Below are 912,513 nucleotides of genomic sequence, written 5' to 3'. Positions count from 1 at the left end.
ATTTTATTGATAAGGAGACCAAAGTGAAAAGGGTAGTTCAAACTGGAAATATGATTATGTTATTTAGGGATTTAGGGAGGGTGAGTCCGCTAATCAGTTAAATGATAATCCTGGACCCAATTTCCAATCTTATCAACAAGATGTTCCGCTCCTCAATTCCTGGGACGCAAGTACATTACTCAGTGGTCCCCTGGGCATTCCTGGTCATACCTCATGTGTATAACTATTGCCCCAAGTATCCTGCTTTTTTAAAACTTGAATGGAGTCTTTTTTTTAAGATTTATTTATTTTTATACAAGAGCTGGGGTACAGGCCAGAGGTGTGGGAGGGTGAGAGGATTCACCAGAAGCAGAGCAGGGAGCAGAACAGGCAGACAACAGAAATACGCTGCTGAGGGGAGCAGTGGGTGAGACAGGAGAGGTCTGATGTGCCATGTGGATTCTCGCTGGCCGGCAGGGATTGAACCTGCACTGCAGAGTCTGTGAACAGCTTCACAGCGTGGTGCTCAACCCACTGTGGCACCAGGGAGGCCCTTGAATGGAGTCTTACAAGGTCTGGTATACTACATTTAGCGGACTCACAGCAAATAGAAAGTGTTACCAGATTTAGTAAATAAAAATACATGACAGGGCCTCCTCTGGTGGCACAGCGGTTGAGTACTGGGCCGATTTGTTCCCCAGCTGCTGGCAAGGGTCCCACAAAAAAAAAAAAAAAATACATGACACCTAATTTCAATTGAAAGGCATTTTTTTAAATTATAATTATGTTCATGAACTATTTGGTCCATACATTAGAAAAATATTCATGAAATTGAATTTCAAAATTAACTTGGCTTCCTATATTTAATCTTGTAACACAAATAAAAGGCTTTCTCTTTATGTTGCTATCTATTTTTAAATTACTTTATTAAAGTAACATGATTATTGTGTTTATAATTAAGAATCAGTGTGTATATACTACATTAAGTTCACCTCAAAATCCATTCATAATCTAAAGATTCTATAATTTTGTCTTTAAATATTATTAAATATAGCAATGAGTATTCAAAAATAAAATTATGCCAACTCTGTTTCTAGTACTATAGTCTGGGTGATCTACCTTTATGTCTGCATTAATATAAAAAAAATAACTATATAGTATGTGTGTATGTTATATACATATATGTCACTAAATAATAACATCTGTTGTTTTTAACAATAGGTCTTAATAAGTATTAATTTCAGTTTCCCTTTGTTCTTCATTAATTCACAACTTATCAAACTAAATGCAAAGCAACTTTAAGAATGTCAAAGAATGTCAACTCGGGCTTCCCTTAGGGTGCAGGGGTTAAAGACAACACTATCAAGCTATCTGCAGCCACTGCAGCACAAGTTCAATCCCTAGTCAGGGAGGTGACTCACCTGGTGCAGCAGACCTCTCCTGTTTCCCTGCTGCTCCCCTCAACAGTGTATTTCAGTCAGTCTGCCTGTTCTGTTCCCCCATTCTGTCTCTGGTGAATCCTCTAACCCCCCACCTCTGGCCTGTACCCCAGTTCTTATATGCATTAATAAATAAATAAAACTTAAAAATAGAATGTCAATTCATGTATCCATTTAGTAAAGTTTTGTTAAGCATCTTTTTTTGTTTGTTTGTTTGATTTTTTTAAGCATCTTAATTGTGATAGAGAAGTCCTAAACAAAGACTGTAGTAAGAGAATATAAAAAATATAAACATGCGTAGAAGTAACATTATTTGACATGTTCATAGCAACAACATTGGGTAATTCAATGAATAAACAATTAATAAAACAGATAGTGTGGAAGTCTGCTAATAGGAATTTTTGAAACTTTGTCAAGAAAACAGGAGGTCTGATACACATTGTTGCCAGAACCCAACAGCTCAGGGGCAGGAGCCGGCAGCAGCAGTGGGATTGTCCCTGCTGCTTGGCCATACATCAGTTGTGGCAGCTGCTCCTCAGACTCTGGCACCACCCTTTTACTTCTGGGATTGTGGAGTGGACCAATCAGATCAGAGATATTAGCTGATTGGTGCTAAATGGCCCAATCAGCCACAGGATTGAAAAGTGGTCCAAAGTGGACTTGTGGGTGTGGCACCCTGAAAGAGCATATAGCCAGGGCTAGAGGGCACTGAAGAGACAGATGGTTCCAGCCTCAGAAAAAAGAAGGGGATACTACATTCCTGGGGCCTATGAAGAAAGAAGGACTAAAAGAAGGAAGAAGCATCCGGCAGCTGACCTCTGGTAGGGCAGAGAAGCCAAAGACCTTTCTTGAACACTGGACCTCTGTCTCCATCCATGAAAGAAGAAGCACAGAATCCCAGCCCCATGCCACAAAGGGCTGAGAACACTGTGTCTCTGACACTGCCTCAGGGGGACCAGCAGTGACCACCACTACTGGCCAATGCTGTCCGGCACACCTGATTACAACTGGTACTCAGCTTACTTGTGATGGACACAATCTGGCGGGTTGGTCAGCCATCTGAGGCTACAGTGAGCTTTTTGTTTCTCCTATTTGTAAAATAAACATCATGGTTGTTCCTGGAGCCAGAGATCTCCTCCTGCAACCATGCGTGTGACTGAGACCCACAGACCATTACCTGCACTCTTATCAGGCACTGTCCTTTGCTAGGCCCCTACTGTGTGGTTGCTGTTTCACTATAGCCTTTGGTTTTGGTTTTTAGCCTTTTGGGACTTTTTGGTGACTCTCTGGTCTTCGAGCCTGGGCACATGGATAGACCCCAAGGCCTATCCTGGTATCCCATGCCCATCTTGCCCGGACCAACCCTGTTTAAATACTTCAGGGTAGGTAAGTGATCAAGTGAGGTGAAGTGGAGATACCAAAGTTATACAAGAAAGGATTTAGGTTTTTCCTAATGGTCATATATATTCATTAGATGTATTTAATGTTTCCAGTTAGAAAATTATTTATAATTTAATAAATTGAATGTTTTCATAAAAAATAGATTTAAAATTTTAACTAACAATACTGGATCTGACAAAAATTGAGAATTTAAATTGAAATAAAATATGTTAAAGGCAGAGAATGCCAAGATTTATAGGAAATTTTATTTTGCTTATTATTTTTATAGGAGATCCACATTTAGAATGTTTTGTATATAAAAATCATTTATAGGCTCTTAACTTATTACCCCTGGTGTACAACATATGTCCCCAATATAATCATTTCCTCACCAGCTCTTTGTGTTACAGTTCCCATGTTTCATGGAAGAAAGAGATCTAAGTTCATTTGCATTTCATCAAAAAATGAGCACAAACCTATTCTACCCATTTGTGCATATATCTATATATCTAATCTAATTTTTTAAAGGAAATACAGTCTTTTTAAAAAAGATATATTTATTCATGCATATAAGAACCAGGGTACAGGCCAGATGTATGGGGGGTGAGAATATTCTCCAGAGACAGAGTGAGGAGCAGAACAGGCAGACTGACCAAAGTACACTGCTGAGGGAGCAGCAGGGAGAGAGGAGAGATCTTCCATGCCATGTGAGAATCTCCCTGGGTGTTGGGTGGCAAAGATCAAACTGGCACTGCAGAGTCTGCAGACAGCTTCACAGCACTGCGCTCAACTGCCTGTGCCACCAGGGGAGGCCCTAATCTAAAATTTTGATTTGTGGTTTTCAAAATTTCTTGTATCAATTTCTTTCTCCCACTTTTTTACTTAGATGATAATTTATTGTTATCTAAATTAAAGACTTCAGTTAACAACTATGTTATATGGGGTGATGCAAGAATAGAGGAATGATTCTAATTCCAGATTCTGAGCATAAATGAGAGAAGATAAATTTCCTATACTACTTTAAATACTCAGGAATATGGTCACCATGGAAACCAGACAGGAGTCCATGGAACATTAAAATATCAGAAGGGAAGTCTTGAGCTGAGACTCTGAACTTAAATTTGGAATGTTGACATAGATATTAACTCATTTGAGGATAGCTTTAAAATTCTACTCTGCTATAGATGATATACTTTCTTTTTTCCTCCTCCTTTTTTCAGCATTCATTTATTTTCTATATTTCTCACTTCTTTCCCGTTGCTTTTTGGATTCATTGTTTTCTCTTTCTCATCCCTTTTACTTTCTTCATATTTATTGTTTGAGTGAAAATCTACAATGGAACATGTAAAATTAAAGGAATATAACAAAACTCCCTTTTTACACTCACAATATTACTGAGATCTGGGGGAAATAATACAACATATTAAAATCTTAAATGAGAGCAAAAATTAGAAAATATATCATTTAAATATGTTGATTAATGAATAGTTCAGGGTGAATCTTAAGTTGTTTTTTTTTTAATTGCTGACAAACTATATTTTAAACCCACTAGCTGCCAAAGGCACAACCTGATTATCAATCATTATAGAAAATTTCTTTCAAAGGATTTTGCATTATTCCAAAGCTTTTGGTGTGATTTAAACCATAGAAAGGACCACCCAAATGCCACAGGATTATCTGTAGTATATGTCCTTAATTACTTTCCTACGAAGTTTACTTTTCAATGAATTAGAACTTCCATGAAACCCTTTTCCACCTCTTTTGCTTCTGTTCCTGTTTTAGTTTCAAAAATCCCAAATGAGAAAAGCATCATGAGTATGTGCATCATACATTTATCTAACTGAAATAAGTGTATTATAAATGAGTAGGCGGGTATAGTCTGGAAAAACAGCACTTAGGTGAGAACACTTATTTCTATTGTAATTTTTGATTTCAACATCGATAATAGCCCAAGGCTTCATAGTTCTCTGAACTCCAATCTCAGCCAATCACACTCCGTTTATCATATTTGTTATTACAAAAACTTGACCCTTTCAAAGAATCTCCTTATGTAATTAATATGAATAAAATTATATGTATTTGGAGAATAATCATATATCAGTATATGTACAAATAGAGAAAACTATGTAGAAAAAGTAATGCAATCAGAATACAATTTCATTTTTGTACAGTATAAACTCAACTAGACTTTCAGAACCTTGAGGTTACCTATACTTTACGAACTCTGTATTTAGTACAGTGTCTGATGGCTACTCAATTAATACTTGCTTTGGAAGTCTGGATGCAATGAAATATACAAAGACACACACACCAATACATACACACATAATTTTCAAGAGTTAAAAAAACATGCAGAACCATTGAACACAACTTCAGTTTGAAGTTATCAGATAATTATGTCATTTTTCTTCTTGTTTGTTTTTACAGAGAATTTGAATCCATGAGTTTGCAATATTTTTATAATTATTATTACTGAATATATATTTGAAAATGAATAGAAAATACAACTTCATTTTGATCTTTTATTTTCATAACAGTGATACTTATTTGAGATTTTATAATATTTTTTATTCTAGAATATATGAATTAAGTATGCAAATATTTAAATTGTACAAGATTTATAAAGTTTAGAATTTTATAAAGGGCTGTTTATAAAGTTAATAGGTGGTATAAGATATTAGGAATAGCACAAGTTTTGGATTTCAGAATGCCATTTTGTATTTCGGAGTTTCTATTTTAAAATTGTCCAATAAAGGACAGATACTTCACCTGTCTGGTTCTTATTATGCTCTCTCTGTGGCTTATCTGAAGAATATTTGGAATGATATAATGCATACCTTTAAATGTTTATAAAATTGAAATATTGTGTTTATTTAAAAATATATTCATACTTAAAAGTAGTTAACATGGCATTAGTTGCATAGAAATTCTTTTATTTTCCTGCTCAAATTATGCATTGCTTAATAACATGGTTTCTACATTCAGATTTATGTTAATTATGAAAAATTAATTAAAATAGACAAAAAGCATTGAACTATACCTTGGAGTATATATTTTCTGTTTCTGAATATTGGCTGTTTATTGTAATAATCTGTGAAAGTCTGAAAAAACACAAACTCCCTGGGTTCCCAACTGATACCAATTGAGTAACTAATTTCAAAAGCTCTCTTAGATAATTTCAATGGATTCTGAGTTCAGAACCCCTAAATTAGAAAATCTATTGAATTGAACTCATTTTAGTTTGCTTTAGAATTTAGTTTAATAGAATATGAAATACTTGATAGAGTGCCTTTATTAATTTAATTTAATTATATTTTAAACAACATTTTATATTTTTTTCACAATATAGGGTTTTTCCCTTCTTGTACAGTCATCATAATTTTCCCACCACCAAAGTGCCCTAGGCACTCCACACACTCCAACATGCTCTCCTCTCTCCCTGTTTTCTACTCCCTGCCTATTCCTCCATCACCCCTCCTGAGAATCTAAGATGTTCCTTCTGCTTTCAAGGGTCAGTCTTAAAGTTGTCTTTGATTCTTTGATTTATGTAGATTCCACAAAAACCGAAATTATTCTGTGATTATCTTTCTCTTTCTGGCTTACTTCACAAAGAATAATACTTTGAAGTCCCATCCAGTTTACCACAAGTGAGTTCATCCTTTTTGATCTCTGAATTTTATTCCATTATGTACATGTTCTGTACCGCAACACCTTGATCCACTCATCTGTTCTGGAACATTTAGGTTGTTTCCATATCTTGGCTATTTTAAATAGTGATACTATAACCAGAGGAGTGCAGATTTCCACTCAAGCTATTGTTTCTTTGCTTTTTGAATAGATAACTAGGAGTGGAGTTGCTGGATCATATGTAAATCCATTTTTAGTCCTTTGATGAATCACCATACTGCTTTCCATAGGGTTGGAAATGTCCATATTCCTACCAACCAGTATAATAGCATTGTATGTCTCCAAATCCTCATCAGGACTTGTTGTTTGTGGTTTATTGATATGGGCCATTCTCACAGGTGTGATGTAGTATTTCATGGTGGTTTTGATTTGCATTTCCCTGATGATAAGTGATACATTTTTTCCATATGTCTGTTGGCCATCTGAATGTCTTCTTTAGAGCAGTTCCGGTTTAGTTCTTCCCATTTTCTGATTGGGTTGTTTATTTTCTTTATGTTGAGTTGTATAAGTGCTTGGTAAATCTTAGATACCAATCCCAAATCAGGTGTATGGTGTGCAAATATTTTCTCCCATTCAGTTGGGTGTCTGTTTTGGTGATTGTCTTCTTCACTGTATAGAACCATTTTAGTTTGATATAGTCCAAGTTAATTTTATCCTTTATTTTCCTTGCTGTTAGAGATAAATCTACAAATATGCTTCTGAGTCTCATGACAGGGAACATTTTCATATCTTAAATCCAAGTGTTTTGTCCATTTAGTTGATTTTCATGTTTGGTATGAGATAATGGGCTAGTTTCATTTTTTTTTCTAAAGATGTAGGCCAGAGTTGTGGGGGAAGAGAGGATTCACCAGAGACAGAGTGGGGAGTAGAACAGGTAGATTGTCTAAAATACACTACTGAGGGGAGCCACGGGTGAGTCAGGAGAGGTCTGCGGCACCACGTGGGTAGCTCCCCAGCCAGGGATTGAACTTGTGCTGCAGTGGCTGAGGATCACTTCATAGGGTGTGTCTTAACCCCTTGCACCACCAGGGAGGCCCTGGGCTAGTTTAATACTTTTGATGTGGTAGTCAAATTTTTCCCACACTATTTATTCAAGAAGTTTTTCTTGTTCCAGTGTACATACTTTGTTCCTTTATTGTATATTAGTTATCCATAAATGTGTGGTTTTAGTTCTGGGCTCTTGATTATATTCCATTTGTTGTTGTGTCTGGTTTTGTTCCAGTTCTATACTCTTTTGATTATATGTCTTTATAGTATAGTTTGAAGTTCAGAAGTGCGATTCCTCCATATCTACCCTTTTTGGTCAAGCAAGTTTTGACTACTTGGGGTACTTGTAGTTCCATATAAATTTCAGTAATCTTTATTCTTCTTTTTTGAAGAATTCCATTGGGGTTTGTTTTGGGATTGCATTGAATCTATAAATTTCTTTGGGTAGCATGTGCATTTTGTCAATTTTTATTCTTCCAATCTTTGAGGTGATGGTTATATCTTTCTATTAATTTGTGTCTTGTTCTATTATTTTACCAATGTTTCATAGTTTTCCTTCTAAATTTCCTTTACCTCCTTTCTTGGGTTTATTATCAGATATCAGGGAGTTTTTTTGGTGTGATTGTAAATTGCACCAACTGTGATGGAATGGCTTTATAATTTCTTCTTCTAGTTCATTATTTGTACATAGTAAGACAATAAATTGTATGTGTGTGTGTGTGGGTGGGTGTGTGTGTGTTGGTTTTATATCCTGCCATTTTCCTGAACTGGTGTATTATTTCAACTAGTTTTTCTGTGGAGTTTTGTGGTTCTCTGTGTATATTACCATATGTTCTGCAAATAAGGATAACTTTACTTCTTTCACAGTTTGGATTCTTTTTGCTCCTTTCTCTTGCCTAATTGTCCTAACTAGGAGTTCTAATATTGTGTTAAAAAGTGGTGAGATTGCACATCCTTGTCTTTTACCAAATCTTAATGGAAAGTCTTTCATTTTTTCATCATTGAGAGTACTAGCTGTGAGTTTGTCTTATATGGCTTTTATTTATGAAGATAGGTTCCATTTGGCACCAGTTGTTCAAGGGTTTTCATCATAAATGGATGCTGAATCTTATCAAATGCATTCTCAGTATCTATTTATATGATCATGGAGTTTTTCTTCTTTTCATTGATGTGGTGAATTGCATTGATTGATTTGTGTGTGGTGAACCATCCTTATGGTGTAAGTCCTACTTTGTCATGGTGTATAATATATTTAATACATTCTTGGCTTGTTTTTATTTTTTAACATTTTACTGAGGACTTTGTGTCTGTCAAGTTCTTTATGGAGATGGGTCTGTAGTTTTGTTTCTTTTGGTTGAATTTTTTGGTTTAATATTAGTGCAATGTTGGCCTCAAAAAATATATTTGAAGGAGTTTCTTCTTTCTCAAGTTTCAAAACAGTCTGAGTAACATAGTTAGCACCTCCTCTTTGAAGCTTTGGTGGCACTCGGTTGTGAAAAAATCTTGTCCTGGACTTTTGTTTAATTGGGAGTGCATTGATTTCTGCTTCAATTTGCTTGTTTGTGATTGATTTGTTCAGATTTTCTATTTCTTTGCTATTCACTTTTGGGTGATTATGTAATTCTAAGAATCTGTCCATTTCACCTAGTTTGTTGAATTTGTTTACATATAAATGTTTATACTAATCTCCTATTACCATCTGGATTTCTGCATTGTCTGATGTAACTTCTCCTTTCATTTTTATATTATTGTTTGAATTTTCTTCCATTTTTCATCATTGCTGATTCACTTTTCCATTTGATTTATTCTACTTTCATGACTTTCTCCTGAATTCTTTTTTTTTTTTAATATTTTATTTATTTATTTATTTACACAAGCACTGGGTACAGTCAGAAGTGCGGGAGGGTGAGAGAATTCACCAGAGCCAGAGCGGGGAGCAGAGCAGGCAGAAGGACTGAAGTACACTGCTGAGGGGAGCAGTGGGTGGCAGGAGAGGTCTGCGGGCCATGTGGGACCCTCCTCTGGTGGCCGGGGAGCAGCCGGGGATCGAACCTGCGCTGCAGAGGCTGCGGGCAGCTCCGCAACCCAGCACTCAACCGCTGCGCCACCAGGGAGGCCCTTTCTCCTGAATTCTTTTGCCTCATCCTGCAGATGCATTATTATCTTCTTTACAGTTTCCGTTTTGATCTTCTATTTGTTGATTTTGTTTCTCATAGGATTCTTTTCCATTTCTGACTTTTCTTTGTTCTCTTTCTTTAACTTTCTTAATCATGACTATCTTGAATCTATGTCTGATAGCTAATGAAGCTCTTCTATATCTTTGTTGTTTGGTACTATGGTTTGTTTCTCTCTGCAGTTCCTTGTTCCCCTGAGGACTTGCTTTATCTTTTGTAATTTTCTTTTGTCTCCTTGTTCCCTTGGGGTTGCTCTCCTGTCCTTGTGGGCTTTTCATGTGTATATGTTTCTGACTCCCACAATTCTGGGCTTTTACCTAAGGATGGACACAGCTACTTGGGTCTCATAGGATTTTAGGTTGTGCTCATCCTTCCCTTGAAGCACAACTGGCATTGTTCTGGTAGCTGAGAGTATTGGGGTGTCGCTAGTTTAAGAGGTTGAGTTCCTGGGTACTCTCCCTGCTGAACAATGGTGGCTCAGGACCTGTTTCTGGTGGCTAGTATTGCAAGGGTTGCTGAAGAACCCTGGTATAGAGAGGCCTTAAGCATCCCGACTGAGACTTGTGACTGTTCCTCAGGTGGTAGTGGTTGAGGGCTGAATGGGATGCACTTCTGGGTTTGGCTGGTGTTCTGTGGTAAAAAGCTACTTAGTAACCAGTGCATACTAAGCATAATCCTAGGTGAAGGGAATGCGTAAAAGATGATGCCTATCCTTCAAAAAACTTTGCATTACGTTAGGGGAGGTGGAAACCTAAGATTGTAATAATTATTTAATATTTCAAATCTTATGCTAGGACATTTAAACGAAGTTTTATAGTGAACACTAAAATGGTGGGTAGTCCTTCAAGGGCATTGGGCAGAGTTTCATTTTGATTAAAAAGGAATTGGGTAAAATAAGGAGACACAGCTGACATGCAACAGAGTTTGCACTGTATCTATTGGGCGTTTTGTAAAAGTGATTACACATTACAAAGGGAAATGGTATGTGAGAACTTCTAGTCTTCCTTAGTGTCCTGAAGATATCTATTCCAATATCAAATTTTGAAAGTCCAGTTTTTTTGTAGTTCTTTGTATTTTCTGGATCAATTTAATTATCAGAACTTTTTTTTTTTTTTTAAGATTTTATTTGTTTTATACAAGAACTGGGGTACCGGCCAGATGATTCACCAGACACAGAGTGGGGGACAGAACATGCAGACTGACGAAATACACTGCTGAGGGGAGCAGCAGGCGAGATAGGAGAGGTCTGCTGTGCCATGTGGGACCCTCGCCACCCAGCCGGGATTGAACTGGCGCTGCAGAGGCTGTGGACAGCTTCACAGCGCTGTGCTCAATCCCCTGCGCCACCAGGGGAGGCCCTAATTATCAGAACTTTTAAGTTCAATGTTGAATGAATTTAAAATACTTTTAAATATTGTACATTAATAATAAAGAACTGCATGATAACTATGTACAAGGCAGAGTTCTAAAAGTTTAATCATAGTTAACAATAATACTCTATGGGGGGGCCTCCCTGGTGGCACTGCGGTTGAGCACTGGGTTGTGAAGATGCCCGCAGCCTCTGCAGCACTGGTTCGATCCCCGGTTGCTCCCCGGCCACCAGAGGAGGGTCCCACATGTCGCGCAGACCCCCTCTGCCGCCCACTGCTCCCCTCAGCAGTGCACTTCAGTCTTCTGCCTGCTCTGCTCCCTGCTCTGGCTCTGGTGAATTCTCTCATCCTCCCACGCTTCTGACTGTAACCAGTGCTTGCATAAATAAATAAATATTTTTCTTAAATAATAAAATAATACTCTATGCCTTCATGTAGAAGTGAACATTATTTTATACAGATAAAAAATAAGAAAATAAGGTTTAAATAAATAGTTCATATATAAATAGTAAGCAACACAACTGAGGGTCAAATCCATAGAGTGCATGTGCTATGCAGATTCACATATATGTTAACTATCAATAAACATATGTTTAATGTTTATCACATGCCAAGTTCTGGCTTTTCAGGTAATACTTCTTTAGTCTTCACAAGTAACATGCAGCTAGAACTTTTCACATTTTATAGATATGTAAGTTGAAGAACAGGATTGAATGATTTGTTGCTTCAACCATTGCACACAGGTTCTTAGTTCTTGAAAGATCTGTGTCTATAACTATTCAACATCTCTGCTAAATTTGAAGAGGTATAAAAAGCCAAATGCTTAGTAATGTAAAGAAAGATATGACCATATCAACTTAAAAGTTTCTGGCATGTATTTGTTACTACATGATTGATTTTGATGATTGCATTTAGCTCAATAAACTACTTCACAGAAATGAAATATAGAAAAATAACAGAAAACTAAATTGTGACAATGATTATTAATTATAATTAGATTTCTGTTGATTGAGTTAAGGAATTTCATAAATATTTTATGAATATTTGCAATAATGAACTATTAATTGTATCATATATATTTGAGAGCCTAATTATCTCTTACACATATGTAATAATAAGTTGACTAGAATTATATTAAACAATGATTCTAAACCTCTGTTTGGAAGGATAAAATTATCTGTATAACCATATTTAGTCATTCAAATGTAAAAGAGAATACTGCTGCCACTATACTTAATCTATTCTTTAATGTAAATGAAGAAAATTATGTCTCTGCCTAAAATATTAACAATTACCACAAGATCTTGTCCTGCAATTTAAATACATTTACAAAGAGGTGAAATCTACCAGACTAGAAAGAGGCTTTCATGTTTCCAGATTTTTAAAAGTGTGGACCTAAATTCCTAATGCTACATATTTACTGACTTTCCAGTATACATGATGCAAAAAACTGGAAATTATTGTTTACTTGCATTGAAATAAAGTAAACCTCATTCCCATCACTATCATCACTAAATACCATGTATATGTTACATTTTAGCCACTACACAATTGTTTCACAGTCACTGTTGGTCTCAGCTGCAAAGGCACTAGATAAATACTATTATCCATATTTGAGAGAATAATAAATTTCTAGTCATTATGGAAACACAATTTAGAGAGGCATTTTCTTTTTTTTTTTTTTGTTTATGACCCTAATAATACAACATCTTTATCAAAATTCTTGCCTACATATAGTATTGCACTGGAACAATACAAGGAGATTGTGAGGAAAATGAGATAAAATAATGATGATTTATTCAAGATCTCTATTATATATTTTAGTTTGCAAAGTGACTTTATATATGACCATGTGAATTAGGTAGTTTTAGGATTTTTTAATGTATATTATATTTATTTATTTTTTTATTTTATATTAATTATTATTTTTTATATCATTGTTCATTTTTAAACAATATTTGCTTCTCCCCACCCCCTCAGGTGTAGTCCCCATTGAGTTTCCTTCCCCAAGGCACCCGTGCACCATCACCTCAGACCCTGTGCTCCTCCCTCACTCCCTCTGACCCTTCTCCCACTTCAACCCCTGCAGGATGTCTCTGGTTTATATTGTCCATTTTTGCTTTGTTGTGTTTTGTACTGTTGTTATTTTTTACGCTGATGTCTTATTGGGTTCCCATATATTCCTCCTGTAAGTGAAGCCATTTGATATTTTTTTTTTTTCTTTTTCCTTCTGGCTTATTTCACCGAGCATAATTCCTTCTTGTTCCATCCATGTTGCTGCTAATGGCATGAGTTTATCTTTTTGATTGCTGAATAATATCCCATTGTGTATATATGCCACATCTTCCTGATCCAGTCATCTATTTTTGGGCATTTGGGTTGTTTCCAGGTTTTATCTATTGTAAATAGTGCTGCAATAAACATAGGGAGTTTGGGCCTCCCCTCCCCGGTGGCGCAGTGGTTGAGCGCTGGGTTGCGAAGCTGCCCACAGCCTCTGCAGCGCCGGTTCAATCCCCAGACGCTGGGCGAGGGTCCCACATGGCGCACAGACCTCTCCTGCCACCCGCTGCTCCCCTCAGCAGTGTACTTCCTCAGTCTGCCTGTTCTGCTCTCTGCTCTGGCTCTGGTGAATTCTCTCACCCTCCCGTGCTTCTGACTGTATCCAGTGCTTGTATAAATAAATAAATAAATATTAAAAAAAAAATAAGCATAGGTAGTTTTAAGATTATCTTCTCCATTTCCCCATTTCCAATATTCAACTTCTTGACAAGGTCCCCTATTCAAATAAAAGCAGAATCATTTTTCAAATGCCAATTTTTTAAACTTGAAAACCAGTAAGCACTATGATATACTCTTTGGCGTGGGTAAGGCCAGATGTTGAACTGGATCTAGGTATTTACTCTGGACTCTAGGGAAATACTTTGTTTATTGTGATGACAATGTTAAGCATGACCAAGCATTACATAGTGAAAATGAATATCCTCAAATTTTCCATATGTATTTCAAGAACATTTTTTGAGCAAGGTTTTATCCTGGAAAAGAATGACTGAAGTATTTCATTTTACCCAAGCATTGAGAGAAGAGAGCCCTTTTATTATTTATTGTATTTTCATAGTATCACAAAAAATAAAAAAAAAAAATCCCAAGACAATATTATAAAGCTATCTTTTCTGGAAAACAGAGATAAGTGAAACTAGACCCATAAGCAACATCTTCTTTGAGTTAAATTAGCATGCTATGCCTTAAACTTATACAGATATAGCTTGTTTTATTTTTTCACCCTTTATTGCATTTCACAGATGTTATATATTTTACAAATACAAGGTTTGTGACAATACTGTGTGTAGCAAGTCTATTCACACCATTTTTCCAATAGCATGTGTTCACTTTAGGTCTCTGTGGCAAATTTTGATTATTCTCACAGTATTTCAAACTTTTTCAGTATTACTAAATCAATTGTGGTGATTTTTGATATTCTATTGTAATTATTTTGGGACTCCAAAATATAAGACAAAAAACTATATAAAAACAAATATATAAATAAAAACAAAAATAATCTGATAAATATTCTGTTTTTTCTGACTTTCCTTCTGACTCGTGGTTTTTACTCTCCCTCTGTCACTCCTCCTTTGGTCTCCCTCCTCACTGAGATGTAGCAATTTTGAAATTGGGCCAATTACCTCTACACTGACTTCTATAAGTTCAAATGAAAGAAAGAGTCACTTACTTAAAAATTATATGTTAGAAATGATTAAACTTAGTGAGGAAAGCATGCTAAAAGTTAAGATAGGTCAAAAGTCAGGATACTTTCACCAAAATTTTAACCAAGTTATGAATGAAAATGAAAAGTTCCTGAGGGTATTCAAAGTGTTACTCCAGTGAAAACACAAATGATAAGAGAGTGAAACAGCCTTATTGCTGATAAGGAGAATGCTTTAATGGGCTGGATAGAAGATCATACCAGCCATAACACTCCCTTGAGCCAAAGCTGAATCAAGGATATGGTCTTAACACATTTAATTTCTCTGAAGGTAAGAAAGATGAGGAAGCTGCAGAAGAAAAGTCTGAAGTGAGTGGAGATGATGATTCATGAGGTTGAAGAAAGAAATCAACTCTACAACATAAAAGTGCAAAATAGAGCAGCGAGTGCCTATATAGAAGGTGCAAGTTATCCAGATCATTGATAAGGGTGGCTGTACTAACTAGCTGATTTTCAAAGTGGACAAATTAGTCCTCTATTGGAAGAGGTTGCCATTTAGAACGTTCATAGTCAGCCAATCCCTGGCTTCAAAGCTTCAAAGCTTCAAAGGACATGTGATTCACTTGTTAAGGGATAATGCAATTGCTAACTTTTTTAAAAAAATGATTTATTTATTTATACATATAAGAACTAGGTTTCAGGCCAGAGATGTGGGGGTGAGAGGATTCACCAGAGACAGAGTGGGGAACAGAACAGGCAGACTGACAAAATACACTGCTGAAGAGAGAAGTGGGCGAGTCAGGAGAGGTCTGCTGTGCCATGTGGGTAGCTCCCTGGCTGGGGATTGAACTCGTGCTGCAGTAGCTGCAGATAGCTTCATAGGTTTTCTCTTAACCCCTTGTGCCACCAGGCAGGCCCTGCAATTAAAATTGAAGTTGATAAGTCTGAAAATCCTAGGGCTCTTGAAATCATCAATTACACTCTGCCTGTGATCTTTACATCTGTTTGCAACACGGTTTACCAAATATATTGAGCCCAGTATTGAGAGCTCTATTGCTCAATTTTCTTTCAAAAGATTAATGCTCATTAATGCACCTGGTCTCTCAAGAATGCTGACACAAATGTACTAGGAGATTCTAGTTGTTTCCATGCGCGGTCACACAAGAGTGATTCTGCAGTCCTTGCATTAAGAAATGATTTTGATTCAAGTCTTACTATTTAATAAATATTAAGGATAGAACAGCAACAAAAAGTTACTCCTCTGGTGGATCTGAAAAAATTCAATTAAAAGCCAAAACATATTTATCCTTCTACAAGTCATTAAGTATGTTTAAGATTCTTGAGAGGAGGTTAAAATATCAACATTAACTTGAGTTTGGAAGAAATTGATTCCGACCCTCATGAATGACATTGAAGAGTTATGAAACAATAAGAAAACTAGAATGAGAACTGGAGAAGTGACTAAATCTCTGCAATTTCATGGTAAATTTGAACAGATGAGGAGTTGTTCTTATGGATAAAAAAAGAAAGTCATTTATTGAAATGGAAAAATGGAATATAATCCTAGTAAGGATGCTGTAAAAATTGTTGAAATGACAGCAAAGTATTTAGACTATTATATAAAGCTTAGATGATAACGTAGCAGCAGGGTTTGAAACGAATGACTCCAATTTTGAAAGAAGTTCTATTGCAATTACCCAATCAACTGGGTAAATGCCATTGAACAGGATCACGTGCCACAAAGAAAGTTTTTGTGAAACACGAGAGATTTAATGCAATGTTGTCTTATTTTAAGAAATTGCCCTGGGACCTCCCCTGGTGGCACAGGTGGTCGAACACAGCACTGTGAAGCTGTCTGCAGCCTCTGCAGCACCAGTTCAATCCCCACAGGCCTTGGATACACCCACATGGCAAGCAGACCTCTCCTGTCTTGCCCGATGTTTCCCCTCAGCAGTGTATTTCAGTCAGTCTGCCTGTTCTGTTCCCCGCTCTGTCTCTGGTGAATCCTCTCACCCTCCCGCACATCTGGCCTGAACCTCGGCTCTTGTATAAATAAAATAAACCTAAAAAAAAAAAAAAGCCTTAAAAAAAAAAAAAGAAATTGCCCCAACATTCCTTAGTCAGTAGCCATCAAAACTCAGGCAAGATCTTTCACCAGCAAAAAGACCCACTATTCTCTGAAGTTTCCAATGAGAGTAAGCATTTTTAACAATAAATTATTTGTTAATCAAAGTGTGTGCATTGTTTTTTAAACACAATGTTATTGTACTAAAATCTAGTATAAACATAACTTTTAGATGTGCTGGGAAATCTGAAAATTCATGTGATTTGTTTTATTGTGATATTTGCTTTATTGTGGCTATCTGCAACTGAACCTACAATAACTCAAATTTATGACTCTGCTGAAGTTTTATGTGTTATGCATAATATATAAAAAAGTTTCTATTTTTTTCTGTAAGATCCCTGTTGAAGCTAGCAAACTTCTAGATGTCATTTATTTATGAGTCTATATAATAATACTGGCATTTTCTAACAGTAACAACAACAAAATTATTTTTCTAAGAATGCACTCATTTTCTTCTGTTAGATAATGATATTTAGGTAATACATTTCCCCTTAATATTTTGTTTGCTAGTGAACTCACAGCTATTTTTTTAGTATGCCACAAATACTTCATTAGTCAAATCACTTGGATGCTTGCCACCTCTTTTTTCTGCATGACTTTAATATTCTTTTTCTAAAAATTTTCAATATAATTGTCTCATTCACAGTAAGAAAATAGACAGACTAAATTTTTAAAATAAAACCAGATAACCATATCTATCTTGTGGATATTGTGAATAAATTAAGATACAGTGAAAGTTAGCCAAGCCCTACTCCATCTACACTGATATAGTCAGCTTTTAAACTTCAATGACTTACTTTCTGAAACAAAAACTAAAGTGTGTTCATGTCTCCAAGTTCTACATTTTGTTCCCATGCTTCTGAACCCTTTCCCTTCTTCCATTCTTTTTTTTTAAATTTAATTTATGCAAGAACCGGGGTTCAGGCCAGATGTGCAGGAGGGTGAAAGAATTCACTAGAGCCAGAGTGGGGAACAGAACAGGCAGACTGACAAAATACACTGCTGAGGGGAGCAGTGGGTGAGACAGGAGAGGTCTGCTGCGCCATGAGGGGCCCTCCCCAGCGGCCAGGATAGAACCTTCGGCGCTGAAGAGGCTGCAGACAGCTTCTCACTGCAGTGCTCAACCACCTGCGCCACCAGGGGAAGCCCTCCCTTCTTCCATTCTTCCCTCCTACCCTCTGTCCATCCTTCTGGTCAACCAATTCTTCCACCTACAACCTGCCCAAACACAAATGCACATAACATTCTTTACATACTCGATTCATTTGGACATTAGCATACTAATATCTCAGAATTTTTTTCAATATCTTATGCAAACAATGTTATACTATTCTCTATTATATTCTTAGTTCAATTCTTCATTGTACCTCCTTCAAGTAACTAGACCTAATAGTTTGTGTGTATCTGTAAGGACAGGGACGTTCTTTTTCATTTAAAGTCTTTTTCATTTAACTATGTTACCTGATGGGTTTAGATAACGATATAGTTGCAAAATTATTTAGGAGATAAGAATAGGAGCTGGGGCCTCCCTTGGTGGCACAGCGGTTGAGCGCTGGGCTGTGAAGCTGCCTGCAGCCTCTGCAGCGCCAGTTCGATCCCCGGCCACAGGCGAGGGTCCCACATGGCATGCAGAACTCTCCTGGCGCGCCTGCTGCTCCCCTCAGCAGTGTACTTCATCAGTCTGCCTGTTCTGTTCCCCACTCTGGCTCTGGTGAATTCTCTCACCCTCCTGCGCTTCTGACTTACCCAGTGCTTGTTTAAATAAATAAATTAATTAATAAACAAACAAATAAATAAATAAATCTATCTTAATAAAAAAAATATTTCTTTATACAAGGGCTGGGGTACAGGTCAGAGGTGTGGGAGGGTGAGAGGACTCACCAGAGAGAGCAGGGAGCAGAACAGGCAGACAGACCTAAGACACTGCTGAGGGAAGCAGCGGGCGAGACGGGACAGGTCTGCCGTGCCATGTGGGTAGCTCCCTGGCTGGCTGGGAATCGAACCTGCACTGCAGAGTCTGTGGACATCTTCACAGTGCAGTGCTCAACCCGCTGCACCACTGGGAAGGCCCCCTTCTGAATGTTTGGAATGTATCAGTAAAACAAAGAAAAATTTCTTTCCTGAGGAGTACACTTGAACACTATGGAGAAGAAGAACAGACAATTTAAGAGTAAACATAATAATTGAGCAAATATTTGGGACCATTACAAGAGATAAGGAGGAAACAGAATTTGGGTAAAAGGGGTGAGGAGCACTGAGGAGATGAGGAAGAGAGTTTACACCATTAAATAGTATAGTCTGAGAAGGCCTCATTAAGAAGGTGAGATTTTAGACAAAACACTTGAAGGAGGAACTAGCATAGCTACTGCTGAGGAAAAGGATCATTTCAGGCAAAAGAAACAGCTAATGAGGAGAGGATTACTTTGAGTATGCCAGGCCTGTTGGAGAAAGAGCAAGGGAGTCCCTGTAGCTGGTGTAGGATGGGCCGGGGTAAAGAGTAACGGGGACTAGTTCTTTGTACCTTGGAAGACAGTAGGTCAGCAAAAACGTGCAGAGAATGGAAGAATTTAAGTGACTAAGTGGTCACCATCACAACCAGTTTTGTTTGGGCTCACTTCACTCATTCATTTACCTGTGGAGACCCTGAGGCAGGTGCAACTGATGAAGAAGAATGAGGAGCCCTCTGCTTTATCAAACCAGCTGGCATACTCAAGCATCAAATGTACAACCTTGTCCTCATTGCCAATAACTAAGAAAACGTCTTGTACATCAGACACAATCACAATGCCGGCATCAACTAGTTAGTATCCCCTCTTTATTTTCATCAGATTCTCTCTACTTTTGCATTTTTCATCAATACCATTTTCTCATCTTATTCAAGAATATCATTCACAACTTTGCTGATTTCTCTACACAATACTGAAACTTGCTTTTATGGATTGCAATCAACGTTTTTAAAAATTAACAAGGCCGGGGGCCTCCCCTGGTGGCGCAGCGGTTGAGCCCTGGGCTGTGAAGCTGCCTGCAGCCTCTCTCCAGCGCCGGTTCCATCCTGGGCAGCCAGCGAGCGTCCCACAAGGCACGCAGACCTCTCCTGCCACCCGCTGCTCCCCTCAGCAGTGTACTTTGATCCTTCTGCCTGTTCTATTCCCCACTCTAGCTCTGGTGAACTCTCACCCTCCCGCGCTTCTGACTGTACCCAGTGCTTGCATAAATAAATAAATAAATAAATAAATAAATAAATAAATAAATTAACAAGGTCCCATTCAGAATACCCATAAAATAGGGAAAAGCAAGATACCTCTGTAAGGATCAGCAAGGTGTGGTGACGCATACTTTCTTTTCTTGCTATTGAATCTTGGAGCTATCCAAGAAAAACTTACCTAGCTTTCAAGCTAGGTTGGAATCTAGCAACCAGAATTAGTAATGTATGTACCTGGACTCCAGGGGCCTCATCTTTTATTCTTTCATTCTGTGACCTTTTACAATTCAGCTAAGGAAAACATCATGGGGACAATAGTCACATAACTGCAATTTCTTTAAATTAATCTGTGCAATTGCTTTACTCCTCTCTCTCTCTCTCTCTCTCTCTCTCTCTCTCTCTCTCTCTCTCTCTCTCTCTCTCTCCTCAGAAACGAAGTCTGTTTTGGAATTCAAAGACAACCTCAACGTTTTTTACAGTCTTGGTGGTCAGTTATGAGGGTCGCAGGGAAATGGAAAACAAGCGATTCAAGGAAGCAACATGTATTTAACAGGTAAGGAGGAAGAAATTTCAATGGGCGAGGAAAGAGTCCTTAGTAAGAAGTGAAGACAAATGCAAAATGGCCTTATGAATAAGTAATGCCATCACAGGGAATGCGCTTTCTAACCACACGCACCCTGAATCATCTTGGGGTTCCCTGTCTTCCCGGCTCTCTCTAGCCTCCAGCGGCGTCGCCCCTTCTCCCAATCATCGTCAGAGGCTTAAAATGCCATCGTGGAGAGAAGCTCATTATCTACCTGCTCCCCCCACCCATTCTTTTTGAGTGACACCCCACCCACGCCTCCCCCTGCACAGCCCTTCTCCTTCTGCGGCTCCCAGAGGGAAGCTGAGGCGCTGCAGAGCAGCCCGCGGCTGCCGAGCCCGAGCCCCAAGACGGGGCTGCCAGACCCGGGGCCCCGACTGAGCCTGTGCCCGGCGCTTACGCCGCTCCCCGCCGCGCGCCGCGGGCGCAGGACCGAGCCCCGCGCTGCGCCCCCCGCTCGTCTGCCGGCGCACGTGCCGGGCTGCGGGGAGAGCTGCGCCCCGCGCGGCCGGCCCCCGCCCCCCCCCCCGCCCCGCCCCCCCCCGCCGCCGCGTCGCCGCCGCTAACGCCGGGCTGCAGCGAGGCCGCCGGAGCGCAGGAGCCCGAGGAGCGGCCGCTGGGCCGCCAGGTCGCCGCCGTCCCCGGTAAGCTCCGCGGCGCTTTCTGTCTTTGGCTCAGGACTGGGGTCGCCGAGGATGTGGGGGCCACTGAGCCCCTCCCCCATGCGGGAGGGAGCGCGGCCGGGCGAGGCGTGGGAGCCGGGCTGCGGGAGGCGGGAGGGCGGGTTGCCAGCAGGTGGAGAGCGGGCGAGCGGGGGACGCCGCGAGGTCCTGCAAGTTTAGAAAAGTCACCCTGCAAGGACGTGCGCGCTGTGAAGCAGACATGCATTTCCAGCCCGCAGCCCGGGCTACCTACCAGGCGTCTCTCCAGTGATAGGCTTAGGAGATCATTTTGCTTGTATTTGCATAAATGGTCTCGTTTCCATAGAACGAAATAAAAAAAAAAATCGGTGCTTCTCTCTCTCTCTCTCTCTCTCTCTCTCTCTCTCTCTCTCTCTCTCTCTCTCTCTCTCTCTCTCGCCTCTCCCCTCTCTGCTTCTCTCCACATACCAATACACGCGCCCAAAGGGGTACATTTCACAAGGGAGAGGGAAGAGAGCTTCTCTATTTTTGAGGTCTTCGGGAATACAGGGGACTCTTGCAAGCATGGTGCTTCCTCCTGCACAGAGGAGCAAAAGAGGGTTCTGCTTGAGTGTGAATGTCAGTGTTCCATTTCTAAAAAGACACGTCCATGACCGCATGCCCAGGAGAGAGAGGCTTTCTCAAACACGGGGCCGTTTTTAAGAGGGTGCTCCTGCAACTCTGGACCTTGAAGCTCAAGTTTTTGTATTCCCAGGGTGACTACGAAGGCATCCTGGTTGTAGCTTCCTTTGTGGAACTTAGGTAAAGGCTGGGGACAGACAGTGGAATGTGGGGCAGGGAGGGAAGTGAAGGGCTCTGGATATGACTGAATAGATTGATCGGTTGGTGAAAGGAACAAACCTGGAGTGAGGTTTGTCATCATTGTGGTCATTCAGTCCCACCCTGCGGAGTCCCTGGACTGGTCTCCAGGAGAATATATGACCTTGAATGAGTCCGTTAACCTTTGTGTATTCACTTTCTCCATTTGCAAAATCTACAGGCTGTCCGGTCTTTTGGGACATTAAGGTCCCATGCAATAGTGTCAGTCTATGATAAAGAAACCTCAGGGCATTTGCCCTTACATTAACACAGGCATTTCCAAGCTCCTGCCTATGCAAGCTGAGAAGTCTGTAGAAATGGGTGAGAAGGACACTCAGTCTCTAGCCAATGAAATCTGAAGTTCTGAGTATTGTTTGAAGAGGTTCGGATCCACATACCTAAAATTCACTTGGCTTTACAAAGGTAAGCGCTAAAGAAGGGGGTTGTGACAAGCTGGGAATTCACTGACCTGGAAGGGTTGAGCATGATATGGAATTAATTCTAATGCAAGCAAAATGAATGACATCCCAGTTTAAAAGCTGAGCAGTCAGGATGGCAGGAAGATGGTTGTCATGCCAGATATTCAAATGCTGTAATCTGAGCAGAGGGATTAGGAGACAGAAGAGAATGGGCATTCATCCTGAGAAGAGGGACTTCAGGTTCTCAGGAGGCAACTTGCATCATATCCCGGTGTCCTTGACGCCTCTGCCACTTGTCTGAAGAGGGCACAGGTCTCCTCCTTCCTCAATGCAAACTCATTCTTATAACTTAGGATTTGCCTTCCAGGTGCCCAGAGATGAAGGTGCCCGCGGGAAAGCTCATGCACTCCCGGTGCCCCCAACATGTGAGCATCCAACTGCCAAGCCGATCTATCCATACAGCTTCAACCTGAGTCTGTGTTCCTAAAGGAACTCACTGTGCCACTTGGTGGCACCAAAAAGTTGCGCTGAGAACTATTTTCTCTATAAATATAAACTGCCACCCCTCCCTCCTCTGCTCTCTCCCCTGCCCCCCTTCTCAGTAGCTGGGAGATTGCTGCACACGCGTCCTCAGCTCTGCTGTTCAGCACTCACTGAGCACAGGAGATGAGCTTAAAATCATCATGGGGAGGGAGCCTGGAGCTGGAGAGTTCGATTCTGCTTTGCTGATCTGTGCAGCCCAACTTTCCTGGGGGCTAGCTAGACTGCACCTCACTGCCCGCCCAGGGCCGACCGTGGGTAAGCTGGCTAAGTGTGTGCGCCCAAACGTCCCTGGGCTGAGGATGATGAAGAAGCAATTAGCTTGCTGGGGGAAAATACAGTGTAGTTTGTGGGAGGGTGACCAGGGTGGAGTGTGTGGGTGGGTGGTCATGATCAGTAGAGTGAAGTCTGCTTCCTTTGTGGACAACCTTGGTTAGACCTGTTGGAGGATAAGGCAAGAGCAACGGACAATGGATGGAATGGCTGCACGTGTGGAGAGGGGGATTCTGCTTGCCTTTGGATCTGAGTGCTGCTCTCTAAGGCTCAATGTGTCTGATTTAAAATGCAAACTGTGCTTCCCCCAAATATCCGAGACCTCAGCAAGAGAGAAGCAAAGGTGGAGAAAGAAATGAGGTGGGATCGCTTCCCAATACATCGCTTAGCTGCTGTGGCCAGTATTGCACCTACTGCGGAAAGAGGGGGGCAGACAGTGGGTGGTTCTGAAAGCAAGGCTCTTCCACTTGGGAGAGAATGTCTGTTTCTGAACCCCAGTCTGAGTCCTTCTGCTCGCTCCTTCCCCTGGATCTGTTTCACTTTGGACACAAAGCCTGCTAGTTAACTTACAGTGGATGCGTGAGTAGCATGCCAAGGTGGGAGCTGAGTCTACAGCAACTTGGGGAGAGAAACAGGCCAGGCCCAAAAGCTTGCCAGTGGCCATAGCCTCATCTGCATTTAGGATCTAGCAGCATAAATGAAGAATCTTATTTAGTGGGTTTTTCAAAGTGTTGTTAGAATTTCAGACTGCCCCTGTTTCCTTCCAGAGCAGGTGCTGCAGGGAAGGGAAATTGAGGAGAGATTAGCAAGCATTTGTGCTTATTGAGGTACAATATTGGTGCTGCCTTAGCTGAACTGTAAGCTTAAGTAGCCAGATAGGTGGATTCTTCAACGTTTGCTTCCTGCTAAGAGACTGACACAGGCTAGTGGAAGGCAGCTTCTCATTTTGATCTGCCTCTCCATCCCCTACATGATGTTTTATTGTTCTGAATTCCCAGAGATTGAGCTTGAGTCAATATATGTCACTGCTGGCTACTGACTAATTAAGGCAGTCAAGAAAGCATTGCCTGTAGTACCTGCAACCCCTTCCCAAGTGAGGTATGAGCCAGAGTTTGCCATAAAATCTTAAACACTGAGAGTTATACAACATCAGGACATTCTACTCCGAGTTTTGGAGTGTTTAGGTAAGCTGTGACTTGCGAGGTGTGCTTTGAACTCATTTCTCTCATGAGCAAGGACAACTTCTCCTTTAATTTTTCTGTTAAAACTATGCACTTACACATTTGTTAATCAGTTGTGGCAGTTGGTACCCTTCATGGATGTCAATATCTTTGGTCAGACTTAAAAATGCTGCTTTCTGCATTCATCAATCTCCAGACTTCTCAGAGAAAACCTTTTCAGCACTCCGGACAGATACTTCAGTTTCTTAGAATAGAACTTGCTACGTAGTTGCTTCTCTTAAAAGAGAAGCTTCCCTTAGTCAGTTACATTCTGCTTTTAAAGTAAGTAATGTAGGTATTTTCAGCAAAACCCTCCCTGACTCTGTGCTATCACATGGCAGTATTTGGGCTGTGGTCTCTGCTCAAAGAGAAATTGAAATCTTCAATGTTTATTTATTAGACAGCATGATGAGATTATTTGGGGGAGGAAGTGTATTTGAACAATCCAAATACTCATCAAGTTTTTCACTTTACTTCCTTAGGTAGCCCCTGGCTCATACAATCACTTCATAACACACATTATGGACATGGTGAAAAACACCAAGGTGGAAACTGAAAAATTCACTCATAGGTACTATATCCACTAGCCCAAAATATATAGATTTTGGAAATACCTGAGTAATTATATATAATATGAAGTTTTACTCTGATAAATGATATTCTTTTGGTCCCTAATATAACAATTGTCTCATTAAATGTTTACTTTTTTGATAAAGGTTATCACATTTTATTATTTTTCTTCAAAATACTATGTGAATCCTGTTATATCTCTTTTCTAGACTTATAAGAGTAATTTAGACAGAAAGAACTAAATCAAGTGCCAGTAAAATATAGATAAAATTACAGGCAGAAGATGGGATGAAGTTAATCATGAAAAAATTTTACTTATTTGTAAACCAGTTTCTCCCGGCTTTCTATCCTCATGGAATGGAGAAAGATGTTCCTTCATATGTTTTTTGCTGTTATTTTAGTTAGACTGATATGTAGTTAAGATTATAAATTGACATCATGAAATAGTGAAGGCTGCCTTTCTTGATAGATATTGATATGTACTAAACGTATCAGCATACAGTTTGGATAAAATGAATGATTATTACTACATAACAGAAATATTCTATAGTTTGAAAATATATTATTGTTAATCTCCAGAGAAATATTAACCCTAGTCCTGATGCATCATTTAGTCATAACTTTAATTAATAGAGATTAGGAGAACCTAGAAGAAAAAAAGCATCAAGAAATATTTTTTAGTTTATGTTATGTTTGTATTATCTAAATAAAGCAAATTCGAACTTGAACATTGGATTTTCAACTACCTGTAAATAAGATAATATATTTCTATTATTACTTCAGCTTAGTTGGTTAAAATAGTTCTAAAAAATATTGCTTTAATTTCCTTTAAATTTACAGATGGAAGGGAAAAATGTAGATTTTACCAGTTCTAATCTTGTTTGAATTCTATGTACCTGGTCAAAGGTGCTTTTGGCCTACATGCATGTTCACTCCTGTTCTAATAAATCCCATTTATTGAACACATCAGGCACCATGAAAAAACATTGTATATGTTATTTATTTAATTCTCACAACCATTATACCAGGCAATACTTGTTTTAATTTTCTGTTGTTAAAATTGAGGTTGATTTTTTTTCCTTCCACTGTCAGATAACAAGGAAATGGACGAAATTATAGATATATACATCTGATTTGTTTAGAACTCAAACTTACTCTTTTTCTATTATACTGATAGCTATGGTATGGCTCAAATTCATGGACTCATTCCCCCGTGTTTTGCAGTGAGTTGTGCTGTGGTTGACATTGCAGACACTTGCTCATGATGGCATGCGTTTGAATAACAGATTTGAGTGTCGACTAGCTACATGACCATCAGCAAGTTACTTAATATTGTTCTGCTCTAGTTTCCTCATTTTGAAAATGAGGGACGGCTTCTAAAACTATTAGCTCCTTTGAATACTTACAAATGTTAGGTTCTAGACCCACAGTGAGCAGTACAGAAATGGCAGTTATGACTGTTAATCCCATCCACACTTTTTTATTTGTTAGTTATTTACACAACTTGATAATTTGGAGAGTTCAGCTTCACACCTTCAAATGCACACTTCCTTCACTCACCCCCATCCAAGCTTTTTTTTTTATACCAAATGTCTCCATTTTATTGAATTAATTTTCTCAAAAATCTTATGGTTGCTACATAATTGCTGTCTCAGATAAAATCTTTCTTGACCAAATAATTCAGGAAATTTAAAGGAAAGACATATGGAAAACAAATACATTTTATGTAAATGTGATTTTGTTGGGCTGTAATGATATAAGGAAGAATTCCCTCATAATTTATTTTCATAATACTCTATTTGTAGGAGTAACTTTTAGCATAAATGTTCTAAAGAATATGAAAAATCCAATCATAATGATGTTAGTGGGCACTGTAGTAATAATATAGTATTATACATTTAGAATGTTTTACAGAAGAATAACTGATAAATACTTCCTGAAAACTCATTCTCTTTAATACAGTAATGTAGTACAATGCATTAAAGATCCAGAGGATATACTTTTAATGTTATATTAATATTTTATATAGAAATATGATTTTGTAAAAGTTATATATGAATTACTACATAAAATTATTCTTTATGCTATCTTGTTAAAATTTAATGAAGTTTGTATTTCATATAAAAAGTAAGTTTTGCAGTGGTAAAATATATCTTAGAGTGCTCTCTTCGTATTCAATCATTGTAATTTATGAATATTTAGAACTATGCTCATTTAATGTAAGGCACTATCATCCTTGGTTTTCACAGTTTAATCTGTAGTTCTCAAATTGAAATTACAAACTTCAAAACATGATAATGCAGACAGAAAATAGTTACAAAGCAAAGAAGGAATAAGGCAAGTCTATTCCAATCTACTCTCCTTAGAATTATTTGTAAGTTTCAGACAAAGGTTTGTGGTTCTGACATACCCATATAATTGGTTCTTAGTTGTGTCTTTGTTTAAAATATCACATTGTTTTACTGGCATAACATTGATTTACCACGCTGTCTATGATTTAGTGGTATAGGTTCACATCTCTTTAGATGTGTGTTATCACAACACACCCACCACCAGAACACCGATAATTGTCTACCAGAGTCCATTTGGAACATGCTCCATTACTCCCCACTTGGTAGTCTCAATTCAGCAGTCAGAATTTTGGGGTTTGTTTCTGTTTATTTGTGTGTGTGTGTGTGTGTGTGTGTGTGTGTGTGATTATATACACATTTCCAGGATAACTTCATGTAAATCAGTGGTTTTCTATATGGGAAGACTTTGTCCTGTGGAGGACATTTTAACAGTATCTAAAGACATTTTTCTTTTCTTTTTTTCCTTTTTTTTTTTTTTTACTTATCACAACTAGCAGGGTGGTGTGCTACTGGCATCTGGAGACCAGGGATGTTGTAAACATTCTATGATTCATGGACAGCAGCCATCTCACAACAAAGAATTTTCTAGCCCAAAATGTCAAGTGTGAAGAATGAGAAATCCTGACATAAATGATTCCTAGAAACAGTTACCTATATTTATTTGTTTTATTTATATAGCCTCTGAATACAGTTTATTGGTATTATATAAGAATTTAATGGAGATCAGAATCTTCCAGGATTTTTTGCATCAATGCATAAGATTTAACTAATCTACCCATTTAGTCCAATGGGAAATACTGTCTGATTATGTTGAGTGAGGGCACTGCAGCCAAAAGAGCCAGGTTCATGTCCAGACTCTGACATTTATTATGGGTTTGAGATTTCTGGCAAAATTTTTCACCACCATACCTCAATTTCTAGAATTATTTAACACAAGTTGTAGTATGCCTACCTCACAGGGTGATCTGATACAGGAAAAAAAAATGCTTATAAATATTTAGGAAAAAAAAGACACTTAATAAACATTAGCTATTAATAAGTAACAAGAAGTCGAGTTAGACATACAAAACCATTTTTTTCAGGTACCTGAGGATAGGTAATATAACATGCACACTAGTGCTTTACAATCTTTAGGGACGTGTCATAAATAATAAGAAAGCAGCTGAAGGTTGCAAAATGGGTAGAAGCCTAGAATCCCAGCCTGATGATTAAATCTAGTTAACAGTAAATTACATCATTTTCATTGGTTTTCTGTAGAAGGCTGTTTTAGGTCTTTGTGGACTACTAAACCAGTTGCTTAAATGCCTTACAATGATTTACTGATTTTATTTTATTCTGGTGCCAGCATCTTTTAATTAATACATAAAATTACAGATGTTATGATTGCACAATATTATTTTATTGTCTCTTTTTTTGAATAAGGGGGTCTCAGTTAATATATGGGCTATTATTTTTGTCAGGGCTAAATAGAGTATTGCACTTTCTTATTACAAGGTCACAGATGTGCATGCAAGATAGCTGCAACAATAGAACTATCCTCATAATATAAAGATTTTGGTATTATCATAACTCAGAATGCCTCTTATCTATGAAATGCACTTGTTTTCAGAAAATATATCAAAGGAATCCATGGCATATGTGATATTGACACCCCTGACTCTTTGTGATGAGGCTGCTCAGGCAGAAGGAATAATTTTAGTGTTGATGTCCTGAGCTGTGTGATTTGCTTGTGTGGGGATTAAGTTATATAAGCGACATCTGTGCCAGAAAGATGATCAGTGTTTGAGATTGTTGAAAATAAAAGACAATATGAGCTGTGAATCTGGTTACAGTGTAAATTACTTTTTATGACAAATTCTACCCACTAGCATTCTTCTTTATATTCATTTAGTACACAACAATAAACTGTATGATTGCATGAAGCAAATACTTTTATACATACTAAATATATGTCATTGTTTTCTATAATGGGGTAGATATCAATTGTATTATGGAATGAACCCAAAAATATAATGCCCAATAAAGCAACCTACTGCTTTTGAAAGAAGTACATAAACCATATGAGTTGTACTCCTTATGTAAACTCTTGTCCTTTACACTTTTAATTGTATCAAAGTTCTCCGTATTATTTTGAAAGTTATTTTTTAATTTCTCCTGATCATCTACAGGAATAACCTGACATTTTTTTTTTTTTATAGCAACCCCTACCATCTGAGAGTTATAAAGTAAATAAATTATTTTCTTAACGACTGTTTGCTATAGGCGAAATAGTGATAATCAGACATTCTGAGCAGCAATTTTGCTTTTGGTAGATGTGTGATTAGTAATGGGAAAAAGTCAGTAAAATGAATAAATAATATATTACCATTTTCCTCCCTTTTTATGAGCTCTTCTTAACTGAATGAATGAATCTGGTGGTGAGAGAGCCAAAGAGCAAGGACCTCACTCATTAACTTGCATAAAAGCAGGATGGAGCAAGTCCTCTTGGAAAAAAAACATTGTATAGTATCCACAATTGATGAGGTTAAGGAGAAAGGGCTAAGGGTGAAATTAATGCCACCTTTGAAAACAGAAATTTCTAAGATTATAAAATGTGAACACATTTATGTCAACAATGTCATTCCTTTGTTCTATATAAATATTTTCAAAAGTAAATAAAATGCAAGATTGTTTATGATAGAATAAAAATTATAAGCAATCTAAATATATAATAAGAAAGGATAATTAAATGCCATTTAACTGTTGAAAAAAACATAGGTGAATTTTAGGTCATTTGATTTGGAAACTTAGCCAAATTATTTTCTTTCTACCTCAGATATTCCTTCTGTAAAATATGCAAGCTAACACATGACAAGGTCCTTGTGTGTTTTGGCTATCATTATTGTTCCATTATCACAATTAAATAATATGGAATGTATTTATAATGAATTATATATGGAAGGATAAACTATATTATGTATTCCTTTTTTTAAAGATTTATTTATTTATGCATACAAGAACTTGGGTACAGGCCAGAGGTGTAGGAGTATGAAAGGTTTCACCAGAGACAGTGCGGGGAACAGAACAGGCAAATTTACTGAAATGCACTGCTGAGGGGAGCAGTGGGGAGAAAGGAGAGGTCCTCTGCGCCATGTGGGTATCTCCCTGGCCGGGGATCGAACTCATGCTACAGAGGCTGCAGATAGCTTCCCAGTGCTGTGCTTAACCCCTAGCGCCACCAGGGAGGCTTATGTATTTCATATTAACACTCTATTTAAATAAAAGCAATCTGTGTGAAAGACTTTATACTCAGAAAAGTATAAAAAAGCAGACATCAAGTTGTACAATGTGATTACACCTGGGTTTTGTGATGACATTTTGCTGGGTACTAGTCTCAGGTCTGCTACAAATTATTTAATTTCCATGGGTGTCAGGTGAGGTGATCCTCTACAGAGCTCTCTAGATATATCATTCTATTTTCTTAATATGTTGAAAAGCCATGGAGAACACTGAAAGTTTCTTCTGCCACTTTGTCAGCTCCTGCTTCTTTTTTAAAGCTTCTGTTGCCTAGACTCATTGGGCAGAGGAAGTTTCATATATATACTTTCAGTTTACTGTGGTGTAGAAGGGATACTATCTTGGAATCTCATACTATCTTGGAATCTTAATAAGAGATTCCAAGACAAATGAAAAAAGACAAATCAAGTCAATTCATTTTATTTATTTATTAAGTCAGAGGAATTTTTTGAGCGTCTCTTTTTATGTTAGTGTTATTTAGGTACTGTGTATGACGAAGATGCAACCCTTAAGGGGTTTGAAGTCTGTACAAGACAAAATGTGTATAAATATCTGCAATATTAGCTTAGTAATAAATAACATATGAAAGTATAGTTAAAAATGCCACTGCATGGTGAGGGTTTAGGGAACTTTTTACACAGGGACTATTTTAACATATTCCGTAGGGATCATGCTCAGTGAAATAAGCCAAAAAGAAAAAGAAAAATACCGGATGGTCTCACTCATAGCAGGAATCTAGAATACTTAAATAAGGGACCAGGAAAATGAATAACTATAAGAAAGTGAAAATCAAAATCAACAAAAACTATGAACCAGAGACACTTTTTGGGGGGTGGGGGAGGCGGGAGAGGAGGGATTGGGGTCAGAATGGGGGGATTGCAAATGCATGAGGAATATAAAAATAAAATTTATTAATTAAAAAAAAAAAAAAAACCTCTTTATAGGGTCTCCCCGGTGGCGTAGTGGTTGAGCGCTGGGTTGCGAAGCTGCTCGCAGCCTCTGCAGCACTGGTTCGATCCCCGGCCGCTCCCCGGCCACCTGAGGAGGGTCCCACATGGCGCGCAGACCTCTCCTGCCGCCCGCTGCTCCCCTCAGCAGTGTACTTCGGTCCTTCTGCCTGCTCTGCTCCCCGCTCTGACTCTGGTGAATTCTCTCACCCTCCCGCGCTTCTGACTGTACCCAATGCTTGAATAAATAAATAAACAAACAAACAAATAAATAAATAAATCTTTAAGAAAAATTAAAAAATAAAACTCTTTATAATTATAATTGCCAAAAAGAGCTGTGACTCAGAGAAGTAAGTGATCAAAGGTATACAACCAAGAAATGGCAGTGCTGGATTCAAAGCCAGGTCTGCATGACTCCAAGCCCTTGGACTTAATGGCTCTGATAGACAGACTATTAAAAAAAAAGAGAGGGCCTCCCCTGATGGCACAGGTGGTTGAGCACAGCACTGTGAAGCTGTCCCAGCCTCTGCAGTGCCGGTTGGATCCCCGCTGGCCTCCAAGCAATCCCACACAGCCAGCAGACCTCTCCTGTCTCATGTGCTGCTCCCCTCAGCAGTGTGTTTCCTCATTCTGCCTGTTCTGTTCCCTGCTCTGTCTCTGTTGAATCTTCTCACCTAACTGCACATCTGGCCTGTACCCTGGGTCTTGTATAAACAAATAAATAAATAAATACATAAATACATAAATCTTAAAAAAAAAAAAAGAGGGAGAGACAGCCTATCTGGTAGAGAATCAAGAGAAACAAAACCTCTGGGGCAAAGAGTTGTACATGTGGAAGATAGACAGATTTAACTTGACTAACACTCTCCCAAGGAGGGGCAGAATGAGGAATGATGCTAATGTCAGTGAGTTTCTAGATTTTGTGTTTGCATATATATACTTTTTCATAATTTTTTCTTGGTGAAAATTAAACCATATCTGCTTTAAAAAAAAATATTTATTTATGCATATAAGAACTGGAGTACAGGGCCTCCCCGGTGGCGCAGCGGTTGAGCGCTGGGTTGCGAAGCTGCCCGCGGCCTCTGCGGCGCCGGTTCGATCCCCGGCTGCTCCCCGGCCACCACAGGAGGGTCCCACATGGTGCGCAGACCTCTCCTGCCGCCCGCTGCTCCCCTCAGCAGTGTACTTCGGTCCTTCTGCCTGCTCTGCTCCCCGCTCTGCTCTGGTGAATTCTCTCACCCTCCCGCGCTTCTGACTGTACCCAGTGCATGTATAAACAAAACAAACAAACCAGCACACAAATAAATAAAGCATGCCTCTATAAAAAAAAAAATGCATACATGCAATGTGTATATAAAAAAAAAAAAAAAAAGAACTGGAGTACAGGCCAGAGGTGCAGGGGTGGTGGTGGTGAGGGGATTCACTAGAGACAGAGCAGGGAACAGAACAGGCAGACTGACTGAAATACACTGCTGAGGGGAGCACTGGGCGAGTCAGGAGAGGTCTGCTGCGCCATGTGGGTAGCTCCCTGGACAGGCATTGAACTCGTGCTTCAGTGGCTGCAGATAGCTTCATAGGTTGTGTCTTAACCCCTTGCTCCGCCAGGGAGGCCCTAAACCATATCTGCTTTTAATTTTCATCTAACATAACGTGAGTATTTCAGGTTTCATTTCTCACTACCGCCACACATGCACGTATTTCACAAGAGAAAGTTTCTGTTCAAATAACGTTTCAATGTCTTTTGCTGTCTTCTCTTTATCTCTGGCAATTTAAACACTGGGATTCCCTGAAACTCAGATTCAAGAAATGGTTTCTTTTCTACTTCCATTTCCTAAGTGAAATAATTTGATTTCATGGCTTACAGAATGGGAACATCCAAACACGTCCCATTTTTCTACCTGCTATGGAGAACTTTCTTCAGAAATTCAGCCTCTTATATTAAGCTGTTTATTAAATATTGCCTCTTGGCTTTCTAATATATATCTAAAATTTGATATTTTAATACTGAATTTGGTTTCTCCAAACACATCTGTTCCTCCAGTTTTCTTCATCTCAGGTCAATATGATACGATCTTTTACTTACTAAGTTTTCTCATTGATTCTTCCCATTCCTTCATATTGTAAATCAGATCTTACAGCAAATTCTTCTATTCTACCATCAAGATATAGTCAGAATCTTACCAGTTTTCACCATCTATACTATCATTTGCTAGACACAAGAACTTTCATCTTTCCCACTTGATTATTGCAATATTTGTCCCAGTTTCTCTTGAGCTTATGCCTTTGTGCCATTATTCTTAATAAAATGTAGATCAGTGTAGACTTGCTCTATTGGAAACTTCCAAAAAAAATATTTTCATACAATGATATAGCGTTAGTCTTTCAGATTCAATATCACACTATTTCTGGACCCCCACTTCAATGTTTCCACTCTGTCATGTTTGTTCCACTGTAGTAACAATGGCTTTTATGCTGTTGCTCCACACACTAGGCATACATCTGCACTTGATTTTATTTTTATCTGGATTGTTACTTTCCTTGATATTTGTATAACTCACCCCATTACTTTTAGGCATTTATTCTCATTTTACTTTTCAGTTTATATTTCTTTGTCTACATAAAAATTACCACATTTCTGACACTTTCCTTTCTTTCCTTGTTCTTTCTATTTAACCTTTATTACGGTGAAGCATACAATATTTTACTTCCTTGATTTATATAGTCTAACAACTTCCCCTTAATATAGTTTCCATAACACATGCATTTATGTGTATTCTATAACTGAATCCACAAGATCTACAAGAGTACTTGGTATAGAACAATTAATAAACAATTATTGGACACATGAGTGATGCTAATAGAGGTGGTGTGTGCTTTGTTAGGTTATTTGGGATTTATGCTCTGAATTTTTTGTATTTGGGGAGCACATGTGATAATTTGTTGTTTAATCTTATAATATATTGAGTTGTAGCACAATTATGTCACATTTCTAAGCCATTATTTATTGCAAAATGTGCTTTTCAGGTATCTGAGTTTAATAGATAATAGCAACAAAATAAAGTCATTGTGTATTTCCAAGACAATTTATGAAGCAATCTTTGCTTTGTATTCTGGCAGGCCCATCATCTTCTGGAAAATGTCAGTGTAATATAAATTGACTTATACTGGATAATCATATTCATTTGTATGTTTTTTGTTATCGAATCATGTATTTTCCTGGAATATTGCTCAATCTCTGCATTCGAAGGCAATTGCTATAAGATTCTAGTCCATACTGTATCTCTGTGATTCCTATAATTTCTATGATTTTTTTTTTATGGGTCTCCCCCGGTGGCACAGCAGTTGAGCGCTGGGCTGCTAAGCTGCCCACAGCCTCTGCAGCGCCAGTTCGATCCCCGGCCACCGGGCAAGAGTCCCACATGGAGCGGCAGACCACTCCTGCCGCCTACTGCTCCCCTCAGCAGTGTACTTTGTCAATCTGCCTGTTCTGCTCCCTGTTCTGGCTCTGGTGAATTCTCTCACCCTCCTGCACTTCTGACTGTACCCAGAAGTACAGTATTAATTTACATTAATTTGTATTAATAAATAAATAAATCTTAAAAATATTCTATGGATTTTTTATATACTTCTCATAGGAAGGCACAATGAGACAGCAAAGGATCATGGAAAGTTATGGAATCATTGAATATTGACCTGAATTCTAACTCCATCATTTTCTAAGTGATTGACTAGTTTTTGACTTATTGAAATCCAATACATCTTTTGTAAATTAGATATAATACAATGATAAGTACATCTTATTTTTATTATAAAATATTGATTTATATATAGTAAACCATCCTTGCATTCCTGGGATTAATCCCACTGATCATGGTATATAATCCTTGTAAAATACAGTTAAATTCCATTTGTTTATTTTTTGTTGAATGATTTTGCATTGGTCTTTATCAAGGATATTGATCAATAATTTTATTTTCTAGTGTTGTCTTTGGTTTCAGTATGAGGATAATAAAATGCTAGTGAGCATTCCTTCTTCTAGTATTTTTTTTTAATTGAACAATGTGGATATTTGTTGATCTTTAAATGTTTGACAGAATTGATTTTTAAAGTCATCTGACCCTGGATTTTTTTTTAATCAGATTTTTTAAAATTAATTTTTCACCTTCTGTGCTTGTGATCAGTTTGTTTTATTAACCTGCTTCTTCTACATATATATGCCTATTTTTTTCCTGTTCTATTAAACCCTTAATCCCATAAACCCATTTAATAACATATTTTCTATCTCTGTTTCTTATTACTTTTCATAATTGAAATTCTTTTTTATCAACTACATAAGTATAGTTATTCCTAATTTTTCCTGGTTGCCATTTGCTTATAAAACTGTAGTCTAGCCTTTAACTCTAAGTCTATGCTTATCTTTTGATTTTTTGATGCAATGAAACAATAAAAGGTTGGCTTTGCTTTGAAATTCATTCAGTCACTCTACCTCTTTTGACAGGAAAGTTCAGGCTATTTATGTTTAAGGTGATTTTTGAGACATAAATACTCCTTGCCATTTTGTTATTATTATTATTTTTTTGGTTTTTGATTATTTTCAGTTTGTCTTGTCTTTTTTAATATTTCAGGTCTTCCTGTTATAATTTATTTAAATTCCATTTCCATTGTTTGAAGTACTTTTTCTGTTATTTTTTTGAGGCTTCTACTGACATTAGTTTATATTAGACTATTTGTGTGATGCATTGGGTGGTATGGCCTCCATGACTCATTCTATGGGCCACATTGTTGCCAGAGTATTTACTGTTTTGTTGCTTCAAGCAACTCTTTAGAAATTTGTTTGATTTGCATCTTGGTGTTGATAAATTCTTCTAGTTTTCACTTTTCAAGTGAATCTCCTTACTTTTTTTTTTTTTTTCTTGCTTGCTTGTTGATCTCACTGGGTAGAGGATTCTGGGAAGGTAGTCTTTTTGTATAAATATTTAAATATCTCCCTCTAGTCCTTTTATACCTGCAGTATTTCTATTGAAAAGTCCTTTCAGAATCAGTTTGGTGTCCCTTATACTTTACCTTACTTTCTCATGATTGCTTTTTATATTCTGTCCTTGTAGTTGATTTTGAACAACTTTATTATAACATTTCTTGCTGTTGTTTGAAATACTTTGGGTATCTTGGATCACCATGTCTGTTGTGTTTGTTTTTCCTTATGCTGAGATGACTTTCAGTAATTATTTCTTTAAATAAATTTTCTATCTTTTACTTTCTCTTATCCTTATCAAATTCCCATGATATAATTTTCTTTAAGTTATCACAAAGAGTTCTTACACCGTTTTCATTATTTTCCCAAAATTGTTTAATTCATGTGTTTTCCAATATATTATGTTTTGAACTTGTTAATTTTATCTAATGCTGTTTGTCCGCTGTTGAGGCTCTCAGCTGTATCTTTTAAATCAGCTATTGTGTTTAAAACTTCACTATTTCTAATTGTCACTGTTTCATATTTTAATTTTAAAATTTATTCTGCCTTTTTATTTCTATATCATTTTCTTTGAGTTCTGTAAGTGTTATTAGAGCTCCTATTCTGTCATCTTCTGTACTTCTGCTGGATTGAGCCTCCTCTCAATATTTTTTTCTTTTGCTTCAGCATTTATTATATATTGTTCCACCTCTACATTTTTTAAATATTTATGGGTTGTAATAGGCATAGATTTTCTACCTATTGTATTTTTTATTTTATTTTATATATTTTAAATCATTTTTCATTTTTGCACAATAAATAATTACTGTAAGGCACAATTTAGCCTTACAATATATGCATTTTCATCTTGGTTATAGTCCCCATACAATGCCCACCCCCCTTGTTTTGATCCTGCTCCCTCCTCTCCCACTTATAGTGTATCTCTGGTTTGTAGTTGCTTGTTGATTTTTATTTTTATTTATTATAATTAGTCTTTTTCCTGGTCCCTTATTTAGGTTTTCTAAATTGCTGCTATGAGTGAGACTATCTGGTATTTTTCTTTTTCTTTCAGGCTTATTTCACTGAGCATGATCCCTTCTAGCTCCATCCATATTGCTGCAAATTGCATGTGTTTATATTTTTGATTGCTGAGTAATATTCCATTGTGTATATGTGCCACATCTTCTTGATCCAGTCATCTGTTTTTGGGCATTTGGGTTGGTTCCATAGCTTAGCTATTGTATATAGTGCTGCTATAAACATGGGGGTGCAGGTGCCCTTTTGAATTAATGATTCTGTGTCCTCTGGGTAAATATCTAGGACTGGAATTGCTGGGGCATATGGAAGCTCCATGTTTAGCAGGTTGAGGAATCTCCACAAAGCTTTCCATAGTGGTTGGACCAGTTTGTACTCCCACCAGCGGTGAAGGAGAGTTCCTTTTTCTCCACACCCACAACAACATTTGTTGTAGCTAGTTTTTTTTGATATGTGCCATTCTTACTGGTGTAAGATGGTATCTATCGTAGTTTTGATTGGCATTCCCCTGATTACAAGTGATGCTGAACCATCACTTTTATAGACCTGTTGGCCATTTGAATTTACTCTTTGGAAAAGTTCCTTTTTAACTCTTCTGCCCATTTCTTGACTGGATAATTTACTTTGTTTTTGTTGAGTCTCTTCAGCTTTTTGTGGATTTTTGTGATCAGTACTTTATTATTAGTGTTGTGTACAAAATTTTTCTCCCAGTCAGTGGGGTGTCTCTTTGTTTTGGTTATTGTATCTTTTGCTGTGCAGAAGCTCTTTAATTTCATGTAATCCCACTGTTTATCTTTGCCTTCACTATCACTGCTTTGGTGATGAGTCTTTAAAGATGTTGCTGAGGCGTATGTCATGTAGTGTTTGGCCTACATTTCCCTCTAATATATTTATTGTTTTGAGGTCTTATGAATAGGTCTTTAATTCGTTTGAGTTGGTTTTTGTGCATGGTGCGAGGTAGTAGTGAAGTTTCATTCTTTTACATGTAGTGACTCAGTTTTCCCAGCACCATTTATTGAACAAACTTTCTTTGCTCCATTGCATATTCTTTGCTCCTTTGTCAAAGATTAAATCTGTTGGTTTATTTCTGGATTTTCTATTCAGTTCAATTGTTCCATGTGTCTGTTCTTGTTCCAATACCATGCAGTTTTGATTATTATGGCTTTATAGTATATTTTGAAACCTGGGAGTGTGATGACTGCATTCCTTTTTTTTTTTCATTACCTATTGTGTTTTTATCTATTAAAGTAATCTGAGAACTGTTACCAATGAAGGGGAGTAGGTTCAAAAGAAGACTGGTGCACCAAAGGATCACCTCCAATAAGCTCAGGAATTCAAAATTCCTACTGTGCTTTGGGTGTTAGTGTTGTGTTGTAGGGAGGAATCTATAGTGATCCCTTCCTTGAGGCCAGTTCTTAGCCTTACTGTCTCTTAAAGTCTCACATCCACTCCCACTCTAGGCTATTTTTATGCACTGGACACAGTCTTGTGCACAGTTGTTGATATGGAGTCACAGGTGGTGAGTTTTCTTATTTTCAGCACAGAACCATACTCCTAATGTTATTGACAGGTACTTGCTCAAACATTCTTTCTTTTAGTTTTAGCCCTGGCATTTGGGTGGCAGATGATTTGAGTATCAGCCTAGGCTTTAAGAAGAAACCTCTTTTATGAGGAAACCCAAGCACACTAATCTGCTTTTCCTTTCCAATTCCTGCTCCATGTACTCTATATCTTAGGTTCAAGTCAATAACCTTGCTTTCTACACTGAACCCCTATGGCTTTCCAACAGTGCACCCTCTGTCCTGTGTGTCAGCTTGCAAACCCCCTTAATATAGTGCATTACTGGGTCTCAGGAACCCTTGATGTTGGTGTGTTCCCAAGTGAAAAGCAGTAGGAGGTTCTGCACAATAGCACAACGGCTGTGTCTCCTTCTTGTGAGTTGTGCTGCATTGTTGTCACCCTAGCAAAGTACATTTGAAGATTTCCCTAGATTTTTCTGCCAGATAATTGTTCTCAGAGCAATCTGTGGTCTTCAGTGCCCCCCGCCTTGGGTGTTTTGAGCTGTGTTTAGTTGTGAGTATCTGAAGTTGGTGAGCCTAGTGTCTGCATGCTGCTGCCATCTTGCCGAACTCTGTAGTCTTTTAGACTCAAATCCTGTGAGTAGAGTCTGAATCATCTCTATTTTACTATCACATGTTATCCATTGACAAATCCACTTGATTCTTCTTGAAAAATATATCAGATTGTGTCTATTTCTCTTCATATCTAATGTCAACAATCATAGCCAAGTCACTATCATTATATACATAGATGACTATGACTAGTAGTCATAATAATCTCCTAGTCAGTTTTTTTAATTCATTACCCATAATAATAAACAACTACATCAGTATTTTTTAAGATTGAATGGTGTCAGTCACCTGTTTACATTGTCTCAATGGCATTTTATTGTGCTTTACTTCCAAATTCCCTACAAGAATATATAAGAACATACTTGGTCTCACCACTTCTCATTTTTCAACCTCAACTCTTACCACTATTTTTCCCATTTTCACTCTTGAATATTTAGTTCCCAGGAGAAAGTCATAGCAAAGGCATGCCATACATATTTGTTAAATGAGTTAATGAATAAGTGTTTGGTGAAAATTTGGTGCTCAATGAAATATTATAATAATTATCAGCATATATCATTGCATTTTTTGTTACATTAGTCTTTTCCACTCAACAATTACTATAGACTTGGAATTTTGAATTAAATAATAATCTATTCTACAGTAGAAGTAAGTGTATAATATTTTAGTCTTATTGTATATAAGATTTAATATATATGTGTGTGCGTGTGTGTTTATGTATATATGATGTCTCTATATAAAGACCTTGCCTAAAATAACACTAATAAAATATATGGAATTGATATATTAGTGTTGTCATAAGGAACCATTTATAGTCTCTCATGTTACTTTAAACCTTTCACATAAAAAAAAGGACCCCTGATTTCTCATTGAGTTTTCTAACATTCTAAATTTAATGAAAAGTTATTATTCCATTTACCTCAGTAAAATTTGCATGATCATGAGAATAAACATGGGTCTTCAAGTCTTTGGTCTATGCAAAGTATAGGGAAGGTTAAGACTATTCAGATAATTTCCCAGTGAGAAAGATAATCTTGGCCTTTGTTTCCTCCTCCTTCTCTATATGGCCAAAGTCCAGAACAAAGTTGTTTCCCCCTTAGATATTTCCAAATACTTAGTTACTCTGAACCATCTAGTTGTTTGACAAAGTCTTGTATTACAGTGTTTGGTACGATATAGAGGGAAACTTTCTCTGTTGCCATAGGGAACAGTGGAAAGGACTCAGTGAAAATGAATAAAAATGATTTGGTTTATAGTCATTTTGTGTCTATACCAGAATTTTTGCACATCTGATGAATTATTTATGTATGTATGTATGTATTTTATTTTTTTATAGAGGCATGCTTTTTTATTTATTTGTTTGTTTGTTTGTTTGTTTGTTTTGTTTATACATGCACTGGGTACAGTCAGAGGCATGGGAGGGTGAGAGAATTCACCAGAGCCAGAGCGAGGAACAGAGCAGGCAGAAGGACCGAAGTACACTGCTGAGGGGAGCAGCAGGCAGCAGGAGAGGTCTGCGCGTCATGTGGGACCCTCCTCAGGTGGCTGGGGAGCAGCCGGGGATCAAACCTGCGCCACGGAGGCTGCAGGCAGCTTCTCAACCCAGCGCTCAACCGCTGCGCCACCGGGGAGGCCCTTATTTATTTATTTAATAAAGATTTTTATTTATACGAGAACCGGGATACAGGCCAGATGTGCAAGAGGGTGAGAAGATTCACCAAAGACAGAGTGGGAAAAAGAACAGGCAGACTAATGAAATGCACTGCTGAAGGGAGCAGCGGTTGAGACAGGAGAGGTCTGCTTGCCATTTGGGTTGCTCCAAGGCCTGCAGAGATGGAACCGGCACTGCAGAGGCTGCGAAGAGCTTCACAGTGCTGCGCTCATCAGTCTGCACCACCAGGGAGGCCCTGATGAATTTTTTAAAACTATTAGTATTCCTGAAGAAACATTATAATTATATAAATTCGTAAACAACAATCACCTGCCTTCAAAATGTGGTGCTTAAGGAGTTAGTCACTTTAAAATGACTTGAGTTCCTTGACTGGTCAAAATGATAACATCCAAACTGAATATATTATACAATACTTTAAACTCAAGTCACAATTTTTCAGTTTCCTTTTGCAAATTATTTTACAATTTGCTGTAGGCAGCTCGGGGAAAAATCCTTCTTTGCACGAGTGCAAATTGAAATAAATGATATTCAAGTATACTAAATTTCTATGTTGGAAGGAAGTTCCAAACATGTAGCCTTCCAGACATTTGAGTCTTCACGATGTGGAAATTTTTCCTGAATCAGAAATACATAACTGATTACTGTGAATTATATAAGACTGTAATTAATTTGAAGACTCTAGAGGACCAAGTGAGTAGCCAGAGAAATTTCTGTCTTCTCCACCTAGCCACAGAGTGTCCTTGGAAATTTAATAACAAAGTGGAACAAATCTTGAATATATATAACCTTATTTACTATATAAATATTTGCATATCTAGTGTTGATTTCCATCAATACAGCCTAGCACACATTGCACCCATTTTTTAATGAATTATTTTATTTTATATAATTGCTAAAACAAGTTTCATTTTTGCATAATGTATGTATTTTCATTTTGGTTATATTCCCCAAACAATTCCCACTCCCTTTTTCTGACCATAATACCTCTTCTCCTCTCCCTGCCTCCCACTATAGTGTGTCTCTGGTCTATAGTTACTTGTTGATTTTGATTTTTACTTTATTGCAATTAGTCTTTTTCCTGGTCCTGTATTTAGGTTTTCTGGATTCCTGCTATGAGTGAGACCATCCGGTGTTTTTTTTTTTTTTTTTTTTTTTTTTTCTTTCTAGTTTATTTCTCTGAGCATGATCCCTTCCAACTCCATCCATGTTGCTGCAAATTGCATGAGTTTATCTTTTTTGATTGCTGAGTAATATCCCATTGTGTACATATACCACATCTTCTTTTTTTTGTTTTGTTTTTAATCATATTTATTTTTCCAAACTATTACAAATTTTGAACATATAGCTCCAATTAAAAAATCTTATAATGAATATCCATATATCCACCTAAATTTTGTTAACATTATGCCACGTTTGCCTTATCAAATATTTATCCATTTATTATCTCTGTATTCAATCAAAATATACCACATCTTCTTAATCCAGTCATCTATTATTGGGCATTTGGGTTGGTTCCATAGCTTAAATATTGTAAATAGTGCTGCTATAAACATAGGGGTGCAGGTGCCCTTTTGAGTTAATGTTTCTGTGTCCTTTGGGTAAATACCTAGGAGTGGAATTGCTGGATTATATGGAAGCTTCATCTTTAACATGTGGAGGAATCTCCACACAGCTCTCCATAGTGGTTGGACCATTTTGCACTCCCACCAGCAGTGCAGGAGAGTTCCTTTTTCTCCAAACCCTCGCCAACATTTGTTGTTGCTAGTTTTTTTTTTTTTTTTTTTTTTTTTTAATATGTGACATTCTCACTGGTGTAAGGTGGTATCTCATTGTAGTTTTGATTTGCATTTCCCTGATTACAAATGATGTTGAACATTTTTTCTGTGCCTGTTGGCCATTTGCATTTCCTCTTTGGAGAAATTTCTTTTTTTTTTTTTTAAAGATTTATTTATTTATTTATACAAGCAGTGGGTACAGTCAGTAGCATGGGAGGGTAGGAAAATTCATCAGAGCCAGTGCAGGGAGCAGAACAGGCAGAAGGACCGAGGTACACTGCTGAGGGGAGCAGCGGGCATGGCGGGAGAGGTCTGCACGCCATGTGGGACCCTCGCTGGTGGCCGGGGATCAAACCGGCACTGCAGAGGCTGAGGGCAGCTTTGCAGCCCAGCGCTCAACTGCTGTGTCACTGGAGAGGCCCTGGGGAAATTTCTTTTTAGCTCTTCTGCCCAATTTTTGACTGGATTATTTTCTTTGTTTTTTTTTTTTTTTTGAGTCTCATTGGCTCTTTGTAGGTTTTTGCACCCATTTTTTTTTAAATGAGGAAACTCTAGTGCTGAGAAGTTGAAAGTTTTTAATGTTTTTTAATAGAGGAACTGAAATTTGAACCTAAGTATTATTTTCCCTCCAAGGTCCTCTTTGCTATGCCTTGGTGTCTATTTGGAGACATTTTACTTTGTAGGAGACCCATCCCCTTCCTACTATACCTACAGTAGTTTGGAATTACCTACACAGTTTCGTCTTTGCTTTAACTTATGTGGGAATTATACACAATTTTTTATATATTGGGGAGGTTATTACATGTATAATTGTATAATTAGTCCATACTCAATCCTGAAAATTTGGGAAAAAAAACCAAAAAAACATATTCATAAAGCAAAAAAAAAAAAATCCTCTTAAGATGCCCTATGTTTAATATTTTATGGCCCATGCTCCCTAAAGCTTTCTGATCAGAGCATAGTTTTACATATAGGATGCTTTTTCTAACATCCATATGAGAGTATAGTTTGGTCAGACACACCTAATATTGGATTTGTGTATTCCAGATTAACAAAGGGGGAAAAAGGTGTTGATCTAAGCAGAGCAGTATTAAGAAGCTATATCACTACTCCATCAAATCACAAAGGAAACAGATAAAGGAAAGTCAAAGATTTTATTTTTTTTGAATTTATTAACATCATCAAAACCTCCTATACATTAGTGTATGCCATTTGAGTGTCCCAAACTGGTTGCCTTTTTTTGCTGCTAAATGCCCATTCTGTTTACTTTTTCCAGGTTTTGACAATCATGATCACATGGATGCATCTAACTAAACGATACCTGGGGACATTGTGGTCCATTAAAGAACACATCTAAATTTCTGGCTATTTCTTTGCTCTGCCACTCAACATAGGACTTTGATTTTCTCTATACAAACCCTCCTAAATTTTCCCCACTATGTTGTCTTCAGTAGCTTGAACTCTTTTCCTAAAATGGTCCTTCTGTTGATCTTGTCAGTCCTGCTTTTGAAAGAAGATGTCCGTGGGAGTGCCCAGTCCAGTGAGAGGAGAGTGGTGGCTCACATGCCAGGCGACATCATTATCGGAGCTCTCTTTTCTGTCCACCACCAGCCCACTGTGGACAAAGTTCATGAAAGGAAGTGTGGGGCAGTCCGAGAACAGTATGGCATTCAGAGAGTGGAGGCCATGCTGCACACCCTGGAGAGGATCAACTCAGACCCCACACTGCTGCCCAACATTACACTGGGCTGTGAGATACGGGATTCCTGCTGGCATTCTGCTGTTGCCCTAGAGCAGAGCATTGAGTTTATAAGGGACTCTCTCATATCTTCAGAAGAAGAAGAAGGTTTAGTGCGCTGTGTGGATGGCTCTTCTTCTTCCTTCCGCTCCAAGAAACCCATAGTCGGGGTCATTGGGCCTGGTTCCAGTTCTGTGGCCATTCAGGTCCAGAACTTGCTTCAACTTTTCAACATACCTCAGATTGCTTACTCAGCCACAAGCATGGATCTGAGTGACAAGACTCTATTTAAGTATTTCATGAGGGTTGTACCTTCAGATGCCCAGCAGGCACGAGCCATGGTGGACATTGTGAAGAGGTATAACTGGACTTATGTATCAGCTGTGCACACAGAAGGTATGGTTCTTTACTTCTAATGAGTATGGATTATTATGACCTCAACTGGTTTTCAGTTAAAATTTTAGATTTTGGAAAACTAAAATGCTTCCATTTATTAGGGATCCTTTGAATCCTCTATTGGTACCAGTAATATAAGAATGGGCTATGTGACTGATGTCTAAAGAGATACAGACTTAAATGAATATGAGTGTTTATGTGACCATCATTTGATGAAATTATTTTTTTTCTTTCATTTTGTATTATTACACTGTCTGCACATTTGCTATAATGATGCCAGATATGTTAGCTTGCGAGACTTCATTGAATGCCTCACATTGTTTTTTAAACATTTTAAGGCTGCTTCAACTGCTTATTTTTTTTTTTTTCTGGTAAAGAGAAACCAATAAGACCTGAAGGAAAATTTAGTCCTGCCTCAGGTATGCTGTTATAAAAATACCATACGTTTTAAACTCACACATTTTTTCCTAGTTAATTGGAGATTCTGAATTGGAGATTCCTATGAATTAATTTTATCCTTTTATGGAGTACTCTCAGGAAATTTAAGTTTTAATAATTCAACAATTGTTTGCTTTGCAATTTAGTGCTTCTTTATGCTCAAATTAAGTGAAGAAGGAAAATGCAACTGAAGTTTTATAACAATTAATAATATTAGCTCTTCTTATTGTTAATGTTGCTTTTTAAATGTTTTTGCATACATTATTTCTAAGTTCTCATCCAAGATTGGAATAAGTTTGGCTTGAACCACAGAGGTTAAATGACCAAAGTGGTGAGACTCACTGGTTATACAATACTCTATGATGATATACTGCATAAATTAAACATCATAAAATACAGAAGGTACAGACCACTTTTATAGCTCATTGAATCATTGTAAAATTTAGTTGAGATAGAACATCATCAACAACAAAACAGTCACTCTGTCAGTGTGGTGAAAATTATCCAATTCTTAAAATGTGGGGTCAAGTTGTTGGGAAATTAATGAAATAACCAAAGTGAGTCACTTCAGAGGGCGGTACCCAATCACCAATCAGACAGAGCAAAATTCTTTGTTGAGTGATATAACATGGATTCCACTCTATACTTAATAATATTCAGAGCTACATGAACATAGTGTAGACTTCTACACTGTAGTGAAACTTCTGTGCGTCTGAAAATTTTATATTTAAATTTAGTAGTTTACTTCCTGAGATGTTGCTATGTAGTTTTTAAGATGCCAGAGATTTTTCTTCAAAACCCAATTATTTTATTTGATTCTCAAAAGTTAGTGCTATACACAATTCAGATATTTTATTCCCATTTAAAAATACAAAATTTCTCTTAAGAGTAAATAGTTCATCTAACGAGTGTGTAACAGTTTTTTCAGAGCCAGGAGTAGGGCTTATAGCTACTGACTTCTAGTTCAGTATCTTACTAGAATGTAAATAAATCCAATAAAATTACATCTTGAGGATATATCATGCAATTCATGTTTATTAAGCACAAATATCTGAAAGACCCTCTGAAAATCTTGCAAAGGGCAGACCTGTGTTTTATGTATCGTGACCCTACATGACCATGGTGTCTGGTGAAGGAGAAGAGACATAGGCTAAAACTTGCATAACGCATAGTTCAAGATGACACCAAGTCACAAATATGTCTCTAAAGTAAATTGAGGAGAGGAAGTTTGAGGTGACTTGTATTTCAGTTTCAGTGATAATCCTGTACACTTGTTATTTCTTTTATTTGTGTTTTTTGCTGGCCACAAGACTGTCTACAGTGACTTGTATTGCACAGACATTGTGTCTAATCCTCTAGGGAAAGATCTGTAATAGTATAGAAAAAAAAATGAAAAGAGAAAGAATTTTTTGCAATAAAGATACAATAGCGCTTCAACTGTGTGGAGGAAGGAAACATGCGATGACACAAGAAAAAGTTTTATTCCTTTTAAGAGAATCAGTCCAGTTACGGCTCTGTTCTCAGAAAATATAAGGGTGCTTTACCTTAGAAATTTTGCAAGCCTTGTATGTCCGCTATGGCACAGGATCAATGGTGCTTGCTTGTTTAGTGGTTTGACAGATCAGCTGTTTGATGGCTTCGATTAATGACACCCTTTGATTTGTAACAATAATTCGCTTCCACTCTGATGTAGCAATAACCTTGTAATTGTTTTGGTCAGTACAATTTGTTGGAAATGAGGTGTCTGTTTCTAGTTGGTCTGCCTTTACTATGGGAAGGATGAGGGTACCCAAGCATTCTTTATGAGCTATGTTAGATCAACTATCCTCAACTATGTGAGAGCATTCAATCAAAATCAACACAATCTTCTGGACCCACAGTTAATTGCAATCACACAACAGTACCTAGCTTAAACCATAAACACTAGATAGCAGGCATATATTTACAAAAAATAAGTGCTTTCAGAATGGTATCAGTTATTAATATTATATAATAATAATATTATTATATTAATTCTATTGACTTTCTCACCCCCATGGGATACAGTATTTAAGCTTCAAAATCAAAACAAAATACATTTCTTAATATGTGTTAATATCTTTGAGATTTAAATGAGAAATAAAACAATAAATGCTATGTGCATTTAAATGCTTCATCCATATCCCTGTAGCATATCTTTCATTATTACTAAGCTGCTTCTTTATATAAATTTATTTTTTAAGATTTATTTATTTATGTATTTGTTTGTTTGTTTATTTATTTATTATTTATACAAGCACTGGGTACAGTCAGAAGTGTGGGAAGGTGAAAGAATTCACCAGAGCCAGAGCGGGGAGCAGAGCAGGCAGAAGGACTGAAGTACACTGCTGAGGGGAGCAGCTGGTGGCAGGAGAGGTCTCTGCGCCATGTGGGACCCTCCTCTGGTGGCTGGGGAGCAGCCAGGAATTGAACCGGCACTGCAGAGGCTGCGGACAGCTTTGCAACCCAGCGCTCAACCACTGCGCCACCAGGGAGGCCCATATATAAATTTCTTTATATAAATTTTATAGAGAAAATAAATTACAGATTTTATTTTACACACAAGGCCATTCATGTTTTACTTTATGGATGACTTACAGAATTTTCACACCGTACAATAATTTCTGACTTATTGAAACTCCACTGTACATCCCCAAGGTCTATAGAGTGCCTATCACATAATAGGTGCTCAAAAACTATTTTGATGATTTTGTGATACAATATTACCTACCTCACTATTTATGAATTGTTGACTTGTGGATAAGTGTCACTTGTAATTTTTTTTATAGCAATCAGGTGCCAAAATGCTTCCCTTGTTTAATTGTAAAATAATATTCATACTTCACCCTTTATGCTTTGCACTCATTCTCAAATTTGTTAATTCTATCTAATGATGTCGTAATAGTGATTTGTTTTAGGCTAAAAACATATTAGTGATGTTCTGGGGGGAAAACATACTAATAATGTGTACTGATAATGTACATCATGAAAACATTGTCTGCAGACTACCCTACATATTGTAATGTTGTACCAGTTTCAGGTTGCATGGTTTTCCATCAATTATTTAAAAATATGATAACAATCAAGCTTTGCTTGAAATACCTTCAGTGTGATGAGTAGTCTAAGAGCTTAGTTTAACTTATGAATATTAAGATCAAACCTTTCCTATCACACTTTTTTTTTTCCTAAATAAATTGTGATTATATCAAGACAATAATTTAATTTGGAAAGTAGGAAATGCCTCTCTGGGTCCTACTGAATATGTGTATGCGTATGTTGAGGTTTTATTTTTCCTTTATTTTTTTTTTTTGAAGACAGATCCTTTCAGTTCTATCACGATTAATTTTATTTTATTTTTTTATTTTTTAAAAGATTTATTTGTTTATTTATTTGTACAAGCACTGAGTACAGTCAGAAGAACGGGAGGGTGAGAAAACTCACCAGAGCCAGAGCGGGAAGCAGAGCAGGCAGAAGGACCGAAGTACACTGCTGAGGGGAGCAGCGGGCGGCAGGAGAGGTCTGCGCGCCATGTGGGACCCTCCTCCGGTGGCCTCGGAGCAGCCGGGGATTGAACCAGTGCTGCAGAGGCCGCGTGCATCTTCGCAGCCCAGAGCTCAACCGCTGCGCCACGGGGGAGGCCCCTATGAAGATTAATTTTAAATTATTTTTAACTGTATCTTTTTTATTTAGGCAGCATTGGTTTACAAAACTGTACATGACTTGTGAATATGAGTTCACACTTCTTAAGATGTCTTTGACCACCCTCTCCCAGAGGTAGAGTTAGATGGTGAAGACAAATACCAAAGTCTACTGGGTCTCTTCTCCCCTGTGCTCAGCTGTCGTCTTTGGGAAGCCCCAGTTTTATAGTCAGATTTCAAGGGTTCATTCTGGTTTAGTTTTCTGTTCCTTTGTTTCTTTGTATTCTACTTATGAGTGAAATCTTCTACTATTTCTCTTTATTCTTCTGACAAAGAAATTTCACTTTGTTTCACTAGGGGTTGAGTATAATGGTGAATTATGGTGAATAGAATTATGTTGAATTTGGGATGATCATGATAATAATTCAGTAAATAAGCTAAGCTTTATGTAGCTTTGTAGAATTAACACTGGACAGGAATTAGGTTAGCATTTGATCTAACCAATCTGTCTAACTGTTGAGGAAAACAGAGACAGTAAAGACAAATAATTTTCACCTTACTTTTACAAAATTCTTTATAGAGTTGGATATGGCAATCAAGATTCTTGTCTAGACTTTTGTTTACACACCATTATTTGGATAATTACTTGTTTTTGTTTTTTGTTTATTTGTTTTGCCATTGTATTACCTCTCCAAGGCATTGTTTTTTTTTTTTTTTTTTTTTTTTTTCCCTTCTCAATGATGACAAACTGATGAAAGTTTTAGTTCCTGTCTGAAATAGTAGCAGAAAACACAAGTTAATTAATTCATGTAAAAATTAACTTTGAAAAAAAATAATACAGCACCTTTGTCCTTGATCTGTAAATCAAATAAATTATTTCTTTCCCTGGTTCATATTAAAGGTTTTGCAAACACCAAAACATTTTCCTTATTTCACAAAAAAATATTGAAAACATTAGAACTCCCAAAATCTTTGCATTTATGGATTAATTGGACAATTATATTGGGTACTACTGACAAAACTAATCTTAGAAATGTTAGGATTCAGAGATTTTGCATTCATCTGTCACTGTCAGAAACATCATTATTAGTAGTGACAGAAATACAGGTAATCTTTTCTAAAGAGACTTGTCTTATGGACTCATAGAAGATAACCTCTAAGGGAGATACTGTTGCTTCCCTCAGAAGAAAAGATAATGACCCATTTACATATGAAGTTGTTACCAGTGATCAGGGAAGAAATTCACTCTTTCTTTCTTTCCTTTTTTTTTTTTTTTTTCTTTGCTTAGACAAGTTATGGTTTAGACTGTGATTCACCTAATTCATATCTGAGATAATAGGATACCTATTGTTTTTACTTTCTCGGGCACTATAGCTGTCCATTCATTGCTGAAATTATCAGAGCTACCCCCACCCCAAATACTCCCTGCCCAGGATGACTAAGTTAGAAGGAACTTTGTTTCAGAGGATGTCCTTGCCTTGTTTCCTCAACACACATTGATAAATACCTGGTGTGACATGAACATGTGGACTGTAAAGTTACAACTAATCAGATGCTTCCTTCAAAATGAAGATGATTTCTGAGAGAATATGCCTATTAGTTTCATTATGTATTCATTTTATTGATGGGGGCTGCATAAATTGCCAATTTTTAATCTGCCCCCCTTATTCTAATAGATCTCACAGAGACAATATTGCTGTCTGAGATTAAGAGTTTGGATAGTCAGAACATTGATTTGTACTACTTACTAAAGAGCTGGTCTTGTCACCCAGTTCCTCTGTCATCAAAACATTATTAGCTTCAAGGTTTATAAATTTTAGTAATGAGCAACAGATGCTGTTTTTGATTGAAGAAAGCTAGGGATGAAGGGCATGACATGAAGTCTTTATGTTCCAATGTAAAACAAAATGTGCTGCAAAATACCCAACATTCATGAAGCAGTAAACTTAGAGAAACAGGGATAGATCCATAAAGCTCTAGAGAGCATCTCTCTTTCCTCATCTCCTCCTCCTCCTCCTTCTTCTCTCTCTCTCTCTCTCTCTCTCTCTCTCTATATATATATATATATATATATATATATATATACACACACACACACACACACAGACACATATATATTTTGCTTACCCCTACCTTAGTTAACGGAAGTTTTTATATTGCTTAGACTGCTGAGTATGGTAAAGAATGTTAAACTCATTATCTAATTAATTTAAAGGTGTATATGTGAAAAATTAAGGTTATATTAGTAATACATTGGATTGGAAGTATACATAATTAAAAGGACTAGTTGTGCCAAAAACAAAAGATTACTGACATCACAGCTAGGATTTTTTACTATGTGACTCTGAGAAGTTTCTTCAATTAAAGGGGCAAGAAAAGATATCTGTGAAGAACTCTTCAAAGAGCAAACCCTTCAATAATCAGTAAACCCTTCTCTTGCTTCTGCATTCTGGGTTAAATTTTTGGTGTCACATTTAAAATAAATGCAATAAATTATGACATTTCAAAGGGAAGTTGCCAAACACTCAGTCTTGAAGCCATGTGTTCAGAGAATAAATCTAACAGAGAGAAGAAAAGACATGATGGGGTCCTGGGTTGTTACCTTTAAATATATGGAAAATTCAGGTGGAGAGGAGCTGGACTCACGTCATATGGCCAGAAGTGAGCATTGCGATAATAGTTAATTACTAAGTTACCAGTGAGACAAAATATGGTTGAAAAATAATATTGGTTATTCATAGAAATGCTCAATGAATTAATTAATTTTATTAAGAAGTAATGAATCAGTTAGCTCCCTATGCAAAACCTGAAGTGGATAAACATTTGGAGGAACTGTGGAAATTGAACTTAAACCTTATTGAGGGAAGGAGGAAGTTGGACTATTTGTCCTTTCTGATTATGTCTATTATTGATAATCAAATGTCACTTAATTGAGATTTTTACTTTCTGTAGGTCAAAAACATGGTCATATACACTACCATAACCTCATTAATTTGAAAGTTAACATTTTATAGGTGAAATAACAGGAATGGAGGGTAGCAATTTCTCCCATAATACTGTAGGTAGTATGTTTGTGGCAAAATAAGACTTTGGGCACAGAACAATTTTTTTTTAAGATTTATTTATTTATTTTATTTATTTGTTTGTTTATTTTTATTTATTTATTTATGCATACAAGAACTGAGATGTAGGCCAGAGGTGTGGGGGGTGAGAAGATTCACCAGAGACAGAGTGGGGAGCAGAACGTGAGGATCTACTGAAATACACTGCTGAGGGGAGCAGCGGGAGAGACAGGAGAGGTCTGCTGCCCTGTGTGTGTTGCTGCCTGGCCAGGGATCAAACTTTGCAGTGGCTGTGGGTAGCTTGGTAGTGCTAAGACTTAACCCTTTGTGCTACCAGTGAGGCCCCAGATCAACTCTTCTTAAGTAAATCCACATTTTATATTGGGATGGTTCTGACTTCAAGGAAAAGGTAAATGTACAGTTATTGATTCATTTCCCTTCTAGGAAACAAGAAAACATTGTTTCCGTACTGAGAAAATCCTTTAAACATATTTCATATGTTTTTTATCATGTGTTTTATCATAAATGCAACATCCTTCCTTTTCCCCATGGAAGTAAAGCAGTAAAAAGAAAATAAAAGAGGAGGCATGTGGAACAGGGTGACCACATAGAAAACCTTATTGTGTTTCTCATAAGTACAGCCTGTCCTGAGTGTTTCTATTCACTCCCCCTTGCAAACTCCTCACTCAATGATTCAGAAGGCTATGATGGGAAGAAGCCTTTTGATACATATTTTTTTAGAGCAGTAGGACATATTTTTATATGATATAACCTTGTGTAATGAAAGACTTAGGGATTCATCAGGACTAGAAGTTATGAAATCTCATTGTGCCACATCTGTAAATATTACAGAAAGACTTGTCAATTTAACCAAATGTTGAATTGAAGAAACTTTTTGCCAAGAGATGTAATAGTAAAGTATATACATTTTAGTATATTTTAAAACAAGAGCTCATGCTCCAAGGATTAATTTTTATGTAAGAATTCTCATGAACATATAAAGGCATTCAAAAAGAGGGCAGGGGGCCTCCCTGGTGGCTGAGGTGGTTGAGCAAAGTGCTGTGAAGCTGTCCATAGCCTCTGCAGCACGGGTTCAATTCCTGGCCTGTCAGGGAGATACCCACATGGTGCAGCAGACCTCTCCTGTCTCCCCACTGCGCCCCTCAGTGATGTATTTCAGTCAATCTGCCTGTTCTATTCCCCACTCTGTCTCTGGTGAATCCTCTCACCCCCTGCACCTCTGGCCTGTACCCTGGTACTTGTATAAATAAGTAAATATTTTAAAAAAAAAGAGGGCAATTTTATAGTCATTTTTTTTCAAAAGATGTTTCATGAGCTATTGTTAAACTAATATAGGGGAATGAAACAAATATTTATAATTGATTAGAATAAAACGGGGTAGAGTAAAATATAAATATCAGGGACCTCCATGGTGGCACAAGGGGTTAAACACAGTACTGCAAAACTATCAGCAGCCTCTGCAGCATGAGTTCCATCCTGTTGGACCAGGGGGCAACTCAGATAGAGCAGCAGACCTCTTCTGTCTTATTCACTGCTCCCTCAGCAGCGTATTTCAGTCTGTCTGCCTGTTCTGCTCCCTACTCTATCTCTGGTGAATCTTCTTACCCTCCACACTTCTGGCCTGTAGCCCAGTTCTTGTATGCATTAATAAAATCTATATTAATAAAATCAACAATTATATATATATATATATCTCAGAGCATATTGTATGGTTGTAAAAGTAGATACTGTTTTGTGTTTTAGCCATATATGATTATATGATTGTCGGTCATCATTTACAGTGTATTTCTTACTATGTTTAAAAACCAATGTGAAAAGAAAGCTTAAAAACAACTTAGTCTACTTTTCTCTTTAATTTTGCTGATTTTTTTTTCACTTGAGAAATTACACCAATACACCAGCTTATTTTTCTTTTTTTTTATTTTTATATTCCCCAAGCAATTGCAACCCCTTTATTTTGACCCCAATCCCTCCCCCCTCACCGCCCTCCCCTCATAAAGTGTCTCTGGTTCATAGTTGTTTGTTGATTATGATTTTCACTTTCTTATAGATATTCATTTTCCTGGTCCCTTATTTAAGTTTTCTAGATTCCTGCTATGAGTGAGACCATCCGATATTTTTCTTTTTCTTTCTGGCTTATTTCGCTGAGCATGATCCCTTCCAGCGCCATCCATGTTGCTGCAAATTGCATGTGTTTATCTTTTTTGAATGCTGCGTAATATTCCATGGTGTATATGTACCACATCTTCTTGATCCAGTCATCTATTTTTGGGCATTTGGGTTGATTCCAAAGCTTAGCTATTGTAAACAGTGCTGCTATAAACATAGGGGTGCAGGTGCTCTTTGGAGTTGATGTTTCTGTGTCCTTTGGGTAAATACCTAGGAGTGGAATTGCTGGATCATATGGAAGCTCTATGTTTAGTAGGTCCAGAAATCTCCACACAGCTCTCCATAGTGGTTGGACCATTTTGCACTCCCACCAACAGTGCAGGAGAGTTCCTTTTTCTCCACAACCTCGCCAACATTTGTTGTTGCTAGTTATTTTAATATGTGCCATTCTCACTGGTGTGAGATGGTATCTCATGGTAGTTTTGATTTGCATTTCCCTGATTACAAGTGATGGTGAACATTTTTTCATATGCCTGTTGGCCATTTGCATTTCCTCTTCAGAGAAGTTTCTTTTTAGCTCTTCTGCCCATTTTTTGACAGGACTATTTTCTTTGTTGTTGTTCAGTCTCATCAGCTCTTTGCAGATTTTTGTGATCAGTCCTTTATCATTAGTGTTGTGTGTGAAAATGTTCTCCCAGTTGGTGGGGTTTCTTTTAGTTTTTGTTATTGTCTCTTTTGCTGTGCAGAAGCTCTTTAATTTGATGTAGTCCCAGTTGTTTATCTTTGCCTTCACTATCACTGCTTTGGGTGATGTGTCTGTAAAGATGTATTTGATGTGCATATCCCGTACTGTTTCGCCTATATTTCCTTCTATATATTTTATGGTTTCAGGTTTTATGTCTAGTTCTTTAATCCATTTTGAGTTTACTTTTGTGTATGTTGTGAGGTAGTGGTCAAGCTTCATTCTTTTGCATGTAGCGACCCAGTTTGCCCAGCACCATTTATTGAACAAACTTTCTTTGCTCCAATGCATAGTCTTTGCTCCTTTGTCAAAGATTAGTTGACCATAAATCTGTGGGTTTATTTCTGGATTTTATATTCGATTCCATTGGTCTGTGTGTCTGTTCTTGTTCCAATACCATGCAGTTTTGATGATTATGGCTTTGTAGTGTAGTTTGAAATCTGGGAGTGTGATGCCTCCATTCCCTTCTTTTTTTTTTTTTCAGGAGAGCTTTGGCTATTCAGGGTTTTTAGTGATTCCATATGAATTTCATCAATAATTGTTCTATTTCTTTGAAGAATGACATTGAAATTTTGATTGGAATAGCATTGAATCGGTATATTGCTTTTGGTAGGATGGCCATTTTAATAATGTTTATTCTTCCAATCCATGAGCACGGGATGTCTTTCCATTTCGTTGTATCTTCTTCTATTTATTTTAACAGTGTTTTATAGTTTTCTTTGTAAAGGTCCTTTACCTCTTTTGTTAGATTTATTCCCAAGTATTTGATTTTTTTTGTTTCGATAATAAAGGGGATTGTTTTTTTCATTTTTTCTTCTTCAGATTTATTGTTAGTGTATAGGAAGGCTTCTGACTTTTGCATGTTGATTTTGTATCCTGCCACTTTGCTGAAATGATTGATGAGTTTAATTAGTTTTTCTATGGAGTTTTTGGGGTTCCCTATGTAGATTATCATATCATCTGCAAATAGTGATAGTTTGACTTCTACTTTTCCTTTTGGATTCCTTGTATGCCTTTCTCTTGTCTTATTGCTCTAGCTAGGACTGCCAGTATTATATTGAAAAGCAGTGGTGAGAGTGGACTTCCTTGTCTTGTTCCAGATCTTAATGGAAATGCTTTCAGCTTTTCACCATTGAGAATGATACTGGCTGTTGGCTTGTCATAGATGGCCTTTATGATGTTGAGGTATGTTCCTTTTATCCCAAGAATTTCAAGGGCCTTTATCATGAATGGGTTTTGCACTTTATTGAAAGCTTTCTCGGCATCTATTGATATTATCATATGGTTTTTATATTTCTTTTTGTTGATGTGTTGGATAATGTTGATTGATTTTCGGATGTTGAACCATCCTTGTGTCCCTGGAATGAATCCTACTTGGTCGTGGTGAATTATCTTATGGATACGCTGTTGGATTCTGATAGCTAAAATTTTATTGAGGCTTTTTACATCAATGTTCATTAGGGAGATTGGCCTATAGTTTTCTTTTTTTGTGTTGTCCTTGTTAGGTTTTGGTATTAGTGTAATGTTGGCTTCATAGAACGTGTTAGGTATTATACCTTCCTTCTCAATTTTTTGGAAGAGTTTGTGAAGGATAGGCACCAATTCGTCTCTGAATGTTTGGTAGAATTCATTTGTAAATCCATCAGGTCCTGGGCTTTTGTTTTTGGGGAGGTTTTTGATTACCATTTCAATTTCGCTAGTTGTAATTGGTCTGTTTAAGTGTTCTATTTCTTCTCTGTCAAGTTTTGGGTGATTGTAGAGTTGTAGGAATTTGTCCATCTCCTCTAGATTGTTGAACTTGTTTCAAGCTTTGGGTGATTGCAGAGTTGTAGGAATTTGTCCATCTCCTCTAGATTGTTGAACTTGTTTCCATATAACTGTTCATAGTAGTTATTAATTATTCTTTCGATCTCTGCTGTGTCCGTTGTGATTTCTCCTCTTTCATTTATTATCCTGTTTATTTGTGCTTTCTTCCTTTTTTCCCTTGGGAGCCTGGCTAGGGATTTATCTATTTTATTTATTTTTTCGAAGAACCAGCTCTTGGTTTCACTGATCTTTTGGATTGTTTTTTTTAGTTTCAATTTCATTTATTTCTGCTTTGGTTTTTATTATTTTTTCTTCTACTGGTTTTGGGGTTTTTTTGTTGTTCTTTTTCTAGATCTTTGAGCTTCGAGATTAGGTTGTTTCTTTGAATTCTTGTTTCTTGATGTGAGCATCTATTGCTATATATTTTCCTCTTATTTCTGCTTTTGCTGCATCCCATACATTTAGGAAATTGGTGCCCTCCTTGTCATTCAATTCAAAGAATTTTTTAATTTCTTCTTTGATCTCCTCATTAGTCCAGTGGACTTCCAGTAGTGTGGGTTTCAATCTCCATGAGGTAGGAGAGTACCTTGCCTTCTCTTTATGGTTTATTATTAGTTTGATGCCTTCATGGTCAGAAAAGATGGTTGGTATGATTTCAATCTTGTTGTATCTGTTGATGTTTGTCATGTACCCCAGTATGTGATCGATCCTGGAGAATGATCCGTGTGTGCTTGAGAAAAATGTATACTCATATTTTTTTGGGTTTAGATTTCTATAGATGTCTGTTAAGCCCAAGCGCTCTAGATCCTTATTTAGAGCTTTAGTGTCTTTACTTATTTTTTGTCTTGTTGATCTATCCATTGTTGATAGTGGTGTGTTGAAGTCTCCCACTACATATGTGTTTTCTCTGATGTCTGTTTTCAGAGATACCGATAGTTGTCTGATATATTTTGGTGCTCCTTAGTTTGGTGAATATATGTTAATGAGTGTTATTTCTTCTTGAAGTACTTTCCCCTTGATCATAATGTAATGACCACTGGGGTCTCTTTTTATCTTTTTGAGTTTGAAATCTGTTTTATCTGATATGAGTATGGCTGTTCCTGCCTTCTTTTTTGGTCCATTTGCTTGTAGAATTGCTTCCCATCCTTTAATTTTGAGTCTATTTTTTTCTTTTGCAGCTAAATGTGTTTCCTGGAGACAGCAAAATGTTGGGTTTTGTTTCTTAATCCAGCCTGTGACTCTGTGTCTTTTTATTGAAGAGTTTAGTCCATTTACATTTAGAGTTAGTATTGATATGTTAGCATCTGTATTTGCCATTGTGTTTGTCTTTCCTTTGATTTTATTTATTTATTCTTTTAATAACTTTCTTTGGCCTTCTTTTGTTGTTATTTGTCCTTCTGAGGTTCTGGCTTTAGGACTCCTTGTAGTATTTTTTGGAGTGGGGGTTTAGTCGTAATGAAATTCCGGAGTTTCTCTTTGTCTGGGAAGGTCCTTATTCTTTCTTCATAGAGGAAGGAGAGCTTTGCGGGATAGAGTATTCTTGGTTGACATCTGTTTTCTTGGAGTCTGTTGACTATGTCCCTCCACTCTCTCCTTGCCCGTAGTGTTTCTTCGGAGAAGTCTGATGTCAGTCTGATTGGTTTCCCTTTGAATGTTATCTGTTTCTTCCCTCTTGTCAGTTTCATTATTTTTTCCCTGTCTTGGATTCTTGGGAGCTTTACTATTATGTGTCTTGCTGTATTTTTCCTTTCGTCGTGTAGTTTGGTGTTTTCTTGCTTCTTGTATATCAATTTTCAGCTCCTTCTTCGCGTTTGGGAAATTCTCTTCAATTATATCCTTGAATATTTTCTCTGTTCCTACATCTCTCTCCTCTCCTTCTGGGATTCCTATAACTCTTATATTTCCTTTCCTCATGGAGTCAGATAGTTCCCGAAGTCTTTCTTCGGTCTTTTTCCTTCGTACTTCTCCTTCCTTTTCTGTTTTAGTTCTTTTTATTTCTGTGTCTTCAAGAGTACTTATTCGTTCTTGCATTTCATCTGTTCTGCTTTCATTTCCTTTCCCAGAGTTCTTTAGCACCTCCATTAATTCTTGATCTCCTGCATTTCTTTTACTTCCCTCTTTAGGGACTCAATTTCATTCTTCTGGTCATTAATTATCTTTCCCTTATCATTGTTTTCCTTTATGACTTCTGTCAGTTTTTTAATCACAGCAATTTTAAATTCTCTATCTGGAAGGCTCGGAAGATCTTCCAAGTTACTGTCATTGCAATCTGGTAGATGGTTTTCTTTTTGCGGTGTGCTTTTTTGTTGAGGAGTTGCTGGGTTGCATGTGGTTTTTCTACTCCCTACTGCCTGTTTTCTAATTTGCTGTATTCCTTGTGACACTGTGTTGCTGGTACTGGCCAGCATCTTGGGCGACCTTCGCAGCTCACCTCTGGCTCCTCTGGTGGACTTCTGCTGGTTTCACACAGTCTCCACCAAAGAAAGGTCCCTGCTGCAAATGCCGGTGCTGGGTATGCGCTCCCCTACATGCCCGGTCTGCCCCAGCAGTGGGTGCTGCTCCCCTCTGGGCTGGGACTACAGACTAGAAGGCGCCTGGCATGGGCAAGCCTCCCAGCTTACCTCTGGCTCCTCGGGAGCCTTCTGCACCAGCTTATTTTTCTGTGATAGTGTTATTTGATTTATATATCCTGGATGAGAGGATTTTAAATCTTGTTAAAAATAATTAAGCATTTTGAGGCACTCATTGTGAGAAGTGATAGACTGAGCAAAATGAAAATAATTAATCTATTATCAATAAATGATATAAACTTTAGTATGGGACAATGGCAAGGACACTAGAGCAAGAAGTTGGAGAAGCATCCCAAGTCCCAGTTTGTACCAGAGATCAAAACAAGCCTGGGCTATTTTTTTTTAATATATCCACACATTGCATTAAAAATAAATATTGATTTGCCTGCCTGGATCTGCAAAGGGAGAGGCCACTGAGGTCCTGCCTACTGCCCAGACAATGCAGCTGGCCCCGCCACTATGAAACCCATCTGGATCTGCTACAGGGAAAGTCCTAGTTCTGGTAAACACCCAGAAGTGTGAGAAAAAATTCCTATGCCAAACAGAAACCCAAAGTACAGCAGAGCAAACCTGAAAGCAAAAAATGGGAAGAAATAAACTAATGGTTTATTGTATACCACAGAAAGAACAATCTCCAGTAATCAGTAGCACAGATATATGGAAGAACTTTTCTTCCTCTCAAATAAATAATTCAAAATTGACATGATCAAGAAAATCAAAGAATTATTATGGTAAGAGGAAAATTAGAAGAACAGATCAGGGACATACAAAAAAATTCAGAAAAGTAAAATAATTTTTATTATGGAATGAGAAACATAATCAATGAACAGAAAATTGATATTGAAACATTAAACAAGAAAATAATGAATTGCATGATATGAATGATCATTGGAGGAGATAAAATATTCTAGGGAAGGTCATGAAAATAGAATAGGCCAAATGGAAGAACAAATCAGTAACCGTAACATCAGATATAAAAAGTAGAGAAAAAAGAGTGATAAAAAGAAAAAATGATGAAGAAACACTTTGCAAATTATCTGACATCATGAGAAAAGGAAATGTAAGACACATTGGAATACCAGAAGAAGAGAGAGAGAATGGGACTGAATAACTATTTAAGGAAATAAATGAAGAAAAACTCCCAAACTTGAAGGGGGAAATGGACATACAAATACAGGAAGCTAAGAGAACATCAAAATACCCAAATAAAAAGAAATCTATAGTAAGATATATAGTAGTAAAATTTGCTAGAGTCCAACACAAAGAAAAATAATGAAGCTAATTAGAGGGAAGAAATAGATAATATATAAAGAACACCAATAGGCAAACATTGGACTTCTCTGAAGAAACACTACTGGTAAGAAGAGAAAGGAGAGACATAATCGATATACACCAAGGCAAAATATCGAGGCAAGAATATATCACCCTAAAAGGCACTTCTTACTGTCTGAGAGGTAAAGAGATACTCAGAAAGACAAAAATCTCAGGGAATTTGCAACTATTAATCATCCCATCCAAGAAATCTTAAAGGGAGTTTTATGATTTAAACCAAAGAAAGAACTGAACATAAAACATTGAATGAGGAAATAAGTAGAACCACGAAACTATGAAAAAAATGATGGTAACAGATTTTCACATTTCAGTAACTATTCTAAATATCAGTGGATTTAACTCACCAGTAAAAAGATAAAAGGTATTTTGTTGGATTAGGTAATAGAACCCATCCTTCTGCTGCCTTAAGGGAATTCCTTAAGTTGCAAAGATAAACACAACTAAAAGGAAAGACAAGGAAAGCAGTTTTTGTTTTTTTTTTTTAAAGATTTATTTATTTATTTATTTATACATGCACTGGGTACAGTCAGAAGTGCGGAAGGGTGAGAGAATTCACCAGAGCCAGAGCAGGGAGCAGAACAGGCAGACTGATGAAGTACACTGCTGAGGGGAGCAGAGGCTGCAGGCAGCTTCGCAGCCCAGTGTTCAACAGCTGGACCACCAGGGGAGGCCTGGAAAACAGTTCTATAAGCAAATGGTACACAAAAGGAGGGGAGGCTATAGTTATATCTGATAAAACAGTCTTCCCAGTTTGAGGATGTACACTCTATAATGGTCAAGGAAACAACATACTTACAGACATAACACTCACTATACACTTACCAAGGTAAGGAGTGCCGAATACATTAGATTATTACTATCGTATCTGAAAACAAACATTGGAGAAATTACAAGTTTGGTAGGATACATCAACATCCCACTTTCACTAATAGACTGATAAGCGAGACAGAAAATAAAAAAAATAAATGACACGAGTGCCAATGATGTAGCCCACGTGGGCTTAAAAGACATATATGGGTTACTGCACCCCACAAAAGCTGAATCCACATTTTCCTCAAGTACACATGGCCCCATTTGCAGGATTGATCACATATTGGGTCACAAGAAAAATATAAACAAGCACATAAAGATTGAAACCATACTAATTATTTTCTCAGACCATAAAGTTTCCAAACCAGAAATCAATTACCAAAGGGCCTCCCCTGTTTGCTCAGCGGTTGAGTGCTGGGCTGCGAAGCTGTCTGCAGCCTCTGCAGCACTGGTTCGATCCCCAGTGTGCAGACCTCTCCTGCTGTGCCCGCTGCTCTTGCTGCAGTGTATTTCCTCAGTCTGTCTGTTCTGTTTCCTGCCTGGCTCTGGTGAATTTTCTCACCCTTCCATGCTTCTGACTGTACCCAGTGTTTGTATAAATAAAATAAATAAATAAATAAATAAATAAATAAAAAAGAAATCAACTACCAAAAAAGCAAGTGAAACTGCCAGTATGTGGAGATTGAACAACACACTACTGAAAGACCCCTGGGTTATTGAGAAAACCAAAGGAGAAATAAAAAAAAAATACATTAAAACAAAAGGTAATAAGCACACCACATTCCAGAATGTATGGGGCATAACAGAAGTAGTATAACCAAGATGAAAATGCATACATTGTGCAAAAATGAAAAATGATGTAAAAAATGTATAAAATAAAAAATAAAATAAAATATGCAAAGGGGAGTATATAGCAATACAGGTCCACATTAAGAAAGCAGAAAGAGCCCAAAGAAACAACTTAATCTATCATCTCAAGAAAATAGAAAAAGAACAACAACAACAACAAAACAAATTCATTAGATGAAAGAAAATAATAAAAATTAAAACAAAAATATAAAGTCAAAAAGACAATCCAAAAAAAAAAAAAAGAAGGGTCAATCCAAGGGCCTCCCTGGTGGCTGAGGTGATTGAGTGCCACACTGTGAAGCTGTCTGCAGTCTCTGCAGCACTGGTTTGATCCTGGCTGGCCAGTGAGGGTTCCACATGGTGCAGCAGACCTCTCCTGCTGTCCGTTGCTCTCCTCAACAGTGTACTTTGTCAGTCTGCCTGTTCTGCTCCTGCTCTGTCTCTGGTGAATCCTCTCACCCTCCCATGCATCTGGCCTGTCCCCTCATTCTTGTATAAAAATAAATAAATCTTAAAAAAAAGGACAATCCAAAGGATCAGTGAAACTAAGAGCTTTTTCTTTGAAAATATAAATGAAATAGACTAACTTTTACTAACCTCAGAATGAAAAAGAGAGAAAAAACTCTAATAAATAGGATAAAAAAATGAAAGAGGAGAAATTACAACAGACATGACAGAAAGCCAGAAGATATAAGAGATTAATGTGAACATTTATGTACAAACAAGTTCAATAATCTAGAGGAGACTGAAAAATTCTAAGAATAATACAATCAACCAAGGCTGAATAAGGAAGTAGAAAACCTAAACAAACCAATTAAGCCTAAACTGAAATAACAATCAAAACTTCCAAAAAAACAAAACCTAAGGCTAGGTGATTTTATAAACAAGTTCTACCAAAATTTCAAAGATGAACTAATACCTAACTTGCTTAAATTCTCTGAAAAATTTGAGAAAGAAGGGATATTTCCAAATATATTTTATGAGGCCAGAGTCACACTAATTCCGCCAAACAAACAAACCAAAAGAAAACTACAGGACAATCACCCAAATGAACAGAGATACTAAAATCCTCAAAAAAAGCCTGTCAAACTAAATACCACAATGAATTAAAAGGAGTATGTCCAATGACCAACTGGGATTTATGCCAGGAACACAAGGACCATTCAAAGTCTGAATACCAATCAACTGAATTCAACATGTCAAAAAAATAGAAAGAAAAAAAAAAACACATGATAATATTAATTTAATAGGTGCTGAGAAGGCATTTGAAAAAGTTCGACATCTATTTATAATGAAAGACCTTTATAATCATGGATAAAAGGGTCATATCTTAATACAATAATAACTATATATGGCAAGTCCATGGCCAACATCATTCTGGTGAAAAATTGAAAGCTTTTCCACTAAGATCTGGTACAAGACATGGTTGTCCTCTCTCAACACTACTATTCAATTATTCAAAGTCCTAGCTAGAACAATTAGACAAGAAAAGGCTATAAAAGGATTCCAAATTGGGAAGTAAAGAAGTAAAAATATCATTATTTGCAGATAATATTATATATATTATATATATAGTATATATATATATTATATATATATATATATATATATATATACAGAGAGAGAGAGAGAGAGAGAGAGGGACCCTAAAAATTCCATGAAAAAACATTAAAACAGTTCAGTAAAGAGACAAGGTACAAAACCAATACAAAATGTGATGCCTTCCTATATGCAGAGACATAGCTTGAAATAGAAAAAATTATGAAAACTATCCCATACATAATTGTATAAAAATAAATAAATGCCTGGGAATAAACCTACGAAGCAAATGAAGGCTCTATATAATGGAAATTATAAAATGTCATTAAAAGAAATAGAATACAAAAGAAATGCTTGTGGATCAAATGGATTAACATTATCAAGATGGCTATCCTATCCAAATAAATTAAAGTTTCAATGTAATTTCAGTAAAATAACAGCAATATTCAAAGAAATGGAGCATACCTTGCTGAAATTCATAAGGAATTACAAAGAAAAACTCCAAATAGCCAAAGCTGCCTTGTTGAAAAAGGGAAAATATGGAGCTATTACCCTTCCAGATTTCAAACTATACTACAAAGCCACAGTAAGAAAAACAGCACAGTACTAGAACAAAAACAGACACACAGATCAATAGCATAGAATTCAAAGTCCAGAAATAAAATCACACATACATGGACAACTAATCTATGACAAAGGAACAAATAACATACTTTAAAACAACATCCTTTCAGTAAATGATGCTGGAAAAATTGGATTGCTACATGCACATGTGACTAAACCAACTGTCACTCATCATACACAAAAATCAACTCAAAATAGATAAATATTTGGATGTAAGACCTGAAATTAAAATACATAGCATTGAAAGTCCTGACTAGAGCATTAAAGGAAGCGAAAGATATAAAAGAATCAAAATTTGGAAAGTAGAAGTACTGCTATTATTATTTGTAGATGACAGGATATTATACATTGGAAACTCTAATAATCCAATGAAAAAAATCATTGACCTGGGAGTGTAAAACCTCCATTCTTTTGAGGGGAGAACAATAAATCAGTACAATAAAGTGGCACACTATAAAATCAATATAAATATCCAGCTCTGTTTGCACACACACAAAAATGAAATATGTGAGAAAAAAAATCAAGACCCCCACTACAAATGAAAAAAAAAAATAGTAGGAAAAAAACTGAACAAAAGAGGTGAAATGTCTCTACAATGAAAACTGAAAGCTATTGTTAGAAGAAATAAAATATTTATTTTATTCCTTTGTTATATAAGCAAATTATACTGCACCACATGTGATGTGTTCAGCAATAAAATATACATTTGAGCTGCTAAAGCAATCATTTCCTCAGTTTCCAATGACTATAGGTACAATGGCCTCAGCTATCTGTCAAAATTTGAGATCTTTTGAGAATTTACAGGTCAAGTTAAATAACATTAGTGAAGTAAAATGAGCTAAGATTTGAGAGAATACTTTTAAAATTAAAACTAATCCATGAAGTAGGAAAGGAACAACAGAGCTGTGGCCTTCAATTCTCAAAATTCATTGCACAGACATCTCAACAAAATATGTTTCCTAACTCTCCGGGGTCATTCTAGATATGTAGAAGCATGAAAATGGGAAATTTTGAGTGAAACTTCCAATTAATATTAATGTTAAGGGAGGGATTTTGGACAAGAAGCTTAAATTAGTTTACTCATTCTCAAAATGAGGTAACACCTGGGTAACACCCAGGGTAAAAGGGTAACACCCCATAAGATATTGTGTCAGGTTTGACACATAGTAAATGCTCAATAAATAAATATATTTGCCTGCAAAAATTTTGCCTTGCCTTATCTTGGTTATGAAGAAAATGCAATGATGTTTCAACTTGACTTTGGTCAATTTGATTATTCAATAAGGTAGAAAATTAGTCAGAAAAGTGATCAGTAAATGTAGTCAGTTACAGATTCTTACCAAGTTCCCTTTCAGAGATTAGGTTTGCAATCATGTAAAGCAGAATAAGGTGCTTATTTTTTGGAACAGGTTTAACTATATCACACAATCTTTACTTCCATTTGTAAGAGGCATTGTTGTATAGTAAAATGAGCAAAGGTTGGATAGTCCCAGAGCTAAACTGTTAACATTATTAGCTATGTATTTTTAAGCTTCTGAATTATTTTTACTTCATAACACACAAGATGAGTCTACAAAAACAAAAACAAAAACAAAACAAACAAACAAAAAAAACTCACAATGGCTATACCTAACTTGTAAATTTCAAATTGGCCATATTCCTTATCTTTCACTAGTCAGTAACTAGACCCTTATTAATGAAAGCTAACTTGTAGCACATTGAGGAACACCATAGACCTGAGTATAAACTGAAGGAAAAAATACTGACTTTAAGAAATAAAACATATGGGCCTCCCCGGTGGCGCAGCAGTTGAGCGCTGGGTTGCGAAGCTGCCCGCGGCCTCTTCGGCGCTGCTTCGATCCCCGGCCACCAGAGGAGGGTCCCACGTGGCGCGCAGACCTCTCCTGCCGCCCGCTGCTCCCCTCAGCAGTGTACTTCGGTCCTTCTGCCTGCTCTGCTCCCGCTCTGGCTCTGGTGAATTCTCTCACCCTCCCGCGCTTCTGACTGTACCCAGTGCATGTATAAACAAACAAACAAATAAATAAATAAATAACATGCTTCTATAAAAAAAAAGAAATAAAACATAAAGTATATTTAATAACTAGATGGTTTTATATACAAAAGCCATGCTCTCTTACAAATCTTTAAAGCTCAAACAGCAATGAAAATAATATTTATCTAATCAATGATAAATATTACCTATTATAGTTTCTGTTATCAGACATTATCAATTATAAATTATAAAGTTAAATTATATAACTATTGTTGCTATTGTTAAAATATCTTATTATATCTGAAAATCAGTGCTACCATAGGTACTGAGAAAAATAATTAAAAAGTAAATACAGCAAAAATGATATGTCTGTTCCTTTTCTCAAGAACTCTAAAAACAGAACTTTTTATACTTTTGAAAATTTCTCCATTAATCTTCATATTATTTTGTTATATAACTTCTGAAATGTCAAAAATCTTCTTTTTATCAGATTTGATTTAGACATTCAAGCTGTGACAATCTCTAATGGGAGTCATTTAATCATTAGATAAAATTTATTAATGTCATGACATATGATGGATTTTTTATCCTTTAGAGAAACTGGAGAAATATGAAAGTTATATAAAGAAAATTAAAGTCATATTATTTTAATTTCAACTTCATAAAATTTGAAAAAAATTAAGATCCTAACAAAGCTGTTGATTAATATGCTTCAATGAAATACATTGAGGAAAGGATATCTGGATATGTTATTTGAAATCAGACTTGATTATTTGCAGTTATTTTCAATTAACAAGTTCATACTCATTCCTTATTACATGAAAATAATTTGTTTCATTTTTCATTCAAAGGAAATAAAAATATATAAATAAGCCATTCATTTTTGTTACATTTAATGTTAAATGCTAGGATTTCTTTAAAATGCATACTAAATTATAATTATATGAAATTATAATTAAACTGTAAATTATAATTATATGAAATTTGTGTTCATATAAATTTAATAATAGTGAACCCTCACATTACTAATACAATGCCAAAAATAGCCACAAATTATTTGAGAGTTGGTAGTACTTTCATTTGCCCAGTTGTTTTAGTTATTGTATAAAACCAATTAAAAACTGGCAACAACATTTTTGATGATTTGAGAAAAAAATTTACACAAAATATATTTTAAATTTTGATTAAATGCAATATATTTAAATAATATATTTCAAAGCAATTATAGGGTATACAGCTTTAAACATAATGCACATGATATTGCAACAAACAAATCCAATTATTCAATAACTTAAAATTCATAATTGGACATACTCTGCATGCTAGAATCTGTGTTACCCACTATAAAAAGAATGCAATGGAAGCGCTTGCCAGTATATGACTATTCTTACATTATGAAGCCATGACCTTATATTAGTTTAAATTTACCCACATAGAAAAATGTGGTTATCTGCATTCAGAAACTCATAAAGCATTCATGGTGAGGGATGAGTTTATTCAGCAAATAGATTAAAGAAAATAAGTCTTTATGAAATATAATATGGAGAGGTTTGTAGAGTTTATTTTTTAAATAAGATTTCAACTTATTAAAGTCCTCTCCCAACAATATAAGTGAAATCTGTGATCCTGGAAGCAAACTATGACATGACTAAGGTGAGTAAGACTAGATTTAGGACTAGATTTCTCTATGAGAGAAATGAGAGAGAGAGAGAGAGGGAGAGAGAGAAAAACTTTTATGTAATGTGGTTTCCTACTGCCTAGTGCCTAGTGATTAACATTCTGGGATTAAGGGAAGCCAAGAGGAGCATCATAGGGCATAGGTGACCTATTTATGGCTTATTGTTTTAATTTTCAAAGCTCCTAGGATGAAGCTGATAAATATCCTATTCATAATACAATTGGTTTCATTAACAGTATTTTTAAAATAGTAAGATTAGGGCCTCCCCTGGTGCAGCATGCAGTTGAGCGCTGCACTATGAAGCTGTCCGCAGACTCTGCAGCACTTACTCTATCCCGGCCAGCCAGCAAAGGTCCCACATGGAGGGCAGACCTCTCCTGTTTCGCCTGTTGCTCCCTTCAGCAGTGTATTTCATCAGTCTGCCTGTTCTGTTCCCGGCTCTGTCTCTGGTGAATCCTCTCACCCTCCTGCAAATCTGGCCTGTATCCCAGCTCTTGTATAAATAAATAAATAAACAAATAAGCAAACAAACAAACAAATAAATAAATCTTTTTAAAAATAGTAAGATCTTCCTCTTCTTCACAAATGATATTACAGACAACCTCAAACAATAAAGAGCAACATGCATAATCACAAGTAATTAAAACATTCTCTGATTTGTTTAACAAAACTAGTATAATTTCTTTTTATGAATTTTAGGTCTCTGAATGTTATAATTATTTATATAAAAGTCTGGTTGGGAGATGTATACATCCTTCATCCCTTAGTCATTCTACATTTTCCTGGTACATGTTTATCATTCTCTGAGTCAAGTTATCACCTCTGCCTCTGATTTTCTTAAAATTCTCAACCTTCTCCCTTTTTGAGTCTTTCCTGAGTCTTAAACTCTCTAACATTTCTCTCGGAATTAATTTAACTTGTTTGAAACCATCTTCTTTGAGAGAAATTGTGAATTTTGTGACTGTAGCAAATAGTAATTTGAGTTTGAAGGGAAGGTAATTCCTCACCTAGTCTGAAAGTCTATTATATATTTTTCCTTTTTGCTTCACTGTCAGTAGATGGTAAATTATGGTATATCATTACAAGGTTAAAAAGGCCATGGACTGCTTAGCACTTGCGCTATTAATAGAAAGAATATCAGTAAGAAACTTGAAGAAAGAATGAAAACTCTCAAGTTTTGTATGTATAATATTCTAAAGTGACTGAATGGACTTTTAGAAACTGTATATAACTTCTAATCTAAAGCAACTGAAGAAACTTTCAACCTTCCCTGAAAAAAGAGAAGAAACTCATGCTGGAGTGATTGAACTTGAATATGGACAACTTTCTCATACAGAGTGTAGAAAATTAGGTTTTGATATCAGCAAATTAAATGTTGGAATTATTCTGGAGACCATATTTGATTTCCCACTTTGAAATTATCTTGGGCAGTTCAGTTAACATTTCTGAATACACAATTCTCATTTGCAAGATGACAGGTATCTATATCTGTATTCTCTGTATTAATGTTATGGTAGTCAATTGAATAGTCAGTTTATGCACTGAAACTTACTGGTTTATTAATTAATTAAATATCAAAGAAACATTCACTGTGTGCCAAGATCTGTATGTTTGGTCTATGATTTTACAAAATACTGAATACAGTATCAAGGAAATTAAGAGCTAATTGGGGAATTTTCATTAACGATGCCTCTACCACAAATAAAACAGTAAGATTTTGATTGCCAGTGGCGGGAGAAAAGTTGAACTCCTTTTCCACACCATGTTCACCTACTATCAATTCTTAACAAATATTGATAAAATGTCAGCTCAAATATATCCAAATGTGGGAACACTAAATCGTCCATCACCAAGAAAGAGCTTAGACATAAGATTCAGATAGATATCATCACTACTCGCTGTGGACATGAGGTAACTTTTGGAAGCTTCAATTACAGGATTTCAGAAAGGGCATAGTTACCAATAATTTTGGCTCATAGAGTATTGCAATAATTTAATTTGTGCATTACTTAATGCACAATAAGAGTTAAAAAATCTTGGCTGCTGTTTTTTTTTAATATTATCTTTGCAACCATTTTTTTTTTAAAGATTTATTTTTTTATTTATACAAGAACCGGGGTACAGGCCAGATGTGCGGGAGGGTGAGAGGATTCACCAGAGACAGAGCGTGGAACAGAACAGGCAGACTGACGAAATACACTGCTGAGGGGAGAAGCAGGTGTGGCAGGAGAGGTCTGCGCACCATGTGGAACCCTCGCCTGCGGCCTGGGATCGAACCAGTGCTGCAGAGGCTGTGAGCAGCTTCACAGCCTGGCACTCAACTGCTGCACCACCAGGGGAGGCCCAAGAGCTTGGATCTTTCTAAATGCTTTTTCAGCATCTATTGAAATAATCATATTTTTTTGTCTTTTTTTTGATATAGCAAATTATTTTGATTGATTTTCAGATGTTGAACCATCCTTATGTTCCTGATATGAATCCCTCTCTGTCATGGTGAGGATGCTTTTAATGCAATGTTGGATTCGGTTTGCCAGGATTTTATTCAGTATTTTGAATCTGTGTTCATTAGGGAGATTGATTTGTAATTTTATTTTTTTGTAGTTGTCTTTGTTTGGTTTTTGTATTGGAGTGATTCTGGACTCTATATACTTGGGGGATCATGGTGCCATTGTTGGGTTTTTCTTTCTGCCCATTTTTAGTTTTGGAACCCACTTGTGCATACTGTTTCCTTTGGGTATGGCTTCTTCCTGCTCAATGATCAGAGTTCCCACCTATTTGGACAAACATCTGTGGGGGACATCCCATGGGAGGTGCTGAGGCCTCTGCAGTTCTGGGTGGGGTCTGGAGGAATCTCTCCAGGGTTCTGGCTGCCCTGGCATACTCCCCAACTTAGGTCCAGGGCCTCACCAGTCCAAACAGGAATTGGTGAGTTCTCTCAGAGTTTATGAGACTTCTGTTGGTCTAGGTGGGAAGCCAGTGGGATTCCACTGAAGATCGCATGGTCTCTGTATGCTCTGGCTCCCTCTTACTGAGGGGTCTGGTATCTTACCAGTACTGGTGGGGCATGTATGGTCTCAAAAAAGTCATGAGATTTTTTGCTGGACTGGGCTGGTGTTGCTGATGTCTCAATGTCTCAAGATAGGTGGTAAAATAGATCCATGGCTGCTTTGCGACCCTCCCCAGTGGGGATTCAGAAGAATTCTTTTTTTTTTTTTTTAAATTAATGTAATATTATGTAAGTACAGGTATTCATTTTTGAGAATATATATTAGCAGTTTACTTCTAAAATTCGAGATATCTCTTTCAACATACTATTGTCCACTTCTTCCTGATTAACACACCGTTTCTCCTTTTCTTCTGATAATCACCAATTGATTCTATAGTCAGTTGTCTTAAGAAAATTAATCATTATCTCAATTCTCATGTGCTATAAAATTTTCACCTAGTGTTTGTCCCTCCATAAATTCCATCAGTGTAGTAGTGTTGCCCAATATATCAACCTTTGTATCTTCAATGCCTAAGAGGCATAAAATACACACTCATTAAATATTTTTTAAGATTTAATTATTTATGCATACAAGCACTGGGGTACACAGGTCAGAGGTGCAAGGGGTGAGAGGATTCACCAGAGATAGAGTGAGGAACAGAACAGGCAGATGGACCAAAGACACTGCTGAGGGGAGCAGCGGGCGTGACAGGAGAGGTCTGCTGTGCCATGTGGGTATCTCCCTGACTGGCCGGGGATTGAACTTGTGATGCAGAGCCTGCGGATGGCTTCCTAGTGCTGTGCTTAAACCTTTGTGCCACAGGGAGACCCCTTATTAAACATTTTTTGAATGGGTGAATGACTTAAAGCATGAACAACATTTTGTGGAATATGTAGCAGTTCCCATCACAGGGGACAAAAGTGAGGCTCCAGTAATTTAAATGAAATGCCTTTTTTAAAATTTCTAAATTTTGTTTTTCTTAGCAGCACTTACTATCTTCATATCATTTTCCCTCTTTAGTGTCATTGTCTCTTTTTTTCAAGAATGCATAGGGATAGGGAGTGGAGCTTCAATTCTCAGTACAAATCGTCTGCCCTTGAATTCTGTCCACTCAATATTGCAGAGAGATTTGTAAATTGAAATATCTAGGAATATCCCGATCTTGAATAAAACCAGCTCTCCCAATAGTTTTGGTTATGTGCATCCCCAGCTTTTAGAACCTTCCATGAATTGAATCAAGAGAGAAGAATGATGGCGATAAGAAGGTAGTAAGCCAGTGTATCACCAGCCCATGAGCTGACAACAGGAATCTTTTTGTACAGTCTGCCCTTTTAGAGATCTGTGCTAATGATTGGCGACCTTGTTTTTTTTTTTTTTTCTTGTTATTTTTTTTTTCTCCTTTTGAATTTTTGCTTTTTGTTTATGACATTCAGGAAAGGAAAGGCTCAAAAAGCAATCTTTGGGCAGTTTATTATTTTTTTCAGAAGTCCAAATATCTACTGAATCTCATTCATTTTTGATTATTTTTTTTAACAGAATAGACACTTAGGTCTTAACTTTTCTCATTAACTTCAAATTGTTAAGTATCATATTGATCTAATAACTAAATTATTTATTATAGACTTATGAGGTTGGAACTTATATGGTAAAATGAGGTAACCCCTTACTCATGCAAACTCTCACAGTGCTTTGGAAAGGGAATAATTGTAATTGGAAGATGTTTCAGACATGAATTCCAGTTCTGTCACCAACAGAAATCACTGAACCCCAGTAAGATTTGTTTCTTTTTCTGTCAATTGGTGTTTATCATGATTTCATGGCAGATTATTAGAGGATTAACTGAGATAATGATTATGAAAGCCCTTAGAACAGCACTTAGAGATATTAGGTAGTGCAAAAAAATGTGTTACACTTACCATTTTGACATAGGATGCTATGTAATGAGTGAGCTCCCAGGTGTAATGGGATAGTAATCTACTACAAACCAGAGTGGATACTGGACATGGAACTGCTGCTGCCTGAAGTTCTGTGTCTAGGCACAGTCAGTTAAAATATCCTGAGGTCTTTAAGATAGTTATCTGCTTACTAATTGAAGAGCACCACCTTATAACCATTTTAGTTTGTTTCTGTTGCTATAGCTGAATTGCATTATAATTATGTATGCAGAACAAATAATACTAATATTTCATAATCCCACTAGTGTCTCATGTAATTCTCTTATGTCCCACTCACAGAAAAGGTGACTTAGCTTAAAAATGTTTTTTGGAAAGTGAACAAACTTGCAGTTTCTGTGATGGTAAAATCTATGGCCTCCCTGTCTCTTTCCTGATCCTTTGCTTGGTTCCCCTATAGTCCACCTGTAAGTAAAACCATTAAATATTGTCCTTTTTCCTTCTGACTTATTTCACTGAGCATAAGCCCTTCTCACCCCATCCCTGTTGCTGCAAACGGCATGAGTTTATCTTTTTTGATCACTGAGTAATGTTCCATAGTGTTTACATACCCCTTCTTCTTGATCCATTCATTTGTTTTGGGGCATTTAAGTTGTTTCCATATCTTAGCCATTTCAAATAGTGCAGTGATAAATATAGGAGTGGTGGTTTTCTTTCAAATAAGTGGTTTTTTGTGTCCTGTAGGTAGATTTCTAAGAGTGAAATCTCTGAGTCATACGGTCATTCAATTTTTAGTATTTTGAGGGTCCTACACACAGCTTTCCATAGCAGCTGGACCATGCATTTTCCAGTAGCAGTGTAAGAGGGCTTATTTTTCTCCATATCCTCACCACCATTTGTTCTTCCCAGTTTTTTTTTTTTTTTAATATGTGCCATTCTCACTGGTGTGAGGTGGTATATTATTGTGGTTTTGATTTGCATTTCCGTGACTATAAGTGATTTTCAATATTTTATCTTATAACCTGTTGACCATTTGTATTTCTTCTTTGGAGAAACCTCTTTTTAGCTCTTCTGCCCAATTTTTGAATGTGTTGTTTTCTTTGATTTGTTTAGTTGTATAAGTTATTTGTAGCCTTTGATATCAGTTCTTTATCAGAAGTATGGTGTGCAAACATAGTCTCCCATTTTGTATTGTGTCTCTTCATTTTGTTAACTGCTTCAATTGCTATACAGAAGCTTTTTGTTTTTTCATTCAGAAGCTTTTTTAATAAGATGTAGCCCCAGCAATTTAGCTTCTTCATTTTCTTTGCTTCTGGCGATGAGTCCTCAAATATGTTTCTGAGGTGTATGTCATGGAGTCTTTTGCCTATGTTTGTTTTCTATATATTTTATGGTGTCAGGTCTTATACTCAAGTCTTTTATCCATTTTGAGTTGATATTTGTGTATTGTGTGAGGTACTAGTCTAGTTTCATTATTTTGCATGTGGTGGTCCAGTTTTCCCAGCATCATTTATTGCAGAGACTATACTTGTTCCAATGTATATTCTTTGCTCATTGGTCATAGACTAGTTGAACATATGGTGGCTTTATTTCAGGGTTTTCAATTCAATTCCATTGGTCTGTGTGTCTGTTTTTGTTTCAGTACCATGTTCTTATTGTTATTATGTATTTGTACTATGGTGTGAAGTCTGAGATGGTGATATGCCTCCATTCTTTCTCCTTTTGGTCAAGAAACTTTGGCTATTGTATGATTCCTGTGATTCCATATGAATTTCAGCAATATTTGTTCCATTTCTTTGAAGAATGGCTTTGAGGTTTTTATTGGAATTGCAATGAATCTGTAAACTGCATTTGGTAGGATGGTCATTTTTGATAATGTTAATTCTGCTGACCCATGAGTAGGGAAATGCTTTCCATTTCTTTGTGTCTTCTTCTATTTATTTTAACAGAGTTTTGTAATTTTCCTTGTATAGGTCTTTCACCTCCTTTGTTAGGTTTATTCCTAAGTACTTTTTTAGGTAGAATTGAAAATGGTATGGTTTTGTTAATTTTCCCCTTTTCCACCAGATGTTTGCGTATAAGAAAACTACTGATTTTTGTCTACTGTATTTGTAACCTGCTATTTTGCTAAGCTGGTTTATTGTTATAAATAGTTGCCTCATTATTTTTTTAGGATTAATTTTAGGTTTTATATATATATATATATATATGAGATACCATATCATCTATAAATATACATTTTCTTCTTCTTTCTCTATTTGGATTCCTGTATGTCTTTCTCTTGCCTAGTTTCACAAGCTAGGACTTCAAGTATTATTTTGAAAAGCATTGGCAATAGTGGTCATCCTTGTCTTGTTGCAGATCATAAAATAGAGAGCTTTCGGTTTTTCACCATTAAGATTGATGTTAGTAGTGGGTTTGTCATATATGCCTTTTATTATGTAAAGGTATGTTCCTTTTATCCCAAGTATTTTTGAGGGCCTTCATCATGTGTGGATACTGAACTTCATCAAATGCCTTCTCAGCATCTGTTGATATGATGATAGGGTTTTTATTTTTGCTTTTCTTGATGTGTTGAATTACATTAATTTATTTTTGGATGTTGGACAATCTTTGTGTCTCTAGGAAAAAAATCTCTCTTGGTCATGGGATATTATCTTTTTTGATGCATTGTTTGATTTAGTTTGTTGAGATTTTAATGAGGGATTTTGCAGCTGTGTTTATTAGCGATTTGGACTGTAGTGCTCTTTTTGTGTGTTTTCTTTACTTTGTCTGTTTCTTTGTTTGTATTAGTGGAATGTTGGCTTCCTAAAATGTATTTGGTAGTATTCCTTCTTTGTCAATTTTTTGAAAGTTTGTGTGGGATAGGCACTAGTTCATCTTTGAACATTTAATAGAACTCACTTGTGAAACCATCTGCTCCTGGGCTTTTGTTTGGGGGGAGGGTTTTGTATACTGTTTTCAATTTCACTGCTTGTGATTGGTCAAATAGGTTTTCTATTTATTATTTATTTAGATTTGGATGATTTTGTAGGTCCAATAATATGTCCATCTCATCTAGATTGTAGAACCTGTGTATATAAATGTTCATAGTAATCTCAGCTTTTACTCTGGTTATCTGCTGTGCCATTATTTCAACTCTTACATTTATTATGTTATTGGGTTTTCTCCATTGTTTTTTTTTTTTTTTTTTTTCTTTGTGAGCTTCACTAAATGTTTGTCAATTTTTTTTTAAAGATTTATTTATTTATTCATAGAAGCACCGGGCACAGTCAGAAGCTTGGGAGGGCGAAAGAACTCACCAGAGCCAGAGTGGGGAACAGAAAAGGCAGAGTGACAAAATACACTGCTGAGGGGAGCAGTGGATGCAGCAGGAGGGGTCTGTGTGCCATGTGGGACCCTTGCTAGCTGGGGATCAAACAGGCGCTGCAGAGGCTGTGGACAGCATAGCAGCCCAGCGCTCAACTGCTGCACCACCAGGGGAGGCCCAAGGTTTGTCTGTTTTTTTCCAAACAAACAGACTTTTGGTTTCATTGATCATTTGGATTGTCTTTTTTATTTCAATTTACTTTATTTGCACTTGAATTTTTATTAATGTCTTTCCTCTTACGGCTTTTTGTTGTTGTTATTTTTCTAGTTCTTTGAGATAGGGAATTAATTTTTGGGGTGTTCTTCTTGTTTTTTTATATGGGTTTGTACTACTCTTTCCTTTTATTACTGTTTTGCTGTAAACCATGTATTTTAGAGGGTTGTATCCTTATTGTTATTCATCTCAAGGTTTTTTTTTATTTCTTCTTTGATTTCCTCATTAATCCAGTGGTCTTTCAGTAGTGTGTTGTTAGTTTCCATGTGATGGGGGAGGAGGGGCTCCTTGCTTTCTTTTCATTGGTAATTTCTAGTTTGATGTGTTTTTGGTCAGAGGAGATGCTTGGCATGATTTCAATCTTCATATATTTATAGATATTTGTCTTATAGACCAGTGTGTGGTCTATTATGGAGGATGAGCTGTGCGCAATTGAGAAAAATGTGTATTCCAATTTTGGGGGGTGCAGTGTTTTGTCTGTTAGGCCCATGTAGTCTAGCTATTTATTGAGGGATATTGTGTGCTACTTCATTTAGCGAGTATTTATTAATAACTTATGTCTTCCTGGTGTTCTTCCCCCTTGATTATTATACAGCATCTATATGAGACTATTGTCACCTTTTTTTTGGCTGGAAGTTTATTTTATCTTTTGTAAGTATGGCAGTTCCTGTCATCTTTTGGGGACCATTTGCTTATAGGATTGTTCTTCAACCCTTAACTTTCAGTATAGGTTTATCATTAGCACCGGGTGTGTTTCCTGGAGGCAGCAGAAGGTTGGATTCTGTTTTCTAATCCAACATACTAGGTCTTTTTATTGGTGAACTTAGCTCATTTATATTTAGGGTGATTACTACTACATGGAAGTTAATAATTACCATTTTGTTCATATTGTGTGGTTTTATTTAGTACCTTGTTTAATTCTTCCTGATCGTTTCTGTTGGTTTAGATTTTAAGGCATCTTGTAATATTTCTTGGAGTATGGGTTTTGTGGGAGAAAGTTTCTGAAGATTTTGTCTGAGAAAGTCCTTATTTTTACCTTGTAGAGAAATGAGAGTTTTGCTGCATAAAATATTCTTGGCTGGCATTTTCTTAATATGATACTCCACTCACTTTTTTACCATCTTTAGAGAAGTCTGATGTCAGTCTAATCAGTTTACCTTTATAGGCTATCTGTTTCTCCCCCTCATTTGCTTCATTATTCTTTTGTCTTGGGCTCTAGGAGGATTTACTATTTCTGCATTGCTGTAGTTTTCCTTTCGTTATGATAGCTTGGTGTCCTTCTGGCTTCTTGTATGTCTATTTTCATTTCCTTCTCCAGATCTGGGAAGTTCTCGCCAATTTGTTTTTCAGTCCCTTGTCTCTAACTTCACCTCCTGGGATTCCTATGAATCTTATATTACCTTTCCTCATGATATTGGATATTTTTCAGTGTTTCTTTTTTCTATCTCATTTGTCCTTCTCTTTCTTTTATCCTTGACTCTATTTTACCTGTATTTTCCAGAGTACTGATTCATTTGTCTATTTCTTCAATTCTGTTTTCATTCCTTTTCCCAGATTTTTTTAAGATTTATTTATTTATTTTTTATTTCATTTACTTATGCATACAAGAGCTGGGTGCAGGCCAGAGATGGGGGGTGAGAGGATTCACTAGAGACAGAGTAGGGAATAGAGCAGGCAGACTGACTGAAATACACTGCTGAGGGGAGCAGTGGGTGAGACAGGAGACTCTGCCGCACCACGTGGGTTTCTCCCTGGCTGGGGATCGAACTTGTGCTTCAGTGGCTGCAGATAGCCTCACAGTGTGGAGACTTAAACCCCCCAGAATTCTTTAGCTCCTCTATTGATGTTTTAATATCATGCAGTTGCTTTATTTTCTTAGTTAAATATTCAATCTTGTTCTCTTTGTTGATTATATTTCTCATTTTTTCCTTGTCTTTATCTTCACACACACACACACACACACACACACACACACACACATATATATATATATATACATATATAATTAAGGCAATTTTGAATTCTTCATCTGTTAGACAGAGAAGTTCTTCTATCAGTGTTGTTGAGTTCTGGAAGAGATTTTCTTTTTGAAGTGTATTGTTCCCAGGAGAGCTTGCTTGGTCATTTGTATTTTTATTTCTCCCCATTGCTTGCTGTTGGGTTCTTTCTAGGAGTAAGGCCACCAGACCACTGGTGTTTTCCAGATGCTTTCCAACTGGGTGCTTTTATAGAGCGTGAATGGATCTGCCTGGTGTCTTGCCATCTGTGGCTGGTGGACAGAGGTGGGGGCAAGACTTCTGCCTTTTCTCCCTCAGCTCCCACCAACCCCACCACTTCTGAAGGTGTGTGGACTTCCCAGCACTCATATCGGGTCATCATGGGCTGCAGGTGGTTACCACAGCTTCCACCTGTTCCACAGTTCCACAGCTTCCACATGTCTGTCAGCTAGCTGGTGTGGCAGAAGGGGCTTGTGTTTGCTCCTATGGGGGCATCCATGGCCACCTGGAGACTTCTGGGTGGGGATGACAGGGGATATTGCAGCTTATACTTGGGCTTACTTCTTCTAGATGGCTGGTGCAGTTGGTGGGGCATCTGGGCACTCCTACTGGGGCGTCAGGGGCTTCTGGGGGTCGTGTACATGTTGTCCCACAGCTTCTGCTTGGGCATGTGTATGCTGGCTGGCTGGTATAGCTGGCAGAACTACAAGCATTCCTGTGGGGGCATCAGAGACCACTGGATACTGCTGGGGGAGGAGGTTGGGTGTTCCCACAACTGCCACCTGGGGCTTGTCCTCTGGATGACTGGTGTTATGGATTCAAATTAATAATATGTATATTTAGCATGGCAAGTGAGAAATGAACATTACTTCTGAGGCAACAATGCTTTACTACACTGTATGATATTTAGAGGCATATGTTCACAAATCTTCAGATGTAGGTCACCACACCATATTCATAACAAAATACTCATAACCTTCTACCATAAACCACTAGGACACATACCCTCTCATCCCCAGCCCAGCCGCCCCTGCTTGTAGCCTCAATTCTGAAATTGAGGGCTTCCTTTTGTTTTGTTTTGTCTATTCCTTTTTTATTGTTTATTTATATGTTAAATTAGTGAAATCCTCTGGTACTTGTCTTTTCTCATTTGGTATAATCTCCTCAAGTTGGACCCATGTTGTCCATGGATGCAACTTGAGGACAGATAAATAATTCGGATTGCTGTAATTAAGAAAAAAAAAAAAAAGATGTAAGAGAAGATACAGAAAAGGAAAATAATTCTATGAGAAATAAAATAAATAAACAAAACAATGAGATTGAACCTTAAAATAAAAAATAAATAAATAAAGGAAGTACAGTATGTTAAAAGATGAATGGAGGAGGGCCTCCCCTTGTGGTGCAGGCGGTTGAGTGCTGTGCTGTGAAGCTGATCGCAGTCTCTACAGAGCTGGTTGGATCCCGGCCAGCTGGTGAGGGTCCCACATGGCGCACAGACCTCTCCTGTCTCACCCTCTGCTCCCCTAGCAGTGTATTTCAGTCAGTCTGCCTGTTCTGTTCCCGCTCTGTCTCTGGTGAATCCTCTCACCCTGCCACGCATCAGGCCTGTACCCTGGTTCTTGTATAATTAAATGAATGAATGAATGAATAAATAAATAAATAAATCTTTAAAAAAAAGATGAATGGAGGAGCTAAAATTTTCTGGAAAGAGATTCTACAACTTTTTTTATCTGAGTAATTTTCCATAGTGTAAATATATCTTATTTATTTGCTCATCTCTCTTGTGGCACTTAAGTGTTTTGTCTATGTTTCCTTCTATATATTTTATGGTTTATGGTCTGACATCCAAGTCTTTAATCCATTTTGTGTTAACTTTAATGTTTGATGTGGAAGAGTGGCCTAGTTTCATTCTTTAGATGTATGTTTCCAGTTTTCTCAACACCATTTGTTAAAGATGTTATCTTTCCTCCAATGTGTAATCCTGGCTCCTTTGTCATAGATTAACTCTTCATGTAAGTATGGGTTTATTTCTGGCATATCAATTCTATTTACTTGGTCTGTGTATATGTTTTAATTCCAATTCCATACTGATTTGATTACTATCTCTTGGTAGTATAGTTTGAAGTTTTGGGAATATGATATGTCCATTCCTCCTTTTTTGTCAAGATCAGTTTTGTTATTTCACATCTTGTGTGTTTCCATATAAATTTCAGTAATGTTTGCTTTATTCCTTTGAGGAATATCATTGAAACTTTGATAAGAGATTTCATTGAATCTTTTTATTGCCTTGGATGAAATGATCATTTTAACTATCCTAATTCTTCTGATCCAAGACTTGGAATATATTTCCCTTTCCTTGTGTCTTCTATTTCTTTTAGCAATGCCATAGTTTTCTTTGGATAGGTTTTTCACTTATGTTGTTAATTCCTAGGTATTAAATAAAATTGCTTTCATGAAGTTTTTGTCTTCTAGATCATTAGTTGTGTATAGGTATGCAACAGACATTTTTGTATATTGATTTTGTAGCTACCACTTTATGGTAGTGATTAATTATTTCTAATAGTTATTTTTAGTGGAATCCTTACATTTTTCTGTATATATGATCATGTCACCTGCAAGTTGTGATAGTTTTATTTATTTTCTTCCAATATAAATTACTTTTATATCTTTTACCTAATTTCTCTACCTTCAAGTTCCAAAACTATGTTGTATAGTCGTGGTAAGTGTGGTCTTCAGTATTGTATATCTTATCTTAGAGGAATATTTCTGTTTTTAACCATTGAGTGTGATGTTGTCTTTGGCACACACATATATGTGGAGGGGGTTTTCCTCTTATTCCTGCCTTACTTAGAATTTTTATCATAGGTGGATGCTTAACACCATCAAATATCTCTCTGCATCCATCAATATGATATGATTTTTTACTTTTCTTTAATGTGGTGCACTACAATGATTGATTTCCATTTTACAAATCTCAATTGGTCATGATATATAATCCTCTTATACTGTTCTGTTCAGTTCAGTTTGCTAAGAATTTTTTGCATGATTTTTATGTGTTCATCATTGAGAAATGAACATTTGTTAATGCTTTTGCTTACCTCCTTCCACAACCTATGTGGAGTTGCATGAAATACCCCTCCCTGCCCATATTTTACACTGATAAGATTATGAGACATAGTCTAAGGTCATTTCAGCAGCAACCCAAAAATTAGAACTCTGTGTGATTATGAAGAAAATTGTGCTTCACTTCTAAAACCACACAGTTATATAAATGACTGACAAAAAATACCGTTAATCCCAGGGGCCTCCCTGGTGGAGCAAGTGCTTAAGCCACAGCCTATGAAGATGTCTGCAGCATCTGCAGCATGAGTTTGATCCCCAGCCAAGGAGCAACCCACCTGGCACAGCAGACCTCTCCTGACTCACCCGCTGCTCTCCTCAGCAGTGTATTTCAGTCATTCCGCCTGTTCTGTTCCCCACTCTGTCTCTGGTAAATCCTCTCACCTATTCACCTCTGGCCTGTACCCCAGTTGCTGTATATATAAATAAATAAATATTTAAAAAATACCATTAATCCTTTAGAAATGATAGCAGCTATAATTAGGAAAATCATTCCATCTTAGATATCATAGAAAACATGTAACATCAAACTTACTATCTCAATGAAGTTATGAAATAATACAATTGATATGAGAGATTTCTGGAGTTGTGTCATTTCTGTTGGGCAGTGTTCCTGCTTCCATTGGACAATATGATTGTTCTGCAATTCTTCTTAATTTGTGGTAGAAAATTATTGCAAATTCCAGCATTAGAAATGAGTATCCCAGTTTAAAATTTGGAAAGTAGTTAGGACTGTTTTTAAGATGTTTCTATGCTAAGCCTTGATCTGGAGGGGTGGAAGAGAGTGATCATACAATGGAAAACTCTAACAAACACTACCTTAGCGCTGTCACCAAGTTTAATGTAAAAAGTGATAAGCCATATTGACAGTATGAACCCTTTATGTTGTGATAAGAGTGACATTCCATGTGTGGTGTTCCTCCTAAGGACACATAAGTACAGTCTAATCATGTGGAAAACATCGGACAGATACCAAGGATGCGCCTTCTACAAAATTAGTATCTCTTAAATGTGTAAAGGCTATCAAAAACAAGAAAAATATGAAAGTCAATCAAACTTGAGCATCCTGAAGAGATCTGACAACAAAATATAATGTGGCATCTTGTATGGGATCCTAGAAAAGAAAAGGAAAGTAGGTAAAAACTAAGGAAATACAAATAAAATTTGGATGGTGGTTAATAAAAATGTATCAGTAATAGTTGATTATTTACAATAAATGAAGTAAACTATGTGAAACATGATATTAACTACAGGAAAATTTGGGTAAAGGACTTATGAGAATTGCTTACTATTTTTTCAATAATTCTATAAATTTGACACTCTTCTAAATATCATCATTATTTTCATCTGTCCTTCAAAACTCAGGTCATTCCTTTAGGATACCTTCCTTCTTTAGCAATCTATAACCTCTATCCCTCCATTCTCTCCCACCACCTTTCCTGCCTATTCCATATCCTAATATATTAGAATTGTTTCATAGGACTACATATTTTTAAGGGGAAAATGGCATTTTATACTTTTCTTAAGATTGATTTATTTATACAAGAACTGGGGTACAGGTCAGAGATGTGGGGAGGGGTGAGAGGATTCACCAGAGACAGAACAGACAGGCAGACTGACTGAAATACACTGCTGAGGGGAGCAGCGAGCCAGACAGGAGAGGTCTGCAGCACCATGTGGGTAGCTCCCTGGCCGGCCGGGAATCGAACCTGCCTTGCAGAGGCTGTGGACAGCTTCACAGCGCTGTGCTCAACCCTGTGAACCACTGGGGAGGCCCGACCTTTTGTACTTATATAAGAGTTATTCTTTTTTTATATTCATTTTTTACACTATTGTTCATTTTTAAACAATACTTGCTTCCCCCCACCCCCTCAGGTGTAGTCCCCATAGAGTTTCCTTCCTCAAGGCACCCATTCACCATCACCTCAGTCCCCTCCCACCCTCTGATCCCTCTCCTGCCTCCTCCCCTGCAGGATGGCTCTGATTTATAATTGTCTGTTTTTGCTTTGTTGTGTTTTGTACTGTTATTTTTACAGTCTTTTGTTTTCCAGGATATTTGAACAGGTAAATACTCAGTAGTGGTAGAGTAAGTGGGGGAAAAAAAAACCATTTAAATATATTAATAGATAAATTAAGTTTTTTAATGAATAAATAGCTGAAGAAGCATTTGCAATGCTTAGCTTCTGTTGGAATACAACAATGGGTAATGGTCTTGGCCACAGCACATTTCACACATTGTTGTATTAGTGATAACATCATTTCTGACACATAGTTGTTTATTAGACTCAACAGTCCACTCTAGGTACTGGAAATAGTACATGGCCATCTACTGATATCAGCACAGCTGTTTATATTCAACATTTCCTTCCTATGGGATTCATTCAATAAATGTATAATGACAATGGCAATAAAGATAACTAGAATTTATTGAATAATATATATATGTGTATATATGTATACAAATACTATTTAAGTATACATAATCACAGTTTGTGCCAGTGCTGTTATGAAAAACTCTGTGATACAAAATAATATTATTAGTCCTATTTTACAGATGAGAAAATTGAGGAAGAGCAGTTAAGTAACTGTCTACAGTTGTATCTTAAAAAGCAAAAACAAAAACAAAAAACTATGTTTCAAGCACTAGCTAAGCAGCTGAAAGCCTGGGGAGGGCTGGTAGCAGGGTGGTGAGAGGTAGAAACAAACTTCTACTAATGGACAGATGACTTGGATTTTCATCTGAAAATTCATACCTCTTTTACCTTTTATTTTGAAAGAATTGAAAAAATCAAATCTATAGATTTTTCTGCTCATTTTCTTCCCCTTCTGCAATAGAAATATGAGTACTAAATAAATACAAAATAGCTATTGTGCACCTAGAACATTGCAGGAAGATAAATCACATTGTTATTTTAAAGAATTTAAGTTGGAATCACATGGACTCATCTGGAATCCTGGGCTTGACATTGGTACCTTTGCTACTTTGACAGTCAGTTTCGTCTTTTTCTTTGTAAGAGGAAATTATTATCTTTCTTTTGATAGAAATTTGGGAAGATTAGTGATATGTATCAAACAAATGGTAGGTAATGGATAAAAGGAAAAGGTGTCTTATTTAATGTGTCCAGATGAAAAAAGCTGGTAAAAGAGCAAATTGTGCTGAAGGTCAACTTTCCACTTCTATTAATTTTCTGGACCTTGTTTTAATTTTAATTTTATTCAGTTATCCTGTCCCATGAACAACATACTCACTGCAATCTTATTACTTATATACTAGAGAAAAAGTATATGCTTCTTTTCATACTAATAATTTATAATATCTTCATTTTATAACCTCATAACTGTTTGATATATATATATAATTATATAAAATCTCATGAAACTATTACTAATTTCTTTCTACAAGACTACTATTAAAGACAATTTGAATCTTGTTCAAAATTCTTGTATAAAAAAACTTTATCTTGAAAGGATGGATTTTTTAAAATATTTATTTATTTATACAAGAGTTGGGGTACAGGCCAGATGTGCGGGAGGGTGAGAGGATTCACCAGAGACAGAGCAGGGAATGGAACAGGCGGACTAACGAAATACACTGCTGAGGGGAGCATTGGGCGAGACAGGAGAGGTCTGCCACACCATGTGGGACCCTTGCCGGATGGCCAGGATTGAACCAGCACTGCAGAGGCTGTGGACAGCTTCACATCGCTGCACTCAGTCACCTGTGCCACCAGGGGAGACCCGGATTTTTTATTTTTATTTATTTTTTTAAAGATTATTTAGGTATACAAGAACTGGGGTACAGGCCAGAGGTGTAGGGGGTAAGGATTCACCAGAGACAGAGTGGGGAGCAGAACAGGCAGACTGACTGAAATACACTGATGAGGGGAGCAGCAGGTGAGACAGGAGAGGTCTGCTACGTCATGTGGGCTGCTCCCTGGCCAGGGATTGAACTTGGGCTACAGTGGCTGCAGATAGCTCCATAGGTTGTGTCTTAATCCCTTCCACCACCAGGGAGGCACCAAGATGGATTTTTTAAAAATAACTTACTATATGGAAGATTATTTTCAATATACATTTAAATATAGATTTAAACAAGAATATATTACCTGGTATGTACATGCATGTATATAAAATAAATTCTGAGATACCCACATGAGGACAGACTCAAACAGAAAATATTCTGTTGGCCTATGAGTAACTACCTCTAAATATTCCCTAGGAAATTTGTCTTTTAAATATTGTCAAACACCCATTGATTACTTTTCAGTCATAAGAACTGAGTGACAGACAGAAGCACAAGAAAATAAACAGATGGTGCCAAGGTGATATCATGAGTTAACTCACAATGAAAGGACCAAGATTAATGAGATATAACCCTATAAATTTTAAATTTTGTGATTACATCATGGACTTTAGTATAATAATTGCTAGTTTTAGGATTAAATATTTTAGCAATATTATGAAGTGAATTTATAGAATTTTAGACTTGTGCTCATTCCCCCCAAAAAGAATTTGAGAGTAAGACAAAGTAAGTGACTAGTTCAATTTCAAATAACATTTACTCATAGAATGCTATTTAAACCCAGATCTTTTGACACTTATTTCTGTTTTCTTTCAACTGAACCATATTATAGTTGTGATGTGATTCCTCTGACAGATCTAAACAGCAAGATATTCTACTTCACAGACTATTGGCCACTTTATGAATTAACCTGGGTGAAAAGTGAGTTAGTGCAGTTTACACAATTATCTTGCATTGGAAACTGTGATCACAAGCAGTCCTGGCCTTAACCAAACATTCAATAGCAATTAAAGTAGGGGTCCCTGCAGAAACTCATCTGCAGTGAAATAAATGAATTTAGGCTACACCATGGGTAATGGGAGCATGAATACTTAATCCTACTATAGTTTTTAGCAAATATAGAAAAATATGCATGTGTGTTTCACTTCCAACATTTGTCATTCATCATTTATAAAACTCACATGAGGCAAGTCACATGCTATCTTAAACACTGATCTCTTAATAAAAGAAAATTTAAACTGTTATGTATAGACTTGGTCCATAAGGACTTAGATTCAGTGAAATATGGAGGATATATTTTATTAAATTTGAAATGACACAGAAATGACACAAGTACAATGAATTTTCCTCCCAAATTTATATAATCATCTACAAACTTACAGACTTTTTTTATCAAGAGTTCATGGGAACTTGATTATATGCAAACTAGAAATCCTCTGCCATTTGTAATAGCAAATAAATCTTCAGTGTTTTGACTAACAGGAGAGTACTGTGTGTATTTAAAATTTGTTCAAAAAGTATAGAATGATTCTAAATATAGTTATTGAGCTTTATTTACTTCCTTCTTCTTTGACCATTTGACCTATCTGGAAATCTGACATGCTGAGATTTTTAAAAAAATTTGATGTTTGATCTGCAGGATCTTCAAATTATGTTCAATTTTGGATGTGCTTAGAGTGTATGTTTTCTTGTTTTTTTTTTTTTAAGATTTATTTATTCATGCACACAAGAACTGGGGTACAGGCCAGAGGTGTGGAGGGTGAGAGGATTCACCACAGACAGAGTGAGGAACAGAACAGGCAGATCTACTGAAATACACTGCTAAGGGGAGCAGTGGGCAAGTCAGGAGAGGTCTGTCGTGCTATGTGGGTAACTCCCTGGCTGGGGATTGAACTCGTGCGGCAGTGACTGTGGATAGCTCCATAGGTTGTGTCTTAATCCCTTGCGCCACCAGGGAGGCCCTAGAGTGCATGTTTTTTATGCACTTCTTTCTTCATTTTAGGATGCAAGTATGCAAATGTTTCTGTGCAGCAGTAGTTCTTGATTATTTTAGGAGAGTTGGCCCTAAAAGATAGTTAGTACTAGGAGAAATAATGACTACATAATACAATGCCATGAATTTTTTAATGGTTTATTTATTTATGCATACAAAAACTGGAGTACAGGCCAATTGTGGGGTGGGGGTGAGAGGATTCACCAGAGACAGAGTGGGGAACAGAACAGGCAGACTGACTGAAATACACTGCTGAGGGGAGCAGCAGGCGAGATAGGAGAGGTCCACTGCACCATGTGGGATTCTCTCCAGCCGGCCAGGATCGAACCAGTGCTGCAGAGGCTGTGGGTAGCTTCACAGCTCAGCGCTCTACCCACTGTGCCACCAGGGAGGCCCAATGTCATGAATATTATGTAAAATAATATATGTAATACATTTAGAAAATTTACAATAGTAAAAATACAATTAATACTTAAGATGCTGTGACAGCTGTTATGATTTAGTGGTAACATTGTTGGGTGTGGACATGGCTTAGCATCTCTTTTCAAGTGTATCATACACAGTTTCCTTTGAAAGTACATTGAAAAGTTCAGCTCATTAGCATTGGGATGATATCATTACTGAGAGGGTTAACTTGAACTAAGTTTTAGTTTTCCATAATTGAGTAGGAGTAATTCTTATAGGTGGGCTAGCTGCAGCATTCTTCAGCAATTGCTGCCAATTTCTCTGCAATACAGAAATACTCAACTTGAAATACTCAAATACTCAACAGAAATACTCAAATACTGAAGTGATAATGGAGATATCATTTCTCCTATAAATGACTCCAATGAAAAACACAGCTGTATTAGCACTAAAATCTTTTTTTGTTGGGGGGGTTAATATTTATTTATTTATACAAGCACTGGGTACAGTCAGAAGTGCAGGAGGGTGAGAGAATTCACCTGAACCAGAGCAGGTAACAGATTAGTCAGAGACCCGAAATACACTGCTGAGGGGAGCAGCGGGCGGCAGGAGAGGTCTGTGTGCCATTTTGGACCCTCGCCGGCAGCCGGGGATCGAACTGGCGCTGCAGTAGCCTCAAAACCCAGCGCTCAACTGCTGCGCCACCGGAGAGGCCCAGCACTAAAATCTCGATGAATCTTTGAACAATTTATTTTTAGATAATTCTGCCTTTCCAAACCAACATCCAAATTCACATTGCTCTATATTGAGGACACTAGAAATTATAGATAGTAAAGGTAATGGTGGATTATAAAAACTGTAAATGAAAAAAAGACTAATGCAATATGAAAATTAGAAAATAGGCAGTGAATATCAATTACATCTCCCGGAAATTGTACTAAGGTTAGCAGGAACTAAGACATTGAGTTTTCTTAGAAAATAGCCTCAGATTTGTAAAATAATTATGAAGTAGTAGATACTGTTTCTCTCTATAAATCAAACCATGAAAAATAAACATAGTTTTTTTTTCCTTTGTTTAAAGTTCTAATATCATATTTTATTTTAGAAGATTTGCTAGTATTTGTTGAATATTTATGCATCAATGTCTCTCAGGGACATTGGTTGCCTTTGTCTGGTTTTGGTATTAGGGAGCATTCCTTCTTGTATTTTTAAAAAACAATATGGACATCAGTTCTTCAAAAATTTGATAAAATCATTTATAAAATCATCTTGTTTGTGTTTTTTTTAAATTTTAGCTTTGTCATCTATTAGATGATCTTGGGTATGTTCTATCATTTCTGTGATTGCTTTTTGTTATTCAGTGAAGCAGGTTAGTTAGTGACTAAAATGAAGTTCAATATGATGTTTGAATTTTTAACTCATTTTTTAAAAATTGAAATTATTTAATTCAACTTGAAAATTCTAATTAATACCAAATAGGGATAGGATTAAGAATAAATCCTCTGATTATATGATTTATAATTTTTAGCATTCCATCCACCTTTGCCAATATGTAAACATAGCTTTGTTTTAACAAATAATTTTATTTTATATGCTTGAAATTATGTAAACACTGGGATTATCCTCTAAATTTAAGTTTGTTTATATCTTTGCTTTTGTTGGGGGAGTAAAGGAAGAAGAGTTGCATAAGTAGTTTAGACATTGATGCTGTTTTTACATGATGTTGAAGGCAACATAGACTCTTAGTGACAAGTACAGAGGTATTCTTTTTTAGCTACCTTTTAAATTTATGCAAAGTGTCCTTAACTAAGAAACAAATTTTGAAGAAATTATAGAGCAAAATAGAAGTGCAGGAATTTTAAACAGAACCTGTGCACATTTATTGTCCCTTCTATCCTCTAACTATGATTTCTCTTGATTGCTTTTACTGAAACCATCAACTGCATATGGCCAGCTGGAAATCACAGCTTGTATAATGTGAAGAAACAAAATTTTGCCCTGAGCTTGATTCAGAAATATTATTGGATATGTTTACAACTTAAGCAAGAAATGCAAAAGAATAGAGTAAACCAAATATTTTCTCCAATATCAAAAGTTATAATGAATATTTATACTGTATGAAACTGGTGAACTTACACTTTTTTTTTTTTTAATTTTTGCATAGAAGAACTGGAGTGTAGACCAGAGGTGCAGGGAGTGGGGATGAGAGAATTCACCAGAGACAGAGTGGGGAACAGAATGGGCAGACTGACTGAAATACACTGCTGAGCAAGACCGGAGACATCAGTTTTCACATATGTAGGTTGGCGCCTTGGTGGGGGATCAAACTCAAGCCTTGCAGTGATAGCTCTGAGACATAACCCCTAGGCCATCAGGGAGGCCCTGAACTTAAGCTTTGGATGAAAACTGCAGCAATAGTGAAACGACTATGTTCCTAGAGTTTAGATACTACTGAGAAAAACAACAACTAGTGAATTCTCAGTTATCATCTAGTCCAACCAAAATGTTGAGCATGCATTATTATCAAATATCTTTTGCATCAGAATTTTTATTCATATTTCCAATTGTCTGATTACTCAGTTGTTGCCTATCACCCCTATCAAACTGTTTCAATTGCCATGATTTTTACTGGTTTATTGCACTGATCCGTTTCATCCTGATTTAGTCTTTGTATCCTAAATTGCTCTAGAAATTTGTCCATTTCTTTAAGCTTCTGTGTTTATCAGCTATCACTTTTCATAGTAGTCTTATATGAATCTTTATTTCTATGCAATCTGCAGTAATGCTTCTCTTTCATTTCTAATTCTGGTTATTAATATTGTGTCTCCTTTTCTTTTTTAATATGAATATTTTGTAAACTTTTCTGGGACTTCTCCTCCCTTGTTTATAAGATAGAGTGCAAAGCTGGTGGCATAGGTGTAAAGCTTATAAAGCAGCTATGCAGACGTATACTACCTGCTGGTCAACCAGTCTTTTCAATCCCGACTAATGACTAGGGAGCCAGATAAAGAAGATTTAAACAATGAGTACCCACCTTTGCATCTATAATGAATTCTTCATAAAGGAATAATTAAACCCCAGCATTTGCATTCCTTTGTGCATAGATAGTATCAACATATATTTAGGTCAAAATAACTTAGAACCAGAAGATCCTTATGAAGAATAATTATATGTTTGATGTCAGTGACTCACTGTTCCTATCTAAATAAACTAAATTCAAATTTGTGATTATTAGAACAGTTCTGATGAGTAAAATCTATAAAATTATTTCCTGAGTTCAAATGCTCATTTTGATTATCTAGTAAACTTGTTGACTAACATTGAAATTTTTTTCCAATTAACATTAGCCTAGTTAGAGATTTAATAATTATTTTTTGAAGAACTCTTAATTTCATTCATCTTTTTAATATTTAAAGATTAAACATTGCAATTTATTCATATAAATTAGTGTTATATTGTTGTAAATTTATATTTGAGATAATGTTGATTCAGATTACAGTATATGTCTTAAAGGCACGGATTTACACCTCCACAGATGTATGTTATTTTACAATATTTGAATTTTCCCTGAAGGTGTAGTTCCCATACTTCTCCCACCACTATAGGACCTTTGAGCCATCATTGTAGTCCGTTGTGCTGTTTCTTCCCATTTTGACCTTTCTCCCTCCTCCTCCCTGCTTCATACCTCAGATCCGTGGTCAGCTTGCAAGTTCTGTCTTTTTCCTGACCCTCTGTTCCATTTCCCTATATTATACCATTATGTGAAACCATCTGATCTTTTTCTTTTTCTTTTTTTAAAAAATATTTAAAAATTTTATGCATACAAGAGCTGGGGTACAGGCCAGAGTGAGGGGGGGTGAGAGTATCCACCAGAGACAGAGTGGGGAACAGAACAGGCTGATTGACGAAATACACTGCTGAGGGGAGCAGCAGGTGAGTCAGGAGAGGTCTGCTGCACCATGTGGGTAGCTCCCTGGCCAGCCTAGGATCAAACTCATACTGCACAGGCTGCAGACAGCTTCAAGGGTCATGTCTTAACTAGTAGCTCTACCAGGGAGGCCCTCAAAAGTCAATTTCTGTCAGTTCTCTGTATTTAGTTTCCCCTTATTACAAAGAATATATTTGGTGAATATAGTGTCCAAATACATCCTCCATATGTCTTATAAACAATGGGACTAATGAACTAGGATGATCTTTAATGATAGGGGGAGTTGAGCAGGATTCATTGCAAAAGATTTGTCTTTATGTGGGAATTAGCATCACAATAAAAAAGTAATTAGCATTATTACCTTATAAATTTTGAATACTTTTCAGAAGGGCTCTACAATGGGATTTTTCTGTATACTTTACTTTATGTTCTTGAATGGAAAAATCAATGTACATCCAATTTTCTAAATATGTCTACCAGCTCTTTCCCAGATGCAAATTACTTACACATTGCAATAAAATCCTTCAGTTCTTACTTAGGATTTCCTGTAAAGTGTAATATTTTAATTCTTAATTGTCCTTCAACTTTGGCACTTTATATTTTTCTTAACCTAAATAGGAAAGCAAGCCAAAATAAGTAATGTTGCAATAGTCATCAATGTACTTAAGCCAAGAGATTTAGAGACAATATATACTTCCAGCACTTACTTCATGCCCAGGTATCTTGTAAAACATTGTTATAAACATATCTTTTAACTTCACATGGGGAAAAGATAGTTCACAGTTCCAAGAAATATAGGTGTTTATTCCTAAATTCCGGAAAATTTTTCTTACATTGATGTTGAATTTCACTAAATATTTTTCTGCATTAATTGATATGATCATGTCATAGAATGTATTCCATTATTGATCTTCAAATATTGAACCAATCTTGCACCCCTAGAATAAACACTACTTGGTCATCATATATAATTTTTCTATATGTTGCTAAATTCTCTATATAATTTTTCTATATGTTACTTGACCAGACTTTGAGGTACCAAACTCTGGCCAAGTTACAACCTTGTCAAAACAGCAGTTTTACAGCTCTTGCTTCACCAGAAGTGTTACAATTCACAAGTCACAGCTTGACTTTTCAGGTTTTCAGGACTGATGTCCAGGAGATACTGACTAAAGAAACATTTAAGTTGTGTGCCCAAGGAAGTGCTTGGGGAACATTTTCATATAGGCAAAAGGGTGCCACTATGTCTACTTTATGGAAATGAGGGTTTCAGTCACTGTAGTTCTTATTAATGGAAAGTTTGTTAAGTAAAATTTCAATCCAGGGTGTGGCTTGTTAGTGTGATTTCACTTTCTTCTTGGATGACCATCCCCAAACATGGCAGATCTTGGGGCCTATTTCTCATCAGGCTCTTGACTCTATAGTTCTTACCTATACTTGGAATTGCTCTATGTTTACTTACCTTTTTATTTTATTTATCAAAGTGAGTGTTTTAGTCTGTAGTATTTATTTTTCTCTTTTACTTTTTCATTGGGGTAAAATTGTTTTACATCCCCATATGTTTCAGAAATATAGTTTTATACCTTGATAAATGTACATAACATACTATACCCACCACCAAGTCAAGTTGCAGTCCACTACCATCTAATTGACATAGTCTCCCCATTTCCTTTGCTACCGGGTATATTTCCTGTCTTATCAGAGACTAAGAGTTGTTTCTTTTCTTTCTTGTGCTTGCTTTGTATCAGAAGAATGATGTCTTTGATTTGGATATCATCTATACCAGCTTCACATTGCAAATGGAAGTGCTGCCTCCTCTTTAATTATTTTGGAACAGATTGTGTGGATTGTGATATAATGTTTCTTTAAATATTTGGGAGAATTCTACAGTGAAAACATCTGGGCTTAGAGATGACTTTTTTGAAGTGTATTTTAAATTAAGATTTTAATATCTTTATAATGGAGTATTCAGATTACTTATCTCAATTGGGTGAATTGAGTCTGATTGTGTTTTTCAAGAAATTGACTAATTTCATGTGACCTAAATTTCACCTAAGTTAAAATTTATGATTGTGAAGCAGTCTATAGTTTATTATTATTTTGCTATTTTCAGGATCCATGTTAATATCCCAGATTCCATTTCTAATATTGGTGATTTGTGTCATATTTTTGTTAGTTTTTTTTTTAAGATTTATTTATTTATTTTATACAAGAACTGGGTACAGTCAGAAGCATGGGAGGGTGAGAGAATCCACCAGAGACAGAGTGGGGAGTAGAACAGGCAGAAGGACCGAAATACACTGCTGAGGGGAGTAGCAGGCATGGCAGGAGAGGTCTGTACACCATGTGGGACCCTCGCCATCTGGCTGGGGATTGAACTGGTACTGCAGAAGCTGCGGACAGCTTCACAGCCCACCGCTCAACCTCTGCGCCACTGGCGAGGCCCTGTTTTGTTAGTTTTCTTAAGTTTTCTCAATTTTGTTAATTGCTAAACAGTCGGTTCTCAAGAGACTGATATCAAAGATACACAAAGATATCACAAACTCTAAAAAAACAAAATAATGTAACCAACAAATGGGAAAAAATAACTAAATATTCACCATTCCACAGAAGACATTAACATGGCTAGTGAATACATGAAACAATGTTTAAAATCACTTATTGTTGGAGAAATAATACAAGTCAAGTCCACAATGAGAGACCATCTCACACCTGTGAGAATGGCCCATGTTGAAAAGACCAGACATAACTAGTGCCAGTAAGAAATCAGTGATTTTGTGTTCTTTGGGTAGTTACCTAGGAGTGGAATTGCTACTTTACATGCAGATGTATGTTTAGTCTTCTATGAAACCTCCATGTTGCTTTCCATAGGGTTTGAACCAATCTAAAATTCCCTAACAGTGTGAGAGGGTTCCTTTTTCTCCCCAACCTTATCAACATTTGTTGTTTCTTTTCATTTTGATCTGATCCATTTTCACTGGGGTGAGATGTTATCCCCCAGTGATGACTGATGATGAGCTTTTTTCCATGTGCCTACTGGTCATCTGTAGGTCGTCTTTGGAGACGTGCCTATGTAGGTACTCTGCTCTGCTCTTGACTGGGTTTTTGTTCTCTTTTTGTTGAGTTGTATGAGCTCATTGTAGATCTTTGATATCAGTCCTTTGTTAGATGTATGGTTTGCAAATATTTCCTCTCATTCATAAGGTATCACTTTGTTTTTAGTTACGGTCTCCTTTGCTGTACAGAAATTTTTAATTGTAGATAGTCCCATTTTGTAATATACTCTTTTGTTTCCCTTGCTGCTGCAGAAAGATTTGTAAAGATATTTCTGAAATGCACATAATGGATTGTTTAGACTATGTTTTCTTCAGTGTATGTCACGGATTCAGGTCATACATACAAGTCTTTTGTCTATTTTGAGTTGATTTTTGTGTCTGGTGTGAGATAGTGGTCATTTCACTCTTTTGCATGTGGTAGTCCAGTTTTCCCAACATCATTTATTAAAGAGTCTTTCCTTGTTCCAGTGTATATCCTTTACTCCTTTTTCTAATGTTAGGTTTCCATATAAGTGTGACTTCTCAATTTCTGTGTTCTCAATTCCTTTTCGTTTTTAGATTTTTATTTATTTATGCATACAAGAGCTGGGGTACAGGCCAGAGGTGTGGGGGTGAGAGGACTCACCAGAGACAGAGTGTGGAGCAGAACAGGCAGACTGACTGAAATACACTGCTGAGGGGAGTAGCGGGTGAGACAGAAGGGGTCTGCTGAGCCATGTGTGTCAGCTCTCTGGCTGGGGATTGAACTTGTGCTGCAGTGACTGTGGATATTGGCATAGTGCTGTGCTTAACCCTTTGTGCCACCAGGGAGACCCTATGTTCTCAATTCTATCCAATTGGTCTGTGTATCTTTTTTCTTCCAGAACCATAGTGTTTTAATTTTACTATGTTTTAGAGTAATGCGATCTCTGGATGTGTAATACCACCATTTTTCTACTTTATTTTTAGGATAGTTTTGGTTGTTCAGAGTCTTTTGTGGTTCCATATGGAATTCAGTAATATTTTTTTTCCCATTTCTTTGAAGAATGTCATTTAAATTTTTATTGGGAATGCATTACACCTATAGATTGCTTTGGGTATAATGACCATTTTAATAATGTTGAGTCTTCCAATCTATGAGCAAGGAATAATTTCCCAAATTTTTGTGACTTCTACTGTTTCCTTCAACAATGTCTTATAGTTCACTTGTATAGGTTCTTCACTTTTTTTTTTAAGATTTATTTTATTTATACACATAAGAACTGGGGTGTAGGTCAGAGGTGTGGAGGGTGAGAGGATTCATCAGAGACAGAATGGGGTGCATAACCGGTGTATCTGCTGAAATACATTGCTGAAGGGAGCAGCTGGTGAGAAAACAGAAGTCTGCTGTGCCATGTGGGTCAGCTCCCTGGCCAGGGATCAAACTCATGCTGCACTGGCTGGTGATACCTTGGTAGTGGTGAGACTTAACCCCTGCACCTCCAGGGAGGCCCAATCTTTCAATTCTCCCATCCAAGTACTAACCAGGCCCAACCCTGCTTAGCTTCCGAGATCAGACGAGATCGGGCGCGTTCAGGGTGGTATGGCTGTAGACCCAATCTTTCAATTCTCAACACAAATTACCATGACATCTGCAAACAATCACAGTTTTACTTCTTTCCCAATTTGGATTCCTTTTGCATCTTTCTTTTGCCTGGTTGCTCTAACTAGGTCTTCTAATACTATGTTGAATAATGATGTGAGCAATCATCCTTGTTTGTACCAAGATCATAATGGAAAGGTTTTCGGTTGTTCACAATTATGGCTTTTATTATGTTGATATATGTTTCATTTATCCCCAGTTTTTCAAGGGTTTTTATCATTAACCAATGTTTGGATCTTATCAAATGCTTTGTTGACATCTATTAATGTGATTTTCATCATTTTTGCTGTTGATGATATGGTAAATTAAATTGAGTTTTGGTTGTAGAACCATTCTTGTGTCCTTTCTATGAGTCTCAGTAGCCCTGAAGTATAATCTTTTTAATGCATTGTTGCATCTGGTTTTTACTTAGATTTTATTGAGGATATTTGTATCAGTTCATTAGGGATATTGATCTGTAATTATCTCTTTTTGTGTTATATTTGCTTGATTTTGGTATTAATGTTTGTCAAAATAATTTGCTTGGAGATGTTACTTCTGTTTCAATTTTTTGGAATAATTTGAATAATATCATTTAATCTTTGACGGTCTTCTAGAATTTATTTTTGATGTCATACGGTCCTGAACTTTTGTGTTTTTTTGGAGAATATTTATTACTATTTCAATTTCCTTGCTTGCAATTGGTTTGTTTAGGATTTTTATTTATTTCTTATTCAGTCTTGGATGGTTACATAATTCTATGAATTTGTCCATCGCCGCTAGATTGTTGAATTGTTGGCATATTTTCATTCATTGTAGTCTCTAATTATCATCAGAAATGTGTTTATTGGTAGTAATTTGTCCTGTTTCACTTTTGATATGATTTGTTTGATTTTCCTCCCTTTTTTTCCCAGTGAGTCTTAGTAGAACTTTGTCTATTTTGTTAATTTTTTGAAGAACTATCATTTGACTTGCTTTTGTTGATCTCTGGACTGTCTTTTGATTTCTATTTCATTTATTCTTCGTTGATTTTTTTAAAGATTTATTTTGTTTATTCATACAAGAGCTGGGTTGTAGGCCAGAGTAGGGAGCAAAACAGGCAGATTAAGAAATTCACTGCTGAGGGGAGCAGCTGGTGAGACAGGAGAGGTCTGCTGGCCAGGGTGACTCCATGGCCAGGGATCAAACTCATGCCGCAGTGGCTGCCAATAGCTTCATAGTGCTGAGACTCACCTCCTTTGCACATCCAGGGAGGACCCTATTCTTCATTGATTTTTCTGTTCCCGTTCTTCTGTAACTTTTAGGTTAGTTTATTCTTCTTTTTCTAGTTCCTCACATTGAAATAGTAGGTTATTTATTTCAGCCTTTTCTTGTTACTTGATGTAGGCCTATATGGCTATATATTTATTTACCTGTTAATATTATTGCTTTACTGAATCCCATAACTTTTGTAAGGTTGTTTCTCTATTACCATTTTTTTTAATTGAGTTTTTTTTTTTATCTTTATTTTTTTCATTAATCCTGTGATCCTTCGGTAGTGTTTTGTTCAATCTCCACATTTTTAGGATTTCCATAGTATCTTTTGATAGTTGACTTATAGTTGTATACTCTTACGATCCAAAAAGATGTTAAGAATGATTTCAGTTTCTGTGAATATGTTGATATTTGTTTTGTGACCTAGATTGTGTTCTATTCTGGACAATTTTCAATGTGGACTTGATAAGAATGTGTATTCTAATTGTTTTGGAGTAAAGCGCCTTATAGATGTCTAATAGGTCCATTTTTTTAATACTTTATTCAGTGCTATTGTGTTCTTGCTTATTTTCTGTCTAGTTAATCTGTCCTTAGTGAAAGTTTAGTGTTAATGTCCTCTACTGAAAATGTGATTTTTTCCTATAACTTTCTTTGGAGTTATTAGTTTGTTTTCAGTGCTCTTCATTTGGTAATCATATGTTGATGAGTGTTATGTGTTCTTGATGTTTTGTTCCCTTAATCATTGTATATTAATGTCCCTCCCTTTCTCTTACTACCTTTTATAACTGGAAATTTATTTTGTCTGATATAAGTATGGATGTTCCAATCTTCCTCTTTGTTCCATTTACTTGTATAATTGTTTTCCATCCCTTTACTTTGATCATATGTTTGTATTTGGAATTTAGGTGTGTCTTCTAGATGCAGCAGAAAGTTGTTTTTTGTCTACTGAACCAACTAGATACACAGTTTCCCTGTGTCTTTTTATTGGTGTGTTCAATACATTTACATTTGGAATGATTATTGATATATGAAGGTCCACTGCTGCTCTTATCTTTTCATTTTACTGTATTTTATTTTGAATTTATACATTTTTATTCAGTTCTTTGTGGCTTCCTCTTTTTGGTATGTTTATGTGAGCTACTTTCAGTATTTCTTAGAGAGATGGGTTAGTGTTTGCAAACTCTTTGAGTTTCTCTATGTCTGGACAGTTCTTTAGTCCCCCCCCTGGGATTTGAAGGTAAATCTTTCAGGATAGAGTATTCTTGGCTGCAATTTTTTTTTTTAATCTTTAAGTATTTGGAACACATCATCTTATTCTCTCCTTACCTACGGTGTTTGTTTCTTTTTTCTTTAGAGCAATCCAATATTAGTTTGATTGTGCTGCCTTCATAGATCATCTGTCCACCTTTACCCAGCTTCAATATTCTATGCCTTAAATTCTTGAAACTTATCTTTTAAATATTTTAAATATTTTTAAATATTTTGTTATGGTCTCACTTTGTCTATGTACCCTGAGGCTCATTTTTCTTGATGGATTTGTATGTTTATACCCCTATCTATTTTTATAGATATGGGGTATGTTTATACCCCTATCTATTTTCCTCCATTATCTCTTTATTTCTTTATTTCTTTTTTAAAGATTTATTCATTTATTTATACAAAAACCAGGGCACAGGCCAGATGCGTGGAAGGGTGAGAGGATTTGCCAGACACAGAGCAGGGAACAGAAAAGGTAGACTGATGAAATGCGCTGCTGAGGGCAGCAGTAGGTGAGACAAGAGAGGTCTGCTGCACCATGTGGGACCATCGCTGGCCGGCCAGGATCAATCCAGCGCTGTTGAGGTTGCGGACAGCCCCACAGCGTGGCGCTCAACGGCCTGCGCCACCAGGGGAGGCCCTATCTATTTTTTAAAAAAATATATTTATTTATGCATACAAGAGCTGGGGCACAGGCCAGAGATGTGGGTGGTGAGAGGATTCACCAGAGGCAGAGTGGGAAACAGAACAGGCGGATTGACTGAAATACACTGCTGAGGGGAGCAGCAGGCAAGATAGGAGAGGTCTGCTGTGCCATGTGGGTTAGCTCCCTGGCCGGGGGGATTGAACCCATGCTGCAGGGCCTGTGGACAGCTTCATAGTGCTGTGCTTAACCCCTTGCGCCACCACAGAGGCCCCCAATATCTCTTTAAGTCCCTTTTAATGTCCTTTTCCTCCCTTTTCTCCCTCTCATTCTCCCATTACTGTTATTTTCATTTTCTTCATGGAATGAGAGAATTCTCATTTTTCCATCTATTCTACAACCATAAAGTCCACACATTTTTCATGTCCTGAATTTCTCTTTTTAAATCCTGAGACTCTCCTTTTTACCTTATTTAGAGCTTCTTTTCTGTCTTTAGTTCATTGTTTTTATTTCTAAGGACATTGATTTGTTTTTCAGATTTTCCTTCCGTTTCCTTGAATTTATTATGGCTATTTTGAATACTGCATATGTTTGGAGAAGCAGGAAGCAGAGCCTCAAAGATTTTGTAATTGGGCTTAAGATTTGTTCTCTCTCTATGGTGTAGTTTTCCTCTGGGCTCTTTGTTTGCCATTTGTTGTGTTTTGTTTTTTTTTTTTTCCTTCTCATTATCTTGGGTTGTGTTGATGTCATCAGTTGTGGAGTTTCCCTTTTAAATATTCCAATCCATGTAGTGTAGAACATTTCAGTGTCCATGCTGTTGCAGTCTGTGCTGGTTGTTGCTGTCCTGTCACTCTGCTGCTGCCCACTGGAATGTTTCTCTGACTGTGCTGCTCCATTTCACTGCTGTAGGAGCTGCCCTCAGTGGAACCTGGTCTTTGTTGGTTTCTAACTCTGTCATGTCCCTAAAGTTGGTAGCTGGAGGTTATGGGTAATCTGATCCAGCTCAAGCAACTGGTTTCTGATTGGTAGTAACTGATAATTGGACTTTCCCTGTCAGAAACTGGGGGTCAGGAATAACTTGGTACTGGTTTCCCAAACAGTCTGTGTTCCTGTAGCTGGTAACTGGAGGTTGATGTAACTTGGCTCTTACTGCTGTTAGTGCCGTTTTATCTCCTCTGTTCATTTTTGATGGGGTTATTTGTTTTTGTTTTGTTGAAAGTATGATTTTTTTTATGTCTTCTCTTAGATATCTGTCCCTTGTGAGATGTTTAGGATGTTCAAATAATTTCTTCCATTCGGTAAGGTGCCTTTCATTTTAATTATGGTTTCTTTCTCTGTGCAAAAGCCTTTTAATTTGATATAGTCCCAATATTTATCTTATCTTTTATTTTCCTTGTTATTGGTGACAAATGCCTAAAGACATCACTGAAGCTTATGTCATGATGTATTTTGCCTATGATCTTTTTCCCATGCATTTTATGGTTTCAGATCTTTTTTTTTTAAATAATAAATTTTATTTTTATATTCCCCATACAATTGCAACCCCCCCATTCTGACCCCAATCCCTCCCCTCCCGCCCCCCATCCCCCAAAGAGTGTCTCTGGTTCATAGTTGTTTGTTGATTTTGATTTTCACTTTCTTATAGTTATTCATTTTCCTGGTCCCTTATTTAAGTTTTCTAGATTCCTGCTATGAGTGAGACCATCCAGTATTTTTCTTTTTCTTTCTGCCTTATTTCACTGAGCATGATCCCTTCCAGCGCCATCCATGTTGCTGCAAATGGCATGTGTTTATCTTTTTTGAATGCTGAGTAATATTCCATGGTATATATGTACCACATCTTCTTGAACCAGTCATCTATTTTTGGACATTTGGGCTGTTTCCAAAGTTTAGCTATTGGTTTCAGATATTAATTCCATGTCTTTTATCCATTTGGAATTGATTTTTGTGCATGGTATGAGATAGTGGTATAGCTTCATTCTTTTTCATGTGGCAGTTTTCCCGTAACAACTTATTGAAGACCTTCTCCTTGTTCAGCGATGTTCTAGGCCACTTTGTCATAGATTAACTGTTCATATAGATGTGGGTTTATTTGAAAGCTTTCAATTATTTTCCATTGGTCTGTGTGTCTTTTATGTTTCATTCCCAGGTTGTTTTAACTAGTATGGCTTTAGTCAGCTCTTTGACCCACCTGTGACTATGTGAGTGCCTTTTCTTCTTTCTCCTTTCTCTAACAAATCTGTCATTTTATAATGTAAAATAAAATCATTATAATTAGTATGGCTTTATAACATAGTTTGAAGTTTGCAAGTGTGATTACTCCTTTCTGTTTTTTTTTTTTTTTTTTCCTTCAGTATTGCTTTGGCTATTCAGGTTTTTTTGTTTTTGTTTTTGTTTTTGTTTTTGTTTTTTGATTCTGTGTAAATTTAAATGGTGTGTGTTCCAATTTTTGAAGAACTTCATTGATATTTTTGGGGGGTGATTGCAGATTCTGTATATTACTTTAGGAGCAGATAAAATGTCAACATTTTGTTAATGTTGATTTTTCCAACTAATAGCAGAGAACTCTGCACCTTCTATTTCTTTTAACATCATCTTCTAGAGTACTTACTGTAGATCTTCTACCTTCTTTGTTAGTTTTTCTCCTAGATGGTGTATTTTTGGTGTGATTGAAAATGGGATCACTTTGTTAATTTCTTCCTCTTCTAGCTTACTGGTTATATATAGGATTTTGTGTACTGATTTTATAGCCTGCCACTCACCTAAACTGATTGTTTGAATTAGTTTTTCCCCTGGCATACTGAGGGTTCTCCAAGTATATTATCATGTCATGTGCAAATAATGATAATTTTACTTCGTTCCTGTTTCAGATTCTTTTAACACCTTTCTCATGTGTAGTTACCCTAGCTAGGATTTCCAATACTATATTGAATGAGAATGGTGAGAATGGACATCCTTATCTTCTATTCAATTTAGAAAAAAACTTTCAGTTTTTCACCATTGAGAATAATATGGCCTGTGGGTTTGTTATAAATGGCTTTTATCATGTTAAGGGATATTCCGTTTATCCCCAATTTTGTAAGGGCTTTCAAAATGGATCCTGGATTATATAAAATACTTTCTCAGCATCTATTGATGTGCCCATATAGTTTGATTGTTTTTTTTTTTTTTTGATTTGATGAATTGATTTGATTGGTTTTCAGATGATGAGCCACCTTGTGTTTTTGATATGAAACCTTCTTAGTCATGGTGCATTATCCTTTTAAAACATTGATGTATTAAGTTGCTAAGATATTTTTTGAGGGTTTTTTCATCTGTGTTCATTTGGAAATATTTTGTAGTTTTCTTTTTTTTTTTCGTTTTTTCTTTGTTTGACTTGATATTAGAATAATATTGGCTTCACATAATAGGATTGGAAGTTTTCCTTTTTCAAATACTTGGAAGTGTCTGAGCAGGGTACGTAGTAGTCCATCTTGTAATCTTCGGTATTATTTACTTGTGAAAACATTTGTTTCTGGACTTTTTTGGGGGGGGACCATTTGATTACTGTTTCAAAATTCCTGCTTGTGATCAAATTGTTCAGGCTTTCTATTTCTTCTCTATTCAATCTTGGATGATAGTACAATTCTAAGAATTGGGCCATCTGTTCTATGATATTGAATTTGTTAGCATATATATGTTCTTAGTAGTCTCTATCTTTTGAATTTAGAAAGCATATGTTATAAGTTTTCCTCTTCCATTTTTGGTAATATTATCTTGAGATTTATTCCTTACTTTCTGAGTGAGATTTTCAGAAGTTTGTCTATTTTTTTTAAGTTTTGAAAAAAAACCAGCTTTTGGTTTTGTTAATTTTTTTGGATAGTCTGTTTTATTTCTGTTTCACTTATTTCTGCTTAGTTTTTATTATTTCTGTTATTCTACTGACATCTGTGGACTTGTTTGTTGTTCTTTTCATCCTTGTCTCTTGTTACCATTTTTAAAGAAATCTGTTTTGTATGGGTGTCCCTGACTTCTCTTTGGTGGCATCTGCTATAGGATTATTTGTGGACCTTTATTTTGAGTCTATACATGTCTTTGGCATATATATTTGTCTTCTGGAGACAGCAGATAGCTGGATTTTGTTTCTTGATCCTAATCCATATACTATGCCTTTCATAAATAAGTGGACATAATTTATATTTAGAGTGATTATTAATATGTGAACATATATTTCTTCTATTTTGTCCTTAATTTTTGGATTTTGTCTACTTCTTTTGTCATTTTGTTGTGTATGTTCTTCTCTTCAGTTTAGATGTGAGAACTCCTTTCAGTATTTCTTTGGGGGGGAAGTCTAGTGTTTTCAAACTCTTTCAGTTTCTCTTTGTCTGAGAAGGCCTTTATTTCTCCCTCATATCTGAAAGCAAGACTTGTTATATTCTTGGCTTCCAGTTTTTACCTTTAAGTATTTGGAACATGTTGTTGCATTCTTTCCTTGCATATAACATTTCTTCAGAATAGTCTGATGTCAAGCTGTTTGTGGTACCTTTATGGTTTATCTGCTTATTCCTTCCTCCTAGCACCAGTATTATTCTTTGTCTTCAATTCTTAGAAGTTTCACTACTACATGCCTTGGTGTAGGTTTCATTTTGTTTTTTTACGATGGTGGTATTTTTGCTTCCTTAATTTGTACATTTATTTTCTTCACTAGGTTCAGGAAATTTTCCTCCATTATTAATTTAAATACATGTTCTGTTCTTTCTTTCATCCCTCTTTGATATACCCATTATTTTTATTTTGTCTTTCTTTATATATATTTTTATATACTTGTATCATTCTCAGAGTGTTTCCATCTTTTTTTTTTTCCTCTTTCTTTTTCCATCTGGATTCTTTGTACATCACATCTTCAACACACTGACTTGCTCTTTTATTTGTTCTATGCAACTCCTATAACTTCTTGAAATTTTCATCTCCTGTATATCTCATTTTATGCCCTGAATCTTCATTGTCATCTTATTGAGTGCTTCATTTTCTATCATCTGTTCATTGATTTTATTTCTAATGACATTTATTTTTTCCCTGAGTTTTGTTTATGTTGTCCATTTATTTTGATTTCTTATCCATGACAGTTTTAAACTCTGTATTTGATAAAAAGAACATACCATCCATGCATTTACAATTGAGTTCTGCTATTTGGTCTCTCTGTGTGCCATATTATACCCTTGAGGACGTGAGTGGGTTTTCCATTCTCCCTATTATTTGCTTTCTGGTCCATATATTGTAAGTTGGGCTTCTGCTTAGTTTAACCACACTGCCTCACCAATCTGGGTCTCAGTGGTCTAAGTGGGTGGCTGTTTGGGTCTCCAGTATGTCTCTTGGCCTTGAGCTGCTCTTGGCACTTCCTCCAGCACCAATCTGTGTTCTCACTGATCTGGGAAGTTGAGGCTTGAAGAACTTTGTAACAATATCCCCTGACATGGGTCTAGGGTCTCACTAGTCTGTCTGTGGCTGGTGGGATCTTGCATGAGGTCATGAGGCCTGGGACCACTCTAGTTAAATTTTGTTTAGGTTTGTTTTATAACCAGTATAAGGTCTGTTTTTACATTTGTTCCAAGAATACTAGAAATAGAAAGTTTTTTTTCCTCTGTTCATCACCAAAATGTTCTATAAATGTTTACCATATCTATTACTTGATAATGCCTTTCAGTTCTTCTTTAACTTTACTGCTTTTATATATTGTTATTTTATAAAACATTAAGAGAGAAGTGTTGAAGACTCTAAAGTTGTGCCAATGTCTAAATTATTTCATTTTTTTGTTAATTTTCTGTTTTTGGTTTTCCTGTTTTTTTCTTTTGTGACTTCCTGAAGATTACTCAAATAATTTTTGATATAAAATAAAATTCCTTTTTATTTTAGTCTTAATTCCATTTTATTTTATTATTATTTTTGAATGAATCTATTAGAATCACTGTTTAACTGGTTGTTCTAGGCATTGTATAAGATGTGCATAACTTGTCACTGCCTATGCTGTTGCTTTTCATGTTCAGGTGAAGTGTAAAAAAATTACCTATGTTTATGTCACTTTTCATTCTCTCATTATAATGCAGTTGTCCTAATTATTTCTCTTACTTGCATTCATTAAGAACCACATCAGTTACTGTTGTAAATATTGCTTTAAGTTCATAAACAATGTAAAAAAATGAAGAGAAGGAAAATGTATTTTAATTACCAATATTTTACCATTTTTATTATTATTTCTTCCATTTCTATGTTTAAAATTTATTCTTTGATTGCTTTATATTTAGCAAATATATAATGATAGTTTTTTGAAGTATGTTTATTCATAACACATTTCTCGCATTTTATCGAACAATGTCCTAAGAAAGGATATTTTTGATGCTTGCAGTTTGAGTTCTCAATTCCTTTCTTTCAGCCCTTGAAAGATATTTTCATTGCTCCTTTATTAGGATTAGGGCTTCAAGCTCCCTCTAATGGCCCTTGACCACACTGGAGTGTGGAGAAAGTAGAATTATTTTTTTCAGTTCTACTATGTGTTAGTGTATGCTCCACATGGTCCCTACTAATAGGAAGTATTGTTTTTCCCATACTGCCTGGTAGTGATGATGATCCTGGTTTTACATTCACTTTACTCAGTCTTTTTAAACACTACTGTGTCAGGAAGGTCAGATACTTCATTACAGTCTAATAAGGGTGTATGTGTAGGCTCCCATGTGGCCTCTGCTCACACAGATTGGCACATTTCTTCCTGAAGATTTTTGACTGGAATAAAGTGGTTATCTAAAAGTTTTCTGTTTTGTTAGGTTAACACTTTTATGGGCTAATGGCTAGAAATAACAGGCTTTTGTTAAGACACGTTTGTCTTCTATCACAGTCATTTCCTGGTTGTCATCTTCTTTAGATACAAATCTGGGATGTGTGATACAAAACAAAAATCCAAGGAACTCACCACAATTTTGTTCCTTAGGGCTTGGTGTCTATAGCCGTCTTCCTCTCTTTACTTTTAAGACTTCTTTTTACTTGTTTTATATATAATTCCTTAATGTTTCCATGTTACCAAGTAAGATAAATAGCAAGTAGTACCTCTATTCTATCTTAAAAGAAGCAAACTTTTTTTTGCTCATAAGAAGCCTAATATTGTTTATTTTTAATTTGACAGATTAAATCCATTTTGAAAATTTAAATCTCTATAATACATTAAAATCATAAGTGAAGAATTTCATGTAACTGGGAAGATAAGATTGGCAAAATTAAGAACTGAATGTTTTGTTCTAATAACTGGTAAGACATAATTTATGTATGATCTATGTATAATTATGTACTAATGCACATCATCTTGAAATTCTTCCTTGTGTGATTGTTATTCTGTTGTTTCTGATAAGTAATTATTTCTGGTACTTTTTTTTTATAAAATGTCATTCTGTTATTTCTGATACTCCACTTTTTCTTTAATTATTTTATTGACCTCAGTATCTAGTATAGTCCTGGAACATGACACTTCTCTGATTGGACAGGTCCTGCTTTTAACCTGTGAATGAAGGTGTCACCCTATTTGAGCTACTCTATGTCAATTCTTTTGAAACATTTGTTCTCATAGAGATCTTACCCATTTTATGCCTTACAAATGTTTATCATATCATATATGCAAGTTTTGTTCATATTTTAGTCTAGATGCAGATAATATAATGGTGGTTGCCAGGGACCAGGTGGTAGAGGAAATGTGGTATTGCTGTTTATGGGTATAAAATTTCAGTTAAAGTAGATGAATAAATTCTAGAGATCTGCTATATAACTGTGTCTATGGCTAATAAAACTGCATTGTACACTTAACATTTTGCAAAAAGGTAGCTCTCTTGTTAAGTGTTGTTATCAAAATAAACATACAAAACAAAAACAGGGACATAAGGAAGCTCTTGATGGAATGGGATATATCTATTAGCTTTATAGTGATAATGTATCAGACATTCTGAATATGTCCAAACTCATTAAACTGTACACATTAAGTATATACAATATTTATATATCAATCATACCACATAAACCTGTTTAAAGATAAATATTAGAGTACTGTTATCCCCAAATCTGCACATCTAAAAGATTTACAATCATCTTCTCTTCATAGAAAACATGTTTATTTTCCTGATTCCAAATTTAATGTCAAAGATACCACTCATAACCCTGTCACCAAGACATGAAATATTAGTTGTACTTAATTCTACTCTCTCCCATTCCCTCCAAACCTCATTACCAACTAAGTTTCAATTCTTCATGATCTTCCACAATCTTTGTTTTCTCTTACCATTCTATTTATACCAATCACTGTAATCTCAGTCTTTATTCATTTTTGATTCCTGGAATGCTGTAATTGTTTAACTTGTCTTTTTGTCTTGTCACTCTGTATAAATCCCCCCACATAAACTTGCCACATGCATCTTGTAAACACAAAAAATTTTCATATGATTTCTTTTAAAATAACTGCATAATGACTTGCTGTTATCCAAAAGATTAAGTCCAGAATCCTTTAACATGGAATCTGGGACCTTCTAATCCTAATTATTACAGCACACAGTTTCAATTTCACAGTGTACACTTTATCAGACTTCTTAGACAAATATGTGTACTAGAAAATGTCCCAGTAACAGTTAGTGTGATATTTAAAATACAACTATGCCATTTTCTGGACAAGTGGACAGATGAATATATTTGGTAACTTTTTCTTTTTCTCTAACAAATAAAGGACTATAACTCAAAAATTCCTAAGGGCAATTTTATAATTAACATTCCAAAGAAGTATTTCTTCTATAATATTTACTCCTCTCCCTCTAGACAGCCAGATACCCTTCCCATACATGAATATCCTGTTTGATCTTATTTCTTTTAGCCAGTAGATATACTAGGTAAAACCCATCAATGGGCTGTGGAAATAATTCAGTGAAATAGTGAGCAAATACAGCCTTTTTAATTAAATAAAGCATATGAAACACAACATGGAAATATCATGCTAGACATGATATAAAAACATTTCTTATCAGAAGTCATTAAAATTGAAAGCCTTTGCTTTAAGTCATGCACTGCACTACCGACATATTCATAAAAGCAGTGTTTGAACAATAATAACTCTACTGGAAATTCTACTGGATGCCAACGATAAACCTTTCTTCCATTGCCCTAAACTTCCTACTCAATATTATCTATTTCTTCACTCTCCCCCTGACTCTTGTTCAGATTTCAGCTTTAATATATGTTTATAGCACCTTTGGTTTAGATGCTATGTAGAATCCTTTCCTGTTTCCAGAGTGTTTTCATTTAGGTATGGCCTATATGATTGTTGCCTTAGTCATTTCTCATGTATTTCACATTTGAAACAGCTCCCGTTATGTATAAGACTCTTGTCAGATAGTGTTACATTGACAAGGGGAAGCAGGCAAGGAGTAACAAAGGGAATACTTTAGATTTTTAAAAAGTAGACATTTACTTTACTATTGTTATCTTTCCATGCAAAGGAAAATAGAGGATGTGTATGTATTTGTGGCATTAGGAACCCATTGCCTTTAAAGATCTTGAAATGACTATTTCCAAACATGGATGATGTTCATGCTACATGCCTATGTGTTTGTGTGTATTAAGTGTGCATTGTTTCAGCTTGAATTATCTTACATAGTTAATGAAACACAAGTGCACTAAATACTAGAGTTTCCTTACTTTAAGACATTAAAAAGTCTTTTAGAGGTTTAGCAATATTTTTGTCTTATTTTTGAAAATAAGATATCTTATTTCTGTAGAAAATAGCATTTCTCATGGACTTCCAACAAAATCAGTTGTGCATAGAAAATAGGCCATTTTTGTAGTAAAATTCCTCCACAGGACTATTCATGCTGAGTTGAACTGAGATGCTAATAAATTGAGTGATAATTAAAATTTCACAGAGAAAAGGGGGGCTATAAGTTTTAAGATTAATGACTATTTAGTTTGACATCAACTACATATCATTGTCTCATATGTCCCCTTTATGTATGTACAGTGGCTTTTTTTTTTTTTTTGCCTTCAATTTTGAAGGCCATCTGTAATGTAGATGTCAATTTCTGGGAAGTCACTGGATGAAGAATTCGGATAATAGAAACAGTTATAGACTTTGCCCTCATTCCTTCCCTAGAGCTATAATTTATGATCATTATTTACAAATTTTATATATTATATCATTAATAAATTCAAGGTCTAAGATTGCTGGCTGCCATTCTCATAGTCAATAAAATTTTATATGATTTTTCAATCATATTATTAGTAATGAGAGTTCGCATTTAGAAAATTCCAAAAATTTTCTGCTAGTGAATCCTACAAGCCACAGTTTTCACCAAATCAGTCTTGAGGATATCTAATTTTCCTTGCCTGAAACTATATATTAAAAAAGACATTAATGTATCATGGTAGCCTTTATAGCCTCTATCCTGAACACCTTTTAGTACCATGCAGTATATACCTCCCTGACTTTATTTTTAAAACACATGTTTAAACATCGACATTATCTTATGGCCAACCATCTCATGGTGGTTCTCTTGTTCATGTCTTTTCCCATGTGGGTGCTAATTGTGTCCTATCCTCTCTGCTCAAAGACCTGCTCTCACCCCAAAAGTCTTTCCATACTTTTTAAAATTTGGTTATAGTGTCATCATTTTTCTGGACATTTTCCCCAAATACCCTCAGGTACACAAGAGACAAAGATTAGGTTCCCCACAGGTAGATTGGAATCATTTTATTCATTTATGTATATCCACAGTGTGGCAAGTCACAAGTATATATTAAGTATATTTTAACTAATTTCAGTGGAACCAAGGAACTTTTGGGGGCTCAGTCAAACCTTACCTCACCAGTACACAGATCTGGCATCATGGAAACTAATGTATATTTGAAACGGTGTGTAGTTTTTTTTTTTTTTTTAACATTATTAATTTATGCATACAAGAGCTAGGGTACAGGCCAGAGATCGGGGGGTTGAGAGGATTCACCAGAGACAGAATGGGGAGCAGAACAGGCAGACTAACAAAATACACTGCTGAGGGGAGCAGCAGGCGAGACAGGAGAGCTCTGCTGCACCATGTGGGTAGCTCCCTGGCTAGGGATCAAACTCATGCTGCCGAAGCTGCACATTGCTTCACAGCACTGCATCTTAACCCCTTGTTCTGACAGGGAGGGCCTTAGAACAATGGTTTTATAAAGAAAATCTCCTGACAGAAACTAGATTTAAATTTTAATCCTAGTTACAGCCTACTTATGCTAGAACCACTAAGAGAATGTTTTCCTCTTCTATATAATTCTGCAGAATCTCCACCTGAATGGAGATTAGATCCTAAAGACTATTTCAGATTATCCACAATGTCAGATTACTTTTGTAGTATTACTAAAACATTGTAAAAATATATCATGTGATAATTATAACTTCATAGTCATGATAACAATGTAATATAATAATAACAACATTAATTGAATATTTGTGCCGGGCATCTTACCAGATGCTTAAAATATTTCACTTAATTTCACAGGAATCTATAGAGAAATAATTTAGTCCTTTATTCCAAATAGAAGAAACTTATGCTCAGAGTTTAGTGTCAAGTCCCAGGTTAGAGACATAAAGTATGTTGAAGGAGAAATTGAAATCCAGGTGTATGTTCATCCAAAGCCTATGTATAACTCCACACTAGTTTGCTGCTTCATCAGAGTTTCATGGAGAAGAAAATCATGATAACAAATTGTTTATCTTATGAGAATAAGAATGCAATATTGTGTTTATATCAGGTAAAGAAGCAAAAAAAAAAAATGCCATCAGTGCTTTGTGAAGATGGCTAATGACTAATATATGAAATAAATTTTGTCTGGATTGGATGTTTCAGAGAAAATCAAGCTTTATAAATGAGAATAACAGGAAGAACAGGCAACCATGTTAGGGACAGTGACTGGTTTGTATGAGTGAGTAGAAGTGTAGATCTTGTAAACACATTGGAAGAACTGCAACCCATTCTGTACTAATAAAAGTTCAAGGGAAACCAACAAATAAATAGAATAAAGGAGAGGATGACAGCAGAGGAGGTACCCAGCTTTGCTCCCAGAGGATAAAGTTGTCCATATGGTTCTGTGACTTGGGACAGCATAGACCTTGCAAGAACGGACACTGAGGAAATTCAAAACATAAGGTGGGCAGAAGTAGACAACTAGAGACAGAAGCCAGGGCCGGAGTCTGTCATGCAAACCTCAAAGCTGAGTTCCTGTGTTTGGCTGGCAGCCCTATGGAGGGTAGAACAGAATGGTGTGGAGGTACACACTTGACTAGGGAAATATGTGCAAATGAACTGTGTTGTGCCAGGCAGACTAGAAACCCAGTAGAGATGGCAGTGCACTACATTATGCCATTATGCCATCTCTTCCCCACCACCATTCAAGGTAGGTGCTGATCTTTTTTTTTTTTTTTTTTTTTTTTAAGCATGCACTGACATTGAGAAACAGTCCTTGTTTTCTTTTTTTTTTATTATTATTATTATTTATTTATACAAGCACTGGGTACAGTTAGACGCACAGGAGGATGAGAGGATTCACCAGAGCCAGAGCGGGGACCAGAACAGGCAGACTGACGAAATACACTGCTGACGGGAGCAGCAGGCAGCAGGAGAGGTCTCCGTGCCATGTGGGAACCTCGCCGGTGGCCGGGGATCGAACTGGTGCTGCAGAGGCTGCGGGCAGCTTCGCAGCCCAGCGCTCAACCACTGCGCCACCAGGGGAGGCCCTGATCTTATGAAGCGTGCTGACAGCACATAGATTGCGGAGACAAGGGTTTGGAACCCCAGTGAGGAGGACTATCAGTGTTGTCATAAACATACACCAACTTTCACCAGCAAATGGATGCCTCCAGGGTCTTCCCCGACTCCTTGGCCAAGTAGCTTAAGATCACTTGTCCTTGGTATACAATATAAAAAAAAAAAACCCACAAAACATCTAAAATCATATACATTCGGGAAAAATATAAAAAACACAGCACCATAAGTGGTAAAAGTAGAATTTCTATATCTTTTAAATTACTACTACTGACTCTTTTAAAAAAAATAAAAAAAAAACAACTGGAAGACTACAAATTAAGCAGATGGAAAATTGCAATGCATGGCATCTTTAGTCATCAGGGGAATATGTTCCCCTGATGAAAACAACTATCCAGAAGACCACAGGAGAGAACAACTATCCAAAATACAGCCACAAAGACAAAGAAGACCTTTTTATCCCTACCAGATACAGATGTCAAAATTACCAAGATAATGAAATTCAAAGAAATAGAAGAAACAGCAGAAAAATGATCAAAAGTATCATGGAAATTCTGAGTGCACTGAAAAATAAAGTTTAAGAACAGAAGACAGAAATTATATCTTTAAGTGAGAAAATAATGGAGATACAGGATATGGAAAGATCAACAGAGGATATTTAAAAGTTCTGGAGACAACTATGTAAGCAGAATAAACCAGATGGACAATTGAATACTTGACTTCAAAGAAGGTAACACACAAAGAATGTAGGTGAAAGAAGAGAAATACTAAGGAGGACAAATGAAGAAACAATCTGAAAATAATCTGACTCAATTAAATAAAGTACCATAAAATTAAGAATAATCAGCATTCCAAAAGAGGAAGAGAGAAAGAAGGGAAAAGAGAATTTGTTCAACTAAATAATAGAGACAAACTTCCCAGAAAGCTAACAGAACACCTGGTTATCTAAATTTCATAATAACGACACCAGTACACATAGTCTTGAAACTTTCTAAGAGTTCAAGACAGATAATTTTGAAGGTGGTTAGTGGGGGAAAACAGAAAATTTTTAAATGTCCCCCCATTGGAATCGTATATCTGACTTCTTTGAAGAAACATTATGGGGAAGGAGACACTGGAAGAATGTATTCAAAATACTTAAACGATACAAACTAGCAGAAAAAAAAAATACTATATCCTGCAAGACATTTCTTCAGATATGAGGAAGAAATAAAAATGTTCTCATACAAATAGATGCTGAAAAAATTTGCAAACACTAGATAACAAGAAATGCCTAAAGTGGCTCTCTTATCAAAAAGAGAAACATCCACAAAATAACTGAACCAGGATCCAACCACTATCTCCACTGTGTGGAAATTCCTCAACCTACTAAAGATAGAACTTCCATATCACCCATCAATTCCATTTCTAGGTATTTACCCACAGGACACAGAAACATTAATTCCAAAGGGCCCCTGCACCCCTATGTTTATAGCAGCACTATATACAACAGCTAAGCTTTGGAAACAACCCAAATGCCCAAAAATAGATGACTGGATCAAGAAGATGTGGTACATATATACCATGGAATATTACTCAGCAATCAAAAAAGATAAACATATGCCATTTGCAGCAACATGGATGGAGCTGGAAGGGATCCTGCACAGCGAAATAAGCCAGAAAGAAAAAGAAAAATACTGGATGGTCTCACTCATAGCAGGAATCTAGAAAACTTAAATAAGGGACCAGGAAAAAGAATAACTATAAGAAAGAAAAAATCAAATTCAACAAACAACTATGAACCAGAGACACACTATGGGGGGTGGGGAAAGGAGGGGTTGGGGTAAAATAGGGGGGTTGCAATTGTATGGGGAATATAAAAGTAAAATTAAAAAAATAAAATAACTGAACCAGGAAATAAATAGCAATACTAAAGAAAAAAGGACTGTAGCAGACCCTGATATCAATAATCACATAAAATAAAAATGGAATGAATTCACTAATTAAAAGGCACAAAGTTATATAGGCTTGGTTACAAAACAAAACCTAACTTTCTGCTTTCTTCAAAGATAAATTTAGGCTCAAAATAAAGTGTTAGAAAATAATCCTGCATCAAACAGCACCTGAAGATAGAAAAGGGCAGTCATTTATATCATATAAAACAGATTTTCAGCTAAAAAGGGCTATTTTAAATCAATTTAGGGCTATTGTGTTCTTATTTATTTTTGTGCCATTGATCTGTCCATTGGTGAGAGTGGGGTGTTGAAATCTGCCAGCACGTATATATTTTATCCAATGTCTGTTTTCAGATTTGAATGTAATTTTCTAATATACTTTGATGCTCTTTCGTCGGGTGCATATATAGTGATCAGTGTTATAACTTCCTAGTGTATGTCCACTTGATAATTATGTATTATCCATCAGTGTCCCTTGTCAACAATTTTCATTTGAAATCTATTTCATCTGATATAAGTATGGCTGTCCCTGCCTTCTTTTGGGGGTCGTTCACTTGTAGAATTGTTTTCCAGTCCTTTACCTTTAAGCTATGTTTATCTTTGGTTCATAGGTATCTTTCCAGGACCACAGCAAAAGGTTGGGTTCTGTTTTCTAATCCAGCCTGCTACTCTGTGTCTTTTTCTTGGTGAGTTTAATCTGTTTATGCTTAGGGTGCTTATTGATACATGAGTGTCTATAGTTGCCATTTTGTTTATTGTTTGTATTTCCATTCATTACCTTTTCCGGTCCTTCCCATTCATTCCTCTGTTGGTTTATAATTTAAGGCATCTTGTAATATTTCTAGGAGTGGGGTAGCAAATTTCTGAAGATTTTGTTTGTTTGAGAAAGTCCTCTTTTATACTTACCTAGCAGGGAAGATAACAGTGATCACAGAGGTGGTTTTCCCAGTGTGAGGCTTATCCATTGCACTCCGGATGTGCTGACCCCTGCGATTTCCTCGACTGCATAATTTATGGTAGTGGGTGACTGCATTCTCACTTTCCCCAAAATAAGAAGAAAAAAGAAAGAGAAGGTCCTTTCCTACCCCCACCCCCTCATATAGGAAGGAGAGTTTTGCATTGCTTGGCTTGCATTTTTTATTTGGGAGATTTTTGAATATGTTGTTCCGTTCTCTTTTCAGTCATAGTGTTTCCTCAGAGAAGTCTGATGTCAGCCTAATTGGTTTTCCTTTAGTAGTTATCTGTTTCTTTCTCTTTTTTTTTAGATTTTATTTATTTGTTTTTGCATACAGGAACTGGGTTTCAGGCTAGAGGAGCAAGGTGATGAGAGGTTCACTAGAGACAGAGTGGGAAGAACAGGAGAACAGGCAGAGCTATTGAAATACACTGCTGAGGGGAGCAGTGGGCAAAACAGGAGAGGTCTGCTGCACCATGGGGTTAGCTCCCTGGCCAGGGATTGAACTCAGGCATTCAGGTGGCCCTTCATATGGTAGTGCTGAGACTTAACCTCTAAGCAACCAGAGAGGCCTGTTATCTGTTTCCTCCTCATCATCAGCTTCATTATTTTTTCTTTGTCTTGGACTTTTGGAAGCATCACTATTATGTGTCTTGCTGTAATTCTCCTTTTGTTGTGGTAATTTGGTGTTCGTCTATCTTCCTGTGTGTCTGTTTTCATTTCCTTCTTCATGTTTGAGAAGTTCTCTTCTATTATTTCCTTGAATAAGTTTGTGGTTTCTTTGTCTCTTTCTTCACCTTCTAGGATTCCTATGATGTTTATATTTCCTTTCCTTGTGGTGTCATATTTTTTGAAATGTTTGTTCATTATTTTTCCTTTGTACTTCTCATTCTTATCATTTTCTTCTTTAATTATTTTTTTTTGTATGGCAGAGAAATTCTTCAGTGTCAGTGTTTTTGAGTTCTGGGTACTGATTTTCTTTTTTGTGATGTGTTGTTTTATGGTGTGTTGCCTATTTGTATTTTGCTTTCGCACTGTTGTTTGCTTTCAGATGTGTTCTATATGTACCACACACCAGGACCTACAAGCATGTCTTCAGTGTGCTCCTACTGGGATGTTGGCAACTGGTTTCCTGGTCAGGTCTGGTTCTGTCATACCAGGCTTTGCAAAGACTATGATATTGTGTATGATCTGATGGGCCCTATAGGTCACCATATCTCTGTCCACTGCTGCTCTCTCCCCTTACATGAGTGTCTTCACAACTAGTACCAGACAGGGTCAATGCAAATGCATAGAGGTTCATACAGACTCTAATGATATGTGTGAGCTTAAAGGCACTCTCCCAGATGACTGTTTCTCACCGTGGGGTTGCTGGGCCCTCCCTCTATTTGCCTGGCTTCATTCAGAGGGCAGGGCCAGATGGGTTCAGCACAGCCACACCAGAGTTCATGCAGTTTCTGCTGTTGATTGTTGGCCCTGTGTGGTCGCTGCTTTCTGTGTTGCTTCCCAGCCCTCCCTCTACCTGCCTGTCTTCACTCACAAGGGCCAACATTTCAATTTGCTATTTCAACATTCAGTCTTTCCAATATGCTGTTGTTATTTATTTGAATAAATTCTGCATTAGGTGATTACATAAATAGAAAAGAGGCATATTTACATGGTTGCAATTAGTTATGCATAATCCTCAATTAATAATAAAAGTATGCAAGCAGCAACTTTTTAAAGTTTGGTCGCATTATAACATCTGGTAGGCATATCAATGAATATTTTGTGCTCTTTTAGATTCAAATCCATTGACTAATTTTATACTTTGAATGAAACTTTTCCCTCAATGACTTTGTAACCCCATTCATTGATCATTTTGAAGATACCAATTCACTAAGTTTTGAATCTATTCCAAATGTTGACACATTGTATTATATATTAATACTTCATAAATCTCATTTGTTAAAATCACCACTGACCTATTTAGCAGTTTTTTTTTTAATTTAGAACACATTTAATTATTTTTCTTAATTTTTGAAATTATTTTGTTGTTGGATTGGTAGAGTATATGTTTTGGATATCAACTCCACTGATATGTGTAAATAGAATCTCCAATTAAGTAGTATTATCTTTTCATTTTAATGGTTATATCTTTATAACCATTACGCAGTGACATTTTAGTTTGATGTAGCTTCCTTTATTTATTTTTTTTTAGTTTGTTTCAGTGTTCTTTATTTATTTCTATAGAGAGAATTTTATTTTTTACCATTTTATTTTATGTAATTCTTACATCATTTTCATTTTTGCACAATGTATGCATTTTCAGTTGGTTATATTCCCCATACAATTGGACCCCCCCTTATTTTGACCCTAATCCTTCCTCTCCCTTCCCCTCCCCCCTGTAGTGTGTCTCTGATTTATAGTTGCTTGTTAATTTTGATTTTTACTTTGTATTACTTAGTAAAATTACTAATTAATTAGTAATTAGTAATCTTTTTTCTGGTCCCTTATTTAGGTTTTCTTAATTCCTGCTATGAGTGAGACCATCCAGTATTTTTTTTTTAATTTCTGATTTATTTCGCTGAGCATGATCCCTTCTAGCTCCATCCATGTTGCTGTAATCAGGGAAATGCAAATCAAAACTACAATGAGATATCATCTTACACCTCTGAGAGTGGCACATATTAAAAAAAAAAAAAAACAAACTCGCAACAAAAAATGTTGGCAAGGTTGTGGAGAAAAAGGACTCTCCTTCATTGCTGGTGGGAGTGCAAACTGGTCCAACCACTATGGAAAGCTGTGTGGAGATATCTTGACCTACTAAAGATAGAGTTTCCATATGATCCAGCAATTCCACTCCTAGGTATTACACAAATGACACAGAAACATTAATTCCAAAGGGCACCTGCATCCCTATGATTATAGCAGCACTATTTACAATAGTTAAGCTTTGGAAACAACCCAAATGCCCAAAAATAAGTGACTGGATCAAGAAGATGTGGTGCACATACACAATGGAATATTACTCAGTAGTCAAAAAGATAAACACATGCAGTTTGTACCTATGTTTATTTTTGAGTTAGTTTTTGCCATTGTAATCAAGTCCCCAAATATATCACTAACCCATTGCTATAGAATGTTTTGCTTAGGCTTCCTTCTGTGTATTTTATGGTCTCAGGGTCTTACATTCAAGTCTTTAATCATTTTGATTTAATCTTTGTGCCTGGTGTGAGATGGTGGTATTATTAATTTTTTTTCATGTTTCTTTCCAGTTTTCCCAGTTCCATTTGCTGAAGAGACTGTACCCTTTGTCATAGAATAATTGTTCATATATGTGTGTTTTTACTTGTGGGTTTTAAATTCTATTCCAATGATCTTTGTGTTTGGTTTTACTCTAATGCCATACTCTTCTGATTACTATCACTTTGTAGTATAGTTTAAAGTATGGGAGTATAAAATCTCCATTTTTTTTTGTCAGGATTGCTTTAGATATTTAGCACTTGTGCTTCATTAATGTTTGTTTTATTTTCTTCAAGAATGTCATAGGAATTTTAATAGAGATTATAATAAATCTGGGTATTTGCTTGGGTATGATGGTTGTTTTAGTAATATTAACCCTTCAGCCTATGATCAGAGAATATCTTTGCATTTCTTTTTTAAAAATTTATTTATTTATGCATTAAAACTTTTTGGTGTAGCCAGAGGTGTTGGGTGAGAAGATTAACCAGAGACAGAATGAGAAGCAGAATAGGCAGAGCTACTTAAACACACTGCTGAGAGAAGCAGTGGGCAAGACAGGAGAGGTCTGCTGCACCATGTGGGTTAGCTCCCTGGCTGGCTGGGGATCAAACTCATGCTGTAGTGGCTGGCAATTGCTTGATAGTACTGTGTCTTTAACCCCAGCACTAGCAGGGAGGCCCTGCATTTCTTTTTATATTCTATTTCTTTTAATGATATTTTATGCTTTACATCCTGTTCTAAGTTTATTCCTATGGATTTAATTCTTTTCGATGCAATGGATAATGAGATTGTTTTATCTCATTCTTTCTCATCTAGCTCATTGTTTGTATATAGGACCACAACTGATTTTTATAAATTGATTTTGTAACCTGTCAATTTACTGTACAGATGCTTCAATTAGTTATGTTAGTGTTGTCTTTAGGCTATATGCTACCATGTCATCTTCAAATAGTGGTAGTTTTACTTCTTTTTCCAATTTGGATTCAGTATTTTATCTTTGTCTTGCATAATTGCTCTATCCAGCAGTTCCAATATTATTTTGAATAATATTCTCTATAGTATAATAGTATATTTTATAATAGTATAATAAGAATAAAAATCCTTGTCTAATAGCTGATGTTGAATGAAAAACGGTATTTTTAATGTGATTTCTAATAAGTACAAAATTTTACTTCTCTATGCAACTGTCATGGGATTTGCACCAAACCACTACAATATATCTGATAGATAAAATTATAGAATAACTTTCATATTGGAATAGAATAGGAAGCCCAGAAATAAACCTACACAAAGATATACAGATAATATTTGACAAAGGTGCCACAATCATACAATGGAGAAAAGAAAACCTTCTAACAGTGTTGAGAAATATGGATGGTCACATGCAAAAATATGAAACTAGATCCATATTTACCCCATATCAAAAATTTAATTAAAAATTGATTACATATTTTGATACCATACTTAAGATACTTAAAAAAAAACAGTATATCTAATGAAAATACATTCAGAAATGTAATACCTGCAACAAGGGGAAGAAAAGCCAAAAAAATAAAAAACAAAGTGGGACTATATCAAACTATAAGCATATGATAAATTAGCCAGCATCACTTATTATAAGGGGATGCAAATAAAAACCACAATAAGATAACTCACCCCTTTGAGAATGGCATATAGTGAAAAGAATGGAAACACCAAATGCTGGCATAAGTATGAAGAAAAAGAAACATCCACTCTTTTTGGCAATGCAAGTTTGTATAGCTGCTATAGAAAATTTTATGAATATGCTTTAAAAAATAAAAATGAAAATTTTATATGATCCAACTATACCTCTGCTAGATATTTACCCCCAAACATGAAAACTTTAATATGAAATGATATTCAGGAAACTGAAGGCAGGAGGACTGTGTCTGGCAGGCAGACAGTACTTCTGTATTTCACTCTCTCTGTGTTTGTCCCTTTGACATTTCTGACCATGTAACTACCTAAATTGAGCAGCTACCCCTTAACAGGGTGGACCTTGAGTTGATTATTCTAAGTGAAGTAAGTCAAAGAGTAAAAGGCAGAGATACCAGATGGCTTCAGTACCTGTGGAGTATAAATAATCTCTTGGTTGGAGATCTTTCCCTTTCAGTGTTTTGGCTATATCCTGCTATTCCCTTCTGGCCTATGAGGTTTCTGCTGAGAGATCCACTGGCAGTCTCATAGGGATTCCTTTGCAAGTGCCTTTGTTTTTCTCTCACAGTTTTAAGGATTCGCTTTATCTTTAATTTTTGCCATAATAGTTGTGATGTGTCTTGGTGTGTGTCTGGGTTTACTTTGTTTGAAACTTTTTGAAATTCTAGGATCTGGATATTTCCTTCAAAAGGATTCTCCTTTTGAATCCCCTGTAATGTTTCTCTTCTTAATGATATCCCTTAAGTCTCTCTAGTTATCTTTTTAAAAATTCTTGTTTCTTTTGCTGTTCTTTTGGGATGCTTCCACGAACCTATCATTCAACTTGATGATTTGTTCCTCAAACTTCACTGATTCTAATGATGAACACTGGTATTGCATTTTTTTCATTGTAGCTATTGTCTCCTTTAACTCTATTACTTATGTTTGGAACATTGTTCTATTTTCTCTGTCCTTGTAATTATAATTTTGTCCATCCATTGTTCACTTAATTTCAGTGAACATTATCAAAAATATTGTTGCTTTCAAGTCTTCTTGTGGTAGTTTGCTTAGTTCTTTTGCATTGGATTTTTTTCCCTAGACTTTTGTATTAATCTACCAATTAATGTGAATTTCTCTGCCTCCTCATTCTGTTTGATACTGTATTGTTTATTTCTAGTGATTAACCTAAGAATTTTTCATTCTCATTCCTGCTGTAATTGTTTCATGTTCAAATTGAAGGTTGCAGGATATTGTTTTAGGATGTTGACTTTGGATTATGTGTTTTCTGTTATTCTATGGGATGAAATCTCATCACTAATAAGGATGACCAGAGTTCAAGAACTAGAGTGGTGTGCTATCCAAGAATCCGGCCTATAAGATGGAGCTGAGGGAGATGGAGGGTGAGTAGTTTGTTGCAGTAGAGTGTCAAGGAGGGTATACTCTCTCTGGGGACTGTACCTGCTTGAGCTCAGGAAAAGATATACAATTGGTGCTCTTTGAGAAGTGCCATATTATAACTAATCCTTCAGTTAAGTCTGGCTCAACTCTTAGCAGGTTTTGGGGGCAGTGTCTTCACCCTAAGTATCTGGCAAAAGAAGAGTGACTGTGGGGCTGTGGCTGGGCCAAAGTAGAAACTGTAGGTGCTTATATTCTATATTGTAACTAGACTGTTCAAAAGTCGGTGGGGTCAAAAAAGGGCAGGGGGAGATGTTTTATGGTACTGAATGCATTGGCTAAAAGCAAACCCTGGGCTCTCTGCTTCCAACAATCCCATAAGGTAGAATTCCCTCCAGAAAAGATTCATCTCCTCTGTCACTGCATGTGAGTGAGACCCAGGAGGTCCATGGAGTCTGATCTTGAGAAAGGTGGGATCACTAGAGCTATACTTAAGCAAGCTCCAGTCACTTTTGATGTTTAATCATAGCATGCCCCACAGATAGAGTTCTCTGTAAAGTCATGCTCTCTTGTCTACTATACATGAGTGGTCCTCTGCGAAGACTGCAATGACTGGGCATGGGAGAGACTGATTTTAACAAATATGGTTCCTGGCATAACTATATATCAGGTTTCCTAATCTTTCTTATAGATTCTGTCTTCTGACAATCATTAAATATAAAATTCTCTGTTAAATAAATTTGCTCCAATACAGATACAGATCAACTGCACCTTTAAGGGCAAGAAACATTTTTCAGGATCTTGCTAGTCTGATATCCTACTTCAATTTCCTGGAGCACTAAGTATTAAAAAACTGTTAAGTTTATGGTAGTATGTTGTTTTCTAAGTTTCTTATTTTTTCCTTAAATACCATGGGTATAAATATGGTCAGTCATTTTATTTAGAGTGAAAGACTCACTTCATTGAATTTTGAGAAAATCTAGTGATTTTTCTGATTCCAGATAGATATTCCAGTCTAAATAACAATTATTTGAATGTTGGTTATTCTTTCTAGTAAGTTAAACTCCCATGAAAAAAGTGATCGGTTCATCTCACTGATTAGTCTCTTAGGTACTGTTCCAAGAGAAAACCATTCTACTATTGTATACAAAAATATTGATTGTGTATCCCTGCTATTTTACTATATAGAAACTTTAAAAGATGTGTATTAGTAGGAAGGATTGCTATAAGTAAAACAAATATTTTTTTTTAATTGTCAGTAAAAGTGTGTGGTAGAAAAATAAATCTTTCAGTTTGGTACTTCTCTCTTGACTTATATTAAAATACAAGAATCTTTTATCAACACTTGTCTTTGTATCATCAGAACACATTTCCATACAGTGGAAAAATACAAATAATGTCTTAGCAATACTATGAACATAATTTGACATTGTGGATTCCTGAAGAGTTTTTTCAAAATGTCTAGGTATTCATGGTCATTCCTTGAAAATTATTTAATTAAAACATTAGATAAACACTTGTTGTATTTCTGGTATGATTAGGGTTTGATAAATTTAGGATTTGAATTTACTTTATGTCAGGTCTTTTTTAATGAAATCATTACACCGCATGAGCATTAGATTCCATAATATCAAGATACAAGGACTTAGTAAGAGGGATTTTGACTGAGAACCACAGAGTTCTGCTGTTAAAATGAGTTATAACCCTAAATACCTGCTTTTGAAATTTACCTTAGTTTATGATCTGAACCTGTACTTTGCCCACTCCTATAGTGAAATCATTTAAAGGATATTATTATGTACTTATAATTTACCAAAATCTAGAGATACATAAATAAATTAACACAATGAAACCTGTCCAATTATTGTTGCACGATGAATTGCATTATAGTGGCTAGTTAAAAAAATAAACTCCCAGAAAAATGATGAACTGCAACCAGATCTTAAAATATATGAGGAGACTTAGAGCCTTGGTTAAAGTGGCTACATAAGAGAAAGTCTTGCATGTGAATATAACATTTCCTTTTCATGATATGGTTAGATTGGTGTTCTTAGAATTTGAAAAAAATTAAATATATTGCTTCTTTGCCATGCTATGTACTGAAAAAGAAAACTGCATAAAGTCCCTGAATGTTTCTCTACCCGTTTTGCTATTCAAATCATGGTCTGTCTTCTCTTTTACTTTTTTATTTATTTTTGATAAACCAACTGACTATTATAATAAGTTTAAAACATTTAGATTAAAAACATTCATATTTTTCAAGTATAAATTGAGCATAATTTAAGCAAATTTTATAATTTTTATTTAAATTTAGAGAAGCAACTCATAGTTAAAAGAGTAAATATATGTTAATTATCTTGAAAATATACATATAGTAACTATGTATATGGAAGCTTTATGTGTTAAGATAGATTAAAAAAGCAACCAAGTGGAAATAGAGTTTTATCTGTGCTGTGAATTTTTTTTTCCGAGCTTTTATTTTTAGTTTTTGTTATCATTTTCACATAGGACTGGGGTGTAAGCCAGAGGTATAGCAGGGGGCCAGAGGATTCACCAGAGACAGGATGAGGAGCAGAACAGGTGGATTTACTGTAATGCACTGCTAAGGGGAGCAGCAGGCGAGACAGGAGAGGTTTGCAGTGCTATATGTGGATTACCTTCCTGGCTGGGGATGAAACTCAGGCCTAAGTGGTGATAGCACTGGGACTAACCACTAGGCCACCAGGGAGGCCCCTATGTTATGAAATTAAAATAGCACAAATATTGTTGTAAAGAATTAATCACACATTGCGCTTATAGAAAGTGGAATATAGAGAAACAAAGCAACCAGTCAGATAAAATGTGGGGGAAACAAAGAAATGAGTAAAATAAAACCAAACCAGTTAGAAACCATAGAAATGTGACTGCAGAATTAAAGCCAGCAGAGAGGGAAGGAGGGAGGCCACTGAGGGAGGGTGCACAGTGGACCTTGGTGGAAGACTATGGAGCCTTGGTGTTAGGTACGATTTGGTAACACATCTGAAATATCTTATCCTGTACCTCTAAGTCATATACAGGATTGTGAATCGATGCTGCCTCAATAAAAAAAAAATCTTAAAAATAATGTAGATATGAATGCCATGAAAATGAAGAATGGAGAAAAGGAGACTTCATCGGGTTCTGAAGCCTAAGCTTAAATTTTGACTTCTTTGAAAGAAACTCAGATAAACCTATAAGAATTATGTCTTTTGACTCAAGCTAAAACAAAGTGGATTAAAATGAACTATACTGTAAATTATTCACTCATTAAACACATTATTAATTCTGAACCTACATGTACTGGACTTGATCCAAGAGAGTAACATATAAGGTGTTTTCAGTCTCTTACCTTTGATCCTTCTCCTATTCACTCATGAATCTTTGTTCTTCCAAATTCCCCCAGATTTATTTGACTGTTGAACACCAACCAACAACAGTGTACCCTTAGCTCATTTACTTTGAGCTCTTTTGCGATTTATAGCTGTATCTATCTATCTATCTATCTATCTATCTATCTATCTATCTATCTATCTAGCTAGCTAGCTAGCTATCTATCTAGCTAGCTACCTACTTATCTACCTACCTATCCAGCTATCATGTATCATCTACCCCTTCCAGCTCCATCCATGTTTATCATTTTTGATAGCTAATATTCCATTTATATATATATATATATATACGCACACACACACACACACATACACAAACACACACACACTATCTTCTTGATCCACTAAGCTGTATTTGAGCAGTTGCATCCCTATTGTGGCTGTTGTAAATAGAGCAGCAGTAAACATGGGGTGTTGTTTCCTTTCAAATTAACATTTTTGAATTTTTTTCAGGTACATGCTTAGTAATAAAATTACTTGGTCAGATACATTTTTAATCTTTTGCAGTAACTCCATATTGTTTCACATAGGGACTGGGCCAGTCTGAATCACACCAACAGTGTAGGAGGATTGCCTTTTCAACATATCCTCAAAAGCAATTGTTATTTCTGGTATTTGATAAAAACAAAGAATTATAATCCATATGACTTGCAAAACTAGTGGTTACCTATCATGGATACCAATAACAAGATTTTGAAATGTTGTTTTGTTTTCATTCACCAAGATTTTAACATCATAGTGAATTTAGGAAAGAAAATGCTACTTATTTTGTATTGTAGGCGTAAAAAGAGAACAACAAACTAGCATAGCTGGTCAATACCAGGATCTATCTCAAGTTTAAATTTAGTTCTGCCTTCTAGAGACTGTTTATCCCCTAAGCGCTTCACCTGCCTGATCTAATTTAACCCTCATATCTAACTGTGTTGTACTAAATAATCCTAATTTTATAGATGAATAAAAGATAAGGTAACTGTCAAAAATTGAGGGGAGAACTAAGGTTTGGAAAAAAAAAACTCAGAGTTATCAGAGGTTTTTTATTCTAAATGTGTTACCAGTTATCATTCTCAATTTTGTAATTTTAAAATAAGAATATAATGTGTATATGGGAACTCAGTGGTTTGAGACAGTATTCATTATTTAGTTCTATAGAGAGTATCAGAATGTAAATATCTAAATCACTCATAACAAATGAATGTCTCTCCTTGATATGGTTTTAGTGGCAATTCTTTAATATTTCCAGTGTTATATGTATAAATGTTTAAAACATGTAATTAAACAAAATAAACTTTCATATGAAATTCATTGCAATTTTTAAAACAAATTATTTTTTTTTTAATTAAGTACATTTTTCTTACATTCTTATTTTTTTGTCAACATAGGGCTTCTCTCCTCTGGTTTTATCACCACCCAAACACTATATACAATAGCCAAAATAAGGAAATCCATGAAATTTTTTAAATGCAGCTTTAAGGAATACTGGTTCATTATTACTACAAGATGAAAAATATAGAGTCTAGGATTTGAAATCACATAGACTTGAGCAAGTTGATGCTTATTAAATATATAAGACACTGGGGCCTCCCATGGTGGTGCATTGATTGAGAGCTGGGCTGCGAAGCTGCCCGGCGCAGCCTCTCTAGTGCTGGTTCGATCCCCGGCCGCATGTCGAGGGTCCCACATGGCACGCAGACCTCTCCTGCAGTGCCTGCTGCTCCCCTGAGCAGTGTATTTCGTCAGTCTGCCTGTTCTGCTCCCCGCTCTGGCTCTGGTGAATTCTCTCACCCTCCTGTGCTTCTTACTGTACCCAGTGCTTGTATAAATAAATAAATAAATCTTTTGAAAAAAAAAATATATAAGACACTGGACAAGTTACCTTATCTCTGTTAGCACTAGTTTCCTCAAATGTAAAATGTGGCTTGTGTAAGCAAAAGAGACAATAACAAAAACAAAGAGAAACCCCACCAACTGGGAGAACATTTTTGCACCCAACACTAATGATAAAGGACTGATCACAAAAATCTGCAAAGAGCTGATGAGACTCAGCAACAACAAAGAAAATAATCCAGTCAAAAAATGGGCAGAAGAGCTAAAAAGAAACTTCTCTGAAGAGGAAATGCAAATGGCCAACAGACATATGAAAAAATGTTCAACATCACTTGTAATCAGGGAAATGCAAATCAAAACTACCATGAGATACCATCTCACACCAGTGAGAATGGCACATATTAAAAAAAAAAACTAGCAACAACAAATGTTGGCGAGGATGTGGAGAAAAAGGAACTCTTGTGCACTGTTGGTGGGAGTGCAAACTGGTCCAACCACTATGGAGAGCTGTGTGGAGATTTCTGGACCTACTAAACATAGAGCTTCCATATGATCCAGCAATTCCACTCCTAGGTATTTACCCAAAGGACACAGAAACATCAATTCCAAAGAGCACCTGCACTCCTATGTTATAGCAGCACTGTTTACAATAGCTAAGCTTTGGAAACAACCCAAATGCCCAAAAATAGATGACTGGATCAAGAAGATGTGGTACATATACACCATGGAATATTATTCAGCATTCAAAAAAGATAAACACATGCAATTTGCAGCAACATGGATGGCACTGGAAGGGATCATGCTCAGCGAAATAAGCCAAAAAGAAAAAGAAAAATACCGGATGGTCTCACTCATAGCAGGAATCTAGAAAACTTAAATAAGGGACCAGGAAAATGAATATAAGAAAGTGAAAATCAAAATCAACAAAAAACTATGAACCAGAGACACTTTTTGGGGGGTGGGGGGCGGGAGGGGAAGGATTGGGGTCAGAATGGGGCGTTTGCAATTGTATGGGGGAATATAAAAATAAAATTTAATATTAAAAAAAATGTGGCTTGTGTATTTTTTATGAGATGATATACTTAAATTGTTGACAAAGCAAATGATATAGAATAAACACTTTTTGTATCAACTAGAAGTCAAAGGCAAGAAGGCACAGATGAGAGCCAAAGCTGAAAAGACTATAATAGCGAGATCACAAAGTACCTTGTATGCCTATATTAAAATCTAAAAGACTAAGAGTAAGAAGTAATTCACACTCATAGATTAAAAAATAACCTTTACAATTGGAAATGATTTTAGATTTACAGGAAAGTTACAAAAAAAAAGTCAAACAATTCCTGTGTACCCTTCTAGATCTGCAAATATTGATGTCTTATATAATAATGGTCTATCGATCTATCTATAGTTCATGTACATATCTAATATATGAACATAAATGTACTAGATTTTTTTTTAAGATTTATTTATTTATACAAGCACTGGGTACAGTCAGAAGGGCGGGAGAGTGAGAGAATTCACCAGAACCAGAGGGGAGAGCAGAGCAGGCAGACTGACAAAGTACACTGCTGAGGGGAGCAGCGGGCGTGGCAGGAGAGGTCTGCGCGCCATGTGGGACCCTCGCCGGTGGCCGGGGATAGAACCGGTGCTGCAGAGGCCATGGGCAGCTTTGCAACCCAGCACTCAACCTCTGCACCGACGGGGAGGCCCACATGTACTAGATTTGATCCAAGAGACTAAATAGCATATAAGGTGGATTCAGCTTGATTCAGCTCTCTTGCTCATGAGCACACACTCACTTTTGCTCTCTCTCTCTCTCTCTCTCTCTCTCTCTCTCTCTCTCTCTCTCTCTCTCTCTCTCCTCTCTCTCTCTCTTTATCCTCATCCCCCAAGCCTTTTGTCTTGAATATGTAAGAAACTGGGACTAGAAAGGACCACAGCCGAACCACACAGTAGCATAAATAGGACCATGTCTTTCTTTCATAGACCTCCATGTGTCTGCTCAGTTACACATTTATTTCAGTTCAAAATCTTTTCAGGAAGTGACTTTTTCCACAAAAAAGGAATTTAAATCCCCTCTCTCTCCTGAAGAGCAGAGAGAGGACAAAATTCTCAACCTGTACATAGAAAGGCAGGCACAGCAATTCCTGCATGTAGTAGGAAAGGCCATGAATCATAAAAATCACAATGATCTCTCTGCATATGCATATGTGATAAATATGTGCATGAGAATAAATGAGACTCTAGACATAAATGAAACTATTCTCCTAGCAGGGATTTCTTTAATATTTATTTGACAGTTTATGTCAGACTCACATTTCATTTATACGTTATATACAGAAGTATGTTAAAGTTAGAAAATATATGATTGCTCCATATTACGGTAAATGAAATATCAAAAAATAATTTAATTTAGTTTTTGGAATCAAAAATTAAACCCTCCACATTCTATGAAATCATGATGGTTGCACTGATTTGACTCTCCAAGACTTGTGAGGTTTCTGTTGTTTTTATAGACAAGTTGCTCTCAGGATGGGCTAAGGATTCATCACAGAAATCCAGAGCCATTTTTATCTGCCTGTGACTCTGACCACTACTAAAGTCATTCATTGAGTTTAGATAATTAACCGCATCAAGGATGAAACTGCATTGCTTAGTATGAATATAAATTGTGGGTCTTTGTGAAGTGGATTTATAATAGGACTAGGATTCTATTAGAGAAAGTGGGAAGTAAAGTAGGGCCCTGAGAAATCCCGCTGTACTTATGTCTTCTCTAATACAGTAAAAAATTGTTGTAAATCTTAAAAACATAAATTGAAGCTGGGAATTATGTATTGACTCATCTCTTCCACTAACTGGGTCATTGTCTTTGGATGGGCTGCTTTCCCTGTCTGAACCAGAGTTTACTCATCAATGAATGAATATAATATATACTGACCAGATAAAATATAGATTGTATGACATAACACATATAGAGCACCCTGTATAGTAACTGGCTCACATGAGTTCCTCAAAGCATTGCCTACTCTCTCCCTTCTCTCCAAAATAAACTTTTAGAACAAGTCAGTTGTAAGATAAGTTTGAACAAGTGGAAGAAAAATGTTACTACTACAAAATAAATTATGCAGAATTTTCTATATGATATCAAACAAAGCACATGGTATTCCTACAACATTTTCTAAACAGACATGATAAATGTAATCAGAAAGAAAATATCTGTAATATATTCCCATGATATTGACTCCCTTGGTGTGGATCTGTTGCTTTTTAAGAGAAAATTATTCTACCTATCTTCACCAGGACATTTTCAAGTCAAGTAATACTCCGTTCAATTGCCAGTATATAACTTAAATGTTTTTAGGTAATTATATGCATAGTAAATGATTTTTCTTTATACAAAATTTCCCTCCATAGCAAATAATCCTTCCTAGAACATTGTGGTTGATGAAGTGTAATAGCTTGTATTAAAATTTTAATCTTTTGGGCCTCACCGGTGGCGCAGCAGTTGAGTGCTGTGTTGCGAAGCTGCCCACAGCCTCTGCAGCGTTGGTTCGATCCCCAGCTGCTCCCTGGCCACCGGAGGAGGGTCCCACATGGTGCGCAGACCTCTCCTGCCGCCCGCTGCTCCCCTCAGCAGTGTCCTTTGGTCCTTCTACCTGCTCTTCTCCCTGCTCTGGCTCTGGTGAATTCTCTCACCCCCCCCCCGCCCCCGCTCTTCTGACTGTACCCAGTGCGTGTATAAATAAATAAATAAATGTTTAAAAAAAATTTAATCTTTCAAGTACAGAAAGTGTCATCATTCACTCAGAGTAAGTCCAAACCTCTTGGCCTATGACATCATTTCAGAAACTCAAAATTATTTTGCAATTTAAATGTGTGAATTCTGAATGGAAGTTTATTTTTTTAAGATTTATTTATTTATACATACAAGAGCTGGGGTACAGGCCAGAGGTGTGAAGCAGGGTGGTAAGAGGATTCACCAGAGACATAGTGGGGAGCAGAACAGGCAGACTGACAAAATACACTGCTGAGGGGAGCAGCAGGCAAGACAGGAGAGGTCTGCTGCACCATGTGAGTTGCTCGCTGGCAGGCCAGGAGTCAAACTCGTGCTGCAGAGGTTGCAGATTGCTTCATAGTGCTGTGCTTAACCTCTTGTGCCACCATTGAGGCCCTGGAACCATGTTTTTAAAAACAGCCCATTTTTTCAAAGACTTTAGATATCAAAAACTATCAGCTATTTCAAGGTGTCATGCATTCTGCAGAGGGGGAGAAGGGAGTAGAATCAAAACAGGGGTGGGAAGAGCACAAGGGATCATGGTGATGGTTCATGGGTGGTGGGAATTTCACAGGGGCTATAACTGAGATGAAAATGCATACATTGTACAAAAATGAAAATTGATGTAAAATATATATATATAATAAAATAATAATAAAAATAAAGGGGGCATGTTTAAAAACATGTAGAATGAATTTCTCTAAATCATTTAACATTTTTCTTCAGTTGGATAAACCATATTAAAAATCCTTTCAAATGAACTTATAATTTCAAAGTAAAGTTTTGCATGAATCTCAGTCTATTCACACCAGAAAAAACTAGGGAAAACTGATATTCTCTGGTGAAGAAGTAGTAGTTTACTAGAGAGAAAATTATTCACTTATTCATTCACTATCTAAGCAGGCAATATAAATTTTAAAATATACTAAGCTTGTGGGAAAAATCAACTATTTTTACGTTTTTACTTGCTGTCGAAGGAACATTTACAGAATATTGTTTTTTTTTTTTTAGCAATTTTTTTTAGATTTATTTATTTATTTGTTTGTTTATATATTTATTTATACAAGCACTGGGTACAGTCAGAAGCACGGGAGGGTGAGAGAATTCACCAGAGCCAGAGCAGGGAGCAGAGCAGGCAGAAGGACCAAAGTACACTGCTGAGGGGAGCAGCGGGTGGCAGGAGAGGTCTGCGCGCCATGTGGGACCCTCCTCCGGGGGCCTGGGAGCAGCCGGGGATGGAACCGGCGCTGCAGAGGCTGCGGGCAGCTTCGCAACCCAGCGCTCAACCGCTGCGCCACCGGGGAGGCCCCATTTACAGAATATTGTATCCCCAAAATTTGAGTACACAATTCTCAAGTGCACATGGAAAGTTTGAGTATATCTCAAAAGTTGAGTTATAAAATATGTGTCAATAAATTAATTTATTTATTTATTCAAAAAAGTAAATATATGTTTAGAATACTACTAAATCACACTTGGTATCAAACTGGCTTTGGATACTGAGATCAACAATTACTGAGTGTATTTTCTATGTATGATAGCGTGCTAGTAATAATGAAGAATACAGTGTTAAAAAACAGCATCATCAATACCTCAAAAACTCTATTATGTCTAAAATTTAAAAAATAATAACTATCATTGACTCATTTTGTGCCTACCTCTGTGTTTAGCACTTGGATTTTTAAGTCTACTCCTTCTAACTATCCCTTATATTAGGCATTATTATTTCTACTTATTATGTTAAAAAAAAAGCCAAAGTCTTTAAAAGATATTATTCAGGTTACTGCAATGTTATTTTAATGAAAAAATAGTACCCCAAACAAACAAAGCTAAAGGAACTAGCTGATACCAGTCATACCCTGTAAGAAATATTGAAAGGAACTCACTATACAATTTAAAGAAAAGAAAATCCACAAAAATACTGAACAAGGAAATAGATGGAATAAAAAAAAATAAAGAAAAAAAATGGCAGTAGGTTAACCCAACTATCTGTTGTATCCAGGACACCTATTTAAGTTACAATGAACAATGTATGCTCAATGTAAATAGTTGGAAAACAATAGTTGGTAAATAAAACCCCTAAAAAGATAGAAACAGTTACACATCAGATAAAATATTATTCCATCTATGATGATAAAAGGACACAGAGATGGGTATTATATAATTATTTAAGTTGTGAATATACCAGGAAACCATAACAATCATCAACTTATATGTATCAAATGATAGTGAATGGCAATATATAAGCAATCATTATTAGTCTCAAAACATAAGTTGGCAGTAACACAATAGAAGTAGGGGGCAGGGGATTTCAATACTCCATTTTCATCAGTGTACATATCAAACTGCCAGAAAGCCAGAAAAATTACTAATTTGTGAAACTGAACAACAGATTACTGAATGATAATTGGGTTAATAAGGGAATTAAAAAAAAAAAAACATACCTTGGGAAAAAGGAAAATGAAGATACAACTTACCAGAATATACTTGACATAGCAAAAGCAATAATAAGAGAGAAATATAAAGTAATACAGGCCCACATCAAAAAAATGAGATGGCATTCAACTAAATAATGTTACCAGCCCAATTAAAAATATAGAAAAAAATGATCTAACAAAACAAATTATGTTTAAAAGAGTAAATAGTAAAAATTAGACTAGAAATAAAGAAGGTAGAACTAAAAGATACAGTAATAAAGCTCATTCAAACCAAAGGCTGATATTTGAAAAAAAAAAAAATGAACAACATAGTTAAACCTGTAGCTAGGTTTACGAAGAAAAACAAGGAAGAACACTAATAAATATAATTAGAAATGAAAGAAGAGAAGTTACACCAGATATCTCAGAAGTACATGAACATCTGTATGCCACAGAGTTGAATCAAAGAAATGGGCAATTTCTCAGAAATATGCATCTTTCCAAGATAGAATCAGGAAAAAATACAAAACCTGAACACCAATTACAAGAACTGGAATTGAAATAGTTATCAAGAGTACACCCCAAAAAAAAAATCCAAAGGGCAGATGGTTTCACTAATGAATTCTACCAATTTTTCAAGGAAAAGTTAATACTTATATTTTTCTAACCCTTCAAAAAAAATGCTTCCAAACACATTTTATGAAGTTAATATTACTCCGATATATATGTAGGCAAGAGCATCACACAAAAAAAAATTCCAAATTTCATTCTCAATGAACATAGGTGTAAATATCCTCAACAAAATCTTAGAAACAGAATTTCATCTAAACATTAAAATGATCATATGGCATAACTGAATGTAAATTATCCAAGAATTGCAGAGATGTTTCAATATCCAAATATTGATTAATATTTTCCACCACATAAACAAAAGGAAATACAAAAATCATATGATCATCTCCATGATTGAGAAAAGCAAATGGCCATTTTCAACATCCATTTATGATAAAAATACTCCAAACTTAACATAACAGAGACCTTATAATCACATTGTCTGTAGTGGTATGTTTGTATAGTTGCCTACAATATCAAGAGAAACTAAAGAATATATATAAATAAATGGGACTGCATCAAACTAAAAGCATCTGAACAGTGAATCACTGCAACAAAAATTCACACTTATGGAATGGGAAGCTATATTTGCCTGACATTCATCTAATAAGAGACTAATATCCAATATCTCAAAAACTTACAAATCAACAAAAAGGAAACTGATTTTTCCAAACTGAAAATGTGCAGTATAGCTAAAGAGAAAATTCACCACAGAAGATATACAGATAGCAAATGGACATGAAAAAAATGCTCCTTATAACTTATCATCAGGAAAATGCAAATCAAACCACAGTGAGATCTCACCTCACACCTGTGAGAATGACCAATATAATGACCAGAAATCACACACACATGCACACACACACAAACACACACACAATGTTAGGGATTTGGAGGAAAATGGGCCACCTGTACACTATTGGTAGGATTGAATATTGGTCTAGACCTTATGAAAACAGTATGGCATTTTCCCAAAAAAATCAAAATCAGATGTACCATACTATCCAGCAATCCCACTCCAATACATCCAATAGAATATTGCAATAACACTAATTTGAAATAATATATGCATTCTTATGGTCATTGCTACACTATTTATAATAGCCAATTCATAGAAACAACCTGAGTGGATTATAAAGAAGTGGCATATAGACATAGTGGAATATCACTGAGCTATAAGAAAAAAAAATGACTCTTGCCATTTGTAACAAGATGGATGGAACTTGGAAAAAAAAAAAAGATGGATGGAACTGGGAAGTATAACGATAAGGAAATGAGACAGAATGGGGAAGAAAGATATCAGATGTTTTAACTTATATGAGAGGTATATAGACAAAATATAAAGAGTTAGATATAACCAAACAATAACAAAACCCAGAAATCTGATTCTAGAATTGAGGTTGCCGTAGAAGAGATGTTGGAGAAGGGCATAACAGATAGGACACAGTGGACTATGGTTGAGGACATTGGGTGGTTTGGTGGTGAGTGTTTTGTGGTAACATACATGTATAGAAGTGTGATCATATAACGATTTTATGCAGTGTTGTAAAACAATGATAATTCAAAAATGTGTGACTATAAATTGAAATAAATAAAATAATTGTATATTTTAACATGCAATGTTTTAATAGGTGTTTTAATAGAGGAAATATAATGTTTTAATAGATGAAATATAAATATCAATCTTTGTTTTAAAAAAGCAGAGTTGAAAGTAGATTCAGAAGACATAAGAATGAAGTACACTTCAACAAAATTTTAGAGATTACTCAAGATATTTGAGAACTCTAATGACTTTTTATAAATTAAAAATTATTTTATGTTAAAGCTTACTATGCTTCAATATGAATAGCAAAATTTATCTGTGGGAGCCTCCCTGGTGGTGCAAGGGGTTAAGATGCAGCACTATGAAGAAATCCGAAGTCATTGCAGCCCAAATTCGATTCCCGGCCAGGGAGCAACCCACATGTTGCAGCAACCTCTCCTGTCATGACCGCTGCTCCCCTCAGCAGTGTATTTCAATCTGTCTGCCTTTTCAGTTCCCCATTCTGTCTCTGGTGAATCTTCTCACCCTCCCGTACCTCTCCTGTGTGCCCTGGTTCATGTATGCATGAATAAATACATTTTTTAAAAATTTAAAAAAATTAAAAAAAGAATAAATGTAATCTAATATGGTGAAAGCAACAAGAGTTTTTAAAAACATGAATGCATTTATGATTGGAACAAAAGAGTCAATGAAACTGAAATGGAAAGAAGCTTAAAATCACATTGCAAAAGTAGAGTTGGAAAGTATTTTTTAATTTAAACATTAAATTTAAGTCTCTAGTGTTCTGGAATTAATTGAATATTTGTACTATATTTAATGAAATCCATCTTAACTGGTAAAATCCCATCATTCAAGTCTTGAGGAGTGAGTGTGCTATTTGGGACTGAGATGACCTCAATATTTTTTTTTTTTTTGATTAGAGGTTAATTCATTTACTCAATGACTTGCCAAATAAACCAGACATCAAATTACTCTTAAAATATGGTATTTTTTAAAGGCAACTGATTGAAAAAATAATAATATAAATAAAAACAGAAAGATGGGGAACACCACCTATTCCTTCTTTAAGAAATTGTGAAATGGGGCCTCCCCCGGTGGCGCAGCGGTTGAGCGCTGGGCTGCGAAGCTGCCTGCAGCCTATGCAGCGCTGGTTCAATTCCGGCTGGGCAGCGAGGGTCCCACATGGCGCGTAGACCTCTCCCGCTGCCTGCTGCTCTGTCTGTTCTGTTCCCCGCTCTGGCTCTGGTGAATCCTCTCACCCTCCCGCGCTTCTGACTGTATCCAGTGCTTGTATGAATAAACAAACAAACAAACAAATAAATAAATAAATATTAAAAAGAAAGAAAGAAAATCTAAGCACCGTGGTTTTTTTTTTTTAAAAAAAGAAAAAGTCATCCCAATATTCTATTGCATAGAAAATCAGTTCCTGTAGAAATGTAAAATTCCTCTATTGCTGAATAATAAGTAATCACAGATTTCTCCAATTTAAAACAGCAAATATTCATTTTCACACAATTTCTTTAGATCAGGCATCTGGGAGGAGCTTAGCTTGGTGATGCTAGCCCAAGGGTCTCTCATGAGTCTCATATGAAGGCTTGATGGGAGCCTTCTCTTTCAAGCTCATGTTTATTGGCAGGCTGGTTCCTCAATGACTGCCTTGAGATTTCTCAGTCCCCACCATTGGGGCCTCTCAATAGATTACTTGAATGTCCTCACAACACGGAAACTGATTTCTGAGAAATAAAATGTGCCCAAGATATAACCTCAGTCCTTTTACACCCTAGTCATGGAAGTGACAGATCATTACTGTGGATTTATTCTACTCAGAAAATATGTGTCAATTGACATAGTCGGCCTTCAAGCAGAGGGTAACTTAGCTGCATTTATTGAAGAGAGGAGTATCAGAGAGTTATTGAGATAGTTTTTAAAATCATTAGGTGGCTATCACTAGGGAAATAATGTATACATTAATATGAATTAGTGTAGCTAATTCCAGTATTGAGGGAAGTAATCTAATATGCAGGAAAGAACACTATTTAATAGAGTGGGAATATGTGATTTCTTATTATGATACTCATTCAGTATACAATCTAAATTAAATGTTTCTCAGACTTTAGTGCAAACACTTGAAGGATTGGTGAAATGAGGTTTTCTAGTTTCTATCCCCAGATAATCTTATTTATTTGGTTAGAAGTGACTCCAAAGTGGTCGAATTTGTTTCTTTATTATTTCTTTCAATTATTCCAATTGAATTTCAATATTATTGAGGTATCATTGGTTCACAAGATTGTACATGTTTAAGGGGAATAGATTCACTTCTCTTTCAGATGTATGTTAACACGTTATATTACCATCAAAGCACCTGTAATCCTCTACAATTCATCTGGCTCCCTCCAGTTAATCCCACACCCCACCCCTTCCTTCTATTAGTCTCATTTCTGTAGTCAGATCCCAAAAGTCGGTTTTATTAATTTTTTTTGTTCTTTTGATTTTTTTCCCACATATGAGTGAAACTGTATCTTTCCTCACTTCTTCACTTAGCATATTAACCTGTAGATCTATTTATATTGTCAGAAATGACAATATTTCATCTATTCTATAAGACAGTAGTGTTCCATAGCATGTGTATGTGATCTATTTATCTATCTCACACATTTTCTTTATCCAATCATATGTCATTGGGACTTAGATTGTCTCCATAACTCAGCTATTGTAAATAGTACTACAATGAACACAGAAGTTCATAGATCCCTTTTAGTTTGTGTTTTTGCATTCTTCAGGTAGATACCTATGAATGTAATAAATGGATCATATAGTAGATATATTTTTAATATTTTGGAAACCTTTATATGCATAGGTTCTGGAATAGTTACTACTAGCAGTGTATGAGGGTTCCCTTTCCTCCATACCCTCATGGAGAGGATTTTTGTTTTTTTTTTCCAGTTTTCTAGGTTATTTTCTCAGGTTTGAGGTGGTAACTCATTGTGGTTTTGATATGTATTTCCCTGATTATAAAAGATGATGAGCATTTGTTCACTTATGTTTACAATCCATATACATTCTTTGGATAATTTTCTATTAATATTTGAGTTTTCGTCCATAGTTTAAGGTTATTCATTTTCTTCTTGTTTTTGAGTTCTATGGGGCTCATTTAGATTTTGGATGTTAGGCTTTTGTCAGATATATTATGTGCAAGTATTTTCTCCCTTTCAATGCAATGTCTTCATTTTAACATAGTTGTTTTCACTGTGCAGAAACTTTTTAGAGATTAAATTTAAGAAGGTCTCAGATCAGGCTGTTGATGCCAATCTGGAAACAACTTTCAATTTCAAAGCTATCATTAATTGTCTTCTTCAGAGTGTTGTCTGTGGACAAGTAACATTAACATCACCTGGGATTTTGTTAGAAATGAGAATTTTAAGTCTCAGCTCATATCTGCTGAATCAGAAACAGCATTTTAGTTCTTATTAAATTCTAATTATCCCCAAGTGATTCTTGTGGGCATTACAATTTGAGAAGCACTATAGTCTAGAAAGTATTGCTTAGCATAGCTGTAGCTCAGTTTTCTTAACTGTCACAATGAGCGTTTTGACCTCATTTTTATTCCAACATACTATGAGGTGAAAAATTGGGATTAGAAAATAAACACATAAATAGTGAATTGTGTTTCTGCTAAACTTCATGTCTGCAGAAATGGAAAGAAGATTATAAACATCCTCCCATGTTATACTAATGATGAAATAATAATATAAATGTAACATGCCTGTCTTCTGCTTGCATAGAGACCCACAGTATAGCATTGGTTTTACACTTTTACACAAATATTCTGGTGGCAGCTAGAACAACCCTTCTAGTAAAATTGCTTATTTATTATGTTGGTTCCACCTATTTAATTAGGTAATTTAGTAAATGTAATGATGATTTAAGTGAAATGATTCCAGTTAATTATTATTGATTTGTACCTTATGAAGAGGGGAATAGAATTGATTCCTAGGTAATTACAAATTAAAATATATACATTTAGAATGTTCAGATGCTGACTGATTAAAGATAATGAATATTTAAGAACTTATATAAAATTGGGACCAAGTTGGAGTCAGGCAGATTTTGTCAAAGAAAGTAATTAAAGCAAAAATGAGAGATGGCTGACAAAAATTTAAAGAGTTCCTATTAACTGGGGTGTTCTCCACTTCTGGAGTTGTTCAATCTGATGCTAGATGCCCTGAGATGTATATAACAGAGAGTTTTCTGCATTGAGCGGAAGATCAAAGCACATAATTTCTAAAGGTTCAAAAATTCTCAATTTCAGGGTAATCTCATGATTTTTATACTTTTCTCTCCTCTTTAAACTTGTATCCTTCATACCCAGAGAAGTCTATATTTTGATATATAACTATGTTAGACTTATTGTTGAGTTCACACCAAGTGTCGTAGCATGTAGTATTGTTATGTAGTTAAGAGTATACATTCAGGAGTCAGACAGACCAGCATTAGACTCAAAGCTGTGTGACCTACAAGTTTTGTAACATGGACAAGTTGTTATACACCTGTCAACATTATTTTCCTCATTTATTCCTCAGTTTAAGAATAGAACTTGAGTAAAATAATGCTGTATAGGCATAAATAAGCCATATGAGAGATTTAATAAAGTGTGAGGCATGATAAACTTTTAATGAAGATTCACTCTTCTCATGTAAAATATATTTAGTACATATGTCTCTTCAACTTTAAGGCCCGTAACTTCTATTACTGATCAATATAAAAAGTGATATATAATGTTTATTGCATCACTGTTTATAATTACTAGGACATGGCACCTTAAATGCCCATAAATTGAACATTGTATCAAAAATATGTGGTATATCCACAGTAAGGAATACTATTTGGCCATGAAGAAAGATTAAATTCAGTCATTTACAATAAAAGGGAGAGAGAGTTTGAGGAATTATTTGTAGTAAGTCAGAAATGACAAAAAACATTACTGGACATTTTGCATAAGTGTATCTGACAAAGTGAAGTATTTATAAACACAAACATAATAAAAGCAGTGATGACTGTAAGGTTAAAATGGAGGGGAGAGAGAGAAATAAGTGAAGAGATAAAAGGTATGGTGGTGAGGAGAAAATGTTTAAAAATGAGTTATTTAATATGAGCTTGACTGGTTAGATAAATGGACAGTATATATGTAAATACATAGAGAACAAAATGAGTGGATAGGTGAGTTACTGTGTGAAAGATTAATAAATATGCCCATGAGTAGTATAGCTTGAAAATTGGAAGTGTGATACCTCCTTTCTCCTTTGTTTTAATCAGTGGGGCCCTGCTGTTCATGTTTTTTTATGGTTCCATATGAATTTCATCAGTATTTGTTCTATTTCTTTGAAGAATGTCATTGATATTTTTATTGGAATAGTGTTGAATCTGTATATTGCTTTTGGTAAGATGGCCATTTTATTTTATTTTATTTTATTAAAGATTTATTTATTTATTTATACAAGCACTGGGTACAGTCAGAAGCACGGGCGGGTGAGAGAATTCACCAGAGCCAGAGCGGGGAACAGAATAGACAGACAAAGTACACTGCTGAGGGGAGCAGCGGGCAGCAGGAGAGGTCTGTGCACCATGTGGGACCCTCGCCTGATGGCCGGGGATGGAACTGGTGTTGCAGAGGCTGCAGGCAGCTTTGCAACCCAGTGCTCAACCACTGCACCACCAGGGAGGCCCAAGATTGACATTTTAATAATGTTAATTCTTTCAATCCATGAGCAGTGGATGTCTTTCCATTTCTTTATGTCTTTTTCTATTTCTATTAACAGTGTTGTATAATTTTCTTTGTATAGGTCCTTCACCTCTTTTGTTAGGTTTATTCCCAAGTATTTGATTTTTTTTTTGTTTCAATTATAAAAAGGATGGTTTTCTTGATTTCTTCTTCTTCAGATTGATTGTGTATAGGAAGGCTATTGATCTTTGTGTGTTGATTTTGTATCCTGCTACTTTACTAAACTGGTTGATTATTTTCAGTAGTTTTTCTGTGGAGCTTTTAGGGTTCTCTATGTATATTATCATATTGTCTGCAAATAGTGATAATTTTACTTCTTCTTTTCCTATGTGCATTCCTTTTATGATTTTGTCTTGTGCCCTGGCTAGGACTTCCAGTATTATATTAAAAGCAGTGGTGAGAGAGGATATCCTTGTATTGCTCTCATCTTAAAGGAAAGGCCTTCAGTTTTTCGCCATTGAAAATAGTATTGGTGGTGGGTTTGTCGTATATGGCTTTTATCATGTTAATGTATGTTACTTCTATCCCGAGAATTTCAAGGGCCTTCATGATAAATGGATGTTGGACTTTGTTAAAAGCTTTCTCAGCATCTATTGATATGATCATATGATTTTTATATTTGTCTTTTTGTTGATGTGTTGGATTTCATTGCTGGATTTCCCTATGTTGAAATGGAGCTAACATATGACCCAGCAATTCCACTTCTAGGGATCTACTCAAAGGACACAAAAACAATGATTAAAATGAACACCTGCACCCCTATGCTTATTGCAGCACTATTTACAATAGGTAAAACCTGTAAACAACCCAAATGTCCAAAAATGGATGACTGGATCAGGAAGATGTGGCGTGTACACATAATGGACTATTACTCAGCAATCAAAAAAGATAAACCCATGCCATTTGCAGCAACATGGATGGAGCTAGAAGGAATTATGCTCAGTGAAATAAGAAGGAAAAAGAAAAAAAAAATCTCATGGTTTCACTTATAACAGGAATATAGGGGAACCAAATAAGACATCAGTGTAAACAAATAATAACAGTACAAAACACAACAAAGCAAAAATGGACAATTATAAATCAGAGACATCCTGCAGGGGAGGAGGAGGGAGAGGGATGAGGGGGTGAGGGAAGAGCACAGGGGACTGAGGTGATGGTGCACGGGTGCATTGGGGAAGAAACTCTATGGGGACTACACCTGAGGTGTAGGTGGAAGCAAATATTATTTAAAAATGAACAATGATGCGAATAAAAAACAAATAAATTAAAAAAAAAGTATGTCCATGGGTTCATGGGTAAAGGAAGGCATTAAGTGGATGAATCATTAAATTTATGGATAAATGGATGCATAGTGTATTGATGAATGAATGGTGAATAAATTCTATACACCTATGTACCTGAATTGACATTTCTGCCATATTGTGCCAGTTTGGGAGAATTTGGGATATACAAAAGCCTGGACTTTTGCCACACATTTCCATTGTCTCTTTAAATTCCCTAAGTTACTTAGACTCTTAAGAAATCAATTCCCTGACCTCTAAAATGACACTATAATAAACACCTTGCAGTTGGGCAGTTGGGCCTCTCCTGGTAGCACAGGCAGTTAAGCGCAGCACCGTGAAGCTGTACGCAATCTCTGCAGCAGGATTTTGATCCCAGGCTGGCCAGGGAGCTACCCACATGGCGCTGCAGACCTGTCCTGTCTCACCCGCTGGTCCCCTCAGCAGTGTATTTCATCAGTCTGCCTGATCTGTTCCTCACTCTGTCTCTGGTGAATCCTCTCATCCTCCCACGCATCTGGCCTGTACCCTGGTTCTTTTATGTATGAATAAATAAATCTCTTAAAAAAATACCTTGCAACTATTCATGAGGGTAAAATAAGGGATTATACAATATGCTGAAATAGTAGTTGCTATTACAGTCATCATTATCATCATCACATACTCAGCCAGTTCTTATTTCCTGCACAGTATTTGACTGGTGCCTGTGCATGGTAATATCTATTTAATCTTGGTTCTCTTTTACAGATTCTCTGTTATTTTAAGTAGGCAGTACATAAATAGGCATGAACAGATAACCATCATTAAAATCAAGAAAAATGTTTGTTGTCAGATAACCAATTTATGAGAAACTGAAAAAGAAGGATCTTGGAAATTCAAGCAAGTTCTTAATCATTATGTTGGAATTTGGGAGATAAAGAAAGATAATTAAATTAACAGAGAGGAGATGAGTACATCTTGCCCATTCATCTCATTAAAGTGCAAATTATTTCAAGAATCTAAAAGTAAAAATGAATAAAAAAACAAGAACTACATTTAAATGGGGGAACAAAGAAAAGAAAGACCTCTAAAGCAGTTAAATGAACTGTCCAAGGACAGACAGTGACTTGACCATGACACAGTTGCAAAAGGCACCCTCAGTTCTTGGCTGCTTCGCCTCTTCGAAGTTGCCAATATTCTTAAAATAACAAAAACATTTATTGTTTTCTCTTACATGGTGTAACATTCCTTCTGAGGACAAATTAGCTGAGTTGTTTGGACTTACACAGAAAAGTAAATCACCAGGAACAATCTAAGTGATTGTACTTTACACACATTTGTTTACTTCCTTGTTAAGGTGCTAAGAATAATATTCTAAAATAGTGAAACTACTGTGATGCCTGGTGTGTTCTTTTACCCCACCCTGCTCTGGTCAAACCCATTAGATTAGCCCCATTGGTTTATTTCTGCTTTCTTTTTCTTTTTTTCTTTTTTTTTTTAATATTTATTTATTTATTTATACAAGCACTGGGTACAGTCAGAAGCGCAGGAGGGTGAGAGAATTCACCAGAGCCAGAAGGGAGAGCAGAGCAGGCAGACTGACAAAATACACTGCTGAGGGGAGCAGCGGGCAGCAGGAGAGGTCTGCGCGCCATGTGGGACCCTCGCCAGCGGCCAGGGGTCGAACCATTGCTGCAGAGGCTGCGGGCAGCTTCTCAGCCCAAAGCTCAACCGCTGCGCCACCAGGGGAGGCCCCTTTATTTTACTTGCTGTTGACTCACAAAAATATCCTGAATCCAAAGTGACATGTTTCTCTGTTCAGTGACTGCAGGTCTTAAAATGATGTATTTTGTCCATTTTGTGTTGATTTTCATTTATGGTGTGAGATAATAGTCTGTTTTAATTCTTTTGTATGTGGCTATCCAGTTTTTCCAATGCAAATTTGTTGAAATGACTTTCTTTTCTCATGATGAGAAAAGTGAGATTTAATTTTTGGTTTCTCAGTTATATTCCATTGGTCTGTTTTCTTCTATTTCTTTTAACAATATCTTGTAGCTTTTGTTGTATTCTAAAACTAAAAACTCTGGGCCTCCCTGGTGGCGCAGGCAGTTGAGCGCAGTGCTGTGAAGCTGTCAGCAGACTCTGCAGCACCACTGGTTCGATCCCCGCCGGCCGGCGAGGGTCCCATATGGTGCGTCAGACCTCACCTGTCTCTCCCAATGCTCCCCTCAGCAGTGTGTTTCAATCAGTCTGCCTGTTCTGTTCCCCACTCTGTCTCTGGTGAATCCTCTCACCCTCCTACAAATCTGGTCTGTACCTCAGCTCTTTTATAAATAAAAATAAATCTTTAAAAAAATTAAAATAAAACTAAAAAACTCAATTTTGAAGTAGATGCTAACTTCTTCAAATGATTTGTGTCACATGGGCAGTGGCATGGCTGTAGCTGTCGTGTTTGATAGAAAAAATGTAGAAAAAAATCTATATAAAAAGTCTATATTATACATAAACTTCTATAGAAATGGAAGGTCAGCATTTTTTTTTTCATCAAGGATCCATTCTCTTGTTTTTTAGGTCATTATTAATGAAACAAATTATTTTCAGTATAAAATACAGTGTCATATAATTAAATGCATTCATAGCTGTAGCTTTCATCCACTCACAAGTGATCAAACTACTACAGTAGAAATATTTGTTACTCTCTTACATTCACCAACAAGACTGCTTGATCTTTATTTCCTGAACATTTTTTACATACACTTAACTTTTTCATTTTTTTTTCCCTTGATAGCAGAAAGGCTGGTATCTGAAATATCAGACGGTTTCCAATACTTCCCTTATAACCACCCAGACAAAAGGAATGACTTATCCCAAACCACTCATGTCAAAATATGCCACGTTTTGTCATGCATGCTAACTTTGGGGGGGCGGAAATATTAGTTACATTATGCTGTAAAGTCAGCAGAGGAAACTATATAGGTTCTTCTCCATATGCCTTCTGTTCTAGCTCCAGTTTGCTGCTATGAAACTTGGAATGTGTTTCTCTTAACATGGTCCCTTCATCTAAATATCAGTCTCTCCCTTGGTGATGTCATCTAGATGTCTTACTCATCTTTTAAATCATATGTTCAGCCTCCTCCATCTAAGAAGTCTTCTTCCAATGACTCTAATAGAATTAGTCCTTGTGCTTTCACATTTGCATAGAAAACTATTCCTTGTCATAGCACTTTTCACTTTTAATCACAATCATTATTACTAATAATTACACAGAACTTATTAAATTTCAAACAGTGGACTTAATATTGTATGCATTTAAGTGCATCCAATTAGCTTATAATTATATTTATATATAATTGTACTTAGCTTACAATATCGCATTAATCCAATAAGGTATGTACTTTAGTATTCCTCATTCCACAGATGAATAAAGGGGCTCTAGAGAAGTCAGTGATGTGCAGCTCTGGTTTTAACTCTTTTTTTTTTTTTAAGTTTTATTCATTTATTTATACAAGCACTGGGTATATTCAGAAGCACGGGAAGGTGAGAGAATTCACCAGAGCCAGAACAGGGAGCATAACAGGTAGACTGATGAAATACACTGCTGAGGGGAGCGGCAGGCACGGCAGGAGAGGTCTGCGTGCCATGTGAGACCCTCACCAGCAGCCGGGGATTGAACTGGTGCTCAGAGGCCGCGGGCAGCCTCGCAGACCAGCGCTCAACTGCTGCACCACCAGGGAGGCCCTCTGGTTTTAACTCTTGTGTTAATCTGCCTTCTTTACCAGACTATGATTTTTTTGAAAAAAAAAAAAAAAAGGGGGACTATAATATCAATATAATATTTATATTTAATATCTCACCTAGCAGAGTGCTTAGCATATATATGTGATTAGTCGACATTTATCAAATAAATTAATATATTGCTTAATAAATCACGAGGAATTAAGTTTTTTTTAATAACAACTGGGCAACAAGAGAATTCACTTAATTAAAATACATTTTATTAGGATAAATGTCACCTATAACTAAAATTATTTTTATCTTCTTTTTTATCTATGAATTATTTTAAAATAGCAGAATTCTAAAAACTTTAGTTTGTAATGCAAAGAGGCAGAGATAGATTTATCTATTTATTTATTCATATAAATTATCCACTTGAGGGGATCCAGTGCCAAACTGTTACTCTAAGCTTTGCACTTTCACATTCTCACTTATGCTGAATATCAGAAATTCTTGAGAAGTTTGAGTTTACTTCTGATTTTGTGTTGTCAAAATCATCCTGTAGAATCAGTGAGACAAATGCCCAGAAACACATAAGGTATTTTCCCCACTTGATTTTTAAAAAAATTCCTTTTAACTGGTGTTATTTGAAAATATATTTTTGGCAGGAATGATAAATTCTGATGAAGAGATTTTCTGAAGTGGGAGCAATCTGATCTAGCTGCTGAAAAAAGTATAAGGTTTGGTAGGTAAAACCCCTCCTACAATGGAAGAAAACAAAGATCAAGAGTAATATGGTAACTTAAGTGGAACAAGGTCTGGTTAGAGTATAGGTAAAATGTTAGTAGATTTGATAGGAAAAAAAGGTATTTAAGTTAATGAATTTGAGGGTGAAGAAAAAATGTTGCAAAACAGTTTTAACATGCTAGGGAAATGTGGAAATTAAAAAAAAATAGTAACTATACATATGTACATAATTGTGCTCATATATATGTATATAGCTTGCGTTATTAAGAGGTACTGGACATGGTGTACAAAATTTGCTATTTTTTAAAGATTTATTTATTTATGCATGCAAGAACTGGGATATAGGCCAGAGGTTCAGGAGGGTGAGCGGATTCATCAGAAACAGAGCAGGGAGCAGAACAGGCAGACTGACGAAATACAGTGCTGAGGGGAGCAGCAGGCAAGACAGGAGAGGTCTGCTTCGCCATGTGGGTAGCTCCTTGGCTGGCTGGGGATTGAACTTGTGTTGCAAGAGCTGAGGATAGCTTCCTAGTGCTGTGCATAACCCTTTGTGCCACCACGGAGTCCCCCCAAATTTGCTATTTTTTACAACAGGATAATTAAATATACATACTATTAACCTTTGCTATTAAATCTGCATATTCAGCATAAAATTTTAATTCATATTTTATTCAGAGCAGTGACCAATGTACAATTCCAAAACATAAGTTGTACTTGTCAGATTAAAAAAAATTATCTATTCTGTTTTTGAAGACCTGATATTGTTCCCTTTATAGAACTGAATAATTACTGTCCTTAGTAACTTTAGTTTGCACCTGTATAAAAACAACACATCATTACTTGCTTATTGACTTTGTTGTTGTTGTTAATATACAAAGAAAGTGTTGGGGAAGCCATAAAAGTTTATCCACATTATTTTTCAGGAATTTAGTAAATGGGTATCGCCATGAGTTGTGCTATTTTGAAGGCATAATTGTTAAAGTCTTTTCTCCTCCGTCAGCCTTTGTCATTACAGCTTTCATGTTTTTGCTCATCTTCAACACTTTCTCCAATGTCATTTTGGAGAGGTTGTGTTCAGAGAATGGGGTCCTTGGGTTACCTCTTTTTAATGGACAGCATGAGGAGCACCCCAAGACCCCTTGAAACCTGCCTGCCCTAAATGGTCTGTGCCATCTGCCACATAAAGACAAAACATACTCTTAGTGTATAAAACATTTAATGGACAAGAACATTAATACAATTAGTGTGCAATAGAGAGACGAGAAATAATATAGTTGAAAGAGTTCCCCCACGGTAGACCGAGTGACCCGCCCCTCATTGTAAATGCCAAGTCCAACAAGGCTGCCCCATGTCCGGCCCCTGAGGACAGAAAGCTGCCATGAGTCTAAGGCATCTTCTGTTAGGGAGGAAGGGAGGGGGCGGGGGTCAGGCAAATCTTTTAGGAAAAGAGCAAAATTAAAATACAAATGAAGACAAAGGCTGCCATTGTCCACCTTCTCCTGTGTCTCCCACTCGCATCTCTGTCTCTCCCAAGGTCTCCCCCTGGCTCCCCAAGTCCTGGGCCTAGGACATGCTGAGAGGCAAGCACGGCTTCTTCCTCACAAGCCTTTCTGCTCCTCATGCCTCCAAGTTCTCCTGTCCTCTCCTGTCCTCTCCTTCCTCCCAAGTCCATTTCAGTCTCCTGGCAGCTCCGGGGGTGAACAGGGAGCCCGGGATCTTCTCTTTTTACTGGGATCACAGTTCCACGCAGAGAAAAGGGCCCCCTGGTTTCCTCTCAGGGCCACCACATGGTGAGTTTCCCTGTGAAGCAGAGACTTTCATTTTATCCAGGGAGGTTTATAATATAAAAAACGAAAGGAGAGGAACGGATTCTTACAGACACAAGTGAACAGAAAGAGCTGCCTCCGAAAGGGAGAGTTTTGTTAAATTGATGCCTGCATAGACACAGGCAGGCAGGAGAGCTGGTTTGCACAAGAAATGCCTGTGTAGTCACAGGAGGGTAGGAGAATTGCTTTTTGCCAGAGCAGAAATTGTACTGATGTAGCATTTTTCTTTTTGGGAGGGGATCGTTCCTTTGTGGAATTGTTATTTATTGTTAACAATTAATTTAATTACTAAAGTTAAGTATTTCTAGGCTTTGACTAGATTCATTCTTAAGGACCAGTGAGTGTCTACAACAGCCCTCTATCAGATACTTTCGATAGCAGTCTGATGCTTGTTAGAGCAGTTTGGCCTAAGTATTTTCATTTCTATAGCTGGCTACAACTATGTCAATCATTTCTATCCCCAACTTCGGTTTCTGGTCTTATGACACCTCCATCCTGAATTTCTACTCTTCTCCTCCATTCTCAACCTTGCACCCCTGTAGGGTCAGGAAGGATGCAGAGCAGATTTTCTGATCCAGCACCCTGGGTAAAGGAGAAGTCAGAGTCCTTAGTGGCTTTTACAGGTTTTTTATTTAGATTTACCAGGCACATGGCAGGCAGGGGTGCTGGGGGGCCGGGAGGCTGGCAGTCCTCCCAGGCCCAGCAAATCCTCATTCTATCTGGGCTCTCTCTGGCGTTCTCTCTGCTTCTCTTCTTCTCTCGGCTTCTGCTGGTGTCCCCGCGACACCGCCCTTATAAACTCAGTCTCTCAGCCCAGATGTACCCACTCCAGGTGCCACCATCAGACATGCATTCAGGACCACAGGGTTCCCTCATCTATCGTATGGTGGGAGGGCAGAAAAGCCTGATACTTTTTACCTTACCCTACAACCCCTCTTCTATGAGATTAAAAGGAGTCATTGCAGCAGACCAAGCTCCAGATGGTGGGAACAAAATAGGACGGAGTAAACAGGGACTGATCAGTACTATATTATCCAATATTGTATCCAATATCCAATATCTAAACATGACTATTTAAATTCAAATTATTTTTTAAAGATTTATTTATTTTTTTATACAAGAACCAGGGTACAGGCCAGATGCGCTGGAAGGTGAGAGGATTCACCAGAGACAGAGCAGGAAGCAGAACAGGCAGACTGATGAAATACACTGCTGAGGGGAGCAGTGGGCGAGACAGGAGAGGTCGGCTGCGCTATGTGGGTAGCTCCCTGGCCAGCTGGGGATTGAACTCGTGCAGCAGAGGCTGCGGAGAGCTTCATAGTGCGGTGCTTAACTCCTTGTGCCACCAGGGAGGCCCTACATTCAAATTAATTTAAGCTGAACAAATTAAAAGTTCAATCAGTTCCTCTGAAACTGGATCCCCATAGGACAGCTGTGGGCAAGATTGGTTCTTTGCTGCAGGAAGTGGGGAATTGAAGCCAGAAACCCTTGGCACAAACATGACCATCTCTGCTTGGACCATTGCCTGGGGAGTAAGGCTTGGAGATGGAGTGGCTGAGGTGGTTTCCCATTCTGTGGCTCCAGGGGCTGGTCTGTACTCCACTCCAAAAGTTGCAGCAGCAGGGCCTCCCCTGCTCGTGCAGGCAGTTGAGCACAGCACTGTGAAGCTGTCTGCAGCCTCTGCAGCACGGGTTCAAGCTGGCAGGCCAGCAAAATACCCACATGGCATGGCATGCCTCTCCTGTCTTGTCCACTGCTCCCCTCAGCAGTGTATTTCAGTCAGTCTGCCTGTTCTGTTCCCCACTCTGTCTCTGGTGAATCCTCTCACCCTCCCGCACATCTGGACTGTACCCTTGTTCTTGTATAAATGATAAATCTTTTTTTTAAAAGAAAATTTGGGAAACATGAGAGAAAATATATTCATAGTCCCACCATTCAAATATAATGAATATTACATTTTTTTCTTTCTAACTTCTTTCTTGTTTATGTTAGAAGATATTTTACAGATACAATCATGAGATAATGGATGGAAAATGATACTATTTTTCTCTTTTGTTTTTATTCTCATATAAGAAATGGAAACAATGTACCAAGGATGAGGATGAATTGTTCTAACTTATTTCTGAAAAAATTACCCAATGTCTGATTTTCCATTAAATGCCTACATTGATAGAACAGTAGAAATTCTGATAGCATCTGAGCCCTGTAACTTCCCAAGCAAGGCATGCTGGTGATGAAGCATTTTCTTCCCCAGTGATCACTTTCCCATTTACTGTGAAGATTAGAGGAGGTAGTTCAATGAAAAGTTGGTGATAGAAGTTTTTCTCCACATTTTTCAACACATATTTTGCAAAGAACATTTATTCATTCTACCAATGTTTATTAACAGCATACCAAGTGCTATTTACTGTAAAATTCACCTTTTATAAAATTGTGAGGGAGGGAGAAAAATCTCTGTTCTTGTGCAGCCTCCAGACTAGTGTATGTGGCAAATAATTAACCAGGCAATTGCAATCCAGCTGAATAGTGCTACTCCAGTGACAGGAGGAACTCCAGAAAGCTGTGTGTGTGCAAAATTAAATAGTCTTGGAGGTCAGAAAGGCCTCATTAGAGAAACCTGAAAGGGTGAATGAGCTACTTTCATGGTATGAGCAAAGACTGGTTTTCCAGGAAGTGCATATATGGTGGATTTTTTAAATTAAAATATGTTGCAATTAATATCCTTAGAGATAAATCATTTTATGCATGAAATTATTTTTAAAAATACATATTTCAAAGGTTACCTCAAATTTACCCTTAACATTCTTTAAGCTAAAATTATCTACGTTATTTTTATATTTGGTATCTTGTAATATGTACCTCATAGTTCATAAATTGTCCATGTTGCAGTAACATGGATAAACTGATCTGTTCAATGACTTGAATTAAAATAATATTTCATGATTATACTTTCTAGAGTAAAATGTATTCATTTAGCAAATATTTATTTAGTACGGCTATTTATTAAGAACTGGGTATGGAATGGAAATCAAATAAATGTATTTCTCTCATAGCACACAGAATAATGGAAAAGACAGTAAACCAGCTGTTAAAATAGACGGAAAACTTTTAGAAACGTCATGAGCTCTTCTAGATTCAAACTTTGTGTACAGTCAGATTATTCCTAAATTAACAAAGAAGCATAATGCTTTCCTCTGTGTCAGGTGAATTTCATGAATGTGTAAAAGAAGGAACTACTTAGATTTCATTTTTTACTGCCATGGGTAAAATTTTGTTTCCAGTCATTGGAGATTTATGTAAATTGCAACAACATGCCATCCTTAACCAAAGCACTGAAACTGTTGCCATCTGTCTTGTGTGAACCACACTGGGAGCTTAATTAAAGAAACCTGTGCAGGACTCAAACTGCCTTAAATACCAATTCCTGATTCATTAATTTGGTAATAAAGTTTCTAATTTTGAATCACTAATATGGGAGGTCAGAATATTTATTCTAAATACAAAAGCACTGTCTTCTTTTTTTTTGTTTCCTTTTTTTTAGGTAGGGGTATTATATAAAATGCCATTCTATAAAACGGACTAAGATGGGGTTGCTCTGGCTGAGATACAGTTGGCTTGTCCAAAGTCCCCCTTCTGCTCCCCTGCTATCTTTCTGACCTCTCTCCTACCATGCCCCCTTTGAGATATAGTTGTGGAATCGGTCTGTTGAGCACATATTGGAAAGCTATTTTTCTGCTTCTAACTTCAGAGCTTAAACCTTAAAATTATAGTTAAGTCCAAGGGACACCACACTCCAAATTATCCATATGATTATTGGTAGTATGGGAAATAAATAAAAGTGAGGGTTTTTTATATGTAGTAAAATATTCATTCAGAATACGGTTATTCAGTAAAAGGATATGAGTCCTGGTGTTTCTCCCCTCCTCCACCCAGAAGAGTAGGTCTCTTCCTGCTTTACTAATGATTGTGTTAATTTATCAATCAACCAAAATGACACAAAAAAAGCAGAGTCAGGCCTCCCCAGAGGTGCAGCTGGTTGAGTGCAGGGCTGTGCAGCTATCCACAGCCTCTGCAGTGCTGGTTCGATTCCTGCCCGGCCAAGGAGATGCCCATAAAGCCAACTGTAGGGTAAAGAAAAATGTCAGGCTTTCTGCCCTCCCGCCATCAGGATAGATGGTGGATCCTAGCGGTCCTGAATGCATGCCTGATGGCGGCACCTGGAGTAGGATGTGGGCATAGGTAGATGGGATTTACCTGGGCTGAGATGGGGCTTTTAAGGGCGGCGTCACGGGGACGCCAGCAGAAGCCGAAAGAGAAGTCGAGAGAGAAGCAAGCAAGCAGAGAAGCAGCAGAACGAACCGAAGAGCAGGGAAGCAGAGAGAGCACTGGAGAGCCCAGATAGAGTGAAGACTTACTGGGGGCTGGGAGGTCTGCCAGCCTCCTGGCCCCCCAGCACCCCTGCCTGCCCTGTACCTAGTAATCCCAATAAAAAGCCTGCAAAACCCTGAGGACTCTGACTCCTCCTTTACCCGGTCTGCTGGATCATAGAAAACCTGCTCAGTGTCCAGTCCTGCCTTTACACCAACTTTATTGACATTGCTATTAGATTCTTCAGTGAGCCTACCTGTGCAAATACTTCCCCCAGTAACGGGGGTAATGACGGTAAATACCGTTGTAGGGTAAGGAAAAATGTCAGGCTTTTCTGCCCTCCCGCCATCAGGATAGATGATGGATCCTTGCAGTGCTGAATGCATGCCTGATGGCGGGCACCTGGAGTAGGGTGTGCACATAGGTAGATGGGATTCACCTGGGCTGAGACTGTGCTTTTAAGGGTGGCGTCATAGGGACGCCAGCAGAAGCCAAAAGGGAAACCGAAAGAGAAGCCGAGAAAGCAGCAGCAGAAGCCAAGAGAGAAGCAGAAAACGCCGGAGAGCCCATAGAGTGAAGACCTGCCAGCCCCCAAGCCCCCAGCACCCCTGCCTGCCGTGTACCTGGTAATTCCAATAAAAACCTGCAAAACCGCTGAGGACTCTGACTCCCTTTACCCGGTCTGCTGGATCCTAGAAAACCTGTACTGTGTCCTTCCTGTCCTTACAACCATCATTCCAACTGAAACACAAGAAATAATAAAGCAGTTAAATTAAGAATGCTTCTGGCGATAACCTTTCATTGATAGTCATTGTGTCAGTAATATGAATATCATTCTGTTCTCATTTTCCCCTAAAACCTTTGTTGAGGCCAGGTTGAAGAACAACCCTAAAATAATAATCATAATCATAATCTTAATCATAATAATAGGGCCTCTCAGGTGGTCTAGGGGTCAAGTCTTAGAGCTATCACCTCTACGGCCTCTGTTTGATCCCTAGCCAAGCAGCTGACCCACATAGGGCATATCAGACCTCTCCTGTCTCACCCTCTGTCTCCCTGAACAATATATTTCAGTAAATTCACCTGTTCTGTTCCCAACTCAGTCTCCGATGGATCCTCTCACCCCTACACTTCTGGCTTATACTCCAATTCTTCTACAAATAAGTAAATAAGTAAATACATAAATAAATCTTTAAAATATTCAAATAATAATAATTGTAGTAGTAGTAGTGGTAGCAATTTTGAAAGGTCATAATATAGTTTGATCCCAAATATGACTGATTACTTTTTTAAATGTATAGTTCCGGAAGAGGTGAAATAGAAAATTTAAGAATTTGAGGATGTCATTATGCATGCATTTTGTGTCTGGGTTAATCAATAATTTATAAATGTTAAGCATAATTTTGCAAGGGACACCACACTCCAAATTATCCGTATGATTATTGGTAGTATGGGAAATAAATAATAGTGAGGGTTTTTTATATGTAGTAAAATATTTAGTTACTTTTCCCTTCATTCAGAATAAGGTTATTCAGTAAAAGGAGGGGAGTCCTGGTGTTTCTCCCCTCCTCTGCTCAGAAGAGTAGGTCTCTTCCTGCCTTGCTAATATTGTACTTCCCAATGATGTATTGTCTCATTAGCACACTTCTCAGTGAACAGACTCCAATCTCTTATTATTTGAAAACTACATTGAACAAATGTAGTTTGATATAGTAATGTTTTTTATATAATTATCATAATTAACCCCTAAGATTTCTTTCTTTTTAAAAAAAAAAGATTTATTTATTTATGCATACAAGAGCTGGGATACAGGCCAGAGATGTGGGGCATGAGAAGATTCACCAGAGACAGAATGGGGAGCAGAACAGGCAGATTGACTGAAGTACACTGCTGAGGGGAGCAGCAGAGACAGGAGAGGTCTGCAGCGCCATGTGGGTTGCTCTCTGGCTGGCTGGGGATTGAACTTGTGCTGCAGAGGTTGCGGATTGCTTCATATTGTGGTGCTTAACCCCTTGCACAACCAGGGAGGCCCAACCATATTATATTTTAGAACTTTAGTATTCATTCTAAAGAGAAAAGGTGAAATCTAGGTCATCAGATCTTCAAGTGGAAGATTTTCTATGCTGTGCTAAACTTAAAAGTTATTCTGTAGTGTGACAGAACCCTTGAAAGTGTTTTTAAGTATATGAGTGACATACTCCAACTTAACTTATGAATATATAATTCTGAGAGATACTTTGACAGGCTTAACAAGCTGATGTGTGTGGGAGGGCAGTCATTTCATTTGAAAATAATATATATAATGGATTTACTTATTTGGTATTTAAGATAGACTGTGACCATACAGTGATTCTTGCTTATTTATATATTTGTCTTAATTTTGAAAAATATTAAACTAAAAAAGGTAGTTGAAAGAATGGTAAAATGTATCCTCATGTCTCTCACCAAATTCACCATCTGTTGACATGTTACCCTGTACTTCTATTTGCTAATCCATTTAAAAATACACTATGGATGTCATAATATTTCATCTATGAATACTTCAATATGCATATTTCAGTATATAAGCAACTTCACTGACATAGTCTCACTACCCTTAGTACACTAAAGAAAGTCATCACTAATTCATAGTCCATAAAAATTTCCCCAAATGAAGTCAGGAGGAAAATGGCATCAAGGATGTACCCTACTTTGCTCCTTGGGGAATTACATAAAGTAGTACAGGCAGGCACTGAACTCAGAGGATCCTAAAAGTAGAGCACCTACAGGACATAGGAAACTAATATTGACTAAGCACGACAGTTCAGACACTGAGGAACTCAACTATAAAGAAAAAGGGGTGGCAAGGGGCATGACTTGCAGATCATGGTTCATATGCCGCTGCCATGATAGAATGGTCACGAGGAGGGCAGAGTTACTTAATAACAGAGACCTATAAAAGCACTTGGGTGATTCAGGTGAGCAGGTCCCCAGTTAAGACAAAGTGCAGAAAAATGCAACTTCCTCTCCCCATTTTCCTTACGACTCCATCCAATAGAGAGAAGCTACTTGAAAGCACAGCATGAAGTTACATGAAAGCCCTAGACTAGACTGCAGAGATATGTGTCTGAAACCCAAGAGAAGATTATCAATGATATCACAGGCACAAGCAGCTTCCCTACCCTGCACACAATGTTGACTATAGTTTGGCCTTTCCAAACCCCTCTCCAAACCCTAGAAGAGTTACTTAAAATAAATTATCCCAGATAGACAGTACCATCTATTGGAAAAAATGGAAGATCTATACCTAAGACACTCTGGAACACAAAATTGAACCCAAAAACCAATAATGGTGTGGCATGATGTGATGTGCCAGACCAGAAACCATGGTCAGTGTAACAAAGTATTGAAACACCACAAGCATGCAGCACTAAGCAAGCAAGCTGAAAGAAGTTTATTTAAAGACACAGGCCAACTCTTGGGACCAAAGCTGCAAGAGTTAAAGATACAGGCTAGCTCCTGCCAGCAGTGAGCAGGCCTGAGATTTATGCAAGGACACATAAGAAGCCTTCAAGGTTTTCATAATTATGCTCATGTCTAGGGTTTAGGGGATGAGCTGTGATGATCATGCAATTTCTTGATTGGTCAAATTTGGCCAATGTCCTAACATAGATTAACCAGTGAAAGTGTCATGGGATTTTTCCTTGTTATTGACTTTTCTCTTGTTGTATCTCCTGGGAGCCCTGTGTCTCCTAGGGTCCCACTCCTCATCCATCCTGTTATATCTCCCAGGCTCCCAATCCCTGTCTTGAGAAACCAACCACAAATACATGGGAGATCTTTTCTCCTATTTAATATGTGATTCAAAACTGCAATGATAAAGAATTCAAAGAAATGAAGAACCTACAGAGATCTGATTAAATATATTCAAGAAAATTCACAAAAACAAATTAATGTTCTGAAAAATAAAATTAATGAACAGAATATTGAAATTGAGGATGCCTACAATAATAACAAGCAAATATGGGCCTCCTCTGGTGGTGCCGGCGGTTGAGTGTCAAGCTGTGAAGCTGTCCGCAGCCTCTGCAGTGTGGGTTCGATCCTGGCCAGCCAGCAAGGGCCCCACATGGTGAGCAGACCTCTCCTGTCTCACCCACTGCTCCCCTCAGCAGTGTATTTTGTCAGTCTGCCTGTTCTGTTCTCCGCTCTGTCTCTAGTGAATCCTCTCACCCTCCTACACTTCTGGTCTGTACCCCAGTTCTTGTATAAGAGAAAATAAATAAATCTTAAAAAAAGCAAATATGATATAAATAATTCAATTGATGAAATACAAAAAAATGAAAACCACAACAAAAACTGGAGGAAGGTATGAAGTAAAATATACAAAATGAAAGATGGACTGTTACTTCAAAGATTAGATAATGCACAAATAATTCAGGTGGAGGAGAAAGAAAATTACTAAGAGACAAATGAGGAATTACTTCAAAATTTATCCAACACCATGATGAGTGACAATATAAGAAAAATTGCTATCCCAAAAGGGGAAGCGTGACAGAGGGAATATAAAATTTATTTAAAGAAATAGTAGAGGAAATCTTTCCAAACCTGGAGAAAGAACTGAATCTGCAAGTTCCTGAAGCTAAAAGAATACCTGGTCACCTAATAATTAGACTTATACCAAGGCACATAGTAGTGAAACTTCTAAGAGTTCAAGACAAAGAAAAGACTGTTGAAGCTGGCTATGATAATAAGAAGATAAATTATAGAGAAACCCCAAACATCTACATGTGAATTTTCTGATGAAACACTATAGGCAAGGGGACAATGGAACAACATGATCAAAATACTTAAAGATAATATTTGGCACAAGATTACTCTATCTTTCAAGGCTGTCCTTCAGAGATGAGGGATAAATGAATACCTCTCAGACAAACAGAAGCTGAAGGATTTTGCAAACACTAAACCTCCCCTCCATGAATTGTTGAAAGGAGCCCTCATATCTCAATTGAAGAGAAGAACATTCCCAAAGAATTGAACAAGGGAACAGATATAAGCATTATATTAAGGACAGAATGGCAGCCAGTCTTCTGTATATCTATAATTATTCTAAATGTAAACTGACTGAATTTGCCACTCAAAGAGCACATAGTAATTGGTGGATTAAAAAACATACTTTGCCTTTCTGCTGTCTTCAGGAAAAGCACCTGTGCTCCAAAGATAAACTCAGGCTCAAAGTAAAGGTTTGGAAAGCAGTACCACAACAAAAGGAACAGAAAGGAAGACAATCATAGCCATACTTATATAAAATAAAAAAGATTTCTGTTTAAAAATGATGACAACTGGGCCTCCCTGGTGGTGCAAGGATTAAGACACAACCTATGAAGCTATACACAGCCACTGCAGCATGAGTTCAATTCCCGGCCAGCCAGGGAGCAACCCACATGGAGCTGCCGATCACTCCTAACTCGCCCTCTGCTCCTCTCAGCAGTGCGCTTTGGTCAATCTGCCTGTTCTGTTCCCCACTCTGCCTCTGGTGAATCCTCTCACCCCCTACATCTCTGGCCTACACCCCAACTCTTGTATGCATAAATAAATAATCTTTAAAAAATTAAAATAAAAATTATGACAATGGATAGGAATGGAAAATATATAATGATTGAGGGAAGAATAAAGCAGGAAGATATAACACTCATCAGTGCATACTCACTGAACAAAAACACATCACTATATAAGGAAATTTCTAATATCTGAAAAGAGTTTAGTGTCTGTGGATTTTAACACCTCACTATCATGAAAAGAGCGATCAACCAGACAGGAAATAAACAAGAAAACATGTCTTAAACAAAGACTAGAACACTGAAGTTTAAAAGATATTTATGGGGCACTGAACACCCTAAAAACTGAATAAATATATGTCTTACATGGCACATGGGAGATTCTTCAGGAGAGACCACATATTGAGTCACAAAGTATCAGTAAATTTAAGAAGATTAAAATCATGCATCTTCTCTGAAAGCAATGACATCAAAACTAGAAATCAACTACAAAATGATAGCAGGAAATAGCTTTAATATGTAGAAAATGAACAATATTCAACTGAGTGACAATTATGTCAATGAGAATATCAAAGAGAAATAAAAATCTTGAGACAAATGGAAAGAATGTCCCATATCAAAAGCAATACAGGACCACATCCAGAAACAAGAAAGAGTACAAATAAATAATTTTATCTCCCACTTTAAGGAACTTGAAAGTGATGAATAAACAAAACTAAAAGCCAATAAAAGGGAAAATAATAAATCAAGAAGACATGCAAAATACAAATGAAACCAAAAGACGGTTATTTGGATAAATAAGCAGAAATATAAACTTCTTGCTGGGTTCATCAAAAAAAAAAAAAAGGAATAATAAACAAATAGAGTCAGTCAGAGATGAAACAGAGGATACAACAGATATTCTAGAAAATAAGAGGATAAGAGTTTACAATGAACAATTCTATTCTAATAATTTATTTTTTTAAATAATAAATTTTATTTTTATATTCCCCATACAATTACAATCTATTCTAATAATTTAAATAATCTAAAAGAGTTGGGCATATTGCTAGAAATATACTACCATTCAGGCTGAATCAAAAGAAATAGCAAACCCAAACTAATCAGTTAAAGCAAGGGAAATGAAAAAAAAGTTTCCCATAGAACAAAAGTGCAAGACCAACTGTGAGTTCTACCAAACCATCATAGATGAACTAATATCTCTCCTTGTCAAACTCCAAAAAGTTGAGAAAGGTGGAATACACTCAAACAGATTTTGTCATGCCAACATCACCCTTATATTGAAACCAGAGAAAGACATCACAAAAATAAAAACTGCATACCACATTCTCTGATGAACATTTGTTTAAAAGTTCTCAACAAACTCTCAGCAAACCAAATTATGCAAAGCATTAAAAGGATCACATAGTGTAAACAAGTGAGATTATTCCAGGGACATAGGATGCTTCAACATCCAAAAATAGATGTAATTCATTCAATCAATAAAAGGAAAGAAAAATCATATGATCTTATCAATAGATGCCAAGAAAGCATGTGATAAGATCAAACATCCATTTTAATAAGAAAAAAAAAAAGATAGATGAAACATAGCTCAACATAATAAAGGCCACATATGACAAACCTGGGAGCTAACATAATTTTTAATTGTGAAAAACTAAGTACTTTTCCATTAAGATCTGGTACAAATGAAGACAATCTTCCACTATAAAACAAATTATCACTAAAATAGAAGGGCACCCTAATGAATGGCAGACAATATTTGAACACCATACATCTGGAAAGGGACTGGTATCCAATACCTACAAAGAAATTATATAATTCAGCAAAAAGAAAATAAATAACCTAACCAAAATATGAGCAGAAGAGCTAAATAGACATTTCATCAAGGAAGACTTGCAGATGGCCAATAGGCACATAGAAAAAATGCTCATCATTTCTTATCACCGGGAAATGCAAATCAACAATAATGATACCTCACACCTGTGAGGATTACCCATAGCAAAAAGACCAGTAACACTGAGTTTGTTCAAAATGAGGAGAAAAAGAAACTCTCATACACTGTTAGTGGAATTGCAGATTGGTCCAGCCCCTATGGAAATAAGGAGGTTTTTCAAGATATTAAAAATAGATCTACCATATGACCCAGCAATGCATACTCTTATTCTTATCAGTTTCACTTTTAACAATTTTACTCCTACCCAAATAATACACAGTCACTAATTCAAAGGGATTTGTGCATGCCTGTGTTCATTAGAGCACTATTTATAATGGTTAAGCTATGGAAATAACCAAAGTGCCAAACTCAGGTTTGTGTATCAGGAAGATGTAGCAAATATATATATATATATATACACACACACACACAATGGACTACCTCTGCAAACAAACAAACAAAAAAGATAAACTCTTGCCATTTGCCATTTTTGACAGCATAGATGGTATGTAGGGCTTTATGCTATGCAAAATATGTGAGGAGTAAGAAAAACACAGAATGATGTCAGTTATATTTGAAATATATAGAAAACAAAGAGGTCGGGCCTCCCCAGTGGCGCAGCGGTTGAGCGCTGGGTTGAGAAGCTGCCCACAGCCTCTGCAGCGTGGGTTAAATCCCCGGCTGCCAGGCGAGGGTCCCACATGGCGCGCAGATCTCCCCTGCCTCCCGCTGCTCCCCTCAGCAGTGTACTTTGGTCCTTCTGCCTCCTCTGCTCCCCACTCTGGCTCTGGTGAATTCTCTCACCCTCCTGCCCTTCTGACTGTTCCCAGTGCTTGTATAAATAAATCTTAAAAAACAAAACAAAATAAACAAACAACAACAAAAAAAAGCAAAGAAAACAAAGAGGTCAAATCAAAAATAAATCTTAGAAGTCTGACTGTAAAACCCAGGCTTCCAGAGCAGGGGGTGGGGTGAGAGCAAATTGGAAAGGGAATGCAAAGGACCATGTTGGATGACTGTGGTTGTTTTGGTGATTATAAGATGGAAACAACAACTGAATGGGGGACTCCTGCACTTCTAAATTGCAAAAAAGTTGTACCCAATAAAAATGTTTCCCAATTGTCAACATGATGTTTAGTACATCAATATTTTATTTTGTTTATGCATTTTGGAGTATTTTCTTTTTGTTTTTATACACAATATCCAATCAAGATCCATATAATCACACTATTTGTCCTTAGTACTTGAAAATTCCAGGTTATTGTTCCACCAAATATCATAGTCTAGATTGTTCTGACTGCTTGCTTTCTTATGAATAAACATCAGGAAAACACACTCACTGGAAATGTTTGTTTTTCTCAGAACCACCACTGTGTGTGAGTGATGTGTTGCTATTTGGTTAAAATTAAGACCATCACATGTCTCCACTGTGAAAATATTTTTCCACTTTACAGAACTGAATTTGATATTGTGTCTCTAACACCATCTCAGCAGATCATTTAATGATCGTATCTAGATCAGTTACTACAGATGTTCAACATAAACACTTGGCATTTTTCTGTCAAAGAACTTCATTGCCTTCCCTACCTTACTCTCCCATTCCCTTTAATCTTAATCATTTTGGTGTACACATGATTTCCACTTTTTAATTGAATGTATTTTATTTCATTATCATCATTCTTTTTGATTTTCAGTTTGTTCTGATTCTATTAGTGGGATGTCCTCTAAACTGGGCTCTGTGGCCTTTTGGGATGTCCCCATTAGGCTAGGGGCATCTCCTTCTTGGGAACAATATGGTATTCTAGTTTTGCTATCTACTTTTTCTACCTCATACAGGAATATGTCATTTCTCCAAGAAGCTTTGACTTTATTATTAGAAAATGCTAATTAGAAGCAAAGGTTTAAATATTGGATGTTTATTTCTCTCATGTGTCATTGCTTATTCATCCTTTCAGGTTTTTTTTTTTTTTTAATGTTTGTGCCTGGTAATGTTGTACCTCTCATGGAGATGAGTGCATATGTGGGTGCATCCATACCTAATAGTTCATAGTTCATATTGAAATCCAGCACCACAACATTCTTCCTCACCTTCCTCCATTATGTTTATATTTCTCTTTTCCAATAGTTAAAAATTTTACTTTCCAAAATATTCATATTTATTCATTTTTAATTACATATGTACCAAATAGTTTCAGAATTGTACCACTAAGATGTCTACAAATATATCATATCAATAAAGTATACTGTTGTTCCTCAGTTCTTTTTATTCTTATGCTGTATTTCAAATGGGTTTTACAGTCAAAATGCTGTTTGGAAGTTATCCAAATGACTCTTTTCCCCTGTATGAATATTTTATCAATTTTATGTATAATTAGAATTATGTAACTTTATTCATTCAGAGTTTGTTTTTAATTTTATAGTTATACAATTTTAATAATTGAAAAGAAAATTGCAATTCAATTATGCAAGACTTTTGGAGTACACCACCTATGCCTAGGCCATGCTGGTGCATCCTGACAGGTTTACGTAATTTTGTCTTAGGAAGGCCCCAAGTTTAAAACCAGACCATTTAGGCCTTAGAGAAATTACTGACCCTTATTGAATGATATTTGACCATAACAAAGAATATACAAGAACTTCTATAACCTGACTGCTTTTAATCCTGCATCTCAACTCCTCTTGTACCTTCTTCGCTCTTTTCACTACAACCTCTCCAATTTCTGCAGTTTCTTGCACACACTCTATTTTATTTGATTTCATACATTTACATATTGCTCTGTATGTTCTGACTTTTTTTTAAGTGTGAATTTACTACTTCTAAAAGCCAATATTTATTTAGCATAAGGTATGCTTCTTTTCTTGTCTCTTAACACTTGTTGAAACATTGTCTTCCTAATGTTTGGTGTTGAATATTGTCTTCTCAATGTTTCATCAAATAAATACACACTTACTAATATTCTAATCTGGTTTGTGTTTGCTTACTTGTTCTAAACTGTGTGCTCCTTAATGGCAATACCTCAAATGACAAGCCTGCCACAAGAGTGTCCAATAAGTATTTGTTAAAGGACCAAGTGAGAATTAACATGTCTCTTGCACAGAGAGATAAAATACAAACACAAACTACAAATTTAATTGTCTTTTGGCCATTTTGACCTATTTTTCTCTATTTCAGTCTTCATGAGCCATGATGGGATAATATTGGAACATCTTGTCTGAGCTTCATGGAAATACAATTAATGTGGACAACCTTAGCTATTTCATTAGAAAATTAATTGTGTTGTATTATGAAGATATAATTTTAAAATAGGTACATTTGGTACCTACAAAACAAAATTGAGTAAACAATTTTTGTCTTTAGCAGTGACATTTGAGGAATGAATTTGAATATATGTTGTAGTGCTCTCAATAGAAATTATTTCAGATGTGCCAGAATAAAAAGGAATTCTTGAGTCATTCACAGATGAATTAGTCATGAACTAAAAATATAGAAAAATGCAAGAAAATTATTACAGAAGATGAAAAATAGAGCAATTGTGAATTTAAATATGGTAAAATCAAGAACATTTTAAGGAAATATCAGTAGAGCAGCAACCACAGTACAAAAGTGTACTTACAGAGATAAAAAGAACAGGAAATAAAATCCACCCTAGAACATGTTAATGGAGATGGTTTGTTTCCAAGTTGCAAAGCTAATAAAACTTAGGGAATCTAAAATGAATTTAAACTTAACATATTTTATACCAACATGAAGGTTTAAAAGTATAGCCAAATTTTACTGTTGGTTAATAAAGTATATTCAGATGCTTAACCTGTCTTAAACATTTTTATTGTAAAGTTGGGATAAGAAAACAAGAATTAAACCGAATATTTTCTACAGGATTATTTGGCAGTAAGAAAGGCTGGATTGGTTCTCCCACTTATTAAATTTCTAGCTACAGAAAAATTACTTGACCTCTTTGAGCCATCATTTCTTATTTTTTAAAAAGGTAGCGATACCTCAGAAGATATTTGTGCTGATTAAATTTGAAAATATGTGAAAATCATTACTGTGAGACTTGAAATAATACATTTCAATAACTTTTTTGTTGTTGTTAAATAAGATCTTGTATTAAGTAAATTTCTAAATTACAAATGGTCAACCCTTGAGTTATCAAGAATATGAAAATACATTTTATATAACAACCTATATTTAAAAGAACAGAAATATATGTGCACTTTCTAATTTTCCTAAAAGAGTAAAAAGTGCAAAGACCAGCATCTTCTTTTCCATTAGGTTTGCCTTTGTGAATACTTGTAGTCACATTTTGTTTCAATAGAGCCATACTGAATTAAGTTTTTGAAGCAATACAATCCTTTGCCTCTTTAGTAATGACACTGATTGTGACACAGTTTCATGTATTGCTTCCCTGCTTTAAGGCCTTTATATACAGATATCAATAATTCTTAATAGTCATCTCTAGCAATTTGCTAAGTGTGTTCCATAGTGAACTTGTATTGGATAAACTTTAAAGTGTGACTATAAATAAAAGGATGTATGCTGTCTGAGTACCTAGAGGAAGTCCTTGAAAGAAATGTACAGAGTCCTATGAGTTTGTGGAACAGAATTTGTTCAGAAACATTTTTTTCTCTTGTAGTTACTAATGTATATATGTATATATGTGTATATATATATAGTGTAATTTACAGTTGGTGACATATGGATGTGGATAAAAGAAATATACTATAATTGTTTTGTTTTCATTTAGTCATTTATTATGTACTATTGATAGATGGTGATATACAAATCCATATCACAAAAGAAAAAGGCTCCATTGTCATTTGTTTAGAAAAAGCAAATCTATCAATTAAATTTCAACTCATAAATAATGAAATGAGATTGTTAAGGACAACAGGTAAAAATATTGTTTTATCCAAATCAAATTATTTGCATGTTTTCGTTCAGAGAATATAATTAATAATGTAATTTACTATTTGAATTTAAATATCTTCAAGGTAAGTGAGTTTGATAGGCAGACTAGTACAAGAAATCATGAGAAAATTATTTAAAAAAATAAATCATTAGAGGGCTCCTCCTGGTAGTGCTGGCGGTTGAGTGCAACGCTGTGAAGCTGTCCGCAGTCTCTGCAGTGCCGGTTCGATCCCCGGCCGCCAGCGAGAGTCCCACATGGTGCGTCAGACCTCTCTTGCCGTGCCCGCTGCTCCCCTTAGCAGTGTATTTCGTTGGTCTGCCTGTTCTGTTCCCCGCTCTGGCTCTGGTGAATCCTCACCCTCCCGTGCCTCTAACTGTACCCCAGTTCTTGTATAAATAAATAAATCTTTAAAAAAAAGTTAAAAAATAATAGTCAAGCCTCCGTTTCATTCAACACATCTTTTGTTAAGTTTGACCGAAGTGTCAAACAGTGGTCTCCTGATTAATTATAATGGTCACTGTGTTTAACTTCTTGCCACTTTACATGTGTTTCTAATCTTTACAATCACACTACAGAGATCATGCAGATGAGGAGTTTAAATCATAGTGAATTATTTATTCATTTACTTATTTATTTTTATTGAGGTAACATTGATTTACAACACTGTGTAAGTTCCAGGAGTACAACCTCACACCTTGACACATGTGCATACCAACTCATACTCTCCAAAACAGGTCTAATTTCCATCCAGCACCATTCCATCAATCACATCTACTCATTCCACCCCTACTACCACTCCCTTCCTACCTAGCAAACTGTTGTCAGAATGTAAGAATTTGTTTCTATATTCTGTCTTGTTTGTTTGCTTTTTTAAAAAATATTCCTCATGTGAGTGAAATACATATGTGTATTTTACAGTATTTTTTTCTTTTTCTTTCTCGTTTATTTCACTTAGCACAAATACCTAAAGGATAATTCATGTTGTCTCCAATGGCAGAATTACATTATTTTTTTAAATAGCAATGGTATTCTATTGTGTACTATATATATATATATATATATATATATATATATATATATACACATACCACATCTTCTTTATCCAATCATCAGTCCATGGCAAGTAGTTTGTTTCTATATCTTTGTTTTTACAGATATTGCAGCAAATTTTAAATAATTTGATCAAGTCACATGGTTACTAGATAACTAAGATTTGATTTGAATACTTATCCTTCTGACACTTTTTTCCACAACTGTTTGTAGTCTTGATACATGTCTCCATTAATAGCCAAAATTTATCTTGACTGTCAATAATCTACTTTGTAGAAAATGAAATGACAAAACATCAAATAGATATAATCTTTATGTCATCTAAATATTACCAAAAGGGATTCAGCATTATTGGTATTATTTAGTTTTACTTTATTTATTTTTTTATAATACATTTTATTTTTATATTCCCCATACAATTGCAACCCCCCCATTCTGACCCCAATCCCTCCCCTCCCGCCCCACCCCCCAAAAAGTGTCTCTGGTTCATAGTTTTTTGTTGATTTTGATTTTCACTTTCTTATAGTTATTCATTTTCCTGGTCCCTTATTTAAGTTTTCTAGATTCCTGCTATGAGTGAGACCATCCGGTAATTTTCTTTTTCTTTTTGGCTTATTTCACTGAGCATGATCCCTTCCAGCGCCATCCATGTTGCTGCAAATTGCATGTGTTTATCTTTTTTGAATGCTGAGTAATATTCCATGGTATATATACACCACATCTTCTTGATCCAGTCATCTATTTTTGGGCATTTGGGCTGTTTCCAAAGCTTAGCTATTGTAAATAGTGCTGCTATAAACATAGGGGTGCAGGTGTTCTTTGGAATTGATGTTTCTGTGTCCTTTGGGTAAATACCTAGGAGTGGAATTGCTGGATCATATGGAAGCTCTATGTTTAGTAGGTCCAGAAATCTCCACACAGCTCTCCATAGTGGTTGGACCAGTCTGAACTCCTACCAACAGTGCAGAAGAGTTCCTTTTCCTCCACAACCTCGCCAACATTTGTTGTTGTTAGTTTTTTTAATATGTGCCATTCTTACTGGTGTAAGATGGTATCTCATGGTAGTTTTGATTAGCATTTCCCTAATTGCAAGTGATGTTGAACATTTTTTCATATGCCTGTTGGCCATTCGCATTTCCTCTTCAGAGAAGTTTCTTTTTAGCTCTTCTGCCCATTTTTTGACTGGATTATTTTCTTTGTTGTTTTCTTTGTATAGGTCCTTTACCTCTTTTGTTAGATTTATTTCCAAATATTTGATTTTTTTTGTTTCAATAATAAAAGGGATGGTTTTTTTGATTTCTTCTTCTTCAGATTTATTGTTAGTGTATAGGAAGGCTACTGACTTTTGCATGTTGATTTTGTATCCTGCCACTTTACTGAACTGATTGATGAGTTGAATTAGTTTTTCTGTGGAGTTTTTGGGGTTCTCTATGTACATTATCATATCATCTGCAAATAGTGATAGTTTGACTTCTTCTTTTCCTATTTGGATTCCTTGTGTGTCTTTCTCTTGTCTTATTGCTCTGGCTAGGACTTCCAGTATTATATTGAAAAGCGGTGGTGAGAGTGGACATCCTTGTCTTGTTCCAGATCTTAATGGAATTGCTTTTGAGCTCTTCACCATTGAGAATGATACTGGCTGTTGGCTTGTCATAGATGGCCTTTATGATGTTGAGGTACGTTCCTTGTATCCCAAGAATTTCAAGGGCTTTTATCATGAATGGATGTTGCACTTTGTCGAAAGCTTTCTCAGCATCTATTGATATTATCATATGGTTTTATATTTCTTTTTGTTAATGTGTTGGATAACGTTGATTGATTTTCGAATGTTAAACCATCCTTGTGTCCCTGGAATGAATCCTAGTTGGTCATGGTGAATTATCTTATGGATACGTTGTTGGATTCTGATAGCTAAAATTTTATTGAGGATTTTTGCATCAGTGTTCATTAGGGAGATTGGCCTGTAGTTTTCCTTTTTCGTGTTGTCCTTGTTCGGTTTTGGTATTAGTGTAATGTTGGCTTCATAGAATTATATGTTTGGTATTGTCCCTTCCTTCTCAATTTTTTGGAAGAGTTTGTGAAGGACCGGCACTAATTCGTCTCTGAATGTTTGGTAGAATTCATTTGTAAATCCATCAGGTCCTGGGCTTTTGTTTTTGGGGAAGTTTTTGATTACCATTTCAATTTTGCTGCTTGTAATTGATCTGTTTAGGTGTTCTATTTCTTCTTTATCTAGCTTTGGGTGATTGTAGAGTTGTAGGAATTTGTCCATCTCCTCTAGATTGTTGAACTTGTTTCCATATAACTGTTCATAGTAGTTACTGATTATTCTTTTGATTTCTGCTGTGTCCGTAGTGATTTCTCCTCTTTCATTTATGATCCTGTTTATTTGTGCTTTCTCCCTTTTTTCCTTTGTGAGCCTGGCTAGGGGTTTGTCTATTTTATTGATTTTTTCAAAGAACCAGCTCTTGGTTTCATTGATCTTTTGGATTGTTTTTTTAGTTTCAATTTCATTTATTTCTGCTTTGGTTTTTATTATTTCTTTTCTTCTTACTGGTTTTGGGATTTTTTTGTTGTTCTTTTTCTAGATCTTTGAGCTTCAAGATTAAGTTGTTTCTTTGAGTTATTTCTTGTTTCTTGATGTGGGCCTCTATGGCTATATATTTTCCTCTTATTATTGCTTTTGCTGCATCCCATACATTTAGGATATTGGTGTCCTCCTTGTCGTTCAAATCAAAGAATTTTTTAATTTCTTCTTTGTTCTCCTCGTTAGTCCAGTGGTCTTCCAGTAGTGTAGTTTTTAATATCCATGAGGTAGGAGAGTTCCTGGCCTTCTTTTATGGTTTATTTCTAGTTTGATGCCTTCATGGTCAGAAAAGATGGTTGGTATGATTTCAGTCTTGGTGTATCTGTTGATATTTGTCTTGTGCCCCAGTATGTGATCGATCCTGGAGAATGATCCGTGTGCGCTTGAGAAAAATGTGTACTCCGTTTTTTGGGGGTTTAGTGTTCAATAGATGTCTGTTAAGCCCAAATGCTCTAGGTCCTTATTTAGAGCTTTAGTTTCTTTACTTATTTTTTGTCTTGTTGATCTATCCATTGTTGATAATGGTGTGTTGAAGTCTCCCACTACGTATGTGTTTTCTCTGATGTCTGTTTTCAGAGAGGACAACAGTTGTCTGATATATTTTGGTGCTCCTTCATTTGGTGAGTATATGTTAATGAGTGTTATTTCTTCTTGAAGTATTGTCCCCTTGATCATAATGTAGTGACCGTTGGGGTCTCTTTGTATTTTTTTGAGTTTGAAGTCTGTTTTATCTGATATAATTATAGCTGTTCCTGCTTTCTTTTTTGGTCCATTTGCTTGTAAGATTGTTTTCCATCCTTTAACTTTGAGTCTATTTTTATCTTTTGTAGCTAAATGTGTTTCCTGGAGACAGCAAAAGGTTGGGTTTTGTTTCTTAATCCAGGCTGCAACTCTGTGTCTTTTTATTGAAGAGTTTAGTCCATTTACATTTAGAGTTAATATTGATATGTTAGCATCTGTATTTGCTATTGTGTCTGTCTTTCCTTTGATTTTATTTATTTATTCTTTTAATAACTTTTTTTTTGGCCTTCTTTCATTGTTATTCATCCCTCTGAGGTTCTAGCTTTAGGGTTCCTTGTAGTATTTTTTGGAGTGGGGGTTTAGTCGTAATGAAATTCCAGAGTTTCTGTTTGTCTGGGAAGGTCCTTATTCTTTCTTCATAGAGGAAGGAGAGCTTTGCGGGATAGAGTATTCTTGGTTGGCATCTGTTTCCTTGGAGTCTGTTGACTATGTCCCTCCACTCTCTCCTTGCCCGTAGTGTTTCTTTGGAGAATCTGATGTCATCCTGATTGGTTTTCCTTTGAATGTTATCTGTTTCTTCCCTCTTGTCAGCTTCATTATTTTTTCCTTGTCCTGGATTCTTGGGAGCTTTACTATTATGTGTCTTGCTGTATTTTTCCTTTCATCGTGGAAGTTTGGTGTTCTTCTTGCTTCTTGTATATCAATTTTCAGCTCCTTCTTCACATTTGGGAAGTTCTCTTCAATTATCTCCTGGAATATTTTCTCTGTTCCTACATCTCTCTCCTCTCCTGCTGGAATTCCTATAATTCTTATATTTCCTCTCCTCATGGAGTCAGATAGTTCCCGAACTCTTTCTTCATTCTTTTTCCTTCGTACTTCTCTTTCCTTTTCTGTTTTGGCTCTTTTTATTTCTGTGTCTTCTAGAGTACTCATTCGTTCTTCCATTTCATCTATTCTGCTTTCATTGCTTTTCCCAGAGTTCATTAGTTCTTCCATTAATTCTTTGATCTCCTGCGTTTCTTTTACTTCCCTCTTTAGGGACTCAATTTCCTTCTTCTGATCATTGTTTTCCTTTATGAGTTCTGTCATTTTTTTAATCATGGCAATTTTAAATTCTCTTTCTGGAAGGCTCAGAAGTTCTTCCAAGTTACTGTCGTTGCAATCTGGGGGATGGTTTTCTTTTCGTGGTGTGCTTTTTTCCTGAGGAGTTGTTAGGTTGCGTGTGGCTCTTCTACCCCCTACTGTCTGTTTTCTAATTTGTCGTATACATTGGGACACTGTGTTGCTGGGACTGGCAGGCATCTTGGGTGAGCTTCTCTGCTCCCCTCTGGCTCCTCCAGGAGCCATCTTTCTGTTTCAAGCAGTCTTTACTGAAGAAAGGTCCCTGTTCTAAGATGCCAATGTGGGGACACACACCCCTGTGCGCTTGGTCTGCCCCGGCGGTGGGTTCCCGCTCCCCCTCTGGGTTTGGACTGCAAGTCAGAAGTGGCCTGGCATGGGAGAGCTTCCCCGCTCACCTCTGTCTCCTGTGGGAGCCTTCTGCATGCAGTCTTTCCTGAAGAAATATCCCTGTTCTAAAATGGTGATGCGGGACGCACTCCCTGTGCGTTTTTTCTCAGGCACACTCTTCTGCGCGCCCGGTCTGCCCCAGCTGTGGGTGCCCGCTCCCCCTGTGGGCTCAGACTGCTGGTCTGAAGGGGCCTGGGGTGGGCTAACTTCCCAGCTGGCCAGGGGTTCCTTCAGGACCCTTCTGCAGCTTTCAAGAAAGGTCCCTGGGTGTTAGTGACTTTTTTTTCTGGTCGCTAGGTGGTGCCAGAGATCTCTCCTAGTCCATGGGGGGCTGTTTTTCTTCACCAGGTGGGACAGGGAACAGAGCGGGAATTGTAGGGAAAACCTCAACGGCTTTGGGGTGCTGTGTCTGCCTTGTGCCCCACCGATGTGGAGGACCCACGCTCCGAATTTTGTGCCCCGGGTCTCAGTTCCAAAGCCCTCAGGTCCAGGACGCGGGCTGTAGCCCAGTTCAGTGGCTGCAGCAATGGCGCCTTTTGAACCCCGCTCCCGTGTCTGGGCGCCTGGTTTCTGATTACTCAGTGAGGGACTTTCACCTCAGTGAGGGCCCCCGCGCATCTCCCCGCAAGCCTAGGTCTCAGGCACGGGGACCTGGGCAGCCGTGATCCCGATCCACGCTTGCTTTTCAAGCGCTCCAAGCGTGCCGCTTTTCCGCGCAAGCTTACCGGCCGGCCCAGGGCTGTGTTCAGGTCTCCTCCAGAGTCTCTTTGTTCTCTAATGGAGCCTGGAGCCGTTCGCTCACCACCGCGCCGAATCCTGCAGGGTTCTCCACAGCTCCCGTTCACGGGGTGTGGTGGCTGCAATAGTTCTTTTCCACTCACAGTCCCGCTTGCTGCATAGTTTGTTCTTGTTGGTCATTTTAGTTTGTTGTTTTCCTCCTCTCTGTTGGTCCAGAGTGCGGACTCTGTGGGTGGGGGAGGGGAGCAGTGTTCTGTGCTTTCCTCCCTTCTAGTCCTCTGTTTTGGCAACTTTCTTCTTCGGGTAGTTTGCTGGAGTCGTCCGTTTGTCTTCTGTGTCCCAGTTCTCACTGGGACCTGCCGCTTTTCCTCCCTATTAACTTTTTTTAATGGGAGATCTTACTCACAGCGTCTCCTCGCCGCCATGTTGCTCCGCCCTTCTCCTAGTTTTACTTTAATTATTCCTACCCTAAAAATACACTGTCTTGAGAAAAATCAGAATATATATTTTCAAACTATTTTTAGAGTTAATAGAAATTAACACATGAAATATGTTAATAATAATGTATTATTTACATGGAAGAAAATATAGGTGAAACACTATATGATATGCACCTCAAAGACGTCTTTATAGACACATCACTCAAAGCAGTGATTGTGAAGGCAAAGATCAACAGCTGGGACTACATCAATCTGAAGAGCTTCTGCACAGCAAAAGAGACAATAACCAAAACAAAGAGAAACCCCACCGACTGGGAGAAAATTTTGCACACAACACTAATGATAAAGGACTGATCACAAAAATTTACAAAGAGCTGATGAGACTCAACAAAAACAAAGAAAATAATCCAGTCAAAAAATAGGCAGAAGAGCTAAAAAGAAATTTCTCTGAAGAAGAAATGCAAATGGCCAACAGACATATGAAAAAATGTTCAACATCACTTGTAATCAGGGAAATGCAAATCAAAACTAGAATGAGATACCATCTCACACCAGTGAGAATGGCACATATTTAAAAAAACTAGCAACAACAAATGTTGGCGAGGTTGTGGAGAAAAAGGCACTCTCTTGCACTGCTGGTGGGATTGCAAACTGGTCCAACCACTTTGGAGAGCAGTGTGGAGATTTCTTGAACTATTAAACACAGAGCTTCCATATGATCCAGCAATTCCACTCCTAGATATTTACCCAAATGACACAGAAACATTAATTCCAAAGGGCACCTGCACCCCTATGTTTATAGCAGCACTATTTTCAATTGCTAAGCTATGGAAGCAACCCAAATGCCCAAAAATAGATGACTGGATCAAGAAGATGTGGTGCACATACACAATGGAATATTACTCAGCATTCAAAAAAGATAAACACATGCAGTTTGCAGCAACATGGATGGAGCTAGAAGGGATCATGCTCAGCGAAATAAGTCAGAAAGAAAAAGAAAAATACCAGCTGGTCTTACTCATAGCAGGAATTTAGAAAACCTAAATAAGAGACCAGGAAAAAGACTAATCAATACAAAGTAAAAATCAAAATCAACAAGCAACTATAAATCAGAGACACACTATGTGGGGGCGGGGAGGGAATGGTGGGGAAAGGAAGGACTAGAGTCAAAATAAGGGGGGGTGCAATTGTATGGGGAATATAACCAAAATAAAAATGCATACATTGTGCAAAGATGAAAAAAGATGTAAGAATTATATAAAATAAAATATTTAAATAAAAAGTAATAATAATGTATAATTTACATATTAAGTCTTTAGTATATATGAATATATGACAATAATTGTATAATTTATATATAAATGTTATTCATTCTATAGAATTTCTATTTCCTCAGATGTTTATGACAAGAATAACTCCCTTTCCATTAAATTCATTGAAGAATGAAATTCAAAATGGTAACCATCTTGTTGTGGGTTCTGCATTGTTCAAGAGGGGATCTCCCCAGATACTTTGGTAATGGGACAAGCCTAACACCAAGCCACATTGATAGCTTGTAGGATGTCTTTTAATTTACTTGGAGTTCTGCTGGCTCAATAAAACCAGTGTGCTACTTTGAAGGCAGACAAGCATGGTTGATAATTTTCATCTTTGGAACATATTATTCTGTCTCATTTCCTTACTTGCAAGTTAGTACAAAGGAATTTAGTACAAAGATTGGATGAGTGATAATTTTAAAAAAAATCCAAAATCCATGTTGTTTCTTATCATCACACATGCCACTGCTGTCTTCAAAATTTTATTTACCCATGCCATATTTTCCATTGATTTTATTTTTGTTTTTTTTATATTTTTATATTTTATTTTATAGAATTCTTACATCATTTTTCATTTTTGCACAATGTATGCATATTCATCTTGGTTATAGTCCCCATACAATTCCCACCATGTTTGCTTTGATCCCACTCCCTCCTCAGCCCTCCTGCAGTGCATCTCTGGTTTATAGTTGCTTGTTGATTTTGATTTTTACTTTATTATAATTAGTCTTTTTCCTGGTCCCTTATTTAGGTTTTCTGAATTCCTGCTATGAGTGAGACCATCCGGTATTTTTCTTTTTCTTTCTGGCTTATTTCGCTGAGCATGATCCCTTCCAGCCAACACAGTACTTTGGAACAGAACATGAAGTTTTGGTAAATAAAATCAGAGTATGAATCTCAGCACTACCATTGCCTAGGCTGGAACCATGCAATAACATAATAATTTTAACTCCCAATTTATTATTGTGTCATTTGAAGATATTAAATGCTATTTGTAGTTTTATAGAATTGGTTTAGAATTAAGCACAGCTGTCAACCACAACAGAAGTTAACCATCTTTGACACGTAATATACCCATAATAGGCAACTGATAGATATTGATTTGTCCTTTTTATTTTCTTCAGCAGAATTTAAATAGAATTTGGCAAACCATCTTCTATTTTGGTGTCTTTTTTTTTATTTTTTTCTGTAGGCCAAAGGTTTTCAGACTTAATTTTCAACTATTTTCTTTTATTTTATTAAATATTTATTTATTTATTTATACAAGAACCGGGGTACAGGCCAGATGCGTGGAAGGGTGAGAGGATTCACTATAGACAGTGCGGGGAACAGAACAGGCAGACTGACGAAGTATACTGCTGAGGGGTGCAGTGGGCGTGGCAGGAGAAGTCTGCTGTGCCGTGCCGGACCCTTGCCGGCAGGCCCGGATCAAACCAGCGCTGCAGAGGCTGCGGGCAGCTTCACAGCACAGTGCTCAACCTCCCGAGCCACCAGGGAGGCCCAATTTTCAACTACTTTAATAATAAAAAAGAAAAACATGTAGTATCTTACAACTGATGGAAACATAACATTAAAAATATGAAATCATTACATTTTGAATTAAATATTTACAATGTGTATTTAATTATAAAACAATGGTAAATGTTCAAATGAATTTAAATTAAAGCCAAGAAAATTCAAATTAAATCAAGCCTCGCTGGGTGGTGCAAGGGGTTGGGACACAACCTGTGAGGCTATTTGCAGCCACTGCAGCACAAGTTCAATCTCCGGCCAGGGAGCTAACCACATGGTGCAGCAGACCTCTCCTGACTCCTCTGCTGCTCCCCTCAGCAGTGTATTTCAGTGGATCTGCCTATTCTGCTCCCCACTCTGTCTCTGGTGAATCCTCTCACCCTCCACACCTTTGGCCTACACCCCAGCTCTTGTATGCATAAACAAATCTTTAAAAATAAATGAACAAATATATAAACAAACAAATGAATAAATCATTAATTTATTTTATTGATGATGATATTTTTCTAGTATTAAATCATGACATGGAGCATGGGTATACTAGGAATATGATCTTGCATTTACCATGATTCTACATCTGCCACCGTGTTATGTGCTAACTCAAGTCTCCTGTTATTTATCTATATTTTTTTCTTTTTTTTCATGGAGGCGCAATGGTTTATGACATTGTGTTTGATTTAGAGGTATAGGATCACCCCCTTATTGGTTTTATTTTATGTGACCTTTTGTTCTGTTTCTCTATATCCCACTTATAAGTAATACCATCTGGTATTTGTCTTTCTCCTTTTGACTTAATTCACCTAGCATCTTCTCCTCCAGTTCCACCCATGTTTTTGCAAACGGCGGGAGTTTCTCTCATTTTATATCTGAGTAATATTCCATTATGATTATATACCACATCTTCCTAATCCACTCATCCACCTCTGGGTACTTATGTTGTCTCCTTAGATTGATGACTCTAAGTAGTGCTGTAATAAACATAGGAGTATGGATGCACTCTCAAATAAATGCTTTTGCATTGTTTAGGTAAATTCCTAGAAATAGAACTATAGGTTCACATGGTAGATCTATTTTGAATGTTTTGAGAAATCTCCATGTTGTTTTCCACAGGGGTACAGTGTGCATTCCCACCAATAGTGTGACATAGCTTCTTTTTCTTCACTAGTAATTCATGATTCTTATTTCTCTACATCCTTTCTGACACTGATATTTTCATGTTTTTCAATTTTTGGTGAGGGTGAAGGACCTTAAAGCAGATCAGGTAAATTTATTTGTGAAGGCACTGAATTACTACTCCCTCTCCTAGTCAGTAGATTTATGTATTAGGGCATCTTAGTAGATTGATTATGTAGTGTGCTTTCATGGTATACATAATTTGGCATGTATCTGGAGACAGAAGGGGAGATTTAAATAGCATTATCATTTTAATTCAATGTGAATCATGAAAAGGTCTCAAAACCATTGAAGTGTTCTTTTTATTTACATGCAAATAACAACATCATAGTAATACAGAAGGACATTTAATCCACAAATGCACAAAAATAGTTAAACATCTTTTTCTTCACTGATGCGCTTTCCTTAACTCGGTTTCCCAAGCTTGCGCTAGATTTCTTCTTTACTTCTGTGTTTCTCCCTTCCTCACCCCCACTCCCCTCCCCCGACATTCCCTCTAGTAACCAATAAATTCTTTCATTAAGTTCAAGTTTTATTTCTGTCATATTATGCCTGTGATTTTTGGTTTTGTTTTGTTTTTCGGTTATTTATGTTTCACAGAAGAGTGAGATCACATATCTGTCTTTTGCTTTCTGAGCTTCCTTCATCTTCCTAATTAGAATTTTGTTTGTTTGTTTCATAATATACTGTTGCTTTATCTATTTTTGGTTTAGTTTTAATGTTGTAGTTGTATAATTATTTTTATAATGGCACTTCTCATATTTTGAGTCATATTCCTTCAAGTGAAATCAATCTTACCTTTGCAGTATAATCAGAGCTCAGTATCACAGTATCCTTCAGAATATATACTTGAAACTTATTTCTTGGCAAATAAAACATGGTGCTTATTTATAATTCTTACTTTATGACTTTATTTTAACGTCTTTGGAGAATTGTTTTTAAAGTCTTAATTATTTTCAGAAAACATATTTCTTTTTTTCTTTAAAGTAGTGACACATCTGTGCTCTACTTTGATACAATTGTGCCGATCTACCTTCAAGGAACTAAGAATATGATGTGATGACATATATAAGAGTCAAGCAGTCGAAGCTGTGTTTATTTTACTTTGAATAAAATCTCCCATTTTCTGAGTAAACACAGCCACTTTTTTTGCATGCCCTGTTTTCTTTGGATTTGAGAAACATAGATACCAGCAAAATTTAGAGAAATGATTGTTTTTTTTTTTTTCTGTATTTAACAAATTTATTTGTTTGATATTTTATCTGAAACGATACCATTATGTTAAGAAAAACTCAGGTAATAAAAGATCATTGATGTGCTGAAATATGACAGAAATGATGAGAATAATGCATATATCACTTATATACACGTATGTATATATGAGTATATACTGATTTAGTTCAGATGCGCTGAGAATGTATGTTTTCATTTTTTAGACATTTTGAGCATCTTAAGGGGTTAATATCCAAAAAATATAAAGAACTCATAAAATTCAACAACAAAAAAGCAAACAGTTGATTGAAAATTAATCAGAAAATCTAAATAGACATTTCTTCAAAGAATACATGCAAGATGACTAAAAGGCACATGGAAAGTTATTCATCACCTCTTGTTATTACAGAAATACAAATCAAAATAACACTGAGATATCACTAAAATATGAAAGAGCAATATTATCCAGATTATTATTTATAATTGAAAGATGTTTATAGAACTAGCAAATGTTAAATGCATTTGTTTTTCTTTCTCAAATCTCTTTTTTTAATTTTAGTTTTGTTATTACAATTTTACTCTTCCCGATATGCATATTTTTACTCACCTGCTGATAAACAGTCCATGTCAGTTCCTCTTTTCCTCTCTCCTCTAAGCTATCCTTCCTTCCCTGGCATTCCCTCTGGTAACCATTAAATTATTTCATTAACTCTAAGATTTATTCCTGCTGTATTATTTCTGTGTATACTTTTCCATTATTTATGTTTCACCAATGAGTGAAACCATCCATTATCTTTCTTTTCCTTTTTATTTTACTTAGCATTATCACCATTTACATAATCCCAAAACACACTATTTTTAATGACTGTGTAATATTCCATCGAGCACTTTTTCCAAAATTACTTTATCCAGTCATCTATTGATGAGCCTTTAGATTGGTTCCATCACTTGGCTATTTTCAACAGTAGTGCTTTAAACATAGGAGTACATGTTTTTCATATTAGTTTTCACATTTTGGGTAAAAACCTAACAGACTTATTGTTTAATCAAATGGGATTTCCAGGGCCTCCCTGGTGGCAGTAACACAACAGGTTGAGCGCAGAGCTGCGAGGCTGTCCACAGCCTCTGCAGTACATGTTGGATTCCCCACCGGGCAGGGAGCTACCCCCATGGCGCATCAGACCTTTCCTGACTCGCCTGCTGCTCCCCTCAGCAGTGTATTTCAGTCAGTCTGCCTGTTCTGTGCCCCACTCTGTCTCTGGTGAATCCATTCACACCCACACCTTTGGCCTGGTTCCTGTATAAATAAAATAAATTTTTAAAAAATCATATGGGATTTCTATTTTTCTTTTTCTTTTTTTTATTTTTTTTTTTTTTTTTTTTTTTTTATAGAGGCATGCTTTATTTATTTGTTTGCTGGTTTGTTTGTTTGTTTTGTTTATACATGCACTGGGTACAGTCAGAAGCGCGGGAGGGTGAGAGAATTCACCAGAGCCAGAGCGGGGAGCAGAGCAGGCAGAAGGACCGAAGTACACTGCTGAGGGGAGCAGCGGGCGGCAGGAGAGGTCTGCACGCCATGTGGGACCCTCCTCTGGTGGCCGGGGAGCAGCCGGGGATCGAACCGGCGCCGCAGAGGCCGCGGGCAGCTTCGCAACCCAGCGCTCAACCGCTGCGCCACCGGGGAGGCCCACTATTTTTATTTTTCTGAAGAAATTTCCATAGAGATTTCCATAGACGCTGTACCAACTTTCATTCCAACCAACATTGGATGAGAGGTTCCTTTTTCTGCACATTCTCACCAATCTTTGTTGTTTTCATTCTTTTTGATATGGACCCCTCCCACAGTGAGGTAATACTTCATTGTGGTTTTGACTTGAATTCCCCTTATAAATCATGTTGAACATTTTGTTATGTGTTTGCAGTCCACGTGTCTTCTTTAGAAAAAAAAAAAGTCTATTTAGATCTTTCGTCCTTTTTTTTTTTTTTTTTTGATTGGGTTACCTGTTTTTCTTGTTGTTAATGTCAGACTATAAGTACACTGTATATTCTGGAAATCAGGAAATCAGCCCCTTGTCAGATGTGTGATGTGTGGTTATCTTCTCATTCTGTAGATTGGATTGTTTGAGCTGTCTATTTCATCCTAATTCATTCTTTAATGGTTGTCCACTTCTCCTCTCTTTAGTTTGTTTGCATAGAACAATTTAAGCAAATATTATAATCCTATATATTTCTGAATCATATATTGTGATTTCTCTTTAATTTGTGATCCTATTTATTTGACGTTTTTCCCTTCTTTACTTTGTAAGCTTAGCTAAGTGCTTGTCCTTTTTCTTTGTTTCGTATTGTATAATGAGTTTTTTGTTTCACTGATATTTTGGTCTGTCTTTTTGCACTCTATTAAATTTACTTTTACTCTAATTTTTATTGTTTCTTACATTCTTACATTCTAGTGAATTTGGGATTTATTTGTTATCCTTTCTCTAATCTCTTCAACTGCAGAGTTAGTTTATTTGAGAATTTTCTTCTGTTTATATGTGGGGCTGTATTACTATGAACTTTCCATGTAGCCTATCCCAAAAGGTTTGGTAGATTGTGTATCTATTTTCATTAGTCTGCAAATGTTGTTGTTTCTTTTTTTTTTTTTTTTAATTTCTTCTTTGACCCAGGAATTGGTCAGAAGTATATTGTTTATTCTCCACATGATTTTTTTTTGTTCATGGATTCTTTTTGTGGTTAATTACTAGCTATTGTGATCTGTGAAGATGGTTCATATAATTTCTAGTTCCATATATTTCCTGAGGCATGTTTTGTGACCCAGTATGCAATCTATTATTGAGTTATGTTCCATATACACTTAAGAAGAAAATTGATTCATTTCCTTTGGGATGGAAAGCTCTGTATATGTCCATCAAATCCATCTTTTCTAAAACTTCATTTTAGGCCTATATTTCTTTATAAATATTCTGTCTGGATGATCTATCCCTTCACGTCATAGGTGCATTGAGGTCTCAGACAATAATTGCTTTTGTCAATATGTTTTCTGTTAATAGCTGCCCTTGTGTTAGGTGCATTGAAACTAATATCAGATATATCCTGCCCAGTTGATACTTTCCAGGGATTAGTGAGTCCACTCATTAGTCTTTCTGTCTGCTAATGGGCCTGTGATGGCATCAGTTCTGTCTTCACCTGGAGACTCATGGTTCTGGGAGAGACTGGAGGCAGCGGTTTCCTCGCCTGCACAGTAGTTTTCAATGAGTTCCCGTTGTCTCAGTTTGAATCCACACCTGCTCTTAAATGAACTCCCTGGCTGGAAAGTCCCTTCGTGGAAATTCGCCATGCTCTGGAGTTCCTTGGGTTGCCAGCCCCAGCTGCTTCTTAAGGTTGGTGTATCCATTCTCCCTGTTATGCTTCACCTTCAATGTTTTCAATTCTTTCCCATCAACAGCAACCAACTTTACTTCAAATTTTCTACATAAAAGTTCTGAGACTCTCTTAGGGAAGTTCTGAGTCTCTCCTTTACAAAATATTACCCTTTTCTCTAAGGGAGAAAGTAATCCTAGCCTCGCAATCTGCCATACTGCAGGTGTTGTCTTTCATGAATACACTTAATTTGTTATCATGTGTGATATAACTTTTTAATGAATCTCTGAAATCTTGTTGACAGATATAGATTAACTTTACTAAGTCATAATATCAGTGTTTACCTGTTGATAAACAAAGAGTTAAAAAACACAAAAAGGAATAGTAATAAAGTCAAATTCTTTTGTCAGGGTCTTTATTAGTTTTAAATAGATATTAGCCTAAGGAGAAACTTAGGACAATATCAGTTTAAATAGCAAATTTCCTAATTAAATTTGTATAAATTCAGTATTTACTTCTTGTGAAATAATAGTACAGTGGGAAGGGAATTGTATGTGTCTGTTTGTTCTTAATTTCTTTTGCTCTCTATATAATTAGAAATTAAGATTTATTTTTCTACCAAGGACACATATGAGTAACCATTCATGTGCTTTAGATGTTTTAATTTTTGACTTTTCTGTCTTCTGGGAAATTTGAACATTTTCTTTGTGTGAAAAAGTTGACATTTAAAAAGTCATTCAATCCTTATTAGGAAAACCTTGGTTACTGGAATATTGTTTTACATCTCCCTGGATATTGACACACAGTAAAAATAATAATATTACCTTCTTATTTCAATTTATTTCATTTTAGATAATATTTTTTTTACTTCCTGATTTTCAATTAATTTATTTTCTCACAGCATTGTTGATTTTTAAAGTGCCTATGATTTCTCCCCTATCACCATAACACCTATGATTCATCTCCCCTTTTTCTCATTCTCATCTCTCCCCTGTTTTAACCTATACTACCCTCTCCACAGCTGTATGCCTCAGATTTGTTGTCAGCTTGCAAGTTTTGTCTTTTCCTTAGCTCTTTGCTTGGTTTCTCAATATTCCACATACAAGTGATACCATCTTATGTTGATCTTTTTACTTTGACTTATTTCAATTAGCATCATCCCTTCCAATTCTACCCATGCTGCCCAAAATGACATGAATTTATATTTTCTTGATGACTGAGTATAATTCTATCGCCCATATATATATACCACAGCTTCTTGATCTAGTCATTTGTTTCCATATCTTAGTTATTTTATATAATGCTGCAATAAACACAGGTTTTCTTTTTAATTACTGCTTTTGTGTTCATCGGGTTGATTCCTAAGAGTGGGATCTTTGGATTTTATGGTAGATACAAATTTAGTGCTTAGAGAAACCTTCACACAGCTCTCCATAGTGGCTGGAATAGTTTAGAGTTTAGATTCCCACTAACATTTATGAGTATTACTTTATACCACATCCTCACCAGCATTCATTGTTTCTTTTTTTTTTTAAGATTTATTTATTTATGCATATAAGGACCAGGGTACAGGCCAGAAGTGTGGGTGGTGAGAGGATTCACCAGAGACAGAGCAGGCAGATGTCCTGATATAAACTGCTGAGGGGAGCAGTGGGCAAGACAGGAGAGGTCTGCTGCGCCATGTGGGCAGCTCCCTGGCCAGGGGATCGAACTCTCACTGCAGAGGCTGTAGACAGCTTCACAGCACTGGGCTCAATTCCTTGCGCCACCAGGGAGGCCCCTATTGAAGAGGCTTTCCTTATGCCACTGTATATTTTTTGCTCCTTAGCACAACATTAGTTTTGCTAATTTTTGTTCCTTATGTACAACATATAGGTTGTACATAAATGTGAGGTTTTATTTCTGGATTTCAATTTAATTCCATTGTACTGAATGTCTGATTTTATTGTTATGGCAATCTTATAGTTTGAAGTCTAGGATTGTGATGCCATTGCTTATTTTTTTTTTTGGAATTTTGTATGAATTTTAGCAATATTTGCTCTATCTTTTAAGAATGTAATTGAGATTTTTTTTTTTAATTTTATTTATTTATTTATTTGTTTGTTTGTTTGTTTGTTTGTTTATTTATGCAAACACTGGGTACAGTCAGAAGCTCGGGAAGGTGAGAGAATTCACCAGAGCCAGAGTGGGGAACAGAACAGGCAGACTGACAAAATACACTGCTGAGGGGAGCAGCGGGTGGCAGGAGAGGTCTGCTCGCCATGTGGTACCCTCCTCCGGTGGCTGTGGAGCAGCTGGGGATGGAACCAGCGCTGCAGAGACTGCGAGCAGCTTCGCAACCCAGTGTTCAACCGCTGCGCCACCAGTGGAGGCCCTGGTTTATTTTTTAAAGTAGGTTTTCCATGACTATTTTAGAGTTCTCTTTATATATTATCATAACATCTGCAAATAATAGCAGTTTTACTTCTTCTTTCTCCATTTGGAATCATTTTGTTTTTCTCTGTCCTTGTTGTTTTAGACAGGACTTCTAGTATTATATTGAAAAGCATCAGTGAGAGTAGAGATCTCGGTCAAGTCCCAGATGTTAGTGGGAAGACTCAATTTTTCACTGTTGAGAATGTTGTTAGTTTTGGGTTTTTCATATATAGGTTTTATTATGTTGAGACTTGTTCCTTTTAACCGGAGATTCTTGATGCCTTCTTCATACATGTTTGTTGAACTTTATCAAATGCTTTCTCAGATCTTGTTGATATGATCAGATGGTTTCCTCTTTCTTTTTGTTAATGTAGTGAATTATGTGCTTTTTGGATGTTGCACCATCCTTGTGCCTTGGAAGAAATCCCACTTGGTCATGATGTATAATTCCTTTGATACATTGTTGGATTCTGTTTGATAAGGTTTTATTGAGGATTTTAACATCTATTTTCATTAGGGAGGTTAATTTATAGTTTTCTCTTTTTGTGTTGTCTTTGCTTGTTTTTTTTTGCATTAGTGTAATGTTGACTTCATAAAATGTTTTTGGTGGTATTCCTTCTTTCTCAATATTTTGAAAGAGTTTTTTGTAGGATAGACATTAGTTCATCTTTGAACATTTGGTAGAAATTGCTTATGAAACCATCTGGTCTTGTGCTTTTGTTTTTTGTGTGGGTTTTGATTACGGTTTCAATTTTTCTGCTTGTAATTAGTTTGGTTAAGTTTTCTTTTTTTATATTTATTCATCTTTGGGTGATTGTATAATTCTAAGATTTGTCTATATCATTTAGAATAGTGAACTTGTTTGCATACCGATGTTCATAGTAATCTCTAACTATCCTCTGAATTTTTGCTGTGTTTTAATTTTCCCTCTTTCATTTATGATCCTATTTATTTGAGTTTTCTTACTCTTTGTGAACCTAGTATGAGTTTTGCCACTTGTTTATTTTTCAAAGACTCAGCTTTTGGTTTCATTGATATTTTGGGTTGTCTTTATAATTCCTATGTCATTTATCTCTCCTTGAATTTTTATTATTTTCTTTCTTTTACTGGTGTTAGAGTGTTTTTTCTTTTTGTTGTTGTTCTTTTTCCAGTTCCTCGGGATGGAAGATTAGGATGTTTCTTTGTTTTAGTTTTATTTATCTATCTATCTATCTATCTATTTATTTATTTATTTTGTAGAGGCATGTTTTATTTATTTATTTATTTGTTTGTTTGTTTGTTTTGTTTATACATGCACTGGGTACAGTCAGAAGTGCAGGAGGGTGAGAGAATTCACCAGAGCCAGAGCGGGGAACAGAGCAGGCAGATGGACCGAAGCACACGCTGAGGGGAGCAGCGGGCGGCCGGAGAGGTCTGTCACACCTTGTGGGACCCTCCTCTGGTGGCCGTGGAGCAGCCAGGGATAGAACCGGCACTGCAGAGGCTGTGGGCATCTTGGCAACCCAGTGCTCAACCGCTGCGCCACCGGGGAGGCCCTGTTTTAGTTTTATTTTTTCTTGTTTGTTGATGTAGATATGTATTTCTATATACTTTCTTCTAAACACTAATTTTACTGTGTCCCATATATTCTGGAAGGTTGTTTCCTCATTATCATTTGTCTCACATTACTTTTTAATATCTTTTTTGAGTTCTCCATTCATCCATTGGTCTTTTAGTAGTATGTTGTTCAATCTCCACATACTGTAAGGATCTCCTTGCCTTATTTTCATAGTTTATTTCTAGTTTGACACCTTTATGGTCTGAGAAGATATTTGTTATGATTTATAACTGTATGTGCTTTTGTGATTTGTTTTGTGACCAGTATGTGGTCTATCCTGGAGAATGATCCATGTGCATTTGAGAAAAATAAACACACATTTTTGGGGGGACTTAAGTGTCATATAGATGTCTGTTAGACTCACTTGGTCTAGAGCTTTATTTAGGGCTATTGTGTCCTCGTTTACATTCTGTCTCATTTATATATCTTACTGTGAGAGTGGGATTTTTAAGTATCCTACTATATTTTCCCCAAGGTCTGTTTTTAGAAATGCTTAGTAATTGTCTAAAATTTTGGTGCTCCCTCATTTATTCTTCTAGGTTTATTGTTCCCTTGATCATCATGTCCATCTATAACTCTTGTCACATATTTTAAAGTCTATTTTGTCTAATATGAGTATAGCTGTCCCTGCCTTCTTAGGGGGAGGGGAGTGGCATTTGCTTATATAATTGTTTTCCAACTCTTTACTTTCAATCTATTTTTATTTTTAGAACTAGGGGTGTTTCCTGGAGGCAACAAAACATCGTATTCTGTTTTCTAATCCAACATGCTATTCTGTTTTCTAATCCAACATGCTATTCTGCTATAACCTTGTTATTGTTGGGTACAATCCCTTAACATTTAGGGTGATTATTGATACTTGGAAATCTGTTATTGACCTTTTGTTGTTCTAGTAAATATCTTATTCTGTTCTTTATGTTAATTCCTCTGTTGGTTTAGATTCTAACACTTCTAGTGATATTTCTTGAAGTGATGGTTTAGTTGTAATGAATTTCTGAATATTTTGTTTGTCTGAGGAGGTCCTTTATTTCCTCCTCATATAGGAAGGTGAGCTTTTCAGGATAATATATTCTTGGTTGGCATTTTAATTTTGGGATTTTTTTAATATGTCATGCCAATGTTTAATAGTCTATAGTGTTTCTTTAGAGAAGTGTGACGTTAGCCTAATTGGTTTTCCTTCATAGGTTATATGTGCCTTCTTTTTGTTAGCTTCATTATTCTGTCATTGTCTTGGACTCTTGGAAGCTCTACTACTATGGGTCTTACTGTAATTTTCTATTCATTTTGATAGTTTGGCCTCTTTCTAGGTTTCTGTATGTCTATTTTAATTTCTTCAAGTTTGGGAAGTTTTCTTCAATTTTTGTCTTGACTATTTTTTCATCTTTCTTTTCTTTTCTCCTTCTGTGATTTCTCTGACCCATGTTTCCTTTCTTCATAGTGCCAGATAATTCTTGAAATGTTTCTTCACTCCTTTTCCTTCCTATCTTTTTCTTTGTTATTTATTTTAGTATCTGTGTCTTTGAGAAAATTGATTCATCCTTCCACATTATCTATTCTATTTTCATGGATTTTTCAGAAATTTTTACCATCTCTATTGGTCTTTTTGTACTCTATAGCTCCTTTATTTTCTCATTTAAGGTTTCAATCTTGTCTTCTGTTCATCTTTTATGTTTCTCATAATACTCATTTTGTTTTCTGTGTCTTCTCATATATCTCCAATTTGTTTTTCTGAGTTTAGTTTGTGTTGTTTGAGTTCTTTGACCTTTTTAGTTATGTTAATTTTGAATTCTTTTTCTGACAGGAATAAGAAATTTTCTGTGATTGTGTTGTTGGTTTCTGGAGCTTGATTTTCTCTCTATTGTGTATTGTTCCCTTGAGTGCCTCCTTCACCATTTTGGAGTTTTCCTTTCTCTCCGTTGTTTGTTTTGAGTTTGTGCTGCTGTGTATAAGTCCTTCTCCCTATTCTAGCTGTTTACTTGATAACTGATGCAGCTATTGGTGTTTTCTAGAATCTGGATTGGTGCTTGAGCCCCCGCCAAAGCTCCTCTGAGTTTTGTGCTGGTGGCTAGTATGACGGGGTGATGTTGAAAAAAGGAGCTGTTATTGGGGGGCCTCCTTTGTGGTGCAGGAGGTTGAGCGCAGCACCGTGAAGCTGTCCACAGCCTCTGCAGCATGGATTCGATCCCAGCTGGCCAGCGAGGGTCCCACATGGCATGGCAGACCTCCCCCTGTCTCGCCAGCTGCTCCCCTCAGCAATGGATTTCAATCAGTCTGCCTATTCTGTTCCCTGTTCTGTGTCTGGTGAATCCTCTCACCCTCCCACATATCTGGCCTGTACCCAGGTTCTTGTATGTATAAATAAATCTTTTTTAAAAAGAGAGGCTGTTATTGGGATCTTGATTTAGCCAGGAGTGGTCCCTCAGGTCCTGTTTCAGGTGGCCAGGAGGGCAGAGGGTTGCTAAAGTTTCCTGATATAGAAATGGTCCTATGTGGCTGAGTAGGATGTAATTTCTGTGGCAGCTGGGGGCCCTCAGTGGGTAGCAAGATCCTACAAGTTGGTGACTTGGGCTTCTCACCACTTCTGAGGAGCTGTTGACCAGGCTAGTTTCAGGGGTGCTCATTTAGGGGTTGTTGAGGTTTCCTAATGTAGATAGAACATAACCCTGTGAAGCCAAAATTGGTGTCTTGGTATTCTGAGAGGCACCAGCAGGCTGAGTGGGAGCAAATAAAAGGTTTTCATTTTCCTTTTAATTTTGTCTATTTCCTAGGAAGCTAATGCTCCTATTTATTGTTTGAAGAAAGAAAATATAAAAATTTATATTGTTAAGAAAAAGGAACCTTGTATTTTCTTGTCTTTTTAAAAAAATTTAAAAGATTTTTATTTATTTACACAAGAACTGGGGTACAGGCCAGATGTGCGGGAGGTGAGAGGATTCACCAGAGACAGAGCGGGGAACAGAACAGGCAGACTGAGGAAATACACTGCTGAGGGGAGCAGCAGGTGAGACAGGAGATGTCTGCTGCACCATGTGGGCATCTCCCTGGCTGGCTGGGACTCGAACCTGCACTGCAGAAACTGCGGACAGCTTCACAATGCTGCGCTCAACCTGCTGCACCACCAGGGAGGCCCATTTTCTTGCCATTTTTGAGATGGGTGCTATTATGTATTTTATATTCACCATCATTCATCATGCCTTGTTTAAGCCAGTGAAGTGTAGTCTACCTTGGGATTCAGTGGAACAGTGTACTAGGATCAGTAGGATATGTGCTTACCATAAAACTGGCCTTACCACTCCCACTGCCATTAACTTGTTTCAAGCTGCCAAGAACTCTCACTTGGATTATTCTTGTAATTCTCCTTGCTTCTGCCTCTGGATTTGGAGACCTGTTCTCAATACATCAGACAGAATGATACTTCTATATTATGCCAGTCATAACATTTAGTTGCAAAGATGCATCTGGTTTATTATTTGTCAGTCCCCACAAAAATATAAAGTCTATTAAGATAGTGAGTTTTATGTGCTTGGTCACAAGTATCTCCCCAGAACTTGGAAGATGACTGACATATAGTGACTATTTATTTGTATCGTTTGAATCACTACAATTCTAGAAGCAATTTGTTCACGATAGAGATTTGAGGATCATCACTATATAGATTGTGATTGCTAACACAGATGCAAACAATTGAGCAACTGAGTGATGCAAAGTAAATTAACTCGGTCTTGTAGAGAAATCTCCCAAAGTATATGCAAACAGGTTGTATCAATGGGCACATGGTACCTGCATACTGTAGGGTTTATCATTTAGATTCTTGATAGAATTTGCCCCCATATAGTTCAAAGGAAGATTTTTTTTTTTTTCAGAGTGAAGAGGCTGTTGCTTATTCCAGACATGTATTTCTCAGCATTTCTTATCATTGGTATATTACAAAAGTTTTTTTAGACATGAGAAAGAAGGAAATCTTGCTCTGCTCTCTCTCCTATAGTACCCTCTGCTACTGACTCTTACTAGCCTACCATCTGGAAAACAGGCAGAAGAATTCCCAATTGCTGCCCTCTGCAGGGGTCAGCTTTCCTAGGCACAGGGCAGGCTAGAAAAGTGCACAGAACAGACCTGGAGGGGTGAGGGAAGGGAAGCAGGGGATACTTACAAAGGACGTATGGGCCGTAGTTTCATTGATCAGACCACACCAGGAGCACTGTGCTTCCTTCTGAGCTCTACTTTCTCACTGGACACTCAACGAAGGAATTATTGCCAGAACTGGTATGTCAGAACTGGTGTTAGTATGCTTGAGAATACATGATTTAAGAGAAGACAAAAAACTGGTTACATAATATGCAATATCTACTGCAAAATGAAGATGTGGGGCCATAATCATTAAAAATATCAAGACATTAATGACAGAGGATAAAAGCATGTCACCATTCTAATTCACAATTCCCATGTGATAAGCCCACATAAGGTCCTGTCAACTCCCCTAAGACAATCAATTGACATGCAGATTGAAGGGGTCAATGGGAAAAGTTTCCACAGTGTCTTAGAATAGTAAAATGCACAGCCAAGGAAAGGCATTTTGGCAAGTATTTTTTTTTTTATATGAGCTGTTTGATAATAGGATTTTCTTCTTATGGTTGAAATTTTCTGTGCTCATTTTAACTGCAATCTGTCAGAAATGCTACATAAAATATTTAAGATATTAAGACCAATATGGATAGCTTTAATTCTAAGGAGAATACATATATTATCTCTCAAAAAATCAAAATCTGACATTTTATCATTAATTATCTACAGATCAACCTGAGCTATATAGGTAAAGAAAAAAATAGTAATGAAGTGTGTTTGTGTGCTTTTTTCTTATGCAGAAGTCTTTCAGTTCTTTTTAATTACATAATCAGGGTCCTGGTATTATAGACATGTGCTTTCATTAATATCATCATGGTTACTATTGTTATTAACAAAAATGTGACAGTGTACACAAATGTAGAACAGAAATATAAAGAGCAAATGCCAGTCGTATAGTGTTAATTTCAGGGACCCAAGTCCATAGTCTCAACACTTAATTTTCAGAGTAAAGGTATCTACAGAAAACATACGAGAATAAAGAAGTTCTTTAGAATAATTCTATCCTTTAAAAAATAATAAACATCAACTTGTTTGATGATAATAAATGGTCAATATATAAATATAAAATTACGATTTTGGACATACTAAATTCATAATTAAATGTGCTATCATGAGCCAGAAAAAATTGTTAAAAAATAAATTTGTTATTTGTATGCTACAAACTTAATTTTTAAGCTGTCTACCACTCTTCATTTTGGTCCTTTTAGGAAGCTAAGAAGACATGTGCAAAACATATATGAAATTGATATTTGGATAACAAAGAATATATTGTTGGGCCTCCCCGGTGGCGCAGCGGTTGAGCACTGGGTTGCGAAGCTGCCCGCAGCCTCTGCAGCGCCAGTTTGATCCCTGGCTTCTCCCCGGCCACCGGAGGAGGGTCCCACATGGCGTGCAGAACTCTCCTGCCGCCCGCTGCTCCCCTCAGCAGTGTGCTTCTGTCCTTCTGCCTGCTCTGCTCCCCGCTCTGGCTCTCGTGAATTCTCTCACCCTCCCGTGCTTCTGACTGTACCCAGTGCATGTATAAAGAAAACAAACAAACAAATAAATAAAACATGCCTCTAAAAAAAAAAAAAAACTAAAACAAAGAATATATTGTTACTTAATAATTGATATTTGTAGCTTATCCATCACTACCTCTGATAGGGGAAAATTTTCATCTCTCCAAACAAAACTGAGAACAGTCTCTAAAACTGTAAGACAGATAAAAGTAAAACCACTGGGCTTGAGATAAATAGAAAGGGCAAAGAGGCCCATCAACTTATCAACCCTCACATCTAATTTTAACATCTAGATAACACAATGTGTAAAACAACAATCTTTTTTACCCTACTCAATTCACAAATAGGAAAGATCCCAGAGAAATGTGGTAGTTCAATATAACACAGCTTATTGGTTAGAGTCAGGGTTATACCAAGACTTGAATCTCAATGCTTTTCCGAAAACGGTACCTAGATTAACATCCTGTCAATATGTGAATGAGCTATTCACACTACTGATCAGACAATAGAAAAAAAGTAAGTATTTAATAGTAATGGCTAACTTCACCTTTGAGATAAATACTCTACATAATTTTTAATTGTTTTAATATCGCTTTTTTTCCCCCAGTAGGAAATATACATGAAAACAATGAATAGATAAATAGATAAAGATACAGGTACCCACATAAGCTATGCAACAACATTTCTGTGCAGGTAAAGGTCTTGTTAAATATGAATCTTCATTCTTAGGACTCTCCAGAGTATCCAGCCAACTGAAATTCCTGTGTGTGGAGCTTAGTGGTGCACGGTAGGGACCAGTTCAGTTTTATTGTTATTAGACTCCGTGTGCTGAATTTTAATCATTTTTAAAGACAGAAAAATCAATAAGTGACTAGGGAAAAATAGATATTTGTAAAGAAACCATTTGCTTCAAATATGACATGAGTGTTTACTCCTAATTTAGGATAAAAGCTCATTCAAATAGAAGATTTAATTTCTAAGAGTCAAGAGCAATTTAACTTTGTTACCCTCCCCATATCCTAAATATCACAAAGGACAAAGACCAAGAATTCTAGACTATTTCTTAGATATAAGGTTGCATGGAATTTTAGGATTTTTATTTAAATCTATAATTAAAAAAAGTTCAACATTTTAATGTGTTAATACATTTATTTGCCTATATATTTATGTGTTTATATATTTCAAGTTCTCTGTACTTGCTTGAAATAGGTCTTTTTTTAAAGATTCATTTATTTGTACAAGAACCGGGGTACAGGACAGATGCGTAGGAGGGTGAGAGGATTCACCAGAGACAGAGTGGGGAACAGAACAGGCAGACTGATGAAATACACTGCTGAGGGGAGCAGCGGGTGAGACAGGAGAGGTCAGCTGCACCATTAGGTAGCTTCCTGGCCAGATATTGAACTTGTGCTGCAGAGGCTGCAGACATCTTCACAGCACTGCCTCAACCCACTGCACCACTGAGGAGGCCCTTGAAATAGGTCTTAAATCTCTCTGCTGGTTTCTCATGCTCTTGCTTATATTAGCCACATTTGTAGGGATATTTATTTCTGTCCATTTCACAATCTTAGACACACCCACATACACACACACACATATACAATTGTGAAATTGATGTGTGTGTGTATGTGTGTATATATATATAATTGGCTCAAGTTTTTAAGTAGTTTACCCTCTCTCTCAATCTCAGTTGAAGGAAAAGCTTAACTAAACTATACTTACCAGAATGTAAATGGTACAGCCACCATGGGAAACAATTACCACAAAAAACTAAAAAATATAGTTACCATATGACCCCAAAATTTCACCTCTAGGTATAGGATCTAAAGCATTGAAAAAGAACAAAAATGATATTTGCACCCTGATGTTCATAAACATATTATTTTATGCTGCAATATGAATGAACTTTGAAAACTACATATTAAGCAAGGTAGTTCAGTCAAGAATTGTCTTATTCTACTTATTACTATATGGGATATCTAGAATAGGTGTATTGATAAAGATAAAACTAGATTAGAGATTACCAGAGAATGGGCAAGAAAGGAATATATAATGTTTTATATTAATTATACTGTAATGTGATTATTTTTAGACAGGGAATATCCTATTATTTTTATATACTTATTTTTCAAAAACTTACCAACATCTACTTCTCATAAGATGATAGCAATGCCTGTGTTTATAAAGTAAAATGAAAATAAACAAAAATAATGCAGTGCTTTTAAATAAGCTTACTTTAAATAAATACGCTTTTTTTTTCTTCACTTGATTTTGAGCATTATTTCTTTCTTTTTTTTTTTTTATAGAGGCATGTTTTATTTATTTATTTGTTTGTTTGTTCGTTTTGTTTATACATGCACTGGGTACAGTCAGAAGCGCGGGAGGGCGAGAGAATTCACCAGAGCCAGAGTGGGGAGCAGAGCAGGCAGAAGGACTGAAGTACACTGCTGAGGGGAGCAGCGGGCGGCAGGAGAGGTCTGCGCGCCATGTGGGACCCTCCTCCGGTGGCCGGGGAGCAGCCGGGGATCGAACCGGCGCTGCAGAGGCTGCCGGCAGCTTCGCAACCCAGTGCTCAACCGCTGCGCCACCGGGGAGGCCCTTGAGTATTATTTCTTAATAATACTTGTAACCCAGCTAGCTATCTAGTAAAAATAACATCTGGTGAAATACTATCTAGTGAAAGTAATAAGAAATATCTCTTGAAAAAACACTTTATATAAAAATATACACAGAATTTTCGGACAGCTAATGAATTAATAAAAAATATGCCTAAACTCAGTAAAATCACCTGAAAAGTGGGGCCTCCCCGGTGGCACAGCGGTTGTGCACTGGTTGTGAAGCTGCCTCTGCAGCGCCGGTTCAATCCCCGGCCGCCGGGCAAGGGTCCCACAAGGTGTGACAGACCTCTCCTGCCACCCGCTGCTCCCCTCAGCAGCGTCCTCCATCCCTCTGCCTGTTGTGTTCCCCGCTCTGGCTCTGTAGAATTCTCTCACCCTCCCGTGCTTCTGACTGTACCCGGTGCTTGTATAAATAAATAAATCAATCTTTAAAAAAAAAAAAATCACCTGAGAACTATTCTTACTTCAACTGTACCATGTGACTCTTCCATCAAAACACCCCAGTATAAATGCTAGAAATACACTGACACCAGACAAGAGTAAAGTAACTGAAAATTATAAGCCAGTAGCTGTGAATGCTTTTGATTTACTTGTCAATTCCAGTTATTTCATCTAACTTAAAGAGATGTTTTAAAGTTAATTCATGTTGGGGCCTCCCTGGTGGTGCAAGGGGTTAAGATGCATCCCCAGCCAGGGAGCTATCCACATGCCAAGGCAGACCACTCCTGTCTCCCTCCTGCTCCCCTCAGCAGTGTATTTCAGTAGCTCTGCCTGTTCTGTTCCCCACTCTGTTTATTTATTTAAATAAATAAATAAATCTTTAAGAAAATTTAATTCATGTTTGCCAAACATAAAGGACCAACACAATTCAATTTCTACTTTCTACTATTACATATTAAATTGATTTAAGGGTGTTTCAATAGTTGACTAAATACTTAAAATTGTTAGCAGTCTTCAGATCTCAAGCTTTGCTTATACCTTCCCTCCCCTTCCTGTTTTTAAATTTTCTGAAAACATTGAAATATAGTGGAATTTGAATGTGTTTCTTCTCCATCCTAGCCTCACCTCCATCATTGCCCCCTTCTAAGCTTTGTTTCCTTGACACAGGACTGTGTTTTGGTCCTTTGCTCATTTAAATACCTGGTATTCCATGGCTGTCTAATAGATGCCTTTTCAAATGTATTTTGGAGAGATGATGAAAGAGCCCCATACTCAGAATCAATTACCACTAGTACAGTCCTTCAGGGGAACCGATCTGAGGAAGATTCAAACTCCAATAAATTATCCACTTGTTTCACAGTGTCAGTCTTCTACTCTCTGGCAGGCCACTCACAAATAGTACCCTGGATTTGGGAACATGTGCGCAGAGATACTTTCTTTACACATTCTTCCTTTCCTCACAATCTTCCCTCTCAGAGAATGAACTACATTGGGAGCCTTTCCCTTTCCCCACAAAGGCTTTGAAAGGTCAACAGACAAAACATAATCATAACAGGCTCTGTATCTTCTAATTGGATGCAGATGCACAATAAATTCTGCTTCCAATGGAATTCATGATTCAACAGCATAATCATATACCAATAAAAATTAAAATATTATTTGATTAGAAAACAAAGTATTCCTTCTATAAAGATCCATATAGGATCTTTCATTATTCCATATGATTGTCCTACCCTCCCCCCCAAAAAAAGTATTTATGTTATAACCCCTGGCATATATGACTGTCGTCTTATTTGAAAGTATTATATATGTATACACACATATATAATATGTACATCCATGATATATTACATAAAACACACTTTATATTTACTGATGAGCATTTAGTTTCAAGCCTATTATCCACATACTTTCAAGATTCCACCAAAGAAGCATTAGAAATATACACATTTCTTCCAGTGTTTAAAAAGAATCCAAGTAATAGCATATTATATTTGTGTTTTGGTATTGCAGGTTGATGAAAACTGAAGGCTCATTTGCTTTTAGCTAGAATAATATCTCCGAGAGGGGATGACGTTGGTTAGCAATGACGAATCAGTAGTTGAGATTTATGTTTTTTTTTTTTTTAAGATTTATCCATTTATACAAGAACTGGGGTACAAGCCAGATATGCGGGAGGTGTGAGAGGATCCACCAGAGACAGAGCAGGAAACAAAACAGGCAGACTGACAAAATACACTGCTGAGGGGAGCAGCAGACGAGACAGGAGAGGTCTGCTGCGCCATGTGGAACCCTCGCCCGCTGGCCGGGATCGAACCAGTCCTGCAGAGGCTGCGGACAGCTTCATAGTGTGGCGCTCAACTACCTGCACCACCAGGGGAGGCCCTTGAGTGGTGAAGTCTTAACAATTAATGCCATGCATCAGGTGACTAGTAGACTCTTGATCAGATATCTAAAGTTGACCCCTTTCTTATTTATTTTATTCTCTATTGAAATATAATGAGTTAATGGTGTTTTCCTAATACAAATATTGGTGTAGCTTCCATCTCACTCACAATGAACTACATAGTCCTTACCTGGCCAACAAACATGAAAGGTCTATCTTAATATCATATTCAACCTCTCTCTTACCATTCCCCACCCCACCTCTCATAGACAGTTTATAAGTATATAATACATCTTAAACTCATCTATTGTTTGACACTTAGGTTGCTTCCAAAAGTTGGCAGCTGTGAATAGTGCTATTCTAAAAATAAGAGTTCATATATTCCTTCAAATTAGTGTTTTTGCATTCTTTGGGTAGAAACTTAGAAGTGGAACTGCTAGATCATGTGGTAAATCTATTTTTAATAACTTCCAAAACCTCCCTATTGTTTTTCATTTGAGTTGTACTAGTTGATATGTCCACCAACAATGTACAAAGATTCATTTTTCTCCATCTTTGCCAACACATATATCTGAACTTTTTTTTTTTTTTTTAGAGGCATTTTATTTATTTATTTATTTGTTTGTTTGTTTTGTTTATACATGCACTGGGTACAGTCAGAAGCGCGGGAGGGTGAAAGAATTCACCAGAGCCAGAGTGGGGAGCAGAGCAGGCAGAAGGACTGAAGTACACTGCTGAGGGGAGCAGCGGGTGGCAGGAGAGGTCTGTGCGCCATGTGGGACCCTCCTCCGGTGGCCAGGGAGCAGCCGGGGATCGAACTGGCGCCACAGAGGCCGCGGGCAGCTTCGCAACCCAGCGCCCTACCGCTGCGCCACCTGGGAGGCCCTATCTGAACTTTTAATATGACCCATTCTCACAGGGATGAGGAATTATCTCATTGTGGTTTGATTTTCAGTTTTGCAAATTTAGGTGATGATAAGCATTATTTCATGTGCCTATTGGTCACCTGTATTACTTCTTTGGAGAAGTATCTATTTAGGTCTTTGGCCTATTTATTGACTGGGCTTTTTGCCTTCATTCTACTTTAAGTTGTGTGAGTTCCTTGTAAATCTTGGGCATTAGTCCCTGGTCAGATGTATGTAGTGCAGTTTCCGTTGCTGTGAAGAAGCTTTTTGTTTGATGTAATCTCATTTGTTTACATTTGCTTTTGTTTATTGCTGTAGGAATAGAGTCCCCGGCTGCATCACTGAGGCCATCGCCATGGAGTGTTTTGCCTGTATTTTCTTCTATGTATTTAGAAAATGTTGTGGGTATATAGAAAATGGAATCCTTCTCACCTATAAGATGCATGAACTCTTGTTAATTGCAGCAATATGGGATGGACTTGATGGGGGTTATGCTATCAAATAAGCCAGAAGAATATAGACAACTATTTGATAGTTTCACTCATATTTGGGATATGGAGCAGTAAAACAAAGAGTCAGACAAAACAAACCAAAAATAAACCCTAGAAGCCTGACAATAAAATTGAGGCTATCGAAGGGGGCAGTTGGGCATAGAGGCAAAGTGGGTGAAGGGACTCAAGGGACTGTGGTAAAGGAATGTGGATTGGTGTTGAGTGTGGTATGTTAACACACACCTGACGATGTCTAATCCTGTATTTCTTAACCATGCTATAGAATGTTGTAAATCAGTGTTACCTCACTGAACAAAATTGTATAAAAAAGACTGTATCTACACAATATGTCCCAACTGATAAAGATTTGAGAAAGACAACTAGAAAACCAACTATTTTTTTATTTTTTTAAGATTTATTTATTTATGCAGATAAGAACTGGGGTGTAAGCCAGAGGTGCAGGGATGAGAGGATTCACCAGAGAGTGTGGGGAGCAGAACAGGTAGATTGACTGAAATCCACTGCTGAGGGGAGCAGTGGGAAGACAGGAGAGGACTGCTGCATCATGTGGGTAGCTCCCTGATCAGGGATCGAACTTGTGCTGCAGTGGCTGGAGATAGCTGGATAGCACTGTCCTTAACTCTTTGCCACCAGGTAGGCCCGGAAACCAACTATTAAAACAGTATCCCAGCAATGAAAAGCAAAAACAAAGAAAGAGTTTATTGATAAACTTTATAGCATTAGAATTTCACTCTGCTGTGCTCACTATTGCTTTCCCAGGTTTTAGAAAGGTACCTATCATAGAAAAAAGCATGATAAATATTTTTGAATAAATAAATGCACTTCTTTATTCTTCATCAATATTTCACCATGTTCAAAAGTAATAATAACTATAATAATCATAATAATAATATAAGTATTATAATAATATCTGTTGAAAACTCTACATGCCCCAATGTACCAAAAGGAATTTGCATGGGCCATTACCAGCTAATGCTCACAAAAATCTTTTGCTATGAGATGCCTTATAATCTATGATGAAAGATTGAGGCTGAGAGAAATTAAGAAATTTTCCTAAAGTCACACAGCTCTGAAGTGGACCGCTATCTATAGACCCCAAACTACTACACATTAGATCACAACAAAATTGTAGCAGGTGTAGGAAATAAATTATTTAATTAAAAACTCTTCTCTGTGATAAAGTAGCCTGTACTTTTATGAGAGAAAAAGAATAACAGTATATATAATAAGATGAGGACTTAACAGAGTTAAAGCGGTGGGGGGGGAGTGGACTTTGCGAGCTACTCAAAGGATTATCTAAATCATAAAAGATAAGGAGAATTTAACAATGTAAAGAAACAAGAAGGGTATAGAACACTTCCCAAAGTGTGGACAGTTTACATAATTTTAGGGTTGTTGGAAAACATTGCTCATTTATGAACTTCATTTTGACTATTTACATAGAAAAATGGAGGAACAAGTTTGAAACTGTTGCCTTTCTGAATCCTAGGTTTGAAATGTATTTAGAAGAGGAGGCTTCAAAAATTTAAGTCATTAAAATGAACTTCTCAGAAGAGATGAAAATAAAATATCATCGGCTATGATGATCTCTGTTGAGTGCAATCAAACAAACGCTCACTTTCAAAGGTTAAGTTGAAGATGGCCCTCCTTCTTAATTAGTCCAATGGGAATATCACTGCAAAGTTAATGTGATGGTAAAATCCACTGTCATTTCCAGAACTCATTCACAAGCACTGTACATGCATACATCATTTGTATCCCAGACTTACTATATTGCGGTCACAGCAATTAAGGGGATATTCCAAGTTGCCTTTGAGAACAAAGAACATTAAGCTGAAAAGAGATCTAGAGATTAGAATCAGGAGAATTAGGTCAAAATTCCACGTGTCCCTTCTTTAGGATTTTATGAGGGTTACAACCTCCAATTTCTTGAATAAAAATAGGAAATACAGATACTCACTTTATAGGTTTGTTGTGCAAAACAAGTGATTCAATTAATATATGTGAAAGGGCCTAATAAATTTCAAATCACACAACAAATGATAGCTTCTATTTTGTTATTATCAATCCCAAACCATTTACTTTATTAACAAGGAAAAAAAATATATGGCGGAAATTAATTGCCAAGCTTACACATGAAACATTTTTTTGTGTGTCGATTTTTTTTTTCATTTACTTTGAAGTTTTAATGTAAATGCATACACATTAGGATTGTTAAATCTTATTTAACATAGTATAAGTAATATAATTCTGTACATTTTATATCATAACGTAGTGATTTAATTTATCATAATACATTGATATACAATTTTATGTAAGTTGTGCATATATATATATATATATAAAAACACTAAAAATAACTAGTGTCTACACAAATCTCAAAGTTTATCTCAAAAAAGACATGCAATCACATATGGAACTTATAAACTACCTCGCACATTGGCTTACAGTCAGGGCTCTCTAAGTCACCATCACCACCAAGTGGCTTTAGATTCCATTAATGAATTTATATCTGACTTAACAATTCTAATATACACAAAATCATGGACTTTTTCATCTTCAAGTGAAGTGTTCAGAAATTACTTCAATTATGGGAGCAATATGTAGTCAAACTAGAAAGACTCTAACAGAACCTATGTTTTATAAAGTGACTCTGGCAGCACCATTTTCCAGAAAGCTATCCCGAACTTGACTGAGTTAAACATCCCTTCTCTGAAATGCAAGACAGGCACTTCCCTCCATCTTGTGATAGGTTCCATTCCTCATGAAATTACTTATTCAGTGGTCCTCTCTAGACTTGCAAAGGCAAATACTATATCCTGTTCATTTCTGAATGCTCTACCCATATCACAGTGTCTAATGCAAAGTAAAAATTCTGTAAAATATAATGCATTCAAATATGTATTTTGTTACAAAATGACTAGTGGTCATTAAAATCCACCACTGGATTTTAAAAATGACATTAATGGTACTAGGACAAATATGCAGATTTAGGTACTTAAAATGGTAATTTTGGCCAGTTTTTACTGAATTTATGTGGCTTTTTTCTGTGAGCTAAAAAAATCACAAGTTCTTTACTATTATATCTGGCAAAATGGTAATTCAGTCTAGATATTGAAATTGAAGCATCGCTGTGTTGGAGTTTGTTGACACTAATTTTCAAGAGTCCATTGTGCGCATCTCTCCCCAGAGATCCACAATCAAAAACTGTTGGTAGATAGAAATTGACCAGAGTGAAAGTGTTTTCACCATGGATTTTTTTTTTTTTTTTTTTTTTTTTGCAAAAGAGTGGATTGTTATATAGGTACCAGCATGTCATAGTGCATGTGGTTCTTAACTCGCTCTCATTTGTATAGTTCCGCATTCATGAGTTTATCTAAAGAAGACACTACATCTTACTTTCTTGCTTCCCTTCATTCTCTGCAAAACATAGATGCTCATAATTAATCCCTCCAGAGTTGATAGCACATGTAGTAGACATTCATAAAATAATTCTTAGAGGAAACAGACTCCATATATAACTTGTTTTCCTCCTAATAAGGTTTTACAGTTTTCTTTGGTTTATTTATTTTTTTAAGATCTATTTATCTATGCATACAAGAACTGAGGTGTAAACCAGAGGTGCGGAGGGTGAAAGGATTCACCAGAGACAGAGTGGGGAACAGAACAGGCAGGCGGACCAAAGACACTGCTGAGGAGGGCAGTGGGTGAGACAGGAGAGGTCTGCTGCGCCATGTGGGTAGCTCCCTGGCGGGCCGGGATGGAACGGTTGCTGCAGAGGCTGGCGATAGCTTGATAGCACTGTCTTTAACCGAGAAGAAGGGAAGCCCTTCTTTGGTATATTAAGTAGCAGTGGGAAGTATCAGCTTTATGAGTGGATCAGACTCAAATGTCAGTGAACTTAAAGTCTTTCTAGAATGAGAATAAAATCATATTGCTGAAAGGGCAGATAAACTTAATCACCTCACCAAACTTCTTTGCCTTACTTACTAAGACAGAGAAATATGGAGTAGAGATGTTTTTTTCATACTTTTCTAAAAATCTAAGCCTGAGAGTGTTTATACCTTCTTACATAGAAAAGGGGAGGACTTTTCCTTCCATAACATCAGACATATTCAGGATAATAATGGTTGTATCAAACTATTCTAGTATTATGAATAACTGCTTTGTGTACCTAAATGAAACCCAACTTTATTTATTTATTTTTTATTTTTTAAGGTTTATTTATTCATGCATATAAAAGCTGAGGTACAGGCCAGAGATGTGGGGAGTGAGAGGGTTCACCAGAGACACAGTGGGGAGCAGAGCAGGCAGATTAACTGAAATCCACTGCTGAGAGGGCAGTGGAGAGACAGGAGAGGTCTTCTGTGCCATTTGGGTCACCTCCCTGGCTGGGGATTGAACTCGTGCTGCAGTGACTGTGGACAGCTTCACACTGCCACCTCTTAATCCCTTGTGCCACCAGGAAGGCCCCTGAAGCCCAAGTTTAAAACCACATATTATTATTATAAAGCAGTCTTTGATTATAAATCAGTGCATTTCCTGTGTAGTTAATTTAATACACATTCAGATTATGCATGTATTAAATTCTAGCGGCTCTCCTTCCTGGTTGTAACTATGCAGACATTTCTTTTCACAAACCTTTTGTCTTTACAAAACAGCAACAAAAATTCCCATTCCATGACTGCTCATTTGTCTTTGTGCAGGGGTCTCTTTCACCCTTTCCTAATAAACTTGTCCTTTCAAAATGTGAAAAAAAAAAAAAAATCACTGTATGTACTAGTTTTTCTTGTAAATATAAAATAAATATATTTTTTGGAAAATATAAATTAGTCTTATATCTCTGTAATTTAATATTATGAGATAACTGTGATCGATAGATGCCTGAATTATAATAGTATCTTTACTGATGAGATTTTCCCCCAGAGCCCCTCCCAGAGAGAATGCTGATGTTTTTGAAGATAAAATTACCAGAGAGAACAGTGAATAATCTTGGCAGATGGCCTGAATGGAAAACCCCTGGGGAATTGCAGTGTATATCATTAGGATTTTAAAAATTAATGTTTGTAGTGTAGCAAAAAAGATCTAAAACCCACAATCTGAGGAATCTAAGTAATTAAGGAATTAACTAATTAATCAAGGAATCTGAATAATTCCTTTGATTATTTTGTTTTGTTTTTGGTTCATTTTTGACAAGAATACCATGAAAATGACACTGTCATCTTCTCAGTGTGTTTTATCAAGACATGTTGACACGTCTTACTACTGGTGATGATAATAACTTAATTTCTTTTTTTTTTTCCTTTAGATTTATTTGCTTCCTTATGTTGTTGTTCATTTTTGTGCAGTAATTGGCCTCTCTCCTCAGGTGTAGTCTCTGTAGTTTTCCCCCCATCATAGGAGCCATCACCATAGTCCCTTGTGCTGTCCCACCCCTGTTTGGAAACCTCTCTCTACTTCCCCTGTTGTGTGCATCAGATCTATGATCAGATTCCAGGTTTTGCCTTTTCTGTGACCTTTTGTTTAGTTTATCTATTTTCCATAGATAAGTGAAACTATACAATATTTATCTTTTTCCTTCTGACTTATTTTGCTTAGCATAATCCCTTCTAGCTCTACCCAGATGCTATCCAGTTACTGCAAATGGCATGAGTTTGTCTTGATTTCTCAGTAGTAGTCCATCATATATAATAGTGTGTGTATATATTATATATATATATATATATATATATATATATATATATATATCTCACAACTTTATGATCCATTCATCTGTATGAGGGTATTTAGTTTTTTTTTTTTTTTTCCATATCTCCACTATTACAAACAGTGCTGCAATAAACATAGGAGTACAGGTTTCATTTTGATAAGTGTTTTTGTGTTCTTTAGCTGATTCGTAGGTGTGGAATCACTGGGCTTGAAGGTAGATGCATTTTTAGTGTTTTAAGAATCCTCCACACAACTTTCCATAGTGGCTGGACCAGTTTTCATTTCCTACAGGAGTGTAAGAGCGTTGTTTATTCTCCACATCTTTGCCAACATATTTTGTTTCCAGTTTTTTGCTTTTTTTTTTTTTTTCCATATAGGCCACTCTCATTGGTGTGACATGATATCTCATTTGGTTTTGATTTGCATTTCCCTGATAATAGTGATGTTGAATATTTTTTCATATTCCTGTTGATCATTTTCATTTCTTTTTTTGGAGAAGTGTCTTTTTAGTTCATCTGCCAAATTTTGAACTGGATTGTTTTGTTTTTATTGAGGTGTATGAACTCTTTGTAGACATTTGATATCAGTCCCTCATCCATTGTATGTTTTACAAATATTTCCCCCACTCCATCTAATGTCTCTATGTTTTGATTACTGTCTCTTTTTGCTGTACTGAATCTTTTCGTTTTAATGTACTCCTAGATGTTTATGGTCTCCTTTGTTTTCCTTTGTTAATGGAAATGATGCCACAAAGATGTTTCCGAGGTTTACATGCAGTGTTTTGCCTCTGTACTCTTCTATATATGTTATGGTGTCAGGTCTTATATCCAACTCTTTTATCCAATTTGAGTTGATTTTTATTTATTGTGCAAGATAGTAGTCTAGTTTCATTCTTTTGCTTGAGCAGTCCAGTTTCTCCACTACCATTTATTGAAGAGAGATTATTTCTGATGCTAGCTTAACATTTTTTTATTTTTTTTATTTTAAAAAACATTTTATTTTTGGGCCTGCCTGGTGGCACAGGCTGTTGAGCCCAGCACTGTGAAGCTGTCCACAGCCTCTGCAGCATGAGTTCAATCTCCGGCTAGGGAGCTACACATGGTGCAGCAGACCTCTCCTGTCTTGCCAGCTGCTCCCCTCAGCAGTGTATTTCAGTCAATCTGCCTGTTCTGCTCCCCACTCTGTCTCTGGTGAATCCTCTCACCCTCCCACACATCTGGCCTATACCCCAGCTCCTGTATGCATAAATAAATCAATATTAAAAAAATATATTAGGGCCTCCCTGGTGGCGCAAGGGGTTAAGACCCAACCTATGAAGCTGTCCACAGCCACTGCAGCACGAGTTCAATTCTCGGCTAGTCAGGGAGCAACCCACATGGCAAGGCAGACCTCTCCTGTCTCGCCTGCTGCTCCCCTCAGCACTGTATTTCGTCAGTCTGCATGTTCTGTTCCCTGCTCTGTCTCTGGTGAATCCAATCACCCTCCCATGCATCTGGCCTGTACCCCAGTTCTTGTATAAATAAATAAATCTTAAAAAAAACATTTTATTTTTGTCAGTGTGTGTGTGTGTGTATATCCATCTATTGATTCATTTCTTCTATTTAATCAATAAATCTATCTTTAAAGAGAAAACTAAGTTATTTATTGTGTATCTAAAATTGACTGTAATAGTTTCTGATCTCAAAAATAATAGCAAGTCAGAAAGAAAATATCCTCTTTGAATATATCATTGTATTTGGAAAGAAAATTGTATCATGCTTTGTGTGAACACAGGGAAGATAAAAATATGTATAAGAAATGCAAATGAAAAAGAGAAATGTTAAGTGTTTATGATTTTATGATGTACCAGCTGCTGCACTAGTTGGTTTTTCATAGTTATTATTTTTTTCATTCTTCTCAATAATTCTGTGGATAGTATTATTTACATTTTAAAAATGAAAAAAAAAAATAACTTGTAGGTAAGTAGATGTTTGGTTTGATTTGTGTTCTCTTGAAATAATAGGTTAAGTTTCTAATACCAAGTATCTCTGAATGTGACCCTATTTGGGAAAGGGTTATTTCAGACATAATCAAGTATTGAATAGGCTATGAGGGTGTACCCTAATTTAATATGACTGATATTATTTTTTTAAGATTTATTTATTATGCATACAAGAGCTGGGGTACAGGCCAAAATGCAGGGGGTGAGAGGATTCACCAGAGACTGAGTGGGGAACAGAACAGGCAGACTGACTGAAATACACTGCTGAGGGGAGCAGTGGGTGAGACAGGAGAGGTCTGCTGTGCCATGTGGGTTTCTCCCTGGCCAGCCTGGGATCAAACTCATGCTGCAGTAGCTGGCCATAGCTTGATGGAGCTATCTTTAACCCCTGTGCCAACAGGGCAGCCCCTATGACTGATATTCTTAATAAAAAGGAAATTTGAACATAAAGATGGACACACACAGAAGGAAGACAATGAGAAAATGCATGTGGAGAATGTCATGTGAAGAAAGAAGATCCAGCATTTATAAGATGAGGAATATTAGAGATTGCTGTCAAACCACCAGAAGGTAGAAATAGATAAGGAATCATTTGCCTAGTTTTTTTTTTTGTTTGTTTTGTTTTTTATATAGAGGCATGTTTTCTTTCTTTCTTTCTTTCTTTATTTGTTTGTTTTTGTTTATACACGCACTGGGTACAGTCAGAAGCGAGGGAGGGTGAGAGAATTCACCAGAGCCAGAGCGGGGAGCAGAGCAGGCAGAAGGACCGAAGTACACTGCTGAGGGGAGCAGCGGGCGGCAGGAGAGGTCTGCGCGCCACGTGGGACCCTCCTCTGGTGGCCGGGGATCGAAGCAGCGCCGAAGAGGCCGCGGGCAGCTTCGCAACCCAGCGCTCAACTGCTGCGCCACCGGGGAGGCCCATTTGCCTAGTTTTTAGTGGAGTATGGCCCTACCTCTTTGAGTTATAGCTTCCAAAACTGTAAAACAATACTTTCTGTTGAATGAACTCACTCGGTTTCTGGTGCTTCCTTACAACAGCTTGGGAAACTAATGATGTTTGTACAAGTTATCTGGCTTTATGCCCACAGTCCCACCTAGACAAAGTGATCTTTACCCAAATATTTAAGGATGAAATTAATGTATAATAGCAAGGGAAGTTATTCTTGTGTTGGGGGAAAATAAACAACAAAAACAACAACAACAACAATGTCTCTGGTTCAGACTAGTTCTAAACATCCTGAAAACATGACCCATCTATTCAATTAGTTCATGTCAGTTAGGCTTTAGACTTATTGTTTTTCTTTCCTTGTTTTATTAAGTTCATGAAAATAGTGGCAGATTTGAAAGTTATATAGTATAATAAAATTTGAAAATATGGTATTTTCTGACTATTCGAGGCTATCATAGCTACCTGAGACACAGCACTCAAACACTCATGGTCTAACTGCCACAATTTAAAAATTGCATCCTTGTAATTATTCTGAAAATGGGTTTATGTGGTCATCTAGCACTCCTCAAATATTTTCAGACTATATTTACAATTTTAATTTTCCCACTGAAAATTCAACATAGCAAAATCAGAAATTCATTTTGGTAAGTAGTTTAGCAAATTGTTTTCATCAGAGCACTTGTGTTCAATGTCCTGAAACATATATAAAGTGTTTTGTTATTAGAAAGGGAAGGGCTATCTCTTACTTTTTATCTCTATTTTTAAATGGGTCAAGCCACAATCTTTATATTCAAAGACAAAATAAAAATTTAAATCATATATACATACATGCTAGAATCAACATATTGAATTATATTTTGATAATTCAATAAGATATAGGTTTTGATAATTCAATAAGATATAGTAATCACTAAGAAAAACAACTCAAAAAGTAAATAAAAGAAAGAATGAGTTTATTTATTCTTTGTAAATGCCAATGGTGTTAGAGTAGGAAATTTTATATTGGAATTATATAGTAGCAGTCTTTGAGACATAGTTTCATCATTTGTAAAGTATAAATGATACTGAAAACTTATTCCTCTCTGAGTAGTAGGGATAATAAACATGAATGAGATTTAGCAATGGATAGGTTGAAGAAAATATACATTTTTTTTAAAAAGACTGAAATTTTAAATAGATACCTGGAGCTTTGTGACTTCAAGCATGTAGTTTCATTCATTTTAAAGAGGGAATAATAACTGTACCCTTCTCTTTAAATAAGATGTTATAGGTAGGGCCTGAGTTCCATCCCCTGCCAGGATGCTAACCTACATGGCACAGCAGGTCTCCCCTGTCTTAGCAGAGTATTCCAGTGGATCTGCCTGTTCTGCTCCCTACTCCGTCTCTGTAGAATCCTCTCTCTCTCTCTCTCTCTCTTTTTCACACACACACGCGTGCACACACACACACACACCACACACACTTGTCCCCGCACCTCTGGCCTAGACCCTGGTTCTTCTATGCACAAATAAATCTTAAAAAAAAGAAAGATGTTACAGACTTTTGCACCTATAACAGTAAGTGTTGACCCTCATAATTGGGTTTTAAGAACTTTTTTGGGCTACAGATTATACAATGTTGCTATTATTTATGTTTCTTAACATACGGCTCTGCCAGTAATTCAAGGGTAAAAAAGAGACACATCTGGGAAGTCCATATTTAGCTATCACTTGGTTTCTTGATATTTATGCTAAATTTTAATTAATAATAATAACAACAAAATTCTTCACTTTCATTAATTTTCTTTGCTGCAAAAATATTTGTTTACTGGCATGTATTACTCAATAATGTATTTTTCACATTTATTGTAAAATCATGTGTAATAGTTCTTTGTGATCAAATGTAATTGATTCAACAAATATTTATTGCATCTCTGTAAGTCAGGCTATATGGTAATTTCTGGGGATATAGAGATAGACATACTATGCTCCTATTCATAATCTTGTGAAAGAAAAAGCACTAAAACTAACTTTAGGATAACACTAGAATTTGAAATGAACCGATAATTAGAATTCTCTGGGTAAAGGCATTCCAAAATTCATTATTTGCTTCCTGTTAGTATTTACAAATAATTATATTCAACAAATTCCAATTTCATAGATTGGAGAAAATTAGAATTCAAGGTGATTAAGGAATTTGATCAGATAAGCAAGCCAAAAAGTCGAAACCAAAGCTTGTCTGACTTCAACATTTGTATATCTAACCAAATCTATACCTACAGGTCATAGAGAGTCCAGTAAACCATGTTCTAATCAACTGAACAACCCAGTAGGTCTACTGAAGCCCACAATGAAACAGCTTAGTCATGATGGCTAAAGCTAAATAATATTTTCTTAAAGATAGCTTTCAGTTTTGGAAGAAAACAGCCTTGTTTAAAAGACAAAGTTGAGGAACTTCAGACTCCTCTGAAATAGTGAGCAAGCAAGAGAAAATATGCAGTTTAACACCAACTTTAAAATTTTTAAACAGGGGCCTCCCCTGGTGGCGCAGCAGTTGAGCGCTGGGTTGCAGGGCTGCCCGCAGCCTCTGCAGTGCCGGTTCGATCCCCAGCCACCGGTGAGGGTCCCATATGGCGCAACGGACCTCTCCTGCGGCCCACTTCTCCCCTAGGCCATGTATTTCGTCGGTCTGCCTGTTCTGTTCCCTTCTCTGCCTCTGGTGAATTCTCTCATCCTCCTGCACTTCTGACTGTGCCGAGTGCTTGTATAAATGAATGGATAGATCTTGGGGGGAAAAAATTAAACAAAAAAGCATACTGTGCAATTCTTTTCTTCTGTCAAGAATTACTAGCTGAAAGCCAGTGTTACACAGAATAGTCCTATGGCAGAGAGGATTAACTGATAGTGAAATATTTCCTCTTTATGCTGTAAAAATGTTAATATTATTTTTTTACTGTTAAGTTTCAGGCAACTATTACTACTACTACAGGAAAGATGACACATGAAATAACATTTGCTTGCTGTGTATGGCAGGTGAACACTAGTAATTGTTTTATAATAATGGTTCTCAATGGGAATCATTTTGCTCCTATAGGGACATTAGACAATTCAATATTTTTTAAAGATGTATTTATTTATGCATGCAAGAACCGGGGTACAAGCCAGAGGTGCAGGGTTGGGGGTGAGAGGGTTCATCAGAGACAGAGCAGGGAACAGAACAGGCAGATGTACTGATAGGACAGGCGAGGTCTTCTGCGCCATGTGGGTTGCTCCCTGTCTGGAGATTGAACTCAGGCCATCGTGGTGATAATGCTGGAAGTCCCTTGGAGATATTTTTGAGTGTCATATTTGGAAGGGATGTTCCTGATACATAGAGGTGAAGTTAGTGATGATATCTACCCCACACCTTATAGTGCACATGAGAGAACCTGACAACAACAACATCAGCAACAAAATATTTGGCCCAAAAGCCAAATGTCAAGATTGAAAATTATATTTTATAGACTATTCATTAAAGAGAAAATGTGATCCTATGAAGTTAATTTATCAAAAAATAGAAAAGAGATTTGTTCTTAAATGGCCCTCAGAATTGTAATGACAACTGGATTCCATAAAAATAAAGATCCAGATGAGAGGTAACTTGGAATTGTTGTCCTGTCAACTGAAGAAACAGTTTCTCTCCTAGGATCTGGTTTTGTAACCAGGCCCCCAGGTTGCCAAGAGGTCACCTGAGTACGGAACTGTTGGAACCGAGGCCCTGCCTCCACTCACCTTCTGTGTTCCTTCAACCTCCCCTGCTCCAGCGAAACCTGATCCCGTCAGGCCTGACCTGAGTACTGGTTGGGGTGGACTTTCTCCCTTTTATATCTGACTCAAGGATTCTAAATTAGCCAATCAGATGAGAACTAACTGAACCAACCAAATTTGAGATTTCATCATAGTTAGCTCTTAAGGTTGAAAATGGAAAACAAGCTGACAGGTGCTAAACGGCCCAATCAGATGCTTAGACTTACACAATGGGGGACCCTAACAGGACCATAACGTAGAGCAAGAACCAACTTATTTCATTCTACTCCTGACCTCAGAAGAAAAGATTCTGTTCCTGGCCTCAAAAGAGAGGAAGGATTCACTGGGCCACCTCCAAAGAGGGGCAGTCAGTAAGCAGCCAACTTTCAAAGAGGAAGGGGACCGTGGGACCACCTTGGAAGAAAAAGGATTTTGCTACCAGCTTTTGAAGAAAGGAGTATTTAGCATTTGCCCTGTAGACTTCTAGATCTCCAGACCTCCATAAACACTCTCAGAGACTGGGTCCCTGTGCCTGCCTCTGACATTGCAAGGAGCACCTTTGAGCTCAGCCCAGCATGTCAAAGAGCTGACCACAGCCTCTCTTTCTCTGGCACCACCTCCCAGTGTTGCTGATTCTGTCACTGCCTTGTCCATCATCTGGCTCAGGCTTCAGACTGCTGCTCTAGGCTGCTGCAGTGTCACTTCATTTTCCTTGAGCAGCCTTGTACTTGGGACTTCTGGACACCATGGACACTATCTGGAGAGAGAGAGTTGTCCATTTGTGGCCTCACAAACTCCTTTCTTTACCACAAACTTTTAAATCGACCTCGTTGTTGTTGGGCCCTGAGCCCGAGAAGTCTTGCAGTTGCGCATAGAGGTGAGAACACACTGACAGTCACTCACCTTGGGCACTGCCCTTTGACCCCACTATAGTACTGTCCCTTAATACTGTTTGAGCTCTGTTGTAGCACTGTTTAAGAGTCCTTTGCACTGTTTCAGGACTCTTTCAGTTTTTGTAAAAGCTAATAATCCTTTTTATTTTATTTTATTTTTTCATTATATACATATATTTTACATCATTCTTCCTTTTTGTACAATGTATGCTTTATCCTCTCCAGTATAGTCCCCATGGAATTCCCATGACCAATTCACCCCTGCATCATCACCCTAGACCCTTCTGTTCATCCCTTCTGTTTTGATCCCTCTCCCTCCCCCCTCCTGATTTATAGTTGCCTGTTAATTTTGTTTTTTTAATTTATTATACTCACATATTTTCCCCTGATCCCTTATTTAGTTCCTCTATATTCCTTCTATAAGTGAAACCATCCAATATATTTATTTTTCTTTCTGGCTTATTTCATTGAGCCCTTCCAGCTCCTACCACATTGCTACAAATAGCATGAGTTTATCTTTTTTGACTGCTGAATATTATTCCATTGTGTATTTATACCACATCTTCCTGATCCAGTCATCTATTTTTGGGCATTTGGATTAACAGCAGTTTACTAGAAAATGGTACTCCAGAGCCTCCCTGGTGGCACAAGGGCTTAAGTATAACACTATGAAGCTATCCTCCGCCTCTTCAGCATGAGTTTGATCCCCCAGCCAGCCAGGGAGCTACCCACATGGTGCAGCAGACCCCTCCTGACTCACTCGCTGCTCCTCTCAGCAGTATATTTAAGTCAGTCTGCTGGTTCTGGTCTCCACTCTCTATGGTGAGTCCTCTCACACCCCCCCCCCACCTCTGGCCTGTACTCCAGTTATTGTATGCATATTAGATGCTGCTTAATCAGCCCAGTGATTTTTCCTCCACTCAACAGCCCACAAATAAGTTCCATCCTTGTTGCTGCAAATTGCATGAGTTTATCTTTTTGGATTGCTGAGTAATATTCCATTCTGTCTATGTACCACCTCTTCTTGATACAGTCTTCTATTTTTGGGCATTTGGGTTGTTTCCATAGCTTGCCTGTTGTAAATAGTGCTGCTAGAAACATAGGGGTGCAGGTGCCCTTTTGAATTACGATTCTGTTCTTAGATTTGGAGAGGTACTCTATGGAAAAATTTGGCTCACCCTTTACATTTTACATGGTACTCCTTTTCCTTTACTAATTTCTGCATTTATATTGAAAAAAACTTACTGCTTCTGACAAAAATGATTCTGTGGGTTTTGAAAAATGTACAAAGTGGGCAAATACACCAAAATTCTTCTGTTTAAATGCCTTCCTTTAGATCTTCAAGTCTGTGAAAAAAATATCCAAATATAGAGGCCTCCTATCTTTTAGAATACTATCTAGTATATTGAATTTTTATTTTAATTTTTTCAGTGAGCATATTTTTCTTTACTTTTTAATTGCAATGTAGACTTGTCAAAGATTTGTATGATCTCAAACTTCTGTGTATGTTTGTCAGTGTCCAGTGGCTCCCAATGTAAATGCTCAGTAAATATTCATTGTTTAAAGTTTGATCTGCTGATCTTTCAGTTTATTGTCATTAAATAAGTCTTTAGGATTAAAGCACTGTATTAGAATGCCTTTCCCTAGAAGGATGATCTAATTAGCTTAAATATTTTACATAATGATTTTCTGTCATTAATATCCAGAGTAACATGAAATTATTTTCTCTATTCTGAAAGTCTCCACATTTAAACTATGGATGTCTTGGAGAAAAAAAAGATCTCCTTTTCCTTAAGTTATTAATTTACCTTTTAGAAGACTCACTTTAATAAAATTACAGCTTTTAAATTATCCCTGGTTTGCATCACTTCTCTTTATTCATGGGTGATTGAATTTTTCTCATCACATTCTGTGTGTTTCCTATATCTTCACGTTTTTCTTTCTTGATTATTCATTGTGTTTCTCATTATTACTTGCAATTATGTTAATATGATATTTTCTGAAATATGTAAATATCCTTAAACTTACATGGATTTTCAGGAATACTCTGAAAATACTAATTTATGTTAACTTCTTCTTTCATAAAATGTATTTTTCCTTAATTTTTCTTCAAACTGAAGATGTAGGCTTTCCTAATAGCAAATTTTTAATTGGATTATATAATCCTTGCTGATATAATGGAAAGAGCTCTTGATAATTCTCATACTTTATTTCTATTCTTAATATATAATAGTTTTGTAATCTTCAGGTAGTTACTGGTATTTCTGAACTTCAGTTTGTTTTTTTTTTTTTAAGATTTATTTATTTACTTATACAAAACTGGGGTACAGGCCAGAGGTGTCGGGGGTGAGAGGATTCACCAGAGACAGAGTGGGGAGCAGAGCAGGCAGATTTACTGAAACACACTGCTGAGGGGAGCAGCGGGCGAGACAGGAGAGGTCTGCTGTGCCATGTGGGTCACCTCCCTGGCCAGGGATCGAACTAATGCTTCAGTGGCTGTAGGTATCTTCTCAGTGCTGTTTCTTAACCCCTTGTGCCACCAGGGAGGCCATTAACTTCAGTTTTTTTAAGGTGTATTCTGGACATAACCATCTCTATAGTGTTCTCCCTAGATTATTATGGAGTGATAATATGATAAATCCCCCCCAAAAAATGCAATTTGTCATTAGCTTAAAATTATAGGCATTTGTTTAAGAACTGTAAATTCTTATTCAGTAAATAGCATTTTATATTACCCCGAAGAGTGAAAATGACACGCTGTTGAAAGCTTACCTAATTTGCTCTTCCTTTCTTGCTAAAGTGAATTTACCTGATTTATATCGACTAGCTTATTCTATTTTACCTCTGTGTACTAGAATTTTCAGTCTATATATACTATCTTCACCTCTTATTCTTCCTCTTACATTTGCATGCCATTGTCTGTTCTATGTTTTAGCTCTCTGTGATATAAAACACTGTTTTTTTTTTCTTTTTTATATTTTATATTATATATATTTTACATCAATTTTCATTTTTGTACAATGTATGCATTTTCATCTTGGTTACAGTTCCCATACAATTCCCACCCCCCTTGTGTTGCTACTTCTCCCTCCTCCCACCCCACCCTGTAGTGTGTCTCTGGTTTATAGTTGCTTGATGATTTTGATTTTTACTTTATTATAATTAGTATTTTTCCTGGTCTCTTATTTAGGTTTTCTAAATCCTGCTATGAGTGAGACCATCCGGTATTTTCCTTTTTCTTTCTGGCTAATTTCACTGAGCGTGATCCCTTCCAGCTCCATCCATGTTGCTGCAAATTGTTGTCTTTTTTGATTGCTGAGTAATATTCCATTGTGTATATGTACCACATCTTCTTGATCCAGTCATCTATTTTTGGGCATTTGGGTTGTTCCAGGTTTTACCTATTGTAAATAGTGCTGCAATAAACGTAGGTGAACAGGTGTTGTTTTGAATCAATGTTTTTGTGTCCTTTGGGTCGTTCCCAAGGAGTGGAATTACTGGGTCATATGGTAGCTGCATTTTTAGTAGATTGAGGAAACTCCACACAGCTTTCCATAGTGTTTGGACCAGTTTGCACTCCCACCAGCAGTGCAGGAGAGTTCCTTTTTCACCACAACCTCACCGGCATTTGTTGTTGCTTGTTTTTTGTTTGTGTGTTTTTTTTTTTTTTATATGGGCCATTCTCAGTAGTGTAAGATGGTATCTCATTGTAGTTTTGATGTGTATTTCCCTGATTACAAGTGATGCTGAACATTTTTTTCAGATGCCTGTTGGCCATTCACATTTCCTCTTTGGAGAAGTGCCTTTTTAGCTATTCTGCCCATTTTTGACTGGATTATTTACTATGTTTTTGTTGAGATTCTTAAGCTCTTTGTAGATTTTTGTGATCAATCCTTTATCATTAGTGTTGTGTGCAAAAATTTTCTCCCAATGGCTGGAGTGTCTCTTTGTTTTGGTTACTGTATCTTTTGCTGTACAGACGCTCTTCAATTTGATGTAGTCTCAGCTGTTTATCTTTGCCTTCGCTATAACTGCTTTGGGTGATGTGTCTTTAAAGATATTACTGAATGTATGTCAAGTAGTGTTTTGCCTATATTTTCTTCTATACATTTTATGGTTTCAGGGCTTATGTCTAGTTCTTTAATCCATTTTGAGTTGATTTTTGTGCATGGTGTGAGGTAGTAGTCAAGCTTCATTCTTTTGCATGTAGTGATCCAGTTTTCCCAACACCATTTGTTGAGCAACTTTCTTTGTTCCAGTGCATATTCTTTGCTCCTTTGTCAAAGATTAGTTGACCATAAATCTGTGGGTTTACTTCTGGCTTTTTTCTATCTGGTTCCATTGATCCGTGTGTCTGTTCTTGTTCCAATAACATGCAGTTTTGATCATAATGGCTATGTAGTACAGTTAGAATTCTGGGAGTGTGATGCCTGCAATCCCTTCTCTTTTTTTTTTTTTTTTTTTTCAGATCTTTGGCTATTCAGGGTTTTTGATGTCTCCAGATTAATTTCATCAATATTTGTTCTATTTCTTTGAAGAAGGTCATTGAAATTTTGATTGGAATAGCATTGAATCTGTAAATTGCTTTTGGTAGGATGGCTACTGATTTTTGCGTGTTGATTTTGTATCCTGCCACTTTACTAAACTGATTGATTAGTTTGATTAGTTTTCCTGTGGAGTTTTTGGGGTTCTCTATGTATATTATCATATCATCTGTGAATAGTGATAATTTGACTTCTTCCTTCCCTATTTGGATTCCTTTTATGTCTTTCTCTTGTCTTATTGCTCTGGCTAGGATTTCCAGTATCATAATGAAAAGCAGTGGTGAGAGTGGACATCCTTGTCTTGTTACATATCTTAATGGGAATGCTTTTGGCTTTTCACCATTGAGAATGATATTGGGTATAGGCTTGTCAAATATGGCCTTTATGATGTTGAGGTATGTTCCTTGTATCCCCCTTGTATCCCGAGGATTTCAAGGGACTTTATCATAAATGGGCATTGTACTTTGTGGAAAGCTTTCTCAGCATCTATTGATATTACAATATGGTTTTTATATTTCTTTTTGTTGATGTTTTGGATTACACTGATGGATTTTTGGATGTGGAACCATCCTTGTGTCCCTGGAATAAATCCTACTTGGTCTGGTAAATTATTTTGTGGATACATTTCTGGATTCTGATAGCAAAAATTTTTTTTTTTTTATAGAGGCATGTTTTATTTATTTAGTTTGTTTGTTTGTTTGTTTATACATGCACTGGGTACAGTCAGAAGCGCGGGAGGGTGAGAGAATTCACCAGAGCCAGAACAGGGAGCAGAACAGGCAGAAGGACCGAAGTACACTGCTGAGGGGAGCAGCGGGCGGCAGGAGAGGTCTGCGCGCCATGTGGGACCCTCCTCCGGTGGCCGGGGAGCAGCCGGGGATTGAACCGGCGCTGCAGAGGCCCCGGGCAGCTTCGCAACCCAGCGCTCAACCACTGCGCCACCGGGGAGGCCCATGATAGCAAAAATTTTATTGAGTATTTTTGCATCAGTGTTTATAAGAGAGATTGGCCTGAGGTTTTCTTTTTCTTTTTCTTTTTAAAGATTTATTTATTTATTTATGCAAGCACTGGGTATAGTCAGAAGCATGGGAGGGTGGGAGAATTCACCAGAGCCAGAGTGGGTAACAGAACAGGCAGACTGACGAAGTACACTGCTGAGGGGAGCAGCAGTTGGCAGGAGAGGTCTGCGCACCATGTAGGACACTCGCTGGCGGCCTGGGATTGAACCAGTGCTGCAGAGGCTGCCAGCAGCTTTGCAACCCAGCGCTCAACAGCTGCGCCACTGGGGAGGCCCTGTAGTTTTCTTTTTTTGTGTTGCCCTTGTTTGGTTTTAGTATTAGTGTAATTTCGGCTTCGTAGAATATGTTTGGTATTATCCCTTCCTTCTCAATTTTTTGAAAGAGTTTAATCTGGTCCTGGGTTTTTGTTTTTGGGGAGTGTGTTGATTACCATTTCAGTTTGCTGCTTGTAATTGGTCTGTTTAGATGTTCTATTTTTTTTCTTTATCTAGCTTTCGGTGATTGTAACTTTGTAGGAATTTGTCCATCTTTTCTAGATTGTTGAGCTTGTTTGGATATAAGTGTTCATAGTAGGTTCTGATTACTTGTTTGATTTCTGATGTGTCTGTTGTGATTTCTCCTCTTTCATTTGTGATCCTATTTATTTGTGCTATCTCCTGTTTTTCCTTTGTGAACATGGCTACAGGCTTGTCTATTTTATTTATTTTTTCAAAGAACCAACTTTTGGTTTCATTGATCTTTTGGATTTTTTTTTTTTAGTTTATATTTCATTTATTTCTGCTTTGATATTTATTATTTCATTTCTTCTACTGGTTTTAGAGTTTTTTGGTTGTTCTTTTTCTAGTTCTTTAAGATATGAGATTAGTTTTTTTTTTTTATTTCTTTATTGTTTCCTGATGTGAGCCTCTATTGCTATGTATTTTCCTTTTATTACTGTTTTTGCTGTGTCCCACACATTTGGAAATTGGTGTCTTCCTTGTCATTGAATTCAAAGTATTTTTTTTTAATTTCTTCTTTGATCTCCTCATTAATCCAGTGGTCTTCCAGTAGTGTGGGTTTGAATCTCCATGAGGTGGGAGGGTTCCTTGTCTTCGTTTTATGATTTCTTTCTAGTTTGATGCCTTCATGGCCAGAGAAGATAGTTGATATGTTTCAATCTTGGCGTATCTGCTGATGTTTGTCTTGTGTCCCAGTATGTGATTGATCCTAGAGAATGATCCGTGTGCACTTGAGAAACATGTGTATTCACATTTTTGGGGGTGTAGTGATCTATAGATGTCTGTTAAGCCCATGATGTCTAGATCCTTATTTAGAGTTTTAATGTCCTTATTTATCTTTTGTCTCGTTGATCTATCATTGTTGATAGTGGTGTGTTGAAGTATCCTACTACATATGTGTTTTCTTTGATGTCTAGTTTCAGAGATGATAATAGTAGTCTGATATATGTTGGTGCTCCTTCATTTGGTGAGTATATGTTAATGAGTATGATTTCTTTTTGAAGTATTATCTCCTTGATCATAATGTAGTGACCATCTGGGTCTCTTTCTACCTTTTTGAATTTCAAATCTGTTTTATCTGACATAAGTATAGCTGTTCCTGCTTTCTTTTTTGGTCCATTTGGTTGTAGGGTTGTTTTCTATCATTTTTCTTTCAGTCTATTTTCATCTTTTATAGGTAAATGAGTTTCCTGGAGTCAGCAAATGGTTGGGTTTTGTTTCTTAATCCAGCCTGTGACCCTGTGTCTTATTATTGAAGAGTTTAGCCCATTTACATTTAGACTTAATATTGATATGTTAACGCCTATATTTGCCATTTTGTTTGTCTTTTCTCTGGATTTATTTACTTATTCATTCATTTGTTCATTCATTCATTCATTCATTCATTCATTTATTGTTTGTCTTGTTTCATTCTTATTCATCCCTCTGTTGGTTCTGGCTTTAGGACTCTTTGTAGTATTTTTTGGAGTGGGGGTTTAGTCGTAATGAAATTCTGGAGTTTATGTTTGTCTGAGAAGGTCCTTATTCTTTCTTCATAGAGGAAGGAAAGCTTTGCAGGATAGAGTATTCTTGGTTGGCATTTGTTATCTTGGAGTTTGTTGACTATGTCCCTCCACTCTCCCCTTGCCCATAGTGTTACTTCAGGGAAGTCTGATGTCAGCCTGATTGGTTTTCCTTTGTATGTTATCTGTTTCTTCCCTCTTGTCAGTTTCATTAATTTTTCCTTGTCTTGGATTCTTGGGAGCTTTACTATTATGTTTCTTGACCTATTTTTCCATTCATCATGGAAATTCGGTGTTCTTCTAGCTTCTTGAAGTATGTCTATTTTCAGCTCCTTCTTCATGTTTGGGAATTTCTCTTCAGTTATTTCCGTGACTATTTCCTCTGCTCCTATGTCTCTCTCCTCTCCTTCTGGCATTCATATAACTCTTATATTTCCTTTTCTCATGGAGTCATATAGTTCCCAAAGGTGTTCTTCATTCTTTTTCATTCATACTTCTCTTTCCCTTTCTGTTTTGGTTCTCTTTATTTCTGTGTCTTTGAGAGTACTTATTCGTTCTTCCATTTCATCTATTCTGCTTTCACTGTTTTTCCCAGATTTCTTTAGCTCCTCCATTAATCCTTTGATCTCCTGCATTTCTTTCACTTCCCTCTTTAGGTACTCAATTTCATTCTTCTGATCATTGATTATTTTTCCTTTATCATTGTTTTCTTTTATGATTTCTGTCAGTTTTTTAATCATGGCAATTATAAATTCTCTTTCTGGAAGGCTCAGAAGTTCTTCCAAGTCACTGTTGTTGCAGTCTGGTTGTTGATTTTCTTTTTGTGGCATGTCTTTTCTCTGAGGACTTGCTTGGTTGCTTGTAGTTTTTCTTCTCCCTGCTGCTTGTTTTCTAATTTGCCCTATGCATTGGGACACTGTGTCACTGGTACTGGCCAGTATCTTTTTGTGTGCTCTTTCTGGGATGTTGGAAACCGGTGGTCCAATCAAGTCAAATACTGTTATGCCAGAAGTCCAATGTAGACTTGTCAAATACTTGGATGATCTCAAACTTCTGTGTATGTTTGTCAGTGTCCAGTGGCTCCCAATGTAAATGCTCAGTAAATATTCACTGTTTAAAGTTTGATCTGCTGATCTTTCAGTCTATTGTCATTAAATAAGTCTTTAGGATTAAAGCACTGTATTAGAATGCCTTTCCCTAGAAAGATGATCTAATTAGCTTAAATATTTTACATAGTGTACTTGTTTCTTACTTCAATTAATATAGCTTTCAGGACCCCTTCACCAATCGGGATAAAAATGAAACCAAGCTATTAAAGCAAACAAACAAAAAAAAGTTTATTTATTTATTTTTTTGTTTACTTATTTATTTACCTATTTATGTAATCATGAGATCTAGTGATAGAGAAACTGACAAGCCCAACTGGGAAACCAATACTAACAGGCCTGCTCTCTTTACCTCTTAGTTCTTATCTTTTTCATGGAGGAATTATTTTTTTTCTCATTTCTTCATGAGTTGTGATGGCACTGATCACTCATACTTGACTCATACTTTTTCAGAGAATAAGAAACCTCCTTATATTCACTTGAGTTTGAAAGATCAAAATGATCTTTGATGACTAGTAACATCTCTCCAGTTAGGCTAATCACCAAGCCCAGGGTTCTATAGAGATATAAGTTAAAGTAGATTATAGACTTATCTCAAATAACCATGGACTAAGAAGAGTCTATTTTCAGGAAAAGGGACAGTGCACATACAAGGTAAAACAGTACTAAGATGGGAGGTCAAGTCACTGTCTATGGGTTCTCACCCTTATGCTGATAATTGCAAGATATCACTCATGCTCAAAGTAGAACAATGGTGTTTATTTATAAAGGGGAGATTGGGAAGAAGTAAGGAGTTTCTAGAGTCATCAGTGGCTAGCTGTCTCATCCTAGTTAGGGTCTGCATTGTTCAGTAGTCCAAAACAAATGCTGCTTGTACTGGACAGAACTGTCCCATTTATGAGAGCTTGGAATTGGTGGTATTACAGTAAGCAGTGGCAGCTGAAGGTTATCAAAGCTGGGTCTGCTAAGGTGATATTGGCACAGCTCACAGTAGCTTGAAGGCTGGGCTGGAAAGCACCAGATCCCAGACCAGAACTATTGCTAGAGGCAATAGCACCAGAAGGTGGTTATGGATGATCAAAAGTGGTGGCTAGTCTCAAAGGTGACCAGTCACCTTCCAGCTGTGCTGGTCATCACTAGTCAGTAGTGCCATTCAGCACTGGTCACCCAGGGATGGTGCCAGAGATACCAGTATTACAGATATTGCTGAATGTTGTCATATAGCCAACAGTAAACAGCTCTTTTAGAGACACTAGGCCCATGTAAATGATACTCTTTTCAGGCAGTGTCAGAGGTTTGGAGGTCTGCAGAAATACGGAAGCATGTGAAGGTCTTCGGAGGTTTCTGCAAAGGTTAAAGTCACACAGCCCTGATAAATCTGTCTGCAAAGGGTTTGCAGCCATCTGCTCAATGCTTACTCATCTGAAGCTCATGGAGGTCATCAGCTGAATGAATTCAAGTTGGCTGTTTCTCTGTTTATATCTTCTTCAGAGTCCCTACCTTATAAACCTGATTAGACCATTTTAAATCATGGCTGTTTAATTGGTGTTAGTTAAGCACCTAACAGCTCACTCAACTTTTGATTTCTAAATTGATTCACATGCTTGAATGGTACTTGAGAACTCAAACCTGATTGGACCATTGAGCTCAGACCTGATCTGTCCATTTTAAAAGCTGAAGTGATCTTCAAAAGGGAAACCCAGGGAGTCTGCTCAGACCTGACTTGTGCTGAGGCCAGGGCAGGTTTGTTGGTCGTGAGCTCAGGGGAGCTGCAACTGGAGCTTGTTTTAGCAGGGCTGGAGGTAGCCTGCACTTGGTGCCCCTCAGGAGTGTCTAGAATAGCACTTGCAGGAGGCCCTACAGCAGCACTGGGATGCCAGTTACACTAGCTGCAGGGAAGGCTGCCACTGGGAACACACCATGCTGGCCTGGTGCTCCTAGGGCCTTCCTTCCATGGCTCATGCCAGGTGTGGGTAAACCTCACTACTGCAACCTCTGCATGCATTGTGGCAATGTGGCAAGAAAACCACTGCCACCAATAGCATCTCCTCTGTCACTCTAGGACAAGTGATTATCAACATTAGTGTTGATGATGGATCCTGCGGTCCTGAATGATGCCTGATGGCGGTCACCCGGAATGTGGTGTATGCGTACTTAAGTGGATACACCTGGGCTGAGACTGGGCTTATAAGGTCGCCGACACGGGGAAACCAGCAGACAGAATGGGCCAGCAGGAAGAAATCAGAAAGAGAATTAAAAAGAGAACAGAGAGAAAGAGCACCAGAGAGAACTCCAGAGAGCCCAGAAAACATGAAGACTCGCCGGGGGCTGGGGGACCCGCCAGCCTCCTGGCCCCCCGGCACCCCTGCCTGACGTGTACCTGGTGAAAGCTCAATAAAAGCCTGAAAAGCCACTGAGGGCTCGAGGGCTACCTCCTCCTTCACCCATCTGCTCGGATCATAGAGATCCTGCACTGCGCCCTTCCTGCTGCTACACTGTCAGAGCAGCCTGCAGGCTGCCCTCAGGTAGGCGCTGAGGTGGCATTGTCTCAGTCAAGCCACCATGTCCCACAGCTTACACCAGGGATGTGGTCCGTCATGCCCCACAACCAGTCCGGACCAGACAGATCCTACCTATATTTCTAGGGCCCTTGTTGGAAACTGGACAAATTTCATGTCTAAATCAAGAGGGATGAATTTTTTATTTGACTTAAAGCATGGCCATTGTCATTGATTATTTTTTCCCACAGTTGATTTATACTTTCATGAGCCCATGAATCAACTTTGTCTTAAATCCTAATTAATTTCTATTAATTATTCCTAAAACTGACTCACCTTTTAAATGAAAAATTAGGACCAGAAAGCACTCTGGTTTCAGGGATTTCTCCCAGCCAGAAGTGTTCTTCCAGAGCTTGAGTAGAATCAAAGATGTCCTGAGAGACAGAGAGTAAATTACACAGGCAGCCTCCATATGCTTTGGAGAATAACTTGCTACTCCTTTGTGTTAGGTAATCCCAAATGGCATAGTATACTGTAGTATCCCAAAGGTATGATTAAAACATTAGAGTGTGGGGAAAAGAGTGTAATAGAGTGAAAACAGTAACAATGAGTACTGTCTTGGGATTCCATCAGCAGCAAAAAGAGGACAAGTGAATTGGACCATGAGTGATTTTATTAAAACACTTTGTAAATCCAATCAAGATTCTTTAGCTTTTAAATTCCCTGTTGACAGAGGTTATATCTACTGTAATTTGCTTCATGAGGTGCCTATATAGGCAAACAAGATAGGGATTATGTTTTGAAAAAGTACTAAATTGTTACTTTGTAGTAATACTACTGAATACTTAGTGTTCCACTTTATATAATGAACAAAGTTAGTTTTAAATTTATGGAAGAATATTCCAAAACAGTCAAATTAACATCTACCAGTTGTTTAGCTGGAGATATAAATTGGAAGTTGTAGATATTAACTGAAGCATTTAGAGTAAAGGAAACAACATAAAGAGATTTTCTGTTAAGAAGAACAGGTCATCGACAGTTATGGCAAACCAGCACTTCAAGAAAAAAAAAAAAAACTTAGAGAAAACAAATTTACAAAATTGTGTGTGATTAATAATGCTGAGGTCATTTGAGCCTTTTTTTCTGTGCTAGACTCTGTTAAAAGCATTTCACATGCAAACCTACTTTCATTGTCATAACAACTCTTCAAGAATTTCATAGATGAGGAAACAAAGATTTGGAGAAGTTAACTGATTTGCCAAAACAACAAAATTCATAAATAAAATAACGAAGATTTGAACCCACACTTGGTAATTCAAGTGAGATACTAATACAGTCTAAGTTTAGAATCATCTTTAAGACCTGTTTTGTAAATGCCCATTAGGAATTTAAAAAAAAAAAAAAAAAACAAAAACGGTAAGGCATCTCAACAGGAACTAACTTAGAATTCTGGAGTTTCCATTTTGTGTCAGACATTGGGGTGGTGGGTGTTCTACTACATATGTTATTTAAAAACTTGCAACTTGAAGATCTTTAAATAACTGTGTAGTTTCACATATGTAGGAAATTGCAGATAAATAATCTCAGTCTGCATAAAAGTCACTGTCATTTCAAAATTCCATGATGATTCTGAAAAAAATATAATAGTTTTCATCTTGTTTAAGGATTTCTGTACCTTTGGTGACTCTAAGTTATAATCAGCTGCAGAGGTCTATTAACTTGCTGGGTTGCTATAAGAAATAACTATTCATTGGGTGACTAATCCAATAGAAATTTACTTCCCCCCAGTTTTGGAGGCCAGCAGTCTAAGATCAATGAGTTAACATGACTTGTTCCTTTTTTTTTTTTTTTAAGATTTTATTTATTTATTTATACAAGCACTGGGTACAGTCAAAAGCGCTGGAGGCGGGAGGGTGAGAGAATTCACCAGAGCCAGAGCGGGGAACAGAACAAGCAGATTGACGAAATACACTGCTGAGGGGAGCAGCAGGCGCAGCAGGAGAGGTCTGTCCGGGAAAGTGGGACCATCGCAGGTGGCCAGGGATCGAACCGGCCCTGCAGAGGCTGTGGGCAGCTGCGCAGCCCAGCGCTCAACCACTATGCCACCGAGGAGGCCCATGACTTGTTCCTTTTAAGAGACTGCCACCTTGGTTTGGGGACAGTCATCTCCCCACATGTGTTCTGTGCACGTCAGTTTTCTAATCTCTTCTTTTTTTTTTTTTTTTAAGATTTATTTATACAAGCACTGGGTGCAGTCAGAAGCACGGGAGGGTGAGAGGATTCACTAGAGCCAGAGCGGGGAACAGAACAGGCAGACTGACAAAATACACTGCTGAGGGGAACAGTGGGCGAGGCAGGAAAGGTCTGCCACACCATGTGGGACCCTCACCGGCAGCCTGGGATCGAACCAGCGCTGCAGAGGCTGTGGGCAGCTTCACAGCATGGCGCTCAACCACTGCGCCACCAGGGGAGGCCCTCTAATCTCTTCTATAAAGCTTAGTGAATCAGGGCCCACCCATACATCTCATTGTGCCTTAATTATCTCATCAAAGATCCTGTTTCTAAATATAGTAACATTTTGACAACTGGGAATTAGGATTTCAACTTGAAATTTGGGGGGCACACAGCTCAGCCCTTAACAAGGAGAAGGAACTCTCTGGAACATAATTTAACTGAACAGCTTATATAGGAACTGTCACCACTTCTGAGTCACCATCACTTCTCACCTTGTTAAATTCTTATGTTTCCTGTGGATTTGCTCATCTAACCTCATATGAAGTAATGTTTTACCAGTGTTTTGTCTTAAAATACTGCATAGTAAATTTCCAAAAATCATCATTTACTTTGTAATCCATGTGAATGCCAGTCCTCTCTAAGTTGTATTACAAAGTGGACCTGCATGCTATCATGCCTGTGTTTCCCTCATCAACTTACTATTCCATCCCTTGTCACTTATAACCTTTGTAATAATAATGTATATTGCTTTTCTCTGGACTACCATTCCATTCTCTCATCTCATGTCCAATGTACTCTTTCTCAAGTACATTTCATAGCACATTCTGTGCCCTCTTGAGCCCATTCCATTTTACCTCTACATGTCAAGAGGCCATCCCAGACTCTTTCTGGTCCTCCCACCATATAGCCTATGGTGAGAAGGCTGGATTCATATTTTAAATGAAAAAATATATTTTGTTTTTAGAAGTTTTTTATATATATATATATATGTGCATATATATGTTTAATGAGGTAACATTGATTTGCAATGCATGCCCACCAGCAAGGCATTCACAGTCCATCCACATGGCCCATTCACTGTACTCAAGAAACACACTGGATCTTCACCACACATGATTCCACACAGCCTGTGCTGATTCTGCCTGATCCATCTGAAGTTCAAAACCCATCCCTTCTTCAAGACCCAATTTCAGTTCTACTTAATGTGCAGACATTTTTCCTGTCACATCTAATCTGATGTGATATAGTCTCATTCCAACAGAAACTTTCACCTTTACTGTATTGGACCTTTTTACAAAAAGAATTTCTGGTGCAGTTAATGTAACTTCATTGGCCCTTTTGAGGGCCTGGCATAACTGGAGAAAAACATCAAATTTTCAATAGCATATTAGTAACAGTCATTAAAATTTAAATCATATAATCTGTAGTTTAATAAATTATTATTTTTAATTTATATATATTTACATGTTTGTTTGTTTTTTTTTTAATTTCTGTACAACGTGTGCATTTTCATCTTGATTATAGCCCCCATAAAATTCCTACCACTCATTCACCTGTGAACTATCACCATGGTCCCTTGTGCTCTTCTCATGCTTGTTTTTTTTTGTTTTTTTTTTTTTTAAATATTAAATTTTATTTTTATATTCCCCCATAAAATTGCAAACGCCCCATTCTGACCCCAATCCTTACCCTCCCGCCCCCCACCCCCCAAAAAGTGTCTCTGGTTCATAGTTTTTTGTTGATTTTGATTTTCACTTTCTTATATTCATTTTCCTGGTCCCTTATTTAAGTTTTCTAGATTCCTGCTATGAGTGAGACCATCCGGTATTTTTCTTTTTCTTTTTGGCTTATTTCGCTGAGCATTCTCATGCTTGTTTTGATCCTACTCCCTTCTCCCTCCCTGTAGTATGTCTCTGATTTATAGTTGCCTGTTGATTTTGATTTTTACCTTATAATTAGTTTTTTTTCCTAAACTCTTATTTGGATCCTCTATATTCCTGCCACAGGCATATGAAAAAATGCTTAATAATTAATTTAAAAGAAAAATATCAGCAAACTCTAATTAAAACAAATTGCTATTAATCAGTGATCCACATTTTACAGTTTCTATGCTCCTTTGTCTCTTTGTATTTAATAGTATCCAGATGGTTAATATACTATTATTAGTGTAGTACTGTGAATTCATGGTCAGTAGTATCATATTGGTGGCTTGAAATTAGCAATGGGAATATTTACACTCTTGAAATTGGCACACTAAATATCAAGACTGGATTTTTATGTTGGACTGGAAAAAGTGATGGGAGAATTCTAACAATTCAAATTCAACTTTAAAGTTATGTCAAGTTTGTAGTCATCATAATATAGCATAAAATATGATGAGATACCCTTCCAGTTTCAAAGTTATATTTTGATTCAGCCAAGAATAATTGAAACAATGATTTGCATCATTGTTGGCTAGCAAATTTTTTTTAAAGATTTATTTATTTACACAAGAACCAGGGTACAGGCCAGATGTGTGGGAAGGTGAGAGGATTCACCAGAGACAGTGTGGGGAACAGAAAATGTTTGTTTTTTTTTTTTTGAGATTTATTTTATTTATACAAGAACCTGGTTACAGGCCAGATGTGTGGGAGGGTGAGAGGATTCAGCAGAGACAGATTTGGTGTGATTGTTAATGGAGTCGTTCACTTAATTTCTACCTCTTGTATCTCATTGTTTGCATATAGGAAGACAACTGATTTTTTGTGTACTGATTTTATAACCTACTGCTATACTAAACTTATTTATTATTTCAGTTAATTTTCAGTAGAACTTCAGGGCTTTCTATGTATATTTTCATGCTGTCTACAAATGATGATAGCTTAACTTCTTTTCTAACTTGGATTCCTCACATATATTTCTGTTGCCTAACTATTCTACCTGTGACTTCTAATACATTTTTTAAAAGATTTATTTATCTATGCATATAAGAACTGGGGTACAAGCCAGAGGTGTGGGGGGTGACAGGATTCACAGAGACAGAGTGGGGAACAGAACAGACAGACTGACTGAAATACACTGCTGAGGGGAGCAGCGGGCAAGTCAGGAGAGGTCTGCTGCACCATGTGGGTAACTACCTGGCTGTGGATCAAACTCCTGCTGCAGAGTCTGCGGACAGCTTCATAGGTTGCATCTTAACCCCTTGTGCCACCAGGGAGGCCCTACAATACATTTTGAATAGTAGTGGTGACAATGGACATTCTTGTCTTATACCATGGCTTAGTGGAAAACAATTCAGTTTTTTACCATTGAGTATGATGTTAACTATGAGTTTGTTGTGTAAGTTTTTTATTATGTTGCGATGTTACCTTTATTACCACTTTTTTGAAGATTTTCATCATAAATAGATGTTGTATGTTATCAAATGTTTTCTCAGCATCTAGTGATATAAAATATATGTGTGTAGGTATATATATATATATATATATATATATATATATATATATTATTTTCTGTTTCTTTCCTTTCCATTTCTGTTTCTATTCCTGCCCTTATGTTGATTGATATTTGGATGTTGAACCATCCCTGTGCTCCTGGTAGGAATCCTTCTTGATCCTTTATTTATTTATGTATTTATGTATTTATGTATTTATTTATTTATTTTTAAGAAGAGAAAGTACATTGAATTTTTTTTTTTAAATTTATGCAAGCACTGGGTACAGTCAGAAGCACAGGAGGGTGAGAGAATTCACCAGAGCCAGAGCGGGGAGCAGAGCAGGCAGAAGGACCGAAGTACACTGCTGAAGGGAGCAGCGGGCACGGCATGAGAGGTCTGCGTGCCATGTGGGACCCTCCTCCGGTGGCTGGGGAGCAGCCGGGGATCGAACCGGCATTGCAGAGGCTGCGGTCAGCTTCGCAACCCAGTGCTCAACTGCTGCGACACCAGGAAGGCCCCTGCTTGATCCTTTACATGCATTATTGGAATTGGTTTACTAAGATTTTATTGATGATTTTTGCATTTAGTTCATCGGGAAAATCAGTATGTAGTTTTCTTTTTGTTGCCTTCATTTGGCTTTGGTATTAAAGAAATGTTGGCCTTGTAAAATATATTTGGAAGTGTTCATTCCTTTCTCAGTTTTTTTTTTTTTTAAAGAGTTTGAAGAGGAAAAGTAGTAGTTCATCTTTGAAGGTTTGATAGAACTCACTTGTGAAGATATCTTGTACTGGACTTCTGTTTTGCAGGAGAATTTTGATTACAGTTTCAATTCCCTTTCTTGTGATTGATTTGTTTTGGATAACTATTTCTTCCCTGTTCATTCTCAGATGATTTATGTAGTTCTAGGCTTTTGTTCATCTCTTGTAGATTATTGAATGCTAGCGTGTACACATTCACTGCAGTCTCTACACTGAATTTTTGCAGTGTCTGTTATTATTTCTCATTTTCATTCTTGTTCCTGTTCACTGCGTTTCCCATCTTTATTCTTATTTTCCCCAAAGATTTATTTATTTATGCATACAAGAATTAGGGTATAGGCCAGAGGTGTGGGGGGTAAGATGATTCACAGAAACAGAGTGGGGAACAGAATGGGCAGATCAACTGAAATACTCTGCTGAGGGGAGCAGCGGGGAGACAGGAGAGGTCTACTGCGCCATGTGGGAAGCTCCCTGGCCAAGGGTCAAACTCATGCTGCTGTAGCTCCAGACAGCTTCATAGGTTGCGTCTTAACCCCTTGCACCACCAGGGAGGCCCAAACCCTCCTCCCCTTTATTCTTAATGAGTCTTACTAGAGATTCATATATACTGTTTATTTTTTGAAATAAACCAACTTTTGTATTCATTAATCTTTTTTATTGTCATTTAGATTTTTATTTCATTTTTTTCCTGTATTCTTCTGACTTTTGGTTTTGTTACTTTTTATAGTTCCTTAAAATGAAAGAGATTATTTATTTGAGCTCTTTATTATTTCTTGATGTGGGGCTGTATGCATGCTGTATACTTCCTGCTTAATACCAATTTTGCTATGTCCCATAAGTTCTGAAGGTTGTTTCCTCAGTGTCATTTTTCTTGAGGTATTTTTCTTTAGTCCTTCTTTGATTTAATCATCAACCGAGCAATTTTTCAGTGGTGTGTTTTGCTGTTTCCATGCAATAAATAATTCCCCTGCTTTCTTTCTATAATTGATTTCTAGTTTCATATCTTTATTGTCAGAAAAGATGCTGAATATGATTTCAATTCTTATAATAAGTAGGATAAACTTTTTTACTCCCTTTTTCATTTGTAGATGTAAGTGGTATAATACCTAATCTTGACATTTTTATTCTTAACATTATTTATCCTAGTTACTCTGAACCTTACAATATTTTCTTGGTAATTGATTCCATTTCCTGACTCCTCCCTACAACAAAATTAAAGTAACACTTTATACTGATTCTTTCTTCTTGTAGGCTTATGCATATTCTATTTTAATTAAATATGTATGAATAAATTTTAAAATATAATTAAAATTACCAGACATCATTTCATTATTTGAGGGGGAAACAGAAAGAGCAAAATGGTATCATAGAAAAAGTCAGCATCTCATATGTCCAATTAGAAATAATCTCTTCTTCCTTTAAATTCTATCATCTTCCTCCTATCCACTGTTTTGTAGCATTATGGTGTGTGTATTTTTATGTGTGTGTATGCGTGTTATTTCACTGTATCTATATGAATATTTTATATGTAGAGAAACATATAAAATAATGCCAATCATATAATAATGTCAAACATAGATGTTTTAATTGCAGTTGTTTCTATGTGCATTAGTATTATATTAGTGTTTTATATATATTAGCTTTATTTATTCACCTCACCCCCTTATTATTTTTATCATTCATTTCAATAAGGGTTTGGATATTGACTGGACTGAAAACTACTCCTCTTAAACACATTACAACTGAGGCCTATGAAAACTACCAACCATTAATAAAACTGGTAAACTGGGCCTCCCTGGTGGCACAGGCAGTTGAGCACAGCACTGTGAAGCTGTCTGCAGCCTGTGCAGTGTTGGTTTGTCCTGGCCGGCAGGCGAGAATCCCACATGGTGCAGCAGACCTCTCCTGTCTTGCCCACTGCTCCCCTCAGCAGTGTACTTCAGTCAGTCTGCCTGTTCTCTTCCCCATTCTGTCTCTGGTAAATCCTCTCAACCCCCCGATCTCTGGTCTGTACCCCGGTTCTTGTAGAAATAAATAAATCTTTTAAAAATAAATAAAACTAGTAAACTAGGGCAGACTTCCACTAACCACCCTTATTTTCCACCCAGATTAATATTTTTTTTAGTTACATTTACAGGATAAAAAAGGTTAAAATTCTTTGTAATTGTTATACTATACAAATCAATGATGGAAGTAGATCTAAAATATTACTTAGCATTCCTTCTCAAAGGAATGCTAGAATTTTATTGGTGAGACAAATTGCAAAAGAACTTATGTGGTTGGACCTGCAGGAGTTAAAGTCTTAATGCTATCAAGCTATCTCCAGCCACTGCGGTGTGAGTTCGATCCCACGCCAGGGAGCTGACTCACATGGGCAGCAGACCTCTCCCTCAACCACAGCTCCCCTTAGCAGTGTATATCAGTAGATCCACCTGTTCTTCTCCCCACTCTGTATCTGATGTATCTTCTCACCTTCTGCACCTCTGACCTATACCCTATTTCTTATATGCATAAATGAATAGAAAATAAATCTTAAAAAATTATATGGGTTCTCAAAGGCCATGCTGGCGATAAGTTTTAAAATAATATTTCAAACTCAAGTTCCTCATTCTATCCACATTTACTTGGATAGAGTTTACTGTTTACTACCCTGTGCTGGTCTTCATTATTAGATCTGATCTTCTCCAGATCAGACCTTTTGGATCACAATCGATGCAGAGTAGATCCAATAGCATAGATGCTTTGCAGAGTTATTTAGGAAAAATTATTAAACCTTGAGTGTATTATATTAAGTGAAATATCAGGCAGAGAAAGACAAAAAATGTACAATAGCACTTTTGTGTATGATTTAAAAAGCTGAACTCATCGAAATAAGGAGTAGATTGATGGATACCAGTCTGGAGGTCGGGGCAGGGGAAAAGTCAGTGGCATGCATAGATGTTGGTCAAAGGGTAAAAATTTCCATTCATAAGATAAATAAATTATTGAGATCTGATATCCAATATGAGCATAGTTAATAATACTATACTGTACACTTGAAAGTTATAAGATAGTAGATATTATTTCAGTACTCTCTAATAAAGATATGATAGCCATCTGTGTAACTTCAAAAAATGGTTAAAAGAAAAAGTTGAGATTTTTTTACTTATTAAGTTTATTTTATTTTTTAATATTTTATTTTATATAACTCTTACATCATTTTTCATTTTTGCACAATGTATGCATTTTCATTTTGGTTATATTCCCCATACAATTGCACCCCCCTTTATTTTTGACCCTAATCCTTCCTCTCCCCATCCCCCCCCCACCCCTGTAGTGTGTCTCTGGTTTAGAGTTGCTTGTTGATTTTGATTTTTACTTTGTATTGATTAGTCTTTTTCCTGGTCTCTTATTTAGGTTTTCTAAGTTCCTGCTATGAGTGAGACCATCCGGTATTTTTCTTTTTCTTTCTGACTTATTTCGCTGAGCAGGATCCCTTCCAGCTCCATCCATGTTGCTGCAAATTGCATGTATTTATCTTTTTGAATGCTGAGTAATATTCCATGGTGTCTATGTACCACATCTTCTTGATCCAGTCATCTATTTTTGGGCATTTGGGTTGTAATCTGCACCCCTATGTTTATAGCTGCACAATTTACAATAGCTAAGCTATGGAAACAACCCAAATGAAATTATTTTTTTTAAATATGTAACCCATTACATCCAAAATGTTATCATTTCAAGATGTAATCAATATTATTACAACATTAATAGAATATTTTACATCATTTCTTAATACTGAGAGGGAATCATATTTTGTATTGTTAATTGAAAGATTATCTCAGTTTGAAACAGACACATATTAAGTGCTCAACAGCCACATGTGAGTGGTGGCTACCATTTTGGACAGCACAAGTCTAAACAATAAATGGCATTCAGTTCATTTCAGAACATAATGTGATTAACCCATTCCTGAACAAAGATAAGAATTTTGAAACACCAAGATAGCCATTGTGCCGCATTTTGATTCTTTGTACTCATTTCTAATTCCTATAGTATCTGATGGTATAGGCAGATATTTCCAAGCTGAGTCCCTTTTCTCAGTACTGTGGGAGTTCTTCTAGAGGGAATCTGGGAACCACAAATCACAATGAACATCTTTATTTGTGAAGGTGGCAGCAGGCTAATGAGCTACTGCCAAAGTTGCTTCTTTTTAGCAGAAGTTGTCAAGCTTAACCAGCTTTGGCTGTACTGCAGAGCCTTTTCTGCCTTCAGCTGGTGATGGGAGAAAATCTGGATTGTCATAATATTCAGTTAGAATTGAGGATCAGCGGTGACTAATGAGGTAAAATACAGGCAAAATAAATAAATCACTGACCCACTTGATTCACTGACATAGGTCCATACGGAGGTTTGTCTTTTTTCTGGAAATGGAATCACTCCTAATGGAACATACACCATAAACTTCAACTGTGAAGTTGACAATTTACAGAGAATGCAAAAGAAAGTTGAATTATGGAGAGTTCAAGTAGGAATCTAGGTCATAGCTTCTGTCTCAACTTTTCATTTTCCTCTAGGAAAAATACCCAGAAAAAGAAACAAGTCAAAAGTCAAAACCTCTAATAAACTGAAAAGATTAGTAGTTTTATTTTTTTTTTCACTTTGCAAATCAGTATAGCTTCAAATTCAGCTATAACAAGGTAATAGTTAAAATAATGCTAAATTTTAACATTGAAATTATGCTTTTACTTCTTTTTGTCCCACTGAAGTTATTCCTCCTTCCTAGGAAAGATTTAGAAAAATAATTAATAATAAATGATATGGTATGCCCTTTTCTAAAAGCCCCCTTACTGTACAAACTTTTTTATATAGAAAAGCTATAATTATACATTGTATATTTTGTAGGATGACTTTGATATTTAAACTGTGTCATTTACTGTCAAATCATATATTTCTATATTGTTAGTAAAAAGGTAAACCACACATTTGTTAAATATACATGTTTGCTGAGCTTAATTTAACTAGCTAGTATCTGTACTAGTTTCCAATAAAGACTTTAATGGTGGTTAAGTGCCTTTAAATAATTATGGTTTTACTTAATTGAGCAATCCTCATTCATTGCTTTCCAAGTAATAATATTCTATAGGAAAAAAATTCAGGCTCTGAAATTTGACAAATGAAGATTGAAATTCCAGCTCTTCCATTCACTACTTAGCAAGTATTTAATACACACTCTCAGCATGAACACTTCACTTATAAATTAGGGAAATAATGATTACATCACGGGGTGCTTGATTCAAATAATTAACAATAACAATACTACTACTAATAATAATTCATTTAGAATGACCATACAATACTTGGCAGAAATTATTATTAACCTTTACTAATTAATCACACAATCTAGACAAAAGTTTTTGATTGATGATGATAAAATCTATCATGTGTTGAGCACTTACTCTGTCCCATATCCTGTACTAAGCACTTTAACTAAGGTATCTTTGTCCAAAAATAAACAACTGGGCCTCCCTGATGGCTCAGCGGTTGAGCGCTGGGTTGCGAAGCTTCCCGCAGCCTCTGCGGTGCCAGTTCGATCCCTGGCTGCTCCCCGGCCACCAGAGGAGGGTCCCACATGCCGCGCAGACCTCTCCTGCCACCCGCTGTTCCCCTTAGAAGTGTGCTTCGGACTTTCTGCCTGCTCTGCTCCCTGCTCTGGCTCAAGTGAATTCTCTCACCGTCCTGCGCTTCTGACTGTACCCAGTGCTTGTATAAATAAATAAATGAATGAATGAATAAATAAATAAACACATCTTTTTTTAATAAATAAATAAAAATAAACAACCAAAACCTCTCTTTTGATTTCCACTTTCTTTTTCAGTACCATCGTATATCTTTGCTCCTCTTCACTACAAAGTATATTATTCATTCACAGTCTTCTCTGTATGACTTCTGCTATGTGATACCAAAATCAGTGGATTGTTTTTCAACAAGGTTGTTACTGTAGTTAATTCACACAGTTAAAGTATAAAGACAATAAAAATAATTTGTTATCTGGGTTTCCACAAAAAATCACTTTCTTGGTTTCTCTTCTTTGTTGTCTGTCAGTTTTTCTTTCTCGGTTAATGCATATATATTTGAATTCCATAAAATAAAGTCACTGTTCGCTCCCCTTTTCATACTACACATTCATTTAGTAGTGTTATCACATATCCTGCAGTGATCTCAAAGAATTCCAGCTTGGACTTCTATTCTGTGAACCACAGTGTACTTTTTTAGGTTCAAATTTAGCATTTTTATCTGGATGTTTCACAGCAATTTCAAAATAAGTCTAAAATTTGATATTTGATCTTTTCTTTTTCTACATTGATTTTCTGTCAGTTTTGTCTTTCAGTTAGTTCAACCAATTATATTAACAAAGTTCATGGAAAATTAGATATCACAATTTTTCATTCCATTAGAACAGAACCAAAAATAGCATTCCAACTGTTTATACTAGACATCTGTGATACTTGTGACTTACATGTACCTTTGCTCTTTAGATCAAACATCTTGGGCTTTGTTCTGAGAAAATCATAATTCTCCCTACTAGTTTCCTTATTCTTTAGTCTAATGTTCAGCATTAATACTATCTGTTCCAATATTTGTTTCAGATCATCTAGAAGAGATCAACTTAACTGCCCAAAATATTTTTTTTTGTAATCACAATAGGTGTAACTAATTATATTCAGACCAGATAATTTTTTTGTTCTAGATTTTTTTCCATTTTACATGTTAAATATAATCTACACAATACCCACATATTAGATAGTGTTATTTCTAATTTTGAGAAGAGAAAGCTGAGTTTTAAATGTTATATAATCTAGAACTGAGATCTTTCTGGTAACTTAATGTTCTTTCTATCTCCATAAACTTCTATGTAAGTTGTGTATCAACAACAAACCACCCCCCATCGCTGGCAAAAAAAAAAAAAAAAAAAGTTAAAACAAAGTTGCTAGGAAAGGCATTGTAAAGTCCGGACTGGGCACAGTGCAGGTTTTCTTATCCCATGCAGACCAGGTAAAGGAAGAGTCAGAGTCCTCAGTAGTTTTGCAGGTTTTTTTATTTGGGGTTCACCAGGCATATGGCAGGCAGGGGTGCTGGGGGGCTGGGAGGCTGGCAGGCCTCCCAGCCCCCAGCAAGTCTTCACTCTATCTGGGCTCTCTGGCGTTCTCTGCTTCTGCTTCGGGCTTCTTCTCTTTCCGCTTCTGCTGCTACTGCTCCTGCTGCTGGCGTCCCCCTGTGACGCCGCCCTTAAAAAGCACAGTCTTAGCTCAGCTGAATCCCATCTACCTATGCCCACACCCTACTCCAGGTGCCCGCCATCAGGCATGCATTCAAGACAAGGATCCATCATCTATCCTGATGGCGGAAGGGCAGAAAAGCCTGATATTTTCTTTACCCTACAGGCATTAAATATTAAGAATGAATCAGATAAGTTTTTCTTGTTTAATTGTAAACCTAATGTAGGGTAAGACTGTGCTTTGAAGGGCGGCATCACAGGGTCGCCAGAAGCCGAGAAACAGCAGCAGCAGCAGAAAGAGAAGAAGCCTGAAGCAGAAGCAGAGAACGCCAGAGAGCCCAGAGAGAGTGCGGATTTGCTGGGGGCTGGGAGGACTGCCAGCCTCCCGGCCCCCCAGCACCCCTGCCTGCCATATGCCTGGTGAACCCCAATAAAAGACCTGCAAAAAAACACTGAGGGCTCTGATTCCTCTTTTACCCAGTCTGCATGGGATCAGAAAACCTGCACTGTGTCCTGTCCTGCCTTTACACCTATTAAGAATTTTTATTGTTGCCATTGCAATTAATAAGTACCTAATTTAAAATTATTTGTGCAAATGTCTGTCATTAACTAAACTTTATGTGCAAACAAATTGGTAGAAAAATAGAGTTGCCTAAACATAAATCAATGAATAATAGATTACTCAGATTGGGCAGCTCTTTCTGCCTGCTTGTGTCTATGCAAGTGTCCTTTATTCTTCTATCCCATGCCTAACAAACCTGCTCCTTAAATATGAAAAAAAAAAGATTACTCAGGTTGGTATAAAATTAGTAATTTAGACCCTTTGAACATTTTTCAATGAAAGCCCTTTTATCTTTGTTAATTGAAAAATAACTACATTGCCCAACTTCCATCATCATAGAGGCTTCTTCCTTTAATTACAGAGCAGAAGGAAAGGTGATCCAGCAGTGTTCTTGGCTCAGACTAAAGTGGGTTTACTCTACTCTACCCTTCACAGTTTATTTATGACGGTATCACTACACGAAAATCCTCAGTCTATGAATCTCATATAAAGGCACCTATGCTATTGTGGAACACATAAAGGGCCAGGGATTTATTATCAAGCAGATTTATTATCAAACCAAGACACTGTCACTACTTGTAAATGTCAATTTTTGTTTTATCAGCTATGATGGAAAGATAATATCACCTTCATCACCAAATTGGTGTAAGTAGCAATTAGCTAATTTATTTGGACTGCTTTGCCACAATCAAAATACTATCATTTAAGTTATCTCCATTAAGGTCATACAGTGAAACCTATGAAATTTAATCCTTTGTATTCCCTTATTCATTTGAGATTTACTCCCCCAGATACAATTCCACTTCCTAGATATAGTTGATTGTTATACAGTGATAGCCTTATAATACTCACAGCTTGGCTGTTTTGTAATTGTCTCCTATATTCTTTAAATAAATCCCACACAATTTTTTGAAAACTCAAAAATGAGGTGGCTTTGATTTAAAGAATCTTAAATGGTCCAAAATATCCAAAATTAAAACACCATAACCTTTAAATGGGAAAGAGAAATACAGATATATTCGGGATTTTTAGTCTTTTAACAGTTAGCCATAGGGGGCCTCCCCAGTGGCGCAGCAGTTGAGTGCTGGACTGTGAAGCTGCACTCATCCTCTGCAGTGCCTGTTTGATCCCAGGCCACAGGCAAGGGTCCCACATGGCACGACAGACCTCTCCTGCCCCGCCCACTGCTCCCCACAGCAGTGTACTTCGTCGGTCTGCCTATTCTGCTCCCCGCTCTGGCTCTGGTGAATTCTGTCACCCTCCTGCACTTCTGACTGTACCCAGTCCTTGTATAAATAAATAAATAAATTAAAAAAAAAAAAGAGTTAGCCGTAGCATATTGGGGGGTCAGAATCTGATTCTTATACAGAACTGGGAATATAGTGCAGCCCTCTACTCATTAATTGTGGAAGTCTGAGTAACTGCCTCTCTGTTAATTTACTATACATTGGAGGCCATACTATATAACTAAGACTATTATTGTGAGCATTAAATAAGATCACATACCTAAAAGTCTTTGTACACATCCTGGCATATAGTTGGTTCTCAATATTGATCTCCATTTTCCATCAATTTTAGAAGATCACCATCAGTTCTAAGTTCCCTATACCACTAATTTCCCTATGGTCATATAGAATAAAAATCTGAATGTTTTTCATAAGCGTATATGATCTGTGAGAAAAGTAAAATCTCAATCAAGGATTATTTCTGTCAATGGACAGTTTTTAGAGCATAATGCATATATGTATAATGTAATTTTATTATAAATGGCCCAAAATGAGCAAGTCGATGAAATAGCAAACACTCATTAAAGGCTCCACATTCCAAGTCCAACACTACTCAGTGACCTTCATGCCTCTAATTAATTTTTTTTAAGATTTTTACTTTACGTATACAAAAGTTGGGGCACAGGTCAGATGCATGGGAGGGTGAGAGGATTCACCAGAGACAGAGTGGGGAACAGAAGAGGCAGACCCACTGAAATACACTGCAGAAGGGAGCAGAGGGCGAGACAGGAGAGGTCTGCTGCGCCATGTGGGATTCTCGCCAGCCGGCCGGGATCAAACCCATGCTGCAGAGGCTGCAGACAGCTTCACAACTCTGTGCTCGATCTCCTGCACCACCAGGGAGGTGCATACCTCTAAATCTAATTGTGCCCAGTTATTCCTTTCATTTCACCACATCCTATTCTCTATGTTTTCACACAGGCAACTATGGAGAAAGTGGGATGGAAGCTTTCAAAGATATGTCAGCCAAGGAGGGGATTTGCATCGCTCACTCATATAAAATCTACAGCAATGCTGGGGAACAGAGCTTTGACAAACTTCTGAAGAAGCTCAGGAGTCACCTGCCGAAGGCCCGGGTGGTAGCCTGCTTCTGTGAGGGCATGACGGTGAGAGGTTTGCTGATGGCCATGAGGCGCCTGGGGCTAGCAGGAGAGTTTCTACTTCTGGGCAGGTGAGTGACAATGAGAAATTTCACATGTCGTTAATGCCAGGAGTAATAAAGGGTATCATTGTTGTGCATGATGCTCTGGAAGCTTAATCTGTGTAGTGGAAACATAGCTTAAATATGACCACCAGAACCTGGAAATAATCACGGAAAAGAAGTTAAATATGCCAAGTACTGACAGAGAGGAATCAGCACAGATGATGCTGAATCCATAAGTCCTCAATGAAAAATGACTGTAAGAAATTAGATATTTAAATATTTACACAATTTCCTTGGGAAGTTAACATAATCCTAATTTGCTGTTGTTTTAGAAATTGTTTTTGAGAATGGCTACATATGCATGTAAAGTGAAGAACTGCTTTTGTTTTTAGAACTCATTTTTAAAACATTGGAAAACCATCTCATTATTTTCTATTACAAGTGTGTTATTGCATTGCCTGATTGCCCACATTATTGCCAGACAAGTTTCTAATAGATTAACTTCTACAGGGATAAACTTCAATTATCTGATTGGCACAACTCAGCTCATTCCCTGTTGATGCCTATTAGTCAGGATTCTCCAGAGAAATAATAGTAGGGGATGGGGGAGGGGAGTGGGGAGAGAGAGAGAGAGACCCAGGAGAACCAGCAAGATAGTTCTGATGTGAAAGCTTCAGACTTGAGACTTAGAGGATTCAATGGTTCAAATTCAAATCTCAAGGCCAAAAAATAAGGTCAAAGTTCCCAGTTAAGTAGCCATGCAGACACCCTCTTTCTCAGGTCTTCAGTTGATTGGATTAGACCCACCCACATTAGAGAAAGAAAACTACATCACTCCATCTAGGGATCAATTGTTATCCTCATACAGAAACACATTCACAGATTTACCCAGAATAATGCCTGGCCAAATGTTTGCTACTCCATGGCCCTCTCAAGCTGTCACATCAAATTACTATCACAATAAGAATACATCATATGTTGATAGTGTAAATGCTGTGTACTGCTACGGACCTTTAAAAAGTCATTGTTATCACCTGTCTTTTCTTAGTAGGCAGCCAATTTAAAAACTAAGGAAAACTTTGAGAACAATGACATTTTTCTCAATATTTCTGTCTAAAAGTAAAGACAAACTCAGTTTTTATCAGCTTTTGATGGTTCATTAAAGAAAACATGCTTCCTCTGTTTTCCAAATGCTTAACAGATCTTCTGGGGCCCAACTTAGCTCTGTTTGGCTCCATTTTATGATAGCCAATTTATATACTAAATTATTTCTGCCTGATCTGATGGCAGTAGATTGATGAGACTGTTTTAGTAGGAGACAACTATCCTTCATGAAAAACGATATTGAGTGAGGTTCTGTTTTCCTTGATGTCATACATTTTGTCTAAAATAATCCCTAGTTGTCAGGAGTGATGTATCAGTTAGTTTCATATAACCCAGGAACATTCCCAATATTAATATCCTTAAATTCAAAAGGGCAGTGTTACCACTCGAGTAAAAAGGAGCTGGTTTTAAATAGTTCTGTTTTTCTGATAAGTGACAAGGGATTCTCTAGTTCCTACCTACTGCTTTGCCAACATTAATAAAATAAACCAGAAGCATTTGTTTCTCAGTCATACAATTAATCAACAAATGCATGTTTTTTATCACAGTTACAAAACAAAAATGGATTGGTACTTACTAAACACTTTCCATTTATATTTTTACTGTTAGCAGCATCACACAGTCAAAATTCAATATTTTGTATATTTTTTAAATTATTCTGTCTATGCTATTTGTAAGACAATATCTCCAAATCTTTTTATTTAAGAAAATAATAGATTTATAACCTTTAGGTTTCTAAACCCTTGCATTGATTGACTAATAATAATTCAACTTTTATTTGAGAAAGAATTTATAAATATTTGATAAATTTTGTTAGAAAAAATTTTTCTAACTTTGAATTTTAAAATTTTCCACCACTGGGAAAATTCTTTGAAAGTAATAGTGATATTTTTTCCCCCAAACATTTGGCAACAGACAATATTTGGCAAATAACTCAGTCCCTTTCATCTTCTCTTTGAAACACCCCTATTGTTTCATTCCTACTTTTGATATGTCATGATACTGAAATGACACTATAGGTGTTAATAAAACCATTTATCAGGACAATTTGTAGAATCATTTGTCAAATTATATGTGTCCATTAGTATATTGCGTTACAATGCTTGGGATACATCAGTGACAATACAGCAAATAATCACTACCTTAATAGACCCTACAAGTGGTGTTATTAGAAGATTTTAATCAGGGCTATGACTGAAAAATCTAAAAAAGCAACTTTCATATTGGGTACCATTATCATCTCCATTTTATAGACAAGGGTTCTGGGACTCAACATATATTGAATAATGGCGATCCATTATTGGACAAGGCTACATAGACATATATAATGAAGGCACATTTAAAAATAAGCCTGTGCAACTCTACAGATTGAGTATTTGTGTTTTACTGCTTTTAAGTAAAATTAAAGTGTTTGCTTTTTTTTTCATAAAAAATAGAGGTATAGTGTAGTGAGCAAAAACTAAAATTTAATAGTTGTAGGAGAAAATTTAGTACATATACTCATTTTCATTTTACAAGTGAGGAAACTGTTACCCCAATAGTTTGGATGACATGGTCATGGTCCCAAAAGAGTTCAGTGACCATAACTAAGATAACTGTTGGTCAAAGACCTTCACCCAGCACCATATCTCATGACCTGTGCCATGAGTCAGTAGAATGTTAGAATGATGGAGACTTGGTCCCTTGGTCTTCTCATTTGTGCTGTGGGTAATTTGTTTTCTAATTCCCAGTAGAAACATTCCTCTCAGGTGCCTGAGATATTCTTGCTTAGCACTTTGACCCTGACAGTAGAATGGAATCAGGACTCTGAATAGTAGTGAGATTTTTAATGGGGATTAATTTTCTAGAATGTTTAGATACAGTGTTTTACTCTTTGAAATGGGAACTATTCATTGAGATATGTAATCTAAAAGTGTGAAGCCTTTGGGAACAAGAACCAAGTTTTAGCAAATAATTTTTTAAATTGTCTTAACTTGCCTAAGATTAACTTATCATAACTAAAATTACTTACCTATTTGAATTAATAATTCATGTCCTTCAATGTGATGGTTGTTAACAGACTACAAGGGGGAATATACTTAAATTTCAAAAGTATCTGGGAATTACAACCAATATTTTTTTATTTGGAGGTTATTCTACACAAATATTTTTCAAAATGGAAATAGTCAGAACTTACTTTAATAAGTGTCTTTGTGGCTAGAATTACACATTGCTGTTTTAGTAAAATAACAATAATAGATGACCAAGAAGGAGACACGTCACATGTCACCAGAGTATTTATTCCATTTGAAAACAAGTGTACTTATCATCTACTTGGTCATTCAGAGTCATTTTATTGTAATATGGAAAAATAAGGTATTCTCACTGAATTCCTGTCATTTTATTGAGTCCCCTGAGTCAAGGAGGAGGGAACATAAAGTCTGAAGGAGAGGCATAGAACAGGAGAGGAGATGGTGAGAGGAGATGAGAGGAGACAGAAAAACACAGTGATTTAATGCTCTAAGCAATACTGGGTAGGCCATGTTTTAGATACCTTTGAGTTTAGTATTGGTATCCCCACTTATTAAGGGGAAAATTGAGACTCAGAGGCTAAATGTCTAGAGGAAATCACACTAGTTTTTATTTTAATGGCCAATCCAAGTATCGCAGAATGAGGACTTTATAAACAAATGTTAAGAAATATTTATGCTTATATTGTTTTAGACTATCCTTTTTTAAAATTAAGTATATCTAGTAATGCCATGAAAATTGTCGAGATTTTGTGATGAATTTATAATGCAAATAAAGACAGGCAAACCTTGCCCCACTTTGCCTAGAGCTGTTTTAGTGCATATCTGCATTTGAGTTGGGAAGATCAGGCTAATTACGTAATGTTCAGTCTATAAACAGAGAGTTATTTAGGTGCATCTGCCTCAGACCATATGCAAAACTCTTTGAACCATATGTGTTGATAGAGAATAAGGGGAAAATGTAAAAAGTGGCTGACACAGAAGCCTAGGAGCCAATATTTTCACCTTTGTATTATTTTGTTATTTGTTTAATTGTTAAGGAAGATGGGGTATAAAATATGATAGTTGAACTAAAGAGAGCCAGGAAACCTGGAGAATATGTAATTCTATAATTTATGTTCTATATAGGCTATAAATAAAAATGAATTATCTGAATAATTCTTATTTTTAATGGAAATTATGGGTGAAGCAATTAAGAAAGGTAAAACCTTAGCTTTGAAGGACCTGAATGAAAATGTAATGGTTGTAAAAAAGTAATGACCCCGAAAAAGAAATATGGAGAAGACAGATGCAAATTAAGAAATGGAGGTGGAAAACACACAGCACTGTGTCATTCCAACCACAGGAAAAACGTGTTTGAAGGAGAGAATGCCATGAAATGATTCTAAGTGAGCAAGTGAATATGGAAAGGGTCTTCGGGATTTAGTGGAGATAATTAAGGACTTAGCAAGAGTTACTGAATGAATAATGATGATTTTTAAGGCACTTCCAGTACTAAGACTTGTGCTTTAGTAACACTGCATTTCAAAGGGTTTTGGTAGCTCTGGACAGATTTCACTTCTACAAATTTGTCTATTTAGATGATAATTTTAAATTAATTGGGTGATAATAATAGTAACAATTTATGGGATGTTCTCTGTTTATTAAACACAGTCCTAAATGGCTAGTTTTCATGTATTATTTTTTGACTTTTCATGACAACCCAATTTGGAGCCTATCATCATTAATCTCTGTTTATTGCTGAGGAAACTGAATTGCAGAGAGACAACTAATTTGCAGAAGATCTCACAGACAGTAACTAGTATAGCAGGCATTGGAAGGTAGGCTGTATCCTTAACCATCATGGTAAACTAGTAGACCTTTGATAATCCTGATTTCTGTAATAAATTTGATCCTTATGGTAAAAAAAAAAATTCTCTATTACTAAAATAGACAATCTTTAATAAGTTGAAAATAATAAAGATGCTCTGAAGAGATGATTCTTATTTTTATAGATGGATACAACCCGAAGAATCCAAACTTTTCGGATTTTTTTTAAACCGAAAAACAAATTAATGAATAAATTGACTATTCAATTTCTTGACTGTGTTTTCATGAAAACACCCTCTAAAATTTAATTTCAGGAAATAGAAAAGTTTGAAATTGTATGAGTGTGATCAAACATTTGTGAAAAAGAAAAAAAAAAAAACAGGCAAACAGAATATTTTTTCTGTGGTGAAACTAGGTGAGATTAGTTTTTCTTCCTGTGTGTCCTAGAAGATTTATATAATTTGGAGTGGCTGTGTTATGTACCTGTTCCTATTAATTGGAGGACAATGTGATAAATCATGCTAAAACATTAAATGTGTAATTATGATGATTTCTAAGGCCAGCACATAGGAACAAATTAGCTTATCTCCTGGTTGTTGTTGTTTTTTTTTTTTTTTTATGAGTAAAGTTTTATTGGAAAATAGCCACACTCATTTGCACGATGTCTATTGTAGCAGAAGCTCCATTTCCTATAAAATATAATATATTTACTATCTGACCTGTTTCAGAAAAAAAATATTTGTAGATTCTTGATTTAAAGTTGTTGTTTCTGTGATGATGGCTCTGCTTACTTACACATTAGGATTATATTTTGAATATTTATTTAGCTGTCTTTGTGTTTTGCTCATGAATTACTGACCTGCTTTCAATTCTCCTTAGATTTAAAGGCCCCAGTGGGATTATGGGATGAGACTTTTTCAGATGTATTGGTTAGAGTTAGGGGTACAGGTTCATTAGTGGGAAGGTGACTTGTGCTTTACAAACAAGGAACGAATGAGCTTTTCCTAATCTCACCATCCTGAGACATAATGTTCAAAGCAATTGGAACATGAATGCATTTGAAATATCTCATTCAATCCTGAGTGTGTTAGTTGTATCTAAAATTAAAAATAATGTGTGAAACTTAACAAAGAATGCACTGTTAGGGTATAAACTTTATTTTTTCTAATAATTTTTAATACCTCCTTTTTGCTAAAATTGGACTAATAACACTATATTTTTTTTTGGAGGAATCCCTCCATACATTGTTCCATTTCTTTAGAGTTATTAAAAAAATAGTATGTGGGCCTCCCCGGTGGCACAGTGGTTGAGCTCTGGGCTGCAAAGCTGCCTGCAGCCTCTGCAGCGCCGGTCCGATTCCCAATTCGGTCCCCGAGGGGCCCACATGGTGCAGCAGACCTCTCTTGCCTTGCCCACTGCTCCCCTCAGCAGTGTATTTTGTCAGTCTGCCTGTTCTGCTCCCCGCTCTGGATCTGGTGAATTCTCCCACCCTTCTGTGCTTCTGAATGTACCCAGTGCTTGTATAAATAAATAAATAAATAAATAAATAAATAAATAAATAAATAAAATAAATAAATCTTTAAAAAAAATAGTATGTAATCCTTCTACATAGTCATCTTAGTTGACTCCTTTTTCCTTTCATATTCAAACCCTACTTATGCGTACATGGTCCTTTAAAATATGGTCAGATCTGCCAATCATTTCTTATTATTCTCAGAGGTAAGATTCAAAATATTTAACAACACTAAGATTGGGTCCAATTAAGATACTTGAAAATCATAACTTATGGGTAAACCCATGCCAACGCATGCCACCTAATATCTGATTTAATTTATGTCTGCATTCCTCTTATAACTATGATATCTTAATCTTCCATTTTCTTCTTGGAATGACCTCCTGTCTTTTACTTGTGAAACACAAGTTCTCATCACACAAGACATTCTTTGAGAGTTTTGAAAACTTCCTGAACTTTGAGGACTTCCACTGATCTCTTTAGGGCCCTAGGGTTTTTCTTTTCTCTTTTCCTTTTTAATATCTCCCTCTTCTATGGGCTTAGACAGAATATTTGTTGACATGTAAAAGCAATTATAGCATCAAACAGAGCATTTTCACTGCCCTGAAAAACTTCTGGGATCTGTTTTTTCATCTATCTCTCCACACTAACATATGGTAACCAGTGCTCTTTTTTTTTTTTTAACTTTATTTATTTATTTATTTATTGAAGACTTATTTATTTATTTATTTATTTATTTATTTATTTATTTATTTATTTATTTCTACAAGCACTGGGTATAGTCAGAAGTGCGGGAGGGTGAGAGAATTCACCAGAGTCAGAGCGGGGAGCAGAGCAGGCAGAAGGACAGAAGTACACTGCTGAGGGGAGCAGCAGGCGGCAGGACAGGTCTGTTGCACCATGTGGGACCCTCACCTGGTGGCCGGGGATCGAACCGGTGCTGCAGAGGTTGTGGGCAGCTTTGCAACCCAATGCTCAACCGCTGCGCCACCTGGGAGGCCCAACCAGTGCTCTTTTTGCTGTCTCCATAATAGTTGTCCCTTCTCCAGGATGTCAATGGAGAAGGCTGTCACTGAACTCTTCAACTGAAGTTTTCATTCAGATGTCACCTCCTCATTAAACTTTTATGATCACTATATTTAAAATAAAGACATACACTCCTAATTTCCAATCCACATTATTTTTGTAAATAGTCTATATTTATTTCTACTATGCTACAAAATTTTCTTTTTTCACTTGGTTTATTTTCTCTCTGTGCTAGAATATAAGCTCCATGAAGTCATTTCTTTTTTTTAATTTATATGGTGGTAACATTAATTTTTGTTGTCTATTGCATGTTGAAAGTACAGGATTCCCTCCATCCATGTTGTTGCCTTAAAGTTCCCACCACCAAAGCACTCATAGTCCCCTCCTCCTCTGTAAGTGTTAGTTCTAGAGCCTGCTCTCAAGGGCTAATTGTGGGTTTGGTTTTATCTGACCTTGTGTCTGGTTTCTAAGTTCCACATGTAAGTGACAACATCTATACTTGTATTTTCCCGTCTGACTTATTTTGTTTAGAATAATCTCCTTCTCTTCCATCCATTTTGCCACAGAAGACGTGTTTATCTTTGTAGTTCGCTGAGTAGTATTCCATTGTGTATATATCCCAAATCTTGTTCCACTCATCTGCTGGAGGGCACTTGGGCTCTTCCATAGTTTAGCTATTGTAAATAATGTAGCAATTAACAGCAATGTTCAAGTTTCTCTTCACATTAGTGTGTTTTTAATCTTTGGATATATCCTAGGAATCCAATGTCTGGGCTTTAAAGTACATCCATTTTTAATCATTTGGTAAACCACCATTCCACTTCCCATAGGATATGGACCAGCTTACATTCCCACTAATTTGCAGAAGCATTCATTTTACTCCACCTCCTTAACAGCACTTATATTTAGTTTAGTTTTTATTTTTATTTTTATTTTTAATATGGGCCATTTGTCATGCATGAGATGGTGTCTTTTTGATTTGATTTACATTTCCTTGACAATAAATTGTGATGAATATATTTTTTTTCATGTGCCTATTTATCATCTGTGTGTCTTCTATGGACAACTGCTTATTTAGTTAATCTACTGATTTTTAGTTGGCTTAGTTGTTTTTTCTTTTGTTGTGGACTTGCATGAGTTCTTTGTATATTTTTGAAATCAACCCCTTGTCAGATGTGTGATGTGTGAATATTTTTCCCCTTTCAATCAGGTGTCTTTTTGGTTAGGTATGGTTGCATTTTTTTTTTTTTTTCTGTACAGAGCTTTGTAGTTTGATGTACTCCCAATTGCTTATGTTCTTTTTTTTTTTTTCTTGCTATTAGAGACTTCTCTGCAAATACATCCCTAGTGTTATGTTGCAAACTGTTTTGACTATGTTTTATTCTATGTATTTTATTGTTTCAGATCTTACATCCAATTCTGTTATACATTGTGAGTTTATTTTATTTTATTTTATTTTATTTGTATATGGGGTGGATGTTGCTCTAACTTCATTCTTTTACTTGTGACCATCAGGCAATCCTGACATCATTTACTGATGAGTGTTTCTTGCTCCAATGTATGCCCTTGGCTCCTCTGTTGCATATTAACTATCTATTTAGGTGTGAGTTTATTTTTGGAGTCTTCATTGCATTCAATTCTTCTGTATATCTGTTTTTGTTCCAGCATTGTTCTACTTTTATTATTCTAGTTTTGCAGTGTAGTTTGAACTCTGGTAGTGTGATATTGCCATATTTCCTCTTTTATATCTGGATTTCTTAGTACTTTTTTTTTTTCCTTTTTTGTGTTGTCTTTATTTGGTTTTGGTACCAGGGTAATGTTTGCCTCAAAAAATGTGTTTGTAAAAAGTCTATTTTTGGAATAGTTTCAGCAGGAGGGATATATTAGTTTATCTTTAAATTTTGGTAGAACTCATTTTTGAAGTCATGTGGTTTGGGGGGCAGTTTTATTTTTTTTTTTTTTTTTTAATAGAGGCATGTTTTTTATTTATTTATTTATTATATTTGTTTGTTTTGTTTATACATGCACTGGGTACAGTCAGAAGCGCGGGAGGGTGAGAGAATTCGCCAGAGCCAGAGCGGGGAGCAGAGCAGGCAGAAGGGCTGAAGTACACTGCTGAGGGGAGCAGCGGGTGGCAGGAGAGGTCTGCGCACCATGTGGGACCCTCCTGCGGTGGCCGGGGAGCAGCCGGGGATCGAACCGGCGCCGCAGAGGCCGCGGGCAGCTTGGCAACCCAGCGCTCAACCGCTGCGCCACCGGGGAGGCCCTAGGGGGCAGTTTTGATTACTGTTTCAATTCCCTTGATTGTCATTGATATTTCCAGGTTTTCTGTTTATTCCCTAGTCATTCTCAGACAGTTGTTTATTTCTAAGCATCTATCCAATAAATTGAATTTATTTTTTATAGATGTTCATAATAGTCTCATATTTGTCTCTGAATTTCTTCAGTGTATATTCTAACTTTGATCGTGTTTATTTGAGTTTTCTCCCTATTTTATTAGTGAGTCTAGTAAGATGTTTATATTTTAATTTTTTCACAAAAACAGCCTTCAATTTCATTATTCTTTTGGACTGTATTTTTCTTTTTATTTTTCAGATATATTTTGCTCTTATATTTATTATTTGCTTTGTTTGTCTGGCTTTTGGTTTTGTTTGTTCTTCTTACCATTTCCTTGAGGTTGGGAATAGGTTGTTTATTCTAGTTCTTTCTTATTTCTTGATGTCGCCTTATATATCTACATATTTCCTCTCAATATCACTTTTTCCATGTCCCATAGTTCTGGAAAGTTGTGTCATTTGTATTATGATTTTTTTTTACTTCCTCATTAAACCAACAATCTATCAGTAGTGTGTTGTTCAGTCTTTAAGCATTGAAGGTTTTCTCTGCTTTCTTATTGTAGCTGATTTCTGCTTTCATTTTATTTTCAGAAAAGATGCTTGGTGTATTTTTGAATTAATGAATTTGATACTTGCATTGTAGCTCAATATGTAGTTAGTTATGGATAATGTCCCATGTGCTGTGGAGAAAAATGTGTTTTCTAATTTTTTTTTCTACTTTTTTTTGGGGGTGTGCAGTGCCCTTTAAATTTCTATAAGGACCATGTTGTCTAATTGTTTGTTTAGGGCTTTTATGTCCCTAATTATTTTCTTTGTGGTTGATCTGTTGATCTGCCCATTGATGAAAGTAGAGTGTTGAATTTTCCTATCACAACGTGTTTTCAGAGTTGATAGGAATTGCCAATATGTGCTGGTGTTATTTCCTTTGGTGAGGATACATTGACGATTGTTTTGTCTTCCTGGGATATTTCTTCTTTAAAAGTTATATAATGTCCATCTCTGTCTTGTTACCTTTTTTAACTGGAAATCTATTGTGTCTCACATAACTATGGTTGTCCTCATATTGCTTTGAGCTCCATTTGCTTGTAAGGTATTTTCCAGGTCCTTCGTCTGACTTTGTGCTTCTCTTTGGAGCTTAGATTCATATCCTGAGCAAAAGTTTGGAATCTGTTTCCTAAACCAACCAAATATTTGTGTCTTTTAATTGGTGAATGCGGTCCATTTACGTTCAGATTTATTACTGATATATGACATTTGTTGTTTTTTATTATGTCCTTAACCTCTGATTTTATTCACTTCTTTCTAAAGTTTTTTCTAAAGTTCTTTGTGTTCGTTGAGGTTTAGATGCAAGGGCACAATTCAGTATTTCTTGCAATGGGTGTCTGGTATTTGTGAACTCCTTCAGCTTCTCTTTGTCTGAAAAGGTCTTTATTTGCCCCTCCTATCTAAAGGATCACCTTGCTGGTTAGCGTAGTCTTGTCTAATTTTTATTTTTAAGTATTTGGAGCACCTCTTTCCATTCTATCCTTGCCTAAAATATTTCTTAAGAGAGCTTTATTTTCTTCAAAAAAATAATCAATTTACAATAAACATTTGGGGGCCTCCCTTGGTAGCGCAGCAGTTGAGCACTGGGCTGTGAAGCTGCCCACAGCCTCTGCAGTGCCGGTTCGATCCCCGGCCACCAGGCAAGGGTCCCACATGGAGTGCAGACCTCTCCTGCCTCGCCTGCTGCTCCCCTCAGCAGTGTACTTCATCAGTCTGCCTGTTCTGTTCCCCGCTCTGGCTCTGGTGAATTCTCTCACCCTCCTGCGCATCTGACTACCCAGTGCTTGTATAAATAAATAAATATTTTTTAAAAATAAATAAAAAATAAAATAAAATAAAATAAACATTTGGGGGCCTCCCTGGTGGTGCAAGGGGTTGAGAACGCAGCAATATGAAGCTGTCTGCAGCCTCTGCAGCACAGAATTTGATCCCCAGCCAGGGAGCTACCAACATGACGCAGCAGACCTATCCTGTCTTGCCCGCGCTCCCCTCAGCAGTGTGTTTCGTTCTGTCTGCCTGTTCTGTTCCCCTCTGTCTCTGGTGAATCCTCTCAACCTCCACACTGCTGGCCTACACCCCAGCTCTTATATGCATAAATGAATAAATCTTGAAAAAAATAAAATAAGCATTTGGTCCACATAATAGTATACAAATTCGAATGATGAATAAATATATACACATATATTTGTATGTACATATAATATACATATACATTAGCCTCAAGGGATTAATGTAGTTTAACAATTATATTTTTACGTTTCTGAGTTTCTATAGAAAACTGGATTGTTTAGCAAACAATTAAAAAAGACTTCATTAAAAGTGCTCATAGGAAAATATCATTTGACAAATGTCATATAAGCTCATGTTTTATCTTAGTAGACAAAGTTTTTTTTTTCCTAGACTAGAATTTGCTGATGTGTATTTTGAAGCAATGTCATAATCATAACAGTACGAAGAGCTTATATTTGTGTACTGATTTAAGGATTATAAATGCTTTGATGTGCATTATGCCATTTAATCTTCCTTGTCCAAAAAAGACTTAATAATCATCAGTGGAAGCTTGTCCAGATGGCTGAAAATTAATATCAACCACAAAAATTATACATTAGACTAGTGGATATGAACAGCAGGTTTGGAAATTAAAAAAAAAATTCAAGTAAAATATAAATATATATATGAATATATACACTATAATACTGTACTATTGTGTATTATATATATATAGATTATATTTAAATAACATGTATAATATAGAATAAATATTACACAATTTAAATATTTATGCAATATATATTATAGATGCATTTTGTTTCATACATATTTCATATTATTATGCATATTTATCTATATAAAGGTGTGTTTAGTCACTTTTTGCTCCCATTTTAATGAATTTGGAAATCTTCCTAACCTGTAATACCAGCAACATGATGCTAATATATTTATATACATATCACTTCCAAAATTTTCCTTGCATTATTTTATATGTGAGGGTTTTGGTAAGAATACATAGAATAGCTATTCTCTTAATATATTTATTGTGTATAATGGTCTATTTTTAAATTATTTATTTTTATTTATTTATGCATAGAAAACTGGCATGTAAGCCAGAGGTGTGTGGGGTGAGAGGATTCACCAGAGATAGAGTGGGGAGCATGGACTATGGGATTTAGTAGAGGGCACGCTATGCACTATGTTGGCAACACCTGACAGGGAAATTCTAATCTTACCTCAATTAAAGATAGGTAAGTAAACAAGCAAACAAATATGTTAAAAGTCAACAGGGAAAATAAAGTGAATACCTCATTAAAACAAATTTTGAGAAAATTTCCCATAACTCAAGAAATCAACATTAAGATTGAAATTATGCTCTGAATAATTCAATGAGTAGAAATATTCTCCCACCACCCGGTATAATGACATATTTTTTGTCAAATTTCAAATAATTAAGGAAAAAGAGGAAAAATGTCACAATTCCAGAGAGAGGTGAGAGGAAGGGAAGGAGAGAGAAAGAAAAATGCTAAAAAGATTAATAATATCACTGAGAAACATTTTGAAAGATTTTATTTTTTAAGATTGATTTTCTTTGAATTTATGCATACAAAACTGGGGTGTAGGCCAGAGGTGCGGGGGTGGAGTGAGAGGATTCACCAGAGACAGAGTGGGGATCTACTGAAATACATGGCTGAGGGGAACAGTGGGCGATAAAGGAGGGGTCTGATGCACCATGTGGGTTAACTCCTTGACAGGGGATCTAACTCGGGCTGCAGTGCCTGGCAATAGCGTGAGAGCACTCACACTTAACCCCTGCACCAGCAGGTACGCCCCCAAATTCATCTCAGCTGCTACATAGGGAGAACGGGTGGTAGCAGACAGGACTGCAGAACAATTACTATGTACCAGATGAGATGAATTTGTTTGAGTTCTTAAAATATATACGAAGTCTTTCTTTGCTGAAAGTGTTTGCACATGCCACATGCTGTTCTTTTAATCTGGATGTTCTTCTTGTAATTTGATATTCAATTTATTCCTACTCATCCATCTAATATCATATGTCACTTTTTAGTGAAGTCTACCCTTGCTCTAAAAAATAACTTCTTCATTCTTGCTGCATAAGCTCATATCATACTTATTATTAATCATTGTATCTATATGTGAACTTGTATTTTATCTGATTAATATTCATTTTATTTCCAAGATCATAAATTCTGTCATGCCTGCCTCATTTGCTGACTATAGTGTGTTATCTACCAAATTATGAGTCATCTTGAGCTGTTTTGAAATTATCTCTTTTTGCAATTCTCTTTCCAACTAAGTCATAAAGTCTGTGTGGCATAGATTAATGTCTGCTTTTGTTTACCATTGTTTTCACAATGCCTGGCATTTAGTTGTCACTCACAAAGCATGTTATGCGAATTCAAAAAGATTTCATCCAAACAACAGTGTTAGCAAGGAGGTATCAAAAGATAACTGAGCAACAACTTCCACTGAAATAATTCCCCATAAAAGAGGCTATCTAAAAGGCAGCCCTCTCTATAATCCATTGGACACAAAGTGCTTCATAACAAAATTTATGTAGCAAATAATAATACTCTGCTGTTCACTAATTCTTTCATGCTCAGGCCCAAGAGGGACACATGAGTTTAAGGTGAAGAAAAGATAAATATAGGCAAAAGCTATGGTCATCCGCAATGACTATTCACCAAACTATGGCATTTACATCTCAGCTTTGCTCATTCCTTGCAGTTTTCTCACCGTCATTTTAATTAATCTAGTCCCTTTGATCCTTTAAAGTCATCCCAAAGGTCTAAATCTTCTCATGTCAGGCCCACTCTCTCTCTTAAAGACAGGGGGCTTTGTTGGTAGGTCTTGCTTATATTACTATTTTCACTGGGAACACAATCATCTGTTCTTCTCCAAAATCCCCACCTATTTTACAAGGGTGTTTGCAAGTCTTATTATCCTGTGTCTGCTAAAGAATCTGAAACTATGTATTATCCTCAAAATGTGAAGCAAAAAATTTTCCCAGCATAAAAATTATTCTGCAGGCAATAGACATATGGGACATTATAAGTAGGGAATTATAGGAGCAAATTTTGTATGTTAAGCATAACTCCAGGAGTAATTATATAAGTAAATCAAAAGAAGAACCAGACTGGGACCTGGGGACATCAGCTGGAATATCATCACAGTAATGCGGGGTGGGGGGGGGCAGCAAAGTGACCCTAGCAAAGTAGTAATAGGGGAAAGGCAGAAAAACCATGGATGGAGGCTGACATATCAGAGTTTCCCCCTGTATAAGGGGCTGACCCCTGAAGAGCTGGTTATCTGTTCAGGCAGTAAATATGTGAAGCTGTAACTCTTCTCCCCCTGCCTTATTCTCTCCTTTCCTTTTGACTCCTTGGGAAAATTTCCAAAGATGTCAACAACTGAATAGAAGATTTATGATCATCTTTTAAAATAGGAAACAGGAAGCCAGTGAGTTAATAAAACCCAAACTCTGCGTTTCCACTTCTCTTTTTGATGACTTACTCTCAGGAACTTAGAACAGATCTTTTCAAATGAATTCTTGGAACAGTTGCTTAATTATCTTGTTATTTATGGCCATTTTAACACTGATGTAGAGTCCTTTTGGAAACTCAGCTGAGGTCACTGGATCATTACTGATGATTGCTGACAAATTTCTTGACTTCAGTGATATGTATCTGCAGGCCATCCCCTCCATTTGTGTATATTTCTAAAATGAGTTCCTAAATATTTTAATAAAGAGAATATTGCCTTTCCTGTATGAGGCTAAATGGTCTACTGCCCCAAGGGAAAATGCTGTTGACAGAACAAATTTTGGTGCTTTTGTTGATTTATGCAAATTTGGAAAAAGTCATTCAGTGTTTATTATATTCCTTGTAAGACTGTTTAGGAACCCATGCCTCCAGTAGGTTATATCATGCAAATATCCCATTGTGTTTCAGAGAGCAAATGGGGATGGAGAGAGAGGTAATGCAGTGGGAACAATTGGTGTATATGTTATTTCATTAGCTAAAGACTGTGCATATGTTATTTCATTTCATTTTCAAAATAAACAAATAAAGACTATTTCCTAATTTTCCATGAAAGAACAAGCGAATGGTCAAAAATATCAGGATACTTGGCCCAAAATTTGCAAGGTTAATAAATGTTCATGTTATAGATTTTTCAAACTCCAAATTTCTTTTTCTTTTTTTTTTTTTTTAAAGATTTATTTATTTATAAAAGCACTGGGTACAGTCAGAAGCACAGGAGGGTGAGAGAATTCACCAGAGCCAGAGCAGGGAGCAGAATAGGCAGACTGATGAAATACACTACTGAGGGGGTCAGCGGGCACGCAGGAGAGGTCTGCGCGACATGCAGGACCCTCGCTGGCAGCTGGGGATTGAACCGGCACTGCAGAGGCTGCGGGCAGCTTGGCAGCCCAGCGCTCAACCGCTGCACCACCAGGGGAGACCCAAAATTTATTTTTCATATTACCTAAATGCAAATGAGCCAGTTAAACAGTGAGTGCCTCATTTTTGAAAGATGTATGGTTGAGGAGAGAAGGGAAAGAAATAATAGGATAATATTTATATTTACTTATTTAAAAAATCTGGTTCTGTGGGCCTCCCTGTTAGTACAAGGGGTTAAGTCTCAGCACTGTGAAGCTATCAGCAGCCACTGCAGCGTGAGTTCAATCCCAGGCCAGGGAGCTGACCCACATTGTACAGCAGACCTCTCCTGACTCACCCGCTATTCCCATCAGCAGTGTATTTCAGTAGGTCTGCCTGTTCTGTTCCCTGATCTCTCTGGTGAATCCTCTCACCCGGCACCCACCCTCATCCTCTGGCTTACACCCCAGTTTGTATGCATAAATAAATAAAACAAAATCTTTAAAAAAATCTTGTTCTGGGCTTTTAAAACCTGAAGTATGTGATTTACAGAATTATATGGATTTGCTAAGAATGATTTAAGCAAAAATTCCCATCATAAGAAAAAAAATGGAACTATGTGTGAAGAATGTTAACTAGACTTTGTGGTAATTATTTTGTAATACATACAGATATAAAATTATTATAATATTTAATTAATAAATATATGTCAATCAGACCTCAATAACAATATTTTAAAAGAATGATATAATCATAAGTAATCATTTCTGCAATTTTAATAGGAATGAATGGCAAATCACAATGTTTCCATTAAATCATGTTTTCTTTCATTTGTTCTTTAAAATATGACAATTGACCAATGGAACTTAATAGAAAGTCCAGGAATAAAGCCACATATATATATAGACAATTAATTTTGACAAAGGGACAAAGAGTATGCAAGAGAACAAGGACATTTTGTTCAATAAAGGATTCTGGGAAAGCTGAATCACCACATGCAAAAGAAGGAAACTAGACTCCTACTTATACCATGCACAAAAATGCATTCAAATTATATAAAGTTATTGAACATAAGACCTGAAACCATAAATTATGTAGAAGAAAATATAGGTAAAACACTACATGACATACATCTCAGTAACATCTTTAAAGATTCATCCCCCAAAGCAAAGAAAGTGAAGGAAAAGATAAACAGATGGGATTGCGGCAAAGTAAAAAAGTTCTATATAGCAATAGAGACTTTAACCAAAACAAAGAATCACTTACTGATTGGGAGAAAAAAATTGTACTCCATACAACTGATAAGGGATTGATCACAAAGATATACAAAGAACTCACAGGACTCAACAAAAATAAGGTAAACAATCCAGTGAAAAAATGGGCAGAAAAGCTAAAAAGATACCTCTTCAAAGATGAAATGCAAATAGCCAAGAGGCATATGAAAAATTGCTCAACATCTCCTGTAATCAGGAAAATGCAAATCAAAACCACAGTGAGATACCACTTTATGTCAGTGAGAATGACACATATTAAAAAAAAAAAAAAAAAAAAAAGACTAACAGCAAGGAGGTGGTGAAAAGAACTCTCCTGCCCTGCTGGTGGGAGTACACACTGGTCCAACCACTATGGAAAGCTGTCTGGAGATTCCTCAAACTACTAAAAATAGAGCTACCATTTGACCCGGCAATCCCATTCCTAGGGATCTACGCAAAGGACACAAACACGTTAATTTGAAAGGGCACCTGCACCCCTCTGTTTATTGCAGCACTATTTCTATATCTATAGAAGCAACCCAGATGTCCCAAAAATAGATGACTGGATCAAGAAGATGTGATACATTGATATATATACACAATGGAATGCTATTCAGCAATCAAAAAAAAATAAACTCATGTCATTCAAAGCAACAACATGGATGGAACTATAAGTGATTATGCTCAGTGTGTAAAGTCCGAAGGAAAAAAAGAAAAATATTGTGTGGTTTCACTTATAGGAGGATTATAGGGGAACCAAATGAGGGATAAGGGAAAATATAACAATAAAAACAAATGAAACAAAATTAATAGGCAGTTATATCAGAGACATTCTGCAGGGGAAGGGGAGGGAGAGGGATTAAAACAAGGATAGAAAGAGGACAAGGGACTATGCTGATGGTGCAAGGGTGAATTGGTGGTAGGAATCCTATGGGGACTACACCTGAGAAAAGAAATCAAACATTGTGCAAAAATGAACAATGATGTAAAATATATATAAATATATAATTTAAAAATAAAATGTGACAATTGGGAGTCTGAATTTAGTAAAATATGAGGTGAAATTCATATATAATTCAAGATGATATGAAAATTCAACATGAGATGAATTTATACCTAAATGTCAATTGAGATGAGTTCATTACTTAAATATCATTTTTACAGTAATAACAAAAGATGTTTTCCATGACAATTCTACTATACAATCTGGATACCATAAATTTAAATAGCCACTTTCAGTTGACAAACTATTTTTATATTTTTGTGTGTTATTTCTGCTTCAGGGGAGAAAATTACATACAACTCACAATGTTATGCTTTGCCCAAGGTTACTAACTCAGAAGTGATGGCACCAAGTCTCAAACCTAGTTATTTTGATTCCAATACCTATATGTGTGCACTTTAACGCAATCTTTTTTAAAAAAAAGATTTATTTATTTATGCATACAAGAACTGGGGTGTAAGCCAAAGGTGTGAGGGTGAGAGGATTCACCAGACAGAGTGGGGAGCAGAACAGGTGGATCTACTGAAATACACTGCTGAGGGGAGCAACAGGCGAGACAGGAGAGGTCTGCCTCACCATGTGGTTTGCTCCTTGGCCAGCCAAGGAATCTAACTCCTGCTGCAGTGGGTGGCAGTAGCTTGATGGCCCTGTCTTAACCCCTGTGCCAGCAGGAAGGCCCCACAATCTTTATTTCCTTGGAATCATTTGTATCAGTTATTTGTATAACATAGAGGAAGTGTTGTTTTTCAAATTTGTGATTCACACAGAGCTGGAAGTTTTAATCAATGTGATTAAGACAGAATCACAATCAAAAGGGAAACATGGACCTCACCAGTGCAGTGCCAGTTCAGTCCCCGGCCACTGGGGAGGGCCCCACATGGCATGTAGACCTCTCCTGCTGTGCCCGCTGCTCCCCTCAGCAGTATACTTCGGTCCTTCTGCCTGTTCTGCTCCCCGCTGTGGCTCTGGTGAATTCTCTCACCCTCCAGCGCTTCTGACTGTACCCAGTGCTTGTATAAATCAATCAATCAATCAATCAATAAATCTTTTTTTTAAAAAAAAAGGGAACCATAACCTTCCAACTGAAAAGTTGAACTTAAAATAAGAGGTTGAAATTTAGTAAAGACATATGAATTAACAATTAGCTTCAATTAATGGATTCAATAACCTTGGAGGTACTGTCCAACTATAATATTTATTAGTCTACAAAATAACATTTTGCTTTTTATTTATTTATTTTGTATATCTAGTTTGTCTTTACCTTTGGTATCTAATCTACTGATTTTATTGACTATTTACATAAGAAATGGTGATTTGAACACATGATTTGATTATTATTAGATGTGTCCTGCAGATGAAATAAATGACTACAACTACTTTAAGGAGAATAGTAGGATACATTGATGTAGAATTATATACAACTGAATGATGCCTATTGAATACATATTAGTAGTATAAGTCATTCAGTTACAACTATCAAAAATAATTCCTATATAACTTTTTTTAAAGATTGATTTATTTATGCATACATAGCTAGGGTGTAGTCAAGAGGTACAGGAGGGTGAGAGGATTCACCAGAGGGGAACAGAACAGGCAGATCTACTGAAATACACTGCTGAGGGGAGCAGAAGTCGAGACAGGAGAGGTCTGTTCCGCTATGTGGGTCAGCTCCCTGCCAGGGATTGAACTCGTGCTGCAGTGTCTGCCAAAGCTTGATAATACTGAGTCTTAACACCTTGTGCCACCAGTGAGGCCCCCTATGTAACAATTTTTTAATCAATGAAAACATTATATGAATAGCAATAAAAACATACATTTATAAATCTGATCTTGTTGTCAGGATGGGTATAACACATTTACATTTGAAAGATGCATTTATCATTCATGTATATACTTTCAAAATATAGCACATATGTGTCTACACAGAATAAAGACATTTATGGATGCCAAAAGATGATTTTTTCTGTATTAATAATCATAAATACAATCTATGCCTGAGTAAAGCCAGAGATAATGGTGGTAAACTAAATGTGCTATGCCAATTTAAATGTGTAAGATTCCATCTTTCTTCCAAAGCATTATTGAGATGGACTCTCAGAGATTGTGTAGGCTGTACTTTCATCTTCATTTCTTTCTTTTCTTTTATAAAAATTTATTTATGAATACATGAACTGGGGTTCAGTCCAGAGGTGTGGGAGGGTGAGAGGATTCACCAGAGACAGAGTGGGGAGCAGAACGGGTAGATTGACTGAAATACACTGCTGAGGGGAGCAGTGGACAAGGCAGGAGAGCTCTGCTGCATAATGTGGGTATCTCCCTGGCTGGCCAGGAATTGAACCCGCGCTGCAGAGGCTATGGACAGCTTCACAGCACTGCACTCAACCCGCTGCGCCACTGGGGAGGCCCAAGATAAACACTTTTTGAATTAATATCATATGATGACACCAAACTAGAAAATAATTCTTCAGGGTTGGGAAATGTTTTAAGTGCAGCTGAAAATTGGGTAGGTCACAGGTATAAGTCCATCAGTCAAGAAACACAATAGAAAAATACCTGGATAAAAAAGAAAGAAAAATATCTTAGTGTTGTCCAATATTAAATTTTCTTTAAAAAAAGATTTATTTTTTATTTATACAAGAATTGGGGGACAGGCCAGAGGTGTGGGAGGTGAGAAGATTCACCAGAGAAAGAGTGGGGGACAGAACAGGTGGATCAACTGAAATACACTGCTGAGGGGCGCAGCGGGCAAGACAGGAGAGGTCTGCCATGCCATGTGGGTGTCTCTCTGGCCGGCCAGGATTGAACCCATGCTGCAGAGGATGCGGACAGCTTCACATCACTGCACTCAACCTGTTGTACCACCGGGGAGGCCCAGTATTAAATTTTCTTAACAAGACATTTTATATACGGGTTACAATTCAGAGGCAGAAGTAAGTAAATATATTCAAAATTGTTTGTGGAAAATTCCCATTTGTATTCCTATTGCAAACTTCCAATCCAATTTGGAAGCAGTTTAGAGCCAGACAACTCTGTGAACCACAATTACAGAGGATCACTTAGCTAAATTTTTGTTTTCTTTAATACAGTCAAAATTTGGTTGGTTTTGTTTGTTGTTATATTTAGACATTAATTTATATTTAGTTCACAGTTTTATTAATGTATAATTGACATATAATTAACTGCAACTTTTTAAATGTACAAATGAGCCTTTCATCCACAAAAGTTTCAAAACGATTTTCTCTTAATTTATTTTTCTTGTCTAATTCTGACTAGACCATCTTGCATCCGCCATCTTGTTGCATGATTTTTTAATGTATTATTGAACTTAGTTTGCTAAAATTTGGTTGAGGATTTTTTTTTTTTACATCTGTGTCCATCAGGATATGAATCTATAGTTTTCTCCTTCCTCCTTTTCTCCTTTCTTTCTTTCTTTTTTTTTTTTTGTGATATCTGTTTTTGGTATCAGAGTAATAAAACTATTTGAAAGCATTCCCTTCAATTTTTTGGAAGAATTGTGAAAGATAGGTTTTCTTTTGTAAAGGTTTGGTATAATTCACTACTGATCACTGGTCCTGTATTATGTTTTTTTGGTGGCTTCTGATTATAACATTTACTATAATGTTGGATTGATTTGTGAAGTGTGGACATCCTTTTCTTTTCTATTACTTTAAAGAATATACATTCAGTTTTTCAGTATGATGTTGCCTTAATTTTCTTATAAATAACCTTTATCAGACTGTAAGTTTCCTTCTATTCCTATTTTATTTTAGCAAGAGCTTGTATCAGGAATGGATACTGATTCAGCTAAATGTCTTTATTATTTAAATAATCATATTCTTTTTTTTTATTTTTTGTGGTTACATAGTGCCCTAAATGTCCACTTAAGTAGTGTGTTATTAATAGCACACAAATGTTGATATGTTGTGTTTTCATTTTCATTTCTTTCAAAATGTCTTATAATTTCTATTTTGATTTCTTCTTTTATGTGTTGTGTATTTTATTCATTTCCAAATGATGGAGGATTTTCCAGATATCTTTCAGTGTTGATTTCTAATTTAATTCCAGTATGGTCAAAATTATACTTTGCCTGACTTAATTTTTTTACATTTATTGAAATTAGTTCCTGTGACCCACAATATATTATGCATTCATTGGAACAAAATACATATTCTGCTATTGTTTGGTAGACTGTTTTATAATCTCAACTAGGACATGCTGGTGTAATCAGCTGAAGTCTTATATATTCCCATTAATGTTCAGTTTCCTTGCTCTATCAACTGTTGATATAACATTTTTGACTACTGTAGTGAATAAAACTGACATTTTTTGGTCCGTTCATTTTTCCTTTGTGTGTGTCTTCAAGTGTTTCCATGTGCTTAGATGTTTAGGAACATTATGTCATTAGATTAATTGAAACTTTGATCCATGGTAATATTCTCAATTCTGGAACAGTTTTTATTGATTAGTCATTTTTCATTATAAGTTGTGTTTTCATATTTTATACAGATCATATAAATAACATAGTAATGTAAATTTTGCTGTTGTCATTGCCATGTATATCTTTATTCATGTAAATATCATTAACTTCATTTTAGGTTAAAAATCAATTAATGGTCCTGAACATTGACCCTTACTGGTCCTGTTTTATAATTTGTTAGACAGGACTAATGTACTTAATCCACAACTAAATATTCCCCACTACAGATCAAGAGCATTCCGATTCCTCTATTCAAGGTCTGCTGTAAATGAGTATTTCCACATTGCTTTACGGGAACAAACACTATTCTATTATATTATCACTATTCTTGATACTGTTCAATCCAATATTTTCTGATGCTACATTCCACAGCCTCTTTCGTTCGCTCATATGCATGTATTGGTTAATACCTTGTTAAATACATGAGGGAGAACCTGGGGAAATTATGGAATTCGTCTTTCCTCCCCACCCCCATCTACCATCAATTGACATCCCTCATTGTTTGATATACAGGTTTATGAGAACTATTTTTATATCTTTTTTTTTGTAAAAATTTATTTATGTATAAATTTATACAAGGACTGGGTACAGTCAGAAGCGTGGGAGTGTGAGAGAATTCACCAGAGCCAGAGCGGGGAGCAGATCAGGCAGACTGATGAAGTACACTGCTGAGGGGAGCAGCGGGCGGCAGGAGAGGTCTGAGCACCATGTGGGACCCTTGCCAGGGGCCAGGGATCGAACCAGTGCTGCAGAGGCTGTGGACAGCTTCGCAGCCCAGCGCTCAACCACTGCGCCACCAGGAGGCCCACTCTATTACACTTTTTTGTGTGTATCAGATGGGGGGTAAATATGACCCTTGTTACAACATTTTGGTAAAATATCAGAATCCAATTTAACTAATTTTTGAAGCATTAAGTAGTTCAAAGTACTATTTATCCTATAATAACTTAATTATAGAAAATTGAATCTTTTTTATCTTTTGGATTAATTGTAAAATGCATTAAATGTTTTTATAAAGATTCTTTGTGAAATACAGACTTAATTCAAATGGAGCAAGAGCATATGTCTTTCATAAATATTTAAACTGCTTTATCAGATACTGTATATTCTTATTCAAATGTTGAATTATTTGAATAATCCAACATTTTACACGAATCACACATTGTATGTAAAAATGTGCATACACATATTTCTATATCTGCTTTACTTAATCTATAAGAATCCCATGGATGGATCCACAATGTTTTCTAGTCTATCTCATTTTATCATGATTGGTTGTGATATAAAAACTATCACTTCTCAAGAAGTACTCAGAAATTTCACAATGGAAGGAGATGAAACTAGAAGACATTTCACCAATATAAGCTACAAAGTGTTTGAGTTATATAGATACATGGTAGATGATCCTTTCACATTTTATGATTTGTGGAATATTGGAGTAAAGTAGATGCTGATAGATAAAACTCGACGAAAACAGGTTGTAAAGTGATATTTGAAGTGTTTAAGTATACTTATTGAAAAATCTCAGCAAATCTATGGGGTGAATGCAAAAGACCTGGCATGGGATACCGTCCTTGACACTATCTCAGTAAGAATTTATACATTCAACAGATAATATTTAGTACCCTCTACCGGAAAGCCACAGGTTATAGAAAAATGAATACAAAATTTGAAGAGCCAAAAGAAAATCTTTAACATATTTATGAGTACTGAAAACCTGGTAAAAATCACCAATAACTTCTGCAAGAAATTCAGGGTGTGGTAAGTTACTATAATGCTAGAGCAGTGCACTGAAACAAGAAAATACAATATTAAAATGGACTTAACAGGGCCTCCCTGGTGGTGCAAGGGGTTAAGACACAACCTATGAAGCTATCCACAGCCACTGCAGCATGTGTTCAATCCCCAGCCAGGGAGCTACCCACGTGGCACAGCAGACCTCTCCTGACTCACCCGCTGCTCCCCTCAGCAGTGTATTTCAGTCAGTCGGCCTATTCTGTCCCCCACTCTGTTTCTGATGAATCCTTTCACCCCCCACACCTCTGCCCTGTATCCCAGTTCTTATATGCATATATAAATAAATCTTAAAAAATAAAAAAAAATGGACTTAAAGTCATACACAGATTATAACAACCATACATAGATGTATAAAGTTGTGGATGAGGTTGAGGAGGTAGACAAGATGGTCAGGTCTTACCAGTATTTAGGTAAGAAAGGAAATAAAATATATATATGAAGAATAGAAAATGCAAGACTTAGATTTGAGGTCTTGGAATCAAGGAATTTTCTAGCGATGAAACTAGGATCAAAACATTTAAAATTTTAGTATTTATATTTCCCCACTGTAAAACTTGTTGTACGCCATTTCTTTATAGTTTTAAAAGTGGTATCTTAATTCCTGGAATCTTCCTAATTTCAATCTTAATTCCTGGAATCTTCCTAATTTGATTCTTATGTGTGGGGAAAATTTTTTTAATTTTGTTTTTCATATTGAAAAAGGTTTCAGAAAATATTTGAACCTCCTGATAAAGATCTTTACACAGCAGAGAAAGTTTCAGTCATATTGTGTCAGTAAGAATTTGTTGATGGAAAGAATTTCACTAAATTAATTTGTTTCAGAACTGTCTCATCCAAGCAAATTACTTAACATTGCCAGGTATCAGTTGTCTTATCTCTCTGATAAATGCATTAGAAAAGATCCTCTTCTTCTAGAACTTTCTATACTTCTAATAATCTTATTGATACATAATTGAGCAGCTCTCACCAATATGCTTTTGGTGGTTGATGTAACACCCATAATTATCTCAAGTTTGCGGGGCCTATTCAGAGCTTCATCACTGTTCCTACTGAGCTTTTCCCACTGAGCTAACTGCAAGAAATTGAGACAATTTCTCTTGCATGTTCAAGGAATTGGTATTGAAATATGGTATTTCATTTGATAGAAAATGGTTAATATTGTATGTAGGTTATCATTATAATATTGCACCCTTCAGACTTATAAAACATATAACTTCTGGAGCAAGGGAAATTAACTTCCCCTTCCACATTACCGCTTGAAAGCAGTTAACATTAGCAGTATCACCAAAGTAGCCTAGAGTATACTCATTTAATGTGAGTCTTATATAACTGACCTATTTTTTTCCTCCATACTCCAGAGACACTTTCTCAGAGAAAATATCATGTCATCCTCTGATATGTGCTGTAAATTTTTACTGAAGGGAACTGGGGTTTTGTCATGTTTTATTGGGGAGAAATATAGACATTAGGTCTGGTAGCTATGCCTGTGGTTTGCTTTATGTGCCAGATGATTTAATATTCATGACAATAAATGCATTTTGTATCATCACTATCCCATCTTGTCATATTTATAGCTTTACTGTGGTGTTAAATTATAGAGGCAAATCTCTAATTCTGAACAACCCATTTTACCTCAATAATCAACACAGTTGACCCATTCAGCCTGAAACATTTCACCAAACTGTTGCCAGACAAACCATTTTTTTTTTCTCTATTTCTCAGAGCTGCCTTAGGAATTCTTCCTTTTCTCTATATCTGGAAGGATCAACAGTCAGAATTTCTCTACATGTGTAGAATACTAAGGAATACTGTGGATTGTATAGAAGGTCTTTTCATTTATAGAATATTCAAACCTACTTTTCTGGTTTATTGTTCAGTTTATAAAAGTTATTATTTCTTTGCAAGCCTTTATTCTCTCTATCACTGTTCTCCAAGCCTTCTTAAAGTCTACTAAAACATATGAAGAATGTTTTCAAGAAATATATTTCATTATTTGCCCTCACTGACACCAGCTGAGACTGTGTCCTGCTGCAAACTTTGAATAATCAAATTGCTATTCATCTAGCTGTTCTAAATTCTAAGATGTCCTTCTAGTCTCGAATTATAGTATCTTAAAATTTTAAGGATAAAATTATTTATCAATTATTCTTTCAAAGCAGGGTGTCTAAAATATTAGAACTAAGAGGGTTTTGCCCAAATCTAATAAATCTTATTAAACCTTAATTTAATCTTCCTCTTTAACTGAGGAAGGTAGTCTTATTCCCCTTTTATAGGTGAATAAACTCTGGTAACTTGTTAGTAGTAGAGTTAGAGTTTCTGACTTCACTTCTACTTCTTTCACATACTAAAATGATTTTCATAACTATTTGAGGGCAAGGAGATCATCTGCCAATACTGACTTCCTCCTGAAACGTGTTTAATAATAATTAATTAGGAAAACTTTGATGTGATAATCTTGGGTGACACTCTACATTTGCATTTATATTTTACAGTGAATTTAATTATGGTACTCTTTCTGAACGGCATATAGACTTAATGACACAAATATAAGTGGTCAATGAAGTTGTTTATTTTCTTCTTATTCAGTCTCTTTGTTGGAGAAATGAGAAGGGAAGTGGATTTAATTCTATCATTTGAAGCCTCTACAGCATAGTTACTTCAACAACCCCTTAAGTAATTTTCAGTATCTTCTCCTTTTCTAGTTCAATCTCTGATTTCCAAGAACCCAGCTTTAACTTGATCATGTTATTTATGGTCATTTTCTCTAAACTTAGTTGTTTCTTTAATATTTACAGAGTTATAGAGAATATTAGTACATAATTGATATTTGCTGAATATTCATTCTTATGTGCTCATTTTTGCTCATGCAGTAGGAGATTAACTCTCTTTTATTTCTCCTTATATTCACAAATAGTATTCATTTCTCAAGAGTCTGCACAAGTTCCCTTCATTGAATTCTTTCTCAACTGCCCCAATATCATCATTTCTGGTATTCCTGGCTCCCACTGACACTACCGGATGTTCTTCCATTAACTCAAGCTTGCTGCCCAAGGCTTCTTGATGCTGCTCTTAAATCTTGCTCATACATGGGCAAGACTGAGTTAAGAGTCATCATATCAAAGGTATACTCAAAATATAAAAATCTTACTGTACAAATTTGAATGTCAGATTAAAAACCACATTTGTTTAGAATGAACTATGACAAATATTGCATAAAAATGCTTAAGCTCTTTGTAGATTTTTGTGATCAGTCCTCAATCATTAGTGATGGGTGCAAAAATTTTCTCCCAGTCGGTGGGGTTTCTCTTCGTTTTGGTTATTGTCTCTTTTGCTGTGCAGAAACTCTTTTATTTGATGTAGTCCTAGCTGCTTATCTTTGCCTTCACTATCACTGCTTTGGGTGATGTGTCTGTAAAGATATCTTTGAGGTGCATGTCATGTAGTTTTTCACCTATTTTTTTCTTTCTATATATTTTATGGTTTCAGGTCTTATGTCTAGTTCTTTAATCCATTTTGAGTTGGTTTTTGTGCATGGCGTGAGGTAGTCAAGCTTCATTCTTTTGCATGTACCGACCCAGTTTTCCCAGCACCATTTATTGAACAAACTTTCTTTGCTCCAGTGCATATTCTTTGCTCCTTTGTCTACAAAGAGCTGATGAGACTGAACAAAAACAAAGAAAATAATCCAGTAAAAAAATTGGCAGAAGAGCTAAAAAGAAACTTATCTGAAGAGGAAATACAAATGGCCAACAGGCATATGAAAAAATGTTCAATGTCACTTGCAATCATGGAAACACAAATCAAAACTACAATGAGATACCATTTCACACCAGTGAGAATGGCACATATGAAAAAAACTAGCAACAACAAATGATGACAAGGATGTGGAGAAAAAGGAACTCTCCTGCACTGCTGGTGGGAGTGCAAACTGGTCCAACCACTATGGTAAGCTATGTGGAGATTCCTCAACCTACTAAAGATAGAGCTTCCATATGATCCAGCAATTCCACTCCTAGGTATTTACCCAAAGGACACAGAAACATCAATTCCAAAGAGCACCTGCGCCCCTATGTTTATAGCAGCACTATTTATAATAGCTAAGTTATGGAAACAACCCAAATGCACAAAATAGATGTCTGGATCAAGAAGATGTGGTACATAGACACCATGGAATATTACTCAGCATTCAAAAAAGATAAACACATGCAATTTGCAGCAACATGGATGGAGCTGGAAGGGATCATGCTCAGTGAAATAAGCCAGAAAGAAAAAGAAAAATACAGGATGGTCTCACTCATAGCAGGAATCTAGAAAACCTAAATAAGGGAGCAGGAAAAGAATAACTATAAGAAAGAAAAAATCAAAATCAACAAACAACTATGAACTAAAGACACACTATGGGGGGTGGAGGGTGGGGAAAGGAGGGATTAGGGTCAAAATAAGGGGGTTGCAATTGTATGGGGAATATAAAAATGAAATTTAAAAAATTTTTAAAAATCAAGCAGAACAAAAAAAAAAGAAAAAATGCTTAAGCTAAAATTACTCATTATTTTATAAAATTCAAATGTAATTGGTCAAGTGATATTTATTTTTTAAAGATTGATTTATTTATACATACAAGAGCTGGGGTACAGGCCAGAGATGTGGGGGGTGGGAGGACTCACCAGAGACAGAGCAGGGAACAGAACAGGCAGATTGACTGAAACGCACTGCTGAGGGGAGCAGCGGGCAAGTCAGGAGAGGTCTGCTGCACCCCGTGGATAGCTCCCTGGCTGAGGATCAAACTTGTGCTGCAGTGGCGGCGGGCAGCTTTATCAATTGAGTCTTAATCCTTTGTGCCACCAGAGAGGCCCTCAATCTATATTTTAATCTGTTAATTCTAGCAATCCTATTCTTGAGGAATATCCTCAATATTTTTGCTACATTAACTGCATAATATATGGTCTTTATTCATTGTTTAGTGTCCTTATATGTTGCTGCACTGTTTTCTTTTTTTTTTTAAAGAATTATTTATTTATGCATACAAGAACTGTGGTGCAGGCCAGAGGTGGGGGGTGGGAGGACTCCACAGAGACAGAATAGGGAGCAGAACAGGCCGACTGATGAAATACACTGCTGAGGGGAGCAGTGGGCGAGTTAGGAGAGGTCTGCTGCACCATGTGTGATGCTCCCTGACTGGCCGTGGATTGAACTCATGCTGCAGAGGCTATGGATTCCTTCACAGTGCTGTGCTTAACCCCTTGCACCACCAGGGAGGTCCCTGTTGCTGCATTGTTTTCAAAGAACATTTATTATTTCTCAAAGTTGTGACAATGCATGGTTAGTAATATTACCACTCATTAATTTAAGTTGCTTAAATAATCTTGGGTTTCTATTTTCTAGTATATGACAGAGTTAATCATGCCTACTTCAATGAATGGTGATAAAAATTAAATGGAATTGGCAATTTAAAGCAATTCCTGGGCAGATAAAACAAATGAACAAATGAACCTGGATAGTGTCCATGCACCCCTCCAATCACTGCAATTATTTATCTAAGATAACAAAGTTGATACCTGGGGACGTTGGGGAATTAAATTTAGATTTTTGATTACAGTTGAAGTCTTTTTGTAAGATGCTCCATAGAAAGTGAAGCTTAAAAAATTACACTTCTCAATACCTCATTTTCTTCACTAGGATATTTCCCTATCTTCATGATAAGACATTTTCCAATTAAATCCTGAAAGGAATATATGAGATAATGTTATTAATTTGAATCAGATACTCTGTGTTTTCTCTCAATTACTTGAGAATTAAAAATAAAATGTTTTTGAGGAGTCTAACTAATTAATAGTCTCCACACAGAAATGAACACACTATTCAAAGTTAAAGGGAATAGATTGTAAGTCTGTGTCCAAGAATAGTAATTAGTAAAGTGTACAAATGCCAGAGATTATCCCCATACAACTTTGTGAAATGTGAGAAATAAAATATGTCCTAGAGAGCAGAGTGAATTCACATTCAGAGATAATATTTCAAGGTACATGATTAATATTAGACATGGAGTGAGCAGAATTCAGAGATTTCTGCCAAGACAGAAATTCATCTGGAAGGAATGAGAGATTTGAAAAGAAGAGCAGTTAAAATAGCTAATTTTTATTTCATCACATTCTTAATTTGCTTGCAATGATGATTTATATTCCAACATATCATATTGTTTCTTAGGTGTGTCTTTTAGGTAGAGATGTGTTTTGGTCATATATTGAGATGCATTTTGAGAAGTTATTCACTTCTTAATACAGTCTAAGAAAAATTACCTTTCATATCACTAAAGCTATTTTATAGAATTCCATACTACTTGACTGTAAAGTGTTTACACATATACCCTATGTCTATACCATATGTCTAAAATATGTCTATTCTATAAGTAATTGCCAGTGTATGGTATATATGTCACCATGAGCAATGCAATTAAATATTAGCTATTATATGGTGACCTTCGTACTTATGCATGCAACAGGGTAAATAGGCACAATCTACAAATTGATAATTGAATATTCCACCATTTTATATGCCAAAAATGCCCAGTCTGCCTATTTTGGGATAAAAAATAGTACTTTATATATGACAATGAATAATAAAAAATAAATAATCTTAATTTATATAAATACTGAATAACAAGTGAGAAGCAATTTGCTAATTGGATAATAGGTACATCTCAATTTCTAAGTGCAGTGTATTTAAATATTATAAAAGTTTTTTTTTGGCCTCATTTAATTAATTAATTAATTAATTTATTAATTAATTTATTTATTTATTCAAGCACTGGGTACAGTCAGAAGCGAGGGAGGGTGAAGGGCGGGGAGCTGAGCAGGCAGAGGTACCGAAGTACACTGCTGAGGGGAGCATCGGCGGCAGGAGAGGTCTGCGTGCCATGTGGGACCCTCCTCTGGTGGCCTGGGAGTAGCCAGGGATCGAACCGGCGCTGCAGAGGCTGCGGGCAGCTTCGCAACCCAACGCTCAACCACTGCGCCACCGGGGAGGCCAAATATTATAAAAGTTTTTATATGAAAGTTGTGTTTCCCTATTTGTAGCTACTTTAAAAATAATAGTTCATATAAAAATAATTTCCTGATTACTCTATAATTGTTTTGTGAAACACGAAATGCACTTTGTAAATTCAACTTTTCTTTTGATGATGGACTTGCTAATGGTCAGGTTTGAAGATTTCTCAAAAAGAGGACAGACCATCAGTCAATCATGGTGACTCATGGGTTCCAACACTGAGTGCTCACCAGAGTGGTGATGTTCTTGGATGGTAGATGTGATCAGTGGAAATGTCACATTAACCTTTAGCAGAGCAGGAGAAGGTTCACATAATCAGAGTAGAATAATACTCAATAGCTGTGAAAATTGGTTCTCTTCTTTCTCCCCTAGCACCATCCCATCCTTAATTGCCCCCTACAGGGGAAAATCTCCTAAACAGTTTCTCCTTTTCTTGTCCGTTCAGATTTCAGAATAGATTTCTCACTTCAGACAGTCAGAATCTTTCTAAAATAAGATACAGGGAAAATGTTTTATTGAGTGAATATTATGAACTAGGAACGGTATTTGTTCCTTTAAAGTAATCATGTCTATTATTTACTACAGTAACCAACAAAGCAGATTATTAACTTGGCGTCAAAGTGTTTAAGTAATTGACTGCAGGTGATAAGGCCAATTAATGAGATTTGATATTTGAATTTAGGTTCACCTTATGCAAGATGCCTTTCTTTTTCTCAAAATGTTATTTCCCTTCATGAGAAATTCAGTGGTTTCACAGTGATGTCTGATTTAAGAGGACAGATTTCAAGCCCTGTTGCATACACTAACAGTTCTACATGTTTCGACTCCATCCTGTGCACCTTTTAAAATTTTTCTCACAATCAGTGGAGATGTGTATGAAACCAGTGCATGTTTTACTCACTTCCTTACTTTTGTTATTTATTATCTCTGCTTGGAATACGCTCCCAAGTTCTCTGTTTATTCAAATACCATCTTTTTCTAGATCCAAATACTACATTTCTATATTAAATTTATTTTTTTTCTTTTTACAAATCCTTCTAAATTTATCTTAAATTTTGCAGAACTACCTTTGTACCTGCCATAACATTGTATTATTATGTGTTTATATGTGTGATTCTTCCCACTAGAATGCAAATTACTTGAGTGGATAATTTATTACAGATTTATGTCTACATTTTTGAGTTGTATCTTAAGTGAAATTGCAGACACAGTCCACTGAATAAGTAAATGGGTGGGAAAATGGATGCTACAACTTTACATAGTATAATAATTTGATGGCACATTTTTCTTTCAAATGTTGAGTTTTGAGGAAATTTTAGCCTAGTAAAATATTGTTTTAAAATGTCTGAAGTTTTAAGATGGTTTTGAAAAGTTGTCTGAAAGTCTTTCCCATTCATTCATTCATTCATTCATTCATTATTAAACCAGCAATTTGTAAATTCTGATTATCTTCGAGGATTATGGTTGGCAAAATGCAGATAGAGATAAAAAGACAATGCCTCTTTCATTGAGATAAAGATTGATAGTCTACTGAGAAATCCATGCCAACAGATGAATAGTGCAACAGATAAACAGGCAACATAAAATGTAGAGACAGTTCACGAAAATTAGAACTTTGATTTGCCTGGGTAAATCAAGACTTCAATAAAAATATTTGAATAATATTTTGATGCCTTGAAGTTTTCTTTTAATATGTAGTCCATATATGAATATTTAGTGTAGAAGAAAAAAGAAGTGATGAGATAACAGTATCAGCCATTAATGACCATAAAATTCAGTTAGTTTATTAGGACACATTAAACCAACACAGGTGTAAAAAAAAATGGGGTGAGCTTCAGGTGACACAAAAAAACATCAGGTTGAGTCATTTTATTTTTATGTGAAATGTCAGAACAAGAATGTTTATAGTAATAAAGGAAAACATAGATATAATCTTGGCCTACTCCATAATTGGGATAAATCCAATTCTCTCTGAAATGACCTAAGTCGTGCAATTGACAGAACTATATAGTTTCCAGTATCAGTCAATTCCTAGAAGCTTGTTGGTAATGATGGTGCAGATTTTATATATATATATGTGTGTGTGTGTGTGTGTGTGTGTGTATTTACATAGAGTACATTTTGTTTATTACTTCATTGACTCCAGAACTTGATTACCTAGAGAAAGAAACCAAAGGAATTAGAACTCATTGATTAATAATAAAATGTCCATTAAAAATAATGGTTAAGGGCCTCTCCTGGTGGCACAGGCGGTTGAGTGTAGTGCTGTGAAGCTGTCTGCAGCCCCTCAGCTCTCATTCGAGCCCGACCAGTCAGGGAGATACCCACCTGGTGCAACAGACCTATCCTGTAGCGCCCGCTGCTCCCCTCAGCAGTGTATTTCGTCAGTCTGCGTGTTCTGTTCCCCACTCTGTCTCTGGTGAATCCTCTCACCCTCCCGCATCTGGCCTGTACCCCAGTTCATGTATAAATAAATAAATAGATCTTTTTAAAAAAGAAATAATGGTTAACAGAATAGTTAAAATTCACAGTTAGATTAATGTAGAAATATCCAATACATTTCCTTCAGCATATTTAGAATAATAAAGGACATATCATTCCTGTATAATAATTTATTTTTTTTAGGATTTTTATTTACACAAGCACTGGATACAGTCAGAAGCATGGGAGGGTGAGAGAATTCACCAGAGCCAGAGCGGGGAGCAGAACAGACAGACTGATGAAATACACTGCTGAGGGGAGCAGCGGGCATGTAGGAGAGGTCTGCGTGCCATGTGGGACCCTTTGAACCTTTGCTGCAGAGGCTGCAGGCAGTTTTGCAGGCCAGCACTCAACCGCTATGCCACCAGGGGAGACGCTTTCTTCCCATATTCTTGACAGTAAATGATAACAGACTCTGAAGAGCTTGATTTCTAGTGATGTAGGGGGAAAACTCACAAATCAAAGGTAGTTGCAGAAATAGAAGCCTTCATCAGAAATTAAAAATGGCCATTATCAATAAAGTAGGAAAGCAAAGAGAATAGACTACTTCCAAAAAATCAAACAATCCAACAAAAGAAGTGCAGAGAGATTTTTTTTAAATGACATTGATAGACTGCTTCATTTAACAAACATTATTGAACATGTATTAATTACTGAGAACAGGACAAAGGAAAAGATAAATGATGATACCTAGGCAGTACTCTGGAATTTTAGAAATACTTTAAATAGTTTTTGACTAGAAGAAAGAAGGTTCATAGACCAGTAAGTCTCAACTTGCCTTGAAGTTAAGTTCCTTTTTTATGTTAGTTAAGCAGATGGTTAACCTGACCTATTTTTCTGGAACCCTTCACTGAGTGTAATAAGAAGTAGTATTTATTCTTTTCTATAATTATACAGAGAAATGCCAGCACTCCTTACCAAAATTAAGTGAAAAATTTTGAGATACTCCTTACCAAAATTAAGTGAAAAAATTTGAGATCTTATCAAGATCCCTCATAATGATTACATCAATTCCTAGTAGACCACAACTATGTGCGTTTATGGGAGACACTAGACATAAATCAATTAGTTTATTATATGTGAGCTTTTGGCATCAACTTTGATATGTAATTCCCATTTATTAAAAACTTTTTCTTTTTCTTTTTCTTTTTTTTGTGAGCTGAGCTGAACTTTATAGAGCCTTAAAACCTAGAAATAATGAAAAAGAAGTGTTATTTTTGGTTCTTTTTCTCAGAGTCCTTATTAAAACTTGATCCCCAAGCTCTTATCATTTTTATTTTAGGAACTAGAAAACAATTAAAAGCAAAGATGCACAGCAGCACTCCCACTACACCTGTGACTATGCAGGTGCCACTTTTACCAACTCTCCCCCTCTGCAGGGCAGCAGCCTCCCTGCCTGCCCATGACCTGTCAAGGCCGCCTGCCTGCAACTACACAGGCCTCTCAGCAAACCTGTCCCTTCTGGGGCAAATCTTCCTGCCCGCTTGTGTCTATGCAAGTATCCTTTACTCTTTTGTCCTTTTCCCTAATAAACCTGCCCTTTAAATGTAAAAAAAAAAGGAAGGAAGGAAGGAAGGAAGGAAGGAAGGAAGGAAGGAAGGAAAGGAAGGAAGAAGGAAGGAAGGAAGGAAGGAAGGAGGAAGGAAGGAAGGAAGGAAGGAAGGAAGGAAGGAAGGAAGGAGGAAGGAAGGAAGGAAGGAAGGAAGGAAGGAAGGAAGGAAGGAAGGAAGAGAAAAGCAAAGATGCACAGGAGTGAGGACAGACATTGTCTTCCTAAAGCTTAGGAGAGCTGTCCTAAGGCATCCTCCACATCTCCTTCCCCCACTCACGCTCCTGTTTGGCCTACCAAGGGAAGATTACTGTTTTTCCTCTTTTGAGCCTCAATTTCTTCTTCTGTGCAATGAAAGGAATAGCTCAATGATAAGTAGCTTTCTTTCTAGCCCTAAGGTGTTTTTGTTTGTTTGTTTTTTTCTTTTATCACAGATGTGCATAAACTCTTTGTAGGGCTATTTTCAGAAATTGCTCATTAGATTTTTTTTTTCCAAGTTAGGATTCATTCACAATGTCAGTTTCTATTTTCACCAGGATATTGGTTCTGATTTCCAGTTTCTATTGGTCTACAGAATCTGTTGTTTGCCAGGAAGTCTGGGACCAAAGCCCAGACTGTTTCAATTGGGGTTATTGATATATGCTTTGCCATGCTATTCACTATTTAGTTTGAGTTGCACTCTAAACTATTCATGCCATTCTCATTTCTATAGTTGAAGAACAAAAAAATGTAAATGGAGAGATCTTTTGATCTCTATCATACTAGAATTGTTGAGACCTTAAGTCCACAAGAAATTCAGCATTACCCCAGAGGACCCAAGACAGATAGTCATATATTTCCATATGCAAACATAGTCTGAAATCATATATACTTAGTCTATTAAAAAAAATTGAGGGTGGTATTTTTTTAAGGTTTATTTGTACAAAAACCGGGGACAGGCCAGATGTGCGGGGGATGAGAGGATTCACCAGAGACAGAATGGGGAATAGAACAGGCAGACTGACTGAAATCCACTGCTTAGGGGAGCAGCAGGTGAGACAGGAGAGGTCACCTACGCCGTGTGAGTATCTCCATGACCGGCTGGGATCGAACTGGCACTGAAGAGACTACAGACAGCTTCACAGCACTATGCTCAACCACCTACACCACCAAGGAGGCCCTGAGTGTAGTATTTTGCGTTTGGAATATCTTTAATATCTTTAATTCACTTCTAGTTCTCTGCATTTCATTGCTTATCCATATTATTCAATATAACCTCACCTCCCTAAACATAAATAGGACTAATTATTTTGTGTGTGTTCTTTGAAACTGTTCTATGTATATAGAACAGTATATTACAGTTTATCAGATATATAATAATATATATAATATTTTAAAATACACAATCATATATACTTTTACAAAAATGAGGTAGCACTAGATATGCTGTTTTTTGCCCTTAATTTAGTTAATGCTGATAAACTTCCATGTTAAATGGCTAGTTTTTAAAGTTAATTTTTAATTTCCTTCAGTTCTTTTGAAAATAGATAATGAAAATTAAATTTAAAAAATTCACTACTATAAACAGAAATACAATGAAGATTCTCATATGAAAAATAAACACTCATTTTTAAGAACAATCTACAATAAAAGTTCCTGAGATTGATGTTATGTACCTCCTAGAACTCTCCATGCGTATTACCAATTTCGTCTCAAAACAGAGAGTCCTTGTTTTGTTTTGTTTAAGATTTATTTATTTTTATACAAGAACTGGGGTACAGGCCAGATGCACGGGAGGTTAAGAGGATTCATCGGAGACAGAATGGGGAACAGAACAGGCAGACTGGCGAAATACACTGCTGAGGGGAGCAGTGGGTGAGGCAGGAGAAGTCTGCCGCTCCATGTGGGACCCTCGCCTGCCGGCTGGGATCAAACCCATACTGCAGAGGCTGCAGACAGCTTCACAGCGCTGCACTCAACTGCCTGCGCCACCAGGGAGGCCCTGAAGAGTCCTTGTTTTACACATAATTGTTAATCTTGATACTAAATAATCTAAGTTTTAAGAAAATAAATGTCATTTTTTAAATCTCTTTTCTCATTTTTTAAATTTTTTTAAAGATTTATTTATTTTTGCATACAAGAGCTGGGGTACAGACCAGGCATGTGGGTACAGACCAGGACTCACTAGAGACAGAGCAGGAAACAGAACAGGCAGACCAACTGAAATACACTGCTGAGGGAACAGCAGGCGAGACAGGAGAGGTCTGCTGCACCATGTAGGTAGCTCCCTAGCCACTGGGAATTGAACTCACATTGCAGAGGCTATGGACAGCTTCACAGGTTGCATCTTAACCCCTGCACCATCAGGGAGGTCCTCTTTCAGAGTTTGAGCAACTGCCAAGTTTGCACATTTGACTTCTGAATCTATATATATATTCAGAGTTCGAGCAACTGACAAGTTTGCACATTTGACATCTGAATCTTGTGTGGATTTTCATATATCATACCTTCTATTATTATACATTTTTCATGATTTCATAAGATTTACTACTCAAAAGCACAACTTTGATTCTACATCCAGGATTTTTTTTTTTTTTAAAGATTTATTTATTTATTTATTTATTTATAGAAGCCCTGGGTACAGTCAGAAGCACGGGAGGGTGAGAGAATTCACCAGAGCCAGAGCGGGGAACAGAACAGGCAGACTGATGAAATACACTGCTGAGGGGAGCAGCGGGTGTGGCAGGGAGCAGTGGGTGTGGCGCGCCATGTGGCACTGCAGAGGCTACGGGTAGCTTTGCAGCCCAACGCTCAACTGCCGTGCCACCAGGGGAGGCCCTAAATCCAGGATTTTTAATTGTGTCTTTGTCCCAAATGTCCTTACATGTTAAATAATATGACTATAATAAGTACAGCACTGTATGCTTTCCAAGAACTTCTATTTTTTTCTGAATTATTTCATTGTCATTGCTGTTAAACTTTTATAAATTTAGTGACATTAAGTTTTAAAATTGCACTTTTATTAAGTAGAAAACGTTGAACCTAAAAAGATGAGATTAAAAACTGTTGTTCTCGACCTTGCCTACATAACCACTCACAATGACCACTTTCCCTTTAAGATTTATGCTTTATATGTGCTACTGTTATAATTTTCTTGACTCATATAAGGTCCTCTTTCCATCATTATACAGAACTATTTTCTATATAATATAATGAACTTAGGGTCATAAATTCCTAGCACCAAATAAGGTGCCTTGAAGAAAGTGTCCAATAAAATATTTCAGAATGAGTTGATGAAATATTAATGAACCATTGTACCTGCCTTCAAGGAATTTTTCAAAAAAAGTAGAGAGGGCAGGAGAAAAAAATGAGGTAATTAAATAATGTCAAATTCAATAATAATATTGAAAGTAGATTTGAATGCCATTTAATACTGATATAAATGAGAGGAAGTATTTAGTGGCAGAAAAAAATCAATTTCATCAGAAATTGATACTTGACCTGGAACTTAAAGCCTGAATAGGTTTGTGATTTGCTAAGTGAAAGGAGATAGAGCAGACAAAAGTGGAAATAGAATTATAATCAGAGAAAAGCATAAAATAAAAATAGTCTTATAAAATGCATAGAAGGAAAAATAACTGTATTTTATCATATGCGAGAATAAGGCTTACCTTACCATTTTCTCAACTCAAGTGCTATCTGTAAAATTAAATTTACAGTGGGACCATGGAGAGCAGGGAGTGAGTGAGAGAGAGAGAGAGAGAGAACGAGAGAATGAGCGAGAGCTCTCCTTAGCTCCTTAAAGGTGATGTTTAACTTTCAAAACATGGATTTCGTTTCTTTTATTTTTTTAAGATTTATTTATTTTTATGCAATAGCTAGGGTACATGGACAGAGGCATGGGAGGGTGAGAGAATTCACCAGAGACAGAGTGGGGAACAGAACAGGCAGACTGACTGAAATACACTGCTGAGGGGAGCAGTGGGCGAGACAGGAGAGGTCAGCTTCACCATGTGAGTAGCTCCCTTGTTGACCAGGGTTTGAACTCATGCTGCAGAGGCTGCAGACAGCTTTGCAATGCAGCGCTCAACGGCCTGTGCCACCAGGGAAGGCCCTGTATACCCCAGTTCTTGTATACATAAATAAATACATCTTTAAAGAAAAAGAAGTGATATTATTAAACTGAATATGTGATTTTCTGATTGAATTCCCTATCATTAGGATAAATAGTTTAAATTTACTAAGTGTTGTGGTGAATGTACAAACACAGACACACACTTATGTTTTCAATTGTGTCTTCCATAAAATTTAGCAGTCATTACTTTTCATAAACTTTCATTGGAGTTATTCAACATATATTTATTTTATTAAGCATGTTTTGTTCCAAACAAGCAAGATATTAGACCCCAGAAGTGTAGCCTTAAAAAGGACGGTAACTGCTATAAGAACCTTTAAGTTTGATGGTTACCTTTAATGGATGCTTCTTAAGAAGTAAAACATATAGTAGGAAACCAAAAATCTGGCAACAATTCAAATACTGACCTTGCTTTAATTAGCTAATCATATGACTGATACCTCAAGCCACAGTTTGTTTGTGAATTTTGTCTTTCCCACTACTTATTTTTAATTATGCAAGAAATGCAAACATTCCTTAAGACCAGTAATAGTGTTTATTCTAGCAGTAATAGTACACTAGGCAATTTAATTATATCCTTGAGATAATTTTCTGGACCAATTAATTGAACCCATTTTCTCTGAGTAATTCATTATAGTCCACTTCAAATTGCTAATACATTTCATTAAATAAACAACAATCCAAAAGACTGGGTAACTGTTTTTGCTGGGTTTTTTTTTTTATTACTATATCAAGAACACTTCTGAAATGTCTCTCTAGAGTGCTAATATATGATAGGAACATGAGTAATTATTAAACTTTGTTTTATTAGGCTAAGGGACCAACTATGGTAAGTATATTGACAATATAGTAAAATGGTTAAGAATATTGACTCAATTCCAAGTCTCAGTTCAAACACTTAGTAGACAAATGATCTTGGGCAAATTACATAACCTCATTAAGTCTTTGTTAACTCGTTTAATAAAATGAGCAGTTAGTAATAGTATCTAGCTGATAAGGTTATTGTAGATATAGGGTAATATCCAGGCTAAGAATTTATCATAAATTCTTATACAAAATAAGTGCACAATAGTATAATTATTGATGTTGTTGTTATTGTTGTTGTTATAACTTTCAGTACTTGGTTATTTCTAATGACTTCACAGATGCCATTAGCAATGAAGCCATGAGAAGCAATTATTTATTTGCTTTTCCTTATAATATAATCCATCCAAATAGACTACATTCAGTCAGTTTACTTCTCCTTTTTCATCAGCATTGAACAGTTCAGGCCTTCCCTATGGGGGAATCACAGCACTGCTGTTGGAATGTGGGGAGAGATTGTTATATATTAAAAATAACATTGCACTATGAATAAAATTAATCAGAAACTGAAAAATGTTAGCCAAGTCACTTCTTCTCTGTAATGTTGCTTTCCTTCATGAAATGAATTGTATTTTCCAGTTGTAATATGCCATAACCTCTTTCAGACAGTTCTACAGATGGTCATCCTGAGGCCTCTCAACACATACTCATATTCTCCTAATATAGGTTACATCGTCTGTTCATATGTTGTTTATTTTTCCCCCTTTCGAGATATTTATTTATTTATTTATCTATTTATTTATTTGTTTGTTTATTTATTTATTTATTTATATTTTCTGGCATCATTGTTCATTTTTGTCCCTATGGTCTTACTCTGATTATTAAAATATTTTGCTTATTCTAATATGAAATTTATGTATACTTGATTCAATGCAGTTTGAACTTTGGTCAGTGTTTTGATCAAGTCACACAGCCAAAATTTTTCTCATGCATTGCACTTTTAGGGGTGGGAATCATACCATACAGAGATCTCTGAGCTTTGCATCTATAATTGTCTTAGCTATTCCTAAAATCAACTGAATCTTTCCATCCAGAATGCAAATCCACTAGGATCGTGGTCTAATTATTCTTCCAAGTTGACAATGCAGGCACAATAACTATACAATGGCAGTTTTTCAACCCTGTTCTTCATACTTTCTCTTAATAGCATCAACATCCTTTTCATTGATCTCTTGTAGAGCCAATGCACATATTTTGTTTTCAAGTTCCGTTGAGTTCCAAGATGATCCTCACATTCATTTCCGCTAATAATTCACTTTACTTCATTTCTTTACATCTTAATTGCAATAAATTCTCAAGTGACCACTTTGCTTAAGGTGAATATCCCTTGGTTCATTTCCTAAAAACCTACCAGTATATTCCTCTTAAAATATAATTTATTCAAGTCAGTGACCTGACCCAGACCCAATTATCCAGACTCAAAACATACTCCCAGATAAGTCAAGAATTTTATGACATGGTAATTAATTTGGCCTTGGTAATAGAAAGTAGGTAGCGACAGAAGGATTATACACAGGGGAGTTAAAATAACATATATATAGATAGATAGATATAGATATAGATATATAGATATATATATATTTAAAAACTGCTTTAATTTCAGTGCAAATAATAGTTTGAGTATGAGTAAGCTTAGAGGAAGTTAGATCATGTAGAAAGTTGTTGCATTAATCCAGGTAAGAGATGCTGACATCTTCAAGGAAGATAGTAGAAATGGGAATATATAAACATTGCCATGTCCTAGACTTGTAAAGAATTCCAAAGCTAATATTAATTATTCACTCTCTGTACTTTCTTTTTTTTAATTTATTTATTTATACAAGAACCAGTGTACAGGCCAGATGCACGTGAGGGTGAGAGGATTCACCAGAGACCGAGCGGGGAACAGAACAAGCAGATTGACAAAATACACTGCTGAGGGGAGCAGCAGGAGAGACAGGAGAGGTCTGCCGCACCATGTGGGACCCCCGCTGTCCGTTGGGGATAAAACTGGTGCTGCTGAGGCTGCAGACAGCTTCACAGTGCAGCACTCAATCCCCTGTACCACCAAGGGAGGCCCACTCTCTGTGATTTCTTAATCTGTCTGTAGTGCTGGAATTCTTTGCCTTATATCTCATTACTTGAGTGTGTCCCTATTCCTATAAGAACAGATATGTTTGGGCCTCCCCGGTGGTGCAGCAGTTGAGTGCTGGGCTGCAAAGTTGCCCGCAGCCTCTGCAGCGCCGGTTCGATCCCTGGCCACCAGCGAGGGTCCCACATGGCGAGCAGACCTCTCCTGCCATGCCCGCTGCTCCCCTCAGCAGTGTATTTCATCAGTCTGCCTGTTCTGTTCCCTGCTCTGGCTCTGGTGAATTCTCTCACCCTCCTGCTCTTCTGACTGTACCCAGTGCTTGTATGAATAAATAAATAAATCTTAAAAAAAAAAAATCAAAAACAGATACGTTTGCTATCCTAGTGGGTTTGCCCTGACTTTAGTTCCAAAGAATTAGACAATTACTACATAGTAAAATAGAAGGAAATTTTAACTCTTACTAAGAAACACAATCCAATTTTTCATATAATGATTGATTTTAAGTTTTATGAAAATGTTTTAATGATTTATTTTAATTATTTAAGGAATCAAAAATATATATTCACATTGTGAATACATTGTGAATTTCAATTCTATGAAATTTTCAATTCTATGAAAATAGGAAATGATATGATTCTCTATAAGTTCATTAAGAAGCATTTTTATCCAAAGTAATTTTATTCAATGGCAACACTTTATTATTAAATACCTTATTTTATGTTTTTCTTACCTGTTCAAATGCACCAAAGTATATCTAGTAGTATTACCAATATGCATTGACTAAATATTGAGTTAATAAACTATGTTTTATTATTTATCTTCTTTATTTTTTAATTTTATTGGCAAAACAGTGCATTATAACAATGTTTCAAGTGTGCATCTTTAAGAATCAGCATGTGTGATGCTACCCACTCATGGCAAAATGGGGAGGCTCCAATAAATTTTTATCTTAAGTAAAGATAGGGAAAAAAAAACATTTTTTCTCACAGCAAATTTTACCAATCCATTGCTGGCCATGTTATATTGAACCATGGGCATTAAATGTGAGATTAGTGGTGAGGGTGGAAGAGAGAGGGTGAGGGAGCACAAGAAGGTGGGGTCCTATGATTTGGTCAGGTTTCCATGAAACAGTGAGCAGAGTTTGCTCTACAAAACAAGATACATGACAGTATAAATTTCTTCACCTAGAAACACTCTCCCTCCCCAAAGAGATCAATACAAAATATTTGATATTCAGCACCAACCCAACCCCTCTTACATGCCACCAAGTTAAACAAAAAAGGTAAACAAAGTAAAAACCATAACATCTCAACCTGAAAAGTTAAATAAGGCAACATACATGCCTGGGAAACAAGAAGTATCTGAACACTAAGTGGGAAAACTGAGAGAGAAGTCCAGAGACCTATATAAAGTTTACAGAATTAGAGCATATAAACATTTGAGGGTAACAGTCACAAAAACTCAATGAGCTCTTAACAGTCCAATCAAAATTAAAAGGCAGATTCAAGATGTTACAAAAGGGATCCAGAGCCACCCTGATGGTGCAGGGTTAAGTCTCAGCAGGATGAAGCTCTCAGCAACCACTGCAGCAAGAGTCCTATCTCCAGCCAAGGAATTAACCAACATATATGCGGCAGACCTCTCCTGTCTTGCCCACTGCTCCCCTCAGCAGTGTATTCTGGTCAACAGCCTCTTCAGCTCCCCATGTACCTCTGACCTACACTACAGAATTTTCATGTATAAATAAATAAAATGAATCTAAAAAAAAAACCTTTCGGGCCTCCCCGGCGGCGCAGTGGTTGAGCGCTGGGTTGCGAAGCTGACCGCGGCCTCTGCGGCGCCAGTTCGATCCCCGGCTGCTCCCCGGCCACTGGAGGAGGGTCCCACATGGCGCGCAGACCTCTCCTGCCGCCCGCTGCTCCCCTCAGCAGTGTACTTCGGCCCTTCTGCCTGTTCTGCTCCCCGCTCTGGCTCTGGTGAATTCTCTCACCCTCCCGCGCTTCTGACTGTACCCAGTGCATGAATAAATAAACAAACAAACAAACAAACAAACAAATAAATAAATAAATAAATAAAACATGCCTCTATTTAAAAAAAAAAAAAGAATTAAAAAAAAACCCTTTCATTAAAAAAAGAGAGATCCAGCAGCAAAATGAATCCATCACTCAAGCAATTAAAGATATTTAATCAGAGATACTAAATGAAATGAGAATATGGAATACATATTAAGTAGACTTAAGAAGATAGAATTTCAGGAAATTAAATATATAAATGTATAAACTACAAAAGTAGAAGAAGATGACTAAAATTCAGGAAAAATGAAGACACTATAAGAAACATCAGACTCCATTAGGAGAGGAAACATAAGGATAATGAGAATTCCAGAAGGTAAAGAGAGAAAGAAAGCAGAGGACTAGTAAAAAAAAAAAAATAGCTGAGAATTTCATAAAGAAAAAAAATGTAGACATGGATATACAAGAAACTGAAAGAATGCCCAAATGTCTAAAGCAAATTGACTTCCACTAAGACATATCATTGTTCAATTATCAAAACTTATTGATAAAGAAAAAAAATGACTTATAAAGACTTAATGACTTATAAAGAAAAAATACACTGTAACATAAAAAAGCACACAAGTTAGACCTTCATCAGATTTCTCAGGAGAACTTCTTAAACTTAAAGAAAGCAATTTGATATATATTCAATCCTAAAAGGTAAAATCTTCCAATCAAGAATACTCTATCCATCAAATATATCATTGAAATATGATGTTTCACTGAATTCTGTTCCAGACAAACAAAAACTAAGTTGTATACCATCATCAGGTCTGCCTTAAAAAATAAAGTGCAACAATTTTTTCTACATAACAAAGCAAAGACAAAGGGTGATAAATAGTAATATGGAATTAAAAGTATAAACAAAAATGAGATAAATGTTGTGAAGACTGTATCAAAGGAAGTCCCCTGATTTGTTCTTGGTAGGGGGTACTGGACTCAGAGCATCCTGTGTCATAGAACAAAACGAGAGCACCTCTTAAATATCAGAGCCCATGTGTGACAGAGGAGACTCTTAGGAAATTCCAATCTAAACAAAAGAGATGAGTAGCTAGAGGTATTTGCTGGGCCGGAAACCCCTGGTCATAGCTTACTCCCATGATTGGGAAGATCAGAGGAATTTAGTGGGGATACCATCATGAGAGGAGCTGTGTAAATGTACTGGGGTGAGTCACATGGACAGGACACCCAGTAAAGAAAACAAAGTGAAAAAAAAAAATACATAAGTCCCTCCCCACGCCCTCCCGAAAGGATCCATCCAAATGCAGTGAACATGCAGTTTTAATCATCTGAAAACTCAATGAAGTTGCATGGTAAGCCTTGTCCATAGGCTGCAAAGATATGAGTCATAAATTCAGAAAAGAGTATTATCAGTGATACAACAGGCATGAGTTGACACCCTCTGCGCCAAACACAACTGTTCACTAGTGACTGCCACTCCAGGACCCTCCCCCAACTCCTGGAAGAGCCAGCTGTAGATTAATTCTCCCTGTCACATCTACTGGAAAAGTATAATCCCTGCAGCCTAAGGCAGTTGAAAATATAACTGAGCCTTAAAAAATAATTGTGGTGAGATGGGAAAAAAAAAAATGAGACCTTGAGTTCTTTTTTTTTTTTCCTTTTAGTTATTTTTTTTATTTTATATAATTCGTACATAATTTTTCATTTTGCATAATGTATGTATTTTCATTTTGGCTATATTCCCCATACAAATTCCACCCCCTCTTTCTGACCCTAATCCCTCTTCTCCTCCCTCAGCCCCCCCACTGCATTGTGTCTCTGCTCTATAGTTGCTTATTGATTTTGATTTTTACTTTATCGCAATTAGTCTTTTTCCTCGTCCCTTATTTTGGTTTTCTAAATTTCTGCTATGAGTGAGAAAATCTGGTATTTTTCTTTTTCTTTCTGGCTTATTTCATCGAGCATGTTCCCTTCCAGCTCCATCCATGTTGCTACAAATTGCACGAGTTTATCTTTTATGATTGCTGAGTAATATTCCATGGTGTATATGTACCACATCTTCTTAATCCAGTCATCTATTTTTGGGCATTTGGGTTGAGTTCTTAAGGGAATGCTTCACCACAGAGGAGAAAAAATATCCATAACCAAATAAAAAGACATGGAAGATCTTTCCTTTCTGTCAGACTCGGGGTACAAATTGCCATGATAAAGAAATACAAAGAAATGAAAGAACACACAAAAAATCAGATCAAGCATAAAACCCAGGAAAAAAGGACTTTCCTGAGGAAAAAAATTAATGAACAGAATATTGAAATTAAAGTTTTAACTAAGAAATAGAAGAGTGCTGCACCCCAAAAATGCTGACTAGACATGCTTCTCAAATGTATATGGATGATCTCTAGGATTGACCACATATTGGATTTAAAAAAAGTATAAATAAATCATGAAGATTGAAATAATCACTGGAATTTATCATGACCAAATTGGTATTGAACTAGAAAAAAAAAAAAAGAGAAATCATGAAAAACCTCTAATATGCAAAGACTGTGCAACACACTACCAAATGATGACTGGATTAATGAAATAAAAGAAATTTTAACAAAACAAGAAAAATGATAATGGGAACATAACTTTCTAAAACTTATTGGACAGAACAAAAACTGTACCAAAAAGGAAGTATACAGCTATAGAGGCCCAAATCAAATAAAACAAGAAAGTGTTCACTTAAATAAATTTATCTCCAAACTTAAGGAACTAGAAAAAATAGGGGATAACACAACTAAAAATCAGTAGAAGTAAATAATAAAAATTAGGGAAGAAATAAATGAAATAGAAATCAACTGGTTCTTTGAGCAAATAAACAAAATAGACGCACCTACCACTAGTCTCATATAGTAAAGAAATGGGACAAATCTCAAACAGAGTTAGAAATGGAAATGGAAAAGTTAGCAGCTGTCATCTCAGAAAGTCTGAGAACCACACATTGTTAATATGATATTTATAAGATAATAAATGGAATAACTTAGAAGATATGTACAAATTTTAGAAATATAAGACATTCCAAGACTGAATCAGAAAAAAGAAAACTTGAAGTGACCAATTACAAGCAAGAAAACTAAAGCTGTAGTCAAAGATTTTAAAAAAAAAAAAAAAAAAAAAGGTCAGGGCCAGGGATTTGCCAGTGGGTTCTACCAATCTTTCAAAAATGAACTAATATCAATCCTTCTCAAAACCTTCCAAAAACGTCTGCCTGCTCTGCTCTCCGCTCTTACTCTGGTGAATTCTCTCACCCTCCCACGCTTCTGACTGTACCCAGTGCTTGTATAAATAAATAAATAAATCTTAAAAAAAAAAAAAAAACACTTCCAAAAATTGTGAAAGAAGGAATACTTCCAAACACATTATTAGACCAACATCACCATAATACCAAAAAACAGATAAGGCTACCACATAGATGCAAAATCCTCAACAAAATTTTAACAAAACAAATTCAACAATGCATTGAAAGGATCATACACCATCTCCATGTAGGAATTACTCCAGAAACACAAGATGATTCAACATCTGAAAAACCAATCAATGTAATTCATCCCATCAGTAATAATAAAAATCATATGATCATAATAAATGCTGAGAATGCTCTTCCCAGCATACTCAATCATACTGTATGATTCAGTATCCATTTCTGATACAAATACTCACAAAAACTGGGGATAGATGGCATATACTTTAATACATTAAGGTCATATATGACAAAAGCACAACTAACATCATCTCAATGGAGAACAATTCAGAGCTTTTCCACTAAGATTTAGTACAATGTAAGGGTATCCACTTTCACCACTACTATTCAACACACTGTTGCAATTCCTATCTAGAGTAATTAGACAAGATAAATATATAAAATGAATCCAAATTACAAAAGAAGTTATTATTTGCAGATGATATGATATACACAAAAACCTCTAACAACTACACTAACAAACCCATTACAATAGTGAATAAGTTAAACAAATTGACAGATTGGAAAACCAATATATATAAAAAAATGGTTGCCTTTATATATGCAAATAATAAGCTAAGCAAATCAAGAAAATGATCCTATTTAAATACATGAAAAAGGGAGGGGAAGAACCATACAAAGAAAGCTATTAAGCATTGCTAAAAAATAAATAAATAAATAAATAAATAAAAACAATAGAAGACACAAGAAATAGTCCCTACTCCCTCAAGTACACATGATTTAGAAAAATAAATATAATCAAAATGGTCATCATACCCAGAGTAATATACAGGTACAATGTAATCCCTATCAAAACTTCAATAACATTCTTCAAAGATAGAGAACAGACATTACTGAAATTCATAGGAAACCATCAAAAAATAAAAAAAAAAATGTTAAAGCAATTCTTGACAAAAAGGAGAAAGAATGATGGAAGGCATCACATGTTAAATCTTCAAGCTCTACAACAAAGTTCTAAAAATCAAAATAGAATGATACTAGAACAAAAAACAGACACACAACAAGTGGAAAATAATTGAGAACCCAGAAATAAGCCCACACTTATATGGACAGTTAAGATATGATGATGGAGGCATCGCAGAAAGAAAACCTGTTCAAAGAATGGTGCTGGTAAAATTACACAAGGACAAGCAAAACAATGAAACTAGGTCACTAGTTCACACCACACACAAGAATTAAGTCGATGAGAGCCTTGGATGTAAGACCTAAACCCAAAAATACACAGAAGAAAGCAAAAACTAAAAGCTCCATACTATAGGTTTCAGAGAAGTATTTGTGGATTCCTCTCCAAAAGCAAGAAAAATAAAAATATCAATAAGTGAAATTATATTGAACTAAAATGCTTCTTCACAGTAGATACTATACTGAATGGGAAAAAAATATTTTCACATCATACGTCTTGCAAGTGACTGATATAAAAAAAATATACCATACAAATCAAGAAAAATAAACCATATCATCCAATCTAAAATGTGCAGAAGAGGGCCTCCCCGGTGGCGCAGCGGTTGAGCTCTGGGTTGCGAAGCTGCCCGCAGCCTCTGCAGCGCCGGTTCGATCCCCGGCTGCTCCCCGGCCACCGGAGGAGGGTCCCACATGGCGCGCAGACCTCTCCTGCCGCCTGCTGCTCCCCTCAGCAGTGTACTTCGGTCCTTCTGCCTGCTCTGCTCCCCGCTCTGGCTCTGGTGAATTCTCTCACCCTCCCGCGCTTCTGACTGTACCCAGTGCATGTATAAACAAAACAAACAAACAAATAAATAAATAAAATAAAACATGCCTCTATTAAAAAAAATAATAATAAATAAAATGTGCAGAAGAGCTAAATAGACACTTCTCCCAAAAGGCATAAAGATGGCCAATAGGCACATGAAAAAAAAAATGCTCATCACCAATTATCATCAGGGAAATGCATATCAAAACCATACGTTGGAGAATGGCCCATATAAAAACCATTAGAAATAGGCCCCCCTGGTGGGGCAAGGGGTTAAACACAGCACTATGAAGCTATCTGCAGCCTCTGCAGCATGAGATCAATCCCTGGGCAGGGAGATAATCCACATAAGGAGACCTCTCTCGTCTTGCCCACTGTTCCCCTCGGCAGTGTATTTCAGTCAGTCTGCCTGGTCTGTTGCCCTGTCTTTCTCTAGTGAATCCTCTCATTGCCTGCACCTCTGGCCCGTATGTATGCATAAATAAATAGATCTTTAAAAAAAAATTGGAAATAACAAATGTTAGTGAGGATGTGCAGAAAAAAAGCATGTTCATTCACTCTTAATGGAAATACAGGTTTTTCATCTCCCATGGAAAACAATATGGGGATTTCTCAAAATATTCAAAATGCATCTGACCCACAAATGACCCACAAATTCCACTCCAAAAAACAAACACTAATACCAAACACTCATTCAAAGGGTAATATATACCTCTATGTTTATTGCAGCACTATTTACAATGCTCAAGATACAAACTAAGTGGGCCTCCCCGGTGGCGCAGCGGTTGAGCGCTGGGTTGTGAAGCTGCGCGCGGCCTCTGCGGCACCGGTTCGATCCCCGGCTGCTCCCCGGCCACCGGAGGAGGGTCCCACATGGCGCGCAGACCTCTCCTGCCGCCCGCTGCTCCCCTCAGCAGTGTACTTCGGTCCTTCTGCCTGCTCTGCTCCCCGCTCTGGCTCTGGTGAATTCTCTCGCCCTCCCGCGCTTCTGACTGTACCCAGTGCATGTATAAACAAAACAAACAAACAAACCAGCAAACAAATAAATAAAGCATGCCTCTATAAAAAAAAAAAATAAAAAAAAAAAAAGATACAAACTAAGTGCCCCCAATTAGCTGAGCAGATCAGGGTGTGTGTGTGTGTGTGTGTGTGTGTGTGTGTGTACATAAATTATGCAAAGTATTAGGCAAAACCATTCCAATAACAAACCTGGAAATCCGATGTTGAATTGTGAATAACAGAGGTGGAAGTTTGGGTGAGGAGAGAGGACAAATCAGCCAGGATTTGTTCAATAGCCACTTGTAAAATGGACTATTGTGGAGTACTACTGGTGTTTGGTTGTGGTTGTGATGTGTTAATATCACCTAAAGGGGGAGATCTTATACCTCTAGGGAAACAAAAGTGTTGTAAGCCAACATTACCTATATCAGAAAATAATACTGAAAAGTAATAATAATAATAATAGTAATAATAATAATAATAATAAATAATAAGTCACACATCAACAAAACATCAAATGGAAGGCAGAAAAGATCAGAATTGTATAATTAAATAATGATGGGTCAACACAACCACATAAAGGACTATCTTGGATATAAAATGTTTCATACAGCCCTTATGGTATCCATAAAGAAAAAAACCTCAAATAGAGACACCTAACAAAATAAATTAAGACACTGAGAGAAAAGCAAATAAAGTCAACCAACTGAAAAGGCAGATGGACACACAAGGATTGAAAAAAAAATAAATAAAAAGATAAAACAACCAAAAAGAAAAGCTACAATGGCAGTATATAAGTCTTGGTTATCAATAAACACCATAGACATGAATCATCTGAACTCACCAATTAAATGACAGAATGATAGGTTGAATTAAAAACAGACCTGTCTATATTATGTGAATAAGTTATTCACATAACTTGTAAAGGCAAGCATAACCTTAAAACCAAAGAATGGAACAAGGTGGTACAAGACAGTAACACAGAGCAAAAAGCAGGAACTGCTATTATCATATATAAGATATTTTTCAGGAAAAAATGGTAATTGGAGTCAAAGATGGGCACTGTAGAATGATCAAATGGACATTTCATCAAAAAGATATAGCTGTGGGCCTCCCTGGTGGCACAGGGGGTTAAGACACAGCCTATGAAGCTGTCCACAGCCACTGAAGCATGGGTTTAATCCCCGGCATGGAGCCACCCACATGGTGCAGCAGACCTCTCCTGACTTGCCCACTGCTCCCCTCAGCAGTGTGTTTCAGTCAATCTGCCTGTTCTGTTCCACTCTGTCTCTGGTGAATCCTCACACCCCCCACACCTATGGGTTATACCCCAGTTCTTATATGCATAAATAAATAAATCATTAAAAAGGATATAGCTGTCATAAACACTTATGAACCTACAATAAAGCACTAATATATGAAACATATGTAAATAATAGGGGATCACAATGCAATACTTACATCGATGGATAGATCATACAGGCAGAAATTTAAGAAGGAAATAATGGCTTAAATGAGGTATTGTATCAAATGGACATTTCAGAAATCTACAGGACATTCCATCCCCAAAGTAACCAATACACATTCTTCTCAAGTGCACAAGAAACATTCTCAATAGACCATATGTTGAAAATCAGAGCATATTTCAATGAATAAAAGGAAATGAAATTTTATCCAGCATCTGCTCTAATCTCTATGGTCTCCAGTGAGAATCAGCCATATACATGAACTCACATACACACCTAGAAAAAACCCAGATGTGTATGCAAAAGAATGAAGCTTGACCACTACCTTACACCATACACAAAAATCAACTCAAAATGGATTAAAGAACTAGACATAAGACCTGAAACCATGAAATACATAGAAGGAAATATAGGCAAAACACTACGTGATATGCACATCAAAGACATCTTTAAAGACACATCACCCAAAGCAGTGATAGTGAAGGCAAAGATAAACACCTGGGACTACATCAAATTAAAGAGGTTCTGCACAGCAAAAGAGACAATAACAAAAACAGAGAAACCCCACCAACTGGGAGAAGATTTTTGCACCCAACACTAATGATAAAGGACTGATCACAAAAATCTGCAAAGAGCTGATGAGACTCAACAACAAAGAAAATAACGCTGTCAAAAAATGGGCAGAAGAGCTAAAAAGAAACTTCTCTGAAGAGGAAATGGAAATGGCCAACAGGCATATGAAAAAATGTTCAACATCACTTGTAATCAGGGAAATGCAAATCAAAACTACCATGAGATACCATCTTACACCAGTGAGAATGGCACATATTAAAATAACTAGCAACAAGAAATGTTGGCGAGGGTGTGGAGAAAAAGGAACTCTTCTGCACTGTTGGTGGGAGTGCAAACTGGTCCAACCACTATGGAGAGCTGTGTGGAGATTTCTGGACCTACTAAACATAGAGCTTCCAGATGATCCAGCAATTCCACTCCTAGGTATTTACCCAAAGGACACAGAAACATCAATTCCAAAGAGCACCTGCACACCTATGTTTATAGAAGCTCTATTTACAATAGCTAAGCTTTGGAAACAACCCAAATGCCCAAAAATAGATGACTGGATCAAGAAGATGTGGTACATATATACCATGGAATATTACTCAGCATTCAAAAAAGATAAACACATGCAATTTGCAGCAACATGGATGGCGCTGGAAGGGATCATGCTCAGCGAAATAAGCCAGAAAGAAAAAGAAAAATACCGGATGGTTTCACTCATAGCAGGAATCTAGAAAACTTAAATAAGGGACCAGGAAAATGAATAACTATAAGAAAGTGAAAATCAAAATCAACAAAAAACTATGAACCAGAGACACTTTTTGGGGGGTGGGAGGCGAGAGGGGAGGGATTGCGGTCAGAATGGGGGGGTTGCAATTGTATGGGGAATATAAATATAAAATTTATTATTTAAAAAAATGCAGGTGTGTAGAGATTAAATAATAATAATGATAATAATAATAATAATAACTCCTGTGTCAATGAAGACCTCAAAGAAAGAAAAACTATATCCAGAGACCAACAAAAATGAAAAGATAAACTACCAGATTCCATATGATGTGTTAAAAAGTATAGAAGGAGAGAAGTAGAAGGAGAGAAGTAGAAGTACAAGGCTACATCAATAAACAAGAAAAATCTGAAATAAAAAAAATGAACTTTATAGCTCAGGGACCTATAAAAAGAAGAACAAAATAAAAGTCAGTAGAAGGAAGGAAATATTAACAAAAAATTAGAGCAGAAGAAAATGGAATAGAAAGCAAAAATGTAAGAAAAAGATCAATTAAACAAGGAGATGGTTCTTTGAAAGGATAAGCAAAATTGATGAATCTTTCACTATGCTCACTAAAAAAAGGAGAAAGCCCAAATAAAAAGAATCAGAAATTAGGGAGGCAGAATTACAAAAGACACTGAATTAATACAAAGGATATAGGACACTATTAGAATTTTCTATATCCAGATAAACTTCACAACTTAGAAAAAATGGACAAACTTTTAGAATCCTATTTCAAGAACAATATTTCAAGGCTAAACCAGGATGAAATAGACATAAAAAAGAGCTATCACAATCAGACAAATCAAAATTGTCATCAAAAACCTCATAGGAATTCTAATAAATCTTCAAAGAAGATATTATAACTATCCTTATCAAACTTTTCAAAAATTGAAGAAAAAATGAAGAAAAGATATTTATGCAACTGCATAATTCCATCTCTGATAACAAAGAAAAAACTATTTGCAGAACACATTGTAATATACATAGAAAACCCAAAGACTCTACCAAAAAACTACTGGAAATAATAATACAGTAAACTGGCAAAATAAAAAATCAAAACATAAAAATCTATTGTGATTGAATGAATTAGAAGAAAGAAAAATTACAATTTTTCTTTTTTACAATTTTTACAATTTCATTTACATTTACGCCAAAAAGGATTAAATATCTGGAAGTAAACTTAACATAGAAGATGAAAGATATATACAATAAAAACTTATTAAACACTATGAAAGGAAATAAAAGAAGAAACCAAGAAATGGAAAGATAGTTTGTGTTCCTGTATTGGAAGAATACACATGGTTCAAATATCACATTGTTCCTGGAACCCGCCTCCTCAGGATGGAGCTGGCATCTGCTGCTCCACCAAAGTCAGTTGTGGCAGTTGTTCCTCAGAGCTCTTTTATGCAACTGCATAATTCCTGGATCATGGAATGAGACAATCAGAGGGTAGCAATGAGCTGATTGGTGCTAAATGGCCCAATCAGACACAGGGTTGAAAAATGGTCCCATCAGACTTGTGGTTGGGGCACCATGAAAGAGGATATAAGATGGGGTCAGAGGAAAGCTGAAGGACAGATGGTTCCAGCCTCCAAAGAAAGAAGGGAAAGACTCTGTTCCTGGCCTCTGAAGAAAGAAGAAAAGAAGCATCCAGCAGCTGACCTCTGAGGAGGGAGGAGAAGCAGAAGACCTTTGCAAAGATGGCCTCTGGCCAAGTCTCTCTATCTCATGATAGGTGCACCAAAGGCCCTAGGCCTGGTGTCTCAAAGAGCTGTTTATTGTTGGTGTAGCCCTATAGCTCACAAATAGCTGTTAACAATTGGTGTCACTGATACCTCCTGGGGGGGGGGGCAGTAGTGACCATCACTACTGGTCAGTGCTGTCCAGCATTCCTTGTGACCAATAGCGACCATCACCAACGCTGTCTAGGTGAGATAGCCAGGCACTTGTGTTTACAGTAAGCTTTGATTCCCTTGTTTGTAAAATAAACCACATGCTTGTTATTCCTGGAGACTGAGATATCTTACATTGTGCATGCAGGAGAGAATCCACGGACAGTGGTCTGTCCCTATTGGACACTGTCCTTTATTTGCCTATAGCCCATAGGTCCCTGTTGTGTCAGTGTTGCATTGCTATAGCCTTGTTTTTATTTTTGTCATTTTGGGGATTTTTGGCAGCTCTCTTGTCTTAGAGCTCGGGCAGGTGAGTGGCTGTTCCTACCACCCTCCAGCCTCCTGCCCTGACTGCCCCCATTTCAGTTGGCAACCATGAAGGACTGGACAACCATGGTTGACCAGCCCAGGGATCCTGTCTTTGTGTTAGTCACTTTAAAGCACAAAAGCAATTGCCAGACATCTGACAGGATTCGATTAGGGAAAAATGATTGAATAAGGCATGGGTGCAATTGCTAGTTCAGGAGGTCTGCTTCTCTTCCACCCCCATCTCTTTGTGTCTCTTCTGCCATAGAATCTGTGGCTGACAAGTATTGTAAGGTCTGGCATCAACAAGGTAATATTCATACTATTGGAGTTCATGTAGGCATATAGTTGAGCCCAGTTACAGGTACAAATTTTGTATTTTTGTTTCTGGGTTCCCTCTCAGGTATGGTAGTGCAAATGCTATTTGGAGCAAAGGGAGGTGATACAGTAAAAATGCAAAAGCAGATACAGAAAGTGCAAGAGCAGGTACAGGTTGCCCTCCAGATATCATATTTGGGGAAGGTGGAAGTCCATTTGATGGCCCATAGGAAAGGGGGACAATAGTTCTCTGATAATGGTAATAGACTGACGCAGGAACAGGGGAACCACCACTTAATGGAAATCTTGAATCCACGAGTGGAGAATCCCTACCATGTGGTCAGTGCAACTTCTGAGGAGGCCACAAAGGCTCCATCAGTCCCACCAATAAGACTTTTTCTCAAAAAGGAACTCTCCTGCCCTGCTGGTGGGAGTGCAAACTGGTCCAACCACTATGGAGAGCTGTGTGGAGATTCCTCAACCTGCTAAAGATGGAGCTTCCATATGATCCAGCAATTCCACTCCTAGCTATTTACCCAGAGGACACAGAAACATCAATTCCAAAGGGCACCTGTGCCCCTATGTTTATAGCAGCACTGTTTACAGTAGCTAAGCTTTGGAAACAACCCAAATGCCCAAAAATAGGTGACTGGATCAAAAAGATGTGCTACATATGCACAATGGAATATTACTCAGCAATCAAAAAAGATAAACACATGCAATATGTAGCCACATGGACGAAGCTGGAAAAGACCATGCTGAGTGAAATAAGCCAGAAAGAAAAAGAAAAATACCGGATGGTCTCACTCATAGCAGGAATCTAGAAAACCTAAATAAGGGACCAGGGAAAAGAATATAAGAAAGAAAACATCAAAATCAACAAACAACTATGAACCAGAGACACACTATGGGGGTTGGAGGGCGGGGAAAGGAGGGATTGGGGTCAAAATAAGGGGGTTGCAAGTGTATGGGGAATATAAAAATAAAATTTAAAAAACATGTAAAAAAAAATTTAAAAAAGACTTCTCATACCAGATGAGGCATACAGTTTGGTCAAAGGAATTGCTCTGGGACAGGGCAGTTGCCTCTTTGTCAGTTCCCAGCAGAGGAATTGAGCAAACAGGGTCAGCCTGCTGGATATCATAGGTTTTATAACCCCTTTTCCCCAGGGGATCTCCTAAATTGGAAAAGCTCTGTCCCTTTGTATAACAAGCAACTCTTTGAGACTCCAGGCTCAGGGACTTTGGTGCCCCTTTCAGGCAATGGGGAGGCAGGGACCATAGGGCATCTCTGCGAAGGCTTTTGGCTTAAATTCCCTCCTGGAGGTCGGCCGCTAGATGCCTCTATTCTTCTTTCTCTGGAGGCCAGACATGGAGTCTTCCCCTTTTTCCTTCAGGGCCTATAAGTCTTTCTTTGGATGCTGGAACCATCTTCTTCAGCTCCCTCTGACCCTGGCTTATATCCTCTTTCAGGATGCCCAACCACAAGTCTGATTGTACTATTTTCAATCTTGTGTCTGTTTGGATCATTTAGCACAGATCCACTCATTGCTCACACCTGATTGGTCCATTCCATGAGCCAGGAAGTATGCAGTTGCATAAAAGGACTCTGAGGTGCCGCTGCCACAACCGATTTGTGGTGGAACAGCAGGGAGAGAGACCACTGCGGCTGCGGGCTTTCACTACTGAAGGGGTTGGGCTCCAGTTACAATATTACCTAAAACAATTGCATGTTGAAGTAGTCTCATTGAGAAAATGAAGATAGATTCTTATTTAACAATATTCACAAAATAATTAATTGAAAATGAATTAAAGATCTGGATACAAACCATAAAATACAGCAAAGAAAGCACAGGGCCTCCCCGGTGGCGCAGCAGTTGAGCGCTGGGCTGTGAAGCTGGCCACAGCCCCTGCAGCACTGGTTCAATCCCCCACCGCAGGGCGAGGGTCCCACATGGCGTGCAGATCTCTCCTACCGCCCGCTGCTCCCCTCAGCAGTGCACTTTGTCAGTCTGCCTGTTCTGCTCCCCGCTCTGGCTCTGGTGAATTCTCTCACCCTCCTGTGCTTCTGACTGTACCCAGTGCTTGTATAAATAAATAAATAATTCTTAATATAAATAAATAAATGAAGACCCACTTGGACATTATAAAAAAAAAAAAAAAGAACTGGAATGATTCATTCCTAAGGAAAAAAAAAAAAAAAGCACAGGTGATGCATCCAGCGCATAGACTGAAGAGAGACATTTGAAAATGTAACAATAATGGAAGAGAAACAAAAAGAAAAATGAGCAAATGGACTATATCAAATCAAAAAGTCTTCGTAATTTGAAGGAAACTACCACAAAAACAGAAGACTACCTGCTAACTAAGAGGAGAAATTTGCACACTAGATATCTCACAAGAGGTTAATTTGCAAGTACAAATCAACAACAACAACAAAAGAACACACAACCCAACCTCAAAGTGGGCAAAAGACACTTATTCAAAGAACACATACAGCTAAATGCTCAATGTCCCATAAGAGGAAAATGCCAATCAAAACCATGAAACATCACCTCACCCATGTAAGAGTAGAGTACATCTCAAAGAGTGGGGGCAGTAAATGTTGACAAGAATGTGGAGAAAAATAACACTCATCCAATGTGGTAAACATGTAGTTTGGTACAGTGTCTAAAGAAAACAGTTTGTATTTCCTAAAGAATAAATTAATAAAAATGAAAATGCCATATGATACAGTAACACTACTTCTAGGTAAATATCCACTCCAAAATATGAAAACACTAAAAAGATTTAGGACCTCCCTGGTGGCGCAGCGGTTGAGCACTGGGTTGTGAAGCTGCCCGCAACCTCTGCAGTACAGGTTCCATCCCCGGCCACCGGGTGAGGGTCCCACATGGCGCACGCAGACCTCTCCTGCTGCCCGCTGCTCCCCTCAGCAGTGTACTTCGTCAGTCTGCCTGTCCTGCTCCCTGCTCTGGCTATGGTGAATTCTCTCACCCTCCATGCTTCTGACTACCCAGTGCTTGTATAAATAAATAAATAAAACTTAAAAAAAAAAAACTAAACTAAAAAGATTTATATATGCCTATGTTTGTAACAGCATTACCCTAATAGCCAATTCATAGGATTGTACCACCACCCACCTGGACTTACAGGTGCTAAGCTATCTCCCATGAAATCCCCTCTCCAGCACCTGCACTGACTATTGTGCAATGGACCTGCATCAGGGAGTAAGACCAGAGACACCATTAGTGTCATGACCACCTATGAGATCCTCCCAGATGCTTGCCCAAATAGCCAGGACTGCTACCACTTTGCATGTCCACACCTGTGCTGGAGTGTGCGATTAGTAATACAGGAGTTCCCATCCATCCCAACCAGGACAGCCAAACTGGATGCCCAGATCTGCTCTAAGAAAGGACCCCAGTTACTTTACAAGCCCCGGTAAAAGCCCAGAACAGCAAGAGAGGAAGACCCACATCCAATTGTAGCCCCATCAATAACAGAACAAACCCTAAAGCAAACATTGGGGGGTAAAGAAAAATACAAATGGCCAAGAAAGTCTTCAGGGGAACAATATACCAGATAAAGGAAACCAATCTCCAGAACCCACAGCACAGAGAGCAAAGAGCTTTTCTTCATATTAGAAAAATAATTAAAACTTCCATAATAAAGAAAATCAAAAAAATAGCAAGAATTAGAACAATATGAGGAAAGTTAAGAAAAACAAATCAGAAATATATGAGAAATCTCAGAAAAGGAAAAGGAAGCTATGAAAAACACTATCAAAGAACAGATGATTGAGATTGACTTTACAATAATGGAACAGCAGGATATAGAATAGATCAATAGAGGAGGAAAAAGTTTTGGAAAAATTCATGAAAGTAGAATAGAACAAATGGAAGAATAAATTAGTGATATCAATAAAGCTGATATGAAAAGATTCAATAGAATAAGAGAAATCCAAAATAAAAAGAATGAAGAAATGCATTGAGAATTATCTGACAGTAAGAAGAAAGGAAATGTAATAGTCACAGAAATACCAGTAAGAGAAAAAGAAAAAAACTGAAAAAACTAAGGAAAATTAAAAAAATAAACAAAAACCTCCTAAACTTGAAGGAGGAAATAAACATAGAACTACATGAAAGCAAGAGGGCACCAAACTACCTAAATGAAAGGGAATAAATGGCAAAACACATAGTAGTAAATTTCCAGAAGCCCAAGGCAAAGAAAAAAATAATGAAGCAGAAGGGAAAGAAACAAATAACCTATAAAGGAATGCTAATTAGGCTAACATCAGACTTCACTGAAGCAACACTATGGAAAAGAAACGAATGGAGTGGCACAATCAAAATCTTCAGGGAAAAAAAAAAAAATACCATCTGAGAATATACTGCCTGCTCTCCTTCCTGACAAACAGAATCTTTCTGAAGATTTTGTGGCCCCGCCCCACCCCAAGAAATATTAAAAGGAGCTTTAAGATTTGAACCAGGGCCTCCCCGGTGTCGCAGCAGTTGAATGCTGGGTTGTGAAGCTGCCCGCAGCCTCTGCAGCGCCGGTTCGATCCCCAGCTGCTCCCCGGGCCACCGGAGGAGGGTCCCACATGGCGCGCAGACCTCTCCTGCCACCCACTGCTCCCCTCAGCAGTGTACTTCGGTCCTTCTGCCTGCTCTGTTCCCCGCTCTGGCTCTGGTGAATTCTCTCGCCCTCCCGCTCTTCTGACTGTACCCAGTGCTTGTATAAATAAATGAATGAATAAATAGATAAATAAATAAATCTTAAAAAAAAATATCTTCTCTGAACATAAGGTATCAAACTAGAGATTAGCTACACACAAAGACAAAGAAATCCATCAACACATGGAGACTCCATAGCACACTACTGAAAGACCATTGGGTTAATGAAGAAATTAAATTTTTTTTTTTTAAATTCACATAAGTCTATTAAAAAAAATGTACAACCTCCTAGTTGTGCTAATTTAAGAGGAAAGTATATGACAATACAACCTTCATCAAGAAACAAGCTAGAGGGCCTCCCTGGTGGAGCAAGGAGTTAACTCACAGCACAATGAAGTTATCTGCAACCTCTGAAGCACAAGTTCAAACCCTGGCTGGCCAGGGAGGGGACCCACATGGCACAGCAGACCTATCCTGCTATCTTGCACCTACTGCTCCCCTCAGCAGTGTATTTCAGTAGATCTGCCTGTTCTGCTCCCCACTCTGTCCCTCTCACCCCCGCACCTCTGATTTGTACCCCAGTTCTTGTATGCATAAATAAATACATCTTAAAAAAAAAAAAAAAAAACAGAAATAACCTGAAGATCTCTTTCTTGAGGAACTAGATAAAGGAGAACAACCACATAAAAAGGAAATCCAAAACAGGTATAAGGATAGAAATCATTGAAATTTAAGCAGAAATAGAGGTCAAAAGATCAAGAATCCAAAACCTGTTTCTTCAAAATAAAAAAAAAGAAAATAGGAAAAACAAACAAACAAAAAAACAAACACAAAAACCCTAGGTAGGGTCAGAAGGGAAAAAAGGGGAGGAAAAACTCATATAAATTTTTAATTGATGAAAAAGAAGAAATGCAAAGGATTATAAGAGGTTACTATGAACATTCATATGCAAACAAATTCAACAATCTAGATGAGATGAATAGATCCTTAATATTTCACAATCGCTCAAGAATGAAAAATAAAGAAATTGAAAACTTGAGTTATGATTAAGGCAATTGAAACAACAATCAGAACTCTTCCTAAAAACTAAAGCCTAGACCAAATGTTTTTTATAAATAAGTTTTATCTTTCAAATATTAACTAACAACTATCCTGCTCAAATTCTTTCAAAAAATTGAGAGTGAATATTCCCAAATACATTTTATGAGGCCAACATCACACTAATATCAAAACCAAATACACAACAGATAAAAGAAAAGAAAGTTATAGGTTAATCTCCCTACCAAACATGGTTGCTAAAATCCTCAAAAAAATATTATCAAAACTGAATCCAAGAAAGCATCGAAAGAATTATAAACCATGACCAAGTAGGATTTATTCAAGGGACACAAGGATGGCTTAACATCTGAAAGTCAGTCAAGGTATTTCACCATATCAACACCAACAAAAAATAAATATATGGTCTTATAAATAGATGCAGAGAAAGCATTTGATAAAGCTCAATGTCCACTTAGGATGAAAGCCTTTGATAACCTTGAGATTAAAAGAAGATATCTGAACATAATAAAAGCCATAAATGACAAACCCACAGCTAGTATCATTCTCAGTGGAGAAAAACGGAAGCCCTTTTCACTAAGGTCCAGTACAATAAAGGATGCTCACTCTCACCACTACAGTCAATATAATAATGGAAGTTCTAGCTATAGCAATTAGGCAAAAGAAAGACATAAAATAAATCCATATTGGGAAAGAATGTAAGTTGTCATTATTTGCAGATGATACAAGTATATACAAAATCTAAAATATCTAAAATATATTTTATGTTTTTAATTTAAAGGGATTTTTAAAATTAAATTTAAAAATTTAAAGGAATTTTTAACATATAAGAAATCCTCAAATGGGGCATCCCTGGTGGTACAAGGGGTTAAAAAGCAACCTATGAAGCTGTCCACAGCCACTGAAGCACAATTTCAATCCCCAGTCAGGGAGGTGACACACAAGTTGCAGCAGCCCTCTCCTGTCTCCCCCGCTGTTCCCCTCAGCAGTGTATTTCAGTCAATCTGCCTGTTCTGCTCCCACTCTGTCTCTGGTGAAGCTCTCACCCACCGTATCTCTGGCTCGCATCCCAGCTCTTGCATAAATAAATAAATAAATAAATAAATAAATAAATAAATAAATAAATAAATCTTTAAAAAAAACATTAGCAAATCCTTGAAAAAATTAATAAAAATAATAAACTATTTCGTTAAAGTAGCAGGCTACAAAATCAATACACAAAGTTCAGTTACTTTCCTATATGCAAAAAAATCAACTGGAAGAGGAAGAAAGTAAGAAAACTACCACATTTACAATTATACTCCCCCCAAAATACCTGAGAATAAACCTAAAAAAGGAGGTGACCTAAACAAGGAAAGTTATGAAATATTGTTAAAAAAATGGAAAAAGATAAAGACAAATGTAAAGATTCCTTGCTCGCTCATGAATTTAAAGAATCAATATTATCAAAATTGTTATCCCAGCAAAAGCAATTTACAGATACGATGCAATTCCAATAAAAATTTTAGTGGTGTTCTTCAAAAAAAAAAGGGGGACACATATTGCTAAAATATTTATGGCAACACAAAAGATCCCCAAAAGCCAAAGCTCTCTTGACTAAAAAGGGGAACAATGGGGTATTACAAATCCAGTCTGTATACAGCAAAATCATAATAATTAATATATTCTGGTGCTGGAACAAACACAGATATGCAGACCAATGACATAGAATTGAAAACCCAGAAATAAAAATGTAAGAGTGTGTGTGTGTGTGTGTGTGCAAAAAACATGCTAGAACAAGAAAAGTGTTTTCAATAAACGGTGCTGGGAAAACTGTATTGCCACATTCAAATAATGAAACTAGACTATCACATCACACCATACACAAAGATCAACTCAAAATGAATAAAAGATTTGGATGTTAAGATCTCAAACCATAAAATACATAAATGAAACCATAGTCAAAGCACACATGATACAAACTTCAGAAGTGTCTTTGAGAACTCAACTCCAGAGTCAAAGAAAACAGGAGACTATAAAGACCTGGGAATATCTCAGACTAAAAACTTCTGCCCAGCAAAAGAGACAGAAACCACAACAGAAAGACACATACCCTACCGAATGGGGGAAAATATTGGCATACCATACATCTGATAAGGTGCTGATATAAAAGATCTATAAAAAATCATACAACTCACGGCCTCCCTGGTGGCACAGCAGTTGAGCGCTGGGTTGCGAAACTTCCCTCAGCCTCTGCAGCACCGGTTCGATCCCCAGCTGCCAACGAGGGTCCCACATGATGCAGCAGACCTCTCCTATCTCACCAGCTGCTCCCCTCAGCATTGTGTTTTGTCAGTCTGCCGGTTCTGCTTCCTGCTCTGGCTCTGGTGCATCCTCTCACCCTCCCGTGCTTCTGACTGTACCCAGTGCTTGTATAAATAAATAAATAAATCTTTTAAAAAAAGTGACAGGAGTGAAAAATACAGGGTAAATTAAAAAAAAAAAAAAAACTCATACAACTCAATAAAGCATATTGACCAATCTAATAAAGCATTGGTTAGTACAGTTAAAAAGACACTCCTTCAAAGAAAAGCAGGCGGCCAATAAGAATATGAAAACACATTTATCATCACTTGTTATCAAGAAATGACAATCAAAACCACAATATCACCTCACATGAGAGTGGCCCCTATTAAAACAAGCAAACAAACAAAATCCAGAAATAAGTATTCACAAAGATGTGGAGGGAAAAGAACCCTCTTTGCTATGTGGGTGGGTGTGTAATCCAGTTCAGACACTATGGAAACCTACGTGGAGTTTCCTCAAAACACTAGATGCGGATCTGCCATACAACCCAGCTGTCCCACTCCTAGGAATCTAACAAAAAACATAAAAACACCAATTCAAAAGGAGACTGTTCTTCTATGTTTATTGTAATGCTATTTGCAAGCCAACCTAAACGCCTGCAAACAGACGACTGGATGAGGAAGATGCGGTGCATATACACATGGAATATCACTCAGCAGTCAAAAAAGATAAATTCATGCCATTTGTAGCAAGGTTGGTGGAGCTAGAATGGTTGATGCTAAGCAAAATAAGTCAGTAGGAAAAAAGATAAATATGAAATAGTAATAGTGTCACTTATATGTGGAATATAGAAAAAACAAAGGGTCAGACCAAGGCATAACTTGAAACTCACAACAGACATGAGGTAACCAGGAGGGCTGGAAATAGGGAGTATGAAGTAATCAAAAGTATATGGTTATGAACTATGAGCACTTTTGAGTTACAAGAACTACAGTAATGACACCTGGGGGGAGATCATACATTGTTCAAATATTAACAATTATGTAAGAGAAAATACCATATTATTTAAACAAATTGATATTAAAAAGAAATAAATGAATTAGGGGTCTCCGTGGTGGTGCAGGGGTTAAAGACACAGCACTGTCAGCTGTTGCCAGTCACTGCAGCATGAGTTCAATACACTGCCAGCCAGGGAGCCACCCACATGGGATCTCAGACCTCAACTGTCTTGCCCACTGCTCCCCTCAGCAGTGTTTTTGAATAGATCTGTCTGTTCTGTTCCCCACTCTGTCTCTGGTGAATCCTCTTACCCCTTCCACCTGTTGTCTACAACCCAACTCTTGTATGCATAAATAAATAATTTTTAAAACCATAATAAATTGTGGAGTGCACACTCAATGGAATACTGGTTATTTTTTTAAAGATTTATTTATTTATGCATACAAGAGCTGGGGTACAGGCCAGGGATGTGGTGGGTGAGAGGATTCACCAGAGACAGAGTGGGGAGCAGAGAGACAGCTCTACTGAAATACACTGCTGAGGGGAGCAGCGGGTGAGACAGGAGAGGTCTGCTGTGCCATGTGGGGCCCTCGCCAGCCAGCTGGGATCGAACCGGCGCTGCAGAGGCTGAGAGAGCTTCACAGCACAGTGCTCAACCCTCTGCGCCACCAGGGAAGCCCTAATATCAGTAGTTTTGGTGAATGATTTGCTTATCCATAGAGGTGATTTTCATCTCCTCATTTGTTCATTTTGTACAATCCTTGCCTTCTTTCCAATATTTTCCTACTGTTTTTGAGTTTTCTGTTAGACTTTTGATTTCCTTTTAAAATAATTTCCTTATTTTACCTCCCCCTATGCTTTATTTCTTCTAAAAATTAGTCTTCAGGTTTATTATGTCATATACATTGGATCCACCAGGTTTATTTCACAAAACAAAGAAAATTATTTTGAAAAATGTTATATTGTTAGCGTATAAGAGAGTGACTGAATTTTTTGTATTGATTTTCTTACCTTCTGCTTTGCTGAAATGGTTTATTGTTTTAATTAGTTTTTTTCTGTTACTCTTTAGCATTTAGATATATTATCATGTCTTCTCCAAATAATGATAGCTTTATTTTTCTTTCTTAATTTGGATTCCTTTTATATCTTTCTCTTGTTTAATTGTTCTGCTTAGCACTATATATAATAGACAAGCTATGGAAGCAAACTAAGTGCCCAAAATAGATAAGTGGATAAAGAAGATGTGGTGTACACACACACACACACACAGGAAAACTTGCTGGCTGGGATCAAACTGGTGCTGCAGAGGCTGTGGACAGCTTCACAGCACTGCGCTCAACCGCCTGCACCACCAGGGGAGACCCTATAAAGAATTTTCTTGAGAAGCTTAATGGTGAATCCAAGCAAAAATTGAATTTGTATATCTACTTACCTACCTTACTTCTCTACTTGAATGTTATATGACCATATGAAATGTGAAATGTCAAAAAATATACTAGATTTCCATTCCTTTCTCCATCATCAGATCAGATTTTCTCTCAGTAAATTATATAATTACCGAACTCAGAAAAACAATTGGCCCATTTTCTTCACCTCCCAAATTCAATCCATCAGCAGCACCTGTTAATCAATTATTAGAGTTTACTTTAAAGATTAATTTATTTATGCATACAAGAACTGGGGTACAGGACAGCAGTGTGGGGGGTGAGATGATTCACCAGAGACAGAGCGGGGAACAGAACAGGCAGATTGTCTGAAATACACTGCTGAGGGGAGCAGCGGGCAAGTCAGGAGAGGTCTGCTATGCCAGTGGGTCACCTCCCTGGCTGGGGATTAAACTCATGCTGCATGGCTGTGGATAGTTTCATAGGTTGCATCTTAACCCTTGCGCTACCAGGGAGACCCTAAAGTTTACTTTAAGTATATATATATATATATATATATATATGTCTCACCATTATTTATGTATATTTCTATCATCACCTACTGGATCTCACTCATCTTAGACATCAAGTGTCCATTAAAATATTGTCCCTTGCAAGAGACCTCTCTTCACTCTCTCTCTTTCTCTCTAGCTCTCTCTCGTTCTTGCTCTCTCTCTCTCTCACACACACATATACATTTTATGCAAAAACTTAATTTTCTTTATTCTATTAATTGCATCTTTTAATTAATTTTTACTCTCTTCTAATTTATCAGTCTCTCCCATCTTAATGCCATTTCCAGTGGGCACCTGGAATATTGTAGGGGATTAGTATGTATTTTCAATAAATAAATAAATAAGTGGTTTTATAATTCATCCTATAAACATTTGTGGAATACCTTCCTTGTGCCAGGAACTCTTTTTGGCCTATTCACTACAGCAAGTAATATAACAAATATTTCCTAACTTCATGGGGCTTAAATTCTAACTTACGGTAAATTAAATTATTGGATAAAAATATGATTTACTTATTCATATCTGTCCCTTCTACCATCCCAAGCAGTGGTGAAGAGGGGATACAGACAAACACAAAAACATATATAAGCTAAACTAAGCAGGAAAAGGATATTGGGAGAGTGTACTTGAACATAATATATTTTTTTAATAAGATGTTTATTAATGACTTTATTGAGAAGGTGACATCTGAGAAGACTTAGATTATGGGAGGGAAGGAGCCATGCTGATAGCCACTGGGAGAGATGTCGATGCTAAAGTCACCCAAGAGCAAAGATCCAGGTGACAGTGATCCATATATTTCAGAAGCAAGGAGTCCAGGGTGACTGACATAGCTTGAGTGATCAGAATTGTTTTTTTTTTTTTTTTTCCCTCCGAAGCTTTTTTTTTTTTTTAAAGATTTATTTATGTTTGTATACAAGAGCTGGGGTACAGGCCAGCAGTGTGGGGCGGTGAGAGGATTCACCAGAGACAGAATGGGGAACAGAACAGGCAGACTGACTGAAACACACTGCTGAGAAGAGCAGCAGGCGAAACAGGAGAGGTCTGCTGCGCCATGAGGGTTGCTCCCTGGCCGTCTGGGGATCGAACTGGTGCTGCAGAGGCTGTGGACAGCTTCACAGTGCGGCGCTCAACTGCCTGAGCCCCCAGGGGAGGCCTGGCTTTTGTTTTTAATGGGATGATAAGTCATTAGAAAATTGTGTGTTGTTAACTATTTTCCTAAACCACGGTGGTGCAATGCATAAAGTGTTGTCAGAGCTAAAGGGGCATCACCTCAAATTCATTCTGATTGGTGTAGGTATGGCAGAGTCTGCACATATTTCTTGATGGAAATGATGACTGAAAAGACTTTCATTTCCCTATCAAATTGCCACCCATTTTTAGAACACACCCCAAGTGTCACTGCCATTATGCTGTCATCATTGTGTGTGTACTTCCATTCCATTACGCTACATGTGTATATAAACTGTCTCTTTCTCAGGCCAAGTTTCTATTGCCAGAGACCATGTTACATTTTTGTCTGTATATTCAATATCTGGCAGAGTGTAGGACAAATATTTAAAGTATCTTAGAAAAAAATAGAATTTTTTATGAAGATTAGTGTTTCTGATAAGAAGTTTAAACTAGTGATTGGGCATCTCATCCAATGTTTCAACATATGATGAGGTGACCATGCAGCATCATTAGCCACTGAGGAGATCATCAGAATGCTGCTAACACAAGCAACATATGAACTTGTTTTCCCTACGGTAATTAATTTTCACCTTTTCTGCATCTAAATATTTCATGACAACGATTACTGTTAGTATTTGTGCCAAAATGACTCTTGTTTATTTATTTAATGTTAATTTTTTTCAATAAATGTCGAGGCTATGCTAAGCAGTCACAGCAACTCTTTCCAAAAACATTATCTGCAAATATTTTTAGCAAAAGTGACTTATTGGATGAAGTAACTGAATGCTTTGACTGCATAATATGTGTACTTGAGGATTATATGTCATTTACCAAAATGTTTTTAACAACATAACTGCATATGCTATTTACTTAAAAGTGATTGTTCAAATACCTTAAATGTATGATACTTTTACTTTCAATGTAGATGTCTTGTAGTCACAAGGAATTTGTTAATAAAATTCTTCTCCCTTTCTTCTCAGTATATTTTTACACACTTAAGTCCATTTCTCCTTGCTCTATTCATCTTCACATCAAGCTGCATCAGCTAACCTTTCTTCTTTGGAATGTACAAAAGCTTTGGGAGAGGAAGCTCATGCTCTCTGCATTTAGAAATTGAGTAAAATAAATACCAAGATAAAAGAATAAAATTCTAGTGAAGTATATAATTTGTTCACAAAACTATTTATTTGAAAGTCGTTAATTATAAGGGAACATAACTGCATTTTTAATGTTACTAAGTAACCAAATGCTTACTGTGGACTCATTTCAGTTGAGATAGAAAGATTATCCTGTACACTCCACCTCCACTGACAATCCTCTGTAGAATTCATTTGGAATCTTTTCAGAACTCTGTTTAATGCTAGTAATAAAAATGTTCTGCTTTTTTAGCACGTTCGTTACCATAGTGTGATACATTCAATATAGAATTTTATAACTGAATACCTCTTGAGAATGGCTTCATAATGTGAGCTTAAGTCTTCTCTTGTAAATTATGCGTCATAGAGAGAGCTGTGAAAATACTTCAAGATAAATTTACCAGAGGGAATTATGTGATGGTTACAACAGTGAAATATTTGCAACATGCTACCAGAGATTAACAATCCCAAAGATGGACAGCCTTTTATCTGCTAATTTGGTTTATTAATTAGTTATGTATTTTGCATAGTGTTATAAGGAGGGACAAAATTAAGCAATTATGAATTTATTTTTATTTTTAGTTTATTTTGTGTATAAGAACTGGGGTGTGGTCCAGAGGTGTGGGGTGTGAAAAGATTCACCAGAGAGAGCAGGGATCAGAACATGTGGATTTATGGAAACACACTGCTGAAGGGGGCAGCAGGTGGGACAGGAGAGGTGTGCTGGGCCATGTGGGTTGCTCCCTGGCCGGGGACTGAACTCAGGCTACTGTGGTGATAGCGCTGAAACTTAACTCCTAAGGAAACCCAGAGAGGCCCATTGGAATCATATTTTAAAATTTTCATTTTATATTGCCTTGATTATTTTTACTCATAAGATGAATATCATCTACTTAATGGCAATGCAGTTTTTATTCAGCATAATGGAAGGGAAGATGTGATATAGTAATAAAGAGCATAGACTCTGGAGTCCGACTATTTTCTATCAGTCAAGCTCTATCCTTACAAGTGCCGTTGCATTATTTACTTAGTTCCTCTGAACTTCATTTTCCTTCTTCTATTTTGTAACTGATAATATCTACCACACAAATTACTGTCATATTTAAATGTGATTTTCATTCAAAATAATCACCTAGTGTAGTATCTGGCACCTATGTAAGAGTGGACTCAGAGGAAGAATGTAGTGATCAATTATTAGTCCTCCATGGGGCTTCACTATCATTTGTGGAGAAGATGATGAGGTGAGGGTAGCACAAGGGACTATGGTGATGGTGCATGGGTGAACCGTTGGTGGAAAATCTACGGGGACTACACCTGAGAAAAGAAAGCAAACGGTGTAATAAATAAGTAAATATATAACAATAATAATGAACACATCATTAGAATCTAAGTATATTACATTGAATTTGAATTGAAAATATCTCCAAGTTATTGTAAGGGTATGTTTAACCCCACCAAGGTGAACAGTGAGTGTCCATATCTCTAACTACACGTGAAGTTGTCTTTACTCCATTTAGAAAAGGTGGAAACTAAGACAATATTTAAAACTTAATTAATTCGGGTACAATTGGCATAAAAATCTGGAGTCTAGTCTTTGCAGTCAGATTTCAGTTTTATTCCTGGTTTTTGCTACAGTAAAGCTTGATGATAACAGGTAAACATTTTAATCTCCAAACCTCAGTTTCCAACTATAGCGTGGAAACAGTATTATTTATAGCTAAAAAATCTGTTTCAAAGACAAAGACAATAATGCCAGTAAAAGGCTTGACACTGCTGACACAGTGAGTGAATATAATCATTACAACATTTAAAAATTATGTTTATCACACCGTGGGTGGTCACTAACAATAGTCCACTGAACCTCCTACCCCTACATCCCCCATCACTGTACCCTCTGGTAGCTTTATGTCTACAGTCAATGTCAAAGTTTGTTTGCTTTAGTTTATTTATTGTTTTTTTTTTTGCTCCTTTGTTTTTTAAAAAATAATAATCTTCTTTTTGTCTTTTCTTTTTGATTTATGATAATCCATTCTGATTTATCATAATCCTTTCAGGTTTCATCTGTGGTGTCACAAAGGGCATGGAAATGACCTCATCATTCTCAGAGAAGAGTAGAATTCCACTTCTTCTGGTGCCATCATTGTCCTTATGCACATAGGCCGTTCCATAGTTTGGATAGTGTAAATAGTGCTGCATGAACACAGCAGTGCATATATTACTTCAAATTAGTGTTTTTGTAATTTACAGGTAAATAACTAGGATAAAGATTGTTGATTTATTATTGCAGATTTATTTTTTAATGTTTTGAGAAGGTGTCATTTTTTTTTTTATAGAAGTTAGACTATATATTATTTGCTATAAGGGAAATCCATTTCTCCCCATACCCTTGTTGCTTCTAGTTTTTTGGAGATGGTTCATTCTCACAGGCAGGTGGTGTGATCTTACTGTGGCTTTGACTTGCATTTCCCTGAGAAGTAATAAGGACTTTGACGTCATTTGACTGTTGACTGTCTTTATGACTTCTTTAAAGAAGTGTCTATTTAACATTCTGATTGTTTTGATTGGGTTATCTCTTTTCCTTTTGTTGAGATCTATTATTTCTTTGTAGATGTTGGATATTAGCCTCTTGTTGAAGTGTAATGGGCAAAATGTTTCTCCCTTTCAATAAGGTGTTCTTTTATTTTTGATATATTTGCCTGTGCAGAAGCAATGACATAAACTATTTTTCTTTCTTTCTTTCTTTCTTTCTTTCTTTCTTTCTTTCTTTCTTTCTTTCTTTCTTTCTTTCTTTCTTTCTTTCTTTCTTTCTTTCTTTCTTTCTTTCTTTCTTTCTTTCTTTCTTTCTTTCTTTCTTTCTTTCTTTCTTTCTTTCTTCTCTCTTTCTTCTCTTCCTTCCTTCCTTCCTTCATTTTTGTGATTGATTTCTAATTTAATACCCTATGATAAAAATATATTTGATATGATTTCAATCTTCCTGAAGCTATTGATGCAAGTTTTGTGATTCAATGTGTAGTCTATCCTCAAGAAAGTTTCATGTATACACTTGAGAAGAATGGCTATTCAGTTGTGAGCACACTGTCCTATAAATGTCTTTTAAATGTACTTGGTCTAATTATTCATATTTTTTTATATTCTTATTTATTTTCTTCCTGGCTAACATATCGATGCATGGTGTTGAGGTCACCTACCACTATTGTTTTTCTGTTGGTGTCTGTTTTTAAGGGTTTTTTTTTTTGTACTAGTTTTTTTTTTTTTAAGATTTATTTATTTATACAAGAACCAGGGTACAAGCCAGATGTGCGGGAGGGTGAGAGGATTCACCAGAGACAGAGCAGGGAAAAGAACAGGCAGATCGACTGAAATACACTGCTGAGGGGAGCAGCAGGCAAGACAGGAGAGGTCTGCTGCACCATGTGGGAATCTCCCCAGCCGCCGGGATCGAACTCTCACTGCAGAGGCTGCGGACAGCTTCACACTGCGGCTCCCAACTGCCTGTGCTACCAGGGAGGCCCTGTTTTTAAGTTTGTTTTTTTTTTTTTTTTTTTTTAAACATTTATTTATTTATTTATACAAGCACTGGGTACAGTCGGAATCGCGGGAGGGTGAGAGAATTCACCAGAGCCAGAGCGGGGAGCAGAGCAGGCAGAAGGACCGAAGTACACTGCTGAGGGGAGCAGCGGGCGGCAGGAGAGGTCTGCGCGCCATGTGGGACCCTCCTCTGGTGGCTGTGGAGCAGCCGGGGATCGAACCGGCACTGCAGAGGCTGCGGGCAGCTTCGCAACCCAGCGCTCAACCGCTGCGCCACGGGGGAGGCCCTGTTTTTAAGTTTGTTAATAGTTGATGTATATGTTTTCATGCTCCCTCAGTTGTTACATATGTGTATCTGTATGCATATATGTGTGTGTGTATATATATATATATATATATATGCGTGCATGTGTATATATATGTCTGTGTATGTGTTCCTTGTGCATTCATCCCCTTTCATTATAAAAAACAATCGATGTTTCTTGTTAGATTTTGTGGCAGGACCTCTCTATCATTTATTATTAGATCTATGATCTAAATTTTTAGGTGATATTTGGATAACTCCATCAGGTATAACCATTTTTATGCACCTATCACCACTTACCATAAATATGATTGTCCCTGATTTTTTATGAGAACGTTTGCATGTAGGTTTTATATGTAGCCCTATGTTTAAATTTGGAATGCAGATGGGTTTCCTGGAGACAATAGAATGGTTTTCTTTGGTTTCTGATCCAGAGAGATGCTATGTGTCTTTTGATTGGTGACTCCGTAACATTGACATCTAGGGGGTTTCCTGATTAATAAGTATATTGTGGGATTTTTTTTTTTTTTTTAGAGAGAACATTGGTTTGTGAGACTACATATGAGTAGACTCGCAATAACCAATTAGGACCCTTCCATACCCTGCTCGTCACCATCCTCCTACTCTTTTGGTACTATCGATTTTACCATCAGACTTTTAACATTTATTATTGACTTTGTGCTATCTGAACCTTATTTTATGTCTCCATATCCACATATAAATGAAAACATCTAGTATTTTTCCTTCTCATTCTAATTTATTTCACTTAATATTTTCCTCTCCAGACACATCCATATTGTCACAAATGATGAGTTCAACATTTTTTATAACAGAGTCCTATTTTACTGTGTAAATATACCACATCTTAATCCACTCTCTCATCATTGGGCATTTAGGTTGTTTTGACAGTATAGCTGTTAGAAATAGTGCTGCAATGGACATAGGAGTGACTGTACCCCTATGAATTAGTGTTTTTGCATTCTTCATTTCTAATATATTTCTAATATATTTCTAATATATTTCTAATATATATTCTAATATATTTCTAATATATTGAGAAACTTCCATATTATTTTCAAAAGAATGGAACAGTCTACACACCCACTAACAATGTACAAGGATTGCTTATACTCCACATGCAATACTTTTTTTTTTAATTTTTGTTTTATAGACTATTTTACAGGAGTTGAATTCCTTCAGTTGTTGTTTGTTTTTATTATTAATTCAATTATGAGCATTTACCACCTGAGGAGAGAATTCATGATTGGATATTTTACCCTTTTATCCACTGAAAATATCATTTCATTGATTTCTGACTTGTACAGTTTCTGCTAAGAAATATGTTAATAATAATTACCGGAATTTATTTACATTTTTATTTATTTGTTTGTGTTTTATTGGCCCTTTTAGGATCTTCCTTTATCTATTATTTTTACCATTTTAATTATAAGTGGTTGATGTGTGTCTGTTTGGGTCTATTTTATTTGAAACTCTTTAAATTCCTGGATGCGGAATCTGTTTCTTTCCCCAGTTATGCAAAGTTCTCTACTATCATTCCTACTAAAAATTCTTTCAAGTACAATTTCTCACTACTGGACCCTATTATATAGAAGTTGTTCCTCTTAAAGTTGTTTCAGGAATCTTTTATATTGTCTTATTTCATTAATTGTTTCTCTGAAGGTCTTTTGCATGTTGTCCTCTAGTCTATCATCTCTCTCACTGACTTATTCCTTGGTCTTATTGAATCTACTGATATGTCCCTCTATGGTATTTTTAATATCTATTATTTCATCATTTATTTGGAACTTTTTCATGTTTTCTCTGTACTTATTGCATTTCTCATTTTGTTCATTTATTTTTTTCTAATTTCCATAATCACCATTAGGACTGTTTCTCTGAAATCTTTTCTTTATAGCTTTCTTAGTTATGTTCTACTAGGCAGTGTTCCAAGCTTTTCTCTTGGTCCATCAATTGAGTAAATTCTTATATTGCCTAATTATTTTTGGTATCTGATTATTTCTATGGATTTAGAAGTTTGTCTATATAGTCCTACTGTGATGGTCTTGGCATTAGAATTGTAAGTTGCATGGTATTGGCATTAGAATTGTAGGTTGCATGGTGTTTTTTTTTTTCTTGTTTTTTTTTTCTTGTTGCATTGGTTGAAACATTGCATAATAACTATAGCTGAAGGACCACTCTAGGATCCAGGTAATATCAGACTGAAATGTGATTAGATGGGTATATCTCAGTAGGTGCCACCAATATACCTACAATGAAGAGATAATATTGCCCTGAATGTGGACCCGTGTAGCTCAGATTACCTGGATAAAGTAGGAGGTTGCTGATGATGCAAAGTATTACAGGAACTGGGGCCTCCCTGGTGGCACAAGGGGTGAAGTACAGCATTTTGAAGCTATCCACAGACACTGCAGCATGCATTTGATCGCCGGCCAGAGAGGTGACCCACATGAAGCAGCAGATCTCTCCTGCTTCACCTGCTGCTCCCCTTAGCAGTGTGTTTCAGTCAGTCTGCCTATTCTGTTCCCCATTCTGTGTCTGGTGAATCCTCTCACCCCCACCTCTGGCCTGTACCCCAGTTCTTGTATGCATAAATAAATAAATCTTTAAAAAAACGTATTACAGGAACTATCTGTATTTTGAGGGGGTAATGCATGGAGTGACTTCTTAGATACTTGGAGAACAGGAAGGAGACAATGCATACACAGGACACCAGTAATATTAAACTGTCTAAACAATCTCATTAGTGCTGGGAGACTCCAAATCTTTTTGAGCCTATCCAGAGCTGATCATGAATTTTGCATGTCAAAAACTCACAAAGAAGAAGATAAAGTATGTGCCACTTTATCTATGAAATGGAGTTTTGTACACCAATAAATTCTAGTTTAAAGACAAAAAAAAAGAAAAAGATAAAGTAAATACAGATAAATACATACAGAAATAAAATGATTTATGAGATTTTACAGTAATTAAAAGGTTTATAAGAGAGCATTACACTTAATGGTAAAAAATTGAACATAATTCCAAGACTGAGTCAGGAAGTTACAAAAATTCTGAACAGACCAATGTGAGTAAGGAAATAGAAACAATAATCAAAAGTCTCCAAAAGAAACCAAAAACACAAAATCCCAGGCCAGATGGCTTCACTAGTGAATTACACCATGCTTTCAAAGACAAGCAAATACATATCATTCCCAAAAGCTTCCAAAAAAATGAAAAGCATGTAAAACTTCCAAACACATTTTATGGAGCCAACATTACTCTCACTTCATTACCAGGCATGGATAAATCTTTCACATGCACTCATACACACACACACACACACACATTATACTGCAGTATCTCTGATACATATACATAAAAAAATGACTCAACAAAATACTAGCAAACAAAATTCAGTAGTACAGAGTACATAAAAATAATCACACACCACTATCTAGTGGGATTTATTTTAGTAATGTAATTATGATACAATATACACAAATTAATAAACACATCAACAAAAGGAAATATCATATGATCATCTGAATAGATGCAGGTAAAACATTTGAGAACATTCAACATCTTATGACAAAAGTCCTCAACAAAATGGGTATAAAAGTTATGTATCTCTAAGGAACATACCTCAACATCATAAAGGCCATATATGACAAGCCCACAGGCAATATCATTCTAAATGGTGAAAAGCTGAAAGCAATTCCATTAAGATCTGGAACAAGACAAGGATATCCACTCTCACCACTGCTTTTCAACATAATACTGGAAGTCCTAGCCAGAGCAAAAAGACAAGAGAAAGGCATACAAGGAATCCAAACAGGCAAGGAAGAAGTCAAAATATCACTATTTGCAGACAATATGATAATATACATAGAGAACCCCAAAAACTCCACAGAAAAACTAATTAAACTAATCAATCAGTTTAGTAAAGTGGCAGGATACAAAATCAATGCACAAAAATCAGTAGCCTTCCTATACACAAACAATAAATCTGAAGAAGAAGAAATCAAGAAAACTATTCCTTTTATTATTGAAACAAAAAACATCAAATACTTGGGAATAAACCTAACAAAAGAACTAAAGGACCTATACAAAGAAAACTATAAAACACTGTTAAAAGAAATAGAAGTAGACATAAACAAATGGAAAGACATCCCCTGCTCATGGATCAGAAGAATTAACATTATCAAAATGGCCATCCTACCAAAAGCAATCTATAGATTCAGTGTGATTTCAATTAAAATTTCAATGTCATTCTTCAAAGAAATAGAAAAAAAATATTGATGAAATTCATATGGCACCACCAAAAACCCCAAATAGCCAAAACCTCCTGAAAAAAAAAGGGGGGGGAATGGAGGCATCACACTCCCAGATTTCAAACTATACTACAAAGCCATAATAATCAAAACTGCCTGGTATTGGAACCAGAACAGACAAAATCAACAAACAACTATGATGAACCAGAGCCACACTATGGGGGGATTCGGGTCAAAATAAGGGGGTTGCAATTGTGTGGGGAATATAAAAATAAAATTAAATTTAAAAAATAAAAGGTTTCTCAACATAGTAAAGGCCATATATGACAAACCCACAAACAACCTGTCATGAAAAGCTATATACTGCATTCTTGAGAGAAATAGAAAGATGGTCCATGTTCATGGATTGGAAGAATTAACAATTCTACAATGGCTATATTACCAGAAACACTATAGAGATTCAGTGCCATCTTTATCAAAATCCCAATTCATTCTTCTTCACAGAAATACAACCACAACTCATCAAATGATCTTTGGACTGAAACTATCCCCGAGTAGCAAAAACAATCCTGAGAAAAAAAGGACAAAAATGGATGTGTTATTTTCCTGACCTCAAACCACATTGTAAAACAGTAATAATAAAAGTATCATGATATTGGAATAAAAGCAGACACAGAGATCAATAGAACAGAGTTGAGAACAAATAAATAAACCTTCCTATGTATGGACAACTAACGTAGGACAAAGGAGTCAAAAGCATACAGTAGAGCAAGGAACATTTCTTCAACCGATGGTAATAGGAAAAAAAACAAGTACATCTACCTGTAGAAAATGAAAAGAACACAATCTAACACTATGCATGAAAATTAAAGCAAATGGAGTAAAGGCTGAATGAAATACCTGAAAACATAAAATAAAAAGATGAAAAATTGTGCTTACAACTTTCTTTGGGGACCCAAATCTAAAGGAATGGAAAACAAAAGGTAAAGTTAGCAAATGGGGCCAGATCAAATTAAAATGCTTCTTGACATCACAAACTATAATCAGACACAGATATTCTACTAAGTGGAAGAAGATAGTTGTGCATATACATTTTTTATGTATATGTATCGTATGTCTGACAAAGGGTTAATATCCAAAATAAGGGGCTCATACAATGCTACAACAAAACATAAGAGATTGAATTTAAAAATGGAGACGGCTCTGAAGACACATCTGCAAGAGACACACAACAGGCACATGAAAAGATGCTCACCATCTCCTGTTTTCAGGGAAATACAAATCTAAACAACACTGAGATTGCACCCCATGCCCATGAGAATAGCTATTATCCAAAAATTAAGAATCAACAAATTCTGGAAAGGATATGGAGAGAAGGGGTCCCTTGTAAACACTGTTGGTGGGCTTTTAAATTGATGCAGTCATGTAAAACAATTGGAGATTCCCCAAAAAATACTTAAAATAGAAAGTGTCAACATGGTTGGAACTAAAGAGTACTATGCTTAGTGAAATAATTCAGATTGAGAAAGACAAGTGCCATACGATTTCACTAATCAGTAGGGAATAGATAATTCAAACAAATAAATGAATTAAATAAAACAAATTATTTTTTAGATCATATACCAATTAGTGGATACTAGAAGAAAAGAGGAAAAAGGAATGAGTGAACTGGATAAAAACTAAGTGGGGTAAAAGGGTCAATTGTATGGTGAAGGATAAAATTGGACTCTCATTTGCAAAATTTAATGTAGTACATGTGTATTTGTGTGTGTGTGCGTTCATTTTAATTATACACAGCTGAAACTCTATATACTGTTATAATGCAATGTTACTTCAAGAAAAATAGTTAATAAAAGAGCCTATCTGGTGGCGCAGGCCTATCAAACTATACCAGCCACTGCAAAATGAATTTGATTCCTGGCCAGGGAGCTACCCACATGGTGCAGCAGACCTCTCCTGTTTCCTGGCTGCTCCCCTCAGCAGCATATTTCAGCAGATCAGCCTGCTCTGTTCCCCTCTCTGTGCCTAGTGAGTCCTGACAACCCCCATTCCTCTGGCCTACACCCCAGCTCTTGTATGCATGGATAAATAAATCTTTTTTTTAAAAAAATAGTTAATAAAATAAAGATGTGATATATGTATACAATGCAGTATCATTCAAATATTTTAAAAAAGGTGAAATCTTGGCATTTGCAACAGCATGGGTAGTCCTTGAAGGTATCATACTTGATGAAATAATTCATATGGAGAAAGGCAAATACCAAACAATTCCATTAATATGTGGAATAGAAGCAAAGCAAAAAAACAAATTAAAAAAACAAAAAACAACTGATTATGAGAACAAAATAGTGGTCACCTGAGGGGAAGGACATTGAGTGGTGAGTGGAATGGGTACAGGGTCCAAGAACGTAGCCTATTGGGTAACAGCCAGATATGTGGGCCATGTAGCCTTTGCTGTAGATTACCAAGGGCAAAGGTTTCAGCTCCAAACTGCCCCTTCAAGTGCAGCCTTGTGATGATCTCAGCAGGTTTTTCTGGCAGTGCCTTTTTCCTTTGGCTCTGGCATACACAGGGGAGTCAGGAGGCTGTGGCTTTGGCTCTCAGGCAGATACCTCAAGAAGCTGCAGATTGCAGTCCCAGGTGTCTTTAGCTCAAAGTTTGCCCAGCAATAAGTGCTCTCTTTTGGGAGGCAAGGACCCCTGGGAGCCCAGAGCATTCAAGCAGGGCAGGGGCAAGTGTCTCTCAGAACCTCAAAACTAGCTGGAAATAGTCCCAGGTCAGTCAGCTCAGCACCTGTCTGGTAGTCAATGTGCCATTTGCTAGACAGAGCTTGCCAAGCTGGGTGTGCTGAGAGCTCAGGGAAGCCTCAGTCAGGTAGGAAAGAGGGCCTTCTGGGATTCCAAAGCTAGTTTCCTGTAGTGCCAGATGTGTTAACTCCACACAGACTCAGCAATCAGAGTGCTTAATGGAGTCAGGGAGGTGTGAAGCTTGCATCACAGATCTGTAGTAGGCTAGGACCTGAGGAGAAAGCTCCAGGAGTTCATATGGATGAGGGTCAGGTGCCTTTCAGGACTGCTGAGCTAGCCACAGGCTGCTGGAGGTATGTTGGCTCAAGTCCTGCTCAACAGTCAGTGTTCTTTATAATACGCAATGTTTGACAGTCTGCAGTGGGCTGGGGACCCAGGAAACCATGGGAGTCTTGCTAGGGGAGGGATGGAAGCATCTGGGGGTGCAAGCAACCCCAGATGTGTAAGCTGTATGTCTTCCAGGCAGGCAGTTTTCTTTATAGTAGGCAAGGTTTACTCTTCTGTTATGGGCCATGAGGCAAGATGAAGTCAGGTGTGTTTTGTAGCAGGTAAAAGTTGAAATTTGGCGTATGCTTGGAAACGAACTTTCCTGCTACACCTTGGGGTGTGGAGATGGAATTGACTACCACATCAGGCAGTGAAAATGGAATTGACTACCACATCAGGCAGTGAAAATTAGAAGGATCAAAAATGTGACCACTGCCTCCATCTTGGGGGTAGGAGAAGGTGTTGGCCCTCCCTATCTCTGTGCAATAGTTCTAGAGCCAAAATCTGGGTCCACCCATTCCCTGCTCTGGAATGTCCTGCTGTCATGGTTGTGCACTGCACCACTTCTGTGTTTTGTGGTTCACCCCGTCTTTACTCCATCAACATCAAAAGCTTTTGATCTACCACTTCCAATAATGCAGGTACCTGTGTAATCAGCATCCTCCACTGACAAGTTAAAGTGAAAAATACAAAATATTAAGCTTTTTTCTGGATTTACCAAAGGAGGCATTTTCCTGACATTACTTACTCACCATGTTTTCTGAAGATGCATTCCATTGTCACTACTGATGTTTCCTCATAACCTGGTGGGGCCAAAATTGGTCATTCTTGATTCATTTGAATCAATACTGTAATTATTTGAGCATCTTGCTAATAAGAATAATTTTCTGCATGACATCATGAGGCGTAGGGCCTCACTGGTAGTACAAGGGGTTAAGGTGCAATCGATGAAACTATCCACAGCCACTGCAGAACAAGTTCGATCCCCAGCCAGAGAGCTACCCACATGGTGCGGCAGACCTCTCCTGACTCGCCCGCTGCTCCCCTCAGCAGTTTATTTCTGTAAATCTGCCTGTTCTATTACCCACTCTGTCTCTGGTGAATCCTCTCACCCCCACACCTCTGGCCTGTACCCCAGTTCTTATATGCATAAATAAATAAATAAATCTTTTTTAAAAAAATTATGAGAACTATTCTTCCAATATCTAGAGCTCAGGAAGGTACAGCAACATTAATAATAGGATCATCTTAAATGAGTCAATGCATGTAAAATTATAAGGAAGTATTTGACAAAAAAAGATGCACTTAGTAAAAGTTAGTCAACATTATTATTACTAGTAGTAGTAGTATCATTATCATCATCATTTGACAATAGCTGGTGCTTTCTTATTAGAAACCCAATTGTTTCTTAAGTCATTTTTGAAAAGTAATGTACCAAATAATATACAGTCTCATAAATGCCATGTAATACAAGGATAAAATAATATAAAAAATCTAGTTAGATTGTAATTTTATGACTCACAAATGTTTTTAATGCTTAAATGAAAGAAATCTATCCCAGAAGGCTTAGAATCACATGTATACATTCACTCCACCATTAATGTGATTCTCAGGCTCCTGCTGTCATAGAGCCATGTTTTTGGCAGACAGGAGTGTCCCTAATTCCTCTGTTCAGCATGGGATCTCAGCTTTGTTGGCTTGTCAGTTTCAACAGGTGTCACTAAGCAAAGAAGCAATTAGACCCAGCTCGCTGGACCTCTCTTGTGGCAGGATTCCAGGTCCGAGCTGGTGTATGGTCAGCACCTGAAAGATTCCCCTCTTCGTTCACACTTAGCAGGAAACCAAGGACCTTCTGAAAGTTATTGAGCAGAAGAACAAGCTCACTATTTTCCTGACAAATGGGCATGGTTGGAAGCAACCCGGGGACCATCTGTGAGCATCAAATGTAGTTATAATGACTGAAATCACAGCCAGGGAAATCCAACCTGCTTGGAAATTCCAAGCAAAGGGCTGCACCGACCCTTTTCTTCCCTTAACTATGTGTCCAACATAGTATATTCACAGAAGTATGCATAAAATGGTTTGAATTCTACATATATTTATGAACAAATGAAAGATACATGCCTGCATTATAAGGATTATGCGTGTATTTTTGAGAGGTTCATCTCCATTTATGGAGTGTTTTCAGTTCTCTGCTGTTAATGTTCAGAGCACATGCTGGTACTCTTTGGATTCAGACATGAACAGTGCTGACGATAGAGAGATATAAATCAAAGATGTTGCATCTTCTCTTCTCCTTCATACTCTTTTTCATGGCCTCCCCTACTCTTACGTGCTTATCAAAATGAGCCTTCTGCAAAGGTTACACACACAAACACACAAATACATTTAAAACACGATAGTTTGTTTGCTTTTTTGTTGTCCCATTTGTTTGTTCTTCCATCTCTGAATGCCACACATGCAGCTACGTAGAAAGAGTAGGACTGCTATGAGGTGATTTCAAGGTGTTTTAAAATTTCCTGGTGAAAGAAATCTCCATATTTTAATGACAACAGAAATGACATGTGGAAATCGATCAAAGGATGATGCAAAAGTCAGTGTTGCCTCAGTCTTAAGAGCTGCTCTCAAGATAATGGGAGCTTATTTCTGACAGTTGAGTTGATAACTTTCTCTGTGTTTCTAAGAATTCCTGAGATATATCTATATTTATATGTATATGTGTCCTAAATACATAAATATTCCTAAGGCACAAATTAATACTTGATAACATTAAAATTGGACATTATGTGTGTACTCTCAAATATATTAATTGAGTTAACTCTCATCAATTTAAAATATTTATGAGATTCAGTGGAATTACTAGTCACATTTCCTAAGTAAGCACATGACTTACAGACGTGTTAAGATACGTTTGCAATATATAATTGGAAAGTAGCTTAGCTAACTTTATTTAGATAAGTTAATAAAAAGAGTCCAAAATCTCCCTAGTCTAGAGAGGTTAGACTAGGTGGCCTAGTGGTGGCCTAGAGGTTAAGTCTCAGCATTATAACTATTAAGGCCTGAGTTCCATACCCAGCCAGGGAACTAACCCACATATGGCACAGCAGACCTCTCCGGTCTCACCAGCTACTCCCCTCAGCAGTGTATTTCAGTAAATCTACTGGTTCTGCTCCCCTCTCTGTCTCTGGTGAATCCTCTCCCTGCCCATATCTCTGGACTATACCCCAGTTTTTCTATGCAAAAAAATAAATAAAATAAAAAATCTACCTAGTCTAAACCATGCTCTCAGTCATCTGTAGTAGGAATTAAAAATGATAAAAGCAAACAATTGATACTTTTTGTTAATATTTTGGAAATTCTCAAGGATGACTCACTAGAATTAATAGAGGAAAGGCTTGATTATAAATAGCAGCATAGTGTTGTGGAGCAGTGGCATACATAATTTTTAAGTGCATTCCAGCAGGTAAGCCAGGTATTAAAATATAACTACACAATTAACTGTTATCATTATAAGTGCTGTAAAGAAAACATACATAATTCCACAAGAGCCTATTAGAAGACCTTCCTTATCTCCCTTATTTCTATAGGAAAGGATTCTGCAGAAGAACTGAGACCTAGTGTGAGATAGACCACCGTGGAAAGGAGGTGTGGGGAGATCGTACCAGGGATAGGAAGCAGAATCTCATTTTCTTGGAAATGAAAAAAATACAGAGCAGCTAGGACATGGAAAGATGTAACATGAGTCCAGGGAAAAGTGAGAAGGACTGTGACTAAGTGCATGTCACACTCAAGACAGAAAAGATGACAGAGACATCATGGAGTTGATGTTAGTGGACCTTAGAACAGTGCTGAAGTATAAGTTGAAAAGGGTTGATTAAAAGCAGATGGACTGTGGTATTCCCTTTTGGGTGACTAAGAACCCAAATAAGGAAAGTTTTTAGCTGCAGTATAGAAGTTAGGAGGAGGTGTAGTTTCAAGGGTGATGAACTTCTTCTGAAGCTCTCTGTGTGGGTGGGCATGAATGTGGGTGGGTGAGGATATTAATTTCTTTTAATTCTGAAATTAGAAACATCTGATGTCATTTCCTCTTTCTCTTGAAAAAGCACAGTACAAATTCCTGTTGTTGAAAGATTCAGATAATTGAGGGCTTTCTAAATAGGAGGAAAACTCAGTATCTAACTCACAGCAGCTTTATCTTTTCTCCTTAACTCTGTTCCAGTGTGATCCCTTTTACCCAGCAGAGCTCAAAACCTTAAGATGCTAGAGAAAAAAAAAATGGTCTGCTTGTATTCCTTACAGCAAATGACACCATAGCCAGATCTAGACAGATGAAGAACTGATATCTCATCATGCTGCTACTCCCAGAAAGCTGTGAAAGGCTGAATTATCCTTGCAGGGTCCCAATTTACAGCCCCAGCAGCTTAGTTACACATTATTTCATGAGGCAGTTGAGAACAGTGGATAGAGTGCAGGTTCAGATCCAACATCTCAGTTTGAATATTGTCTATCACTTTCTAATGTGATTACTATGACAAACTGTGCTCTAAGCATCAACTTCATCTCTGAAGACTTTTGGTGAACTTAAACTTAATAAAATATGTGAATCATTATGTGAGTAAATACTGCAGTAGCCAGTATGATGTTGAACAGGAAGGACAAGAAGAGAACATCCCTATTTGCACCTAATCATAGAGTGAAGCACCCAGTTTCTAGTCATTCATTATGATACTAACTGTAGCTCTTCTAGAGATTTTATTCATCAAATTAAGGAAGATTTCTTTGTTTTGGAATAATTTCTTTATCATAAAATGGATTTAGATTTTGACCAATTCATTTTCTCCATTGATTGATAAGATTATATGAATTTGTCTTCCTTAGTCTGTTGATGTGATAGATTACAGCACTTAATTTCAAGTTGAAACACTTGCATACATAGAAATAATGTGAATGGATAATTTCCTTTTTATAAGGTTGTTGATAGTTGATTCAATTTCCTTAATCACCACAAATCTATTCATCTTATTTATATCTTGTATAAATTTGGTAGTCCAATTCACCTAAATTATCAAATTTGTATACATTGTAACTGTTACTAATATCCATTTACTGTATTTTAATATCTGTGGAATCAACATTTAGTAGGCCTCCTTCACTTTTGATATTAGAAAGTTGTTTTTTTTTTTTTCTTGGTAAGCTTGACAAATGATTATATAGTTACTTTAATCTTATTTAAGATTTATTTATTTATACATACAAGAACTGGGGTGTATATCAGAGGTGTGGGGTGGGGGTGAGAGGGTTAACCAGAGAGAGTGGGGAGCAGAATAGGCAGAACGGATCTACTGAAATACACAGTTCAGGCTCTGGGAGTTTGGCATGCTATGCCATGTGGGTTCCTCCCTGGCTGCCCAGGGATATCAGTGGCTGGCAATAGCTTGATAGTGCTGTGTCTTTAACCCCTGTGCCACCAGGGAGGCCCATAAGTTCAATCTTCTCTAAGGTCAGTGTACCACTATTACTGCATCTAACAAACTTTGATAAATTTCATCTCACTTTCTAAATGTATATATTTTTAAACTTTCCTAGTCTTCTTTATGAAAACATGTGGAAAACATTGGCAACAACTCTAGCACAAATCTTCAGTCCCTGAAGAGAGTCTTGAAGTCTTAATTCATTACTGCCAGGAAATGAGATACCAGTTTGGAAAACTCTGGTTTCAATGAGGAACAGAAAATGAATAGAAATGGGATTTTCTCAATAAAATATTAAAGGTACTTATGAACCATGATAATATACTCATGGTACACTTATTGTATGAGACCCTTTAATCTCTAAATTAAAAGAATGTGTGATATTTTTAAAAATTCTACTTAAAGTAGACAATCCCTTTCTATAAAATTTCAGGAAAACTGTAAAGTGTAAAATAAAATTTTAATTGATTTTGCATTGTTATGGCTATATTTCTTGGTGTTATTCTGGTTTATAAATTTTGATATCAGCAGCATAGGCATCTTCAGTATATTTTATAATAAATACTGGTATGACCAACTTTTCATTTATTTATTTATTCATTCATTTATTCATTCATTCATTCATTTAAAGATTTATTTATGTATACAGGGTACAGTCAGAAGCGTGGGAGGGTGACAGAATTCACCAGAGCCAGAAGGGAGAGCAGAGCAGGCAGACTGACAAAATATACTGCTGAGGAGAGCAGCGGGCGGCAGGAGAGGTCTGTCACTCCATGTGGGACCCTCGCCAGTGGGCGGGGATCCAACAGGTGCTGCAGATGCTGCGGGCAGCTTCATAGCCCAGTGCTCAGTGCTCAACAGCTGCGCCACCAGGGGAGGCCCTGACCAACTTTTGAATAACAAATAAGTGTTATATAATGTTAGTAAATGATTTTAAATAATGTTTAGTGTTACTATGATATAATGAGATGTAGGTTTGTGTTAAAGTACTCAGAGTAATGACTACAGGTGATGAGTAAGTAGAGGCACATAATGTTATCTTGTCCCTCTTTGTGAATATTTGAAACTTTCCATAATAAAAAAATATGGGCTGGGGAACCACCAAAGGACAGAATAGAGGTTTGGATCATCCTCTCTCCTAAAAACAGCTAAAAGGAAAACAAAATAAAAACAAAAGGAACTTTAGAAGTTCAACGACAGAGACAGAGACTATTTTCATGGAGGTTTTGCAGTGAAATGGTGGCATTATGTGGGGCCAGGGTGGGGGAGGTAAAAGTGTTCTAAATCAGAGTGGCAGCTATTCCAGTCTGCAGAAAAGGCTGAGTGAATCTTTCAGTGGCATTTTTTTGAAGAGGCAGTGGTGCAGACATGCATGCATGTGCTCAGTTCTCGAGTTCAGGTTGTGGGAGTTTGGCAGCTGGCTGTTGTAGGCAAGGGAGGCCCCACTGTCCCCCAGCAGAAAGATCTGAGAGCAAAAGTTTTTCTCTGCATGGATCTGCTCTTGGATTTGTCAAAAATAATCTGGAGGCAGGTGAAGTAGTTGGGAGAGACTTACTCATGCTTCATGCAGAAAGATCTAAGTGAGTTATTTTTTTTTTTTTTTTTTTTTTGCCATCTGGCCTCTTCTCAGGCAATGGATATCTCTGGGTGACCCCTGTATCCTATGGTGCACACCTGATGCCCCCATCCAGTAATACAAGGAAGTATGTGTCCAGTTTTGTGTGCACTACAGATTATTATTGGTTTCCCTTGTAGTGTCAGGACGGACTGAGTTGGTTTTCTATGTTTGGAGCAGACAGGTAAAGAAGAGTCCTAGAGCCCTCAATGGCTTTCTCAGGCTTTTATTGAGCTTTGACAGGTAGTGAAGCGACCAGGTACATGGCATGCATGTACCTGGGGTAGGGGTGGGGGCAGCCAGGAGACCGGTAGGCCTGCCAACCCCTGGCAAGTCTTTGCTCTTTACTGGGCACTCTGGCCTTCTCTCCCCTTTTCTCTCTCCTGTTCTCTCTCCTGCCTCTGCTTCTCCTGGCCAATTTTATCCACACTGCAGCCAAGGGGCCCACAGAAGTAAACAACACAATTTATAACAATGTAATAAATTCAGGTGCCCGCCATCAGGCATGCAATCCTAATGGTGGGAGGGCAGACAAGCCTGAAAATCGTTTACCCTACACCCCTTTTCTGGTGACTTGGAGTTAGTGGGACACCCCATGTAACAGAAGTTTGGAGTGTTAATTTAGGACACCTGAACACTAAGTGGATTGTTGCAGAGGATGCAGCGTAGACATATCTTCTGTAAGCAGCTCTCACTTATCACCAGAACTGAGCCTCTGGATGCAGGAGTCTTCACTCCCTCTCATGCCTGCCGCCAACATACGTAAATAAGAGAAATGAACAAACTAATTTATACTACAGCACCTCAGCCATAAAACAGTAAACAAGGCAAACCCCATGGCTAAGAAGGAAGGGCCATCTGAACACAAGATGGAAAAGCAAAAGAAGACTAGAAGTCCAGAGGCAATTATAAAGGGCACAGAAATAAAGGAGCTAGGGCAGAGATTTTAGCATAACAGTTTTGAAAGTGCTGAAAGGGGCACTGGATGGAGAGCTCAACATAGAAAGGCAGGTGCAGGCTCTTAAAAAGGAGGTCCAGGAACAAAAAGAATTCTTCACTGAAGAGACTGCAGATATTGAAAGAACACAAAAGAGATGATGGATGAAATTTGGACAAATGTGGAAAACACTTTAAATTGAATTAAGTTCTAGAGGACACAAAAGTGGAAAGAGAGGTATGATTTAGAAAAAATGGAGAAACTCTAAGTGAAAAGAAGATTCCATTAGAGGGCTTCCCTGGTGGTGCAGAGGTTAGAGTCAGCGCTAGCAAGCTATTGGCAGCCACTGCAGCGTGAGTTTGATCCCCAGCCAAGGAGCTACCCACATGACGCAGCAGACCTCTCCTGTCTCCCCGCTGCTCCTCTCAGTATTTCAGCGGATCCGCCTGTTCTGCTCCCCACTCTGTCTCCGGTGAATCCTCTCATCATCTGCCCCTCTGACCTACATCCCAGTTCCTGAATGCATGTATGCATAACTAAAATAAATCTTAAAAAAGTTATTCCATTAGAAGAGGAAACAAAAAAGTAATGGATATTTTAGAAGGTGAAGAAAGAGAAGGGAAAAAAGATCCTGTTCAAAGAAATTATGCTGGAGAACTACATAAACCTAAGGGGAAGTATGAACATGACATCCAGGAAGCAGAAAGAATACCCACATGTTTACACGCAGAATGACTTTTCCTAAAACACATCAATATTACTTTATCAAATTAAAGACACCTGCCTTTTAAGGTTCATGCAAGCATTGGATGAGTGAATTCTATAAAAGGCATAGAAATTCATCCTTTTCTACTACAGGAGCATACTACTTGTTAGTTATGTCCCTTCCCTTCCCTTCCCTGCTCCTGAGCTTCAGTTACAGAAGCTGTAAAATAAAGGAAATGGGTTTTGTAAGTTTTAAGTTTCCCACCAGCCTGTAACTCAGTGGTTGCAGAATATCTACTTACAGCAAAGGTGACCTTGTCTTAAATAATGGCTCGCTGCACAGAATGTCTATTAAGGTTTCCCTGTCATTTATAATGTGTTGCTATTAAATCTCAGTATCATTTTTTTCATGCCCGCCCCCCCCCACTTTTCATTAATATTATTCACTTATAGATATTTAATGTAAATAAAATTGCTCCTATTTGACTGTCTATAAATTTATGTGTCTAATTATAGATAAAAATCTAGATTTTTAAATTCAGACCTTAGTAAACAGGAGGTGCATGTTTAATCTCCTTTTGAATTATGACATAGAAGAAATTTCACTAGCATAATTCTTATGGTAATATTCATTTAATGAACTGCAAACAGCTGCCTCATTCACTAATCCTCAGTACCATTGCAATCTTTTTTGAAGCAGTTTAGAATTTTGTTTGTGATATCTACCTAATTAGTCAATATAACCTTCGTTACCAATGGCAATTAGCTGTAATTTCTGCCGGCATATATAGCGAAATCAGTATGTGTGGTCAGTCTTCCAGAACTGATTAGAAGAATCTGCTGCTTCTGGGGTTACAATCTACCATTTTTGGCTAGGATTATTGTGCAAAATTGTTATTAGGTTTTTGATATGATGCAATGTGATCTTTTTTTTACTCAAATATCTTCAGGGCAGGCTGTTTGTTTCAATGATAACTTGAATCCTGACAAAATGACCCAAGACCTGTCCTGAGGTGTTGTAAACATGTACCATTCTCTGTCACTGAGTCCTGTAAGCCCACCCAGCAGGAAGGACTCCATAAAATTAAAGATATCATGCCCTCAAAGAGGTCACCTTGAGGATTTGGGGATATCTCAGACTCTGTCTTGTCTAATCATCATGAGTGTATCTGGGAGTGGAGAGGCAAACTCTATGGCATGAGAGGTGTGACATGGGTGTGGATGTCCCAGGAGTTTGGAAATTGGGGTAACATTTTAAGGTTGTCATATCTCCACCAATCCCCTCATTCCCAAGAATCCTCTGTGACTAACAAATTAAGCATAAGTGTGAGAACCTAATAGATATGCAGATTTTGTGTCAAATAGTAATGACTTTGGTTATTACTTTCTGTTGGAATTTACTCGAAGCTTTGTATACTCACATAGTGAAATCTGATTGGGGATGTAAGATTATTCTTCACACTTTTCCTTGAAAATCTTGGATTGCCACATCCAATGCAGAAGCAGATATGGCATTTATATAAAATGATTTAATTATGGGGGGCTCCCTGGTGGTGCAAGGGGTTAAAATGCAACCAATGAAGGTATCTACAGCCACTGAAGCAAGAGTTTCATCCCCAGACAGGGAGCTACCCACATGGCGCAGCAGACCTCTCCTGTCTCACCTGCTGCTCCCCTCAGCAGTGTACTTCGTCAGTCTGCCTGTTCTGTTCCTCGCTCTGACTCTGGTGAATTCTCCCACCCTCCCACGCATCTGGCCTGTACCTCAGTTCTTCTATGTGTAAAGTAAATAAATATTTTAAAAAATGAAAGTATTTAATGAAGGAAAACCTCATTAGAAGTATATCTAAGGAGACTTCTTTTTTTAAGATTTATTTATTTATTTATACAAGAACTGGGGTACACACCAGATGCACTGCAGGAGGGTGAGAGGATTCACCAGAGACAGAGTGGGGAACAGAACAGGCAGACTGACAAAATGCACTGCTGAGGGGAGTAGTGGGCTAGACAGGAGAGGTCTGCTGTGCCATGTAGGTTGCTCTGAGGACAGCAGGGATGGAACCAGCACTGCACAGGCTGCAGACAGCTTCACAGCAGGGCACTCAACCACCTGCACCACCAGGGGAGACTTCTTGAAACAACCTTTCATATTAAGCTACTGACTTTGTCTTCTCAAGATTTAAAAATAGTATATTAAATAGATATCTACATTATAATTAGTCTTTTTCCTGGTCTCTTATTTGGGAATTCTAAATTCCTGCAACAAGTGAGACAATCCAGTATTTTTCTTTTCCTTTCTCTGAGTATGATCCCTTCCAGCTCCATGCTCCCCTCAGCAGTGTATTTCAGTTGATCTGCCTGTTCTGTTTCCCATTCTGTCTCTGGTGAATCCTCTCCCCTCTGGCCTCTACCCCATTTCTTGTATGCATAAATAAATCTTTAAAAAAATAAAGTTACTGTAATCTAAAAAAATTAAAAAAGAGATATCAACTATTTCATGTTTTTGTAGCAATATCCACAGTATTAAATATATGGAAACAACCTAAATGTGCATCAATGGATGATTGGATAAAGAAGATATGATGTATGTATGAATATTTTGCAGGCATAAGAAGGGAGAAAATACTGCCATTTGCAGATGGATACTGATGGCATTATGCTAAGTGAAATAAGTCAGATAGAGAAAGCCAAACACTGTATAATATTTTAACAAGTAATTTATTAATAACAGGTATGTACATATTTCAGCACTTGTCTCAGTTTCTCTGTTTCTACTGTCCTCATAGATGGATCTATTTTTTTCTGTGAAACCTCTTAACTCTCCCAGCTGACATACCGCCACAAGTTTGAGTCACTCTGTATTCCTTGTGGGGGCAATACCTCATTAGAATACGAATTCTTGAGTATATAGATCATGCCTTTATCAGGTTCATCCCTATGTATAGCATGATTTAGTATAGTTAGTATAGGTACTTGATAAAAAATGAATGATTGGATGGGAAAATATAGACTCAGAGATCCTGACAGGGACAATAAAAACATCAGCAATCTCAGCTTCACCAAAAGTTTAGCGTGATAGCTATTCACTCTAGGCTTAACCCTGGTTGTGATTTTGCCATTCTGCTGTTCCTACTAGAAGAGGAAACTTGAAAGTTGTACTTTTTCTGAGTTGCAATGTTCCTCTCTTGATTCCTGTGTTGGTGCTGTTGTGGAAAAGAAATTTGTTTATTCTGCACTCTGTAGTCTGCTTAATTACCCAAATATAATTCACCTAATTCTGACTACTCTTACTTCTAGATAGGTCTATTGACACATTTCATCAAATATGTAATTACCTACCACTGAATTCCTTTTTTTTAATTAATTCATTTATTTATACAAGCACTGGGTACAGTCAGAAGCGCGGGAGGGTGAGAGAATTCACCAGAGCCAGAGTGGAGAGCAGAACAGGCAGACTGACGAAATACACTGCTGAGGGGAGCAGCGGGTGGCAGGAGAGGTCTGCCTGCCATGAGGGACCCTTGCCAGCGGCCAGGGATTGAACCGGTGCTGCAGAGGCTGCTGGCAACTTCTCAGCCCAGTGCTCAACTGCTGCGCCACTGGGGAGGCCCTGAATTCCTTTTAAAAAGTGGTCACTGCCTGTTTTTAATCTCTTGTTCTGCCTTTTAGATTTCACTAGTTAACTGCCACAGGTATAATTTTTCTTCTACTATGTCAACATGGTGTAAAATCCTAATCAGCTATAACAATTAGCATGGTTAAGACAGTACAACAAGAAGACACTACTGATAGACCTTATTTGGGACATGACAAAACTATTCTGTTATATCTCTTTTTTTTAAGATTTATTTATTTATGCATGCAAGAACTGGCATGTAAACCAGAGTTGCGGGCTGTGAGAGGATTCATCAGAGACAAAGAGGAGAGCAGAGCAGGCAGACTGACTGAAATACACTGCTGAGGGGAGCAGGGGGGAGACAGGAGAGGTCTGCTATGCCATGTGGGTTGCTCCCTGGCTGGCCAGGACTGGCGATAGTTTGATAGAGCTGTCTTTAACCCCTGTTCCACCAGGGAGGCCCATGAGCATTAGTTTCTTAGTGCAAAATGGTTTTACATGTTTATATGACCAATTAAGAATTGTCAACTCACCCAGTGATATATGGAAACAACCCAAGTACCCCATGACAGCTGAGTGGATAAAGAAGATGCTGTAAATATACACAATAGAATACTACTCGTTCATAACGAAAGATGAAATATTGTCATTTGTAACAACAGGGATGGACCTTGAAGAGATTAGGCTATTTGGCTAAGTGAAGTAAATCAGAAGGAGAAAGACAAATATTGTGTGATTTTACTCATCTGTAGAATATAAAGAAAGACAAAAGCAAATGAACAACAACAAAAAAAATCCCTTAGACTCTGACAACAGATCGGTGCTACCAGGTCTTTCTCTGGTATATCTTCTCACCTCCTGCACCTCTGCCTACACCCCATTTCTTTTACACAAAATAAAAAAAAAAGAAATAAAACACAATATAAGTCTAGAAATGAATGTTTCTGAATGCTTATTTTTTTTAAATTGGAAAATCTATTTACATGAAGAAGGGTATGATTGATAATGATTAGTATACAATCGAAATCTCCATTTGGTAATAGAAAGATTAAGGTAAATATATTTAGGCATATGTTGTAATATTTTGCTATTGCTGAAATCAGTATATAGGGAGATTAGGTAACAAACAGAGAAATGTTAAAAATGTCAGTTAAAAAATTGAAAATAAAATTATAATATTTTTGAAACATGCATATATAATTGAACAAACATGGATGAAGACATTTGGGAAGTTTTAGCTACTGAAAATAGATTTTTTTATTATTTATTTTTTATTTTATATATATTTTACATCATTATTCCTTTTTGTACAATATATGCTTTCTCTTCTCAGGTGCAGTGCCCGTAAAATTCCCACCACCAAGTTCCCCCGGGCACCATCACTATAGTCCCTGTGCTCTTTCCTCCCCTATTTTGATCCTCTCCCTCTCTGTAGAGATCTGTGGGGGCCTGAGGAGCAGGCAGGCAATCAGGGCTCCCCGGCTCCCCCTGCCTGGTCATTCCTGCCTCCTTGCATGCCAGCCTCCTTGTGTGCCTGTGTATTTGGTTCCCTGAGAGAGCATGAAAGCCTGAAAAATTGCACTGAGGACTCTGGGACATTCTTTGTGTGCCCGAATTGATAGTGAGCCTGCCCTGTGCATGCCAGCACTAGAGAGGTAAATCGCTAATGGTTACATCAGTAATTATGATTCAAACCTAAATTTATGTCTCCAAATTTGTTTTTTATTATTGAAAACACAGCATTATTGATAAGATTATTGTAATTATTCCAATAAACTTTGGAATATAGATTTCTAATGCCCTAAAATCTCTCCAGGAAAGTAATAATCCATTATATTGTTTTTTCTGTGAATCTTTTTTTTTAAATTTGGAACTGTGGTTTCTTTGTCTAGTCTTATGTTATATAGGAGGTAGATGTGTCACCATGGAGCATGGACAAAAATGATTATTTTAAAGACATCATCCACTTATATTTTCTAAAACTTTGGAGTTTTTCCAAAACTCTCTGAATTTGTGTCTCTGTGTATGCATGTGTATGTGTGTGATAAAACATATGACAGGACTTAAGACATATAATATTTTTAATATATGTGACTTTAATTTCCGTATTTTCATCTGCAACTAAGTATTTCTTGAATACCTAACAGGTGAGAAGCATTGGGGCTCCCAGAGAAAAAAAAAACATTTCTGACTTGAACTTAATTTGGAGATTGAACATACGAGTCTATTCAATTTTTAACTAGCCTGTAAAAAGGTTGAGACCTAATGAGAACTAATGACATTGTACTGTCTGAGGGAGCCATCAATAATAAGATTGTGTCCGAACATAAAAGGCAGCAGTTTAAGAAAATTTATCATTCTTTTTTTCAGGCAAGAAATACTTTCATTGTTTGAATTTATTGGAGATTTATCTATTGGTAGAATACCTGGGGTTCAAATTCTCATCCTTCCTCTAGTGTCCTACCGTTACCTTATATTCTGGATTCCATAACCACTTCATTCAGGTAACTAACAGTCCAAAATTCGGTTTGATCTTTCCAATGCATTTATTTTCTAAATGTAAAGACAGAGTTGGTGGCTGACATGCCTCACAGCTATAACATGGAATATTAGAACAGGGTCTGAGATTTTCCAGGACTATAGCTGTACTACCTCACTCCAAGTATGTTGATGATAATTCAGCATCCCTGGTGAAATTATCACCAATAATGTGAAAGGAGAACTATAATGTAGTCATTGTATGTAATACTGTTGCATGCAAAGGGATATAATGACAATATCAGCCAATTTAATAGTTTCCCCATTCATCTTCTGTTCCTACAAAAAAATATGACAAAGTTAGGGCCTTCCTAGTGGCACAGAGCTATCTAGCTATCGCCAGCCACTGAGGCCTGAGTTCAATCCCCAGCGAGGGAGCAACCCATATGGCACAGCAGACCTCTCCTGTCTCGCCCACTGCTCCCCTCTGCAGTATATTTCAGTCAGTCTGTTCTGCTCCCCACTCTCTCTCACTGGTGATTCCTCTCACTGTCCCGTGCTATGGTTTACATCCCTGTTCTTGTATGCACAAACAAAAATAAATCTTTAAAAAAGTATATGACCAAGTGAATCAACTGAAGGCACCATAGAAAATGCTGGCAAAATAGGACAATGTTCCCTTCATACTCACAAATTTGTAAGAAATTTCAAACACAAAATAAGACATTATCTCTCTTACTTAATAGCAGAGGTTTCTTTGCCGAGAACATAAGCTTGTTAGAAAGGGATCTCCGTAATCAGCCTATTCTGCCTTTGACTGATCCCCACCTGTCTCCTCAGCTTTTTGAAGCTATACTGAGAAAGAGATAAATAAAAAAGGAAGCCTCCATGGCAATCAAAAGTGATCTTCCTTCAGTTGTGTGCATAAAATTAATTTGTACTTGAAAACACACATACACAGAAAAGTCAGCTTATTAGTCAAAAGGAAAGTAAATTTCATATTATTACTTGGAATGGGTAGATTTGAAGACTTTTTTTTTTAAATCACTACTTCTTTGTGTACTGGGGTAATTCTTATGTCTCTTAAAATACTAAAACTGGAAGAATCCTTTCAATTTTTTGTGTTCGGCACCTTTACTGAGGCTAAGAGGTGAAAATTTGTTTCTAAGGACATAAATGATTATCTTAATCAACAACTTTGAGACATCCAAGATCTGGAAATATAAGCATAAAGTTAAATACCGCATGGAATGGGACCATGTGATTACTCTGGACATGAAAGTAACTAATAATTGTGTCTTTTGTTTGTTAGCAAAAAAATTTGCATATATATCCCTCATGACATTGGGGGAGAGCCTGTGCTTATTTGTGTATGGCATGGAGAATGGTAACCATCCCAATGATTGCAGATTTAAGACAGGATGAAAGGGTGAGGGATTGTTTTCCAATTATAAACTATTAGAAAGAATGAAACAAGTATAGACTTGTGTGCATGCAAAGTGAAGCTGTCATTCAATATTTACATGGATACCCAGAAACTGTCTATATATCCAGGATATCGGTGGCAGCAGGGGGTCATTAGGGTAGCAGGCACATTTCAGGCACTATTAACTTGGCAAAAAGAAAAGGCCCCAACATACATCCAGATTCTTCTTTGCTCATTGTCTGGGGGTAAGCTTATCACCTGGGCAGACAACTTTTACAGATAAAGCCAACAGATGAATCAAAAATGTAAGATGTAACATGAAACAAAATAAAAGCTTTGCCAGTATGAAATCAAACAACAAGGTAATTGGCACATAAAATGTGTATCCTGAGAACTTATTATATTTAATTTTCAGGAAAAATGGAACACTAGCAAAACTACATTTTTAGACTAACTTTGTTTATCACAGATTGCCAGGGAAGCTGAGCTATTTCATTTCACTGTTAAAGTAACTGTTATCTCTGGGAAAATAAAGGAAAAACCCAGGAGACAAGGGTGAGAATGTTGTGAATATCAACATTAAGAGAAAAAAATGTATGTCTAAGCGTTATATAATTAGATGATTTCATTGAGAGTGAATCTCAAGTGTCATAAAAATAATTAAAGCTTAAAATAGATTTTGAATGTGCATATCAAATGTATAATTTCAATAACGTGAAACATTTATAAATAGATTATAGAATTTATTTCTTTAAATGTTTTATTATCTAATTAGATATTAATTTAGTGACTCAGAATCCATATATCATAACTCCCTGGTCACCCAACTCAGTCATCTCATCATCAAATTGTTGATTCCCACTCTGTCATTCATTTCCAATTTCCTATACACATAGTAACAGTCTTTTTACAAATTTATGGTTGGAAAGGATGCAGAAACATTAATTTCAAAGAGCACCTGCACCCCTATGTTTATAGCAGCACAATTTACAATAGCTAAGCTTTGGAAATAACCCAAATGCCCCAAAATAGATGACTGGATCAAGGAGATGTGGTACATAGACACAATGGAATATTACTCAGCTTTCAAAAAAGATAAACACATGCAATTTGCAGCAACGTGGATGGAGCTGGAAAAGATCATGCTCAGTGAAATAAGTCAGAAAGAAAAAGAAAAATACCAGATGGTCTCGCTCATAGCAGGAATCTAGAAAACCTAAATATGGACTAGGACAAATAATAACTATAAGAAAGAAAAAATCAAAATCAGCAAAAAACTATGAACCAGAGATACTCTTTGTGGGGGGGAAGGAAGGACTGGAGTCAAAATCAGGGTTGCAATTGTATGGGGAATATAAAAATAAAAAAAAGAATTTCTGAAATAAAAACAAATTTATGGTTGACTGCCTTTATTTAGCATGTGATATACCAGGTATTGTGCTTTGTAGAAAAATAATGCGCAAAATTTTTTATTTAAGTCCCTAGCATCTGTGAGAGGAATGTTGAGGAAGTTCTGGAGTATTTTATATTTCAAAGGAAATTGGAAATTAAGGATGATTTGGGTAATCTATGCTGTGACATAGTGTTCTTGACTGTTAGACAAGATCATTTCTTATATCAGAATTGTTTTTCTAACTGTGTACTACCTGTACTATTAGTTTCTTTGTTGCCTCTAGATAAAATCATTTCTAAACTGAAATAAGTTTAGTTTAGAATAAAATTTTATTTAGTGCTCTAAGTGGAAGGACAAAGTAATTCAATAAATATGAATTAACCATTAATATGCATGAATATAGAAATAAAGATATTCATCAGTTAGTACCTAAAATCATTTTGTACATTCCTAGCAGTCTTCATAACTGGTAAAAACTGCTCACCCATTGCATTGGAAATGTAAAGCTAGTAGGCAGTTGGAGATAGAGTTTGAATGTGTAAACTTTCATCACTAAAGGGCAGGATTAGCAATAGGTGCTCATTTCCCCACTTGTATTCACTACCACATTATGTTCTTATGGAAGCTGATTGCCTTTCCTAAATTTCCTTGAACTATCCCAGACCAATAAACATGTGCAAGAATAAAATCTACTCAGGTTCCTGAAAAGTTTATCTGCTATTATGTAACATAGATAAACAGAGAAAACACCTGCAGTCCTGTGGGGTCAACTCCCAGAAATCTTAATATCTAACCACAAAAACTTTACTATTTCCAGATTTTCAATTTTCACTTGTTAATGTGTCTAAAACTATCATAGCATAAATGGCAGCATTTCTCATTTTCTCTAAAAATTTGCTGGGCTCTCGAGACAACGCTTAGCCCCTAAGATGCATAAATTGCAGAAATGCTTCACAGTAAGAAAATCTGAGTTCTTACCCTCAAAATGCATGACCTAAGGAAAAGGATGTGAGTGTGTATGTGAATATTTGTATATATGGAAACATATATATATATATGTATTATGTATCATATATATATATGTATCATATATATGACAAATCGTTTCTCATTTCAAGGAGAATGCATTTATATTCAATTATATTTATGTTCAATTATATTATGTTTATATCTATATTCCAAAGATATATTTATATCAGGCTTTCCAGAACCCTCACAAACAGATGTGTTTGGGAGTTTTTTTTTTTTTTTTTTTTCATTTTATTTTTTTATTTATTTATTTTTAACAAAACATTTAATTATTTTTTTTTTTTTTTTTTTTTTTGCCCCATTCTGACCCCAATCCATCCACTCCCGGCCCCCACCCCCCAAAAAGTGTCTCTGGTTCATAGTTTTTTGTTGATTTTTTTTTTTTTTTTAGTATTTTCATCCACCTTTTATTCTCAGGGCTTGAAATCAATTTTTTTTCAAAACACGTGAGCATTATGAGGCATTTAGAGTGAAGAAAGAAAAGTTAGCCTTTCACATTCTTAGAGAATGGGATAATTTATGAGTCAGCTCTTCCCAAGATTCGGTATGTTTGTCTTGTGTCCTTTCTCTGCCCCATTGGTAATATTTTCCCTACCCTCACTCTACTTATTCTCCAGCAAAAGAAAGGGATTTTATGTGAGTCCCCTCCCTAAAGTTCAATTGCCTTCATTTTTTTTATAATAAATTTTATTTTATATTCCCCATACAATTGCAGCCCCCCCATTCTGACCCCAATCCCTCCCCTTCCACCCCCCACCACCCAAAAAGTGTCTCTGGTTCATAGTTTTTTGTTGATTTTGATTTTCACTTTCTTATAGTTATTCATTTTCCTGGTCCCTTATTTAAGATTTCTAGATTCCTGCTATGAGTGAGACCATCCAGTATTTTTCTTTTTCTTTTTGGCTTATTTCACTGGGCATGATCCCTTCCAGTGCCATCCATGTTGCTGCAAATTGCATGTGTTTATCTTTTTTGAATGCTGAGTAATATTCCATGGTATATATGTACCACATCTTCTTGATCCAGTCATCTATTTTTGGGCATTTGGGCTGTTTCCAAAGCTTAGCTATTGTAAACAGTGCTGCTATAAATATAGGTGTGCAGGTGCTCTTTGGAATTGATGTTTCTGTGTCCTTTGGGTAAATACCTAGGAGTGGAATTGCTGGATCATATGGAAGCTCTATGTTTAGTAGGTCCAGAAATCTCCACACAGCTCTCCATAGTGGTTGGACCAGTTTGCGCTCCCACCAACAGTGCAAGTGAGTTCCTTTTTCTCCACAACCTCGCCAACATTTGTTGTTGCTAGTTTTTTTAATATGTGCCATTCTCACTGGTGTAAGATGGTATCTCATGGTAGATTTGATTTGCATTCCCTGATTACAAGTGATGTTGAACATTTTTTTCATATGTCTGTTGGCCATTTGCATTTCCTCTTCAGAGAAGTTTCTTTTTAGCTCTTCTGCCCATTTTTTGACGGGATTATTTTCCTTGTTGTTGCTGAGTCTCATCAGCTCTTTGCAGATTTTTGTGCTCAGTCCTTTATCATTAGTGTTGGGTGCAAAAATGTTCTCCCAGTTGGTGGGGTTTCTCTTTGTTTTTGTTATTGTCTCTTTTGCTGTGCAGAAGCTCTTTAATTTGATGTAGTCCCAGCTGTTTATCTTTGCCTTCACTATCACTGCTTTGGGTGATGTGTCTGTAAAGATGTCTTTGATGTGCAAATCCCGTAGTGTTTCGCCTATATTTCCTTCTATGTATTTTATGGTTTCAGGTCTTATGTCTAGTTCTTTAATCCATTTTGAGTTGATTTTTGTGTATGGTGTGAGGTAGTGGTCAAGCTTCATTCTTTTGCATGTAGCGACCCAGTTTTCCCAGCACCATTTATTGAACAAACTTTCTTTGCTCCAATGCATAGTCTTTGCTCCTTTGTCAAAGATCAGTGGACCATAAATCTGTGGGTTTATTTCTGGATTTTCTATTCGATTCCATTGGTCTGTATGTCTGTTCTTGTTCCAATACCATGCAGTTTTGATGATTCTGGCTTTGTAGTATAGTTTGAAGTCTGGGAGTGTGAAGCCTCCATTTCCTTCTTTTTTTGTTCAGTAGAGCTTTGGCTATTCATGGTTTTTGGTGATTCCATATGAATTTCATCAATAATTGTTCTATTTCTTTGAAGAATGACATTGAAATTTTGATTGGAATAGCATTGAATCTGTATATTGCTTTTGGTAGGATGGCCATTTTAATAATGTTTATTCTTCCAATCCATGAGCAGGGGATGTCTTTCCATTTCTTTGTGTCTTCTTCTATTTCTTTTAACAGAGTTTTATAGTTTTCTTTGTATAGGTCATTTACCTCTTTTGTTAGATTTATTCCCAAATATTTGATTTTTTTTGTTTCAATAATAAAAGGGATGATTTTTTGATTTCTTCTTCAGATTTATTGTTTGTGTATAGGAAGGCTACTGACTTTTGCGTGTTGATTTTGTATCCTGCCACTTAACTGATTGATGAGTTGAATTAGTTTTTCTGTGGAGTTTTTGGGGTTCTCTATGTACATTATCATATCATCTGCAAATAGTGATAGTTTGACTTCTTCTTTTCCTATTTGGATTCCTTGTATGTCTTTCTCTTGTCTTATTGCTCTGGCTAGAACTTCCAATATTATATTGAAAAACAGTGGTGAGAGTGGACATCCTTGTCTTGTTCCAGAACTTAATGGAATTGCTTTCAGCTTTTCAACATTGAGGATGATACTGGCTGTTGGCTTGTCATAGATGGCCTTTATGATGTTGAGGTATGTTCCTTGTATCCCAAGAATTTCAAGGGCTTTTATCATAAATGGGTGTTGCACTTTGTTGAAAGCTTTCTCAGCATCTATTGATATTATCATATGGTTTTTATATTTCTTTTTGTTGATGTGTTGGATAACGTTGATTGATTTTCGGATGTTGAACCATCCTTGTGTCCCTGGAATGAATTCTACTTGGTCGTGGTGAATTATCTTATGGATACATTGTTGGATTCTGATAGCTAAAATTTTATTGAGGATTTTTGCATCAGTTTTCATTAGGGAGATTGGCCTGTAGTTTTCCTTTTTTGTGTTGTCCTTATTCGGTTTTGGTATTAGTGTAATGTTGGCTTCATAGAACGTGTTTGGTATTGTCCCTGCCTTCTCATTTTTTTGGAAGAGTTTGTGAAGGATAGGCACTAATTTGTCTCTGAATGTTTGGTAGAATTCATTTGTAAATCCATCAGGTCCTGAGCTTTTGTTTTTGGGAAGGTTTTTGATTACCATTTCAATTTCGCTGCTTGTAATTGGTCTGTTTAGGTGTTCTATTTCTTCTTTATCTAGCTTTGGGTGATTGTAGAGATGTAGGAATTTGTTCATCTCCTCTAGAGTGTTGAACTTGTTTCCATATAACTGTTCATAGTAGTTACTGATTATTCTTTTGATTTCTGCTGTGTCCGTAGTGATTTCTCCTCTTTCATTGATGATCCTGTTTATTTGTGCTTTCTCCCTTTTTTCCTTTGTGAGCCTGGCTAGGGGTTTGTCTATTTTATTGATTTTTTCAAAGAACCAGCTGTTGGTTTCATTGATCTTTTGGATTGTTTTTTTAGTTACAATTTCATTTATTTCTGCTTTGGTTTTTATTATTTCTTTTCTTCTACTGGTTTTGGGGTTTTTTTGTTGTTCTTTTTCTAGATCTCTGAGCTTCAAGATTAGGCTGTTTCTTTGAGTTCTTTCTTGTTTTTTGATGTGAGCTTCTATTGCTATATATTTTCCTCTTATTACTGCTTTTGCTGTATCCCATACATTTAAGATATTGGTGTCCTCCTTGTCATTCAATTCAAAGAATTTTTTAATTTCTTCTTTGATCTCCTCTTTAGTCCAGTGGTCTTCCAGTAGTGTGGTTTTTAATCTCCATGGGGTAGGATAGTTCCTTGCCTTCTTTTTATGGTTTATTTCTAGTTTGATGCCTTCATGGTCAGAAAAGATGGTTGGTATGATTTCAATCTTGGTGTATCTGTTGATGTTTGTCTTGTGCCCCAGTATGTGATCAATCCTGGAGAATGATCCATGTGCGCTTGAGAAAAATGTGTATTCTGGGTTTTTTTGGGTTTAGTGTTCTATAGATGTCTGTTAAGCCAAAATGCTCTAGGTCCTTATTTAGAGCTTTCGTTTCTTTACTTATTTTTTGTCTTGTTGATCTATCCATTATTGATAGTGGTGTGTTGAAGTCTCCCACTACGTATGTGTTTTCTCTGATGTCTGTTTTCAGAGAGGACAACAGTTGTCTGATATATTTTGGTGCTCCTTCATTTGGTGAGTATATGTTAATGAGTGTTATTTCTTCTTGAAGTATTGTCCCCTTGATCATAATGTAGTGACCATTGGGGTCTCTTTTTATTTTTTTGAGTTTGAAGTCTGTTTTATCTGATATAAGTATAGCTGTTCCTGCTTTCATTTTTGGTCCATTCGCTTGTGGGATTGTTTTCCATCCTTTAACCTTGAGCCTATTTTTATCTTTTGTAGCTAAATGTGTTTCCTGGAGACAGCAAAAGGTTGTGTTTTGTTTCTTAATCCAGGCTGCAACTCTGTGTCTTTTTATTGAAGAGTTTAGTCCATTTACATTTAGAGTTAATATTGATATGTTAGCATCTGTATTTGCCATTGTGTTTGTATTTCCTTTGATTTTATTTATTTATTCTTTTAATAACTTTTTTTTTGGTCTTCTTTCATTGTTATTTTTCCCTCTGAGGTTCTGGCTTTAGGATTCCTTGTAGTATTTTTTGGAGTGGGAGTTTAGTCGTAATGAAATTCCGGAGTTTCTCTTTGTCTGGGAAGGTCCTTATTCTTCCTTCATAGAGGAAGGAGAGCTTTGCGGGATAGAGTATTCTTGGTTGGCATCTGTTTTCTTGGAGTCTGTTAACTATGTCCCTCCACTCTCTCCTTGCCCGTAGTGTTTCTTCAGAGATGTCTGATGTCAGCCTGATTGGTTTCCCTTTGAATGTTATCTGTTTCTTCCCTCTTGTCATCTTCATTATTTTTTCCTTGTCCTGGATTCTTGGGAGCTTTACTATTATGTGTCTTGCTGTGTTTTTCCTTTCATCGTGGAAGTTTGGTGTTCTTCTTGCTTCTTGTATATCAATTTTCAGCTCCTTCTTCGCGTTTGGGAAGTTCTCTTCAATTATCTCCTGGAATATTTTCTCTGTTCCTACATCTCTCTCCTCTCCTTCTGGAATTCCTATAACTCTTATATTTCCTTTCCTGATGGAGTCAGATAGTTCCCGAAGTCTTTCTTCGTTCTTTTTCCTTCGTACTTCTCTTTCCTTTTCTGTTTTGGTTCTTTTTATTTCTGTGTCTTCAAGAGTACTTATTCGTTCTTCCATTTCATCTATTCTGCTTTCTTGCTTTTCCCAGAGTTCTTTAGTTCCTCCATTAATTCTTTGATCTCTTGCATTTCTTTTACTTCCCTCTTTAGGGACTCAATTTCATTCTTCTGACCATTGTTTTCCCTCTTTAGGGACTCAATTTCCTTTTTCTGATCATTGTTTTCCTTTATGACTTCTGTCACTTTTTTAATCATGGCAATTTTCAATTCTCTTTCTGGAAGGCTCAGAAGTTCTTCCAAATTACTGTCGTTGCAATCTGGAGGGTGGTTTTCTTTTTGTGGTGTGCTTCTTTCCTGAGGAGTTGTTAGGTTGCGTGTGGTTCTTCTATGCCCTACTGTCTGTTTTCTAATTTGTCGTATGCATTGGGACACCGTGTTGATGGGACTGGCCGGCATCTTGGGTAAACTTCTCCGCTCCCCTCTGGCTCCTCCAGGAACAATCTCTGGCTTCTGGGGGAGCTTTCTGCTGGTTTTAGGCAGTCTTTACTGAAGAAATGTCCCTGTTCTAAAATGGTGAAGCGGGACGCAGTCCCTGTGCATCCGGTCTCAGGCACACTCTTCTGCGTGCCAGGTCTGCCCCGGACGTGGGTGCCCGCTCCCTCTGTGGGCTCAGACTGCTGGTCGGAAGGGGCCTGGAGTGGGCTAACTTCCCAGCTGGCCACTGGGTCCTCCGGAAGCCTTCTGCCTTTTTCAAGAAGTCTTTTCTTAAGAAATTTCCCTGTACTATGGGTTGTTAGTGACTTTTTTTCTGGTCGCTAGGTGGTGCCAAAGATCTCTCCTATTGTCCTTGGGGGGCTGTTTTTCAACCCCCCACCCCCGTGGGACAGGGAACAGAGTGAGAATGGTAGGGTAAACCTCAACGGCTTTGGGGTGCTGTGTCTGCCTTGTGCCCCACCATCATGGAGAACCCACGCCCTGAATTTCGTGTCCCGGGTCTAAGTTCCAAAGCCCTCAGGTCCAGGACGTGGGCTGTAGCCCAGTTCAGTGGTGCGGGAATGGCGCCTTTTGCACCCCGCTCCCGTGCCTGGGTGCCTGGTTCCTGCTTACTCAGTGAGGGACTTTCACCTCAGTGAGGGCCTCCGCGCATCTCCCCACAAGCCTAGGTCGCAGGCGCGGGGACCTGGGCAGCCTCGATCCCGACCCGCGTTTGCTTTTCAAGCCCACCAAGTGTGTGGCTTTTCCAGGCAAGCTTACCGGCAGCCCGGGCTGTGTGCAGGTCTCCTGGTGTCTTTGTTTTTCTCTAATGGCGCCCGGAGCCATTGGCTCAATGCCGTGGCGAATCCTGCAGGGTTCTCCACAGCTCCCGTTCACAGGGTGTGGTGGCTGCAATAGTTCCTTTCCACTCACAGTCCCGCTTGCTGAGTAGTTTGTTCTTGTTGGTCGTTTTAGTTTGTTTTTTTTCCTCCTCTCTGTTGGTCGGAGAGTGCCGACTTTGTGGGTGGGGGAGGGGAGCAGGGTTCTGTGCTTTCCTCCATTCTAGTCCTCTTTTATGGCAACTTTCTTCTTCGGGTAGTTTGCTGGAGTCGTCCGTTTATCTTCCGTGTCCCAGTTCACACTGGGACATGCCACTTTTCCTCCCTATTAACTTTTTTTAATGGGAGATCTTACTCACAGTGTCTCCTTGCCGCCCAACAGATGGGAGTTTTTAAATTATTCAATGGCATATTGTATTTACAGTTACTATATTTTATATACTTTTCTAGATGTTGCCGTTTCTTACCTAAGCAGAATCTGATTCCTTCTTCAAAGAGCTTACAATATACTGAGAAAAAAAATGCATAAAAATCCAGAAAAATGACACATAAATAAAACAAAGTATTGCTTGATATTGAGAATCTAAAAATTTTCATCTTCCATTATATCCAGTATTGTCCAATAATGTTTTGGGGCCATTCCTATGAAATCTATTTGGCAACATCAAAAATTGTACCAAAATAAGCATGTTAAGGATATTGGGAGGTGGGGGGAGAAAATGCACTGAAGTAATTACAGCTTCAAATGGATCCTTTGTTAAAGATATTAATTTAAGACATCTGCTGGTGCCACTTAGTCCTAAAAACTATAGCCACGAAGGGCCTTTCACAGTCTCTAGGGCAGAGTAACTTCTATTCAGACAATCAAGGGAAGAAAGTTAGACTTTGTGATCTGAGTCCACAAGATTTTACATGAAAAGAATTACTTTTGGCCCTTACTTAACCACCTATTCAACATCTGTCTCTAAGTATTTGCCTACAATCTAAATAGTCTGCTCTTTATTTTTGGGCATTTGGGTTGTTTCCATAGCTTAGCTATTATAAATAGTGCTGCTATAAACATAGGTGTGCAGGTGCCTTTTGGAATTAATGTATCTGTGTCCTTTGGGTAAATACCTAGGAGTGGAATTGCTGGATCATATAGATGCCCTATCTTTAGTAATTTGAGGAATCTCCAGACAGCTCTCCATACTGGTTGGACCAGTTTGCACTCCCACCAGCAGTGCAGGAGAGTTCCTTTCTCTCCACATCCTCACCAACAAACCCAAATGTCCAAAAATAGATGACTGGATCAAGAAGACATGGTAGGGCCTCCCCGGTGGCGCAGCGGTTGAGCGCTGGGTTGCGAAGCTGCGCGCGGCCTCTGCGGCGCCGGTTCGATCCCCGGCTGCTCCCCGGCCACCGGAAGAGGGTCCCACATGGCGCGCAGACCTCTCCTGCCACCCGCTGCTCCCCTCAGCAGTGTACTTCGGTCCTTCTGCCTGCTGCTCCCCGCTCTGGCTCTGGTGAATTCTCTCGCCCTCCCGCGCTTCTGACTGTACCCAGTGCATGTATAAACAAAACAAACAAAGAAACCAGCAAACAAATAAATAAAGCATGCCTCTATAAAAAAAAAAAAAAAAAAAGACATGGTATATACACACAATGGAATATTACTCAGCAATCAAAAAAGAAAAATTCATGCCATTTGCAGCAACATGGATGGAGCCGGAAGGGATCATGCTCAGCAAAATAAGTCAGAAAGAAAAAGAAAAATACCAGATAGTTTCACTCATAGCAGGAATCTAGAAAATCTAAATAAGGGACCAAGAAAATGAATAACTATAAAAAAGAGAGAATCAAAATCATCTAGCTACTACAAACCAGAGACACACTATGAGGGGGTGGGGAAAGGAGGAATTGGGGCCAAAATAGGGGGGGCTGCAATTGTACGGGGAATATAAAAATAAAAGAAAAAAAGAAAAATCACCAAAAAGGGATGTACGATTAAGAGGTCTATTCCTGTGCTAGGTGATGCTGGGTGTGGATGAGTTATTTTTAGTATAAAGATTTTATTTAATATTAAAAAAGTAGTCCACTCTTTAAATAACAGTCTTGCATAACAGAGAAAGGAACTTTGGTGTCAGATTTTTCTTACATTGTGACCTTATTCCTTGATTTTGAGTTTCTGCATCTAAAAAATAAGGCAAGTATATTTATTTTCACAGGTTATTTTAAAGATGATAAAAGGTAATAGGTGAAGCCTAGCACCATGGTCAGCACATAACATCTTTACATCATAGTAAATCAGTAAATGCCAGTTCTTTCAACAGAGCCATTATCGGAGCTTACATTTTATTTTGAAAAGATTTTGGATTTCTTGTTTTTATGTATTTGTAACAGCTATCAGTAACACTATGCTGTACTTATTCCTGTTGTATATAGGGGTCATTTTTTTTTCATTTATTCAAAAATCATTCACTGTTGAAAAGACTTTGTTTCATCAGAGTTTATTCTTGGTCCCTTTGGCATAGATTAACGGTTCATATTAGTGCAGGGTTATTTCTGGGCTCTCAAGTCTAGTCTGTAGGTCTGTGTGTCTTTTTTGTTTATTTTTTCCAGTACTATACTATTTTCATTACTATAGCTTTATTGTCTGGTTTGAAGTCTGGGAGTGTGCTACTGACACTTCCTTTTTCTGCTCAGGATCTCTTTGGATATTTAGGGTCATTTGTTGCCTCAGATTAATTTCAACATTGTTGGTTCTATTTCCTTGAAGAATACCATTGGAGCCCTGATAGGGATCTCATTAAATATGTTTATTGCTGTGGGGAGGATAGCCATTGAAGCAATAGTCTTACTATCCATGAACAGGGAATGTGTTTCCATTTCCTTGCATCTATTTCTTTTCAGAATGTCTTATGGTTGTCATTGTATGGGTTCTTTACTTCCTGTGTTTTCTCATAGACATTTATTTTTGTTATAATTGTGCATGGGGTTGTTTTCTAGATTAATTTCCCTTCAAACCTGTTTGCATATAGAAACACAAGTTATTTCTGCAGACTGATTTGGTACTCTGCCCCTTTACTGAATTGATGTATTATTTCATTGTTTTTTTTCGGTGTAGCTTTTGGGGTTTCTCCTTACACATTATGCTACCTGCAAATAATGAATGTCTTGCTTCTTCTTTCTCAACTTTAGATTCCTTTCGTATCTGTCTCTTGCCTGGTTGCCAGGGTCTTACATACCATGTTGAATAGTAATGGTGAAAGTGAACATCCTTGTCTTATACCAGATCTTAGAGGAAAAGTTTGCAGTTTTTCACCTTTGAGTATGATGTTGGATGTGAGTTTCTAGTATATAACCATTATTAATTTGAGAAATATCTATCCTTAGTTTTATGAGGGTTTTTACATTAAGTGAATGTGAATTTACCACATTTTCTCTGTTTCTGTTGATATAATCATAAGATTTTTATATTTCCTTTTGTTGATATGATGAATTACATCAGTTGAGTTCTCTATGTGGAAATACCCCTGCATACCTGGATTAAATCTCACTTTGGTCTCCTTTAGATAAATTTTTGGATTCAGTTTGCTAAGATATTTTAAGGCTGTTTTCATTTATATTCATTGAAAAAAAAATTGGTTTGTAACTCTTTTTGTGATGTCTTTGTCAAGTTTTAGTATCAGAGGGATATTGACCTCAATAAATATGCTTGGAAACTTTTCATCATTCTCTAGTTTTTGGAAAAGTTTGAGTAGGAAAAGTATCAGTTCATCTTTGAAGGTTTGGGAGAACTCAATAGTGAAACCACCTGGGTCTCGACTTTTGTTCTTTGGGAGAATTGTGATCACTGTTTCAGTTTTTGTGCTTCTCATTTGCCTATTCATGTTTTCTGTTTCTTCCTGGTATAACTTGGAGTTAAACCAGGAGTTGTAGATTACTAAGAATTTCTCCATTTTATTGATGTTATTCAATTTATTGGCATAGAAGTGTTCATTGTAATCTCTTATGATATTCTATATTTCTGAAATGCTTTATAATTTCTCTTGTTCATGTCTGTTTCTATTTATTATATTTTTCCCTCTTTTTGGTGACTCTAGCTAGAGTTTTCTCTGTTTTGTTGATATTTTCAAAGACAAGATTTTGGTTTCATTGATCTTTTGAATTTTTTTTTCCTTTTTAATTTCCTTTTTTCTCATTTTTGTTTCCTTCTGCTGGATTTAGTTTAAATTTGTTCTTTTTCTAATATCTTGAGGTAAAGGTTATAATTGTTTATTTAAGTTCTTTTTTTGTTTCTTGATATGGGCCTAAATTTCTATATACTTTTCTCTTAGTAATGCTTTTACTGTATCCCTTTGATTCTGTTATCCCCTTGTTCTTTATTTTCATTCATCTCCAAGCATTTTTTAGTTTCTTATTGAATTTCTCAGTCACCCATTTGTCATCAGAAGTATGTTGTTCAATCTCTATATGCTAGACTTTCTCCCCCCTGCATAATTTGGGAAAACTGGATAGCCACATGCAGAAGAATGAAACTAGACCATCATCTCACACCTTATACCTTAACTCAAAATGAATTAAAGCTGTGGATATAAGGCCAAAGACAATAAAATATAGGTAAAACAGTCCATAACATTGATTTCAGTGATATCTTCGTGAACTAGTTTTCAATAGCAGAAGAATAAAGAATAAATATAAACAACTATGATTATATCAAACTAAAAAGCTTCTGTGCAGAAAAAAAAAAGGTACAATAAAATAAAAAGACCCCCTACTGAGTGGGAAAAAATATTTGCACATAATATATCTGACAAAGTGCTGACATCCAAAACAAAGAACCATACAAAGAATTCATGTGATTCAACAAAATGAAAATAATTAACCCAATTAAAAATAATTTAAATTAAAATTAAAATTAAATAAATTTAAATAAAATTAAATAAATTAAATAAATTAAATTAAATAACTGTCTCTACAAAGAAGACACATATGGCCACCAGGCACATGGAAAAAATGCCCTTCCTTATCATCAGGGAATCGCAAATCATAATCACAATGAGATACCATTTCACACCCATGAGAATGAGCAGCATCAAAAAGATTGAACATAACAAGTGTTCACAAGGTTGTAGAGAGAAAGTAGCTCTCATACCCTTTTGGGATAAATGAAGACTGGCCAAGCCCCTGTGGAAAACAGTATGGAAATTTTTGAAAAGATTGAATTTTTTAAAAATATTTATTTTTATTTATTTATGCAGATAAGAACTGGGGTGTAGGCCAGAGGTACAGGGTGGTGGCTGGGGGATGAGAGGATTCACCAGAGACAGAATGGGGAGCAGAATAGACAAATCTACTGAAATATACTGCTGAGGGGAGCCATGGGTGAGTCAGGAGAGGTCTGCTGTACCATGTGGGTAGCTCCCTGGCCAGGGACTGAAATCATGCCACAGTAGCTGGAGATTGCTTAATAGTGCTGAGACTTAAAATCCTGTGGATGGTTTCACTTATAGGAGGAATATAGGGAAATCGAATAAGGGATCAAAAAATAGCAATAATAGTAATTAAAAATAAAAACACAAAATTAGCAGGCATCCATAAATCAGGGCTGTTCTGTGAGGGAGAGAGATTTAAAAGGGGATCAAAACAGAGGTGAGAAGAACACAAGGGATATGGTGATGGTTCGTGGGTGAATTGCTGGTGGGAATTTTATGGGGAATACGCCTAAAAGGAGAATGCATATACAAACGTATGTTGTACAAAAATGAACAATAATGTAAAAGATAAAAAAAAAAAAGATTAAAATTGGTTCTGCCAATACAACCCAGAAATTCCACTCCTAGATAACTACCCAGAGAATACCAAACCAGTAATTTGAAGGTATATTTGTACTGCTATTTTAATTACATCAATATTTACAATAGCCAGGTTATGAAAATGGCCTAAATGCTCAGGGAGAAAAGTGGATCAGAAACATGTGGTAAATATTAAAAAAAAAAAAAAAGATTTATTTGTTTATGCATACAAGAGCTGGGGTACAGGCCAGAGGTGTGGGGGTGAGAGGATTCACCAGAGATAGAGTGGAGAACAGAACACGCAGATTGATTGAAGTACACTGCTGAGGGTAGCAGCAGGGAGATAGGAGAGGTCTTTGTGCCATGTGGGTATCTCCCCAGTGGGCAGTGATTGAACTCATGCTGCAGCGGCTGCAGACAGCTTCATAGGTTGCTTCTTAAACCCTTGTGCCACCAGGGAGGCACTGCGGTAAATATGTTAACAGCTAATTTTAATGTAATTTGGTAAGTGCAATCCTGAAATTGTTGTAAATTTAGCAAATCATGTTTTTAAATAAACTCTTAGGCTATATAAGATGAACAAAAAAGTTTTGGTGATTATTTTAATAAACTACTCCAGCAAATTTGACCCAACTTAATACCCCTGCACCTCTGTCTTGTACCCCAGTTTTTGTATGCATAAGTAGATAAATCTTTAAATAAATAAAAAGAAAGTCAAAAATATTCTAATAACATTGGCATATTTTTTTTTAAAGATTTTATTTATACAAGAACCTGGGTACAGGCCAGATGTGCGGGAGGGTGAGAGGGTTCACCAGAGACAGAGTGGGGAATAGAATAGGCAGACTGACTGAAATACACTGCTGAGGGGAACAGCAGGTGAGACAGGAGAGGCCTGCTGCACCATGTGGGTAGCTCCCTGGCCGGGGAGCAAACTCGTGCTGCAGTGACTACGGACAGCTTCATAGGTTGCGTCTTAACCACTTGCACCACCAGGGAGGCCCCACTGATTATATTAAGAATTTGAAATGTATTCTATGATTGCTTAGGACTGAATTTGTATTTTCAAAACCTCACTCTGCCAACTGAACAGTTGAAATAGGTGCTAGAAGATCAGATGTTAAATCAGAGTAGAGTGCCTGACTTAGGCCAAGATGGAGACATGACCGCAATAATGAAGCATATTGAAACACTAAACATAATTTAGCTCTGAAACAGAAAACTTCAAAGATAAAGGTAAGGGATGGTCTATACTGCACAATTGTTTGGTATCTAGTTACCTGATTTTGCATATTTGTTCCACCTATTTTTCTGAATTCATATAATTAACGACTTATTCAACAGTAGTAATCATTTGATTGGAGAACCAAACAAAATTCAAGGAGTGGTGGAAACTCAGTCACAGCTCATAGGAATACACAATAGCACATCCACTTTGGAAAACAGTTTGGCGGCTTCTTGTAATACTAAACATACTCTTAAATAATGGTCCAGCAATCACCCTACAATTCCACTGAAAAGAACTGAAAACATGTGTACACTAAAACCCTGCACACTATAATTATAGAAGCACATTCATAAATGTGAAAACTTGTGCTTTGGTAGGTGGATAGATAAACACACTGATGTATATGCAGTCAATGGACTATTATTCAGTTTATGAAAACAAATAGGTTATCAAGCTGTGGAAAGGCATGGGGTAATCTTGAAATCATATTGCTCAGTAAAAAAAAAAAATGAAAACTGTATACTGTATGATTCAAACTATGTAACATCCTCAAAAATATAAAACTAGAGCTAGAGGAAAGGATCAGTGGTTACAAGGGACTAGAGGGAAGAGAGTCAGACAACAGGGGATTTGGGGGTCAGTGAAACTCTTCTGGATAGTAATATAATGTTGGGTACATATCATGAATCATTTTCCAAAACCCATAGCATGTACAATACAAAGGGTGAAACCTAATGTTAACTCTGGACTTTGGTCAATAATAATGAATCAATATTGGTTCATAATCTACACAACACTAATGCAATAAGTGCATAACTGGGGGTTCCAGGCACCAACTGAGGCATTATATGGGAAATCTGTACTTTCTGACATGTTTCTCTAAACCAAAAACTGCTCTAAAAATAAAATCTAGTAATTTAAAAGATACAAAAATTATAGTAGAAGCATTTATCGCTGGAAAACACAACGTGCATAGTTCTATTTTGCCCAACAGCCAACTGTGATATTTCTGGCTTTTTGCCCAGGAATCTCCTTTGTCTTAGTGCAGAGAGATTTATGTGCAGTGTCTCCTACACAAATGTGAGATATTTGGTATGTAGTAGCAACTGCAGAGAGAATGTTTATGTTATAGTCTCTGAGAAATACAAAACCTACCATGAAATGATTCTTCTCACTTCATGCCTTTCCTCTGCTCAACAGTGAGAGAGGTGTCTAAAAGATAGTCACAGCGAGAGCCCTGGAAGAGGGCAGAGCAGTCCTAGAAACGATCAGATCTCAGATGAAGCTACAAATGGCTAGGGGTTGATGATAAATCAGGTCATCAATGCATCTGTAGTGATTCCAACATTAATTACCACAATTTTACAATGTTTCAGGACTGGTTTATTAATATCATTCTGCTGTTATCACACACACACACACACACACACACACGAAAAAAGATAAAAAACAGAGAAAAGTAAAAACATATTACAGGATTACATGTTAACTGTACAAGTGTTGTTAGTGTTTTTCAGCTATATCATGTAGTCTTGACTAAATATGGACCAACTGTTGTTATTTGATATTTTCTTCTCATTACTTTAATTAATTTAGAAATGTGAATTGACCCAATACTTAGTAAAATGCCATGTGTTCAGCTTGTGATAATTAAATATCACTAGTTATTCACTCACACCTCATATTCCCAGTCTGTTTTTCTGGAAAAAAGGAAATGAGCAATGTCTTTATAAAATGGAACAGCTTTTCAAAGTTGCATCTGTATCATGCAGGACAAAAGCTATCTGTCCATTGACAATTTATTTACATATATTTGATGATATTGATACAGTAGGACACCCTGCTCTATGTTACACAGAAACAGAGAGAGACTTTCTATTGAAAGATGTTTTATTTTTTTACTTTTTCATTTTTTTACTTTTTCATTTTTATTTTTTATATCATTGTTCATTTTTAAACAATATTTGCTTCCCCCACCCCCTCAGGCGTTGTCTCCATAGTCTCCTTCCCCAATGCACCCGTGCACCATCACCTCAGTCCCCTGTGCTCCTCCCTCCCTCCCCCTCCCCAGCAGGATGTCTGTGGTTTATAATTGTCCATTTTTGCTTTGTTGTGTTTTGTACTGTTATTGTTTTCTTACACTGATGTATTATTTGGTTTTCCCTATATTCCTGCTATAAGTGAAACCATCTGATATTTTTCTGACTCATCACCCAAAGCAAAGAAAGTCAAGGAAAAGATAAACATCCAGGATTAGGTCAAACTGAAAAGCTTCTGCACAGTAAAAGGACATTAACAAAACAGAGAGACACCCCACTGATTGGGAAAAAAATCTTTGCAAGCCAGTCAACTGATAAGGGACCAATCACAAAGATATACAAAGAACTCACATGACTCAACAACAGCAAAGTAAACAATCCACTCAGGAATTGGGTTGAAGAACTTAAAGACACTTCTCCAAAGAGGAAATGCAAATGGCCAATAGGCATATGAAAAAAGGTTCAACATCCCTTATCATCAGAAAAATGCAAATCAAAACCATACTGAGATACCATCTTACACCAGTGAGAATGGCACATATCAAAAAAACAAGCAACAGCAAATTTTGGCATGGATGCATTGAAAAAGGAACTCTCTTAGAAAGACGCTGCTCTGCTCCCCTCTCTGGCTCTGGTGAATTCTCTCACCCTCCCTCGCTTCTGACTGTACCCAGTGCTTGTATAAATAAATAAATAAATCTTTAAAAAAAAAAAAGACGCTTTAAACTCATTTCCAACAAACTGTCATGGCTGGATGTCAGTCACAAACTGTCATTTACTTTGACGCACAAGTTTAAGTTGTTGATATGCATTTGTAACATTATAATTCTGGAGAGGTTAATTCCTGTTTGGAAAAATTGATGATAAAAATTTTAGCATGCATTAGCAATGCCACTTACAATGAAACAATGGCACAAACAGCTATTTCAGATTGTCTATAGTCACTAATATGTGTTAAATATGTTTATCTACATTGGGAAAAGGGTCTCACTTTGAACAATTCCTAGTTCTTTATTCTTAGTAAATAAAATCAAGAAACTATGAAACAGCATTCTTAGGATCAGATTTTCCACTGCTACTGAGGTGACTGTAATGATCAGATGCCACCTCTTCCAAAGACCTGCTCAATCCCAATCTATCACACTAAAAATACATTATCTTGAAAGAAGGAAACATAATTGGTGTTTGCATGATGAGGATACTATTATGAATAACCATTACTGAATTCTGTATTAAAGACATACTAAATGTTTTGGATATCCTCTTGTCTCATCTTACTGATGATATTAATTTTTTTTTTTATTTTTTGTGTTGAAGAGCAGGGCTTTAGGCTAGAGATGTGGGGGTGATAGGATTCACTAGAGACAGAGTTGGGAACACAACAGGCGGATTGACTGAAGTACACTGCTGAGGGGAGCAGCGGGTGAGGCAGGAGAGGTCTGCTGCACCATGTGGGTAGCTCCTTGGCCGGCCGGGGATTGAACTAGTGTTGTAGAGGCTGCAGATAGCTTCATAGGTTGCATCTTAGCCCCTTGCGCCACCAAGGAGGCCCTCTTTTTAACTTTATATATAATGTGTGAATGAAATTTTGGATAAACTGAGCATTTCCCCATAAAAGATAAAATAAGGATAGTAGTAGATAGGGAATTGTCAGCACACAGTCTTGTTTTACTAAGTAAAAATAGCAAAATTCTGAAAAAAAACATGAAGCCACATTAGTTTCATATTGCCAAAAGAAAAGTTAGTGAATGTTATAAAACTTTTTTTTTTCATTATTATTCCCAATCTGTTGCAGATTATCAGCAACTACCTCAGAGTCTGTTTCTCACTCTGTTTACCCTGGTATACTGCATAGGAAAAGGTTTATACTCTAAAAGGAGGCCTTGAAATTGTATCCTGTCTTGGATGGGTATACTACCTGCATTAAGTATGATTCAAACTAAAACAATTTGTGGGGTAAACTTTATGACATTATTCACCCATTCCCTCATGTGAGAGACAGTGTAGTAAACAGCTTCAGGTGAATGGCAGGCTGGGTGTGGATACTCCCCTCAAAGCCTTTGTAAGCCATAGGCTGAGAGGTTCCCCTTAGTAGATAATGTACACATAACATCAGGATGTCTACCTTTCCTTTCACTTGATTGACTGCTAGAAACAATAACTTGAAGAGATCTGCACTCATCGGTCAATATAAAAGACTTCCACTTGAAGTTCTTTCCCAATTATATCTTAAGCTCACTTCTGCTCATTGGTTATTCAAACAATATTCAAGAAAAGGACTTGGGGGCCTCCCGGGCAGTGCAGGTGGTTGAGCACAGCACTGTAAAGCTGTCTGCAGCCTCTGCAGTGCCAGTTTGAACCCGGCCAGCCTCGGAGCAACCCACATGGCCCGGCAGACCTCTCCTGTCTCGCTCACTGCTCCCCTCAGCAGTGTATTTCGTCAGTCTGCCTGTTCTGTCCCCTGCACTGTCTCTGGCGAATCCTCTCACCCTCCCCTGCATCTGGCCTGTACCCCAGCTCCTGTATAAATAAATAAATAAATCTTAAAAAAAAAAGAAAGTAAGGACTTGGGCTTTTTATAGTACAGCTACCCCATGGCTCTCACATTCTCTGTATACATAGGTGATTTTGTACATGGAGTTTGTTTAACAACAAATATTAACTGTGTACTTCCTTATACCAGGACTTTTAGACTTCGGGATCTATTAGTAAACCAAATAGACTTCCTGGAACTTATATTCTTGTGAGAGTGAAAAGCAATAAAGTGATGATTAAATAAAGTTTATGTAATGGTAGATGGTAGTAAGTACTAAGGATAAAAAATTAATAGGAAAGGGTAATAAAGAGTGAAAGGCAGGAGTTGGGATCAGTGGTAGATAGCTTGTTAAGAGGTTTTCATAGCAGAGGGGTGTTGGGATAACTAGAAGCAGGTGTGTTTACTCAGGTGTACCCTCTCAGAGAGATCTTAAATAGCCTGTGAGTTATGAGAAAGCAGACATGTGCATTTTTAGTTGTTATCAAATCCATACTATGGCCTCCCTGGTGGCGCAGGTGGTTGAGCGCAGCGCTGTGAAGCTGTCTGCAGACTCTGTAGCGTGGGTTCGATCCCCACCAGGCAGGGAGATTCCCAAATGGTGCAGCAGACCTCTCATGACTCACCTGCTGCTCCCCTCAGCAGTGTATTTCAGTCAGTCTGCCTATTCTGCTCCTGCTCTGTCTCTGGTGAATTATCTCATCCTCCCGAACCTCTGACCTGTACCCCAGCTCTTGTATAAATAAATAAGTCTTAAAAAAATAAAAATAAACTGTACTGTGTTTTAACACTTTAGAGTATAGAGATGAATTAGTTTATCTCTCAACTAAAACAGTCATAAATAATAGCGATGCAGTGAATTGTGTAGATTTAAAGGCATAAATGCAAAACAGAAACTGAGAAGATAGAGAAATGAACTAAGTCCTAATGGGAATGCTTTAGAAAAGTGGTGATATTTGAACTGAGGTTTAAAAGATAATAATGGCTTATAATAATAGCTAACCTATTCCTATCTGTCAGTGAAAATGTATTAAACTGGGGCCTCCCTGGTGGTGCAGGGGGTTAAGCATCAGCACTATGAAGCTATCCACAGCCACTGCAGTACGAGTTTGATTCCGGTCCAGGCAGCTACCCACATGGCACAGCAGACCTCTCCTGTCTCAACCACTCTCCCCTATTTCAGGCAATCCACCTGTTCTGCTCCCTGCTCTATCTCTGGTGATTCCTCTCTCTCTCTCACACTCACACACACACACTCACTACCTCCACCATGCACCCCAGTTCTTGCATGCAAAAATAAATGAAGATACATCTAAAAAATGTGTTAAACATGGGTCTCCCCTGGTGGCACAGGTGGTTAAGCACCGCACTGTGAAGCTGTCCGCAGCCTCTGCAGCGAGGGTTGGATCCCAGACAGCAAGAATCCCACATGGCGAGCAGACCTCTCCTGTCTCGCCCACTGCTCCCCTCAGCAGTGTATTTCGTCAGTCTGCCTGTTCTGTTCCCCACTCTGTCTCTGGTGAATCCTCTCACCCTCCTGCACCTCTGGCCTGTACCCCAGCTCATGTATAAAATAAATAAATTTCTTATAAAAAGAAGAGATTAGGACATACACAGGGACAGCAGACAGTGTGTAAATAAATGAACAAACTTGTGAAGAGGCAACAAGAGCATAGTCATTTGAAAGCCAAGAGAGAGGCCTCCCAGGAAGTCCAGGACAAGTACCTGCACTTCTAGCCTCCAGATCTGATAGTAAATACATTTCTGTTACTTAAATCAATCAGTTTTTGGTATTTTGTCATGATATCCTGGGGCTGATACCAATTAATACACAAGGTTATTTTGAATTGGAACACTGTATCCCGGTTCTTGTGTAAATAAATAAAAAAAAATCTTTTAAAAAATGTGTTAAACATACTTTCTCATAAATATATGAAATAAATATATGAAATGAATATATGAAATATATATATATATATATACGTATACATTTCCACTATAAAAAATTCAAACACGAATGAATAGAGTAAAAGTGAGAACTACTTTTCCATTTTTTCTGGCACTAAATCCTGGATTTAACCACTTTGTTGCACTAAAAAATGGAGAAAGGAGAATGTAAACAAATACCATTTTGTTATGTACTAAATATGTACTATAGACTTATTGTTTAGCAAAAACTGTTAGGCAAATTCAATACCTGTGTTGAGAAAATATAACTCTTGCTCTCAAAAAGGGTATATAGCCCAGAGAGTCTAAGCAAGTTGAATCACCTGTGCTGGCACTAACTTATGAAGGAATTTCACACCTTTAAGTGGTTTGATAAAATCAGAGCATAGAATGCATCTGACAAAAATGTTTTAGAGATTGTTTTGCACAATACCTAATGTATAGATTATAATGGATCATCTATGCTAAATAAGGTTATTTTTTAATATTTTCTATGAAGAAACTTTAGAAATTGTAAGCAAAAGAATATTGTTTAATGTCATAGTTTCTTTCCTAAATAAAATGTCATGTTTCTCAATATCTGATGAATTTCCTTATGACATTTCTAATATGTAGTTTCTATTCTAATAAAGAAAATATAATTATATTTCTAATCATAAAAAATTATAAAAAATATGGAAAAAACAAGAAGCATTGGGAAGAACACAAACTATATTTTTAATTCAACCACCTATAAAGAATTGCTAACATGTTCGTATGCATTTCCTTGAAGCATTTTCTTACATGTATGTAATGTGTGTCATATAAACATAACATAGTCAATTGCCCTGACCTTGCCAACTGGAAATCTCAAGGAATTTGATTTCTATAAACCTCAATTTCTTTGTCAGTAAAATGGGAATCAAAACAGAATGTATTTATAGTTTTGTAATTCAGATTGAAAAAATGTGGAAAATGCTTCAAAACATGATATCTGAAGATATCAAACATTTAATAAATAAATGTTAAATAATTAAGTTATTAACAATAATAATATATAACTAGTATATATAATGAAATATAACAACAGTTTTCCTGATGTTTCAGTATTTATAAATTAATGTTAGCAAATGCAAAGACTAGTTTCATTGTTATTGCATACAACCTTCAATAGGCACTTACATTGGTTGTTTGTGATAGAGACCTTTTCCTATTTAATTGACTTTATCTACACAATTTCATTTGTGCTGATTTTTTTCCTTAAAGAAAGGAAGCAGTTGCATTGCATGGCTTTGCTAGTAAAGCACAGATATATGTGATGATTTATTATTTTTCTATCTAGGAAAAAATTAGAAACATAAGCAAGTGAACTGACTTAGTTTTCATAGCTAGTCTAAGTCACTAAATGTTACCTAAACTAGGCAGTCTGCCTTTAGCCTAAGGTACTTACAGTTTGGTGCTGGCCCAAGCTGCCCATAACTTTCCAGGCAATTCCTTCTCCTCATCTACAGCTTGCATCCTTTTTGCCCCTATGTTCCCTTATAGAGCAATGCTCTGCTGACAGAAACATATACTTTTATTTTTTTCTCTCACTATTTTTGTAAGAAGCATTTAGAATAAGCTAGTATTCTAAACCTGGAAGGAAGTTGAACATGCATCTAATTCTGTGTTCCCTAAATGTGACTGTGAATCACAATGATTTGGGGCTATTGATAAAAATAGAAAATCTCAGGCCCAATACCAGATAGTCTATTCTGTATTCTTAACAAGATCCATGGGTTATTCTTATATACAACCAGGGCTAGAAATCACTATTTAATTCATCTTCCTACCTAAAATAAAGTTGTGAGTTAATTCAAGCAGGAATTGTATATTTTTCTATTATATACCTGACCCCCTACTTCTGCATATCCAAAGCAGAACTCCAGATTTAGCAATTAGTAAATAAATATTGAAATTAAAATGAAACTGTAGTATACCCTCCCCATTATTTTTTAAAGATTTATTTATTTATGCATACAAGATTTTGGGTGCAGGCCAGATACACATTTGGTGAGAGGATTCATCAGAGACAGAGTGGGGAGCAGAACAGGTGGATCTACTGAAATACATGGCTGAGGGGAGCAATGGGCGAGACAGGAGAGGTCTGCTGCACCATATGGGTCACCTCCCTGGTCTGGCCAGGGATCAAACTCCTTCTGAAGTGGCTGTGGATAGCTTCATAGTGCTTCATCTTAACACCTTGCACCACCAAGGAGGCCCCTACCCTCCCCTGCTTCCTACATAAAATCTAATTCTAAATTATCCACCTTACTGAGAATTGGATAGGTTTTCATTCTTTGATTTAAAAAAATGCTATCATGGGGAGCTATTATGATAGTCAGTTGATCCTTTTAACAACAAAATGTTGAAAAGCACATTTTTCTGTGCATTTCATAGAAATGTATATGTTTTCTTGCAAACAGGTGTTGCAAATTATGTTATGGCAGGCCTCCCTGGTGGTGCAAAAGGTTAAGCACAGCTCTATAAAGCTATCTGCCGCCACTGAGCACTAGTTCGATCCCTGGCCAGGGAGGTACCCACAAGGCACAGCAGACCTCTCCTGTCTCGCCCGCTGTTCCCCTCAGCAGTGTATTTCAGTCAGTCTGTCTTTTCTGTTCCCCATTCTGTCTCTGGTGAATCCTCTCTCCCGCAAACCTCTGGTATGTACCCCAGTTCTTGTATGCATAAATTACTAAATCTTAAAAAAATTATAGTATTGATAGATACAGCACATTACTACAAGTAAATGCATTTTCTCTTATAATTTTTAAATAACATTTTATATCATATTGCTTATTTAATTGTAAGAATACAGTATATAACATAGAATAATAGTAAATTTTATGTTATCAGTAAGGCTTTGAGTCAACAACAGGCTATTAGAAGTTAAATTTTGAGGGAATCAAAATTTATATATGCAGATATTTACTGTGAGGGGTTCATTCCACTCACAACTTATTCAGGGTTCAACTGCAATTCCTTGAACAATAATAAAATCTGAGTCAAGTCTTTCTATATGCTTCACGCCCCAAGGTATTTCAGCAATTGTGGATAGTATATTAGCTTCTCTTTATTACTATTTTTGCAATGACAAGATTCAACTCAAATTGTATTTCAGAGATATTTGGAAAACCTTCACTATGTAACTGAAAAAAAAAAAAACAAACTTTAAATATATATCAAATTAGAAAACATGATTGAAAGAGGCAAAAACCAAAGTCTATGTTCTTTGCAAAAAAAAAAAAAAAAAAAAAAAAGAAATCTTTGAAAGGTTAGTTTTAGCCTGTAAGACTCATAAATCTTAATATTTCACAATGTAAACCTTACTAGTGTACTGATTTTGAAAAATGTAAAGTTTTCTAATGAAAGAAAAACTGCTATTTTCTAAGATTAATATAAAACCATCAAAAGTTTGAAGAAAGTCTAGCATAAATTTTCTCATATAGCATTTTACCCATTTAACACTCCCCTCAAGTGACTGAGTCTCCAACTACCACCCTGAGTACCTGAGCCAAGTTAAACATGTCTGCATTGATAAAGTTTGCTACTTTTCATTGGAGGAAAAGATTGTTCTTCCTGCTATGAAATAACCACCTGCATCTGACATTCTTATTTTTGGATATACATCAACAAGGGTCTCTAGGGGCTTCCCTAGTGGCACGGGGGTTGGAGTCTCAGTGCTATCAAGCTATTACCAGCCACTGCAGCATGAGTTTGATCCTGGGCCAGGGAGCTACCCACGTGGCGCAGCAGACCTCTCCTGCCTCGCCCACTGCTCCCCTCAGCAGTGCATTTTAGTAGATCTGACTATTGCGCTCCCCACTCTGTCTCTGGTGAATCCTCACCAGTCCCTGGCTTACAGCTCAGTTTTTGTATACATAAATAAATAAAAATAAATCCTTTTTTAAAGATTTATTTATTCACGCATACAAGAACTGGTGTACAAGCCAGATGTGAGGGAGGGTGAGAGAATTCACCAGAGACAGAGCATGGAGCAGAACAAGCAGAGTGACAAAATACACTGCTGAGGGGAGCAGCAGGCGAGTCAGGGGAGGCCTGCCGGCCCGTGTGAGTATCTCTGTGGCCAGCTGGGATCGAACCTGCACTTCAAAGGCTGCGGACAGCTTCACAGCATTGTGCTAAACCCACTGTGCCACCGGGGAGGCCCAAAAATAAATCTTAAAAAAAAAAAAAGTGCCTCTACCCAGGTCGAGGTAGAGTAAAAGAAGATGGCTCAATCCTTCTTGGAGACCCCACCACCGCTGTGCTGTCACTGTGTACCGTATGTCACAGTAGAGTCAATTTCTGTTTGTGCCTCTCCTAGTAATAATAAAAATAGCCATCATTAGTTGAATACTCACTATGTGGCAATATGTTAAAAACTTCATAATTATCAGCTTATTTCATCTTTACAGAAAACTTGAGTTTGGAGTGTTATCCCTGATTCTTAACCGCTATAGACACTGAAGTAAATCATGGACTCCCCTGAGAAAGAGTACATTTTTTTTTAATGTTTATTTAGAGATTGCATGGCTAGAAGAGCACCTGGCTTCCAGTATTTAGCTAGTAAATATTTATTTCGACTACGTATTCAAAGTGAGTTAGAGGCATTATTCTTTTTTTTTAAAGATGTATTTATTCATGCATACAAGCGCTTGGGTACAGGCCAGAGATGTGGTGAGTGAGAGGATTCACCAGAGACAGAGTGGGGAACAGAACAGGCAGACTGACTGAAATACATTGCTGAGGGGAGCAGTGGGCGAGTCAGGAGAGGTTTGCTGTGCCATGTGGGTAGCTCCCTGGAGAGGGATCGAACTCATGCTGCAGTGGCTAGCTTTGTAGGTTGTGTCTTAACCCCATGCACCACGAGGGAGGCCCTATTTTAGGCTTCTAAGGGAAGTCCTGTTCCCTCTTCTATAGTTTCTCTTTTTTTTCCCCAAGGATTTTTTTTTTTTTTAAGATTTATTTGTTTATTTATACAAGCACTGGGTACAGTCAGAAGCACGGGAGGGTGAGAGAATTCACCAGAGCCAGAGAGGGGAACAGAACAGGCAGACTGACGAAGTACACTGCTGAAGGGAGCAGCGGGCGGCAGGAGAGGTCTGCGCACCATGTGGGACCCTCGCCAGTGGTGGCTGGGGATCAAACCGGCGCTGCAGAGGCTTCAGGCAGCTTCGCAACCCAGCGCTCAACCGCTCAACCGCTGCGTCACTGCGAGGCCCCGATTCTTTTCTCTTTGAAATGTCAATAATGTGAATCAGAAAAGTGTGTTTAGTGCCTACTATTCACCAGACACTGTTCTAACATCTTTTAATGCATTTTTGCATTTAACCCCTCAAAAGTCCTACTCAAAACTTACCAATATTATTCTCATTTTCTAGAATAGGAAACTAATAGATTAAATAACTTGCCCAATGTCATTTAACTAACAAGTGATAGAGCCAGATTGTGAATCCAAACAATCAGAATCCAAAGTCTGTAAACCAGAGAAGTGCATGTGACCGACCATGAAACCATGGCACCTCAAAGACAACCCTGAGGCTGGAAGCTGTCATTGCAGGATTAGAAAAAACATCCCACTATAGGACATGCTGCTTCCATATCTCCTCCAAAGCCATTACTGATCAGCTGCCTGTTTGGATGGACATGATTGTAACTTTGCACTGCCGCTAGTTTACATAACTATATGATTTTTTTTTTTTACTTTTTATTTATTTATTTTTGTGGAGAAGAACTAAGGTATAGGCCAGATGTGCAGTGTTGAGAGGATAAATCAGAGACAGAATGGGGAGCAGAACAGGAGACTGTGTATACATTGCTGAGTGGAGAGGTCTGCTGCACCATCTGGGTTGCTCCCTGGCCAGGGATCGAACTCATGCTGCAGTGGCTGCGGGTAGCTTTGTAGTGCAGAGACTTCACCCCTTGTGACTTCACCCCTTGAGACTTCACCAGGGAAGCCCATGTTTCCCTTTTAATAAGTGATGTTGAAAATTTTTTCACATGCCTGTGGACCTTTTGTCTATCTTCTTTAGAAAGATGTCAATGTAAGTCTTTGCCCATGTTTTGATTGGATTACTTTTTGCTATTAATTGCATCAGTTCTTTATGTATTTTGACAATCAAACCACTTGTCAATATCTGATGTGCAAATACGTTCACCCAGTCTTTATATTGTCTTTTTGGTTTTGTGGTGGTTTATTTCACAGTGTCAAAAATGTTTACTTAGATGGTAGTTCCATTTGTTTATTTTTGTTTTTGCATCCCTTCCCATTGGTGTTGTGTCCCCAAATATCTCTGTACAGTTAATGGCATAGGAGGGCATCGCCTACATTTTATTTTATAAAATATTTTATATTTTATTTATATATTTTATATTTTATTTATCGTTTTAGGTCTTACACAAGTTTTTTTTCCATCAAATTTGAACTACTATTTGGGTATGGAGTTAAGTTTGTTTCTTTTTTATTTTTCTTTTGCATGTGTCTGTCCAAGTTTCCTAGTACCATTTGCTAAAAAGACTTTCCTTACTCCATTATATGGTTTTCACTTCTTTGTCAAATATTAACTGTCTACATCCATATTTGTGTGGTTTTATTTCTGAGTTCACTATTCTACTCCATTAGTCTCTATTCTGTTTAGCAGTACCAGACTGTTTTGAATACTGTCACTGTCGAAATCCAGTTTGAAGCCAGGGAGTATAACACCTCAATTTGTATTCTTTTCTTTCAGAATTGATTTGAATATTTGGGGTCTTTTGTGGTTTCAAACAAATTATATAATTGTTCAATTTCCTTGAAGAATATCATTGGAATTTTGACATATACTGCATTGAATCTGTAAATTGCTTTAGATAATATGGCTATTTTTGTCAATGTTCATTCTCCCAAACCATGAACATAGACTGTCTTTCCATTTATTTGTCTCTTATTCTATTTGATTTGACAGTGTGTTATAGTTTTCAATGTAGAGATTCTTCTCCTCATTTGCTAAATTAATTCCCAGGTATTTCATCCTCTTTGGTGTCATTGTAAGTAGGGTTGCCTTCTTAATTTCTCTTTCTTCTAAGTCATTGTTTACATATAGAAACACAACAGATATTTGCTTTTTGATTTTGTATCCTGCCACCTAAGTGTCTTTATTTATTATTTCTAGTTGTTTGTTGTTTTTTTTTTTTAGTTTGTTTGTTTTTTGGTTTTTTTTAGATTTATTTATTTATTTATACAAGCACTGGGTACAGTCAGAAGCACGGGAGGTTGAGAGAATTCACCAGAGCCAGAACGGGGAACAGAACAGGCAGACTGACAAAGTACACTGCTGAGGGGAGCAGCAGGCGGCAGGAGAGGTCTGCGCGCCATGTGGGACCCTCCTCTGGTGGCTGGGGAGCAGCCGGGGATGGAACCAGCGCTGCAGAGGCTGCGGGAAGCTTTGCAACGCAGCGCTCAACCGCAGCACCACCGCAGAGGCCCCTATTTCTAGTTGTTTTATGGCAGAATTTATTTTAATTTTCTGTGCATAATATTATGTCAATTGTGATTTTTTTCCAGATTTTGGAACGTTATGTCATCTTTGTCTTTTTCATGCCTAATAGTTCTAACTTCCAATATGATGTTAAAATATATTGATGAAAGTGGATATCATCGCCTTGTTTTTGATTTTATGGAAATGCTTTCAGTTTATCACCACTGAGCATGATATTGACTAAGGTTTTGCTATTTATGGCCTTTATTATGTTGAAATATGTTTATTTAACTGCCATTTCATTGAGAGATTTTACCATGAATAGGTGATAGTTTTTAAAAGATTTTTATTAAAATGATAATATGATTTTTATTTTTATGTTTTATGATGTGGTGAATGACATTGATTTTCATATTTGAACCAGCCTTGCATCCCTAGAATGAACCCCACTTCATCATCATGAATGAATCCCTTCATAGATTTCTGTATTCCATTTTCAAAGATTTTGCTGAGGATATTTACGTCTGTGTTACTAAGGAATATCTGTCCATAGTTTTCTTTTTGTGTGTTATCTTGTTTGATTTTGGATCAAGGTAATTTTTGTCTCATAAAATGTGCTTGGGAGCTTTCCACACTTCTCACTTATAGAAAGTGTTTGAGAAAACTAGGTGTTAGATTGAAAGATTGGTAGAATTCACTAATGAAGTCATTTGGTCTTGGGCTTTTGTTCATATTGGGCCTTTTGATTAGTGTTTTGATTTCTGGGTTTGTGACTGGTCTGTCCGAGCTATCTGTTTCATCCTGGTTCAGTCATGGAAGGCAGCATGATTAAAAAAAAAAGTTGTTCATATCTTCTAATTTTATTATGATCCTTTGTATTAAAAATGGTGTCTTAAATTTGCCTCTCAGATTTCTACTTTATTCATTTGAATTACCATACTTCTTTTCTTAGGAAGCCATGCTAATGTCATTTTTATTTATCATTTTATTTATTTAATATAGTTATATATATATCACTATATATAATATATATAGCAGTATATATGTGGTTATATCATCGTTCATTTTTGTACAGTGTTTGGTTGTGTAATCTCCATAAAATTCTCACCACCAAGTCACCATGAGCTGTCTCCACAGAGTCTTGTGCTCTTCCTTCACTGTTTTGATCCCTCTTCTTCCCCCTTCCTTGCTGTATGCCTCTGATTTATAGTTTTCCTTCTAGTTTTGCCCTTTTTTCCCTCACACTTTATTTGGTGTCTTTATATTCCTCCAAGAAGTCAAAATTACTTCTCCTTTAATTACTTCATTCACCCAGAAATTAAACAAAAGCATTTTGTTTAATCTCCATGATTGGATTTTTTCCAGGTTTTTTTGCATTTGGTTTTTAACTTTATACCCTTTTGTCAAAAAGCTGCTTGATGTAATATTAATTTTAATGTATTTTTGAGAATTTTCCCCAACATATTGTATATCCTAGAGAAAGTTCCATGTGAACTTGAGAAGAATGTGTATTTACATATTTTAGTTTAGGCAATTGAGGTTATATGATTCATAGCTTTATTAAAGACCGTTATTTCTTCCTATTCTATTCTTATCCACTTACATTACTGGTGTGTTGACTTCCACTATAATAATGTAATATGTTGCTTTAAGTACACTAATAGTTGTATTATATATTAGTGATCATTTTCACCCTTGATCATTATATAGTGCTATTTTTGTCCCTAATTATCTTTTTTTTAACAATTTATTTATTTATGCATACAAAGGTGGCGGGGGGTGAGAGGATTCACCAGAGACAGAGTGGGGAGCAGAACAGGCAGACTGACTGAAACACACTGCTGAGGGGAGCAGCAGGTGAGTCAGGAGAGGTCTGCTGAGCCATGTGGGTATCTCCCTTGCTGGGGATCAAACTTGTGCTGTAGTGGCTGCAGACAGCTTGATAGGTTGTGTCTTAACCCCTTGCACTACCAGGGAGGCCCCCACCTAATTATCTTTTTTGACTTAGGTCTAATTTGTTTGTCTTTAGATAATATATGACCCTTTTATGAAAAATATAGTTGGATTATGCATTTTATTTATTTATTTCATTGGGTTAACATTGTTTTAAAATATTGTATGTGATTCACACACATTTGGATTATACCTCCTCCATGGATGTTCTCAAACCACAACTGTGACAAGGGCACCCAAATCTTCAAGCATAGCCCATGGTGTCTCTCTTCCGCTGTGCTTTTTCCTCTCCTAATTTTAGCTGTGAATCCGCAGTCAGTATTTTGGGGTTTATTATTGGTTTAACTTTATCATAAACTTTATTTTGTTTTTTTTATTCTCCATGTAAATGACATCATCTGATATTTATTTTTTTCTCCTCAGGACTTATTTCACTTATTCCCCTTTCCAGTTTTAATCATGGTATCACAAAGGAAATAATATTTTAAGAGCCAACAAGTATCCCACTGTGCATATATACCACATACCTCTAATCTACTCCACTATCCCTGGACATTTAGATTATTTGTGTAACTTGGCTATTGTAAATAGTGCCTCAGTGAAGATAGGTGTACATGCATTCTTTCTAATGAGTGTTTCAGCATTTGGGGGGTAGATGTCTAGTATTGGAATTGCTGAAATGTATGGTAAATCTAATTTTAATTTTTGATAAACCTCTGTACTGTTTTCCACAGGGGCTGGAGCAGTCTATAGTCTTATCAACATCCACATTTTTATTAATACTTGTTGTTTCTGGTCTTTTTCATTTGAGCTGTTATCACGGGCATGAGGTGGTATCTCTTGTGGTTTTGATTTACATTTCCCTGATGATAAGTGATGATGAACATGTTTTCATCTACCTGTTGGCCACCTGTATGTCTTCTTTGGAGAGGTGTCTCTTTAGTTCTTTGGCCCATTTTTCAATGGATCATTTGGGTTTTACTGTTGTTTTTAGTTATGTGAGCTCTTTGTAGATCTTGGATGTAAGCCCATTATCATATGGATTATGTGCAAATATTTTATCTTCCAAGCCATGGGGTGGCTTTCTTTGTTTTTATTATTGATTAAAATTTATGTTCTTTTTTGATTTCTCCCCTCAAGTGTAGTCCTCATAACTCTCTCACCACCGCATACCCCATGAACCATCACCATATACCCTTGTGCTCTTCCCTCCCAAATTTTGACCCCTCATTCTTCTCTCCCCTGCTGTATGCCTCAGATCAATAGTTTACCTGCAAATTTTGTCTTTTTTTTTTTTTTGACCCTTTGTTTTGTTTCTCTATATTCCTCCTAAACATTCCAATACTTTTCTCTTTCCTTATGAATTATTTCACTGATCATAATCCCTCCTAGCTCCATTCACATTGCTGAGAATTGTGTATATGTACCACATATTTTTTATCAGTCATCTGTTTTGGGGCATTTAGGTTGTTTGCATATCTTAGCTTTTGTAAATAGTGCTGCAATAAGCATAGAAGTGCATCTTTCATTTTGAAGTAATTTTTTGTGCCCTTTGGGTAGATTCCTAAGAATGGAATTGCTGGGTCATATGGTAGTTCAGTTTGTATCATAGTGGCTGTACCAGTTTGCATTCCCACTGTATATATAAATGAGTTTCTTTTTCTCCACATACTTGCCAACATTTATTGCAACCAGGTATGTCAGTGTGGGCCATTGTCATTGATGTGAGGTGGTTTCACATTGTGGTTTTGATATGCATTTCCCCATGGGTTGTCTTTCTCTGTACAGAAACTTTTTTAGCTTGGAGTCTCATTTGTTTGTATTTACTATGCATCAGAATTCATTCCATATCCAAGTGTGTGCTTCCTCTGACTCTCCAATTCAGACATTAAAATCCAAGTGTGCAGAATGAGTTCACCATGACTGCTCGAATCTTCCCTTTATCTTGACTGTGCATGAAATAAAAGTCATGTAGGGGGAATAGTAGATGTCATCCCTGACTACGTCATGGCAGGCACAGATAATCCTAGAGCCAGGGGCAAATGAGCATTTCTACCTTCTGTTGAAACTAGTAACTGACCACTTGTTTGTCCCTTGCTGATCATTTGTATAGACTTTTCTCTGTCTGAGGCATATAAGCTCACTTTCATCAACCAAACCATGGGAATTCCCAGGTTAACCAGTGGGAGACAGGTTAACCATTGGACATCACTCTGGGTGGGTATGGGGCATTATTTACTTATTGTTTCTCAGTCATTTTCCCCTTTCTGATGTTCTCTCTCTCTCTATCCTTTTCTGAAATAGTCATCCTCATGTCCCACATATATTCCAGATAGATTTGCTTCCTCCAGACACCTAGCCTCAGTGTCTCTGAAGGAAGTAATATCTCAAGGATCCTGTCCATCTTCCATCTTTTTTTTTTTTTTAATAAAATCTCTCCAGGGGCCTTTAATTGCAGCCAGAGTAGAAAACCACTAGACTGAATAGTTCTTAGATCACTTCTGGCTTTAACATTTGAACACCCCTAAATGTAACCTTTATAAAGTTTACATATTTAAATGGCCCTAATTTGGTTAGTTTTTGTGGTGGGGATGTCCCAGCAGTATAGCAAAGGGTTGTAAATGAGGTGATTCTGTCTAAATGTTTCCTAAGTAGAGGTGGGATATTCTCCCCCTACCCTAAATGGTGCCACTCACTCATTTATGGCAATAAAGGTTTTTCTCCACAACTTATGAAACTCATCTCCATTCCACCCTCCTCACATTTGTCAAGAATGATTAATCTTTAAAAATTCCAGTCTGATCATATTACTCCTCCGTATGTCACTCCCATTCAATGATTGCTATTTCCCTCAGGATTAAGAGCTGACTCATTGGGTATGTCACAAAGAAACTGATTTCCTCTCCCAAATTATGATGTTCACATGCATACCCTCAACATATTTCAGTATTAAGCCAATAAAAATAAATTTTATAGCATTTCCAATAGTTCACATTCTTTTTTGCAGATTTTAAATTTTAACATACATTAATTTATTTTTATTGAAGTAATTTTGTTATAAAGTAACACGTTTCAGAGGTATAGGTTCTCACCCTTTCAAATGTAAGTGACCACACCATATGCACCATCAAGGAGCACATATTCCTCCCAGCTATAGTATATTGGGTCCTACCCATCTATACTTTGATCCTCACTTCACCTTGGTGTAGCCTCATTTCTGCATTCAGATTTCTGAGTTTGTATTGGTTTTGTCTGTACTTTTTTTTTAAAAGATTTATTCATTCGTTTGTTTGTTTGTTTGTTTGTTTGTTTATTTATTTATGCAAGCACTGGGAACAGTCAGAAGCACGAGGGTTAGAGAATTAACCAGAGCCAGAGGAGGGAGCAGAGCAGGCAGACCGACGAAGTACACTGCTGAGGGGAGCAGTGGGCAGCAGGAGAGGTCTGCGCGCCACGTAGGACCCTCGCTGGTGGCCAGGGATCAAACCGGCGCTGCAGAGGCTCAGGCAGCTTCGCAAACCAGTGCTCAACTGCTGTGCCACCTGGGAGGCCCGGTTTTGTCTGTACCTTGCTTTATTTTTCTATAAATTAATTTTGTATTTCTCTTTCTCATTTTGATTTATTTCACTTAGCATAAACCCCTCCAGTTACATTCATATTGTTGAAAATGACAAGATTTAACCTCATTTTTTTAAAAAAATTCTGAGTAGTATTATTTGTGTTTGTGTGTGTGTATGTGTCTGTGTCACATTTTCTTTTTTTTTAAAGATTTATTTATTTATGCATACAAGATATGGGATACAGGCCAAAGGTGTGGAGGAAGAGAGGATTCACGAGAGGCAGAATAGACAGATATAGACAGAATAGACAGAATAGACAGATCTACTGAAATACACTGCTGAGGGGAGCAGCGGGGAGAGAGAAGAGGTATGTTGCGCCATGTGGGTAGCTCCCTGGCCAGCTGGAGGATCAAGCTTGTGCTACAGTGGCTGTGGACAGCTTCATAGGTTGCATCTTAACCCCTTGCACCACCAGGGAGGCCCTTGTGTCACATTTTCTTAAACCACTCATATGTCTTTGTTATTGTAAATAATGGCACAGTGAACACAGGAGTGCATATGTTCTTTCAAATTACGTTTTTGCATTCTTCAAGTAGATATTTAGGAGTGGGATTTCTGGACCATATGGTAGATGCATTTCTTAATATATTTTTAGAAACATCCATACTTTTTTCCGTAGGCACTGGGCCAGTATACATACCCACAAATAGTTCATAAAGTTTCCTGGTTTTCCACACCCTTGCTAACATTTGTTGTTTATTTTCAATGGTACCTCACTGTGGCTTTGACTTGCATTTCCCTTATGATAAGTGTTGATGAACATTTTTTCACATTTGTTCACCATCTGTACAAACATTAGTTTATTGAAGGGTCAGAGTAATTATATGAGACATACAACACATACAACACTGTTTTCCATTTCACCCATAAAGAAATAAAGATTCATCAAGGTTCAATACATTTTAGAAGACACATAGCTAGAATTTCAAACATGGAATTCAAAATATGACATTTGATCCACGTCCTTTGCTTCTTAACCACATAGTGGTCCTTCACACTTTCCGTCAAAGTTTATTTGTTGTTCTACTTTTAATGATATCTTTTTGATACATATCCCCAAATATTAGTTAATATTTCTGTTTCTTTATGATTCAACTGGAGTGTTATGTCTCCTGAAGGCAGTTTCTAATCCTATCCTTTCTCTATATTTTGTGATTCTCTTCTACAACCCAGACATATTATCTCAACAACTTTATCTTGGAATTTGTTACAGTCTATTTTAATTTTCTTTCTATGTAAAATATAAAATCCTTGGTTTCTGGAATGTGTCTTCTATCTTTTTATTGGTATCATCCACCACAATGGAGAGTGATGGTCCTTACGGGTGTGTTCTTTTAGGTCCAGTGGTTTTATAATTAATCACTCAAGCTAGGATCTTTTTAAGAGTGGAATGAGGTGCTATTAATTGTTGTCAAGAGCCTCCCTGATGGCACAATGGGTTAAGCCTCATCACTATGAAGCTATCAGCAGCCACTGCAGCACAAGTTCAATCCCTGGCCAGGGAACTAACCTGTGTTGTGGTGCAGACCTCTCCTGTCTCACCAGCTGCTGCCCTCAGCACTGTATTGCAGTGGATCCATGGTGAATCCTCTCACCCTCTGCATATATCTGGCCTACATCCCAGCTCTTGTATGCATAAATGATAAGTAAATATTTAAAAAATAGTTCTCAAGAGACAATAAGTATAAACCTGGATATGTGGTCACCTTGCTTTTTAAACTGCTTCCTACAGCGGTTGAGCTCTGGGTTGCAAAGCTGCCCGCAGCCTCTGCGGCACCGGTTCGATCCCTGGCTGCTCCCCGACCACCGGAGGAGGGTCCCACAAGGCTTGCAGACCTCTCCTGCCGCCTGCTGCTCCCCTTAGCAGTGTACTTCGGTCCTTCTGCCTGCTCTGCTCCCTGCTCTGGCTCTGGTGAATTCTCTCACCCTCCCGCGCTTCTGACTATACCCAGTGCATGTATAAACAAACAAACAAACAAACAAATAAATAAATAAAACATGCCTCTATAAAAAATAAATAAATAAAATAAAATAAAACTGCTTCCTTCAGTGATTTCTCCAATGCCTTTATAATCAAGTTATCTCAAAATAATAAAAGAATTGTTTTACCTTTAAGTAAATTTGTTTATTTTGCAATACAGTTTGACACATACTCCAAGATATGAGTTATTTTTAACTTTACAACATTTATATTTTGGTTATAGGTGAATTTAGATTAAGAATTAGTTCTGTATATAGCTGATATCTCATTAAAAGAGAGATTATTTAGTTAATGGTGGCAAATTATTGACATTGTTAAATGAAATATGAAGTTGGGAATCATATATTAAAGTCTATTAATGACTGATATGGAATAAAGATGGTAATGTTTAAATTTAATGAAACTGAATATTATTTTTATCTCTATGATTCCTGTTTGATGAGGTCCAAAGACTAATTCTGCGTCTTTCTGCATATTGCCTTGCTGAGACAATCAAGGATAATACCAATGGATAATCTGATTGATCCTTAATTAGTTATTAATGAGATGGTCACTGATGCTTAAATATATGGGATGGACTCCCATTTCTGCTTCCTATGGTTGTGACATTTTGTATAAATTACTTAATGAGCCTCAGTTTCCTCATCTATAATATATTACTAACAACATCCTAAGATATTTATTATAATTATTAAATTAATACAAAAATAGATTAGTATCTGTCATTTGGTAGGTTATATATAAGTATTTGCAGATAAGTAAGCAGTGTCACTGTGAATTTAAAGTTCATGCAGAGCCTCCCTGGTGGTACAAGGGGTTAAGAAGCAACCTATGAAGCTGTCCATAGCCACTGAAGCACGAGTTCGATCCCTGGCCAGGGAGCTACCCACATGGTGCAGCAGACCTCTCCTGTCTCCCTGCTGCTCTCCTCAGCAGTGTATTTCAGTCAGTCTGCCTGTTCCATTCCCCAATCTGTCTCTGGTGAATCCTCTCACCCCCCACACCCACTTCTGCCCTGTACCCCAGTTCTTGTATGCATAAATAAATAAATCTTAAAAAAAAAATAAAGTTCATGCACATGTATAGTGAATGCCCTCTTTTTTTCTGCCACTCTAATACACCTTCTCTATGACGGCGTACTAGATGGCTATTCCAATCAATTTCCCTAAATCTAACTACTCTATTTCCTTTATATGTGCCACCTATCCAAATATTTTAGTTTGTATCTATCTGTGAATATTGGCTATTACTTAAATTTTCAGTGTCATGAAGCATTCAGCAAGTGGCATAATCATGAGATTTTTGATTCAAGTTGAGGAATCAGGAGGACCTTTAGTTTTCTAGCTCCAGCTATGTACCAGTGGTGTCATGACCCAGCTAATACAATATGGTACTTTTCTTCTTTGTGCATAGGTTCTTCAGGATTCTTTGGAGAGTGAGGATACTTACCAATATGGGATTTGAACATTGGTGTACCGTCAAAAAGCCTTACAATATTCTTAAAACTACTCCTTTGGGACCTCCTTGGTGGTCTATGGGTTAAGTCTCAGTGCTATCACCTCTGAGACCTGAGTTCAATCCCTGCCCAGGGAGCTAACACACACGGTGCAGCAGACCTCTCCTGTCTTGCCACTGCTCCCCTTAGCTGTGCATTTCAGTACATCTGCCTGTGCTGCTCCCTGTTCTGCCTCTGGTGAATCCTCTCACCTCCCTCGCACCTCTAGCCTACACCCCAGTTCTTCTATGCATACGTAAATGAATAAATCTTAAAAAAATAAACTACTCCTTTGCATAGCTGCTAAGAGGAGGCTGGGTAGCATCAAGTAGTAGAGGATTAAAGCAAGAGGTCATGGCCTAACTAAATATGATTGTCTATGAACATATTGAGCAAAGGCAGAGTATGCCATTGACATAATGATTGAGAGTGAAATGGGTAACTTTGTTAATACGAGGTGTGGTATAGTGCCTGGGTAACTCATTTAGCAGATCATTAGAATTTTGATATGAGGTTTAGTGTTATTTAATGCTTTTTTGTATCAAACTCTTATAGACATCTCACATTTTTGATAACATTGGCTGAGGAAGAGGCAAATAAATGTGATGTGAAAACTAAAGACTTTGAGATGTGAGTATAGGATTTGAATTGTGTCTCTGCCATTCAACATGTTATATTTCAAATGATTTTCCTTTTCTGAGCTTATTTTCATCTATAAATGTGTAAGATCACCTCCACTTGGGAATTTGGTGACATTATATTGGGCAATGTATGTAAAATATGCTTGCACACATAGCCTCAAACAGTGAAGATGGCAGGACTTAGAAGATTATTCACTTTTTCTAAGATTTATTTATTTATGCTTACAAGAGCTGGGGTATAGGCCAGAGGTGCAGAGGGTGAGAGGATTCACCAGAGACAGAGCGGGGAACAGAACAGGCAGATTGATCGAAGTACACTGCCGAGGGGAGCAGCAGGCAAGTCAGGAGAGGTCTGCTGTGCCATGTGGGTAGCTCCCTGGCCGGGTATTGAACTCATGCTGAAAAGGCTATGGATTGCTTCATAGTGTGGTGCTTAACCCCTTGCGCCACCAGGGAGGCCCTAAAGAAAGTTATTTAGAGGTTTTCATTATTTTTTGTTTTTTAATTAGCTTTGTTTGTTCATTTTCCAAGTTTTAAGAGTAATAAAGACCTGACTTTCTTTTGTACATAATTTCTGGACCCTTTAGAGCCATCATTTGGTTCATAGCCATAAAATATTTCCCCTATTAAGGAATACAATGCATTTAGTAAGATCCTCATATAAGCCAGATACAATGATAAGTTATATAAATAAATGAGAAAACTTGTCCTCAAATGGTGTAATAGTATAATCAAACAAATAGATAATTATATCATATATTATATTATCCCTTTTAGTTTCCACAATTTTAAAAAGTTATTCTCACTTTTTTTTTTTTTTTTTGTATAATGTGGCTTATATTTGATAGTCTTGTTCATGATAAAAAATGGTCATTACTGTTTTGGAAAAAAGTCTAAGGTGCTCTGGAGAGGTTTTTTTTTTTCCCTTAAGATTTATTTATTTATTTTATTTATTTAATTATTTTTTTAATAGTGTAAGTTGCAACAGTTTTTTTTTTTTTTAAGATTTATTGATTGATTGATTGATACATACATACATACAAGCACTGGGTACAGTCAGAAGCATGGGAGGGTGAGAGAATTCACCAGAGCCAGAGCGGGGAGCAGAGCAGGCAGAAGGACCGAAGTACACTGCTGAGGGGAGCAGCGGGCGGCAGGAGAGGTCTGCGCGCCATGTGGGACCCTTCTCCAGTGGCCGGGGAGCAGCCGGGGATCGAACTGGCGCTGCAGAGGCTGCGAGCAGCTTCGCAACCCAGCGCTCAACCGCTGCGCCACCAGGGAGGCCCAAGATTTATTTATTTATTTATACAAGCCCTGGGTACAGTCAGAAGTGCAGGAGGGTGAGAGGATTCACCAGAGCCAGAGCCGGGAACAGAACAGGCAGAATGAGAAGTACACTGCTGAGGGGAGCAGCGGGTGGCAGGAGAGGTCTGCGCACCATGTAGGACCCTCGCCTGGTGGCCGGGGATAGAATCGGCACTGCAGAGGCTGCGGGCAGCTTTGCAACCCAGTGCTCAACAGCTGCGCCACCGGGGAGTCACAAGGAGAGGGCTGAACTGAATAGACATTCAAGAAATTTCCCCAAAGGAGAAGCTGTGCTTGGCTTTCTAAAAAGGTTAGTGAGTGTAACAAAGAAGGAAACTATCAAGGAAGGTGTGTTCAAAGATACAGGTAATGGATGCTGCTCAGGGCCCTGTGAATTTCTGTGGAGCAGAAACATTGAGGAAGAATAAAGTTGTGATATCCCATGAATTTAAAAGGTTAAAGGGCGAGTTTTGTAGAGCCGTGCTGTATGGTGTTGAGAACTTCATCTCATGAGCAATAAAGAATCCTTTAATGCAGGGAATGGAAAGCCTGGATTGGCAGTATTGAGAGATTCCCCTGGTTCCTCAGCATGGAAGAAAGTAATGAGGATGAGCATGAGGACCGGCCTTCTGGTCAATGGAATCGCAACCCAGCAGCATGGGTGAATTTACAAGACAATGTCCTGATGAATGAGATCACCTCCTGCCATCCTGACTGGTGAGGGCAGAAAGCAGAATGCTGTGGGCATGTGCCTTTGACCCTGGGTGGTAGCTTTACTTTCACTCTTAAGTGAGTAGAGGCTGTATTCCCATGACCATTTCTGGGCAATCTTGTACTCCTGGCATCATCCCCCTGTGCAATGGGGGCAAATTTAGCCAAATGTGTGAATGCTCCATTATATCCGAGTGTCTGAAAATCTCTCTTTTCACAAAAACGCATTGAGAAAGTGGAATAGTGTTCTCTATAGGAAACAACTGTGCCACTGCAGTTGGCACGAGGAAGTTGGAAAGAAAGCAGGTAGCAGTTTGGTTGCCTACCAAGCTGCCCTCCCCAGCTTCTTGCTAAAGTTCCCTTTGGTTCTCTCTCCTCCATAACCCAGAAAGAAAATGCTGTGTATTCATATCTTAACTCCAATTGTTTCAAATCAAACTGCCCCAGGAGTTGAATTAACCCAGCTAATGTTTCTCATTATTGAGGCACACCGAAATAAAAAGTTTCCAACAAAATTACCTAAAAACAGGCATTATCCCTTCATCTGCTGAACAAGTCACTTTCAGACTTCACCCAAAATATGTCATAATAAGGAAGCTCTGCTAAACATCTCCTCTAAGTCAATGGAACATGAACAAGGCTGTAGGAACTGAAAGAGTAAATGGAAGCAGGGTAGGCAAAAACATGTATTTGTTTCTACATTATCCCTGTATGATTATGATTATCAGGGATGCTACTTCACATTCAAAAGTATTCTCATGTCAGTGATTAATTATATGACTTCCGTATTTAAGGAACATTGTCAGAAGTGCTCTCAGTATTGTGATGATGACAGTGACTTACTATTATTGTAAACAAATAGCAGAAAGTTTTTGAAGAGGCTACAAAAAAAATCTCCTCTGAATACAACTATATAAAAACTAAATATTGTTCTCAAAATTTGAACAGTTCATTGCCAGTAGAAGGGAACTGAAGCATGTGTATCTTGATCCAGGTTTGGTGACCTGCTGCTAGTGGGGGGACCAGGGAGAGGACTAGGGCGTTGCAATCAACTCAACATACCAGTGAGTTGAACAAGCTGGAGACTGGGCACAGATGATGCAAGCAAACAGACTGTGCGTGGGGAATTTTATTCAGTGAGCAGGGAGTGCAGGCCTACTTGCATATGGGTGCTATGACTATTGAGGAAAATCTGGCTGTCAACAGCACAAGAAATAGAACCCACTCCCCTCTTCATGCAGAGTGATCTGAAAAGCCTACTTGGCATTGCACACTCTGAAAGACAGGTGCATCATGCAAAGTGCAACATGTTCGGCACCCACGCTCCACACACCTAGTATTAAGTCCCATTCAGCCCACATTATGGACAAGATAAGCAAGGTGGTACAGTTCTGGAATTTGACTTCATTAAACATCGAATATTATTTGTTTTGCAGAATAAGGGATGGCAAGGTAGTGCAAAGCATTCTGGTGGGAATAATGTTCCCTTCCCATCAGAATGACATCAAGTCTTTGGACTACACCATAGCATTGTTCCCTCACCTACTCTCAAGTTAAATAAAGGGGTGTAGTTCAACCACTGATGTGTATTCAGACCTTCTCGTGTATTTCAAAATAGCTAGTGTGGAAAACCACCTGATCTTACCCAACCTCCATGCTGACATAGTTGGAAGGTTAATCTGAGAGATTATACTTATTCTATATATGTGAGGTGATTGTATTATATGACATGCTGAGATATGTCTACCTCATTCATTCATAGATAGAGAGACAGATAGACATCAATTTTTTTAAACATTTATTTATTTGTTTATTTATTTATTTATTTATTTATTTATTTATTTATTTATTTATTACAAGAACTGGGGTGCAGGGGGTGAGAGGATTCACCGGAGACAGAGCAGGGAACAGAACGGGCAGACTGACTGAAATACACTGCTGAGGGGAGCAGCGGAGAGACAGGAGAGGTCTGCTGCACCATGTGGGTTGTTCCCTGGCCGGGGATCGAACTCGTGCTGCAGAGGCTGCAGACAGCTTCAATGTGCTATGCTAAAACCCTCACACCACCAGGGAGGCCCCTAGACATTGATTTTAATGTACTTCTAAGAAGACTGCAACTTCTTCAACATATGATATGAAATTTGTAATACATTTTTGTTGATTCCAGAACAAGACGTGAAAAGGTAATTGCTAAATAATAATAGGAAAAGAGGAGGAAGTTATGCAATCATACTGAGCTGAGATCACATGTGTATTCCTTTGACACAGGGCAGATAAGACTTACAAAGTTATGCAGAATGTATTTCTTCCTGCAGTAGATTGAGAAAGGCAGCTAGGAGAGAAGAGTGAAACTATTCAAGCATTTTCCCCATGAAAGTAAGGGTCTGTGACTCTTTTGCTCACTTTTGCATCCCAAGTGTTAGTAATAACACTTTAAAATAGCCTAGTTCTGTGCCTTAGGTAAGGACTAAAAAAATGGAAGATTGCAGCCTCCCTAGTGGTGCAGCGGGTTGAGCGCAGCGCTGTGATGCTGTCCGCAGCCTCTGCAGCACGGGTTCGATTCCCGGCCAGCCAGGGAGAGTCCCACATGGCGCGGCAGACCTCTCCTGTCTCGCCCGGGGCACCCCTCAGCAGTGTGTTTCGGTCCATCTGCCTGTTCTGCTCCCCTCTCTGTCTCTGGTGAATCCTCTCACCCCCTGCACCTGTGACCTGTACCCCAGTTCTTGTATGCATAAGTAAATACATCTTTACAAAAAGATTATTCATTTGATGCAAATATGTTATTAGTATGTTAGCCAGCGTGTGATAAATGCTTATATATGTTAGCACTGCATTGTATCTCATTGTATTGTGATTATTGTTGTACTATTAACCTAATTATTACAATTTAATCCACTCTACTTATTGTTGATGTAAACAAAAATAGCGAAAGATGAGGAGATACTTATATAAGGACCCCATGGAGATATATGCAATGCTGTTGTCCTTTGCTTAGCTTTGTATTCAAATTTTATAAACTCCTGACTTGGCTTGGTTTGACCTGTCTAAAGTCTCACTGTGATCACAGATTGGGGATTAGGTTTTTTGAGGTAATGCCTGATGTCTCTATAGCATCCTTAACATATCAAATCTTATCACAAAGTAATAGGTTTCTTGAAAAGATTGCAATTCTTATTCTCTAGGCTATAATCAAATAAATTGTGACTGAAAACATAATTATTTCACTCTTTAAACATTTGCCATAGAGATCTTGATTATTCTATGAGGATTAAGACAGGGTAGGAAAGGGTTGTGTGGGGGAGAGCACCCAGACTCTCAACATATGGTAAGATTTGAGACTGAATTCTTCATTTTTAATTGGGCATCTTGTGAAAAATATTTGTTGATAAAGTCAAAGAAGATATGCAGTGTTCCAATTCAAAATAACCTTGTGTATTAATTGGTATCAGCCCCAGGATATCATGACAAAATACCAAAAACTGATTGATTTAAGTAACAGAAATGTATTTACTATCAGATCTGGAGGCTAGAAGTGCAGGTACTTGTCCTGGACTTCCTGGGAGGCCTCTCTCTTGGCTTTCAAATGGCTATGCTCTTTTGCCTCTTCACAAGTTTGTTCATTTATTTACACACTGTCTGCTGTCTCTGTGTATGTCCTAATTTCTTCTTTTTTTAAGAGATTTATTTATTTTATACATGAGCTGGGGTACAGGCCAGAGGTGCAGGAGGGTGAGAGGATTCACCAGAGACAGAGTGGGGAGTAGAACAGGCAGACTGATGAAATACACTGCTGAGGGGAGCAGTGGGTGAGACAGGAGAGGGTCTGTTGTGCCATGTGGGATTCTCCCTGTCTGGCCGGGAACCGAACCCACACTACAGAGGCTGGGAACAGCTTCACAGAGCTTTGTTCAACCCGCTGAGCCACCGGGGAGCCGCCCCCCCCCCCAACCTCTTCTTATAAGAACACCAGCCCTACTGTATTATCTCTCTCTCCCCACCCCTGTGACCTGACCTCATTTAATCTTAATTCTTTAAAAACCTTATCTCCAAATAAAATCACATTCTTAGGTAGAGGGTTAAAACTTCAACATGTGAATTTTTTAGTTACCCTCATGTGCATAAAACCAAAAATAAACATGTAAGACTATCTTATATCCAATTATTGAAGAGTATTTAAATTTCCTTTTGAGATTATAATGCCATGTCAGAGGCTGGATCTCTAGAAACTGAGAATTTTAGATTTGCTTGCAAGAGCTCTATTGGATGGTGCTCTTGATAACAAAGCCGCTGAAAGATGATCGGAGCAGGACCAGGTATAATTAGAAGAGAAACTGTGCAGCAATTGCAACATAGAGCTCTCTCGGCTCTTTTAGAGCTCTTGAGTTAGACGGTCTTTCCGTATCATCCCTTTTTGAAGGAAGTTGTTCATCCCTTTCGTTCCTCTGAATCTGAAGATTGCCCCTGTGGATGGAGAGAAACTTGGACAAAATACCTACCTTGTATCCACCAGTCTACTCTCTATAGTGTTTGGATCTAGTTGTTTCATATACTGAGTTTACTTTACCATAAATAATTGCTCCAAGACTTGCATCAGCCTATTTTTTTTTCCCCTGGGGAAACAAACAATAGAAGATTGGCAGAAGTTACAGCCTTGAATTCTTTTTTATTTTTAAGATTTATTTATTTATACAAGAACTGGGGTACAGTCAGAGGCACGGGAGGGTAAGATAAATCACCAGAGACAGAGCAGGGAGCAGAGAACAGGCAGACTGATGAAATGCACTGCTGAGGGGAGCAGCGGGGAGACAGGAGAGGTCTGCCGCACCATGTGGGTTTCTTTCTGGCCAGCTGGGAATCGAACCTGCACTACAGAGGCTGCGGACAGCTTTGCAATGCTGCACTCAACCCACTCCACCACCAGGGAGGTCCTGACCTTGAATTCTTAACTAATACATTGCTACTCTCTGCTTTCTTTACTATCCAGTTTATTTTTTAAAGATTTATTTATGTATGCATACAAGACCTGGGGTACAGGCCAGAGGTGTGGGAGGTGAGAGGACTCACCAGAGACAGAGTGGGGAGCAGAACAGGCAGACTGACTGAAATAGACTGATCAGGGGAGCAGCAAGGAGACAGGATAGGTCTGCTGTGCCATGTGGGATGCTCTCTGGCTGGGGATCAAACTCGTGCAGCAGAGGCTGCAGACAGCTTCATACGTTGTGTCTTAACCCTTTGTGCCACCAGGGAGGCCCATCTATCCTTTTTAAATTTTCTTCACACTTGGCAAGTAAGCCTATCTTCATGGCTGACCTACTAATTGCAATCCAGAACTTCATCCCCAAGTGGCCTGAGCTTCTGGCCACCATGTCCTTCATATTTCATGGCTACTGCACCTGTTAATTTTCTGTCAACATGGAGGGACATGTTTGAGGAGGGTGACACTCTTGTGACACTGATTTTTTTTTTTTCCATGTCATGCATCTTGACAACTCTTCTTCCTAATGTTGAGTCAATTATTTCATGATGGGATATTGTTTCCTTCCCTTGCTTGCTGATCTCTTTACCCAAGATTAAAGTGATTGAGGTGTCAGCTAAAGTTAAATGATATTTGAAATACACATTGTGTACCCTGTTGAAACCTTCAGGGAACTATGTCTGGAACCATAGAACCTAGGTGAGTGGGGATGAAAATTAAAGATACCCTAAAGCGAGATACTAAAATTGATGGCAAGTGGGACCACTCATAGATCCACTGTTTAGTTGCTAAACCAATGTATTCTACCAACTAGTGACAGAAGTACTCCACTGATGAAGGATGATTACTGAATATAAGAAAATAACATCCCATTCATGTGGGACATTGTACCCAAACTAATATCTTCCTTGATGCTGTCTCTATAATGCTGGCAGCTTCTAGGAAGTGCAGTATGTAATAGGCCAAATGAATCTGATTGAATATTCCACCACTGCCACACCTCTTCAGCTAATCAGTAAGTCCCTTGGTCTAGAGCAACATTAGGCAAGATCTGATGTTAGCCATCCAATCTCTTGCAAAGATCTATGCTGTAACAAGAGCTTATTTTATCTTTCACCCATTGACCACCTCATCATTGACTCAAGCTCAGCTTTCTTTCTTCTCTGTCTTTAGGACATAAGAGACTGTCCAAGTAGCCACAGTTGTTAGTTGTAGTAAATTACTGATTTTACAGTGGTAGCTAACATGGAATCTGAATTGTCTGTTTATGCAGCAAACTACTGCTCATGGGTCTTGCTCATGCTTGATACAAAGTGTACAACTGTCTCATCAAGCAGTTAAATGTGATTTCACTTTCCAGAGTTATCTTCATTTGAAACTAAATTGGTTAACCTTTGTACACCCACATGTGCTGGTCACTGGAAACAGGCTGTAACCAGGAATGTTGAGTGCCTGGGGGAAGGCACCTTCTAGCTCCTTTTAAGTGAGGTAACTTCTGAAGAAGGGCTCCTTTTTTTAATATTTTATTTTATATAATTCTTACATCATTTTTCATTTTTGCACAATGTATGCATTTTCATTTTGGTTATATTCCCCATACACTTGCACCCCCGCCCTTTACTTTTAGTCGTCAACCATCAGTACTCCCGAGAGCTGGGAAGATGAACGCTTAAATAGTAGTATTCATGATACCACATGGAGCTGCTGCACATATTACAAAGGATAACACTTAAGAAAGAAGCACTAGAAAGCGGGAGAAGCTTGGTAACTATAAACTTTGTGCGGGGTCTGTTTTTACAATGAGGTTTTTTTTTTTTTAATTTGTTTAATGAAAATACTGCAAATCCAGTGCTTCTTTCTCTGTATAGATATCCAAGTTTCTCTCACAAGTGACCTGATGAGTGTAGAAAAATAGATTGTCTCAAAATGCAAACACGGTCCTCCTGAAGCCTTTTAGGCATCATGATCAGGAATGACCCTGAGAGAATAATTAATAACTCTTCTATTTGTCAGAATAAGAAATTAACTCAGGACAAATGGACAATTGTTTTTAGGAAAAATGGTTAAAAGTCCCTCACTTTGTTCAGTCCACTGTATGTTCATAATTTGTACTTCCTTAAGTCTTTTATTTCAATATAAGACATTTCTTCACTCCGAAAATACTAAGTTTTTCTTTTAAGATTCATTTATTTATGCATACAAGAACTGGGGTACAGACTAGAGGTGCGGGGATTGGGTGAGAGGATTCCCCAGAGACAGAGTGGGGAACACAACAGGCAGATTGACTGAAAATACACTGCTGAGGGGAGCAGTGGGAGAGACAGGGGAGATCTGCTGTGGCATGTGGGTTGCTCCCTGGCTGGTCAGGGATCGAACTGGTGCTGCATCAAACTGGTGCTGCAGAGGCTGCGGATGCTTCACAGTGTTGTGCTCAACCACTTGTGCCACAGGGAGGCCCAAGCAAATATTCAGTTTTGCCTCCTCTCAACCAAGCACCATGCTAGTCCCAGGGAATTCAATAGTTACGAGTACCTGCTTTCATGGAGCCTGCAGTTAAATTGGAGTAAAGAGGCTTGCATTTTTTTTAAAGGATACTCTGCTTCCCAGCAGAGAATATATTGGCGGAGGTCAAGGCAGGATGATAGAGAATCATGGGCCTACTGCAATTTTTCTATCAATACATGATGATATTACAGACTTGACTTGGGTAATGGAACTGGGTAAAAGTGAATGACGTGGAAAAATACTTGGTAAAATCAACAGCACTTATTTAATGGAACATTACATGTGGAAGAGAAGATGACTAGGGTGACTTTTTTATGTTTGTGATTATTTTAGAAGAATAGAAATAGTGTCAACATATACACACAAAGAAATTTCTAGGGAGAATATGATTAAATGTCAATGATTATATTTGCACACATAGAGGATTCTATAAATTTAGAGCCTTGTTCGGTAAACTGGTCCTAAATTTTTAAATTGTGGCTCTTGTAAGAAATTGAAAGATATTTTAAAAACTCTTTTCAGACAAAAACACTTTCATTCATGTAAATTTCATATCACATGGCATCTATGTGGTTAATAGATTTGAAGTGAAAAATGTACTAAGTATTAATTCTATAATCTGCACCTTGTTGTCCCACTGGAACCCATCGTAACACATATTTGGAAGATATGAAACATGACTTCACATGACTGGCTATTACAGTTACCCATTTATTATACTTTACTGTTGCTTAATAAATGAATATTGAGTGTATGCTTGCAAAGTGCTTATCTAATCCTCACAGGAAATCAAGACCCCCGGGGGCCCATAGGAAAGCACATAAGCCCTCAATGACAGAACCAAATATGAGGATTGCTCCATCACTACTATCAGAAAAAAGCAGTTCTCCCTAAGAGAAAAGCTGCTTCTATGAGCTCCTCTTCATGTTCCTGACTTCATGTGGTGTGGGGAAAAGAAAAGATTTCCTTCCTCAGGGAAAGCATCTTTTGGTTTCAGCTGCAATTTAAAGAAAATTGCTGACTTTAGGATCTAATTCCATGATGAGCATTTTATAAATATTCTATATATAGTGGTTATATACACTGCATGCTGCGTGCATATGGGACATGAGTGATATGCTATCTCAGCTCCTATATCAATACAGAAATAATAGAAAAGAGATAAGTGCTTAAATTGCAACTGCCAGGCTGAAGAGGAAATACTTGAAGGGAAAATCACATACAAGGAGATACAATATCATTTTCTCAGGGTCTTTTAAAATTATCAATCATCTGGCATGAAATTTAACACACTATCCTCTGCAATTTAGGGATAGCTTTGATAAAGTTCAAAAATTTCTTATAGTTATCTCATTTAAAGCTAATAATAATGCTAAGTGCATACCAAGAGCTTTCTGCAAAGTCATATAGTATGCTAGGACTTTGCATATCCTATGTCCTTGTAGTGCAAACATCCCACACCGGGTAGGTTTCATTACTGGTTCTAGCAGCCCTGTTGGTGTCTTCATGCTCTCCGCTGTTTGTTGCAGCTCTCCATCACACACCTCCTTCCACTCCCCTACACTCCTCCATCTTCAGCACCACGCCAGGCCACACACGCCACGCCATGCCACTTGCCTGAGTGTGCATGCATGGTGGGAGGTGGAAAAGCCTGAAGCTCACCTCCCCCTACTTACCCCACAGTCCTCATCACAATCAATCCCATGAGCTAGGTGGTATTATAAAACCCATTTTACCGAGGAATTAACTGAATTTCAGAAATATCACATGATGTTCCTAGTCAGAATCCACTATCAAATATCAAATGGCATAGTCATAAACTGGTAAGACATGGAAAGCCTTAGTGTTGTCATAAAAATGAACACTTCACCTAAACCAGCACATCCCACTTAAGTGGAAATAGCATACAGTTTATTATATAAAACATATGTCATTCCCTTTATTGTATAGTAATATTACTATCAAAGACATATTAGTTCATTGAAAACTAAAATTGTAAATATTCTTTCAAGACCACTGTAATTGAAACACATAGGAAAAAAAAAAACCACCAGGACATAATCAAATATTTAAAGCAAGTTTGATATAAATGACTGCTTTAGAATCATATCAAAGAGTCTTTGGTGATATGAACAGTAGAACTTGGAATCTGGAGAGATTTCTAAAAGAAAAGTCATAGTTATCACATAAAATGCCAATGTGGGATATTTCAAAGGAGTCATATGATCACCCAATGTAGAAATCTGCTCTTGTATGAAACATTGCTTCTCAGTGAATTTCAGTTTTCTGTTTTAGAAAGCAACTAGGATAACTGCACTGCAGAAATAATGGGAGTAATTTGACACATGATTGAGTTGAAAAGTGGCCAGGGAATAATTTTTTCAACATTGAGGAACAATATATTTTTAAAAGGTGACACATTTTTACATGCTCAAAATTTCTAGAGTTTGTTAAATTGCAATCGGACAAGTCATGTTGACCTCCTTATGAAAATATAGTTGAGGATGAAAATAAAGAGTCACATAAATTATTTGCTAACCTCTCTCTCCTTGTCAGCTGTCATGCCAAGAAGACCGTGAGTAGACCCTCTGAGTTACTCTATAGCCTTTGATTCCAATGGATCTGATCTCTCTGAACTCAGCCTTTAAATTGGCACGTTCACAGTTCTTTTGGTTGTTTCAAACTTATTTAAAGGTAAGGAATTCATCAGGAAGCTTAAAAACTTTTCCATTTGAAGATCCCAGTATGTTACTAAGTCTTTTCCATCAAAAAAAAAAAAAAAAAATCTGGGCCTCCCTAGTGCCACAAGGGGTTAAGACACAATGTATGAAGCTATCTGCAGCCACTGCAGCACGAGTTGCATAGTTCAACCCCAGCCAGGAAGCTACCCACATGGCACAGCAGATCTCTCCTGCCTCACCCGCTGCTCCCCTTAGCAGTGTACTTCAGTCAGTCTGCCTGTTCTGTTCCCCGCTCTGTCTCTGGAAAACCCTCTCATTCCCCATGCTTTTGGCCTGTACCCCAGTTATTGTATGCATAAATAAATCTTTAATAAAAAATCTATGTGGAAAATGTCCTGTAGCATTGTGCAAACATAAACACTCACATTTCTATGATAAAATAAAAATGCCAATGCCCTATCACATCACGACCTCATCCCCTCTTCCTCCCCTATCCCTGCCATGAACCATAATTGTTGATTTTTAACTTCAAGAATTATAAAGTAAAAGTGATGTTAATACAAAAAATAAAATTAAAATATTCATAACTTTGCTTCCTAAAAGAACAAGAAATTTGCATTCCTGAATATTCTTCAGCATTATGATCATAGAATGTTCTCATTGTTCAATCATGTGTTTAAAGCATTTAGGATCCTGAAGCATTGCATGTTCACTTAAAGGTTTGTTTAGCTAAACATTTGCTGAACCTCTTTAGCCTGGTCTCATCATAATGGATTGTGAGTTCCAAAGAATGGGATGAGGGGGCCTCCCTGGTGGTACAAGGGGATAAGCATCAGCACTGTGAAGCTATTCACAGCTGCTACAGCATGAGTCCGACTCCTGGCCAGGGATGTGATCAACATGGCACAGCAGACCTCTCCTTTCTCCCCACTGCTCCCCTCAGCAGTGTACTTCAGCCAATCTGCCTGTTCTGCTCCCCACTCTGTCTCTGGTGAATCCTCTCACCAGCCCCCATTTGGTTCCCCTATATCCCTCCTATACCTCTGGCCTAACCCTAGCTTCTGTATACATAAAGAAATCTTAAAAAAATAAAAGAATGGACTCAAACATTAAAGTTTTCCTGGTGTTCTTATCTCCCTTATGTCCTTTGTTTTTACTTCTATTCACACCAATTCACTAGTTTTGTCACATACTTGTACTTATCACTACACATGTGCTATTTACCTGTGTGTGCTCTTCCCGTCTGCTCCACAAATCCATATAACTCTCTTCTTAAATACTACAGTACAGAAATGTGGACCAAAAATATTTTATGGGTACCCGATGCACAGGAATTTTATCTCATCAAGTTGAAAAATCAGGAAAAATAAATCATTTAATAAGAATCAAAATTTTAAATCACTTTGTGAAGGAAGTTATTCAATTATTCAACATAACTTTTGCCTTCTCATTTTGGTAGTGGGTATTATGATAGCTATTATTTATTGAGTTCAGTAAATGGGTGCTATTGCCCCCAACTCAAAAGCTAAATAGACACTTCTCCAAAGAGGACATGCAAATAGCTAACAGGTATATAAAAAAACTTTTCCACATCACTTATGATCAGGGAAATGACAGAATGTTCATCAGTGATTTGTTCCATCTCCTCAGGAGTCATTCAGAGGTTGACATTCATCTGCTCCCTACCTGGAATGACCATCCCTCTCTTTCACCACTCAGGAAACAAAGGATCAGAAAAATAGATGATTTGAATAAATAATTAGGTTTAAACCAGATCTGTTTCACTTGACAAAATGTTCTTTTTTAAATTAATTTATATATATTTTACACCTTTGTTCATTTTTGTACAGTTATTTGCTTTCTCCTCTCAGCTATAGACCCCAACCATCAACTCACCCCTGCACCATCACCAGAGTCCCTTATCCTCTTCCTTTCTCTAGTTTGATACCTCTCCTCCCTCTCCTCTGCAGAATGTCTCTGATTGATAGTTGCCTCTTAATTTTGTTTTCTCATTTATTATTCTTCTTATAATTTTTCCTCATTCCTTATTTGGTTCCCCTATATCCCTCCTATAAGTAAGCCATCCAATATTTTTCTGTTTCCCTCTGACATATTTCACTGAGCATAACCCCTGCCTGCCTCATCCCAAGTTGTTGAAAATGGCATGAGTTTATTTCTTCTTTGATTGCTGAATAGTATTCCATTGTGTATATGGACCACATCATCTTGATCCAGTCACATATTTTTGGACATTTGGGTTGTTTCCATATCTTATCTATTACAAATAGCACTATAATAAACATATGGGTACAGGTATCCTTTTGAATTGTTGTTTTTGTGTTCTTTGGGTAGATTTTGAGGGGTGGAATTGCTGGGTCATATGGTAGCTCCATTTTTAGTACTTTAATGACCCTCCACACAGCTTCCCATAATGTTTGGACCAGTTTACATCCCCACTAGCAGTGTAAGAGGGTTACTTATTCTCCATATCCTCGCCAACATATGTAATTAATTATTTTTAATATGTGTTATTATTTTTTTTAATATGTGCCATTCTCACTGGTGTAGGGTAATATCTTATTGTGGATTTGATTATCATTTCCCTGATATGCAAACAAATGAAACTAAACTACTACCTCACACCATGCTCAAAAAACAACTCGAAATGAGGCCACTCTGGTGGCGCAAGGGTTAAGACGCAATCTATGAAGAAATCCACAGCCACTGCATCATGAGCTCATTCCCATCGGCCAGGGAGAAACCCACATGGCGGGACAGACCTCTCCTGTCTCACCCGCTGCTCCCCTCAGCAGTGTATCTCATTCAGTCTGCCTGTTCTGTTCCCCGCTCTGTCTCTAGTGAATTCTCTCACCTCCTGCATTTCTGGCCTGTACCCCAATTCTTGTATAAAAAAGAATCTTTTTTTAAGATTTATTTATTTATTTATACAAGAACCAGGGTACAGACCAGATGTGCAGGAGCATGAGAGGATTCACCAGAGACAGAGCGGGGAGCAGAACAGGCAGACTGATGAAATACACTGCTGAGGGAGCAGCAGGCGTGACAGGAGAGGTCTGCCTCACCGTGTGGGACCCTTGCCGGCCAGCCAGGATTGAACTGTTGCTGCAGAGGCTGCGGACAGCTTCACAGCCCAGCGCTCAACTGCCTGCGCCACCAGGGGAGACCCTAACAATAAATCTTAAAAATAAAATAAAATAAACAACTCAAAATGGATGACAGCACTGAACATAAGACCTGAAAATATAAAATACATAGAAGGAAATATAGGCAAAACACTACACGACATACATCTCAGTAATATCTGTAAAGATTCATCTCCAAAAGCAAAGAAAGTGAAGAAAAATATAAAGAGCTGGGATTACATCAAACTAAAGAGCTCCTGTACAGCAAAAGAGACGCTGACTAAAACAGAGAAACACTCCACTGTTGGGAGAAAAATTTTACACCCCATACAACTGGTAAGGGACTGATTGCAAAGTTCTGAAAAGAGCTGAAGGGAATCAACAAAAACAAAGTAAACAATCCAGTCAAAAAAATGGCAGAAGAGCTAAACAGACACTTCTCCAAATAGGACATGCAAATAGCTAACAGGTATATAAAAAAATTTTCCACATCACTTATGATCAGGGAAATAACAGAATATTCTTCATCAGTGATCATTCCATCTCCTCAGGACTCACTCAGAGGTTGACATTCATCTGCTCCCTACCTAGAATGACCATCCCTCTCTTTCACCACTCAGATCCCTGCACTGTCATGAGTATTTCTTCCCTATTTCTCTTGTTCCCTGTTTTAGAGGGACCTTAGTTTGTGTGACTCTGGGATTCTCTGGTGAGGTAAAGGATGAGCTCATCTTTACCTTTCTACTTTGGGAAATTTTCCTTCTTATAGAGCAAGAGTTATCTTGGATTCCGATGTCCTGTCCAGGTGAGTACTCAAGTGAGTGCTACCATGTAGGTGGGGAAGGATTTTTGAGTCCAGGTACAAGTTAAGCAAGTCCATTTGATGACCCTGTCATCTAATTGGCATCAATAATTATGGCAATAATGTGGCCTGCATGGATACTTATTTACTTATCAACATTTCTCAGAATTGGGTAAGAATGAGGCTATGCAGTCTGGGAGCCCAGCCAGACCACTAGATTTTACTTCTTCTGAAAAGCTTTTCCAGAACACTTAGAAATCACCTTTCACTCTCAATACCCACAACACACTATATTTTTATACTATCCTTTATAACAAGCTTGTTTATATCAGGGCATGTTCTATCCCTGCCTATGTGAAACCTATAGATGCTTTGCAGTATTACTCATTCATCAGTGTACCTCCCATAGAACCTAAAGTCATATTTTTTAGATAGCAGGACTTCAATAAAAGGTGTCATGAATTATATTGAATCATTTCCATGTCATGACATCTTTTTGAGTAGCTTTAAACATTTTTTTATTTACAAATTATTTACAAAGTACACTTTCCTTAATTCTTCAGTTCATAAAAAGCTGAGATACAAACTCACTTTCTATCCTCTGTAGGAGAAGACTCAGTGCAGTGATTCAGGCCACTGGAGAAGTTGTCAAATTACTATTCTTCTGACAGTGAACCAGTCAACTGTTTCCACTAGAAGGATCCCCTGCTCTCCTCTCTTCCCATACACTCTAATCAAATACAACCACCATGAACGGTTGTGTGAAATTATGACAAAGGACTTAGAGTCTTGGGAGTGGCAATAGTCCCATGTTTGAAGCTGAGATATTTTCAGGTGCAGCTGGGAGCCAGCTGCCATTAAGTCTATTTTAGGCAAAGAGGAACCTAGCATTAATTAAAAATGGAGTATTATGCATATCTTATAATTTGATTCCAAATGAATGAACATGACAATTTTTCTGAAGCAATGAACTTAATAACTGGCCTTTTAAGAGTTTGCACGTATTTCCAAAGTGCTAATAAGGCATTATAGATGAGAGACGAAGTTATTGCTTAGAGGTCACAGAGAACCTAAGTGACTGGCTTTTTCAATGTCATTAAGGGTCTTACATGAGGTTCGGTTCTGTTAATTCTGCATTATTTTTTATTTAAAGTTCATTCTGTAGCATGCCTCCCTGGTAGCACAGGGGGTTGAGCCCAGTGCTGTGAGGCTGTCCCTGGCCTTTGCCACATGAGTTCGATCCCTACTGGTTGGGGAGCTACCCACATGGCGCAGCAGACCTGTCCTATCTTGCCAGCTGCTCCCCTCAGCAGTGTATTTCAGTCAGTCTGCCTGTTCTGCTCCCCACTCTATCTCTGGTGAATCCTCTCATCCCCCCTCCTCTGGCTTGTACCCCACTTCTTAAAAAAATTTCTTAAAAAATGTAATTCTGTAGTTAATCATAATGCAATCTATTCATTTACTCATTCATCCACTCATGTATCCATGTTGTAATACATCCAAAAATCTCTTGAGCACTTATATGATACAAAATGCAATAAGAGGTGCTAAAAACAAATAAAAAGATCAATTCTTCTACTTTTTTAATCTGTTGTATTTTATTTCTTCAAAAATATTTGCAGCAAGAACAGCAAAATATTAGTACATTTTATGGCTCTCTAGTTTTTACACGTTTATTATTTTACAATATAGAATTTCTCCCCATCATATATGGTCATGATGGTTTTCACAACAGCAAGGTGCCCTCAGTCTCCACCACACGCTACCACATTCTCAGGCCTCCCTTGACCAGTTCTCTGTTCTCCCACTCTCTGTCCCTTTGTCTCCCCTCCTAAGTCTCAGATCTATGGTCTGCTTTCAAGGTCAGTCTGATAATTTGTATTTGTTTGATCCTTTGTCCGGTTTCACTAGGTCCCACAAGTAAGTGAAGCCACCCAATGTTTTTCTTTCTTCCTCTGACTCACTTCACTTAGCATAAACCTTTCCAGTTCCATCCATGTTGACACAAATTGCATGAGTTTATCTTTTTTGATTGTTGTGTTTATGCACCATTCTTTTTGATCCAGTTATTTGATCTGGGTATTTTGGGTGTTTCCATGTCTTGGCTCTCTTAAATAGTGCTGCTATAGACATAATTTACTCCTGATTTTAAGGAGCTCATAGAGAATGTCAGCTCAGAAATGAAATCACTTCTGTTTCTCTTAGCAAGCAGGACAATTATATCATCAATTATATAAACAATCAATTATATCATAAAAAGTTCTCTGTGAAACCATGAGAATAGATTGTAGACTATTGTAATGTTGCTGTCCAATAAGAGTCAATGAGATGGAGAAGGAACTTGTATGAAGGCTATTTATGATGGAATGACATTGGTCCATATGAAATGCCTTTTTATTGGGGGATCTTTGGAGATTATAGGAAAGACAGTACAAGAGGAGAGAACTGTGAATAACTCCTAAAACTCTGACTTATAACAGGGTGGATGGCAGTCTATACTAACAGTGTTATGAAACACAAATGTTGAGGAAATCTGAGGAAATAAGAAGTCCAGACATTAAAATTAAAGTGTTTGTGGAGGGCCTCCCCGGTGGCGCAGCGGTTGAGCTCTGGGTTGCGAAGCTGCCCGCGGCCTCTGCCGCGCCGGTTCGATCCCCGGCTGCTCCCCGGCCACAGGAGGAGGGTCCCACATGGCGCGCAGACCTCTCCTGCAGCCCGCTGCTCCCCTCAGCAGTGTACTTCGGTCCTTCTGCCTGCTCTGCTCCCCGCTCTGGCTCTGGTGAATTCTCTCACCCTCCCGTGCTTCTGACTGTACCCAGTGCATGTATAAACAAAAAACAAACAAAAACAAACAAACAAACAAATAAATAAATAAAACATGCCTCTATAAAAAAAAAAAGAAAAAAGAAAAGTTTTTAAAAAAATAAATAAATAAATAAAGTGTTTGTGGAATAATCATGTTTCGTTGGGTAGACAGTGTGGAGAGCAGCTAAGGAATATGGATAATCATCAATATAGAGAGGGTTGTTTTAACTATGGATGTAGCTATAATATTTTCTACATGCAACCATATCCAATTGTTTTTACTGCATAGACACGGTTTCTTATAATAAATTACATCTCGATTGTATTTTATTAATTCATCAGAATTAACATAGCTATGTGTTTTCTTAGGAATATAAAAAAATGACAACATGGTTAAGTACATTACTAAATGTTAAAAAGCAATCCCTTCTCCATTAATGGTGAAAAAATAAAATTATGATTACAGTGTAAAAGACTTTTCACTCATGCACCTCTTTTAATTTATTGGAAACAAATATTTTCTGCACACCACATGTTGTGCTGCTGTCCTCATCCTGCTCCCCTCCGATCTTGTCATCATATATAATTTACAGATCTGTACTTCAGTTTAGTCTTCAACTGTCAATGGCAACTGAAAGAGGAACCAGAAGGGTGGGGTTCTCTTTATAGTCTATGATCGATTAGGTTAAGTAAACTTGTCTCTATGCTGATTTTAAGTGGTTTTTCTTTCAAACTCTACATGTTCAAGCCCCATCTGTAAAGCTAACCCAAGTCACTGAGCAGAGAGGTGAATAAAGATGTAAGGTCAAAATTGAAAGTTATTTCATTTGTTTCATAGAAATGGCTTTTTGAGACTCAATTAAGGTTTCACCTCAGCTCAGAAACCTCCCATGGCTCCTTTCACTACCAGCCTGGATTGATTTTAGAAGATTTTAGAATTTGCCAAGCGGCATCAGAACAGCTTGTATCTCTGTGACTACAGAGACAGTGCCTTGTATAGGGGCCACACCGTTCACTTTTGTTGCCTAAGCACTTAGTGTGACGTTACATACAAAACAGAACTTTTGTTATTTATCAATATCAAACCATGACAAGTAATATGAACCAAGAATTATTTCTTTTAAATAATTTGAAATGCATCCCAGAATTCATAATTTTAAAAATTAAAACCCAAATGAATAAAAGTGTCATTGAAGAAATATAATACCGTACTGGAATAAAAGGATCTGTTATTATATCAGTTTTTGTTTAAGGTTTATATTATGCCTTCTACAGTGATAGAATTTCTCTTCTCCTCTCCCCTCAAAAAAACAAATAAAAGATTGAGTTCTGTTCAAAAAATATTAAATGTGCACTATTAAATATTCTGAATCATCTATCTGAATTCAGGGTCAAGAAAAATTTTCATATTTAAAAACTATTTATTTAATGTAAAACCTGACTTGACCAGAAGTAAAACAGAATAGCAACACTCTGATGCCTGATACATGAATTGGTGTTCCATTGCTCAATTTTACTCTGTTTCATCTGTATTAATAAATTGGATTCCAGTAAGCATCATCTCTGGGCTGTAAGGTCGTTGCACAAATTTTATCAGCTCCTCTCTTACTGTTCTACATGTTTGTTTTCATATTATTTACCCAGCTGGTTAATGAGCTCCTGAAGGATGGGTTATTTTGATTCTCCAGTATATATGATGGTGTCTGGCTTAAAGAAGAAAATTCAAACATGTCTCCACAATTAAGTAAAAACATAAAGGTATTTCTTTAGACTAAGAACATCAGGGCCATTCACACCTCTCCATTTTCATCTTGGGTGGTATCTGGTGGTCATTTGTATCTACCTGTTGCACAGCTAAGCCTCTGTCCTTTTGCCAAGAGCAGTGCACGGGAGGAAACCAGGAAGGCATGAACTGAGTCAGACAGAAGGAAAAGGCATGTCTCCAAGCCCAGCAAGTGATTAGAAGAAAATCAAGCTGTAGAACAGAAAATTATCTGCTAAAGTTAAATCTTGGTGCAAATTATTATTATTATTATTATTATTATTTTAATTTTAGTTTTTTTTTAAGATTTATTTATTTATTTATACAAGCACTGGGTATAGTTAGAAGCGCAGGAGGGTGAGAGAATTCACCGGAGCCAGAGCGGGGAGCAGAACAGGCAGACTGAAAAAATGCACTGCTGAGGGGAGCGGCGGGCGAGACAGGAGAGGTCCGTCGTGCCATGGGGGACCCTTGCTGGTGGCCGGGGATTGCAGTGGTGCTGCAGAGGCTGTGGGCAGCTTCACAGCCCAGTGCTCAACCACTGCACCACCAGGGGAGGCCCTCCTGGTGCAATTAGAGCAACAGTACCTGGGAGGGTGAGAGGAAGGCTGTCTGGTATGAGAATCCAGGGAGGTGAGTAATTAACAAACTGAGAAAAATTAGAAAGCATATTTGCCAAATTTGGTAGGCATGTAGGCCTATAATGAACCACATTTTCTTTAGTGTTTACACTCTTCCCTCTACCTAGTTCATTTTTAAACATGTTTATATATCTCAGTCATTCTCTGAGAAGTGTTACAAATTCCTCAAACCTTGGTTGGATACCCTTCCTATAAGTTCATATGGTTTTTGTGCTATCAAACATCACAGTGCATCAAAATGCTTACTAAGGGTTCTAAATTACTAAGTTGTCTGAAAGTTAATCCCTACCCAGAGACTAAATAACAGAGTGCTTAGTGCAAAGCAAGTATTTGATAAATACTTTTTGAATGAAATAAGGGTGAGTATTTTGTTTTTTACTTATGAAAAACCTTTGAAAAACAGTTGTTTCAATATGGTAAATAGTTTCTAGCATTTATTCACTCAACAAATATTTATTAAATGCTTATTTGGTGCCAGGAACTCTACGAGAGGCCATGATCATGCTCTTACTAGGTTTTTATCTTATCTGTGCAATGGTCCTCCCATTTTAGTTTCTGTTTTGTATGGGTGTTAATATGAATTATTATAATTAACCGTGTAGAGTTGATGGTGCTTTTACAGGTGATGAAAGTGTGTCTCATGGAAGTTAACAAACTGCTCAACATCTAATTTAATAATAAGTTGAGGAGGCAACTAGACTCAAACTCAGATCTATCAAAGATAACTCATCCCTCCCATTTTATTGAGATATACTTTACATATTGATATTCCCTAGGCTATATTTAACTGTGAAATTAAATGAACTATTAAAAATTAGTTCCACCTTTATACAATATTTATGGATGTTATTTTTTTATACTTAAATGTGAAGAATATTATCCTGCGTCCCTGCCTGGGCCCCCTACTGCCTGAACATGAGAAAACCTGTTTTTCACTGACCACTTGCACCTTGATTATAGCTTTTGGGATTAAAATGATTTAAATTTAATGCAATTAGAGAACAATTAAATATTTTATGTAATAACAAGGAGTTAAGTTTTAAATTTTATGTTATCAGGACATGTATTTGAATACCTGGTGGTCTTAGAGTAAGTTTAGCACTGAGGTGACATATACAGAATTTCACTTTTGAAGTCTAATCATATGTCATACTGCCTTTTTTCCTTCTCATTCCAAGACCTTTCCAAGTGATCTCATCTATTTGATTAATTAATGAGTATGTAAATTACAAAATGGATTTGTAAATGACTGTGAATGTCCACATACAGATATAGGGAATGAAGGCACAGAACAGATTTGAATTAAATCAAGACTAAAATAAAATATTTTAGATATTTGAATAAGCTTTTACAGTAGAAGAGGGGTTACAATTGTTGCTGAGATATGGATTTGATTATCAGAACAATTGTGGTCTTGTAAGTTGGAAAAAAATTTGAAAGGTTCCTAACTTTTCTCATATACAGTATAATAATAGCAAAAGTTAATTAGCATGAGAACTCTGCAGAGTTAATTTTGATGATGACTGAGTTTTTCTAAACATAAATCACCACACAGATATATCTATTTAATTAAAAATTCCCACTTTTTCCCAATGAAAGAAAGAAATACCCTGTCCAGTGAAGACAAGATGAAATGCTGGGGCAGAAGAGATGGAATAAGGGATAACATTTTTAGGAAAGCTGAACAGAGAAAGGTGGGAGTCCTGTCTGATAGTCTAGTAAAGTCAATAAAACTAAAGCATAATGTTACAAAAGACAAAAATCTAGTCAGTGCATTAGATAGGAAAGGTGTACTTTGAAGGGAGTTTGGAGAAACATTGTTCTCAGTTGAGCAATCAGTGAGCATATGGAGTGTGGAAAGAAAGAGAAATCAGAAGGAGGGAGTCTTTGTGAAACAAAATACTATCCTGTGGTCTTTGCTTCCAATGTTTTTTTCCTTTGGTTTTGGAGCTCTATTGCTGTTGATTCTGAAGTTTACATGGCCAGATGGCCCTCTTCCCTTGACATCCAGAGTAATCTAGTCACCTGCTGACACATCATACGTCTTAAATATCCAATACACTTTATAAATTTAACATATAAACACAGATAACTTGACCTGTTCCTCTAAACCTTGTTCCATTTTAGAAATCTCTACTTTGATGATATTTGCATGTGTTTTTCAGGTTAAAAACTTTGGACTTACCTCTGCTTCTCCTTGTGTATAACTGCACATACACTATTCAACAGCAAATTTTACTGTGGTTAAGCTTAAACATGTATATTCACTACTCTATTTGGTATGGCTAACATCCCCACATCTCAATTCCAGGTCATCATTATCCCTTAATTATAAGGTTCTAAATTGAACTACTGAATTCCACACTTGAGTGACTATGTTCTCCACAAATTAGCTGGCATACTATCTAAACATAAATAAGTCATAAAACTCCCTTGCTTAAAACATACAAAAATCTCATATCACATTAAGAATAAAATGTCCTGTGTAATTGGTTCCCTCTCTACCTCTTCAAAGTAATGTCTCACCATTTTAGCTTTGTTCAGAATGCATCAGATCTACTGTTGTTCATTCTATCCCTACAGCATATCCATGCTTATTTCTCATCCAAGTTCTTGTATTTTCCATTTTCTCTGTCCAGATACTCTTTCTCCTAGACCTCCACATCACTTTTTCTTTCTCATTGTTCAGGTCTCAGTTAAAATATCACCAACTCAAAAGGTTTTACCCTGGATAGTCTAGCTGAAGTACCACAATCCTCTCCATCATTATTATCTAATCGACTGTACTTTACTGTCTTCTATTATAAGACATATCATTACCTAAAGTCATTATACTCATGTATGCATTGGATTTTTCTGCCAGTCATTTTGAAAAGAACTCACAAGAACAGGCATCCTTCTTACCTCTTGTCACCATTAATTTGTCAGTGTCTAGGCCAGTGCTTAGCACATAATAGGGCTCATTAAATTTTGTTTTAGCTCTTGAGTGATTCTGCCCTACATAATCAATTTTCATTTATCCACATTAGATGTTAAATCCTTCATGATTGTAGAGTTCTCTTTAAAATACTGACTATAAATCTAATTTCCAAGAAGTAAAATTTATTAAGATATTTTGAGTGGGCCTCCCCGGTGGCACAGCGGTTGAGCGCTGGGTTGCGAAGCTGCCCGCAGCCTCTGCAGTGCCGGTTCGATCCCCGGCTGCTCCCCGGCCACAGGAGGAGGGTCCCACATGGCACGCAGACCTCTCCTGCTGCCCGCTGCTCCCCTCAGCAGTATACTTCGGTCCTTCTGCCTGCTCTGCTCCCCGCTTTGGCTCTGGTGAATTCTCTCACCCTCCCGCGCGTCTGACTGTACCCAGTGCATGTATAAACAAAAACAAAACAAACAAACAAATAAATAAATAAATAAATAAAACATGCCTCTCTCTAAAAAAAAAAAAAAAGATATTTTGAGTGGGTAGTAATGGGTTTGAGTACACTGCTGGCAGACAGACTCAATTCTGATAAATCCATGCATAGCTTATTAAGTTTTACCAAGACGTAACTAACACATTTTAGCCTAACAAGCAAAAGACACAAATAAAATTAGCCAGTCCAATATAAAATACTAGATAATTGAAAATAATAAAAGATGACTTTTGTACATAGCTTACAGGAGCTATCATTAGGCAATGTTTTCCCTAGTGACAACTTAGTGGTACTTCTTGGTAAAGAAATGAGTGCAAGTCAAGTAATCAGGAAACATCAGGGATTCACAAATGTCTATACCTCCTGGGGGTATTGACAATACCATTAATGAACCACAGTGTGAAATTAATGTACTGCCTTTTGGGGACAATGATCCCCTGAGACCCGCCATTTGTAGCATTGTAGCTGTGACTCATTGTCATAAATTATTAGTAGAAAAGTAGCTTGGAAATAGGGCAGAAACTTTGTTAATGGCATAATGCTTGTATAAGTTAGGAGAAAATTAGTTTGTTTTGTTTGAGTTGAGAAATTAACTATTTAAATTAGTAATGAAATTGACATTATTGAAAAATATTTAATAGAAAAGGGTTCTCTAAAATATCAGTTAATTACAAAGCTTATTCAATTTAAGTAGCCGTAAGCTGTTGAGTAGCTGTAATGAACCAGACATGGGAAATAAGAAGCAAAAAATAATGAAGGGACAGAGGGAGGGAGAGGAAATAATGTGATGATGTAGATTTAATTCATGGAGATCACTTAATGGAGTAGTATAAACAAGCAAATATCTGAGTATTACACCCTGTGCAAATGTGATTAGCAATAACTGCATTAACAGTCATACAAACAAAATATCACAAACAGATTATGAAAAAAATGGATTCATCATTGAAAGAGAAGGGAAATTGGCTAAAGTATCAGAAAGAGATTCATGCCAGAATGTGTTCTTGAAGGATAAGTAATATTTAAAAAAAAAAAAAAAGTGCACATTTTTCAAATGTTTAACAATTGGTAGATATTCTAATGGAGGTTACCATATAACTAAATAAATAGGCATCCCACTGTCCTAATACCATATCTATTATAATCAGTCACATTTTATCGGGTTTGAATCATAAACATTATTTTTAAAAAAGCACTATTCTCCAAGTCCAAAGTTTACTAAAATTTCATATTCTATTCATAAGAAAGTTCCATAGTTTTGCTTGATCTTCCAAACTCTACCACCATACTTTACTTCCCCAGTTATCCCTAAACCATGTGCTGATACATAGGGTAATAAGTTATCAATTATGGCCCATGAGTTCTAGTTTACTTTAAGTCAGTTTATTGATTTTAAAATAAACAGTAATCATAAATTTTAATTCATGTTAAAGTTATTAATAATCTTGGTTTTCTAATTGAACACCTTTTTATAATGTATAAATATTTGATAGTACACTTGGAACTACAATTCGGATTGTTTAATGAGTCGGACAAGCAATCACCATGAAAACGTTTAGGTTTCTCAATAAAGGCAACTGATAGGATTAACAACAACAAAAAAAAAACAACCCAACTTCTAGAATTTGGGAAAATACAGTTATAAATGCAAAGGCAAAAAAATAAAAGTTCAGAAAAAATAGTTCCAAACCAACAGTACTGGGTCATAAAGCCAAAGGAAGACATTTCCAGAACTCAAAAAAAGGCACAGAAGTTGCAAAAAATAAAAATCATGTCAGCATTTTTTTACTTTGACAAAGTAACTCTTTAGGAATATTACTTTATTTTTTTCTTTATGTCGTATAATCTATGTATCTATTTATATTTTATATCATTGCTCATTTTTGTACAATGTTTGCTTTCTACTCTCAGGTGTAGTCTCCCCAGAATCCTCACCACCAACTCACCTGTGCACTGTCATCATAGTCCCTTGTGCTCCTCCCTCTCCTGTTTTGATTCCTGTTCCTCCCTCTCCCCTGCAGAATGTCCCTGATTTATAGTTGCCTGCTAATTTTGTTATTTTTTTTTTACTTACTGTTATTTTTTCCCTGATCCCTTATTTGTTTCCCTTCTATTCCTCCTATAAGTAAAACCATCTGATATTTTTCTTTTTCCTTCCTACTTATTTCATTGAAAATAATCCCTTCTACCTTCATCCATGTTTCTGTGCATGGCATGATTTTATCTTTTTTTGATTGATGAATAGTATTCCCTTGGGAATATATGTAGCGCATTAAAAAAAATAAGAAATTAAAGTGAAAGCATAAAGGATGTGCCATTAATTCAATTTTAAAAGTGAGCAAAAAACAATAAATATATGTAACTCAGGTAGGGATAGGGGCAAATCAGTACTAATATTTTTTAAGATGTTGAGATGTGCAAATATGGAGACCCTAAAAAAGGAAGGAATGCAAAGAAAACAATTTAAATCTGGCAAAAATTCTGAGAGTAAGTTCACTCAAATGTCTATATAGGTAGTGTCTAAGATCTAGAAGCAATTAAAGACATTGAATCTGAATCTTACAATCAGTCATGATGTAATTTTACAAAAGGCACAGATCTTGCAAAAATCCTGTAATTATCTCTCACCTGTAATTCTCAACTTCCATTTTCACATAGAGTTTGGTCATGATGATGATTACTAAACTTGTTCAACCCTACATTGTTACTTTTGTTAGGTGATGTAGGTCTCTTCATTCAGGTGTTTGGCCTTTCCATCCAGCTCTAGATTAAAAAAAAACAAAAACAAAAACAAAACCAAAACCAAAAACAAAAACAAAAACAACTTATATCTAAAGAAGTATCCTTCAAGGACTTCCTAAAAATCAGATAGAAAATTAATATTATGTCATACTGTAGATACTATGGAACCCAAATTATTCCTCCTTTGCCATATTCCACATTTACTTCCTTCTGAGTGTTATTCAGATAACCAGCAAAGCTAAGAAAGAATGAAGGCTATGTGATAGAAGTGAAATGTAGATATGAAAGATCAAAAGTGTGGAATTTTGATTTGTTCCAAGAATATCACTGAAGTTAACTGCTCATTGAATAATAAAACACCATCTGGAGAATGGAGAAGAATGATAAACTAGTTTCCTGCAAGTCAGTTAGTGGCTTAATCATTGAAATTGTAGCAATTCTCTTTTATTTTTTTTTTTTTTTTGGTTTTGATGTTTTTTTTTTTTTTGGTTTCTTATTAAAGGGATAAAAAGATAAAGAGTGAGGAAGAATTTAGTAAGTGAGTTCCACATTCAAGACCTCAGAAGTTGAAAAATACCTCACTTAAAACAGATCTATCCAGCATGGGATCAAGTTCATATTTCACTAAATTGATTAATAAAAATCAAGTATAGTGAAACTAAATGTCATAAACAGAGATATTCCTCAGAATATTAAAACTCACTCTCCAACTTATTTGCCTTACACATAGTTTTCTTAAAAAAAAAAAAAAAAAATATATATATATATATATATATATATATATTTATGTATGCATACAAGATCCAGGGCATAGACCAGAGGTGGGGGTGGTGGTGAGAAGACTTACCAGAGACAGAGTGGGGAGCAGAACAGGTGGATATATTAAAATACACTGCTGAGGGGAGTAGCGGGTGAGACAGGTGAGGTCTGCTGCACCTCCCTGGCCAGGGATAGAACTAGTGCTGCAGTAGCTGTGGATAGCTTCATAGGTTGTGTGTTAACCCCTTGTGCCACCAGGGAAGCCCTCTCACATAGTTTTCATGAGACTCTAGCTTCCTTCCTAACTTTTGAATTGAAGGAGCTAATAACATAATTTATGCTCCAAAATAGTGATATATATGACGTCAGGTCTACAAGTGGACTTCCCAGGAATATAAGGCAAATAATCCAGATGGACTGGTCAACCAACAGATCAACAGGAAGGTGGATTGAATAGTGGGCCTCCCTGGTGGTGCAGCGGTTGAACGCTGGGCTGAGAAGCTTCCTGAAGCCTCTGCAGCGCAGGTTGGATCCCTGGCTGGCCAGTGAGGGTCTCACATGGCGCACAGTCCTCTCCTGCCGCCCGTTGCTCCCCTCAGCAGTGTATTTTGTCAGTCTGCCTGTTCTGTTCCCCGCTCTGGCTCTGGTGAATTCTCTCACCCTCCCACGCTTCTGCTGTACCCAGTGCTTGTATAAATAAATACATAAATATTAAAAAAAGGTGGATTAAATTTTACTCAAGCTAGTTTGGATTTGATTTCTTTTATAACATAAAAGGTCTTTACTCTTTATTCTCAGATTCAAGCTACCAATGCAAACTCTTTGGCATCACTTGGTTGTCAGAAAGTCACCAAATTTAAACTAGAATTCATAATCTTTTCCCTAAAACTCATTATTCTTCATGTACCTTCTTTCAATTAATAGCAACTCTAGTCCCCCAGCCTATTAAGCAGGGCATTTTAAAGTCACATAATCCTCTATATTCTACATTATAACCAGTAAATCTGAAAATCCCATGTTTCTTTCCTCTCTCTCAAATTTCTTCATTTTCTGCCTCCACTACCATCAACCAAGCTACATAAACCTTGCCCCCGCATCAGTGCAATTGCATACTAACTTGCAGCTGCATCTTTTTTATCTTTCATTACTATTTTTTTTCATATTTTAACTAGTACATAAAATGATGTTTCTAAAATGAAAATCTGATTCTGTCACTGTTCCTTTGAAGCTCTTCAGTGACTTTTCATATTCCTTAGGACAAAGACTAAAATCTTTATATTGGAATGTGAGATGCTTAAGACTTTTACTTGTTGAACCAGTGCCTCACTCATTATATGTGCTGCCTTCTTCCATTTATTTAAATGAGTCATATTCTTTCTATCTCTGGGACTTCAAATAGGGGCTTCAAGTAGCACACTTTTTCCTAGCATATCATTTTATCTGATTTGGTGTTACTGGCATATGTCTTTACTTGGTAAAATGTTATTCAACTTTTGAATTCAGATTAAACATTCACTTCTTCATAGAAGTCTTCCTGTCCTGTTCTCATATGAGCTTGGTGTTTGATTTCCTCTTTGCTCTACGGAATGAAATATGTCTTTTCTGTTATATTGGGTGTATTGAATATAAGTTCATTGTCTGGTCTATAGGAATTGCTAAACATGTGTGGAAATTAATTTATTAATAAATAGAGAAAATTATGGAGGAGAGAGAATTAGGCAATTGTTTATGTATGCTAAAATGTTAACAATGAGTGCTGATGGGTAGTGGGTTAAAGAAGTAACAATTTGGATGGTATATTTCAAATGATGCTGTTCAGTAAAGAGAGGTTCAGAATGGGCTAAACCAATCTTTTTATGAATTATTTTATTTTACATAATTCTTACATCATTTTTCATGTTTGCATAATGTATGCATTTTCATTTTGGTTATGGATTAGGGTCAGAAAAAGGGAGTACGAATTGTAAATCATTTTTTTTAAAATTGTTAAGGATCACAAGTTTATTATCAATGCTACATATTAACCCAATACTTTGAAATATATACAGGATAATTGTTAGTAACTGATTATCTGTATTCGATAATACTCTATGTAAAAAGAAAAACATTTTTGGTTTGATACAAATAACAGATATGTCAATATTTACTGGTTTTAATATTAAATACAATTTATTGGTTCGTGTAACTAAAATGTCTACAGCAGTAAGTTTATTTATTTTTTAATAGTGTGTCCAGGAATTTGAGTCCATTTCTTTGTGATTCTTCATGTTTCAATTTCATTCTCAGTTTGTTTGTTTTTTTTCCCTTGTGGTAGAAGGATAATAATTAACAGCTTTACAACTTTAAATAACATTGTCTAGAGGAGAAAAAAAATGCTGTGACCCCCTGTTCCCAGCAAAGATTCTCACTAGACCAGGGAAATTATTTTTTTAAGTTTACCTAAACCAATAACAGAGGCAAAGGGAATTTCCTGGTTGAATAATAGGTTTGCCACATACCATAGAGTTACATAAACACATATAAGTTTACCTTCATTGGATGTAAAATAATAAGCATAAACTATGAAAATACTGATTGTCCACTAATAAAGGGATTTAGAGAAAATAATTTATTGACAGAACAGATTATAACTTCATTATCCTTATTGCATTTTCAAAACTTTCAATTTTTTTAAGCAATTAGGTAAGCAGAAGATAGTATTTTCTTTTTTCAAATAAAGTTGTATATTCTATAATTTCAGATGATTCTTACTGAGCTATTTTAGCAGAAAGGACCATATCTTGATCACCATTTGGCCATAAGTATTAAATGCAGTGTTGAGCACACATTTGGTGCTAACTAAAGGAATATAGAATAAATGAATGAAAAAAAATCAAGTTATAAAGATTCATGAACTTTCCAGTCTATAATGTTCACTTTTAAAATAGTCCTTTTCAGAACTCTCCTGCACTGCTGGTGGGAGTGCAAACTGGTCCAAACACTATGGAAAGCTGTGTGGAGATTCCTCAACCTACTAAAGATAGAGCTTCCACATGATCCAGCAATTCCACTTCTAGGTATTTATCCAAAGGACACAGAAACATCAATTCCAAAGGACACCTGCACCCCTATGTTCATAGAAGCACTATTTACAATAGCTAAGCTATGAAAACAACCCAAATGCCCCAAAATAGATGACTGGATCAAGAAGATGTGGTACATATACACAATGGAATATTACTCAGCAATCAAAAAAGAGAAACACATGCAGTTTGCAGCAACATGGATAGAGCTAGAAGGGATCATGCTCAGCGAAATAAGTCATAAAGAAAAAGAAAAATACTGGATGGTCTCACTCATAGCAGGAATCTAGAAAACCTAAATAAGGGACCAGGAAAAAGAATATAAGAAAGAAAAAAATCAAAATCAACAAACAACTATGAACCAGAGACACACTTTGGTGGGGGGGCAGGGAAAGGAGGGATTGAGGCCAAAATAAGGGGGTTGCAATTGTATGGGGAATATAAAAATAGCATTAAAAAAATAAAAAATAAAATAGTCCTTTTCAATGGGCCTCCCCGGTGGCGCAGGCGGTTGAGCACAGCACTGTGAAACTGTCAGCAGCCTCTGCAGTGCTGGTTCGATCCTGGCTGGCCAGGGAGATTCCTAAATGGCACAGCAGACCTGTCCTGTCTCACCCCCTGCTCCTCTCAGCAGTGTATTTCATCAGTCTGCCTGTTCTGCTCCCTTCTCCGTCTCTGGTGAATTCTCTCATCCCCCTACACCTCTGGCCTGTACCCCAGTTCTTGTATGCATAATAAAATAAATATTTAAAAAAAGAAATTACTATTATTTTTGTGCTTCCTATATTATCCTGTGTGTATTATATATACATATATACATTAACATATACACTTATGCATTTTATTTTATTTTTTTAAAGATTTATTTATTTTTTACAAGATCTGGGTTATGGGTGAGAGGTACAGGAGGGAGGGTGAGAGTGGGGAGCAGAACAGAACGGGCAGACTGATTGAAATACACTGCTGAATGGGACAGTGGGCAAGACAGGAGAGGTCTACCTTGCCTTGTGGGTATTTCCCTGGCTGGCTGGGAATCGAACCCATGCTGCAGAGGTGCGGACAGTTTCACAGTGCTGCATTCAACTGCCTGAGCCACCATGGAGGCCCACACTTATTCATTTTAATATGCCATTCATTAATTCAACAAACATTTATTCATTGCTTAATATTTGCCAAGCACTGTGATCTAAATATAATAAAGATAGAATATCTGCCCCCAAGGAACTTCAAATATGTGTGAGATAGTTCTCAGGTAAAGACTGTCTTAGTTGGCATTGCAACTCAAATGATTAAAAAAGATATAGGGTAGATACCTGATGAACATTTTGTAAGTTAACAAGTCATTGAGAATAAATTGATAATGTCATTAGAAGAAGTTTAGTTTCTTTACTTCTAGAATGAAGCAAATGCTACTCTAGTCTATATGGAGCATAAAACCAATTAATTAAGGAATAAAACACTGAGCAGATAGACTGAATTTAATGAGTTTATAATAAAATTCAGACATTAAATTAAGTTTTATGAATACTGGCAATTTCCCTAAACTATAAAACATTTTTCACTAAAGATAAATTAATTTGACTTTTCCTAATGATCCCTATTGCCAAGTTCCTTAGGGCTTTTATTCATAGGTTCATAAAACCAGAACTGCAGTTGCCAATACCTGGCTTTTCTATTCCTTAAAAGCTAAATTTGTTTTAATTTTTTTTTTTTTACAAGAGAGGACGCTCAGATTCTCACTTAAAGCAATATGATCTTTCTGCATTTCCATAATCAGTCTATCCATCCTGATATTTAACCATCACATGGTCACGCTGGATCCACAGTCTTTCATTTGCTTAGTCAACAACGTTGACTATATGCCATACTGGCTCTTTGATAATTTCAACAGATGTAAAAGCAGCATTTTCAAAGTTTATCCCTATTATAATCCATAATAGTTAAAAATGAGTAACCAGAAGAACATATTACAAATGTTGGAGGAGAAGTCTAAGTCCAGCAGGAGTGGAATGTTTAGTAACAATGGTAACAATGCTCACAGAGCTCAGAAAAAGTTGTGGTATAAAATAGGAACAGGATAAAGACTGAGAACTACGAGGCAGTTACAATCAAAACTATTGGATTTAAAATGCTAAAATTAAATTTAAAAAAACATTGTATAGCTCCTTGATAGCAAACAAATGCAAAAATAGAGTGCATTAGTGAATTCAAAAGTGCAATGTTAGAGAATACACAAATGAAACAGCAACACAAATAATGTTAAAAGAATGAAAATAATGTGAGAGCAGTATGGGATAGCCTCAAGAGAAATAAAATCTATCATTGATGTTCCAGAAGGAAAAAGGCATAGAAAATGTATTTTATTAAATAAAAGATAAGAAGTATTTCAGTCTGGGAAGAAAACCAACATCGTGATCCAAGGGACCCAATAGTTCCAAACAAAATAATGCCAGACAGACATAAAGCAAGACAAGTTATAATAAAACTGTTGAAAGACAATGCCAAAGGCACAATACAAAAATCATCAAGAGCAAAAAGGGTATTCTAAAATGCAATACCAATTAAATTGTCAGTGAATTTTTCAGTGGAAACACTGAAACAAAGAAAAGAACAGCAGGAGATATTTAAAATGCTTAAAGAGGGCCTCCCTGGTGGCACAGGGGTTAAAGTCTCAGCACTGTCAAGCTATCACCAGCCACTGTTGCAAGAATCATTGCCTGGCCAGGGAGATACCCACATGGTGCAGCAGACCTCTCTTGTCTTGTCAGCTGTTCCCCTTAGCAGTGCATTTCAGTAGATCTCCCTATTCTGTTTTCCACTCTGTCTTTGGTGAATCCTCTCATGCCCCTCACCTCTGGCCTATACCCCAGATCGTGTATGCATACATAACTAAAAATAAATGTTTGAAATGCTTAAAAATATAAGTTTTCCAGTCTAGCTAAGGATTCCCTTATTCTGTAAAAGTAACATTTAAAAATGAACAAAGGGTAAGCAAAATTTAAAGAATGTAACAACACTAAGCTGCATATAAAATAAGTTTTAAGGTGAATGACATAAAGTAACAGAACAACAAATAGAATGGTAGGAGACACCTAAATTAAACCAGATGGAGGAGGAGGAGATAAACAATGTCACCCATTAGAATGAAATTGAGACCTGACTATCTAATACATCACATAGTTTGCTTATAATCTAATCTTTGAAGAATGTTCAAACAAAATCAATGCAAGCAAAACTTAAGACAATGGGAATGGAGCTTAAATAAATTATAAGAAGATCCTAAAATCAAATAGAAAATAAAACTAAAAATAAATTAAATCATGAAAAAAATCAAAACATCAATATATGGATTTGTCTTGATATTCGTCTAAAATGTAAGTGGGCTGAATTCATCAGTCAAAATACATAGAGTAGCTGAATGGGTATCAAAGCAAGATCCTACCTACTGCTGTTTATAAGAAAACCATCCTCACAACAAAAAGAAGCACAGACTGGAGTTATAGTCTGGAAGACAAGCAAATGATAGTCAAAAAAATCAGATATAACTGCACTTATGTCACATAAATAGATTTCCAAACATAAAAGGTAACACAAAACAGAAACAGACATTACATTATCATAAAGAAGCAATAATCAGAAATAAGTTTACATCAAATGATGGAACATGGAATTACTTAAGAAAATTTAAGACTTTAAGAGAGATATTGACAACAGCACAAACAATATAAAATGAGGAGCAAATCAATAGATCACTCCCTTAAAAACTGTTGCATACATATTTTTCTCAAGTGCACGTGGAACATTTTTAAGAATAGACCTTATCTTGGGACACAAGTCAATTGTCAATAAAACTACACAGATTAAATTTATATCAAGTACTCTCTAGGACAATAATGCCATAAAGTTTGAAATCAACTATTAAAAATCACGAACTATTTCTTTGGAGAATGTCACAGATATTTTTATTGTAATAGGGTTGAATCTGTATGTTACTTGTGGTCGGATGGCCATTTTAAAAATGTTAATTCTTCCAATCCATGAGCAGGGGATGTCTTTCCATTTCTTTGTGTCTTCTTCTATTTCTTTTAACAGTGTTTTATAATTTTCTTTGTATAGGTCTTTCACCTCTTTTGTTAGGTTTATTCCCAAGTATTTGCTTTTTTTGTTTCAATTATAAAAGGGATGGTTTTCTTGATTTCTTCTTCTTCAGATTGATTGTATATAGGAAGGCTACTGATTTTTGAGTGTTGATTTTGTATCCTGCTACTTCACTGAACTGGTTGATTAATTCATTAAAAAAAATAAAAATCATGAAAAGCCATAAATACACAGAGAGTAAAGAATATGATGTTTAATAGCTGCTAAGACGTGGGATTAAAACAGAAATCAAAAAAAAAAATACATTGGCTAATGTGAATGAAGTCACAAGCTGCCAAAATATATGCAATGGAGGAAAATTAGTCTTAAGAGGTATGATAATTGCAATGCAGACTAAGAAAGAGGAACAAGAAAAATCCCAAATAAACAACCTAATAATTCAGCTAGAGCAACTAGAGAAAGAGGGATAAAAATACCCAAAGTTAGTAGAAGGAAGATAATACAAAATGAAAAGAGAAGTAAATGAAGTCGAGATCAAAAAGTTTATACAAATGATAATGAAACTAAGAATTGTTTCTTAAAGAAGATAAATACAATAGACACATATGTAGTTAAGCTAATCAAAAGAAAAGAAAGAAAATATTGATAAAGAGAATCAGAAATGAAAAAAGGGTAATTACCATAGGTAGCACAGATAAAAAAATAATCCTAAGACATTACTATGAGAAATATATGTAAATGAAGCCAATAACCTTAAAGAACTGGACAGATGTCTACATCAGTATAGTGTAACAAGACTAGAGCTGGAAGAAACAGAAGAGTTCAGCAAACTGATCAGACACAGAAATTAAAACAGCAACAAAAATTATTCTCATAAAAAAAAGGCCAGGACCAGTGACTTGACAAATAAATTTTATCAAAACATCAAGGGAGAACTAATATCCATCTTACTCAAATTGTTTTTAAAAATACAAGAAGAGGAAAGGCTCCCTGATTTATTTTATTTTTTAAAGATTTATTTATTTATTTATACAAGAACCGGGGTACAAGCCAGATGTGCGGCAGGGTGAGAGGATTCACCAGAGACAGAATGGGGAGCAGAACAGGCAGATCTACTGAAATACACTGCTGAGGGGAGCAGCGGGCAAGACAGGAGAGGTCTGCGTGCCATGTGGGACCCTTGCTAGCTGGCTGGGATTGAACCCGTTGCTGCAGGGGCTGCTGACAGCTTCACAGTGCAGTGCTCAACTGCCTGTGCCACCAGGGGAGGCCCCCTAATTTATTTTATGATGACACATTACCTTAACACCAATTCCAGATAAAGATATCAAAAGAAAATTATAGGCCAATATTTGTGATTAAGGTTGATACAAAAATCTTCAATAATTACTAGCAAATCAAAATCAGCAATATTGCACAAGGACTATACATCAAGATCAAGAGGAAATTATACCAGAGGTGCAAAGATGGTTTATTATATGAAAATTAATCACTGTAATGCATCATATCAGCAAAAGTGAAGATAAAAAAATGATATTAACAAATAGAGAAAAAGCAATCTATAAGAATTAGCATTCATTTATGATAAAAGTTCCAAAAAAGATGGGGATCGAAAAAACCTACTTTAATGTAATAAAAACAATATATTATGAACCAACAGCCAATAAAATACTTGATGGGGAAACACTGAAAACTTTCACCTTGAGATAAGGAATAAGACAAGTGTGTTCAATGTCACCACTTCTGTTTAACTTAGAGTTTTGGCCAGAGCTATCAGACAAAAATGGGAAATAAAGTAAATCCGAATTAGAAAAGAATTAAACTGGCACTGTAGATAATATCAGTATGGCATTATATATAGAAAAACTAAAAGACAAAAACACCTGTTAGAAAATGTTGATCAATATATCAAAGTGGCAGTTTACAAAGTCAACATTCAAAAAAAAAAAAAAACCTTATTCAATCAATGAAAATAAAATGAAATCAAGAAATTAACACTCTACAATTTCTTCAAAAATAATCAAATATCATGGAGGTGGAGTGTCTGTCTATATAGGAATTATGACATTATTTAAAATGCTTAGGTAGCGACATGAGGAGATTTAAGGGTGTCCCATTCTCATGGGGTAAGAGGATCAGTCTAATCAATGTCTATTCTTCTTTGGGTGACATATATATGATTCTGCCTACAGTGGCTAGGACATGAACACAGTCCCCATTAAAATACCAACAATGTATTTTCAATAAATTTAACAAAAATATTTATATTTATATGAGAATATAAAAGGACTTGAATAGAAAAAACAACCTTGACCAAAAAAAGGAGAAAAGTAGAGGCATGACATTACCAACTTCAAACTTTAATGCAAAGCATATTATAAACAATATGCTATTGTCACAAAAATAAATACATTGATCAATGGAACAGCTGCAAAAGCCCAGAAATTAATTAGATATATATTAGTACCTAATCTATGATAAAGCAACTACAACCATACAGCAGGAAAAGGATAGTCTTCTATTTATTTATTTTTTTTTATTTTTGTGTAGGACTGGGGTGTGGGCCAAAGGTGGGGGAGAGGATTCACCAGACACAGAATGGGAAGCAGAACAGGCAAATCCACTGAAATACACTGCTGAGGTGAGCAGCAGGAGAGACAGGAGAGGTCTGCTGCTCCATATGTGGGCTAGCTCCCTGGCTGAGGATTGAACTCAAGCCAGGGCAGTGATAGTGTGGAGACTTAACCCCTGGGCTTTAATGGTGGTGGGAAAACTGGAAGGTTGCATATAAAAGAATAAAGTTGGGTCACTCTCTTACTCCATAGAAAAAAGTAAATTCCAAATGGATTAAAGATTTAGGATTAACACCTACAGCAATAATATATATCGAGGAAAACATTGGCAATGCATTCCATGATATCATTAATAAAGGTGATTTTGGAAATATGATCACTATGGCAAGGAAAATAAAAGCAAATATAAACAATTAGTATTAACTCAAATTTATATATATATATATATATATATATACAAGAAGATTAAAAGGGTAGTCTACTGAGTAGGAAAATATAGTTTCATAATATATAGCTGATGATGGGTTTATACCCTTCATATGTAAAATATGCATACAATTCAAAAATAGGAAACCAACACAATTAATAACTGGACAGCAGATATGAACAATTGACCAAAGAAGATATTCAGAAGATCAACAAATATATGAGAAAAATATTCACCATCACTTTGAATATGATATTTGCAGATGGGCCTCCCCGGTGGTGCAACGGTTGAGCGCTGGGCTGTGAAGCCGTCCGCAGCCTCTGCAGCGCCGGTTTGATCCCCAGCCGCTGGGTGAGGGTCACATGGTGCGCAGACCTCTCCTGCCACCTGCTGCTCCCCTCAGCAGTGTACTTCGGTCCTTTTGCCTGTTCTGCTCTCTGCTCTGGCTCTGGTGAATTCTCTCACCCTTCCGCGCCTCTGACTGTACCCAGTGCTTATATAAATAAATAAATAAATCTTAAAAAAAAAAAAAAGATATTTGCAGGTTAAAACTGCAATGAAACACCATCTTCCCACACAAGAAAGACATGTATTAAAAAGAACCCCAAGCAACAAATGCTGGGGAGGATGATAAGAAAGGGAGATTTTATTATACTGTTGGTGGAAAAGCAAACTGGTACAAATATTAAGTGATCTGAATTCATATTAAAAAACTAAAAATGGACATATATTGTAGGATTCACCCAGCATCTAACCAAATCACTTGATCAACTATCCAATAAAAATTAAACAAGTAACAACATTAAAAAAAAATACCTCTATGCTCTGCAATGTTTATTGCAGTAGCATTTACAACAAGCTAGGACATATAAGCAGATTAAATGCTCATCATAGATGGTTAGATCCAGAGAATATGGTATGGACACACTATGGAATAACATTTAACCAAAAGGTGACATGCCATCTTTTGCAGAACAATGGCTGTATTTCGAGGAACTTATGCACAGTAAAGAAAGTCAGAACCAGAAACAAATGCTGGACATTTACCTAATGGATGATTTTAAAACAGTGCCCAGTTTGAGGTAGGTCACTAGTGGTCTGTTAGTTCTCACCTGTGTGCTGACAAGTAGTGCAAGACACCCCTGAGGCTCAGGGTGCAACAACAATGTGATATATTAACAAGGGGGAGACTGGACAAAAGAAAGGAGTTTGTAGGATCACAGTAGCTGGCAATTTCACCCCAGATAGTGTCCAATAGTGTGCAATATCCAGAGGTCCAAAATAATGTAGGCACTGTCCCTTCAATGAGCGCTTGGGGCTGGTAACAGATTGATAGCAGTTGATCAGGACCCAACTCAGAGTGTCAGCTGGAGGTGATCATAGGTGGGGCTGCTGAAGTGAGAGTACAGCAGCCCACCACAGTAGCCCAATGGCCAGTAGTCACATCGAGGTGATATGAAATATCAGCAGTGCCAGTCACTGGTGTAGGGTAAGTGAAAAAATCATCAGGCTTTTCCGCCATCCCAACATTAACATTAATGATGGAACCCTGTGGTCCTACATGCATGTCTGATGGCGGGCACCTGGAGTGGGGTGTGGGCATGCGTAGGTGGGTTCACCTGGGCTGACATGGGGCTTCTAAGGGTGGCAGCATGGGGACGCCAGCAGAACAAGAGATGAGAAAGAGCAGAAGGAACAGGAGAACGAGAGTAAGAGCACAGAACCAGCAGAGAAGCAAAGGTGAAGCAGAGATCACAAGAGAATGCTGGAGAGCCCAGAAAGCGTGAAGATCACCAGCCCCCTGGTCCTCCAGCACCCCTGCGTGCCGTGTACCTGGTAGAATCTCAATAAAAGCCTAAAAAAGCCACCGAGGGCTCCGGGACTCTCTTTTACCCATAGCCTTTGATCATAGAGATTCTGCTCTGTGCCTTCCTGCCCCTACACTTGTCAGCAGTGGTCATCAGGAGGTGGTGCCAGAGACACCATTTTTAGAGTTCATTGTAAGCTGTTGACATAAGCCAACTGCAAACAGCTCTTGTTTATTTATTTTTTAAGACTCCAGGCCCAGGTCAACAGTGTTCTTCTCAAGTGGTGTTAGAGGCAGGCCAGAGACAGGTGCTGGGGCCAGGCCTCTTGTAGGGTGAGGTAGAAAATTATCAGGCTTTTCTGCCCTCCTGCCATTAGGATTGATGATGGATCCCTGCAGTCCTGCATGCATGCCTGATGGCGGGCACCTGGAGTGGAGTGTGGGCATGCGTAGGTGGGTACACAGGGGCTGACACACGGATGCCAGTAGAAGCAGAGAAGCAGAGAGAACAAGAGTGAAAGAGAAGCAGAGACCACCAGAGAACGCTGGAGAGCCCAGAGTGAAGACTTGCTGGGGGCTGGGAGGACTGCCAGCATCCCGGCCCCCCAGCACCCCTGCCAGCTGTGTACCTGGTAAATCCCAATAAAAGCCTGCAAAAGTCACCAAGGACTTCTTACACCGTCTGCTCAGATCATAGAAATCCTGCACTGTACCCTTCCTGCTGCTACACTTCTACAAAGGTCTACAGAGGTCTGGAAGTCTGCAGAGGTTGGAAGTCTGGGAGGTCTCAGAGTCAACTAAATCCCATGAAGGTCATCTGCTGAATGATCATCTGAAGCTGTCTCCTGAATAAATTCAATCTGGCTGCAGCACTGCTAAAATCCTCTTCAGGGCCCCTGCATTATAAGTCTGATTAGACCATTTTAAATCCTGATTGGTGCTTGTTATGCACCAGTAGCTCACTCCATTTTTGATCCCTCAGTGGACTCACAATGGAACTAGAGCACTCATACCTGATCTTTCCATTGAGTTCAAACCTGATTGGTCCATTTTGAATCTTGGTGTCATATTCAAAAGGGAAACCCCTAGAGCCTGGCAGACCTGACTGGTGCTGATGGGAGGGCCCGCTCCTAGATGGTCCCCTATGGAAGCAATGGCCATAGTCCACCTCAGTGGGGTGGGGTGTTAGCAATGCAGAAGGCCCTGCAGCACTGGGACATGGGTTGCTACTGGGAACCCATGTTGTAGGCTTTCCTCCCCGGTGCAGTAGGCCTGGGTAAATCTTGCCAATGTAGCCCCTCTGCGGTTACTCCTGCTGAGGCAGCGGGACTATGAAATGCCAGTAGCTGCTGTCAGGACTTGTCAAGCACCCTCCGGCTGCATGTGCTAGGCTGGCTGCTAAGCCTCTCTATTGGATCCCCACTGGAGTTGCTAGAGCTGAGGCAGCTGGGCAAGGAAACACCTGCCACCACTACTTTCAGAGGGACCTGGGAGATGCCTGCAGGGAATGTGCTGAGTTGGCGGGGTCTCTCTGAAGCTATGATGCTGGTGGCTTGCACCTGGGCCACAGCAAAGCCATCTATGCCCTGATGTCTCTAGTGACCTCAGGGATCCTGTTTCAAATTGACAAAGTGAAATACTTACAAAAGCAAGGGAGGTGAAATACAGGGTTCTGAGGTTAAGTGTGAAGGGAGAAACTGACAAGGGTATGTAAGGAATAGTGTTGCAGATAAAAAGAAAATGCTAGTACTGACTAAGGAAATAGACAAAGTTGAGTAATCTTTTCAGTAAATAATTTGAATTGTAATGAAAATGCTTCTACAGTGGAAAGTGTGGCATAGCTGGTTTCACTGATAGAGACAGCCAAACATCTAGGGAAACAATAGGACACTTCGCATTTTTCCAAACACTGTCAGTGATTCAGATAGTTGGGTTTCTTCCTGAGATGACTAGCACATGCAGGTAGCACACACACAATTGCCACACTCCTATTTATCCAATATTAAGGACTCCTGTTTTAAAACAATGGGTTAAGTGGGGCCTCCCCAGTGGCACAGCGGTTGAGTGCTGGGTTGTGAGCTGCCCGCAGCCTCTGCAGCACTGGTGCGATCCCCGGCTGCCCCCCGGCCACCAGAGGAGGGTCCCACATGGCGCGTAGACCTCCCCTGCCGACCGCTGCTCCCCTCAACAGTGCACACTGTCAGTCTGCCTGTTCTGCTCCTGCTCTGGCTCTGGTGAATTCTCTCACCCTCCCGCACTTCTGACTGTACCCAGTGCTTGTAAAATGAATAAATAAATCTTAAATAAATAAATAAATAAATAAGCAATGAGTTAAGCTCATGGGCTAATGAACTAAAGTGCCATTCTTAAGTATGTCACCCTTTTTAAAGCTGAGAAGCATATAAACAATTGAAATGGACTGTGATGCATACTAAATTGAAATGAAGCACATGCTATCAAACGTACAAAAATGCATACCTTTTTTAAATTGATGGTGCAGGGTAAGTAAAAATGTCAGACTTTTCTGCCTTCCCGCCATCAGGATAGATGCTGGATCCCTGTGGTCCTGAATGCATGCCTGATGGCGGCACCTGGAGTAGGGTGTGGGCATAGGTAGATGGGATTCACCTGGGCTGAGACTGGGCTTTTAAGGGTGACATCACAGGATGCCAGCAGAAGCTGAGAGAGAAGCAGAGAATGCTGGAAGCCCAGAGTGAGACTAGGCCTGCCAGCCTCCCTGCCCCACAGCATCCCTGCCTGCCGTGTACCTGGTAATCCCAATAAAAGACCTGCAAAAACCAATGAGGACTCCGACTCCTCCTTTACCCTGTCTGCTGGATCAGAAAACCTGCTCTGTGTCCTGTTCTGTCCTTACAAATGGGGTCACAAAAGACTTAGAAAAAGGCATCTGAGGGGGCCTTCCTGGTGGTGCAGCAGTTGAGCGCTGGGCAGCGAGGCTGCCTGCAGCCTCTGTAGCACTGGTTTGTTCCCCGGCCGCTGGCAAGGGTCCCACAAAAAAAAAAAAAAAAAGACATCTGAAATGAGGTGAGAAGAGGTTAGAAGTTTGTAAAATGAAGGGATGTATCTAACTAAGCAAATATAATTATTAAAACTGGAAGTGGGGGTGTAGGGTAAGGAAAAAGTATCAGGCTTTTCTGCCCTCCCGCCATCAGGATAGATGAGGGAACCCTGTGATCCTGAATGCATGCCTGATGGCGGCACCTGAAGTGGGTACACCAGACCTGAGAGACTGAGTTTATTAGGGTGGCGTCGTGGGGACACCAGCAGAAGCCAACAATGAATGGAAGCCAAGAGAAGAAGAAAAGCAGAGAGAACACCAGAGAGCCCAGATAGAGTGAGGATGTGCTGGGGGCTGGGAGGCCTGCCAGACTCCCGGCCCCCCAGCATCCCTGCCTGCCATGTGCCTGATAAATCTAAATAAAAGACCTGCAAAAGCCACCGAGGGCTCCAGGACTCTCTCCTCCTTTACCCCGGTCTGCTGGGATCATAGAAAACCTGCACTGTGTCCTTCCTGCCCACTACAGGGAGGCTAGTAAGAAACCATCCTCTGGGAATATAAAGTAATCAGGATATACAAAGTAATGGGACAATGGTGAATGATACTGCTGAGCAAGGATAATGCACTGAATGAGCTTGTATGCTTTGTCAAGGAGTTTGTACTTTATTTAAAGATAAAAGGTTAAAGAGATGTAATATTAAATTAGATTTGTTTTACAGTCTTACTGATGGTGATACAGAGCAGCAAGGGGCACTAAAACTGTCTAAGAACAGTGTCCAGATAGCTCTTCACCCACACACGCAGTTGTAAGATTACTCAGGTTCAAAATAATGGCATTTATTTAACAAACCAGGAAAAATAAAGAATCATTGAGACCACAAATGGCCATTTACCTCACTTGAAGCAGTATCCAGTGTTTTAAAGTCCTAAACACAAAGACTCCCAAGATGGCATCTTCCCGCCACTCAGGGCCTGGAGCATGTGGCAGACAATAGGCCTGGATCCAACTCACGAAGCAAAGGGCACAGCAGGAGGAGATGCTCCCTGGAGCTACAGATGAGCCAGTAGAGCACCAGACAATCGACACTGACAACAGCAGTTGCAGCAGCCAGACAACCCGAGAAGTGGCCCACGATGACTCAGATCAGCAAGTCTCCCAGCTCCTGGTCTCCACCTTCTCTTCCAGGCTGTAAACAACAGCAAATCTGGGAAGTTTCAATAGCTTGACTACCTGCATTTCCTCTTCTTCTTTGAGGTTGGCTGCTGAAAGTATGCGTGTCCTTCAGAGGCCCACAACCGTCTTCTGGAAGATAAGCATGGTGGGGACAGAAATGGCTGATCCAGGAATCACTGAAGATCTAAAATACTGAAATCCCAAACCCTGAATCTCGGGGCTGCTTATATTTCTTATCAGTGTCTCTGCCCTCACTGATACTTTGTATTTTGCCTGGGGCTATAGATCCTCACCAGCAAACCCCCCTCCAGCAGACACTACCTGTAACAACCTTTGAATTCAGCCCTGGATTACATTAGCAGCTGAGGAAGTGCAATAGCACCTATTGTTACAATGGACATAACCTGAGTTCCTAAATAAATTCATCAAAGGGATGGTCACAGGAAAGGAATAGGTTCTAAGGACATGGACTCACCTGATTTTTTTTAAAGATTGATTAATTGATTGATTGATTTATACAAGAACTGGGGTACAGTCCAGATCTGCAGGAAGGTGAGAGGTGTCACCAGAGACAGAGCGGGGAACAGAACAGGCAGACCAATGAAATACACTGCTGAGGGGAGCGGTGGGCAGCAGGAGAGTTCTGCTGTGTCATGTGGGTATCTCCCTGGCCGGCTGGGATTGAACTGGCACTGCAGAGGCTGTGGACAGCTTCACAGCGCTGTGCTCAACCTCCTGCGCCACCAGGGGAGTCCCTCATCTGATTTTTAATCTTGTTTTTATTGAGGTAACATTTGTTTACAACACTATATGTGGAAGGAGGAGATTCCCAGTAAGGAAGAGTGGCCTGTCCTTTGCCTGAGACTGACATAATGCCCGACTTCAATTTAGAGACATACCACACAAATGGCAATTGTTTCTGTCAATGGAAAATAATGATAAGTGCTGAGTTTGGGACAAGCTGCAGTGCATGTGCCCCTGTGTTGGCTGTCTCATCTATATTGAACACTCCAAAGGCCTGGGAAGCATAGTAAGACTAGAGGTAGAAATTTAGTGGAATTCCATAAAAATGGTAATTAAAATCGTAAAATGAACTAAGAAAGGGAGAATGTATAAAGATGTGGGTAACAACACCAAAGACAAAGCCCCAGGAAACATTCATACATACGATGCCAGTGTAGGAAGAGAGGTGACGGGGGAGTGGAGAAGGCAGTGCAGGGAGAGACGCCTCTGGAGAAGAGATCTAAACAGAGAGGTGTCACCATCAAACATGCTGCAGAGGTCAGGGAACCCCAGAACCACTTTCCCATTCAGATATAGCCTGCAGGGATTCTCCTCATCACTCTGGTGTTTCCCAGTAGCATATGAACAAGTTGTGCTGCTTCTTCCCTTGCATTTCCCTGAGTCCTCTCAAAAACGCTTGTATCTCTAAGTCTAGCTTAGCCCTCACATCTGCTTATTTCAAGCAGTGCAACACAGTCCCATAACCTGAGCATGTAGATGCTTGATGACTAACTTTTAAAAAATACTAAGAGCCTCCTTAGTGCCCTAGCGGTTAAGTGTCAGTGTCATCACCGCTATGGCCTGAGTTCAGTACCCCACCAGGGTACCCCACCCACATGGCACAGCAGACCTGTCCTGTCTCACCCGCTGTTCCCCTCAACAGTGTCTTTGGTCAGTCTGCCTGTTCTGCTCGCCACTGTCTCTGGTGAATCCTCTCAACCCCACACCTCTGGCCTGTACCCCAGTTCTATGCAAAAATTAAAACAAAAAGAATAATAAATACTGTACTTATCTGGCAGGCTAGATACCATGCTCACGAAGGTGATTTTCCCAGGGCAAGGCTTATCCATGGCACTTGGGGTGTGCTGACCTCTGCGATTTCCCCAAATGTGGGAAACTCAGCTGCATAATTTGTGGTAGTGGGGGACTGCATTTCTGCTTTCCCTTTAGCATTTGATAATAAAAGTGGACAAAAACTACTAAACACGGTACCTGAAATTATACATATTAAGCTATGAACCATTTGACCCTGTCCACCCCTGCTCACTTCTCTCATTCTGAATTCATATTTCCTACAAAAGATAAAATGCACTATCCTACACATCTTTATCTCCTTTTCCGCTTCCAAAACTTGACTTTTGCTTAGTGGGGTATTTAGTTATAAACTGTTAATGAATTTAAACCATTTAAGGGTAATATAAACTTAAGAAAGTGATTTCATCTGCCTAAATATATACATAGAAAACTAATTTGAAAAAAAAAATAGGAATGAATGAGTCTACTTCTCAAAGATGAGTTATTCATACGTGTCCAAGCTTCTCGAGGGTGACTTTACTAACTAGATATGGCTCCAAATCAAAATAACTACACTTCTCTGTTCAGGTTCAGAGCTTTGATTGCTTTCATTGTAGTTGACTCTACTATATTGAATTATGTCTAAAATTTTACATCCCCCATTGCCAAAAATTTCACGACTGCAGATCATCATACTATCCCAGCTGGGGCAGTGTGAATTACTGTTTATTTCTTTATGAAATATCTTATAAGGAATAAAGTCCCAGATAAGGTGATAATTACACTGAAAATAACAGCTTCTGTTTTTCCTTTGCACACTTATGTGCATCTGTGTGTGTGTGTATTGATGGGCGTGCACATATGTGTGACTGTGTATAAAACCTTAGTTGTTCTGCAAGAATGGTACTCTTAGTGCTTTTCTGGCTAGCAAAAATGACAAGAGATTCATCAACCAGTTAGATAAAAATTTCTGTGCATCACATGAACATTATATCGAGTTAAAACAACTCTACAAATTAACTCCCAGTAACAACAGTAACAAACAAAATAAACTCCTTATTAAAAATGTTGTTTACAGATGTCTGCTGAAGAGCATCTAGTAGTAAAACTTCTCTATTACAATCTAATATGATACTATATGGGTGCTTAAAAATAATTTGTTGAAGTTGAATTGAGAAGAAATGTGTTGCGTAATGAGTAAGCCTTCATGCTAATGCATGCCTAATGGCATATCCTCAACTCTTCCATCACCCAGATGTTATAAATTCAGTATCTCACTTTCTAAATAAACATACTTTTATCCCTTCTTAATTTCACTTTCACCACACATAGTTTTTACTTTTACCATCCCTTATATTTATGGCCCTTTCATATGAATTTGCCCCTTCTTTTTTGAAGATTTTATTTAATTTTGCATAGAAGAACTGGGGTGTAGGCCAGAGGTGCAGGAGGTGAGAGGATTCACCAGAGACAGAGTGGGAAGCAGAACAGGCAGATGGACTGAAAACACTGCTGAGGGGAGCAGTGGGCAAGACAGGAGAGTTCTGCCGTGCCATGTGGCATTCTCGCCGGCCAGCCGGGATCAAACCTGCACTGCAGAGGCTGTGGACAGCTTCACAGCGTGGCGCTCAACCGCCTGTGCCACCAGGGAGGCCTTTTGTAACCATTTCTAAATGCATGAGTATTAAATGAAAGCATTCAACTCTATTCTGTTATGACCCTCATCAACTCTATCTTTTTCGCTCTTTTCCTTCAATCCTACACCACTAAAATGGGGCTTCTGTCCTTATCACGACAGCAAAACTCTCCATTCATATTGCCAGATCCTAAAGACAATTTTAAGTTCTGTGCTCTCTGTTGAATCTGAGGTTGTTGGCAATATTGTTCCTTTCTCCACCACTCTCCATCACTGCTCTTATTGTTATTCTCTCCCCTCTTTAATTTCATCAAAAATTTTTAAGGAATAACTTCTCCATATATCCCTTAAATGCTAATATTATCCAGACTTCTACATTTCTCCCTTGTTCATGTAAGAAATAAAACACATGCTATGAGTTGATCTCATTTCCTCTAACAGTTCTACAAAGTACTAACTTCTAGAAAACATTTAAATATCTAGACCAGACATCTCTGCTTTGGATTATATGTCTAGCTACATTCTTGAAAAAATTCAGAAACATTTTCAATCCATCATATCAGAAGGCAAAATCCTTAATACACATTTCTCTTTAGTAAACTGTAGTGATCACTCAAGTGAGAAAATCAGTCCTCTATACTCCTTCTTACCTCACAATCGACACAGTATTAAGCAATGACCCCTATCTATTTGAACTCCTAAACACAGTTGTGCCTTGACAACTGGAGATCCGATAGAAATGGAGGAGGGAAGTGGGGTTTATAGAAACCAGAACTCATACATTAGACAATTCCATTGTTTGTCACAGCTGTGCTTGCCAAAGTGAAGAACCCATCTGCAGAGCTGAGCTGGTTTCCCCATCTGTCCAAGGTGCCCCTGTGGGTAGTTCTGCCTGGTTTGGGTCCCCAGCCAATGAACCATACCAGCTTTGGAGGGCTTTGCATGGCTGTGTCAGGGAAGGGAAACAAATTTGAAGCCTTGCCTACAGCTGAATATAGCTACAAGTCTTGCCAAACCAGGAAACCTAACAAGAGAATCCAAAAAGCTGTAGAGACCAGACTATTACTGCAAATGGACAAGAAAGCAAACAAGACATCCTGCCCAAATGTGGAAATATAGCCCATGACCCTGCCTAGCCAAAGCATATAACAGTAACCCTGGACACCCTTGTTACCAGTTATTGGTACCAATTAGCTACAGTGTACAGTCTATTCCAACATATAACCCAGCCAACAACCTTGTCTGAATTGCTGAATGCAGCATGCAAGTTTGCCAGGCAGAATACACATCATGTGACCCAGACCAGTCATGGAGCATAGACAGATTCCACAAAGGGAATCCAGAAAGCAACACTACTCTCCACTAGCCCTCCCTATCTATGGGAGGGCTGTAGCCCACACCCAGTCAGAGTGTGGACAGTGACTTTGCTTAATAGTGGAGCACAATTAGGCTTACCTGATTGAAAATTCAGCCTGCAGCCCTACCCAACTTCAGAGCACAGTCTGTAACTCCACCTGATTCCAGAGCACAGCTGGAGACCACATCTGGCTACAGAACCCTGCCTGCACTCCCTGGACATAGACTCTAGCCAGCAGCATTATTTGAGAATGATGTCTGGTCCAAAGAAATGGAGATTTATGAATTTGGAATAAGCCTCCAAAAGAAGTTCAGTGAGCAATAAGAACACACAGACAATCAAATGAAACTAGAAAACAATACATGAATAATAGCTCAACGAAAATAGAAATTATTGCACACATACACATGAAATGTGAAAACAAACAACAATCCTAGGAAATTATAAATTCAATAACCTAAAATGGAAGGAAAGAAAGCTGAAAGATTATTTTTAAAAACAGATTTATTTTATTTATTTATGTATACAAGAACTGGGGTATAGGCCAGAAGTTTGAAACACAAGAGTATTCACCAGAGACAAAGTGGGGAGCAGAACAGGAATATCTACTGAAATACACTGCTGAGGGGAGCAGTGGGTGAGACAGGAGAGGTCTGCTGTGCCATGTGGGTAGCTTCCTGGCACCAGTCATCTAACTCCTGCTCCAGTGGCTGCAGACAGCTTAATAGTGCTGAGACTTAACCACTTGCGCCACCAGGGAGGCTTGAAAGTATAAACTTTTTGTATGCTATCCAAGTTAATGTGGTATACACTTCAATAGGATGTGTTTTATATGTATATATATTTATATTTATATATATAAATATATTTATATATATATATAAGTTATATTTGTAAGTCTCATAGGACAAAGGAAAGACTTGTACTAGATACACAAAAGAAGTCCCAACATATTGTTGCAAAAGGATTAAATCACCAAGAGAGGAAGAAGGAACAAATAATCTGCAAAACAAAACCATGAACAAAATGGTAGTTACTTACTGTCCTTACATATGATCATTACTTTAAAGAAAATCAGGGTCTTCCTGGTGGCACAGGATTTAAAGTCTCATGCTATCAAGCTATTGGCAGCCATTGTGGCATGAGTTTGATCCCTGGCCAAGGAGTTACCCACATGGCATAGCAGACTTCTCCTGTCACGCCCGCTGCTCCCCTCAGCAGTGTATGTCAGTCAGTCTGCCTGTTCTGCTCCCCACTCTGTCTCTGGTGTATCCTTTCACCATGGTGTATCCTCAACCCCATACCTCTGGCCTACACCCCAGTTCTTCTATGCATAAATAAAAATAAATATTTTTTAAAAATTGGATACATTCTCCAAACAGAACACAGAATAATGAGAAAAGAAGCTCATGGGATGAGCTCCCTATGAGAGATTTCTTTAGCTTTAAGGATACGTATAGACTGAAAATAAAGGGAATGGAAGATATTTCAAGCAAAGTTAATCAAAGTAAAATAAGGGTAGCCATGCTCATATCAGACAAAATTAAGCTTTATGGTAAAAGTGGAAAAAACAAAATAGAAGATTGTAATATGGTGATAAAGGTGCCACTTCATTAAAAAGATATGACAACTGAAAATATTCATGAATCTGAGGTCAAAGCACCTAAATATATTCACATAAATTAGTGGAGAAATAAACAAAAATACATTAATGGTTGGGAAACACAATACCTTACTCTCAACAATGGATAAATCATCCAGACAGAAAATTAAAAGGAAGTAGGGAGCTTCAGCACTATAGATCAAATAAATGTAACATATATTCAGAACAATTCTTGGAACAGCAATAGAATGCAATTTTTTTTTTTTTTTTTTAAATATTAAATTTTATTTTTATATTCCCCCATACAATTGCAAACGCCCCATTCTGACCCCAATCCTTCCCCTCCCGCCCCCCACCCCCCAAAAAGTGTCTCTGGTTCATAGTTTTTTTGTTGATTTTGATTTTCACTTTCTTATATTCATTTTCCTGGTCCCTTATTTAAGTTTTCTAGATTCCTGCTATGAGTGAGACCATCCGGTATTTTTCTTTTTCTTTTTGGCTTATTTCGCTGAGCATGATCCCTTCCAGTGCCATCCATGTTGCTGCAAATTGCATGTGTTTATCTTTTTTGAATGCTGAGTAATATTCCATGGTATATATGTACCACATCCTCTTGATCCAGTCATCTATTTTTGGGCATTTGGGTTGTTTCCAAAGCTTAGCTATTGTAAACAGTGCTGCTATAAACATAGGAGTGCAGGTGCTCTTTGGAATTGATGTTTCTGTGTCCTTTGGGTAAATACCTAGGAGTGGAATTGCTGGATCATATGGAAGCACTATGTTTAGTAGGTCCAGAAATCTCCACACAGCTCTCCATAGTGGTTGGACCAGTTTGCACTCCCACCAACAGTGCACAAGAGTTCCTTTTTCTCCACATCCTCGCCAACATTTGTTGTTGCTAGTTTTTTTAATATGTGCCATTCTCACTGGTGTGAGATGGTATCTCATGGTAGTTTTGATTTGCATTTCCCTGATTACAAGTGATGTTGAACATTTTTTCATATGTCTGTTGGCCATTTGCATTTCCTCTTCAGAGAAGTTTCTTTTTAGCTCTTCTGCCCATTTTTTGACTGGATTATTTTCTTTGTTGTTGCTGAGTCTCATCAGCTCTTTGCAGATTTTTGTGATCAGTCCTTTATCATTAGTGTTGGGTGCAAAAATGTTCTCCCAGTTGGTGGGGTTTCTCTTTGTTTTTGTTATTGTCTCTTTTGCTGTGCAGAAGCTCTTTAATTTGATGTAGTCCCAGCTGTTTATCTTTGCCTTCACTATCACTGCTTTGGGTGATGTGTCTGTAAAGATGTCTTTGATGTGCAAATCCCGTAGTGTTTCGCCTATATTTCCTTCTATGTATTTTATGGTTTCAGGTCTTATGTCTAGTTCTTTAATCCATTTTGAGTTGATTTTTGTGTATGGTGTGAGGTAGTGGTCAAGCTTCATTCTTTTGCATGTAGCGACCCAGTTTTCCCAGCACCATTTATTGAACAAACTTTCTTTGCTCCAATGCATAGTCTTTGCTCCTTTGTCAAAGATTAGTTGACCATAAATCTGTGGGTTTATTTCTGGATTTTCTATTCGATTCCATTGGTCTGTATGTCTGTTCTTGTTCCAATACCATGCAGTTTTGATGATTATGGCTTTGTAGTATAGTTTGAAGTCTGGGAGTGTGATGCCTCCATTTCCTTCTTTTTTTTTCAGTAGAGCTTTGGCTATTCGGGGTTTTTGGTGATTCCATATGAATTTCATCAATAATTGTTCTATTTCTTTGAAGAATGCCATTGAGATTTTGATTGGAATAGCATTGAATCTGTATATTGCTTTTGGTAGGATGGCCATTTTAATAATGTTTATTCTTCCAATCCATGAGCAGGGGATGTCTTTCCATTTCTTTGTGTCTTCTTCTATTTCTTTTAACAGTGTTTTATAGTTTTCTTTGTATAGGTCCTTTACCTCTTTTGTTAGATTTATTCCCAAATATTTGATTTTTTTTGTTTCGATAATAAAAGGGGTGGTTTTTTTGATTTCTTCTTCTTCAGATTTATTGTTTGTGTATAGGAAGGCTACTGACTTTTGCGTGTTGATTTTGTATCCTGCCACTTTACTGAATTGATTGATGAGTTGAATTAGTTTTTCTGTGGAGATTTTGGGGTTCTCTATGTATATTATCATATCATCTGCAAATAGTGATAGTTTGACTTCTTCTTTTCCTATTTGGATTCCTTGGATGTCTTTCTCTTGTCTTATTGCTCTGGCTAGGACTTCCAGTATTATATTGAAAAGCAGTGGTGAGAGTGGACATCCTTGTCTTGTTCCAGATCTTAATGGAATTAGAATGCAATTTTTTTCAACAAGTCTCCACAAGTTCATGGAGAGCAAAATTACATCAAGTATCTTTTCCTACCATAACAGAATATAACAAGATATCAGTAACAGTAAGAAAATTAGAGCACACTCATAAAAAATAAACAAAATCTTAACTTCTAATCCATTATACTAGCACTCTTTTTCTTAATTTTACCTCAATGGAAAAATGAGTTTTTCATTTAATATTACATTTACATTATTCAGTTTGCTTCAGTTGTATGTTCATTTTCATCATAATTTAGTATTATATTTTATGAATAAATACCAATTCATTATCATTTGTGTTGGTAATGAGCATTTTGGTTAAACTCAATTCAATACAGGACTATTGCAAACAGTGCAATTATAAACATTCTTCTACAAACTTTTATGGGTGTATATGACAGCATTTCTATTGTGGACATACCTCATACCTCAGAGTAGAATTATTCAGTCATAGTGCATGCTTATATTCAGTTATCATAGACATTGCCAAATATTTTCCAAGTAGTTACACCAATTTATACTTTTACTGTCATGTTTTAGAATGGCTCCAAATTTTATCTCAGTCTTTGTAACTGTAACCATTCTTGTTGGTATGTAATACTGTCATTGTGGCCTTACTTTGTTTTATCTTATTGTTAAAGTTGAACACATGATTAATCATTGGCTATTTCAATTATTATTTTGTAAAGTATAAAATGGTCACATGTCTAACACTATTTTTGTATTATTTTATATTAATTTGGGGGCTCATTCATATCTTCTAGATATAGATTTCTCTACACATCATTACCTATCTATTTATCTATCTATTCATCATAATATATCTACTTAGAAATAGAGTTTTCCTAATTTGTTACCTGCTTTTAACTTAATCTGTATTGTGCCTTGATGAAAATGTTACTAATTTTATTATAAATATATTTAACAATCTTGACTTTTATATTTAGATCTTTTTGTGTGTGCTTTGTTTGAGTAAATTTTTTAAAGATTTATTTATTTATTTATACAAGCACTGGGTACAGTCTGAAGTGCAGGAGGGTGAGAGAATTCACCAGAGACAGAGTGGGGAGCAGAACAGGCAGACTGAAGAGACACTCTGCTGATGGGAGCAGTGGGCACGGCAGGAGAGGTCTGCATGCCATTGAATAATCTTTCTTAACCTTAGATGAAGACAATCTTCTTTTGCTATATCCATAAGTTTTTTTTTCTATCATTTAGAAATTTTATAGTTTTATCATTAAATTTAGAAGTATTATCTACTACATATACCCAGAATCATTTACTCAATAGAACATTTTTGTTAATTAATTTTACTATTGTCTTTGTCAATAATCCCGTTGCTATATACATGTTTAACTATTCCATTGACATATTTATATATCTCTACAAATTTCATATAGCTATAATAAACCTTGATATCTAATAGTGAATTTTCCCATCTTTGTTCTTCCTTCATTATCTTGAGTATTCTTGGCCTTCATATTTCCATGCAAAATTTAGAGTCTACAATATTATAAACACCCTACACATATATGCTTCCACAATAATATGCAGAGAACCTCCTAAGTTTGCATTCCTCAGATAACAACCCTTGGTCATTGTGCACAATTTCATGTCTGGATGGAATTGTTGATCAATGGTTTATTATCTGGCATGTGGTTTGTTTGAGATTTTACATAGATATCCATGGCAGGTTAGTCTGCATTCTCTTTTCTTATGAAATTCTTCTGATATTTTAATATTATAGTTCTGCTAGCCTTATAAAATGAAGTAAACATATCTCCTCTTTATTTTTTAAGACTTATTTTTGTTTATGCATGCATGCAAGAACTGGGTGTTGTGGGAGGTGAAAGGACTCACCAGAGACAGAATGGGGAGCAGAATAAGCAGATCTACTGAAACCCATTGCTGAGGGGATCAGTGGGAGGTAAGAGAGGTCTGCTCTGCCATGTGCGTAGCTCCCTGGATGGGTATAGTATTTGTGCTGCAGTGGCTGCTGATAGCGGGATAGTGCTGAGACTAACCCCTGTGCCACCAGGCAGGCCCAAGTGTCTCTTATTTATTATGAAAAATAAAATAGTTTGAAACATCGGTGTCCGTTATTTCTCAAATTCATGTAACAATTTGTCAGTGAAGGTAGAAAAAATAGAAGCACTTTATGTGTGTATTTGTAAGTTGGTATATATAATTGATTCTTAGAAGGTTTTAAATAAAGTTCCATTAATTTAATAGCTAATTTTGGGCCTCCCCAGTGGCACAGCGGTTGAGCGCTGGGTTGCGAAGCTGCCTGCAGCCTCTGCAGCACTGGTTCAATCCCTGGTCACCAGGTGAGGGTCTCACTTCGGACACAGACCTCTCCTGCCGCCCGCTGCTCTCCTCAGAAGTGTACTTGTCATTCTGCCTGTTCTGCTCCCCACTCTGGCTCTGGTGAATTATCTCACCCTCCTACGCTTCTGACTGTACCCAGTGCTTGTATAAATAAATAAATAGCATATGAAAAAATGTTCAACATCACTTGTAATCAGGGAAATGCAAACCAAAACTACCATGAGATACCATCTTACACCAGTGAGAATGGCACATATTAAAAAAACTAGCAACAACAAATGTTGGCGAGGGTGTGGAGAAAAAGGAACTCTTCTGCACTGTTGGTGGGAGTGCAAACTGGTCCAACCACTATGGAGAGCTGTGTGGAGATTTCATGACCTACTAAACATAGAGCTTCCATATGATCCAGCAATTCCACTCCTAGGTATGTACCCAAAGGACACAGAAACATCAATTCCAAAGAGCACCTGCACCCCTATGTTTATAGCAGCTCTATTTACAATAGCTAAGCTTTGGAAACAGCCCAAATGCCCAAAACTAGATGACTGGATCAAGAAGTTGTGGTACATATACACCATGGAATATTACTCAGCATTCAAAAAAGATAAACACATGCAATTTGCAGCAACATGGATGGAGCTGGAAGGGATCCTGCTCAGCGAAATAAGCCAGAAAGAAAAAGAAAAATACCGGATGGTCTCACTCATAGCAGGAATCTAGAAAACTTAAATAAGGGACCAGGAAAATGAATAAATATAAGAAAGTGAAAATCAAAATCAGCAAAAAACTATGAACCAGAGACACTTTTTGGGGGGTGGGGAGCGGGAGGGGAGGGATTGGGGTCAGAATGTGGGGGTTGCAATTGTATGGGAATATAAAAATAAAATTTATTAAAAAAAAGAAGACATCAAAGATCAAACTAAAAAAATAAACAAATAAATAAATAAACAAAAACAAACAAATAAATAAATCTTAAAAATAAAAGTTAATTTAGTAGATAAAGGACAGTTCTGGTTTTAAATTTCTTTTGTGTATGTTTTGTTAAATTATTTTTCTCCAGAAATTTGTCAATTTATGTAAATTTTCAATTTTATTAACATAACACAATATACTCCTATAAAGTCTTTTGATGTTCTTTTTAAAATTTAACTTATTAAATTTTAAAATAAAATATGTATTTTATCTTGATTATTATTGCAATGTTCATCAGTTGTTTCAAAGAACCTATTTTGATTTTAACATTTTTCTCCTGTAATCATTTTGTTTCAGCAATTTTCCATGTCTTTATTTTCTATTACGTTCTCATTTTAGCTTACTTCTTTTTCTAATTTCCTATAATTTCTTCTAAGTACTTAGTTTTTAATTTGTTATCTTTCTATGATATGTCTATGTATGAATTACTTTGTATTCATTTTATTTAAATTCATCATACTTGTGCTTTCCTGGTGGTACAAGGGGTGAAGTCTCAGCACCATCAAGTTATCACCAGCCATTGCGGTATGAGTTCAATCCCTGGCAGCAGACGTCTCCTGTCTCACCTGCTGCTCCCCTCAGCAGTGTGTTTCAGTAGATACTCTTGTTCTGCTTCCCATTCCGTCCCTGATGAATCCTGCCCCACCCCACCCCTCTGGCCTACACCCCAGTTATACTCTGCAGAAATAAAAACAATATAAAAATAAATAAGTTCATCATTCTTACTAATTGGTGTTAGTAAGAATCTTGGTTTTGTTTATTCTACTAAAAATAACACAGTAGTTGTGTTCTTAATTTTGATATATTAAATTTCTCTTTTCTTTTCCATAAATTATGTTTGTCAGCTAAAATACTCTGACTTTTCTTCTGTTCTCTTGAATGTATCAATCATCATTATTGCTAAATTCACTCATATTCAAATAGTGGAGTGGGTTGATTCTATTGCCTATTTTCCCTATCTTTTAATCATTTAGGTATTTCTTCCATGCTTGCCTATTTTCTAAGAAATGATGGTCAGTGTGTATGAAAAAATGTAGAACATAATCTGAACTTATGTCTACTGGTACATTCCTTCAGAGAAGATATGCTTTTGCTATTTTCAGACAGAAAAAAAGAACATTTTAATCTAGATTGATATTGCAGTCATTTGAAGTTGGATCCTATTTCTATTGGACATGCTTTTTTCTTATTTGACCTCAAAACTAGAATATAACCTATAAAATCCCAAAAGAGGGGCCTCCCTGGTGGTGCAAGGTGTAAAGTCTCAGCACTATGAAGCTATCTGCAGCCACAGCAGCACTAGTTCCATCCCCAGCAGGGGAGCTGACCCACATGGCACAGCAGACCTCTCCTGTCTCACCTGCTGCTCCCTGCAGTGTATTTCAGTCAATCTGCCTATTCTACTCCCTGCTCTGTCTTTGGTGAATCTTTTCACTCCCCACACCTCTGGCCCGTACCCCAGTTCTTGTATGCAAAAATAAATAAATCTTAAAAAAAATAAAATAAAATTCCAAATGAAACCATTTTCTTCTTAAAGGTCCACAATTTCATCTTTTTTTCTTTTTCTTTAATAGTGTGTGAATGTCTAAAGCTATCATCTTTTCAAATTTTTGGGTCATTGTTTTATGTTCAATTCATAAATACATCAGCAACTGCCTATAAATTAGAAATATCACAAGAGATAAAATATTACCAACTGTTTCAAATCTCTGTGTTTATGCTCTCACACAGAAGATGAAAATGTTAACCTAGTACTTAAAATACTTTTGAACCTCACATACTACCTTTGTCTCAATTATGTAGCTTCTCATTGTTTCTTTTCAATGACTTCAAAAGAATAGCCTTGCCTCAGTACATTTTTTTTTCCTCTCCAAAATCTTTTTCCTCTGAGGCCCTGCTGACTAGATCACTTTCTGATAGCTTAAATAGATTTTTAAAAGTTTATCCAGCTTTTCCTGTTGTGTTTCCAGAAATGTTTGTCTAATTGTCATTGCTAGAAATGGAGGTATTTGTTTAGTGTTTAATATGTGATTGATTTACATTTTCAGCCTATTTCCATTAATTATTGGGCAAATGGCATCTAAATTTTCCAGGCTTTTAATTTATGTTTTTTGCCCAGTTTATTATGTTAATAACTATTTTTAACACTAATTTCTCACAAAAAACAATTTTCAAAATTTTACTGGTCTTACAGCTTATAAGTGGTCATTAGTGAACCATGTTTGATACAAGTGAGAAGTTTACAACAGATTTGGTTTCAGTGGGTGTCATGGGCAATTTTATCAAGAAAAAAAAATGCCTGAAAGTGAAATGTGAATTGAAGAAAGTCCATTCTGTTTATGTACAGATACCAAGGTCTTTTGAGCATCTTTTAATAGATAGCTCTTTCCTTATGAGCAGAGACTTTATTTTCCATTGTTTTGTGAAATTACAATGATGGACATTTTATCAGAAGATGAATGCACTGGCTTTAAGGCAATTCTTTGTTTCCAATCTTCAGGGAAGGAAAAAAAAATAATTCCAAGACAGCATGAGTGTGTGTGTGCACGTGTGTGTGTAACAGACATTAAAATAACCCCTCTCTTTAGACATAGATTTGGACCAAAGACCACATTAATAGGCTCTACTGGTTCCAGAAGGAAAAAGAAAAAATCTTGGGTGATTCATTTATAGGAGGAACATAGATAGGGAAAACATACAAGGAATGAGAAAACTAGCAGGCAAACCACAAATCAACAAATCAGAGTTATTCTGCAAAGGAGTGGGAGGGAGTGGGTACAAAACAGGGAAGGGAAAAGCAGAAGAAACTTTGGTGAAGATTTATGGGTATTTTGGTGGTGGTAATTTTATGGGGATAACACATGAGGAGAAATGAAACAATGTACAAAATGAACAACAATGTATAAAATATAATAAAAATAGGATAGGTTGTACTGGGTCAATTTTGGTTTTGCTATACTCCTGGGTATTGGTTACTATTCAAGCTGAATTTTTTTCATGCATAAAGTAAAAATATAAAAATTTCTTTCTTCAGGACAATACAACAAATGTAATTCCTGGTAAAGAATAAGTATATATGTATAAAGTGTTCAGCTTAATAGGTTATCTGGACCATTTTGCACTCCCACCAGCAGTGCACGAGATTTCCTTTTTTTCCACATCCTCGCCAACATTTGTTGTTGCTAGATTTTTTTTTCATTGATGTTAGATTTTTATTTTTTATATTTTATTTTATATAATTCTTACATTATTTTTCATTTTTGCACAATGTATGCATTTTCATTTTGATTATATTCCCCATACAATTGCAGCCCCCCCCCCTTATTTTGACCCTAATCTTTCCTCTCCCCCCCACTCCCATAGTGTCTCTCTGGTTTATAGCTGCTTATTGATTTTGATTTTTTTCTTTATTATAGTCAGTCATTTTCCTGGTCCCTTATTTAGAATTTCAAAATTCCTGCTATGAGTGATACCATCTGGTATTTTTCTTTTTCTTTCTGGTTTAGTTTTTAATATGTGCCATTCTCACTGGTGTGAGATGGTATCTCTTTGTAGTTTTGATTTGCATTTCCCTGATTGCAAGTGACTTTGAACATTTTTTCATATGGCTGGTGGCCATTTGCATTTCTTCTTCAGAGAAGTTTCTTTTTAGCTCTTCTGCCCATTTTTTGACTGGATTGTTTTCCTTGTTTTTGTTGAGTCTCATCAGCTCTTCATAGATTTTTGTGATCAGTCCTTTATTATTAATGTTGTGTGCGGAAATTTTCTCCCAGTCGTTGGGGTTTCTCTTTCTTTTGGTCCAACCACTATGGAAAGCTGTGTGGTGGTTCCTCAACCTGCTAAAGATGGAGCTTCCATATGATCCAGCAATTCCACTCCTAGGTATTTACCCAAAGGACACAGAACATTAATTCAAAAGGGCTCCTCCACCCCTATGTTTATAGCAGCACTGTTTACAATAGCTAAGCTGTGTAAACAACACAAATGTCCAAAAATAGATGACTGGATCAAGAAGATGTGGTACATATACACAATGGAATATTACTCAGCATTCCAAGAAGATAAACTCATGCCATTTGCAGCAACATGGATGGAACTGGAAGGGATCATGCTCAGTGAAATGAACCAGAAAGAAAAAGAAAAATACTGAATGGTCTCAATCATAGCAGGAATTTAAAAAACCTAAATAAGGGATCAGGAAAAAGACTAATTATAATGAAGAAAAAATCAGAATCAATAAGCAACTATAAACCAGAGACAAGAGATATACTAGGGGGCATGGGGTGGGGAGGAAAGGAGGAATTGGGGTCAAAATAAGGGGAATGGGAATTGTATGGGTAATATAACCAAGATGAAAAAGCATACATCATGCAAAAATGAAAAATGATGTAAGAATCATATAAAATAAAATATAAAAAATAGGATATCTGGCAGACAGCAAAGCCTATTTGTTAACTGTTTTCACTTCAGCTTTCTTTCACCTGCCTATCTCCAATGATGAAGAGTGGGTGATAAAAGGAAGCTTCCCTTCCTTTCTTAGTTCACAGAGAAATTAGCACTTGCCATTAGATTTTGCTAAATAAAAGTAGTGTCAAGTACTGCAGGAAAGTTGAGGAAAATGTATATTAGAATTGACCTAAAATGTGATTAAAAATGTGATTTAAAAAAGCAAAATGGGGGATGGTAAAGGTTATATTTACTAACATTATCATGAATTCTGTCTTATTGCTTGGAAATTATAGATGTTCAATAAATAATTATTAATTGATTGAATAAACATTGTGCTTAATTTGATAGTGTGACTAAATAAAATATTCCAATTCACTGGAAGAAGGGTTCAAAGAATGAAATGCAAGTTATCCTCTTCAAGACTCAAATGACAAAACATCTGAAAAGCTTTTGTAAAGCTATGGCTGTAATAACCTACTCATAACAGCTTTCTCTATTTAACTGAATCATTTATCTAACATATTGAACATTAATTTTGCACAATTGCCACAGGTTTTGCATTTCTCCTAATGGCTATGCTACGACAAGAAAATAATAGATTGTTTAATTCACAAAATAATTAATCTGTACTATGGCTTTTCCTCTGAGAAAGATGTGTGTGGTAAGAATCTCTGCAGGGACAGCTTAAGCTAACAGGGGAAATATCTGCTATCTTATAGCCTAAATCAAAGAGAATGGGTGTTCTGACTTTTCTAATAGTTAAATACTATACATCATTTTTTGGGCCTCCCTGGTGGCACAAGGGGTTAAATCTCATCATGAAGTTATCCATCGCCACTGCAGCGCAAGTTCGATCCCCGTCCAGGGAGCTACCCACCTGACATAGCAGACCCTCCTGTCTTGCCCTCTGCTCCCCTCAGCAGTTTATTTCAGTCAGTCTGCCTGATCTGCCCCCATACTGTCTCTGGTGAATCCTTTCATCCCCTGCATCTCTGGCCTACACCCCAGTTCTTCTATGCATAAATAAATAAACTAAATCTTTAACGTCACTTTCTACAATCCACAAGCCTTTTAAAATCACTCTACTTTGAATAAACCCAGAATTGGGTCAGATATACCACGTTTGTATTCCTTCCAATATTAACATGCATCAATCTTCCAAATGAGGGACTATAAACAAGAGGAGGGTGATGAATAATACGTTTCTATTGCTGTGCAAATTACCACAAAATCAGTGGCATAAGACTATATTCAAATATTTTTCTCATGCTTTCTAGAGGTAAGAATTCATAAATCAGTTCTCTGCTCAGGGTTAAATAGACCGAAATCAGTGTGCTGGCAGAGATGCAGTCCTTTCTAAAGGCTTTGTGGTAGGATCTGCTTCCAAAAACATTCAAGTTTGTGGTGTATTCAGTTCCTTTTTTTTTTTTAAGATTTATTTAGTTTTTTATACAAGCACTGGGTACAGTCAGAAACACAGGAGGGTGAGAGAATTCACCAGAGCCAGAGTGGAGAACAGAACAGGCAGACTAATGAAATACACCGCTGAGGGTCACAGCGGGCGTGGTAGGAGAGGTCTGTGCGCCATGTGGAACCCTTGCCAGGGGCCAGGGATAGAACCGGCACTGCAGAGGCTGCGGGCAGCTTCGCAGCCCAGTGCTCCAGCGCTGTGCCACCAGGGGAGGCCCAAATTCAGTTCCTTTGGACATAAGCCTGAATCTCTGTTTCTTTTTTTTTTTAATTTTATGTTTATATTCCCCATACAGATAGCAACACCCTTATTTTGACCCCAATCCCCAATCCCTCCTTTTCCTGCCCCGCGCCCCCCAGTGTGTCTCTGGTTCATAGTTGTTTGTTGATTTTGATTTTTTCTTTCTTCTAGTTATTCTTTTTTCTGGTCCCTTATTTAAGTTTTCTAGATTCCTGCTATGAGTGAGACCATCTGGGATTTTTCTTTTTCTTTCTGGCTTATTTCGCTGAGCATGATCCCTTCCAGCTCCATCCATGTTGCTGCAAACTGCATGTGTTTATCTTTTTTGATTGCTGAGTAACATTCCATTGTGTATATGTACCACATCTTCTTGATCCAGTCATCTAGTTTTGGGCATTTGGGTTGTTTCCATAGCTTAGCTATTGTAAATAGTGGTGCGATAAACATAGGGGGTGCAGGTGCTCTTTTGAATTAATGTTTCTGTGTCCTTTGGGTAAATACCTAGGAGTGGAATTGCTGGATCATATAGAAGCTCTATCTTTAGTAGGTTGAGGAATCTCCACACAGCTCTCCATAGTGTTTGGACCAGTTTGCACTCCCACCAGCAGTGCAGGAGAGTTCCTTTCTCTCCACATCCTCACCAGCATTTGTTGTTGCTGTTTTTTTTTTTTTTTTTTTTTTTAATATGTGCCATTCTCACTGGTGTTAGATGGTATCTCACTGTAGTTTTGATTTGCATTTCCCTGATTGCAAGTAATGTTGAACATTTTTTCATAAGCCTGGTGGCCATTTGTATTTCCTCTTTGGAGAAGTTTCTTTTTAGCTCTTCTGCCCATTTTTGACTGGATTATTTTCTTGAATCTTGTCAGCTCTTTGTAGAGTTTTGTGATCAGTCCTTTATCATTAGTGTTGTGTGCAAAAGTTTTCTCCCAGTCAGTGGGGTGTCTGTTTGGTTATTGTCTCTTTTGCTGTGCAGAAGCTCTTTAATCAGATTCAATGCTATTCCAATTAAAATTTCAATGTCATTCTTCAAAGAAATAGAAAAAAAATATTGATAAAATACATATGAAGCCACCCAAACCCCCAAATAGCCAAAACCCTCCTGAAGAAAAAGGAAGGGAATGGAGACATCACTCTCCAGATTTCAAATTGTACTACAAAGCCATAATAATCAAAACTGCATGGTATTGGAACAAGAACAGACACATGGACCAATGGAACCAAATAGAAAACCCAGAAATAAACCCACAGATTTATGGTCAACTAATCTTTGACAAAGGAGCAAAGAATATGCACTGGAGCAAAGAAAGTTTGTTCAATAAATGATGCTGGGAAAACTGGGTCACTACATGCAAAAGAATGAAGCTTGACTACTACCTCACACCATGCACAAATTCAACTCAAAATGGATTAAAGAACTACACATAAGACCTGAAACCATAAAATACATAGAAGGAAATACAGGCGAAACACTACATGACATTCACTTCAAAGACTTCTTTATAGACACATCACCCGAAGCAGTGATAGTGAAGGCAAAGATAAACAGCTGAATCCCTGTTTCTTACCAGCTGTTAGCCACAGGTTGAACTCTGCACTTGCTCCTTCCACCTTCAAAGCCAATACAGATATCTCCTATCCTCATACAAAGCTTCCATGTCTGAATTTCTTTTTTCAGAAAGCAGCAGTTACTTTTCAGGGGCAGCCTAATTAGGTCAGATTCACTAAGGATTATCTCATGATTTTAAAGTCACATTTTTTGAACTTTAATTACAGTTTGAAAATCCCTTCACCACACCACTAATACAGATAGTGCTTGAAAAAGTAGGAGAATGGATGCAATAGCATGCTTTCTCTATTTAACTGAATAATTTATATAACTATATTAGCACATGCATTTTCCACAACTGTCAGTTTTTGCTCTTCACATGGCTGTGATATGACAAGAGAAATGATTGATTGTTTAATTCACAAAATAATAAATATATTTATTTTTTTCTCCTCTGAGAAGGATGTGTGTGATAAGCAAGCATCTCTTCAAGGACAAGAGAGTGAGACTCTTGAATGTTATGTTAAAATTCAGCCTGCGTAGTCCCAACCCTGCACACTGCTTCCTGCCCAACTTTACATGCCTATTAACTATGATCCCCTTCAAATCCTTTCTCTTTGTTTTTATCACTGTGCTGCACTTTGGGGACTCTACAAAGTAAGGAAAGTACTGGCATTTTGTATTTGAAAAAGATCTGGACTTAAATACTCCCTTCTTTATTTTCTGGGGGATTTGGAGTAGGTCACTTTTTATTTTTTTATTGAGATTTTCAGTCTCAATTTCCTCAGTGGTAACAGTAAGGCTAATAATGGTCACTTTTAAGGCCTGCAGAGAATTGGGGAAAAGGTTATTTCAGTGGAAATCTCCTGACATAGCTAGGCACATAGCAAACTTCAGGTTTCTGGCTTTGCTTCCTTCTGTTGAATGTTCTGATATTGCTTCTGCAATCCATATCTACTTGTCCTTTGCAAATGGGAAAAACTAAGCTTTACAAATGCCACATATAAGTTGATTTTCAGTAAATAACCTTACCATTTTCTCAAAATTGCCACATTGTGCTTCTTCTTGGAATTAAACAAGTAATTCATTTTCAGTGGTTTATATTTATAAAAATGTTTTCTTAAAAATTCAATAATCCCCACATTATTAAGAAATTCTATATCATCCTTCTCCCTCAGTGGTTAAAAAAAAATGGGTGCAGGGCCTCCCCAGTGGCGCAGCGGTTGAGCGCCGGGTTGCGAAGCTGCCCGCAGACTCCGCGGCGCCGGTTCAATCCCTGGCTGCTCCCCGGCCACTGGAGGAGACCTCTCCTGCTGCCCGCTGCTCCCCTCGGCAGTGTACTTCGGTCCTTCTGCCTGCTCTGCTCCCCGCTCTGGCTCTGTTGAATTCTCTCACCCTCCCGCGCTTCTGACTGTACCCAGTGCTTATATAAATAAATAAATAAATAAATCTTAAAAAAAAAAAAAAATGGGTGGAGGTCTATTGCGTGAAGATAGTCAAGCAGTCAGTAAAATCCCACTATTGGAAAAAACATGAAAATATTTCATAAAATACTATCAGTAAGATATTTGCCAAGATCATGATTACATGTGGGTAGAAAGCATTGGGTTATGAACAGATTTAAAAAATGATGTCAGGATATGGCTTATGAATGTATTCATTAACATCATCATCAGGTAGGAAGAGAGAAGATGATTTTAGAGAGGAGATGGACTTTTCTCTATCAGAGTTATTTTATGAGGCACATTCAATGGTATTGTTTTCCCAACAACATATATTCATTTTTAAATTGAGGAAAAATATATTTTCATAACTCCATGTTTTCATGTTTTTAATTATTTGAAAAAATTTCTGTAACTTGAAATTTGTCTTTTAAGGTACAGCTTTCTAATATGATACATTAAATATTTCTTGAGTGCTTCCTTTGTATCAATCATTTTAATGAACATAGAATGAACATAAAATGTTCAGTCTACATGAGGATGACAGGAATAAATGCACCTAATTTGAAAAGGATGACAAATCCAAAGCTATAAACATAATAATGTTACTTCTATTCCCCACATTTAGTTACCCAGTATTTTTTCAGTAAATAAAGGGATAATGTCTTGGTGTTTTGGAAGCAGAGAGGAGAGAACTATTAAGCCCAGGGGACCTTCAGCAAGGTTTTGGTAATTTGCATTAAATCTACTCTGACTTCTTGATGGATGAATTGGATTTATCAAATCAGTACAAAAATGAGGAGTTGAAGGGTTGGCACTCTGTGCAGAGGGAATGGCAAACTCAAAGATTCGGAGGTATAAAAGTGTGATACATTTGAGGAATGATATCGGTGTGCTATGTTTCCAGCACACATCTGTGTGCTTAGTCTTAGCAGTACCAGGATAATCATGATAACTAAAGATTGCAGTGAGTGAGAAAAAATGTGTGTGTGTCTGGCACACCCACACCCTCTCCCCTCTTCAACACACACACTCATATCTCCTGACACATATTTAACAATAATTAACTTCCAGGAATTATGACTCTGATTACTGCTTTTTTTAGTTTTATTTTTTTAATTGATCCTTTAGAAATAAACTTTAATGTGATGTGTGTTATTTTCCCATGGCAGATGTTCCCCTAAGAAATGTATGGAGTTATAGGAAATAATGTGTAATCATTACATACCCATTGTATATAATTTTTCTTTCATGTAAATTAATCAAGAAATTGTAAATGTGGAGCCTCCCTGGTAGTGCAAGGGGTTAAGACACAGCGCCACACAGATGTCTGCAGCCACTGCAGCACTAGTTCGATCCCCTGCTAGGGAGCTACCCACATGGCACAGCAGAACTCTCCTGACTTACCCACTGCTTCCATCAGTGTTTTAATAAATCTGCCTGTTCTGCTCCCCACACCTCTGGCCTGTACTCCAGCTCTTGTATGCATAAATAAATCTTTTTTTTTTTTTTTAAGTAATTGTAAATGTAAGAACTAAGAACTTGGAAATACCCAAAATACTAACTGAGGTTATCAGGGAGTAATCTCAGGGGGACAGGGCAGGAATATAATTTTCAGTTAGTGATGATTCATTGACTGGAAATGTAATGAATTGCACCAATTGAGGAATGATTGCATAAAAAGGAAAAAAAAATGTCTGAAGAAAATCTCAGGAAATTTCTAATGGGTTGGAAGTCAACAATGCACATTCAAGTAGGTCATCCTTAGAACTATTGTCTCCTTGAGCCATGCACTAGAACCTACTAGAAACTACTACAGTTTTAATGTACAGAAAAGCCTTGCAGAACACTTACTGAAATATTGAATTGAAATGAGTGGAACATGGCAATTGTTATTAAAATATCAGCCAATGTAATTTTCCATTACTAATATTCTTCTCCTTTTTCATGTCAATAATTAAAAATATATTTTAATAGGAAAGGAAGGAAATATTATACTGTCTACTATGTGCATAATTAGATTTTGATAAAGGAGACAAATTTTCAAATTATTTAGCCCTCTAATATTTGTTAATTCATATACTTTTTTCCCATAGTTTTCAAAGTATTTTTTTTTATTTCTTGGTGTTATGCAGCCCTCAAGAGGGTCAACATTCCAGAAATAGCATAATTTAATTTTAAATCTTTTGGTTGTAAACCCTAACAGTAATTATTTTATAATCATAACCATTTTCAAGTGCCCACAGCTATTGTTTAGGTAACAAAATTAAATATAATAAAATAGGGAGGTTAAACATGGACTGGGAGCACAGATAAGAAAAGTGTCAACAATTTTCCCTTTTTTTAGCATTCAAGTAAATAATATACAGAATAGATACAATACTTAAGAAACATTGCATTGTTACACTATGCTCCCTACTTCCCCTTCTATGAGATCGATGGTGCCCAAGAAAAAAACTGCTCTTTCAGACTATGTCTCAAAACAAAAGCTACCTGGCTGAGCAAGAAGTAAATGTTTCCCCTAAATCACTAAGATATTGGGGCTGCTTATTGCCGCATAGTAATTTGGTTTAAGATTGGTAGATATTTAATAATGTTCAAAAGGGAAAGGTGATTAATTTTATTTGGATAATTACAGAATCAGTTTTGCTTAAGACAAGAATCGTTTGTGAAAATATCTAAAAAGTAGGGTCCTCCCTGGTGGTTCAAGGGGTTAACCACAGCATTGTGAAGCTGTCCACAGCCTCTGCAGCACGAGTTTGATCCCTGGCCGGCCAGGGAGCTACACACATGGCCCAGCAGATCTCCTCTGCCTCATCCCCTGCTCCCCTCACCAGTGTATTTCAGTCAATCTGCCTGTTCTGTTCCCCACTCTGTCTCTGATGAATCCTCTCACCCCCTGCACCTTCGGTCTGTACTCCAGCTCTTGTATGTATAAACAAATAAAATCTTAAAAAAATAAAATAGCTAAAAGTAAACTTTCATGAAATTCTATGTATAAGAAATAAAATAAATTGGGGGTTGAGAGGAGACAGGAGGAATGGTAGATTGTGGAGTAGGGGTATATATTTTGGTAATGAAATCTCTGGAAGAAAATGAAAGTAAATTCTTGCTAGTTAAGCACGTCTGCGAGGAAGATTTAAAAGAAGCTGATGTATCTACTGAGGAGGTGTTTTGAGAATGAATACACGTATATGAAATTTCACCATTCTAGTTAAACCAAGTTAAGCAAGTTAAAATGTTTTTCCTGTTTTCTGTCCAAATTAATCTGTTTCTGTAGTCAATGAAAGAGTGCAAACCTAGGTAATACAACGTCCAACTAAGACTATACATGTGCTTTCCTCATCGCTGTGAAGCTGTCTGCAGCCTGTGCAGCGCAGATTCAATCCCGCTGGTGGGGGAGAAACCCACATGGCAGGGCAGACCTCTCCTGTCTCGCCCGCTGCTCCCCTCAGTAGTGTATTTTAGTCGATCTGCCTGTTCTGTTCCCCGCTCTGTCTCTGGTGAATCCTCTCACACACACCCCACACCTCTGGCCTGAACCCCAGCTCTTGTATGCATAAATAAATCTTAAAAAAAAAGAATATATATGTGCTTTCAATTCTTGCTACTCACAGTAGTTGTGTTTGATAAGCGTGTGCCTAACAACAAACATGCACTTGTTTACAATGTGAAGGCAGAAACGACAAAACTCCTTGCTCAAACTTAGGTCGGGGTTGTACATATCAGGAGATTCCAAGTTTCTGCTGTTCTGTGCATGTCTGCAAAACAAAAGTTCCATGAGTATTGATTAAGGATTTCAAAATAAATTTTACTGACTGGGTAAATTTTCAAATAATGAAAATTGCTATCAAATAATTGGAGAAAAATAATGAAAACGGTTATGAAGAGATGGGCAAAATGTCCACCAGTAGGAAGAGAGATACATGGATCAGTTCATGGATGAATAGATGATGAGAGAGAGAGAGAGAGAGAGAGAGAGAGAGAGAGAGAGAGAGAGAGAGAGATGTGTCTGGCCTGAAAGCCTGACATGGTAGGTTTCTCATTTATTTCCTTATTTTTCTCCCCTTCTTTTTTTCCTGTTTGGTAAAATATATGTCACCAAATCCTTAAATTAGTGTCAGAATCTTGATGGTCCATCCTCAGTGTGATGAAATGCATTAGATAATAGAAAATTGAGCAAGTTTTCCTTGTCAATTCATTTTACTTTTGATTGTATTATTCCTTGTGTGGAGATATCCTATCATGTAATTGTTAATATTTAATGAATATTTATAGGAAAAAACTAATATTTAATAACCTGAAGTCAATTCAGCATCTGCTAAGCAGAAATTAAACTAACTTCTTTGGGATTTACATAGCAGATATTCTCCAAAAGTTGAAAGAGAATAACCCTCTTTTGCATATATGTCTATGTATATACATATATATGTATGTATATACATATGTATATATGTGCATATGTTAGGTTTACAGAAATTCCTTTATATTCATTGTGCAATTAAAAAGTAAAAAAAACCTGGCAATTTAAAAAGATTAACCAATGGAGAAAACTCAGACGATTGCATAAGTCTTAGAGTATGTCCATCTTTTCTAGATTACTGAATTTTTTTAAAAAGATTTATTTATTTATGCATACAAGAGCTGGGGTACAGGCCAGAGATGGGGTGGGGGCGGTGAGAGGATTCACCAGAGACAGAGTCGGGAGCAGAACAGGCAGATCGACTGAAATACACTGCTGAGGGGAGCAGCGGGCAAGTCAGGAGAGGTCTGCTATGCCATGTGGGTTTCTCCTGCCTGGCAGGGGATGGAACTCCTGCCGCAGAGGCTGCGATTGCTTCACAGGCTGTGTCCCAACCCTTTGAGCCACTAGGGAGGCCCCAGTTACTTATTTTTTTAATATATAAATATTCATTGTAATCTCCAATTTACCTCTCAATTTTTGACATTATTGATTGTAACTCCTCCTCTTTCATGTTTTTCTATTTATTGTGATTTCTCCCTTTTTAGTGAGTTTAGCTAGAATTTTCTCTATTTGTTAATCTTTTTAAATTGCCAGTTTGGGGATTTTTAATCTTTTGGTCCGTTTTCTTGACTTCCATTTCATTTATTTTTGCTTTGATTTATATTAGTTTCTCTTCTATTGGGTTTAGGTTTTTATCGTTCTTCTTTTTTGTAATCCCTCAAGATGAGAGAGAAGGTTATTTGTTTGAGCTCTTATTTGTTTCTTGGTATAAATTCTAGAAGATGCTGCCTCATTGTAGCGGTATTCATTCTGTAGTGTGTTGTTCAGTGTCCATGTATTAAATAATCTCTCAGATTTCTTTTTGTACTTGATTTCTATTTCGATGCCTTTGTGGCTAGAGAAAATACTAGGTATAATTTCAATCTTTGTGAATTTATAAATACTTGTGTTATGGCTAAATATGTGGTCTAACTTGTAGAATATCCCATATGTGCCAGAGTCCAGCTCCCACCAGGGTCAGGTTTCCATAAGGATGAGACAGCATTGGCAAAGTGGAGGGATGAGGGGAGAGGGGGAGGTGAGGTAGATGAGGTAGTGAGGAGACACTGACACTTGATCAGAGTGCAGACATCTCCCAATCTCCCACTGAGGGTCTCAACAGGTCTTTATTTATACATCAGAAATTGTTATTTGATAACAAAAACAAAGAGAAACCCCACCAACTGGGAGAACATTTTTGCACCCAACACTAATGATAAAGGACTGATCACAAAAATCTGCAAAGAGCTGATGAGACTCAGCAACAACAAAGAAAATAATCCAGTCAAAAAATGGGCAGAAGAGCTAAAAAGAAACTTCTCTGAAGAGGAAATGCAAATGGCCAACAGACATATGAAAAAATATTCAACATCACTTGTAATCAGGGAAATGCAAATCAAAACTACCATGAGATACCATCTCACACCAGTGAGAATGGCACATATTAAAAAAACTAGCAACAACAAATGTTGGCGAGGATGTGGAGAAAAAGGAACTCTTGTGCACTGTTGGTGGGAGTGCAAACTGGTCCAACCACTATGGAGAGCTGTGTGGAGATTTCTGGACCTACTAAACATAGAGCTTCCATATGATCCAGCAATTCCACTCCTAGGTATTTACCCAAAGGACACAGAAACATCAATTCCAAAGAGCACCTGCACTCCTATGTTTATAGCAGCACTGTTTACAATAGCTAAGCTTTGGAAACAACCCAAATGCCCAAAAATAGATGACTGGATCAAGAAGATGTGGTACATATATACCATAGAATATTACTCAGCATTCAAAAAAGATAAACACATGCAATTTGCAGCAACATGGATGGCACTGGAAGGGATCATGCTCAGCGAAATAAGCCAAAAAGAAAAAGAAAAATACCGGATGGTCTCACTCATAGCAGGAATCTAGAAAACTTAAATAAGGGACCAGGAAAATGAATATAAGAAAGTGAAAATCAAAATCAACAAAAAACTATGAACCAGAGACACTTGTTGGGGGGTGGGGGGCGGGAGGGGAAGGATTGGGGTCAGAATGGGGCGTTTGCAATTGTATGGGGGAATATAAAAATAAAATTTAATATTAAAAAAAAAAGAAATTGTTATTTGATCATTACATCATGCAATCATGATTGATTTTACTTTTACATTGTTTCAGAAATTATCAATGATCATTAACAGTGCACAGTCCTTTGTTTTAAATTTTCCCAGACTATGATTAACTTGGTCACTTGGTTACATTAACTTGGTTACATATTTCCCTAGGTGATGTTTGTTATTCAGAAAATAGAAACAGGTGCTGTGATTTATGCAGTCAAGATAGATAACTAAAACAAAGCTAAGCAGGCATTGTAAGATTGAGGATGGCCTCCTATTTCCTATATAAAACCAAGGGGTCCCGGTACCATGGGAACAATATGTGGTGTGTTTCTTTCGGACCATTTCACCCCCCGGGTCAACTAGGGCCTTCTGTTGTTGGGGGACTATTGCTGGGCTCAGTTCCACCAGTTCTATCAAGTGTGGTTTGTTAGAGAACTCAGTGTTACTCATGGTAACTGAATTACAAATTGGAGGACGTGGAGAATTATTGGAAACCGTTTCATTATCAATCATGTTGTAAGGTACATTTTTTCAAACTACTGAGGTATGCATTCCCGAAACTGGCATTGATGCCAACACTCATTCTGTTAGTCTAAAGCCTATAGAAAATTTCCATGATTTCAATAACTGGCACAAACAAATGAAAGGAAATAGCAGGAATCAGCTATGGAGCTTTCTGACTTTTCATAAATTTCCCCCATGCCCAGACCTTGTCGGACAGCATGGTAGCATGGCCTGCGCCACATCTGCACTAGAGGAAAATGTGTATTTTCCCCTTCGGGAGCACAGTGCCCAGTACGTGTCTATTTGAACCATGTGGTGTAATTCTTTGTTAAGGTTTTTGTGCACCTGTTTATTTTCTATCTAGTTTATCTACTGGTGGGAGTTGGGTGTTGAAGTACCCTGCTCACAGTGTGTGTGTGTGTGCGTTTTCAATGATTGTTTATAGAGTTGATATTTGTTGCCTTATTTATTTTGGTGCTCCTTAATTTGGCAAGTGCACACTGAGCGTTATGTGTTCCTGACTACTGTTCCCTTAATCAATATATAGTGTCCATACTTGTCTCTTATTACCAGTTTTAACTGAAAGTCTGCTTTTTTCCTGATATAAGTATGTCTGTCCCTGTTTTCCTTTCCATTGACTTCTCGGTTTCTTTTACAGCCCTTTACTTTGAACCTATTTTCATTTTTGAAGTTCAGGCATATCTCTTGGAGACAGCAAAAGGTTGGGTTCTGTTTCCTAATCCAACAATATACTCTGTGCTTTAAATTGGTGAGGTCAGTCTGTTTACATTTAGAGTGATTTTTGAAAAATGAAAATTAGTTACTGCCATTTTGTCCATAATTTTCTGGTTCTATCTATTGTCTTGTTTAATTCTTTGAGTTGTTCCTCTCTTCAACTTGATTCTAGAACACCTTTCAATGTTTCATAGAGGAGGGGTTAAGGATTTGTGAACTCCTTCAACTTCTATTAATCTGAGAAGACTTTTATTCCCCCCTCGGATATAAAGGGCAGTTTTTCAGGATAAAGTATTCTTGGCTGGCAGTTTTTGTCTTTGAATGTGTTGAGTGCACCATCCCATTTTCTCCTTGAATGTAGCTTTTTTTCAGAGAAGAATGACATTATCCTGGTCAGCATTACTTTGCAGGTCATCTGCTTCTTCCCTGTTGCCAGCTTCAGTGTTCTTCCTTTGACTTGAACTCTTGGAATTTTTATTACTACATGTCAGTGTAGGTCTCATGTTATCTAGTTACTCCAGGATTCTTATAGAACCCTGAATTTTTATATTTAGATCTTTTTCCAAGTTTGAGAAGTTTTCCTCTATTATTTCTATTATGCCCATTATTTGTTTTGGGGCCGTGGTGCATAGGTAGGGTTTTTGCTGTGTGTAGAGCTTTCCCCCATACTGGCACAGGCTCTTACTGGGTGGGATAGATGGCAGGCTGGGCCTTGCAGGGCCTTAGAATTTTTATTGTTTTTTTCTTTTTGTGCTGGTTCAGGCTCTTACCTACTGGAGCAGGTGGCAGGTGGGGATTCCTGGCACCTTACAGTGGTTGGGGTAGCACTAGCTTGTACCCTATGCTGGTCAAACAAAATTATTTAAAGCTCACAACTCTAACTTACAGGCTATTAATAAAACATCAGCCTTTGCTAAATTCTTAAATGTAGAGAAGAAACATGTTTAAAAAAAACAAAACACTAAAGAACATGGTGAGAGATGAGTAAATTAACATGCTGTTTCTGGCACTTTTTTTTTTTTTAATAGAAATATTACCTGCAAAAAAGTTTATCAAGACAAGCTTTTTACAACCCTCATTAAATTCAGTGAATGAATTGTGAAGGGTAAATTGGACCCATTATAATGTTATACTGCTTATGTAATATTCATAATCACAGTGTTACATAAGAGAAAGCGAGCATTAACAAAAGGAGCAATTTAAATTCCCACTTCCTTGGAAAATGGGGCTCTGCTTGACAAACAGAGCTTCCTGTCCCATTTGCAGCACGCCCATGCATCTCTCCAGTGCCAATGAGACCCACACTCTCATATCAGTGATATAATAAGCCCTCCAAAACAGAGAGAGAAAATGAGGCAAACAAGCCCACTGCATTTCAACTTGTCAGCTTTAAATAAAATCTTCTGGAGCTGAAAATGAGAAACTTGAGGGAATATAATGTGTGAAGTAACCAAATTCAACAGTACATATTACATTACTCTATTTTTTCCTGATTTTCACAACAGTATTGGACATTTCACCATAGATTTTTTAAATGAAATATCTTCATGAAAAGGGGGAATTAGAGAAAAAATGTTTATCTTACTTGCTTATGTTTTTCTCTTCTTCTAGCCAGTAATTTTTTTAAAGATTTATTTTATTTTTTTAAAGATTTATGTATGTATGTATGTATGTATGTTTTTATACAAGCACTGGGTACAGTCAGAAGCGCGGGAGGATGAGAAGATTCACCAGAGCCAGTTCGGGGAGCAGAGCAGGCAGAAAGACAAAAGTACACTGCTGAGGGGAGCAGCGGGCGGCAGGAGAGGTCTGCGCGCCATGTGGGACCATCACCCGGTGTCCGGGGATGGAACCGGCGCTGCAGAGGCTGCGGGCAGCTTCGCAACCCAGTGCTCAACCGCTGCGCCACCCGGGAGGCCCTAAAGATTTATTTATTTATAATACAAGATCTGGGGTACAGGCCAGAAGTATGGGGGGTGAAAGGATTCACCAGAGACAGAGTGGGGAGCAGAGCAGGCAGACTGACTGAAATACTCTGCTGAGGGGAGCAGTGGGCAAGACAGGGGATCAAACTCTATCAAACTCATGCTGCAGTAGCTGTGGATTGCCTCATAGGCTGTGTATTAACACCTTAGCCACTAGGGAAGCCCCCCCAGTGATATTTAGGCAATACATAAATTTATCTTAAGCCCCGGGAGTATGGAGGATTTATAGGAAGAAATGATTTATATATTTTGTTTATTTGTTCTCCTCTTCCAGCCACTTATAAAGTAGGAAATATCTCAATTGATCCCAAGTTTTTGTGATATCTTAGTAGGATATGACATTTGGAACAACTTTATCATTTTTAGGTCAGAATTGATGTAGCAGAGCATACTAAGAAAGAATGCATGCTCTAAAAATTACTTTAATTATTTTCACATTAGCTTTATCAGTACTGATTTTATTTCCCAAATATGTGTAGGTGTTCTCTGTCTATAATATATATATATATATTTAATTAAGATGTATTTAATTAAGATAAGAAATTAATAATTTAACAAACATAAGTATCTGAATATTGATGAAATCAGCAATGATTGTTAATGCAATTCCTTCCCCCAAATCCCACTTCTCCTTAACCCAGTTTACCAACAATTTGCTGCTTTGTATTCAGGAGACTTCACTCTGTTGTTCCTCTCAACTTTCACCATAGGTCTTCTCTTCCCTTTGTGATGTTAGTTGTTTTTTTTTCACTAGTAAATTTTCACTTGACTTTATCTTTCCTGAAAGAGAACTTACCATTTTTCAAAGGAAAGATAGTGCCTCTAGGTCCCAACAGATACACGGTAAATGTGCATACATCAGTAAGATAGAGGATAGGAAAGCCAGTCTCTTTTGTTCTGAATGCCCCAAAGTGTGACCACATTTTTTAAACATCCATGTCTTCTGTTTCCATGGCAGCATCGAATGAATTTTCCAAATAAGCTTAGAATAGTTTTCTTTATTCTATTATACTGTTATAACGTGAGCTAATTTCAAACTTATTTTATCATCCCTAGATTACTCTGAGTGATCAGTGTTTAGAATGATAGTGATGTTGAACCTCCGGGGTGGCGCAGCGGTTGAGCGCTGGGTTGTGAAGCTGCCCGCAGCCTCGGCAGCTTTGGTTTGATCCCCGGGTGCCGGGAGAGGGTCCCACATGGCGCGCAGACCTCTCCTGCCGCACCCACCGCTCCCCTCAGCAGTGTGCTTCGGTCCTTCTGCCTGCTCTGCTCCCCGCTCTGGCTCTGGTGAATTCTCTCACCCTCCTGCGCTTCTAACTGTACCCAGTGCTTGTGTAAATAAATAAATGAATCTTTGAAAAAAAGAAAAAGAATGATCGTGATGTTGAGAAGTATGATCCCTGTCACCATTTTTTTTTAAGATTTATTTATTTATTTATACAAGCACTGGGTACAGTCACCAGAGCCAGAGCAGGGAACAGAACAGGCAGACTGATGAAATACACTGCTGAGGGGAGCAGCAGGCACAGCAGGAGAGGTATTGAACTGGAGCTGCAGAGGCTGCGGGCAGCCTCTCAGCCCAGCGCTCAACTGCTGGGCCACCAGGGAAGCCCCCTGTTACCATTCTTGATGACCCATTGTTAAGGTTTTTCAACAATTTTAATGCAAATTATGAATCCATATGTATCTTTTTAATATATTAGCTAAATACCATGGAACACTAAAGGGTATATGGACTGTGGCCTACTAAAAACTTATTCTGAGTCGCAAATTAATCAATATTTAATGAAGCAACCATAATCAGCACTTTTAACCTGCTAAAAACTTACTTTTAAAATGTTAAAAATGGATATTATGCCATGTGATGGTTAAATTAATGATTGACATGTTTTAGAAAGTTTTTTCATTATTTTATGATCATGAAAATGACTATTATGAAGAAAAGGATGTATTAAAATTAAATTGACCTGGCTATGAAATGGTCAATTATCTTAGTGATATTATGTTGCTTCCATGCATGTATGGTTTTCTTCATCTAGTAAAAGACTGCCAAAATGCCAAGTTATTCCCTGCAGTTCATCGTAAGGTTGGCACCTTCCACTGCTGTTAGGCTTAAAGTTTCCACTATGTTTTGTATTTTTTTTTATTTTAAGAAGTTGCTATTTCAATAATCACTTAGGTGTACTGCAGAGCTATAGTATGGTCTGAGTAAACATGTAATGACTAATGTTTTCAAAAGGAAAGTAAATGGAACTGTTTGCTAAGAAAATATCTTTTCTAAACAGAGGGGGGGGGTTTGTTTCCCTACAGTGATGGCTGGGCTGACAGGTATGATGTGACAGATGGTTATCAGCGAGAAGCTGTTGGAGGAATCACAATCAAGCTCCAATCTCCAGATGTCAAGTGGTTTGATGATTATTATCTGAAACTCCGGCCAGAAACAAACCTCCGAAACCCTTGGTTTCAAGAATTTTGGCAGCATCGTTTTCAGTGCCGGCTGGAAGGCTTTGCACAGGAGAACAGCAAATATAACAAGACTTGCAACAGTAAGCATATTTATTGTTTATTATAGAATAGATAAGAATAATCCTTCTGTTTAAATAAACTATATCAAGGGGAGAGTGGCTGTAACCTGTTATAAAACAATACTTATATAACCAGAGTATACTACACTTATAGTGATAAACGAGTCTTATCAATAAATATCAGTGTTTATGAATAACTATAAGAAAGTGAAAATCAAAATCAACAAAAAACTATGAACCAGAGACACTTTTTGGGGGGTGGGGGGCGGGAGGGGAGGGATTGGTGTCAGAATGGGGGGTTTGCAATTGTATGGGGAAATATAAAATTTATTATTAAAAAAAAATAAGGTGAATTACCAATATACAAAGCCAAAAAAAAAATTAGTGTTTAGAAAAACTTGAAACGATTTAATTATTATTAATATTTACAGCATTCATAAATTGGCACACTGCTTAAAGGATAACATGAGCTTTAGAATATATTCTTGACATCCTTGAATACAAGAACTACATTCTGTTATTTTCTGTTATCTTTAACATGATCAGGCACATAGTAAAGGTTTCATATATCAGGAGAATAAACAAATGAATGTCAGAGGACAGATCCAATTCCTGCTTCTATGCATAAATGATAGTATAGTAACAGGAGGTTTCTCTGTATAATTAAGTTGTCTCAGGAGATAAAACCTACCAGAGTCATTCATTCAATCATTCAACACTACCTATAAGACTTCAAAATGAGTCAAATGTTGCTTTACAGTAAGTACACCAGGATGAGGAAAACTAATTTCCTACTTTCAACTTTAGTTTCTAGTTGAGAAATAATCTTGCCAACAAAAATTGCAATCACATTGTAAGTCATATGGTAATGATTAAATAATCAAGAGAATTGACTTTAAAAACCAGGTGGCATCAACAATGGTGATACCAGCAAAGGTTAAGGTTTGTTAAAATATAACAAGGAAATTTTTTTTAGTGGAGGTAACATGGGTTCATGACACTGTACATGATTTAGATGTATAGGATCGCCCCTCAGATGTATGTTACCACACCATATCCACTACCAAGCATCCACAGTCCTTCACCATAGTCCATTGTTCTCCACCTGTTTGCTCTGCCTTTGGCTGATTTGATAAATTATGTTATGTGATTTTCATATATTAAATCACCCTTGAATAAATTCCACTTGATCATTGTGTATAATTATTTTAGTGCATTGTTGGATTTGGCTTGCTAAGATTGTATTGGTGATTTTAGCATCTGTGTTCTCTAGTGATATTGGCCTTTAGTTTTGTTTTATTTTTTTTCTTTATGTTGTCTTTGTTCGGTTTTGGTATTAGTGTGATTTGAGCCCCTAAAATATATTTGGAAGTTCCTTATTAGTCAGTTGTTTGAAAACGTTTGGGCGGGATAGGTGTAGCTCATCTTTAATCATTTGTTAGAACCGACTTATAAAACCATGCTTTGTTGGTTTTATGGTCCTTGCTTTGTTTTGTTTTGTTTTGTTTTTTTCAGAAGTTTTAATCTTTGTTTCAGTTTCCATGTTTGTAATTGCTTTCTTTTGTATTCAGCTTTTGGTGATTGTATATTCCAAGAATTATGTTCATCTCATCCAGATTGTTGAACTTGTTTGCACACAAGTGTTCATAGCACCTTATTATCCTCTGGATTTCAGCTATGTCTGCTGTAATTTCTCCTCTTTAATTCATGATCCTATTTATTTAAAAATTTTTCCCACTTTTTCTTTGTAGACCTATGTAGAGGTTTGTCTATTTTTTTTCAAAGAACCTGGTTTTGGTTTCATTGATCTTTACGGACTGTCGTTTTTCCTTCTATTGCATTTATTTCTACTTGAATTTTTATTACTTCTTTCACTCTACTAGCTTTTTGACTTTGTTGTTCTTTTTCTTGTTCCATGAGATAGTAGATTATTTCTTTGGATTCTTTCTTGTTTGTTGATGTGGATCTGTATTGCTATTCACTTTCTTCTTAATAATGTCCTTATTATCATCAGTCTCATTATTTTCATTTTCCATCTTTGATTTCCATTAACACACTGTCCTTTCAGTAATGTGTTGTTCAGTCTCTGTATATTGGAGGATTTCCTTGTTTTCTTTCTGTGGTTGCTTTCCAGTTTGATTCATTTATGGTCAGAAAACACACTTGATATGATTTAATTTTTCATGTAAATGTTGATGTTTGTCATGTGAACCTGTATGTGCTCAATCCTGGAGAATGATTCATGTGCACCTGAGAAAAATGTATATTCATTTTGGGGGGAATGCAGTGCCCTATAAATATCTGTTTGGCCTGTGTGGTCTAAATCTTTATTTGGGGTAAGTGTAATGTGGTTTATTTACTTTCTTATTGATCTGTCCATTGGTGAGTAGAATTTTGAAATCTCTCAGCATATGTTTTTTCTCCAATATCTGTTTCCAGAGCTGCTCATAATTGTTTAATATATATCAGTTCTGCCTCATTCAATGAGTAATTATTGATAACTGTTATATCTTTATGTTACATTGTCCCCTTGATCACTATATAGTGTCCATCCCTGCCTTTTGTCACCTGTTTAAATTGGAAGTCTCTTTTATTTGATATAATTATGTCTTTCCCTGACTTCATCGGGGTGCCATTTGCTGGTAGAACTGTGTCACAACTCTACTTTCAGTCTATGTTTATCTTTGGAAATTAGGTGTGTTTCCTGGGGATAGCAGAAGGTTGGATTATATTTCATGATTTAATTCCTTGTTCAGTTATTTGTGTTCATTACTCTCTTTGGTGTAAATCCTAAAGTTCACTTTAATATTTCTTGGTTGGGGGAGGGGGGTTAGTGGTTGCAATTCCCAAGATTTAGCTTGTCTGAGAAAATATTTATTTCCTACTCATGTAGGAAGGAAAACTTTAAAGGATAAAGTGTTCTTGGTTGGAAGATTTTGTATTGGAGTATTTTGGATATGTCACTTTATTCTTTTCATGCCCAGTATTTCTTTAAAGAAATTTGATTTTAGCCTAATCAGTATCCCTTTTTGTAAGTCATCTGTTTCATCCCCTCTTCAGCTTTATAAATTTTATATTTGTCTTGGACTCCTAAAAGACTTACTCCTACATGCTTTGCTATAGATTTCATTTTTTAAATGTAGTTTTGTGTTTTATAGCTTCCTGCATCTCTATGTTCATTTCCCTTTTCACGTTTTGGAATTTTCTTCAATAATTTCCTCAAACCATTTGTCATCTCTTTTCTCTCTCTCTTGTTTTTGGATTCCTATGATTCTTACATTTCCTTTCTTTATGTTGTCAGGTAATTCTCAAAGTGTTTCTTTTTTGTTTTATTTATTTTATTTTATATGTTTTAAATAATTTTTCATTTTTGCACAGTGTATGCATTTTCATCTTGGTTATATTCCCTATGCAATTCCCACCACCCTTATTTTAACCCTAATCCCTCCTTCCCCCCTCCCTCCACCATAGTGTGTCTCTATTTACAATAGCTGAACTATGGAAACAACCCCGATGCCCAAAAATAGATGACTGGATCAAGAAGATGTGGTACATATACACAATGGAATATTACTCAGCAATCAAAAAAGATAAACTCACCCAATTTGCAGCAACATGGATGGAGCTGGAAGGGATTATGCTCAGCAAAATGAACCAGAAAGAAAAAGAAAAATACCGGATGGTCTCACTCATAGCAGGAATTTAGAAAACCTAAATAAGGGACCAGGAAAATGACTAATTATAATAAAGTAAAAATCAAAATCAACAAGCAACTATAAATCAAAGTGTTTCTTAATTATTTTTCCTTTGGATCTCTCTTTTTCTGTCTTGGTTCCTTTCATATCCCCATCTTCAGGATTATTGATTCATTCTTCCATCTGGTCTATTCTATTTCCATGACTTTCTCTAGAAATGTTTTACCTCCTCCATTAATCTTTTTTTACATCCTGCTGTTCTGTTACCTTCTTATTTAAAGTTTCTTCCTCAATATTCTCTTCTTTGATTGTGTTTCTCAATAGCATTATTTTCCTCTTGTGAGTTTTCGCATGTATCTCTGATCTGATTTTCTTAGTTTTCTTTGCATTGTTCTATGTAATTGCTTGACTTTTTTTTTTTAATATCACATTTTTGAATACTTTACCTGACAGGAAGAAAAGTTCCTCTGTGTCTATTTTATTTGTTTCTGGAGATTGGTCTTCTCTCTGTGGTGAATTGTTTCCTTGATGGCTTGTTTGACCATTTGTGTTTTTCTTTTCCCCATTATTTGCCTGCAGTTTGCTTTGCTTTACATGGGGCTTTTGTTGGGTATGAGTCTTCCTCTACCACTACTTTCGGTGTTCACCAAGTGGTGGTTACAGAAATTGGAGCCCTTCCTTTAGCCGATCTTGGTGTACAGTGTAATGGCTGGGCATCTTGGCTGCCTGTGCCAATGGGCATGACCTCCAGCAAATCCCCTGATCTAGCTGAAATGGCTGTGGGACTGATGGGCAGCACCTCTGGTAGGATACCCCATTGCTGATCTGGGCAAGTGGTGTGATGGTGGATTTGCAGGGTGGCTGGAGAGCACCTGCTCTTTTTCACCAAAATTTCCATAGTTACTTGAAGGTCCTTTAACTATATCAAGTCTCATCTTCAAAAAGTCTCCAGGTTTTTTATTCCTATTGATGGTGCTATTGAATATGACTAGCATTTTCCTAAATATAATGTGCATCCGTCCTTTTGGCAGGCTGTGTGTATAGTAAAACCACTTTGAGTTGGAGTGGTAAGAACTATTAGGAGCTTATAATTTATGTCAACAAGAAGGTTTCACCTTATTTATTGCTCATAGTCCCTTAAACTCAATAGATAGCTCAGTAAGCAATATAGCTTGACACAAAAAGTGGAAATGCACATAGGTGAAGTATTGCTTGTTTGTCTAAGGAGCATGCTGGAACTCAAAACATAAAAAGCAAGGAGAGGTATATAAATCTTATACTTGAGAATTATTAGTAATCTATATAGAATGAAGCATAGAAAAGCTGTGCCATCAGAAATTTTGAGGAGAAACCCTAACTATCAATAAGTAACCAAGCTATCCTGACAAGAGATTTTTAGAAATTTATTCTGTGCCATTACAAAAAAGTGAGTTTTAAAATCTGCATAGAATACCAATGTGACTTACATAGCACCACATGAATCGTTAAGCGACTAATACTACCTTAGAACAATTGTTCATGTATAATCAATATTTCTTTAGACTAATGATTTATAAAAACATCTGGATATCAGTTTTTTTAACAGCCTCTTCCAAGTTCCCACTAGAGGATTTATGAATGCAACAATAATAAAAGCAAAACAAAGCAAAGCCATGGAACAATTTCAACTAAGAATGACAACAATTAGAATCCCAATGCTTGGAAGACTTCTACTAAATAACCATAGGACCCATGAAATCAGACATTGGAGCAACTGGTTAAAGTCGATAGTCTTATTTCAATATATGCATACATCTGAACACATATATACACAAACACACCCAATTGGTAAAATATTTACATGTAAAAAAGAAAACTACAGGGCTTCCCCTGGTGGCGCAGCAGTTGAGCACTGCGGTGCAAAGCTGCTGGCAGCCTCTGCAGCACCAGTTCAATCCCCGACCACCAGCGAGGGTCCTGCATGGCTTGACAGACTTCTCCTGCCACGCCCGCTGCTCCCCTCAGCAGTGTACTTCATCAGTCTGCCTGTTCTGTTCCCCGCTCTAGCTCTGGTGAATTTTCTCACCCTCCCGTGCTTCTGACTGTACCCAGTGCTTGTATAAATAAAGAAAGAAATCTTTAAAAAATAAATAAATGGGTATTATTAAAAAAAGAAAAAAGAAAACTACAGATACAAAAGAAAATACTTCAGGAAAATGAGGAGAGTTTTATTTTAGAAAAAAGAGTAATGCAAATGTGAATAATTTTAATTAAATAAAATTTGTAATATCCTTGTTTTAAGAAAAATAAAGGACAGAAAATACAACAAATAGTATAAATTCTCACTTTCTTACCACAATAAAAAATCCATACAACTTTGCAATATAAATATTAAAACTAGATAAATGTAGAATAAATATTGTGGCAGACTTGATAGAACAATTGAAATGAGTAATAATATTTTTTTAATTTGCTCTCACTTTTAATAAAACACAAGTTTTTCCTTATCTTTCTATATTTTCCACTCAAAATAGGGATTTTTTTCTTCCAGAATATGAAGGCAAAAATAATATTTTCAAAGTATCTTTATAAGATCTTCAAACACATACACACACACACACGCTTTCAAAGAAAGCACATTCATTCTGTTTGTGTGTGTGTGCCATTGTGGAAAACATACTGTAATATGTATAAAATGCACAAATGTTAGGCATAGAGGTGATGAATGTTTACAAACATTTCTTTAACCACCTCCAAATCAATAATGTCAGAATGTTACCTCATACACAATTCAGAAACCATACTCCATTAATATGAGTTCTTACAATGCCCATTTGTTTTACTTTTATTCTATACATTATATAAATAACATCACATAGTATTTATTGTTTTGTGTCTTATCTTTTCCCATCAAAAGACTGCATGGGATCCATCCCCACTTCACATATTAGCGTGTGATTTTCTTTTTATTGTTTTGGAGTTGTCCCATTGTATGCATATGCAAAATTTTACCTACCATTTGTCCTAGATGGATAATTGGACCATTATATATTTATAAAGTATTATGAGTAAATCTTTTGTGATCACTTTTGTACATGTCTTCTGGAATCATATATCCAAATTACTTTTAGATGTATATTTAGTAATAGAATTTTTGCAAGACCAAAAGTTAAGCATATGTTTAGCTTTAGTATATGTTGCCAAGCAGTTTTCCAAAGTATCTGAAATTATACTTATACTGAAATCATGAGTTCATGTTGCTTTACAATCTCAAAAACACTCTTACCTTTTTGTATGTTAAACATTGTTTATGAGGATGTGTACTGGTATTAATTTGATTGGCTTTTCCATTATTGAAGTCCAGCTCCTTTTCATATGCTTATTGGAAAACTGGGTATAATCCTTTATAAAGTGTCTGTTCAAGTCTTTTGCATGTGTCTTTCAGTTGAATATTTTTAATAATTAAGAATTCCTTATGTACTGCAGATATGAATCATTATTAGATAAATTTGCAATGGAAATTGCTCAGAATATGTCTTTTTATTATTTCTTATTTCTCTCATTTGTTATTTGTTTTCTATTTGTCCAATTTGCCCTTTTAACTTTTATTCTTCCTTTATTGCCTTATTTTGTTTTAATCAATAATTTTTGTTATCTTATTCTTTTTCTAAAGATTTTTGCATTTATGCATACAAGAACTGGGGTATAGGCCAGAGGTGTGGTGGGTGAGATGATTACCAGAGACAGAGTGGGGAACAGAACAAGCAGACTGACTGAAATACACTGCTGAGGGGAACAGTGGGTGAGTCAGGAGAGGTCTGCTGTGCCATGTGGGTAGTTCGCTGGCTGGGGACCAAACTCATGCTGCAGTGGCTGTGGATAGCTTCATAGGTTGCGTCTTAACCCCTTTGCCACCAGGGGTTTTCCTATTCTATAATGGCTCAACATTTGGTTGTATGTCTTTCTGTATTTCAATAGAAACACTAAATGAATTTTTAATTTAATACAAGCTATTCAAAGTTTGGTTCATAGAATTTCCTTCAGTATTTCTTCTACTATCAACAAATTATATCAGCTTTTATTTTTCTGATAAAAACTTTTACTTCACTTTTATTTTTAAAGGTTAGATTCACTCAATGAATTTGTTTTATTTTCCTAATTTTTTTTCTTTGAATTCCCTTTTTTGCCCATACATTCCATGATTTCATTGATTAGTTCACCATCACCCTTAGTGTTTTTCCCCTAATGGTAATATGTTTGTTTTCCCAGGTTTTATAAGCTAACTCTTTATTTATAAATATATATATATATATATATTTAGTTTTTAGTTGACTGTGATGAGTCTAAGAATAATTTCTTTCATATATTTATTTCTTAATGTTTCTACTTGTTTTTAAACCTGTGGGTTAAAGACTTATATTGGTTTTTAAAACGTCTAGACATTGTTGCCTGAAAGACTTTTTCTGCTGAGTTTCTGTCTCTGTCCTTTCAGGTACACCTTTGGTAGATTCCTTTATCTATGATAGCTTTTTCTCTAGACTCTATTTTATACATTTTTCTACCTTTGCTTCATGTTATATCTTTCCTATCATTCAGTCTTTGATTTCACTAATCATATCTTGAATATGTGCAGTCTTTTGTTAATCCAAAATGAAGTTCACAATTTCACACATGGTTTCTTAAGGTCTCAGATGTCTATTTAGTTTTTTTATAGTTTACAATTTTATATTGAAGTTCCATTTTTTAATCCTTTCATTGGATATATTGATTATAGTCATTTTAAGATTTTTTTGTCTGACTCTAACATCTATGACTTCTGCCAGTCTACTTCTATTTAACTAATTATTCTTCATTAGGGTCACATTTTATGCTTCTTGACACATCTGCAATACATTTCCTTTGTGAAAAAAAATTATTTATTTATGCTTACAATAACTGTGGTATAGACCAGATGTGTGTGGGGTAGGGGGGGTGGAGGGGCAGGGAATGTGTGTGAGAGGATTCACCAGAGACAGAGTGGGGAGCAGAACAAGCAGATCTACCAAAATACACTGCTGAGGGGAGCAGCAGGGAGACAGGACACGTCTGCTGTGTCATGTGGGTTAGCTCCCTGGCAGGGAATTGAACTCTGTCATGACACAGTGGCTGGTGATAGCTTTATAGTGCTGAGCATTTAGCCCCTGTGCCAAATGGGAGGCCCTGCAATATGTTTCCTTTTATGTCACACATTTTTTATAACACCATGCATAACATAATAATTGAATTGTATTTTCCCTTTGTGATGACTTGTCTTTTCTGATTCAAAGAAATTGAGATGAGGTTGCAGCATAAGATGGAAACTCTGCCAATCTAATTAACAGTCAACTTCTGGTTTAAAATATCTCAGGAACAATTTGCATGGGATTATTTTGAAGACAAGGCAAATTGGAGCTTGAACTGACTTTATTCTTCAGGTTGACCTTTTCTTCCTTATATAATAAAATAAGAATTTCAGTATCTTTCTTCAAAATATTGAGTTTGTCTTAAAGTCTCCAGAATCCGCAAATTGAATTATACCTATTATCCCCTACCACAATTCATGTCCTTTCTCAGAACCTCAAAATATGACATTTTTTAGAAATAGCTTTATCCAAGTTATAGTTCACTAAAATGAGGACATATGATGGGTCTTTAATCTGACTGATCTCTTTGTGAAATGAGAAAAAGAGACACAAAGAGAGACACAAAGGGAAAATAACATGGTGACACAGGCAGAAACTGGAGTGATGTAACAGATTACCAAGGAATACAAAGGATGAATGGACACAATCAGAAGTGGGGAAAGGCAAGGAAAGATTCTGCTCAAGAGTCTCCGAGAGAGCATGGCTCTGCTGATATCTTGATTTCAAACTTCTAGCATCCAGAACTATGAGAGAATACGTAAGTCACTGTGGGACCTCCCTGGTGGCTCAAGGAGTAAAGCACAGCACTGTGAAGCTACCCGCCACCTCTGCAGCATGAGTTGGATCCTGGCTGGCTGGGGAGCTGACCCACATGGTGCAGCAGACCTCTCTTGACTCGCCCGCTGCTCCCCTTGGCAGTGTATTTCAGCTAGTCTGCCTGTTCTGTTCCCGATGTAAATTAATTTTAATTTTGATGTTTCTATGTTATCATCAGTACATTTTAAATTTTTAAATTTTTAAATTTCTTTGGATTTTTAATCTTATACAGGTGAATAAAATTTGTTTTCTTTTTTTTTTTTTTAAGACTTATTTATTTATACAAGAACCTGAGTACAGGCCGGTAGTGCAGGAGGGTGAGAGGATTCACCAGAGACAGAGTGGGGAACAGAACAGGCAGATTGACTGAAATACACTGCTTAGGGGAGCAGTGGGCGAGACAGTAGAGGTCTGCCACACCATGTGAGACTCTCCTGGCCAGCGGGGAATAGAACCTGCACCACAGAGGCTGGGAACAGCTCCACAGCACTGTACTCAACCCGCCTGAGCCACCAGGGAGGCCCCAAATAAAATTTGCTTTCCTCTACATCTTATCTAATACCTGAAGTTCCTCTACTACTCTTTATTCTAAATATAATTATTGCTACAATCCCAATTTTGATGTATAATATATCCATAGTTTGGTTAATTTTTGTTCTGTATTTAAAAACTGAAACTGAAATACCAATATAGTCCTTATGTGTTTCAGTTATGTGATATTGGTAGAATTCAGGCTTATATACAATTAACAATAGACATGATTTTCGTAAGTTTTACTTTAATTGCTCAATTGCACAATTTACAAATTAAGAAAATGAAACAAAAGTATTAACAATTATTTACTTGTTCCAATTGTGCACTAAATAATCTGGTAATTAAAGTTACAGAAAATTAAAATATTGTCCAATAAATATAAACTATTTCTGAAGCAGTTTAAGGACCCCTTCCTTTATATACTATAAAATCCACTAACATTCATTTTTACCTTTTTATGATTTCTCTGTTGACTCCAGTAATTTCCAAAGGTATAATCTCAACAAGATTCCTAAAATATCTCAAACATATATCTAACACTGGCCTTACTGTAAATTTTCCAACCATAGTCCCAATCTTCGAGTTCCTACCTTTTGCTTGTACAGTTTACATGATAGATTTTTCCACCCTGTCTACCCATTGTAGGGATAAGTGATCCTCACATATTCCCTTTCTCTCATCTGCAAAGTCAGCTGGTGACTAAATACTGTTAATTCTGCCGTCAGGACATCTGCCACATCTGTTCTCTCCTTTATTATCTCACCTGAATGCAACTTTCCTACTACTGCTACGGTTTAGTTCTCCACTGTGTCTTATCTCAAATGTTGAATTAACACCCCTTTGTAATCTTGTTGAGACTCATTCTTCCTCCATTGTATGCTGAAAACTATTCCCAAAGTTCTCTGTCTGAACAAATAAATCTAGACATATTGCTATTTCCAAAATGAAATCCCAACTCCTTTGCTCCAGTCAAAACTTTCCAAGTGTCATTTAAATTTCTGAAGTCTCATTTCTTAGTACTTAAAATCTTGAAATCTGTACTCCAGCCACTTCACAGACTGTGCTCCTTTGTTTTAAAGCAGCACATTTACATAAGTCCTTATACTTTTAAGCAGCTAAATCTTGCTGCAGATATTGAACACAGTTTCATCACCCCCCTTATTTTTATTCCTCCCAATAGTCACCTACATGAGCATTCCTGTGTGTGTTAAACTGTCACTAAAGCAGTGAGAATGACATGAAAGTGTTCAGCTCAAATTTGTCCATGGAAGCATTTCTGGAGTTCTAGTATATTCAGTTTCTTGAGCTAGTAGTGGATACTAGAATGTATTTATTATTTATTATTTATGGATTTTTATAATTATGTTACTTCCCTATGATGATGTTTTACTTTTATAAGAGTAAATCTTTTTTAAATATTTATTTATTTATGCATACAAGAGCTGGGGTATAGGCCAGAGGTGTGGGAGGGTGAGAGGATTCACCAGAGACAGAGTGGGGAGCAGAACAGGCAGACTGACAAAATACACTGCTGAGGGGAGCAGCAGGCAAGACAGGAGAGGTCTACTTGCCTTGTGGGTTTCTCCCTGGCCAGTTGGGGATCAAACTTGTGCTGCAGAGGCTGCAGACAGCTTCACAGTGCTACGATCAACAGCATAACAGAATTGCAAGAGAAAGCAAAAAAAAATTCAGAAGAAAGCCATGTAGTAAAATAAGTCAAATGCAAAAATGGATCAGTGATTTAGAAGATGAAAAAGCAGTAAGAAACAGGATCTACAAAGAAAGAGAGAAACACTGGGGCAAAAAAAAAAAAAAAAGAACAGAGAGAGGGTTACTGAGAATATATATAGGGAAATAGTGGAAACGACCTCCCAAACTTGAAGAATGAAATGAACATAGAAATTCAAGAAACAGGGGCTTCCCCTGGTGGCGCAAGGGGGTTGAGTTCAGTGCTGTGAAGCTGTCCACAGCCTTTGCAGTGCTGGTTCAATCTAGGCCAGGCAGTGAGATTCCCACATGGTGCAGCAGACCCCTCCTGTCTCGCCCACTGTGAACCTCAGTAGTGTATTTCGTCAGTCTGCCTGTTCTGCTCCCTGCTCTGTCTCTGGTGAATTCTCTCACCCTCCTGCACCTCTGGCCTATACCCCAGCTCTTAAAAAAAGTGGAAAGTATGTTAAAATAATAAAATACATATGTGACAAACCTGTTACTAACATCATTCTCAATGGTGAATGACTGAAAGTCTTTACACTAAGATCTAGAGCAAGACAAGTATGTTCACTCTCACTACTACCACACAGTATTAGAAGTTCCAGCTAGAACAAGTAAGTAAAATAAATAAATAAATGAAATCCAAATTGGGGAAGAAAAAATAAAGATATCATTATTTGCAGTTGATATAATATACATAGAGAACCCCAAAGACTCCATAAGAAAACTAATATTAATAATATACCAGTTGTTAAAAGTGTCAGGACACAAAATCAACACACAAAAATTAATTGCCTTCCTATATACAAAAAAAAAAAAATGAACTAGAAGAAGAAATTAAGAAAGACATTCATTCTATAATCACGCCAAAAAAAAAAAAAAATGTGATAGGTCCTCCAAAGGTGGTGTAGTACATATAAAAGGAAAACTATAAAACATTGTTAAAAGGAAGAAAGCACAACAAAATGGAAAGATATTCCCTGATCATGGACAGGAAGAATCAACATTTTCAAAATGGGCATTCTACCTAAAACAATTTATAGATTCAATGCTATTTTATTGTTTCAATAAAACACCAATAACATTCTTCTAAGAAATAAAGCAAGGATACTGATATTCATATGGAACCACAAAAAGCCCCAAATAGCCAAAGCTCTACCAACTAAAAAGGGTAAAATGGAAGTATCCCACTCTGGTCTTCTAACTATAGTATAAAGTCATAGTAATTATAAGAGCATGGTGCTAGAATGAAAACACACACAGAGAAAAATGGTATAGAATTGATAGCCCATAAATAAAGCCACACACTTATTAACAATTCATGTATGACAAAGGAGCAAAGAATATATAATGGAAAAAGGATAACCTCTTCATTAAATGGTGCTGGGAATATTGAACTTTTACATCCAAAAGAATGAAATTACAACACTCTCACATAATACTTAAAAATCAACTTAAAAATGTGTAAAATACTTGGAAGGCCTGAAACCACACCATAAATAAAACTTAAGCAAAACACCTATGACATAAACCTCAGAAATGTCTTTAGAGATTCATCTCCAGCAGCAAGGAAAATAATGGAGAGAATAAACAACTGGGACTACATCAAATTAAAAAATTCCTTTACAGTAAAAAGATTGTAACTAAAATGAAGAGAGTCCCCACTGAAAAGGAGAAAACACAGGCACACCATCCATGTGATACAAGATTGATATGGAAGATCTACAAAGTACTTATACAACTCAATAAAAAGAAAACAAAAAATATTAATTTGAATGGAAAATGGTTAGTAGCTGTTTACAATAGCCAAGGTATGAATATAATCTGAATGCCCCAGAACAGATAACTGGATCAAAAAGCTGTGGAATTGTACACCTTGGCAATACTACTTAGTCATCAAATAAGATAAACTCATGCCATTTGCCACAATATGAATGGAACTGGAAAGGATTATTCTAATTGAAATAAGCCAGAAGAAGGATAAATTCCTGATGGTTTCACTTATGTGTAGAATCTAAGGAAACCAAACAAAGGATCTGAGAAAGACAAACTATCTGACTAACCTTTGATAGAAGACCATACATATGAGACACTCAGGAAGGGAAGGATATGGGGAGGGTCTAGAACTTGGGCAAGTGAGAAAATGGGGGGTGTGAGGAGGACTGTGGGTAATTTGGTGATGTGTAAACTGTAGTGAGGGGAGAAATCCTATATTGTGAAACAATGAGCAAAGATGTTTAATAAATGAATACAAAATATCGAAAGGTACAAACTTCCCATTATAAAATTAATAAATCATGGGGGTGGAATCCAGCATGATGACTATAGTTAAACAGATTGTATTGCATATTTGAAAGTGTCTCAATGGGTAAATCTTAAAATTTCTCACCACAAAAGAAAAATGCATGCAACTATGTGTATTGGTGGATGTTAGCTAGACTTTTATGATCCTTTTGCTATATATATATATATATTATTATTATTGCATGCCTGACATTAAATGTATACATGTATATGTATGCCAATCATATTTCAATTAAAAATAATACAATGTCCTTAAAGTGTTTATATGTAATAATCTCAAATAATGGTAATAGAAAACATGTATTTTGGAGTGATTTATGATATGATATACAGAAAAGTTTTTATAAATCTTTCCTTTGGTGCATTTTGGTATTTACATAGCCATTCTAGTATAACATTTATATTACTCCTCTTTTTACATAATCTATTCCATTTTATATGTTTTTAATAGTCATTTATCTGACTTTCTGTTCTTCATATAATGCACAAACTATTGTGAAGACTGAAGATCTTAATTTGTTTTTCCACTATATGGTTTGATGATTAAAGATGTAGGCGAATAAGATAAGTCATATGATTAAAAAATAATGATGATGGTGATGATGGTGATGATGATTATAATGGTATTTTCTAGTTTAGCAATGGTTAAATTAGAATAACAATGATTTCTCAATGAATATTATCTATTACTACTATGCAAATATTTTTGTATATAATTCATTTTGCTCCTCAACTGCTAACCTTAGAAATTAATAAGGATGATTATTTCTATTTTCAAGTGAAAGAAATGATATTTGCAAAAGTGACCTTTGTGCATTTATAAATTATTAATGGGGAGATGCAGGGGCATGTGAATCAATACAACAGAGTTGAATTGAGTCTGCAACTCTAACTTATTACATTTTAGCTTTAAGCCATCGGACATTTTCATTTAACTCTCTGAGTGCAAATTTTATCATTGAAACAGAAGCAGATAATCATGTTTAGCTCATGTTTGCTCTGAGGGTTAAATAAAATAATGAATATGTAACAAAAAGCATTTGTAAGTTTCTTTCTCCTCCCATAACTTTTTTTTTTTTTTAAAGATTTATTTTTATTTATTTATATAAGAACTGGGTTACAGTCAGAAGCGCGGGAGGGTGAGAGAATTCACCAGAGCCAGAGCGGGGAACAGAACAGGCAGACTGATGAAATACACTGCTGAGGGGAGAAGTTGGCGCAGCAGGAGAGGTCTGTGGGCCATGTGGGACCCTCGCCCGTCAGCCAGGGTTTGAACCGGCGTTGCAGAGGCTGCGGGCAGCTTCGCAACCCAGCGCTCAACCGCTGCGCCACCGGGGAGGCCCCATCCTCCCATAACTTCTTAATGTGTGCCTTGAAACATGTCAAAATCAACTGGTTTATAGAAAATAGGCATTTTTCTGTTGAAAGTGACAGCTGTGATTTTATTTTTTATTTTTTTTAAGATTTATTTATTTATGTATACAAGAACTGGGGTGTAACCCAGGGTGAGAGGATTCACCAGAGACAGAGTGGGGAACGGAACAGGCAGATTGACTAAAACACACTGCTGAGGGGAGCAACGGGAGAGACAGGAGAGGTCTGCTGTGCCATGTGGGTTGCTCCCTGCCTGGCTGGGGATCAAACTCGTGCTGCAGAGGCTGCGGATTACTACACAGTGCGGTGCTTAACCCCTTGTGCAACCAGGGAGGCTCCAACAGCTGTGGTTTTAAAGTAATATTCATAATAAAGAAGCTAGTAGAATAGCTAGTGTACTCAGAAGAGGGAGGTTCAAAAATACTTCTGATAAAACTGATCTATCATATCATTTGAATCTTTCTTCCTTAATTAAATATTGTCTATAAGACAGAATGATTAAATTTCTAGACGTATAACTTCTAAACTCTGCATTTTGTGGTTGAAATCTTTTTTTTAAATCAAATTTTACTGATTTTCATTAATTTATGTAACTATACAGTTTTGGGATGCTGTTGAATTCTTTACAGAAGGTTTATGTACTACAAAGTATTTTTTTTCAATTTTTGAGTTAATTATAGTGCTTATTATAAAATAAGTTTTCATTTAGCATGTTTGTTATTTTTATTTATTTTTTTATTTTTTATATTTTTTAAAGATTTATTTATTTATGCATACAAGAACTGGGGCACAGGCCAGAGATGTGGGAGGGATGAGAGGAATCACCAGAGACAGAGTGGGGAACAGAACAGTCAGATCCACTGAAATGCACTGCTGAGGGGAGTAGCAGGTGAGACAGGAGAGGTCTGCAGTGCCATGTGGGTTGCTCCCTGGCTGGCCAAGGATCGAACTTGTGCTGCAGAGGCTGCGGATTGCTTCATAGTGCAGTGCTTAAACCCTTGTGCCACCAGGGAGGCCCCATACAAATGGGTCCAACCACTATGGAGAGCTGTGTGGAGATTTCATGACCTACTAAACATAGAGCTTCCATATGATCCAGCAATTTCACTCCTAGGTATTTACCCAAAGGACACAGAAACATCAATTCCAAAGAACACCTGCACCCCTATGTTTATAGCAGCACTGTTTACAATAGCTAAGCTTTGGAAACAACCCAAATGCCCAAAAATAGATGACTGGATCAAGAAGATGTGGTACATATATACCATGGAATATTACTCAGCATTCAAAAAAGATAAACACATGCAATTTGCTGCAACATGGATGGCGCTGGAAGGGATCATGCTCAGCGAAATAAGCCAGAAAGAAAAAGAAAAATACCGGATGGTCTCACTAATAGCAGGAATCTAGAAAACTTAAATAAGGGACCAGGAAAATGAATAACTATAAGAAAGTGAAAATCAAAATCAACAAAAAATCTATGAACCAGAGACACTTTTGGGGGGATGGGTGGAGGGAGGGGAGGGATTGGGGTCAAAATGGGGGGGTTGAAATTGTATGGGGAATATAAAAATAAAATTTATTATAAAAAATATAAAAAGAAAAAAAGAAAAAAAAAAGTAAATACTTAAAGGCCTCCCAGGTGGCTCAGCATGTTAGCGCTGCACTGTGAAGCTGTCTATAGCCTCTGCAGCACCGGTTTGATTTCCAGCCGCCCAGGGAGTAACCCACATAGCGCAACCTCTCCTGTCTCACCCACTGCTCCCTTCAGCAATGCTTTTGGTCCGTCTGCCTGTCTCTGGTGCTTCCTCTCACCTTCCCACACCTCTGGCCTGTACCCAGCTCTTGTATAAATAAAATAAATCTTTAAAAAAAAAGTAAATACTTAATGTAACTTAAATTTTTAGCATCATTTGTTTTCAGAAGCATAAAGTCTGAAACACTTTGTGAATAAAAAAGTATAATAAGTCTTACATTTTCAAGGCTGATTGTTAGTTTTACAAATCTCATACTCATCTAGTAATCTCTTTTTTTTTTTTTAACATTTTTTATTTGTTTATACAAGAACCAGGTACAGGCCAGATGTGTGGGAGGGTGAGAGGACTCACCAGAGACAGAGCAGGGAACAGAACAGGCAGACTGACTGAAATACACTGCTGAAGGAAGCAGTGGGCGAGACAGGAGAGGTCTGCGCACCATGTGAGACCCTCCCTGGCCAGCAGGGGATCAAACCCAAAACGGCACCACAGAGGCTGTGAACAGCTCCACAGCACTGCACTCGACCCACCTGTGCCACCAGGGGGGCCCCTAATCTAGTAATCTCTTTTATGTAAATTTTATACATGAAAAAATAGCAAGAGTTTCCTGTAACTTAGTATTTATTGTGGGATCAGGTCTTCTCTCTATATTTTCTCTAGTTCTCACAACTTTACAAGAAGGTTATTATTTTTTTCTAGTTTTCCAAATGAGGAAACTCTTAAAAAACAATTATTCAGTCCTATCTGGGAAACTCTAATAAAGCTTCACACTGAAGTCCATTAATCTGTGGTTTGAAGTGTGATAGGAAACTCATCTAATAGTGATAACAAAGCTGAATCTTCAGAAAATGCGAATGAAACACAGTTAAAAGGAATAGTGGTGATAAAGACAGACAGATAGATAAGGCCTAGGAGGAACAGTCTGGTCTAGTTTAGTCTTGCTATAGTAAGAAGAAAGTAAGCGGTGGTGTTTTGCCAGGTACTCTTTAAATAATATAACCACCAGCCTTCATAACTCTGTGGAATTCTTCTTTCATTTCCACACCATATGGAAGTTCCTCAAAATGCTGTAATGTGAATGAAAGAGATTTGCTGTCCAAAATAACAAATTTATCAGAGGGTTGCCAAATGGCTGCTCATGGTAAATCATTTGAATTTAAAATTTGGTGTTCTGCACAGAGAAGTGTACATCCCTGCTGAGTTTCTGTAACTTCCTGAAGATGGGTCTTCTTTCTGCATATACTGAATTTATTTGCATTTCAATACAAGCATTTAGAGGTCAACTGCCCACATTTCAGACATTTATAAATTGGATTACCACAGATAGCAGATAACAGTAACCTGTGTCTCTCTGGGCATATGGATTTATTTATTTATTTATTTGTTTGTTTGTTTGTTTTTTAATAGAGGCATGTTTTATTTATTTGTTTGTTTGTTTGTTTGTTTATACCAGCGCTGGGTACAGTCAGAAGTGCGGGAGGGTGAGAGAATTCACCAGAGCCAGAGCAGGGAGCAGAGCAGGCAGAAGGGCTGAAGTACACTGCTGAGGGGAGCAGCGGGCGGCAGGAGAGGTCTGCGCTCCATGTGGGACCCTCTTCCGGTGGCCAGGGAGCAGCCGGGGATCGAACTGGCGCCGCAGAGGCTGCAGGCAGCATCGCAACCCAGCGCTCAACCGCTGCACCACCAGGGAGGCCCCTGGGCATATGGATTTAGTTCTGGGTTACCAGTTTGCAATGCTTCCTGTGCATAGTGTTAGAAAACAGGGTGAATGATTTGTGTGATGTCATCAGTTACTCTCGCCCTTTATCAACTATTCTTTCTTTCATGCTATCACTAGTGTGTGTCCAGGTCCTGGATCATATAACCAGTCCATTATTTTATTATCTTACCCTATGCTGTCAAGAAGCTCCTTGCATCTATGTTTTAACAGTCATTTCCCTGACTGATTGTCTATGTATTAAACTCCATACAGTAAGTCTATTTACATCCATCCATCATCCATATATCCACCAATACATTATCAGCAATATTGATCACTGTTCTTGGTACTTGAAAATACAATAATATACAGGATTAATGTGGGCCAAATTCTGCTTCAAACTTATCATTTTGAACTAATCTTTGAATCTTTTGGTGTGCTTAAAGACATTTGCACAAAATAAGTGTTCAGCAAATGTCAATTCTTTACTGACATTTGTCATTATTGTCATTCCTTATTACAGTGTTAGGATAGAATATGAACTAGACAGGCATAGCCTTCGGGTGCTCAAACTCTGAGGTGTCACAGACAAAGCACACAGGTAAATCTAATACATGGAAGAAAGCATTATGTGATGAAACATGTGAAACATGTAATGACAGAAGATTAATTATGAATAGAGGATGTTCTGTTCTGCCACAGCAGAAAGTAAATTATTTTGTCACTCACTGAACATAACTGAATCAATTTGCCATATGTATTAGGAAGGCTGTATTCAGAAAATAAACAAGAAAAGGGAGAATTTGTTTCACTGCATTTTTTTTTCATCACAATGTTATAGTATGTTTCCCAGTGACATTTTCCAGGATTATGATCTCTTTTCTAGAAAATGTTTGAATCCCCTCCCTTAACTATCTTTACTTAGTGGTGGGTAGAGAGGAAATACTGAGAACAAACCCAAACTATTTTAGTATCTAGTATAGAGATATACACAAAGGGCAAAATTTCAAAGAAATACTACTGGCCTCATTATTCTAGTTATAAGTTAATTTTCTAAAAACAATTTTAAATAATGGTTTCCTTTGCTTCTCATTATGATAATGGCAATATTCCAAGAGTTTGTGTCAATGGTCTGGGGCTAGCTGCCACTGGTCAAAGGTATTAATTTATGGAAATAATTTTCCCTCTACTGACCTTAATTTACTCACCTATAAAATGGTTTAATTGGACCATATTTGAAGGCCCCAATTTCAGGTCAGTACAAAACCAAACAGGGAAGGTAAGGGAAAGAAGCAGACTAGTATTTGCTACATGACAATGTGAAACCATTATTGATTGTTAAATCTTCTGATTTCCTCAAGAAAGTCTACAATGCTGGGTTTTTATATGACTTTTCCACAAAATAGCAGTTTTGTGGAATTTTCAAAGGCCAAATTCAGTCCATTGTCCTTTTTTCTGTAGCTTCTAGACTAGATATGTTCTAAAGTTCCTGCTCTCTCAGACATTCTTGTATTCTACACCATTAAAACAATTTGATTTTCCTGTTTTACAGCTCCTAAACTTCAAAGTTGTCATCCTCCAGATACAATAAAGAACATTTTTTGAGCACTGTGAAACTAAATTATAATGCTAGATTGGAGGATTTCAGTTTTTGCTAATTTTTCTGGAGCTTTCTGATTTTATTAAACTATAGTAAAATTAGGATTGAGTGCTAAGTGTTCCTAATCAAGGATCCAGTGTTGAAAGGAGAACTGGAGGGAATAGTCATTTTTCTCAGCTTCCATTTCCTCTCTACAGGCTGCTGTGAGGCAGATTCAGCCTGACAGCAAGCAGCTAGGAAGTTTCAATTGGCACAAATCCTCATGCTTATGTTGGACCTGGCCCAGAGTAGACCCTAAAAAAAAACAATCCTAGAACAAAGTAAATAGTGCTAAATGGGTCCAGTTCTTTGGTGCATTAACATGGCAACTAATTAACAAGTAATCTACTATTCTGTTCCCTAATGCTTAGTGGGTAAGAAATCTGGATAAAATAAGCTATTTTATTTTGTGCCCTCAAAACTTTAAAATTTGCCTAATAAGGTGAAACTCTTGGGCCTTCACAAACTTCCTTCATTGAAACCACACCTAATATGATGAGCTTTTTGGACTAGAGATTCTATATTCCTCATGTTTGTATCACCAGCGTCTAGCAAAATCTGATATATAGTAAGGATGAAATAACTATCTGTTTAATTAATAACTTAATCTCTGAATGGGTAGTAAATGATTAAAATAACTGAGCCAAGGGCCTCCCCGGTGGCGCAGCGGTTGAGCGCTGGGTTGCGAAGCTGCCTGCAGCCTCTGCAGCCGGTTCGATCCCCGGCTGCTCCCCGGCCACCAGAGGAGGGTCCCACATGGCGCGCAGACCTCTCCTGCCGCCCGCTGCTCCCCTCAGCAGTGTACTTCGGTCCTTCTGCCTGCTCTGCTCCCCGCTCTGGCTCTGGTGAATTCTCTCACCCTCCCGCGCTTCTGACTGTACCCAGTGCATGTATCAAACAAACAAACAATAAATAAATAGATAAATAAGACATGCCTCTAGAAAAAAAAAATAAAAAAAAAAAAAATAAAAAAAAAATAAAATAACTGAGCCAGAATGTCTTTCTGTGGTTGAAGCCTTAAGTACGAAAGAATTGAATATAACTCTAATGTCTATTAAGATAGCCGAAAAAAGGTTTAAGTCAACCAGAACAGAGTAGGGATTTTGGAAAAGTAGACAGAAGTTCAGGAGGCAATGGGACACTTACAGCACTCCCAGTTGATCAGACGCCCCCTTCCTCAGGTATCATCCCATGATTCTGGACATTTCAAGTATTATGTTATCGCATATAGAGTTTATTTATTTATTTTTAATGAAAACAAATTGGTTAGCTTCAGGCTGCAAGTTTCTATTTCCTTCCATGGACTGTGGTTTTATTGTCAGTGCACTTTTCAAAGTCTTTTCTATCAAATTTTATCATGCATATGCATCATTGGGTGGCCAGACTGAGGCCTCGGCAGTGTTCTATCTTGTAGTTCAGTTTTCAAATCCTTGGTATGCTTCCTTGTGTCAAATCCATGCTGCACAACTCAGGAGGCAGCCCGGGAGCTCACAGTTCATTTTGTGGATCACTTTCTTGTGCAGTGTGCCTTAACTCCATCTTGAAATACCAGAATTTTTCCAATACATTTGTATTATATTGTGAAAGCACACAAAAAATTTCATTGCAATTGTCTGGTCCATCTGGCTGATCCTGTTATAAACTGACTTTTTTATTTAGATTTTTAGAGCCATTCTATAAAGGAATTATTGTTTTAGGAGACTGATAGGGGAATCTGAACACCAAACCTGGTATTTGACAACTTCATTTGAACATTTTGTTATCAATCATGCATCATTCATGTACTCAGTGTAAAGTAACAATGCCAATTATGTACCAGCAACAAGGGTTGCTCTGTGAATGATATATCTTTTTTTCCTTAGGGATTCTACAGTGAGTGTACTAGAAACCAGCCACAGATCACCACAAGTGTAAAGAGAAAAGGAAGAGTGTATTATGCCTAGATTGGCCATTGATGTATAAACAGGCAATTTCTGTAAAGGATAGTCGGTGCATGATAAAAATCAGTAACGATATTATAGGAGAAAAGAACAAAACTTAAATTCTGACCTGGCTGTGAATAATTTCTGGGTGGGTGTAAATCTGAGAGCACATAGATAAATTAGAAAGTAGAAAATATATAGGGAAGTATGTTCCAGGTGTACAGAGTGAAGCACACAGAAGCCCAGATATAAAAGAGAAGAGTCTATCATTCCTATTACCAGAAACTCCAAATATCTAGTGTATAGAGAATAACGGATCAGAATAGAGAGGTAAATCAAGAATGGATTAGGAAAGATGAAGGCAAGATCGGAGGAAGTAAGATCTGTTAGAGGGTGATTGCCTTAACCCAAGAGACAAATTATAAGGCATTCTGGAACTAGGAAAATAAGTCATGCTACATACATATGAGGGAATGTTACATAGCCATTTAAATAAATAAAAAAGAAAAATATCTAACCTCTCTATATGGGTTAAAGGAGTGATCAGTTATACCAAAAGAGTCTGAAATATGAGTCAGACCCACTCAATCAGATGGCCCTGTCAATTCTACTTTCTAAATCTGAATCTAAACACTTCTTGCTACTTCTACTGTTGTTGCCCTAATCTAAGACACCTATAGCTGCTGTCTGGCCTACTGCACTGCTCAAGTGACTGGTCTCCCTGTTTACATGTCAAATAGTACTTCTTACTCTTCACTGCCCCAACCTATTTCTCACACCTCAATGGCACTGTAATGCAAGTAGTTATTTAAAATAAAAACCTGAACCAATTGATCATTTTTTCTTTTTCTTTTATGCCTCACACCAAATTCACTAACAAATTCATTTTCTCTGCTTTCAAAATATACTTCGAACCCTACCCTGGACTAAGCCACCATCATTTCTTAGTGCCCCATTTTAGTATTGGATATTTACAGCAAGGAGAGCAATACCTAAAGGAAATGATAAAGTCAAGAGAAAGACACAGAGTGGGGAAAGACAGAGTGGGGAAAGACAGTCTCCCACCCACCCACAGGCAGGACTATAAAGTCCACAGAGCACAGAAGCAGGGGAGTAGAAATCCTCAAAATTGGCAGGTTTCTACATAAGAATTGCCTCAAACAGGACAAATAAGACCCTGAAAATCTCCAAATGTTTTCCCCCTCTGAAGGAAGGGCAGAGCTGGTTGATACCATGGCAACTCAGGCCAAATGCTCTCCCCTACTTCATCGTGCCTCTTGGGCACAGCAGAAAGAGTAGTGATTTAGATATTGCTGCCAAAACTAATAAACTATCCCCCCAGGAGCATCTTCAAAGTGCACTCCGGGAAAGGCCAGAGTGAAGAGTTCCTGTGCTCCATTTAAAACGAGCCCCCATTTTCCCTTACAGGACATTGTTTACCTGTACCTCTTTCTGGTCATAATTTCACTCTGTCTTTAAATAAACTTTGCTTTTGCTTCTCCTAAAGACAGGATTGTGAATTCTTCTCACACCACAATCAAGGACTGAGGAACCCCCAAATCCAGGAACTGCACAACCCAACAATAATATTATCTAAGTTTTCCTACTTTCATTCCATTTTCTATACAGTAAAGAAAAAGTTTCAAAATGATTATGCTATCATATTTCTCTGATGATACTTTCCCAAAACCTTTCTTTATAGCTCCTATCTTTCTTATATCAAGGCCTGATTTTCAGCTTTCCTTGTATTAGTCAGCGCACATTAAGCCCATTTGCATTACCTAGTATTGTCACCATGTGCTGCCATAACTTTATATTTTGAATGTGAAGAAACTAATCAGATCACTAGTGACAGAATTTGAGCCAGGGACCAAGTAACACAAATCAACTTATTTTACTAAGTGCTTTGCAAATATAAACTCACTTAATCATTGCATAAAATTATTAGATACTATTATTAAACCCATTATTTGTATACAGAAAGAGTTAATGTCCTTGGCAAAAGTTACACAGCAAATAGCAGAGCTGTGATAAAACACCTGCTGCCTACTCTTGCCCTTTATGCTCTGCTGCTCTCAGTAGTTGAGATGTTCTCCCTATGACAAAGTAAGGTAACCTCATTCACCTTCTTCAGATGTGTATGTACTAAAGGAGATATTTAAAGAGAGATGTAAGACAGAGAATATAGGAAAGAAGAAAGTGTCCTGATTCATTGAGTAGTGAGTCTATTGCTTTGTGTTTAAACATGGAAAACACTCCCTCCAACACACTACATGCTAAACTTGTCAGCTATTGACAATGTTTTCATTGCCTTCGTTTCTTCATTTATTTTAAGAATAGCTTATAGGTTCATTGAATTCTTATCATATTAAAACATTTTTTAAAGAATTTATATTGTTAGCATATATTGCAACAGAAACTTCTCAGATAGCTGAAGGTGATAACTCAGTCGCAAGATCCTTCTGATGAAGGGAAAAGGTTAGAAAGTGGGTGAAATGTAGGCAGAATTCAAATTTGAATTTCTATGAATTAACCTAAGTTAAAACAGACTGAGATGTTTTTCTTTTAAAATGCATATATCAAAATGACGAGAAATTGTAAAGTCTAAATTTCTATTAATTTTCTCTAGATGGTTACTTATTTTTTTAATATGAAATCATTATGTGATAAGGGAAAATAGTCTCCAGGAAATTCTACAAGACCCTAATGCTCCCCAAAGAGATCAGGTACTCTGAGATGCTCGATAACAAATGATTCAACAGACCATGCAAAAATATGTGAGTCCTTTAGTTTACAGACTTTTGTTCTTGGTCAGTTCGTTCTGTATTTTCCTGGGTCTAGGACTTGAGCTGCATTAGCAGGCATTACACGAGGGAATAGAAACAGCACCTTCTAGGAAAGAGCTAATCTTTTTTTCTCAATTTGTGCCCATTAACTATATTCAATTAGAATATTTTTAAAAGTTGATGCAGTGATATTGATCAGGGATAGTGTATTTCCAGTGGAAAACAATATAACCAAAAATGAACACTAATTTTAGTATTAGAAATTCTTGTCTGCTGCTGATGTTTACTATGATGTTTACTATGTTTACTATGAACATCTACTAACCTGCCCATTCCTCAGTTTCTGTATCTTTACTCTGTACTTTACTCAGTTTCTGTATCTTTACATATCACTGATATACACAAAAATTATTTTTTAAAATGCCAAACAGGGCCTCCCTGGTGGCGTAAGGGATTGAGACACAACCTATGAAGCTGTTCACAGCTTCTGCAGCATGAGTTCGATCCTGGCCAGCAGGAGAGCAACCCACATGGTGCAGCAGACCTCTCCTATCTCGACCGCTGATCCCCTCAGCAATGTATTTCAGTCAGTCTGACTGTTCTGCTCCCCATTCTGTCTCTGGTGAATCCCCTCACCCCCCCACACCTCTGACCTGTACCACAGTTCTTGTATGAATAAATAAATAAATCTTAAAAAAATAAAATAAAATGCCAAACAAATACACATTTCATTATTGCCCCTATCCAAGTCCACAAATAGTAGCCCTAAGCACTGTGATTTACAAGTGAATAAAACTCAGATTTTGTTTTTCTGCTGGTTGCAGCATTGACAAAGAATAAGAAAAATCTTAAAAGAGGCCTTCCTGGAAGCTCCCCTGGCTATCACCAAAGGGGAAACCTTTGGCTTGCTTTTATTGCACAGTCTTGACCACAAAACATAGCAGTTAAAGGTTACTGTGATTTACATTTCTTTGTCTTTGCTGTTGTTTGGGCATGGGGCGCCTCTCAGCTGGACATGTAAGCCACACAGCCAAGGACAGGTTGGCACAGGAAAGCCAATCCATTTAAAACATTCATATGGAGAATTTACATTTTTGTAAATTCTAATAACCGCTGGGACAAACTGGCAATAGTTATTCTGTTTATAAACCTCAGGCATATGGGAGCGAGAGGGAACATCCCCATGACCATGACAGACAGGATGGCGGTGACCTCACTGTAGGGTAAGTGATGGACAGGCTTCTCTGCCCTCCCGCCATCAGGATTGATGCTGGATCCCTGCGGTCCTGCATGCAGGCCTGATGGCGGCCACCTGGAGTGGGGTGTGGGCGTGGGTAGCTGGGTTCACCAGGGCTGAGAGACTGGGCTTTTAAGGGCGGCGTTGCAGGGGACAGAACTAGCAGGAGGAGAATAGGAAGAGAACCAGCAGAAAAGCAGAGGCCACGAGAGAACACCGGAGAGCCCAGAGAGAGTAAAGATTCCCTGCGGGCCTCCTGGCCCCCAGTACCCCTGCCTGCCCTGGACCTGGTAAATCCCAATAAAAGCCTGCAAACCCCCCCGAGGGCTCCTGGGACTCTTGCTTCCCCGTCTGCATAGAATCACAGAGATCTTGCACTGACCCTTCCTGCCACCAAGAGGGACCTTGCTGCTCTCCACTCAAAAACAATTTCATTCTTTAAGAAATGGTACTAGAGTTCCCAAAACGCACAGGACCTCTGTTGGCACCTAGTTCCCATTGCAAGGTGACAAGAAGCCTGTGTTTTATCAGGTTTATCTGGAATTAACTACCATAAAACAGGAAAATTTCACTTATGATTCAAGCCAAATGTTTATAACCACAATACGAATTTATTGCAGAGAATCTACATTATAATAATATAAACATATAATTCAATCGGCAGCAAAAGGAAGAAGGTAACAAACCTCTTGGGGAAAACTGGGAGAGATAAGCGCAGGGAATGGGCCTGGCTCAGTCTGGAGAGTTGCTGGTAACATCTGTCTGAAGGGCCACATCGCCTGGGGCTCTTGCCAGGAGAAAGTTTTAAGAGTGTGAGCATGAGGTCCATACACATCTCAAAATGTCTCAAATTCAGTACAGATATTTATAACATTTTTGAGAGGCATATTATCAGGACTACCTGCAATTCTGATTTAGGCAGGGTCTCTCTACATAGCCAGGTTATTATCTGCCCTTTCCTTTTGCGTGTCTGTTTATTAGTGTCATATTAGACAAGTATTTGCCTTATAATTAACAACTTAAGTTGCTATCAATTGCCCCCACAATCCCATCAGTCAGAGTCATTACAAATTCAGCATGTTTTCAATAATCCAGATCATTAATTAATCCATATATATGATAGCCTGCACTGGGCATATTGAGGAAAGCCTATCTGACTGTTTTTGAGAGGTCAAACTCACAATTACAAAGCATCCACTTTGTGCCAGGCTGTGTGTGAGCACTTATGACTATTCTATATTTTTTAATCCTCACAACACCCTTGTAAGACAAAGGTCACTGTTGAACAGATGATTAAATTGAACCTTAGAGAATTATGTAACATGTTCAAGTTACAGAGCCAGAAAGACACAGAGAGGGATTTAAACTTATTCTGGGGCCTCCCCTGGTGGCGCAGGTGGTTGAGCGCAGCACTGTGAAGCTGTCCGCAGCCTCTGCAGCTTGGGTTCGATCCCGGCTGGCCTGCGAGGGTCCCACATGGCGCTGCAGACCTCTCCTGTCTCCCCGCTGCTCCCCTCAGCATTTTACTCAGTCTGCCTGTTCTGATTCCCACTCTGTCTCTGGTGAATCCTCTCACCCTCCCTCACATCTGGTCTGTATCTCAGCTCTTGTATAAATAAATAAAGAAATCTTAAAAAATAATAATAATAAACTTATTCTGCTCATAAGAGGAAAATAAAAGAATGAAAATCTAACTATAACCTATTTAATAATCATTAAAGCACCTGTTAGTGAACTCTCATAGTGGGTGAATAGCCGAGTTACAGTACAAGAGAACACTTTGAAGTCAATTTTATGGTAATAGAATCAATCAGGTAAGTAACTCCCTTTCCACCTATGGAGTTAACTTGCAGAAGTAGGTTTGGACTGACTTGTGGACTGGGTCCTTCAAATTCTCCTTCCCCTAAGTACGCCTCCATTTCTATGATATGTTGCACAAGATACCTGCACGAGATAGAGGGTGATAGGAATTTGGAAGAGAAAGATTAATTTTAGCATCTGTGATTAGATTTGTGTTAGTAGGGTTAAAGAGGAAAAGAAAAGAGAAGGGGCAACTATAGTTTAATTGGAGAGTTTAGCTCTTTCATTCATTAAACAATTATTTAATGGGAACCTATCATATATCAGGCACTGTTCTAGGCATTGAGTCATGAGAAAACTAGAAATAAGAAAATATTCCCACTCTACAGCATTTAAATTTTAATGAGTGAATAAGAGAGACCTACAATAAATAAGTAAATATATGTCATTTTATAAATGGTGGTAAAGAGGTAAAAATTAATTCAGAAAAGGAGATAGGGAATTTGTGAGAGAGTGGGGTAGAGATTAGATATAGTAAGATGTCAAGATAAGGTCTCAAAGAAAGGGCGGTAAAAACCTGAGTAAAAACCTGAATTGAGGAGGAAGCAGGCTCTGAAGAGCACTGAGACATAGGGTTCTAGGTAGGGAAAAAAACAAAATAGCAAAAACTAATCCTGGAGTTAGGTGCACGTCTGACCTGCTTAAAGATAACAAAGGAGGTCAGTCTGACCGGGAAGAAATAAATGAAATGGAGAGTATCAGGATATAGAATCGGAATGAAAATGGGTGGAGCACCATGTGCCAAGATGTAAGATTTTTGACTTTTATTTTCAATACTAAAGGAGCCGCTGGAAAGTTTGGCCAGAGAGTAGGCATGATCTGGCTTTCATTTTATGGGGAATTTTCTGGTTACTATGTTAAAAATAGACTGGAGTGGGGGTAAGATGGACAAAGGTAGAATGAAGGAGACCAGTCACAAGAATGCTGCTGTTGCCCAGACAGGAAATTATCTATCTTGAAGATGATAGAAGTAAATTGTTGTGAGGTGTTTAATTTTGGATGCAGTGTGAACATAGACCCAATAAGAGTTTAAAGTGTTATGGAAAAGGGGGAATAAAAAATGATTCCATGGTATTTGACTTAGTAACTGCAAGAATAATTTTTTTAGCCATCCCACTTCTACTCCCAGAGTTTGGTAATAGAGTAAACAAACCTTGTTTTATTGGAGATTCTGCTCTCTCTTCAAGGTCTTTGAGAAAACCCTGGAAATACAAGGTAATTATTAGGTATACTAAGTTGGCACATGTATCTTAATATTTCTTCTTGTTCTAACTCTGATGAATTTCTCCAGCATGTTCTATAATTATTTAGAAACACAGTAAACATAGACATAACCACAGTAAAATAAAATCTCAAAACTCATCCTGAATTTGTTTCCCAACAGGTTCTCTGACTCTGAAAACACATCATGTTCAAGATTCTAAAATGGGATTTGTGATCAATGCCATCTACTCCATGGCCTATGGACTCCACAACATGCAGATGTCCCTCTGCCCTGGTTACGCTGGCCTCTGTGATGCAATGAAACCAATTGATGGACGTAAACTTTTGGAATCCCTGATGAAAACAAATTTTACTGGGGTTTCTGGAGATATGATCCTATTCGATGAGAATGGAGACTCTCCAGGAAGGTATTTACCATTTTCCTCTAAACAATACATCCTGCATAGCAGCCATCTCTTGTTCCTGAGGTGCCTGCCCCCTCCTTTGTAGTTATCTAGTCTTTCTAATCATGTTTGGCTAGTTCAGATACCACAAGTACGCTAAGAGAGAAGTGGAAGCCTCATTTGTTATGACTGGGAAAATAAGTGATGATAATGTCAAAACAAGTTCTTGGAATCATTACCAAATTTCAGAGCATCACATTATTATAGATAATCAAAAGTCAGCTTTGTGTTTTCTCTACATATTTTCCATTTTATTCTCTGTGCTCTGATCACTTCTTGGGTATAGAACTATAATAAAACAGAAACAATTAAACTTCTGACACTTCAGAAATGGGACTGAGGTGCTTTTATATTGTTTTCTGTAACTATAGTAAATTTTAAGTCATATTTTATTGTAATATCTTCTAGCTGGAGCATTTTCTCCTTTCTGAAGGTCTTTTTGCTGAAATTTCACTTTTTGTTATTTACAGAGAGAAATATGAACTTTATCATAATTATAGGTTAACCTCCAGGGACAGTCAGTAGGTATCCAGAACACACCCAAGTTCACATCTATTTCATACTCCAAGTTGTCAAATCACTCTACTCATGGGACTTTTAATCTATGAGTAATACTGTCATTAAAAAGATATTCTCAGCTGTAAAGGGCTGAGTCCTTTCCTCCTCTATCAGAAAACCAAGGTCCTTTTGTCTCCCACTATAAAATCCCAAGTACTCTTCCAGCAACAGGTGGGTCCCTCCGTGACTGGATCCTCATGTATCTGGCAGTCACCCTGGCCCACTTGTTTTCATATTCCTGAGGTGAGTTAGAGCTTGTCCCTGATACAGTTGTTACCATCTCACATTCTGGGTTTCTAGGTGACAATAGTTTCCAGTCATGTAAGAGGAAAGTTGGATATTTCATATTTTTAGATAGCTAAAGATTATTGATCTAGGTAGGCCTTTTGCCATATTAAACTGACTTTTTATGTGATATTCACATATTTAGCAATTTGGTATATTGAGGAGTTGGAATCATTTTCCTGGAGCCAAAGAATTTTCACATTTTTTTCTGAGACATTTTGGGGGGGCAGGGTAAACAAAGAACTATCACTTGGGGCTCAGGTAGAGGTCTGTGTTCTGATATCTGCACATGGGAAAAATAAATCCATGTGCACGTGAGAACTGACATCAGTTCAGGACTTGTTCATATAATTTGATGACTCCAGATCCACCATCTCAAAGAGTTTTCATGACGTGTGCCCCAAGCCAGTTCTGTAAATCAGGTAGTAAAAATAATAATAATAATAATAATGTTTCAGACGGTTCAACTCTATTCTAATGGGAAACTTAATGAATAAGACAAAACATCACTGCCTCATTCATAATCCTCCAAATATGATCAAATGTGAATACTTTTAGAACATTGAGTCTTTCTGTTCGAACATGAATCTCAATAATAATGAGATGAAACGCAGTGATATTTTCTCAAGGACATTGTATTTACATTTGTATTCGAATAATTTCTGTTTAGAGACTTTCTATACATTACTGATGTTGGTTATTATATTAAACCTTTAATAAATGATCAGAAATGGCCTCTAAGGGCATGACACAATCTAAACAAAAGACAATTTGCAATCTTTTGTTTTTCCAACTAAACAAGTTATATTTACAAACTTATAATTGACATTTAGTGAGTATATGTTCTGAGTCAAACACTAAGTTAAATCTTTTGTGTTTTAATCCTATGAGGTACTTTTCATATTCTTTTCCTTTCTTGCTCTAGGTTCACACTGACTTAGAAAAGTTAAATGACTTGCCCAAAGAGACAATCTAATAAATGATAGATGGAAAATTCTAACTCATTTCCCTAGGCTTCACCTTGTAACTGTATGTGTTCTCACTATGTAATGGCATTATAGCTTGTCATTTAATCAGCCAGGTTCAACACCTAAAAGCCACTAACTTCTGAGAGATTATTTGTAGGCATTTTGTTGTTATTTCTATGAGTGGCAGTTATAAATCTTCTAAATCAAAATATTCCAAACCAAGCAATAAAACAGAGGAGACTGGGGTGATTGATCTTTTAAAATTCTAGAGTCACAGGGGGAACATTCTAAAGAGAGGGAGCTGGGAGAAGTTGCAGATAACTTTGGAACTGGGCCTCCCCTTGTGGTGCAGCAGGTTGAGCACAGCCCTGTGAAGCTGCCCACAGCCTCAGCAGCACAGATTCGATTCCCAGCCAGCAAGGGAGAGGCCCATATGGCACACAGACCTCTCCTGCCGCCCGCTGCTCCCCTCAGCAGTGTGCTTCAGTCCTTCTGCCTGCTCTGCTCCCTGCTCTGTCTCTGGTGAATTCTCTCACCCTCCCGTGCCTCTGGCCTATACCCCAGTTCTTGTATAAAATAAATCTTAAAAGAAAACAAAGTTTGGAACATATCCTTGTGAACTGTTGAAGAGTAAGTTTTACACAGTGTTTTTAAACTTTACATCTAATTTGACTACTATCAGTTCACAAACCTTTAATGAGAACTTCATGCCAGTTGTGTCACAAAAGGCAGATTTTTTTTTTTTAATTTGCTGTGAAATAATGCCCCCAGCATATTGCCAAGCAGAAGTTCTTAATCAATGCCTTAATATTTCTACAACAAAGCATATGACTATTCATATGAATTATGACAAATGGCCATAGCAGGGTGGGTTACCTTTTTTTTTTTTTTTTAAAGATTTATTTATTTATACAAGCACTGGGTACAGTCAGAAGCATGGGAGGGTGAGAGAATTCACCAGAGCCAGAGCGGGGAACAGAACAGGCAGACTGGCTGAGGGGAGCAGTGGGCGACAGGAGAGGTCTGCGTGCCATGTGGGACGCTCGCCAGTGGCCAGGGATGAAACCGGCGTTGCAGAGGCTGCGGGCAGCTTCTCAGCCCATGGCTCAACTGCTGCGCCACCGGGAAGGCCCTGGGATAACTTTTATCACTAGGTAAATTCAGACTGGGTCATGCTTTGGTGCCACATGAGTTATTAAAAAAAAAAGTGCATGGTTTTTAAAACTCTAAGAATTTCACAATTTGGGCCTCCCCTGGTGGCGCAGGCGGTTGAGCGCTGCACTGTGAAGCTGTCTGCAGCCTCTGCAGCGCGGGTTCAATCCTAGCTGGCCAGGGAGAACCCCACATGGTGCAGCAGACCTCTCCTGTCTCGCCTTCTGCTCCCCTCAGCAGTGTATTTCGTCAGTCTGCCTGTTCCGTTCCCCGCTCTGCCTCTGGTGAGTCCTCTCACCCTCCCATGAATCTGGCCTGTACCCCGGTTCTCATATAAATAAATAAAATAAATCTTAAAAAAAAAGAATTTCACTATTTTTGGTCAGAAATATGAACCTTTTTGGGCTTCCCTATTGGCACAAGGGTTTAAGATGCAACCTATGAAGCTATCCCCAGCCTCTGCAGCAGGAGTTCTATCCCTGGCCATCCAGGAAGCTACACACATAGCACAGCAGACCTCTCCTGACTTGCCCACTGCTCCCCTCAGTAGTGTATTTCACTCAATCTGCCGGTTCTGTTCCCCAGTCTGTCTCTGATGAATCCTCTCACCCCCCCACACCTCTGGCCTGTACCCCAGTTCTTGTATGCATAAAGAAAGAAATCTTTAAAAAAGAAAGAAAGAAATATGAACCTTTATTATTTTCCTGTTCCCTTGCTGGCAAACAATGATCTGTGGACGAAATCATGTCTACTGTCTCTTCTTATAAATAAGGATTGTTGGAACACAGTCCCACTCATACAGTTAGATCCTGTCTATGTCTGCTTTCATACTATATGAGCATATTGAGTAGTTACAACAGAGACCATCTCAGAAAGCCTAAAAGCCTAAAATGTGTTCTCCCTGTCAGCAAGCAGCAAAACTTTTCTGAGCCATAGGAAAGAATCTCACAGGAGCTAAGGTTTAAGTGGTCTTCCCAGTGCTTGAACTGACGATAACTGGGCAGAGAAAAACATGGAGTGTCAATGTCAGACTAAGTACAAATAATTATTTAAAACAAAAATAAATAACATAATGTTGTAAGAAACATATGTATGAGATGCCAATTATCTGCTAATATGACATTAAGGAAAGGAACATAGAATTATACAAGGCAAATTGCTTGTATTTTACATTAAGTGACACAATGTTAACTTCAAGCAGAATAAAATGAATTAAAATGTACATTTAATTCTTGAGCAACTAATTTTCAATATAAGAAGAATAACTAAAAAGCCAATAGGAAAATACTTAAAACATGGTTAATCAAAGGGAAAAAAAGGTAAGAAAAGAAGAATAGATGAACAATAACAAGTGTGATAAACAGAAAATTAGGTTAGAACACACAAAATTTGAAGATAATGAGCTGACTTCTTCATACATAATTCTGCCCATGGAAGGAACATAAAGATGATATATTTCAACTGCTTGACTTTCTGGGGAGAAATTAACTCTCAAAGAAAGGAAAAGACATGTCTGAGGTGACAGAGTCAATTAAAAATAGAAGAAGGACAATGTAGAGCTGTCAGGCACAATACACAAATGGAAGAAATTGAGTTTTATATTTCATTTTCCTTATCATACATTTTAAATAGTCTGATATATGTGATAGAAAAGTTTCAATAGTTTGTTGCATGGATCAGAGTTTGGAGTGTCTATTTTGTTGATTCACAATTTATCACATTTCAGAATTCAACTTATAAACAGTCACTGACATCAGAATTGTAAACGGAGAGGACAAAAGGAACCATAAATAAAATACTCTCTGCAGTGTCCTCCTTCAAATAAGTTTCAGTTCAACTGACAGCACACTTGGTCTGCCCCTAGGAAAGAGAGCCTCACTGTCTTAGGAGGAAACCTGCTCTAATTTTCATAGAATTGAGTTCTGCCTCCCCCTAGTTTCTACTTACTACTTTAATAGAATTTATTTTTTTTCTTTTTAGTTAGAACATATTTTATCTGTTTTATTTTAATACACAACTTCATTTTTCCGGGTTTTTGGCATATTTCAAGTGTAAATTGTGAGAAGACAAGGAAGAGAGATATGGGAGGCAGAGAGAGTGGAGAAAGAAGGAGCGGAACTGGGGTACAAGACAAAGGTGTGGAGCGGGGGTAGGGGTGAGAGGATTCACCAGAGAGAGTGGGGAGCAGAACAGGCAAATTCACTGAAACACACTGCTGAGGGGAGCAACTAATGAGGCAGAAGAGGTCTGCCATGCCCTGTGTGTATCTCCCTGGTCTGCTGCTCCATGAGAGTTGCTCCCTGGCCGGCCTGGAATTGAACGTGTGCTGCAGTGGCCAGCAACACCTTGACAGCACTGTCTTTAACCCCCATGCCACTAGGGAGGCCCAGAAGGACAGATATTAAAGAAGACATTAACCATCTAACATACAGTAATTTTAAGAACACAGAGGAAGGGAATTTTAATAACACAGGGAGGGAGAATATTAAATGATGGCTAACAATTTCAGGAAGCTATTAATTTTTAAATTGTTACTTTATTTTTTAAATATTTATTTATTATTTATGCATACAAGAACTGGGGTATAGGCCAGAGGTGGGGGGGGGGTGAGAAGATTCACCAGAGACAGAGTGGAGAACAGAAGAGGCAGACTGACTGAAATACACTGCTGAGGGGAGCAGCAGGCGAGACAGGAGAGGTCTGCTGTGCCATGTGGGTATCTCCCTGGCCAGGGATTGAACTCATGCTGCAGTGACTGCAGATAGCTTCATAGGTTGCATCTTAACCCCTTGCACCACCAGGGTGGCCCTAAATTGTTACTTTAAATTAGAGTATTTTTCAAATACTCATTTTCTCTCATATTTGGTGGAGAATAAAATCTGTATCCCATCTCTGATAATTAAAAGAACTCAAGCCAAACACTTTATGAAGAATTATTCTCATCTAGTTCTTTTTCAGATGTACAGCAACCAATAATGTTGCAACAAAGTGATATTTTCAGAACCATAAGCATTGTTACTAATATCCTTATGCTTATCTTGTAGATAAGAAACAATTGCCAGTACTCTAAATGTTAATTCCAAGGGAATGGTTCACTAACTCTCAAATAATTACAGCCAATTGATGGCTATGAAAAAAAAAATAATAATAATAAGATTTCAGTTTCCTTGAATCCCTTTCCTATCAAATATAACTTTTCCAGTCTATAAGATTCATGTTTATTTTTCAAAAATTAGATTCTTTTACTTTTTACCACTTCTGCTATATAAAACATAAAAGAGAACATGATCTAGAGATAAGAGATTTGAATATATAGAGTAATTCAAATAACCACAGTCTTGCTGCAATAGAAAATTGGAAATCTTAACTGTTTTGGATAAATTTGGAGCAGTGTAATGGAGAAGAGTAACAAACAGACTTGAGGACTGACTTCCACTCTTGGCTTTGCCACTTGTATACTTTGCAGTTTGTTCATACTCATTTGCCTCCCCACATTCAATTTCATTATCTATAAAATCAGCATTTTGGACCAGACATTTTCTGAGTTAAGAATCGCTGGAAATGAGGTTGATGTCTCATTTTGGGATGAAGAATGAAACCTTCCTATCCAAATTGGTAGCAGCCTAGAATGGCCAGGGGTTATTTGTTCACATTTCAAACTCTTGTAAGCCCATGTGTTTGAAGGAGCCAGTGAATTAATATAGAAGTTATTTTTACTAAGTGTTTTGTGCACTAACATCTCAACTCATTGTATGCTGAGTAGACATGGGATTACTAAGGTAGGACTTGTTTCTTTTTTTTTATTTTATTTTATAGATTGGTACTTTTGATTTGGTAGTGGAATTTAGATAGTTATTCGAAATTGCTACTAAAAATAAAACACTGTAGGATAACCCTAAGGCCGCAGAAAAACTGACAAGGTTTAAGAATGAGCTGACCTTCTTAAGAAGATGATGCTGTGAAAAATGTGATTGGAAAAAACGTAGAAGTAAAAGTAGAGTAATTAATTTGGAAGTAAAAGTAGAAAAGTGTCCTTCTGCAATATAGATCCAAACAGATTGTGGTCAGCTTTGCGCTCAGCATTTCTGTATTGAGCATTGGGATGAGTGTAGTAAAATGGTCTCTTAAACCCACAAGCTAGAGAGTTTTCCATCCATGTCAGTTTCTACTCAGCTAAATATGCTGAGCAAGGGAAGTTGGGAAGACATTTATAAAATCCCATCTGCCAGTCATCTAAGTCCTGGGTACTATGTGAGGCCATTGTATGGAAGACTTAATCTGTAGGGACTGGCATGATGGTGGTATTCCTCATCAAAGCCCTCAGATTGGAAAATTATTTCAGCAAAGCTTTTCTGGGGCAATTCTTATATATAATAAAAAGCTTGTGAATAAACACTTTAGTTTTTCTTTTCTGTATCTGTATCCCCATACTCAAAAGAAGAATAATGTCTAATAAAGATTAAGAAATAATGAATTGCTTATTAGTCTTTTCCAGCACTTGTAACTTGCAACAGATGTTTTAGAAGCTATTTTCTGACTTACTTTAAATATCACACCAGAAAGTATCTTCATACAATGAAGTTAGCCATTGATAAAAGATAAGCTATAAAAGGTAAAATCACCCCTATCCAAATTAAGCCATTGATAAAAGACAAACTATAAAAGGTAAAATCATGCCTATCCAAAGTACTCCCCAAAACTGAAGATAAGATTAAAGGTTTACCAAATTTTCACACCGTTACCAAAGGGAAATTTTATCATTTTACCTGAGTGGAGATAAAAACATTTCTCTTTTTTAAAAGCCCAACATAGTATTTGTTTAAACTCCTTGAACTTATTTTAAAACTAACTTTCATCTTGCTGCTGAGTTAAATTCACTTTCTCACGTGGGATTATTTTTTATTTCAGGCATAAGCATGCAAATTTAAAAAAAAGAGGAAAATAAAAGAAAAAACAAAATGGCCTGAAAAGAAAATGAATGCATTTTGTTGTTGTTGTTATTCTAAGTGTATGTGAAGTGAAGATTCCATGACAGTAGATGCATATTGAAGGAATGAATTAAATCTATTGCTTCTTCATAGTATAATATTTATATTCTTGGCTAAATAATCATTATATTCTTGTTCTTAAGGTATGAAATAATGAATTTCAAGGAAATGGGAAAAGATTATTTTGATTATATAAATGTTGGAAGCTGGGACAATGGAGAATTAAAAATGGATGATGATGAAGTGTGGTCCAAGAAAAACAACATCATCAGATCTGTTTGCAGTGAACCATGTGAGAAAGGCCAGATTAAGGTAAAATGGAGTCAATTGTTTTTCATTTTTGTTTTAAATTCAAAAATATTTATTATCTCTGCTATTTTTTGAAATTTAGATATGTTTTACCTTTATCGTTATATGTGTATAATTTCAAAAATTATGTGTTTTCCTTTTTTATTATGTTTTTATAACATCTAGTATAAACCATAATAGTGTGAGGAGTTGGGCTAATTGAACCTACTTGAGTCATTTTTGTCTATACCCTTTCTACTCATGTAAGCCTTTAAACACTTGCTTTCTGGGAATAAATAATTCACAGCTGGGGATGACATTAATTTCTAATTAATATAACAAATATTTATCAAGTTACTAATACTGTAGCAGTTTATATTAATGGGGCAAAAATAAGTAAGTGACCCTTCAGTGTCGGAAGATTTACAGTCTAGAGATGGAAAAATACGGTCACTAATAACTAAAATCAAGTAAGCTGTGAATTTTTCATTAAGAAAAATTTATGTAAATTCATACCAAAGAAAGATTATTTCTGAATAAAATGTCAGAATTTGGACAATGAAGGATGGATATGATTTCAGATAGTGGCATGGGAAAATGATCACATATGTAGAGAGAACAGTCGCAGGAACGATACTGAAGTGACCAAGTGAAGACTGTCATGGAATAATAGTTAATCACCCAGGATTCATAGTGCTCTAAATGGCTAGCATAAAAAGAAAATTGAAATGATATGTTGAAATTGTATTTGTGGAGAGTTTTGAATGTCATTAAATAAGTTGATCTTAATTTTTATTAACCAGGAATCTGAGAATAATTTTCATGTAGATATTGACATAAGTTGAGCTACAATAGAGGCAAATTTGTGAGTAGAATTATGAAATGTGAATATAGAAAGATCCGAAGAAGACGTGCATGGTCAATAGGCACATGAAAAGATGGATCATCATCTCTTATTCAGGGAATGTGAATTCAAACAACTAGGAGATATTGCCTTACACCTGTGAGAATGGCTATTATTCAAAAGACAAGAAATACAGTGTCAGAGAGGATGTGGAGAAATGGGAGCCAATTGACAGATACTATTTAACTATAAAAATATATGAAATTCTGGCACAGCAGACCTTTCCTGTGAGCCCGCTGCTCCCCTCAGCAGTGTGTTTCAGTCAGTCTGCCTGTTCTGCTCCCTGCTCCATCCCTGTCATTGGTGAATCCTCTCACCCTCTCATGCCTCTGGCCTATACCCTGGTTCTTGTATAAATAAGTAAATAAATCTTTAAATATATATATATATATATATATATTTGAAATTCTGTCATTTGTCACAATATGGATAGATCTAGAGGACATCATACTTAATAAGTCATACTGTAAAGAGTAATCTGGCACATTGAAGACATGGTTAAGATACCTTTAGGTTAAGTAAGAACTTGTCACACTTATAAGAAATTTAAAAAGCCAGTGAAGAGAGGATGAAGTTATAATTAAAATAAAAAAAAAACAAAAACAAAGAGATAGCTGTGAGGGAACAATGTGTCTTAGGGGTAAAAGACATCAAAATAAGTTATTCATGAAACGGTTATTGATGTCCTCTATTACATTTCTAGTAGCCTAGACCTGGAACAGAGGACTTCGGTCTTTTCAACCAACATCACTTTCACTCTTCTTAGAACACATTAGAGGTGTTTGTTCATTGGTGATTAGGATTTAAAGGCATACATTTTTATGTATTTTATTATGCATTGGCAAGGTCTTCCAAGGGTAGTTCTGAAGATTTGGTAAACATAAGGCAGAAGGAAGTGGGCATGGTATAATAAGTTATTTTCAAAGAAGTGTGGACCTGTACTACTAAAAGACATACAGTGTTGAAAACCAGTAGTATCTCAATTAAAAATAATAATAATAAATGCTTTATTGCTAAGAAATGCTAACCAACAAAAATAAAGCAGAAGAAAAAGTAAATGAAGATAGGAATACATTTATCAATGCCTGCTAAATGGCTCGATTGCTTAAAGTGTATCTGAAAATTTCTGAATATTTTATTGTTATTTATAATAAGGATTAGAAAACTATGGCCGCCACAGTTCAAATCAAACTGCTTCTTGTTTTTATCAGTAAAGATTTACTGAAATGCTGCCATGATCACTTGCTTATGTATTGTCTATGGCTGCTTTCAAAAAAAAAAAAAAGAAAGAAAGAGAGAGAGAAACAGAGAGAAAGAAAGAAAGAAAGAAGGAAGGAAGGAGGGAGGGAGGGAGGGAGGGAGGGAGGGAGGGAGGGGAAGGAGGGAGGGAGGGAGGGAGGGAGGGAGGGAGGGAGGGAGGGAGGGAGGAGGGAGGAAGGAAGGAAGGAAGGAAGGAAGGAAGGAAGGAAGGAAGGAAGGAAGGAAGGAAGGAAGGAAGGAAAGAAAGAAAGAAAGAAAGAAAGAAAGAAAGAAAGAAAGAAAGAAAGAAAGAAAGAAAAGAAAGAAAGAAAGAAAGAAAGAAAGAAAGAAAGAAAGAAAGAAAGAAAGAAAGAAAGAAAGAAAGAAAGAAAGAAAGAAAGAAAGAAAGAAAGAAAGAAAGGAAATAGAGGTTTTTGTTTCTTTGTTCGTTCGTTCGTTTGTTTGTTTGTTTTCAATTTTTGTGTAGAAGCACTTATATATAGACCAGAAGTGCAGGAAGGGGGGTGAGAGGATTCACCAGAGACAGAGCAGGGAACAGAACAGGCGTATTTACCAAAATCCACTGCTGAGGGGAGGAGCGGGGAGACAGGAGAGGTCTGCTGCACCATGTGGTTTAGTGCCTGGCCAGGATCGACCTCGGGCAATAATGGTGATAGCTCTGAGCCTTAAGCCCTAGGCCACCAGGGAGGCCCCAAGAAAATACTTTAATTGTTGAGTTGCAATGACTGTCCTAGAAAGCCTAAAAGATTTACTATTGATATTTGGTCCTTTGTATAAAAAGTCTACAGACCTTTCACATACAGTACCAGTCTACTGCTGGACCAATCATCCTGCTGTTAAACTCTTCATGTGAAATTTGTTGTAGACTCACTTAAAATATTAATTGTTCATAATTCCAGCTCTTCTTATAGAAAGATGGCTTATGTAAATAATCACATAGAAGTCGATTGCAATACAATATGAACCTATAACTTCAAAATACCCAATGGCTGATTTGGGAGATTTATTTACATATAATTTCCCTGCCTTTTTAGTGGAAAAAAAAAAACATACACAGTGGAAGAATTTGATTCCCTATTATCATATTTTTAGTACTAGTTAATTGAAATGATATTGATTTAGGTTTTTTTTTAATAATACAAATTTCCATTTTCCTAACCATAAATCATCTTTGTAGTGGGGAGAAATGTCACAGTGATGCCACAGGTACTGGGAGTGAAAGAATTTGCAGAGACAGAGTGGAGAACAGAAATGGTGGATTTATGGAAATATACTGTTAAGAGAAGTAGTTGGTGAGGCAGGAAAGGTGTGCAGTAAGGAGACTCTTGTTTATATACAGTTTTTGCGGCTTTCTAACTTGGGGTGCCATTTTGCACTAGTTTTCTGCTGGGATGTCTCCTTTTGGGAGCTGACCTTCGGCACAGAAACATGTCCTCACCTCTGCTTCAATTGGGATTGTTTTTCTGGCCATGGTGGTTGGTCTTACCGTCTTGTCCCTAAGGGAACTTTACCAATTCCCTTCTCTATTTAAGCCTCCCAAATCTATCTGTTGGGCCAGGTATGGGGGCTTTGGTTTCAACCTTATTAAACTAGACCTGGACAATTTTTACTCTACTAAATATTCAATTGGCATTTTCTTAATATGATTTATGGAAGTGATGGAGCAAATTCATTAATGATAAAATCTCAAAGCATTGTTCAGGTTTGTTATCCTGTTGTTCCAAAGGTTAAAATATATTTCATACTGGTATTCATAAAAAAAAGGAACATTATTTCCAGTGTTCAAAAGAATGGGGATTGCTATGAAAGAATTGTCATTAAATATATATTTAAAATGAATGTGAAACAAAGCACAAGCAAAAATGGTAAAAAAAAAAAAAACAGTTGTCATTATCAGAAGACATATCAAGGTGTCATTGTTGATTCAAAAGATATAATATTGGTATTAAACTTGAAAAATGGCGTGCGTCTATCTTGGTAAAAAACCTGAAATTCAAAAAGCAATACTCACTATGCCTCAGTTTTTTCTCCTAGATAAAAAGAATAATAGCAGGGCTTCCCTGGTAGCACAGGGGTTAAATTCTCAGTGCTATCAAGCTATCGCCAGCCACTGCGGGATGAGTTCAATCCCTGGCCAAGGAGCTAACCCACATGGCGAGGCAGACCTTTCCTGCTCTCCTGTCTCCCCTGCTGCTCCCCTCAGAGTGTATTTCAGTCAGTCTGCCTGTTCTGCTCCCCACTCTGTCTCTGGTGAATCCTCTCACCCTCATACACATCTAGCCTACACCCTGTTCTTGTACGCATAAATAAATCTTTTTTAAAAAAGGAATAAAAGCAGCTACTGCATACACAGCTGTTTAAATGTTCTAATGAGATGAGAGCCTGTATACTACACTAAATAACAGGTTAAGAGCTGATATTATTGTTAAAAAAAAAAAAAAACTTAAGATAGACTAAGGAGTCTAATTAATGATTGTAGTGCCAGGAAGGGCACAAAGCTGGTTCTCTATGACCCGAGTAGATGGGTAAAGGCGTCCTGGAGCCCTCAGTGGCTTTCTCAGGCTTTTATTGAGCTTTGACATGTAGTGCAGCAACCACGTACATGGCTGGCAGGGGTGCTGGGGGGCCGGAGGCCGGCAGGCCCCCAAGCAGGCCCCAAGTCCCCAGCAAGTCTTCACTCCGGGTTTCTCTAGTGTTCTTTCTCCCCTTCTCTCTCCTGCCTCTCCTTCTCTTGGAGACTATCTCAATATTGCTGCATGGCCCACAGAAATAAATAACACAACTTATAATGATGTAACAACTGCAGGTGCCCCATCAGGCAGGGCGATCCTAATGGTGGGAGGGCAGAAAAGAATGTGAATCATTTACCCTACAATGATTTTGCCTCACATAGATAGTTATTTTAGGGAAAGACTGTTTCAGGCTCTTTTTGTCAACATTCCTTACTTATTTTGTTGTCATTTCAAGAGTTAATATGAGAAACATAGAAAATATTAAGAAAGATCTGCCAGGTTCTTTTGTATTTGGCTCTATATAATTATTGCCATCATCAGAGCTCTTTAATTGAGTCAGCAGTAAAGAGAAGGAATATAACCACTGTTATGTATGGTTATTGCTGACTATCAACCACAGTTTTAATTATTTATAAGAATGTTAATGAATGCTGTCTCTATTCAACAAAAGCAATTTATGTACCAGTGGTGAACAAAAAAAAAAAAAATCCATTTCTAAAGAATACCACGTGGGACTCTTTCAACTGTTAAAGTATTTTAATTATTTTCCATTGTCTTAAAAAGTCAAACAAATGAAGATGTACATGAGAGTCTTAATGACATTATCCACCTTCCTTTCAAGCAAATCAAAGGGACAAAGCGGGGAACAGAACAGGCAGACTGACTGAAATACACTGCTGAGGGGAGCAGCGGGCAAGGCAGGAGAGGTCTGCAGCACCATGTGGGTAGCTCCCTGGCCGGGGGTCAAACTCATGCTGCAGTGGCTGTGGACAGCTTCACAGGCTGTGTCCTAACCCCTTGTGCCACCAGGGAGGCCCAATCCCTAGTTATTTTTACCAATATGAATAGTTTTCTGCTGATATCTGATGTTTTCTGATAATTATTCAACTAATGGCAAGACACCAAGGTAAATTCAGAGAAGAAAAGTTCTTAATTTGTCAGAAAGAGAGGCATAGTTACTGGGGAAATTCAGTTATATACATACATATATAAATGTATGTGTATTAATGTCTGAGTATAAATATAGGTACTTTGAAGTACATATAACAGAGTTATTGAAATACACTGTTAAGAGAGGTAGCAGGTGAGACAGGAGAGGTGTGCAGGAAGGATTTGAGGCTCTCTTTTATATTCTGTTTGCATGGATTTTCTAACTTGGGGTGCCACTTTGCACCAGTTTTCTGTTGGGTTGTCTTGTTTAGGGTGCTGGCCTTTGACTCAGAAACATGCCCTGCCCTCTACATCTGCATCCAAAGTTTACTGTCTGAAGATTTGCATTTAATTTAATTCTAGACCCTGTCAATGACCAATTTTATGATGTTGGACTCCCACTTAACATCAGCCTCAGTTTCTTTAGTTACAAAGTGAGAATTTATTAAATATTTACTCTGTCTATCTGATAACATTTGAAATAATGTATGTGAAAGCCCTTTCTGCTTTGCAAAAAAATACATTTGAATAAAAGATTGCTGGACTTTCAACTTTGCAAAAAAAAAAAAAAAAAAAAGAGTAATCAAAATTTTATACACTTGCTGTAGGTTATCCGGAAGGGGGAAGTCAGCTGTTGCTGGACCTGCACCCCCTGCAAAGACAACGAGTATGTGTTCGATGAGTACACCTGCAAGGCCTGCCAGCTGGGGTCCTGGCCCGCGGATGACCTCACAGGTACATGTGTCACCCTGTCAGTTAGGGATGGCTCTGGAGAGCCAACTGAGGAAAGACACGGGCTGGGTTGGGGGGGTGGTCAGGGAGGCACAGCATCCAGCTCCAAAAAATTCAAACCTCGCTGGTCTTGTTTATGTAACAAAGAGTTTCATTAACAACAGAAATCTTCACAACTCCTGATTAACCTTAAAAATCTCTTGAGCTCATGAAAATATCATTCTATCTTATGCCCCGTACACTCAAACTAGATTTCTAGATTTCCTAGTGGATTTCTCATCCCATCGTTAGTATTAAGAAAATAATAAGTCCTACACAGAGTCTCAGATGACTGTGACATGTGTGGTCGACAGAGAGGGATATTAGACAGGAAGAGACTAAAATATGACATATCCAAGAGCAAAAAGTTTGCATAGAATGTGGTAGAAATTGGTCTGAACTTATTTGTTTAGAAGTTTGTCCTTAATCTAAAACAGGAACCTCTAACTAATGAGTTTTCAAGTAATGTGAGCACAAGATTAGACTTGCCTTTGATTGTTTGTTTTAGGATTTGTATTATTTTAGTTTTGAAGGGGTGGTTTCCTCTAAAAATTAAAGAAATATGTCATTGTGTTCTCAAGATTATATTTCTAACTCTAATTTTTACAATATGAAAACAGAAAATTATACATTTCAGACCCCCTTTTATTTATTAAATATTTTATATAGCTATTTGTTTACTGAAATAAGGCTATCTAAGCCAAGATTATCTTAAAGAAGTTAATGAGGAAAGTAAAGTGGTGAAAATATGATGATTACAATATAATAAAGGAACAAATTTGTGGAATTGGAGTGAGTATTAAGAGGGGACTTATGAGAATGATTTGCGAGACAAAAGCATCCCAGGCAGATGGCCCTCCAGGTGGTGGGTCAGGTCATCTAGTGGTTTTACAGTTAAGTTGGATTTAGCACAAAACTCTTAGAGGGCAGAGTATATCATCAGTGCAATTCTCCATCCCTCACAGGACTACAGGTTATCCCTGGCAGTTGTGTTAGTTTATTCCAAAAGCTCGGTTAAAAAATCCTGTGATCCTGGGACTTTTGGGAGCAGCTCACATTAAGACTTTGTTTTCAGTAATTGGTATTTATGCAGAAGACTTTTCTTTTGCTAAAATTTTTAAAATTCTAGTGAGAACGAAGCTAAGTTAAACACGCCAGGAGAAATACAAATACCAGATGATTCCATTTATATGTGGAATATAAGAACACAAAATAAAGGGTCATACAAAACCAAACCAATAACCAGCTCTTGATATCTGACTATGAAACTGAGACAGCTAGAAGAGGAGAATGGCGGGGAGGTAGTGGGGAGGGAGTGGGGAGGTAGAGGCCCAGTGTAGATGGTGGAGGGTGACTGGGGCTTGGGTCATTCCATGCCTGGGCATAGTACAGAAACATACAATTGTAGAGGTTTGAGCCTATAACCCCTAAAACAAAATACAATGATCTAAATAAATATTATCTCAATAAACATAATTGGAAAAATATTTTAAATACATATATATATATATATATATATATATAAAGATAAAATACCCAAGAGTCTTGTGGTAGTATTTTAGCCTTGTTTTCACCATGAGACAATGAACTTCCTGATGCCTTTATGTATCCCGGTATCCCTACTCTGTGCTGAACAAAAACTTCAATAATTATTTGAATAGATTAACTACAGCATGCAGGCATGTGCACATATATACACACACAGAGTAAATATGCCATAAAGAAAAAATTTACATATATGAGTAATAGTTGTATCAGTTGGTTGTGTTGCAGAAATAAGTTCTAACCTTTTACCCAGGCAGGGGAAGAACAAGCAGTACTTTAGGAATGGTGAGGTCAGGATGCTTTATTACTCATGCATGAGATCTCAGACCTGGGTAGTCCCATAAGGCCTGAGCACTGGACTAGAGACAAAGAGTTTCTTTTATACACAACCACTTTACGTTGATAAAGTTGGTTAGTTAGCATACACATTCTTTTTTTTTTAAAGATTTATTTATTTATTTGTTTGTTTATTTGTTTATTTATTTATACAAGCACTGGGAACAGTCAGAAGGGCAGAAGGGTGAGAGAATTCACCAGAGCCAGACCGGGGAGCAGAGCAGGCAGAAGGACTGAAGTACACTGCTGAGGGGAGCAGCGGGCGGCAGGAGAGGTCTGCGCGCCCTCTGGGACCCTCCTCCGGTGGCCGGGGAGCAGCCGGGGATCAAACCGGTGCTGCAGAGGCTGCGGGCAGCTTTCAACCGGGCACTCAACCGCTGTGTCACCGGGGAGGCCCAGCTTACACATTCTTGACACAGGAAAAGGGGAAGGATACAGATCTTCCAGGATGGCCTGGGAGATCAATCAGCCTAGCAGGCTGCCAGACCTTGTTTAGATCTGCTTATTAAGGAAGCAAACTTATTATTTACTTTACATTTCCAGGTCTATGCCTCTTTAACAGGGAAATATTTCTTTCTCTCAGCAGTTCCCTTTCAGTTGTATTAGTGATTGTTTTCTTTATATTATTTAATTTTTTTAAATTTCAACCTGGATTATCATTTAATTGAATGATATCTATCTCACTTATCTTGCTAAGCACCATGAAAGTGAATATGTAGATATAAATTTCTGTCCTATGTTTTATAAAACAGAGGTGACAGGTTTATTATATTTGGATAATAAACTCAACAGAATGAATAAACACAATTTTATTTCTACTATTTGTATTTTAATAATAGGTGCTGAAGAAATTGATCTCTACACTATTTTTTCTCCATATTGTAGTTTGTTCCCTGTCTGGTCCTATCCTGTCCTGTCCTGTCCTATCCTGTCCTGTCCTGTCCTGTCCTGTCCTCTCCTCTCCTCTCCTCTCCTCTCCTCTCCTCTCCTCTCCTCTCCTCTCCTCTCTCCATATTTCAATAAGGCTACCAGAATTTTTACCTTGCAGCTTGGAGATATAAATGCATTCTTTCACAACATTTAATAGTTTGATTTTAGACAAGATCAATTTGAGTTGTCTTTGGGATTTTCAAATGTGAATTAATTAATTTAACAAATTAAGACCTTAGTTTGAGCCATAAAATGTAGTAGGGATTGAAAGTATAAAATATAGTCTAAGTTTCAAGGAAAATTAAGTGGTAGAAAAGTCTATAAGCAGGTAAGCACACAACGTACTGAATATTGTAGTAAGGAAAGACCAGAGTATTACTGAAAAATGGAAGAGGGCATGCCTAACCTTGAAGAATTCAGAAAACTTTTAATCCTAAGGCATGATCTTGAAGCTCAATTAAAAAAAAAAAATAGTAAAGAATGGGGCCTCCCTGGTATCCTAGGGGTTAAGTCTCAGCTCTATCAGTCTACCACCAGGATGGCTTGAGTTCAATCCCCAGCAGGGGAGCTAACTCACATGGTACAGCACACCTGTCTTGTTTCACCCACTGCTCCCCTCAGCAGTGTATTTCAGTAGATCTGCCTACTCTGCTCCCCACTCTGTCTCTGGTGAATCCTCTCACTTGCCCCTCTGCCCTGCACCCCAGTTCTTCTATGCAAAAACAAATAAAATCTTTAAAAAATGGTGAAGAATTTTGATTTGTACGGGGCAGGGGGTGGTAGGAGGGATTACAGTCAAAATAAGGGGGGTGGAAATTGTTAAATGGTGAAGATTATATTAGAAGAGTGTATGGCACGAGGGTTATTAATGACACCATCATTCTCTGAGTTACCTTAACCAAAAATAAGTGAAATATCCTAGATTCTTCTCTATTCCTAGACACCCATGTCCAGTCACTAAAAGAATGCATTTATATCTCCAAGCTGCAAGTATAACTATTTTAATTGTGAAGTATTATTATTCCCTCTCTTCTTCACCATTTGTACTATACATCCCTTGACTATCTTCTCATCATCTTACATTTGACAGTAATTTCCCAACTTATTTCCCTGTTCCCATATCTATGCCACATGTCTCTGTGTCCACTTTTCATCCTGGATAATATATATCCAAAATACAGGTTTGTCCTTTTTAGTTCATTGGTCAGTCCTTACCAGTTAATATCTTTATAGGCTCTACTCCAAGCTTTTCAACATAGCATACAAAATTCCCTCTGCATCCCCTGTGATTTTCCAGTTTCAATTTCCACCCCTTTACAACTCTCATTTTACATTCAAATGTCAAGATGCTTATAATTCTCATATGCACTCAATGCTATTTTGTCCCTCCCTGTCCATATATGTTATTATCTTTGTCTGGAATGTACTTATGGTCCTTCTTTACTTGAATAAGTCCTACTCATTCTCCCTTCCCCTATTCAGATGGTATCTTCTCTTAGAAATCTTCTTTGACAGACTACTAAGTCCTTTATTCTGCATTTCTAAAGAAAATTTGGCCTTCCCTTTCAATCATTTTCATGCTGGATTTTAATGACTGATATCCTTATCTGCCTCCCCTAACTAAGTAATTATTTTAAGGACATAATTGTATCTCAATCATATTTTCTTTTCTAGCATCTATCATAATGCCTTACATAGAATGGGCACTTACTAAACATGTGTCAACCAGTAAAATTATGGGTATTATTACATATGAAGATAATGGTAGGCATTAGGGCAATGCTAAGAGAGCCTTTAAATGAGGAGTTTCAACTTCATCCTGTGACAATGTAGGGCAGTAGAGATTTTGAAGTAGAGGAGTGAAATCATCATCCTCTGGTTATATGCCACACACATGATTGTGTACATGAGGATGTGGGCGTTGGAAGGGCAGAGAAGAGGGAGGGAAGACACATGCCAAACCTAGAAAGGTCTAAAATTAATAACATGTGAAGTTTAACTTCTAATTGAGACCCTATAGCTTTTCTGCAAGCTTATCTCACTGACTTGATTCAAAAATACAAATCACATGGAGCTGCTAGCTAAGACTGTTCTGATGACTTTAACTATTCCAAAATCTGTCCCAGAAATTCTTGGAACTAGTTTCAGGGAATATTATAAATCTTTCTTCAACTTGATTATAATTACCCCGTACAACCCATGACATGACAGTTCATGTCACCTTTGGATTAGTGCCCTTATTGTGATAATAGAAATTAATATAACTGTAATTCTTACTGTGTACAATAAATTGCTGGAAGTTTCTTATAAAAATTAATTCATTTAATCCCAAAATAACTTTATAAACCTGTTATTAAGATTATGAGATCTATAACCATTTAGCATTGAATAATTGCTTAAACAAATGTTGAAGTGACAATCAACCAACATTAATGTCTATATATTTATCCACATACGTGTGTATATGTACATATTCATAGAAAGATGTCAGAAGTGAAAGTTACCTATCCCTGAGAAAAGATGTTGGTGAGTACTGGAATTGTGGGTTTGTACTTTTGTACATATATATGTATGTAAGCATGCACACATATTATATAGACGTATAATATTGAGTTCTATTATGAGAATGTTTTCAGCTTTAAAATAATTTCTTAGCTAGTCATATTCCCAAAAGCAATCACAAATTGGTAAGAAGAAATAATCTGGAATTAGGAAGAAAGAGAAAAAGAATCTGGCTGAAAACCAGAAAGAAAAGAAAGAATTTTATAAATGTATGATTAGAGCAGAACATAGGTAATATGCCTATTTTAATTTCATTGAAGACAGAAAGTAGTTCTTCTTTACCTAGCAATCATCAGGTATCTATTTATAAGTGAATAGGATAAACAGGATCCTTGAACTCAATTTGAGTCATCTAGTCAAACATTCAACAATTATTTACCAAGCAAATCTTTGGCCACAGGCAGTTGTATAAATGCTAAATATATTTTTATAAACAAAATGCAAAATTTACTGCCCTTATGATATTTACATTTTAAAGGGAGATGATAATTTTAAGCAAAGTAATTAATATTTACAGGAATATCCAAAAATTAAGAAAAAAAATGCAATCATAATATTATCTACATGAGTACATGGCAATGAATATTATTTAAAAGCATGAGCAGGAAAAAGACTGATTTCCGAGTTGCTTCATCTGGAAAGAGTCAGAGGGGAGTTAGAAAAGGATTAGTTATGTCTCTAAGTTATGTAATTTGAAATAAATATGACAAATATTTACAAATAATATATATACATATGTATATATTAAATCTGAATTTTTATGTTTTATACTTGCCTGATTTCTTAAGACTTTCATAATTTAAAATACTTTATACTATTTGAGTTATTTAAATACTAAAAATGTTAAAAAACATTTAAAACTAAAAGGCTAAACTGGAGATTTTAAAAGGAAGAGAAAAACACAGTAAGGAAAGTTTGCAAATCGAAAATGAAGAGTATGAAGTGACTTGACTAGGAATTAAAATTGGTGGCGATAGGTACTTATTTCCCTGAGAGAAGTTAATTGTAATGTTGTCTAGTTAGATAGATAGAGGAAGGTGAAAAAAATAGTAGAAAGCAACAATTTGCCCTAGGTACTCAGAGAATTCCCTAAATGCTTATGCCAAGACAAAGTTTTCACTGCATACTGTTGCCCACACATATATATGCCAAACTTGTCTTAGAAAGACTATTTAATTTGCTTTATAAGAAAGAATTTAGATGGATTATAAGTAGCAGATCTTTGTCGCCCCAGTCCAAAGCCAAAGCCAAAGCCATGGAAACACTTCCAGGTAGGTTTGCCAACTTTGGCAACCTTGTATTAAACCCAGTAAAAGGAACAAGCAAAAACAATGCCACTTTTAAAAAAGTAACTCAGTAGGAGTTTTATGACAGGAAATTAAAATGATTTCTTGCTTTTCACTCATAAAGGAATTTATCTCTATTTATTTTAATCACAAAGCTCTTAAGAGCAGGGCAATGCATATCAACATTTTAATGTCAATGGGAACATTCTCTAAGAGGTTCCATTGGCTCCCTGAGTTACCTAATTGCTTTGGAGGTTGGAACTTTTGTCCCTTCACTTCAGGGGGTAAAATGGGAACAGAATCAAACAAAGGGATTTGGTGGGAATCTGAGAGAAAGTTCAGGATGAGCTTCTAGAGAGCTGGACCTTTAACAAGTAAGTTCAATTGAGTTACTTTTTTCTCACAAATAGTCATTTTGTTTTTTCCTCAGTTTGTCCCACTTTTCTTGGGGATGTGGGATTTTTTTTTTTTTTTGAGTTTTGATTAGCACTAAGTAAAACATAAGGAAGATTGCTTTTTGTTAACTATTTGTAAGTATCTTCAGGCTTTTCTTTCAGTCTTATTTTACAAATGAACTAATGAAGATTCACAAAGAGTCTATAAAGTGCTCATGTCACAGAACTAGTGTTGTTACAGGGCAGCCCCAATATAAAATGGTTTGCCTAGCTGTGGGTCCTCACCCGCGTGCTTATAAGGGACTTATTAATACTCCACTACAGGAACACACAAAAGGTTAATAAAAAGTTTATTTACAAGGGAAGGGGAAATGAGGAAATGTGCAACTCAGGGAGAAAATAGGGAAATAAAGTCTTAAATACGTCCTACCTGATCCACCGACCTGGAAACCCAATGGCACTCCGAGAGCTGGCCGCGAGCCAAGAGCCATGAAGCCAAAAGCCCCCCCCCCCATACCCACATGTCTGGTTTTATACCAAACCTGGCTGCTTAACTCCACCCTCAGATTCCAGCAACCTTCCCTTTGGTGGTGATGGGATTTGTCTTTCCCAATGTCCTGATGGCTTTGGTCTGAGGTGGGGATGGAGTCCACAAAGCCTGTATGGAATTAGCTTAGGACATCCTTTTCCCCCTAACAGTGGAACACCACACCCAGGCACTATTATCCTGCTATCACATGCTTTCTCTATAATCACATTTTGGATTCACATATTTTTAGGAAATTATGAAGAATGGAAAAATACAGCTTTCAAGCTGGATGCATGTTAATTATTGATATATCCAGTCTGCTCTGATATGTTTTATTTCAAACATATGTTAAATGCACTGGTTATGTATTACAATTGGATTTGGATAAAGAAAGGGGTAAAAATCCTATCACTTATTAGATATTATATATTTGTGATTCTTTTGGTGAAATTTATCATTTTAGTTGAGGACATGACAAATTTTGTATTGTTTGTGTAATAAACAGAATAGGTTGTTGAAATGGTAGCCTCTAACTTCTTGGCATCTAGATAATGTAATAATCAAAATTGGAATATAGGGAATATGACTGCTTATCTTATCAGTCATCCATGCAGCAAACTTTCTTTTATGAAATTACTATGTGGTTTTCAGGACCATGATGGATTTTATTGATAGAGATATAAATAGAAAGTGTGTGACCCTCCAATTATATGAGTCAGTGTCCATTGTAGAATATCCACTTTAAAATGTATTTCATTAGTATAATATATGCTAAATATGATTGAATCATAGTTGCATAAAATGCTGGTGAAAGGATAGAGTTACACATAGCAAATAATACCAACTAGGTGCAAACATATCACTGAGCACTGGAAACATTGTGATGAAGAGATATAGTTCCTTCCCTTAAGTGTCACAAAGCCTGGGCAAAAAACATACGGATAGAGATGACTTTAAGATACTAAGTATGACCAGCACATGATAGATTTAATGTTTGTCTAATGAACAAATAGAGAGGAGGAAATTAGGAAAGAATGAATGAGCCAACAAAGAGAAAGAATTGCCAAGGAAGGAAAGACATTTATGAGAGTGAGCATTGATTAATACAGGGAGGTTGAGGGAGAAAACAAACTAATTTTTTTCAAGATAACAAAGGTACTTAGAAGCAAGTAAATCACCATTTTACATTCCATTAATGTTTATATTATGGGGAGAATCCTTTTCTAAATATTACACATCATAATGTTGACCAGCTGTAAAATAAAGTGACTGTTAAATAATAGAATTCCCGGTTCTCTAAGTACTTTCTAGATATTCCGTCTTATATCTACATAAACATTCACCAATTCAATCTAGGGAAGGTGAAAAATGTAGGGTAAAATGATGAAGTTGACATTCTTGTCTCCATGGAAGACATGTGTGCAACAATTCATCTTTATTATCTCTACATAGAAGAGTGATTTAAATCCCAAGGCTTTGAAGTCCAAGAGTCATGTTCAGATCTGCAGTTCAATAATGACTCATCCTGTGACTTTATTCAAATAAATTTGCTCCTCTGAGTTTCACCTTCCTCTTCCATAAAATGGAGGTAATTGTAGACTTATTGGGAAGGATAAGTAGCATGCAACTAGCTTATTACCTGTTAACAAATGCACCTACATTAAGTATTATCATTCTATTGATAAAATGTTTTTAAAATATACTAATGGGCCTCCCCAGTGGCACAGCAGGTTGAGTGCAGCGTTGTGAAGCTGTTCTCAGCCTCCACAGTACGGGTTCAATTCTTGGCTGGCCAGGAAGATACCCACATGGTGTGGCAGACCTCTCCTGTCTCACCCCAGTCAGTCTGCCTGTTCTGTTCCCCACTCTGTCTCTGGTGAATCCTCTCATCCTCCTGCACCTCTGGCCTATACCCCAGTTCTTGTATAAATAAATAAATCTTTAAAAAATAAAAATAATAAAAATATAGTGATGAAAAATGAATATAGAACTGAATGGATTGATTTAAGAAGGAATGACTGGGGACCACACCTGAGGGGTGGGAGGAAACACATATTGTTTAAAAATGAACAATGATGTAAAAAATAAAACATAATATTAAAAAAATAAAGGCACTAAAATAATTAAAAAAATAAGAATAAACAAATGATAAAACTTGGGGAAATTTCCAAACTCTGTCAAATATTTTTCACATCTGAAAGTAAGATTATTCAAGTCACTGCATAGCACAATGAATAGCATAGACTAGGCAATGGATTTGTATTTTTGTACTAACTTACTAGTAATCTATTAACTTCACTTAGATTATCTTCTCAGGACTTATGATTCTGAAAGAATGGCTTATACATGATTAAGGGCGATTTGGAAACTCCAGTAAGGTGTTCGTGTGTCAAAACAATACTGAAAGGCATCTACAATTTGTCTTCTGTTGTTCTCCCTGATAAGGTTTTCTGGTTTTATTGATGACTTTGTTACCCATTTTTCATATTTTCCTCACTAACAGGGAAAAAATAATAGTTTTAAACTCACCAGAAGTGATCTAACATCTATTGCTTTCAAGAGCTTTATATTTTCATCAAGTGATGCGCTTGGGAAAAAAAAAAATCAAAAAACTAAGCAGTGTTTTAGAGTGTACCAGGGCTCAGTCATGATCTGTTCTCTCTACATTTGCTTCCTAGGTGATTTTACCAAGTAATACCTGAATTTGTGTTTTTAAGATTATATTCTACTTCATTCTACTGAGGTAACACCACACAGTTCTGTATAAGTTTACACCTCTGTATAAGTTACCACACCATGCCCACCACTGAAGCACCCATAATCCTCTACCATAATGCATACTTATATAATATCCAGGCTTCAGTGCCTAAATATTCAACTACCTATCTGATATGCATTTTTAGATTAAAATGCGATTTTTATTTCTAATACTTGTGCAGTTTATTTAATTTATTTTTTAAAGATTTATTTATTTATGTATATAAGAGCTGGGGTACAGGCTAGAGATGCTGGGGGCGGAGGTGAGAGGATTCACCAGAGACAGAGCGGGTAGCAGAACAGGCAGACTGACTGAAATACACTGCTGAGGGGAGCAGAGGGTGAGGCAGGAGAGGTCTACCTCACCATGTGGGTTGCTCCCTGTCCCGCCAGGGATCGAACTCGTGCTGCAGAGGCTACGGATTGCTTCATAGTGCAGTGCTTAACCCCTTGCACAACCAGGGAGGCCCTATTTCTAATACCTGTGCAGTTTAAAGTGGTGTATTGCTTCATAATATTTTTAAATTTTCATTTCAATGTAGGGGTTACATTTTTGCACTTCCATATGTGTGCATGTTCCGCTGACCCTCCACCAATACTTGATATATTTACTCAACTATCTACTAGTATCTCTAATTGTATATTGTCAAATGGAAATCTATGTCTTTACCTTCCTAATCCCCAAAACTACTCTATAATTCACTTAATGACAAATCCGTCCTTTTATTATCTCTTGCCAATAATTTTGGAGTCATCTTTTGCCTGCTCTCATAACCTTAATCAACTGGTCAAAAATACCTTTAAATCTTCCTTCAAATACAAAAATCCTATAACTTCTTATTATCTTTTTTATTTTTTATTTTTTTACATCATTGTTCTTTTTTTTTTTAAGATTTATTTCTTTATTTATACAAGTCAGAAGCGCGGGAGGGTGAGAGACTTCACCAGAGCCAGAGCAGGGAACAGAACAGGCAGACTGACAAAACACACTTCTGAGGGGAGCAGCGGGCACGGCAGGAGAGGTCTGCAGGCCATGTGGGACCCTCGCAGGTGGCAGGGGATCGAACCGGCGCTACAGAGGCTGCAGGCAGCTTCGCAACCCAGTGCTCAACTGCTGCGCCACCAGGGAGGCCCCCCGTTGTTCCTTTTTAAACAATATTTGCTTCCCCCCACCCACTCAGGTGTCATCCCATAGAGTTACCTTCCCCAATGCACCTGTGCACCATCACCTCAGTCCCCTGTGCTCCTCCCTCCCTCCCTCTGATCCGGTTCCCACCTCCTCCCCTGCAGGATGTCTCTGATTTACAATTGTCCGTTTTTGCTTTGTTGTGTTTTATACTGTTAATATTTTTTACACTGATGCCTTATTTGGTTCCCCTATATTCCTGCTATAAGTGATATATTTTTTCTTTTTCCTTCTGGCTTATTTCACCGAGCATAATTCCTTCTAGCTCAATCCACATTGCCGCAAATGGCATGAACTTATCTTTTTTGAATGCTGAATAGTATCCCATTGTGTGTATATGCCACATCTTCTTGATCCAGTCATCTATTTTTGGGCATTTGGGTTGTTTCCAGGTTTTCCATACTGTAAATATCATTGCAATAAACATAGGGGTACAGGTGGTCTTTTGAATCAATGTTTTTGTGTCCTTTGGGTAGATCCCTAGGAGTGGAAAAACTTATTTACCATAAAATCACTGGTGCTTGCAATCATTAATCACCTTTACTAGTGTAATAACTTTCTAACTAGTCTTCCTGATTCTGCTCTTGCCCCTACCTAGTCACTTTTCAATACTTCAGGAAGAGATACATTTTAAAAAAGAGCAGATCATGTAATTTCATTGCTAAAGAACCACACTCAAAGTAAACATCAAAGTCCCTACAAATTCATGTTCTATTTGACTGACACTTTGTTGTGTCTCTGACCTACTTTTCCTTTCACTTCATTTTCTCCCTCAATACATTGGTCATTTTGTTTTCTGTTAAAACACCTGGAAGGCTCTTAGGATCATTGGCATGTCTGTTCTGCCTGGAATGTTCCACCCCAGATGTCCATGTGGCCATTTTTGTTACCTCATTCAAGTTTTTGCTCACATGTCTAGCCTAACAAACAGGCTTTTACCTCTTCTTTTCTCTGTTTTTTTTTTTTAATATAAACTTTTATTCCATTATGGTGTTTTTTGGTTAATATACTTTGTTTATAATATAATATCAGGCTCTCCCGCTGGTAATTAAACTCATGAGTAGCTATAGGAGTTTCGTTTATTTATTTGTTTATTTTGCATGCTTTGTTCACTTGTGAATGCCAGGCATGTTAATAACTAATCAATAAGTATTTTCCAAAAAATGGTAATGACAGAATGAAAGAAAGGAAACAAAGCCCCATGTTCTGACAGTCTACCATCCATTATAATACAAACTGTGTTCTGCCAGCTCTTATACCTCAAAAAAGTTGGAATTATTAGCTTCATTTTACAGAAAAGTGAGATTTAAAATGTAAAATATCTGTGCTTGTGGTCCCATTAAGTAACAGAAGTAAAGCTCTAGGCTTACTGTAAATATTGTTTTGTAAAATTCATACTTTTTCCTCAATATGATGTGTAGGCAATATGGAAATTATCCTAAATTGCTGGATTTTTTATAAAATTGTCTCTAAAATGAATTAAAAGTTTTGTGGATTGTACCTTTCCAACAAGGAACTTGATGTTAACGTTGAAAATAACTTTTTTTATGTTAAATATCAGGGTCCATATGTTGATAAATTGCAAAATGTCTTCTTATTCTTCTAATTTCTCAGTTCTCATTAACTTGAAAATCTGTTTATTCCACCAATCAAGTTGAAAATAGTATATTTATAAATGAAACAAAATTTATTCCTGAAAACATGCTATTAGGTCACATCTGAATGAAATTTCTCAAAACAGGCTCTCCAAGAGAACATAAACCAGTGTCCATCTTGCCAGAAACCATGCAATGAAAAATGTGCATTGTGTTCTTCACAGTCAAAAACTTGCGCTCTTGCCAAAACTGAGTCATGGTTAAAACTACTCTATTCTAACCAAACAAAGAAAATAATGTAGTTCCATTGTTTTCAGTTTTTGATAAATACAGCTTACTCAAAATAAATGATAGCATTTCTCCCAGGAACATAAAACATTACAGCACAGTGCTCACTACTCCATTTTCTAACTTCCTTGGAAAATGCTTCATAAAATATTGGTACATTACCAGAGGAATAGGAAGCAGATAAATGTCTCTTATCCTGCTACCTCTTAAAAGTTACATTAAGTCAGGTGAAAATTTCAGAGAGCATCTGTGCTACCATGTACTTACAAACAATTTAAAGCACTATAACAACATTTATTCGAGACTGTGTACATATACAAACAACTAGAAAGACAAAATAGACGTGGCTTTTTCTTAGAAGAACAGAACAATCTACTAAAATGTGCAGGCAACTTAGCAGATGTTGAGTCACCACTGTTTTATGTATATGCTTCTCATTTTCCTCATTTTCTCACTTTCTAATTATTACGCCACTGTTCAAGTCACAACTTATTTCATATGATCCTCATACTAATGCTTGAAATGTAAGCGAGAAATTATTGTTATCTTACTTCCTAAAGCTTTCACTGTTTTTCCATCTGAATTCCCAACAGTAATTCCTAGAGATATAATTCTCTCATGATACTGTATCATTAAGCTAGAATATTCCTCTGCACATCTGGTTTCTGCATTTTGGCTATTTCCTTACATTTCATTTTTGTTCATGTCTGTATTTCTCGTAAGGTCCCTTTCACTTCAAATGTTCTTTAGTCCCAAACTTATCTTAGTTCCTTTAACTGAAAAATAATAGTGTCCACTATGTAGAATATTGTTTGTATTAAAGAAGTCAGCCAGAGTATAGGGCCCACAACAGGTCACGACAGAGGGGAATCACAGAGTTTGAATTGATACTCTATCTTAAGGGAATAAATGTTTGTCTTTGTATTACTATGGTATGGACCTGGTGCCTTGAATTAGGTGCCTATTAATGTTCATGAACAAGGAAGTGAACAATATGCTTTAGTTGTACTAAATGAACAATTTTAATCTCTTTAATGGATGGGAAAAGACATTAATCTCTCCTCCTGTGCACTTTCTTTTATATGTGGGGTATGTTTCCATATCTTCTTTTTTATAATAAACGTGAACATTTTTGTTACTTAAATATTTGCCAGTAGCTTAACTAAAGAATATTTACAGTGCAATGATACTTAAAATTCAGGAACTAATAGACTTGCAAAGATAAATAGGAAATAAAATCCACGGCAGAATATGCATTCATTTTTGCAACCAGCCTCAGGAACGATAATGAAAAACCCAGGTCTGAGAACAGTACTGTACATGTCAAAGGGGAAAAAAATCAAGCTGCATAACAAGTTCAGTGGCAACACAGAAGGAAAGCTGAGGACTGCAAAAGCTCTGAATCATAAAATCAGACAGCCTTTGAACATTTGCAGCCACAGGAAGAAAACGGTTTTCAGCATGCAGATTATTTATGAAACAAAAACAAAGCAATTTCATAAGAATCTGATTAAAACCAGAAGAAAAGGACCCTGAAAAGAGTCTGGTAAGCCAAGAAATTAATAGAAAATAAATAGAAAATAAAATTGCAAAACACTCACTACTATTAATAATATTTATGTAAAATTCCATTGACAGATTATTGATTGTATTTATTTTTTAAAGATTTATTTTTATTTTTTTAATTTCCTGTAAATGTGTCACATTTTTATTATTTTTTACATTTTATTTTATTTTATATAATTCCTACATCATTTTTCATTTTTGCACAATGTATGCACTTTCATTTTGGTTATATTCCCCGTACAATTCATTTATGCATACAAGAACTGGGGTGTTTGCCAGAACTGCGAGGGGTAAGAGGATTCGCCAGAGACGGAGTGGGGAACAGAGCAGGCAGACTGATGGAATACACTGCTGAGGGGAGCAGCGGGCAAGACAGGAGAGGTCTGCTGCGCCATGTGGGTCAGCCTCCTGGCCAGGGATCTAACTCAAGCCATAGTGACTGATAATAGCTGGATGGCATTGAGACTTTAACCCCTGCACCACCAGGGAGGCCCTAGACCATTGGTTTTAAAGTGATGAGTTTAAGTTTTTATTCTAGTAAAACACAAAGAGAGTTTTAAGCAATTTAGAGACGCCATCCTGAAAAATGTCTCATTGCCACTTTCCTGGTAATGAGTCTTTAATTTCTTATATGTCAATTTTTCTACAAGAGTTTCTCCAGGTGAAATCCCTAAGTATAGGGCAGGGAATTCTGTAATATTTCCACCTTATAATGGAACAAATGAGAAAAAATTGGGACAAACAATTTCACAGTCACAAGAAACGTTTGTGTCCAAACTGAAACTGAAATGCAAGTCTTCTGATTCCTGCAGTGTTCTTCGTCCTCTTCTTAATAAATTTAGGCATTCTTTTATTCAGCTGATTATCTGTTGTGTGGCAAACACCGTGCTTAGTGTTAGAAAAAGGGCAAAAGACAATCTACCACATGAAACAGACAAGCAAACTCATTCTGAGCATGACAACTGTGCTATGATGAACACAAACATGTTGCCCAAGGGCTGTGACAGCGCAGGCACTGGGTTTGACCACATGGGAGGAACCCGTCCTTCAGGCTCAAGGAATTAGTGAAAGTTGCCCTCAAACTCAATCTGGGAAATGAAAGTCTGAGGAGAAGTTAGCTAGCCCAGGGGGGTGAGGGAAAGGTGAAAATAGAGCCAAGTGTTCCAGTCAGCACATTTTATTATTTTGAGTCATATGCTGCGTTTTTCCTCTCTTATTCATCTACAATGTGACCAGAAGTCATATTTTTCAAAGCAGTTTCCTACAAGCGTGCATCTGTAATCATCCTTCCCCATAGCACTCTGCAGTATTGTTACATCATTCTTTATGCTTTAATTATAAGCTAAATATTTGCATACAATTTCAAATCTTGCTATAAATTGTAAACAATGAAGAACAAACATAAAAAGAAAAGTGGCATCAACTAACTATGGTCCTGTGTCAATTCTCTGAGGGAATTTCATGATGGGAATCTAAAACAAAAATATTCAATAAACTTTCAATAGACTGGGGCCAGCAGAGACCAAAAAGCTTCAAGTCCCCCCTGTGGCAATGTTAGGAATATCTGACAGCCAATCCTTGTTCTCTTATATTGCTGGTATTTGGTGCCCATTCAAAAAGAAAAAAAAAAAAAAAAGGTCTACACTGGAAAACTTCGGGGATCACAAGGTAATCATTTACTGATCAGCATCTCAGGCCAACAACCCTCAGAATAAATGTGTCAAAGTGAGAATCCTGATGAAGAGTTTGAACCAGGGCTTCCCTGGTGGCACAAGGGATTAAGTCTCAGCACTATGAAGGTATTGGCAGCCACTACAGCCCAAGTCCAGTCCTAGCCAGGGAGCCAACCCACATGGCACAACAGTCCTCTCCTGACTCACCCGCTGCTCCCCTCAGCAGTGTATATCAGTCAGTCTGCCTGTTCTGTTCCCTGTTCTGTCTCTGGTAAATCCTCTCACCCCTGCATCTCTGGCCTGTATCCCAGCTCTTGTATGCATAAAATAAATGAAAAAAAAAATAGTTTGAACTAATGAGATATCTCAGAAGGGAGCATGAACTTAGATATCAAATATCAAATATTGATGCCACCACTAGCCTTGCCTAGCCCATGGCAAACATTGCCAGTTAATCATGATTCACTTCCCTGTTAAGTAATCTCAGGACCTCTTTCAGAAGAAAGCATGATCTATTTGCATACCCCAATGTATCATAAATGAATAAATATCCAGTAAATAAATAAAGATTCAATAAATGAATAGAAATCCAACAAATAAAACAAAATCCAAATAAAGTCCAATAAATAAGTAAATAAAACATAAATCCAATCAGTTAGCCAATACTAAATCTCAGAGATTTAATCTCAACTCCAACAAATTAACATATCAAACTTCATATTACCCCTTTTTAAATAGAATTGTATTTTTGTAGGTTCTCTAAGCAATTGTAATGCATATTAATTCTCTGAAACTCTAAGATCTTATCCAATTATAAGATTCAGTGATCATAACACTCTAATCAGAATCCAATTTGCTATTGCAAGACAGTAATTACAAAAGTATTCTGTACTATAACAGCCTCATTAAACTAAAATAAAGGCTCTGACTGGCACATTAACAGAAAAAACATTAATTTGAATGGATAAATTCTAGTAAATTTATGAAAATAATAATATCACATTAGAGGCACACATTCTGCACACTTCTTCCAACATGCATGTTGTGAAGTTCTCTGTAGTTTCACACTTGATACTAATGGATTACACACAGAGAGCTTAAGACTACATTTGACATAAAAATTATAGTGAATGTTATCAGATGAGAAAGAGCAGTAATAGGGTGCTAATTACATTTAAATAAAAGCAATTAAGATTCAGCAAAAAAAGTAGAATAAATGGAGTATAATGAAAACCCTTAAGGTAAAGATGTATGCATATATTTTCTTTTTCTTTTTTAAAGATTATTTATTTATTTATACAAGCACTGCGTACACACTGCTCCCCTCAGCAGTGTATTTCATCAGTCTGCCTGTTCTGCTCCCCGCTCTGTATCTGGTGAATCCTCTCCCCTTCCAGCATTTCTGTCTGTATGCAGTACTTGTATAAATAAATAAATAAATCTTAAAAAAAAAAATCTAGAAAGTGATTTGGTCCCATGTTTAGAAGCACTTGAGTGCCTTTTAAAAATCCTGATGCTCAGGCCAATTAAATCAAAAGCTCTGATCATGACACTGTAGGACACACTATATTTTAAAAGATTTCTAGGTGATCCTGGTGAGTAGCCAAGTTTGAGAACCACTGTTAAAGAAATTTAAAAAGCAGATGGATAACCCAAATGGTAGGATATTTTGTTACATTTTTTTCTGGTGTGTAATTTAAGGATATAAAAAATCTGAGAGTCATGGATGGAATATTCCTACTTCCATACATGTCAATTGTTCCTCTTTGGCATCAGTTTTCCTATTAAAACTACTCCCCATCCTCTCTCTCTCTCTCTCTCTCTCTCTCTCTTTAACATAAATCCATCTTCTCTTTAGTATTAGAACCATTCAATTTTATGAAATCTTAACTTGTCTGTGAGTGGGTTCAAGGACAGCATAGACTGAGACAATATATAGGGTTATCTGCATGCCTTTACCACTCACACACCTCTGCATCCATCCAAACACTATATTGCCTTCAGTAGTTTTCAAAAGTGGCCATATCTTTATCTCAGCCAAGATAAACACAAAAGCCAACAGAATGTTTAAAATATGCACACATCTGATCATGCCATATACATAGCTCTCTCCAGTGACTTCCTATTGATCTAGAACTAGTCCTGCCCTGCAGGACTATATCCTGACTACCCCCAGTCTAATCTCAGCTCATTCATCACAACATTACACAGTTACTTGCTCCCATACCTCTAATGCTCCTTAGCTCTCTCTTTACAATTAATTTGCTTGCTAAATTTACTGAATTCCCAAACTCAGCCAAACCAACACCTAAATTTATAATTCCTGATGAAGGAGGCCATTCTGCTCCCTCAGATCAGAGTAGGATTCATGTTATACCTCTTCTTGTCCTTATTACAGTTGTAAGCAATTTTATAAATGCACTCCCTCAGAATATTTTTTGTAGGACAGGAAACATGTTCTTCATTATTTTGTTTTTAGAACCTAGAATAGATCCTAGAATATTGATAGATGGATAGATAGATAGATAGATAGATATAGATAGATATATAGAATAGAACCTAGAATATTGATAATATAGAGAAAAATATTTTATAAATGGAGATATGAATAAATAGCATGGTATATTAGCAATAAAATGGTATGGTATAATAGAAATAGAATGGTAGATGTGGAATAAACTGAAAAGGTGATAAGCAGCTGCTTATAACTAGGCATCTAGGCACAAGCAACCCATGTAAAGCCTTCTTCCTTCTTTTTCAATATGTCTGTGTCTCTGCAGGTTGTGATTTGATCCCAGTACAGTATCTTCGCTGGGGCGACCCTGAGCCCATTGCTGCTGTGGTATTTGCCTGCCTGGGCCTGCTGGCAACCCTGTTTGTGACTGCAGTGTTCATCATTTACCGTGATACACCAGTAGTCAAGTCTTCCAGCAGGGAACTCTGTTACATTATCCTTGCTGGCATCTGCCTGGGCTACTTATGTACTTTCTGCCTCATTGCAAAACCCAAACAGATTTATTGCTACCTTCAGAGAATTGGCATTGGTCTCTCCCCAGCCATGAGTTACTCAGCCTTGGTAACCAAGACCAACCGTATTGCGAGGATCCTGGCTGGAAGCAAGAAAAAGATCTGCACAAAAAAGCCCCGCTTCATGAGTGCCTGTGCACAGCTAGTGATTGCTTTCATTCTCATATGTATCCAGTTGGGCATCATTGTTGCCCTCTTTATAATGGAGCCTCCTGATATAATGCATGACTACCCAAGCATTCGCGAAGTCTACCTGATCTGCAATACCACCAACCTGGGAGTTGTCACTCCTCTTGGATACAACGGATTGCTGATTTTGAGCTGTACCTTCTATGCTTTCAAGACCAGAAATGTTCCAGCTAACTTCAACGAGGCCAAGTATATCGCCTTCACAATGTACACCACCTGCATTATATGGCTGGCCTTTGTGCCAATATACTTTGGCAGCAACTACAAAATCATCACCATGTGTTTCTCCGTCAGCCTGAGTGCCACGGTGGCGCTAGGCTGCATGTTTGTGCCGAAGGTTTACATCATCCTGGCCAAGCCCGAGAGGAACGTTCGCAGCGCCTTCACCACGTCCACTGTTGTGCGCATGCATGTGGGGGATGGCAAGTCGTCCTCAGCAGCCAGCAGGTCCAGCAGCCTGGTCAACCTGTGGAAGAGGAGGGGCTCTTCTGGGGAAACCCTAAGGTAAAATTTGTGGGGCATTGTAGGGTGCAGGTCCCTAGAGCTGAAGCAGTGGCTATTAATCTAGTTCACTTGAACATTATTGAACAGAGTAGAAATGATAAGTTTGTTGTTATCATTCATGAAGATGATGGTGAGGGTGCCGAGAACCTTACAAAAGAGACAGCACTGACTATGCCTGTATCATTTTTCAGGCCCAGAGGAGGCTTTGAGAGAGACATGAGAATGTAGAATTTTTATTTTCATTTCTAAGTGGGAAAATTGAACTCCTTCAGAAATGCCTAAGTATCTGAAAGGGACAACCTAGCCCAATGCCTTTGTATATAATCTTTCTAACCAGTCAATTTCTCACTTTCTCTGTTGTCTATAGCTTCATCCTGCTCCTCACGTTCAGTATCACTGCTAGCAGTTATTGGAGAATTACCATTAAAAAGGAGTCTGAACTCAACAGTTATGATTTCTTCCTATGTGAGAGAATTTCTTCTATGATAAATGACCTTAAGGAACTTCCAATGGCAAAGAGATTATTCTATTAGTGGCTTGGGAACAAATTGGGAGTTCTTAAAAAGGTTACATAGTTACTGGGGACAGAATGAGGACATCATCTATTTTGGAAGCACGTTATCAAAAGGGTCCATTGTTACATCATCTCTGCTAACTCTTCAGAGATTTGACAATTTTCAAAAAATCTAAATAAATAAATAGAAAATAGATATTTTTCAAATAGTAGTTAAATAATATTGATTGAAAGGTTCGTTTACACTATCATTTAGTCTTGAAATCTAATCATTTTTATTTAACATGAAAAGTCCTACTTTTCTTTCAGTCCTTATCTGCAAAGCCTAATTATGATGAGGTAATGACAGTGTCTGTTGAAGACTGAAAATCATTCACAAGAAACCTGAAGCTTATCCACATGGCCTAATTCATTTGCATAATTGGCCTTTTTCATTTTTTTTTTCTGATTCACGTATGGCTCTTATCTTTTTCCATGTACATCGTGTAAAGTACTCAACTAAATTGCAAATCTCAGAGAAGAAACCTGTGCCTTTTACACCTGCAGTAAATCCTGGCAATGCTAGATCTATACACAGATCTTCCATGCATCTAACCTGTTGGCGCATTTTCCATCTGCCTTCCTAATTCCTCTCTAAGGCATTCTTTTCTCTGAAACATCTCAAAGAGCAGCCTTTCATTTTGTCTAAGAAAATTTATTTATTCAAACTCTTACTTTATCAGCCTGTTTTTCAACTCTTCAAATAAAATTATCCATGACATCTTGATAGGTAAGTAAACAGGTTGCTGGAAAGACAGAATTGTGAGTCTATGCCTAAGCACCCTGAAACCTCACCAGAGCAGGCTCCTTAGAGTGACGGCAAGGGGTGATGAAGAGGAGCTCTGACTGTAGCTAGGGATCCTGTGTCTGAGCGCTGACACTGACATTCTTCTCTTTGACACTTACTTTCCTTACCTCCCAAGTTTAGATCACATCATCTACCTCATAGGATCATAAACAGTGGAAGAAATAATATGTGTAAAGGCCAGGCACACACTAGACACCGTACTGAAGGTAGCAGCATGCAAGAGCTGCACAGCACTGGGAGTGAATGCTGGCAGCAGCGTTTAGCAGCTATGTGAACATAGGCAAATCCCTCAACCCGTCTATGCCTTGATTTCTATCTTGTGAATGGAGATAATGCATTACATACTCCACACAGTGGTTGTGAAACTAATGAGCTAATCAGGGACAGTGTATGCCATTTAGTAAGCCCTTCTTACATGTCTGCTGCTACTATCAACTAAGTTAACAGTTGTCAATTTTCTTCCACACCTGAAAGTCTGTATGAGGCATGCAACTAGCATGGTCATAATAACAAAGAGAATTATAAGCAACACTATATATTTACAGACATATTGGTTATACAAGGCTTTCCACAGCATCTCCATCTTTCCATTGTCCAATCCCTTATCACATTATAGAGTATACCTTTGGCCCCATGTTAAGGTGAGTAAACTCCCCTAGAGTGGAGGCCTGTCTGCTTGTTCATCACTGCCTCCAATGCCTGGAAGTACTGTATAAAATGTCTGGCACAAAAAAAGATACTCAATAATCATTTCTTGGTGTATTTGTTGATAATGGATTTGGGAAGACTATAGTGTGGTAGGTATTTTTGCTTGTCTTCACTACCCCCTAGTGGTTCTACTCATTTTTAAAAAAATAGGCCTGCAGTGATTTGAATTATAGATAGCCCTGGCACTATTGTGGTCATTAATTTTTGCCCAAGAATCAGGTCATTAATCCTATCCATTGAGTTCATGCTTTGCTATAATTCTGATGATCCTTTAGTAACATTGCATTGCTATTTTCAACACCATTGTTTCCACTTAATAAACGCAAAGGCAATATGAACAACAAAATACATTGATAATACTAATAGGAAACAAGGATTCTTAGGATTGGGGGGGGGTAATATTTTAACTTGTTTTCCCGATAGGATCATGCAGTTCTTGATGATTGCAGTTTGCAGCTAGTACATTTGAAAATTAGAATATCAAAGAGGGTAAGGAGGAATTATTGGGCTTTGCATATATAGTTTTGACAAATGCTGGCATGTCTGTATGTAATTGGCAAAGCTAGAATCTGCTTATATAGAGATTATTTTTTTTGCATTAACCAAATATAAAGGGTGGAACCTGAATTTGATATGCAGAAGAAAAATCAGAGAAAGCTCTAATGCTCTTATATCACATACACCCATACTTGTGTCTATGTTTAAGCTTTAATCCTAGGAAATACATTAGATCCAAACTAAAGTTATTTTTCTAGGTATTTCCCAAGTGCCCTTAAACTAAATATTTCTTCTCTGTGATCCAAATCAAAATACCAAAAACACTAAGACCATATTAATCACATTATAGGGTATATTATCTTTGGATTCATTTCCCCTTTTAAAATACATCTAGTGTGTCACATTGCCCCCACACATTGGGGGTGATATATGGGAAGCACTGAACTTGGATGCTTTTAATATGTTCACAGCTTATTCTGAATTACCTTCATTAGTTATGCTTGTCAGACTTGGATTCTGTAATATGCCAATGAGTTCCTCTATTGGAATCTATGGTACGCTTGAGTAGGAACTTAACTGTCTGGATATAGGTGTTTGGGGAGAAGCAGCTGTTATGCTGGACACACCTGGTTCTGTTCTCTTCTATCTAGTACTTGGAGAAGCAGGTGGCTGTGAGTCCAGACTGGTCTGGGTACTGTTCTGACAAGCCCCATGCATGGCCCTTTACACTTCCTGGCTGCCACTGTGAAGCGATACTAATTGCATACTTTACAGTGAAAATCAGAATAATATCCTCCAAGATTATAGAGGCTGTTCCCAAGAGTTGTGTGCTCTCCTCGAGTAGTTTGCTCTCTAAGCAGTAGTGCAAATAGAGTGTGCTACTTAATAGTTCTGATTTTGGAGCTACACTTAGACTCAAATCCAGCTGTGTGAATTTGAACTTGATACTTCAGTCTGTTTCTTTGACTGTGAAATGGTAGATAATCATTCCTGTTTTGAAGGTGGATGAAGTGATATGTGCCAAATGCCTATTATCAACACACAGAAAGTACTCAATAAATGGTAGATAAACCTTTCAGAAATGTGTTTGCAAGTAAGAGAAAGTCTGAATTTTGGAAGCTCATAGGATTTGATGTGTTTCATCCTTCTCATGTTACAAGAAAAATGCAGACATACTGCTGGTTTCTGGTATTCCTCCAAGGCTCATTAATCCAGAATTAAAGTATCTTTTATTTTCTAGGCCTTCTAGTTATGATTGTATAATACCTGCCATGGCCCCACAAATGCATTTTTTACTGAAGTCCCAAAGTTCCATAAGAATTTCTTTATGTCTCATTGGCCAAAACTATCTCATATAGCTATCCCCTAGCTGTGAGAGTATAAGAAGGTGTGCATGGAGCTGTTACATCTTACCTCCTCTTTTTATATTACATCTTACCTCCTCTTTATATATTTTGTGTGTATATATATATATATACACATATTTGAGGCCAGGTTTAGGAAAAGGAGAAATATAAAAGAGACACCTGCATAGACACAGGGAGGCAGAGAGCTCACATTTTTCTTTTATAGAAACTGAAAGAGAGAAGGGGATGCCAAGTGTTTGTTGGATAAACAATGGATAGTACCCAGCATGGGAAGTGGCAGTACCTAGTAGTGATGGTAGTAGTAGGAGGAGGAGTTTGATTGTGTAGAAGTCAAAAAATATTGAAAATAGAAGCAATAATCATTTCCGCTTTTCAAATAAGAAATTTGAGGTCCAGCATAATTAGAAATATTTCTCCTAGACTCGTGACTAGTGAGTTATAGAGCTGTTTTTACCTCAGATGTTGGCATTTTGACTGAGACTGTAGCCAAATGTATAATTTGGAAAGTTAGTTTCACAAATTGTTCCATGAGGGAAAAATATTTGATCAAACGATTTTGAAAAAAAGCTGTGAGTACTGTAATTTTTTACTGGAGAACTGTTGCAGAATAGAGACCAATCATTCATCTGTTATTTTTGTTTCCATCTTTCCCCAAGCTTATTGAGGACAGATCTATCTTTTTCAAGTAAGTCTCTTAACATTCTGGAAAATTGATATTACAAAGGAGAACTATCATTATGACCAAGAGAAGCATGATTCTGGGACCTGAATAATGGTTCATGTTTTGGGCGAGAAGGGGACCAAGAAAAAGCAAATCCCATCTCTGGGCATGGAGAGAATATCATTTTTGTTGTCTGAACATGTTAGGGGAGAATAGAGGTAATTCTAACCAATCTAGCTGCTTTCTGGGAAGTTAAATAGACTCACCCCAGAGCACAGAAAAGTGCCCAAGTCATTCAATTCACTGAAATAGTGAAGAGAGATTTTTATTTAAAACGGAGTGAGTCACTATAGATTTTTTTTTTTATAGAGAAACATGCTATTTATGCCATCAATGTATAGAGGTCCCTGTGATTAACATTTTGGTTCTAGACACTAATTTCCAGCATTACATGGTGCAGCGTCAAATCACTGTCAAGCAGATAATGCCATGCTTCTGTTTAAGGCCTTCACTTTAGCCACAAATTGACAAATAGAGACAAAACCAGTTCTGACCTATAAAGCATGAATTTGATGAATCTAAAGTTCCAGCTCTACAAGATTCAGAATTTCCAGGATCATGGGACTGTGGCTATAATAGACAGTGGGTCTTTTATGCTCAAATTAATAACAGAGGTCTACACTTCCGAATCATATATTTTCTCAGGAAAAAAAAGAGTCTCTGGTCAGGTGGCAGAAACATTAGAATCGCCCCCACCTAAATTTTAGAAACTATCGTTTGCCACTTCTGTTTTAATTAGCTAATTAACTTTGCTTTAATTAACATTTTCATGAGGCCCCATTTAGGCTGTCTGCTAGAGCAATTGCTAGCCCTTTTACATCCATTGTGCAAATTGCAATTTGCCCAGAAAATTGGTTCTTTTGTGTGAATCCCAACATACCCCAACTATTAGCAGAGTCTTGATGATTTCCAATTGCTTAGATTTCATTAAGGTGTCATTAGTCTGTGTGAAGTAATACTGATGCTGTTTCTCCCTAATTAGAATCCTCTTCCTCTTTCTTCCCCAAGTCCTTTTCATCTTCTCAGACCCATATTCCTGCTCATGAAATCTTACAAGTGTAAGCCATCTCACTGCCTTTCCTTCATCTGGACTCAAAGAATACTTATCACGTTTAGCATAGTCTCCAAACGTTTTGTATTTATTATTTATTCACAAACATTTACTGATAGAGCATTACTGGGAACCTCGGGTGTGGGGGTTGTTCTGTGAACACACGTGCTCTGTCACAACTACCTAATATGTATGGGTATTAGGTAATTATGGGTACTTATATCTTAGGAATACTTATAGCTCCTCAGTCTTAACATACTTATAGCTCCTCTATCTTACCATGATAGATTGTGGTAGATAGATTGTGGACCTGATGGGCTGCTGTTCTAAGGGCCCTCATTGTTAAGTGGGCCATGTGAATAAGACTCAGTTTCCTGACTTGTTTACCCAGATTTTGTCTCAAAATTCTTTGTTCTAAAAAAAAAAAACTAAGAAAAAAAATGCTTTTATCCCCTCAAACTAAACATAACAAAGTACACAGAAGCCTCTGAGATAAAATTTGAATTTTTAGGATCATTCGAGGCTTTTATATTTAGTGTTGATTCTCAAATATATATGTAGAACTTGTTTGCAAGAATAAAGCCTTGCTCATACTTATGATTTACAATATTTATTATACTCATTATCATTTTGTTATAACTTTGACAATTATGAGGAATTACATTACTTACCTGTGTAATTCACATCTGAATCATATCTGACCAGAGACTCTTTTTTTCTGAGAAAATATATGATTTAGAATGATAGGCCTCTGTTATTACCTGTACACACACACACACACATACATGTTTAATCTTATGTAAAATCTTATGAAATAAGCAAGGAATCATGATGTTCCCCATCTGGATACTATACAGTTTAATTTGAACCAGTGTTTCTAGAGTAATTAATATATACCAAGTATATTGCTGAGTTCTAGGAGTATAAAGATAAATAAGACAGAGACCCTGCCCTTAGAAGCAGCTCACAGAGTGGTGGGAAAGACCAACCCATAAACAAATCACTGACTATTGCAGGGTATGATTTAATAAAGGAGAGAAGAGACAGGAGAGTCACAGCTTATTAAAGAGGGCATCCTGTTCCACCAGGAGGTTCTAGGAAGGCTTCCTGGAAGGATAACACCTGGATTGAACTGTCGAGGATGAGTCAGGTGAAAACTGTGAGAACAGCATGAATGAGAGCCCAGAGGCGTGGGACTACAAGGTGTTTTCAGAGGTTTGCAGCAGGCAACATTTGTGTGGGTAGGTAACAGAAATATATTGAAAAGGCCAATCATAAAGCTTCACCTTCCAGCTCTGTAAAGTTCCTTTCAGTAGCATTCCGAATACCTAGTTCAGATATCCAATTCCCTCATCCTCACTGATTCCCTCCCAACACCCAACTAAAACTACGTATTCTCTACTTTTCTCTGTGCTAGAGAACAGATTAACTTGTGTATTAAGATAACAATTAGTGACTTGGACTCAAAGAATACTTACTACGATTAGCATATAGTCTCCAAACCTTTTTTTATTTATTATTTATTCACAAACATTTACTGATGATGAGCATTACTGGGAACTGCAGGTGTGGGGGTTGTTCTATGCTGGCTGTTATTCTTTATGCAATAAATTATCTTATATATTTTGTCTTATTGGATGCTCACATAATATTTTATAAAAAGCATTGCCCCCACCCACAGATAAGAAAAAATAAATAAATAAATAAAACTGAGGCATGTAGAGGTTAAGGAATTTTATTTAATGTATATTTAATAAGTGGCAAAACCAAAATTTGTGGTTCCAAACCAGGTCTACGACTTCAAAGTTCTTTTCATTCTAATGCTGCCCCTCTGGCAGATTCCTTTTGTCAAACATGCACCCTATCATTTTGTTAATAAAGTCACTGCAAATGTATTTTTGCCTCATAAAATTTTCTTAGTTTTGGCTCTGGTTTTACTCTCAGAGAAATAACCCTAAAGGTGACTTTTATTTATTTATTTGTTTGTTTGTTTGTTTGTTTATTGGTGTACAGTTGACATTGTGGGGCAGGGAGGCATCTGTCAGAGTCTCTCATGTTGTACCTTGCCCCAGAACTACGGGGGTGTAGGTTAGGGAACCCTGTCAGCAAATAGAAACTCCTGGCTCAGCCACTTCCAAGCTAGAACCTTAGACAAAGCAATTTGTTCGCAGAGCCTCTGGGAAATGAGGATGGTGGTATTCACCTCTCTGTTCTCTGCTCACAGGGTTACAGAGTATGCACATAGATAAAGCTCGCAAGATCTGAGCTTCCTTTTTCCTAATCATGGGTCATCCCAGTTCATGTGTACCCACAAAACAGCCCTGGTGACATAATACGAGGAGTTTCCATGACATCATTTTTCAGGAATGTTATTGACTTTGGGAATTTGGTCTGAATTACTAGTAAATCATTGCTATACCCTGGGGACCCAGGGCCCTCCAAATTTGCACTATTCTTAGGTGGCAGGTATGAAGTTTCTGTTAAAATGTTTTTTTAGAAGTCAGGCTTTCCTCAGAATTTAAAGGTGCTTGTAGGTGTTGACCTTTTTTCCCATCACCATTGTGGTTTTGGCAATGCATTTATATTTCTTCTGGGAATAAAATCATAACTTTTAATTTTTCTCTTGATGCCAAACATGTGGATTCATTTTACATAATTATGTAGAAACTGGAAGATGAATCAGAGTAGTAAATTTTATCCATAATATAAAGCTCTGTTTGGGTGAGGCAAGCATGTGCTCACATTGTTCACTTCAGTTTAGCCAAAAGAATAAAAAATCAACTGAACAGTCACAACATCCCTCATGTGCTCACGCTGGCTGCCCAGCCTTGCTCTCGGCAATCACGTCACCTCCCACCTGCTAAAGGTGGGAGCTACCAGAGAACATGCCCTCCCCCCACTTGCAGGATAAAAATGGCACACGCAAAAATGCAAACTAGCAATGATTTTTAATTTGTTATCCATGTGACTTTTTTAATTCTAGAAAAAAAAAAAAGAGACCATGGTTTACCATAGGTAAACAAACATTGATCCATCATTGACCTTGCCTTTTCGAAACAAACAATAATTGATAACAAAGTGTGGTGAAACTAAGAAAACCACCTGTGAAGATAAGAATAATTACAGTCAGCATTTGTAAGAAAATCCCAAACATATGTGAGATATATGTGTTTTACACGTTAGTGTCTTATGGAATAGGCTTCCAAACCCCAGAGATGTTGGTTCAGGACTCAGGTGGGGTAGGAGAGTTTGCATTTTTAATAATTCCCAAGTAATATTGAGCAATGCTGATTAATATGCTGCTGAATAGAGATGGTGTTTTGAGAGCACAGACTAATTTTTTTTACAACTGTGTAAATGAGATGTTAGTGTTTTTGTTTTATTTATTGATTGATTGATTGATTGATTGATTTATAAATATTTATTTATTCATGCATACAAGAGCTGGGGTACAGGCCAGAGAAGCAGGGGGTGAGGGATCCACCAGAGACAGAGTGGGGAGCAGAACAGGCAGACTGACTGAAATACACTGCAGATGGGAGCAGCGGGCGAGACAGGAGAGGTCTGCTGCGCCATGTGGATTACTCCCTGGCTGGCATGGATTGAACTTGTGCTGCAGAGGCTGCAGATTGCTTCATAGTGTGGTGCTCAACCCCTTGCGCCACCAGGGAGGCCCAGTATTTCTCTTTTAAAAGTAACGAAACTGAAGCTAAGAGAGTTAAATAATTTGATCTCACAGTTTTTAGACACATAGATGGGGTTGAAACCCAAGGTCATGTAGTCTGAGAATCGTATTTTTTTTTATTTAAATATTTCATTTTATATAATTCTTACATCTTTTTTTCATCTTTGCACAATGTGTGCATTTTCATTTTGGTTATATTCCCCATTCAATTGCACCTCCCCCCTTATTTTGACTCTAGTCCTTCCTTTCCCTGTCTCTCCTTTCCCCCCCTACCCCATAGTGTGTCTCTGGTTTATAGTTGCTTGTTGATTTTGATTTTTACTTTGTATTGACTAGTCTTTTTCCTGGTCTCTTATTTAGGTTTTCTAAATTCCTGCTGTGAGAGAATCATATTTTTTTAAAAGATTTATTTATTCATTTATTCAAGAACCAGGGTATAGGCCAGATGCATGGAGGGTGAAAGGATTCACCGGAGACAGAGCGGGGAACAGAACAGGTAGACTGACAAAATACATTGCTGAGGGAAGCAGCGGGTGAGACAGGAGAGGTCTGCTGCACCATGTGGGAGCCTTGCAGGCTGGTTGGGATCGAGCTAATGCTGCAGAGGCTGCAGAGGCTGCAGACAGTTTCACAGCGCTGTGTTCAACCACCTGTGCCACCAGGGAAGGCCCTGAGAATCATATTTTTTCCTACAAAGGCATGACTAATAGGGCCTTCTGGTGGCCTAGGGATTAAGACTCAACATTTCCACCCTGGCAACCTGAGTTCAATCCCCAGCCAGGGAGATAACCCACATGGCACAGCAGACCTCTCCTGTCTCCCCGCTGTTCCCCTCAGCAGTGTGTTTCAGTCAGACCACCTTTTCTGCTCCCCACTCTGTCTCCGGTGAATTCTCTCACCCCCTGCACTGATGACCTACATCCCAGTGCTTCTACACACAAATAAATAAATAAATATCTTTAAAAAAAATGAATTGTGTACAATGTATGTGTTTTCATCTTGGTTATAGTCCCCATACAATCCCCAACCCCCTTGTTTTGATCCTACTCCCTTCTCTCCCCCCACCCCACCCCCAATAGTTTGTCTCTGGTTTATAGTTCCTGGAGTCTCCAGAAAGGAACACTGTTAACAGTTAACACTGTTAACACTATGATTGTATCCCAGTAAAAGTCATTTTAGACTTTTGATCTTTATAACTGTAAGGTAATTAATTTGTGTTGCCATAAGTCACTATCTGCAATCATTTGTTAGAGCAGCAATAGAAATCTAATATACTCTATAAGATCTGGCATTCAAATAAATTATCTCATTCTGATTATAACACTACTCAAAAGTCATGGTTCATCTTGGATCAGGTAGAGGGAAAGAGAAGATTCTGGGCTGCTTTACCCAAAACTCCATAAGTTTCCATGATATTCTACACTCTACAATGGTTTACAGTAGCCACATCTCACACACACATACACCTAGAGATCGTGAGGGCAAGAACATTTGCTAATTCATTCCTAGATTGTTTCTTTGCTTGCTGAGCCTTCCTACTTGTGCAACTCAAAGGATAAAGTCTTCTACCATGATGACATTCATCTGAACTTTGCCCTGTGCTCTGGAGTCCACTTCTATCTCAATCCCACTGGGGTCTTGGTAGTAAGCTGAGCTGAGCAGGCACCCTGGACCCTGGCGTAACCAGGCAGCCCAGACAGTGTGTTTTGTACGCACATTATGTCATTATAAAAGAAGGCATAGCATGAAGATCTGAGGAAAATGAGAGGGAACTTGAGTTCAGAGCAAATTGTGGAGCTATCTCTCAGGGTATACCCAGCCTCAGGCAACAGCCGAATGTGCAGCTCACTGCAGGGGAATGCACCAGCGCAAGAGTAGACTTTTTCTTCTTTAAGCATAAAGTGTGTCAGAATAGCACAATGAGAAACAAAGATTCCAGCCCAAATGGACTAGCAAACACGTTTCCCTTTTCATTAGCCAAGTAAGAAAATGCAAGAAAAAAAGATTTTTACATCCACTTGCATCAGAGGTCTAACGTTAGAACTTGTTTTAATAGAAAGAATGTTTGGAATGTCTGATAATACTTGAGAAAATGGTTTCAGCGAAGAACTTAGTATCACATATTGGCAGAATGTTAACGTTACTGAGTAGAAGCAGACTCCTGATGTCTTGCCTGCCTTTTTCACCTTCAAAATCCAAATTCCAGCATCAAAGCACATATTATCCAATTTCCCCTTGGACATTTCCAGAGGCTTTTGTTTAATTGTATTCACTGTGCAGACACTGCTTTGTGACTGCAACTCTAGGGAGAATAGTGTCAGACAAAGAGCAAGTCACAGGCTGAAAGGAACAGACAGACTTTAAACTCCAGGGCATTTCTAACCATCCTTAGCAATACTAGTGAAGAACCATAATATATGAGGCGAGTGTTTACAGACACTTTCCTTCTGTCCTCCTTTCCTCACCCCATAACCTTAAACCTCACACCCACCAGTCAGCAAAGTAGGTCCTTCCTTTGTCCCTAGTTGGCAGACAGGGTTTGGGACAGCTCGATTGGGAGAGAGGCTTTCTGCTTAAGATGCATTCAGCTGTGCAGCGATGATAAATTGAGGTTGTCTTTAAGCTTGCACAGAGAGCTTGAACTAAGCAAAGGCAAACCTTTTCAGAGCAGAAGCTGTAGACTTGCCGATTCCAGATGTAGAAGATTCCTAATATAATCTTGTAGGTGTATTCCTCATCACTGGTATCCTATCTCTAAACCTATAAAAAGGGTCTGACCATAAAGCTGCCAAAATTAGCATTGTTTCCTAAAACATCCAGGCTAGATTTAAAAAAAATGCATATTATCCTCATATACCATAAATATTCTCCTATCACTCACTTTTGCCACTGGAAATTCTTTCAGACTCAATAGGTGATGTTCCCAGTGAGTTTATTCTTTAAGAATCAAACCGACTGTTATCAAGATCTTCCATTTATTGGAAATGCACATTAATTAATGTGTATTATTTGCTTTAACCTCATTTTTGCTTCTTACAAGAACCATGTTTAGGTGATTTGTTGTGCCCATTAAAATGACGAGGACAGTAAAGTTTATGTATCAGAAAAAATGTCCAAAGCAGTGAAAAGCTAAAGTTTGAAATGACTCTTACAGTTAAGAACTTCAGCTCTAGCATGCATTAAAATGTAGGACTTTCTCTAAAGTTTGGCCTTATGAATAAGAAACCAAAGCGCCCTGTGTCATGCTGAGCCACACATTCTGGAGGGGAAAAGAGCATGGCAAAGGGGCTGATAGCCTTTATCTCAGTGAAAAATAATGAACCAGCTATGCAGCATTTTGTATCTGAGTTCTCAATGTAAAGAAGAGGCTGGTTTGCTGGTGGAAGGTGCTTGATAAGGGACATTCAGAACTGTATAAGCAGTAACCATTGCTGGACTTATTCCTAAAGTCAAATTTTATTGATTTACTATTTGTTTACAAAATTTCAGGAATCCAACTTCATTCCTTGACATGTCCACATGCTTCACTCACTCATCACCAAATCTCCAGTGCCAAAATCCTACCATATCACCACTTCTATGCTCCCCCGACCTTCCTCTCTGGAGGAAGAGTCTAAATGTTATTTTTGTTGTGCTTTGCTAGTTCACCTCCCTGGTTATTTATATTTCATAAATGGGTGAAATCATTTGGTCTTTACTATCTGATTAATTTCCACTAAGCATAATCACCTCAAGGTCCATTCATATTGTCAGAGAAGGCACAATTTCATCATCATTTTAATGGTTGAATAGTATGCCATTGAGAATATATTTCACAATTTCATTGTCCAGTCATGTTTATGAACATTTAGTTTGATTTCATGTCATAGCCATTTTGAATAATGCTGCTCTGAATATAGGATGAATATATCTTTTTATATTCTCCAGATAAATGCCTAGGAACACTGGTGGAAGAGTGCTGAGCATGCCCGCCTTCCAGATAAATACCTAGGTAGTGTTTATTGTTGGATATACGGTATTCCGATTTTCAGTTTTCTAAGGAATCTCCATAATATTTTCCATCGTGTCCTGTACCAATATACTTCCCTAGCAATAGTGAATGAGAGTTCCTTTTTCTTCACACCCTTGTCAATGCTTGTTGTTGCCAGATTTTAAATCAAGATTTTGGGCACTCCAGCCAAATGTTTAAGAGTTTATAGCAGAGTCTGTAGCAGAGAAACTGGAGTACAGGGTATGGGAAAAGGATGATCCAAATGATGGTACAGTTTTGCCATAAGGTTCATGACCTTAGCTCCCAGAAATGATAAACACTAAGATTATATCTGAAAACATGTGTAGGCATCAATAAAAGGCATCAAAGAAAGATATATGAGAACATGACATCATTGTATTTGATTTGGATTGAATAGTCTCTTATTTAACCCCCTTGATGAGTTAAATGTTTATCCATTGCCCCATTTTGTTGTGTTAACCTCTTCCTTTACCATGTTCTCTTTCTGTGAAACTTAAAGTCACTTCTGAGTTACAATTCAGTTAAGGCCCAAACTCAATCTGCTTTGGTCATCAAAGCAAGTATAAATAACAAGGACAGTTCAGTCTCTTGCATAATACACAAAGCATTTACTTGAACTAAACTAGTACAAGGGATGAAATACATTCCCTAAAGGCCAATTCAAATTAGGTACATGGGGCCTCCCCTGGTGGTGCAGGGGGTTGAGTGCAGCGCTGTGAAGCTGTCCGCAGACTCTGCAGTGCGGGTTAGATCCTGGCCGGCTGGCGAGGGTCCCACATGGCAAAGCAGACCTCTCCTGTCGCCCGCTGCTCCCCTCAGCAGTGTATTTCAGTCCATCTGCCTGTTCTGTTCCCCGCTCTGTCTCTGGTGAATCCTCTCACCCTCCTGTGCATCTGGCCTGTACCCCAGTTCTTAAATAAATAAATAAATATTTTAAAAAACTAAGCACATGATTTCATTTTCATCAATTATGATTAATTTTGATGTTCTTTCATCAAATGAAGATTATTTCTAAAGCTGTCAATTTGAAAATATGTGAGACAGTATAAGATATCTTCTAAAATTTGTCAACTACAGTTGAAGCAGCTATATATTCACCAGATATATTTAAGCAGCTATATATTCACCAGATATATTTAACCAGATTTAAAAAAAATATCACCAGATATATTTAACCAGATACATGTATGTCATGCAAATATTTAAGTGAATTGTCTATTCAATATCCAAGATAAATTTAACATGCCAAGAGGTTATAAAAGAAAAGTACTAGTTTGACCAGGAAATTAAATTATTTTCTAGATATTATCACTGAAGTCTCTTCTTACATTTCCTCTCTCGCTAAAAGCTACACGTTCAACCTTGTTACGCCAATCTATATCATTCTTGACTCTGTGTTGTTCTTGACCTTTCAAACCTAGTCATTTTCTCCACTTATTTTACCTTGTCTTTTGTATTCACTGATATTTCCAAGGATCAGGACCCCATAACCTGTTGTCTGAACTCTGACATAATGTCCTACATCTCTGTTATTGTCCTTGTCCCAACAGTTCCCAGAGTGATTTTCCTAAAATGTAAATCTGATCACATTATCCAATCTTCAAATTAATAAGCATGCATGTCTTACAATATAAAATTCTAACTCTTTCACATGGTTCACAAAGTCATTTAAGACATGACTCTTTAAGACTTGACCTTCTCAACTGGTGGGCCAGTCATTAATCTCCTTCACTGATTCCAAATGTCTCCCTGCAACAGACACATAGATATACCCCAGCAGTGCCACATGTCATACAGTTCTCCAAATACACCATTTCTCAGCCATTTATTTGCTTAGTATGATCCTGCATGTGTATATTCTTTCTACCTCTACTAATACCTGCATCCATCTCTCTTTTACCTAGAATACCCTCTTGTACCCTACAATTTTAATCCAAATATTGCTACACAGCCCAATCCAAAAGAGTGGGTGCTTTGTCCTCTAGGGAAGGAATTTACCAGAGAGCACTGGGTGTAATCGAATCAAGAAGGGCTTTATTAGAGACCTATCCATGAGGGAACCAGAAAACAGAATTCAGCTAAGCTAAAGGAGTTAGGAAGAGGAAGAGAACAGTGATGTAGCTTGCTCTGGGCTGGGCTATGCACAGACTTATGCATCCAACTGTGCAGTCAGACTCTCTGTCTTCTCCCTCCAGGAAGCTATGAGATAATCTTAAAACTTTTTGCCTATCAGGGTGCCTCGTAGCTGGTGTGGTGAGCCAAATTGTTTGGCCAATACTCAACTGTCCATAATTTAGAACATTTGTTCAATCTTGATCTGGGGCAACTTATCAGCTCACAGTTTCTTTTACCTAGGCAGTCTCAACATTACCCCTTTTCATAAACTGCATTTCTATTGGACTTTCTAAATCTCCTTGTGTAGAATTCCTTTGTCACACTAGTGACACATAGTTTTGTGTGTTTTACCCCTATTATACAAGAAGTTTCTTGTAGGCATTGTGTTATATGTCTTCATCAGCAGCAACAAACACAAGTTTTCTAATAAATATGTGTTAAGTGAGTGAGGCAAATATTCAGTCTCTGGTGAAGGCCTAGCTTCTCCCTGGTGGTGATGCAGTACTCAATGGTAGTTCATTTTCAAAGAGAAAAAGTTAACTTCCAGTCTTGCTCTACCACTGCCTGATAATATGCCATTTAAATATATTTCTGTCTCCCACTGGGAATGCAGAAAGTAAATAAAAAAATTTAAATCTAGGGTTTCCCTTGTGGCACAGAGGTTAAAGAGAGTGCTATCAAGCTACTGCCAGCCACTGCAACATGAGTTTGAACCCCGGCCAGGGAGGTGACCCACATGGTGCTGCAGACTTCTCCTGACTTACCCGCTGCTCCCCTCAGCAGTATATTTCAGTCAGTCTGCCTGCTCTGCTCCCCATTCTTTGTGGTGAATCCTCTCACCCCCTGTACCTCTGGCCTATATCCCAGTTCTTGTATGCATAAATAAAAAAACTTTAAAAATAATAAATTAAAGAGGTTACTTAATTTGTACAATAACCATGCAAAGCAAAGTTACACTGATTTTTATAGTTGTGGAAACTGTAACTCAAAACGATGAAATACTTTTTCCAAGATCATATGCTTGCTTGTGATTGAGCTGATCTGAATCTTTGACTGAAAAACCACTTCTCATGATCTTGGGACTATGCCTCATTATATCCTCTGTATTCCTGATGGTCTCAAAACAGAGGTCAGTTATAGAAATTCTTAGTAATGTATTAAAGAAACTCACAGGAAGTTAGCATTGTAAAAATAGAAATGCAGTTGCTCAGGTGAGGGAAGACATTCCAACAAGAGATAATAGCAGGCAAAAGGGTACAAGATTTCAGGACTATTTGGAGTCCCCTCCTTTGAAACAAGAGCCTCACAGCACAAGCCTTGAGGCAAGATTGACTTTCTGCTCACCACCACCACCACCTGAGCAGCAGGGGTCATCAGAGCAATGGCGGTGGTTTTCTGCGGGCAGCAGAAGTCACTTTCTGTTGGCAGCCCCTCCCTGGTGACCTAACCAGGTTTAAATGCAGAGTACTAGGTTTCTTTGGTCAGGGTGTGAGTTTCCTGCTGGTGGTCCAGAGCACTGCCTTTGGGCAAAACCCAGGCTGCCCTGCAGCAGGAGGTTACGAGATGGCTACAAGGAGACCCACTTCATTGGGCTGGGTTTGATAACTGGCCAGACTTCAGAGTTTGAGCACCAGAACAACACTCCCACTCCCCGCACCCACATCTCAGGGCCTTGGTGCCTGGCTCCAGAAGCTGGTTGTGGGCAGTTCAAATTGCAGCAGGTGCAGGCTTAGGATGCTGGCAGAAGCTGGCAGTAATGGTGGGTGGCAGTGGTTCCCCTGCCATGATTTCCCAGGGCATGTAGACCCACTGGGGCTGCAGAGGCAAGGTCACCCTGTGCTGAAGCAAGCTCCAGCAATAGGAGGCAACAGCTAGCTCCACAGCTCCAGGGAGCCACAGGAAGGTAGAAGAGTATCTGTGGAATCCAGATCCCAGCAGAGCCCTTCCTGCAGCTGCAGCAACGTGTGCCCCAGTGTGTCTTCAGGATTCCCCACCCCTTATATATTGTTCCACCCAGCCCTGATGAAGGGGTACTGGGTGTAGAGAGCCTCCAGCACTACTGAGGCCAGTTTTGATTATGGGTCCTTGGAGCCCACCAGTCCATGAGCCTGCCCTGAATTCAGGGCAGGAAGTTCTGTGCAGGCACCAAGTTTTTATTTTCATATTTGGCACCCGCATGGATCATAGAATGGACCAATCAGTTGTGAGCAAAATGAACAAATCATGTTCAATCAGCTCATTAGTTAGTTATTTGGATCAAAAATCAAGAATGGGCAGATTGGTCCTAAATTGTCCAAGAAGTCACTTAGAATTCACAATGGTCCAATCAGTCTTATAAAGTGGGGTACTCTGAAAGAGGATGTAAGGCAGGGCAGGAGCCAGCATAAGCACTCTGTTCCTGGTCTCTGAAGAAGAAAGAAGAATCAGTAGCTGACCTTTGAAGAAAGAGGTCAACCACCAAAGAAAGTCAGCCACCAAAGAAAGAAGCTGAAGGTTTCGCAGAGACCTTGCTGCTTCACCTGCCTCCAGCTCTGCTTCTGACATCACCTGAAAGGAACACCAAAGACCCTGGGCCTGGTGTCCCAAAGAGCTGTTTGTAGTATAGGCCAAAAACTCACAAAGAGCTGGTGTGTCTGATACCACTTCCTGGTGACCAGTGATGACAGACACTATGGCCAATGCAGTCCAGCATTATTTACAGGTGACGAATCTGTATATGGGTCACATTTGAGAACTATCCACCACTTCTGATGGTCAGGCACTGCCTCCTCGTGCTGTTGCCTCTGTTACTGTCCAGTCCAGCCTTCAGACTATTGCTGTGGGCTGCTGTGGTGTCATTTCAGTGACCCCACCTGTGAGCACCTCCAGATGCCACCATAAGTTGGGTCCTGGCCCGCTGCCTGCCAGTATGCCATGAGCTCCAGGCTGTCATTGACAGGACAGTGCCAACTTGAATGAATAGCCTTTTGTTTAAGACTCCTGGACACTGTGGACTCTATCTTGGGTGAGATAGGCAGCCATGTGTGGCCTTAGAAACTCTTTGTTTTCATTGTTTGTTAAATAAACCCCAATGTTCTTCCCTGAACTTGAGTGAACTTGCAGTTGTAGACATTAGTGAGCATCCTTAGACTGACATGTCTTTGACATGGGCACTGTCTTTTGAAGCTATAGAAGTGTTACAGCCACTGCCATAACATTGTTTCATTGTCTGCCAGCTGTGGGTATTCTCTTAGGTTAATCCTGGCTCTTGGCTGCTTTCTCCTGTGCTCTTCATTTTGGAGAGTTCAACCACTGCACTGTCAACTCTAGTTGTGAGTCTCCAAATAACAACTGAATACATCCAACTTCATGGCCAGCATTGTCTTAACCTCCATGCATCCAAAAGTCATTATCTTTTACATCAAAATAATTCTTTAATTGTTTCTTTCTGCCTATGTTTCTGTTAAATATAACATATAAATATAACAAATGATACTTCCCCTCCTCAAAAGGTTAGCTATGCTTATTTGTCCTTGCCCAACACTTAAATATATTGAATAAATCAGATATTAGATGCTATTAATATGTTAAATGCTATTTCTAATTATTTTTTCAAATATTTCATTTTGTAATCCTCATTTTATTTCCACAACTGCTACACAAATGTAATACCTTATCTTTGTGCATCTGAATTACTACAATAGTAATAAATACAGTAAATTTAATTAATTCAAAAATAATGTCTCTTCAATTCTTACATATTGAAAAAATATACTATTGACAATTCAAGGTTCATGTTCATGTTTTCAGCTTACCTTTCCAACTTTTAACCTTACCTCAATCTTCTCCTAAACTTTAATCTTCCAAATAAATCAAGCTGCCTCATCCAAGGGGCCCAAATAAATATTCTGCAAACATTCCTGCTTCTATAGAGTATTTACAGAGTATGAAACTCAGCCTCCATTCTGTCTTTTGATTTGAATGAATTTATGTGTTTTATTATTATTCAGCATCTAGTCCATAGAAGTCCTAAACACATATATTCCATATAAATGATTTTACCATTTACTTAGATGCAGAGAAAAAAATAGTAGGTAGAGAGAGAGAGAGAGACACATTAAAGTTGTTATGATATGTGTGATGCTACATCTCTCTAATAACTTTAAATTTTCCCATGTCTTAATTGTTTATGAATTCTCCATAGTAATAAAAAAAAAAAACTAAGAAAAGTTTTGAATGCTGTTGAACTTTTACCGAATTATCATTCAAAGATAAGAATTAGTCAAGTTGCAATGACATGGCATGGTTAGCTAATCTATTACATCAAAAATACTAATACAAAATACATTATGTATATATCATTCCACCTTGTATGTATATAATGCATGCACATGTGTGTATGTGTATGTCCATTAAAAATGAGGCAAAAGTCATATGATAGACTGACAGAGGACTCAGATTATATTTTAATATCTTGATTTTAATCACCACCACATCCAGAAATTATTCATTGAGGTTGTGCAAGAACTATTCCATGTTTTGAGGACAAAGAAATAAACAAAACAAAATCTCAACCACACAGAACTTCAATTGTTATTCAGAAAGAATGAAAGCCAAAAGTGAATAAATACATAATATAATTCCATATAGCTCTAATTGCTATAAAGAAAAGTGTAGGAAGGTATTGGATTAAAGTGGGAATTGATTTCAGATATTTTAAGTATAGTGTCATGAATCACTTCTCTGAGTATTTTTAACAGAGAGTGAAGTAAGAAAATAAGACACATAAATAAGTGTTAAAGAGTAAGTGTTCCAAGCAGATAGAACAACAAGGGAAAAGATCTTGAGGAAAAAACAAGCTTGTTACTTAGGGGACAAAATCCATTGTGTTTGACATAAAATAAGAATAGAGAAAGTGGCTACACCTTGGGGATCAGACAAGTTGAGGTACAGATTTTATATTTTGTCCTGAATGAGGTAGAAGCTTCGGAGGTTTCCAAAAGTTACATCATGAGATTAATATGTTCAAAAAATACCTCTGGTTTCTATAATAGACTAAAATACAAAGTGGAAGGACGAGAAAGGTGAAATCAGATTTCCATTGTGACTAGTGAGGTAAGAGATTTTAATGGTATTATGTGTAAAGTTCAATGACAGACGTAAAGGATCGTTATGTTGTAAATAAAGGGAAGAGAAAAATTGGATTAAAGATGAGTCTTAGTTTGTTTTTTTCTTTTTTTTTAACCTGTATAAATTAGAGGATTGGGACCTATGCAATTCAGATTTGGCTAGTAGAGGTTTAACAGGTAAAATTAAGTGCTAACTTTTGAACCTGTTAATGTCCTATGAACTTAAGAGTAGAAATCCAGGGTGGAGATTATAGTAAAATGATTATGGGAAGCCATCCATTTAATGATAACAGAACTAAATGGATTTAATGATAACAGAACTAAATGAGAAGAAATTTGGGACAAGGATGGCAAGGTAAAGGAGAAAAGTTTTGAAGATACATGGACTTGCTAAATTTAAGATTCTTCAAAAATACATAAGTATTTTGTCCAAGAAGCTGCTGCAAAAAACTGGCCTGAAGATCAAAAGAGGATAGTGTTTGAAGTACAGTTTGGGAAAATCAAGCATAGAATTAGACAGGCAGAAAAACTGATAGATAGATAGATAGATAGATAGATAGATAGATAGATAGATAGATAGATAGATAGATAGATAGATAGATAGATAGATAGATAGATAGATAGATAGATAGATAGATAGATAGATAGATAGATAGATAGATAATGTGAGATATATATCATACATATATTAATATTAGTATTTAATTACAGCAGAGACACAGATACAAGCAATACCACTAAAGGAAACGTGATTTGAAAGTGGATGAATAGTCTGTAAATCCAATGCTACAGAGAAGTCTTACCAGATACAGATAAAAGTCATCATTTGATATGGCCTTCCAATGTAGGTTTGGGATTTAACAAAAAGTAATTTCTGCCCCCATCTCTTTAAGGAAGTTCTTTGTCTCTCTGAGGCAAGCGAAGATGGAAATGAGTATTTGCCCCTCAGGTGGAACTTTCATTAGTTGGCTACAGAGTTCCACTGAATAATATTTGATATAATATGCAAACTGCCAAGATACAGTTAGGATACTCATAGCAGAGGCTCCTGTGGGTACCAAGTGCACCAAGACCTATAACAACCTCCTCAAAGCCTGTATTTTTAATGGATCTCAGTTCTTGACATCCTCCGTGCTTGCTCATGTCCAAATTTCATGTTCCTGCCCACGCTAGTAGACAGCCACAATTTTAAGAATTAGCAAAGGCAAAGTTGCCGTAGGATTTGGCAGCCCTGTTAGGTGTGTGGCATCCCACCCAAAGACTGTGCTTCCAAGTATAGATAAAACAGTTCTAAGAAATATGTGAGGAACTAGGGCACCGAGGGGAGAGCAGAGCCTCACAGAAGGGGGCAGGGATACCCCAACAAGATTGTGGGGAGTTTCACTAAAGGCGATACAAGGGGGCAAAATTTAAGAGGCTGGAGTAGAAATTAGACTTCATGGATTAAAGGAAGTCAGTAATACAAGCCAGAGGTAGCATGATATATGCTGTATATAAGACATCAAAAACAAGTGGGCTAGAAAGAGGAGAAGTGAGCTAGAAATGGACATAAGACAGTCACAAGAAAGCAAGGTTCTCTGTTCTCAGTGAATGTTTATTATGCAAACAATAACACCAAGTATGTACTATGTACTGAGAACACATCATATTGTCTGCTATGAGTCAGATGCTATTTTAGTCGCTGAGATAAAAAGATGAAAACAATACCGACCTTTCCCAGATAACTCCTCACAGTAAAACCAGAAATGTAAACAAATGATGTAAGTAGAGAGTTGTAGGTACATAAGTCTTTGTCAGTGCACAAAAAAGAAAGCAATTATAAGAGAGAGAAAAAGCAAGGTTTCAAAGATACCATGATACAGACCCCGGTTGTGGTGCTTTTTCCTCTCCCCTGTGATTTCTTGAAGCCTTCCCTGAAATAATCCAGCTTTTCCTTCTCATTCATTTATTCTTTGATCCAGCACATTATTTCACCATGCCCTACCTGTTGCAGTAATCACTGAGGGCACTGAGGTTGGACGAGATCTCTGAATTGGCAGTCGTAATAAGGGAGTGAGCTTGTCCCGGTTGGTTCTCTTCTACCTCCTCTCTCTGTACCCTACCCTCTCTGTAGGAATGAAAGAGAAAACAAAGTTCATCATAGGTGTGAGGAAGAAAGATAGTAGAACAATATCATCTTTTTCACTTAGCTCACTCTTCTTATCATTTATGCATTGGACTAATAAAGACTGTGCAGAATGTGCTAAGCTTCTGCCTCTCCAATCTGGTTCAATTTAAGTTCCACAATGACATTTTTCATTTCAGTTGTTCTAGGATCCTTACATCCTAGCCCACATAGGTGTTGTGATCCTCACCATGATTTTCGTGTTGGCATCCATGTTTGTTATTCCCGCTGGATTCTATGCTTTCTGAGACCACAAACTGTGAAATGCATCTTCTTAATGTCAGCTAGAGAACAAATTACCCTATGTCTCTAGAAGAGATGTGTCTGATATATGATTCACAATTGGAAGGATCTGGTTTTGAATTCTAGCATCAACATTTATCAGCTATGTGGACTAGAATTTCCTGTTAAATAAAGTCATCCATACCCCTCCTCAGGGTAAGGAACTGAGACAACATATAAAAACCTCTTAACACAGTGCCTGGCACATATGCTTGCTTTTCCTCCTTTTCTTCCTTATTCTTTAAGTACTTGATTTTTTTATTTTATTTTTGAAGATTTATTTATTTTTGTATACAAGAACTGGGATGTAGGCCAGAGGTATGGGGGAGGGGGGGTTAGAGGATTAACCAGAGAAAGACTGAGGAGCAGAACAGGCAGAACTACTGAAATACACTGCTGAGGGGAGCAGCAGGTGAGGCAGTTGAGGTCTGTGCACCAGGTGGGGTGCCTCTTGAACAGGGATCAAACTCATTTTGCAGTGGCTACTGAGAGCTAGATAGCACTGTGTCTTTACCCCTGTGCCACCACGGAGGCCCGCTTCTTGATATTTTTAAATTGAGTTTTCTTTACCCTTTAATCATCCTTTTGATAATCTTGTTTATTCTTCTTATTTTGTGATCTAGAGTGCCACAACACAGATATGTGCTCTGGCTTTGCACTAACTTGAGTAAGTTAATTAGCCATTCTGTGGCTCAATTTCTTCATCTGTAAAATGGGGATGATAGTAGTATTGAGTTTATAATGGTTTTTTTTGTGTGAAATTAAATGCTAACATCGATGTAAGACATCAATCCTGACAGTTATATAAAAATTTCCTTATTATTCAAAGAAGAAATTAAAGAAAAGTTAATTAGATTATCCCAAATCATATAATTAGTAAGTAGTATTACTAGGAATGAAGCCCATAGTGATTAACTCCAAAGCCAATACACTTGATTACCTTGTTGTGTTATCTACTTCAAGCAAATTAAGACCGATCAGCTTAGAAATATATGTATAACTATTTTATATGTATCTATATGTATATTTTATGATTATGCATGCATGAGTGTATGCATATGTGTGTGTTTATACTTATCTGTATATATATGAACACACACTCTATATGTGATGCCATTGTCTTCATACATAAGCTTATTACATTCTGCTGTGTATTTCTACACCATAATGCAACTCCTAATTCAGCATCAAGTGCATTATAACTACATAGGAAACACAAATAAATTTACTAAAGAAAATACCTGATGACATCATTTGTATGAAATATTTCTTTGGACATCCCCCATTATGAAATTAAAATAATCCTACTTTGGGGCCTCCCTGGATGCCCAGGGGTTAACTCTCAGTGCTAGCATCTCTACCACCTGAGTACCATCCCCGGCCAGGGAGCTAAGCTCCATCTCCCCGGCAGCAGACCTCTCTTGTCTCGCCTGCTGCTCCCTTGAAATAGTAGATGTGGGGCCTCCCCGGTGGCGCAGCGGTTGAGCGCTGGGTTGCGAAGCTGCCCACGGCCTCTGCGGCGCCAGTTCGATCCCCGGCTGCTCCCCGGCCACTGGAGGAGGGTCCCACATGGCGCGCAGACCTCTCCTGCCGCCCGCTGCCCCCCTCAGCAGTGTACTTCGGTCCTTCTGCCTGCTCTGCTCCCCGCTCTGGCTCTGGTGAATTCTCTCGCTCTCCCGCGCTTCTGACTGTACCCAGTGCCTGAATAAACAAAAAAAAAAAAAAAAAAAAGACTTAAAAAAAAAAAAGAAATAGTAGATGTGCCTGTCCTGCTGCCGACTCTGTCTCTGGTGAATCACCTCATCCCCTGCACCTCTGGTCTATACCCCAGTTCTTTTACACAAAAAAGTAAATAAATAAAATAATCTTACTTTTGATTATAATAGATGTTGAGCAATGTAAAATATACATAGAAATGGCAAAATTAGTAAATATATACCCGATGTACTTACATATGATTACAACATACACATTACATTACCCTAAATTCAGGAGATAACTGATTCCCTTTATTAAAATGACCTATTAAAACAATGTTATTAATGAAAGAAGGAATAAGTCAGTCCTTAGTTTTATAGATTGATGCTGTCCTTATATGAGGCCCCTCCCTCTAGTCACCATTTTGTTTCTCCCTGCAAAGTTTTCCCCATTGAAGATGTTATGTAAGCTTACAAAGCACTTTGGAATTAGTTTTAAAATCTGTATCTTCCTGGGCTTCTATTGATTGTTAAAAAAAAAAAAAAAGCCAAAGGAACGTACAGAATGAAAAAGAAAAGACTTCAGATGATTCACATCTGAAGTGGGATTAAAATACTTCCTTTGGGAATTCACTGGAAACTAAATGAAAGATTTTATATCACACAAAATTTAACACATCTCCATAATATTGCTATGCTGTAATTTATTAAACTATCCTCCTGTGGTTTCTTATTTTGTTTAGTTTCTGTTATTTTTTATAAACACGAAAGGGCAAAATATTTGAGAAACCTTTGAGCTTTTGCTGAATTATTTCCTCAGCATAAATACCTATGAAACAAATTATTTAGTCAGGGCCTCCTTAGTGGTGCAGGAGTAAAGTCTCAGCACTATCAAGCTATCACCAGCCACTGTGGCATGAGTTCAATCCCCAGCAGCAGACCTCTCCTGTCTCGCCTGCTGCTCCCCTCAGCAGTGTATTTCCATAGATAAGCCTGTTCTGTTCCCCACTCTGTCTATGGAGAATCCTCTCACTCCCTGCACCTTTGGCCTACACCCCAGTTCTTATAGGCATAAGTAAATCAAATAAATCTTTTAAAAAAAGAATTATTTAGTCAATATAGTTGATTTTTTACATTTTAATTGCTTATTTGCATTGTTCCCTCACCTGTCAACCTTCCTTTTCTATATAAAAATATTTATGGAGAACAGAATATGTTCCCATGCAGCTATGAAATACTTTTTAAAATAAGATTTATTTATTTATGCAAACAAGACCTGAGGTACAGGCCAGAGGTATGGGGGGTGGGGGTGGGCTGAGAAGATTCACCAGAGATAGAGTGGGGAGCAGAACAGGCAGATTGACTGAAATACACTGCTGAGGGGAGCAGCGGGCGAGACAGGAGAGGTCTGCCATGTGGGTTGCTCCGTGGCCAGCCGGGGATCGAACTCATGCTGCAAGGTCTGAGGATAGCTTCATAGTGCGGTGCTTAACCCCTTGTGCCACCAGAGAGGCCCAGCTATGAAATACTTCCACAACTTCCGTTCATTTCTGAAATTATGTACTGGGACTAGTAATCAATCATGGTCGACTTTTGTGTTTAATCTGAAGCTACTGAGTGAATCAACTTGACGTTTCAAGTATGGTCAAAGCAGTTTCTTCTATATATGGAAAGCATACAATTTGTCAGAACATGAAGCAATGGCTTCTAATATAATTTATTTAAGTACAGATACATAGATAGCAGAGGGTGAGATTGATGTATGGAGTTACTTTTCATTATTACTTTGTAATGCTGAACAAGATTTGGCCTTACCTTTTCCCTTTAAATTGAAGAGTCTTCAGGATTTCCCTCTCTTTTCCACTAGAATTCTCCTTTAGTCAATTAGAATTATCGACATATTCTACCATCTCATCCTGTCTTCTTATGTCACACAGTATGTCACCTGAACACTGATGGGCAGTTCTCAGAAGTGCCCATTTTACAGCTTTCATATGTTTGTTTACTCCAGTGTTGGTCAATGACAATCAGAGGATTGGCATTCTGTTGACATGCTAGCAGGGAATCTGGAAGGTAATTTATCCCACTTGGCCAAAGTATAGTTAAATTTGACCTCTCAAAAAATAAATTAATATAAATTCAAAGCCCATCTCTACTAAATGCACACTATTACCACATTATACTACTTTTTTTTTTCTCTCAAATGGGTTATCAGATTATTTAGATAAGTTTTCCAGCACAAAAAAAAAAAAAGAAAAAGGTGAAATGTTAATAAAAACAATGATGTGAATAAAGAACATGTTATATCTAGCCCCATTTCTGTTATTTGCCATTGATAGAGCCATGGTCAGACTGTGAAGCTTTCTGAGTCGCAGATTCCTCCCCTGAAGGTTAAGTACACACTGAGTTTGTTGAGAGAATTAGATACCATCGGAAAAGTTTTCTGTAACATTTTAAATGTTACCCAAATGTACATCATAGCTTCTCTCTTTGTCACTGGGAGTGGCAAAATTAGAATTGTCCTGAAATGATTGTAGTTTAAAAACTAGAAAGTAAGGCACAGCCTGCTGCCCTCTCTCTCATACAATTTAAAATTAGAAACTGTTCCTGGGTGGTCACCAAATATATCACCTATGGGTAGATGTTTGATGCAAACTTTGCCTGACTTCCAAAAGCTGAGGTCTAGGCTGATGTTTGAACAACCAACGAGGGGAACAGGATTGCATGTGCCTGAAGCTGCCATAAAGGCCTATGCTGGACAAAAGGAAATAGAGTAGTGATTGAAACAAAGTCAAGTTTGAAAAATAAAGTCAGAGACATTCTATCCAATGCCAGGGAAGCAAAGAAAAAGGGACAAGTAAGACATAACAACTGGCTCCTAAAGTTTCTATAATGGGCTCAAATACATAATCAAAAGCTTTATAGAAGAACTTATAAATGTTCTGATTTGTGTAAGTTCCACTGGCTAATCGGTTTCAAAAGCAATGTTAAGCCAATCGTAGCTGGTTATTTGGTTCCAGTTCCAATGCAGGAAGGGGGAGAATTCCCCGAATCAATAAGCAATTCTTGGATACCAGCAGGTGTCCTATAATTCAATTAAATTCTGACACTGTCTGCCCAGAGATAACATCAGATCCAATAGGTTAAGGGTTCAGTCTATAAGACTGCCTTCCATTCTCTCCAACATCAGGTGCCAGTCACAAGTCCCGTGTTTCTGACCAAGTGGGTATAAATCAGGTTCCCACAACTCACTCCTTGGAATCAATTAATTTGCTAGAGCAGCTCACAGGACTCAGAGAATCATTTTTCTTACTCTATCACCGATTTATCGCAAAAGTATATAACTCAGCAATAGCCAGCTAGCAGAGATGCATAGGGAAAGGTATGGGGAAGGGGCACAGAGCTCCTACGTCCTCGCTAGACACACCACTCGTCCTTCATGTCTATTCATTCATCAACCGGGAAGCTCTCTCCAGAGAGCTTCCTTACACAGGCAGTATTGATTAATTGGTGACTGAACTCAATTTCTAGTCCCTCTCCTGTCCCTTGAGGACAGGGTGATGACTGAAGTTTCCAGCCCTCTAATCACCTGAGGGTACCCACCCTATGTGAGTTCCAAAAGCACCTCATTAATATAACAAAGACACATCACTCCCCATACTTACTTAGGGTTTTGGGAGCTGTGAACTGGGAAACTTGGAGAAGGACCAAATATATATGACACATATATTTTGGACATCTGATGAAGTTTCATATAAATCATAATTACCACACTAGCTGTGACTATGATTAGCATACATTCCAGCAAGTGATCCATGGTTATGAGGGCTAATTGTTTTGGCCTTCTCTGAATGTGAACTATTGAGGTAAAACTCTTTGTTTTACTCAGTTTAACTCCCTCTTGATTTTTATACATATGCATACATATATATATATATATATATAAATAACTCTGAAGACTCATTTTTACATACAATAGCATATATAAAAATGAACAATATTTAAAATAATATAAATGGTCACTGAAAATATTCACATCAAGGTCTTCATAAATATGCACACACCTTACACATATCCAAACTTAAGTAAATATCATAAGTAATCTTAATTCTTAGATTCAATAGAAAATTTTTAGATTCAGTAGAGAAAGTAATAGAAACAAGTTAAGACTTGTTTAGCATCAGAGAATCTAAAACCGAAGTCAAAGTACCTTACAGAAAAGGAAAGTAATCTCACATAAAAAGAAAGTTGAGGTTAAAACAGCTAATTCAGGGTCTCCCTGGTGGCACAGGGGTTAAAGTCTCAGAACTATCAATCTATCAGCAGCTACCGTATGGCAGACCTCTCCTGTCTCACCCGCTGCTCCCCTCAGCAGCTTATTTCAGTAGATCCACATCTTCTGCTCCCCACTCTGTCTCTGGTGAACCCACTCACCTCCCCGCCAGCACCTCTGGTCTGTACCCCAGTTCTTATATGAATAAATGAATAAAAATAAATCTTTTTAAAAAAGGCAAATTCAGTGCTTCCAAGACATTGTCTAGTACATTCTATTCACCTTCATGGCCATTATTTTTGTAATGTTTGATTAGCTTCTCTGATGCCTGAAATGTGGTTTTGGCATTGCCTAATATCACAACCAGACAACTGTTTATGATCACTGGCTGAAACTGATAAGCAAAATAGGGTTACCGATATCCTCTGAGTATATGAACTTATTGGCTTCAATGTGGAGAAATTACATTTACTGTCCAATCGTGATTGTTACCCTCATGACTTTTGAATTCACAGGATGAATCTTGTAGTCTTATAGAACTGAGTAAAAAGGAATTTGAGTTTCCTGGACAAATGAGGTATAAAAGGGATATATAAATCTTCAGGAAAAGCAACTAAAGCTGTTTTCAGAACAAATCATTTTTAAACATATGAAAACTACCCTGACAGCTTTTCACACCAAGGTTATGACCCAGAAACCAAAGTGTCAAGTTATATTGAACGCGAATCTAGAAGTTTGGAGACAGTGAAACAATTTGTTGGCAGGTGGAAGAACCCCAAATTCAATATTTGGAACACTGCTTGTACTCAGCAAATGTTTTTGCTTTTGTTTTTGTTTTTTAGGGGTGGGCACTTACATTAACAGATTTATATATATATTTGAATTGGTAAAATAAGAAAGTCCGAAAACCCTGTCTCGATACTGACTGCATAGATTGCCTGTTTTCTCCGAGCATTTTCAAATATTTTCAACTATTTTCAACTATTTCAACCACTAGCAGCAGCAAGCTGGTGGTTCCCGTGTGTAACAGTCCCTAACCTCCAGACCCTTAGATCTGAACTGCTGAACATATTCACTTGGATGTCTCATCAGCACCTCAAACCCAATATTCCCAATTGAAGTATTCTATTTCTTCTTCTAACAGGATCTTTCTGTATTAACAGTTTTGAGTAAACTACCCAAGGCAATAACTGCACTAACATTCTTTCTACGCTTTTCTCTGTCACATTCATCATCCAATAAATCCCACTCATTTTGCCTCCTTAATATTTTCGAAACTGTGCTCTATTTTTCATCCATGTCATACTACCCTCTGGCATTATGTCATCTCTCAAGATTGCAGAAGGAGTCTATCTCTAATTGTGTTGCCTGGAGTCTATAGTATTTTATCTTAGTGCCAACTCTGACATATTTTCTCTTAGTTTAAAGATCTCCATAACCTAAAGAATAAATTCATCCACGACATACCTTTTATATATCACTCCATCCACACCACCCATTTTATCTCTTATTTTACACTGATTACAATAAAAAAGATGAATAAATACTATTTTCCCACATATCCCATGCTGCTAGGAATTTATACATCATTGCTCGTGATTTTTCTACCTGTCTGTCCATATTTCCACAGTGCATGCCTCCTTATTTTGAAAGACTTATCTTAAGCATCACACCTATGCCACTGAAGTTCCCCCTGCCATCCTCATATGGGTTGATAGGTTCCTTTTGTATTTGTTTTTATAGTAAAACTTTTCAAATTATTAAGAAATCATCTGTTTACATTTCATCAGACTGTAAACTGGGATTGCTATCAATAGTATACAGACACCTGTGCCCTCCTTATCACAGCACCTCGCACATGGAATATTGAGAAAATGATCTGAATGATGTAAACTAAACATATGTTTGCATTTATAGGACACAAACTTAAAGAAATTAAATTTGAAGTTTTGTCTCTAGACCTTCAAATGGCCATTTTTGTTAACTCTACTATTCATTTGGGACCAAAAAGAGAAAAATGGGACCAAAAAGAGTAAAATGGGACCAAAAAGAGAAAAACTAAATAATGAGCTTTTATACTTTAAAAAAAAATGTATTTATTTACACAAGAGCTGGGGTACAGGCCAGATGTGTGGGAGGTGAGAGGATTCACCAGAGACAGAGTGGGGAGCAGAACAGGCAGACTGACCAAAATCACTGCTGAGGGGAGCAGCGGGCAAGACAAGAGAGGTCTGCTGTGCCATGTGGGTAGCTCCCTGGCCGGCCAGGATTCAAACCTGCACTGCAGAGGCTGTGGACAGCTTCACAGCGCATGCTCAACCCGCTGCACCACCTGGGAGGCCCTGTAGTTTCGAATATATAAAATTACTAACACTGTTACTTAAAGGGAATTTAAATAAAAGTAAGGTGAGCTTCGAAATCAAAGACATAATTTTTGATAGAAAGTTCCCCACTCAGTAAGCTTGCATTTACTGACACTGATTTTCAGTGTCTGCCTCTTTGGAGTCGGGAAAATATATCCTAATTTGTAGTATCATTTTAAGAATTGAAGATAATGTACAGAAAAGAAACAGACATTCAATTTTCTCTTTCTTTTGTTACTATTATTGTTATCATTATTATTATTTATATGTAACCTGGGTATAATTACAATAAATTATACATATTATTTGAAAAATTCATTAATATTTGTTAATTACTCAAAATAATGCCTTGCAAGTATGTATGCATACATGCATGTGTATGTGTAGATATAGATGTGTTCTAATAAGTGCCTACAAGAAAAAATTTACTTTATAAATGAAATTATTTTATTTTACTTTATTTTAAAGATTTTATTTATTTATACAAGAGCCAGGGTACAGGCCAGAGGTGAGGGGGGTGAGAGGATTCACCAGAGACCGAGCAGGGAACAGAATAGGCAGACTGACGAAATACACTGCTGAGGGGAGCAGCGGGTGAGACAGGAGAGGTCTGCTCACCATGTGGGGATCTCTGCAGCCGGCAGAGATCGAACCGGCACTGCAGAGGCTGCAGACAGCTCCACAAGGCTGTGCAAAACCGCCTGTGCCACTAGGGAGTCCCTAAATGAAATAATTTTAATTGATATTTTATAAGTTATACTCTGAAAACTTAATTATTAATTGAAATTTCCATTTTTGGGAAATAAAATCAAATCGTGAAAGATTTGTGTTTCTTTATAGGTACAATGTAGCAACTATGTAATCTTTATTATTTTAAACAGCACATTTTGGCGAAAAGAAAAACGAATAATAATGAATGAAAATGTAGTCTATGTAAGTATCCGGTGAGCATAATTGAGCTACATATAGGCAAGAGTATCCCATCTGCTAGTGAGATCAGCTTCTGAATCTGTTTCAATGGTATTTTCATCTTGTTTTGAATACAAGGACTACTTGAAAGTTTCAACGAGTGTAACGCACCTCTTGCTTTATTGAAAAAAGTTGAAGTTTGTATTATTTCGTTTTGTAAAAGCTTATGAAGAAGGAAGTTGGGTTTTGCTAGAGTAGGATTGGTAGGATCTATTTCATAGACATGGTCACCTGGAAAAATGCGTCTGTGAGATGGAGAGGAAGAAGAAATGGGGAGGAGAGGACAGGGGAAAAAAAGAGCTTGTGAGCATTGAGTGCAGATGTCCTCAGTTAGTTATAGAAGATTTAAATCGGCAACTAGCTCAACAGAACACCTTACGCAACAGAATACCTTCAACAATTCGTTCAGTACCTCTTTGAAACTGAATGACCATCAGTGTTTCTACTCTGCTATTAATATTAATTTTTAGTTGAAAAAAACTATAGGACAACAATATGGCCACGCGACCCAATTCACATACATGTAAGTACTAAGTATTTTCTATTGAAAGTGTAATGTCATCCAATGATGGGTGCAGGGATTTTCTTCTAAAGTGATTTCTTTGATAAAATAAAGGCTGCTCAATCAGGTTTAGCCTGCTGCTTTATCTCCTCTAACAAGTCTTTATAGTCTTTCTTCCTTATGGCCTATACCTAAAGTTACATTATGTATACCGTTCTTTCTATCCTTCTTCCTCTATATTGTGAGCTCTATGGCACACAGGACCTGTGGATTCTTTTATCTCTGGTACAAAGCACATTGACTAGAATTTAATAGGTAATGTCCACTAAATAATTAAACCCATTCTTCCCATTTAGTTTGATGGAATAAGTCATTTTCATTCAAATACTAAATACTTTTAACATCTTAAAAAGAAAAAAAAATGTTAAGGGGAAAGCTTCTATTCTACAACTAAGACCAATTTTAATTTAATTGCATTTTGCTTTATTATTAACTTTGAAACAACAGAAAAAGAAACTTTAAAAACACCAGTTCTGTCAGGAGTAAATAAGTCTGATGGTAAGTCACTATCACTGCCTGTCAAATACCAGGAACATGGATGAATTGTCATCTTAGTAGGCTCCAATATTAGAAGGAAAAAAATGGTATCAAGGTAATAAACTTTAAGAATCTTGGGCCCCCAAGATAATTACCTCTCCTGGTAATTATTCTCTACTGAAGAGATTGGTGAAGTCAAGTCAATTCAGTGAATATAAGTTTTCTCACCTGGCAAATGGGGATGATGGTGCCCCTTTGCTGCACAAGTTTAAACCGATCAATAAAAATGAAATAATTTCCGTGGAAGCATATTCACTCCGAACACTGTCACGCAAATAGGAGGGCTCATCTTGACACAATATGTAGCATTATGTTGGAGATCAGCTGACTTCTCTTAGCTGGAACGACCATTACGTTCCAGGGGTGGTGCATTGCCATTCTGATATAAAACTACCTCCACCATGTGGGCAGTCTGTCACTGACTGTAAAACTTCAGCTCAGTGGTTATATAAATCTCTAACACCAAAGGACAGCCTTTCGTCTCTTTTAGCATCACCAGTCCCTCATAAATTTTCATTGAAAACAATGATTAAAAAAATAACTAATACTTGAAGCTAACAAATTTTAATAGGTATACATTCTAAACTTAGTCTTTCTGTGCTCAATTTCTTGATCAATCTACTTAAGCCTTATAATATTCGGTTTCTTCTTTGGTAAACTATGTATAATAATAATGAAGCCTCTGATATAGGGATATTGCAAGAGAAAATTTAAGTGACGTTCTAGCACCATCTCTGATACATGGAAAGCAGCTAATATATTCTAATTTACTGATACTCATCTTTTTCCTAGCTGCGAATAATGGCATTCCTTTGGCCATTGAGTATTCCAATGGCATTCCTTTGGCCATTGAGTATCTAAGTGTGATGCATTCACTGCATCGTAGGGTAGAATACATGTGGTTCAGCCAAGAAGTATTAAAACAGCCCCAATGTTATCTACATCCCATCACAGACATCTATCAAGTATCACAGGCCAGCCACTGCATTGAAAATTAGGAGCCCGTTTTGCGGCATGGGGCAACCTGCCGCAGCCATGTCTCTTCCTCAGCCTGGCCAGCTAAGCATGAAATCACATCTTTCTGTTTGCTCCTGTCCTTGTTCATGCTCACCAGGTACAAAGACAGGAGACTGGCCCAGCACAAGTCGGAAATAGAGTGTTTCACCCCCAAAGGGAGTATGGGGAATGGTGGGAGAGCAGCAATGAGCAGGTAAGCAAACTGTGATGGCCTAAGGTGGTGTGAACTAATTGTTTGCAAGCTAGAGGAACAGGTGGCTCCCTGGTTCAGGTCCTCACTCAACTGTGCATCCCATACAGTGTGTCCAACCTGGGCCACCACTGGTTTTCTGTGTGTATTTGGTCTGCAAAGCCCATGCCATCATCATGTCAAGTGATGGGAGCCTCCTGTCCCAGAAGCTGCTGTTGCCCAAGGTTGTGCGCTTTGCATGTCTGAAGTCTTAGCTCACAGTCAGTTCTCCCATGGAATTAACTTCTTGGTCAATCTTTCTGGAGTTTGCAAAGTGGAAGAGATTGGAGGAAATTCATGTTCCCAGACTGTTCACTAAAGAAAACAAATGCCAAAGCCTAGCATTGGTTTTGAGGGAACGACCACAACTGAGGGAAGACACAAACCCCAGATCACAGACAAGTCTGGGAGTGAATCTGACTTACTTTGAATGTAACGTCAGCTCACAGCCAAGGGCATTGCCATGCCAAACTACAAACTGTAGAGGCAAGAGGCTTTTCGTGAACTGAAAATAGGAAAGCTAGTCCTCCTCTGGCTACCACAGCTTTGCTGCTCCTTTCCTTCTCTGTGTTTGGTGGTGAACATTCCTGTCACTGCGTTGTGCATGCTCCTTCATACCAGTACTCCCAACTCAGTGCTGCCTAGTAAACTGGGGTATTTGAAACTATAGGCACCCACTGAGCTATGTTGCATGAAATGAACGTGCTTTACTGCATGGGACTGGATTTCAAACAAAGGGCTTTGAAGTTAAAGACTGCCAAGATTGACCCTGAATAGCTCCAGAATACTGGAGAAGCCTTGAATTGGGGAACTGCTCACCAAGAACTGACTCTCCATCTCAAATTTGGTATTTCCGATCTACCTGTGGCATAGAGAGGTGAAAGGGAAGCACTTTTAGATCAGCTTGGCCTAGGGAAAGGACAAGGCCAGAGAATAGAATGTGAACGTGTGTGTGTGTGTGTGTGCATCGTCTCAGATCAGAGAACGAGTCTTAGGACCCAGCTGCAATGAAAAAAGGGTAATCCTGTTGAACTGTCACCACAAACATTGTTTGCTTACTCAGTAGTGGGCTCTTTCTGGTTTTCAAAATAATGTCTGACTTCCTCCAAGAACCACCACATTGCACAACTGTTGGGGTTGGGAGGAACGGTTGCTCTCATTGCAGTCTGTGAAAATGGTACTCAGAACTGTGCAGCTTACAAATTGAGCAATCATTCATAGCAGCCCTGAAAAAGGGCCCACCGAACTTGACCCATGGCTCCCATGAGTGGTGTGCATGTTAGACATGTGTGTTTGTGCACATTAGTGCATCTGATATCCTTTATGTCCAAATCCCTATATGCAGCTAATTTTTATCTCAGTGTCTAGAAGATAAACCTCAATAAATCATTATGTGGGAGTGACTCAACAGATCCCTGGGTTTTTTTCCCTTCAGATATGAGAAAGTTGCATAATCCTTGTCCTTGAAAATTAGTCAAACAGCACTAGAGTCAGCTGGACAAGGTGAACATAACTGCCTCAAATGAGAGCTCAGGGACTCTGTTCAAAGTGACTTCTGATTTGAGACAATTGTCTAGGACCGGAGATTCCAAATCTAGCAAAAGTATCAAACATACTGAGACAAATGTATATCAATAAAATTTAGGAATCTGTAGTATAACAGATTTCCTAAGTCATTATGATTTAGCCAGTTCATAAAGCAATATTTGGGAATCATCCAAGTATCTGGTAGATGTCATGGAGCTACCCACAGCAATTATTAGGTCTCCATTCCGCCATATGATGATGTCCTTGGAAGTATTTAGTCAATGACTAAAACTCTCAGATGTGATCGATCCAGTGATCAGATTTGTCCAAGGCTGTCTTGAATGATGGGAAAGGAAGAGAAGACGGGGTAGGGCACGGAGAGTAAGGAGATCCCAGACCAAAGAAACCAATTTTCCTTCCAGATCTATAGAAATAGCTAAGCAAGATGTTGACCCTTGAGACAGTCTAATTTTCTTTACAACAGCTAGATATCATTTAATTTTTGTTCCCTCACATGTTTGTATATAGCCAAGATTTTGACAAAGGGATGTGCCTGATGGGGTGGAGGGGGATCTGTGAGCTGCAGTAGACAGTGCTGTTAGAATAACCATCTCAGCTGTCCGAGGGCGGGCCATAGTTAATTAGGAATGGGTGATCTCCCCTTCCTACTCCCTCTTCTCTTCCATTTTTTAGCATTAAAAAAAAAAAATACCTGACAGAGAGAAAGAGTGTGTGGGAGAGAGAGAGAGCAGAGCTCTCTTCAGTACTCAAGAGAGCTTTCCATTAAGGAAGAGAATAGGCCTGGAAATACAAAAGTAAAGGCCAGATTTTTTTTCCCACTTTATATCTGTTCATATAAACACACATACACACACACAATGACAATTATCCAGAAGAATTCACCTTAAAATGAGCATTAAGAGAAAAGAACACAAGAGGAGGCAAATGTCATTTCCATGTAAGGGGTCATTTCCATATGCGAGATGGGCTGGGGAAACTCAAGCAACCACAGACAACCAGGAGTCTCACCCTCAGCTCTCTGTTTTCTCTGATGGAACTAGGGACTGACTAGGACCCTGTGAATTCAGGAGGAGGGTGTATTTCTCAGACCGAAACTGCCCGGTGGGGAGGCAAGGGGTTTTACAGAGACGCAGTCACAGCAGAGCAGAGCACTAGTCTGTGCCCCGCAACGCTGGCAGGACCTTGGACACACTTCCCATCCCCCTCTCCCTCCTCCCCCCTCACAGGTGGAAAGGACCCAATATATATATACCCAAAACATTCTAACTTCCTGAAAACTTCCTGTTTTCCCTGCATATGATTTTTTTCCCCTTCTGGCGGAATAGTTATCTTTTCATATCTTCACAGTGGACAGTCTAAATGTGTTTCAGAGCAGTCCTCCTGATGGCAGGAGAAGTGAAAGAGAATCCTAAACAGGGAAGTGCTCTAGGAAGCAGAAATTCTTTAAGCCTCATTCATCACTGTATGAGTTCATGTACGGATGTCACTCTCAGCAGTGGCGAAAACATGAACAAGGAAAGTTATCCCTTATCAGCAGCGACTTTCCATCCAGTGGGGTTGCAATTGTGCTCCAATGTGCTCAGGCTGCACCCTGTGGAGAGGCACAGACATTCTGAGTCTCCCAGTCTCTCTCTCTAGGAAAGGACTTCCGCAGTCAAGTGAAATAAACAGAGCTTTAATCCCCCTCCATTGTTAGAAGGCAGGAGGTAGTATGTGATTAATTTTATTGTTGCTGCGTCAGGATCTCAGTTATGTGAAGCATTATTCCCCAATCAGTTGAATGATTTTTACTTAGTAGGAATAGTATCTAATTTCAGAAGGTATTAATTTCAGAAGGTATAAATGTTTATTAAAGTTTTACATAATTCGGTAACTGTCATTATTAATATATAAATATTCATTATAATCATCCTTTTTTAATTTGTAGTAACTCAGATTTAAAGAGTAGCCCCAAAATGTGATACCTATAAGGATTGTTTTGCCTTTTATTCATTCAATAATTTATTGTCATGTAATAAACATTTATTAAGATAGGCCAATGGCTTGCAGTACTCTGGAGATAAATAGATTGCCAAAACATGACAAGTGTCCTTGAAAAATACGCAATCGGCTAGGGAACAAATTTAGAAAAAACAGATAATTGCATAGTGATATGGAACCTGTCTTTCAGATCAATTTATGCATCAGATTAACTACTTGTTCGATATCATAATCTATAGCTTATACCAGTACAAATAGAATTGAGAGTAATAAAAACTAAATAGTAAAATTAACCTGAATAGCAGATTCAGAAAGGGCTAGGTACACAGATATATAAAATTCAGCGTCCTCAGAGGAGAAAGCTTCTGCCTTCCCAGCACAGAAGTAAGCTGGTTGCTTAGCAATAAGACTGCTGAAGTGGTCTTCTCTTTATTCCTCCCCAAAGTCGATTTCAAACTGATGTTCTAACTTATATTTAGAGATGTTCTAAAACAGATAAGAAGGATAATAATAATTACTACCATTACTGTAATTGCTCTGCATCAGACACTATAGTAGTCCTGTCATAAATGTAATTCACTAATTTCTCCCAGTAATGTTATAAGCAAGATATTTTTCACTGTACAGATTTAGGAAGATGAGGCTTGGAATATTATAAATGTTCCATTGTAGAGTAGAAAATTATGAACCCATAGGGAGCTTAAAACTTGATTTGCGATATAGTCTGAGTATGACCTTGAAGTGTCACTTACCACATTAATCTTCATCTTTAGTAAAACAAGAATAATATAGCACTTCCCTTACTACAATGCTCTGGAAATTAAATGAGATAACACAAGTATAGCGCTTAGCATACTGCCTGGTATGCAGAAGGAACTCAAAAAAAAATAGTGATTACCCATATTTTTAGAAAATTATTTTTGTCTTCTCTTCCATTCTCCATCCTGCCATCATGCTTGCCTTTTCAAAAATCAATTCTAGAAAAGTAAAATGTAATGTAGAAATACAACAAAATTAATTCAATGACATAATTTTGTTTCCCCATGATTATTATAAAAGTTGGCTCTATAGAAATAGATATTCCAGAAACAGTGGTAAGCATTTTACTTATACAAACACTTTTTTATTCTTTGAAAAAGGTGAATGGTAAACCCTAGACTGGAGCCCAGCTCAGTCTGATTCTGGAACCTGCACTCTAGCCACTAGTACATCTGCACCCAATATGAACTCATGCTCTCAGAATATGAGGCCTTCACACACTGGCCCTGGCCTAACTCCAGGACTTTTCTTCTCTCTGTCTCAGCACATGTTCTCTTCTCCACATGCCCCAAATTTCTTACTATTTGCATAACATGCTGGACTATCCCTCCTTCCCCTTCTACTCATTTTCTTCAGTTCTACTGGACACTTCCTAGTCAGTTTTCAAAAAACCCAAATGTAATGTCAATTCCTTTTTAATGTATTTCTAAAGAAACTCATAATCGATTTTATATTCTACCAAATTCATAATTCTAAAGCATTTTGAATCTAAATCTAATATTCCATCTTATCTGCATGACTATGCAAGGCGACTTTGAGATTTCTAAGAGGAAAAATATGTCGTTCAATTTTACATCCTCAGTGCTTAGTGCATACCACAGCTCTGGGTCTACTGATTCATTTGACTAATCATAAGAGCATATGGAGACACTTTCTGCATGTGGGCAGCACTGTTTTAGATGTTCAGGAAGCTATAAAATAATCTACACCCTAAAGGAACTGACCAATTTTATAAATTAATAAAACTAATTCTGATGAACCTGCAAGCAAACAAGGTACATTAAGATGCTAAATCTGCAATCAAGATGATAAGACATAGACTTAGATAGGGGTGGGGGTGAGAAGGAATGAACAGTTCCAAGGTCAGGTTTTTAGGCATCCTGCAGGGGCAAAACACCCCTCACTGTGCTGAAGAACACTATATCAAATACAAGGCTACCCCGTGTGCATGAAAAAAAGAAGAGGCAGAGAGGGGAGGAAGGAAGGAAAGAAAGGACACAGTTTAAGCATCTGAGCCATCTAAAAGGGAAGGGGAGTGAACTGACTTAGCCCACTTGTCTGTGGCATGTGCCCATTTCATCCAATAAAAACTGTCTCCTTAAACCAGGAGTTTCATATAAATAAGCATCTTGGCGATAGATATTCAACCAGAATACTAGTCTGAAAACCATAGGACTCTTATTCCTCAGATTTAAGTTGCATGCTTTTCAGCTGAGGTGCCTTAGCTAAGGTCAAAAGGATTCTTTCGTACAAAGAAAAATCATTTTTCAACAACCATTGTGAAAATCCTCAGTCATTCTCTTATCCCATAGTGTCACAGGATTCTTCCTGGCAACATTCAATGTTGATACAGAGCTTTGAAATTTATTATCAGGCTATTTTGTGGAGACAAACATTGGCTTTGCCATTTCGCTGGGTGTGCCATGAAGATGTGCGGGCAGTCCCTGGGGTCATGTGTATCTGGGCACACTGTACATGGGCGTTGTGGTGTGGATTTAGGGTCTGACCTGTTCTGCCTTTTATTTGACCTGGACAACTCAGCTCCACAATTCCAGAAGCCCCAGGTTAACAATACCTATTGATACCAAGCACCCAAGGAGATGTAATTTACTTCATGTCCCTGCCCCTCCCAGCCCACTTACTTGGCATCGGCACAACACTAAGCACATGTAATCACTGCCTTTGGAGTGTTTCAGGTTTAGTGCACGAAAAGAGTTATAAGCAATTAAAATGTCCTTTGATAAGTGCGCTTTCAGACTCTTGTGAAGGCCAAACATAATAATGTAGGTGAAAATAACTTTTGAGTAGTAAAATTCTCTTGAAATGGGAGTTATTATCATTTCATCATTATCACTCTCCTCTTTTGGCCAGCACCAATCCAGTGTTTCATTCCAGGTTGAGATCAAGCTGGCTTTCCCCGCAAAGTTTTCCAAACCGTCATCAGCTCAAGGGCACAAAATGCTGTTGTCTTCTTTTGTTCTCTCTTTAATAAATTGTAATCTAGCCTTTACAGTGATTGCTGGAAAAAAATTCTTCTTTTAGGGAAAAAAAAATATTCTCTAATCTTAGCTGAAGCACCTCAAATAATGTCTACAAGGCCAATCTCAGAATGAGATTTACTTAGTATGAATAGTTTAGTTTGCAGCTTTACTTCTACTGTCTGAAGTACCAAGATAAGTCATTTAACTTGAGAAAGTATCCTTGGTGACAATGTAAAAAAATTCCTCTGCTTCACACATGTCCTGTCTTATATCCTTTGTTACCTGTTTTCCCCTTATGAGGATTTGGCAAAAGCACCAGCTGATCTAGAACCATTAGGCACTATAATAACAGCCCTCCCTCCCCCAAGGAGACAAGGAATATGTTAAAAAGGCCTCCTGCTAACCCAAAGATGAGTTAAAATAGGACCAAGTGGCTCTATTGCCACAATAATTTTACAAGGGACTAAATGTAAGAGATGTGCTTTGGGGGGATTACTATAGAAAAATGCAGGCATTGCTCTCCCCAGCTAGTTAAAAGAGAGATAAAAGTCCACCTCACAGTTTTTGGAAGGGTTTGTGGGATTAAAAATGTGGAATCAGCCAGTTTGCCATATAGTGTAAAACATGAATTAGCTAGATTTTGTTAATTCAGGCTATTTTAACATTTCCCAGATCTACAGACTCTTCTAAGTGTGACATTAATTGTAAATCCTTGCTTCTTTCCTCAGTAAGCTACCTTTTCTCTGGATTCCTCTAATGCCAACAAGAAAATGGACAAATGCATTTTCTTTCACAAAATCTTTTGTATTAGTATATCCCTCTCCATCCTCATTTTTGTCATACCTGTTACAATCTTTTTTTTTAAGCTTTTATTTACTTATACAAGACCTGGGGTACAGGCCAGAGGCGCAGGAGGGTGAGAGGATTCACCAGAGACAGAGCGGGGAACAGAAAAGGCAGACTGACTGAAGTACACTGCTGAGGGGAGCAGCAGGCAAGGCAGGAGAGGTCTACTGCACCATGGGGGTTGCTCCCTGGCCGGCCAGGAATCAAACCCATGCTGCAGAGGCTGTGGACAGCTTCACAGCACTGCACTCAACCCACTGCGCCACTGGGGAGGCCCAACACCTATTAGAATCTTAACAGTGCATTCCTGCATCCATAAAATAACCTCTTAAACCTACCCTGCATACCACTATTCTGTTTATGTCACTCTTCTTGGTTTCTCATTTCAGGAAGGAATAATTAATAACAATACTAATTAGGTCTTAGTGTTTTCCTGAAGTATGACCAGGACTGGTCTGGGGATATAACTGGGATGAGGGTTAAACCTTTAAAGAAGATTCAGTCATGGTTCTTGCATTCAATTGTTTTTGCTGAAATGGAAAAAATAAAAGACATAAAACGTTAAATAACAACAGTTGAAGAACACAGAAAGGAAGCTATGGATATGTTCAGTCATTTGTTGATCAAACATGTAAATTACATATGCATTTAATACTTAGACCGTCTCTCTGTTCTAATATATTAGACCACCTATCTTTCCCAACACTGATAAGTAGCCCAAGATTAATTACTACCTATTTATTAAAATAGCAAAAGAAAGGAGAAAAAAAGATCTGTATAGATCAAGGACAGCCAGGAAGAATGTTTATAGTGGACAAAAGTCCAAACTCTACCTTCTGATCTTCTGATGCCTTCAATGCATCCGTATGGATCATTGAAATTCTGTGCCTGCTATCCTTTCTAGAGGGCCAAGCCTGGCACTCTCTTTTTGGATTTTACACAAATTTACCAGTTGTTTGACATGGAAGTGCAACTGTGTGTCTTTTAGGTGGGAAGCACTGCCAGGCCACTGCTTTCCCTGGAAAAGGTTTCTCTAGCTGCTGAAATTTTGAACCCCCAGAGAGCTGTACCTTTTAGGAGTCCAGTGAGCTCACTGCTTGTTACCAGGCTTCACTGCCATCCCTTACTGTCTTCCCTCAGCAACTCCTGCGTGCTTATCTGCTTTCTCATTTCAAGGGCCTAGTGAAAAGAATTACTCAATATGTGCCTTCTCTCTTGACTACAAATTTTACCTTCCTTGTGAGGTCTTTATACTAATAATTTAGTTGCAATATCAAAAAGTATTGATGAAATAGTTACCTGTTTCCAGTACTGGTTGAAATATAAAAATGTTGAAAATAAAATAAATTTAAAGTAACCCCTGAAATTACACTGTTCTCATTTATTGAGTCAGAGAGAAAACAATTGTGCAACAGTCTTTTCATGGACCATAGCATAAAAAGACATTTGAAAGTGCCATGTAATATCAATTTACAGTATATGGTTGTAAGTTTCAAAGTGTCTTTATCATCAAGGCATCTGTTATCATTGACAAATACATTGATAGGTGTTTGATTAACCTGTCTTATGAATTAAAACTAAAGAAAGATATAGGGTGCTTTCTTGAGATTGGAAAGTATGATTAAGAAGTACATAAATATAGAGTAAGAAATATAAATCAAGGGCCTCCCCGGTGGCGCAGTGGTTGAGCGCTGGGTTGCGATGCTGACTGTGGCCTCTGCGGCGCCGGTTCGATCCCCAGCTGCTCCCGGCCACCAGAGGAGGGTCCCACATGGCGCGCAGACCTCTCCTGCCGCCCGCTGCTCCCCTCAGCAGTGTACTTCAGTCCTTCTGCCTGCTCTGCTCCCCGTTCTGGCTCTGGTGAATTCTCTCACCCTCCCGTGCTTCTGACTGTACCCAGTGCTTGTATAAATAAATAAAAATAAATCTTTAAAAAAAAAAAAAAGAAATATAAATCAAATGACTAACTTATCTACTTAAAAAATAAATTATCAACAGGTAACATCTGAGACTTCTCTTCCATAGAATAAGGACAGCTCACTTCAAAGAGCAAATATGGACAGTGTACTGTCATGGAAAATGGAACTGGAAATCGCTGAAGTTGTATTATTTCTCCCCTGCCATTTTCTAACTGTGTATCATTGGGAAAATTACCTAATCTCATTTTTCTTGCTTTTGAAGTTGGGGAGGAAAAGAGGTTGATGCTATGACAGATATTGTTTGGAAGTGTTCTATAAAGCGCTGGGCGAAATAAGGTGGTACTGCTTTGATTACTGTATATTAGGAAATTTAGTCCTTGACATAACTTCCACTTACTCAAATGTTTTTCTCTCACATACATCTCTGGTGCATATATTTGTCATGGCCATTGAAATTGTTTTTGTCTGCAAGATAGCTATTTACATCAATTTAAGCTGTACCTGGGGAAATTTATATGGAAAATTCTGCCATTTGACTCTGCCAAACACACACACACACACACACACACACACATTATGGTGTGTTTCTCAGTATAATTGTCAAAATCAAGATGGGGGTTTCAGAAAGAAATTCCTCCTAATTTAGAATTTATGAATATAAACAACATCAAATCCCTCAGTATTTTAAAAACTATATTCCATACTTTGTAATTCAAAGCAAAGTACTGAAAGCAAAATATATTGACAAAGTTTCATAAAATGTGCATCAAATGGAGCTGCAAATTTCCTCTTAACTCATGGAATTCTTTTATTGACCTATTTTCTGATGTCATTCCCAAGATATATTTACTAATGATGTTATAAGTTTTTATTTTTTAATAATTCATTAGGAACTTCATAATCTTACTATAACTCTGCTGATTTCTCTTCAATTCAAAATCACAAATAAGACATGTTTAATAACGAAAATAATGTTTTTATTAATTTTCAGAGAATTTGATTATTCCCAGGCCCTAAAACTATGCAAATATGAAAGTACTAATAAATTATGCAACAAAAGAGAAGATAAAGGCTTAGCATTTTTTATTCACTGAAACATTCTGAGAATGTTAAATTGTTGATGTGTTGTTAGTAAAATATTCTGCAAATTCTGAAGAAAAAAAAAATACACACACAAACCACTCAATCGCCATTTAATGTGAACACAAAAACTCTAAATTCCCAGACTTTTTTGATAGTCAAACTCTCTTTTAGTTAAGAATTCTTCCCAACAATGGTGTGTTTTGGCAGTATCCTCTAATTCCTGCAGGTTTGGGCGGATGATTAGAGAAATTGAGAGTGGTCATTGAGATGACATTCAGAGCCTGCTTGATATGAATAAATTATTTAAGTGTGTTACATGAAAGAGGAGGAAGAAAAAACTTCAGAGAATAAAGATATAAGATGCCATTTTGGTGACCCAAACTGTAAGCAAGCAACCAAACAAAAACCTATCCCTTAAAGAACATTGACAAAATGTTGGAAGTTTTTAAAATCAGAAATAGGGTGAAGTATAAAAAGAAATCATTAACTTACATATTATTTTATTTGGCAGAAGGGTTAATTGATGCTTAGAAAGAGTAAGACTTTGAGGGGTTTAAGTTTATCTTTTTTTCTTTGTTGGCCAACTCCCTTCCTTCCTGGAGACAGCAAACCATCTCTTCTGTCTTTCTCTCCTCCATTCCTATCTTTCTTCTCCTCCAAATCCCTCACAACAAGTAGAATCTTGATGTTTAAAAAAAAAATTCTCAATGTAATAATAAATAACATTTTCCTACGACTGAATGGAAGGTACGACGCGGTAACTAATCACTTTCACAGGTGCTGTGCCTTATATAGTTCCCTTATGTGTATTACTGTTTGGCTCCTCCCAGGAATCATGTGTAGCTATTTTTTCCAATAAGCAAAGAGGCTCAAAGGGTTTCAGCAATGTCATGTAGGTCTAGAGGTTACACCTGTATTCTGGTCCTTTCTCCTTCCCATTACGCATCCTGCCTCCATGAGCTCTCATCACTGAGACGTTTCATCAAACAGATGCATGAGAATTAGAAAAAGGAATGAACACTGCCATTGTGATTTTCATGGTAGATATCAACATCCGTATGTAGTTAATGAAATCTTTCATCTGTATGCACTGAGTACTACTGATTACAGTGAGATTTAAAAAGTAGGTAGATCAATAAGATAAAAGATAGAATTTCATTGAATTATTTTTTAAAAACTTAATTCTAACAGAAAAACAATTAAGTGCATTTACCCACTCAATTTTTAGACAAAAGATATTATTGAGCACCTACTGTGTTTTAGGGAATGTGCTGCGTACTGTGGCCTCAACAGAAAATAACCAAACCCTCTGTGCCTTCACACACCCCATTCAGCAGGTGAGAGGCACACAGAGCAAAGCATAATTAAAGGCCCAATGCAGGAACTAAGGAATTCTATCTTAGTCAGGGAAGCCAGGGGTGGAGTCAGGAAATCATCCTTAAAAAAAAAAAAAAAGGCAATCCAAATAAATAACAAGAAGTGCTTGGGCAAAAGGAGGAGGGAACACAGAGAAGGATCACTTCGGTAAAATATAGAATTATAACCTGGAGTTTGTGGAGTAAATGCCATCACCCAAAGAGATAGCTTAGACTAAGAAAAGTTAGTACGGAACGTTTTCGCAGTCTGTCAGGTAAAACAGGAACAAGCAGAAAGACTTTGTAGCTTCACCATATATTTCACTCTGTACTGAATTTTCTGTCCTTCAAACAAGACCTCAAAATAGCATGAAGTGAATTACCCATGTGGAATGCAGACGCTAACATGCTTTTCAAATGCCTCTCCTTGCCAGGCCCTTTTATACCATTGTCTCGTTTAATCCTCACAACAACCTTGACCAAATGAAACACTGTTTGCTTCTTATTGAGACTTAAAAAGATGATCTTTCTAAGAACCTCAGATGACAGACCCAGAATTAGAACCTGGGTTCCAGGGTCCTTTGTGGAGTGCACTTTCCAGGACACTACACAGTGCCCTGTTGGCATAAAAACCCTTTTCATCTGCTAAATGCTTGTTAAGATCTTGTTAGAAGCCACTGAACCAGATAGCTAAGACCCTTGTCTAGCTGAGACACCCTGCATTCTACCAATAAAGAGACTGATGTTAAGTCATTGTTTTAAGTTCTAATTTTGGAGAAAATGTATGTTTTACAGTCCATGAAACTAAGTACTCAAATCTAGACTCCATTTCTCTGGTGGTTCCTCTATCCATTTCCATTGCTATACAGCTCATTTGATGTGTGTGCGCTCCCTCCCTCTCTCTCTCTCTCTCTCTCTCTCTCTCTCTCTCTCTCTCTCTCTCACACACACACACACACACACACACACACACACGACCATGAACTCTGTGAGCAAAGGCACAGCTCTGAAAGACGTCAACATTTTGTGAAGTGCAAACTCTTTTCAATGTTTTTGAGCATGTCTGTATGTGATTCCAAAGACTGTCACTCTTTTTTTTTTTTAAAGATTTATTTATTATACAAGCACTGGGTACAGTCAGAAGCGCAGGAGGGTGAGAGAATTCACCAGAGCGAGAGGGGAGAGTAGAACAGACAGATTGACGAAGTACACTGCTGAGGGGAGCAGCGGGCGGCAGGAGAGGTCTGCGCGCCATGTGGGACCCTCACCCAGTGGCCGGGGATTGAACCGGCGCTGCAGAGGCTGCGGGCAGCTTCACAACCCAGCGCTCAACCGCTGCGCCACCAGGGGAGGCCCAAGACTGTCACTCTTAATATTACTTCTGTGATTAAAACTTCCCTAGAGTAAAGCTTCGAAAAATACTCAGGTCTGCTTCTAGCCCATGCTTTATAATAAAAGTGGTCTCCAAGACCTGAAAGACTTATTGCCCTACCCCACGTGCCCGCTTCTTATCCTGCTGGTACAAGAGAAAGGGGTAGTTGTCAACCATCCTCCCAATCAAACCCCATAAAAACCTTGTCCATTTATCCTGTGCCATCTTCCAGAAGTCAGTAGACACACGGGAGCAGAAAAGTAGCTCACTGAAGACATAACGTGGCAGATCAATTCAATGGAAAATGTAAAAAAACAAATCTTGAAACTCTCCGGGAAGGGAAAGTTAACAGGTTGGCCAGGCCCCCTCTGCTACTGGGAACACACAGCAACCTCCACTCCTGGTAATAATTTGTTCACCCTGTGCAGCCAAGCTGGAGGACATCTCATATCCCAGAATTCTGAAGGCCACTTGTAGTGCCAGGAGGGCACAGAGCAGGATCTTTATGATCTGAGCAGATGGCTAAAGGCGGTTCCTGGAGGCCTCGGTGGCTTTTTCAGGATTTTATTGGGCTTTTTACCAGGTACATGGGAGGCAGGGGTGCCCTGGGGCCAGGAGGCTGGCGGGTCCTCAGCCTCCTGGAAGCCTTCACGCTTTCTGGGTTCTCTGGCATTTCCTCTCCGATTCTCATTCTCTTCTGCTACTCTTTCTCTCTGTTGCTCTTGTTCTGCTGGCGTCCCCGTGACGCTGCCCTTATAAGTCCAGTGGCAGCACAGGTGTGACCACCTATGCATGCCCACACCCCACTCCAGGTGCCCGCCATCAGGCATGCGTGTAGGACCACAGGGATCCGCCATCAACGCTAATGGTGGGAGGGCAGAAAAGCCTGATGATTTCTTCACTTACCCTACACCACTACATTTAATATATTAGAGTAGTGAGATGAGGATTTAGAGAAAGAACACACAAGTGGCAAGGGACGGGTGAGGAAATGGGAAGCAGTGTGGGAAACAGGATACGAAAAAAGTGGGCTGTTATTAGGGGAGCAGACATCTCAGGAGGAGAAATTTGCTAGCTGCCGCAGGGGAGTCCAAAAACAGGTGGGCCCTAAAGACAATTCAGGCTCCTGCCTAGCAAAGGCAGGTCCATCCTTTAGCAAGAGGCCAAAGGGCCAATGAGAACCCTGGGAGAAAGGGTAGATTCCTGTTAGAGGCTCCCAACTTGAGGCTCCCAACTGCTTCAGCCTCACTCTGGGAAGCAGTGAGACAGCAGCTTATAAAACCGGTAACCCTTGGAGCCCAGTCTGAATAATCAGAATCTCCTGGGGTAAGGCCTGGCCTGTTGGGCAAATGTTCTAGATAAGTTTCATGCACAGTTAAGGTTAAGAGTCTCTGGCTAAGGTGATAACACTGGTTCGTCACAGCCTCTTGTACACAGACTGCCCAAGGATATTACTTGATCATAACACCTAGAGCAGACAAAGCTGTGTGGATAGAACCAACTCCCTAGTTACAGGAATCACACATTCTCTTGTGATAGGCAATCACACCAGGATCTTTCCATATAGGATCCCCGAAGGGCAGGCCGTAGACCCCCACCATGCATGAAGCCCTTGTTGTTAAAGGATCTGTGGTCTCAGGGGCTGCTGTGTCATTTTCACTGGGGAGGTTACATCAGGCTGTCAGGAGGGCACCAGCCGCATCCTCATCATAGCAGTTTTCACAACTCTGAGACCATAAAGAACTTTTGGGAAACAGAAGAGGGGAACATCCTAAGAAGTCACATCAGTCAGATGACACTTATCAAGACCTAATTTGAGGGTCATGTTAGCTGCTAACTACACATTCAAGTTTTAGGCCTAAAATAAGTACGTGAGAATTTCAGTAAAGTAGAAGAGTTCTAATGAATTAGCAATTTGTGTGTGTGTTCACTGAATTTGTATTTTCCAACAGAGAACTCAGACAGTAAAACCATGTTCACAGGCAGGCGTTCAGTCATGAGATATCCCTAGGTAAACACATTAAGCATCAGCACCAGGGAGAAAACCTGAGCTGGCACCATGGTATACCCCCGGAGAGGTACTCTCACCACTTCCCTCCCTCTGGTGACTGCGTTGCTGAGATGAGCCCTGGAGTCTACTGTTTCCTGCAGAGGCTGCCAACTTTCAGAAGCCCTTGTCCTCTCTCAGGCGCTCGCGCATCTCAACCCAGGACTGCAAGCCCTGCCTTCCATGCTTGCAGCATCAGCTTGTAGAGCAGCTGAAAACTACCCCAGGATCCAAATTAAATGTCTTTATCCCCTTTGTCAAACTTACCTGGTAATGACAAATGGAAGACTAAATATATATTTTTAATATTTATTTTTTGTTTTATTTATGCACACAAGAGCCAGGGGACAGGCTAAAGGTGGGAGTGGTTGTGAGAGGAGTCACCAGAGACAGAGCAGGGAGCAGAACAGGCAGACTGACAGAAATATACTGCTGAGGGGAACAGTGGGCAAGTGAGGAGAGGTCTGCTGCACCATGTGGGTATCTCCCTGGTAGGCCAGGGATAGAACTTGTGCTGCAGAGGCTGTGGATTGCGTCATAGTGCGGTGATTAACCCCTTGTGTCATCAGGGAGGCCCAAAATTTATTTATTCATGCACACAAGGGCCAGGGGACAGGCTAAAGTTGGGGGAGGGGGGTGAGAGGATTTCCCCAGAGGCAGAGCGGGGAGCAGAACAGGCAGACTGACCAAAGTACACTGATGAGGCGAGCAACAGGCATGGCAGGAGAGGTCTGCCGCGCCATGTGGGTATCTCCCCTGCCGGGGTTGGAGCCCGCGCTGCAGAGGCTGCCGGTAGCCTCATAGGGCTGATTCCTAACCCGTGTGCCATGAGGGAGGCCCGAAAAAAGGTTTTAACTCAAAGCAAAGCCAGCTAACAAGTCTCTCCCCAAGGCCCTTTCCATGCTGTCCCTCTGCTGCCTTATTTCCCGAGCTAGCAAACCCTCCCCGCCCCGCCCCACCCCGCAGCCCCGCGGGGAGAGCCTCTGCGCCCCAGTCACTCTCCTCTGCTTCTCCCCGCAGCTCCAATGGCAAGTCCGTCACGTGGGCCGCGAATGAGAAGAGCAGCCGGGGCCAGCACCTGTGGCAGCGCCTGTCGGTGCACATCAACAGGAAGGAGAGCCCCAACCAGACCGCCGTCATCAGGCCGTTCCCCAAGGGCTCGGAGAGCCGCGGCCTGGGCGCGGGCGCGGGTGTCCCCGGCGGCGGCGCGGGCGCCAGTCCCGGGGGGCCCGAGGCCCCGACGCCAGCCCCACAGCGCTGCGCGAGGTGGCGGAGCCGGAGGAGCTTGTCCCCGCGCCCCCCGCGCCCCTCGGCGCGCTCGGCACCCCCGCGAGCCCGGTGGGGCACACGGACCAGGACGCGCCATCGCTGCCAGCAGGGCCCGCGGCGCGCAGCGGCTCCTCGCAGGCCTCGCTCCTGGAGCAGATCAGCAGCGTGGTCACCCGCTTCACGGCCAACATCAGCGAGCTCAACTCCATGATGCTGCCCCCCGCGCCCCAGGGGCCCGGCGGGGGCGCCGCGCTCTGCTCGTCCTACCTGATCCCCAGGGAGATCCAGCTGCCCAGCACCGTGACCACCTTCGCCGAGGTCCAGCCGCCGCCGCCGGCCGTCGAGGGCTCGGGCGGTGCTGCCCGGGACACCCCAGCCACCGGGCGCGAGTCTGTGGGAGCCAAGGCCGACCTGGAGGAGCTGGTGGCCCTCACGCCGCCGTCCCCCTTCCGAGACTCGCTGGGCTCGGGGAGCACCGCCCCCAACTCACCGGTGTCCGAGTCGGCCCTCTGCATCCCATCCTCGCCCAAGTATGACACGCTCGTCATCAGAGATTACACCCAGAGCTCCTCATCGCTGTGAGCCCCTGGCGACCCCGACGGGTCCGGCCGGAGCGCACCTTCGCGCAAGCAGAGCCAGACCCCATAGAGGCCCTCGGTGGGAGAGCAGCGCACCCCGGCACCAGTGCTGGGCAACACAAACCGATGAAGACACCCATTACAGATCTTTAGGCAGATTTTCTCCTAGTGGCCTTAGAAAACATGGGCTTTCAAGAAACACTGCTTCTATTTTTGAGGGCTGGCAGGGGGCTGCGCAAACAGGGACATAACAAGTGCATCGCATCGCTCTAGGAAAGCAATGAGTATGTGACGGCATAATGCAGGAGAAAAGCATAGTAAATAAGCAACTGTAAAAAAATTTTGTTTACTTTAATTCTTTTCCCAGAAGATTCTTTGATTCACCAAACATGAATGTACATTTTCTAACAAACTTAAAATCTGGGACCAAAACATCAACCTTTCTCTTTTCCTTCTTCCTCTTTTAATTTTTCTTGAAAGATCTTGAAAAGCAGTGATGTGGCAGAACACGCAACTGGATCTTGAGCTTTGTGCTGGCGTATGTAGGGCTTTTACCACAGACTTTTCTTTGCAAATTGGTTGTGAAATCCTCTTCCAAAATCCTCCATCCGGGATTCCACCTAGTTAATTCAATTCACCTCCATTAACTAAGAAAACCAGTGGAAGATTTGACTATTTCACCATGTTGCCAATCAATACTGGAGTAGCAAAAAAAAAACAAAAACAAAAAAAGAAAAAAAAAACTTTTCTGGAACTGTTTTGTAATTCCCTCATGGGGTGCGTAGTGTAGCTGGAAATTCTCTCCATAATAATCTTGAGCTCCAGCTTGGCTATTTCTTTCATGAAAAGTGGCCACTCCTCCTTGTGATTGCTCTCCCCTTAGCATTGCCAGCTAAAATATTAAATAAAATATGCTTTTGGACTTCTTCATTCCTTTCTTTTCAGAACCTGATGCACAAAGAGCTCCTTTTTTTTTTTTTTTTAATTTGTTTGTTTTGTTTTTTTCTTTCAGTTCCCACTGGAAAAATGGTCCATGGACCCAATGAAGATACTGTCACCATTGGAGGGACTGTTGTTCAAAACTTAACATAACACGCTGGAAATTTTAAATTGCATCTAGTCAACTTAGCAGAGATTTAGCTATGCCAGTGATCAGTGATTTTATTTTTTCTTGGCTGCTTAAGCAGGGCAGCTATAAACTATGACAAATGTAGATTTCTCAAAGCAATACAGAATATTAAATCAGAGGAACCTTATTGAATAGAACCACACACTTTCTTAGCCATTCCAAAAAGAAGCAAAACAATTATTAATATTTTCCTTTTTAAGATAATTATTAATATAATTTTGTGCACTTCATATTGTCACTTTTGAAATATTGCAAATAAGAGATTTAAAGTTATAATAGAATACATGTGCTTTGATAGGTTAATATGGGTAGAATTCATAGCTCAAGACCTGCATCCACTGTCATCTTTCTTCCTCCCATTACAACTATCCTCAGGTGCCAAATGTTTTTGATTTTTAAATAAGGATAGTAATAAAAGGAGGAGGTGTCCTATAAATTTAAAGTTCAGTTGACCCAGCCTTACACTAAAGATAGCCTTATGAAAAAGATTTTCTGTGAGGCAGAAGTATATTTTTGGCAGAGAGAAAAATAAATAAAACCTTTTTCCTTTTGCTTGATATCCTTATTTTGTTATGTATTTTTTATTTCACATCTATTTTTAAAAGGTTATTGAGAAGTGGAAATATATCCATTGGCATAATTTATCATTTCCTCACTTTTAAAAGTTCAAATATATATGCTGCTTGTCTTTCCTGATATCTGTTCTTATATTTAACTTTAAATTAAATATCCAAGTATAAAAGATTAACAGCTCACATAAATTTTCTAAGATAGAAATTTAAAAGAAATGAAACCTCCCTTGCCAAATTTGAAAATAACATCACAGAGCACCTTTTCCCAAATATTAACAGATTTAAAACAGTGAATACGGCTTAGTCTATTGTTTCATTGATAGCAAATGTCTGCTTCTACTTGAAAAACAATTGTAAATATTTTGAAGTATTAAAATCCCTGAACCCTCATCAAAAGGATGGCAGTCTCCTGGGAATTACTGTTTGGATTTGGTAGGCATTGAAACCTTATAAAATATGCTTTCCTATGTAAGTTTTAAAAATTGTTCCATAAATTCCTTATGTTGGTTTCCATTTTATTCTCACTTCATCGACCAATAAAAGAACATCTTTAAAACCTTCTCCATGATGAAATTCCTTTTCTAATTTTTCAGTTACGTATTTCTTTAAAAAGAGCATTACCTTATGAGATAACTGATTAGAATTTAACACAATGCAAATAACTTACCCCCTGATAATTCCATACAAAATTATAATTATTTATTATAAGGAAATAGTTTATTCAATTAGAGGAAAACAAGATGTAACTTGCTCTGTATTTCTATTATCCACTTCACTCAACATATTGTATAATATATAATGTTATCAGTAATGCATTCTTGGGATCTTTTATTTTGGAATGATGCTAACTCTGTCTCTTTGCCAACTCTAAAACCAGGTTCCAAACAATAAATCTACAATACAAAGAGAACTGAATATTCTTTTTAGGGCTAGGCTATGAACTTCACAATTCATTTGGGTACCTATTTCATTGAATTTCCTTGAAAACAACCTGTTCCTGGTGCCCAGTGATAATTCAGTTGGGACCAGAATGACTAAGTGGAAGTGGGCAGCAGAGTGAAACAAGTTTCTGAAAAGTGGCCCTAAAGGACAGTTTTGTCCCAGGATGTGAAAAGAAGACCTGGTTTGATCGAGTTATACAGACTATCAGATCAGACTAAGCAGCCCACTCTTCTATGTGTGTGTGTTTGGGGGGTGGGGAGAGTGGGGACAGCCTGAGAAGATCATACTGGGATTGAGAAGAACCTGCAATCTGACGTAGGGTTGGGGGAAAGAAAGGGTGTTTGGAAAGGAAAATCACATGAGATGTGACTGAAGCAAAGAGAAAAAGCAAATCCCTGAATGTGCTAATCTTTAATAGTAACAGTCTTTCTCAAGCTGCTGCTGTTACCAGCAAGTTATCAGGAAGACTAGGAGCTATTTTGAACTGTAAATGAATTGTGTAATAGCTCTGCTGCGATTCTGTGACTTCCAAACCGGGAACTAAACACTTTTTAAGAAAAAAAAGAAAAAGAAAAAAAAAATTCCTATGCTAGTCTCCCAGCAAAAATGTACATGTTTTGGAGACTTCAGAGGTATCTGAGTTCACATTTAGCCACAGCTTATTAATAACCCTCAAGCTGTCAGATTCCCTATAGTTACCATTTACAATTTTATACTGTGAAAAAATACAGATCAGTGAAAAACATAAAGATAAGTCAGAATTCGCATTAGAGAGGGTCTGAGGCCTGGGAGATTCTCTGTGATCTGTTAAAGAATGAGGCATGCATAAAATAGTTGGCTGAATTTCACTGATCTTCCCAATGTGAACAAATATACTATGTATATTGTGTGTATTTCTAGAATTCTATGGCAGCTGCTGGTGGTGTTGTAATTAGAAATCTATATAGAATATAGATGTTTTAGAGAGATGGTGCCAATCCTAAAAGATTTGTGTGGGCTACAAGTGGTTGTACTTATTTTTTCTGCACTTATAACTGATTCGGTTTTAAAATTGTGTGCGTGTATCTGTTCTTTTTCTGTTGTTGCAGCTTGTACTATTAAAACAATAGAGAATGTTAAATTATTTTGATGTGAATTGCAAATGATTTTTTTCATAAAGTTTAACATTTTTATCAGTATTGTTTCACTTTGTACTTGTATAAATGTGTTTTATTTTGGCATTTTAAAATATACTTGCCTGTTTCCAGTTGTCTAAATCATGTTATAGATGGTGTTTGTGAAGCCAGTTACTTTTTGAAAAATATTAAAAAAGAAATTATGATATGACTTCAAGATTCTTCCCCTTAAATGTTTAGAATGCTGTCTTAATTGTGTTCTCTAAGACCCAAATGTCCATACTACTGATCTTAAATTCTAAATGATCTACATTTTGAATTTGGGGGTTTACAAAGTAACCTATAAATAATAGGTTAAAATGAAAATATAAATCAACCACAAACCAACTACAGATACTGTCCCTAAAGATGTCTACAAAATCCTTTTAAGATGCAAATACTTTTTTAAAAGAACAGGAAGCATATAAGAGATCTACCTTCATTTTGTATATGGAAACACAAATGTTAATTGTAAATATAGTTCCACAATTAACTATGATGAGAGAGATAATATCACAAAGGAAATAAATTATGTATGTATGTGTCTGTGTGTATACAAAACATACACACATTTATATAGGTATTTAACTTCTGAGTCCATCTATGTGTTTCTGTGTATGTGTGTTTGTGTGTATGTAATATACATACCTATATATAATTTCCCCCAAAAAATTACTTGTCAAATAACCTTTTACTGGCATCAATTCCTAAGAAAATTTACACTCCCTGAAAACAAGTTAGCTAGAACCTGAAGGCGGAAAGTAGGTCAGATGCTTAATTTGTGATTGAGAAAGAAACTGTAGATTATATAAAACAACACAGCCTTTCTTGGCTTTCCACCATTGCACTGTTTGCACCTCTATAGATAGATAATCTATATCTATCTATCCATATATGTCCATATATATATGGATAGATATATCTGGATAAATAGATATATACACTCACACATATATACATATCTTATATTCATGCAAAATATATTTGATTTTATTTTTAAAGATTTATTTATTTATTTATTTGTTTGTTTGTTTATACAAGCACTGGGTGGGTACAGTCAGAAGTGCGGGAGGGTGAGAGAATTCACCAGAGCCAGAGCGGGGAGCAGAACAGGCAGAAGGACATAAGTACACTGCTGAGGGGAGCAGTGGGTGGCAGGAGAGGTCTGTGCGCCATGTGGGACCCTCACCGGTGCCTGGGGATCGAACCAGCGCTGCAGAGGCTGCGGGCAGCTTCGCAACCCAGCGCTCAACCGCTGCGCCACTGGGAAGGCCCGATATGTTTAATTTTTAAAAAAGAAACTTCTGTGCTTTCCCAGATTCTTCTCTTTCAGTGTCTTAATCTAAAGTAATACAAATGGACATATGTTTATATAAACTTGACATTGAGATGAGCTATGTAAAAAAATATATCGTACATTATCTTCTAAAGATCAAGCATCTGATACAACTCCGTAGACTCATGGAAGGCCAGCCAAAACCAGTTGATGCAATAAAAATTACCCAGAATTAAAAGTCAGGATCTATGTCCCATATGACCTTGGACAAATTACCTTGACTTGTCTGTGACTGATTCTTTCTTTCTTAAATAACTTGTGAGATTTCTTTCATTTTCATTACTTCTGGTACATGATAAAAGTTTAATAGATAGTATCTGTTATTAGTGACAGCAATGCATTATTCAGTTAATATTCTGCAGACATCCTAGATATATTATGTCCAAAATTAATTGTGGAGCTATAAAAATTATTGTTCAACTCACAGAATATATCACTAGGAAAGAAATTTAGTGAGATTTGAACTGATATGAAACCTAGGACTTTCCATCTAGAATGACTTAGAAAATTGTCCTTAAGTACCACAGAAAGAATGCTTTCTTCTGCGATAATCTATGCTGAATGCTGACTTTTTTTTTTTTTTTTGGTTGTACTACACATGAATGATACATTAAAAAAAATAAATAATTCTAACTTTTTAAAAAAAAAGATTTATTTATTTATGCATACAAGAGGTGGAGTACAGGCCAGGTGGAGTACAGGGGGGTGAGAGGATTCACCAGAGACAGAGCGGGAAACAGAACAGGCAGACTGACTGAAATACACTGCTGAGGGGAGCAGCAGGCGAGACAGGAGAGTCTGCTGCGCCATGTGGATTGCTCCCTGGCGGGCCGGAAATTGAACTCATGCTCAGAGGCGGACAGCTTCACAGGTTGTGTCTTAACCCCTTGCACCACCAGAGAGGCCCAATTCTAACTTTTTTAATGCTAGTTACCTAGCTAGCTAGTATATATGTAGAATTAGATTGATAAAATTATCTCCTTAAGCAAAAGCATAGCATTACATTTTTTCAAAGTATTTCAACATTTAGGATCAGATACTAAATTTCACCCTGTTCATTATTTTTAGGAATTATTTTAATAGATAAATTCTATCAAGAATCAAAGACTAATCTTGCCTGACCATTCTTAGAATTCTAAACCAAAAAGCATTATACGAAAAATCAACCTTCACAAAGATAGCTATTTTAAATAAGATTTTACTCTATGACAAAGGCATTTAAGTGTTTTTGAGGCATACAAAATATCTATAAACAGAACAATCATGTAATATATACCAGGCACATTTAAATTATTTACCTATGATTTGTACTTTCGCTTATTGACATAAAATAAAGCTTTTCATAATGATCATGTTTCTACAACAGGGCACATGCTGTACAATAAAGTATATTTATTGTATGATATGATATGCCTTTCAAAATCACATCATAGAGTAAACTGGCTTTTTTTTTAACTATTAATAGGCATTTTATAAAATTAACAGTTTAAAGGTTTTAGAGTCTTAAAAGTTTGGTAAACATAACTCTAAGTTAAATGACTACCTTCACCTCAGACTTGCCACTCTTTAATTATTCTAATATTCATTAACTCTGAAGACATTATTATTTTTTTTTAATTAATAGCATCCTCAGAGTAGAAGTTCATATAATGCATTTGGCAATTTGGAATTGCTATGACATAAAATTTATAATTTGTAGACACTCTTTCCTTTAGTCTTAAAAATGGACTACTGTTGCCATGATTATTTTTCAAGGTTTTTGAATCGAAAACATAAATTAGTATAGGTACAGCATCACCTACAGAGCCATTTCACTGAATCAAGTGAAGTGTTACTTGCTATTATTCACCCTTCATATTTTCTGATTTTCCCAAACTCAGCCAGTATCAAACAGGATTTCTTTTCTCGTATTTTTTATCAGACATATTTAAATTTTCTCTTAAATCCAACAGACTGTGGTAAAGCAATGTGTGCGATAGTAACATTAACAAATATCTAGTAGTCAGTAAGCTATATTTCAAGACTAGCAGAAGGCTATCAGATTATTATGCTGGACTTATTTTAGAATCTTCTTTTTCAGGTGTTCTCTTATGTACCTAAATGAGAAAAATTATGTGGGTACATCCACAGCATATACAACACTAGTGCATATCTACTTCTATGTGTGCAAATTAACAATGTCCACCTTTTACTTCTCTGTGTGCTGTGGTACTACTCACTGTCACATGCTTTCCTGAAGAGCTAGTGCACTCACCCTACTCTCCAGGAAGTAATGAAACACTCTGATATACATACAGAGAGAAAAGGGCTTATTCTGGGGAGATAAATGCTAGACCTAATAACCCAGTACAAATCATCATCAAAATCCTGACTAGTTCTATCCAGCCAGCATGAGGGAAACTAGTGTAAATGCTTTCTTGCTTTTTGCAAGAAGTAAAATGCACCAAATTCAATTCCAAGAAATAAAATGAGACTGAGATTCCTAACAAGAAAAATGTGATAATAACTAGAGCAACAAGCAGATTAAAAATCCAAATAAATAAAAGAAAACTAGAAAGGGCAATGCAGTTGGGTCACTGAGTAACAAAATTTGCTTAACAAGCAGCATCATTTAATCATTCCCAGCATATGTAAAACACAGATAGAGGTAAATGCAAAATATTGATAAATAAATGTCAAATACACACATATCATGTCCAATAAGAAATAATTTAAAGAAAAAGTTATGAAAAGGGCAACAAATATAGCTTTAATTGATAAAATCTACTCAGGATACAATATGTACTTAATGATATGGCTTCAGAATATTTAGGGAAGGCTAACAGAAACGCAAGAAAAATATTCACAATCACAATTAACATCTTTAATATACTTAAATCACAAAAGCATAAAGAAGCCAAAAGATAAAAAATGAAAGAAAATTTAAAGGAATCAAGTAACATAAACATTAAGAATAATGAAACAAGGGCCTCCTTGGTGGTGCAGGTGATTAAGTGCCACACTATGAAGCTATCCTCAGCCTCTGCAGCACCAGTTCGATCCCCACCAGGGAGCTACCCACATGGTGTGGCAGACCTCTCCTGTCTCCTGGCAGCTCCCTTCAGCAGTGTATTTCAGTCAGTCTGCCTGTTCTGCTCCCCACTCAGTCTCTGGTGAATCCTCTCACCCTCCCACATATCTGGCCCGTACATAGCCCAGTTCTTGTATAAAAATAAATAAATCTTTAAAAAAAAGAATAATGAAATTTATTTAGAATTTTATTCCTGTTAAATAGAGAATAGAGCTTCTTTTTATCATCTATGAAAAAATCAAAATCATTAACCTTGACCAAAAAGGAAATCTGAAATTCCAAAAGCAAAAAATGATACAGGCTATATTTACTGATTATAAAGTATGAAATTTTATAATTAAAAAATCAGATATTTAGAAGAAATAAGTTCACTTGAATGTAAGTGTATATTTGGGATAAAGATGAAAATTTAGGGCCTCCCTGGTGGCACAAGGGGTTAAGGTATCACCACGTATTGCTATGAAGCAATCCGTAGCCTCTGCAGCACGAGTTCCATCCCCAGCTGGCCAGGGAGCAACCTACATGGCAAAACAGACCTCTCCTATCTTGCCCGCTGCTCCCCTCAGCAGTGTGTTTCAGTCAGTCTGCTTGTTCTGTTCCCCACTGTATCTGGTGAATCCTCTCACCACCCCTGCATCTCTGGCCTGTACCCCAGGTCTAAAAATAAATAAATCTAAAAAAAAAAGAAAATTTAACTAAAATTGCAGTCTACTTAGAAATGAACATTAATGAAAACTTGCCTATATAGCCAAAGAGTGGTTCAAAGAAAATATTTCATTATACATTTATATATTAAAAAATAAACTAAAAATAAATTAAGTATTAAATTAGAGATATTTAATAATAAAAGGGAGACAATACAAATAATTAAAATTGGTTTAATCACAGTTAATATCTGAAAAATTCAGATTAACAAAAGATTAAAAGTGATAATAAAAGACAGAATCTTAATTTAAAAAGGCTGAGATATTGACTTTTGTTAAATTTAATCAAGTAAAAGATAGAAATCATAATTAACACAGGTAATGAGAAATATTCACAGCTATATAGAGTGGACGTACATACATAAGAAAACTCCAGGTAAAACTTTATACTAAGTTTAAAAATATAGATGAGACAAAATTATTCTAGCAAAATATGTCATCACATGTTAGTTGAATCTAATGCAAATACAAAACCTGGACTAATAATGGTGTACTATTATGAAAGGAAATTCTTAAATAATTACTCTAAAAAACATAATCTTAAACATTTCACAAGTGAATTTCATCATTCCATATTTTATATGCATTTAAGACACGGAAAAACACAGAACTATCTAAGGATCATTGTATGAGAATTTTATAATTTCAGTATACCAGGAAGGGGAATGGAGAAAAAAAAGAAACAAAAATACAAAAAAAAAAAAAAGACAAGAAAGGACATAAAAGAAAGGTAAGGCAATTTTCATAAACATAAATCTTATTTTTTTTTTAAAAAATGATTTTTCTATTGAGATTACATCAGGATTTCCCCCCACACCCCATGAGGTATCACCACGTAGTACACCCACACAGGGTCACCCACAGTCCACAACAATCGTCCAGGTGCCTCCTTCCCACTTTGTTTTTACTGCTTCCCTCCTCCTCTGCTGAATGCTCCAGGTCTATAGTCAACTTTCAGGGTTAGATTTTAAGCCTGACTTTATGTAACCCTTAGTTTGCTTTCTCTATATAAGAGACACCATCTGAAATTTATGTTTCTTTTTACTTATTTCACTTAGCATGATCCCTTCCAGCTCCATCCACAGTGTTGCAAATTGCACGAGTTTATATTTTATGATCACTGAGTATGTATATGTAGACCACATCTTCTTGATGCACTCATCTGTTTTGGTCACTTAGGTTGTTTCCATGATTTGGTTATTGCAAGTAGTGTGACATAAACATAGGGTACAAGTCTCTTTCAAATGAGTATTTTTGAATGTTTGGGGTAGATGCCTTAGAGTGGAATGGGCCCTAATCCATCCTGCCTAGTGACATCACAGGCACCCTTTAGCCCAGCAGTAACCTCACAACTCTTGTTTTTAGTGCCCATTGATATCATCGCTTTCCCTTGAGCTTGATTTGAACTTGTTTTGTTCCTCCTGTCTTATAAGTATACAAAATACACTGATAATGTTGCATTTACACAGACACAAAATTGCCTCAAGATGCATTTATGGAGAATACACCTAAAAGGAGTTTACAAACATACATTTTACAAAAATGAACAATGATGGAAAAATATACATGTACAAATTAAAAAAAAAAAAGACACATCTCAAAGAAATGTCTGGTGGTTAAGTGACACCACTGTATTATTTACCGCCCTTTCATCCCTCCAGCCAATTCTTAGGGACCCTTTGTAATTCTGTTCTGTGGAAATCTTTTTGGGAAGTCTTCCAAGCTACATCTCTCACCTGTACCCTATCACTTTACTTTCTCTTTTTCAGGAAAATACACTTTACTGTATTTGTACAATTAAAAAATTGTTTATCTCCAAAATTTTTCCTATTCATTTAGTATATTTTACAATACTCATGAGCAACTCATGGCAAGCAACTGCTTGTTATATATTAGATTTCTTTGGCAGATCCATTTTTAATCTTTTGAGACCCCACCATACTGCTTTCCATAAAGGCTTGGCCAACATGCATTCCCACCTGCTGTAGGAGGGTTCCCATTTCTTCACAGCTTCACCAGCAGTTATTTATAAAAATAGATCTAAAAATTCCAGATAAAGTATACATAAATCAAACAGTGAATTTTAATTAACTAGTAATTCATCATGACCAATTAATTTACCCTAGAATTTTAGAAGAAAAATTGATTAATATAGTTTATTACATTAACATTTAAGAGAAAATGTAATTCATATATTTTTTTAAAAGATTTATTTATTTATTTATTTATTTATTTATACAAGAACTGGGGTACAGACCAGTTGTGCGGGGGATGAGAGGATTCACCAGAGACAGAGCAGAGAACAGAACAGGCAGACTGACGAAATACACTGCTGAGGGGAGCAGCAGGCGAGACAGGAGAGATCTGCTCACCATGTGGGACCCTCACTGGCCGGTCAGGATCAAACCAGCACTGCCCAGGCTGCGAACAGCTTCACAGCGCTGCGCTCAACCGACTGCACCACCAGGGGAGGCCCATAATTCATATAAAATTTAAAAGAAAAATAATTTTTGGCAAGCTACAACACAAACTTCTAATTAAAATAAAGTGAAATAACAACTGAAAATAGAAAGGAAATGTATTAAGTCAAAAGAAAATTTATCAGAAAATTTTAGCAAACATGATACCAACAGAAAATCATTAGAATTCTCATTAAATAAGAACCAAAGATGCATGTCATATAGGTACAATTTCTAAAGTGACTGTAATTTTTGGGTAAAGCAGAACAGTTGTTTTTTTTTTTTTAATTTTTATTTTTATATTCCCCACACAATTGCAACCTCTTGATTTTGACCCTATCCCTCCTTTCCCCGCCCCCCCCCACCCCCGCCAAAGTGCATCTCTGGTTCATAGTTGTTGATTTTGATATTTTCTTTCTTATAGTTATTCTTTTTCCTGGTCCCTTATTTAGGTTTTCTAGATTCCTGCTATGAGTGAGACCATCCAGGATTTTTCTTTTTCTTTCTGGCTTATTTCGCTGAGCATGATCCCTTCCAGCTCCATCCATGTTGTAAAGCAGAACAGTTTTTGAGAGCTGAGTATAAACACCACTTATATTGGGTTGATGACTTCGCTTGGAACAACTGGTTATATCTGAACTGTTCTGCATCAACCAACAAAGAGTCACATTCTAGCTCACTATTATTCAGTTAAGTATTTCACATCCCAGATAAAATTGTGAGTCAAGAAAAAGAAAGCTGTACCAACATATTAAATTAAAAAGGAAATCTAATGCTACCATGTTTACTTACCTATAAAATCCAAGACAATCGAAAAATAAAAGATTGCATTTAATAAATAAGGATAAGCCATGTCAATTTGAGCAAGCAGTTGTTTTCCATGAATTGCTCATGAGTATTGTAAAATATACTAAATAAATAAGAAAAGTTTAGAGATAAACCATTTTTAATTGTACAAATACAGTAAAGAGCATTTGCTTGATAAAGAGACAGAAAAAAATATAAAGACAGAGAAAGCAGAAAAGTTTAGGTGAGAGATTTATCTCGAAGATGTCTCAAAAAGTTTTCCATATCTTTAATCTGATTTTCTCATTCTGCTTTCTCCATCCCTGATTTCTAACTGCAATTTTATTTTCATAGTCTGTGAGTTTATTCTTTTGCTTCTTTGTCTTACTCATTTCACTTAACCTAAGATCCTCTAGGTTCATTCAGATTGTTGAAAATGACAGAATTAAATCATTTTAAAAATATCTGAAAATGGAAACAAAACATTTGGTGGTGAGCAAAATGTAGTATATACAGATGCAGATTTATAATGCTGTACACCTGAGATCTACATAATGCTGTAAGTCAGTGTTACTTTAATTAAAAAAAAGAAGGTCTAGGGCTTCCCTGGTGGTACAGCAATTGAGCGCTGGGTTGCAAAGCTGCCCGCAGCCTGCACGCAGGTTCGATCCCCGGCTGCTCCCCTGCCACCGGAGGAGGATGGCGCGCAGACCTCTCCTGCCGCCCGCTGCTCCCCTCAGCAGTGTACTTCGGTCCTTCTGCCTGCTCTGCTCCCTGCTCTGGCTCTGGTGAATTCTCTCACCCTCCCGCACTTCTGACTGTACCCAGTGCTTGTATAAATTAATAAATAAATCTTTAAAAAAAAAAGATTTAATCATCAACTGCTTCATTTTTGTAAGTTTTGCATTGTGTTTCTATACAGTAAGATAAGAGATAAAATTTCATCATCCTGTTTGTAAGGTCTTCACAAATAAGATGTTGAGACAGTGAATGGTCATTATCTTGTAATAATTAGTGAAATAAAACTATTACTATATTTCTCTTATTAACATTAATTATTGAAGTATTGGTAAGATTTTGACATTATAAGCAAGAATCTTGATCAGATGTTTGCCAAATTATAGATTTGCAAATTATAATCTTGCAGTGGATTTGCATATTGTAATTATATGCCATTCATCAAACTATGATAGTTCCATGGCCACAAAAAATAAAAAGATTTCCAAAAAACAGAATTTCAAAGGCTTCATAGAAGTTGGCCAGAAGGATGAAAGAAAGGTAAATGTAGTCATGTGTGAGTTAATGGCCAGACACATTTCTTCAAGATGGGTCTTTAGGAAATTTTGTTGCTGTGTAAATGCAACATTATCAGTGGATTTTTGTATACTTAAAGGATAGGAGGAACAAAACAACCCAAGTTCAGTTCAAGCAAAGGGAAAGTTGTGATGTCAATGGGCACTAAAAACAACATGTGTGAGGCTGCTGCTGGAGTAAAGAGTGTCTGCGATGTCACTAGGCAAAATGGATTAGGGCCCATTCCATTCTTAGGCATCTGCCCCAAACATTCAAAGATACTAATTTGAAAGGAGACTTGTACTCCTATGTTTATGTCACACTACTCACAATAACCAAATTATGGAAGATGTGGTCTACATACAGAATGGAATATTACTCAGCGATCATAAAATATAAACTCATGCATTAGGCAATATGCGTTAGGGACCATTGTTGTATAGATGGTCCATCACTGACTGAAATAATCATTATATACATGACTACATTAGGGTACAGGGAACATTTTATTTACTGACACAGGAAAGTGCAGGAAGTCTACAGGGAACTAGAAGTAATTTACTTTGACTAGAGTTTTTTTTAATTTTTTTTTTTGTGGATTAAGTGAGATCGTGTACATGAAGTGCACAGGGTCTGAAACATGGAGCATGTTCCTCAAAGTCAGCAGCTTTAGCAGCATCAGTAGTAGTAATTGTAGTAATAGTCGTACATATTTAGATCTAATAAAATACAAAATATCAATGACATATAAAATTATACCTGTGCATAATTGGGTATTGCAACTTTTATTCTTGAGTGTTTATTCATTTTTTGCTAATAATTGGTTCAAAAACACATTTAACCAATTAGAACTCAGTAGGATCCTAATCGCCCACAGATTACACATGCAGATATGTGCATGGTTTTCTGTAATAGCAAATATCAGAGCTTAATATGAGAAAGATGCGATATAGATATTTACACCCAAATTAGATTAGATGAGAGAACAATTAGTATATCACCTCTGGCTAGCCAGTCACAGAAGCAAGCAAATGATACTCAATAACAATTAAAAGTAGGAGAGAAAATAGCAATACATTGTATTTGAATTAGAATTTTTTAAACTGAGGAGGGAAAAAAGAACTTTAGAAGAACACACATTATACTTAGTATTACTGACTTTGCATTTTTTGACTTAGGTCAAAAACCTCCCTGAGTTCTGGAACTTCCAACAGTGCAATAAGCCACCTTCTCCAGATATTTTTTTTATTTCCTCAAAATGTTGACTTAGATAAATATTTCCAAGATTTTCAAAATTTTTCTAGGGATTTTATGCCATTAAAACAATATCAACATCCATTTTAATTTGTTTTTATTGTGATAAAAATATTTTTAAAGTATTTGCTGTTCAATACACTAACACAGGTGAAATGCTCTAAAATAGAGCTCTAGAAATTAGCCATCTTCTGTAATTAAACAGTTTACCCACTGAGTAATTAATAATCCATCTCCTTCTAATCCCACCTCTGGCAATCATACTTCTTTGAGTTGCTCTATTTTATATACCTCACAGATGTGGCATCTGGCAGTATCTAACCTTTGTAACTGGCTTGTTCATGCATAGTAGTATCCTCTGGCTTTCTCCATTTTGTTGCGTATGGCAGGATTTCCTTCTTTCTTCAGATTAAGGTGTCTTTATGTTCCACATTCTCCTTATCCAGTAATCCACTGATAAACATTTAGGTTATTTCTACACCCATAGCTATAATGAGCAACTGACCCACTAATTAATTAACTCACCCAGGTAGTATCCATCATCTCAAGCTTGATTTCAAACTGGCTGAGGATCTCGCTGCTGTAGACTCCCACATGCTGCCTCCACCTCAGGCCAGGTGATCATGATTAGCACGTTCTTCTTCATCATCTGGGCTTCACTGAGGATGGCTCCTCCTTCTGAACCCTTGTGCATAGATGCCTCATCAGAGAGTGCAGCTTCCTGAAAGGCAGGGGTGCAGCAGCGACACTGCCAGGCACTGAACAACCTGTCAGTGCTGATAGGATGGGTCGACTCCATGGCAGGTGAATGGGTAAAAGGCCCATTTTCTCTTCTGCTTCACTTGCACCACACTGTCAGGACAATTCCTGTCCTGTTGTCTCAGGGCTGACTCAGAACTCAACTTATTCACTGATATTTGCACAGAAAGAGAGCAGTGCCATGGGAAGAGTGTGACATTACCATCAGGCTCCACCTAAAGCTTAGACAGGTGGAGACTCCCAGAATTTAGATGAAAAGTCTGGTGGCTTCACGATGAGGTAGTGTAATTAAAATAGGCAGAGACCATATAGAGTAGGACCATCAGAGGCTTCACAGGACATCTAATGGACCTTATTTATTTAGTTAGTTAGTTAGTTTTTAAAAAGATTTATTTTATTTACTTATGCATACAAGAGCTGGGGTAGAGGCCAGAGGTGCGGGGGGTGAGAGGATTCACCAGAGACAGAGTGGGGAACAGAATAGGCAGACTGACTGAAATACACTGCTGAGGGAGCAGCGGGCAAGAGAGGAGAGGTCTGCCGCACCATGGGGGTTTCTCCCTGGCGGGCCGGGAATCAAACCCGTGCTGCAGAGGCTGGGGACAGCTTCACAGAGCAGCGCTCAACCCACTGTGCCACCAGGGGGGCCCCAAGAACAGATTTTTATTTGTAGAATATAATTCCAAAAGAAGTGAAAAGAAAGGAAGAAGAGAGAGGAAGCCAGGCTAGTGGCAGATGGGTCCAACATCAGGTAAATCTAGTTGACAAATAATGAGAACAGGAACTGTGAAGATAGTGAAAAAGTAAATTCATAAGCTGTTATGAAGAAAAATTGATGTATGTTAGTGACGGGCTGGATGGAGTGGGTTAGGGTGACGGCCAGGTGTCTGGTGTTTTTAACAGAGTAGCATCAATAACTGAGCGAGAAAACACGTGGGGAGAACAGGTTTGAGATGAGATGTGTTTGGAGTTGAGATGAATGAAACTAGTCAGTGTGTCCATCAAGTAGTAGATATTGGGGGTGGAGTTCAGGAGAGAGAAAAAGTTAGACTTTCGGCAGGAAACAGATGGCCTACCAAAAAAAGTAATTGAAAATTTGTTAATGAAGTTACTGTTATCATGGTAGAAAAGGAGTTGGCAGTTAAAACAGGATTGACAGGGCCTCCCTGGTGGCGCAGCAGGTTGAGTGCAGTGCTGTGAAGCTGTCCGCAGCCTCTGCAGTGCCGGTTCGATTTCAGCCCAGCCAGGGAGATGCCCACATGGAGCAGCAGACCTCTCCTGTCTTGCCCACTGTTCCCCTCAGCAGTGCTTTCAGTAGGTCTATCTGCCTGTTCTGCTCCCTGCTCTGTCTCTGGTGAATCCTCTCACCCTCCCGTGCCTCTGGCCTGTACCCCAGCTCTTGCATAAAGGAAATAAATCTTGGGGGGAAAAAAAAAGATTGGCAGGTACTAGCAAGAGTAGAAATTGGTCATGGCCCCTAGGAGTGGCAGGACAAAGGCAGAAAAGCTTTACTGAATGACTGAGAGTGCTGCAGAGGATGCCATCTGAAAGGAGTAATGTCTTTGGGGGCTGGGAAGTCCTACCTTCCCTTCTTCAAGCCTGCGCACATCTCAGGTGGACTGCCTAGGCCTATGCCAGCTGACTGTGTGACATACAACTGCTGAGGCGACGGCAGGGGTATGTCCATGCAAATAGCATGTCCCTTGCATTGGCTCCATTAGCAACACTGTGACCAATAATCCTTGAGTTAATATATCCACGTGACACTGACAAATTGTTTAGCTGCATGATCCTAATTGCCTAATAGCCAGGGCAATCAATTTTGCATGTGAATCATTACATTTGAAGGTACCATAGTTTGTTATTGCCATATGCCTGGATATGCATATACTAGAAACAAACACTGTGAATGGAATAGATGGAATCCCTCAAACAATGCACATGACATTAAGACATTCATTTTATACCGTGAAAAGGGATATTCAGACAGACTGAACTGATTCTGTCTTGTGCCTGAGATTCCATGTTACTGAATTTTTTTAAAGATTTATTTATTTATGCATACAAGAGCTGGGCACAGGTCAGAGATACATGAAGTGACAGGATCCACCAGAGACAGAGCAGGGAACAGAATAGGCATACTGACTGAAATACACTGCTGAGGGAATATAGGAGAGCTCTGCTGCGCCATGTTGGTTCCTCCCTGGCCAGGGATCGAACTTGTGCTGCAGAGGTTGCGGACTGCTTCATGGTGTGGTGCTTAATCCCTTGTATCACCAGGAAGGCCCCTCCATCTTACTGAATTTTTAACTTAAAAAAAAACAAACTAGTTTTTTATCAAAAGTTTATTATCATTCATGAGGAATAATTTGAAGGTGATGCTAGCATGTTGGTCTTCATAAAAATTCCTTTTAAGTACAAAATTCAATATATCAATGTATGCTTATGACCATTAAATCAGACCAATAAAAAACACCTTCTCAGGGATACCATCTCACACCAGTGAGAATGGCACATATTAAAAAAAAAAAAAAAACTAGCTACAGCAAATGTTGGTGAAGATGTGGAGAAAAACGAATTCTCCTGCACTGCTGGTGGGAGTGCAAACTGGTCCAGCCACTGTTGAGAGCTGTATGGAGATTCCTCAACCTACTAAAAACAGAGCTTCCATATGACCCAACAATTCCACTCCTAGGTATTTACCCTAAGGACACAGAAACATTCATTTCAAAAAGCACTTGCACCCCAATGTTTATAGCAGCACTATTTACAATAGCTAAGCTATGGAAACAACCCAAATGCCCAAAAATAGATGACTCGATCAAGAAGATGTGGTACATATACACAATGGAATATTACTCAGCAATCAAAAAAGATAAACTCATGCAATTTGCAGCAACATGGATGGAGCTGGAAGGGATCATGCTCAGCAAAATAAGCCAGAAAGAAAAAGAAAAATACCAGATGGTCTCACTCATAGCAGGAATTTAGAAAACCTAAATAAGGGACCAGGAAAAAGAATAACTATAAGAAAGAAAAAATCAAAATCAACAAACAACTATGAACCAGAGACACACTATGGGGGAGGGGGAAGGAGGGTTTGGGTTAAAATAAGGGGGTGCAATTGTATGGGGAATATAAAAATAAAATTAAAAAAAGATGGGAATAATCAAGAAATAATAGAGAAAATTAAAATTAAAAATAAAAAACACCTTCTCAGGGCCTCCCTGGTGGTGTAAGGAGTTAAACACAGCACCGTGAAGCTGTCCACAGCCTCTGTAGCACAAGTTCCATCCCTGGCTGACCAGGGAGCTACCCACATGGCACAGCAGACCTCTCCTGCTGTTCCCGCTGCTCCCCTCAGCAGTGTATTTCAATCAGTCTGCCTGTTCTGTTCCCCACTCTGTCTCTGGTGAATTCTCTCACCCCCACACCTTTGTACTATACCCCCATTCTTGTATGCATAAATAAATAAATCTTAAAAAAAAAACACTTTCTCAGACTTAAGGCTCACACCTTCATTTATCAGAAGACATGAGTTTGCTAAAAACAAACCTAGGCTTACTTTTAGGAGTTTGGCAGGCAAAGGGGGAGCAGAAGGCACTATTAAATTAAAAGTCTATTTAAAAAGATTTCAGTAGCCTTATAGGCAGTTCCCAGAGACTCCACTGACAGCCTTGTTTCTTTCCACTTTCAACCAAGAAGTCTTATAGTATCCCAGGCGGCATCAATCAGAGTACCCCAATACTAGTAAACCTTGAACAGCAGGTGTTCATTTGGCTGCTTGTGGGAAAACTCAGTGACTCTACACAAGGGCAGAGGACACACGTACTCACAGGCAAATGGCTCCTGCAGTTACCACACTACTATAATAGTAACCCCACATTCCAAATTTCTACTGGGACTTTGTTGAAGAAGGCTACCCTCACCCTCTTCCAGTGAACACACTTGCTGCAAGAGAATCCCTGTCATACACAGGAGGCCCTGGGCCATACACTGGGGAGATACAGCATGATGTATTGAAATGGAGATAAAAGGCATTTGTTCCACAATGCTGTTCATTCTGGACCCTTCACTGCTCAAAACAATCAATGAAGTATAAATATACACCCAGATGTACTATATGAGGTGGAGGGTGCAGTGATGAAGGAAAAAAAAAAAAAAACAACCTTATGCTAATGGAAAAGAGAAGAGGAAGATTTTGTTTTACCTTCCTCTTCTTGATAGAGACACTATCCTTGGTATCAGCTTGACTACTAGGTTCCAGTTTTCCAAGAAAAACGCTGCCAGATATAAAAATACAGGATGTCCCATGAAATTTGAATTTCATATAAACAGCAAATAAATTTTAGTGTAAGTATGTTCCAGGTACTGCCTTGTACACACTATTACTAAAAAAAAAAAAATGCTTGTAAGAAATTACTGTAATAACTCTGGGAACCCTATTCAGGAGACTGAGTGAGCCTGAGGCTACTCTCTTCATAAAAGACAAACAGCAATATTAAGAACAAATCACAGACACTTCACCCACCACAGGGGGAGGTCACATGATTCTTTTGGCTCCATTCCCCAATAACTCAAAAATTCAATGCTCTTTTGGCAGGGTGAAGGCAAGTGTGTGGTGTTGCTGCCAACCACTATCTGCCAGGCAGAGAATTAAGTTTTCCTTCTATACAAATAAAGAAGGTCAAAAACACAGCAAGGGAAAATAAGGAGAAACAGGCCATTGGCACATGGAATCTGACTCTTACTCTGCAGAGCAGGCTAAGCAACTCCAGCAAAACCACCAACACATGGACTGTCCTGGCTTCTAGAGATAGGGATCCAAAATATCCTCCCCCTCTTGGAGCAACTAATAGACCTCAAAAGGAGAACACACACACACACACACACACACACACACAAAAACACACCATACAGAGGAGGCAGGGAGAGGAATGACAGCAGAAGAGAGTTATTGGAGGGAGTCACAGAGCTCCAAGACAATGACTAGCTGGACATCTTTGTTTTGTCTTGTTTCGTTTTATTTAGGAGGAAACATGAGTGGTCCTTCCTTGAAGCAGAAGGCAGAAATAAAAAAGGGCCCCACAGAAAACACAGCTTCTTGGAGGGACTGCTAGCTCCATATCATTGGGCCCATAGCACTCTCAGAATCTGACAGCAGATCTGCCATCAAATGCCACATCCAATGCACCGTCATAACTAAGGACCAATCCCATCTCCAACTCTGAGAACCTGTAACAAACCCATGACTGATCAACAGTTGTCTGAAAGGCATGAGGAGGGAAACGTCAGAAAGAACGGAACTACACGAGGTTTTTCCCACAGCATCCTCCCTCAGAATTCCTAATTCCCAGTAATCCGGCATCTCTGAAACTCTGTCCCTGGGATGTTAATAGGTGTTACATGGGACCAAAAACATACTCAGTGAAATAAGAGGGGAAACACTGCTTATTTCTTAGTTTTTTAATTCCTGCATAAAGGACGGAGTTCTACTTTATTTAAATCACTGGTTCCCGATTTATTTGACCATGGAAACCTTTCAAGGAACATCTTTTACTATACTTCAGAACTTTAGGAAATACTGCTTCGCTATTTTTGGAGAAATGTCTCACCTCAAGAATGGGAAGAACTTGTCAACATTTGGAACATCCAGGAATCACACATTAAATGGTTTCCAAAAAAGAAAGTGTTTCAGAAAGTTTAAGATAATGTTTTAAAAGTGGAGAAACTCGTCCTTCTGTGAAGCTTTTGCTTGTTGGTAAGTATGACCAAGAAAGCTGAAATCAGATTTAAAAGCAGACAAGTAAAAGCCTACAAAGAACAATATTAGGCTGCACTGCTTAGTTCTGGCCTGGTCAGGACAGAAAAGAACAGCACTTGGTGGCATCTCCTCTAACTGCCTGGACAGGGGAGACACACACACACACACACACACACACACACTCAGGTGTACACACACAACGTCAAACTTCCTCCAAAAGGTTCAGACCAAACTTCCAAACATCAAAGTAGCCACATACAAACCAGCTACCTTCGGTTTTCCAAAAGCCAAATAACCTAAAATCCATGGTTTCCAGAAGAAAAGACAAATGGCGCATGTTGGCGTTGTTATGTGCTGCCAAAGAAACTGTTACTTATTCTCTGTAGTGGCAATCCTCAAATAAAAAACTCAAAAGCTATAAGAGGACATACTGCTTGGTGTTTTTCTTTGTGGCAGAGTAAAGCACAGCCCTGACAGCTTCCAGAAATACCTCCTGTACCCCATCCCACATTGCCACAGAACATTCCAGATACAGATACTGACAGCCCCTGCCCCCACTAGGCCAGGGAAGTGCCTTGCTGAGGAGTTGTAGTTCTGCGGCTCTATTTCTTCCACACCTTCACTGCCCCAAGGTTACTCTGAAGATCTCTCTTGTTGCCAATCACCAGAACAGGTACATCAGGACAGTGATGAGGCCTCTGGTTGCCACTGACGCCTCACATTGGCATAAGAGGATGGGTTGCCAATGGAAAAAAAAAATAAAGATATTGTCTGGATGTAGAGAGCATGCAGTAGGTCCTCTTGGCCAGCTGTGTCACACAGATTCGGGCTGACGATTTCGCCATGTACAGAAGTCTGGGCACTGACATCATCAAACAAGGTAGGGGTGTACTACGCAGGGAAGGCGCTCATGGTGTAATTGATGAGGAGCCAGTTCTCACTGATGCACACATCTCCTACCACCACATATTTGATCACCTGTATTCTTCCCTGGGAGTCCTGGCACCTTGAGTCTTTTCCCATGAGTTTCAACCTCAGCCGACCTAGCCTCACAAGTATCTCCAAAAACAAAACAAACAACTATTTACTGACTGATAAGAAAAGATTTCCAGCTAGACTTGGCAGTCTCTGAGACCTGTGCAAAGATAGGGGGTTTTGTTTGTTTTTCTCTCTCTTCTCTCCATATTAACTAAGGCAGTCTCACTAAAATCCAATGACCTCCAGGAATGTAATCTGCAATTCCTCCTAATTCTTGTTAGACAGTTGTAATCCTATCCTACTTTCTCACTCTTTTGTCTGTTAAAAACCACTTAAACAGAGCCTCCCCGGTGGCGCAGCGGTTGAGCGCTGACTTGCGAAGCTGCCCACAGCCTCTGCAGCGCCAGTTCGATCCCTGGCTGCTCCCCGGCCACTGGAGGAGGGTCCCACATGGTGCGCAGACCTCTCCTGCCGCCCGCTGCTCCTCTCAGCAGTGTACTTTGGTCCTTCTGCCTGCTCTGCTCCCTGCTCTGGCTCTGGTGAATTCTCTCACCCTCCTGTGCTTCTTACTGTATCCAGTGCTTGTATAAATAAATAAATAAATCTTTAAAAAAAAAAAAAACACTTAAACAAAGACCTCAGTGGGACAAAATTTCGTTTAAAATCTGAATTTGTGCTCCCCAATTTGCAAATATAAGACTCCCCCCAAATAAGTGCTATTATTTTATTTTAGCCTCATAGTGTTCCCCACACCCCCAGTGGGCAATATTAAAACAATCACATGCATTTTATGAGGTAGAATGAAAATAAATACACATCAATTTTAGTGATACAAGATAAGAAATGAAACCATTTAAGGTGTTCAGATTTCTCTCCAATGAAGAAAAAAGTTGAGGAGTACTATTTCCAATTTTCTCATCGACTGTGGTAGTTGTATCCAGAGACTCAAACATGTCATTGAAAGTTTGCATGACCTCGGGAACATTGTTAAAAGTCAAGTCTTGGATGTATCACTTGTTTTATGATTATAATAACTAACATATATCTTATTATAAAGTCTAAAAAAAATATTTTGACAAGGCAAATTTTTTTTTGTTTAAAAATTTATTGAAGTAACATTATATAGGTTTCAGGAGTACACCATTATAAATCAACATCAGCATTCAGTCAACTACTAGAAGTCCAATTGCATTTGCCACCATACAATTGACCCCTCTTAACTGAGTTACCCATCCCTTTTCCCCTTCCCTTTTCATGACCACTAATTTGATTTTTTTTGAAGATTTATTTATTTATTTGTACAAGAACCGGGGTACAGGCCAGCTGCTCAGGAGGGTGACAGGATTCACCAGAGACAGAGCAGGGAACAGAACAGGCAGACTGACTGAAATACACTGCTTTATTTATACAAGAACCGGGGTACAGGCCAGATGCTCAGGAGGGTGAGAGGATTCACCAGAGACAGAGCAGGGAACAGAACAGGCAGACTGACTGAAATACACGCCGCTGGGAGCAGCGGGCGTGACAGAAGAGGTCTGCTAGCCATGTGGGACCCTCACTGGCCAGCTGGGATCAAACTGGTGCTGCAGAGGCTGTGGACAGCTACAAAGCACTGTGTGCCACCAGGGGAGGCCCTGCTTTTATTTTCTTTAACTTAATTCATCATTTTGTTACTCTATCACATATGAATGAAATCATTTGTTTTTTGTCTTTCTTCACATATGACATATCTCACTAAATACATTATCCTCTAGGTCCATCCATGCTGTTGCAAATGCAGAATTTTATCTATATTTTATGCCCAACCAGTATTTCATTGTGTGCATTTGCTACATCTTCTTTACCACTAATCTGTTGATGGGTGTTTAGGTTGTTTTCAACTCTTGGCTATTGCAAATAATGCTGTGAAGAACATGGGGATGTTATCTCTTTGAATGAGTGTTATCATACTCTGCAGGTAAATACCCAAAAGTGGGATACTGGATAGTTTGTGAGAATTTTGTTAACCATCTAGCATTGTTCTTGGCAACATGGTGGCCACATTTTCAACATTTCTTTCACTTCAGGGAGTGTTGCTGAATTATCCAATGCCACAATTAGTCCAGGTAAGAGTCAGGACCAGGAAAGGGAAAGTGTGTGCTTCTGCTACATGCCTATAACCAGACATGGAACTTGTTTAAATTTATTTAACCCATACAAAAGCCCCAGTGAATTAGAGGCAAACCCTTTTCTTAGCTCCCATTTCAGCATCTTTCTGCTACAGCAAGCTGCTTCTCTTTGGTTTCTGTCCTCTGTTCAACATTAACTTATTCAACATTAACTTCCCAAACCAGAAAAGTCCACAGAGACATTCACATCTAATTTCCTTTTTTTTGTCATAGATTTTCTCCTGCTTACCATCTGAACAGGTGACTCAAAAGTCATAAATGGATGAGGTTCTGGAGAGATATATCAAATAGCTGGCAGGCCAAGGTCAGGAGGACACTGAGGTTCAAATGATTTTAGAAGATTGGAATTAAACTTGGAGATCTTCCTTGTATCTTCTTTCCTAGAAAGAATAAATCAGGATGGCCCCAAATGACTTCTCACTTTTTAAAAATAAAAAATTATCATCTGCTTATGTAATTGCCAACTTGGAAAATGCTACTGGTGAGAGAGATATCATATATAGCAGTATTTCCCTTATCATTCTCCAGAGACAAGCCTGACATACTTCTGACTCAGAAGACCTGGCCAAAGGGCTGCAGCGACTGTTGACATCATCCATCTGTGAACAATATGCTAAAAATCCATTCTGCCAGCAAACAGACAAGGTTGCATGGAATAACATCTTTATAGTAAGGGAAAATGGTCTTCTTTCAAGAGTATTCCTTTATACTACTCTTGCTCTACCAGGGACCACTTTTTAATTTTTTTTATTCATTTTTATCAACGCACGCTCTGCTACTCAGGAATGACATGTATAGACAGTTAGGGTGCTGAGAAACATGCACTCTCTCAACCAGCACAAACTAAATATCAATTTAGCTTCCCATGTGTGATACCTTCACTGAATTGACAAATTATGCTTGAACAAAAAATGGGAAGAGGCTAAGAAGAGGGAAAGAAAGTTTAGAAAAATTTAATTAATTTGTATTTTGGGGATTTCGTTAAATCAAAGTCTCATGAATACTAGCTAAAATTTTATAAGTAAAAGAGAGAGATGGCCCACTTTTTTCAGAGTACTAAATATGGCAAGTTTTGAACAATGAACAATGAACTTAATGTGTCCTCAACTCTGTTTACCAGCAGAATTCTCACCAGTAAGACATTTTTTCAGGATCAATGATGGTTAAAGCAAAATGATGCTTGTGATTAATACTGTTTATGAATTGCTAAATGTAAGTACTGATTTTAAAAACAATAATTTCCATCCTAAATAAGATTTGCATTTGTCTTTTGAAGAGGACATTATCAGACAGCTAACATGTAAAATGCTAAGTTGTGAACTAGTACTTCATATAATCCTGTTCCAATGTAGAGGCTGATCCTACTTTCAGGTCACAAGTATGCATGATTAAATGTATAAATTCATTCAATAAGTTAGTCCAGCTGTTAAACATTTCTCTTATCCTTCCTATGAGTCTTGTCTCCTCATAATGGCATTAGCTATAAACCATTGAGTTTACATAGATTGGGGTATAAGGAAAGAGTGTGATGTCTTCTTTCTATTCTTTCCTTTCTCTTTCATTCCTTCATGTCTCTAATTTGATTGCATTCAAAATATATACCCAGTGGAACACTTCCACCCGGTGCAAGATGCCACCATCTCTTTTCTAGAATCCAAAAATAGCCTCCTAACAGTTCTTTACTTCCAACTTTGCCTCCCCTTTGCCTCCAACTTTGCCTTCCAACTTTGCCAAAACACAGTCCCAGTGTTTTGTTTTCAAATCAATAACCAGTGATTTCTTCAAAATAGAAGCAGGCCATGACATTCCTTTGCTCAAAATCTTACATGACCACCCCTTACCACTGAAAAGAGACACTGAAGTTGAGATAAGAAGGATCCCAGGACAAAATCAGGGAAAGGAATCAAAGAAAAAATAATTGCAAGGATTTTGCTGGTAAAAGAAGTTAAAAATATGATGACTCTAGACCCAGACAGCTGCTGCCATAAATGTCCTTGGCTCATGCTTTGCTCATCTGACCATTGTGAGCTATCTATACACAGCCTATCAAGTTGGCTGCTATGAGAAAAATGATGTTATAGATCCATAAGAAATCCAAGACATGGGACCCGTTCAAACTGGAACTGTGGACACACAGCCTCCATGAGAGGTTCAGTCAAAAATGATCAGGAGTCCTGCACCACCAACGAGCTGTGCCTGATCAGTGCCCTGATCAGCAACAGTAGTGGACATTAATCATGCCCACTCTCCTTGTTTTCTCTGCTAAAAATGTTTAATCCCTTTATTCTCAATTCCCACTCCTAAAATCTATGTTAGAGCCCTAGTCTAGCATCTTGTCCAGAATCTCCTCACACCCAGATTTTTCCCTGGATAACTCTTTCCTTGTGTTTCATTAATCAGTAAACCCTGACTCTTTGCTACCCTCAACAGGGTCTGTCTTGCCCTCCTTTCAGTTTCAATCAGAGGGTCTCAAGAACCCATTCCCCAAACAGGGAGCAGGACATTTGCTCCATCCCTTTGACTCCTAATGGGTGGAGCAGTAGACAGTGGCTGGTACATTGCCAACTCACCTGCCTCTTGTGTGAGGGAGGCTGGGGTCAGGCTGAGGGGCCTGGACCTGCTCCTTGTCTAGTGACTCTAGTGACAAACAATTACTATAGCCTTGGGACTTTTTATTTACTTACTTAATTCTGTTTTTTTTTTTTTAATAGGTCTTTCTTTTTTAAGGCTCTCCACCTTTGTGTCCATACAATTCCTGGTCTCCGAAGACCACCCAAAAAGACAATGAAAACACGAATTTCCTCCAGCATTGTGTTCCCATGGGGCTTAGACAGATGGCAATTTCCCTCACTGTTTTCTTCATTTCCTTGCTAGTTTATAAGACATGGTTTTGGATCAGACACTCAAAACTCTAGAAACCAGCCTTTCAATATAGGTAGCCTCTGGCACCCACATAGAATCCTATAGTTTTGGGGGATCAACTTACAGTAAAGTCAAGGAAAGGAACAGATTTGACTTTTGATTGGAGTTTGAAAGAGACCAAATTACAACACCAGGATGCTACATCTATGCATGTCCCTTTGCCTAGAATGCCAGTTTTCATTTTCACCTTGTCAGTATCACCCACTTGTCAAGGCTGAGCTTATATGCCACTGCCATGCTGGATCCTCTCCTAATCCATCTAGTCAAGAGTCCTATAAAATTTTCTTCTTTTAGTTTAAAATGCAAGTCATTGCTGCATCTTAATCCACAGAGTATGAAAATTAGAAATAGTGGCTCATTATATTCAATAACACTGGTTCTAAGGAAAAGTAGGAACAAGGTCCTTTGGAATTTCACAGTAGAAATAAAGAGGGAATGGAAAGGAACAGCACTTTCCTGCAGCTGAAGCATTCTCAGAGAACAATTGATATTCTCCCTTCCCACACCCCCCCCCCATCTCTTACTTCAGTGTATTGTCTCTATTAGGATGTTGAAATTGTAGATTAAATTAGGGGTTACCAAAAGCAGGTCAGGGGCCTCCCCGGTGGCGCAGCGGTTGAGCGCTGGCTTGCGAAGCTGCCCACGGCCTCTGCGGCGCCGGTTCGATCCCCAGCTGCTCCCCGGCCACCGGAGGAGGGTCCCACATGGCGCGCAGACCTCTCCTGCCACCCGCTGCTCCCCTCAGCAGTGTACTTCGGTCCTTCTGCCTGTTCTGCTCCCTGCTCTGGCTCTGGTGAATTCTCTCGCCCTCCCGCGCTTCTGACTGTACCCAGTGCATGTATAAACAAAACAAACAAACCAGCAAAACAAATAAATAAAGCATGCCTCTTAAAAAAAAAAAAAAAGCAGGTCAGGTAGCATTTTTAGCAGAAATATCTGGGAAAATGTTAAATACCTGCATTTCTGAGCTACTTCTCTGAAAATCCCTAGGAGTTTAGATTAAGTAGAGCTAGACCAGGTACTTGGTGTAAAGTTTAGCATCAACACAATCAGTAAATTTGGCAATAACTGTGTTAGAAGTTAATTTTAATAATTTTAAGGAAAGATGATGACTATAGATGGTAGGGGGAAAGTAAATAAAACACACACACACACACACACACACACAACAAATACAGAAAAAAAGCAGATAAGCATGATCCCAGCAGAGCTCAAGAGAGATGATGACCCAGCTAGGGGATGTGATTTTCCAACATAAGCTCATTTTATTTGCTTATCTTGCCACTATGTTCCCCAATAATGCTCAAATGAAAATTTGATCTAGGCTTAGGTCACTCTCAGGGAATGACTATGTGGGCCAGAGAATATGATGCCTTTTGGAAGTTATATTTCTCAGTACATATTAATAAACTGACATTCTATTAACTATAGATTAGTCTATGTAGGTTTGTTCACTGTGATCTATATAGGTTTGTTTAATGGATCATAATAATCCATTATAATTATGACAGCAAAATCAGATTTTTTTAATTCATTTATTATTATTTTTTAATTATATATATATATTTACATCATTTTTAATTTTGCACAATGTATGCATTTTCATCTCGGTTATAGTGTCCATACAATTCCCAACCCCCCTTGTTTTGATCAAAATCAAATTTCTGAATTTGCAAACCTCTAGGCCTTGAAAAGGAGATCACACAATTAAGCTGATGGAAGCCCAGGAAAACCTCAGTACTTTTTGTATAGTTAATACATGAGTAATGGAAAACTGGGTGAATATAGAGAAATAGGTATAGGTCTAAATTCTGCGATTGATTTTCTTTGTAATCTTGATCAATAATATGCTACTATTTAGAGCCTTTTTTTTTTTATGTTCCAGCCATTTTACTTATATGTTTGATTATCTTGTTGAATTACCTACCAGGGCGGGTGAAATTGGTAACAGAGGTCAATTGTTTGGAGATAAATGGAAACTAGAATTTTGATGGTGACCATGAAGTAGCATATGTTGGTGTCAAAATACAAAGACGAGCACTATAAATTTATAAAGAAGAAGAAAAAGAAGCAGGCAGTGGGAGTATAAGGGGAGGAAGTAAATAAGAAAAGCTTATTCTATGGCCTCCCCAGTGGGGCAGTGGTTGAGTGCTGGTCTGCGAGGTTGCCCACAGCATCTGCAGTGCCGGTTCGATCCCCGGCCTCCGGCGAGGGTCCCACATGGCGCATGGTGCACAGACCTCTCCTGCCGTGCCTGCTGCTCCCCTCAGCAGTGTATTTCGTCAGTCTGCCTGTTCTGTTCCCCACTCTGGCTCTGGTGAATTCTCTCACCCTCCTGCGCTTCTAACTGTACCCAGTGCTTATATGAATAAATAAATCTTAAAAAAAAAAAAGTTATTCTAGCAGCTCACACAAAGGGTGATTATGTGGTGGATACTACTAGATTTCTTTCCTCCCTTTTTTAAAGATTCATTTATGCATACGAGAGCTGGGGTATAGGCCAGAGGCATTGGGGGGTGAGAGATTCACCAGAGACAGAGTGGGGAGCAGAACAGGCAGACTTACTGTAATACACTGCTGAGGGGAACAGCAGGTGAGTCAGGAGAGGTCTGCTGCACCATGTGGGTTTCTCCCTGGCCAGCCAGGGATGGAATTCATGCTGCAGAGGCTGGCAACAGCATGATGGGCTGTTTTTAAGCCCCCTGTGCCACCAGGGAGGCCCCCCCAGATACTGGTAGATTTCTAAAGAAATATAATTTATCTCCTTTGTCTGTAGAAAGTGAGCTCCAAGTTCTTGATGCATAAATGCTTGGAGTTCTAGGAGGGTAACTTCAGTGACAGAAGTATGGAAGTTACTTGCTAAAGATGCAGTATAGAAATAACCTGTGTTCCTAAGGATAACAAAAACATTATACATTCCCTATTTAGTCTCCATCTGTAATTCTTATACATAAGAAAGAAGTAAACCATTGTGATTTTTGTTTTCCTTTTTATGCTGCTAAGTATAATAAAAAATGCTATAAAATTAGATTCTCATTCTAGATCCAGGGACAGAGTCCTTAAATAATTTACCTGAGATTATGCAACTAATGAATACTGAGCAGAAATTCTTCACCTGAAAATATAATCCTAAAGCCAATACTCTAATCCTTGTTATTGCTTCCAACAAAAAATATTTTGTCTTTGCATTGGATATAAAAGGAACAAATTAGTGTGTATTGATACTTTTGGATGGCAATCATTGTGCTAATATACATTTTCACACATACTATCTTATTTATCCTTTTAACTTGGACTTCACCATATCTATCTTTTTAAAGATTTATTTATTTATGCATACAAGAACTGGGGTACAGGCCAGAGGCATGGGGGATGAGAGGATTCACCAGATACAGAGTGGGGAACAGAACAGGCAGACTGACTGAAATACACTGCTGAGGGGAGCAGTGGGAGGGTCAGGAGAGGTCTGCTGCACCATGTGTGTCGCTCCCTGGCCGGGAATTGAACTCGTGGCTGCGGATAGCTTCATAGGTTGTGTCTTTAACCCTTGCACCACCAGGGAGGGTCCGAGATTTCACTATATGTGAAGCATTGTGTGGTTTAAGTAAATTATCTCTTCCCTTCATCTCTATGAAACAACACCAATGTTTGTTTGTTTGTTTTTGTTTCTAATCTAGGAGTGATTATTTGCCATTCTATAAAACCAAGCATTGACCAAGCTCTTTTCTGTAATAAGGCAACTTCACATGAGAAAACTCTGTCTTCCTTTTTGATAAACACTCATACGTGAGACTCAAATAAGCCAAACTTCTCCTTGCTCTCTGCTTCCCTTTCAAAGCACTCACACACTCTGGAGATGGTATGATAGCCATTAGAAATAGAATAAAAGGAACTAGAAACAAATAGCTCCCCTACCAGATGAAAAGGATGGAAAAAATACCAAGTCTCATAATCCCAATCAGTTACTTTGCAAGGTTAAATTAGCACACACACACACACACACACAATTGCTTTCTCATGAATATTTTGCTTTCTTCTATAATTGTATTATTTTCTTTTTTAAAATTTCTATTTCAATCTCTTTTATTATTATTTTTATAGTATCAATTTCCTTTTCTGAATTTTATTTGTATTTTTCTCATTCTTTACTTTTTTTTTTTTAACCATGGCCACTTTGACTCAATGTCTGAAGGTAAATGAGACTTCCCTGAGTCTGTGCGTGGCAGTAGGGCTTGTCCTCTGTATGTGGTGTGTTGTTCTCCTGTGGGCTGCTTGGACACTTGTTCTTTTCTGCCCCCTATTGTTTGTTTTGGGTTTGATCAGCTGTCATTGGCTTTTCTTGTGTGTTTTTCCTTCTCTTTCACTGTTTTGGGCTTTTGCTTGATGGTGGGCACAGCTACTGGGCTCTTGTAGGATCTGGGATGGTGCAAGGCCTCCCCTGAAGCACTTCTGTTATTGTTCTGGTGAGGGGTGCTGAGTCACTGAAACCTCACCATGCTCAGGAGTGGTGACTCATAGCCTATTTCCAGCGACAAGAGGATGAAGGTTGCTGAAAACCCCTGATATAGTGCAAGGCCCTGGTTAGTCCATACTCGGGCTTATGTCTGTTCCTGAGGCCCTGGTGGCTGAATGCAGGATTATGATTGCCTTGAATATATTGACCCAAAATCATACTTGAGAGAAATCTCCAGAGCTGCAGCCAGTTCTGTGGAATGAATCAAACACAAAGGCTGTTTTTTTTCTCCTATGCATTTCCTCTTGAGCATATTTGAGGTTAAGGTCTCTATGAAAAAACTCAAATAACTTTTTAATGAAAAAACAGAGTTTTGCAACAGAGAGCAGAAGGAACATGGGGATTCAGTATACTGCTCTGACCAAAGAAATAGACTTTAGACCTGCAAACCTATTTTAGGAGAGAAAGGAGCTATTTTAGAAGTTGAACACGCTTTTTTTTTTTTTAAATAATAAATTTTATTTTTATATTCCCCATACAAATGCAGCCCCCCCATTCTGACCCCAATCCCTCCACTCCTACCCCCGCCCCCCTAAAAGTGTCTCTGGTTCATAGTTTTTTGTTGATTTTGATTTTCACTTTCTTATAGTTTTTCATTTTCCTGGTCCCTTATTTAAGTTTTCTAGATTCCTGCTATGAGTGAGACCATCCGGTATTTTTCTTTTTCTTTCTGGCTTGTTTCGCTGAGCATGATCCCTTCCAGCGCCATCCATGTTGCTGCAAATTGCATGTGTTTATCGTTTTTGAATGCTGAGTAATATTCCATGGTATATATGTACCAAATCTTCTTGATCCAGTCATCTATTTTTGGGCATTTGGGTTGTTTCCAAAGCTTAGCTATTGTAAACAGTGCTGCTATAAACATAGGGGTGCAGGTGTTCTTTGGAATTGATGTTTCTGTGTCCTTTGGGTAAATACCTAGGAGTGGAATTGCTGGATCATATGGAAGCTCTATGTTTAGTAGGTCCAGAAATCTCCACACAGCTCTCCACAGTGGTTGGACCAGTTTGCACTCCCACCAACAGTGCAGAAGAGTTCCTTTTTCTCCACACCCTCGCCAACATTTGTTGTTGCTAGTTTTTTTAATATGTGCCATTCTCACTGGTGTAAGATGGTATCTCATGGTAGTTTTGATTTGCATTTCCCTGATGACAAGTGATGTTGAACATTTTTTCATATGCCTGTTGGCCATTTGCATTTCCTCTTCAGAGAAGTTTCTTTTTAGCTCTTCTGCCCATTTTTTGACTGGGTTATTTTCTTTGTTGTTGTTGAGTCTCATCAGCTCTTTGCAGATTTTTGTGATCAGTCCTTTATCATTAGTGTTGGGTGCAAAAATGTTCTCCCATTTGGTGGGGTTTCTCTTTGTTTTTGTTATTGTCTCTTTTGCTGTGCAGAAGCTCTTTAATTTGATGTAGTCCCAGCTGTTTATCTTTGCCTTCACTATCACTGCTTTGGGTGATGTGTCTGTAAAGATGTCTTTGATGTGCAAATCACGTAGTGTTTCACCTATATTTCCTTCTATATATTTTATGGTTTCAGGTCTTATGTCTAGTTCTTTAATCCATTTTGAGTTGATTTTTGTGTATGGTGTGAGGTAGTGGTCAAGCTTCATTCTTTTGCATGTAGCGACCCAGTTTTCCCAGCACCATTTATTGAACAAACTTTCTTTGCTCCAATGCATAGTCTTTGCTCCTTTGTCAAAGATTAGTTGACCATAAATCTGTGGGTTTATTTCTGGATTTTCTATTTGATTCCATTGGTCTGTATGTCTGTTCTTGTTCCAATACCATGCAGTTTTGATGATTATGGCTTTGTAGTATAGTTTGAAGTCTGGGAGTGTGATGCCTCCATTCCCTTCTTTTTTTTTTTCAGGAGAGCTTTGGCTATTCGGGATTTTTTGTGATTCCATATGAATTTCATCAATAATTGTTCTATTTCTTTGAAGAATGACATTGAAATTTTGATTGGAATAGCATTGAATCTGTATATTGCTTTTGGAAGGATGGCCATTTTAATAATGTTTATTCTTCCAATCCATGAGCAGGGGATGTCTTTCCATTTCTTTGTGTCTTCTTCTATTTCTTTCAACAGTGTTTTATAGTTTTTTTTGTATAGGTCCTTTACCTCTTTTGTTAGATTTATTCCCAAATATTTGATTTTTTTTGTTTCAATAAAAAAAGGGATTTTTTTTTGATTTCTTCTTCTTCAGATTTATTGTTTGTGTATAGGAAGGCTACTGACTTTTGCATGTTGATTTTGTATCCTGCCACTTTACTGAACTGATTGATGAGTTGAATTAGTGTTTCTGTGGAGTTTTTGGGGTTCTCTATGTATATTATCATATCATCTGCAAATAGAGATAGTTTGACTTCTTCTTTTCCTATTTGGATTCCTTGGATGTCTTTCTCTTGTCTTATTGCTCTGGCTAGGACTTCCAGTATTATATTGAAAAGCAGTGGTGAGAGTGGACATCCTTGTCTTGTTCCAGATCTTAATGGAATTGCTTTCAGCTTTTCACCATTGAGAATGATACTGGCTGTTGGCTTGTCATAGATGGCCTTTATGATGTTGAGGTATGTTCCTTGTATCTCAAGAATTTCAAGGGCTTTTATCATGAATGGGTGTTGCACTTTGTCGAAAGCTTTCTCAGCATCTATTGATATTATCATATGGTTTTTATATTTCTTTTTGTTGATGTGTTGGATAACGTTGATTGATTTTTGGATGTTAAACCATCCTTGTGTCCCTGGAATGAATCCTACTTGGTCGTGGAGAATTATTTTATGGATACATTGTTGGATTCTGATAGCTAAAATTTTATTGAGGATTTTTGCATCAGTGTTCATTAGGGAGATTGACCTGTAGTTTTCCTTTTTTGTGTTGTCCTTGTTTGGTTTTGGTATTAGTGTAATGTTGGCTTCATAGAACGTGTTTGGTATTGTCCCTTCCTTCTCAATTTTTTGGAAGAGTTTGTGAAGGATAGGCACTAATTCGTCTCTGAATGTTTGGTAGAATTCATTTGTAAATCCATCAGGTCCTGGGCTTTTGTTTTTGGGGAGGTTTTTGATTACCATTTCAATTTCGCTGCTTGTAATTGGTCTGTTTAGGTGTTCTATTTCTTCTTTATCTAGCTTTGGGTGATTGTAGAGTTGTAGGAATTTGTCCATCTCCTCTAGATTGTTAAACTTGTTTCCATATAACTGTTCATAGTAGTTACTGATTATTCTTTTGATTTCTGCTGTGTCCGTTGTGATTTCTCCTCTTTCATTGATGATCCTGTTTATTTGTGCTTTCTCCCTTTTTTCCTTTGTGAGCCTGGCTAGGGGTTTGTCTATTTTATTGATTTTTTCAAAGAACCAGCTCTTGGTTTCATTGATCTTTTGGATTGTTTTTTTAGTTTCAATTTCATTTATTTCTGCTTTGGTTTTTATTATTTCTTTTCTTCTACTGGTTTTGGGGTTTTTTTGTTGTTCTTTTTCTAGATCTTTGAGCTTCGAGATTAGGTTGTTTCTTTGAGTTCTTTCTTGTTTCTTGATGTGAGCTTCTATTGCTATATATTTTCCTCTTATTACTGCTTTTGCTGCATCCCATACATTTAGGATATTGGTGTCCTCCTTGTCGTTCAATTCAAAGAATTTTTTAATTTCTTCTTTGATCTCCTCATTAGTCCAGTGGTCTTCCAGTAGTGTGGTTTTTAATCTCCATGAGATAGGAAAGTTCCTTGCCTTCTTTTTATGGTTTATTTCTAGTTTGATGCCTTCATGGTCAGAAAAGATGGTTGATATGATTTCAATCTTGGTGTATCTGTTGATGTTTGTCTTGTGCCCCAGTATGTGATCGATCCTGGAGAATGATCCATGTGCGCTTGAGAAAAATGTGTACTCCGTTTTTTGGGGGTTTAGTGTTCTATAGATGTCTGTTAAGCCCAATTGCTCTAGGTCCTTATTTAGAGCTTTGGTTTCTTTACTTATTTTTTGTCTTGTTGATCTATCCATTGTTGATAGTGGTGTGTTGAAGTCTCCCACTACGTATGTGTTTTCTCTGATGTCTGTTTTCAGAGAGGACAACAGTTGTCTGATATATTTTGGTGCTCCTTCGTTTGGTGAGTATATGTTAATGAGTGTTATTTCTTCTTGAAGTATTGTCCCCTTGATCATAATGTAGTGACCATTGGGGTCTCTTTTTATCTTTTTGAGTTTGAAATCTGTTTTATCTGATATAAGTATAGCTGTTCCTGCTTTCTTTTTTGGTCCATTTGCTTGTAGGATTGTTTTCCATCCTTTAACTTTGAGCCTATTTTTATCTTTTGTAGCTAAATGTGTTTTCTGGAGACAGCAAAAGGTTGGGTTTTGTTTCTTAATCCAGGCTGCAACTCTGTGTCTTTTTATTGAAGAGTTTAGTCCATTTACATTTAGAGTTAATATTGATATGTTAGCATCTGTGTTTGCCATTGTGTTTGTCTTTCCTTTGATTTTATTTATTTATTCTTTTAATAACTTTTTTTTTTTTGGCCTTCTTTCATTGTTATTCGTCCCTCTGAGGTTCTGGCTTTAGGACTCCTTGTAGTATTTTTTGGAGTGGGGGTTTAGTTGTAATGAAATTCCGGAGTTTCTGTTTGTCTGGGAAGGTCCATATTCTTTCTTCAAAGAGGAAGGAGAGCTTTGCGGGATAGAGTATTCTTGGTTGGCATCTGTTTTCTTGGAGTCTGTTGACTATGTCCCTCCACTCTCTCCTTGCCCGTAGTGTTTCTTCGGAGAAGTCTGATGTCAGCCTGATTGGCTTTCCTTTGAATGTTATCTGTTTCTTCCCTCTTGCCAGCTTCATTATTTTTTCCTTGTCCTGGATTCTTGGGAGCTTTACTATTATGTGTCTTGCTGTATTTTTCCTTTCGTCGTGGAAGTTTGGTGTTCTTCTTGCTTCTTGTATATCAATTTTCAGCTCCTTCTTCACATTTGGGAAGTTCTCTTCAATTATCTCTTTGAATATTTTCTCTGTTCCTACATCTCTCTCCTCTCCTTCTGGTATTCCTATAACTCTTATATTTCCTTTCCTCATGGAGTCAGATAGTTCCCGAAGTCTTTCTTCGTTCTTTTTCCTTCGTACTTCTCTTTCCTTTTCTGTTTTGGTTCTTTTTATTTCTGTGTCTTCAAGAGTACTTATTCGTTCTTCCATTTCATCTATTCTGTTTTCATTGCTTTTCCCAGAATTCTTTAGTTCTTCCATTAATTCTTTGATCTCCTGCATTTCTTTTACTTTCCTCTTTAGGGACTCAATTTCATTCTTCTGACCATTGTTTTCCTTCTTTAGGGACTCAATTTCATTCTTCTGATCGTTGATTATTTTTCCCTTGTCATTGTTTTCCTTTATGACTTCTGTCAGTTTTTAAATCACGGCAATTTTAAATTCTCTTTCTGGAAGGCTCAGAAGTTCTTCCAAGTTACTGTCGTTGCAATCTGGGGGCTGGTTTTCTTTTTGTGGTGTGCTTTTTCCCTGGGGAGTTGCTAGGTTGCGTGTGGTTCTTCTACTCCCTACTGTCTGTTTTCTAATTTGCCGTATGCGTTGGGACACTGTGTTGTTGGGACTTGCCGGCATCTTGGGTGAGCTTCTCTGCAACCCTCTGGTTCCTCCAGGAGCCATATGTCAGTTTCAAGCAGTCTTTACTGGAGAAAGGTCCCTGTTCTAAAATGCCGATGTGGGGACACACTCCCCTGTGCGCCTGGTCTGCCCCGGCGGTGGGTTCCTGCTCCCCCTCTGGGCTTGGACTTCAGGCCAGAGGGGGTCTGGCGTGGGCAAACTCCCCCCGCTCACCTCTGGCTCCTGAGGAAGCCTTCTGCAGGTAGTCTTTACTGAAGAAATGTCCCTGTTCTAAAATGGTGATGTGGGACACACTCCCTGTGTGTCCGGTCTCAGGCACAGTCTTCTGCGCGCCTGGTCTGCCCCGGCTGTGGGTGCTCGCTCCCCCTGTGGGCTCAGGCTACTGGTCGGAAGGGGCCCAGCGTGGGCTAACTCCCCAGCTGGCCACTGGCTCCTCCAGGAGCGTCTGTTGGTTTCAAGTCGCTAGTTGGCGCCAGAGATCTCTCCTAGAGCCCTTGGGGAGCGGGCGGCCCGGGGCTGTGTGCTGGTGCTGGTCTCCTCCTTGGGGGGGGCTCTCTTTAATGGAGCCTGGAGCTCACCTCCACGGCGAATCCTGCAGGATTCTCCACAGCTCCAGTTCACGGGGTGTGGTGGCTGAAATAGTTCCTTTCCACTCACAGTCCCTCTTGCTGCGTAGTTTGTTCTTGTTGGTCCTTTTAGTTTGTTTTTTTTTTTCCTCCTCTCTGCTGGTCGGAGAGTGCCGACTTTGTGGGCGGGGGAGGGGAGCAGGGTTCTGCGCTTTCCTCCCTTCTGGTCCTCTTTTATGGCAACTTTCTTCTTCGGGCAGTTTGCTGGAGTCACCCGTTTATCTTCGTGTCCCAGTTCTCACCGTGACCTGCCGCTTTTCCTCCCTATTAACTTTTTTTAATGGGAGATCTTACTCGCAGCGATTCCTCGCTGCCATGTTGCTCCGCCCCCCTGAACACGCTTTTTAAATGTTAGTTGGTGCTGGGCTTCCCTGGTGGCATAGGGGGTTAGGAAGCAAATTATGAAGATAATAGCAGGCTTTGCAGCACGAGTTCAATCCCCAGCCAGGGAGTAGCCCATATGGTGCTGCAGAACTCTCCTGTCTCACCTGCAGCAGTGTATTTCAGTCAGTCTACCTGTTCTGCTCCCCACTCTGTCTCTGGTGAATCCTCTCACCCCTCACATCCCTGGCCTGTACCCCAGCTCTTGTATGCATAAATAAATACATCTTTAAAAAATAAAATTTAGTGGGTGCAAATGAACTTAATTGCTCTAATCTGTATATGAAGTCTTGGTGTTGTATTTTTGATAGTGTTACAGGGCAGGGAGAGGGGCAGCCCAAACCCTGCAAACCTGCCTATTCTAAATAGGTTCTGCCATCCACTGCATCAACACAAAACATATGAGATTTTAATGGGAAGGAACTTTAAAAAAACTAGGAAACAATACAGGAAAGGCAAAGAATCTAATTTCTAAATCAAGCACCCAAAGTTACCCGTCCCCTCATGGGTAAAAGTCCATCCATATGGGATTGGCCCAGAGCAAGGCCCCAAAGCCTGCCACAAGTCTAAAGCATATTCCAGTGGCAACCCACAGAAAAGGGTCAGAAACAACCAGACAAGCCCCGAAGGAAAAGAGCAAAATCAAAATCAAGATAAAAACTGCCATTGTCACCTCCCCATGGGTCTCGCCCACATCTGTGTCACCCCATCCACGACAAAAGACAAGCGCAGTTTCTTCACATGTCTCTAGGCTCCATGTGCCTCCTCCAGGTCTCCTTCTGGCTCCATCCTGCTTCTTTCCTCAGTCTCCTCTTCAGCTTCTTCTCTCCCTGCTCAGCTCCACCCTCCATTTGGGTGGGGCAGGGAACCTGGAACCTTACCCTTTCCTGGGGACCACCCTGTTACAATCCCCCCTTTTAATTTTTATTCCACCATATCTATGGTGGCACAAATCTCAGGGTGTAGTCTTCGGAGACAGTCTTTTTTCAGGGTTACAATGTGTATAAGAGAAGCAACAATTAGTCAGCAGCATTGTCCATGAATGTCCAGTATGACAGTTTCCATTACTGGAAAATAGTCCATTATCCAAGCCAAAAGGAAAAAAAAATCTGAGTCATTAGCTGAAACAAGACAGTAAATAATATCAAAATCACAGGGAAAAAAAATCTTAAAATGGTTCAACTTAAGTATAACACAAATTTTCTCAACCTTGATCCCAAACTTTTAACAGCATAGCAAAAGTTTGCAGACTAAATCTACTTTTAAACCATTTTTCCTATTTTTGCACAAAATCACAGGGCAGAATAACTAAAGAGCAATTTTAGCTGGCTTTGTTGGAATACTCCATATAGGATCAGAGCGAACCATTGGCATCCGGTCCATGTAGGCTTCAGGAACAAAGTTGGTCTCATCAGACTCCACCTGGGCCTTCCTCTTCTCGAGAGTACCAGGACTTTTTCGTTGGCCGAGTTGTCCAATCTGGCCAATGGAGACAAGCTTCCTCACCTTCTTTGGAGGGCTCTGGAACCCTACAAACAAAGCAGGGTCAGGGAACCTGGAACCTCCCCCTTTCCTGGGGACCACCCTGTTACAATAGCTTTATTCTGAGAGTAAATAACAAACAAAGATTTCTTCTGGGTAGGGTAAAGTTTTATGGCACTCATCCAACTGACAACACTCTCACATGCTCAGCCAGGGCAATAAATAAAAAATAATAAACTCATTAGTTTAGGCTCTGTCCAAAAGGAGCCCAGTTAGTAATCAATTTATAAATAAAATGTTCTAAAGGAACATTCAGCTATTTCATGCCACATAAAGGTACTTTTTTGTATATAGTCATCCTCCCCTTAACAAAGACTTCTAAATCCAGTCTTGTAATTCACTAATTATAAGATGTCTGATCCTAGAACTATTTATTTTCTCTACATTTGTTGGAAATCAGGTGCCAGAAATGATTTAGTCATGAAAAACTGTGAAGGAACAAGGAAATAAATTTCCTGACTATGCCATCAACTGGAACACAAGCTGTACTTAAATTTATGATTTTTTGTTTCAGCTTTACATCACATTTAGGAAGATGCAAAAACATAGGTCTCAATTCCTCAGTCTCTAACCTATCTATTTTCGAATTATGGCAAGAAGAGCTAAGTGTTATTATCATGTCATCAACTGAGTAAATCTGTGCTTAAGTTTATGATTGTTTCGGCAATATATCACATTTAGGAAGATGCATACTTCTCGATTTCTCAGTCTCTAATCTATCACTGAGTTATGACATGAAGACCTCACTAGTATTGCTGATTTGTTCTCTCTTGTCTTCTTCCTTTATAACATTGATATCTGAGTCTTCCTCTCTGCTCTGTGAACAATCTGGATCAGGTCGCCAATAATTCACATGCAGCCTGTGCCCAAATTCTTCTCTTTGGCTTCTCTGTTTGCTCTTTGTACATTTCAGCTTGCTTAATCTTTAAATGTGAACCTCATGATTTTTCTTAAAACTACGCCAACTGACTTTAAAGCTTGCCCGTATTATGATATCATCTCAATTTTGCATCTTATACTAGTCTTAATACATCTTTTGTATTTACGCACACTCCATTCTTTCTCCAAAACCTTATGGAGCACCTATTAACATTTTCACATCCCACCACAGATTCTGCTACATAAAAAATGTTCAATAAATATTTGTTACATGAATGAATTTGTGAGTCAATGAAACCTCCTCCCATTTCACAACTTTCCCATGCGGAATGGTTTTTATTCAACACTCTACAAACCCAGCAGCTTGTCCAGGCTCTTGTCAGGTTCAAGTTCCCCTAGGAAACCCTCTTCTTTGTTCCAGTCAGTGAGAATCTTTTTTTTTTTTTTCTGTGTTCCTTTGGCATACAATGTCTTTACTGTTTCATAAGAGTTTCATTAGCCACTAATTTCTCTTTTAATTGTTTGATCACTCAAGAGAGAGCTCAGTTTTGTGCAGAAAATTTATCTACCTTCTACAATTTTTGCCTTCCTTATGTAACTCAAAAATTAGTCAGGATTAGTAAGTTGTCTACCAATCACAACCATTCCTACTATTTTTTTTTCCCCTCACAGTTTCGCTGTACCAGAAATTGAATACTCCTTTGGGAAACAGTTTATTGGATTAGGAATAACAACTGAATCAAACTTTGGTCATTCAAATTGTTTCAAAAAGTGATAGTTTAAATTTGAGTCACGAGAATTAAAAAATGGTATTAGCTGAAGAGAGAAAAAAGCAACTTGTTAAACACACAATCACTGAGTCTACCAAAAATTTTTTGGTAAGCAAATTTGCCCTCAACTAAGATCTCTAGTACTCCCAGTGATATATGGCATTCTTTGAGCCTCATTGTACCCTGACAATGCTCTCTATTTTTTTCTTAGTTTGGAAACTTCCCAATAAATAAAAGTATCTTATATAAAAGTATTCTCTGAGAGAACAAGTCTGCATCTCACCCTGACTATGTGCAAGAGCCTTTTGGTTCTTTGTTCCTTGATTAAGTCATGTTTTTTCTTATAATTTCCTTTACTTGTACCATGGACTTTACTCAGGAAATATAACTAAATAAAACTGAGGTCCCAAAGCAATGATACATGACACATGTTTAATGAGCCATAAGATTGAATGAGCCCAGAGTATTAACTTCTGATTGAATAGAGAAAACATAGAATCCTTCAAATAGAATGAATGGACTTAAAATACTATACGTGGATAAAACTTATGGTAGAGGACCTCAGTAATACACAAACACAACTAGTTAAAAGAATCAGCAAACTTGAAGGCACGATGGTGGAAAAATCACAAATAGAACTTAAAAGAAATTTTTAAAAAATGAATAGCATAAGAGAATTTGGGACAATTTATATAGAAACAATGACATGGTTATCCCAGGAGGATAAAGACAGAATCATCAAAAATATATTTTGAAAAATAGCTGAGAATCTCCCTAACCAAAGCAAAAGATCAGATATCTTATCAAGAGTCCCAGAGTTTGAGAAAAACAAACTCAAACATACACACAGCAAGATACATTATAATCAACCTGCTTAAAGCAAGTGAATCAGGAAGGAAATTTAAAACATACAGAGAAATATGAATTACATAAAAACTATGCAGTATTTACAGACTTCTTGGTGGCTATCTTGCAGGAAAGAGAGGAATGGATTACCAACCTAATATATATTTACTACCATTCAAGACTGATAAAAGGGTAAGGAGCTACACAGAAAAAAATAATTAAAAGAATATATCACCACCAAGATGGCCTTGAAAGAAATACTAAACAGAATATTATAAAATGACAACAAATTTTATCTAGAAAGAATAGGCACAAAAATTATACAACTTGGAATAGGAACAGAGTAAAAATGTGGACCACTAGAATGAGATTGATGTCAAACCATTCAATAGGTTACAAATATATAACATCCTATATAAACCACAGAATAACTTCCAAACAAAAAATCTATTGAATTAACACATTCACTGTACAAATATGAATGCTAATTATGTTAAAATGTTAACAATAACTATTAAAATAAACCTAAAAATGACAATAAAACACATTATTTAAATAGCTGCCTCAATTAAAAGAGCTTGAATTCACCAATTGCATATATATAAATATATATATTCATTCATTGTGAATGAATCACAAAGTCCAACCTTTTTGTTATTTACAGAAAACTCATCTTGCTACAGATGATAAAACCATTTTTTTTTTTTTTTTTTTAAGATTTATTTATTTATTTATACAAGCACTGGATACAGTCAGAAGTGTGGGAGGGTGAGTGAATTCACCAGAGCCAGAGCGGGGAACAGAACGGGCAGACTGATGAAATTCACTGCTGAGGGGAGAAGCAGGCGCGGCAGGAGAGGTCTCTGCACCATGTGGGACCCTCACCAGCAGCCAGGAATAGAACCGGCACTGCAGAGGCTGCACAGCTTCGCAGCCTGGCGCTCAAACGCTGTGCCACCAGGGGAGGCCCTAAAACCAATTTTTAAAAACGAGTTAAAGACAAACCTATAAGTCAATGATTATAAAATAAAAAAGGCAGGAACATATCTTCTTACATAAATTTCCATTAAAAAATGTAGTAAGGGCCTCCCTGGTGGTGCAAAGTGTTAAATTGTTAGGGGGAAAAGGATGTCCTGAGCTAATTCCATGTGGGCTTTGTGGACTCCACCCCCACTCCAGACCAAAGCCATCAGGACAATGAAAAAGACAAATCCCATCACCACCAAAGGGAAGATTGCTGGAACCTGAGGATTGCTGGAACCTGGGGTTAAGCAGCCAGGTTTGGTATAAAACCAGACACATGGGCCTTGGGGGGGGCGCTTTTGGCTCTCTGCCATCTCGCAGCGCTTGGCCAGCTCTCAGAGTGCCACTGGGTTTCCAGGTCGGCGGATCGGGTAGGACACATTAAAGATTTTATTTCCCTATTTTCTCCCTGAGTTGTACATTTCCTCATTTGCCCTTCCCTTGTAAATAAAACTTTTATTATCATTTTGTTTGTGTCTGCAATGGAGTATTAATAAGTCCCCTTGAAGAGGGCGGGTGAGGACCCACAGCCAGGCAACCTGGTTTTTATATTGGGGCTGCCCTGTAACAAAATCTCAGAACGATCAAGACATTGCCAATCACTGAAAAATAAGTTTGATCTCCGGCCCAGGAGCTACACACATGGCACTGCAGACATCCCCTGCTGCTCCCCTCAGCAGTGTATTTCAGTAGACCTGCCCATTCTGCTCCCTATTCTGTCTCTGGTGAATTCTCTCACCCCCCACACCTCTGGCCTACACCCCAGTTCTTGTGCATAAATAAATAAATCTTTAAAGAAAAGTAATAAGACTCAGAGAAGGACACTGTATTATGACTAGGGACCTGATTCCAGAAGGCATGACACTTATAAATATATGTGCACCAAATGATAAATTATGAATATATGCAAATAAATTGCTAACAGAATTAATGATAGATATAAACAACAACACAAAATTAGTAGGGGATCTTTGCACACCATTTACAAATATAGATAGATGAACAGGGCAGGAATTGATCTGCCTTAAATTAAAAAAAAATATAGTCTTAAATAATGAACAACAGCAGATATACTTAATAGATATATACAAAACATTTCAACTAAAACTAGAGAATATGCATTTTTCAAGTACACATGGAATATTTTTTTTAAAAAATAGACCATATATTGGGACACAAATAGTCAATAAACTTATGAAGATGAAATACATACCACCATGCTTTCCTTATCACCGAAACACCATAGTAATCAACTCAAAAAAAAAAAACCTTGAAAAAACTCAGACACTTGGAGATTAAGCAACATGTAACCCAATAATTGCCGGAAGCCAGCTCTGGCAAACTGTCCTGCCAGGGGTTCCTGTAAGGATGAGATGGCTTGGATGAATCTGAGGGATTAGAGGGAGGGGGAGTGCAGCATCACTTTATTTATACATTTCAAGCAAACCGGGAGAGTGCGTAAGCATATGCATTAAGGCAGGAAGGCAACAATCATTACATCCTTTTCAAGAACAGCCTAGGGTCTATTTGCCCTCCTGCAGAGGTCGTGACATTTATTATTCTTTGTTTTAAAGAAGGCACAGTTGCTAAACAAAAGTGTTCTTAGAATAGTCATTTATATTAAACAATCATTTTATTACTAGCAAAAACTTATGTGACTGAAACTAACATTTCTATGTTTGCCATGGTGAGTGATTAACTAAGGGCTTGGGGAAACAAAGAACAGGAAGTTACCTGGGGCACGGGAGACAAAGGGATTTTTTCTAACTAACCTATAAAGTTTAGACTAACAGATAACCAACCACATGATTAAAGCAAAAAACAAAAGGCTTTTATATGGAAATCATCATCTAATAGTATATTGTTTTAATAAGATATTGATTCAATATTAGGGAACCAAGGGCCTGGAGGGCGTCAATGCCAGATAAGCTGCATTGACTCTTCCCTATTCCCTAGCACCAAGCTCTCAATTAAGGGAGGAATTCTCCTAATCTAACAAAAGAGTTTTTCTACCTATTACTCCTCTACTTATCTCCTCAGCCTAGTTTCCGTATCTAACTTTAAGATCAAGGGAAAACTCCTTTTTCTGTAAGATTGTTGTTTTCAGGAACCACAAACATTTCATCAGAGGCAGGGCCGGAGATGGTTATAGCTTTTGGTTCCCAGAATAGTTAATACGTGACATATCAGTAGTTGTAACATTGACTATTTCCAAGTGCATATTTGTGCTGCCATGGTTATTAGCTCAACCAGTCACAAAATTGTTGCTGACTTATTCTTGAATGCATACTCTAACAGCTGCCATGCCAGTTGTCACCTCCAGGGGAGTCAGCCCTAAACAAACAGGAAGAATTTAGCAGGAGCTGGCTATGGCACCTCCTGGCTTAGCAGGAATTTTCTTATGCTTGGAGCAAGGCTCACTTCTGCCACCCAACTGCTATCTCAAACTTTGCAGCAACATAGATAGCGCTGGAAGGGATCATGCTCAGCGAAATAAGCCAGAAAGAAAAAGAAAAATACCGGATGGTCTCACTCATAGCAGGAATCTAGAAAACTTAAATAAGGGACCAGGAAAATGAATAACTAAAAGAAAGTAAAAATCAAAATCAACAAAAAACTATGAACCAGAGACACTCTATGGGGGTAAGGGGCGGGAGGGGAGGGATTGGGGTCAAAATAAGGGGGTTGCAATTGTATGGGGAATATAAAAATAAAATTTATTATAAAAATAAATAAATAAATAAATAAATAAATATTTGCTGAATCAAAAAAAAAAGCCAAAGCATTTCCTTCTCCATTTAACCCTTGCCTCAAAAGACCCCAAATCCATATCAAAGACTTGGCTGAGGGATGTTTACAGCCTGGATGTTTTTCACTTGCTAATGTAAGGCCAAAGGTTGAATTACTGCCTTTCAGCAGAGAATTACTAATTTTATAAAAATCACCCTCTCTCTTGAAAATAAGTACAAAAAAAAAAAAAAAACTGACTAATATGAGTTCTTAGCATTGATCCAGATGCTTCAAAGCAGTTATACAAGCCCAGGATTTCTCTAGGGACTTTAAGAACTAAGTTTGGTGGCTGTTGAGGGTACAGAATAGAAGGTGAGGACAAGTGTACCAGAGCTAAGGGTAACTTCCTAGCCTAAGCCACACCAAAGGAAACGCAAGATATTGTGAAATTCTGTGCAGGAAATTTCCTGACTCTGTAATAGGGTGGTCCCTATGAGACACAGGGAAAGCTAGAAATTAGGCAGTTTTAGTGACAGTGCAGGAGGGGACCGCTGAAGAATTTAGGGAGGCTTCAGAGATAAGGACAACCAAGGGAATGTAACCAATTCCACTAGGAAAAACAAACATCCCAGTGTAACAGGGTGGTCCCCAGGAAAGGGGGAGGTTCCCTGCCCCACCCAAGGGAGGGTGGAGCTGAGCAGGAAGAGGAGAAGCAGAAGAGACTGAGGAAGGAAGGAAGCAGGATGGAGCCAGGAGACCTGGAGGAGGCACATGGAGCCTAGAGACACGTGAAGAAACTGCGCTTGTCTTTTGGTCGTGGACTGGGTGACACAGATGTGGGTGAGACCTGTGGGGAGGTGACAATGGCAGCTTTTATCTTGATGTTGATTTTGCTCTTTTCCTTCCGGGCTTGTCCGGTTGTTTGTGACCCTTTTCTGTGGGTCCCCACTGGAAGATGCTTTAGACTTTTAGCAGGCTTTGGGGCTTTGCTCTGCGCCATTCCCATATGGATGGACTTTTACCCACGAGGGGATGGGTAACTTTGGGTGCTTCATCTAGAAACTAGATTATTTGCCTTACCTGTGTTGTTTCCTAGTTTAATTAAAGTTCCTTCCCATTAGAGTCTCATATGTTTTGTGTTGATGCGGCGGATGGCAGAACCCATTTAGTATAGGCAGGTTTGTGGGGGTTTGGGCTGCCCCTCTCCCTGTCCTATAACACCAGGACCACCGACAATATTGTTAAGGATGGTAACCTGGTTTTCTTCAGGTGATAAAGGGAGGTAGAGACTAGAGAAATGGAGAGTGGTTTAATTTATGGACAACTTAGAAGGGCAGCTGTTTAACTTCAATGTAGAGATGCTCACCCAGAGGACTAGGCCATAAAGATAAAGTGATAAGCATAACAAATGGGGGAAGACAAACCTGTTAGATAAGGAATGTAAAGATCCCCCCACTCAGTAGCAAATTAAGTGAGATGGCCAAGAACTAACCAATCACAAAGAAACTGGTGAAGTTTTAGAATAATGAGGGAAAAAGGTAATATTCCCGGAGACACAATTCCACTTTGGCTTCCTTGCCCCTCCCAGGCCTGGTTCCCTGGCCTGGGAGTCCCACTTTATTTCTGCTCTTTTTCTCCTCAATAAACTTTTTCTTTCTATAAACAAACCTGCCTCTTCTCCCTTGCTTGCCTGAGCATCTGCGAAGTTCCTGCTGCGGCTTCCTGAGACACCAACCGGTGGGGGTCTAGTGGCTGAGGCTCAGCGCTGCCCCGGCAGCCTGGGATCAGTTCCTGGCTGGGAGACTAGGCCTGACAATTCCGGTATCACCCAGGAAAGGGGGAGGTTCCCTGCCCCATCCAAGGGACAGTGGAGCTGAGTAGAGAGAGGAGAAGCTGAAGAAGAGACTGAGGAAGGAAGCAGGATGGAGCCAGAAGGAGACCTGGAGGAGGCGCATGGAGCCTAGAGACACGTGAAGAAACTGCGCTTGTCTTTTGGTCGTGGACGGGGTGACACAGATGTGGGGGAGACCCGTGGGGAGGTGACCATGGCGGCTTTTATCTTGATGTTGATTTTGCTCTTTTCCTTCCGGGCTTGTCTGGTTGTTTCTGACCTTTCTGTGGGTCCCCACTGGAAGGTTCTTTAGACTTGTGGCAGCTTTGGGGCCTTGCTCTGGGCCAATCCCATTTGGATGGAGTTTTACTCACGAGGGGACAGGTAACTTTGGGTGCCTGATTTAGAAACTAGATTCTTTGCCTTTCCTGTATTGTTTCCTAGTTGTATTAAAGTTCCTTCCCATTAAAGTCTCATATGTTTTGTGTTGATACGGCGGATGGCAGAACCCATTTAGAGTAGGCAGGTTTGCAGGTTTGGGCTGCCCCTCTCCCTGCCCTGTAACAACTCCAGGTGGACCCAGGCCCAACCTGGAATAGTGGGAGCTTGGCAGATTCTAATCCATGAAAGAGTGAATGACACAATTGGGGTGGTGTTTTTAGGGGGAAAAGGATATCCTACAGCTAATTCCATATAGGCTTTGTGGACTCCACCCCCACCCCAGGCCAAAGCCAAAGACACTGGGAACTCCAAATCCCATCACCACCAAAGGGAAGGTGGCTGGGACCTGAGGGTGGGGTTAAGCAGCCAGGTTGGGATAAAGCCAGACATGTGGGCTTTGCAGGGGATCCCCCATTTTGGCTCTCCGCCAGCTCACAGCTTCCAGCCAGCTCTGAGAGTGCCTTTGGGTTTCCGGGTTGGCGGATCGGGTAGGACGCATTAAAGACTTTATTTCCCTATTTTCTCCCTGAGTTGTACATTTCCTTAATTCCCTTTCCTTGTAAATAAACCTTTTATGAACCTTTTGTGTGTGCCTGTAGTAGAGTATTAATAAGTCCCTTTTAAGCGCGCAGGTGAGGACCCACTGCCAGGCAACCCATTTTATATCGGGGTTGCCCCATAACAGTGTGGCTACTGTAAACCATCTCCTCTCCCCCTCTGAGAAGAGATTAAAGAAAAACCAGGCAGCAGGCGGCTGGACCCCACAAAATAAAAACCTAAAGGCAGAAAGAAGGACTTTAGAGGTAATTCACAAATTCCCCAGGAAGGCAAACCAAAGGTGCTTGTTTCCTAACACTGAAGAAGCCACAACTGAGGAAAGAATAGGGCAGTGACAGCCATTGTGGGTGTTAATTAGGCACACATGTGCCTGCAACACATAGTGCTGCATCTGACCAAGAGCAAACTGTTCCCAGAGAGAGTCTGGTGGTTCTGAAATCACCCTTCCCACTGGGAGGCCCAAGCTTCATAGGCCATGACACTCAGAAGAAAAGAACAACACAGAGGTGCCAAGGAAAGTGAAGACAACCTAAGCACAGAATAAAGCTCACTGCGGAACAAAACAAGAGGTACAGTTGACTAACATCACTGCTCAAACCAAGATCAAATGTTATAGACTAGACCACACTCCTACCCCCACCACATGTCAAGATAAATTAAGAAGAGGACAAAGATAAATCCCCAGCACCCCAACTACATGTGCACACGTAAATAGCTACAAGTACGGCAATATGCATGCCTAGGAAGAAAGGAAGATCTTAATACAAGATAGAAAAACAAATGAGAAGAACAGAAGTCCCGGGACAAATATAAAGGAGAGAGAAATAGAGAAATTATCTGAGAACTATCTCAAAATAACAATATTAAAAATGTTGAATTAGATACTGGAAGGGCAGTCAAAGGTAGACGTAATGTCTCAGAAAGGGGATCTAGGAACAAAGAAAGTACTTCACTAAATATATTGAATGTGTATTAAAAAAAAATCACAAGAAGAGATTCTGAATGATATTGTTAGAGCACATCGGTGCCGAGTCCAAGAATGACCGAGACCCAAGTTCGATGCAAAAGCAAAAGTGGCCTTTATTAGCTAGCTCGAGCTAGGGTCCAGACCCCCAGAGTGGAACTGACACAGGGGCTGTGCCCAGACAGGGTTGGACCCCAGCACCAAAATTAAGCAGTTTAAATAGGCATACAGAATGGGTCCCTTAGGGTAATCTTGTTAGGGGGAAAGGATGTCCTAAAGCTAATTCCATACAGGCTTTGTGGACTCCACCCCCACCCCAGACCAAAGCCAAAAGACACTGGGAACTCCAAATCCCATCACCACCAAAGGGAAGGTGGCTGGGACCTGAGGGTGGGGTTAAGCAGCCAGGTGGATAGAAAAGGCAGACACGTGGGCTTTGGGGGGGTCCCCCATTTTGGCTCTCCACCAGCTTGCAGTGTCTGGCCAGCTCTAAGAGTGACTTTGGGTTTCTAGGTCGGTGGATCGGGTAAGACATATTAAAGAAGACTTTATTTCCCTATTTTCTCCCTGAGTTGTACATTTCCTTAATTCCCTTTCCCTTGTAAATAAACCTTTTATTAACCTTGTGTGTGCCTGTAGTGGAGTATTAATAAGTCCCTTTTAAGCACGCAGGTAAGGACCCACAGCCAGGCAATCCGTTTTATATCGGGGCTGCTCCGTAATAATCTGACAGCTTCAGATGTGGAATCTAGGAATCTGACTGTTAGGGTAATCTAATGGTTACAGACGTCGGTTCTTAGAATCTAGGATTCCAAGAATTGCAATCTCACTGTCAGTTAAGCTCTTAAAGTGGCTGCTGTACTTTAAAATGGCTGCTGTTATGCTCTATTCTTACAATATGCATATAGACCTAAATTGGACAGTGCTTTAAATAGAATCAAAATGGCAGAAGACTTTCAGCAGTTGAAGACTCAACTAAGGGCCTCCCTGGTTGTGCACAGGTTAAAGACAGTGCCGTCAAGCTATCACCAGCCACCACAGCAAAAGTAGATCTCCAGCCTCTGGCCAGCCAGGGAGTAGCCCACATGGTGAAGCAGACCTTTTCTGTCTTGCCCACTGCTTCTCTCAGCAGTGTATTTAGGTAGATCTGCCTGTTCTGCTCCCCACTCGGTCTCTGGTGAATCCTCTCACCCCCTGCACCTCTGGCTTACACCCCAGTTCTTGTATGCATGAATAAATGAATCTTAAAAAAAAAGACTCAAATAAGCAAATTACACAATTGGAAGAGGGAGAACATCAAAGACAAGGGAAAAATAAGAAAATACTATGAGAACACATCCATCAGACACCCAAGAATGATTGGGATCCCAGAAAGGAAGAAAAGAAATAGGAGTAGGAACCCTATTTGAAAAAATAATAAACATGAACTTACCAAAGCTACAGCATGAGTTTAACATGGAAGTCCAGCAAGCACAGAGAACACCTAACTTCTTCAATGCAAAAAAGATCTAAACCCAGACACATCATTGTCAATCCATCAAAAATCAAAGATAAAGCAAAAAATTTTGCAAGAGGCAAGGAAAAAGATATATAAGGAGTCGCAAAAATAATTTTTTTCTCAGATTTCAGCCCTCGCACCTCCAGGCAAGAAGAGAGTAGAAGGAAATATTCACAATTCTAAAAGACAAAAATTGTCAGGCAAGAATCATTGACCCTGCAAAATTATCAATTAAGCATGAAGGGGTAATATAGGTTTTCTCAAACAGAAGCTAGTTTTCCACTAACAGATTAACTTTCCAAGTAATATTAAAAGGAGTTTTTCCAGGCCTCCCTGGTGGCACAAGGGGTTAAGACTCATCCTATGAAGCTGTCCACAGCCACTGCAGCACAAGTCCAAGCCCTGGCCAGGGAGATACCCACATGGCGCAGCAGACCTCTCCTGTCTCCCTGCTGCTCCTCTTGTTACAGGGCAGGGAGAGGGGCAGCCCAAACCCCGCAAACCTGCTTATTTTAAATGGGTTCTGCCATCCACCACATCAACACAAAATATATGAGACCTTAATGGGAAGGAACTTTAAAAAAAACTAGGAAACAATACAGGAAAGGCAAAGAATCTAATTTCTAAATCAAGCACCCAAAGTTACCCGTCCCCTCGTGGGTAAAACTCCATCCAAATGGGATTGGCCCAGAGCAAGGCCCCAAAGCCTGCCACAAGTCTAAAGCATCTTCCAGTGGCGACCCACAGAAAAGGGTCAGAAACAACCAGACAAGCCCCGAAGGAAAAGAGCAAAATCAAAATCAAGATAAAAGCTGCCATTGTCACCTCCCCACGGGTCTCACCCACATCTGTGTTACCCCGTCCACGACCAAAAGACAAGCGCAGTTTCTTCACATGTCTCTAGGCTCCATGCGCCTCCTCCAGGTCTCCTTCTGGCTCCATCCTGCTTCCTTCCTCAGTCTACTCTTCAGCTTCTTCTCTCCCTGCTCAGCTCCACCCTCCATTTGGCTGGGGCAGGGAACCTGGAACCTCCCCCTTTCCTGGGGACCACCCTGTCACAACCTCAGCAGTGTATTTCAGTCAGTCTGCCTGTTCTGCTCCCCACTCTGTATCTGGTGAGTCCTCTCACCCCCACACCTCTGGCCTGTACCTCAGTTCTTGTATGCATATATAGATGAATCTTTAAAAAAAAAAAAAAAGAGTTTTTCTGCAAGGAAAGAACAAGAGAGATACAAACTCTGTGGCAAAATGAGAAGAGCATATTACAATACTAAGAGCAAAAATACTATGAGTCAACAACACCAAACATTAAGGGATGGAAGAAATGTGTTGAACCAATACAGTTTAATGATACAGAAGTGCCTCCCCTGGTGGTGCAGGCAGTTGAGCGTTGTGCTGTGAAGCTGTCCAGAGTCTCTGCAGCACCAGTTCGAATCCGGTAGACCAGTGAGGGTCCCACATGGCGCAGCAGACCTCTCCAGTCTTGCCCGCTGCTCCCTTCAGCAGTGTAGTTCATCAGTCTGCCTGTCTGTTCCCCGCTCTGTCTCTGGTGAATCCTCTCACCCTCCCACACATCTGACCTGTACCCTGGTTCTTGTTTAAATAAATCTTTAAAAAAATATATGATACAGAAGACATCAGCTCATCATATAGGGATTCAAACAAAACTCATAGTAACCACTTACCAAAAATTCAGAATTGACACCCATATATGAAGAAGCAAAGGAATTGACAGAAATAATAAAGCAATTTAGAAAGAGTAGAGAGAAACAAAGGGGAAAAGAAACAACAGAAAAATAAAACAATTAAAAATAAAAATAAATTTTAAAAAAGTGAATAAAAAATCAACAGTCCATATCAATAACTGAATGGTGATTGATCTGCATTCATTAATAAAAAAATCCCAGCCAGTGATAGTTTGTATAAAAGAGACCCATTTATAACTCAAAGGTAAAAAATATATTAAAAATAACAGAATGAAACAAGGTCATGCATGCTAATAACTCAGAGAGTAAATCAAGACTCATATTAAAGATACACAAAGAACTCATAAAATTCTACCAAAACAAAACAAATAACCAAATTAAAAAATGGGCAAAAAGCTAAGCAGACACTTCTCCGGAAAAGACATCAACTGATCAAGAGGCACATGAAAAAAAAAAGTCCACAATCCTTTATTATTAGTGAAGAGTAAATCAAGACCACAATGAATGCCACCTCACCCTTGTGAGAATGACCAATACCAAAAAGAATAGAAAAAAATGCTGGTAAGGATGTGGTGGTGTCAGGGAACTCTCCTGCACTGTGCTAATGAGAGTGAAAACTGGCACAGCCATTATGGAAAGCAGCATGGAGGTGTCTCAAAACATTAAATATGGATCTGCCATCTGACCCAATAATTCTACTCCTGTGCATTTACCCAAAAAAAAAAAATTAAAAAACACTAATTTGAAAGTATGGCATGACCATTCTTATTGAAGCACCATTTACTATAGCTACATTGTGGAAACAACCAAAGTGCACCAGAACAGATGAGTGGATCGAGAAGACGTCACATGTAGTTGATATGTACATACAATGGAATATTACTCAGCAATCAAAAACACATGCCTTTTGTGGCAATATGGATGGAGCTTTTGGGGTAATGCTAAGTGAAATAAGTTAGAAGGGGAAAGATAAATATCAGATGGTGTAACTAACATATGAGAAATAAAGTAATTAAGCTAAGACAAAGAAAAGATTAAAAACTAACCCTTGATAGCTGACTATAGAACTGAAGCACCAAAGAATGGGGAGAATTATGAACAAAGAGAGAATGCAGCATGATGGCCTGTGGTGATGGGATATGGGTGAGAAGGTAGTGGGTGCTCTATGGCGATAATATCGGATGCCAGCATCCCTGTATCGCCTCAATTAAAAAATAATAAGATAAATTGAAACTTTAGAGTTGGTTAGGACTTATGAACCATCTAGGGAGGAAGTTAATCTTCCTCTAAATCCTGGTCTGTATGGGAAGTAATTTGATTAGAGAGATTTAACAAGAGAAAGGAGAAACTTTAATTATGTGCACAGTGGTCCATCAAATATGAAACCATCTTCCAGCCATTCCAGTGAGTTTATAAAATTTTAGGAAAGTGGTAATAAAATTTTGGAGGGAAAGGAGTATTCAGCACAAAGAGCATTTAGAAATATTTTCATTTTCACTTGAGGAAATAGAGTTTCAGCAAAGGTAAGCATCTTTTCTAAAGCCACTTGACATAGAGTAGGACCAAGGCACAAGTCCAGCTCCAGGGCCCAAACCCTTGCACCACATGGTGCTGCCACAGCAAAGTGAAACAACACTTGCTGCCCAAATTAAACTTACATGGAATTGTGGCAAGCAGATTGGCATGGGCTGTGCTAAGTGGGTGGGACAGATGCTAAAACTAGGCAGAAGTATGTGTACTGTCTCAGGGAAACCAGGACAAATAATCAAAGACCATGCTTATGAGAAGCCTATTACTCTCAAAATGTTAAAACATTTTGTTTAAATAGAATCCTCATTTTCATGGAATGAGGAGCACTTAGAGATCTGGTGAAATGTGATTAGTGAGGCAATCAGGAATTCTGTCCAAAGTTAGCACGCCTGGTCTTGGGAAGACCCCTGAGGACCATATGACCTTTAAATTGGCATCATTTAAAGTGTGGCACTTCAGTCCATGAACCCTCTTGAAAGTATTTTTAAATTGCTTATAAAAATGTCAAATCACTTGTTAAAAGAATCATGTAGGAAATTTTTAACCTTCCTGGATAATATGGTCATAGAGCACCTATGGGGGAAAAATATTTTATCGGGAAATGGAGTTCTTTCATTTTTAATCATGACTAAAACAATCACAGCCACTTTGTTTTTAGCTAAATTTGAATTTCAAATGAATAGGGAAAATAATCAGTTCTATGTACACTACTTATTTATAAAACCTTTTCTGAAAATAATCATCAAATGGAAACTTTAAAAAGGAGGTAAAATGGTAGGGATCCTCTAGCAAAATCTGTTGTATATCCCAGACAAATACATGGAACAAGTTATTTCCTTTTCATTTCAAAATATTAGTTCCTTCATTTTGTGATTTTACTGATTATAAACAATATTGCATTCATATTATAAAAATTTTATGCCAGAATTATATAGAAAAATCTCATCATTTAATGTAAGTATTGTCAGAAAATTGATAAACATTCTGTTCATCTCTGACTTATAAACACACATACAAATAATCTTGTACAAATTAAATGTGATATTTATTTATTTTTATTAAAGATTTATTTATTTATTCATACAAGAACTGGGGTACAGGCCAGAGGTTAAGGGGGTGAGAGGATTCACCAGAGACAGAGTGGGGAGCAGAACAGGCAGACTGACTGAAATACACTGCTGAGGGGAGCAGCAGGTGAGACAGGAGAGTTCTGCTACGCCATGTGGGTAGCTCACTGGACGGCTGGGGATCAAACTCGTGCTGCAGAGGTTGCAGATATCTTCAAAGTGCTTGCTTAAGCCCTTGCACCACCGCAGGGAGGCCCAAATGTGATATTTAATTAATAAACTTTGTAGGTTTCCATGGATATCTTCCCAAAATTTTTGTTTGCATGCTTAGTGGCTGCTTAGCATTTCATTGTAAGTATGGATGAGGCTCATAAATAGTACTGATTAAATATTCTGTCATATTGTAAGTCCCTTTCTGTCATAAGTTTTTAAGATTCTTACCTATGAAGTTAGGTGTTTGGTATAGGTGATTTCCCAAACACAGAAGTTCTAGACTGCTTCCATATCCTATCTGAACTGTTCTTTCCAGTTGTGTGTGCTCCATCTCCCCTTATCTTCCAGAAAGAATTAAATACTGTAAAAGAAGCGCCACCGTAAACATACAACAGAGGAGGAGGATGGTGAGAGAGAGAGAGAGAGAGCAAGAGAGAGAGAGAACAGATCATTTCATTTGGGAATCAAGAGGTTTTTTTTTTGTTTGTTTTTTGTTTTTTGCATGGAAGCTTCGTTTTTTTATATTTTATTTTATACAATTCTTACATCATTTTTCATTTTTGCACAATGTAAGCATTTTCATTTTGGTTAAATTCCCCATACAATTGTACCACCCCTTATTTTGACCCTTATCCTTCCTCTCCGTGCCCCTCCCCCTGCGCCTGTAATGTGTCTTTGGTTTATAGTTGCTTGTTGATTTTGATTTTTTAATTTGTATTAATTAGTCTTTTTCCTGGTTCCTTATTTAGGTTTTCTAAATTCCTGGTATGAGTGAGAGCATCTGGTATTTTTCTTTTTCTTTCTGACTTATTTCACTGAGCAGGATCCCCTCCAGCTCCATCCATGTTGCTGCAAACTGCATGTGTTTATCTTTTTTGTTTGCTGAGTAATACTCCATTGTGTATATGTATCACATCTTCTTGATTCAGTCATCTATTTTTGGGCATTTGGGTTGATGAGACTCAATAAAAACAAAGAAACTAATCCAGTCAAAAAATGGGCAGAAGAGTTAAAAATAAACTTCTCCAAAGAGGAAATGCAAATGACCAACAGACATATGAAAAAATGTTCAGCATCACTTGCAATCAGGGAAATGCAAATCAAAACTACCATGAGATACCATCTTACACCAGTGAGAATGGCACATATTAAAAAAACTAGCAACAACAAATGTTGGCAAGTATATGGAGAAAAAGGAAGTCTCCTGCACTGTTGGTGGGAGTGCAAACTGGTCCAACCACTATGGAGAGCTGTGTGGAGATTTCTTGACCTACTAAACATGGAACTTCCATATGATCCAGCAACTCCACTCCTAGGTATTCACCCAAAGGACACAGAAACATTAATTCCAAAGGGCACCTGCACCCCTATGTTTATTGCATGGAAGCTTTAAAAGTGAAACTTGATTTTGAGGAACTGTTACATCTGAGCATGTGGCACATTGTAGAAAAAGTCATTCAAAAAGCACCAAAGAAGAGCACTGAGGGGGGATATAACACAGTTGAGAGAGACAGACATAAAAGGTAGTTGAAGGAAAATAACAATGAGATTGAAATCATATCATGGAATAAATTTATAAATTGTGGGGTTACAAGTGGGGAAAGGAGGTGAAAGTGAGAGTTTTGGAAGGTTTTAAATGAAAGAATGGTAACATAATAAGGTCAAAATGTTTCTATGGTCTCTGGCCCCTCACCTTATTATTTTTTTTAATTGACTTATATATAGTTTACATCTTGTTCATTTTTGCACAATGCATGCTTTCTCCTCTCAGGTGTAGTCCCCGTATAATTCCCTCACCTTTTTTGAGAGGTTCAGAAGAAGAGAATTGTTAGATGCAGGAAGAGCACCTGGGATAGCGTAGCCACTGAATGATGTTGGTAACATTGGGATGGGCAGCCAGTGGTTAAGACCATGGCCTCCAGGACCACTCTACCCAGGACAGAAGCTTTTCTCCAACATTCAAAATGTTGACCCCAGTGAGACTGACCTCTAGTTCCATTTCCTCATCTGAAAAATGAAGATACTAGTATTATCTACCTTCATGGGAATATTGTGAATATGAAATATGTTCGTGTTTCCATATGGAAAGCACTATACATGTTTGGGAGAAGTAGTATGATGATGTGAGTCATCAGAGAGAATTTTCAAAGGTAGAGTTTATGCGACATTTAGAGGAAAGATTTGACACCATGAAATGAGTAAAGATGACTCGAATATTCATAGCTCAGATTACTGGAAAGATACTAAATTGAGAGCAGGAGAGAAAGGGGGAGTAAGTTTGCAGAGGGAGACTATGAAAGATATCTGAATAACAGTGGATTTCAAAATATATAAAGAATATTCACATAAAATATGCAGTTGCAGATTTGAACCAGAATATGCAACTTAGGAACCTTAGGAGAGGTGTAAGTTGGGATGTAGTGGGTTAAAATTCTAGGCTTGAAGAGATAGAGTGCACACATCCATCCAATAAATATATATTGGAAGTAACTCATAAAGGAATATACTCTTTAGACATTGTTCCTGGATAACAAGGATCCATTTGACACACAGTTTAAAACGGTTATCACTTCTAAGAAAATGTTGATGATCCTCTGTCTCTGACCCTAGACTACCCTAAGTGTAATTTCCAAATGATGATGTTCAAACCAGGCTGCATAAAACAATGACTAACGCCCTACTTAATGAGCCTCAAAGCCATTAAGACACAGATACATCAGAGAATTCTGCTGTATTTAATCACCATGAAAATAATAAACAAAAAAGCACTGTGATGAGTAAGTGAACTTAATAAATCAGTTATAAATTAATATCCAGAACAGATTTCTAAGGCTATGGAACTCTGATATAACATGATTATAGGTTAGTTGTTAAGTTCTGACAGAACAAGAAGGAAATGGTAGAATGATTATTTTACTAGGATTTAGAAAAATTGGGTATTTGCATTCTCCAACTAATTTTATGAGTTTGATAAAATCATAATACTTCTCTGAAACTAAATTTCCATATTTATCAAACCACAATAAAAATATCTTTTTGTGATGTAGTGATTAAAATAAGTGAGTTATTGCAGACCATTTCATAATCTACTGATCTATTTTGCTAACACATGCAGGGACCTGGTGAGGTGGGTTATTGGTGTCTGTGCTAAAGACAGTAGGGCTTAGGTGCCAAGAAATCTCATTACAGTTTCACCAGCACTTTGGTGTTCTTTTTCTTTAGGATTTTATTTATTTATGCATACAAGAAGTGGGGTACAGGCCAGAGGTGCAGGGAGGTGAGAGGATTCACCAGAGACAGAGTGGGGAACATAACAGGCAGACTGACTGAAGTACACTGCAAAGGGGAGCAGTGGGTGAAACAGCAGAGGTCTGCTGTGCCATGTGCGTCTCCCTCCTGGATGGGGATTGAACTCGTGCTACAGAGGCCATGGATAAATTCATATTGCTGTGTCTTAAACCTTTGAGCACCAAGGAGGCCCCCACTTCGGTGTTTTAAATTAAGTACAAGTCAGGTCTGGTCCCCATCCTTGCAGGCTGAGCACAGGGAGGATTGATAAATTTCTCAGGGGTAGGCTTGAATAAGACAGGAAATAAAACAGAATGCCTATGTCCTAATTTATAACAAGGCATGATATTAAGTGAGAATTGAATATTTGAAGTAGGAATCTCATTATAATCACTCCCTTCTGGGCCTCCCTAGTGGTGCAGGGGTTAAAGTCTCAGCAGCTATTGTCAGCCACTGAGGCATGAGTTCGATTCCTAGCCAGGGAGTGACCCACATGGTGCAGCAGACCTCTCCTGTCTCGCCTGCTGCTCCCCTCAGCAGTGTATTTCAGTCAGTCTGTCGTCTATTCTGTTCCCCGTTCTCTCTCTGGTGAATCCTCTCACCTCCCCACTGCCCTACACCTCTGGCCATACCCCAGTTCTCGTATGCATAAATAAATAATATAATATTAAATCTTTAAGAAGAAAATCATTCCCTTCTGACAGGCTTTCACAAAAAGACAAATATTTATAATGTTTTAAAATATGGAATTGCATAGAATCAGAAGTATATCTGCATCATGTTATTCACTTACCTTTTATCAGCATATCTTAAAAGATAAAGTCTTATCTTAATAAAGGCTCCTACTTCTTGATTCATGGCCCAAAGCTCACCTCTCATATTTTTCTAATATTTAGTGACAGATCAACCTTCAGTCCATCTGTAACATATGGCTATAATCAAGCAAGTTCTACTTCAGTCTGTTGACTGTTGGGCTCTGTCTCCAGGTCTCTCATTTCTATAGTATGATCAACCTGGCATTGAATTCATAGGCTTCTTCTTGAAGGAGTTATCTTACTTCCAAGTTCTCAAGGAGCAAATGTTGTGCTACCCTATCACCACTGATCTCTAGCCCCACATAAGTTATGGCAGCACAGAAAACCTTTCTTTATGCTTACTCTGACTATGAGGAGCAGAATGAAATATGCCAGCAACTCTGTCCAATAGAGCTTCTATGACGATGCTAATATTCTATAATCTGTATAGTATGATAGAGTAACTACTTTTGTAGCTATTGAATACTTCTAATTCATACACTGTTTCCTAGAAAATGAATTTATTTATTTTTTAAAGATATATTTATTTATACAAGAACTGGAGTACAGGCCAGATGCGCGGGAGGGTGAGAGGATTCACCAGAGACAGAGTGGGGAGCAGAACAGGCAGACTGACTGAAATCCACTGCTGAGAGGAGCAGTGCACGAGACAGGAGAGCTCTGCCATGCCATGCGGGTTGCTCCACGGCAGGCGGAGATCAAACCCGCACTGCAGAGGCTGCGGACAGCTTCACAGAGCTGTGCTGAACCACCTGCACCACCAGGGAGGCCCCCGAAAATCTGAATTTAAATTAAATTATATTTTATTTTAGCTTAAATCTCCATAGCCATATTGAAAGTCAGAGTGTTTGTTCCCAAAGTCACTGAAACAAAAACCTTTGTTTTTAAGTTATCCAGTAAACTGCAATGCAAATCACCTTTGTAAATGTCTCAAGAAAAGACAAAACTAGCAGGCAAACTATAAATTGGAGACATTCAGCAGGGGAGGGGGAGAGAGAAGGTGTGAAACAGGGAAGGAAAGAGCACAAGAGACTATGGAGACAGGTTCACAGGTGTCTTGCTGATGGTAATTTTATGGTGATTACACCTGAGAGGAGAAATCAAACATTTTACAAAATGAACAACCATGTAAAGAATATATAAGGGGCCTCCCTGGTGGTGCAAGGGGTTGAGACGCAGCCCATGAAGCATGAGTTTGAACCCCAGCCAGGGAGCTACCCACATGGTGCAGCAGACCTCTCCAGACTCGCCTGCTGCTCCCCTCAGCAGTGCATTTCAGTCAGTCTGCCTGTTCTGTTCCCTGCTCTGTCTCTGGTGAATCCTTTCACCCCCATACCTCTGGCCTGTACCTCAGTTCTTGTATGCATACATAAATAAATATTTAAAAAGAAAGAATATATAAATAAAAATTTAAGAAAGAAAAACTACTCAAGTAGTCTTAGAATAAGAAGCCTAACCCTACCCTTGCAGCAGTCACAGAGACTGACTCAAGTAACACTAACTCCTTGCCATTCTCTACAGTGGAGGATATATCTAAAGAATTTTCTCAATGAGGAATGACCATATCACACTGGCTAATGAGGCACAGGGAAAAATCTAGCTTAAATGCTCATTTGCCCTTTTTACACTTCATCTCACCTTTGCCCTCAGTGGCTGGACGTGCACTAGTTATCTCGAGGGCAAAGCCAAGGTAATAGGAGATTTGTTGACCTGACCTTTCTAACTAAGGAATTAAAGCCAGCAGCCCCCTGCATTGGTCATGCTTGCTGTAAGGCTAAAATAAGTTATTATTGTTTTTTTCCCCCACTGTAGTGAGTTTTCTAGTACTTCTAGTTAATGGCTCTCTAACTTATATAGCTGGTTCTAAAAATTGGCTGGAATATTATCAATCTTTTTTCAATTATCTGCAATTACTGACTATTAGAATTGCATATATTTTTAAGTTAGATCTTATCTACAAACCATCTTATTCTGTTTTCTTCTTTAAATTTCTTTTTGAAGTCTTCTTAGGAATTAGTTGATTCAAGTTATAACTTTTTTTAGGGTCATTTTCACAAAATGTTTTGTCAGGAAATTATTCTAGATTTGAGGTTATTTTTTGTTTTCCCTTGACGAACAGTCCCACAAAATAGTCTTTATTTTCATATCACTGGGTATGTTTTCTTTTTATTCCTAATCTCAACAATTTTTGCTCCCTCACTATTTTTGTTTAGTTAAGGTGCATGTATTTCTTTTCAACTGACAAACTTTAGAATTGTTTTACTATATTTGTCTTCTATTTAATTAATTTAAGTATTTATTATTTTACCCTATTTATATGCTGCATGATTTTTAGTTGTTTTATGTTCTAAATTAATGATATAAATATTAAATTCATTCATTTTCATCTTTTAGTTTCTAATAATGAAGAAATTTAAGGTATGCATTTTCCTTTAATTAGTTTAGTAGTTTCATATAGTTTAGGTTTGAAGTGTTCATATTTTTGTCTTTTTTAGCAGTAAGGTAATTTCAGGTTTTAGTCTGTTATGATTGAAAATTTACCTAGATGTATTTTAATTCTAAGTACTATGCCATTTTGTAATTTATTTCTAATTTATTTGCTTTTTATCAGAAAACACTGGTAAAATCAGTACTTTTGAAAATGCTATCAAGATATACTTCATAACCAAGTATATAACTATCTGTTAATTATCTGAATGGAAAAATACATGTATGTTCTATTGGAAGGATGAAATAAAACATTGATTATTGTAGGTGTGACAGTTACTATTTAATTACTATAAAGAGAGAATAAAAATAAACTAAAGTGAGACACACATTCAAATTTAAGGAAAGACACAATAATAACATAAGTAAAATATATAAGGCTATAAATAAGCTGATGATACTAAAATTATTTAAAAGCTAGTGAAGATTTAGAAAATTATGTCTGAAAAACTCAGATGTTCTCTAAATTAAATGCCTACCAAATGACATGCATCATAACATTAATCATTCAGATTATTCTTAGTTTCAAAATTATTTGTTCATTTTCCAGATTGATAGTAGTGACTTTTGATTGATTCAGTAAATGATGAATTTTTGATTGATTAAGTAAACGATGCTACTTTCAATGCCATATTTGACATAGATTATGTAGAGTATCACATAAATACTTTTTTAAAAGATTTATTTATGAAGCAGTAATAAGAGGAAAATATATAGCAATAGAAGCTCACATCAAGAAACAAGAAAGAACGCAAAGAAACAACCTAATCTCGAAGCTCAAAGATCTAGAAAAAGAACAACAAGAAAACCCCAAAACCAGTAGAAGAAAAGAAATAATAAAAACCAAAGCAGAAATAAATGAAATTGAAACTAAAAAAACAATCCAAAAGATCAATGAAACCAAGAGCTGGTTCTTTGAAAAAATCAATAAAATAGACAAACCCCTAGCCAGGCTCACAAAGGAAAAAAGGGAGAAAGCACAAATAAACAGGATCATCAATGAAAGAGGAGAAATCACAACGGACACAGCAGAAATCAAAAGAATAATCAGTAAATACTATGAACAGTTATATGGAAACAAGTTTAACAATCTAGAGGAGATGGACAAATTCCTACAACTCTACAATCACCCAAAGCTAGATAAAGAAGAAATAGAACACCTAAACAGACCAATTACAATTAGCGAAATTGAAATGGTAATCAAAAACCTCCCCAAAAACAAAAGCCCAGGACCTGATGGATTTACAAATGAATTCTACCAAACATTCAGAGACGAATTAGTGCCTATCCTTCACAAACTCTTCCAAAAAATTGAGAAGGAAGGGACAATACCAAACACGTTCTATGAAGCCAACATTACACTAATACCAAAACCGAACAAGGACAACACAAAAAAGGAAAACTACAGGCCAATCTCCCTAATGAACACTGATGCAAAAATCCTCAATAAAATTTTAGCTATCAGAATCCAACAATGTATCCATAAGATAATTCACCACGACCAAGTTGGATTCATTCCAGGGGCACAAGGATGGTTTAACATCCGAAAATCAATCAACGTTATCCAACACATCAACAAAAAGAAATATAAAAACCATATGATAATATCAATAGATGCTGAGAAAGCTTTCGACAAAGTGCAACACCCATTCATGATAAAAGCTCTTGAAGTTCTTGGGATACAAGGAACATACCTCAACATCATAAAGGCCATCTATGACAAGCCAACAGCCAGTATCATTCTCAATGGTGAAAAGCTGAAAGCAATTCCATTAAGATCTGGAACAAGACAAGGATGTCCACTCTCACCATTGCTTTTCAATATAATACTGGAAGTCCTAGCCAGGGCAATAAGACAAGAGAAAGACATCCAAGGAATCCAAATAGGAAAAGAAGAAGTCAAACTATCACTATTTGCAGACGATATGATATTATACATAGAGAACCCCAAAAACTCCACAGAAAAGCTAATTCAACTCATCAACCAGTTCAGTAAAGTGGCAGGATACAAAATCAACACGCAAAAGTCAGTAGCCTTCCTATACACAAACAATAAATCTGAAGAAGAAGAAATCGAAAAGACCATCCCTTTTGTTATTGAAACAAAAAAAATCAAATATTTGGGAATAAATCTAACAAAAGAGGTAAAGGACCTATACAAAGAAAACTATAAAACACTGTTAAAAGAAATAGAAGAAGACACAAAGAAATGGAGAGACATCCCCTGCTCATGGATTGGAAGAATAAACATTATTAAAATGGCCATCCTTCCAAAAGCAATATACAGATTCAATGCTATTCCAATCAAAATTTCAATGTCATTCTTCAAAGAAATAGAAAAATTATTGATGAAATTCATATGGAATCACAAAAAACCCCGAATAGCCAAAGCTCTCCTGAAAAAAAAAGAAGGGAATGGAGGCATCAGACTCCCAGACTTCAAACTATACTACAAAGCCATAATCATCAAAACTGCATGGTATTGGAACAAGAACAGACATACAGACCAATGGAATCGAATAGAAAATCCAGAAATAAACCCACAGATTTATGGTCAACTAATCTTTGACAAAGGAGCAAAGACTATGCATTGGAGCAAAGAAAGTTTGTTCAATAAATGGTGCTGGGAAAACTGGGTCGCTACATGCAAAAGAATGAAGCTTGACCACCACCTCACACCATACACAAAAATCAACTCAAAATGGATTAAAGAACTAGACATAAGACCTGAAACCATAAAATATATAGAAGGAAATATAGGCGAAACACTACGTGATTTGCACATCAAAGACATCTTTACAGACACATCACCCAAAGCAGTGATATTGAAGGCAAAGATAAACAGCTGGGACTATATCAAATTAAAGAGCTTTTGCACAGCAAAAGAGACAATAACAAAAACAAAGAGAAACCCCACCAACTGGGAGAACATTTTTGCACCCAACACTAATGATAAAGGACTGATCACAAAAATCTGCAAAGAGCTGATGAGACTCAACAACAACAAAGAAAATAATCCAGTCAAAAAATGGGCAGAAGAGCTTAAAAGAAACTTCTCTGAAGAGGAAATGCAAATGGCCAACAGGCATATGAAAAAATGTTCAACATCACTTGTCATCAGGGAAATGCAAATCAAAACTACCATGAGATACCATCTTACACCAGTGAGAATGGCACATATTAAAAAAACTAGCAACAACAAATGTTGGCGAGGGTGTGGAGAAAAAGGAACTCTTCTGCACTGTTGGTGGGAGTGCAAACTGGTCCAACCACTGTGGAAAGCTGTGTGGAGATTTCTGGACCTACTAAACATAGAGCTTCCATATGACCCAGCAATTCCACTCCTAGGTATTTACCCAAAGGACACAGAAACATCAATTCCAAAGAACACCTGCACCCCTATGTTTATAGCAGCACTGTTTACAATAGCTAAGCTTTGGAAACAACCCAAATGCCCAAAAATAGATGACTGGATCAAGAAGATGTGGTACATATATACCATGGAATATTACTCAGCATTCAAAAAAGATAAACACATGCAATTTGCTGCAACATGGATGGCGCTGGAAGGGATCATGCTCAGCGAAATAAGCCAAAAAGAAAAAGAAAAATACCGGATGGTCTCACTCATAGCAGGAATCTAGAAAACTTAAATAATGGACCAGGAAAATGAAAAACTATAAGAAAGTGAAAATCAAAATCAACAAAAAACTATGAACCAGAGACACTTTTAGGGGGGCGGGGGCGGGAGGGGAGGGATTGGGGTCAGAATGGGGGGCGGCAATTGTATGGGGAATATAACAATAAAATTTATAAAAAAAAAAAATAAAATAAAAGATTTATTTATGTATTTAATTATGTATTTATGTATTTATGTATTTATGCATGTATGTATGCATGTATGTATTTATTTATACAAGCACTGGGTACAGTCAGAAGTGTGGGACGGGGAGAGGATTCACCAGAGCCAGAGTGGGGAACAGAACAGGCAGACTGATGAAACACACTGCTGAGGGGAGCAGCGGGAGGCAGGAAAGGTCTGTCGTGCCATGTGGGACCCTCATCAGCGGCCGGGGATCCAATAGGCGCTGGAGAGGCTGTGGACAGCCTCACAGCCCAGCGCTCAACCACTGTGCCACCGGGGAGGCCCTCACATAAATACTTTTAATGAACAATCTTCATTAAATTTATAGTCATTAGGTGGTATGCAACCTCAAATAAGTAAAATGTTTCTTAACAAAAATGGTATTATTGCTGGTCCTAAATCCTCTCTGACTTTCTTCTGAGCTACAGTTACATCCAAAATGTTTTATCTAAAAAATGTTTCTTAACAAAAATGGTATTATTGCTGGTCCTAAATCCTCTCTGACTTTCTTCTGAGCTACAGTTACATCCAAAATGTTTTATCTAACACCACGAATGGCTGACTGTCCTACTCCATATAGTGTCCACAATGTCCAATAGTCCAAAACAAAGGTTGCTTATGCAAGATGGCACTGTCCCTTCGACGAGAGTGTGAAGCTGGTGGTAAGCAGTAGGCCAGGATTCAACTCACAATGACAACAGGAGGTGATCACAGATGGGGTAGGCGAGGTGACACAACAGCAGCCAAAAACAGTAATCCAAAGGTCACGCTGGATAGCACGAGGTGTTAAACCAGACAGTGCAGGACACAACAGCAGCAGGAGGTGGTGCCAGAGGGTCAGAATCAATGAATAGCTTTTAGAAATGGCCAGACACAGTGAGCACCAGTCAGCAGGGAATGCTGCCCAAGAGCAGGCACCAGTGTTACAGCTCTAAGGTTCTGTTGTACCAATGACAAACAGCTATTAAAGATGTTGGCCCTAAGCCAACAACAAAAGGTCTTTTAGAGACACTAGGCATTGAGTGGCGGTGCCCTCTGCAGGTAATACTAGAGGTGGGGCTGGAGGCAGGTGCAGAGGTCAGGTTGCAGTTTGAAGTGGAGATCATATGTGAAGCTCCATGGAGGTCTCAGAAGGTTCTGTGAAGGTTTAATGGGCTACAGAGGTCTCTGCAAAGTCTACAGAGGCCTCAAAGTCTGCAGAGTCTACAAAGTTCAAATGAATGTTCCCCAAAATTCTGTTTGTGAAGGTCCTTTCATGAGTCCCCACAAATGTACTCTGAGGTCATCTGATGAATGGGCTCTAGATGGCTGCTTCCCTGTCTTATATTCGCTTCAGGGTCCCTGCCTTTCATGACTGACTGATCTGTTTACAATTTCAGCTGTTTGATTCATGCCAGTCAAGTTCAAATCAGATTGGTTCATTTATAATCCTGAATGACCTGAAAAACCTTGAATGGTATTGGTGAGAGCTGAACCTCATTGGCTCACTGGCCCACTCATTGGCAAAGCTGATTGGCACATTTACAATTCAGTATGATATTCATAAACGAAACCTTGACCATCTGTCCAGATTCAACCTACACTGAAATTGGGTAGTTTCACATCAGGGCCCTGCAGCTGAGCAGGGTGTGGCATGCAGGGGCTTCAGCAGGGCTGGATGCTGAACCAAGCAACAGGAGCAGGAATCACCACAGGCAGAGCCCACCATGGTGACCTGGGAGCTATGAGAGTGCAGCTCAGGTCAATGCACTGAGCTCAGGGCTCACATGCAGGCTGCACATATTACTGGCTTTTCTTTCTGTGTGGCTATGATCAGGGTTGTACATCAAACCCCACCACTGAAGTGCTAGGGTTAGTTGTCAGACCCAGCCCCTCCTCATGGCAATAGCACCTGCAAGGCTTCTATTTCAGGAATTACTACTTTTTTTTTTTTTTTAATGAAATGGTTATGTTGTGTTTTTTCATGTGTAGTTTCAGTTCTTTTTCATGGATTCTTCCTTTTGATTTACACAATCAATCACTTTAACTGTTTACTGAATTAAATCTATTAGTTTTTTTTTAATTTACATGTCTTTTTCATGAAGAGAAAGACATGTTTGCATCCCTGCTAAATATCATTTAGAAAATAAATGATCTATTTGAAAATAAAATAAATTTAGTTTAAAATTACTTTTGCAAAACTTTAGATGATTTCCATTTCATGATTTTCACCAAAATGAATATCCAGGGCCTCCCCTGGTAGCACAGGCAGTTGAGTGCCGCGCTAGAAAGCTGTCCAAAGCCTCTGCAGCACCGGTTAGATCCTGGCCAGCAGGCGAGGGTCCAACATGGCACGACAGACCTCTGCTGCTGTGCCCGCTGCTCCCCTCAGCAGTGTATTTCGTCAGTCTGCCTGTTCTGTTCCCCATTCTGTCTCTGGTGAATCCTCTCACTCTCCCGCATATCTGGCCTGTATCCCAGTTGTTGTATAAGATAAATAAATAAATCTTAAAAAAAATGAATATCCAATACTTGATACAATTCCCAAATAACTTCTGTTGAGTTTATCAAATTGGCTAATGTATAAACTCTTCTAATTTTCAATTTCTAGCACCTCAAATTATTTAATTCTACTTGATATTTATATGCTGACTAAAGTAAATATAAAATTCATTGAAAACAGATGAGTAAAATAATTTACATAGTGATTGCATCATCTAAAGATACTTTTATTCGGTGACAGTGCCAACTGAAACATCTGAAATTTTATTCAAAATCTTGGCTGAAACTTCAGTCACTCTGTACCATCTGCACAAAAATTTAATACAGTTTTCAATAATCCCACTCCTCTCAGTCATACATAATAAAACCTGGATATATGATGTCAAATAATGTCCCATCCATTCCATATGATCAACAGAAAATAAGCCATGAAAACAACTTCAAAGTCATGAATTTTACATTTTTAGTAAATTTTTAAAACAGTTGAAACATTGCTTATAAGACTGAATTTTTAAATGCAGTTTTGAAGTACAACAAACAAACAGGAAAGAGTGCACATCAAGTGTTTAAAGCACTTTAATTATCACATAAGAATGATTGCTAACTACATTAACTATTTCTTAGCCTTCCCAAATATTCCATATGAAACAAATTCCAAATTCAATGTTACCTAGCACTTCTGTATCCTTTTCCCATATTAACATGTATTGCCATTTCACATAGAGTTCATTTCTCTTTCTTATTAGCCTGGACTCGTAAAAATAGTCAATACCTCCTTCCAAGAAAATATTGTCTAGTTTTTATGCTCTCATAAAATTAATTTTCCCATTTCAATTTGTAATGGTGACATGGCATTCTCTTTATTTTTAATTGAGATTCTTTCATACCACAAAATAACTAATATAATAGTAATTATGGTAGAAAGAAGATCATTTAATAATAAATGTTATGATTACATTGGTTTATGCTGATTATCTTAAGAAGCCACAGGGACTGCTGGGGAATTGGATTCTCCCAATGGTGACATCTGCAAAATACTCAGCACTTCCAGTTGGTCTAAATCATGATTTTTTAAAGGATTATCCCAAGGATTATTTATAAAACAATGTATGCTTTATGTGACACCAGTTCATATCCTCAAATTATGTTAATTATTCTAAATTTTGAAGAAACTTCTAACTTTACAGAAGTTGAAAAATTACACTAATAATGTAATAGCAATGTCTAGAAATTTTTCTGATATTCCAGACAAGCCTGGAATGTTGAAGATGTGAAAGTACCAGTACAAAATAAAAAGTAATGGGCCTCCCAGGTGGCGCAGTGTGTTGAGCGCAGTGCTGTGAAGCAGTCCGCAGCCTCTGCAGTGCAGGTTTGATCCCTGCCAGCCTGGGAGATATGACATGGTGCAGCAGACCACTCCTGTCTTGCCCGCTGCTCCCTTCAGCAGTGTATTTCAGTAGATCAATCCCCACACCTCTGACCTGTACCCCAGTTCTCACATGCATGAATAAATAAATCTTTAAGAAAAAAAGTAATTTGTATGGGCTAAAGAAAAATAAATGGATTGCTTCAACTAAAAATATGAGTAATATTATTATATACTATCATAAAGATTGATACAAATGACACTCAAAAGTTTTATTATAAATTATTGAAAGTGCTAAGCATTTACTATTTCTAAAAAAATGACAATATACTGCTTAAAAGTGATGGTTCAGATAAATAATATGTAGCTATAAATGTGGAAAATCCTTTACAAGAATATGAATTGACTCAGACGCATACACAGCCCTAATGAGAACACCCCCAGCACAGCACAGGTGGGAAGTACCATACCCAGTGCAGGAGCCACCTACTAAAGTCCCTGAGGCAGCAGTTAAAGCCACCAAGTCTTCAGTTGAGTCAAGTATAGCATTAAGAAGATCATCCCACTGCCCAGCGGGGTTGGGATGAGCCACACTCTGCAGAAGCGCCACCATAGTAGTGATATCTTAAAAGAAAAAATCACTGATAACAGGAAAACTATGACAAGTGGCAACATGAGCTCAAAGAATACTACACCACAGGACAACAAATCTCCAGAATCCAATCACAAAAGAAAACCATGGAAGATCCATTTCCTATCAGAAACAGAATTCAAAATTGTCACATGATGGATCCACTGAAATCCACTGCTGAGGGGAGCAGGGGTGAGACAAGAAAGGCCTGCTGCACTGTGTGGGTAGCTCCCTGGCTGGCCAGGTATTGAACTCATGTTGCAGAGGCTGTGGATAGCTTCACAGTTCTGAGTTTAACCCCTTGTGCCACCAGGGACACCCGGTTTTACTAAGTTTTTACTCAGCATTTCCCCCTACTTATTATGAAAGATTTGTATTTTACCAAACACTATGTTTATTCTTCATTTCATGAAACTCAAATATAGATAGATCGATAGATAGATCGATAGATAGATAGATAGATAGATAATTATAACCCTCTATATTCACTATTATATAAAAATAAAACACCAAGTAATTTTATACCTTTTTTCCCTGACTCTTTTACTTTATTTCACAATGTATTAAGACAACAATTTAAGTATGTTACTTTCCTAAATCATGGCTTACTCTGGGATATGAAGTTTAGCAAATTTAAAATTTCTCCCATGTCTCCTATTTCCTGAATACTTGTACATGTAAAATATTTCACAAATCTTAATTACGTTAGAGGGGAAAAGTCCCCCACCAAACCTGGGATCTTCTGAGACAACTAATAATCATTAGACAAATCACTAGGATAAAAATAAAAGTTCATGGTATCTATATGGAAAATTTGCATGAATACAAAATCTCAAAAATAATATGATAAACCAGAGGATGCATGTATGCATGTATGTATGTATACACACACATATAGTTTGCAGGAGAGAGGAGGGGTTTCACGTGAAGATGGTGATTACATTATCCTAACTCTGAGAATTAAGAGATGGATTTCTCAGAGAGGGAATGTTCAGTAATAAATTACACCCAGATTATAGACCACAAATTACATACTTTCTAAGTCATAAAATGGGAGAAGTGATAATTTCTTTCTTTTTTTTGTGCTAATTTATTTGATGAGGTAAATAGCAAGATAAGGGAGTGATGATCTCTCCATCAATTAGAGAAATGACAAATAACTAAGACTAGGACAAGAGCTTCTCCTCAGCCAAAGGGTCTTCACTGCACTTACTTCCACATACCAAGGTGACATGTGTTGATGGAATGGCTACTCTGTACATATTGATAAAAAATTAATTTACACTTTGAGAAAGGCTGATCTCACAATTTTCTCCCCTTTGGGGCTTCCTTATGGTAGTTACATATTTTAAAATTTGGGGTCATGTATCAGAGACAATCTATCTTGAGATTAGCTTAGTCCAGTGAAACAGTTGTGTGCAATTCCTAGAGGAAATCCTGTAGGCGGGTTACAAATTTAATTATATTGTGAGCTCAATAATAAGGGACATTCTTTTTTTTATTTTGTGCAGATATATTATTTATTATTTTTTTAATAATAGATTTTATTTTTATATTCCCCATACAATTGCAACCCCCCATTTTGACCCCAATCCCTCCCCTCCCACCCCCCACCCCCAAAAAGTGTCTCTGGTTCATAGTTTTTTGTTGATTTTGATTTTCACTTTCTTATAGTTAAAAAATGTTAATTAATTTGGAATAGACCTAAAAGCCCACTCAGCAGTACTAAGTGCCACAAGTGTAGAAGGTTTCTAGTTGCCAGGTTCCAAGCATCTAAAGATGACAGATTTTCCTGATTGTGTTGTCTTTGATGCCACCGGTAGTCAGTAAATAGTAGTTGATAATAAGGATCATATATACATTCACTATAGTCATATTTCTGAAATTTATATCAAGTTATATATTTCCAGTTATTTCATTTCAGAAAAAAAGGACAGTCTTATTTAGTTCTCAATCAATCCAAGTGAAAAAGATTGGAAGAAAAACTGGAATTGTTAGTTAGGAAAGTCATAACCAGATATTATAAAAATTGAGGATCCATTCTTATTTAAGGTAGAAAACAGAAACCTTAAAGAAGTAATTAGTAGGACTAGAAAAAAAGTAAAATTACTGAAACATTTTTCTCTACTTTGACTATAAGTATGCTAAACAATCATAGTAAAATTACTCAGTTTGTGATTAAAGTCTAGTATCAATAAACTCAACCTATTATTTCCATAATTACAGTAAGAATAGACTCATTTAGCCTGTGTTACTGGATATTTTCTTAAGTAATATTAAATTGGGTTGGGCCTCCCCTGGCGATGCAGCAGTTGAGCGCTTCGCAGCTGCCAGTAGCCTCTGCAGCACTGGTTCAATCCCCAGCCGCCGGGAGAGGGTCCCACATGGCGCGCAGATCTCTCCTGCTGCCCACTGCTCCCCTCAGCAGTGTACTTCGTCGGTCTGCCTGTTCTGTTCCCTGCTCTGGCTCTGGTGAATTCTCTCACCCTCCCGCGCTTCTGACTGTACCCAGTGCTTGAATAAATAAATAAATAAATCTTTAAAAAATATATTAAATTGGGTTTATAATGTCCAGTCTCTATGGGCTTGGGAGCCTTTAGCTTTATATCTGTAACACCTGCATCTTTGGATGGCATCCTCCCCTCAGAATTCCACAAAGTACTCTGAGGTTTCTGAACCTAACAATAGATGACCTTCCTTATCCTCCTGAAAACTGTAAGATGTTAGGTCATTTACTCCTTGTTTTCTTTTAGAGATAAATCTTAGTTTCTGAAGCTGGTATGACCTTAAATATGACAGTCTAATCAAATCCTCAGTAATTTAAACATGTTTTCATAATTTATTATAGAGGGAAAACATTATTTTTGATTTATGCACATAAATGCATTTTCATGGGAAATAAGAAAACTTATGAAGAGTTTTCAAATCTGTTGGTATTTGGAGAGAGAACATCAAACTTTCCAGGTCTACTCACAAAATATGTAAATCACTACATTGTGACAAATCATTTTTTTTAAAGATTTATTTTTATTTCTGCATACAAGATCTGGGGTACAGGCCAGAGGTGAGGGAGGTGAGAGGATTCACCAGAGACAGAGTGGGGAGCAGATCGGGCAGACTGACTGAAATACACTGCTGATGGGAGCAGCAGGAGAGACAGGAAAGGTCTACCGCGCCATGTGGTTGCTTCCTGGCCATGGATCGAGCTCGTGCTGCAGAGGCTGCGGACAGCTTCATAGTCTGTGTCTTAACCCTTTGCGCCACCAGGGAGGCCAGCAAATCATATTTTAATAGGAAAATATTTTCTTAAATCTGGAAAAAAAATAATAGACCAATACTATTTCAAAAAAGTTATTAAAATTTATTTATCTTCAATAGTAATGGTATTCAATAGTTACATTCTTATCACAATCACTATCAGAAAATTTTTGTATTCATTTTTTATAAGTAAATAATTTCTTTTTTTGAAAGATTCATTTATCTATTCATACAAGAGCTGGGTACAGGCCAGAGATGCAGGGGGTGAGAGGATTCACCAGAGAGAAAGTGAGGAACAGAACAGGCAGATTGACTGAAGTACACTGCTGAGAGGAGCAGTGGGGAGACAGAAGAGGTCTATTGCGCCATGTGGGTAGCTCCCTGGCTGACCAGGGATCGAACTTGTGCTGCAGAGGCTGTGGATAGCTTCATAGTGTGGTGCTTAACCCCTTGCGCCACCAGGGAGGCACAGTAAATAACTTCTTATCCAAGGTTATACAAGTTTAATGATAAATCCATTTTCTAGAGTATTTTTCAGTGTCCTTTCTTGTGAATCTTTCTGGACATAAAGTATTAAAGTAAGCAACAGTTTCCATAAATTGCAAAAAGACTTTAAAATAATTGTAAATAAACATCAATTATAATAGCACAATTGCAGGAAAATGTGCTGTTTTGTGGCATGTATTTTGGACTATTAATTTTAAGAACTTTTACATAATTTTATAATAATACCCATACAAATATCCACATACATAAATGCTAAGCAGGTTATTATTACTCTTTATGTGACAAATCATCCCATAGAATTCGATATAATAAAATGGCCTAGGTATCCCTAGTAGTGCAGGGGTTAGTCTCAGTGCTATCACCACCATGGCTTGAGTTCGATCCCTGACCAGGGAGCTAACCCACATATGGCACAGCAGACCTCTCTTGTCTCACCTGCTGTTCCCCTCGGCAGTGTATTTCAGTCAGTCTGCCTGTTCTGCTCCCCACTCTGTCTCTGGTGAATCCTCTCACCCCCTTAACCTCTGGCCTATACCCCAGTTCTTGTGTGCATAAATAAATAAATCTTTAAAATAAACATATAAACAATAAAATGGCCTAATTAATATTTCTCTTTCCACAAGAGCAAAAGAACAATTTTTGTGGGCTATCTTGAGAGTCTAATTGAGACTTTTTATAGTTATATGGTTATATATTTCTTTAATCACAAAGCTGAATCATAAATTTTGTTTTTTCATATTCTTTTTTAAAATTTATTTTATTTTTTATAATTCTTCCATCATTTTTTTCATTTTTGCACAATGTATGCATTTTCATTTTGTTTATATTCCCCATACAATTCCCACCCCCCTTATTCTGACCCTAATCCCTCTTCTCCTCTCCACACCCCAGTAGCGTATCTCTGGTCTACAGTTGCTTGTTGATTTTGATTTTTACTTTATTATAATTAGTCTTTTTCCTGGTCCTTTATTTAGGTTTTCTAAATTCCTGCTATGAGTGAGACCATCCGGTATTTACTCTGCACCCCTATGTTTATAGCAGCACTATTTACAATAGCTAAGCTGTGGAAACAACCCAAATGCCCAAAAACAGACACTGGATCAAGAAGATGTGGTACATGTACACAATGGAATATTACTCAGCAATCAAAAAAGATAAACCCATGTTGCAATTTTTAGCAACATGGATGGAGCTGGAAGGGATCATGCTTAGCAAAATAAGCCAGAAATAAAATGCATCATAGAATTTTGATTTGGGGTCTTCTTTTTTTCCATGGGCAGAGCAGATCTATATCTGCATTATAGCTACTTAACTTAAAAAGGAATGCAAGACTTGAGGATTGGTCTCACTATAGGAAAGTGAGACAGAAAACAGCAGGAAGTATTAAAAAAATAGGTTTACAAAAAGTCTAGAACAGTATCAAGTCACTGGGAGAAACACATATCCCCCCACCTTTCCAGAGTCCTCAAATTTCTTAGCTCACTTGCCTGCTGTAGATGAGGAAACATGGGTCTCCAGAGAGAAAGATGTTTACAGGACTTATTGGGAGCAGATGGAAAGATGCCTGGGGCTGCTTTTACCTAACTCTAGTGGATCTAAGAAAAGCTTGTTCCTGTCCTGCCCATGCTCTGCAGGCTTCCTGGGGATCACTAACGTAATGTAGCCAAGAGAGTCCATGCCTCATGAAGATACTCCTATCTGGGGTACTTACTGTGATCAGACACTGTGAGTAACTTTATCTGCTTTTGACTAGCTTTAGTAGTTCCAGAAAATGCCTAACTTTAGCCTGTCTGTGCTCAGCAAGCCTGTAGACAGCTGATCTACTATGCAGACAGAAATCTTCCATAATATCCACCTACAGCCAGAACTCACAGAGTGCCTAGTCACTCTGCTTTTTCCTGAGTCTTAGGAGATAGGCTTGACTTACAGAATCTTCTGAGATCAGAGCTATGCTGCAGCTGAATGGTCAACTGCATTCCATGACTCCTAGGATAGCCCTACTGGTATAGACTTCTGGACCTAAGAGTGATTAAAGATATCTCTCTCAGCTAACGCAGGTGCAGCATCCAGCAAAACTCATGCCTTTGAAACTCCATAGCAGCAAAATTCTAATCCCCACCTTCAAGTTTCCTAGCATGTAGCCTGGGATAATGGACAGCACCATGTACTCACTCTAAACCATCAGTCATATTGACAGGTGACAGGGTTTCAACCAATACAGAAACAGAAATCACAGTATCTAGATTCAGCTATGCCAATAACCCGCAAACTTCTGTTCCAAAACAAAATTTACTGGGAAAGAGCATTATTTAACCTAATTCTTAGGAATAAACAGTATCAAACAGAATGAGTAGTAAGAGCTATTAATCCCAATAAATTGATCAAGAGAAAATCCTTAGGGGGAAAAAATAATACATTAGGATTAGAAAGTAGAATACCTATTAGACTGCAAGACATCTCAGTAAAATTCTTGCAGTCAAGAAATAAATAACAGGAAATATTCAAAGTTCTTTTTTTTTTTTAAGATTTATTTATTTATTTTATGCAAGCACTGGGTACAGTCAGAAGCACTCAGAGCCAGAGCGGGGAACAGAACAGGCAGACCGATGAAATACACTGCTGAGTGGAGCAGCAGGTGGCCGGAGAGGTGTCACACCATGTGGGACCCTCACCGGTGGCCGGGGATTGAATCGGCACTGCAGAGGCTGCGGGCCGCTTCGCAGCCCAGCGCTCAACCGGGGCACCACCAGGGGAGGCCCAAAATATTCAAAGTTCTTGAAGAAGTATATTTCCAACATAAAATACTTTAACCTGCTGGACTATCACTCAGGATGGAAGGAAAAAAATGGTGCTTCACTTAAAAATAAAAATTAAAAGACTATATGGACATCAAGCTGGGCTTGAAGATGGGGGTATTACTAAAGGGTATACTATAACGAAAAAACAAAACTCATCTAGAATTAACAAACAATGAGCTCATATGTAGTTCATCAGAAAAACTTTGAGATCAAACCATTCTATAGGTCACAAGTACAGACTATCATACAAAGAACTCAGCTTAACCCTCAAACAAAATATAAGACAATGGAAGTGGGATGTGAACAAAATATAAAAGAAATTAAAAAAATAAAAAGACAAGGACAAATTTAAAAACTACAAAAAAACATAATAAATGAAATTTCAATAAGCACGTCCATCTCAAAAATCATTTTAGATGTAAATGAATTGAATTTGCCAATGAACAGATATAGAATTTTAATTTAAAAAATATGAGTGATGGGTATTATAATTAGGGGCATTATATAATTAACACAACAAGAAGAACTAACACTTTAAGATAGATGTACCTAAAGATAGGACACAAAAACATATAAAGCAATTATTAATAGAAATAGAGATATTGATAACAGTACAATGATACTGGGGCTTTTTAATACTCCACTTACAACCATAAATAGATCACAAGAACATAACAAGACAGATACTTAAAAAGGAAATAAGGAGGCCTCCCTGGTGGTGCAAGGGGTTAAGACACAACTTATGTAGCAATCCGCAGCCACTGCAACACGCGTTCAATCCCCAACTATGGAGCTACCCACATGGTGCTGCAGATCTCGCCTGACTTGCCACTGCTCCCCTCAGCAGTGTGTTTCAGTCAATCTGCCTGTTCTGTTCCCTACTCTGTCTCTGGTGAATCCTCTTACCAACCCCTACACCTCTGGCCTGTACTCCAGTTCTTGTATGCATAAATAAACAAATCTTTAAAAAAAGGAAGTAAGAGCCAAAATGAGGAGTTAGAACAAATAGGTTTAATAGACATCTACAGAATATACTTATACAAAAACTTCAGTATATGCATTTTGTTCAAGTGAACATAGAACATTCTTGAGAGTAGATCATACATTGGTACACAAGTCAATTGCAAATAAATTTACAATGATTGAATTCATACTAAAATCTCTGATCATAATGCCATCTGTGATGAATTCCTCTGTCTCTTTACTTTTATTTTGTATGGATTGTGCTAAGCAGTTTTCTTTCCTTAACTTGATGTGTTGGCATTATAATAGGTTGCAGAACATGGTCCCTAGGTTGTTTGCCCAGGTCCCTGGGCTATCTGTTGCATTATAAATTGCAGTCTCTGCACTTGTTTGGATGATTGCAACTCTAGTGTGCCAGCAAACGGTTGGAGCTGGGGTAGTGAGGATCCAACAGTTTCTGATAGAATATCCAAGAATTCAAGCCTCACAAAGGGCCGCAGGTGTTGAAAATGAGAAGGGATTCTGCATTGACCCCTCTTCTTCCTCATAGACTCAGACTAGCTAAAACACCTAAGTTATGGTCCAACTCTGGTTTGTGAGTTATGCAACCAGTAATTTTTCCCAGGGTTGGGAACAGGAACTTCAGACTCACACTGTGAATAGAACAGCATCACAAGCGTGATCACAGGTGGATGAGGGACATGTTCTTCAGGTGTCCTCCTTTAAAGATTGCCTCCCTTGAGGACCTCTCTCAGTCTGCTCCCAGGAGTTATGTCACCACAAGGAGGCTATAGTTGGGATGGACCATGGCCTGGGTCTATCCCCAACGACTTTCAGTGAAAACCATCCCCTAAGGCACAAATTCTTCCTGCCAGGGCCAAGGAACTTTAAATTCTGACTAGAGGCAGCAAGCACAATAGGTGAGTGATATCCAAGCAATGGCCTCATTGTGGGTGAGGCAGGTCTATTGCATAACACAGTAGCCAATTGTAGAGAGGGCTCTCTTGTGTGAGGAGGCACAGGTGAACCTCTTCCCTTAGATCAAGTTCACCTAAATAGGGATCCAACAAAGTTCCAGCTTCAGCTGCCTACACCCAGGGTGCACAGGCTCAAATTTATAGTCACCACCTTAGATAAGCACTATACTGGCAGTTTCAAAGACTGATGGCCTCAAGCACCTACTAATCGGAATGTGGTATATTTCATCTTTTGGCCCTGATTCCTCGGTTGATTTCTAGCTGTATGGCTGTTTTTGCTGGTATTTGGCCTTGGATCTTTACTACCTCAAATCCTATTGTTCTCCAAAGACAGACCTATTTGTTTTCCCATCAAGGTGATTTTGTCTTCCTTTCCCATACAATAACTATGTTCTAAAGTCCCCAATGTTGGCATGAGTCCTTCAGTCACTAAAGAAAAGGTAAACTATCAGTTATTCTTCTCCTCGTAAATCATATTTCCCTGGTAGCAGTCCATGGAAAATTAAATTACAATTTTTTTATCTTTAGTGCTGTGTCACTTTTGTTTGTGGAAACAATTGTGCTCCAGTCATCCTTTAGGGACTGTTATCCTCAATCTTTAATTATTTTATTGTATATGTGGGGAAGGTGTGAACTCAATATCTTTACTCTTCTGTCATCTATTGGAACTACTGAGACATTTTTGAAGATGTATTTAATTCCATACAAAGGAGAAGCCTCATTGAGAAAAAACAATAATGCTAAGTGGAATTTCTCCTCTTTAGAAGAGTTTAAAGAAGTGTTAAGTGTATTAATAACGAAGGAATGCAGACACTATAGATTATCATTCCAGAAATGTGAGATATCTGCATACTCTGGACTTAGTTATAAAGTAGATAAAATAATGATTATTTCCTGGAGTAAACCCAGAAAAAACAATTTTGCATTTGAAAAAGTTTTTAGTCCTGAATCCCCAGAAAACAAATTGTTTATTTTACTTAGAAATTTAATTTAACAGCAGTTGCCTATGACCTGCAAGTGTCAGCTGGGCTTTTAAAGGTAAATACTAAAGTACAGAAAGCTATTATACAAGGGGTTCATGCTTTGTGACAAGCTGTAAAGCAATATCTTCCTTCAGCAGAAGTGTATGACAGGGTTTGAGGCTGTTAAAACGATTGAAGTTTCTTATAATTGGGAAATTTCCTATTTCACACAGTCCATCAGATACTCAGTTGGCTGTACTTAATGGAAGATGCTGATGGAAAGTCATAAAGATGTCACTGGGGTGACATTCCATTTAAATTCACCCCAAAACAACCAGTATGAGCCTTCCAAAGGGAGGCATAATCATTGGGGTGGAAGCAAGAAGGATTATAGCGTAGATCCTAACAACACAGGAGAGAGTTCTGCAACCCAGTAACTTAGGGATAGGGCTCAGTGGGCAAGTAGTGTCACTGCTGCTTGCAGATGGGTTTATGTAGCTCTACCAATAGCTCTCAAAACCTTACCTCATCCTTAGAGAATGAATACAAAATGTGGAAGAAATGTACTTCTATTTGATTCAGTATTTGTGTGAAAACAAACAATAGAAAGAAAAACAAAAGTGTTTGTATAATATAGGAAAAATAGATTCAAAATAAAACAACTATATGTATGGCCTCCATTTTGTCATCCATGAGGGAATGGCCTTATAGGACATCAAAGTAAGTGCTATCAGTATTTTAATTTTTAGTTGGAGAGACTGTTTAATTTAGTTGTAGAGATAGATTTAAGGGATAAAATAGGACTTAACCTATAGAAATTGGCAGGAAAAGAATTGGCCTCAGTTATTTAAATGACAGGTAATAATATGACATTTTACCCACTGCTAACTCTTGTATTCTCTTTCCTATCTGCATTCTGTCAGTTATCCATCACTGTCCAGTGTCTCAGCCATTACAAACTTCTCCCAGTCATTCTTTGACCTCTAAACTCATTATCTTCAAATTTGTTTCTACCCCGAACCAGATATTTCTCAAAATGCAAATTTTCTCACGTCACACCTTCATCTACAAATCATAAATTTTTTGCTATGGCTACCAAAAAAAATCCAAACTCTTAAGCATGCGGCATTGTTTTTGTTTTGTTTTGCTTTGTTTTGTTTTTTTGTGATACAGCCTAAAGGGAGTTCCACTAGTGGCAGGCACCTGCAGGAAAACTCCAAGGATGGGAGTTGTTTTTATCTGTTCTCAGGAGAGAGAACAGGAGTCATGTACAAACTTGGGTGCATAGAAGATAGCAAAATGCCTAGTGTTAAATTAAAAAGTTCAAGGGAAAATATGAGACTCAAACAAATTAAAATGAAAACAGTCTGAAGCAGGACAGATGTAATTGATATAAAGAATGGGTAGGAGGAAGCTTCAGGAAGATTTTGCTTCTAAAGATGGGCACAGTGGGGGAGAAGTGCAGCAAAATGGATGCTTAAGAAGGAAGTAGGGAATCAACAGTGATTTTGCTAAATGTTCCATTTATATGGGATATTTGGAAAGAGTGCACATCTGCAAATGCATCAAGATTGGAACAGCACAGCCAAAGTCAAAAGGAATCCTAAATTTTATTATTGGGAGGGATGACAAACATTGCGTGTCAATTTCCATATGTGTGTTTTCAGAAAAGGAGGGATAATATGAGGAAGGCATGGGGGATTCAACATTGTGATCCCTTTGCAGCTCATCTACAACCACTTCCCGTTATCTGTACTACGTTGTAGCCACCCTGAACTGTAGGCACTGAAAAATGTACCATACTCTTTCATGTGACTTTTCTCACACTATTCCCGTGTGAATATTTTTTTTTTCTAAATTTAATTTGTATTTTTCATTGCACCATCATCATATTTATGACATGAGGAGTACATTTCACTGTGAAGAATAATTCAATTTAAGTAAATTCAATTCTGCAAACATGTATGAGGTTTCTACTGTGATAAGTTACCATTGTATGTTGCAATGATAAAGAATAGATGTAGTCATATATGAATACATTAATGAGAGAATATGGAAGAATGATTAAGTGTTCCAGCTTTGGAACTGGGTAGATCTGGGTTTATAAACTGAATTTTCCACTATTTCATATAAGATATTTTATAAAAATTAAAAGATTAAAGAATGTGGATAAGTAAAGATGATTCTAGCTGAATATAGCAGACTACCCATCTAAAAGTGGCATAAATCACATGTTAACAAAATGTCTCAAAACACAGAAAAAATGGTATTAGTACACAGTGATACTGTGGGGTCAGTTTCCTAAAGAGTTAGGGAGGTTTTCCCAGTATGTCTGTCCATAACAGGACTTTTCCAATAAGAAAAGGAACTTTCTGTGGAATGCAGAACTAACACATTTTGAGATCCTGTCAATCTTGAGGGAAACTTTTATCATTATTTAAAAAATGCACCTAGATTTATGGATAGTGCCAGAAACAAGCTTTATATATATATATATAATAATCTTTTTCTTTTTTTAATTTTATTTAATTTTACATATTTTCACATCATTTTTCATTTTCACACAATGTATGCATTTTCATCTTGGTTATACTTCCCATACAATTCCCACCCACTTGTTTTGACCCTACTCCTTCTTCCCCTATCCCTCCCATAGTATGTCTCTGGTTTATAGTTGCTTGTTGATTTTGATTTTTACTTTATTATAATTAGTCAAATTAAAGAGCTTCTATACAGTAAAAAAGACAGTGACCAAAACAAAGAGACACCACATCAACAGGCAGAAAATTTTTGCACACAACACTATGATAAAGGACTGATCACAAAAATCTGCAAAAAGCTTCATATTTTTAATTGGATAAGCTCATCGTAAGAAAGGATCTATCCAGGACCTCCCCGGTGGTGCAGGCAGCTGGGCACTGTGCTGTGAATATGTCCGAAGCCTCTGCAGCGTGGGTTTGATCCAGCCTGCCAGCGAGAATCCCACATGGTGAAGCAGACCTCTCCTGTCTCGCCTGCTGCTCCCCTCAGCAGTGTATTTCAGTCAGCCTGCCTGTTCTGCTCCCCACTCTGTCTCTGGTGGATCCTCTCACCCCCTCCATCTCTGGCCTGTACCCCAACTCTTGTATGCATAAATAAATAAATCTTAAAAAAAAAGAAAGGATCTATCCAAAGGCAAGTTTTTATCATATGAAGTCATACATTCCATTTCATATGAAGTGTTTCCCTCCTAGGATATATACCCTTTGTTCACCCAACTTTAGAATTAATAGCTACTTAAATTATTCATAATTATGTTATTAAATGTTGGCTTTTTCTCCCATTAATATCTCTGTTGTTAAGCTGTTTGTCCAAGATGAGAAAAATACAGATCAAATTGGGAATTTTCCCCCGTGCCCCAACAATGTCAACAAGAAACATGCCTATTTCTGTGTTGTGGTTCCTTGCCTAAGGAAGTGAATTTATTTGGAAATAGGTTATTGACAGAGCTAATCAAGTTAAAATCAGGTCATGGGGTGGACCCCTAGCTCATTGTGACTTGTGTACTAATACAAAGGGAGAATTCTGGACTCAAAGATGGATAGATACGCATAAAAGGAAAATGATATATACAAATGTGGGCAAGATGCTGATCACCATGGCAAAGTGAGAAATGGAGTGATATATCTACAAATCAAGAAATGCCAAATGTTGCCAGCAAATTATCATAAACTAGAAAGAGGTAAGGTAAATTTCTCCTACTAGCTTCAGTGTGAAAATGGTCCCTATGATATTATGATTTCGAAATTCTAAATTCCAGAATTGTAAAGCAAAAGTTTCTGTTGTTTTAAATCACTTCATTCTGGCAATCCATAATAAGAAACAATTACAAATTGTTTCACCTTCTCCATCCTCAACTTTCATCTTCATGCCAGTCTCTTTACATAATCACAAAATGATTACTATAGTTCAACACCAAATTTGTGCCCATCCAAATGAGAAAAGAAAGTCTTTTTCTTGATGATCTTCTTTTTTATTAAGAAAAAAAAAAAAAATCCAGGCCTCCCTGGTGGTGCAAGGGGTTAAGTCTCAGCATTATGAAGCTATCAGCAGCCACTGCAGCTTGAGTTAGATCCCTGGCCAGGGAGCTACCCACATGATGCAGCAGATCTCTCCTGACTCGCATGCTGCTCTCCACAGCAGTTTATTTCAGTAGATCCATCTATTCTGCTCCCCACTCTGTCTCTGGTAAATCCTCTCACCTCTCTATACCGCTGGCCTAGACCCCAGCTCTTATATGCATAAATAAAGCAATCTTTAAAAAAAATTACTTTCACAACAGGAAAACTCAGTTATGTCCCCAGGAAAACTTATATGCATGTACTGTTGATTAGGAATAGGTCTTATGACCATACCCTACCTGCTAGGTTGGCAATATGAATACCTGGTTTGTTCATCTCTATTATATAAGGCAGACTCTACTTTCAAAGAAAAAGGAAGAGGTAATCAACAGTTATTTTTACAAACCTCATGTAAACACAGTTTCATATACCCACTTCTTATATAGCCCTCAGCATAAAATATTTTCAGAAATTCTAGAAAAAATATATAGAAATCAATTGTAAAATTGTGCAAATTGTTTTCTTACCAGACAGCTAGTCTGTCAGTGGGACACTCATCTAGATGAGTGACGAGTCTGTGAATCACAGCTTACTCACTTAGAAAATATAGAAACTTGGGCCAGTTACCAAATATCTTCAAACTTCTTGTACTTCATCTTCAAAAAAACAGAATAATATCTACTTTGTGGGTTGTTTTAAGTATGAAATGAGACAATATATAGATAACACCTAGCATGATATGTGTTGCCAAACAGTCACTCAAAAATTAGCAATTTATTTTCATTCTGCATTAGCATATTTTGTCTCATTTATAATGTGTAGGCTTTGTTATTGACATTGCAATCAACTGAAGAATTTTCTAAAGCTATATTCATTCACTTTATTTAAGCAGCAATGACTCAAATTGAAAAATATCAAAACTGAATTTGTTTGCCCATTGGAACTGGCTCTAGGAAATATTGTTATTAAATGACCATATTTTCAAGGCAATATAAAGTTCTATTTTTTAAAATTAACATTAGAATAATTAATATTATTGATAATGGTATGTGAAAAGTGGCAAAAAGTGACCAATTTAGTCTTAGGAACATAAAAACACTGGGAATGTATTAAATAATAGTATACTCCCTGTCAATGCCCTATTTATAGCTTTAGTCATTTGACTATTTGAATTTGTAAATGTGTTTTAGAAGTGTGATTCCCTAGACAGCAAGTTAATCCCTAAGGATTTTAATATGTACTTCTGCATTAGCTTAAGGTTTGATCTGGCAAAAGGTGAGAGGGGAGAGAAAATGATGGACAGACAGGATTCTTGACTTGCTGCTTTCCTCAGAAATAATATCAAATATAAGTGCCAAGAGGAAGCAGACATATCTAGAACAGAGTTGGGGAAGTGAGGAACAGTGTGTCAGCAAGGAGGAGAGTCAGAAACCACTAGAAAGGTAAAAAAAGACTGAGATACAGCGAGATGCCTAGGTGGCCAGAGACTGGGTTTGGCAGTGGAAAGAGCCATAATGTCATCCTTGGTGTGGTCTCTGGGCTCTCAGGAGAGTCTGTGACCCCTCTGGGAATCACAAGAAACAGTACAACTCTCCAAAACCACACAAAAATCTGTCCTTGGGGAGAATATAGGAAGCCATGACAAACTCTCTCTGTTTAACAGCTTTTTCAGGGCTGCTCACGGCATACCATGCAAATAAACTTTTCAGCACAGGGCTTCTAGACTGCTGTTTCCCAGAGATTAGGGCCACGCCTTCCTCTCCTCTTCATATCAGCACAGGACATGTGGCCTGTGCTCACATAGAAAACTGAAAACAATTACCTGTCTAGCCCCATTTTAGGGGAAACTTCAGCATTGCCAGGCATATCACAGACATAGACATTTCAGCAGGGTGCTTCTGGTTATAATGTTTTTCAGACTGAGGACACTCACTCTTCCCTCCTCTGTGACCTTTGTGTCTATGTCCAAAGTATGGACCATTATCTATGGGTAACCACAGGGAGCAGAACCTGTGAACAAAGAGTGTCTAGGTTGCTGATAGACAGGGTGGGGTGTCTGGAATGATGTCCACCTCCTCTGTAAGTGTTCTCTCAAGCTTTCCCTGAAACTCCGAACTTGTTATGAGTAGAGAGTACAGAATTTCAAGGTAGAATATCTAATAAGCAAAATAGTAGACAAAAATAAAACAAACATAGCATGAGGCAATTTGATACCTTAAGTGAACATATCATCTCAAGAAAAGAACAACTGTCTGCAACCCAACCACAAAGATATAGAAGATCCTATCTTCATATTAGACAAAGAGTTCAGAATTACCATGATAAAACAAAATTAAGTAAATGGAAGAAAATGCAAAATAAAATGAATGAGTTGAGAAATATGATTAATTAACAGAAATTAGACATTAAAGATTTAAACAAGAAAGCAAGGTAGTTGCAGGATACAAAAAAATCAGTAGATGAGGAAAAAAAAATCTGCAGAAAGATATGCAAGCAGACTAGACCAAAACAAGGACTAAATTAGTGACCACAATATATTATAGGACTCAAGTGAAAGAAGGAAGATAAATATGCAGGAAAAAGAATGAAGAATTACTCTGAGACATCTCAAACACCATGAGGAAAGGCAGTATAAGGATAATGGGTATTCCAGGAGAGGAAAAGGGAGAGAGTGAAGGGAATACAAAATTTATTCAAAGAAATAATAGACTAAAATTTCTGAAACATGGGAAAATAAATAAATATGAAAGGTTATGAAGCTAAAAGCACTCCCCTGGGTATCTAAATGCAATGAGACCTACACCAAAACACATAGCTATGAAACTGAAGAATTCAAGACAAAGAAATAATATTGAAGGTGGTTGGGGGGGAAGCAACTAATTAATATAAAAGAAAATCTATGAGACTATTTAGACTTCTTGTATTTAGACATCCCATCCCTGTGGGCATGGGATGACACATTCAGAGTAGTCAATGAGAAAAATTGCCAGTGAAGAATACTATATCCTGCAAGAATCTCCGTTAGATATGAATTAGAAATAAAGGTCCTCTTAGACAAACAGAAAACAAAGGAGTTTGTCAACAGCAAACTTCCCTTATCATAAATATTAAAATGGGCTCACCTACCTAAATCAAAGAGAGGGACTCCAAAAATAATGCACAAGGAATTCAATAGAAGCAGAAAAAAATGGTGATAACAAATCATCATCCATTAATAAGTAACAGAATGTAAACTTACTGAATTCATCAATCAAAAGGCATAGAGCGACTAGTTGGATCAAAAAAAGAAAAGTGAAAAAGAAACTCAATTTGTTTTTTCTCCAGGGACAGTTCTATTTAGATAAGTTCTAAAAATGGTAACAAAAGTCAGAGATGGGCATTATAAAGAGATTTGGATAGCAATACATCAGGAAGACATAACAGTCATCAATATACATCAAACAAATGAGTATCAAAATATATAAGGCAGTTACTGACAAATCTAAAACCAGACATTGTCAGCAACACAGTAATAACTGGGGATATCTACACCCTCACTTTCACTAATGGACAGATCAACCAATGGGGATAAAAAAGGGAAACTATAGCCTTAAAGGAGGAATTAGGAATGGGCTTAATGGATATTTATAGGACACTGTACACCAAAAAATTTGAATAAACATTTTTTTTATGTTTGGAACATTCTCCAGAACTGTTCCTGGAGAAAAAAAAAATGAGTTTCTTTTTTCTTTTCTTTTTTTGATCCAACTAGCCACTCTATGCCTTTTGATTGATGAATTCAGTCAGTTTACATTCTGTTGCTTATTAATGGATGATGATTGGTTATCGCCATTTTTTTCTGTTTCTATCAAATTCCTTGTACATTATTTTTGGATCACATGCTGAGTCTAAATAAATATCAATAGATTAATGAAAACTGAAAACATTTCAAGTATCTTTTCTGGTCACATAAGTATCAAGCTAGAAATCAACCACAAAATGAAAGTACAAAATACCTCTAACATATGGAGATTGAACAATGTACTTTTGAGTGATTAGAGATAAATGAGAAAGTCAAAAAAGAAATTAAAAAAAAAAACAGTGATAAATATATTGTAAATGGAGTCATAATCTACCAGAACTCTGAGATGGAGCAAAAGTGGTACTAAGAGGAAAATATATAATGATCCAGATGTATGTACAAGAGAAAACTCTCATAAAAAATATATTGTTTATGTGCCTCCCTAGTGGCGCAAGGGGTAAGACGCAACCTATGAAGCTATCTGCAGCCACTGAAGCACGAGTTCAATCCCCAGGCAGGGAGCTACCCACATGGCACAGCAGACCATGTCTTGCCTGCTGCTCACCTCAGCAGTGTGTTTCAGTCAGTCTGCCTGTTCTGCTCCCCACTCTCTCTGGTGAATCCTCTTATCCTCCCATGCCTCTGGCCTGTACCCCAGTTCTTGTATGCATAAATAAATCTTTTTTAAAGGATATGTTAGAATATATTATAAATTAATATATTAAATATATATTAGAATGATGTATTAGAAAAGGAAGAACAAATTAAACTAAAAGTCAGTAGAATGTAATAATAAAAATTACAGCAGAAATAAATGATATTGAATTCAAATAGACAACAGATCAATGAAACCAAAGACTGGTCCTTTGAAAAAAAATCAATAAAATAGATAAACCTCTAGTTAGACTCACTAAGAAAAAAAGGAAGAAAGGATTTAATAAATAGAATCAGAGAATAAAGAGGCAAAATTACAGCAGACATTTCAAAAGTAAAGATCATAAGAGTTACTACAATCACCTATATACCAAAAAAAAAAAAGTAGATGAAAAGGAAAAATTTTTAGTAAGTACAATCCTTAAGACTAAACCAATAAGAAATAGAAAGCCTGAATAGACCAATCATAAGCAATGAAACTGAAAGAGTAATCCGAAGTCACCCAAAGAACAAAAGTCCACGCACAGGTTGTTTCACCAGTAAGCTCTATCAAACCTTCAAAGAGGGATTAATTTCCATCCTATTCAAAATCCTTCCACAAATAGATATGGAAATCTTTCAAACACTCAAATACGTTTTATGAGGCTAACACAATAACTTGCCAAAGAGAACACAAAAAAATAGGATTACAGAACAATATCTTTCATGAATACAGATGCAAAAGTCTTCAACAAAACCTTAGGAAACAAAACACAATACATCAAAAGAATTATACATAGTGACCAAGTGGCAGTTATTCCAAGTATAAAGTGATTGTTCAACATCAATCAATATGACTCATCACATAAAGAAACAAAAATGATACAAATCATACAATTATATGAATAGATGTCAATGAATCACTTCATAAGATCCAAAATCCATTCATGATAACAAAAACTATAAGACTGGAGATAGAAGGAATGTTCCTCAATATAATAAAGGTCATGACAAATCAACAACCAACATCATACTCAAGGTAGAAAACTGATAGCTTTTTCTCTAAGATCTTTTACAAGCAAGGATGTCCACTTTCTCCAGTACTATTGCACATAGTATTGGAAGTCCCAGTTAGAGCAATCAGGCATGAGAAAGACAAAGAAAATGATACAAATTTGGAAAGAAGTAAAACTACAATTATTTGCACATGACCGGCCAGATAATATACACGCAAAATCCTAAATAACCCTTTAAAAAAAATAAATCACTTCAGTAAAATAGCAGAGTACAGGATCAGTCTGCAACAATCTTTTGTATTTCTATATGCAAACAAACAATGAGAACAGAAAGAAATCCAGAAAACTATTTCATTCACAATTGCAAATGCTGAGGATCGCAAAACCCTGAATCCTGAAGACTGAATGAATCTGTGGCCCCTTCCGCAGCCCCTTATATTCTTAACGGTCCTCCACCCCAAAATGAGATACCTTTTTAGCATTTTCCCTGGGGCTAAAGTCCTCACCAGCAACCCCCTCCAGGGGGCACCACCTGTAACAGTCTTATGGCATCAGCCACCGGTTACAGTGGTAGGCTAGCTACCAAAATACACATTTGTAGAGGTTTAAATCTATATTCCCCCCCAAAGTATAATGATGTAAATCAACTTAACTCAATAAACATAGGTTGAGTGGCCTCCCTGGTGGCGCAGGGTGTGAAGACACAACCTGTGAAGCTCACTGCAGCCACTACAGCACAGGTTCGATCCCTGGCCAGGGAGGTGACCCATATGGTGCAGCAGGCCTCTCCTGACTCGCCCACTGCTCCCCTCAGCAGTGTATTTCGATTGGTCCTCCTATTCTGTTCCTCACTCTGTCTCTGGTGAATCCTCTCATCTCCCCAAAACTCTGGCCTGTACCCCAGTTCTTGTATGTATAAATAAATAAATCATTAAAAGATAAATAAACATATGTTGAAAGAAAAAGACTTCACGCAAAATATATATATATATGTATGTGTGTGTGTGTGTGTGTATATATATATATATATATATATTTCCAGATCAAATCTGGAAACCACAGTTTGCTTATATTGGAGTTTACAATTGTATAACTGAAAGAAATTTTGTGAGGACTAAATGAGTTCATACGTGCAAGTTGCTTAAAACAGTGTCTGACACATGGTGAGACCTCCGCAAGAACTCGCAATCATTGTTACTATTGTGCTTATTATTAATATACAATTGAGAAATGAAATTATTTTATAACATTTTCTAATGACTTGAGATAAAAAGCACACAATTGTTTATTGAAAGAGGTATGTATGAATTCCTTCAGGATTAAAATTTTAGATTTAAGTGAGGAATTATTATTATCACAGATCATCAAAGTCTTAAAACTTAAAAGGTATGAATAGTTTTATCCAGGATAGATAAACATGATAAAAGAAAAATCACATAGAATTTTTTCTTTTATTCCATTTTTTAAATTGTATGATTGTGTCCCAAATCTTGATATAAAAAATTCACAATATAGAAATATTTTTTCTTACATGATCAAATGTTAGAGATTCTTGGGTAGGGATATTAGACATATCTAACATTTATCTATTTAAGCAAGTAAGGGAAAAGACAGTGAATAAATTTCCGTCTACCATGAGGCTGAAAATATGTCCCTTATTAAAACTATGCTTTTGTATACACTATGACAAAGTTGAAATTTTCATAAAACTAAACAAATGCCCTTTGATATTTTTACAAACTGTCGCTAACACAGATTTTCATAAACCTGCTTCTTATATATAAAAAGGTTCTACTCCACATAGAAAATATTTTGCTATGTTGGTTGATAAGTGTATTCTACTATTTTTTTAAGATTTATTTATCTTTTATTTATTTATACACGGACTGGGATATAGGCCAGATATGTGGGAGAGTGAGAGAATTCACCAGAGCCAGAGCAGGGAACAGAACAGGCAGACTGATGAAAAACACTGCTGAGGAGAGCAGCGGATGAGACAGGAGAGGGCTGTCACGCCACGTGGGACCCATTCTGTCAGTCCGGAGGCTGCGGACAGCTTCACAGAGCTGTGCTCAACCGCTTGTGCCACCAGGGGAGGCCCTAATCTACTAATTTTATAGACAGTAAATTTATTCCCTATTAGATAAGTTAATCCTTTTAAAATTATATAAAGTGGTGCTATAAACCCCCATTTGTTTTTTATCCCTTAAAGATAATCATTTCAGAAGTCATTTAATTTGGATTCTAAATTTGATTTTACATTAAAATTAATTTTCTTAACAAACATTAATTTAGATTTGTAACAATAAATTTTATGCATGACATTGGGGGGGGGGATAGCTAAGAACCAATCCCCTGCCATCAAGAAACCCATAAATTAGGATGGGGTACTTATAAATATAAAACTAACATAATGGATTAAGTACAGTGAGAGGATTGTAGACATGTAATTATTTGATTTGTTTACATGCTTCTATTTTAATGAATTTTTAGCCCATTGTCTTAGTTTTCCTTTATACCATTAAAAAAAAATACAGCAAATTTAATGGCTTAAAACAACATCTATTTGTTATCTCCGAGTTCTATAGATAAAAAAATCTGAGTGGGCTCCAGTTTCTCCTCTTTTTAGGTCACTTAAGACAGAATGAAGTTATATTAGCCATGCTCTTATCTGCAGATCCTGAGGAAGATGCATTCCAAGCTCATTCAGGTTGTTGGCAGAATGCACTTTCTTGAAGTCTTAGGACTTAGGCCCTGTTTCTTTACTGTTAGAGAGAAATTGCTCTTAGATGCCAAAGTCTGGCCTTCTCCATTGAAAATTCACAGCATAGGGCCTCCCTGGTGGCGCAGCAGTTGAGCGCTGGGCTGCAAAGCTGCCCGCAGACTCTGAAGCGCCAGTTCGATCCCCAGCCACCGGGTGAGGGTCCCACACGGCGCGCAGACCTCTCCTGCCTCCCGCTGCTCCCCTCAGCAGTGTACTTTATCAGTCAGCCTGTTCTGTTCCCCGCTCTGGCTCTGGTGAATCCTCTCCCTCTCCTGCGCTTCTGACTGTACCCAGTGCTTATATAAATAAATAAATAAATCTTTAAAAAAAAAATTCACAGCATAGATTTGTTGTTGTTGTTGCCGTCTATTCCTTATCAGTAGAGCATGTCTGACTGACTTTATCTTCTGCTTTCTTCTTCTGTCCTTGCTTGTGAAAGTTGAAATTACACTGTAATCTGAGGGCCGCAGAATGGCTGTTGTGTCTTAACCATAATAACATTACATCTCCTTGTACATTAGAAAACTTGGGTGACTGGGGGCATTGTCAATGAGCAGTAAAATTTGAAAGAAGTTTTTTTTTTTTCCCCTCCCAGCAGTGAGTTTAAAGCATGTTGCATCCACATGCACCATCATCTAGACTTTGTATTCCATTCATAGAGCACAGACATAGAGCACAGTTCTTAAGGGTTCTTGGATTTGTCAAATAGTAAAGTTACTTTGGATTCAACTTAGAGCCACCAGCCCCTAACTTTAGGGACATTAGTCCCTAACAAGAAAGCCAACATGTCCTTTAAAGTTGTGAAACCAGTCCCTGATCTTTCCTTCTTCCAATACAAGTTCCAGATAGCACCTTCTTGCAATAGGAGGCTGTTTAATCTTCACTGAAATCTGTTGTTCAGTGTAGACACTTCATCAATGATCTTCTCTAGATCTACTTGATGGATAACTCACGGCTTTTACCAAATAGTACTGCTTCACTTCACACTTTTATGTTATGGAGATGATTTTTTTTTTCCTTCAACCTCATGAACAAACCCTTGCTAGCTTTAAATTTTTCTTCTGCATTCACTTCTCTCAGTATTAATAGAATTTAAGAGAATTAGTGCCTTGTTGTGGATTAGACTTTTGCTTAAGAGAATGGTGTGACCTTCTATCTTGACCAATAAAATTATGTCCCTCTCAGCAATAATACTGTTTCAATTTCTTATCATTTGTGTGTTCACTAGAAGAGAACTTTAACTTCCTTCAAGAACATTCCCTTTGTCCATACCTTGGCTAACAAGTGCCAGAGGTTTAACTTTAGCCTGTCTCAGTTTTCAACAAACCTTCCTCAGAAAATATGATCATTTCTACCTTTTCATTTATTTTTTTTTAGATTTATTTACTTATGCTTTCAAAAGCTGGGGTACAGACCAGAGATGCAGGGGGTGAGAGGATTCACCAGAGACAGAGTGGGTAACAGAACAGGCAGATTGAGTGAAATACACTGCTGAGGGGAGCAGCAGGTGAGGCAGGAGAGGACTGCTGTGCCATGCGGGCTTCTCCCTGGCCGTCCGGGAATCGAACTCCTTCTGCAGAGGCTGTGGACTGCTGCATAGTGCGGTGCTTAACCATTTGTGCCACCAGGGAGTCCCTCTAGCTTTTCATTTAAAGTGAGAAATATTTAACTCTTGTTTTCAACAACAGATGGCTGTATAAGGCAAGTGTGGAACATAGAGCCAATGGGATACTATTCGGCTATTTAAAAAGATGAAATTGTGTCTGTTTGGACAAAATGGACGTATCTTGAGGTGATTATACTAAGTGAAATAATGGAGGTGAAATTAATCAGAAAGTGAAAGATAGATACCAGATAGTCACTTATTTGTAAAGCATAAATAACCAAAGAAAACAAACTGGCAAAGCAAGTAAACATAATTCTTAGACTCTGTGAAAACTATTTTGGTTAACAGAAGGAACAGGGAAGGCAGAGGGGCTTGGGAGAAGGGGAATACATCAGCAGGACATTTTTGGTGAGTGGGAGTACACAAATGGAGGTGTGAATATGCACCTCCTAAGTCATATCGATATTTAAATGACTGATCAATTGATAAAAATTGAGGGAAAACAATATTTTTTTTTGCAAAATTTGCCACAATATGATAGAGACACAAAGTGAGCATATGCTGTTGGAAATATGGCACATACAGACTTGCTTAATGCATGATTTCCACAAACCTTCAATACATAAAATAAAAAATCTGTCCATTACATTAAAGCAAAATACAATAAAAAGAGGTATACCTGCATTTACTATCACCTTTTGTGTCATTACATTTAAAACATTTTCATCTGACTTCTTGTTTCGGAAAATTAGGACTTCAGCTTTCGCCCATTCTCCCTTCGCTTCACCTCACATACATTCCATTATAGTTATCATCAATACAGGTTAAATCTGGATTTAGTGTGTTTTCTGTTGTGATAATATATTATTCAGTGCTAAACTAGTAGTCTCTACATTTCTCTTTTTTTTTATTTTATTTTTTTAAGATTTATTTATTTAGGGCCTCCCCAGTGGCTCAGCAGTTGAACGCTGGGCTGAGAAGCTGCCCACAGCCTCTACAGGGCCGGTTCGATCCCCGGCCGCTGGTGAGGGTCCCACATGGCGCGCAGACCTCTCCTGGCGCCCGCTGCTCCCCTCAACTGTGTACTTCGGTCCTTCTGCCTGTTCTATTCCCCGCTCTGGCTCTGGTGAATTCTCTCACCCTCCCGCACTTCTGATTGTACCCAGTGCATGTATAAATAAATAAATAAATCTTTAAAAAAAAGATTATGTATACAAGAGCTAGGGTACAGGCCAGACATGCGGGTTGGTGGGGTAAGAGGATTCACCAGAGACAGAGTGGGGAACAGAACAGGTAGACTGACTGGCTGACTGACATACACTGCTAAGGGGAGCAGCAGGCAAGGCAGGTGAGGTCTGCCTCGCCATGTGGGTTGCTCCCTGGCAGTTCGGGGATCGAACTCATGCTGCCGAGGCTGCAGATTGCTTCATAGTGTGGTGTTTAATCCCTTGCGCCACCAGGGGGGCCCTACATTTCTCTTTAAACATTAATTCCTGGGCCTGCCTTGGTGGCGCAGGCATTTGAGCACAGTGCTGTGAAGCTGTCCACAGCCTCTGCAGCATGGATTCTATCCCGGCCAGCCAGGGAGATACCCACATGGAGCAGCAGACCTCTCCTGTCTGGCCCGCTGCTCCCCTCAGCAGTGTATTTCCTCAGTCCGCCTGTTCTCTCCCCCACTCTGTCTCTGGTGAATTCTCTCACCCTCCTGCACATTTGGCCTGTACCCGGTTCTTGTATAAATAAATAAATAAATCTTTAAAAAAATATTAATTCCTAGTTATACTGGAATTAAAACTTGCCTTTTAAAAATTCTGCATACAGGGCCTCCCCTGGGGGTGCAGCGTTTGAGCGCTGGGCTGTGAAGCTGTGGGTTCTATCTCCAGCCGCCAGCAAGGGTCCCACATGGCACAACAGACCTCTCCTGTCATGCCCGCTGCTCCCCTCAGCAGTGTATTTCATCAGCCTGCCTGTTCTGTTCCATACTCTGGCTCTGGTGAATTCTCTCACCCTCCTGCGCTTCTGACTGTACCCAGTGCTTGTACAAATAAATAAATAAATCTTTTAAAAAATCAAAAATCAAAAATCTGCATACATGATTATGTAGTTAAACATTCTTCCTGCCCTTTCTACACACAGAATGCCCATCAGATAACTAATTACATTTTTTTCCACTGCCTTCTTGGAGTTTTTTATGAGGTTCTCTGTTCTGGACTCTTCTCTGTAATCTCATCTGTAGAATTCCTGAGGCACAGTTAAGGTGTCCCAATTCTGCCACCATTCTCAGACTTCAACAACTCACCTTTCTCCTAACTGAATTACCCATTCCCACAACTCCATGTTTTCCTATGTATTGTTTGTAAGTTCTTTTGGTCATCCATATCTTCCAATAGTTTCCTATGAGGTGCAACCAAGTTGTAATTTTAATAATTGGAACTATTTTTAGCTTATCCTCATATGATTGATTTAATGTTGAAAAATTCTCAGAATTTAAAAGACACTAACCTTTTCACTACAAACTTTAGTTCTCCCCTTTTAGCCCCAAATTTCAGAACTTTATTGGACATAGTTGGGGCACCAGGATCTATAGGCCAGGTCAGGTACCACTCTGTCATGGCTGAGGAATGGTTCTGTCCAAAAAGTCTCAGAGAAAAAGGTAACCCCACAACCCATCACTCCAGTTAAGATTATTATATGATTGTGGGCCTCCCCTGGTGGTGCAGGTGGTTGAGTGCTGTGCTGTGAAGCTGTCTGCAGCCGCTGCAGCATCATTTCAACCCCAGCCTGCGGGGGAGGGTCCCACATGGCGCAGCAGACCTCTCCTATCTCGCCCGCTGCTCCCATCAGCAGTGTATTTCAGTCAGTCTGCCTATTCTGTTCCCTGCTCTGTCTCTGGTGAATCCTCTCACACTCCCACACATATGGCCTGTACCCCAATTCTTGCATAAATAAATAAATAAATCTTTAAAAAAAGATTATTATATGATTGAGAGACAAAGGTTGTTCCACAGATGTATGAACAAGACAAGTCTATAAATAAGCATCCAGTGAAGAAAAAATGAAAATGCTAGGCATCCTTATACACATGAAACCCAAGGGCAGATATGAGCTTGAATCCCGCTGGTGGGTGTGATGTGTGATCGAATGTCCACACATGGGATGAGACAATAGAGACCCATCACCTTGGAGAAGCTGAGAATCAAGATCATACCCACAAATAGCCAGGGCTGCTTATCACTGTTGAACACTGGGACCCATAAAATGCCAAAGGCAAGCCAGCTGCCAGCCCACCCAGGCCCACACTCAGGCTCGTTCCCAACTGAAGGAAACTCCTGTAAATGGCGATGCCTTCATTCAGGGAATTCCATTGAGGACTGCCACCACCAGGCCTTGGATGATGATGATGCAAATCACCATGACCACTGGGTTGGTGGACTTCATAATCAGCTCTGTCTTACGAAGGACATGACAGTCATGCTGGTGCCACTTTTGGCTGCACCGTATGCAGTGCCCAGGGTTATGAAGACATGACAGACAAGGTGTTCATGATCAAAAAAGAGGAGGCATAGTCGGGGCCACTCTTAGCCTCAGACATGGCTGCATGTTGGGAGGAGACAAGCTCACCTCTCAGGCAGAGATGGGGACAAGTTCCATGTGTCTCCATGGCAGCAGGTGGTGGGCAGTGGACTGGTTGGCAGTGATTCGAAGTTTAATTCCTAACAAAAAAATTTATATATCCTGTTTTACTAAATGTATTTTTTAAAGATTTATTTATTTATTTATACAAGCACTGGGTACAGTCAGAAGTGCGGGAGGGTGAGAGGCTTCACCAGAGCCAGAGCGGGGAGCAAGAAGTGCGGGAGGGTGAGAGGCTTCACCAGAGCCAGAGCGGGGAGCAGAACAGGCAGACTGACGAAATACACTGCTGAGGGGAGCAGCGGGCGCAGCAGGAGAGGTTTGTTGCGCCATGTGGGACCCTCACCCTGTGGCCGGGGATCCATCTGGAGCTGCAGAGGCCGCGGGCAGCTTCGCAACCCAGTGCTCAACAGCTGAGTCACCGGGGAGGCCCTAAATGGATAATTTTAAATCAACATTTTATTGTAAGAGTTTGCAAATTAATGACAATTTGTTTTGGTGAGTACTTAGTGGGCCTTTCCAAATAGAAAATTTTTATCCTAAGAATTTTTAGATCTAATTTCTTTGGTAATTCCCTTCTTTTTACTTCTCATTTTTTTTGTTGTTGTTGTTTGTTTGTTTTTTAATTGCATTGCTTAGATAATGCTTTCTAAGTTGATTCCATAACTTTTATTTATTTTAATTTTTTTCTTTGTCTTTTTTTTTTTGTATCTAGTGTATGACTCCATTATCTTTATCTTCCAAACATTTTGCAATTTTCGTTCACTTTGGATACCATATTTTAATCCCTGAGAATACTTTCTTTCTGATTGTCCATTTTCAAAAACTTTTTGATAACTTCTCATAGTTGTAATATGTTCCCTAATCTCTGTGGCTATCAATAATCTCTTTCAATTTTTCTTCTACTCCTTGCATTGTCTCTGTTCTAAATATCTTTCCTTTTTTAATTTTTTTCTTTTTACTTCTCTCTATTATTTTATATGCTTTCCATAATTGTCAGGGGTTGTTTCAACATTTCATATTTAAAAGCTAGGTACTCAAGACCTTTTAGTACTGCGTACATAAGCAGGGATCAATCTAATCTAACTCTAAAGTTGTCCGGTCTTTTTAATAGATTTCCTTAAATGTCAATATATGTAGATTTCTTTATTTATCAGTTATATATATTTTTCCTTTAGATAAGACTCCTCCAAAAAACTATCAGATATGAATATGCCTACCTACTGGAATATGGAGCTATGTTGATGAAAGGATCTAGAATGACAAAACTTATTTTCAGTATATAGGCTTCACCAACTTTTTAGGCATCCCTAAATCCGTCATCTCTCTGTTTTAATTTCTGAAGACAATATATGGTCAATGTCCTCTATTAGTGAAGGATGCAACCTGGGTGGACTAAGTACCGCTTTGTAGACTTGTAGACTTTCAAATAGTCCTCTTTGTGTCAGATTTTTTTTTTTTTAACTTGGTGTTGTGCAACTATACAAGGCCAGGTAGGTTCATTGTAAGTTCTCATAGACAAAAAGAAAATTTGGAGCCTTGGGTGGATTTTGTAGACCTTTAATGATGACACAGGGGGCGGTATCCACAGGCAGGTAGAAGGAGCAAGAGAAACTCCTACTCTGAGAAAGGCAGAACTGCAACTCCCCAATTAAGCACCCATAGCCACAGGATTAATACATTGTTGCAAACCCAAGGCCCATCTGTTGTTTGGAAGATGTCCCAATGGTGGAAAACATAGCATTTCAAGATATGGACTGTTATATGCAAGGTGAAAAATAGCCTGATTTATTCATTTCCCTTACACTTGGGATCAAATTACTTTAAAATAACCTAGGCTTTATTGCTTCTTTGACATTGTTTCCAGTATAATCACTTTGCCTCATTTAATCTTCTCTATTATCTTACGAGCTATATTATCCTCATTTTACATTAGAATCACAAAGAGGCTGATTATGTTTGCCAGTATTGTTCAGCTAGGATGTGTTGGGAAATTCAATTTTATTTTTGGAGTTTTAATTTTCTGTCCAAGTCTGTATAAATATTCCAAAGCCGGATGGCAGTGTATTAGAAATGTTCTTTGGTGCTTCTTGATGGATCCATACTGATATCTTATATGGTCCTTGACCTGGAACACATGATCCATCTTGCTGCTTCCTTGGGCTTTTTTTTTTAATTTTTTTTTCCTACATGTATTTATCTTCTTACATCATTGCTTATTTTTACATGCTATTTGGATACTCCCCTAAGGTATATTCATACCATGTAGTTACTCCACCACCTTAGTTCCCATGATGCATCACCATAGTCCCTTGTGCTCTTCCCTTGCATGTTTTGACTTTTCCCTCTCTCCCTCCCTTGCTATGTGCCTCAGATCTATGGTCAGCTTGAATTTTTTGCCTTTTGCTTCAATTTTTGTTCTGTTTCTCTATATTCACATATAAGTTAAACCATCTGATATTTCCTTTTACTTCTGACTTATTTTAGTTAAGATAATCCCTTCCAGCTCCATTCATGTTGCCACAAATGACATGAGTTTATATTTTTGATTGCTGAGTAATATTCCATTGTGTATATATGCCATAACTTCTTGATCCAATCATCTGTTTTGGATCATTTTGGTTGTTTCCATAGCTTAGCTTTTATAACTAGACTACAATAAACATAGGAGTGCAGGTGTTCCTTTGAATTAGTGTTTCCTTGTGTTCTTTGGGTAAATTCCTAGCAGTAGAACTGATGGATCATATAGTAGATCCATTTTTAGAGTTTTGAGGAACATCCACACAGCTTTCCACTGTGGTTGGACCAGTTTACATTCTAACCAACAGTATAAGAAGGTTGCATTTTCTTCATATCCTTTCCAGCATTTGTTGTTTTAAAGATTGTTTTTTTTAATATGCACCATTCTCACTTGTGTGAAATTTGAAATTTTATGATAATTAGTGATGTTGACCAGTTTTTAATATGCCGGTTGGCCATTTGTGTTTCTTATTTGGAGAAATGCCTTTAGTTCCTCTGCTAATTTTTTTTTTATAATAAAATTTATTTTTATATTCCCTAAACAATTGCAACCCCCTTATTTTGACCCCAATCCCTCCCCTCCCACCCCCTACCCCCTATAGAGTGTCTCTGGTTCATAGTTTTTGTTGATTTTGATTTTCACTTTCTTATATTCATTCATTTTCCTGGTCCCTTATTTAAGTTTTCTAGATTCCTGCTATGAATGAGACCATCCGGTATTTTTATTTTTCTTTCTGAATTATTTCGCTGAGCATGATCCCTTCCAGCGCCATCCATGTTGCTGCAAATTGCATGTGTTTATCTTTTTTGAATGCTGAGTAATATTCCATGGTATATGTACCACATCTTCTTGACCCAGTCATCTATTTTTGGGCATTTGGGTTGTTTCCAAAGCTTAGCTATTGTAAATAGTGCTACTATAAACATAGGGGTGCAGGTACTCTTTGCAATTGATGTTTCTGTGTCCTTTGGGTAAATACCTAGGAGTGGAATTGCTGGATCATATGGAAGCTCTATGTTTAGTAGGTCCAGAAATCTCCACACAGCTCTCCATAGTGGTTGGACCAGTTTGCACTCCCACCAACAGTGCAGAAGAGTTCCTTTTTCTCCACATCCTCGCCAACATTTGTTGTTGCTAGTTTTTTTTAATATGTGCCATTCTCACTGGTGTAAGATGGTATCTCATGGTAGTTTTGATTTGCATTTCCCTGATGACAAGTGATGGTGAACATTTTTTCATATGCCTGTTGGCCATTTGCATTTCCTCTTCAGAGAAGTTTCTTTTTAGCTCTTCTGCCCATTTTTTGACTGGATTATTTTCTTTGTTGTTGTTAAGTCTCATCAGCTCTTTGCAGATTTTTGTGATCAGTCCTTTATCATTAGTGTTGTATGCAAAAATGTTCTCCCAGTTGGTGGGGTTTCTCTTTGTTTTTGTTATTGTCTCTTTTGCTGTGCAGAAGCTCTTTAATTTGATGTAGTCCCAGCTGTTTATCTTTGCCTTCACTATCACTGCTTTGGGTGATGTGTCTATAAAGATGTCTTTGATGTGCATATCACGTAGTGTTTCGCCTATATTGCCTTCTATGTATTGTTTGGTTTCAATTCTTATGTCTAGTTCTTTAATTCATTTTGAGTTGATTTTTGTGTATGGTGTGAGGTAGTGGTCAAGCTTCATTCTTTTGCATGTAGCGACCCAGTTTTCCCAGCACCATTTATTGAACAAACTTTCTTTGCTCCAATGCATAGTCTTTGCTCCTTTGTCAAAGATCAGTTGACCATACATCTGTGGGTTTATTTCTGGATTTTCTATTCAATTCCATTGGTCTGTATGTCTGTTCTTGTTCCAATACCATGCAGTTTTGATGATTATGGCTTTGTAGTATAGTTTGAAGTCTGGGAGTGTGATGTCTCCATTTCCTTCTTTTTTTTTTTCAGGAGAGCTTTGGCTATTCGGGGTTTTTTGTGATTCCATATGAATTTCATCAATAATTGTTCTATTTCTTTGAAAAATGACATTGAAATTTTGATTGGAATAGCATTGAATCTGTATATTGCTTTTGGTAGGATGGCCATTTTAATAATGTTTATTCTTCCAATCCATGAGCAGGGGATGTCTTTCCATTTCTTTGTGTCTTCTTCTATTTCTTTCAACAGTGTTTTATAGTTTTCTTTGTATAGGTCCTTTACCTCTTTTGTTAGATTTATTACCAAGGATTTGATTTTTTTTGTCTCGATAATAAAAGGGATTTTTTTTTTAATTTCTTCTTCTTCAGATTTATTGTTTGTGTATAGGAAGGCTACTGAATTTTGTGTGTTGATTTTGTATCCTGCCACTTTACTGAACTGATTGATGAGTTGAATTAGTTTTTCTGTGGAGTTTTTGGGGTTCTCTATGTATATTATCATATCATCTGCAAATAGTGATAGTTTGACTTCTTCTTTTCCTATTTGGATTCCTTGAATGTCTTTCTCTTATTTTATTGCTCTGGCTAGGACTTCCAGTATTATATTGAAAAGCAGTGGTGAGAGTGGACATCCTTGTCTTGTTCCAGATCTTAATGGAATTGCTTTCAGCTTTTCACCATTGAGAATGATACTGGCTGTTGGCTTGTCATAGATGGCCCTTATGATGTTGAAGTATGTTCCTTGTATCCCAAGAATTTCAAGGGTTTCTATCATGAATGGGTGTTGCACTTTGTCAAAAGCTTTCTCAGCATCTATTGATATTATCATATGGTTTTTATATTTCTTTTTGTTGATGTGTTGGATAACGTTGATTGATTTTCGGATGTTGAACCATCCTTGTGTCCCTGGAATGAATCCTACTTGGTCATGGTGAATTATCTTATGGATACATTGTTGGATTCTGATAGCTAAATTTTATTGAGGATTTTTGCATCAGTGTTCATGAGGGAGATTGGCCTGTAGTTTTCCTTTTTTGTGTTGTCCTTGTTCGGTTTTGGTATTAGTGTAATGTTGGCTTGATAGGACGTGTTTGGTATTGTCCCTTCCTTCTCAATTTTTTGGAAGAGTTTGTGAAGGACAGGCACTAATTCGTCTCTGAATGTTTGGTAGAATTCATTTGTAAATCCATCAGGTCCTGGGCTTTTGTTTTTGGGGAGGTTTTTGATTACCATTTCAATTTCACTGCTTGTAATTGGTCTGTTTAGGTGTTCTATTTCTTCTTTATCTAACTTTGGGTGATTGTAGAGTTGTAGGAATTTGTCCATCTCCTTAGATCGTTGAACTTTTTTCCATATGTCTGTTCATAGTAGTTTCTGATTATTCTTTTGATTTCTGCGGTGTCCGTTGTGATTTCTCCTCTTTCACTTATGATCCTGTTTATTTGTGCTTTCTCCCTTTTTTCCTTTGTGAGCCTGGCTAGGGGTTTGTCTATTTTATTGATTTTTTTGAAGAACAAGCTCTTGGTTTCATTGATCTTTTGGATTGTTATTTTAGTTTCAATTTCATTTTATTTCTGCTTTGGTTTTTATTATTTCTTTTCTTCTACTGGTTTTGGGTTTTTGTTGTTGTTGTTGTTCTTTTTCTAGATCTTTGAGCTTCGAGATTAGGTTGTTTCTTTGAGTTATTTCTTGTTTCTTGATGTGAGCCTCTGTTGCTATATATTTTCCTCTTATTACTGCTTTTGCTGCATCCCATACATTTAGGAAATTGGTGTCCTCCTTGTCATTCGATTGAAATATTTTTTTTAATTTCTTCTTTGATCTCCTCATTAGTCCAGTGGTCTTCCAGTAGTGTGGTTTTTAATCTCCATGAGGTAGGAGAGTTCCTTGCCTTCTTTTTATGGTTTATTTCTAGTTTGATGCCTTCATGGTCAAAAAAGATGGTTGGTATGATTTCAATCTTGGTGTATCTGTTGATGTTTGTCTTGTGCCCCAGTATGTGATCAATCCTGGAGAGTGATGTGTGGGCACTTGAGAAAAATGTGTACTCCATTTTTTGGGGGGGGTTTAGGGTTCTATAGATGTCTGTTAAGCCCAAACGTTCTAGGTCCTTATTTAGAGCTTTATTTCTTTACTTATTTTTTGTCTTGTTGATCAATCCATTGTTGATAGTGGTGTGTTGAAGTCTCCCACTACATATGTGTTTTCTCTGATGTCTGTTTTCAGAGAGGACAACAGTTGTCTGATATATTTTGGTGCTCCTTCGTTTGGTGAATATATGTTAATGAGTGTCATTTCTTCTTGAAGTATTGTCCCCTTGATCATAATGTAGTGACCGTTGAGGTCTCTTTTTATCTTTTTGAGTTTGAAATCTGTTTTATCTGATATAAGTTTAGCTGTTCCTGCTTTCTTTTTTGGTCCATTTGTTTGTAGGATTGTTTTCCATCCTTTAACTTTGAGTCTATTTTTATCTTTTGTAGCTAAATGTGTTCCTGGAGACAGCAAAAGGTTGGGTTTTGTTTCTTAATCCAGCCTGCGATTCTGTTTCTTTTTATTGAAGAGCTTAATCCATTTACATTTAGAGTTAATATTGATACGTTAGCATCTGTATTTGCCATTGTGTTTGTCTTTCCTTTGATTTTATTTATTTTTCTTTTAATAATTTTTTTTTTTACCTTCTTTCCTTGTTATTCATCCCTCTGAAGTTCTGGCTTTAGGATTCCTTGTAGTATTTTTTGCAGTGGGGGTTTAGTCGTAATGAAATTCCAAAGTTTCTGTTTGTCTGGGAAGGTCCTTATTCTTTCTTCATAGAGGAAGGAGAACTTTGCGGGATAGAGTATTCTTGGTTGGCATCTGTTTTCTTGGAGTCTGTTGACTATGTTCCTCCACTCTCTCCTTGCCTGTAGTGTTTCTTCCAAGAAATCTGATGTCAGCCTGATTGGTTTTCCTTTGAATGTTATCTGTTTCTTCCCTCTTGTCAGCTTCATTATTTTTTTCCTTGTTTTGGATTCTTGGGAGCTTTACTATTATTTGTCTTGCTGTATTTTTCCTTTCATCGTGGAGGTTTGGTGTTCTTCTTGCTTCTTGTATATCAATTTTCAGCTCCTTCTTCACATTTGGGAAGTTCTCTTCAATTATCTCCTTGAATATTTTCTCTGTTCCTACATCTCTCTCCTCTCCTTCTGGTATTCCTATAACTCTTATATTTCCTTTCCTCATGGAGTCAGATAATTCCTGAAGTCTTTCTTTGGTGTTTTTCCTTCGTACTTCTCTTTCCTTTTCTGTTTTGGTTCTTTTTATTTCTGTGTCTTCAAGAGTACTCATTCGTTCTTCCATTTCATCTATTCTGCTTTCATTGCTTTTCCCAGAGTTCTTTAGTGCCTCCATTAATGCTTTGATCTCCTGCATTTCTTTTGCTTCCCTCTTTAGGGACTCAATTTCATTCTTCTTGTCGTGGTTTTCTTTTATGAGTTCTGTCACTTTTTTAATCATGGCAATTTTAATTTCTCTTTCTGGAAGGCTCAGAAGTTCTTCCAAGTTACTGTAGTTGCAATTTGGGGGGTGGTTTTCTTTTTGTGGTGTGCTTTTCTCTTGAGGAGTTGCTAGGTTGCGTTTGGTTCTTCTACTCCCTACTGTCTGTTTTCTAATTTGTCATATGCAATGGGACACTGTGTTGCTGGGACTGGCCGGCATCTTGGGTGAACTCTGCTCCCCTCTGGCTCCTCCGGGAGCAATCTGTTGGTTTCAAGCAGTCTTTACTGAAGAAAGGTCCTTGTTCTAAAATGCCATGTTGTGACACACTCCCCTTTTCGCCTGGTCTGCCCCGGCAGTGGGTTCCCGCTCCCCCTCTGGGCTTGGACTGCAGGCCAGAAGTGGCCTGGCGTGGGCGAACTTCCCCACTCACCTCTGGCTCCTAAGGGAGCCTTCTGCTGGTTTCAAGAAGTCTTTACTGAAGAAAGGTCCCTGTTCTAAAATGCCATGTGGTGACACACTCCCCTTTGCGCCTGGTCTGCACCGGCAGTGGGTTCCCGCTCCCCCTCTGGGCTTGGACTGCAGGCCAGAAAGGGCCTGGTGAGGGCGAACTTCCCCGCTCACCTCTGGCTCCTAAGGGAGCCTTCTGCTGGTTTCAGACAGTCTTTACTGAAGAAATGTCCCTGTTCTAAAATGGCGATGCGGGACGCACTCCCTGTGTGTCAGGTCTCAGGCACACTCTTCTGCGCGCCCAGTCTGCCCCGGCCGTGGATGCCCGCTCCCCCTGTGGGCTCAGACTGCTGGTTGGAAGGGGCCTGGCATGGGCTAACTTCCCAGCTCGCCACTGGCTCCTCCAGGAGCCTTCTACTGGTTTCAAGCAGTCTTTACTGAGGAAAGGTCCCTGTTCTAAGGGGTGTTAGTGACTTTTTTTCTGGTCTCTAGGTAGCGCCAGAGATCTCTCCTAGTGTTCTTGGGGAGCTGTTTTTTTCACCCTGTGGGACAGGGAACAGAGCAGGAATGGTAGGGAAAACCTCAACGGCTTTGGGGTGCTGTGTCTGCCTTGTGCCCCACCGTCGTGGGGAACCCACGTCCCGAATTTCATGCCCCGGGTCTCAGTTCCAAAGTCCTCAGGTTCAGGACGCGGGCTGTAGCCCAGTTCAGTGTCTGCAGAAATGGCGCCTTTTGCACCCCGCTCCTGTGTCCTGGCGCCTGGTTTCTGATTACTCAGTGAAGGACTTTCACCTCAGTGAGGGCCTCCGCGCGTCTCCCCGCAAGCCTAGTTCACAGGCGCGGGGACCTGGAAGCCATGAACCACGTTTGTTTGCTTTTCAATCGCACCGCTTTTCCACTCAAGCTTACCGGCTGGCCCGGGGCTGTGTGCAGGTCTCCAGTGTCCTTGCTTTTCTCTAATGGCGCCCGGAGCCATTCACTCACCTCTGTGGCGAATCCTGCAGGGTTCTCCACGGCTCCAGTTCACTGTGTGTGGTGGCTGAAATAGTTCCTTTCCACTCACAGTCCCGCTTGATGCGTAGTTTGTTCTTGTTGGTCATTTTAGTTTGTTTTTTCCTCCTTTCTGTTGGTCGGAGAGTGCCGACTTTGTGGGTGGGTGAGGGTAGCAGGATTCTGAGCTTTCCTCCCTTCTAGTCCTATTTTATGGCTACTTTCTTCCTCGGGTAGTTTGCTGGAGTCGTCCGTTTATCTTCCATGTCCCAGTTCTCACTGGGACCTGCCACTTTTCCTCCCTAGTAACTTTTTTTTTTAATGGGAGATCTTACTCGCAGCGTTTCCTCTCTGCCATGTTGATCCACCCCCCCGCCCATTTTTTTAGGTTGTTCACTTTGCTTTGTTGAGTTGTGAAATCTCTTTGTAAAATCTCTAATATTAGTTCCTTATCAGTTGTATGGTGTGAAAATATTTTCTCCCAATCAGTAGGGTGTCCCTTTGTTGTGGTTTCTCTCTCTTTTGCTGTACAAAATCTTTTTAGTTTGATACAGTCCCTTCGCTTTCCATGCTTCTGGACATGATTCCCCAAAAATATTTCTGAGGTTTATGTCATGGAGTGTTCTCTCTATTCTCTTCTATTGATACATATTTTATGTACTTACATTCAAGGCTTTTATCCACTTTGATTCGATTTTGTGTCTGCTGTGAGATAGTAGTCTAGTTTCCCATAGTAGTCCAGGTTTCCCATAACCATTTATTGGAGATGCTTTCCTTGTTCCAATGTGTATTCCTTTCATTTCTGTCATAGGTTAGTTGACTATATGTGTGTAATTTTTATTTCTAGGCTTTCAATTTGATTCCATTAGTCTGTGTGTCTGTTTTTATTCCAATACCATGATGTTTTTATTATAATGACTTTGTAGTATTGCTTGAAGCCTGGGTAAGTAGTACCTCTGTTCTTCCTTCTTTTAGTCAGGAGAGATTTGGCTTTTTTTTTTTTTTTTTTTTTGTATGTGGCTCCATATGAATTTCATCAATATTGATTCAATTTCTTTGAAGAAATGCCATTGAGATTTTTATTGAAATTGCATTGATCTGTAAATTGATTTTGGTAGAATGGCCATTTTGTTAATGTTAATTCTTCCACCCCTTAGCCACTTTGGTAAGTTGGATAATGTAAATGGGTCCTATCCATGCTTTTTAGTTGAACTATAGAGGCATTATTTCTGTGGTCTAGAAACTCTGGAGAAGTTGGTCATTTGTTGGCCATGGACTTGCTACTTTCAGAACCCACTAATCTCAATTCTCTTCCCAGGCAAAATAAATCTCTACCAGATGTTACATGATTCTGTGTCATAAGTGTATTTTTCTCTGAACTTTTTAAATTCTGTTTCCTAAAACAAATCTCAGAGCATTCTTGGTCTTACCTCTTCCAGTAAACCAATATGGCTGTTTTCTACTTAAAGAGCAAGCTCTTTTATTTCACTATATGTTTAAGTTCCAAACATTTATTTTCCTAGAAAATACATTGCCTTCTCAGGAGTGAAATCACCAAAAGATAATGAATCATTTTCCAGAAACCCATCTTTGAGACAAAGAAGAGTTCTGACATACAGTATGGGCTTGTATTTATGTTCTTTCTAGGTCACAACTCATTAATCTGTGAAGTCCCTGCTGCTTGAAGTGCACAATCACTGTGATGCCACCTCTATTAGTCTCCCACTATCTTCATAAAAATGGACTGTACAATCTAATTTGCAAATTTCTGCAGTTCATACACACTTGTTATACAGTGAATTTTTACTTCTAGTTTAAAGGATGTATTTTTAAAATATGGTTCAGAATTAATCATCATGTTCCAATCTTGAATTTCATCCTAGCAAACCTCAGGAATCCTTATAAGGTTAATAATTATTATCTGGGCCCCCTTAGTGGCGCAGGCAATTGAGCTCAGTGCTGTGAAGCTGTCCGCAACCTCTGCAGTGATGGTTCGATCCCCGCCAGCCGCAGAGCAACCCACATGGCTCAGCAGACCTCTCCTGTCTCACCCACTGCTCCCCTCAGCAGTGTATTTCAGTCCATCTGCCTGTTCTGTTCCCCACTCTGTCTCTGGTGAATCCTCTCACCCTCCCGTGACTATGGCCTGTACCACAGTTCTTCTATAATAAATAAAATCTTTTAAAAAATAATTATTATCTGATGCAGTGCTCTGTTTTAAAAGTTCATATGAAGCTCTACCTTTTCTTGTCTTATTTAATTAACAGGTAAGCTATCTAGTAAACTACAAATTCTGAAAGCTCACAGTGCTTATGAGCACCTGTAAAGCTAATTTGGCTTCAAATGTAATGACTTCCAATCACCTTTCCCAATGAACTCAGTAGGTAAATGTTATGGACCAGGAATCAGTAATCTTGGCAATGATTCTGGTTCATACTACTCTTTGGGAAGTACTGTTGCAGAGTAACAAATATCCTCCCACTTAGTGAGACAAGGTACACAGGCTACTTCACCCAAGCACTCATCATTCCAGTATCCGAGGCTACTGTCCAGAACATCCAATGGTTGCCAGTACCATCTGCATAGCTAAATGTTCAAAACTGAGACCACTTTTCTCTTCTAAAACATTGGCTGGAAAGAAGAAAATCTGTGGTCCCTTTATAACCTACCAAGTACTCCAGAGATAATTCTATTTTCAAATGTTTTTCATCCTGATATGTTAACAAATGAAAGGTGGTTATCATCCCCATATATGATACAGGTAGAGCAAGAAAAGTAATTTTCCCTTATAGAATCAAACTCCCTGTTTTGCAACCATCCCATTTCAGATAGGTTAACTATTGGTTCTAGCAATTGGAAGGAAAACTTTGGAGCCCTGGGCATCACTTTCGCAGATTTTAACAGTAAGCTGGGGAAATAAGCCAGCAGGGAGACAGCAACTGGAGTCCCCTGCAAATCTCTGTATGTGCTTTCCTCTGGGTTTTCTCTGGCATTCTCTGATGGTTTTTCCCTCTTATGGCTGTCCCTTGTCCTCTCACAGCCACACACCATCTCTGAGTAATGTCACTCTTTTATCCCCTTCCTCCTAGGCACAGGTAAGCACACTCGCACATGCACACACCCATGCTTAAGTGTCCATGATCAGGGGTGTGTGCCCCACACCACACTCCTTGTACTTTAACAAGATCAAGGCTGCAGGTGATAGCTACCAAGGCCAATGGCATAAAATCCTGATCAACTTCATTTACTCTACACTCTCTGAAAATGTTCAGAGTTCTTCCAAAATGTCCCCAGCAGGCTTTTTCCATGAAAAATGTATCATAACTGTAAAATATGATGATAACCTAAATTTAGAAACATCTCCAGAAAGAGACCTATTTTAAGGCAACACAAATACATAGAGGCAAAGTTTTGTCTTATGAAACCGTCCCCTCATGTTCATCTGAGACTTCTTTCCTTGATCGCTCAGGCCTACATCCCATTCCTTAGTTCATATACCTCTGGTCTTTCCTATTTACTTTAAGATTTATAGCCATGTAAATTTTCCATACATATTTTACTAAGTTTGCCTTTTATCTTACTAGTCTGGCTGATGTTAATCCACTTGGTCAACTAACCCAAAAAGAACATTGAGGGATAAGGGGATATCCCTTTGCATCCAGACAGCCCCTACCCTTGTAGGTTCTTGTCTGAGGTGCCATCACCATAATAAAAGACAGGTTAACAGGGAAAAACAGGATTTTAATAACCTACATAACTCCTATACATACAGGAGTGACTAATTACCTGACATGACCCAAGTCACCCCTTCTATAGTATCTTCATCTAAAAACTAAAGCAGTTGGGTGGAAGGGAGTTAAAGGAATGTTCAGGAAAAACATAGTAAACACAAATATATTTGTTATGAGATTGAAGCTGCCTTCTGCACTGATAAAAGTTTTCAGATGTTTAGTCACCTTCTTCAGAACAGAGAGGAAGGCACTCCTAAGTGCCTGGAGACATCTACGATTGTCCTGAGTGTAGTGGAGGGATGGTGCTACTAACTGTAGTGCCAGCAAGCTCAGAGCAGGTTCTCTGTGGATCTGGGTGGTGTGAGTGAAGGAGAGTCCTGGAGCCCCAGTGACTTTTTCAGGCTTTCAATTATATTTCTACACCATTTGTAGTGAGGCAACCAGGTGCAGGCAGGGTAGGGGGCTGGGGAGCCAGGAAGCTAGAAGGTCTCCAAGCCCCCAGGGAATCTTTACTCTCTCTGGTGCTCTCTTACGGCCTCTTCCTCTAGTAGCTGTTCTCCACTGCTCTCTACTGCACACCACCATGTGGTCCTCTGCCACACCTATATGCCAGTCTCTCAGCTCATGGGTGCCCACTTAAGTATGCCCACACCATACTCCAAGTACCTACCATCAGGCACGTGTACACTGAGCCCACACTCCCAAGCACCTCCTGTATTCAAGGCCATGGGTGATAACCATAGAGGCCAATGGCTAAAAAGCCTGAGGAATCTTCATGTACCCTACACTTAAAACAAGTAGGAAGAGGCTGAAGATATTGCTAAGCATCCTACAAAACAATCCAACAAGATTGGATCTCCCCTTTTCCTATGATTCCCTGCTAAAGGCTCCTTAGACCTGTAGCAAGCTTTCAGGCCTTAGTAGCCCCACTTTGGGCCAACCCTGTTTGGCTGGACATGAACCCACAAAGGGATGCATAAGTGGGTGTTTTACTGGGAATCTATTATACTTCCTTCTCTTCTCTCTACGCACACTATTCTATTAAAGATCTTCGCACTAAGAGTATACTTTGTCTTTATGTGGCAGATGGCAGAACCCATTCAGAGCACACAAGTTTGCGTTCTTGGGTACCTCTTGGTTCTGCATGCTTGCTAACAAGATTGGTGCCGTAACTTTTCAAATATCTCTCATGAATCATATTTCAGTTTCCTTATATAATTTTGATGCCATGCAATCCTCTTTTTTATTCACTTTTCTATATTTAAAGGTATTGTTTCAGACATCTGTGTTTTTTTCTGTCTAGCAGTTCTTTCTTTGAGGGAAGATGCTCTTACCTGCTCCATTTACAATACTCTGAGCCTGCCAATCATAAACTCTCTGAACACGTTGGTAATCATTGGGCTGAAAGCTTGGTCAATATGTCTTTTTCTACTGCAAATGACATAAGTAAAGGACAGTTGTAACTGACTAATCCAATAGCAGTACTCTAAAGAGAAAGGTCACCCTTTTCTAGTACTACAAGCTGCACTGATTTCTACATTTGTGAACTCTCCAGAATTATTTTAGTAGAAATTTTTTGGTTTCTTAAAATCATTAGAGACAGTCTATCCAAAAGGGTCAGTTAGGCATTTCGCATAGTATATTTGCCACTTTGATATGTCATTATGACTGGTTATAGGAGGCACTCTACAAAAGGGGGAGGAGTGGAACAGTGAATGGTCAACATTGTCCCGCACCCAATTACGTGCAGTCACCTAGGACTACAAGACCCAAGATGCCATAAATGGGACTTCCTGAGCTGGGGAGCTAATGGGAACAAGGAGCAGAGATGAGTGGCTCCTTCCAACATGGAAAAGAGATGGGCCTCCTCTCTCTTGCTTTTCCAGTCTACTTGCACCCTGGTACTGCTGGGAAGGAGACACATGGCAGAGCCATGCAGGAATTTGAAAGAGACACTTGAAAGAGACAGATGGGAACTATATCCTTGGCAAAGACAATGACATCCATTATCTTGATGTGGTTCCGCCTTCTGTCCTTGCTTCCTGGAAACTACATAACTTCTTTTTTATGGTTCCCTGCCAAAAGGAACCTCACACTTATGGCAAGATCTCAGGCCTAGCAGCCCTGCTTCAGGCTGACCCTGTTTGGCTGGGCATTTACCCATGAGGGGATCAGTAATTTGGGGAGTTTTATTGAGAAACAGTAACTAGGAATATCCTTATATCTGTTCTCTCGTTATATACAATTCTATTAAAAGATATTCACACTAAGAGAATGCACCCTTTGTCTTTGTGTGGGAGATGACATGGCCCCCTTTAAGAGCATGACCCATTAACAGTTTGGGCCCCTGGGTGCCACTCAATCACATGCTAATGGAATGAGAGTCAGGTAAGGTCAGGGTACCCTCATGAGATCTATTGTACTTACTGAAAAAAGGCAGATGATTTTGGGTTGGAAGAAGTAAAAGTCCTAGAAGCTAAAAGAACTTTTGTACTTTCCTCTGTCATTTGCCCTTTTTATAACAGAACAAATTTTCACTGCTCTCCCTTTTTAGGACTTAAAAGAACATAGTTTGAGGGATATCATTCAGATTTAACAGTGAACATGTTCTATGTTGCTGAGTCCCAAACTCTCAACCACCCTCCACTTGTAAGCCAAACTCCAGAGATTAGGAAAACTAGGTTTATTTTTTTTTAAGATTTATTTTTATTTATTTATTTATTAGGATTTATTTATTTATTTCTACAAGCAGTGGGTACAGTCAGAAGCCCGGGAGGGTGAGAGAATTCACCAGAGCCAGAGTGGGGAACACAACAGGCAGACTGACGAAGGGGAGCAGCGGGTGGCAGGAGAGGTCTGTCACGTCATGTGGGACCCTTGCCAGCTGCCAGGGATTGAACCAGCACTGCAGAGGCTGTGGGCAGCTTTGCAGCCCAGTGCTCAACCACTGTGCCACAAGGGGAGGCCCTAAAGTTTTATTTATTTATGCATTCAAGGCTGGGGTACAGGCCAAAGGTGCAGAGGTGAGAGGATTTACCAGAGACAGAGTGGGGAGCAGAACAGGTGGATCTACTGAAAAATACGGCTGAGGGGAGCAGTAGGCGAGACAGGAGAGGTCCACTGCACCATGTGGGTCACCTCCCTGGCCAGGGATTGAACTCATGCTGCAGTGGCTACCGATAGCTTCATAGTGCTGAGACGTAACCCCTTGCACCACCAGAGAGGCACTAGGTTTATTTTAAAAACCAGTATTTCAGGAAGATGGTGGGCTCAGGTCCTAGAAAAGCCACCTCTCTTCTTGGGACTCTGGGTAGGGTTTATATAAATGTCTTTAAAAAACCTGAGTATTGCAGGTTCCTGCTGCTATCTTGCTGACTGGGCTGAACAAGTGGCCTAAATCTTATCTCCTTGATTCATGTGTGTAGGGTAAATGAAAATTATCAGGCTTTTCTGCCCTCCCACCATTAGCATTACTGATAGACCCCTGCGGTTCTTCATGCTTGCCTGATGCTGGGCACCTGGTGTGGGGTGTGGACTTGCATAGGTGGGCACACCTGGGTTGAGAGACTGGGCTTACAAAGGCGGTGTCACGGGGACACCAGCAGAATGAGAGGTAGCAGAAAGAAGAACCACAGAAGCAGAGACCATAACAGAATGCCAGAGGCCTGCCAGGCTCCCAGCCCCCCTGCCTGCCTGTACCTAGTTGCTGCACTACAAAAGATGTAAAAAGCTCAATGAAAGCCTGAAAAAGCCCCCAAGGGCTCCAGGACCCTCCTTTATTGTCTGCCAGGATCATACAGATCCTGCTCTGTGCCTTGCTGGCACTAAAATCTGTCAACAAACTCAGCAGGAGGATGCTAAAAGGTTTGCATAAGGTCTTTATGGGGGAGTTGTGTTAACAATCTAAGGGTGCTGTAAAGTCTGAGGCAGAGACTCAGAGGGCTATTTATCTGTTTACATTTTGTTTTTGTACTTTCATCTATGGAGAAGCTTGTCTTTCCTCTTAGAGCAAGGATGGAGGTCACCTTTTTTTTTTAAGTGTCTCTATGAACCGGAAAGCAACATGACTTTTATTTTTTGACTTATTCTTTTCCACATTTTTACATGGTTTTCTACAATGAATATATGGTATTTTATGTTTTTTTTTTTCCTTATAGGCTTTTATTTTATATATTTTTACATCACCTTTTTTTTAAAGATTTATTTATTTATTTATACAAGCACTGGGTACAGTCAGAAGCGCGGGAGGGTGAGAGGATTCACAAGAGCCAGAGTGGGGAACAGAACAGGCAGACTGACGAAATACACTGCTGAGGGAAACAGCGGGCGGCAGGCGAGGTCTAAGTGTTATGGGGCAACCCCGATATAAAAACGGGTTGCCTGGCCGTGGGTCCTCACCCGCGGGCTTAAAAGGGACTTATTAATACTCCACTACAGGCACACACAAAAGGTTAATAAAAGGTTTATTTACAAGGGAAAGGGAATTAAGGAAATGTACAACTCAGGGAGAAAATAGGGCAATAAAGTCTTCAATGCGTCCTACCCAATCAGCCGACCTGGAAACACAAAGTCACTCTCAGAACTGGCCCAATGCTGCGAGCTGGCGGAAAGCCAAAATGGGGGATCCCCTCCAAAGCCCATGTGTCTGGCTTTATACCAAACCCGGCTGCTTAACCCCACCCTCAGGTCCCAGCAACCTTCCCTTTGGTGGTGATGGGATTTGGAGTTCTCAGTGTCTTTTGGTTTTGGTCTGGAGTGGGGGGGGGGGGTGGAGTCCACAAAGTCTGCATGGAATTTGCTTTAGGACATCCTTTTCCCCCTAACATAAGCGCCATGTGGGACCCTTGCCGGCGGCCAGGGATCAAACTGGCACTGCAGAGGCTACGGGCAGCTTCGCATCCCAGCGCTCAACCACTGTGCCATCAGGGGAGGCCCACATCACTTTAAAACAAAACAAAACAAAAAAAAATGTAAATTCTCATATGTATATTATTAAATTTTGGTCTTTTCTCCTTCCAATTTATTTTATGTTAATCTGTCCATACATTTAGCCTCAGAAGTACCCAAGCGAGGTATTCCCCCTCCAGCCCCACCCCATACACCATAAGACTACTTTTGCCAGTGTTAACACATAAAATGTTCCAGGAAGGACGTCTTCCCTGCTCTAGAAAATAAGACTACAACCATCCACCAGGCTAGAATTCTGCAAAACCTGTCATGTGGGGGTAGAGTCAGCTTTTTAACCACCAATAATGACCAAGAAGCAGATAAAGATTTAAATAATGGGCACCCGGTTTTCAGCTCCACAGTACTTTTAAGTCTCGCCGTTGTCTTCCTCAGCACTTAATAGCACAACATATATTTGGGTCAAAACGACTTAGACCCAGAAGCCCTCTGTCAAGAAAGATTACATTTTTAATGTCAATGACGCACTATTCTTACCCATATACACTAAATTCAAACACACAATTGTTGGAACAATTCTCTCAGGGTGAAGTGTTGGACTGCTTCCCGGGTTTGAATTCTTACTTTGAGTATTGTTGGGATTTATAGAGTTAAAGGCTCAGCCTCTTCCTTGCCTTGCAGACGAGAACTCAAGAGCTCCTAGAGAAACTGGCCCTGAGCCCTTGGACATAAGGGGACCAACTGTGACTGAAACAGGGCCATAAAACCCACCCATGGCCATTAAAAGCTGATGTAAATATTAAGGAATGCAGGACATAACAGTCTGACACTCTAGCAGCCAACAAGCTCACACAGACTTACATCTTTAGAAAGACTACAAGTTCAAAATATAAAACGTGCTTCGAACTTCCCTGGTGGTGCAGACACTTTCCTCTTGCCCCCTGTTCCTTTGCAGGGTAATTCAATAAATACACACCTTTTCTACTTTCCATAATGTTTCTGGTGAATTTTTTCACCCCCACAGCTCCAGAGTCCATTTATGGCCACTTGAGCTCCGTCTCACAGCAATTATCTAATGAACTCTTAAATTTAACTACCATTGGAAACTTTTTTTCCACTTAATACCAGAAGCAACAATACCTTTAGGATACAAGCTACCATTCATCAACTGATACAGAGAAGAAATACTGTCTTCTCCCTGATGACAAGTGATGTTGAACATTTTTTCATATGCCTGTTGGCCATTTGCATTTCCTCTTCAGAGAAGTTTCTTTTAAGCTCTTCTGCCCATTTTTTGACTGGATTATTTTCTTTGTTGTTGTTGAGTCTCATCAGCTCTTTGCATATTTTTGTGATCAGTCCTTTATCATTAGTGTTGGGTGCAAAAATGTTCTCCCAGTTGGTGGGGTTTCTCTTTGTTTTTGTTATTGTCTCTTTTGCTGTGCAAAAGCTCTTTAATTTGATGTAGTCCCAGCTGTTTATCTTTGCCTTCACTATCACTGCTTTGGGTGATGTGTCTGTAAAGATGTCTTTGATGTGCAAATCACGTAGTGTTTCGCCTATATTTCCTTCTATATATTTTATGGTTTCAGGTCTTATGTCTAGTTCTTTAATCCATTTTGAGTTGATTTTTGTGTATGGTGTGAGGTGGTGGTCAAGCTTCATTCTTTTGCATGTAGCGACCCAGTTTTCCCAGCACCATTTATTGAACAAACTTTCTTTGCTCCAATGCATATTCTTTGCTCCTTTGTCAAAGATTAGTTGACCATAAATCTGTGGGTTTATTTCTGGATTTTCTATTCGATTCCATTGGTCTGTATGTCTGTTCTTGTTCCAATACCATGCAGTTTTGATGATTATGGCTTTGTAGTATAGTTTGAAGTCTGGGAGTCTGATGCCTCCATTCCCTTCTTTTTTTTTCAGGAGAGCTTTGGCTATTCGGGGTTTTTGGTGATTCCATATGAATTTCATCAATAATTGTTCATGAGATACCATCTTACACCAGTGAGAATGGCACATATTAAAAAAACTAGCAACAACAAATGTTGGCGAGGGTGTGGAGAAAAAGGAACTCTTCTGCACTGTTGGTGGGAGTGCAAACTGGTCCAACCACTGTGGAAAGCTGTATGGAGATTTCTGGACCTACTAAACATAGAGCTTCCATAGGATCCAGCAATTCCACTCCTAGGTATTTACCCAAAGGACACAGAAACATCAATTCCAAAGAACACCTGCACCCCTATGTTTATAGCAGCACTGTTTACAATAGCTAAGCTTTGGAAACAACCCAAATGCCCAAAAATAGATGACTGGATCAAGAAGATGTGGTACATATATACCATGGAATATTACTCAGCATTCAAAAAAGATAAACACATGCAATTTGCAGCAACATGGATGGCGCTGGAAGGGATCATGCTCAGCGAAATAAGCCAAAAAGAAAAAGAAAAATACCGGATGGTCTCACTCATAGCAGGAATCTAGAAAACTTAAATAAGGGACCAGGAAAATGAAAAACTATAAGAAAGTGAAAATCAAAATCAACAAAAAACTATGAACCAGAGACACTTTTAGGGGGCGGGGGTGGGAGTGGAGGGATTGGGGTCAGAATGGGGGGGCTGCAATTGTATGGGGAATATAACAATAAAATTTATTAAAAAAAAAAAAAAAAAAAATACTGTCTTCTATGCTTCACCTCTTCTTTTAGGGAGAAACCAGCTAAAATTAGTTCACAGCTTCACTCTGATGAGGAATAAAACTTAGGACACATATATTAGTGATGTCCAGTCAGAAAGAGTATTTTATTACAGCAGTGCTATTCAAAAGATGGCTAATCTTCTAGCAGTAATAGCAACGCCTGTGGCTTGTTAGAAATGCAAATAAGGGGCGCTGGTGGCACAAGGGGTTAAGCACCACACTATGAAGCTCTCTGCAGCCTTTGCAGCAGGAGTTTGATCCCCAGCCAGGGAGCAACACAAATGGTGCAGCAGACCTCTCCTGTCTTGCCCGCTGCTCCCCTCAGCAGTGTATTTCAGTAAGTCTGCCTCTTCTGCTCCCCGCTCTGTCTCTGGTGAATCCTCTCACACCTCCTCTCCCGCCACTTCTCTGGCCTGTACCCCAGCTCTTATATGCATAAATAAATCTTAAAAAAAAAAAAAGAAATGCAAATAAGGAAACTCACAGCACTGCAGTGGGTCTCTAATTTCAGCATGCAAGAAAGTCACTTGGAAAGATTGCTCAACAGATCCCTGGGTTGTGCCCCCAGGTTCAATAAGGCTGGGGTGGGGCCCAGGAATTTGCTTCTCTAACAAATTCCAAGGTGGTGTTCCTTTAGCTGCTGTTTTGCAGGCCAGGTTTAGAGCAGCGCAAGGACAGGGAAAAAAAAGTCTTTTTTTTTTTTTTTTACTTTTAACCTTTATCTTAGCTGACATAAAATCTCAGTTGCTTTCAGTTACAAATAACAGAAACTGCTTCACACTGACTTAAATAACAAAGGTAATTTATTCCCTAGATGAATTATAGTTTTGAAGTTGGAGGGCTGTAGTTGTAGTCCAATTATGTTGCCAACTATGTGATTCTTTCCAAGTAAATGACCTCCTTTTGAATATTATTAAAAATAGGTGTGGATGTACTTACAGATGATTGTCACTCCTCAAATGTATCTTTCACCATTTCTGTATAACATTCTTAGGCCCTCAAATAGTGTTAATCTCTGTCTTCCTCTTACTTTCAAGATATCTGCCTATCATCTCTACTTGAAACAATCTTTTTTCTACACCCACATGCTTCCTGACCCTGTCAGATAATAACTCCCAATTATCAGGAACTTCTATGTGCTAGGAAGAGAGCTGAGAAGAAAACATACATGGGCCTTCCTTAAAAAGCTTTAAAATTCAGTTTAGGCACTTACTAGTATGTTCTTTTTCAATCATCCCCGATGTAACTGCCACAAGGCCCCAGGAGGTGGCCTTGCTATTCCTCTGCTTCTTACACAATATATCACATTACATCATTATATATTATATATATAATTATAAACATATATTATAAACAGAAAAAATATGAAGATTTATAAAATAGCATCAGTACAGAAGAGAGAGATAAGCACAGGATTGTGACAATGTGGCTAAGGTTATGGGTCTTTGCAAGTTGGATCAGAAACCATTCAATTGATCTTATTAGGATACTCTCATTTTGATATATGAAGCACACAGAGTAACAATGTTTGCAAAACCACAGGAATACCATAAAAGCAATCATATTATGTTTTATTAAAACCAGATCTTAAAACATCTGATGGTGTCTTGAGACATCAATAACATTGTAAAATATTATTTTTTAATAACACATTTCTGCCTTGGGATAGTTAACTGTATTAGCTATTATTTTTCCATGTAAGCAAAAAAAAATAAATAAAACCATGAGGGTCTATATTGGAGATATCTTCAGCTGAATAAATTCTCTGACAGGTACAAAGTTGATTTATAACTTTAGTTCAGTCATTTGGTTTACTGATGTTCTCACCTTCCATCCAGCATGATACAGCTTTGTCAAAGAAACAAATAGCTGGATCTTTCTCTTATATCCTGCCTAGTTTACTTGGAATCCTTTATGTACTTCCTTAGTGCATATCCAGCAATGCCCTCTCAAGGTCACAGAACGAGTATGCAACTGCATAGCAAACTGGAAATAAAACTTGGAAAGTTTTTGGAGAACAGGTAGTCAAGGAGAAACAGTCTCATGTACCCTCCTCGCCTTGCCTCTACATTTTGCCTTTTGTCCTCCCCTTCTGTCAAGTCATTAACTCAGGCATTGACTAGCCAAGATGATTTTTTTTTAAGATTTATTTATTTGTTTGTTTGTTTGTTTATTTATACAAGCACTGGGTACAGTCAGAAGTACGGGAGGGTGAGAGAATTCACCAGAGCCAGAGCGGGGAACAGAACAGGCAGAGTGACCAAGTACACTGCTGAGGAGAGCAGCGGGTGGCAGGAGAGGTCTGCGCACCATGTGGGACACTTGCCGGTGGCTGCGATCGAACAGGTGCTGCAGAGGCTGCAGGCAGCTTCGCAAGCCAGCACTCAACCGCTGCGCCACCAGGGAGGCCCAAGCCAAGATGATTTTTAATGGTTGCATTTTAATCTGCTCCTATAAACATTAATGATGAGTATTTTGATCCTGGTGATTTTGTCAAGGACCAAGAAAGTGTTACAGGACCTTAACTCAAAAGATTGGGTCCTTTGTCCTCTAGGAAAAAAGAAATTCGCCAGAGGATACTAGTTGTAGTTGAATCAGGCAAGGGTTTATTAGAGATTTATTATTTACATGAAGGAATCAGTGTAGGAAATGAGACTTTTTTTTATTTCTGTTTTTAAACTGCCTTGTGTGTTTATTCCCAATATACGATTTCTCTCTTCAGGGTCAGTCACCACAGATTTTTCGCCACCCAAGTGCCCACAGTACCCCACCAAACTCTCACATCGCCCCTTCCCATTTTCTACTCTTACTCCCCCCCTCCCCACCCCTTCTTCTTGCCCCTGAGTCTCTCTATCTATAGTCTGCTTTCAAGTTTGTCTTTCTCTGATCCTTTGTTTAGTTTCTCCAGATACCACATGCAAGTGAAACCATCTGTAAGGAACATGGGGTAACTGAGGCTCTTTTTTGCTTTCTGCCACAGGCCTCTGAGGCCACCACCTACAATTTTGTTTTCCTCCAAGGTCTCATTACTCACACATGATAGTTTGTTATTGTAAGAGAGCACTTGAGAGCATGAGCACAGGACATGCGTACTATAAACACAGACACCTGGGCCAGAGATCACCGGGACTAGCAGACTCGGTGGCTGCCTACCCGCCTGTATCACTGCCTGATGGTCTACATGTGTACCCAGTGCCCTGCTTCAGTATTAAAGGGATGTCAGATATACCAAGGCTCCAAGATTCTTACTCTGTTTACCCAAATAAACAGTGAACCTGCAAGTCCTGCCTGGAATTGTTACATGACACCATCCAATATTTACCTTATTCCTTCTGGCTCACTTCACTTAGAACAATCCCCTCCAGTTCTAGCTGTGCTGCCACAAATGGCATAAGTTTATCTTTTTTGATTGCTGAATACTGTCCCACTGTGTATATATGCCACATCTTCTTGACCTATTCATCTGTTCTGGGACACTTAGGTTGTTTCCATATTGTGGTTGTTGTACATAAGGCTGCTATAAACATAGGATTGTAGGTTTCTTTTTGAATTCACATTTTTGTGCTCTTTGCTTTTTTATATTTATTTATTTATACAAAAACTGGAGTACAGTCAGAGGCATGGGAGGGTGTGAGAATTCACCAGAGATAGAGCAGGGAGCAGGGCAGGCAGGCGGACCGAAGACACTGCTGAGGGGAGCAGCGGGTGGCAGGAGAGGTCTGCGCGCCATGTGGGACCTTCCTCCAGTGGCCGGGGAGCAGCCAGTGATCGAACCAGCGCTGCAAACATTGTGGGCAGCTTCGCAACCCAGCGCTCAACGGCTGTGCCACAGGGGAGGCCCCTGTTTGTTTTCTTTTTGAGTAGTATAGTGCTTTGTAAATCTTCAATATCAATCCTTTAACAGATACATGGTATGAAAATATTTTCTCCATTCAGTAGACTGACTCTTTGTTTTGGTCACTGTCTCTTTCACTCTACAAAAGATTTTTAGTTTAATATAATTCCAGTTGTTTTTTTTTTTTTCTCCTTCGTTTTCCTTCCTCCTGGAGATGAGTCCACAATAGGATTTTTAGGTTTTTATCATGGAGTATTTTGCCTATTTTTTCTTCTATGTATTTTATGTTTTCAGGATTTAGATCTTAGTCTTTTTTTTTTTTTTTCCCATTTTGAGTTGATTTTTGTGTATGGTGTGAGATAATGGCCAACTTTCATTCTTTTGCATGTGACAGTCCAATTTTTCCAGTATCATTTACTGAAGAGGCTTTCCTTTTTCCACACGTATAGTTTGTTGTACATTAGTTGTCCATAAATATGTGGTTTTATTTTGGGGCTCTCAGTTCTATTCCATCAGTCTGTGTGTCTGTTCTTGTTGTAGTACTATGTTGTTTTAATTGTTATGACTTTATAGTATAGTTTGAAGTTTAGAAATGTGATACCTCCATTTTTTGCTTTTAAAGTCAAGAGAACTTTAACAATTTGGGGCTTTTTCTGGTTACATATGATTTTCAGTTATCTTTGTTCCACTTCTTTGAAGAACACCATTGGAAATTTTATTAGGATTGCATTGAGTTTATAAATTGCTTTGGGTACAAGGGCCATTTGACAATGTTAATTCTTCTTATCCATGATGAGCAGTGTAGATCTTTCCATTTATTTGTGTCTTCTTCTATTTATTTTAATACTGCTTTTAGTTTTCCTTATAGAAATATTTCACCTCCTTTGTTAGGTTTATTCCCAGGTATTCATGTATGTATGAATGTACGTATGTATGTATGTACTTATTGTGAGACTGTGGTATTTATTCTGAGATTGTGAATGAGATGGATTTTTTAATTTCTTCTTCTTCTAGTTAATTATTTGTGTATAGGAAGGCAACTGAGTTTTTGTGTTGATTTTGTGTTCTGCCTCTTTGCTGAAGTGGTTTATTATTTCAATGTTTCCCCCACCCTTGTGGTATCTTTGATGTAAAGACTGCATAGTAACTAATATAACCTGTCTTCTATTGTTTGGGCATCCAGATGGAACAAATGGACGTGGAGACATGTGATGGGAATTTATGTAGGAGAGTATCAATATCTAGTGAGATAAAAGTTATTACAATTTGGGGCACCTAAGAAAAAAACTAATGCAAAATAATTTAAAATATAGCATAAAGGGACTCCCTGGTGGCGCAGCGGTTGAGCGCTGGGTTGTGAAGCTGCCTGCAGCCTCAGCAGCGCCGGTTCGATCCCCGGCTGCTCCCAGGCCACCGGAGGAGAGTCCCGCATGGTGCGCAGACCTCTCCTGCCGCCCGCTGCTCCCCTCCGCAGTGTACTTCGGTCCTTCTGCCTGCTCTGCTCCCCGCTCTGGCTCTGGTGAATTCTCTCACCCTCCCGCGCTTCTGACTGTAACAAGTGCTTGTATAAATAAATAAAAAATAAATAAATAAATCTTTAAAAATAAAATAAAATATAGCATAAAAATGTTTAGGAATGATTGGGGTCAGAATGGGGCGTTTGCAATTGTATGGGGGAATATAAAAATAAAATTTAATAAAAAAAAAAAAATGTTTAGGAATGACAAAATAAATGGTAAAATTTCAAATATAAAAGTGATAATTTATACTACAAGCATCACAAAATCAGGAAAAATAGTGTAATCTTATTAATACACTATCTTTTCTACCTCTATAATACAGATAGAGATGTCCAATTCTCCTTCTCCTAGAGCACTTTAATAGTAAGTAATTCTGCCCCTGCAGATCCACAATGACACTAGGTATATTGCAAAAGTGAATAGTAGAAATATGACAAAAGTGCTACTACCCTTAACAATAACTTAGTAATTCAAAAGATATGATTTTTTTTTAATGCTGTTCTTTTTTTTTTTTTTTAAGATTTATTTATTTATTTATACAAGCACTGGATACAGTCAGAAGTGCGGGAGGGTGAGAGAATTCACCAGAGCCAGAGCGGGGAACAGAACAGGCAGACTGATGAAGCACACTGCTGAGGGGAGCAGCAGGTGGCAGGAGAAGTCTGAGCGCCATGTGGGACCCTCACCTGGTGGCCGCAGATATAAACGGAGCTGCAGAGGCTGAGGGCAGCTTCACAGCTCAGTGCTCAACCTCTGCGCCACCAGGGGAGGCCCCAAAATATAGGAATTTTTTTTTCGCATTTTATTTAAATTTTATTTTTTATATTCCCCATACAATTACAACCCCCTTATTTTGACTCCAAGCCCTCCTTTCCCTGCCCCCCACCCCCCATAGTGTGTCTCTGGTACATAGTTGTTTATTGATTTTGATATTTTCTTTCTTATAGTGATTCTTTTTCCTGGTCCCTTATTTAAGTTTTCTAGATTCTTCCAAAGAGCACCTGCACCCCTATGTTTATAGCAGCACTATTTACAATAGCTAAGCTTTGGAAACAACCCAAATGCCAAAAAATAGATGACTGGATCAAGAAGATGTGGTATACACCATGAACTATTACTCAGCAATCAAAAAAGATAAACACATGCAATTTGCAGCAACATGGATGGAGCTGGAAGGCATCATGCTCAGCAATATAAGCGAGAAAGAGAAAGAAAATACCGGATGGTCTCACTCATACCAAAAGGTAGGATTTTGAAGCTCATAAAGATTTCTCTCTAAACTAAACAAAAATATATCTGTGCTCCAAATTCTTCTTAAACAGATCTGAAAATTGCCCACAACTCTGCTCCCTCCACCCCACAGAGGGAATGTATGGCAAAGTGAATGGGAGTGGAAAGAAGAAATATACTTTGCTGATTTGGCTAAAACCATCATGATTGCATATTTTACAAAGGTACATCAATACATTGATAGTGTTCCTGGAAGGTGACCCAACGGAGGTCTGCTATAACCTGAATGTGACTCTCCAAAATTAAATGTTAATTCCCAACTCCCCATATGATGGTATTGGGAATTATATCCTGTGTGAGGTAACTAGACCATGAGGACAGAGCTCACAATGTCAGGGTTAATGTGCTGTAATAGTGGGCCCAGATAACAACATTGCCCCTTCCATTGTGTGAGGATACTTTAAGAAGTCAGCTATGAAACAGGAAACAGGCTCTCATCAGATACCAAATCTGCTGACACCTTGATCTTGGCCTTCCTAGCACCCAGAATGATAAGAAATAAATTTATGTTGTGTATAAACCACCCAAGCTATGGCAGATCATTACAGTAGACAGGACACTCACAAGTGAAGGCTCTGAAACTTAAAATTGATTAGCTCACAATAAAACCAGTCATTGGAGGTATGTGTACTTAGCTAAGAACTTGACTGCTAGAATTCACTGAATATTTTGAAATACTTTGCATATGATAATGTGGAAAGGAAGCTATGTATATACTTGTATATGGAATTTTGATCTATGTCAATGTATCACCTAGTCTAAAAAAATCATTTAAATAATAAATTTTAGAAGAAACCTTAGGTCCTTGATAAAAGTTGTTCCTCATCTTAGTTTTTAAGCTTTTTCAAATTATGCTGGAGGAAGAAAAAAGAGAAAACAAAAGAGAAAAAAAAACCCTGAGAATTCTTTGGAGTGTAATAGAGGTCAGCAGACTCAGTTCTTATGTAAGTATTGGGTATCTCTACACAGGCTTAGTTCTGAGCTGAAGGGAAGAAGAATGAGGTCAAACCGAATAGAAACATGATCAGGAGAAACCTGTATGGTCTGAGATGATTAATCCATTCATAAAAGTCCATTAATAAGGGCCTCCCTGATGGTGCAAGGGTTTAAGATGCAGCCTATGAAGCTGTCCATAACCACTGCAGCATGAGTTCGATCCCTGGCCAGGGAGATACCCACATGGTGCAGCAGACCTCTCCTGACTCCCCGCCGCTCCCCTCAGCAGTGTATTTTGTCAGTCTTCCTGTTCTGTTTCCCATTCTGTCTCTTGTGGGTCCTCTCACCCCCAAACCTCTGGCCTGTACCCCAGCTCTTATGTGCATGGACAGGTAAATCTTAAAAAAAATAAAAAATAAAGTATATATAAAAAAAAACCTTTCTACTTGTAAGAATGTACATATTGAATATGGTATGATAAAGTTACTGAGGCCACAAGAGGAAACAAGAACTAGATTTGGGAGGAGGGGGCCTCCCTGGTGGTGCAGGGGTTAAGCGTCAACACTGTGAAGTTGTCTGCAGCCACTGCAGCATGAGTTCGATCCAGGCCAGGGAGCTCCCCACATGGTGCAGCAGACCTCTTCTGTCTTGCCTGCTGTTCCCCTCAGCAGTGTATTTCAGTCAGTCTGCCTGTTCTGTTCCCCACTCTGTCTCTGGTAAATCCTCTCACCCTCCCGTGCATCTGGCCTGTACCCCGGTTCTTGTATAAATAAATAAATAAATAAATAAATAAATAAATAAATAAATAAATCTTAAAATTTCCCTTTAATAAATCTTGCAAGATTGAGCTAATGGCCTCACCCAAGCTATCTGGTACTAAGCCAGTTAAATGGAAGGACAAACAAGACCCAATTAATTAGGCTGGACCAGAGTGACCAAAGGAGGAATTCTGCTTCAAGGGGATTCTCACATGCCTCAGGATTATCCCATGAGGACTACAGTCCAAGAGAATATTGGGGGCCACCTGCAAGTAGATTCTACTTCATAGGCATAGCCTTAGACCATAGATATGTGCAGAATTCCCTCTCAGTTCTTCATGAGTTCTGGCCTGTATAATACGTGAGCAAAATAAAATGGTAGTCGTTTTAAGTCACTATATTTGGGGCAGTTTGTTACAATAGCATGGTAACAAGAACACTACTCTTTATAGACTCATTTCTGAAACAAGATCATAGGCATTTTGACATAATGTTATTTTTAAGAGTTGGAACTGTTTTGTCCAACGGGCTGGAAGAATTCCCTTAGTCTGCAATGGCATATTGTTAGGTGAATTGATTGAGGAACAATGTAACTCTGAGAGACCAGCATGCTTCTGTCATTAAGAGGACTCACCACACTTCATGATAATCGGTTATATTTCTCTTTCACAAGATTATAAATCTATGAGAACACAGAGCAATTCTTGTTCATTGTTGTACCTCTAAAATCCCAACATTAACCTAGAAACTGGTGTTTAGTGAGTCAATATTGACTGACTAACAGAAAATTAAGTACACATTGTCCTTGAACTACAGCAGGGATTCAGTTAATTGAACATTTACAAAGTTTTTGTTTTACTAAGTTAGCAAAATGGAACTGGATCTTTGTTTCATCCTCAGAGAACACCAGGAATCATTTTCTGAAGCAATATCAAGAATTGGGCTGGTGAAAACCAATTTCAACCTGGATTCTTATGTTCTATATCTCTCTTTCACAGTCCAGTATAAAATGATACCCAGCAATCCTGTTGGAAGTGATATAATTTTAGAAAGACCCAAATAGCCTCTTAAGATAGTTCTTAGGATGGGGCCTGGGTCCATATGGACCATGCCCCTTCTCTGCCTCCATATTTAAGCCTTCATATAGCCATGGTGAATGAAAGCGTCCATCCTTACAAGACATCAAAAACACCACACTTGCTTTGAACGAGGCTATGAAAACTTGAAATCTAGAACGAATCACCGACCCTGTTTACCACAACAGTCATGCTCATTATTGATGAAATGAGGAAAATGATAATAACCATATCATAAGAGTGTTGGGACTTGATGCCCTAAAGGGAGCTGGAGTTTTTGGAGAGCACCTGTTCACTCTGCATACAGAGTTCCGGGATGTTAGAATTATGCAAACAGAATTTCTTCCCAGAATTGACTCCTGTTCTCTGAGGACGTGCTGGCTTCTGCGCATGTTCCCCACTAACCAGGAAAACTTGTTTTCAATGGTAACTTATTAACCTGTATAAGCAAAAACACAATTGCATGCTATTTTCTTGTTCATTTGTTCATATCCTTAATAAAAGCTTGGGCTAGGAGAGTGAATGGCAGAGCTGCTTTCGATGGCTCTCCCTAGTTTTCCCCATTGCAAATTCATTTAGACTCCGAGTCTTTGTTAATGACAGAGTGGCAGAGAACTTCATCTTCATTGGCTGTCCTGTCTGAGGCATGAGTGTTCTTGACATTAATTAGCAGATGATTAGGCTTCTACAAATATATTTTTATTATTACAAGCAAAAAGATAGATAAACCATATATAACAAAAATATCAGTAAGGATTGACCAAACCTCAAAGGAAGTATTACCATTCCCCTACCACCACAACCATTGTAGCCAGCCCCTTACCATTGTGTGGGACATCAGGTGAACAGAAACAGCCTGCTCTCAGAGGAGAAGAAAGTACCAGCATCCTCCCGCCATGTCAGCCTCTGTATCCAGTTCCCCATTATTATGCAGGGTACCAGGTAAGTAGGATCAGACCAGTCTTGAAGGAGAAGGAAGAAAGAGAAAGGACCAGCATATTCTGTCACCACAATCACTGAGACCAACTCCCCCACACTCCTGACTCCACAAGGTACCAGGTTGCCAGGAGAGCAGGACCTGCCATGCCTCAGAGGAGGAGGAAGCACTGGCATACCAGGTACAACCCAGCAAGCATCCCACTCAGAAGCAGAGGAGTAGGCCTATAAGAGTTCAGTCCAGCTTGTAAGAGGAACAGAAGTCACACCAACACAAGGACAACAGGAAAATAACAATGGAGAGAAGGAAAAACACAACAAATGACCACACAATTATTCAGGGAAAAAAACATCTCAGAAAACAAATTAGTGGAACCAAACCAGAAAGAAATGAAAGAGATAGTCTTCCCATCAGATGTAGAATTTAAAATTGGCATGATGGGCCTCGCCGGTGGCGCAGTGGTTGAGCAGTAGGTTGCGAAGCTGCCCACAGCCTCTGCAGCGCAGCTTCAATCCCCGGCTGCTCCCCGGCCACCGGAGGAGGGTCCCACATGGTGCGCAGACCTCTCCTGCCGCCTGCTGCTCCCCTCAGCAGTGTACTTTGGTCCTTCTGCCTGTTCTGCTCCCCACTCTGGCTCTGGTGAGTTCTCTCACCCTCCCGCGCTTCTGACTGTACCCAGTGCTTGTATAAATAAATAAATAGATAGATAGATAGATAAATAAATAAAGATAGATAGATAGATAAATAGATAGATAAATAAATTGGCATGATGAGGGCCTCCCTGGTGGTGCAAGGGTTTAAGCACCACACTATGAAGCAATCCACAGCCTCTGCAGCATGAGTTCAATCCCCAGTCAGCCGGGGAGCAACCCACATGGCACAGCAGACCTCTCCTGTATTACCTGCTGCTCCCCTCAGCAGTTTACTTTGGTCAATCTGCCTGTTCTGTTCCCCGCTCTGTCTCTGGTGAATCCTCTCACTCCCCTCATTTCTGGCCTGTACCCTAGCTGTTGTACACATAGATAAATAAACCTTTAAAAAAAAATTGGCATGATGAAGAAAATTAAATAATTGGAAGCATATAAAGAAAGCACAAAAATGCAAATTAATTTCATGTGAAATAAGATCAGAGAACAAAGGACCAACACTAAAATTCTATGAAAAAAAAAAGGGAGGCCTTCCTGGTGGCAAAAGGGGTTGAGTGCAGTACTATGAATCTATCTGCAGCCTCTGTAGCATGAGTTTGATCCCCGGCCCGGCAGCTGCCCACATGGTGCAGCAGACCTCTCCTGTCTCACCCACTGCTCCCCTCAGCAGTGTATTTCAGTCAGTCTGCCTGTTCTGCTCCCCACTCCGTCTCTGGGGAGTCCTCTCACCCCTTCCCCCTGCCCCTCAGTTCTTGTATGCATAAATAAATAAATCTTTAAAAAAGAATAAATTTAAAAAAGACATAAACAAAGACACATTAGAGCCCTAAATAAAGACCTATACCTCATGGGTTTAATAGACAACTATAGGATACTGCACCCAAAAAAATCTGAGTAAACATTTTTCTGAAGTGCACAAGCATCATTCTCCAGGATTGATCACATATTGGGCCACAAGACAAACATCAACAAATACATTAAGCTCAAAGTCATACCAACTATCTTCTCTGATCATAAAGGCATCAAACTAGAAATAAACCATGAAAAGAAAGCAAGGAACCCTCTTACTTCGTGGAGATCGAAACCCACTCTGCTGGAAGGCTACTGGATTAGTGAGGAGGTCAAAGGAGAAATTAAAAAAAATAGTTTGAGATGAATGACAATGAGGATACAACTTTCCAGAATGTACGGGACACAGCAAAAGCAGTAATCAGAGGAAAGTATATAGCAATACAGGCTCACGTCAACAAACTAGAAAGAAACCAAAGTAACAACCTACTCTACCATCTGAAAGAACTAGAAAAATAACAACGACAACAAATCAAAAGCCAGTAGAAGAAATGAAACAACAAAAATCAAAAGATCAATGAAACCAAAAGTTGGTTCTTCAAAAAAAATAAGCAAAATAGACAAATCTCTAGCCAGGATCACAAGAAAAAAATGGGAGAAAACACAAATAGGATCATAAAAGGAAGAGGAGAAAATACAACAGACTCAGCAGAAATCAAAAGAATAATCAGAGATCACTATGAATATTTATATGCAAATATTTTCAACAATCTAGAAGAAATGGACAAATTTCTAGAACTACATAATCATCCAAAGCTACACAAAGAAGAAATAGGATAAATAAACAGGCCAGTTACAAGCATTGATTGAAACAGTAATCAAAACCCTCCCAGTTCACAACGAATTCTACCAAACGTTCAGAAATGAACTAATGCCTATCCTACACAAAACTGCAAAAAATTGAGAAAGAAAGGATACTACCAAATACGTTTAATGAAGCTGATGTTACACTTATACCACAATCAAACAAAGACAACAAAAAAAAAAAAAAGAAAGAAAGAAAGAAAGAAAACTGAAGGGCAATTTCCCTAATGAACACAGATCCAAAAATTTTCAAAAAAAAAAAAAATCCTTGCTAACATGGGCCTCCCTGGTGGTGCAAGGGGCTGTCTATCTGCAGCACAAGTTCTATCCCTGGCCATGGAGCTAACCCATGTGGCAGACCTCTCCTCGACAGCAGTTCCCCTCAGCAGGAGATCTGCCTGTTCTGCTCCCTACTATGTCTCTAGTGAATCCTCTCACCCCTGCACCTCTGGCTTGCACCCTAGCTCTAAAATAAAATCTTAAAAAAAACAAACTTTAGTTTGATGTAATCCCAGGTGTTTATCTTTTACTTCACTTTCTTTGCATTGGATGATGAGTTTCTTTTTTTCTTTTTTTTAAGATTTGTTTATTTATTTATTTATACAAGCACTGGGTACAGTCAGAAGTGCGGGAGGGTGAGAGAACTCACCAGAGCCAGAGCAGAGAGCAGAACAGGCAGGCGGATGAAGCACACTGCTGAGGGGAGCAGCGGGTGAGTCAGGAGAGGTCTGCTGCACCATGTGGGACCCTTGCCTGGTGGCTGGGGATCAAACTGGTGCTGCAGAGGCTGTGGGCAGCTTCGCAGCCCAGCGCTCAACCTCTGCCCCATGGGGGAGGCCCTGGGTGATGAGTTTTTAAAATGTTACTGAGGTGTATGTCTTGTAGTGTTTTACTGTATTTTCTTCTATGTATTTTATGTCTTAGGTCTTAGGTCCAGTTCTTTTATCCATTTTGAGTTGATTTTTGGGCGTGGTGAGAGGTAGTGGTCTAGTTTCATTTTTTTGCATGTGGAGGTCCAGTTTTCCCAGCACCATTTATTGAACAAACTGTCCGTGTTCCATTGCATATTCTTTGCTCTTTTGTCAAAGATTAGTTGTCCATTTAAGTGTGGCTTTATTTCTGGGCTGTCTACTCGGTTCCTTTGGTCTATGTGTCTGTTTTTGTTCCAATACAAAATTGTTTTAATTATTATGGCTTTATAGTATAGCTTGAAGTTTGGAAGTGTGATATCTCCTTTCTTCTTTGTTTTCATCAATAGGGCTTTGAGTTTCACGTTTTTTTGTGGCTCCTTTGAGGCCTCCTGTGTTTGTTCCCGCTGCTGCTGCTGCCCCTCTTGGGGGGGCGGGGAGGGCAAGTGTTCATTCTTCATCTCAGACCCCATATGCAACCCATTAGTACTCTGGCAGGTAGCACAATCCCACTCTCCCTGGACTACAGTGCGTTCTTCTTGATCATCTGCTGGATTCAGCTTGGGTGGTGTTTTCAACTTTGTTTCTTTCCTCATTTCCCAGCACTTTGGGAACCACAAAACCTCTTTCTTGTGTTTCCTGCTAGAAAGTTGCTTTTTTATTAGTTCTCCTGGCAGCTCTGCTCTTGGGCATTGGTTGTTCCACTTTGGAAACTTCCTGTTAGGCTAATTATTTGCCTAGGAAGGGATGGTTGATTTCAGAATTTGATCTGGGTGTGAGCCCCATTCTGTCAAATGCCAAGAGTTTGATGGACTGGAAATCCTCAAATCACCTTCCTAGTGATTCTATTTTAAAGTACTTCTCCCCTGATCCTCTCCTCACCTAGCCTGGCCTCGCCCAGCCCCACACTAGCCTCTCTCTCTCTTTCTTTAAACCTCTCACCAGTTGAAACACTTGCGCTCATTAGAGTTTGATTACTTTGCTTTATATGCCCACATGGGCAGGAACCCTGAGAACAATATCATGGGTTTTCCTTCTTAAAACAATCAACATGGACTTTTCTCCTTAGCTATTTGGGATCTCTGGACACCCTTCATTTTTGTCCAGCAGCTACCCTGTATTTGGAAGAAGGAGATTTGTCCCATAATTGGACGGTTTTTAGATAATTCCTATGTATGTGGTCAGGGAGAGAGGTTTAAGAGAATGCCAGGAGTCACACCAAGAGAGCATTTGTTCATTTAGCATAAACAAAAAGCTGACCTTGAGTGAGCTAAACCATGGGCCAAAGAGAGTTTGAGAATTTATTTCTCCCTATGCCATATGTCTTCCTTATTGTGGACTGTCAAGTGGTTTCTTACTGCCAGAAAACTTGTCTTCACACCCTATTCTGGTAAAATAGGATGTTTAATTTTGTTAATATGCTACATATGTATGTATATATACACATACATATAATGGAATACTACTCAGTGATCAAATCAGATGTACATATAAATATATATCTTATTTTTAATGAAGTACCGTTATTTAACAACCTTGTTAACTTTTTTTTTTTTGGACAGTATAGGATTTCTCCCTCAGGTGTGGGCACCACAGTTCATCCATGGTCCTCTGCCATGGTTAATCTATCTTTACCTGCTCTTCCATGTTCTCAGACTACGGCTAGCTTTCAGTGTTTGGATTTAAAGTTATCTTTATCTGACTTTATTTTCTCTATATTCCACATATAAGTGAAAACATCTGGTATTTATCTTTCTTTTTCTAAGATTTATTTATTTAGTTAGTTATGAATAGAAGAACTAGAGAGTAGGCCAGAGGTGCAAGGGCTGAGAAGATTCACTAGAGACAGGGTGGAGAACATATCAGGTGGATCTACTGAAATTCACTGCTGAAGGCAGCCGCGGGCGAGACAGGAGAGGTCTGCCACACCATGTGGGTAGCTCCCTGGACAGGAACTGACCTCAGGCCACAGAGGTGATAACATGATAGTGCTGCCTTAACCCCAATGCCATCTGGGAGGTCCCCATGGTATTAATTTTCCCCCTTCTTAATTATTTCACTGAGCATAATCCCTTCCAGCCCATCCATATTGTTGCAAACGGTATCTGATTTGATCACTGTATTCCATTGTGTATATATACACCACATCTTGTTCGAGTCATCTGTTTTGGGTTATTTAGGTTGTTTTCACATCATGGCTATTGTGAATAGTGCCACAACAAACATATGAGTGCAAGTTTCCTTTTGGATCAGTACATTTGTGCTCTTTGCATAGATCCCTAAGAGTGTAATTGTTGGGTCATATGGACGATCCATTTTTAGTCTACAAAAATCACCGCATTTATTTCCATAGCAACTGGATCAATCTCTACATCCACCGATAGTGTGATAGGGATATTTTTGCTCCACTTGCTCACCAGAACTTGTTGTTTCTGGACTTTTTAATATACAACATTATCACTGGTGTCAGATGGTATCTCATTATGGGTTTGATTTGCATTTACTTGATGATAAGTGATGATGAAAATTTTTTCATTTGCCTGGTGTACACCTGCATGTCTTCTTTGGAGAAGCACCTCGTTTTATCTGCCAAATTTATTGTTCATTTTTTCTTTTTGAGTCTTATCAGTGCTTTGTAGATCTTTGAAATCAATCAATCCTTATCAGATGACTAGTGTTCAAATATTTTCTCCCATTCTGTAGGTTGTCTCTTTGTTTTGGTCATTATCTCTTTCACTATACAGAGAAGATTTTTAGTTTTATAAAGTTCTAGTTGCTTATTTTCTCCTTTGTTTTCCTTGCTGCTAGTGATGAGCCTGCAAATATGTTTCTGAGGTTAATGTCATGGGGCATTTTGCCTATGTTTTCTTCTATATATTTTATGGTTTCAGGTTTCTTTTTTTTTTAAAGATTTATTTATTTATACAAGAACCGGGTTACAGTCCAGAAGCATGGGAGGGTGAGAGGACTCACCAGAGACAGAGCAGGGAACAGAACAGGCAGACTGATGAAACACACTGCTGAGGGGAGCAGCAGGCGTGACAGGAGAGGTCTGCCATGCCATGTGGGTTGCTCCAGGGCCAGCGGGGATCGAACCGGCACTGCAGAAGCTGCGGACAGCTTCACAGCACTGTGCTCAACCAACTGTGCCACCGGGGAGACCCTGGTTTGAGGTTTTAATCCAAGTCTTTTATCCGCATTTAACTGATATTCATCTGTAGTGTGAGATAATGGTCTAGTTTCATTATTTTGCATGCGGTAATCCAATTTTCCAGGACCATTTATAAGAGGCTTTCCTTGTACCCATGTATATAGTTTGCTCCTTTGCTTTTTATTAGTTGTCTAGAAGTGTGTGGTTTTATTTCTGGGTTCTCAATTCTATTCCACTGGTCTGTGTGTCTGTTCTTGTTCCAGTATTATGTTATTTTCATTATTATGGATTTATAGTATAGTTTGAAGTTTGAAAGTGTCATACCTCCATTTTCCACAATTACAGCTAGGACAGGTTTGGCTATTATCAGTTTGTGTGTGTGTGTGTGTGTGTGATTCCATATGAATTTCTGTAATCTTTGTTCTATTTCTTTAAATAATGTCATTGAGATTTTTAGTGGATTTCCTTGAATTTATAAATTGCTTTGGGGCGGGTGGCCATTTTGACAATGTCCATTATTCATGTCCATCACAGAGACTATCTTACCATTTCTTTGTGTGTGTCATCTTCTACTTCTTTTATCAATGTTTTATAATTTTCCTTGTATAGATCCTTCACCTCTTCTGTCAGGTTTATTCACAGGTATTTATTTTATTCAGTTTTTGGTGATATGACAAATGGATGGCTTTCTTAACTTTTTCTTCTTCTAGTTGATTATCTGTATATAGGAAGGCAGTTGATTTTTGTGGGTTGATTTTATATGCTACCACTTTGCTAAAGTGGTTTAGTGGTTCAATAAGTTTTTTCCCAGAGTCCTTAGGGTTCTCTCTATAAATTATTATATTATCTGCAAATAATGTTTTTACTTTTTCCTTCCCAATTTGGATTCATTTTATTGCTTTCTCTTGCCTAATTGCTCTAGTTAGAATATCTAATACTATGTTGAATAGCAACAGAGAGAGTGGTCATTCTTCTTGCAGATCTTAGTGGTAGGACTTTCAAATTTTCACCATTGAGGATGATACTAGTTATGGGTTTGTCATACAGAAATTTTATTGTTAACATATGTTTCATTCTTCCACAGAGATTTTAGGATTTTCATCAGAAATGGATGCTCAATCTTATCAACTGCTTTCTCAGCACCTATTGATAGGATCACATGATTTTTCCTTTTCTTTTTGTTGATATGGTGTATTCTAGTGATTGATTTTCACATGTTGAGCTGCCCTTGTATTCCTGGTATAAATTATATTTGGCCATGGAGTGTCATCTTTATAATAGATTGTTGGGTTCAGTTTGCTAAAATTTTATTGAGGATTTTTGTGCCCATATTCATCAAGAAGATTGGTCTTGTTTTCTTTGTGTTGTGTTTGTTTGGTTTTGGTATTAGTGTTTGGTATTTATCCTAGACACTTTGCTGTGTTTCCTTCAGGCAGAAGATATTTGGATTCTGTTTTGTAATCTGACTATATACACTATCTCTTCTTTTGTTATTGAGTTCAGTTACATTTAGAGTGATTATTGACATGTCAAAATGTCCATTACTGCCATTTTGTTCCTAGCTTTTAGGTTTTATTTAATTCCTTATTCAGTTTTTTGTGTTCATTCCTCTCTTTGATTTACATCCTAAAGCTTCTTTCAATATTTGATGGAGGAGGTGTTTAGTGTATGCAAACTTCCTCAGGTTTTCTTGTTCTGAGAATATCATCACTGCTCTCTCTTACAGAGTGGAGAACCTTGCAGGATAGAATACTCTTGGGTGGTTTTTATTTTTATTGGAGTAGTTTGAATATATTCCATTCTCTTCTTGTCTGTAGTATTTCTTCAGTGTGTTCCAATGTGTTCTAATGGTGTAAATTTATATGTTATCTGTTTCTTCAATCTTTTCAGCCTGATTATTTTATCCTCTCTTGGATTCTCGGTAGTTTTACTATTACGTGTCCTGCTATAGTTTTCCTTTTATTTTGGTAATGAGGCATTCATCTTGCCTCTTGTATGCCCATGTCTATTTCCTTTTTTTAATTTTGGGGTGTTTCCATCCACTATTTCCATAAATAGATTCTCAGTTCCCTTCTCTTCCTCTCTCTTCTTCTTGGGAATCCTATAATTCTTACATTCCCTTTGCTCGTGTAGTCAGATAATTCTTGAATTGTTTCTTTATTCCTTTTCCTTTGTTTCTTTCTTTCTATCTCTTGCATTTTCATCTTTGAAATCACTGATTCATTCTTTAATTATTTATTCTACTTTCTTCTGATTTTTTTGATTCCTTCTGAAATCACATTATTGCATTATGTAAAGTTTCATTTCAATCTGTGTTGATTGTGCTTCTCATAGTATTCCTTTCCTTCTCTGAATTTTCTTTGTATTGTCCCCATTTAGTTTCCTTAATCATGACCACCTTTAATTCTATTTCTGATAGGTAAAGATGCTTTTCCATCTTGTTTGGTTTGGTTCTGGTGTTTTGTTTGACATATTTTTCCCCTGAGGACTGCTTGGCCATTTGTATTTTTCTTTCTCCCCATTGCCTGCTTTGGGTTTGCTCAGCTGTATTGTGGCTTCAGTTCTGCTTGAGTCTTTCTCTCCCACTGTTCTGGGCATTTACTTAATGATAGTCACCCGGGATCTTGCAGGATCTGAGGTGGTGCTAGAGCCACCTCCAAAGTACTTCAAGCCCTTGTTCCGGTGACTGGGAGGGTTGTGGGGGTCATTGGATCATGAGACCTTTCCCCATCCAGGAACAGTGGCACAGGACTTATTTACAGTGTCCAGGATGGTGGAAAATGGCTGAAGATCCCTCATAAAGAGTGAGACCCTACGTGGCCTGCACTGGGGTTTGTGTCTGCTCTGGAAGCACTGGTAGCTGATGTATGAGTGGGACGCACTTCCTGGATTGGCTGGGGAATGCAGTGAAGAGTTAGGCCCTACAAGGCCCAGACTGGGGCTCATATCTGCTCCTGAGGAGTTGATGTCTGAGCACTGAATGGGCTACACTTCCAGGATGATGCTGAAGGAATGCGTTGAAGGTTTAGGATCTGCAGGAATGGACTGGTTATGTCTGCTCCCAAGGTACTGGTGGCTGGCCTGGAGTGAGGGGTGCTTACCAGTATGTTGCTGAAGATACCTGATGTAGTGCAAGGCCCTGCATAGACAAAGCTGTGGTGCAGGACTGCTCAAGCATTGGTGTCTGAACACCGAGTGGTATGCACTTTCCAGGTGCAGCTGGGAGCTCATGGCAGTGGGCTCTCAATCCCATTCAGTTGACCTCTGTCTATTTTTATTCCAATACCACACTGTTATGATGTTTTTGTGTTTGTTTGTTTTATTGCTTTGTAGTATGATTTGAAGTCTGGGATTGTAAAAATTCAGTTTTTCATTTTTTGTCAGAATTACTTTTTTTAAGATTTATTATTTATTTATTTTAAAGATTTATTTATTGATGCATACAAGAACTGGGGTACAGGCCAGAGGTGTGGGGGTGAGAGAATTCACCAGAGACAGAGTGGGGAACAGAACAGGCAGACTGACTGAAATACACTGCTGAGGGGAGCAGCAGGCGAGACAGGAGAGGTCTGCTGCGCCATGTGGGTAGCTCCCTGGCTGGTCACGGATCGAACCCATGCTGCAGAGGCTGCTGATATAATAATACTTTTTTTTTTTTTATTTTATCTTGTGTTTATGGGATATATTACATTAACTAATTTGCAGAGTTGAACCACATTTACATCTATGGAGTAAATCCAACTCGGTCATCAAGTATGATCCTTTTAGGAGCTAGAGATGATAATATATTAAACATTGACATTGTTCTAACTGGGAACTTAAGTCAACTTTAAGTTAAGATTATTTTATAATCTTCCCCAAACCTTCATTTCTCCTAGTTTTATATGTGAGAAAACTGATTTGGTTAGTTAGTAGTTAGTTATTTGTCTAGACTTAATCAGCTAGTAGATAATAAAATATTGTGGTCTGACTCTGATGCATGGACTCTGAAAGGTTACACCAAAATTATAATAATAACAATGCTCTGACTAGATTGTCATTTAATGTCTTGTGACTATGTGTTCATAGCAACAAAAGAGGCAGTACCTGGAACTTGTTGAAACTTGAGATGTACCCCATATTTACTCAATCAAAATGTTTCTTTTTTTTTTCTTCTTTCTGGAAATGCCTATGCAAGTTATATTTGAAAAACACTAGTTTAGGGAGCAAATCTATTACCATTAGAATTAGAATTAGATAAATCAAGAAATACTGGGGGTAGGAGGTAGTATAGGATCAAAGTCACCCATGGTAAAATGAGGTTGCTTTCTCTAGCATGTAGTATATTAAAATCACATATAGTTCTTCACAAAATCACATATAAATCAAAGCATTGTCATTTAAAAATGATGCCAGTACATATCAAAGGTGGCGAACTTGCCAGAACATCATGTTAACCATGCCATTCTTAGATGTGCACAGTAGCCCCAGTTAGTCAAAACAAACAAGAAACAAATGTCTGTGGATCTGAACTTACATTTCAGAGACTACAGCATTCTCCTTTTGCCCAGGAGGATTGTGCTCACTTCCCCAAAGTGGTTTCTGATCTTTTTCTGTGCACAGTTTTGCCTTCCAACACAAACAACAGATATCTGGCTCCCAGGATTTCACATGTCATGTGCTCTCACAAAACATCCTCTTTCTTCCCTGCCACCCAAGCCACAGCCTTTCCTGCTTCCAGTCCACATTTATTTCCAGTCAGAAAGTGGTTTTTAATGTAAGGTTTTTTTCTGTTTAAATAACATCATATCATTTAAACCAGAATCAAATTATAGGACAGATCCTAGGAAATAAACTGTACAAAATAAATAGCAGAATTTAATGGCAAGTACATAGTTCTATTTGTTCAAAGCAAGTATTGTCCTTAAAGAAATTTTAAAGCCACTGCAAGCTCTCTGCTGTTCAGTAATTATCCAAGGCCTCCACATGAGTAGGAACTCCCTCCCACATGCTTTTTCCCCAATAATAGATTCTATTTGGTGACTGCAGAGTAATAATAGCTGACTGTCGCAGCCTGCTCCCAAAGCAGCTCTCAAGGCAGACAGAGAACAGGGCAAATTCAGGCTTCTAGTTTCCTCACAATAATCCTTCCCTGGGTTCAGATTTACATATGGACGCCTTCATAAATTTTTCTTGATGTCTTTAAAGAGTTGCCTGGATCCATTTGGTTGATATCAAGGGCCTGGAGAACAAGAAGAAGAAAGAACTCTCCTCACTTGTTCAACAATCCCTGAGATTTGGTTTAGCAACTTCCTCTTTACTCTGACCAACTGTTAAATATGTTGCCAGTAACTCTGATAGAGTATGTAATTGGTTCTTTGAATCTTGTTCCATTCTTAACAACATTTCAAACTTGTAATTAGACAGTGTGCTATGCATGCTGAAAATGGTTCAGCTGCATACAGGAGGAAGTGTTTCTAGGCTATCCTTTCATCATAAGAATTAACTAAGGCAGACTTATATTTTCTTTTATTTCTCAGGGAAAGTAAGAGGCCTATGGGGGTCTTATTTCTTTATTTTGTTTTTGATGATGGTGGTGGTGGTGAGTGTGGTGACTTACAGGAATTTAGAAAAAGCAATTGGAGATGAAGTATCTTTAAAACAAGCAAACTGAAACAGTCTCTCAGAAGGAAGTCAAACATTAAATCTGTCTTGACATTTAAAAAGATTTCATTTGATTTTGATCCTCATTTTGTTATTTAAAATTATAAGTTCTAGAAATATAATCATTCTCATTCATTCATTTATGTATACATACTTTTTTTTTAAGATTTATTTATTTATTTATTTATACAAGCACTGGGTACAGTCAGAAGTGCGGCAGGGTGAGAGAATTCACCAGAGTAGAGAGGGGAGGCAGAACAGGCAGAAGGATGGAAGTGCACTGCTGAGAGGAGCAGTGGGAGTGGCAGGAGAGGTCTGCGCACCATGTGGGACCCTCCCCGGTGGGCGGGGATGGAACCAGTGCTGCAGAGGCTGTGGGCAGCTTCGCAACCCAGAGCTCAACCACTGTGCCACTAGGGAAACCCTATGTATATATACTTTTAACCGCTAAGTCATTCATCTATTCAATAAACATTTATCTAGTATTTGATATAAACAGGTTCAGAATGAATAGAAATGAATATATGTCCCCTACACTTAACTAGTTCAACATCAAAAGGAGTGCAAAGGTATTATGTAAAGATTGAAGTCTCTTAAATTTTATAGGTGTAAAATTTTAAATTTATAGATAATAACATGGTATCCCATTAAACAGTTTAACTATATAGTGATGGCAGTAGACATCTTGTACTCAAAGCATGTGTGTCTACTGACTTGGAGACTATCTTTAGGACTAATTTTTATAAGAAGATAAGGACTCGCTATTTATAATGTGATTATATGTTATTATAATAGGCTAGATTATGCAGCAGTAACAAGCAAGCTCCAGATTTCAGTGGCTAAATAGCTGATTTCTTTCTACATTTATTGTCCATTTCCAGTGCAGCTCAGCTCCGCTCATACTGGACACTCCAGGATCAAAGCTGATGAGACTTTTATCTTCAACAGTTGCTTTGGCAAGAAAAGGCATAAGGCAAAGCAAGCATAATTCTTAGAACTGCTCAGCGGTAGACAAATGCCACTGTCATTCAGATTTCATTGGGGACAGTAAATCACATGAATATGCCTAACATTAAAATGGGTAGGGAGTACAATTTTTCTGTCTTACAGAAAGGAAAAGAAATAGGGTATTTGTGAATAACGTGGAGATGGTGACCACCAAATTGGTTATGGGTGCTTACCAACTCCAACAATGTTCACAGATGAGCATAGATTCTAATCTATCCAATCTATGCTAGGAAACTTTGCTTTAAACTTAAGAATTAATTTTATTACAAGAAGAAAAAGAAGAAAGAGGAGCATGGAAAAAGTAGGAGGAAGAGGAGGAAAAGTCTGAAGCACATGTCCTCAAAAGGTGGCATAAACCAAAAATTCAGAAAAAATTCTAATTGGTGCATGGAAATGGCTCCATGACAACTGGTAATAAAAAATATTTAAGATTATACATATGTCTCCAATCCTTGATTCACTCAGATTTTATTGTCATCAATGTTATTTTTTTTGTAATTTAAAACACTATTTTTTTCTTTTTTTAATTTTATTTTATATATTTTTACATCACTTTTCATTTTTGCATAATGTTTACATTTTCATCTTAGTTATATTCCCCATACAATTACCGCCCCCCCCCCACTTATTTTGATCCTCCCCGCCACCGTAGTGTGTCTCTGATTTATAGTTGCTTATTAATTTTGATTTCTGCTTTGTATTGATTAGTCTTTTTCCTGGTCTCTTATTTAGATTTCTAAATTCCTGCTATGAGTGAGACCATCCGGTATTTTTCTTTTTCTTTCTGGCTTATTTCACTGAGCATGATCCCCTCCAGCTCCACCCATGTTGCTGCAAATGGCATGAGTTTATCTTTTTTGATTGCTGAGTAATATTCCATTGTGTATATGTACCACTTTTACTTATTTTTGTGCAAAAGAACTAGGGTATAGATCAGAGGTGTGGGGGTGAGAGGATTCACCAGAGACAGAATGGGGAACAGAAGAGGCAGACTGACTAAGATACACTGATGAGAGAGCAGTGGGGAGACAGGAGAGGTCTGCTGTGCCATGTGGGTATCTCCCTAGCCAGGGATTGAGCTCAGGCCATCACAGTGGGCCTTGGTGATGAAAGCACTGAGACTTGCCCCTAAGCCACTAGGGAGTCCCCCCTTTTTTAAAGGTAAGTTAGTATCTAAAGTACTGATTTGGGAGTGAAAATACAAGGTACCCATAGATCTAAATATAATATAGTTTAAAACTTCAATTTTCTGTTAACTCGTGTTTCACCTCTTCAGTGATCAAGGATGTTAAATTTTACAGCAAAAAAAATACAGTGGTGTTAAAAATTCCAGGAAAGTGTCTCTCAAATTTGAATGGCTATGAATGCCTATTAGCACAGCCTCTTTGCCAGGCATTTTGCACATAACATTGTGTTTGGTCTTCTCAGCTGGGAGATGGAATGTGTAGTGATCTTGAACTGTTCGTAGGTTCTTGTGCCAAAACTGATAAGCAAATTACATGGAACCATTCTCCCTTCCTCAAAAATTTTAGTGTTTGATCAATTGCCACTAGTGGGTGTAATCTTGGACATAGTATCAAAATGACTTCTCAAAAAATTATTTAGATAAATAGCAAGGGGAAATAGTAAAAGTTTTAAATCATCTTGATTTCTCAAATGACCAAGTCAAGTTTATGAACTATGAACTTGGGCACTTAGACTAGTCGCTAGTCTAAGATAGTCTTTCAATTAACTTTTAAAAATATGAAGAATTATCCCCACTGGGGAGCAAAACACAAATATAGGAGATATTTCAAAAGGCAGTCTTGAGGATGTACATCTCTTGCTGTTGTAAATGTTTTGCCATTTATTGTGTAAAAATAAAATTACCTAAATTAATAAGTCTGACAAAGGAAAGAAAGTCTCTCCTGATGATTCACCAAGGTTGTCAGAAAAGTGTTACTGTTTCCATTTTGTAAAGAAAATGAGACTTGGGCCTCCCTGGTGGTACAAGGTGTTAGCCGCAGCATTATGAATTTATCAGCAATCCCCGGCCAGGGAGCTACCCACATGGAGCAGCAGACCTCTCCTGTCTTGCCTGCTGCTCCCCTCAGCAGTGTATTTCATCAGTCTGCCTGTCCTGCTCCCCTCTCTGTCTCTGGTGAATCCTCTCACTGCCCCCAACTCTCACCTGCACCCCAGCTCTTGTATGCACAAATAAATAAAATACATCTTTTAGAAAAAGAAAATAAGGCTCATTGTAGCTGCTAGAATTTTTAAAACCAGTGTCAGGGAAGTCCCCACGGGCTCCAATTTCATGGAAAATTGTCAAGTTCCAGCTTTTGCCCAGGTTCTTTGTATACTAAGAGAATCAGAATTTTACTGTTAATCCTTGTAGCAATATTTACATTTTAAACCACATAGAACATATTGATTGATTTAGATGAAAGTGGTGGCATTATAGACTTCAGCAGGAAAGAAATATCAGCGATGGCTTTCCCAATGTCTTTGAAACCAAACAACCAATGTGTCAACCTGCGTAGAGGCCTGGTATTGCCGCAAGTCTTCCGATCCCTGTAGCAGAAATCCATTATGCAAAAATAGTCATCTTGGAGAAAAAAGCATGAATCAAGAAATTTAATACAAAAAGAGAAAGTTCAAAAAGTATGGGGATAATTTCAGACATTTAACCCAACTACAGTGTTTTTTTTTTTTGCTTGTTGTTTTGTTTTTTTAAGAGAAAATCCACAAGCATTCATCTGCTTAGAGATGAGTCATCTACTCTTTTGTCTTTTCTGGCATTCACTCTGTCTGTGGTTCTCCTCTTATTAAAACATCTGGTTACTCCCACAGATGCTTCTAGACTATTGTACTCTTCCTTCCCATCTTGCCAGATCCCCATCTTTTAATAGAGTGTGATCTCTTCTATTTGATGCTCAGCAGCATTTAACTTAGGATTCAAGTAAGAGTAATTTGAACTGATTGGAGGTAAATCTGCAAATGAAACAGGCAGGTACCCAAATTTACACTATAACCCAATTAAAAAAATAGAAAAAATGAATAAAGAAGATTGTTGCCAGCAAATTTTGATCCTACCCTCATTTTCCCATTGCTATTTGGCACGCTAGCAAGCTCTTGAGTTTAATTCCCTTGTTAGTACTTGTCTCCCTTTTCTCCCCAGTGTTGCAACTTGGTTACCTAAATCTTGTCAACCCACTTAAGCATAAATGGGAATTTCCATTGAACACGTTTCCAGAGAACATCAGATGTTGGTCCTTGAATTGGAAGCAGCTGTGTTATCTAATGTACACAAAACATCAACTAACCCTTTTTGCTATCGTCAACTTTCCACTCAGTGTTTTAATATTTAAACAGAGAGACTATAGTTAGAATATGCTTTTTTTCTGTGAGCTCAAAGTACATTTAAAGACCTAAATCTGATAGACAAAATCAGAAACTGAAATGTAACCTGGAAATGTGATTCTTTGTTGGCTTCTCATTAGATAGATGCTGGTTTCTGGGTACTATAAATTCACCTATGGCTCAATAAACTCCACAGAGACATGAGCCATTGTAATGGAGACATGGATGCAGAGGAGAAAAAGCTCTGGTTTCTGATTAATATTTTCCACAGTCTGGTAGAGGAGATAAATAAAATAATTCATTACATGTACCTATATCTAGTGCCAGCAAGCACAGTGCAGGTTCACAATCTATTCAGGCAGACGAATAAAGAGAGTACAGGAGCGCTTGTTGGATTTTTCAGGCTTTAATACTCTCCCAGGGAACCAGGTACACAGGCACAGCAGGCAGGGAGGCTGGCAGGCAGGGAGGCTGGCAATCAAGGAGGCATGCATGGACCAGGTGGGGATGGGGAGGAGGGGGTACAGCTGGGAGGCAGGCAGGCAACCTAGCTTCCCAGCACCGCCACCCCCCATGAATCTTTACTGTTTCTCTGGGCTTTCTCATCATCTCGTAGTCTTGCCTCTTCTGTAGTCACTCTACTGTTCACACCCTGTGCTTTTTGACTTCCTGATCCTGGTATCCAGTCTCTGAGTGATGCCACCCTTATAGCCCCAGCCTCTAGCTCAGGTGTGCACACTTAAGGCTGATGAACTCATTCACCCTATACTATGAAGGGCAGAATGTCTAGAAGTCAGACATCGACAGCTAGTGTTCAGAAACATTCTTAGAGAAGAGCCTGGGGTTTTCATCACATAGTGTTGTGTTTCTTGACATAAGCACAATCAATCTATGTATCTGCAAGTATTTTATATGTATTTCTGTTCCATTTTTATCGTTCCCATTTTAATATTGTTTAAAATCATTGCAGGGCAGCAAACATGTGTGGGAACAGGCAGGCCACACAGGGTCATTGTTGACTTGAGCCAATGGGCAAGGCATCTTGGAGCCAGAGGAAAATGTGACACATCTTTAACGCCGAACAGGGAACCAGATGCAAAGGGAGAGCAGCACGGCAGGGAGGCGACTGAGCCATCTCACCGCCCTTCACCCGCAGCCCCACCCAGCAACTCTGGGTCCGTTCCTGCTGCCTCCCAAGATCTCGTGACTTAGGCATCTGTACTTACAGCATGACCTGTGCTCTCTGACTTCTTGACCCCGCTGTCCGTAAACACAGGTGCGAAGCATGTGGTTAATGAAGCCTAGGAGGAAAGCAAAACCTCAGGTGGCAGCTGCAGAGGCTAGTGGTGGGCTGAAAAAGAGCCTGAAACTCTCCATTTTCCTGTGATCATCTTCAACTAGTGGTGTGTGTTTGAGTCTGCACAATCCTGAAACCAGACCCATAGCACATGCTGTGGGCAAGACTGGTGCCAAGCTCGAAGCTGCTTGTGGGCAATGCAAGTAGCGGTGGGTGACAGGGATTTCACCTCCCACCACCGGTGACCCCACTGGGGCTCAGGCTGCAGGCAGAGGCCAGCAGTGATGGTGGGCAGCAGTGCTTCCTTTATGTAGCGGCCGCAGGCACAGCGCAGATTCTTCGTCTATTCGGCAGACAAGATGAAGGAGGGTGCTGGAGCCCTCAGTGGCTTTTTCAGGCTTTAAAGTTCTTTCTGTACCAGTTGTTGTGAGGCATGCCTGCAGGTTGGCAAGGCAGAGAGGCTGGGAGGCCAGGAGGCTGGCAGGCCTCCCAACCCCAGCGGATCTGTCTGATTTTCTTCGGGCTTCCTCTGGCATTGTCTGGTGTTCTCTGCAGTCATGTGTACACTCATAGCCACCCCACCACAGTCATTCTTTTCACCAAGTGAAGCCATCCTTAGAGTCTCAGTCCTTAGGCTCAGCTGTGTGCATTTATGCATGTCCACACCATTTGCCAGGTGTCCACAGTCAGGTAAGCGTGCCCCATGCCACACCAAGCACCCTCTGCATTCCAGGCCACAGATGATAGCCACACGGCATAAAAGCCTGACCGATTCATTTATCCTACACCCTATCACACCACCACAGAGCATGTAGCACCATGTACAGGGATGCAGGGAGGAGCATGAGGCTTCACTGGGTCAGCTCCAGTATTATGGCTCCCGCCAGCTTCAGGCAATAGAGAAACCCATAGTTTTAGAGCCTGAATTGTGGAATGGACTCATTAGGTGCAAGCTAAAAGCTGATTGGTAAATGACCCAATCAGCTATAGGATTGAAAATGGTCCATTTAGGTGGGGAAATCTGAAAGAGGATGTAAGTCAGGACAGAAGCAATATTGGGACTCTGTGCTTGGAACTCTATCCCTGTCCTCTGAAGGAAGAGGAACCAGCAGCCAACATTTGAAGGAAGAAGAGGAGCTGAAAGGCTTTTCAGAGGACAGCCCGGTCACTCATGCCTTCAGCCTGCCTCTGACATCACCTGAAAAGAGTACCAAAGGCCCCAGGTCTCATGTCTCAAAGGGTTGTTTGTTGTTGGCGTAGGCCAGCAACTCACAAAGAGCTGTTAATGTGATGTTTCTGACACTACTGCTTCCTAGTGACCAATGCTGACCATTACCACTGGCTAGTCTACCTAGTACTGTTTATGGGTGCCTAGAACTCTGCATCTGGGTCATTTTTTGAAAGCTGTTAATTATCCTGCACTGCCTCCCAGTGCTGCTGCCTCCATTGCTGTCTGGTCCAGCATCCAGTGCTGTCCATTCCAAACTTCAGACTATTGCCTTGGGCTGTTGAGGCTGCATCTCAGTGGCCCACCTATGACACTTCCAGATGCAGTGATTCGGTTCGACCCTTGTTGGTGGGAAATCACCATCTCAGATGAGTGGCCTTTTGTTTGGGGCATTTGGACACTGTGGACACTTCTGGGGTGAGGTCTGGCCACTTGTGGCCTTGAGAATGTCTGGTTTCCCCTGTTTGTTAAATAAACACCATTTTTGTTGCTCTCTGTGCCAGAGTGGTCTTACACTTGTGTGTGCAGGTGAAGAACCCACAGACAGTGACCTGTGTTCTATTGGCCAATGTTCTTTGGATGGAGAGCCTTGCTATAGCTCATGCTTTAGCTCTCTTTAAACTCAATAAATCTGGGTAATATTTAATATTTTACTAGGTTAAGCTTTTCAAATGAAGATATATTTTCAAATAAAGATAGAGCAAAACAAGTAAGTACCAGCAATAAAAATGGCCTCCTCATTTAAGCACCAGGTAGCAGAGATAAAATTGATAATGGATAAGGAGACATTTCTTGACCAACAGAAGTCACAAGTTGAGAATAAGGACTGTGTGCTAATTTCAGAGTCAAACTGGGGAGGTCAGGAGAGAAATACGTATTTGAAGATTTTTGGGTAAAATATACTTCCCAGTTAAATGCTCCCCCCACACTTGCTATTGTTTGGTGCCCACCTGCAGAGTCCCAGAGTGTGGTCAAGTTCCCCAACAAGTTCTAGGTTCTTCCACTTTCAGGATTACCATCTGCAATTCAGTTTCAGGTCAGTGCCATAGCTTTGAATCTTAGCTCCCAAATTTAGGAACTGTAAGATCAGGAAAGACTATTTAATGACTCTCATTTGAATTCTTCATCTACAAAATTGTGATTATGTAAAACTATATCACAGTTTTGTGATAACAACTAAGGGAAATAATGAGTAAGTGCCCACTGCCATATGGGGTAGTCCCTCACTAAATTACATTCCCGTTATCCAGATTATCCAGATCTGTTATGCTGGTGAATGGAGAGGCATTCCTGTGTTATACATGATTAGGGGTATGATATAAAACTTACATTTGATGTTTTAGAGGATAGAGAGAATAAAAAATATTGCCTGGAATCCCAATAGTGAAGATTACGGCAGAGTCCAAAGGAAGAATATCAATGATATGAGAGAAAGAAGTCTTTCCAGAGGAAGTGATCTTTAGAAATGTCTAGGTCTTTAGAAATGTGCAGGTGTAAAGTCTGAGGAAAGGGACACAGCCACACATCTGGCAGGAACACCAGATGGTACAAAGTCATTGGGATCAGAAATCCCAAAATCATCAGAGAACAGCTCAGGATGACTGGGATCTGGAGCAGAGACCCTAGTATGAAAGCACAAGAATGAGACTAGGGGGTGGTGACAATAGATGCCAAATCCTGAGAATTACTCTCACTTCCAACAGCCAACTGGACCAGTCCCCTGCACTGCACCCACAGGAATTTTCTAACCACTTCCTTCTCTTATACATGAAAATTAGAGCTCAGTACTCTCATTTTAATTTCTTTTTGATGTATTTATACTCGGTTTAAACCAGAGAATAAATAATTTCACGGATTGGACTTCTTATATGAAACAACGCTATGTAGAGACCTAGATTTTGTCTTCCCATTTTGCAGGTTATGAAGTGTGACTTGATCACCGTCTCTAGGTCTGAGCAGATCCTTAAGGAATGCCTTGCACTAGATACATTTACAACCAAATTATATGACTTCTCCATCACCTCACAATATCAAACACATATATTATATCTGACACCAGTATCCTCAACCTCTTCTATTTAATCTAAATCCTTCTTTCAAGTAAAGATAAAAATAAAGAGATTTTGGGCCTCCCTGGTGGTGCAACGGGTTAAGACGCAAACTATGAAGCTATCTGCAGTCTCTGCAGCATGAATTCAATCCCTAGCTAGGGAGCTACCCACACGGTGCAGCAGACCTCTCCTGCCTCGCCTGCTGCTCCCCTCAGCAGTGTCTTCGATCCATCTGCCTATTCTCTCCCCGTTCTGTCTCTGGTGAATCCTCTCACCCTCCCAAGCTTCTGAACTGTACCCCAGTTCTTGTATAAATAAATAAAATCTTAAAAATTAAAATAAAAGAAAGAGCTTTTTTCTTTAATTGGAGGGTGAAGGGTAATGTGTTGGAATTTTCTAGCGTGTTATAGTTAAATATGGGACACATATTTTATTCATTTTCAAAGGCTATAAGAGTTACTATTCAAGGGTATCCTCTGCTGGTGCAGGTGGTTGAACACAGCACTGTGACACTGTCCGCAGCCTCTGCAGTGTGAGTTTGATCCTGGCTAGCTGGCAAGATACCCACATGGCACATCAGACCTCTCCTGTCTCGCCCGCTGCTCCCCTTAGCAATGTATTTCATCAGTGTGCCTGTTCTGTTCCCCACTCTGTCTCTGGTGAATCCTCTCACCCTCCCCCGCATCTGGCTTGTGCCCTGGTTCTTGTATGCATAAATAAATAAATCCTTAAAAAAAAAGAAAAAAAGTTACTATCCAAGGTGATTATAAGATCTGAAAATTATAATATGTAAATGTATATAGTGTAGCACTTGGAACATGATAACTTGATAAGATGTTGCTAATCTCACCCAAATGGCAGCAGTCTTTTCATTCAAACACATAATAGGGGACTCCCTGGTGGCAAAAGGGGTTGAGACGCAGCACTATGAAGCTGTCTGCAGCTACTGAAGAACAAGGTCAATCCTCAGCCAGTCAAGTGACCCACATGGTGCAGCAGACCTCTCCTGTCTCACCCACTGCTCCCCTCAGCAGTGTATTTTGTCACTCTGCCTGTTCTGTTCCCCACTCTATCTCTGGTGAATCCTCTCACCCTCCTGTGCATCTGGCCTGTACCCTGGTTCTTGTATGTATGGATAAATAAATACAGCTTTAAAAAATAAAAATAAAAAAAAATAAGCATTAAGCTAAAGAGAAAGCAAATGTTGAGAATGGGACAAAGACAATCTTTATGAGAAAAGTAAATCTTTAAGCTAGGGCCCTGAGTGGAATGAGAACACTTCACAGCCAGAAGCATGCAGAAGGATGTCATGGCAACACTGGGAGCACAGTTAAGGCATCATCCAATTTATTTAGCACTGCTCAATCTCTTGGGAATACCAGTGGAGAATCAGGGTTCAAGTCAGAGATAATAATTATCACACCAAATTATTCAGTAAGGGCTTTATGGGAGCAATAAATGCTAAAAAAAATCCCAAATTCCAATGACTTACCATGAAAAGGGGGGCTTTCCACTTGATATTGAAGGTAACTCATTGGGTGGTTTGTGTTCCATAGTCAGGCAAAGTATCTATTGTATAATTTACTTAAGACTCTTCACTTCTGTTCTGTTCATAAAGTCAACTTTTTCATTTTTATCTTTTCATAAATAACATTTCCCCTTGATATTGGTGTCTGCAGTTGTCCTGTCCTTGTTGGATTTTGGATTATGAGTATATGTACTTTCCTCTGTGTGTGTGTGTGTTTGTGTATGTATTCTTAATGGTACTGAAAACATTTAGTCATGGCATAGATCCAACAAATGTGTGCTAATTTTCTCATCAACAAGGTAGATAATGAAAAGATTTCAGCTAATGTGGTAAGAATAAGAAGTACCTCCCCTGGTGGCGCAGCTGAGCATTGGACTGTGAAGCTGCCCACAGCCTCTGCAGCGCCAGTTCCATTCCAACCACCGGCGCGGATCCCACATGGTGCAGACCTTCCCTGGCGTGCCCGCTGCTCCCCTCAGCAGTGTACTTAATCAGTCTGCCTGTTCTATTTCCCCGCTCTGGCTCTGGTGAATTCTCTCACCCTCCCGTGCTTCTGACTGTACCCAGTGCTTGTATAAATAAATAAATAAATAAATAAATAAATAAATAAATAAATAAATAAATAAATAAATAAATAAATAAACAAACAGACAAACAAATAAATAAATAAAAGAAGTACAGAGACTTTTATTAAGAAAAATTCCTGTACAAGGGAGCACAAAATATCTCACACACATGAAAGGATAATATGAACTGTAGAATCCACAAATGCAAAATATTATTATAGCAAAACAGAATAAAACTGAAATTAAAATTTTGTGTATTCTCCACTTACCAATGAGAGTCCAATGGATGACTTTTTTATTGCTTTCCTTTCCCAGGAAGTGAGTCAGAATGATTCCCTGTTGAGTGAAATTAAATAGAGCCAAACATGACTCTATAACTGTTCCTCTTTCTTAAACACTATAGGAAAACCCCCATGGGCATGTGTTTTAAGCAAACAGAGATAGATATCCCCATGCAGCCAATTATGCATTAATACTGGAGAAAAACTTGAACAAAATTTAGAAATTCAGGGTCTGCGGCAAAAGAAATGGACTTTAACTTATTTCATGTGTTTCAAATAAACAGATATTTTCCGCATCAAACACAAACATGACAAAAATAAATATAACCAAGTCTTACAATGTATCTAATGTTCATTTTGTCTTAGTGTCAAGATCTTGCTTCCAACTTTACATTTCAGGTAGTTTATTTATAGCTTTGATGCTGCTGCACCTTATGTATTTTTAAAAGTTACAAAGTTAGTGTGCAGAATTAAGAACTGAGGCTTAAATAAAAGGTAAAGACAACTAAAAATATGCTTTTCCCTCATGTTTTTATAAGATTAAAGTGATTTATTTTTCTAATGAGTTCATGTTATGGCCATTGTTGAAAGTACTTCTCTCATTGCCATTTTATTCTGTAGAGTATTAATCTAACATGGAATCTATTAATAGGTTGCTTTTGGATATATATATATATATATATATATATATACACATATACATATATTGGAAAAGATTGAGCATTTTGAGGTTTAAACATCTCCTCTATATATCATGAATTCTGTGATTTAAAAAATGCAAGTGTTTCAAAATACTTATTTTCAAGTATTTTCAATCAAATACTTGATTATCAGCAATTATACATGCGGGGTAAAGTGAGTCTGTGGCATGCCCAGTCATTCCTCAAGTAATAACGATGATATATTGAACACCTACTCTTTGTTAGACACAGTATGCTTTACATATCATATCTGTTTCTTGGCCTGCATATACTCCCACAGCCCCCTTCACCACTAACACACACACATACACACGAATAAAAGAAATTTGGAAACCAATTAACTTGAAAAAAGATTTGGCCACCTAAATCCACCACCCTATTTTTATTTTTCATGTTCTTAGACTTAAGTTTATGTTTCACCTGTCTTTTCAGGGACTCAGTCATTCCCATGAATCTACCCATTTACCCATCCATCCATTTTTCAAAGTTATTCAATATAAGTGTTGATATAATGTAGGTTAAAGATTTCCCTATGGAATGCAAAACATATAGAGCTTCAATTCCCAAAGAAATTTAGTGGAAGAAAAATAGACAATAGTCAACCAATTCTTAAATAGTTATATGCTAACAAGATTAAAGGCAGAAAGAAATTATATACCATAAGAGAGAATAACCTTAAAACCTAGTACAGGTTGAGGGTTTGGGAAAAAAAATAAACTTTAAAAATTAGTATTTGACTGGGCATGATTTATAAAAATTAGGAATCATTCAAAGGAGAAATAGGAATAGAAGGGAGAGTATTCCAAGAAAAAGCTCTGAAGTTAAACAAATGTGTAAGCGTTGGAGTAACTGAAAGAGAATGAATGGTGCAATAATATGTAAAGAGAGGAAGTATAGAAGGAATTAAGCCAGATCATGGAGAAACAAACATTTCTCTCAATGGCTTTAGACCTTTTCTAAAAAAATATTGGGGACAGTTTATAATACTGATTATTTCACATAATAAAGTCTTCATGGGCCTCCCCTGGTGGCGCAGCAGTTAAGCACTGGGCTGTGAAGCTGCCCGCAGCCTCTGCAGTGCCAGTTCAATCCCTGGCCACCAGAGAGGGTCCCACATGGCGTACAGACCTCTCCTGCTGCCCGCTGCTCCCCTCAACAGTGTATTTTGTCATTCTGCCTGTTCTGCTTCCCGTTCTGGCTCTGGTGAATTCTCTCACCCTCCAGCACTTCTGACTGTACCCAGTGCCTATATAAACAAACGAACAAACAAACAAACAAATAAATAAATAAATCTTTAAAAAAAAGTCTTTATACGGTACTATATAATTTCATAATACTTATAAATTGTAAGTATATAATACTGATGAATTAAAACAGAGGATTTATTTTAAATATCATGATCAGATTTATTTTTAAAAAAGATTGCTCTGGCTGCTGGTGAGGAAAAGATATGGGAGGGGTTAAAGAGAGGATATGAGATTTAGATGAGCGATAAATGATGGTCCCTTTGTCCACAGTGGTGGCAGAGTTGAGAGTCATCACTTATGTAAAATAGGAACTTGATGATTGCTGTAGCCAACCTGCAAATGGCTCTCAAAAACCCTCACATCCTGGTATTCATACTTTTGCCTTTTGCGTGACCAAGAGAATACTACAGAAGTTAAATATATGATTGAGATTAGATCATCAAAATCATTGCAACTCACACCTTGGCATCTTAGGTGATTCATTTTGGTGAAAGCCAGCAGCCATTTCATGAAAACACTCAGCAGCCCTCTGGAGATGTCTGTGTGGAAAGGAATTTAGGTTTACACCAATGATAAGACCAACTTGCCAAATAGTGAGTAAACTTCAAAGGAGATCGTTCTGCCCCACTGAAGTCTTCAGGTAAGTGTAGCCTTAGTTGTCATCTGACGGTATCTTTATGAGAGACCTTAAGTTAGCATTGCACAGGGAAATCATCGCTGAATCTTGAAACATGGAAATTATTAGCAACAATAAATGGTTATTGTAGTTTTTAGCTACTAATTTGTTATAGAGAAACATAATTAATAGGGTGACAGATTGACTTTGAAAGTGAGAAAGAGGGAGAAAGCCAGGATAATTCCTGGATTTCTGACTTGCTTAGCTGCCTTGACATGTTTTCACAGGCAATGACCTAAATTTTCAGGGCAGAACAAATTCTGTTTTATTCTGGATAAATTTGGGCTATCTTTGGGACATCAAGGCAATTATAAATAACAGAATTCTTAGTTGCGAGCAATGTAAACAAACTTTGTTTGATTTATACAGAAAAATAATTCACTAAAAGTTATTAGGGGAAATCTTTAGAAGAAATATCTATATGCACTTGTATTAGGCAAATATTTCTTAAGCAGAACACAAAATCACTATCACACATAATAATAATAACTTGGGAATTCTGTTCCTCAATATTTTCTTTTTATCAAAAGACACTATTAATAGAGTGAAAACATAAAAGCAACCCACAGACTAAGACAGATCATAGATAAATAACAAGTGGCATGTTGCTTTTTTTTTTCGCTTTTTTTTTTTAATTTTATTTTTATATTCCCCATACAATTGCAACCCCCTCATTCTGACCCCAATCCCTCCCCTCCTGCCACCCACCCCCCCAAAAGTGTCTCTGGTTCATAGTTTTTTGTTGATGCTATTTTATATTCCCTTTCCCTTTGCACCCCCAAATTGTCTCTACTTTGAACTTCATGGAAATTTATTCATGAATAATATGCCTTCAATTAAAAAAATAAATGGATCATATGCAGAATATATAATAAAAGCATATGCATATTTGTAATATAGATAAATAAAGCAGCATATTCAGAACGTACAAATAACAATGACAAATAAAGGCAAAAGGCAGAGATCTCAAAAGAGAAATTGTCATAGATTTAAGTAGGTAATTCATAGAAGAAACTATCCAAATGAAAAGTATGTGAAAAGATGCATCAATTTCACTGCTGCCATGGACTGAAGACATAGTTCCCATGAAATTCTTCCTATACTCAATGGTATGATATTTGAAGGTGTGAATTTTTTTAAGATTTATTTATTCATGCATACAAGAACTGGGGTACAAGCCAGAGGTGCAGGGGGTGAGAGGATTCACCAGAGACTGAGTGGGGAGAAGAACAGGCAGACTGACTGAAATATACTGGGGAGGGGAGCAGCAGGGTGACAGGAGGGGTATGCTGCACCCTGTGGGTCACCTCCCTGGCCAGGATCAAACTTGTGCTGCAGAGGCTGTGGATAGCTTCATAGTGCTGCACTCAACCCTTTGCGCCACTAGAAAGGGCCTGAAGATGTGAATTTTGTATGCTAATTAGGTCAGTAATGTGAAGTCCTCACAATGAGAGACCTTATCAGAAAAGAGAGCAAGAGAGTTTGCTTTCTCTCCTTCTCAACCATGTGAGGCTACAGGGATAGTGATTGTCTATCAATCAGGAGGAAGACCCTCCCCAAACACTGGATCTACCTGTGCTTTTACTTTGGACTTCTCTGTCTCCAAAACTATGATAAATATTTAATTTTTAAGTCACCCTGTTTATGATTTATCTTTATATCATAGCTTTAGTAGTCATTATTATCCCATATGTATCTAAAAAGCATTTTTAGAGATATATTTCATTCTTCCACTACTACAAAAATGGAAATCTGAACAGGATTATATTCCAAATGTTATGTTTGATTTGTTATGCTATTGTTTAGTATAGCAGCCCAAACATTTGCATGTTTATGGACATGCAAATTAAAATGAACACTACTATATTCTCAACAAAATGTCTAAAATGAAAATATCGTGCCTCCCTGGTGGTACAAGGGGTTAAGCACCACTCTATGAAGCAATCTGCAGCCTCTGCAGCATGAGTTCCATCCCCAGCCGGCCAGAGAGAAACCCACATGGCAAAGCAGACCTCTCCTGTTCCACCCGCTGCTCCCCTCAGCAGTGCATTTCTGTCAGTCTGCCTGTTCTGCTCCCCACTCTGTCTCTGGTGAATCCTCTCAGCCCCCCACATCTCTGGCCTGTACCCCAGCTCTTTTATGCATAAAAAATAAATCTTTAAAAAAATATGGAAAAAGAGTAAATATCACAATCTTTTTAGAGAACACTTTTGCAAGACCTGATAAAATTGAACATTCACAAACCGTATCACCCTGCAATTCCATTAAGTATAAATCCAATTGAATTGAATATATACGTTTATCAAAAGATAAATTCAAGAATGTCCATAACAATATTATTGCAAACAACAAAGTGATGGTCCTCATCTGAACAACAACTAAAATTATTGTATACAGAAGAATGCAGGAATAAATTACATGTGTTCATTTGATGATAAATATAAACCATTAAGAAAGCCTAGTCTATACCTATGTACAAAAATGTGAATGAATTCTAATAGCATAATGTAAAGCAAAAGAAACCAAATAGAAAGGAGAATATGATGTAATGAAGTTATTCTACTGTTTTAGAAGTCAAGGTTATGGTTACCTTTGTAAGAGAGCATGTAAAAGGAGGTGGACTTAAAGAAGGCTTCAGGGGGTGCTATAATATGTTTGTTTATAATCATTATTTAAGCGTACAAACTCTGATTTTGTTGATTTTTCCTTGTGAATGTTATATTTCAGGAAAGACTTTTTTAAAATGGTATCTAGTAGCTCACAGAATCTTCACTGAGCCAGGCCCAGAAAGACAGGTTCAGGAACAATGACTAAAATTATGTTATATAAATTGTTCAGTGAGAATCCAGCTATAGCAATTGTAATTTGTACCCCTGACCCTTTAAGCACTGAACACAGAATTTTGTCACTGTCTCCACCACAGGTACTGGTCCAGGATTTTGAGCATTCTTCCCTTAATACTCTGGCCACAGGTAATGTCTCAGAAATTTCAATTCATTATATGAACAGTTTTCCATTCAAAGTGTGGGGCAGATACCTCAGATTGATCTATTTAGGTGATATTCCCAGGCTCTAAAGACAAGGAAATATGAGAAATCAATGATTTGGAATTTTAAATTTCTATTGTAATACCTGAGCTATGCCTCTTAATTTCCTCAAATAAAAGAAATTCATATGTTGGGAAGTTAAAAACAATAACAGATTTTCACTATGATTTCTCATGCAGCATCATGGATAGATCAGGATTTTAGTTTATAGCTCAAAAGAGAAATCAGGACTAGAAACATAAATTTGGAACTCCTAACACATACATGTTAATTGACTCCATGATTATGGATAATATCATCAAAAACACAAAACAAACAGAGAAAGAGACCCCAGGCTTAGTTATGAAAAATTTCAATACATAATCAAAGAAAATAAGTATTAGCTGCTAGATAAGCCAAGAGGTAATTTAAGGAAGAACACTAGAAGAATGTGGTGCCACAGAAGGAAAAGGGGGTTTTCAAGAAACGTAGAGAATTAAATTCTGTCAAATGAGATAAAAACTCAGACAAAGTAGCAAAAATGTTTTTAGTGACATAGAGGTGATTGGCGACTTTAGTAAGAGCTGTTTCCATGAAGTGATGAAGTAGATTTGGGGGGAAGACAAATTAGAATAGATCGGGAAGTCAGTGGGAGGACAAGTATAAATAACAATTTTGAAAAGGTTAATGAGGAAGAAAAGAAGCAAAATCTTCTGTCATTTTGTCTCCATTAATAGCATTCATCTTCCTACATTGTCACTCATACCATGTACTTCATAATAACATGTAACCCAGAACACTGGTTTTTAAATGCATTGACATCCTTCACTAGGAACAGTCTTCACTGATTTTTTTTCATACTTTCTTGCTCTAAAGTCTTGGAGCAGTAAATATTTTAAAGCAAATGAGTATTTTCAGATATAATCCTCATAGGGAACTTAAAAGTAAGTAATGAGTAAACTGAGACACATGAACTTTACATAATGTTTTCATGTACATCTAGTTAAGTCTATGTACACCATCAAGATTTAAAATCCAGGTCTACCATTATGGTGCATTAAATCCTGAAATTATTTACATGTATGAAAACTGTAGCATACTCATACTCAAAACATCCCATTTCTAGACACTGAGTCTACTGTAGGTTACCAGAGAAACATTACATTCTTGAAAAGCCCAACAAGGTAACCTCCTGGCAATGTCTTCTTGGATTCAATTAAGTCACATGGCTGTCACAAATACAATAGGACTTGGGAAAAAAATTAACTGAGTATATTGACATGAATAAAATGGAGTTTATATTACTTAAGACGAAAGAAAGAACCAATATTGGCTAGACAGCAGCAGCATGTCCCTCACCCCATAATCAGCAAATCATATATACTGAAGATTACCATTGGGAAGGCTCCAGGAGTGAAAATATCAATAAAATACAACTAATTTTTTCTCCACTATTAAAACATAACGCTTTTGGGCCTCCCTGGCGGTGCAGGCGGTTGAGCGCTGCACGTGGAGCTGTCTGCAGCCTCTGTAGCGCGGTTCGATCCTGGCCAGGCGGCGAGAATCCCACATGGCGAAGCAGACCTCTCCTGTCGCCCTCTGCTCCCTTCAGTAATGTATTTCATCAGTCTGGCTGTTCTGTTCCCTGCTCTGTCTCTGGTGAATCCTCTCACCCTCCCGCACTTCTGGCTTGTACTCCAGTTCTTGTATAGGTGAATAAATCTTTAAATAAAAAAAAAATCACTTTTTTTCTTTTAGTTGAATGGCAGTTGAAGTTAGGTTGATGTATTATCTATTTTTTTTTTTTGGTAACTTTATGTGGGTAATAAGTTCCCAAAGGGTTTCAAAGACCTAACACATTTAGGAGACAGGCTGTCTCCCACCCAGCAGAAAAACCCCAACCTAATAGTTTCAGTTTTATGCCAACTTCCACAAACCAATTACATTCTCCTGTAGAAACCAAGGGGCACCTTATCCTCTAATTACCATGAAACCTGCATCCCAAATCTGTGCTCACTCACTCTGCTCCCAAGTGTCACCTCTTGTGGCCATAGTGGCAGGCAGTATCTTCCTTCCAGGGTGTGAGTATATGTAACCAAAAGCTGCTGTCAATCTAATCTACCCAGTGTTGAGTAGCATATGTTTGAATATCTTATGTTACTTAGGGCACAGATCACTTTACACTGAATTCATAGAAGGTGATCCAAATAGCTTAGTAGTAAGAAATTGCTAAAAAATGACAGGTTTGACCTTTAAGAATAAAAATTTTATATGATTCAACTTAATAGGAAACTTGCTGTATCAAAACATACTTTATTAAATCTTCAGATCATTCCATTTCAATAAAAAGAAGCTATGTGAGGGAGTCAGATAACCTCTTAATCACTCATTAAGTATAACAAATGACTTTAGAAATTTCTTTCTCTCACTTTTGATCCCCCTCCATTTCCATTTGTGTGTGTGCACGTGTAGTATTATAACTTTTAACAACTGCATAGAAAAATTTGGGGCGATTTAAATAATTAAACATTTTCCTGACCTGAGAAGACAGTTGAAAGATGTATAACTCTCAAGAAACCACAAAAGAAAGCAGCTAGAGATTGACAATGGAATGGACACAGGAGAATACCACATGCTATATTCCAGTTTATGGGTCTGAAGATAATCCCACACTCAATACCCCACATGAAATTACATATATACACATATATATCTTTTTTTAAATAAATTTTATTTTTATATTCCCCATACAATTGCAATCCCCTTATTTTGACCCCAATACCTCCCCTCCCCACACCCCCCCCCATAGAGTGTCTCTTGTTCATAGTTTATTGATTTTGATATTTTCTTTCTTATAGTTATTCTTTTTCCTGGTCCCTTATTTAAGTTTTCTAGATTCCTGCTATGAGTGAGACCATCCGGTATTTTTCTTTTTCTTTCTGGCTTATTTTGCTGAGCATGATCCTTTCCAGCGCCATCCATGTTGCTGCAAATTGCATGTGTTTATCTTTTTTGAATGCTGAGTAATATTCCATGGTGTATATGTACCACATCTTCTTGATCCAGTCATCTATTTTTGGGCATTTGGGTTGTTTCCAAAGCTTAGCTATTGTAAACAGTGCTGCTATAAACATAGGGGTGCAGGTGCTCTTTCGAATTGATGTTTTGTGTCCTTTGGGTAAATACCTAGGAGTGGAATTCCTGGATCATATGGAAGCTCTATGTTTAGCAGGTCCAGAAATCTCCACATAGCTCTCCATACTGGTTGGACTAGTTTGCACTCCCACCAACAGTGCAGGAGAGTTCCTTTTTCTCCACATCCTCACCAACATTTGTTGTTGCTAGTTTTTTTTTAATATGTGCCATTCTCACTGGTGTAAGATGGCATCTCATGGTATCTCATGTAAGATGGTATCTCATGATTTGTATTTCCCTGATTACAAGTGATGTTGAACATTTTTTTCATATGCCTGTTGGCCATTTGCATTTCCTCTTCAGAGAAGTTTCTTTTTAGCTCTTCTGCCCATTTTTTGACTGGATTATTTACTTTGTTTGTGCTGAGTCTCATCAGCTCTTTGCGGAATTTTGTGATCAGTCCTTTATCATTAGTGTTGTGTGCAAAAATGTTCTCCCAGTTGGTGGGGTTTCTCTTTGTTTTTGTTATTGTCTCTTTTGCTGTGCAGAAGCTCTTTAATTTGATGTAGTCCCAGCTGTTTATCTTTGCCTTCACTATCACTGCTTTGGGTGATGTGTCTATAAAGATGTCTTTGATGTGCATATCATGTAGTGTTTCCCCTATATTTCCTTCTATGTCTTTTATGGTTTCAAGTCTTATGTCTAGTTCTTTAATCCATTTTGAGTTGATTTTTGTGTATGGTGTGAGGTAGTGGTCAAGCTTTATTATTTTGCATGTAGCGACCCAGTTTTCCCAGCACCATTTATTGAACAAACTTTCTTTGCTCCAATGTATAGTCTTTGCTCCTTTGTCAAGGATTAGTTGACCATACATCTGTGGGTTTATTTCTGGATTTTCTATTCGATTCCATTGGTCTGTATGTCTGTTCTTGTTCCAATACCATACAGTTTTGATGCTTATGACTTTGTAGTATAGTTTGAAGTCTGGGAGTGTGATGTCTCCATTCCCTTCTTTTTTTTTTCAGGAGAGCTTTGGCTATTTGGGGTTTTAGGTGATTCCATATGAATTTCATCAATAATTGTTCTATTTCTTTGAAGAATGACATTGAAATTTTGATTGGAATAGCATTGAATCTGTATATTGCTTTTGGTAGGATGGCCATTTTAATAATGTTTATTCATCCAATCCATGAGCAGGGGATGTCTTTCCATTTCTTTGTGTCTTCTTCTATTTCTTTTAACAGTGTTTTATAGTTTTCTTTGTATAGGTCCTTTACCTCTTTTGTTAGATTTATTCCCAAGGATTTGATTTTTTTTTGTTTCAATAATAAAAGGGATTTTTTTTTTATTTCTTCTTCTTCAGATTTATTGTTTTTTGTATAGGAAGGCTACTGATTTTTGCATGTTGTTTTTGTATCCTGCCACTTTACTGAATGAATTGATGAGTTGAATTAGTTTTTCTGTGGAGCTTTTGGGGTTCTCTATGTATATTATCATATCATCTGCAAATAGTGATAGTTTGACTTCTTTTCCCATTTGGATTCCTTGTATATCTTTCTCTTGTCTTATTGCTCTGGCTAGGACTTCCAGTATTATATTGAAAAGCAGTGTGAGAGTGGACATCCTTGTCTTGTTCCAGATCTTAATGGAAATGCTTTCAGCTTTTCACCATTGAGAATGATACTGGCTGTTGGCTTGTCATATATGGCCTTTATGATGTTGAGGTATGTTCCTTGTATCCCAAGAATTTCAAGGACTTTTATCATGAATGGGTGTTGCACTTTGTCAAAAGCTTTCTCAGCATCTATTGATATTATCATATGGTTTTCATATTTCTTTTTGTTGATGTGTTGGATAATGTTGATTGATTTTTGGATGTTGAACCATCCTGTGTCCCTGGCATGAATCCTACTTGGTCGTGGTGAATTATCTTATGGATACACCGTTGGATTCTGATAGCTAAAATTTTATTGAGGATTTTTGCATCAGTGTTCATTAGGGAGATTGGCGTGTAGTTTTTCTTTTTTGTGTTGTCCTTGTTTGGTTTTGGTAATAGATACACATATATATCTTGACATGTTTCCACAATTCAAAGGGTAGATCTTTCTGTCCAAAATTGTATTTAGTTGTTTTTGAAAGATTTAATTGCTATTTTATTTAGAGAATATATAGACTTGCTCTTTACATCCTGGATGATCTAAGAGTTTGAATTGAACATTACCATTTCTGCCTTAGGGAATGTGATTGAAAGAGACATGAATATTCCGTATAGCCTTGCCTGTGGACTTTGATTTGTGGGCAAACTTTTAATTTCTGCTTACGTTTCCAAAGGAGATATGCGAATTAAAATATCTGGATGGCTTAAATGTGCAAGTTAAACTTACCTTCAGCAGAGAACTGAAAAGAATATGAATGATACCTGAACAATGATAAACATTTTCTAGATGAGTGATTATAGAAAGAAAAATTATTGGACTTCATATCTTGAAAAACTGTCCTGTTTTACTTAAAAGAATTATAAACAACATAGCCTCATTTTTGAGACATAAATTTCTAAAAGAGTTCTGCCTTTTGCTATAGTTCAATGTACTTGTGATTTTTTTTCTTTTTTTTTAAAGATTTATTTATGTTTATACAAGAACTTGGGTATAGGTCAGAGGCACAGGAGGATGAAAGGATTCACCAGAGATAGCAGGGAACAGAACAGGCAGATGGGCCAAAATACACTGCTGAGGGGAGCAGCAGGAAAGACAGGAGTGGTCTGCCACGCCATGTAGGTATCCCCCTGGCCGGCCAGGGATGGGACTCCTGCAGCAGTGGCTGTGGACAGCTTCATAGTGCTACACTCAACCCAATGCACCACTAGGGAGGCCCTGTTTTTTCAATTAATTAAACATTTGTTTTGCATTCTGCCAATATTGGGCTAAGAATATAGAATACAAAAAAGAAAGAAGATATTAAATTATAAGTTTTTATTAAGTTCTGAACATCTGTAAAATCAGAAAAGGTCTTGTTTTTTACATCTTCACAATGCACCAGGGTACCTTAATCACAATAGACACTCCACAGGTCTGTTTGATTGTGTTAATTGGTACTGAATTAAATTGCCGTCAGCATTTTACCAGTATTCTTCCTATGAGTTGAGTTCTATAGGGTTCTTCTTAGAAAACCCAGATCTACTCAGAGAAGCAGAGTGCTATGGGGCACAGCCACCATCACTAGAAGACCTCATGTGGGTATAATAAGTAGGTCTGTTATGAGGTGCCTATTTTGTTAGTAGTCTTTCATCTCCTTTGCTATCCCAGCCTCAGTCACTCAGTTTTCAGAAGGAACACAGATATTTGAGGAATATGTCACTGAAAAGAATGGTGATTTAACACGAGAAACAGTAGTGGAATGGAGACACACAAACTCTGCTTGTGGGCTCACATCATGTTAAGAACCTGGAGAGTAAACTAATCAGATCCTTAGTGAAGATTGAATATATTAGCAACTTTTCAAATATATAAAAATGTTAAATTTAGTCACAATGCTGCACATTACGCTCCCGAGATGTTAACCTTGTTTTGAATATTTTACAGATATTCCAATGTCCGCAACAGTAAAACTTTCTTGGGGGCCTCCCCTGGTGGCACAGTGATTGAGCGCTGCACTGTGAAACTGTCCGCAGCCTCTGCAGTGCAGGTTCAATCCCCGGTCGCCAGTAAGGGTCCCACATGGCACGCAGACCTCTCCTGCTGCGCCCGCTGCTCCCCTCATCATTCTGCCTGTTCTGTTCCCCGCTCTGGCTCTGGTGAATTTTCTCACCCTCCCGCACTTCTGACTGTACCCAGTGCTTGTATAAATAAATAAATAAATCTTTGAAGAAAAAAAAAATTCTGGAATTATCTGTATGTGGTAAGATCTTAAATGATTGAAATATCTATTGCTATCAGTAGTTGTGCTTAAGTCTTTAAGTATTAACAAACAGCCTTTTTCTTCATTCCTTTAAAAATAATCAATTATTTCTTTAAAAAGAGACTAGTGAACACCATGAATATGAATCAGACTCTCATATTGTTGAAGTCACATTAGTTATCATTGACTCCCATAACTTCCTATAGATTTATTTGATAAATACCTTATTTAAAATTACTTCATGGAGCTCTGCTAGCTGATTGGATGGAAATAAAAGAAAATAAAACATTTTCTGTCATAACAAGAAATAGAATTATGTTAGTATAGAAATACATAATTTATATATATGCATTTTATTTTGAAACGATCTCAAATTAAGAAAAGTTGAAGCGAAGTACAAATAATTTTCCCTCTAATCTTTCACTTTTCCCCATCATGTAACTTGTTAGCATGATGCTCCATTACCTGTAACACTTTTGTATGTATTTCCTACAATGAAAGACATACTTCTACACAATCATAAATAAAACTAATATCGGAAAATTAAGAATTGAATAATTACCATCAATGAATCTCCAGATCTCATTAATATTTCATTAATTGTATCAATGCTGTCCTTTGTAGCAAAAATCAAATTCAGAATCACATTATCTATTCAGTTTTTCATGTCAGTTTTCTTTAGTAAGCATTAGTTCTTGAGTCCTCCCTGGTGGCCTAGGAGTTAAGTCACAGTGCTATCACTGCTGTGGCCTGGGTTCCATCCCCATCTAGGGAGCTAACCCACATATGCCTGTTCTGCTCTGCACTCTGTTTCTGGTGAATCCCCTCACCCCAATCCCTGAACGTCTCTGTCCTACACCACAGGTTTTCTTTTTTTTTTTTTAAGATTTATTTATGCATACAAGAGATGAGGTGCAGGCCAGAGGTGTGGGGGTGAGAGGATTCACCAGAGACAGAGTGGGGAACAGAATAGGCAGATCTACTGAAATACACTGATGAGGGGAGCAGCAGGCGAGTCAGGAGAGGTCTGCTGTGCCATGTGGGTAGCTCCATTGCCGGGGCTCAAACTTGTGCTGCAGTGGCTGTGGATAGCTTCACAGTGCTGTACTTAACTACCCTTGTACCACCATGGAGAACCCTACACCCCAGCTTTTCTATACAAAATACTTTTAAAAAATAAGCAATAGTTCTTTAACATTCCCTTCACATTCAGGAGCTTGATAATTTTGACAATGCAGATTTATAATTTTGCATCAATTTCTATCAATGTGGATTCATCTGCATAAAGAAGGAAAGTATAAAAACATGCAAATATAAATTTTAGAAATAAATACAATATCAAGAATAAAGAGTTACTTCATAGATCTTATCAGAAAATGGACACAACACTGGAAAGCAGTTCAGTAAAAATTATCCAAACTAAAACACAAGGAGGAAAATAAAACTGTTAAGTAACAAAATGATGGGGACTCCCTGGTGGCACCAGGGCTTAAGTCTCAGCATTATGAAGCTGTATGCAGCCTCTGCAGTAGAAGGTCAATCCCCGGCCAGGGATTGAAAGTATTGAAAGTATCTTGGCTTTTATCTTTTCAGATATTTCTTCTGCCCCAATTATCTTTTTTTCTTCTATGATTCTAATTATGTGTATACTACAGCATTTAGAATTTTTACAAATTGGATTCTTTTTCTTTAGATCTATTTATTTATGTATACAAAATCTGGGGTGTAGGCCAGAAGTGCAGGGGTGAGAAGATTCACCAGAGACAGAGTGTGGAGCAGAACAGGCAGATCTAATGAAATACACTGCTGAGGTGAGCAGCGGGCGAGACAGGAGAGGTCTGCCATGCCATGTGTGTATCTCCCTGGCCAGTGGGGATCGAGCAGTGCTGCAGACAGAGGGTGCAGACAGCTTCACAGTTCTGCACTCATCCACCTGCACCACCAGGAAGGTGCCACCAGGGAGGCCCCACCTGCATGTTTTGATTCAAAAGATTATCTTGTCTCATAGTCTTGCCACATCTGTCTTTAATATTTGTCTTCATGAAAGTCTGCTGGCAATCTTAGCTTTTCTTAACTTGGCTTTTCTTGTCTGAAAAAGCATTGTGTTCTTTTTGTTCTATTTTTTTTAATATTCTTATAATGTTTATTTTCGTACACTATTTGATTATTCCCTCATGTGATGTTCCTGTAAATATTCCACTACCACATCACTTGTGAATCATCACCATGGTCTCTTGTGAAAAGCATTGTGTTTTGTTGTTTGAAAATGCATTGTGTTTCTCCTTGGGGAATATTTTCACTGCGTATAATTTCAACACATTAATCTTGAACTCTCATCCTTCAAAACTATAGTTAATGTTTAAGTCAAACTGGTCTATAGAATGGTGTTACGCCAGCCTGTGCAGTCTAATATAAGTTTTAATAGAGATCTTAAATGTGGGGCTTCCCTTTGGCACAAGGGGTTGTGTCAGCACTCTGAAACTTTTGGCAACCACTGCAGCATAAGTTCGATCCCCAGCCACAGAGCAAACTGACACACATGGCCCAGCAAACCTGTCCTGTCTTGCCAGCTGCTTCCCTCAGCAGTGTATTTCAGCCAGTCTTCCTGTTCTGCTCCTCACTCTGTCTCTGGTGAATCCTCTCCACCCCCTGCATCTCTGGCCTGTACCCCAACTCTTATATGCATAAATAAATAAATAAATCTTAAAAAAGAAAAAAATCTTCTATGTATAGAATTAGACTCTAAGAAGGAATGACAAAAGTTAAGAAGGAAAATTCTGGTAAATACAAAATTGGCAAATGTTTATAAAGCATTAAAATGAGAAAGTAATGTACTCAATACAAGTACAAAGCAGTAGGCTTCAAGTTTGGGGATGTGTTTGTAAAAATGGCCATAGAAACAGCATGTGTAATTTGTCTAACACTGTATATGACTGTATACAAAGAGAAAGTCCAGCATTAGAATTTCACTTTGTTGACACTTTAGAAAGGCAGTGTTTTGCATTCTTTCTTTTTTATTTTATTTTATATATTTTTACATTATTCCTCATTTTTATACAATGTATGCCTTATCATCTCAGGTATAGTCCTGGTAAAATTCTCACCACCCATTCTTATGTATATTCCCTGCAGTACTTAGGTAACATCTGCATATTTTAATAGTTTGTTAACATTTGTTGATTCAATTTTGTTGTATTCCTTTAGATTATACATTGTATTTCCCTTGCCTTTTAAAAAGGCAGATCACTTTATTTGATATGGCAAATTATAATATCATAACCATGAAACAATAGAATGACTACAAACTTAAAATATGACACCTTGACTGGGGTTTGTTGTGGAGAATATGAGAAATTCTTTCACCTCTTTGGAGCTCAGTTTAATCAGAAAAACAAGGACATTGACCAAGGTGATCCTATAGTTTCACTCACTCATTCACACATCTTTCTCTCATTAAAATGACATACTTTTAACACCTTTCTATTATAGGCACTGAGCTAGGCCCTGGTAATATGGTAAGTTCTGCCTTCATGAAATCTGAATTTTAATTATTTCATCTTGTTGCATCACTGGAAAACTTCCCATCACCGTTCATTGCCTTGAAAAGTATATACACTGGGAGAATATAACAACGGTGTTTAGGGGATCGTGGATGATTCTCTCAGTATCTGTTCCAATTGCTTCCTAAGTAATGCAGAGGTTGAAGAGCGGAAAATCACATTTTCCAGATATTATTGAAGCTAAGATTCTAGATATGTTTATTTTCCACCAATCATAGGCACATGCATAAAATCTGATTTTAAATTGGGTTAAATGAGGAGGAAAGCCTGCTATGAACCATTTATTCTGCCAGTGTGGATCACAGTGGAGCAGAGAGGATATGTTACTGGCTAGAACAGCAATTCCTTGCTTTATCAGGTGGTTCCTGATCATGATGGAAGTAGTGCACCAAAAGACAGTCTTGTGTTGTAGCTTTGAGAGTCATTGTTGGAAGATCAACTAAAGTCTACTACTCAATTTCTCCCCCAAATTCTGTAAGTCATTTAACACACAACAGTGAATTTCTTTCTAATTGAAATAGCAACAGTGGATTCCATACTCTGCAACCAAGTGCTGACTGACAGAATTAACCAAGAATTTTGAAAATAGTCTAAGTCAAAATATCCCAGGCTGGTCTGAAAATAGTGATCTTAGAGATGTTGAAATAGGTATTTAAGTATGGTGGATTTCTTTTCAGTAGGACTTCTCAAAAACTTTAGTCAATTTTGCGTTGTAAATCACACAGTACAGAATGTCCTTAATGCACTTGGCCACAAATTTAATTATTCATTTCAGGGGAAACTAATTATCAACTTGAGAAACACAGAGTATGTGAAACATTGGTCTAAGAAAAGTGCTCAGCTGTTGGTGCCAACAACACAACTTGTTTTTGTTACAAGTACATTTGTTCCAAACAGTCTGTTCAGACATTGTTCCCATAATATCTTGTTGTCTTGCTATAGAGGCAGCTTCCTGGGTAGGGATATAAATATCTAACCAGTATAAAAAAGTATGTATTTCTTTTTTTAAAGATTTATTTATTTATGCATACAAGAGCTGGGGTGTAGGCCAGAGGTGCAGGGGGTGAGAGGATTCTCTATAGAGTAGGGAGCAGGACAGGGAGATCCACTGAAATACACTGCTGAGGGGAGCAGCAGGTAAGTCCGGAGTGGTCTGCTGCGCCATGTGGGTCACCTTTCTGGACAGCCAGGGAATTGAACTTGTGCTGCAGTGGCTGGTGATAGCTTGATAGCACTGTCTTTAACCCCTGCTGCCGCCAGAGAGGCCCTAAAAACTTATATATTTCTATACTATAAGATGGTGCCATTATTTTATTGGACAAAGACATTTCAAGTTTTTTTTTTTTTTTTCTTCCTGCTTTCTTGATTTCCCAAATAAACAGAGTCAGCAGTGATGGGGTTAAGTGGCAGAAGGCACACACTTGGAAGCTAGAGCTGAGTGGGGAGTCCTGGGTTTGTTTGAGACAGGGACGTTTGGGAACCCCACAAGCTTGCCTTTGTTGCTCTGACTCAAGTGCAGGAAGAAAGTGAGCGTATGTGGACACTGTAAAGTGTCCCATGCCCTCTAGTTGTCCTGCTAGTTGCCTCCAGCTGTGTCTGGGAGAAAAACTAGAACCATTCATCCTTGCCTGGGAGTCTCTCTTGCCTTTGTGTTTTTAGTAGCACCCTTGGCTATGGCCATCTGCATTCCAGGAAGAAAGGGAAATGCACTTTCAGACAGGTCTGTCCTAAAACTCAATCTTCTTTGTTTTAAAGGCCGGTATATGGAGGTACATAACTGCTAATGGTTCATGTTCAATTTCATCAGTTTTCTTATTTTTTATGTACCTGCTATATTCCTGCATTTTAAGAACTGGTTGCCTTAATTATCATTTTGTTTTCTCCATCAAACCGCCCATGCCCATACTCCATCATTTCAGTTTGGAAAAAGTAATGAAAACCTGGTGTTAAAGGAAGCCTATGTAGTTTACCATCATCAAGAAGTCTAATTAAAAGCAATAAAAAGATAAATATCTTCTGTATCTGTTCCCCAACTTTTGTTTGGATCTAGATAAATTCAAAGAGGTAACATTTTTACAAGATTAAAAAGAAAATCTGAGTTATTTTGTGGTAAGATATTATCTAAGGACTACAAAAAACTAAGCTTGGGATCAGCTTTAGCTTTAAAAAATTCATGACATTAGAGGACACTGTGATAGAGACTGTCTCAATCAAAAAATGACAGAGCACTGTGTCATTTTTTAGAGAGAAGAGAGATATTAATACAATCTAGGATGATGTAGAAAGATACCATGAAAGATTGAAGTCTGATATTGAGAAGACCTGTTAGAGCTGGAGTTAACAAGGGTAGAGTGGAATGTGAATAAAGACAGTTGATGGTGAGTCACTGTGATTATTGACCCTGGATATAATTTCTATGGCTCTAATAAATTCTGAAAATCAAAATCAAGTCACACAACTTTGTCATATATCATAATATGAATGAAGTCATTAGGAAAACGATTTCATACATATTAGTGGCATTGCCAGGATTAATTATCAAGAATTAATGTCATGCCTCAGTCATATGGAGGCCCCATGTGTCACAGACCTGGAGTCACATCTTTTCAACCTTCTGTTTCCTCTCTCTCTCTCTCTCTCTCTCTCTGTCTCTATCTCTGTTGTATATATACTCATACATACATATATATGTATGTATGTGTGTGGTACACATATATATAATTATATATAAATCAATATATGATGTGGCTCAAGGGAAGTGAGTAGTAGTTTGCACTTCACTCCCATGGGAACCAATTACTCTTTGGACACTTACACACTTAAACATGAGGGTTGTCTGTGCTGCCTTCAACCTGGTGCCCAATCCTAAGTAGGAACAGCACAGGAAGCCTATGGAAAGGTACTTGAGAGTTAGAGGGAACTCCACCTGTTGTGTCTTGGTTTTCAGTCATTCTACACTGAGAAACTGTCCCACACTCTGACTTTAACATCAGTAACAGTGTCACTGATTTCATCTTGCTTGCTTTGATGGCAGCAACTTTTTCTCTTATGTTCTGTTGAAGATGAAATAATCCTTTGGCCCGATCTCTTCTCAAAGGGAGAGACATGCCTGTCTTGGGAATTCAGTTAGCTTGCCTTGCAACCTCAGCAGTCTCATGGTTTCAAAAAGAATTATGATTTTGTAGATTATCCAACTTCCACTAGCTTTAGCATCAATTGATGATTATTGCCTGAATATCTATTACTATTTTTTAAAGATTGATTGATTGATTGATTGATTGATTGATTGATTGATTTATACAAGCACTGGGTACAGTCAGAAGTGCGGGAGGGTGAGAAAATTCACCAGAGCCAGAGTGGGGAACAGTACAGGCAGACTGATGAAATACACTGCTGAGGGGAGCAACAGGCACAGCAGGAGAGGTCTGTCGCACCATGTGGGTGCCTTGCCTGCGGCCGGGGATCGAACCGGCACTGCAGAGTCTGCAGGCAGCTTGGCAGCCCAGTGCTCAACCACTGCACCACTGGGGAGACCCTCTATTACTACTTTAGTCACAATTTTTTTTTTCTAATTTCATATTTATTTACTGTCGTTCATTCAAAAGTTTGCATTTTGTAAAAAATGGCAGGTGGAGATATGAGTAATATGAGTAATAACAAAGACACCACCCACACTGAGTTCCCTAAGATATGTGAACTTGGCAGAAAAAGTAATTTATATTTGAGGAAATACCAGAAAAATTGCTTCCAGAAAACTCTGATAATTTACCTTTCATCAGCATAGAACTAAAGTCCACAATAATTTTTTGAGGGTTTACCAAATGCTAAGCATTGGATTTGGCACCATGCTAAGGTCTATCAGTACAAAAGAAAAGGACCTTTTATTTGTCCTCAAAAATAGTTCATCTTTACTCAAATTTAAGATGCCACAAGAATTCTTCTAATGATTTAATATTGTTATTTTTATTTAGCCCTCACATGTTGTATATACTACAGAGGTTATATTATATTATATTATATTATATTATATTATCATACTATGTTATATTTTAATTTATAATTCAATTAACTATGTCAGAGAGCATTAAAAGTTATGCAGCTAGTTAAAAGCAGATTTGAAATATAAACCAAAGTAGTGTGATTCTAGAACCAAAGCTACTATGTTATATTGCCTTTAAGTTGATGAGTAAAATGATTTGGATGTTGTTCTCAGTAACATTGCAGAATCTGGGAAGTATCACTTATACTGGTGGCATTAGTCAAATTCCATTAACCTTTCTTTAGTTTATCATTTGCAAAATAGAGTAGAAAATGCTTATGTCATTAAACTATTATAACAAATAAATGAGAGTACAGAATGTATTTTTTTTTAAATCCAGCATTACATCTGACATAGTAATAATTCAATGAACCATTGGTTCCCTTTCAATTCTCCTTTACATCAAGAATCTTGATTTAAAGATGATTTAGGGGCCTCCCCGGTGGTGCAGCAGGTTAAGGGTAGGGTCGTGAAGCTGTCACACACTCTGCAGTGTGGATTTGATTCCTGGCCAGCCAGGGAGATACCCACATGGTGCGGCAGACCTCTCCTGTTTAGCCCGCTGCTCCCCTCAGCAGTGTTTTCAGTTGTCTGCCTGTTCTGCTCCCTGCTCTGTCTCTGGTGAATTCTCTCACCCTCCCACACCTCTGGCCTATACCCCGGCTCTTGTATAAATAAATCTTTAAAAAAAAGAATCTTGATTCAGTGCAGGTGATTTTATGTGTGTGTGTAGTAATACATACGTACGCACCTATACATAAACATACATAACAGTATGTGCTTATATACATACATACACATAACAGTTCTAATGAGACTTACAAAATGCTATTCTAGCAAAGAGGAATTAGTTTTTGCCATCTGGGTATGAGTTTAAAGAAAGCTACATAGGATAAATGAATCTACAGTGCTTGTGATAAAATGCAGGACCTCATTGTCTACTTGAAAATGAATGATAATGATCACATTCTAATGCTGACTTCCTTTCAGCCTTCTCAAAATACTTCACTCACATCAGCAGATGTAGCTGACATATGATTCTGGATGATAGTTGTAAAAAGCACTAAACCCTTGAAATAGAAATCTTTCCCCAAGAACAAACTCGTGTTGGTACTGACTGTGGATGCTGCTGTCTATAGTAACTCAGAGAAGACTTATTTCTCCTCTAATTGTCTACTCTTAATATATTAATTCATGAGATTCAGGTCCCATTTAGATCTTTCAACTGCAAATTATCTCTAAGTTTTTTTTAATTTTTTTTTCTTTTTTGCAATTTATTTATTCTAGGAGCATTCATATTGTACTAGACTACAAAAAAGCACTGTGGTGACTGAAGCAAGTGTGCCTATAAGCAAGACTAACTGGTGAAATTGCTTTCAGACCCTAGAGAAAAAAAGCAAAAAAAAAAAAAAAAAAAAATCTAACTTATTCTTTGTTTGTTTACACAGACAGCAGAGCCTAATACCAGCCAATGGCCCAAGCTGAGCATGCAGAAGTTATTAACCTGGAGCTGAACTCCAAGGTCAATTACAACTAGGAGAGAGAAATGCAGAGAAGGGGGGCTACCCAGATGTCACGGGATCACCAACAGATATTCAAAACTCCGGTTGTCTTGAGAAAAATCCTCTCCTTTTAATACAGGACAGCAAGGGGCACTAAAACTGGCCAAAGACGCTGTCTAAATAGTGTACCAGTCACTGCCAGAGTTCTTCATCTACATGCACAATTGCAAGACTACTCAGGTTCAGAGAACAATAGTGGGATCTAATGAACAAACAAGGGAAAACAAAGAGTCACTATGGCCAACAGTGGTCATTTATCTCACCCAAGTCAGTGTCTGTTGTTTTGAATTCCTAAAACAAAAGGCGTCTAAGGTGGCATCTTCCCACCTCTGAGGGCCTGGAGCATGTGGCAGCCAGACAATAGGCTGGAATCAGAGTCAGAATGACAGCAGAAGACACAACAGGAGAGACTCACCAGAGGTGCCGAGATGTGCCAGCAAAGTACCAGACACTGGAAGCAGCAGCTGCTGCAGCTGAATGACCCAACAAATTTCCCTCAGTCATACAGCTCAGCAGTCGCTCATCCCTGGGTCTTTGCCTTCCCTTCCAGGCTGCAGCAGCAGTACTGTTGGAAGAGTTTCAGTCACCTGGCTACCAGCAAAGCCTCCAAAATGATCTTCTTTGAGCTTGACTGCTAGAAGCCTCTCCATGTCCTGAGTGGTTTGCAACAACTTTCTGGAAGATGGACATGTTGGAGGCAGAAATGGCTAATCCCAGTGAAGATCCAAAAACATTGAAATCCTGAAAACGCTGAGTCTATTGGGGGCTGCTTCTGCAGTCCCTTATATTTTCTATCAGTCTCCACCCCCACCAATACTTTGTCCATATTTTATCTGATGCTATTCATCCTCACCTGTGCCCCACTCCAGGGGGCACCTGGTATAACAATCTTTGGCTTGAGCCCCAGTTATAATTTGTCTCCATGTATGAATTGCTCTATAACTAGACATGAACTTTAGCCTAATCTACTTCCTAACTGCTTTATAGCCAATAAAATTTAACTCTTTTGTTCTAAATCCTGATCCCCCAAATCAATTAAATCATTTCCCGTTCATAAAGAGGGGGCAGATTTATCTACTGATTCCTTGCCAATGGATATTCACTAATGCTTCTGTCTCTTTTTAAAATTTTCTGTCAGGCCTTCCGTGGTGGTGCAGCAGTTGAGCGCTGGGTTGCGAAGCTGCCCGCAGCCTCTGCAGCGCCAGTTCAATCCCTGGCCTCCTGCAAGGGTCCCACATGGTGTGGCAGACCTCTCTGCCTCCCGCTGCTCCCCTCAGCAGTGTATTTCGGTTCATCTGCATGCTCTGCTCCCCGCTCTGGCTCTGGTGGGTTCTCTCACCCTCCTGCGCTTCTGATTGTGCCCAGTTCTTATATAGATGAATGAATAAATCTTTAAAAAAATAAAAAATAAAAATAAATAATTTTTTCTGTCATAGTAATCTGTCTTTTATGCACATCTGGTAATGATCTATTGCTCCCTAATGTGAACGTACATACATTGTGACTCTGAAGAAGCAGAGGCTGTAGAGAAGGCAGGCAAGAGAAGAGATGCTCTTTCAGAGTGCTACAGATGCCAAGCCCTCTTGCGCTGTGTTTCTATCTCCAGACAAACATCAGTAAGATAGAGGAAGTCTCACATTTCAGTCACAATTGATAATGTGCTTAGCATTTTGGAAAAAAAAAAAAAAAAAAAAAAAACAGAACAACATCAGAGTGAAATTATATTGTTCTTATCTGGCACTAAGGTATCTCTGCTCTTGGTGCAGGGAAAAGTGGCAGAACCAGAAAGGCAAATGTGTGTCATCCTGCACAGAGAAATAAAAGTTGGAGCAAGAGAAAGCAAAGCTGACTGATTAGCTTAGGTGACAGTATAAATAATTTGATATAATCTGAACCCAAAGCCAAAATACTTACTGTCCCCATGATCTTGTTAAGCACCCTCTGTAAGGAGACAATGTCCTTTTTCAGGAATTTCTATGAGTCAGCTTACCAAATCTCAAAAAAATCAGTTGATTGGGTTCTGCCTGTTCTGCTCTCTGCTCTGGCTCTGGTGAATTCTCTCACCCTCCCTTGTCTCTGACTGTACCCAGTAGTTGTATAAATAAATAAATAAATAAATAAATAAATAAATAAATAAATCTTTTTATTAACTTTTAGTGTAATGTGAATGAGCTCAGTGGAATTATTTCAGTCATCCCTGCTCCAGTCACATTCTTTTCATTTTAAATTTGTTCAATGCGCTGTGTTTAAAAAGAGATGGAACTATCTCGGCACATGATTTCTTATTGGATGACAGGTTAAGTTGTGGGTTAGAACCCTTCCTGGCTTAAAATATTCTGCATCCATCCCACAAGAGGATGAAACTATACATGTATTATAAAATAATTATCCAATTTTGCACTCTTGTGATGAAAGATCCACATTTGGAAGTGGTCAGAAAAAGTCAGTAGTTCATCCTGTGAATACAGATAAATATTTATTTCTATGCATATAAAGAAACTTCTACAGACACTAGTCTTTGAAAACAGCATGACCTTAGTCACCAAACTGATTACTAACCATCCCAAAGCCTGAACTACATAGTTTTTGTATCTCTACAGGCTTGAATCAGAAGAGATGTGAGTTCTCCAATTTCTTCAAAAATGTTAAAATTTTGTTTCAGAGGAAAGATATTGAAGCTTTAAGAGAAAGGACCTAATTAAATTAACAGTTTGAACGTTTCATTCAAAATAGACTCAGAACAAACCAGTGGCTGCACAATCTAGGGTGGAATTTATAAAAAACTTCCTAGGTCTCAGAGTCAAACAGTGAAGACTGTACTTATTCCTCAGAATGATGTGAATCTTCTCAAATAAAGAACAGAGTTGCAGCTTCAACAAAACATATTTTTGAAAAAATTAGGTTGGAAGAACTTAAAAGTTAAAGAATTTTTTTTTAAAAACTTGGGCCTCCTTGGTGGTGAAGGTGGTTGAGCGCTGTGCTGTGAAGCTGTCCGCAGCCTCTACAGCATGGGTTCAATCCTGGCCAGCCAGAGAGCTACCCACATGGCGCAGCAGACCTGTCCTGTCTCGCCCGCTGCTCCCCTCAGCAGTGTATTTCAGTCAGTCTGCCTGTTCTGTTTCCTGCTGTGTCTCTGGTGAATCCTCTCACCCTCCCCCCATATCTCTGGCCTGTACCCTGGCTCTTGTATGCATAAATAAATCTTAAGTGCCTCCCTGGTTGGCGCAGCAGTTGAGCACTGGGTTGTGAAGCTGCCCACAGCCTTTGTAGTACCATTTCAATCCCCAGCCTCTGGGCAAGGGTCCTACATGGCGCGCAGACCTCTCCTGCCACCCGCTACTCCCCTCAGCAGTGTACTTCATCAGTCTGCCTATTCTGCTCTCCACTCTGGCTCTGGTGAATTCTCTCATCCTCCCTTGTCTCTGACTGTACCCAGTAGTTGTATAAATAAATAAATAAATCTTTTTTTAAAAATTTAAAATTAAAGAATTAAATTCTGAGTCAAACTAGCCAAAAACAAGTGATTAATAATCAAATGTGGTTAGTGGCTTCCATAGTGGCCACCACAGATATGTTCATTGTCATAGCAAGTTCCATTGGACAGATTCTTCTCAAAATACAGCCACAACTTTTATAATTAGTCAATATGATGTATTTGGCAACTTCTCATTTTTATGTTTTACTCAAATTTTAAAAATTTCCAAGTGTTTTGTGTATAGATCATAAACACTTGATTATTAAACTTGTATTTATATACAAACTAATTAAATTTCTTGATAAATAATTAAATATATCTGGTTCATTTTAAATAAACCCAAATTTATTCCCAATTCTCATAACCCAAGGAGACTTTGCAGCCTTGAATGACAAACAGACCATATAAACCTTCAAAGGTCTGGAAAAGAAACCTACTATTAACGATGTCTTAAAACCCTCTCCCTCACAATGTAAGCTAACATGTGCCTCTGCAGTGTGGACAACATCAAAATTTAAATAAGAATTAATGCTTTAGTTTAACAACTAGACTTCTTTGTTAAGAGTTATTAACAGCTGGCTGGAAGATAGGAATAATAACAATTTCAAAATTTCTATAGCACTTTAGAATTTCCAAAGAATTGTCACATAAATCACTCTAAGAGCCAGAATAAACTAAAAATGATGGTTAAAGTTTGGGAAAAGCATGAAAGTGCAGAGTTGGAAAGTTGAAAGTTTAGGTTACTGAAGTTAGAAAAGCCTTTCTTGGAATCTTATCCTGGCTAATGGTCTAAGAAACAGAGGCTTCTTCTGACTGCTCCTGTTTGCCCTCAAAAGAGTTGACATCCAGATGTTTAAGGGGAAACTCATTGTGGTCTGAAGGATATAAAAAGACTGGGAGAACTGGGAACACACAAAAAATCAGCAGAGTTGAAAAATGAATCAAGGTTTGAGAGAATAATCCAAACCAGGGAGCCAGAGAGAATGGAGAGATAGAGAGTATAATTCAACTGGGAAAACTGTAAAGGCTTTTAGACATGTAAAATAATAATGATAGTGATGGTGATGATGATGGTGGTGATGATGATGATGATGATGATGATGATGATGATGATGATGATGATGATGATGGTGGCGGCCACATTTGGTAGGAAGCCACACTTAAACATCACACTGACTTTATGAAAAAAATATAAATTAGCTTTGTTATTTTACAAAAACTAGCTCAGAGAGGTGTAAAATCTAAGCAGGCACTAACATATGAATCTAATTAAAATCCTTTGACTTGAAATCTAAGCTCACAACCACTAATCTCCTGCCTGTGGGGTAGGTACTAAAGTAGCTGAAGGACCCAGCTATACTCTTTGGCACAACTGAAAAGAGTCACAGGGCTGTTCTGTACTAAAGGAATATGTATAATTTGAATTTGGAGATCCAACATATTGTCAGGTAGCAATGTGTTTAACTCTCTTTGGTAGACTGAGGATTACATGGATTCTGCAGAAGAGACGAAAAAGACCACACATTCTAGGTGATGAAGACAATCGAGTCCAGGGCCTCCCTGGTGGCGCAGGCAGTTGAGCTCAGCACTGTGAAGCTCTCCACAGCCTCTGCAGTGCCCGTTAGATCCCCGCTGGCCTTGGAGCAATCCACATGGCGAGTAGACCTCTCCTGTCTCTCCCACTGCTCCCCTCAGCAGTATATTTCGTCAGTCTGCCTGTTCTGTTCCCTGCTCTGTCTCTGGTGAATCCTCTCATCCTCCCGCACATCTGGCCTGTACCCCTGCTCTTGTATAAATAAAAAATAAATCTTTAAAAAAAAAATCAGGTGATGAAATATTGAATTAATGTTGGAATTTTGCTTTGAATTTTTTCTACCGAATTTACAATATAAAAACATAGGTGATAAAAAGCACAGCCTCCTAGGATTAGAGTCAGTTCTTTTTTGTAGCATTGGAGTGCATGTATCTTAGTCGCTCCCTCCCCCAAAACAAGCATTGTTCAGGAGTCTTGGTTAACACAGACAATTTATTTCTTTGACTATACAGCACAAAACTATACATGTTCTTTTATAAAGTAACTTGCTTTCACATCATGTATTGTGGTCGTCATTCCATGTCTGTATTTAAAGTTCTATCCAATTCTTTCTCGAAAATCTCCAAATGTCTCCATGGTATGTATTTTTTCCTTAATTTGTTGAGCATGGTCCTATTTTGTGCTATTTCACTTTTATAAACAATGCTATATTTAATGCAATAATCCATGATATCTCGGTCAAAGCACCATAGGAACTTAAATATTTATCAAAATTCTCTAATTTTGCTTAAGAAAGGTTATTTCTGTTGTGCCCAGCAATTATAAGTACTCATATCCTCACATCTTCAACCAAAATGAGTATGTTCAATCTATTACACTTTTGATAATCTTATTGACAAAAATCTCATTTTAATGTGCACTTTTTAATTAATTGTTACAAATTTAGAGTATTTGTATTACAATATGCTGCTAATTCATATATTTCTGGTTCTTCTTTCTTTTAAATTTTCATTGTTAATAAAGAATATTTGTTTAAAGAAAAGTTTGAAATACATTCACTGAAGAATCCCATTAAATTTTGAGTTTTTTCCCTGAGAGAAACATCATTTACACTTGGATAGAAATGTCTTGAGAAGTGCAGAAAGAGAGATTCAAACTTGACAATTATAGGGATACCTAGCTCTCCCTTTATTCCTTCTTACTAGCAGAAAAATCCCTCTGTGCAAACAGGTATCAAAATCAAAAAGCAGAAAATGAGGGATTAGATAGGGTTCTTTCTAGTGGGAAAGGAAGCTTCTGCTAATGCTTGAACTTGAAGAGAAGTCAGTTGGTTCAACAGGTTAGTGTTCAAGAGGTTACTATACTCTTCAACTTCTTCCTTTCCTTAAGTGGAAGTTGGAAGCTCAGGAAGTTGGAAGCTACACACACACACACACACACACACACACACACACACATTCTGAAAAACTCTGGTCAGAGTGGAAAGAGATAAAGATGCAGTCCTGGCAACTATATGCTTGGGCTACTATTTAGTAAACATAACTTTGATAACTGTGATAAAACAGTTCCTAAATTATTATTTTGCCCTATTTATTTTTTGTTATTATTTAGCTAAGTAATTTAAAAATAGTTCCTCCTGTCTGGTTTAGTTTTCTTTTCTTTTTTTTTTAATGCACACAAGAGCTGGGGTACAGGTCAGAGTAGTGGCGGGGGGTGGGTAGGAGGATTCACCAGAGACAGAGTGGGGAACAGAACAGGCAGATTTACTGAATTACACTGTTGGGTGGAGCAGCGGGAGAGACAGGAGAAGTCTGCTGTGCGATGTGTGTTGCTCCCTGGCCGGGGATTGAACTCGTGCTTCAGTGGCTGTGGATTGCTTCATAGGTTGTGTCTTAACCCCTCGTGCTGCTAGGGAGGCCCTTCTTTTATTTTTTTTTCTATTATTGAAGTAAGTAGGGAGTGTAGCATCATGTTCAGATATGCATCTGTGTGACCCATCATGAGCATAAATTATATTAAGTTCACCGCTAAAGGTAAATTCTGTCTTTCACCATACAATTGATCCCTATATCCAATTTACCTACTCCCTCTATGTCTTCCCTTCTGGTAACCACTAATTGATTACCAGATTCCAAGAGTTTATTTTTGTTTTTTTACATATATATACACTATATATATATATGTTTTTCACTATATACTGCATATTGAATCATATGGTAGTTGTCATTTTCTGCCTGACTCACTTCACTTAATACCATCTAGTTTCTAGTTTCATCCATATTGTTACAAATGACAGGATTTCTTTTTTTTTTTTTAATAACAGAATAGTTAGAAAAAATAATCAAAGTGTGCTAACTGGATAGTCTGGAATTTCTATTTTCAATTATTTGAATAGTTAAGTTTTCTTTGAGTTAAACGTTGCTTGAACTCCTCAGCCCATTCCAGAAATGCTGATGTTTGCAATGAAGGATTATACAATTCCGATAGCTGTATAAATCCATTTAGCTGACAAGTTAGTCAGAAAAACCAATAGCTACTTGGTGCTTTCTATGTTTGAAGAAATAAGACTATTTCTGTCTATCCCTGCCAAATATGAAATGTTTGTAAATGTTTCACAAGTCCGCACTTAAATTTCTAAATTTAAAAATGTGATTTCAGCATATCCGAACTAAATTTTCTGCTTTCAGAGAGAAGAAAATAAAACTTGAAAGATCTAAAACTCTTTACCCATGTGAAAACATTCTATGCCTTTATATAAAACCCCTCATTCGTACAAGAAAAAATGAAGCCAGGGAGAGAGACAAGTAAAAGGGAAAGCGTATGGGCTTGGGTGGCGCATGTATGCTGACTCTGCATGTGAGAGTTTTATCAGCAGCTACAGAAGCCATTTCCCCTTTTCAAAGAGCCGCCCTGGGGTCAGTTTAGTCCATGAATTAATCCCCTGCCTTCCAGAGCCTTGAAACCCACTCACATCTGACAACACACCCCCATGATCTGTGGGATCTATTTGTGTGGTAGTTGTTCTGATTTGAAACAAACAAAGTTAAATATGACTCCTTGCTAAAAGGTGAGAAAGTTTGCTTTGTGGTTTTGTGAGCTCTGCCAAACTATTTAGCCTCTGGATTTTGAGCTTCTTGATTTTCAAACTTTCTCTAATGAAAGAGATATTTGTTAAGTACTATAAATGCTCCTTGAACTGTTTCAGTTACTTAAGAGATCATTTGCAGAGAGAAGTAGAGGCTCATGATAATACTACATTTCTCAGATATTGAAGGCTCGGCATGTGGTGTAATGAAAGAGAACGGGGACTGGCTGTTGACAGAGGCAGAATGCTAACACCACAGCTTCCAAGTTGTAGAATGTCTACAAGTTGGCAACGTTCATATTGTCATACCTGCTTAATGTGTATATGAAGAATTAAAATTCCTTTTAAAATTATTGTCTTTTAAAATTATTGCAAAATACCTGAAAGAGTAGGTGTGTTCTTCTTGTGTTGAAATTCAAATAACCAAATTTCATTGCTGAAATGTTGTCTTTGTAGCATTATCATTCCTAAATCGAATTCAGAGAATTCATGAATATAAGATACTTTCTTGATTATTCTGAGACAAATTTGATGAACTCAGAACAACTAGTTAAGTAAGACAAGAGCGGTGGGAATTTTATGGGGTCTATAACCAAGATGAAAATGCATACATTGTACAAAAATGAAAAATGATGTAAAAATATATAAAATTTAAAAAAAAGTGAGAGATTGATTTATCCAACATCACCTGAAATCAGGTTTTCTTGATTCCTGGGCAAAAAATGTCAAAATTGTTCCAACTTCTCCAATATAAAATAACCTATTTTTTTAGGGGACTTACCCTTACCAGATTTTGTAAATAATAAGTAATTGTTTTCATTGTGGTGACATTAGGATCCTCTCCATCAGGCATCTCCAGCATAGGACACCTGCCATCAAATTACCTTTAGTTCACCACATTGCCCATTATGCTTCCTTCCCTCTTTGGCAACTCCTGCCCTACCCCTCCCCACTTTGGGCACAGCAGTTCTATAGTCAGTTTTCAAGGGTTATCATTTAAATAATTTTTAAAATGTCACTGATTTAACCTCTGTTTCATCTATATTGGTACTACCTTTTCTGGTAGTTGTTAAGGAACATACATTTTACTAAATATTTCTATAAATTTCCTTATATACATTGTATCTTATTAATTGCAATGGAATCTATTAATGCATACATATGAAATGAATGAAACCTATTACCTAGTTATATGTGCTTTGATGCATCTTGCTCCCTACATCATGCCATAAAATAGCATCAACTTTTCCAGCAGTGTAAGGACATTATTTGTAAAAAAATAAAAATAAAAATTATTTCTCTGGGATACAAACATTTAGCTATTTCTAAATTTACATTTGAGAAAGAATATAACAATGTTATTTATATTAGTTTGGCATAACTGTTAAATTTATATATTATTATTTCTCCCATGATATATATTTTTCAAAGGAAACATTCTAAATCATGCATCAGATTGAATATTTATGGGTGGAATTTAATAAACAATAAAATCTCTTTTATTATGATTAAAAATAGCAACTTCAACTTCATATGTTTTGTATTAAGAAACCTTGGATATACAGTTCTTTTTTTAATCTTTTTTTTTTGCTTGTCACTCTTTTCTTCTCAGAACTGTGAATTTCTTGAAGGCAGAGAGACAGAGTCTTGGGGAAAAATATAGAGAAGCTTGATGTTGTCTATTTTGCTCCATTCCCCCTTTCCTCCTCTCTAGTCTCAGGAAAGCTTGCACACTGAGGGTCCTGGACGCTCCTGCTATGATGATTTCTCTAGATTTTTTTTCCCAAATATGGATCTCCTTCCCACCCCCTTTGCTAGACTAAGAAGCTGTGGGAAAATAACCTTAGCCAACTGTGATATTAGAATTTTTTTTCAATTTTATTGGTGGAGATGTCATAATTTAGGATTTTTTATTGTTCTCAGAGGTGTTTACAATTTAACAAGGAGCAGTTCAATTCAATAATCATTAAGAGACTTATCCCAACCCTTGGATAGCTCTAGTTACAATATCTCCCCTTAGGAAGATGCTCCAGAATTCAGACAAGCAAGTGGATTAAGTGAACCCTGTGGTTACTTTGGTAATTGAAGAAGGTACATTATAAAGCAGTTGTACTTATTCAGAAGAATGAATAAGTACAGTTGGTATAATAGGTAGGGCTTAACATTAATCAAAAAATTGAAATTTTAGACATCAGTGATAAATTAGCAGGGAAATTTCACAAAGAAATCAAGCTGTGTTTTTTGCCAATAAAATAGGAATGTTGATGCTTCTTTGCCTATTTTTTACCTCTGCTTATGGTACACTGAAGCCTCTCTCTCTCTCTCTCTCTCTCTCTCTCTCTCTCTCTCTCTCTCTCTCTCTTTATTTTTTTGTTAAATATAATCTTCCATCATCAATGAGTAGCTGGAACCTCACCTCCTCTGATTCAGGTCCCTTCCATATCTTTAGAATTGTATATATAATCTATTTGATCATTCTAAGTATTATGGCATTATCATTCAGTTTAACAGTAATTTATATTTTTATTGTAAATCTCAAGACTTTCCAAAGTATTTTCAAATATATCATTCCACATCCTAGCAGTATCTCTTTAGGGTAAAATTTACCTTTGTTTCATAATGAAAATATCTAAACCTTAATGAAATTCCCCAAGATAATACATATAGTGGTAGATTCCAAAGTTTCATCTTCTAATGTTAGTATTCTTTCCACAATAGAACAAAATGAAACCATATAGTTTATATAGCATTTTATAATCAGAGACCATCAAACTGGTTCAGAAGAGAAAAAAGAATATTTTTTTAGCTTTCTAATTTCCTTGTCAGCTCTTATTTATTTCCAGTAATCTTTATAACATCTTGTTAAATGTCTCCAAAACCACAATCCTGCTTTCATTTTATAAATAGTCTGTGGAATTATCATGTGCACAGAAAAAAAAAAAAGAAGTTTGAATCTTATTTTAAAATCTATTTATATCTTTCCATTTGAGACAACATGAATGGATGTGAAGAAAATTATACTAAGCAAAATAAGTCAGAATAAGAATGACAAATACAAGATGATTTCACACATATGTGGAATATAAGGAAAAAAAAAACTAAAGCAAAACATGTTCTTGAAATTGGACTGCAGAACCGAGTCTTCCAGAAGGGGAGGGTTGGAGAGTGAAGAGCAGAAAGAAGGGCATCCAATGGACTATGGAAGATTATTGGTTCTTTGGTATTGTGTTGTGTTAACATACATTTGAAGAGTTGTGCCCTTATACCCCCAGAACATATACTGTTTTGTGAACTATGTTACCTAAATAAAAGTTATTTAAATAAAAATCTATGTATATAGCTTTTTCTGCAAGCAGACAATATGCTAGGTCACTTGACCTTATTAATTAAATATTTACCACTGAAATGTCTTTTTGCCAACAGATTGCCCATCACTTTACACCAGCAGAAATTTTGCTTTTAAATAGTGATTTATTGTTTGCACTCCTAGACCCTCACTATATTTAACCTATCTAGTCAATAGAAGTCAGACTCAATTTGGTTTGAAACAAAAAATGGGAGAAGGGGAAGATGTCATAAGAGGGATTTTCCTGCTTTGCCACTGAAACAATCAATTAGAGAACTTCAGACAGACACTGAATTTGGAGGATCCCTTGAGTTGGGGCAAAACCAGACTACCTCTTTATCATTAGAGACCAATGTTAACAATGGGCAGTGGAAGTGGCATTGAGGAAATTCAACTCTGGACACAAGGGTGAGTGGGGAGAGAAGTATCTGCCAAAGAGAAAGCCATTTTCCAGGAGGGCAGAACTAACCATGCTCCAGGAGGGCAGTTGCACCTGGGGGAGATGTGGACAAGAGCGCTGGCAAAAGTTAAGATGAGCTTGGCATGGGGAGGAACACAAACCTCAGAAAGGGACAAATTTCCCCACCTGGATTTCCTTCAAGATCAGACAGAGACGGGGGCTGACTGGGTGCAGTAAAGCTTTATTGGGATGCTGAAATGAAATCCAAGCCAAGACTTCAGACTGCAAAAGTTCAGCTCTGAAACATAGAGATGAGGGCTTTCAGCATCAAAACAGGCACTAGCTTTACCCTTGCACACTACTTTCAAAAGTGACTTACCCCTTCAGGTTTATTTCCCATCCACAAAAGACTCAACTACAGATTAGTCCACCATCTACTGAAAAAGTGGATGATCTGCACCCTTCATATTGAGAGATCAAATAATGGGGAGAAAGAAAAAAATACAACAAAAGGCAAATTCAGTTATCAAAGGAATAACATAGCACTTAGATCAAGTCTCCAGAACTTAATTACATAGACATGGAAGAACTTTTCTTCCTATCAGGTACAGAGTTCAAATTTGTTATGACATAGTAATTCAAATAAATAATAATAATAATAATAATAATAATACAGATTATGGATATACACAGAAATGCTATTAAACACAAATAAATGCCCTGAGGGGGTAAATTAATATAATATTGAAACTGAAACTTTAAATAAGAAAATAAAGGAAATAAAGACTGTCATAAGGTCAATAGAAGAAATAAAAAATTCTGCAGAAATCTATGGAAGTAGAATAGACCAAATGAAAGATCAGGTCAATAACTTCAAAATGATAATACACACAAAATCCAAGTGGAGGAATGAAGATAAATATGAAGAAAAAAATGAAAAAAACACATCAAGAATCATCTGACTCCATGAAGAATGGCAATATAAAATTAATGGGTATTCATAAGAGGATGAGAGAGACAAGGAAGCAGAGATATTTAAAGAAATAATAGATAAAAATTTCCCAAACCTTTAAAAGAAACTAAATATACAAGTCCATAAAGCTGAAAGAATAGTGGTGTGTCTAGCCATAAAGAGACCTACACCAAGACACATATTAGTGAAACTTCCAAGAGTTCAAAACAAAGAAAGACTATTAAATCTGGCTGTTTTAAGAAGGAGATAATCAATAAAGGTACCCTGATCATCTGACTCCTGAGTTCTCTGAAGCAATACTACAGGCAACAAGAGAATGGAATGGTAAAAAGTGTAGTCAAAAATACCTTCAAAGCTTTCTTGTAGAAGTGAGGGAGAAATGCAGGCCTTCTCAGACAAACAGAAGCTGAACATATTGCAAATACCAGACAAACCCTCAGGAAATGCTGAAAGGAACTTGTGGATCTAAATCAGAGTAAGAACATTCACAAAGAAGTGAACAAGAAAATAGACATAACCACAAAATTAAAAAAAGAAAATTACAGTAATATAATTTCAAATATCAATAATCAAAGTAGGGCCTCTCTGGTGGTGCAAGGCATTAAGACACAACCTATGAAGCTCACCACAGCCACAGCAGCACAAATTCAATCCCCAGCCAGGGAGCAATCCACATGGCACAGCAGACCTCTCCTGCTGCTCTCCTCAGCAATGCATTCCAGTCAGTCTGCCTGTTCTATTCCCCACTCTGTCACTGGTGAATCTTTTCACACCTCCCCTCCCCCCACATCCCTGGCCTGTATCTTAGCTCTTGTATGCATAAATTAATAAATCTTTAAAAATAATCAAATTAATTATAAACTGATAGGCACAGAGTAAGCAGAATTCAACTTTTTCCTGTCTCCTGGGAAATGCCCCTGAGTTCCAAAGATAAATATAGCTTCAGAGAAAAGGGTTGGAAAACAATCCTACAAGCAAATTGAATCTAAAGAAAGCTATAGACTTCCACATTTATGTCAGATAAAATAGATTTCAAGTAAAAAAGGATAACAAGATACAGGAACGGGCACTATATAATGATTAAAGGAATAATACATCTGGTAAACATAATATTCATTAATATATGCACAATGGAGTCTCAAAGTATATAAGACAATGACTACCAAATCCAAAAACAGACATTGAGAAAAATGCATTTGTGACTAGGATCTTCAACACCCCAGTCTAATCAATGGACAGATCAACCAAACAGAAAATAAACAAGGCCATAATATACTTAAATAAAAAATTAGGCCACATGAGATTACTAGACATTTTGAGGGCACTGTGCCCCAAAATAACTAAACACACTCCTCAAATATTCATGGGTCATTCTCCAGGATAGACCACATGTTGAGTCACAAAACAAATACCAACAATGTCTTTTTTCCCCCCTAAAGACCTATTTATTTATGCATACAAGAGCTGGGACATAGACCAGAGGTGTGGGGGGCCAGAGGATTCACCAGAGACAGAGCAGGGAAAAGAACAGGCAGATTGACTGAAGTACACTGCCAAGGGGAGCACCGGGCGAGTCAAGAGAGGTCTACTGTGACATGTGGATATTCTCCCTGACCAGGGATTGAACTCATGTTTCAGTGGCTGTGGTGCCACCAGGGAGGCCCCCACCAACAATTTCTTGAAGATTGAAATCATACCAAGAATCTTCTATGATCACAATTAAATCAAACTAGAAATCAAAGAAAGTGGGAAAAATCTCTAATATGTGGAGACTGAATTATGTACTGCTGAAAGACGACTAAGTTAAAGAAGAAATTAAAAATACATAAATACAAAGGATACCAAGAACACAACCTTCCAGGATTTATGTGACAGAGCAAAAACAGTAGTAAGAGGGAAGTACATCACAATGTAGACCCATATCAAGAAAACAAGAAAGAGCTCAAATAAGTAATTTTGATTCTCACTTAAAGAACTAAAAAAAGAAGAACAACTGAAACCAAAGCAGGTAAAAAGAGGGAAATAATAAAAAACAAAAGCACAAATAAGTGAAATAGAAATAAAAAAAGACAGTCCAAAAGATTAATGAATCCAAAGCTGATTCTTTGGAAAAATATACAAACCTCTAGATAGGCATAGTAAGAAAAAAAAAGGAGAAAGCTCAAAATCAATACACAAAATTCAGTTGACTTCCTATATGAAAACATTGAGTTAGAAGAGGAAGAAGTCAGAAAATAATCCCACTGAAAATTCCATCAAAAAAAGAAATAAATACCAGCCCTTCCTGGTGGCCTAGGGATTAGGTCGCAGCACTATCATTGCTACAGCCTGAATCCAATCCCAGCCAGGGAGCTAACCCACATATGGTACAGTGGACTTCTCCTGTCTTGTCCACTGCTCCCCTTAGCAGTGTATTTCAGTAAATACACCTTTTCTTCTCCCCACTCTGTCTTTGGTGTATCTTCTCAACCCCTGCACCTCTGGCCTGTACCCTAGTTTTTCTATGCAAAAATGAAAAAAAAAGAACTAAATGCCTAGAAGTAAACTAAAAAAGAATGTTAAAAACCTATACAAAGCAAAATTTAAGACATTTATCAAAGAAATAGAAGACACAAAAAGTGGAAATATATAATCTGCTCATTTACCAGAGGATTAATATTGTCAAATGGCCACCATACACAATAAAATATATAAATTAAATGTAATCCTTATCAAAGTCTCAATGGCAATAGGACAAATATTCCTGAAATTCATAGGGAACTACAAAAGACCCCAAACTGTAAAAACAATTCTGACCAAAAAAAAAAAAGTTAAATGGCCGTATCACATTCCCAGGCTTCAAACTATACTACAAAGTTATAATAAGTAAAGCAGTGTGGTCCTAGCACATAATCAGGCACACAGAGATGATTGGATTTGAAAGACAGAAATTAACTCACATCTATAATTGCAATTAATTTGTCCATTGAAGAAAGGAAAATCTGTTCAATAATTTGCCATTGGGAAAACTGTAGAGTCGTAGAGAAAAGAATGGAACTAATACACTATATCACATGATACACAAAACATCAACTTAAAATGGAGAACAGACTTAGATGTAAGACCTGAAACCCTAAAATACATACGCAAAAGACTCCATGACATAAGCTTCAACAATATCATTGTGGAATGTCTCTGGCAGCAAAGAAAGCAAGAGAACTATAAACAACTGGAACTACACAAAGGAAAGAGCTTCTGCCCAGATAAAGTAACTAACTACAGAGAAAGGACACCCCACTGAATGGTAGAAAATATTTGCATGCCATCAAAGGGCTTATAGCCAGGATCTACAATGAAATGATACAAATCAACAATGAAATAAAAACAAAAGACTTAATTGATAAATGGGCAGAAGAGCTAAATAGGCACTTCTACAAAGTAAATATACTGGTGACCACTCAGGAAATATCAAAACTACAGTGAGTTGCCACCTAACACTTGTAAGGATGACCCTTAGCAAAAAGACCAGAAACAACAAGTGTTGGTAAAATGTAGAGAAAAGTGAATCCTCTTACAAAATTGGTGGGAGTGTAGACTGTCCCAGTGCCTATGGAAACCAGTATGAAGGTTTCTTAAAACATTAAAAATATATCTACCGTGTGGCCCCACAATTCTACTTCTAGTTATGAAAAAGAGCTTGAGCCACCTGTCACCACTCCATTGTCAATAAAGACAGGAATTGAATCTTTAAGATGCACTTTAATCAGTCAGCTGGCAATATGAAAGATGGTGGGTTAATACCCTAAGGAAACTACTTAACATTGCATTTTTAGCAGGCATTTTTATAGTGGATTGAATAAAGGCCATTGTCCAGCAGTAAGCCAACCTTCACCGCTGACAGGAGCTCTTGATTTCCAGTTCCCTGGAGCTCCTTATCACTCTCCTGAACATCTATCCTCGGACACATCCCAGTGTGCTGACTCAGATTTTTCTGATAGCACTGGTTTCCAGCACTCCTGCAGATGTGTCCTTAGGGTAGAAGTTGAACATAAAATAGACAGGCCATAAGCAATATGTGTTTGCAGATTTCTTGCTGTACCATGTATAATGTCCCATCTCACTCCCCCCTTCCTAGCCCTATCAGGTATATACCTGAAAGGAACAAAAACACTAATTAGAAGGAAACATGCATTTATATGTTAATTGTAATGCTGCTCTTATTTTTTAAAGATTTATTTGTTTATTTTTTTAAGATTTATTTATTTATACAAGAACCGGGGTACAACTAGACTTGCAGGAGGGTGAGAGGATTCACCAGCACCAGAGTGGGGAACAGAACAGGCAGACTGACAAAATACACTGCTGAGGGGAGTAGTGAGTGCCACAGGAGAGGACTGCTCGCCATCTGGGACGCTCACTGGCCGGCTGGGATCTAACTGGCGCTGCAGAGGCTGAGGACAGCTTTTGAACTAAGATTACTAGAGGAGTAGGGAAAGGGTTGAGAACAAAATGGGGAGGGAGCACAATGGACTACAATGATGGGTGCTTTAGTGTTGGGGGTAGTATGGTCACAATAGCTCAAGGGGTGATCCTAATCATCCAACACACACAAAAATATTATATACTAAAGTTAGCTCAAAAGTTAATATGGGGCCTCCCCTGGTGGCTCAGGATGTTGAGCGACTCGATGTGAAGCTGTCTGCAGCCTCTGCAGCGCCAGTTCAATCCCGGCCAGCCAGCGAGGGTCCCACATGGCGCACAGACCTCTCCTGTCTCGCCCACTACTCCCCTCAGCAGTGTATTTCATCAGTCTGCCTGTTCTGTTCCCCGCTCTGTCTCTGGTGAATCCTCTCACCCTCCCACGCCTCTGGCCTGTACCCCAGTTCTTGTATAAAAATAAATAAATAAATCTTTTAAAAAATTAATATGAATTTGTTATAAGTCATTAAGTTGTAGAGTATTATTTTGTTGTTAGTTTTGTCGTTTTCATTTTTTTGCCCCAGTATGAAATAATTAAATCATAGAAGTTAAAGTAGATTGAAATTTACATAACCAATTATTATTGAAGTGTCCTTTAATAGAAACTGGAGTCCAGAGATGTGACATCTAATTAGTGGCGGTACCTCCCTTACACTTGGGACTGGAGGCCCACAGCTGTGCTGTCCTCCTTACTGTCCCAACATGTGCAGGGGGAGCTGGTGAGCACAACCTTAGAAGTTGCAGCAAGTGGTAGGAGTTTCTGCTTGTCAACAATGAAGCATGGGACCTGTGTGCAGGCCCTTCCCCGGGGCAAGCAGCGTTTGGGTGCTAGACTACTAAGGCTCCAGCAGCAGGGCGGCGGCAGCAGCAGCAGCAACAGCAGGGGTTTCTCACTAGTCATGCAGAAGAACTGTCTCTCCTTACCCTCCCCCTCCTCCAACCACCCAGTTTCATGCTTCCCGTGCCTGGCCCTAAAAGCATGCTGCTTACAGGCCACACAACAGGCAGATGGCAGCAGCTGGTGGTGGGCATTTTATCATTTGCCACCTGAGCCCACTGGGGCTGAGGCTGCTGGGCAGAGGCCAGCAGTGACAGAGGGCAGCAGTGTTTCCCCTGCCATGCTGCTCCACTGGGGCTGCATTGACAATGTTGCCCAGTGCTGCAGCAAGTTCAGGTAGAGTATGCAACAACTAGCCCCGTGGCCCCTTGTTGAGGGAAGCAGGGAAGAGCATGGGCCCCCACTGGGCCAGTTGCAGCCCTGTCACTGGTGCCACACAGAGTAGAGAGGTCTGTGGAGTACTGGGCCGACATGGTGGACTCCCAGCTTAGCCCACCCTGCAGCAGCTGGGAACAGCGTCCCAATTTTGCTGCAAGCCCCCCTCACCACTTTTTATGTTGTTACACCTGGTCCCACTGGAGGGATACAGGGTGCAGAGTGCCTCTGACCCCACTGAGTCAGGATCTGGCTGTGGTTCCTTGGAGCCCATCAGCCCATGAGCTTGCCCTGAGGTAAGGGCAGTTTAGGTCTATGTAGGCATCAAGTTTGCCCTTTTTCATTTGACACTGGACCAATCAGGTGCAAGCTAAATGAATAAATCAGGTCTAAATTCAGCTCATTAGTTAATGATTTAGATTAAAGAAGAAGAATGAGTTCACTAGTGCTAAATGATGAATCAATTAGTTTGGATTGAAAACAGTCCAACTGTAGGGTGAGGGACCTTGAAAGAAAATATAAGGCTGGGCTGGAGTCAGCTTAGTAGATTCTGTTCCTGGCTTTCAAATAAAGAAGAAAGAAGAAGTAACAGCAGCTAACCTCTGAAGTAAGAAGCATCCAGCAGCTGACACCCGAAGAAAGAAGAAAAACCAAATACCTTTGCAGAGACATGGCCACTGCACCTGCCTATAGCCCTGCCTCTGACATCACCTAAAAGGAGCACCAGAGGCCTCTGCCTGGTGTCTCAAATAGCTGTTTAAGCCAACAACTCACAAAGAGCTGCTTTCACTGGTTTGTCTGACACCACTTTCTGGTGACTGGTGGTGATTGCCACTACTGACCAGACTGTCCAGCACTGTTGAGAGGGGACCAGCACTCTGTGTCTGGGCTGCCTATACAGATGTCTACTTCGTCAGATTGTTCAATACCACTTCTTGGTGCTGTTGCCTTTGTTGCTGTCTAGCCGGCCTTCAGACTGCTGTTATGGGCTGCTGTGGGGTCATCTTAGTGACCCCACCTGTTAGCACTTATGGCTGCCACCACGAGTTGGATCCTGGCTTACTGCTTGCTGGTGTGCCACGACCTCCAGGCCTCATGGACAGGACAGTGGCATCTTGAACAAGTGGCCTTCTGGACACTGTGGACACTATCTGGGGTGAGCTAGCTTCCCACTTATGGCCTTAGAAACTTTTTGTTTACCCCGTTTGTTTAAGTAAACCCCATTGTTTTCGTTCCCTGAGCCTGATAAGTTTTGCAATTGTGTGTGCAGGTAGAACCCATGGGCAGTGGCCTGTCCATTCTTTTGGCACTGTCTTTTGACCTCTATGGCACTGTATACACTATTTCACACTGGCCATCATTTGTGGGAAATAATAGTCTAAATACTACCTAGTCAACTTCCTGTAATTCACACAACTATGAATCTCATCTCATTATAATAAGCCTTGCTAAAATAACACTAAGAATTATTAGCAATAAAAAATTAAAAGCAATAAAAATAAGGATTTGGAGGAGACGATTTGATAAGGCATTTTTATACATTTTATACATTATCTTTTCAAGATTGTTGCCATGGCACAAAGACATGGTAACATAGCAACTATCTATGGTGTCAAAGGAGACCTTTGTTGGATAATAGACATGAGATGTTTCTCTTTTCTGAAGAGATTCAAAGGTAAAAGAGATAATATTTTTCCTTATAGGGGAGAAAGGGGAAGTTGATTTGCTGGCAATCCCCACATAAGATCAAGATGTCTTCCTTTGAGAATTCCTCAGTGAAATGGTTGGCAGAGAAAGTCAAGGATGACAGAATAAGTTGAAAGGGGGGCTCTGTTGCGTCCCCGGGTGAAATTCATAAACCCAAGGTGGGGGTCTGTGAAGTGGCCTGGAACGCAACAGAGCCCCCCTTTCAAGTTATTCTGTCTTCCTCCTCTTTCTCTGCTGACCTTTTCATCCTGGTGCCGAAACCCAGGAGAGCTCGTGTCAGCCCATCTGTTGGGCGGCCTACCTACCTCACACAGACCCACCTGCTGGGCGGCCGGCTGTCCATGGACAAGCTGTCCCCCCACGTGGACTCCACTCTCCCGCTGCTTGGCGCCTGCCCCACCTACCAATCATCTGCACCAGGGTGAGTCTCCTCCTCAGCCCCTCCTACCAGAGGGCCTCCTGCCCGGTTGGGGTGCCCCCTCCTGCCCGGTTGGGGTGCCCCACCAGCAGCTCATTCCTAGCCAGGGCTGTCCTTAAGCCCACGCCAGTCCAGGTCCATTTGCCACCGACCCTTTCTGGGGACGCCCATAAAGATGGATGGCCTGTCCCTAAAGATGGGTGACATTCCCCCTCTCCCTCTCGGTGTTCCTGTTCTTCTCGTGAGTGATGTCTGGTCCCCAGAGAGGTCCGGGACCGTCCGTGCCTGATCCCGTCTGCTGGAGTCCCTCTGGGCAGCCAGACCAGCCTCCATGGACCTCCAAGTCCTGAGCTGCGGGGTGGTGACCAGACACTGGCTCCTCAAATTCCAAAGTCAAACCCTACTGCCTCTTGGCTGCCTTCTGGCCTCCCTCCAGGCCTGGACAAGACATCCGGCCACAGTGTCTTACTGCAACTCTCTCTGGCCTCAGTATCCCCTGGACAATGAGTCCAGGTGGCTGGAAAATGGCACCTTTGACTTTAATGTCCTCAGGGACCTTCATAACTGTTGCCAGCGTGGGACAGTGGGCAGAAATTCCATGTGTCCAGGCTCTTTCTGTTGCATTCCCGTCCCTCCCTCCCTGTGTCCTGTCACACTCTCCACGTTCTCCCTGTCCACGGTGGCCCCTCTTCCTCCCTCCACCCGCCCTCCTCCCTCAACCCCCCCCCCAATACCCACCCGGCTTCAGCCTCCTCTGACCCTCTGGATCTCCCTCTGGTCCTCCCCGGCACCCGCTCCCCACTCAACCCCGATGGCCCCCATGACTCCCTCCTCCCTGTCCTGTAATCCAGAGCGCCCTCATCCTCCCACAGGCCTCTCCCTGCTCATTACACCTGGGCCAGCCGGGGCGGCCACTCTTGTCCCCTCCAGGAGGTGGCGGGGCGGAAGGTCCGGTCGAGTCCACGTTCCCTTCTCGATGACCCCCCTCTGACCCAGCAGAGGCCGGGCCGGCGCACCCATGGGGTCCTCCCGCACCAGCCCCGGCTCTCAGCCCTGTGCTCACCCCGCCAGCGCCCCTGCTGTTCTCTCTTCCTCTCTCGCCCCAGGAGCCGAATAGGGGGTGTCGTCAGCCCCACATCATGGGGGCCAGGTCCGGCTCCCCAGCCCCAACCATTCCTGAGCTGGTGACTTCCCCGACAGACCCGGCAAGGGCCATCCAACCGCGCGGCGCTGGGCACAGGGACAGGCTGGTCACCACATAGGGGAGTGTGAGGCGGCCGTGCAGATACCCCCGCAGAGACCTCGCATCCCGGGGGCCACTGTTCTGGCTACTGTCTCTCTCAGCAGGCCCAGACACCTGAGGAAACCTCCAAGGGCGGAGGCCGGTCCTCGGCCGCTGTCCGGGCCCGCACGCGGGGCCTTCCAGGTGTCAACGCTGGGCGCAGGGGCAGGCCGAGGCGGCCCAGACACCCGCTGGCCAGGCCTCGACCCCCGCCCGGAGGCCACCCCCGCGGCCCTCTCGTGGACACCGGGGGACACGGGGTCCCCACAGCCCCCGGGGCCTGCCCCAGTGTGGTCAGCGAGGCCACCGCTCCAAGTAGCGCCCGGCCCCAGTCCCCGGGCAAGCCGCGCCCCAGCCGTGCACAGCACCACGCTGGGGAAGCACGGCCCCTGGGGGGCAGCCCCTCCACCCCTCGCCCCACTTTGCAGCGGCCCTGGGGGTGGAGGCTGCAGACCGAAGGCTCCGTGAACCCTCCCCTGCAAGGAGCCTGGAGTGACGCACAAGGTGGCGGGTGAGTCCTTCTCCTTCTTGCTGGACACGGGCCGCCCACTGTATCCTCCCTGCCTGCGCGGGGGTCACCCGTCCTCCCCAGGCCTCCATCACGGGTGTAGACGCCGGCCCCTCCGCCCGGCCCGCCGCGTCCCGGTGCTGTGTACTGCAGACCGCGGACTCCGCGCCGGTCACGCCTGCTGGCCCCCTCCGCTTCTGACTAAATTGGGGGCCACCCCGTCTTTCCGTGTCCTTCCGCGGCCGGCTATCATCCCTCACAGAAGCGCACACTCCATGACTGCCCCCCAGACCCGGCGGCTGTCCCCAGGCTGGGACGGCTCCACACCGGCCCTCGCTTCCCACCACCCACCGGTCATGACCGCCCTCAGGGACCCCCGCCTTCCCCTCTGCTCCCAGCTTCCTCCTTCCCCGCCGACCCCCGACCCGCCGGGGGCCTCAAGCCCGTCACTTGCTTTCCGCGGCCTGCGGGACCCGCACGGCCCTGGCAGCGCGTCCACCCTGGCGCTAAAGCGCACGACGGGTCCTGCCGCCCGGTTCAGGACCTGCGGGCTATTAAGGAGGCGTCATCCCTGTCCATGGCGGTCACCCCCGTGCACCTGCGTTCCCAGCCCCGACGCTCTCCGGCCTCCCATCCCTCCCTCTGCCTCCCGCTTTTCAGCTAGGGACTGGAAGGATGCCTTTTTCGCTGTCCCTCTCCATCCTGCTCCTCCCTCTCTGCTTGCCTTCACGAGGAGGACCCCGACACCCCACTTCAGGTCAGCTCACTTGGACAGTCTGACCTCAGGGATTCCGAGACAGCCCCCACATTCTCTGTCAGGCCCCAGCCCAAGACCCCCCACAGTGTACTCCTCACCCTTCCGTCTGCTCCAGTGCGCAGAGGCCCTCCTGCGCTGCAGCCCGACCCTGGGACGATCCTCTCTCACAGCCACCCTCCTAAACTTCTTGGGGTCCCAGGGCTGCAGGGCCTCCCCCTCCAAGGTCCAACTGTCCACACCAGTGGTCACATGCCTTGGTCTCCGGGTGACACCCACCACAAAACAATGGACTGTTGATAGGAAGTCAGCGATTTGAGCCCTTAAGGCCCACAATCGGCCAAAGAGATTATCTCTTTCCTGGGTCTGCCAGGCTTCCTCCGACATCGGTTCCCAACTATGCCCTCCGCCCGAAACCCTTACAAGGACATGGCCTGCACCTCTCCAGAGGTGAGCGTCCCTTCTCCTCCAGTCCGCCCTACTCCAAGCTCCTCGCACTACCGGATCCTAACAAGCCTTTCACACTCTACACGGACGAGTGTCAGGGCATTGCATTGGTGTCTTAGTCCAACCGGTGGGCCTCCGAGACTGCCCAGTGGCATATCTATCCAAACAGATGCACTCCACTGTGAGGGGATGGCAGCCCTGTCTGCAGGCCCTGGTGGCAGCTGCCCTCCTCGCAAGACAGGCCCTTAAACTCACCCTTGACCAACCCGTCATTGTAAAGGCTCACCACAGGTTACAGGACCTCCTCACCCACTCTCTCTTAACTTAGGGTCTTTAACTTCCACGCTTTGTCTCTTGAAAATCCTGCCCTGATGCTGAGCCAATCTTCAGCCCTAAACCCGGCCACACTGCTGCCTCTCCCGCTGACCCCTCTCCTGAACACTCCTGCCCAGGGGTACTGGACGCTCAGGCGTCTTGTCTCGGCCTCCATGGCTCTCCCTTCCCTGAGCCTGGTCATGCCCTCTTTGTGGACAGGAGTTCTGTCACAGATGGGGAAAGGAAGAGGAGAGCAGCCTATGCTGTAGTTGAAGACACCCTGCTGCTGAGGGCACTATCTCCCGAAAAGCCAGACTAATAGCCTCAACCAGGGCCCTGACCATAGCCCAGGACAAGCGGGTTCCAAACATGCATTCCTGATAGCCCACAGCCACACGGCCACTGGGGAGGAACGGGCTTCCTCACCACAAAGGCAACCCTATCTTTACTGCCAAGCTTATTCTAAGCTCCTGGAAGCCCCGCGCCTGCCAAGGGAAGCCGCCATCACACACTGTGAGGGGCATCAGCTGATGGCTCCTCCATCTCAGAGGGGAATTACAAAGCTATGTGACCGCCAGGACCTTTGCAGACCCTTCCCGCCACCCGGTAGCCCCTCTCCTGTTCCTCTCAGTCCCCACACTGACAACTTCATACACCCCACAGGAGTCTCATTCCCTGCGGGCCAGAGGGGTTCCATGGGCGAGGAGGGATGGATAGTAGTTGACAGCAGACTGGCCATTCCCTAGGACCTGGCACCCACACTCATGGAACAAATGCAGTGCTCTCTCCACACTGGGCCACGGTCCCTGACACATTCCCTAAAGCCGCTCTCTGCTCACCCTTCCCTGTGCGAAGTGGTGGGGGGATCTGCTCAAATGTCACACTTGCTCTAGGGTGTCCCCCCAAGGGGGGCTAAGGCCACCCAACTTTGTGGCTCATCAGTTAAGAGGCTGCTTAGCAGGTCAGGACTGGTGAATAGACTGCACACACTTGCCCAAACACAAGAAAATGTGCCCCCTCCTGGCCCCGGCAGACACTGTGTCAGGATGGGTCGAGGCATTCTGGCCACCCGGGAGACAGCACAAGTCATCACAGGAGCCCTGGGTCATGACAGTATTCCTCGCTTCGGTCTGCCTGACTCACTACAGGCGGACAACGGTCCGGCCTTCCTCTCCAAAGTGACCCAACAGGTGTCTGAGTCCCTGGGCTTTCCTGGAAACTCCACACCCATGTCAGCCCTGGTCATCGGGTAAGTTGGAGCGCGCCGATGGCTCCTGAAGGACCACCTCTCCAGGCTGACTTTCAGCTCTCCAGGCTGCCTTTCCAACTCCTGCGTAGAGTGGCTGCCCTTGGCACTGATGCACACTCACGCAGCCCCACGGAGCCCGTTTTACCTGAGCCCATTGGAGCTCAGGTATGGAAGCCCCTTCCTGATTAATCATGGCCCCGCCTTTGCCTGGCTATCTTCCTTACTTTTCTCTTCTCAGACAGCTTCTCCGGGAACACACAGACCGGTTCTGACCCAGGCTTCAGCTGGCCCCACTGGCCTGGGAGGATCCTGTCCACCCCAGGGATCAGGTGTTGCCACGGGACCTCTCCTCAAAGCTGCCGGACCGGACCCCACTTGGTGACTCTCAGCACCCCACTGCAGTTAAGGCTGCGGATCAGCCGTCCTGGCACCACCTGTCTCGGGTTCAGCAGGCCCCACACACGGACCAGTGTGTCCCCCCACTCCTCTGGGACCTACTCAGCTGCTCATTTCTTGTCAGCCTCGCGGGCAAAGTCCCCATGACATGGAGGTTCGAGGTATAGGACACATGTATCTGGCTCTGCCCAGACTGCATACTCAGCTGGGAGGCTGACTGCCCTCCCCAGGGGTGCCGCTGGCTGGTTCCTATGGACTTTTCTAGCATTCAATCGGTCATGCCCAGTGAGTGCATGCTCTGTTTTACCTGTGATCAAAAGCACCCTTATTGTGCCAGTGACTACCCAGACTATGGGGGCTGTCCTTACTGGTCGTGTTCAACGCATAGAGTAAATTCCAGCTGCAACACCACATCCATGCTTGGGGCTGAGGGCAGCAGGTGTATATCACTGTATCAGACCCCTGGGCTGCTGGGTGGACCAAGGAACAGCAGGATGATGCCCCAGTATCCAAAGGCCTCATTCTTTATCTTCAGACAACTGGTCCCCTCACCAAACAGCTCGGTAGTAGGAGCCCAGGACATCTTACACCAGGAGAAAACATCACAGAGCCTGCTTTTCCTGCCAGAAGTGCCCCACTGCATCGGGGTCCATGCCGCATGGCCGTCTCTCCTAAATCACCTCTCTCCTTGCTCAGCCACACAAACCCAGGCTTCAGCGTGTCCCACTGCTTCCTTTGCGCTTCCCGGCAACAACTCTTGTTAGCTGCAGTCCCCGCCAGTGCCACTGCCCCTGGTGCCCACCACTCCGAGGAGTCCCTTAACATCACCTCTCCGTTGTGGGGCCCAGTAAGGTCCGGCCTACATAGGGACCCCGTTCCCTTAGTCTGTGTTTGGCCTGATTCCTCTCCCTCGACACCAGGAGCCTCGTCCATCCCCCGTGCAACTAACATCACCTTTCACTCCACAGCAGCTGCCCCCAGTAACACCCTCCTGTGGTGTAATGGCACCCCACACTCCAGCCATACCAGGTCTCCAGCTGACCCTCTATGGCTGAGCTGAGCTGGCAGGGCTCCTGCATCCCGCCTGCCGTGAAGGAGCTGTCTTCCTGCCTCTCACAGCTGGGATCAGCTGGTCTCCTCAGTGGCTTGGGCAGGAATAGCAGGAGGGGCTCTGGGTCATCATCTCAGGACAGCCTAGCAATTGGCAGAAGGGCTTCCAGTCGTTGATGATAACACAGCTAGCTCCCTCGCTCCCTCCAGAGACAACCGACTGCTTTGGCTCAGGTCACGTCCCAGAACCGGCGAGCACTGGATCTACTGACTGCAGAAAAAGGGGGGCACATGCTTACTCCTAAGGGAAGAGTGCTGCTGTTACATTACTGAATCAGGTTTGGGGGAACAAACTATAGACCGCCTCAACAAACTCACCATGGACTTAGCCAAAGCCAGGGCCCCTATCAAGGCTGGGCCCGGTTGAGCCACCCGCTGTCCTCTTGGCTCCCGCCTTTGGTAGGGCCATTGGTACTAATATGCCTGTTTTTCCTCTTTGCTCCTTGCCTAACCGAGTTCATTCAATCCCAGATTATGACCACAACCACCTTCAACCAGTTGCTGCTACCCCCCTATGCTCGGCTGCCCCGCCAAGACCCTCATGCCACCTAATACCTATTTCGCTCCATGCTGCCCCCGGTCAGCAGGGAGTAGCCAGACCAGATGGCACCCCCTTTTCCTGTTTAAGTAAACAGGTTAGTGTGAAAGGTCTGGCGGGAGCAAGAGGCACTAGGGGGAAAGGGTCTGGTATCTTTCTCAGCGGGCCCCCCTCACCCCCGCACCTGCTGAAAAATCCTAACTGATGTAAGAGGAACTGTCCAGAATGTTGAAGACCACGGGCCCAGATATCCCCTCGAGAATGAGGGCCAAGAATGAGGGCCTGCTGATACCATCAGAAAACAACTCTGTTCCTCCTCAAACCCCCACCTGCCAGCCCGGTTTCCCGCTTCCCATCCTATAAAACCCTGCTTTCCCCTGACAATGGGCGCAGCTTCATCAACCCCAGATTTGGGTCCCTGAATTTCGCCCTGGGAACGCAACAAAGCCGCCCTTTAAACTTGTTCTGTCGTCCTGTTCTTTCTCTGTGGCCCCTTTCACGCAGTTGTGTTCTAGACCCAGATGTGAGCAGAGTCTACCTGGGCTGACCCTTGCTGCCTTCTTTCACTTTAAAAAATTAGTTATAGCATAACAAATGTTATGTTGTAAACTCTATAAACAGACTTCTATTTCCTACATACTTAATTTTTACATACCATATTTTTTGCTCATTCCTTTATATATAGTTAGATTTTTTCCCTGACTTTTCTGTAACAAATACAATTTAATGGATATCTTTGTTCTTAAGTTTTTTCTGTATTTCATGATTTTTTTAAAGATTGATTTATTTATACAAGAACTGTGTACAGTCAGAAGCGTGGGAGGGCAAGAGAATTCACCAGAGCCAGAGCGGGGAGCAGAACAGGCAGACTGATGAAGTATACTGCTGAGGGGAGCAGCGGGCGGCAGGAGAGGTCTGCGCGCCATGTGGGACCCTCACCCGGTGGCTGGGGATAGAACCGGCGCTGCAGAGGCTGCGGGCAGCTTCCTAGCCCAGTGCTCAACTGCTGCGCCACTGGAGAGGCCCTGTATTTCATGATTTTTAATAGAATATATAGCCAAATTGTCAAACAAAAAAAGTAGAAATATTTTTGAGATTCTTATTTCATATTACCAAATAGTTTGAACAAATTTATATGTTAAAAATTTTGAACCACGTGGCCTCCCTGGTGGTGCAGGGATTAAAGTCTCAGCACTATCAAGCTATCACCAGCCACTGTAGCCAGAGTTCGAACCCCGGCCAGGGAGCTACCCACATGGCACAGCAGACCTCTCCTGTCTCTCCCGCTGCTCCCCTTATAGTGTATTTCAGTCAGTCTGCCTGTTCTGTTCCCCACTCTGTCTCTGGTGGATCCTCTCACCCCCCACACCTCTGGCCAAACCCAGGTCTTGTATGCATAAATAAGTAAAAATAAATCTAAAAATAACTTAAATAATTTTGAACCAATTTATGTTTTCACTAAGCTATGTCACGGTGTGCTTTCATAACCATTACTTTTCACTTCCTCATCATTCATGGTGTTAGCTATTCTGAAATTTTTACACTTCCTCAAATTCCTCCAGCCTTTATACATTTTCTTCCCTCTGATCAGGATGCTGCTGACATAGACAACTCTTACTGCAAAGCTCAGCTAAAATGTCACATTGTCAGAGTTCCCCCACCACCTTCTTTCCCTGTCTTCTTCTGCCTGCCTTTGTCATGCTCATCCACAAGAACCTTTTAATGTTTTTATTCTTGATTTGAACTAAAGTTCCATGAATGTAAAGGTCTCATCTTTAATGAATCCCTGATGCTAGAACAGAAGGTGTCACATAATAAGCACTTAATATATTTCTTTAATGAATTAATCTTTTTCAATGTTTGTATAGAGTGAAATCAAATGAAGGGCAATTATTCCTGATTTTACAAGGGAGGAATCACAGGAATAGTTTGAAGCGGTCACCTCAAATGTCACAAAGTGAATTTGTGATAAAGATACAATTATAATCTCGATTTCCTGGATCATAGTAGATAAATTTCCTAATACAATCAATGCTTCAATAAATTTTTGACATTGCATCATGAAAAATAATAATTTCATGTATATTTGAATCTCAACTAGGGTAATCAGAGAGTCACTACACTTTTGTCTAGAAATGTTTCATAATATCGCTGAATCACTTTTTTTCCATTTTAATGAATTCAGTTGAACCAAATCAAGAATTATGATATAGGGGGAACTTAACATTGTATAGGGTAGGAGATCATAATTTTGTTTTGACTTTCAGACAGATCATGTGAATCATGTGCAAGTGAGTTTCCTCATTAACTGTTACAATTTTGCAACAGGGATATAAGTTTTTCAAAGGAAAATAAAAAAAATCTAACATAACACAGTAACTCCTATTTATTCTTGTGTAAGCAGCTATAGAGTTCAAATTGTGGTGATGTATGTGTATTTTTGTAAGGAAATAAATGATAAACAGATTGATATGAGAATTTTAATTTTTAATATTTATTTATTTATGCATACAAGAACTGGGGAACAGGCCAGAGGTGTGGAGGGTGAGAGGATCCACCAGAGACAGAGTGGGGACCAGAACAGGCAGACTGACTGAAATACACTGCAAAGGGGAGCAGTGGGTGAGACAAGAGAAGTCTGCCATGTCATGTGGGTTAGCTCCCTGGCCAGGGATTGAACTCATGCTCCAGTGGCTGAGAATAGCTTCATAGGTTGCATCTTAACCCTTTGAGTCACCAGGGAGGCCCCAAAAATTTATTTTTTAAAGTAACTCTTAGTGTGTGCCACACTGTGTTTTTTTTTTTTTTTTTTTTTTTAAAGATTTATTTATTTTTACAAGCACTGGGTACAGTCAGAAGCACGGGAGGGTGAGAGAATTCACCAGAGCCAGAGCGGGGAGCAGAGCAGGCAGAAGGACCGAAGCACACTGCTGAGGGGAGCAGCGGGTGGCAGGAGAGGTCTGCGCACCATGTGGGACCCTCCTCTGGTGGCTGGGGAGCAGCCGGGGATAGAACCAGCGCTGCAGAGGCTGCGGGCAGCTTCGCAACCCAGCGCTCAACCGCTGCGCCACTGGGGAGGCCCCACACTGTGGTTTAATGGCATAATGGAAATGAAGAGGTTTCAAACACTGCTCAGTCTATTTCACAGAATGAAAGATATGAATCCAGTTTTACTATTGTCCATCAAGAGTGGCTGTGCTGCAGTTTCAGGGAGTCCTCAATTCTCTAGAGGTTTTTGGGACTCAAATTTAGCTTGCTGGTCATTTTTTCATTTTGCTGGGAAGTTTTGCCCTAAGTTCAAGAAATGGAACGCCAATTAAGCATATGGTCCTGGAAGAAGAATTCAGATGTAGCTGAAGCAAAATCCATTTGTTAAATTTTATATTCAAAATTCCTTCTTCTTTACTTTCATCATACCATTTTCTTTCTTTGTTCTCATTCTGAAGTTTCCCTTCACAAACTCCTTTTCCTTAGGCTAACCCCATAAATTTAGGTGACTATTAAGCTGTCTTCAGCCTCTTCCCCCTAATTTCCCTCCCTGATTTATATGAGCTTGATTTTGATGATCTAATCTATTCCTACAATTCATTTTTAATTTGGTTTCTCTGTTTCTATTAGTTTACTATGAATACTTTTCATTATCTGTACCCTCCATTGGTGAGAATTTCTGCTAAAATTAACCCTCATTTATTTTGTGATGACTAATAAAAATTATATTCAGCCAAACCTCAGGCATCCTGTATGCCTTGAGGCTATTTTCATTGCCCACTTATGCATAGAACACAATAGATGCCTAATAAATATCTGTTGAATGACTAAATGACTCCTCCTATGAATCCTAAACTGATATTTCCAGCTTACTATTCATCATCTCCATACTGATATCCCACAGCTACATCAGACATGTCTCTATTTGTCTTTATTGCCTCACAAAAACATGCACTCTGCCATCATTTCCTCTTGATTAGTGTTTGCAACACTAGTGACATACTGAATAGATACTGATGCAATAAATAGTTTTTATTGTTAAAGCATTATACTTCTAGTACCAATTTATTTTTCACACACACATATAAAACTCAGTCATGAATCATTAATAATATTTAGGTGTTGATAATAGGCCAAATTCTCAGAATATAATCTAATAAAATAAAAAGTAATTACATAAAAACTCAATTCCTTAAAATAAGAAGTAGACTGAATAATCAATGGAATAAACCATTTAAATCTTTTAAATTACAAAGAGAAAAAGAACTTCCTACCACAGCTTTTGGGACACAATTAAAGCTTGTCTGAGAAGAAAACTTAGCGCCTAATATACTGTTATCATAGTGGAAGAAAAAGACTAAAAATTATGTGCTGAGCATTCATGTTGATAAACAAAGTAAAACAAAATGAGCTAAATAAGATGGAAGAAACTATTTTGAATGAAAGAGGAAATTATTTCAAAAATTAAGCTGGATGAATATATCCAAAATCAGTTCTTAAAAAAAAAAAATCTAGGGCTTCCCCTGTGGCGCAGCGGTTGAGCGCTGGGTTGTGAAGCTGCCCGCAGCCTCTGCAGCACTGCTCCCAGTTCGATCCCGGCTGCTCCCCGGCCACCAGAGGAGGGTCCCACATGGCGTGCAGACCTCTCCTGCCGCCCGCTGCTCCCCTCAGCAGTGTACTTCGTCAGTCTCCCTGTTCTACTCCCCGCTCTGGCTCTGGTGAATTCTCTCACCCTCCCGCGCTTCTGACTGTACCCAGTACTTGTATAAATAATAAATAAATAAATAAATAAATCTTAAAAAAAAAAAAAAAAGTGAAGGCAACTCAGGGGAAAAAGGGAATGGAAGATAAATGTGGAAGAGGACTCTGACATTGCTCTCTGTTAAGGCTATTCTGGACACTTAATCTGGCAATAGTTATGTGACCCAGCAATTAGTTCCTGTCACTTTTCTGTAGGTATAACAATTGTTGGAAGGATATATGGTAAAAATTCTTATTGCAACATTGTTGGCAGTGGCAAAAAAAAAAAAATAATAATGCTTAAAATACCTGGGAAACACCCAAATGCCCTATTAATGACAGGTAGATGTTATTTACTTAAAGCACCATGCAGCTATTTGTCCTTAAATTAATTCAATTTAGTGATATGAAGAGATCTCTGAAATCCACTAGATAGAATGAAAAAAATGCCCTGGAAACTGGACGGAAGTCTGAAAATCAGGCTGAGGAGAAATTATGTAGAGTATGCTCTCATTTAATAACAATAAACCCCCAAATTCATATATGTGGACATCAAAATAATGCTATTACCACCAGTAGTATTTATTTTGTGACAATATTGTTTCAAGCATTTCACATATTAAATCATTCAAAAATTCACTGCAATGTTATGTAGTAGACACATTGTGAGCCTAGTTTTACTAATGAGGAAATTGAGTCAGAAAAGACAAATAACTTTCCTAAGGTCAAACACGGATAGGGTTGATGCTGGAATTCAAACTGTGGCGCTTCGTACCTAGAATCTGTGCACACAGCCATTATGTGTCACTTCTAATGTATGTCTCTAAGTGACTGGGTAAGTTTACTAAAAGTTTTGGAAGGAACATGAGGGAGGATGTGGACATAAAGAATGTAAGGTTGTATATTTTTAAAGATTTATTTATTTATGCATACAAGAACTAGGATACAGGCCAGAGGTGTGTGGGGGAGGGTGAGAAGATTCACCAGAGACAGAGTGGGGAGCAGAACAGGTGGATTGACTGAAACACACTGCTGAGGGGAGCAGCAGGTCATACAGGAGAGGTCTGCTGCGCCATGTGGGTAGCTCCCTGGCTGGGGATTGGCTTCATAGTGCTGTGGCTGAGGAAGGCTTTATAGTGCTGAGACTTAGCCCCTTGCGCCAAAAGGGAGGCCCCTAATTGCCATAATTTTATTATTTTTTAAGATTTATTTATACAAGAACAGGGTACAGGCCAGATGCGCTGGAGGGCAAGAGGCCTCACCAAGACAGAGCAGGGAGCAGAACAGGAGGGGAGCAGCGCGGGTGGCAGGAGAGGTCTGCCATGCCCTGTGGGACCCTTGACAGCGGGCCGGGATCGAACTGGCCCTGCAGAGGTCTTGGACATCTTTACAGCGTGGCGCTCAACCGCCTGCACCACCAGAGGAGGCCCTAATTGCCATAATTTTAAATAAAATTTACCGAATGCTGTATCTTATCATATAATAAACAACAAATGTTTAAATAGAAGGGACAAAATCAAGAAAGGTCAACCAAAAATTATGATAAATCTTAGGTCTTTTTTTGTCAGAGTTCTGTTACTTTAATTGCCTCTATTTGTTTATTTAACTATTCTTTTTATTTATTTTTAAATTCTTTAAGTACTCAACACTTTAAAATGCAAGAGATATGAAACACCAGTTTGATCTTTATCAATTTATATACAAATAAGTATTAAGTCAAAGTATTTCAACTTATTAAAATGAAATATTTAAAATGTCCCCATATCATTACTTGGGTAAGTTATTTTATTTTTGGAAAAGAGTTATTTTCTCAAAAATGGAGAAACTGATAGTCTTGACCATTAAATCTGTCACCATGGTCTAGTCTGTTTTTTCCCTCTTCTTGTCAATACTGTCTGCAGTTTTGTTACTTTACAATACATTTTATTTAACTTCATGTTTCCTGCTCAGAAATAAATTATAGGAAGAAGGGAAATCTAATTAAACTGGAAAGGTTTGAAAAGAAAACACCAAGACAGGGGTTAGTCTTCGTATTTTCCAACATATGTTTATAAATTGGCTTCTGGATAACATTTATGAAGAACTGGGCCTCCCTGGTGGCGCGGTGGATTGAGTGCAGCGCTGTGAAGCTGTCCTCAGCTTCTGCAGGGTGGTTTCAATTTCTGCCAGCCAGGGAGCTACCTACATAGCGAGGCAGACCTCTCCTGTCTGTGCCTCAGCAGTGTATTTCAGTAGATCCTCCTGTTCTGCTCCCCACTCTGTCTCTGGTGAATCCTCTCACCCTCCTGCACATATGTCCTGTACCCGAGTTCTTGTATGCATAAATAAATCTTTAAAAAAATATATGAAGAAGTCTAGGGTCAACTTCCAGCACTTTCAAGCTACTCCACAGAAGTATATTAACTGAAACTTCTTTATGTTGCTGGGACTCACAAGTTGGTTCTTTATGTTGGCTGAATATCTCTGAAAATAAATAGAATAAGGTTAAGATATATGAAACTTATCATGTAGTAACAAAAATGTTTGTCCAATAGAAATTTAATTCCAAATAATCTGATGATTACAGCTAAAGAATAAGGAGTTTCAGTCAACATTTAATGCATGTTTATTGAGCACCTACTGCAGAACTGATTAACTAGCACATGCAAGGCCCAAACCCCATGATGCTGAAATCACAGAGAGGTAGATACATAATATACATGAAAATACAATTACTCTAGACAGTTTTTGAGGCTTTATAGTATTTTCTTTACAGATTATAAAATGATGCCCTATTGGGAAGTACTCAGCTTCCCAGTTTGGGGAACAATTTGGTATGATTTACATTTAAATAAAAAATGAAATGACAGTGAGGAAGGTAGACTCAGTAGGATACACTGGCTGATCAGCCTTCACCTGTCATGATGGAGGATCCACTTGGACTTTCCAGTGGGGATCAATGACTAAGTACAGCGCAGGTGCAAGGGCCTGGGCTTTCAAGGGTAGCTTCTCTTGCCAAACCGAGATTGACTTTCAGAACTAGAAGTCACGATTAAAAAAAAAAAAATGCATGCCTTTATTTTAACACCTCTGGACACTTCTGAGCGTTTTCAAGGCAGAATCTAGGGAAACAAAAGTAAATAATACAGACTTGCTCCCTCGTGATGGATCTAATCTGGTGGAAATGTGTATGAAGAAATACTTATTTTAAGCAGTATGAGCATGGCAAAATGCTTGCACCACAGAGGGCACACGAATCTATTTTATCACTTGCCTTTGAGGACACAGGGCTTGACACTGGAGCCAATGAATAAACTGTGCAGACTGGGCAGCCAGGGGCGTCTCAGGGCGACCAGGGCCATGTCCCTGAGCAGGGAGGCAGCACGGCGTGGTGCTGCCAGGCCGTGGACCATCAGAGGTTGAGACAGCAGCTTCTCGCCCGGCTCCTCGCTCCCTGGGCAAGTGGCTTCTGCCTCCGAGCTCATAGGCCTCGGGGCGCCCCTGGGCCGAGTGGGGAGGGGGGCAGGAGAGACAGAGAAACTTTGTGCCACGGCCGAATTCCCCTCTAGAGGACAGGCAAACACATGGGCAGGAAATCAGACGCAACCAGGCAAAGAAAAGGTCAAGCTTTGAAACGCCGACGGAGGGCGGCTCCCCAGAGGGCCCGGGGGCGCGCGAGTCTTGGAGGAGGAACCACAAAGCAGCAGCAGGTGTCGGCGCGGGAGCGCGAGGGCCCAGGGGGCAGTTGTTAAGAAAAGGAAGTGAAACTCCCCGTTGGCGCTCTGCACGGTGTTTTCTCACCTTCTGTCCCCGCAGCTCCCCCACTTCCCCGTCTCCAGACCCCGCCCCCCGCGCTTCCGCTCCCCCTCCCCCACCGCTTCTGCTTCAAAGGCGCGGGCGGCCGTCGCTGCGCAGCGGGGTCCTCTGCTGTCCGGGTCCTCGCCGCCGGGTCCTCCTGTCCCGGGTCCTCTGCTGTCCGGGTGCTGCTGTCCCGGGTGCTCCTGTCCCGGGTCCTCCTGTCCGGGTGCTCCTGTCCCGGGTCCGCCTGTCCCGGGTCCGCTGTCCCGCGTCCTCCAGCCATGGGCGCCGGGCCCCGCTGGCTGCTGGCCGCCCTCCCGCTGCTTCTGGCCTGCGCGGGCCGCGCGCGCGGCGACACCCCCGCCAACTGCAGCTACCACGACCTGCTGGGCTCCTGGCTGCTCCAGGTGGGCCCCGGCGGCCTCCAGCGCGACGTCAACTGCTCGGCCATGGGTAAGCGCGGGCTGGGCGCTCGGTGCCGCGACGCCTCCCTGTGCGCCCCGAACCCCGCCGGCGGCGCGGGGCGCCCCAGCTCCGCCCTGCCCGCGGGAGCCCGGCGCGGGGGTGCGCGGGGTGCGCGGGGTGCCGTCGGGCGCGCTCTGCCGCCACGTGGAGCTGAGCTGCAGGAAACTGGAACTTCACTTTCTGCAGGAACTTTTCCCGCCCCTTGAGTTCTGCTTTTCCTTTGCGAGAGTTGAAACCGCGCAGTTGTCACCTTCTGTAGGCTGTGGAGGGTGCGCGCGTGTGTGTGTGCGCGTGTGCGTGTGTGCGCGTGTGCACGCTGGGGAAAACAAATGAGCAAGGCGTGCTTGGAGGAGAAAAGGAAAAGCAGGAGGAAAGTTTGTTCCTTGCCGCTGGCGGGACAGCCGTGGCGCGCCCTGCCCGGGAGGCTCGCAGAGGCGCAGCGAGCAAAGCTACCCACGTTTTGTTTCTTAAACTGATTCCTGAGCCAGCGCGTGTGTTTTGAAATGACCAGAGCTCAGCGTATGCCTGACTTCTGCGAGCCTCTGAGTGAACACCCCGCGTTGGGTCCGCGCTGGGCACAAGGTCCTTGTGCCTGCTCGGAGCGCCTGACTGAGCGCCAGGAATTCCACCCGGGTGTGTGGCAGAGCCCGCGGGGTGCTGGGGAGGCTTTGCTGTCCTCCCAGCCCTCAACCACCCCCCGCGACTCGTGAGGGTTACTTACACGCCCAGTCCAATTTCCTGTCAGCAGAACAAAGATTCAGGAGGTTCTTACTGAAATGGCCCCACTCAGCACCTCCCTTGCAGATGCTGTGGGACTCTCATAACGCTGGCCATTTCAGCCTCTTTTTTTTTTTTTTTTTTTTTTTTCTTTTAAAAGCTGAACTTGGTGGGCAGGGATCAGGATCGTGTAGGGTCGCGTCCACTCTCTTAAGTCAGGGCATTACCGGAGTGCGGGGCCTGGCTGTGGTGTGCACACAGTAGGACCGTTGCAGACAGCCCTGCCCGCTGAACACACCTCGGCCTTCCTCTAATAGTTGCACACCCTGGAAGACCTGAGCGGCCTTCTTCTGGAGATTGAAAGTTTAGTTCCTATCAGCAGAAATTAGCTTCCTAGCACAGCACTCTCAAGGTTGTTGTGTCCTTTGGAAGGATGCATATGCTGAGGTTCTGGACTATAAAACCACTGAGGACCAAGACACCCTTCTCTGAAGAGACCATTTCTTTTGTCCTTTTGATCTGATGGCAGGGATTCTTATGTTTCCCTTTCTGTGACCATTTTTTCATTTCTCTCTTTCTACCTGTCATTTCCAGCATTTCCCCTTTCTCCCTTTCTTCAGTGTTTTGATATTCTGCTGTGCCTGTACCTCTGCTGGCTGGGCAACATGTCACCTCTCTTTTTGCTTCCTTGGTCCTCAGGCTTACCTGCGATGCTTTGACCCACCCAGAGGGAGGCTGCCTGGCGAGACTGATCTCTTCATAAGCCGTTGGGCACCATATGGGTAGAATGAAAAGAAAGTGCTTAAAAATAACGGCAATTATTGAGATTTTTCTTCCTATTGAAGATTAAGAATTTTCTTCCTATTGAAGTTAAATAATGTTCCTTTTTGTGTGTGTGCATCTTTTTTTTTTTTCTTTTTTTTTTTATTTAGGACCACCAGAAAAGAAAGTACTGGTACACCTAAAGAAGTTGAATACTGCTTATGATGACTTCGGCAACTCTGGCCGTTTCACCATCATTTACAACCAAGGCTTTGAGATTGTGTTGAATGACTACAAGTGGTTTGCCTTTTTTAAGGTCAGTTTTGTTGGCAACTGCCTTTGTATTATCAATAACTTGATAACTGAAGACTCTTTTAATCAGAAGACCCTGAAAATTTTAATTTTAGCTTAAGAAGATAATTTTTCAAGAGAAATTAGATGGCATAGTTTTGCCACATATAAGAATTGTGATTTCAGTAGGCTTTAAAAAGCTATCTATATTTGAGTACTGATAGGCCATCTGTATTTAAATTTTCACTTGCATAAGTACTAAATACTTTATTATACCTTCATATCTTTTTTTTTTTCTCCCAAAGATTTATTTATGCATACAAGAACTGGGGTATAGGCCAGAGGTGCGGGTGGTGAGAGGATTCACCAGAGACAGAGTGGGGAGCAGAACAGGCAGACTGACTGAAATACACTGCTGAGGGGAGCAGTGGGTGAGACAGGAGAGGTCTGCTCGCCATGTGGGTTGCTCCCTGGCCAGCAGGGCATCAATCTTGTCCTGCAGAGGTTCCAGACAGCTTCACAGTGCTGTGCTTAACCCCTTACACCACGAGGGAGGTCCTCTCCCTTCACTTCTACACCTTATTTGTGTGGCTTAAGTCAGTTTGTTCTGAATCTGTAGGACATACATGGGTGTTACAGATTTTCTTGTTACAGATTTTCTTGGAATTATTATGCTACCCTCTGATCATTGCTTGTTGGCTCTGAGAAATTGAACTAAATATCTCAATGAAATACTGTAATGCACTAAGCAAGATAATAAGGATAACTTATTTGGCTAACAAGACAAAGAGGAGAGACCATTAGATAACTTTTCTGGCCAATTCAAGTAAAATGTAGCCATTCCAGCTAGTTTTCATCTCTCACTAGGGAAGAACTTTAAACACTTTGTTTCCAGTTTTTGCAATGTAGATAGTTTACCACAGATTGCTGTCCACCTCAGATATTCTTTTGAAGTTGGCACTTTTCCTCTTAGCAGAGTATTGAGTGGCTTAAGTAAATTGCATCCTCAAATCTAACTGTTTCTTATTACAAACAGAGTAAATAAAGACAGACTTTTTCATAGGATGGTGTTTACAGCCCTGGAGCATCTGGTAAGGGTTGAACAATTACAGAGATTTGTGGGAAAGTGGGGGGTGGTAAAGAGGATGAAAGAGAAAGCACCAATAAAAGACAGACTTCTAAATTTACTGTGATTTCTCACATTGGTTGTGATTTCATCAGTATGATACAGTGTTGCATCATAGCAAACGTATTTCTCAGAATAGTACTCCCCATTAACTTTTTAATTATGAAGACCATTCTTTAATATGGAAAAGGATAAGAGAGAGGAAAAACTAGTTTCTCTTCAACTGCATTGACAGGTCTGCTGTTCTATCCATATGGCCTGTTGAAGGCAGGCAGTGACTTTATTAGCTGAAGCCCATGCTTGATCATGTATTAAATATTTTTAATACCCAGCCTCTCTGGTGGCACAAGGGGTTAAGATGCAGCCTATGAAGCTTTTCAGAGCCACTGCAGCATGAGTTTGAGCTTGGCCAGGAAGCTACCCACATGGCAGACCTCTCCTGCCTCCCTGCTGTTCCCCTCCGCAGTGTATTTCAGTCGTCTCCCTGTTATGTTCCCCACTCTGTCTCTGGTGAATCCTCTCACCCCCCCCACATCTCTGGCCTGTACCCCAGTTCTTGTATGCATAAATAAATAAATTTAAAAAATATTTTAATGTCACCACTTGATAGTGTATATTTAAAAAATCATAATATTTATGTAAATTTAAAGTGTAGTTTGTATGTGGTAAATGTCAATCAATCTGAACATAGTGCTTAGATCTTCAAATAAATAAACCTAGAGCTTTGTAGACCTGTTGTTGATACTCTGTCATAGTCCCTCGAAAGATTTTTGCTTTCAGTTGAGAATCAGTTGCCATTGGAATTAATGCACAAGAGATGTTCAAGACAAGTGTTACTATACACTTGCTCAGGCCCCTCATTTTTCCTCCCCTTTCCCTGCTTTTCCCCTCACCTCCCTCCCTCCTTTCCCTTTCTGTGTGACACATAATATAAGGCTTTTAATCAATATTTGCTTAACAAATGAAATTGAATGGATCAAGTGGAATTCACTTGAAAAGGGGGGATTGAATAAATGATTTAAATGCAAGATGGGGAGCTGTATATAAATAAGTAAATAGGTTGGTTTTTTTTTTTTTTTCAATTTGGCTTAGAAACTTTTTCAATCTTCTATACAATTAGAGAAACTGGTGGGAAAATTTCTAAAATTACCATTTAATTATAAGAGACATAATTAGAAACAGAAAAGAGCAGATCTCCTTTACTCTCAGCTTAAATAGAAATCTGGAGTTGGAAGGTGCAGAGAGAATAGCTGGTACGAAAGGAGGAATCAGAACACTTCTTTGTATTTCTTTTTACATTTCAGTGTATGCAGGCTGATATTTATACATAGCCTCAGAACATTAACCACAGGTCAATAGAAAATCACCTTTTAAAGCGAAAGAAGGTTGCAAGTGTTCTGAATTTTAAGTGAAAGAGCTAGTAAATGCACTGCTGTATGGTGATGCCCTGTCTGATCACATGCCTCTGGATGGCATTCTGTCATCCTGCTGACTTCGATTTATTTTTAAGTGTCCTTTCGACAGAGTCATTATCAGGGCTGTTTTCATTTCCTGCTGAAAAATCAACCACTCCAGTAAAAAGTTAGGTCTTGTGATAATGATTGTCATTTCGATAAGCAGAGTAGATGATTTTCTTGATATTTTGTTATTAAAAGTTTTCTTTACATAATCAAATGATTCCAGTTAAACTTGTTTTGTTGAGTGATAAAATGGCTTGCTGTTTTAACAAACCCAACTGAAAGAATATTAGGTAGCAGAGTTTAAAAAACAAAATATGGAAAAGTTGGTAGAGTAGAATTGACTTAAGATTATAGGAAAGTCAAGCACTTTCGGAAATATTTATTAACACAGAAAGCTTTCTGAAGTGTACCATAAGTGTCAGGATATTTCCTATAGTGGTCTGGGGAAACCATGTCTGGTGTGTAACTGAGGAAAAACAGTAAATTATTTATTACTTTTTAAATAGTTTTATTAAAGTAGCATTGTACTATATTGTATAAATTGCAGGTATGACCTATTTAAGACAGAGTCTACCTATACTTACTTAAATTCACTCCTAAGCCATTTCTCTCTATATAGGATAAATACATTTGATTCTTTTTTCCTGATTAAACTAGTTTTTTTTTTTTTTTTAAGATTTATTTATGCATACAAGAACTGGTATAGGCCAGAGGTATGGAGAGTGAGAGGATTCACCAGAGAGAGAACGGGGAACAGAACAGGCAGATTGACTGAAATACACTGCTGAGGGGAGCAGCGGGTGAGACAGGAGAGGTCTGCTTTGCCATGTGGATAGCTCCCTGGCCAGGGATCAGACTTTTGCTGCGGAGGCTGTAGATAGCTTCATAGGTTGCGACTTAACCCCTTGCACCACTAGGGAGGCCCTAAACCAGTTTAATAGGTAAAGCAAATGAAAGTTTTACTACAGACTTTATTTTATTTATTTTTTTTAAATTTCTTCTGTTCTTTTTTTTAATTTTTTAAAGTTTATTTATTTATAGAAGCACTGGGTACAGTCAGAAGTGCGGGAGGTTGAGAGAATTCACCAGAGCCAGGGCAGGGAGCAGAACAGGCAGACTGACAAGTACACTGCTGAGGGGAGCAGCAGGCAGCAGGAGAGATCTGCGTGCCATGTGGGACCCTCGCTGATGACCAGGAATTGAACCGGCGCTGCAGAGGCTGCAGGCAGTTTCACAGCCCAGTGCTCAACCGCTGCGCCACCGGGGAGGCCCAAATTTTACTACAGACTTTAGAAAGTATCTTTTAATGAAGAATTATCAAAACTTAAGCAGCATTGTTATCCATGGTTAAGTGTTTTATGTATCTATAACATTATTTTCTCAGGAAATTTTATTTTATTTTTCTAAAGATTTATTTGTTTATACAAGCACTGGGTACAGTCAGAAGGGCAGGAGGGTGAGAGGATTCACCAGAGTCAGAGCGGGGAGCAGAGCAGGCAGAAGGACCGAAGTACACTGCTGAGTGGAGCAGCGGGCAGCAGGAGAGGTCTGCGCGCCATGTGAGACCCTTGCAGGTAGCCAGGGATCGAACCGGTGCTGCGGAGGCTGCGGGCAGCTTTGCAGCCCAATGCTCAATCACTGCGTGACTGGGGAGGCCCCTCAGGAAGTTTCATATGTATATCTGCCAGTTACTCTATGCGTTAATATCTGTACATTATATACATTATTCTGTATGTCAGTTGGGGTTCCAGATTTCTTCAGTGACTTTTCCCAGACCCTACTTGTTCCTTTTTACCCTTACATTATATTTTCATCATTTTTTTTTTATTGTTGTTCCTCCTAAAAACTTGCAGAACGTGTGATACTTGAAGGGTATTCTCTTTGGCTCCTGATCCATCTTCTCTCCAGAGCCTCCCGCAGCTCATCGGAGAAGACATCTCCACATCCTTCTTCCTGCATTCCACCTTTAAAGCAATTGTGATATCACTTTTATTATAAACTTGCTGTAATTAATTCTCCTTATTCAAGCCTTATTTGAAAGATGGATATTTTCACGATGTGGGACTTCTACATTCCCCCCGCCCCTTGATTTTAATTTCTTGAGAATTTGGGAATAGAACAAGGGTAGTATTCTTTTTTTTTTTTTTTTTTTGCATGTGACTTGACTCAAAGTCTTGTGTAGTTTGAATTGGTTCAGAAGCACTAAATAGCTATTTTTAAAGATCTTTTCCTACTCAGCTTCCTGTACACATTCAGTTATTTACACTTTGTGGTAGCTACACACACAAATACAATTAGAAACCACCTGAACAGATACCTAAGTATTTAAAACAGCTTTGTATAAAACAGTAAGGTTAAACCTATGGCAAAACAAACTAATCTTAGAGATATTCAATCAAAATTTTCTTTTAAAACACTATACTGACTATAATAAAAGACAGTCTTCCTGCAGGACAGTTTTAATAGCATTTACCATTTGGTTATAATTGGCACAAACAAATTTGCACCCCTTGAAGTACCTATATATTAAAAGCAGCCATCTTGTTCTATAAAAGCACAGTGCAATAAAACAATGTAATTCTGTCTAATTATATGATAAGTGGTTAAGTATTTTTTTCTTTATGCTTTTATGTACTTGTTCATTTTTATGATGAACATACATATAGCTTCTCTGTACACATGATTGACCTCTGCCAAATTACCCAGAGGGAGGAGTCATATGAAACACAGTAGACTCCAAAGAGGATTTCTAATTTTTAAGTTTCTCCTTGTACTTCTCAAAGGCTTGAAAAAAAACTGACTAGAAAAGGGAGCAATAGGGAAAGAACTCAGATTTTATTTGCAGATTAAGCTACTCAAGGGCTGGAGAAGATGCAAGGATGGAAACAAGACTTGTGACTGAAAATTTTATTGGGAGATGGTCAAGCAAATGTCATTGATCTCTAATTAAGTTTTTCCTGGGACTCCACCAGACTTACACTGGCTGTAAAACTAAAATAACATCATCATGGGTGTTTGTAAAGCATATTGCTACTTAAAACAAGAGTGGTATGGTGAGAAATCCGTATCAGAGGATTTACTTGCCCATTTTGTGTTCTAGTGGCTTTTAAATTTTAAGCTTGTCACAATAGTCAGAAATGTCAGTGATATATATCTACAATAAAGGTTTTGGAAATAATTTTCCACTGTGACTTCAGGGTTCACTTTTAAGATGCAACAGTACAGCTTTTAGAATACTTATTGGGATATACTTACTTGTTTTGATATTGAGTCAATGCACTAAAATCAATATTTTGTCTTAAAAAATAACAAAGGTTTTCTTTTAAGAGCATTCCATTTGAGGGTGAAAGAGTCAAATTTTAATTTGATGTTTGTGTCACTGCTCTGTCTTCTTTGGTGTTGAAGATAATTAATCCCATCATAATGACTCAGTTTACCAAACTTTTTATAGGATGTCACTGATTTTATCAGTCAGTTGTTCATGCAACTGGGAACAGTGGGGATTTATGATTTGCCACATCTGAGGAACAAGCTGGGTGAGCGTTATTGAATTATTTTCAACTTTCTTATTAAAAATAAGTTTTGCTCCTGCCTGGTGGCTGATGGAAATAAACATCTCTTCATCAGGAGGAGAGAGAGAGAGAGATAAATGGGTGCTGCTCTGGTTTTCTCAGAGATTTCTGGCTTGAGCTTGTTTATTTGCTATTTCTCACCTGCCTGCATTATTTTACTTGAGTGGCTTTTCACTCTACTATGCTCTGTTTGCAATTAACTCTCCCAACTATCATGCTCAAAACATCAGCAATCATAAATCCAAAAGATAAAGACCCAGTTAAGAATAAGACTGGTTCAACTTCTCTTCATATCTTTCAAGTACCTATGCTGCATTAGGTAGCTCATTCGTCTCCTAAAAAGACTCTCACGAGGGAAGCTGTGAGGCTAAGGCATTTTAGGTCTGTCCTCTCCTGGAGAAGGTTGCACTTCAGAGAAGCTGGCATACCTGTCACTCATCCCTGTAAGATGTCACCCATCATTTTAAAACTGGCTCCTTCCTAAGGACATAGAATATTGACTTTTCACTCTACATTCTCTTAACATTTTCAGAATTTATATTTTAACCATTGATTTTACTGAAGCCATAAATTTAGTCATCTGATTTTTTTTTAATTTTATTTTTACATAATTGTTCATTTTTGCATAATATTTGATTTCTCCCCTCAGGTGCAATCCCCATAAAATGCCCATGCCCAGATCACCCTTGAACTATCAATATGGTCTCTTGTGAGTTCTTCCCTCCCCTTTTAAGACCCTTTACCCTGCCACTCCCCTGTGGTATGTCTCAGTTCTGTAGTTTGCAACTTTTTGTCTTTAGTATTTTCCCTGACCCTTGTTCAGTTTCCCTATATCACTCCTATAAGTGAAACCATTTGGCATCTTCCTTTTTCCTTTCACTGAGCATTATTCCTTCCAGCTCCATCCATGTTGCTGCAAATGGCTTGAGTTTACTTTTATGATTGCTAAATAGTATTTCTTGGGTATGTGTACCACATCTTATTGATCCAGTCATCTGTTTTGAATATTTAGGTTGTTTCCCTATGTTAGCTATTGTAAATAGTGCTGCAGTGAACATAGGGGTGCAGGTTTTTTTTGGAATTGATGTTTGTATCCTTTGGGAAGATTCCTAGGAGTAGAACTGCTGGGTCATATGGTAGATCCATTTATAGTAATTTGAGGGTCCTCTCCACAGCTTTCCATAGTGTTTGGGCAGGTTTGTTTTCCCACCAGCAAAGGATTCTTTTTTTTCTCCACATCCTCATCAGCATTTGCTGTTGTTTGTTTGTTTGTTTTTCTTGCTGTTTGTTTTTTTGTTTTTTAACGTGGGCCATTACTGGTATGAGATGACCTGTCATTGTGGCTTTGATTTTCACTTCCCTGATTGTAAGTGATGTTGAGCATTTTTTTTCATGTGCCTATTGGCCATCTGCATTTTTTCTTTGTAGGAGCGCCTTCTTCGCTCTTGTGCCCACTTTTTGATAGGCTTCTATGTTTCGTTTTTGTTGAATTGTGTAACCTCTTTGTAGATCTTTGATGTGGAGTGCAGATATTTTCCCCAATCTGTAGGGTGTTTCTTCATCTTGGTTATTGCCTCTTTTGCTGTACAAAAGCTTTTTAGTTTGATGTTGTCCCGGATGTTTATTTTCCTTCATTTTCTTTGCTTCAGGAAGTAAGGCCTAATTTTTGAGCTGTATATCATGGAGTATTTTGCTTATGTTTTCTTCTGTATATTAATGGTTTCAGATCTTACATCCAGATCTTTTATCCCCTTTGAGTTGGTCCTTGTGTATGGTATGAGGTAGTATTCCAGTTTCATTCTCTTACATGTAGCAGTCCTGTATTCCCAGCACCATTTATTGGAGAGGCTGTCTTTGTTCCAGTGTATATTTGTATATATATTTTTTTTGCTTTTTTGTCGAAGATTAGTTGTACATATATGTGTGGTTTTATGTCTTGGTTTTCAATTTGGTTCCATCAGTCTATTTTATCTGATATAGGTATGGATACCCCTGCCTTCTTTTCAGGGCTGCTTGTTTGTAGAATTGTTTTCCAGCCCTTCTAATCCATGTTTATCTTTGACTCCTAGGTGTGTTTCTTGAAAACAGTGGAAGGTTGGGTTCTGTTTTCTAATCCAACCTGCTACTCTGTGTCTTTGTTTTGGTTAATTTACTCCATTTACATTTAGGGTGATTATTGATACATAGGCGTCCATAGTTGCCATTTTGTTTATCAATTTCTTGTGTGTTTATTCATATCCTTTTTGGAGTCTCCCAGTTCATTCCTCTCTTGGTTTAGATTTTAAGGCTTCTTGTAATATTTCTGAGTTGGGGTTTAGTAATAGTGAATTTCTGAAGATTTTGTTTGTCTGAGAAGGTCCTTAATTTTCCCTCATAGGAAAGAAAAATTTGCAGGATAGTTTTTCTTGGCTGGCATTTTTAATCTTGGAGTAGTGTTTCTTCAGAGAAGTCTGATGTCAGACTAACAGGTTTTCCTTTATAAGTCATCTGTTTCTTCTCCCTCGTCACCATCATTATTTTTTCTTTGTCTTTGACTTTTGGAAGCTTCACTATTATGTGTCTTGCTGTAATTCTCCTTTAGTTGTGGTAATTTGGTGTTCTTCTAGTTTCCTGTATGTCTGTTTTCATTTCCTTCTTCATCATCTAAAATTGTGAAGGAAAAATGATTGGATAGATAGAGAAGTTGATTGAAGCTTATACTTCTTTGCATTTTGACATAGCAACATAGCATTTCTGCTTAACTTTTAAGTAAAAAATCATAATATGAAAAAGGGAACTGGAAACAAGTGTTAAAACACCACAGCTATGTCAGCATTTTCCAAATGGTTTGATAGACCCACAGTGACCCACACATTTACCAGGTTGCTCATGAGTTGTTTCTATGACACATCATATTGTTAAACCTTAGAGTTTCTTCCAGGCAGTGACTAACAACAGATCAAAGTGAGAATTAGAGCTGAAACAAATAAACTGTTTCTTCTGAATTCTGTGCTGGTGGTTGAGTAAGTGTGGATTATTTCTCTCCTTTTCTTATTTAGAGTTAACAAAATTATTTAATGTGCTGTATAGAACTTTAGAAGGAGATTTAATGGGCAGTTTCCCCATCATAAGTTCATTTTTTTCTTCACAAAAATATACTCTCAGATATAAGGTTTAAGAAATTTAGCCATAAAAACCTTCCCATTCCTCTTACTTAGGATGACTTCTTTCTACTAGTAAAGATATTCCTACATTTGCACTGTAAATGGGGCTATTTATAACCTGGTAATAGACTAAACATTTATTCAGACAACACTAAACCTACATTTAGAATTTGTAGAGTATACATGTCTATGTATCTAAATGGCTAAAAGTGGTCTATTTCTTAAGTACATTTCAAAATAATAGCTTTCTGCAACAGCAATTAATTTCAAATGCATCTGCATAGCATGTGTCGCTTAAGCATTCAGTTAGAGAATGGTAGCTTTTTTGTAAATGTCTTAAAATGCACTAAAAAAAATACCAGAATCTCAAATATTACTACTGGTATTTTTTTACTTAGAGCTTTTTAAGAAACAATTCAATCCTTTTTGGCTTGTAACTCTAGTTTTTATTGTCTTATAGTTACTAAATAGATCATCTATTGAGGGGATCTTTTAAAAACTACAGCCAAAAACAGACATTGGGGCTAAGAGGCAGAGCAGCGTGCAACAGTGGACTACTTCTGACACTAGCACAGGCTCCTAGCAACTGCAGTTCCTTGTGGAGTCCTTATGGACATCTAAGATGCAGAGAATTCCTGGGGACACACCTCCAAGGCAGCTGCCTTCCTGAACATTTCCTGGGAAAGCTACAGACACCATTTTGGATTGTGACCAACCAGAGACTACGCAGGAAAAAGAAAAAAGAAATCTGCAAGTCTTAGGTGGCTTCACCAGTCAGCCTTTGAATAAAAGGAACTGTATGCTTCACAAGTTACTTTCTTTTTTGAATATTCTTATATTGAAATGATTTTTCCAAATTTGTTAGGATTTGAAATTTGTGTTTTATTTTGCTCACATTGCAAATTTTATGCGCAGTTAAATTTTCTTGCTAAATGCCTTTGATTTTTCTAATTACCTTACAGCACTTACTGTAAGGTGAAATCAAGTCTTCAAGATCTCTTGAGATGTACAAATAAATTATTGGTGGGAAGTGGCCTTGTGGAAGACATGTTTATATTAGGGTCATAGGGAGGCTTTCTGAGGTCAGGCAAATTGCTATGGAGTATGTTTTTACAGCTCATAGAACCGTAGTATCCCTAGCCAGAAAAATAGTGTGGTTAATACTTTTTTTTTTTTAATTTTGAGCCATCCTCACAAAAATTTTATTAATTAGATGTATTACTGTCTTCATTGACATATCAGAAAATTAGTTGCCTAGAGTACTTAATTAAGCTCATGTTGCTTCTAATTGTAAAATGATAAGGGGTAGCATGCTAAGGACTTCCACTGGGCTAACAAAAAGGAAAATCTTTTCACAAAAAAAAAAGGTAATGACAATCTCAGTCACACTGTGGTAGGTTTTCTGTTGAATCCCATCTATAAGTGCCATGGATAATGGTTTAGTGGAATAAAAAATGTATTGTATTGACGTCTGTTGAAATTTTAGAAGAATTGGTTTGAAGTTTAGGTTTCCTTCCCAAATGAGGCACTTTTCCTAAGCCAGGGTCTTTTTATTTAAGGATGAAATTTCTTTCTTCCCTTTGTAGTCTCAAAACATGAAAGAACTTTGTGAATTACAAATTAAGTACTTTGCTAAATTGACTTGTCTTAATTACACTATTGTTCACATTGATTGCAATCTTTTAGCATTTTCCTCCTAAACAATGGGCTAGTTTCCTTCTCAGGTTGTTTAAGCTCCTGAATATCAGCCTTAGTTAAACTGAAAATAGAGGCCACAGCTAATCCATTTTGTCCAGGAGAACTTTTCTCCTGCATCCTTGCTTAGAGGGAGAAATTTTCCTGTGGAAAGCAGGTTTCCATCATTACTCTGTTGGTTCAGATAAGTTTTTATACCTTAGACGTACTAGTGTACTAGTCTGGAAAAGTCCCATTTTATAAAGATGAAGTAGTAGGATAGCCAGCTACTTGTACCAAAACACCTTCCCCTTTTGTATCCGGTAGATCTTTCTTTATGCAGGACCTTGATGCCACTCTGAAAGCTTCCTCAACTTTCTCAATTTATAGGGGGAACGCTGTTGTCCTACTTCCCAGCGTGCTTTGCAGATACTTCTGAGGGAGTACTTATGCCATTGATATGGAATGATTGATAGCATGCCATCATCAATCTTCCAAGCTGAAAACTGTTTATCTCCCTGTTTATCTGCAGCTCATAATCCTCTTGGGACTTTATAGGTGCTTAGAAAATGAAACATACTGCTCTTGTTTCTCAAAGGTTTTTCACAAGTCATACTGTTACGGAGCAGCCCCTTTCCCCCCTAACAATACCAGCTTATGGAAAGTTCTGATTTCTGGAAGCACAAATCAGGAATTGTGTTATGTTTATATTTTTGGTTCTCTGCTCTAAAAAAATACCTGCTTCCAGAGTTTACGAGTTTCGTGTTTTCAAACTGATTTTCAGGATGTTAATTCTGACAAAGCAACCAATGTGTGCAGCATTGTATTTAATGTGAAAGTTAGAAGCACTCCCACTAAGATATTTTATAGTTTCTGTTTCTCTAAGAAATGTCGCATCTAACTTGACTGTTTTGGTTATAGAAGGGAAGTCTTACTAAATTGCATTTTGTATGTGAGAAGCGCCCCCCCCCCCATATAACAATGCTAAGCATTCTCTGTCTTAATTGCCAGTTTGTCTTCTCTCATGGTTAAACTTAGTGAGAAGTGGCTTCAACTTTGTATTACTGACCATTTTGTTTTCTGTGTATAACATATCACGTGATAAATAATAGGTCTTCAGTAAATATTTGTTTAAGAAAGAAAGCAATATCTTATTGTGTTATTATTGATGCAGTTTTGGAGCTATTGTTCCTTTTGTTACTTAGAGACTGTTGGATCACCCAAACATATTTGTCCAATAATTTCGAAGAAAGCAGATAAGACTTCACGATTTTGCTCTGTTTATGTTGAGACACAGGGCAAGCTAGTGTTATTAGGCAGTTTTAGGGACAGTGCAGGAGGGGACCTCTGAAGAATTAAGGGAGTCTTCAGAGATAAGGATAACCAAGGAAATGCAACCAATTCCACTGGGAAAAACGAACACCGTTGTTAATACTAGGGGAAAAACAAACATCCTAGCACCACAGATAATCTTGTTAAGGATGGTCCTGGTTTTCTTCAGATGATAAGATAAAGTGTAAAGATGCTCACCGGGAGGGCTAGACCATAAAGGTAAAGCGATAAGCATAACAAATGGGAAAAGAAAATACTGTTAAAATAAGGAATGTGAAATTCCTCAGTACCCCCTGAGAGCTAGCCAATCAGGAAGAGAGACTGAACTTTTAACATAATGAGAGAGAAAAAGTATATATTGCCAATGTAATATCCCATACCGGCTCATCTTGGCCCCTCCCAGGTACTTTATACCTGGGAGTCTTTCTTCTTTGTCTCTTTTCTTCCTAAATAAACTTTTCTTTCAAAGACAAGATTTGTCTCTCTCTGCTTACTTACTCCAAAAAGTCTGAATTCCTTTCTATGGTTTCGCGAGATAAGAACTCGTGGTAAAGCGGCAGCAGTTGTTACACACGCCGGCATCAATGTTTAAATTGTGTGTGTGTGTGAGAGACTACGGAGGCCAAAATAAGGTTCAGACTTAAAAACAGAAAAGTTCTAACTTTCAGAACTACTAAAAAGGAAAGTATCTGTAAGGGGAAACAGTGAGCTCTATGACTGCAGTAGTTTCTAAAGTTTGGAGAAGATGGAATCCAGCCTGCAGCTGTGCCCGCTAGGCCACCTCCACAAAGTGCAGTGAGCTAAGCTGGGGCTACATCAGGCTGATTCTAAGTTTCTTCTGCCCTCACTGTTGAAGAAATTATGAGCGTGTAAATTTGTAATGAGTTGAGGGATTTGGCTACTTTACAGAATGGTAAATTTCTGCTTTCTTAGCCAACTTCAGACCATATATTTAGGATAAACTGAATCTTTTTAGCATTGGGAAGTAATAAATTTGTGACCCTGCGTTTTCTAAATCTAGCTGTCAATTTTTTTATTAAAGTGCTGTAAGTTATTTGCAACCACTGTAGCAATTTCCTGGCATTTTCACAGTACAATAAAAAACAGCTTTTGAAATGAATGGTTAAGTCTAATTGGGCAGAAAGCTAGAGATAATCCTTGAAAACTGACATAAGGAAGTGTTTCTGAAGAAAAATGGGATACTCTGGGTGCTGTTGACAGTTTAATAAGAGTATCTGTTCCCTTTGTTTCTTTGGGACTGTTGGACCATCCAGCCAAATTTTCATTACTGAAAATTTTGAATATTTGGAAAAATAATTTACTGATGAGTTTTGAAATCTTTTAAGTAAGGGATTTAAGTAGTTCCCAACCCATTTACTTAAAATATGAAAATATTACAGATTTAGAGAGTTTTTAAGAATGACTGCTTGGTATTAGGAATGATAGTTTAATGGATTTTAAATGAAACATTTGTATTAGTCATATGTAAGATTAAAAATTGAATGTTGTGGTGTTAGAGCCATTTCAAAACATCTGTTTTTAACAACCTTTAAAACAGCTGACAGAACTCACACTAGATATACGACAAATGTAACTTTCATCATTTTCTCATGTTTGTTTATATTTTCTTTGCTAGTATTTGCAAATCCAGGTTTCTTTTCAAGTATTTTTTAAAGCATCTTTTTTTATCATTTAAAGTTTTGTGAAACTTAAATCAGATACAAGTTAGTTTAATCTACATGTACAAGTTAGTTTAGTCAGACAGGGATGTGTGAAAGGAAATATTCTGTGTCCTACCAGTGTCCTTGGTTGCACACTATACATACTTAGATCCTTGGTTGCACACTATACATACTTAGAAGTGAATATCAGGCATTGTAACCGAGGAGAGATATCAGTGCTTTCTTTGCATGTTTAACAATGGTGGATGTTGTTTTTTTTTTTTAATTTTATTTCTATGTTACAAATATAAATAAAAATTGCAATTATTTATCTCCACTATTCTGGCGGATCATCTTTTCATCTCATCTTGGAAACCACCTTGACAGGATATGACCCATTTCAACTGTTCTGTTGACAGTTTTGGCTAGTTTATAAATTCTTTGATAGCATTTATGAAGTTTTAAATAGTTATGTATCCCCAATGGTGAACAAATGGTAGTTCATATTGTTACTTGTTCAGTGTTTTGTAGTTTTTCTAATTCTTCAAATTCTCAATTATTTTTGTTTGTTTAGCCTTAAAATGAAGTTAGTGGAATTGGTATAATTCCCATTGTCAGATGAAGAAATTGAGACTAGTTATAACTTGTTTCATGTTATATAAAAGATAAGTGCAGAACTGGGCAATGCCCTTCTTAGAAAACTGTGTTTATCTCCTTGCCAATTTATTACATGAAGTAAGTATCCAAATATTTGCTTAACATATTACTAATGAGGCAGACAGAGGAACAAGGTGTATGTGGTTTACCCTGCTCAGTGTCAAAAGCAGTTGAGTAATAGATTTGAGATAAGTAATAGAAGTAGTAGCAAAATATCCCAACCTGTGCATTTTCAATTGTTTAATATTTTGAGGTAGGCCTGTTAGGATTGTTGATAAAAGGAGTGAGAGACTGAAGGAAGGGGTTTTTGAGAATATTTGGTGGCCTAATTGTAATATTGATGAAGCAAGCGGATAGTTATTAAATCCTAGTAGTCTGATAACCCTAAATGGAAGGGCTTGAAGACTGTTCAGATTTTATGGAATTATCTATTTGTTACAATGGGAATTGGCATAAATAAATAGTATGTAAATTATCCCAGTGGTACAAGATAGTCTTCAGAGTCCGATTGTTACCAAATTTACAAACTCTCATTTGTAAATACACAGCTAAGATCAGAACACTGAAATGCCTATGTTTGGAGCATGGAGTTTATTGTAGGTTGGCGAGCAAGGAGACAGGAGGAAAATAAAAAAAAGCTCAAGGAGAAAGGGGTTATATTAGAAACAAAGAAAATGTAAAAAAAAAAAAAAATCAAGGTGGAAGATCCTGATTGGTTACTTTCTGTGTAACTCGGTTTTGGGTCCAAAATTGCAACCAAATTTAGCAGCATTTGATTCTGAATTAGATTGTCAGTGAGCCAGGCATCTTAATTTCATCTTCCTTTTTTTTTTTTTTTTTTTTTTTTTGGTCTGGACAATAAGAGTTCAACTTCCAGGACAGCAAACCTCTTGTGTTGTTTCCATTCTGAAATACAACTTATCAACTTATGAAAAATCAGTTGTATTTACCATAGGTGGAGGTATTTTTGTACCATTGTTTCACTCTTGAAAGCTTCCTCTGCTGTTCATGTAAGAAAAACAGAAAAAAGAAAAGACTACCACGACCACCATGGGTTCAAAATATTTATATACACAAAATAAATGAAAACCCTTAGGAAAAAATATTGGCTACATTTTAAGCTGAATACTGTAGTCAAATTCAATTTTTAGTTTTTGTGTGTGTTTACGGTACCATTGCCAACAAAAATCTAGTTTCTATCCCCTGTCAGACAGCTGATGCCCTGAGCCCAATGTGCATTCTCCCCACCCTGTGCCTCTTTGCTAAACACCGTTTAGTTTTTCTACAATTTGAGAGTTTGTTTTTTGTTTTGGCAACTTCTTATTGGCATTAATGTGAAAAATCACAGTAGCAGGAAAAATGACATCCCCAAGAGCATTCAAACCAAAAAAATATCGGGTGCACGTGCTGCTTACAAATTACATGTTGTGCTTACAACGTACTAAGTTCTTAAGTACTGGAATAACAAATACTGCTTTTCTGCTAAGCTGCTGAGGTCTTTCCCAGTAGCTGCATGCCCTTGCCTTACCTTACAGAAAGTAATTTCAGGCTTTTGAGAAACCCAAATTGTTTTGAATTGGGGAAACTAAAGAATATAAATACAAATTTTAAATGGAAAATAATTTTATCCATTTAATGTGCCAGAAATGGTACACAAGTGGATATTTTCCTTAGTATATTTTTTGAATTCTGACAACAAAAAGTTATATTTGTTTATAATTATTTAGGATGCCTTAGAATATGTAAACATTTTATATAAATAAGTTATGGGTCAAAATTAAGATCTGTCTACCTAGTTTTAGGCATATTATTTTTTTAATAGATTTATTTTATTTATACAAGAACGGGGAGGATGAGAGGATTCACCAGAGACAGAGTGGGGAGCAGAACAGGCAGACTGACAAAATGCTAAGAGGAGCAGCGGGCGAGACAGGAGAGGTCTGCTGCGCCATGTGGGTTGCTCTGAGGCTGGCTGGGATCAAACTGGCACTACAGAGGCTGCGAACAGCTTCACAGCGCTGCGCTCAACCGCCTGCACCACCAGGGAGGCCCAGTTTTAGTTATATTAAATATGAAATCCACAGCTATAAGGGATGTGCAGTCAGGAAGGTTATGGTGTTTTGGGGAACTTCCAAGTCAACATAAATTTACAAACAGGGAAATTGAGGTGTGGAGAGAGAAGTGGACATTACTGAAGTAATGTGCTATCAGAACTTGGGTCTCTCTGAGATCCTGGCAGCACCACATATCTATCCATTAGAGACTTCGTATCTCTTCAATTTCTTGTGTTGTTGATACAGGACATTATATTTATTCTTCTTACCCTTCCAGAGTTCACTCATTTATTCCTTGAATAACAAGTTGCTTCCTAATGCCGGTTACCTAGTTACTGACATAAAAAATCCTGTTCTCACAGTGCTTATGATTTTGTAGAAAAACAAGCAAAAAAAAAAAAAAAACACTTAATAGATTGTTGTGAACATTAAGTGATTTTGTATATCTCAGATACAATCTCTGGGAAGTCCTTTATCATCATCCTGATTTTATAGAAGAGGACACTGGATGTACAGAGAGGATTGTATAGCTAGAAAGTGGCAGAACCTGATGCAACCTAGGCAATAAAGCCTGAATACCTCATCCTAAGTGGAAATTCCTTGCCAAAAATGGTAAAAAGACTGAAGTAGTCAAGGCAACAATGGCAAACAGACCAGAAGGGCTGCTAGAGAGTGTAGGTGGCCCTTAAAGGGCCTTGGGCAATAATTTGGACATGACTCCTAAGGTCCATTAAACTCCAATTTTCTTAAAAAAAATTTGATAAAGTATTGATACTTGTAACCTGTGAACCTCATTTGAATTTCCCATTAAATTTTGTGAGCTTCTTTTCTGTTATCCCAATGAGAAGAATAATGCTTATCTATTATCCAAGGAATCACTGTAAGGCTCAAATGACAGATGGAAGGAAATCCTTTGCAAATTGAGTTTTCAGCTTTTGCTGCATGATTTCTAGTTATCTCCTTGCAGGGTTTTGGCAACTGACCTATATGTATATACAGCAGCAGGAGGGCACAGATCAGGACCTCTATGACCAAGCAGACAGGTAAAGGAGAGTCCTGGAGTCTTCAGTGGCTTTTTCAGTTTTTATTGGGATTTTACCAGGCACACGGCAGGCAGGGGTGCTGGGGGACCGGGATGCTGGCAGGCCTCCCAGCCCCCAGCAAGTCTTCACTCTATCTGGGCTCTCTGACATTTTCTCTTGGTCTTGTTCTCTCTCTTCTGTTTCTCTGTCTTCTGCTGGTTCCTTTTTCTGCTCTCCCTTCCCTTCTCTCTTCTCTTCTGGTGGTTCCGTTCCCCATGATGCTGCCCTTATAAATACAGTTTCAGCCCAGGTGAACCCACCTACACATGCCCATACCCCACTCCAGGTGCCCGCCATCAGGCATGCATTCAGGACTGCGGGGTCCATCATCCATCCTAATGGCGGGAGGTCAGAAAAGCCTGGTAATTACTTATCTTACAGTATACTTCTGTATTTCTTTGTTAGAAAAATTATATGAAGAAGTGATACATGGTATTGGAAGGAATTGGTTCTGGGAATCTAGGTTATAAAGAGATCCTTTAGGTGTTTTATTTTTGTCCTGACACCTTATTATTTCATGTTTTCTTGAGTCTCTAAGATATATAAGTAATCTGAAAAATGCTTTTAAAGCATGGAATGGTAATAAATGTTAAGGCTCTACAGCTCTGTAATACTGACCATGAAGACTGTAAAGTCCTTGAACAAATCTGAATGACGAAGGACTGCAGCAAAATCGGTCATGCTCTAAGGGTTTTCCCTCCACCAACCTCATCCCCAAATAACAAGTCACCCTTTTCAGAGGGGAAGTTCTTTGGGGTTAGCAATCAGGCATATAGCTATGACTCAGTTGTGCCTGTTAAGGCCCATTTCCTATCACTTGAATACCTCTTAATCTTTTTGTATGTTGAGAAAGTTATTTCATCTGTGATCTAAATTTCTGCTTAGATGGGGAGATTTCTCAGCCTTTCTATGCATAGTTAGCTTGATGAACCACATGTTGTAATGATTATTTACATATTCGTTTATTTCATTGAATTCTAAATGTCTCAAACTCTGACGCCACATCATTACATGTGTGCATGCATGCCTAGCACTTTATGTGATTCTTGGGAAATACTGTGTGAGCAACCAATAGTTGACAAATGTTTGAAAGAGCTATGTATAATACTAAATGCATTATGCAACTGATTTTTCAGAAGATACAGATATAATCCCTGGCAGATCAAACTTAGCAGCTTCTAACAACACTTGACCATCCAACATAGATGCCTTATTCTAGGACTTTTGGACTAGGATTCCATTCATAAGAAATAAGAATATATTTCTTCATATATTCTGAATATATTCCATTCATAAGAATAGTTTTGGGCCTCCCTGGTGGCACAAGGGGTTAAGCACCACACTATGAAGCTATCTTCAGCCTCTGCACCACAAGTTCGATCCCCATCCAGGAAGGTGACCCACATGGCACAGCAGACCTCTCCTGTCTCGCCTGCTACTCCCCTCAGCAGTGTATTTCAGTCAGTCTGCCGGTTCTGATCCCCACTCTGTCTCAGGTGAATCCTCTCACTTCCCATACCTCTGACGTCTACCCCAGTTCTTGTTATGCATAAATAAATAAATCTTTAAAAAAAGAGAAATAGGGCTTCCCCTGGTGGCACAGTGGTTGAGCGCTGGCTGGGCTGTGAAGCTGCCCGCGGCCTCTGCAGCACCTGTTCGATTCCCGGCCGCCAGCGAGGTTTCCCACATGGTGCACAGACCTCTCCTGCCACGCCTGCTGCTCCCTTCAGCAGTGTATTTTGTCTGTCTGCCTGTTTTGTTCCCCACTCTGGCTCTGGTGAATTTTCTCACCCTCCCGCACTTCTGACTGTACCCAGTGCTTATAGAAATAAATAAATAAATCTTAAAAAAAAAGAAATAAGAATAGTTTTAAAAGTATTTGATTTTATAAGATCTGTTTAGAAATTTCCATTTTGTAAATGATGAAAGAAATCCCACTCAGAGACCCACTCATTTTTCATTTCCATTTTAAGAAAAACATTACATAGAAAATTTACATATTCAACTAAAGTACTATTCTGATAATTTTTTCTCTTAATATAGTGTAGATTTTATTGTTCTATTAAGGGATCGGCACTTTTTTTTTTTCACTGGGTGAGATGTAAGTGACTTTTGGGCTGTGCGAAGTGTGCAGCTACTACTCAGTTCTGCTGCTGCTGCAGAGAGTGTACACACAGTGGGCATGGCTGGCTGCTGAGTAGGCTGTGGGTATCAAGCAGGCATTCTGCCCCAGCCTGTGTTTTCTCACTTCTCTCCCATAGAACTCATATTTATCACTAAAAATGCTATATAGTATTTCTGTGCATTATTAATTTACTTAAATATTTTTATTTATTTTTAAGACTTATTTATTTTTTTATGCATACAAGAACTGGAGTGTAAGCCAGAGGTGCGTGGGGTGAGAAGATTCACCAGAGACAGAGTGGGGAGCAGAGTAGGTGGATGTACTGAAATACACGGCTGAGGGGAGCAGCGGGTGAGACAGGTCTGCTGTGCCATGTGGGTAGCTCCCTGGCCAACCAGTGATCTGACTTGTGCTGCAGTGGCTGGAGATAGCTTGATAGTGCTGTCTTTAACCCCTGCACCACCAGGGAGGCCCTAATTTACTTAAATAATTTTATACTTGAATGTTGAGGACATTCTTTTGTTATTCTTGTTTTCTTTTCTATTAAGCTGCAGTGAGCATTTCCTGCATTTATCACTTTTTCTTGTAGGTATATTTGAGGATTTCTAGGTAGTGGGGCATGGTGTCACCCCATCTGGCTGGCTAATAAGCATGTGACAGGGGAATAGAACTTAAGCAAGAGCCTGGTCAAGGCGTGCCAAAGAGAACACTAAGGGGTTTTATTCTTATTATATGATGTTATTCAATATTAGACTATTTTTGTTTTGTTTTGTTTTGTTTTTAAGATTTTTTTTAAAGATTTATTTCTTTGTACAAGAACTGGGGTACAGTCAGAGGCACATGAAGGTGAGAGAATTCACCAGAGACACAGTGGGGAGCAGAACAGGCAGACAGACCAAATACACTGCTGAGGGGAGCAGCGGGAGAGACAGGAGAAGTCTGCAGTGCCATCTGGGTATCTCCCTGGCTGGCCAGGAATCAAACCCATGCTGCAGAGGCTGTGGACAGCTTCACAGCATGGCACTCAACCCACTGTGCCACTGGGGAGGCCCAATATTAGACTTTTTGATATGTAGAAACAGTACTTCCTTTGATATGCAGAAACAATTCTTGCCTAAAAATGGGTTTTATTAAGTTTTCACACAATACACCCGCTAACGTTGCAGCCTCATCATACCCACGGCCTTTACTCCAGTGTTCCTTGGGATGGGGGTTTAGCAGGGCCATGAGGAGTAACGAGCTGTGTCCATGCTGATGAAGACGGACTTTATGGTATCAGGAACTGCCAAATTACAAGCAAGGTGTACATCTGAGTAGCTCAGAGTAACTTAACGAATCCTGTGCTACAGACCTTAATGGGTGCTGATCCTGGCATTCAATCTAGCCTTTTTATTCTAAGGCCATATACTTTTAACTCTTACACCTAAACGTGACTTTAATTCCAAGTGAGTCAGATGCAATAAGGTGATTTTATTTTCAGTGTAGTCCATCACGCATCCTTCTAAACTTGGAGTCTACAAACTACAGGCCTGGTTTTGTAAATAAAATTTTATGAGAACACAGTCTGTTCATTTATTTATTCCATTTGTAACTATAACATTGCAGTGGCAGAGTTCAGTGGCTGTGACATAGACTTGTGCAAGTCTTAAAATATTTATTATATGGCCCTTAAAAAAGAAATGTGCTAACTCATTCACAAAGGCAAAGTGATCTTCTGGTGTAGATCTTCTCTGAGAAAAGTTTTGGCTCTGCCCCTTAATAGCTCTGCTACCTTAAGTAGTATTTAATCACCTTCTCTGAGCTGAGCTTCCACTTGCTCTCAGGTAAAATGGGCTTGAGCCTCCGCATAGCCCTATTGTGAGGATTAAATGAAGTAACTTTTGTAAACTGCCTAAGGACATACCAGTTCTAAAAATGTTGTTTCTTTCCTTGACTTTCATTTCCAGTTTTCTTTTTTAGTAACCAACAAGGCTAATCATAGAGAAGTTTATTCTTCTTACTTTTCTAGAATAACTCTCAGAATATAACCTCTCAGGGTGAAGTTTATGTTTTGTCTGGCACAAACTACTCCCCAAGGTGAAGTGGAAAGGGGTACATTTATATCTTCACTGTGAATGGGACTGATTATTGAACATAGAATGATTGACATTTTTCCTTCTTATCTGATTGTAGTATAAACAAGAGGGCAGCGAGGTAAAGAGCTATTGCCACGAGACGATGCCTGGATGGGTGCATGACGTCCTGGGTCGGAACTGGGCTTGTTTCACCGGCAGGAAGGTGGGAGTTACCTCAGAGAATGTGAATGTGAACACAGCTCATACTGAGGCTCTTCAGGAAAAGTGAGTTGTCACTAGTGGAAATACATTTAGCTTCAGCTTATAATATGCATAAAGTATGTGTTTATGTTAATTCTCTGAGAATTTTATTTTGATTGTATAAAATTTATCTGGCATAGAAACATTAGCCATGTTATAAAATCCTATAAAGATATGTTGACTGACTGCTGGAATCAAAAGAAGAAAGCATTCCTTGAAAAAAACTCTGCAAAGAATGGACTAATGAAGACTTTAAAGAAAATTTATAAATAGAACCACAGGATTGAACGAATAAAAAAAAGTGATTTTATGGCTGCCTTGTTACCACATGTTCCTACGTAACCCTTGTAGAGACTTGCATTTATGTTGCAACAAGTACAAGCAGTGATCTTGGAACACAAATTTTAAACAAGGCAATACGTAATTGAAATTAAACTTAGTATTTATGTATTGTGTTAGTTTGCTTAGACTGCCATAACAGAGTACCACTGACTGTGTGATTTAACCTATAGAATTTTTTTTCTCCTACTTCTGAAGGCTAAGCTCAAGGTATCAGCAAATTTGGTTTCTTCTGAGGCCTCTCTCCTCAGCTTTCACATGGTCCCTTTTTTCACCGTGTCCTTACATGGTCATTTCCCCAGTCTCATTCTTAATTTCCTTTTCCTTATCAGAACATCAGTCATCATCGGACTAGGACTCACCTACCTGAACTCATTTTACCTTACTCTCCCCATTTAAAGGCCCTGTCTCCAAATCTAGTCACTTTTTGAGGTAGTGGAGGCTAGAACTCGAACCTTTGAATTTTGGGAGGACTCAGTACAGCTTTATAACCTTCAGTTAGTTTTTGTTTAGTTAAGTTCACATGGAATAACTGGTCCACACAAACAAGAGACTTCAGCCTATTAATTTTGGAGGGAAAAGATAAACATTGGTAGCACTTCTGCCTGTTTTATTAAATTGTGAAATCCACAAAAGTGCATAACGAACAAATAATTCAAAGCCAGGTCACAGTGGCTATGAACAACTCTACAGCAGACTGATGGGGGAATCATGTTTCAAGAGGATAAATGCTAACCAAAACTAGGCTAATTCATCCCTTCCATTTTGAATTTAACTTTCAAATTACTTTTCTTGGATTGATCCTTAAGCAACACATTTTCTATTAAGCCATTCATTCCCGTTGCACTCTGTCCTTTCCTATATATTATGTACTATTGTACTATTTTTGATATTTCAAACTTTGCCTCATTTAATGAAGAATCTACTAACTGGGGTGCTCAGAAACCATGTTGCCTAAACTGTAAAGTGTTTAGGACTAAATCACCTTCAAGGTCTCTTTCCATCTTAGTAACCTATTCTCCATGGTGAGACACATTATTTTTGATCTTCTTGGATCTCAAACCTACCTTGTCATCACTAATACATACATCAGTACATGATGTTTCACCAGATCTTACAACAATGGAAATAAGTAGGGCAAGAAACTGCTTCTCAAATACTCACAGTCAATGAAACAGTGACTCTTTCTAGTAAAACATATTTCAAGATCAACATTTACAATTCAAGGTTTAGCCTTGTGTCTATTGAACAGTTAAATAACTGTAACTTGTTTTGTTGTTGTAAAAGGAATGTCAAAAATATGATACAGATTTATCAAAATACTCTCACTTTCCCAAACATCTAAATTAAAAAAGAAAGCAAATTATATCTATTATGCTACTCAGGTTTGGTATATCTTGCTTTGTATAATTGAATGTTAACAGGAGTCCAGGTTAGAGATTCAGACATCAGCAACAGCATCTTTTTTAGATTTTTTTAAAAATCTTTTTGGAGGAAATAACATGGTGAGTTCAATATTTCCTTGCACTGGCATATAGGTGTGATGCAGGTTTGAATTAAATGAGTTATCAACTCCTTCAATTTTTTGCTTTGTAAAGATGTTCTTTGTGTGTTAGGTTTATTGACATATGCATAATCTAAGCAACTGACATCATAGAAACCAGTGATTTTCAAATTTTAATGTATGGTGAATCACTTGGGAATCTTGTTAAAATGCAGTTTCTGGGGCCTCCCCGGTGGCACAGTAGTTGAGCGCTGGGTTGCAGAGGCTGCCTGCGGCCTCTGCAGCACCGGTTCGATCCCCGGCTGCTCCCCGGCCACCGGAGGAGGGTCCCACATGGCACGCAGACCTCTCCTGCCGCCCGCTGCTCCCCTCAGCAGTGTGCTTCGGTCCTTCTGCCTGCTCTGCTCCCTGCTCTGGCTCTGGTGAGTTCTCTCACCCTCCCGCGCTTCTGACTGTACCCAGTGCTTGCATAGATGGATAAATAAACAAACAAACAAACAAACAAACAAACAAATAAATAAATAATGCAGTTTCTGATTCAGGTAATCTAATTGGGGTCATTCGAGTCCATATTTCCAACAAGATTCTATGTGTGCTGCTGATACTGATTCAAGAACCATATTTTGTATAACCAGGGTATAAACAAAAAGTCCATATGGAATAATTATTTTTGCATAATGTAGTTATGAAGTTATCCATATGTAGTATACTATATAGTACTTCATCATAGTTATAAAACTTGCCACATTATATTTACATTGTGTACATTTTCTGCTACCCCCGTTTATTTTCATTACAAAATTTTAAAGGTATATCTAGAAATGATAGGGTTTTGTGGGAAGGTGGTGGTCTGATGCCATTACTCAGATATAATCATGGTTGTTATTTTAAAAATGTACTAATCATCTAAGTACATAAATACATATATATTTACAAAAATTGGTTAATCTTGTGTAAACTTATTTGAAGTCTTGGATTTTTACTTAATATAGTGTGAACATGCTTCCATATGGCTAAATAACTTAGACATTTTCATTGAATATGCAATATAGTATAGGAAATACCATTATTTATTTAGATAAATCTTTTCTTAGAACATTATATAACTTGCTTATAATCTATGGCTGCTATAAAAGTTGTTTCATTGAATGTTTTTATACATAACTCTTAGTAAACATAAACTATTATTTTCATAGGAGACAATCTCATTCTAAGCTACTGATATATTTGCTTCCCTGAGAGATTATACCACTTTCCATTTAGGCCCAGATTATAAACCACCTATTTTAATGGGGCCTATTTACATCAGTAGAGTCTATCTGTAACTCTCTTACTTTTGTAACAGGTATTCTAACAGGCTCTATAAATACAACCACGATTTTGTGAACGCCATTAACACTATTCAGAAGTCTTGGACTGCAGCCCCATACATGGAATATGAGACTCTTACCCTGAGAGAGATGATGAGGAGAGGTGGTGGCCACCACCGAAGAATCCCAAGGTAATAAAGCATGTTTCTTTATTGCTGTTAGAGATATTGTGTTCAGGACCCTTTGTTCTTCCTTCCAGTTGGCTCTTCCTAGATCACCCACCATTTTGTTGGTCATCCCAAATTAAACTTCTTATATTATCTTTTTTTTTTTTTGTCCATTCCCCAGTTCTGCTTATACATATTTCTAATGCTTTCCCAGTCCAATGTATGGGTTTTACTTTCACAGTGTCTGTCATTACACCCTTTTCCATTTTCTACTCACTGGCTTAGGATTTTGTCATCATGCATCAGCCTCCACCCTCCTGTCTCTTTGGCTTCTTTTATCCTTGTCCACATTCTTGGTAATTCTATGAAATACTGTCTGCTTTGTTGTCCTCTACTCAGCTTTGTGTTACTACCTCCTGTCTAATGTCTGATAAATAAATGCGTGTGGTAACCAAAAACAACTAATGTGACCGTATCTGCAACCTTGACCTGCTGTCAAACAATATGACACAAAATTACTAAACCCTCTTCTTTCATCTTGCCTCCATTTATGCCACATTCTTTGCCTCAACTAGGCCTCATTTTGCCTATAATAACTGTCAAATTTGCTGCCTATAAATATCTCAAAATCCTCTCTCTATTTTAAAGTCCAACAAAAAAAATATTCCTTATTTATCAACTTACCACTGTTACCCTAAACCAGGAGTGGCATTTCCCATCTTTAACTTTTATACCTTATGGATTATTTCTTCTTTTGGGAAATTATTCATAATATTTTGAATTTATATGGTCAGGAATTTGGTATTTTTTATTCCCTCACAACTGTAGCAAGATCTATCGATGTATATAGTCCTTTAACAGTTGTTAAATGACTAAGGACATTCTTAGGTTACCATACCTAGCTTTAAGGGTACTTGCTATAACTGAAGGTTATTGGTACTGGAAACTGACCTTTGGGGGTCAATAAGTTGTATAGGGAGGTTATTTCCCATAGTACATGGAAATATTTTTCAATTTTCAAAGAATACAGTGATCATTTCCTTAATATATGAGTCTTTGTTCAAATTCTGTTGTTTGATTAGGTCACTAATCACATAATTTTTTTTCATATTCAGACTAATAATCCTAATGCTCGAATGTTATTCAGCTTTAAAACTATATTGAGATTTTCCTATCTAACCGATAATATTCTCCCATGAGAATGCCCCTTTATTGGAAAAAAAAGGAAAAACAAAACCTTTGTATAATATTTGTCAAAGCATATGCTAAAGAATTTCCAGTCCTGGGCCTCCCCTGGTGGTGCAGCGGTTGAGCGCTGGGTTGCAAAGCTGCCCGCAGCCTCTGCAGCGCCCGTTTGATCTCCGGCTGCCAGGTGAGGGTCCCACATGGTGCGCAGACCTCTCCTGCCTCCCACTGCTCCTCTCAGCAGTGTACTTCATCAGTCTGCCTGCTCTGCTCTTTCCTCTGGCTCTGGTGAATTCTCTCACCCTCCCGCGCTTCTGATTGTACCCAGTGCTTGTATAAATAAATAAATAAATAAATAAATAAATCTTAAAAAAAAAAAAGAGAGAATTTCTAGTCCATGAAATGTGCTAACCAGTCAAACCTAGGAAAAAGAGGACAGAATATTCCCTTCTTGGACTCACTAAAGTGAAGGAAACGCGGGCCTCCCTGGTGGCCTAGAGGTTAAGTCTCAGCATTGTTACCTCTAAGGCCTGAGTTCAATCCCCAGCCAGGGAGCTAATCAATGTGCACAGCAAACCCCTCTTGTCTCCCCTGCTGCTCTCTTCAGCAGTGTATTTAGTTCATCCACCTGTTCTACTCCCCACTCTGTCTGTGGTGAATCCTCTCACCACCACCACCCCCCACAATTCTGGCCTATACGCAAGTTCTTCTTTGCAAAAATAAATAAAATAAAAAACATGAAGGGTGAAGGAACCTTATTGTGTCTATGAGATAGGGAGTTGAGACTCTGTTCAGCAAAACACCCTAAGGACCAGGCATAGACGGTGTTGTCAACTTTGAGTTCAGGGAGACTGGCGCTCTTGCTCGAACGATTTGAGCTCAGCTATAACTGCTTTGTCATGTATCATGTGCCATGTACCCAGGGGACTCTTTTGTGCTTGCAATTTTTTCTCCCCCATTCAACACCTTTGTCTTAGAGTAGGAATAGCTTTAGGAAGAGCTGCTTTTAAGGCTAAGGCTCCATGAGCGGTTGAAGATGAGATGGGATTAACTGAAATGGGTGCTATTGAAGCAGAACTGTGGTCTGGCTGCCTGATTTTCAGGAGCATTTTTCTGTTGTTAGCATCCAGTGACGTAACAGAAACTCTGAGACTCTTAACCTGAGATTTAGAAAATCTGAAACCGCTGGCATTTTAGATAAAATTTCTTTATGGGCATCTCTCTGAGTCAAGACCTTTCACCAAATTCTGAAAAAATTATTGACCCAAATAATTAGTGGCCACTCCCAAATTCCTCTTTCACTCTCATTTTTATGCCCTTGAGCTTTCCTTGTCCTCCTGTTTTGTGTGTCTGTGACCATCAATGAGAAAAGGCTCTGCGTTAAGAATGGTAGAAAGGTAGAAGTTAATATTTGGTGCCTTGCTTTGTGCCAGCCATTTAAATGTACATCAGCATCCTAGTTAGTCCTGTTAATGACAGGGAGGAGGACGATGGTAGTTATCATCATAGTAGCTGCCATTTATTGAGGGCTTATCAGCAGCAGCTACTGTTATAAACACTTTTTGATCATTGCATTGACTTTTCATAACAATCCTTGGAGTGGGGATATGATTATATCCATTTTAATGGAAGTCAATTATAGTTTGTGATGTTAAGTTCTTTGAAGACTGTCACACAACTAGTAAATGGTAGAGTCATGTGTAACAAATGAGTACAATATGACTCTGAGATAGCTTCCCTGAAATTACATAAAGCTGCTAAACTTCACCTTTTTTCATTTTTATTTTTTTTAAATGTTTATTTATTTATGCATAAAAGAGCTGGGTATAGGCCAGAGGAGTGGTGGGGTGAGAGGATTCACCAGAGACAGAGTGGGGGAGCAGAACAGGTGGATCCACTGAAATACACTGCTGAGGGGAGCAGCAGGTGAGACAGGAGTTGTCCACTGCGCCATGTGGGTAGCTCCCTGCTTGGAGATCGAACTCATGCTGGCTGCAGTGGTTGCGGATTGCTTCATAGGTTGCATCTTAACCCCTTGCACCACTAGGGAGGCTCAAACTTCACCATTTTTAATATCTCATATTACTTCTATTCCTAGGTATTTATAGAATATTAGTTTATGTGCATTGATTGAGTCTTTGGACTTCTTGATGTGAAATCCCAGAAACTGTTTATTTCCTTCCCAAGTTTTTATGCACAAATACCAGAAGAAATATCCAAGGCTTGTTTTTGGCTTATTCCTTCCTTATAAAGTTTTCTATGGGGCACAACTTTTTATCTGTCTTGGTTATTTCATGGGCATTAACCAAGCCATATGTCTTATAACATTACTGTAAATTCTATGTATCTATTACGTTAATTTCTGTATGTTTCATGTCTCTGAGTGTTATCTTCCATATGTTCTACAAACCCCTCATGTTCACCCGTATCACATAGAACTGGTAGTAAAATCCCTAGCTTAAGTAATGTTTTAATGAAAAATTAATAGTTTCTATGGAATATGTTATATATTTACATATTTTGGGATCATAATTACTATTCATGTGTGATTTTTTTTCTTCTGCTATTACATCTCAGTTCCATTGTGTCCTGGCATAACCTAGATCATCTTACCACCTCCCCATCATCACCATCATCTTCTGAGTCACATGTCAGTAATTCCTCTATTTTCGTGTCCTTTTCAGATCATCTTCAACTTACCATGTCTTCTTTCTTTGTCAGATTCTGTCAAAATTAAGAGAATACAGCTAAAAATAACTTTGCCGTATGCACCAGAAAACAGTGTCATTTCACAGGGAAAGATTATTAGATCCTGAACAAGAAGTGGATAATGAAAGCCATTTATGCAACCAATTGTGTAATTGACATACTGTATAATATTTGACATGTTATTGTGTAATAGACTCACTGAAATACCAGCGGGACAAGTGTTCTTTGTGTCCGAATCTGGATCCTAGCCATCCAGGTGTTTGAAATTGCAGATTAGAGGTTACAAAATCATTCTCAAAGGAATGACTTTATGTGATGATAAATGTATATTTCTATCCTAGACCCAAACCTGCACCACTAACTGCTGAAATCCGGGAAAAAAGCTTACGTTTGCCAGTGTCTTGGGACTGGAGAAATGTTCATGGTACCAATTTTGTTAGCCCTGTTCGAAACCAAGGTAAAAAAAAAAAAATTTGAGTTTTAATTAATTTATACCAAACTATTTATTGAACATGACTGTGTGCCAATCTTTGGGGTAGTTTCTGGGGATATAGAGATGAAACGGGGATGATGCAATTTAGAAAAGAAATGGAAAACAATTCTACCATGTGACCCAGAAATTCCAAGGTATCTTAACTCGAGACTGCAAAAACACTGATTTGAAGGGATATGTGCACTCCTATGTTCATTGAAGCACTATTTAGATTAGCTAAGTTATGGAGAAACTTAAGTGCCAAGGACAGACGAGTGTTTCAGACATATTTGGAATTATATACAATGGACTACTAGTTAGCTATATAAAAAAAAGGTGAACACTGACCATTTGAGACAACTTGGATGGGACTAGAGGGCATAAAGCTAAGTGCAGTAAGTCAGAAGGAGAAAGACAAATACTAGATGGTTTCATTTATATGTAGAATATTGAGAAACAAAACAAAAGGGCCCCACAGAACCAAACCAGTAGCAAACTGCAAAACAGAGGCAACCAGAAGGGGAGGATGTCGGGGTGGGAGAAGGTGAGCCGGGGCCCCCGTGGAGCATGGCGGAGGATTCCTGGGGCTTGGTGGTGGGCATGATGTGAAAACATGCATTTGTGGTGGTTATAACCCATAGCCCCTAAAACAAATACAATGATATAAACCAACTTTAACTTCAATAAACATATTTGGAGGGGAAGAAAAGGAAATAGAAACTATATGGCCCAAGAATTCTTTCCTTTGTTTCCATGGTAGTTTTTGGTAATGGATGTTGGTAATCTGCGTCAGTACTTGGTGATCCCTGCACTGAGTGCAGCATTTCATCAGTAACTTTCTCAACACCTGCTTCAGGTAACTGGTGGAATTGTCAATGAAAGTTGATATATTTGTTTGCAAGTAGAAAAAAAGAATTGCACTTAATTAAAATTGGCCTTTCTCTGTATGTGGTTTGCTGAAATTCTTTGCTGTTGTCTGTCCTCCCACCACCTCCACCTTCATTTGGCCTTTTTTTTTATTACTTGCTTAATTACTATAAGAATCCAATAAGTGAATATTTCAAATCCGTGGTAAATTTTTGTTCCGCATAAGGGCCTTTCCATTCATTTTAACTTAGAATGTGATATTCTATGTTAATATTAACTTAGGTTACTGAATTGAGCCTGGGGACAGAGTCCAGGTTTCCCAAGTGTATCACTAGAATTCTTTTTACCAGTTATTTTCAGAAATTTGATATAGTAAGATTTAAATAACTCATGTAATTGTACTCAATAGCAAATCATCTTGGTATACTAAATTTTAGCCAACAATGATTTGGAGAATAATTTATGCACTACTTAGGTTTATTACTTCTAAGGTCATTTTCAAGATAATTATAGGATAATTGTGTCCCATAAAATAGCTGTAATATTTGCTGTTTGGAAACATTTTGATCAGTACCTTCTGAGGGAATATAAGGCAATAGCATCCAAAGATACGTTGTTCTTTTTTTTTTTTTAAATTCCATGATAATTAGCCTCTCTCACTTCTCAGCCTTACCAAACCTTTAATCCTTTAATCCTTAATCCCATCACTGAATTCTTACAGATGTGCCAATGTACAGAGCTGGAGGGGTTCTTACAGCGGTCAGTCCGCAAGGTGCCTGTCTGCCATCTGAACCTGAAAGTCTCTTCTCTTTCTTCTCCGTTGTTCATTTGCACTGGTTATTCTGGGACTCTTAGGCTCTATGCAAAGTGTGTGTCCCAAAATTCTTTCATACCTTTTCCTTCCTGGGAAGGGTATCTTTGCAAAGCTTGTTTAGAAATGAGAAAAGTTTGAATATCATTGAATGGGAAATGAATGGAAAATGAAATTAAAAGGTTATTGTTAAGAGATTGAAATTTACTATATTATCTATAATATACTAATATACTATATTACTATATTATTTACTATATTAGCAAACATATTTTCTATGATTATTTGAGAGGAGTAAGTAGATAATCCCTGTCAAAAGTTGATTAGTGGGGGCATGGGACACGATTGCTTCTGCCATTTTGTAAAGTGTTGTAGAACATTTAACAAGTGTTTGGAATTTTTTTTAATTTTTTTATTTATTTATATTTTTATTACTGAGTAATAGTCCATCGTGTATATATACCACATCTTCTTGATCCAGTCATCTCTTTTTGGGCATTTGAGTTATTTCCAGATTTTTTTTTAAAGATTTATTTATTCATGCATATAAGAACCAGGGTACAGGCCAGATGTATGGGAGGGTGAGAGGATTCACCAGAGATGGAGCGGGGGAGCAGAACAGGCAGACTGACTGAAACACACTGCTGAGGGGAGCAACAGGCAAGACAGGAGAGGTCTGCCGTGCCATGTGGGTATCTTGCCGGCTGGCCGGGATCAAACCCACACTGCAGAGTCTGTGGAAAGCTTCACAGCACTGAGCAAAACTGCTTGTGCCACCAGGAGAGGCCCCTGGATTTTTTTTAAATGACTAAGAATATAAACATTAATGTGACATGGTTCTTGCCCTAGAGACACACATCTAGCAAGACCTGCAAGAAAAACATTAAAATATTCCTTTAGTAAAATTGAAGTTTTTAAAATTAATTGGGAGCATAGGAAAAGGTCAAAAGAAAAATTTACTTCTATTCACTTTCCAAAGGTATGATTGACAGGTGATAAGAGCAATTCAGGAGAAGGAAATTAGACTTTCTTAAAGCCTAATTCTTTGACACTGATTTTATTGTAGTTTAGTAAAAGCTGTCATTGTCTCCATGTTTCAATACTCTTTTGTGTTATATGCTTTGTACAGCCATGGACAATTTAACCACAGGGGACTTCACATTGATCCCTCATCTGTATATCTTGTCAGGTACTTAAGAAAATAATGTACTTGGAGGTTCCTCTTTTGACTTCCTTTTGGTTTTCTGCACTTTAGATTGGGAATTTTTTTTCCCTTCCTGCTAACTGACCTACTTGGAAATTTTAAGAACATCAACATTGTACATAATCCAGAATTCAGAATTAGCCACAGTTAAAGGGAATTCACAACTTTTTTCTGTTCAGACACCAAAACATGAATAATGAAAAAAGAAATATTGGAAGGACAAATTAGGTTTTGTCTTTATACGTGATAAAAACAGCTTTATGCACCAGGCTTAGAGGTGGATTTACTTTGAAGTGTGAGCAAAGATAGGAAATTGGAAGACATAGACTTTCCTAGTTATTCTCCTAGCTATGCTTCTTTATATATTATTGTCTCTCAAGAGAGAAGGAGAATTTTTCTCAGGATCACATTAATGAGGAAATGCAGAATATTTTTCTAATGTTCACAATCTAGTTCACTGAAGTCTTATTCTAAATTTTGTTCTCGGCATTACTGCTAGAAGCCAGAGACTTTCACTCCACCCAATTTATCTTACACACAAGATAAAAGAAAAAAAATGCCAAAAGAGTCAAGAGACTTTCTCAAGGTTGACAACTGTGCCAAGCAAGAGGGAGAGGGGAAAGAAAAGAATTCTGACTTCTTCCTTCCTAGTTCTGCGTGTTTTCCACTTTTGGAAGATGCAGCTGAACAAGTTTAGCCCTTGTGAAAACCACAGTATCTGTCTGAGTTTGTGGAAATTAAATTTCTGCAGAGCTCCTGTGAGTCTAGAACCCCTTCTTGGTCTTTATTGTCTTGTAGTCTTAAGTGACCATGGTTTTTCAAAGATCTGGACTTTGGCCTTGCCTTTTTAAAATAGGCATTAAGGGCCTCCCCGGTGGCACAGCGGGTTGAGTGCCATGCTGTGAATCTGTCCGCAGCCTCTGCAGCGCGGGTTTTATTCGTGGCCGGCCAGGGAGAAACCCACATGGTGCAGCAGACCTCTCCTGTCTCGCCCTCTGCTCCCCTCAGCAGTGTATTTCAGTCAGTCTGCCTGTTCTGCAACCCTGTCTGCCTCTGGTGAATTCTCTTACCCTCCGTGCCTCTGACCTGTACCCAGGTTCTTGTATAAACAAATAAAATCTTTAAAAAAAATAAATAGGCATTAATTATGTTGGCAAGTGACACATGCTTGTGAGAAGTTGGGGACTTGAGAAAGTCTGTCTCCTTTCCTCATTCTCGTAATTTCTTTTACAAAACACATTCCAACCCTTGTACACATGGCCCTTCCCACAGTGCTGGTGGCCAAAATAGAATTGTTCTCGGATTCTCTTGGGATATGTTGTTTATTGTAAGGCCCTGGGTTTCATGACAGGAGCACTGCCTTTTGACTATTTACCATGGCTTTTTGAGTTCTTTGGCATTCTATCATTTAAAAGAGGGGGTCCTAAGGTTAAAATTATTTGGATGGTTTTGAAAACAAAATGTCCCAGTTAATTTTGGTCTCTGTAGTAGCTACTTGGCAGGGGAAGAAAATCTGAAGTTTCTTCAAAGTAGATGCAGACCTATGAAGTAAGAGGATACTGTCATACATTAGGGGCCACTGAGGCACAGCCTCTGCTTTCTATCAGCCCCTGCCTTGAACAGGACACTGCTTCTTGTCGAATACAGTACACACTTTATCAAGTGAGTAGGTTGTACACTCGATGAATTCCAAGGCTCCCTTCTAAGTGTTGCTCTTCTTGTTTTTATTACCCCTGCTAACATTCTTTCACCCCTTTGTCATTTTCTCCCTCCTCTCTCTCTTTACCTCAGGAGCTTCACTTTGTTTATTAGTGTGCTCTAGTTTTTCTAAGTATCTTGTTTGGTCGAATCATTCACTGTGTAAATGTCTAATATTTGTCTTTGCCGCTGTCATTCTGGCTTGATTTACTATACATAATTCCTTTCACCTTCCATTTTGCTGTAATTGGAGACATTTTGTCTTTCCTTATGTTTGAATAGTATTCCTTTGTGTGAATTTTGTGTGAATATACCAAGTTTTCTTTCTCCAATCCTCTATCAGTGGGCACGTAAGTGAGTTTTTTCTTTTCTTTATCATTTAGGTGATCCCTCAGTAGCAAAAACAATATATGATTTGGAGAAATCTGAGATGTTTAAGGGGAGAATTGTGTAGAATATCAGAAATAGTATCAGTTGAGAGGCAGCAGGACTCTAATAGGCCATAGGTTCGGGTCCTGGCGGTATTGTTGCACAACTTAGAGAAGACTGGTGTTTAGATCTAAGATTCGGCCTCCATTGTAACTTAGAAGTTTGGCTGTTTCCATTGAAATCACTTTCTTTCTTGGATGTACATACATATCCGCTTCTTTAACTTGATTCTTCTTTCTACAAACGTGCACTTGAGTTCCTTCATTGCATAAGACACCAGATTTAAAAAAAAAAAAATATGTGAACACTTTAGGAAATTCAGTTTATTCTGAAGAAAACAGTGTAAGAAATTCAGATAGACTTGAGGATGGTACAAACTGACCCAAGAGGATCCTGAAGCCTCCTTGCATTGAGGACTTGAATCCACAGTTCCCCAAAGTAGGCCAATAGGGTGCCCTTGATAAGAGTTTAAATGCATAATGTTCTTTTGAATGATTTTCTCTCTATGGAAGGCAGTTACTAACTTACTAAATTCATATTTATTAATGAGAACAAAAGCAGGGTTTGCTTTATGAGGAATGAGTTTTTTAATTGTATTGTCTGCTCATAAATATTATTTTCTATACATAAGGGATGCTTACCATTCAAATAACTTTGAAACTAATATATTAGTAAACTGAAGACCATATTAATTTTGTGTAACCTCATTTAATACCAATATCTTGAATTTGTCATAAGCATATCTCCATATAGAATTTGTATCAGTGGCAGAGTTGAGAGAGTCTAAATAATAATACAGATAAAAATTATGTTCTTATCTTTCTATAATTGTAACAGTTCAAAGTCCCGGTTTCGTTGCACACAATCTTACACACACTTCTCTGTACTTTTTATGAATACATTTTGAAGAGAAAATATTGTTCAGATTATATCATAATATAACATTTTCCATCTCTTGAGATAACAAATAAATGTCTAGCATATAGTTCCTAAGTAAATTTATGTTGTTCTTGCTAAGAGCATCCAGGTATTTAAAAAATCTGTTCAGGGCCTCCCCTGGTTGCACAGCGGTTGAGCACTGGGCTGCGAAGCTGCCCGCAGACTCTGCAGCACTGGTTTGATCCCCGGCCGCTGGCGAGGGTCTCACATGGTGCGCAGACCTCGCCTGCCACCCGCTGCTCCCCTCAGCAGTGTACTTCGTCAGTCTCCCTGTTCTGTTCCCCGCTCTGGCATAAATAAATAAATAGATAGATAGATAGATAGATAGATAGATAGATAGATAGATAGATAGATACACTGCCTTAAAAAAAAAGTCCAGTTCATAATGTGTCCCTCCAGAATTTTCACTCAGTCTGCTGACTCAAAATGTTGCAGACAAAAATCCATTCTCCAGTATCAAGAATGTTGTCAAGTGTTTTGCAGAAGTTATGAGTTTTCCTCTTTTTTTTTTTTTTTTTTCTCTAAAATATTCTCAAGGAAAGCCCCACATAGCATGTTTGCCTTTTGACGATTGCCTGTAAGGTCGATAGTGTTTGTTGACTGAATTTTCTGTGTTGTGCTGATCCTTATGAACAGCAGCCACACTTACTATATGTCAGTGTATCTGAGTCAAGTAGGATAGTCTAAGATTTATTTTGTGTGTGTGTGCATGAGTGCTTCTAAGTTCTTTTGGGTTATGTAATTTTCTTTTTGGTTACCAGAATCTTGTGGAAGCTGCTACTCCTTCGCTTCCATGGGTATGCTGGAAGCAAGAATCCGAATCCTAACCAACAATTCTCAGACCCCAATCTTAAGTCCTCAGGAGGTTGTGTCTTGCAGCCAGTATGCGCAAGGTGAGTGTTATATTTCAGGTACTATTTGCCTCAGCATAGTTGGCCTTTGTTAGCAGAGACAAAAGGATATGTAGTAGAGAGAGGGCGATACTTGCAGTCACAAAACCTGGGTGAATTTCTGACCCTATCACTTATGACTGGATGCTTTCTCATGGCATTCACTGTATCACCCAATTGTAAGTCTGTAGTTGCTATATACAGATTGAGCACTGGCTCTTAGGTGCCTCTTTACAGACTCAAAACCCTGGCAAGTACAGACCTTATCCTTCTTGCTAGACAGACCATACATGCAGATGCTCTACAATGTTTTGAAGGTCACAGAGCTTCAAAGTATTCTAGTTTCAGTTCCAGGTAAGGTCTCACTCCAAACCTATTCTTATAAAAACCATACTAATGTCTCCAGGAATTTTTTTTTTTTTAATTTCTGTACTTAGGCCTTTAGAACAGGGCATATAATATACGCTGTAGTTGATTCAGTGAGAAAGTCCCTTTAAAAAAATATATTTATTTATTCATGCATACAAGAACCAGAGTACAGGCCAGATGCGTGGGAGGGTAAGAGGATTCACCAGAGACAGAGCAGGGAACAGAACAGGCAGACTGACTGAAATACACTGCTGAGGGAAGCAGCGGGCGTGACAGGAGAGGTTTGCTGCACCATGTGGGATTCTCCCTGGCCGGCCAGGATCTAACCCGTGCTGCAGAGGCAGCGGACAGCTTCACAGTGCAGTGCTCAGCCGCCTGTACCACCAGGGGAGGCCCAGAAATTCCCATTTTGAAGTTTTTTCCTGATAAGCCCAGATTTGGCCACTGGAATTTCTTGGCTTATCAGTGAATGTGCTGGGAAAGATTATTGGTCTGTGAGCTAATTATTCTTTCTGAAATTCTTACTAAGCAGTGAAATTGTGACTACTAGCCCAGGAAATATACCAAGACAGTTGATACCCTCATGAAGTCTACAGTTAAGTGAGGAGAATAGAAATTAATTATAAGAGTAGTGAAGAGGGAGGGGCCTCCTGGTGGCCTCCACATTAAGTCTCAGCGCCATCACTGCTACAGCCTGAGTTTGATCCCCAGGCAGGGAGCTGCCCTACATGGCGCAGCAGACCTCTCCTGTCTCTCTGCTGCTCCCTTCAGCAGTGGATTTCAGTGGATCCACCTGTTCTGCTTCTCACTCTGTCTCTGGTGAATCCTCTCATTCCGCCCCAAACCCATGGCCTATACCCCAGTTTGTCTATGCAAAAATATATAAAAGTCTTTAAAAAAGAGTAGTTAAGAGTAAGTTTATGTGTATAATAGGGCTTGTGCTTTAAGGGGGGAGGCCCTGGCAGGAGGCGGTCAGCACTTCCATAGGAAGAGGCACAGTGAGCTGTCTGGCTACTTAGTAATGGCAATCATAGGGAACTTGTATTGTTTTTATATTAAGTAACTAATTTGATTCTATAAGGAAAATTACTGTTGGATATCTATATTTGATAGATATGTGAATAGAAGCACAGAAAATTTAAATTTTTCACAAAGTTTTGGATTTCAACCTACACAGTGAGGTATTCAAGCCTCCCCAGTTAGCTTTCCACATCAGGGGCGACATAAAGATCTGTTAAATAGATGGTAATGAGAGACTGGTTAGCTTAGAGGCAAAGAGCTGGATGAATGAAGTAGCACTGAAGCTAAGAACAGCTTCTGGGGGTAACATAGAGAATTAATGGAGTAGAAAAAATACGAAATGAGACAATTTCTCCTGTGCCCCTTTGTAATAGTGAATGATAACTGCGTGATATTTGTCCTCAGGCTGTGAAGGTGGCTTCCCATACCTCATCGCAGGGAAATATGCCCAAGATTTTGGGCTGGTGGAGGAGTCCTGCTTCCCCTACACAGGCACTGATTCACCATGCACACCGAGGGAAGACTGCATCAGATATTACTCCTCCGAGTACCACTATGTGGGGGATTTCTATGGGGGCTGCAATGAACAGCTGATGAAGCTTGAGCTGGTCCGTCATGGGCCCTTTGCAGTAGCTTTTGAAGTCTATGATGACTTCCTCCACTACCGCAAGGGAATCTACCACCACACTGGACTGAGAGACCCTTTCAATCCCTTTGAGCTAACAAATCATGCTGTCCTGCTGGTGGGCTATGGCACTGATGAAGCCTCTGGGCTGGACTACTGGACTGTTAAAAACAGCTGGGGCACCAGCTGGGGTGAGGGTGGTTTCTTCCGGATCCGCAGAGGAACTGATGAGTGTGCAATTGAGAGCATAGGGATGGCAGCCATGCCAATTCCTAAATTATAGGGTGTATCTGTAATACCTTTGTACTGACAGCCATCAGTCATGAAAAGGGATTGATTTATTCACAGATTTGAGACTTCTACAGCAGCAATTTCAGAAGATTATGCACAGATTCCTATGAAGATTTTTGCCTTAAAATTAAAACTGCCTTTCATTTAAATATACCTTCCCATCAACCACTGGCCTACTTTTTCTAAGTAGTCAGGTAAAGTTTTTACAGATGATGGTGAGGGTGAGCAACACAGGAATGGATCTTGCTAATTCGTAATTCAAACAGATGCTATATTTTTAAAATGTATCTGAAAACACAGACTTAATTTTGAATTGTATAAATCACAAACTATGATGATTAAATTTTTTTAAAGTTTTTAATAAATGTTTAGATGATATGTATTTAAAAACTTTTTTATTAAATTTGTCAGTTGTGTAAAGGTCTATTTTATTTTAGGGTTACATTGTTACTTCTCCATATGTGCAATACATGCTCGTGATTTACTCACGCTCCACCAAACCCCCATACCAATGTCCTGTCACTTTCCCCAGCCCTCTCCTTCCTCCTCCCATCCCCACTGTAACTAGTACATGTTTCACTAAGTCTTAGGTCTGTTTTTTCCTGTATTTTACCAATACATTTTTTGTGAATTTATATTCCATAGTTAAGCAAAACCATCTTGCTTTGGTGGGAAACCACAGCCAGACAGATGTGGGACAGAAGGAGCAAAATAATGGTACAAATCAAGATAATGGGGCCTCCCTGATGGTGCAAGGGGTTAGTCACCGCACTATGAAGCAAATCCACAGCCTCTGCAGCATGAGTTCAATCCCCAGCCGGCCAGGGAGTAAGCCACATGGCGCAGCAGACCTCTCCTGTCTCCTTGCTGCTCCTCTCAGCAGTGTATTTTGGACAGTCTGCCTGTTCTGTTCCCCACTCTATCTCTGGTGGATCCTCTCACCCCCGTCTCCCCCAGCTCTTGTATTCATAAATAAATAAATCTTTAAAAAAATCAAGATAATGGGGCCATTGCCTCTGGTAAGGACAGCCTCCCCATGTGTTGTCACCCACATGTCTCTCTCATGCATCTCCTTCCATGTTCCCCAAGTCCACAGGTGAAACTGAAAACTGGACTAGGAAGAGCCCTTTTTAAGCTGACCTCTCTTCCACATTGCATAGCTTTACCTGGCTGCTCAGTCAACACCTAAGTCCCAGTAGCCAGCCCAAGGTGGCGTGCATCTAAGTGGGGACAGGGAACATTGTACCTCCCCTAACAATCATGCAATCTAACATTTCTTTGCAAAGAAAATGAGACTAGAAGTTAGGAAGGCCAATGATTTGTCCAGATGTATAACTAACGAGTAACAGACTATTAGAATCGATCTTATATAGTTCTCCTTCAGTGTCTTAAGACAATTAACCTCAGCACTTTCTCTATCAGCCTTTCCATAATCATCATAAACTCTAGGTGTATACTTGGGAATTTTTACTTTAACATGTTAAGTCTCAGGGCTTTGTCTTAAACCTAATGAACTTATTTGTATTGCAATTCACTATGACAGTTTACATGAACTGAAGTGGTGCCCTAAGAGTTTCCCTACATTTAAGGTGTGGCTCCTTAGGCCTACTGGAAAGCGTCTACATTCCTTTGACCTTTTCACCACATAGTGACCAAAAAATTGACAACAGGAATAGCAGGTTTATCCAAGTCCCTTATCACCTGGAAGACCTCCAAAAAATCTATTTTGTTACTGTAGATGATTGAAAATAATTTCATTCCTACTTTATGCCTGAACTAGTTGCTATGTAAAAGTGTCATTAAGCTCTGAAATCAGACATGAATTTATTTTTTTACTCAAATTCATAAAAATATTTCCTGTCAGTAACCTAACAGATAAGAGTTTATTTAGCATATAAGCATGAGCTTATACTTTTCTACCTGGGCAGGCAAACAGGTTGACATGTGAAAGCAAGTCATGACCACACAAAGCACCTCAGCGTCTGCACCATTTCAGGAGAGCCTTATCTGGCCTTATTTCATCCACAGTTGCACAATTCACTAAAGAGTGACTAAAGTCCGGGGATTAAACTGTTAAGTTATACAAATAGCAAGTTGTTATTTTCTAAAACATGGTTTCGATTGGTGCTAATAGAACATATAATCAAAGCTTGTTGACAAATGAGATTTTCTGAAAGAACATCATTGCTGATATCATTCACTAAACACTTTAGGAAATACGGAAAGCCTTAATGTAGGTGTGATTCTAACCGACACTGGGAAGCAGTTCTCATATGCATGATTAGTGAAGAGTAAAGAAAGGTTTGAGGAGGGCATACATTTTCAGAGATTGTTAGAAGATTGCTTAGAATAAGAGCTCAAGTTCAACCTGCATGTTTCTACTGGGAGAGTCTGCTTTTCCAGTTTCTACATGATACATCATTACTTCATCCACAGTTGCACAATTCACTAAAGAGTGACTAAAGTCTGGGGATTAAATTGTTAAGTTATATAAAAAGCAAGTTGTTATTATCTAAAGCATGGCTTAGATTGGTGCTAATAGAACATATAATCAAAGTTTGTTGACAAATTGAGTTCTGGAAAAAATGAGATGGGAACCCTGGCTAACCTCCACAAAGTCATTCCTGAAAAAACAGCAGTGATTCTATGCATAAATGAAACCGCCATTCACAAAAGAAAATAAAGTTTAGCTGGGAAGTCTAGCTCTCTGACCCTGCTGCTTATCAGTCATGAAAATGTAGGCAGTTTCCTTCACCTTCTTGTGATTCAGTCTCCCTATATGTACAATGGAGACAGGTATCTTACCTGCCTGAACTCACCTTGCCTTACTTCCCTGAACTCACCCTTGCTATTGCAACAAAGGAATCAAATGAATTTGCACTTTTATAAGACTTTATTTACTCTATTTCAGCTCACCAATTTCACCATCCCAAGAAAGTGAAACTAAGGTAACTTGTATAACAAAGTTTCTCCGGTCATCCATACTTGTCTCCTGAACCCTAACCTCTAACTACTAAATTTGGGAATTGAATAGATTTTAATCATAAAGGACAAGTGTTCCTACTTCACAGAGTTCCAAGGGGCTAACTGCCTTCCTATCTATGAAGTGTATAGAATGATAAATTCTTGGAACCTGGTAAGATATTTATAAATAATTATTCAAGTCACCTTTTTCTGAAATTAAATTGTGATAAAATATTTTCATATTTGGTAGGTTACTTGTAAATTCTTCAATGCAGGCATTTTCACCACATAATTAATTGGCCATATGCAATTTTGTCATAAAAAAGATAAAGCCATAAAAATAATGACATTAAAGGACATAATGAAACAAAAATTAATTCTCCACTATCGAATAGCAAATTATTTTCACAAAACATATTCAGCAAGATTACATAATCAGTTCTCCCCTTGTATATTTTTTGGGGCTATGAGAAGTTTGATTGTTCTTTCTTGTTTTCAACTTGTAATACTGTGTGATGAATTCAATAAAGATGACAGAGAAGAACAGTTGTGCATCCAAATTAGCTAATGAATTGATAATTAATGTTCTCAAAGACGAGTGTGAATAACTAGCCACCTCTTGTATTTTTCATAGCTTTGTAAACTTTTTGGTTTTGATCAGTGTCAGGGCCAATGATGAAACAGGGCTCAAAGGGGCACCAGAAGGACAGAGATTGGTAGGGGAAACAGGTCACTATGTGGTCTCATCCATGTGCACAATTACAAGACTACTCAGGTCCAGAGAACAACAAAAATGGGATTTATTTAACAAATGGAGAAAACAAGGACACCCCAAGGCCACATGTGGCCAGTTACCTCACCCCAGATAGTGTCCACATGTCCAAAATTCCTAAAAAAGACCTCTCATTCAAGATGGTGCTTCCCCATCAACAGGGCCTGGAGCTCCTGATACACCAACAGTGGGTATGATCCAACTCACCACAGCTGGAGGTGCTCACAGGTGAGGTCACTGAGATGATGCCTCAGCATCCACCACAGGTCAGATGGACAACATCCTCCATGGGACCAGACAGCAATGGAGGCAGAGGCACTGGGGGGCAGTGCTGGACAAGTAGCAACTCTTAGAGGTGACCTGGACACAGAATGCTGGTTACCCATCAACAGAGCTGGGCAGCACTGGCCAGTAGTGCTTGTTACCTGGTACAAGCATTACAGTTCTTTGTGAGTTGTTGGCCCACACCAACAACAAACAAGTTTTGAGACACCAGGCCCGGGGCCTTGGGTGCACCTGTCAAACAATGTAAGAGGAGGCCAGAGGCAGGTGCAGCCAGCCAAGTACTACAAAGCCCTTTGGCTTATCTGCACAGCTTTTTGGCTTCTCTCTTTAGAAAGTCAACTGCTGAATGCCGCTTCCTTCTCTTTTGGAGGCCAGGAACTGCGTCGGTGAGAGCGTCTGAGAGTCTGAACCTCTCCCTTCTGAGGCCAGGAGGCAGAAGCCACAGTCTCTTCTTTCCTCAGAGGCCAGTAACAGTCCTTTTCAGAGTCAGTAGGTGTGAGCCTGAGAGAGTCCAGTCTGAGCAAGTCCCAAGCTGGCCTCTGCCCTGCCCCGTATTCTCTCCCACGGTCCCCCACCTACAAGCCTGATTGGACCATCTTCGATGGGGAGGCCGATTGGACCACAGCACCCACCAGCTCATAGCTTGCCCCTGATTGGCCCATTCTGTGATCCAGGCACCAAAACTTGGGCCTCTCTACTGCCCCTGCTGGAGGGAGCTATAGCACGGGAGCCAGCCTGGTGGGTGGGGCCCCACTTTCCTCCCTACAACCCTGAACCAGGGGTTTCATGCCCTGGGACAGTATGGTAAGGGAATCACTGCTGGCTTGTGCCTGCAGCCTGAGCCCCCGTGGGTCACTAGCGGCAGCCAGTGAAATGCCCACCACCGCTGCTGCTCGTAGTGCTTGCAAGCAGTACTCGGGGGCCACACACCAGAGCCTGGGTGGGGGGAGGGCAGGTGTCCTTTTTTCAAATGGATGACTGCTCACTGAAGGATGTGTAAACTGATATGTACACACACACACACATAATACTATAGTTTACAATCTGGTTTTACACTTTTATTCCACACTTCCGGTAAGTTGTGTTATCACTGTATTTTCTGTCAAGTCCAAATATGAAGCTGTTATTGTACACTATTTTAAGACCATGTCTACTAATAGTTGTATAAACCATTATGAGAATTAAAATGTATATAAAATTAGAATGGGTGTTCTTTGTCAATTGAAATCAAACTTCAAACTATCAAACAGTTATTTCATATATTTTTAAGGCAAAATTGCTTAGTGGCTAATAAATTGTGTAGCCGGCAGGATTGTTTCATAGAACTTAGGGGGAAAATACCTAAATCACTAATTTTCTATATAGAAGTGAAACAGGAAACTCACACTCCAGGCCCCAGAGCTGCGCCCTGTTCCCAACCCGCCTGCTCCAGGAGCAGTGAAAATGGCAGCATTAAAGAGGCATTTGGTTTTGGTGCCTGGATCACAGAATGGGCCAATCAGGGGCAAGCTATGAGCTGGTGGGTGCTGTGGTCCAATCGGCCTCCCCATCGAAGATGGTCCAATCAGGCTTGTAGGTGGGGGACCGTGGGAGAGAATACGGGGCAGGGCAGAGGCCAGCTTGGGACTTGCTCAGACTGGACTCTCTCAGGCTCATACCTACTGACTCTGAGAAGGACTGTTACTGGCCTCTGAGGAAAGAAGAGACTGTGGCTTCTGCCTCCTGGCCTCAGAAGGGAGAGGTTCAGACTCATGAGTCCCAAGCTGGCCTCTGCCCTGCCCAGCACTGTTGATGGGTAACCAGCATTCTATGTCCAAGTCACCTCTAAGAGTTAATTGTCCAGCACTGTCCCCCAGTGCCTCCATTTCTGTCTGGTCCTGGAGTGACAGGATGCTGTCCATCTGCCCTTCAATCAGTTGCAGTGGGCTGCTGTGGCATCATCTCAGTGACCTCACCTGTGAGCACCTCCAGCTGTGGTGAGTTGGCTCTTCCTCACTGCTGGTGTGTCAGGAGCTCCAGGCTCTTTTGATGGGGAAGCACCATCTTGGATGAGAAGTCTTTTTTTAGGACTTTTGAACATGTGGACACTATCTGGGGTGAGGTAACTGGCCACATGTGGCCTTGAGGTGTCCTTGTTTTCTCCATTTGTTAAATAAATCCCATTTTTATTGTTCTCTGGGTCTGAGTGGTTTTGTAATTGTGTGCCTGGATGAGACCATATAGTGACCAGTTTCCCCCACCAACCTCTGTCCTTATGATGCCATCACCCCTCAACAGCACTGTTTCAGAAGAAGCTAATACTCAGTGTTGACCAACAAGCTCTACTTTACTATGAGATGATAGTGGAAGGGCTTTAAGATATTTTTAGGAGAGAAAAGAACCTGCAGAGGAACACTATTTCAAAGAAAACCTACAAATTTAAACCGTAAATTAAGGAGGTGACTGATTTTTTGGTATGGTGGTTTTTATGTCCCTACAACATTGTACTTTCTGTGTGGTGAAAAGAGCAAGAGAGTGACAGCCAATGAATTTTTTTAAAGATTTATTTATGCATACAAGAGCTGGGGTACAGGTCAGAGGTGTGAGGGGTGAGAGGATTCACCAGAGACAGGGTGGGGAGCAGAACAGGCAGACTGACTGAAATACACTGCTGAGGGGAGCAGTGGGCGAGGCAGGAGAGGTCTGCTGCATCTTGCATGTTGCTCTCTGGTCGGCCAGGGATCAAACTCGTGCTGCAGAGTCTACAGGATTGCTTCATAGTGTGGTGCTAATCTCTTGAGCCACCAGAGAGTCCCCAGCCAATGAATTTTGAAGGTTAAAGAAGTTATGAAAAATAGGCCCCGACTGACAGAAAAGTCACTGCAGCTATGAAGAGATAAAGATGGTTCATCTGAATTTCTAACAATTTGGTTTTCCTATTAGACTTTCCCAGTAGGAGATGGATGTGAATCCTAATAAGATTCACATAACAGTAATGTTAGGTTATCTGGTCTACCTCTTATTAAACTAGAAATGGGTTTATTTAGAGAGGTGAAGTGACATATGATGTAATCTCAGTATGAGTGAGAACTGGCTTTAGCATAATATAAGCATTTATTTGCTATTTTATTAGAAATGCAGCATGGGAACACAGACCCAAGAAACACACAAGTTTTGTGCCCCGGTTTCCTACGGTGGAGTGCACTTATGTACACAAAAAGGTGGGCTCATTCACACTCAGATCCATTTTATACGAATCTGGTTTTCAGTCAGGGCAGTTTTTTGTGGGGAAGAGTTTGTGAAGGAGTCAAGCCTCAATCCTGGGTGTCTGTGGTGACTAACTTTGTTTCAGTGTCTTCCTGGAGGTGGATATATCTGAGCATGCCTGGATCTACCTGGACCTGTCTGGTACCCAACCCTTAACAGACTCCAGATTCTGTTTTAGTTATTCAGATTCAAATGATTCTAAAATGTTTCATATTTCTTTGTTTCCCCTATATTCCTGCTATAAGTGAAACCCAAATAAAAGATCAGTGCAAAAAAAAAAATAACAACAGTACAAAACACAGCAAAGCAAAAACAGACAATTATAAATCAGAGCCATCCTGCAGGGGAGGAGGAGGGAGAGGGATCAGAGGGAAGGAGGGAGGAGCACAGGGGACTGAGGTGATGGTGCATGGGTGCATTGGGGAAGGAAACTCTATGGGGACTACACCTGAGGGGGTGGGGGAAGCAAATATTGTTTGAAAATGAGCAATGATGCAAAAAAATAAAAAAAAAAATAGAAAAAAATGTTTCATATTTCTTGTCAATGTCAGAGTTCTAGCAAATGAAAACACTTCTAGACTGCAGAGTTTTTAGCGTAACTGCTGAGAAAGAATTCTAAGTGTTGTAAGGACAAATAATTTCACATTCTTCTATAAAATATTTTCTAAGATTCTATCTCTCAGAAACCCTAGTTTTCAAAACTGGTTACAAGTGGTCTAAGTTCCAAGCCATGTGTGATGATTTAAAAGTTTTAATTGGACAGTTTTCCTCTAAATATTGTGAAATTGCAGTTAAATTTCTGAAATCTAGTTTTTTGTTTTTTGTTTTGTTTTGTTTTGTTTTATGATTTAAAATGTACACAGATACACACAAATACAGCAGGCCCAAAATGAAGTTGTTCATGCAGGACCACACCGTGACCTAATTCCTGACTCCCCAAAGTGGAATCTAAACCAATCCAATCAATCCGGAGTTTTATGATTAGCATTAGTAAGATAATTGTGATAAGAAACCCTCTGCCTTTACCCATGGGTAGTGACTTTGTATGAAACAATCTTCCTTTCCATTGTTAATAACTGAGCTCCCTTGGCCCCACACTGAATTTTCTGATTATATGATCCTTCCATTTTGTGTAAGCTCCATGCAATCCCTTTATACTTGCTAGATAGGATGCTGTCAGACTCACTTGTGATTCCTTTAATAAAATCAATTAGATTGATAATTTATTACGATAAATTTTGTTTTTTAACAAGTAAATAACTTAATTACCAAGATTGGAGAGCTTTGGGCATCAGATCTTCTGCTCTACTGAGAATGAGTGAAATTGGAATTGTGTTGGTGATGGGTATTTGGCAACTGGGACTTTGCTTCATTAGCAATAAAATAGTGAACTCATTCAACTGTAGCTTTGACTGAAAGTATAAGTTTTCTTGAAAATCTAAGAAAAAAAAAATAGAGCTTTCTTGGACTCTAAAATATTTTAAACTTCAGCCGACCTTCAGATTTTGCTAGACAGTGTCCTCAAGATGACACAAATGATAATTGCAGAAGATAAACCAGCCCTTGAACAGAAAATTCAACACATTCCTTTGTCAGTGTCTTCCCTTTTCCTTTCAGAAGTCCATTTATCAAACTGTTTACTTCAACTGCATTTTAATGGTTAGTAGACATGAAAAATTTAACCCATTCTCTTCCAATTTTGAGGACATATTGCTGATGCAATTCTTTGATTTTGAACCTTCTATCTTAGAGAAAATACTATAGTTATTTAAATGGGAAAATAGTGTGATAAAGTCCAAAATTCCCAAATTGGAAGACGGAGTCGGGGGGGAGCAGAGATTTGTCATTTCCTCTAATGCAAAAGGTCTAAAGAGCTTGAAATCTAGCGATCAACTGAAAAGAAATAAGTTGGAGAAAATAACTTTCCCCCAAGGAAATAAAGGGAACACCATGAAGCTTAGATTGTGCTTTAAAGTAATCATTGAGATCATCTGATCTGCTCTGTAATGTATTTCTTGAGCCTTCACAAGTATTAAATTGTTTCAGTGTATTTTAAAGAAAATGATAGAAAAATGAAAGCTTTTAGTATCAGATTTGTATTTCCCCCCTCCCCATTCTCCTTTGTGGGATTTTTGGAAAACTAAAAGAAAAGCCCATTTTTCCTTTCAATGAATTATTTCTACACCATCATAAGAAATGTACAATATTCTCTAGAGATAATAGACACACTCTCATGTCTTCAGTTAAAATTCAGTTGAGAAACAACTTTAGAAAGAAAGTAAACAAAATAGTACTGTGCCCTGAAAGTAAGCATGGGCTTTGGAAATAAACAATCATGGATTTTGAAATTCTGATTTGAATCTTGATTTCTCCATTGCTTGTCATTGCACTTAGTCCACTTATTAAACTAAGTTGTCTACTCTTCAGTGACCTCTTCTTATCCAAGGGTTGTAGTTTATTTTTATTTTTAAGATTTATTTATTTATTTATACAAGCACTGGGTACAGTCAGAAGTGCAGGAGGGTGAGAGAATTCACCAGAACCAGAGCGGGGAGAAGAACAGGCAGACTGACAAAGTACACTGCTGAGGGGAGCAGCGGGGAGCAGGAGAGGTCCGCGTGCCATGTGGGACCCTCACCCAGCAGCCAGGGGGTCGAACCGGTGCTGTAGAGGCTGTGGGCAGCCTCACAACCCAGCACTCAACCGCTGTGCCACCAGGGAGGCCCTCAAGGGTTGTAGTTTAAAAGAAGCAATGACTGTTTACATCTTACTTGTTTTGTAAAAAAACAAAAACAAAAAACTGTTCAATGTGCTTTACAAATGTAAAAATTTGGTACAAAGTAAGCTAAAACTAAGTGAGTAAAAAGTAAAGAAAATTAAGTAGGAAGGTCATAGATAAGGCATGACCATGAATGAAATATGTCCAGTCCAGCATATCACCTGATATGTGGGGCGCGGACTTCAACCGTGGTTCTCAATCAGAGGGGACTTATGTCCCTTGGGAGACATTTGGCAGTCTTTGCAGAGATTGGATTACGGAGGGAAGCACACCCCAATGACAAATGATCTGGCCCAAACGGTCCATAATGCTGAGGCAGAGGAAGCCTGTACTATTAACGCGCATTCCCCCTTAAACTTCTTTTCCTGGCACCAAATGAATAATATAGACATTAAAGAATAGAGAGAATTCTGAGAGCTAAAGTTATCTAAGAAACGTCCAGAGAATTATGGACTTTAAGCTGAAGTTTGAAGAATCAAGAAGAGTAAGAAAAGATATATGAGACCAAGGAAGTGACGGAAGATTGAATCAACAAGAGAAGCCCCTCAGCTTCAGGATGAGACTCAGCGCATTGTGTAACAGCTCCTATCCAGTAGGAACCTACTGATAGAATTTGAAAAATATAATAAAACTAAATATATCGCCATGATTTATACTAAAAAATGGAACCTGTTAGTGAACCAGACATTAGATGAATTCTTAAATAGAAGGGAGCAAAAAGAAAGCTATAATGATAATGAGAGACCCTAGTATGTGAAAAAATTCTGCCACAGCTGAACACACCATCATAAAACATTTCATCAAGATAAAGGAAAACAGGGGCACATTCTATTTATTTATTTATTTATTTGTTTGTTTATTTAATTATTATTATTTTTTAAAGATTTATTTATTTATTTCCACAAGCACTGGGTACAGTCAGAAGCATGGGAGAGTGAGAGAATTCACCAGAGCCAGAGCAGGGAACAGAACAGACAGACTGACGAAGTATACTGCTGAGAGGAGCAGCGGGCAGCAGGAGAGGTCTGTGCGCCATGTGGGACCCTCGCCCTGTGGCCAGGGATTGAACCTGCGCTGCAGAGGCTGCAGGCAGCCCCGCAACCCAGCGCTCAAATGCTGCACCACCAGTGGAGGCCCAACAGGGGCACTTTTTAAAAAGGGTTATAGCAGCACTACACAAGATTAAAGAACAGTGCTAAGGCAGAGAACAAGTCTCTGTCTGTGGGTTCTTCACCTTGGGTGCATGATGCAAGACTTCTCAGGCTTGGGGAGCAAAATGATGGGATTTATTTAATAAACATGGAAATAAAGAGTTTCTAAGGCAACAAGTGACAGGATATCTCACCCCAGATAGTGTCCAGAGTCTAGAAGTTCCAAACAAAAGGCCACTCCTTCAATATGGTGCTGTCCCATCAATTTGGGCCTGGAGCTCATGGCACATTGGCAAGCAGTGAGCTAAGATCCCAGTCATGGTGGCAGCTGAAGGTGCTCACAGGTGGGGCCACTAAGATGACACCACTGCAGCTCACAGCATCAGTCTGAAGGCCGAGTGGGACAGCACCTGATCCTGGACCAGAAAGCAACAGAGACAACAGCATTGGGAAGCAGCACCAGATGATGGGGAGCAGGGGACAGCTCTTAGATGTGAATCAGATACACAGTGCTGGTCACCTGTCAGCAGTGCTGGACGGCACTGGCCAGTAGCACTGGTCACCAGTTGTTACCAAGAGGTGATGTCAGAAACACCAGTGTTAACAGCTCTTTGTGAATTGTTGGCCCACACCAGTAACAAACAGCTCTTTGAGGCCTCAGATGGAGGCCTGTGGTGTTCCATTCAGGTGATATCAGAGTCCTGGCAGAGGCAGGTGCAGTAGCCTAGTCTCTGCAAAGGTCTTTGATTTCTTTTCTTTCTTTGGAGGTCAACTGTTGCATGTACTTTCTTCAGCAGTCAGCTGCTGATTCTTCTTTCTTGTTCTGCAGGACAGCCTGAGTGCTGCACAGAGGCAGCAGAAGAGAGTGGCCCATGGGAAACTCCCACTGCTGCCACAGGAAACTTAAGGGCTTCAGCACTCAAACCCAGCTTGTGCCAGGAATTGGCTGCCAGCAGGTAGCATGTGAAGGTGGTAGGCAGGAAACTCTCATACCTGCTGCCTCTTTCGCAGTGATGCACACAGGCTACTCCCTGCACAAACTGGGGCAGCTGGGAGGGGAATCACTGCTTCTCAGCCTCCAGGTGCTATGGACCTTGTGCCAGCCAGCGAAGCAGGTCATGCCCCAAACCTCACAGCTCTGTTTTCAGATTGTGGACATTTAAAAATTATTTATTTTTTAATTAATTTATCATGTTTTTATTTATGCATTTTTACATCCTTGTTCATTTTTGTACAATGTTTGAATTCTCCTCTCAGGTGAAGTCCCCATAGAATCCCCACCACCAATTCACCCATGTACCATCACCACAGTCCCTTATGCTCTTCCCTCCCCTGTTTTGATCCCTCCCCCTCCCCTGATGAATGTCTCCAATTTACAGTTTGACTGCTGGTTTTGTCTTTTTATTTTTCCTGATCATTTATTCAAAGCATTGATCCTTTATCTTGCTAGACCACAGAGCCTATTTTCAGAATAATGCTCATATTCTTCCTAAGTTTTGCAAAACATTTCAGGAGATCCTTAGAGACTTACAAACACAGTAAGTATGCTTTTGTGTGTACTGATGCTTTTTTCTCTTAGTAAGTTGTTATTGCAAAATACAGACAGTTTCACTATTTTCTTTCTACTAAATACTGGGGCTGAAGTTGGGAGGAGAACCATTGAAAAGGCTTAGCAGGTGGAATTCAACGAGCCTGCACTGGGTTGATAACTCAGCTCTCAGTAGTAATCCCATTCTTGGCCAGACCCTGCTTAGAAACAGTTCTCCATTTGTTCTACGCCTTAAAGGCTTTCTCAGTCCCCAGACCCTTGTCTCAGTTCATCTGATGCTGGCACCTAGTCTTATTACAGAAGTTACAAAATTGGGTTCATGTGTTTAATGCAGTTATATTAGACTCATTGGAGCACTGGTGCTACAAGCAGGAAAAAAAAATCCAGAAGGCATTATTCAAGAAAGCAGGAGAAAAATTCTCAAATTGTTGCTTGTTGTTAGTAGAGTTATACTTTATATAGGAGAATAGGACAAGGAAGAGTATGGAAGAGGGGGGTGCAAATGGAACTTGAATTGTCCCAAGTTACAAAGTAATCACTGCAAGCAGACTCAGGAGCCCCAGTGATGTCTTTTGAGTTACTTATTGCTAAGAAAAGATTTCGAAATCATCACATGAGGGTTATTTTATCCTTATGCAAACAATGAGAGAAATGTTAGCAACCTATAAACTAAGGTTAGGGAATACGAGCTTGTGCAAGTGGACTGGTCAACCTGTCCTGCACTGAAGAAACAATAGGTACATTAATTATTAGCCTCCAAGGATCTGTTTTTCTCTTTTTAATACACATGGGAATGTGACTTGGTTTCAGTTAATACTTGTGCAATAATCCTTCCACCTATGGAGAGCCCCTTCCGATGAATGTGCCTGCCTTGGGAATTCATTTTGGGCAAGCTTGACTTTCTTGTTGCTGAGCTTCTGCATTCCCCAGGACCAGCACAATTATTTCCTCAACCCTTTGAACTTGCTGCTGTTTCCTTGCCTCGAAATCCCACTGCGGTTGTTTCACACAGTGGATAGTGCCAAATTGTCCTTTTTGTTTGGACACAGTTAGTTGTTTTTATGGTAATAATGGCTCCACTTATTGATGTGCTAGGGGTATGGTAAGCCCTTTACATACAATGTCTCATTCAATTCTTTGTAAATATTTTTTTTTACAGTTAAGAAATAAAAACAGTTGAGTAACTTTTCCTAAATCACAGAGTTCATCCTTGACTTGGGACTTAACGTATTGTTCTATATCCACAGCTTTTAAGGGCTCTGCCTTTCCTTCCTGCTCTTGCCCTCCTGGTGTGTGAACTATTATTCAGGTTCTGGTCCCTTTTGTTTTTCCTTGTGTTTTTGTAGATAACTATCACAGCTTCATTAATTCTCAAACATAAGAAGGTGCCTACAGGGCCTCCCTGGTGGCTCAAGCAGCTAAGCACCGCACTATGAAGCAATCCGCAGCCTCTGCAGCACCAGTTCGATCCTCGGCTGACCAGGTTGCTACCCATATGGTGCAGCAGACCTCTCCTGTCTCGCCCGTTGCTCCCCTCAGCAGTATATTTCAGTCAGTCTGCCTGTTCTTCTCCCCACTCCATCTCTGGTGAATCCTCTCACCTCCCACATCTCTGGCTTGTACCCCAGCTCTTGTATGCATAAATGAATAAATCTTTTTTCTTTCTTTTTTTTTTTTTTTGGTGGGACCCTCGCCGGCGGCCGGGGAACGAACCGGCGCTGCAGAGGCTGCCGGCAGCCTGTAGCCCAGCGCTGAACCGCTTAAATAAATAAATCTTAAGGAAAAAAAAAAAAAAGAAGGTGCCTACAGCTGCAGCATTTTTCTTTTTCTTTTTCCAAATTATGTTCACTGAGGTAAAGTAGACTGATGTCTTTGTTATTTTCTTGGGAGTTATGGGTTCACCCATCTAACAAATATATAATTTCATGCCCTGCCCACCAGTAGAGCCCCAACAAACCTCTACCATGTTGCATATGAGACCCCTCCCTCCTCTACTCCTACCCCACACTCTGGTTGCCTCAGTTCATCTGCAGCATCTTAAACTAGGATGGTGACAAGGGTCATCTAAGAGATGAGAGAAGTTGTTAGCATGAATGGTGAGAAATGCTTTCATTAAACATCTTGAATTTCAGCTGACTACTGCAAAAGCAGCAAAAGCTGGGCCTCTCTGGTGGCACAAGAGGTTAAGTGTCAGCACTATGAAGCTATCTGCAGCCTCTGCAGTAGGAGTTCAATCCCTGGCCAGGAAGCTAACCCACATGGCGCAGCAGACCCCTCCTGACTCGCCTGCCGCTGCTCTCAGCATCGCATTTCAGTGGATCTGCCTGTTCTGCTCCCCACTCTGTGTCTGGTGAGTCCTCTCACTCCCTGCACCTCTGGTCTATACCCCAGTTCTTGTATGCATGAATAAATCTTTAAAAAATAAAAAAAAGCATCAAAAGCTTTCCCTCTCAACATGTGTCTCACCAGAAACATGGTAGCAATTGGTGGAAGGAATTGGTAAACCTAATATTTGGTAGATTTACAACACGATAATTATCAACTCAAACAACATATAGTTCTAGCTGTGCACTTGGTCTTCCAAGGGAGAGTGAGTTATTTTACTTGGAGTATAATAGCAAGGAAGGTATTAGAGAAAATAACGTTTTTTCCAAGATTTAAAAAAAAAGATAAAATAAATTAAAAAGGAAGAACACTGAGGCTGATTCTTCTGGGTTTCATGTACCCTCAGGATGTTGGTAGAAAGACATCAACCAGGATGCTTTCACAGAACACATTTGGGTTCACAAAAGTTAAAGTCAATATGGGCATAAAATTATTTTTTTTCTGTTTATTTGAACCAGTCAGCCTGTTGGGATTTTGAAGTCCGAGGTAATAAAAGAAAAAATACAAAGGTCCCCTGCAGTTGTTGCATGCATTTTATCAAATCTAGCTCAGAATCCTTTAGATTGAAAAGTGCTGGCTTTGGCTGAGGTCCAGGAAACCTCTCTTGGGTGGAGGCGTGGGGTGGGGGCAAGCCACTCTGATTTTATTTTGGGGCATCTTTGTGCAATAAATTACATCATTATTTACAGCTATAAAAACTTGGAAACAACCTAGAGGTCCAAAAAATAGGAAATGGATCATTTATAATATACAAGCTTGACAACAAATTATGCAGCATTAAAAATAACTATGTCACCAATATAGCAGCATCAAGAAATGTTGTTACAACGTGTAAAAAAAATGATGCTGTGTCTTCTTGTGTGAAACACAAGTGGGTATGAAAAAGGGCATATGAAAAAGGGCAGAAGGTTTTTGAATGATTAAACAAGTTATATCCTTTGTCATTTTTGTTATAATAGTTGTGCTACAAATAACAAAAATGTCAACAAAATTTGCATGACCAAGAAACCCTCATCACATAAATTTGCTCAAATCTCTCCCCCCATAAAAAAGTCATCAATTTCTCTTTTTTGCTGCAGGGCCCTGTGGTGTGGATCGCAGGGGTAAACTGGTGTTTTTCTCAGTGTTGCCTGGGTAGCAGGAGCAACTGGGAAAAAGTGGTGGGTTTACCACTGGCATGAAAAGTTGCTGCCTGTGGGCAGGCCCTCCCTCATGCACTAGCTGGGATGAATGGTCTGATCAGGAAGTATCAAATAGGGTGGGGGACTTTGAGAGAGAATAAGGCAGTGCAGGAGCCAGCTTGGGATTCTGCTGAATCTCACCTCACACTCTGACATCATGGTATCCACCCCGTCTCTCAGACTCATTGTACTCTGTACCTGGCCTCCAAAAGGAAGAATGAAGAAGCTTCCAGCAGCTGGCCTAGAGAGAGAAGACAAAGGTTTTGCAGTGACTGGAAAGCTACACCTGCCTCTGGCCTTGTTGCTGCCACCATCTGGAAAGAGCTCCAGGGCCTCATGTCTCACTGATCTGTTTGTGGCTCTGGTGGGCCAAGGACTCATGAGGAGTTGTTTATCACATTGTCCGGCATCAGCTCCCGGTGCTGTTGCCTCTGTTGTCTGGTCCAGCATCTGTTGTTTATCCTGACCTTCAGACTGTTGCTGCAGAGTGCTATGGTGACATCTCAGCAGCTCTGCAAGCGAGTGCCTCCAGCTGCCACTGTGGGTTGGTTTCGGCCACCACCTCCGACAGCCACAAGCTCCAGGCCCTCATTGGTAGGACAGTACCATCTGGATGAGTGGCCATTTGTTTGTGAATTCTGAACATTGTGGGTACTATCTAGGATGAGGTAGTCAGCCACCTGTGAGCTGGGGAACTTCTCGCTTTCCCATTTGTTAAATAAAACTCATTGTTGTCGCTCACTGAAACCAAAAGACCTTGCAATTGTGCGCCCAGGTGAAGAACCCACAGAGAGTGACCTGCCCTCTGCCGGGCACCTGTCCTCTACTACACATTTCATGTTATTCTTTCCTTCTCTCAACTGCTATGATTTTCAAAGAAGTTTCTTATACCTTCTCTCTTTGTATTGTCTCCTCAATCTATCGAAACCTGCCTTCTGCCAGGTCACTTCTTTCAAAATATTCACGTCAGGTAAGCAACATTTGCCACATTACTAAAATCAGTTTTCAGTCTTTGTCTCAGCCTTTGATATTATTGGTCATTCCTAACCTTAAAATCCCGGTCCTTCAGGTCTCTAATGTTATCAGTTTGAGATATTCTTGCTTCTTGACTTTGGCTAGGTAAAAATTCAGAGGCAAGTTGAGGCAGAAGCAAAAACACATTTATTGTAGTGTGACGACACACTCGGGAGAGAGGACTGAGTCAGCAATGTTCTGAGGAACAACTGAGGTGGGTGAAGACAGTGGGGTTTCATATTTTTATGGAGTTGAGGAATATATGGGGACCTCCCTTCCTGAAGTTGTCCAACCAATCTTGCCTCCACTGCTGGGGCATCATTTAATAGAGTTAAAATTTAAGTTGCTGTACTTTTCTCAGCTGAACAATGCCAGAAGTCACAAAATAGATAATAAAGGGGAACTGATAGAGTTGCTATGGGGACCTGGCCATGTGTCCACATGACTAATAGGGGGCTATCGAAAATTTTCAGGAGTATGGAAACTGGCAAATAGGACACATCCTGTGCTGAAGGCCCACCAAAACCTGATACCCCAGCAGATAACAACCACCACAGACTGTCTCCCCCAGACCTGAAATACCACAAAAACAGGTTTTAAAATCGAGCTCCAAACCCTTACAGGGCAGGCCTCTCCTATCCCACCCCCTGTTATCTCGCAGGATGTTTCAATAAATCCAACTTTTCTGTTCTCCACTGTCTCTGGTGATATTTTTCATCCCTGCATTTCACCCCAGTGTTTCTCCCCACTGCATCCACCATTCTATTGGGAAGTGTGGTATTAGTCCTAATTTGGCATTTGGCAGAACTGTAAGGGTGGGTGTTTGCTGGGGTAATTTGAAAATCATCCCCTTTTTACCATGCAAATACCCCTTGTGCTCCCGGGTGTTGTTTTTATCAACCCCTGCAGGTGCTTGTTGGTGCTCTGAGTACACTGGCCATTCATTCTCATAGGCACTGCTCCTGCCCTAGCTACTGAGGGAAACCACTTCTATACATATCTCTTTTCAGACTCCTGGTCTCTATTCATTTCTTCATTTTTCTATCCCTTCAGCTTCTATATCAACTCTCTTTTCTGCGTTAGTACATATTACCACTCCTTGAGTTTTTCAGTCTCCATGCTCTTTCTGGAATGCTTAGCTGGGAGCTTTCTGTGCTCAAGCAGGCCTGAGTATGCCAACTACAAACTGCAGGCTGAAACCTGAGCTTAATTCAATCTGTGCTGTTTGGTCCTTCAGGATATAAGTCACTGGATTCTTTAGAAATTTATCCTTTTGGTGAGTGTGACTATCTAATTTTTCCAACACAATTGTTGAAGGGGCTTTACTATTCCTATTGTATGTTCATGGTTCTTTTGTCATAAATTGTCTGTTTATGGGGCCTCCCTGGTGGTGCAGGGGTTACAGACAGCACTATTAAGCTGTCAGCAGCCTCTGCAGCACAAGTTCGATCCCCAGCCAGTCAGGGAACAACACACGTGGCGCTGCAGACTTATCCTGCCTCCCCTGCTGCTCCCCTCAGCAGTGTATTTCAGTAGATCTGCCTGTTCTGCTCCCCACTCTTTCTGGTAAATCCTCTCACTCCACCCCCACACTTCTGGCTTATACCCCAGATCTTGTATGCATAAATAAATAAATCTTTAAAAAATGTCTATTTATGTGTGGGCTTACAATTCATTTTTTTAAAATTATATTTATCAAGGTATATTAGTCTACAATACAGTATATGTCTTAAGGCTTTCCAGTCACATTTATTCAAATGTATATTATCATGCAATACCCACCACTGAAATATCAATAATCTCCCAAAACAGTTCATTGGGTCACCTACTTCTTTTGCTCTCCAACTCCCACCGTTTCCGATTGGTTACCTCAGTTCTGCAGTCAAATTCCCAAGGTTTATTTCATTGTTTTTGTTTATTCATTTGCATTTTAAAAATTTAACATATGAGTGAAATAATCTGGTACATGACTTTCTCCTTCTGACTTACTTTGCTTAGCAAAATCCCTCCAGCTTCTTCCATTTTGTCACAAATGGAATAGTATTCCTGTGTGTGTGTGTGTGTATCACATCTTCTTAATCCATTCATCTGTTATTTATTTAATTCTATGCATAAAAATAAATCAAAATCATCTTAACCTGAACCCAGAAAATATAAGAAGAAAATATACTTTCTGTACATCAATCTTAGAGATGTATTTAGAGAATATACTCTGACACTAAGGGAGACAAAAACCACAATAAACAAATGATATTACATTAAACTAAAAAGGCTTTTGTACAGCCAAAGAAACTACCACCAAACCAAAATGTCAACCTATGGATTGGGAAAAGATATTTGTACATCAGGAGTCTGATGAGAGGTTAATTTATAAAATATATGAAGAACCTATCAAACTCAATAACAGAAAAAAGCCAAACAATTCAATCAATAAATGGAGAAAAGATCTAATAGATACTTCTCCAAAGAAGGCATACAGATGGTTAACAGGTACATGAAAAAAATTATTCTATATCACTTATTAAAAGGGAATGCAAAACTAAAACACAATGAGATATCAGCTGAAACCTGTAATAATGGCCAACATGAATAAAGACTAGAGATAAATATTGGTAATGGTATGGATGAAAAAAGGAGCTGTCATCCCATTGTTGGTAGGAAGGTAAATTAATACACCCTGTATGCGAAAATGTGAAGATTTATTTAAAAAAACTAGAACTGGAAATATTGTATGATTCATCAATATCACTTCTAGATATTTTTCAAAAAATATGAAAACAAATACAAAAAAAATTATGAACACCTATGTTCATGCAGCATTATTCACAGTAGTCAAGATGAGGAATCAACCTAATGCCCAATTATTAGTAATTAGATAAAGAAATTGTGCTACATATACTCATGGAAAACTACTTAGCTATTATAAAAGATGAAACTGTGCCCTTTGGGACAACAAGGATGGAAGGGGAAGTGATTATACTAAATGAAATAAGTGGGAAAGTGTAAGGCAGTATGGCATCACTCATTTGTAGACTATAAGTAAACAAACTGGCAAACACTATAAACGTAACTCAGAGTCTGGGAAACCATGAGGGTTACCAATGGGAAGGGGTGAGAGGGCAGATGGAGTAGAAGAGGTTACCTGCAGCTATGGTGGTGGGTGAGTGGAGGTATTTATTTGTATCCACAAAATTATAGTTTGGTAAATGAATGGTAAAACAATAAAATTTAATTTTAAAAGAAATTGTAAAAAAAAAAAAAGGTTTATCCTTAAATTCATTTAATTGGATTAATATCCCAGGCCTGAAAAATAGTTGATACTTGTTATCCTGATAGCCTCATTCAAATATGAGATCAAAAAAAAAAAAAAAAGGAAAAGTTTCACAGGGACATATGGGAAAGAACTATAAAAACCCTTAAGACTTGATTTGGCAGAAATATTTTTCCATTCAAAAATGAGCAGTGTTTCTGGTACTTGCTGTAGTACTTTGTAATTGGCAGCTGCATTATAAATTAGTCTCTGCCCAAAACTCTGGCCTGCAAAGCTGATCTCCAAATTTTCTGTGAAAGAAGGATTTAAAACACTTATTAACTGTTTACATTAAAATAATAACATTATATTAACCTTATTATGAGACAATGTGTCTGTTAACAATAAACAAAATAGCTACTTTTTGAAGACAGTGCATTTATTATAATGTTCTTCAAAAAGCCCTATGAGATGGGTAGGACAGGTTTAAATGACCAATTTTATAGATTAAAAAAAATGAGTTTTAGTGAAATGGAAAGTCTGACTCAGGATAATTGGAAGAGCCAGAACTTAAACCAATAGCTTTATCCTCAAGCCTAGTTTCCCTCATTTTATCACATTGTTTTCAATGTTTATATTCTGCAATGTAATATAATAGGCATTTTGAGTTAGTAACTCTTCCTTTAACTGTCCTGACAGAAATTATATACCACTCTTAATTAATAATGACTTGGAGAGTTATTTATGCCTTCCTTAATATTAACAATTTTTTTTCACTATTTGTTAAATGATTTTTTTTTACTCATGGATGGACTCATTATCATAGACTAGATGTGGTGCCCAAAGTATGATCACCCATGTTCTTTTTTCTTAGAACATTGATTTTAAACAGGATACCCTGCTTCTGTGAATTCACCATCCTCTATCCAAATCCTCAATATCATTTACTGCTTTGGGACCTCCAGATGGAATTTTTGTTATAAGACCAGGGTATAGCCAGTCTCTGCTAAGTTAAAGGTCAATATTTTTAAATAATTGTCCTCCAACTTCATAAATTTACTGGTTTGTTTCAATCCTGTGTCTATTACTTCCTATCATCTTTGTCCTTAGAATAGAAGGTAAGAAGATGATGAGTGAAGAGGCAAATAGTCCAGTGTTATAAGTTTTTGCTTGTAAAGTAACCTTGGTCATCAGAGGTGGTGCGCTGGTGTGGAGAAGAAGAAAGCAACAACTTTCTTCTACTTTTTCTTTCTGACTTATTTCGCTGAGCATGATCCCTTCTAGCTCCATCCATGTTGCTACAAACTGCACATGTTTACCTTTTTTGAATGCTGAGTAATATTCCATGGTGTATATGTACCACATTTTCTTGATCCAGTCATCTATTTTTGGGCATTTGGGTTGTTTCCATAGCTTAGCTATTGTAAATAGTGTTGCTATAAACATAAGGGTGCAGGTATAGACATAAGAATTAATGTTTCTGTGATGATTAGGTAAATACCTAGGAGTGGAATTGCTAGATGAGGGGTTGCTGCTGGTGGGTGAGTGGAGAACATGAGGGGAACATGCTGACAGTCTGGGAATCCATGGTGTCCATGGGGGTATCTCCTACAGCTGATGGGTCATGGATACATATGTCTCCTGGGCACAGACAGGCACAGAACATAGTTCTACATTTTAGCAAAAGATTCTAGTTTGTTACTAGAAACAGTAAGGAAGCGTAGTGTCAGACCCAACAGAATAATAGGTAACCATGGTATCTTCACCCAGGAAAATGATCCAGGACAATAAGGGGAAATGCAGTGTAATCTAAGAGGGCTCTGGGGTCAATGAAAGGCTGAAGATTTGGGCCTGTGTTGCGTCCATGACACTGAAGCTCACACGACACTAATGATAAAGGACTGATCACAAATATCTATGAAGAGCTGATGAGACTCAACAAAAAAAAAGAAAATATTCCAGTCAAAAAATGGACAGAGCTAAAAAGAAACTTATCCAAAGAGGAAATGCAAATGGCCAACAGGCATATGAAAAAATGTTCAACATCACTTGTAATCAGGGAAATGCAAATCAAAACTACAATGAGATACCATCTCACACCAATGAGCACCAATGCTAGATTTAAAAAAATCTAGCAACAACAAATGTTGGCTAGGTTGTAGAGAAAAAGGAACTCTCCTGCACTGCTGGAGGGAGTGCAAACTGGTCCATCCACTATGGAGAGCTGTGTGGAGATTCCTCAACCTACTAAAGATAGAGCTTCCATATGATCCGGCAATTCCACTCCTAGGGATCTACCCAAAGGACACAGAAACATTAATTCCAAAGGGCACCTGCATTCCTGTGCTTATAGCAACACTATTTACAATAGCTAAGCTATGGAAACATGGGCCTCCCCGGTGGCGCAGCGATTGAGCGCCCGGTTGCCAAGCTGCCTTCAGCCTCTGCAGTGCCGGTTTGATCCCCAGCTGCTCCAGAGGAGGGTCCCACAAGACGCGCAGACCTTTCCTGCCGCCCGCTGCTCCCCTCAGCAGTGTGCTTCGGTCCTTCTGCCTGCTCTGCTCCCCACTCTGGCTCTGGTGAATTCTCTCACCCTCCCGCGCTTCTGACTATACCCAGTGCTTGTATAAATAAATAAAAAAATCTTAAAAAAAAAAAGAAAATATATAAAAAAAAATAGCTAAGCTGTGGAAACAACCCAAATGCCCAAAAATAGATGACTGGATCAAGAAGATGTGGTGCATATACACAATGGAATATTACTCAGCAATCAAAAAAGATAAACACATGCAGTTTGTAGCAACACGGATGGAGCTGAAGGGATCATGCTCAGCGAAATAAGTAGGAAACAAAAAGAAAAATACTGGATGGTCTCACTCATAGCAGGAATTTAGAAAACCTAAATAAGGGACCAGGAAAAAACTAATTAATACAAAGTAAAAATCAAAATCAACAAGCAACTGTAAACCAAAGACACAGGGGGCGGGGAGAGGAAGGAGTAGGGTCAAAATAAGGGGGGGGGTGCAATTGTATGGGGAATATAACCAAAATGAAAATGCATACATTGTGCAAAAATGAAAAATGATGTAAGATTTATATTAAATAAAATATTTTAAAAAATGATGTTGAAACAATAAAGAAGAGAAGCAGTCATTGTGGAGTTATCTGTAGGAGGCAGGATGGTCCCAAGAGCAAGATTCTGGCCTTTTTATTGACAAAAAGAGGTGTGGGTCAAACTGAACACTGAATTTTGGGCTTTGGGGAGGGTGAGTATACACCCAACTCCCTCCCACAGCCCTAATCTTATTGACAAGGTGCTTCACTGATCAGTCCATGGGGCACAAGTCACTGCAGTATTGCCCCACTGTGATCAAGCTTCCTGCTCGTGTCTAACTGGAAGGGAGCATTGTATGCTACACCCACAGGCCTGGGTTTCACTACAGATACACTGAATTTTAACAGAACTAAATAGACTCACCTAATGGTGAGGATGGGGTTCATGGGGAGAAACATTCTGTGAAGGGTAATAATATAATCAGATTTTTACTTCGGTTAATTTTTACTTTGGTATTTTTTCTATATTTAGGAGAGTTTGAGAGGAAGGGATGACTGGAAACTTTCTTTTTACCCTCATCAATGACTGTCTGTTTCCTTTCATTTCTCTGCCAAAGGTGACTCCTTACACTCATCAGAGAGGCTTGTCACCTCTCTGGATTTCAGCTCATTAGTTTACCTTGTGCTTCCAGTCAGTAGGCTAGAAAATCCTTTGTGGCTTTTTCTGTCATCCATCTTGTTCTAATTATTAGAGTGGAAGGGACAGTCTCACCTGACATGCTACATCCTAAGGAAAAATAGAACTCAGGGGATACATGTTGCATACTAAACACAGGTCTGGGCACATAATTGTAACTCAAAAAAATAGTTAGTTTAATAATGTAAGTTGTCCCATCTACTAATTATACATCTTGTTTTTTGTTTTTTTTTTTTAAATTTATTTATTTATTTACTTATTTATACAAGCACTGGGTATAGTCAGAAGCGCGGGAGGGTGAGAAAATTCACCAGAGCCAGAGCGGGGAGCAGAGCAGGCAGAAGGACCGAAGTACACTGCTGAGGGGAGCAGCGGGCGGCAGGAGAGGTCTGCGCACCATGTGGGACCCTCCTCTGGTGGCCAGGGAGCAGCCGGGGATCGAACCGGTGCTGCAGAGGCTGCAAGCAGCTTCGCAACCCAGCGCTCAACCGCTGCACCACCGGGGAGGCCCTAATTATACATCTTTAATTTGTAATTTAATCTGTGCTTTAACTCAGATATTGTTTTGGAGAGAAGCACTAAATAAACTCTTAAAAATCACTCTATCAGGCCTCCTTGGTGGCACAGGCATTAAAGTCTTAATGCTCTCAAGCTATCACCAGCCATTGTGGCATTGTAACAGGGTGGTCCCCAGAAAAGGGGGAGGTTCCAGGTTACCTGACCCACCCAAATGGATGGTAGAGCTGAGCAGAGAGAGAAGAAGCTGTAGAGGAGACTGAAGAAGGAAGGAAGCAGGATGGAGCCAGAAGGAGACCTGGGGGAGGCGCATGGAGCTGAGAGACACGTGAAGAAACTGCGCTTGCCTTTTGGTCGTAGACTGGGTGACACAGACTTGGGGGAGACCCATGGGGAGGTGACAATGGCAGCTTTTATCTTGATTTTGATTTTTCTCTTTTCCTTCTGGGCTTGTCTGGTTATCTCTGACCCTTTTCTGTGGGCCCCCACTGGAAGATGTTTTAGATTTGGGGCAGGCTTTGGTGCCTTGCTCTGGGCCAGTCCCATTTGGATGGAGTTTCACCCGGGAGGGGACGGGTAACTTTGGATGCTTCGTTTAGAAACTAGATTCTTTGCTTTTCCTGTGTTGTTTCCTAGTTGTATTTAAGTTCCTTCCCATTAAAGTCTCATATGTTTTGTGTTGATGCGGCAGATGGCAGAACCCATTTAGAGTAGGCAGTTTTGTAGGGTCTGGGGTGCCCCTCTCCCTGTCCTGTAACAGCATGAGTTTGATCTCTGGTCAGTGAGCAAACCCACATGGCACAACAGACCTCTCCTGTCTCCCTGCTGCCCTCCTCAGCAGTGTATTTTAGTAGATTTAACTGTCGTGCTCCCCACTCTGTCTCTGGTGAATCCTCTTACCCCCACACCTCTGGCCTGTAACCCAGCTCTTGTATGCATAAATAAACAAAAATAAATCTTTTTAAAAAATCACTCTATCACATGATGCATGTAGCAGAGGAAAATGAGAATTCTGTTCTTGTGCTGGATAACTGTAAACAAGGGCACAAAAGGAGGAGACACCCCACAAGGAAGACCACTGTGAGGGCCAGAACCTTCAGGAAGCCTGTCCTGAATATGACCACAAATAGAACTGTCTAGCAGACAAGACAGCAGTCTCCCACATCCCTTTGTCCTGGGTAACAAACCGCCCCACCTTTTCCAAACTGAGCCTCTCTCACGTGCACACATCACACGGCATGTTCTTTGGCATCATTTTTTTTTTTTGAGGTATTGGTAGCAAATCTGTGGGGGAATAATTGATCAGTAATTAAGTTAATCTCGTGTTAATCTCTGATAACTGCACAGCTATTCTGAAGAGTACAAAATGGGGACATTTAGAGGTCATCTGAAATAATATCCTCTACAATAACACCTAGAAGTAATATTCCATGTTACATCTGGCAGTATAATAAGGGGAACTGACGAGATCACTTTTCTCTAGCATATCTAAGTCAAAAATCCACTGTTGAAAAATAGGCTGGTTGCCAAGAGGAAGAAGATAAACTCCTTTCTTCTTGTGATTACAACAGCAAGACTTCCCTGTTTCATAAAAGCAAAGACTAAATTATCATGAAACAGACATGGCCACTGGAAATAAACAAAAAAAAAAAGTTATTTCTTGCTGATCCGAGTCTATTTCCTATTTGTGGAGGTAGACCCTGAGTAGAATTTGAGGGAATCCAGAACATAAAAGTTAACTAGTGAAAATTAGACGGAAGCAAGGAGATTTCTGCTTTCTACGAAAGGGAGCAAAAAATTATCCAATTTGTCAGGAGTTGAATTTGTTTAAATACAAAATAGCAAAAGTATATTATTCATTAAATTATGCATGTATATGCATTTATTTATGGGTGTGTCAGAGAGGAGGGGAGAGGAGAGGAGAGGAGAGGAGAGGAGAGGAGAGGAGAGGAGAAGGCCAATTGTTAAGGTAAATTTGAAGTTGTAATTATCAATTTGCAAATAGGAACTGGGGCATGCCTGGTATGAAGAGGAAGCATTTTGAGTTGATTAGCCTTTCTACCAGTCGCAGTGGTTAAGGTATAGAATTTATAGCACATAGTTACTTCCTTAAGGTGCCTGTTCTTTGGCGATATTTAAGTTCTGGTCTCATGAATCTCACAGAAGCTTTTTTGCAGTCTGATCCTGGAAATGTTGACTGATCTCTTTATGAATCTGGGGCAGTTTTATCCAAAGGTTCAACATGCTGTCAGTAATTCAAAAGTTCTGAGTTCTGCTATTAAGCTACATTTTCCTTCACAAGAGAAAAGAGGAATAACTCTATTTTCTAGAAAATGATATGTAAGGTAACGTTGTCTGAACCCTTAAAATTATCATGTGGTTTCAGGCCTGTCATATAGTTGTCTGGGTCATTTTTAGCCATGTATATTTCCAAATTTTTTGCACATAATTATTCTTCAATTAACTGGGAGTTAATTTTTATATTATGAAGTATGTGCTAATTATTGTCTTAATGATCTTTATAAAAACCAGATCTGTCTCAAATCATTTCTAAAACTGCATTTGGTTAAAACTTTTACAATTGTATTTGGATTAAAATTCAGCTTGAGAGTCAATAAAATATAGAGATCTGTAGCATAATGTCTAGAGTCAGATTGGAAAGCTTTGATTCCACATTCTACTATGTATTTATCTGTCTGTAGCTCAGTTTCTTCATCTGGAAAATAAGAATAATGGTAGTACAATTCTTATAGAGTTATTAAGAATATTAAAGAAGATAATTTACCTAGGGTTGCTCAAAAAGTGCTAGGCACATACTAATACTTAACAATTGCTAACCAATATCATTGATGCCACAGAATGTAAGGCCCTTTGTGGTAGGAACCTTACTATGTTTTAGGAACTTTCCTACGTTTCTCCAAATATTGATCATGGCTGTATCCAGTATTTGCAGCTATATACCATTGGATAGGTATTATTTTCCTTCTTTTTAGGATGGAAATTAGGCACTTCATCATCATAACCATCTTCATTATCATCATGCTAACAGTCTTTATCATGCATCATGTCAATTGTATATAGAAAATAATCATTTAGGAACTTGACAACTTAGACAAAGAACAGCAATCTGGAGAGGACGGAGATCGGGAGAGGGAGGGAGAGAGAGGGAGTGAGAGAGAGAGAATATGAGAATACATCTGTTAAACAGAACAAAGATAAAAAGAACAAAGATAAAAAGATAAAAAGAACACACCATCCAGTTTTCTACTCATGTCTCCCTGAATGTATTCTTAAGACACAACAGAGAGCACTAGAAGTTCTCTGAATTTTCCCTCTTTTGCTAAAACTACATTTTGTAGTAAAGGGAAAGTCTTAACTGTTGCCCTATGGGAGGATATACAGTATTAACATTTCAGAGGTGGTGTGGTGGATGGCCTTTGAAAAGGAATACTTTTTTTGTATGGGGGACAAAAGACAGAGATGCCAGCTCTGTGTACCAAAGTAAAGTTAAAGGGACAGTCTATTTTTAACCTCATGAGAGGCTTTTCATCCTTCAGTAGATGTCTGATCATTTTATATTTACACATTAGAAGTTGCTACCGAAAGGAATTTATCCATAATAGAGAGTTTTTAGCTAAAGTGACTTGCAGTGTCCATTCTAGATATGCATTTTTATTTCTCCCTGGGCATTTTGTTACATACCTAATTCACATGCCCATTAGGTGGGCAGCATGCTGCTGATGAGTACGTGCTGAGATGACTGAACAGAATTGATAAGATATCTTAGAGAATCATTATAAGGCAAGAGGAAACCCCGGATGTGCTGGGTACAGAGATTTCCAGACTGGAAGGATGCAAAGCATCATAACTACACCTGAGGTCCATGAATATTACCACACTTACATTTCCAAAAGTAATAAATTTCCATTATAAACCTTTTTTTCTTCAGGTTCCCATATAAAACGACATTTCCAGCCACTGTCCTGGAATTAGCCTTTCTCTAAGGATCCTCGGTTCCTTTTATTGAAGAATGCTATTAGAAACCAAGATCTAGGTACTGGGTTGATTTTTGCAACTGGAATGGCCTTGCTTCTAGGCCTGCTTAGCTGACAGAACAAGGATGTATTTTTGTGTTTATTAAGCCATTTGCTAAATTTTGCTTTATCTATGAAAGTAAAAGTAAATTGAATATATTAAGAAGATTATGTATGACTCAACACATGCCTTAACATTTTAAATCTATCTCTCTCTTTATACAGATATATATACAGATAATTCTGGAATTATATATTCTTATTATTGATCATAATTTTTGAGTAATGAGATGTTGCATATCATTTAAATTTCTTCTTTTTAAAAAATAAAGAAAGATAGAAGGCAGGAATGGAGGAAAAGAGGAAGGAGAGAGATTGCTAGGGAGGAGGGAAGGAAAAGAAAGAAGGAAAATAAATAAAAATGGAATTGAGGCATTAAAGTCACATTTCGTCACACATGTGACCTAATCAGATTCATTTCTCCTGGCTTTGGCTATTTTATTACCTATTCTGAGAGAGTTGAAAAATCTACTTCTCATTTACTGAGTGAGGTGTAACAGGAAAGTTTCCACATTCATAATGTTTTGTTTTTTCAATACCTTTTCCTAGTGTAATAGTTTTGAGGTAACAATTAGGATTCTAAATTCAAAAGTTGAAATTTTAACCCACAATATAGTGCAAGTGACTAAACTTAGGTGAATCTCAGATAGTCATCTCCTGCCACATGCACACATAAGATTGCATACATGTTCATATAGCATTTGTGTTACAGTTTAGGCAAGTTCCTGTTGTCTTTGATTTCTGGAAAGTATTTGATTTAAAAACCATTAAAATGTGAAAAGGAAAGAAAGTTCATCTTAGAATTAAGACACTGTGGTCTTTACTGTTTTTAGCAAAACACAAAGTTACATTTTGAAGAGCTAAGGATATAAAGTCTTAGCTACCTAAACGAACAAACAAACAAACAAACAAAAATATCTATCTATCTATCTATCTATCTATCTATCTATCTATCTATCTCTATATATTTGATCTACGGTTTAACAGTCAATACTCTCTATTTATCCCCTGTATCTATTATTCATCAATAATTGAAATGTTTCATGGTGAATTAACACTAAACTTAACTAGTTATATCATCAAGAACCCCTCAAGATGTATCATGAGAAAAATTAGCATTTCATTGTCAATATTTGCTTTGCATTTTATATTTTTTGAAATTTGGCAATTTGTATGAACCACACTTGAAAAAATTCCTTCTGTCAGAAAAAGTGTAGTCAAAGAAATTAAAGTAGAAACACCTTGCTAGTGAACAAGTTAAACATCTCCCCCCTAAACATCTCCCCCCCTAAAATACTTTTATTTCTGGAGATAAAGTAATTAAGACTCACCAAATAATTTTCTAAATTCTTCACAAAGTCAGGACATTTCCTGTCTCATTTCTCTTTCCACTCTACCAGCCTACCACAATGCATTTACTTCCTTGGAGCTTAACATATGACTACAAATATACAGTAAGCAACTCAGTTTGTTATTTAGAGCAAACATTTATATAATTGGTTAAGGCAATTTTATCCAAAGGATCATGTGTGAGAGTCTTTTAGTAGTCTCCATGATGCCTGTCACAATCTACCCTGGCTTGTCTCTGAATCTATTCTTTTCTTAGTGTATTGGCCAGACTCTGGTTTAATTAAAATGACAATAACAACACTATATATATATATATATATATATATATATATATATATATATATAATAAAAAAAAAATATTTTGGCCTCAAAGTTTTGTTCTGGGAGCCCAGGAGGAACTGGAATGCTCTGTATTCTAAAGGCTATGCTTGTTTTCAGTATATATTTTTTTTTTTTAATTTTTTTTTTTTTATAGAGGCATGTTTATTTATTTATTTGTTTGTTTGTTTGTTTGGTTTTTGTTTATACATGCACTGGGTACAGTCAGAAGCGCGGGAGGGTGAGAGAATTCACCAGAGCCAGAGCGGGGAGCAGAGCAGGCAGAAGGACCAAAGTACACTGCTGAGGGGAGCAGCGGGCCGCAGGAGAGGTCTGCAGGCCATGTGGGACCCTCCTCTGGTGGCCGGGGAGCAGCCGGGGATCGAACCGGCGCCGCAGAGGCTGCGGGCAGCTTCGCAACCCAGCGCTCAACCGCTGCGCCACCGGGGAGGCCCTGTTTTCAGTATATTTTAAGTGGAATATTTTTCACTTTCTGAGTAGGGCAGACAAAAGCTTTAATTAAACAAATGTCACATGGGAACTCTTGCCCCTCAAAGCCTTTATTGGTCCTAATTAGCAAATGCAGCTGTAAACTCTCTTATATTGAATAGTCTGTTTATTGTGTCCATTTATATCACACTCATCAGGGAACATGTAGAAGGCACCCTAGAATTACCAGCTTTAATTAAAACTAATTCAAATGGTGGAGAAAATATCCATGCAAAAATGGGTCAGGTAAAAGAGGAAGATTAAAAAAAAAAACAAAAAAAGAAAAACAAACAGGGAATATTACCTAGGCTTGTTTGGGAAAACTACCAGAGAATATCTGATCTTATTGTCAGCAACAGTCTGGGAGAAGCACTGCCTTTGCAGGCCAGGCTGAATTACACATATGGGGGGGCGCCGAGTCAGAGCATCCTCCTCCCTCACCCAAGGTTGTTGTCAAGTGACTCGCAGGACTCCACTGGGTTTCATTCTGAGTAAAGTGGGCAGGAGGGATGACACATTCATTTAAACATTGACATTTAATTCATCATTTAAGGAATTATTTAAAGCTAAATCTGAAAGCCCCTAAAAGTTTATTTTATGTATTTCAAATACAGTATCTAAGGAAACTATTATTATTTATTCAATCCTATATATTATTCTTATCTCTTCACACCTCAGCACTGGTATTTTACAGGCAAAATACTGGCGACTCAAAAATATTAAGTTCTTTCCAAATGTCACGTACAGTTAAGACATGATAGGATTAAAACTTCTGATTCCAAAGTCCAGACACTTGTCACGATGCAATAGGTCATGTCTACATTAGACAAAATAATTTAATATTTTGACCAATTGTTTGTTAACATGCATAAAAGAAATGTGGCTTGGAAGGTCAACAACTAGTTGAAACCCTTTCCCATTTTCTTAACTTCTCTAAGCCTCATTTTTTTTTAATCAAATTAGGACAGTAAATATTTCTTGAAACTGGATTGTTTGTGATCAGCTTTGTGAAAAGATTTTGGTTTGTAGAAAATGCTTGATAGATACTGTTTTGTATCCTATCCTCACTTATATTCCACCACAACCCGGTTTGGGAAGGCTCTTTGGAATGGAGGGCTTGCCAAGGAAAGTCCCGGTGAAGGAAAACATACGTTGTCACTTACTCTGAGTGCTCTATAGCAATTATCTGCTCTGCTTCCAAAGGAAACCATTATGGGAGGTGTTGGCTCTGTATAAAAGTTGTGAAATTTGGGGAAAACCATGATAAGACAATAGTGGGAAAGATGTAATCTTTAAGACCAGGTATCTCAAACTTTCCCAGTCAAGTCCCCATTAAATGCATAGTAGAACAAACTTGTGTGGTTTGTGTCATGATGGTTATTTAAACAATATATTGTTCTATCTTAAAACAGTGTGGCTTTGTACTTCTTATAGTATACTTTTTTAAATTGAAAATTGAATTATTAAGTTTGCACCGCACCCCACCCCCAAACTTTCAAGTTAACCAATCATGTCCACACTCCACGCTCCAGATTTGCCTTTTTATCTTGTATCTCTTCACCCTCACTGGAACATTCCCAGGGAAGTCCTGGAGAAATGTGACATTCCAGTCTAAAAAGTACAAGTTTAAATATTTTTAAAAGTATTTCAACTAAGGTAGAAATAGGCCAAATAATGATTTTTATTTGGCCTCAAACCTAAAATTTTGATAGTAGTCCCTAGAAACTCAACTATTATTAGGTGAGGACAATACAGAAATAAGAGAAACATAATTTAGGTTTTATCGAAACTATGCTTTTTTCTTTTTTTTTTTTTAATTTTTTTTTTTTCTATAGAGGCATGTTTTATTTATTTATTTATTTGCTTGCTTGTTTGTTTTGTTTATACATGCACTGGGTACAGTCAGAAGCGTGGGAGGGTGAGAGAATTCACCAGAGCCAGAGCGGGGAGCAGAGCAGGCAGAAGGACCGAAGTACACTGCTGAGGGGAGCAGCGGGCGGCAGGAGAGGTCTGCGCGCCATGTGGGACCCTCCTCCGGTGGCCTGGGAGCAGCCGGGGATCGAACAGGCGCCGCAGAGGCCTCGGGCAGCTTCGCAACCCAGCACTCAACCTCTGCGCCACCGTGGAGGCCCGAAACTATGCTTTTTTCTGCAAATGTCACTATGTATATAGTATTAAATATTAACACCAACATTATTATTAATACTAGTATTAAATATATGAGTATTAAGTACCTTAGTTAACTTACTGTTTAATTGAAGCAGATTTCATGGGAGATAATGATAAGTCATAGTCTGGGTCTTTCATTTTTTATGGTCTATTCCAGTTCCAGTTTTCCTTTTAGAGTGAATTCTGAGTACAATGCTCAGAGTCCTTGATTCAGTTCCCAAACCCTCACATCCTCAGTTCTTTCATTTCAGTGAATGGTGTCTAATGAGAGATTTTGGTAAGTTCTGCTCCAAAAGCTTCCCCTTAAGGACATCATCTGGCCCAAAAGTTACACCTGTCTCTCTTGCCACAATCCAGAACATCCCGAAGGCCATCCTAGTTCCAGAACTTTCAGGCAGATTGGCTTTACTATTACTGCATCGCAAGTCACCTTTTCATTTTGTACACCAACTCGGGATCTAAATGTAAAAATCCAATGGCAACTATACGAATAAAAGACACATTTGGGGACCCTTCCTGGTGGTCCAAGGGGTTAAGACACAACCTTTTATGCTATTCGCAGCCACTGCTGCACGAGTTCCATCCCCAGACGGCCAGGGAACAACCCACAAGGCGCAGCAGACCTCTCCTGATTCACCCACTGCTCCCCTCAGCAGTGTATTTCAGTGGATCCACATGTTCTGCTCCCCACTCTGTCTCTGGTGAATCCTCTCGGCCCCCACACCTCTGATCTTCACCCCGGTTCTTGTATGAATAAATAAACAAATCTTAAAAAAAAAAACAAAATAAAACTGGTATGTGACAGGTAACAGCAATCAGCAAGATGATTATTCCTAATTTAACCAGTTGTGTGTTTTTTTTTTCCTTCTCATTTTTGCATAGAAGAAACAGGGTATTTCTCAGAAGGGGGGAGGGGTGAAGAGTGGGGAGCAGAACAGGCAAATTTACTGAAATACACTGCTAAGGGAAGCAGGGGGCAAGACAGGAGAGGTCTGCTGTGCCATCTGGGTTAGTTCCCTGGCTGGGGATCAAACTCAATGGCACTTAGCCTTAACCCCTAGGCCATCAGGGAGGTCCCTCAACCAGTTTTAGTGAGAGAAATACTAAACTGTTTGAGTTTACAAATTTAATCTTACTTGATTTTCACAGGAACCATGTGGTGTAATTATTGTTCTACCTATTTTAGTAAATGAAGAAACGTAGATTTATTCATTTAATTAAAATCATAGTGTTGGCCCTCCCTGGTGGCACAGAGAGTTAAGTCTCAACACTATCAAGCTCTCTCCAGCCACTACAGTATGAGTTCAATCCCGGGCCAGGGAGCTACCCACATGGTGCAGCAGACCTCTCCTGTCTCCCCGCTGCTCCCCTCAGCAGTGTATTTCAGTCAGTCTGCCTGTTCTGTTCCCCGCTCTGTCTCTGGTGAATCCTGTCATTCCCCACACCTCTGGCCTGTACCCCAGCTCTTGTGTGCATAAATGAATCCTTTAAAAGTAAAATGATTGTGTTACCACATTATAAAGCAGAATTTGAACCCAGATCTTCTTTCTCCAATTCTAATAGTATCCAATCTATCTGTGAACCTTTGTGCTGTTCACCAATTTTCCCCACTCTCTGCCTTCTGAATACAGAGAAGAATTGCACTTCCCTGTCCTCTGATGGAGGAGCCACTTGCTTTGGTTAAGGAGAAGGAGTAGAAGAACTTTTTGTATCAATTCCCTTCCCTACTACAGGGAGCAGTGACATTCCAGAAAGATGTGCCAATATGTTTCCCCGAGTGAAGACAAGGTAGAACAGAACCCCCAGTACAATTCAAAATGGACATGGAATAAAAATGAAAAAAAAATTCAGTTGTTTTAAATCACACTCTCCATTGTTTGTTATCACAGCAGAACATAAGATGCTTAATATATAAATTATGACTAAAGAACAAAGTATTGCTTTAACTTATGATTAGTGGAGAATTGCCATTGTTGATAGAATCAAAATATCTATAACTCTAAAGTTGTTTTCTAATGTAATACAATTGAGAATTTGGATTTTGCATCCTGTAGATTCAAATTGATTTGAATCTCTGTTCTAATGAACTTTTTTAATAGCTCTGGGTTTTAATTTCTCTTTCTCAATTCCCTTTACACATCTATAAAATGAGACTATAGATATTTCTGTTATAGCACTGATGTGATGGTTTGATAAAATAAGATACCAGCAAAACTTTTAGCAAATTGCTGGACACACAGATGATTCCGTGTGTTTTATGGAAAGTAGTCTTCTGAACTCCTGCATCTGAAAGTCATTGTTAGAAACTTAAATTCCTAAGGTTAATGCCAGACCTATTGAATTAGAAACTAAGGACGCGATCTATAATTTAACAAACTCCTTTAGCAATATCTTTCTTTTAACACTTTTAGCAATATTTGAAAATTATTATACTAAACAAATGTTCAAGCGTTCACACACACACGTGAGCACCTGTTTTATATAGCCAAGTGAGTTCTTGAAATGGTCTGAAAACTATTAAGGGAAAGTGAATTCAGCAGAAGATTTGGGGGAATGCAATACACAGTTCAGGCAATAACATCTATAAGAAAAAAAAAAAAACTTTCTGAATTCTTTGATCCTCTGAGGATCAGGAATAGTACAGTCTGACTAAGATGACCTTCACTGATAAGAATCAGCAGGGTCTGGAGCTTGACTGGCTAAAACCAGATGTGGGTGATGTGAGGATGAAAGCCAACGAAAATCACAGCAAGGACACTTTTACCAGAAACTCTTATGTGTAGAAAATTATAACTCTGAAAATTTTCTGATGGATTTCCAAGTTAGAAATTTTATTTTAACTGCTTTGAGCATCAGGACTTTTCCTTTGACTTTGGAGTTGTGTGTTCTCTCCCCTGTACTTCTTTTTTTTTTTTTTTTTTTTTTTTTTATAGAGGCATGCTTTATTTATTTGTTTGCTGGTTTGTTTGTTTGTTTTGTTTACACATGCACTGGGTACAGTCAGAAGCGCGGGAGGGTGAGAGAATTCACCAGAGTCAGAGCGGGGAGCAGAGCAGGCAGAAGGACCGAAGCACACTGCTGAGGGGAGCAGCGGGCGGCAGGAGAGGTCTGCGCGCCATGTGGGACCCTCCTCCGGTGGCCGGGGAGCAGCCGGGGATCGAACCGGCGCCGCAGAGGCCGCGGGCAGCTTCGCAACCCAGCGCTCAACCGCTGCGCCACCGGGGAGGCCCTCCCCTGTACTTCTTATCTCTCAGTCACCTATTCCTACTTCTCCTCTCTTCTGAATTTGTGGTGACATAGACCTGTGAATTTATAGGCCAAAAAAGGGAAGTTGAAAATAAGCAAGGAAAAAGAGGTCGTCTCTAGTTTCAGTCAGAGATGAGCTAGCTGTGTTGTTAAAATTTAGAGCAGTCAAGAGAACTTGGATTTTTAGTTTTTTTGGATTAGAATGGATGATGGTCGAACCATGTACTCAAAGGAGTTTTTGAAAAAAGGGTAAAGAGAAAGCAGGGCAGGGCCGGGAAGGGCATTTGGGGTCTCCGACAACGTGTGAAGAAGCAAGGGCACTACGTTTAGTTTTGATCACTTGGTGTCCCCAAAGACCTGCTTTCCTGGGTGGAAATCAAGTATGGAAACTATTACAGCTTGGAGCTCAGGGGGGAAGCTCAGAGATTACCGCTCTTTCAAGGTACCGCACAGCTACAAGGAGCAAGGACAGCAGTGACACACACCGTGATCGTGCATCTTTCCTCCTCCAGAATTTGGTGACTGGAGATAAAATTTCTGTTTGTAAAAGTATCGCCTCCCTCCTGCCTCACCAGCCTTCTTGTATCATACGGAGGAAGAGAAAAAGGAACCCCCACCAGCAGTCTTCCAAAGAGCCAAATTGGATTTTCCACAAATCTTGCTGGGTGGGGAAGTCTTCAGTGACTCGTACATGACTGAGAAATTTGAAGAAATTAGATTGTACTTACACTTTGAGGATTGAGGAGTTTGAACTACGCTTTTTATTTAATTACGGAATTTATTTTTATTAAAATTCAATAAGGTATTAACCACATCTTTATCAAAGTTTTTGATTAAGATGATAATGCACAGAAAATCAAAATCGAAAGTCTAGTCACCTGAGGGATGTGTCTGTTTTCGCTGAAGGTCAATGTAACTCAATAACTGTTTCTGCTTTAAAGGTCATTGAGAATTTACGAATAGGTTCTTCTTTCCTATTTTCCTTAAGTTTAAGTAGTCATATAGTAAAACAAGAACACCAAATTTAGTATGTCTCGTGAACAAATCCAAAGATATTGTCTAGAGGATATAGTCTGCTATAGAAGACCTTTCTATAAGACCTAGAGAGACAGATAGGCTTTGCAGTTAGACAGACCAGTGTTCAAATCCTCATTCCACTTCCTGCACATATAACAGAGGCAGACTTATTTAGAAAAAACTGCATACCATTTTTGAGTTTCAGTTTATTGATATCAGGCTTAATGTAAAGTGATATCAGTTTAAGTGGTGCATGTAATTTTCTCTAATTTTTTATACATTTCCTGGAATATACAGTAAATCAGAAGTGCCTTTTACTCTCTCTCTAGTCAATGTTCCACACTTACCCTGTCTTCTTTCTCTAGAAAAAAAGAATAAAAGTAAAACAAAACAAATTGAAAACAGAATTTATATATCAATTTAGGTTTTGTAAACCAAAGGAAAGGAAATTATATATATGAAAACAGCTGATCTCAAAGCTTGTGACATTTGTGTCTTCTTAGTCCTTACTTAGGTCATGTCAAAGCATTCATAGTCCATTACCCTGGATCACTGAGCTGCCTTTTCCCTTTGTTTCTACCCTTCCCACCTAGTAGCCTCAGTTCTGTAGTCGTATATCCAGGGATTGTTTTGGTTCCATTTTTAAATCTTATTACAGGGCCTCCTGGTGGTGCAGGGTTAAAGTCAGCGCTATCCAGCTATCTCCAGCTACTGCAACACGTGTTCTCTGGTCAGGAGCAACCCACATGGAGCAGCAGACCTCTCCTGTGTCGCTTGCTGCTCCCCTCAGCAGTGGATTTCAGTCAGCCTGCCTGTTCTGTTCCCCACTCTGTCTCTGGTGAATCCTCTCACCTCCTCCCCCACTGCATCTCTGGCCTGTACCCCAGTTCTTGTATGTATAAATAAATAAATCTTAAAAAAAATCTTATTGTACTTGCCTGAGTTAAACTCAGATCAGTTAACAGATTCCCAAGGGTTGATTTCTGCCAGACATTGAGACAGAATGTAACTATAAGGTATTCTGACTTATTGTTGACTCACAGGTATATGTGGGTGGCTATCCTCATCATTTCCCCAAGCACAGAGAATGTAGAAAAGTAGGAATGAGTCTCAGATTTCTTCCTTCTGGTGTCCTTTTGGGAGCCAAATCTGTAACCCCAGAAAAGAGTCTTTCTCCACTTCTATCATTCAAAGGAAACTGGATTACCATTTAAAATTATGCCCAAGCCATTATAAATATTTGAGAAATTGTCCACTTAAGTATTATTTGTTTAGTATCTTTGCATATAAAACCAGTGTGATCACTTGGTCTTTCATAAGAGTGAAAACAGCTCTAACCTTTTCTCAAAATTGTGTTTTATTCTTTCATATGCTGCCTCCTGTGGCAGATGCTAGCTATTGATTTCCTATCCATCCCCCTCACCCACTCTGGTACTGTTCCAGCACATGCCTACACAATTCTACCAAAAGGTCCTGTGAACCCACCTGAGGACATTCTCTAGACTCCAGTTTCTCACAGGCCAGAAGTACCAGAAGTTAATGTATTAGAAAACAGCTCTCAGCCAAAGAGAGACAGGAACAAGTAGATAAATACATATTTTACTTATCTCTGGGGTTGAGGTCATGAGTAACTGTGCTCTGTTCTATGCCGCAGTCCGTTTGAGTTCTCATTGGGATTGAGTCCAAATTGACCTTAACATTAACTTGTTATAAGTTGTAAACTTTACTGACTTTCTGGCATTTTCTATTTCCTGCCCCCACTTTTCTCTTTGTGCTACTTGGAATCATCCCCCAAATATACTATGTGCTGACAAAGATTTGTCTCAGTGGCTGCTTCCAGGAGCAGCCACCAAAGGCATTTTCTTGGGACAGGAAAGGGCTGTGATAAATATTGGATGACTAAGAGAAATTTTAAAAGATTTAATATTGTCATAACGAGAAGTTAAGGGTTTTCCCATGAAAGGAGTTTCAGGTGATCCTCTAAGCACTCCCCTCACTAGGAGACATTTATTGTCTTGGAGAATTTCCCCCAATATGAGAACTTGTCAGCACAGAGTAGATTCACCTCCTGGGTAGAGCTATAGAACTGACACATAAAACTAAACTGTCGGGCCTCCCCTGGTGGCGTAGCGGTTGAGTGCTGGGCTGCGAAGCTGCCCACAGCCTCTGCAACACCGGTTCGATCCCAGCCTCAGGTGAGGGTCCCACATGGCACAACAGACCTCTCCTGCCGTGCCCGCTGCTCCCCTCAGCAGTGTATTTCATCAGTCTGCCTGTTCTGTTCCCCAGTCTGGCTCTGGTGAATCCTCTCACCCTCCTGTGCTTCTGACCGTACCCAGTTCTTGTAAAAATAAATAAATAAATAATCTTAAAAAAAAATCAAAAAACCAAAAAACAAACTTAGTTGTCAATTTATGAATTTACCTTAAGAAAGGATGGCCACATAGACTGGAATACTCAACCTACAACCCATCACTGCTAGTGTCGCTGGAGGCTGACCTACATGAGATTTCAAATAAGCAGCAGAGGTCGCATGAATGGTATGGACTCAAGATAAGGGAAGCCAGAGGCAATCAAGATCTAAAGGCAGTAGTCTCAGACACCCTGATCCCCAAATCTTCCAGGAAGTGGCGATAGCTAACGCTTAGGAAAATAGGAAGTTAAAATTCCTTTGTAGAAGATCCATCCATTTTTTCTGTGTTGGGAATCCCCTCAGGAATAGTATTTGGAGATTATTGGCTAAATTTGAACACAATCCAGAAAATGTTTACATGTGGAAAGCCTTTAAAATTCTTAACCTCTCTGGTGCCTCAAATTCTTTCTTCAAATGTTAATAAATTCAATTACACACAAACTAGTTCAACAGGATTGTAAATTGTTCAAACTTGTTCAGTGATTTTGTATATGTCAACCCTAATTTTAGTTTCCAAGGAGTAAACTCATTTCTGTGATATTTAGTTTGGGAGGGCTAGCAAACTACATCTCCACTTATTTATTTCACCTACCATATCTAGGCCACGTTCTGTGTTCTTACAACCAGTCTCTGAGGTCAGTGCTATTAAATCTAATTTGCTAACAAAGTTATTTTCCCAAAGATGGAACTAGAATTTAATCCCATATTTTTCTAAGTTTTTAAATCCTGCTCATTCTGTTTTGGAATGCTACTCATAGGTTATGGCATCAAACTTCTATCAAAGAGTTGAGTTGAAGACACTGTTGACTGCTAGAACCAAAGTATATCATCTCCTGAGGCTTCATCCAGCCCTCAATTCTTCAATGCACCTGGCTTTGCTAAAGCTCAAAGTTGAGACCTTTTATTTAAATCATTCTGGAAAAAAAAAGTTGGTCTTGATTATTCAGGGTGGAAAACAGTCTGTCTTAATAATTGCCTGGTGTTTTGTATTTTTTTTTTTGTGTGTGTGTGTGTGTGTGTGTTTCCAATGACCTTAGAATCATATCATTCATTCACTTTACTCACCATTCTGCTTCTGATATTCATGTTTAACAAGGAATGAGAGGAAATTTCTAAAGATTGTGTAATATCTAATTGTGTAATATCTAATTGCCAATGCTACAATTCACTAAGTTGGGCTATACATGGCAAATGTGGGTAATTTTTATTAACACAAGAGCAAAGGCAAACTTAGTAAGCAGATAAATGACTAATTTAGCTTTCTGAAATTTCTTTCATTCTTCTAAATTTTCCTTTTGTTTCTTAATTGCTTCCTCTATTCAACTATTCTTAATTTTAAAGTGTTAATTTTTCCAACATGAAATTAAATAGATGAACATCAAAGTTTTTGGAAATATAGGAAAATGTACAGATAAAAGTTATCCATTTCTTCATATTTTATAAATGATTATAGTTAATCTTGTTATGGCTTTCTTTTGGGGAGGGGCTGCCTGTGTATATTTATATAATATATAAAATATTTTTTCTTTGTTTGTTTTAAGAATATCCATGTAGATACATTTTGGGAACTTCATCTATTTCACAGTCTCTTTTTCCTGTAGGAAGTGAGTTTAGAATAGAGCTTGTGAAGAAAGATAAGTATTTGTGTAGAGGTTGAGAGGGGTGTAAATTCAGGGTATTAAAACAGTACCCTTAGAGGGCCTCCCTAGTGGTGCAAGGGGTTAAGCACCACACTATGAAGCAATCTACAGCCTCTGCAGCACAAGTTAGATCACCTGCTGGCCAGGGAGCTACCCACATGGCAGAGCAGACCTCTCCTGTCCCGCCCACTGCTCCCCTCAGCAATTTTTTCCATCAGTCCTCCTGTTCTCTGTTCCCCACTCTCTCTGGTGGATCCTCTCACCCCCCTGCATCTCTGGCCTATACCCCAACTCTTGTATGCATAAATAAATAAATCATAAAAAAATAACAGTACTTAAATAGTACTTAACACAGGGCTTCCCCTGGTGGTGCAGGCAGTTGAGCGCTGTGCTGTGAAACTGTCCACAGCCTCTGCAGTGCCAGTTTGATCCTGGCAGGCCGGCGAGGGTTCCACATGGTGCAGTAGACCTCTCCTGTGGTGCCTGCTGCTCCCCTCAGCAGTGTATTTCATCAGTCTGCCTGTTCTGTTCCCCGCTCTGTCTCTGGTGAATTCTCTCACCCTCCTGCACATCTGGCCTGTACCCCGATTCTTGTATAAATAAATAAATCCTTAAAAAAAAGAGTACTTAACGCAGTGCAAGAACAGGGTCAAAGGACAGTGCTGAGGGGCAGTGGTAAGGGACAGTGATACGACAGGTCACTGTCAGTGGGTTCTCACCCACACACACAATTGCAAGACCACTAAGGCTCAGGGTCCAACAACAACAGGGGTTATTTAACAAATAAAATATTGGGGAGAAGGAAAACATTTCTAAGGCCACAAGTGGCCAACTTTTTTCACCCCAGATAGTGTCTGCAGTGTCAAAAATTTCCAAAGGCTGCTCATGGAAGATGAGGTGGTACTGCAGTACCCCATGGTCACAGTCTGAAGGTTGGGCCTGATACCAGATGGGACAGAGATGGATTGAACACCAGGAGGTAGGTCTGGATAACCAGAGACTTTGGACAGTTCTTTGTGAGCTATTGGCATGCACCAACAGTGAACAGTTCTTTGAGTCACTGGGTCAAAGCTGATGGTGCCCCTTGTAGGTGATGTCAGAGGCAGGTGCAGTGGCCAGGTCTCAAAGGTCTAAGGAGGTCTGGAGATATAGAAATATAGAAGTCTAGAGAGTTCTGGAGAATCTCATGAAGGTCATCTGCTGACTGTGTCTCTCTCTTTGGACAGTCTGCTGGCGGCTTTTCAAAGGTGGTCTGGTGAATCTTTCTCTCTTCTGAGGCCAGCTGCTCACTATCTCAAGTTGGCTCTTTCTCTCCCTTATCCATCTTCAGGATCCCCACTCCTACAAGCCTGAATGGACCATTTCCAATCCTGAGCATCTAATTTGACTGTTTAGCAGCTTGTTTTCCATTTGGACTCCAATAAACTCTCTCAACGTTGAGTGACAGCTGAAGAGCTCTAACATGACTGGTCCAGGTTAGCTGGACATTTAGCTAACATTTAGGTGGAACGCAGTTGATCCATTTAGTATTTTAAAGCCAGATATAAAAGGGGGAAAAGCCCAATCCCGGCCCAGACCAGCCTGCGCTCAACGGGCCTGTCTGCTCCGGGAAGCCATGGCTGGAGCTGGCCTTGCTGGGAACCATGCCAGGGAAGGAAGGAAGCCTACAGGGGGCAGGCTGAGGCCAGCACCAACAAAGCCACTTTATCCTAAACTTATAGGCATTGTGGGGATCCAATTACAGTATCAGGAAAAAAGCAAGCAGTACCTTAGGGCTAGATTATGAAATGCTGGAAAGATTATGGTTAGGAAGTGAGCAAAGTCCAGATCAAAGCGAGATACAGACTCCAACAGAGGGGCGTTTGAGTGGATAGAAAATAATCAGAGCTCTAAGACATAGCAGGAGTTCAGTGTGATTTACTGAGTGAAGAAATGGCAGTCATGTAGAAGTTGGGAGGCAGTGAAGTGAGCTACGGGGAGTGAAGTCAGTGAAGAAACACTAATTATCTAAATTACTGAATCTAAATTAAAGTTCTGAAAATGAAAATAGTGAAAGCAAAATGGAATATAGGAGACTTAAAAAATGTTTCTCTCTTTTGCTACAAACCCCTTGCTGGGATACCTGTGCTTGGCATCTTAGACTACTCTGTGTAAGTATCTATTATACTGTTCCTCAGATGGAATTGAAATTCTTGGTTTAATTACTAAGATGAAGCAGTGATTAAATTAACATGCAGAGTGTGTTGGTGGCTTTAAATGCACATATACATAGGAGATGGATATCTATCCTTCAGGAACCTACTCTATTAAATGATTATTTTTTTAAAGATTTTTAAAATTTATTTATTTTTGCGTAGAAGAACTGAAGTGCAGGCTAGAGGTGCTGGGTGTGGGGGTGATGAGAGGATTCACCAAAGACAGAGTGGGGAGCAGAACAGGCAGACTGACAAAATACACTACTGAGGGGAGCAGTGGGCAATTCAGGAGAGGTCTGCTGCACCATGTGGGTAGCTCCCTGACCTGGATAGAACTCACACCTTTGAGGTGGTAGCATTGAGACTTAACTCCTAGGCCACCAGGGAAGCTCCACTTATTAAATTCTTAAAGATCTGAGTTACTGGCCAGTTCTTCACTGAACTGGATATAATACTCTTAAACATTGATAGATTATTGAAATTCTAAGCAAACAGAAACTTACTTTTTTTTGTAATATAAATTTTCAAACTGATTTAAAACATGAAACCATAAGGTTGTATCACTCCCTGTGGTTATTTTAAATCCAGTTAATGAGAGGATTGTTGAGGCTTAAGGACACAAAAATTTTCAGGAAGATGCTATAATACTGAATACCCCAAGCCCTTTCTTTTCCATTTTTCCTCTTCTGTTCTCTTTTCTCTTCTTTTATATTCTTTTAATTTATTTTCTTTTCTTTTCCTCCTCCCTCCCTTGCTCCCTCCCTTCCTATCTTACATTTTAAAAGGACAGGTTTATTAGAAATAGACAAAAAATAAGGAGCACCTGCATAATCACAGATGGGCAAGAAAGTTGCCCACCATACTATTTAGGTGATAAACACCTTGTTTGTCTTCACTTTCAGTTTTTGGTGATTCTATATTACAATTTGTTTTAGGTGAAGTATTTATACATAATTGTATTCAAATAAATTTAACCAGCATATCAAACATGATTTCAAGGATGATATCACTAAGTAACAATCTGCTTAATCAATTAATGATAATACAGGGGCACCAAAATATATTAGACAATTATTATCAGCTCTGAAAACAGATATTAAAGAAAATACATATATAGTGGGAGACTTCAACACCCCACTCTCACCAATGGACAGATCAACGAGACAAAAAATAAACAAAGACACTAGAGCCCTAAATAAAGTCATAGAACTCATGGACTTAACCGACATCTATAAGACACTGCAACCAAAAAAATCTGAGTACACATTTTTCTCAAGTATGCATGGATCATTCTCCAGAATCTATCACATATTGGGCCACAAGACAAACATCAACAGATACATGAAAATCAAAATCATTCCAACTATCTTCTCTGATCATGAAGGCGCCAAGCCAGAAAAAAATCATGAAAAGAAAACAAGGAACCTTCCCACTTCATGGAGATTAAAACCCACACTACTGGAAGACCACTAGACTAATGAGGAGATCAAAGAAGAAAATAAAAAATACTTTGAGTTGAATGACAAGGAGGACACCACTTTCCAGAATGTATGGGAGGCAGCAAGAGCAGTAATAAGAGGAAAATATATAGCAATACAGGCTCACATCAACAAACAAGAAAGAACTCAAAGAAACAACCTAATCTCACATCTCAAAGAGCTATAAAAAGAACAACAACAAAAAAACCTAAAGCCAGTAGAAGAAAGGAAATAATAAATATCAAAGCAGAAATAATTGAATTAGAAATTAAAAAAAACAATCCAAAAGATCAATGAAACCAAAAGTTGGTTCTTTGAAAAAATAAACAAAATATGCAAACCTCTAGCAAGTCTCACAAAGAAAAAAAGGGAGAAAACACGTATAAATAGGATTATAAATGAAAGAGGAGAAATCACAACAGACTCAGTAGATATCAAAAGAATAATAAGAGATTACTATGAACACTTATATGCAAACAAATTTAACAACCTAGAAGAAATGGACAAATTCCTAGAATTATATAATCATCCAAAGCTGTACAAAGAAGAAATAGAACAACTAAACAGACCAATTACAAGCAGCAAAATTGAAGCAGTAATCAAAGCACTCCCTAAAAAAAAAAGCCCAGGCCCAAACGGCTTCACAAATGAATTCTACCAAATGTTCAGCAGTGAATTAATGCTTATCCTACACAAACTCTTTCAAAAAATTGAAAAAGAAGGAATACTACCAAATACGTTCTATGAAGCCAACATTACACTAATACCAAAACTCAACAAAGACAGCACAAAAAAAGAAAATTACAGACCAATCTCCCTAATGAACACTGATGCAAAAGTCTTTAACAAAATCCTTGCCAACAGAATCCTATAATACATCCATAAGATAATTCATCACGGCCAAGTAGGATTTATTCCAGGGACACAAGGATGGTTCAACATCTGAAAATCAATCAATGTAATCCAACACATCAATAAAAAGAAATATAAAAACCATATGATGATATCCATAGATGCTGAGAAAGCTTTTGACAAAGTACAACAGCCATTTATGATAAAGGCCCTTTAAATTCTCGGGATACAAGGAACATGCCTCAACATCATAAAGGCCATGTATGACAAGCCAACAACCAGTATCATTCTCAATGGTGAAAAGCTGAAAGCATTTCCATTAAGATCTGGACCAAGACAAGGATGTCCACTCTCACCACTGCTTTTCAATATAATACTGGAAGTCCTAGCCAAAGCAATAAGACAAGAGAAAGATATACAAGGAATCCAAATAGGCAAGGAAGAAGTCAAACTCTCACTATTTGTGGATGATATGGTAATATACATAGAGAACCCCAAAAACTCCACAGAAAAACTAATTCAACTAATCAATCAGTTTAGTAAAGTGGCAGGATACAAAATCAATGCACAAAAGTCAGTAGCCTTTGTATATACAAACAACAAATCTGAAGAAGAAGAAATCAAGGAAAACATTCCTTTTATTATTGAAACAAAAAAATCAAATACTTGGGAATAAACCTAACAAAAGAAGTAAAGGACCTATACAAAGAAAACTATAAAACACTGTTAAAAGAAATAGAAGTAGACACAAAGAAATGGAAAGACATCCCCTGCTCATGGATCAGAAGAATTAACATTATCAAAATGGCCATCCTACCAAAAGCAATATACAGATTTAACGCTATTCCAATTAAAATTTCAATGTCATTCTTCAAAGAAATAGAAAAATATTAATGAAATTCATATGAGGCCACCAAAAACCCCAAACAGCCAAAACCCTTCTGAAAAAAAAAAAAAAAAAAAAAAAGAAGGGAATGGAAGCACCACTCTCCCAGATTTCAAACTATACTACAAAGCCATAATAATCAAAACTGCATGGTATTGGAACCAGAACAGACACATTGATCTATGGAACGGAACAGAAAACCCAGAAATAAACCCACAGATCTATGGTCAACTAATCTTCAACAAAGGAGCAAAGAATATGCACTGGAACAAAGAAAGTTTGTTCAATAAATGGTGCTGGGAAAACTGGGTCACTGCATGCAAAAGAATGAAGTTTGACTACTACCTCACACAATGCACAAAAAAAACCTCAAAATGGATTAAAGAAATAGACATAAGACCTGAAACCATAAAATATATAGAAGGAAATATAGGCGAACCACTACATGACATGAACCTCAAAGACATCTTTACAGATGCATCACCCAAAGCAGTGATAGTGAAGGCAAAGATAAATAGCTGGGACTACATCAAATTAAAGAGCTTCTGCACAGCAAAAGAGACAATAACCTAAACAAAGAGAAACCCCACCGACTGGGAAAAAATTTTTGCATACAACTCTAATGATAAAGAACTGATCACAAAAATCTACAAAGAGCTGATGAGACTCAACAAAAACAAAGAAAATAATCCAGTTAATAAACGGGCAGAAGAGCTAAAAAGAAACTTCTCCAAAGAGGAAATACAAATGGCCAACAGGCATATGAAAAAATGTTCAACATCACTTGTAATCAGGGAAATGCAAAGCTAAACTACAATGAGATACCATCTTACACCAGTGAGAATGGCACATATTAAAAAAAAAAAAAACTAGCAACAACAAATGTTGGGAGGATGTGGAGAGAAAGGAACTCTCTTGCACTGCTGATGGGAGTGCAAACTCGTCCAGCCACTGTGGAGAGCTGTGTGGAGATTCCTCAACGTGCTAAAAATGGAGCTTCCATGTGATCCAGCAATTCCACTCCTAGGTGTTTACCCAAATGACACAGAAACATTAATTCCGAAGAGCACCTGCACTCCTATGTTTATAGCAGCACAATTTACAATAGCTAAGCTTTGGAAACAACCCAAATGCCCCAAAATAGTTGACTGGTTCAAGAAGATGTGCTACATATACACAATGGAATATTACTCAGCATTCAAAAAAGAGGTAAACACATGCAATTTGCAGCAAAATGGATGGAGCAGGAAGGGATCATGCTCAGCAAAATAAGGCAGAAAGAAAAGAAAAATCCCAGATGGTCTCACTCATTACAGGAATCTAGAAAACCTAAATAAGGGACCAGGAAAAAGAATAACTATAAGAAAGAAAAAAATCAAAATCAACAAACAACTATGAACCAGAGACACACTTTGACGGGGGTGGGGAGTGGGGGAGGGGCGGGGAAAGGAGCGATTGGGGTCAAAATAAGGGGGTTGCAATTGTATGGGGAATATAAAAATAAAAAAATAAATTCAATAAAAAATTTTTAAAAATGATAATAGAAATTATACTCAGATATTGCAAAAAATATCGACATGCTAAATGAATGTTAGGAAATAATCATTGGCCTAAAAATGTGTAGAGTAGGACTGACCCTTCCCCCATTTCTTAATTAAATTCCAGTTAATTTTTTGCTGAGTTGAAGTTGTTTTCTTTTTCTTTTTTGTTAACCTCAGGCAACTGGAAATAATTTTTACCATTAGGGTTTAGATGTGAAATCTTGAATGTCTCCTCCTTATTCACTGTTCCACTCTGCTAAGTACCTACCACAAGGGGCTTTTATGCTCTATCATTTGATTATTGCATGCAATTTTCACACTCGACCTACAAGAAAGATATTGGTATTCCCATTTTGGAAATGAGGAAATTAAGGAGCAACAATGTTGGGTAAGTGTGCCAAGATCACCTGAGTAGTAAATAATGAAGGTGCAATTTCTACACATAGCTTCTGAATTATGTGGACAACACATCCTACCTCCTCACAGCTGTTATTCCCAGGATTTGGGGATGGGCATGCTTAGCTGTAGAGAAAAAAATTGACCTGAGAAAAAAGCCAAGACTGGATACATAAGAAGAGAAACCACTTTTAATTTGTTTTTAGGTTCATGCTATTAATTTAATAAAGAATCATAATTTTCACACACACAAAAAAAAAAACCTAGAAGTTAGTAAAAGAAGAATCTATTTCTGGCTTATTTTGCTGAGCATAATCCCTTCCAACTTCATCCATGTTGCTGCAAATTGCATGAGTGTATCTTTTTTGATGCTGAGTAATATTCCATTGTGTATATAGAAAGCCTAAATAAGGGACCAGGAAAAAGACTAATTGCAATAAAGTGAAAATCAAAATCAACAAGCCACTATAGACCAGAGACACACTACAGTGGGGGGTGGAGGGAGGAGAAGAGGCATTAGGGTCAGAAAAAGGGGGTGAGAATTGTATGGGGAATATAACCAAAATGAAAATGCATACATTAAGCAAAAATGAAAAATGATGTAAGGATTATATAAAATAAAATAATTCATAAAAATAGATGAATCTAAATATTTGGTCTGCTTTTACTTATTTTTTTTGGGGGGGGAGCCTTTAAAAAAAAAAAAAAGGGATATGGGCCTCCCCTGGTGGCGCAGCAGTTGAGCGCTAGGCTGCAAAGCTGCCCATCAACCTCTGCAGTGCCGGTTAGATCCCCTGCTGCTGACGCAGGTCCCACATGGCACATAGACCTCTCCTGCTGTGCCCACTGTTCTCCTCAGCAGTGTACTTCTTCAGTCTGCCTGTTCTGTTCCCCGCCCTGGCTCTGGTGAATTCTCTCACCCTCCAGCACTTCTGAGTGTACCCAGTGTGTGTATAAATAAATAAATAAACCTTTAAAAAAAATTAAAAAGGCATAGTACAATCTAACATGCACATCCACAGAGTTTTGATGCACATGCAGTTCCCTCAAGATAGAGAACACTGGGCCTCCCCGGTGGCGCAGCGGTTGAGCGCTGGGTTGCAAAGCTGCCCGCAGCCTCTGCAGCGCTGGTTTGATTCCCGGCTGCTCCCCGGCCACCAGAGAAGGAGGATCCCACATGGCGCACAGACCTCACCTGCATCCTGCTGCTCCCCTCAGCAGTGTACCTCGGTCCTTCTGCCTGCTCTGCTCCCCGCTCTGGCTCTGGTGAATTCTCTCACCCTCCCTGCGCTTCTGACTGTACCCAGTGCTTGTATAAATAAATAAATAAACCTTTAAACCTTAAAAAAAAAAAAAAAGATAGAGAACATTGCCATCACTCCAGAAAGTTCTTCATGCCTTTTCCCAGTCAAACACAATTTCCATCACACATCTTGTTCCCTGATAAAAAGCCATTGTCCTGATTATCTAAGTGTAGATGAGATTTCCCTTTTTTTAGAATTCTATGTAAATGGAGTTATGTAGTATGTATTATTTTGTGTTTGAGGTTTATTTCAGCTCAGCATAATGCTTTTGAGATTAATGCATCTTGTGCATGCATATTGCACATGTGTGATGTGTACTGGTAGCTCAGTACTTTCATTGCTGAATACTGTAGCCCATTATATTACAGTGACATATTTTGCGTATCCATTCTTTGTTGTTGGACACTGGGCAATTCTAGTTTTGACTTTAAAAATAATGTTGCCATGGACATTTACATGTCAATATTTTTGTGAACATATATTTTCATTTTACTTTGATATTACCTAGGGGTAATTGCTGGAATTCAGGGTAGGTATTTGGTTTCATAAAAAACTGATACATTTTGTCAAATGAATTCTACACTTTTATTCTAAATGCGCCAAATCCATGACAATATACAACATTCTCAAGCTTTTAAATTTTTGCCATTCTGATGGATGTGTAGTATTTCATTGTATTTTTAATTTGCATTTTCATAATGACAAAAATATCAAGTACTTATTTTAACTATCAATGTGTGTGTGTATATAGATATATATATATATATATGTATATATATTTGTGTGTGTGTGTGTATAAATTAGAGTAAGGACTGGAAAACAAATACGTTTGGGGATACATAGTACACAGATTTAAAAAAAAAAAAGAATTATTTGTTTTTCAGTTTATTTAATGCCCTAATGCACAACATTAAGTTCTAAGATGGAATAAAACATGGAATATTTTCCAATTTTTTAATCATTCCCTTCCATAACAAATAGAATTAAAAACTGTATGTAAAACATAATCCTAAATTAAAGTCTTAGTAAAAATCTACCTTTCAAGCCAAAATGAACACTAAAGAAGTAGCAATTATTTTTCTAAATAGGCTACAGTCTCAAACAATAAAAGTTTAAATGTCTGTTAGCACATTCAAAGCAACTTACATATAATCTTGTGACTCAACAGCTATGAAGTAAATCTTATTTCTACTTAACTTTTTTTCTCATTTCCCATTACCATCCTTTGTACTCTCTTTACGCACTTCCTTCTCCTTTACTTCATGAACCTCTGTTTTGTTATCAATGTCCACTAGTTTATAATTATTTTGCTTTATTATTTTCCCTTTTGTTTCCTTATATTACTAATATGTCATATTCTGTAGTATTTTTTTTTAGTTCAGTTATGTTATTCTTTAAGGCTATTTCCTTTCTTAAAGATTTATTTTATTTATTTATGCATACAAGATATGGGGAACAGGCCAGAGATGCATGAGATGAGAGAACTCAGCAGAGACAGAGTGGGGAACAGAACAGGCAGATGTACTGAAACACACTACTGAGGGGAGCAGCGGGTGCGACTGCTGCGCCATGTGGGCAGCTCCCTGGTGGAGGATGGAACTCATGTTGCAGTGGCTGGTGATAGCTTGATAATGCTGAGACTTTAACCACCCTGTGCCACCAGGGAGGTCTAAAAGCCTATTATTTTCATTTGAAACATTCTCATGGTTTCTTTATCCTTGTTGAATTTCTGCTTTTGATCAACTGTTGTTTTTCTTATTTTGTCAAGCATAACTAAGACCGACCGTTATCTTAAATTCTTCATTAGGTAAATCACATCGGTCTGCTGGATTCAGTCAGACTTCTCTGTTACTTTTTTTTCTCTGTCCATAATTTGTGGTGCATTTCCTAGTTTGCTCATTTTTAGTCTTTATGAGTTGTGATGAAGAACTTTATTTTCTTCTCTTGATGATTTGGCTTTACATTATATGTACAGTATGATATAATCCTGTTTTTTTTTTCTCCTTTTTTTGTTTTACCTAGGATCCCTTGGATGTCTATTGCCTCAAAGGCTAATGTCTGCTCCCTTTCTGCCATGTCACCCTCTTTATGCACACAGTGGTCAACCGGACTTTCTCTAGGCACCATTGTCTTTGTTTAAGTATAATTTGATTGTAAATACTGGAGGTTGGCAAGCCCAACTTCTTCACTCTTTTGACAACTTGCCAGAGTTCAAAATGACATTTTATAATAGTTCTTTAAATTTGCATCATTGCTCATTGTTTATAAGCTCTGTCTAATACAGCACCTTTTTAACACAAAGATGTGATATCCAAATACAAGGCTGTTATTCCCATTGTTGGTGATGGGACAGAATTTTCTCAGGAAGATTACAGAGGCTTTCTTAAAATCACAGGCTAGTTTAAAGCAGAACACTCCTTAAGAATTTAAGGCAGGTCCTCCCCGGTGGCTCAGTGGTTGAGCGCTGGGCTGCAAAAATGCCCACAGCCTCTGCAGCACCGGTTCGATCCCCAGCCCTGGCGAGGGTCTCACATGGCATGACAAACCTCTCCTGCTGCGTCCGCTCCTCCCCTCAGCAGTGTACTTCATCAGTCTGCCTGTTCTGTTTCCCGCTCTGGCTCTGGTGAATTGTCTCGCCCTCCCGTGCTTCTGACTGTACCCAGTGCTTGTATAAATAAATAAAGAAATCTTTAAAAAAATAATAATTTAAGGCAAGGCTCTTTGGAGAAATGGAATCCGAGATTACTGGTTGTTCATGCTGTGGGATGCACTGAGTAACCTCCACCTGGTCTGAACTTCAGTAGAAGACCAGGGTACCAGACCCTATTGGCTACCAACCTAGATAGATTTAAAACCAAGGGGAACACAACAGAGTTTTTACCAAGCCACAAGAGGACCATACAGTAGGTTTCTGGTTCGTGACACTTCAAACAGTTAACCCATCATTGTGGGGTATATTTACCATTTATCAATCCACTCATCATCATCATCATTAATAATATTGAAAAGTTATTTTGTAGATATACAGTGGTAGGCTATGAGGCTACAAAGTCAAATCAGGCTGTGTGTATGCTATCTGGTTTCTCTGCAATTTCTCTTCTCATTATATAAAGACTATAAATACTTTTGAAACAGAAGCTCTCCATCCCATGAGCCTGCCCTTGCTTCAGTGCAGCTCCATCTGGGCAATAGGCAGCTTTTCCCCTTTTATGTATGAAGAACGGTGATAAACGGAGCTGTCAGGTTAGAGCTCAATAAACCAATCAGGCTGAAGCTCTCCAACTGTCAGCCAAGGGCTTCAGCTAATTATGTGTAATGAAAATGGAAGGAAACTGATTACTGATTATTGCTAACTGGACCAATCAGTTGCTTAGATTAAAAAGTGATCCGGTTAGGCTTCTATATCCCCTTTGAAGAGGGTATAAGCAGGGAAGGAGCCAGCTTGATTTAATTAGCAGCCAGCCTCCAAAGAGAGAAGAAATGAGTGGCTATCTTCTGAAAAAAGGAACATTTAGCAGATAATCTCTGTGGAATTCAGCAGACCTCTGCAGATCCCCATATATTTGCAGACCACCAGACCTCCATAGACCTTCACAAAGATCTGCCTTTGCACCTGCCTCTAGTCCTGCCTCCGACAATACCAACAAATAGCACCAATGGCTTCCTCCTAGTTCTCAATCAAAGTGGTTGGTTACAGATTCATACTAAAAGCTCACAAAGAGATGTAGCAATGGTGTCTCTGACACAACTTCTGGTGACCAGGGCTGACCGGCAATATGCCAGGCCACCTTTGAAAGCTGTTCTCTGCCTCGTGCTCTAGCACCACCTTCTGGTGATGTTGAGTCCACTACAGTCTGGTCTAGCATCTAGTGTTGTCCCGCCTGGCCTTCAGATTACTGCTGTGGGTTGCTGCAGTGTCACCTTAGTGGCCTTCCCTGTGAACACCTATATCTGCCACTGTGAATTGGACCCATGATTGGACCCATGGGCACTGTTGAACAGTGGACTACCAGCTCCAGGCCCTCACTGTGTGACAGCACCAACTGCTGTGAGCATACTTTGGAACTGTAGACACTATCTGGGGTGAAACAACCAGCCACTTGTGGCTGACATAACTCATTCTTTTCACCAAACTCCTGTTTATGAAATAAATTGTTATTGGCCCATGGGCATGAGTAGTGTCTTGCAATTGAATGCATGGGTGAGAGTCCAGATAGTGAACTGACACCCCCACCCCAACTTGGCACTGTCCCTTGGCATGGTCTATATGTCTTTAGGAGTCCTTGGCATGCTTTAGGCACTGTTTTACTCAGTGAGGCATTGAAAGAAGAAACATTCTTTTCAATATTTCCAAATGATAAAGGATAGACATCTTTTGTTTAATGAGAACTATAGCTTAAGTAACCATTTAAAATGTATATAAAAAGGAAACACAGATCAAAGTATACTTGAACAAAACCAGTTCCTGGTCTCTTTGGCAAAGTGCAGATATAGTATAGATGTATCCAGAAGAGGACAGAAACATTAGACTTTTAAAATTAAGGACATGACCTTTATTAGGAGGGGAGAGACTTCTTGGCTCTAATACGCTTTGGAAGTCTTTATCAGAGAAAGAGAGGAGCTTCCTTCTGATAATAGTCTCTTAAAATGATTTAAGCCTTTAATTTTGGATTTTCCTGTGTTTACTCTTGTCAACTACAAATATTTAAAAACAATTGTTAAATTCTTGTTTGTTTTAATCCATCTGTAAATCTTGTGAGCATTTAATTGCATTATAAAATATTATTTTGCCAACATTCACCCTAAAAGACCCAGTTAAACTTTCATGTTTATCTTGGTAGGATCTAACAGAAGTTTTTATTTAGAAAAAAATTCAGGCTTGTGATATGGTCAAAGGTAGAATATCCCTACTTACATTGTTTCTGGTAATATTTTGGCAGATGACAGAAGGATTCAAGGATAGAAGGATTTTTTTCTGCTAAAGAATGAGACCAGGAGTAATTTCCCTAAAACACACGCACACACACGTTAAAAACAAAACAAAACAAAAACAAAAAGAAACAAACAAAAAAACACCACAGAGGTAATCAACCCAAGAGACATCCTGGAAGAATAAGAGTAGAAAGAATATATATATATATATTAAAGATTTATTTATTTATTTATTTATACAAGCACTGGGTACAGTCAGAAGTGTGGGAGGGTGAGAGAATTCACCAGAGCCAGAGCAGGGAGCAGAGCAGGCAGAAGGACCGAAGCACACTGCTGAGGGGAGCAGCGGGCGGCAGAGAGGTCTGCGCGCCATGCGGGACCCTCCTCTCATGGCCAGGGAGCAGCAGGGGATCGAACCGGTGCTGCAGAGGCTGCGGGCAGCTTCGCAGCCCAGCGCTCAACCGCTGTGCTACCGGGGAGGCCCCCAAGAGTGGAAAGAATGTTAAATAAAGATTCAGAAATTATAGATTTTCAACTTAAGTTGCACAGGCAGCAAGGGCGGGAAAGTCTGGTTCTCTGCTTTTAAGGACCTCACAGTGCAAGGGGAAAACACACACACACACAAAGTTATATATAAAGTAGAGAATCTTAAATTGCAGTGGAGTATTAACCACACAGCTAGTGAGGAGGTAGGACAGACTCCATGCAAGAGGACACACCTGGAGAATAAGTAGTTTGGGATGAGCAAGTAGAAAGTTGTTTGACAAGGCAGAGAATGACTGAATAGTCTGACATGGTTGAAAAATGCATTTGCTCCCAAATTACTGGAGGATAAAATGTAAGGAAAAAAGTGCAGAAGCTGGGGGTAGGGTAAGAGGGGTACTGCTCAGTCACCAGGGGCAGAACAGCTCTCAGAGCAATGTCAGGAGAACTAATACTAGAGGTGCCAATTTCAGTCAGAATGTGCATTATGAATAGAAAGTGAGTGTGTGTGTGTGTGTGTGTGTGTGTGTGTGTGTGTGACAGCAAGACTCTAGGCCTGCCAATAAGTAGGAAGCTGGGGCTTCCCTGATGGTGCAGGGGTTAAGCACAGCACTATGAAGCAATCCGCAGCCTCTGCAGCAGGAGTTCAACCCCCGGCCATCCAGGGAGCTGCTACCCACATGGCCTGGCAGACCTCTCCTGTCCTGCCCACTGTTCCCCTCAGCAGTGTATTACAGTTGGTCCGCTTGTTCTGTTTCCTGCTCTGTCTCTGGTGAATTCTTTCTCCCCCCACACCGCTGGCCTATACCCCAGTTCTTGTATGTATAAAAAAATAAATCATTTTAAAAAATAGGAAGCTAAGTCATTGACTCTATTATGACTTTTAGGTTCTTTTACATTACATTAGCTTTCCAGTTTCCTTAATGTCCTTCTTTTAGAGAAAATTTTCAGATAATATAAGTACATACAATAATAAGAGAAAAGGATGTATGATGCTTTTCACCTATGATGCTTTTATTCTATCATTTCCATTGCACTGGTAACAAGTTTTTGCATTTTTTTGTTGTTTTTAAATCTGCTGTTAAAAAATTAAAGGTTATGGGGAAAAGTATGACCTTTTACTTTGAGATCAATTTATTACTTGGTTCTTTATCATTTCTTCCAGGAAGAAATCCTTGGCATCAACTGCTCATCTCTTTATTGGTCTCCTCTCTGACTCAGTCAAGGTCCTGAAGATTTGTAGTGGATGTGGTATTAGTATTTAGTCAATGATTTCATCATAAGTAATTACTTTCTTTTTTTGAAGTTTTATGAGATAAGGCTCAGGTATCAGGTTTCAGTGAATCCTTGGATTTAGTGGGGTGTATGCTGAGGCCTCTCCTGGGCTCACCCTCTATCTTTTTTGATTGATTGATTTTTGTGCAGAAGAACTGGGGTCTAGGCCAGAGGTGCATGGGTGAGAGGATTCACCAGAAACAGAGTGGGGAGCAGAACAGGTGGATCTACTGAAATAAACTGCTGAGGGGAGCAGTGGGTGGGTGAGCCAGGAGCAGTCTATGTGGGTTTGTTCCCTGGCTGGGATCAAACTCAGGCCATAGAAGCGATAGCCTGAGACTTAACCCCTAGGCCACCAGGGAGGCCTTCACCTTCCAACTTCCATCCCAGGTGAGGAATACTCTCTCTTTTGTAGCTTAGATGCACAGGGAGGGAAATCTGAAGTTGAGGATTTATTTTTATTGATTTCATTACTTCTAAAATGTCTTTATCAAGAACAGGTGTATAATTGCTATTGTTTCAAATAATTGGCCCTGTTTTGTGAGGCAAAGCTTATTAATACTAAGAACTAAAAGATTTTCATATTCAGAACTTGCTGATGAACTTACTAAGGTTGCTTTCTTATTTCTCATTGTAGTATATGCTATGCATGGAAACTTACCATTTGTTCTGTTTTCATATCTCCCAAAAGGAAAGCATTCACAAAAAATGTATATATATAAGAAAATTGAAAAAAAATAATAATTGATATAGACTTATAGTATACCTTTCAAAAGTTATTGCATTTTAAGCATTTCCCATGTTTTCGCTTATTATATGCATCCTTTCAGATGGTTATATGTTGTTTAATAATTTTCTGTCTTTGTTATATGACCTTTATTTGGTTTTCAATTTTTCACTACTAAAAATCATTTAAAAAAAAATATTTATTTATTTATGCACACAAGAACTGGGGTGTAGGCTGGAAGTGGGGGAATGAGCAGATTCACCAGAGACAGAGTGGGGAGCAGAACAGGTGGATTTACTGAAATAGACTGCTGAGGGGAGCAGCCGGTGAGTTAGGAGAGGTCTGCTGTGCCATGTGGGAATCTCCCTGGCCAGATGGGGATTGAACCGGCACTGAAGAGGCTATGGACAGCTTCACAGTGCTGTGCTCAACCCTCTGCACCACTGGGGAGGCAGTGGATTATCATTTTTGTGAATGCTATAGGGAGTTTCTTTTATTTTCCTTTTATTATTTTAATTGATTTACCTTTGATTTTTAATTTACAAATTAAAAAAATGAAGATATCAGATGTTTAATCTTATGTATAAAACACCTCTAGAGAAGCAACTACACATTACTTATAAATGATGTGTTAAATATAAATATTTATGTATGAATTATAAATTGTGGATGATATACTAAACATATTAAGTGTGTATTATAAATTATGTATAATATATTAAGTACAAATATTTAACAAAAGCTCTCCGAATACTGAAATAGCGATGGACAGATATTTTCACTTTAGTTTTCCTTTCAATGTTAATATATCTGGGAGTAATGAAGCAGCATAGACGTAAACATTTTTTTTTTAATTTTTAAAATGTATTTCCTTTTTTTGATTTACTATTGGCTTATGAAACTGTATGTTGGGCCTCCCCTGGTGGCGCAGGCAGTTGAGCGCCGCACTGTGAAGCTGTCCGCAGCCTCTGGAGTGGCGGTTTGATCCCGGCTGGCTGGCGAGAATCCCACATGGTGCAGCAGACCTCTCCTGTCTCGCCCACTGCTCCCCATAGCAGTGCATTTCGTCAGTCTGCCTGTTCTGTTCCCGCACTGTCTCTAGTGAAGCCTCTCACCCTCCTGCGCCTCTGGCCTTTAACCGGGTTCTTGTATAAATAAATAAATCTTAAAAAAATTAAAATAAAAGTGTATGTTTCCATAGCATAGCTTCACACCTTGATAAGCTACATACTACACCACACCCATCACCACAGCTCTGGTACCATTCACGACTGATCCCTTATATCCATTCATCTTACTCCATCTCCTCAAAACTTGTACCCATCATTTGTTTGTCAGTTGGAGACTTTGTCGAGTTTTTGCTTTGTTTCTTCATATTCTGTATGAAAGAAACCATTCAGTAATTGTCTATTTTTCATTTATTTCACTTAGCATAATGAAGTCAAGTTCCACCCATGTTGTTTCAAAAGGCAATCTTTAATCTTTTTAAATAGTTGAGTGATGTTTCACACTGTATATATACCACATCTTCTTTATCTGGTCATCTGCCAGTGCAGTGGACTTAAGTTTTTCCCATATTTTGGTTCTTGTGGATAGTGCCGCTAGGAATATAGGATTACGTCTATCTTTTTTCTTTTTAAAGATTTATTTATTTATTTATACAAGCACTGGGTACAGTCAGAAGTGTGGGAGGATGAGAGAATTCACCAGAGCCAGAGCAGGGAGCAGAGCAGGCAGACCAACGAAGTATACTCCTGAGGGAAGCAGCGGGCATGGCAGGAGAGGTCTGCCGCGCCATGTGGGACCCTCACAGCAGCCGGGGATCCAACCAGCACTGCAGAGGCTGTGGGCAGCTTCGCAGCCCAGCGCTCAACCACTGCACTACCAGAGGAGGCCCTACAACTATCTTTTTCAATTAATGTTTTCATACAGTCTTAAAAAATATTTATTTATTTATATATTTATTTATACAAGAACTGGGGTACAGGCCAGAAGCGTGGGAGTGTGAGAGGATTCACCAGAGACAGAGTGGGGAACAGAACAGGCAAATCTACTGAAATACACTGCTGAGGGGAGCAACGGGCAAGACATGAGTGGTCTGCCACGCCATATGGGACTCTCGCCGGTGGGCCAGGTTCGAACCTGTGCTGCAGAGGCTGTGGACAGTTTCACAGCACTGTGCTCAACCACTTGCACCACCAGGGGAGGCCCCGTTTTCATACATTTTTAAAGAACACTGCTGTATGCTTAAGTTCTTAAGCAAGGACTGTACTGGACATTTTACAAGTGTTATTCCTAATAGCACAGCCATACTAGCAGTTGTATTATTTTCTTTCCTCAGATCACTGACTGTAACTGCATTGTTTTTGTTTTGTTTTGTTTTGTTTTTTGCTATATTCCCTTCTGAGACAGAGGTGTGGTGGAATGAGGGTGCAGTGAGAAAAGGGACCCTAATGGAAATGAAGGGGAAGAGAAGGTACCAATGACCCCCTGCCATGATCAGTGTTGGCCTACAATTCTCTTTATCCAAAGTCCTCACAAGTCCTTGTTTTGATTGTGCCCATTAAACAAGACAACTGCACTTACTTTTGGCCTTTGTAATAGTGGACAGGAGATTTGCCCCTGAGAACATACAATTTGTCAGTGAAAAAGCTTCATAAATCCCTTTCTACTTAGCCCAAATGCCTCTCTAGTTGAAGCTGACCAAGATATAAGGTCCTATTGATTATGTAGTAAGAAGCCTGGATACCTTCATGCAGAAGCACAATGCAGCAGGCACTGACCTTGAACCCACTTCCTCTGATTGCTACTTAACATTATGCCAATACTGTTATGTCTCTCTGGAAAGGCCTTTCTGCTTTTATTTAAACTTCAGACCTCTTTTATTTATAACACCAAAGGCCAAACAATTCTTGTGGCAAATTTGAAAACTTGGTGCAACACAGACTCCAGGTACTGATTTTGGGTATGTTGTAATTCAGGTTTGTCACCTAGATTGGTTCTTTCATTGACTGGCCCTCAGCTTCCTTCCCTAGAAATGAAGGGGGTGGTTCAGTGCTTTCACTGGCCCTTTCCTGCATCACCACACTGTGGGCTAAGATGATTAATAATGGGTCAGATGCAACTACAGATTTCATGGGATTCCACCTAGTGTTTTTTTTGTTTTCTTTTTTTTTTAGAGATTTATTTATTTATCGATACAAGCACTGGGTATAGTCAAAGGCGCGGGAGGGTGAGAGAATTCACCAGAGCCAGAGCGGGGAACAGAACAGGCAGACTGACAAAATACACTGCTGAGGGGAGCAGCGGGCGGCAGGAGAGGTCTGTGGTGCCATGTGGGATCTTCGCCAGTGGCCAGGGATCAAACCAGCGCTGCAGAGGCTGCAGGCAGCCTCGCAGCCCAGCGTTCAACCGCTGTGCCACAGGGGAGGCCTTCTACCTAGTGTTTTTGCCTTGAATTGCAGTTCCAAATTCTATGAGGTTCACTTAGACCTTCATGAGTGCACTGAATAGGCTTTGTTGTTGTTGTTGTCCACTGCATAGTAGAATTCTTTTTTTTTAAGATTTATTTATTTATGCATACAAGAACTGGGGTGTAAGCCAGAGGTGTGGGGGGTGAGAGGATTCACCAGAGAGAGAATGGGGAGCAGAACAGGTGAATCTACTGAAATACACTGCTGAGGGGAGCAGCAAGAGAGACAGGAGAGGTGTGCTGTGCCATATCCCTGGGTCACCTCCCTGGCAGTGGATCGAACTCTGGCTGCAGTAGCTGTGGATTGCTTCATAGTGCTGATCCATAATCCATTGTGCCACCAGGGAGGCCCCTGTAGTAGAGTTCTTGAGAGAAAAGTTCTCAGATGAGGTAAGAAAAGTATGTAAATATAACTAGTCCTTTAAAATAATGATCAAGTTTTTGATTTGCACATCCTTTGTGATTATGTTCAACACTGGGGATAGAAAGATGCAGGAAATATGGTTGGTATTACCCTCAAGAGAGGTATAATTCAGTAGGAGAGGCAGATTTCAAAATGCTAGTTGTAAATCTATTTACAGCAGAGGCTTTTAAAATAACTGCAGTGGTAATATAACGGGGAGATCTATTTTGTTGAGCCAGTTGGGGAATCTTTCATAGAATAAAAGACACAGAAGAGATGAATACCATAAAAAGAATTCTTCACAGTATACTTAAAGGATAACTGAAAGTTTTCTACTGAGATGGAAAGGAACTCTTCAGAGACAATTAACAAGTAAAGGCACATGTTAAATGGGAGCTGGCTGATTCAAATAATGCTGATGTCAAATGTGTGTTTAGAAATTAAGAAAGACCTATCTTTTTCCTATTTCATTTTCCCTTTTCTTGCCCAAAATCACTGCCCCTTATGCATTTTTTTCAAAAGGACTAAAATAAGAATATCCATGTGTAAGGAAAATGAGTTACTCAGGCTATATTTTGCCTTCTAAACAGCAAGACAACCCAAAACCTTAAAATGTTATGTTTTCTACCTTTTAGGCATCCAGCAAACAACAGCTGGGCCTTGTGTTCATAAGAATATATCAGTCGTGTTGCTATGGGCACTTAACAAAGTAAAGAGGGCTCCGAGTTCAGTGGCTCTTCTGCTTTTCTTTCTTTTTTTTTTATAAGATTTATTTATTCATGCATACAAGAACTGGGTACAGGCCAGATGTGCGGGAGGGTGAGAGGATTCACCGGAGACAGAGTGGGGAACAGAACAGGCAGACCGACGAAATACACTGCTGAGGGGAGCAATGGGCAAGACAGGAGAGGTCTGCCACACGATGTGGTTATCTCCCTGGCCAGCTGGGATCGAACCGGTGCTACAGAGGCTGAGGACAGCTTCACAGCACTGTGCTCAACTGCCTGCGCCACCAGGGAGACCCTTTTCTGCTTTTCTGTCTCTCAGTGTTTCTTTGCCAGCCTGTGTATACTGTCCCCAGTTTCGTTACTAAAGGTCTGCAAAGTCCACCTAAGGCTCCAAGTTCTCTTTTCATCTGTGGGAACTCACAATGAACCTTCCTGGCCTGTGTGAGCTGTGTTGTACAACACGACGGCTACAACATACATGAGTTGATGATGACATCACTGTAAAAATGATGGACTTTTGGGAATACATATCTTGCTTTGAGTAACTGTTTCTGTGCTGCTTATTAAGTAAACTTGGGAAGCTTCTTAATGCTGAGATTCATTTATTCCTTTGAAAAAGCAAGCAAATAATAATACCTACTGCAGTGGGTTGTTGTGAAGCTAAAATATGAGCAAATATCAGGAGTGAAAGTGAGGGGATTATTAATAGATTTTAGAGAAGTAATAATGGTAAAAATGATAAACATTTTCCATCATGTAAAGTTTTGAGACAATAAGAATGTTGCTTTAAAATGCAATTTATTAAAGCATATAGAAATTACAGTAAAAAAACTGAGTATTCCAACATCTGGTGAGAAATGTGTCTGATAATAAAACCTTTCCACAATGGCAACTCCAGGTACATGCAAGCTTAGTTTTTAATTATTCAAATAGTTAAGGGGAAAAAATAAGAACAATTTCATCTAAACTGTCAGTGAAAAGAAAAAAGAAAAAAAAAACATTTAGGTCAAAATAGTCTTATTATAAGACCTGAAACCATAAAATATATAGAAGGAAATATAGGCGAAACACTATGTGATTTGCACATCAAAGACATCTTTACAGATACATCACCCAAAGCAGTGATAGTGAAGGCAAAGATAAACAGCTGGGACTACATCAAATTAAAGAGCTTCTGCACAGCAAAAGAGACAATAACAAAAACAAAGAGAAACCCCACTGACTGGGAGAACATTTTTGCACCCAACACTAATGATAAAGGACTGATCACAAAAATCTGCAAAGAGCTGATGAGACTTAACAACAACAAAGAAAATAACCCAGTCAAAAAATAGGCAGAAGAGCTAAAAAGAAACTTCTCTGAAGAGGAAATGCAAATGGCCAACAGGCATATGAAAAAATGTTCAACATCACTTGTAATCAGGGAAATGCAAATCAAAACTACCATGAGATACCATCTTACACCAGTGAGAATGGCACATATTAAAAAAACTAGCAACAACAAATGTTGGCGAGGTTGTGGAGAAAAAGGAACTCTCCTGCACTGTTGGTGGGAGTGCAAACTGGTCCAACCACTATGGAGAGCTGTGTGGAGATTTCTGGACCTACTAAACATAGAGCTTCCATATGATCCAGCAATTCCACTCCTAGGTATTTACCCAAAGGACACAGAAACATCAATTCCAAAGAGCACTTGCACACCTATGTTTATAGCAGCACTGTTTACAATAGCTAAGCTTTGGAAACAGCCCAAATGCCCAAAAATAGATGACTGGATCAAGAAGATGTGGTACATATATACCATGGAATATTACTCAGCATTCAAAAAAGATAAACACATGCAATTTGCAGCAACATGGATGGCACTGGAAGGGATCATGCTCAGTGAAATAAGCCAAAAAGAAAAAGAAAAATACCGGATGGTCTCACTCATAGCAGGAATCTAGAAAACTTAAATAAGGGACCAGGAAAATGAATAACTATAAGAAAGTGAAAATCAAAATCAACAAAAAACTATGAACCAGAGACACTTTCTGGGGGGTGGGGGACGGGAGGGGAGGGATTGGGGTCAGAATGGGGGGGTTGCAATTGTATGGGGAATATAAAAATAAAATTTATTATAAAATAAAAAAAATAGTCTTATTATAAAAGCAGATAAGGATTGATAAGACAGAAATTCACAGGTTAAAGTCTCTCATAAACACAGATGCAAAAAAAAATAACAATTATATTATCTGATAAATGAATCAAGTGAAATCAAGTTAGGTTTATTTCAGATTGTTTCAATATTGAAAATGTCAGTACAAATGCTACTTTAAGAACATAAAGGAGGGTCTCTCTGGTGGTGCAAGGGGTTAAGCACAGCATCATGAAGCTATCTGCAACCTCTGCACCACAAGTTCGACCCGCAGTCAGATAGCTACCCACTTGGCGTAGCAGACCTCTCCTGTCTCGCCCACTGCTCCCCTCGGTAGTGTATTTCAGTCAGTCTGCCTGTTCTATTCCCCCCTCTGTTTCTGATGTATCCTCTCACCTCCCACATCTCTGGCCTGTACCCTAGTTCTTGTATACATAAATAAATCTTAAATATATATATATAAAGGAGACAACAATGGTTCCTCTACAGTTGCAGAAAAAAAGCATTTGAGGCCACTTAACACACTTAGCATATTAGAAATGGAAAGAATTTTCTTTAATATGAAAAAGAACATCTATAAAACCCTCTTTGTATGCCTCAGGATTCATGGTAAATCCTTGAAGACTGCATGACGAGATCAGAAACAAGATTAAGAAGCCCATTATCTATTTAACATTATACTAGTGATTCTAGTTACAAAAGAAATGATCCAAGTTTTAGAAAGGATGAAATGATTGTCCTTATTTGTGGGTAATATGATCATAGACTTGGGAAATTAAAAAATAAAAAAAGATAAACAATACATATGAATTTGCAAGTGAATTTAGCAATTTCATCACACAAATATCAATTTGCATTTTTATATACAAGCAACAAATCCTTGGGGAAAAAACCCAAAACCACAAAGCTAATGAGTGATGTACAAGATCTTCCAAACAAAATACTATAAAACATTATAAAGGGTTTGAAACATACTCAGATAGATCCCAGATCAAAAGCAAAAACATTCACAGATAACCATAAAATGTTAGTACTAATGTGATGCAAGTCCCAATAAGGACACAACCTATTAACTGTTCATCATAGGACGGCTGTCAAGAAAACTTCTTTGAAAACTGTCATTGACCTCAAAGCTTTGATCCTGTCTGACGGGAAAGGCTGTGGTATGTCTTATGAACGTCTGGAGTATCAGAGGAAATAAAGAAGATAATGGTGGTAATGATCTTCAAACTACAGATGAGGGGAAGTCTGGAAAATGGAAAGGCCTAGTGGAATAAATTAATTTATACATCTGAAGCTACTATGATTATCCAAAGAGAAACAGGAAGTCACCTGAGTTGGTTTTTCAGCTATAACCAAGGAATTGTTTTAATAATAAGTTCTGCCTTTTAATTCAACATTGATATATATCTCAATTTAGCTATTGTGTACTAAAAGCCATTTATAGTCAGATCTTTTATTGTATTTGGTGAAACTAAGTCCAAGTAGTAGGAAACATAGGACAATGTTACTCAAAGTGTGGATTTTCTTTCCCTGCTGTGAGGACTGTGAATTTAGTTAGTGATACTAGGGGCCAAGTCTTATACTGGAGGTTTACATACTAGCTGCTAGAGATCGTTGCTTTCTTTAAGGGCATGAGACTCAAATGCAACTTGTTTAATGTGCCCAGAGAGTTGAGTAAAGGAACAATTTTGAGTTCAAAAATGCAGGAGGTATTTTCATTATACCATGATATCTAAAACTTGAGGTACATGATAAATTGTTTTGCTCAGTATCTGATACATTATCAATATGGTATTCCGTAAGTTCTATTATCAGTATTACTGTTAATTATTTTTATTAAAGCATGACTAAATCACATGAGGAAGCTCTATCTTTGTATTTTTAATTTTAATTTTATTTTATAATTTTGTAATTATTGTTTCCATATATCATAATTTCTCACCAGTCTTCCAATTGCCTTTTCTTATATTAATGTTCACAATATGTTAATTATATTTATCTAGTAGTTTAAATTTCTCCAATGTTCTTCTTTACACATATATTAGTTATTTTTGTCACAGACCGTCTGCTTATTTGTCTAAAATATAAGAGCCCAAACAGCTAATCCAAATCTTCATTATACAAATAAATTCATATTAACTCTCAACTTACTTCCACAAAATAGTCAGATACATATTCTAGTGCCCATGCCTTTCCCATGATGTCTGGGATTTCTCAATGTTATTCTGGTTATTTGTGTGATGTGTGAATTTTTCTCTAATTCAATAGGATGTCTTTTTAATCTATTTATGTTTTCATTCTCTGTGTAAAAGTTTTCACTTGAGCGCCTCCCCTGGTGGCGCAGCGGTTGAGCACTGGGCTGCGAAGCTGCCTGCAGCCTCTGCAGTGCCCGGTTCGATCCCAGGCCGCCGGCGAGGGCCCCACATGATGTGCAGACCTCTCCTGCAGCACCCACTGCTCCCCTCAGCAGTGTATTTCGTCAGTCTGCCTGTTCTGTTCCCCTCTGTGGCTCTGGTGAGTTCTCTCACACTCCCGCGCTTCTGACTGTACCCAGTGCTTGAATGAATGAATGAATAAATAAATAAATCTTAAAAAAAAATTAAAAAAAGCTTTTGACTTGAGGTAATGTCAATTGTTTATTTTTGCTATTATTTCCTTTGCCATTGGAGCCGAGTGTCCAAAATTGTCTTTATCAGTAATGTGAAGTGTACAGCCAATGTTTTCCTCTATAGATTTTAGCATTTAAGACCTTATATCTAAGTTCTTTTTTTTATATTGAATTTCATTTTGTGCATAGAGCTAGAGAATAAACCATCTTCATTGTTTTATACATGGCAGTCCAGTTTATCCAGAACCACTTGTTAAAACAACTTTCTTTTGCTCACTGTATGGTGGTGGCTGCTTTAGCAGGAATTAAATATTGATATATGTGTGGATTTCTTTCTGAGTTTTTAATTCTGTTCCATTGATACATGTCTTTATTTTTCTTCCAATACCATATGATTTTAATTACTGTTATTTTATAGTACAAAGTCAGGTTATATGATGCCTCCATTTGTCTTCATTTTACTCAGGATTTCATTAGCTATACAAGACCTTTTATGGCTCCATATGTATTTTAATCTATTTGCTTCTATTATTTTGAAGATAATCCTTGGTATTTACATGGTGATTGTATTAAATATAAATATAGCTTTTGGTAAAATAATCATTTTGACTCTATTGATTCTCTGCATCCATGAGCATGGAATGTCTTTCCATATCATTTTGTGATCATTATTTCCTTTAGTAGAGACTAATACTTTTAATTGTAAAAGTTCTTCTTGCTTAGGTTAATACTTAGGTATTCATCATTTGCATATAGTATAAATAAATTATTATCTGTTCATTATCTGTACATAGTTTTGCATTTTCATTATTTGTATAAAATAGTACAAAACATATTTTTGCATGTTGATTTTGTAGCCTGCCAATTTTTTTTATTAATTTTTGTTTCTAATAGATTTTTGATGAAGCCTTTAGGGTTTTCTGTATCTACTATCATTTTGTCTACAGACAATGATTATTTTTTCTTTTCCAATCTGGATTCTATTTATTTCTTGTTATTGTCTAAAAAACTGCTTTAGGTGAAACCTCTAACACTAAATTAATTAAGAATGGTAGCAGAGGGTATGCATGTTCTCTTCCTTATATTAAAGGGACTCTCAGTATTTCAGTATTTTGCCATTAATTTTTATTTTGACTGTAGGTTTGTGACATATGGCCTTTATTATTTGATAGAGTTTTATTCTACCATTTTGTTAAGAATTTTTATCATGAATGTATGATGAAACTTATCAAACGCTATCTCTGCATCCATTGATATTATTATAGAATATGTATATTTCCTTTTGTTGTAACATATTACATTGATTGATTTACATATGTTAAAATGGGTTTGCATCTCTGGTATAAATCCCAGTAGCTCATTATGTATACAATCCTTGTGATACAGCGTTGAATTTGATTTGCTTATATGTTTATTGAAGATTTTTGCATCCATATTCATCAGGGATATTGGCTTGTAGTTCTCTTTGTTTGTTATCTTTGCCTTGTTTGGCAGTATGATAATTTTTTTAAAAGATGTATTTATTTTTACAAGCACTGGGGTACAGGCCAGAGGTGCGGGAGGGTGAGAGAATTCACCAGAGACAGAGCGAGGAGCAGAACAGGCAGAAGGACCGAAATAGACTGTGAGGGGAGCAGCAGGTGAGACAGGAGAGGTCTGCCGTGTGGGGACGGCACGGGAATCAAATCTGTGCTTCAGAGGCTGCGGACAGCTTCACAGTGCTGCACTCAATCCGCTCAACCCGCTGCACCACCGGGGAGGCCCAGTATAATAATTTTTGCACTATGAACTCTAATGGGAAGCAGTACTTGGAGCTTTAGAATTATTTTGAGCAAGATGGGCATAATATCTTCTTTAAATGTTTGATAAATTTCACTTGTAAAACCATTTGGCCCTTGGCTTTAGGTTTGGGGGAAGGGGGTTGATTACTCTTTCAATTTCCATAGTTGTGATTGTTTTAGGCAACTCTTCTGTTTGTTCTTGATTTAGTCTTGGTAAATTCTAATGTTCTAGAATTTTGGCCATTTCTTCAAGGTTATTGGATTTATTGGTATATATTTGATCATAGTAATTTCTTATAATCCTTTGTATTTCTATACTATCTGTGTTAGTTTTGTCTCTTTCATTTCTAATTTTTTAAAATTTATTTTTATTTATCTATCTATTTATTTATTTATTTATGCATGCAAGAGCTGGGGTACAGGCCAGAGATTCCGGGGGGGTGAGAGGATTCACCAGAGCCAGAGTGGGGAACAGAAGAGGCAGACTGACTGAAATACATTGCTGAGGGGAGCAGCGGGTGAGTCAGGAGAGGTCTGCTGTGCCATGTGGGTAGCTCCCTGGCCAGGGATTTAATTCATGGCAGCTGATAGCTTCATAGTGCTGAGGCTTAACCCCTTGTACCTCTAATTTTGTTTTCTAATGTTTTCTGTCTTTTTATGTGCTAGTCTACTAGAAATCGATCAGTTCTGTTTACCTTCTCAGACAAACAATTCTTAGATTCATTATTCTTTTGCATGGGGTTTTGGATTTCTGATTTCTATATTTCCACCCTACTTTTGCTATCTCTATTTTTCTATTAACTTGGTGTTTTATTTATTACTCTTTTTCATGTTGCTTTAGGGGTAATATTAGTTTGGAGGTATTTTTTGATGTCTGTTCTTAAGCAATATGTTGTATAGTATTCATGAATTTAAGGATTTTCATTTTATAGTTAATTTCTAGCTTTATGGCATTATGGTGAGAAATAGCACTAGTCCCATTTCAATCTTTACAGTACTGTTGTTACGTGATATGTCCCAGCATGTATTCATTTTTTGTATGATTTTTGTTAAGGTAAAAATGGTTTATGGTACTATAAGAGTTGGTGTTATAAATTCACACCTCTTCAAATTTATGTAACCACATCACACCCACCACCAACATACCCATAAGCCTCCAAAACTGTCCATTGGGCCCCCTTCCAACTTTGTTACTATACCCGCCCTCCTATTCTGAGAATTGAGTAGCTTCAATTCTACAGTCAGGTTTATAGAGTTTGTTTTATTTTAGTTTCTCTTTTCCTTTGTTTTGACATATGAGTGAAAGTAGCAGGTATTTGTAATTCCCTTTCACTTATTTTACTTGGCATAATCCCCTCCATTTCCATGCATATTGTTGCAAATGGTAATATTTTGCCTTTGTTTTATGGATCAGTAGTATTTCATTGTGAATATATACACTATCTTCTTAATCCAGTCCTCTGTCCTTGGGCACTTAGGTTGTTTCCATAACTTGGTTAATAATTAAATACTGCTGCAATGTGCAATGTAGTGTCTATAGTAATGCCTATATATTTCTGTTTTTTCTTTCTTTTTTTTTTCTTTTTTTTTTAGTGTTATGCCTTTGTCTGCTTTAAAATCGCAAGATGTGTTTGGAAATGTGCACTCTTCTCAAAATTTTTTTTTTGAAAACTTTGAGAAAAATCTATATTAGTTCTTCTTTGAAGGTAGAACTTGCCAGTGAAACTGTCTGGTCCTGGGCTTTAATTTTTTTGGAGACTTTTGATTATTATTTCAGTTTCCTTGCTTATAATTAATATATTAAAGTATTCTTATTTATTCTTGATTCAAATTTAGAAAATTGTATGATTCTAAAAATTTGTCATTTTCTTCTAGATTATCCAATTTTTTGGTATGAAAATATCCATAGTGCTCTTTTATTATCTTCTGTATTTCTGAGATATCCATTGTAACCTCTTCTTAATTTCTGATTTTATTTATTAGTGCTTTCTCTCTGTTTTTCATAGCCTCACTGGATGTTTGTCTACTTTATCTTTTCAAAGAAATATTTCTTGATATCATCAATACTTTAAACTATCTTTTTAATTTCATTTTCATTTATTTCTACTATATTTTCATTATCTTTCTTCTAGTGATTTTTTTAATTTGTTCTTATTTTTCTAGACCCTTAAGGTATAGTTATATTATTTGAGCTTTTTCTTGTTTTTTGGTGTAGGCCCGCATTGCTTTAAGTTTCCCTCTTAGCTGTGTCACAAAGGTCCTAGTCCCTTATGCCTTACCTTTTGTTTATTTCCAGGTATTTTTTTTCTTTGATTTCCTATTAACCAAATAGTCACTCAATAGCATCTTGTTTAATCACCACAATTTTTTTTTTATTTTCCCCATATTCTTTTGCTGTTGATTTCTAGTTTTATGCCATTCTGATCAGAGAATATCCTTACAATTATTTCAATATTCATTAATTTATTGGTATTTGATTCATGGCCCAGCATTTGTGAATGTCCCATGCACAAATGAAAAGAATGTGTGCTCAGCTTTTTGGTGGGTGTTTTGCCCTATAGCTATATATTAAAATCCATCTTGTCTAATTTCTTATTTAAAGCTTTGTATCTTTATTGATTTTCTGCCTGATTGATATGTCCATTGATGTAAGTGTGGCGGTGATATCCCTATAACTATTATGTTGTCAACGTCTCTTTGTAAGTCATATATATATATATATAAGTAGTTGCCTTATATATTTTGGAACTCCTTCATTTGGCACATCTTTGTTAATGAGAGCCATAATTTCCTAATGGAGTGATCCTTTTATCATTATACAATGTCCATCCATGGCTCATTACATTTTGTAGTTGGCAGTCTACTTAATCTCTTATAAATATGACTGTCCCTGCATTTTGGGGGGGATGTTGTTTGCTTTTGAATTGTTTTCCAACATTTGCTTTGAATCTGTGTTTATCTCTGGAGATCTAATAGGTCCCCTGGAGAGCACAGTCAATTGAAATTTGTCTTCTGATGCAAATAGACACTTTTTTCTTTTTAATTGATGATTTCATATCATATCATTTTGGAAGATTATTGTTTTATAAGTGTTGTCATTTTGCTATTTATTGTCAACTTGGAATGTTTTTGCTTTTGTTCCTTTCTTTTTGCTCTTCTCTTGTTCTTCACCACTGTAATTTGAAAGCTACTTTTTGTGTAGTGCTTGCACTTTATTCTTAATCCTGTTATTTTTGTCTAGGTATTTCCCCACCCCCAGGTTACCCTCTAGTTTATATATTAAGTTTTATATTTTAAAATCTATCTTAAATTGAAAGCCTGTCAATCCTGGGTTCATTCCACCAGACATCATTTTTACTTTTTTTAAAAAACAATTTAAACATTTATTTATTTATGCATACAAGAGCTGGGATACAGGCCAGAGGTGCAGGGGGTGAGAGGATTCACCAGAGACAGAGGGGAAACAGAACAGGCAGACTGAAATGCACTGCTGAGGGGAGCAGTGGGCAAGTCAGTAGAGATCTGCCGCGCCATGTGGGTAAGCTCACTGGCCGGCCAGGGATCGAACTAGTGCTGCAGAGGCTGCCGATTACTTCATAGTGCAGTGCTTAATCCCTTGAGCCACCAGGGAGGCCCACCATTTTTACTTTTTACTTTCCTCCTCTATATATTGCTGTTTCTATGTGAGCTTTCTTTTGTTTTATCACTGAGCCTTTAACATTCCTTGCAAGGCCCATCATTGTCTCATGTCTGTATCCAATGCCTTGAAAATTATTGTGTTGAATATTTTCCCCATATAATTGGTTGTTACAGGAAGGAGAGGAAATCTCACCCCTTTTATTACATCCCAGTTAGAAGCAGAAGTGCCCAAGTTCTGTAAATCGTTTCTCCATTATTAGCACACAAATTTGCAAGATCTCTGTGTTCTTTTCCATCAAACCATGGAAAGAGAAAGAGCGTGAAGGATCACATGTGGCTATTTTTTATGAATCAGACATCAGTCACATGACCACATCTGACTGGAAAGTCAGTGGGAAATAAAAGTCAAACTGTAATCCCAGCAAAAATTAAGAAAAGACTTTCAGTGAACAGCTAGCCAGTTTCTGCCACATTTACTTCCATGGGCACCAAATACTTACTTTCCTCTTTCTCCCACGTAACAGAAGACACTCACTCCATTTCAAGGGAGACCGTCATCCATGCATTTATGATCCTCAGGTCATTCTCTTGCTTCTCCATTAAGTTTGAATGCCCTCTCTAATTATTTTGTAACATGTGAAGCACAATATAAGTTATTTGCTCTGTCACATCCACCCAATAAAACAGGGATGGTATAATCACAATTAAAATTTCCATTCATATTTACCTGGCAGGCTAGATGCCTTGATCATAAAGGTGATTTTTCTCAGGGCAAGCCTTATCCATTGCACTCTGGAGTGTAGACCCCAATGTTTGTGGGAAAATTGGCTGCGCGGTTTGTGATAGTGGGGGGCTGAACCCATGTTTTCTCCTGAAAAACAATCTAGTCATACAAAGAAAAGGTTTCTACCATAGTCAGTGGTCCATAGCAATGATGGCCATCCTACTAGGTAGGCATTATGGGATGCTTATCACCCCCAATTGAGGTATTTCCATTAGACTTTTATACTGCTTCCTGGAAAAAGCAAAACAAAACAAAATAAAACAAACAAAACAAAACAAAACAAAACCTTTCATCTTTTACTGTCTATAGGCCCTGGGAGACAATTGCCCTTGAATAGCCCTTCATTAATTTGAAGTGATAGTTGAAGGTAGTTTTGGGGAGTACCTTCTTATGACTGCAGAAATTTCATGCTTCTTTTCTGTTCCTGAAGTTCTGAGTCCTGTATTTGTTCAATGCTTGAGTGGCTAAAGAGTTTTTTAATATTAGTTCATGGATTCTTCAGCAATCAATTACCTCAAAAATTAGTAGACCTATTTGCCTCTAGGCAGTTCATGTTATAATAAATACAGTAAGAGCCTTTCCCAGACATAATTCTAAAGACGGGTTATTTTTAGTGTTTTCCCCTGCATATGTTCTTAATTCTCAATCTAACAACAGATACCTGGAAAACGCTTGAAGCAATCAGTGGGCATGCCATGGACCAATAAGATACAATTCCTTAAAATCCTTTCAAATTTTACTTTTCACTGTTTGAAGTCTTGAATCAGTGATCTTTTTCAATCATATGATACCACAAATTCAAGAATATATGATATTATGAAAGGTAACTTTCACTTCCATTGAAAATTATCATTTATACTGCTCTCTTTCTTACAATAACTTGTTGAAAGCAAAAAAAAAAATAATAATAGCTACTTAGATTACTGTGTCATAGGCTTATAATCTACCTTAGAAATTGCCATTTTCCCAATGCAATTATTTTATCAAATATTTTTCTATTGTACAATATATAGCACTAAATTTTTAGGTTATCTATCTATAACTAACCCGACTACAACTAGACAAACCAATTATGTAATGTGTAGATTGTTTAGGGGATATTATTTTAATTTTATTTCCCTTTCACATTAAATTCAAATCAGTGTCTTCATTAAAGGTGACAGGCTTCAACCCAAGACTGGTCCTATTTTATGAGGGTCCTGATGAATTGCAGTATTTTTCTCCATCAGTTTATGGAAGGGAAATAATGTGTAGAATCATGCATGGGCAAGATATGAAAATAGGTACTAATTTTGCTTACTTCTTCTTGGTGAGAACTTAGTCACATGGCCAAATCTAAGCAATCCATATAGTTCAATTACATCATCAGGAAATGAGCTTGAAATTTTGGTGAAGAGCTAAACAGTTTTTGAACAGAAGCCAATGTGGGGGGACATACAGTCGAAATACTGAGAATACCCAGTTCTTCACCTTGTCACCAGACTTTTCTGCTATAATAGCTAACATTCTTTTTATAGTTGTAGACTGTGTTAGTTGTATTTCCTTGTATTCCCTGTGTCAAGTATCACAATTAATATAATTGTAAAATATATCTTCACTAGCTTTAATTAACAAACCCAACATCGTCTCTTGCCTTCCTGTTATCTGTTTGTGTAAAGCACAGTCTGAATGTTGAGAGATTGGGTTCCCAATGAAGCCTATAATGTATCAGGCCTTTATCCTGGGGGAATCAGAATGGTTCAAGAGATGAAGTTTCAAAATTCATAAGTTTTGGGGGGGATGGTAATTCCAGTTCTGAAGGAGCCCATGCAATTAATGTTTATTTTAGAGCTAATCTTGTAGGAATGAGGCCTACATGAGCCACTATGAATCTGTGATCTCACCTTTGATCTTGCCTCAAGTAGAAGAAAATCCACAGATTAGTTCTTGGTACAAACTCGACTCCTGGTTTTGTTGGTTTGTTTTTTTCCCCAATAATTATAGAAGGCTAAAAAGTAAAAACAATAATGTCAGGGGAGACTATTTAAGATGATAGACATATAGATATGCAATAAGGTATGTAGTAAAGTTTTAAGGTTATTGATATATCTTGACCATGCTTAATTGAAAAAAATCTCAGTTTGATTTTATTTCGCTTTAATCATAAATAGTTTTAGCAGATAAAAATTGATGATAAGAGGGTTTTTCGAGTTCCATTTGCTGCATGTTCATCTTGAAATAGAGCATTCATTTTAATACTCTAGAAATGGAGTCTATAACCATATATTACTATATGTAGCATCTAATAATGGATTTTTTATTAAAAAATTTGGTGAATATCATCTCAAATTAAATCTTTAATTAGAAAAAAAACTTGAAGTCTTTATTAAGATGTGTGAAATGTTTTGCTGTGTTCAGGATAAGAAGTGCTAAGTATAATCAGATGTAGAATATTTGTGTGTGCTAAAAGTTATGTTCCAAGACCACATTGATTTTTTTTGTGAAATTAGCTTCCTGGATGAATTCCCAAAATATATGAAAGATAATTTATATAGCTCAGGAAGACTATTTTTATTATTCCCTATTTCATTTAAAAAAAAAAGTTTTATCTTTTGAAAAAGGAAATGCTATTTTCCTAACGTGCCACATCCTGTGATATATCAATTTATACATAGTGTGTTAAAAATAAGAAAATAAACTCATTAAGACTCTCCTGATGTAATACCTAAAAAGCTTAAAAGTGATAATTTGATGAGTTTTATCTTAAATACACTTTTAAAGAATAGTGGACTATGACTGAAAAAATGAAGTTCATTAAATTTGAAACAAATGAAATCACAATTATGTAAATAAGTCTAAATCAAATATTGATTCAACAATTTAATTTTCTACATATACACACATATGTTCCAAAGTAATAAATATAAAATAGATAATAAAATGCAAAAATGTCTGTGATTGTGTTAGATGATGAAATTATGACTGATGTATTTTTTCTGCTTTCTTTATTTGTCAAACCTCTTGCAAGTGTGTCAGTATAGATGTGCTTCACAAGGGTGCGTATTTAATATATTTTTAGTGGAAGTATTTGCAACTTACTAGTTAACTGTTCAAAGTAAAATTGTTTCTTTTTAGGTGACTATATTTTATTCCTTCATAAAGTGGGCAATAATATATCACAGATTGGTGGAGAGAAGATACGAAAATATTGGTGGAGGTCTATAGCTACTGGGCACTGGGTTTATTGAAATAACATATATCTGAAGGATAGGATCCTTTACCTCTAAATCATATACAGTGATATAAACCAATATTACTTCAAAAAATATCACTATAAGCAAAGGTATACCATATTTTTTGAATACTCACTTAACCCATTACTCAGAGCAACCCTATACATTAGAACTCTCTTTATCTCCATTCAGGAAAAGAGAGGCATAGAAAAATGAATTATCATTCCTATAGTCACATAGTTAACAAATGATAGATCCAGAATAAACCCATATCATTTGACACTAGTGTCCACCTCTGAAACTCCACAGTATGCCTGAGCTTACAATATGTCTATTATATGCTCTGAACTTTTGATCATGCATCACTCTTTAATGGTAAAAATGAGGACATAGTTCTATATCATTCTGAGTTTAAATCTCAGTTCAAGTATTTACATGTAGTGTGGCTTTGGAAAAGGAAACTAACCTTTCAGCCTAAGTTTTGTCATAAACAAATGGAAATAAGGCAAAAGCACTATGTGTTACTGAATTTCAAGGTAGCCAGAGAATCATTTCTAGTTGACAATATTCAGCATTACTTTCTTAGAGGAAATTGAATCTTTTAGGCTTTGAGGTTTACAGTGTAGGAAATAGAGTTCTATTAGCCCTATGATTTTAGTCTTAGAATGAAGTATTAGTATTCAGTCTTCTAGAAATTTCTTTTAGTCTTACAGTAAGGGTAATAGAAATAGTGAGAAATCATAACTTCTGTATAGCAATACCTTCAATTTCCTAAATAATGGCTCAGTATGTGAGTTTTATAACTAGAGAAGGTGGATAATATTCATTACATTCAGCTAAAATATCTGAGAATCAATGAGACGAAATCACACTCCAACTGAGTCATAGAGCTGAGACTAGACCCAATTATTTGCCTTTTTCAGAGGAACTTGAAGAGCCTTGGATGTAAAGTTAAGAGTTATCATCATCGGCTTCTCCATTAGTATAGTTAGCATTTTTGACCTCCCCATGACTTAATGTGTGATAGTGTTCTGCTATATGTGTTTTTGACTGACAGCTGAGATAACCATTATTTCCCTTGCTGGGACCCATAATTATGGGCTACTTAAGAACGTTTGTCAGTCCAGTAATCCAAATCCTGTTTTTCCTAGTTCTGCTAACTTCTCTGTGTAATAATGCCATGCAGCACTAGCTAATTAGCAAGTAGCAGACAATGCATGTTGATACATAACTCTTACTTTTCCAAGACTTTTATTTATTGCCAGTGACTTGTGACCTCATTGTGAACCCAGATGGCATAAAAGGTAACACTATGAATAGGATTAAAATATATGTAATCTTCTTAGCCTTATTTTGAACTGAAAATCCCTTTCATTTTTAATTATTATTTATTTGCACCATTTCTCTTTACAGCAAGGGACTATCTAATCCCCTATTCAACTGGGCCTCAGGAATCTATATCAGCTGGAAAGAATACCACCCTGCATACCAGGATCTGAAAGTTAGGGCCATCAATTAGAGAGGCCACAACCCTGATGGGGTGGGGATGTTTGTCTGATGGTTATTGCCCAAAGGGTTAGTCATCAAGACTGTGTAACTAGTCACCCTTCCCCCATATGCAACCTAGGGTCCATGACCAGAGTGGGTAGAAAGGCATTGCACTGTGAATACAGAGTGTACCCTGTCTACTGAATAGTTATATTGTGACCACCTTGGGGAATTGGCAGAGGCACAGATCTGGACCTAGTGTGAACTCTGGTGTTTTTGTTCTTGCTATTTAGCTCCCTGCTTCCTAGAAGAGTGCAGATTTCCAGTAATATCACATCTAGCCGTATCTTCAGGGGTTTTCTGGACAAGTTTCAGAAAGCTGGGGAAGTCACTGACCCTTCTCCCCATGTAACTCCTGTGCCTTTTGTAGTTTGTAGTCAGAAACTGAGCAATCACAGTGAACACAGATTACAAACAATGAGCATCCTGGTGACTGGTAACCAATGTGGGGAACTGGGGGTAGTACCTGCCTCTCCCCAGTGTGCTCTTTCAGGCTTCCCCTGACATTCTCAGCTTGCTACAACTTGAGCGTGCAGAACTCCTGAGGGTGAGATCTAAAACATTAAAATAGGGAGACAAAAGACGTAACAATTGGCAACTTGAGAATTCAAGGGAATATGATACCACGAGGAGGGAATAGTTCTTCAGAACCCAAACACAGATATGGAAGATCTTATCTTTCTCTCACACAGAGAGTCCAAAATGACCATGATAAAGGAATTAAAGCAGGTCATCTTTGGTGGCACAGTAGTTAAGTCTCAGCACAATGAAGCTATCAGCAGCCAGTGAGTTCGATCTCCAGCCAGGGAGCTGACCCACATGGCACAGCAGTCCTCTCCTGTCTTGCTTGCTGCTCCCCGCAGCAGTATATTTCCACCTGTTCTGGTCCCCACTCTGTCTCTGGTGAATCCGCTCACTAACCCTGCACCTCTGGCCTGCACCCCATCTCTTGTATGCATAAATAAATAAATCTTTTAAAAAATAAATTAATTAAAGGAAACAAAATGAGTGCCAGGAGAAATATATTTAAAGAATAGAAATTAGAAATTGAAGATTGAAGGAAATAAATGGGTTACAAGATGCAAAATGATCAATAAAAGAGAGAAACTAATATGTAGAATGTTAGGGAAGCTATAGAAGCAGATGGAGGACTGAATTAGTCACCTTGAAGGTTGAAATGCACAAAGGATCCAGGTGGAAGAGGAATGACAAATCTGAAGGAAAAGATGAGAAAACAATTTGATGTCTATCTTAATCCATTAAGGAAGAAAGCACAAGGATAATGGGTAGCCCAGAAGAGAGAGAGAGAGGGAAGGTAACAAAGAATTTATTCTAAGAAAGAGTATAGGAAAATTTCCCAAATCTGGGGATGGAACTAAATGACTTAGGGAACTAAAACAACCCTGAATACCTAAATGTAATGAGACCCATACTTAGACACTTATTCATGAAACTACCAAAACTTCAAGACAAAGAAACAATAATGAAAGTATCTAGGGAAAAGAGGCAGGTAAATGATAAGGGAAATCAATCAGACTGACAACAGATATTTCAGTGGAAATCTTCCAGAAAAGGAGAGAAGAGAATGACATCCTCAAATTAATAATGAAAATTGCATCCAAGAATACTGTTTCTTGCAAAACTCTCCTATAGATGTGAGTGAGAAATAAAGGTTTACCCAGGCAAATGTAAGTTTGAAAACACTAGAACACCCCTTTGGGAAGTTTTGAGTGGGGCTCTCCTCTCTAAATCAAAAAGAAGAAAACCCACCAAAAAAATAAGATAGAGATGGAATTAGAACCAGAAAGCTAATGACAAAATGGCAATAATAAACACTCATTATATCAATAATCACCTAAATGTAAATGTACTGAATTTATCGATCAAAGGGCACATAATGGCTTGTTACACCAGAAAAACAAACAAACAAACAAAAAAACTACTTTCTTTGGTCTGCAGGAGGTCTATCTGGCTCTAACAATAAATAAGATGAATATAGACTCAAAGTAAAAGTTTGGAAAACAGTCCTATAAGAAAATGGAATCTCCAAAACAAGCCAAGAACAGCCAAACTTTGATCTGTTAAAATTGACTTCCATCCAAAAAGATCACAAGATACAGAGATGAACTCAATATAATGATTAAGAGATAAATATGTAAGAAAGACATAATGAACATCAATATGCACATATGATACAAAGAAGCATCAAAATACATAAAGCAACAATTATCAGACTTATGAGATACAACAAAAGCAACAGTAAAAGGGACATACAGAGAAATACAGCCCTGCATGAAGAAGAGAGAGCTCAAATAAGAGAGAGCTTACTTCCTCAAATAAGAGAGAGCTCAAATAAGCAACCTTATGTTCCAGTAGTGTAGAAGTATAAACAAAAACAAAGCCAGTAAGATGTAGGAAATAAATAGTACAGCAGAATAAGTGAAATGTAAATGTAAAAGGTAGTCCAAAAGATTAACAAAACTAAAATCTGGTTCTTGAAAAATTCAACAAAATAGAAAAATCTCTAAGTAGATTTACCATAAAAAAGAAGAGAACTCTAATTAATAGAAACAAATGAATGAGAACTTACAGTAGACATTACAGAAATACATAAGATCATGATTTCCATGAATATCTATATTTCAGCAAATTGAAAATGTAGATTGAAATGGACAAATTCTTTTTTTTTAAATCCTTTTTTTTTTAAATAGAGGCATGTTTTATTTATTTATTTATTTATTTGTTTTGTTTATACATGCACTGGGTATAGTCAGAAGCGCGGGAGGGTGAGAGAATTCACCAGAGCCAGAGCGGGGAGCAGAGCATGCAGAAGGACTGAAGTACACTGCTGAGGGGAGCAGCGGGCAGCAGGAGCAGTCTGTGTACCATGTGGGACCCTCCTCCAGTGGCAGGGGAGCAGCCAGGGATCGAACCAGCGCCGCAGAGGCCACAGGCAGCTTCGCAACCCAGCGATCAACCGCTGCACCACCGGAGAGGCCCAAAATGGACAAATTCTTAATAATTTATAATCCTCTGTGACTGAATCAAGAAGAAATAGAAAACCTGAGTCAGCCAATCACAAGCAAGGAAATCAAAAAAACTAATCAGAAGTCTCCCAAGAAACAAAAGCCTGGGCCAAATGGTTTCAATGAGCTCTATGAAAGCTATCAATCCTCAAACTCTTCCAAAAACTAAGAGTGAATGCTTCCAAACACATTGTATAACCCAAAATCATTCTGCCAACAAAACCAAAGACATCACAAAAAAAAAAAAATTATAGACTAATATACAGGATGAATACAAAAATATTCAACATAATCTTAGTAAACCAAACTCAATAATATATCAAAAGGATCATGACAAGTGAGTTTTATTCCAGGAATACAAGGTTAGTTCAACATCTGAAAATTAAACTGTTGTAATTCACCACATCACCAAAAGAAAATATAAAATCATATGATCATATTGTTAGCTGCATAGAAATAATTTAATAAGATTCTACACCTGTGTATGTGGAAAACTGCAGATAGGTGGAACATAACTCAACATAATAAAGGCCACATATGAAAAGCCCACAGCGGACATCATGTTCAAATTGTTCAAGATTGGGAACTTTTCCTATTAGATCAGGTACAAGACAAGGATGTTCAAATTCACCATTGCTACTCAGTACATTATTGGAAGTGTTAACTAGGACAATAGGACAAGAGAAATATATAAAAGTGTTCCAAGTTGGAAAACAAGAATCAAAACTCTCACTATTTGCGGACGACATAATATACATAGAAAATATTAAAGGCCCACTAAAAAATAATTGAAATAATAAATCAATTGAATAAATTGGCAGGTTTCAAAAATCTATTTACAAAATCAAATTGTGTATATATGTGTAAGAAAAGAGTTTGGGGGCCTCCCCTGGTGGTGCAGATGGTTGAGTGCTGCGCTGTGAAGCTGTTTGCAGCCTCTGCAGCGCTGGTTTGATCCCGACCAGCTGGTGAGGGTCCCACATGGTGTGGCAGACCTCTCCTGTCTCGCCCCCTGTTCCCCTCAGCAGTGTATTTTGTCAGTCTGCCTGTTCTGTTCCCTGTTCTGTCTCCGGTGAATCCTCTCACCCTCCTACACATCTGGCTTGTACCCCAGTTCTTGTATAAATAAATAAATAAATCTTAAAAAAAAGAAGAGTTTGAACAAAAATAAATCAAGAAAACAATCACATTCTTAATTGCATGAAAAATAATTAAATACCTTGGATTAAACAAAATAGAGGAAGTGAAGGAACTATATAATGGAAAGTAAGGTATTGTTAAAAGAAACTGAAGACATAAAAAAATGGAAATATTACTTACTCATTGATTTGATGAATTAATGGTTTTAAAATGAGTCTTATCCAAAGCAATATAAAGATTCCATGAAATCCCTATCAAGGTTCCAATACAACTAATTCAAATAAATAAAACAGACATTACTGAAATTCATATGGAAACACAAAAGACCCCAAATAGCAAAAGCAATGCTCACACACACAAAAAAAGTAAGGATGGTGGCATCATATGCCCAGACTTCACACTATACTACAAAGCTATAGTAAACCAAACGATATGGTACTTAAATGAAAACAGACACACAATGGACTAGAATTGAGAGTCCAGAAATAAACCCGCATACATATGGATAGTTAATCTATAGCAAAGGAGTCAAGATTATACACTGGAGAGAGGAAGTTCTCTTCAACAAGTGTTGTTGGGAAAACTGAACAGCCTCATGCAAATTATAAAAACAAAAAACAAAAACCACTAGATTACCGCTTCATACTTTATCACAAAAATAACTTAAGTAGTATTAAAGAACTTAATTGAAAAAAAACAACAAGGGCCTCCCCGGTGGCGCAGCGGTTGAGCTCTGGGTTGTGAAGCTACCCGCAGCCTCTGCAGCACCGGTTCGATCCCCGGCTGCTCCCAGGCCACCGGAGGAGGGCCCCACATGGCGCGCAGACCTCTCCTGCCGCCCGCTGCTCCTCTCAGTCGTGTACTTAGGTCCTTCTGCCTGCTCTGCTCCCTGCTCTGACTCTGGTGAATTCTCTCACCCTCCCATGCTTCTGACTGTACCCAGTGCTTGTATAAATAAATAAATAAATAAATAAATAAATAAATAAATAAATAAATCTTAAAAAAAAAAAACATAAAATACATTGAGGAAAATACATAAAATAATCCACACTACATGATTAACTTCAATGATGTTAAGCATTTTGGGATTCATCCTGAAGGGCAAGAGGCTAATATCTCAGATCTACAAATAACACTTACAACTCAACAAAAAGAAAACAACTCAGTCAAAAAATGGGCAGAAGAATTGAATAGACGCTTCTCCAAAGAAGACATACAAATGTCCATCAGACGCATGAAAAAAATCTCATCACTGCTTATCAATGCAAGTTAAAATCACGAGATAAAAATCTCACACCCTTAAGAATGGCCCATTTAAAAATGACCTCAAACAAGTGTTGGCAAGGATGTGGAGGAAAAGGAATTCTTTACATGGATTAGGCCCTGTGCCTATGGAATTTGGAAGCCTCTCCAAATATTAAAAATGGATCTACCATATGATTTCAACACAAACACCTGATGATTTCACTTATATGTAGAATATAGAGAAACAAAACAATGGGTCAGACAAAACCAAATCAATAACTGGCCCTAGAAATCTTATTGTGTAATTGGTGTATTAAGACATGGAGGCAGGGCCTCCCCTGGTGGTGCAGTGGTTGAGCACTGGGCTGTGAGGCTGCCCTCAGCCTCTGCAGCGCTGGTTCATTCCCCAGCCACTGGCAAGAGTCCCACAAAAAAAAAAAAAAAAAAAAAAAAAAAAGACATGGAGGCAAAGGGGGAAAACAAAGTGGGGAAGGGCACCAAGAAATATGCTGAAGGAATGTGGGTACATGAGTGGTTAGGATTGTTGGGTGACATACATTGAGGATTTGTTTCTCATGTCTGTGAATCACATAGTGTTTTAAACCAAGGTTCTGATACCACCTATTCAAATAAATAAAATAGAAAATACTGAAATTCATATGGAGCCATAAAAGACCCCAAACAGCAAAAGCAATGCTCACACACACAATAAAAGTAAGGATAGTGGCATCATTTGCCCGAACTTCAAACTATAGTACAAAGCTATATTATACCAAACAGTGTGGTAGTTAAATGAAAACAGACACACAAAACAATGGACTAGACTTGAGAGTCCAGAAATAAACGCACACACTTATGAACAGTTAATCTTATAGCAAAGGAGCAAGAGTATACACTGGAGAAAGAAGGTCTCTTCAACAAGTGTTAATGGAAAAAAAAACAATGTTACCGCAATTAAAAAAGAAAGAAAGAAAGAAAGAAAGAAAGAAAGAAAGAAAGAAAGAAAGAAAGAAAGAAAGAAAGAAAGAAAGAAAGAAAGAAAGAAAGAAAGAAAGAAAGAAAGAAAGAAAGGGTCCACAAAAGTATTAACAATTTAAAATAGTCCTAAGTGTTAGAGAATTAAATTGTAAAATCTTTTTTTAAAAACAATATATAACATAGGGTAAAGTGAGGTACAGATTGATTCAGGAGTGATTGAACTGATGAAACTATTGCACTCACAAAAGACTTCATGTCAATAAAAGCTAAGCTGCATTCAGAATAGAGGTATATAACTTATTCCATAACACTTGAGAGTGTTGGAGGATATGTTAATTAAGACCAAAGGCCAGGGCCTCTTTGGTGGTGCAAGGGTTAACTCACAGCACTATCAAGCTATTGCCAGCAACTGTGACTGAAGAATATGATCCCCAGTTAGGGAGCTAACCCACATGGCGCAGCAGACCTCTCCTGTCTTCCCCAATGCTCCCCTCAGCAGTGTATTTCAGTAGATCTGCCTGTTCTGCTCCCCACTCTGTCTATGATGAATTGTCTCTCCTCTGCACCTCTGGCCTATACCCCAGTTCTTGTATGCATAAATAAAAAATATGAACAATATATTATATATATTTTTAAAAGACCAATAAAAGACCAACAGACATATTAGATTCTTTTGGAAGACCTCAACTTCTGTCTTGGTTGCTCCCCTTTCTCGTTCCCTCCCTAATTTTCTTTATCATTCTCTTGTTGAGGCCTTGCATCCTCAACACCCTCATCAGAATCATCCCATCTCACCTAAAGGCCAGTAGACTTCAAGTGGTCCTTCAGATGGAGCCTGATATGATGATTCCTCCATCCTTCTGAGGTCCCTTAGATTGTTGCCCTGTGGTGGAGCCCTGATTGCTTCCCCACATCTCTCATTTTCAGCAGAAAGCAGTTACTGATCAGATCAACACCCTTTGTTCTAACAGCGGTTAGGGGCTCTGTCTGTAGAAGGGGAAATGAGCCCCAGGGCAAGTTAGGGTTAAGTAGGCAGCTTCAGGGACAGTGCAGGCTGGGATTTCAGGATTGCTAAGCAGGCTTCTGTGATAAATACAGTAAATTCTAAGAGGTGCTAACCTCAAGAGATGAGGTCAAAACGTTCAGGAGGACTAAACAAAAACAGTACGCTGGACAATGTCTGGTGACTGTCTGTCTTTGAAGGCTGCACCCTGAGATCTTCAACACCATATGGCGGGACAAGAATTAAAAGGGGGGAAATGAAGTGGAAAATACCAGGCTGACCTGTTGATTAGCTGATGTTTGGACATAGCCTGTAGACTGAAAGTTTCAGGGAACAACTGATAAGTGTCCTCAAGGCCAAACACACTCTGATTCATACATTCCCTGATCACTGTACCCCTTGATTTTGTCAACAAATACTTTGCAACCTAGTTCCTCAGGGCTCAGACTTTGGAGAAAGAGCCCTGGGCCCACTGCTGGGATAAATAAAGAACTTCATTCCTCCTCTCTGAATGATGCCTGCTTTCCTGACAGAATTCTGCCATAACAACTGAACAAATGAAAAGCTGTGGTTTCATCTTTTTGGAAATTATTATTGGATTTCCAGCCTCAAGAAGCTCCAGGGACGTCTGAGTTTCTCTGGCCTTCTGTAGGGGCAGAAAGACACAGATCAGCTTTCTATGACTGGAGCAGACAGGTAAAGAAGGGTCCTGGAGCCCTCAGTGGCTTTTCATGATTTTATTTTATTTTTTTGAAGATTTATTTATTTATGCATACAAGAGCTGGGGTACAGGCCAGAGATGCAGGGAGTGAGAGGATTCACCAGAGACAGAGTGGGGAACAGAACAGGCAGATTGACTGAAATACACTGCTGAGGGGAGCTGCGGGCAAGGCAGGAAAGGTTTGCTGTGCCATGTGGGTACCTCCCTGGCCAGCCGGGGATCGAACTCGTGCTGCAGAGGCTGTGGATTGCCTCATAGTGTGGTGCTTAACCCTTTGTGCCACCAGGGAGACCCAAGGTATATTTTCTGATGACAGCAGAAGGTTGGATTCAGTTTCCTGATCCAACTTGATACTCTTTGTATTGGTGAGTTCAGTCCATTTTTACTTACAGTGATTATTGATGTATGAAGTTTGCTACTGCCATTTTGTTCTTAGTATTTTGATTCTATTTAATTGCTTGTTCAGTTTTTTTGTGTTTTAATTTTCATTCTTGTTTAGCTCTAGATACATTTTAATTTCCCCTTTGATTTCTTCAGTGATACAATAGTTTTCCAGTAGCATGTTGTCTAATACCCACTTGTGTGTGATCTGTCCATTTTTCTTCTTTTAGTTGATTTCTAACGTCATACCTTTGTGGTTGAAAAATATGCTAAATTTTCTAAATTTACCAACTTCTTAAATTTATTGATATTTATTTTGGTTTCCAAAACGTGATCAATTCTTGAGAATGTTTCATGTGCATTTTAAAAGAAAGTTTAATTTGGTGCTATTGATGGAAGCATCTGAATATATCTGTAATGTCCATTTGGTATAATGTCTCACGTAAGATCCACGTTTCCGTATTCCTTACTGGTTTTGTCTTTGGAGAATCTATCCATCTATGTAAATGAGGTGTTCAAGTCCACTACTATTTTTGTGTTGTCAATTTCTCTCTTTAGATCTGTTTATATTTGTTTTGTGCTCCTATTTTAGGTGCATGTATATTGATGATGATTATACCTTCCTGATGTTATAGCATCCCCATTTATTATTATATAATGCCCATAATTATTATAGAATGCCCATTTTTTATATTACCATATTTATCCTAAAGTATATTTTGTCAATATGGTTATAGCTATCCCAGTTTTGTTTTCAAGTACATTTGCATAGTGCACATATTCTGTCCCTTCATTCTCAGACTGTGAATATCTTTACCCTTGAAGTGAGTCACTTGTAGGCAAAATACAGATGGCTATTATATTTTTCTCCAGTTAGCCACTCCATGCTTTTAATTAGAGAGTTCAGTGTATTGAAATTTAAGGTGAGGGATGATATGTATGTATTGTATTCATTTCCATTTTACTGGTTACTTTCTGGTTGTACTTATAGTTTTATTTTTTCATCTTCCTTTGAGTTTTAATGTTTTCATTTAGTGGTATGCTTGGGTTCCTTTTTCATCTTTTTTATATTAAGCCATAAAATATGGGTATAGTTTGATTTGTATTGAATTGATAACTACTTATATTTTAATATATTCCCAAACTGTAAATTTTATCTACATCCCACCATGATGAGAAATATTGATATCTCATTTTACATTTTAGGTTATATGATTCCCTTGACTAATTGGTGCAATTTTAGTTAATTTTTACTATTCTCATATTTTAATCTTCACTTTGTTTTACAGGTTTGTCATCATATTAATTTTTACTATGCATTTATCTCAAAGTGAGTTTTTTTTTCTTTGTTTCCCTGCTTTTATTTAGTCCCCTTTCTACTCAATTTAGATGAGTCCCTTTAGCATTTCTTGCAAGGGTGGGTTAAGGGTGATGACACCTTTAGTTTTTGCTTTTCTAAATAGTTCTTGATGTCTCCTTCAAGTCTGAATAACAATCTCACTGGGTAAAAATTCTTGGTTGAAAGCTTTTCCCTTCAGGACTTTGTGTACATGATGCCACTATCATCTGGACTGCATCATTTCCCTTAAAGTCTGGGAACAACCTTATGGTGTTCCCCTTATGTGTGACATGCTGCTTCTCTCTTACTGCTCTTAACATCGCTTTTCCTTTAATTTCTGCCATTTGAGTTATAGTGGGTCATGATGCATATCTATTTGGATTGCTCTGTAGAACTCTCTGGCTTCTTATACAGACATCTGCTTTCTTTTTCAGATTAAGGACGTTTGTGTTAATTATTTGCTCAAATATCTTTTCTGGTCCTTTTTTGCTCTTGTTCTACTGCTGGGACCTCCATAATGAGAATGTTATTCCTCTTGAGGTTGTCCCAGAAGCTTCAAGAGTCTCTTCATATTTTAAATCCCTGTCTCATTTTGCTGCCCTGCGTGATTTCTATTGCTTTCTCTTGAAGCTCATTTATTTGTTTCTCTGCTTTATCCAGTTGGTTTTTGGATCTCTCTGTTGTATTTTTTTTTTTAGTTTTATTATTGTACTCTTCTGCTCTATCACTTCTGCTTGCAGATACCGTAATTTGCCTAATTTATTTTCTTCAGAGATCAGTGAGACTGTCTAGACCACTACTTTGAAATCTTCCTCAGGTAGTTCACTTTCCTCCATTTCTCTGGATTTTTTTTTTCTTTTTCTCTGCCATTTGGGGCATATTCTTCTGTTTTTCCATATTTCCTGGTTCTCTGATTTAGTCTGAGAGCTTGGCATTTTGGATATGATGGCCTGAGACATCTGCAGCGCTATTCTTCTGGTTTCCCAGTTTCCTCACCAAGGTGCATCCTCTTTATAGCCTACACAATCCTTCCAGCTGTGTCAGGGAAGACCTGTGGATGAGGTTATCAGTCTTGGCAGGAAGTGACACTTTTGCTGATTTTGTCCTCAGCCCTGGACTTGAATGTTCACAGTGAGTGGTGTTGTGGGTCCAGCCCTGGCATGTGGTTGCCTGGAGTTGACATGGCATGTGTCAGTATGTCTAGACTGACTGCAATGGTTGTGTTAATTGGACTAGCAGAAATATACAGAGCCAACCACAGCCCATATTTTCAAGAGTGTGAAAAGCTGCTGAAAGCCTAGTCCTTCGCTAACCAGCTAGGCTACAGGTGGTGAGTTGAGGTGGCAGGATTGCTGGCACTGATAGCTGTTGTACGTACTCCAATGAGCACTGATCATATGGTTTTGTGGGTGTGGCTTTGCCTGAGAGTTGGGCTTTGTGAACATAGTAGGCCTTGAGAACATGATGGTGGAACTAAACTGGGACCTTTCTGTGGGGACATCTGGAGCCTTGTTTTTGCAGTGGGGCTTGATGATGGGGCATGGGTCACCTCTAGTTTGGAGTATATGTCGAGTGGAGTCTCTCATTGTTTTTTCTTGGGAATGTTCAAGCTAGGCACTGCTACTGTTTTTGCTACAGAAATCTAGGGTCTAGCTGAGTCTTGCAGGACCAGGACACATGTATGGGTAAGCAGGGAGCAGGATTTGGCAAGTCTTAGATTGTCAGAGGAGTATAGCTGTTTTGGGGTCCACTTACTAGTTAGCCATGGTTTGTGAGGTCTGCAGAGTATTTGCTGACTACAGGTCTAACTTGTTTGCTAGTGCCCTGTAGGACTGAGTTTATACAAGAACTGGGGTACAGGCCAGAGGCGTGGGAGGGTGAGAGGAATCACTGGAGACAGAGCGGGGAACAGAGCAGTCAGACTGACAAAATACACTGCTGAGGGGAGCAGCAGGCAAGACAGGAGAAGTCTGCTTGCCATGTGGGACCCTCACCAGCCAGCCGGGATCGAACCCATGCTGCAGAGGCTGTGGACAGCTTCACAGTGCGGCACTCAACCGCGCACCACCAGGGGAGGCCAGGGACTGAGTTATTAAGCTCAGTAGTTAGCAAGGGCCTAGCTTGTTTGTCTACCACTGGTAGATCCTCCTGCTTATTGATTCACAAGTCTACATCTTGGCTGTATTCCAAGATGGCGTCCACTCGTGCTATTATTAGCAAGGTTGCAAAAGTTTGCCAAAACAGGACCTGCTGGTGACTCCAGCTGTTGCCTAGTGTCCCTTGCCTTGCCTTTCAGGCCACTATTACTAAGATGTTATCTGGGAATCTTTCACCTAAGAGGTGATACTGTTAATATTGGCATTATTTCTTTAGGTCCCAGAAAGTGTGGATCTGCTCAGAGGGCTTTTAAGGGATGGCTCTTAGTCTCTACTTTTTATTTGGCTTTCTTGTAGACACTTCCCTCCAACCTTCAATGCAGGAGTTCCAGGAGCTTCTCTCCGCTATTTTCAGGTTGGGGCACTGTCAGTAAGTCTTTAAGTGTCATTTGTAATGTTTGTATAATATACTATGCCATATTTGTATGATTTTGATTTTAAACTAACGAATATTTAGAAATTTCCCATGTATGTTTCTATGAGAAGCAAAACTTACATATTGACTCTTGAATTTAAATAGGTACAAATCTTTCTCTCTAATGACTTTATCATAAATTCCTACAAAAGTAAATGCTAGGTTTAATAGTATATACATTTTTAAGTTTTTCGTTCTTTCCTTTTTTTTTAAAGATTTATTTATTTATGCATACAAGAACTGGGATGTAAGCCAGAGGTGCAAAGCATGAGAGGATTCACCAGAGAGAGTAGGGAGCAGAATGGGCAGATCTACTGAAATACACTGCTGAGGGGAGCAGCGAGTGAGACAGGAGAGGTCTGCTCATCATGTAGGTTGCTTGCTGCCTGGCCCGGGATCCAACTCGTGCTGCAGTGGCTGGTGATCATTTGATAGTGCTGTCTATCAAACCCCTATGCCACCAGGCAGGCCCCATTTTTAAGGTTTTCTATACATATAACCAAGTTTCTTCCAACTTTTTCTTAATGTCCCACCATGATGATACAGTGGTAGGTTTTCTTTATATCCTCTTCAATATTGCTTATTTTAATTATTAAAATATACTTGTAAATTTGAAAAGTAAAAGAT

The 912,513-nt window shown here is 38.0% G+C and overlaps 2 protein-coding genes, 1 non-coding gene and 3 pseudogenes across 4 annotated transcripts; 4 read left to right on the top strand and 2 right to left on the bottom strand.

The window, feature by feature from the left end:
- Positions 1–21,258: 21,258 nt before the first annotated feature.
- On the top strand, positions 21,259–570,445 carry GRM5 (glutamate metabotropic receptor 5). Its single transcript, XM_037521807.2, is given in 11 exon segments — positions 21,259–21,270; positions 44,563–45,420; positions 238,303–238,552; positions 453,146–453,381; positions 483,219–483,465; positions 491,596–491,764; positions 498,175–498,301; positions 517,766–518,705; positions 553,293–553,388; positions 569,615–569,826; positions 569,829–570,445. Coding segments are annotated over 10 exon segments (3,555 nt in total). The 5' UTR covers positions 21,259–21,270; positions 44,563–44,759.
- LOC119256364 (5S ribosomal RNA) lies at positions 96,854–96,985 on the bottom strand (annotated as a pseudogene).
- LOC119256473 (U1 spliceosomal RNA) lies at positions 115,793–115,942 on the top strand (annotated as a pseudogene).
- On the top strand, positions 421,609–421,772 carry LOC119256438 (U1 spliceosomal RNA). Its single transcript, XR_005127771.1, has one exon. It is a non-coding gene; the product is annotated as a U1 spliceosomal RNA (small nuclear RNA).
- Positions 570,446–667,816: 97,371 nt separating the features above from the next.
- Positions 667,817–668,334, bottom strand: LOC119255067 (V-type proton ATPase 16 kDa proteolipid subunit c-like; annotated as a pseudogene).
- A 112,030-nt stretch (positions 668,335–780,364) lies between these two features.
- Positions 780,365–821,887, top strand: CTSC (cathepsin C). 2 transcript variants are annotated; one of them, XM_037523117.2, is made up of 7 exons: positions 780,365–780,707; positions 782,369–782,514; positions 804,548–804,714; positions 807,879–808,034; positions 812,246–812,361; positions 819,086–819,217; positions 821,009–821,887. In XM_037523117.2, the coding sequence occupies exons 1-7, from the start codon at positions 780,536–780,538 to the stop codon at positions 821,509–821,511; spliced, it is 1,392 nt and encodes a 463-aa protein (XP_037379014.1). In that variant the 5' UTR covers positions 780,365–780,535; the 3' UTR covers positions 821,512–821,887. The 2 variants fall into 2 exon arrangements, with proteins under 2 accessions (XP_037379014.1, XP_037379015.1); XM_037523118.2 differs by lacking the exons at positions 804,548–804,714; positions 807,879–808,034; positions 812,246–812,361; positions 819,086–819,217; positions 821,009–821,887 and adding exons at positions 788,527–788,611; positions 792,251–796,774.
- Positions 821,888–912,513: the final 90,626 nt, after the last annotated feature.

This window comes from Talpa occidentalis, unplaced genomic scaffold (genome assembly GCF_014898055.3).
Source record: "Talpa occidentalis isolate TD23 unplaced genomic scaffold, MPIMG_talOcc4v2.1 talOcc4.3, whole genome shotgun sequence".
NCBI lineage: Eukaryota > Metazoa > Chordata > Mammalia > Eulipotyphla > Talpidae > Talpa > Talpa occidentalis.
This window is presented reverse-complemented; position numbering and strand designations above follow the sequence as displayed.

Excerpts from the sequence above, each read along its gene's own strand:
- CTSC (XM_037523117.2), top strand. The coding sequence starts at position 780,536 with ATGGGCGCCGGGCCCCGCTGGCTGCTGGCCGCCCTCCCGCTGCTTCTG. Across the intron at positions 780,708-782,368 it reads CGTCAACTGCTCGGCCATGG|GACCACCAGAAAAGAAAGTA; the intron begins GTAAGCGCGGGC and ends TTTTTTATTTAG. Across the intron at positions 819,218-821,008 it reads TTGCAGCCAGTATGCGCAAG|GCTGTGAAGGTGGCTTCCCA; the intron begins GTGAGTGTTATA and ends ATTTGTCCTCAG.